Source organism: Scyliorhinus torazame, chromosome 8 (assembly GCF_047496885.1).
Source record: "Scyliorhinus torazame isolate Kashiwa2021f chromosome 8, sScyTor2.1, whole genome shotgun sequence".
Taxonomy (NCBI): Eukaryota; Metazoa; Chordata; class Chondrichthyes; order Carcharhiniformes; family Scyliorhinidae; genus Scyliorhinus; species Scyliorhinus torazame.
In genome coordinates this window covers 237,148,316-238,205,665 of record NC_092714.1, presented here as the reverse complement: position 1 = coordinate 238,205,665, position 1,057,350 = coordinate 237,148,316, and the positions used below count along the sequence as shown (strand labels likewise).

Genomic DNA, 1,057,350 nt, shown 5'->3' with positions numbered 1-1,057,350 from the left:
GCACACAGAACAGCTCCTCAAACATGGTCACGAACATCCCCCACCTTGCCTCAATACCCTCCGCTGACCGCCTTAACTCGTATTTGATCTTTACCAGCCGAACAAAGTCATAAATGTCACCCAGCCAGGCCGCTACCCGGGTGGCGTTGCTGACCCAGCCAGGTCGCTACCCCCAGTGACATTGCTCACCCAGCCAGGCCGCTACCCCCAGTGACATTGCTCACCCAGCCAGGCCGCTACCCCCAGTGACATTGCTCACCCAGCCAGGCCGCTACCCGGGTGGCGTTGCTGACCCAGCCAGGTCGCTACCCCCAGTGACATTGCTCACCCAGCCAGGCCGCTACCCCCAGTGACATTGCTCACCCAGCCAGGCCGCTACCCCCAGTGACATTGCTCACCCAGCCAGGCCGCTACCCCCGGTGGCGTTGCTCACCCAGCCAGGCCGCTACCCCGGGTGCCGTTGCTGACCGCCACTCCAATACATTGTGTCGAAAGGCGAAGGCCCCAATATCGTCCTTCTTCCCTTCCATCAGCTCCGGCTTCTCCGATATCCTAAATATCGCCACCAAAGGGTCCGACTCAACCTCTTCCCCCCACCCCCCAGGTTCATCCTTACACACGAGGAGGTCACGTTTATCCTTCGTAGCACCTCACTCCAGACTCTACAGTCTACAGTTTATCTCCCCTCCCAGTTCCACTTCCCACTTCTCTTCAATCTTCACCACCCATTCATCTCCCTGTTCTCCCAGCCACCTGTATATGACTCCAATCCTGCCTTCGCCCTCCACATCCAGAAGCAACAGTCGCTCCAGTAGGGTGGACCTCGGCAACCTGAGGAACTCTTTCCAAACCTTCCGCGCAACGTCCCTTACCTGCAGGTACATGAACTCGCTTTCTCTTAGGACCTCTACCCTCTCCTTCAAATCATCTATACTGGCAAACACTTCTTCCAGATACAAATCTCTCATCTTAACCAGTCCCACTTCTCTCCACTTCCTATCCGTGCTATCTATCTCCCCCGGCATGAAACCGTGGTTTTCACACAATGGCGTTAACACAAACATCCCCTCTATCCTAAAGTGCCTCTTCAGCTGGTTCCAGATCTTCACCGTGGACTGCAGCACCGCACCCATGCCACAATCTTCAGCCCAAACCCAAACCTTCCCAGGACCTCAAACAGGTACCACCTCTCCACCCAGTCGAATGCCTTCTCCGCGTCCATGGGCACCACTATAACCAGTACCTGAGCTCCTGATGGGGTCATGATCACATTTAACAGCCTCCTTATATTACTGGAAAGCTGCCTGCCCTTTATGAAGCCTGTTTGGTCCTCCACAACCACCCCCAGGACACAACCTTCCATTCTTCCCACCACCAACTTAGCCAGCACTTATACGTCTGTATTTAACATCGATATGGGCCTATATGACCCACGTTCCAATGGGTCCTTCCCCTTTTTTGGTATTAACGCGATCATTGCCTGTGCCATGGTCTCCAGCAGCTCCCCCTTCTCCAACGCCTCATTAAACGCCCCCAAGAGATGTGATGCCAGGTCCGTTGGGAACTCATAAATTTCTGCCGGATAGCCATCGGACCCTGGGGTCTTCCCTGACTTCATACCCCTTACACTATCCAATATCTCCCTCAGCCCAGGGATTCCTCTAGTGCTTGCCTCTTCTCTTTCTCCAGCTGTGGAAACTTCAGTTCATCTAAGAACCGACCCATGTCCCCGTCTTCACCCCCCAGGTCAGTCCTGTACAGCTTCTTATAATAATCCCTAAACGCCTCGTTGATCTTCCCCGGTTCCAACACCACATTCCCTGCCCCAGTCCGTACCTTCACTATTTCATTGGACGGGGCAAGCCTCCACAGCTGATGTGCTAACATTCGATCGCCTTCTCTCCGTATTTGTACTGCACGCGTCTTGCCCTATGCAGCTGTCCTACCGTCCTCCCTGTTGTCAGCTTATCAAATTGCCCCTGTAATTTTGATCCTCCTCGCCAATCCCTCCATACTGGGCACCCTCGAGTACTCCCTATCTAGCTCCACTATCCCGTTCATTAGCTGTTCATATTCCTCCCTCCTTTTCCTATCAACATGAGCCTTGAACGAGATAATCTCCCATTGAACCACTGCTTTTAGCGCTTCCCAAAAAATGGTCGCCGACACCTCCCCCTTTTGGTTCAATTCTACAGAATCTTTCATCACAGCCCGAACTTTGTCACAAAACCCTCTATCTGCCAACAACCCCAAATCGAGCCTCCATCCCAATCTAAGCCGAATCTCCAGCCAATGGAGCGCATTACTCTCCGAGATTACCATCCCTGTGTACTCTGCCCCCTCCACCCCGACCAAAATCTCCCAGCTCACCACAAAAAACACCAATTCTGGAATATACCCTGTGCACATGCGAAAAAAAGGAATACTCCCTTCCCCCTGGGTTCTTAAAGCACCACGGGTCCACCGTACCCACCTTTTCCATAAACCCACCGGCTCCTTAGCCATTCATAAAACATAGAGCATAGAACAGTACAGCACAGTACAGGCCCTTCGGCCCACGATGTTGTGCCGACCATTTATCCTAATCTATGATCAACCTAACCTACACCTCTTCAATTTACTGCTGTCCATGTGCCTGGCCAAGAGTCGCTTAAATGTCCCTAATGACTCAGACTCCACCACCTCCGCTGGCCGTGCATTCCACACACCCACCACTCTCTGTGTAAAGAACCTACCTCTGACATCTCCCCTATACCTTCTTCCAATCACCTTAAAATTATGTGTCCCCCGCCCCCCCCCCCCCCCCTCCCCCACCCCCAACCCCATGACAGCCATTTCTGCCCTGGGGAAAAGTCTCTGGCTATCCACTCTATCCATGCCTCTCATCACCTTGTACACTTCTGTCAAGTCACCTCTCTTCTTTCTTCGCTACAGTGAGAAAAGCCCTAGCTCCCTCAACCTTTCTTCATAACACATGCTCTCCAGTCCAGGCAGCATCCTGGTAAATCTCCTCTGCACCCTCTCCAAAGCACATCCTTCCCATAATGAGGAGACCAGAATTGGACACAATATTCCAAGTGTGGTCTAACCAGGGTTTTATAAAGCTGCAGCAAAACCTCGCAGCTCTTAAATTCAATCCCCCTGTTATGAAATCCAACACACCATACGCCTTCTTTTTTTTAATATAAATTTAGATTACCCAATTATTTTTTCCAATTAAGGGGCAATTTAGCATGGCCAATCCACCTACTCTGCACATTTTTTTGGGGTTGTGGGGGCGAAACCCACGCAGATACAGGGAGAATGTGCAAACTCCACATGGACAGTGACCTAGAGCCAGGATCGAACCTGGTACCTCAGCGCTGTGAGGCAGCTGTGCTAAGCACTAGGCCACCGTGCTGCCCTACCATATGCCTTCTTAACAACCCTATCAACCTGGGTGGCAACTTTGAGGGATCTATGTATGTGGACCCCACGATCTTTCTGTTCCTCCCCACTTCCGCAAATCCTGCCTTTAACCTTGTATTCAGCATTCAAATTTGACCTTACAAAATGTATCACTTCACATTTATCTAGGTTAAACACCATCTGCCGCTTCTCAGCCCAGCTCTGCATCCTGTCAATGTCCTGTTGTAACCTGCACCAGCCCTCAACACTATCTACAACTCCACCAACCTTTGTGTCATCGGCAAACTAACAAACCCACCCTTCCATTTCCTCATCCAAGTCATTTATAAAAACCACAAAGAGCAGAGGTCCCAGAACAGATCCCTGCGGGACACCACTGGTCACCGACCTCCAGACAGAATACTTTCCATCCACTACCACTCGCTGTCTTCTTGCGGCCAGCCAATTCTGTATCCTGTTGCTATATTAACTCGCTATAAATATGGCAGTCAATAAGGTTGCCCTTCTTTTATCTCGATATTGATATTATATTGCTTTCAGAGCCGCCAGGTATCAAATGATACCATCACAAGGTTCAACCGGATATCGATCAAAGACCCAACAACCAGTTAGTTAGTTCAAGTTCAATAATACTTTATTTACACACAAGGTTAACTTATACATGCAACGTAAACACTACGAGCTATACTGCACCTAACAACTATGACAACCTGTGCTTAACTTCAGGCACCCGGCTTAGGTCAGAGGAAATGAGGCTATGACAGGTGAGGACCTTGAGATGATTGTTATCACTAAGGAGGTAGTAATGGGCAAGCTAATGGGGCTAAGAGTAGACAAGTCTCCTGGCCCTGATGGAATGCACCCCAGAGTGCTAAAAGAGATGGCTAGGGAAATTGCAAATGCACTAGTGATAATTTACCAAACTTCACTCGACTCTGGGGTGGTCCCGGCGGATTTGAAATTAGCAAATGTGACACCACTGTTTAAAAAAGGAGGTAGGCAGAAAGCGGGTAATTATAGGCCAGTTAGCTTAACTTCGGTAGTAGGGAAGATGCTGGAATCTATCATCAAGGAAGAAATAGCGAGGCATCTGGATGGAAATTGTCCCATTGGGCAGACGCAGCATGGGTTCTTAAAGGGCAGGTCGTGCCTGTGGTATTATAGGTATTACGGTACCTGAGAGGCTGAAGTACCATTGATAGAACCTATATGCTTGCCATTGGCTAGAGTGCATAATAGCTCCGCCCTAATAGGCGGGGTATAAGAACTCGTGCCGTCCCAGCAGCCCTCATTCTGTACCTGAGCTGCTGGGGGAAACATCTAGCTTATTAAAGCCTTCAGCTGAACTACAACCTCGTTTTAGTGGTCATTGATCGTGCATCAGTGCCTAACTAATTTAGTGGAATTTTTTGAGGACATTAACAGTGCGGTAGATAACGGGGAGCCAATGGATGTGGTATATTTGGATTTCCAGAAAGCTTTTGACAAGGTGCCACACAAAAGGTTGCTGCATAAGATAAAGATGCATGATATTAAGGGTAAAGTAGTAGCATGGATAGAGGATTGGTTAATGAATAGAAAGCAAAGAGTGGGGATTAATGGGTGTTTCTCTGGTTGGCAATCAGTAGCTAGTGGTGTCCCTCAGGGATCATTGTTGGGCCCAAAATTGTTCACAATTTACATAGATGATTTGAAGTTGGGGACCAAGTGCAATGTGTCCACGTTTGCAGACGACACTAAGATGAGTGGTAAAGCAAAAAGTGCAGAGGATACCGGAGGTCTGCAGAGGGATTTAGATAGGTTAAGTGAATGGACTAGGGTCTGGCAGATGGAATACAATGTTGACAAATGTGAGGTTATCCATTTTGGTAGGAATAACAGCAAAAGGGATTATTATTTAAATGATAAAATATTAAAACATGCTGCTGTGCAGAGAGACCTGGGTGTGCTAGTGCATGAGTTGCAAAAGTTGGTTTACAGGTGCAACCAAGTTTTGTCCTTCATTGCTAGAGGGATGGCATTTAAGACTAGGGAGGTTATGCTGCAATTGTATAAGGTGTTAGTGAGGCCACACCTGGAGTATTGTGTTCAGTTTTGGTCTCCTTACCTGAGAAAGGATGTACTGGCGCTGGAGGGTGTGCAGAGGAGATTCAATAGGTTAATCCAAGAGTTGAGGGGGTTGGATTACGAGGAGAGGTTGAGTAGACTGGGACTGTACTTGTTAGAATTTAGAAGGTTGGAGGGGGGTTCTTATAGAAACATATAAAATTATGAAGGGAATAGATAGGATAGATGCGGGCAGGTTGTTTCCACTGGCGGGTGAAAGCAGAACCAAGGGGCATAGCCTCAAAATAAAGGGAAGTAGATTTAGGACTGAGCTTAGGAGGAACTTCTTCACCCAAAGGGTTGTGAATCTATGGAATTCCTTGCCCAGTGAAGCAGTTGAGGTTCCTTCATTAAATGTTTTTAAGATAAAGATAGATAGTTTTTTTGAAGAATAAAGGGATTAAGGGTTATGGTGTTCGGGCCGGAAAGTGGAGCTGAGTCCACAAAAGATCAGCCATGATCTCATTGAATGGTGGAGTAGGCTCGAGGGCCAGATGGCCTACTCCTGCTCCTGGTTCTTATGTTCTTATGAGCAGGCAAAGAATCATGACGAATTTCTGCAGGCATCCATATTTGAGGAGGATGTTCCACAACCCCTCACGGTTGACAGAATCGAAGGCTTTGCGAGATCGAAGAAGGCCAAGTACAGTACTACTCCCTGCTCCCTGACGCTGCTCCCTGCACTTTTCCTGGATTCGATGCGCACTGAAGATCACGTCCATTGAGCCTCTTGATGGGTGGAAGCCGCACTTAAGCCACTGGGAGGAGATTGTGGAGGAGGATTCTCACAATGGCCTTTTCCAATGTGGCGAGCAGAGAAATCTCTCTGTAATTTTCAGTCACACCTGACTCCTTTCTTGAATTAAGACGTCTTTGAGATCACCCGGCATGTTCTCTTCCTTCCAGACAAGGGCTATGGGGATTTTTGTCAAGAGTGCCTCCCGGCCGCATTTTAATACTTTTGCGGGGATTCCATCTGTGCCAGAGGCCTTGTTGTTTTTCAGCTGTTGGATGGCCTTTTGGACCTCACAGCGAGCTGTTTTGCGCCGAGATGGTGTCAAGTAGCGAGTTGAGTGATGATGTTGAGGGCACCTAAACCGAAGGCTGTATCTTGGTTGAGGAGGTCCTGGATGTGCTCTCTCCAGCGGGCATTGACTGCCTCTCTGTCTTTGAAGAGCACCTCTTTGTTTTTGGCTCTCAGTGCAGTGGGTCCCTGGGTTCTCGGACTGTAGATGATCGCTGAAGAAACCGCACACATCGTGGTTGTCAGTGAGTTGCTGAGTCTCCTGCGCTCTTTGCACCCACCATCTGCTCTTTAGATCGCAAGTTCTTTGTTGCACCTCGGCCTTCAGGTGCCTGCAGGCTTACTTCCTCGTACTTGGGTTTAGTTGGAATTGCCAGTTCAGGAATGCCTTGCGTTTGCAGCCAAGAAGATCCTGGATCTCCTGATCGTTCTCATCGAGCCAGTTTTACTGGGTCCTGGTCAAGAACCCGAGTGTCCCCTCACTGATGCTGACTGTGGTGACTTTTAAGGAGGACCATGCGTTACAAACTCAGGGACTTTTATTTTGGAACGGCGGAAGCAGCGGAGGAGTTTGCGAAAGCAGAAGGACTGTGGCAGAACTGACAAATTGAGGAATAGCCATGTGCCGATGTAACCTCATGACTGTATTTTCTTCTTTTTTGTATCACTGCGCGCGGGTGTAGAGACTAAAGGAGCCAATGTTTTATATGTTTGGACAAGGGAAGGGACGGGACTTTCACTCGAAATGAGGGTTCTTTGGGGTGTAGGTGGATATGCGGGGTTTGTGTGCTAAAAGGGGATCTTTGGGTTTTCCTAGGGCCGGGCAAGTGGGAAAGGGACCCGGGCGGGGGCTGTGTAAGATTAAGGGTGACTACGGGTAATCCCTGATTCCTTTTTGTCATTTGTTTATGTAAACATGCGGGTTGAGGTTTGGAGGTTGGTGGGTAGATGGGATCGTTGTTATTATGGGGACTGACATATCTTGCTGATTATTGTTTATTGTTGATGGATGTAAATGTGGGAGAACATGTGAAAAAGGAGGAGAATTTTTTTTAAAAATTTTAAAGGAGGACCATGCATTGTGGGTATTCTGAGGCTCTGGCTTGTTGGTTGTTGGCAGGTTAGCTGTGAGGCGCCAACTAAGTAGCTCTTTCTTCACAGGGTCTTAGAGTCCAGCGACATTGAATCTCCTGCAGCAGAACCTTTTCTGCCTGCGCTGGTTTGGGGCAAGGGTGATGTAGATGGTAGAATGGATTAGTCAGGGGTCAGCCCAGCGGTTATCGACTCCGGGCGTGGTGAGGATGATGCGGACATCGCTACGGTCCCTTGCTGGGACAGTGCCAGTGCTAGGAGCAGAGTGTTGCCAAGCAGAGGTCTTCTGCTGGTCCCTCTGGCGGAACAGGGTGTTTGTGATGACCAGGTCATGTTCTAAACATTTTGTCAGGAGGAGGACTCCGTTGGTGTTTTTTCCCCCACCCCTTCCCTGCCTAACATGCCTTTCCAAAGGTCTGTGCCTTTTCCGACTCTAGCATTCAAGTCACTGAGGAGAATCAGCTTGTCTCCCTTTGGGATGCGGGACAGCAATTGGTCAAGGCTGGAGTAGAATGCTCCATGTCACATCCGTTGGGGCATAGGCACTGACGGTTGTGATGTGCTGCTTTTGGGACAGGGCAAACCATAGGGTCAGGCGGTGTTCCCTCGCCCCGCACGGGGGGTTGTTCAGACGTCCGACAATTTTTTTTTAAAAATAATCTTTATTAGTGTCACACGTAGGCTTACATTAATGCTGCAATTAAGGTACTGTGAAAAGCCCCTAGTCGCCACATTCCGGCGCCTATTCGGGTACACAGAGCGAGAATTCAGAATGTCCAAATTACCTAACAGCACACCTTTCAGGACTTGTGGGAGGAAACCGGAGCACGCAGAGGAAACCCACGCAGACACGGTGTCATGTGATAGTACCTTTAAGACATGGATGTTTAAGCAATGTACCTTTAAGAAAACAGTGATGTCAGAGAGTGGGTGGAGCTGAGGTCAGGTCAGCCATTTTGCAGTTTAGTTTTACAGTCTTGAAAAACAGCTTGTGTGTGTCTGTGTGTTTCCAGAGAGCAGCAGTTTCAGTTTGAAAAGAGCTTGGGAGTGACTGTGTTTGCAGTGAGCTGGATCTCTGCCATGAAAGACTATCTCTGGATAATTTGGATGATTTAAACTCACAATGGTAAAGCCTTTAACCTGATGTGATTCTGTTTAAAGGTGTTAAGTCTCTTGGAAGTTTGAAGGAACATTTTGAGGAATTATTTACTGTTGCAATATTTTTTGAGTTATCTTTGAAGTAAGAGGTGTTAAGAGATCCAATATTTATTTAAGATGTTAAGTTGAGTTCATGGAATAAACAGTGTTTTGTGTTTAAAAACCCATGTGTCCATAATTGTAATCCCACCTCTAGGGAACAAGCCGTGTGCTAGGAAAAGCAACAAATACATTAAAGGGAGAGATTGTTGAACTCCATGATACATTTTGGGGTTCTGAAAATGCCTCGCCCATAACAATTGGGGGCTCGAGGGGGATAAAAGTTATCTATTGGATTGGCTTTTGTGAACTTAAAGACAGTGAAGGATTGTTGCTTTTCCGGTGTGGTATTTTAGTTTAAGTGTGTTGTGGACAATGGCTCTTTCAGAGGCTCAGAAGTTTTTAGGGGTGGAGAATGTCACACGTAGTACCTTACGGACAGAAACGAAAAGCAGGCTGTTAGATTTGGCAAGAACATTGCAGTTAACATTACCTGACAAAATGCGAAAAGATGAGGTAATTATGGCGGTGGTTAAGCATTTACAGTTGCCTGAGATAGAGTTTGACTCATTGGAAATGGCAAAAATTCAGTTGCAAATTAAACAAATGGACCATGAGAAAGAATTAAAGCGGCTTGAATAAAAGAGTGAGAGAGAGGAAAAAGAAAGAGAAAGAGAGAGAGAAAAAGAAAAGGAGAGAGAAGAAAGGAGAAAAGAAAGAATAGCCCGAGCAGAACAAAAAGAAAAAGAAATGGAGATACAGATCAGGGAAAAAGATAAAGAAAGGGAGTTTGAACTTCAGAAAATGGCCATGAAACATGACAATCAGTTAAAATTGGCAGACGTAAAGGGAAACGTACAGTTGGATGATAGTGATGAGGATAGTGAGAAAGAGCGTCATAGTTAAAGGCTTGGTGAGAATCTATTTAAATATGTCCAAGCATTGCCAAGGTTTGACGAGAAGGAAGTGAAAGCCTTTTTAATTTCATTTGAGAAGGTAGCTAAACAAATGAAATGGCCACAGGACATGTGGATGTTACTGATTCAAACAAAGCTGATAGGTAGAGCTAGAGAAGTGTTTGCATCACTACCGGAGGAGGTATCTGGAACGTATGAGGAGGTGAAGAAATCCATCAAAAGTTCATATGAGCTAGTGCCTGAAGCTTACAGACAAAGGTTTAGAAATTTAAGGAAAGAATTTGGTCAAACATACATGGAGTTTGAAAGACTCAAACAGAGTAATTTTGATAGGTGGATAAGGGCTTTGAAAATAGACCAAACGTATGAAGCTCTCAGAGAAATTATACTTTTGGAGGAGTTTAAAAATTCAATTCCTGATGTAGTGAGAACTCATAGAACATAGAACATAGAAACATACAGCACAGAACAGGCCCTTCGGCCCACGATGTTGTGCCGAACCTTTGTCCTAGATTAATCATAGATTATCATTGAATTTACAGTGCAGAAGGAGGCCATTCGGCCCTTTGAGTCTGCACCGGCTCTTGGAAAGAGCACCATACCCAAACTCAACACCTCCACCCAACACCAAGGGCAATTTGGACATTAAGGGCAATTTATCATTGGTCAATTCACCTAACCCGCACATCTTTGGACTGTGGGAGGAAACCGGAGCACCCGGAGGAAACCCACGCAGACACGGGGAGGACGTGCAGACTCCGCACAGACAATGACCCAAGCCGGAATCAAACTTGGGACCATGGAGCTGTGAAGCAATTGCGCTATCCACAATGCTACCGTGCTGCCCTTAAGAACAAATAAATCTACACTATATAATTTTACCGTCATCCATGTGCCTATCCAATAGCTGCTTGAAGGTCCCTAATGTTTCCGACTCAACTACTTCCACAGGCAGTGCATTCCATGCCCCCACTACTCTCTGGGTAAAGAACCTACCTCTGATATCCCTCCTATATCTTCCACCTTTCACCTTAAATTTATGTCCCCTTGTAATGGTGTGTTCCACCCGGGGAAAAAGTCTCTAACTGTCTACTCTATCTATTCCCCTGATCATCTTATAAACCTCCATCAAGTCGCCCCTCATCCTTCTCCGCTCTAATGAGAAAAGGCCTAGCACCCTCAACCTTTCCTCGTAAGACCTACTCTCCATTCCAGGCAACATCCTGGTAAATCTTCTTTGCACCTTTTCCAGAGCTTCCACATCCTTCCTAAAATGAGGCGACCAGAACTGTACACAGTACTCCAAATGTGGCCTTACCAAAGTTTTGTACAGCTGCATCATCACCTCACGGCTCTTAAATTCAATCCCTCTGTTAATGAACGCGAGCACACCATAGGCCTTCTTCACAGCTCTATCCACTTGAGTGGCAACTTTCAAAGATGTATGAACATAAACCCCAAGATCTCTCTGCTCCTCCACATTGCCAAGAACTCTACCGTTAACCCTATATTCCGCATTCATATTTGTCCTTCCAAAATGGACAACCTCACACTTTTCAGGGTTAAACTCCATCTGCCACTTCTCAGCCCAGCTCTGCATCCTATCTATGTCTCTTTGCAGCCGACAACAGCCCTCCTTACCATCCACAACTCCACCAATCTTCGTATTGTCTGCAAATTTACTGACCCACCCTTCAACTCCCTCATCCAAGTCATTAATGAAAATCACAAACAGCAGAGGACCCAGAACTGATCCCTGCGGTACGCCACTGGTAACTGGGATCCAGGCTGAATATTTGCCATCCACCACCACTCTCTGACTTCTATCGGTTAGCCAGTTCGTTATCCAACTGGCCAAATTTCCCACTATCCCATGCCTCCTTACTTTCTGCATAAGCCTACCATGGGGAACTTTATCAAATGCCTTACTAAAATCCATGTACACTACATCCACTGCTTTACCTTCATCCACATGCTTGGTCACCTCCTCAAAGAATTCAATAAGATTTGTAAGGCAAGACCTACCCCTCACAAATCCGTGCTGACTATCCCTAATCAAGCAGTGTCTTTCCAGATGCTCAGAAATCCTATCCTTCAGTACCCTTTCCATTACTTTGCCTACCACCGAAGTAAGACTAACTGGCCTGTAATTCCCAGGGTTATCCCTAGTTCCTTTTTTGAACAGGGGCACGACATTCGCCACTCTCCAATCCCCTGGTACCACCCCTGTTGACAGTGAGGACGAAAAGATCATTGCCAACGGCTCTGCAATTTCATCTCTTGCTTCCCATAGAATCCTTGGATATATCCCGTCAGGCCCGGGTGACTTGTCTATCCTCAAGTTTTTCAAAATGCCCAACACATCTTCCTTCCTGACAAGTATTTCCTCGAGCTTACCAATCTGTTTCACACTGTCCTCTCCAACAATATCGCCCCTCTCATTTGTAAATACAGAAGAAAAATACTCATTCAAGGCCTCTCCTATCTCTTCAGACTCGATACACAATCTCCCGCTACTGGCCTTGATCGGACCTACCCTCGCTCTAGTCATTCTCATATTTCTCACATATGGGTAAAAGGCCTTGGGGTTTTCCTTGATCCTACCCGCCAAAGATTGTTCATGCCCTCTCTTAGCTCTCCTAATCCCTTTCTTCAGTTCCCTCCTGGCTATCTTGTATCCCTCCAATGCCCTGTCTGAACCTTGTTTCCTCAGCCTTACATAAGTCACCTTTTTCCTCTTAACAAGACATTCAACCTCTCTTGTCAACCATGGTTCCCTCACTCGACCATCTCTTCCCTGCCTGACAGGGACATACATATCAAGGACACGCAGCACCTGTTCCTTGAACAAGTTCCACATTTCACTTGTGTCCTTCCCTGCCAGCCTATGTTCCCAACTTATGCACTTCAATTCTTGTCTGACAACATCGTATTTACCCTTCCCCCAATTGTAAACCTTGCCCTGTTGCACGTACCTATCCCTCTCCATTACTAAAGTGAAAGTCACAGAATTGTGGTCACTATCTCCAAAATGCTCCCCCACTAACAAATCTATCACTTGCCCTGGTTCATTACCCAGTACTAAATCCAATATTGCCCCTCCTCTGGTCGGACAATCTACATACTGTGTTAGAAAAGCTTCCTGGACACACTGCACAAACACCACCCCATCCAAACTATTTGATCTAAAGATTTTCCACTCAATATTTGGGAAGTTAAAGTCGCCCATGACTACTACCCTATGACTTCTGCACCTTTCCAAAATCTGTTTCCCAATCTGTTCCTCCACATCTCTGTTACTATTGGGGGGCCTATAGAAAACTCCTAACAAGGTGACTGCTCCTTTCCTATTTCTGACTTCAACCCATACTACCTCAATAGGGTGATACTCCTCGAACTGCCTTTCTGCAGCTGTTATACTATCTCTAATTAATAATGCCACCCCCCCACCTCTTTTACCACCCTCCCTAATCTTATTGAAACATCTATAACCAGGGACCTCCAACAACCATTTCTGCCCCTCTTCTATCCAAGTTTCCGTGATGGCCGCCACATCGTAGTCCCAAGTACCGATCCATGCCTTAAGTTCACCCACCTTATTCCTGATGCTTCTTGCGTTGAAGTATACACACTTCAACCCATCTCCGTGCCTGCAAATACTCTCCTTTGTCAGTGTGGAAGAACAGAGGGTTAAAACTGTGAGATTAGCAGCGGAAATGGCAGATGATTATGAATTAGTTCGTAAATCAAAGATTGGTTTCCGACATCAGTTTCAGCCAGTGAGGGATAGAAATGGGGACATGAGAAATACTCAAGTGGTAAAGGTAAAGGTGATGAATGAAAATCTTACTTGTGTGGGTAAAGTTTACTCATGTGTATCAGGAGGAGCAGGTAAAGAAGTCACAATTTTAAGAGATACAGGGACTAGTCAATCTTTAATGATAAGAGATGAGGAATTATGTAGTTTGGGAAGAATGTTGCCAGAAAAAGTGGTGATATGTGGAATTCAAGGTGAGAGGAGTAGCATTCCATTATATAAGGTAAGGTTGGAAAATCCAGTGAAGAGTGGTGAAGTGGTAGTAGGAGTAATAGATAAACTATCGCCCCGCAGCTGCTCCTCTCTCCCCCCGCTGCTGCTCCTCTCTCCCCCCGCTGCTGCTCCTCTCGCCTCGCTGCTGCTCCTCTCGCCCCGCTGCTGCTCCTCTCTCCCCCCACTGCTGCTCCTCTCGCCTCGCTGCTGCTCCTCTCCCCCCGCTGCTGCTCCTCTCTCCCCCCGCTGCTGCTCTTGTCGCCCCGCTGCTGCTCCTCCCGCCCCACGGCTGCTCCTCTCTCCCCGTTGCTGCTCCTCTCGCCCCGTTGCTGCTCCCCTCCCCCGCTGCTGCACCCTTCGCCCCGCTGCTGCTCCTCTCTCACCCCGCTGCTGCTCCCCTCCCCCGCTGCTGCTCCCCTCCCTGCTGCTCCTCTCCCCCCCCACTGCTGCTCCTCTCCCCCCGCTGCTGCTCCTCTCTCCCCCCACGGCTGCTCTTCTCTCCCCGCTGCTGCTCCTCTCTCACCCCGCTGCTGCTTCCCTCCCCCGCTGCTGCTCCCCTCCCTGCTGCTCCTCTCCCCCCCACTGCTGCTCCTCTCTACCCGCTGCTGCTCCTCTCTACCCGCTGCTGCTCCCCTCGCCCCGCTGCTGCTCCTCTCGCCCTGCTGCTGCTCCCCTCGCCCCGCTGCTGCTCCTCTCTACCTGCAGCTGCTCCCCTCCCTCACTGCTGCTCCCCTCCCCCGTTGCTGCTGCTCTCGCCTTGCTGCTGCTCCTCTCACCCCCGCTGCTGCTCCCCGCCCCGCTGCTGCTCCCCTCGTCCCGCTGCTGCTCCCCTCCCCCGCTGCTGCTCCTTTCCCACCCCCTGCAGCTGCTCCTTTCTGCCCCCCTGTTGCTGCTCCTCTCTCCCACCCTGCAGCTGCTCCTCTCTGCCCCCCTGTTGCTGCTCCTCTTTCCCCCTGCTGCTGCTCCTCTCTCCCCCCCGCTGCTGCTCCTCTCTCCCCCCCTGCTGCTGCTCCTCTCCCCCCCTGCTGCTGCTCCTCTCTCCCCCCCGCTGCTGCTCCTCTCTCCCCCCCTGCTGCTGCTCCTCTCTCCCCCCCTGCTGCTGCTCCTCTCGCCCCGCTGCTGCTCCTCTCGCCCCGCGGCTGCTCCTCTCTCCCCCCGCTGCTGCTCTTGTCGCCCCACTCCTGCTCATCTCACCCCGCTGCTGCTCCCCTCCCCAGCTGCTGCTCCCCTCCCCCGCTGCTGCTCCCCTCGCCCCGCTGCTGCTCCCCTTGCCCTGCTGCTGCTCCTCTCTCCCCGCTGCTGCTCCTCTCTCCCCGCTGCTGCTCCTCTCTCCCCGCTGCTGCTCCTCTCCCCCCCTGCTGCTGCTCCTCTCTCCCCCCACTGCTGCTGCTCCTCTCTCCCCGCTGCTGCTGCTCCTCCCCGCTGCTGCTGCTCCTCTCTCCCCGCTGCTGCTCCTCTCTCCCCGCTGCTGCTCCTCTCCCCCCTGCTGCTGCTCCTCTCTCCCCCCTGCTGCTGCTCCTCTCTCCCCGCTGCTGCTCCTCTCTCCTCGCTGCTGCTCCTCTCTCCCCCGCTGCTGCTGCTCCGCTCTCCACGCTGCTGCTCCTCTCCCCCCCTGCTGCTGCTCCTCTCTCCCCCATTCTGCTGCTGCTTCTCTCCCCCCCCGCTGCTGCTCTTCTCTCCCTGCTGCTGCTCCTCTCTCCCCCCCCTGCTGCAGCCCCTCTCTCCCCCCCTGCTGCTGCTCCTCTCTCCCCCCATGCTGCTGCTCCTCTCTCCCCCCCCGCTGCTGCTCCTCTCCCCCCCCACCTTGCTGCTGCTCCTCTCTCCCCGCTGCTGCTCCTCTCTCCCCGCTGCTGCTCCTCTCTACCCGCTGCTGCTCCCCTCGCCCCGCTGCTGCTCCTCTCGCCCCGCTGCTGCTCCCCTCCCCCGCTGCTGCTCCTCTCTACCTGCAGCTGCTCCCCCTCCCTCACTGCTGCTCCCCTCCCCCGTTGCTGCTGCTCTCGCCTTGCTGCTGCTCCTCTCACCCCCGCTGCTGCTCCCCGCCCCGCTGCTGCTCCCCTCGTCCCGCTGCTGCTCCCCTCCCCCGCTGCTGCTCCTTTCCCACCCCCTGCAGCTGCTCCTTTCTGCCCCCCTGTTGCTGCTCCTCTCTCCCACCCTGCAGCTGCTCCTCTCTGCCCCCCTGTTGCTGCTCCTCTTTCCCCCTGCTGCTGCTCCTCTCTCCCCCCCGCTGCTGCTCCTCTCTCCCCCCTGCTGCTGCTCCTCTCCCCCCCTGCTGCTGCTCCTCTCTCCCCCCCGCTGCTGCTCCTCTCTCCCCCCCTGCTGCTGCTCCTCTCGCCCCGCTGCTGCTCCTCTCGCCCCGCGGCTGCTCCTCTCTCCCCCCGCTGCTGCTCTTGTCGCCCCACTCCTGCTCATCTCACCCCGCTGCTGCTCCCCTCCCCAGCTGCTGCTCCCCTCCCCCGCTGCTGCTCCCCTCGCCCCGCTGCTGCTCCCCTTGCCCTGCTGCTGCTCCTCTCTCCCCGCTGCTGCTCCTCTCTCCCCGCTGCTGCTCCTCTCTCCCCGCTGCTGCTCCTCTCCCCCCCTGCTGCTGCTCCTCTCTCCCCCCACTGCTGCTGCTCCTCTCTCCCCGCTGCTGCTGCTCCTCCCCGCTGCTGCTGCTCCTCTCTCCCCGCTGCTGCTCCTCTCTCCCCGCTGCTGCTCCTCTCCCCCCTGCTGCTGCTCCTCTCTCCCCCCCTTCTGCTGCTGCTTCTCTCCCCCCCCTGCTGCTGCTCCTCTCTCCCCGCTGCTGCTCCTCTCTCCTCGCTGCTGCTCCTCTCTCCCCCGCTGCTGCTGCTCCGCTCTCCACGCTGCTGCTCCTCTCCCCCCCCTGCTGCTGCTCCTCTCTCCCCCATTCTGCTGCTGCTTCTCTCCCCCCCCCGCTGCTGCTCTTCTCTCCCTGCTGCTGCTCCTCTCTCCCCCCCCTGCTGCAGCCCCTCTCTCCCCCCCTGCTGCTGCTCCTCTCTCCCCCCATGCTGCTGCTCCTCTCTCCCCCCCCGCTGCTGCTCCTCTCCCCCCCCCTTGCTGCTGCTCCTCTCTCCCCGCTGCTGCTCCTCTCTCCCCGCTGCTGCTCCTCTCTACCCGCTGCTGCTCCCCTCGCCCCGCTGCTGCTCCTCTCGCCCCGCTGCTGCTCCCCTCCCCCGCTGCTGCTCCTCTCTACCTGCAGCTGCTCCCCCTCCCTCACTGCTGCTCCCCTCCCCCGTTGCTGCTGCTCTCGCCTTGCTGCTGCTCCTCTCACCCCCGCTGCTGCTCCCCGCCCCGCTGCTGCTCCCCTCGTCCCGCTGCTGCTCCCCTCCCCCGCTGCTGCTCCTTTCCCACCCCCTGCAGCTGCTCCTTTCTGCCCCCCTGTTGCTGCTCCTCTCTCCCACCCTGCAGCTGCTCCTCTCTGCCCCCCTGTTGCTGCTCCTCTTTCCCCCTGCTGCTGCTCCTCTCTCCCCCCCGCTGCTGCTCCTCTCTCCCCCCTGCTGCTGCTCCTCTCCCCCCCTGCTGCTGCTCCTCTCTCCCCCCCGCTGCTGCTCCTCTCTCCCCCCCTGCTGCTGCTCCTCTCGCCCCGCTGCTGCTCCTCTCGCCCCGCGGCTGCTCCTCTCTCCCCCCGCTGCTGCTCTTGTCGCCCCACTCCTGCTCATCTCACCCCGCTGCTGCTCCCCTCCCCAGCTGCTGCTCCCCTCCCCCGCTGCTGCTCCCCTCGCCCCGCTGCTGCTCCCCTTGCCCTGCTGCTGCTCCTCTCTCCCCGCTGCTGCTCCTCTCTCCCCGCTGCTGCTCCTCTCTCCCCGCTGCTGCTCCTCTCCCCCCCTGCTGCTGCTCCTCTCTCCCCCCACTGCTGCTGCTCCTCTCTCCCCGCTGCTGCTGCTCCTCTCTCCCCGCTGCTGCTGCTCCTCTCTCCCCGCTGCTGCTCCTCTCTCCCCGCTGCTGCTCCTCTCCCCCCTGCTGCTGCTCCTCTCTCCCCCCCTTCTGCTGCTGCTTCTCTCCCCCCCTGCTGCTGCTCCTCTCTCCCCGCTGCTGCTCCTCTCTCCTCGCTGCTGCTCCTCTCTCCCCCGCTGCTGCTGCTCCGCTCTCCACGCTGCTGCTCCTCTCCCCCCCTGCTGCTGCTCCTCTCTCCCCCATTCTGCTGCTGCTTCTCTCCCCCCCCCGCTGCTGCTCTTCTCTCCCCGCTGCTGCTCCTCTCTCCCCCCCCTGCTGCAGCCCCTCTCTCCCCCCCTGCTGCTGCTCCTCTCTCCCCCCATGCTGCTGCTCCTCTCTCCCCCCCCGCTGCTGCTCCTCTCTCCCCCCCCTGCTGCTGCTCCTCTCCCCCCCTGCTGCTGCTCCTCTCCCCCCCCCCGCTGCTGCTCCTCTCTCCCCCCCCCCGCTGCTGCTCCTCTCTCCCCGCTGCTGCTCCTCTCTCCCCGCTGCTGCTCCTCTCTCCCCGCTGCTGCTCCTCTCTCCCCCCTTCTGCTGCTGCTTCTCTCCCCCCCCCGCTGCTGCTCTTCTCTCCCCGCTGCTGCTCCTCTCTCCCCCGCTGCTGCTGCTCCGCTCTCCACGCTGCTGCTCCTCTCCCCCCCCCTGCTGCAGCCCCTCTCTCCCCCCCTGCTGCTGCTCCTCTCTCCCCCCATGCTGCTGCTCCTCTCTCCCCCCCCCCGCTGCTGCTCCTCTCCCCCCCCCTGCTGCTGCTCCTCTCTCCCCGCTGCTGCTCCTCTCTCCCCGCTGCTGCTCCTCTCTCCCCGCTGCTGCTCCTCTCTCCCCCTTCTGCAGCTGCTGCTCCTCTCTCCGCCCCTGCTGCTGCTCCTCTCTCCCCCCTGCTGCTGCTCCTCTCTCCCCGCTGCTGCTCCTCTCTCCCCGCTGCTGCTCCCCTCCCCCCTGCTGCAGCCCCTCTCTCCCCCCCGCTGCTGCTCCTCTCTCCCCCCATGCTGCTGCTCCTCTCTCCCCCCCCGCTGCTGCTCCTCTCCCCCCCCCCCTGCTGCTGCTCCTCTCTCCCCGCTGCTGCTCCTCTCTCCCCGCTGCTGCTCCTCTCTCCCCGCTGCTGCTCCTCTCTCCCCTTCTGCAGCTGCTGCTCCTCTCTCCGCCCCTGCTGCTGCTCCTCTCTCCCCCCTGCTGCTGCTCCTCTCTCCCCGCTGCTGCTCCTCTCTCCCCGCTGCTGCTCCCCTCCCCCCCTGCTGCTGCTCCTCTCCCCCCGCTGCTGCTCCTCTCTCCCCCGCTGCTGCTCCTCTCCCCCCGCTGCTGCTCCTCTCTCCCCCGCTGCTGATCCTCTCCCCCCGCTGCTGCTCCTCTCACCCCCGCTCTGCTCCTCTCTCCCCCCACTGCTGCTCCTCTCGCCCCACTGCTGTTCCCCTCCCCGCTGCTGCTCCTGGGGCGGGGACTGCAGTGAGGTTCGCTGGAAGGAGGGTGAGTGGCGCAGGGGTGAATGAGGAAACGGGGGGCGGGGTGGGGGGGGTGTCAGGTCGTGGGTCGTGATTGGGGATCCAACGGGTGCCAGGTCCCGGAGGGAGACTGTGTCCTGGCGCCCGTCGGGGTGTGCCACGTAGGCATACTGCGGGTTTGCATGTAGGAGGTGGACTTTTTCGACCAAGGGCTCCGACTTATGGGTCCGCACATGCTTCCGAAGGAGGACGGGTCCAGGAACTGTCAGCCATGTTGGGAGTGAGACCCCGGAGGTAGACTTCCTGGGGAAGGCAAACACACGTTCGTGAGGGGTCTCGTTGGTCGCGGTGCAGAGGAGCGATCGGATGGAGTGGAGCACATCGGGGAGGACCTCCTGCCAGAGGGAGACCGGGAGATTTTTAGAACGAAGGGCCAGCAGGACTGCCTTCCAGACCGTCCCATTCTCCCTCTCTGCCTGCCCGCTTCCCCGGGGGTTGTAGCTGGTTGCCCTGCTCGAGGCAATGCCCTTGCTGAGCAGGAACTGACGCAGCTCATAGCTCATAAAAGAGGATCCCGATCGCTGTGGAAGTAGGTGGGGAAACCGAACAGAGTGAAGATGCTGTGGAGTGCTTCAATTACTGTGGCAGAAGTCATATCGGGGCATGGGATGGCGAAAGGGAACCTGGAGTGCTCATCAATCACGTTCAGAAAGTACGTGTTTCGGTCGGTGGAGGGGAGGGGCCCTTTGAAGTTCATGCTGAGGCGCTCAAAGGGACGGGAGGCCTTCACCAGGTGCGCTCGATCTGGCCGGTAGAAGTGCGGCTTGCACTCTGCGCAGACTTGGCAGTCTCTGGTTACGGTCCTGACCTCCTCAATGGAGTTGGGCAGGTTGCGGGCCTTGATCAAATGGAAGAAGCGGGTGACCCCCGGGTGGCAGAGGTCATAGTAGAGAGCCCGGAGTCGGTCCACTTGTGCGCTGGCACATGTACCGCGGGACATTAGGGGGCTCATTGAGCTTTCCCGGGCAATACAAGATCTCATAATTATAGGTGGAGAGCTCGATCCTCCACCTCAAGATCTTGTTATTTTTGATCTTGCCCCGCTGTGTATTATTAAACATAAAGGCGACCGCCATTGGTCAGTGAGGAGAGTGAATCTCCTGCCAGCCAGGTAATGCCTCCAATGTCGCATAGCTTCCACTATGGCTTGCGCCTCCTTTTCGACAGGGGAGTGCCGAATTTCGGCACGTGGCTTGCGAAGGGGAAAATGGCAGCGCCCGTGGGAATGTAGGAACACCGGGCCTGGAAACAGCGGCGACCGACCGAGCCTGGCAAACAGAAACAAAGTGTCCCTTCTTCCCAGAGCCATTGCAGGTCGCACTCCGTGCCGGGCAACGGTGCCTGTGGTGTTTGGTTTGCCCGCAAAAATAGCACTTGGGCCCCCCAGAGTTGGCTGGCTGCCGTGCGGCGCAGGCCTGCGGTGAGCTGGAGTCGGCAGTTGGTGGGGCACACGATGCCACGAGGATGCCACGTGGACGGGGGTCAGGACTGGACATTATGGGAGGCCACTTCTAACGAATTAGCGAGCTGCCTAGTTCCCGCAAGATCAAGCGTGGCCCCTTCCAGTAGCCGCTGGCGGACGTACGCAGACCTCATGCCCATAACGTAAGCGTCTCGAATGAAAAGTTCAGTGTGCTCGACTGCCGAAACTGCCTGGCAGTCACAGTTCCTACCTAGGATGTGCAGAAATCGTCCAGAGACTCCCCGGGGAGTTGCTGTCTCGTGGTCAGGCGGGGCCTGGCGTATACTTGATTGACTCGTCAAACGTAGTGTCCCTTCAGGAGCTCCATCACTTCGGAGTAAGTGGGCACATCCCAGATGAGAGGAAAAATGTCAGGGCTCACCCATGAATAGAGGACCTGGAACTCCTGCGAGTCCGAGGGTTCCTCAGCGGATTTTCGGAGGTAGCTTTCCAAGCAGGCTAGCCAGTGGTCGAAGGCGGACATAGCATTGGCTGCTTGAGGGCTCAGCTGCAGGCGATCAGGCTTGATGTGGAGATCCATCGTTTAAAAAAAATCTTTGCTCAATAAATTGATGCACGGGGGGTGGGTTGGAGTGGGGAAGATCTCGGAAACTTACCAGGTGATGCAGGAGGAGGAGGAGGCCTCGGTGGTGGAGGTGAAAGGTAAGTGGGAGGAGGAGTTGGGAGAGGAGATCGAAGAGGGGTCGTGGGCAGATGCCCTAGGGAGGGTGACCTCTTCCTCATCGTGCGCGAGGCTCAGCCTCATACAGTTTAAAGTGCTGCACAAGGCACACATGACCGGGACAAGGATGAGCCAGTTTTTTTGGGGTGAGGACAGGTGTGTTAGGTGCTCAGGGAGCCCAGCAAATCACACCCATATGTTCTGGGCGTGCCCAGCGCTGGAGGAATTTTGGAAGGGCGTAGCGAGGACGGTGTCGAGGGTGGTAGGATCCAGGGTCAAACTGGGCTGGGGGCTCGCAATATTTGGGGTGGCAGAGGAGCCGGGAGCGCAGGAGGCAAAAGAAGCCGGTATTCGGGCCTTTGCGTCCCTGGTAGCCCGGCGAAGGATTCTTCTTCAGTGGAAGGATGAGAGGCCCCCAAGAGTGGAATCCTGGATCAATGATATGGCGGGGTTTATTAAGTTGGAGAGGGTGAAATTCGCCTTGAGAGGGTCGGTACAAGGGTTCTTTAGGCGGTGGCAACCGTTCTTGGACTTCCTGGCAGAATGGTAGACAATGGTCAGCAGCAGCAGCAACTAAAGGATGCTCCAGACTCTGAAATGAGTTCAACGTGTTTATTGAACTATTAACACAGTTCTCAAATGAGTTCGACACTCTGCTAATCTAACTGTAGTAACTCAGTCTAACTGTACCAGCCTGCTCTAAGCCACGTGCTGGGGTGTGATGCTGCTGATCAACCCTGTCTAACTCTCTAGATGTCTGTCTGTGGAAAGAGGCAGGGTGTGAGTGCCTCATCCCTTTTATAGTGTTTATGTCATGCCCCCTTGTGGTGATGCCACCTCTGAGTGTCCTGACTGCCCATTGGTTGTGTCCTATTCTGAGTGTTCATTGGTTGCATGTTTGCATATCATGACATCTCCCTTTTTTTTCTTTTCTTTTGTAGATGTATATACATGTGAATGTCTGTCTAATGTGACTGACTGAGGAATACAGAACAGAACAAACAAAACAAATGCTCATAATCCAGTCTCTGAGGCTTGTGTCTGATCCTCGTCGACCGCCAGAGAGGTGGTGGAGGGGATGACGGTGTCTTGACTGGTGAGTGGGAGGCATGGCTGGTGGCCTCGTGGTTTGAGGTGTCTGGAGGTGGCAATTCGACATGTGGAAATGGAGGGGAAAGTGGTTGTGGGCAAGCAACGTTTCGCAGTGCCCTTCGATTCCTTCGCACAATGGAGCCATCAGCCATACCTATGACATAGAATCTGGGCACGGCCTGTCGAACAACGACAGCCGGAGCAGACCACCCACCATCCGGTATCTTGATCCTGACCGTGTCTGCCGGGGATAGCACGCCTAGATTGGTGGCATGTGCGTCATAGCCCAGCTTCTGGCTGTCGCAAAGCTGCTGCATCTTCTGCAGCACCGGGAGGTGATCAAGGCTGGGCAGGTGTATGGCTGGAAGCGTCCACAGGTCCCTGTTCATCAGCAGTTGAGCTGGCGACATGCCAGTGGACAAGGGAGTCGCGCAAGTAGTGCAAGGTGTATGTTGGAAGCGGAGTCCGAGGCCTTGTGGATGAGCTGCTTAACGATGTGCACCCCTTTTTCGACTTTGCCATTGGACTGTGGGTAGAGCGGACTGGAGGTGACATGCCGGAAATTGTAGCTCTTGGCAAGCGTGGACCATTCTCGACTGTGGAAGCACGGGCCATTGTCGCTCATGACGGTGTTCGGGATGCCATGCCATGAGAATGTCTCTTCACACGCTTTGATTACGATCCGTGAGGAGAGGTCTGGCAGCTTCAGCACCTCAGGATAGTTCGAAAAGTAATCGATGATGAAGATATAGTTGCGACCATTCGCGTGGAATAGGTCAATGCCAACCTTGGACCACTGAGAGGTCTCTAGGTCATGTGGTTGAAGCGTCTCCTTGCTCTGCGCTGGTTGGAACCTCTGACAGGTTTCACAGTTCAGGACGATGGGGCGAAATTCTCCGTTATCAGCGGAAAGTCCGCCGATCGGCGCAAAAAACGGCGCAAATCCGACTTGCGTCACGTCGGAAAAATTGGTCGAAAGTCTCCGGCCCGAAATGGGCTAGCAGCGACGTAACGGGATCCGCGCTTGCGCAGTGGTTCACGCCGTGCAGCGTCATACACGCCGCACGGCGTGACGGCTCATAAGGCCGCGCTGCTCCCCCCCACCCGACCGGAACACCCGACCGCAACACCCGACCGCAACACCCGACTGGATGGCTGGCCGCCGCTCAGCCTCGAGGTTTGAGTCACGGGATGTGGAGGCGCTCCTGGACGCGGTGGAGCAGAGGAGGGACGCCCTGTATCCCGGGCACGGCCGCAGAGTTGCCCCACGCCACAGCCGGCGTCTGTGGAGGGAAGTGGCAGAGGCCGTCACCGCTGCGGCCCTGACACCACGGACAGGCACCCAGTGCCACAAGAAGGTGAACGGCCTCATCAGAGCAGGCAGGGTGAGCCTCCCCATATCCCCCCTCCCCCATATCCCCCCTCCCCCATATCCCCCATATCCCCCCTCCCCATATCCCCCCCTCCCCCATATTCCCCCTCCCTCATATCCCCCATATCCCCCCTCCCCCATATCCCCCCTCCCCCATATCCCCCACATCCCCCCCTCCCCCATATCCCCCCTCCCCCATATCCCCCCTCCCCTATATCCCCCTCCCCCATATCACCTGATCACTGCCTGATGTCTAACCATGCATGCTTCATTGTGTATCGCAGGACCAAACGTCCAGGCACCCATCCCCGCAGATGCAGACTGCCCGCAGGATGCCCCTCGGAGGCCACGGGAGACGGAGAGACCCGCACCCTCCAGCATGCGACGCCCGCAGGATGCCCCTCGCACACCACGGGAGACGGAGAGACCTGCACCCTCCAGCATGCGACGCCCGCAGGATGCCCCTCGGAGGCCACGGGAGATGGAGAGACCTGGAGCAACAGGGAGACGACACCACCGTCACGTGCGGGAGCGACCACCCAGCGACGAGGGGGGCAGCCACAGGCCCCCGTCACATCCGAGCCAGGACACCACTACCCAGAACACCACTACCCAGGACACCACTACCCAGGACACCACTACCCGGGACAGCACTGCCCAGGACACCCCTACCCGGGACAGCACTACCCAGGAAGACGAAATACCGGACAGTGACTCAGAGTGGATGGGTGGAGACGAACCCCCACCCCAAAGTGCCATGGACTCAGAGTGGGACGAAGAGCACGACACAACGCCACTGCTGTCACCAACACCCTCCACCATCGCAGAAACACTCACCTCGGTTGGGCACTTTAGTGATGAGGCGTCTGGTACACTCACTGGTGCACACAACACAGCCGTCCCGGTACAGCAGGTGGAGGTAGGAGCAGCAGAGGGGCCGGGCGGTCGGAGGGCAGCCCAGCCCAAGCGAACATCTGCCGCCCAGATGGATCCTGGGTTCCTGGAGTTACCACACCCACACATAGGTCCGATGCAACCACCGACCCGGAGACGAGCGAAGAGGGTGACGGGCGGCTTGCGGCGGCTGCAGTCGCAGGTGGAGGAGTCCACCCGCGTCCAGGAGCTGGGAGTGGTGCCGGTCATGCGTGCCACCCAAGCTGACACCGCACGGGTGGCGTCCGCGGTGGAGGCAATGGGTGCGATGGTGTCAGACATGGGGAACGGTTTGCGAGGCCTGGGGCTTTCCGTGCAGGCGGTGTCTGTGGCCCAGGAAATGGCTGCCCTCTCACAGGAGGCCATGAGCCAGTGCCAGCGCCAGATGGCAGAGGCGCTCAACGCCATAGCCCAGTCTCAGCAGGCCATGGCCCAGTCTCAGCAGGCCATGGCCCAGTCTCAGCAGGCTATGGCCCAGTCTCTGCAGGCCATCGCTGAGGGCATCGGCGCCAGTGGCCATGTGCGAGCCGGCGTCGCACTGTCACAGACAGGGTTTGCCAACCCCCTGGGCTCCATGGCTGCAAACCTGCAGACCCCTGTCGATACCAGCACGGGCCTCCAGGACTGGCAGCGCCAGATGTCGGGGGGGGCGTCGGATGGCCAGTCCGTTCGCATCCCCCACCCATGTAGAGGCCTGGGGGCCATCGGGCACCCCGAGGGAGGAGGAGGTGGTGTGGTCCGTCCCGGCTCCCCCTGTAGGGGAGGTCCCGGTACACCGCGACACCTCGGACTCCCCCCCCTTCCGTCCCAGGTGCATCGGGTGGGAAACGGGCAGGACAGGCTGGCAGCTCGCCATCCCAGTCGCCCGGGCCGCAGCCTGGCCCATCTAGGCCAGGACGCCCCAGGAAACGGCCGCCAAAGGGATCCAGTGTCAGAGGGCAGGAATCACAGGAGTCCACCTCCAGTTCTGCTGTACCGTCTGGGGAACCACGTAGACGTAGTCAAAGGGCCCGTAAGGCCAAACAATTAGACACTGAGTAAGTTGGCACGGGTGCAGGGCACAGATGAGTTTTAGGGCCTAGGGCACGTGCATGAACTCCTTTGGTTATTAAAGTCAATGTTACACCTACAGAAGCTGCCTTTGTGCTCTGTCCAAAGCGTGCGGGGGTGTCATGTACGTTGAGCGCAAGTGTGTGTGTGAGGGGTGGTCTTACCTCAGCCCCAGGTGAGTCTGCCCCCTTCCCCCTGGGCCGCCATCAACATCCCCCCGGGCAGAGGACGGGACCGTGCGCTGCAGTGTCACAGCCGCATGCAGGGATGGTCCGGGTGGATGGTGGCACTGTGGCCATGGGTCAGACATAGTCCAACGATGTAGAGCCAGGAGCTCACCGCAGGGCGGGTTGTCATCATCCTCCATGGCCTGCAATAGACACGCGTCCACCCGCAACTGTGTGAGCCCGGCCTGTTGTGCCGCAGGTGGATCGGCAATGGGGGGGGGTGGTGTGCTTGCGGGTGGGGTGGGTGGGGTTGGGGAGGGGGGTGAGGGTGCTGGGTGGGTGGATGGGTGGGGGGTGTGGGTGGTCGGCTGTTGCCATGGTGTGCGATCTGTGGCCATACTACCCGATTCCCACGCCCATCTAGTCAGTGAAGCGGGCGGCTATCAGTCTGGCCCGTGCCCGCTGGGCCAGCCGGTAACGGTGGACAGCCACCCGCCTGTGTCTACCCCGTCTGCCCTGACCATTACCCCCATCCCCCTCATCTGGGGAGGACTGCGCCTCTTCCTGCTGCTCCTCCACTCCGCCCTCCTCTGCCTGCGGCACATCGCCCCTCTGCTGGGCTATGTTGTGCAGGACGCAGCACACCACAATGATGCGGCCGACCCTATCTGACCGATACTGGAGGGCGCCCCCAGAGAGGTCCAGGCACCTGAAACGCATCTTCAGCACACCAAAGCACCTCTCTATCACTCCCCTTGTCGCTACATGGGCATCATTGTAGCGGTTCTCCGCCTCATTGGGTGGCCTCCGTATAGGCATCATCAGCCACGATCGCAATGGGTAGCCCCTGTCGCCCAGCAACCAGCCCCTCAGCCGGGGATGGCATCCCTCGTACATGCCGGGGATGGATGACCGCGACAACACGTATGAGTCGTGTACACTGCCTGGGTAACGGGCGCAGACGTGCAGGATCATCATGCGGTGGTCGCAGACCACCTGTATATTCATCGAATAGGTCCCCTTCCTATTGGTGAACACGGCCCTGTTATCTGCAGGTGGCCGCATGGCGACGTGCATCCCATCGATCGCGCCCTGGACCATGGGGAACCCGGCCACGGCAGAGAAGCCCACTGCCCGGGCATCTTGGCTGGCCCGGTCCACGGGGAAGCGGATGTAGCGGTGCGCCATGGCATATAGGGCATCTGTCACTGCCCGGATGCACCGATGCACCGAAGTCTGCGAAATGCCGGACAGGTCCCCACTCGGTGCCTGGAATGACCCCGTTGCATAAAAGTTCAGGGCCACCGTAACCTTGACGGACACGGGGAGAGGGTGTCCCCCACCAGTGCCACGCGGTGACAGGTGTGCCAGCAGGTGTCAGATGTGTGCCACGGTTTCCCACCTCATCCGGAGTCTCCTCCTGCATTCCCGGTCCGTGAGGTCCTGGTATGACTGCCGGAGCCGGTACACGCGGGCGCCCTCGGGTGCCTCCGCTGCCGTGGGGCCGCGACGTCCTCCTCCCCCTCCTCGTCCTGTCGGTCAGGTGTCCCTCCAGCCTGGGCGGCTGCCGCCTGTCGCTCTGCGGCAGCCTGCGCCGCCTCTCTGGCACGCTCCTCCTCCTCCTCATCCAGGGCAACATAGACATGAGCGGCTGCCGCCACGGCGGCCAACATCGCTGGATGATCGGAAAACATGACGGCCTGGTGGGGGGAGGGGAACGACGACATGTCATCATTGCCCATATCCTCTCCTCCCCCCAGCCAGGTGGCATGGACCGCATGGGTCCAACTGTTGGAGGCTGGCACCTGGCCAGGTGGACCAAATCACTTGCCCTCGCATCCCCCTCCCCGGCACGGACCCCACCCCAACCTCCACCCCGGCACGGACCCCCCAACCTCCACCCCGGCACGGACCCCCCCCCAACCTCCACCCCGGCACGGACCCCCCCCCAACCTCCACCCCGGCACGGTCCCCCCCCCCCCATCCCCCTCCCCGGCACGGACCCCCCCCCCCAACCTCCACCCCGGCACGGACTCCCCATCCCCCTCCCCGGCACGGACTCCCCCCCCAACCTCCACCCCGGCACGGACCCCCCCCCCCCAACCTCCACCCCGGCACGGACCCCCCATCCCCCTCCCCGGCACGGACCCCCCCCCCCAACCTCCACCCCGGCACGGACCCCCCCCCAACCTCCACCCCGGCACGGACCCCCCCCCAACCTCCACCCCGGCACGGACCCCCTATCCCCCTCCCCGGCACGGACCCCCCCCAACCTCCACACCGGCACGGACCCCCCCCAACTTCCACCCCGGCACGGACCCCCCCCCAACCTCCACCCCGGCACGGACCCCCCCCCCCAACCTCCACCCCAGCACGGAAACACGCCATCCCCCTCCCCGGCACGGACCCCCCCCAACCTCCACCCCGGCACGGACCCCCCATCCCCCTCCCCGGCATGGACTCCCCCCCCCAACCTCCACCCCGGAACGGACCCCCCCCCCAACCTCCACCCCGGCACGGACCCCCCCCAACCTCCACCCCGGCACGGACCCCCCCCCAACCTCCACCCCGGCACGGACCCCCCCCCAACCTCCACCCCGGCACGGACCCCCCCCAACCTCCACCCCGGCATGGACCCCCCATCCCCTCCCCGGCGGACTCCCCCGCCCAACCTCCACCCCGGCACGGACCCCCCCCCCCAACCTCCACCCCGGCACGGACCCCCACCCAACCTCCACCCCGGCATGGACCCCCCATCCCCCTCCCCGGCACGGACCGCCTCCCGGCACTCCCCCGGAGCCCAGCCTACTCTAACCACCCCCCCCCCCCCCCGCCGCACACACACACACACAACCCGAGACACACCTCTCCTCACGCATTCAGACTGTGGCCACGCCATCGCCTGCCCAGAGCCAACCCCCCAGGCCGTCACTCACCTCCACCCTGGTCGGCGTGACCCTGGAGCACAGGGTCACGCCGATGAAAAGGAGGTTTAATTTACGTCGACGTGAACGGTCATCACGTCGACGGGACTTCGGCCCATCCGGAAGGGAAAATATCGGCAGGCCGAAGATCGGCTGCCTTGCGCAGACCCGTGACATTCTCCGCGGCAGCGGCGACATTAACGTCCCGACGACTTTTCTCCCTTCGGAGACTTCGGCAACCAGCAGGGGCGGGATTCACGGCGGCCATCGGCCATTCTCCGACCCTCTGGGGTGTCGGAGAATGACGCCCCATGTCCGTGATGTCCTGGTTGATGCCGGGCCAGTAGACAGCTTGCCGGGCCCTGTGTCTGCACTTTTCTACGCCCAGGTGTCCCTCATGAATCTGCCGCAGCACGATGCTCTGGAGACGTAGTGGGATGACTATCCTGTCCAGCTTGAGCAGGATACCGTCGATCAGAGTCAGGTCGTCCTTGACGTTGTAGAATTGAGGCCATTGCCCTTTCTGCCAGCCACTGCTGAGATTGTGGATGACTCGCTGCAACAGGGGGTCTTTGGCCGTCTCTTCTCGGATGAGAACGATCCTCTCATCTATTGCCGGGTGATTGCTTGCACACAGTTGTACCTGCAATTCAATGTGCTGGATGATCTCCAGTGGTTGACTGGGTGAGTTGACGGAGCGGGACAATGCATCGGCAATGATGAGCTCCTTGCCAGGTGTGTACACCAGATTGAAATCGTACCTCCGGAGTTTGAGCAGAATTCTCTGCAAACGAGTCGTCATGTCATTCAGGTCCTTTTGGATGATGTGGACCAGAGGCCTATGATCCGTCTCAACAGTAAATGTTGGCAAGCCGTAGACATAATCATGAAATTTGAGGATGCCGGTGAGAAGACCTAAACACGCCTATTCAATCTGCGCATATCTGGTCTCAGTGGATGCCATTGCCGGTGACGTGTATGCCACTGGTACCCAGGATGATGTGTCATCTCTTTGAAGCAACACCGCCCCAATGCCATCCTGACTCGCATCTGTGGATATTTTGGTCTCTCGCTCTAGATCAAAGAATGCAAGGACGGGTACAGTGGTGAATGGTTTCAGCTCCAGCCACTCTGTCTGGTGTGCCGCCTTCCACTCAAAGGCGGTTGATTTTTTCAGCAGGTTGCGTAGGGCCGTGGTGTGTGTGGCCAAATTCGGGATGAACTTGCCAAGGAAATTGACCATTCCCAGGAAGCGCAGTACTGTCTTCTTGTCCTCGGGGACTTTCATTGCTTCGATAGCTTTAATTTTGTCTGTGTCCGGGCGCACACTGTGTTGCGAAATCTGATCACCCAGGAACTTCAGCGTGGATGTCCCAAAACAGCACTTAGACCTGTTTAGCTTGAGGCCATGTTCATGTATGCATCGGAATACTTTCTTGAGTCGCGACACATGTTCCAGATTATGATATCGTCAATGTAGACACAAACCCCTTCTATTCCCTCCATCATCTGTTCCATGATGCGATGGAAAATCTCTCATGCCGAGATGATGCCAAATGGCATTCTGTTGCAGAAGAACCTGCCAAAAGGCGTGTTGAAGGTGCAGAGCCTTCTGCTGGATTCTTCAAGTTGGATTTGCCAAAATCCTTGGGATGCGTCCAATTTTGCGAAGAAGTGCACGTGTGCCATCTCACTCGTGATTTCTTCCCTCTTCGGGATGGGGTAATGTTCCCGCATAATGTTTTTGTTTAGATCCTTGGGGTCAATGCAGATGCGTAGGTCCTCTGAAGGCTTCTTTATGCACACCATCGAGCTGACCCAGTCGGTTGGTTCAGTGACCTTGGAAATGATGCCTTTTTGTTGTAGACCCGTGAGCTCTGCCTTCAGGCGCTCTCTCAGTGGAGCAGGGACCCGTCGTGGTGTGTGGACCACTGGCTTGGCATCAGGCCGCAGTAGAATCGTGTACTCGTATGGCAGCATGCCCATCCTGCTAAATACATCTGGGTACTGAAGATCCGAGTGGGACGGAGTCGTGGTGTAGACTCTTTAAATGAGGTTCAGTTGCTTGCAGGTGTGCGCACCTAGCAGGGACGCCCTGTCTAGTTTAACAATCTCGAAGCGTAACTTTGCTTGTGTGTGTTGGCTGGGCACCTGCAGATGGCAGGACTCCAGGGCCTTGATTGCATTTCCATTGTAGTCCAGGAGTTTGCAGGCAGCTGGGAGGATGGTGGGGGGCTTCTTGATCCTCTTGAAGTCCACCTGCGAAATCAGGTTGGCGGAGGCACCTGTGTCCAGTTTGAACTGGATGGGGCAGTGGTTGACCTTCATCACTGCATGCCATTAGTCCTCGGAATCCACTGCCAGGATTGATTAGACTCGCGATGTGTCCGGTGTGGTGTATTCGCGCTTTGTAATAATGCCCACTCAGTAAGTGTTGTCCAGGTATTTATCATCTGGATCCGTCGCACTGCCTGGATCAGAGTCATCGGTGTTGCACACTTCTGATGTGCCGCTGTCGGAGTTGGGAGTGCTGGCCCCTGACTGGTGGTGCAGATCTGCACAGGACTGCATAGTTATTTGGTTTCCCACAGTTTAAACAGCGTTTGCCTCTTGCAGGGCAGTTTTTTAAAAAATGGGCGATGCAACAGTTCGCACACGTCATGACGAGGATCAGTGCGTCGTTGCACATGCGCAGTGCGGTTTTCGTCGACTTCGTGTTCCCAATCGCATTGCGCATGCGTCGGGCCCCAGGAAGAGCGCGCAAAATGGCTGCTTTCGTCAATGTGGAGGCGCTGCATCCAGGAGATGGCCTGAACACTCTCCACCTCGTGGGAGGCTTATTTTTCACTTTCTGCCATTTTGCATTGAGAATAGCGATTTTTAGAGTGCTCATGCACAGTACACGTTTCAATCGCGACGTGCAGGGTCATGTGCTTGATTTTCAACAATTGCTCTCGCAGAGGATCAGAGTGGACTCCAGAAACGATTTGGTCTCTGATCATGGAGTCAGTGATATCACCGAAGTTGCAGGATTGCGCTAGCAGTCTAAGGTTAGTTCGATAGGAGTTGAAGGATTTGTCTTTACCTTGCATCCTCTGCTTGAAGATGTAGCGCTCGAAGATTTTGTTGGTGTCCACCTCGCAGTGGCTGTCGAATTTGTCCAGGATGGTTTGGTACTTCGTTTTGACCTGCCCTTCGGAAAAGTGAAAGGAGTTGAAGATCTCTATCGCATGGTCACTGTAGCCACCTAAAATGGCTGATTCCCGATTAATTTGGCCAAAACACGATATAAAATGGCTAACCGAAAAGGCTGATGGGAAAAGCAGCCAACAGGACACAAACGGACAGCTGCAGACAGAATAGCGTATTCGGCTCTGGGGAAGTCGGCCCAGATCGATACCTGCGACCATTAGCAGCACATCAACACAGACATCTGCAGTTTAATCGGCTATCCCCGGGAACAATTGCAACATATTAGCAATTGAATGCCGGGCCAGACCTCTCGGCGCCAGCAGTGGCCGAAACAAAGACAGGTGAACGGCCACCCCCCGATCGAGGAATCGCCCCATTATTGGAGCATATCGAACCCAGTGATTGGGAACAAGTCCAGTCACTTGGGACTTAGGGTCAAGGGCCGCCCCGAGAGGAGGGAAGCCCCTGGGCCCTATAAATTGAGGGGCCAAGTTCAGATCTCGCTCTCTCTCCCTTCTTCTCCTGCTCGCAACCTTCGCAAGAACATCGACCAGAAACTGTAAGTTTGACTCCAGCGATCGCTACCCGATAGAGACTCCTAGCCATCGACCCGTATCAGCCTTTTGAATCCCACAGGCCAGACCCAATTCGATAAACCATTTGTTTCCCTGACCTGGTGGGCCATCCCCAAAAGTTAAGTATTGGCCAGTAGTGGTAGGTAGTGATATAGAAAGTAGGATTATTGTGTAAGTATTTATTGCTGTACATAATAAATGACCGTTGATTTCAATCTTACTAAGCTGTGTGCTGACTTATTAATCATAACTCGAGCTTGAACCACGTGGCGGTATCCGAAAGATACCTGGCGACTCGTGAGCAAAGGTGACATAATCAGAGCTAATAAAACTAAGGCTAATAAGAGCAACATCACCCACAGTGGTGAGTAGAAGAGCTATCTTCCGAGCATCGGTCGGGCATTGAGATCGGATGCTTCCACGTATAATTGAAATTTCTGCTTGAATGATCGCCAGTTGGCACTAAGATTGCCGGTGGTCCTGAGCTGATGAGGAGCCTGAATCTTGTCCATTGTGCCTGTATTCAGTAACTGGTTGTCACGTATCTTGCTGGTACCATGTTGTGAAATGAAATGAATGAAATGAAAATCTCTTATTGTGACAAGTAGACTTCAAATGAAGTTACTGTGAAAAGCCCCTAGTCGCCACATTCCGGCGCCTGTTCGGGGAGGCTTTACGGGAATTCATAGATTATCATAGAATTTACAGTGCAGAAGGAGCCCATTCGGCCCATCGAGTCTGCACCGGCTCTTGGAAAGAGCACCCTACCCAAGGTCAACACCGCCACCCTATCCCCATAACCCAGTAACCCCACCCAACACTAAGGGCAATTTTGGACACTAAGGGCAATTTATCATGGCCAATCCACCTAAACCGCACATCTTTGGACTGTGGGAGGAAACCGGAGCACCCGGAGGAAACCCACGCACACACGGGGAGGATGTGCAGACTCCGCACAGACAGTGACCCAAGCCAGAATCAAACCTGGGACCCTGGAGCTGTGAAGCAATTGAGCTATCCACAAGGCTACCGTGCTGCTGGCCTGCCTTGGTCTGCTTTCAAAGCCAGCGATTTAGCCCTGTGCTAAACGGCCCCTGTGTTATGCTTCTTCGGATAACACAGGCTGCTACTTGATGCAGTCTTAACTAAAGGATGCTCCAGACTCTGAAATAAGTTCAACTTGTTTATTGAACTATTAACACAGTTCTCAAATGAGTTCGACTCTCTGCTAATCTAACTGTAGTAACTCAGTCTAACTGTACCAGCTTGCTCTAAGTCATGTGCTGGGGTGTGATGCTGCTGATCAACCCTGTCTAACTCTCTAGATGTCTGTCTTTGGAAAGAGGCAGGGTGTGAGTGCCTCATCCCTTTTATAGTGTTTATGTCATGCCCCCTTGTGGTGATGCCACCTCTGAGTGTCCTGACTGCCCATTGATTGTGTCCTATTCTGAGTGTTCATTGGTTGCATGTTTCCATAGCATGACAGAAGCTATTCTCCGCCCAATCGCATTTCGTGATTTCCACGCCGGCAAACGGAGAATCCCGCCCAGTGTCTCCTTCAACAGTGCAGCACTTCCTCAGCCCAGAGTTTTGTGCTTCAGTCCCAGAGTGGACTTGAACCCGGAACTTTGTGACTCAGAAGTGTGAGCTCTACCAACTGAACCACAGCTTGTACAATATGCCTCTAATGTCACAATTTGTCACAGTCGTGCAAGGAGTAGCGCAATCCTCAATAATATTCCATATGATACTCCAGTGAAAATACTGAGACCAGCAGGAGTCTTGCAGAACTGTGTTCACCATATGTGTGGTAATCTGTGTGGAGGTATTACGGTACCTGGTAATGCTGGAACACCATTGGTAGATATTGTATGCTTCCTATTGGTCAAGCTGTATGGTAGCTCCGCCCTGCTCGGCGGGGTATAAGAGTCCGTGCCACCCCAGCAGCCTTCATTCTGTAGCTGAGCTGCTGAGGGAAACATCTAGCTTATTAAAGCCTTCAGCTGGACTACAACCTCGCTTTAGTGGTCATTGATCGTGCATCAATATGCAAAACCAACCTTTGTGTGGAGGCAGAAATGTTCAATCGACAAAAGGTACACAATGTACAAATTAATTGTTTCAAATACTGAGCTGGTTAATCATTTGCTGTTCATTGCACAGCGTTTTTTGTATCCCACAATGAATATTTTCTTTGGTGAACCCAATTCTCTTAATGGAGAACAAGAAAAATATTTGAACTATTCTTCCATGATTACAAATATGTCCATGTTGTTTAGAAATTTCAATCCAAGACAGTAGGTGGAGACTGAAACAACGATAAAAATGAAATGGCCTTGTGATAATTTTATTACGGTTACGAGTCACAGTCTGGTATGCTGCAAGGGCAGCAGCCAGGGATTTCCCCATTTATACTTCCTTGCTGGAACTTATTATAGCCGAATCGCGAGCTGGCTGCATCCAGTCCCACAGCACTTGGGTGTAAATGATTGGAGTATGCAGCCAGTGTTGGGTGTGATGTTGAATGTCTGAACTTCTCTGCAGCGAACGACAAAATTGTGAGAAGCAATTGTGAGTTAAAGGTAGCCTGCACTACTACTTGTCAGCCTGCACATCTTAAATGGGCATAAACATCTTGGGCAAGATTCTCCGTCAGCCGGCGCCAGAATGGGGAAATCCGATTGGACGGAGAATCTCGGTGCATATCGATTTCACGCCAGTTCGCAATGCTCTGGCGCCTCGACAGCAGGGCCAATGCGTTCCAGAACGCACATACAGTGAACGCAGTTGGCATATCATTAGCGGGCCCGACCAGGTATTCTCTGAGGCCTCCGCGATTCTCCGCCTCCAATGGGCTGAATTCCCTATGATGATGTTCACTTGTGCTTTTGAATATCGTGAACCAGGCGCCATGGCTGCTGAGGGAGAGAGAGGGAGTACGGAAAGTATCCAACATCGCCACAGTTCGCTGACAGTTGTGTCGCTGGCTGGGAGGCTTCTGCCGGGGCCGGGGGGCAGTAGCAGTGGGTGGCCAGGAGGTGGGCTGTGGGGTCGGGGTGGACGGGCTGGGAACACCATTGCTGCAGCCTGCAAGGCAGCCATGCAGCTGTGCACGTTGCTGACTGCCCACTGTGAACTTAGGGTCACAGGTTGTATAGGTGTCCTCCCAGACCACCCCCTCTAGGTGTCCTCTGGCCCCAGCCGACCCACTTGCAGTGTGGGCACACTCAAGTGCAACCCGTGTCACCTTGTTGGCTGGGATGGTGTGTGTGGAAAGTGAAGTGTGTATCTGCGGCTGCAACTTGTCAGTCTCCTGAGTGTCAATCGCAAATCTGGTGAATCCGGCACTGTTTTTCATTGGAATCGATTGTGTTCCACGTGGCGAGCCCCTTAACAATCGCTGAGTCAGTCCAGGTGCGGCGCCAGTTTTGCTGTCGTGGAAGTCTACAAATCCTGCCCCGGCATCAACACTCAGGAACCGAGACTCCAGCCGCTAGTCTCAGTAATGGTGACCATGAAACTATCAGATTGTCATAAAAGCGATATGGTTCACCAATATCATCAAGGGAAAGCAATCTGTCGTCCTTACCCAATCTGGCCTACATGTGATTCCAGGCCCACAGCAATGCGATTGATTCTTGTCAGGCAATTTCCCAGATAGAGTTATGCAGTTGTATCAAACTGCTATGAAAATGTCGAATAAGAATAAAACTTAGTGAACTAATCAGCATATAAGACGTGTTAGCAGAAGTAGGCCAATCGGCCCATCGAGTCTGCTCTGCCTTTCAATGGGACCATGGCTGATCTGATACAATCCTTAACTCCACTTTCCTGCCTTATCTCCATAACCCTTTATTCCCTTCCTAATCTCTGCAGAAAAAATCAACAGCAAACATATACAGTCAAAACAGTAGAGTATAGGTTAGAGGAAGTTGGAAGGAGGTATATAAAGTCGTTCCCCAGCATTCAGTATTAGGAGCAATGTTGTTTGTGCTATGCCTTCCTGTGTTACACCTTGCATCAACTTCAGCATTGGAAACGACAAAGGCAAATATTGTCCAGTCAACATTGGAAAATCCTTTACACTGGCAAAATAGGGAGTGCTGCCCCAAAGACTGCTCAAGTAATAGCCTGACACAGTTATTCTCCTAAAATTATATCCTTCAACCAAACATGCCACATGCCTCCTTATCATCCCTGGGTTTGTTCTGTCCCACTGACAGGGCAAGACCACCAGAGGTGGCAGCACAGTGGTATACATTGGGAGGAAATGGTCCTGGAAGTACTCAATGATTGCGGACCCTGTGAAATCTCACAGCATCAGATCAAACATGGACAAACATGGATTACCACCGAGCATCCTCCTTCGACTGTAGAATCAGTACTCCTCCGTATGGAGCACCACTTGGAAAAAGGATTGAGGGAAACAGAAATGTAACTGGACCACCCACATAAATATTATGGCTACGAAGGCAGGTCAGAGGTTAGGACTTCTGCTGCAAATAACTCACCTCCTAACTCCCCAAGGCCAGTCCACAAAACACAAGTTAGGTGTGTGATGGAATACTTCCCCGCTTGCATAGATGAACACAGTTCCAAAAACACTCAAGAGGCTCAACATCATAAAGGATGAAGCAATCCACATGACAGGTACTCTACCACCAACTTAACATTCATCCCTGCACCATTGACACATCATGGGAGCAGTGTGAATCGTCTCCAAGGTGCACTACAGCAACTCATCAAGGCCCCTTCAATAGCGCCTTCCAAAACGACAATTTCTACCACCTAGTAGAAGAAGGGTAGCAGGAACAAATATTTTGAAATATATATGGGTGAACACCTTGGAAATATATTGCTATCCCTTCATCATCACCGCATCAAAACCCTGGAACGCACTCCCAAACAGTGCTGTGTGTGTAGCAGTGGACTGCAGCATCTCAAGAGAGTGACACACCACTTCTTTCTCAAGGGAAATTAGGGACGGACAATAAATGGTGGCCTTGTCAGTAATGCTCGCATTTCATGAGTGAATTAAATAAATTAAGCAATGAACTGCCAAGTGTTGGAAACACACACTGCTGTCCAGTACTGCAGGGCACTGTTGTTTATGACCCTACCCCATTGGTCTGCTTGATAAGATGTCGTGTGGCAGCATTGCCTTTGTTATGTGCATGTAGCCATGTGTGCATGAGTCGTGCACTGGAATCATGACCCCTGTTGTCAAAATTTAGCCCTTGTTGTCCAGCAAAAGGTTTGTCTTTTTATTTGTTTATTGGACATCTTTAATTGCCCCTGACAAAGTGCGACCAAGGAAATGATGGGCAAAGTGCTATTACCACATAAAGGTATTACGATTGCTTAAGAACATGCAGCACACCTGTTATGATTGTGGTAATTGCTTCAGGTGAAAACAAAATATCAAATAACACGAGGTAACCAATGTAGCACAATCAATCACTCACGAGACGAGATGAGAAGGAGTCGAACGATGGCTTTATTACGCAGACTTGTTCCCCAGCAGCACAGTTACAGAATGCGGCTGCTGGGAGAACCCGGGCTCTTATACTCTGCCTTACGGGTGGAGCCAGCAGGCGGCTGATCCAATCGGGATCCAGTGTCTATCCACCAATAGCCTCTCAGCATCCCAGGGTACCTTAATACCCCTAATACATACCACCACATTCACCCCTTGTTAAAAAGGAACCCGGCGGGGGAGTAGGGGTTTCCAGAGTCGGTACCTAGGATGCCGCTAACACGGTGGCTATGCTCCGATATTAACTACTTACAATGCCGCTTTTACTGGGCAATCCCAAAAAATATTTACAGAGGCAAATCTCGCTTCATTATACAGATTCGATGAGTCGAATGGGTGCCCTAGTCGTCCTTGCCGATCGTCTTAGCCCCGGTGGTGATGCAGGCGCCGGTTTCGGCCTCGTCGTCTCTGGGAGCGTCGCGATGTCTCGTCCCGTTCCAATATCCCTATTCGAGGCCGGGGGGAAGGACCGATCCACTCTGGAAGGGGGCGGCTGTGGGGTGCGCCGGTGGGAGGGAGGGAATGATTGGTGTTGGGGGGGAGGGGTGCGTGGTTCCAAAGGGGGTCACTGGTGTTGGGGGGGTGTGGGGCTCCGGCAGGTGCCAGGTCCCACAGGGAGACCATGTCCTGTCGGCCGTCGGGGTACGCCACATAGGCGTATTGAGGGTTTACGTGGAGGAGATGAATCCTCTCGACCAACGGGTCCAATTTGTGGTCCGCACATGCTTTCGGAGCAGGATGGATCCCGGGGCTGCTAGCCAGGTTGGAAGTGACCTTCGGGAGGAGGACTTCCTAGGGAAGACAAGGAGGCATTTGTGAGGTGTTTGATTCGTTGTTGTACACAGCAGCGACCGGATGGAGTGGAGGGCGCCCCGGAGGACTTCCTGCCAGCGGGAAACTGGGAGACTTCTGGACCGTAGGGCCAGCAGGACGGTCTTCCAGACCGTTCCGTTCTCCCTCTCTGCCTGACCGTTCCCCCGGGGGTTGGAACTGGTCGTCTTGCTCGAGGCAATGCCCTTGCTGAGCAGGAATTGACACTGTTCATCGATCATGAAGGAGGACGCCTATCGCTATGTATGTAGGCGGGGAAACCGAACAGTGTAAAGATGGTACCGAGGGCTCTAATGACCGTGGCCGCGGTCATGTCGGGACAGGGGATGGCGAATGGCAACCGGGAGTATTCGTCAATCACGTTGGGGAAGTACGTGTTGCGATCGGTGGAGGGGAGGGGGCCTTTGAAGTCCAGGCTGAGGCGCTCAAAAGGATGGGAAGCCTTTATCAGGTGCGCTTTATCTGGCCGGTAAAAATGCGGCTTGCACTCTGCGCAGATCTGACACTTCCTGGTGGCGGTCCTGACCTCCTCGATGGAGTAGGGCAGGTTGCAGGTCTTTAGGAAGTGATAGAACTGAGTGTCCCCCGGGTGGCAGAGGTCCTTGTGGAGGGTTCGGAGACGGTCCACTTGTGCGTTGGCATACGTGCCGCGGGATAGGGCATCGGAAGGCTCGTTCAGCTTTCCGGGACGATACAAGATCTCGTAGTTATAGGTGGAGAGTTTGATCCTCCACCGCAGAATCTTGTCGTTCTTGATCTTGCCCCACTGTGCATTATCGAACATGATGGCAACCGACCGTTGGTCAGTGAGGAGAGTGAACCTCCTACTGGCCAGGTAATGCCTCCAATGCCGCACAGCTTCCACTATGGCCTGGGCCTCCTTTTCCACTGAGGAGTAGCGGATTTCTGAAGCGTGGAGGGTGCGTGAAAAAAAGGCCACGGGTCTGCCCGCTTGGTTGAGGGTGGCCGCTAGAGCTACGTCAGACGCGTCGCTCTTGACTTGGAAGGGGAGGGACTCGTCGATTGCGTGCATCGTGGCCTTTGCGATATCCGCTTTGATGCGGCTGAAGGCCTGGCAAGCCTCTGTCGACAGGGGGAAGACCGTGGACTGCATTAGCGGACGGGCCTTGTCCACGTAGTTGGGGGTAGGAGTGGAGGGGGGAAACGGGAGTGAACCGGTGGGGGAGGGGGGGAACCGGGGGGGGGGAAGGGAACCGGGGGAGGGGGTGGGAGGGGGTGGCAACCAGTGGGGGGGGAGAGAACCAGGGGGGGGGGACCGGGTTGCTGCTGGTATGGTCAAGGGGGAGCTGGAGCGAGTAGAGGGGGTTGGGACGGGGGTCTGCCGCCGTGGGGAACGGGACGGGCGTGGGGTGCGGGCGCGTGGCTGGCTGAGGAGGGGTTATGGCTAGTCGGTGGGGGAGGGGTGCGGGTAGCCCCCTGATCCGGCTGATAACCTGGAACGTAAGGGGACTGAACGGGCCGGTTAAGCGGGCCCGGGTGTTCGCGCACCTGAAGGGGCTGAAGGCGGATGTGGTCATGCTCCAGGAGACACACCTGAAGGTGGCAGACCAGGTAAAATTGAGGAAAGGGTGGGTAGGTCAGGTGTTTCATTTGGGGCTGGATGCCAAAAATCGGGTGTGGCGATCTTGGTGAGAAAGAGGGTGTCATTCGAGGCGTCGAGCATTGCGGCAGACAATGGCGGCAGGTACGTAATGGTAAGTGGTAAGCTGCAAGGGGAGAGGGTGGTGCTGGTCAATGTGTACGCCCCGAACTGGAACAATGTGGGTTTTATGCGGCGCATGTTGGGTCGGATCCCGGACTTGGAAGTGGGGGACCTGATAATGGGGGGGGGGGACTTTAACATGGTGTTGGATCCGGCACTGGACCGCTCCAGGTCTAGGACGGGTAGGAGGCCGGCGGCGGCTAAAGTGGTGAGGGGGTTTATGGACCAGATGGGAGGCGTGGACCCTTGGAGATTTGCAAGGCCAGGGGCTAGGGAATTTTCATTCTTCTCGCACGTCCACTTTCTGGACCAATTGAGGTTCCTGAAGGTGGAGGAGGGACTGGTGGTGGTATTAGGGGCCCCGATTGGGCTGGAGGAGCTGGCCAAAGGGATAGGGAGCATGCAGGTGGGGAAGGCACTGGGGCCGGACGGTTTCCCGGTCGAATTCTACAAAAAATATGTGGACCTGTTGGGCCTGTTGCTGGTTAGGACCTTCAATGAGGCAATGGAGGGGGGGGCTTTGCCCCCGACGATGTCCCGGGCACTGATCTCCTTGATCCTGAAGCAGGACAAGGATCCCCTGCAGTATGGGTCTTGCAGGCCGATTTCGTTGTTAAATGTAGATGCCAAGGTGCTGGCGAAGGTCTTAGCCACGAGAATTGAGGATTGTGTGCCGCAGGTGATCCACGAAGACCAGACAGGGTTCGTGTAAGGGAGGTAGTTGAACACGAATGTGCGGAGGCTCCTGAACGTTATTATGATGCTGGCGAGGGAGGGGGAGGCAGAGATAGTGGTGGCGATGGACACTGAGAAGGCCTTCGATAGGGTAGAGTGGGGGCACTTGAGAGAGGTGCTGAAGAGGTTTGGGTTTGGGGAGGGGTTCGTCAGGTGGATTAGGCTGTTGTACGAGGTCCCAATGGCGAGTGCGGCCACGAACAAGAGGAGGTCTGAGTACTTTCGGTTGCATCGAGGGACGAGGCAGGGGTGTCCCCTGTCCCCCCTGCTCTTCGCACCGGCGATTGAACCCCTGGCTATGGCACTGAGGGAGTCGAGGAACTGGAGGGGGCTGGTGCGGGGTGGGGAGGAGCATAGGGTGTCGCTCTATGCGGACGACTTGTTGCTACAGGGTACAAGCTCAACATGGGGAAGAGCGAGTTGTTCATGGTTCACCCAGCGGACCAGGAGAGGGGGATTGGCCAGCTCCCACTAAAAAGGGCGGAGAGGAGCTTCAGGTATATGGGGGTCCAGGTGGCCAGGAGCTGGGGGGCCCTGCATAGACTTAATTTCACGAGGCTGGTGGAGCAAATGGAGGAGGAGTTTAAGAGGTGGGACACATTGCCGCTGTCCCTGGTGGGTAGGGTGCAGTCAGTCAAGATGACGGTGCTCCCAAGGTTTTTGTTCCTGTTCCAGTGCCTCCCCATTCTTATCCCGAAGGCCTTCTTTAGGCGGGTCAACAGGAGCATAACAGGGTTTGTGTGGGCGCGAAGGACTCCGAGGGTGAGAAGCGTGTTCCTGGAGCGGACTAGGGATGGGGGGGGGGGGGGGGGTGCTGGAGCTGCCCAACCTCTGTGGGTACTACTGGGCCGCCAATGTGGCGATGGTGCGCAAGTGGGTGATGGAGGGGTGGGGGCTGCATGGAAGAGGCTGGAGACGGCGTCTTGTGAGGGTACGAGTCTGAGGTGCTGGCAACGGCGCCACTGCCGCTTGCAGTATACCACGAGCCCGGTGGTGGCGGCTACCCTCAAAATCTGGGGGCAATGGAGGTGGCACAGGGGGGAAGTGGGGGCCTCGGTGTGGAATAGATGGAGGGTTTTCGGGGTGGCACAGGGCAGGGATAAGAAGGTTGGGGGACCTGTTTGTGGATGGGAGGTTCCCGAGCCTGGGTGAGTTGGAGGAGAAGTACGGGCTCCCCCCGGGGAACACCTTTAGGTATCTACAGGTAAGGGCGTTTGCCAGGCGGTAAGTGGTGGAATTCCCGCTGCTGCTGCCACGCACGGTACAGGACATGGTGCTCTCGGGGGTGTGGATTGGAGAGTGGAAGAACTAGGCAACATACCAGGTGATGTAGGAGGAGGAGGAGGCCTCGGTGGAGGAGCTGAAAGGTAAGTGGGAGGAGGAATTGGGGGAGGAGATCGAGGAGAGGACGTGGGCAGATGCCCTTGTGAGGGTGAACTCTTCCTCTTCGTGCGCGAGGCTCAGCCTCATACAGTTTAAGGTGCTGCACAGGGCACACATGACCGGGACAAGGATGAGCCGTTTTTTGGGGGGGCGAGGACAGGTGTGTTAGGTGCTCAGGGAGCCAGCAAACCACACCCATATCTTCTGGGCATGCCCAGCACTGGAGGAATTTTGGAAGGGCGTAGCGAGGACGGTGTCGAGGGTGGTAGGATCCAGGGTTGAACCGGGCTGGGGGCTCGCAATATTTGGGGTTGTAGGGGAGCCGGGAGTGCAGGAGACGAAAGAGGCCGGTATTCTGGCATTTGCGTCCCTGGTAGCCCGGTGAAGGATTCTTCTTCAGTGGAAGGATGCGCGGCCCCGAAGAGTGAAATCCTGGATCAACGATATGGCGGGGGTTATTAAATTGGAGAGCGTGAAATTTGCCTTAAGGGGATCGGTGCAAGGGTTTTTCAGGCAGTGGCAACCGTTCTTGGACTTCCTGGCAGAACGGTAGACAATGGTCAGCAGCAACCTGGGGGGGGGGATTCTATTTTATTTTTGTTTGTCTATACTGGGGGATCTGAGGGGGTGTATATATTTGCTATGTGTTAATTTGGGGTGTTAATTTATTATTTATGTATAGGGGGGAGGGGGGCACTGGGTTGTTTTGTTTGGTATTTAATTCTATTGGGTTCCTTTTACATTTTGTTGTTGATATTTTGTGAAAACTTTAATAAAAATTATTTAAAAAAATAAAAATAGATGGTACACACTGTGCAGGAAGTGAGTGTTTAAGGTGCTGGATGGGGTTCCAATAAAGCAAGCTGCTTTTTTCTTGGATGCTGTCGTACTTTTTGAGAGTTGTTGGAGTTGCACTCATCCAGACAAGGAAGGAATATTCCATCACACTCCTGACTTATGCCTTGTAGATGACGGACAAGCTTTGGCATATACGGCACAGTTGACTGCCACAGAATTGAAGGCATCGTGACTACTGGCAGCTTAGCAGTCAGTTCACACATGGACATGTCATGGCCACAGCAGATGTTAATTGCTGAGCAAACCAAATCCCAGAGGCAAACTTGGCATACAGGCCATATCCTTTTTTTGCATTCTGAAAGTAAGAAGCGAAGTACTGATCAAAGCAGAAAGACATTCAGTAATACATTTGGGACTTTAAAAGTCAAAAATAAAAGTATTTTTTTAACAAGAAGAAAATAAAACTTAAGCACACAAGATTACAGTTTTACAGTTAAAATTAGACTTATAGAACATTCCCCCAAAAGACTCCCTGCTTGGTCAAATCCATAAATAAACATCTTTCAGGCAACACTCACTTATAGATGTTTAACTATAAAATATAACAATATTACCCAAGGCAAAGCTGCTGTCACTTTAGTAAGGCATACCACACAACCTCTCAAACTCACTTCTACTCTTCAGCGCCAAGTGTGTTTTTTGCAGGCCAGGACATTTATGGCATGACTGGATGGTTGAGTCAAACTGCATCTTCTCCAAGCCCAGAGCTGTTTCTAGGAGATCTTCCTCACACAGCCGACACCTAAGCTACCACAGTAGCTCAAATACCTTTTTACCCCTTTCATCTCTGTTTCCATTGTTCTCACACCTCTTTGAAACTCAATTCCTTCCAAATATAAAATCATTCATTTTATCCTATTTTGTCTCTGCTTTTGGGTCAATAAAGTGTAATATACCCTCGTCTGTTTATCCATGAATCTTGTGTAAGATGCAAAATGCTCCTTGTCACCTCTGGCTTCTCTTTGATATTCCAACAAACTCTCAATTTACCAAGAAATACAAATGTTAGATCCAACCTATTTACTTATACTTCAAACACATCATAAAATCACATTACCAATGCACAAACCTAGCACCTCTATCCTTTCATGTCCTGAACCTCCCAGACAACCTGACCGGGATTTACCGATCCCCCGCCGGGTCGGAGAATCGCCGGGGGCGTGGGGAGGGGAGGGGGCTGGGCGGGAGAATCACGCCACGCTGCTCTGACGTCGGCCTGCCGATTCTCCGCTGCCGATTCTCAGGCGCCCACGGGATCGCCGCCACGCCGGTCAGGGGCTGTTGAAAGCGCCCCTCCCCCCCCCCCAGCGATTTACCGCGCCTCGACGGACGAGTGCCTGCTGAGTCCCACCGGCGTAGGTTACGTATGGTCCTACCCGGCGGGACCTCGAAGTTCTGGCTGCGGGGGCTGTCCTGGCGGTGTGATCTGACTCCAGGGGGGCTCCACGGTGGACTGGCCCGCGATCGGTGCCTACCGATTGGCGGGTGGGCTATTTCCGTGGGGGGGCCTATGTTCCTCCGCGCCGGGCCCATGTAGGGCTCCGCCATATTGCCCGGGGGCCAGCGCGGAGATGGGAGCCCACGCGCATGCGCGAACCCGCGATTGCCGTGGCGCGCATGCGCGGACCTGCGCTGGCCGTGGCGTGTCAGTTGGAGCAGCGGACACCACTCTGGCACCGTACTAGCCCCCTGGGAAGGGGTGAATACCTGGGCCTGGAGGCCCGTTGACGCCGGAGTGGCTCGCGCCACTTTTGATGCCGGCGTCAAAACTTGGCCGCGGGACCGGAGAATCCCGGCCCCTGTTTTGAGTAATCTTTCCCCCGCTTATTCAAATCATTACACAGAAAGGCACCACCTTCTTCACAGAACAGCACACATTTCACAAACATATTTTCAAACACATCCATTCATCACAGACAAAAGAGCTGAACTCAAGTGATGAAGTGAGACTGCCCTTGACATCAAGGAAGCATTTGACTGAGTGTGGTACCAAGGATTTCTATCAATACTGGAGTCAATGGAAATCAGGGGGATACTGTTCACTGGTTGGAAGCATACCTAGCACAAATGAAGATGGTTGAACTTGTTGGAGGTCAATCATCTCAGTACCAGGACATCACTGCAGGAGTTCCTCAGGGTGGTTTACCCGGCCCAACTCTCTTCAGCTGCTTCATCAATGATCTTCCCTCCATCATAAGGTCAGAAGTGGAGATATTCACAGATTATTGCACCATGCCTGACTCTTAAGATACTGAAGTAGTCCATATCCAAATGCAGGAAGATCTGGACAATATTTAGGTTTGGGCTGACAAGTGACAAGTAAGATTCATGCCACACAAGTGCCAGACAATGACCATCTCCAACAAGAGAGAATCTAGCCATCACCTCTTGACATTTAGTGGCATTACCATTGCTGAATCCCCCACTATCAACATCCTAGGTGTTATCATTGACCAACGACTGAACTAGACTAGCTATATAAATACTGTGGCTACAAGGGCAAGTCAGAGGTTGTGACTCCTGCAATGAGTAACTCACCTCCTGATTTCCCAAAGCCTGCCCACCATCTACTGGGCACAAGTCAGGAATGTAATGCAATATTTTCCCTTTGCCGGAATGAGAGTAGCTCCAACAATGCTCAAGAAACTTGACGTCATTCAGGATAAAGCAACTCTATTATAGAAAAAATATTATTAAGCTAGAAAGAGGGCAGAAATGATTTACTAGGATGCTACCGGGACTTGATAGTTTGAGTTATAAGGAGAGGCAGGATAGACTGGGACTTTTTTCCCTGGAGCATAGGAGGCTTCGGGGTGATCTTATAGCAGTCTATAAAATAGCGAGGGGCATAGGTAAGGTAGATAGTCAACATCTTTTTCCAAAGGTAGGTGGTGCTAAAACTAGAGGGCATAGGTGTAAGGTCAAAGGGGAGAGATACAAAAGGGTGCAGAGGGGCAATATTTTCACACAGGGGGTGGTGAGTGTCTGGAACGAGATGCCAGAGCCAGTAGTGTGGAGGGTACAATTTTGTCTTTTAAAAAGCATTTAAACAGTTATATGGGTAAGATGGGTATAGAGGATATGGGCCAAATGCGGGCAATTGGGACTAGCTTTGTGGTAAAAACTGGGTGGCATGGACAAGTTGGGCCGAAGGGCCTGTTTAAATGCTGTAAACCTCTGTGACTCTATGACTATGACGCTAATGTTTATACATCACGGGCACCATTTTGAAGGCAAAATATCACTCCAAATCTAGGGTAAGCATGTACTGCAAAACTGAATTTCTATAATAATAATCTTTATTGTCACAAGTAGGCTTACATTAACATTGCAATGAAGTTACTGTGAAAAGCCCCGAGTCGCCACATTCCGGCGTCTGTTCGGGTACACAGAGGGAGAATGTCCAAATTACCTAACAGCACGTCTTTTGGAACATGTGGGAGGAATCTGGAGCACCCGGAGGAAACCCACGCAGACACAGGGAGAACGTGCAGGCTTCGCACTGACAGTGACTCAAGCCGGGAATCAAACCTGGGACCCTGGCGCTGTGAAGCAACCATGCTAATCACTCTGCTACCACGAATTTCACAACCTTATCTGAGATTATTGTATAACAAACCATTTAAAAATCCACATTTAATTCAGGATATTTACTTTGAGTTTGTAAGCATCTTTTGATGGGCATTTTCTGTGATTAGCTGCAGAACTGGCAGTATGATCATATTGAATTCTTAGTTTATTTATAATTTGAAACAAAGGCAAAACAACTCTACAGTGTTGAATGTGTTCTTAATGCTTTGGGGGGAATGTGGGGGGGTGAAGATAAGAGTTCTGCACTGTAATTTTGCAAGAACCACCATTCATCGAGCATCATATCATTCCCTACATGCTGGACAGATGATAAATTCTTCAATTTTTGGCTGTTTTAATGGTTTTTTGGGGAATATGGCATATGTTCTGTGGCTGACAAACTACATAGTAAACCCATTCTCCTTTCCCACCCCATCACCCTTGAGCCCTGTATGCTATTTAAATACCGCCCATTATCCAGTATAAAAAGGTTATTAAATGTTTAAAGGAGATCTTTTATAATTTACCTGTCAAAAAAACAATCAAATCAGGAATGTTATAGAGGAGACAGCTCTGTTGTTAATGTTAATATGGAATATATTACTATAAGAATAAAATTAATTTGACCCAGTGTGTTCAGAAAGGTGGAATTACTGAGGCACAGATGTACAGATTAGACCTGTACTGAAGGAACTAAATCATTAAAATTTTTACAAGTTGTTCCTTCCTCTTTTTTCGTTTTCCTTCCTCTTTCCAATCCTATGTTCTTCTGTGTTACTTGTGGTTCTATCTCCATTTGACATTTATATTCTTTTTGAAAGAATCTATATATCTAACTAGGGTGTAAATTCATTTAATCCCACGTTCGCACTAAAGGCACAATGCAGAATTTATTATGACAACAGATATGTATGTTTCCCACATATAAAAAATAAATCAGCCAATTAACCCAACGTAAAATCTGAAATAAATATAAAAAGGATAAAACAAATATAAAAATAAATACTTTTATTATCTTCTTGAAAAACCATGTAAATACTTCCAATCATATTTAACATTTATCCCAACTATAAATCCTGCATTCAAATAAATCATTGACCTCAAAGCATTCTTATACAATTCTGCGGGTTAATGCCCTATTTAAAACCTAACTTCTTGAATTAATATATTGAATTTTATAGGCATTATTACGTTGTTCGCTTTTTATCGTGTGGATATTTGCACAGAATGCGACAGTTACACAATGTCACAGTCCAACCGACGATTGGATTGCAAATAAATTGAGCGATAATTTTGAAGTTAAAGAATTATATTATATCATACCTTGTAAATTTTCCCAAAATGTCTCCGCATTTTAATACAATCAATTACTTTGCTGTTGTTATGGTGACCTCCTGTTCCTCCATCTCCCTATTCCAGCAGTATTATCCAAACATAGACAAGACAAAGTATCTTCTGTAATATTTTATGTAATATTCTGTAATATCTCTATGACCTTATTCTTTAATTTATTTTTTTCGTTTCTCTTGCTTCTGCTGAAGGCATGACTTCTGGTTGGGCTACAACTGTACAAGTGCCGACCTGCATCACTGTCAAGTGGTCATTTGTTTTGTGTGTGACCGAGGCAGAGAAATAGCAGGGTATTTGACTGAGTGGAGGCACAGCTAACTTTGATTCTACAATTTCCTATAGTGCCACTGGACAACAATCAAGAATAGGAACCTCACAAAATGTCCCCTCTAACTCAAGGGTGCTGAGACCAGTTGTGGTATTCTGACTCAGTCCAGTCAGCCCAGCACAGGCTAGGCATCAGATTTCAGGCTTTTCTGGTCGATAAAGTTCAGTGCTTACCCCCACTGAGTCATGAGTGGGTGAACGGGGAAACAAGTGGTATTCAATGGAGTCGACAGAGGTCTCACCTAATGACTGAAGAGCCAGTGAGAACCCTGCGTTTCCTCTTTTCAGGGTTAGCCCTCCAAATTAAATGCCAATCAGGCACAATTAAATGGTAGGAAGTAGTAAAAATGGAGATGATAATTTGTTCTTTGCTGACAGGTAACAGGCACGAAGACAGTTGCTTGGCCATGTCTGGGTTCATGAAATGGCTTGATGTCAAAAAGGTTTCCACCGATAAATTATACTTTGCCCTTTTGTTTGCATTCTGATCACTTTCTTTTTTTTTAAAATTTGCTTTTAGTCAAAATTTTTCAATGATTTTTACAAACCACTACATAAAGAAAAACCATGAAAAGAAAACATAGCAATAAAACAGAAAACAACTTCACCATTTAACAACTTAACAAAACAAGGCGGGGTATCTGCACTTTACAAACAAAATCCACCCACCGCCCCAACCCCCCCCTGTGGTGATACACCACTGTACTTCCCTAGCATTGTACATAGTATATAATAGTTGTGTGTAACGTGGCCCTGTAATCCTGTGTATTGTACTGTGTATTGTACTGTAGCTCTGTAGAGGTTCGGTCACCTGTATGTAACCTGACCTGGCCACGGAGAGCTCCGCCTTGGCCACTCCCCCGGGAGTTAGGTATAAGACCCCGCTTCTGAGACCTGATCCATTTTGTCTGGGGTCGTCTGTGTCGGGTAAGCTTCCTATGTAGTGTATTAAAGCCTTGGTTAAAGTCTCACATGTCTTTGTGGTTCTTGACGCTCAGTGCATCACCCCCCCACCACTCCCCCCTCCCCCCCCCCCCCCCCCCCCGGCTTGCTACTGCTGCTGACCTCCACCTAACGTTCCGCGAGAAAGTCAAGGAACGGTTGCCACCGCCTGGAGAACCCCTGCAAGGACCCTCGAAAGTCTAACTTTATCCTCTCCAACCTGACAAATCCCGCCATGTCACTGACCCAAGTCTCTATGCTTGGGTGTTTCGCGTCCCTCCACATTTCTGATCACTTTCAGTGGGTAGAACAGCAGCTTGAGATAGGAGAAAGGGAATACGAAGTTTATCCCTTTAGCTGGAGATCTTCAAGTGCTGGGTCACACTGGTTGTTGGATGTCTGACCCTTACAAGCAAAAATTGTTCTAAGCAGCATTATCTTGCAGAGGTACATTTGGAGAAAGTTGCTGAAAAGGCAAACTGGTACACTTAGAACTTTCTCTCATACCCTTCTTTTAATTACTTGCTTATTATGTTCAAATCATATTTGCTATTGTTAGGGTTAATGTTTATTGTATTTGTTCCTCGTGTTAAACTTCATTCAAGATTCACCTTCTTGCTCAATTAATCTCTGAATTGCATTTCCATCCGTTAATGCAGTGGTCTCCCAAACAACTTGGGGCCATCTGCAAACTTCAACAATTTGGATTAATACCGGGAAGCTGAGTATAGGTTCAGAGGGGAGAAAAGCAGAGCAGGAAATGGAAGGCAGAAAATTAGTAAGAGAGTTTGGAAAATAGAGCAAACAAAGATTTGAAAAGATACAAAAAGTATAATAAGTAAGGGGGATGAGCTGAGGGCACAGGTTGACATGGGAAAGTGTGAATGTCTTTTCGGTATTACTGAAACATGGCTTAGATAGGGGCAGGAATGGCACTTTGATGTTCCTGGTTACAAGGTTTTCAGATGAGATGGGGATAAAAAGCAATGTCTACGCACCCAGAGCAGAAATATAGGGTTAGGCTGGGTAGCTCTACACTGACTGGCACAGACATGATAGGCTTAACGACCTCCTTTCATGTCATGCAGTTTCTATGATTTTAAAGTGTCTTTACGAAAAGGTACTGAGAATTCAGAGAAGGGAATAAAGGCAACCTCAGGCTTTAAACACTAGGTTTGAAGACACATTTAAGGAGCCCAAATCTATTCTCACTGAGAAAACAGTGGTGACAGAAGCACAGGCCGGAATTCTTCCTCCAGCCATTCACTGGAAGCGTGGGGTGGTTTCAATGGGAAATCCCACTGACAGAGAGGGGGGGGGGTGAGTAGAGAATCCCGCTGTCAGCGAAAGGCGCGCCACCGAGAAACACGCGGCTGGGAGGCCGTGGAGTCCCTCCCATACTATCTCGGATTTTACAACAGTGAAAGGAATCAATTGGTTACTCTTCTGCAAATCAGTGATCGGAAAACCTAATTTTAACTTGAGCAATAACTTAACATCTCAAATCACCTAATTATGGAACACACTGGGCGGGATTCTCCGATGTTACGACAGAGTCCCCGCGCCGTTGTGAACGCCGTCGAGTTTCACGATCGCGATCGATTCAGGCCCCGAAAATGGGCTAGGAGCGGGGCCGCGAGGAACTCGGGGGGGGGGGGGGGCGTGGCGCGAAAGCAGCATCGTAAGTGCGCCACGCCCGAATGATGCCGCGCATCGCCATAAATGGCGCGATCCGCGCACGGAAGGACCCAGGAGGAAGAGAAGGAGGAGAGATGGCTGAGCCCCGACGAGCCGCACCGAGGTTCCGGGACACGGACCGGAACACCCTCCTCGATGAGGGTGAGCAAGGAACGGCCACCCTCTGCCCAAGATGTGGGCATTGCCAGCCGTCCAGCGCGGCGAGGCGCGGCTGGCGTGATGTTGGCACCGCTGTGAGTGCTGTGGGGCAGACACCCTGGTCCGGGGAGCAGTGCAGGAAGAAGCTCCACAACCTCACTAGGGCTGCCAGGGTAAGTGCCACGAGGGTGCCCCCAGGTCACAACCAACACCGCCCATGTCCCTCATCAAACCCCACCCCTCCGGGCACGAGGGGGGGAAGTGGGGTGGAAGTGGGGGGGGGGGGGGCTCAGGGTGCACATTGTACACAACCCACATGAGCACCGCAACCCCCTGGAGAGATGCCATGGCGTGGCTCCAACTGTCTCCTCACCCAGCATTAATTTGGTCTATATCTGCACGCCCTGATGATACCCGCCTAATTGTGATGCTTTATCCAACCCTCCCCCTCCCAGGACAAGACAGCTCACAACCAGTGTGAGTGTATGAGAACCGGAGGGGGTTCGCCTGTGCTGCACCCCCTAAACGTTCATGAGCAGAGGGCCCGGGACCTCGCTGGGGGATCTGCCATCCGGGAGGGCGCGCCATGCGAGCTCGGAGGCGCAGAAGCAAGTGAGACAACCCTGCATGTCCTCCCCCCCGCCCCCCGATCCCCTCCCCCTTCACACTCTGGCCACTACACCCCCTCATCCCTCCACCCTCACACTCTGGCCTCTGCACCCCCGATCCCCTCCACCCTCACACTCTGGCCACTGCACCCCCTCACCCCTCCCCCCTCACACTCTGCCCACTGCACCCCCGATCCCCTCCACCCTCACACTCTGGCCACTGCACCCCCTCACCCCTCCCCCCTCACACTCTGCCCACTGCACCCCCGATCCCCTCCACCCTCACACTCTGGCCACTGCACCCCCGATCCCCTCCACCCTCACACTCTGGCCACTGCACCCCCGATCCCCTCCACCCTCACACACTGCCCCCACCACCACCATACACCCAGCCCAGCGTGTCTAACGAACCCCGTATCGTTGTGTTCTCCAGGGCCAGCCGCCGAACGTCCATGGTCGTCTCGGCCAAGACACAGCCGACCATCTCCAACCTCAACCGCACCCAGGGACGCACGCCAGAGGGTGGCAGTCGGTCGGACAGGAGGGCCGTCCTCTCGGTCTGGGACGCTGGAGGGGGACGCACAGAGGATGGACAGAGACAATACTGAGGGGCACAGGATGGACAGTGATGAAAGTGATGGCCGTGCATTGCCCGAAGATAGGGCCATGAGCCACGACAGTGGCGGGGACAGTGGACGGTGACGCACAGAGGACGGCCACGCAGTCCACGGAATCACCTGGAGCGGAACATGTCATGGGCCGCATGCGCCCTGCGCCGGGCCATGAGGGGGACCAGTACACACCAGGCTTCCTAACGGACGATGACCTCGAGCTTGCGGCACTGCTGTCTCCCACACCATCCACCATCGCAGAGACACTCACCTCGGTTGGGCAAATAAGTGATGAGACTCCTGGGTCACGGTCTGGTGCGCACCACACAGCCGAGCCGGTACAGCAGGTGGAGTTTGGAGCAGCTGAGGGGCTGGACGGTCGGAGGGCAGCCCAGGCCCAGCAACCAGCTGCCGCCCAGATGGTTCCCGGGTTCCTGGATGTACTTGACCCACCCGGACACCCGATGCATGTGGACACCCAGGGTCTGAATAACGGGATGAGGGCCATCTTCCAGCACCTGCAGACGCAGTTGGAGGAGTCCATTCGCGTCCAGGAGCAGGGAGTGGTGCCGCTCATCGCAGCCACCCAGGCCGACACCGCACGGGTGGTGTCCGCGGTGGAGGCAATGGGTGAAACGGTTTCGGCCATTGGTCAGGTTCTGCAAGGCGTTGGGCTTCACGTGCACGCGTCATCCATGGCCCAGGAGAGGGCTGCCCTCTCACAGGCAACCATGCGTCAGAGCCAACACGACATTGCCGCCGCGCTCCAGGCCCTGGCTGAGTCTCACCATGCCATGGCCCGGTCCCAGCAGGCGATGGCACAGTCCCAGCAGTCAGTTGCGGAGAGCATAGACCACCTGGTGCACATGATGGATGGCGTAGCGCACTCACAGGTTGAAATAGCACAGTCCCTGGCAGGAATGTCGCACTCCCTGGGCTCCGTCTCTGCGAACATTCGGACCGTGGTCAATACCGCTGCAGGCCTCCAGGACTGGCAGCGCCAGGTGTCGGTGGTGCGACGGGGCATGTCTCCGATCGCACCTCCATCCCACAGTGCTCCCCGAGGGAGGAGGAGGTTCTGGGGCCCGTCCCGGTACCTCCAGCAAGGGACGTCCCGGTGCACTCAGCCTCCCCCCGTTCCGTCCCTGGCGCATCTGGTGGGCAGTGGGCAGGAAGGTAGCACCACGCCATCCAGCACGCCCGCCGAGCAGCCTGGCCCATCGATGCCGAGCCGCCCCAGGAAACGCGTACCGACGGGGAGCCATGTCGCAGGGCGTGATTCTCAGCAGTCCGCCTCCACGCCTTCTGTACCATCTGGGGAGACACCTTGACGTAGTGATAGGGCCCGTAAGGCAAAGAAGTTACAAACATAGTAAGTTGGCATGGGTGCAGGGCACAGTTTAGCTGTAGGGGGTAGGGCATTCTGTATGTGAATTTCACAATTAAACTCACTGTTGCAGTTAACTTGTAAGACTCTGTGCCATGTCCGGTGCCAGGGGGCTCGTGAGGGTGACCGAGTGGCGCTGGGGTTTACGAACAATTCAACGTCGATGCCGGATGTGCTGTCCCCCCCCCCCCCCCCCCCCCCCCCCCCCCCCCCCCCGCCTCCCAAAAATCGGACACCGTAGTCCTCGGCACTCCGACGGCAGCTACCCCACACGGGCACGTGATGAAATGTCCGCGACGAACGCTGTGACCACCGGGGTAGATGGTTCAGCTATAGCCATGAGTCAGACCTTGGCTGGCGAATCTGAGCTCACAGCTCATCGCAGAGCGGGCTGTCACTATTCAACATGGCACTGATCACACCCGCTTACACAATCATCAATGTACTGCAACCCCGTAGTGCCCCAGTGGTAAGGTGATGTGGAATTGGTGCCGTGTACGCGGTGCGGAGGTGCGGGGGTGCGGGGTGGTTGGTGCTGTGTGGTGCCCGTGTGCGTGACTGGTGGTGCAAGTGGCAGTGTTCAGTGAATCCCTCCCCCACGGTGCGTGAACCGTGTGGCCACCAACGTGTCGCGTGCCCGCTGTCCTCGACGGTGCTGTTGTGCAGCCTCTTGGACATAACCAGCACCGGGCCGTGTCTGTGTCCTGCGCCCCTCCTCCCACCCTGACGCATGCCATCCTCCTCCTCCTCCCCTTTGTTTGCATTAGCTCCAGTGCCATCGGGTTCTCCCTCCGACTCCTCCACCAGGGCATCTCCCCTCTGCATGGCAATGTTGTGCAGCGCACAGCAGACCACAACTATGCGACCGACCCTGTCGGGCCGGTACTGCAGGGCCCCTCCGGAGCGGTCCAGGCACCTGAATCGCATCTTCAGCAGGCCGAAGCACCGCTCCACCACACCCCGGCATGGGCCTCGTTGTAAAGGCTCTCCGCGTTGGTGTGAGGCCTCCGTATTGGCGTCATAAGCCATGACCTCAACGGATAGCCCCTGTCGCCCAGCAACCAGCCCCTCAGCCGGGGGGGGCGTCCCTCGAACATTGCGGGGATGAACGACTGTGCCCGAATGTACGCGTCATGCACACTCCCGGGGTACCTTGCGCACACGTGCATGATTCTCATGTGGGGGTCGCAGACCACCTGAATGTTCATGGAGTATGCGCCCTTCCTGTTCATGAACACTTCCCTGTCGTCTGCAGGCGGGCGAATGGGGACGTGCACACCATCAATGACACCCTGGACCATCAGTATCCCGGCCACCTTGCAGAATCCATGTGCCCGTGCTTCCTGCTGTGCTCGGTCCTCGGGAATTTAATGTACCTGTCCGCGATGCCGTACAAGGCGTCGGTCACGGCCCGGATGCACCTGTGGACCGATGCCTGTGAGATCCCGGATAGGTCCCTGCTCGGCGCCTGGAAGGAACCGGTAGCATAAAGGTTTAGGGCCACTGTCACCTTGACGGAGACCTGTATAGTGTGTCCTGCTCCCGTTCCACGTCGTGCGAGGTGCGCCACGAGGTGGCATATGTGTGAGACCGTCTCCCTGCTGAACCATAGCCTCCTCCTGCATGTAATGTCCGGTCGGGCCTCGAACGACATTCGGTCACGGTACCCTAGGCCTTGCTGGCCGCCTGTGGCGCCCTGGCACCACCATCAGTGGCTCCCCCTCCTCCCCCGCCCCCACCATGCACTTCGATATCAGTGCCCGCTTCCTGTGCATTCCTCACCGTCTGGGGGTCAATGTTCCCCTCGGCATCCCCTTGGACATTCCGGCTCTGAGCGCCTGCGGCCTGCGCGGCGACGACGGGCCCCTCCGCGGCCATCCTCTCTGCAGCAGCAGCCGCTGCATCTGCAGCCACTGTGGGCCATCACAGTCGATGCTGCCGGATGGCCAACTGCAGTGCAGCGGCTCCAACCACGGCGATGAACATCGCTGTCTGGTTGCCATACATGGTCACCTGCAGGAGGGTGGTGGGGGGCAGAGAAACAACATGATACACGGAGGTTCTTCCACGCCTCGGCAGCCGGGCTGCATGGGATACCAGTGTGCCCCGGTGGCCTGGTTGCGCTGCAGACATGCAGCCAGCCTAACCCCCGGTCACTGTCTGCAACCAACGGTCAGTTCACACCGTACTGCTCACCGGTGTGCCAGTCGCCTGTGCCCATCAACCACACGACAACCTGCGGCCGTGACCTCATCACCGTCCTGCCATATCAGGGCGGCTGACATGTGGCATCTGCGGATGGACGACCCCCTCCACTCCCTCCCTCCCCCTCCCACCTCCACTCCCTCCCTCCCCTCCCACCCCCTCCCATCCCCCGTTGGCCGCAGCGTTCTCAGGGAAGCCGTCCCCGGTCTGCAGGAACTCCGGGACAGTCCGCTCACCTCCTCAGTGCTCAGCGTCAGCCAGCACGACTGGCTGCCGACTTTATTTACCAGGTGTAAACGGCGACGGCGTGGACTTCGGCCCATCCGAGCCGGAGAATAGCGGGGTAGCGGAGAATTGCCATTTTGGGTGTCTCGGGCGATTCTCCGGCCTGCGCCGCACAGAACCCGACGGGGCTGATCTCGCCGCTTGGGTGAATCGCGGGAGGGCGTCGGACCGGCGTCGCGGGGAAAACTGGTGCGGCAGGCGATTCTCCCAGCCGGCGCGGAGCGGAGAATCGCGCCCACTACATCTGGTGCAGAAAATATCTATCCAGGGAAGTAATGTGAAAAAGGCATGGCAATAATTTCTGATTCAGTAGAGGTGAGGAGTAATAAATTCAGTTAATGCGGAGAATAAAATTGGCGAGAGGACCTGGGTGTATGAGTTAGCTGCAGGGCCTATGGTCATAATTTATTAAAATGTTATACATATGTGGAATATACCTAAACAGCAAGTTTTGGTAAAATCTATACAAATAAGACAGATTTTCATTGTCTGCTCTTTTAGTGCAGTCATAAAGATGTTTTTGATACATGTATTCACATGGTAACAATGGAATCTTCCCCCATTGCTCCCATCTATCTCCTGCTGCCTATAAGGCAATAATGCAAGTGGATATTTCAGGGATTCCATTTACAGTATATTTTATTTTAGTATTTCAGCAGATTTTCATGTAAATAACGTTTTATCTTACAATCTGTAATGCATTCAGGAGTAAACAAAGTGAATAAAAAGTGTCTGCAACATTATGACTGTTCATTGAATTGAATTAAATGTTCCCGTTTGAATTAAAGTTCCTTCTTTTCTTTATGAATAGCAGTGCTATTATATTTCTTAAACTTATCAGAAATATATGAAATATTTTCACCAACTATCTCCCCACCCAAACCGTTATTGACAAGAATGGTCCAGTGGACATAATTGGCAACACGGTCGTCACCTTGGTCACGCTACAACCATGTCTGGCACCATTTTAGCAGATGCATTTTGGGCCGCATCAGTGGCCCCACCTTACACAGGCTACCAATTTAAAATTCAGATGCCACTGCAATCCTAACATGCAGTCATGCATTCGGCTCCCAGTGCCAGCCCTGTCAGGAAAACCTGGTATCAATGAGGTGCAGGCCCAGGTGAGGTGCTCGGATGTCAGTAAATTTCATGTTTTATTTATTCCTTGTGGCCCAAAGTGAGCAGGGGTACTCCTCCAGAAACTTTGGTCCCCTTCTGCCACAGGCTCCTGCCTTACCACATTAGCCTGCTTACCCCCATTCCCTATTTTTAGGGAATACTAACGTTTTGAAACAATAATCACAGATGGAAACAATCAAAAAGTAGAACTGATTCATCCATTAGAACAAGTGTATTACTCAGCCATAAATAGGCTTAAAATGGGTGGCACAGTGGTTAGCACTGCTGCCTATGGCGCTGAGGACTCGGGTTCGATCCCGGCCCAGGGTCACTGTCCGTGTGGAGCTTGCACATTCTTCCTGTGTCTGCATGGGTTTAACCCCCGCAACCCAAAGATGTGCAGGTTAGGTAGATTGGCCACACTAAACTGCCCTTTAATTGGGAAAAAAAATAATTGGACACTCCAAATTTCAAAAAGAAATAGGCATAAAAGCCTTTTAAATCCTTAAAATTAAAATCTGGGCTTTTGAGGGGCTGGTTTAGTACAGTGGGCTAAACAGCTGGCTTGTAATGCAGAACAAGGCCAGCAGCGCGGGTTCAATTCCCGTATCGGCCTCCCCGAACAGGCGCCAGAATGTGGCGACCAGGGTTTTTCCAGAATAACTTCATTGAAGCCTACCTGTGACAATAATTATTATCTTTTAAATTCTGCTGGAAAGAGTCCCTAGCGTGCAACTGTTCCCACTGAGAATTTGTGGCCAGGTTTTAGAATGAATGAGTCCAGCCCCAAGGATGTTAAAAATGGAATTAATCAGGCCTTCTGCATTTTCAGGCAGGCCCCTGTAAAATCCAAAGCGGTAAAACCATTGTGCCAGTGCAACGTGGGTGGCTGAGTCAAAAATCATCCCTAGGTGTTTGAAATATAAAATTACTCCATTTCTTTGTGCTCCCATGAGATGAGAATAAAAGTCCACACACATCCCACAAAAAAACCCCACTAAGAACCAAGCACAAAGAGTTCGCAGAAACAATATTCAAAGAGCCACAAACTGCTACACTAATGCCCCACGTAACTTGACCGGCCATTTGCCACAGTTTTAATACACAGATTGATTGAGTTTTTGTGAAGTTGGAAAGAGTTTACTTGAAACAATTGCTTTACATAATGAACATAAGAAATGATGAGGGAGAACAGAATAGCAGTTTTGAGACCTGTCGTACTCAATTGCGCCATTCTGCTTGTCAGTTTAATGGATGTTTTCCTTAAGAATACCGAGAAAGCAGTAACCCACATCCCCTCACTTTTGTGCAGGGAGAGAGACCTGTTTTTCCTGTTGTCAATCAATGACCTTAGGTTGTGGCTAATCAACATACAACAGTAAAAGCTTTGGAAATAACCGGTTCAACTAAAATAGGGGTAGGGAGACTGGTTTACGACTTCCTGTTTCACAATACAATACATTTCACAGATATTTCAGCAATGAATAACCAGCATTAGACTACAAAAGTTTAACCCAACTTTCTTAATAAGGGCGATTGAAATTGAGGAGAAATTGTGAGGATTGACACTTTTGTGTTGTTAGTGGGCAATCTACTTATATCACTTACTGTCATTTTTTAAATCAAACTGTGTATTGTTAAAGTACTTCTGGCTGATTACGCCTGCCATTCTAGACTTTGAGAGGCCAGTTACTTCCTCAAAGGAAGGAGGGGGAAGGAAACTTACTGTGTCACTTTAAGCCTACCAGCATCTCACCAAAACTACTTTATATTTTAAGTTAAGTGCCATGCTAATGTTGTCAGCTTAGACCTTCACACAGCCAGCTAAAAACTCAAAGTAAGCTTGCCAGATTGAGTACTGTTGGCATTAAGAATTTTGGCAAGTTTGCTTTGCGGAAATGTAAGGCCAATTCATTGGAAACTTCTGATTGTAAAATGTGAAACCAGCTCCAATGGCCCTCATCATCAGTGTTTACTTCCAGATTGGAACAGGATCACAAAACCAACAGTGCTGAGTGATGCACGGTCAATGACTACTAAAGCGAGGTTGTAGTCCAGCTGAAGGCTATAATAAGCTGGATGTTTCCCCCAGCAGCTCAGGTACAGAATGAAGGCTGCTGGGGCGTGCCCTGCCTATTAGGGCGGAGCTATCATACATTCTAACCAATAGAAAGCATACAGTTTTCACCAATGGTGCTTTAGCCTATCAGGTACCGTAATAACTATAATACCACATTCACCCCCTGTTAAAATAGAGGGGGGTGGCCAGCAACTACAAAACATAACAACATGGTATAATTAGTTATGAAGGACCGTAATACCTCCGTACAGTGTTCAGTAACTATTTACAAGTCTGATAGCTATGTACATTTGATGGTTTATATTTACAGATTACAGATAAAAGGAAGCAATCAGTCCATCGGGGGCCTTGGTCGTCCTCTGTGATCGTCGGACATTGGGTGGTGACTCTGGTGGAGGCTCGGGCATCTGTGACTCCGGGAGCGTGGCTTCGATCTCCATGGCAGCTTCGGCACCCCTAGTCGGCGCTGGTGGGGAAAACGGCTGACCTGGGAAGGGAGCGCCTGCGGGGGGCGTCAGTGGGTGGGGGGGCCTAGATGGGGGCGGCGGAAGGACCGATCCTCCTGTAAGGTGCTACGGTGGAGGGGAGGGTGGGACTGGTGGCTGGGGTGTGCGTGGGGCTCCGGCGGGCGCCAGGTCTCGTAGGGAGACCGTATCTTGTCGCCGTCGGGGTACGCCACGTAGGCGTACTGGGGGTTAGCATGGAGCAGATGGACCCTCTCGACCAACGGGTCCGACTTGTGCACCAGCACGTGTTTTCGGAGCAGGATGGGTCCGGGTGCTGCCAGCCAGGTCGGGAGCGAGGTCCCAGAGGAGGACTTCCTAGGGAAGACAAGGAGGCGTTCGTGAGGTGTCTGATTGGTGGTCGTACAAAGCAGTGACCGGATGGAGTGGAGGGCATCCGGGAGGACTTCTTGCCAGCGGGAGACCGGGAGGTTCCTGGACTGTAGGGCCAGTAGGACGGTCTTCCAGACCGTTCCGTTCTCCCTCTCTACCTGTCTATTACCCCGGGGGCTGCAACTGGTCGTCCTGCTCGAGGCGATGCCCTTGCTGATCAGGAATTGACGCAGTTCGGCGCTCATAAAGGAGGACGCCCGATCACTGTGTATGTAAGCGGGGAACCCGAACAGTGCAAAGCTGCTATGGAGGGCCTTGATGACGGTGGTTGCGGTCATGTCGGGGCAGGGGATGGCGAATGGAAACCGGGAGTATTCGTCAATCACGTTCAGGAAGTACGTGTTGCGATCGGTGGAGGGGAGGGGGCCTTTGAAGTCCATGCTGAGGCGTTCAAAGGGACGGGAAGCCTTTATCAGGTGCACTTTCTCTGGTCGGTAGAAGTGCGGTTTGCACTCCGCGCAGATTTGGCAGTCCCCGGTGGCTGTCCTGACCTCCTCGATGGAGTAGGGCAGGTTGCGGGTCTTGACAAAATGGAAAAAGCGAGTGACCCCCGGGTGGCAAAGGTCCTCGTGGAGGGCTCGGAGGCGGTCCACTTGTGCGGTGGCACATGTGCCGCGGGACAGGGCGTCAGGAGGCTCGTATAGCTTCCCGGGACGATACAAGATCTCGTAGTTGTAGGTGGAGAGTTCGATCCTCCACCACAAGATCTTATCATTTTTTATCTTGCCCCGCTGTGCATTATCAAACATGAAAGCCACCGACCATTGGTCAGTGAGGAGAGTGAATCTCCTGCCGGCTAGGTAATGCCTCCAATGTCTCACAGCATCGACTACGGCCTGGGCCTCCTTTTCGACTGAGGAGTGGCGGCTTTCGGAAGCATGGAGTGTACGGGAGAAGAAGGCCACGGGTCTGCCCGCTTGGTTGAGGGTGGCCGCCAGAGCTATGTCGGACGCATCACTCTCGACCTGGAAGGGGAGGGACACGTCGATGGCGTGCATCGTGGCCTTTGCAATGTCTGCTTTGATGCAGCTGAAGGCATGGCGGGCCTCTATCGACAGGGGAAAAACTGTGGATTGGATCAGGGGATGGGCCTTGTCCGTGTAGTTGGGGACCACTGAGCGTAGTAGCTAAAAAACCCTAGGCAACGTTTCAGGGCCTTGGAGCAGTGAGGGAGGGGGAACTCCATGCGTTCAGGGTCAGGGCCTATAATTCCATTTCACACTGCGTAGCCGAGGATGGCTAGACGGTCGGTGCTAAACACGCGTTTATCCTTGTTGTATGTAAGGTTAAGGATTTTAGCGGTCTGGAGAAATTTTCGGAGGTTTCTGTCGTGGTCCTGCTGGTCATGGCCGCAGATGGTGACATTATCGAGATACGAGAATGTTGCCCGTAAACCGTACCAGTCAACCATTCGGTCCATCTCGCGCTGGAAGACCGAGACTCCGTTGGTGACACCGAAGGGAATCCTTAAGAACTGATAGAGCTGCCCATCTGCCTCGAAGGCAGTGTATTTGCAGTCACTAATACGGATGGGGAGCTGGTGGTAGGCGGACTTGAGATCCACCATGGAGAAGACCTTATAATGCGCGATCCTGTTTACCAGGTCGGATATGCGGGGGAGAGGGTATGCGTCCAGCTGCGTAAACCTGTTGATGGTCTGACTGTAGTCGATGACCATCCTATGCTTCTCCCCGGTCTTTACCACCACTATTTGAGCTCTCCAGCGGCTGTTACTGGCTTCAATGACCCCTTACCTCAGTAGACTTTAGACCTCTGACCTAACAAAGATCCGGTCCTGGGCACTGTAGCGTCTGCTCCTGATGGCGACGGGTTTGCAATCCGGGGTGAGGTTCGCAAACAGGGAAGACGGGTCAACCTTAAGGGTCGCGAGGCCGCAGACAGTAAGGGTGGGTATAGGGCCGCCGAATTGGAAGGTCAGACTTTGAAGGTTACACTGGAAGTCTAAACCCAGGAGTGTAGCCGCGCAGAGGTGGGGAAGGACGTAGAGAAGGAAATTTTTGAACTCCCTTCCCTGGACTGTGAGGTTTGCTACACAAAACCCCTTTATCCCCACTGAGTGTGAACCAGAAGCCAGGGAGATATTTTGATTAATGGGGTGGATGAGAAGAGAGCAGCGCCTTACCGTGTCAGGGTGTATGAAGCTCTCCGTGCTCCCAGTCGATTAGGCAGGACGTCTCGTGCCCGTTGATGAAAACGGTCGTCATAGCGGTTGAGAGTGTTCGAGGCCGAGACTGATCCAGAGTCACCGAGGCTAATCGCAGCAGTTGAGAGTTCTGTTCGGGCAGTGCGTGGTCAGCCGAGCTGGGGTCCTGGGGGTTCATCCAAGATGGCGTCTCCTATTGGTCGCTCATGGCTGGGGGTGCACAAAATGGCGGCGCCCAGTCCTCCAACGTGGCGTCCTCGGAACAAGATGGCGGCGCCCGGGGTCCGCACATGGCCCTGGAATATGAAGATGGCGGTGACCGCTGGCCGCACGGGGCCCGTGGAGAAGTTTGTGGTTCCGTTCCGCATTCACTGCTGGAGACCGCGGCAACCGCCCGGGCCTGGCATACCCCCACAAAATGGCCCTTTTTACCGCATCTCTTGCAGGTGGATGCGCGGGCCGGGCAGCGATGGCGGGGGTGCTTGGCCTGCCCGCAAAAGTATCATTGATCGTGCATCAATTTAATAAGCTAGTTTTTTTTTAAGAAGAAAGAATGGAGCTCCGAATCAAGTCGGAGTGTCTGCAACTTAGTTGGGGGATACGGCGAATGGGGGATACGGCGAACTCAGCGGCAATCTTTAAGCACTGGCTGGCGTGCTTTAAAGGGTATCTCGAGACGGCCGAAAACGCACCCACGGGTGAGCAGAAACTGCACGTCTTGCACTCAAGGGTGAGCTCGGAGATTTACACCCTCATCGAGCGGGGCCCCTCGGGGTTGCCAGGCCGCCTTGCAGCGCAGGCCTGTGGGGGAATGGGGGAAGTCTCGGGATCGGCCGCAGGGGGGTCGGGAACGTAAGCGCGGGCGTTCCTGGAGGCCACGTCCAGGGAGCCTGCAAGCGTCCGTGACTCCTTGAGACCCAGGGAGTCCTTTTCTAACAGACGCTGGCGGATTTGTGACGATAGCATACCTGCCACGAAAGCGTCCCGGACTAAGAGTTCCGTGTGTTCGCTCGCCGAAACTTGCGGGCAGCTGCAGCTTCTTCCCAGCACCAGGAGTGCGCAGTAGAATTCTTCCAGCGATTCCCCAGGGGTTTGTTGCCTTGTTGCAAGCAGGTGCCGGGCGTTGACCTGGTTTACCGGGCAAATATAGTGTCCTTTTAGCAGCTCTATTGCTGCATCGAAGTCTTCCGCTTCCTCGATGAGGGTGTAAATCTCCGAGCTCACCCTTGAGTGCAAGACGTGCAGTTTCTGCTCACCCGTGGGTGCGTTTTCGGCCGTCTCGAGATACCCTTCAAAGCACGCCAGCCAGTGCTTAAAGATTGCCGCTGAGTTCGCCGTATCCCCCATTCGCCGTATCCCCCAACTAAGTTGCAGACACTCCGACTTGATTCGGAGCTCCATTCTTTCTTCTTAAAAAAAAACTAGCTTATTAAATTGATGCACGATCAATGACCACTAAAGCGAGGTTGTAGTCCAACTGAAGGCTTTAATAAGCTAAATGTTTCCCGCAGCAGCTCAGGTACAGAATGAAGGCTGCTGGGCTGGCACGGGTTCTTATACCCCGCCTATCAGGGCGGAGCTATCATACATTCTAACCAATAGAAAGCATACAGTTTCCACCAATGGTGCTTTAGCCTATCAGGTACCGTAATACCTATAATACTACACTGAGGTCAAAAATTCGAACATTTAATGCGGCCATGAAACAGCAGTACACCACAATGAGACAAGATGGGCGCACCAACAATAAAATCTCAGGTTTCCAGCCGCCAGAGAGTGATAACTTATGGTGGCGCACCCTAATATATCATTACGTATCAAGAGAACTCTCTGTTGTACCCTCAATAACTACGCTAGAGAGTAAAACGGTAAAGAAGGCTTTAATAAGCTAAGAACTAGCCTGGTGCCGAGACGGGTGCTTACTGGGTGCCGCCTGCAAGGCGGCCCCTTATATGCGACTCCCAGGTGGGAGGAGCCAGAGGCGGAGTCCCCCAGGGTTCCAAGCCCGGTCTTAAAGGGGACATCACCTTACATGATGATAAGGGTACAGTAATACATTCACCCCCTGTTTAAAAAAAACGAAGTCCGGCGGGGATGAAGTGGAATCATAAGTCCATTCGTTTTGGCGGCCTGATCGTCCTCATCGACCTCCTCAGCTCGGACGGTGGTGCGGCGGACACAGACGTCTTAGTTGAGGGTACGCCCGGGAGCACGGTGGTCGGAGCCTTGGTCCGGGTCGGGGTAGGGAATCGGGGCGCAGGTGAAATAGCTGGCACTGGCAGTAGCGGTGCCGGCGCCGGCAGGGGGTGTAGAGGGGGGGGGCGCTAGGGGGCGCATGCGGTCGGTGGGTCGGCGCGATCCCGGAAGGAAACCATATCTTGCCTGCCGTCGGGATACTCGACGTAGGTGTATCAGGGGTTTGTGTGTGGTAACCGGACCCTCTCGGCCAGGGGGTCCATTTTATGGCTCCTCGCGTGCCTCCGGAGAAGAACAGGTCCCAGAGCCGTCAGCCAAGGTGGAAGCGAGACCCCGGAGGTGGTCCTGGGGAAGACAAACAAGCGGTTGTGAGGGGTCTCATTCGTGGCCGTGCAGAGGTTAGACCTAATGGAGTGTAGGGCATCGGGTAGGACCTCCTGCCAGCGGGTGGTTGGGCGACTTCTCGACCGTAGGGCCAGAAGGACAGCCTTCCAAACTGTCGCGTTCTCCCTCTCCACCTGCCCGTTTCCCCGTGGGTTATAACTGGTCGTCCTGCTCAAGGCGATGCCTTTGCTGAGCAGACACTGACGCAGTTCATCGCTCATGAACGATGTACCCCGGTCGCTGTGGATATAAGCGGGGAAACCAAACAGGGTGAAGATGCTGTGCAGTGCCTTTATCACGGTGGCCGAGGTCATGTCGGGACAGGCGATGGCGAATGGGAAGCGGGAGAAATCGTCGATGACTGTGAGGAAGTAGGCATTGCGGTTGGTGGATGGGAGGGGGCCCTTGAAGTTCACACTTAGTCGCTCAAAGGGCCCCGAGGCCTTCACGAGATGAGCCTAGTCTGGCCGGCAGAAGTGCAGTTTGCACTCCGCACAGATCTGGCAGGCCCTGGTCATGGCCTTGACCTCCTCGGTTGAGTAAGATTGGTTGCGGGACTTGATAAAGTGGACGAGCTGGGTAACCCCCGGGTGACAGAGGTCATTGTGGATGGCTTGCAGGCGGTCATCCTGCGCATTGGTGCACGTGCCACATGACAGGGCATCTGGGGGCTCGTTGAGCTCCCCTGGACGATACTTGATATCTTACGTGTAGGTGGAGAGTTCGATCCTCCACCTCAAAATTTTATCATTTTTTATTTTGCCCCGTTGTGCGTTATCAAACATGAAGGCTACCGACTGTTTGTCGGTGATGAGAGTGAACCTCCTACCAGCTAGGTAGTGCCTCCAGTGCCGCACAGCCTCCACAATGGCTTGTGCCTCCTTCTCGACTGTAGAGTGCCGAATCTCGGAGGCGGTGAGGGTCCGGGAGAAGAACGCTACTGGATTGCCGGCCTGGTTGAGGGTAGCAGCCAGGGCGATGTCTGACGCATCGCTCTCTACCTGGAAAGGGATAGTTTCGTCCACCGTGTGCATAGCAGCCTTGATGATGTCGGCCTTGATGCGTCTGAAGGCCAAACGGGCCTCAGCCGACAGGGGAAATATCGTGGTCTTTATGAGTGGGCGGACTTTGTCCGCATATTTGGGGACCCACTGGGCGTAATAGGAGAAAAGCCCCAAGCACCGTTTGAGGGCCTTGAGGCTGCGGGGGATGGGGGGGAAGTTCCTTAAGGGGCGCATGCGGTCGGGGTCGGGACCGAGGACCCCGATTTCCATGACATAACCGAGGATGGCTAGCCGGGTTGTGTGGAAAGCGCATTTTTCCTTGTTATAGGTCAGGTTGAGGGCTCGGGCGGTCTGGAGGAACTTTTCGAGGTTCGCGTCCTGGTCCTGCTGATCATGGCCGCAGATGGTGACGTTGTCCAAGGACGGGTATGTAGCCCGCAAGCCGTACTGGTCCACCATTTGGTCCATCGCCCTCTGGAAAACGGAAACCCCATTTGTGACGCCGAAGGGGACCCTGAGGAAGTGGAAGAGCCGGCCGGCTGCTTCGAAGGCAGTATAGGGGCAGTCGTTCGGTCGGACAGGGACCTGGTTGTAGGCAGGTTTGAGATCGACCGTGGAAAATACCCGGTATTGGGCGATCCGATTTACCATTTCCGCGATGCGAGGAAGGGGGTACGCATCGAGGTGCGTGAAGCGGTTTATGGTCTGGCTATAATCCACGACCATCCGTTTCTTTTCCCCGGACCGGACTACCACCACTTGTGCTCTCCAGGGGCTGTTGCTAGCCTCGATGACCCCCTCTCCCAGTAAACGCTGGACCTCTGACTTGATAAAAGTCATGTCTCGGGCACTGTACCACCGGCTCCTGGCGGCGACGGGCTTACAGTCGGGAGTGAGGTTAGCGAATAGCGAAGGGGGTGCGACTTTCAGTGCCGCAAGGCAGCATACCGTGGAGGGGGGGCAAGGGTCCGCCGAACTTCAGTTTCAGGCTTCGGTGGCTGCACTGGAAATCCAGTCCGAGCAGCAGGCGGGCACAGAGGTGAGGGAGGATATACAGTTTGAAACGGGTGTATTCGGCGCCCTGGATTGAGAGATCTGCAATACGATACCCCTTGATTTGGACCGAGTGGGACCCGGATGCGAGGGCTATGATTTGGGACACGGGATGGGTGCGCAAGGAGCAGCGCCTTACCGTTTCTGGATGAATAAAGCTCTCCGTGCTCCCGGAGTCGAAAAGGCATGGAGTGTCGTGCCCGTTGACCTGGACCTGCATCATAGAGTTCTGCAGGTGTTTTGGCCGCATTATGTTGAGGGTGATCGCTCCCAGTTGCGGATAGTCCGAGTCCTCAGCCGAGACGGATTCGTAAAATGGCCGCTGCCGTCAGTCGCACGTGTCGGGTCGAGAAGATGGCCGCCCCCATGATTCGCACGAGGCAGATGACCCGTCAGAAGGGGGCGTGTCGGGTCGATGCGCAGCCGCGTTGTGAGGCCTGTGGGTCTGTGAGCCAGATTTCCGGCCCTGCTGTTCTTTCTGTTTCTGGCCCTTGGGTCTGGCCAGGTAGACCCTCGCAAAATGCCCCTTCTTCCCGCAGTCGCTGCAGATGGCGGAGCGGGCTGGGCAGCGTGGGCGTGGGTGCTGGCCCTGCCCACAAAAATAGCACGGTGTGCCCCCCGTTCTGGGCGGGTCGCCGCACGGCGCAGGCCCGTAACGTGGCTGAGTCTGGGGAAGTCCGAGGGGGGCTCGCATGGTCCGCGGGGTACGTGTCTAAATTATGTCGGGCCGCTTCCAGTGAGGTGGCAAGCGTTAGCGTGTCCTGGAGGTCTTTTGCCCTGTTTTCGAGTACCTGCTGCCGGATGTAGGTCGAGCGGATGCCGGACACAAAAGCGTCTCTGATGTGCAGGTTCATATGGATTTCCCCCGTCACATCCTGATGGTCACAGTCCCTGGCGAGCGCGGTGAGTTTTTCTACGAATTCGTCTAGCGTTTCCCCCGAGCGCTGCCGGCAGGTAGAGAGCAGATGCCAGGCATGTACCTCGTTCATGGGTTTGACAAACCGCTTGCGTAGTATCTCAACCGCCTCTTCGTAGGTAGTCGCCTTTTCGAGCGAGGCGGAGATTCTGTGTCTCACCCAAGCGTGGAGTAGGCGCAGCTTGCGTGGCCACAGGATTGGAGTCTCTGAGGAGTCCAGGTAGGCCTCGAAGCATCGGAGCCAGTATTTTAAAATTTCCTTTGCCTCCGGTATCCGTGCTTCCAGATTGAGCTTCTCTGGTTTTAGGCCTGCGTCCATCCTGATGTAGTTTAGCTTATTAAATTGTTGTACCCTCAATAACGACGCTAGAGAGTAAAATGGTAAAGATCGCTTTAATAAGCTAAGAACTAGCCTGGTGCTGAGACGGGTGCTTACTGGGTGCCGCCTGCAAGGCAGCCCCTTATATATGACTCCCAGGTGGGCGGAGCCCCCCGGGGTTCCAAGCCCGGTCTTAAAGGGGACATCACCTTACATGATGATAAGGGTACAGTAATACAATAACCGTTCATCACACCCTCCCAATGACCAGCCCTTCCTTTGGTTGGACATATTCCTGGAGATTTGATCACATGAATTTTGTTAGCATGACTTACTCCTTATGACCCTTGTCCATAGTTTGCAAACATTATTGCATTTTCTTTATAATGGCTGGGTTCCCTAGACCGAGTGCCTTTTCTTACAGTGAGCCGAAAAGACTTTTGCTGACTGGCAAGAATAAACTGGACAGTGAGAAATCCAGAATGTCTTGGGGACTTCCACCAAAGGGGTTCTACATTATCCCTGATTGGCGAGCTCCCTGATTCCTCCACTGCTCCTGAGAAGTCAAAGGTAGCCAATTCTTGATAAACTGGAACAAAAACAGAAACAGAAGGCGTTTCAGATGTTCACCAGGTGAAGTCTGGTTGTTTGTCATTTCCTTATTTTGCAGATGCGCCCAGCACTTTCCATCCTTGTTTGAAATTTCCAACATTTTTCTATATATTTTTCTTGATTGTTTCGGTTTAGTAAAGAGAAGCCAAAATAAAAATGTGGCATTAAAGTTAAAAAAAAAAATCAGCCCAATGAATGTCTGCAGCTAAGTCTGCAGCTTCACCCACAGCTCCAAATCCTTTGATGCTGCACAAACAGGTGATGGTGGTGGCTCACGTTTCAACCCATCTGATTTGTTTTTCCATTGACTTCAATCGGACAGGGTTTAAAGTGGGCTTCTGTCACTTTTATTTATTTGTACTGCCAAAGGACAATTCACTCCTCTGTAACTCCTTTTTAAACTAAAAACATTTAAAAATACCTCATGCAATACAACAAATGGCAGAATCTGCTCACCGAGCAAAGAAGTGGATGCATTCCTCAATTTCAAAATGTAAAATCTGATGTGTTAAGTGAGTCGGTTCAACGTTGACTGCAACTGGATGCAGTGAAACTAGAAACAGGCTTCCGACACAGGAGATGGTCCAACTCTGTTTTATTGAACTTCCTGATTGCTGTACATAGTCTGCTATGAGTTGACACTCTATTAATCTAACTGATAACCTCCTACTGGCTTGACCAGACTAGCTCTCTACCACATGGAGATGGTGCTCACTGGCTTGTGCACTCTAACTATCTCAGTAGCTGTGTCCTGTGAGAGAGAGTCTTACTGCCCTGTGGGCTTTATAGTGGTGGTGTCCTGACTGGTGATTGGTTGTTCTGTGTTGTGTGTGTCCATTGGTTATCCTGTGTGTCAATCACTGCCTGTCTGCATCTCATTATATACATGAGTGGATATTATGACAAAATCTACATTTAATTCAGTGCTGCATTTGCAGACCTACTTGTACTGCTCGCTCCAAGTTTGTTATTTTGCAACTCAAAGCTGAGTTGGAGAAACATCTGGAGTAACTACTGGGTAGTGTTATAACCCGCACGGGTCTTACGGGGTAGGGATGATTCACTACTCGGGGGAGCTTGCAGAATACCAGCTCCCCCGATAAGGGGGCGGGGGGACCCTTAACTAAGTCAATATGCCTTTGTATAAATAGTCGGTCAATCAGACACCGACTAGAGAAGACCCAGTAGGGAACTACTGGAGCCATCTACATAGTTAACGTGTTAAATAAAATAAGTTTGTTTTATCTGCAATTCGTTGTGGACTCCTTCCGTTGACCCTTACAAAAGGTGGATTCTGAGACGGATTTTCTTTTTAATCCTGGTCATTCTGCTATCAGAAAAAAAATACATAATGGATCGGGACAAGACTTGATTGAAGTGAATTCTGCGACTCCTCCATTCACCAGCTGAGAAAGCAAGCAGTGAAAACAAATGAGTAAGCTTGGGCTCACTTGAGCTCAGCAGAGGGTATATTCTGCCTCCACTGTGAAGGTCAAGTTCTGGTCACTTGGTGGATTGTTCCATATAAGGTTATTAATGCACAGCAAAATTTACAACGCTTGAATGACCTATTTCTGCGTGGGACTGCCATGTATAAATCTGTGAGAATTATTTAGTCCCTCTGGGAGTAGATGTTGATGTTGCTGGGCATCCCCACTGTTGAGAGGACAGGAAGAGGGAGCTGGGGGCCGCTCCCAGCTGCAATGTTGCTCCACTGAACACCGAGGAAGAGAGAGAGAGAGAGACAGAGACAGAGACAGAGACGACACTGCACCTGCATCATGTACTTACAGCAAAAACGTGCAAACTACAAGCTCTATTTCCCAACTTTCTCTCCGGTTGCTCACGACAGTGCCTGGGGGAGATCAATTTTTCATTCTTTTAGCACTGCTGCCTCACGGCGCCGAAGTCCCAGGTTCGATCCCGGCTCTGGGTCACTGTCCGTGTGGAGTTTGCACATTCTCCCCGAGTTTGCGTGGGTTTCGCCCCCACAACCCAAAGATGTGCAGGGTAGGTGGATTGAACATGCTAAGTTGCCTCTTAATTTGGAAAAAATGAATGGGGGGTACTCTAAAATTAAAGAAATATTAATTTTCATTCTTGGAGATTCCCGGTCACTCCCGGAAGGTTGGCAACTCTGACACACATGCAGGGACACTGGGAGCTGAAGAATGGGACTTGAAGCACCATTCCGTACTTCATTCATAGACACTCAGTACCAATTAAGGATGTAGCATCAGAAAGGGGGCGGCTATAGAAAGCCAGCCTCTTGGCCTTGCATTTAGCTAACGATCCGGATCACATCCTGGTCACTCGTCCTTCCGGACTGAACTAATCTAGTGCTGGTCCTCTCAAAGTGCGGTCCAACTCACGGAACTGACAGGCTATGCGCTGGAATCTCAGCTCAAGGGATCTGTCTGCTTACCAGCTTTTTAGTTGAGCACCATCCCAGCACTGTGTCCTCAAAGTTTTTTCTGTGCTTCATATCACACTGAAATTTCAACACCCTGCGATGCTGTGAACTTGTTACAGTCTGAATATGTCAAGGGTCATCTCGTGCCATGTAACATGATCTAAGGCTGTTGACCATGTCGTGCATCTTGCTGTCAGGCAGTTTTACTACTGCTGTGCACCATGTGTTTTTATAATGATTAGTTTTTAAAATACATTTAGAGTACCAAATTCTACTTCACTCTATTTTCCCCCCAATTATGGGGCAATTTGGCCAATCCACCTTGTCTACACATCTTTGGGTTGTGGGAGTGAGACCCACGCAGACACGGGGAGAATGTGCAAACTCCACACAGACAGTGACCCAGGGCCGGGATTGAACTCGGGTCCTCAGTGCCCTGAGACAGCAGTGCTAACCACTGCGCCACCGTGCCGCCCCTTTTAGAGTGATTATAAAGGCACAAATCTCTCATAAGCAATTTTGTAAACACGTTATGGGCTCATTTATCTAAAATAGGCGCATGAGAACATGCATACATGGATAGAAAGCTTGAAGACATCAGCAACAGAGCTGTGTTTGCTGCGTTCCGCGCACAAGCCAAAGTGAAACTGAGGTTTGGTCACATGGCACACGTTCCTTCTGGTGATGACATACTGCTCCCCGAAAGGCAAATTACAACAGAAAACACAGCAATCAATGTGTGCACAGCAAGCATCCACAATCAGCGATGTGATAATGACTAGATTTTAAAAATTTGTGATGTTGATTGAACGATTAAATGTTAACTAGGACACAGGAGGTAACTCCCCTGCTCTCCTTTAACATAATGCCATGGAATATTTTACACCCACCTAAGATGGCTGGCGGGACATTGGTTTAACATCTCATCCAAAATGTGCAGCACTCCTTCAGCCTTGATTTTTGTGTTCAAGTCTGAGAATGGTACTTGTACCCAGAGCTTTCCAGTTCAGAGGCGTAGGTGTTAGCAGCTGAGCCACAATTGAAAGAGCGCAGCATAAGCTGTGGAAGGGTAGAGAGGGGGATGTTGTTCAGAGGGTTTACACAAGTGTGGTGTAGCCCAGGACAATGCCACCCCAATCTTTCATTCTGGGTCGTAAAGAAGAACACCCACTCCTCCTGGGCCTGCAGAGGTAAAAGGCAGGGCTCCATTCGATATCCGCTAGGTTTTACTGAGTGGAACATCCACAGCAAATGATCCACCCAGAAGGCCATTAATATTACATTGGGACATAGGGGCATAAGCCATAGGAGCACAAGTTGGTCTATCTGGCCTCTTGAACCTGCTCCACCATTCAATAGAATGATAAGCACTTATTTTCTACCTCAACTCAACTTTCCTCGAACCATGTCCTGAGACCTATGACCCCTTGGATCTCTGATGTGTTGGGTGCTCTGGATCCGTGGAACACATACAGGCCACCAACACTTAAAATAGTGCAACACTATTTTATTAAGTTAGAAACTGTTGAACATACTTTCACTGTGGGTTAACACAATGTTAGATTAAACTAAAGACCTATGCCTGTCCGAACCAGTCTATGCACTCAGCACATGGTGAGGATCTGTGCTGTAAGCTGTAAGCTCTGTCCTTGTAGGAGGCTGCATCCCGAATGAGCAGGAACTCTGATGCCCCCTGTCTTTATAGTGAGTGTGCCCTAACTGGTGATTGGCTGCGGTGTTGTGTGTGTTGATTGGTCTTGCTGTGTGTCCATCAGTGTGTGTGTATCTGCACCATGATATACTGGTGTATATTATGACAATCTCCACTCTCCATCCAGGGAAAACAGCCTCTCAACCTCTATCGGGTCAAGCCCTCTTGGAATCTTGTGTTTTGTTCTCAATCTTCTTATTTTGTCATTGAATGACAAAGTCGGATCATTCATGCCCACCTAAGAGGGACAGAGGACCTTTGTTGAACATCTGATGTGAATGCCAGCACTCCCTCAGTATTACACAAGAATGCAACCATTCAGTCAAGGACAGTAGTGTAGAGGGAATGGAAATTCCTCTTTTGTGTCAGCAGTGGGGAATTGAATTCAGAGCAGCAGAACAATAGTTAGTAACCCAGAACACTGCAGTGAGCTTGTAATTTTAATGGTACACCTGTTAATTTAGACACCTCACACATCACAGCAACTCCTTCAAGGCAAAAATTTCCAATAATTTTGCCAGCACTTTTAAACACTTTTCAGATTCTGTCAACAGCTTGGCCACAAAATGTAACTTTGTCGCGTGAGCTGAGGTGTTGTTTTAGGTGCAAAAGGGCATTCACAGCACATGTGCACTCAATTCTGGTGCGGCCCACTCTGGACGTCATTTTGGTGAGTTCGTTACTGCAGGTATGTGCTCCATAAATTTACAAAGTAGGCAGATCACTTTGGTTGGTCATTTGCAACATTGCCATTTTAATCTCAATACTCCACCTTCTGCCCTATCACAAACAGGCACAGTTTATGTGTGTACACTCAGCAGCAAAACGAATACCAGCCCTCTAATCAGGACCAGTTAAAGAATGTTTTTTATTCTTTCATGTGATGTGGGCTTCGCCGACTGGGCCAGCACTTTTACTGCCCTTCTCTAATTGCCCTCTGTCATGATATACAGACACACACATAATGATATACAGACAAGCAGCTAATGGACACAAAGAACAGGACATGACCAATAAGCAGGCAGGACACTCAGGGGTGGGATCTGACTATAAAAGACAGGAGGCACTCACACTCCACCTCTTTCCACTGATGAACATCTAGAGAGTCAGTCAAGGGTGTTGTTACAATCTCACACCTCCACCACGTGGCTAAGAGCTAGTCTGGTTCAGTCAGACAGAGTAACCACACTTAAGTTAGCAGAGTCGAACTCACAGAGAACTGTGCTAACTGTGCCATTAGTTCAATAAACCTGATTGAACTAACTTCAAGGTCTGGAGTATCTTTTTGATCTATGCTGCATCCAGTTGCAGCCAGTGTTATACCAGTGTACCTAACACGACACCCTCGAGAAGGTGCTGGTGAGCCACCTTCTTGACCCGCTGCAGCCCATGTGGTGATGGCACAAACACAGTGCTGTTAGGGAGGGAGTTCCAGGATTTTGACCAAGCGATAGTGAACATAGAAGATAGAACAGTACAACAGGCCCTTCGGCCCTCGATGTTGTGCCGAGCATTGTCCGAAACCAAGATCAAGCTATCCCACTCCCTGTCATTCTGGTGTGCTCCATGTGCCTATCCAATAACCGCTTGAAAGTTCCTAAAGTGTCCGACTCCACTAGCACAGCAGGCAGTCCATTTCACACCCTAACCACCCTCCAGTAAAGAACCTACCTCAGACATCCGTCCTATATCTCCCACCCTGAACCTTATAGTTATGCCCCCTTGTAAAGGAATGGTGATATAGTTCGAAATCAGGATGGTGAGTGACTTGGAGGAAAATTTGCTGGTTGTGATATTCCCATGCACTTGCTGTCCTTGTCCTTCTAGGTGGTAGAGGTCGTGGGTTTGGAAAGTGCTGTTGAAGGAGACCTGCTTCCCTGTTGCAGTACATCTTATAGATGCTATACACTACTGCTACTGTGCATCAGCGGTGGAGGGAGTGGATGTTGGAGGTGGTGGATAGAGTGTCAATCAAGTAGGCTGTTTTGTCCTGGATGATGTTGAGCTTATTGTTGTGTTGTTAGAGCTGTACTCATCCATTAAAGTGGAGAGTACTCCATCACACACCTGACTTGTGCCTTATAGATGGTTAACAGGCTTTAGGGAGTCAGGATGTGACTTAATCACTGCAGAATTCCCAGCTTCTGACCTGCTCTGGCAGCCACAGTAACCAGGGGCTGGTTTAGCACACTGGGCTAAATCGCTGGCTTTTTAAAAAAAATAATATTTTATTGAAAATTTTTGGTCAACCAACATAGTACATTGTGCATCCTTTACACAACATTGTAACAATACAGATAATAATGACCTTTTAAAATTTAAACAAAAACAACAACAAATAAATAAATATTAAATAACAAAAAATAAAAACTAGCCCTAATTGGCAACTGCCTTGTCTCAGGCCACACCCCCCCCCCCCATCCCCCCCCCCCCCCCCAAGTCCTGGGCCGCTGCTGCTGCCTTCTTTGTTCTCCCCTATCTATCTTTCCGCAAGATATTCGACGAACGGTTGCCACCGCCTAGTAAACCCTTGAGCCGACCCCCTTAGGACGAACTTAATCCGCTCTAACTTTATGAACACCGCCATATCATTTATCCAGGTCTCCACCCCCAGGGGCTTGGCTTCTTTCCACATTAGCAATATTCTGCGCCGGGCTACTAGGGACGCAAAGGCCAAAACATCGGCCTCTTTCGCCTCCTGCACTCCCGGCTCTTGTGCAACCCCAAATATAGCCAACCCCCAGCTTGGTTCGACCCGGACTCCTACTACTTTAGAAAGCACCTTTGTCACCCCCATCCAAAACCCCTGTAGTGCCGGGCATGACCAAAACATATGGGTATGATTCGCTGGGCTTCTCGAGCACCTCGCACACCTATCCCCCACCCCAAAAAATTTACTGAGCCGTGTTCCAGTCATATGTGCCCTGTGTAATACCTTAAACTGAATCAGGCTTAGCCTGGCGCACGAGGACGACGAGTTTACCCTGTTTAGGGCATCTGCCCACATCCCCTCCTCAATCTCCTCCCCTAGCTCTTCTTCCCATTTCCCTTTTAGTTCGTCCATCATAGTCTCCCCTTCGTCTCTCATTTCCCTATATATATCCAACACCTTACCGTCCCCCACCCATTTCTTTGAGATGACTCTGTCCTGCACCTCTTGTGTCGGGAGCTGCGGGAATTCCCTCACCTGTTGCCTCGCAAAAGCCCTCAATTGCATGTACCTGAATGCATTCCCTTGGGGCAACCCATATTTCTCGGTCAGCGCTCCCAGACTCGCAAACTTCCCATCCACAAATAGATCTTTCAATTGCGTTATACCTGCTCTTTGCCACATTCCATATCCCCCATCCATTCCCCCCGGGGCAAACCTATGGTTGTTTCTTATCGGGGACCCCCCAGTGCTCCGGTCTTTCCCCTATGTCGTCTCCACTGTCCCCAAATCTTCAGTGTAGCTACCACCACCGGACTCGTGGTATAGTTCCTTGGTGAGAACGGCAATGGGGCTGTCACCATAGCCTGCAGGCTGGTCCCCCTACAGGACGCCCTCTCTAATCTCTTCCACGCCGCTCCTTCCTCCTCTCCCATCCACTTACTCACCATTGAAATATTAGCGGCCCAATAATACTCACTTAGGCTCGGTAGTGCCAGCCCCCCCCTATCCCTACTACGCTGTAAGAATCCCTTCCTCACTCTCGGAGTCTTCCCGGCCCAAACAAAACCCATGATACTCTTTTCTATCCTTTTGAAAAAAGCCTTCGTGATCACCACCGGGAGACACTGAAACACAAAGAGGAATCTCGGGAGGACCACCATCTTAACCGCCTGCACCCTCCCTGCCATTGACAATGCTACCATATCCCATCTCTTGAAATCTTCCTCCATCTGTTCCACCAACCGCGTCAAATTTAGCCTGTGCAATGTGCCCCAATTCTTAGCTATCTGGATCACCAGGTAACGAAAGTCTCTTGTTACCTTCCTCAACGGTAGGTCTTCTATTTCTCTACTCTGCTCCCCTGGATGCACCACAAACAGCTCACTCTTCCCCATGTTCAATTTATACCCTGAAAAATCCCCAAACTCCCCAAGTATCCGCATTATTTCTGGCATCCCCTCCGCTGGATCCGCCACATATAGTAGCAGATCATCCGCATATAAAGATACCCGGTGTTCTTCTCCTCCCCTAAGTATTCCCCTCCATCCCTTGGAACCTCTCAGCGCTATCGCCAGGGGCTCAATCGCCAGTGCAAACAGTAATGGGGACAGAGGACATCCCTGCCTTGTCCCTCTATGGAGCCGAAAATATGCCGATCCCCGTCCATTCGTGACCACACTCGCCACTGGGGCCCTATACAACAGCTGCACCCATCTAACATACCCCTCTCCGAACCCAAATCTCCTCAACACCTCCCACAGATAATCCGACTCCACTCTATCAAATGCTTTCTCGGCATCCATCGCCACTACTATCTCCGTTTCACCCTCTGGTGGGGCCATCATCATTACCCCTAACAACCTCCGTATGTTCGTGTTCAGCTGTCTCCCCTTCACAAACCCAGTTTGGTCCTCATGAACCACCCCCGGGACACATTCCTCTATTCTCATTGCCATTACCTTGGCCAAGACCTTGGCATCTACATTGAGGAGGGAGATTGGTCTGTAGGACCCGCATTGTAGCGGATCCTTTTCCTTCTTTAAAAGAAGCGATATCGTTGCTTCTGACATAGTCGGGGGCAGTTGTCCCCTTTCCTTTGCCTCGTTAAAGGTCCTCGTCAGTAGCGGAAATCGCTGGCTTTTAAAGCAGACCAAGGCAGGCCAGCAGCATGGTTCAATTCCCGTACCAGGTGCCGGAATGTGGTGACTATGGGGCTTTTCACAGTAACTTCATTTGAAGCCAACTTGTGACAATAAGAGATTTTCATTTCATATGGCTCATCCAGTTCGGTTTTGCCCAATGGAAACCCCAGGATGTTGATAGTGGGGTATTCAGCAATGGTAATGCCACTGAATGCCAAGTGAAGATGGTTAGATTCTTTCTTGTTGGAGATGGCCATTGTCTGGCATTTATGCCCAAGCCTGAATGTTGTCCAGGTATTGCTGCATATGAGCACGGAATGCTTCAGTATCTGAGGAGTCACATTGATGCTGAACATTGTGCAATCATCAACAAACATCACGCATCCGGCACCGTTTCTCATTGGAATGGATTGCGTTCCATGTGGCGCCGGTGCTAGCCCCTTAATGGTTGTTGAATTGGTCCAGGTGAATCTGTACAGACTGTATAGTTGATTACTGGGAAGTATGCTTCCCGGGGTGTTTATTTGCTGCAACCTGTTTTGATACATGTTTGTAATAAAATACATTTTTAAAAAAAGAATTGGTCCAGGTGCGGCGGCAGTTTTGTTGGGGTAGAACTCCGCGAATCCTGCCCCGGCGCCAACACTTAAGGAATGGAGAATGCAGCCGGTGCCATGTAATACGACGTGACCGCTGCAGGTCATTGCCGTGCGCGTGCGTGACCACGACCCCAGCAATTCCCCGGCCGTTTATGTCGGGAATGCTGTGGGTTTTATGTAGCGTGGCTGCTAGCCCCCCACCGGCGGAGCATTGGTATAGGGACGGCGTGACTGTTTCATTGCAAAACTAGACACTTCCTCCGGACATAGTCTCAAAATCGGAGAATCCAGCCCTAGGTTCTTCAGGGATACAGGAGCAGGTCAGTTTTTAATGGTAATGAATAAGGAAATATGTAGTTTGGAAGAAGTATTGCCAGAAAAGGTGGTAATATGTAGAATTAGTGGTGAGAGGAGGAGTGTGCCACTATGCAAGGTAAGGTTAGAGAGTTTGGTGAAATGTAATGAAATTATGGTGGGAGTAATAGAAATAGAAAATAGAAAATAGAAATAAAAATATATTACAAGAGCAAATGGCTTCCCCCTCGACAGGATTGGCCTGTAGCCAGGGCAGAGGAAAAGGGGAGCGAATGGTATCTCACGAGAGGGTGAGGTCATGCCCAGGTTCTGTTGCAGGGGACTCAGATGAGGTCTTTCATGGGCAATGCAAAGAAAGAGATTGATGAGCATGTACACGGAAATGTTTGGTGCCCTCACGGGCCTTCCTGGAAGCCTACAGTCACTGACAAGGAGTATGGAGGAGTTTGGGACTATCCTCTTCACAGGGCTTGGAGCCAATCCTTTCCAGTGAGGAAATGGTGTCCAGCTCTATCACCATACTTGTCGACCCAACCTTGTTGCAGTGTCTGATGGTTGATATTTCAGCTTCTATTCCAACACAAGCAGAAGCCACCCAGCATCTGAATGCTGCAGCGGAGGCCCAGACTGAAATCTTGAAAACCCAGCTCTTTCCAATGCAAGTGAAGTTTGTTACCAAGCAAGCTCAGACTGCTGCCACCATGGTTGTGGATACCAGTGTACAAAGGGGCTTGCAGAGTCTCATAGCATTTCAGAAATATATTCGTCAACACATGCTGGGATGCTGAGGCATTAAGCCAGGGGAGTGGCCGGGGTTTCATGGAGAATATGCTCTCTGAGGATGAGAACATTTGCCTTCCCATCACAAGTCACTCCATCAATGCTGTTGCTTGTGTCAGGTAGCCTGCTTAAACTCTTGGTGCTTTACTAAGATGGCGCAGTCTGAAGCCAAATCTTCTAAGGCCAGAGCTGCTTGGAGTAAAGCTGCAGATCCTCCATTGAAAGTCAGCAACCTTCCATCAGCCAATCATGTAGGAGAACTAGAACATACAAGGCATTGTTAGGAAACCAAAAGTAGTTTTAAGGGATTTATATTTGTATTGGTAAATATTAGAAATAAAGTATAATTTTAAGTGGGTTTAATTTAATGTTTCTGTGGAAGGAAGGGGAAAAAATATAGATAAATTCATGCTGGACAAAGGTTTTGGTATATTTGGGGCTTGGTCCAACTAACATCGTGCTTGGGCAGCATGGTGGCGCAGTGGGTTAGCCCTGATGCCTCACGGCGCCGAGGTCCCAGGTTCGATCCCGGCTCTGGGTCACTGTCTGTGTGGAGTTTGCACATTCTCCCCGTGTTTGCGTGGGTTTTGCCCCCATAACCTAAAGATGTGCAGGGTGTAGGCGGATTGGCCACGCTAAATTGCCCCTTAATTGGATAAAAATTAATTGGGTGCTCCAAATTTATAAAAAGAAAAATAAACTAACATTGTGCTTCTATTGTGTGTAGAGAGTGACAAAGTGACAAAGTGAAGAGTAAATGGGGGCTGGAAGAAGTAGCAGTGATAGCTTAGCAACTGGAGGCATTTTAAGGTAGAACGTTTTTTTTAAATTTAGGTTTAGCTCGATATATTGCAGTTGAACATAGTACAACCGGGGTGCGAACATCGCTCAGCTCTGCCAGGAGAAGAAAGACTGGACAGGATAAGAGAGCTGAAAGGAACCAGATGCAGTCCAGATAACCAGGGAATTGGGACAGAGAGAATGTTTTCAGAAGACTGAAGTTAAGAGGATGGAGCCTAAGGTATTGTTCAGGAGAATTCAAGAAAAAAGGAAACAAAGTGTTCTGAGTTAAAGAGACAGTTACAATAACCATAAATTAAAGTGGGAAAGCAAATTTCAGAGGTGTATCAAAAGTCTGATGCCATTTTAATAAAGTCAAGGAATCGAGAATTAAAGCAATTGTGAACAGTTGTATAGCAGTCATGACAAATAAATCCTGCAGGGGGAGGTATAAAATCTGCATATTGGATTTGTTGTTAAAAGTGGAGTGGAAGCTTTGTCTGAAAGAGTAATTTGGAAAACCTGAACTGGATTTTGGAATGCAATGATTATCATAGAATTTACAGTGCAGAAGGAGGCCATTCAGCCCATCGAGTCTGCACAGGCTCTTGGAAAGAGCACCCTACCTAAAGTCAACACCTCCACCCTATCCCCATAACCCAGTAACCCCACCCAACACGAAGGGCAATTTTGGACACTAAGGGCAATTTATCATGGCCAATCCACCTAACCTGCACATCTTTGGACTGTGGGAGGAAACCGGAGCACCCGGAGGAAACCCACGCAGACGCGGGGAGAATGTGCAGACTCCACACAGACAATGACCCAAGCCGGGATCGAACCTGGGACCCTGAACCATGTCCACATGTTCTGGGCATGTCCAAAGCTTAGGGGATTTTGGCAGGGGTTTGCAGATGTTATGTCCAAGGTATTAAAAACAAGGGTGGCATTGAGTCCAGAGGTGGCGGTTTTCAGGGTGTCGCAGGATCCGGGAATCCAGGAAGAGAAAGAGGCAGACGTTCTGGCCTTTGCTTCCCTGGTAGCCCGGAGACGGATACTATTAGTTTGGAGGGACTCAAAGCCCCCGAAGTTGGAGACCTGGCTATCGGACAAGGCTAGCTTTCTCTGTTTGCAGAAAATCAAGTTTGCCTTGAGAGGGTCACTGTTAGGGTTCGCCTGGAGGTGGCAACCGTTTGTCGACTTCTTCGTGGAAAATTAATTGTCAGTGGGGGTGGGGGTTAGGGGGTTAATTAATGGTGGGACCTGTGGGGGAGGGAAGTGGTATTTGCACTATGTTTATATTCTCATGTACGTTGTTTATATTGCTGCTGTTACAATGCCAAGAAATTACCTCAATAAAATGTTTATTAAAAAAAAAAGAATTGCTGATTCTGAGGCATCCAAAGCGACCACTACCTCCACCTCCCTACTTTCCGGGGGCATTATGATCACATTTAACAGCCTTCTTACATTGGCCACCAGCTGCCTGCCCTTAACAAACCCCGTCTGATCCTCCACAATAACGTTCGGTACACTATCCTCAATCCTGGAGGACAACATTTTGGCCAACAGTTTGGCGTCTACATTCAACAGGGATATCGGCCTGTAGGACCCACATAGCTCTGGGTTCTTGTCCCGTTTCAGGATAAGCGAAATTGTGGTCTGTGACATCATCTGGGGCAGAACCCCTCTTTCCCTTGCCTCATTAAACACCTTCATCAGCACGGGTCCCAATATCCTGGAGAACTTTTTATAGAACTCCGCTGGGTACCCGTCTGGCCCTGGGGCCTTACCCGACTGCATGGCCTTCAAGCCCGCCACTATCTCTTCCAACCCGATCAGGACCCCCAGACCTTCTACCAGCTCCCCGTCCACCTTCGGGAAAGTCAACCACTCCAGGAAATGCCTCATCCCCTCCGGCCCCGTAGGGGGTTCCGACCTGTACAGCTTTCTGTAGAAATCCCTAAACTCCTTACTCACCCCTGCCTAATCCCCAACCAAGTTCGCATCCCCGTCAATAACTTTCCCTATTTCTCTAGCTGCCGCCCTCTTTCTGAGCTGCTGTGCAAGCATCCTGCTAGCCTTCTCAACATGCTCGTATATCGCTCCACTTGCCTTTCTGAGCTGTTCCACTGCCCTCCCTGTGGTTAACAAGTCGAACTTCGCCTGTAGCCTCCACTGTTCCCTTAAAAGCCCTATCTCTGGAGTCTCCGCGTACCTCCTGTCGACTTGTAGAATCTCTTTTACCAGTCGGTCCGTCTCTGCCCTGTCCGTCCTGTCCCTGTGAGCCTGGATCGAGATCAGCTCTCCTCTCACCACTGCCTCCTGCGCTTCCCAGACCACCGCTGCTGAGATCTCCATTGCGAGCGTTGATTGCTATCTTTACTAACCTGCAGTTCAACCTAGTGTGGAGCATGGTCTGAGATTGTGATCACCGAGTACCCCGTGTCCACCACCCCTGCCAGCAAGGCCCTACCCAAAATAAAGAAGTCGATTTGAGAGTATACCTTATGTACGTGGGAGTAGAAAGAGAACTCCTTCACCTCGGCTGCCTAAATCTCCATGGACCAACCCCCCCCCCCCCCATCTGCTCCATGAACCTTTTCAGTTCCTTTGCCATTGCTGGCACCCTGCCCGCTTTCGAGCATGACCGATCCAGCCGTGATCAATAACTGTATTAAAGTCGTCGTCCCCCCCATGACCAGCTTGTGCGAGTCCAGGTCCGGTATCTTCCCCAACATCCTCTTTATGAATTCCACGTCATCCCAATTTGGCGTATACACATTAACCAGCACTACCTTCATCCCCTCCAGCTTTTCGCTAACCATAATATATCGACCCCCCACATCCAAAACTATTCTACCCACCTCAAATATCACCCGCTTATTAAGCAAGATCGCAACCCCTTTAGTCCTTGTGTCCAGCCCCGAGTGGAAGACCTGACTGACCGAGCCTTTCCTCAATCTAACCTGGTCCACTACTCTAGGTGCGTCTCCTGCATCATTGCCATGTCCGCCTTCAGTCCCCTCAGGTGCGCGAACACACGTGCCCTCTTAACCAGCCCATTTAACCCTTGAACATTCCAGGTGATCAGCCTAGTTGGGGGGCAAAGTGCCCCCCCCCTGCCGATCAGCCATCCCCTTTCTTGGGCCCGCCTCCAGCCCATGCGCCATGCCTCCTCCGGCCCGCCCCTCCAGCAGACCCCGCCACCGACCTCCTCTCTGTCCTTCAACCAAAGTCCCTCCCTTGTCAGCAGAACAACTACCCCCCTCCCCCCCTAGCAACACCACTCTGAAACCTAACCCATACAATAAACTAAACATATGCACACCACCCACTGTGCTTCCGTGAGCTAGCTCACCCAGCTAGCTTGGCGGACCCGCCCTCGGTGCCAAATAGTCTCCCACCTATTGTTCCCTCACTCCTCTCCCCCCTGCTCATACAAACAAATTTCCTCATCTAACTATCCCCACACAATCACCCAACTGAAAGAAAAACACCAAAACCCAAACAAGCACGGCTCCATCCCACAAAAGTGTACATCAAAGCAAAAAGCGTTGCCAACATTCCCCGGAAAGAAAACCCGAAAACAAAAAACCTTTTCCCCCCTTCTTAAACAGAACTCAAAAACAGAAGAGAATTTTTTTTTTTAAAGAATATAAGCCAACAAGTTGCATCAAAGTTCAAAAGTTCTCAGCCCACCACCAGTCCTTTTCTTTTCGCAAAGTCCAGCGTGTTTTCGGCGGACTCAGAATAACGATGCTGGTCCTCATATGTGACCCAGAGACGAGCCAGATACAGCAGTCCAAACTTCACCTGTTTCTTGAAGGAAATTGACTTAATTTGGTTGAAGCCTGCCCTTTTCCTAGCCACCTCCAAACTCAGGTCCTGCAGACCCACAGGATACTGTTGTCCCACTTACAGCTCCGCATTCGCTTGGCCCACTGGAGAATACATTCCTTGTCCAGGAACCTGTGGAACCTCACCACCATTGATCTCGGAGGGTCCCCCATTCGCGGCTTCCTCGCAAGCGCTCTGTACACCCTGTCCACCTCCAACGGCCGGGAGAATGTCCCCTCCGCAAGCAGCTTCTCAAACATACCCAGCTACGTATGCCCCAGCATCAGCTCTCTCAGCCCCCTCCGGGAGCCCGACATTTCTTACGTTCTGCCGACGGGACCTATTCTCTAGGTCCTCCACCTACTCCAGAAGCCTTTTCTGCTGGTCCCGCAGCATCCCCACCTCCAGCTCCACCACAGTTTGATGCCCCTCCTGCTCAGTCAGCACCTTCTCAACCTTCTAGATCGCCCAATCGACTCTTTAGTCGGGTCCAGGCAGTCCCGTTTCTGCTTGGCAAAGCCGTCCTGGATGACCTGCTCCGTTGATCGCTGGGCCGACACACCAGGGGTCCGGTCCTCGGCCATGCTGTCTCCTGCTGCAGCTTCAGCACAGCCCTTGCCTGTCTTTTTATTTCTGCCCTTTCATGCACTTCTGGTTCTTTTCTCCATACACCGATACATGGAAACGGTGCCCAATTGCCTCAGCCTTCGAATTTACAGTTTAAAAGCAGAAAAACGTCAGGGCGAAAGGTCCAAATGTCCGACCAGAGTGGTAGCCGCCAAATATGCGACATACTCCTTCATAGCCGCCACCGGATGTACAGAATGAGCAGTTCTAGCCCCTACAGGGGGCCAGCACGGCACTGGAGCGGACCACGTCGCTCCAGCTGCTGATCTTGCCGCGAACTGGGCGCCGCGGGGTCCAGGCATGCGCAGTGGCACCGGCCCCAATGTGCACATTCGCAGTGGCACCGGCGCCAACTCGCGCATGAGCAGTGGCTCCCTTCAACGTGCCGGCCCCGACGCAACATGGCGCAGGGCTACAGGGGCCGGCGCGGAAGAAAGGAGGCCCCCAGCCAGAGAGGACGGCCCGCCGATCGGTGGGCCCCAATCGCGGGTCAGGCCAGATCGGAGGCCCCCCCCCCCCCCCCCCCGACGGGGTCGGACCCCCCCTCCACCCCCACAGGCTGCCCCCGGACGCTTCAACGGCGAGGTCCCGCCGACTGAGAGCAGGTGTGAACGGCGCCGGCGGGACTCGTTTTTTTTACGTCGACCACCCGGCCCATTCCGGGCTGAGAATCGGCGGGGGGGGGCGCGTAGAGCGGCCCCCGACCGGTGCCGCGCCAACCACGCCGGCGCCAATGGCGCCGATTCTCCGCTCTGCCAGATAATCTTGTGGCGTACATTCAGGCTACAAACCTCCCCCTCCCTAGAGATCAGAAGCTCTTGGCCTATGTATTTAAATAAAAAGGTTATGTTTTTATGTGCTCCGTGTTGCCTGATTGTTGTTCATGATAAACTGCATTATGGGTTGCAGTTATTCTTATTGAGTAAATCACATATCGTTTATAATAAAAAAAATAACTGACTAGTGTCTCAGGATGCAGAGGATGTGGTCTCCTTCACAAGGTTGGAAAGTGTGGCTAGTTTCTTTTTATTAACAGTCTGGCTTCCTCTTACTGTCAAATCTTCAACCTTAGCTACACTTCCTTCTGAGTCGCCCATCAAATATTATAAAGGTAATTTGAAGCAGTTTTGCACTTTGTCCTTGAGCTATTTTGCCCTATGCAATCTGGCGGGGCATTTGCGCAGCCCATATTTAGGCAGGTGGGCAGTAATTCCTGTCCAAAGTCAACGGCCATTTGGATAGTCCGTCAAATTTTCCATCTTGCCCTCAGCAGGAATCGTCGCGGGGGTATAGGAGAATTCCAGCCTTAGTCTTTTCAATGAATAGCTATTTGGCCTTGATGAAGCCTCAGTTGGCTTCTGAGAGGTGGCAGACACGTTACATTTAATTTTCGTATATTAGCTGCCAACAGAAAACCACTTGCAATATTATCCTCTGGCGACCTGGGGGAAAATACATTCACATATACAGGGTTGCCAACCCTCCATGATTAGCCCGGAGTCTCCGGGAATTGAAAGTCTCCCTCCAGAACACTGCTTTGTGCAATCCTGAGAAAATACATTGGGACATAAAAAAGATTGGGTTGGCTTCTCCATCAGCGTGATCCTCCGTTTCGCCAGCAACGCATTCACGCTCGCAGATTTCCCAATGGCGTGGGGGTGCTCACAATGGGAAACTCCATTGTCTGGCTGCCAGGACGGAGAATCCCGCTGCTGGCGGGGAAACGCCACACCAGAAAACGGGTGCGGCGAGATGGAGAATTCTGCTCATTGTTTTTTTGTTACTTTCTTTGAACATTTCTCTTTAGTTGATATAAAAATATTGAAAATGGGGATGGGAAATATGCTGTTTGGCTGACAGTTAAGCATCATCCCATTGGGTTAGGAGTCTTTTTACTTTCCAGTTGGCAAAGGAAGGCAGTTCATCACAGAGAGTATGAATAAATGGATCTTTTTTTGGTTGGCAGGATGTGACAAGTGTAGTCCCACAGGCGTCTGTCCTGGGTCCTCAATTTTTTACAATTTATATCTATGACTTATATGAAGGGATCAAAGCCAAGGTAGCTAAATTTGCTGATGATACGAGGGTGTTAAGGCATGGCAGATGGTAAGTGCAAGGCTGCCCAAATCCTGAAGGGAAGCTTGAATCAGGTGCCACAATGATTTTGCAATTTGTGTATTATGAAGAGTGACCTGAAGTCAAGATAAATAACTCTCAGACCAATTGTGATGATTTTACATATTAAAGTTTTTTAAAAATATAAATTTAGAGTACCCAATTGTTTTTTTCCAACTAAGTGGCAATTTAGCGTGGCCAATCCACCTAGCCTGCACATATTTTTGGGTTGTGGGGGTGAAACCCACGCAAACACGGGGAGAATGTGCAAACTCCACACGGACAGTAACCCAGGGCCGGGATCGAACCTGAGACCTCGGCGCCGCCAGCAGGGCTAACCCACTGCGCCACTGTGCTGCCCTATATTAAAGTTAAACATTTATTAAAATAAAGAAAATAATAATAAAATTTAAACGCAAGAAGACGTTTGCACAGTTCATAGTGCTTTACAATGATTTCATTAATTTTTTGGCTTAAATATGCTCAAAGCTAAACACCCTATTGATGGCAACAGTCCTCATAGATTTACAGAAAATTCCAGTAACATTACTACACAATGCTCTGCTGCTCTTAGGGTGCTCTTTGAGGGTGGTAGTAATCTGGTGTACACAGATCTAGCTTCAACACACACACTCTCTTGTTCGGGATCTCACAGCCACCACCACAACAGTCTTCAATGTTTGTTGAAATCTGTTTTTCCTTTTTGAACATATACTCTTGCTTCTACAATCCTTTTGAAGTTCCTTTTCCCAAAATTGATCAACCACTTTTGTACTTTATGGCTATTATATTTTAAAAATAAACTTACACTATTTGTCTCATCTATTTACAATCTTCCAATTGTATAAGTTTCTTTTGAAATACAATAGTTGACTTTTTTCATTTGCCTTATGTAAATTTCTATCCAAGCTCTCCTGGCTTGCTGTTCATTACTATTTTATACTATTTGCCTTCATAAGAGGACTTAAGGAGGTAAGAGATGGACATAGATAGGTTGAGGGAATGGGCTAAATTCTTGCAGATGGATTGTCATATGGGAAAACAAGAAGTTGTTCACTTTGGCAGGAAGAATAAAAAAGCCGAGTATTACTTAAATGAAGAACGGCTGCAGAATTCAGAGGTGCAGGGAGATCACAAAACGTTCTTAAGCAAGTGCAAGTAATTAAGAAGGCTAATGAGTGCTATTCTTTATTATGAGAGGAATCAAACATGAAAGTAAGGATAATTTGCTTCAGTTATACAGGACATTGTTAAGACCACATCTTGAATACCATGTACAGGTTTGTTCCCCTTATTTAAGGAAGGATGTAAATGCATTGAAGGCAGTTCAGAAGAGGTTTACTGGATTGATACTTGGAATGAGTGAGTTGTCTTTGAAGGAAAAGTTAGCCTTGTTTCCACTCGAGTTTAGAAGAGTGAGGGATGACTTGATTGAAGAATGTAAGATTCTGAACTGTCTTGACAAGTTGAACGTGAAATAGATGTTTCCCCTTGTGGGTGAGTCCAGCACTAGGGGACATTGTTTAAAAATTCGGGATCGCCCTTTTAGGACAGAGATGAGGAGAATTTTTTTCTCAAGGCGTTGTGCAACTTTGGAACTCTGCCTCAGAAAGTGGGGTCACTGAGTATTTTTAAGGTGGATGTCGATAGATTCATGTCAGACTAGGCAATTAAAAGTTACTGGGGAGTAGATGGGAATGTGGAATTTGAAACACAAACAGATCTTATTGAATGGCAGACCAGGCTTGAGGGGCCAAATGGCCTACTTCGGTTCCTATTTCGTATGCTCGTAAAGATGTATGTGTTGGTTAGCTAATGGCTGGAGCATGGGGGCAAAACATGTGATGAAACCTCCAGAAATACATGTGATCGCAGTTGGCAACCCAAATGGACACGTGCAGCCTATCGGAAAGCAGCGATCTACAATTACGATTGCTAAAATGAGAAAAAAACAGCTTTGCACTTGTTTTTTGAGACCCAGAAAAACCTTGTTGTTTACATCTCTGTTGTTTACATCACCAAATGTCATTGATTGTGGGAATACTGTGCTCTTGTTGTCACCAGCACTCTCACCAGACTGAAGTGCTTTTACGTTACATTTCTTAACAGTACTGAAATGTGTTTAATTTGCATCAAACGTTGCAGCAAATTTCTTAGATTACCATTGTTGATAAATTGCTGTGCAAGAATGGAAAAGAACATTACATTTCACTGGTAGCTGTGGGTGTCTGATACATAACTGCTCCAAAATTCTGCCTGCAAAACTATTCTAGTTGCAAAGAAAATAACTTTGAATCAAACCAAAAATGAGTTAGAATTTAGTAAGTCTACCAGAACTTAATGTAGTAGCAGCAGCAACTGGGTTGTTCTTTAGATTCTTCACAATAGTTTTTTTTCACAATGTGCTGCGGGCTTTTCTTATTACAGTTATCTTTTCACAAAAGCGTAAATGGATTCTTTACAATCTTAGCAAGAGGAAATGGCCAATTAAAGTACTGTTGATTAGCAGCAGGAATGCAAAGCTTGACAATGTTAACTTGGTAACAGAGCCTTCAGTTCTGGCTGGCAGCTGGCCCATTGAACTGCTGCTTGAAGTAGAGTTTGCTTGATGTACCACTGAGATAAGGATCTGACCTGCTCTATTTACATTACCGACACAGCAGTACTGATATCAAAGGTTTCAGTGTTTAGGAAATATAGAAGCGGTAAAGATCATAAAAGCATATTTCTGCCATGATGTGCATAGATGATGCTGCACTTGAAGCGATACACCAGATTCCAGACTGTGTCATAGAAACACATTTGGTATATAATTAAACATGTTTAAAGAAATTTGTTTATTTGTGAATCGAGAGGTAGCTTGGTGTGGTGGACGTATTTTTCATTACATTATGCGTGGCAGAACAAAACATTTTGCATGGGAAGCTCTTACATTTGTTGGTGGTTACCTGGAGTATTGGAACGTCTTGGTCCCCTTATTTGAGGAATGATGTAGTGGCATTGGAGGCTGTTCAGAGGAGGTACACTAGGATGATTCCAGAGATAAGGGGCGCGTTTCTCTGCTCCCGCGCCGGTTGGGAGAATCGCCTGGGTCGCCAAATTTTCCCGCGGCACCGGTCCGACGCCCCAAGCGGCGAAAACGGCCCCGTCGAGTTCCGCGCGGCGCAGGCCGGAGAATCGCCCGAGACACCCAAAATGGCGATTCTCCGGCACCCCTGCTATTCTCAGGCCCGGATGGGCCGAGCGGCCAGGCCAAAACGGCGGGTTCCCCCTGCCGCCGTCCACACCTTGTCGCTGCCGGCGGGAACAGTGCGGGAACGCTGGGGGGGGGGGGGGGGGGCGGCCTGCGGGGGGGGGGGGGGGAGGGGGGATCCTGCACCGGGGGGGGGGGGGGCCTCAAATGGGGTGTGGCCCGCGATCGGTACCCACCGATCGACGGGCCGTCCTCTCTGAAGGAGGACCTCCTTTCTTCCGCAGCCCCGCAAGATCCGTCTGACATCTTCTTGCGGGGTGGACACGGAGAGGACGGCAACCACGCATGCGCGGGTGACGGCAGTTATGCGGCGCTGGCCGCGTCATGTATGCGGCGCCGCCTTGACGCGGCTCCAAGGCCTGGCGCACGTAAATGACGCTGTGCCGCTCCTAGCCCATTATCGGGCCCTGAATCGGGCGGGATAGGGGCCGTTTCGCGCCGTCGTGAACCTCAACGTCATTCACGACGGCACGAACACTCTGCCTCCATTTCGGAGAATCCTGCCCAAGGGGTTTGTCGTATGAAGAGAGATTGAACAGTTTAGGCCTATAGAGTTTAGAAGAATGAAGGTGAGATCAAATTGAGGTATACAAGATGATAAATGGTATGGATAGAGTAGACATGGAGCCGATGCTTCCTCTTGTGAGGCATTCTAGAATGAGAGGTCAAAGACTTAGGATAAGGGGTAGCAAATTTAAAACGGAGTTGAGGAGAAACTACTTCTCCCAAAGAGTTTTGAATCTGTGGAATTCGCTACCCCAGAGTGCAGTGGATGCTGGGATAGTGAGTAAATTTAAGGAGGAGTTAGGCAGATTTTTAATTGGTAATGGGCTGAAGGGTTATGGAGAATGGGCAGGACAGTGGAGTTAAGGCCAGGATGGGATCAAATGGCGGAGCAGAATGGTCTAATTCTGTTCCTATATCTTATGAACTTATGAACTTCAAAAGGATGTATTGAAAGTGTACATGTATGTGCGATGGTTATTATAACCTGACCTTCGTTTGATTCTTCGGTGGTCCTTTTGTAAGTAATACTGCCCATTTGTGCAGCAAAAGATAACTCCACTCACTCTTCCCATGTACCATTATCTTCCTGGAATTATTAGAGCAATCATGAAGGAGCTTATCGTGGATTTTCAATTCCAGCTAACACGCTCTAATGGATGATATTAAGTGCAACATTATGTGATATACATTTAAACTGATATAGACAATGGAAAAAGTGGATTTGGTCCAGCTATTTATTATCTCACAAATTTGTAATAAATTCTAAATTCTATATATGTGAGATCATGACCATAGATGTTCTGGGCCATATATTTTTAAGACGTATCACAAAGATATTAGGAAATACAAATACATCAATCTTAACTTTGGACCATGGGATATAAGCAAATACCGGCTTGACTTGTTCCCCCAGTTACTATTTTAGCAGATGCATTAGAATAGCAGAGGCTCCTTTCAGATGGTCACATTCAGTATTCGTACATTGGTGGTCCTAAGCTCAACTTTAGGGCCATGGAACCTAAACCAAACCATAACTACTGACATGTTATTCTATTATGGAGCTCTGAAATGGGTCTCAGCAGCAATATGAAACCCATGACTATCCGGCAAGTTCCTTGATTTGCCTTCATAATATGAGGAATGGATCAGAAAAAAAAATAGAATACATTTTGAAAAAGGAAAATAAATTATCCATTTCAAAATCTGAAACAAAAACAGAAAATGATAGACATACACATCAAGTCAGTCAGCATATATAAAGAGAAAACCCGGGTCTTCTGGTATCCCAGAAATTGGGATCATCAAAGCAAAAGTAATGGAAACAGAGAAACTGGGAGAAAGGGATGGAAAGAAGTGCATTCAAGAGATCGGTCGTAATTTTTGGTAAAATAAATGGATTAATGTCATGAGATGAATAGTAAACAAAAGAATATCACATGAACCATTAACATGTTTGTTACAAATGTTGCACAGTGCAACTTCAAACTTCAATAGAATAACTTCAGGCAGAGTAATTTCCTCATTTAACAATATAGAACATAGAACTGTACAGCACAGTACAGGCCCTTCGGCCCACAATGTTGTGCCAAACTAGTCTGAAACTAAGATCAAATCAACCTACTCCCAATCATTCTAGTGCACTCCATAAGCCTTTCACAAATATTCAAACTCTCCACCACCGATGAACAGTGGCAACCCTGTGTACCATCTAACCTTGGACTGGTGCAAAGATGCACTGCAGTAACTCACCAAGGTTTCTCAGACAACACCTTCCAAATCCACGGCCACTACCATCTAGAAGGACAAGAGCATCAGATACCTGGGAACCCCACTACCTGGAGGTCCCCCTCCAAGTCACTCAGCTTGGAAATATATTGCCATTCCTTCACTGTTGCTGGTGCAACAACCTGGAACTCACTATCTAACAGCACAGTGGATGTCCCTACACCTCAAGGGACGGCAGCAGTTCAAGAAGGTAACTCACCACCACCTTGTGAAGGGCAACTAAGGTTGGGCAATAAATGCTGGTCTAACCAGTGATGCCCACATCCTGTAAATGAATAAAAAAAAGGCTAGTTGGGGTTATGGGGTTACGGGGATAGAGCCGGAGAGTGGGTCAAGGTAGGGTGCTCTTTCAGAGGGTTGGTGCAGACTCGATGCGTTGAATGGCCCCTTCTGTACTGTAGAAATTCTATTCTATTCTATTCTAAGTAGAGCATGGACTGGTGCAAAGTGAAACAGCCTCTTCTCTGCCCTGGTGTTATTGTCTTGACATTTTCAACGCTACTTTTCTGACTAATACCAAACAATATCAGAACTGTCGACGAGTCTAACACAAGATGCCTACCAAAGATGTTCTGTTAATACATTTTAGCTTGCTTTTGGATAGAAAGCAGACTTTAATCTATCACACCTATTTCAAATTGAGCCTATTATGGTAGTACCAGGTATTGCGGTACCTGAGAGGCTGATGACCATTGGTTAGACCCAGGAGGCTACCATTGGCTGTATTGCATAGCTCCGCCCTGAACGCGGGGTATAAGAGATGGTGCCGTCCCAGCAGCCTTCACTTTCTGTATCGAAGCTGCTGGGGAAAAGGTTCTAGCAGATTAAAGCCTTCAGTTATGGAATCACTGCGTCTTAAGTGTAATTGATTGCGCATCACCTATGCCATAAATAACTGCAAGGTGTTGTATATATCCCTGCAAGCTGGCCACAAGTGACAAACGGGTGGGCCGTTTCTTTGTTCTTTGTTGTTATGGGTCAGATTCCAACAGGAACTATTTATCATTTCACTTTGATGACTATGACACATTCTACTTCAATAATGAATTAGGTATTTTATTTAACACATGTATAAGCACCAACTTCCATTTATCTTAACACAGAAACAAATTATGACTGGTCCTGAAATTATGCAGTGGAATATAACGTACAAATCCAAATCCTGAAATTCCTCCCTCTGGTATTTAAGAGTGCTTAACCGTTTTAATTATTATTTCTGTTGAAACAACAGAGAAACTAATTTCAGGAGGCCATTTACATTTTTGCAGGCTATGCCACATTGAATTTTAAAGGCTTAAAGTTGCTTTATGATGTCACTATTGTTTGGAAATCTGACTTTTATTTCACTGATATGTTCCTCTGATTAATTTTGATAATCTGAATTCTTTGATTTTAATTTCTGATTTTATTTTGCAGGCAATTGTTACTTTAGAATTAGTCTCTCACAATTAAAATGAGTTGCTTAGATTACAAAAGAGGAAGAGGAGTACATTTTCCGAAAGAAAATTGTGGTGAAACAAAGTCAGCATTAATATGACAGGAATGCCATTTTGTACACATCACACTTATATTTTTAAATTATCAACAGGAAGAATTTTGTTTCTACATTTGGGGAGAACGCTCTAGGTGTGATCCTAAACCAAACAACATTTGGAAATTATTCCGATATTTTTATTTTACTTCCTCACCAGTCCTGGCATGCACTTATTAATGAACCTATTCTTAAATTACAATTTCTTCCTGATTCTGAAATGTGTCCGGGGCAAAACAAATCAACCGGAACACATTATAGAGCCATGCAACTGCTCTATAACTTTGGTCTTCATATGTCAAGCTTGACAACATGTTCAAATAGTGCAACAGGAAAATCAATCCCCATGACTGTACATTCATGTTTATTTTGTCATTTGCTTTTGACATTTTTCAGCTGCATGTTTACAGGAAGATATTTGATACATTTAAATCTTTTTTCAAATTTGTGAATTCCCTGGGCTGGATTCTTCACACCCCGACACCAAAATCGCGGCCGGCGGCGAGGCAGAGAATCCATTTCCCCGCACGGAATCGGGACCGGCACCGGGTTCCCCTATTCTGCGGGTCCCGAAAAGTGGCTCGGAGAGTACGGCGCACCGCCTAGCACCTACCTGGAGCCATTGCTGGAGGCCCCCTCCGCTATTCTCCGCCCCCGACTGGCGGGAGTCCCGACGGCGTGGATCTAATGTGGTCCTGCAGGTCAGGATATTAGCGTGGCGGCTGCGGACTCAGTCCGCGGCCACCCTGATCTGAGGTGGGCTGTTCGGAGGGCGGGGGGAGGCCTTATATGCGGCTGGGCAATGTTTGTGCAGGCGGTCAAGCGCGCAGCCGATCGGGGGGGTCTATTTTTAGTGTCCAGCTCCGCAGTCTGAATCCGCTATAGAGCACGGTGCGGCCGCTGGAGGCTGCCGCCGTGCGCATGCGTGGCCTCCGACCCGGAAGTGGCATGAAAGTCCACAGTTTTTACGACGGTGTGGGGACATAGTCCCAATAACAGAGAATCCAGCCCCCTCTCTGTAAACAAACGAAGCACCGTCATTGCTTTCTGAACTTGAAACAATGGAGACATGAAAATTTAAATAGATGATAATTATCTTTCAGGCTGCACTACTCAACACAACATTTGAAACAGAACAGATAATTTAATATCTCAATAAATAGGAATATACTATAAAAGGTGGCAATTTAAGTTATGAGCTAGGAAAATAAATATTCTCGCTTAATAATGGACAAGCTGTGAAGCCAGTTCATTAATCGTAGAATCCTTACTGGATTGGATTTGTTCATTGTCACGTGTACCAAGGTACAGTGAAAAGTATTTTTCTGCGTGCAGCTCAAACAGATCATTTAGTACATGAAAAGAAAATATGTAATATTTGTACAATGTACAATGTACACAATGTACACAAGGTAAATACATAGACACAGGCATCAGGTGAAGCATACAGGAGTGTACTTTTAATCAGATCAGTCCATAAGAGGGTCGTTTAGGAGTCTAGCAACAGCAGGGATGAAGCTGTTTTTGAATCTGTTTGTGTGTGTTCTCAGACTTTTGTATATCCTGCCCGATGGAAGAAGTTGGAAGAGTGAATAAACCGGGTGGGAGGGGTCTTTGATTATCTTTGATTATGCTGCCCGCTTTCCCCAGGCAGCGGGAGATGTAGATGGAGTCAATGGATGGGAGGCGGGTTTGTGTGATGGACTGAACGGTGTTCACGACTCTCTGAAGTTTCTTGCGGTCTTGGGCCGAGCAGTTGCCATGCCAGGCTGTGATGCAGCCAGATTCGATGCTTTCTATGGTGCACCTGTAAAAGTTGGTAAGAGTTAATGTGGACAGGTCGAATTTCCTTAGTTTCCTGAGGAAGCATAGGCGCTGTTGTGCTTTCTTGGTGGTAGCGTCGACGTGGGTGGACCTGGACAGATTTTGGTGATGTGCACACCTAGGAATTTGAAGATGGTAACCATCTCCACCTCGGCCCCGTTGATGCAGACAGGGGTGTGTACAACACTTTGCTTCCTGAAGTCAATGACCAGCTCTTTAGTTTTGCTGACATTGAGGGAGAGATTGTTGTCGTTACACTACTCCATTAGGTTCTCTATCTCCCGCCTGTATTCTGACTCGTCGTTGTTCGAGATCTGACCCACTACAGTCATGTCGTCAGCAAACTTGTAGATGGAGTATAGTAGATGGCTAAGTACGCAGCCTTGCGGGGCCCCGGTATTGAGGACTATTGTGGAGGAGGTGTTGTTTATTCTTACTGATTGTGGTCAATGGGTCAAAAAATTGAGGATCCAATTGCAGAGTGAGGAGCTACGTCCTAGGTTTTGGCTGGGATAATGGTGTTGAAGGAGGAGCTGTAGTCAATAAATATGAGTCTGATGTAGGAAGTACAGTGCAAAAGGAGGCTATTCACCCCATCGAGCTGCGCTGACCCTCTGAAGGAGCATCCTGCCTAGGCTCGCTCCCCTACTCTATCCCTGTAACCCCACCTAACCTTTGGAGACTCAGGGGCAATTTAGCATGGCTAATCCACCTAACCTGCATACCTTTGGACTGTGGGGAGAAACCAGAGCACCCAAAGGAAACCCACACAGGCACAGGGAGAACGTACAAACACCTTACAGACAGTCACTCAAAGTCAGAATTGAGACCGGGTCCCTGGCGTTGTGAGGCAGTAGTGCTAACCACTGTGCCACCGTGCCGTCCCTAATGAGTGTCCTATATTTATATCTATATAGCATTGTTGTGTATATATGTAATATAAATGTGCATGTGCATATATATAGAAATATATATATTGTATGTAAATATATGTCATGAGGGGATTCTCTGTCTCTTTGTGCACATCTTTCTAGTTCTGTTCCTATTTCTTCATTTCACTGTCTGTCTCTGCCCCTGCAGGCACATATGGCCTGACAGTTAAAGAAAGTACAAACTGTCAAATAAAATTCTGGCAGTTATTCAATCTGACGAAAACAAAGCCACCCTTAATCCTTAATGCGATAAAGTAGAATAGGTTGCAGGGTGGTTAGAGTCATGGAGCCATAAGGATCTACAGCACAGAAAAGGCCCTTCAGTCCATCGTGACTGTGCTGGTCAAAAGCAACCACCTAACTATTCTAATGCCATTTTCCAGCACTTGGCCATAGCCGTGTATACCTTGGCAATGCAAGTGCGCATTTAAATACTTCCTAAATGTTATGAGGTTCTCTGTCTCCACCACCCGTTTGGGCAGCGAGTTCAAAACTCCCACCATCCTTGGGTGAAATTTTTTTTTCTCACATCCCCTCTAACCTCATCCTGCTCCTTACCTTAAATCTATGCCCCCAGTGATTGATTTCTCCACCAAGGGAAAAAGTTGATTCCTATCAACTCTATCTAATTTTATACATCTCAATAATCCCCCCCCCCCCACCCCACCCCCCCGACTCCCAGTTTCCTCTGTTCCAAGGAAAACAATCCTCGTCTAGCCAATCTCTCTTCATAACCAAAACTCTCCAGTCCAGGCAATATCCTGGTAAATCTCCTCTACAACCTTTCCACAGCTATCACATCCCTCCTATATTGTGGATTCCAGGACTGCATCCAATACTCGCGCTGTGGCCTAACCAACGTTTTACACAGTTCCAGCATAACCGATGTACATGCACACCAAGTCCCTCTGATCCTCGGTGCTTCTGTTGCCAATCGGCACTGGAGTCACCAATAATGTTGCTCTTTTTAATGAGTGGACTACTATCCTACCAATCGGCATCAATAATGTTGCCAAATTAACTAGATATGGCAGTTATTAATGATAATATTGCTTTTCAGAGTCGCCAGGTTTCAAATGATACCACCACAAGGCTTTACTGGCTATCGATCAAAGACCAAACATTAGTCAGTTCAAGTTCAAAGATAGTTTATTTACACACAAGGATTACTCCGACATGCAACACAAAACACTACAAGTTAAACTACACCTAACAACTACAATAACCTATGCTTAACTTCAGGGCAACCGGCTCGATGCAGATGGACAAGGCCTTTGTTCAGATCTTGCGTGGCTGGGTAGAAGAAGTGGCTTCATTTCTGCTGGGCTCATCCGTCTGGTAGCGATCATTGGTCTTGAACTTGTCTTCTGGTCGTGATGCTACACTTGGTTTTAGGCGTAGCCGGATCCAAGAGAGACCGAACACATGGCTGTGTCTCTTTTTATCCCTCTGGGATTTCGCGCTCTTTGGGGCGGTCCTTAGCTTTGGACCCAATAATTCGACAGGCTTCGATCACTGCCTTCGATTTTGGCCAATAAAGGGGCGGGTGCCTTGATGGCTGGGTGTGTCCTGGGTGGTCATTGACCTTGGCTGTTTGGGCTTTCTTAGCAAAGGGAGTGGCGCCGGTTAGTCTGTATCTGTATCGGTTACCTGAGTACAGTCCTTCTGGGGAAATGAGCCATTAGAATGCAAACGAGCAGGGGTTTCGATCGCGTCTAGCTATCTGGGTTGCAAATACACACACAAGCTCTGAGTGTGTCTGAGTCCTGTGTTGGCCATAATTCCCAAGATCCTTTGCAGGTGGCCATCTGAGATGGCTACACTTCCCAGGGTCCTGCCGTTCATCATGTATTCCCTTGCTTTGTTTGTCCTGCCCAAGTACATCAGCTCACTCTTATCTGGACTGAATTCCATTTGCCACTGATCAGTCCACCTGACCAGCCCGTCTATATCTCCTGCAACCTAAGGCTATCCTCCTCACTAAATATTTGAAGTAAAGGCCAGTCAACAGTTAAGACCACTTTGGACGGTCACAATATGACAGCCTTACGGTGCTCTGGGTAGCAACCCCACCTCTGAGCCAGAAACTCCAGATTCAAGTTCCACTCCAGAACTTGATGGTCAAGAAATCATAATGTGTCCTAAAAGTTTGAGTATCGACTTGCAAGTCCTTCCTATATAGGTCAATGGCAGATGGTAAGAGCGGCAGAGATTCCTAGTCAGCCACATGATGGAAAGAAACTAGGAGGCTCTCCCACAACATTTCATAGCATTCACAGCAACTCAGACACCTTTGTGTTTGTGTGGGGGGGAGGAAAGGGGGATGGGGCAGGGGGATGCTGCTGCTGGTAGGCTCATTTAGGGCTGGTCAGCTGGTGCGGGTCAGATTGATGTCAACAGTATGGAGTTCAATTCCCATTCCCAGTGGGGTGGATTTGAGACCTGTCTCCTTGTTCTGTCTGTGGTGGAAGTCATGGTGCTCTTGGACCGGCCAGCTTTTGGGCACAGAAATCAAGAAGATAGTCACAATCCAATTCCTTGTGAGCATCAAACTACACTGTAAAACCGTCACTTCTCATTCACTCCAAACAGCCCATCCCCTTCCCATGGTACCTTTCCATGCAAGCGCAAGAGAGTAAGATCTGCATTTTACTTCCTGAAGTCCAAGGCCCCCTCCTTGAGGGTGAAGCAGTAATTTACATGTACTTCTTTAAAGTTAGTACACTGTATTCTCTGCTGACAATGCGGTCTCCTCCACCCATTGGGGAGGCCACGCACATTAGGTGAACGTAATGTGGAACAGCTCCTGATCTTCCAGTGGCCTGTCATTTGAATTCTCCACCTTTCTCTCACGTTGACATGTCTGTCCTTGAACTGCTGCCTGTTCCACAGAAGCTCGATGCAAACTTGAGAAACCACAACTCATCCTTCAGTTAGGCACTTCACAGCCCTCTGGCCTCATGTTTCAGATAATCAATTTCCGACATTAGACCCATTTCGCTTCCTTTTCTTTGGATATTGCAGTTTTTCTCTTTTTCGTTTTTTTTTCACTTTCACTCAGCAGCACATCTGCCCCAGGTACATCTTTTGTTTCTTTTCTTGCCCCTTCTCCATTCCCTTTTTGCCGTGTAAGGATAAGACTCTTCTGTCATTCAATCTCGACCGTTTTCCACCCACCTGTCACAAACCTTCCTTTCACCTTTGTCCCACCCACTCCTTCTTCAAAACCTATTACACCTCTAATTTATCATAGTTCTGATGGAAGGTCCTTTAAACATGAAACGCTAAGCAGCTGCAGTGTTTCCAGCATTTTCTGGTTTGATTTGAGAGTTCCAGCATCCGCAGTATTCTGCGTCTCGATTAGTGTCTAATTTGGTGGGTCCCACTTCTGAGATTGTGATTGCTGCATATTGTTGACAGAGTAGAAGCTCTGCTCTGTCTGATCCAAGAATGTCAATGCCTGGATTGAGAAGAATTCCATTCTCATGAAGCAACAGCCTTTGCTCTGGTGAGCACCAATGAGTCCAGGTGGTTTGATTGATTGATTGAATTTATTGTCACATGTAACGAAGTACAGTGAAAAGTATTTTTCTGCGAACGAGGGAACGTACACAGTACATACATAGTATAGAAAAGAAAAATCAACAGAGAACATTGACAAATGGTACATCGACAAAAAGTGATTGGTTACAGTGCGGAACAAGGGGCCAAACACGAGCAAGAGCAGCTTGGGCATCGTGAATAGTGTTCTTACAGGGAACAGATCAGTCCGAGGGGGGGTCGTTGAGGAGTCTTGTAGCTTTGGGGAAGAAGCTGTTCCCATGTCTGGATGTGCGAGTCTTCAGACTTCTGTACCTTCTGCCTGATGGAAGGGTCTGGAAGAAGGCAATGCCTGGGTGGGAGGGGTCTCTGATAATGCTGTCTGCCTTCCTGAGGCAGCGGGAGATGCACACAGAATCAATGTGGGGGTGGCAAGCTTGCGTGATGCGCTGGGCTGAGTTCACCACACTCTGCAGTTTCTTGCGATCTTGGACCGTGCAGTTGCCATACCAGGCTGTGATGCAGCCAGATCGGATGCTCTCTATCGCACATCTGTAGAAATTTGTGAGAGTCGATGCAGACATGCCGAATTTCTTTAGCTTCCATAGGAAGGAGAGACGTTGTTGGGCTTTCTTGACTGTTGCATCAACGTGAGTGGACCAGGACAGACTGTTGGTAATGGTGACCCCCTAGGAACTTAAAGCTATCGACCATCTCCACTTCAGAGCCATTGATGCAGACGGGAGTGTGTGTGGTGCTACACTTCCTGAAGCCGATGATCAGTTCCTTGGTCTTTCCGACATTTAGAGAGAGGTTGTTTTTGGTACACCATGCAACAAAGTGATTTATCTCCCTCCGGTAGTCTGATTCATCGTTGTTTGAGATACGGCTCACCACAGTCGTATCATCCACAAACTTATAGTTAGTTTTGTGCTCCTTTCACCCTGTAAGGCTTTTAATGTATGCCATTCTCAAACCTGAAAAGTTAACTCACCTTTCCTATTTATGAATGTTGACTGAACTGTTCGTTATTAATATTCTTTTCTAGATTTTCAATATTTGGGGCGGCACGGTAGCACAGTGGTTAGCATTGTTGTTTCACAGTGGCATGGACCCAGGTTCGATTCCCGGCTTGGGTCACTGTCTGTAAGGAGTCTGCACGTTCTCCCTGTGTCTGTGTGGGTTTCCTCCGGGTGCTCCGGTTTCCTCCCGCAGTCCAAAGATGTGCGGGTTAGGTGGATTGGCTATGCTAAATTGCCCCGTAGTGTCCAAACATTATGTGGAGTTGCTGGGTTACGGGGTTAGGGTGGAGGTGTGGGCTTGGGTAGAGTGCTCTTTCAGGGGTCGGTGCAGACCCGATGGGCCGAATGGCCTCCTTCCGCACTGTAAATTCTATGATTCCATGATTTGCATTTTTTCAACGTGTAGCTTTTTTAAAAAACTGATTCTCTTTTAACTTCCACTTTCACCAAACTTTCTTTCGCACTCTGAATTTAGGATAAATTGGGATATTTCAGTGTATATGGCCCATTGCCCCCATCTTCATATCTAATTACCAGAGGGAACCTATCAGCCTATCGAGTAGGGAAAGATGGTTTCCATGCTCTGAGAATGTGATTGAATCGTGAAGTTTTTTTCTCGTTATTCTGTTTATTGCATTTATTGCCCATCCCCAACTTCCCTCTACTTCAAGAGGGCATTTGAAGAATCAACCACATTGCTGTGGACCTGGAGTCCCATAAAGGCCGGACGAGTTAAGGATGGCAGATTTCCTTCCAGTGAACCAGATGGGTTTTTAAGACAATCGATAATGGTTTTCTTAGACATTTAATTCTTGAATTCTAATTTCACCATCTGCCATGGCGGGATTTGAACCCAGGTCCCCAGATCCTGCGCTGAGTCTCTGGATTACTAGTCCAGTGACAATACCACTATGCCACTGCCTCTCCTATTTCAATATTTCATATTGTGCCAGCCTCAGCTAGTATATTGTTGCCAGCAGAGTAAAAATTCACATTTGAATCTTCATTTTTGGATGATTTGACAGAAAGTGCTCCGGTCCCATAAAAATCACTATACCAAGTGAATCTAATGCCAGAATTCTGCTAATACCATTGCAAAATAAAACTAACAATATAATAATAGTAGTCTATGCCTGGTTACTTTTGGGCAATCAGTCAAGGTGGAAGGGTCTGCATTATTGATAACAAGAAATGCTGCACCAAGTTAAATTCTGCAGAAGAAAGTATGCTTTCCTGTTACCACTGATCCTAAGTTGGAGAAGCATGTGAACATCTGCAGTAATTTATTAATGAAAACTAGAAGCCAAGGGAAACGTCTGGCACAAGAAAAATAACCCTAGGAAAAAAAAATCAAATGGCTTTTGAAATCAATGGATAGGATAATGTTCAAGAAGGAGTATTTGGAATTCAACAGCAGGGAAAATGTCCATCTTTTATAAATTACCTGCGTGTGGAAATCACTCTCTGGAAATCCTCCGGGCGGCACGGTGGTATAGTGGTTAGCATTGTTGCCTCACAGCGGCAAGGACCTGGGTTCAATTCCAGCCTTGGGTGACTGTGTGGAGTTTGCACTTTCTCCCTGTGTCTGTATGGGTTTGGCGCAGATTAGGTGGATTGGCCATAATAAAAATTTCTTCGTAAGTGTTCAAAGATGTGCAGGTTAGGTGTGGTTAAGGGGATAGCCTCAGTGGGCTGCTCTTTCAAAGCGTTGGTTAATGGCCTATTTTTGCACTGTAGAGATTCGATGAATTGAAAGAGGGCTTAATTTGAATCCAACCTGAGGGATTTTAATTATTCAAAGAAAATCGTATCAAACTCATTCCATTTCCAAATGAAACAGGAAATCTTCTTGGTCACATGAGAAAGGAATGATAAGGAGGAAAAGTAGGACATACACAAAGATAGCTCTAACATAGGTGAACTTGTCTTCTGAACATTCTCTTTCCATTTTAAAAAGGCAATTGTCAATTTACAATGGAATCTGAAGGTAAAGTTACTTTTCCCATGCACATTTGGTTATTAAAGTTCTGCCACAAGAATAGCGATGTTGCCAAACTTAGCTCCGGGCTGCTTCTTCTCATTACTGGACCTTGTCAGGGTTTTTTTATCACTAGACTGGGGAAGGTTCTTTCAGCTCTGATACATCAGGATCAACTTGGATTTATATGTGCGGTAGATAATATATGTCACCAAAGATAAGCATTCACATCAATCCAGACATAGTTCAAGTCTGAAGTCATTTGAAACTCAGGTCAGTGTGAGAGAGCCCCTCTAATCAGCCATAAAACTTGGCTACAATCCCCCCCCCCCCCCCCCCCCCCACCCCTCCTCCCAGCTATCACCATGGAAATTGGACACATTCCCCATCGCCAGTCAGGCGCATTCCTTCATCTGTTCAACTGGTAGTAATTGATTGGTGCGGGGCAGTGGGGGGGAATTAAAAGAAAATTTCCTGAACCATTCTTTCCTAACTAATAGCAATTGACCAAATATGCTAAAGTAAAATCACTCTACATGTTTAGAAGAGGCCAATATCAGCGAATTGTCCAGGCACATCTGCGCTGCCATTTTAAACGTAAAGACGTTTAGCATTTAATGGCTATTACATCCACCAGGCCAGTTCAATCCTGAATCTATGTGTCATTACTCTATCACAGAAGAACCCTCCCCCACTTCCACTTTAAACCTGCTGATCTCTAAATTCCTCTTCTCTTAAGCCAGCCTTTTTGATTGAGAGCTAAGAAGGATATCTGATTTTCTTTTTGTTTTGGAAAACATTTTACCTGCGGCTTAATTCAGGTCGCGGGGGCTCTGGAAATTGATGTGCCCATGCGAGACTGATGAGTTGCTCTTCTTCAAATGGCTGAGCACGCTGATTGTGCCTCAGTTTAATGTCCCATCTGAAAAGTAGCAGGCCAGTTTCATTCTCTATGTCCAGAGCAAGGGGAGCTAAAACTGCAGCGGTTGACTGTTCTAGTTACGCTTACCGCCCCCCCCCCCCCCCCCGTTGTATTGTTTCAGAGTTTCTATGGAGGGCTGAAGTTCCCGGCTCAATCAGGACCAATGATTTAATTAGGCCTCCAGTCTAGTTGAAATGGCCGAATGGCCAGAGCATGTAGTGCGGATGCTCCACTCGATGAAATCAGATGGGCTAAAGAGAAAGACAGAAATAAATGTGGGCCAGGAAAAAGAACAGGAGTCATCCTGCAGGCTGCATGTGGGTCAATGCCACCCAGCTTCCTCCCCCCCCCCACTACCCTCCATCCTCCTCCTCCAGAATCAGACCTCCTGAAATTACCTTTTTATCATCCAGGCTGGCCTCTAGACTACTGATGCACTATCAATTACGACGAGACGAGAGTAGAGAGTAATCGAGGCTTTATTACACAGAGATCTGTGGCCTCCTACAGCTGCCGCCGAAATGGCTGCCGTTCGGAGAGCACATACATTTATACTCCGCCTACTGGGTGGAGCCAGCAGGCAGGGTCTACCCCCGTACCTGTAGTACAGGGGCCTTACTGTAATACCCATATATACAATATAATACAACAGTGGTGACTACCACATTCACCCCCTGTTAAAAATGAGTCCAGCGGGGGCGGTGGAAAACTATTTACATACAGGTTGTCATTAAAATTTCAGGAAAGGTTACAAATTTAGACGGTCGGGCGCCTTGATCTGTCGTTGAGAGCTCTGCAGTGCTGGTGGTGATTCAGACGTCGGCTCGGTCGTCGGTGACTCCGGGAGCGTGTCGACATCCTCTTCATCCCCATGTGGGACCAAGGGGAGGATGGATTGTTCTGGAGCGGGGGCTGTGGTGGGGTGCGCTGGGGGAAGGGAGGGTGGCGCCGGGGCAGAGGGGGGCGTGTGTGGGGACCCAGCTGGTGCCAGGTCCCTGAGGGAGACTGTGTCTTGGCGGCCATCGGGGTATGCTACGTAGGCGTACTGCGGGTTTGCGTGGAGCAGCTGTACCCTCTCAACCAACGGGTCCGCCTTGTGAAGCCGCATGTACTTGCGGAGGAGAACGGGTCCTGGAGCTGCCAGCCACGTTGGGAGCGAAACCCCGGAGGTGGACTTCCTGGGGAAGGCAAAGAGATGTTCATGGGGGGTTTCGTTAGTCGCCGTGCACAGGAGCGACCGAATGGGACGTGCGTGGGGAGGACCTCCTGCCAGCGGGAGGCCGGGAAATCTCTGGACCGTAGGGCCAGCTGGACGGCCTTCCAGACCGTCCCATTTTCCCGCTCCACCTGCCTGTTTCCCCGGGGTTGTAGCTGGTCGTCCTGCTCGAGGCAATGCCCCTGTTGAGCAGGTGCTGGCGCAGCTCTTCGCTCATAAATGAGGATCCCCGGTCGCTGTGGATATAGGCGGGGAAATCGAACAGAGCGAAGATGGTGTTGAGGGCTTTGATGATGGTGGCAGACGTCATATCGGGGCACGGGATGGCGAAGGGGAATCTGGAATATTCGTCGACCACATTGAGAAAATACATGTTGCGGTCAGTGGAGGGGAGGGGCCCTTTGAAGTCCACGCTGAGGCATTCAAAGGGGCGGGAGGCCTTCACCAGGCGTGCACGGTCTGGCCGGTAGAAGTGCGGTTTACACTCCGCGCAGACCTGGCAGTCTCTGGTGACAGCCCTGACTTCCTCGATGGAGTAGGGCACATTGCGGGCCTTTATGAAGTAATAAAAGTGGGTGACCCCTGGGTGACAGAGATCGTCGTGCAGGGCCTGGAGTCGGTCCACTTGTGCGCTGGCACATGTACCTCGGGACAGGGCATCGGGGGGCTCGTTGAGCTTACTGGGGCGATACAAAATCTCATAATTAAAGGTGGAGAGCTCGATGCTCCACCGCAAGATCTTATCATTTTTGATCTTAGCCCACTGTGTGTTGTTAAACATGAAGGCAACCGACCATTGATCAGTGAGGAGAGTGAATCTCCTGCCGGCCAGGTAATGCCTCCAGTGCTGCACAGCTTCAACGATAGCTTGGGCCTCCTTTTCGACAGAGGAGTGCCGAATTTACGGAGGCATGGAGGGTGTGGGAAAAGAATGCCACGGGCCTGCCTGCCTGGTTGAGGGTGGCAGCCAGAGCGACGTCTGATGCATCGCTCTCGACTTGGAAGGGGAGCATCTCGTCGACCGCGTGCATCGCGGCCTTGGTGATGTCAGCCTTGATACGGTTGAAGGCCTGGTGAGCCTCGGCCATCAGTGGGAAACCAATGGAGTGGATGAGTGGGCGGGCCTTGTCCGCATAGTTAGGGACCCACTGGGCGTAGTACAAAAAGAACCCCAGGAATCGTTTGAGGGCTTTGGGGCAGTGGGGAAAGGGGAGAACCATGAGGGGGCGCATGCGATTGGGGTCGAGCCCTCGAACTCCGTTGTGAACCACATAGCCGAGGATGGCTAATCGGTTAGTGCTGAACACACGCTTCCTTGTTGTAGGTTAAGTTGAGGAATTTGGCGGAGTGGGGAAATTTGGGAAGGTTAGCGTCGTGGTCCTGCTGGTCGTGGCTGCAGATGGTAACATTATCCAGGTACAGGAAAGTGGCCCGCAGTCCGTACCGGTCAACCGTTCAGTCCACCTCCCGTTGGAAGACCGAGACCCCGTTAGTGACGCCGAAGGGAACCCTAAGGAAATGGTAAAGGCGTCGTAGATGATACCTTCCTGCAGCAGCCGCTGGACCTCAGACCTGATGAAGGTCCTGTCCTGGGCGCTGTACCGTCTGCTCCTGGTGGCGGCGGGTTTGCAATCCGGGGTGAGATTTGCAAACAGGGAAGGCGGGTTGACCTTAAGGGTCGTGACGCCGCACACTGTAAGGGGTGGTAGGGGCCCGCCAAATTTCAGGGTTAGGCTCTTGAGGTTGCACTGGAAGTCCAGGCCGAGTAGCAAGGCAGCGCAGAGGTTGGGGAGGACGTGGAGCCGGAAGCCGCTGAACTCTATGCCCTGGATGGTGAGGGTGGCAGTGCAGTATATACAATATAATACAACAGTGGTGACTACCACAACTACTCAACTCTGTAGCAAGACACCCATTGAGCAGCTCACTGGATGTATTTTAATGAGGCCCAGCCCTCTGCAGACACAAAGCAGTTGGACCACATAACTCCAGTTCAGATTACCAACTAGGCTTCACTCCACAAACTTCCGATCTAGAGGCAAGAATGTCACCAACTGATGCAAGCTGGCACAGTACTTTTAACTAAAATCTAAAACTTACCAGCACCTTTCCTTCAGGTTCTAAAAAGTTAATGCAGCAATAACTTGCATTTATGTCGTGCCTTTAACAAAATGAATGATTTCAGGGTGCCTCATCGAAAGGAGTCAGATTCAAGTGGAAGTGCAATTGGGGAAGGTGGTCAGTAGAATAGCTGAAGGCTGCCCATAGATGATAGAGTGGAGATCCACAAAAAAGACCAGAGTTAGAAGAACAGTGGATATGTGTGTGAACGTAATGCCAGAGATTGAAGAATCTAAGAGGTGCAGATGCTAGGAGATCAAATGACAACTTACCGACACATAATTGGCCAAATTTGTTTGTACAAATTATGCATAAGAGTAAGACATCTGGGCAGCACGGTGGCGCAGTGGTTAGTGCTGCTGCCTCACTGCGCCGAGGTCCCAGGTTCAATCCCGGCTCTGGGTCACTGTCCGTGTGGAGTTTGCACATTCTCCCTGTGTTTGCGTGGGTTTCACCTCCACAACCCAAAGATGTGCAGGTTAGGTGGATTGGCCGTGCTAAATTGCACCTTAATTGGAAAAAAATAATTGGGTACTCTAAATTTATTAAAAAAAGATGAAGACTCTGCACTCTTAATACTTCGGGTGGAAATTGATAGAACAGCAGAGGGCGCTAACTGACAAGTTAAAATTGCAACTCCAGCATTTGTAGGGAAGCCCTTATCCAGCTCACACTTCATCAGAGCTCGTCTTTCATGTACTATATGATGTTATCAATTTATTAACCTCTGTGAATATATATATTCCAGTTTTTTTTCGTGGAACTCAATGTGAAAACATGAAAATCAAGCATTGTTACTTTGCTTTTTGGTTTATTTGTATTTTTCAATTTGGATGTGTTTTAGAACATAGAACATAGAACGATACAGTTGTATCCCCTCCCCCATGCAGTTTATCAATTTCCAGCTGAGAGGGAGGTGACTAAGCATACTTTTGGGTCTCTGCCAACGCTGCTCGTATCCAGCTGCTTGGAGGTTGATTCATGTTCCAATTTCTGCTCCCTCTCTCCTTTCTGAGGGAATATCTGGTTTGTTCTTGTGCATCTCATTGAGATCCAACAATGCGGAAGACTCATCAAATATGAAATCAGAAGTATGAGATTTATTAAGATTATACCAGAGACTAAAGGCTTTAGCTGTGGGGAGGAATTAGAAAAATGGTTTTCGCGAGGGCAGAAATCTGGTGGAGGTATTGAAAATTTTGAAGGGTTTTAATAACATAATAGGGAAAACACTAATTTAATTTGCTGATGCGAGGACAATTCCAAGTCACAAAATTAAAATTAATCATCTAACGCTGAGGACAGGGTTAACAGACTTTTTTCACTCAACAGATTTTCAGGCCGTGAGTTGCTTTACCAAGATCAATGGCGGAAGCAGAATTCAGGATATCGATTTTAAAATGTAATAAAAATGTGAAAATAAAAATGTTTAAAGTGTGGGGAAGGAGAGGGAACTTTCTGCTCTTGGCACATCAATGATGCCGGTGCATTTTAGCCAGCCCATTCGGCACAACAGGGGGATCTTCCCTGAGGTTTCCAGTGTCCTCTTATTTAAATAATACTGATACATTCTCAGCCCAATTGGCAATACATGCTGGGAATGCAGAGGCCTGGATTTCCTGTGCAGGAGTAACAATGTACTGGTACAGATTCTTAAAGTAGTACACCGCACCTTCATTTTCTGTTGCGGGCGAAGTTGGCCATTTTTTATTTTTATAATAATCTTTATTGTCACAAGTAGGCTTACATTAACACTGCAATGAAGTTACTGTGAAAAGCCCCTAGTTGCCATATTTCAGCACCTGTTCGGGTACACAGAGGGAGAATTCAGAAAGTCCAAATTACCTAACAGCACATCTTTTGGGACTTGTGGGAGGAAACCGGAGCACCCAGAGGAAACCCACGCAGACACGGAGAGAACGTGCAGACTCCGCACAGACAGTGACCCAGCCGGGAATCGAACCTGAGACCCTGGCGCTGTGAAGCAACAGTGATAACCACGGTGCTACCGTGCTGCCCACTTTGCTACTGTGTTTACTGAGATGAGGCAACAGACGATCAGGGCTGAATTTTAATCCATATAAGTGCGTGTGTTTGGGAGCGGGTGAGGAGGTGAAAGCCAGTGAAATTGATGGTGCGTCTGGAAATTCACTCCCTCTGGTCAGCTTCTGGATTTCACTTCAGCGTGACAGGTCGCGGGCCCAACATCCTTGGAGAAGTAGGTGGCCAATTACCGTGGGTGACATTTTCTGATTTTCTGTTTTGCAGAGTGACTCAGGCGAAGTGTGAAAAATGGGACGGAAGCCTTCAGTCCCAAGGGTGGCATCCACTGTCGTATCGTTAGTTTGAAAAATAAGTTAAGGTGCGAGTCCCACCATGTCACACAGGCAGGCTCATGATTGAGGCCACTCCGCCGGCAACTCAGCTTTTTAAAAGAAAGGGGTGTCCCAATATTAAAAATGAAAATAGAACCATCCCCATGGAGCCCTACCAGCAGAACTCATCCCCCCCGCACCTCCCCCCCAACCTCCCACACCACCAGGTAGACCCCCCAACAAACATTTCAGTCACTATCCATGTGCTCATTTACCTTCTCCGGCATCCAGGTAAACACTGGCTCAATTTGAACATTTCCATCCTTGTTTTCCACGGCCTCTGCCCCCCCCCCCCCCCCCCCCCCCCCCAATTTTTGTAATCTCCTTCAGGCCTACAATACTCCTCCAATTCTGGTGGCAAGATTCCCTGATTGTAATCGTTCCAGCGTTAGAGGCTACCACTTCTGTTCTCGAAGACCCAAAGCTTTAGAATTTCCTCCTTAAATTTCTCAACTTCTCTTTCCTCCTTTAAGACATTCCTCAAAATCTACCTCTTTGACCAAGCCTTTGGTCATCTGCACTAATAGTTACTTATGTTGCTCGTTGTGAAGCACCTTGGGCTATTTGTCTATTTTAAAGGTGTTACGTAAATACACGTCATTGTTATTTTTTGTTTCCTGGGCTTCATGAAACTCAGCAGTGAAAGTAAAGCAAGTACCCAGGGGGAACTGAAGGGGCTGAATAAAGCATGAGGGCAGTAGAGCATGCCCTCAACCTGAAAATTACCCATTATGCTCACTCTTCTACACCATGAACTCCTATTTTGTGTAGTAATCTTTGATGTGGCACCTTATTAAATGCTTTCTGGAAATCTAAGTGTACCACATCCACAGGTTCTCCTTTATCCACTTTGCTTGTTCTTTCCTCAAAGAACCCGAATAATTCAGTCAAACAAAATTTCTCTTTCTCAAAAACATGTTGACTCTGCCTGATGGCAATGAAATTTTCTAGGTGCCCCTGCTATACCCTCAATAATAATAGATTCCAGCATTTTCCCTCTGATAGATGTTAAACTAACTGGAGTTTCTTGCTTTCTATATCCCTTCTATCTTGAATAGAGGAGATACATTTGTTATTTTCCAATCCAATTATTTTCCAGAATCGAGGGAATTTTGGAAAATTAAAACCAATGCAACTCCTACCTCAGGCCCTAAGACGAAGTCAGTCAGGACCTGGGGACTTGTCAGATTTTAGTTCTAATCATTATCTCAGTGCTCTTTTCCTGGTGATTGTAATTGTTTTAAGTTCTCGTTCATCTCTTGAATCATACTTATTTCTGGGACGTATCCGCTACAGTGAAGATGCAAAATATCTGTTCAATTCATTCCCCATTTTCTTAGTTTCCATTATTAATTCCCCAGACTCACTCTCTAGAGGACCAACTTAACTTGCACTTTTACTTTTAAATAACTGTACAAACTCTTACTATTTGTTTTAATATTTCTAGCTAACTTTCTCTCATACTATAATTTCTCCCTAATTATGTTAGGCATCATTTGCTGCTTTTTATATTTTGTCCAATCTTCTAACCTGCCACTCGTCTTTGTGAAAATTATATAATTTTCCTTTCAATTTGATACTATCATTATCCTCCTTAGTTAGCTATGGATAGTGTGTCCTTCCCCTAGGGTCTTTCTTTCGTGCTGGAATGTATTGAATGCTACAAAATACCTGCTGAAATGTCTGCCGCTGCATCTCTACTGACTTATCCGTTAACCTAACTTTTCAATTCACTTTCGCCAGTTCTGTCTTCACACCCTCATAATGTCCTCTTTTTCAAAATTCAAAATATTAGTCTTAAACACACCCTTCTCTCCCTCGAACTGAATGGAAATTTAAATCATGTTATGATCACTGTTACCTCCCCACAAGGACCACAGCATAAACCAGCATCCTCCCCCGTGGAACTGGTGGAAGTAAGAGCTCCCAGGTTGGGGATGGAGGCCAACAGCCTGGGGCTCATTATGAGTAGAAAAAAGTCAGGCCCAACTCAGGGCCTGGTGAGACCTATTCTCCCAGCTAATGGCAATGAGGTGCTATGTTAAGCATGAACTTGTAAATATGTAAATAAATTCATCTTTGTTAATGACAGCTTCCTTATGAGTTATTATAGGTGCCTTTACTATGTGGTCATTAATTAATCCAGTCACGTTGCATGTTACCAGGTCAAGAATAGCCTGTTCTTTGTTGGCTCTAGTACATGCGGCTCTAAGAAATTGCCCCAAAAAGACTCTATCAACTGATCTTCCAGGCTACTTTTGCCATTCTGATTCACCTAATTTATATGTAGATTAAAATCACTCAGAAATATCGGCAAGCCCCCATTATTTCTTCCTGTATACTCTGCCCTACCACAGTGTGTTTACAGTTAGTAGGACTATAAAGTACACCCACAAGTGACTTCCTACCTTTCCTATTTCCTATCTCTACCCAAACTGATTCTACACCATGATCTTTAGAACTAAGGTCATTCCCCCTCAATTGTATCAATGTCATCCTTAGGTAACAAAGCCACCCCTCTACCTTTTCCAAGCTTCCTGTCCTTCCTAAATTTTGTGTACCCTTAAATATTAAGTTCCCAGTATTTGTCATCCTGCAGCCATGACACTAGGATAACGATCAGATCATACATATTTATTTCCATTTGAACTGTCAATTCACCTGTTTCGTTACAAGTGCCACATGTATTCAAATACAGAGTCTTTACTTCTGCCTTTTTACATTTTTGCCATCTTTGGCCTTATCTGCTGGCGCACTCTTAAGTTTGTATACTCTGGGGTTTCTGGTGACATCACATGGGGTGATGACACCAGGATCTGCTTTTGAGAGCCTTTTTCACCTATTTCTTTCGGGAATTTCTTTTCACAAAACGTGTTTTAATGAATACAAAAGTTCCCTAACCCACTGCAATGAAGATGAAAAGACACAAGCAATCTACAGAACGACATTCGTCGGCAGATTGGGAGGCGTCGAGCAGCATCTGTCGTATTAATCACCCTGGGATAACACGGACTGCAACTGGATGCAGTTGTACTTGAAAGTAGACTCCAAACTGTGATGTTAGTTCAATACGCTTTATTGAACCTGCTGAGCAGTGCACACAGTTCGCTGTGGGTTTGATACTCTATTAATCTAAGCGTGCTTACTGTAACTAAATAGACCAGACTAGCTCTGAGCCACGTGTAGAAGGTGCTAACTGATATATACACCCTGACTGTCACTACAGTTGTCACCAGTGGAAAGAGGCAAAGTGTTGATGCCTCGTGTGTTTTATAGTGGGAGACCACCTTCTAGTGTTCTGCCTGGTGATTGGTTCTGTTCTGTCCTGTGTGTTGATTGGCTGTATTGGGTGTCTGTCACTGCCTGTCTGTATCTCATTATGTGCATATCATGACAGCATCCTCGCGGACAAAATGGCAGAGGCTGCGATGGCGGCCTCCCTGATTACCCCAGACATGCTGACCAGCGTGCTAGCTAAGGAATTTGATGCCCACTTCGAGAAGCAGTGGAGGCGGATGGAACAAAAACTATGCCAGTCATTTGAGGAAGCCCTGGGCCCTGTCTGCAGAGTTGGTTAAAAAAACATGGCGAGGTGATTGAAAGCATGCAAAAAGTGGTGACGAGTCACGGGGAGCAGCTTGCTTCACTAGAAGCTGAAATAGTCGCAGTGGCTGCTGAAAACAGGAGGCTGAAGGCTAAAGACGACAACCTCAAAAACTGAGCGAGGAGGCTGCAGCTAGAGCCATGGATTTGCCGCCCGAACCCAATTGCATATCTTGCTCGAATGTGTAGAAAAATGATGAAGGAAGGTGAACCCACACCCCCTCTGGAATTGGATAGAGCCACCGGACTCTTAGCCAAATACCCTGACCGAACGAGCCACCACATGCAATATTAGTGCGCTTCCCTAGTTTTCAGGAGAAAGAGCGGGTCCTGAAATGGACCACGGATCATTGGGAATGGAGATGGGAAGCAAAGCTCGTGCATAAATACCTGGACATGGGAGCTGAGCTGGTGAGCAAGTGGGCAGCCTTCAACAAGGCTAAGGCCACCTTGTATAGGAACGGAGTTTGTTTCAGGGTGGTGTACCCGGCAAGGCTGCAGGTCACTTACGAGTCAAGGGACTTATACTTTGATACACCGGAGGAGGCGGAAGCCTTCATCAGGAAGCATGGACTCGGTTCAAATTTATGTTTTGGTCGGTCTTTGACTACTGTAGGTTGGGAGGAATGTTGGGGTATCCCATGTACAATTGTTATTGTTTGAGGGTGAAATTTGTCTGATCTTCCTCTGTTTTCTGTTGTATGGGGATGATGGGGGATTTTTGCTTCATGTAAGGTTTGGCTTTTGGGGTGCGGGGAGGAGTTAACTTCAATGAAAAGTGTTTTTTGTTTGTCTTTTGTACTATCTTTGGAGTTATATTCCCTCGTTGGGAAATTAATCTTGTGGGGGTATTGGTATTGAGAGGCTTTTTCATCCTCGGAGTGGGCGATAGTCATTCTCGAAGTGGGCGATAAAGTCAGGTTTGTTTTTTTTCTATCGTTTGTTTCTTCTCTATCCTGGGGGTGGGGGGGGGGGGGGGGTGGAGACTGCCCCACTGGCATTAAAATTCAGCTAGTTAATGGGAGCGAGATTGGGGGGAAGAGCTGCAGCTGTCGAACCAGTCTGATGTAGTTCGACAAGCTTAGCACATCTGTAAATAGTTGGGGGTTGAGGTTTGGGGGGAGGGGGTCTTGGTTTTTGTTGGGTATCAGTATGTGAATTTGGGTGAAGAGTTAGTTGGGAGAGGGAGTGGGGTGGGGGAGGGGGGGGGGCAGTTTGCTGATTATGAGATTCTCTTTGTCTCACTCTGTGGGTGGATTTGGTGGCCATTTTGGGTAGGCCTTGAGCCTGTTTTGCTTGAGTAGGAACTTGGCAGCCCCTGATGGGGGAAATCACTGACTCAGGGATGAGGGGTTGTGGGAGGCCCCCAATTCGGCTGGTCACCTGAAACGTGGCCCGGTAAAACGGTTGAGAGTTTTTGCTTACCTGAAGAAGCTAAGTGTTGCTGTGGTGTGTTTGCAGGAGAGCCACGTCCGGGTAAGGGATCAAACCAGACTGTGGGACGGATGGGTGAGCCAAGTGTTCAATTCGGGCTTTGATGGACAGGCCTGAGGTCCAGCAATCTTAGTCAGTAAACAGGTTATTTTCTCAACCACTGGGACTGTAGTGGATCCAATGGCAGATTTGTAATGGTCAATGAGTCTCGAGCACGCTGTTGGTCATACTAATAAATATTTACGTGCCAAACTGCGAAGATGTGACATTTGTTAAAAGAATGTTTCCTGACCTAGATACACAGCATAGAATCATAGAATTTACAGTGCAGAAGGAGGCCATTTGGCCCATCGAGTCTGCACCGGCCCTTGGAAAAGAACCCTACTCAAGCCCACGCCTCCACCCTATCCCTGTAACCCCACTTAACCTTTTTGATACTAAGGGCAATTCAGCATGGTCAATCCACCTAACCCGCACATCTTTAGACTGTGGGAGGAAACCGGAGCACCCAGAGGAAACCCACGCAGACACGGGGAGAACTTGCAGACTCCACACAGACTGATCTTAGGAGGGGATTTCAACTGTGTTTTGGATCCCAAACTAGATTGTTCCAGGCTTAGATCATTTGATCCCTCGAGGATGGTGAAGGTGCTTCTAGCTTTTATGGAACAGATTGGGGGAGTGGGGCAGACCCATGACGATATTTGGATCCAGGGGATAAGGAACGTTTGTTCTTTTCCCACGTGCATAAAGTCTACTTCAGGATTGACTTCTTCTTACTGGGTGGGTCCCTCCTACTCTGGGTGTGGAGAGCAGAATACTCGGCAATTGTTAATTTGATCACACTCGTGGACTTGGCCTTAGAAACAGACTCTAATCTGCGCCTACCTTGGAAACAAGACGTAGCACTGCTGGCGGACAGAGGGTTTTGTGAGCACATGCCCAGGACCATTGGGGAGTGCACCAGACGAAACAGGAATGACTCTGTCTCTCACTCCACATTGTGGGAAGCACTTAAACTGGTTGTCAGGGGGGAGATAATCTCCTTCAAAGTATATTTAAATAGGGCAATGAGGGCAGAATGGCCTCTGCTGCAGCTGAGGATACAAGGGAGGGAGCTGATTGGTAAGTGGGTAAGATCGCTAAGTCTTTTTAACTTTTATCACTGAGAGTTGAAAATATTTTTTGTGGTGCATAATCTGTAAGGGCTATAATTGATACTAACAAGAACAAAGAAAGAAGGGCCATAGAGAATTGGCTTTAATCTAATGTCAAGCATCTTTCAGCGGTTTAATTTAAAGGGATAAGTCATAGCAGGAGAGCTCAAAGCCTTGGTTTACTCCTCTTGCTCCACGTGGGAAGCCGGGAACATTTCCAGTGCCTGGGGCAAGCAGGTGTGCAGGAGGTGTCTCCAGCTATAGCTCCTAGAAGCCTGGGTTTCGGAACTGGAGCGGTGGCTGGGGACACTTGAGCATTCACGAGGCGGAGAATGTTGTGGATAGCACATATAAAGAGATGGTCACACCACAATCTAAGACAGACAGGAAGGGAATAGATGATCACCAGGCAGAGCAAGATAGCTAGGCATGCACTGCAGGAAGCTCCTGTGTCCATTCCCCTGCAAAACAGATATACTGCTTTGGAAATTGTTGAGGCAAATGACGTCTCAGGGGAAAGCAGCAAAAGCCAAATTTGTTGTATCATGGTTGGTTCTGCTGCAGAGGAGAGGAATAAAAAATGTGTGAATGCAATAGTTACAGGGGATTCAATTGTAAGGGGAATAGGTGGGCATCTCTGCGGCTGCAACCAAGAGTTCATAATGGTCTGGGGCCTCCCTGCTGCTAGGGTCAAGGATGTCTCAGAGCATTTGCAGGCCATTCTGGAGGGGGAGGGTGAACAGCCAGTGGTTGTGGTGCACATCGGTACCAACGACATAGGGAGTTAGGAAGAAAGTTGCAAAGTTGGACCTCAAAGTTAATGATCTCAGGATTACTACCAGTGCCACTTGCTAGCCAGAGTAGAAATAGCAGGATATATCAGATGAATACGTGACTGAAGAGATGGTGTGAGGGGGAGGATTTCAGATTCCTGGGGCATTGGGACTGGTTCTGGGTGAGGTGGGACCAGTACAAACTGGACGGGTTGCACCTGAGAAGGACTGGGACTGATGTCATAGGGGGAGTATTTGCTAGAGTGGTTGGGAAGGGTTTAAACTAAATTGGAAGAGGAATGTGAACCTATTCAAGGAGTCAGAGGAGGAGGAAATGAGGTCAAAATCAAAAGATAGAAAGGGGAATAAGAAAAGTGATAGGCAGAGAAACCAAAGGCCAAATTCAAACAGGGTCACAGTGAAAAATATTGGGAGCGAGACGAGTAATGTTAAAAAAACAAGCTTTGTGCCTTAACTCTTGGAGCATCCACTTGGTGGATGAACTAATCGCACAAATGGATGTAAACAGGTATGATATAATCGGGATTACGGAGACATGGTTGCAGGGTGACCAGGGATGGGAACTAAAAGTCCAGTATTTAGGAAGGAGAGGCAAAAAGGAAAAGGTGGTGGAGTGGCAGTGCTGGTTAAAGAGGAAATTCACGCAATGATGAGGATATTAGCTCGACAATATTAGCTCCACCTAAAGCACAAGGCGGTGATGTCATCAAATAGTGGAGCAAGGGTGGGAAGATCTGATCAAATAAAGAGAGAAGACAAAGCAAGAGAGCAAGGTAGCAATAAGAGAAGCGATAATCAAAGCTTGACAAGAAGGGACAGTATACAAACATTTAAAAATATATATTTTCACTAAAGAGTTTTCATTTATTACAAACAAACAAAATGCACAATAACAACATGGGAAAATGGATATTACAAAGTCCAGTATTAGAAAAAACAGAACCATCAAACAAAACCCACCCAGGAAAGAACTACTCTTCCTCGACAATGAGAACTAAGAACTAACCCCCTCCCCAACAGCTAATGGTGATTAGCTCTTTAAAGTAGAGACTGAATAGCCGCCACCTCAGGTAGATCCTTTCAATTGACCCCCTGACGGTGGTACTTGACCCTCTCTAGATGTAGAAATTCCATAAGGCCACCCAACCAGACCGAGGCACTGGACAGAACAGCAGATCGCCATCCCAGTAGAACTTGCCTCTGGGCTATCAATGAGGCAAACGCAAGAATATCCGTCTTCATCCCCATCTGCAACCCAGGCGAGTCTGATATCCCGTAAAATGGTGCCCAAAGGACAAGGCTCCAGATCAATGTTAACAATTGCTGACATGGTGCTAAAAATCATGCACCTGGAGGTAATGGAACAAGTTCCTCCCAGAAGTTGAAACCTTGTTGATAATACCCTCAAACTAGCAAACTGTTCCTCCACAAATAGATTGCTAAAACTCCCAAATCCCTTCCACCCCCATGTCCTAAATGTCGTGTCCAAACTCGACGGAGCAAATGGAAACATATCAAATCGGAGCAGGGGGAGGCTGTTCGGCCCTTCGAACCTGCTCCGCCATTCATTATGATCATGGCTGAACATCGAACTCAATAGCCTAATCTCACTTTCCCCCCATATCCTATGATCCCCTTTGCCATAAGTGCTGTAACTAACTGTTTCTTGAAAACATACAAAGTTTTGTCCTCAACTACTTCCTGTGGTAATGAATTCCACGAGCTCACCACTCTCAGGTGACAAAATCTCTCCTCATCTCAGTCTAAATGGCCTACTCAGCATCCTCAGACTGTGACCCCTGGTTCTGGACACACCCACCATTGGGAACATCCTTCCTGCATCTGCCCTGTCCAGTCCTGTTAGAATTTTCTAGGTTTCTATGAGATTTCCCCTCATCTTCTGACTCCAGCAAAAACAATCCTAACCAATTGAATCACTCTTTGTATGTCAGTCCTGCCATTTCAGGAATCAGTCTGGTAAACCTTCACTGCACTCCCTCTATAGCTAGAATATCCTTCCTCAGATAAGAAGACCAAAACTGCACACAATATTCCAGGTGTGGCCTCACCAAGGCTCTGTATAATTGCAGCAAGAAATCCTTGCTCCTGTATTCGAATCATAGATCATAGGACAGAGAACATAGAACATAGAACATTACAGTGCAGTACAGGCCCTTCGGCCCTCGATGTTGCGCCGACCTGTGAAACCACTCTAAAGCCCATCTACACTATTCCCTTATTGTCCATATGTCTATCCAATGACCATTTGAATGTCCTTAGTGTTGGCGAGTCTACTACTGTTGCAGGCAGGGCATTCCACGCCCTTACTACTCTCTGAGTAAAGAACCTACCTCTGACATCTGTCTTATATCTATCTCCCCTCAATTTAAAGGTATGTCCCCTTGTGCTAGACATCACCATCCGAGGAAAAAGGCTCTCACTGTCCACCCTATCCAATCCTCTGATCATCTTGTATGCCTCATTTACGTCACCTCTTAACCTTCTTCCCTCTAATGAAAACAGCCTCAAGTCCCTCAGCCTTTCCTCATAAGATCTTCCCTCCATACCAGGCAACATTCTGGTAAATCTCCTCTGCACCCTTTCCAATGCTTCCACATCCTTCCTATAATGCGGCGACCAGAATTGCACGCAATACTCCAAATGCGGCCGCACCAGAGTGTTGTATAGCTGCAACATGACCTCATGGCTCCTAAACCCAATCCCTCTACCAATAAAAGCTAACACACCGTACGCCTTCTTAACATCCCTCTCAACCTGGGTGGCAACTTTCAGGGATCTATGTACATGGACACCGAGATCTCTCTTCTCATCCACACTGCCAAGAATCTTACCATTAGCCCAGTACTCAGTCTTCCTGTTATTCCTTCCAAAATGAATCACCTCACACTTTTCTGCATTAAACTCCATTTGCCACCTCTCAGCCCAGCGCTGCAGCTTATCTATGTCCCTCTGTAACTTGTAACATCCTTCCGCACTGTCCACAACTCCACCAACTTCAGTGTCATCTGCAAATTTACTCACCCATCCTTCTACGCCCTCCTCCAGGTCATTTATAAAAATGACAAACAGCATTAGCCCCAAAACAGATCCTTGTGGTACACCACTAGTAACTGGACTCCAGTCTGAACATTTCCCATCAACCACCACCCTTTGTCTTCTTCCAGCTCGCCAATTTCTGATCCAAACTGCTAAATCACCCTGAATCCCATGCCTCTGTATTTTCTGCAGTAGCCTACCATGGGGAACCTTATCAAACGCTTTACTGAAATCCATATACACCACATCAACTGCTTTACCCTCATCCACCTGTTTGGTCACCTTCTCAAAGAACTCTATAAGGTTTGTGAGGCACGACCTACCCTTCAGAAGACCGTGTTGACTATCTCTAATCAAATTATTCCTTTCCAGATGATTATACATCCTATCTCTTATAAACAAAGAACAACAAAGAACAAAGAAATGTACAGCACAGGAACAGGCCCTTCGGCCCTCCAAGCCCGTGCCGACCATGCTGCCCGACTAAACTACAATCTTCTACACTTCCTGGGTCCGTATCCTTCTATTCCCATCCTATTCATATATTTGTCAAGATGCCCCTTAAATGTCCCTATCGTCCCTGCTTCCACTACCTCCTCCGGTAGCGAGTTCCAGGCACCCACTACCCTCTGCGTAAAAACTTGCCTCGTACATCTACTCTAAACCTTGCCCCTCTCACCTTAAACCTATGCCCCCTAGTAATTGACCCCTCTACCCTGGGGAAAAGCCTCTGACTATCCACTCTGTCTATGCCCCTCATAATTTTGTATACCTCTATCAGGTCTCCCCTCAACCTCCTTCGTTCCAGTGAGAACAAACCGAGTTTATTCAATCGCTCCTCATAGCTAATGCCCTCCATACCAGGCAACATTCTGGTAAATCTCTTCTGCACCCTCTCTAAAGCCTCCACATCCTTCTGGTAGTGTGGCGACCAGAATTGAACACTATACTCCAAGTGTGGCCTAACTAAGGTTCTATACAGCTGCAACATGACTTGCCAATTCTTATACTCAATGCCCCGGCCAATGAAGGCAAGCATGCGGTATGCCTTCTTGACTACCTTCTCCACCTGTGTTGCCCCTTTCAATGACCTGTGGACCTGTACTCCTAGATCTCTTTGACTTTCAATACTCTTGAGGGTTCTACCATTCACTGTATATTCCCTACCTGCATTAGACCTTCCAAAATGCATTACCTCACATTTGTCCGGATTAAACTCCATCGGCCATCTCTCCGCCCAAGTCTCCAGACAATCTAAATCCTGCTGTATCCTCCGACAGTCCTCATCGCTATCCGCAATTCCACCAACCTTTGTGTCGTCTGCAAACTTACTAATCAGACCAGTTACATTTTCCTCCAAATCATTTATATATACTACAAAGAGCAAAGGTCCCAGCACTGATCCCTGTGGAACACCACTGGTCACAGCCCTCCAATTAGAAAAGCATCCCTCCATTGCTACTCTCTGCCTTCTATGGCCTAGCCAGTTCTGTATCCACCTTGCCAGCTCACCCCTGATCCCGTGTGACTTCACCTTTTGTACTAGTCTACCATGAGGGACCTTGTCAAAGGCCTTACTGAAGTCCATATAGACAACATTTACTGCCCTACCTGCATCAATCATCTTAGTGACCTCCTCGAAAAACTCTATCAAGTTAGTGAGACACGACCTCCCCTTCACAAAACCGTGCTGCCTCTCACTAATACGTCCATTTGCTTCCAAATGGGAGTAGATCCTGTCTCTAAGAATTCTCTCCAGTAATTTCCCTACCACTGAAGTAAGGCTCACCGGCCTGTAGTTCCCGGGATTATCCTTGCTACCCTTCTTAAACAGAGGAACAACATTGGCTATTCTCCAGTCCTCCGGGACATCCCCTGAAGACAGCGAGGATCCAAAGATTTCTGTCAAGGCCTCAGCAATTTCCTCTCCAGTCTCCTTCAGTATTCTGGGGCAGATCCCATCAGGCCCTGGGGACTTATCTACCTTAATATTTTTTAAGACACCCAACACCTCGTCTTTTTGGATTACAATGTGACCCAGGCTATCTACACCCCCTTCTCCAGACTCAACATCTACCAATTCCTTCTCTTTGGTGAACACTGATGCAAAGTATTCATTTAGTACCTCGCCCATTTCCTCTGGCTTCACACATAGATTCCCTTGCCTATCCTTCAGTGGGCCAACCCTTTCCCTGGCTACCCTCTTGCTTTTTATGTACGTGTAAAAAGCCTTGGGATTTTCCTTAACCCTATTTGCCAATGACTTTTCGTGACCCCTTCTAGCCCTCCTGACTCCTTGCTTAAGTTCCTTCCTACTTTCCTTATATTCCATGCAGGCTTCGTCTGTTCCCAGCCTTTTAGCCCTGACAAATGCCTCCTTTTTCTTTTTGACGAGGCCTACAATATCACCCGTCATCCAAGGTTCCCGAAAATTGCCGTATTTATCTTTCTTCCTCACAGGAACATGCCGGTCCTGTATTCCTTTCAACTGCCACTTGAAAGCCTCCCACATGTCAGATGTTGATTTGCCCTCAAACATCCGCCCCCAATCTATGTTCTTCAGTTCCCGCCTAATATTGTTATAATTAGCCTTCCCCCAATTTAGCACATTCATCCTCGGACCACTCTTATCCTTGTCCACCAGTACTTTAAAACTTACTGATTTGTGGTCACTGTTACCGAAATGCTCCCCTACTGAAACATCTACCACCTGGCCGGGCTCATTCCCCAATACCAGGTCCAGTACCGCCCCTTCCCTAGTTGGACTGTCTACATATTGTTTTAAGAAGCCCTCCTGGATGCTCCTTACAAACTCCGCCCCGTCTAAGCCCCTGGCACTAAGTGAGTCCCAGTCAATATTGGGGAAGTTGAAGTCTCCCATCACCACAACCCTGTTGTTTTTACTCTTTTCCAAAATCTGTCTACCTATCTACTCCTCTATCTCCCGCTGGCTGTTGGGAGGCCTGTAGTATACCCTCAACATTGTGACTGCACCCTTCTTATTCCTGATCTCTACCCATATAGCCTCACTGCCCTCTGAGGTGTCCTCTCGCAGTACAGCTGTGATATTCTCCCAAACAAGTAGCGCAACTCCGCCTCCCCTTTTACATCCCCCTCTATCCCGCCTGAAACATCTAAATCCTGGAACGTTTAGCTGCCAATCCTGCCCTTCCCTCAACCAGGTCTCTGTAATGGCAACAACATCATAGTTCCAAGTACTAATCCAAGCTCTAAGTTCATCTGCCTTACCCGTAATGCTCCTTGCATTAAAACATATGCACTTCAGGCCACCAGACCCGCTGTGTTCAGCAACTTCTCCCCGTCTGCTCTGCCTCAGAGCCACACTGTCCCTATTCCCTAGTTCTCCCTCAATGCTCTCACCTTCTGACCTATTGCTCCCATGCCCACCCCCCTGCCATACTAGTTTAAACCCTCCCGTGTGACACTAGCAAACCTCGCGGCCAGGATATTTATGCCTCTCTGGTTTAGATGCAACCCGTCCTTCTTATACAGGTCACACCTGCCCCGGAAGAGCTCCCAGTGGTCCAGATAATGGAAACCCTCCCTCCTACACCAACTGTTTAGCCACGTGTTTATCTGCTCTATCTTCCTATTTCTAGCCTCACTGGCACGTGGCATAGGGAGTAATCCCGAGATTACAACCCTCGAGGTCCTGCCTTTTAACTTTCTGCCTAGCTCCCTGAACTCCTGCTGCAGGACCTCATGCCCCTTCCTGCCTATGTCGTTGGTACCAATATGTACAACGGCCTCTGCCTGTTTGCCCTCCCCCTTCAGGATTCCCTCTACCCGTTCGGAGACATCCTGGACCCTGGCACCAGGGAGGCAACATACCATCCTGGAGTCTCTTTCACGTCCACAGAAGCGCCTATCTGTGCCCCTGACTATAGAGTCCCCTATTACTATTACTCTTCTGCGCTTTGACCCTCCCTTCTGAACATCAGAGCCAGCCGTGGTGCCACTGCTCTGGCTGCTGCTGTTTTCCCCTGATAGGCTATCCCCCCCCGACAGTATCCAAAGGGGTATATCTGTTCGAGAGGGGGACAACCACAGGGGATTCCTGCACTGACTGCCTGCCCTTTCTGGTGGTCACCCATTTCTCTGCCTGCACCTTGGGTGTGACCACATTTACATAACTGCGATCTATGACGCTTTCCGCCACCTGCATGCTCCTAAGTGCATCCAATTGCTGCTCCAACCGAACCATGCGGTCTGTGAGGAGCTCCAGTTGGGTGCACTTTCTGCAGATGAAGCCATCCGGGACGCTGGAAGCCTCCCGGATCTGCCACATCTCACAGTCAGAGCACAGCACCCCTCTAACTGACATTGCGTCAATTAATTAAAATTAAAATTAAAATTTGTCTTTTAAAAAAAAATATTTTTTAAAAAATTTCAAAGTTACTGTCAACTATCTGTTTCCTAGCACTTGATTTCTAATAGAAATGCGATAGCTAACTATAATACTCTCCGATCTCTGGCTTAGATATCCCTCTAAATTATAATTAAGTTATTATGTCTAATTAGTTACCAAATACTCAAATTTTTTAAAATAAATTTAGGGTAGAATCCCAACCAGCCACTCCGGCCACAGCTTTTCTGTGATGTCACTTCAGTTTCCCCCCGACACACACAATTTGAAAAAAGGTATAAAAGTGAAAATAAGTAAAAATCACTTACTTACCTTCTTACCTTCTGAGTGTCTTAGATGTTCTCAGGTTCTCTCGCTGACAGAGACTGCTCCTCCACCTCCGAACCTTGACCTGCACAATGCTAATAATATAATAATAATATAATATGGCACTTACCTTACACCAATGGGTCTTATTATTAGGTTAGAGGAGGAGGGCGGGTGGGAGACACTACAAGTGTAGAGTCTCGGGTTTCCTCTCCACCAGAATTTATTGGTTGGGGGGGGACTTCCCAGAGGTCCGCGGGTCGAACTTCCGGTTCCCGCCTTATATAAAAACAAATAAAACAGAAAAGAAGAACAGACACGGGACCAGGTAAGGCTTGTTAAAGTAAGTACTCACCTCCCAGAGGGCCCCTGCGCACCGCTGCCGCCGAAATCCAAAGGGCTGCTCCTGTAAAGGCAAGGCTTTTTAAAGTAAGTACTCACCTCCCAGAGGGCCCCTGCGCACCGCTGCCGCCGAAATCCAAAGGGCTGCTCCTGTAAAGGCAAGGCTTTTAAAAGTAAGTACTCACCTCCCAGAAGGCCCCTGCGCACCGCTGCCGCCGAAATCCAAAGGGCTGCTCCTGTAAAGGTAAGAGTTTTTAAATTCACTACTCACCTCCCAGAGGGCCCCTGCACACCGCTGCCGCCGAAATCCAAAGGGCTGCTCCTGTAAAGGCAAGGCTTTTTAAAGTAAGTACTCACCTCCCAGAAGGCCCCTGCGCACCGCTGCCGCCGAAATCCAAAGGGCTGCTCCTGTAAAGGTAAGAGTTTTTAAATTCACTACTCACCTCCCAGAGGGCCCCTGCGCACCGCTGCCGCCGAAATCCAAAGGCCTTTCCAAGATTTTTCCCACAACAGAAGTAAGGCTCACTGGTCTATAGTTACCGGGATTATCACTACTCCCCTTCTTGAACAAGGGGACAACATTTGCTATCCTCCAGTCTTCTGGCACTATTCCTGTAGACAAAGATGATTTAAAGATCAAGGCCAAAGGCTCAGCCATCTCCTCCCTAGCTTCCCAGAGAATCCTAGGATAAATCCCATCCGGCCCAGGTGACTTATCTATTTTCACACTTTCCAGAATTGCTGACACCTCCTCCTTGTGAACCTCAAGCCCTTCTAGACTAGTAGCCTGAATCTCAGTATTCTCCTCGACAACATTGTCTTTTTCCTGTGTAAATACTGACGAAAAATATTCATTTAGCACCTCTCCTATCTCCTCGGACTCCAAGCACAACTTCCCACTACTGTCCTTGACTGGCCCTACTCTTACCCTCGTCATTCTTTTATTCCTGCCATATCTATAGAAAGCTTTAGGGTTATCCTTGATCCTACCTGCCAAAGACTTCTCATGTCCCCTCCTGGCTCTTCTTAGCTCTCTCTTTAGGTCCTTCCTAGCTAACTTGTAACTCTCGAGCGCCCTAACTGAACCTTCATGTCTCATCTTTACATAAGTCTCCTTCTTCCTCTTGACAAATGTTTCGACTGCTTTAGTAAACCACGGTTCCCTCACTCGACCACTTCCTCCCTGCCTGACAGGTACATACTTATCAAGGACACGCAGTAGCTGTTCCTTGATCAAGCTCCACATTTCCATTGTGCCCATCCCCTGCAGTTGAGAATCCTCTCGCAATGACTAACTGTCTAAATACTGTGGCTACAAAAGTAGGTCAGAAGCCAGGAAACATGTGGCATGCAACTCACCTCCAGATGCCCCAAAGCCTGTCCACCATCTACAAGGCACAAATCAGATGTGTGATGAAATACTCTTCACTTGCTTGCAGTGTAGGGATATTTGCAGTGCTGAACAGCACTGTGGGTGTACCTACACCTCAGGGACTGCGGTGATTCAAGAAGGCAGCTCACTATCACCTTCTCAAGGGCAATTAAGGATGAATAATAAATGCTGGCCTACATCCTGTAAAAAAAAAATGAACAGAACAAAAATACCTGAGTCACCGAGTGAAAACCCAATTATCTGTTTTGCTTGTCGCAGCAAGTGAGGATCTGAGCTGATGCATGGTCTGTGTGTCCTGTGATTCTTAGAAGGACTTAGTTTCTCATAATATTCACAAACTGCTTTACACACACAAAAGCCCTTTGGAAGATAAAAGTTAAGAACTATTTGTGGCAAGTTAAAAATGTTGCAAGTTATCATTATGAAGATGATCATATTTCACTTGCTTTTGAAACAAAGTCCAATATAAATGGTACCGTCTGATATGTGGGTGGTTTTTACTTAACTCTGTCATTGGGTAGCTAGTAGTCCCTGTCTCTGACAGCCAGGGTCACCATAATACTATTTATTTCCAGTGCCTCCTGTTATGGGTCCAGACCAGAACTCGACTATTTGCATTTGGTTAAAGTGTGAGGAAATGTTACTACACAACAGGAGTGATAACACTGACCAGTATACAGCTTTTGTGTTGAAACAAACATTAATTTGAACACAGAATTAAGCACATTAGCAACAAAGAAAGTAGCTTTATGGTTCACATCTTAACCTGCTTCCTGAACCCTGCCTCTACATTCCAATTAAACAAACTCATTTATTTCAAATACCACTTAAAAAAAAGTTAACAACCAGGTTTTATTGGCTTATCTTGGTGCAGAGTCTTTGGAGAGAGAAACCTTTTTTTAAGACCGAACTGAAAACACTTGCTCAGCTCAAGTCCTGTGGACAACTGTCTTTTCAGACAGACGTGACCCCCCCTATTAGCTATTTTGGTACACTCAAAGCAGACAGCATTCTTTTGCCTCCTGTTACAGGATGTGCCTTGACTGGTTTAGCTAGGACCAAACACAATACCTCACATATAATCACAGCTCTAGCAGTCATACTGTCTGCATGCATTTTAACCCAGGTTTTTAATAACATTACTGCAAAAATACCAACTGTAAAATATGACAATTTCTTATATTCATCACACTCCACCTCCTCAGTTGTATGGGATCATCAGAAGGATTTCTCCACCTTTCTCCCTTTTAGTGGTATACAGTGCTCTCTTCTGTATGCAAAAGTTGCTTTAATATCATGTGTTCATCCAATAGATGGAATACAATTGGTGAGGGTGGATATGATAGAAGGGTGACTGAGAATGATAGATGGATAGCTGTGGACAGGAGCATAGAAAGAGAAGGATGTGTGTAACTGCGAGGTGAGTAGGTGGAAGGAGTAATGTAATGAAGTAGGCAGAGTGAGGGAGGTATGGTGATGCACAGAATAGGTTGTAGGTGAACGTGTTGCTGTGCTCATCCTTCCCGACATGTTTAGACCATTAAACTGCTTTCTGCATTGAATCCAGTTTAATAAGGACACGGGAAATCCACACCAAGTAAGAAATAACTTTGTTTTATTTACAGTTACGTTATATACCAAGTCTCTTTTCGGTCAATGCCTTACTGGCCGACTTTTTATACATTGCTGAATGGAGTTCCCCCATCCCTCAGCGGGGGCGATCCTACTCTGCGAGAACCACGGGGAAGATAATCATTCTCACCCCATAGGTCCCGTGCGGGAGATGACATCAGGAACATGGCAGAATGCTCCGACTGCTAAGCTCCTCTGCAACCACTAATAACACTTCCTTGCTCTCCATTGCAAGCTACTTCTTCCCATTGCTAGGGAAGGAATCTCCCTCCTACCCCACACAGCCCTCAGCAGCATGTCCATGAAACTCTTACTGAAAGGGGCAAAGTCTTTGCCCGTCTTTATTTCATTCTTACATCCCAGGTATCTCACAGTCAACCCCACTACTTCAACTAGCATTTTTGGATTATCCATCCACACACTGGAGTTGCAATTGCTTCCATTGGCCCTCCCACAGTCCTTAACTGAGGCCAGTTCCTTGAAAATCCCTTGCAGAGTCTACCCACAATCACCTGCAGGTTCTCGATTCAGAATTCAGCGCCGTGCCTGGAGCTAAAATTCAGCCCATAGTATTGGCCTGAATCATTGGGATTCCCAGAGCATCTAGGATGTGCACCCAATTTGCAGTAAAGTGGTGGTTAAATAAGGCTTTAGCCATGGAACAGCATAAAACTCCTGATCTGCTAGCACAGACACATCAGAAAACTACGGCAAGTGCAAATCACTCGTAATTGGGTTACAAAACAGGAGTAAAAGTCCAAAGATATCCTAGAATTCCAAGTAATAGTGAAATATGACTTGATCACTGTAAAAGGGGTGACCTGAGTAGTAAACCAACAGACTCGTCAAATGCAATTCCCCAAAACACTGGTAAAATTCCTGGAATCTCCTGCCAAGTGAATGGAATTCGACATTTTCAATTATTTCAAAAGAATTGCCCTGCACATATGCCAATTTTGGAGTGAAGATTGCAGAGTCGCCATGAATCTCATTGAGAGAGTAGGACGTTGTGTCATTCGCTTCAAAGGAAAACATATATTCACACTATGAAATTAGGAGGAAAGTTAGTAGCAAAACAAAAACTTCAAACTGTTTGAGTATAAAACATACCAATTATTGTTTTGACTCAGTTGGTAGTACTTTCATCCACGAGGAAGAAGATTGTGAGTTCAAACCTGGGTATTAAACGCCACCATATAATTTTGGCTCATGTTTCAGTGCTGGACGATGGAAGTGCTACTTTGTTGACGTATCACAATTTGAATGATTATTAAACTTCCTGCTCAGGTGGATGTGGTACAAAAAAGAGCACCATACCTCCCCACTTATTTGTTTTTTTTTGTGGAATGTGGGTTGCTATAATTACTTAACATGGGATTTACCAACCAACCCGCCCCGTATCTTTTGGCGGCGGATGAAGCCCGCCAATGGGATCTACCGGTCGGGCCATTTTCAATGGGATTTCCAATTGACTGCACCCCTCGCCATTGGGAAACCTGTGCGCCAGCGTGGAACTGGAATTTCCCACCGGTGTGAACAGCCAGTAAATCCAGCCTGGAAGAAGTAAATAATTGGATAAACAGTGTTTTGAGATATCCTGAGGACACAACAAAGTTATATGTGGATGCGCGTTCATTTTGCATTTCCATTCTATCTGATGTGAAATTAAAACTGTCTCAACTTATTTGCCCTTATAGGCAGCATCACTGTGCACTAATATTGAATATATCAATGGTCAAGTACTATAATAATAATGCTAATATCAGTGAATCTTTTCACATTTAACACGAGAGAACAAACATTTGTATTTTGTTTCTGGATCTCTCTGATAGTGTAACAGTAGTTGGAAATTCAGGTGATTTACTGCCAAAAAAGCTCTTTCTAATTTTGGGATAACGGTGAATGTACCTATGATAACTTTGAGCATCCAATCACGTGCACTTATAAAAAAACATTGATTAATCCGATTCATTACACAGAAAATGGCCACTTGAGCTTTAAGGGCGAACATGGTGTCGTTTCTGCTGCCAGTAGCTTTTTGGAAATTATGTGTCAAGAACAAGTTAAAAATTAATATGATGGAATTGCAAATCAAGGGAAGTAATATTCAATCCACATAGACATGAGGGTGCACGGGCATAAATAACCCAAACTATTCACAAAGCCTAAAACATCGAATTAGATAGTGATGACTAGACAAAATGTTTGAATGATATACGAAGGTCACGAAGGACAAGACCACCTTCAAATACGGATCCCAACATGCAACAGTAAGAGACCGGTACAGCAAAATATACACCCTTGGCCCGTGTAGGGCAGGGATTTTCATAGCCTGGAAGCTCTAAAAAAGAGGACACAAATGCAAAACTAAATAACTGTAAAAGACTTAGGTGAGCCATTGAGAATAAAGTCAAACATATTTTTAAGTTGTCCATACCTACAGCAGGTGCAAAATAACTCACATGTAGATCATGATTAAAATAGTCTATTCTGTAAAAAAAATTGCCAGATTCATTATTTCACATTACAAAATCATTCTTAAATTAATTGGGCCAATGAAAGTTTTTGAACATTGAATTATGTGGTAACAGTAATCCTACGGTGCCCACATGACATGCAGTTCTATGGCAGCTTCAAGCAAGAAAAAAAACCAAGCATTATACAGAGGAAATGAAGAACAGGAAACAGTTGCTGAACAATGCTGTAAGAGTTAGCAGAGGTGACTAAAAGCTTAGTTGAAAAAATGGGTGTTTAAAGGTGACGAGAAGAGTCAAAGTGAAATGGTTTCGGGAGGACCTTCTTCAAAGTAGGTTAAAGTAATTGAAGGCTCTGGACCACAGAGGGTGTTGAGTTTTTGCATTGTAACAATCAACAAAACCTTTAGCTTTTGCCAAAATATCCATCACCCCGGTTTCTGCAAACTGGACCGACACATATCTTCAAGAAGTTTTGTCTCCTTCAATCAGATCAGGGAATGAACTCTCCACTGAGATGACAGACCACCATCTTCCTGACTTCCTGGGAAGACTCACTACTTGGCTGAACAACCTGACCAGGTGAGGCAGCTTAAAGTACCTCTGTGATTTTTGAGCATTCCAGGGTCGCCTTTGATGCTGTTTGTCAGTTGGACTGTAATTCTACACCAAACAGCACCAAAAATGATTTTTGGAATTCTTTTCTGTTTAATTTTTAGTTATGTATCAGAGACTATTATTATTATTAATTATTATCATTACACTCCTGCTGGTAAAGCGGTGCATGATGTGTAGTGATGTCAGCAGAGTGTTTGTGTGGGCTTTGCAGAGTTCTCCATCTTAGATTGTCTGAGCAACCTCGCTTAATAAACCTCTCATTGTGTTTTGAAAGAATCCAGAATGTGGGGAACTCCAGACCTTTTCTCTTTGTGGCAAAAAATAAATATAAGATAAAACTGGCGACGAGAATTGAGGCAGTCAAAATTGCGAGAAGAAGAAATTTGTCAATTAAACAGTGCATTGGGAGCAAAGGAATATTTTCAGGACTAGGCTCACATGCACACAAATATTGGGAAAGGCACCGCCGCCGACGTTGAAAGTTTAAAACATTTTTTGACTAAAAGCCTGAGTAAAGAGCCATTACTCAGGGAAAACATTGAACTACAGTCAGACAAAATAAAAAAAAGATACTAGTAATAAAGGGGATTATTTGTACCATACTTTCCATAGGAATTGGAAGAGAGGAAGTTGTTTGAAGTATAGATCCTAGGAGCTGGGATCCAAAATAGTGGGAAAAATGGATGCATTAGGTGAGATGCGGAACTGATATTAGGAAAGATTCCAATTTTTTAAAATATAAATTTAGAGCACCCAATTCACTTTTTCCAATTAAGAGGTAATTTAGCATGGCCAATCCACCTACCCTGCACATCTTTGGGTTGTGGGGGCGAGACCCACGCAAACACGGGGAGAATGTGCAAACTCCACATGGACAGTGACCCAGAGCCGGAATCGAACCTGGAACCACAGCGCTGTGAGGCAGAAATGCTAATCACTGTGCCACCATGCTGCCCCTAGGAAAGATTCCATTACATCTCATAACAAATCAGACAGCGGAGGACCTAAAGATCGCAATATTTCTCAGCTCAGTAGACCAGTAGTTCACCCAGCAAAACCAGGAGATAAGACCGAAGACCGATAATATTTTTTAATGAAAATATTAGTCACCAATTTTCTCTTATATTTCTCTCCAAGGCCACTATTGATTGTAGAAAGGTTTTGGTTCCATTGCTGCAGTGAGGAAGAAGGTGAAAGCATTTTACAATTCGTAGCGACTTTAAGAAGGTTAGCTAAATATTGCTAATTTGGTGCAACACTTGATGATACTCTTTGTGATAGGTTAGTTTGTGTACTCCGCCGTGAAGCTATTGAGAGGAAGCTGCTTACTGTAAGCGATTTAACTCTAAAAGCTGCTGTGGCAGTTGCCACATCTATGGAGCTAGCAACAAGAGCTTCACAGATAGGGGCTGGAGCGAAGATCCACAAAATGGATATCACAAGGAACAAGGTTGCAAAGATGCAACCATGTCACCAATGTACACAGGTTAGACAATGTGGGGGAATGGTGGAGTAAAACAAATGCATGCAAGAACTGTGGCAAGAAGGGCCATATGACCAAGGCATCTTGGGTTCAGAAAACGTCTTCCACACCAAGAAGCTGCAAGAAATAAAACCTATCAAAACAGACTAGCCGTGACTATAAATTAATAGACAAAGTTCAAAACCACTCAAAAGACAATTTCGGACATATCCAAAACTCAAAGGTCATGAAATTAAAAGTGGATATGGATGCAGCCGTAGCTTTAATACCTGAGACAATTTATAATCAACAGCTGAAACATCTGCCTTTAAAATTGTCAAATGTGATCAGAAGGACGTACGCCAAAGAGGCGGCACCATTAAATGAATGCATTATGGTGAAAGTAGAAGCAAATGGACAGAAAAGTTGCCTCTTCACGTTGCCCATGGGAATTTTCCTGCTCTATTTGGCAGAGCATGGTTGTCAAAGATTAGGCTTAACTGGGAAGCAGTACATCAACTAATGGATTCAAAGAGCAACAACTTCTGATCAAGCATGAGAAGATGTTGGAAGACCTGCTAGGCTCTATGACTGGAGTTGAGGTAAACCTAAAAATCAAGCCAGACAGCACACCCAAATATATCAAATGTGGTTGAAGTATCAGTGGGGGAGCATTTTGCAGACAGTGATCATAACACCATTAGATTCAAGATTGTTATAGAAAAGGACAAAGGGTGGGCCAGAGATCAAAGTTCTAAGCTGGGGGGGAAGGCCGATTTTAATAAGATCAGATATGGTTTGGCCAGAGTAGACTGGGAGCAGTCAATTTTAGGTAAATCTGTGACAGAACAGTGGGACGCATTCAAGAAGGAAATAGGGAGAGTACAAGGCCAACATGTTCCAATTAAGAAAAAAGGTGGGTCCAACAAATCCAGTGAACTCTGGATATCGAGGGACATACAGCATTCCCTTTCCTTGTTTGTCCTGTCCAAGTGCATCACCTCACACTTATCCGGATTGAATAATCACTACTCCGAGCAACAATCTCCATGTAACAACAGACTAATTGTAGCATCAATTAACCTACTTTTAAATTCGGGGGGGTCATGTGCTAATATTTGCCTTTTCGGTGACATAGCATTGCAATTAAATTCACAATTGCACATATCTGTCAAACACTTTTTCCCCTCACTTGAAAATGTCGAATATCAATTTGAAAAATACATTGAAAATATTTGTGCTGCAGCCAAGGCAGTCTTATATGAAGTTGGCTGTTCCTTTGTTGCTCAAGGAACCGGTGCTGATCAGACAAAAACCCTAAATAATGACCTCTTTGCATTTAATTATCAGTGCAGTGACAGATCGATGTATAATTTCAGCAACAATTTGTAAATTGAAGTTGTATGTATTAAATGAAAGGTAGCGATACGAGTGAAATTTATTCTGGCAAATACATGCATCGAATAATATTGCCTCTTTGGCATTATGATAAATGTATTTGAACAAATCTGTTCCATATGTATATATATAGACTGCATTTCAAAACTACTCATTGGCTGTGAAATGCTTTCAGACATCCAGTGGTTGTGAAAGGCGTTAAGTCAATGCAAGTATTTCTATTCAAGTATTCCACTCAGTTATGGAAAAGCTGGAACCATGGAAAAGATGTAACACGGATGAACTAGAATGATACCAGTCCTGTGCTGGTATTGGGAAGACATGGGGCATGATTTCGCAAGGCCCATTAGCCACGGGCACAAATCCCGTCATGGCTGCTAAATGTAGCGAGAGGCCAGAAACGGGATTTGCGTTGGCTGGATTTCAGAACACAAACTTCCCAGGCCCTCCCTGATCACACGATCAGGTTCAAGCCCAGAAAGGGCACAAACCTTTTTAGCCTTAGTCAGATGGCCATAACCTAGATGTTGGGATAGAGGTGATGTGGTTAATGGGAGGAGCCAGGGGCTGAAGCAGTCTGGTGTTGAGTTTAGTTTAGATCTGTCTGTGGACAGACCAGCAGCTTCTGGAAAAACAGCTTAGTTAAACAAATTTGACTGTGAACAGAACAGGAGCTATTTGCCAAATGTTGGGATATTAAACAGTATTTGACACAGGCAAGAATCTGCAGGTTGGTTCCTAAAGGATCTCTCTCTCAAAGCAGTTTATCCAAGACATCTCTATAAAGCAAGTATTTCTGGGACTGCTGACTGTATTTAAAAGTGGGGTTCGACCTGAGATGAAAAGATAACAGTTAGAGTCAAGTGTTCTATTTTATTGTTCAGCATTGTTTAACTGGTAATTGTAAGCTATTTCTTTTATGAGGTTAAAGTTAGGGCGGCACGGTGGCACAGTGGTGAGCACTGTTGCCTCACGGCAACGAGGACCTGTGTTCGATCCCTGCCCCGGGTCACTGTCCATGTAGAATTTGCACATTTCCCCCGAGTCTGCATGTGTCTCACCCCACAACCCGAAGATGTGCAGTGTAGATGAATTGGTGATATTAAATAGCCCCTTAATTGGGAATAAAAATGAATTGGGTACTCTAAATTTATTTTTTTTAAAGTGATTAAAGTTAGTTTAAGACTATGTCAATAATAAAGATTGTTTTAAAATACCATAGGCAGGATTCTCCGACCCCTCACTGGGTCGGAGAATCCCCGACGGAGGGCGGTGCGAATCCCGCCCCGCTGCCCCGATGCTGGCTGCCGTATTCTCCGGCGCCGTTTTTTGGGCAGAGGCGGGGTTCACACCACGCCGGTCGGGAGCCGTTGACAGTGGGATCTGGCAGGTAATTCGGCGGGGGCGGTCCTCGGGGGGGGCACGGGGGGATCCGACTCCGGGGGGGGGCCACCCTGGTGGCCTGGCCCACGTTCGCAGCCCACCCATCAGCGGGCGGGCCTGTTCTGTGGGGGCACTTCTTCCTTCCGCGCCGGCCCCTGTAGGGCTCCGCCATGGTCGGCACGGAGAAAAGAACCCCCCGCGCATGCGCCAAAATACGCCGGCCGGTCTGTGGCCTCCAGACTGGAGTCATCAGTCATGACCTAAAGGGATATCCCTTATCCCCAAGGAGCCATTCCTAGAGCTTGGGGGTATCCATCGAGATCACGGGGGCCCTTTGGCGCATGCGCAAACTCGCGCAGTCCCTTCGGCGCCGGCTGGAGCAGCGCCAACCCCTCCGCCGTCCACCTAGCCCCTGGAAGTGCAGAGAATTCCGCTCTTTCGGGGGCTGTTGACGCCGGAGTGGTTGCCGCTGGTTCTCCCGACGGCGAGGGGACTTAGTGCCCAGAAGGTAGGATCCCGCTGCATATTCCTATTTGTGTGTGGGATCACCCCTGGAGCAAAGAATCCTATCCTCACAGTCTTACAAATTAAATAAAATGTTGGGGTTTCTGTCCGGTATCTTAGCAACTGTTGGGGCCTGGTCCGGGAACGTAATAGAGGCAAGGGGGGGGGGGGGGGGGGGGGGGGGGGGGGGCTTCTCCCCTGGGACACCAATGCTGCCAGTCAGGATCCAACAGCCCCCCCCTGCCTCCCAACGCAGACATCACCATTCAGTTCACCTTGGCCAGTCGGGATGAACGATCACATTCCCCTCCTTAAAAAACCCCAGTTGTAGCGAGCTTAAGGGAGGGGATACCCAGGCTGGAGGCTAGATGTAAGTTTGAGTGGATGAAGGCATATGTGAGGGGCAGCCCTGTTCTGGAGATAGGAGGGCACCTGAGCTGTGAGAGTGCGATTGCTGCTGGCGAAGATCTTGGATTGGCTGCTCCCAGGTCAGAAAGGCCAATCGGTTATGGGAGATAATGATGGGCAGCAGCTGCAACACTAACCTGACTCGCTCGCTCTCATCGCTCGCAGGATTCCGATCGATATTGGGATGGAGCCAGTGGAACTTGCTATCTTACTTATCACAGCACTGGAGGAGCACAGACTCCAGCAGCAATGTGTGGCGGCTTCGAGGGGAGGCCCTAAAGAACAAGACCAGGGGCCACAGGGCAGCATTAGGGTCTGGAGGCCCCACAAGCCATGCAGGGAGCATGAAGGCACCGAAGAAGACCAAGGGTCTGCTGGACTTGTGTGTCCTTCCTTGAGCTGTTTGATATAATAGGCCGATGAAGATGCGGCCTAACAAAGGAGATGGTGCCATGTTCTTGCAGACTGTGGCCGTCAAAATCATGGCAGTCCTGAACTTCTTCACCACAGGGTCCTTCCAGGGCTCCATCAGGGACCTCTGTGGAATCTCACAGGCATCCGCCCATAAGTGCATTTGTGAGGTGACGGATGGACTGTGTGCAAGGGCTGTCGATCACATCCAGAAAGGCTTGGTTCGGTGAGAGGACTACGGGGCTTGGTGCTTCATCAACCGGAAGGGGTTGCACTCCCTTAGTGTCCAACTGGTCTGCGACCACCACATGCAAGTCATGCATGTGTGTGTCCGTTTTCCAGGGACCATGCATGACAGCTACATCCCAGGCCTATTGCACATCCCTGGAATCTTCGATGGATACCCCCAAGCTCCAGGAATGGCTCCTTGGGGATAAGGGATATCCCTTCAGATCATGACTGATGACTCCAGGCTGGAGGCCACAGACCGCAATGGAAATCAGGTACAATGAGACTCACAGTGCGACCCAATCTGTAATCAAGCGGTGCATCAGCCTGTTAAAGATGTGGTTCTGCTGCCTTAACAGGTCAGGTGGGGCCCTCCAATATAGACCCCAGAGGGTCACCATATTGTCGTGGTCGACTGTTCCCTACAATACCTGGCTCTGCAGCAGGGCGAGGAGCTTCCTAGAATGACCACCTTGAGGAGCGGCACTTGTCCTCGGACAAGGAGGACGTTCATGAGAGCGCTGAGGAGTCTGAGGACGAAGGCCAAACGAGGGTCCGGATGCACATGGGAAGGAAGGCGAGATACACCCACATCTCCTCCTGCTGCATGCATGAAGCTAATTGGCCTACAATGTGACCCCACCCCCAAAGGACGATGTGACCCCTCTGCTACCAAGGGTTGAAGGTGGCTGAGATCTCAATTATCAGAGCGCTGGGGCAGGGAACTCCAAGGAGGGACCCTCCTTGCTCGGTCAATGCAGGAGGGTGATGATGACTCACAATGAGGAATGTTCTGTGATGCTCTTCAGCTACTGCTTATGTCTGACTTCTGTCCGTCTGCTGCTAGCACGTTGACTCCCTGTTGTTTGAGTGAGGTTCGGCACTACATTCCTCTGACCTTTTGCCTTAGAGGGGGATTAAGGGCAAGCATCTAGGCTTCACAGACTCATATCTGATCCTATCGCAACAAATGAAACATTCATACTGTGACGGCCTAACTGTCTGGCAGACAGTAAGGGTCAGTGAGAATAGCTGTGGCCCGATGGGGAGAAGCGCCATGCCGCTGGGAGCAGGGTTTAAGAATCTGAGGCATTTAAGTGGTGAGCAACAATAATATTTAATTTAGTGACATAACAAAAATTGACAAGTGACTATCTCCCCCAACTACTAGTGTCTAACTTCACCCGTGCCCACCGGGCCCTCCAGTTCCTTGCCTTCTGTACCTCCCATTACATCTATGCGTGTCCCCAGGATGCACATCAGAGGTGGAGGTGGCTTGCTGCCTTTCATGCCCTATTGCCTGAGATGCCCTTGGTTGAAGCTCCAAATAAACCTGTGATTTCAAATAAACCTGTTGGACTTTAATCTGGTGATGTGAGACTTCTTACTGTGCCCACCCCCAGCCCAATGCCAGGACCTTCACATCATGGTTCTCAAGGACTGAGCGATGCTCCGTGCATCTCCTGTCATGGATCTGACTTTGAGCCCCAGGCTTTCTACTGCGGATGGCGCCCTTGTATTGTTGGTCTGGTTGCTTCACAGTGCCAGCACCATATCCTGTGACAGAAGGCTTTGGGACTCCTCCATTCAGCCTTATAGTTGCAGGAGTATCTCTGACACCCCATCCTAGTAGTCCTGGCTCCGCCTTTGCATCCGAGGCAGCTGAGGGACAAATGTGGGTAGAGGCACGGCACCTGGCTGGGGCATGACTGAGTCCTGGGATCCCTGGGGTGTTCCTGACTCCACCTGATGTGCATCAGAAGCAGTGTGGTGCTCAACAGATAGTGACCCTGAAGCCGGCCTGCTAAGATCACCCACCGAAGTGTATGTCTCTGCGCCGGTGGGTGGTGCAGGTGATAGGTTTGATGCACCTTTGGTGTCCTCCTCTGACATCTCCTCAGAGGTTGTGTTGAGCTTTGGCGGTAGGACACTGCTGGTGAACGGGCCATGCTGACCGGGTGATGTTCCTGCAAAGAAAGGAACATGGTAATAGTACATGGCCAAAGCAAAGGTCAGACTCACACAGGACTCACTTGAGTTTGGTCACCTGGATGAATATGCAGAGGCACCTCCAGAGCTGAGCGGTCGCAGGAAAAATGGTTCTCATCTAAGAAAATTGACGAAGGCCTTTCAACCCCAACAAACGGGCACAAGAAGAACAGGAAATCCCCCCCCCAAAGCAATCCCCTAACAACCACACTGCCAGCCAGGATGGGAAAAAAGCAGCCGCCCAGCTGAAAAACCAGTAGAGACTAAGGGAGGAAACCTCAGCCTGGGAGCAGGGAAACACACGTACCAGAGCCGGCGAGGGTGGCCCCGCAGAGTTCCCAGCGCAGGCCCAGGTGCCGATGGACAGAATGAAGGGCTTCATTACCTCCGGGTTCCAGAAACATAGGGAGGAGATGGAAAATGACCTCATGGCAGCTGTCAAGGCGGCAGACGGTCAAAATGAACCAAGGTTCCTCTTCGTATTCAGATCACTCCCAATCTTCATCCTTATTCACCAGGGTCGAGAAGCTAATCATGGCCTTTGTCTGGGTGGGAAGAGTTCCCAGGATACGTAAGACCATGTTGCAGCGAGGGCAACACGTGGAAGGCTTGGTCCTACCGAACCTCCTATTCTACCACTGGGCGGCAAATACGGAGAGGGTGAGGGGGTGGCTGAGGGAACCGGAGGCGGACTGGGTCTGAATGCAGGAAGCCTCCTGCACAGATGCGTGTCTCCGAGCGCTGGCCACCGCACTATTCCCAACCCCCCCGGCACACACACTCCAGGAGCCCGGTGGTAGTGGCCACACTAAAGATCTGGAACCAGTTCAGGTTGGTGGTATGTCTATCAAGGCTCCCATCTGGTGAAGGTGGGTCTTTGGGTGAGGGCCTTCAGGTGGGAGTCGCCACGCTAGCAAGAAATGCTAGTGAACAAAAGTGAACTGGGGGAGGGGCTGCAGTGGTTAGCCTAGGTGGGGGGAGTGGAGGGGGGGGGGGGGGGGTGAGGCAGAAGAACCAATGTAGCCGATATGTAGGATGAGTTTGAGCACGAACGGGGCAGGGGGCCATCTTGGGTGGGCCCGATTCGGAGAGGGGAGCCGAAGGGTGAAGATGGCAGACACAAGGGGGGAGGGGAGACAGAGGCCTCCCATGTGAGAATCGTGACATGGAATGTCCGTGGGCTAAAAGGGCCGGTTAAGCGATCCCAAGTGTGGTGATATGCCTGTGCACAGTTTTGTATACAGTTGTCTATCAATGTACATAGTTATCGATGTGACCTCCAACCAGCTGATAGCGGTAGAGATCTACCATGTGACTCAAGATATCCAGCAATTGGTAGTAAGTCGCACAAGAGGTAGTCACACTACAAATAGCTCCTGGAGAATTCACTGAATTCATTTATTTTGCTACCTTTTCTATTACAGTTCGTTAGTTATCTTTCCACGTGTTCATCTTGTTAATAAAACTATCTTACCAGTCAAAGAACTAGATGTTAGAGGGCAGCACGGTGGCGCAGTGGGTTAGCCCTGCAGCTTTCACGGCACCGCGGTCCCAGGTTCGACCCCGGATCTGGGTCACTGTCCGTGTGGAGTTTGCACATTCTCCCCGTGTTTGCGTGGGTTTCGCCCCCACAACCCAAAGATGTGCAGGCTAGGTGGATTGGCTAAATTGCCCCTTAATTGGAAAAAATGAATTGGGTACTCTAAATTTTTTTTTAAAAAAAGAGCTTGATGTTCTGTGTGCGTATATGCTATGGCCACAGAACATAACACCGAGTGTTTGCGCACTTGAAATGTTTGAGAGCAGAGGTGATTTTCCTGCAGCAGATCCATCTTTGGGTGAAAGATCCGATGAGATTGAGGAGGGGGTGGGTGAGGCAAGTGTTCCACACAAAATCATGGGCTTACTGGAAAAATGTGTGGCCTTCTCAGGCTATAAATTGAATGGTGGGAAAAGCAAGGTCTTCCCGGTAAACACTTCGGGCTGGGGGGGGGGCGAATCTGGGGGACCTGCCATTTAAGGTGGCAACGGAGATGTTCCGGTTGTGGGGATCCAGGTAACGCACGAGTGGGCCACAATACATGGGTGGAACCTGACGGGGTTGGTGGAGGGGGTTATGGGGGAACCTTAAACAGTGGGATACTCTGCATTTGACATTAGTGGGGAGAAAACAGGTGGTAAAGATAAATATACTGCAAAGATTCCTGTTTGTTTTTCAGTCCCTCACGATATTTCTTCCCAATGTGTTTGTTCGGAGGGTGGATGCGTTCATCTTGGGATTTCGCTGGGCAGGGAGGGGCCGAGGGTTAGTAGGTCACTGTTGTAAAAGCAGAGGTGGAGGGGGGGGTCTGGTACTCCCGGATTTGCTGCATTATTATTGGGCGACGACTGTGGAAAAGGTGAGGCGACGGTGAGGAGGGGGTGTGGGGAGGGAGCAGTTTGGGTCAGGTTAGAGGAGGAATCGTGCCAGGGGACGAGCCTGAGAGACCGTGTGATGGCCCGCTGCCATTCGCCCCGAGTAAATACACAAGTAGCCCTGTGGTGGAGCTGTCCATAAGAATTTGGAACCAGCTGAGGAGGCATTTTAAACTGGGGCACATGTGCTGATGACTCTACTGTGTTTGAACCATAGGTTTGTGCCGGGGAGGGATGGATGGGATGTACAGGAGAAGGCGGGAGGAAGGGCTAGTCCTGTCAGGGACATGTTTGTGGAGAGCAAATTTGCTGAGCTTGAGGAACTAGGAGAAGTTCGATCCACCAAGGGGAAGTGAGTTCTGATATTGGCACTTGTGGTACTTTGCGCGCAAGGAGCTGCCCTCATTCCGTCAGGGGCCATAATATATGCTTTTGGAAAAAATGTTGCTCCAGGATGAAGGGGGCTTGGTAGGATTGGGGACAAAAATGGGTGGTTTGTAAAGAAGGGGACAACCTTAGTGAAAAGGATCAAGCGGAAGTGGGAGTAGAAGTTGGGGAGGGAGATAGGATGGGGACTTTGGTGCAAGGCAATGCGCTGAGTGAATTCAACATCCTCCTGCGCAAGGATGAGTCTTATACAATTTAAGGTGCTGCACAGGGTCCACATAACTGGGGCCCGGATGAGTGGGTTTTTCCCAGAGGTAGTGGACAGATGTGAGAGGTGAGGGAGGGGGCTGGCGAACCATACTCATATGTACTCGGAATGTGAGGAGTTGGAAAGCTTTTGGGAGACGGTATATGGAAACTTATCGAGGATTGTTGGGGTTGAGATGAAGTCGGTCTCTATGGTGGCGATCTTTGGGGTGTCGGACGTGCCGGAACTACTGGAGGGGAAGGGGCCCAATGTCGCGGCCTTCGCCGCTCTGATTGTTTGGCAATGGATACTTTTGAATTGAAGGTCGGCTACTCCACCGGGGACTGCGGCATGGTTGGGAGGCTTGTTCGAGTTTCTCAGTTTGGAAAAAAATCAAATTTGCCCTAATGGGGTCGGAGGAGGGCTTTGAGGTATGGTGGAGGCCGTTCTTGGCTATATTTGAGGAGCTGTTTGTTACAACTGTATTCTCTGTTGGATGTTAAGGATGTGTTATTGTGTTGAACATGTTTTGAAGAAAATACCTTTTAAAAACAAATAGGACTCCATCTGCAACAACCATAGGTTCACACCGACAAAGATAGACACCACGTTTAGGACGTGGGGGGAGGACTGAGGGACATTGAGAGTAAAGGGCATGTACATGGATGGTAGACTGGTGACCTTGCGGGACCTCTCGGCGATGCCCCAACTCACGAAAGAAAACGGGCTCAGCTAACTGCAGCTGCATGCCATTTTCCACAAGGAGACAGAAATGTTACCCCAGAGATTTGAACACACACTTTTGGGCAGAATATTAGGGCTGGACTGGTTAGGGGCGCGACAATTGTGGCAACATTTACAGATGACTCATGGAAAAGATCAGGACCCCACTGGACAAGACCAGACGGAAATGTGGGGAAGGAGCTAGGACTCTGGAGCGAGGTGCTGCACAGGATCAACTCCACCTCCTCTTGCGCCGGGCTCAGCCTGATGCAGCTCAAGTTGGCACATAGGATGTGCCTTCCTAAGATACGCATGAGCGGGTTCTTCCTGGAGGTGGAGGAGAGGTGCAAGCGTTGTCGGGGGAACCGGCCAACCACACCCACATGTTCTGGTCCTGCCCCAGACCCAGGAAGTTTTGGACGGCCTTATTTGATTTCACGTTCAGGGTTGTGGGGATAGAGATGGCACCGTTCCCACCTGTGTCAGGGGGGGGCAGGCGCCCGGCCTTTGCCTCACTAATTATCAGACTCCTGCTAGGTTGTATGTCGGCATCGCCAGCCAGGGCCTCGGAGTGGTTCGCATACCTGGCCGGGTTCCTGAGACTAGAGAAGATAAAATTCTTGATTAGAGGGCCCGAGGACAGATTCCATGATATATGGAAGAAGTTCACAAACCTCTTTGACCGCAACCAGCAACAAACTGTGGGGATGCGGTTGCAGCAAGGTGGCGCAGTGGTAGCACTGCTTCCTCGCGGCGCTGAGGCCCCAGGTTCGATCTCGACTCTGGGTCACTGTCCATGTGGAGTTTGCACATTCTCACCGTGTCTGCGTGGGTTCCGCCCCCACAACCCAAAGATGTGCAGGGTAGGTGAATTGGCCATGCTAAATTGCCCCTCAATTGGAAAAAATGAATTGGGTACACGAAAAATGTTTTTAAACTGTGGGGTGCAGATAGCAGGGCGGGGGAATGGATAGGAAGGGGAGGGAGGGTGGGGGGAGGACACGGGGGGGGGGGGGGGGCACGAGGTACCGCCAGGAGGAAAGGGAGCTCACGTACAGCAGATGGGAGACGAGAAGAAAGGCCATTCGCTGGAGGGCACACAGACCCCTCCCACTCATGGAAAACAGAGGAGGCAGACCATTCAAACCGCCCTCGAAAACTCAATGGGGGAACAGGATCTCCCACCCCATCAAAACAAGTGTAAATATAAATAAACTAAATAGTTCTGACATTGATTGTAAATATAAATGTTCGTAAGAGAATGCGAGCACGGGAACCTGAGTCACAGGGCAAGTGACAACCTGTTGCGCAGATGTTTATGATGTTGCTATTGCTTAGTTTCTTCTTTGTGTGCTTGCCAATGACTCTGTCTCTTGTTGTGCATAAACCTTGTTACGAAATGTTCAAAATCCTAACAAAAATATTTTTCATAAAAGAATATGCAGAGGCTCCTCCCTTTACTCTCACAGGTCCACCTCGCACTCAGCACAGGCCCGATCCTGCTCCTCCCTTGCAGGCGCCAGGGCTCGCTCCTCAAAAGGATCTTCAATTCTGGCATCCCACCACCTGTCTTCGCTCACTCGCGGCGGTTGTGAGCAAGCCTATCTGGCAGGAACACAAATGGGGATGATGTTAGCTGGCTGCCTGCCGAGTCAGATGTCTATGAAACCTGGCATGTGTGGGCACGGCACGTGAGCAGGAAGGGGTTCTGAGAGGAGGAGTCCAAGCGGGTGTAAGGATGCTTGTGGGAGGTCGGAGCAGCATGTGAGGTCGAGGTGAGATTCCGAGGGGCGACAGCAAGGTGGAGTGCATAGAGGATACAGGCAGCACACTCTGGCTAAACAGAGTAGGTTGGTCATCTTGTTGTGGCATTGCACCTCCATTCCCTTCTGGAAGGAGTTGCCGCTCACCAGTGCTGCCACCATCTCCCAGGCAGGGTTTGTGACCTTACTGGAGGGTCTCCAGCCAGCCTGAGGGTAGACAGTTGTCTTTCTTTCCTCCACGGAATCCAACATTCTGATTAGGGCACCCTCTGTAAAGTGAGGAGCTGGCTTCCTTGCTGCTATCCTCCTGGCATGAATGAGACCAAGTGCTGTGGAGCCATTTAAATGCAGCACCCCCTTGATTAATGTGCTCAGATGACCCTCCCCAGGGCGGGTGAATCAGACGTTTCTTGCCACAGGCGCGGCATTTGTCACGTAGGGAAATGTTTTTTCTCAAAGTGCCTAAAAATTGCAGTCCGGATCGCGCCGCTGGGGCCGTTGGGATTTGCACCTATTTTCATGCCAAAAGTGATATTTAGCCAAACTTTGGGAAAATTCGGCCCATAAAGTAATTACTTAAATACAGGTGGTTAAGAGGAGAACTTAATAGATGTGCTCAAAGTTTAGAATGGGTTTGGGAGGCAAAAGAGTGTAAGATAATTTCCACTGGTTGGTTAATTTCAATGGGACAAAAAATGTACTAGCAGTGCTAATGGCATAAAGGGGGAGGTTAGGAGAAGTATTTTTATAGAAAGGATATTAGGGGGCAGCACAGTGACGCAGTGGTTAGCACTGGTGCCCTCATGGCACCGAGGGCCCGGGTTCGATCCCGGGTCACTGTCCATGTGGAGTTTGCACATTCTCCCCGTGTCTGCGTGGGTCTCACCCCCACAACCCAAAGATGTGCAGGGTAGGTGAATTGGCCACGCTAAATTGCCCCTTAATTGGAAAAAAATAGAATTGGGTACTCTAAAGTTATATTTTTGAAAAAAGAAAGGGTTGTTAGTGTCATGATATTCAAACATACATCATAACACATACATAATGATAGACAGACCAACGGACCAATTAGCACACATAACACGACAGCCAATCACAGAGAAGAGCAGACACAGTATAAGACAAGAAACACGACACTTCCTGGGCAGTCCATCTGGAGACAGCACAGGGCCAGGACCTCATTAGCAAGACACTCACACAGTCACAACATGCTGAGTACCAAGTCAGATGTATAAACTACGTCGTACCAATCGCAACCGTGTTAGTTCGCCTGTACCTCAGAGCACCCAACACCTCAGTTAGTATATGGAATACATTACTGTAGGCGGCTACTGAAGCAGAGTCAGGCATAGTATTAAAAAGGGAATAGCATCCTTGATGAGAAAAAATCCTGAAGGTCTGGGGAAAAGCAGATATATGTGGCAGTGATTTGGTGTCAGCACTTATATAGACACGATGGACAACCTACTGTGATATAAAAGCAGAATACTACAGATGCTGGAGATCTGAAAAAACCCAGAAAATGCATCTGTGGATTTGCCTCTTCTTTGGAACACGGGGGTGTATAGAGCTGTGCTGTGTTCTGATCACAGGCCAAAGTTAAACTGTGACTGGATCATATTACACACTCCCCTCCTGGTGATGACACGCTACTATCCCTTAAAGGTATATTACAACATTTTTTAGTTTAGATTTTATAAGGTTAGAAAGGAGGAGCCTCCATTTTAAAGTGCCCTCTCTCTCACTTACCCTGCATTGCAGACTACATTTTTAATAATCTTTATTATTGCCACAAGTAGGCTTACATTAATACTGCAATGAAGTTACTGTGAAAATCCTCTAGTCACCACATTCTGGCGCCTGTTTGGATACACAGTGGGAGAATTCAGAATGTCCAATTCATCTAACAAGCACGTCTTTCGGGACTTGTGTGAGGAAACCGGAGCACCCGGAGGAAACCCACGCAGACATGAGGGAACGTGCAGACTCCGCACAGACAGTGACCCAAGCGGGAATCGAACCTGGGACTCTGGCGCTGTGAAGCAACAGTGCTAATCACTGTGCTACTATGCCGCCCGATGACAATGACAAACATAGAAATCTTTTTAAAAATAAATTTAGAGCACCCAATACTTATTTTCCAATTAAGGGGCAATTTAGCGTGGCCAATCCACCTACCCTGCACATCTTTGAGTTGTGGGGGCGAACCCCATGCAAACACGGGGAGAATGTGCAAACTCCACACGGACGGTGACCCAGATCCAGGATCGGACCTGGGAGATCGGCACCGTGAGGCACCAATGCTAAGCACAGTGCCACCCTGCTGCCCAAATATAAGAATCTTTAGGCCAACTCACTGAGCACAGACAGAGCCACTGAAATTTGGTGACGACAGATGTGAAACAGTTTTTGGTGTGGTTGAGGAGACAGGTAGATAGATTAGGTTTTATTTCTTTTTCCATTTACCCCTCTCTTCCCTTAAAATTTGCATTTGTTATCTTCAGCTACACAAACATGTGTAAGCATTGTGCAACTTGAGCACAAAGTCAATCTTTAGGAAAGGTCTTGATGACCCAGTTTGAACGCCGAATGTCTTCATTTAGAAATTCTAGCATTGTGGGTACAATAGTGCGAAACCACAACGGCGCATCAACATACTGTGCACAAAATGGTGGGTATGGATTTCAATTCCAATTTCCACACAGTAAATTCAAAATCTCTGTTGTGACATTGTGATGAGACAGTGTGTGGCAGTGGGCAAGGGAAGTATGGGAAACCAGAAGAATCGCTCCAGGGCACTGTGACGGGCCTTGTCAGTGCAGTAATGAGGCAATGCTTCAACTGTTGGAGGTGCCATCTTTCAGATGAGATTTTAAATTGATACCCTACCTGGTATGCTAAATACCCTGTGGCACCAATTGACAGAAATCCTGGACAAGTTTGCAGTTTATTTTCTAATGGCCTGGACTTAAAATAACTACAGCGCGTAACTGTATGATGCGGGTTTCAGCTTTTTGAGAGGCTATTCTCAATCAAATGCAATGGTCCTCAGTCAACTGGGAACTTACAGTACTCAATCGTAATGTATCGTACAATGCTCATTATGCTGCAATGGGCAACGCAGTATGCTGTTCTATATAATGCGTTTACAGTGTGCACGCAAAAGTATTTTTACAATTGAATAAACTTTAATTCAGAAACACAAAGGCCTTGATTTTTCGGCCCTACTGAGGCTGGGAGTAGAGGCAGTGGTAGAGTTATGAAAATCCCATAGACGGCTCCATCTCATCCCTGAGTAATTTATACCTAGGTGGCATGGAGGGAGGTGTGGCAGGACAATTCATCCACATCCAGCAGTTACCTGACCTTACGTTTAAGGGCTACTGAACCCAATTAAAGAGGCTGACTAGAATTTTCCAGTCAACTTCCTGGTTCCCATAACACCTGTTATACCGTCAATTCACTGTGAGACCGTGAGAACAAGTGAACGTAAGGCTTTAATATCCATGAACTCGCCTGCCAGAGTCGGCTGTACAAATGAGTGCCACCCACAGGTGGCCGAACTATATATGGCTCTGGTAAGGGCGGAGCCAGAGGCGGAGCCCACCGGGTTCCAGTACAGTACCTGGAAGTAGCTCGTATCATCACTTCCAGGTCAGGGGTCACATCATTATACAGACAGTACAGACAACTCATGCATTAGGTGAAATACATTCACCACATTCACCCCCTGTCAAAAAATCAAGTCCCGTGGGGGTGACGTGGGGTCATTAGAGATTCAGTCTGTCTGGAGGCTGGATCGTTCTTTTAGATCTCCTCAGCTCTGGTGATGCGGCGGGCACGGTCGTTGCTGATGGTGACTCCGGGGGCGTCGTGTCTGGAGCTTGAGCCTCAGTCCGGCGTGTCGCAGACGGTTGGGGGGTGGGGATAGGCAAGGGGGTGGCGGGTGGCGGCAGTGCCAGCATGGGCCAAGACAGGAGAACCAGGGGGGCATAAGGGCGCAGGGAGTGGCTGCAGGCAGCGGGGAGGGGGGTGCGTTGGCAGGGGAACCAGCTGGCGCCAGATCTCATAGGGAGACCGTATCGTGCCGTCCATCCTGGTGCGCGATGTAGGCATACTGGGGGTTGGCGTGTAGCAGCTGGACCCTCTCGACCAGGGGGTCAGTCTTATGGCTCCTCATATGCCTCCAGAGAAGGACCGGTCCCGGAGTTGCCTGCCAAGATTATCATAGAATTTACAGTGCAGAAGGAGGCCATTCGGCCCATCGAGTCTGCACCGGCTCTTGGTAAGAGCACCCTACCCAAGGTCAACACCTCCACCCTATCCCCATAACCCAGTAACCCCACCCAACACTAAGATGGAAGCGAGACCCCAGAGATGGACTTCCTAGGGGAGAAAAACAAGCGGTCATGAGGGGTCTCGTTCGTGGCTGTTCACAATGGTGATCTAATGGAGTGGAGGCCGTCGGGAGGACCTCCTGCCAGCGGGGGATCGGAGACTTCTAGACCGGAGGGCCAGAGGGACGCCCTTCCATACCGTCGCGTTCTCCCTCTCCACCTGCCCGTTTCCCTGCGGATTATAGCTCGTAGTCCTGCTCGAGGCAATGCCTTTGCTGAGCAGGTACTGATGCAGCTCATCGCTCATGAACGATGTGCCCCGGTCGCTGTGGACGTAAGCAGGGAAACCGAACAGTGTGAAGATGCTGTGCAGTGCCTTTATCACAGTGGCCGAGGTCATGTTGTGGCAGGGGACAGCGAAGGGGAAGCGAAAGTACTCGTCGACAACGGTTAGAAAGTATATATTATGGTTGGTGGAGGGGAAGGGTCCTTTGAAGTCCATACTTAGGCGCTCAAAGGGGAGGGAGGCCTTTACCAGGTGGGCCTTGTCTGGCCGGTAGAAGTGCAGTTTGCACTCCGCGCAGACCTGGCAGTCCCTGGTCATGGCCTTGACCTCCTCGGTGGAGAAGGGCAGATTGCGGGCCTTAATGAAGTGGGTAAGCCAGGAGACCCCCGGGTGACAGAGGTCATTGTGGATAGCCCGAAGTCGGTCATCTTGCGCGCTGGCGCATGTGCCACGGGACAGGGCATCTGGGGGCTCGTTGAGCTTCCGAGGACAATACTTGATATCGTAATTGTAGATGGAGAGTTCGATCCTCCACCTCAGGATTTTGTCATTTTTTATTTTGCCCGTTGTGCGTTGTCAAACATGAAGGTGGCCGACCACTGGTCGGTGACGAGGGTGAACCTCCTAACGGCTAGGTAGTGCCTCCGAGCCGCACGGCTTCCACTATGGCTTGTGCTTCCTTTTCGACCGAGGAGTGTTGGATTTCGGAAGAGTGGAGGGTTCTAGAGAAGAAGGCTACTGGCCTGCCTGCCTGGTTGAGTGTGGTGGCCAGTGTGATGTCTGACGCATCGCTCTCTACCTGAAAGGGGACGGACTGGTCCACCGCGTGCATAGCGGCCTTGGTGATGTCGGCCTTGGTGCGGGCCTCAGCCGTCAGGGGAAAAGTGGTGGTTTGAATAAATGGGTGGGCTTTGTCCGCATAATTGGGGACCCACTGTACGTAGTAGAACAGCACTGTGGTGTTGGGTGCTCTGGTGCACAGATGAGCCAACACAGTTGTATGTGGTACAACTCTATTTTATTATAACTCTTATAATACAGTTCGTTCTGGATACTCTGCACGTGCTGTCTCCCTGAGTGTGTTTGGTAACCGATGTGTCCTGGTTCTCCTCTGCAGCTAATACTGACCACCGGGGGTCGTGTCTGTGCTTTTATATCTTTCTGTCATTGGTTGTGGTGTTGTGTGTTCTGATTTGTCTGTTGGTGTGTCTATCATGATGTGTGTGTTTGAATACCATGACATCCCCCCTTTTTACAAAGATAAGTGCCTACGTGGTTATAAATATAATTGTGTCGTGAGTGCATCTAAGAGTGTGTGTGTGTGTTGTGTACAGCGTGTGTTTATGACGTAACTATTTACATGGGGCGATGTCGGGTGCGTCACACTAACAAGGTTGTACCATAACAAAACTTGGATGCGAGAGAAAAAAAAAACTTGAACATTGGTCCGGTCAGACGATATCTGGAACAATAAACAACAACAGGTTATAATACAGAAGTGTTTGACTTTTTGAACGTATGAACAGCGTTATAAGTCCAGTCTAATGGGTGACCGCCTCAAGAATGGGCTGGTCCTCAAGCCGGTTCAGCTGTGGAGATTTGGGGTCACACTGGTTCACCTTGGACTGTTGGAGGTGATGCTGTTGCCGAAGTCTCTACTTTACCATTTGTTGTACTTCGTGCAGTGCTTGGTTTTTTCATTCGGGCAAATATAACATTCAACATCTTTGTTAGTGGTGCCTTGGCTGTGGTTTGGTTCTGGTGGCGATGGAAGGGGCATGATCCGTGGCATCTCCACGAAGTCATCCTTGGGAACCAGTGGAGGATCCGGCGTGTGCGTACGGTTCAGTTGCGAGCGTGGAAGGCGGCACAAAGCCCGCTGATTGCGCCTACGCACCAATCCATCCGCCCTGCATGCCAGGAACAAGGTGGAGTCTGTTTTCTTTTTATGTTTGTGGTGGACGGCATCTTGTAGCCGATGGGTCGTTGCCATCGAAGTAGCACCATCACTAATATCATGCAAGGCGATGACTGTGCCAGATGTGGAAGTTGGCCGAGACCGTGTACGCTGGTTCCGGCCACCTGCTGTGCCGGAAGGGCGACTCCGCAGAGAAACGTCGAAGCATGTCGCCTTGGAGAGAGAATTGTTGCTCGCATCAACGTCTGGCGATGGCGCGAATTGGTGTGTCCATCTTGGACCGCCGGTGCTGGTTGCCACTGCCGACCCAGTGGGACTGCCACGCGATCCATTCCCTGTCGCCGTGGCATCCGCCGTCACCCTGAGCGTGCCATCACCGAGGCCGCGACACTGCCCGTCCGGAGCAAGGTCTGGCGTGCGCAAATCAGAGTCGGCGCTTGGCTGCTCCCCATCTGGAGTCCGGTCTGCCTTCCGTCGATGCCCCCCGTCCGGAGTCCCAACAGGTTCACTGGAGGCAGCCGAGATTCCCTGAAGCTGCACTTCTGGAGTCGGAACATGCAGGAATGCACCAACCAGTGGAGAGGGTCGAGCCATCGAGGGTGGAAGCGGTGCGCCACCACCGCAGTCGTCAGTGGTCCCACCGTGATCGTCGAGTGCCTCGGTACGCACTAGGCGAGGTCTGTCACCTTGCACCTTTTGCATGGGAAGTGGGATGCTGTCGTCACTCGTCTCACATCCCGTGGATAGATCCTCATTAGCAGCTTGCTGTTCACTAGGGTTGGGTAAATTGTCAGAGTTTTCATCTGGTGGTGCACACCATGTCGGTGGACTGTCATTGTCTTGCCGTTGTCCTTCATTTGGGCTTTTCTTCTTTGGAATTTTAAATCTTCCCCCAGACATTGCAGAACCTTGTTTATTACCCCCAAATTCTCCCATATGTATGGTCTCGAATATAGGATCCAATGTTTCTATCGACATTGTACTATTTTCCAAAGAACATTCCGTTTCACTTTTCTTCTCAGGTACCTCATATGTAACTTTGTCTAATGTACATGCCTTCATGGTCTCTGGGTCTGATTTTGCTGGGACTGGCATGGTCACAGTCTCTCTTTTACTGTTCTCAATTGCCCACATTATACTCCCCATACATAACTGCTTAATCACTGGGGTTAGTGTGGTACAATGGATAATCGGGTCGACCTTATCTGCATCTTCACCATTAGTGGAAAGCACACTTGGTTCACTTGAAACTGCTGTGGGTTTTAAATTTGTTATCTGGCTACTCGATGTCGGTGTCCTCAGGATTCTTGCTCCAATGTTCTGCTCAATAATCAGTGGAGTGTGTATAGGTTCAATGCAATTAATGTTCCCCTCAAGGTTTGAAGAGTCATTACTGACTAACTGCTGGTCTCTGAAGTTGGGATTTTGCGGCGTTGTGTTGAAGGGAGACATTTGTCCCTGCTGTAGATATGATTCAGGTTGTGTTATTTCCATTACCTGAGGATCAATGTCTTGTCCATTTTTTCGATCCGTACTAAAACACTGGCAATTCTCAGTCTGCTCCTTGCAAGTTAAACATTCAATTAATTTCGTTAGCAAATCCTCAGCATCCTTCTGTGGCCGTGCAGCATTATTAATCTCTGTTCGGCTATAATGATCCTGAAGGTCAGCGCATAAACCTTTTTTCTTCGGGCTTGGACGAGGCGATTCCTTTGGCTTGTCTTCAGTTGGGCTTGAACAGTCTTCAGCGCTGTGCCCTTCATTGTAGCATGAGAGACCGTCATGGTCATGCTGCTGTGTAGTGGAGCATAGTAGGCTGTTATTGCCTTCTTGCTGTTCACGTGAGCATGGCAGACTTGCATCGTCTGCCGCTGGTTGGTCAGGAGAGGTTGCTAGACCTCATAGGGAGACCGTATCGTGCCGTCCATCCTGGTGCGCGATGTAGGCATACTGGGGGTTGGCGTGTAGCAGCTGGACCCTCTCGACCAGGGGGTCAGTCTTATGGCTCCTCATATGCCTCCAGAGAAGGACCGGTCCCGGAGTTGCCTGCCAAGATTATCATAGAATTTACAGTGCAGAAGGAGGCCATTCGGCCCATCGAGTCTGCACCGGCTCTTGGTAAGAGCACCCTACCCAAGGTCAACACCTCCACCCTATCCCCATAACCCAGTAACCCCACCCAACACTAAGATGGAAGCGAGACCCCAGAGATGGACTTCCTAGGGGAGAAAAACAAGCGGTCATGAGGGGTCTCGTTCGTGGCTGTGCACAATGGTGATCTAATGGAGTGGAGGCCGTCGGGGAGGACCTCCTGCCAGCGGGGGATCGGAGACTTCTAGACCGGAGGGCCAGAGGGACGCCCTTCCATACCGTCGCGTTCTCCCTCTCCACCTGCCCGTTTCCCTGCGGATTATAGCTCGTAGTCCTGCTCGAGGCAATGCCTTTGCTGAGCATGTACTGATGCAGCTCATCGCTCATGAACGATGTGCCCCGGTCGCTGTGGACGTAAGCAGGGAAACCGAACAGTGTGAAGATGCTGTGCAGTGCCTTTATCACAGTGGCCGAGGTCATGTTGTGGCAGGGGACAGCGAAGGGGAAGCGAAAGTACTCGTCGACGACGGTTAGAAAGTATATATTATGGTTGGTGGAGGGGAAGGGTCCTTTGAAGTCCATACTTAGGCGCTCAAAGGGGAGGGAGGCCTTTACCAGGTGGGCCTTGTCTGGCCGGTAGAAGTGCAGTTTGCACTCCGCGCAGACCTGGCAGTCCCTGGTCATGGCCTTGACCTCCTCGGTGGAGAAGGGCAGATTGCGGGCCTTAATGAAGTGGGTAAGCCAGGAGACCCCCAGGTGACAGAGGTCATTGTGGATAGCCCGAAGTCGGTCATCTTGCGCGCTGGCGCATGTGCCACGGGACAGGGCATCTGGGGGCTCGTTGAGCTTCCGAGGACAATACTTGATATCGTAATTGTAGATGGAGAGTTCGATCCTCCACCTCAGGATTTTGTCATTTTTTATTTTGCCCGTTGTGCGTTGTCAAACATGAAGGTGGCCGACCACTGGTCGGTGACGAGGGTGAACCTCCTAACGGCTAGGTAGTGCCTCCGAGCCGCACGGCTTCCACTATGGCTTGTGCTTCCTTTTCGACCGAGGAGTGTTGGATTTCGGAAGAGTGGAGGGTTCTAGAGAAGAAGGCTACTGGCCTGCCTGCCTGGTTGAGTGTGGTGGCCAGTGTGATGTCTGACGCATCGCTCTCTACCTGAAAGGGGACGGACTGGTCCACGTGCATAGCGGCCTTGGTGATGTCGGCCTTGGTGCGGGCCTCAGCCGTCAGGGGAAAAGTGGTGGTTTGAATAAATGGGTGGGCTTTGTCCGCATAATTGGGGACCCACTGTACGTAGTAGAACAGCACTGTGGTGTTGGGTGCTCTGGTGCACAGATGAGCCAACACAGTTGTATGTGGTACAACTCTATTTTATTATAACTCTTATAATACAGTTCGTTCTGGATACTCTGCACGTGCTGTCTCCCTGAGTGTGTTTGGTAACCGATGTGTCCTGGTTCTCCTCTGCAGCTAATACTGACCACCGGGGGTCGTGTCTGTGCTTTTATATCTTTCTGTCATTGGTTGTGGTGTTGTGTGTTCTGATTTGTCTGTTGGTGTGTCTATCATGATGTGTGTGTTTGAATATCATGACAAGCACCAGGCATCGTTTGAGGGCCTTGAGGCTGTGGGAGGGAGGAGTTCCGTGATGGGTCACATACGGTCGGGGTCGGGCCCTAGGACTCCGTTCTCCACGACGTAGTCGAGGATGGCCAGTCGGGTCGTGTGGAAAACGCACTTCTCTTTGTTGTACGTGAGGTTGAGGGATTGGGCGGCCTGGAGGAACCTCTGAAGATTAGCGTCGTGGTCCTGCTGATCATGGCCGCAGATGGTGACATTGTCCAAGTACGGGTATGTAGCTCGCAAACCGTACTGGTCCACCATTCGGTCCATCGTTCTCTGAAAGACAGAGAATCCGTTAGTGACGCCGAAGGGGACCCTGAGGAAGTGGAAGAGTCAGCAGGCTGCATCAAAAGCAGTGTAGTGGCATTCTTCCGGGCGAATTGGGAGCTGGTGGTAGGCCGACTTCAGATCGACCGTTGAGAACACACGGTACTGTGCGATCTGATTGACCATCTCCGCTATGCGGGGAGGGGGTACGCATCCAGTTGCGTGAACAGGTTAATAGTCTGGCTGTAGTCTACAACCATCCGGTTGTTTTCCCCGGTCCGGATGACCACCACTTGCGCTCTCCAGGGGCTGTTGCTGGCCTCGATGATCCCTTCACTCAACAGACGTTGGCCCTCCATATCTTGGGAACTGTACCACCTGCTCCTGGTGGCGATGGGCTTCCAGTCAGGAGTGAGGTTCCCAAAGAGCGAAGGGGGGAGACCTTGAGGGTCACGAGGCTGCATACCGTGAGGGGGGGTAAGGGTCCGCCGAACTGTAGGGTCAGGCTTCGGTGACTGCATTGGAAGTCTAATCCAAGCAGTAGGGGGGCGCAGAGGTGAGGGAGGATGTACAACTTAAAACGGGCCTACTCGGCGCCCTGCATCGCGAGGTTAGCGATACAGTACCCCCGGATCTGGACCGAATGGGATCCGGAGGCAAGGGAGATGGTTTGGGATGTGGGGTATATGGGAAGGGAGCAGCACCTTACCGTGTCAGGATGAACAAAGCTCTCCATGCTCCCATGCTCCCAGAGTCGAAAAGGCAGGGGGTCTCATTGACCCGGACGACCATCATTGAGTTTTTCAAGTGCTTCGGCTGCGACTGGCCGAGGGTGACTGCACCCAGCTGCGACTAGCCAGCGTGGTCGGCGGTGTCGGGGTCACAAAATGGCAGCCCCCATGAGTCGCACGTGTCGGGCTGGGTCCAAGATGGCGACCAAGATGGCCGCCCCCACGAGTCCCACGTGTCGGGCCGGGTCGAAGATGGCGACCAAGATGGCCGCCCCCATCGGTCGCACGTGTCGGTCGGTGTTGGAGCCGGCGGGCAAGATGGCGGCCCCCACGAGTCGCACGAGGCTGATCACCCGTCTGAACGGGGCATTCCGGGCAGGCACGCAGCCACGTTGCGGGGTCTGCGGGCCTGTGAGTCCACGGGTCGGGCCTGGTTAGTGTTCAATTTCTGGGCTTTAGGTCGGCCCAGACAGACTCTGGCGAAGTGTCCCTTTTTCCCACAGTCGCTGCATGTCGCTGTGTGGGTTGGGCAACGCTGCTGGGGGTGTTGACCCTGACCGCAGAAATAGCACTGCGGTTCACCGGGCTGGACTGGCAGCTGCGCGGCACAGGCCCGCAATGTAGTCGGGTCTGACGGGGGTCGCGACGATGGCGTCCACGAGTGGTTCGCTGGGTCCGCGGGGAATGCACTGAGGTTCCGGTAGGCCACCTCTAACGAGGTAGCTAGCTTTACCATGTCCCACAGGTCAGTGGTCCCGTTTTCCAGCAAGCGCTGCCTGATGTAGTTCGATCGGACCCCAGCCACGTAGGTGTCCCGGATCTGTAGGTTCATGCGTTCCTCCGCCGTCACATCCTGGTAGCTGTAGGGTTAATTTTTCCAGGTACTCATATAGCGATTCCCCAGCGCGTTGACGGCGAGTCATGAGGAGATGTCGGGCTTACACCTCGTTTACAGGCTTCACGAAATGCGCCTTGAGGGTTGCGACTGCCGCCTCGTACGTGGCCGCTTTCCCGATCATCACAGAGATTCGATGGCTCACCCGAGCGTGGAGGAGTCGCAGCTTGAGGGTTTCAGTGGGAGGCGTTGTGGAGGAGTCGAGGTAGGCCTTGAAGCAGCAAAGCCAATGTTCGAAGATCTCCATGGCTTCCGACGCGCGCATATCGAGTTTGAGCTTATCTGGCTTTAGAGCGGCTTCCATGATGCTGTCGATGGATATTAAATTGTTATACTATCAATTCACTGTGAGAACGAGTGAACATTAGGCTTTAATATCCATGAACCCGTCTGCCAGTGTCGGCTGCACAAATGAGTGCCACCCACAGGTGGCCGGACTATATATGGCCCCGGTGAGAGCTGAGCCAGAGGCGGAGCCCACCTGGGTTCCAGTACAGTACCTTGAAGTAGCCCGTATCATCACTTCCAGGTCATGGGTCACATCATTATACAGACAGAACAGACAACTCATGCATTAGGTGAAATACATTCACCACAACACCATAAGACCATAAGAAATAGGAACAGAATAAGGCCACTCGGCCCATCGAGTCTGCTCCGCCATTCAATCATGGCAGCGGCGACCAGTTTAACTGTCTGGAGGAGGTCTCCTTATGGCACGCAGGGGGCCAGTGCTCCAGGCAGGTCGAGAGACTCTCCCTAATTACCTGGGTTCAGGAGTAGCTAGACGTCAACCTGTAATCCCCCCACCGCTATAGTGGTGACCTGGCTGCAAAACTCATTTTTTGTTGTGTTTTTATAATGATATTAAGACTCTGTTCACTCATTGACTAGACACATAAGGACAACTGTACAAAGAAGACAATTCAAAATGAAGACATCAGAGCTGGGCTGTGTTCTGCTCACAGGCCAACGTTAAACTTAGACTGGATCATATTACACACTCCCCTTCTAGTGATGACACGCTACGATCCCTAGTCCAGTGGTTAGCACTGTTGCTTCACAGCACCAGGGTCCCAGATTCGATTCCCGGCTTGGGTCACTGTCTGTGCGGAGTCTGCACATCCTCCGCATATCTGCGTGGGTTTCCTCCGGGAGCTCCGGTTTCCTCTGACATCTCCCGAAAGACACGCTGTTAGGTAATTCGGACATTCTGAATTCTCCCTCAGTGTATCCAACAGGCGCCATGGTGTGGCGACTAGGGGCTTTTCACAGTAACTTCATTGCAGTATTAATGTAAGCTTACTTGATACAATAATAAAAGATTATTATTATTATTAAAGGTATATTACAACATTTTTTAGTTTAGATTTTATAAGGTTAGAAAGGAGGAGCCTCCATTTTAAAGTGTCCTCTTTCTCACTTACCCTGCATTGCAGACTACTGTTCCTTTCAAGCTGGAAGGCCTCTGATTGGCCTTCCTGCTTTGACAATCCACCTGCCATGCTTAATTGGATGGCGAGCCTGCCCCTGGCTATTAATTGGCCACCCTGTGGGAAAATCACAATGAGTGATTTTTTCCCACACCCGCCTGGCTTCTGATCCACATTTCACCCTGACGGCAGCAGGGAAAATCCTGCCTAAAATGTCAATTCAGTCCTCTGTAGTTTCTGGATCTTCCTTGATTGCAAATTTTGCCCCAGTAATAGCATACGGCTATGAAATGTCTCGTAGTGTGCTGTTACTTAGCTTTTGTAAATATCCATGCCCTCAAACTCCTTGACAATATCAGATTCTCAGCCATCACATATTATGCAGTGCATGCAGCACCTTTTAAAATTGGTACTGCTGTCTATGACATTTGAGTGATAACAGAAAGCAGAACATGTATCAGGCTGTGGAATATTGATTGCTCCAGCTCCCCTTCAACACTCAGAGCAGGTGTAGCCACTCTGTCACCTTCAATATCATTCTGCATGTTCTGTTGTTGAAATTCTATCCCAAGCAGTTTTCCGTAATCCTGTCTCATTGTAATCAAAGTGTAAGAACTTCAACTGAGTATTCTAATTGGAAATTATATCAATATTGCAGTGGGTTTACCAGCACAGATGCTTGCTGCAGAAACTTCACCACGTCACCATGGATTTTCCTGGGTGGATTGAGGGACGAAGTGGCAGGGGGACTTTGGAAGCAATCTTCCGGAGCTGGCCATTTAAATAGACACCTCTGGGACCCCTGCCCAAATAGGTACAGCATCCAGGTTTCAACACCAGGAGGTCCATTCTGCGCACCAGGTGGATAGGACTGCTGTCACCCCCAGTGTGGGTGCTGCTGAGGGGCCAGCAGTGTGCGTGTCAGCCACACCATTGAGGCACCTTCAGCGGGAGAGAATTGGCTGCCATTGCAGCAAGAGCTACATTATTGGAGACATCAGTCTCCATGAAGTGACTGCATTGGCATGTCTTCTGATTGGGAAGACATGTGCACACCACAATGCCACAATTGAATACCTGAGAAAATAATTAATATCTGAGAAAGCGCTGTTCAAAGTCCATTCTGTATGATTAATGACAACCAGAACAGTTAGTTTGCCAGTTGTCTGTTTTGGTGTTGTCAGCATTCAATATTAACTTGTTTCTAGGGGTGTAATTTGAAGTTGAATAAACTTACATGAAGTAATTGAATTGCATTTATAAATCAAGGTTTTAATATCACTACCTTCAGATTTATGGCTGTTCTATTTACAAAGACCACATATGGCTCCCTCCCAGTGATATCTGTTCTTTATTCTTCTCTCCCCATTCTTCTTCCTTCGCTTTTTTTCCTTGAGGCAGTGTCCCACGATGAATGCAGTTCACAATTGTTGGCGGCCCTCCAGTATCTCTCATGAGTAACTATTCTTCACGTGTGACCCTGGACAGTGAACCTTTATAGATAGGAGGACATCACAGGCATGTCCTCACTCAATGCTGCCATAAATTCAATGCACCAGGGGGTTACTGGATAGTGATTAAGAACAGAAAAACAAGATGATTTCCTTTCCCTTCCTTGCCTGGGGCAAGAAAGCTTTTGTGTTTAAAACACTGCCTTGACTCAGGATAAATCAGTGTCTGATAGAAACATATCAGTATCTGATAGTATAGACCAGCCATTAGAGCTGGGTGTGTCCTAATTTGCATAATTTGTTACTTTATTATGTGGTGCTCTGACCCACTGAATCATCAGGAAAACCTTTGTTTTTTGGTTTGTACAAAGCTGAAAATTTTGTATCCATCTCCCTACCCCTGAAACACTGGAATGCATAATGAATTACGTAATGTAAACTCACTCTAGTGTGCTCAACCTGAATTTACACCACAATGGTGGTGTCAGTTGCACTTAGGTGCAAAGTTGTTGTGGTGCAAATCTGGATTCATGGCTGACATGATTCTACGTGGGAAAGAGTGAAACTGTCACCCTGTCTTACTCTGGAGTCAAAGCCTCTTTGCATTGTCACGATAGTGGAGGCAGTGACATAGTGGTATTGTCAGTGGACTAGTAATCCAGAAACCCAGGGTAATGCTCTGGGTTCGAATCCTGCCAGGGCAGGTAATGAAATTTGAATTCAATAAAATTCTGGAATTAAAAATCTAATGATGACCATGAAACCATTGTCGATTGTTGTAAAAACCCACCTGGTTCATTAATGTCCTTTGGGGAAGGAAATCTGTCATCCTTACCTGGTCTAGCCTACATGTGACTCCAGACCCAGGAATGGCCAATAAATGCTGGCCCAGCCAGTGACGCCGACATCACATAAATGAATAATGAAAAAAAGGACATTTGTAGAGCAAATTTAGCCTTTAAAATCTCAAGTCCTTCAAAATGAAACAAATTCTCCCCTCAGTTATATCATTTCCATTCTGCATGTTGAAATATTATACAGCAATTGAAAAGAAAAACTGCATAACTCAAAGCAGTTTATAGCCACAAAACACTTTGATGTCTAGTCACTGTTGTAATGCAACTTATGGGAGCTTGCTATGCAGCAGCCAATCATGACCAAATATTAGTTCAAAAGGACTAAATTTGGTTGACTCATTAGGTGCATCCCTAATTGCAAACAGTACGAATGGAATTCCTTTATCCCAATCCTCTGGATAATCTTGACAATAAGCCCTCAACATTGTCTTTAATGTCTGGTGCCACCTTTCTAACGCTCCCTGAGATTCTGGATGGTACGCAGTTGATTTAAATTGTTTTATTCCTAAATTATCCATAACTCCTTTGAATAACTTTGAGGTAAAATTTGATCCTTGATCCGATTGAATTTCTGTGGGTAATCTAGTAAAGAATATCTAGTAAAGAATTTAAGTAACTCCTCCACAATCTTTTTAGCTGTAATATTATGTACTGGAATGGCCTCTGGAAATCTAGTAGACACATCCATTATAGTCAAAAGATATTGATTCCCACTTTTTGTTTTAGGAAGCGGTCCTACACAATCAATTAGGACCCTTGTAAAAGGTTCCTCAAATGCTGGGATGGGTATTAAGGGCGCTGGTTTTATCACTGCTTGAGGTTTCCCTATCACTTGACATGTGTGACATGATTGACAAAATTTAACTACATCTTTATATAGTCCAGGCCAATAAAAGTGTTTCTGGATATTAGATTGAGTTTTCCTTATTCCCAAATGACCTCCCACTGGTACCTCATGTGCAACTCGCAACACCTCCTTTCTATACCCTACTGGCAATACTATTTGATGAACTTCTGCTCATTTTTCATCCGCCTGCATATGTACAGGTCTCCATTTTCTCATCAAGACATCACTTTTACGGTAATAACACTCTGGTATACTCTCAGATTCCTCTTCCGTATATGCTTTCTGATATATCCGTTTTATTTCTACACCCTTCTGTTGTAACTCCGCCAATTTTCCTGAACTAAAAATATCCGCCTCATCCTCCACCTGTTCTTGTTCTTTTTCAACCATCTGATCAAAAATCGTTTCTGATAATTGCACTTCAACTTCATCTTCGCTCTTTGATTTCTCCTCTTGTCTTAACTTGTGACTTTGCGACCTTGTTACTACACAATCCAGAAAAATCCCAGGATATTCGTCCTTCAACACTTCAGTTGTCTGATTTTCCACTGGCTTATTAACCACAGTAGGCACCACTCCCACTTACGATCCAGCTATATCATTACCCAAGATAAACTGTATTCCTGGACAAGATAGTTTCTCTATTACGCCTACTACCACTTCACCACTCTTCACTGGACTTTCCACCCTTACCTTACATAATGGAACGCTATTCCTCTCATCCTGAATCCACATATTACCACCTTTTCTGGCAACATTCTTCCCAAACTACATAATTCCTCATTTCTTACCATTAAAGATTGACTAGCTCCTGTATCTCTTAAAATTGTGACTTATTTACCTGCTCCTCCTGATACACATGAGTAAACTTTACCCACACAAGTAAATTCTTTAAAGACATCTGGCACCTTCTTATCAATTACTTCTTGAACAGGCTGTACAATTGTTTGCACCTCCTTTGCTTCCCTTGGGCTTTCCTTTACCACTCTAACAAACCCCACTGTCTTATCCTGTTTTACCACATCAGCCTTCCCAGTGCTTTTCTTCAACCACCAACACTGTGACTTTACATGGCCTAGTTTATTACAGTGAAAACATTTGAAACTTTTCATTTCTCTTCCACCATCCTAGATTTCTTTTTAAATCTGAGGTACACTCTCTTTATTATCTCCCATCAGATCACATTTACCTTTACACTTGAGTATTTCTCATGTCCCCAGTTTCTATCCCTCACCGGCTGAAACTGATGTTGGAAACCAAGCCTTGATTTATGAACTAATTCATAATCATCTGTCATTTCTGCTGTTAATCTCGCAGTTTTAACCCTCTGCTCTTCCACATGAGATCTCACTACATCAGGAATTGAATTTTTAAACTCCTCCAAAAGTATAATTTCTCTGAGAGCTTCATACGTTTGGTCTATTTTCAAAGCCCTATCCACCTATCAAAATTACTCTGTTAGAGCCTTTCAAACTCCATGTATGTTTGACCAAATTCTTTCCTTAAATTTCTAAACCTTTGTCTGTAAGCTTCAGGCACTAGCTCATATGCACCTAAGATGGATTTTTTTCATCTCCTCATACGTTCCAGATACCTCCTCCGGTAGTGATGCAAACACTTCACTAGTTCTACTTACCAGCTTTGTTTGAATCAGTAATACCCACATGTCCTGTGGCCATTTCATTTGTTTACTTACCTTCTCAAATGAAATGAAAAAGGCTTCTACCTCCTTCTCGTCAAACCTTGGCAATGCTTGGATATATTTAAATAGATCCCCACCACATCTTCGACTATGACGCTCTGTCTCACTATCCTCACCAATCTCATCCAACTGTATGTTTCCCTTTGCGTCTGCCAATTTTAACTGATTTTCATGTTTCATAGCCATTTTATGAACTTCAAACTCTCTCGCTTTTTCCCTTTCCTCTCTATCTCTTTCTTTTTCTTTGTTTCTTTCTTCTCTCTCCTTTTCTTTTTCCTCTCTATCTCTATCTTTGTTTCTTTCTTCTCTCTCCTTTTCTTTTTCTCTCATTGCATATTCAAGCTGCTTTAATTCTTTTTCATGTTCAAATGGCCTAATCTGCAACTGGAGCTTTGCTATTTCTAATGAGTCAGAATGTATCTCAGGCAAAATTAAATGCTCAGCTACTGCGGTAAGTACCTAATCTTTTTGCATTTTGCCAGGCAATGTTAACTGCAATGCTTTTGCCAAATATAACAGTCTGCTTTTAGTCTCTGTCCGTAAGGTATTGCATGTTACTGTGTCCACCCCAAAAACTTCTGAGCCTCTGAAAGAGCCATTGTCCACAACACACTCCCCGCTTAAACTAAAATACCACACCTGAAAAGCAACCACAATACGCTCACCCCTCACTGTCTTTAAGTTCGTTAAGCCAATCCAATCGATAGACTTTTATCCAAGACGAGCCCCCAATTGTTATGGGTCCGGGTTTACAGAACCCCAAAGTGTTTCATGGAGTTCAACCGACCCACAACTTTTAATAGATTGTGGTGTGGGAAGTACACGGCGTACTCTCCAGATGTTTTACAGCAGAAATGGACAAAATAGTTTTTAAAACAAAACAATGTTTATTCTATGAACTCTAGTTATCCTTTTAAAGACAAACATTGAATATCTTAACACCCATTACTTCAAAGATAACCCCAAAAGACTACAACACTAAATAATCCTTCAAACTACTGTTCCTTTAAACATCCAAAAGACTTCAAATCTTAAAAAATTGGAACACATTAGGTTACATTCAATATATTTATAGTCTTTGGATTTCAGAAATCAACAGACCAGCTCTGTGTTTCTTCTTGCAGCTCTCAGCAAAAAACACAGACACTCCCAGCTGCCTTCTCAAACTGAAACTCAAAAAAGCAGAAGTGAGCTCAGCTCCCCCCACCCTCTGACATCACTTCAGTAATATGATCAGCTCCATTTCTTAAAGGTACATTGCTTAAACATCAATTTCTTAAAGGTACTCTCACATGACAGATAGTGTACACTCCATCACTACTGCATTGGAGTGTCAGAACCTGGAATGTACGAACCCTCATGGATAATGAGAAAAACAATCGACTGGAATGGAGAACTGCCCTTGTTGCCCGTGAACTCGGGTACTTCAACATTGACACATGCCCTGCAAGAGACCCGAAGAGCAGGTGAATGGCAGCTGAGGAAAGATGGGGGTGGCTACACCTTCTTCTGGAGAGGAAAACCCGAGGATCAGCCCAGGACACATGAAATTGGCTTTGCCTTCAAGAACAAACTCGTCAAGGGACGGCACGGTGGCGCAGTGGTTAGCGCTGCCTCACGGCGCCGAGGACCCGGGTTCGACCCTGGCTCCGGGTCACTGTCCGTGTGGAACATAGAACATAGAAAATACAGCACAGAACAGGCCCTTTGGCCCACAATGTTGTGCCGAACCTTTGTCCTAGATTAATCATAGATTATCATTGAATTTACAGTGCAGAAGGAGGCCATTCGGCCCCTTGAGTCTGCACCGGCTCTTGGAAAGAGCACCCCCAAACTCAACACCTCCACCCAACATCAAGGGCAATTTTGGATATTAAGGGCAATTTATCATTGGCCAATTCACCTAACCTGCACATCTTTGGACTGTGGGAGGAAACCGGAGCACCCGGAGGAAACCCACACAGACACGGGGAGGACGTGCAGACTCCGCACAGACAGTGACCAAAGCCGGAATCGAACCTGGGACCCTGGATCTGTGAAGCAATTGTGCTATCCACAATGCTACTGTGCTGCCCTTAAGAACAAATAAATCTACACTATATCATTTTACCGTAATCCATGTACCTATGCAATAGCTGCTTGAAGGTCCCTAATGTTTCCGACTCAACTACTTCCACAGGCAGTGCATTCCATGCCCCCACTACTCTCTGCGTAAAGAACCTACCTCTGATATCCCTCCTAAATATTCCACCTTTCACCTTAAATTTATGTCCCCTTGTAATGGTTTGTTCCACCCGGGGAAAAAGTCCCTGACTGTCTACTCTATCTATTCCCCTGATCATCTTATAAACCTCTATCAAGTCGCCCCTCATCCTTCTCCGTTCTAATGAGAAAAGGCCTAGCACCCTCAACCTTTCCTCGTAAGACCTACTCTCCATTCCAGGCAACATCCTGGTAAATCTTCTTTGCACCTTTTCCAAAGCTTCCACATCCTTCCTAAAATGAGGCGACCAGAACTGTACACAGTACTCCAAATGTGGCCTTACCAAAGTTTTGTACAGCTGCATCATCACCTCACGGCTCTTAAATTCAATCCCTCTGTTAATGAACGCAAGCACACCATAGGCCTTCTTCACAGCTCTATCCACTTGAGTGGCAACTTTCAAAGATGTATGAACATAAACCCCAAGATCTCTCTGCTCCTCCACATTGCCAAGAACTCTACTGTTAACCCTGTATTCCGCATTCATATTTGTCCTTCCAAAATGGACAACCTCACACTTTTCAGGGTTAAACTCCATCTGCCACTTCTCAGCCCAGCTCTGCATCCTATCTATGTCTCTTTGCAGCCGACAACAGCCCTCCTTACTATCCACAACTCCACCAATCTTCATATCGTCTGCAAATTTACTGACCCACCCTTCAACTCCCTCATCCAAGTCATTAATGAAAATCACAAACAGCAGAGGACCCAGAACTGATCCCTGCGGTACGCCACTGGTAACTGGGATCCAGGCTGAATATTTGCCATCCACCACCACTCTCTGACTTCTATCGGTTAGCCAGTTCGTTATCCAACTGGCCAAATTTCCCACTATCCCATGCCTCCTTACTTTCTGCATAAGCCTACCATGGGGAACCTTATCAAATGCCTTACTAAAATCCATGTACACTACATCCACTGCTTTACCTTCATCCACATGCTTGGTCCCCTCCTCAAAGAATTCAATAAGACTTGTAAGGCAAGACCTACCCCTCACAAATCCGTGCTGACTATCCCTAATCAAGCAGTGTCTTTCCAGATGCTCAGAAATCCTATCCTTCAGTACCCTTTCCATTACTTTGCCTACCACCGAAGTAAGAGTAACTGGCCTGTAATTCCCAGGGTTATCCCTAGTCCCTTTTTTGAACAGGGGCACGACACTCGCCACTCTCCAATCCCCTGGTACCACCCCTGTTGACAGTGAGGACGAAAAGATCATTGCCAACGGCTCTGCAATTTCATCTCTTGCTTCCCATAGAATCCTTGGATATATCCCGTCAGGCCCGGGGGACTTGTCTATCCTCAAGTTTTTCAAAATGCCCAACACATCTTCCTTCCTAACAAGTATTTCCTCGAGCTTACCAGTCTGTTTCACACTGTCCTCTCCAACAATATCGTCCCTCTCATTTGTAAATACAGAAGAAAAGTACTCGTTCAAGACCTCGCCTATCTCTTCAGACTCAATACATAATTTCCCGCTACTGTCCTTGATCGGACCTACCCTCGCTCTAGTCATTCTCATATTTCTCACATATGTGTAAAAGGCCTTGGGGTTTTCCTTGATCCTACCTGCCAAAGATTGTTCATGCCCTCTCTTAGCTCTCCTAATCCCTTTCTTCAGTTCCCTCCTGGCTATCTTGTATCCCTCCAATGCCCTGTCTGAACCTTGTTTCCTCAGCCTTACATAAGTCTCCTTTTTCCTCTTAACAAGACATTCAACCTCTCTTGTCAACCATGGTTCCCTCACTCGACCATCTCTTCCCTGCCTGACAGGGACATACAAATCAAGGACGCGTAGCACCTGTTCCTTGAACAAGTTCCACATTTCACTTGTGCCCTTCCCTGCCAGCCTATGTTCCCAACTTATGCACTTCAATTCTTGTCTGACCACATCGTATTTACCCTTCCCCCAATTGTAAACCTTGCCCTGTTGCACGTACCTATCCCTCTCCATTACTAAAGTGAAAGTCACAGAATTGTGGTCACTATCTCCAAAATGCTCCCCCACTAACGAATCTATCACTTGCCCTGGTTCATTACCAAGTACTAAATCCAATATTGCCCCTCCTCTGGTCGGACAATCTACATACTGTGTTAGAAAAGCTTCCTGGACACACTGCACAAACACCACCCCATCCAAACTATTTGATCTAAAGAGTTTCCACTCAATATTTGGGAAGTTAAAGTCGCCCATAACTACTACCCTATGACTTCTGGACCTTTCCAAAATCTGTTTCCCAATCTGTTCCTCCACATCTCTGCTACTATTGGGGGGCCTATAGGAAACTCCTAACAAGGTGACTGCTCCTTTCCTATTTCTGACTTCAACCCATACTACCTCAATAGGGTGATACTCCTCGAACTGCCTTTCTGCAGCTGTTATACTATCTCTAATTAATAATGCCACCCCCCCCACCACTTTTACCACCCTCCCTAATCTTATTGAAACATCTATAACCAGGGACCTCCAACAACCATTTCTGCCCCTCTTCTATCCAAGTTTCCGTGATGGCCACCACATCGTAGTCCCAAGTACCGATCCATGCCTTAAGTTCACCCACCTTATTCCTGATGCTTCTTGCGTTGAAGTATACACACTTCAACCTATCTCCGTGCCTGCAAGTACTCTCCTTTGTCAGTGTTCCCTTCCCCACTGCCTCATTACACGCTTTGGCGTCCTGACTATCGGCTACCTTAGTTGCTGGACTACAAATCCGGTTCCCATTCCCCTGCCAAATTAGTTTAAACCCTCCCGAAGAGTACTAGAAAACCTCCCTCCCAGGATATTGGTGCCCCTCTGGTTCAGATGCAACCCGTCCTGCTTGTACAGGTCCCACCTTCCCCAGAATGCGCTCCAATTATCCAAATACCTGAAGCCCTCCCTCCTACACCATTCCTGCAGCCACGTGTTCAACTGCACTCTCTCCCTATTCCTAGCCTCGCTATCACGTGGCACCGGCAACAAACCAGAGATGACAACTCTGTCTGTCCTGGCTTTTAACTTCCAGCCTAACTCCCTAAACTTGTTTATTACCTCCACACCCCTTTTCCTACCTATGTCATTGGTACCAATGTGCACCACGACTTCTGGCTGCTCACCTTCCCCCTTAAGGATCCTGAAGACACAATCCGAGACATCCTTGGCCCTGGCACCCGGGAGGCAACATACCTTCCGGGAGTCTCGCTCGCGACCACAGAATCTCCTATCTATTCCCCTAACCATTGAATCTCCTACAACTATAGCTTTTCTATTCTCCCCCCTTCCCTCTGAGCCCCAGAGCCAGACTCAGTGCCAGAGACCTGGCCGCTAGGGCCTTCCCCTTGTAAGTCATCCCCCCCCCAACAGCATCCAAAACGGTATACTTGTTTTGAAGGGGAACGGCCACGAGGGATCCCTGCACTGTCTGCCTGTTTATTTTTTTCCCCCTGACTGTAACCCAGCTATTCTTGTCCTGTACCTTGGGTGTGGTTACCTCCCTGTAACTCTTCTCAATCACCCCCTCTGCCTCCCGGATGATCCGAAATTCATCCAGCTTCAGCTCCAGTTCCCTCACACGGTCTTTGAGGAGCTGAAGTTGGGTGCACTTCCAACAGGTATAGTCAGCGGGGACACCAGTGGTATCCCTCACCACCCACATCCTACAGGAGGAGCATGCAACTGGCCTAGCCTCCATCCCCTCTTACCTTACAGAATATAGCTGCTGTGTGGACTAACTAGATCTTCGCCCTCCGACTCTGCTCCCAGTCAGCTACACTTTCTGTAAACTCCTGGCTCTCTTCGCACTCTTTACGGAAATGTCGGAAACAAAATGAAAGGAGCACCTTACTCCCTCCTCACCCAACTCCCTCGGTCACCAAACTCTTACTATAGCACTCAAAAAGCACCAAATTCAGCACTCAGTTTGCACATTCTCCCCGTGTCTGCGTGGGTCTCACCCCCACAAACCAAAAGATGTGCAAGGTGTTAAATTGCCCCTTAATTGGAGAAAAGAAAAAAAGAATAGAAAAAAAGAACAAACTCATGAAATAACTCTCAGGGCTACCTGTTGGCATGAACAAGTGCTTCATGACCCTCTGTTCACAACTTGCCAAGAACCAGCAGGCAACAGTAAGAATGCCTTTGCCCAATCGTTGATATCAATGATGACATCCAAAGAAAAATAAAGAAGGCTTCGACTCCACCCGGGACACCAAACTCTCCAACCTTCCTAAGGAAAATAAGATCATCCTCCTAGGTGACTTCAACTTCAGGGTTGGAAAGGACTCCCAAATCTGTAAAGGAACCATCGGAAAGGAACAAGTTCGGAATTGCAACTCCAATGGGGTTCTCCTACTTACCAAATCATAGAATCACTGCAGTGCGGAAGGAGGCCATTTGGCCCATCAAATCTGCACCGACCCTATGAAAGAGCACCCTACCTAGGCCCACGCCCCCAATCTATCATTGAAGCCTACTTGTGACAATAAGCGATTATTATTATTATCCCCGGAACCCAGTAACCCCACCTAACCTTTTGGACACCAAGAGGTCATTTTGCATGGCTAATCCACCTAACCTGCACATCTTTGGAGTGTGGGAGGAAACCAGAGCACCAGGATGGAAACCCACGCAGACACGGGGAGAATTTACAAACTCCACACAGACAGTGACCCAGGGCTGGAATTGAACCCGGGTCCCTGGCGCAGTGAGGCAGCAGTGCTAACCACTGTGCTACCGTGTCACTCCTGGATGCGCAGAATGCCAGTTTGTCATCATTAACAAACTGTTCCACCAAAAGGTCAAGTTCAAGACTTCATGGAGACATTCATGATCAAAGCACTGGTATATGATCAACTTCATAATCATTTGATCCCGCGACTTAAAGAATGCCCTCATCGCCAAAGTGATGACCAGTGCAGATGACTGCTGGACAGACCGCCTGCTCATCCGCTCCTCTATGTCCATCAAACTCTATCAGAAGCAGCGGAAGATGAAGAAACAGCTCAGAAAAAAGGTAAACATTGAGTGGCTTCAAGAGCCAAGCATGCTAGTGAAGCTCTAACAATATGTTCTCCAAGATCTCCAAAGAGTCCGTTCTAATGTAGTGGAGGAAAATTTGAAAGAGATGAAGACAGGCATCATCTCAAGCTCTGAAGTACGATCGGCTACAAGATCAGGAAACACCAAGACTGGTTCGACAAGAATGACACACCATCCAAGACCTCATCGACAAGAAAAGGAATCTCTCCATGCATGGCAAAATGACATAACCATCAAGACAAAGAAGAGAGCTCATCCATCAGTCAAGGCAGAGGTAAAAATACAAACAAAGGAAATCAAGAACCAATGGTGGACTGAGAAAATTAAGGAGCTGCAACTTCTCGCCAATGAGCATGCACATGGAGCTTCTTCAGTGCCACCAAGGCAATATATGGACCCAACACCCTCGTCCTCAAACCAATGCGGAGTAAGGACAGAACCTTCTTCAGAGAAAGAGAAAATATCAGCCTTCATGGAGAGAACACTTCAAAGAACTCCAAAACCAAGATACAATTATAGATGAGAACGTGTTTGAGGAAATCCCCCAACTTCCCATCAAGGGAAATACCGAGGAATCTCCCTACTCTCCATCACCGGGAAGATCATCACCCAAGTCCTCGCTCGCCGCATTCTCCCAGTCTCTGAAGAAATCCTTCCAGAAAGCCAGTGTGGCTTCTGACCAAACCAGCGGACAAAATTCTCACTGCTTGGCACTTCAAGAGGAACAACAGGAACAACATCAACCACTCTACATTGTCTTCAACGATCCAACCAAGGTTTTTGACTCAGTCAATCAGGAAGTGCTATGGAAGGCATTGTCAAGGGCCGGCTGTCTAGAGAAATTCATCAATATCCTCCGACTCTCCACGACAAGCTGTAGGCGACAGTCCTCAACAACGGAAATAAGACAGAAAACTGGAGTCATCAGGGGTGTGTCATTGCCCCCACCCATTTCTCCATCTCCATCACCACCAACTTTCACCATGTCAAGAACAAGCTTCCCAGTGGAGTGGACATCATCTTCAGGGTGGACAGAAAACATTTTGACCTTAACCAGTTGAAATCCAAGAAGAAAACAACATCGACATCATTCATGGAACTTCAGTATACAAATGACATCGCCATCTCCATTCTCTCAGAAGAGAATCTCCAAGTCATGCTTGATACCTACACGGAAGCATACTGAATAAACGGTCTCAGCTTCAATCTCAAGAAGACTCAAATCCTTTACCAACCCACACCAGATCAAGATCTGGTCTCTCCCTCCATTAAGATCAATGGAGAAACCCTACCAAATGTGGAACATTTGCCCTGCCTGGAGAGCCACCTCTCAACTAAGGCTGACATCGGTGCGAAGATCCAACATTGTATCCATTCCTCGAGCGGACACCTAAGAGCGAGACTCTTTGGTGACTGTGATACCCGTGCTGACACCTAGATCTTTGTGTACAAGGCAGTCATCCTCCCAACTCTTCTATACAGTTCGGAAACTTGGACTACGTACAGACACCACCTCAAGACCCTGAAGAGGTACCATCAATGCTGTCTGAGACAGATTCTCCGCAACAGCTGGGAGGACAGGTGTACTAACATCAGCATCCTTGAAGGAGCCAAGAGCACCAGCATCGAAACCAACTCCGCTGGACAGACCATGTGCTTAGGATGCCAGAGTCCCAGCTGCCAAAGCAAATCTTCTTCACACAGCTCAAGGAAGGCTTCCGAACAAGAAGACAAAAGAAGCGCTTCAAATACATCCTGAAAGCTTACCTCAAGAAATGCAATACAGATGTCAATGCTTTGGAGTCCCTTTCTCTGAAGAGACTACTTGCAGGAACCTCCCGATTGAAAGGACACAATTCTCCAAGGACACCAGACAGCAAGAGGAGGCCTGGAAAAAAAGCCTGAGAAAGGAATACAAACGATCTAGAGTCCAAGGACCGATCGCACCTCCCAGGAATACCTAACAAGTGATAGGGATTAGATCATTTGGGGTACAGACGGGTGTTCCTGCAGCTACGGACTTAAGTCCAGGCCGATATGCTGCCTCCCTCGTGTCAGGCTCTAGGACATCATTGTGCGGCTGCAGAACACTCTGAGAGGGAGGGTAAAAAGCCAGCATTTTAAAAAAATATATTTTTTATTCTCCTCCTTTTTCACATTTTCTCCCAAATTTACACCCACCAACAATAAACAATAATCAGTAACAAATATGTCAATCCCCATATCAATAACAACAATCCCATCCTCGCACCAAACCCCAAACATTAGCCCGCATGTTCACACAAACAAAAGACAAAAAGGAATCAGGAATCACCCATAGTCACCATTAACACACAGCCCCCCCCCCCACCCCCCAAACCTCCCACCCACCCGCCCCAACTAATGTTCGATGTCATCCAGTTCTTGAAAGTGCATAATGAATAATGCCCATGAATTGTAGAACCCCTCCATCCTTCCCCTCAGTTCAAGCTTAACCTTCTCAAGAGTCAAGAATTCCAACACGTCCCCCTGCCACGCCAGGGCACAGGGTGTAGAGGCTGCTCTCCAACCTATCAGGATCCGCCTTCGGGCGATCAACGAGGCGAAGGCTACAACATCTGCCTCCGCACCCGTTTCCAACCCTGGCTGGTCCGACACCCCGAATATGGCCTCCCGGGTCCCGGGTCCAGTTTCACGTGCACCACTTTAGAAATTACCCGAAAAACCTCCTTCCAGTAATCCTCTAGCTTTAGACAGGACCACAACATATGAATGTGATTAGCGGGCCCCACCCCCCGCAACATTCACACACATCTTCTACTCCTTCAAAAAGTCGGCTCATCTTCGCCCTCGTGAGGTGCGCTCTGTATACCACCTTCAGCTGTATCAGCCCCAACCTCGCGCACGAGGTGGAGGCATTCACTCGCCGGAGCACCTCACACCAGAACCCCTCCTCCATACCCTCTCCCAACTCTTCCTCCCACTTTGCTTTGATCCCTTCCAGTGGTGCCTTCTCCTCTTCCAAAATAGCTCCGTAGACCGCTGATACTATCCCTTCTCCAGTTCTCAGCACCTCCTCCACCAATGTGGAGGCCGGGTCCACTGGAAAGCTCTGTATCTCCTTTCTGGCAAAATCACGAACCTGCATGTATCGAAACATTTCCCCCTGCTCCAGCCCATACTTCGCTTCCAGCTCCTTCAATCCTGAAACAAATCTTTTAGTGTCTTAATCCCCTTCTCCTCCCATTTCTGAAAATTTCCATCCCACTTCCCTGGCTCAAATCAGTGGTTCCCCCGAATCGGCATTTCCCATGACCCTGCCCCCAACCTGAAGTGTTGGTGAAACTGGCCCCAAATTCTCAATGAAGCTATTATTACCGGACTCCCTGAGTATTTCCCCGGGCTATCGGGAGCGGCGCTGTTGCTACTGCTTTCAATCCCGACCCCCTGCACAAGCTCTCCTCCATTCTGACCCACTGGGAATCAACCCCTCTGACCCAGCTCCGCACCTTCTCCACATTCGCTGCCCAGTAGTAATACATCAGGTTCGGAAGACCCAAACCCCCTGCCTGCCTTCCCCTCTGTAGCAGCACCTTTCTAACTCTGGCCATCTTCCCTCCCCATATGAACAAAGTAATCCTTCCCTCAATCTCTCTGAAAAAAGCCTTTGGCAGGAAAATCGGCAGGCATTGAAAAATAAACAGAAATCGCGGCAACACGTCCATTTTATCCGCCTGTACCTGGCCTGCCAGTGACAGAGGGAGACCATTCCACCTTGCCAGATCGGCTTTCACTCTCCCCACCAAACTAGAAATGTTGTACCTACGGAGCCCCCTCCCCCCACTCCCGGGCAACCTGCACCTCCAGGTACCTAAAGTGAGTCCCTGCCCTACGGAATGGCAACCCCCCCACCCCTGCCCCCACCCCCGGCTGAGACACCACAAAATACTCACTCTTGTCTAGATTTAGTTTGTACCCCGAGAAAGACCCAAACACTCGAAGCAGCTCCAATATTCCCCCTATCGACACACTCGGTTCTGACACGTATAACAGCAAATCATCGGCATATAAGGACACCCCATGATCTATCCTTCCCCCCCCCGCAATATTCCTTTCCATACCCCCGAACTTTTTAATGCGATGGCCAACGGCTCAATCATGAGTGCAAACAGCAGCGGGCACATAGGACATCCCTGCCTAATCCCACAGTGGAGAGAAAAGTATCTCGAGCTGATGTTGTTTGTGCGGACACTCGCCCTCGGCTCCTTATATAGTAGCTTTACCCAGTTCACAAATCTTGGTCCAATCCCAAACCACTCCAGAACTGCCATCAAGTACCCCCATTCTACCCGGTCAAACGCCTTCTCAGCGTCCAATGCCACAACCACCTCTGTTTTCTTCCCCTCCGCCGGTGCCATAACGACGTTCAATACCCTTCTAATGTTTGAAAAGAGCTGCCGCCCTCTCACGAACCCCGTCTGATCTTCACCTATCACCTTCGGGAGGCACTCCTCCAGCCTACCCGCCAGTACCTTCGCCAATACTTTTGCGTCCACATTCAAAAGTGATATGGGCCGATACGACCCACACTCCGTCGGATCCTTATCTTTTTTTAGCAACAGGGAAATCGATGCTTGCCCCAAAGTTTGTGGTAACAGCCCCTTCCCTATCGCCTCCTCAAACATCCCCACCATCAGGGGTGCCAGCTTATCCTTGAATTTTTTATAATATTCCACCGGAAGCACATCCGGCCCTGCCACCTTCCCCGACTGCATCCTCCCAATCGCATCTTTTATCTCCTGTTCCACTATCGCTCCTTCTAATGTAGCCCTAACCTCGGGTACTCCAACCCATCTAGAAATTCCTGCATCTCCCGTTCTCTCCCAGGTGGCTCTGACCTGTGCATCCTCTCATAAAATTCCCCAAAGACCTTGTTAATCAGATCCAGAGCCACCACCAACTTCCCTGCCCTATCCCTCACCTGAACAATTTCCCTTACCGCTGCCTCCCTCCAAAATGCACCCCTTGCTCGTCTCAGTTGGCGCACCACCTTCCTGGTAGACGGTCAAAGCTCGCCTATAGTGTAGCCACCTAAAATGGCTGATTCCCTATTCATTTGGCCAAAACCCGATTTAAAATGGTTCACCGAAAAGGCTGATGGGAAAAGCAGCCAACACAAACGGACAGCTGCAGACAGAATAGCATATTCGGCTCTGGGGAAGTCGGCCCAGAGCGATACTCAAGACCATTAGCAGCACATCAACCCAGACATCTACAGTTTAATCGGCTATCCCCGGGAACAATTCCAACATATTAGCAATTGAATGCCGGGCCAGACCTGTCGGCGCCTGCAGTGGCCGAAACAAAGACAGGTGAACGACCACCCCCCGATCGAGGAATCGCCCCGTTATTGGACGTATCGAACCCAGTGATTGGGAACAAGACCAATCACTTGGGACTCAGGGTCAAGGGCCGCCCCGAGAGGGGGGAAGCCCCTGGGCCCTATAAAATACGGGGCCAAGTTCAGATCTCTCTCTCTCTCTCATCTTCGCCTGCTCGCGACCTTCGCAAGAACATCGACCAGAAAGCGTAAGTTTGACTCCAGCGATCGCTACCCGATACAGACTCCTAGCCATCGACCCGTATCAACCTTTTGAATCCCGCGGGCCAGATCCGATTGGATAAGCCTTTTGTTTCCCTGACCTGGTGGGCCCTTCCTAAAGCTAAGTATTGGCCTGTAGTGATAGGTTTCTATATAGAGAATAGCATTATTGTGTGAGCATTATTTGTTGTATATAATAAATGACCGTTGATTTCAATCTTACTAAGCGGTGTGCTGACTTATTAATCATAACTCGAGCTTGAACCACGTGGCGGTATCAGAAAGATACCTGGCGACTCATGAGCGAAGGTGACGTAATTAGAACTAAATAAACTAAGGCTAATAAGAGCAACAATAGTTCCTTCCTCTTTTCCAACTTCGCTGGGTCCCCATCTTCTGCATACTTCCTATCTACCTCCAACATCTCATCTATTACCCTCTGCCGCTCCATCCTCTCCTCTTTGTCCACCCTGGCCTTAAACAAAATCACCTCACCCCTTACCACCGCCTTTAGAGCCTCCCAGACAACTGCCTTCGACACCTCACCCGTACAGTTGAAACCTACACATTCCTCAATTACCTTTTCAATTTTGTCACAGAACCCCTGGTTCCCCCAAAAGTCCCACATCTAATTTCCACTCCAGCCTCTGCGCTACCCCCTTCTCCAGTTCCATATCCACCCAATGCGGAGCATGATCTGACACTGCAATTGCCGAGTATTCCGACCCCTTATCCCCAGCCAGCAAAGCCTTCCCCACCACAAAAAAGTCAATCCGCGAGTATACGTTATGGACTGCTGAGAAAAATGAGTACTGCCGTTCCCCCGGGTGCAGAAACCTCCAAGGGTCCACCCCTCCCATTTCCACCATTAGCCCAGCCAACGCCTTCGCCCCCCCACCTGATGGGACCAGCGAGCGTGGCCATGACCTGTCCAACCTTGGCTCCTGCACCAAGTCGCCCCCCTCTCCCCTCCCCTCCAGCGCCCCTGTCACAATCATATATCTACCCCCCTGATCTGCCAACACTGTCATGATATACAGGCATGCACATAATGAGATACAGACAGGCAGCTAATGAACACAGAGAACAGGACATAACCTCAGTCATCTTTTCCACCATAAGTAATGCGGCCCCACCATGCGGTCCGGCATCCACCATCTTGTCAGCGCTTTTGCTGTTCCTCTCATTCAAGGGCGAGCCCGTGTTTCCTCCCTTCCTCGATGCTGCTTTTCGCATCCTTTAATGACTCATTATTTTTCCTTTTTTATTCCCCCACCCTTCTTTCTTTCTTCAATCTTTTTTTTTTATTATAGAAAAACAAAAAATTCTTCCTTTAAAAAAAGGAAAAAAAACTTTCATCAAGTTTCTTTAAAACTTCTTTCTCTTTTTTGTATTCCTCCAGAATTCCCCTGGGACCGGACTTCAGTCTTACAACATTCTAGGCGGGAGCCACCTGATGTGGGACATCTCGGGCGTCATTCTCCGACCCCCCGCCGGGTCGGAGAATGGCCGTTGGCCGCCGTGAATCCCGCCCCCGCCGAAGTCTCCGAAGGGAGAAAAGTCGGCGGGGCGTTAATGGCGCCGCTGCCGCGGAGAATGTCACGGGTCTGCGCAAGGCAGCCGATTTTCGGCCTGCAGATATTCTCCCTTCCGGATGGGCCGAAGTCCCGTCGACGTGATGACCGTTCACGTCGACGTCAATCAAACCTCCTTTTCATCGGCGTGACCCGGTGCTCCAGGCTCACGCCGACCAGCGAGGAGGTGAGTGACGGCCTGGGGGGTTGGCTCTGGGCAGGAAATGGTGTGGCCGCAGACTGATTGCGTGAGGAGAGGTGTGTCTCGGCTTGTGTGTGTGTGCGGCGGGGGGGGGGGGGGTGGTTAGAGTAGGCTGGGCTCCGGGGGAGTGCCGGGAGGGGGTCCGTGCCGGGGTGGAGGTTGGGGGTTGTGGAGGGGGTCCGTGCCGGGGTGGAGGTTGGGGGGGGTCCGTGCTGGGGTGGAGGTTGGGGGTTGGGGAGGGGGTCCGTGCCGGGGTGGAGGTTGGGGAGGGGGTCCGTGTCGGGGTGGAGGCTGGGGGGGGGTCCGTGCTGGGGTGGAGGTTGGGGAGGGGGTCCGTGCCGGGGTGGAGGTTGGGGAGGGGGTCCGTGCCGGGGTGGAGGTTGGGGAGGGGGTCCGTGCCGGGGTGGAGGTTGGGGGGGGGGTCCGTGCTGGGGTGGAGGTTGGGGAGGGGGTCCGTGCCGGGGTGGAGGTTGGGGAGGGGGTCCGTGCCGGGGTGGAGGTTGGGGAGGGGGTCCGTGCCGGGGTGGAGGTTGGGGGGGGGTCCGTGCTGGGGTGGAGGTTGGGGGTTGGGGAGGGGGTCCGTGCCGGGGTGGAGGTTGGGGAGGGGGTCCGTGTCGGGGTGGAGGTTGGGGGTCCGTGCTGGGGTGGAGGTTGGGGAGGGGGTCCGTGCCGGGGTGGAGGTTGGGGAGGGGGTCCGTGCCGGGGTGGAGGTTGGGGGGGGGGGGCCCGTGCTGGGGTGGAGGTTGGGGGTTGGGGAGGGGGTCCGTGCCGGGGTGGAGGTTGGGGAGGGTGTCCGTGCCGGGGTGGAGGTTGGGGGGGGGGGGGTCCGTGCTGGGGTGGAGGTTGGGGGTTGGGGAGGGGGTCCGTGCCGGGGTGGAGGTTGGGGAGGGGGTCCATGCCGGGGTGGAGGTTGGGGAGGGGGTCCGTGCCGGGGTGGAGGTTGGGGGGGGGTCCGTGCTGGGGTGGAGGTTGGGGGTTGGGGAGGGGGTCCGTGCCGGGGTGGAGGTTGGGGAGGGGGTCCGTGCCGGGGTGGGTGATGGGAGGGCAAATGAGTTGGTCCACCTGGCCAGGTGCCAGCCTCCAACAGTTAGACCCATGCGGTCCATGCCACCTGGCTGGGGGGAGGAGGGGATATGGGCAATGATGACATGTCGTCGTTCCCCTCCCCCCCACCAGGCCGTCATGTTTTCAGACCATCCAGCAATGTTGGCCGCCGTGGTGTCAGCCGCTCATGTCTATGTTGCCCTGGATGAGGAGGAGGAGGAGGAGGAGCGTGCCAGAGAGGCGGCGCAGGCTGCCGCAGAGGGGCAGGCGGCAGCCGCCCAGGCTGGAGGGACACCTGACCGACAGGACGAGGAGGGGGAGGAGGACGTCGCGGCCCCACGGCAACGGAGGCACCCGAGGGCGCCCCGTGTGTACCGGCCCCGGCAGTCATACCAGGACCTCACGGACCGGGAATGCAGGAGGAGACTCCGGATGAGCCGGGAAACCGTGGCACACATCTGCCACCTGCTGGCACACCTGTCACCGCGTGGCACTGGCGGGGGACACCCTCTCCCCGTGTCCGTCAAGGTTACGGTGGCCCTGAACTTTTATGCAACGGGGTCATTCCAGGCACCGAGTGGGGACCTGTCCGGCATATCGCAGACATCGGTGCATCGGTGCATCCGGGCAGTGACAGATGCCGTTTATGCCATGGCGCACCGCTACATCCGCTTCCCCGTGGACCGGGCCAGCCAAGATGCCCGGGCCGTGGGCTTCTCTGCCGTTGCCGGGTTCCCCATGGTCCAGGGCGTGATCGATGGGATGCACGTCGCCGTGCGGCCACCTGCAGAGAACAGGGCCGTGTTCACTAATAGGAAGGGGACCTATTCAATGAACGTACAGGTGGTCTGCGACCACCGCATGATGATCCTGCACGTCTGCGCCCGTCACCCAGGCAGTGTACACGACTCATTCGTGTTGTCGCGGTCATCCATCCCCGGCATGTACGAGGGACGCCATCCCCGGCTGAGGGGCTGGTTGCTGGGCGACAGGGGCTACCCATTGCGATCGTGGCTGATGACGCCTATACGGAGGCCACGCAATGAGGCGGAGAACCGCTACAATGATGCCCATGTAGCGACAAGGGGAGTGATCGAGAGGTGCTTTGGCGTGCTGAAGATGCGTTTCAGGTGCCTGGACCTCTCTGGGGGCGCCCTCCAGTATCGGTCAGATAGGGTCGGCCGCATCATTGTGGTGTGCTGCGTCCTGCACAACATAGCCCAGCAGAGGGGCGATGTGCCGCAGGCAGAGGAGGGCTGAGTGGAGGAGCAGCAGGAAGAGGCCCAGTCCTCCCCAGATGAGGGGGATGGGGGCAATGGTCAGGGCAGACGGGGTAGACACAGGCGGGTGGCTGTCCACCGTTACCGGCTGGCCCAGCGGGCACGGGAGAGACTGATAGACGCCCGCTTCACTGACTAGATGGGCGTGGGAATCGGGTAGTATGGCCACAGACCGCACACCATGACAACAGCCGACCACCCACACCCCCCACCCATCCACCCACCCAGCACCCTCACCCCCCTCCCCAACCCCACACACCCCACCCGCATGCACACCACCCCCCCACCCCCAATTGCCGATCCACCGGCGGCACAACGGGCCGGGCTCACCCAGTTGCGCGTGGACGCGTGTCTATCGCAGGCCATGGAGGATGATGACAACCCGCCTCCGATGAGCTCCTGGCTCTACATCGTTGGACTATGTCTGACCCATGGCCACAGTACCACCATCCACCCGGACCATCCCTGCATGCGGCTGTGACACTGCAGCGCACGGTCCCGTCCTCTGCCCGGGGGATGTTGATGGCGGCCCAGGGGGAAGGGGGCAGACTCACCTGGGGCTGAGGTAAGACCACCCGTCACACACACACTTGCGCTCAACGTACATGACACGCCCGCACACTTTGGACAGAGCACAAAGGCAGCTTCGGTAGGTGTAACATTGACTTTAATAACCAAAGGAGTTCATGCACGTGCCCTAGCCCCTAAAACTCATCTGTGCCCTGCACCCGTGCCAACTTACTCAGTGTCTAATTGTTTGGCCTTACGGGCCCTTTGACTACGTCTACGTGGTTCCCCAGACGGTACAGCAGAACTGGAGGTGGACTCCTGTGATTCCTGCCCTCTGACACCGGATCCCTTTGGCGGCCGTTTCCTGAGGCGTCCTGGCCTAGATGGGCCAGGCTGCGGCCCGGGCGACTGGGATGGCGAGCTGCCAGCCTGTCCTGCCCGTTGCCCACCCGATGCACCTGGGACGGAAGGGGGGGAGTCCGAGGTGTCGCGGTGTACCGGGACCTCCCCTACAGAGGGAGCCGGGACGGACCACACCACCTCCTCCTCCCTCGGGGTGCCCGATGGCCCCCAGGCCTCTACATGGGTGGGGGATGCGAACGGACTGGCCATCCGACGCGCCCCCGACATCTGGCGCTGCCAGTCCTGGAGGCCCGTGCTGGTATCGACAGGGGTCTGCAGGTTTGCAGCCATGGAGCCCAGGGGTTTGTCGAACCCTGTCTGCGACAGTGCGACGCCAGCTCGCACATGGCCACTGGCGCCGATGCCCTCAGCGATGGCCTGCTGAGACTGGGCCATGGCCTGCAGAGACTGGGCCATGGCCTGCAGAGACTGGGCTGTGGCCTGCTGAGACTGGGCCATGGCCTGCTGAGACTGGGCCATGGCCTGCTGAGACTGGGCTATGGCGTTGAGCGCCTCTGCCATCTGGCGCTGGCACTGGCTCATGGCCTCCTGTGAGAGGGCAGCCATTTCCTGGGCCACAGACGCCGCCTGCACGGAAGGCCCCAGGCCTCGCAAACCGTTCCCCATGTCTGACACCGTCGCACCCATTGCCTCCACCGCGGACGCCACCCGTGCGGTGTCAGCCTGGGTGGCACGCATGACCGGGACCACTCCCAGCTCCTGGACGCGGGTGGACTCCTCCACCTGCGACCGCAGCCGCCGCAAGCCACCCGTCACCCTATTCGCTCGTCTCCGTGTCGGTGGTTGCATCGGATCTATGTGTGGCTGTGGTAACTGCAGGAACCCGGGATCCATCTGGGCGGCAGATGTTCGCTTGGCCTGGGCTGCCCTCCGACCGCCCGGTCCCTCTGCTGCTCCTACCTCCACCTGCTGTACCTGGACGGCTGTGTTGTGCGCACCAGTGAGTGTACCAGACGCCTCATCACTAAAGTGCCCAACCGTGGTGGGTGTTTCTGCGATGGTGGAGGGTGTTGGTGACAGCAGTGGCGTTGTGTCGTGCTCTTCGTCCCACTCTGAGTCCATGGCACTTTGGGGTGGGGGTTCGTCTCCACCCATCCACTCTGAGTCACTGTCCGGTATTTTGTCTTCCCGGGTAGGGATGTCCTGGGTAGTGCTGTCCCGGGTAGTGCTGTCCCGGGTAGTGCTGTCCCGGGTAGGGGTGTCCTGGGTAGTGGTGTCCCGGGTAGGGGTGTCCTGGATAGTGGTGTCCTGGGTAGTGGTGTCCTGGCTCGGATGTGACGGGGGCCTGTGGCTGCCCCCCTCATCGCTGGGTGGTCGCTCCCGCACGTGACAGGGGTGTCGTCTCCCTGTTGCTCCAGGTCTCTCCGTCTCCCGTGGTCTCCGAGGGGCATCCTGCGGGCGTCGCATGCTGGAGGGTGCGGGTCTCTCCGTCTCCCGTGGTCTCCGAGGGGCATCCTGCGGGCGTCGCATGCTGGAGGGTGCGGGTCTCTCCGTCTCCCATGGTCTCCGAGGGGCATCCTGCGGGCGTCGCATGCTGGAGGGTGCGGGTCTCTCCGTCTCCTGTGGTCTCCGAGGGGCATCCTGGGGGCGGTCTGCATCTGCGGGGATGGGTGCCTGGACGTTTGGTCCTGCGATACACAATGAAGCATGCATGGTTAGACATCAGGCAGTGATCAGGTGATACGGGGGAGGGGGATATAGGGGAGGGGGGATATGGGGACGGGCTGTTGGTGGCTCACTTGCTCGTGGGGCCCCGACCTCTGCATCAGCAACCTCCCGGTCCTCAGGTCCGCCAGCCAGTTCCAGGGCCCTTTCCTCGTGTACGGTCAGTGGCCTCTCATCAGCGAGGCCTCCTCCAGTCCTCACATGCTCCCTATTGTTGTGTGCGCGCTTCTCCTGTGGGGGGGGGGGGTGGTGGCAGGGGTAAAAGGCAACAGTGTTAGGCAGGTATATGAATGCACGCCATCGGTTGCGCGTGCATTGCAGAGGTTAAGGTTAGGGCTGGATTCACTTGGGGATATGGGGGATATGGGGGAGGGGGGATATGGGGGAGGGGGGGATATGGGGGAGGGGGGATATGGGGGAGGGGGGATATGTGGGATATGGGGGAGGGGGGATATGGGGAGGGGGATATGGGGGAGGGGGGATATGGGGGAGGGGGGATATGGGGGAGGGGGGATATGGGGGAGGGGGGATATGGGGGAGGGGGGATATGGGGGATATGGGGGAGGGGGGATATGGGGGATATGGGGAGGGGGGGATATGGGGGATATGGGGGAGGCTCACCCTGCCTGCTCTGACGAGGTCGTTCACCTTCTTGTGGCACTGGGTGCCTGTCCGTGGTGTTAGGGCCACAGCGGTGACGGCCTCTGCCACCTCCCTCCACAGACGCCGGCTGTGGCGTGGGGCAACTCTGCGGCCGTGCCCGGGATACAGGGCGTCCCTCCTCTGCTCCACCGCGTCCAGGAGCGCCTCCACATCGCGTGACTCGAACCTCGGGGCTGAGCGATGGCCAGCCATCAAGTCGGGTGTTGCGGTCGGGTGTTCCGGTCGGGTGGGGGGGAGCTGCGCGGCCTTATGAGCCGTCACGCCGTGCAGCGCGTATGACGCTGCACGGCGTGAACCACTGCGCAAGCGCGGATCCCGTTACGTCGCTGCTAGCCCATTTCGGGCCGCAGACTATCGGCCCATTTTTATGACGTGACGCAAGTGGGATTTGCGCCGTTTTTTGCGCCGATCGGCGGAGTTTCCGCCGATAACGGAGAATTTCGCCCCTCATCTACATCGCGCCCTGGCTTCGGGCCTGCCGCCTCGACCTCCGTTTAGCTCCGCCCCCACTGCTCCGACCTCCACGCGTGCTGGGCCCGATGCCTCAGCACCAGCCGCCCGACACCCGCGCGGGGTTCCTCGCCGGTTTTCAAACTGGCCCCGTTTGACGCCCGGGATGGCCCCAAAGGCCGACAATAATCAGGTGGGAGAGCGAAGAATCGGGGAAACCCCCGGAAGCGCCGCAAATAGTGGCCACCGGCGGGAGCTCCTCTCCAAAAGCCAGCATTTTTAATATCTGTACTAACAATATAGGCAGACAGAGGAATGTGGTCATGGAGAAAGAGTTTAAGAAACCAGGAAGGAAACTAGCACAGAGGACCACAAAGGTAATAATCTCCGGATTACACCCATTATCATTCTCACGTGAGTATAGAAGTAGAAGTATGGAGCAGATGAATGTGGGACTGGAGAGATGGTGTAGGAGGGCTTTAGATTCTTGGGACATTGGGACAAGTTGTGGACGAGGTGGGATGTGAACAGGCAGGCTGGGTTGTACCTTGACAGAGTCACGACCAATTTCCTTCTGTGGGAATTTGCTATTGCTTTTGGGAGGGTTTAAACTAACTTGGCAGGAGGTGATATTAGAGTTGAAAATCAAGGCTTGGGACAAACAGCGCTCAAGTAGGAAATAGTAAGATATGCAGTGGGGTCAGAGTAAGTGGGAATGTTATTAGGTCTACATTAGGCTTACTGTCCATGTATGTGAACGCTTGGTAAAGCAGGTGGATGAGCTGCAGGCACAGGTAGCCATGTGGAAGTATGGGACTGTACCTTCTGATAAAGTGGCCACTCCGCTTGTAGCACAATCAATCACTCACAAGATGAGCTGAGATGGAGTCAATCGATGGCTTTATTACGCAGACTTGTTCCCCAGCAGTACAGTTACAGAATGCTGCTGCTGGGAGAACCCGGGCTGTTATACTCCGCCTTACTGGGTGGAGCCAGTAGGCAGCTGATCCAATCAGGACCCGGCGTCTATCCACCAATAGCCTCTCGGCATCACAGGGTACCGTAATACCCCTAATGCATACCACCACACCGCTCAAAGGTACATAGCTGAAAATCCAGCCAATCCTATCTCGCCCAACCTTCCAAATCAAGCTGGGTGAGATCTGGGCAGTCCGTGCATCCTTACAGTCAAAGGCTGTAGAGTTGACAGTAAGTAAACCACACCACCTTTTCACAGCACCAGCTACATAAAATGGTTAAGTATAAAAATGAAGCAGGTTTAAAGATCTTTGACAAGTTAAGTATATGAGATTTGGAGGCGGGGTTGGGTAGTTTTGGATTAGGCCTTGGGGGGTGCGGATAGGTCAGATCTTGCGGTGTGGCGGGAAGGTCAAGTCAAGCTTTTGGAGTGCGGGGAGTGGTGGGGGCGGTGGGGGAGAGGGGAGTCCGGCCTAGTTGGGCCTTAAGAGGTTGGGGAGGGTAGTCGGGTCAGGCCTTGGGGAGTGGGAATGGGACAGGCCAGATATTGCGGGGGGGGAAGTCTGATACAGTTCAGTATTCAAAGAGGGGTGGGGTCTGTAAAATAGTTACCATGAAGCTCGAGGTTGTCTTAATTCTTCTAACTTTTTCTGGGCAACTATTGATGGAACACAAGCAGAACCATCTGAAATTTTCAGCCAGCAGCTCAACAGATCATTAAATACATGAAAAGAAAATGAAAGAAAAAGAAAATACATAATAGGGCAACACAGGGTACACAATGTAACTATATAAACACCAACATCGGGTGAAGCATACAAGGGTGTAGTGTTAATCAGGCCAGCCCATAAGAGGGTCATTTAGGAGTCTGGTAACAGTGGGGAAGAAGCTGTTTTTGAGTTTATTGGTGCGTGTTCTCAGACTTTTGTATCTCCTGCCCGATGGAAGAAGTTGGAAGAGTGAGTAAGCCGGGTGGGAGGGGTCTTTGATTATGCTCTCTGCTTTCCCCAGGTTTGTGTGATGGACTAGGCTGTGTTCACGAATCTCTGAAGTTTCTTGCAGTCTTGGGCTGAGCAGTTGCCATGCCAGGCTGTGATGCAGCCAGATAGGATGCTTTCTATGGTGCATCTGTAAAAGTTAATAAAAGTTAATGTGGACATGCCGAATTTCCTTAGTTTCCGGAGGAAGTATAGACGCTGTTGTGCTTTCTTTGTGGTAGCGCTGATGTGGATGGACCAGGACAGATTTTTGGTGATGTGCACCCCTAGGAATTTGAAGCTGCTAACCATATCCACCTTTGCCCCATTGATGCTGACAGGGGTGTGTACAGTACTTTGCTTCCTGAAGTCAATGACCAGCTCTTTAGTTTTGCTGGCATTGAGGGAGAGATTGTTGTCGCTGCACCACTCCACTAGGTCCTCTATCTCCCTCCTGTATTCTGACTCGCCATTATTCCAGATCCAGCCCACTATGGTCGTATTGTCAGCAAACTTGTAGATGGAGTTGGAACCAAATTTTGCCATGCAGTCGTGTGTGTACAGGGAGTATAGTAGGGGGCTAAGTACGCAGCCTTGCGGGGTCCCGGTATTGAGGACTATTGTGGAGGAGGTGTTGTTGTTTATTCTTACTTATTGTGGTCTGTGGGTACCTGGGAACCTCGGGATTGGGGGGGGGGGGCGCGGGGGGGTGGGGGGGGGGGGGTGGGGGGGGCGGGGGGTCAGTGTATTCCTCCGCACACCCTTGATACAACTCCCTGGAGTTGGGAAGTAACCGCCAATGATGCTGGGATAAGTGTGATGACTTGCCTCAAAGAAGAGCAAGACTGGATAATAAATATTCCAGGATTCAAGGTGTTCAGGAAAAATAGGCAAGAGAAGAAAGGAAAGAGGGGGTAGCAGTAGCGATTAAGGAGAACATTACAGTGCTGGCGAGAGAGGATGCCCCAGAGAAGTCAAGGACAAAATCTATTTGGCTGGAGCTAAGGAACAAAACAGATACAATTACACTGTTCAGTGTATTCTCTAGGCCACCAACTTGTGGAAAAGATATAGAGGAGCATATTTCCAAGGAATCAACAGGGAGTTGCTTAAAATGCGGATTAATTGTCCAAATATGGAATGGAAAAGTAATAGTATAAAGGGCAGAGAGGGAAAAGAGCTTGCAAAATGTGGTTGTCGTGTTGGGTGTTCCGATACACAAATGGACCAACACGGTTATAGATGGTACAACTCTGTTTTATTATTCTGTACAATAATAACTATTAACTTCTGGCTGTGGTTCGTACTTCACCAGCCAACCTGTGGACCCAGCCCTAGCACTATCTTAGTGAGGCACTCAGCACATGGTGTATGTCTGAGTGGCATGCTCTGAGCTCTGTGCTCTGAGCTATCTCCTGGTAGAATGAGCGGGAACTGTGGTGTTCCCTGTTTTATAGTGCGTGTGCTCTCACTGGTGATTGGCTGCGATGTTGTGTGTGTGTTGGTTGGTCCAACTACCTGTCCATCAGTGTGTGTGTGTGATTGCACCATGATATGTTAATGTGGATATCATGACAGTGGTCAGGAAACTTTTCTACATCAGTATATTTCCAGTTCAATGAGGAAGCAGGTATTGCAAAATTGAACTCTGGGGAATGAGATTGGTCAAGTGGTTCAAGTGTCCGTAGCAAAATGTTTAGGGGACAATGAATATGGTATCCCAAGGTTTAGGTTGGCTATGGAAAAGGACGAGGAGCAGCCCAGAGTAAGAACAATCAACTGAGGGATTGACAGCACGGTAGCATTGTGGATAGCACAATTGCTTCACAGCTCCAGGGTCCCAGGTTCGATTCCGGCTTGGGTCACTGTCTGTGCGGAGTTTGCACATCCTCCCCATGTGTGCGTGGGTTTCCTCCGGGTGCTCCGGTTTCCTCCCACAGTCCAAAGATGTGCAGGTTAGGTGGATTGGCCATGATAAATTGCCCTTAGTGTCCAAAATTGCCCTTAGTGTTGGGTGGGGTTACTGGGTTATGGGGATAGGGTGGAGGTGTTGACCTTGGGTAGGGTGCTCTTTCCAAGAGCAGGTTCAGACTCGATGGGTCGAATGGCCTCCTTCTGCACTGTAAATTCTATGATATCTAACTTCAATGGAGTGAGAATAGACCTAGCCCAAATAAATTCAATCAAAAATGAGCAGGAAAAAAAAGTACGGAACAATGGGCTGCTTTTAAAGAGGAGATAGTTCCAGAGCTCCCTAAATAATAAAGGAGATAAAGAGCGGAATGAAGCAGAGAAAAGGTGCATGTGATAGATGTTAGGTAGATAATACAAATAAGAAACAAACTCAAAATAGAAGATTCAGAGATGAATTGGGTAAACAAAATTAAGCAAAGGCGGTGGGGGTGCGGGTCAGTGGCCTGGTGGGGGGTGCGGGGTGGGGGGTTCTTCCATGGCCCCAGTGATGTGTTTCTCGGAGGCGGTCCATGGTGGGCCGACTGTAGGATATCCTGATCCTGCCGCTGTCGATGGGAATTCCTATTGAATCCATCCTTGTCACTGGGAAACCTACGGCAGGGGTTCACCGTTGGCAAGACCAAAAGATCCCTCTGGTGCAAACGCCTGGAAAATCCCCCCCCCCCCCCCCCCCCCAAATTATGGGAAGCGACTGACAGCTGACAGAAGGAAATCCAAAAGTCTTCTGTAGGCATATAAGTAGTGAAAGGGTGGCAAAGGAGGAGTGGACTGATTTTGGACCCTGAAGGTAATTTATGTGTGGAGGCAGTGAGCATGGCTGAGGAGGAGATAGTTGAGAGATGGATGGGCAAAAAATTGACAAAGAAGCGGTATTGGAAAGAGAAGCTATACTTTAATTTTGATAAGTCACCAGAACTAGATGAGATGAATCCAAGGATACTAATGGTAGTAAAGGGTGGAAATTGCACAGGCATTGGCCATAATTTTCCAATCCTCTTTAAATATTGGTGCCAGAGTATTTGAGAACTTAAATTTTACACCCTGTTACAAAAAGGGTGCAAAGAAATGTGCGGTAATTACAGCCCAGTCAGCTTACCTTGGTGGGGGGGAAACTTAGGAATGATAATTTGGGATAAAACTAATAATGACTTGGGCAAATACAAATTAATTCAGGAAATCCAGCAGGGATATATTAAGGGCAAATTGTGTTTAACTAACGTGCTTGGGTTTTTTGATGAGGTATCAGGGAGAGTGGATGAGGGTAATGCAGTTGACGTGGTGTACGTGGTCTTCAAGAGGAATTTGATAAAGTGCCACATAAAAGGTTTGCGAGCAAAGTTGGAGCCCGTGGAATAATAGTTTCATTAGCAGCATGGATACAAAATTGGCTGAGTGACAGGAAAGAGAGTTGTGATGAACAGCTATTTTTCGAATTGGAGTAAGTTTTTTTAATGGGGTTCCCCAGGGATCAGTATTAGGGCCACTGCTTATCTTGAAATATTTTAATGACATAGACTTGAGTGTTCATCCATTCATGTCTGCTCTGCCCTACAGCATGTCCCTGGCTCATTGTCAGGCTGTGGCTGCCTGTGGCCCCAGGTCATTTCAGGCAGCCACAGAGGATAATGATTCTCAGCCATGGCTCAGTTGGTATCACTCGTGTCTCTGAGTCATCGGGTTATGGATTCAAGCCCCACTTCAGAATTCCAGCACAACAATTGAGGCTAACGTATCAGCACAGTGCTGAGGGAGAGCTGCACTGCCAAAGGTGGTTGCTTTCAAATGAGATGTTAAATCAAAGCTTTGGCTACCCTTTCAAGAGGCTGAAAAGATCCCATGGTAATATTTTGTAGAGGAGCAGAGGAGTTCTCTCCAGTGTCCTGTTCAATATTTATCCCTCAATCAATATCACAAAAGTAGATTATCTGATAATTGTCATAGTGCTGTTTTGGGGAGTTTGCATGCAAATTGGCCATGTTTCCTAAATAACAAAAAGTATTTAATTGGTTGTAAAGTGCTCCAGCTCATCCGGTGGTCTTGAAGGGTGCTATATAAGTGCAAGTCCTTATTTTTATATATCTGTCATGTCAGCTGGGATGTCACCTGGGCATGTTTTCATCAGGTTTCTCCATTACAACAATGACGACACTTCAAAAGTACTTAACTGACTTTAAACCCCCCTTGGGGCACCTTGAGGCCAAGAAAGGTGTTATATAAATGTAAGTCTCTGTTTTAGGGGAATTTTGAGCCGGAGAATTTATCAAAATTGACACAGTACAGGCAGTTCTTTAGACCACCATGTGCAAGCTCCCCTGGGACCAAGCTGAGTGAATTAACAGAAGGTTAGCAAGTGAGAGCCTTCATTTCGGAGCCAGCTTGTCGAAAGAGATTTGGTAATGCCGCAATGTTAAAGTGCAGGAACAGTTTTAAATTTCTGAATATAAGTAACGACTATTGCAAGGAGCCGCCTACATCATAAGATCACCACCCCAATTAGCCAGAATGTGCTTCCTCTGGCTGCTTATATTCTCAATTTTAAAAGTTGGTGCTCCGGGTCTATTAAAGGGAGGCTGGTATCTGACCTTGTTTGCCCTTTTAGTCTCATTGATTTGCAGTTCTGGAGATGAACAAATCCATACGGTGCCATTGCTACTACTTTCCATCATGGCACATTTCTGTGGCTTCCAACCCTCGACCAAACAGTTTACCTTCTCAATCTCCTTGAATGGCGATTGAAGGTCGATCTAATTGAAATTTAGATCTTCCATTGTTCCTCCTTGCCAAGGGATACAGGGATGGTGCAGGAAAATGGCGGTGAAATAGAAGATTAGCCATGACCTCATTGAATGGTAGAGTGTGCCTGAAGGGTTAAATAGCTCCTATTTCTTATACCCTTGTGTTAGGTTCTAATATCCTTCTTTTTGGCTTTCCTCTACCACATTGTCCAGTAAGAGATTGTCCCAAGAAATGGGACAAAATAATGCAGGAACCAGCCCGTACACCTGACAATACATTCAGTGATTCAAACACTTTTGTTCTTACCTAGGGTGCCACCATGCATGGATCCTAAAGATCTTAACGGGAATATCAAAAAAGAATACTACCGAATACCAAAGCGTGAGGAAATTATGGGCTGGATTCTCCGCCGGCAGGATGCTCCATTTTGCCGGCAGCCTGGGGGTTTCCCGATGGCGTGGGGCTGCCCCACAATGGGAATCCCCATTGACCAACCAGGGTAAAGGAGCATCCCGCCGGCGGGGCGAAACAGAAATGTGGCGCGGCAGGGCGGATAATCCAGCCCCCATCTGAGGTGACTGGAGCACAATTCTTTTTGAAACTTGATGCATCTCAATGTTTCTGGCAACTAAAGCTAGAGGAACAAAGTACAAAATACTGCACATTTAATATGCTGTTTGGAGGGTAATGCTTCCTAAGAATGCTATTTGGCATAATTTCAGCATTAGAAATGTTTTACTGAGCCATGGAGCATATAATTAAAGGCATCAAAGCTGTACGTATGCGTGGATGGTATCGTCGTTTGGGGCTCAACCATAGAAGAGCACAATACGAGGTTGATTAAAGTTCTAATGAGCGTCAGGAGAAATGGGCTGAAGCTCAACAAGCAAAAGTGCCAATTTGGAGTAACTGAGGTCACATTCCGAGGTGACAAGCTCTCCTCGCATGGCATTGAACCTGACAAGGACAAAATCCAAGCAATTCTCAACATGCCAAAACCACACGACAAGAAAGCCATCTGAAGAGTGTCATGTGTGGTATTCTAGTTTAAGTGGGGAGCGTGTTGTGGACAATGGCTTTTTCAGAGGCTCAGAAGTTTTTGGGGCTGGAGATGGTTGATGCTCGATCAATAACTCCAGAAGCGAGATTGGATGACAATTGAAGGCTTTATTGGAATAGATGTTTCCCCCAGTACAGAATGCAGCTGCTAGGGAGACCCAGGCTCTTATACTCCGCCTTACTGGGCAGAACCAGTAGGCAGGCTTCACCGGTGATATTGCTGTCTCAGGTACCTCCCACACCAATGGTCTTACAGCATCAACCTGGGTACCGTAATACCCCTAATACCGACTACCACATTCACCCCCTGTTAAAAAAAGAGTCCGGCGGAAGTGGTGGTCTAACGTTATACAGTGTTGAGGTTATGGTGGTACCCGGTATATATTATTACAGTATTTTGCCTCGTTACATGTCGCAGCTATTTACAGTATTTATTTACATTCAAAATGAAGCAATTAGTCGATCGGGGGCCCTGGTCATCCTCTGCGATCATTGCAGTTTTGGCGGTGATGCAGGCGCCAGCTCGGGCATCCGTGGCTCCGGGAGCGTGGCTTCGGCTTCTTCGGCAGCTTCATCACCCCTAGATGGGACCAGTGGGAGAACCGATCCACCTGGTAAGGGGGCGGCTATGGGGTGCGCTAGTGGGAGGGAGGGTGGGGTTGGTAGTGGGGGTGTGGGTGGGGACCCAGCGGGCGCTAGGTCCCGTAGGGAGACCGTATCCTGTCGGCCGTTGGGGTACGCCACGTAGGCGTATTGAGGGTTAGCGTGAAGGAGGTGGACCCTTCCGACCAATGGGTCTGACTTGTGCGCCTGCACGTGTTTGCGGAGCAGGATGGGTCCAGGAGCTGCCAGACAGGTTGGGAGCGAGGTCCCGGAGGAGGACTTCCTAGGGAAGACAAGGAGACGTTCGTGAGGTGTCTGGTTGGTTGTGGTACCCAGCAGTGATCGGACGGAGTGGAGCGCATCAGGAAGGACCTCCTGCCAGCAGGAGACTGGGAGATTCCTGGACCATTAGGGCCACCGTTCCATTCTCCCTCTCTACCTGTCCATTTCCCCCAGGGTTGTAACTGGTCGTCCTGCTCGAGGCAATACCCTTGCTGAGCAGGAATTGACGCAGTTCGTCGCTCATAAAGGAGGACGCCCTATCGCTGTGTATGTAGGCGGGGAAACCGAACAGTATAAAGATACTGTGGAAGACTTTTATGACGGTAGCTGCGGTCGTGTCGGGGCAGGGGATGGCGAATGGGAACCGGGAGTACTCGTCAATCACGTTCAGGAAGTACGTGTTGTGGTCGGTGGAGGGGAGGGACCCTTTGAAATCCATACTGAGGCGTTCAAAGGGACGGGAAGCCTTTATCAGGTGCGCTTTCTCTGGCCTATAGAACTGTGGCTTGCACTCCGCGCAGATTTGGCAGTTCCTGGTGGCGGTCCTGACCTCCTCGATGGAGTAGGGCAGGTTGCGGGTCTTAATGAAATGGAAAAGTGATCCCCCGGGTGGCAGAGGTCCTCATGGAGGGCCCGGAGTCAGTCCACTTGTGCGTTGGCACATGTGCCGCGGGATAGGGCATCAGGAGGCTCGTTTAGCTTCCCGGGATGATACAAGATCTCATAGTTGCAGGTGGAGAGCTCGATCCTCCACCGTAAGATCTTATCGTTCTTTATCTTGCCCCGCTGTGCATTATCAAACATGAAAGCAACCGACCGTTGGTCAGTGAGGAGCGTGAATCTCCTGCCGGCCAGGTAATGCCGCCAGTGCCGCACAGCTTCTACTATGGCCTGGGCCTCCTTTTCAACTGAGGAATGGCGGATTTATGAAGTGTGGAGGGTGCGTGAGACGAAGGCCACGGGTCTGCCCGCTTGGTTGAGGGTGGCCGCCAGAGCTATGTCGGACGCATAGTTCTCGACTTGGAAGGGAAGGGATTCATCGATTGCGTGAATCGTGGCCTTTGCAATGTCCACTCTGATGCGGCTGAAGGCCTGGCGGGCCTCTGCCGACAGGGGAAAAACCGTGGATTGAATTAGTGGGCGGGCCTTGTCCTGATAGTTGGGGACCCACTGGGCATAATATGAAAAAAATCCCAGGCAGCCTTTCAGTGCCTTGGAGCAGTGGGGGAGGGGAAACTCCATGAGGGGGCGCATGCGTTCGGGATCTGGGCCTATAACTCCATCATGCACTACGTAGCCGAGGATGGCGAGACAGTCGGTGCTGAACATGCATTTGTCCTTGTAGGTTAGATTAAGGATTTTTGTGGTTATGGAGGAATTTTCGGAGGTTGGTGCCGTGGTCCTGCTGGTCGTGGCCGCAGCAGGTGACGTTATCGAGGTACAGAAACGTGGCCCGCAAACCGTACCGGTCAACCATTCGGTCCATCTCCCGTTGGAAGACCGAGACTCCATTTGTGACACCGAAGGGAACCTTTAGGAGGTGGTAGAGCCGCCCATCTGCTTCAAATGCAGTGTATTTGCAGTCGCTAGGGCGGATGGAGAGCTGGTGGTAGGCGGATTTTAGATCCACCGTGGAAAAGACCTTATATTGTGCAATCTGATTGACCAGATCAGATATGCAGGGGAGAGGGTACGCGTCGAGCTGCGTATACCTGTTGATGGTCTGACTATAATCGATGACCATCCTATGCTTCTCCCCAGTCTTTACAACCACTACTTGAGCTCTCCAGGAACTGTTGCTAGCCTCAATAAAACCTTCCTTCAGTAACCGCTGGACCTCCGACCGAATGAAGGTCCGGTCCTGGGCACTGTACCGTCTGCTCCTGGTGGCGACGGGTTTGCAATCCGGGGTGAGGTTCGCAAACAGGGAAGTTGGATCGACCTTGAGGGTCGCGAGGCTGCAGACAGTGAGGGGGTTATAGGGACGCTGAATTTAAAAGTTAAACTCTGGAGGTTACATTGGAAATCTAACCCTAGGAGCGTGACAGCGCAGAGGTGAGGGAGGACGTAGAGTCGGAAACTTTTTAATTCCCTTCCCTGGACCGTGAGGTTCGCCACACAGAACCCTTTGATCTCCATAGAGTGAGACCCAGAGGCCAGGGAGATTTTTTGATTAACTGGGTGGATGGGAAGAGAACAGCGCCTTACCGTGTTGGGGTGTATGAAGCTCTCTGTGCTCCCGGAGTCGATCAGTCAGGATGTTTTATGCCCATTGATGAGCACGGTCGTCGTCGCGGTTGAGAGCGTTCGGGGCCGAGACTGGTCCAGGGTCACCAGGCAAAAGTTGGAGGTTTTCCTCGGGCGGTGTGTGGTCATCCGAATCGGGGTCCTGAGACTCCAGCCAAGATGGCGGCGCCCACTGGTCGCACATGGCTGGGGGTGTGCAAGATGGCGGCTCCCATCCATCGCACGTGGTCCCTGGGGAACAAGATGGCGGCGCACGGGGCCCGCACGTGGCTCTGGAACAGGAAGATGGCGGTGCCCACTGGCCGCACGTGGCTCGTGGAGAGAGTTGGGGTGGCGGTCCCGGTTCACCTCCAGAGACCATGGCGACCGTCCGGGCCTGGCATTCCGCCATGAAATGGCCCTTTTTGCCGCATCCTTTGCAGGTGGAGGAGCGGGCAGGGCAGCGCTGCCGGGGGTGCTTGGCTTGCCCGCAAAAATAGCAGTGGGGCCCCCCGGGGTTGTCTGGTAGTCGCGCAGCACAAGCTTGTGGGGGGATGGGGGTTGCATCGGAGTCAGCCGTGGGGTGGTTCCACGCTGCCCAAGGGGCCGCCACGCGATCAGGTACATAAGCGCGGGCGTTTCGGGAGGCCACATCCAGGGAGCTAGCAAGGGCCTGTGCCTCCTTTTTCTAGCAGCCGCTGGCGGATTTGGGAGGGCAGCATACCTGCAACAAATGCGTCCCGGATCAAAAGTTCTGTGTGTTCGCTGGCTGAAACTTGCGGGCAGTCACAGTTCCTACCTAACACCAGGAGCGCACAGTAGAATTCCTCCAGCAATTCCCCGGGGATTTGTCGCTTCGTTGCTAGCAGATGTTGGGCGTAGACCTGGTTTACTGGGTGAAAATAGTGTCCTTTCAGCAGGGTTATTGCGGCCTCAAAATCATCCACATCGTCGATGAGGGTGTAGATCTCTGGGCTCACCCTCGAGTGGAGAACTTGCAGTGTCTGGTCCTCCATAGGTGCAGTCGTGGCCGTCCTGAGGTACCCTTTGAAGCACGCCAGCCAGTGTTTGAAGGTTGCCACTGAGTTTGCCGCGTGGGGGCTGAGTTGCAGACACTCCCGCTTGATTCGGAGCTCCATTCTTTAAAATCTAGTCCAATAAATTGATGCTCGATCAATAATTCCAGAATCGAGATTGGATGACAATTGAAGGCTTTATTGGACTAGATGTTTCCCCCAGCAGCGCAGGTACAGAATGCAGCTGCTAGGGAGACACAGGCTCTTATACTCCGCCTTACTGGGCGGAACCAGCAGGCAGGCTTCACCAATGATATTGCTGTCTCAGGTACCTCCCACACCAATGGTCTTACAGCATCAACCTGGGTATCGTAATACCCCTAATACGGACTACCACAACGGTCACACGCAGTACCTTACGGACAGAGACTAAAAGCAGACTGTTAGATTTGACAAAAACATTGCAGTTAACATTACCTGACAAAATGCGAAAAGATGAGGTAATTATGGCGGTGGTTAAGCATTTAAAGTTGCCTGAGATACAGCTTGATTCATTGGAAATGGCAAAAATTCAATGTGGAATATGAGAAAGAATTAAAGCAGCTTGAATATGAAAGAGATAGAGAGGAAAAAGAAAGAGGGAGAGAAAGAGAGAGAGTAGAAAAAGAAAGAGAGAGAGAGGAAAAAGAAAAGGAGAGAGTAAAAAGGAGAAAAGAAAGAATAGCCTAGCAGAACAAAGTGAAAGAGAAAGGGAAATACAGATCAGGGAAAAAGTTAAAGGAGCCAATGTTGCATATATTTGGACAAGGGAAGGGACGGGACTTTCACTCGAAAGGAGGGCTCTTTGGGGTGTAGGTGGATATGCGGGGTTTATGTGCTAAAAGGGGATCTTTGGGCTTTCCTAGGGCCAGGCAAGGGGGAAAGGGACCCGGGCGGGGGCCTCCACGCTGGCCGGTTTAAGCCGGCCAGTGAACGGGAGTGAGGTGGAGGGAGGGGCTGCGGCCATCGGAGCCTGGCAGAACGGGGTCCGAGTGGTCTAGCCGGGGTGGAAAGTTGGGGGGAGGGAACCGAGGTTGGGGGAGGGAACAGAGGTTGGGAGGAGTGGTTTTACAAGAGGCATTGGGCGGGAGGAGCTGGAGACTTGGGGGGGGGGGGGACACAACTTTGGGGTATCATGTACGGTACTCTCTTAGAGGCTGGATGGCGTTGGTTGGGGGGGTGGGTGGGTGGAGAGCCGTGTAGATTAAGGGTGACTACGGGTAATCCCTGATTCCCTTTTGTCATTTGTCTATGTAAAGGTTTGGGGGTTGGTGGGCGGATGGGATCGTTGTTATTATGGGGATTGACATATCTTGTTGATTATTGTTTATTGTTGATGGGTGTAAATGTGGGAGAAAACGTGAAAAAGGGGGAGAATAAAAAAAAAATTTTTTTTTTTAAATTGTTGTGCGCAATGTCTCTTTAAGAACTGAGTTACGTGACTTGCATGATGTCATCAGCAGCTTCACGGGATTTTAGGGAGTTTAATGCCAAACATTGTACAGTGAAGATCTATTCAATAGGTCTTCTGTTAATCTTGCATCAAACCCATGTGCTTCTGCAATTCTATTTATTTTGTACTGTTAGCCTAAAGATACAGAACTTTACAAAAAGAAAACTGGTGATGAGAGCGGGATCAGAGGAAAGAAGAAAACTTTTTATTTTAAAAAATCTTTGGGAGTGGAGCAGCTTCAACTGATCAATGGCACAGAAGGTCAGAAATCCCGTACCAGCCTCCCCGAACAGGCGCCGGAATGTGGCGACTAGGGGCTTTTCACAGTAACTTCATTTGAAGCCTGCTTGTGACAATAAGCGATTTTCATTTTTCAAATCGCTGGCATTGAAACCGACAAAGCTTTGGGCCAAACATTCAAAGGAAGGGCTCGTACCGATTTTATACCGGCAATCTAAGGAGTCAGGCTGCAGGGCTTGTCACATGCAGTATAGTAAGAATGGAGGTAGAGCAGGGCAGAGAACAAAAGATTACATAACTTTTATGCAAGTTAAAGCTGATGAAAGTTAAAACCATTACAAATTGGTAATCCATCTTGAATGAACTGGGCCACTGAATTAAGCAAAGCATTCCGATACTGGGAAAAATGGCGAGAGATTTTGGCAAGGTGGGCTCTTTTGATGAGGACTCAGAGAACTAGAAGTCACTTTCAGAGAGATTTCATTATTATATTCAAACCAACAAAATTTAGGAAGAGATAATGTCCCTGTACTCTTAAGTACAATCAGAAGCAAATCTTTTAATTTGTTCAGAAAATTATTTCAAACAGAGATAAGACATATTCAAAAACTGGTGAAAATATTAGATGATCAAAGGTGACTCACTGATTAGCACTGCTGCCTCACGGCGCCGAGGCTCTGGGTTCAATCCCAGCCCTGGGTTACTGTCCATGTGGGGTTTGTACATTCTTCCCGTGTTTGCGTGGGTCTCATCCCCACAACCCACAGATGGGTAGGTGGGTTGGCCGTGCTAAATTGGCCCTTACTGGAAAAAATAGTAATTGGGTACCCTAAATTAATAATTAAAAATTTTGTTTTAAAGGAATCAGTTAGAAGGTGAAAATATTGTGCAGGGTGTTGCAACCCTCAAGTGGCTTGCAGAGTTTTGTGAATTAGGCAATTCGTTAGATGACACAATTAGAGATTGTTTAGTGTGCGGTTTGAAAAGTGAGGTCATTGAAAGAAGGTTATTGACAGAACATAATCTTAGTCTGAAGACTGCATTAGACATTACTGTTCCAATAGAGCTTGTGGCTAAGGAGGCTTCTCAGCTCAGAACAAGCATGAGGATCCATAAACAGGCTGCTGGTCAGAAGAGGTCCACCCAGAGACAGGTATGTCATCACAGTGCAAAAACAGGTCATTCACAGGCTGATTGCTGGAGTAAGGACAGCCAATGTAAAAATTGTGGTAGAATTGACCATGCAGCAAGATCTTTTTGGAGTAAAGTAACTTCTCCAGAGAACACTCAAAGGAAGACACAGAATTCATTTAAAAGAAGAAACAAACTGAATTCAACTAAGAAAATTCATTATGCGGAAGAAAAGAATAACAACCACAGTGAAACTAAAAGAATTCATTCCAGTAAAGAATTGAAGGTGAATGTACCATCAGTCGGGGTGAGTCACGTCGTTTTTGGGCAGTGCTAAAGTTAAATAGCCAACCTATTAAAATGGAGGTAGATACTGTAGCCACCTAAAATGGCTGATTCCCAATTAGAATGGTCAAACCCCGATCTAAAATGGCGAACGAAAGAGGCTGATGGGAAAATCAGCCAACAGGACTCAAACGGACAGCTGCAGGCAAAACAGTGTATTCGGCTCTGGGGAAGTCGGCCCAGACCGATACCTGCAGCCATTAACAGCACAACAACCCAGCCATCTGCATATTAAGCAGCCATCCCCGGGAACAATTGCTACACATTAGCAACATAAAGCCGATCCAGACTTTTCGGCACCAGCAGTGGCTGTGACAAAGGAAGGTAGGCGACCACCCCCCGATCAAGGAATCGCCCCATTATTGGAGCATATCGAACCAAGTAATTGGGACCAAGTCCAATCACTTGGAACCAGGTACGAGGTCCGCCCCGAGAGGCGGGAAGCCCCCAGGGACTATAAAAATAGGGGCCAAGTTCAGATCGACCCTTCTGCTCCTGCTCGCAACCTTCGAGACCCTTCGACAAAGAAACAAGTAAGTCTTACTCCAGCGATCGCTACCAGATAGGTGCTCCAGACTATCGGCTCGTACCAGCCTTTTGAATCCCGCAGGCCAGACCCAATTCGATAGACCATTCGTTTCCCTGACCTGGTGGGCCATCTCCAAAGTTAAGTATTGGCCTTTAGTGGTAGGTAGTAGTCTAGAAGTAGGTTTATTGTATAAGTATTTATTGCTGTATATAATAAATGATCGTTGATTTAACTTTTACTAAGCGGTGTGCTGCATTATTAATCATTACTTGAGCTTGAACCACGTGGCGGTATCAGAACGATACCTGGCGACTCGTGAGCAAAGGTGACAGAATTAGAGCTAATAAAACTAAGGCTAATAAGAGCAACAATACGGGGGCTCCTGTCTCTCTAATTCCTGAGACCATCGATGAACGGAAACTTAACCACCTGCCTTGAAAACCAGCAGATGTGATCTTGAGGATCTATACTGAAGAGATGGTACCACTATGAGATAACACCACCATCAAGGTTGAGCTGAAGACTGCATTAGATATCACAGTCAAGGTGGACAAACCGCAGAGTTACCACTCCATGTTGTGCAAGGAGGTTTTCCAGCTCTTTCTGGCCATGCTTGGCTGGAAAGGGTTAAACTGAATTGGAGCGCTGTCAACAACTTGGTTGATTCAAAGTCAGACTTACAGACCATAATGGAAAAATGCAGCAGTTTTTGAAGACCCACTGGGATCACATTGCTGAAAGATGGGCAAGTGTATCTGAAGATTAAATAAAATAGCCAGCCAAAATGTCTCAAAGCTAGAGTTGTACCCTATGCAATACATCCAAATGTTAAAACCGAGCTAGTGAGACGTGTGGGAAAAAGGAGTCTGAGAACCCTCACCACTAGTGACTGGGTAACCGCTTTGTACCTGTTATGAAACAGGATAGTACAACTCACATCCGTGGAGATTTTAAGACAACAATCAATCTGATACAATATGCGGATCAGTACCCACCACCATTGATTGAAGATTTGTTCGCAGGCTTAGCAGGAGGACAGATGTTCAGCAAGATCGACCTATCACAGGCCTATCTGCAATTAAATATCAACACCTATTTACCATCTTCACACTGGGCTAGCACAATGGGTGGAACTGTTGCTTCACAGCTCCAGGGTTTCAGGTTCGATTCCCGGCTTGGGTCACTGTCTATGTGGAGTCTGCACCTTCTCCCTATGTCTGCATGGATTTCCTCCGGGTGCTCCGGTTTCCTACCACAAGTCCCGAAAGATGTGCTGTTAGGTAAATTGGACATTCTGAATTCTCCCTCTGTGTACCTGAACAGGGGCCGGAATGTGGCAACTAGGGGCTTTTCACATTAACTTCATTGCAGTGTTAATGTAAGCCTGTTTGTGACAATAAAGATTATTATTATTATACAAAGGCCTATTTTGTTACAAAAGATTACCTTTTGGAATAACGTCAGCACCAGCTTTATTTCAATGCTCATTGGATCAGATCCTTAAAGACTTACAGGGGGTATAGTGTTACCAAGAAGATATATTGATCATCGGCGCTAATGAGCAAGAACACATACAACACAGAGATGCTGCACTGAAACAACTTCAAATGTATGGGCTTTGTGTCAGGAAAGATAAATGTGATTTCTTTCAGAAGACCATACAATGTCCTGTACATGTAATTGGTAGTAAGGCCTGCATAAAGTTGCACGTTCTCCCTGTGTTTGCGTAGGTTTAGCCCAAGACCCAAAAGATGTGCAGGGTAGGTGGATTGGCCACGCTAAATTGTCCCTTAATTGGAAAAAAATGAATTGGGTATTTGAAAAAAAAAATTTTTAATTAAAATTTTTAAAAAAAAGATCTACATCAAGCACCTAAAAAACTGGAGGTCATTATGGGGGCTCCACGATCAACGAATGTCACCCAAGTTAGGTCATTCCCAGGGTTCATCAACTACTATGGAAAATTCATCCAGAATCTAGAAATCCTATTGAAACCCTGATATATGTTGTTGTGTGCAAAACAGGTATGGCAATGGACAGCAGAATGCGAAAAAGCATATCAATCTGCAAAAGAAGCACTGAAAAAGTCACAAGTGTTGGTACATTTCAACCCAAAGTTGCTATTGTTTCACTGTACGGTGTGGGAGTGGTGGTGTCACATATACCACCTTCAGGGGAAGAAAGACCAATAGCATTTGCATCTTGTATGTTCAGTGCAGAACCTAACCCAATGCTCAATGAACATTCAGTTGGAGAAGGAGGCATTGAGTATCATATTTGGTGTACAAAATTCCGCCAATACTTGTATGGTCGTCACTTCACATTGCTGATGGACCACAGGCCCATAACAGCTAGTTTTGGGTCATACAAAAGCATCCGTTTGTTGGCTGAATGTAGGCTGCAACGATGGTTGTTAATCCTATTGGCATTCATATGTAATCAAATACCGTCAATCTGAAAATCATGCAAATGCATTATCAATCTTACCTTTATCAACTCGTCAAATACTATTTATTCATGATAATATTTTTTATTGTTCACAGATTGTGAATGTTCAGTGACTGCAGCTCAAGTCCAAAGACATTCCAGAAATGATCCTGAGGTGGGGAAGGTACTGGAAATGGTATTAAAGGGAAGGACAGCAGGAGTCCATCCTGAATTGAAACTGTACATCCCCAGGAGACTCGAATGAACATCACAGGGCAGATATCTGTTGTGGGGGAGGAGAGTAATTATTCCACCAAATCCATGGCAAAAGGTTTTGGAGCAGTTACACAAAGGACACCCAGGCACAGTGCAAATGAAGGAACTAGTCCAAAGTTACTTTTGCCGATCAGGAATTGATGCCCAAATCGAAGAAAAAGCAGGACACCGCCAGTCATTTAAAAAAACAAACATTTTATTCAAATTTTTACATATTTTCAACAAACCCCCCCCCTTACAGAAATAAGAAAAAAACAAAGAACACATAAATAAACATCTTATAGCTATGTCACGTATTCCCCCAGGCTACCAGGGACCAAAGGCCAGAATACCGGCCTCTTTCGCCTCCTGCACTCCTGGCTCGTCCGATACCCCAAATAGTGCGAGCCCCCAACTTGTGTTTACCACCTTAGACACCGTCCTCGCAACGCCCCTCCAAAACCCATCCAGCGCTGGGCCGTGATTTTCTGGGCTCCCTGAACACGTCACACACCTGTCCTCTACTCCAAAAAAACGACTCAGCCTTGCCCCAGTCATGTGCAGAACCTTAAATTGTAGCAGGCTAAGCCTGGTGCAAGAGGAGGAAGAATTTACCCTACCCAGGGCATCCGCCCACGTACCCTCGTCTATCTCCTCCCCCAGCTCCTCCTCCCATTTTCCTTTCAGTTCCTTCATCGAGGCCTCCTCCTCCTCCTGCACCTCCTGGTAGATCGCCGAGACCTTGCCTTCTCCAACCCACCCTCCCGAAAGCACCCTATCTTGGATCCTACGTGCTGACAGCAGCAGAAATTTCCTCACCTGCCGTCTTACAAACGCCCTTACCTGCATGTACCTGAAGGCATTTCAAGGGGGAGCCCAAATTTTTCCTCCAACGCCCCAAGGCTCGCAAACGTCCCATCTATAAACAGGTCCCCCATCCTTCTAATACCTGCCCTGTGCCAGCTCAGGGACCCCCCATCCATTCTCCCCGGGACAAACCGATGGTTCTTTCGGATCGGGGCCCACACCGAAGCCTCTGCCTCCCCCCTGTGGCGTCTCCACTGCCCCCAAATTTTGAGGGTCGCCGCCACCACTGGACTCGTGGTGTACCTTGTCGGTGGGAACGGCAGCGGTGCCGTCACCAGCGCTCTCAGGCTTGTGCCCACACAGGACTCCATCTCCAGCCTCTTCCACGCCGCCCCCTCCCTCTCCATTACACACTTGCGTATCATCGCCACATTGGCAGCCCAGTAGTACCCACACAGATTAGGCAACCCTAGCCCCCCTCTGTCCCTGCTCCGTTCCAGAAACACCCTTCTCACCCTCGGGGTCTTTTTCACCCACACAAACCCCATGATGCTCCTGCTGACCTGCTTAAAAAAGGCGTTGGGGATCAGGATGGGGTGGCACTGGAATATAAAAAGGAACCTCGGGAGCACCGTCATCTTCACCGACTGTACCCTACCCGCCAAGGAGAGTGGCAGCATATCCCACCTTTTAAACTCCTCCTCCATTTGCTCCACCAGCCTCGTCAAGTTGAGCTTGTGTAGGGCCCCCCAGCTCCTGGCCACCTGGATCCCTAGGTACCGAAAACTCCTTTCCGCCCTCTTCAGTGGAAGCTCGTCTATCTCCCTTCCCTGGTCCCCTGGGTGTATCACCAATAGCTCACTCTTCCCCATGTTGAGCTTATACCCGGAAAAGTCCCCAAACTCCCTGAGGATCCGCATCACCTCCGGCATTCCCCCACTGGTCCGTCACATACAGTAACAGGTCATCGGCATACAGCGAAACCCGGTGTTCCTCCGCCCCCGCACCAGCCCCCTCCAGTTCCTGGACTCCCTCAAAGCCATCGCCAAAGTCTCAATTGCGAACGCAAATAGCAGGGGGGATAGGGGACACCCCTGCCTCGTCCCCCGGTACAGCCGAAAGTATTCTGACCTCCTCCGATTTGTGGCCACACTCGCCACCAGGGCTTCGTAAAGTAGCCTAACCCAACTAACGAACCCCTCCCCGAACCCAAACCTCCTCAACACTTCCCACAGGTACCCCTACTCCACCCTATCGAAGGCCTTCTCCGCATCCATAGCCGCCACTATCTCCGCTTCCCCCTCCACTGCAGGCATCATGATTACATTTAGGAGCCTCCGCACATTGGTGATTAACTGCCTTTCCTTCACGAAACCCATCTGGTTCTCGTGGATCACCCCCGGGACACAGTCCTCAATTCTGGTAGCCAACACCTTCGCTAACAGTTTTGCATCCACGTTGAGGAGCGAGATTGGCCTGTACGACCCACACTGTAAAGGGTCCTTGTCCCGCTTCAAGATCAGCGAGATCAGCACCCTGGACATCATCAGGGGTAGGACTCCCCCCTCCCTCACCTCATTGAAAGTCCTCACTAGTAGTGGGCCCAACAGGTCCATATACATCCTGTAAAATTCCACCGGGAACCCGTCTGGCCCCGGTGCCTTCCCCGCCTGCATACTCCCCAGCCCCTTAGTCAGCTCCTCCAGCCCTACCGGTGCCCCAAGCCCCGCCACCTACCCCTCCTCTACCCTCGGGAACCTCAGCCGGTCCAGAAAACGACGCATCCCCCCCCCTCCTCCGTCGGGGGCTCAGACCGATACAGCCTCTCATAGAAGTCTCTAAATACCCCATTTATTCCCACTGCACTCTGCACCGTGTTCCCCCCTTTATCCCTAACTCCCCCAATCTCCCTCGCTGCCTCGCGCTTCCGACGCTGGTGTGCCAGCATCCGGCTAGCCTTCTCCCCGTATTCATACACCGCCCCTTGCACCTTCCTCCACTGCACCTCCGCCATCTTGGTAGTCAACAGGTCGAACTCGGCCTGGAAGCTTCGTCGCTCCTTGAGTAGTCCCTCCTCGGGGACCTCTGCATACCTCCTATCTACCCTTAAAATCTCTCCCACCAACCTTTCCCTCTCTCTCCTCTCCTTCCCCTCCTTGTGGGCCCTAGTGGAGATTAGCTCTCCCCTAATCACTGCCTTCAGCGCCTCCCAGACCACCCCTACCTGCTCCTCCCCATTATTGTTAACCTCTAGGTATCTTTCAATGCACCCCCGGATCCGCCCGCTCACCTCCTCATCCACCAGCAAACCCACCTCCAAGCGCCACAGCGGGCGATGGTCCCTCTCCTCCCCTAGCTCCAGCTCCACCCAGTGCGGGGCATGGCCTGAGATGGCTATGGCCGAATACTCCGTGTCCTCCACCCTCGGCATCAGCGCCCTGCTCAAAACAAAGAAGTCAATCCGGAGGTAGGCTTTATGGACGTGGGAAAAGAAAGAGAATTCCCTGGCCCCCGGCCTAACAAACCTCCATGGGTCCACTCCTCCCATCTGGTCCATAGACCCCCTCAACACCTTGGCTGCCGCCGGCCTCTTACCCGCCCTGGACCTGGAGCGGTCCAATGCTGGATCCAATATTGTATTGAAGTCCCCCCTCATTATCCAGCTCCCTGCTTCCAGGTCCGGAATCCGGCCCAACATGCGCCGCATAAATCCGTCCCAATTCGGGGCATACACATTCACCAAGACCACCCGCACCCCCTGCAGCTTACCACTCACCATCACATACCTACCTCCATTGTCTGCCACGATGCTCAGCGCCTCAAACGACGCCCACTTCCCCACCAAAATCGCCACCCCTCGATTCTTTGCGTCCAACCCCGAATGGAAAACCTGCCCCACCCACCCCTTTCTCAGCCTAACCTGGTCTGCCACCCTCAAATGCGTCTCCTGGAGCATAACCACATCTGCCTTCAGTCCCTTCATGTGCGCGAACACACGGGCCCTCTTGACTGGCCCGTTCAGGCCTCTCACATTCCAAGTATTCAGCCGGATCAGGGGGCTGGCACCCCCCCCCCCCCCCCCCCCCCCCACCCTGCCGATTAGCCATCTCCCTTTCTAGGCCAGCCACGTGCCCGTGTCTCCCGCACTCTCCGTTCCCCCCAGCGGCAGACCTCCGTCCCGACTCTCTCTTCAAGCTCCAGCTCCCAGCAGCAACCCAGTCCCCCCCCCCTCCCAGCTAGGTCCCCCCCCTAGCTGCGTTGCTCCCCCCATAGCACTCCCGTAAGTCAGCTGACTCCTGCTGACCCCGGCCGCTCCCGGCACTCCATCGACCCCCCAATGTGAGAATCTCCCCCCCCCCCCCCCCCACCTCCTGTCCATCAGCGGGCACTCCTCTCGAGCACCACCCCTCCCCCCCGACCCCGCCCCCTTCCTTCCCTAGGACACTGCCAGTCATATGCATAAGTAAGGAATACACTGCCGTTGTCCCCAATGCATCCATGGGAGTGGCCTAAAACACATTGGCAACGTCTATACGTTGACTTTGCTGGTTGAATTGAAGGGCACATGTTCATGGTCGTTGTAGATGCACACTCAAAGTAGCCTGAGCTGGCCGTAATTAAGTCAACCGCTGCACGGTGGCATTGTGGATAGCACAATTGCTTCACAGCTCCAGGGTCCCAGGTTCGATTCCGGCTTGGGCCACTGTCTGTGCGGAGTCTGCACATCCTCCCCGTGTCTGCGTGGGTTTCCTCTGGTGTTCCGGTTTCCTCCCACAGTCCTAAGATGTGCAGGTTAGGTGGATTGGCCATGATAAATTGCCCTTAGTATCCAAAATTGCCCTTAGTGTTGGGTGGGGTTACTGGGTTATGGGACTAGGGTGGAGGTGTTGACCTTGGGTAGGGTGCTCTATCCAAGGGCCGGTGCAGACTCGATGGGCCGAATGGCCTCCTTCTGCACTGTAAATTCTATGAGAACAAACCATTTAGAAACTCAACAAGATCTTAGTGAGATTCGGAAAACCAGAGCAGACTGTGAGCGACAATGGGCCACAGTTTACAGCCCAAGGGTTCGGAGACTACTTGAAGATGTGTAGAGTTCAACATAGTAAATCAACACCTTATCACACAGCAACAAATGGTTTAGCCAAAAGGAATGTCCTGTCCTTGAAGCACACACTGAATGCTTCGAAAGACCATGGTTCACTTCAGTGCCGTTTGAACATGTTCCTAGCAACACACCAAAATACAACACATGCAACTACGCAAAGTTTACCAGCTTTGCTATTGATGAAAAGGAAGCTGAGCGCTACCTTTGATTTACTCTTGTCAGTGGAGCCATCTGACACAGTGGAGCAAAACCAACAGTCAAAGATCTTGAGATGAGAAAGTAACTCTAGGAAATGCTCGTTTCAACAAGGAGAACCAGTGTTATTTTTTAAATATATATTATTTTTTCCAATTAAGGGGCAATTAAGGGCCAGTCCACCTACCCTGCACATCTTTGGGTTGTGGGGGTGAGACCCACACTGACACGGGGAGAATTTGCAAACTCCACACAGACAGTAACCCGGGCTAGGATCAAAACTGGGTCCTTGGCGCCGTGAGGCAGCTGTACTAACTACTGTGCCACCGTGCTGCTCTGGAGAACCAGTGTTAGTGCACAGTCACACCACGAGTGAGGAGTGGGTCCCTCATCCAATATCCTACATGATACAAACGACAGACGAACTTGTGTAGAGACACCATGAGGATCTACTAGAGAACTTGAAACTACATCTAAGGACAAAGTGCCGGATCTGTGCAAGCAACCAGCGAGAAATAGGTGCCTACCTGATTTATTGACTGCGTTATTACAATGTAATACCATGATGCCTGTATATAGATGTAAATGACTTTGTCAATATCCTAGCTTTAGTTATGTTGGACCTCATAAGTAAAGGCGGAAGGATGTTAGTATGTGGGTTGTTGTAGTTGTGTGCAATGTCTTTTTAAGAGCCTAGATATGGTGCTCTTTCAGAGGTTGGTGCAGACTCGATGGGACAAATGACCTCCTTCTGCATTGTCGGGATTTTAATGTTCTCGGACTGCTGATCGCTCTTTCACCTCTTCCACTGGAGGCATCAAGGTTACCTCCTGGGGGTTGGCTGGTCTGACCATTGAGGTTTTTCCAGAACCTGTTCAAGAATGGACAACTCTGCTCCACAACCACTCTGGTAAGAACATAGAACATACAGTGCAGAAGAAGGCCATTCGGCCCATCGAGCCTGCACCGACCCACTTAAGCCCTCACTTCCACCCTATCCCCATAACCCAATAACCCCTCCTACCCTTTTTGGACACTAAGGGCAATTTATCATGGCCAATCCACCTAACCTGCACGTCTTTGGACTGTGCGAGGAAACCGGAGCACCCGGAGGAAACCCACGCAGACACGGAGAGAATGTGCAGACTCCGCACAGACAGTGACCCAGCGGGGAATCGAACCTGGGACCCTGGCGCTGTGAAGCCACAGTGCTATCCACTGTGCTACCATGCTGTCCTAACCGGCACGTCTTTGGACTGTGGGAGGAAACCGGAGCACCCGGAGGAAACCCATGCAGACATGGGGAGAACATGCAGACTCCGCACAGACAGTGACCCAGCGGGGAATCGAATCTGGGACCCTGGCGTTGTGAAGCCACAGTGCTATCCACTTGTGCTACCGTGCTGCCCTAGCTGTCTTTGTCTCAGAGTCATCTGCGGACCTCTTGTATATGTTTGATAACTTTACCTGGGCTTCATTTCTCTTTGGTTTGTTTCTTGCCTGGTCCCTGACTGCTGCTTGGAATCTTTCAGTTAATTCTTAGAATTCTCCTTATCTGCTTTCAAAGCCTGGATTTGCTCTCCCATACTATGCATATTGTCAATCATGTTGTTCAGGTTGGATCAGATCTCAACAATTTAATCTGCTTTGGTGCGCTGCCGGCGAATTCGGAGGGTCCCGCCGATGGAGAATTCTGCCACTTGATTTTCATCTCTCAAATTCTGAGCTGAGGGATCCTCATAGCCTGTGAAAGTCCTTCAACAGTCCTTTTGTTGCGAAGCTCAGTTACTTTGTCTTGAGGTTTCTTGGAATTTAACAGAGTCTCATTGAGTTTGTTCTGCTGTTCTGCCATTCTGCTGCTAAAAGTAGTCTTTATTCTGTCATGCTGCTGAAGGGTTATGTACTGTTTTCGGATTTCATCTTGAAGGACAGTTAGCTGTTCTTTCATTTGTTTATTTTCTTGCCCAGCTCTTGTCCGGTCACTCTGTGTTTCAATGGATTACTCTGTCACTACTGACAGCCCGCCATTTCCTCCCCTGAGCTTTTGAACTCGATTTGAAGGTGGCTCTTTGCTCTGGCTTCAGTTTTGTTAACCTTTCTCTGGAGCTGCCTTTGGATTTCAAGATGGCGTCGCTGTTCACTGGGAAAAACAAGTGATTTCCTGTGCGTGCTAATCGGCAGCCTGCCGACTTCTCGTGTTCAGTTGGTCGAATTGAACCTTCTATTTGTTTTTCACGGAACTGTGCAGTTGCAACGTTCCCAAACTATTTGATCAGAAGCCACATGTTTGGGCTCCGGAAAATTGTACAAGAATTGGGATCAGGTTTTAGCAGCGGGTTTCTTGCAAACGACACATCTGACACTGAATTACTTAAAGCTGTTCTCACGACTTGTTGCATCCTGGAATTTTAAAAATAGGGAGTATTGAGGAACAAGGGACCTTGGTGTACAAGTCTGTAGATTCCTGAAGGTGGCAGTTGTGGTAGTCACCACTGTTGTAGATATCACATACGAGATGTAATACAATAAGGCTTCTGTACTACAGGTACAGGGGTAGATCCCTGCCTGCTGGCTCCATCCAGTAGGCGGAGTATAAATGTGTGTGCTCACCGAGCAGCAGCCATTTCGGCAGCAGCTGCGGGAGGCTACACATCTCTGCTTAATAAAGCCTTGATTACACTCTACTCTCGTCTCGTTGTAATTGAGAGTGCATCAGCAGCACAGGTGAAGAAGACATACGGGATGCTTGCCTTCATTAGTCGGGGCAAAGAATATAGGAGCAGAAAGGTCTTTGTCCAACTTTATAAAACATTGGTTAGGCCACCGATGGAATATTGTGTGCATTCTGGTCGCCACACCATTGGAGGGACATGGTTACACTGGAGGGGGTGCAGATGAGATTCACTGGGCTGTTGCCTGGGATGGAAAGTTTCAGCTATGGAGAGAGACCGGATAGGCTGGGTTTGTTTTCCCTGGAGCAGAGGAGGCTGAGGAGAGGAGGAGGTCTGATAGAGGTATACAAAATTATGAGTGACATAGATACGGTAGATCTTAAGAATCTATTCCTCCGTGGCAGAGGTGTCTAAGACCAGAGGGTACAGGTTTAAGGTGAGGAGTAAGTGGTTTAGAGGGGATCTGAGGAAATATTTTTTCATCCAGAGAGTGGTGGAAATATGGAACATGCTGCCTGAGAGGGTGCTGGAGGCAGGTACTCTCGCAACATTTAAGATGCATCTGGACGAGCACTTAAATCGTCAAGGCATTGTGAGTTATGGACCAAATACTGGTAAATGAGATTAATATAGAATGGTATTTGACATGGTGGGCCGAAGGGTCTGTCTCGGTGCAATATGACTCTATAGTTTTATGCTTTAGCTCACCCTTGCAGCTTCTGTCAACTCTGCACTCTGAAGCTGGGTTTCCAAAGGAGGTTGAATGGAATCTTTTGCTGCAATAAGGAATTTTAGCTTTCAATCCTTTCTCTGGAGCATTTTCTTGCAATATTTCCTCTGTGCCTCTGCTTCTTTCCAGGTCTGAATTCTTGTACAATTTTTCTAATTCTTCCAGCATTTTGGCTTGTCTCTGCATCTTTCTGGGTTTTTACCTCAATGCTGCCACCAAGTTGCATGTGTGTTGGTTACAGATCAGTATATCTTGAAGAAGTCTGCATAATCTTCTGAAGGTTAACTGTAAGTCTTTATTCACTACAAGAACTATTTGCACATGTACCTAAATGTTACAAGCTAGGAGCTGTCTCCACGCTTAGGCCTAGACACATCTCTACTCAAAGCCACACTGACCCTTGGTCTGGGTCATGTGTCTTCTTACACCACTGTGTGGGTGGTACTGTACTCAGTCCCACATTAATCCTATGTGTGCAAGACTATTATACTACGACTAGATTCTCTCCTCTTGGAGATAACCATTGCTTGGCACTTGTGCAGTGTGAATCTTACTAATTCTGAAACTGCACTCTACAGAAACATTAACATCTCCCATGGTATTGAAAAGTATAACTTATAGCTTGTTCTGAACTGGGTGGCAGTGGGCTCCACCTTGGCTTTGACAAAGGGTGTATTTTCCTTTCTCTAGTTTCCTGAGATTGCTAATGTTCCAACTATTAAGAATTTGAAAGAAAGGTTGCAGGATTCTTTATCCTAACGAACTAACAGAGTCTGGTCAGCCAACCTGGGTTCCAAAATGCAGATTGCCTTGGTATAGTTCCATTGAATTTGCTCTCTGTAAAATAAAAATTTTAAAAATAGCTTATTGTCACAAGTAGTCTTCAATGAAGTTACTGTAAAAAGCTCCTGGTCGCCACATTCCGGCTCCTATTCGGGGAGGCTGGTGCGGGAATTGAACTCGCGCTGCTGGTCTAGTTCTGCATTACAAGCCAGCTGTTTAGCCCACCGTGCTAATCCAGCCCACAGAGCTCATTAGAACATCTTCAGAGATAACAAGGTGTTAATTTCCCTTATACTGTCAAATTGTTTGAGGGTCACAGACATACATGGCGTCAGCCGTTTTTAAAAGGTCATTGCCCAGTTTTGAATTTTCAGAAATTAGCCATGATGATATAATTGCATGTAAGTATTGCATTTAAGAAGTGTTATGTCTCAGCCCTGTTGCAAGTTACAATCATCATTTGACATTTTACAAACTAAATACATTTCTTGATACTTGCAAATGGAAATAATTATATTAAGTTATTTATTTATTTCTGCGTGATTTGATGATTAAACAATGTTTTAATGTTGATGAGTTGCTAGTTGGGGTTTTATCAAAATAATGATAGAGTACAATGTTAACAACTCATTGACCAAAATGGAATTTGAAGGCTGTAGGTAAATTGTTCACATAAACAAGCTTCACCTGCTTATGGTCTCAGTATTGCACAATAATGTGACAAATACATCTGCTGGGCAGTCCAATGATACACCAGTCCATGCACTGGCACAGTGCCAGTTTATGTAGCATTTCAGTAATATCCCAACTGTGACACCAGCATCTTGGCAAAGTGAGGAGAATAAAATAGAAAGTGAAAGGTTCTCAGCAACTCCAATTACAAAATGGCTTAAAAGCATGTTGTCTTTTCTCCTCTCTGACAGATGAGATGGTACTTTTTCTCCTTCTTAATGCCATAGAATTGCGAAGATACATGAATCATTTGTTGTAGTAAATGGGAACCTTTTCTATTTTGTTGTTGTTCTGTTTCTTTTCAAATATGGATGCATAATAACAACTTTTCCGTAATCTGTAAAACCCAATTTTCAAAAGCAACTATAGCTTTCTAGAAATACTTAGTTTGCCAAACAGAACTGAAGGTAGTGAAACAGAAAGAAAATAAGAACTCAAGTGCTTATGGAAATGTCTTGTTTATATGTTTTGTGCCCAGGGTAATGTTTGACCCCCCATTATATTTTTGTTGTCTGTTCCAAAACCTTGCTCTTGAAGGATGAATCAACTTGGTTCTGCTGGAGCAGGAAAGCACCAAATATCATGCCTCTTGAAGGGCAGCACGGTAGCATAGTGGTTAGCACAATTGCTTCACAGCTCCAGGGTCCAAGGTTCGATTCCCGGCTTGGGTCACTGTCTGTGCGGAGTCTGCATGTTCTCCCCGTGTCTGCGTGGGTTTCCTCCGGATGCTCCGGTTTCCTCCCACAGTCCAAAGATGTGCAGGCTAGGTGGATTGGCCTTGCTAAATTCCCCTTAGTGTCCAAAATTGCCCTTAGTGTTGGGTGGGGTTACTGGGTTATGGGGATAGGGTGGGAGTGTGGGCTTGGGTAGGGTGCTCTTTCCAAGAGCTGGTGCAGACTCGATGGGCCGAATGGCCTCCTTCTGCACTGTAAATTCTATTGATTCTATTGCTCATCACAGAAGTGTATTGGGCAGTACGGTAGCACAGGGGTTAGCACTGTTGCTTCACAGCGCCAGGGTCCCAGGTTCGATTCCTGCTTGGGTCACTGTCTGAGCGGAGTCTGCACGATCTCCTGTAGCCACTTAAAATGGGCAACTCCCGATTCAAAATGGCGAACGGCAAAGGCTGATGGGAAAGTCAGGCAACAGGACAAAAACAAGCAGCTGCAGGTTGACTGTGTATTTACCTCTGTAAAGGCCAGACAAGATCGATATCAGCATAACAAAACACTAGCCATCTGCATACTAATGAGCAATCCCCGGGAACAATAAGCAACATTTAGACACATAAAGCAAAACCAGACTCTTCGGCGCCAGCAGAAGCCAATCATATGCGCCCTGTGTAACACCTTAAATTGAATCAGGCTTAGCCTGGCACACGAGGACGATGAGTTTACCCTACTTAGGGCATCCGCCCACAGCCCCTCCTCAATCTCCTCCCCCAGCTCTTCTTCCCATTTCCCTTTCAGCTCATCTACCATAATCTCCCCCTCGTCCCTCATTTCCCTACATATATCTGACACCTTACCGTCCCCCACCCATGTCTTTGAGATTACTCTGTCCTGCACCTCATGCGTCGGGAGCTGCGGGAATTCCCTCACCTGCTGCCTCGCAAAAGCCCTCAGTTGCATATACCGGAATGCATTCCCTTGGGGCAACCCATATTTCTCGGTCAGCGCTCCCAGACTTGCGAACTTCCCATCCACAAACAGATCTTTCAGTTGCGTTACTCCTGCTCTTTGCCATATTCCAAATCCCCCATCCATTCTCCCCGGGGCAAACCTATGGTTGTTTCTTATCGGGGACCCCACCAAGGCTCCCGTGTTTCCCCTATGCCGTCTCCACTGTCCCCAAATTTTCAAAGTCGCCACCACCACCCGGCTTGTGGTGTATTTCTTCGGTGAGAACGGCAATGGGGCCGTCACCATAGCTTGTAGGCTAGTCCCCCTACAGGACGCCCTCTCCAATCTCTTCCACGCCGCTCCCTCCTCTTCCCCCATCCACTTACTCACCATTGAGATATTGCCGGCCCAGTCGTACTCACTTAGGCTCGGTAGTGCCAGCCCCCCCCTATCCCTACTACGCTGTAAGAATCCATTCCTCACTCTCGGGGTCTTCCCGGCCCACACAAAACTCATGATACTCTTTTCGATCCTTTTGAAAAAAGCCTTCGTGATCACCACCGGGAGGCACTGAAACACAAAGAGGAATCTCGGGAGGACTACCATTTCAACTGCCTGCACCCTCCCTGCCAGTGACAGGGATACCATGTCCCATCTCTTGAAGTCCTCCTCCATTTGTTCCACCAATCGCGTTAAATTTAACCGATGCAATGTACCCCAATTCTTGGCTATCTGGATCCCCAAGTAACGAAAGTCCCTTGTTATCTTCCTCAGCGGAAAGTCCTCTGTTTCTCTGCTCTGCTCCCCTGGATGCACCACAAACAACTCACTTTTCCCCATGTTCAGTTTATATCCTGAGAATTCTCCAAACTCCCGAAGTGTCCGCATTATCTCTGGCATTCCCTCCGCCGGGTCCGCTACATATAACAACAAATCATCCGCATACAGAGATACCCGGTGTTCTTCTCCTCCTCTAAGTACTCCCCTCCACTTCTTGGAACCCCTCAATGCTATTGCCAGGGGCTCAATCGCCAGTGCAAACAGTAATGGGGACAGAGGGCATCCCTGCCTTGTCCCTCTATGGAGCCGAAAGTATGCAGATCCCCGTCCATTCGTGACCACACTCGCCACTGGGGCCCTATACAACAGCTGCACCCATCCAACATGCTCATCTCCAAAACCAAATCTCCTCAGCACCTCCCACAAATAATCCCACTCCACTCTATCAAATGCTTTCTCGGCATCCATCGCCACCACTATCTCCGCTTCCCCCTCTGGTGGGGGCATCATCATTACCCCTAGCAGCCTCCGTATATTCGTATTCAGCTGTCTCCCCTTCACAAACCCAGTTTGGTCCTCATGGACCACCCTCGGGACACAATCCTCTATCCTCATTGCCATTACCTTGGCCAGAATCTTAGCGTCTACATTTAGGAGGGAAATAGATCTATAGGACCCGCATTGCAGCGTGTCCTTTTCCTTCTTTAGGAGAAGCGATATCGTTGCCTCAGACATAGTCGGGGGCAGCTGTCCCCTTTCCTTTGCCTCATTAAAGGTCCTCATCAGTAGCGGGGCGAGCAAGTCCACATATTTCCTGTAAAATTCAACTGGGAATCCATCCGGTCCCGAAGCCTTCCCCGCCTGCATGCTCCTAATTCCTTTCACTACTTCCTCTATTTCAATCTGTGCTCCCAGTCCCACCCTTTCCTGCTCCTCCACCTTGGGAAATTCCAGCCGGTCCAGAAAGCCCATCATTCTCTCCCTCCCATCCGGGGGTTGAGCTTTGTATAATTTTTTATAAAATGCCTTGAACACTCCATTCACTCTCTCCGCTCCCCGCGCCATCTCTCCTTCCTCATCCCTCACTCCCCCTATTTCCCTCACTGCTCCCCTTTTCCTCAATTGGTGGGCCAGCAACCTGCTCGCCTTCTCCCCATATTCGTACTGTACACCCTGTGCCTTCCTCCACTATGCCTCTGCAGTACCCGTTGTCAGCAAGTCAAATTCTACGTGTAGCCTTTGCCTTTCCCTGTACAGTCCCTCCTCCGGTGCCTCCGCATATTGCCTGCCCACCCTCAAAAGTTCTTGCAGCAACCGCTCCCGTTCCCTACTCTCCTGCTTTCCTTTATGTGCCCTTATTGATATCAACTCCCCTCTAACCATTACCTTCAGCGCCTCCCAGACCACTCCCACCTGGACCTCCCCATTGTCATTGAGTTCCAAGTACTTTTCAATGCACCCCCTCACCCTTAGACACACACCCTCATCTGCCATTAGTCCCATGTCCATTCTCCAGGGTGGGCGCCCTTCTGTTTCCTCCCCTATCTCTAAGTCCACCCAATGTGGAGCGTGATCCGAGATGGCTATAGCCGTATACTCCGTTCCCCTCACCTTCGGGATCAACGCCCTTCCCAAAACAAAAAAGTCTATTCGCGAATAGACTTTGTGGACATAGGAGAAAAACGAAAACTCCTTACTCCTAGGTCTGCTAAATCTCCACGGGTCTACTCCTCCCATCTGCTCCATAAAATCTTTAAGCACCTTGGCTGCTGCCGGCCTCCTTCCAGTCCTGGACCTCGACCTGTCCAGCCCTGGTTCCAACACCGTATTGAAATCTCCCCCCATTACCAACTTTCCCACTTCTTGGTCCGGGATGCGTCCTAGCATACGCCTCATAAAATTGGCATCATCCCAGTTCGGGGCATATACGTTTACCAAAACCACCGTCTCCCCCTGTAGTTTGCCACTCACCATCACGTATCTGCCCCCGCTATCCGCCACTATAGTCTTTGCCTCAAACATTACCCGCTTCCCCACTAATATAGCCACCCCCCTGTTTTTCGCATCTAGCCCCGAATGGAACACCTGCCCCACCCAACCTTTGCGTAGTCTCACCTGGTCTATCAGTTTCAAGTGCGTTTCCTGTAACATAACCACGTCTGCCTTAAGTTTCTTAAGGTGTGCGAGTACCCGTGCCCTCTTTATCGGCCCGTTCAGCCCTCTCACGTTCCACGTGATCAGCCGGGTTGGGGGCTTTTTACTCCCCCCCCTTGTCGATTAGCCAACCCTTTTTCCAGCTCCTCACCCGGTTCCCACGCAGCTGTGTCCCCCCCAGGCGGTGCCCCCTCGCCCATCCCACCCCATACCAGCTCCCCCCTCTCCCCAGCAGCAGCAGCCCAATAATTCCCCCCTCCCACCCCCCCCGCTAGATCCCCCACTAGCGTAGTTACACCCCCCATGTTGCTCCCAGAAGTCAGCAAACTCTGGCCGACCTCGGCTTCCCCCCGTGACCTCGGCTCGCACCGTGCGATGCCCCCTCCTTCCTGCTTCCCTATTCCCGCCATGATTATCATAGCGCGGGAACCGAGCCCGCACTTCCCCCTTGGCCCCGCCCCCAATGGCCAACGCCCCATCTCTTCCACCTCCTTTCCTCCCCCCACCACCTCCTGTGGAAGAGAGAAAAGTTACCACATCGCAGGATTAATAACATAAAACTCCTCTTTCCCCCCTTCTTCGCCCCCCATACTCGCCCCACCACTTTGTTTCAAACGTTCTTTTTTTTAATAACCCGCTCATTCCAATTTTTCTTCCACGATAAAAGTCCACGCCTCATCCGCCGTCTCAAAGTAGTGGTGCCTCCCTTGATATGTGACCCACAGTCTTGCCGGTTGCAGCATTCCGAATTTTATCTTCTTTTTGTGAAGCACCGCCTTGGCCCGATTAAAGCTCGCCCTCCTTCTCGCCACCTCCGCACTCCAGTCTTGGTATACGCGGATCACCGCGTTCTCCCACTTACTGCTCCGAGTTTTCTTTGCCCATCTAAGGACCATCTCTCTGTCCTTAAAACGGAGGAATCTCACCACTATGGCTCTAGGAATTTCTCCTGCTCTCGGTCCTTGCGCCATCACTCGGTATGCTCCCTCCACCTCCAGCGGACCCGCCGGGGCCTCCGCTCCCATTAACGAGTGCAGCATCGTGCTCACATATGCCCCGACGTCCGCTCCCTCCGCACCTTCAGGAAGGCCAAGAATCCTTAGGTTGTTCCTCCTCGCGTTGTTCTCCAGCGCCTCCAGCCTTTCCACACATCGTTTATGGTGTGCCTCGTGCATCTCCGTCTTCACCACCAGGCCCTGTATGTCGTCCTCATTCTCGGCAGCCGTTGCCTTCACGACCCGAAGCTCCCGCTCCTGGGTCTTTTGCTCCTCCTTTAGCCCTTCGATCGCCTGTAATATCGGGGCCAACAGCTCCTTCTTCATTTCCTTTTTGAGTTCTTCTACGCAGCATTTCAAAAACCCGTGTTGTTCAGGGCCCCATATTAAGCTGCCACCTTCCGACGCCATCTTGGTTTTTGCTTGCCTTCCTTGCCGCTGCTCTAAAGGATCCACCGCAATCCGGCCACCTTCCTCTTCTTTTTCCATCCGTATCCAGGGGGGATTCCCTTCTGGTTCACCGCACAGTACTTTTAGCCGTTAAAATTGCCGTTGGGGCTCTTATTAAGAGCCCAAAAGTCCGTTACACCGGGAGCTGCCGAAACGTGCGACTCAGCTGGTCATCGCCGCACCCGGAAGTCGGCGCCAGCAGAAGCCTACACAAAAGGAGGTGAACGACCACCTCAAGCCCGCCCATCGATCAGGGAACCGCTCCAGCATTGGAGAAAATCGAAACAAGTGATTGGGACAAAGTCCAATCACTTGGGACCAGGTACAGGGTCCGCCCCGAAAGGCGGGAAGCCCCTGGGGGCTATAAGAATTGAGCCCCAAGTTCAAATCGCTCTCTCTTCACACTTCAGCAGCCGATCGAACTGTAAGTCTTACTTCAACGCTCGCTACGAGATAGGCGCTCCTAGCTACCAATCTGTACCAACTTTGAATCCCGCAGGCTCAGAACCTGAACGAAAGGCCATTTGTTTCCCTGACCTGGTGGGCCAGTTCCAAGTTAAGTATAGGCCTGTTAGTTGTAGAAGTAGCTTAGACGTAGAATTTGTGCATGAGTAGTGATTACTGTGTGTAATAAACATGCTTTGATTTAAATCTTACTAATCGGTGTATTGGATTATTGATTATTACTCGGACTTGAACCTTGTGGCGGTATCATAAAGGTACCTGGCGACTCAAGAGCAAAGGTAATGAAACAGAGCAATTAAACTAAGGCAAAGTTAGCAACACTCCCCGTGTCTGTGTGGGTTTCCTCCGGGTGCTCCGATTTCCTCCCACAAGTCCCAAAAGACGTGCTTGTTAGGTGAATTGGACATTCTGAATTCTCCCTCACTGTACCCGAACAGGCGCCGGAGTGTGGCGACTAGGGGGTTGACACAGAAACTTCATTGCGGTGTTAGTGTAAGCCTACTTGTGACACTAATAAAGATTATTATTATTATTTAGGAGCCTGATAAACAGCTGGATTCAACAGGACAGACACCTTTGTCAGTTGCAAGAACCATTTGGCAATCGCTGATAGAAAATATCTGTGGATAGCGGTATGGGGCGCAGTGGTTAGCACTGGGACTACGGCGCTGAGGACCCAGGTTTGAATCCCGGCCCTGGGTCACTGTCCGTGTGGAGTTTGCACATTCTCCCCGTGTCTGCGTGGGTTTCACCCCCACAACCCAAAGATGTGCAGGTTAAGTGGATTGGCCACGCTCAATTGCCCCTTAATTGGAAAAAAAATAATTGGGTTATCTAAATTTATTTAAAAAAAGAAAATATCTGTGGATAATTAACCCACCCGCCCTTTACGTTTCCTCTTCCTCGTGCTCTGGAAAAGAAAATCACCATCAACTAGGTTTATACGGATACAACTGGCTTTCTAACTCCTTTTAATTGTACATATGTTTGCCTGAGCTGTGCAAATAGATATCCCCCCACAGACCACAACTGAAGTATCACCATACTTTATAACACAAAATCTGTCTCTGATTCTCACACGTACTAACATAGTGTTTCTTCTCCCAACAATCTTCATGAGTGCGACTGTACTACATCATCTTGTGAATTTTCTTGGCGCTCCATCAGTGTTGAGAGCATTTGATGTAACTTAGCGCTGTCGGTATCTACTCAAACTCTAGGAGCATGGCCTTGAGATCTCCACCAGCAGGCTGCATTATCTCCTTTCTAACAAAACAACCTCAGAGGAGAATGTTTGAACAGTGCAGTTATGTTGCCATCAGGAGGTTTTGAAACATTGTCCACGGTCATTTTGCTTCCTAGGTTATATGTCACCTTTCTCCTAATCTGCGGTCATCGGTATATCAGCAACGACATTATCAAGGCCCACATCAGTGGCTTTCATCAACTGAACACCAATTCCATCCAATGAGAACATTTAAGAGGGTAGCACAACTGCAGATTGTCTCTGGAGTTGGTACAAATTTCAAGGTGGACTGCAGAGTTTTCATCCCATGTATCATGCCGTCACTATGTGGTGTTTGGATTATTTCAGACAGGCCCCCTTATGATGGAAGTTGGTAAGTGTGCTGCCCAATAAATCCATAGGTCCAGCTTTTGACGTCAATGGTGAAACAATGGTGCTCACTGCTGACCTCAATGAAAGCTGCCCACGCAGTTTTAGCAAATTCTTTGGGATGGATTTATCAATCTGTTTGGCATGATGCCACCGTCAAATACACCTTCCCCTCACTCCACTGTCAGCATTCCGCAAGGACTATTCCCTCTGGGCTACCCTGGTCTTCCTCCATCACCCCCAACACCTCCCCCTCTTCCCACAGCACCTTCCCATGCAATCGCAGAAGGTGTAACACCTGCCCCTTTACTTCCTCCCTGCTCACCATCCAAGGGTCTAAACACTCTTTTCAGATAAGACAGCACCTCCTTCAATCTGGTCTATTGCATTCTCTGCTCCCAATGCAGTCTACTCTACATTGGAGAGTCCAAATGCAGACTGGGTGACCGCTTTGCACAATACCTTCTCTCCATCCGCAAGCAGGAGCCAGACCTTCCTGTCGCTGTAATTTCAACTCACTCTGCTCACATGTTCACATCTCTGTCCTTGGCCTGCTGCAATGTTCCAGTGAAGCCCAGCGCAAATTAGAAGAACAGCACCTCATCTTCCGATTAGGCATGTTACGGTCTTCCAGACTTAACATTGATTTCAACAACCTCCGACTGTGAACTCTCTCCTCCACCTTCACTCCATTTTTATTTCTATTAATTTCTCCCATCGTCATTTTCCATTTTCCCTCACCATTGTCCCCCCTCCTCCTACCTCACCCCATTTGGACCATCTGTTATCTGTTCCTAGTTGTTCTTTGTCACACTGCTTACCTTTGTTGTGCCATTAACACATTCTGATCTCTTAATGCGCCACAATCAGCAGCCCTCGTAGCCTCGATCACCATCACTTTACATTCCCTTTGTTTTTCTGTCCATGATATCGTTGCCAATCACCACCTATCACTGGCCTTCTATCCAGCCCCACCGCTCCACGCAACCCCACCCCCACTCCCACCCCCACAATATAAATCGGACTCCATTTCCAGTTCTCTCCAGCTTTGACAAAGTCATCCAGACTCAAAACGTTAGCTCCCTTCTCCCTCCACAGATGCTGTCAGACCTTCTGAGATTGTCCAGCGCTTTCTCTTTCTGTTTCAGATGCCAGCATCCGCAGTAATCTGCTTTAATTGGAATAGATTTACCCTTTCCTGATGTTAGTTTTAATCTGGCACCAAGACAAAGGAATCTCCAGCTGTCCAACAACAGTGAGGTCACTGAGCAGGGTAAGCAGCCAATGATATTGAGGTATTCTTGCAGTCAGCAAACCAGGAAGTAAGATGCACTGATCTTCCTTCATATTTTGTTATCATGTGCAGAAAGTGCAATAAATAATGTACATGGGATTGCAGCAGAAGCTGAAATATTTTTACATATGTAATTTTATTACAATGGAGAAATTTGACACTTCCATGAATATAAAATTAGTTTCCCAGGACCGGAGAAGCTATAAGCTGTAATTATGAACATAGTACGCTGTTTAAAAATCCAGTTTCACCTCATTTGACAATGTGCAACTTTTCAAGGGTTTTTCTAACAGTGAGACTAATAACTTGAAAGGGCATGCGCTCATACGGTCAGCAATTTCTATTTGATTGCATTCTTCAGGAATTTCAAACGTGTACCCTATGGAGAAGCTTAAAATCACTGTCAGAAACCTATGGATTCTCACATTTAATTGCATAATTCCAGAAGTTACTGTCAGTTTCATAGGAGCAATGATGGCAAATGCTGACAGTTTTGCCATCATTACAGCTGTAAAATCCTGGCCATAAGCTCTCATATCCAAAATATGTTCTTGTTTTAAAGGCTGGGCTCCAAAAAGCACGATCCCTTTTGCTGTCAGCTGTGGATGGTTGTAATCTCACCCTCTGACTTTCTGTTTCATGCTTCAATTTAAACACTTCGATCTATTGTTGCTGATTGGTACTCTATTTTTTGCTGAGGGCACCTTTGTCAAACTCACTTCCTAAATCACTTGGGATGGATGTACCTGTACTATTTGTCAAGATGAAATTGACAGTGGTAGGCTCCAAGGGGTAAATCCAAAAATAACTAATTATTGAAAAGCAGAACCTGCTGGAAATACATGATCGGCCTCCAGACTCTCCGTGGAGTCTGCATCCCTCCAGAGAAACAAGAGCTGAATGTTTCAGCTGGAGACCATTTGTCAAACTCAATTCTGAGTTAAGTGCTGCTCCCTGGTACGTTAAACAATTACGAAAAAAGTAGAAATACACAACAGGCCAGTCAGCATCTGCAAAGACAACAGACAGATTATGTTGTTTTGGGGTTTGTGAACTTAATCTGAACAGATTTCAGATATTTTATCATTTGCAATTTCCCCTTTTGGTGTTGCTATCTGATATGTCAGATCATAGATCATAGAATCCCTACAGTGCAGAGGAGGCCATTTGACCATTGAGTCTATACCAACCCTCCAAAAAAACACCCTACCTAGGCCCAATCCCCCATCCTATCCCCGTAACCCCGTCTAACGTCTGGACATCAAGGGCAATTTAGTATGCCAATCTAGTATGGCAATTTAGTATGGCAAAGTTGCTGATTCACCTGGTAGTTTGTAGTACCGTACACTTATAAAATCTTTCCTATGGCGCGGCACGGTGATGCAGTGGTTAGCATTGCCACCTCACAGTGCTGAGGACCTTGGTTTGATCCCGGCCTCGGATCACCGTCCATGTGGAGTGTGCACAACCCCCCCCCCCCCACGGTGACTGCGTGCTCCTCCTGCTGCACCTCCACTTTCCTGTCAAGGTTCGGGAACATGAGGCTCAACCGGGTTGTAAGTCTTCAACCCATCAGCAGCTCTGAAGGGGCCAAGCCTGTCGTAACATGTGGTGTTGTGTGCGGCAATTAAAAAGGAACCACACCAGTCGCGTGACCATGTAGCCCGTGGCTTGTTTTTTAATGCCACGGTTTGGACTACCCTTCTGTCAGGCTATTGGATGAGGGATAGAATGGGGCGGTTCCAATATGCCGGATGCCGTTCCATTTCGCAAATGTGGCAAACTTCTCACTTGTGAAGGACATGCCATTGTCCGTCATCAGGGCCTCAGGGATACCCCGGGTGGTGAACAAGGACGTGAGCTTTTCTACACTGGCCCTGGACGTCATTGAGCCTATCTTGTATCCGCCAAGCTACTTTGAGTGGGGATCCACGATGATGAGGTACATGGACTCCATGAAAGACCCTGCAAAGCCCGTGTGCAGTCACACCCATGGGCATCCCAGCCGTTCCCATGGATGAAGGGAGGCCGTCGAGGGGAACTTCTGATGCTCCTGGCATGCCGGTTAGCTGCATACAACTCTCTCAATGTCCTTATCGATGCCGGCCACCAGACCTAACTACGGGCCAAATCTTCCATCTTAGAGGCATCCACTGTGCAATCAGTGTATCTGGGCGGTGTGGAAACAAATATTCATATGCGGCGAATGGAAGATGCGGCGAGTAGAAGCGCCCAATGCTGAATTCTGGTTGATGTGCTGGGTGGAATTCCCTTATCTTCCCTAAAAATGACGAGCAGGGGCTTGTGGTCAGTTGCAATAGAGAGGTGCCTGCCGTAATCAGACTGGTGGAACTTCTTGACTCCAAATATTACTGCCAAGCCCTCCTTCTTGATTTGAGCATACTGTCGTTCTGTGTCTGCCAGATTCCTCGAGGCAAAGGTGATGGAGCGTTCAGCCCATCTGTCGGCCAACACTGCCCCAATGCCACATGTTAGGATTGGAGGCTGAGCGAGGGCAGCACGGTGGCACAATGGTTAGCACTTCTGCCTCAGGGAGCCAAGGGCCCAGTTTCGATCCCAGCCTCAGGTCACTGTCCACGTGGGAGTTTGCACATTCTCTCTGTGTCTGCATGGGTCTCATCCCCACAACCCAAAGATGTGCAGGGTAGGTGGATTGGCCACACTAAATCGCCCCATAATTGGAAAGAAAATTAATTGGGTACTCCAAGTGTATTTTAAAAAGGGATTAGTGGCTGAGCTGGATCATAGTGATTGAAGAGCTGTGTGGACAACAAGCATTCTTTTACCCCGGCAAATGCTGTGTCTTGCGAGGCATCCCAGAACAGCCTCTTCTCCTTCTTCAACAGAATGTAGGTGGCCAGGTTGGTGAAGAACTTTCCAGAATATTTTACCAAGCCTAGAGAAAACCGGAGTGATGTACCGTCAATTACCACGAGACGAGAATGGTGAAACAATCGAGGCTTTATTGAACAAGATGTTGTGCCTCCTGTAGCTGCAACCAGAATGGGAGCAGCGCAGGAGAGCATACACTTTTATACGCCGCCTGCTGGGAGGAGCCAGCAGGCTGGGATTTACTGTGGTACCTGTAATACATGGGCAGTACCGTAATACATGCAATGTGTTACTAGTGGTGTTTACCACATTCACCCCCTGTTTAAAAAAAGAGTCTGTCGGGGGTGAAGAAAAAATATTACAGATTGAGTCTGTCGGGGGCTCTGACCCTCCGCTGCGATTGCCTCAGTCCTGGTGGTGATGTGGGCACCGACGTGCGTGGTCACCTGCGACTCCGGGCGTTTGATGTCCTCATCTTCGTCACCCCTTAATGGATCCAGTGGGGGGACGGATCCTGCTGGGGTGGGGGCTGTGGTGAGGTTCGCGAGTGGGAGGGTGTGTGGTGCAGGGGTTAATGAGGAAACCGGGGAGGGGGGAGGAGTGGTGTCAGGTCGGGTGGTTGTGGGTGGGGACCCAGCGGGTGCCAGGTCCCGTGGGGAGACTGTGTCCTGACGCCCGTCGGAGTGTGCCATGTAGGCGTACTGTGGGTTTGCATGGAGGAGGTGGACTTTCTCAACCAAGGGATCCGATTTATGGCTCCGCACATGCTTCCGGAGGAGGACAGGTCCAGGAACTGTGAGCCATGTTGGGAGCGAGACCCAGGAGGTGGACTTCCTGGGGAAGGCAAACACATGTTCGTGAGGGGTCTCATTAGTGGCCGTGCACAGGAGCGACCGGATGGAGTGGAGCGCGTCGGGGAGGACCTCCTGCCAGCGGGAGACCGGGAGATTTCTAGACCGAAGGGCCAGCAGGACGGCCTTCCAGACCGTCCCGTTCTCCCTCTCCACTTGCCCGTTTCCCTGGGGGTTGTAGCTGGTCGTCCTGCTCGAGGTGATGCACTTGCTGAGCAGGAACTGACACAGCTCATCACCCATGAAGGCGGATCCCCGATCACTGTGGATGTAGGTGGGGAAACCGAACAGAGTGAAGATGCTGTGCAGGGCTTTGATTACCGTGGCAGAAGTCATGTTGGGACATGGAACGGCGAAAGGGAAACGTTGAGGAAGTACACGTTTCAGTCGGTGGAGGGGAGGGGCCGTTTGAAGTCCATGCTGAGGCGCTCAAAGGGGCGGGAGGCCTTCACCAGGTGCGCTCTATCTGGCCGGTAGAAGTGCGGCTTGTGCTCTGCGCAGACTTGGCAGTCTCTGGTTGCGGTCCTGACCTCCTCAATGGAGTAGGGCAGGTTGCGGGCCTTGACAAAATGGAAGAACCGGGTGACCCCCGGGTGGCAGATTTCATTGTGGAGAGCCCGGAATCGGTCCACTTGTGCGCTGGCACATGTACCGCGGGATAGGGCATCAGGGGGCTTATTGAGCTTCCCCGGGCGATACAAGATCTCATAGTTATAGGTGGAGAGCTCTATCCTCCACCTCAAAATCTTGTCATTTTTGATCTTGCCCCGTTGCGTATTGTTAAACATGAAGGCAACCGACCGTTGGTCAGTGAGGAGAGTGAATCTCCTGCCGGCCAGGTAATGCCACCAATGTCGCACAGCTTCCACAATGGCTTGGGCCTCCTTTTCGACAGAGGAGTGCTGAATTTCGGAGGCATGGAGGGTGCAGGAAAAGAAAGCCACGGGTCTGCCCGCCTGGTTGAGGGTGGCAGCCAGAGCTACGTCTGATGCATCGCTCTCCACCTGAAAGGGGAGGGTCTCATCGACTGCGTGCATCGTGGATTTGGCAATGTCCGCCTTGATGTGGTTGAAGGCCTGGCGGGCCTCAGCCGTCAGGGGAAAAACAGTGGACTTGATGAGTGGGTGGGCCTTGTCTGCATAATTAGGGACCCACTTGGCGTAATATGAGAAAAACCCCAGGCACCATTTCAGGGCCTTGGGGCAGTAGGGGAGAGGGAGTTCCAGGAGGGGGCACATGTGGTCGATCGGGCCCTAGGACTCCATTTCCCACTACGTAGCCAAGGATGGCTAAGCAGTTGGTGCGGAACACGCATTTCTCCTTGTTGTATGTGAGGTTAAGGAGTTTGGCGGTATGGAGGAATTTCTGGAGGTTTGCATCGTGGTCCTGCTGATCGTGGCCGCAGATGGTGACATTATCTAGGTACGGGAAGGTGGCCCGCAGCCCGTACCGGTCAACCATTCGGTCCATCTCTCGCTGGAAGACCGAGACCCCATTGGTGACGCTGAAGGGGACTCTAAGGAAATGATAGAGGCGGCCATCTGTTTCAAACGCAGTGTATTGGCGGTCCTCCGGGCGGATGGGGAGCTGGTGGTAGGCGGACTTCAAGTCTACTGTGGAGAAGACTCGATACTGCCCAATCTGATTGACCATGTCAGATATGCGTGGGAGGGGGTACGCATCGAGCTGCGTGTACCGGTTGATGGTCTGACTGTAGTCAATGACCATCCTGTGCTTCTCCCCAGTCTTCACTAGCACCACTTGAGCTCTCCAGGGGCTGTTACTGGCCTCAATGATCCCCTCCCGCAGAAGCCGTTGGACCTCCGACTTGATAAGGTCCTGTCCTGCGCACTGTACCATCTGCTCCTCATGGCGACGGGCTTGCAGTCCGGGGTGAGGTTTGCAAACAGAGAAGGTGGATCGACCTTAAGGGTCGTGAGGCCGCAGACGGTGAGGGAGGCAGGGGTCCGCCGAATTTCAAAGTGACGCTTTGGAGGTGGCATTGAAAATCAAGGCCTAGTAACAGGGCAGCGCAGAAGTGGGGGAGGACGTCATCGCTTCTGTGTAGGTGGGCGCCACCCGGATGAGGGGAAAAATTTCAGGGCTCACCCGTGAGTAGAGGACTTGGAGCTTCTGTGGGTCCGAGAGGTCTTCAGTGGCTGCTCTGAGGTAGCCTTCGAAGCAGGCTAGACAGTGGTCGAAGGTGACGTGGCGTTGGCTGCGTGAGGGCTAAGCTCCAGGCGATCAGGCTTGATTAAGATGTTCACCTTTTAAAATCTTGTGCAATAAATTGATGCCAGCAGGCTGGGATTTACTGTGGTACCTGTAATACATGGGCAGTACCGTAATACATGCAATGTGTTACTAGTGGTGTTTACCACACAGAGTTCAATAGTGTTCTTTGGGGTTAGGGCCACTTTTATGACCCGAACCTTGTCCTCTACTGGGTGTAGGTCATCCCTGTCCACCCTGTATCCTACGTAAGTCAGCGCTATAGCGCGGAACACACACTTGCTCCTCTTTAGTCTGGCTCCCATGGGGAAAACAGCCTGAGTATTTCTTGCAGGATGTCCATGTGCTCTTTCTCCGTTACGCCTATGATGTGTAGGTCATCTAAATAGCCAGCCACCTTCCGCAGACCCTGCAGGATGCTTTCCATGACACACTGGAAAATCGGCGGGACAGATGAGGCCCCAAAAGCGAGGGGGGGGGGGTTATTCAAATAACCCTCTATGGGTTTTTATTGTCGCAAATCTTCTGGACGCTGGATCTAGCTCCACCTGTAAATAAGCATGGCTCATGTCAAGTTTTGCAAAGGAACAACCTCCAGCCAGTTTTGTGTACAAATCTTCCACACTCGGCATCAGGTCCAGGTCCAGGTGTGAAGCTCTGTTTACTGCGAGCTTGTAATCCCCGCAGAGTCGGACAGATTTGTCAAACTTCATTACTGGCACCACGAGTGTAGCCCACTCCACAAATTTACAGGTCATATAATCCCCAGACCCTTCAGGCACTGTAGCTCCGCGTCAACCTTGGCAAGCAATGTGTAGGAGACAGGCCTCACTCTAAAGTACCGGGTCTGAGCTTAAGGATCTACGCCAATTTGGGCTTTGTTCCCTTTTATCCTGTCCATGCCCCCTGGAACATTTTTGGATATTTGCCCAGTATGTCATACAGATTCCCGGTGCCTATCCCCAAAACCTGTTTCCAGTTGAAATGGAGGACTCACAATCAGTCATGCCCCAGAAAACTGTGCCACGGTCCCTGTACCACAACCAAGGGCAGATAGACAGACTGTTGCCTGTGTGTTACCGGAGTTATGATGGTCCCCACAATGCTCAATGGCTTGCGGTATAGGTCGCTAACCTTGGCTCTGTGTCGTGCATGTCAGCGGCATGATCCCTGATTGTCCACGAAGGAGACGGCAGATCCAATGTCCATTTCATTATTACAGGTTGACCATTTACTTGTAACATGAGCCAGGTTGGCACTACCTTCAGGGCCTTGTTGCAGTTCAGCTACATCAAACAGTCCTCCTCATACAGGGAGGGGGGCCACGTGCAAGGCCCAGCCTTGCTGTGATCTCGGCGCTGTCTTGGATGGTGTTCTCTGTGTCGAATTTCGTGTCTCTGGACACTACGTGCCCTCCATCCACACATTTGACAATGTGGTTGGCTCTCCCAATCGTCCTCGGGGAAGGCATCCTGTAGGTTTGCCATGGCTCCTGAGTGCCTGTCCCGGGTGCGGAATTGCCTCTGGGTTGCTGTTTGGGAGGTGATCTCATCTGATTGGTATTGCCCCTGATGCAGCGGGCATTCAAAACAGAGGGCGGTCCAAACTATGGCCACCATAGTCCATGGACTCCTGCAGCTCCTTTCTCTGCATGCTCACAATACAGTAACAGCTCCATGGCCTGTTTTACATCTAAGGTGGGCTCTGCTAACAGTTTCCTCTGTATAGCCGTGTTGTTTATCCCGAAAACCAACCTGACCCTCAACATTTCGGAGAGACACGGCCCAACAACAATGCTCTGCCAGTCGCCTAAGGTGGGTCAAGCCGTCAGTGACCGATTCACCTGGAGACCACATCGCCATATTAAATCTATACTGCTGCATGATAATGGAACGTTTAGGTCATAATGGTCAGCACCAACGCAACCAGCTCTTCAAGTGATTGGGAGTCTGCTGCAGCCAGCTAAGTTAGACTCTTTATAATTCCAAAAGTCGGGGCCTCACAGGCTGTGAGGAGGATGACTTTCTGACAGTCTGCCCCCAAAACACTGTTAGTTTGGAAGAAGTATCTTGTACGGTCAGCATACTGGCTCTCGTCTTTCAGGCCTGTAGCAAAGGCTTCCAGCTCACCAAACAGTGGCATCTTGAACTTTTATGTCCACATGTTCTGGGATAGTAATCGTCTGGGGAAGCTAGGCGGTTCCTCAAGCAAGTCCGTCGTCTCATTTATCCTTGTAGCCAGTTTAGTATTGAGAAAGCCAATGGTGGTGGAACAAGGATTGATTGAACTATGTACAATACTCTGCCCAGGGCTGTAACGCTCTCCCAATCCAGTCCTAGTTGGGACAACCAACAACTCCGGGTCCTGCTTGGACCAGCTTTCGTGTCTTTCATGAGCTCCAGCTGGATGGCCTCCGCCCCCTATCTGGGAAGCTCGGACTCCACGAGTTCCATGGGGAAATCGACAATGGTTTCCCCGTGGTCCTCATGGGGGTTATGACAGGAACCTTACAAGTTAGCATTCCCACACCAAAATTAGGCAAGGGAATCAAAGGTTGTCTGGTGGTAGATAGAAATATGGAATTTGAAACACAAACAGATCGGCCATGGTCTTATTGAATGGTAGAGCAGACCTGAGGGACCTTCTGCTCCTATTTCGTACGTTCATAAATGGATGAAATTTCCCAAGCTGAAGGTGTGTCATTTTCTAATTTGTGTTCTTGGTGCTCAGAAGTGGAAAATCTCCCTTTTGTGTTAAATCTGGTGCAACTTTAGCACAGGGCTAAATAGCTGGCTTTTAAAGCAGACCAAGGCAGGCCGGCAGCGTGGGTTCAATTCCCGTACCAGCCTCCCCGAACAGGCGCCTGAATGTGGCGACTAGAGGCTTTTCACAGTAACTTCATTTGAAGCCTACTTGTGACAATAAGCGATTTTCATTTCATTTCATTTCATTTCAAGTTTGGCATAACTACAATGTCCAGTTGTGTGCAGTCAGGACAGAGCTGAAGCTGTTATTTTTTTATTTATAAATTTAGAGTACCCAATTCATTTTTTTTCCAATTAAGGGGCAATTTAGCTTGGCCAATCCACCTAGCCTGCACATCTTTGGGTTGTGGGGGCGACACCCACGCAAACGCGGGGAGAATGTGCAAACTCCACACGGACAGTGACCCAGAGCCAGGATTGAACCTGGGACCTCGGCGCCATGAGGCTGCAGGGCTAATCCACTGCAAAACCGTGCTGCCCAGCTGAAGCTGTTATAAAAGAGGACATTTTATTTTTTTTCATGAAGGTGCCTTTGTCCAACTGTTAGTATGAAACACAATTCCAAATTGCAAACCTTTGAGTATATATTAGAAAACAAATGTTCAAAATCTGAATTATTTGTTTGCTAATGGCGAGAGAGAGCAGTGTTAACTGTGCATGGTAATTTTAATAACAATCTATATGAAACACATAATGTATTAATTGTCATTCTGGCTCAAGAAAAGATGAATTAGCCAATAAGCATTTCACAGGGGTTCCATTATTTTATGGTTGTAGTTAAAGAATGCCCCTCAGTGCTGTGCTAGTTTCTGAATGATGTGAACTTCAAACGATGGTTGTTGCACAAATGACTTAACATAACACCAAATGGTAAGAACTCGAGGGAATTCACATGGCTGAAGTCTTGGAGATGAAATGGACTGTCTTTTATTTTTGATCTGAACGTGTATATTGTCCCTAATGAGATGCAGAAATACAAGTACATAACATAAAACATCAGCATTTCTTTGGTATATTTTGATCTTAAAAAAAACCCCAAAAAATCCCACATGAATTATTCAGGATTCATTTTCCAACGATAACTAGTTATCCAACGATAACTAGCAATTTCCTGGATTGTGGCACATATAATTTCGAAAGGAACGTAATGTTCATGTTATGCTACCAATCACTCAAATTTCATGCCTAAGTAAATACGAACATTAATCAGCAGAATAGTACTAACCTTTGTAAAAAGCAGGTATTTACTAGCCTTTGGCCTAGTGGGGCTGTAATAGAGTATTGTCTCACCTGCCCCAGTATTTTCAAGCAGATTTATACAATTTTTTTAAGTAATTGATTGATTGATTGATTTATGGTCACATGTACCAAAGTACAGTGAAAAGTATTATTCTGCAGCCAAGGGGACCTATACAGTATGTACACAGTAGACAAAAAGAATAATCGACAAAGTACATCGACAAATAAGTAATTGGTTACAGTGCGGAATGAGGGCCAAACAAAGAAAATACATGAGCAAGAGCAGCATAGGGCATCGTAATAGTGTCTTACAGGGAACAGATCAGCCTGAGGGGGAGTCGTTGAGGAGTCTACTAGCTGTGGGGAAGAAGCTGTGCCTATATCTGGATGTGCAGGTCTTCAGACTTCTGTATCTTCTGCCTGATGGAAGGGTCTGGAAGAAGACAATGCCTGAGTGGGAGGGGTCTCTGATAATGCTGTCTGCCTTCCCGAGGCTGCGGGAGGTGTAGACAGTATCAATGGGAGGGTGGCAAGCTTGTGTGATGCGTTGCACTGAGTTCACCACACTCTTCAGTTTCTTGCAATCTTGGGCTGAACAGTTACCATACCAAGCTGTGATGCAGTCGGATAGGATGCTCTGTCTGGCACATCTGTAGAAGTTTGAGAGAGTTGATGCAGACATGTCGAATTTCTTTAGCTTCCATATGAAGTAGATATTGTTGGGCATTCCTGACTGTTGCATCAACGTGAATGGACCACGACAGACTGTTGGTGATGGTGACCCCCAGGAGCTTAAAGCTATCGACCATCCCCACTTCGGAGCCATTGATGTAGATGGGGGCGTGTGTCGTACTATGCTTCCTGAAGTCGATGATCAGTTCCTTGGTTTTGCTGACATTTAGAGAGAGGTTGTTTTCGGTACACCATGTAACCAGGTGATCTATCTCCCATTTTGAACCCTGAAATATAGATAGATGATAGTTTGTAATTGCAGTTTGCCACAACCTTGAATAATAGTTTGCAACTTTAACTTGTAGAGGCTGGCATGGAATAGTTAGAAAGTAAATCTTTCACCACTGGAACTTTGATTCAAATTCAGTTCAGGTTCAGGAACTGGTCACCTCAGTTGGTAAGGATGGGAAGATAAGACAGATTCTATTCTCAGTCGATGGTAATCAGGAGCAAGAAAGCCTCTGCAAAAATTCATTCCAAAAACAAATTAGACTTCCTTACTCAAGGGATTGTCAGAATTGTGTGTATTTACTCTCATGGATGAGCAGGCAATAAAACTAGTACTGGAGAGGGTTTGTGTTATTGTGTAGAAGGCTGTAGGTTGATCAAGGGAGACGAGAAGGAATCATGCACCGTGGTCACAGTCGCAGAGAACACAGATCCTGGTTTTGGCTAGGGTTGTTTTGCTACTCTGGGTGGAGTAGAAACTTGATGGATGGTTTCAAATGGAGTTATTGGATCTAGGAGATGCCAATGCCTTCACAAATGTGGGCAAAGAAAGAGCGGTTGAAGATTGGGAGGGGGGAAGGGGGGGAGGGGAGGGAGGGGGGAGGGGGGGAGGGGGAGGGGGGGAGGGGGGAGGGGGAGGGGGGGCCTCCACCATTCTTCGTCTCTGGTGGGCTGAGTTCCCTTGAACTTTTAAAAATCTTGAAACCGGCATTGTGGCTAGTGAGGAAGAGAGAGGAGGTAGAACACAGGGAGGCGTGGCGGTGAGCTGCCGGGACAGACATGGGATGGGCTGGCAAGGGGTGGGGAGGCCCTGCCAGGGCTAGGAGGGTAACAGGGGAATGGGCCGAGTGGCTGGGGTGCCCCCCCCCCCCCCCCCCGGGACTGGGGTGGTGTCCAGGCACAGACTGCCATTGCCGAGGCCTGCAAGGCAGCCATCTTGCTGCGCACCTCACTGACCATCCACCTCGGCCCTGGTTCTGCAGTGTGACACCGTCCATATGGGTGCAGAAGCTGAGCCAGCAATGCCAACCGGAGCCACCTTGTAGCCATTTGGACCAGATTGGGCACTTTCACCCCCTGCAGACAATAGATATTAGAATTCAAGCAGCAATGGTGGTCATTCTGCCATCAAGGAAGAGGAAGCTGTGACAGCGGAGAGTGGAGCGGCGGAGCATTCAGCGGCAGAGCTTGCAGTGGCGGAGTGTGCAGCGATGGAGAGTGCAGCGGTGGAGAGTGGAGTGGCGGAGCGTTCAGCGGCGGAGCATTCAGCGGCGGAGCGTGCAGTGGCAGAGAGTGGAGCGGCGGAGCATTCAGCGGCAGAGCATGCAGCGGCAGAGCATGCAGCGGCAGAGCTTGCAGCGGCAGAGCTTGCAGCGGCGGAGCGTGCAGCGGTGGAGCGTGCAGCGGCAGAGCGTGCAGCGGTGGAGCGTGCAGCGGCGGAGTGTGCAGCGGCGGAGTGTGCAGCGGCGGAGTGTGCAGCGGCGGAGAGTGCAGCGGTGGAGTGTGCAGCGGCGGAGAGAGCAGCGGCGGAGTGTGCAGCGGCGGAGAGAGCAGCGGTGGAGTGTGCAGCGGCGGAGTGTGCAGCGGCGGAGAGAGCAGCGGTGGAGTGTGCAGCGGCGGAGTGTGCAGCGGCGGAGTGTGCAGCGGTGGAGTGTGCAGCGGCGGAGTGTGCAGCGGCGGAGTGTGCAGCGGCGGAGTGTGCAGCGGCGGAGTGTGCAGCGGCGGAGAGTGCAGCGGTGGAGCGTGCAGCGGTGGAGCGTGCAGCGGCGGAGCATGCAGCGGTGGAGCGTGCAGCGGCGGAGCGTGCAGCGGTGGAGCGTGCAGCGACGGAGCGTGCAGCGGTGGAGCGTGCAGTGGCGGAGAGTGCAGCGGTGGAGCGTGCAGCGACGGAGCGTGCAGCGGCGGAGTGTGCAGCGGCGGAGTGTGCAGCGGCGGAGAGTGCAGCGACGGAGAGTGCAGCGGCGGAGTGTGCAGCGGCGGAGAGTGCAGCGGCGGAGAGTGCAGTGACGGAGTGTGCAGCGGCGGAGTGTGCAGCGGCGGAGCATGCAGCGGTGGAGCGTGCAGCGGCGGAGAGTGCAGCGACGGAGAGTGCAGCGACGGAGAGTGCAGCGGCGGAGAGTGCAGCGACGGAGAGTGCAGCGACGGAGAGTGCAGCGGCGGAGAGTGCAGCGGCGGAGAGTGGAGCGGCGGAGCATTCAGCGGCGGAGCGTTCAGCGGCGGAACGTACAGTGACGGAGAGTGCAGCGGCAGAGCTTGCAGCGGCGGAGAGTGGAGTGGCGGAGCATTCAGCGGCGGAGCATTCAGCGGCGGAGCGTGCAGCGACGGAGAGTGCAGTGGCAGAGCTTGCAGCGGTGGAGCGTGCAGCGGCGGAGAGTGCAGCGGCAGAGCTTGCAGCGGTGGGAATATGCAGCGACGGAGAGTGCAGCAATGGAGCGTGCAGCGACGGAGAGTGCAGTGGCAGAGCTTGCAGCGGTGGGAATATGCAGCGACGGAGAGTGGAGTGGCGGAGCGTTCAGCGGCGGAGCGTTCAGCGGTGGGAATATGCAGCAGCGGAGCATGCAGCGACGGAGAGTGCAGCAATGGAGCGTGCAGCGACGGAGAGTGCAGCGGCAGAGCTTGCAGCGGTGGAGCGTTCAGCGGTGGGAATGAGCAGCAGTGGAGCATGCAGCAATGGAGCATGCAGCAATGGAGAGTGCAGCGGCAGAGCTTGCAGTGGCGGAGCGTGCAGCGGCAGAGCGTGCAGCGACGGAGAGTGCAGCGGCAGTGTTTGCAGCGGCAGAGCTTGCAGCAGCGGAGAGTGCAGTGATGGAGGGTGCAGCGACGGTGCGTGCAGCAACGAAGCATGCAGCGGCGGAGCGTGCAGTGGCAGAGAGTGCAGTGATGGAGAGTACAGCGGCGGTGCGTGCAGCAATGAATCGTGCAGAGGCGAAGCATGCACTGGTGGCGAGTGCAGCAATGGAGACTACATCGGCGGAGCATGCAGCTGCGGAGCGTGCAACAACAGAGCGTGCAGCAGCTTAGAGTGCAGCAACAGAGTGTGCAGTGGCAGAGAGTGCAGCGGCGGAGCGTTCAGCAGTGGAGCGTTCAGCGGTGGAGCATGCAGCAGCAGAGCATGCAGCAATGGAGCGTGCAGCAGCGGAGCGTGCAGCAGCGGAGCGTGCAGCGGCGGAGCAGGTACAAGAGGCAGCCGCTCAAGATGGAGAGCTGGCTGCCCAATAGTCTGAGGAGGAGGATGTGCAAAAGAGGCGCCGCATGGGGCCTCCTGTGTTCTGGCAGTGCCTGTCATTTGATGACCTGCCGGATCTGGCATGCCATCGAAGACTCCGGCTGAGCAGGGAGACAGTGCAACATATCTGCCATAACATGGTGCATCTGGCACCTCGGGGGAATGGGGAATGGGGGAGGACACCAGCTCCAGGTGGCCATCAAGGTGCCGGTCGCCATGAACATTTACACCACGGGGTTCTTCCAGGTGCCGAGTGGGGACCTGTCTGGGATCCCACAGAGCTCAGTGCACAGGTGCATCTGTGCCTTCACGGAGATCCTATATGCCCAGTCGGCAAAATCCATCCATTTCAATGTGGACTGAGTGATGCACTATCAATTACGACGAGACGAGAGTAGAGAGTAATCGAGGCTTTATTAAGCAGAGATGTGTGGCCTCCTGCAGCTGTTACCAGAATGGGAGCAGCTCGGTGTGCACACACATTTATGCTCTGCTTACTGGGCGGAGCCAGCAGGCAGGGATCTACCCCATACCTGTAGTACAGGAGCCTTACCGTATTACCTCTAATAACAACTATTATATAATCAGTGGTGACTACCACATTCACCCCCTGTTAAAAAAGAGTCCAGCGGGGGTGGTGGAAATTGTTTTTACAGGTTTGTGAAAATGTTAAGTTTACAGTCTGGTGAAAATGTACATATTCAGCCGGTCGGGTGCCTTGATCCTCCGCTGTGAGCGCCTCGGTCCCGGTGGTGATGCAGGCGCGACTTGGTCGCCTGTGATTCAGGGAGCATGTTGTCCTCATCTTCATCCCAGGGTGGAACCAGTGGGAGGACGGATCGTCCTGAGGCGGGGGCTGTAGTGAGGTGCGCTGGGGGGAGGGTGAATGGCGCCGGCGCAATCGGGGGGGAAGGGGGGGATTGGGTGGTGGTGGGCCATGGGTGGGGATCCAGCTGGTGCCAGGTCCCTGAGGGAGACTGTGTCCTGGCAGCCATCGGGGTACGCCACGTAGGCATACTGCGGGTTCGCATGAAGTAGTTGTACCCTTTCAACCAACGGGTCCGCCTTGTGGATCCGCCGTGTTTGCGGAGGAGAACGGGTCCTGGAGCTGCCAGCCACGTTTGGAGCGAAACCCCGGAGATGGACTTCCTAGGGAAGGCAAGGAGACGTTGCGGGCCTTTATGAAGTGAAAGAATCGGGTGACCCCTGGGTGACAGAGACCATCGTGTAGGGCCCAGAGTCGGTCCACTTGTGTGCTGGCACATGTACCTCGGCATAGGGCTTCGGGGGGCTCACTGGGCTTCCCTGGGCGATACAAAATCTCGTAATTGGAGGTGGAGAGCTCGATCCTCCACCTTAAGATTTTATCATTTTTGATCTTGCCCCGCTGTGTATTATTAAACATGAAGGCAACTGACTGTTGGTCAGTGAGGAGAGTGAATCTCCTGCCGGCCAGGTAATGCCTCCAATGCCGCATAGCTTCCACGATGGCTTGGGCTTCCTTTTCGACAGAGGAGTGCTGAATTTCAGAGGCATGGAGGGTGCGGGAAAAGAATGCCACGGGTCTGCCTGCCTGGTTGAGGGTGGTGGCCAGAGCGACGTCCGATGCATCGCTCTCGACCTGAAAGGGGAGGGTCTCTTCGACCGCGTTCATCGTGGCCTTGGCGATGTCTGCCTTGATGCGGTTAAAGGCCTGGTGGGCCTCAGCCGTCAGGGGAAAAACTGTGGAGTGGATGAGTGGGCGGGCCTTGTCCGCATAGTTAGGGACCCACTGGGCATAATGGGAGAAAAACCCCAGGCATCGTTTCAGGGCCTTGGGGCAGTGGGGAAGGGAGAGTTCCATGAGGGGGCGGTCGGGGTCGGGCCCTAGAACTCCATTTTCCACAACATAGCCAAGGATGGTGTAGGACCATCAATATGACGCAAGGCAGGTTGTATTAACTTCAATCAAGGCTTTATTGAGCAGACTTGTTCCCCAGCAGCTCGGTTACAGAATGCAGCTGCTGGGAGAACCTGGGTTCTTATACCCGCAATTCTGGGTGGAGCCCAGTCGGTGGCAGATCCTATCAGGACCCAGTATCCATCCAGCAATAGCCTCTCGGCATCATGGTGTACCGTACTACCCCTAATACATACCACCACAGGTGGCTAAGTGGTTGGTGCGGAACACGCACTTCTCCTCAGGGCAGCGCATAGGTTGGGGGGGACATAGAGCCGGAAGTTGCTGAACTCTACGCCCTGGACGGTGAGGGTGGCGATGCAGTACCCCCGGATTTCCACGGAATGGGATCCGGAGGCCAGGGAGATTCTCTGGGTAACGGGGTGTAGCGTGAAGGAGCAGCGCCTTACCATAGCGGGGTGGATGAATCTTTCTGTGCTCCCGGCGTCAAAAAGGCAAGATGTCTTGTGCCCATCGACTTTCACTGTCGTCGTCGCGATTGCGAGGTTGTGCAGCTGGGACTGGTCGAGCGTGATGGAGGCGAGCTGCGGCTGGTGTTGGTAGGCCCCGGGCTGGTCGGCGGCAGTGGCAGGCGATGAACGGCCAGATGAAGTGCCCGATGAGCAGGGGTCTTGAGGCGCCATCCAAAATGGCGCCGAAGATGGCGGAGCCCACGGGGTGCACATGGCGGGCGGCGTTAAAGATGGTGGCACCCACGGGCCGCGCGTAGTCTGCGGGGACGAAATGGCGGCACACACGGGTCGCACGTGAGGGGTGCAGGAACACTGGACCTAGATACAGCAGCGATCGACCGGGCCCGGCACACAGCAGCGAAATGTCCCTTTTTCCCGCAGGCCTTACAGGTTGCACTCCGCGCTGGGCAGCACTGCCGGGGGTGCTTTGCTTGCCCGCAGAAATAGCATTTGGACCCCCCGGGGTTGGCTGGCTGCCGCGCGGTGCAGGCTTGGGGTTGGCTGGAGGCGGCCGCTGGTAGGGCACACGATGTCCATGAGGGCGGCGTGCGGTCGGGGGCGTATGACTGTACGTTACGAGAGGCGACCATTAGTGAGTTTGCGAGTTGCCTGGTCGCCGTGAGGTCGAGCGTACCCCGTTCTAATAGGTGCTGGCGGATGTACGCCGACCCCATGCCCGTAACAAAAGCGTCCCTGATTAAAAGTTCTGTATGTTCAACGGCCGAAACATGCCTGGCAATCGCAGTTCCTCACCAGGATGTGCAGGGCACGCCAGAAATCGTCTAATGACTCACCGGGGAGTGCTGCCTCGTGGACAGGAGGTGCCTGGTGCAGAGTTTGTTGATCGGCCGGGTATAGTGTCCTTTCAGAAACTCCATAGCTTCAGGGTAAGTGGGCGCATCCCGGATAAGGGGAAAAAATCTCGGAGCTCACCCATGAGTACAGGATCTGGATCTTCTGTGCGTCCGAGGGTTGTTCAGTCGCTGATCCGAGGTATTTTGAAGCAAGCTAGCCAGTGGTCGAAGGCCGACGTGGCGTTGGCTGCTTGGGGGTGCAGCTGTAGGCGATCCGGCTTGATGCGTAGTTCCATCGCTGTAATATCTCTGCTTAATAAATTGATGCACTATCAATTACGACTAGACGAGAGTAGAGAGTAATCGAGGCTTTATTAAGCAGAGATGTGTGGCCTCCTGCAGCTGTTACCAGAATGGGAGCAGCTCGGTGTGCACACACATTTATACTCCGCCTCTTGGGCGGAGCCAGCAGGCAGGGATCTACACCCGTACCTGTAGTACAGGAGCCTTACCGTATTACCTCTAATAACAACTATTATACAATCAGTGGTGACTACCACACTGAGCCCACGAGGATGCCCGGGTAGCGGGGTTCGCCGCCAGCGCTGTCATTCCCCTTTGTCCAGGGGGTGATCGACGGGATGCATGTCACCCTACGAGCACCTGTAGATGACAGGCTGCTCTACACAAACCAAAAGCGGTTCCACTCGATGAACGTGCAGCTGATATGTGACCATCAGCTGTGCACCATGTACGTCTGCGGCCGATGCCTGGGCAGTGGGCACAAGCCTTCATCCTGGCACACTCGATAATTCCTGACATGTTTGAGACGCCCCCCGCTGGGGGGTTGGCTCCTGGGTGACAGGGGTTATCCGCTGCAGTTGTGGCTGATGACACTGGAGGGCTGATCTAGCGGTGCTTCAGCCTCATGAAGATGCAGTTCAGTTGCCTGGACCACTCTGGAGGGGCCCTTCAGTAAGATGCTGGAAGGGTTGCTTGCATCACGGCAGACTGCTGCGTCCTCCACAACATCGCACAGCAGATGGGCGATGTGCTGGAGATGGAGGATGAACACCAGTGCTCGTCCAATGAGGTGGATGGGGTGGGGAGGGCGAGAGTGGGCAGGACATGGGGCCCAGCCAGGACCAATGCGCATGGGATGCTCTGATCACCTCCAGATTCAGCGACTCGGTGGGGTGGGGGGTGGGGGAGGCGTGGCCAGAAGCACGGACAGCTCCCCTGCGGGAGTCACCAGCACAGGCCATCATCTTCTCCTCCCTGGGTCCTGGAGGCCCGATCTGGTCTGCAGCATGGTCTGCATGCTGGCAGCCATGGAGCACAAAGAGTGGATCATTGCTCTCTGGGACTGTGCCACATCACCCACTGACTATGCCACCACCTTCGGGGTCTGCGTCACATCAGCCAGTGACTGCGCCATCTCCCTCTGGGACTGGGCCACCTCCCTCTGTGTCTGTAAACGTCAGCCAGTGCCTGGGCAATGCCGCTGATGTTCTCAGCCGCCGCCCGCTGTGACTCGGCCACGCTCAAAAGCGTAGCTGCAATTTCCAGGTGGTTCTCGCAAATAGCTGCCAGTGAGGCAGCAACCGTCTCCTGGGCCTCGGCCAGTCCCTGCACAGAATGCCGGGCCGGGTGCTGATGGGGGTGAAGGTGGTGGGGGTGAGGGTGGTGAGGGTGGGGGGTGGCTGAGGGTGGTGTGGGGGTGATGCTGGGTATGAGGGTGAGGGTGGTGTCAGATTAAGGTGGGGGTGAGGGTGGGTTGATGCGGAGTGTGAGGGTGGTGTTGGGGTGGAGTTTGGGGGGTTGACACGTGTGCCACGGGGAACCGTAACTAAGCGGGTCTCACCTCCTCGCCCGCAGGCGATCTCCACCCCAGGGAAAAAGACAGTGTTAGATAGTCCAACACATGCAACCCAGGGGATGGGTAGCTGCTGGCTTCGATGGGCAGGGCACCCGGCCATGGCGGCTGGAGGTGCCGTCACGTGGGTAGGGATTTGGCCGCCCTCCGGGTGGGGATGTGAGTCGGGTTATGGGTGTGTGTGCCAGGGGTTAGTGCCACAGTGCTGCCTACTCACCCTGGCGAACCCTGAGGAGGTCAAGCAGTTTTACCCGGCACTGCTGACCGGTCTGGACGGTGTTGCTCACACCGCTCACCGCCTCCACCACCTGCGCCCAGGCACGGCGAATGACAGGGGGTGGCAGCCTTCTTCCCGGGCCGGGGTACAGGGTCAACCACCTCTCCTCCACCATGCCCAGGAGGGACTGCAGATCGGCGTCGTAAATCGTGGAGCTGCTCCCCTTGTGCCATCTTGTTGGCTGGGATGGTGCGTGTGGGGAGTGAAGAGTGTGTATGCAGCTGCCGCTTGTCAACCTCCTGAGTGTCAATCACAAATTGACACCATTTCTCATTAGAATCAATGGTGTTCCGCGTGGCGTCGGTGAGAGCCCCTTAACCGTCTCTGAATCGGTCCAGGTGCAGCGATAGATTTGCTGTCGCGGAACTCCATGAATACTGCACCAGCGTCAACACTTAGTCTCAGGAACGGAGAATCCAGCCCAGGGTGGCTGGCTGTTCAAGGTGGGTGGCCAGTTTAACCCAAAGCCTTCAAAAGCTGGGGGAATAGACCAGGAAACCTAAGGATGAAGGTGATTGCAAATTTCTTTCTTAGCATTCTTTAAATATAACTGCCCTGCCACATGGGGAAGCCAGTTGCCTGATCAGCTCATTGAGCCTTCCTTGCTGAGTTAATTGTGCCAATTTAGTCACTCCTGCAACGCCTGAGTGTGCCACTGATTGGTGGCCAATGGTTAACACATTAGACGTTGAACATCCAGGCTTCCACCCATCTCTCTAGAACATAGAGGTGTCACACATGATGCCCTTAATGCTAGGCGGGAGGGTAGAGTTGCTCATCAGTCACCCCTTCAGAACATGACAGGTGGCAGCATGAGGTCGGAACGCAGGTCGATTGAATGCAGTCAACTGCCCTCAGTCCAATCCCTTGTGGTGGGGCGGGGGGGCTTGTGGCCAGCTGAGGGTTGAAGCACTTCTGTCAGATGGAATTGAAAGGAACAAACTTGGGCCACTGTGCGATAGGGGAGGGAGTGATATCCATTGGAAAGGCACTCATATAGAGGGATGTGCTGGGTTGATGCCCCAGATCATGAGGGTACAGAGGGTTGTGGCATTGTTAGGACTCCTCATCGATCACTTTTATGTACTCTTCCTTTCAGTTATTGATTCGGGAGTATCATGGAGCCAGTCGAGCTGGCAGTTCTTTGAAACCCGTGCAGCAGCAGCAACAACGACATGCCCCTGCACGCAGCCAGGACCAGCGCCTTGCAAGGCCCGGCCGGGGGGGGGGGGCGTGGACAGGGCCCGCTGATCATGCAGGAGCAAGGCCACAGGTGGCGGAGCCTTGGAAGAGAAACGACCGACCACGGGCCTACCGTCGGAGAACCTCCGACCTCCAGATGCCAGAGGTCCAGCGCCAGAGAAGGCTGTGTCTGTCCCAGGGGATGGCGGACCAGCTGTGCCAGGTGCTGGAGGAGTTGGCACCACATGGACTGGGAGGTTACCCTTCACCTGTGGCCCTGAAAGTAACTGCCGTTTTGAACATTTATGCCAACGGTTTGTTTCAGGGCCGCACGATGACCTGTGGGCCATGTCCCAGGTCACTGCACACAAGTGGATAAGAGAGGTGACAGATGCACTATTTGCAAGGGCCAATCCATACATTAACTTTGATTGGGGCCAGGCGAGCCAGGAGCATGGGTTTTGCCCGCATAGCTGGCCTGCCCCAGTTGCAGGGCGTCATTGACTGCACCCATGTGACTCTACATTCCCCATGGAAGCATGTGGCGCCGTTTGTGAACTGCAAGGGATTCCACTCCCTCGATAGCGTGCAGATAGCGTGCAACCACGCCATGCGCAAAGTGCAGGTGGGTGCCTATTTTCCGGGGAGCATCCATGAAGCTACATCCTGGGTTGCTCGCCCAGCTGATTTTGAGGGCGAGCAGCAGCTGGAGGAATGACTCCTCCTGGACAACGGGAAGCCCGTCAGGAGATGGCTTATGTCCCAAACACCCGCTGAGAATCGCGACAACGATGTTCATGCATCAACACATGCGCTGGTCGGATAGGCAGTTGGCCTGCTCAAGATACGGTTCTGGTGCCTGGACCGGCCTGGGGAAGTCCTCCAATACAGCACTCAGTGGGTTCCCGCATCATTGTGGTGTGCTGCTCCCTGCGCAACCTTGCACTGAAATGGGGTGAGCAGATGGACCAGGAGGAGATAAAGGAGCTCCACGGAGGACAATGTCAAGATGGGTGGCGAGGGGCAGCCCGCGGAGGAGGCAGAGGAAAGACTTCGGGCGATGACTAGGGCCCACATGGAGCACAAGGCTAGGGACGCCCTCATTGCCTCTCGGTTTGGGGATGACTACAACTAGGGCGTTAAGACCTGTTGGGGTGTTGCATCTTCTCACTACCGTGAGGCCTGCAGAAGGTTGTCTTGGTCGCATCATTCATGGGCAGGTTGCTAAAGCGACTGACCAGATGTTGCAGGAGAATGAAGAGGATTTGCAGTGAGGACAGAGGAATGCTACTCTTAACCTCTGTAAAATGTCTGACTACTGCCTGAAGCTGAATGTGACCTGCCACTGAACGGGGTAATCTAGTGGGCCAGAGAGGCTGAATGACACATCTCAGCTGCCACTGCCTCATCTGAGGTCAGGGCTCTTGGTTTATCTCTCCACCTGCTCCACCTACTGACGAGGTGGACAGACTCTCATGTTTACAGCCCATGGCAGCTTCAGAACTAAAGAATGACGGCAGACATGAAAGGCATGAGTGCTGATGTCAGTGGGGGTGTAGGGAGTGTTGGGGGGGGGGGGGGGGATTTCCACATATTGGGGTTTGGGAGGGTGGGAGGCCCATGCCTAGAGCAGCATGGCATTACTGCATCAAGAGTGGAGGAGCTGGCAGAGATGTAGCCCTGCCGTTCTCATACGGCACAGGGAGAAAGTGCTGATTTTGTGTGGGGGTTTCTGCAGCATGGTGCCATGACATAATAACATGCAGGCTCTTTGTGGGTAACCAAAGTGAATTTCAATGCAAGCTAGTTATTACAATGATGACTTATCTCTACTAGTGTTTACGCTCACCCCTGACCACTAGGTGCCTATAGTTTCTTAGTCTTCCTCACCCTCCCGCTATGTTTAGGTGTACCCCCAGGATCCAAAGCTGAGTTTGAGGTGGCCTGCTGCTTTTCATGCCCTGTTGCCTGAGATGACCTTGGCGGCTGTCCCCTGGGTGGCCTGGATCTTGGGTGTCTCGGCCTGCCTTCGGGCAGCACGGGTGTTTTAGTGCTGCCCTCCTCGGTGTGCGAGGCTGGAGACTTGTCGCTCACAGGAGAGGGGATGTCAGATCAGCTCGACACCCCCAAGGTCTCTTGGGTGGAAAGCCCCAGGTGTGCTCCTGCCGATCCTCTTCCTTTCTAATGCCTGGGGTCCCTGGGTTCCTCCATGGGATACAGGGGCAGCTGGGGTGAGATCCAGAAACCCCGCCGTCCTCTGGTGCTGATACTCGTGGATTCCCTGCACCATGCAGTTGAAACCCTGCACCATGGGCCTCATGCCTTCAGCCATGGAGGTCATGACTTGAACAATGGAGCGGACATCCCGCACCATGGAGCCACGTCCTCCGCCAAGGTTTCCACTGCAGAAACCACGCTCGTAGTGTTGGCCTCGTTGCATCTGAGTGACGGCACCATCTCCTCGGAAAGACAGCATTGGGACTCCTGCAGTTGGCCTTGCAGTCTGAGGAGGGATGCTGCCATCCCGTCCTGATGCTCACGACTCTAACTTTGCAGCTCCAGCAGCTCTGGGATGACTGGACCCAGGGGCACACCATCGGCCTGGGGCTCATCAAAGTCCTGGACTCTGGCTACCCTCCGAGTGCCGAATTCCAGGACGTCCCTGCCTCTGCCTGCTATGGATTGTCAGATGTGTGGTGCTCACAAGTGAGTGACCCAGAAGCCTGCCTACACGGGATTCGTAAAGGGTAGGCAGTTAAACACTAATGTGCGAAGGCTCCTAAATGTGATAATGATGCCATCGTTGGAGGGAGAAGCGGAGATAGTGACAGCCATGGACGCGGAGAAGGCCTTTGATCGGGTAGAGTGGGAGTATCTCTGGGAAGTGTTGAGGAGGTTTGGGTTCGGGGGAGGGTTTATTAGATGGGTTAAGCTCCTGTATAAAGCCCCGGTGGCGAGTGTGGTCACAAACCGGTGGAGGTCGGAGTATTTCCGGCTGTATCGAGGGACGAGGCAGGGGTGCCCCCTGTCCCCTCTGCTGTTTGCATTAGCAATTGAACCTTTGGCCATGGCGTTAAGGGAGTCGGGGAAATGGAAGGGGGTGGTTCGAGGGGGAGAGGAACATCGAGTGTCGTTGTACGCAGACGACCTGCTGCTGTATGTGACGGATCCAGTGGAGGGGATGGTTGAGGTAATGCGGATCCTACGGGAGTTTGGAGACTTTTCGGGCTATAAGCTCAATGTGGGAAAGAGTGAGCTCTTTGTGGTGCAGCCGGGGGATCAGGGAAGAGGGATAGACGACCTACCGTTGAGGAGGGTGGAAAGAAGCTTTCGATACTTGGGGATTCAGGTAGCTAGGAGCTGGGGGGCACTGCACAAACTTAATTTGACGCGGTTAGTGAAACAGATGGAGGAGGATTTTAAAAGGTGGGACATGTTGCCACTCTCGCTGGCGGGTAGGGTACAGTCGGTTAAAATGGTGGTCCTCCCGAGGTTTCTTTTTGTATTCCAATGCCTCCCAATTGTGATTACCAAGGCCTTCTTTAAGAGGGTAAGCAGGAGCATAATGGGATTTGTGTGGGCAAGCAAGACCCCGCGGGTAAGGAGGGGGTTCTTGGAGCATAGCAGAGATAGAGGAGGGTTGGTGTTGCCGAACTTGGGTGGTTACTATTGGGCAGCCAACGTGGCAATGATCCGTAAGTGGGTGATGGAGGGAGAGGGGGCGGCATGGAAGAGGTTGGAGATAGCGTCCTGCAAAGGAACGAGTCTGGGGGCGGTGGTGATGGCACCGCTGCCGCTCTCGCCATCAAGGTACACCACGAGCCCGGTGGTGGCGGCAACGCTAAAGATCTGGGGGCAGCGGAGACGGCACAGGGGTGCGACGGGAGCTTCGGTGTGGGCCCCGATCAGAGACAACCATCGGTTTGTCCCAGGAAGGATGGACGGGGGGTTTCAGAGCTGGCATCGGGCAGGGATTAGAAGATTTGGGGACCTGTTCATTGATGGGACGTTTGCGAACTTAGGGGCGCTGGAGGAGAAGTTTGGCCTACCCCCGGGAAACGCTTTCAGGTACATGCAGGTGAGGGCGTTTGTGAGGCAGCAGGTGAGGGAATTTCCGCTACTCCCGGCACAAGGGGTTCAAGAAAGGGTGATTTCGGGCGTATGGGTGGGAGAGGGCAAGGTGTCGGCGATATACCAAGCGATGAAAGAAGAGGGGGAGGCTTTGGTAGAGGAGCTGAAGGGTAAATGGGAGGAGGAGTTGGGGGAGGAGATCGAGGAGGGGCTATGGGCTGATGCCCTAAGTAGGGTTAATTTCTCTTCCTCGTGTGCCAGGCTTAGCCTGATACAATTTAAGGTGGTTCATAGAGCGCATATGACGGGGGCGAGGCTGAGTAGGTTCTTTGGGGTGGAGGACAGATGTGGGAGGTGCTCAGGAAGTCCGGCGAACCATGTCCATATGTTTTGGTCATGCCCGGCACTGGAGGGGTTCTGGAGGGGTGTTGCGGGAATAGTATCTAAGGTGGTGAAAGTCCAGGTCAAGCCAAGCTGGGGGCTGGCAATATTTGGAGTAGTGGACGAGCCGGGATTGCAGGAGGCGAAAGAGGCCGGCATTCTGGGCTTTGCGTCCCTAGTAGCCCGGCGAAGGATCTTGCTAATGTGGAAGGAGGTGAAGCCCCCCAGCGTGGAGGCCTGGATAAATGATATGGCTGGGTTTATCAAGTTGGAAAGGATGAAGTTTGCCTTGAGAGGGTCTGCGCAGGGGTTCTACAGGCGGTGGCAACCGTTCCTGGACCATCTTGCGGAGCGTTCGATGAATGGTCGGACAGCAGCAACAGCAACACAGGGGGGGGTGGGGGGGAGGGGGGGTCGGGGAAAGGGGGGGGTTCCTTTGGGGGGCATTTGAGCAAGAAAACACATGAATGATCCGGAAACTGACATGTACGGGAAGAATCCAATGTACAAAGTTCTGTATCTTATTGACTTGCCATGTTCATGCCTTGCCACGCGAGTTCTCTTTCTTTTCTTTGTTACGGGGGGGGGGGGGGTTTGTTTGTAAGGTGGAAAATATTGTTGAAAAATTCTTAATAAAAACATATTTTTTTAAAAAAAGAAGCCTGCCTACTACTCAATCCCACCGAGGTGTGAGTATCCGCACTGGTAGAGGGTGCGGGTGACAGGTGTGACGTCTCTTCAATGCTGGTCTCCAGGATGTCTCCCTCAGAGCTTCTTGGGTCTGTGAAAGCAATGGGGCCGCGAGCATGGTCTGGGCTGGTTGCTGATTGGCCTGCAATGAAAGGGAGATGGCATTAGTGCAGGACAGGGGAACACCGATCATCGAAAGGTCACCCAAGTGAGGTTTGCGCCATGGCTGGATATGTTGAAGGTTCTCAATTGTGTCTTTGGCCCCCACGTCGCCCTTTACATAGGTGTGGTCCTGCTCCTCGCTGGCAAGCTCAAGCATTCATTCCTCAAATGGGGTTCAGTTTTGGAGCTCCGGCATTACTCCAGCCCTCTGTGACCGCTCACACCTGTTATGCTCAAGTTTGTCCTGCAATGAGACAGATGGGGAGTATGCAGGCAGGAGTCAAGCCATGTCAGGTGGAAATAAAGTCTGTCATGTCTAGGAGCGGGAATGTGAGGGGCACCGGTTATGGGGAGGGGGAGCGCCGCAAGGCAAGTGCTGTGGGGCAGCACGGTAGCACAGTGGTTAGCACTGTTGCTTTACAGCACCAGGGTGCCAGGTTCGATTTTCTGCTTGGGTCACTGTCTGTGTGGAGTCTGCACGTTCTCCCCGTATCTGCGTGGGTTTCCTCCGGGTGCTATGGTTTCCTCCCACAAGTCCCGAAAGACGTGCTGTTAGGTGAATTGGACTGTCTGAATTCTCCCTCAGTGCACCCGAACAGGCGCTGAAGTGTGGCGTCTAGGGGATTTGCACTGTAACTTCATTGCAGTGTTAATGTAAGCCTACTTGTGGCACTAATAAAGATTATTATTAAGTGGATGGGAGTGAGAATACTGTGGAGGTGTGAGGACTGTGTTAAGGAGTGCTGCAGGAGGCATGGGGAGACAGACTTATCCAGGCTGCATGAAGAAGGTCATTCGTCGTCTTTGGCACTGCAGCCCAGTCCTCTCATGGAGTGAGCTGGCATTCACGATCGCGGCCACAGCCTCCCAAGCGGGGTTGGTCACTTTGTTGGCTGGACGTCTGCCCAATCGTGGGCAGAGGATTTTCTGCCTCTGCTCAACTGCATTGAGAAGTTTGCTGAGGGCTCTCTCTGTATAACGTGGTGCGGTTTTCTTGCAGCCACCACCCCGATTGGACTTGGGACAAGTGCTGGGGAGGCATCTAAAATGACCCCCCCACCACCCCCCACTGATTGCAGAGATTAAGTTGTAGTGGGTGGAGCGAATCAGAGACAGACCGCCAAGGGCACAGCATGAAACTTGTGAAAAAATCATTTATATTTAAAGAGGCTGAATATCTGATGAATTTTCTCGCTGTCAGCACTGACGGGATTCTCTCTGGTTTTCTCGCCAAGACCAACAATCAGAAAATTACGCCCTTGATAAAGATTTTTTTAATGATTTACTTTTCACACTATTTTGTATCCACAGCAGTTCACATTATTTTTGAGCAATGTATTTTCAAACAATTGTATTCAATTTTTTAAATATAAATTTAGAGTACCCAATTATTTTTTTCCCAACTGAGGGGCAATTTAGCATGGCCAATCCACCTAACCTGCACATCTTTGGGTTGTGGGGACGAAACCCACGCATTCACAGGGAATTGTCTTCAATATTTATGTCCAAACGTAAGGTGCTTATTTGCTGATATTGATTTACTTTGTATAAGAATCAGGGGCGCAATTCTCCGTAATCGGCGCGATGCCCGCCGACCGGCGCCAAAAACGGCGCAAATCAGTCCGGCATCGCGGCGCCCCAAAAGTGCGGGATCCTCCGCATCTTGAGCGGCCGAGCCCTAACCTTGAGGGGCTAGGCCCGCGCCGGACTGATTTCCGCCCCGTCAGCTGGCGGGAAAGGCCTTTGGTGCCCCGCCAGCTGGCGCGGAAATGACATTGCCGGGCGGCGCATGCGCGGGAGCGTCAGCGGCCGCTCACGGCATCCCCGCGCATGCGCAGTGGAGGGGGTCTCGTCCACCATGGTGGAGACCATGGCGAAGGCGGAAGGAAAAGAGTGCCCCCACGGCACAGGCCCGCCTGCGGATCGGTGGGCCCCGGTCGCGGGTCAGGCCACCGTAGGGGGCACCCCCCGGGGCCAGATCGCCCCGCGTCCCCCCAGGACCCCGGAGCCCGCCCGCACCGCCTTGTCCCGCCGGTAAGAGAGGTGGTTTAATCCACGCCGGCGGGACAGGCATTCCAGCAGCGGGACTTCGGCTCATCCGGGCTGGAGAATCGCCGGGGGGGGCCCGCCAACCGGCGCGGCGTGATTCCCGCCCCCGCCGAATCTCCGGTGCCGGAGAATTCACCCAGCGGCGGGGGCGGGATTCACGCCAGCCCCCGGCGGTTCTCCGACCCGGCGGGGGGGGTCGGAGAATCCCGCCCCTTATTTCTAAGAATAGAACAGGCACCATCCTATTTGGTGTGGCTTATAAACCTCTCTATACTTTTTAAATATAGCATGCACATATTCCTGTGTCTACAACATCTGCTATGACTAAACTGGAAGCTCAGTTTATTCAAGATAATTAAAGATTATTTGTAAAAGGCAGGCAACTCACGGCCAATGTTGGACGGCTCTTAAATGTTATTATGATGCCCTCAGGGGGAGGGAAGATGGAGGTGGTGGTCGCGATGGATGAGGAGAAGGCTTTTGATCTGGTGGAGTGGAACTACCTTGGAGAGGTACTAGGAGGGTTTGGGTTCGGTGAGGGCTTCATTGACTGGGTTCGGTTGCTCTATCAGGCACCGATAGCAAGTGTGCGCACATACTGGTTGACATCGGGTTATTTTAAACTACACCGAGGGACAAGACAAAGGTGTACCCTCTCCCTGCTGCTGTTTGCTCTGGCCATAGAGCCACTGGCCATGGCGTTAAGAGCTTCTAGGAACTTGAAAGGGCTGCTTCGAGGGTGGGGGGGGGAGGTGGAACACCGGGTCTTGCTTTAAGCGGATGACTTCCTCCTGTACATCTCAGATCCATTAGGGGGAATGGGGGAAATTATGCGGATCTTAGAGAAATTTGGCACATTTTCGGGGTATAAATTGAACATGGGGAAAAGCGAGATGTTCGTGATCCAGGCGAGCGGGCAGGAGAAGAGATTGGGAGAGCTGCCGTTTAGAATGGTCGGAAGGAGCTTTCGATTTCTGAGAATCCAGGTGGCTCGGGAATGGGAGGCACTGCACAAGTTAAACCTGTCCCGGCTCGTAGAACAAATGAAAGAGGATTTTAAGAGCTGGAACATGCTCCCGCTATCACTGGCGGGGAGAGGACAGACAGTGAAAATGACGGTCCTCCCCAGATTCCTGTTTGTCTTTCAGTGCCGCCCCATCTTCATCCCGAGGGCTTTTTTTAAACATAAGAACAAGGAGCAGGAGTAGGCCATCTGGCCCCTCGAGCCTGCTCCGCCATTCAATGAGACCATGGCTGATCTTTTGTGGACTCAGCTCCATTTTCCGGCCCGAGCACCATAACCCTTAATCCCTTTATTCTTCAAAAAACTATCCATCTTTATCTTAAAAACATTTAATGAAGGAGCCTCAACTGCTTCACTGGGCAAGGAATTCCATAGATTCACAACCCTTTGGGTGAAGAAGTTCCTCCTAAACTCAGTCCTAAATCTACTTCCCCTTATTTTGAGGCTAAACGAGTGAATATGGTGATTTTGAGCTTTGTATGGGCGGGTAAAACCCCGCGGGTGAAGAAAGTGTTGTTGGAGCGTAGTCGGGGGAGGGTGGGTTGGCGCTGCCGAACTTCTGTAACTACTACTGGGCGGCTAATATAGCCATGATTAGGAAGTGGGGGGGGCGGTCGGTGTGGGAGCAAGTGGAGGCGGCATTGTGTAAAAACACAAGTGCGGGGGTGCTGATAACGGCACCTCTTCCGTTCTCGCCGGCCTAATACTCCACAAATCCAGTCGTAGTGGTGACTCTGAGAATCTGGGGGCAGTGGGGGAGATATAAGAGAATGGAGGAAGCATTGGTTTGGACCCCGATCTACAATAACCATCAGTTTGTACCGGGTAGACTGGATGGTGGGTTCCGGAGATGGCAGAGAGCAGGAATTGGGAGGAGGGGAGATCTATTTATAAACGGGAGCTTCCCCAGCTTGAAAGCCTTGGAGGATAAATTTGAATTGCCAGCAGGGAATGGGTTTAGATATCTGCAGGAACCAGATTTTTTGAGAAGGCAGGTATCTGCTCCTGCCACCACGGGGGATACAGGACAGGGTCGTTTCTGGAACATGGGTTGGAGAGGGGAAGGTATCAGATATCTACCAAGAAATTATGGGGTCTGAGAAAACTCCGATAAAGGACCTAAAGATAAAGAAGACGAGCTAGGGGGAGAGATGGAGGCGAGTCTGTGGGCGGATGCCTTAAGCAGGGTTAACACATCCTCATCATGTGCCAGGCTTAGCCTGATACAGTTCAAGGTAGTCCACCGGGCCCGGATGAGCAAGTTTTTCGGGGTAAGGGACAGGTGTGCGAGGTGCGTGGGAAGTCTGGCAAATCATGTCCACATGTTTTGGGCATACCCTAAGCTTAGAGGGTTTTGGCAGAGGTTCGCTAAGGCTGTGTTCACGGTACTTAAAACACGGGTGGTGTCGAGTCCAGAGGTGCCGATCTTTGGAGTGTCAGAAGAGCCGGGAGTTCAGGGGGCGAAAGAGGTGGATGTCTTGGCCTTTGCCTCCCTGGTAGCCCGGAGACGGATCCTACTAATGTGGAGGGACTCAAAGCCCCCAAAATTAGATACCCGGCTTAGTGACATGGCTGGGTTTCTGTCTCAAGAAAATAATGTTTGCCCTAATAGGGTCAATGGTAGGGTTCACCCGGAGGTGGCAGCCGTTCATCGACTTTCTCAGAGATAATTAAACGGTCAGCAGAAGCAGAAATGCAAGGAGGGGGAGGGGGGGGGGCTAGACTATTGTTTTATTGGTGGGGGTGTGAAGAATCTGATGGGGATGGAAATGTTTATTGTACAATGTTTATGTTGCTGTTACAGTTATTATTATGAAAATTACAAATACACTAATAAAAATATTTTAAAAAAAAGATAGTTAAAGATTATTTTCTTGAGACTTCCGGGTGCGGCGATGACCAGCTGAGTCGCACGTTTCGGCAGCTCCCTGTGAAATGGACTTTTGGGCTCTTGATAGGAGCCCCAACGGCAATTTTGACGGCTAAAAACACTGTGCGGTAAACCAGAAGGGAATCCCCCCTGGATACGGATGGAAAAAGGAGGAGAGAGTGGCCAGATTGCAGTGGATCCTTTAGAACAGCGGCAAGGAAGGCAAGCAAAAACCAAGATGGCGTCGGAAGGTGGCAGTTTAACATGGGGCCCTGAACAACAAGAGTTCTTGAAATGCTGTGTGGAAGAGATCAAAAAGGAAATGAAGAAAGAGCTGTTGGCCCCGATACTACAGGCGATCGAAGGGCTAAAGGAGGAACAAAAGACCCAGGAGCGGGAGCTTCGGGTCGTGAAGGCAAAGGCAGCCGAGAATGAGGACGATATACAGGGCCTGGTGGTGAAGACGGAGACGCAGGAGGCACATCAGAAACGATGTGTGGAAAGGTTGGAGGCACTGGAAAACAACGCAAGGAGGAACAACCTGAGGATTCTTGGTCTTCCTGAAGGTGTGGAGGGAGCGGACGTCGGGGCATATGTGAGCACGATGCTGCACTCGTTAATGGGAGCGGAGGCCCCGGCGGGTCCGTTGGAGGTGGAGGGAGCATACCGAGTGATGGCGCGAGGACCGAGAGCAGGAGAAATTCCCAGAGCCATAGTGGTGAGATTCCTCCGTTTTAAGGATAGAGAAATGTTCCTTAGATGGGCGAAGAAAACTCGGAGCAGTAAATGGGAGAACGCGGTGATCCGCATTTATCAAGACTGGAGTGCGGAGGTGGCGAGAAGGAGGGCGAGCTTTAATCGGGCCAAGGCGGTGCTTCATAAAAAGAAGATAAAATTTGGAATGCTGCAACCGGCAAGACTGTGGGTCACATATCGAGGGAGGCACCACTACTTTGAGACGGCAGATGAAGCGTGGACTTTTATTGTGGAAGAAAAACTGGAATGAGCGGGTTATTAAAAAGAACGTTCGAACAAAGTGGTGGGGCGAATGTGGGGGGCAAAGAGGGGTTTTATGTACTAATCCTGCGATGTGGTAACTTTTCTCTCTCCCACAGGTGGTGATGGGGGGAGGAGGGGAGGTGGAGGAGATGGGGCGTTGGCCATTGGGGGCGGGGCCAAGGGAGAAGCGCGGGCTTGGTTCCCGCGCTATGATAATCATGGCGGGAATAGAGAAGCAGGAAGGAGGGGGCGTCGCGCGGTGCGAGCCGAGGTCACGGGGGGAAGCCGAGGTCAGCCAGAGTTTGCTGACTTCTGGGAGCAACATGGGGGGAGTAATTACGCTAGCGGGGGATCTAGCGGGGGGGGGGGGGGGGGTGGGAGGGGGGAATTACTGGGTTGCTGCTGCTGGGGAGAGGGGGGAGCTGGTATGGGAGAGGATGGGCGGGGGGGCACCGCCTGGGGGAGATACAGCTGCGTGGGAACCGGGTGAGGAGCTGGAAAAAGGTGATGGCTAATCGACAAGGGGGGGGGGGGGTAGGAAGCCCCCCAACTCGGCTGATCACGTGGAACGTGAGAGGGCTGAACGGGCCGATAAAGAGGGCACGGGTACTCGCACACCTTAAGAAACTTAAGGCAGATGTGGTTATGTTACAGGAAACGCACCTGAAACTGATAGGCCAGGTTAGGCTACGCAAAGGATGGGTGGGGCAGGTGTTCCATTCGGGGCTAGATGCGAAAAACAGGGGGGTGGCTATATTAGTGGGGAAGCGGGTTATGTTCGAGGCAAAGACTATAGTGGCGGATAACGGGGGCAGATACGTGATGGTGAGTGGCAAACTACAGGGGGAGACGGTGGTTTTGGTAAACGTATATGCCCCGAACTGGGATGATGCCAATTTTATGAGGCGGCTGCTAGTACGCATTCCGGACCTAGAGATGGGAAAGCTGATAATGGGGGGAGATTTTAATACGGTGTTGGAACCAGGGCTGGATAGGTCGAAGTCCAGGACTGGAAGGAGGCCGGCAGCAGCCAAGGTACTTAAAGATTTTATGGAGCAGATGGGAGGTGTAGACCCGTGGAGATTTAGCAGACCTAGGAGTAAGGAGTTCTCGTTTTTCTCCTATGTCCATAAAGTCTACTCGCGAATAGACTTTTTTGTGCTGGGTAGGGCATTGATCCCGAAGGTGAGGGGAACGGAGTATATGGCTATAGCCATTTCGGATCACGCTCCACACTGGGTGGACTTGGAGATAGGGGAGGAAACAGGAGGGCGCCCACCCTGGAGAATGGACATGGGACTAATGGCAGATGAGGGGGTGTGTCTAAGGGTGAGGGGGTGCATTGAAAAGTACTTGGAACTCAATGATAATGGGGAGGTCCACGTGGGAGTGGTCTGGGAGGCGTTGAAGGCGGTGGTTAGAGGGGAGCTGATATCAATAAGGGCACATAAAGGGAAGCAGGAGAGTAAGGAACGGGAGCGGTTGCTGCAAGAACTTTTGAGGGTGGACAGACAATATGCGGAAGCACCGGAGGAGGGACTGTACAGGGAAAGGCAAAGGCTACATGTAGAATTTGACTTGCTGACTACAGGCACTGCAGAGGCACAATGGAGGAAGGCACAGGGTGTACAGTACGAATATGGGGAGAAGGCGAGCAGGTTGCTGGCACACCAATTGAGGAAAAGGGGAGCAGCGAGGGAAATAGGGGGCGTGAGGGATGAGGAAGGAGAGATGGAGCGGGGAGCGGAGAGAGTGAATGGAGTGTTCAAGACATTTTATAAAAAATTATATGAAGCTCAACCCCCGGATGGGAGGGAGAGAATGATGGGCTTCTTGGATCGGCTGGAATTTCCCAAGGTGGAAGAGCAGGAAAGGGTGGGACTGGGAGCACAGATCGAGGTAGAAGAAGTGGTGAAAGGAATTAGGAGCATGCAGGCGGGAAAGGCCCCGGGACCGGATGGATTCCCAGTCGAATTCTATAGAAAATATGTGGACTTGCTCGCCCCGGTACTGACGAGGACCTTTAATGAGGCAAAGGAAAGGGGACAACTGCCCCCGACTATGTCTGAAGCAACGATATCGCTTCTCTTAAAGAAGGAAAAGGACCCGCTACAATGCGGGTCCTATAGACCTATTTCCCTCCTAAATGTAGATGCCAAGGTCCTGGCCAAGGTAATGGCAATGAGAATAGAGGAATGTGTCCCGGGGGTGGTCCACGAGGACCAAACTGGGTTTGTGAAGGGGAGACAGCTGAACACGAATATACGGAGGTTGTTAGGGGTAATGATGATGGCCCCACCAGAGGGAGAAACGGAGATAGTAGTGGCGATGGATGCCGAGAAAGCATTTGATAGAGTGGAGTGGGATTATTTGTGGGAGGTGTTGAGGAGATTTGGTTTTGGAGTGGGGTATGTTAGATGGGTGCAGCTGTTGTATAGGGCCCCAGTGGCGAGCGTGGTCATGAATGGACGGGGATCTGCATATTTACGGCTCCATAGAGGGACAAGGCAGGGATGCCCTCTGTCCCCATTATTGTTTGCACTGGCGATTGAGCCCCTGGCGATAGCGTTGAGGGGTTCCAAGAAGTGGAGGGGAGTACTTAGGGGAGGAGAAGAGCACCGGGTATCTTTGTATGCGGACGATTTGCTACTATACGTGGCGGACCCGGCGGAGGGGATGTCAGAAATAATGCGGATACTTGGGGAGTTTGGGGATTTTTCAGGGTATAAATTGAACATGGGGAAAAGTGAGTTGTTTGTGGTGCATCCAGGGGAGCAGAGTAGAGAAATAGAGGACCTACCGTTGAGGAAGATAACAAGGGACTTTCGTTACCTGGGGATCCAGATAGCTAAGAATTGGGGCACATTGCATAGGTTAAATTTAACGCGGTTGGTGGAACAGATGGAGGAGGATTTCAAGAGATGGGATATGGTATCCCTGTCAATGGCAGGGAGGGTGCAGGCGGTTAAGATGGTGGTCCTCCCGAGATTCCTCTTTGTGTTTCAGTGCCTCCCGGTGGTGATCACGAAGGCTTTTTTTAAAAGGATTGAAAAGAGCATCATGGGTTTTGTGTGGGCCGGGAAGACCCCGAGAGGGAGGAAGGGATTCTTACAGCGTAGCAGGGATAGGGGGGGGCTGGCACTACCGAGCCTAAGTGAGTATTATTGGGCCGCTAATATTTCAATGGTGAGTAAGTGGATGGGAGAGGAGGAGGGAGCGGCGTGGAAGAGATTAGAGAGGGTGTCCTGTAGGGGGACTAGCCTACGGGCTATGGTGACAGCCCCATTGCCGTTCTCACCGAGGAACTACACCACAAGCCCGGTGGTGGTGGCTACACTGAAGATTTGGGGACAGTGGAGACGGCATAGGGGAAAGACTGGAGCCTTGGGGGGGTCCCCGATAAGAAACAACCATAGGTTTGCCCCGGGGGGACTGGATGGGGGATATGGAATGTGGCAAAGAGCAGGAATAACGCAACTGAAAGATCTGTTTGTGGATGGGAAGTTCGCGAGTCTGGGAGCGCTGACCGAGAAATATGGGTTGCCCCAAGGAAATGCATTCAGGTATATGCAACTGAGGGCTTTTGCGAGGCAACAGGTGAGGGAATTCCCGCAGCTCCCGACACAAGAGGTGCAGGACAGAGTGATCTCAAAGACATGGTGGGGGATGGTAAGGTGTCAGATATATATAGGGAAATGAGGGACGAAGGGGAGACTATGGTAGATGAACTAAAAGGGAAATGGGAAGAAGAGCTGGGGGAGGAGATCGAGGAGGGGCTGTGGGCAGATGCCCTAAGCAGGGTAAACTCTTCGTCCTCGTGTGCCAGGCTAAGCCTGATTCAGTTTAAGGTATTACACAGGGCACATATGACTGGAGCACGGCTCAGTAAATTTTTTGGGGTGGAGGATAGGTGTACAAGGTGCTCGAGAAGCCCAGCGAATCATACCCATATGTTTTGGTCATGCCCGGCACTACAGGTGTTTTGGATGGGGGTGACAAAGGTGCTTTCAAAAGTAGTAGGAGTCCGGGTCGAACCAAGCTGGGGGTTGGCTATATTTGGGGTTGCACAAGAGCCGGGAGTGCAGGAGGCGAGAGAGGCCGATGTTTTGGCCTTTGCGTCCCTAGTAGCCCGGCGCAGGATATTGCTAATGTGGAAAGAAGCCAAGCCCCCGGGGGTGGAGAACTGGATAAATGACATGGCGGGGTTTATAAAGCTAGAGCGGATTAAGTTCGTCCTAAGGGGGTCGGCTCAAGGGTTCACCAGGCGGTGGCAACCGTTCGTCGAATGCCTCGCAGAAAGATAGACGGAATGGGAAAAAGAAGGCAGCAGCAGCAGCCCGGGGGGGGGGGGGGGGGGGGGGGGGGGGGGGAGGGAGGGGGGAGGGGGGGGGGGTGGAGGAGGAACCAGAAGGACTCTCAGGGTTGTTAATATATACTGTATAGTATGTATAGGTCGTTGCTACAGATAATTATATATTGGACTGTTAAATTATATTTTTGGAGAGTGTTACTTGTGACAAGGCAGTTGCTAATTAGGGTTAGTTTTCATTTTTGTTATTTATTATTTATTCATTTTTTGTTTATAAAATAGGTCATTGTTATTTGTGTTGTTATAATATTGTGTAAAGGATGCACAATGTACTGTGTTGGTTGACCAAAAATTTTCAATAAAATATTTAATAAAAAAAAAAAAAGAAGTTGCTTTCCAGAGCCTCAATGCTTTCCCTTCCGACCACACGGTTCCCTCGTGGACGCCCGACCAGGGGGTGTATCGGGCCTGTGCTGTGTGGCTGCCTGCCCAACCCGGGGGGGCTGCCCTGCTATTTCTGCGGCCAGAACCAGCACCTCAGGCAGCGTTGCGACCTGCAACGACTGCGGCAAGAAAGGACACTTTGCCAAAGTCTGCCTGGCCAGATCCCAAACTCCTAAATCGCAGGGCCGATCGCAGCCGGGCTGCGTGCCTGCCGGTACCGCCCCTTCGGACGCGTCATCAGCCTTGTGCTATCCGTGGGGGCAGCCATCTTTAACCCTAGCCGACACATGCGTCTCATGGGGGCCACCACCTTGGCCGCCATTTTCAATGCCGCCCGACACGTGCGCCTGACGGGGCCGCCATCTTGGGACCACCTCACTACCTCCGACCACGCCGGCTACGCGCCGCTCGGTGCTGTCACTCTCGACCAGTCACGGCCCAAGCACCTCAGGAACTCGATGATAACCGTCCGGGTCAATGGGCACGAAACGCCCTGCCTGTTTGACTCTGGGAGCACGGAGAGCTTCATACATCCAGACACGGTAAGGCGCTGTTCTCTCCAAATCTCCCCCGCATTCCAAACAATCTCCCTCACTTCCGGATTGTACTCAGTACAGATCCGGGGGTACTTGTCGTAAACCTCGCCATACAGGGCGCCGAGTACGCCAATGTCCTCCCCCATCTCTGCGCTCCCCTCCTGTTAGGACTGGACTTCCAATGCAACCTCAGGAGCCTGACCCTGTAGTTCGGCGGGCCCTTACCCCCTCTGACCGTATGTATACTCGCGACCCTCAAGGTCGCCCCTCCCTCGCTCTTTGCGAACGTCACCGACGACTGTAAACCCGTCGCCACCAGGACAAGTCAGAGGTCCAGCGGCTCCTGAGGGAGGGGGTCATCGAGGCCAGTAATAGCCCCTGGAGAGCCCAGGTGGTGGTCACCAGGACCGGGGAGAAGAACCGAATGGTTGTAGACGACAGCCAAACCATAAATTGGTACACGCAACTCGATGCGTACCCCCTTCCCCGGATAGCGGACATGGTGAATCAGATTGCACAGTACCGGGTTTTCTCCACGTAGATCTGAAGTCCCCATACCACCAGCTTCCAATCCACCCGGAGGATCAACACTACACTGCCTTTGAGGCAGACGGCCGCCTCTTCCACTTCCTCCGGGTCCCTTTCGGCATCACCAACTGGGTCGCGGTCTTCCAAAGAACGATGGACCGAATGATGGACCAGTATGGGTTGCGGGCCACATTTCCGTACTTGGACAACGTCACCATCTGCGGCCATGATCAGCAGGACCACGACGCCAACCTTCAGAAGTTTCTCCAAACCGCCCAAGCCCTCAATCTTACCTACAACAAGGAAAAATGCGTTTTCCGCACAACCCAACTGCCCATCCTCGGCTATGTCGTGGAAAACGGAGTCCTCGGGCCCAATCCCGACCACATGCAACACCACCTCCCCCACTGCCCCAAGGCCCTGAAAAGATGCCTCGGGTTCTTTTCATACTATGCCCAGTGGGTCCCCAACTATGCGAACAAAGCCCGCCCACTTATCAAAGCCACCACCTTCCCCCTGACAACTGAGGCCTGCCTGACCTTCAGCCGCATCAAGGCAGATATCACCGAGGCCGCGATGCACGCGGTGGACGAGTCCATCCGCTTCCAGGTGGAGAGCGACACATCAGATGTTGCCCTGGCCGCTACCCTTAACCAGGCAGGCAGGCCCGTGGCCTTTTTTCCCGTACCCTCAATGCCTCCGAGATTCAACACTCTGTCGAAAAAGAAGCTCAAGCCATCGTGGAAGCTGTACGGCATTGGAGGCACTAACTGGCTGGTAGGAGGTTCACCCTCGTCACCGACCGATGGTCGGTAGCCTTTATGTTCAACAATACACAGCGGGGCAAGATCAAGAATGATAAAATCTTGAGGTGGAGAATCGAACTCTCCGCCTATAATTACGATATTGTGTATCGTCCAGGGAAGCTCAACGAGCCCCCAGATGCCCTGCCTCGCGGCACATGCGCCAGCGCGCAAGATGACCGACTATTGGGCCATCCACAATGACCTCTGTCACCCGGGGGTCACCCGGCTTCTCCACTTCATCAAGGCCCACAACCTGCTCTACTCCACCGAGGAGGTCAGGGCCATGACCAGGGACTGCCGAATCTGCGCGGAGTGTAAGTCACACTTCTATCGACCAGACAAGGCCCACCTGGTGAAGGCATCCCTGCCCTTTGAGCGCCTCAGCATCAATTGCAAAGGGCCCCTCCCCTCCACTGACCACAATGTGTATTTTCTTAACGTCATTGACGAGTACTCCTGTTTCCCCTTTGCAATCCCTTGCCCCGACATGACCGCGGCCACTGTCGTTAAGGCCCTGCATAGCATCTTCACCCTGTTCGGTTTCCCCACTTACGTCCACAGTGACCGGGGCTCCTCGTTTATGAGTGACGAGCTGTGCCAGTACCTGCTCGGTAAGGGCATTGCTTCGAGCAGGACTACCAGCTACAACCCTCGGGGAAATGGACATGTGAAGAGGGAGAACGCGACGGTATGGAAGGCCGTCCTTCTGGCCCTACGGTCTATGAGTCTCCCAGTTTCCCACTGGCAGGAGGTCCTTCCCGACGTGCCCCACTCCATTAGGTCACTCCTTTGCACAGCCACAAACGAGACCCCTCATGACCGCCTATTTGTCTTCCCCAGGAAGTCCACCTCCGGGGTCTCGCTTCCGTCCTGGCTGACGACACCGGGGCCTGTCCACCTCCGAAAGCACGCGAGGAGCCATAAGTCCGACCCCCTGGTCGAGAGGGTCCAGCTCCTTCACACCAACCCCCAGTATGCCTATGTGGCGCACCACGACGGCCGACAAGATACAGTCTCCCTCCGGGACCTGGCACCCGCCGGTTCCCCTGCAACCATCACCCTACACTGAACACCGACCCCGCCCCTACATGGCCTACAGCCCCCTCCCCCCATCGCCGACCTACAGGGATGAAGCTCCAGAAGACTTGCTTCCGGAGTCAACAAGCTCAACACCCGTGTCCGCAGCGACGAGTTCAACACCCGTGCCCGCAGCGACGAGTTCAACACCCGTGCCCGCAGCGACGAGTTCAACACCCGTGCCCGCAGCGACGAGTTCAACACCCGTGCCCGCAGCGACGAGTTCAACACCCGTGCCCGCAGCGACGAGTTCAACACCCGTGCCCGCAGCGACGAGTCCAACACCCGTGCCCGCAGCGATGAGTTCAACACCCGTGCCCGCAGGGACGAGTCCAACACACGTGCCCGCAGCGATGAGTTCAACACCCGTGCCCGCAGCGACGAGTCCAACACCCATGCCCGCAGCGACGAGTTCAACATCCGTGCCCGCAAGGAAACCAGAGCTCAGGCGATCGCAGCGAATGGTCAAGGTGCCAGACAGACTCGATCTGTGAGCCCACTTCACCCCCGCGGGACTTTTTAACAGGAGGTGAATGTGGTGAATGTATTCCTGTTACCATTCACCATTGTATTACATGATATTGTATTGTGTTATGTTGATGCCCTTATGGGCTCCGTCTCTGGCTCCGCCCCATTGGGGGAGGTATATGGATCTGCAGCCTGTAGGCGGCACTCAGTACAGCTGCAGTCGCAGGCAGCCACAGTTCAAGCTGATTAAAACCACTGTTCACTTCAACTCTCCGTCTCGTGTGAATTGATGGTCGCATCAATTGTAAAGTACTGTGCCATCACTTCTGCTACGTCTGCCTGAGCGATAGGATAAACCCAGGGAGAATGCTGGAGTGTCTGGTACATTAGCTGAAATGCGTAATTCGGTAAGTATGATTATATCAGGCTGTTGCTTGACTGGTTTATGGGAGGGCTCTTCCAATTTTAGCACAAGTCCTCAGCGCAGCATTTAAAAAAAAAATCTAGCTACGCATAATGATACTCTCGCACATTATATAAATCAGTCACTTTCAAACCCAGGGTCGCGACCTGCGTATGCATGCCCCCTCAGCAATGCGCAGGCCCAGAGCCCGGCGGAGCAGAATGCCTCCTCCTGACGTCAGCGTGCTGACCCAGGAGCAGAATTTTTAAAAATCGCTGGAGTCTTCTTGCCTGTAGCAAGAGAGCAGGTCACGCGACCTGAACATTGATGTCACGTGCTCTGGGTACGCGGGAGCGTTCCTCCATTTTGTAGCTGCCAGCAGTGCCGATGATTACTTGAGGTATGGGTTATTCATTGTGCCACTGCAAATCAGAATTCCATGTGTGTTCTATGCAGGGAAACACTGGCAAATGAAAGTTTAAAACTTCAAAACTTCAAAGATATTTTAAGACTAAGCATGGCAAGTTCGACGACAAACCTTTTTTTTTCAACAGATGCAGTGAGATCTTAAATCATCAGCTGAAGTCATTATCAGAAATGTAACATTGAGTAACAAAGCAAGTGAGATTGGGAGGACCAAGCAGGCCCACCTGTCACATTAAAGGTAAGTGAAAATGGTGGGTCGTGAAGTTCGGGCGGCGTGAGTCACGCAGGCCGGCCGAGGTGGGTCACGAAGGTGAAGCTGGTTGGTAAAAATGGGTCCCGGGCAAAAAAGTTTGAAAATCACTGACATAAACCATAAAGGGTACATGCGGCAGCCTATTGACCACGGCTATATTTCCTATGTCAGAAACTTCAGGAAGATTGAATTTCCATTCCTTACGCTGAAGGAACATCAAAGCTGTCCTTTTTGAATAATAGTGCTGTTTATTATTTTGGAATCAACTAATCTGATTTCTTACTTGGTGCACAAAAGATTTGTTATATGCAATCGACCCTCTAACAGTTTTCACCAGTGGAAAACATCGTAAGGCCTGTTTGGTCAGCTCAGAACTTCCTCATGGAACAGAAAGGTGAAAGCATGCTTGATTTTTATTTGCATATTTTCAATATGCAAACTGAAACATCATGAAATGGCCGCATAATGATTCTAATTCTTTGGATTGGACATTCTGGGCAGGATTCTCCGACCCCGCGCCGGGTCGGAGAATCGCCGGCGGGCCGCGCGAATCGCGCCACGCCGCCCAGATGCTGGGACGCGATTCGCCGCAGAGCGGAGAATTGGGGCCAGCGTTTCAGCGCGGCGCCGGTTGGGGCCGCTCTACGCATCCCCCCCCCCCCCCGCAATCCTCCGGCCCGGATGGGCCAAGCGGCCGTAAAAAACAAAACGAGTCCCGCCGGCGCTGTTCTAACATGCTCTGAGCCGGCGGGACCTCGGCGTTGAAGAGCCTGGGGACGGCCTGTGGGGCGGTCTGACCCCGGGGGGGCCTCCGAGGTGGCCTGGCCCGCGATTGGGACCCACAGATCCTCTCTGTCTCCCGGCCTCCTTTCTTCCGCGCCGGCGCCTGGACTCCTGCGCCATGTTGGGTCGGGGCCGGCGCGAAAAAGGGAGACACCGCGCATGCGCGGGAATCGTGCCGGTGGGACTGCACGTGCGTGGGTTCGCGTCGGACCCACTACACATGCGCGCATCCCCGGTGCCCATTCCACAGCCGGAACTGCTCCAACGCCCTGCTGATCCTGGGGCCGTGTTGATGCCGTCGAGAAACGTGACGGCGTTTCCGATGGCATCAACACTTAGCCTCAGGATCAGAGAATCCCGCCCTCTAATTATCCCTCAGTGTACATGAACAGGCGCCGGAGTGTGGTGACGAGGAGATTTTCACAGTAACTTCATTACAGTGTTAACGTAAGCCTACTTACCACACTAATAAAGATTATGATATGACTTTACAATAGCAATTCAGCTTGATGCTAATTTTTGGAGTCACCACAACTGAATGTAAACAAGAGCACCCTGAAATTCATTCTCCCACCGTAGCAGCTAAGAGCCTCTGAAATTTGAGTCATGGTATTGCCACTCCACATTTATACTTAACAGTAGAGCACATCATTGTTGATGTCACGGTACTTGTATTTCACAAATGTGCCTTAGTGTCACAGGTGCTGGGTTATACACAGATTATCAAAATATTACCATCTGCAAGCTAGTCTGCAAGGACACCAACTCTACTAGTGTGCTGAAACATGGCAGATGGACAAGCTTGGGTCACTATCCTGCAACCAATACAATAGAAGCCTCTGCCATTAAAGCACTTTACTTAATCACATCACCTCTGAATTTCCTGCTTGGTGTCCCATCTCTATACCAAGTTTTCTATTAAATTTTGTTACATGAGGCGCACTATATAAATGTAAGTTGCTGATCATTTTATTGTATAACATCTTCCATATGTAGAAGTGGTGATTGAGAAAAAATACAAAACGAACTAGAAATAAACAAGAAGCTGAATTTTAGAAAATTGTGCTTCTGGCACAAAGAGTCGCCTGATTTGGCCGGTTTCCAGAAATTGTAGCACAAAGGTCAGTAGACGACATGCAATTTTCCATCTTTCAATTTTAGTGAATGGAAAATCCAGCAGGGACCACAAATATCCACGCTTGAATTTTCAATATCATGTGAGTGTGACAATTGTTAAAATTATCACAAAAAAATAATCTTTTTTTTTAATTAAATATTTTATTGAAAATTTTTGGTCAACCAACACAGTACATTGTGCATCCTTTACACAATATTATAACAACACAAATAACAATGACCTATTTTATAAACAAAAAATGAATAAATAATAAATAACAAAAAATGAAAACTAGCCCTAATTGGCAACTGCCTTGTCACAAGTAACACTCTCCAAAAATATAATTTAACAGTCCAATATATAATTATCTGTAGCAACGACCTATACATACTATACAGTATATATTAACAACCCTGAGAGTCCTTCTGGTTCCTCCTCCCCCCCCCCCCCTCCCCCGATCCTGGGCTGCTGCTGCTGCCTTCTTTTTCCCATTCCGTCTATCTTTCTGCGAGGTATTCGACGAACGGTTGCCACCGCCTGGTGAACCCTTGAGCCGACCCCCTTAGGACGAACTTAATCCGCTCTAGCTTTATAAACCCCGCCATGTCATTTATCCAGGTCTCCACCCCCGGGGGCTTGGCTTCTTTCCACATTAGCAATATCCTGCGCCGGGCTACTAGGGACGCAAAGGCCAAAACATCAGCCTCTCTCGCCTCCTGCACTCCCGGCTCTTGTGCAACCCCAAATATAGCCAACCCCCAGCTTGGTTCGACCCGGACTCCTACTACTTTTGAAAGCACCTTTGTCACCCCCATCCAAAACCCCTGTAGTGCCGGGCATGACCAAAACATATGGGTATGATTCGCTGGGCTTCTCGAGCACCTCGCACACCTATCCTCCACCCCAAAAAATTTACTGAGCCATGCTCCAGTCATATGTGCCCTGTGTAATACCTTAAACTGAATCAGGCTTAGCCTGGCACACGAGGACGACGAGTTTACCCTGCTTAGGGCATCTGCCCACAGCCCCTCCTCGATCTCCTCCCCCAGCTCTTCTTCCCATTTCCCTTTTAGTTCATCTACCATAGTCTCCTCTTCGTCCCTCATTTCCCTATATATATCTGACACCTTACCATCCCCCACCCATGTCTTTGAGATCACTCTGTCCTGCACCTCTTGTGTCGGGAGCTGCGGGAATTCCCTCACCTGTTGCCTCGCAAAAGCCCTCAGTTGCATATACCTGAATGCATTCTCTTGGGGCAACCCATATTTCTCGGTCAGCGCTCCCAGACTCGCGAACTTCCCATCCACAAACAGATCTTTCAGTTGCGTTATTCCTGCTCTTTGCCACATTCCATATCCCCCATCCATTCCCCCCGGGGCAAACCTATGGTTGTTTCTTATCGGGGACCCCCCCAAGGCTCCAGTCTTTCCCCTATGCCGTCTCCACTGTCCCCAAATCTTCAGTGTAGCCACCACCACCGGGCTTGTGGTGTAGTTCCTCGGTGAGAACGGCAATGAGGCTGTCACCATAGCCCGTAGGCCAGTCCCCCTACAGGACGCCCTCTCTAATCTCTTCCACGCCGCTCCCTCCTCCTCTCCCATCCACTTACTCACCATTGAAATATTAGCGGCCCAATAATACTCACTTAGGCTCGGTAGTGCCAGCCCCCCCCCCTATCCCTGCTACGCTGTAAGAATCCCTTCCTCACTCTCGGGGTCTTCCCGGCCCACACAAAACCCATGATGCTCTTTTCAATCCTTTTAAAAAAAGCCCTCGTGATCACCACCGGGAGGCACTGAAACACAAAGAGGAATCTCGGGAAGACTGCCATCTTAACCGCCTGCACCCTCCCTGCCATTGACAGGGATACCATATCCCATCTCTTGAAATCCTCCTCCATCTGTTCCACCAACCGCGTTAAATTTAACCTATGCAATGTGCCCCAATTCTTAGCTATCTGGATCCCCAGGTAACGAAAGTCCCTTGTTACCTTCCTCAATGGTAGGTCCTCTATTTCTCTACTCTGCTCCCCTGGATGCACCACAAACAACTCACTTTTCCCCATGTTCAATTTATACCCTGAAAAATCCCCAAACTCCCCAAGTATCCGCATTATTTCTGGCATCCCCTCCGCCGGGTCCGCCACGTATAGTAGCAAATCGTCCGCATACAAAGATACCCGGTGCTCTTCTCCTCCCCTAAGTACTCCCCTCCACTTCTTGGAACCCCTCAACGCTATCGCCAGGGGCTCAATCGCCAGTGCAAACAATAATGGGGACAGAGGGCATCCCTGCCTTGTCCCTCTATGGAGCCGAAAATATGCAGATCCCCGTCCATTCGTGACCACGCTCGCCACTCGGGCCCTATACAACAGCTGCACCCATCTAACATACCCCACTCCAAAACCAAATCTCCTCAACACCTCCCACAAATAATCCCACTCCACTCTATCAAATGCTTTCTCGGCATCCATCGCCACTACTATCTCCGTTTCTCCCTCTGGTGGGGCCATCATCATTACCCCTAACAACCTCCGTATATTCGTGTTCAGCTGTCTCCCCTTCACAAACCCAGTTTGGTCCTGGTGGACCACCCCCGGGACACATTCCTCTATTCTCATTGCCATTACCTTGGCCAGGACCTTGGCATCTACATTTAGGAGGGAAATAGGTCTATAGGACCCGCATTGTAGCGGGTCCTTTTCCTTCTTTAAGAGAAGCGATATCGTTGCTTCAGACATAGTCGGGGGCAGTTGTCCCCTTTCCTTTGTCTCATTAAAGGTCCTCGTCAGTACCGGGGCGAGCAAGTCCACATATTTTCTATAGAATTCGACTGGGAATCCATCCGGTCCCGGGGCCTTTCCCGCCTGCATGCTCCTAATTCCTTTCACCACTTCTTCTACCTCGATCTGTGCTCCCAGTCCCACCCTTTCCTGCTCTTCCACCTTGGGAAATTCCAGCCGATCCAAGAAGCCCATCATTCTCTCCCTCCCATCCGGGGGTTGAGCTTCATATAATTTTTTATAAAATGTCTTGAACACTCCATTCACTCTCTCCGCTTCCCGCTCCATCTCTCCTTCCTCATCCCTCACTCCCCCTATTTCCCTCGCTGCTCCCCTTTTCCTCAATTGGTGTGCCAGCAACCTGCTCGCCTTCTCCCCATATTCGTACTGTACACCCTGTGCCTTCCTCCATTGTGCCTCTGCAGTGCCTGTAGTCAGCAAGTCAAATTCTACATGTAGCCTTTGCCTTTCCCTGTACAGTCCCTCCTCCGGTGCTTCCGCATATTGTCTGTCCACCCTCAAAAGTTCTTGCAGCAACCGCTCCCGTTCCTTACTCTCCTGCTTCCCTTTATGTGCCCTTATTGATATCAGCTCCCCTCTAACCACCGCCTTCAACGCCTCCCAGACCACTCCCACCTGGACCTCCCCATTATCATTGAGTTCCAAGTACTTTTCAATGCACCCCCTCACCCTTAGACACACCCCCTCATCTGCCATTAGTCCCATGTCCATTCTCCAGGGTGGGCGCCCTCCTGTTTCCTCCCCTATCTCCAAGTCCACGCAGTGTGGAGCGTGATCCGAAATGGCTATAGCCGTATACTCCGTTCCCCTCACCTTCGGGATCAATGCCCTACCCAGCACAAAAAAGTCTATTCGCGAGTAGACTTTATGGACATAGGAGAAAAACAAGAACTCCTTACTCCTAGGTCTGCTAAATCTCCACGGGTCTACACCTCCCATCTGCTCCATAAAATCTTTAAGTACCTTGGCTGCTGCCGGCCTCCTTCCAGTCCTGGACTTCGACCTATCCAGCCCTGGTTCCAACACCGTATTAAAATCTCCCCCCATTATCAGCTTTCCCATCTCTAGGTCCGGAATGCGTACTAGCAGCCGCCTCATAAAATTGGCATCATCCCAGTTCGGGGCATATACGTTTACCAAAACCACCGTCTCCCCCTGTAGTTTGCCACTCACCATCACGTATCTGCCCCCGTTATCCGCCACTATAGTCTTTGCCTCGAACATTACCCGCTTCCCCACTAATATAGCCACCCCCCTGTTTTTCGCATCTAGCCCCGAATGGAACACCTGCCCCACCCATCCTTTGCGTAGCCTAACCTGGTCTATCAGTTTCAGGTGCGTTTCCTGTAACATAACCACATCTGCCTTAAGTTTCTTAAGGTGTGCGAGTACCCGTGCCCTCTTTATCGGCCCGTTCAGCCCTCTCACGTTCCACGTGATCAGCCGAGTTGGGGGGCTTCCTACCCCCCCCCCTTGTCGATTAGCCATCACCTTTTTCCAGCTCCTCACCCGGTTCCCACGCAGCTGTATCTCCCCCAGGCGGTGCCCCCCCGCCCATCCTTTCTCATACCAGCTCCCCCCTCTCCCCAGCAGCAGCAACCCAGTAATTCCCCCCTCCCACCCCCCCCGCTAGATCCCCCGCTAGCGTAATTACTCCCCCCATGTTGCTCCCAGTGCGTTGCTCGCACCGTGCAACGCCCCCTCCTTCCTGCTTCTCTATTCCCGCCATGATTATCATAGCGCGGGAACCAAGCCTGCGCTTCTCCCTTGGCCCCGCCCCCAATGGCCAACGCCCCATCTCCTCCACCTCCCCTCCTCCCCCCATCACCACCTGTGGGAGAGAGAAAAGTTACCACATCGCAGGATTAGTACATAAAACCCCTCTTTGCCCTCCACATTCGCCCCACCACTTTGTTCGAACGTTCTTTTTAATAACCCGCTCATTCCAGTTTTTCTTCCACAATAAAAGTCCACGCTTCATCCGCCGTCTCAAAGTAGTGGTGCCTCCCTCGATATGTGACCCACAGTCTTGCCGGTTGCAGCATTCCAAATTTTATCTTCTTTTTATGAAGCACCGCCTTGGCCCGATTAAAGCTCACCCTCCTTCTCGCCACCTCCGCACTCCAGTCTTGATAAATGCGGATCACCGCGTTCTCCCATTTACTGCTCCGAGTTTTCTTCGCCCATCTAAGGACCATTTCTCTATCCTTAAAACGGAGGAATCTCACCACTATGGCTCTGGGAATTTCTCCTGCTCTCGGTCCTCGCGCCATCACTCGGTATGCTCCCTCCACCTCCAACGGACCCGCCGGGGCCTCCGCTCCCATTAACGAGTGCAGCATCGTGCTCACATATGCCCCGACGTCCGCTCCCTCCACACCTTCAGGAAGACCAAGAATCCTCAGGTTGTTCCTCCTTGCGTTGTTTTCCAGTGCCTCCAACCTTTCCACACATCGTTTCTGATGTGCCTCCTGCGTCTCCGTCTTCACCACCAGGCCCTGTATATCGTCCTCATTCTCGGCTGCCTTTGCCTTCACGACCCGAAGCTCCCGCTCCTGGGTCTTTTGTTCCTCCTTTAGCCCTTCGATCGCCTGTAGTATCGGGGCCAGCAGCTCTTTCTTCATTTCCTTTTTGATCTCTTCCACACAGCATTTCAAGAACTCTTGTTGTTCAGGGCCCCATGTTAAACTGCCACCTTCCAACGCCATCTTGGTTTTTGCTTGCCTTCCTTGCCGCTGTTCTAAAGGATCCACTGCAATCTGGCCACTCTCTCCTCCTTTTTCCATCCGTATCCAGGGGGGATTCCCTTCTGGTTTACCGCACAGTGTTTTTAGCCGTCAAAATTGCCGTTGGGGCTCCTATCAAGAGCCCAAAAGTCCGTTTCACAGGGAGCTGCCGAAACGTGCGACTCAGCTGGTCATCGCCGCACCCAGAAGTCTGGAAAGCAACTTCTAAGGAGGTGGATAGTTTTACCGTCTCTTCTGGGTTAAGGGCGCCCTTTTCGAGCAGGTGCTGTCTGACTTAGTTGGACCGGACTCCAACCATGTAGGTGTCGCGGATGGCAAGTTCCATATGCTGCGAGGCCGTGACGTCCTTGTAATTGCAGTTTCGAGCGAGTACCCTCAGGTCGCGTAGTATTCCGCCAGCGATTCACTGGCCTCACATAATGTCTTTTCAGGATCGCGACTGCGTCTGCGTACGTGGCCGCTTCCTCGATCAGTACGGAGATTCTGTGGCTCATCGGGCATGGAGGAAACTCAGTTTCTGTTCCTCGGTGACGGCGGGCGAAGAGGAGGTGGCGAGTAGGCCTCAAAACAGCGGAGCCAGTGCGAAAAGATTCCTTTGGCTTCAGCTGCCTGTGGGTCGCGTTCCAGTCGATCAGGTTTGAGGGCTGCTTCCATAGCGATATTGTAGCTGATTAAATTGATGCGACCATCAATTCACACGAGACGGAGAGTTGAAGTGAACAGTGGTTTTCATTATCTAGAACTGTGCCTGCCTGTGGTTGCTCTGTACTGAGTGCCGCCTACAGGCTGCAGATCTATATACCTACCCGAGGGGGCAGAGCCACAGGCGGAGCCCACAAGGGCATCAACATAATACAATTCAATGTAATGTAATACAATGGTGAATGGTAACAGTAATACATTCACCACAACAATCAAGGAGGGAGTGGCTCTGGAAGGCCTCAAAATTGACTCCAGACCCCATGATGTTTCAGATCAAGCAGGGCAAAGAAATCACTTGTTGATTCCACCTTCCTTCAGCTGGTAAATCACTACTCCCACATGTTGAACACTACTTCAAAAGCACTGAGGGTAGCAAACACAGAGAATGTGACCGAGGTGGGGAACTTCAATATTCATCACTAAGAGTGACTCTTTAGCACCACTACTGACCAAGTTGACGAGGCTGGGCCTGCGGCAGGCAGTGAGAGGACTGACTCAAGGGAAAAGTCTATTTGACCTTGTTCTCACAAGTGTCAGGTGCAGCTGCGCACAACGGTATTTGGCATGACAGTATCTTTTATTGGGATTGCCATCACTTAATTTATCCACATCACAACCTAGGGATTACCATTGACCATGAACATAACTGGAACAATCACAGAAATACAGTGGCTAGAACAACAAATGATTATTGTTGCAGCAAATAAATCATCTCCTGACTTACCAAAGGTTTTCTACCATCTACTAGGCATAGGTCAAGAATGAGAAAGAATATTCTCCACTTGCCTAAATATGTGCATTTCCAACAGCATTTAAGGACCGGATACCATCCAAGATGAAACAGCCTGCTTAATTTGCACCCCATCCACCACCTCAAGCATTCAATCCTTGTACCACCAATGCCTTAGGGCTGCTGTGTGCACCATCTACAAGAAGCACTGTAGCAACTCAACAAGGCCCTTTGACAGTACTGTGGTAAAATGGCCAACAGCCTGAAATTTAGACCTGATGCAGAGTTGGACACTTTAAATTAAGAATTGGACATTTAAATTGTTTTTGTTTATTTGTTTATGGGGTGTGGGTGTCGCTGGTTAAGCCAGCATTTATTACCCATCCCTAGTTGCCCTTCAGAAGGTGGTGGTGAGTTGCCTTCTTGAACCGCTGTAGTCCTTGAGTTGTAGGTACACCCATTGTGCAGTTAGGGAGAGAGTTCCAGGATGTTGCCCCACTGACAGTGAAGAAACAGCGATATATTTACAAGTCAGGGTGGTGAATGACTTGGAGGGGAAACTCCAGGTGGTGGGATTCCCAGGCACCTGCTGCTCTTGTCCTTCTAGATGGTAGTGATTATAGGTTTGGAAGTTGCAGTCTGAGGAACCTCAGTGAGTTACTGCAGTCCATCTTGTTGATGGTACACATGGGGGGCTGCCACTGTTCGTCGGTGGTGGAGGATTTGTTGAAGGGGGAGCAACCAAGCGGGCTGCTTTGTCCTGGATGGTGTCAAGCTTTATGAGTGTTATTAGATCTGCACTCATCCAGGCAAGTGGAGAGTATTCCATTACACTCCTGACTTGTGCCTTGTAGATGGTGGACAGGCGTTGGGGGGGGTCAGGAAGTGAGTTACTCGCCGTAGGATTCCTAGCTTTTGACCTGCCCTGGTAGCCACAGTATAAATATGACTAGTCCAGTTCAGTTTCTGATCAGTGGTAACCTCCAGAATATTGATTGTGGGGATTCAATGATGGTAATGCCATTGAATGTCGGGGGGGGGGGGGGGTTGTTAGATCCTCTCTTGCAGGGGATGGTCATTGCCTGGCACTTGTGTGGCGCAAATGTAATTGCCACTTGTCAGCCCAAGCCTGGATATTGTCCAGGTCTTGCTGCATTTGAGCATAGACTGCTGCATTATATGTGGAGTCACAAATGGAGCTGAAAATTGTGCAGTCATCCGCAAACATCCCTACTTCTGACCTTATGATGGGAGAGAGGTCATTAATGAAGCAGCTGAAGGTAGTTGGGCTGAGGACACTTACCTGAGGAACTCTCGCAGTGATGCCCTGGAGCTGAGATGATTGACGCCCAACCATCACAGCCATTTTCCTTTGGGTCAGGTATGACTCCAACCAGCAGAGAGTTTTCCCTGATTCCCATTGACTCCAGTTTAGCTAGGGCTCCTTGATGCAACACTGGGTCAGATGCTGCCTTGATCTCAAGGGCAGTCACTCTCATGTCACCTCTGGCATTCAGCTCTTTTGCCCATGTTTGTACGAAGGCTGTAATGAGGTCAGGAGCTGAGTTACCCCCAAACCGAGCATTCGTGAGCAGGTTATTGCTGATTAAGTGCCGCTTGATAGCACTGTTGATGACTCCTTCCATCGCTTTGCTGATGGTGAAGAGTAGACAGATAGGGCAGTAATTGGCTGGGTTGGATTTGTCCTGTTCCTTGTTTACAGGGCACACCTGGGCAATTTTCCATATTGCCGGGTAGATGACAGTGTTGTAGCTGCACTGGAACAGCTTGGCTAGGGGTGCAGCAGATTCTGGAGCACAAGTCTTCAGTACTATTGCCAGGATAGTGTTAGTGCCCATAGCCTTTGCAGTATCCCGTGTCTTCAGCCGTTTCTTGATATCACATGGAGTGAATCATATTGGCTGAAGGCTGACATCTGTGATGCTGGGGACCTCCGGAGGAGACTGAGATAGATCACCCACTTGGCACTTCTGGCTGAAGATTGTTGCAAATGCCTCAGCCTTGTCTTTTGCACATATGTGCTTGGCTCCTCCATCATTGATGGGGATATTTGTGGAGCCTCCTCCTCCACAAGTGAGTTGTTTAATTGTCCACCACCACTCATGACTGGATGTGTCAGGACTACAGAGCTTAGATCTGATGTGTTTATTGTGCAATTGCTTAGCTCTGTCTATTACTTGCTGCTTATGCTGTTTGGCACATAAGTAGTCCTGTGTTGTAGCTTCAGCAGGTTGACTCCTCATTTTCCGGTATGCCTGATGTTGCTTCTCTTCCTGCACTCTTCATTGAACCAGGGTTGATCCACTGGCTTGGTGATAATGGTAGAGTGGGGGATATGCTGGGCCATGAAGTTGCAGATTGTGGTTGAGTACAATTCTGCTGCTGTTGACGGCCCATAGTGCCTCATGGATGCCCAGTCTTGAGTTGCTAGATCTGTTCAAAGTCTATCCCATTTAGCCCGGTGGTTGTGCCGCACAACACGATGGACGGTATCCTCAATGTGAAGACAGGATTTTGTCTCCATAGCGACTCTGCGGTGGTCACTTCTACCGATACTATCATGGGCAGATGCATCTGCAGCAGGCAGATTGGTGAAGATGAGGTCAAGTATGTTCTTCCCTCTTGTTGGTTCCATCACCATCTGCTGCAGTCCCAGTCTAGAAGCTATGCCCTTTAAGACCCGGCCAGCTCGGTCTGTGGTGGACATTGAAATTCCTCCACCCAGAGCCTATTCAGCACCCTTGCCACACTCAGTGCTTCCTCCAAGTGGTTCTCAACATGGAGGAGTACCACAGTCAGAACCATAGACAGGAATTTGAAAAGCCAAATTTGAATACACTGGACAGAGACAGACAGGCGGGCCAGGCCTGCCCTGTAAACAGGACATCATACGGTATTCGGTCCCATTCAAGTGGATTGATTGTTGTGGATTGCCCAGATGAAGCCAACCTTTCTGACACCTAGATTTCCCACCACTACCATATCTGAGATAAGGATAAATGAGGACAATGCACCTGAAGCTGGACCCCTGGGGGTGGGTTCCTGGTGTCCTGCAGAGTTGCAATCAGCAACTCCTTTGGATGTTGCGACCCCCACACAGAGACCTCATTGGCTGAGGGCCAGAGAAGCTGCTGGAAGGACACAAAAAGGGGTATAAGGAAGAGGCATCCACACACCCTCGCCAGTGAAGATTCAACACAGAGGCAGTGGAGTAGACTCAATGGCAGACCAGAGGGTAGAATGAAGCAGCATGCGAGACCCACCTTCCCAGATGAAGGGCCTGAAATAACTGTGACTCAGAGGATTCGACCCGCAGCTCGATACAGTTCATCAGCACAGGTAGTATTAAGAATCTTAAGGCATACTATAGTTAGCATAATTTATGGGATAACTGTTTTATTGTGAAGGGCGGCATGGTGGCGCAGTGGTTAGCATTGCTGCCTCGCGGCACCAAGGTCCCAGGTTCAATCCCAGCCCCGGGTCACTGTCCATGTGGAGTTTGCACATTCTCCCCATGTCTGCGTGGGGCTCACACCCACAACCCAAAAGATGTGCAGGGTAGATGGATTGGCCGTACTAATTTGTCCCTTAATTGGAAAAACAAATAATTGGGTACTCTAAAATTATTTTTTAAAACTGTTTTATTGTGTTTTCAAATAAATTTGGGTTGAATTGTGAATTTGTGTTGGTCCTTTGTTCATCTTGCAAATAAGGACACCTGGGTAAAACTTTGAATAATAAACTGGTCAAAGTGTCTGAAGTTTTGCAGACAACAGCACCTTCCAAAACCACTGCCTAGAAGGAAAAGGACAGTAAAGACATGGGGGAACCACTAACTCTAAGTGTCCTTCCAAGTTAGGTACCACTGACTTCATTCATCATTGGGTCAAATCCTGAACTCTCTACTTAACAACAATGTGGAGGTACCACATCACGCGGGTTGCAGTGGTTCAAGAAGACAGCAAAGAGGCAATTAGAGATGGGTTGGTCTTTCCAGAAATGTCCACATCTCATAAATAAATCCAAAACACAATCATTTTAAATCCCAGACATCTAGTTTTAGAATTATTTGGAATAATAACACCTGGGAATACATCACATGGAGAAACAAAAAAATCAAAGAGCAATTGCACTTCTGCAATTGAATTGAAGGCTCAGGCAATACTATTAACTGCAAGAATAAAACTTCAGTGCTTCTTAAAAAACAAAGAAATAACAAGTTTCAACTGCAGTCATATAATTACTCCTTGGTATTGGTTGTTATTTTATAGTAGATACAGTTACAATTTTCTGTGTGTTTGTGGGGATGCACTTAGATTTGGGTCAATACTCCCATTAATAGTCACTGTCAGTGTCAATGTCAAGTATAGTTCCCAGGATAACGGGTGTTATGGTTCAGACTAAAGGATTAACCACACTCACATCATTTTATCAAGAAATATTTTGCAAATAACTGGAAATTCCTATCGCCAGAATACAATGCTAGGTTTCCTTGCTAAAATATATTTTCAAAGCCACTGAATAATTTATAATCGCCACCTGAACTGCAAAGTTATAGTGCAGTCTTGAACTTAATTCCAGGATCTGTATCGAAATAATCTAAGGGGCAGCATGGTAGTGCAGTGGTTAGCACTGCTGCCTCATGGCGCCGGGAACCCGGGTTCGATCCCAGCCCCAGGTCACTGTCCATGTGGAGTTTGCCTGCTTGAGTCTCAACCCCACAATCCGAAGATGTGCAGGGTAGGTGAATTTGCCACACTAAGTGGTGTTCTAAATTTAAAAAAAAAATAAAGAATCTTCTGTCTGCATGCATTTCCTGTCTACAAATTCATACATCTGTTGTCATGTATTTGTCACAATCCTGTCACACCACCTTTCTCTTCATAAATTCCAAATCCAATGTTTCCATTGAAAATTACCTGGATACATTTTCCACTCTGTATTTATACTCTCCTGCCAGTTGTGACACTATTGTGTTTAAGGTTTGTCTCTCCCAACTCACAGCCTACACTACCAATGAACATGGTAACTTCAACTAACTCTATTTATCTGCTTCTTGAATTGGCAGAATTTGGCTCTTCAACTGAAAGTAACAGATGTTAATGAAAAGAATGACAAAATATTTGACTTTAAAATTAACAAAAGAAATTTCATTTGCATTTCCGGGACCAATTATTCCATGTCCTTCATCCCTGCTTCACTCAAAGCCATCATTGGCCTTGACCCCTCACATGCATTGCTACAGGAAATTTTCAAGTATAGAATAAACACACAGGCTTTCTAGTATACATAGTTTTATTAATTGTGCATGTGTGATGTGTATATTCTGAATTTGGACATTTTATAATGCAGCATGGTCAAGATGTAAGTTCATAAAAGGGTAAGTGCGCTTTGTGATTTTGAAATATGTATCAAATAGTTTTCAGGTATGATAATGTATACTAGGATTCAGCATCTTTCATGTACAGAATAATAAATACCTGGGAGTAATTACAAGGCAATAAATGAAACAAGAAGCTCACCTGGCCTCATAAATCACAAAAGAGTGTAGCTCAAGTGGTTTGTGACCGTCATTTGAGCCCAGAGATTAGACTACTTCCCTGAATTAATTCCAGACTATCTCTTTTAAAAAAAATACATTTAACATATAGCTCATTTTGTGGAGTGATTTTATTCTGGATGGTTCATTATCTGCACCATCGACTGCTTTTCAATGCCAACACCCACTGCCAGCCTGCTGCACATCACCAATGTGATGATGGCATGAAGAAACAAATGATTGTGATATAATTGCTGAAAAATTATCATGAAATAATTTCAAACCGAAGCAGCAGGATATTGTAGGGCCAGTGTAGATTACATATAAATACACGAATGTCAGTGGCCAAATGTATGGGGATGAAACAGACAAGAAGGGGACACAGTTGACATTATATTAATTAATTAATCCATGAAGATAGCTGTAGTTCTCAGCTGGTTTTTTGTATTTAAACGTTTTTTTAAAAACCATGAGAGACGGAGCATTTTTTTAAAAAAATGCATTAAAAAGCATACGACGTTAATATTAGGCTCCAACAAAATTGCACCTGGAAATATAATAAGGAAATAGCTGGCAGTGTGTTGAGGATTCAGCCCACTCGAGTGCCTTTGGGCCATTTAATTGTTTTCTAGTGAGAGTGACAGCTAGACCGTACCGCCAACTTCAGTACTACAAATAAGTTTCCAGTGACAAAACACTGCTGTAAGCATGGTAGATCTATGGATTTGCACTGGGACAAATGTTTACGGCACTGCAGCCATGGCAACAGATGAACTGCTGTTCCAGGTTATTTGGATGTTGCATTTACGAGGAGAAGCAGAGTCTAGACTGCCTATTTGCATACACAACTCATCACTTATGCTTGGTGTTTTTTTTTTCAAACTTACATTACAATATTTTACAATTACATATTTGGCTTTATCAAGCAAAATCTCAACAAAGGTTTATAAATTGTACGTCCGTCCAGTTACGTTTCCATCTTGACAAAAAATGTATCGATTTGGAACTAAACTGAAGAGGTCGATTTAATATTTAACCATAAAGGCACTTTACTGAAAAGCTATTGTGATTTATTAAATGTGCCAATCAAAGAACACATTGAGAAAATGAATGTTAACCGTTCTGTTGTATTTAATAGCGAGACACGGATCTGCGAAACTGTGTTTGGGATGAAGAAAAATATTAACAACCCAGGCCCAGTTACATAATTGAAAACTGCAATTAGTTTTCAACAAATAATTCAGTGGACAGACGTGCACCAAAGTGGGTGTATCAGTTTTGTTTCTCTGTCATATATTTCTACCCATTTCTACAATTCTAATCGTGAATACATTCGATCTCACTGGTTTACTTCAAATTAACATGCTAATTTGAAATTAATATTTAGGCACGTTTTCCTAGTTAATATACATTTCATGAATATAAAGGTCTATACTAACTTTTTTAATGAATCAGAACACAAAAACTAAATGTGCCTGTCTGATGTGAAGTGCTAAATAGTAAATCCACATTTACTCAATACACCAAACGACATATTAAATTTCTGCATCAGTTGTACCCAATTTATATATTTTCCAACCCGCGGATGTGAGGAATTGAGATGCAATCGTACGCATTTGGAAACTCTGTATGAATATGTATTTGGGACATGTTTGTCAGTAACCTGTGCCATCAGGTGGGCGGTGAAGCTTCAAACTGTGTCCAGGTTCTCAATTTGGCAGATTCAAGAGGGAGGCACAGACAGAAAATAATTCGACAAAGGCAAAAACATCCGTGCGAATCTTCCAGTGTCGCCAGAGCATTTGGAACACTGACAATGCTCCGCAGGGCCTTTGCGGGAGAGAGCGGGTTGGGGGGGGGGGGGCAAAGCGATTTTAAATGCTAATGCTACCAGTTGCCACGATCCAAGCTAACAGCAATGCGCCTTGCCTTTTGCTGCCCAGCTGCAGAGGTGAGCTGCCACAGTCAAGGAGCCTGTACCCCGAGGACTGGCCCCTCTTGTTCTATTGCCAGCCCGCGCAGGCGCACTCCACCGCATTCCTAAATGGGACATCTGGCCGTGACATCATTGATTGGCTGTCACCCGAGAAACTTTTGTCACTGCGTCCAATCAGGTCAGCGGGTGAGAAGAGGAAGAGGAAGGGGGGCTGGACCAGACCAGAGACCCCTCTGGAGGCGCATTTCCAACACTGCACCATCACCTAGAGCGGCCTCCTCCGGACCCCTGCAGCCAGACCCCTCACCCAATTGCCTCCCAATCCAGCCCTGTCCAACCTGCAACAAGCTGTTCCTTCCTCACCCAGACCCGCTGCTTCAATGGCACTGACCATGCCTGGCCATCAGATTGATTGATCCGGACGGTCTCATGTGAGCCTGTGCTGCAAATTTTTTTTGGGGGTGGGGGGGGGGGGGGGGGGGTGAAGGGATCCTCCGCCCAAAAAAAAAGATACTGAAGTGCTCAGAAACTTGAGCTCATTTTCTCTTTTTTTTTGAAAGGGTGATTTTTTTACGGAGGTGTACATCTTCTCCACCCCCCCCCCCGCCACCCCCCAACCCAACAAGCAACCTTTCTACATGGCGAACAAAGCGATCGATTGGGAGAGCAGCGGGGATCGCGACATGTACGGTCACTTTCAGGACTGGTGTCTGAGAACCTACGGGGATTCGGGCAAAACAAAGACGGTCACTCGGAAGAAATACGACCGGATTGTGCAGCTCCTGAGCGGAATCGAGCTCGGCACGGTCGATAATGCCAAATTCAAATTTTGGGTGAAATCGAAGGGATTCCAGCTGGGGATGGGCGACCAGAAAAAGGGTGCAGCCGGAAAACCAGCGGTATACGTACCAGTAAAAACAACGGTTAGTCTCCAGAGTGGGGCATTTATTTATTTATATCCTAAATGTTTTGTCTGTCTTAAAGTCTGGGTAGTTACTGGCCTGTGTAATATTTCCAGGCGGCCCTCTCTGGCTGTCACGTACTGATTTGCATGACCGCCTAGTGTTGAACACCTGGCCAAGCCGTCTCCATGCAAAATAAGGTAAATAAATAGTCGTTCCAAATGTTGGAGCCCTGCATCTGAACTTTGTACGGGTCTGGTCTTTAAAACAAAACCCCATTTGCTAGATACTCGGTTGATTTCGGAGGGAAACAGATACAGCCCTGAGGAGGAACTCGTCCGAATTAAAGACGAAACCTCTAGCTCTGTGTATTCATTCAACTGCAAAATGATGTTGCAAGTTTGCATGAGTTTCCAAATCGCGACCTAGTATAGCACCGTATGTATTTATAGGAGGGGTGAAGTTAGTGATTCACCTATTTCCTTTTTTTGTGGAAGGTTAATGGCAGGTGGGTGGAATAACTGATGGGAATTTCACCGGGATTTTAAAAACAATATATGAACAGCATAGGTCGATGTTCGGGAATACCATTCTGCAGTGATGTCGTGATGCCCCCCTGGCACATATCAACTGTTTCCTGCTCCCCTCTACCCATCAGACTGTGTTTCTTCTCTCCTGATTTATTTCTGTAGCTTTAAATTGTGCTTTACGTTTATTATTCTTATGCGTTACCAACAACTGTCTCTGCCCCATCTTCGCCTCGTCCATATTTTTTTAAATCCAGTGACCATTCTCAGCCTCACTGTCTGACACACACACACTCCTGTTCGTCAGGTCTCCTTTTTATCTTGTTCGGAAGAATACGGGGTCCTTTCGCTTTATGTAAAACGAATTGGCAGTTTCGCACGAGGAGGAACACGATCCACTGGACGATTTAAAAGTCAACCCTACGGATCTGAAAGTGCCCAGCCGCGGTTGTTAATCTCCCTTTTTTGGCGGCGCTTCGTCTTGCTTTTCCTTATCCCTACCCCCACCACCCCCACTTCCTACCCCACCCCCCTTTTCCCTACCCCACCATCCCCTCTTCCTACCCCCACCCCCTTTTCCCTACCCCCACTTCTCTACCCCCACCCCCTCTCTTCCCTACCCCCAACACCCCCTCTTCCCTACCCCCACCCGCCTCTTCCCTACCCCGCCCCCCACTTTCCCCCCCTACCCCCACCTCCCTACCCCCAAACCCTCTCTTTCCCTACCCCCACCTCCCTACCCCCAAACCCCCTCTTCCCTACCCCCAAACCCCCCTGCTCCTACCCCCCCTCTTCCCTACCCCCCTCTTCCCTACCCCCCTCTTCCCTGCCCCCACCCCTCTTCCCTACCCCCACCCACCCTTCCCTACACCCACCCCCTTCCCCTACCCCCACCCCCCTCTCTCTCCTACCCCCACCCCCTCTCTCTCCTACCCCCACCCCCCCTCTCTCCTACCCCCACTCCCCTCTCTCTCCTACCCCCACTCCCCTCTCTCTCCTACCCCCACCCCCTCTCTCTCCTACCCCTACCCCCTCTCTCTCCTACCCCCACCCCACTCTCTCTCCTACCACCCCACCCCCTCTCTCTCCCACGCCCCTCTCTCCCACCCCCCACCCCCCTCTCTCTCTCCCGCCCCCTCTCTCTCCCCACCCCCCCTCTCTCCCACCCCCCACCTCTCTCTCCCACCCCCTCTCTCCCACCCCCACCCCCCTCTCTCTCCCACTCCCCTCTCTCTCCCACCCCACCCCCTCTCTCTCCCACCCCACCCCCTCTCTCTCCCAGCCCAACCCCCTCTCTCTCCCAGCCCCACCCCTCTCACTCCCAGCCCCACCCCCTCTCTCTCCCACCCCCACCCACCCTCTCTCCCACCCCCACCACCCTCTCTCTCTCCCGCCCCCCTCTCGCTCTCCCACCCCCTCTCTCTCACCCACCCCCTCTCCCTCCCACCCCCACTCCCCTCTCTCTCCCACTCCCCTCTCTCTCCCACCCCACCCCCTCTCTCTCTCCACCCCACCCCCTCTCTCTCCCAGCCCCACCCCCCTCTCACTCCAGCCCCACCCCCACTCACTCCCAGCCCACCCTCTCTCTCTCACCCCCACCCCCTCTCTCTCCCACCCCACCCCCCTCTCTCTCCCACCCCCACCCCCACCCCCACACTCACACCACCCCACCCCCCACACTCACCCACCCCACCCCCCCACACACTCCCCCCCCACCCCCACCCCCCACACACACTTCCACCCCACCCCCCTACACTCCCCCACCCTCACCCCCTCTCTCACAACCACCCCCACCCCCACACTCACACCCACCCCCCCCCACACACTCCCACCCCACCCCCCACCACACACCCCCCCCACCCCCACCCCCCACACACACTCCACCCCCCCCCCACTCACACCCCACCCCCACCCCCCTCTCTCACCCACCCCCCACCCCCCCCACACACTCCAACCCCCACCCCCTCTCTCTCCCACCCTCACCCCCCTCTCCACTCCACCCCCACCCCCCCCCTCACTCTCACCCCCCCACCCCCTCACACTCCCACCCCCACCCCCCTCTCTCTCCCACCCCCACCCCCCCTCTCTCTCCCCCCCCACCCCCCCTCTCACCCACCCCCCCTCCCTCCCCACCCCCCCCCCCCACACTCTCAACCCCCCCCCCCCCCCCCACCCTCACCCACCCCCCACCCCCCACTCTCACACCCACCCCCCCACACACACCCACCCCAACCCCCCTCTCACTCCCACCCCCCCCACAAACCACCCCCACACTCTCCACCCCCACCGCCCACTCACTCACCCACCCCCACCCCACACACTCTCCCACCCCCACCCCCACACTCACCCACCCCCACCCCCTCTCTCTCCCACCCCCACCCCCTCTCACTCACCCACCCCCACCCCACTCCTCTCCCACCCATCCCCACTCTCTCCCCCACCCCCTCTCTCCACCCCCACCCCCCTCTCTCTCCCACCCCCACCCCCCTCTCTCTCCCACCCCCCTCTCTCCCTCCCCCACCCCCCTCTCTCCCCCACCGCCTCTCTCTCTCCCACCCCCTCTACCCACCCCCACCCCCTCTCTCTCTCCCACCCCCTCTCTCTCTCCCCCACCCCCTCTCTCTCTCCCACCCCCAACCCCTCTCTCTCCCCCACCCCACCACCCCTCTCTCTCCCCACCCCAACCCCTCTCTCTCCCACCCCCAACCCCTCTCTCTCTCTCCCACCCCAACCCCTCTCTCTCTCTCCCACCCCCCCCTCTCTCTCTCCCTCCCACCCCCCTCTCTCTCTCCCACCCCCCACCCCCCTCTCTCTCACACCCCCACCCCCCTCTCTCTCCCACCCCCACCCCCTCTCTCTCTCCCCCATCCCCTCTCTCTCTCCCACGCCCACCCGCCCCTCTCTCTCTCCCACCCCCACCCTCTCTCTCTCCCCACCCCCACCCCCCACCCCCTCTCTCTCTCCCACCCCCACCCCCCTCTCTCTCTCCCACCCCCACCCCCCTCTCTCTCTCCATCCCCCTCTCTCTCTCCCACCCCCTCTCTCTCCCCACCCCTCTCTCTCCCACCCCACCCCCCTCTCTCGCACCCCCACCCACCTTCTCTCTCTCTCCCACCCCCCTCTCTCTCTCCACCCCTCTCTCTCCCACCCCCACCCCCCTCTCTCGCACCCCACCCACTTCTCTCTCTCTCCCACCCCCCTCTCTCTCTCTCTCCCAATCCCACCCCCCCTCTCTCTCCACCCCCCTCTCTCTCCCACCCCCACCCCCTCTCTCTCCCACCCCCACCCCCTCTCTCCCACCCCCACCCTCCTCTCTCTCCCACCCCCACCCCCTCTCTCTCCCACCCCCACCCCCTCTCTCTCCCACCCCCACCCCCTCTCTCTCCCACCCCCACCCCCCTCTCTCTCCCACCCCCACCCCCCTCTCTCTCCCACCCCCACCCCCTCTCTCTCCCACCCCCTCTCTCTCTCCCACCCCCTCTCTCTCCCACCCCCACCCCCCTCTCTCTCTCTCTCTCCCAGCCCCTCTCTCCTCTCCCACCCCCCTCTCTCCCCCACCGCCCTCTCTCTCTCTCCCCCCACCCCCCTCTCTCTCTCTCCCACCCCCACCCCCCTCTCTCTCTCTCCACCCCCCTCTCTCTCTCTCCCATCCCCACCCCCCTCTCTCTCTCCCACCCCCTCTCTCTCTCTCTCCCACCCCCACCCCCTCTCTCTCTCTCCCACCCCACCCCCTCTCTCTCTCTCCCACCCCCACCCCCCCTCTCTCTCTCTCCCACCCCCACCCCCTCTCTCTCTCTCCCACCCCCACCCCCCCTCTCTCTCCCACCCCCACACCCCTCTCTCTCTCCCACCCCTCTCTCTCTCCCACCCCCCCTCTCTCTCCCACCCCCACCCCCCCTCTCTCTCTCTCTCTCCCAGCCCCCTCTCTCTCCCCCACCCCCCTCTCTCCCCACCGCCCCTCTCTCTCTCTCCCCCACCGCCCTCTCTCTCTCTCCCCCACCCCCCCTCTCTCTCTCTCCCACCCCCACCCCCCTCTCTCTCTCTCCCACCCCCCTCTCTCTCTCTCCCATCCCCACCCCCCTCTCTCTCTCCACCCCCTCTCTCTCTCTCTCCCCACCCCCACCCCCTCTCTCTCTCTCCCACCCCACCCCCTCTCTCTCTCTCCCACCCCCACCCCCCCCTCTCTCTCTCTCCCACCCCCACCCCCTCTCTCTCTCTCCCACCCCCCCTCTCTCTCCCACCCCCACCACCCCTCTCTCTCTCCCACCCCCCTCTCTCTCTCCCACCCCCTCTCTCTCTCTCCCACCCCCTCTCCTCTCCCACCCCCTCTCTCTCCCACCCCCACCCCCCTCTCTCTCCCACCCCCACCCCCCCTCTCTCTCCCACCCCCACCCCCTCTCTCTCCCACCCCCCTCTCTCTCCCACCCCCACCCCTCTCTCTCCAGCCCCCCTCTCCTCTCCCACCCCCACCCCCCTTTCTCTCTCTCCCCCACCCCCCACTCTCTCTCTCCCCCCACCCCCCTCTCTCTCTCCCCCATCCCCACCCCCTCTCTCTCTCCCACCCCACCCCCCCTCTCTCTCTCCCACCCCCACCCCCCTCTCTCTCTCCCCCATCCCCACCCCCCTCTCTCTCTCCCACCCCCCTCTCTCTCTCCCACCCCCTCTCTCTCTCTCCCACCCCCCTCTCTCCCACCCCCACCCCCCTCTCTCTCCCACCCTCCTCTCTCTCCCACCCCCTCTCTCTCCCACTCCCACCCCCCTCTCTCTCTCCCACCCCCACACCCCTCTCTCTCTCCCCACCCCCACACCCCTCTCTCTCTCCCACCCCCACACCCCTCTCTCTCTCCCACCCCCACACCCCTCTCTCTCTCCCACCCCCACACCCCTCTCTCTCTCTTCCCCACCCCTCTCTCTCTCTCTCCCCCACCCCTCTCTCTCTCTCTCCCCCCCACCCCTCTCTCTCTCTCCCCCACCCCTCTCTCTCTCCCCCACCCCCCTCTCTCTCTCTCCCCCACCCCCTCTCTCTCTCTCCCCCACCCCCCTCTCTCTCTCTCTCTCCCCCACCCCCTCTCTCTCTCCCACCCCCACCCCCCCTCTCTCTCTCCCACCCCACCCCCCTCTCTCTCTCCCACCCCCACCCCCTCTCTCTCTCCCACCTCCACCCCCCTCTCTCTCTCTCCCTCCCATTTGTTCATCGCGTCTCACTGCCTGCGGTAGTCACTCATTAGCCTGCATTAGCACTCTCCTGGCCAGGTAGATTGCACTTGGATGAGCAGTGCAATGCACCAGCTCTCCAGTTCATTATAATTAACTAAATGAGCCAGTCCTTGGAGAGCAGAGCAGCGGAAACCACAAGTGGAAAACAGAAAGACGCCTGGGAGTGAAATGAATTAATGGGGGAAATTGGGGAACAATCTCACTGGGATGTTTTTTTTGGAGTTATGGGTGTATGTCGAGAGATTATTGACGCAAATAGTAGATTTGATGCAGGGCGGATAAATTTAACCGCTAACGTTTTGGTTCTTCCTAGAGTAATTGCGAAATAGGTAAAAGCTAGACAGTGTGGAAGTCAGGCTGTGGTACACTGGATGTACTTCGTTGCCAGGCAACACGCTCTGCGCCCCAGCTCCTAATTCTGTGCGGGAGGCCAAGTGGATATTGACAATAATGCTCTGCACTTCACTTCTGTGGAAGACTCTCACTCAAATGTTACTTCCGCTTCAAAAACATCCACTATTTCGTAGCTAGGTTTTATGCATGATTTTTAAATTCAACATTGACAGGAGGATTGAATCTTGCGAGCATTCTGCTGGTGTGTTTGCTCTTTCCCAGATTTTGTTGTCTTTGCTGTTGACTACTTAAAACGGGCCAACTCACTTTGGTTGATCGAAAGTTAAGCTAGATTTTAGGGAATCTTTTGTGCAATTTAGAAATTAGATCAATAATTTATACGCTTGAAAACTGTTATATTTCGGTTTCCAACCTGGCAGGTAGGTTTGCTTTATTGCACTGTCTGTTTTTTTAAGGTAAATCACGTTGGAGGGGATAGCTTTGACATGCGATCCATCTGTCACTTGGCAGTTGGAGAAAATAAAATTATGTTTGATGCTGAGGGCTAGTATTTTGTCTGAGACAGAAGTGTGTGTGGGTGGGGGTGGGGGGGGGGGTGCAATAACATCTCTCCCCACTCTGTCAGCGTATGTGATCTTGTGTGTAAACAGCAACTCAAATCCAGGTGTTTAATTAAGGGGACTCTCGCTGGATGAGATAAATGAAAACCAGCTTTCTTGCAGATTCAGGAAGAACAGGGCCAACAGTTTAATGTGGCCGACTTAAAGTTCTGCTTAATTATATAATTAATTCATTCACCTGAGGAAGGAGCAGCGCTCCGAAAGCTAGTGACATCGAAGCAAACCTGTTGGACTTTAACCTGGTGTTGTAAAACTTCTTACTGTGCTCACCCCAGTCCAACGCCGGCATCTCCACATCATAATTATATAGGGTTCTATGATGATTTTTAAAGAAAAATGGTTTCAAGGCTCTTTCCGTGATTGATTCCATTGATATATAATGACCAGGAGAGTCAAATGTCATTTTTCTTTTCTGGGATTCAGAGTTTCATGTGTTGTCTGGATCTCATTTCGTAATCAGGCCCATTGGTTTAAGACAACTACATAGTCTAATTCAGTAAGTAGACGATTCGACGTCGTCTTTTCCATGCATTTGCTCTTGAAGAATGGAAGTCAGTAGTCTCGACAGGCCAAATACCAACTCAGCTAATTATTTAGCAATACCTGGACAGTAACTTTTATTTGGGACTATGTTTAGCTATTTGACCACACTTGTATCATGTCTGAATGTATGAGGGCGGCACGGTGGCGCAGTGATAGCACTGCAGTCTCACGGCGCCGAGGTCCCAGGTTCGATCCCGGCTCTGAGTCACTTGCCCTGTGGAATTTGCACATTCTCCCCGTGTTTGCGTGGGTTTCGCCCCCACAACCCAAAGATGTGCAAGGTAGGTGGATTGAACATGCTAAATTGCTGCTTAATTGGAAAAAATGAATTGGGTACTGTAAAATTAAAAAATATATATTATTGAATGTATAGAAATATTTTAGGTTACACTATTTATCCCCTTTATCTGTGCGCTGATTCACACATCTCTCCAATTATGTAGTGCGTGTCTGCTCTATCCAGCATAAAGATAAAAGCGATATGTATGGCAACATGCTATCTTATCTATATACTAATCTGTTCAAAATACATCGGCGGAATTTTAATATGGACAATCATATTAGCACACCTCTTTTTGAATACCTGGTATACGACACACACACACAGACAAAAAACATCGAACTATATCTCGAAGCAGCCCTCGCACAGCTCCACAGTGCAGTACATGTTGTGGGATTAGAGCTCGCCTACCGCGATCCTACTTCTCATCCAGACACTGGCGTTGCCATAGAGACACTCATTACCTGTCTGCCTGGTAGAGTGGACCCAGGCAATCGGCTCCAGTCGCCTTTTCAGGAATTAACTTTAATGGGAGCCCTGCCATCCACAGCTCACGGTCATGTCCCCCCCGCCCCCCTCCCCTCCCCCTCCCCGCGCGCTCTATGGCTATGCCCAGGACAAAAGGCTCAAAGTGAAGCTAATTAAAGAGACGTGAAGGGGATCCAAGCACCTAAATCCAGCAGCGGGGAGAAGGTTGCCTGGCCAAAAGTACGTCCCAAGGCCCTGATAGATAATACCCCTCCCTGATCGCTACCCAGACACAAATAAATTTGGTTTAAAAACAATCTCGCAGGGTGACAGGGGAAGAAACAACCCACCATTGGTCTGTTTGTAGCGAACGCTGAAGGGGGGGGTGAGGGGTAAAAGTGAATAAGTAAACCATTTTTGACTGAGACTGTACACGATAGTATGAATGAAAATTGAAATTATGATTGCACATTATTTTAGAACTCACATTTTAAAAACAAAAGCAATTGTGTTCCTCACGGTCTCCACCCAGGACAGCTGCTCTTCCAGGTTGATGAGGAATTACATTTTCGTCAATTGTGTAATGTTCATAGTCCAGCATTGCAAACCCCATTAAATGCGCTAAGGACAGAAATACTACTGTTTGAATTAAGTAAACTCCAGGGCGGGAGGGGAGGGGTGTGTCAGGATATGCGGACACACACATAATGATATACAGACAAGCAGCTAATGGACACAGAGAACAGGACATGACCAATAAGCAGGCAGGACACTCAGGGGTGGGATCTGACTATAAAAGACAGAAGGCACTCACACTCCACCTCTTTCCATTGATGAACATCTAGAGAGTCAGTCAAGGGTGTTGTTACAATCTCACACCTCACCACGTGGCTAAGAGCTAGCCTGGTTCAGCCAGACAGAGTAACCACACTTAAGTTAGCAGAGAGTCGAACTCACAGAGAACTGTGCTAACTGTGCCATTAGTTCAATAAATCTGATTGAACTAACTTCAAGGTCGGGAGTATCTTCCTGATCTAAGCTGCATCCAGTTGCAGCCAGTGTTAGACCAGTGTACCTAACACGACAGGGTGGTTAGAGAGAAAAAGTCATAGGCCCATTAAATACACGCCCAAATTACATGCAGATCCTTAGGAACTCTTTCTGGTGTCTCGTTCCAAAATTAATAACTCCATTCCAGTAGCAGCCAGGTTAAAAACGAACATGCGTGGGTATTACAAAACATAAAAGCGGCCTTAAATCTTGGAAATAAAACAGAAAAGGCTGTATATGCTCAGCAGGTCTGGGAGCATCTGTGGAAAGAGAAACAAAGTTCACATTTTAGGTCGGCAACCTTTCATCAGAACTGAGAAAAATCAGAGATAAATTAAGTTCTGAGCAAGTGGGGGAAATGAAAAAGAGCTTCTGCAAAGGTATAGGGTGGAGGGCAGGAGAGGTTAAATGATTGAAGATACCATGGTGCAAACAGGCCAGGTAAATAAATAAAACTATGACTAGTGAAGGAGTGAATGGCAGGAGAGCTGTTGTTTAAACACAACGTTAAGAAATAAACAAATAAGAACCAAACCAAAAAACCAAAACAAAATGGGAGTAGAAACTATCACTTAAATTGTTGAACACCATGTTGGGTCCTGGAGGCTGTTAAGTGTCCAGTCGAAAGATGAACTATTCCTCAAGCTTGTGTCGATCTTTATCGGAACTCTGTGGCAGGCCAAGGACAGAAATTAAGGAAATTAATTCTCTATCTTGCTCATGTTCTGACAAGATTGAGGAACACGATTTCATCTTTCAACAGGGAATCTTAACGTCTTCAGGACTGAACACTTGAGTTCAATCGTTTTAGATCATAACGTCTGCCCCCAATTTGTTCAGTTTTGTTTTGGCTGGTTTAGTTTTTTTCCCTTGTTTCTTTCTTAATTCATTCAATTTGTGTTGGACTGCTGTCCTATTCACAACCTCTCGGCACATAGTTTCTATCTTCACTTGTCCTATTTCCACACTCTTAGAACATAGAACATACAGTGCAGAAGGAGGCCATTCGGCCCATCGAGTCTGCACCGACCCACTTAAACCCTCACTTCCACCCTATCCCCGTAGCCCAATAACCCTCCTAACCTTTTTAGACACTAAGGGCAATTTAGCATGGCCAATCCTCCTAACCTGCACGTCTTTGGACTGTGGGAGGAAACCGGAGCACCCGGAGGAAACCCACGCAGACACTGGGAGAACATCCAGACTCCGCACAGACAGTGACCCAGCGGGGAATCAAACCTGGGACCCTGGTGCTGTGAAGCCACAGTGCTGGCCACTTGTGCTACCGTGCTGCCCCTAATAAAAGTGGAGAATGTGAGCATCGATCCCACTACCTCTTTCAAATGCAAAGCAACGTTCTACCATTTGAGCTAATTCCCTCAGTCAACCTGTAAATCAAAGTGGAGAATGTGGGCACCAATCCCACTACCTCTTACAATAATACCTCTTATGATAATAATAATCTTTATTGTCACAAGTAAGCTTACATTAACACTGCAATGAAGTTACTGTGAAAGTCCCCCAGTCGCCGCATTCTGGTGCCTGTTCGGGGACACAGAGGGAGAATTCAGGATGTCCAATTCACCTAACAGTATCTAACACCTTTTCGGCTTTGCATCATGAAACCTTTTATCATTTAATTTCTCATTCCCTCCACCCTATCACAGACTTTCTCTTTTGTGCTTTTTCCCACTTTCCCCATGACACAAGCTCAAAAAACAATTACATGTCTCACTCTTCTCAGTTTTGAGGAAAGGTTATTATAGACCTGCAACGTTATCTCTGTTTCTCACTCCACATATTCTGCCAGACCTGCTGAGTATTTCCAGCATTTTCTGTTTTTATTTCCGATTTTCAGCAACCACGGTATTTTGCTCATTTTAAATCTTGGTCCCTTATCATCTTGTAAATAATATGATATTCTGTATCATTGTTGTACCAGTCACTTTAACCCATTCAAAGTATGTTAAACAGTGGAGCAAAGGATCTCATAGCATTGTGTTAATCGTTTGTCTGCCAATGCCAACATAAATTTCCAGCTAACAGAACCCTCCTTTTGTAAATTTATAATAAAATAATGCTTCTGGCTTTATTTCTGATGTTTAATTTGCATCATTTTAATTAAAACAATTGCATAACTGTTCTTCTGATTCAGCACAATTAACAAGGAACATCAGCCAACTTCAGCCAATCGTGGGTCAGACATCAGCTTTGCATTGATTTGCCTGAATATCTGTGTCACATATTATCCAGGCAGTTGAACTGCCTCTTTTAATAGGATGCAAAGTTTTTGAGTGCATCAGAACCCAGACTGAAAAAGGGATGAAAAAGTAGAGTCGAGACAGGAAGAAATAAGTTTCATGGGGAAAAAGTGATCTGAAATGATGGACCTACTAGGCGATGAATCCAATGCTATTCTAATTCCCAAACACTCCCACAGTGGCTGGATTTTACATCTGACACGATGCCCAGATGGTCCACTGGATTTCATGAAGATTTTACAAGCACCAAAAAATAAACTTGCACTAGAGTTGATAAATCAATGGTTCTATATTGCTGGTCTGTCAACTTCATATCATGCACCACAGATACAGACCATAGTTATAATATGGTAATCATTACAAAATCAACTTTACATGATTTATAGGCAAAATTTCCAGATATCCTTCTGGGCCATCTTGCAGAATGAGTGTGTCATTGACAAATGAGTTTCAATATAGATGGTATATTGAGGTAGTATATTTTGGTAGGGAGAATAAGGTGGTCACTTATTCCTTGGAATATAATTATCTAAATAGGGTAGAAGGGCAGAGGTCACTGGGGGCATAGATGCACAAACTAGTAAACATGGTAATGCAGGTTTGTAAGGCCATTAAAAAAACACAAGTTCATTTTTATAGGGATAGAAATGAAAAACAGAGAGGTCGTGTTAAACCTCTATAGAAACTTGGTTAGACCATATTGGAATACTGTGAACAGTTCTGGTCTCAGTATTATAGAATAGGATACGGAGACACTGGGGAAGGTGAAAATAATACTAAAATGATACCAGAACTCAGATAATCGGCATGATCTATTGGCCACATTGCGCCCAAACGGTCACGGGAAAGCCTGAAAAGGGGGAACCTCAGCGACCCCCATAATGGGGTGTCAACACGTGGGGGATGGGGTGGCTAGTGCCCATGTTTGTGGGCATTGACATTTCCCATGGGTGGGAGGAGTGGGGAACCCTTAAGCCCACTTAGAGATCAGTTAACCCTTTCAAAATGGTGGCCTGATCTCTGAAGAGCTGGTCTGGCCGGTGAGTTCAGCTCCCAGTGATGAAAATAATGGGGCGATCTACCCGAATGGGGACAGAGTCGCATTGCAAGAGATTAGCCACCTGGAGTGCCGTGAAACACCCCACTTAGGGTGCACTTGGCTCCGTTTACATTTTAGCGAAAATGGCATCCCGATCTCCCAGTGACAAGCTGGCACTGGCAGGGTGCCCAAGTGGCACCAGAAGTGCCAGGTACCACCCTGCCCAGGGGTCATGCACCTGGTGGCTTCCAATCCCCTTGGAGACCCCCACGAGTGCCGTTCCGTCTGGTCCCCATTTATGGAGTGGAGCGCTCGCCCAAGATCTCCGAGGCGAAGCAGTTAGATCCCACATCTTGGTTAGATCTCGGGAAGTTATATTAGAGTGAGACTAGCTGTCTCAATCTAATATTCAGATTTGCCAGAAAGTGATCCCACCCACAATGGGTGGGAATCACATTGCAATGTATTGCAAGATCACGTTAGATCTCTCAAGGCGTGGCGAGCTGTGTAGATCCCGGAAGTGGGATCCCCCGTAATCCACTGATCGTGGCTGGTTGCACCACACCACGCTTCTTTTCACGTGCAACGCGACCGGTAGATCCCGTCCAATAAGTGTGGGCTAGTGTGGTGAGAAACTCCCCAGGGTGGTTAGATAGCAGTGGGGAACTCGCCAACAGAGCCAGGGAGAAACTCCCAGCAACACCCGCCACAAATGACACAGAGAAATCCGTTACATTGAACCCTATATCTACCAGTTCACCCTCACCTTCTCAGGGGCAATTAGGGATGGGCAATAAATGCTGGCGTAGCCAGTGTCATCCACATCCCAGAAACCACATTTTAAAAAGGAAACAAGCTGAACAAACTTTGGCTCTTTTCTCGCAAAGGAGTAATCTGATAGAGATCTTTAAGATATTGAAAGGGTTTGTTGAAGTGGAGAAGGTGTGCAGGGATGATCAGAACTAAGGTCTATTAATAAATGGGGTGGCACGGTGGCACAGTTGTTAGCACTGCTACCTCAGAGCTCCAGGGACCTGGGTTCAATTCCAGCCTCATCAACTGTCTGTGTGGAGTTTGCACGTTCTCCCCGTGTCTGCGTGGGTTTCCTCCGGGTGCTCCAGTTTCCTCCCATAGTCCAAAGATGTGCCGGTTAGGTGGATTGGCCATGCTAAATTACCCGTAATATCCAAAAAGCTATGTGGTATTACTGGGTTACGGGGATAGAGTTGAGGCGTGGGCTTAAGTAGGGTGCTCTTTCCAAGGGCCAGTGCAGACCTGATGGCCTCCTTCCGCACTGTAAATTCTATGAATATAAGGTACCAGTATATCCAACAGGGAATTGAAGAGAAACCTCCTTACTCATAAATTGGTGAGAATGTGGAACTTGCTTTGACAAGGGGTAGGTGAATCAAATGTCAAAGATGCATTTAAACAGAAATTAGATAAGCATATCCGGGTGCAAGGAACAGAGGGTTAGGTTTGATGAAGAAAGGTGGGAGAAAACTTATGTGGAACTGGGCGGCATGGACTGGTTGGGCTGAAGGGCCTGTTTCCATGCTGTAAACTTCTATGATTCTATAAACACCTGCATGGTTCTGTTGAGCCCAAATGGTTTTGTTTCTGTGCTGTAAATACTGTCTAATAGTATGTAATCTTCGTTTCTAAGGAGAGGAACAGTCAGCTCTTTATTAGCTTTAAGAGTTCAGTGGCATTCGGACCATGGTTAGCAAGACTCTATGCATATATAGGGCGTCATTCTCCGACCCCCCGCCGGGTTGGAGAATCGCCGGGGGCTGCCGTGAATCCCGCCCCCGCTGGTTGCCGAAGTCTCTGGTACCGGATATTCGGCGGGGGCGGGAATCGGGCCGCGCCGCTTGGCGGGCCCCCCCGCTGGATTCTCTGGCCCGGATGGGCCGAAGTCCCGCCGATAAATTGCCTGTCCCGCCGGCGTAAATTAGAGTACCTATTTACCGGCGGGACAAGGCGGCGTGGGCGGGCTCCGGGGTCCTGGGGGGGGCGCAGGGCGATCTGGCCCCGGGGGGTGCCCCCACGGTGGCCTGGTCCACGATCGGGGCCCACCGATCCGCGGGCGGGCCTGTGCCGTGGGGGCACTCTTTCCCTTCCGCCTCCGCAACGGTCTCCACCATGGCGGAGTCGGAAGAGACTCTCCACACTGCGCTTGCGTGGGAAACTGTCAGCGGCCGCTGACGCTCCCGCGCATGCGCCGCCCCGACATGTCATTTCCGCGCCAGCTGGCGGGGCAACAAAGGCCGTTTCCGCCAGCTGGCGGGGCGGAAATCCCTCCGGCGTCGGCCTAGCCCCTCTATGTTGGGGCTCGGCCCCCAAAGATGCGGCGCATTCTGCACCTTTGGGGCGGCGCGATGCCCGTCTGATTGGCGCCGCTTTGGGTGCCAGTTGGCAGACATCGCGCCCTTTGGGGAGAATTTCGCCCATAGGCTGTAAGTGTGAATACGTAGAGTTGTGCTTTGCCTGGGCATGGGGCAATATGTAGACCATGATGCTTCTCTCAAAGTACTCTTCACAATATATGAATATAGCCTTAAGTTCACTCTCACTTCACAGGTAAATTATTTTTCATTATATTTTTGTTGTTAATAATCATTCAAACCAAATGTCAGCCACAGCTTTTATTTGGCATTTATCAAATTGTTGACTCATTCTAGCTGCAGAATCAATGCTAACAATGTTATCATTTCTGGTTAATATATTTTCACATTTAAAACAGCAATTTGGTACAACATAGGCCAATTCAATCTTTACTTAGGGAGTAATTGCTCAGTCATAAGTATATCCTCTGAAAGAAGGTAAGGAGCACAGGCACTTCCCTAGAGAGGAAGGAAAATCATAGGTCAGAACATTCTGTATTACTCTGGCAGACAGGCTGGACAAAGGAGAGAACGACTAACAGTGTCTTTTTCATGTTCGTTGTTAGGGAGTGATTTGTGAGAATCTTAAGAAAGCAGGAAAATAATGTTGGAACTGGAGCATTGATTTGAACGTAAATGTTTACTCAAGCAATAAAAATATAACCAATTTTTAAGATAAATCCCAAACATTAATTAGGAGTGTCATATTTACAGTGATAACTTCCACCTTTATGGGGGAAAAAACGCAAATTGTAGAACCTCTGATCACAGGAACCACCCACAGTTGTCAGATTGTCACATTGACACAAGCATATACAACCTGTCCTAAGGCAAGGACGTGCTAAAATTGCATATATTCCTTTTGATATATTACCAAGTATTTAAAAAATGGGTTTGAATTATTTGTATTACCAGACGGTTCCAAAACACCCTGGCTGCATGAAATAGCTGACATCTGGCAATGTGTATGAAATATCACAGTGGAGGATCTATGAATTTGTACACTATTGAAACATGCCAAAAAATCTCAATGCAGTGCAAGTGAGGTCATTGCTGCTGACTGTGTGGGATGTGTGAGGGACCAGGAAATGGAGAGAATGGCCTATAATTCACAACCAAAATTATGGCAAATTTAATACCCACACCTTCATTATAGAATCACAGAATAGTTAAGCACAGAAGGAGGCCCCAATGCATATATTGTTCAGCAAACTGTGACAAGGATGCAATAGCCCATGAATAGCGAATCACCACGGGTTGCTGGAAGAGTTGCACTGCTTGGCGTTTAGCCCTGCAATAATGGCAGCGCACCCTCGACCTCACTGGAGTTTCAAATATTCCTGCATTTGCACATTATTTTCCAAACAAACGTGGCACAGAACGTTATCACCTAAATAGTGCAAGTATTTTTTTGATGATGACATTTATATACTTACATTCCCTCCTGACATTTTCAACTCAGAAAGAGAACAAATGAAATCACGGATTGTCATTCATGCAAGTAGTAAATTGTTACAATTTCATTAAAATTTTAAAATGTAACTCTTTTTTCCATTCCTGTTCTGTTCACCAGAGAAGATCTCATTGAAGGTCAACTGAGGTCTAATGGATAGCGAAATACGGTACACGAGTGCCACAGTTGTTTTAACTGAAGACTGCATCGGATACTTGAATCCTTCTGGATTTTTGAGTACTTCTGTCTCCAATCAAACCCTTCTTTCTCTCTCTCTACTTATCTTTCTTAGCTGATTTGAGTCTTAATTCACCCCATTTCCCATCGTTATTCTGTTTCTTTCTCGATCTTTAAATTTCATTGGTTAATTAGATAGACTGTTTGTCCCATTGTTCAGCAAGGTCCCAAATGTCCCATTATAAGCCAACTTGCAGAATAAAAAAAACTCAAGCTTACGGGTGAGGAAAAATGCATTAAAAATGGGGCATGCCGCAAGTTGGCCATGCCCAAGTAAAACTTTAGCCACATACATATTTAAAATGAGATTAAAAGGAGAATTTTGGGAAGGGAAGGCGGTAAGACGTATGAATCAGTCACCTCATTACCATAGTTTAAAAAAAATTAATTTAGAGTACCCAATTCATTTTTTCCAATAAGGGGCAATTTAGCGTGACCAATTCACCTACCCTGCACATCTTTGGGTTGTGGGGGACGAAACTCACGCAAACACGGGGAGAATGTGCAAATTCCACACGGACAGTGACCCAGAGCCGGGATCGATCCTGGGACCTCGCTGCCATAGGCAGCAGTGCTAACCCACTGCGCCACCGTGCTGCCCCTCCACATTCCCATAGTTAAGAAAAAGAAACAATAATGTATTCTGGTGATAAAAGCCTGTAACGTTTTAAAACCATAGGCACTTACTTAATCGTTCACTTTAAACCCATACTTATCAAGCTGAGAAATGTATGAATACATCACAATTAACATTTATAGATATTATTTTCAGAGCTACAAATATTAAATAGCACAGTGCAATATAATAAGCTGCATGTCTCTGAGATACTAATTTTATATATTTTGCAGCGTTGTATTCTAATTTTATAATCTTATATAGGAAATAAAGCAAACAATTTAACCGTAGATTATTCCATCAGAACATCTTGACCGATGCTGGAGGTCAGGAGATATGCAGAAAATAGGGACCCAGCGCAGTTGGAAAAGAGGAAGGAACTCCAGGCGAGCTTTGACCGACTATCTACCAGGAAGGCGGTAGGCCAATTGAGGCGAGCAAGGGGGGCAGTTTAAGAGCATGGAGAGAAGGCGGGTATATTGGCGAGTCAGCTCCATAGGGAGGCTGCGGCAAGGGAAACTGTCCAGGTGCGGTACAGGGCAGGGAAGTTGGTGGTAGCTCCAGATCAGATTGTCTTTAAGGAATTCTATGAGAGGTTGTACAGGTCAGAGCCACCTGGGGAGGGGGTACTTTGTGTTTACTACTGTGTTTATTATTGTTTAATGGGGAGCTTGTATATTGAGGGAATATGTGACAGAGCTATAAGATGTTTATTTATGTGTTCTTTGTTTTTTCTTATTTCTGTAAGGGGGGTGGGGTTTGTTGAAAATATGTAAAAATTTGAATAAAAATATATTTTTTTAAAAAAGAGCCATCTGGGGGAGGTCGGGGGATGCAGGAATTTCTAGATGGGCTGGAGTACCCGAGGTTAGGGGAGGGGGACAGGGTTACATTAGAGGGGGTGATAATGGAGCAGGAGATAAAAGATGCGATTGGGAGGATGCAGTTGGGGAAGGTGGCAGGGCCGGATGGGTTTCCGGTGGAATATTATTAAAAATTCAAAAATAAGCTGGTACCGCTAATGGTGGGGATGTTTGAGGAGGCGATAGGGAAGGGGGTGTTACCACCAACTTTGGGGCAGGGATCGATTTCCCTGTTACTTAAGAAAGATAAGGATCCAACGGAGTGTGGGTCGTATAGGCCCAGATCACTTTTAAACGTGGCCCAAAGATATCGGCGAAGGTACTGGCAGGTAGGCTAGAGGAGTGCCTCCCAAAGATGATAGGTGAAGATCAGACGAGGTTTGTGAGAGGGAGGCAGCTCTTTTCGAACATTAGGAGGGTATTGAACGTGGTTATGGTACCAGCGGAGGGGAAGGAAACAGAGGTGGTTGTGGCAATGGACGTCGAGAAAGCGTTTGACTGGGTAGAATGGGGGTACTTGATGGCAGTTCTAGAACGGTTTGGAATTAGACCCAGATTTGTGGACTGGGTAAAGCTATTGTATAAGGAGCTGAGTGCCAGTGTCCGCACAAATAATACCAGCTCAGAATACTTTCCTCTCCGCCGTGGGACTAGGCAGGGATGTCCTATGTCCCCTCTGCTGTTTGCACTCGCGATTGAACCATTGGCCATCGCATTAAGATGTTCGGGGGTATGGAAAGGGATAGTGCGGGGGGGACGGGACGGCAGGAATAGAACATAGGGTGTAATTATATGCCGATGACTTGCTGTCATACGTGCCGGAACCAAGTGTGTCAAGAGGGGGAATACTGGAGCTGCTTCGGGTGTTTGGGTCTTTCTCAGGGTACAAATTAAATCTTGACGAGTGAATATTTTGTGGTGTCACGGCCGGGGATGGGGGCACGGGTGGGGGGGGGGCTGCCATTCCGTAAGGCAGGGACTCACTTCAGATACCTGGGGGTGCAGGTTGCTCGAAATTGGGGGGGGGGGGGGTCTCCGTAGGTACAACATTTCTAGTTTGGTGGGGAGCGTGCAAGCTGATCTAGCAAGGTGGGATGGTTTCCCTCTGTCATTGGCGGGTCGGGTACAGGTGGTTAAAATTAATGTGCTGCCGCGATTCCTGTTTATTTTTCAATGCGTGCCAATTTTAATGCCAAAGGCATTTTATTAGAGAGATTGAAGGGATGATTACCTCGTTCATATGAGGAGGGAAGGTGGCCAGAATTAAAAAGGTGCTACTACAGAGAGGAAGGCAGGCAGGGGGTTTGGGTCTTCCGAACCAGCTGTATTATTACAAGGGCAATGAATGTGGAGAAGGTACCTAGCTGGGTCAGAGGGGTTGACTCCTAATGGGTCAGAATGGAGGAGAGTTTGGGTAGGGGGTCGGTATTGAAGGCAATAGCGACAGCGCCGCTCCCGACGGCCCCGGGGAGATATTCAGGGAGTCCGGTTTGTTGAGAATTTGGAGAGAGTTTCGACAGCACTTCAGGTTGGGGGCAGGGTCAAGTGAAATGCCGATTCGGGGGAACCATAGATTTGAGCCAGGGAAGTGGGGGAGGAAATTTTCAGAGATGGGCGGAGAAAGGAACTCACTAAAAGATTTATTTCTTGGGGGTCGTTTTGCAGGATTGAAGGAGCTGGGAGTGAAGTATGGGCTGAAGCAGGGGGAAATATTTAGATACATGCAGGTTCGAGACTTTGCCAGAAAGGAGATACAGAGCTTCCCAGTAGAGCCGGCTTCCACATTGCTGGAGGAGGTGCTGATGACAGGAGGACTGGAGAAGGGGGTAGTATCGGCGGTTTACGGGGCTATTTTGGAAGAGGAGAAGGCGCCGCAAGAAGGGATCAAGACAAAGTGGGAGGAAAAGTTGGGAGAAGATATGGAGGAGGGGTTCTGGTGTGAGGTGCTCCGGAGGCTGAGGGTGAACGCCTCCATCTCGTGTGCGAGGTTGGGGCTGATGCAGCTGAAGATGGTATATAGAGCGCACCTTACAAGGGCGAGGATGAGCCTGCTCTTTGAGGGGGAAGAAGATGTGTGTGAACGTTGCGGGGGTTCATATGTTTGGAGGTGTTTAGGGTAATCTCGAAAGTGGTGCATGTGAAATTGACCCGGGCTCTCGGGAGGCCATATTCGGGGTGTCGGACCAGCCGGGGTTGGAAACGGGTGCAGAGGCAGATGTTGGAGCCTTTGCATCGTTGATCGCCCGAAGCCAGATCCTGTCAGGGTGGAGATTAACCTCTCCACCCTGTGCCCTGGTGCGACAGGGAGGGGGGGGGGGGGCACCTGCTGGAATTCTTAATGCTTGAAAAGGTCAAATTTGAACTGAGGGGAAGGATGGAGGGGTTCTACAATTCAAGGACGTTATTCATTATGCACTTTCGATAATTGGATCACATCGAACATTTGTGGGCTGGGAGGGTTGGGGGGAGGGGGACTGTATGTGTTAATGGTGATTATGGGTGATTCCTTTTTGTCATTTGTTTATGTTAACATGCGGGCCAATGTTTGGGTTTCGTGGGAGGATGGGATCGTTGTTATCGGTATGGGGATTGACATTACATTCGTTACTGATTATTGTTTATTGTTGGGTGTAAATTTGGGAGAAAATGTGAAAAAGGAGGAGAATAAAAAATATTTTTATAAAAAAGAACATCTTGACCGACATTATTTTAAAATGACCACCATTCCTCTGACAGATGTAACAGACAACAGTTCTGACTGTTGTAAATATCTAGCTCATAACTCATAGTAACTTCAATTCAATCAAGCTTGGAGTTAATTACAGTTAAAGTTGACCTATGTTATGTTGAAAGTTTGGAGTTGAAATAAGCACTGAAGCATATATGACCAATTTCTGGACCTCTACCAAGATGCTTGTTACATCAATAAGATAAGCTAAAAGCTACCAATCTGGGAAAGATGATAGTAAAACTCCATTAGGGATATAAATTTTTCACCTGGTTTTGTAGAATCAAGGAAAGCTCTGGAATTAAAATTTTGCATTTCTACCTGGGAACATGCCATAAGTATCATCTTGTCAACAAGATAGTGATTCAGCCTTGGTTAGAAGGATTTTTTGTTTGATTTACCAGTGTATGTTTGCTGACTGAAACAGGCAATTCAGTTGTAGCTTTGCTTTGGTGATGACTGCATCTCTCCAGATTGAGAGAGCCAACTGGAGGTGATACTCAGTCAGGCCTGCATGTCAAGCAGAGAAAATACTCGCTTTATTGTTCACTGCATGGAATGTTGGTGGGACTCCACCTCAATTTGGGTTTAGCGAGGGAAAGGCAGCTGGAAGATTTTCTCTACCTTGCAGCTAGGGAAGAAATCTATTGTGATCCTCACAGAGCCTTGTGGTTGAACGCCAGCCAGCAGAGTTAGCTTGGGAAACTGGGGGAAGAAAATCGGTTATCAGCCGGCAACCTGAACAAGGAGCTGAGGTTTGTAAAGGGAAAGGTGGGGAGTTGCGTAGCCAAAAGCTAATGGGAGCTTTCCCATAGAATCTTACCCAGGAGGAATAGCTGGAATGCTAAGGTGAAGTAAATTCTGGAGGGCTGTAGCATACCTTTTGGATTAGTCTCAGAAACGGTGTCTGAACCTCCAAGATTTTGTAAGATAAGGGAGCTCTGGGGGGTAGGTCGCTAGTGGAAGGCAAAAGTATAACTAAGTTTATAGCATATGTCTTGACAAACTAGTGCTAACTTTGTTTAATTCTTTTTTACATTTGTTTAAAAACATGAAATTTACAGCATACTACTGTTGGTTAATTGCATGCTTCTTTAAACGATAATGTTCCCTAACAGAATCATAACATAATAGTGTTTAAATAGCATTTCATCACTATTCCGTTAAATTTATCAGCTGAATAAAAAATCTGCTAATTACTCTTAAACACTGAATATAAACTAACTAGAAAAACAAAACATCACCAAAGATGAAAAAAAAAATCTTTATTTAAAATTGAAACAAATGCTTTCAGCAACAATTGGGATCAATCATTACTGAAATAAAGTTCAAAATCAATGCATTATTTTCAGGTCAGTGGCACTAGCTTCTCTCTTCCACTGTTTTCCAATACTGCCCATCCCTACAAGTTATTTTCAGAAACACTTTCCTTCCAATATATTTCTAGGTAGCAACCGAGAATTTTCCTTTCCATGGTTGTAACCTGGTTCCTGGCCATTGATTGGATTGGATTGGATTGGATTTGTTTATTGTCACGTGTACCGAGGTACAGTGAAAAGTATTTTTCTGCGAGCAGCTCAACAGATCATTAAGTACATGAGAAGAAAAGGGAATAAAAGAAAATACACAATAGGGCAACACAAGGTATACAATGTAACTACATAAGCACTGGCATCGGATGGAGCATACAGGGGTGTAGTGTTAATGAGGTCAGTCCATAAGAGGGTCATCTAGGAGTCTGGTGACAGTGGGGAAGAAGCTGTTTTTGAGTCTGTTCATGCGTGTTCTCGGACTTCTATATCTCCTGCCCGATGGAAGAAGTTGGAAGAGTGAGTAAGCCGGGTGGGAGGGATCTTTGATTATGCTGCCCGCTTTCCCCAGGCAGCGGGAGGTGTAGATGGAGTCAATGGATGGGAGGCAGATTCGTGTGATGGACTGGGCGGTGTTCATGACTCTCTGAAGTTTCTTGTGGTCCTGGGCCGAGCAGTTGCCATACCAGGCTGTGATGCAGCCCGATAGGATGCTTTCTATGGTGCATCTGTAAAAGTAATAGCTTTTAATTAAATACTTTGAACAAGCAAAAGCATCAACTAAATCCATCAAAGAAACAGTTATCCTTTTTTTTCACTACAGCACCAGCTTCGTTCCACGTCCCTTGCACTAGTAGCTTCTTCCCTCCAGATCCCTCTTGGTGATAGCAGCTTCCCTCGATATCGATAGCGGAGAAAGTGTCCATTCAGATCTCTTTCTTTCCAGGTTCTATAAATAGAGGCAGTTTTCCTACAAATATATTTCTACCGTTCTACTTCCAGGCAAATGTTGTAAATGTGTGATATGTTCATTTCATTGAAAGATATTCTGCTGTTTGGATTGGTAAATTGATAATGGGCACATCTATGTTCATTTACAGAAGTATCTAGTAATATGAGAATGGCAGTTGAGGTATGGATATTGCTAATGTGGTTTGGACCTCAGCAGACTCAAAAGTAATTTTGTGCTATTTGTGATGTAAAAATGAAATACTTGCATTGCGTCTATACAACGCCTTTCAAGGTTGGCACGGTGGCGTAATTGTTAGCACTGCTACCCAATGCTGCTGAAGACATTGGTTCGATCCCGGCCCCAGGTTACTGACCGTGTGGCGTTTGCATATTCTCCCCGTGTCTGCGTGGGTCTCACCCCCACAACTCAAAGATATGCAGGGTAGGTGGCTTGGCCATGCCAAATTGCTCTTTAATTGGACCAAAATTTGGTATTCTAAATTTTTTTTAAAAATGCAACGCCTTTCACAACCAAAGGCCAGAGTGCTTTACATCCAATGCCATACATTTGTAGAGTTGTCACTGTTGTCAAATAGGAAATATGACTGCTTATTTGTACACAGCAAGATACCACAAACAGCATTATCATAATGACCAGATCATGTTTCTGTGATGTTGGTTGAGGGATAAACATTAACCAGGATACCAAGGATGCCTCCCCTGCCCTTCTTTGAAATTGTGCCATTGGATCTTTTACGTCCACCTGTGAGGGCAATTGGAGCCTCAGTTTAAAGTCTCACTGAGAGATGCACCTCCAACGGTGCAAGATTCCCTCGGTTCTGCCCTGGAGTTTCTGATTCTTAGGCAAGTGTGCTACAAAGTAAGCCACAGCTGACAGTATGTTGATTGACAGTGTGTTAATTGTATTAATATGGGTAAAGCATTACAAGTGATTGACTAAGTACATTGAGCACATATAAAGAGAGACTTTCCTTTCACGTTTTTATTTTAATTACAGTGCCCCATCAGGGGCAGTTGCTAGTCTCATTTTTGATCTTTGTTTAATTTATTCCTATTTTTTGTAAAACTAAAAAGAGTATAAAGAGACAAAAGAGAAAATGCTGGAAAATCTTAGCAGGTCTGGCAGCATCTGTAGGGAGAGAAAAGAGCTAACGTTTTGAGTCCGATGACTCTTTGTCAAAGCTAACAGACAAAGTGGGAAATATTTATACTGTGAAGTGAGAATAGTTCATCCTCTGATGTTAGTCTCCCTACTGTTTGACCTTCCACATCTTTTGTTCTCTCTGGGGACTGCCATTAGCACTCTTTCCCCTTGGTTTCTGTGGCCATTAGCACCCGGTTTCCCTGGGTTTCTGTGGCTATGACAATCTCCGACAGAGTATAAAGAGAGACTTGCTACAGCCATACTCGTCTTAAAATGCCTGATCTTATCTGATCTCAGAAACTAGGCAGACTCAGGCCTGGTTAGTACTTGGATGGGAGACCACCTAGGAATACCAGGTGTAGTAGACTTCTGTTGCCAGCAGAGGCTGCTCATGTCACCACTCACCACATTCACTCTGCTGCAGAATCGATGGGCAGGCAATCTTCGTTTTTGTTAGTGTCCCATCAGTCTGTTATCCCTCTCATTAATTTGATTTACTGATTCTTTTCATTAAAAAGGGACTATAAATAGGGATATGTGCCCTTTTAAGGCGCTGTCAATTTTGAGTTCATTTGCTAATTAGTTTATTTTGTTTAATTAGTTTATTCAAAAAACGGTATAAAGAGAGGGGCACTGGGTGTTGTTAGGGAGGAGGCAGACATTTATAATGCTGCATTCTGTAAATAAGTCTACTGTTAAGTAAAAGATTGGTGCCTCGGTTCCTACTTCACCATCTGGCATCAGAATGGGTTGCCTAAAGGTGAAGATTGGAAACTAAGAATTGTTTTCGGATAGATTGTAATCCGAGTTGCATCTGTGAAGAAAGTTTAAATTGTCAGGATATGATTACCTACCAATGTTCTCTGAATCTGAACCTTATGAACAGTGGAAAATGAAGTGGCTATGCCGACACAGGTTATTGTCCTTACTGAAGAGAAAACAAGGTACTGTTTGGCTTTGGCATTGTGGCTTCCTAACAAAGGTAAAATGAGAAGGAAAGTTTTTTTGTGAGCTGGATGACGGTCAGTTGGATACTGAGGAAGGTTTGGCTCTTCTACTAATCTTCATAGATGAAATTTGTAAGAATTATCTATTAGATGTCTATGAGGCATGGTCAGACTTTGATAGATTTGATAGGCGGTTGTTTATCATGCACTTCAACAGACTGTAAAAAAGATTGTGAAAATTGAATTTGAAGATTGCTTATTCAGTGCTCACATTTGAATAGCTGCAGTGTGCTAAGGTGCCGCATATGGATAGGCTCCTTGTCTCATCTGGCATTCGGTGCTCAGGAAAATACATCCTTTGGGATCAAGTGCCTACTGCTTTCAAAAATTCTGGGGAAAGCAGTCATTTCCAGCAGCTTCAATGGCACAAATGGGACATTCTGCTGTGTCTTTCCAGTTTTAAGGCTTCCTTGCAATGATGATTAAATGTTCTTGTGTGGTTATGTCACATTTGAACTGAGGGGATTTTGTTCATGTCAAACATATCCTTTATTCTTTCATGGCACATTGCTGGCAAGGCAAACATTTGTTCCCTTTAAACTGAGTGCTTTGCTAGGCGCAGTGGTTAGCACTGTTGCCTCACAGCACCAGAGACCCAAGTTCAAATCCAGCCTTGAGTGACTGTGTGGAGTTTGTCCGTTCTCCCTGTGTCTGCAGGGTTTTCTCCGGGTGCTCCGGTTTCCTTGCACAGTTTATATGTGAAAGTACACCTTCAAAGGATTGTCGATTATTATGACCATTACTCATTGTATTTATGGGTTGTAGTATATCTTTAGTACTGCTGTTACTGCAAGCAAATGTTGCATCCATTTAAGCAAATCCAGCTTCTGTAAATATCAATGAGATGAATTACCAATTAGATGAGGAAGGAATGTTGGCCTGGACATAAGGAGAATGCTTTGGTTTTCTTTAAGTAAGTAATGTATATTAATTTTTAACGTCCATCTATACAGGCAGAAAGGGTTTGGAATGTTAATTGCCCCTAAAGTGAAAACTCTAACCCAAAATCTCGAATTTTCTATCATCAAACAAATGTTGTATTTTGTAATTTTATTATCTTTTTATATATATATTATATGTTGGTTGAAATCTACATTATTTATCTGACTTTGTATCTTCTTTGGTTTGACTGCTGCATTTTAACCATAGTTGCCAAATTATTCAAACCACCAAGACTAAAACTGATCGCAGGTTCCCAGGGTTTAGATATTTCATTGCACAGAATCTGTTTGCACACTGAACAATATTGAATACATAGACCAATGCAAGTGCCGTGTATTTTTCCTAACAAAATATGAGATTTTCATCATGTGAGGTGAATTTTGTTCACAAACCCACATACATAAAATATGTTCTTCATACAAGTTCTGTTAGTTTTTCAGTGTTTGGTTGTTTTGTCCCGAATCTCAATGAATGCCCACTGTTATCCTGTGATTACAAAGATTTGCCACTATGAGGGATTGACTCTGGGAGATTACAGTTTAACCTTTAAATTATTTCTAGATGGCCGTTGCAACATCCTACTGAGTATTTCAGTACTTTATAAGTGTCTTGCATATTCTATGTGAAAGAACACACTGTTCAATTTAGGGGATATTTATCAACAGAATTTTATAAATAGCTTGAATTTCCAGTGCAATATGGAAATAACAAATAGAGAAAGCTTAAATAATTATCAATGAAGCTAAACAAGTTGATGCAAATATGAAATATTTCATTGTTGGAGACAAATTAATGTCATTTTCAAATACATTAATATATTTTGGAGGAATTATCTTATAAAGTTAAATACGTGAGGTGATGTCGACTTTGGATATTAACTTATTCTAGAAGTCATTTTCATGTTTTCTTTTAATGCTTGTGACACAAATTAATGGTTTACACTCCGTGTTCGTACCTTAAAGTTTGGCTTGAAGTTCAACAAAACTGGATAATAGCAAATTACTGCAGATGCTGTAATCTGCAAAAAAAACCCAAAATGTTGGACAATCTCAGCAGGTCTGACAGCATCTGTGGATAGAGAATGGATCTAATGCTCCAAGTCTGGATGAATCTTTGCCAAAGCTTTGACAAAGAGTCACCCAGACTTGAAACGTTAGCTCTGTTCTTTCTCCACAGATGCTGGAAGACCTGCAGAAATTGTCCAGCATTTTGTTTTTGTTTCTAACTGGATAACAGTTGCCTTCTCCTACCCTCTGGCTTGCACATAATTCAACAGTGCCACAGTGGCTCACACTGCTGCCTCACAGCGCCACAGCATTCAATTTTGGCCTTGGGTGGCTTTGTGGAGGTTGCACTTTCTCCCCGTGTCTGCATCGGCTTCTTCCGAGTGCTCCAGTTTCTTCCCACAGTCCAAAGATGTGCAAGTTAGGTGGGGTTACGGGGAAGGGCAGGGGAGTGGGCCTAGGTCAGGTGCTCTTTCAGAGGGTCTGTGTAGATTTGATGGGCCGAATGGTATCCTTCTGCACTGTAGGGGTTCTATGGTTCTATATTGATGTAAGATATTGTTGGAAGTTAATTTGGGCTTTACATTGATACTAGTATAAATCAAGGGTGAAGCATGAACTGACTCCTAAGTGGAATGAGTTTGCCTGAAGGAGTCTTCACTGCTTTATTACAGTGTCTGGTGTTGCATTTTGAGGCTTTTGAACATTTTTTCGCAGAACAAATTTGGAAATAAGTGTTTCAAATTAAAGTTAATTCACAGTTTTAATATCCTCGGAGCCAAATGCTGCAGCTGCTGAGACAAAGGGAGATTGATATGTTAATAAGCCAGGCAGTACTGTAGATAATCCACACAGGGACAATATGTAATTCACTGGCTCCTCTCAGACTCTTATCAGGCATTCACACCTACAGTTGGGAAGCAGCCCGGGAGGTATGTATACAACTGCATTGGGTCGTCATCTGAGAAAGCACTCCTGGGCCTGGGGTGGGGGAGATAGCCAATATAATTGACAGGCCAATCAGGCAACCATGGCTAGAGGGAAGTCGGAGGGACAGCCCTTCCTTTGAGCATGAGGACAAAGGGACATATGTCAGGAGGTGAGCCAATTGATCAAAGACTGTGCGACAGAGCTTGTTCTTGTACATTTTAAGGTTCAGGGAGAGCCTTGACCAGATAGGACAATTGAAATATGAGCGTTCTAACCACATCATTCGTTTTATTTTAGACTAGCATATGGAGTGTTTTGGAAAACAAGTTTGAGAACATTCTGGCCAGTTAAATCACGTGTATTTCATATAATAAACTAGCTTCTTCTTAATTTTATCTTGATCTCGCTGCCCAAAATGTTTTACCAATTCCGCCTGGTGGAAGACTGGACATGTGCAAAAGACAAGGGCGGCGTTTTTCATCGTCTCTGCCGGCGGGGGGCTGAACTCACTCCCATTCTTGCTCACGCTGTGCACTGTTATTGTGTTTGAAAGCATCATGTGGACTGTTGCATGTGAAATATGTAAGATGCACATCGGATCCCAACAAGATTAAGGTACAAATGGAGGTGCGTACATTGTGCACATTCCACCCAATGGTACTAGACATAAAGCAGCTGAACCAGCCTTCCTGAAAGGAACCGCTGAATGCAGCTTTCAGAAGCATTTGAATTGAGTGCTCCTCCCGGCCCCAAATCTTCCAATCTGCTCGTAATACCTCTGTCAACCACCAATGCCACCCGTTGCTTTTCTCCCGCCCTTTTTAAACTTATCACATCCACCCCCTCCGGATTGCAATCTGCCCCGGGTGTTGGATCAGCGCTCACAGCTTGCTGTGAAAATACAAATGAGGCCTGACTATTAAAATAATTTGAACCTCTCTGCAAAGCCAGCGGAGCAGGCAGCAAATTTGTAAATCCTGTTGCTAAGGCTGGTCGTCACCGCTAGCGGAGGGGCGGGGGCAACAACTCACGTAACTCTGCATAGGTACACTTCAGCAGCGGGAATGAAAGGTCTAGATCTACTGACATATTTATAGATTCCCAGGTATTTACCTTGCAGTCTTCCCAAAATGTCATATTCCTTTCTGTTTTGTACATCGCAACATGACTATTCCAAACCTGAACCAGTAAAAAAAAATCAAAACGTAATGGTTGATTGTGTAAATTGCACATAAAATCATATAGTACCTGTTGCAGGAACACATTTTATATCATGTGAGTTATATTACATACAATATGCATTTTTTTCTAGTACATGTCCAGTGAAAAGTGTAGAATAACGAGAATGTATAATTAGTCATAATCAAATTTTTGAGTAAATTAAATCTGGAATAGTGCCTTATTTTTATTCATACATAATATTCATTTTGATTGGGTAGTGCACAAGGCTGTCGGTTCATCTCAGGTGCCTAATATTTTTCCACTGGCCTTGCCAGTTGCCATGTTAATAACAGCCAAATATTATCCTGTGATGTTCAGTTCATGAGAATATGGATGCATTGTTAGATACCCAAGTTTCTATGTATGGGTAGATATTGGGCAGTGCCAGTTAATTCTGGAATGCCAGAAATGAAGGGCAGGATTCTCCATTGGCTGATGCTGGAATCGGGGAAACACGATTTGGTGGAGAAGTTGGCATCAGCCAAAAATAGAGATTGACGCCGGGTGCCAAACGGAATACAATGCTCTAATCCCTTGACAACAGCGTGAATGCGTTCTATGCCGTACGCCATCGTGGGCATGCAAATTGAACAGTAAAGATTGTTGGCATACCATTAATGGGCCCTACCCAACATTTTCAGGCTCTTCTGTGATGCTCCACCTCCGCCAGGAGGAATTACTGATGGCGAGGTTTCCTCGTATTTCAAATCGGGATTCAGGCGCTCTGGCTGCTAAGGGTGCGGGAGAGGGTGCAAACAGTGTCCAACATCACGATTATATGCTTACAACTGTGCCACTGGCTGGGGTGTGTCTGCCAGGACCTGGGAGAGTGGCGGGGATGGGTGTAAGCCGTAAGGTCAGGATAGCCAGGCATGGACCTCCATTGCCACAGCCATGTGGCTGTGCACACCACTGACTGCCCACTGGGAATTTAGCGCCAAGGGTCAAATGGGCACCCTCCCAAGCCACCACCCTAGGTTTCCTCTGGCCCCAGACGACCCATCAACATGATGGGCGTGCTCCACTGCAACCAGTACCATTATCTTGGCTGGGTGAGGGTTGGCGTGCATTGGAATTGCGTGAGTTCTACGTGTCACCTTGCTAGCCCATTAACGGGGCCTGAATCACTACAGGACTGGTAACTCGTCCGCGTAGAGCACTCGGGATTCAGTCCCAGCACAGCACTTGAAAAGCCTGTTCAATGAGCCATCATTATCACTGAACCCAAAAGAGTATCAAGAGTAGATCCAAAATTTATAACATTATTTACAGACCTGACTCCAGATTTACACTGCAACTGCTGTGTTGATGTCAAGCAAACTGCTTAATGCTGATGCTACAGTTCTGGTGTAATGGCTGCCTAAAGAAAATATTTGATAGGCTCCTACAAGTAAAAATGTGACCAAGTATTTAACAATAATATATTCAAACATCTAAAAATTTCTGCTGGTCAGTGTAAATCTTGGAGAGAATTACCGAATCGTTAAACAAAACAATTGCACCATTAAAATGAGGGCTGCAACTGCAGAGTTTAATTTCATGCATTAGGATTAGGTGCATAAAGTTTCATGGGCAGAATGCACTCCCTGTGTATGAAGTCAAACTGACCTTTGAGCACACAGCTGTGATTACTTTATTGCCCTGGAGACAGGTGTCTAGTTTGTACACAAACCATAAGACTGGCACAGATGACAAAACAGATTATGCATGAAATAAATCAAAATACAGAATTTTAAACTCTTGATATGAAACTGTCCCTGACAGAAAATAAATGATTAACATTTGGAAGTATATAAAATTAAATATATATTTCTACCTGACAACTCTTACTGGGCAGTAATTGATTTTGTTATCTTGTTTCAATGTCTTGTACAAGTGGTTATAGTCAGTGCAGTTTAATTTGGTTTTACAAGACCTGTAGTAAATGTTTTATCTATATTAGTCTACACATACTTCCTGTCAGTTCTCAAAGTAAAAATTCCTAAATTTGCATTTATGTTTGAAATTGTCACAGTAAATAAATCACACTGTAATTACAATATTTTAGTGGAAGTGCTCCAGTGCCACTCATGGGTGGGAGGTTATAATAATAGTGACATGTTTACATAGGCTGTTTCACTTACAGATATGGACTAGCCAATTTCTCATGGAAACGTAAAAATGCAGAATGTACGAATTTAAAAAGAGAACTAAATTACATGGAATCATACAGCACAGAAGGAGCCATTTGACCTTTCACGCCTGTGTTGACACTTTGGAAGAGCGACCCAATTAGTTTCATGCCCCTGCTCTTGTCCCATAGACCTGCAAATTTTACCGTTTCAATTTGTATCCAATTCCATTTTCTTTGTAATAAAAACAAAATGCTGGAAATCGACCTCAAATGTTAACTCTGTTTCTCTCTCCACTGGTGTTGCCAGATTTGCTGAGTATTTCCAACATTTTCAGTTTTTAATCCAGATTTCCAGTATGATATATTGCTTTTATATTAGTCCATTCTTTGTTTGGTTTATTCAATAACAGGATGTGAGCATCACTGGCAAATCCAGCATTTATTGCTCATCCCCAAGTACCTGCTGCATTACCTTCTTGAATTGCTGTAGTCCTTTAATGAATATACTCCCACAGAATGAAGTTCCAGGATTTTAACCCAATGCTGATGAAAGGATGGAAGTATACTTATAAGTCAGTGTGGTTTGTGACTCAGGGGGGAACTTGAAGATGTTGGTATTTCCATGTACCTGCTGCCCATGTCCTCATATGTTTTCCAGGGTTTGAGAGGAGTTGTTGCAACAGAACAGTGGCAATTTGCTGCAGCCACATCATAGAATCCCTACAGTACAGAAGGAGGCCATTCAGCCCATCAAGTTTGCATCGGCCCTTGAAAAGAGCACCCCACTGAAGCCCATGCCACCACCCTATCCCTGCAACCCAGTAACCCTACCTAACACTTTGGACACTAAAGGGCAATTTAGCATGACCGAGCCACCTAACCTGCACATCTTTGGACTGAACAAAGAACAAAGAAAAGTAAAGCACAAGAACAGGTCCTTCGGCCCTCCGAGCCTGTGCCGACCATGCTGCCCGTCTAAACTAAAATCTTCTACACTTCCTGGGTCCGTGTCCCTCTATTCCCATCCTATTCATATATTTGTCAAGATGCCCCTAAAATGTCACTATCGTCCCTGCTTCCACCACCTCCTCCGGCAGCGAGTTCCAGGCACCCACTACCCTCTGTGTAAAAAAAACTTGCCTCGTACATCTCCTCTCAACCTTGCCCCTCGCACCTTAAACCTATGCCCCCTAGTAATTGACCCCTCTATCCTCGGAAAAAGCCTCTGACTATCCACTCTGTCTATGCCCCTCATAATTTTGTGTACCTCTATCAGGTCACCCCTCAACCTCCGTCGTTCCAATGAGAACAAACCAAGTTTATTCAACCGCTCCTCATAGTTAATGCCCTCCATACCAAGCAACATCCTTGTAAATCTCTTCTGCACCCTCGCTAAAGCCTCCACATCCTTCTGGTAGTGTGGCGACCAGAATTGAACACTATACTCCAAAAGTGGCCTAACTAAGGTTCTGTACAGATGCAACATGACTTGCCACTTCTTACACTCAATGCCCCGGCCAATGAAGGCAAGCATGCCATATGCTTCTTGACTACCTTCTCCACCTGTGTTGCCCCTTTCAGTGACCTGTGGACCTGAACACCTAGATCTCTCTGACTGTCAATACTCTTGAGGGTTCTACCATTCACTGTATATTCCCTACCTGCATTAGACCTTCCAAAATGCATTACCTCACATTTGTCCGGATTAAACTCTATCTGCCATCTCTCCGCCCAAGTCTCCAAACGATCTAAATCCTGTTGTATCCTCTGACAGTCCTCATCGCTATCCGCAATTTCACCAATTTTTGGGTCGTCTGCAAACTTACTAATCAGACCAGTTACATTTTCCTCCAAATCATTTATATATACTACAAACAGCAAAGGTCCCTGCACTGATCCCTGCGGAACACCACTAGTCACAACCCCCCAATCAGAAAAGCACCCTTTCATTGCTACTCTCTGCCTTCTATGACCTAGCCAGTTAATCTTGCCATCTCGCCCCTGATCCCGTGTGACTTCACCTTTTGTACCAGTCTGCCATGAGGGACCTTATCAAAGGCCTTACTGAAGTCCATGTAGACAACATCCACTGCCCTACCTGCATCAATCATCTTTGTGACCTCTTCGAAAAACTCTATCAAGCTAGTGAGACACGACCTCCCCTTCACAAAACCGTGCTGCCTCTCACTAATACGTCTATTTGATTCCAAATGGGAGTAGATCCTGTCTCGAAGAATTCTCTCCAGTAATTTCCCTACCACTGACGTAAGGCTCACCGGCTTGTAGTTCCCTGGATTATCCTTGCTACCCTTCTTAAACAAAGGAACAACATTGGCTATTCTCCAGTCCTCCGGGTCATCACCTGAAGACAGTGAGGATCCAAAGATTTCTGTCAAGGCCTCAGCAATTTCCTCTCGAGCCTCCTTCAGTATTCTGGGGTAGATCCCATCAGGCCCTGGGGACTTATTTACCTTAATATTTTTCAAGACGCCCAACACGTCTTTTTGGATCTCAATGTGACCCAGGCTATCTACACACCCTTCTCCAGACTCAACATCCACCAATTCCTTTTCTTTGGTGAATACTGATGCAAAGTATTCATTTAATACCTCACCCATTTCCTCTGGCTCCACACATAGATTCCCTTGCCTATCCTTCAGTGGGCCAATCCTTTCCCTGGCTACCCTCTTGCTTTTTATGTCTGTGTAAAAAGCGTTGGGATTTTCCTTAACCCTATTTGCCAATTACTTTTCGTGACCCGATCTAGCCCTCCTGACTCCTTGCTTACGTTCCTTCCTACTTTCCTTATATTCCACACATGCTTCATCCGTCTCCAACCTTCTAGCCCTGACAAATGCCTCCTTTATCTTTTTGACGAGGCCTACAACATCTCTCGTTATCCAAGGTTCCCGAAAATTACCTCACTGCACCAAATTACCAATTCCCACTCTGGATGTGTCTCACTCACTCAGGATGTGTCTCCTTCACCTGCGCAAAGATGTGGGAGGAAACATACGCAGACACGGGGAAAAACGGCAAACTCCACACAGACAGTCACCCAAGGCCGGAATTGAACCCGGGTCACATTGAAAATATTTTATTGAGGCATTTATAATTTTAACAATATTAAACATCAAATTTCAACAATAACCAACAAAATCCCCCGGGCAGAAACCCCAGCCAACATGGCTTACACAAACAATGCCACCTTCCCAAACTACCCCTCCGTTGGCTCTCCTATCTTTATTCATCTCTCCCATGCACCCCCCCCCCCCCCAGCCCCCTGCTGACAGCTTAATTATCCTTAAAGAACGAGCAAACCCCTGCAACAAACCTCTCAAGGTGAATTTTTGAGTCTGAGAAACCCCGCCATGTCGCTAACCCACACCCCTGACTTTGGGGGTTCTGAGTCCTTCTAGTAAGATCCGTCTCCGGGCCACCAGGTAGGCAAAGGCCAGGTCGTCCGCCTCGCTCACCTCCTGGGCTCCCAGGTCTTCCAACACACCGAAGATTGCCACCTCTGGACTCGGAACCACCCTCATTTTTAAGACCTCTAACATGACGTCAGAAAACCCCTTCCAGAAACCCCTCAGCCTCGGACATGCCCAAAACATATGGACATGGTTTGAAGAACCCCCCGCAGTGTGCCCACACCTATCCTCCACCTCCTCAAACAACCTGCTCATCGGGGCCACAGTCATGTGTGCTCCATGGATCACGTTAAACTGTATCAGGCTGAGCCTGGCGCACAATGAGGATGCATGAACTCTCCTCAGATACTCCTCCCATAATCTGGCCTCCAACTCTCCACCCAGCTCTTCTTCCCACTTTCTCTTCACCTATTGGGGCTCCCTCCCACTCCATCAGCTCCTGAGAGATATCTGAGACCTTTCCCTCTCCTACTCCTGTTCTTTTTAAAATAAATTTAGAGTACACAATTCATTTGTTTCAATTAAGGGGCAAATTAGCGTGGCCAATCCACCTACCCTGCACATCTTTGGGTTGTGGGGGTGAAACCCACGCAAACATGGGGAGAATGTGCAAACTCCACACGGACAGTGACCCAGAGCCGGGATCGAACCTAGGACCTCAGCGCCGTGAGGCAGCAGTGCTACCCACTCTGCCACTGTGCTGCTCCGCCTACTCCTGTTCTCGACACCACCTTATGCTGTAGCCCCTGGAGCGGCAGGTACGGGAAGGTCGAAACCTGCCTCCGCACAAAATCCCTCACCTGTAGATAACGGAACCCATTTCCACCTGGCAATTCAAATTCCTCCTCCAGCTCAGGAAACCCTCATCAATGAAGAGATCCCCAAACATCTCGATCGCTGCCCTCTGCCACCTCCGAAACCTCACGTCAAGCCCCCTCAGAGCGAACCGAAGGTTATCACATATCGGTGCCCACACCGACCCCCCCTCTAACCCCATGTGTTGCCTCCACTGTCCCCATACCCTCGGGGCTGTCACTACCACCGGGCTTCTGAAGTACCAAAGCTGGCAAGAATGGCAGAGGTGCCATTAACAGTGCCTCCAAACTCGTGTCCTTGCATTATGCTGCTTCCACCCACTCCCATACCGACCCCTTCCCCACTACCCACTTCCTGATCATCGCAATGTTTGCCGCCCAGTAGTAGTTAATAAAATTCTGGAGGGTCAGTTTATGCAGCTGCTCCTACTCCCGTGCCACCTGGATACTCAAATATCGAAAGCTCCCTCCCACCACCTTGAATGGCATCTAACCTAATCTCTTTTCCTGCCCCCTCGCCAGGATCGCAAAGACCTCACTCTTACCCATATTCAATTTGTATCCCGAAAACCGACCAAATTCCTCTAATATCCCATAATCCCTCCAATTTCCCAATTCTACAAAAGCAGATCGTCCGCGTAGAGTGAGACCCTGTTCCCCCAACCCCCCCCCCCCCCGCCCCCGCACTATCCCCTGCTACACCCTCAATGCTCTCAATGCCAACGGCTCTATAGCCAAGGCAAACAATAGTGGGGAAAGTGGACTTCCCTGCCTCGTCCCCCGGTACAACCTGAAGTAGTACGATCTAACCCGATCCGTCCGCACACTCGCCACCGGTGCCTGGTATAGCAACCAAACCCAATCCACAAATCCCTGCCCAAGCCCAAACCGCCCCAGGACCTCCCATAAGCATTCCTACTCCAACCGGTCAAAGGCCACGGCCACCACCACCTGAACCTCGTGCCCCTCTGGCGGCATCATAATTACATTAAGCAACCTCCTAATGTTGGTCGCCAAGTGCCGCCCCTTAATGAACCCCGTCTGGCCCGCCCCTATTACCCCTGCGACGCAGTCCTCGATCCTTGTGGTCAGGATCTTTGCCAATAATTTGGCATCAACATTTTAAAAAAATATATATATTTTATTGACATTTTTTTCCAAACAACAATTTTTTCCCTCGTACAAAGCAAACGTAACAGTAAAGAAATTTTAACAATAAACAAATAACTAAACCCCATAATCGTTTAACATAAACTAAACTAAACCCCCCCTCCACCTCCCCCTCCCCCCCTCCCCCTCCCCCCTCCCCACTCCTCCCCCTCCCCCTCCCCCCTCCCCCCCTCCCCCTCCCTCCCCCCTCCCCCTCCCCCTCCCCCTCCCCCCCCTCCAGTCCGGGGGGTTTCGCCTCCTTCCACATGAGTAGGATCCTGCACCGGGCTACTAGGGACGCAAAGGCCACAACGTCGGCCTCTTTCGCCTCCTGCACTCCCGGCTCATCCGCAACTCCAAATAGAGCTAACCCCCAGCCTGATTTGACCCGGGCCTTCACCACCTTCGAAATCACTCCCGTCACTCCCTTCCAATACCCTTCCAGTGCCGGGCACGCCCAAAACATATGTGCGTGGTTTGCCGGGCTTCCGCCGCACCTCCCACATTTGTCCTCCACTCCAAAGAACCTGCTCAATCTTGCTCCCGTTATGTGTGCTCTATGTAGCACCTTGAATTGAATCAGGCTAAGCCTGGCGCATGAGGAAGAGGAGTTTACCCTGCTTAGGGCATCAGCCCACATACTTTCCTCAATCTCCTCCCCTAGCTCCTCTTCCCACTTTCCTTTTAGTTTGGCCACCGACTCCTCCCCCTCTTCCCTCATCTCTCGGTATATCTCTGACACCTTGCCCTCTCCGACCCACACCCCTGAAAGCACTCTGTCCTGAGTCCCCTGTGTCGGGAGCAGCGGAAATTCCCTCACCTGTTGTCTAGTAAACGCCCTCACCTGCATATATCTCAGGAAGTTTCCCCGGGGCAACTTATACTTTTCCTCCAATGCTCCCAAGCTCGCAAAAGTCCCATCTATAAATAAATCTCCCACCCTCCTAATTCCCAACTGGTGCCAGCTCTGAAATCCTCCATCCATTCTTCCTGGGGCGAACCTATGGTTGTTCCTGATTGGGGATCCCACCAGGGCTCCCCGCACCCCTCTCTGTCGCCTCCACTGTCCCCAGATATTCAATGTTGCCGCCACCACCGGGTTCGTGGTAAACTTTTTTGGTGAGATAGTAGCGGCGCCGTCATCAACGCCTCTAAACCCGTCCCTTTACAAGACTTTCTCTCCAGTCTTTTCCACGCCGCTCCCTCACCCTCCATCATCCATTTACGTATCATTGCCACATTGCCGACCCAATAGTAATCGCCCAAGTTCGGTAGTGCCAATCCTCCTCTGTCCCTGCTACGCTGAAGGAACCCCCTCCTTACTCTCGGAACTTTCCCTGCCCACACGAAGCTCGTGATGCTCCTGTCTATTTTATTGAAAAAGGTCTTAGTGATTAGTATAGGGAGACATTGAAATACAAATAAGAACCTCGGGAGGACCATCATCTTAATTGCCTGCACCCTGCCCGCCAGCGACAGAGGCTGCATGTCCCACCTCTTGAAGTCCTCCTCCATTTGTTCTACCAGCCGTGTCAGATTAAGTCTGTGCAAGGTTCCCCAGCTCCTAGCGATCTGAATCCCCAGGTATCGGAAGTTTCTTTCCACTTTCCTTAGAGGCAGGCCTTCTATCTCTCTACTCTGGTCCCCTGGATGTATCACAAATAATTCACTCTTCCCCATGTTTAGCCTATATCCCGAGAAATCCCCGAACTCCCTCAACATTCGCATAACCTCTATCATCCCCCCCGCTGGGTCCGACACGTATAACAATAGGTCATCTGCGTATAGCGAGACTCGGTGTTCCTCTCCCCCTCTAATCACCCCTCTCCATTTCCTGGAGTCTCTCAACGCCATGGCCAGAGGTTCAATTGCCAACGCGAACAACAATGGAGACAGCGGGCATCCCTTTCTTGTTCCCCTATATAGTCGGAAATACTCCGATCTTTGTCGACCCGTAACTACACTTGCCGTTGGGGCCCCATAAAGAAGTTTGACCCAGCTAATAAACCCGTTCCCGAACCCAAACCTCCTTAACACTTCCCATAAATACTCCCACTCCACCCGATCAAATGCCTTCTCTGCATCCATTGCCGCCACTATCTCTGCCTCCCCCTCCACTGGGGGCATCATTATCACCCCTAATAGTCGTCGCACGTTAACATTCAGTTGTCTCCCTTTTACGAACCCTGTCTGGTCTTCGTGCACCACCCCCGGGACACAGTCCTCTATCCTCGATGCCAGTACCTTTGCCAGCAATTTGGCGTCCACATTCAATAATGAAATAGGTCTATAGGACCCGCACTGCAACGGATCTTTATCCCTCTTCAAAATTAGCGATATCGTCGCATCCGACATTGTGGGGGGTAAAGTCCCTCCTTCCCTGGCCTCATTGAACGTCCTCACCATCAACGGGGCCAACAAGTCCACATATTTTCTGTAAAATTCCACCGGGAACCCGTCTGGTCCCGGAGCCTCCCCTGCTTGCATGCTCCCCAGTCCCTTAATAACCTCGTCCACCCCAATCGGTGCCCCCAGGCCTACCACCTCCTGCTCCTCCACCCTCGGGAACCTCAATTGATCCAGGAACTGCCGCATCCCCTCCTCTCCCTCTGGGGGTTGAGACCTATACAGTCCCTCATAAAAGGCCTTGAACACCTCATTTATCTTTCCTGCTCTTCGCACCGTGTCTCCCTTTTCGTCTCTAATTCCTCCTATCTCCCTCGCTGCTGTCCTCTTTCGCAATTATTGAGCCAGCAGGCGACTAGCCTTTTCCCCATATTCATACCTCCTCCCCTGTGCCTTCCTCCACAGCACCTCCGCCTTTCTGGTGGTCAGGAGGTCAAACTCCGCCTGGAGTCGTCTCCTCTCCCTGTACAGTCCCTCTTCCGGGGTCTCTGCAAATTCCCTATCCACCCTTAAAATCTCCCCCAGTAATCTTTCCCTTTCCTTGGCCTCTGTTTTCCCTTTGTGGGCCCCAATGGAGATCAGCTCTCCTCTGACCACCGCTTTTAGTGCTTCCCATACCACTCCCACAGGGACCTCGCCGTCGTCATTGACCTCCAGGTATCTCTCGATACACCCCCGCACACTTGCACACACTCCCTCATCCGCCATCAATCCCACATCTAATCGCCAGAGTGCTCTCTGCTCCCTTTCCTCTCCTAATTCCAGGTCCACCCAATGTGGGGCATGGTCCGAAACCGCTATGGCTGAATACTCAGCTTCTTCCACCCTAGAGATCAACGACCTTCCCAAAACAAAAAAATCTATCCGGGAGTACACTTTATGGACATGGGAGAAGAAGGAGAACTCCCTAGCCCTAGGTCTAAGAAATCGCCATGGATCCACTCCCCCCATTTGGTCCATAAACCCCTTAAGCACCTTGGCCGCTGCCGGCCTTCTTCCAGTCTTTGAGCTGGATCTATCTAGCCCCGGGTCCAGCACAGTATTAAAGTCCCCTCCTAAAATCAAGTTTCCTACCGCCAGGTCCGGTATACGCCCCAGCATCCGTCTCATAAATTCCGCATCGTCCCAGTTCGGGGCATATACATTAACCAACACGACCTCCATTCCCTCCAGCCTGCCACTCACCATTACATATCTACCTCCGCTATCTGCTACGATGTTCTTTGCTTCAAATGCTACCCGTTTCCCCACCAATATGGCCACCCCTCTGTTCTTTGCGTCTAGTACTGAGTGGAACACCTGTCCCACCCATCCTTTCCTTAACCTAACTTGGTCTGCCACCTTCAGGTGCGTCTCTTGGAGCATAACCACGTCTGCCCTTAGTCCTTTCAAATGCGCGAGCACTCGGGCCCTTTTTATCGGTCCGTTCAGGACTCTCACGTTCCACGTGATCAGCCTCACTAGGGGGCTACCTGCCCCCCTCCCGTGTCGACTAGCCATTACCTTCTCTAGGCCAGTCCCATATCCCGCCTCCGCGCTCCCACTCGCTTCCCCAGCGTCGCATACCATCCCCGTCCACCCACTCTTTAGCCATTTCCTTTTGGATTTCCGCAGCAGCAACCCAGTTGGTCCCCCCAACCCCCCCCCGCTAGATCTCTTTCTAGCATGATTGCTCCCCCCATATTACTTCCGTAAGTCAGCTGACTTCAACTGACCCCGGCTACTCCTGCTCACTCCTCGCCCCTCCGTGTGGGGAACTCCCATCCGCCTTGCGCCTGTCTTCCCGCTATATTCTTTCTGGCGCGGGAACATCCCTTTACCTGACCCGCCTCTTGTGGCGCAGCTCCCTTTCCCCTCCCCCTCCCCTTCCTCATTCTCCATCTATGTCCCGTCTTTCCCCCCTCACCGGCACCCACATTTCCCAATGTCTCCCCCCTTCCCAATTTACTTCTCTATTAACATCAACCATAACATTAACAATAACATTTCCTGCAGTATCATTCCCTCAGTTCAGAACCAATTTCTCCTCTTTAACAAAGGTCCATGCTTCCTCCGCCGTCTCGAAATAATGGTGTCTCTCCTGATACGTGACCCATAGTCTTGCCGGCTGCAGCATCCCGAACTTCACCTTTTTATGCAACACCTCCTTGGCTCGGTTAAAACTCGCCCTCCTTCTCGCCACCTCCGCACTCCAATCCTGGTACACCCGTACCACTGCATTCTCCCATCTGCTACTCCGCACCTTTTTAGCCCATCTCAGGACCTCTTCTCTATCCTTAAGGCGGTGAAATCGCACGATTATCGCCCTGGGTGGTTCTCCCGCTTTTGGTCTTCTCGCCGGGATCCGATGTGCCCACTCCACCTCCAAGGGGCCCGTAGGGGCCTCAGCACCCATCAGTGAGCTCAGCATCGTACTTGTATAAGCTCCACAGTCCACTCCTTCCACACCCTCAGGGAGACCCAGTATCCGAAGGTTCTTCCTTCGCGCTCCGTTTTCTAGGGCCTCGATCCTTTCAGTACACTTTTTATGAAGTGCCTCGTGCGTCTGTGTTTTGACCGCCAGGCCCAGGATCTCGTCCTCATTATCCGTCACCTTCTGCTCCACCACGCGGAGCTCTGTCTCCTGGGTCTTTTGTGTCTCCTTGAGCCCCTCAATTGCCTGTAGCATCGGGGTCAGCACCTCCCTCTTTAGTAGCTCCACACACCGTCTCAAAAATTCGTCTTGCTCGGGCCCCCATGTCGCCTGAGCTTTCTCCGCCGCCACCTTGTGCTTCTCCCTTTCTGTCTCTTTGGCCGACGATTCCTCGCGCTGCAGCCGCCGCCGGCGGTATTTTCCTCCTTCGTTGGGGGGGGGGGACTCCCTTCTCACTCACCCCACACCGGGTTGCGTCGCCCAAAAATTTCCCGTTGGGGCTCTTAAAAGAGCCCAAAGGTCCGTCAGAGCTGGAGCCACCGAAACGTGCGGCTAGCAAGGCATCACCGCAACCGGAAGTCGGAGGCATCAACATTTAACAGGGAGATTGGCCTATACGACCCACAATTTTCTGGATCCTTATCCTGTTTTAAAATGAGGGAGATTGACACCTGTGACAACGTCATTAATGTACAACTCCTTTGCTTCATTGAAGGCCCTTACCAACAGCGGTCCCAACACCCCCGAGAATTTCTTATAAAATTCCACCGGGTACCCATCCGATTGCATCGCCTCCAACCCCTCTACCACTTCTACAAGCCGAATTGGGGCCCCCAAGCCCTCTACCAGCTCCTCGTCAATCTTCGGTAACTCCTACCCTCCCAGAAATCTCCTCATCCCCTCTTCCCCGCCTGGGGGTTCCGACTTATACAATTTGCTATAAAACTCCCTATACATCCCATTCACCCCTGCCGGGTCCAGGACCGTGTTCGCACCTGTGTCCTTCACTTTCCCAATTTCTCTCGCTGCCTCCTGCTTCCTCAACTGGTGCACGAACATCTTGCTCGCTTTCTCCCCATACTCATACACCGCCCCTCTCACCCTTTGCAACTGCCCTACTGCCTTATCCGTGGATAACAACCCAAATACCGTTTGCAGCCTCTGGCTTCCTTTAACAGCCCTTCCTCTGGGGCCTCTGCATATCTCCTGTCCACCTGCAGGATTTCCTCCACTAGCCTTTCTATGTCCATCCACTCCACCTTTTCCCTGTGTGCCCGAATCGAAATAAACTCCCCCCGACCACTGCTATCAGTGCCTCCCAGACTGTACCTGCCGAACCTCCCCCCCCCGGTGTCATTAATCTCAACATACCCCTGGATGGCCTTCCTCACCCGCTCACACATCTCTTCCTCTGCTAACAGTCCCACATCCAGCCTCAATTGCGAGCCACTCATAAATCCACCCAGTATGGGGCATGGTCCAGCACCAGTATTGCCGAATACACGACATCTCCACCCCTGCCAATGTCTTATCCACCAGGAAAAAATATATACGGGAATACACCTTGTGCACATAGGAGTAAAACGAAAATACTTTTGCCCTTGGCCTCCCAACTCTCCACGGATTCACCGCCCCATATGCTCCATGAACCCCCGAAGCTCATTAGCCGATGAAAGTCCAGGTCTGGAATCTTCCCCAGCACCTGCCTCATAAATTCCACGTCATCCCAGTGTGAGGCATAGATGTTGATTAACACCACGGGCATCCCCTCCAATTTCCCGCTTACCATAATGTACCTCCCCCCAGAGTCTGCCACTATATTTCCCACCTCGAGTGCCACCTGCTTATTGAGCAAAATCGCCACACCCCTCGTTTTAAAATCCAACCCTGAATGAAACACTTGCCCAACCCATCCCTTCCGCAGCCTAATCTGGTCCCCCACCTTCAGGTGCGTCTCTTGTAGCATGGTTACATCCGCCTTCAATCGCTTTAAGTGTGCAAACACACGGGCTCTCTTGACTGGCCCTTTCAATCCTTGCACGTTCCATGTGACCAGCCTCGTCGGGGGGCACCCTGCCCCCCTCCACCCTGACCCCCCCTCCACCCTGCCGATCAGCCATAGCCCCTCATGGGCCAGGCTTCGGTCCTTGTCCCTCACCTCCCCAGGCCCGCCCTCGGTCGACCACCATCATCAATCCTCATCCCCTTACACTTTAAATATCCTTCCCCTCTCAGCAGTACCTTCCCCCCCCCGAGCTCCCAGCAACAACTCCTGCACCCATCCCCCACTGACCTTCCACTCACCCCCCGCCCCCTCCCATTGCGCGTCCGTGAACTAGCCCGCCCAGCTAGCCTGGCGGGCTCCACCCATGGCGCCTAGCATCCTACCCCCCACTGATTCCCCTCGCCCCTGCTCGAACGTTAGTGCAAACAAACCAAAAAAACAATCCTTCCCCAAGCCCAAACAGTTCGGTGTTGAACTTTTTGAATGCAGTTGGAGCTGCACTCATCAAAGCAAGAGGAGAATATGCCACTCATTATGGCTTTTTACCTGCTCTTTTATCCACAGCATTCACATTGTTGCTTCCCCATCCCTTACCAAATGACAAAGAACAAACCTGAAGCCGAAAAAGAAAGAAATGGCCCCAAACATAAGTTAACCGCAACAGCACAGCATCTCCACCAAAGGTGAGAGTCCACCTTCTCCTGCCAGTCCCTTTTCTCTGACAAATTCTACCACTTCCTCCTCCGAGCCAAAGTACAATTCCCAGCCTTCGTAGGTCACCCACAGATGTGCCGGGTACAGTAGCCCAAACCTCACCCCCTTCTTATAGAGGGCTGCCTTGACCTTGCTGAAGCTCGCTCTCCTCTTGGCCAACTCTGCACCCAGGTCATGGTACACTCGAATGCCTCGTATGCCTGGCCCACCTTATAATTTGCTCCATGTCCAGGAACCGGTGGAGCCGCACCACCATCGCCCTCGGCGACTTGTTTCCCTGGGGCTTCTTTATTAGCGCCCTGTGTGCTCGATTCACCTCCAACGGCCGTGCAAACGCACCGTCTCCAAGCAGCTTCTCCAGCATCCTCCCCACATACTCACCAACATCAACGCTCCTTCACTCCCCTCCGGCATCCCCTAACGATCCTTATATTCTGCCTGCGTGACAGGTTCTCTAGGTCCTCTACTTTCTCCGAAAGCCGCTTCTGCTGATCGCGCATCAGCCCCATCTCTCCTGCTGTGTTCCTCGACCACCTCCTCCATCTTCTGTATCGCCTGACCCTGGGCTGCCAGCTTTGTTTCCACTCGGTCACCACTCACTGATCGAATCCACCACCTGGGCCAGGTCCTCCAGACTCTCCTTCCATTGCTGGGTGAACTTCTCATTTAAGAAGTTCGCCAGTTGGTCCGTCGACCACTGAGCCGGGAAGGCTGCTCCCTGCCCTCCGCCATCTCCACTTGCGTCGCAGGCGCCGCACCAGATCTAACGGACTGATTCCCTCTTTTTTGACCGGTTCTGGCCCTCTGCTCCATACACCAGCGGGTCAATCTCTTCCCCTCACTCTCCTGCACCTATATTCCGCCTCACATCCACCTGTTTACCAGGGAAAAGATCCAAAAAAATGCCACAGCGGTAGCCACCAAATGTGCGACCACTCACTCCATGGTCTCAATTGGAAGTTCGGTGTTGAACTTTTTGAATGCCGTTGGAGTTGCATTCATCAAGGCAAGAGGAGAATATGCCACTCATTATGGCAAGTGTCCATCACATGTCTGACTTGTGCCTTGTAGGCTTTGTAGAATCGCACTGAAAAATACCCAGCTTTTTATCTGCTCTTTTAGCCACAGCATTCATATGGTTGGTTCAATTAAGTTTCTAGTCAGTGATGACCTTCAGGATATTGGTTGGGGAATTCAATTGTGGTAATGTCACTGAATGTCAAAGGGAGGTGTTTAAGCTATCTCTTGCTGGACATGGCCATTGCCTGGCACTTTTGTGGCACAAATGTTACTTATTGACTGACCCAAGCTTGAATGTTGTCCAGATCTTGTTCTATGCAAGCACAGACTGCTACAATACCTTAGAAGTTACAAATTGTACTGGACACTATATAATCATCAAGAAACATCCTCAGTTCCCACCTTATGATGGAGGGAAGACCATTGATGAAGCAGCTGAAGATGGTTGGCTTTGTGTGTTATACTCCAGAAAGTCAGTTGATGAAGGATTGAACTGGAGCCATTCTTTTATATCATGTTTATTTACAGAGTACACATCACCCAACATCCACAGTTTGTCTGCATCTATGAAGATTCAAGTGAATTACCAGTTAATACCCAACACTTACAATTAAATGCAATTAATAATAAAAATAATAACCGCTTATTGTCACAAGTAGGCTTCAATGAAGTTACTGTGAAAAGCCCCTAATCGTCACATTCCAGCGCCTATACAATAAACTGATACTGTCTCTATAAATAGAGTTAATATGTATAACCAAAATTTCAGAAGAAATTAAATCAAAAAGCTCAATTTTGTCTAAAAATCACAACATTGAGAGATATTTCTCTGCTAGGATCTGAAGCAGTTTCTTTGTACATTCATGTCCTTTTGTAAAACAATCATAAGGTTTATGAATTGCACCCATCCATTTCATTTTCAGGATTTCTTTTCTCTCCAGCAGTCAAGCCAGCAAGGTTAATTGTTAATCTTTTCTCAATCACACATTTTGTAGAGTGAACATTACCCCACAATGAATGGTTAACTACATAACATTAAATGGATATCCTGGCTGGATTCTCCAGTCACCGACGCCGAAATCGCATTCGGCGAACAGCTGGAGAATCCGAATTCCCGACCAAATCGGGGGCGGTGTCGCTTTCGCGATGCTCCGCCTTCCTCCAAAGCGGTGTACTCGCAGAATTTTCCACGCCACGTATCGACGACCTCAGGACATCACCTTTTAAAAAAGAATGTATTTTATTCCGAACATGTATCAAAACAGGTTACAGTGAACAAACACCCCGGGAAACATGCTTCCCTATAATCAACTATAGAGTCTCTTTTTCACTCCCTCCCCCGCGACGAACAGCCTCTCAAACACGGTCACAAACATCCCCCACCTTTCCTCAAACCCCCCTGAAGAGCCCCTTAACTCATACTTTATCTTCTCTAATCACAGGAAGTTGTACAGGTCACCCAACCAAGCCACTGTCCCCGTTGGCGATGCCGACCGCCACTCCAGCAAAATTCGCCGCCGTGCAATCAGAGGTGAAGATCAAGACATCGGCCTTCCTCCTCTCCATGAGCTCCGGCTACTCTGAGACCCCAAATATCACCACCAAAGGGCCAGGATCCATGTCCTCCTCCAGTATCCTGGCTAAGACTGCGAACACTCCTGCCCAGAATCTTCCCAATTCTTCGCCACCCCAAAACATGTGCACGTGATTCGCTGGCCCCCGCCCACGCCTCTCACACTCATCTGCTACCCCGTGAAAGAACACACCCATTCTCGCCCGAGACACATGCACCCTGTGCACCACCTTAAACTGTATCAGGCTCATCCTTGCACATGAGGAGGTCCCGTTTACCTTATGCAGTGTCTCCATGCTCCCCAATTGATCTGCCCTCCCAACTCCGCTTCCCATTTCTCCTTCATCTTCACCACCCGTTTGCCTCCCTGCTCCCCCAGCCACTTGTATATATCCCCAATTCTTCCTTCCCCTTCCACATCCGGGAGCAGCAGTCGCTCCAGCAGGGTGTATCCCGGCAACCTAGGGAACCCCCTCCAGACCTTTTGCGCAAAGTCCCTAACCTGCAGATACCTAAACTCACTCACTCCCCCTCAGCATCTCTACCCTCTCCCTTAGCTCCTTCAGACTGGCGAACCCTTCCTCCAAATACAGATCCCTCACCTTTACCAGCATCACTTCCCTCCAACTCCTGTATACACTATCCATCCACCCCCCGGCTCAAACCCATGATTCTCGCACAGCGGCGTTAGCACCGACATCCCTTCCACCCTAAAATGCTTCCTCAATTGATTACATATCTTCACTGCGGACTGCACCATCGGGCTCCTTCAATACCTACTTGGAGCCATTGGCAACACTGCCGCCATCATAGCCCTCAAACTAGACCCCTTACAAGACCTCAGGACATTGCCTGAGACCCACCACCCAATGCTCCGCCCCCGACCGGCTGAGTTCCCAAGGGCACGGATTATATGTGGTCTCATCCGTCGGGAACGCGGTGTGGCAGCTGTGGACTCAGTTCAGCGCCGCCACAGTCGGGGGAGGACCGATTCGCGGGCGGGGGACGATGACATTATTCGGGGCTGGGGACTCTGTTGGGTGGTGCGAGCCGACCGAAAGAGAGGACTATTTCGTGGACCGGGTCCACGAGTGGCCGCTGCCATGTTGCACGGCGCGGCCGCTGCAGGCCGCCGCCGTGCGCATGCGCGACCACGGGCCCGGCAATTCTCCGGGGTGTATCAGCAGCTAGAGTCGGGTGCTCTATGCCTGCCTTCCTGCTAGCCTCCAGCAAAGCAGGGAATCGGTGGCTGTTTTGCGCCAGTTTGTCTGGCGTAAAACGCCACCGTTCCCACGCCGGCGTGGAGATATAGCCACAGAATCGGAGAATCCAGCCCACTATCTTTGGTAGGTTCATTGTACAGAATCTCACTTAAAATAATTGGTAAGTAGAATTTCATATCCAGAGGCGGCACAGTGGTTAGCACTGCTGCCTCACTGCGCCGAGGACCTGGGTTCGATCCCAGCTCCAAGTCACTGTCCGTGTGGCGTTTGTACATTCTTTGTGTCTTCGTGGGTTTCACCCCCACAACCCAAAGATGTGCAGGTTAGGTAGATTGACCACGCGAAATTGTCCCTTAATTGGAATTTTAAAAAAAAGAATCCCGTATCCAGTGCCTTCACAAGAGCCAGTGTTTCAGCAGCCAAATACTTTACCAACTCGTTTTTTTCTTAACTTCTGAAACTAAAGGGTAACATTTTCCCATTTACACCCATCAGAAGTATTATGAAACCAACTGCACTAGAATACTCATCAAGAAGATTAACATATGAAGCATTGCTAAAAATAATAGATTCATATTATTTTGGTCAGTTAAGGATGGAAACTTAAGTATGCATTTCTTCGGATTTATTTTTTAATGTTTTATTTGACCCTAACACATTGCTGAATTTAGGTTGTTTCATCATAGTCCCAATTCCAACCCATGAAAACTAGCATCTGATTTAGTTGAGTGCTCAACCACTTCAACTGTCCAATCAAGCTTCGCAATTAATAATAATAATAATAATAATAATCGCTTATTGTCACAAGTAGGCTTCAATGAAGTTACTGTGAAAAGCCTCTAGTCGCCACATTCCGGCACCTGTTCGGGGTGGTTGGTACGGGAATTACTCTCTCTTTAGATAGAACATCACCTTTCTGCGAGGGTCTAGTTCGATTAATCAGGATAGGAGTACCACTCTCTAAGTAGGAATAGGATTGTTGGTTTAAGATATTCCACACCTTTTCTGATTAATCGTGAAACCAATATATTTAAAAGCCCCACAAGCCAGACTCCTCATTTTAAATTCAATTGGAATCTTATAACATATTTCTTATACTGCAGTACCCTCCCATATAAAATCATCAACATGCATCATGAAGATGCCTGAAGGTTTTCCTTTGACACCAATAAAATATTGTGGTATCTGATTTTCAGCAAAACAGATCTCACTGACAAATACCACACCTTGGCAGCATCATTCCGGTCACAGAAGCAGTTGTTTAGTTTCCATAGTTTTCTTTCTGTGTCAACTGGCTCTTTGGGTTGTTTAAGATGCACTGTGAAAAGCATCTCCCTGTGGAAATGCGGCTTTTATGATTGATCGACACTTCAATGTAGAAGCTCTTCAAAAGAACTAAAACAATTTCCAAGATTATTTTTCCATCTATGGAAGAGTCCGCTTTAACATCTAAATCACCCAGTTACTCTTTAAAACCCCAACAACAGTATTGTTTTAGACTTGCACGTCCCATTTGCAATATTTGTTTACTGTACAAATCCACCTATTTGACAACGCTGGTTTCCCCTTATCTGCAACTTCAGAATAATCTCCAAACTCTCCAACTATCTAATTCCCTTGGCTTTGCTTTTGTAATCAGCCTATCCTCAATATTATAGGCAGTTGACAAAACTTCACGATCATGAGTGTTGTTATTTTGGTTGTGTTTTACGACTGTTCTGTGATCTTTACTTGCAAGTTATAGCTTTTACTTGTGCTTTTGTCTGTCTGTTTGGGCAGCACGGTAGCCTTGTGGATAGCACAATTGCTTCACAGCTCCAGGGTCCCAGGTTCGATTCCAGATTGGGTCACTGTCTGTGCGGAGTCTGCACGTCCTCCCCGTGTGTGCGTGGGTTTCCTCCGGGTTCTCCGGTTTCCTCCCACAGTCCAAAGATGTGCAGGTTAGGTGGATTGGCCATGATAAATTGCCCTTAGTGTCCAAAATTGCCCTTAGTGTTGGGTGGGGTTACTGGGTTATGGGGATAGGGTGGCGGTGTTGACCTTGGGTAGGGTGCTCTTTCCAAGAGCCGGTGCAGACTCGATGGGCCGAATGGCCTCCTTCTGCACTGTAAATTCTATGATAATCTATGACTACTACTGTGAGATCGCACTATTGGAGGCTCTTTTTTCAATGCGAGATCTTTTTCTGATGTAAGAGTCAATTTGGACTAACAAACACTATTGCACTGTACTTTTCTTACTCCCCATTCTTTCACCCCATTCTGCCAATCTATGGATCTTGCTTCATGGCTATCACCCTGTTCAATCAATATTTAAACTTGCCAGTAACTTTTCCGAACCATTTGAAACTGTGCACCTTTTAAAAAAAAATGTAGAGAACCCACTTCATTTACTCTTGTCCCAGTTAAGGGGCAATCTAGCATGGCCAATTTTCACATAAACTGCACATCTTCTTGGGTTGTGGGGAGGGGGGGGGAGAGAGACCCACACAGACACGGAGCGAATGTGTAAACTCCACCTGGACCGGGTCCTCAGCACTGAGGCAACAGGTTTGAAATCTCTACAGAAAGCAGGTATCATTTTTAAATTATCAAGTGATCTGAACACCTTTTTAACATACAGAGAGAGAGACTCCAACATCCTTGTCGTCTGAACACAGCTTTCAACTGAAAACGAAACTAAGACACACACCAGCTTCCAGCTCAAAACAAAAGTAAAAGACAGAATCACATTCCAGCTCCACCCACACAATAACATCACTGCAGCCATTTGATAGGGCAGCACGGTAGCATTGTGGATAGCACAATTGCTTCACAGCTCCAGGGTCCCAGGTTCGATTCCGGCTTGGGTCACTGTCTGTGCGGAGTCTGCACGTCCTCCCCGTGTGTGCGTGGGTTTCCTCCGGGTGCTCCGGTTTCCTCCCACAGTCCAAAGATGTGCAGGTTAGGTGGATTGGCCATGATAAATTGCCCTTAGTGTCCAAAATTGCCCTTAGTGTTGGGTGGGGTTACTGGGTTATGGGGATAGGGTGGAGGTGTTGACCTTGGGTAGGGTGCTCTTTCCAAGAGCCGGTGCAGGCTTGATGGGCCGAATGGCCTCCTTCTGCACTGTAAATTCTATGATAAAACACACTTTTCTTAAAGGGACCCTCACATGACAAACTAAATATGTAACACCCCCCCCCCCCCCCCCCCCCCCCCCACCTGTGCCGCTGCTGATATTTTAACTGTTCTCAAAGAAGTCGATGAACGGCTGCCACCTCCGGGCAGACCCCTCCACAGACCCTCTCGCGGAAAACCTTATCTTTTAAAAAAATTTAAAGTACCCAATTCATTTTTTCCAATTAAGGTGTAATTTAGCGCGGCCAATCCACCTATGCTGCACATCTTTGGGTTGTGGGGGCAAAACCCACGCAAACACAGGGAGAATGTGCAAACTCCACACAGGCAGAACCTGGGACCTCGGCGCCGTGAGGCAACAGGGCTAACCCACTGCTCCACCGTGCTGTCCCGGGAAACTTTACCAGCCTCACCAGGTCCTCCAGAGTCTCCTTTCTCTGTTGGGTGAACTTCTCGTTCAAGAAGTCCACAAGCTGCTCCATAGACCACTGAAAAGTTAGGGCCGGTCCCTTGCCCTCCCGTCACCTTCCTCTGTGTCCCAGGCACAGTTTCTCGCTCCAACAACACCTTTCGCTTAAAAGCACTTCTGGCCCACAAATCCATCCACCGGTGGAACACACTCTTCTTCCACCACTCCTGCACCTTTGTCCATCAACAAGTCTGCCTGTTAGCCAGAGAAAAGGTCCAAAAACACCGCCACAACGGGAGCTACCATATGTGCGACCACTCACACCATGGCCGCCACTAGGAGACTAAAAAAATATATTTTTATTTGTGTTTTCCAGTTTTTACAGTGTATCTGGTTTTACAAGTCAGTTTGTCTTATTTACAATGGCTTTCACATGAGATTCCCCCTCCTCTCCCCTTCCCTTGTTGGTTGTTTAGTTCCCCTCTTAGTATTGCTGTCTGCCCTGGGCATCCCGTATTGTGCTCCACTGCTTTTTGCCGGGGCTTTTTAGTTTTTACTGTTGGGAAGTGGGGGGGGCGGGGTCCAGGGAGACGATCACCTCTGGTCTTCTCTCCCCGGAAGAGGCTGCCTGATATTTGCAGTTAGCTGCCTACCCTCGACAAAGCCACTCTGGTACGCAGGTCTCCAGTCTCTTGGCCAGGTTTTCCCGAGAATCTTTCCATCTACATTAAGCAGCGAAATGGATCTGGATGATCCACATTCCATCGGGTCCTTGTCTGTATTGGATACCAGCATAGGAGACAAGGTGCCCCTTGCTAGCCAGTCTGCAAACATGTTCTGTAGTTTTGGGGCCAGGGCTGGTGCAAATTTCTTATAGAAATCCGCCGGGAACCTTCCCCGCCTGCATGGAGCAGATGCACTCCAGTATCTCCCAGTCCTATTGGTGCTTCCAACTCCCCCATGACTGGCATGTCCAGTCCATCGAGGAACCGTTTCATCTTTGCATCCCCGTTGGGCGGTTCGAAGATGTACAGCCTCCGGTCGAAGGTCTCGAATGCTTGGTTGACCTCTTTTTGTTTGATTACCAGTCTGCCTCTGCTATCCTTCACCTAACCTATCTCTCTCGTGGCTGCCTGCTTTCTCAGCTGGTGAGCCACTGTGTGACTAGCCTTCTCCCCGTGTTCGGAGAAAGTCCCCCCGTGTCTGGTGGAGTTGGTGCACTGCTTTCCTGGTGGATAGCAGGTTAAAGTCCATCTGTAGCTTTTTCCTCTCCTCCGGATGCTCTATGGTCCGGGCCTCGGAGTATTTTCTGTCGACCTCCAGAATGGAGTTGATCAGTTGCTGCCTAGCTGCCCTCTCTTCCCTATCTCTTTGTGCCTAGTAGACTATAATCTCTCCCCGAATCACCTTCAGTGCCTCTCAGAACGTGGAAGGTGAGACTTCCCCTTTCCGGTTATATGTAACATACTCGTCAGGGGCTGGTTTAGCACAGTGGGCTAAATCGCTGGCTTGTAATACAGAAGAATATCAGCAGCGCGGGTTCAATTCCCGTACCAGCCTCCCCGAACAGGCGCCTAGGAATGTGGCAACTAGGGGCTTTTCACAGTAACTTAACTGAAGCCTACTCGTGACAATAAACGATTATTATTATTATGACTTGTGATCTTTTTCACTGAAGACCTTATCAGCCAGCAGGTTCGTATCCAACTTCCACATGGGGTGCTGGGCATGGCACGTCTCCAACCTCGCATCCACGTAATGTGGAGCGTGGTCGGAGATAATTATCGTGGAATATTCCGTTCTTACTATTCGTGGAAGCACCGCTTTCCCCACTGTAAAGAAGTCTATCCTCGAGTATGCTTTGTGGACTGATGAAAAGAACGAGAATTCTCTCTCTTCGGGGTGTAGGAACCCCATCTGCTCCATGAATTATCCCAGTTCCCTAGCCACGCCCGTCCTATTCCCCGATTTGGGTTCAATTGGTCCGTCAGTGGGTCTGTACACAGTTGAAGTTGCCCCCAATGATCAGTCGGTGCGTGTCAATGTCGGGGATTTCCGCCATGGTCTTTTTTTATGAAGCCTGTGCCGTCCCAGTTGGGCGCATACACATTTACCAGAATTGGACACCACTGACCATGACGTAACATCCCCCTTGGTCTGTAACCATCCATGTCGCAGTGAACCTCATCCTCTTACTAATCAATATGACTACTCTCCAAGCCCTTATCCCGTAGCATGAATGGAATGTCTGTCCCACCCAGCCCTTTCTTACCCACAGTGGGTCCTTCTCCCTGAGATGTGCTTCCTGCAGGAAGACTGTCGCCTTTCAGGCTTCTTAGGTGGGTGAAGACTCTGGATCTTTTCACTGGGCCGTTAAGTCCCCTGACATTCCAGGTGATAATCCTGGTAAGGTGTTTTTCTTTTGATTTGATTTATTATTGTCACATGTATTAGTGTACAGTGAAAAGTATTGTTTCTTGCATGCTGTACAAACAATGCATACCATACACGGGGAAGGAAGGAGAGACTGCAGAATATAATGTTACAGTTATAGCAAGGTGTAGAGAAAAGATCAACTTAAGAGTAACTCAAGAGTATTGAAAGTCAAAGAGATCTAGGAGTACAGGTCCACAGGTCATTGAAAGGGGCAACACAGGTGGAGAAGGTAGTCAAGAAGGCATACGGCATGCTTGCCTTCATTGGCCGGGGCATTGAGTATAAGAATTGGCAAGTCATGTTGCAGCTGTATAGAACCTTAGTTAGGCCACACTTGGAGTATAGTGTTCAATTCTGGTCGCCACACTACCAGAAGGATGTGGAGGCTTTAGAGAGGGTGCAGAAGAGATTTACCAGAATGTTGCCTGGTATGGAGGGCATTAGCTATGAGCAGCAGTTGAATAAACTCGGTTTGTTCTCACTGGAACGAAGGAAGTGAGGGGAGACCTGATAGAGGTATACAAAATTATGAGGGGCATAGACAGAGTGGATAGTCAGAGGCTTTTCCCCAGGGTAGAGGGGTCAATTACTAGGGGGCATAGGTTTAAGGTGAGAGGGGCAAGGTTTAGAGTAGATGTACGAGGCAAGTTTTTTACGCAGAGGGTAGTCGGTGCCTGGAACTCGCTACCGGAGGAGGTAGTGGAAGCAGGGACGATAGGGACATTTAAAGGGCATCTTGACAAATATATGAATAGGATGGGAATAGAAGGATACGGACCCAGGAAGTGTAGAAGATTGTAGTTTAGTCGGGCAGCATGGTCGGCACGGGCTTGGAGGGCCGAAGGGCCTGTTCCTGTGCTGTACATTTCTTTGTTCTTTGTTCTTTGTTAATACGAGGTAGGTCCATCCAAAAGTCTGATGGCAGCAGGGAAGAAGCTGTTCTTGAGTTGGTTGGTACGTGACCTCAAACTTTGGTATCTTTTTCCTGATGGAAGAAGGTGGAAGAGATTATGTCCAGGGTGCATGGGGTCCTTAATTATGCTGGCTGCCTTTCTGAGGCAGCTGGAATTATAGATTGTCAATGGATGGGAGGCTGGTTTGCGTGATGGACTGGGCTACATTCATGCCCTTTTGTAGTTTCCTGCGGTCTTGGGCAGAGCAGGCTCCCCCTGCTCCTGTGGTATCAACCATACTTGCCTGGTGGATGCGCCCGTGCACTCCGGGGTTTCCCTTTATTAGGAGGCAGTCCAAATAGGCCACGGTCGCCATTTCATCGGCCCAATAAGCTCCTGTTTGCTGTCATCTTTTCTTGGTTGTCCTCCTTTTGCTGTTGAGGGATTATTTTCCCTTTGAAATTTGGGCACAATTCGACTAAAAGAGACTTTTTTTTGTCCTGGCTTGGAGGGGAGCCACCTGATGTGCATCTGCTCAGCACGTCACCGTCACCGGTATTCGGAAGTCAGCTTTTCTTTTACGTACACCAAGGAACAGTTATGTTCTTCATTCTAGTTTCTTTCCCCCCCACATTTTCTTTTTCTTTAGTTTACTTTACTTTTCTTAGATGTTCCTGCAATGAAACGCCGCATAGCCACGTTAATACTGTGGCTACCAGGGCAGGTCAAAGGCTAGAAATCCTAAGGCGAGTAGCTCACCTCAAAGCTTGTCCACCATCTATAAGGCACAAGTCAGGAGTGTAATGGAATACCCGCCACTTGCCTGGATGATTGCAGCTCCAACAACACACAAGAAGCTCGCCACCATCCAGGACAAAGCAACCCGCTTGATTGCTCCCTCTTCCACAAACCCCCATACCGACGAACAGTGGCAGCCGTGTGTACCATCTACATGGTTCACTGCAGTAACTCACCAAGACAATGTTCCTCAGATAATATCTTCCAAACCCACGACCACGACCATCTGGAGGACAAGAGCAGCAGATACTTGGGAATCCCACCAGCTAGAGATTCCCCTCCAAGTCACTGACCACCCTGACCTGGAAATACATCGCCGCTCCTTCACTGTCGCTGAGGCAACATCCTAGAACTCCTTCCCTAACAGCACAGTGGATGTACCTACCCCTGAAGGACTGCAGCGGTTCAAGAAGGTAACTCACCACCACCTTCTGAAAGGTAACCAGAGTTTCGGAGGACATTGATTTCTGTGTGGTTCTCAGCGAACCTCAGGCATCTGCTTTTTCGTGTTAACTGTAACCCCTGGTGTTTTTAGTTGCAACAACGGACCACGTCCAAATGGCTCAACCGGAGTCAATGTCATGTTTGCAGGTTGACTCGGTGTTAAAGTGTCCTCAACTGAGGTACTGTCTTCCACAGTTGTTTCTGGTATTGTTAGGTTCTCAGGCATGTACAATTTTCACATGGCACAGTTTGCTGCAAACTGTGATGAATGTAGGAATTTTGCAGAATAGTGGCGCAGTGGTTAATAGCGCTGCCTGACGGCACCGAGGAGCCAGGTTCGATCCCGGCCCCGGGTCACTGTCCATGCGGAGCTTGCACATTCTCCTGTGTCTGAGTAGCTCTCATCCCCACAACCCAAAAAGATGTGCAGAGAAGATGAATTGGCCACGTGAAATTGCCCCCTAATTGGAAAAAAAGAATTGGGTACTCTAAATTTATATTAAAAGAATGTAGGAATTTCAGATATATTGTATTATAGGTATCTCAAAAAGGTTGGGCTAATGCAGTTTTGTTTGGATTAAGGGGGGATCTCTGTGGAACTAATTAGATTTCAGCTTGATAAGATGATGTAGTTACTGGGTGGAAGGTATCGGGCATTTTGCTGGAAACCAAAGTTTCACTTGAGAGTTAGATGGAGCTGTGAGCAGGAGTCAAACATTTTGCTCTCACTGTAGTTCAGTTAAAGATATATCTGTAGACAGATTAGCAGTCTTTACAAACAGTTCAGACTTCTCTGATTAGAAGGTGAGCTGAGAAATGTTTTCTTCTTTTTATAAATTTAGAATACCCAATTAATTTTTTCCAATTAAGGGACAATTTACCATGGCCAATCCACCTACCCTGCACATCTTTTTGGGTTGGGGGGCGAAACCCATGCAAACACGGGGAAAATGTGTAAACTCCACACAGACAGTGACCCAGAGCCGGGATCGAACTTTGGACTTCGGCGCCGTGAGGCAACAGTGCTAACCACTGTGCCACCGTGCTGCCCTGAGCCGAGAAAAAATGAGAAGCAACTTCTGGAGAAATACAGTCAGAGTTTCTGCATGATTTTGGCAGGATTCAGGTATTTTCTTTAAGGCAGTGTCAAAAGATCTCTCTTTCACAAAGAACATCTCTGTACAGCAGGTATTCCTGAGTGCTAAATCATTTTAACAGTGGATTGAGAGCGAAGATTTTTGTTGTTGTTGTTTGAGTGGGAATAATCATTGATTTGCACTGTTTAAGGGGTCATTTATTTTCTGGTATGATGGTAAATATATTTTATACTGTTAGAAATAAAGTTTGTTTTAATATACCATATGCTTATTTCTTCGTGGAGCGTGGTATTCATTCCTCACAATCTTATGAAATATTGGGGTTTCAGTCGGTATCCTAGCCACTGTTGGGGTCTAATCTGGGATCATAATAGGACTTTCTTTTTACTCTGTCTCTACCAACCTTGTTCTAACTGCTAAATGTTGGTCAAAGTGTCTTCCCCACACAGCATCGCCCCGAGTTTGAATGGTGTAGGAGACTGCTACTGTCTATGCTAATACGTGATAGGTATTCACTTCTCTTTGGTATTATAGATCCTTGCCAATGCGTCTTGACCTTCAATACAGCCTTTAGCCCTGTTCTCACGTCGCAAAACCTGACTTTACTGTCTCCTCTCAACAATCTCTCTTGTCTTGGGCGGTTTCAGCAAATCAAATGCTATGTGTAACTGACGTTTTATCATGAGTAATGCCGGACAACTTTGGACTGAATTGGCTCAGTCGTTTTGACAGTGAACCTTGTTCATAAGTCACCTTTGTTATGGGCTAGGGTTTAGAAACTCCGAAATGTATTATGAAATTCACCTGACCTATAACTTTTATGTAGAATTTTGCTAGGATGAGAACAAAAGCCTTCGCCTCAGGTATGATTCATCAGACTCCCTAGACATTTTAATCAAAACAAGGTTTATTCTAAGAATATAGTTAACATATATATATATAAAAACACACAGCAAGACTTTTTTCAATTACAAACATAAAGACATGATGTGGAGATGCCGGTGTTGGACTGGGGTGAGCACAGTAAGACGTTTTACAACACCAGGTTAAAGTCCAACAGGTTTGTTTCGATGTCACTAGCTTTCGGAGCGCTGCTCCTTCCTCAGGTGAATGAAGAGGTATGCTCCAGAAACATCTTTATAGACAAATTCATAAAGACACCATACAGCTACAGTAATCTATGTAAAACACTTAATGAATTCCCCTTAACTGTTCTAATTCAATAACAAAATCCAATAAACCAAAAACCCCTATTCAAGGGTATGGCCCATCACACTGCATTCTCACTTAAATGGGACTGTCTTTTTCCTGAAATTATGGTCCAGTCTCAACCAGCAGATTTAAACTCATTCCGGAAAGGAAACTATATATTTTAAGTTACCAAGGCAAGTAGCCACAGCCTGTTTACTTCTGGAACAGTTTTTAAAATGAAAATAGAGAGAAAAACACTTCTTTCTCCTTGAGCAGTCAAACTGAAACTGAAACCAAAATCTCACAGCCCAGCTCCACCCACAAAATGACATCACTGAAGCCATGTGATAAGACAAAAACCTTTCTTAAAGGGACACTCGCATGACATCTTCAATGAATGCTTCATACTTTGAACAAACTTTTCAGCCATCCCATTTGTGATAGGCTGATGAGGAGCAGATCGGATGTGTTGGATTCTGTTCCACTTTCTGTGAATTCCTGTGAAACAAACTTGTGGCCCATTGTTGCTAACCAGTTATTCAGGGTACCCAAATCTTGCCAAAATTTCACCCAGCCTTTCTCGCTGAGGGCCTAATCTTCATAATGGCGATGTCAGGCCATTTTGAGTGCACGTCAGCCACAAGGAGGAGCATGCGACCTTCGAACAGTCCAGCATAGTCGATATGGACTCTTTGCCATGGTCTTTCGGGCCATTCCCATGGGTATAATGGCGCAAGTGGTGACAAGTTTCAAACTTTTGTACATGAACACGTCCCCGCCTTCTCCTCAATTTCACTATCAATTCCTGCCCCCCCCCTCCCCACCAAAATAGCGTTGGGTTATCTCTTTCATCCTTACTATCTTATCTTGCTATGACCTTCATGAAGTTGGTTTAGGACAAGGTTCCTTAACAATGGCAGAATGCTGGCCCTTATTCCCCAGAGGAGATAACCAACCTGAATGGATAGTTAGAGTCTTCGGGTAACATATGGCTTCAACTCTAGATTTTCTCCTGCGGTCTTGCCATGAAGTAACATGCCCACAACATCTGACAGAAGTGGATCATTTCTGGTATACTTAACTTGTCTTGGAGTGTTACCGACTTCTCCAAAATTGCAAATATTACCACTCTAACTATGTGTTGATGACTCATTAGGTAAAGGTAATCTGGAGTGTCCATCAGCATTCCCATGGAGATTTGATTTATGATATTTTGTCGTATAGGTGTGAGCTGACAACAGTAATGCCCAGCTTTGCTAGATTTGAAATATCGGTATGCAACCAGAATATCACGTAAGGTGGTGCGATGCAAGCCAGTTGCGATGGTAACTTTGAATAAGAATATGTCAGTATTTCTGACTTTAATAATGTCTCTTTTGATTGTGCGAAGACCTCCTCGCAGTGATCCACCCATTTCCATTTCCGGTTATGACGCAATAAATTGTGTAAGGGTTTGAGAATAGTTGCCCAATTTCGGACAAACCTTCCGTAATAGTTTAATAAGCCCCAAACCAATCGAAGTTAATTTACGTTTTGAGATCCTGGTGCCTCAGTTATTGCTTTTACCTTTGAAGGTGATTTGTGCAGTCCCTCTGCATCTATGACATGTCCCAGGTATTCTATAGAAGATTTGAAGAATTCACATTTATCCTTCCATATTCATAGTCTGCAATCTTCTAGACTCTGGAGGGTGGTATATAAATTTTGGAGATGCATTTTTTCAATCTTTCCAGTGACTTAAGATATCATCTAAGTAGCACTGGACTCCTCGTCCGCTGAGAATTTGATCCATGGCATATTGGAACAATGCAAGTGCGGACGTGATGCCAAAAAGAAGCCTTTTATATTTGAATAGCCCCTTGTGTGTTACTGTGGTCAAATATTGTTGAATCTGAATCCATATTTATTTGGAGGTAAGCTTGACTAAGGTCAACTTTACTGAAATACTGACCTCCAGCCAAACCAGCAAATAAGGAATCAATTAAAGGCAGAGTGTACTGCTCTGCACACAGTGGCCGTCGCCCAATCACTTACATTAATAGGTTCGAGGACCCTTACCTTGACCAGCCGCTCTAATTCTGCCCCGACCTTGGGTCTGATGGCATATGGCACCGACCTAAGCCGGTACGCATCCTGCTTGACTTCGTCCTCAATCATAGAATCTCTTCAGTGCAGAAGGAGGCCATTAAGCCTAATGAGTCTACACCGACCCTCCGAAAGAGCACCCTAGCTAGGCCCATTCCCTCGCCCTATCCCATAAGCCCACCTAACCTGTACATCCCTGGACACGAAAGGCTATTTTATCATGACTGATCCACCTAACCTGCACATGTTTGGGCTGTGGGAGGAAACTGGAGTACCAGGGGGTAACCTACGCAGACAAGGGGAGAAAGTGCAAACTCCATACAGACAGTGACCAAAGACTGGAATTGAATCCGTTCCCTGGCGCTGTGAGGCAGCAGTGCTAACCACTGTGCCATCGTGCTGCCCCGGCATCTTTAGCTTGATTGAGATCTCTTTCATGCTTTCTATCTCTCCATTAAAGACTATGGTGGGTTTCTTTAAAATCTTCAATAGACTTGCTTCGGACTCCAACATGAGATTCACCTCAGCCCAGTTTAGCTTAATTCTCTCCAGCCAGGTTCTCCCCATTAGGGCTGGATAGTTAGCTTTAACGGCATTCAGGGACAGGTCCGGGGTCTGTCCATTTAGCTGTACATTTAAATCCATATGGCCATTCGACGGCACTGCTTCTTCACTATAAGTTTTCAGTGTTATCTTAAGGCGATATGTTATAATTTCTCTTGATAAACAGTTTCTGGTATCAATGAAATGGCTGAACCAGTGTCCACCTCCATTTTCACTGGTTGTCCATTCAGTAAAGGAGTGACCCCAGTAACGGTTTGTTGTGCCTGCAGTGGCCAATATGTTCAACGATAGTTCATCATCTGTTGTGACTCTGGTCTTTTTCGTGCTATTTTTGTATCGCGTGGATACTTTTACCTCTTCAATTTTTCACTTGATGTATTTGGTTCTTGCTTTTTTTCAATCTTATTTGAAACTTGTTGTTTCTTCCTCCAATAAGCATGTTTGATGAGTCTTTTTTACCACAATTCTTGCACTTTCATCTTTACTTCAGCAGTCTGCTGCTGTGTGCCTAGTTTTTGCACATGGACGGCAATTTTGAATGGTGCTCGGGTTTCAGCCAATTACTGCTCAAGCTTAATTGTTGTGCTTCCTTAGCTGCTAGTTCCATTGAGATTGTGACTTCTAAAGCCTTTATGTCTAAGTTGCTTTCTGTTAGTAGGCTTTTGGATAGCTTCACTTCTTAACGCACACACAAGTCTGTCTAATGGTGTCATTCAAGACATCTTGAAGTAAACTACAAATTGTGCGGTTGATTCACCATATTGTTGGTTACATTTATGGAACTGGAATCTCTCAGCCATGACCAAAAGTTTAGGTGCGAAGTGGCCCTTCAATATCTGCACGATCTTATCATAGGTTTTTGAGCCTGTTTTTTCTGGTTGCACCAAACTTCGCAGGAGGTTGAAAGCCACCCCCCTCCCCCAATCATGTTCAAGAAAGTCGGGACTATTATATCCACCAAAACTTTGTTCGCTTGGGCAAAGTATTCTAATCTTGCAGTATATGAGCTCCAGCACTTGGTGCTTCCATCATATGGTCAATTGTTGCCAAACTCTCTGCCATTTTTACTAAGGGAAGGGATTGCGGAAGCACAATGGGCCAAGATGTCTTTTTGGCACTACCTTGCTTTTTTTCAAACAAGGCGGTCTCCTCCGGGTGCTCCGGTTTCCTCCCACAGTCCAAAGACGTGCAGATTAGGTGGATTGGCCATGATCAATTGCCCTTAGTGACCAAAAAGGTTCTGAGGGGTTATTGGATTATGGGGATAGGGTGGAAGTGAGGGCTTAAGTGGGTCGGTGCAGACTCGATGGGCCGAATGGCCTCTTTCTGCACTGTATGTTCTGTGTTCTAAGGCAAACCTCATCCAGCCTGTTCCTTTCCCCTGTTCTCAAATAATTTGTTACTTGACCTACTACACACAGTAGAGGGGGCACTTTTCCAAATCCTTCCAGGCAATACCTATTACACACAGTAGAGGGGGCACTGTGCCAAAACCTTCCAGGCAGAGCAAGTGGCAAGCTTCTTTTTATACTATTTTCTTCAAAATCGGTTTAATTTTGGTTCCTTTGATAGCTGCTTCTATTATTCAGCACTCTACTGTTGCTAGCTTTTGTGTAGCGATGTTTTTATCATAATGCTTTTTGGATGTCTGCAGTGTGGATCGACTATTTTTCTTACTCCACTGGATTTCTGCAGTTCTTTTTTGTGTGTTTGCAGTGTGGATTCCGACCACCTCATCGCCAGTTTTGTTTGTGGTATTTTAAGAGAAACGTGCAGACCACAAAGTTACAAAACAAACAAGAGCTTTATTGGGAAGGTGTTGTCATGTTGGCTGCTACTGTAAACTTGCTGTTAGTCACCCAAACTGCCAATGACGTCATCAGTATATCATGTGATGGAACTCTTAAAGTGACCTTATTCCAACCAGGGCCAAACATGAATACACAACAGCGTCCTACTCTGAAACGATTTGGCAGCCAGTAAAGTGCTAGCTCACAAAGGAAAATAATAATAATCTTTACTGTCACAAGTAGGCTTACACTACAGTGAAGTTACTGTGAAAAGCCCCTAGTCGCCACATTCCTGCGCCTGTTCAGGTACACGGAGGGAGAATTCAGAGCGTCCACTTCACCTAATAAGCAGGTCTTTGGGGGACCAGTGGGAGAAAACCGGAGCACCTGGAGGAAACCTACACCGACATGGGGAGAATGTGAAGACTCCGCACAGACAGTGACCCAAGCTGGGAATCGAACCTGGGATCCTGGCGCTGTGAAGCAACAGTGCTAACCACTGTGCTACCCAAAGAGGCTGAGGAAGCTGGAGAAAGTAGGTGGGAATCTGTAGAAGTGAAGGGAATCCTAAGGGGTTCAGAAGGCTTACAGGAAACTGTAACGGTGGAAATAGCTAAGAAAAAACTACTTGCATTTAAAACAACCAGACGTCTTCAGTGGGACTATGGCAAGCTGGAGAATGTTCAGAGCTCTAAAGGATGAAATCTGTAACCATTGAGGTAGCTAAGAGACAATTGCATCAATTTAACAAGGCTAAAGTTACGGCAGTAGAGTTGAGTTCCAGGAATGACCGTAGAATTTAAAATTGACCCAAAGAATGACCCGGAAATTGGGTTGGCAGATACGGCGTTCCCATACTTCAACAGGGACGAGAGAAGTTCCAGAGCAGGAAAAGAGACAGTGAGGGAGATGCCCCACTAGAATCTGAATGAAAGCAAATTATTTCAAATTTGAATTGAGCCGATCAGCGGAATGCTTGAGACACGGTGGTGATTGTTCATGACCATGTTTGAGGAATTGTTTGTCGTGGAGGGGGGTGGGGGGGGGTGGGGGGGGGGTGGTGGTGGGGGGAGTGAAAAAGGGAGTGAAACCTGTACAGACTATAAAATTGTGAGTTGGGGAGAATGTTTCCCAGATTCTTTATGTTTTGTATTTTTTGGATATGTTTGGAATAAAATACATTAAAAAAAAAGAAAATTATTAACATAGGAAAGGTAAAGGTTGAAGATCCATTTGAAGAATGGACTGCAGAAACCTTTCCAATTTAAATAGAGACAAAGGCAGTTCCCAAAAAGACAAGCAGAAATGAGTGATATGTTTCATTCAGTTGAAGAGCCACAAGGGACAGAACATCCACTTGGAGGCAGAAGTGTTCCAGGGGACATGCGTTAAGTTAGGAAAATGCTCATTCCCAAACCAGAGGAGCGAGCTAATGAACCAATCAACTGTTTACAGATAGCTTCATGGCAGATTTAAATGCAGCGGACCAGGGAAGTTCCCAAATAGATCAAAAAAGTGAGGGCGATGCCTCACTTAGCTGAAGAGCCAGGGGAGCAAGGCAGGATATTCTTCATCAATCACACCTGCATTCTTTAATAGGATTGTTACCCTTTGACAAGTAGGGTGAGCAAACTGTCTATGAAACTTTGAAAACATTTGCTTTATGGATCTTTGACTCTTATTGCCTCATGTCATTCATATTTTTCTAATATTCTGATGAGAAACATAAGCTTTTGATGAGAAGGCTGAATAATGTCCTGACAAGGTGATCTGAGATCCACTGACTTTCCAAAAATAATTAATAATCTTTATTATTGTCACAAGTAGGCTTACATTAACACGGCAATGAAGTTACTGTGAAAATCGCCTAGTCACCACACTCCGCCGCCTGTTCGGGTACACTGAGGGAGAATTCAGAATGTCCAATTCACCTAACAGCACGTCTTTCGGGGCTTGTGGGAGGAAACCGGAGCCGCCGGAGGAAACCCATGCAGACACTGGGAGAAGGTGCAGACTCCGCACAGGCAGTGACCCAAGCCAGGAATCGAACCCGGGTCCCTGGCGCTGTGTAGCAACAGTGCTAACCATGGTATTTGTCTTATCATGTTCCATTCATGCCTTTTTCGTAGAAGATTTACTAACAGCATAAGTACCTCACTACCGTGGTACTTCAAAATGGTTACTCAAGCTATTTTACATGGAATTACAATCTCCGAGAATTTGATGTGTTGCCATCACTAAACCTAAAGCAAGTAGCACTTTTATATTCTTTAACCATGCATCAATCCACACTACTTAGTGAATCAGGATAACATTTCAATTTGTTCCACATATTGTCAAAGTGCAGGCACTATCAACACTGCACAATTAAGCGAGTCTGCAACTGGCACATTCATCACAGGGTTAAAACTCCTGATGACAAGCACAATTTGTTTTGTTTCATCATTGCTTCTCATCCTCTTCCTCAGATGCCTTTGTCGTGTGTATTTTCGGAGCCCTGTTTTGGGTAATTTGGCACAAGGGTACTTCAAGTCACACCTGAAGCACCTATTAGCTGTTCCTTGGGTATTCTTTGATTCATTCCCCTCTTATTGCTGTTCCAATTTTGTCTCTGGCTTAATAGTCAGATCTAATAAACATGCTTTCATCCACATTCTTTAATCTTTCTATTGTATTGGCACCACTGCCTCGTATCTGAACGATTCCGAAATCTGGCAATCATGAAATCCTAAATTCTTTGTGTCACCGCAGAATGTCTCATTTGTTCCATGAAGGAAATGACTGTTTCCCCAACAGAAGATCTGGGCGAAATTCTCCCGAAACGGCGCGATGTCCGCCGACTGGCGCCCAAAGCGGCGCCAATCAGACGGGCATCGCGTCGCCCCAAAGGTGCGGAATGCTCCGCATCTTTGGGGGCCGAGCCCCAACATTGAGAGGCTAGGCCATCGCCGGAGGAATTTCCGCCCCGCCAGCTGGCGGAAACGGCCTTTGTTGCCCCGCCAGCTGGCGCGGAAATGACATCCCCGGGCGGCGCATGCGCGGGAGCGTCAGCGGCCGCTGACAGTTTCCCACGCATGCGCAGTGGAGGGAGTCTCTTCCGCCTCCGCCATGGTGGAGACCGTGCCGGAGGCGGAAGGGAAAGAGTGCCCCCACGGCACAGGCCCGCCCGCGGATCGGTGGGCCCCGATCGCGGGCCAGGCCACCGTGGGGGCACCCCCCGGGGCCAGATCGCCCCGCGCCCCCCCCCAGGACCCCGGAGCCCGCCCACGCCGCCTTGTCCCGCCGTTCAAAAGGTGGTTTAATCCACGCCGGCGGGACAGGCAATTTATCGGCGGGACTTCGGCCCATCCGGGCCGGAGCATCGAGCGGGGGGGCCCGCCAACCGGCGCGGCGCGATTCCCGCCCCCGCCGAATCTCCGGTGCCGGACACTTCAGCAACCGGCGGGGGCGGGATTCACGCACGCCCCTGGCGATTCTCCGACCCGGCGGGGGGTCGGAGAATGACGCCCTGGCCAGGGTCTCTCTCTCTCTCCCAGAACTGAACACCGATTAGAACCAGTTGCCTGTCCACCTGTGATCCAGGGATCCACAAATTGATTTTTCTCAATTTTGTGTACAATCTGTTCAAGTCCATGATATATTCTTCAATGGAATGACCAGATGTCATATCATAATCTGAACATGCCTCATACAAACTTAACAGATCATCTTTCTTGTAAATGTCAACCCAGAACTCCAATAGAAGTTCCAAACTTTCATCACTATCCAATGATGATGGGCATCCTGCTCACAAAAATATTTTACTTCTGATCAGAAGTGACAATTCTAAGGCCATACCTTGTTTCCTTTTTGGTGGGCACATAACCTGGATCCATCTATCCACTTCATTCTTCCACTGGTCATATGGTTCAAACTCTTGAGAGCATCAGCAGGTAATCAAATCCAGCAATTTACAGTGCTTTATGCTATTTACCACAATGGCCACTGGGAATTGTAGTTTTCTGTCTGATTTTGTTTTTCTTACCTACCAATTCACCTTTTAGGCAACCGTTCTCTGCTATCATATGTCCAGTAAGCCGGTGAAGGATATAACTAGAGCAAAGATTCTCCTTCTGCCATTGTGAATTTGAAGTCACTTTTTCATATTATTAGTTCATGTCTTTGATTTACAAGTATTTTTTTTAATTACATTTTTTAATTCTCCTTTTTCACATTTTCTCCCACATTTACATACATCAACAATAAACAATAATCAGCAAGATATGTCAGTCCCCATAATAACAACGATCCCATCTACCCACCAACCCCCAAACCTCAACCCGCATGTTTACATAAACAAATGGCAAAAAGGAATCAGGGATTACCCGTAGTCACCCTTAATCTTACACCCCCCCCCACCCCAGGTCTCCAGCTCCTCCCGTCCACTGCCTCTTGTAAAACTCCTCCTCCCAACCTCGGTTCCTTCCCCCCAACTTTCCACCCCGGCTAGACCACTCAGACCCTGTTCTGCCAGGCTCCGATGGCCGCAGCCCCTCCCCCACCTCACTCCCGTTCACTGGCCGGCTTAAACCGGCCAGCGTGGAGGCCCCCGCCCGGGTCCCTTTCCCACTTGCCCGGCCCTAGGAAAGCCCAAAGATCCCCTTTTAGCACACAAACCCCGCATATCCACCTACACCCCAAAGAACCCTCATTTCGAGTGAAAGTCTCGTCCCTTCCCTTGTCCAAATATATACAACATTGGCTCCTTTAGTCTCTACACCCGCGCGCAGTGATTTTGATTTACAAGTCTAATAACATAACCATTATGTTATTGTCCTTTGTACCGTTGCAAGTTACTACTTGAATTTGCTTTCACCACATTTGCTCTCCAGATCATAACAACTCACCGCATTCGTCTCCAGGTTCCTTTTACAATTACCACAAATCTGTGTCCTCTAGTTACCAACCTTCTCCCAGAAGAAATAGTTCCTTCTTTCACACAATATTAAAACCCTTCATAATTTTGTGAGATGGTGGCATAGTGGTAATGACACTGGACTAATAATCCAGAGGCCCTGCCGGAATTTAAATTCAATATGTTAATGGGAAGCTAGTCTCAATAATGGTGCCATGAAACTACCATTGATTGTTGTAAAAGCCCATCTGGTTCAATAATTTCCTTCGGGGAGAAAATCTGCAGTCCTTGCCTGACTTGGCCTATGTGTGACTCCAGACCAACAGCAACGTGGTTGACTCTTAACTGCTCTCTGAAATGGCCGAGCAAGCCACATCTACTTTCTCAGTAAAAGATCCCATGACAGTGTTGTGGAGGAAAACAGAGGGAGTTAACCCCAGTGTTCTGGTAATATTTATCCCTCAATCAACATCACCAAAATTATTACTTATCGTTGTTTGTGGGAGTTTGCTCTGTGCACTTTGGCTGCAGCATTTCCTAAATTTCAGCACTGAATACATTTCAAAGCACTTCATTGGTTGTAAAGCACTTAGAGACATCTTCGGGTCATAAAAGGTTCTGTGGAAATACAAGTCATTTAAAAAATAAATTTGAAGCAAAATGTCTGGATGTACAAAAATGTCCCAGCTAATTGGAGATCATTTTATTAATATAATTACATTGATTAAAACTTGGCTGATCTGACAATTCTTTACAGCTCTCCTGTGGCAATGAGTTCCAAAGACTCTCAACCCCCTGAGACAGGAAATTCCTAATCTCAGTCTTAAATTGGCACTCCTAGATCATGCCCTTTAGTCATAGACTCTCCCATGAGGGGAAACATCCTCTCAGCATTGACCCTGTCAAGCCCCTTAAGAATCCTATATGGTTCAACGAGATCACATCTCATTCTCCTAACCTTTTTAACCTTTACTCATAAGACAATCCCTCCATACCGGGATCATCCCACTGAAGCTTCTCTGAATCGCCTCCAATTAAATAATATCTTTCCTTAAATAAGGAGACCAGGTACTTCCGGTGACGGCGGGAGGCAGCCCAACATTGGAGGGCTCCCGCTCGGGAATAGAAATTTCGGGGTTTTAACGCCCGGTCCCAGGGGCAACAGAGGCTGAAAAAGCTGTAAGAAGGCACAGGGAGGGGAAATGTTCAAGTTTGGGGAAAAAACGGCCGTGGAAAAGGGGGTTAATGAAAGTCTGCCGGTGAGTGGAAAAGTCAGCGCCGGAACTGTAAGGAAAGCGGAAGCCGGGGCACCAGGGGAGGCCGCATCGCTCACAGCAGAAGAAATGACCAAAGTGATGGTTGTGGAACTTGAAAAACAGTTCAAAAAGCACATGGAAGCGATGAAGAAGGAGATGGGGGCGGTATTCAAAGTGCTGGTGGAGGAGGCGATTGCCCCGGTGAGGGCGGCGGTATCAAGCGCAGTGGCGGAGGTGAGGGAGCAAGGTGAGACACTGAAGGAAGTGGAAGAGGTATTACCGCAGCACAGTGATCAACTCACCTCGATGGGGAAGGAGTTGCGGAAGGTGACAGAGACCGACAAGGGTCTGCGAGCCAAAATGGAAGACCTGGAAAACAAATCCAGGTGGCAGAATCTGAGGATCGTAGGTCTGCCCGAAGGGATGGAAGGCCCGAGGCCGACGGAGTATTTTGCCATGATGTTGGCGGAGCTATTGGGGGAGGGGGACAATCCCTCTCGATACGAACTGGATTGGGCTCATCAATCGTGAAAGGCGAGTGAGCCGCCGAGAGTAGTAACTGTGTGTTTCTGTAAGTATATCGTGAAGGAGAAGGTCCTGTGCTGGGCAAAGCAGAAGAGAGTGGTGCAGTGGGCTGGAGCTGGTATACGCATATACCAGGACTTTACGGTGGAGCTGGCGAGGAGGCGGGCTACCTTCAGCCAGGTGAAGGCACTGTACATCAGCAAGGTGCAGTGAGGCATAGTATATCCGGCTAAGTTGAGGGTGACCTACAAATCCAAGGACTTTTATTTTGGGACGGCGGAAGCGGCGGAGGAGTTTGCGAAGGCAGAAGGACTGTGGCAGAATTGAGAAATGGGACTGAGAGCGGATCGTGTGCCGATGTAGCTTCATGTAATTTTATTTTTTCACTGCGTGTTGGTGTATGTACTAATGAGTCGACGCTGCATATTTGGACAATGGAAGAGTTGGGACTTTCATTTGCAATGATGGTTCTTTGGGGCTTGGATGTGTATGCTGGGATTGTGTGCTAAAGGGGATTTCTTGGTTTTCCTGGGACCGGGCAAGGGGGAAGGAGACCCTGCGGGGGCCTCCACGCTGGCCGGTTTAAGTTGGCCAGTGAACGGGAGTGAGGTGGGGAGAGGGGCTGCGGCCATCGGAGCCTGGTAGAACAGGTTTCGGTGAGTCTAGCCGGGGTGAAAATTTGGGGGAAGGAACCGAGGTTGGGGGGAGGAGTTTACAAGAGGAAGTGGAGGGGAGGAGTCTGGGAGGGGGAGTGGGAGGTGTCTACATTCATGGGTGCCATTCACGGTACTCTTTCGGGGATTGCATGGCATTGAATATTAGCGGGGGGGTTGGGGGGGGTGGACTATATATGTCAACGGTGACCAGGGCGATTCCTGATTCCTTTTTTCCTCCTTGGGAGGTTTAGTTTTATTTGATGCTTATATTGTCATGTATGCCGTTGTTTGGGGGCGTGGGGTGGGGGGGGGTGGTGGGAGGAGGGGATCATTGTTGTTGGTAGGGGGATTGACATTGTATTCGTTACCGTTTACTGTTTGTTGGTGGGGTGTAAATTCTGAAGAAAATGTGAAAATGGAGAATAAAAATATTTTAAAAAAATAAAATTTAAAAAATAAGGAGACCAAAACCGCTCATAGTGCAGTGTACCAATTTTACTATATTGAAATGTCATCTTGGATTATAAGATGTTGTCAAGTAGTGGTGCTTGTTATCATTCTACCACTGCTTTACAGTGATTGAAGGGGCAACATTTCATTTTTATGTTTTTAATTATTTTGTGGGATGTGAGCATCACTGGCTGCCCATCTCTAATTGCCCTTGTTCAGAACTGGGACCACTACTCTTCACGATACATATATTAATGATTTGGAGGCAGAAACAGTGTACTGTGTGTGGCCAAATTGGCAGCAGGTGGGAGGGAAGGTAGGTATAAGGAGGATATAAATAGTCTAAAGAGATATTGACTGGTTAAAGTGATTGGGCAAAACATTGGCAAATGGAATTCAATGTGAAATTGTCAATTTGGAAGAAAGAATGAGATGGCAGATTATTATTTAAATGGAGACTGTAGAAAGCTGTAGCATAAAGGAACTTGGGGCTCCTTGTCCATGAAACCCAGAAAGCTAGTATACAGGTGCAGAAGGTGATGTGTTAGGCAGGTTGGTTCGATGTGGACTGCACTCGATGCAGGGAAGTTAGAAACAGACGTCTAACACAGGAGAGGATCCAACACTGTTTTATTCAACTAGATGAACTGCTGCACATATTCAGCTGTGGGTCGACACTATACTGATCTGACTAGTGATCTTGTTGCCTGACTAGATTTACTAGCTACCGCATGGTGTTTGTGCTTGCTAGCTCATGGACTCTGACTGTCTCATTAGCTGGGTCCCGAGAAAGTGGGAAACCTAGTGCTCTCTGGCTTTATAGTGGTAGTGTCCTGTCTGGTGATTGGCTGTGCTGTGTTGTATGCTTGCTGGTCATCCTATGTGTCAATCACTGCCTGTCTGCATCTCATTATATACATGAGTGGATATTATCATAGAATTTACAGTGCAGAAGGAGGCCATTCGGCCCATCTAGTCTGCACCGGCTCTTGGAAAGAGCACCCTACCCAAGGTCAACACCTCCATCCCATCCCCATAACCCAGTAACCCCACCCAACACTAAGGGCAATTTTGGACACTAAGGGTAATTTATCATGGCCAATCCACCTAACCTGCACATCTTTGGACTGTGGGAGGAAACCGGAGCACCCGGAGGAAACCCACACACACACGAGAAGGATGTGCAGACTCCGCACAGACAGTGACCCAAGCCGGAATCGAACCTGGGACCTTGGAGCTGTGAAGCAATTGTGCTATCCACAATGCTTATGACAAAAGGTAATGGTGAAGGCAAATGGTATCTATTTCAAGAGGGCTGGAGTATAAAAGAAATGTTGCTGCAACTGTACAGGGTATTAGTGAGGCCACATTCAGAATACTGTTTACAGTATTAGTTCCTTTATTTAAGGAAATGCATGTCATTGCAGTACAGAGGAGGTTTACTAGGATGATCCAGACTATGGAGAGACTGCCGTATGAGGAAAGATTAAACTAGTTGGGTCAGTCCTCCTTGGATTTTAGAAGAATGAGAGGTGATATGTTTGAGACATATAGGATTCTTAGGGGGTTGGACAGGGTCAATGTTGGAAGGATGTTTTCACTCATGGCAGAGGGTAGGACCAGAGTGTGTAGTTGAAGAATAAGGGGGGTGCTCATTTAAGATGGATTTGAGGAAGAATTGCTTCTGAGTGATGAATCTTTGGAATCCTTTGCCTCAGGAAGCTGTGGAGGCCGTGTTGTACATTTTTAAGGCTGAGATCAATAGGTTTTTAATCAGTTGGGGAATTGAGGGTTACGAAGATAAGGGGCGGGATTCTCTCAGCCCGGGGCTGGGCGGCAGAATCCCCACGACCGACGTGAATTGTGCCACGCCGCCCCGACGCCGGCACGCGATTCTCGCGCGGTGCTGGTCGGGGGTCGCTCCACGCGGCGGGCCCGCCGATTCTCGGCCTGGGATGGACCGAGCGGCTGTCGTGAAAACACCGAGCCCCCCCGGCGCCGTCCACACCTGCTCTCAGCCGGCGGGACCTCGGTTTGTAAGGGTTGGGGGGGGCGGCCTGTGGGGGGGCGGGGAGGGGGGGTCCGACCCCGGGGGGGCCTTTCTGGCTGGGGGCCTCCATTCCTATGCGCTGGCCCATGTAGCCCTGCGCCATGTTGCATCAGGGCCGGCGCGTTGAAGGAAGCCACTGTGCATGCGCGTTGGCGCCGGCTCCACTGCGCATGTGCGGATCCTGCGGCGCCCAGTTCGCGCCGGGATCAGCAGCTGGAGCAACTTGAACCACTCCAGTGCCGTGCTGGCCCCCTGTAGATGCCAGAATTAGTAATTGGATCGGCCCGTTCACGCCGTCGTAAAACGCGAAAGCGTTTACGACGGCGTGGACACACTGCCGTGGGATTAGAGAATCCTGCCCAAGGCAGGAAAGTGGACTTGTTGAGTATTGATCAGCAATGATTTTATTAAATGGTGGCTCAAGCATGAAGGGATGAATGGCCTACACCTGTTCTTATTATCTATGGTCTTGATAAGATGATGGTCTGCTTGCCTTTGTCATTAAGAGGTGCCATAGGGCCTGTACTGCGCTGTAATGTTCTATGTTCTATAGACATATGGACAATAAGGGAATAATGTAGATGGGCTTTAGAGTGGTTTCTCAGGTCGGCACATTGACATGGACCGCTTCAGTATCTGAGAAGTTGCGAATAGTACTGAACGCTGTGCAGTCATCGGCCAACATCCCCATTTCTGACCTTATGATAAGAGGTCGGATCATTAATAAGCAGCTGAAGATGTTTGGGCCTTGGACACGACCCTGAGGAAATCCTGCAGTGGTACCATGCGGCTGAGTTGCTTAACTAGGTCATTAAACTTGTCAGTTTCTTGGGAAAAAAAGCACAAGCCAAGATCATCTTTAATGATTCAACAGATTGTGATGGTGAAAAGTTGAACCACACGATTTTCTCATTTTTAAATAATGACACAGAGCTACTAATTGTGGCCTGTGTCATGATCCCAGCTGATACTATTGGACAAGTTAGATCCCAGGTTGGAATCTGGCTTGATAAATCTAACTTTCATTTTTTGTTTAGATACGTGGATGAACAGAGTCACAGGTATGCTGATGAAATTTTAACAAAAAAAAGTATTAAACAAGAAAAGATTAACTATAATACACTACAGGGCTGCACGGTGGCACAGTGGTTAGCACTGCTGTCTCACGGCGCCGAGGTCCCAGGTTCTATCCCAGCTCTGGATCACTGTCCGTGTGGAGTTTGCACATTCTCCCAGTGTTTCGCCCCCAAAGGTCAAGTGGTTTGGCCACGCTAAATTGGCCCTTAATTGGAAAAAATGAATTGGGCACTCTAAATTTATTTAAAAAAAACTGTAATACACTATTCCTTCACCCCAGCTCTACCTTTACAGATATACACAGATTTGTGAGGATGACACAAGTTACAAAATTCATCTTGTACTCTATTGTTCTCAATAAGCACACAGTTCATGTAAACCAATAAGTGAAATGTGGGCAGACACCCCACACTGAACCATGGGCACAATTCTACCACCACGTTGCGCCCGCTGCAGATCCTGGTGCATCGTGGGCGAGGCCCAGAAACCGTGTACGAGTTACCTGCCTCGCAGCACCCGGCTGGATCTGGGTCGTGCCTCACTGTGCGTGATCCAGGAAATTATATTTAAATAGTCCATTAGGCTCATTTAAATGTGTGTGGCCGATTTGAGGTCATTCACCTGGCGCCCAGGAATCACCAGCCGCACCGGCGAGGCCTCAACCAGGCGGCAATTAGCACTGGTTTCCAGAGAATTCCGGGTGGGGCTATGCGGAGCTAAGTCACACGTTCAGCAGCTCCCGCTTGGAACGGACTTTTGGGCTCTTTTCAGGGCTCCCAACGGCATTTGTTCGACATTTCCCGGTGTGGGAAGAAGACTGCAACATTTCCCCGACAGTGTATGGCTTGGACCAGGAGCGGGGCGACTAAAAAAGTGGTGGTGAAGCCAAAGAAAGTACGAAGGAAGAAGAGCAAGATGGCGGCGGGCGGGGACCAGGCAGCGTGGATGCAGTGAGCGCAGGAGCAGCAGGAGGTTATCCAGCGCTGCTTCAGGGAGCTCAAAACGGACCTGCTGGAGCCGATGAAGGCTTCTGTTGATAAGCTGCTGGAGACCCAGACGGCCCAGGGAGTGGCGATCAACGAGGTTCGACAAAAGATCTCAGATAACGAGGACGAGATCTTGGGCCTAGCGGTAAAGGTGGAGGCGCACGAGGCGCTCCACAAGAAATGGCAGGAACGGTTCGAGGAGATGGAGAATCGGTCGAGGCGGAAGGATCTGCGGATCCTGGGCCTCCCAGAGGGGCTGGAGGGGTCGGATGTGGGGGCCTATGTGGTCACCATGTTAAACTCGCTGATGGGAGCGGGGTCCTTCCAGGAGCTGGAGCTGGAAGGGGCCCCATAGAGTGCTGGCGAGGAGGCCCAAGGCTAACGAGCCGCCGCGGGCAGTGTTGGTGTGGTTTCATCGGTTCGCTGATCGGGAGTGCGTACTCAGGTGGGCCAAGAAAGAAAGGAGCAGCAGGTGGGAGAACTGGGAGGTTCAAGTATATCAGGACTGGAGCGCGGAGGTGGCGAAGAAGAGGGCCGGGTACAACCGGGCGAAGGCGGTGCTGCACAGGAAGGGGGTGAAGTTCGGCATGCTGCAGTCAGCGCGTCTGTGGGTCACCTACAAGGACCGGCACCATTATTTTGAGTCCCCGGAGGAGGGGTGGGCCTTCGTTCAGGCTGAGAAGTTGGACACAAACTGAGGGTCGGGATGGGGGGTCGGGCGTGGGGATGGTCGGGGATTGCTGTTGTGTTACATTTTGAAGGGGGGGGTTGTTTGTTCTTGTTCAGTTTTGGTTCGGTGTGGGTGGTTAGGGTGGGTTCGGCACTGTTTTGGTTGGGTCTGTTGGGTGGGCTCTTGGAGGGGGGCAAGTAAATGGAGTAGGGGGTGGATGGCCGGTAGGGGGGATGGGGCCCCGCGGGGGAGGGTCAGGCCCGAGTCGGGGGTGAGGGGACTGGGCCTGTAAAAGGAGCTGCGACAGAGGGGGCGGGGCAGGGCAGGTGGAAAGCGCGGGCTTTTTCCCACGCTGAATGCTGGAGGGGGTGGGGAAGCGCGGGTTTTTTCCTGCGCTTGGGATGGAAGGGGGAGGCGGAGAGCCTGCTGGTGGGTAATGGAGGGGGAGGGGAAGTCCCACAATGGGAGGAGTCGAAGGAGAGGCGGGAGCGGCCGGGGTCAGCAGGAGTCAGCTGACTTGCGGGAGTGCAATGGGGGGAGCAATGCAGCTAGGAGGTGTCCTAGCTGGGGTGTGGGGGGGAACCGGGGTGCTGCTGGTATGCTCAAGGAGGAGTTGGAGCGAGTAGAGGGTGCTGGGACGGGGGTCTGCCGCTGTGGGGAACGGGCCGGGCGTGGGGCGCGGCGAGTGGCTGGCCAAGGAGGGGTTATGGCTAGTCGGCGGGGAGGGGGACGGGTAGCCCCCTGATCCGGCTGATAACCTGGAACGTAAGGGGGCTGAACGGACCTGTTAAACGGGCCCGGGTGTTCACACACCTGAAGGGGCTGAAGGCAGATGTGGTCATGCTCCAGGAGACACACCTGAAGGTGGCAGACCAGGTAAGATTGAGGAAGGGATGGGTAGGCCAGGTGTTTCATTCGGGGCTGGATGCCAAAAATCGGGGGGTGGCGACCTTGGTGGGAAAGAGGGTGTCGTTCGAGGCGTTGAGCATTGTGACAGACAATGGCGGCAGGTACGTAATGGTAAGCTGCAAGGGGAAAGGGTGGTGCTGGTCAACGTGTACTCCCCGAACTGGGACGATGCGGGTTTTATGCGGCGCATGTTGGGTCGGATCCCGGACTTGGAAGTGGGGGGCCTTATAATGCGGGGGGGGACTTTAACACAGTGTTGGATCCGGCACTGGATCGCTCCAGGTCTAGGACGGGTCAGAGGCCGGCGGCGGCTAAAGTGCTGAGGGGGTCTATGGACCAGGTGGGAGGGGTGGACCCTTGGAGATTTGCAAGGCTGGGGGCTCGGGAATTTTCATTCTTCTCGCATGTTCGTAAGGCCTATTCCCGGGTCGACTTTTTTGTTATGAGCAGGGCGCTGATTGCGAAAGTAGAGGATACCGAGTACTTGGCGATAGCCATTTCGGATCACACCCCGCATTAGGTTGACTGAGAGCTGGGTGAGGAGAGGGACTAGCACCCGTTGTGGCGCTTGGAGGTGGGGCTGTTGGCGGACGAGGAGGTGAGTGAGCGGGTCCGAAGAAGCATAGAGAGATACCTGGAGGCCAACGATAACGGGGAGGTCCGAGTGGGGATGGTCGGGAGGCGCTGAAGGCGGTAGTTGAGGGAGAGCTGATCTCCATTTGGGCCCACAAGGAGAGGAGAGAGCAGAAGGGAGAGGGAGAGGCTGGCGGGGGAGATGGTGAGTGTTGACAGGAGGTATGCGGAGATGCCGGAGGAGGGACTGTTGAGGGAGAGGCATAGCCTCCAGGCCGAATTCGACCTGTTGACCACCAGGAAGACGGAGGCGCAGTGGAGAAAGGCCCAGGGGGCGATTTTGAATATGGGGAAAAGGCAAGTTGGATGCTGGCGCATCAGCTTCGGAAACGGGATGCAGCTAGGGAGATTGGGGGGATTAAGGATGGGGGGGGGGGGTTAGTGTGGTGCGGAGTGGGGTTGGCATCAATGGGGTCTTCAGGGACTTTGATGAGGAACTGTATCGGTCCGAGCCCCCACTGGAGGAGGGAGGGATGGGCCGCTTTCTGGACCAACTGAAGTTCCCGAAGGTGGAGATGGGACTGGTGGCAGGATTAGGGGCCCCGATTGGTTGGAGGAGCTGGCCAAAGGGATAGGGAGCATGCAGGCGGGGAAGGCACCGGGGCCGGACGGTTTCCCGGTCGAATTTTACAAAAAATATGTGGACCTGTTGGGCCTGTTGCTGGTTAGGACCTTCAATGAGGCAAGGGAGGGGGAGGCGTTGCCCCCGACGATGTCCCGGGCACTGATCTCCTTGATCCTGAAGTGGGACAAGGATCCCTTGCAATGTGGGCCTTACAGGCCGATTTCGCTGTTAAATGTAGATGCCAATGTGCTGGCGAAGGTCTTAGCCACGAGGATTGAGGATTGTGTGCTGCAGGTCATCCATGAAGACCAGACGGGGTTCGTGAAGGGGAGGCAGTTGAACGCGAATGTGCGGAGGCTTCTGACGTTATTATGATGCCAGCGAGGGAGGGGGAGGTGGAGATAGTGGCGGCGATGGACGCTGAGAAGGCCTTCGATAGGGTAGAGTGGGGGTACTTGTGGGAGGTGCTGAAGAGGTTCGGGTTTGGGGAGGGGTTCGTCAAGTGGGTTATGCTGTTGTATGAGGTCCCGATGGCGAGTGTGGCCACGAATAAAAGGAGGTCTGAGTACTTTTGGTTGCACCGAGGGATGAGGCAGGGGTGTCCCTTGGCCCCCTGTTCTTCGCGCTGGCAATTGAACCCTGGCTATGGCACTGAGGGAGTCAAGGAACTGGAGGGGGCTGGTGCAGGGTGGGGAGGAGCATAGGGTGTCGGTCTATGCGGACGACTTGCTGCTATATGTGGCAGACCCGGTGGGGGGAATGCCGGAGGTAATGAGGATCCTCAGGGAGCTCGGGGATTTCTCAGGGTACAAGCTCAACATGGGGAAGAGCGAGTTGTTAGTGGTTTACCCAGGGGACCAGGAGAGGGGGATTGGCGAGCTCCCACTAAAAAGGGCGGAGAGGAGCTTCAGGTATTTGGGGGTCCAGGTGGCCAAGAGCTGGGGGGCCCTGGATAGACTTAATTTCACGAGGCTGGTGGAGCAAATGGAGGAGGAGTTTAAGAGGTGGGACGCGTTGCCGCTGTCCCTGGCGGGTAGGGTGCAGTCAGTCAAGATGATGGTGTTCCCAAGATTTTTGTTCCTGTTCCAGTGCCTCCCCATTCTTATCCCGAAGACCTTCTTTAGGCGGGTCAACAGAAGCATAATGGGGTTTGTGTGGGCGCGAGGGTGTTCCTGGAGCGGAGTAGGGATGGGGGGGGGGGGGCTGGCACTGCCCAACCTCTGTGGGTTCTACTGGGCCGCCAATGTGGCAATGGTGCGCAAGTGGCTGATGGAGGGGGAGGGGGCAGCATGGAAGAGGCTAGAGATGGCGTCTTGTGAGGGTACGAGTCTGGAGGCGCTGGCAACGGCGCCGCTGCCGCTCCCTCCAATGAGGTATACCATGAGCCCGGTGGTGGCGACTGCCCTCAAAATTTGGGGGCAATGGAGGCGGCACAGGGGGGAAGTGGGGGCCTCGGTGTGGACCCCAATACGGGGGAACCACCGGTTTGTCCCAGAGAGAATAGATGGAGGGTTTTCGGGGTGGCACAGGGCAGGGATAAGAAGGTTGGGGGACCTGTTTGTGGATGGGAACTTTGCAAGCCTGGGTGAGCTGGAGGAGAAGTACGGGCTCCCACTGGGAAACACCTTTAGGTATCTACAGGTAAGGGCGTTTGCCAGGCGGCAAGTGGTGGAATTTCCGCTGCTGCCGCCACGCACGGTACAGGACAGGGTGCTGTCGGGGGTGTGGGTTGGAGAGGGGAAGATCTCGGCAACATACCAGGTGATGCAGGAGGAGGAGGAGGCCTCGATGGAGGTGCTGAAAGGCAAGTGGGAGGAGGAGTTGGGGGAGGAGATCGAGGAGGGGACGTGGGCAGATGCCCTAGGGAGGGTGAACTCTTCCTCTTTGTGCACGAGGCTCAGCCTCATACAGTTTAACGTGCTGCACAGGGCACACATGACCGGGACAAGGATGAGCCGTTTTTTGGGGGTGAGGACAGGTGTGTTAGGTGCTCAGGGAGCCCAGGAAATCACACCCATATGTTCTGGGCATGCCCAGCGCTGGAGGAATTTTGGAAGGGCATAGCGAGGACGGTGTCGAGGGTGGTAGAATCCAGGGTCAAACCGGCTGGAGGCTCGCAGTATTTGGGGTTGCAGAGAAGCCAGGAGTGCAGAAGGCGAAAGAGGCCGGTATTCTGGCCTTTGCGTCCCTGGTAGCCCGGCGAAGGATTTTTCTTCAGTGGAAGGATGCCAGGCCCCCAAGCGTGGAATCCTGGATCAACGATATGGCAGAGTTTATTAAATTGGAGAGGGTGAAATTTGCCTTAAGGGGATCGGTGCAAGGGTTTTTCAGGCGGTGGCAACCATTCTCGGACTTCCTGGCAGAACGGTAGACAATGGTCAGCAGCAGCAGCAGCCCGTGGGGGGGGGTTCTATTTTATTTTTGTTTGTCTACACTGGGGGATCTGAGGGGGTGTATATACTTGCTATGTGTTTTGGCAGGTGTTAATATATTATTTATGTATAGGGGGGAAGGGGCACTGGGTTTTGTTTTGTTTTGTATTTACTTCTATTGGGTTCCTTTTACATTTTGTTGTTGATATTTTGTGAAAACTTTAATAAAAATTATTTATTTTTTAAAAAGCACTGGTTTCCACAAGTGGAGATCAGGCATGATGGCCACGGAGGTCTCTGAGGCCATTGGAACCCTCTGGGTGGTCAAGTAAAAGGCAGGGCAACAACTGGGCATACTGGCAGTGCCAGCTTGGTACTGCTAGGGTGCCTGGTTGGCATTGCTATTGCCAGAGCACTGTCCGCGCCCCAGTATGGCAGTACCAGGGTGCCAGGTTAGCACTGCCAAGTATTGGGGCCTGAGGGGGGCGCCTGACAAGTTCAGCTCCCTACAAGTGTGGACGAGACAGAAGATAAACTCCACAAGGCCCAAGAAAACGACTTAAGTGTGTGTGAATACTAGTGTGGATCTCATCCAAAAGGCTGGCAGGAAACACCCTGCCAAACCCGCCCAAAATTACATTTAGAAACATTTTGGTTGAATCACACCCCATGTGACAGATGCCACTGACTACAACTTTTACAGATTCCTCATCAATTTCCCCCAAATGCTCATCACACTGAGCCAATTGGTCTCACGCGAACTCCGGCTTTCACATGAGAGTTTCCAAACTCTGCTCTCAAAGAACACACCTAGGAATCTCCTCTGAAACAACTATTTCTCCCGGATAGCTTCATCGAGGATGCACAACCTGGGGCCTTTGAGTATTCCTATGCCCGACATCATCATGTGCATTTAAAAAAAAAATTTAGTATAGCCAATTCATTTTTTCCAATTGAGGGGCAATTTAGCGTGGCCAATCCACCTACCCTGCACATCTTTGGGTTGTGGGGACAAAACCCACGCAAACACAGAGAGAATGTGCAAACTCCACACGGACAGTGACCCAGAGCTGGGATCGAACCTGGGACCTCCGCTCCTCAAGGCAGCAATACTAACCACTATGCCACCATGCTGCCCTGTCATCACATGCATTTAAGCTTCCACGCAATTTCATAGGCACCCAACCTTGCCAACAGAACCCCACTGCTTCACAGGGTGTATTAAGGAATAAACAATGTAATAATCTTTATTATTATCACAAGTAGGCTTACATTAACACTGCAATGCAGTTACTGTGAAAAGCCCCTTGTCGCCAATTTCCGGCGCCTGTTTGGGTACACGGAGGGAGAATTAAGAATGTCCAAATAACCTAACAGCACGTCTTTTGGGACTTGTGGGAGGAAACTGGAGCATCCGGAGGAAACCCACACAGACACAGGGAGAACGTGCAGACTCCGCACAGTGACCCAAGCCGGGAACTGAACCTGGGGCCCATAAGACCATAAGACACAGACCATGAAGCAGAATTAGGCCACTCGGCCCATTGAGCCTGCTCCGCTATTCAATCATGGCTGATATTTTTCTCATCCCCATTCTCCTGCCTTCTCCCCATAACCCCTGATTAATCAAGTACATATCTATCTCTGTCTTAAAGGCACTCAGTGATTTGCCCTCCACAGCCTTCTGCAGTAAAGAGTTCCACGGATTCACCACCCTCGGGCTGAAGAAATTCCTCGTCATCTCAGTTTTAAAGGATCGTCCCTTTAGTTTGAGATGGTGTCCTCTGGTTCTAGTTTCCTGGTGCTGTGAAGCAACAGTGCTAACCACTGTGCTACCGTGCTGCCCAATCAGCAAACAGGGACACCCTGTGCTCCACACCCCCCTCACTATCCACGTCCATTTATCCGAGCACCTCAATGCTATGACCAAGGGTTCTATTGCCAGCACAAACAGAAGGGTGGGACATGGAAAATACCCTGAATTCATTGAATTTGATCACACACACGCCATCGGATCCATATACAACAATTTCACTCATGCCACAAACTTGGGCCCAATCCCAAACCTCCCCAACACCGCAGATAGCTCCGCACCACCACCATCTCCAACTCCCTCCTTTCAGCCGGAGAAAGCACCACATTCAACAGTCGCCACACATTTGATGATAAATGCCTACCTTTTACAAACCCAGTCTGATCCTCCCCAATTACGGCCGTAAGGCACTCCAACCTGAGCGGCAGCACCTTCGCCAATGTCTTGGCATCCAAATTCAACAGAGATATGGGCCTGTGCGACCCACACACCACCAGATCCTTGTCCTTTTTTAAACAGCAATGAAATGGATTCTTGACCCATCATCTCTGGCAATGCCCCTGACTATCGTGTCCTCAAACATTTCCACCAACAGTGGTGCCAGCTTATCCTTAACCTTTTTATAAAATTCCACTGGGAAACCATCCGGCTCCGGTGCCTTGCCGGTCTGCATTCTCCCTATCACCACATACACTTCTTCCACCGCCACTGGCTCCTCCAATCCTGCCCTCTCCTACTTCAGGGGACTCCAATCACCTCAAGAACTCCTTCATATCTACCTCATCCTCCGGAGGCTCTGACTTATACAAGTCCCTGTAGAATTCTTCAAAAACTTTGTTCACCTGCTCCGGTGCCATCACCAGCTCACCCATCCCATCCCTAACCCGAACAATCTCTTGCCGTCATCTGCTGGTGGAAGTGGCCCACCAACAAGTGGCTGGCCTTCTCTCCATACTCATACACAACTCACCTCGCCCACCTCAGCTGCCGAACCGCCTTTCCCATGGACAGAAGATCAAACCTCTCCTGTAGCTCCTTCCTCCTCGCCAGAAGACTCAGCGTTGGATCCTCCGCATACCTTCCATCTACCTCCAAAATCTCCTCTATTAACCGCTGCCGTTCCTCCTGTTCACCTGTGCCTTAAATGAGATTACCTCACCCCTCACTACCGACTTGAACGCTTCCCATACTACTGAGTGTAGACAGGTATTGTCAAAATGGGTCAAATATGTCTGGATTTTCTACCATTATAAAGTAACAAGATTTTCCAGTTCCTTGTTTCATCATTTCTTCATAAAATATACATTGCGCTGTCTGGGTCTGTTATATAGCTTGTCTTGAGCTGCTAATGTTTCTCAGAACAAATAAATTCAACCTTCTAAAAAAATATTTTATGTCATGCCATCCATGTTCTCGACATCCTAGAGTGCTTCACAACTGTTGTACCGTCAATATGACGCAAGGCAGGTTGAGGTAACGTCAATTAAAGGCTTTATTAAGCAGAACTTGATCCCCAGCAGCTTGGTTACAGAATGCAGCTGCTGAGGGAAATGCCTGGTTCTTATACCGGCATTTCTGGGTGGAGTCCAGGAGGCGGCAGATCCTATCAGGACCCGGCATCCCTCCACCAATAGCCTGTCGGCACGTGGTGTACCTATTACCCCTAATACATACCACCACAACAACCACACCATTAGCCGCACTGCTATTTAGGCAAACAAATCCAGTTGCTCACAGCAGGGCCTCATCAACAGAAATGAGATGAAGGACCAGTTAATCCGTTTTGGTTGAGGGACAAATCTTGACCAGGAAGAAGTTTTTCTCGTCTTTGAAAACTTGCCTTGGCACCTGAACTGGTCGAGCAAGGCCATGGTTTAACCTCAACCAGAATGCAACACCGCCGAAAATGCAACATTCTATTGGTACTGCACTTTTTAAGTGTCGGTCGAGATAGTATGACCCGCGGCTCAATATGCTAATTTTATTATATCCTAAATTAGAGCAATGGCTACACTTCAAAAATACTTCATTGCCTGTAAAGCGAGTTGAGTCCTGAGGCGCTACACAAATGCAGTATTTCTTTTTCGTACTACCTATGGTACGAAGGGGGTTTCCCAGATTCAAGCACAACTGATTTCGAGCAATCCAGGCACGCCGGTGATATTCTCGTGTGACTGGCTCCAGATTATTTACGTAGAAAGCAATTGCGGCCATTTGCAAGATAGTATTTCAAAAATCCAATGGATCACACTGATGATTAATATGTTACCACGTTGCTCGGTTAGGCTGTTTCAGACAGTAATTAACTGTGAGGTTCAACACTTGGGCACGAAGCTTCTGGGGGCGGGGTATAAATTGGAAATGATTTTAAAATGGAAAGTAATAGCTGATGTGATTAATGAGCCGTTTAATTCCCAATCCTGCTAATTCTCAACCATGTCGCTGAACCTTTTACGTATGAAAATTATATTTTAAATACACTCAACGGCGGAATAGTTATTTTTTGGACCGATAACACAAAATATTCACGACAGCCCATATCAGCGCGAAAGTTTTCAAATTAATAAAATATACACTTGTTTGTTTCCTATTTGGTTTAACTATTTGTATAAATATCGCATGATAACCTTGAAATACCATTTACGGAATTGAGTTGTAACTGAAAAAATTAGGAGACAAGACAATCAAATCCCACGTTAAAGACGTGATTAAGTGTTTTATGTATAAACAACTTACTTTTAAATAGGGCACCAATGTAATAACGCGTCCAATGTGATTTATGGAGGGCATCATAAAACAAAATTTGACAATTTATAAACTGTATAAAGCAAGAGCTAATTTTCGCTGTTCGAAGTGAAGTCAAATCTTTGTTATTTTAGCCGGGAAATTAAGCCATTGAAACGGTGTGCTGTAAATTATGGGACACTCTTGTGCCAAATATCTATGCAGTGCGATATGGGGGTCATCGGGCAATTAGAAGTCATGTTTATGCTTTCAATGGAAATATGCTGGAGGTCCATATTAGATTTTCCAGTGGTCCCTGTGTGTTCTTCCATTTTTCAATTCCTGTCTCAGTCTTGCCAAAATCCATCTGGAATGTGTCGCCTGCTTTGTGATAACTGATGACAAAAACCTATAGCTGCGTTGCTGGTTAATTGAATGCACACGGCCAGCCATGATGCACACCTTACGGTATTTCTGAAACGATTGCTGCTGGTGAATGTTGTAATGTGCTTTCACAGACTGGAGATGGAGTCACAGCGAAAGAGAGCATCTCTTTGAAACGCGTGGCTGTGGTGGAAGATTTTTTCGACATCATTTATTCTATGCATGTGGAAGCAGGAACAGAGACTGGGAAGACGGCGAAACACGCTGGACAGAAGCGAACTTACAAAGCGGTGAGCAAAAGTGTCTTCACGAATTATTAATTAACAATGTATAATTTGCTACATTGTTGTATTCGTTAAATTAATCGCATGTACAAAGAAGTTTCATAGTTACGAAACAAGGAGTAAATTTATATCAGCTTTGTTTCGATTGTAAAATGAATGCTTATATTAAATATTAGAACCACATTGTAACCATTAACTATAAAACCAATGCAAACATTTTGATAGCAACTTTATTCGAACTGTGCTCTTGTCAATGAAGAATTGACATGCACTGTCTTGAGTCAGGACTTTCCCACTTGGGATACGGGAAGGGAGATTACATTGCTGCTTTGACCCTGATTTATGTATTGTGGTTACTTTAAAATACTGAATGACATTTTCGAAGCACTTCACATTGTAATACAAATGTAACTGAATTTCTTTGTACCGTACACACACGGATTTTGGCATTCTAAGGGGAACTACATAACCCAATAAATACCATCCCCTCTGTAACTTTTGATAAATTTTATCGGGATAAATGAAATCTAACATTCTCGCAGTCAAAAAAAAATCCTCAAAGTTTAGATTTCTCTTTGTTTAAGGCAATCTTTGCCTTGCAACTTACAAGTTGGGATAAAACACCGCAGCTATTCCAACTGCTCACCAATTACACCCGCCCACCTCCAAAGGTGCATCGTTATATTTTAAAAATTCAAAACAAAATCATTCATTTTACTGAAATGTAGTGACTTAAAGCGAAACGCCTAGGCTTCATAGCCTTTCAGGGATTGTTAGCTAGTGTTCTGGCAACGGAAACAAAATGCAAGCCAGTTGTTCTAATGTGAAGGTTCCAGGATGATTCGAAAAAACATCAACGACCCATCTAAACTGCCCCTCCTGTTGTCAATCGGGAGTCATAATAGGAAAGCGAGCGAGATGTGAACACCGCTGGCAAGGGCATAGTTTTTGCCTATTCCTAATTGTTCTCCAGAAGGTGATGAGAAGCCACATTCTTGAACCACTGCTGTCCATGTGGTGTAGGAACACCCCAGAGTGTTGTTAGGAAGGGAGTTCCAGATTTCTGACCCAGGAACAGTGTAAAAGCTTCAAGTCAGGATGGTGTGTGGCTTGGAGGGGAATTTGCAGGTAGTGGTGTTCTCTATGCCTGCTGCCCTTTGACATTCTGGGTAGAAGAGGTCAGGAGTTTGGAAGGTGTTGAATGTACACTGGTGGTGGAGGGAGTGAATGGCTGGAATTTTATGGGGCCATTTACAGTCAGGATGACCATAAAATGGAATGGGATAGCAAGGGGTGGTGTAACCATTGTCACCCTGCCATCTTGCCAGTGGTGGCAAAGGTATCAGATGGCTCTCTTCCCTCTCCCCCCCCCCCTCTCCCCCCCCTCCCCCCTCTCCCCCCCCCTCCCCCCTCTCCCCCCCCCTCCCCCCTCCCCCCTCTCCCCCCCCCCCTCCCCCCTCTCCCCCCCCCCTCCCCCCCTCTCTCCCCCCCTCCCCCCTCTCTCCCCCCCCTCCCCCCTCTCCCCCCCCCTCTCCCCCCCCCTCTCCCCCCCCTCTCCCCCCCCTCCCCCCCTCCCCCCTCTCCCCCCCCTCTCCCCTCTCCCCCCCCTCTCCCCCCCCTCCCCCCCCTCCCCCCTCTCCCCCCTCTCCCCCCCTCCCCCCTCTCTCTCCCCCCCCCTTTCTCCCCCCCTTTCTCCCCCCCCTTTCTCTCCCCCCCCCTTTCTCTCCCCCCCCCTCTTCTCCCCCCCCCCCTCTTCTCCCCCCCCCTCTTCTCCCTCCCCCCTCTTCTCCCCCCCCCCTCTTCTCCCCCCCCTTCTCCCCCCCCCTTCTCCCCCCCCCTCTTCTCCCCCCCCCTCTTCTCCCCCCCCCTCTTCTCCCCCCCCCTCTTCTCCCCCCCCCCTCTTCTCCCCCCCCCCCTCTTCTCCCCCCCCCTCTTCTCCCCCCCCCCTCTTCTCCCCCCCCCCTCTTCTCCCCCCCCCTCTTCTCCCCCCCCCTCTTCTCCCCCCCCCCTCTTCTCCCCCCCCCCTCTTCTCCCCCCCCCCTCTTCTCCCCCCCCCCTCTTCTCCCCCCCCCCTCTTCTCCCCCCCCCTCTTCTCCCCCCCCCTCTTCTCCCCCCCCCCTCTTCTTCTCCTCCCCCCCTCTTCTCCCCCCCCCCCTCTTCTCCCCCCCCCCCTCTTCTCCCCCCCCCCCTCTTCTCTCCCCCCCCCTCTTCTCTCCCCCCCCCTCTTCTCTCCCCCCCCCTCTTCTCTCCCCCCCCCTCTTCTCCCCCCCCCCTCTTCTCCCCCCCCCCTCTTCTTCTCCCCCCCCCTCTTCTTCTCCCCCCCCCTCTTCTCCCCCCCCCCCTCTTCTCCCCCCCCCCTCTTCTCCCCCCCCCCTCTTCTCCCCCCCCCCCCTCTTCTCCCCCCCCCCCTCTTCTCCCCCCCCTTCTCTCCTCCCCCCCCCCCCCCCCCCCAGGCACAATTCAGCTAAGACTGGGATACCAATAAAACAGGCTACTTTGGCGAAACTGCAGACAAGACTGGCTCCTCCCATTAATTACATCATCTGTATCCCACTGTTATGGGCCAGAGTTTACAGAACCCTAAAGTGTATCATGGAGTTCACCTGACCCACACCTTTTAATAGATTTGTGGTATGGGAGCACAGGTGTGGTACAGCAGAAAAGTAATTTTTAAAGCAAAACAATGTTTATTCTATGAACATAAGTTAACCTTTTTAAAACATACAGTGAACATCTTAGCAACCATCAATTTAAATACAACCCCCAAAGACTACAACACTAAGTATTCCTTTAAGCTTTCCTTTTAACATCCATACAACTTAAAAACAAAACCTTTATCAGAAGCACATCAGGTTAAAGTCACTACTGAAAACATTTACAATTCTGAATTCACCAAATGATCAAGAGGTAGTCTTTTGATGGCAGAGAGAACAGCAGTACATCTGCTTGGTCTGGCTTCAGCTCCAACACTGAAAACAAAACTAAAACACACCCTGCAGCCTGCTCAAAAACGAAAGTAAAAAGCTGACAGACAGCCCAGCTCCACCCACTCTCTGACATCACTGCAGTAGTAAACACCTATTTCTTAAAGGTACTCTCACTACAGATATTTATATACACACCTATTTATAACCACCCATTTCTTAAAGGTACTCTCACATGACACCCACTTAAGATGTCCCTTCACCTGCTTAGCTCTCACTAAATACAATCCCTCATAAATTATCCAAGCTCCAGGGAATTATCTACTCTCCAGGGAATCTCCAACAATCAAAATGAAATCCCATTAGCCATCTGCCTGTAAAGAAGTAAATGGTTAATAACAATTGTTACCTTGCGTTTTACGACTCCTTAATTATTTTAGCTTTAGAAGACACACTGTATGTATTTTAAACTAGGGGTTTTAATAACACTACTAGCACAAATAATAACAATTTCTACATTCATCACAAATCCTAGCCCCTCAATTGTTTTTGTAGCCATGGCATGTATATGGATAGTTCAGTTGATGATCAATGGTAACCGCCAGGATGTCAATAGTGGGGAATTCAGTGTTAGTCATGCATTTGAACATGATGGGAGATGGTTAGATTCTCTCTTGTTGGAAATGGTCATTGCCTGGCAATCCTGCGGCATGAATAATGCTTTCCCATACAAGCCTGAATGTAGTCCAGGTCTTGCTGCATACGGGCATGGACTGCTTCGGCATCGCAAGAGGTACAAATTGTAATAAATACTGTGCAAACATTGCTGAATTCTGACCTTATGATAGAGGGAGGAAAACTATTTTGGGCCACCTTACAAGGAAAGATTATCAACTATTTATGCAATTATTATATTTTGTGGCTAAATATTGCCAGAAGCTTATGGAGAAATAACTGAATATTGCATTTATTAAACAACTAATATAACTGATTTCCAGGCACAGTAATTATGTTCTTAATTAAGAGCAAAAAAAAATTGCGAAATTCACTGCTGCAAAAAAATGCTTGTGCTGTTAGTATCTAATAGGTTCTTTTTGATGATAAATATCCATCATTTTGAGGTAATAATATGATGTAATCTGTTTGGGGTGTAGATGAGTTAATTATACTCAAATGTGTATATAAAGAAGAGTCATCCAACATGCGATCTAATGAAATAAAAGAGTCCCATTCTGGGTGAGATTAGCAGGGTCGTTCCCAGTGCTTGTAGCGGTGGGATCGACCCCACTATTGAATGGCACTCTGTTATTTTTTCGGGCCCCAGCGGGGAACTGCCTGCCGAGGCCGCACTCAGTCACATTTTGTGCACTGAAGAGCCCTGCTTGCCAGTGTAGGAAGAGATTGGGGCACCATTTTTAAATGACCATGAGACCACTTCCCAATTCACCTGTTCGGGGGGGTTTCTCTAACCATCTTGCGCCCCATCTCATACGGCAGGGCATCCTGGGTCCGATCCCTGGTGGGTAAAATGCCACCAGAGCACCTTGGCACTAAATCCAATTCAGGGGCAATTTAGCATGGTCAACGCACCTAACCTGCACATCTTTTGGGTTGTGTGGGGAGAATGAGGAAATTCCATACGGACAATGACCTGGAGCCAGGATCGAACCTGGGTCGTCAGCACTGTAGGCGGCAGTGCTAACCACTGTGCCACCATGCCACCCCAGAAGAAACGTTCAATAATATTGAACCATCCCCCGGCTTTGGAGGGGACTAATATTAGTTCAGTTTTTGCAGAACATTTGAATACCATGCATTAAGGTAGAGGTTTCAGAAAAAATCAGGAGAGCTTTGAGGCATCGTACAATCCATAAGGAATACATTTTAAGCCGGGGACATGGCATATTCCAAAAGAGAAAGAATGGAGAGGCCCAGGAAAAGTTGAAGGTACTGATGGTAACTAAACTGTGAGAGTACATTCCACATGATTACAGTGTGGCAGAACCTGAACCGATGATGAAAATTGAAAATTCACCATGCAGACCTGCACACGTATATGCAGACCTGTATGAACAACAGATTGTGGCAGATAATGGGCTGAGAGTAGACAAAGGAGTAGTAAAGATCAGGATAGGGCCATTTATTATGAAGTTCAACAACCAAAAGTTGGCACTAGGGTGGCATACATGTCAGAAGGAGCTAGTGAGTGGAGGGGTCTTATGGTTTTATTAAGGAGATCAGGGGAAATGAGGAGAAGGCAGGAGAATGGGGATGAGAAAAATATCTACCATGATTGAATGGCAGAGCAGACTCAATGGACTGAGTGGCCTAATTCTGCTCCTATGTCTTATGGTCTGATGCAAGTCACCATAGTAGGAAGAGCAGGAAAGACCTCGGGGAAATACAATGCAGTTGCAAGGGGCAGAATCAGATCTATGGATTGGCAGAAGGAAGTAAAAATGTGGAAAGCCAGGTAGTATAAGTTCAGACAGTAGGGCTAATGGTGATCACAACCCAGGGGAAAAAAATCAAGAACTTGTGAAAGGAAGTCTAGTCACAGGAGGGACAGGTCAACTAGTAATAGTCCAGATAGGAACAGGAGCTCCAGTAGGGGACATAGTAGAACAAGAACAAGAAACAAAGAACAGGACATAGGACATAGAACACACAGTGCAGAAGCAGGCCATTCAGCCCATCGAGTCTGCACCGACCCACTTAAGCCCTCACTTCCACCCTATCCCAATAACCCCTCCTAACCTTTTTGGACACGAACGGCAATTGAGCATGACCAATCCACCTAACCTGCACATCTTTGGACTGTGGGAGGAAACCGGAGCACCCAGAGGAAACCCGCGCAGACATGGGGAGAACGTGCAGACTCCGCACAGACAGTGACCCAGCGGGGAATCAAATCTGGGACCCTGGCACTGCAAAGCCACAGTGCTATCCACTTGTGCTGCCATGCTGCCCCAACAGGCGAGGAGCAACACAAGTAGGAGCCCAAACATTAGAGAAGCTCTAGTGGCCACTAACAAGTTAAATGGTAAATTGGTAAAGGAGGCAAAACAAAAAGAACTTGACAGTTGGAGAGAGTTTAGCATTTACATAAAGGTATCAGACAAAGGGCAGCCAATGTTGTCCCATTGATGGATATGTACAGATAAAGTACTTCCCATGGTAGGTATAAAGCTATGTTTTATAGGAACTAAAGGAAAACCAGCAGGCATTTTCTTACTGCACATAGATGATTTTCTACAGGCCGGGAGATCTGCAACATTTGAGAAATTTGTGATAGATAAAATTAGAAACGGATTCAAACTTGTAAGTCTGGCTTCTGCTGCTTTTGGGTTTATTAGCTTGAATATAAGGCAGACTATGTTGGAAATAATCTTAACGCAATAGTCATAATTTAAAGAAAAGAGGGGAATCTGTTAGTATCTAATAGATTCTGTTGATGGATGTTAAATACCTGGATAGGCATATGGAGTGCACTAGAATGATTGGGAGTAGGTTGATTTGATCTTAGTTTCAGACTAGTTTGGCACAACATCGTAGGCCGAAGGGCCTGTACTGTGCTGTACAGTTCTATGTTCTATGATAGTTTAAATTAATAAGGTGGATATGTGTACATAAAGAGTCAGCCGGCACTGGGTGTCTGGTGTTAGATTGGAGAAGTAAGCCCTGTAGGAAGCAATAAACAGTCTCTACCAAAGCATCCTAGTCTCGGTATCCTCTTCATAACCAGGCTTGGGGTATCTTTGACACATGTTTTAACAGTTCTTTTGAAATATCAGAAGATGAATGCAGACTATTCATACTGAGCACCCATTTTGATTTTCATCAGATAGTGTGGCTCTAAATTGATGCTTTCTATATTTAATCGCTAAATAAACTGAGCATGGTGCAATACCAGTACCTCTATCACTGACTTCATATGCAGCATTTGCAATTGGTTATGCACATCGAGACTTGGTCTAATGTCGCACTTGATACATAAACTTAAATTGTGAACTGTTTTCTTGTCTTTACGTGCTGCACACTGATCCATCAAAGCAACTGGAGAATCCATTATCAAATGTGTCTCAATTTTCACTGATCCCACAATGCAAATATTCCAGATATCCACACAACCACTGGTCATGCATCAAAGAAACAAAGACTTACGTTTATATAGACCCCTTCATGGCCACAGGATGTCACAAAGCCCCTTATAGTCAATGAAATACTTCACAGCCAATTTGCACAACAAAAACACCGATGCGTATAATTACCGAATCTGTTTCTGTGATGTTGATTGAGGGACATATATTGACCAAGATACTAAAAAGAACTCCCCAACTCTTCTTTGAAGTGACGGCAGGGGACATTTTAATTCCACCTGAGGAGACACATGCGGCCTTGTTTTAATGTATTATCTGCATTAGCCTTGATTTTCTTTTTGTGCTCAAGTCCTGGCCTGGGACTTGAACACACAACGTTTAAAATTTTTTTTAGAGTATCCAATTTTTTTTTGATCCAATTTAGGGGCAATTTAGTGTGGCCAATTCACCTACCCTGCACATCTTTTTGGGTTATGGGGTAAAACCTACGCAGACACTGGGAGAATGTGCAAACTCCACATGGACAGTGACCCGGGGCCAGGATCGAACACGGATCCTCGGCGCCGTGAGGTAGCAGTGCTAATCACACACCTTCTGATTGTAGTAAAAGTGCTGCCAACTGAGCTACAGCTGACACTCTTTGAATGCTTCCATTACGTAAGGTACTGCCTACCTTGCCATAAAAACTGCTGTTAGCACTACCCTTCCTCTTAGCACCACCCTTCCTCAAAGATCTGCGTTCAACAGAAAGTTCACCCCTTTACTGCCTGTGTTGTTAGATTGCTTGTTTGATATTCAGTCCTGGATAAGTTGAAACTTCCTCCAGTTAAATATAGGTTAGACTAAAGCCATTGGCCTGGAATGTGCAGTAAGAAGAACAATGAGGCTATCAATGTTTTGTTGTTTGATTTGACCTGCTCCTCCACAAGCCTTGTGACGCTGACACCTCACTGAACTTGTGGTACTTATCCACATATTCAAAAAAGGTTCCCCATTCTCTATTCAAGTTTACACAGATTTTTATCAGTGCAATAAGTCTTGATTACTGTCAAACAGTCTCTCTGGCACTGGAAATTAACTTTTACCAGTGTGGAGTTTCACTGCTTCATGTTTCAATAATTAGGGGTGATTTAGGGAGGTTTTGTAGTGTAGTGGTAGCAGCTCTATCTGTCGGACAGATGTTTGAGGTTCAAGTCCCACTTCAGGACTTCATGGTCATGGAAGATGCCTTCATAATGGGGCTTATCAGGTTGTAAATTCTTCCAACATGCCTGATGGTGTGTGGGAGAATTTCCTGGTCAGCCATGCTGCAGGAGGCAATGGCAAATCACTGCAGTACTTTGTAAAAAATAATCATGGACCAATAAATGGAAGTCCATGGTCACCAACTCCACCTTGGGGACATGGTACTTGAAGGAGGAGTGGAGATTAAGCATGCCTCTTCCATCCACCCCTTCTCATTTTTAAAATTTAAATTTTGAGTAAAATTTTTTAGAGTACCCAATTCATTTTTTCCAATTTAGTGTGGCCAATCCACCTAGAACACATTCTCCTGTGTTTGCGTGGGTTTCGCCCCCACAACCCAAAAGTGTGGGGAATGAGCAAACTCCACACGGACAGTGACCCAGAGCCGGGATTGAACCTGGGACCTCAGCGTCGTGAGGCCACAGTGCTAACTCACTGCGCCACCATGCTGCTCCCCCTTATTTTTAAGATCCTCTTTAAAATCTACCACTTTGACAGAAATTATGGTCACCACCTCTAATGATTTGCTTTTTCTCTGCAGTGTTCATTTTTGCCTGATAACACCTCTATGAAGTGCTTTGAGATGTTTTCTACAGCCATGATGTAATATAAATGAAGTGTTGCAGTGACATCAGTTATGTTTGAAATAGTTGAATAAGGTTAATAGGTTCCATTAGTGAGTATCAAAATTGAAATTTAACATCAATTATTTGTCCTATGATTATTTATATTCTTGATGTGCTGAGCTACAGCAGTCTGTAAAAACTTGATTCATCTTATTGCTATATCAAGAGCACCTGATACTAATATAATTCTAATGCACTGTCACATGACAGATCTGGTAGGAAGTAGAATGTCATGTAGAGTACGGTGATGTATTTGGACCTGTAAATAAAAAAGGATGTTTTTTACGAATAACAGTCAATGGTAGCATTCTTAGGGTAACAGACAACCCCATCTAGACCCAGAACTCAAGACGAAACAATTGCTGGTAAGAGTATCCAAACTGATCATTTAATTACTACTTGATTAGCCACTTCCAACAAAGATTTTGTTGCAACCTTTAAAGCTGGACAGCCTTAAACCGAAGCAAATGTAAACTTATTAAATTGGGAAATAAATGCGGTTGATTCACCTCGTTGAAAATTATGTATGTATATGTAATTATTTTTAATGATCAAGTAATGAAAAAGAGTAAACAAGCCAAAGTCAGAAATTGCAGTAGCAGGATTATGCCCAAGATAAAATATTTCAATTCGGCCTCCTCATAATGGTCATTAGCCACGCATTCCATAAACTGTAATTTACAATTATTTTCCTTTACAATTCTAATTAATTAATACAATTTATGTTATCTACGTTAAATGAGTGACCAGGTGAGAACAGATTTCCTCCAATTCTAACCTGCTTGTTTAGCAGTAATTTATGAACAACTAAGTGAAATAAGTACATGTTTAGGAATGATTAGTTGCTTTTCTCTTTTATGTTTATCAGCAAATGTTTAATCAGCTCCTCTAACAGAGGTGTGAGAACTGTTAATGAGCCTCAATAGATAATTAATCTTCAAAGGCTAAACTTCAAAATACTGAATATTTGACACAAAAACAGAAAATATTGGAAATATTCAGGTCAGCCAACATATGTGAAGAAAGAAACCAAGTTAAAGTTTCAGATCGGTGCTATCATAACTGGAAAGAACTTTTTTTCAATAATAACAACTTGTATAGTGTCTCTAAATTATTGCAATGTCCCAACGTGCTTCACAGGAACATTATCAAACCAAGTCTAGAGCTAGGAACAGGAGTAGGCCATCTGGCCCCTCGAGCCTGCTCCGCCATTCAATGAGATCATGGCTGATCTTTGTGGACTCAGCTCCACTCTCTGGCCCGTACACCATATCCCCAAATCCCTTTATTCTTTAGAAAGGTATCTATCTTTTTCTTAAAAACGTTTAAAGAAGGAGCCTCAACTGCTTCACTGGGCAAGGAATTCCATAGATTCACAACCCTTTGGGTGAAGAAGTTCCTCCTAAACTCGGTCCTAAATCTACTTCCCCTTATTTTGAGGCTATGCCCCCTAGTTCTGCTTTCCCCGACCAGTGGAAACAACCTGCCCGCATCTATCCTATCTATTCCCTTCATAATTTTATATGTTTTAATAAGATCCCCCCCGCATCCTTCTAAACTCCAATGAGTACAGTCCCAGTCTACTCAACCTCTCGTCATAATCTAATCCCCTCAACTCTGGGATCAACCTAGTGAATCTCCTCTGCACTCCCTCCAGTGCCAATATGTCCTTTCTCAGGTAAGGAGACCAAATACTCCAGATGTGGCCTCACCAACACCTTATACAATTGCAGCATAACCTCCCTAGTCTTGAACTCCATCCCTCTAGCAATGAAAGACAAAACTCGATTAGCCTTCTTAATCACCTGTTGCACCTGCACACCAACTTTTTGCGACTCGTGCACCAGCACACCCAGGTCCCTCTGCACAGCAGCATGTTTTAACATCTTACCGTTTAAATAATAATCCATTCTGCTGTTATTCCTCCCAAAATGGATAGCCTCACACTTGGCAACATTGAATTCCATCTGCCAGACCCTAGCCCATTCACCTAACCTATCCAAATCCTTCTGCAGACTTCCGGTATCCTCTGCACTTTTTGCTTTACCACTCATCTTAGTGTTGTCTGCAAACTTTGCCACATTGCACTTGGTCCCCAACTCCAAATCATCTATGTAAATTGTGAACAGTTGTGGGCCCAACACTGATCCTTGAGGGACCCCACTAGTTACAGGTTGCCAACCAGAGAAACACCCTTCTGCATTTTCTGATCAGCAGGCACAAGGACTCCCAGGCCTAATACCTTGATGACCAAGGTTTACTGCGACTCTCCTTCCTTGATCGCGAAGAGCTTAACATGGTCTTGAGGGGGCTTCTTGAGCTGTTGTTCCTATAGTGGGAAGCAATGAGGGCAGCCCTGGTACTTCTGCCTATGCAAACCCTCTCCCCGCCTGTCCTCCATCCTCCAGCTCCACTCCTGCTTCCTCCATTCCCTACTGGTCTTTCTCATGGACAGAGTGAACTGGACAGTTTTGTCCACCTTGAGGGCCAATGGATCCTCAATGGCGAGCACTGGGGTCCGGCACATATGCAGACACACTCCCTCTCGATCCCATGCACACGAGCGTTTGTCCTTGACCTGACTTCTCACCCCTCTTCTTGACTGAGAATGTGGGCAGCTGACATTGTTTAGGGTAACTATGAGGGCCAATTAGCTTGACAGGCATGGGTCCCAGGAATGTTAGAGAGCCCAATTACCTTCTGCATCAGGGATCGGCAAGGGTAATAGGCACCCTTCTTACTCGGGCTGCATCAACCCAAAATCTCATTGCTGTCCCCGTGTGACATCATGCCTGTTGGGTGGGAAGATTCAATGAGGTCTGAAGATTCGACTTCAACCTCATTAAGTTCATTATAATACATTCCAACTGATGCAAATCATGTCATCCAGGAGGCCCGGGAAAATTGTGATCTGAAATCGCACTGGTGCAAATCCTGTTTTTTCGCCTCCTGCAATATTTTGCAGCCATGACTGGATTTGTAGCAGTGGCTATCGGGCCCATTAAATCCCACCCCCCTAGTCGAGTTTGTATTTAGAATTTAACTACAATTTGCAAAGTCTCTTTCAGTCAGTGATAAGCAAGCTCCCTACAGGAGAGGCATCATCAATTGGGTAGCTAGTTTGTCGAACCAGCAATGCTGATTTACCCCTGTAAAATATCAGCTAATATAAATAAAGATAGTCTTGCTAAGTACGTGGGAGTAAGCAGAAAGTCAGGAGTTCCTCACTGAGTGCAGGTAGTCACAGACTGTGAATTTGGGAATTTGATGCAGAGAGGGAAGCAGGTAAGTGACTGGTTGTTGAGTATTTTGCTCATCTACCTTCGGGGGTTAATTCATAATTATAAAGGTGTATTAGTAAGATTCACTCTTAGTAGATAGAGCTCATCGGAAGTAGTAGGTTTTATTAATTATAAATTAATTAAGAAAATATTAAGAAATTAAACATAATGGAGATGGCAGGTGATGTGCTGTGACTGCAGACTTTGGGAGTTCATGAATGCCAGTGTGATCCAGGACAAACTCATTTGTAGTAATGTCGCGAGTTAGAAGAGCTTCAGCTCAGTCATTCAGATGGAAGCTGAGCTGCAGACACCATGATGCATCAGGGAGGGGGAAGTTACCTGGACACTTGTGGTGGTATGCATTAGGGATATTACGGTACTCTGTGATGCCGAGAGGCTATTGGTGGATAGACACCGGGTCCCGATTGGATCAGCTGCCTACTGGCTCCACCCAGTAAGGCGGAGTGTAAGACCCCGGGTTCTCCCAGCAGCCGCATTCTGTAACTGTGCTGCTGGGGAACAAATCTGCGTAATAAAGCCATCGATTGACTCCTTCTCATCTTGTCTCGTGAGTGATTGATTGTGCTACAATTTATTACGCAAACTTTAAAGAACCTGGAGCTCTGAATCACTCCGGAGTGTCTGCGAATCAGCCCCCACGCGGCAAACTGAGCGGCCACTTTTAAACACTGGTTAGCGTGTTTTGATGGATACCTCTGAACGGCCACCTGCATACCTACAGAAGACCAGAAAATGCAGGTCCTGCATTCCAGGGTGAGCCCGGAAAGCTACACTCTCATAGAGGACGCGGTCGATTTCCAGGTGGCGCTCGCCATGCTGATAGGAATCTACGTTCGGCCCATCAACCAGGTCTACGCACGCCACCAGCTCGAGGCCAACGGCCACCAGCATGTGCGGCCAACGGGCGCTGCCATCTTGGGTCCCGGACTCCATGCGGGAGGGATGGGCGCCGCCATTTTGTGCTTCAGCCACGTGCGATCAATGGGTCGTGCCATCTTGTCCACCACTGACCGTGTGCGACCTGTGGACGCCGCCATCTTGGCTGACGGCTAAGGACCCCGGGATGGACGGCCCCACGGGGCCTGAGGAAAACGCCCCGATGCAACAACAGCGACTGGCTTTGGTGACCCTGGACCAGTCGCGGCCCCGAACGCTCCAAACGTCAACAATGACGGTATTCATAACGCGTACGAGACACCCTGCCTGATCGACTCTGGGAGCACGGAGAGTTTTATACATCCCGATACGGTAAGACGCCGTATCGGCCCTTCCGATTCACCCGAGTAATCAAAGGATTTTCCTGGCGGCAGGGTCCCATTCTGTTGAGATCAAACGGTTCTGCATCGCGAACCTCACGGTGCAGGGGAGGGAGTTCAAGAACTACCGGCTTTACGTCCTCCCCCACCTCTGCGATGCCACACTCCTGGGGTTGGACTTTCAGTGCAACCTCCAGAGTTTAACATTTCAATTCGGCGGCCCTATACCCCCACTCACCCACTCACTATCTGCGGCCTCGCGACCCTCAAGGTCGACCCGCCTTCCCTGTTTGTGAATCTCACCCCGGATTGCAAACCAGTCGCCACTAGGAGCAGACGGTACAGTGCCCAGGACCGAACCTTTATCCGGTCAGAAGTCCAGCGGCTGCTGAGGGAAGGCATAATCCAGGCCAGCAATAGTCCCTGGAGAGCTCAGGTGGTAGTTGTAAAGACTGGGGAGAAGCAAAGGATGGTCATAGACTATAGTCAAACCATCACTAGGTACACGCAGCTGGATGCGTAACCTCTCCCCCGCATATCCAACATGGTCAATCGGATTGCACAGTACATGGTCTTTTCCACGGTGGACCTTAAGTCCGCCTATCACCAGCTCCCCATCCGCCCGAGCGACTTCAAATACACTGCTTTTGAAGCAGATGGGCGGCTCTACCACTTTTTTTAAGGGTTCCATTCGGCGTCACTAATGAAGTCTCGGTCTTCCAACGGGAGATGGACCGAATGGTTGACCGGTACGCTTTGCGGGCCACGTTTCCGTACCTCGATAACGTCACCTTCTGCAGCCACGATCAGCAGGACCACGACGCCAACCTCCGCAAATTCCTCCAGACCGCAAACGCCCTGAATCTTCCATACAACAGGGAGAAATGCGTGTTTAGCACCGACCGCCTAGCCGTCCTCGGCTACGTAGTGCGAAATGGAGTTATAGGCCCAGACCCCGGAACACATGCACCCCCTTATGGAGTTCCCTCTCCCCCACTGCTCCAAGGCCCTGAAACGCTGCCTGGGCTTTTTCTCTTATTATGCCCAATGGGTCCCCAACTACGCGGACAAGGTCCGTCCGCTAATTCAGTCCCCTGTCGACAGAGGCCCGCCAGGCCTTCAGCCGCATCAAAGCAGATATCACAAAGGCCACGATGCATGCGATCGACGAGTCCCTCTCCTTCCAAGTCGAGAGCGATACGTCCGACGTAGCTCAGGCTGCCACCCTCAACCAAGCGGGCAGATCCGTGGCCTTTTTCTCACGCACCCTCCACGCCTCAGAAATCCGCCACTCCTCAGTGGAAAAGGAGGCCCAGGCCATAGTGGAAGCGGTGCGATATTGGAGGCACTATCTGGCCGGCAGGAGATTCACTCTCCTCACTGACCAACGGTCGGTTGCCTTCATGTTCGATAATGCATAGCAGGGCAAGATCAAGAACGACAAGATCTTGCGATGGAGGATCGAACTCTCCACCTATAACTGAGATCTTGCATCGTCCCGGAAAGCTGAACGAGCCTTCCGATGCCCTATCCTGCGGCACATGTGCCAACGCACAAGTGGACCGTCTCCGAAACCTCCACGAGGACCTCTGCCACCCGGGGGTCACTCGGTTCTATCACTTCGTGAAGACCCGCAATCTGCCCTACTCCATCGAGGAGGTCAGAACAGCCACCAGGAACTGCCAAATCTGCGCAGAGTGCAAACCGCACTTCTACGGGCCAGATAAAGCGCACCTGACAAAGGCTTCCTGTCCCTTTGAGCGCCTCAGTCTGGACTTCAAAGGCCCCCTCCCCTCCACCGACCGCAACACGTACTTCCTGAATGTGGTTGAGACTCAAGTCACCAGGAAAAGATGACCTGCACCCTAGGGTTTAAAGAGTTGTCTGCAGTGATGGTAGAGGAATTGGTTATAATCTTCCAAAATTCTTTAGATTCTGGAAGGATTCCAGTGGATTGGAAAATAGTCAGTGTAACACATTACTTCAAGAAAGGAGGGAGAAAGTAGGAAACTACAGGCCAGTGAGTGTAACATCTGTCGTGGGGAAATTCCTGGAATCCATTATTAAGGCGATTTACAACAGGATACTTAGAATATCATAATGTGATTAGCCAGCGTCAACATGGTTTTTGTGAAAGGGAAATATTGTTTAATTATCAATATTTTTGCGGAAGTAACAAAAGTGTGTCAATATATTATTAATCACGGTGTATAGCAATTACCTTGTAAGTGAATTGCTAGTTAAACATGTAACATGGATTATCCTAAAAACACGGACAGCTGGAACACTTTGGGGTGTCACAAAACATACTGATGTTATCTGTGAGGGTATCCCAACTTGGAACACCAGTTCGTGGGGGCATATTGTTTTCATTTGTTTTGGTGTGAGGAGACGAGTGAAACCCCAGTGAGAATAAGCAGTCCAGTCGTCATGTAACAATTATTAAAGACTTTATTTATTGAAGTAAAGAAAAGACAAATACACACGAACAGGACTACTCCACGACAATTAAGTTATATGAATTATTAAACACACAGACAGTTTATATAGAATGTACCACTTATTCCAAAATATATCTACAATACCAGAACGTGACACCACTGTTTAAAAAAAGGAGGCAGGCAGAAAGCGGGTAATTATAGGCCAGTGACCTTAACTTCGGTAGTAGGGAAGATGCTGGAATCTATCATCAAGGAAGAAATAGCAAGGCATCTGGATGGAAATTGTCCCATTGGGCAGACGCAGCATGGGTTCATAAAGGGCAGGTCGTGCCTAACTAATTTAGTGGACTTTTTTGAGGACATTAACAGTGCGGTAGAGAACGGGGAGCCAATGGATGTGGTTTATCTGGATTTCCAGAAAGCCTTTGACAAGGTGCCACACAAGGTTGCTGCATAAGATAAAGATGCATGGCATTAAGAGGAAAGTAGTAGCATGGATAGAGGATTGGTTAATTAATAGAAAGCAAAGAGTGGGGATTAATGGGTGTTTCTCTGGTTGGCAATCAGTAGCTAGTGGTGTCCCTCAGGGATCAGTGTTGGGCCCACAACTGTTCACAATTTACATAGATGATTTGGAGTTGGGGACCAAGGGCAATGTGTCCACGTTTGCAGACGACACTTAAGATAAGTGGTAAAGCAAAAAGTGCAGGGGATACTGGAAGTCTGCAGAGGGATTTGGATAGGCTAAGTGAATGGGCTAGGGTCTGGCAGATGGAATACAATGTTGACAAATGTGAGGTTATCCATTTTGGTAGGAATAACAGCAAAAGGGATTATTATTTAAATGATTAAAATATTAAAACATGCTGCTGTGCAGAGAGACCTGGGTGTGCTAGTACATGAGTCGCAAAACGTTGGTTTACAGGTGCAACAGTGATTAAGAAGGCAAATGGAATTTTGTCCTTCATTGCTAGAGGGATAGAGTCTAAGACTAGGGAGGTTATGCTGCAATTGTATAAGGTGTTAGTGAGGCCACACCTGGAGTATTGTGTTCAGTTTTGGTCTCCTTACTTGAGAAAGGACGTACTGGCACTGGAGGGTGTGCAGAGGAGATTCACTAGGTTAATCCCAGAGCTGAAGGGGTTGGATTACGAGGAGAGGTTGAGTAGACTGGGACTGTACTCGGAATTTAGAAGGATGAGGGGGGATCTTGTAGAAACATATAAGATTATGAAGGGAATAGATAGGATAGATGCGGGCAGGTTGTTTCCACTGGCGGGTGAAAGCAGAACTAGGGGGCATAGCCTCAAAATAAGGGGAAGTAGATTTAGGACTGAGTTTAGGAGGAACTTCTTCACCCAAAGGGTTGTGAATCTATGGAATTCCTTGCCCAGTGAAGCACTAGAGGCTCCTTCATTAAATGTTTTTAAGATAAAGATCGATAGTTTTTTGAAGAATAAAGGGATTAAGGGTTATGGTGTTCGGGCCGGAAAGTGGAGCTGAGTCCACAAAAGATCAGCCATGATCTCATTGAATGGTGGAGCAGGCTCGAGGGGCCAGATGGCCTACTCCTGCTCCTAGTTCTTATGTAACTTGGTAAGGCTTCCCATGCTCCCCAAACAACATCCAAAGGAAATAAATCTTACAAATTAAAACCAGATTATTACCACACAATACAGGGATGATGATGCCAAATCTGGGAAATGTCTTCTCCTGGTACAGTGAAAATATTTAAACTGCCCTTAAAGGTTTTATGCACTGTCTTGGCTGTAAGACTTCAAGCCTGTTTCATGTAAATTTGACCTCCAGTCTGTTAGCTGGAAAACTAGCTTGTCTGCGTCGGAGGCTGATGGGTGTCAACTGCCTACCTGGCTTCTGATAGTCTGGCCAATTATACCTTTGTTCCTCTTTGATTATGCCTTGTGTATTTGGCTCTCTGCCCTTATTAACTGCCTTGACTATTCATTAACATGTATATAGCTCATTCGTCAAGAAAGCTGTTTCTCCTCGTAAGCCATTCACATTTGATTCATATCTACACTGCCTTCTAAACTCGTGACCAGAGGAGAGGCACATCTCTTTGGGGCTTTTTGAATACTGGCTACTGCTGTCTCTAGGCAGATTTCTGCTTGTTGCTGGGCAGCTCACATCCCATTATGTTTTGTTAATATTGTTTTACTGCTGTTGTTAGGCAAATTTATGACAGAGGTGAAAGCTTCTTGTGGGTAAGTTGCTATGAGGAAGTGTCTTACAATAAATCTGCTTGAATCTAAAAAAAACATACTGGATTGATTTTTCCACCATAGTCCCTGATGGTGAGTAACAATGATAGCAGAGGATGCCCTTTAAGCATGGTGATTATTGTACGTGAAGCCTCGTATCTCAATCCTCTGAAGAAAACAAATGTACTGTTGCTGACAATTTAAGCTACTGAATGACGGAAGGTCAGTGCAAAATTACAAGTTTTGACTATCCACCAACTTTTTCTGACTCTGAGCCGTATCAGCAATAGAAAGCTGAAGTGGATATGTGGCCCGAGTTACTTCCATACCCTGAAAGAAGCAAGGTATTGTGTTAGCATTATTGTTGCCACCCTAAAGTAAGATGAGGAGTAAGGTATTCTCAGAGTGGATAGTGGATAAGGGATTAGAATTTCTATTACAATTTTTGGATATGTTTTACAAAATGGAGGTGTTATTGGAAGCATATGAAGCCTGGGCAATCTTTGATAGAACAAAGAACAAAGAAATGTACAGCACAGGAACAGGCCCTTCGGCCCTCCAAGCCCGTGCCAACCATGCTGCCCGACTAAACTACAATTTTCTACACTTCCTGGGTCCGTATCCCTCTATTCCCATCCTATTCATGTATTTGTCAAGATGCCCCTAAATGTCACTATCGTATAGGTTTAGGAAATTGGAGGATCAGTCCATGGAAGAATATATTATGGACTTTGATAAATGTTACAAGAGACTACGGAGATTTGCACTTGAAATTCTGGAATCCATAGTGGCGTTTAAATTACTGGACCCTGCCCGCACTTTCAATGTTGATAATCGTTTGGTACTAACAGGGGCTCAGTTCCGGGAGAAAGAATCACTCCTAGGTCAAATGACTGCAGTCCTAAAGAGATTTCTGGGAAAACAGTCATTCCCAGCATTATGTTCGCCTTTACAAACATGTGGATGGTGAGACCACATCTGGAATACTGTGTACAATTTTGGTCTCCTTATTTGAAAAATGATACAAACGCATTAGAAGCTGTTCAAAGAAAGCTCACTCAACTCATTCCTCAGTTGAAGGGCTTATTTTATCAAGTAAGTATGGGCCAATATCCACTGGAATTTAGAAGAATGAGGGCTAATCTTATTGAAATATATAAGTTCCTTAGGAAATTTGGACAGGGTAGATGCCAGGAGGGTTTTTCCACTCGTGGATAAAACTATAACTAGAGGACACAGTTTAATAAGACTGAGGAGAGGAGATTTTTTATTCTCCTTCTGAGGGTCATTAATATATAGAATTCTCTTCCACAGAGCAGTGGAGGATTAGTCATTGAATTTACACGAGGCAGAACTGGACAGATTTTTGATAGACAAGGGAGTTAAGGGTGAATGGTCTACTCCTGCTCCTACATCATATATTCCTAATCGTGATTACACAAGAGGCCAGAATGAGAGGAGCACAAATTCTTGGAATGTTGGAGATAGGGAGGGACAAATACATTTTGGGATTTGAAAACCATGATGAGAATTCTTAAGTCAAGCCAGTCTAGGTCAGGAGGCAAGAGTAATAGGGGAAAGTGATTTGCTGCACGCTTTGGATGATCTCCGGTTTACAGAGAGTAGAATATGGGAGCCAAACCAGAAATCAGTTGCATCTATTTGCGTGATTAATTCAACCACTAGGGGCTGGTTTAGTACAGGGCTAAAGAGCTGGCTTTTCAAGCAGACCAAGGCAGGCCAACAGCACGGTTCAATTCCCGTACCAGCCTCCCCGAACAGGCGCCGGAATGTGGCGACTTGGGGCTTTTCACAGTAACTTCATTTGAAGCCTACTTGTGACAATGAGCAATTTTCATTTCATTTCACTTTATTGCGAATGCTTGTGAAGGGTGAAAAGAGAATTATGATATGCGATTGATTGTTTCAGGATTCACAAATTCTGCAGGAAGATTGCTCATAATCATTTTGATTGACCGTCATGAAACATACTATTTTTTACTTGTTTATATTAGTATTGGCCCTTTTTTAAAAAGAGTAAAATATCCTTTCAGCTTGGATAATGGAGAGCTTGCGAATTTAGCCAGGACTGTGAAACATTGTGGGAATTTTAAGACAAACTGCAAATGAATAAGTTTTAATTTTACTTTTCCCTTCAAGGCTCTACTGAACATTCTGGAAATAACTTGATAACGAGTGTGAAATCTGCTTCTCAAATTTCATAATTGACAGGATAACTTCAATATTAGAAGCATGTTCTCCTGCTGATGCATAGACAACTCCTAATAAAATTATGCTTTCTCACATTACAATAATTGAGACAGCTTAATTTGAATGAAAACCAAGTTTATTATTCTATAATTTAATGCATTATTTGTTTTTTCATTCCTTAATGGGACGTGGGCGTCGTGGCTCGTCCTTTACTGCCCCTGAGATTATTTGTACAAGGAGAGAAAGAAATGTCAGTTTTAACAATGATTCAATTTCCTGCTGTATACTTTCAGGTTTTATTTTAGATAAATAAACACTTAAAATGTTGACAACAATTTGCCTTTGTGATACTTTTCATTGTCTCCAAAAATGAGAATACAATTTTTCTTCAATCTCAAATTTGTGATTTTAGCCTTTAGACCAACATGAAAGTGACATTAAAGTTAGTACCATTGGATCCTGTGCAGAATGCCTGCTCAATTGAAACAATTAACATTTAATCAATATCAGCTGATTAAAGTAACAGTGCCATTGATATTAATCTTTATTAATCATTTGTTTCTGAATTCAACAAATGAGAATTGTGCTTTTTTTGTTAAATGTATGTATAAAACAAGTTTTAAGTGTTATTAATATGTGTGACTCGACAGGGTGCTTTCAGGGGTGTGGGTCGGAGAGGGCAAGGTGTCAGAGATTTACCGAGAGATGAGGGAAGAGGGGGAGGAGTCGGTGGGCGAACTAAAAGGATAGTGGGAAGAAGAACTAGGGGAGGAGATAGAGGAGGGTATGTGGGCTGATGCCCTAAGCAGGGTAAATTCCTCCTCCTCATGCGCCAGGCTTAGCCTGATTCAATTTAAGGTGCTACATAGAACACACATAACGGGAGCAAGATTGAGCAGGTTCTTCTGAGTGGAGGACAAGTGTGGGAGGTGTGGTGGGAGCCCGGCAAACCACGCACATATGTTTTGGGCGTGCCCGGCACTGGAAGGGTATTGGAAGGGAGTGACGGGAGTGATTTCGAAGGTGGTGAAGGCCCGGGTCAAATCAGGCTGGGGGTTAGCTCTATTTGGAGTTGCGGATGAGCCGGGAGTGCAGGAGGCGAAAGAGGCCGACGTTGTGGCCTTTGCGTCCCTAGTAGCCCGCAGGATCCTACTCATGTGGAAGGAGGCGAAACCCCCCGGACTGGAGGCCTGGGTAAATGATATGGCGGGGTTCATTAAACTGGAGCAGATAAAGTTTGCCCTGAGAGGATCGGCTCAAGGGTTCACCAGGCGGTGGCAGCCATTTCTCGACTACCTAGGGGAACGTTAGAGGGAAGACAGATGACCAGCAACAGCAACCCAGGGGGAAGTGGGGGGGGGGGGGTTAGTTTAGTTTAGGTGAAAAGATAATAGGGTTTTGTTACTTGTGTATTGTTAAAAATTTCTGTATTGTTACGTTTGCTTTGTAAGAGGGGAAAAATTGTTGTTGTGAAAACATTTTCAATAAAACATATTAATTTTTTTTTTTTAATTAATATGTGTGACTCAAGTACAACGGTATGTAATTATTGGAAACAAACACCTACATAGGATGATTTGAATTGTGGGTGAAATGCCACTTTTACAAATGTGCTTCATTAAGATACACATTTAAATGCACTCCAGAAGTTCCCCATTTCATCACAATCATAGATATTGGAATGCATTTGCAATACTCAGCTAATATATGAACAGTATACCCGTTATTATCTAATTTTTCAATTAAACTGTTTGTTGTAGGCTGTTAAATTTGGCATTTAGGGCAGCACAGTGGTTAGCACTGTCCGTGTGGCGCTTACACACTCTCCTCGTGTCTGCGTGGGTCTCACCCCCACAACCCAAAAATGTGCAGAGTAGGTGGATTGGCCATGCTAAATTGCCCCTTAATTGGAAAAATTAAAAAATGTTAGGATTTTTGATTCTATATGTTTAGTATTTATTTGGTTACAAGAATGCCAAGGAGACATTTTTGATGATGGTTCATCATTTTTAGCACAGGAAACCTTTTGATCGACACTAAGCCTGATTTTGGACAAACCTATAACAATCCAAATAAACTGTTTTCCAAATGCAGGAATCTTAATGAATCTTTGATTCCGGAGGGCAAGCAAAAGCAATAGCTATTTTTCGTTCGGCATACTCAAATTAAACATTTCACTTTATTGCACCAATAGAGCTAAATATGCCTGATTATGCAGTGTACATGGTGTATAGAATAATGTTTTACACTCTTTGGTTTGTATCATTCATCCATGCAGCTTTATTTCCCCTGAAAACAGTTAGAGTAGGAAATGTTTGCCATGAAAAACAATACTTCTGGAATTTGTTTTGATGAACTCTGTTTTACCATGATTTAATTACTAGTATAATCCCATACTATCAAATAATCTAGCTAATTCTGCTGGTGTTGAGAAAGCCACAGTAAATCTGAACTTTGCTATTACCACTGTGATTGCACTGCATACAGAATAATTGATCAGCATTCAGGGGAAAAAAGTAGAAAATAAGCATAAAACATTGCAGTTCAAACTACACAGCAATATTGTACATCAACACAATAGAAATAAGACTGCCTTCCAAAAATGTCCTGTCCTTCTTGCCCAACCTGTACCTTTCGGAATAGCTGACCACACTCTCCTCCTCAACTGCATGTGATACACCCACCTGGTTCTGTTCCTATCTATCATAGTTGGAGAATCATCTGAAATGGATTCTCTTCCCACTACTGCATCATTATCTCTGGTGGCCCCAAAGATCTATCCTTGACCCTCTCACATTTTGCATTAAAATGCTATCCCTTGTATGACATCATCCAAAAACACAGCACCTGTTGTCACATGTAAGCTGTGACAACTAGCCCTGCTTCACTATCACCTCTCAATGAATTGTCTGACATCCAGTATGAGATAAAGATAAATTTCTTCCGATTAAATATTGGGAGGACTGCAGACATTTTCCTGACTTTCCACTACAGACTCTGTTTGCTAGCAATCCACTCCAGTCCCCTCCCTGGTGAATGTCTGAGGTTGAAACACGCCTTTTGAAATCTGTTGTATTTGATCTGAAGGTGAGCTTTCGACCAAATATCCACACCATCACTAAGCTGGCATACCTCCACCTTCTTAACATCATCTGACTCCACCTGTGCCATAGCCAATCTACTGTTCACCCATGCCTTTATCTCTAGACATTTCCATTGCACTGTTGGCTAGCCTCCCACCTCCCACATTCTACCTATGTAAACTTAAAATCATCCCAAGCTTCCACCAGGACCCATTCACACATAGTCTCTGAGCTTGCTGACCTACATTGTCTCTCACTTCATTTTAAAATTTTCATCTATTTTTTCAAATTCCTTCATGACATCGTCTCTTCCCATCTCTGTAATCTTCTCCAGTCCCACGACACTCCGAGGCAGCTGTGCTCTTCTAATTCTAGCCTCTTGAGCATTCCTAATTTTAATCGCTCCACCATCAGTGACTGCCTTCAGCTGCCAAGATCCTATGCTCTGGAATTCTTTGCCTAAACCACTCTACCTCTCTAGATATTCCTTAAACCGTACCTCTTTGACCAGGCTTTTGTTTATCTGCCCGAACACCATAGCTCTATGGCGTATTTTGCTTTCTAATGTTCCTGTGACATGCCTGGGAACATTTACTAAATTAAAGGAACTACAGAAATGCATGCTGTTGATGGTGATCTATCAAATGATGATCTACCATCTTCTAAAAATTAAAATGTGAAGCTAGGGAATAGAACATTTTTGTGACCATACTGATTTAGTTTACTTTATAGATTATATTACGATCCTTTGTCACATACTATGTTAACATTTTCTTCCGGGGCGCGCACACAATCAGAATGTTCCACTTATAATGTTTATGGTTAGGGTAGCTGGCAAACTAAATGGATCAATTTGTAGACTATCTGTAGAAAATAAATAATCTGATTTAAGACGACAACTTAAAATAGCACTTGCTCCAAAAACACACATTAAAAGTTGTCCAGCAATGAGTAACCATGATTCTGTCCCTTAGTGTAAATGGAAAACTTGAGTGTGCACTTTGCCCAGGAGTGTGGGACATTATTGCCTTTACTGATAGCGGGAAAATGTGGCGGGGAAGCTATAGGGACTGGTGGGTGCAGTAGCTCCCAAAAAAATCTTTTAGCAATATTTTTAAAAATAATTTAGAGTACCCAATTTTTTTTTCCAATTAAGGGGCAATTTAGCGTGGCCAATCTACCTACCCTGCACATTTTTCGGTTCTGGGGGGGTGACATCTACACAGACATGGGGAGAATGTGCAAACTCCACACGGACAATGACCGGGGCCAGGATTGAACTGGGTCCTCAGCACCATGACACAGCAGTACTAATCACTGCGCCACCGTGCCGCCCTTTATAAACATTTTTTATGATGATACAGCATTTAGGAAAGTCATGCTCGAAAGATGACGAAGGCCATGTAACTATCATATGAGCAGGTCGCAAATTGGATGAAGAAGTATAAAATAAAAATGTTATAGTCTGTGCTTTGGAAAGGCCAATAAAGTTATTTCTCAACGCTTTCAATAAAACATTAATTTGTGAAGTTTAAACGTAATTGCGCTTTGTGTTTCCGTCAGTACACTGCTGCAGTTTTTAAACAAATATTTTTGTAAAATATTGAAATTAACCATCAATCAAACTAATTTTCCACTGATAATGAATAAAGTAAGGAAATAATTGTATGCAAGAGTAGAAGATGTAACTCAGATATATTTGTTTACGTGCGTTTCCACTGACTGAACCTTGTTTATAAATCATATGGCACGCTAACAAATTGTTGAGATCATTCTAAGAATGTACTGGGTTTCTGTGGAAACCAATGAAATCTTTAGAATAAAATTGTTGCTGCAATATAATCTACAAATGCTAACACTCAATGATTATACAGATCAAGTCATGAAGTGACAGGTGTTTAATAAGCGTGAAGGAAGGTTTATTTTCTGTCCCGTACTATTTTATGTCTTCAATTACAGATTGCCGTTGTAAATCAAATAGTGGTTTCATACTAACTGAAATATTCTCCATTTCTCAAAACCAGATTGCTGAGACATATGCATTTCTCCCAAGAGAAGCAGTGACAAGATTTCTAATGAGCTGCACCGAATGTCAAAAGCGAATGCACATAAACCCAAATGGTGTGGACACAAAAGGTAAATACTGGAGATTTACTGAATCTGGTATATTTCTGCAGGAACAATTAATTTCAATCCTGACGCATGGAAACAATAAATGAAGGCAGCACGGTGGCGCAGTGGTTAGCACTGCTTCCTCATGGCACCGAGGTCCTAAGTTCGATCCTGGCTCTGGGTCACTGTGTGGAGTTTGCACATTCTCTCCGTGTTTGCGTTTGTTTTGCCCCCACAACCCAAAGATGTGCAGGCTAGGTGAATTGGCCACCCGAAATCGCCCCTTAATTGGTAAAAATGAATTGGGTACTGTAAATTTATTTTTAAAAATTGAAACAATAAATCATAATGCAGTTTTCTTTTCACATTTTTCAGAAAATGAAAGACCTTCCTCATTGGCTGGCATAATAGATTACAATATGCCCATTACTGCCACATACCTGAAACAGATGAAACTCCAGTTTATGAGTGCACCTCAAGAACTGGTAAGTCTGACAAATAATGACATTTCAGAGTACATGTTTATGATTTCCTGGTTTAATCGATAAAACCTATATTTAATGCAACATTTTACAGTTTAATTTGATAGCACCAATAGAACAAATTATTTGATAAATATGAAATATTCTTTTTTTTTTAAATATATTTTATTCAAAATTTTGTGGCCAAACATAACAGTACATAGTTTTTCTTTTGAACAACAACAAAGCAATATAAATAACCGTGGCCAATTTTAAACAAATAAATAAATAATATAAAAACAAAAACAAAACAAAGTGGCAACTGCCTTGTCAAAAATAGTTACTCTCCAAAGATACAATCCAACAATCCAATATACATTACCTATAACAAGTGTCTATACATATACAATGACATCCCTGAGAGTCCGTCCGGTTCCTTCCCACCCCCCTCTCCCCCCTGGGTTGCTGCTGTTGTCTTCTTCTTTTCCATTCCCTCTATCTTTCTGTGAGGTAGTCGACGAACGGTTGCCACCGCCTGGTGAACCCTTGAGCCGAACCTCTTAATACGAACTTGATCCGTTTTAACTTTATAAACCCTGCCATGTCGTTTATCCAGGTCTCCACACCCGGGGGTTTGGCTTCCTTCCACATTAACAATATCCTGCGCCAGGCTACTAGGGACGCAAAGGCCAAAACATCAGCCTCCCTCGCCTCCTGCACTCCCGGCTCTTCTGCAACCCCGAATATAGCCAACCCCCAGCTTGGTTCGACCCGGACCCCCACCACCTTCGAAAGCACCTTTGCCACCCCCACCCAGAACCCCTGTAGTGCCGGGCATGACCAGAACATGTGGGTGTGATTCGCTGGGCTTCTCGAGCATCTCCCACACCTATCCTCTACCCCAAAAAAACTACTGAGCCGTGCTCCAGTCATATGCGCCCTGTGTAGAACCTTGAATTGTATCAGGCTTAGCCTGGCACACGAGGACGATGAGTTTACCCTACGTAGGGCGTCAGCCCACAGCCCCTCCTCAATCTCCTCCCCCAGCTCTTCTTCCCATTTCCCTTTCCGCTCATCTACCATTGGGCAGCACGGTAGCATTGTGGATAGCACAATTGCTTCACAGCTCCAGGGTCCCAGGTTCGATTCCGGCTTCGGTCACTGTCTGTGCGGAGTCTGCACATCCTCCCCGTGTGTGCGTGGGTTTCCTCCGGGTGCTCCGGTTTCCTCCCGCAGTCCAAAGATGTGCAGGTTAGGTGGATTGGCCATGATAAATTGCCCTTAGTGTCCAAAATTGCCCTTAGTGTTGGGTGGGGTTACTGGGTTATGGGGATAGGGTGGAGGTGTTGACCTTGGGTAGGGTGCTCTTTCCAAGAGCCGGTGCAGACTCAATGGGCCAAATGGCCTCCTTCTGCACTGTAAATTCTATGATCTCCCCCTTGTCCCTCATTTCCCTATATATGTCCGACACCTTACCAACCCCCACCCATGTCTCTGAGATCACTCTATCCTGCACCTCCTGCGTCGGGAGCTGCGGGAATTCCCTCACCTGTTGCCTCGCGAATGCCCTCAGTTGCATATACCGAAATGCATTCCCTTGGGGCAACCCATATTTTTCCGTCAGCGCACCCAGACTCGCAAACGTCCCATCTACGAACAGATCTCTCAATTGTACTACCCCAGCTCTTTGCCATGCTCCAAATCCCCCATCCATTCTCCCCGGAACAAACCTATGGTTATTTCTTATGGGGGACCGCACCAAGGCTCCCGTCTTTCCCCTATGCCGTCTCCACTGCCCCCAAATTTTCAATGTAGCCACCACCACCGGACTTGTGGTGTATTTCTTCGGTGAGAACGGCAACGGTGCTGTCACCATTGCTTGTAGGCTAGTCCCCCTGCAGGACGCCCTCTCCAATCTCTTCCACGCCGCTCCCTCCCCTTCTCCCATCCACTTACACACCATTGAAACATTGGCGGCCCAGTAATAGACGTTTAGGCTCGGTAGTGCCAACCCCCCCCTGTCCCTACTACGCTGCAAAAATCCCCTCCTCAATCTCGGGGTCTTCCCGGCCCACACAAAACTCATAATACTCTTGAAAAAAGCCTTCGTGACCACCACCAGAAGGCACTGAAACACAAAAAGGAATCTCGGGAGGACCACCATTTTAACTGCCTGCACCCTACCTGCCAGTGACAGGGACACCATGTCCCATCTCTTAAAGTCCTCCTCCATCTGTTCCACCAACCGCGTTAAATTAAGCCTGTGTAATGTACCCCAATTCTTGGCTATCTGGATCCCCAAGTACCGGAAGTCCCTTGTTACCTTCCTCAACGGTAAATCCTCTATTTCCCTGCTCTGCTCCCCTGGATGCACCACGAACAACTCACTTTTCCCCATGTTCAATTTATACCCTGAAAAATCCCCAAACTCCCCAAGTATCCGCATTATCTCTGGCATCCCCTCCGCCGGGTCCGCCACATACAACAACAAATCATCCGCATACAGAGATACCCGGTGTTCTTCTCCTCCCCTGAGTACTCCCCTCCACTTCCTGGAACCCCTCAATGCTATGGCCAGGGGCTCAATCGCCAGTGCAAACAATAACGGGGACAGAGGACATCCCTGCCTCGTCCCTCTATGGAGCCGAAAATAATCAGACCCCCGTCCATTCGTGACCACGCTCGCCATCGAGGCCCTATATAGCAACTGTACCCATCTGATATACCCATCTCCAAAGCCAAATCTCCTCAGCACCTCCCACAAATAATCCCACTCCACTCTATCAAATGCTTTCTCGGCATCCATCGCCACCACTATCTCCGCTTCCTCCTCTGGTGGGGGCATCATCATTACCCCTAGCAGCCTCCGTATATTTGTGTTCAGCTGTCTCCCCTTCACAAACCCAGTTTGGTCCTCATGAACCACCCCCGGGACACAATCCTCTATCCTCGTTGCCATTACCTTGGCCAGAATCTTAGCATCCACATTCAGGAGGGAAATGGGCCTATAGGACCCGCATTGCAGCGGGTCTTTTTCCTTCTTTAGGAGGAGCGATATCGTTGCCTCTGACATAGTCGGGGGCAACTGCCCCCTTTCCCTAGCCTCATTAAAGGTTCTCATCAGTAGCGGGGCCAGCAAGTCCATATATTTCCTATAGAATTCCACTGGGGCCTTCCCTGCCTGCATGCTTCCAATCCCTTTCACTACTTCCTCCGTCTCAATCTGTGCTCCCAGTCCCGCCCTCTCCTGCTCCTCCACCTTAGGAAATTCCAGCTGATCCAGAAAGCACATCATTCTCTCCTTCCCTTCCGGGGGCTGAGCTTCATATAATCTTTCATAAAATGCCTTGAACACTCCATTCACTCTCTCCGCTCCCAGCTCCATCTCTCCCTCCTCATCTCTCACCCCCCTCCGCTCCCCACTCCATCTCTCCCTCCTCATCTTCCACCCCCCCCTATCTCCCTCGCTGCTCCCCTTTTCCTCAGTTGGTGGGCCAGCAACCTGCTCGCCTTCTCCCCATATTCGTACTGTACACCCTGTGCCTTCCTCCATTGTGCCTCTGCATTACCCGTAGTCAACAAGTCAAATTCTACATGTAGCCTTTGCCTTTCCCTGTACAGTCCCTCCTCCGGTGCCTCCGCATATTGTCTGTCCACCCTCAAAAGTTCTTTCAACAACCGCTCCCTTTCCCTACCCTCCTGCTTTCCTTTATGTGCCCTAATAGATATCAGCTCCCCTCTAACCACAGCCTTCAACGCCTCCCAGACCACTCCCACCTGAACCACCCCATTGTCATTGAGTTCCAAGTACCTTTCAATACACCCCCTCACCCTTAAACCCCCCCCCCCTCATCTGCCAATAATCCCATGTCCATTCTCCAGGGTGGGTGCTGTTCTTTTTCCTCCCCGATCTCCAGGTCCACCCAATGTGGAGTGTGGTCCGAAATAGCTATAGCCGTGTACTCCGTCCCCGTCACCTTCGGGATCAGTGTTCTTCCCAAAACAAAAAAGTCTATCCGTGAATAGACTTTGTGGACATAGGAGAAAAACAAAAACTCCTTACTCCTAGGTCTACTAAATCTCCAGGGGTCTACTCCTCCCATCTGCTCCATAAAGTCCTTGAGCACCCTAGCTGCAGCCGGCCTCCTTCCGGTCCTGGACCTCGATCTGTCCAGCCCTGGGTCCAGCACCGTATTAAAATCTCCACCCATTACCAACTTTCCCGCCTCTAGGTCCGGGATGCGTCCCAACATACGCCTCATAAAATTGGCATCATCCCAGTTCGGGGCATATACGTTCACTCAAACCACCGCCTCCCCTTGCAATCTGCCACTCACCATCACGTATCTGCCCCCACTATCCGCCACTATGGTCTTTGCCTCAAACATTACCCGCTTCCCCACTAATATAGCCACCCCCCTGTTTTTTGCGTCTAGCCCCGAATGAAACACCTGCCCCACCCATCCTTTGCGAAGTCTGACCTGGTCTATCAGTTTCAGATGCGTCTCCTGCAGCATAACCACATCTGCCTTAAGTTTTTTTAGGTGTGCGAGTACCCGTGCCCTCTTAATCGGCCCGTTCAGCCCTCTCACATTCCACGTGATCAGCCGGGTTGGGGGGCTCTTTACCCCCCCCCCCCCCCCCCCCCCACCTTGTCGACTAGCCATCTCCTTTTTCAATCCAGCTCCTCACCCGGTTCCCACGTAGCCGTATCTCCCCCCAACGGCGCCCTCCCGCCCCGACCACCCTACCCCATACCAGCTCCCCCTTCTCCCCAGCAGCAGCAACCCAGTTAACCCCCCCCCCCCCCGCTAGATCCCTTTCTAGCGTAATTGCACCCCCCATGTTGCTCCCAGAAGTCAGCAAACTCTGGCCGACCTCGGCTTCCCCCCGTAAACTCCGGCCCCACAGTGCGAGGCCCCCTCCTTCCTGCTTCCCTGGTCCCGCTGTGATTACCACAGCGCGGGAATAAAGCCCGCGCTTCCCATTTGGCCCCGCCCCCAATGGCCGGCGCCCCCAGCTCCTCATCCTCCCTCCCCCCCCCTCCCCCACGACATGGGGAAGAGAGAAAAGTTACAGGGTCGCAGGATTAACAACTTGGGAAATCATCTCTTCCCCCATTTCCCCCCCCTTCACCCCACGTGATCACCCCACCACTTTGTCCCAAACATTCTTTTTCTAGCCCGCTTATTCCAGTTTCTCCTCGACAATAAATGTCCACGCCTCTTCTGCCGTTTCAAAGTAGTGGTGTTTCCCTTGATGTGTGACCCCCAGTCTTGCCGGCTGCAGCATTCCAAATTTAACCTTCCTTTTGTGCAGCACCGCCTTGGCCCGATTAAAGCTTGCCCTCCTTCTCGCCACCTCCGCACTCCAATCTTGATATACGCGGATCACCGCGTTCTCCCACCTACTGCTCCGGGTTTTCTTTGCCCATCTGAGGACCATCTCTCTGTCCTCATATCGGAGAAATCTCACCACTATGACTCGAGGAATTTCTCCAGCCCTCGGTCTTCGCGCCATAACTCGATAAGCTCCCTCCACCTCCAACGGGCCGGTCGGGGCCTCCGATCCCATTAACGAGTGAAGCATCGTGCTCACATATGCCCCGACGTCCGCCCCTTCTGCACCTTCGGGAAGACCAAGAATCCTTAAATTCTTCCTCCTCGCATTATTCTCCAGCACCTCCAGCCTTTCCACACACCTTTTGTGTTGTGCCTCGTGCATCTCTGTCTTCACCACCAGGCCCTGTATTTCGTCCTCATTCTCAGCAGCCTTTGCCTTCACAACCCTAAGCTCCTGGGTCTTTTGCTCCTCCTTTAGCCCTTCAATCACCTGTAATATCGGGGCCAACAGCTCCTTCTTCATCTCCTTTTTAAGTTCTTCCACGCAGCGCCGCAGGAACTCTTGTTGGTCAGGGCCCCATATTAAACTGCCACCTTCCGACGCCATCTTGCTTTGTGCTTGCCTTCCTGGCCGCTGCTCTAGAGGATCCACCGCAATCCAGCCACTTTCCTCTCCTTTTTCCATCCGTGTCCAGGGGGGATTCCCTTCTGGTTTACCGCACAGTGTTTTTAGCCGTTAAAATTGCCATTGGGGCTCCTATTAAGAGCCCAAAAGTCCGTTCCACCGGGAGCTGCCGAAACGTGCGACTTAGCTGATCATCGCCGCACCCGGAAGCCCCAAATATGAAATATTCTTGCTGGGAATTCTGTACAGTTTTATCAGGCTAATTAAAACCTAACTTGTGTCTGAATAATTTTGTAACAAAGCTTATGCCCAAGTGGTTCATGTTCATGTTAGCTTTGCTGAGTAAATAACATACCTACCTTCTGCAGACTGATGCCACAAAATAAGTGCACTTTTACTGATTTAGCCTGATGTTAATTGCCCTAATAATTTTTTTTAATGCACAAAAACAATGCGCTTGGTGAATTGAAAGTCGTCTTAAAAATAAACAACAAGAACGGGAAAGCCTATTTATATTAGCATGACAAAGTGCACCGATATTGTCATAAAGTGATATAGTATGCCTTTTGTTTCCTATATGCTGCCCAAATAAGTACTATTCTCCGAGGCCTGGAAACAAGTTGGAAAAGTAAAGGAAAATATCGATGAGTCAGGAGAAAATAAGTTATGACATTGAGGGGACAGGAAATAGTAAAACAAAATACACCTGTCGGTTTACCGAATGAAGTTTATAAGTTTCATAGCAGCTGATGAGCCATTTTTGCCTTTTTGCATAGTTCAGTTTGATGAGTTATTTATTCTGTACGATTGAATAGTTGTTTAAGCCAAGCTTGCCCTCTGGTGTTAAAGATTTGTTATTAATGAATTGATTTTATAGCAATATATATCTCAATTATTCGTAGAAATGTTTATACTTATTTCAGCAAAATTTCTGCTTTAAAGGTATTTGTAAAAATAAATAAATAGTTGTAAAAATACTGCCCTCATCTCAATGCTGTCCGAAGCAATATTTGCAAAAAATTAAATAATTCTGCAATAATGTTTATTCCGTTGATCAATTTGGCAATTTTCAGCAATCTTTTATCAATTGGTTAGTGAACTCCAAGGCCGTAGCAACATATACAATTGCTCCATCTACTATTTTTGAGGAAGTTAAAGGAAATTTTTTAACACAAAATAATTGGGATAAATACCCACTACCGTACTAGTATTCTATAGCATAAGGGTGTTAAAACCTGTTGGCTTTGTAGGTTGGAGATGGGCAGAGCCTTGTAATGTAGAGTTGGGGGAAGTTTTGAGATAAAGGCTCCCATTTTGCTGTCAGCGATGAAAGGAAAAGCACCTATTACTCATTGCACTCTCAGCTGCGCACATACTTGTGGGTTTTTGAGCAGGAACCTATAGTATTTAGAGATCCTACTCAGTTTGGTGACAAGATATCTGAGGCCTGTGTGAGTAGTATCTTTTCAACCAATCAGATTGAAGAACTGTCACCGAGACATGCAGGGCCTGATTTTGCCATCCGATGCGGTAAGCAGGAGGCTGGAATGATCTGTGACATGTCTCTACTTCTGTTACTAGGCTGCTGTGAAATTGGATTTTCCCAGTGGAAGGCCCCACCTTATGCAAGAGGCAAGTCTTTTATCTCAATTGGCAGATCCAAGGTGGGGACTCGGGTTCGAAGGCCATGGAACGGGCCCACCGTGGCCACTACTTTTTCAAGAGATCCGATGATACTTTAAAAAATTTTTAGAGTGCCCAATTCATTTTTTCCAATTGAAGGGCAATTTAGCGTGACCAATCCACCTAGCCTGCTCATCTTTGGAGGAGAAACATGGGGAGAATGTGCAAACTCCACACGGCCAGTGACCCAGAGCCAGGATCAAACCTGGGACCTCGGCGTTGTGAGGCAGCAGTGCTACCCACTGAGCCACCGTGCTGCCGTAGGTGCAACGATTCCTTACAAGTGCTGACAATTAGTCTTGGTCAAAAGCTTGGTCAAAGAATTAGATTTTAAGGAACATCTTAAAGGTGGAGATAGAGGTAGCAGAGCAGAAATGTTTTAGGAAGTAATTCCAGAGCTTCGAGCCGGGGTAGCAGAAAGGCAAAGCCACCAATGATGAAGTGATTAAAATTGGGGATGCTAAGAGGTCAGAATTTGAAGAATATATCTTATACCGGAACGTTGTGGGCATGGAGGAGATTACAGAAGCAGGGATCTGAAAAAAAGGATGAGATTTTTAAGATCAAGGTGTTGCTTAACTCCAGGAACCAATGTAGGTCAGCAAGCATGGGTGATGGATGAACAGGACTTGAATTATAATATAGGCAACAAGAGAGACAAGTGTAGTAGATGCATGGGAACAGTATTACCTCCAAGTAGCCCTACAAGCCACATAAGCCATCCTGACTTGGAACTATATTGACATTCCTTCACTGTCGCTGGATCAAAATCCTGAAACTCCTTTCCTAATGGCACTGTGGATGTATCTACACCACATGGACCACAGAGGTTGACCACAGAGGTTCACGAAGACAGCTCGCCAACACCTTCTCAGGGCAATTAGGGATAGGCAGAAAAATGCTGACATAGCCAGCAGTACCCATATCTTATAAAAGAATAACATAGAGCAGTGGGTGGGAGGCCAGCCACGAGTGCTTTAGAATATTCAAGCCTACTGGTAACTAAGGCATGGATGAAGGTTTCAGTAGCGAGTTGTGGTAGGAATGGAGTCAGACAATGTTACTACACTGAAGATAGGTGGTCTTAGTGAAGGCCCAGAAGTGATTCGAAGCTCGTCTTGGGATCAAATATAACACAAGGTTGCGAGCAGTCTGGTTCAGCCTCCAAGGAGGAGAAGGATAGAGTTGGTGGCTGGGCAATGGGGTTTGACACTGGGACTGGTGATGATGGCTTTGGTCTTCCCAATATTTATTTGACGGAAATTTCTGCTCATCCAACACTGGATGTCAAACAAACAGTCTGATAATTTAGAGACAGTGGAGGGATTGAGAGAATATGTGATGAGGTGGAGTTGGGTATCATTAGCGTACATATAGAAATGGGCCCTTTGTTTTCAGATGGCGTAATCAGCATATTGATGAGAAATAGGAGTAGTTAGATCCTTGGGGATTCCAGAGGTAAGTGTGGGGGTGAGAAGAAGCCATTGCAAGTGACACCATGGCTTTGATCAGATAGATCAAAATAGAGTCAGCTGAGAGCACATTCACCCAGCTGGGCAATGGTGGAGAAGAGTTGGGGAGGATGGTGCGGTAAATCATGTTGACGGCTACAGACTGGTCAAGAAGGACAATGGGGGCACGTTTAGCTTTGTCACAGTACTTTGTATGGTGTTATGGACTGTGCAACAAAAGCTTGAAATGCTTTTGAAGTTTTGAGGGCTTAATCTTTCATTTGCCAGTACTTCCCTGCATATAACGCACATGGGCATTGCAACCTGGTTTGCATTGGCACAATTAATAAAGCTATACCTCAAGAAATCTTCTTTATACTGCTTTGTTTACAATTTCAGCTTCTTCTTAATGGTTTGTTCATCAGAGTCTCTGGACCTCACACCAGCATTGCTTTTTCTTTGCCGTGGAGTCTCCTAAGAAGCTCTCTTCAGCAGATTCAGTTGTGATATCCTGGCCTGTTTGTGACTCTGGACGTCAATTCCTTATTACAAACTGATCCATCTTCAATTCTTCACACACTCCTGTTGTTTGCTTGCTGGCAGCTACAAAACGGAGGAATCTCTCCTCCAGGTTTTTGCGGCCAAAGCACGAATCGCGTGATGTCAATGTGCGTGCTGGGTGCGTGGCCTGCTGTCTCTCACTACTTCTGCTTCAAAGACTGTGGTTTTTAAAAATAAATTTGGTCCTGGGACAGCACGGTGACGTCAGGAGACGACAATACTGTGAGAGCGTGCTGATGCAAGGACAAGACGGTACTGGGACAGCGCGCTGACATCAGGAGGTGGCATTCTTCCCTGCTGGGCACCGAGCCTGTGCACTGCTGGATCTGCCTGAGGGGCATGCATATGGACGGCATTCTCTTTTTATTTAAACAGCACATGGCGTCCCATGAGTTGTATTTGTGAAGACTGATGACTTATAATACACCATTATAGCGATACGATTGCAGACGTTTCAAACATTCACAGATTTCACTTGCTGGTGCTTACATTCCACTTGACCTGCCCCAGCGGAGAACCACCCATAATTTATTTTCTGTGATTGCCGCTGATTTCTTCTTGGATCTCAGTTTGAAGAACAAACAAATTACTTCAATCCCTGTTTATGTAGCTATCACATAATTCCTCCTCCCTGTGATGGTGTTGGCATGAAGTACTTGTGGAAGTCCGTGAACTGGGGCTGACTGCCAGCATTGTGACCCGCCATTCTCACCCCTCACACAAACTTCACTCAGCCGCTCTCTCTGTCCTTCACAGGCACCGAGCTCCAACAATCCCACCACCAGAAGTACCAACCCCGCCTCCTCCATTGATCGGCGGGACATTAGACGTCAGATGTGACGTTAGGAAAGCTAATCATCCACTGGATAATCTGGGTGCCAGTCGGATGAACAAGGCAAAATGCTGCGGCTCGCGACTCTTGAGTTTGAGGGAGCCTGGCCTAGATGATAGAACAAAATTGCAAGGAGAAATTGACAGACTAGGTGAATGGGCAAAATTGTGGCAGGTGGAATTCAATATAAGCAAGTGTGAAGTTATCCATTTTGGACGAGAAAAGGATAGAGCAGAGTACTTTCTAAATGGAAAGAGATTGGGTACAGCGGATGTCCAAAGAGACTTGGAGGTTTAGGTGCATAGAACCTTAAAATGCGAGGACCATGTGCATAAAACAATCAAAAAGGCTAATGAAATGCTAGCATTTATATTTAGAGGATTGGAGTACAAAACGTTGTGCTGCAGCTATACAAAACCCTAGTTTGACCCACTTGGAGTACTGTAAGCAGTTCTGGGCAGGAAGGATATTTTGACCTTGGAGAGAGTGCAACTTAGATTTGCTAAAATTATACCTTGACTACAGGGGTTAAGTTACGAGGAGAGATTACACAAATTTGGCCTGTTTTTGCTAGACTTTAGAATATTAAGGGATGATCTGATCAATGTATTCAAGATATTAACAGGGTAGATAAACTATTTCCACTGATTGGACATTCTAAAACTAGGGGGTGTAGTCTAAACATTAGGGCACGACTGTTCAGGAGAAATGTTAGGAAGTACTTTGTCACTCTAAGCGTGATAGAGGTTTGGAACTCTCCGACAAAAAGCAATTGAAGCTAGAACAGTTGTTAAATTTAAATCCGAGATGGATAGATTTTTGTTAAGCAAAGATATTAAAGAATATGGGCCAAAGGCAGGTATATGGAGTTAGGCCACAGATCAGCCATGATCTCATTAAGTGGCGGGACAGGCTTGAGGGGCTCAGTGGTCTACTCCTGTTCCTATGAATGCCACAATATTTTTAAATCAATTTTAGCTTGAGTTCTCTGCTCAAAGGTAGTTCCTTGGCAATTTTTCACTAAACCAAAGCAAAGTGATGTGATTTAATAAGGGCAGGTCAAGGAATTAAGAGGCCCCCAGTCGACCTCGGCCGGAACGGGGATCGAACACCATATTGTTGGCATTAATCTGATCCACAAGCTAACTGTCTAGTTAACTTCAGTGATTTTCCCCCCTCCCTTCCCTCCTTTATCAAGCTAACTTATAAAAATGTACAATGGCATACAGTGTTCCACTGAAGCTCTATGCAAGTTTGAGGAATAGCATCTCCGTTCTGGACTCAACATTGAGCTCAACAATTTTAGATCGTAACCTCTGCCTCCATCTTAAGGTTTAATGTGTTTTCTTGGCTTCATGTTGTGCTCAGATGGTTGATGTATCTTCATTCTGCCTGATTCTTTGTTTCTGTACTATACCCCTTACTACTTACTTTGGCTTTTGCATTATGAAGTTCTTTACTAATTAATGACTCCTGCCCTCCACACTACCTTTTGTTCCTCCTGCTTAAAATCTCTTAAATTTCTATCTTTAAATCTGATGAAAAGTCATCAACCTGAAATGTTAGCTCTGTTTCTCTCCACAGATGCTGCCTGACCAGCTAAGTATTTTAAGAACTTCTTGTTTTTATTTAGATATGGTTATTTTGATCACCCAGAAGCAGTACAGTAAGAGAAATTTGTCATTTCTTTTAGATGTCTGTGGAATCTGTATAATTGTTTTTACGAATGTTTTAAATGTACTTTTTGGAGTTTGCATTAATTGTAAAGGGGTCAATTGTAATTTTCTTGGATATTAGGACATAATAGTCCAACGTGAAAGCAGTTAGTTAACAGGAAGTTAACATTTGAAAGCAGACACGAAGGACAACTGCATACACAAAAGAGGTGTTGGAAGCTGAAGGCAATCCGTGCAAAGATCAGACAGAAGGGCAGAATGTTGTGTCTCAGACGGTCGCATATCCAACCTGGAAGAGTGTAAAATAGCGCCTGATGATGCCGGGCGTAAGCGTGATATTTTGGTCGGTGGGCGCATGCGCAAATCGGTGGCGTGCCCACCAACAATTATAGAGCCAATTGAAGGGACGTCAGCCCTATTATGTTGCCTATGTGATTTTTGGGTCATAGAACGGGCAGGCAGGCAATCTGTTTTTCAACTTTTCTCAATCAAGGAAGATGCTGGGCTGCCTCAATCTAAAGGCCCCTTTAGATTTGGGGTGCCCACTCCACCGGGATCTGGGAGCTCTGGTCCTTCCTCACAATGCTGCGATCGGCCCCCAGGGCAACCCGAACCATCCAGCTCCTGGGACTTAGTTCCAGGTAGAGTGCTGCAGTTCCTCTTCTGGCTACGACAAGGCGGGACTTCCTTGCGAGGGTGGGCGGAAATCCTGCCCACTGCCAATCAATGCTGAATTGAGCATTAAATGGCAGTGGGCTTCTGAGAGTCAGTGAGTTCCACTGAAAGAGAAAGCAGAGAAAGTCAGGAGAGGAACACAGAATTATTGTGAGAAGAAGCAAATCACGCTCAGGACAAGTTCAGTTTTTCTATTTGGTAGAAAAAGAGGCAGGAGCTCTTTGTGGTAGTGTGCAAGTTGGCTTTAAAAGGTTTGAAACTTGGAAAAAGTTCAGGGGTGCTAAATAGCTGGGTGCTTTCCCAGAACTGGCAAACTGTAAACCACCATGTTATTGGATGCTCAGCTGAAAAGGAATTCTCAAAAGCTACACCATCATGACCCGAGGGAGAGAGGGTTTATAGAAATATGCCTTGCTGATGATAATTGTACATGTGAAACTCAAAGGTGAAAGCTATTGTTGGATAGGATTCCTGACTTACCCGGTATGAATAATGTGTAGCTGTGTACTGCCACATTTGTGCAGGAAGAGATCAGGTGCTTTAAATGGCATAAGATGTATCTTTGTTATATTGACTATTTAAAGTGAAAGTTACCTTTTTATTTGAAGTATAATTTGCTTGTTAATACATGTTTAATTTGCATCGGTTAGAATTTGATGTTGAAGTAAAAACTATAAATAGTGGAATCTTGTTGGTATTTTCTGCATTTGAAGTCATTCATTAAATTTGTAATTTTGGTTTATGGTTTCCCTCACAGCAGCCCGAATCCGGGATATGAACCCAGAGACTGAAATATGTTCACTGGAACTTCCAGCATTTGAACAAACAATATTTTGTGTTTGTTTTTGCTGTATTGTATTGGGAAAACAACACGAGTAAGACCCCAGCAAAGAGAGAATCAGATTCTCAGAAACTTGAAACAGTTGTGAAAAGATGATTTATAAGCTCTAGCAGAGAATGTGGAAATTAATGGAAAATCAGGAGCGAAGAGTGACCGGAGTCCTTGAAGAATTAGCTATAGGCACCTGGGGCTTGAGGAAGAAAGGATCAGTTCCATTGGTGATCGAGTACAACTGGTGAGAATTGAAAAAGACATAGAACTAGGAAAGATTGACTGAGAGGGAAGACATAGATAGAATGAGAGGGATGAAAATACTCAAAAACGAACATGATTATGATTATATGAACTGAGTTGATGAGAAGTGAGGATGACTGAGAACACCTCTTCATTTTGATTTGCTGAAGAATTCTCGCTTAGTAACTAAATTTGCTGAGGGAGGGGACAGGGGAAGTGGAGATGTACTTGTCCTTAAAGAAAGTTTCCAGAAATCTGGATTGGCCGAAAGAACAGTGGCCGATACTGATGGAGGTGTCTTCATCGCTTTCAGCAAAGCACTTGTGTGATTCCTGGGAGATAAAAATTGCTATAGTCAATGTTTGAGTTGGTGCCAGAGGCCTATAGGTAGAAATCTTAAAAACTTGAGAAAGAGAAGACAGAGCTACTTTCTTACTTTGCTGTACTGCTGGATTCTGAGATACTGGCAAATTTTCATTTTCTTTTTGACTTTCACTTTCTTTCTGACTTTTGCTTAGAACTGTAGGAGAAAGTTAGACAAGAGGATGGTTATCATGCTCTCCTTTTGAATAATTTAAAAAAAAAAATGTAAGTGCCCAATTCATTTTTTTTTTCAATTAAGGGGCAATTTAGTTGTGGCCAATCCATCTACCCTGCACATCTTTGGGTTGTGGCGGCGAAACCCACGCAAACACGGGGAGAATGTGCAAACTCCACACAACAGTGACACAGAGCCGGGATCGAACCTAGGACCTCGGCGCCGTGAGGCAGCAGAGCTCACCACTACAACACCGTGCAGTCCTACCTTTTTGACTAATTTTCTCTTTCAAACAAATGGATCTTCATGACACTGAGTCTCCCTCCAATCTTTACTAGATACATGAATGCACCTAGTCTCCTTGCAACAAATCCAATCCCATACTTCTTACCATCTCATCTGTTTTTCATAATGATCTTCTAACTAGCATAGAAATATCTAATTTCACAACTCATTTTCATTTTATTTTGCTTTCCTCTTAATTTGCTATTGATATCAGGGTTACACAAACTAAACTTTTGACCGTGGAGCTTGTTGACCAAGAACCTTTTTTTGATTTTGTTACATATACATTTAGAGTATCCAATTATTTTTTTTTCCAATTAAGGGGCAATTTAGCGTGGCCAATCCACTTATCTTGCACATCTTTGGGTTGTGGAGGCGAGACCCACGCAGACACTGGGAGAATATGCAAACTCCACACGTCAGTGGCCCAGGACCGGGATCGAACCTGGGACCTTGGCGACGTGAGGCAGAAGTGTTAACCATTGCACCACCATGCTGCTTATTTGGCCAATAACCTGGAAAATGAGCAACCAGTTGTAATCTGTGAGATTATTCTGCAAGAAAACATAAAATTATTGAACCTGTGTCAAAGGGAAATATGGGAATCACTGCCTCGCTTAGCACATAGCAAATACATTTGCAAAGATCTCTTCACAATCTGTACACTTTTGGCAACAGCATTCGATGCAAGGTGACTGACTCAAATTGTACTCCCTAAATTATTTCAAACTCTTCTGAGGTAAACTTTGGGCTATTGTCTGACATCAACATCTCTGTTGGTGCGCTCCTGGCAGGAAATGTGAACTGCAACGACCAGGGAACTCCGGCACGTGTGTTTGACTGCAGTGGTCATAATTTTTTCCCATAAATTTAGAGTACCCAATTATTTTTTTTTCCAATTAAGGGGCAATTTAGCGTGGCCAATTCACCTACCCTGCACAATTTTGGGTTGTGTGGGTGACACCCACGCTGACACAGGGAGAATGTGCAAACTCCACACGGGCAGTGACCTGGGGCCGTGATGGAGCCCAAGTCCTCGGCGCTGTGAGACAGCAGTGCTAACCACTGCACCACCGTACCGCCCTCTGTTAATGTTTTTAAAAAGGATTTTGTTTTGCTTGTAGGAAACGGGTGAAATTCACCAGAGGAATGTGGTTTGACTGGGGAAGTCCCTGGAGAGTTAATGTGCTTTCCCAGCATGCAGAGATTATTTGTTTTTCATCTTGGGGAGATGAGGTCATTGCTGGATGGAGCCCAGAGAGGCAGTTAGGTTTTGGAGAAGCTTTGGGAGAAGAGCCGATTCCTGATCTGTCTGACCCCAAGTCCACTCTCCCATTAGGATAATTATAAAATAGTAATAATCTGCAATGCCGAGCAGTCTTGTCTGGGGACAAGGATGAAGCTGAAACAAGGCAGGTGAACCAGCTTTTTGAAGATGGTCAGCCAGAGTCTGAAGGGGTTATGTTTTATAAAGCAAGTATTACTCGATACCTTGCTAATTTTAAGATGGATTGAGAGCTGTATACTTATTTTCTTCCTGTTTAATGGGAAATTGTATAATAGTGTTAAGGTATAAGTGTAAACTGTTCTTTTTGGGTGTAAAGTTTAATATTGTATTCATAATAAAGTTTATTTTTAGAAATACAAAAGCCCTATTTTTTCATGCAATCACTCTTGTACCGAAACATTATTTCCACATAGTCTTAAAGTAAACTAAAATATTGGTGTCTTGGTCCAATATCCTAGCTACTGTCGGAGTCTAGTCTTGGATGGTAATACCCTCCCTCAAATAACCATGATAGGCTCCCCCTTGTCCTCACTTTCCATTCTGCATTCAAAGATAATTCTCTGCCATTTCCACCAACACCACAAAACACATCTCCCCCTCACCTCCCTGTCAATATTCTGCAGGGACCACCTCTTCCGTCGTCACACTCTGGTCCATTCTTTCACACCCAACTCCTCATCCCCTTCACAGCATCTTCCCTTGCGATGGCAGAAGCTACAACATCTGCCCCTTTACCTCCTTCCTCACTGTTCAAGACCCCAAGAACTCCTTTCAGATGAAGCAACATTTCACTTGCACCTCCTTCAATTTGGTCTATTATATGCACTGCTCCCAAAGCAGTCTCCTCTACATTGGGAAGGCTAAACGCAGACTGGGTGATGATTGACAGAACACCTTTGCTAAGCCAGCAAGCATGACCCCAACCTTCCTGTTTCTTGCCATTTCAACTCAGCACCTTGCTCTAATGTCCACATGTTTGTCATTGGCTTTCTGCAGTGAAATCCAACACAAACTAGAGGACCAGCACCTCATCATCCAATTAGGCATGTTACAGCCATCAGGACTCAACATTCGAGAGGTTGGACCTGTCCTCATTGGAGTTTAGAAGAATGAGAGATTACTTTATTGAGACATATAGAATTCACAGGGGGCTTGACAGGGTAGATACTGAGAGGTTGTCTCCTTTACTGAGAGAGTCCAGTACCAGAAGGCACAATCTCAGAGTAAGGGGTGGCCAATTTAAAATTGAGATTAGGAGGAATTTCTTCTCAGGGTAGTGAATTTGTGGAATTCTTTAATACAGAGGGCTGTAGAGGCTTGGTCGTTAAAAATATTCAAGGACGGACCACCACCTATCATAGTGGATTTGAACCCTTATCCCTAGACTATGAGTCTGGTCATCTGGATTATGTGTCCAGAGAGATTATCACAATCTCCCTGTAATAAATAAAGGCATAGAATACAAAGGCAAGGAAGTTATGGTGAACCTTTGTAAGCCTCAACTGGAATATTGGGAGTCATTCTCCGACCCCCCGCCGGGTCGGAGAATGGCCGTTGGCTGCTGTGAATCCCGCCCCCGCCGAAGTCTCCGGTACCGGAGATTGGGCGGGGGCGGGAATCGGGCCGCGCCGGTTGGCAGGACCCCCGCTCAATTCTCCGGCCCGGATGGGCCGAAGTCCCGCCCAGAAATTGCCTGTCCCGCCGGCGTAAATCAAAGCTGGTATTTACCGGCGGGACCAGGCGGCGTGGGCGGGCTCCGGGATCCTGGGGGGGGCGCGGCACGATCTGACCCCGGGGGGGTGCCCCCACGGTGGCCTGGCCCGCGATCGGGGCCCACCGATCCATGGGCGGGCCTGTGCCGTGGGGGCACTCTTTCCCTTCCGCCTCCGCCACGGCCTCCACCATGAGACTCTCCCCACTGCGCATGCGCAGGAAACTGTTGGCGGCCGCTGACGCTCCCGCGCATGCGCCGCATTTCCGCGCCAGCTGGCGGGGCAACAAACGCCATTTCCGCCAGCTGGCGGGGCGGAAATCTCTCCGGCGCAGGCCTAGCCCCTCAATGTTGGGGCTTGGCCCCCAAAGATGCGGAGCATTCCGCACCTTTGGGCCGACGCGATGCCCGTCTGATTGGCGCCAGTCGGCGGACATCGCGCCATTGGGGGAGAATTTCGCCCATTGTATCCAATTCTGGAAGGATGTGAAGACATTAGGAAAGGGTGCACAAAAAATTTGGGAGGAAAGACTAGTTATGTGGATAGGGTGGGCTGTTTTCCGCAGAAAAGGTTGAGAGAATATTTCATAAGAGCTGCTCAAAATCATGAGTCTGGACAGAGCAGATAGAGAAACTGTTGGAGGAAGAGTTGAGAAGCAGAGGACACTGATTTAAGCTGCAGAGCAAAAGATCAAAAGAGACACCAGGAAAGATAATTTTATGCAGCAAGCGATTAGGATCTGGACTGCACTGCCTGAGTATCTGGTGGAGGCATATGTGATTGTAACTTTCAAAAGGGAATTGAATAATGATCTAAATAGCGGGAAAAAAATTGCTGGGCCATAGGAAAAGGGTGGGGGATGGAACCAGGGAGTTGCACTTGCAGAGAGCCAGCATAGACAAAACAGACCAAATGATCTCTTTCTGTGCTGTAACCATTGTATGATTGTAACAAGCTTCAAGCTTACTTTGCAATACATTGAACTGTATATATTTTGGCAATAATCACCTGGACAAGTCATTTTAGCCCACAAAATGCTTCAAAAAACATGCCCTTTTGCATGTTGATTTTTAAATGATCAATCTATCGTTTTTTTTCTTGCAAATTCTTCTTTGGATTACAAAATACATTACAGGACTTTGAATGCAAGTGGAAAGTCTCTTGTAGAAAAGTAAATAAAATAGCACCAGGAACAAAAAGAACAAAGAACAAAGAAATGTACAGCACAGGAACAGGCCCTTCGGCCCTCCAAGCCCGTGCCGACCATACTGCCCGACTAAACTACAATCTTCTACACTTCCTGGGTCCGTATCCTTCTATTCCCATCCTATTCATATATTTGTCAAGATGCCCCTTAAATGTCCCTATCGTCCCTGCCTCCACTACCTCCTCCGGTAGAGAGTTCCAGGCACCCACTACCCTCTGCGTAAAAAACTTGCCTCGTACATCTACTCTAAACTTTGCCCCTCTCACCTTAAACCTATGCCCCCTAGTAATTGACCCCTCTACCCTGGGGAAAAGCCTCTGACTATCCACTCTGTCTATGCCCCTCATAATTTTGTATACCTCTATCAGGTCGCCCCTCAACCTCCTTCGTTCCAGTGAGAACAAACCGAGTTTATTCAATCGCTCCTCATAGCTTATGCCCTCCATACCAGGCAACATTCTGGTAAATCTCTTCTGCACCCTCTCTAAAGCCTCCACATCCTTCTGGTAGTGTGGCGAGCAGCACGGTGGTTAGCACTGCTGCCTCACAACACTTGGGGACCCGGGTTCAATTCCACCCTTGGGTGACTGTGGATTCTCCCCGTGTATGCGTGGGTTTCCTCCAGGTGCTTTGGTTTCCTCCCACAGTCCAAAGATGTACAGGATAGGTGGATTGGCCATGCTAACATTGTTCCTTAATGTCCAGGGATGTGCTGGTTAAGTGGGGTTATGGTGTTATGAGCATAGGGCAGGGGAGTGGGGTAGGGTGCTTCTTCAGAGGGTCGGTGCCGACTCGATGGGCCGAATGGCCCCCTTCTGCACCGTACGGATTCTAGGTTCTATTCTAACTCGGTTCACGCTCTCCTCTATAGTCCTTGGAAGGAAGCCGGATTGCTGTTTTACTGTTGAAATACAGGTGCATGCGGAACATCAAGTTTAAACTTTAAACTAATGTCAGTTGTCTAACCATTTCCAAAGAGTCTGTTCGGTAACTTATACTTTTGTAAACTCTTCTACCAATGTTTAAACAATATTCGAGCATAAATGATGGGTTACTGCGTATAACTAATACGAACATCATAACTTGCAGAGGGGGGGGGGGGGGGGTGGTCAGGCCAGGTTTGGTTTACATGAATTAACTCAATTGTTTGTTAATCCAAACTGTGCACATTAATAACTGAGAATATGGTTGTACTTTTTTAAAAAAGTAGTAACTTCCAGCTGGCTGCCCCGCGCCTCCAATGTATTTATGAAAATAAGTGCAATGATTTTCGTTTTCGTTTTAATTTCCCGTTGATGATTTGGCGGTTTAATATTATCAGGTGGGACCTTTAACCCATCGGCTCTGACCTGATCCGACCCCCGATTCTTTAATGGCTTCTCCTCTGCCCCTGGTTACTGGTGACCGGGATGCCACCTCCTCCGTCGCCCCGGGCAACCAGACCCGCCCCCCCCCCCCCCCCCTTCTTAGGCTGGAGACTCCCCGCTACGGTGGCCGCTGGCTGCTAAATGAGCCGCGCCGTGCGGCGGAGTGCGTGACGTCAGCGCCCGCCTCCATCCCCATCTGTCAGCTGCTGCGCCGCTCGGCTCCGTCTGTTGTTGGATTCTTCAACCCCCTCCTCCACCCCCGGCTTTTTTTTCCCAGCCTTCGCCAGGATACCCCCCCCCCCCCACTTCAAACCGTCAGGGAGCCGCCGATCGCCCCTCTTCTCTAACCCCCCCCCCCCCCCCCAAAAAAAAACTCCCTTTCAGTGCTCAGCCAGCGGGCGCATTAGGTGATTGCCGGCGCAGGACGATCTTCTGGGAGAAGTGGAGTAAGTGAGAGAGCAGCAGCTTTGGATCTGCCAGTGTGTTGGGAAGGAGGGAGGGAGCCCTGGACTAGACATGGCTTTAAAATGCAATGACCTGATCCATTTTGTCTAAGAAGCGCATGCTTGACCGAAATAAAAGCTTACTTATTAAATGGCACTCTTGTCTGCAGTGGAAATCGCGCGAGGAAGTCTGACCGGCTGACAAGAATCCTCCGATTTTTATTAAATTTTTTTTTGGGTGGGGGGCGACGACAATGTGTATTTTTTTTGTTGTTGAAGAAAACTATCCTCTGCTTTCTTTCGGGGGGCTTTTTGTTGTTTTTAACCACCCCCCCCCCCCCCCCCCCCCTCCTCGATTGTGTCTTCAACACGAATTTTATAATTTTATTACCTTTCGGTCCGCGCCAGTTAAATCCTTCCCAGTTTGATTAACGAAATAATAAAGAAGCGATGAGCGGTTGGCTCTGTCCCCCGATTTCCATTCTCGTCCGTTGTACTTGCAGCACAGTCTGTGGATGCATTTCAATCCTTTTTTGCCCTTCATTGTCACAGCGTCAAAGGCCAGTGTTTGGCAGGAATCACGATTACATTATTAGGTCTCTCTCTCTACCCCCCCCCCCCCCCCCACCCCCCAAATTCCCCTAAAAAGTTGAAGTCTTCGCCAAGGATTCTATCGCGTTTACCAAAAACGAAAACGGTACAAATCGATCAAACTGCTGCAACCTCGTCGATCCATAATTGAATATTCTTTTTGCAAATTGATCCCTTGTCCACAGGCTTCTCCAAATCCAGTCCATCACAAGGTTTTGCGAAATATATCGTCTGCATGACATTGTGCAATATAATGGTACATCAACTTTTATACTGGCCGCCCAGACAGTAAGCTACTGTAATTTATACTTGTGGTTTTGCAACTGCGCGCTATAATGGTAATTTGTAGTGTAGAGAATGATAGTTTGGGAAGTGTGTGACTGGTTTGATAATGGAAAACGGGTAAAGGGAGTTTGTTTCAAGAAAATAAAGTAGAATGCAGGTTGAAACGCACAAGTAGTGGATTAGATAATCAAAAATAAGAAGATAAAGGGTTTGCATTTTTGAAAACGGTCATATTAAATTAAAAAAGGACTTCAACATATATTTAAATAGCTTCTTAGTCTTAATTTCAGTACGGTCTCTAACATTGATGTGGAGCAATCTTCCAGCAATTTATGCTTTTCTTCTCCAAAGAGACTTAAAACTAGTTACAGGATAGGTTTGTTGTTTATTCTATACTTGTCTCACTTTCTGACACAACCAAGACATTCAGATATGTGTACAAGCTCTAAATAACAAAGGAAAAGCTTCTGAAAATGTATTGGACTAATGCTTTATTTGCCATATTCTTTGAAGGATTCAGATTATCAGGAAGGTAGTTAATACTTGTCATGAAATACAGAGGAGAATCTTGCTTTTTGCTAGACTTTGATGCTGAACGGCAACTTGCATCTATGTAGTTGGACCATCATGTCTCAAGATGTTTGGATACATTTCACATTCAATGAACGTAGGATTCTGAGTTTCGTATATGCATAGAAACATACAGAGGCAATCGAAGCAGGAGGAGGCCATTTGGCCCTTGGAACCTGCTCCCCCATTCATTATGGTGATGGCTGATCATCAAGTTCAGTATCCTGATCCCTCCATCAACACCCCCCCCCCCCCCCCCCCCCCCCCCGTAATCCCTTGATCCCTTTAGCCCGAGCAGCTATATTTAATCCTTCTTCAAATTACACACTGCTTTGGCCTCCCATCACTTTCTGTGCTAGTGAATTCCACAGATTTGCCACTCGCTGGGTGAAGACATTTCTCCTCACCTCAGTCCTAAAAGGTTTACCCCTTATCCTCAAACTATGACCCCTAGTTCTGGACACCCCCACCATCGGGAACGTTCTTTCTGAATCTAACCTGTCTAATCCTGTTAGAATTTTATAAAATTTCAGTTATTCTAATGTGGTGATGCAGTTATACACCTAGTTTCACACAAAGAAATAAAATTATAATAAAAGAACAACTTGTGAATCAAAGTTTGTTTTATCAGAAGGATTGGTCCGGAACTTGGAAAATGTTGTAAACAGATCTTTATAAATTAGCAGTAATATCTGGCTTTTTATGTATTAACTCAGAATTTTATTAGATGCCTTACCAAGGAATGTCCAGGTTAATTAGTTCAGAAATGAATGAGGCCAAGGCCAATATTACAAGATTTCACCAGGTTGATAGTAAATAGGAGAGACCAGTTGAGCAACATGAAGATGTAGTAGCTAGGTGAAGAAATTGAGTTTTAAAATTGGAAAATACAAGAGGAAATTACAGAAGGGTGTGCAGAAGTAGGGTAAGCACTAGAATGGTAATTTGTTGTCTTTATTTTGCCTTGAGCTATCAAAACTCTTGAGGTTTTATTGTGGCAACATGGACCATGTCAGATGATTAAATGATACAGCCTTGGAAACAAAAAGCACACCTTTGATCACTGCGTAGCTGAAAATTAGGTTAACCGTGCAACTGTTTGCTTTTCAAAGAACTTTATTGCAGTGCCATAGAAATGAATGGAGGATGGAACTTGCCCTTAAACTGAACTTGCTGTTATCAGATTTTTTTTGTGTTAAGTAGGCTGTACTTAAATATTATTAACTTGCACTGAGGCTAGGAAACAAATCACTCGAACAGCATATGCACTCGCCAATGCAGTCTTGTCATCACCTATTTATCATTAATCAGTCAGCATCTGTTTTTCATTGTAACTGAATGCAAGTTATTTTTGGTCCACATCTCCGAAGAAACATTTTAATCAGGTTAATAGTTGATGGTCTCATATGTGAAATCCAAACTTGCCCTTTATGTATAGATTATCTTCTATATTACCATAAGTATGGCATTTGTGGCAAGGACTGTCACTTAAATGGACTACAGTCACTCATGATGTTGCAGTATGGCAAACTAACTGAACTACTTGTTATTTACACTATTGTCTTTTGAGATAAGTGGTTGGCAGACAAAATATTATATCTAATTCCATGCTGCTGAGGAAGTTTATCTAGAATTAGTCAGAAAAAAGAATCAATGCATATGTTCCTCAGAGCATCACCAAGTGCTTCGCAACCAATGAAAAAGGAAGACATGCATTTATATAGTACTTATCACCACAACAGGATGCCCCAATGTTTTGTAGCCAATGAAGTACTTTTGAAGTGCAGTCACTGTTGTCATGTAGGAAAAATGGCAACCAGCTTGTACATAGCGAGTTTCCAAAAAAACAGCAAAGTGGTAATGGCCAGATAATTTGTTCTAATGATGTTGACTGAGGGTTAAGTATTGACCAGGACACCAGAGATGACTCTTCTCTGAAATAGTGCCATGGCACATTTTACATCCAACTGAGAGGGTAGCTGGGGCCTTGGTTTAATATCTTATTCGTAAAATGGCACCTCGGACAATGCAGGATTCCTTCAGGACCAAACTGGAGTGTCTCCTATATTGCTGTGCTCAGGTGCTGGCCTGGGACTTGAACCCAAAACCTTATGGCTCAGAGGAAAGAACGGTAGCAACTGAGACATGGCTCACACCTGACACAATGCATTATTTTTAAGAATAAATAATCTTGTTATGTCAGCAAATGAGGCAGTTGGTGCACAGAGCACAACCCCACAAAAGAGATAAATAACCGGTTCCTATTTTAAAAAATCTGTCTTGGTGTAAGTAGGACTGTTGCTTGGATACCAGGAGAACTCCTTGGTTCTAATAATGCCAGTGAGATTTATCATGTCCACCTGAACAGGTGGTCCTCAACTTAACATTTCATTCAAAGAATAACATCTCCAGCAGTACTTCTTGGAATACTGGTGGCATGGTAGCACAGTGGTTAACATTGTTGCTTCACAGCGCCAGGGTCCCAGGTTCAATTCCCGGTTTGGGTCACTGTCTGTGTGGAGTCTGCACGTTCTCCCTGTGTCTGCTTGGGTTTCCTCCGGGTGCTCCCGTTTCCTCCCACAAGTCCCGAAAGATGTGCTGTTAGGTGAATTGAATATTCTGAATTCTCCCTCTGTGTACCCGAACAGGCGCAGGAATGTGGCGACTAGGGGCTTTTCACAGTAACTTCATTGCAGTGTTAATGTAAGCCTACTTGTGACAATAAAGATTATTATATTATTTTACTTCCTTTGTACTGTACTGAAGTGTTGTTTATGCGCTCAAATTCTGGAGTGGACTTTGAACCTGTAACTTGACAAACACTTGATAAATTGAGAAGATGTAAACTGTATAAAGTACTATTTTTGTCCATTTGATTGTTTTTCAATGTGATGTTCTCACTTCCAAACAATAGTTATTGATGGTGGGTGGTTTGGTTGCATAATGGCATAGCTTCCTGGAGCAACAATGCAAATGGTGGGTGGGGGAGGTGTGCGGGGAAGGACAGAGACGGGGCAGCAAGGGGATCAGGGCTGGGATCTAAATATCCAATGATATGTGTCCTATTGAAAGGACAGGCAGATGGGTAGAGGGGTAGAGTTGAGGAATCGCAAAAGAAAAAAGACCCTGATGGGAGTTACGTACAGGCCCCTAGCAGTCGTCAGGATTTGGGGCAGAAAATAAAGCAGGAGATTGAAAAGACTTATAAGAAAGGCAAAATTACAATAATCTTCAATATGCAGGTGGACTGGGAAAATCAGGTTGGTAGTGGATTCCAAGAAAAGGAATTTGTAGAATGTCTGTGAGATAGGTTTTTCTTATGAGCAGCTTGTGGTAGAGCCCACTAGGGAACAAGCAATTCTGGATTTGGTGATGTGTAATGAGACAGACTTGATTAGTGAACTTCAGGTGAAGGAACCCTTAGGAGGCAGTGACCACAATTTGATAGAATTTATCCTGCAGTTTGAGAGGGAGAAGCTGGAATCAGATGTAACTGTTTTACAATTGAGTAAAGGTAACTGCAAAGGCATGAGGGATGAACTGGCCAGAGTTGATTGGAAGTGGAGCCTAGCAGAGAAGGCGGAAGAACAGCAATGGCAGAAGTTTTTGATGTTATTCAGAAAGTACAACAGAAATTAATCCCAAGGAGGAGGAAACATGTAAGGGGAGGACGAGGCAACTATGACTGACAAGGGAAGTCAAGGACCGCATAAACGCAAAAGTAAAAGCAAACAAGGCAGCGAGGATTAGTGGGAAGCCAGAGGATTGGGAAGCCTTTCAAAGCAAACAAAGGACAACTAAAAAAGCAATAAAGGGAAGAAGATGAAATATGAGTGTAAGCTAACTAGTAATATAAAAGAAGATTGAAAGAGTTTTTTTCCGATATATAAAAGGTAAGAGAGAGGCAAGAATGGACATTGGGCCACTGGAAAATGAGGCTGGAGAAGTGGTAATACGGAACAATAATATTCACAATATACATTACCGATCTGGAAGAAGGAACTGAGGGTATTGTTGCTAAATTGGCAGATGATACAAAAATATGTAAAGGGACAGGTAGTGTTGAGGAAGCAGGGAGGCTGCAGAAGGGCTTGGACAGGCAAGGAGAGTGGGCAATGGCAGATGGCACACAATGTGGAAAAGTGTATGGCAGTGTACTGGTAGGAAGATTAGAATCATAGACTATTTTCTAACTGGGAAAAGTCTTTGGAAATCAGAAGCACAAAGAGACTTAGTATTCCTAGTTCAGGATTCTCTTACGGTTAACATACCGGTTCAGTTGGCAGTTAGGAAGGCAATGTTAGCAGTCATGTCAAGAGGGCTAGAATACAAGAGCAGGGATGTAAAGCTGAGGCTCCATTTGGAATATTGTGAGCAGTTTTGGGTCCCATATCTAAGGAAGGATGTACTGGCCTTGGAGGGGGTCCAGAGGAGGTTCACAGGAATGATCTCTGCAGTGAAGGACTTGAGATATGAGGAGCGGCTGAGGATTCTGGGTCTGTACTCAATGGAGTTTAGAAGAATGAGGGGGGGATCTTATTGAAACTTACAGAATACGACAGGCCTGGATAGAGTGAATGTTCCCACTAGAATCCAAGGGCACAGCCTCTGACTGAAGGGACAATCCTTTAAACCAGCAATGAGGAGGGATTTCTTCAGCTAGAGGGTGGTGAATCTGTCGAACTTATTGCCATAAAAGGCTGTGGAGCCAAATCACCGTGTCTTTAAGGCAGAGATAGATTGGTTCTTGATTAACAAGAGGATCTTGATTAGTAAGAGGATTAGAGGTTTTGGGGAGAAGGCAAGATAATGGGGTTTAACAACATATTAGCCATGACTGAATGGTGAAGCAGATTCGATGGGCTGATTGGCCTAATTATCATAGAATCATAGAATTTACAGTGCAGAAGGAGGCTATTCGGCCCATCGAGTCTGCACTGGCTCCTGGAAAGAGCACCCTACCCAAGGTCTACACCTCCACCCTATCCCCATAACCCAGTAACCCCAACCAACACTAAGGGCAATTTTGGACACTAAGGGCAATTTATCATGGCCAATCCACCTAACCTGCACACCTTTGGACTGTGGGAGGAAACCGGAGCACCCGGAGGAAACCCACGCACACACTGGGAGGATGTGCAGACTCCGCACAGACAGTGACCCAAGCTGGAATCGAACCTGGGACCCTGGAGCTGTGAAGCAATTGTGCTATCCACAAGGCTACCGTGCTGCCCCTACATTATGCTCCTACATCTAAGGTCTTATAACCGCAAATGGTCTTATGATATCAAATGCACAACATAGCTTTAATTCTTGACCCTAGCTTTAACCCCCCACCCCAAATATGTCTCCACCTCAATGATTTTTGAGCTTGAGACAGAATTCTTCTATTGCCTGTGGCTCCCCGTCCAATTTGGCCGACGTCTTCACCCACCTCCGCAAAACAAAAGACCTTTTTACCATCTTCACCTAGCTTCCTCCCTTCCTCTGGCCTCTTACCCTCTTTTGAACTTTTCATTGAGAACTGCCAGAGTGACATTGACCTCTGTTTCTCTGCCCCACACCTCTGAATTCGCTTCATCCTAGGTGGATTGGCCGTGCTAAATCACCCTTTGTGTGCAAATAGGTTAGGAGGGGTTATTGGGTAACGGGGTTAGGGTGGAAGTGAGGGCGTAAGTGATTCTGTGCAGACTCGATGGGCCGAATGGCCTCCTTCTGCACTGTATTTTCTATGTTCTATCTCCCTCTGAATTTGCTGCGCACCGTTCTGTTATGTTCACCTAAGCATTGTCATCCAATCTGCTGCTAAATGTGGCACTATTATAGTATGATCTGACAGCAAGTTCCATCCATTGGTATTTCCTCCATTCATTTCTATGGCACTGCAGTGGCAGAGGTCGAGCACCAGCTCTATGACACTTATTCCTACTGTCATGTGAGAGTACCTTTAAGAAATGGGTCTTTAAAAATGGATGTGAATATAAATATCTGCAGTGAGAGTACCTTTAAGAAATGGATGTTTACTACTGCAGTGATGTCAGAGTGTGGGTGGAGCTGGGCTGTCTGTCAGCTTTTTACTTTCGTTTTAGGCTGTTTGCTGCAGGGTGTGTTTTAGTTTCATTTTCGGTGTTGGAGCTGAAGCCAGACTGAGCAGGTGAAGTGTTTATCTCTCTGCCATGAAAAGACTGTCTCTTTATCATTTGGTGAATTCAGAATTATAAATGTTCTCAGTAGTGAATGTAAACCTAATGTGCTTCGTTGAAAGGTGTTTCTTCTGTCTTCTGGATGTTGTTTGGGAAGTTATTAAGGATTACTTAGTGTTGTATTCTTTGGGGGTTGTATTTGTATTGATGGTTGCTAAGATGTTCACTGTATGTTTTAATAAGGTTAACTTGAGTTAATAGAATAGACATTGTTTTGCTTTAAAAAATACTTTTCCATTTCTGCTGTACCTGTAGAGTGGGCTGTGTGCTCCCCATACCACAATCTATTAAAAGTTGTGGGTCAGGTGAACTCCATGATACGCTTTGGGGTTCTCTAAACCCTGGCTCATAACAAATTGGGGGCTCGTCCGGGATAAAAGCCTATCTATTGGATTGGCTTAGTGAACTTAAAGACAGTGACGGGTGAGCATATTGTGGTTGATTTTCAGGTGCGGTATTCTAGTTTAAGTGGGGAGTGTGTTGTGGACAATGGCTTTTTCAGAGGCTCTGAAGTTTTTGGGGGTGGAGACGGTCACACGCAGTGCCTTACAAATAGAGACTAAACGCAGACTTAGATTTGGCAAAAACATTGCAGTTAACGTTACCTGACAAAATGCGAAAAGGTGAGGTAATTACGGCAGTAGCTAAGCATTTAAAGTTGCCTGAGATACAGTTTGACTCATTGGAAATGGCAAAAATTCAGTTGCAAATTAAACAAATGGAACATGAGAAAGAATTAAAACAGCTTGAATACGAAAGAGATAGCGAGGAAAAAGAAAGAGAAAGGGAGATACAGATCAGGGAAAAAGATAAAGAGAGAGAGTTTGAACTTCAGAAAATGGCCATGAAACATGACAGTCAGTTAAAATTGGCAGGCGTAAAGGGAAACGTACAGTTGGATGATAGTGATGAGGATAGTGAGAACGAGCGTCATAGTCGAAGGCCTGGTGGGGATCTATTTAAATATGTCCAAGCATTGCCAAGGTTTGACAAGAAGGAAGTGGAAGCCTTTTTCATTTCATTTGAGAAGGCAGCTAAACAAATGAAATGGCCACAGGACATGTGGGTATTACTGATTCAAACAAAGCTGGTAGGTAGGGCTAGTGAAGTGTTTGCATCACTACCGGAGGAGTTATCTGGAACGTATGAGGAGGTGAAAAAGTCCATCTTAGGTGCATATGAACTAGTGCCTGAAGCCTACAGACAAAGGTTTAGAAATTTAAGGAAAGAATTTGGTCAAACATACATGGAGTTTGAAAGGATCAGAGTAATTTTGATAGGTGGATAAGGGCTTTGAAAATAGACCAAACGTATGAAGCTCTCAGAGAAATTATACTTTTGGAGGAGTTTAAAAGTTCAATTCCTGATGTATTGAGAACTCATGTGGAAGAGCAGAGAGTTACCTTCCAGAGGATAAACAAACTGACCTGAAAGAGCTATTGATATCACATGGGCAAGTTTGTAGAGATAAATTGGGAAGTACTAAAATGGCTATACATGATGTAGATGTGGGAAATGCTCTTCCAATCAAACAACATCCAGACAGACTTAAGCATTTAAAATTGGCACAGGTTAACAAAGAGATTGAGAGTATGCTTAAAAATGGCATAATTGAAGTGGGTTGCAGCCAATGGAGCTCACCCATAGTGATGGTACCTCATAGAATTTACAGCGCAGAAGGAGGCCATTCGGCCCATCGAGTCTGCACCCTTACAAAGATCAACCCATTCAAACCCACGTATCTACCCAATCCCCGCAACCCTATCTTAACCTTTGTGGACACTAAGGGCAATTTAGCATAGCCAATCCACCTAACCCGCACATCTTTGGACTGTGGGAGGAAACCGGAGCACCCGGAGGAAACCCACGCAGACACGGGGAGAACGTGCAGACTCCGCACAGACAGTAACCCAGTCGGGAATCGAACCTGGGACCCTGGAGCTGTGAAGCAATTGCGCTAACCACTATGCTACCGTGCTGCCACACCAGATGGTACCCAACGGTTGTGTGTGGACTATAGAAAGGTTAATGCAATTACAAGAATGGACTCTTATCCTATCCCACGTTTGGAGGATTGCATTGAGAAAGTGGAACAATCAGCTTTTATTTCCAAACTGGATTTACTTAAAGGCAGATACCTTTATCCGAAAGGGCGAAGGAGATTTCAGCTTTTGTGACTCCAGATGGTATATACCAATTCAAAGTTATGCAATTTGGCATGAAAAACGCCCCAGCCACATTTCAATGGTTAACTAACAAAATCGCTTCAGGATTACCCAATTGTGCGGTATACATCGACGATCTGGTAATTTTCAGCCAGACGTGGAAAGAACATTTGAAACATCTGATGGAGTTATTCTATCGACTTCAGGAGGCGGGTTTAGTGATAAACCTAGCCAAAAGTGAATTTGGAAAGGCCCAAGCCACTTTCCTTGGCCATACAATTGGACAGGGTCGAATGGTCCCACGGGATGTGAAAACCAACAGTTATTGAGGAGTTTCCGATACCCTCAAGACGAAGGAAAATAATGCGATTTCTTGGCATGAGTGGATTTGATCGAACATTTGTGAAAAACTTTTATAGCGTAGTTGCTCCACTGATGGACTTGCTGAAGAAACGTCAAAAATTTCAGTGGACAGCAGACTTTCAACAGGCATTTGACGGCTTGAAAGCTGTGATAACCAATGCTCCTGTGTTGGAGAATTACAAGGGATTCTGTGATCAGATTGAACTAAAGTATCTGACTTTAAAGAAAAATGCTGAGGCGTAGAGAAATGGATGGATCATGCAGGGACCTTCTTGTTCAAAGATACCTTCAATCGAGAAGGGTTTCAGTTGGAGGAAGAAGAACAAAAATGGACTATATTATTGTACCTGTTTGCGTGTGTTGTTTTTTTTTTTTGAAACAAGCAAGTATAGTGTGCATTTCTTAAAGGATAGTGAAACGGTGAAAAATGAAACCATCTTGAAGTTGATGGTTTATTTTTTTTTCTTGGGGGGAGGTGTCATGTGAGAGTACCTTTAAGAAATGGGTGTTTATAAATGGGTGTGTATATAAACATCTGTAGTGAGAATACCTTTAAGAAATGGATGTTTACTACTGCAGTGATGACAGAGAGTGGTTGGAGCTGGGCTGTCTGTCAGCTTTTTACTTTCGTTTTAGACTGTTTGCTGCAGGGTGTGTTTTAGTTTCGTTTTCAGTGTTGGAGCTGAAGCCAGACCGAGCAGGTGAAGTGTTGATCTCTCTGCCATGAAAAGACTGTCTCTTTTTCATTTGGTGAATTCAGAATTATAAATGTTCTCAGTAGTGAATGTAAACCTAATGTGCTTCGTTGAAAGGTGTTTCTTCTGTCTTCTGGATGTTGTTTGGGAAGTTATTAAGGATTACTTAGTGTTGTATTCTTTGGGGGTTGTATTTGAATTGATGGTTGCTAAGATGTTCACTGTATGTTTTAATAAGGTTAACTTGAGTTAATAGAATAGACATTGTTTTGCTTTAAAAAATACTTTTCCATTTCTGCTGTACCACACCTGTAGAGTGGGCCGTGTGCTCCCCATACCACAATCTATTAAAAGTTGTGGGTCAGGTGAACTCCATGATACACTTTGGGGTTCTCTAAACCCTGGCCCATAAAACTACCTTCCACTGGACCATCACCCAACCACTAAATATCAATCATACGTTTCCAAGACTGTCACTGACCTCAAAGCATCTGTAGATTTTTCATTTGTGGTCTTCAACCTTTTGGTCTCCCAACCTTGAACGGCTCGTTTCTACCTCCTTCCCAAGATCCATGAACAGGACTGTTCTGGTCCTGTTGAACTTATTTCTTCCTATATTTAGTTCATGTTTCCCCTATGTCCACTCTTTTGCCCCCCCTCATTCATGATTCTTCTGATGCCCTCTGGAACCCCAGCATGGGCGTCACAGTGGTTAGAACTGCTGTCTCATAGTGCCAGGGACCCGGGTTCAATTCTGACCATGGGTGACTGTGTGGAGGTTGCACACGCCTTCTCCCAGTATCTGCGTGGGTTTCCTCCGAGTGCTCTGTTTTCCTCCCGCAGTCCAAAGATGTGCAGGTTAGGTGGATCGGCCATGCTAATTTTCCCCTTAGTATCCAAAAGTTTAGGTGGGGTTACGGGTTAGGTGGGGTTACGGGCATTGTGTGGAGGCAGGGACCTAGGTAAGGTGCTCTTTCAGAGGGTCAGTGCAGACTCGATGGGCCAAATGGCCTCCTACACTGTCAGGAATGCTAACAAGTTTCCAGTTTCCTGATCCTTATTGTCGTCTCCTCACAATGTGTATCTTATCTCTCTGCACATCATTTCCTACCAGGATGGCCTGAGGGCTGTGTGCATTCTTTTTGAACAGAGGCCCAACCAGTCCCATCCACCACCACTCTCCTGCCTGGCAAAATGTGTTCTCACATTGAACAACTTCTCCTTTGAGTTCACCCACTTCCTCCAAAAGGTACAGGAACCTGCATGGAATATAGTGATTCCTGCCTTTTTGTGAGATATATGGGTCATTCATCATTCCAGTCCTACTCTGGTCTCCTTTCACCTCTTCTGGGACTTCTCCTGGACTGCAAAATTTCATCAATTTTGCTTCCAATTTACACCTTTTTCTTACCTTCACATCGTCCAACTGTGACTATCGGCTTTCTGTCCACGACTTTTCTGTCTCAATTGTTGAGGATGGGCTGTCAACGAATATTCACTATAATCTCACCAACTACACTTCCTCACACTTTACTTCCCTGTTCTATTCCATTCTCTAATTTTCTCCCGTCTTTGTCAAATCAGTTGCAATGATGCAACCTTTCAGACCAGCGCTTATGATGTGTCTCAGTTCTATTCCATGCATATTGCAATGTTCCTCCTGCAGAATGTTTGAGGTGAGGGACGCCATAAGTGTCCCTGCTGATTTCACCTGTGGGAAGTGCACCCATCTCCAGCTCCTCAGAAACCGCATTAGGGGACTGGAGCTGGATGAACTTCGGATCATTTTGGAGGCAGAGGTGGTCATAGATAGTAGCTTCAGGGATGTGGTTACTCCGAAGAATCAAGATAGATGAGTGACGGTTAGAGGGGCTGGGAGGAAGCAGTCAGTGCAGGGATCCTCTGTGGTCCTTCCCCTCAGTAACAAGTATACCGTTGAGGGGGACGATACTGTTGAGGGGGACGACCTACCAGGGGTAAGCCACGGTGAACGGATCTCCAGCACTGAGCCCGTCCCTGTGGCTCAGAAGGGAGAGCAGGAGAGCAATAGTTATTGGGGACTCGATAGTTAGAGGGACCGATAGACGGTTCTGTGGCAACGAAAGAGACTCGCGGATGATATGTTGCCTCCCGGGTGCAAGGGTCCGTGACGTCTCGGACCGTGTATTCAGAGTCCTTAAGGGGGAGGGAGAACAGTCACAAGTCATGGTACACATCGGTACCAACGACATAGCCAAGAGAAGGGACGGGGATTTAAAACCGGAATTTAGGGAGCTAGGGTGGAAGCTGAGAGCCAGGACAAACCATGTTGTCATCTATGGTTTGTGCTAGCGAGTTGAGGAACAGGGAGAGAGTGCAGATAATCACGTGGCTGCAGGGATGGTGTAGGAGGGAGGGTTTCAGTTACGTGGATAATTGGAGCACATTCTGGGGAAGGTGGGACCTGTACAGACAGGACGGTTTGCACCTGAACCAGAGTGGCACCAATATCCTGGGAGGGAAATTTGCTACGGCTCTTCGGGGGGGTTTAAATTAATTTGTCAGGGGGATGGGAAAACGAGCTGTAGTCCAGAAGCCAGTGTCGAGTGTAGTGAGGTACTGAGGAGGGTATCAAGGTTGCAGGCGTGTACCGGTAGACAGGAAGGTGGGTTGAAGTGTGTCTACTTCAATGCAAGGAGCATCGGGAATAAGGTAGATGGACTTTGAGCGTGGATTGGTACCTGGGACTACGATATTGTGGGCATTACGGAGACATGGTTAGAACAGGGACAGGAATGGTTGTTGGAAGTTCCGGGGGGTATAGATGTTTCAGTAAGAGTAGGGAAGGTGGTAAAAGAGGTGGAGGAGTAGCATTGTTAATCAAGGATAGTTTAACGGCTGCAGAAAGGCAGTTCGAGGGGGATCTACCGACTGAGGTAATATGGGCTGAAGTTAGAAATAGGAAAGGAGCGGTCACATTGTTAGGAGTTTTCTATAGGCCCCCAAATAGTAATAGAGATGTGGAGGAAGAAATTGCAAAACAGATTATGGATAATGTGGAGATGGTGTGGAGGTCACAGGGTAGATGTCATGGGTGACTTTAACTTTCCAAATATTGATTGGAACCTCTATAGGTCGAACAGTTCGGATGAGGCAGATATTGTACTGTGTGTGCAGGAGAGTTTCCTGACACACTATGTGGATAGGCCGACAAAAGGTGGGGCCACATTGGATTTGGTACTGGGTAATGAACCGGGCCAAGTGTTAGATTTGTTTGTGGAGAGCACTTTGGAGATAGTGACCACAATTCGCTGTCTTTCACTATTGCAATGGAGAGGGATAGGGCCATACGGCAGGGCAAGGTTCATAATTTGGGGAGCGGCAATTATGATGCGATTAGGCAAGAATTAGGGAGCATAAGATGGGAACAGAAACTGTCAGGGAAAGGCACAAATGAAAAGTGGAGCTTGTTCAAGTAACAAATACTGCGTGTCCTTGATAGGTATGTCCCTGTCAGGCAGGGAGGAAATGGACGTGTGAGGGAACCATGGTTCACAAAAGAGGTTGACTCTTGTCAAGAGGAAAAAGGAAGCGTATGTAAGGATGAGAAAACCAGGTTCTGTTGGGTCGCTTGAGGGTTACAAGGTAGCAAGGAATGAGCTAAAAAAAAAAGGGCTGAGGAGAGCTAGGAGAGGGCATGAGAAGTCCTTGGCGGGTCAGATCAAGGAAAACCCCAAGGCTTTTTACTCTTATGTGAGAAATAAAAGAATGACCAGGGTGAGGTTAGGGCCGGTCAAGTACAGTAGTGGGAATTTGTGCATGGAGTCAGAAGAGATAGGAGAGGCGTTGAATGAATACTTTTCTTCAGTGTTCACCAAGGAGAGGGGCCATGTTTTTGAGGATGAGAGTGTGATACAGGCGGGTAGGCTGGAGGAGGAAGGATGTATTAGCAATTTTGAAGAACCTTGGGGTCGACAAGTCCCCGAGGCCAAATGGGATATATCCTAGGATTCTTTGGGAGGCAAGGGATGAGATTGCAGAGCCTCTGGCTTTGATCTTTGGGTCCTCATTGTCCACGGGCATAGTGCCAGAGGACTGGAGAGTGGCGAATGTTGTTCCTCTGTTCAAGAAAGGGAATAGGCATGACCCTGGTAATTATAGGCCGGTTAGTCTTACTTCGGTGGTCGGTAAGTTAATGGAAAAGGTCCTGAAGGATAAGATTTATGACCATTTGGAAAGATGCAGCTTAATCCAGGATAGTCGACATGGATTCGTGAAGGGTAAGTCTTGTCTCACAAACTTGATTGAATTCTTTGAGGAGGTTACTAGGTGTGTGGATGAAGGTAGAGCAGTTGATGTCGTATACATGGAGTTTAGTAAGGCGTTTGATAAGGTTCCCCATGGTTGGCTCATGAAGAAAGTAAGGACGTGTGGGATAGAGGGAAATTTAGCCAATTGGATAAGTAACTGGCTATCACATAGAAGACAGAGAATGGTGGTGGATGGAAAATTTTCAGGCTGGAGACCAGTTACCAGCGGTGTACCACAGGGATCAGTGCTGGGTCCTCTGCTATTTGTGATTCTTATCAATGACTTGGAGGAGGGGGCTGAAGGGTGGGTCAGTAAATTTGCTGATGACACCAAGATTGGTGGAGTAGTGGATGAGGTGGAGGGCTGTTGTAGGCTGCAAAGAGATATTGATAGGATGCAGAGCTGGGCCGAAAAATGGCAGATGGAGTTTAACCGTGGTAAGTGTGAGGTGATTCAATTTGGTAGGAAAAATTTGAATGTGAATTACAGGGTCAACGGCAGGGTTCTGAGGAATGTGGAGGAACAGAGAGATCTTGGGGTTCATGTGCATAGATCTCTGAAGGTTGCCACTCAAGTGGACAGAGTCGTGAAGAAGGCCTATAGTGTGTTAGCGTTTATTAACAGAGGGCTTGAGTTTAAGAGCCATGGGGTTATGCTGCAACTGTACATGACCCTGGTGAGACCACATTTGGAGTATTGTGTACAGTTCTGGTCCCCTCACTATAGGAAGGATGTGGAAGCGTTGGAAAGGGTGCAAAGGAGATTTACCAGGATGCTGCCTGGTTTGGAGGATAGGTCTTATGAGGAAAGGCTGAGGGAGCTAGGGCTTTTCTCTTTGGAGCGGAGGAGGATGAGAGGCGACTTAATAGAAGTTTATAAGATGTTGAGGGGGATAGATAGAGTGGACGTTCAGAGACTATTTCCCCGGGTGGATGTAGCGGTTACAAGGGGGCATAACTATAAGGTTCTGGGTGGGAGATATAGGAGGGATGTCCGAGGTAGGTTCTTTACTCGGAGAGTGGTTAGGGTGTGGAATGGACTGCCTGCTGTGATAGTGGAGTCGGACACTTTAGGAACTTTCAGGCGGTTATTGGATAGGCACATGGAGCACACCAGAATGACGGGGAGTGGGATAGCTTGATCTTGGTTTCGAACAAGGCTCAGCACAACCTCGAGGGCCGAAAGGCCTGTTCTGTGCTGTACTGTTCTATATTCTATGCGCTCTTATCTCTTTCCATGCTTCCCAGAGCCTTGAACTTATTCCCAGTGCCCTCGCCTCCCAACCCCTCCCCCCACCTCCCCCCAGCATCTGCATCCAACAGATCGTCCTCCTCCATTTCCTTAATCTCCAGCGTGATGCCACCACCAAGACACATCTTCAGCATTCCAAGGGGACTGTTCCCTCCATGACACTCTGGTCCACTCCTCAATCACCCCAACATCCTCCGCCTTCAAACAACACCTTTGCATGCAAGCACTGCTAATGTAGCACCTGTCCTTTTATCTCCTCCCTTCTCACCATGCAAAGGCAAAGATACTTTGGGGCAGCAGGGTAGCATTGTGGATAACACAATTGCTTCACAGCTCCAGGGTCCCAGGTTCGATTCCGGCTTGGGTCACTGTCTGTGCGGAGTCTGCACATCCTCCCTGTGTGTGCGTGGGTTTCCTCCGGGTGCTCCGGTTTCCTCCCACAGTCCAAAGATGTGCAGGTTAGGTGGATTGGCCATGATAAATTGCCCTTAGTGTCCAAAATTGTCCTTGGTGTTGGGTGGGGTTACTGGGTTGTGGGGATAGGGTGGAGGTGTTGACCTTGGGTAGGGTGCTCTTTCCAAGAGCCGGTGCAGACACGATGGGCCGAATGGCCTCCTGCACTGTAAATTCTATGATAATCACTCTTTTCAAGTGAAATACTGTTCTACCTATACTTCTTTCAAATTAGTACTGTACTCACCGCTCACTGTGCAGATTGCTCTGCATTAGAAGAACCAACACAGATTGGATGACTGCTTTGCGGAACATCTCCATTCAGTCTACAAGTGTGACAAGTGAGCTTCTTGTTGCCTCTGATTTCAATTCTCCACCTTGCTGCATTCTGATCTTCCTGTCTGTGATCTCCTGCAAAGTTCCAATGAAGCTCAATATTACTTCAAGGAATAGCATCTCATCTTTCAATTAGGTGTTTTATGCTTTCTGGACTTGACATTGAGCTCAGTGGTTTCAGATTGTAACCTCTGTCTAATTTTGTTTCCTTTTTCTTTGCCGGTTTTGTTTTTTTCCCTCCCCTTTTTTGGATACAGATGGCAGCTGTTCATGGCTTCGCTAATCACACTTCCCCATGACACATCTTTTGTTTCCTTATGTGACCCATTACCACTCTCTTTGGCTTTGCACATCAACTTTTTTGTGTTCAGTGCCACCTACGTTCCACCCTATCGCAGGCCTTCCCTTTTGTTCTTTACTCCCCCCTACCTCTTTTTAAAAAAACAAAACTATTTATCGCAGTTCTGATGAAAGATCATCAATCTGAAATCTCTCTTGATAATTGCTGTCTGACCTGCTGAACATTTTCTGCTTTTATTTTAGCTTGAATTCGCTTATTGTGCCGAATGCCTAATAATTCTCCTATTGTTTTAAGGAAACACTGAGTGGAGCTCATGTGCTTTGCAATTGGGTTTGAGAAAATATTAAGTGTATGTTAGGGCATGCTGTCATGCACTTCCTTTTAACCAGCTCAAGATTTACATGGAGGGAGTTTGGAAGCAGGCCATCTGTGTGCTCTTCTGTTGCAGGACATAGCTTGTGTGAGAGACCAGAAGGGGTAAAAGTTCAAAGATAAAGCTCAAAAAAGGTGGGTGGTGGCAAGCTCCAGTTTGGTTTGAATTATCCACCAGCATTGACTTGCGTAAACAAGCTACAGAACACTGAGCTGCCCAATAACTCATAACCAACCAATCCTAATCATTTCAAGAATTCTTGTTATGTTAATGGGAATTCTATACCAAGCGTTGGAGCAATTCCTAGTGAAAAGTGTTAAGTACAGTACTTTAGTGGCAACCTGCCACACAGTCTGTGAAGGTTTCTTTTGGCAATTTTGCTGTGAAGAATGACTGTTGGCTGCGAATGGATTCTTAATAAATTGGGATTGTGTTGTGTGCACTTATATCTGCTAGGGACACAGTTTGCTTCTTACAAATAATGTTTTGAAGTCATCTAAGCATATTAACAGGGCATATTCTTGGCAACCAATGCACAATGTGAACTTCAGTAGTATGTAGACAGGGTGCGGAAATTGAGGACGTCCTGTGTGGGATTCTCCCGGAGAATCGCTGCGAACGGGCCACGCTGCCCCGACGCTGGCACGCGATTCTTCGCAGAGCGGAGAATTGGCGCGGAGCGGGCCGCTCTCCCCGGCTGGCCCGCTGATTCTCCGGCCCGGAGGGGCCGAGCGATCGTAAGCAAAGAGCCGAGTCCTGCCGGCGCTGTTCTAACCTGCTCTGAGCCGGCGGGACCTCGGCGTTGATGGGTGTGGGGGGGGCCTCCGATGTGGCCTGGCCCGCGATCGGGGCCCACCGATTGGCGGGCTGGCCTCTGTGGCTGGGGGCCTCCTTTCCTACATGCCATGTTGCGTCAGGGCCGGTGCGTTGAAGGCGGCCACTGCGTATGCACGCATTGCGCCACTGCGCATGTCCTCATTGGCGCCGGTGCAACTGCGCATGCGCGGATCCCGTGGCGCACAGTTCGCGCTGGGATCGGCAGCTGGAGCGGCGCGAACTGCTCCAGCGCTGTGCTGGCCCCCTGTAGGGGCCAGAATTAGTCCTGGGAGCGGCCCGTTCAGGCTGTCGTAAAACGCGACAGCCGTGGACACTCTGCCGCAGGATTGGAGAATCCCACCCCACGTGTCAGGTCTTTCAATTGATACTAAACAGGGATGGTATAGTTAGCTGATTTTTAAATTCTTTCTCCACTTTATTTTAATGTTCTATTGCATGCCCCAAAATGGAATATAATTTTAGCTGTTAAAATGTTTTAAATATAACTTCCCCTGTTTATTAAATTTTACTGAAGCCAGTGTGAAACCTCATAACATTGCTGGACGTGACACAAGTTTGGACTTTGTTGTAATGGCCCAGATCTTTCAGTTTTAGTCATTTTAGGCAACCTATTGGGATCAAAAATAGTTTGTTTCCACTCAGATTTGATGGGTACTGAAATGACTGAAGTCCAATGCGCGATCTGCAGTTTCTGCTACATGTGGGCAGGTGGTGCTTGAAGAGTTGAGCAGTTGAGGTGATCAGAGGTTTGTGTGCTCCGACGCCTTAACCTTGCCTTTGTGTGCTCCTGCTGAAGTCCTCGCTGTATTCAGTACCTTCCTGAATAAACCTTTTCCATTTTGGTTGGTCATAGACGAGGGACTCCCCGGCTCAGTAGGGAGTTTGACCTTTTTTACAGTTGTCCTCAAACCATCCCTGAAATGGTTCTGCTGTCCTCATTGCCACAACTGAGCTCTGAGTAGAATAGTTGCTTTGGGAATCTGGTATCACGCTTATGAGTGAACTGTTCCACCCAGCAGAGCTGGTTTTGGATGATTAGTGCCTGGATACTAGGCATGTTGGCTTTGGAGAGGATAATGCTGTTTGAGCATCCTCTCCCAGGCCAATATCCCCAGTATCAAGGCACTGGTCACGCCCGACCAGCTGCAATGGGCAGGCCACATTGTCCGTATGCCCAACACAAGACTCACCAAGCAATTGCTCTACTCCGACCTCCGCAATGACAGGTGATCACTAGGAAGACAGAGGGAACACTACAAGGACATGCTGAAAGCCTCCCTAAATAAATGCAACATCCCCATCGACACGTAGACATCACTTGCCGTAGAATGCACAAACTGGATAAGAAGCACCCGGGAAGGTGCCAATCACCTCAAGTGTCACAGGGTGGAGCATGCGGATGCCAAGCGTAAACAGCAGAAAGAGCGCAGAATCCAGACAGGCCTACCCACCCATCCCATCAAACACCGCATACCAAACCTGTGGCAGAGTCTATGGATCCAGAATTGGACTATTCAGCACCGCAGAACCCACCTCCTCGGAGTGGAAGCAAGTCATCTTCAAACCTGAGGGACTGCCCAAAGAAGTTGTTTGATGCCTTTTGGGGGACCTCACAATGGTACTTCACTAGTGCCTTGACGTTCCTGCTTAGGATTGTCCACCTCTCTATATATGGATCACTACTGCCTGGCAAACCATGACCTTAGTCTCAGGTTTGAGATCATGGTCCTCAAATACTCCTTTCCGTATACGGCTGAAGACTGAGCCGGCACTTTGCTGGCAATGACAAATTCCTTCATCTTATGTCTGCCTTTGTCGAGAGGAAGCTCCCAAGATATAGAAAATGGTCCACATATTCCGGGATCTCGCTGTGGAGCTAAATGGAGGTGTTGAGCTGTGAGTGCTGGAAGAGAACCTTCGTTTAAGTGTATAGTGGATGCCATTCAGCAAGTTATTGCCCATTTTAATATAATGAAGTAAGAACCAAAAATTAGGATCGGGAGCATATATTTTCTTTTTTCTTATTGCTTAAGTTTTCCACAAATTTCTGCGTAGAATGTTTTGGCTTTGTGCAACCTTCAGCTTGGTGAGAGAAGAATCATGCATGAACTTTTGTGCAATGCATTGTCACTATTCATTCAGCCAAATGTTGTGCTTATTTTAGAGTGAGACATACTACCCTTGATTTTTCTTTCCTCCGCCTGATGTGATCCTTTTTGCTATTGCCAGGTGGGTGCTCTCAGCACCTATTTCAAAAGCTGGGTAAATTACATTGTGGTTGACAGAATTGAGAGAAGACAGCCTAAGGATGCAAATTTATAAGCATGGTTGTGAGCTGAGCACCTTAATTGCTGCATTATCATCTTAGCAACGAAAAGATTTAAGATTTGATTTTGCATATTTTAACTTTTAACTGTTATGAAAGTCATTGCCCTGGAAATGGGGTTTGTGATGTCCATTTATATACAGTCATTGTATTACCCATAGCAACCCGAGCATAAATACCACTGGAACTGAAAGGATGCATAATTTATATGAAGATTCTTGAATCTTTCTAACCTGTCTCTAGAGAGGCTGGCTCTCAGAACACTAATGTCTGTCATCACTTACATAGAAAAGGGAGCAATGGTGGCAATAAACAAACCAATTGAATCCTCCATGCTATAAGCTGTAAGATACCTTTAAGATTGGTTGAGTGATTGAAATTGCAGCAATTTCAAAATTACGCTTTTTAAATGTTTATATTATATCTATTTCTTGACATGTCCCAGGTCATAAGACATCTGAGAGATATAAAAATCTGTAGCATGGTGCTATTTGTATGTTAATGTTACTCTTGAGAACATACTTCTTCAAGAAAGATTAAGCAATATCGCACAGGACGATTCTCTTTTAACCTCCTAATAATGAAATATTGAAGTACTTTTCAATGTGGAATGCAATATTTGAGACCGAAGGAGGGGTTGTGAATGCCTACTAAGTTAATTAGGCCAGCAAGTTGTTTTGACGTAGTTTGGAAATAATCTTGTTGAAATACAATAGAAAATATAAACCAATTGCAAGTAAATCTGTTTTCTCAAATGTTGAGGTCAAAGTGGCGAGTGTTTACAGGCAAAGCTGTACTTAGAAAACATACAAATGTACACAATTTTGTTTTCTCCCTCTTCATTCTGTGCCCATTTAGAATTTTTACATAAATGCTCCATTCCATTTACTTTGGAACACTTTCTAAATCTTCAGCGAATTGATTTTTAATTTTAAAAATAGGAAACAAATGATTTTTGAATCTATTCATATTCAAAAGATTTAGTATATCAAGGCGAGTCCCTTTCGGAGAGACATTGTTTCACGTTTATGGAGACACTGTTTCTCTCCAGTTTATTGAACCATTCTGTTCCTTACAACCTAAACAAAAGCACTGTTCCTAAAATCTCTACCAACTTTCTTAGGCATTTTTGTTTCTCAGCCCAATACTTCATAACCACCCTCCAATACCTCATAGAGGCACTCGGCTAGCTTGATAAACAGCTTATGGCTGGTCCCAATGATGTGTTGCTCTAGATACCAGAATGTTTATTGCTGGCAGGAATTTCTAAGGGGTAGTATGTGAATCCACACACTCTCAATAGTTGACTTTTCACCCCATGACATAATAAGGATCCGCCTTTACATACACTGTGTACGTCTGGCTACTTCATTGCACGCTGATAACATTCGATGAAATGGAGCTGGGCTTAAACACCAGCTGTTGATAGTCATGAACAAATTTTCTCTTGCAGGATGAAAGTTCGGTGAGCAGCGATGATTTTGATATGAGTGACACCACATGGATTTCAGCTGACCAGTGTGTGAACTCTGATTTAAGCCCCAGTCAAGAAGAAAGAATGCACAGCCCGCATAATCTGCATAGTCAAGAATATGGTAAGTTCTCCGTTAAATGATTAAATCAATCAAGAAACTGGGATTGTTGCAACTTTTCTTTCTGGCCAATTAAAATGGAAACTATCTTTTGAATGTAATATGAAACAAATAACTTGCATTTATATCGCAACTTCCAGCACATTCCAATGAAATACCTTGAATTTTAGTTATTGTTGTAATGTAGAGAAATGCAGCAACCGATTTGTAAACAGCAACATTATTGAGTTGAAAGCCATCTGTTCTAATAATTTTGATTCAGGGATAAATATTACCCAGTACACTGGGAGAACTCTCTGCTCTTATTAAGAGAGAACATGTGATCCCTCTTTAACATTTTATCCATAATGCAGCATATCTGCACTCCCTCGTTGAAATGTAGGTGTGGAATACGTGCTCAAATCTTTGATACCAACGACTTTCTGACTTGGAAACAAGAGTACTAGCCATGGCTAACATCTAATAAAGTTTGTACAGTCTGATATTTTTATTCCATTTCTTGTCTTTACTTCTGCGACTTTGCCCAAGATGTAGGCCTGTTTTCATTGCTGAATGATATTTTAAAATGAACTAACCATGCAAAGGAAAAATAGATCTGTATTTATACCATTTAATTATTCTGTAGCAACTTCTTAAAACACTCACATAGTAAATCGTGTTTATGCTGAAACTGTGACCCAGCTGCAGCAATCCATTTAAATCCACATTGATGTGGCGGGACTGGAAGATCCCACCAGTGGGAAGGGCCAGAAAATCCCGCCCATAGTTTCTGCACGTTCATATGTACATGTCTAAAAAGGCAATATTCTTATAATGTAATAATTTTTTTGATGGTTGTATAGGTATTTTCAAATTGAAATATGGTTACATAATGAAACAGTGCAAAATACATGTGTTAAAAATGTCAGTCAGTTATTAGGACCAGCGTTGTGCGTTTCATTTTAAAGTCTGGTTCATACCAGGTCTCAAGTAGGGTCATGAGTAGCCTCCCCTGCTTCCTGACTTTTCGAATTACCGAGCCTCCACCTCTCTAGCTTGCAGCTTACCTCGGCTGCTGCTCATCCCGTGAGCCCTCACTCATAGATGAGCAGGAGGTTCACTGACAGGAGCAGTCGGCGAAAGAGAGAGATTTGGCGAATGCCAGGACTGTGAGCCAGATGTTGGGAAAGAGAGAGGCTAGAGGATCAAGGAGTCGGAGGGGCAATGAGCATTGGGTTGGGGAGCAGAAGAGCTGGCGAGCCAGGGAGGCAGTGAAAGAGAGTGGCAGTGAACGGAGGTAAGTTAGATACACCATTTTTCTTCTATATTTTAACATTTCTTTACATTTCATTTACAAATAGAATAATTTACCAATAGAATAATTTACCAATGTAAAGTATTTCAACTTACAAGCTATAATATTTTTACTTTTTTCTGATGAGAACAGAACCTAACTACAACTTTTACATTGATTTTTTTCATAATGGGAAAACTAGATTCGCTTGTGTGTTTCATTTAAAGTTGCACTTTTCAGAAAAGCAACTACAATGTTAAGTGAGGAATTGTTGTGGTCTTCTAAAGCCTCTTCAGGAAGTGTTCAAACCCAGACTTGCTGCTTGTCTAATGATTGACCATTTTCAGGATTGCACACCTGGTCAAGATTGGAATCAAATGAACATTTCACAACATAATTGATAATCCACTATTTGAGAAAGACGGATCAATGATACTTTTAGCCTTGTTTTTGATCAGCTGCCTAGCCTACCTCATTTATGGAGCTATAGGTATTGTGCATTAGTAATAGGGGCTGGTTTAGCTCAGTGGGCTAGACAACTGGTTTGTGATGCAGAACAAGGCCAGCAGCGTGGGTTCAATTCCCGTACCAGCTGAGAATTCTGAATTCTCCTTTCATGTACCCGAACAGGCGCCATAGTGTGGAGACTAGGGGATTTTCACAGTAACTTCATTGCAGTGTTAATGTAAGCCTACTTGAGACAATAAAGATTATTTATTTATTATTCTTCTTTGCACTAGATAACCGTGCAAACTGTGTTCTAATGGGGAGGATCCTTGTAGCTGGACAGGTAGTACGAAGTGTATCAGGTCTCTTTATTGGTAAGCTGCATTGGTAAATGCCAGTAGTACTCCTACATGCACTTGGCTTTCTTGAGCTGTTGTTCTTGTCAACATGCTCCTTGCTCTGTGGATAGCCAATCATTGTGCTTACAAGAACATGTGCATTCCATTTTAGGCAAATGGAAATTACAACTGCAAAATCTTTGCGTGTTTTCATGCCTCATTGGTAGCACTGTTGCTTCACAGCGCCAGAGACCCGGGTTCCATTCCCAGTTTGGGTCACTGTCTGTGCGGGATCTGCACGTTCTTCCCGTGTCTGCGTGGATTTCCTCCGGGAGCTCTGGTTTCCTCCCACAAGTCCTGAAAGACGCGCTTGTTCGGCGAATTCGACATTCTGAATTCTTCCTCTGTGTACCGAACAGGCGCCATAGTGTGTCGACTAGGGGATTTTCACAGTAACTTCATTGGATTGTTACTGTAAGCCTACTTGTGACACTAATAAAGATTATTATTATTGACAGCAAATTCACGGCGCTGAGGTCCCAGGTTCGATTCTGGCTCAGGGTCACTGTCCGTATGGCGTTTGCACGTTTTCGCCCCCACAACCCAAGGATGTGCTGAGTAGGTGGATTAACCATGCTAAATTGCCCCTTAATTAGAAAAAATGAATTGGGTACTCTAAATTTAAAAAAAAAGCTTGAATTATTGACAGCAAATTTAAAATCTATCCTAGTGAAAGGTAGCTTTCTTTTCTCATTTCAGAATCTTATTAATATCAAAGCTCATGAATACCACAGTCGCTGGCATGTTGCATTTATACATTAGTATCAATTTTTTAATGATGGTGAGATTTTAACATGGATGTGACTCGGAAGCTTAGTCACTTTCATTTACTTTTATAAAACTATATATATATTAAACATAATTAGGTTTTAAAATGTTTTACAAGTAATAAAACAAAAGCATTTTCAATGCAAAACAAGTACAGTACAGAGGAAAGAGATTTGCTAATATAAGAACAAACAAGACAGGATGACTTGGAATAACAGACTTTACAGACTATTGCCTCCACCTTTAATACTGGACCAATCTGAACCAATTAGGGGAGAAAAAGGATAAGGCCATATCAATAAGTTTGGATGACGCTTCAGGCTGCACATCTTTATGTACTGCAAGAACAGGACTAGTAGGTCAGATAAGGTGGAGCCTATAAATTTGAGATAGGTATCCCACACTTTATAGAATGCATCAGTCTTAGAAACGGATCGCAGACATAATGGGCGGGATTCTCCCATCCCGTGGCAGAGTGTCCATGCCGTCGTAAACGCCGTCGCGTTTTATGATGGCGTGAACGGGCTGCCAGGAGTAATTCTGGCCCCTACAGGGGGCCAGCATGGCGCTAGAATGGTTCACGCCGCTCCAGCTGCTGATCCCGGCACGAACTGGGCGCCGTGGGATCCGTGCATGCCCAGTGGCGCCAGCGCGAACGCCCGGTGGCCTCCTTCAACGCACCAGCCACGATGCAACATGGCGCAGGAGTACTGGGGCCGCGTGTAGGAATAGAGGCCAGGGGACAGAGAGGCCGGCCCGCGGATCAGTGGGCCCTGATCGCGGGCCAGGCCGCATCGGAGGCCCCCCCCCCCCCCTCACAGGCCGCCACCCGACTCTTGCACACAGAGTTCCCGCCGGCTGCGAGCAGGTGTGGATGGCGCCGGCAGGACTCAGCGTTTTAACTGCGGCCGTTCGGCCCATCCTGGGCTGAGAATCGGCGGGCCGGCCGCGTAGAGCGGCCCACGCCCGGCACCGCGGCAAACACGTCGGCGTCAATGGCGCCGATTCTCCGCTCTCAGAGAATCGCGTGCTGCCGTCAGGACGGCCTGGCCCGGTCGCGGGGATTCTCCGGCCTGGCCCCGGGCTGAGAGAATCCCACCCAAGGAATTCCATAGAAATACATTGCATGACTAATTTATGCCAATTTTGAATTGAACCCAGGGGCAGCGGATGTTGTTACAAACTGAAAAATAGGATGTTGGTACAACCTTTGTTCATTAACATCAGTAATTCTCCCACCTGGGAGTCCCAGAATTAGGAACAGAGGATTAAGCTCTGAGGCTCTGTCAAATATTCTCTCAAGCTCCCTAACTACACCAGACCAATAGGATTGAATCTTAACACAGATCCATATAATGACCCTCCACTATCAGGCACTTTCGGCACATCAGGGATATAGCAGGATCAAACCTGTGTCTCAGACTAGGCATGATATGTAAATGCTGCAGTATCTTTAATTGAGTCTCCTTCATTCTATTATAAACCGATCTTATTGGCATAATCCCAAATACTATCCCATGTCTCTTCATCAATATTATTTGCCAAGTCTTTTTCCCAAGACTGCAAGGTACCCAGTGTACTTGCACAGGATCTAGAACTTAAGGTACCATAGAACCTGCTGGTCACTTGTCTGCAGAAATCAGGATTTTTTTCCACCGGGGAAATAGAGGATTTAAGATGCAGAGTTGTCTTACTCAGGATAAAGTCTCTGAGTTGTACTCAAAAATGGAGTGTCTTGGGATGTCAGATTTCTGGCATAGTTGCTCAAAGGATGACAGGGAAGCATCACGGAACATATCTTCCAGCCTACAAATGCCTCGTCTCACCAAGTATTGAATCCATGGTCCATAAGACTTGATGGAATGTCCGTCCGGGTTGCCCAGAAAGAGCAGAAATCAGTTTAGATATCCCCTCTTGGTGGTGGACCATCGTCCATGCTCTTAAGAGTATGAGCAATAATAGGATTTGCATATCTAGCAGAACCTGTCCTATTGTCCCCATGAAATCACAAGACTTAAAGAGCATAAACCGACTTGTCTGCTTCAAAATCGAGCCAAATAGAGGCAGGGTCCTTCCTCGATCTGTTATAAATCTAAGGCAAGTGGCCAGTCGATGTAGCCTATTATTTGGGATACCCAATCCCCCTTGGAACCTGGGAGTTGCAGCTAGGTGAACTTTAGACAAGGTTTCTTCTTATTCTTGTTTTTAGAAAATATTTTATTGAGGCATTACATTTTAAACAACCGAGAAATACAACACAGGCAAAAACTGTTTCTTCTTCTTCTTGATAAACAAACTGATCACCTTATTAATCTCCTTTAAGACTCCGGCTGACAACAATATTGGCAATATCTGCAAGGGTGATAGCAATCTAGGTCACACAGTCCAAAGATGTGCAGGCTAAGCTAAATTGTCCCTTAGTGTCCAAAAGGTTAGATGGGGTTACTAGGTAACCGGGATAGGGTGGAGGCATGGGCTTAAGTAGGGTGCTCTTTCCAAGGGCCGGTGCAGACTCGATGGGCCGAATGGCCTCCTTCTGCACTGTAAATTCTATGATTCATTTTAATCAAGGCAATCCTGTCCAGCCATAAGACTGGCAAGGAAGACGAATGGGCCAAATCCCATCAAATAGAAGCAATCAACTGAGGAAGGTTAACCGCATACAACTGCTTAAAAGAAGCATAATTGTAACACCCAGGTACTCAAACCCCAATGGATACCACCTAAAAGGGAAATCGGCACGGTGGGGGGAGGTTTGCCCCACAACTCTCCCACTGGCATGCCTCTGATTTTGTAAAATTGATCATGTAACCGGAGAAGGCACTAAACTTATCCACCACATCAATAATAGTGGGAACTGTGATATCCGGCTTTGACACAAACAGCAGCACGTCATCCGCATAAAGTATAATCTTATGCTGCCTCTTCTCACAACCCAGTCACGATATCAAGGGGTCCCTCCCAATTGCCTCCCAAACAACTTTGGCCAGTGCAAACAGAACAGGGGACACCCCTGTCTGGTCCCTCGCTGCAAGCCAGTTATTGGACCTAAAACCATTTGTGAGTACTGCCGCCAAGGGTCTATGATACAGCATCTGAAACCATTGAATATATTCCTCACCCAAGCCAAATCTCCACAGTGTGTACACCAGATCATCCCACTCCATCCGAACAAAGGTTTTCTCCGCACCCAAGGGGATCACCAGTCTGGTGCCCACTTCTGGAAAACCTGGATCACATTCAATAAACTTCTAATGTTGTTACTGGAAAATCTAATACCTACCTCCCTTATCCTTAACACAATTCTCCATTTTGAAGGGGACATTCTTGTTGACCAAAACTGCCACACTCCTGTTGCTCATCAAGAAGATAGAAAAAGAAAACCCTGCTCCACCCAATCCTGCCCTAACTTTTAGTGCTCCTTGTCATCCAAGTGATTCTCTTGTATCAAGGCTATGTTCACTTTCTCCTTCTTAAGAAAATAAAGAATCTTTATCCTTTTGATAGGAAGATGAATTCCCCATATGTTCCAAGAGCAAAGTTTAAAATTAGTTACTGCCATTGAGTAAACTACCAGAAAAAAAGTTGGATAGGATTTTCGCGCCACAGTTGGGCGTGCGCCATAACACCCCACCCCAACTTGAGCAAAACCAGAGGTATGTCCTTCTTCCGGAGAAAGGACTTGGCTGTACCTAAACAGGATATCATCAATAATATAGAAACCCCAACTAACAAAAAAGCAAACAAATCACTGGCCACAATAGTTTAAGGGGAACATTCCTCAACAAAGGTGAGGGCTTGCAGGGCTATTCGCATGGCCACACTGTCCTAACCATCAAGAGCACAACCTCCTCAGCAAGAAGGAAAGGAAAAAAAATAAAGGAATGGGAACCAAATATCCCTCCTGCATTTTGAACTCGCCCATGAAGACCTGGACCCTCCACCACCTCCTGGCAATGGCTACACTCAGTTTTGACATGATTAAAGAGAGGATGTAATAAAAAAGACGATGGATAATTAGCACACGACACAGCTACCACTAGAATAATAAAAGTCCGTGGAATGCTCAAGGATAAGAAAAAGACATTCATTATAGCTCTCAAATGTTAACACTTCCAATTAAACATGATGTATTATAATAAAATCAGACAGGAAGCAAGTCTTTTGGGGGTGTTGGGGTACAAGGGGGTGCTGTGGGTCTTTTTGTACTAGTTCTGTTTCGGGTGGGGGGTGTTTTCTTTTTATGTATAAAATGTTAAAAGCTTAATAGAAACATTGCAAAAAGAAATGATAGGGAGCAAGCCCCCATGGAGCCAGATCCCACTGCGCCCCGCCATCTCCACGACTCTCTGCTGATCTTTGAAATTGTGAAAGTGAATAATTATTGCTCTGAGATGCTGGTTGTCCTTCGACCTCAAAGGATACAGTGTGCCCTTTGTAATTTGAATCGTCCAGCCTGAGAGAGCCTAGAAGGCAGTTCTCAAAGAACTTAACAGGAGCCTTATCCTCCACTCCGTCTGACAGACCGACAACCCGGATATTCCTTCTCTGGCTTCGGTTCTCCAAATCTTCTAAGGATTTCTGACATGTCGCATAGCTGGCTTTCCAAGGATGAACTACAAGCTTCAGCTGAAGAAGCAACCTTTTTGATGTTCAGGATTCTTTCCTCCATTTAATCAAGCTTCTTATTAGTATTCTGCAGCTCGGCCTCTTGAGCACTCAGATTTTCTGTCAGCAAACTGACTCTCTGATCTATTACTAAGACAATGTTTGCAATCATTTACAGCGCCTCAACGAGCGATGGGTCGAAAGATTGTGCGAGGATCAAGTCGCCATCTTGAAAAGGTGACTCCATCCCCACCAATTCCATCTGGTGCCTCAGTTCCCCCTTGTCAGGAATAGTGGCTGTTGTCAGGGAGCTACTGCTCAGGAATCCACACCTTCACCACTTTAACTTTAGGTGGCTGGCAGAGAGGAGGGCTGTAGCTGCTGGGGTGACCAGCATCGGGACATGCTGGGTGGTGGAGGAGAGGGCTGGGTGACCCCTTTAGAACTGGCGCTTCAGGTGTCAGGGTGTCAGTAGGCATCTAACTTGAGGCTGATGCCTTCCAACACTTTGGAACAGTGATGCTTGACCCTCTTGATACGAGGTCTCGAGTGCGATGTACCTCTGTCCGAGCATACCCTTGCACTGATGGAATTTCACGTTGGCCCCACCTTCCCTTGGGTGCCGGCGTCCCACAATTGGGCAGCATGGTGGCACAGTAGTGAGCACTGCTGCCTCACAGCGCCAGGGACCCTAGTTCGATTCCGACTTCAGGTGACTGTGTGGAATTTGCACATTCTTCCTGTGTCTGCGTGGGTTTTCTCTGGGTGCTTCAGTTTCCTCCCACAGTCCAAAGCTGTGCAAGTTAAGTAGATTGGATATGCTAAACTGTTCTTCGGTGGAGTTACTTGGATAGGAAGGGGGATAGGGCCTAGGTTGGGGTGCTCTTTCAAGAGTGTCGGTGCTGACTCGATGGGCCAAATGGCTTCCTGCACTGTAGGGATTCTGGGTCGCCTTGTGAAACTGCCCTCCGCAAGGATTGGAATGTTTTTTCAATCACATTTTGTTTTGACGTTTTAAGTTTCCTTGAGATTACCACTTCGATGTATCCTTTTAAGGAGCTGCACTTTAATTTATCCCTCCAATTTCTGATTTTGTTTATTTGCTGAACTAAAAGAAGTACATATCAACTGCACTACCCTTTTTATTTACTTCAAGGAGCTCAGTGAAGTTAGTCAAATGCAATTTTTCCAGAATCAATTTGTGCTGCCAATTCTATTAATTCATATTTTTCCAAGTAACAATTTTATGCTTGACTACTGCAGTAACAAGTTTGCCCACCTCCAACATTAGGCTGACTGGGCGGCAATTGCTAGGTTTATCTACTTCCTTTTTTGACCAGTAGGTGTAACATTTGCACTCTTCCAGCCCTCTAGCACCTGCTCCCTTTTCAAAGGGGGATTTGAAGATTTTGACCAGAGCCTCCACCAGCCCCACACTTATTTCTGAAGAACAATGAATAGTACAGCACAGGAACAGGCCCTTCAGCCCCCTAGCCTGAGCCGATCATAATGCCTGTCTAAACTAAAACCTTCCACACTCCCAGGGTCAGTGTCCCTCTATTCCCATCCTATTCATGTATTCTCTCAACAACCTAAAATCCATTCCATTCAGACTTTCCTACTTTGGACTCTGCCAACCTGACAAGTATGTCCTCTTTTATCTATTTGTATCCTATCCAATTTCTCTACTAATTCCTCCTTTACTGTGGCATTGCCAGCATCCTCTTAGTGGAAACAGAGGCATAGTACTCAATTATTACTTCAACCATGAGCTCTATTTCCACAAGAAGATCTCCTTTTTGATTCCTAATTGGCCCCAGCTTTGACTACCATTTTGCTCTGTAAATGGTACAGATGCTAGAAACTCTGTGAAATAGAAAGTCCATGTGAATTGTTAAAATCTCTCATTTTAGCACTTAGCTTTTGCTACATGCTTGCCTGATCTTCATGTTTGTATGAAAGAGAAACAAATACATTTTTATATTTAAGTGGTGCCTTTCATGACGTTGTGATGCCCCCAAACACCTTTACACCTATATAAGTAGTACAAATACTGTTGTAATATAGGGAAAATAGATTGCACGGCACTAATTTTCAACGGTGTCACAGGAATCTATACCACTTGTTGCGAAATATAAAGGGCAAGTGTCACCATAACTCCCCTCTCCAAAAATGCTACAACGACCCATCATTAATTTACTTCTATTGTTACTTTTATTTTCTACTATGCCTCACAATGCAAATGAACCAACATTAATAAATATTACAGCGAAAAAAAGGATAAGTAACGATAGTGACAATCACAGTGCGTATACACAGTGCTATGACAATGTTGCAAGAGACGCCTGACATTTTTGGAATTCCTGGTTTGAACTGTCTCAGGCAGAGAGATGGTGGGTGAAGGTTAAAGCACCTTTCCATAAATTGAAGGGATAATTAGACTATCCTTTCTGAGTTGTATATTATGCCTCCAGTCGACACCTAAAAGAGTTATTTGCAGAAATCTGGGAGCAGGTTACATGCCTCTGTTAACAGAAGTATGCGTTTTATTATTTTCAAGGGATGTGAACATTGCTGGCAATGTCAGCATTGTTGCTCATACCTAATTGCTCTTGAAAAGGTGGCTGTGAGCTTCCTTCTTGAACCACGACAATTTGTGTGGCATAGGTACACCTACATGTAGACATTTAACAAAAATAATTAGCAGAACAACATTTTAAAGGAAAGTATAAATTCACTATAATGCAGATACTGCCATTGCAGCATTTGGTGTCAGTACAATGAATGGCTTAGGTGTTTTATACAAATATGTTCTATCTATTTGAATATGTTATTGTATGATGTATTACTGAACTACATTGTTTGCTAATTTGGTGCTATTTCATATGTTTTGCTGAGTTTAAGGATAATTGGGATAGGTTGTGAAACTGCTGTTGATCACACTTTTCAATGATTAGTTATGAAGTCGGTATTATTTTCCACCAAAAGGTCATTGTTTTATTTATAGAGGCACTGCAATAATTAAATCATACATATTGTTAATTGGGGCAGAACAGGTCAATGACAACCTATATAGCAGCTTTTAAAAACCTATTTAATGTCTCGAGGTACTTCACGGACGAGTGAGAAGTGGATGGGAAATCTTAACCAAAAACTTGAGAAAATAATTTAAAAATATAATTAGATTTTGTTCTCCATATGTGGGTGATGCTGGCAAGACTGCATTTGTTGTACATTCCTAATTACTCTAATCAGCCGCAACATCTCTTCAGGAGACAAATGTGGCAGCCAATTTGCAAACAGCAAGGTCCTTACTCCACATGAGATGATTGACCAGTTAATTTGTTTTTGTTTGAATGAGGTGAATTGGAACACTCCTTTGGTGCTTTTCAAAGTACTGCAAAATCTTTTGATGTCCACCTGAACAGGAAACCTTGCCTCTTTCAGCACTGTACTCGAGTGTCAACCTATATTATATGCTGGAACCTCCTACTTCAGAGGCAAGATTCTACCAACAAAGCCGATGTGGCACTGTTTAAAAAAAAAAAAAAAAAAAAAAAAAATGTGCTTGGCATTTCATGATAGATTTGAAGTGTGATATTTAGCATGCCTGGATCCGAGCTGACAGGTTAACAATTAACTGAGTAGTGTTTTACTGGTAAGAATGGAGGAGTAAACAGAAAATTATATGCCTCTAGAACATGACCCCAATAATTATATGATAGCATAGATTTAATGCAGTAGAAATTAATCGGGGACAACGTAAAGGCACAAACATGCGTATTCTGTCATATGAAGTGATATGATAAAGGTTTGCACCCATGATTCTGACAGACTTGAGCTTACAATGTCAACCATGCCATTGGTGAGATGTACAACCAATGATAGCCACAGCTCGAAAGGAAGGGAGGTGAGCGTTTACGGCAGGTTTCTCCCATGCATGCCCGAGTGGATGACAAAAGAGCAGCTATTTAATCGGATACATGGGTGAGCCCGGCCATTTCTGTTGGACAATTGTGGATAGCCAAAAGATAAATGGGGAAAACAAAATAAGGGTTTAATTTTACTACTAAAAACAATGGGCGGGATTCTCTGACCCTCCGCTCCAAAATCATGCTCGGCACGGGGGCGGAGAATTACCCAAAATAGGCCCCTACGCCGGCACGCGATTCTCCGGCGACCGGAGAATCGCCGCCAGTCACGCATGTGCACAATCGACACAGCGCCTGTCGGGGGCCGTTGAAAGCTGTCCCCGCGGCAATTTTCCACGCTCAACAGGCCGAGTGCCCACCGGGTCCCGCCGGCGTGGTTCACATGTGGTCCCACCCGGCGGGACATCGGCAGCTGGCTGGGGGGCTGTCCTGGTGGGGGAGCGGGGGGATCCGACTCCGGGGGGGGGGCTCCATGGTGGCCAGGCCCACGCCGGGCCGAGTGTAGGGCGCTGCCATGTTCGGGGGCCAGCGCGAAGACTGCCGCCATGTAGATGCGCGGCCGCGCAAGCTTAACTGCAGGGCCCCGCCGGCAGCCGGAGCAGCAGGACGCATGCCGGGGCCCTGCTAGCTTCCTTGAAGACAGAGAATCTTCCCGGACTTTCTAGGAAAAAGTCCGGAGTGATTCCCGCCCGTTTTCCGGCGGGCGAGGGGACATAGTCCCAGAAGGGAGAATCCCGCCCAATACTTTTAGCAGGTATGGAGCATTAGAAAAATAAATAGAATGACCAGATAATCGATTTTTGTAATGTTGGCTAAGAGGGATGTTGCCAGGACACCAGGAAAAGTGTTTGCACTTGAATGAATAGTGCTAAGATTTTTTTGTCTGCGTGAGCAAAACATCCATGTAACTTAGCGTTCATAAGATGTCGGAACAGAATTAGGCCATTCGGCCCATTGAATCTACTCTGCCATTCTATAATGGCTGATATGTTCCTCATCTGCTACCTACAATGTTACAGACCAAGAGCTGGACTGCAAAATCAGCCAGAGCATCTCCCTAGAACACATGACCTAGGAGCAGAAGTAGGAAATTTAGCCTCCCGTGCCTAACACCCTCAATGTGATCATGGCTGATCCCATCCTGGCCTCAACTCCACCGTCCTGCCTGTTCTCCATAACCCTTCAACCCATTACCAATTAAAAATCTGTCTAACTCCTCAAATGTACTCACTGTCCCTGCATCCACTGCACTCTGTGATAGTGAATTCCATAGATTCACAACCCTTTGGGAGAAGTAGTTTTTCCTCAAATCGGTTTTAAATTTGCCACCTCTTATTCTAAGCTTATGACCTCTCATTTTAGAATGCCCCACAAGAGGAAACATCTGCTCCACGTCTGCTTTATCCATACCTGTTAGCATCTTATATACTCAATTAGATCTCCCCTTATTCTTCTAAACTCTAGAGAGTATGAGCCTGTTCCGTCTCTCCTCATATGACAAACCCCATGGACAGGATTCTCCGAAATCCCGGCCAAGTGTTGACGCCGGCGTAAACACCAGAGTTGTGTACGCCGGAGTCAATGGGCCTCCTGGCCCAGCGATTCAGCGGTCCTCGGGGGGGGCCAGCAGGGCGCCGGAGTGCTGCTCCGGCACCGAAAGGCGGCCCTGCACTGCTGACACGGGTTCGCGCATGCGCATGATGGCCGTCACCGCGCCGGTGCATGCACGTGGTGACCGTCTCCACGCTGGCGCCGCGCAACATGGCGGAGACCTACAGTGGATCCGCACGGAAGAAGGTAGGCCCCCTCCTGATTGCAGGTGCACGCTGATCGGTAGCTCCTGATCGCGGACCTTAACGCCATGCAGGCCCCCCCACCAGGACGGCCACCGTGGCCGCGGGTCCGAGCTCCCGCCGGGTGGTACCAGGTTGGAACCATGCCGGTGGAACTCGTGGAGAATTGCCGCGGGGACCTCTTTCAGCGGCCACTCACCGGCGCCGTGTCGTCCGCGCAAGCGCGATTGGCTCCGACTCTCCGCTGGAGAATCGTCGACTCGGCGCGGGCTCAGAAAATCCCGGCCCATATCTCTGGAATCAATCTAGTGAAGCTCCTCTGAACTGCCTCCAATGCCACTACATCTTTCCTCAAAAAGGGGACCAATATTGTGCACAATACTTCAGGTGCGGTCTTACCAAAGCATTGTATAGTTGCAGCAATACTTCCTTACCTTTATACTCAATTTCTTTTGCTATAAATGCTGACATTCCATTTCCTTTTGTTATTATCTGCTGCACCTGCATGCTCGTTTTCTGTATCGGAGCACCCCAAAGTCTCTCCCCATTTAGATCATTTCCTTTCTATTTTTTTCAACCAAAATACATGACCTCACATGTTAAACTCCATCTGCCACATTTTGGCCCACTCGCCTAACCTATCTATATCCATTTGTAAGGTTCTTATTTCCTCATTGCAACTTACTGTCTCATCTATTTTTGTGTCATTTGCAAATCTGGCTATAGAACCTTCTATCCCTGTATCCAAGTCGTAATATAGATTGTAAATAGCAGGGGCCCAAGAACCGAACCCTGCCGCACCCCATTAGTTCCATCTTGCCATCCAGAAAAGACCCCTTTATCCCGACTCTGCCTCCCGTCCGTCAGCCAGTCTTCTATCCAATCTAATAAATTACCCCTAATCCCATGTGACCTCACCTTGTGAATTAACGTTCTGTGCGGCACCTTACCAAACACCATCGGAAGATACTACATCTACAGGATCCATATTATCCACTTTGCTTGTTACATCTTTGAAGAACTCGAGCAAATTAGTCAAACATGATTTGCCCTTCATAAAACCATGTTGACTCTGATGGATAGCGCTTTGGCTTTCCAAATGTCCTGATATTACGTCCTTGATAATTGATTCGGAAAATTTTCCAACAACAGATGTTAAACTAACTGGTCAGTAATTTCCCATATTCTGCCTCCCTCCCTTTTTGAATAAGGGTGTTATGTTAGCATTTTTCCAATCCATTAGAACCTTTCCTGTGTCCATGGAATTTTGGAATATCATAACTAATGGATCCACTATCTCTGCTGCCACTTCCTTTAACACCCTAGGATGTAGGCCATCAGGCCCTGGGGACTTGTCTTCCCTCAATCCCAACAGTTTGTTGAGTACCGTTTCCCTATTGATGCTGATTGTTCCAAGTTCAACCCTTTCTATTACCTCTGAATTGCCCTTATAGTGTCCTTCACCATGAGAACTGAGGCAAAGTATTGATTTAACATCTCTGTCATTTTTGTGTTCCCCATTATTAACTCACCAGTTTCATCTTCCCAGTGGCCAACATTCACCTGAGCAACTCTCTTCCCTTTTATGTACCTGTAGAGGCTTTTGCTGTCCTTTTTTGATATTCTGTGTTAGTTTTTTTTTCGTAATTTACCTTAGCTTTTTTTATTACATTTTTAGTATCCGTTTGTTTATGTTTGAAAGTTTCCCAATCTTCTGGCCTTTGCCATATGATATAACTTCATTTTTGTCTTTATTTATTTATTTTTTATTTATTTAAAAAAAAAATTTAGTGTACCCAATTCATTTTTTTCCAATTAAGGGGCAATTTAGCGTGTTCAATCCACCTACCTTGCACATCTTTGGGTTATGGGGGTGAAACCCACGCAAACACAGGGAGAATGTGCAAACTCCACATGGACAGTGACCCAGAGCCGGGATCGAACCTGGGACCTCGGCGCCGTGAGGCAACAGTGCTAACCCACTGCGCCACCATGCTGCCCTGTTTTTGTCTTTATAATGCCCTTGACCTCCTGGTTTAGCCATGGATGTTTTTTTTACCCCTTTTCCCATGTTTCTTCCTCACTTGGATATATTTTAGTTCTGAGGAATTGAGTATCTCCTTAAACAACTGCCACTGTTCATCAGCTGTCTTCCGATTCAGCCTCTTGCCTAGTCTATATGGGCCAAATCAGTCCTCAAGCCTATGTAATTTCAAAATATGGTATCTCCAACATTGTAGCACTTCTTCAGTACAGTATTGAAGTGTCAGCCTAGATACTGTGAAATTTAATGTTTGTCCAGGTAAGCCAACTTTATTATTGTCTGCCAATTCCATTTTCTGTTGACCTGTTGACTAGGGGTAGCAAGGTAGCACAGTGGTTAGCACTGTTGCTTCACCGCACCAGGGTCCCAGGTTCGACTCCCGCTTGGGTCACTGTCTATGCTTGATAGCTCTGCCTTTCTCTTCCAGCGGATGCAACCTGTCCTTGTCAGCCTGGTATCCCAGGTATATGGGAAGATGCACTTGCCCCTTTTCAGGCGGATACCGACTTCCAAGAATCGGTAGAGGACTTATTTTAGGTTGTCTAGGTATTCCTCCTCAGAGGCTCCTGTAATCAACATGTCATCCAGATAGTCAGCCACCCTCGGGGGGCTTGGAGAATGCTTTCCATATTCCGCTGGAAAATTGCACATGTGGATGATACTCCAAATGGGAGCCTGGTGTACTCCTACAATCCCCTGTGGGTATTAATGGTTACATATTTACTGGATGCCGTGTCCAATTCAAGCTTGAGGTGTGCATGGCTCATTCCCAGCTTGGAGAAAGAATGGCCCCCAGCCAACTTTGCGTATCAGTCAGATCATGACTTGTGTCTTACCAAGTTTTACACCCAAGATTCTCTATAAATCATCCTGCTATCCCATTGTGCCTGAACATAGGGTAAATTCTCTACAGGCCTCACTATTGGTGCCTGTTGATGAAAAGTTGTGCAATATCAGGGCACTACTGTGACCCTCAGGTAAGGGGGCCAGGATCAGGTCCGGTTAAAGGTCGGGTCCACGTTCTTTCTGGGGTTGGAGGGGGCTGATTGAGGGGAACATTTTTGGCAATAAGAAGTGGCCAAGCATCAATGAAAATGATGAAACAAAACTTCGAACTATGATTTTAGAGAAATTACTATATTATGCCACACAGAAATTCTATAACATTCCCTTCAAATAGATTGGATTTACGTTTAGCTGACTTGAGTAAGATTTCAATTCATGATTCATTAAATTCAATAATTGGCCCAAATCTACAACATTTTCTCACTTAGAATCACAGACACAGTCCCAAAAGGAGCTCCAATGTACTGAGCTCCAATGCACTGCACTATCACAAAGTGCTGTTAGTTTTGAATGTTTTAAAAATATTTTTTGAGGGACACTGTCCACCATGGATTTTATTTTATTCATAGTAATTAACAAAGCCCAGGAGATTTTATCTGAACAATTTGGCTTAACTACCAATGAACTAAGAAGGAGTTCCTGTTGAGTGAACTTTTAAATATAGATGAAAATATCTAGGAGACGCCAACCCCATAGAAAGTGGGCAGCACGGTAGCACAGTGGTTAGCACTGTTACTTCACAGCGCCAGGGTCCCAGATTCGATTCCCAGCTTCGGTCACCATCTGTGTAGAGTCTGCACGTTCTCCTTGTGTCTGCGTGGGATTCCTCCGGGTGCTCCGGTTTCCTCCCACAAGTCCCTAAAGACGTGCTGTTAGGTAATTTGAATATTCTGAATTCTCTCTCAGTGCACCCGAACAGGCACCGGAATGTGACGACCAGGGGCTTTTCAGTAACCTCATTGCAGTGTTAATGTAAGCCTACTTGTGACAATAAAGATAGTTCTTATTAAAAAGATGAAGCTAGGTTTCAAACAAGCCACAAATTTTTGAATATGCATGTATTTTTGAATATGCATGTATCCATACTTTAGAGTTGACATCTATAGCTGCTCACTTAGTCACTGTGAGCTCTTTGATCCACAATAACTTGTAGACTGCAATGTGCTGTACTCCAATTATTGTTGAAAACTTTGCTTGTGAAATGTTTTTGAGCCAGAGGCTCTTGAGGAAAATGATTAACTTCAACCACTAAGAGGGCAGCACAGTGGTGCAGTGGTTAGCATTGCTGCCTCACGGCGCCGAGGTCCCAGGTTCGATCCCGGCTCTGGGTCACTGTCACTGTCCGTGTGGAGTTTGCACATTCTCCCCGTGTTTGCGCGGGTTTCACCCCCACAACCCAAAGATGCGTCGGGTCGGTGGATTGGCCACACTAAATTGACCCTTAATTGGAAAAAATGAATTGGGTACTCTAAATTTATAAAAAAAAGAACTTCAACCATGTTATAACCTGCCTGCTTACCATTGGCTGGGGACTAATGACAATCCCACAATCCTGTGGGAGTATGAGCTTCCCCAATGAGGGGGGCGGAGAAATCATTAGCAGACTCCCTGTATAAATAAAGCTGGCTAGTTTGGAACCAGCAGGAAGGAGTGAGCAGCAAGTGAAGTCGCTGCTGCTGGTGTATATGTATGTTATTGTAAATAAATGTTATTTCTTTGTATCCTTAAAACGTGCTGGATTCTACGTGGCCCTCACAAAAAAACACTAACATTTGCCTGCAAATTGAACATAATGGCCGGGATTCTCCGATCCCGCACCGGGTTGGAGAATCGCCGGGGAGGGGGGGGCACGAGAATCCCGCCACGCTGCTCTGACGCCAGTCCGCCGATTCTCAGTCTACCAGAGAATCCGCGCCAATCGCGCCCGCGCGGCTGCTGCCGCGCCTGCCGGGGGCCATTGAAAGCGCCTCCCGTGGCGATTCTCACCGCTCGACGGCCGAGTCCGCCGGCGTGAGTTAAGTATGGTCCTACCCGCAACCTGGAACGAGCGCACAGCACTCCGGCGCCGTACTAGCACCCAAAGAAGGGGTGAATGCCTGGGCCTGGAGGCCCGTTGACGCCGGCGTCGCTCGCGCCGGTTTTGATGCTGGCGTAAAAATCAATTGTTTAGTAGCCATATTGTCATTAGCGTGTGATATTCTGGATTATTTGAAGAGCAATGTTAGAATTATAATCGGATGTTCACAATTTTGATTATTTGACAAAGATAATTTCATTTATTCTGTATGTGACCATTGTTCTATATTCTTGCAGTGTTAATTAGACTATGGTGTGCTGAGGTGGTTTGATACATTATTGTCAATAAATTGCATTGGAAAAATTATCTTCCATTGGTAAGTGGGAGACTTTCCAAACTGAAAATATTGAAAGAAATTTCAACTCCGCAATATTTTTAAAGTTACAGGGCGCGATGCTCGGTGGGGGGGGGGGGGTGTTGCGCGAATGCTGTGACGACACGGAGAATCTCTTTCCCCCCCCCCCCCCCCCCCCCCCCCCCGGTGATTCTCCGCGCTCAACGGGCCGAATGCCCGCCGTATTCGGCTGAGTCCCGCCGGCGCCATTCGCGTGTGGTCCTGATTGGTGGGACCTCGGCCTCCTGGCTGCCGGGGCTGTCCTGGTTGAGGGGGGGGGGGGATCCGACTACAGGTGGAGCCTCCATGGTGGCCAGGCCCGCGATCGGGGCCAACGGCAGGCGGGCTAATTGCAGGGGTGGGGGCCTGTGTTCCTCCGCGCCGGGCCCCTGTAGGGCTCTGCCATATTGCTCGGGGGCCGGTGCGGAGACGGCAACCCACGCGCATGTGCGGACCCGCGCCGGCTGAGGCGCCCATGCGCGGACCCGCGTCGGCCGTAGCGTGCATGCGCGGACCCACGCTAGCCGTGCTGGCGCCCATATCGCCAGCTGGAGCTGCGTGAGGCGCTCCAGTGCTGTCCTGGCCCCCTGTGCGGTGCAGGATTGCTGCTCCTAGGGGCTAGATGATGCCGTCACAAAACGCTCCATCGTTTACGACGGTGTCAACACTTTGCCCCATTATCGGAGAATCCTGCCCACAATTTTGCAGTTACATTGCTTCTGCAGTGTAAATGACCAACAGAAAAAAGATACTAATATATTTATGAAAAATTGGAAAGCTTTTTTTCTGAAGTGTTTCTTTAATTATTCCGGATCGGAAATACTAAAAATATAGAAATTGTAAAGTATTTGGAAGCAGCACTAAAGGGATTATGGCAGTTCAGTTAATCAAGCTACTTCGCGACGCAGTCAGGTTGGGACCTAACTCTGGGCTTACATTACGTTTAGCAGCATTGAGAACTGGAAGCTGCCTTGTTCCAGCTTGCAGGGTGAGTACGCTACATGATTTATAGGGTTTGTTATTGCAATATTAATTTTGCTGCTTTTTATTAAAGATAGGAACTTACCTGGAATTAATTTACATTAGACTATCAGCATAGTCCAGACTTGGTTACTGTACTGTAGTGTGCATTATGGTCAAGATTAGGTGCTTGAGTAAATTTATTGCAGGAACCCAGTTAAATATTTGATGTCAACCCAGGAACATTTTATAGTTGTAGATTAGAATGAAGTAATGTGTGAACTGGAAAAGACAAAATGGATTCTGATGTGTTGGGTGTTCTGGATCACAAACAGGTCACCAACACTGGAAGTGGTGCAACTCTTATTTTATTATAAGGTTAACTATATTAACATACTTGAACTGTGGGTAAATGCAATACCAGCTTTAACTGTTGACCCTAGCCTAGTTCTAACCAGGTGATGCACTCAGCACATGGTGAATATCTGTGTTGCAGGCTGTGAGCTCTGTGCTCCGAGCTGGTTGCTACTAGAATGAGCGGGAACTGTCCTGTCCCCTGTCTTTATAGTGCGTGTGCTCTCACCGGTGATTGGCTGCGGTGTTGTGTATGCTGATTGGTCCCACTGCATGTCCATCAGTGTGTGTGTGTGTGTGTGTGTGTCTGCACCATAATATACTGGTGTATATTATGACAGGTTCTAAAATAAATTATTTTGCTCCGAAGTTTAACCTGACATTGTTATTAGAATATGTTTGTTTGATTCAGTCTGTCAACATGTAATTTATTTTGTCCACATTTTCTGGATTGTCAAGACATTTTGTTTTAGAATTTGAGGAAAGCCAAATTAAAAAGTATTAGCAAGACCTTGTGATTCTGTACAATGCTACACGTTTTTATAATGATCAAGAATTGAAATTCCAGATCGTAGTATTTACAGATAATATTTAGCAACAATATTGCATAAGCATTGAAATTTATTGGGGAAAATGAGGGTGGAACTTTTAACATGGCGGTATAATAAGGATGGTAGCAGATCAGCACCTGGTATATATTTCTCATCAGATTCTCCTTTGTTTCAGTCAGGGTGACCAACTGTGGGTGAAAAGAATATCACAGGTAGTGTGTGACAGATGTTGCACATGGATTTTGCAAGTTTATTTATAAATTTTGAGTGCCCAATTCTTTTTTTTTTCCAATCAAGGGGCAATTTAATGTGGCTAATCCACCTACCCTGCCCAGCTTTTCAGATTGTGGGGGTGAGAGAATGTGTGAACTCAACACAGACAGTGACCTGGGGCCGGGATCAAACCTGGGCCCTTGGTGCCGGAGGCAGCAGTGCTAACCGTTATACCACCATGCTGCCCTTGAATATTGGTTTTGCAGAATTTGAAGGGCAACAGCTATTCTTTGTGATAGATAGCCCTTGAAAGGGGTTTTGCGGCTCCTGATCAGTTGAACAACAATAGCAAAAGTCTAGATATTTTGCTTAGTTTGTTTGCTGCTTCTGGGTTTCCAGAGGAAATTGTGTCTGTCAAAGGATCTCAGTTTTGTTCTGAAGTATTTTCAATTATCATGGGAATGAAACTGGCTAGAGCACACTAAGTTCCCCATATCATCCTGCTTCAAATGGAACAGCAGAGCGCACATTACAAATTGTTAATCATCCTCTTGAGAAAATGTTAGTTACAAATTGGAAGAAATGTCAGTTGTCATTGAATCATAAAGTACACTCTTTTTTTGTTTATCTACCTTAACACAGCTCGCACTACTACCGGCAGAATGGCAACTGAATTGTTTCTTGGAAGACAGCCTAGAACAAGGTTTCCATTGCTGAAACCACATTCAGTATAGTCTGTGGAAACAATCCAGACAGAAAGATATTCATGATAGGGTAGAGTGAGAGAAAGAAGTCTGAAGTTGAACCAGAAGGTTAAGATAAAAGATTATCAGAAGTGGTTACCAGGAAGAGTCTTAAAAATATGTCGTCATTCCACATATTTGGTCAAGGGGCATGATCGAATGCTCTCGTCGCACCCGACTCGGTGATTTGACGAGGCCGTTAAATATCGCGAGATGTTTGGAATGCATTGTGAGATCACGTAAGACGTCATGATCTGGACCTTTCCTTCGCTGGGATAAGCCATTATGCTCATTTAAATATGTTTGCACCCGATTCTCCTGAGGCCCAGGAACTAACGCCCATGCCTGGGAGACCATGCCGTGGTGCCGTTTAGCATTGGTCCACAGAAACGTGGACTAGGTGTAATGGCACCTGGGGCGGGGGGCCAGGTCATCAGGGTTCCCCAGGTGGTCAGGCTCTGGGCAGGGTGGTACCCTGGCACTTTTGCCAACTTGCCACTTCCACCCAGGCATCTTGGGATTGTCTTGCCAGGGTACTTGGTGTTTTCTGTTTTTTTTCCCTGGCTTACTCCTCGTTGCTGGCCTCGAACAGGTTTTGGAACAGGCCGGCGAACTGCCCCCAAGTATCCAGGAAGCCTTCCTCTCACCCTCGGATGGCGTACTTAATCTTGTCCAGGTGGAGAAATTCCGAAAGGTCAGCGAGCCAGTCTGCAGCTGTGGTGGTGCTGCCGATCTCCAGCCGAGCAGGATTCTCCGGCGTGCGATTAGGGAAGCAAAAGCAAGGGCGTTGGCCTTCTTCCCCATGTGTAGCTCTGGCTGTGATACCCCAAAGATTGCCACTATTGGGCATGGCTTCACCCTCACTCCCAAAACTTTGGACATTGCCTCGGAGAAGGATGTCCAGAACCCAGCAAGCTTGGGGCAAGCCCAAAACATGCGGTTGGCCGGGCTCCTCTGGCACCGTTCACATTTGTCCTCCACCTCCGGGAAGAACCTGCTCATTCAGGTTCTGGTCAGGTGTGCTCTGTGCACCACTTTGAGCTGCATTAGGCTTAGTCTTGCGCAGGAAGAGATGGAGCTCACCCTGCTCAGTGCTTCGCTCCAGTGTCCCCATCCTACCTCTGTCCCCAGTTCATCCTCCCATTTTTGTCTGGTCCCGTCCAGTGGAGTCCGAGCTCTGTCCAGTAGCTGTCCGTATATTTTCCCACATAGCCCCCCCTTCTCGTTGCTTGTGCCTATCAGGTCCTCTAGTAGTATGCTTTCTGGGACCCCGGGGTACCCTACTGTCTCTTTGCGAAGGAAGTGCTTTATTTGGAGGTGTCTCAATTCCTGTCCTCTTGCTAGTTTCAATGGCCAATATTAACCAAATGCTTTAATCTGACAAAAATAATCTGTAGATCTAGGCTGGAAGAGTCCCGAAAGAGTGTTGGATCAGGTGAGAAACGCTGTGTTAAACACGCCAGCTTCACAGAAACCTTTTCTCACCTCCTTAAACAGCATTCTGTACAATTTCAAAGTGCTGGCGAGAATGTGGGTGCGCCTATACCCGCCAGTAAAACCGTGTTTCTGAGATCAGGACTACCTTATTAAAGGCCGCCTCTATCCCAAAGTTACATATGAGGCATCCCCCCTTCTCCGAACAACACCCCCCCCCCCCCCCCCCCCCCCATTGGAAGAGTGTTACCACCTTGGCACTGTTCCCTTGGCACTGCCAAATGCTACTGATGAGAGGCAATGACCAGCCTAAATGCCCGGGGACTCCAGGCATCTCCATACCCCCGGTGTGGTCATCACGACTTTTTTTGCTTTTTAAAACCAGTAGTGATTTTCACGCCGGTGTGACGCCACACCATCGGGGGAAGGATATGCCATGGGCAGGCGCTAATGGACAATGCTATTTAATTTGGGGGGGGGGGGGGGGGGGGGCGGGGGGGAGCACTGGGAAGTTGTCAAACCGGGAGCTCGCCGGCTCAAATCCGATTTAGGCCCTCTTTCAGCCATAATAGATTTGCACCCATGGCGAACAAGGCCGCTGGATCTCGCCCACTGTCTTTATCGTGTACTGAGCTTTTGAGCGATATAGGAATGGGAGATGTAAATGGAGAAAACATCACATATATATAATATGAACACATTTATTAATGCATTGAAAGTTTGCATGATTGTATGTGAATGAAAAGCTTGTGACCTCTTGTAGAAACGAAAAATCAATTATACATTCTGCTGAAACAGCTAAAATGACCTAGTTGTAAGTCTTGAAACATTTACGTGGATTGCAACTTCAATAGAATTATTCTAGTTTAGAAGTTGCAAGTCATTGCTGGAATTTTATGACACCCCTCCCCATGGGATTGTTTTGCAGCAATGGACATCCTTCATAAATTGGGTGGGGGGAGGAGTTACGGGGGGGGAGGGGGGAAAGAATACCCTTCGGCACCCTGAGGGCAAGTGTAGGGGGGGGAGTGTTCGTACCCTTGCCCCTTCCCCAGAATACAAGGTGCCGGGTGGGGACTGAGGGTGGGGTGTCTTTGCAGCCATTGGGAGTGTACAAGGACACCGAGGTCTTGTTGCACATTCCCCTCTCTCAATCTATAGCCATTCAGATAATGACCTGCCCACCTGATTTTGCTACCAATGTGGATAACCCCTCACACTTATCCACATATTGCATCTGCCATGCATTTGTCCTCTCAGTCAACTTGTTCGAATCATACTGAAACATCTTATTATTAATAATTATCTTTATTGTCACAAGTAGGCTTACATCAACACTGCAATGAAGTTACTGTGAAAAGCCCATCGTCGCCACATTCTGCGCCTGTTCGGGTACACAGAAGGGGAATTCAGAATACCCAATTCACCTAACAGCACGTCTTTCCTGAGAGGAAACTTTCCTGAGAGGAAATGCACGCAGACACGGAGAGAACATGCAGACCCCCGCACCACCCCTTTCCATAAACTACCCAAAACCTCCCAACCCAAGGCCCCGGACTTACTTGCTTTGGACTCCCTGGGCCTTGATCTTTTCCTTCTACAGTCCTGGCAGCTGCCACTAACGGCTCCCTATCAGCCGTCGGCTCCAGAAGACGGAACATCTGCCCTAACAAGTTACACTCCCCCTCGTTAGATGGCCCCACAGTGCTTTATGGCTGCGGAGCAGGTTGGTGTGGAGCATGTCGGCCTCAAGCCAATGTTGTTTCCATGGGGGCGTGGCGTCTGGTCGTGGCGCCCATCCCCAATTTACTATTCGGCATAATTTATTGCGATTAGCTGTGACAGAAGAACCCAAGGTCTAATGGAAGACCTCCATCAAAGAGCAGATTATAGTGTGATGGAGACAGATAGGAGGAGCAATATATTGTAACAGAGATTACAAGACCAATGAATGTGCCTCCGTTGTGTGGTTTTAGAGGAGATCTTTCAGTCTTTATGCAAATTTAAAGGGAAGATATAGAGGACTTTCCTTTGGTTCATTTCAGCCTGAATTGTTTTTTTCCCTCAATTACAGTTATTCTATATCATTTTGGGAGAAGGCAGTCAGACTTTTTCAGGTTTTCCATTTCTTGCTGTTTTGGACAAAATACATTGGAACTGAAGTGTCATTGCTAGTGGCTGCTTTTTGTTGTTGTGTCTTTTCTTTCATCAAACTGTTAAAGCTGGCAGACTATTCATGTTAAATAGAGTTGGTAACACTGGAAAGGAGACGAGATAAATAGATTATTAAAACAGGCAATACTTCATTTCTGATGCTTAGCGATTTTGGGCCCTGAAGTCACTGTGGATTTTTTTGTTTACCCTCCAGTGTAACAGTGAATGACTTCATGAGCAAACTAAAAAAATCCCAGCTTTTTAAAATGAGTTTCTTCTATTTACTGTGCTTTGTTTTTTAATTGACACATTTTATTATTATTACAAAATTGCATAAAATTTATTGTGAAAATTATTTCTTTAGTTAAAAATTTGTATTTACTTTTCATATTGCCTGGAGTGATATTTATTTTAGAATGTTGTATGTTACCCAGGCTGTTTGACTTTGCTGTCAAAAGCAATTACCAGATTAATAATAATAAAACCCATAGGGCCCATACAATATTAATAAAATGAATCCAGCTGTTACTTATGTAGTATCCCAGTCAAAGACTAAAAATATTTTTCCTTTGGATATGTTCTCCCTCTTCTTAGTCCATTACCATTTAGGAAAAATGTGCAAAAGGATGGGGGAAGTAGGTTTGGCTGTATAAGGAAAAAATGCTAAGTGCTGGAAGCAGCTGTGACCCATTAAGTTAGAAATGAAACATAACTCACATAATTGGAATTATAAGCCTAATTACTAGGCGAAAATCAGGAGAAAATGAAACAAAAACAAAAATGGACACCAACAATTTGATTGGAAAATTCTATTTTAAAAGTGTGATAAAATCATGTCATCCGGATGCACATAAAACATAATAAATTAATGTTGCAATGTCCTGATCTTCTGGATTAATGGCATCAAAATCTTAACCTTGACATTAGACCTTAAAATAAATTTCAGAAACTACAGACTATTGTGGGGAAAAGATGTTTTAAGGAGCAAATTGAAAAAGACAATTTTTGTAAAGATAGATTTTGTTGCCATTATCCTTCTGAAAAGTAGGGAACATATGCACTGCTGTATATTTTAAAACAAATGTAGTAAGCCTGCCAAATAACACAAAGGTCTATTTGTTAGTATCAAGGTTGTGAGTGTAATATTTCAATGGCTTATACATTCTTCGCAAATACTATCTGGGGAGTGATTGTGGAGGAGGATTTATGTGTCAAAATGAATTTTTCTCTAGTGGCAACAAAGAGAACTGGAATTCTTGAGAGAGGGTTTCTCATGTAGAAAAAAAGCACCAAAGGATTTGCTAAAACATGAAACGTAGTTTATGTTTTTGCTGGATTAAGGTTGCTCATTGTTAAATTGTAAAATTGCTTGCAGATTTCATCTGAATATTGACAGGACAGGAGCTTTTTGACACCGAGTGAATTGACTTTGTTTTGTTTTTTTCTCCCTTTCTTTCTTTGCAGTGAAGTTTTCAGAGGTAAAATGGTTGAATGTATGCTAAAATGAGTACAAATGAAATGAGGATAAAAATCTGCATCATCATTATGCTGGTGAATAGATACTGAGATTAGTGCCCTCCCCCATTATATTACAGATTAATCAAGTGCACATGGGCACAATGTGGCACGGTTAGACCGAATTGATGTGAAAGTCTTTAATCCAAGAGTTATTTTATTTTTCCTATTCTTTATTCTATCGTGAATCTTCCATTTTTAAACATTGAATTGCAGGTCAATTAAAATAAGATCCACAAATGGTCACCTGAAGAGATTGACATTAAATAACAGAGCTAACCAGTAGATGACTGCAAGGAGGTATTGATAATTCTGATTGAGTATAACAGTTTCAAAAGTGTTTCTTCTCAAAATGTTGCCCTTAAGTCATAAAAAAGAGTCTGTTTTTGTAGCCTCACTGTCATGCAGATTGATGTGTCCTACTGTTACTAATATTAACCGTAGTTAACTGTTGATAGCATAAATTTACTATCTTTCTAGAAGCACAGTTCATAGGATTGTAAGTGTGAAATATCTGTGACATAACTTTCAATTATACCAGATACCTGCTGGGTATTTTAGCTTTAGCTGCAGCACAGCAATTAATTTGTTTCTAATACTTTTATTAGAAAGCAGATTTACATTAACAAGCTCCATGTTGTGAATTGCCAAGAAAGATATAATACTTACCATGTGGTTTAGTACCTGGTTTAGCAGATGTAGAATTGCATAATTTTTAAAAAATTGGGTGATCTTTAGTTTAATCTCTTTCTGTTTCTTTTTCTCAAAGAACATTTGAATTGAGTGAGTAACACTGTCTTCAGGTTTTGATCATTTGAGATATTTATTGTATTAAAACTTTGCTACTAATACTAATATTTATTGGTGGCATGAACGAATGCTTAATGTGTTTGTATCACAGGACTTTTTCTGTGAATTTGCAAGCGGTATTAATTAGTTTAAGTGGGTAACAACATCATTAAATTTAGGAAAAGAGGAACATCATGTGAACCATTTAATCCAGAACATTGACAATGGTGATATTAGGCTTACTTTTGTATTTACTTTGTATTTTGACTGCACAATGTAGTGCTCCTCTGGAAAAATGTTTTTAGTTTAGATTTCTTTTCCAGCATAATTATTTTCACTAGGATCAACCTGTAATAATATTGAACACATGTGCTTTGTTGTTAGGCTCCTTGAGTATTTAGTTTGTTCGTATAAAATTCCTTTGGCTACTATGGCTGGGATTCTCCAGTCTAATCCATTGTGGGATGTGTTGCCAGCGAGAATGGAGAATTTGGCATTCCAGCCAAAACTCGGCACTGGAAAATCTCAGCCGCGAACGACGACGTAAAATTTTAGCCTTGGGTAGTGGAGGCACTGATCAGTTAAATGGGCTAACAACCTCCTAAATAGTATTCTGCAGCAATTGAAAGATCTCATTTTAAAGCAAAGATCTTAGCTAGTTAGAATTTCTATTTTACGTGTTTCCTCCTTTATTTAGAGTTATTAAAATTTCTGTGACTAGTACGTGCATTTTAGCTGCAATCATTGAAAACCTATCTCCAGAACAGAGCTCCAAAACAGATTGAACAGCAAGAAGGCGCTGAGGTACAGGTCTGTTGTTTTATTTGCAAAACAAGTCAGCTGCTCTGTTCTTCATTTGAGATGCACTCAGCATAAGCCCCACCCGATTTCCATTGATTCTATAATCACTTACAGACTTCTGTCTTCCATCCTTGTAATACAATTCAGCAAATGGAATTACTTTTTAAAAAAATTATTTAATGCGATGTGGGTGTCGCTGGCTAGGCCAGCATTTATTGCTCATCCCTAATTGCCCTTGAAGGTGGTGTTTCCTTATAAGTAGAATGATGAGAATTGCTAGTAATGTTTTGTCCAGGTAGGATGAGAAACGTAACACCCTGACTGTATCCCAGACCGAATGCTTGTGCTTTCGAGGTCAAAGAACAAAGCCACATTAACATGTTAACGGCATGTTTATCACAATGGGGCAATGGCTCTGGAATAATGCCCGGCCTTTAACACACTGAAGACAGTACCTACATATGGCTGTTTTATGAGTCACAGTGAGACACAGTTTTAAGGGTCAAAAGTCAGAAAGATAAAAAAGTAGTATATTGTCTTGAAAGTTTTCAACCCTTTCAATTAGTTAAAAGTAAACAAAGGTTAGTTTTGGATTTTTGAAATCCTTGGTAGCAATAATCAGAGTTTGCGAGTAAATTATCTGCAAATGTTCGGGAAATTCAGGACACACTGTTTACTATTTCCCATGCATTAAAATTAATGGTGAGCAAATGGTAGACCGATGCCCGCTATTTCCTGCAGTCAGCATTGTGGTGTATTGGTGAAATAAAATCAGACGTTTTGTTTTTAACATGCCTATAAGCAATGCAGTAGCCTGAAAACATAAATTCAAGTTAAAATAACAACAAGATCTTCAGTTCTAGGATAAATAAAAGTCTAGTTTTAGCAACAATGCTTTATCACAGAATCACAAAATTGTTATGGTGCAGAAGTAGGCTATTTGGCCCATCGTGTCTGCACAGACTCTCCAAACAAGCATCGTGACTTAGTGCCACTCTCTTGCCTTTTCCCCATACCCCTGCACATTGTTTCTATTCAAATAATCATCAAACATACGGCTTTTGTAAAGGTGACAATGTGGCCCTGCCAAGCATTTACAAAATTACAATAAAGTTTGTGATACAGTTAATGGTGGCGAGGCAACGTATGCACCAGTGCAATGCAACTAACTGCACAAGTGCACATACAGCTTTTAAACCGAAGCCCTCAGTTTCTCTGTCTTCAGCATGCTTCTAACTAGAAATGAGTAAGTGCATTTATAAATAGCTTACTTGTACTTGTTATATAAATATTATATTACTTGTAACATTAAAATATACTTAACTGTGTCTCTGAAGAGAAAAGTAGATAAAGAATGTTGTGCTTTTTTTAAGCAAATGGAAATACTCTGCTTATTAAAGTTCTTTGTAATTGTAATATCTGGGTCTTATTACATCATTACAGATATCTCTTTTGTAAAACAATATTGGTCTGGCCCGCCACTACTTTCATACAACAAAATTTGGCCCTTTGGATCATTTGAGTTTGGCACCCCTGATCTAGTGTCCTCTTGAATGCCTCAATTTAACCTGCCTCCATCACATTTCCAGGGAATGCATTCCAGACCTGAACCACATCACATTTGCTTCTTTTGCAAATCACTTTAAATCTGTGCCCTCTTGTCCTTACATGAGCGGGAACAATTTCTCACTATCTATTCTGTCCAGTCCCTTCATGATTTTGAACATCTCTATCAAATCTTCTCTTTGTCTTCTGTCCCAGGAGAACAGTCCCAACCTCCCCAATCTATCCTCATAACTGTAGTTTCTCATCTCTGGAACCATTCTTGTTAACCTCTTCTTCTGCACTCTCACCAACGCATTCCCATCCTTCCTAGAGCTTGGCACCCAGAACTGTATACAATATTGCAGCTGAGGTCTAACTAGTGTCTCCCCTTTAATTCATTTTAATAAGCTTTATTGTCATAAGTAGGCTTACATTAACATTGCAATTAAGTTACTGTGAAATTCAGAATGTCAAATTATCTAACAGCACGTCTTTCGGAACTTGTGGGAGGAAACCGGAACGCCCGGAGGAAACCCAAGCAGACACAGGGAGAGCAGGCAGACTCCGAGACTCCGCACAGACAGTAACCCAAGCCAGGAATCGAACCTGGGACCCTGGTGCTGTGAAACAACAATGCTAACCACTGTGCTACCATGCCGCCCATAGATAATTATGCTGTTACATTTGATTTTTAAGGTTTTTCTATGGATTTAAATTACTTAATAATTTATATTCACCAAGCTATTTGAAACTACCATCTGATTTTCCCCAGAACAGAAAATACTGGACAATCACAGCAGGTCTGACAGCATCTGTGAAGAGAGAAGAGAGCTAACCTATCGAGTCTGGATGACTCTTTGTCAAAGCTAGATAGAACTGGAAATGGGGTCAGATTTCTACTGTAGTGGGGAGGCATGGATCAGTGGGGCTAGATACGGGGCCAGTGATAGGTGGAGATTGACAAAGATATCGAGGACAGAAAGACAAAAGGAATGTAAATAAGGCTAAGGCAAGTGCTGATAATGGCAGATAAAGCACCCGTACTACGTTTTACAGCAATATTCCAGAAGTATTTCATATGGCGATTTTGGAGCGGAATTCAACCAAAAACGTTGTGGACGGGAATCTACATTGGCTGATGATGGGATTGGGAAACACGATTGGGCAGAGAATAGGTTCCAACGTCAAAATCTCCAGCTGGCGATTTGATGACAAATCACAATTCTCTGTCACCTCGACAGCAGCGTCAAGGCAGTCCGGATTGCACGTACAGCAAACACCATTTGCATGTCAGTAGTGGGCCCAAGTGTATCCTCCGGGGCCTCCGCGATTCTCCGCATCCGATGGCCGAGTTCCCGATGGCGCGGTTCACTTGTGCTTTTAAAAATCGTGAAACCGCCGTTGTGGCTGATGAGGGGGCGGGGGGTGGGGGGAACAGAGAGAGGATGTAGGACACAAAGAGGCGTGACGGTGGGCTGTCAGACTGGACACTGGCCGGGCTGGTGGGAGTGGGGATGGGGGGGGTGTGCCTGCCAGGGTCAGGGAGTGGGGTGTGGGGGGGGGGGAGGGGGGGGGGGGGGTGACGGCGGAACAGGCCATGGTGGTGGCTGTGGTGACCCCCCACGGAACTGGGATGCTGTTCTGGCATGGACCGCCATCACCGTAGCCTGCAAGTCAGCCACCTTGCTGCGCACCCCACTGACTACCCACCTTGGCCCCTGGTTCTGCAGAGTGATACGGCTGTATGGGTGCCCCTACCCCACCCCCAACCTGCATCCTACCCTCTGCCATTCCCCCCCACCGACCACCATCTACCTCGGGGCATCAGGCGGCCCACCAGGGCAATGCCAATTGTAGCCCCACAGGGGCGCCGGCAGGGGCTGCGTAGCTTACCGCTGGCAAGAGCAGTGCCAGCCGAAGGTACCCCTGGCATCAGGGTCAGGACCAGAGGTCTCCATGGTGTCAGCCGCTAACTGGGCCGGGGGACGACGACATGCGGGGGCGGAGCCCACAGTGCCAACCAGGGCCACCATGAAGCCCGGTGGGCCTGGTTGGGCATGGGGGTACGCACCATGCTAACATGTCGGCCTTTCACCCCCTGCAGACAATGAATATTGGAACTCAACCAGCAATGATAGCTTTCCTGCTAGTCGCCGCAGGCCCGGGAGATGCCCTATGGCTGTACGAGCTGATGCTGCTCGAAGAGGAAGTGGACGCTGCAGCAGTGGAACGTGCCATAGAGCAACATGAGGCAGCTGCCCAGGATGGAGAGCCAGCCGCCCATCAGGCCGAGGAGAAGGAGGTGCCGCATGAGGTCTTGTATGTACCGACAGTGCCCGTCAATTGAGGACTTGCCGGACTGGGCATGCTATCGAAGACTCAGGCTGAGCAGGGAGACAGTGCGACATATCTGCCAGATCATGACACACCTGGCATAGCACTCCCAGTGGCCATCAAGGTGACAGTCGCCCTGAACGTTTCTGCAATGGGGTCCTTCCTGGTGCCGAGTGGGGACCTGACCGAGAGGTCACAGAACTTGGTGCAATGGTGCACCTGTGCCGTCGCAAATGGCGGTTCAATATATCCACTTCATTGTGGGCCGAGCCCAACAGGATGCCCGGGCAGCAGGGTTTGCCGCCATCAACGGAATTCCCCGGGTCCAGGGGGTGATTGACGGGATGCAAGTCGCCCTATGAGCACCTGCAGATGACAGGCTGCTCTACAACCCCCCCCCCCCCCCCCCCCCCCCCCCCCCCCCCCGGTTGGCCCCACTGCGGTCATGGCTGATGACGCTTATCCGGAGGCCAGAGACCGGCGCCGTGACCCGCTACAATGATGCCCATACAGAAACCAGGAACGTAATCAGGCGGTGCTTCATCCTCCTGAAGATGAGGTTCAGGTGCCTGGACCGATACATACCTGCCGCACTATGAGGTGCGGGCCCTGGGTTGGCAATAACACTTGGGATGGTGGATGATGACAACCCGTCTGCGATGAGCTCTGGTGTTCCACATCATTTGACGACGTCTGGCTCCTGCCCATGGTAGCACTGTCCACCCGGGCAACCCCTGCATGCGAGCTGGCCATTCCATCACATGGTCCCATCAAATCCCTGGGGTGGGGACTGTCCGGGGTGGGGGGCAGGCCAAACATCGGGCAGCTGAGGCCACGGCAAACATCTCCCCATTCCCCATCCCTTCCCCTGCCCATTCCAGACCAACCCACTCCTCACACCCATCTAATAATAATAATAATAGCTTATTATCACAAGTAGGCTGGTTGTAACAGTGTGAACAGGTGTTTAGTGTGACAACTTGTATACAACTTCTATATTTGTGCCCGAGCCCCTATAACTAAATTGTGCCCTGCACCCATGCCAATGTAATTAGTGTCTAACGTTCTGGCCGTACAGGCCCTAATGCTACGTCTTGGTGGATACCCAGACGATACAGCAGGAGTGGAGGTGGCCTGCTGTGATTCCTGCCCTGCAACCTGGGTCCCCATTGGCGGGCGTCTTCTAGGGCGAGCGGGCTTGGAAGGGTTCGGCTGCTGTTCGGGTGTCCCAGGTGGCATGGTGCCGCCCTGTCCTGCATGCTGCCCACCAGATGAACCGGAGACAGGAGGGGGAGGGGGATGCTGTGGTGTTCTGGCACCTCCCCTGCGGGAGTCACTGGCATGGGTCCCATCACTTCTTCCTCCTGTGGGGTCCCTGATGGCCCCCCGGGCTACTCCATGGGCAGGAGGCTCCCCCGCCACCTGGTGCTGCCAACCCTGGATGCCCGCTCTGGTCTTGACCTGGGTCGGCAGGCTCGTGGCCATGGAGCACAGGGAGTGGACCATCTTGGTCTGGGACTGCGCCACATCACCCATTGACTGTGCCGCGGCCTTCTGGGTTTGTGTCACGTCAGTCAGTGACTGTGCGATCTCCCTCTGGGACTGGGCCACCTCCGTCTGTGTCTGTGCCATGACGGCATGTACATGGGCAATGGCGTCGACATTCCCAGCCACGGCCTGCTGTGACTGGCCCACGCTTGGAACTCCCGCTAACAGTTAGTCTGACGACACGTGCAACTGGTGGGCTCAGTGGCCAGGGCACTCAGCCATGGCGGCTGGTATGGGTGCCGGCATATAGTGCAGGGTGGGGTTTCAGCTGCCCTCCGGGTGTGGGGGACAGGGGTTGGTGCCAGCGGCACAGTGTTGCCTACTCACCCTGGCCGCCTTGAGGAGGTTGTGCAGTTTAGCCGATGGTACCCACGGCGCTGACAGCCTCTGCCACCTGCACCCAGGCACTGCGGAGGGGGGCGACTGCTAGCTTCCTTGCCGGGCTCAGGTACAGGGTCTTCCGCCTCTCCTCCATCGTGTCCAGGACGGTCTCCAGCTCGGCATCGGTGAATCTTGGGCCACTCTCCTTGCTGCCATCTTGTTGGCTGGGATGATGTGTGTGGGGAGTGAAGTGTGTATATGAGGTTGCAGCTGGTCAGCCTCCTGAGTGTCAATCTCGGACCCGGTGAATCCCATACCGTTTCATTGAAATCAATTGAGTTCCACGCGGTACCGTGCTAGCCCCTTAACAGTAGCTGAATCAATACAGGTGTGGTGTCAGTTTTACTGTCGTGGAATTCCACGAATTCTGCGCCAGCGTCAACACTTAGTCTCAGAAATGGAGAATCCAGCACTCTGTGTCAATTTGGGCGAGTTTGGTGGGGTGTTTCTTGCAGTTTTGTGTGAGAGCCACACCACTATTCAATCACACTTGGCCATTTTGTGGGCCTTGGGGATTTTCTCCCCAGTCTAGCCCACGCTTGGAACTTTTTTCTTCACTGGGAAACTGAACTCACCGCTGAAAACTGCTCCTCAGAGATCGGGCTGCCATTTTGGAAGGGTGCCTTGATCTCTAAATGAGCTTGAGGATCCCCTACATTCTCCACCCATGGGAATTTGCACCCCTGAACACATGGGCATTATCTCCCCCCCCCCCTCCAAGTGAGGACACCCCGCTATGGGGACGTTGAGTGCCCTCCCCACCTTCAAGATCTTCCTCCCCTCCTTTCGGCCCCCCCCTTTCAGGACCCCCACTCTTAAACCTCCCAACCTTTATGAGATCCCTTCATACCTGCCCTTCACCCTCCCTTCAAAACCCCCCTCATTCTCCCTTTCATGGGCATGGCCCCCCCTCTGGCCCGACTCTTGGCATTGCCACTGTGGCACCCAGGCACCCCTGAACTGCTACCCCAGCAGTGCCCTTACCAATCTGGCAGTATCAGGCCAGCAGTGCAAAGGTGCTTGAGTGCCAAAGGGGGAGCCAGTGGGCCACCCAGGTCTGTCCCCGGCCACCCAGTGGTCTCCAATGGCCTGGAAAATCCCCAGGTACAGTTACACCTGGTGCACGTTTGTGTGGACCAGTACTAAACAGCGCCTGGCCCAGGCCTCGCTGGGGAGGCCATTAGTTCCCGGGCACCAGGGGAATACGGAGCAGACCGATTTAAATGAGCCGATTATGCTTATCTGGATCTCGCCCAGTGAGGGCAAGATCTAGATCGAGGCATCTCGGACGTCACAAATCCCGCGAGAGGCCTCTTGCAAGATTCAATGGTCTCATCATGTCACAAAGTCAGGCGCAACGAGGCCGGTAAACCGGCCCTTGGTCTCTGTGTTCCATACTTTAGTATTGTTAATTATTTTTTCAACCCATCCCTTCTCACTTATTGAAACATGCAACACATAATTAAAAGTTTACACATAGTAAAAGTTTCTTTGAATACATTAAAAACAAACGGGAGGCAAAAGTTGACATTGGGCCGCTCCAAAATGACGCTGGTAATCTAGTGATGGGAGACAAGGAAATAGCTGAGGAACTAAGTAAGTACTTTGCGTCAGTCTTCACAGTAGAAGACATGAGTAATATCCCAACAATTCCGGAGAGTCAGGGGGCAGAGTTGAATATGGTAGCCATCACAAAGGAGAAAGTGCTAGAGAAACTAAGAGGTCTAAAAATTGATAAATCTCCGGGCCCAGATGGGCTACATCCTAGAGTTCTAAAGGAGATAGCTGAAGAAATAGTGGAGGCGTTAGTTATGATCTTTCAAAAGTCACTGAAGTCAGGGAAAGTCCCAGAGGATTGGAAAATCGCTGTTGTAACCCCCCTGTTCAAGAAGGGAACAAGGAAAAAGATGGAAAATTATAGGCCAATTAGCCTAACCTCGGTTGTTGGCAAGATTCTAGAATCCATCGTTAAGGATGAGATTTCTAAATTCTTGGAAGTGCAGGGTCGGATTAGGACAAGTCAGCATGGATTTAGTAAGGGGAGGTCGTGCCTGACAAACCTGTTAGAGTTCTTTGAAGGGATAACAAATAGGTTAGACCAAGGAGAGCCAATGGATGTTATCTATCTTGACTTCCAAAGGGCCTTTGATAAGGTGCCTCACGGGAGACTGCTGAGTAAAATAAGGGCCCATGGTATTCGAGGCAAGGTACTAACATGGATTGACGATTGGCTGTCAGGCAGAAGGCAGAGAGTTGGGATAAAAGGTTCTTTTTCGGAATGGCAACCAGTGACGAGTGGTGTCCCGCAGGGTTCAGTGTTGGGGCCACAGCTGTTCTCTTTATATATTAACGATCTAGATGACCGAACTGGGGGCATTCTGGCTAAGTTTGCCGATGATACAAAGATAGGTGGAGGGGCAGGTAGTATGGAGGAGGTGGGGAGGCTGCAGAAAGATTTAGACAGTTTAGGGGAGTGGTCCAAGAAATGGCTGATGAAATTCAACGTGGGCAAGTGCGAGGTCTTGCACTTTGGAAAAAAGAATAGAGGCATGGACTATTTTCTAAACGGTGACAAAATTCATAATGCTGAAGTGCAAAGGTACTTGGGAGTCCTAGTCCAGGATTCTCTAAAGGTAAACTTGCAGGTTGAGTCCGTAATTAAGAAAGCAAATGCAATGTTGTCATTCATCTCAAGAGGCTTGGAATATAAAAGCAGGAATGCACTTCTGAAGCTTTATAAAGCACTTGTTAGGCCCCATTTAGAATACTGTGAGCAATTTTGGGCCCCACACCTCAGGAAGGACATACTGGCACTGGAGCGTGTCCAGCGGAGATTCACACGGATGATCCCAGGAATGGTAGGCCTAACATACGATGAACGTCTGAGGATCCTGGGATTATATTCATTGGAGTTTAGGAGGTTGAGGGGAGATCTAATAGAAACTTACAAGATAATGAATGGCTTAGATAGGATGGACGTAGGGAAGTTGTTTCCATTAGCAGGGGAGACTAGGACCCGGGGGCACAGCCTTAGAATAAAAGGGAGTCACTTTAGAACAGAGATGAGAAATTTCTTCAGCCAGAGAGTGGTGGGTCTGTGGAATTCATTGCCACAGAGGGCGGTGGAGGCCGGGACGTTGAGTGTCTTTCAGACAGAAGTTGATAAATTCTTGATTTCTCGAGGAATTAAGGGCTATGGAGAGAGAGCGGGTAAATGGAGTTGAAATCAGCCATGATTGAATAGTGGAGTGGACCCGATGGGCCGAATGGCCTTACTTCCACTCCTATGTCTTATGGTCTTATGGTTTATAATTTGATGCAGATCCAATCTTTTAACTTTGATATTTTCAAAATTCAATAATAGGACAATATCAAGCCAACCCGGTCTCCAACCCCCACCCGACTCCATAGATGATTTTTTTTTCTTTCACAGCAGTTAAGACAATTTTCTGAGCATTCCAAATACAAACTTGTTCCCGTAGGAGGGAAATGTAAGTTGGATACTAAATTTCAGAAAGTAAAAAACTATCAGTGCATTAGTAACAATAAGGTGCACAATTGTGAGTGGCAGATACAATAAGCATCAAAAGACAACAAAGATTTATTGTCACTGTTAATGTGTAATATCTCTTAAGAAACCAGTTAGCTACAGAACTTCAGCTTCACATGTTGTTCCACTGATACGCCCCACACATAGGGTATTCTCCGGCCATGTTGCACTCAAGGGAATCTCCGTAGTCTCGCGAGATGTCGGAGCCGCAACTCCGCCCCAAGTGGGCATGATAAAACAGCGCTCCCAGAAATAGGTCGTAAACCTACTTACGCCCCACCTGCCCGGGAACAACCGGCCTGCCCTGATTCTTTGGCCTCCCCAGGGAGGCTGCAGCCAGGCGCCGATCCGTGCTGGTCCACACAATGTTGACCAGGTGGACCGGCACCTGAGTGTCTCCCAGGCCATTGGAGACCCCTGGGTGGTCAGGGTAGGTGCAGGGTAGTCCCCTGGACCTCCCCTTGGAACGTGGGCCTCTTTGCACTGCCCAGCTGGCAAGTTGGCACTGCCATCCTGGCACTGCCATGGTGCCTGGATGGCACTGCCAAGCCAGCAGGAACACTGCCAGGGTGGCAGTGCAAGGGTGCCTGAGTATCAGGATGGCATGGCCAGGGGATGAGGGGCGCTAAGCCCATAAAATGATGGTTGGGGGGAGGGGGGGGGGGGTTTGAAGGGTGGGAGACTGCAGGGCAGCTAAGTATGGGCCTCTGGGAGGTTGGAGGGGTGATGGGTGGGGTCCTGGAAGGGAGGGGTGCTGTAAGGGGGCTGAGGCGGGCCTGAAGAGGGGGCCCCCCAGGGACCGCATAGTGGGGTGTCCTCACTTGGGGGCTGTGGGGTAGTGCCCTTGTGTGTGTGGAGTGACATTGCCCATGGGTGGAGGGCGTGGGGGACCCACAGGCTCACTTAGAGATTGGGGCACCCTTTCAGAATGGCGGCCCGATCTCAGAGTTCAGCTCCCCAGGGCTAAAAAACATTCAGTGTGGTGCAAAGTGAATAGCGGGAGAGGCCAAAAACGAGTCTTCAGGTTCTCCTCGTGTCTCCGTGGGTTTCCTCCAGGTGCTCCGGTTTCCTCCCACAAATCTCCGAAAGATGTGCTTGTTAGGTGAATTGGACATTCTGAATTCTCCTTCAGTGTACCCAAACAGGCGCCGGAGTGTGGCAACTAGGGGATTTTCACAGTACTTCATTACAGTGTCAATGTATAGGCGCATGGTTTCAAGAGCTACATTAACACTACACACTGTACTATCCTTTTTGATATCTTCAAATGATAATATTGTTATTGAATAGTCCCACCTTGGCAAACTTGCCATTCTCATTCACAGATTCCAGTTCGATCCTGTACATTCATTCCCTAGACATCAGACATGCTGCAGGATCCCATTGAGTTTAAATGATTAGAATCATTTTTTTAAAAATAAAAATATTTAGTGCACCAAATTCATTTTTTCCAATTAAGGGGCAATTTAACGTGGCCAATCCATCTACCCTGCAAATCTTTGGGTTGTGGGGGTGAAACCCACGCAAACATGGAGAGAATGTGCAAACTCCATACGGTCAGTGACCCTGAGCCGGGGACCTCGGTGCCGTGAGGCAGCAATGCTAACCACTGTGCCACCGTGCTGCCCATGATTGGAATCATTAAGCTCATTTAGTGCAGCATCATCTCGAAATTTATTTGCGCTTATTCATTCAACATATCCCTGTCCATTTGAAATAGCCTTCAGTTCTAGCCTACAAGGGTAAACTAGTAGCTAGTTCTGCCACCTATTGCTACTAAATAGTCACATGTAAGTTTTATGAGATAATGAACGAAATTGCCAGACATGCTTAGAATAGCAGAAACAGTGAAGGTTAGATTGTAATTAACATTGTGCAGAGCATTTACATTTTAGGTAAAGAATATTCTGAAAAATTAATACCTCGTTGTTAGTCTATGGTGCCCCATCCATCGATTGCACTTATTTTAGGAAACTGAAAAATTAGTGAAATTATTTTTGGTTTTTAAAATAGAATTAAATCAGGAAGAGGAAAGGAGAAAAATACAGAGGTCTGGGTCCAGAATTGGGATAAAAGTACCACGAGGACGGATTTTGTTACCTGTTTAATGACCAATCTTATCTTCTGATTTGAAAATATGTTTTCACCAAGCTGCAAAAAGAAGCTGAAATGTAAGGTCAAACTGCTATCAAAAGTTTCTACTGGCTTTTCTGTGTGGGAGGTTTTTATAGGGTGAATGAGTACTCCGAGCTATTCCATACAGTCTAGGTAATTTTGTATGGTTACTCCCCAAGGGTATTTTTGAAATGAACCCTGGAATAAGTAGATTCACTGCTGGGAGTGAGCTGCCTCCTGCATTAAAATTAAATGCAATTGACCCTATATTATCTGGTATTAATAAACCTCTGAGTATCTACAGCGTTCACAGTTTCATACAAGCTGGTCTTGGAGGACAGATATACATAAAGATACATTATTTTTAGAGTCACTTTTTCAGAAGCAAAATTTGAACCTGCGACCATTTTACATGTAAAACATTTCTGTGTTTGAATATATTAAAATGTACAAATGGAACATGTAAAGTCCTTTTCATTCTGAGACAACTTTTTTCCTCTATGGTCCCCACAAACTCCTTCCCTGAAGATACCAAGTTAAATTTGAAAGCAAGTCCTGCTGAGATGTGATATTGCAGCCACTGTACTTGTTGAATTTCCCACGTCTCAACAGTGACTACCCTTCAAAAGTACTTAATTGGCTGTAAAACGCTTTTAGATATTCTAAGGTTGTCAAAGACACTATATAAATGCAAATCTTTCTTTATTGAATACTAAACCACGCTACGGGCTTGCACAGCGTAGAGCTGTAGACGAGCACAGCTGGCTGCAAACGGACAAATGTTAAATTTATCCTTCCTTTGTGGCAGAGCAGTCTTCATTTCCTTTTTTTGTGTAATAGTGGGTGACCACCATCCTGCACACTGTTGGATCTGACTGCTAATATGCTCATCAGACAGCATTCCATGTATGTGGATGATCAATTTGGCACTCACTGGCTGGCTGTCATCATCAAGATTGCGTAACCCTTTAATTAAGATTTGGAAGACGCTCTGCATATTCCCCAACACAGATTAGTTTTCACAGAAAAATAAATAAAGGAATGTGACGAGTAGAAAGTGGTGACAGTTCTCTTCCATTTTAACCATTATCCATAGTTGTAGTTCCATGCAAAATTGTGCTAATATTCAAAATTGAACACCAAGAACTGCTAATCATAATAATCACTGATTGACTTCTGTTTGGGAGTGGGGATGTGGGAGTGTGGTGCAAAGAGATGAAAATGGAGCTGGTTTCTCATGTTGCCCATCTGTAATTGCCTTTGAGAAGGTAGTGGTGAGCCACTTGAACTGCTGCAGTCCATGTGGTGTAGGTACCCCTGCAGCGCTGTGAGCGGTGACGTTCAGAATCTTGACCCAGCAACAGAATGCCGATGTAGTTTCAAGTCTGGGTGATGTCTGGCTTAGTGGGGACGTTGCAAGTGTGGTGTTCTCATGCATATACGGTCCTTGTCCTTCTTGATGGTTGAGGTCACAGGTTTGGAAAGTGCAGTTGAAGGAGCTTTACTGACCAGCTGCATGTGCATTTTGTACACTGCTGCCACTGTGCGTCAGTGGTGGAGAGAGTGAATGTTGAAGGTGGTGGATGGAGTGTCATTCAAGTGGGCTGCTTTGTCCTGGATGCTATTGGGCTTCTAAAGTGTTGTTGGAGTTGAAATCATCCAGGAAAATGGAGAATATTCCATCACACACTTGATTTGTGCCTTGTAGATGTTAGACATGGGGCAGCACAGTGGCAGGGACTGCATGGTGACACAATGGTTGGCACAGTTGCCTCACAGCGCCAGGGACCCATGTTCATTTTCAGCCTTGGGTGACTGTGTGGAGTGTGCATATTCTCCCCATGTCTGCGTGGGTTTTCTTTGGGTGCTCCGGTTTCCTTCCACAGTCCAATGGTGTGCAGGTTAGATGGATTAGCCATGTTAAAATTGCCCCTTAATGTCCAGGGATGGTGCAGGTTAGATGAAGTTATGGGAATAGGGCGGGGGAGTGGGTCTGGGTAGGGTGCTCTTTCAGAGGGTCGATGCAGACTTGATGAGCCGAATGGTTTCCTTCTGCACTGTCGGGATTCTATGGACATTTGTTAAGCATGATTCTGTGCATGTGTTAAGATTAGGTTCACACTGAAGTTGTGAAATACCTCATGAGATATTTAATCTCAGAATTCTGCACAGGGATTCAAATGGTCATATTGATTCCCTGTGCTTGGGAAATTCCAGCAATGTGGTGAAATTAGGATGTGATGGCAAGTCACTGTTGCTATTTCAGTGGTACAAGAGATCAAAGTGGTAACGCAGTTGAAAAACACACCCATGACTTGCTTTACCTATTGGCTAATATTGTGGATGTTCTTTACACTACTCTGAAAAGAGTAATCAGTATAAAAGTTGAAGAAAATGACATCCCTAAGGTTTAAACCTGTGCAGATCTCCTTGAAAGTAATGTCATAGCTCTCCATCTGCCGCCCTGCTGAACTCTAGAAGTTCCCCTTCCTTCACAGGAGCTAGATTGACCCATAGACCTGTTTGGCACCCAACCTGCCACTAGGAAACATCTTGGTTTTTTTTTGGGGTGTTAAAGGTACGATTATAAATGCAAATTCTATATTAGCTGAAGATGCCAATGTCATTAATTATTTAGCAATGGAGACATGACTGCCATACTGCAGCTACAGTGTGCATTACTGGTCTATGGAGTTTGATGTGATTGACAAATGGTATGCCTGTTTGACTGCAGTATATCATTTCTTTAACTCAAAAAATTAGCATCGGAACCTCTAATAATGAACCCACGCTTCTATACACATTTTTGAGTGTTTAATTTTTAGGTGGATCTTTGCTTATATTTTCAGTTCATCATCTGCATAAGCATAGTGTGCACAGTAGTTAAGTGCATGAAAATTACCAATAGGAATTTCTGCCACTTGATTTGTTGTAGTTATGGGACTTCTTATCTATGTAAATAAAGGCCATTTTGTGTATTTTTGCAAAATCATTATACACAGGTTTTTGTAGAACTTGCAGCTGCTTTAGTGATATTTTTGGCAGGTATAACTGTGGAGGGACTATTTAGCAGTTTGTGAAGTATGCAAGGGGTATTGTTACTGACCCTTCATTATTGATGAGCATTCTTTTGTACCCACTAATTCCTTAAGGTTTGATAAACCTACCTGCAGCAAAATTGTGCTCACTTGCCAGTTTGACTTGGGTTTCTTAATATTTCTGAAATCTGAGAACATACTAACGTATGATTACTCCCTGTGCCACGTGCCAGTGAGGCTAGAAATAGGAAGATAGAGCAGATAAACATGTGGCTAAACAGCTGGTGTAGGAGGGAGGGTTTCCGTAATCTGGATCACTGGGAGCTCTTCCGGGGCAGGTGTGACCTGTATAAGAAGGACGGGTTGCATCTAAACCGGAGAGGCATTAATATCCTGGCCGCGAGGTTTGCTAGTGTCACACGGGAGGGTTTAAACTAGTATGGCAGGGGGGTGGGCACGGGAGCAATAGGTCAGAAGGTGAGAGCATTGAGGGAGAACAAGGGAATAGGGACAGTGTGGCTCTGAGGCAGAGCAGACGGGGAGAAGTTGCTGAACACAGTGGGTCTGGTGGCCTGAAGTGCATATGTTTTAATGCAAGGAGCATTACGGGTAAGGCAGATGAATTAGAGCTTGGATTACTACTTGGAACTATGATGTTGTTGCCATTACAGAGACCTGGTTGAGGGAAGGGCAGGATTGGCAGCTAAACGTTCCAGGATTTAGATGTTTCAGGCGGGATAGAGGGGGATGTAAAAGGGGAGGTGGAGTTGCGCTACTTGTTCGGGAGAATATCACAGCGATACTGCGAGAGGACACCTCAGAGGGCAGTGAGGCTATATGGGTAGAGATCAGGAATAAGAAGGGTGCAGTCACAATGTTGGGGGTATACTACAGGCCTCCCAACAGCCAGCGGGAGATAGAGGAGCAGATAGGTAGACAGATTTTGGAAAAGAGTAAAAACAACAGGGTTGTGGTGATGGGAGACTTCAACTTCCCCAATATTGACTGGGACTCACTTAGCGCCAGGGGCTTAGACGGGGCGGAGTTTGTAAGGAGCATCCAGGAGGGCTTCTTAAAACAATATGTAAACAGTCCAACTAGGGAAGGGGCGATACTGGACCTGGTATTGGGGAATGAGCCCGGCCAGGTGGTAGATGTTTCAGTAGGGGAGCATTTCGGTAACAGTGACCACAATTCAGTAAGTTTTAAAGTACTGGTGGACAAGGATAAGAGTGGTCCGAGGATGAATGTGCTAAATTGGGGGAAGGCTAATTATAACAATATTAGGCGGGAACTGAAGAACATAGATTGGGGGCGGATGTTTGAGGGCAAATCAACATCTGACATGTGGGAGGCTTTCAAGTGTCAGTTGAAAGGAATACAGGACCGGCATGTTCCTGTGAGGAAGAAAGATAAATACGGCAATTTTCGGGAACCTTGGATGACGAGTGATATTGTAGGCCTCGTCAAAAAGAAAAAGGAGGCATTTGTCAGGGCTAAGAGGCTGGGAACAGACGAAGCCTGAGTGGCATATAAGGAAAGTAGGAAGGAACTTAAGCAAGGAGTCAGGAGGGCTAGAAGGGGTCACGAACAGTCATTAGCAAATAGGGTTAAGGAAAATCCCAAGGCTTTTTACACGTACATAAAAAGCAAGAGGGTAGCCAGGGAAAGGGTTGGCCCACTGAAGGATAGGCAAGGGAATCTATGTGTGGAGCCAGAGGAAATGGGCGAGGTACTAAATGAATACTTTGCATCAGTATTCACCAAAGAGAAGGAATTGGTAGATGTTGAGTCTGGAGAAGGGGGTGTAGATAGCCTGGGTCACATTGTGATCCAAAAAGACGAGGTGTTGGGTGTCTTAAAAAATATTAAGGTAGATAAGTCCCCAGGGCCTGATGGGATCTACCCCAGAATACTGAAGGAGGCTGGAGAGGAAATTGCTGAGGCCTTGACAGAAATCTTTGGATCCTCGCTGTCTTCAGGGGATGTCCCGGAGGACTGGAGAATAGCCAATGTTGTTCCTCTGTTTAAGAAGGGTAGCAAGGATAATCCCGGGAACTACAGGCCGGTGAGCCTTACTTCAGTGGTAGGGAAATTACTGGAGAGAATTCTTAGAGACAGGATCTACTCCCATTTGGAAGCAAATGGACGTATTAGTGAGAGGCAGCACGGTTTTGTGAAGGGGAGGTCGTGTCTCACTAACTTGATAGAGTTTTTCGAGGAGGTCACTAAGATGATTGATGCAGGTAGGGCAGTAGATGTTGTCTATATGGACTTCAGTAAGGCCTTTGACAAGGTCCCTCATGGTAGACTAGTACAAAAGGTGAAGTCACACGGGATCAGGGGTGAACTGGCAAGGTGGATACAGAACTGGCTAGGCCATAGAAGGCAGAGGGTAGCAATGGAGGGATGCTTTTCTAATTGGAGGGCTGTGACCAGTGGTGTACCACAGGGATCAGTGCTGGGACCTTTGCTCTTTGTAGTATATATAAATGATTTGGAGGAAAATGTAACTGGTCTGATTAGTAAGTTTGCAGATGACACAAAGGTTGGTGGAATTGCGGATAGCGATGAGGACTGTCTGAGGATACAGCAGGATTTAGATTGTCTGGAGACTTGGGCGGAGAGATGGCAGATGGAGTTTAATCCGGACAAATGTGAGGTAATGCATTTTGGAAGGTCTAATGCAGGTAGGGAATATACAGTGAATGGTAGAACCCTCAAGAGTATTGAAAGTCAAAGAGATCTAGGAGTACAGGTCCACAGGTCATTGACAGGGGCAACACAGGTGGAGAAGGTAGTCAAGAAGGCATACGGCATGCTTGCCTTCATTGGCCGGGGCATTGAGTATAAGAATTGGCAAGTCATGTTGCAGCTGTACAGAACCTTAGTTCGGCCACACTTGGAGTATAGTGTTCAATTCTGGTCGCCACACTACCAGAAGGATGTGGAGGCTTTAGAGAGGGTGCAGAAGAGATTTACCAGAATGTTGCCTGGTATGGAGGGCATAAGCTATGAGGAGCGATTGAATAAACTCGGTTTGTTTTCACTGGAACGAAGGAGGTTGAGGGGCGACCTGATAGAGGTATACAAAATTATGAGGGGCATAGACAGAGTGGATAGTCAGAGGCTTTTCCCCAGGGTAGAGGGGTCAATTACTAGGGGGCATAGGTTTAAGGTGAGAGGGGCAAGGTTTAGAGTAGATGTACGAGGCAAGTTTTTTACGCAGAGGGTAGTGGGTACCTGGAACTCGCTACCGGAGGAGGTAGTGGAAGCAGGGACGATAGGGACATTTAAGGGGCATCTTGACAAATATATGAATAGGATGGGAATAGAAGGATACGGACCCAGGAAGTGTAGAAGATTGTAGTTTAGTTGGGCAGTATGGTCGGCACGGGCTTGGAGGGCCGAAGGGCCTGTTCCTGTGCTGTACATTTCTTTGTTCTTTGTTTATGAATTTGGAGCAGGAGGCCACTCGGTCCCTCGGGCCTGCTCCACCATTCCATAAGATCATGACTGATCTGATTGTAACCTCAACCCCAGTTTCTGTCTACCCTCGATAACCTTTCACCACCATGTTAATCAAAAATCTATCGAGCTCTGCCTTAAAAACATTCAAAGATTCTGCTTCCACTGCCTTTTGAGACTCCAAACTCTCTGAGAAAAAGAAATTCTCCTCATCTCTGTCTTAAATGAGTGACTTAAAAAAAAAAATGTAATGACCCCTATTTCTAGATTCTCCGACAAAAGGGAACATCTGCTCCACATCCACCCTGTTTGTACCTCTCAGGATCTTAAAGGTTTTGATTAGGTCTCCTCTTGTTAAATTAGAAATTAATAAGAAATTAACCTTTTATTTTCAAAAAGAGGAAAACATACCCTTGAAGTTCAGGCTTTTGGATGTTGGCCTGGACTTTTCACAGAGGATAGTATGCTATTGGGTTAAGACTTTGGTCTACTGCCCTGACTTTGCCATGACCCTGATCTATTTTCCTGGATTAGATGTTATTAGCAATGCACGGCAGGTTTCTGGCTGGATCTCCAGCTCCAAAAGCGCTCACAGATGGGGAGAAAGGTCTGGTAATCTGAGGCGGCTAGGGTCAAAGTGCTAAATGGCCTACTGCTGTTCCTATTATGGCTGCAATCTACCAGCCTTGTCACGCCCGACTTGACTCGGGACGAGGCCGTAAAATCTCACGAGAGTCCTCTCGTGAGATTTGACGACATTGTTGCACCTCGTGACACCTAAACGCGATCTCGCGAGATGTTGTGATGTGGAGGACAGGATCCAGATTTGCATAATCAAGTCAGGCTTACTTGACTATGTTCGTGACGGAGTTGCCCAAGGCGTGGGATCTAATGCCTGTACCTCGGAGACCCCGAGTGAGCGTCGTTTAGCACTGGTCTCCACCAAAGTGGACCAGGCGTACCGGCATTTGTGGAGGTCTCCCAGGCGACTGGGGCCCCTGGGTGGTCAGGCTCTGGGCAGGCTGGTACCCTAACACCCCCAAAAGCAGACGGGCATTGTGGCACTGTCAAGCACTAGGAGGCCCAAGTGGCACTACCAGGTGCCAGTTTGGCAGTGTCAAGGTGCCTGGGTAGCACCTTTCTTGAACCGGGGGTGCCCTACCCTTATGAAGTGGGGTGCAGGGGGCTTGAGGACCCCCTCATTGGTAAGTTGAGGTGTTAGGGGGGGTCCAGAGGCACTGGTGCGGGGTTCAGAGATCGGGGTGCCATTTAAAAATGACGTCATCCAATCTTTTCTCAAGTGGTGAGCAGAACTCGTTAGCGCAGGAAATAGGATTAAGTTTGGCCTCAGCGAGGCAGGCGTTCCTTGCCAAGCCCCAGAAATGAAGCAGAGTCCCATTTAATAGCGGGGTCATGCTCTGTGCTGCAAGCATGACACAGGACTCTGTTTCATTTCCGTTCAATCTCACCCAAGATCATTGCAGCACCAAAAGAGGAGGAGCCATAATTAAAGCGGGTGAAGAGCAGATTCCCCAACAATCTGCAGACAAAGTGAATTTTGCTGAGGTCTTAAAAAAGATAGTGCTGTGTTTTGAAGAGATTAAGGGGTGCCCAAAAGTGGACTCTTCTTTAAAAACACGGGCTTCAGGGAGCTTTGTGGCTGTGGCCTCAAGCTCTACAATTCTTTCCCTTGATGTTCCTTCGAGTTGGCAGCCAATGCTATTTATTTGAGTTTTTTCTTTGCTGAAGTTGGGTGGGTGAGAAAAAAATCACAGTGATGCTGGAAGGTGCAGGAATGTGACAGTAGATCCACTAATTTTCCATCACCATACGACCTGGTGTCGATGGTATAGGAGAAGAAACTTCCATTACCTTTGCTGATTCTGTTGATTCATCATCATTTTATAGTTTTTCAAACATTTCCTGTTGAGTTGTGTTTGGTTTACATGAATTTCACAGAATGGCACAGAGGTGTGAAACCTTGTTGCTGAAATAAAACAGAAAAGTATGAATTCAAACAAAAATGGAGACCAATGCCATCTGGAGTACACATTCAAATTTAAAAGCAGGTTTTACTATTTTGTGTAGAGATTTAAACAGCACATCTTTACATTTTTACACTTTGCAAATCTAAACTGATTTATAAATTAAATTGAATGAGACGTAGTAAACCTAGGATGTGCTATGAAGGATCCCTTGATAGTCCACTGTCTAATATAAAGCAATAGATTTTTTTTACCCTTTTATGTAAAATAATTTTTTCCCAAATGTTTAAGTTTGCATTTTAGCCATTCCAATACAAAATGCAATCATTTGACAGAATAATTATATGGTATATGTAACTGAATTAAACGAATCCAACAGCCAGAGATCTATGTTGATACTAAACATAAGAAATAAGGAGTAGGCCATCTGGCCCTTCGAGCCTGCTCCGCCATTCAATGAGATCATGGCTGATCTTATGTGGACTCAGCTCCACTTTCCCGCCCTCTTGATAAGAGCTGGAAAATAACCATAATTGTAGGTAGTATTCCATGGTCTCGTGTGGGTCAGCCATGAAGAGCGCTTGGGGAAAATACCTGAAAAAAGTGATAACAACTGTTCAGGAATTAGGAACTGGAGACAGCAAAAATTTGTTCGCTGTAAAAACATCATTTTATTCTTTTGAGCAAATTCTAGTTGTGCTCCAAAGAACAATTATGTGTCAGATAAGGATAAATAATGAATCATAATAACCGTAATATTATATGAACGGTTCTGTTTGGAACGAGGTGATCTGGAATTATAAAATTATAGATAGCCACATTGAGCCTGAGCTAATGTTATCTCCATATCAACCACCTAGTCTAATCCACCCTCCTCCTTGTTCCTCAAACCCTTCACTATTTGATATTTTCATACCACTAACTAATTAAAGGCATTGATGGACTCTGTTTAAACTATGATTTGGAGAAAAGAATTATACATTCTAATTATCCCATATTTGAGTATATATTTTTTCTAATGTTCCTTTCGTTCTCTTTGTGAACATCTTAAATTTATGTCCTCTCATTACTGTCCTATCATCCAGTGGAAACCCACCATCACTACCTACTCACTCATAACCCTTCATAATCTTGAAGTTCTTCATCAGATCACTTATTTCTCGTGAAAAGTATCTCAACTTCTGTAGTTTGCCTTTGTAATTGTAACGAGAATTCCCATTTGATTCTATGGGCAGAATCCCCATCACGGCAGGGTAGGGTCAGAAAATGCAGTGAGCCAGGGTGGCATGTGGCGCAGTGATTAGCACTGGGACTGTGGCGCTGAGGACCCGGGTTTGAATCCTGGCCCTGGGTCACTGTCCATGCGGAGTTTGCACATTAGGTGGATTGGCCATTGCAGGTTAGGTGGATTGGCCACGCTAAATTGCCCATTAATTGGAAATAAATCATTAAATAAAAGAATTGGGTACTCTAAATTTTAAATTAAAAAAAGAAACAGGACTAGAAAATCCGTCCAGTGGGAGGGGATGGAAAATTCTGTCCTATGTCTTTCCCATGGATTTTAGGCTGTGTTTATTTGAGCCGCAACACTGAAGGGACCAGTTCCTAAACATGTGCAGTTTCAGTGTTAGTGCCAGCTACATACATTAAAATAAACAAGTGGGCTTGACACAGACTAACAATAAAGTTCAAATTACCCAATCTAAGGTTTATGCAGTCGATAACCAATTATAAGTTATTGTACCTAGTCCACATATCATTTATCAATTGTCCCCTCTATAAAATATGCATCTGATGATTTAGTAAATTATTAAGTTATGTAATCATGAAATTTCAGTAAATTAGATTCTCAATTTCCAATGTGAAAAATTGATTGTAATATTCAGTTTAAGGACATTTATTGGTATATAAGTGTCAATGGAAAACAATTTTGACTAAAATATTTAGGGGGGAAAAAAATCACCCAATGTGAGACTCAAAATGATGACCATATGTTTAACAGTCCCATTATCTTTCACAACAGTTACCTGAACTGTGCAAGAACTTCCTGAGCAAACCCCTGAACCTAGTTTAAGGAGGCAGAACTCATATAAAATCTCAAATGAAATTGAGCTCCTATTACAGTTTGGGATATGGGATGAATTGTTGCCAACAAATTATGTTTTTCTGTGTGCTACAATGCAATGTACGTAAAGCAAGAGTACATGAAGTGAGGTGCACACAATATTGACTGTGAGAGCCCTTTGCTCCCTCTGCGTCGAATGAAAACATAGATATTTATTTTGTGTTTATCATTTAAGGGTTAATGATAATTCTATCAATATGTGAATGATTAAGCATTTTCTGTAATTTACTATGAAACATTATGAAGGAGGACCACTCATAGAAACATAGAAAATAGGAGCAGGAGGAGGCCACTCGGTCCTTTGAGCTTGCTCCGCCATTCATTATGTTCATGGCCGATCATCCAACTCAATAGCCTAATCCCACCTCCTCCGCCCCCATATCCTTTGATCCCCTCCGCCCCAGGTGCTATATCTCACTGTTTCTTGAAAACATAGGGGCTGGGATTCTCTAAAATCCCGGCCAAGTGTTGACGCCAGTGTAAACAACGGAGTGTTTCACGCGGCGTCAATGGGCCTCCTGGTCCAGCAATTTAGTGGACACAGGGGGCCAGCATGGCACCGGAGTGCTGCACACTACTCCGGCACCGATATGTGGCCCTGCATTGCTGACACGGGTCCGCGCATGCATGTTGTGGCCATTTCTGCGCTGGCGCATGCATGTGGTGGCCGTTTCTATGCCGGCGCCGCGCAACATGGCGGAGCCATACAGCGGGCCCGCGCGGAAGGAGGTAGGCCCCCTCTAGATCGCGTGCTTCCACCGATCGGTAGCCCCCGATCGTGGGTCTGGCCACCGTGCAGGATCCCCCAGAGTCTGATCATCCCCCCCCCCCCCCAACCAGGACGGCCAGCGCGGCCGCAGGTCCGAACTCCCGCCGGGTGGTACCAGGTTGGCACCACACCGGCGGGAACTCGGCTGGTCGAACGCGGAGAATCGCCACGGGGGCCGTGACCGGCGGCGGGTCAATCTTGCGGGCACGTGACTGGTGCCGATTCTCCGGTTGCCGGAGAATCACGTCCCGGCGTTGCGGGAATTCTGGCGTGACCGGCAATTTTCCGACCCGGCACAGGCTCGGGGAATCCCGGCCAGGATGTTTTGGCCTCAACTACTTCCTGTGGTAACAAATTCCACAGGTTCACCACTCTCTGGGTGAAGAACTTTCTCCTCATCTTTGTCCTAAATGGCCTACTCCATATACTCAGACTGTGATCCCTGGCTCTGGACAACCCCACCATCGGGAACATCCCTTTTGCATCTACCCTTTCTAGTCCTGTTAGAATTTTATATATTTCTATGAGATCACCCCTCATTCTTCTGAACTCCAACGAACACAATGATAACCAACTCAATCTCTCCTCATGTGTCCGTCCTGCACTCCCTCTTCAACAAGAACATCATTCCTCAGATAAGGAGACCAAAACTGCGTACAATATTCCAGGTGTGGCCTCACCAAGGCCCTGTATAATTGCAGCAAGACATCCTTGCTCCTTTCATCGAATCGTCTCGCTGTGAAGGGCAACATACCATTTGACCTCTTTACCGCCTGCTGCACCTGCATGCTTACCCGTCAGCGACTAGTGTACGAGGACATCCATGTCTCATTGCACATGCCCCTCTCCTATTTTATGGCTATTCAGATAATAGTTCTGCCTACCCATTTTTGCTACCAAAGTGGATAGCCTCGCATTTATCCAAATTATACTGCATCAGCCATTCATTTGCAGCTCACTCAACTTGCCCAAATCACACTGAAGGATCTCTGCATCCTCCTCACAGCTCACCCTCCCACCCAACTTTGTATCATCTGCAAATTTGGGGATATTACATTTTGTTCCCTCATCTACATTTTTTATGTTTATTGCGACTAGCTGGGGTCCCAGTATTGATCCCTGTGGCACCCCAATAGTCACTGCCTGCCATTTGGGAAAAAAAGCCATTAATTCCTACTCTTTTTTTTTTTTCCTGTCTGTCAACCAGTTTTCTATCCATCTCAATACCCATGCATTTTAATTTTACACATTAATCTCTCATATGAGATTTTGTGAAATGCCTTCTGAAAGCCCAAATAAATTACATCTACTAGTTTCCCCTCATCAACTCTACTAGTTACATCCTTGAAGAATTCCAGTAGGTTTGCCAAGCATGATTTTCTCCTTCCTAAATCCATGCTGACTCTGCAATCTTGCCACTGTTTTCTAAGTGCTCGGCTATGAAATCTTTGATAATGGATTTGAGAATATTCCCCACTACTGACGTCAGGCTTACTGGTCTATAATTCCTTGTTTTCTGACTACCTCCCTTTTTAAATAGTGAGTTTACATTAGCTATCCTCTAATCTGTAGGAACTGTTCCACAGTCTGTAAAATCTTGGAAAATGACCACCAATGCACTACTATTTCCAGAGCCATTTTCTTAAGTACTCTGATTTAACCACCACGTTGCGCCCGATGCAGATCTGGCTGCACTGGTTAAATCGCGGGAAAGGCCAAAATCGGCACAAATCAGTTTACTATCTAACCAGCCCGCTCCCAATGGTGAGTTCTGGTTCTCGCCCAAAGGTGGCGAGAATACCATTAACCCCCTTTCGCATTCATTTAAATCTCATTGGCGAGATTGAAGTCGAATGCAACTGCCTCCTGTGATTTAATCGGCTCCCCAGCGAGAAATCATGTGGTCGTTGTTTAGTACTCCTTTTTAAAAAATAAATTTAAAATACTCAATTTTTTTTTTTCCAACTAAGAGGCAATTTAGCATGGCCAATTCACCTGCCCTGCACATTTTTTGGGTTGTGGGGGTGAGACCCAGGCTGACACGGGGAGAATGTGCAAACTCCATACCGACAGTGACCCGGGGCTGGGATCGAACCCGGGTCCTCGGCGCTGTCAGGCAAGCAGTGCTAACCACTGTGCCACCATGCTGCTCCTTAGTATTCCTTTTTAAAAACGCGAAGCTGGCGTAATGGCTGCTGAAGGGAACTGAGGAGGTGAGTAGCCATTGCCATTTTTGGACATGCAGCTCAAAGGCATTGGAGATGCTGCCCCTGTACTCATGAGGGTGGAGGGGTTGGGCTTGGTCGGGAGGCTGATGCTTTCCATTTGGGGGTCGCCCCTGGGCCGGGTGGGGAGCAGAGGGTTTTGATTTGATTTATTATTGTCACATGTATTTGTATACAGTGAAAAGTATTGTTTCTTGCATGCTGTACAAACAATGCATACCATACATAGGGAAGGAAGGAGAGACTGCAGAATATAATGTTACAGTTATAGCAAGGTGTAGAGAAAAGATCAACTTAATACGAGGTAGGTCCATTCAAAGGTCTGATGGCAGTAGGGAAGAAGCTGTTCTTGAGTCGGTTGGTACGTGACCTCAAACTTTGGTATCTTTTTCCTGACGGATGAAGGTGGAAGAGAGTCTGTCCGGGGTGCGTGGGGTCCTTAATTATGCTGGCTGCCTTTCTGAGGCAGTGGGAATTATAGATAGAGTCAATGGATGGGAGGCTGGTTTGCGTGATGGACTGGGCTACATTCATGCCCTTTTGTAGTTTCCTGCGGTCTTGGGCAGAGCAGGCTCCCCCTGCTCCTGTGGTATCAAGCATACTTGCCTGGTGGATGCACCCCTGCACTCCGGGGTTTCCCTTTATTAGGAGGCAGTCCAAATAGGCCACGGTCGCCATTTCGTCGGCCCAATAAGCTCCCGTTTGCTGGCATCTTTTCTTGGTTGTCCTCCTTTTGCTGTTGAGGGATTATTTTCCCTTTGAAATTTGGGCACAATTCGACTAAAAGAGACTTTTTTTTGTCCTGGATTGGAGGGGAGCCACCTGATGTGCATCTGCTCAGCACGTCACCGTCATCGGTATTCGGAAGTCAGCTTTTCTTTTACGTACACCAAGGAACAGTTATGTTCTTCGTTCTAGTTTCTTTCCCCCCCACATTTTCTTTTTCTTTAGTTTACTTTACTTTTCTTAGATGTTCCTGCAATGAAACACCGCATAGCCACGTTAATACTGTGGCTACCAGGGCAGGTCAAAGGCTAGAAATCCTACGGCGAGTAGCTCACCTCAAAGCTTGTCCACCATCTATAAGGCACAAGTCAGGAGTGTAATGGCATACTCTCCACTTGCCTGGATGAATGCAGCTCCAACAACACACAAGAAGCTCAACACCATCCAGGACAAAGCAACCCGCTTGATTGCTCCCTCTTCCACAAACCCCCATACCGACGAACAGTGGCAGCCGTGTGTACCATCTACATGGTTCACTGCAGTAACTCACCAAGACAATGTTCCTCAGATAATATCTTCCAAACCCACGACCACGACCATCTGGAGGACAAGAGCAGCAGATACTTGGGAATCCCACCAGCTAGAGATTCCCCTCCAAGTCACTGACCACCCTGACCTGGAAATACATCGCCACTCCTTCACTGTCGCTGAGGCAACATCCTAAAACTCCTTCCCTAACAGCACAGTGGATGTACCTACACCTGAAGGACTGCAGTGGTTCAAGAAGGTAACTCACCACCACCTTCTGAAAGGTAACCAGAGTTTCGGAGGACATTGATTTCTGTGTGGTTCTCAGCGAACCTCAGGCATCTGCTTTTCGTGTTGACTGTAACCCCTGGTGTTTTTAGTTGCAACAACGGACCACATCCAAATGGCTCAACCAGAGTCAATGTCATGTTTGCAGGTTGACTCGGTGTTGAAGTGTCCTCAACTGAGGTACTGTCTTCCACAGTTGTTTCTGATATTGTTAGGTTCTCAGGCATGTACAATTTTCACATGGCACAGTTTGCTGCAAACTGTGATGAATGTAGGAATTTTGCAGAATGGTGGCGCAGTGGTTAGTAGCGCTGCCTCACGGCACCGAGGAGCCAGGTTCGATCCCGGCCCCGGGTCACTGTCCATGCGGAGCTTGCACATTCTCCTGTGTCTGAGTAGCTCTCATCCCCACAACCCAAAAAGATGTGCATGCGACCTTCGAACAGTCCAGCATAGTCGATATAGACTCTTTGCCATGGTCTTTCGGGCCATTCCCATGGGTATAATGGCGCAAGTGGTGACAAGTTTCAAACTTTTGTACATGAACACGTCCCCGCCTTCTCCTCAATTTCACGATCAATTCCTGCCCCCCCCTCCCCACCAAAATAGCTTTGGGTTATCTCCTTCATCCTTACTATCTTATCTTGCTATGACCTTCATGAAGTTGGTTTAGGACAAGGTTCCTTAACAATGGCAGAATGCTGGCCCTTATTCCCCAGAGGAGATAACCAACCTGAATGGATAGTTAGAGTCTTCGGGTAACATATGGCTTCAACTCTAGATGGCTCAGAGGCCTCTGGAGCTCACTCTGCCAGTCCTTGTGGCTCCCCATTGTCTTCATCATGGTGTTGATGTCCTCAGACGTGCTCCTCGGTGGCTGGGCCACACTCTGCAGTGCCCCAGCAATGTCCACTTGTATATGGGACATACCTCTAAGCGAATGGGACATGATGTCGAGGCCCTCAGCCATGGTCGTCACAGACTGAGCCATGCCTTGGACACCACCACTCAAGATGTTGACATTGTGCTGCAGGCTTTCCACTGCAGTCGCCACCCTTGCAGTGTTGGCCTTGGTGCCACGCATTGTCCGCAACATCTCCTACGCCCGTAGCCTTTCAGACTCCTCCAAACGGCTATGCACTCACTGGAATGTTACTGACATCCCCTCCTGAATCTCACGGCTGAGTTATATCATCTGCATCAGCTCTGGGATAACCTTGTCCAGAGGCATGGCATCTAACTTGGCCTCAGCAGAGTTCTGGAATCCAGCAGATCCTGACTAAGGCTGTAATGAGGTCAGGAGCTGAGTGACCCTGGCGGAACCCAAACTGAGCATCCGTGAGCAGGTTATTGCTGAGTAAGTGCAGCTTGATAATTCTGTTGATGACTCCTTCCATAACTTTGCTGATGGTGGAGAGTAGACTGATAGGGTAGAATTGGCTAGGTTGGATTTGTCCTGTTTCTTGTGTACAGGACACACTTGGGCAATTTTCCACATTGCCGGGTAGATGCCAGTGTTGTATCTGTACTGGAACAGCTTGGCTAGGCAAGTTCTGGAGCACAAGCCTTCAGTACTATTGCCGAAATATTGTCAGGGCCCATAGCCTTTACAGTATCCAGTTCCTCTGCTGTACTGGTGTTTGTTCTTTGATTGTATTAAAACCTATTTGGTTCACTAATGTTGTTTAGGGGAGGGAATCTGCTATCCTTACCTGGTCTTGCCTACATGTAACTCCAGACCCTGAGCAATGTGATTGACTCTGAAACGGCCGAATAGGCAGTTAGGGATGGGCAACACATGTTGGTCCAGCAGAGACTCCCGCATCCCATGAAAAAAATTACTGTTTTGGGCAGGAAGGAACTATTAGGTTTTAACAACTTCAGATCTTAACTACAGTTCCCATTTGTTCTTTGCTGTTAGATGCTGGCAATGTGGGATAGGTGTGCTGGAACCTCTGGTGATGTAGGGAGGGAACTTTGCTGTGGGAACTTCTTATGTGAACAGTACCAGCAGGGTAATCTGCATTTTTGAAGTTGACCTGCTTTTTATCCCCACAGTGATCGTGGGCCACTGGAGCTTGCTCTAGCATTCTCACCTTTCTTACTACCCTTTCTGTTTATCCCCTTTTAACTGTGCACATACTCTTCGGACCTTGGATATGTTTTTTATTTATCTCATTATTCCTCCTTTTGTCTCCTGCTAATCTTATTTTTGCCATTGAAAACATTCCCCATCCAAGATCTTCAAAGATAATTCCAGTTTTTCCCTGTGTTGGTTTTCTCTTTCCCTCGTTCCTTGTTCTATTCCTTTTTAATGTTGGCCATTTGTATTATTTCCCTGTTCTGAGAAAGGACCGAAGGCCTGCAACATTGACTTTCATTTTTCCATGGTTACTACTTGGCCTGCTGAATATTTTCAGCCAACAGTTTTTACTTTCAGGTTGCGCACACCTTCAAAGACATAATAAAACTTTAGTATTGCTGCATAATAAAAATGCCAAAAATGACAATATAGCTGTACTCTAAATCACTTCTTTAAAAAGATGTAACACCTGAGCAAAGGAGTATTGCTGGTATCCTGGTCAATGCCTATCCCTCAACCAGTGCCACTGAAACCATATTATCTCATTACCTTTTTGTGGCACTTCGCTATTCACAATTGGTGCTTGTGTTTATCTTGCATTGCAACAGTGATGCCCTTCAAGGTATTTATAGAACATAGAACATACAGTGCAGAAGGAGGCCATTCGGCCCATCGAGTCTGCATCAACCCACTTAAGCCCTCACTTCCACCTTATCCCTGTAACTCAGTAACCTCTCCTAACCTACCCCTCCTAACCTTTTTGGTCACTAAGAGCAATTTATCATGGCCAATCTACCTAACCTGCACGTCTTTGGACTGTGGGAGGAAACCGTAGCACCCGGAGGAAACCCATGCAGACACGGAGAGAATGTGCAGACTCTGCACAGACAGTGACTCAGCGGGGAATCAAACCTGGGACCCTGGTGCTGTGAAGCCACAGTGCTAGCCACTTGTGCTACCATTCTGCAAATTGTTTTAGGATGTCCCAAAGCTGTGAAAAGCACTATAGTTCTTAAAATTCATGTAGGTGTTGCTTAGCATATTTGAGTCACACTGACTTGGTCACTGAGCTCAGCCTCAGTTGACTAACAGCTGTGATTTACTAGGATTGCATCCTCTCTCATTTACAATACCCACGTGATGCACATCCATCTTCTGGTTTGCTGCTCCGAGATTGTGAGTGATAGTGGGTTTTCAGTCAATCGTTTTTCTTCCACTCAGGCCTCGTCTGTCACAATGGCCTATTGTAATGTGACATAAGCTTTGGTAAAGCGTCAACACACTCGGGAATGTGTGGGGGGAGGGGGGCAGGAGTTGGGGGAGGAAGAGAAAACTGGTGAGGAGGAATAAAAAGTCATGTTGGATTACTTTGTTCATCTAATCAAATGGGAGGCCCTTTGTAGTAATGTGCCACTCGGGAAAAGAACATAAGACTGTTACCTACTGCTACGTCTCCATTTCTGCTACGTCTCCATTTCTGCTGTGTCTCAATTTCAGAACGTCATCATTAAAAAACCTAACAATGAAGCAAAATACAGTTGATTCTGGAAATCGGAAATGACAGAAATTGCTGGAATTCTTGGCAGATCTGGCAGCAACTGTGGAGAGAGAAATGGAATTAATATTTCAGGTCTGGGAGAAAGAGTTTTTAAGAATGTATTTATTGAATTATCAAATATGAACAGTAACAACAATATTAACAAAAGTATACATATTTAATGTATAGGTACAGAATCAAAGAAGTGAATAACAGATATAAAAGCAAATGACTGCGGATACTGCTCTGGGGTCTACCCGGCTCACCACATCTCGTGAGATCTAACACGATCTTGCGTGATGTGAATCCTGCCGATTGTGGTCCACTTTCTGGCAAATCTGCATATTAGAATGAGACAGATTCCCATAGCGAGGGATTAGCCGGCTCTTCCCCGGCATTTGGAGTGCCAAGAAACACCCCACTACCTAACGCCCATCCGACTAGATTGGGGGCTTCAGCAGCAAATGTGCGGCCGAAGTTGCACTTAGCCCTCTTACCGGCAATGAGGAGCTCTGCTCGCCGGAACTCCTCAGTGCAGCGAGAGATTGGCTGAGAGGAAATTTGACACAAGTATTGAAAATCATGATTGGGCTGGACAGAGTAGGTCAGGAAAAACTATTCATGCTCATAAATGGATTGAAAACGAGAGGGCACAATCTAAAGTGATTTGCAAAAGAAGCAAATGTGATGTGAGAAAAAACTTTTCACATAGCGAGTGGCTTGTGTCTGGAATGCATTGCCTAGAAGTGTGGTGAAGACAGGTTCAATCGAGGCATTCAAGAGGGCATTAGATGATTGTTTCAATTCAAACAATGCGCAGGGCTACGGGGGAAAGGCAGGAGAATGGCTCTAAGTCATGGTGCTGTTTTGGAGAACCGGTGCCAACATGATGGGCCAAATGGCTGGCTTCTGCACCATAACAATTCTGTGCTTCTGTCTGTGACCTTTCATCAGAGTCTTATCGGATGAAACTCAGATCTGAAACAATGGACTGGATTTAGTCAGCGTAGCGGTGGTGGCGGTTCCGATAACCGGCTGGAAAGCCCGACGCATCCACTTCTCGGACATTTGTGGGGTGCCTGGTTGGTTTTTAATACTCAACCTGCAGTTAATGAGCTGCCTTTGGGACTTCCAAGAGTTGCTGGCCAATTGGATGGTCAGCAAGTCTTTTGTCCCAGCAATGCCACCTAGAGTGGTGTTACCACTGGGACTGCATCCTGTTGACATAGGAACATAGAAATTAGGAGCAAGAGTAGGCAATTCCGTCCCTCAAACCTGCTTTGCCATTCAGTCAGATAATGGCTGATCTCTTCCTGGTCACAAATCCACCTCCCTACCTGTTCCCCATTTCCCTTTAACCCATTTTTTATATCAGAAACATATTTATCTCCTTCTTGAAACCACTTAATGACTCAGACTCCACTGCACTATGGGGCAGCAGTTCCACAAATTCACCACCCTCTGCGACAAGTAGTTCCTCCTCATCTCAGTTCTAAATTTACCGCCTCTCAAAATGTATTAAACGTTCTAGATTGTCCCACAGGAGAACATTTGGTCTACATTTACTTCACCAATCCCTTTTAGTATTTTATATACCTCGATCAGATCCCCTCTCATCCATCTATACTCCAGCGAGTGTAAGCCCAAACTGTTTAATCTCTCCTCGTATGTCAACCCTTTCATCCCCGGAATCAATCCGGTGAACCTCCTCTGAACAGCCTCCAATGCCACCACATCCTTCCTCAAATAAGGAGACCAAAACTGGACACACTGCTCCAGATGTGATTTCACCAACATCCTATACAATGGGGGACACAGCGATGGATGCCGCCCTGGGAAGTAGGCAATATAGATCAGGGGTTGTAGTCAAGAGAAGCACGAATGAGGGGGAGGTGCGGGAATGACCATTGTCACTGGGTGGGTGCCCTCTGTGGGCTTTAGAGTGCCTGATTGGGATGGGTGCCCTACCCCCCACCCCACCCCTCCAATTCTGCATTTTCACCAGTTGGTCTCCCTAAATGGCAAAGGCCCCACCCATCACTGGTAAAACGCCAGTTTATAGTTTAGTTCTGTAGTTTAGTAAAAAAAACAATTTATTAAGAAAAAGCATTTGCAGGGTAATTTTCTGCTTCAAATTGCGTACCATTAGTACATGATTTTCCATTGACTTAATTTTAACCTGTGCAATTGATGGACTGAGAGTTTGCACTTTCTCAATTTGCATTGCTGAAAGTTATGCCCTAGCGCTGAAATGGAAAATTGGCACTTCAGTATATTTTACGGGTGGAAGTGATCTAGAGAATGGAAAATTTTGATGTTGGCATAATGGAAAATCATAGAATGAATTTTCCAGCCATCAGAATGGTAGGGCAGCATGGTGCCGCAGTGGTTAGCACTGAGGATCCGGGTTCGAATCCCGGCCTTGGTTCAATGTCCGTGTGGAGTTAGCACATTCTCCCCGTGTCTGCGTGGGATTCATCTATTCTATGAAAACCCAAGGATGTGCTGGTCAGGTTGATTGGCCATGCTAAATTGCCCCTTAATTGGGGAAAAAAATAATTGGGTACTCTAAATTTATTATTAAAATGAATGGTTCGCATTGGTACAATCTGTAAAAACAAGGTCAATGAATAAATGCACAGATCTCTGCTTAAATCTCACAGTGAGCCTTTGAAACCCCTTAAAATCACTCAACAGCTTAGTTGAACAATGAGAATTTTCAGAGGCTGATGGGGCTGGGAATTGAGCTGGGTGTGTAATTTCAGGGGGCCAGCCGGCATGTGCAGTACTGTCCTGTTCTGTTGCCATGCATGCAAAGGCTGAATCAGGTGTGGGTAACTTGTTACAGTAATTAATAGGCAAAATAAGACCATTGATCAGAGAGGTCGAGTGGAATGTTCAGCTTGTGGGCCCCCACCTCACTGGAGCACGGCAGTTGCCTGGCGATGACCTCCTGACGGCAGAAGGAGCCAATTTTCCAAGTTGAATTTGAGGCCTCACACCCCACATAACTGGCCAGAGCTGCAGTCACACAGTCCATGTGGAGGGGCTCCCCCTCCAAAACGGTGATCTGGCTTCTGTGACCATTTTACTTCTCAAATCCTTTAAAATGCTAAGGGCTGAAGATGGAAGTACTCTCTCTCGTCCTTGCTTGCAATGGCAGATGGAAGCTTTTTTCATGCTGAACGATCTCCTAATAGGCCCTCCACCTGTGAGAGTCCACCTTCTGGTCACTAATGGATTCTGAAGTCAGTGTTGGGTGCGTGTACCTGACCGAGTGCGTAGTTGGGACCCATGTTTGACCCTGATGCCTGAGTTCCAATCCTTTCCCATATAATACTTTAATATGCATAGATTTAGTTAGATAAAGGTATGAACAAGGTGGATAAATGGAATAGTGATACAGAGCCGCTAAGATCTAATAGAATGGCAGAAAAACGTTGACGGGCTGAATGGCCTACTCCTGTGTCAATGTTTCTTTGTTAGTTCATTCAAATCATATTGGATTGAGTTGCATTATAACCTGTTATAACCTGCCTGGTTACCATTGGCTGGGGACTAATGACAATCCCACAATCCTGTGGGAGTATGAGCTTCCCCAATGAGGGGGACGGAGAAATCATTAGCAGACTCCCTGTATAAATAAAGCTGGCCAGTTTGGAACCAGCAGGAAGGAGTGAGCAGCAAGCAAATTTGCTGCTGCTGTTGTATATATATATTATTGTAAATAAATGTTATTTCTTTGTATCCTTAAAACTCGTGCTGGATTCTTCGTGGCCCTCACAAAACTGGCGACGAGGATTAAAGTGAATAGCTGTCTACACTGCTGAAGCCACCTCCCTGGATTTTTGTTGGATACAGGTTGGAAGTTGTTTTCTATTACACCATGCCTCTACGGACGTTTGGATGTTTTTGATGTTGCACTGGAAAGCTGGAACCAGTACGCACAACGGATACGTTACTATTTCTGGGCAAACAACATCACCGAAACCAAGCGCCAGGTGGTCATATTGCTCACCGCCTGCGGCCCGCATACGTTTGGTGTGATTAGGAGCCTTGCGTACCCAGCTGCGCCGGACACCAAAACGTTTGATGAACTTGTGAATTTAGTGGGGCAACATTTTAACCCAACCCCATCCACGATAGCCCAACGTTACCGGTTTAATACTGCTGAGAGGACCCCAGGAGAATCCCTTGCCTGACTTTCTATCCAAGCTACGCAGGATAGAAAGTAGCTTGGATAGAAATGTTACGCGACCATTTGGTTTGCGATATTAATAATGCGGCCACCCAGAGAAAGTTGATAGCTGAGCCAACATTGACTTTTCAACAGGCCATTCAAATAGCATTATCCCAAGAGAGTGCAGACGAGGAGTGCAGAAGTTACAGGGAATGGAAGTGCATGCCTTGGGGCGCAACCCCTTCCGTCTGAAAACGTCCCCCCAAACTCCTGCAGTATCTTGGGCGAGGCGACGTCCGGATCGACGCCAGTGGCTGTCGGACATTCCTCCCCGAAGGGAGCCTTCTCCAGAACCAATGGATGAGGAGCCATGTCCGTGTCAGACTTGTAGGCGCCGACCATGTCGTGGACGCCGGTCCTGGGGGCGCCAGAGGCGCCGTCGTTCCGACAGAAACTGGGGCCAGCCCAGGGGCCATACCTTCCATGTGGATGAACCTGCGGTGACTACCCTTGAGGACGTGGAGACGGAAGACGACTGCCTGCAGCTGCATTGTGTGGCAGCTCCCCGTGTGGCCCCCATTAAGGTGACAGTACGGGTCAATGGTCACCCGCTTGAGATGGAGTTGGACACTGGCGCAGTGGTCTCCGTGATTGCCCAGAGGACATTCGACCGCATCAAGCAGGGTATACAGACCCTTACATTAACCGACACACAGGCCAGGTTGGCCACCTACATAGTGGAACCATTGAACATTGCAGGAACTACGATGACCCCTGTTGTTTATGGACGCCAGGAGGGGCATTTCCCACTTATTGTGGTGTGCGGCCATGGGCCCAGCCTGTTGGGTCGGGACTGGTTGCGCCATTTGCGGTTGCAGTGGGAGCACATCCTCCAAACAGTTTCTGGAGGGTTGACTGAGGTGCTAGGACGATACCCAGATGTATTCCAGCCCGGTTTGGGGAAAATAAAAGGGGCCGCAGCCCGTATCCAAGTTGAACCAGGAGCCACGCCGTGCCTTACGCCTTGCTCGAGAAGGTAGAAGGAGAGCTCACTCGTTTGGAGACTTTGGGTATTATCAGACCCGTCCGTTTCGCTGACTGGGCAGCACCAATTGTACCTGTAATGAAGCCAGATGCCACAGTTCGCTTGTGCGGCGACTATAAACTTACAGTGAATACGGCTTCCCAACTCGACCGATATCCAATGCCTCGCATAGAGGATCTCTACGTGAAGCTTGCAGGCAGACTCTCGTTCACAAAATTAGATATGAGTTACGCCTACCTACAGTTGGAGCTGGACTCTGCCTCCCGACCATATGTAATGATTAATACACACCGGAGCCTATATGAATATACACGTCTGCCCTTTGGAGTATCCTCTGCCTGCGCTATTTTTCAACGCGTTATGGAGGGCATTTGGGGAGGTTTACCGCGTGTCGCTGTCTACTTAGATGACGTTTTGATCAAAGGGACATCGGAGCAGGAACATTTGGAAAATTTAGATGCTGTCTTTAGACGCTTTTCAGAGGCTGGAGTTCGTTTACGTCGCACAAAGTGCGTCTTTCAGGCGAAGGAAGTAGTCTACCTGGGTTATCGGGTGGACCGCGAAGGACCGTCGCAGAGAAGATGCGCGCGATTCAACAGGCCCTTTCCCTGACTGACACTTCGCATCTTCGTTCTTTTCTCGGCCTTGTAAACTCTTATGGGAAGTTCCTCCCCAATCTGGCAACTACGCTTGCCCCGTTGCACCTCCTGCTAAAGAATAATCACACCTGGGTTTGGGGTCAGCCGCAAGAAACCTCTTTCCGGCGGGTAAAACAACAATTGTCGGCGACGGGGTTACTAACCCACTATGATCCTGAAAGCCTTTGCTCGTCACATGTGATGATCCCCGTATGGTATTGGGGCCGTCCTGTCCCACAAGATGGAGAACGGGGCCGAGCGGCCGATAGCTTTCGCCTCCCGCACGTTAACTGCAGCGGAAAAAAAGTATGCGCAGATCGAGAAGGAGGGCCTGGCTGTGGTCTTTGCGGTGAAACATTTCCACCAGTACATGTATAGCCGCCACTTCACTATCATGACTGATCATAAGCCACTGCTGGGACTTTTCAGAGAGGATAAGTCAATACCGCCCATTGCTGTTGCACGGATCCAGCGATGGGCTTTGTTACTCGCTGCATACGAGTATTCTTTGGAGCACAAACCAGGAACGCAGATAGCGAATACCGACGCACTGAGCCGATTGCCTTTATCGACCGGCCCCATGTCTACCCCCACAACCGGTGAGGTGGTTGCAACCCTAGATTTTCTGTACACCTTACCTGTCACGGCATCGCAGATCCGTGAGTGGACCCAGACGGAGCCAGTCCTGTCAAACGTTTGGCACATAGTCCTGTATGGTGGGCAGCATAGACAGCTCCCAGGCGAGTTGCGGGCATTTTCCTCCAAGCTGTCAGAATTCAGCGTGGAAGACGGTATCCCTATTGTGGGGGACGCGTGTGATTGTCCCGAAAAAGGACAGGAGCTGATACTAAGAGACTTGCATAATGGGCATCCAGGTGTGACCAAAATGAAAATGTTGGCCCAGAGTTACGTCTGGTGGCCAGGCCTCGACACCGACATTGAGAAGGTGGCCCAAAACTGCTCCATTTGCCAGGAGCGTCAGACGCTTCCGCCGGCCCCACATCACTGGGAATGGCCAGGGCGGCCTTGGGCGCGCTTGCATGCGGATTTCGCCGGCCCTTTTCAAGGATCCATGTTCCTTCTATTAATCGATGCCCAGTCTAAATGGCTAGAGGTGCATAAGATGGTCGGCACAACGTCCGGCGCAACAATTGCGAAGATGCGTTTGTCCTTCAGTACGCATGGCCTCCCCGAAGTGCTGGTCACGGATAACGGCACTCCATTCACAAGTGAGGAGTTTGCGAGGTTCATGAAGATGAACGGCATACGCCATATCCGCACTGCCCCATACCACCCGGCTTCAAATGGGTTGGCGGAGCGTGCAGTGCAGACATTCAAACGAGGCCTAAGGAAGCAGTCTTCCGGGTCAATGGACATGAGACTGGCTCACCTTTTGTTTTCGTATAGGACCACCCCCCATGCGGTGACTGAGGTAGCTCCCGCAGAACTCCTAATGGGCTGGAGACTTCGCACCCGCTTTAGCATGGTTTTCCCGGACATTGGCGCAAAAGTACGCCGCACACAAGAACGGCAGGGACATGGTTTTTCTCGACATCGGCCGATTCGGCAGTTTGCGCCCGGTGACCCAGTGTTCTTTTGGAATTTTACTGGTGGTGCCCAGTGGGTCCCTGGCGTAGTCTTTCGCCAAGCGGGCCCTATTTCTTACCAGGTGCAAGCCCAGGGTCGTCTCCAGCGCAAACATGTAGACCACGTTCGGTCCAGAAGACTATCCCTTCCAAAGATTCCCTGCCCCCGGAACTCATTTCTACAGCCACAGAGTCCAGACACAATGGAAAGTAGTCCTCACAATCTTCCTCTGGTGCCTCACTCAAAGCCTGCGCAGGTCGTTACAGAACCGCGTGGAGATAGAGACGCCGTGTTGATGGAGGCAGCAGACTCTGATTCCGAGATGGACACAGGACGCATCAGAGGGGGAATCCTCGAGCCCGCGGGCCGTGGATGTACAACGGTTACGTCGTTCATCACGGAAGCGCCGGTCTCCGTCTCATTACATGCCGCCCGATCCAGCGCCTCGTGCAAATGGTGTCCGGCCTGCGTCAAAACGAGTCTGACGCCCTCCTTCGCCAGGGTCTTCGGTGGATTCTTTGGACTTTGGGGGGTGAGGGATGTTACAACCTGCCTGCTGACCGTTGGCTGGGGACTAATGACAATGCCACAATCCTGTGGGAGAATGAGCTTCCCCAATGAGGGGGGCGGAGAAATCATTAGCAGACTCCCTGTATAAATAAAGCTGGCCAGTTTGGAACCAGCCAGGAAGGAGTGAGCAGCAAGCGAAGTTGCTACTGTTTTGTATATATGTTATTGTAAATAAATGTTATTTCTAGGTATCCTTAAAACTCGTGCTGGATTCTACGTGGCCCTCACAAAAATTACCTAACACTTCACTGCGTATAATGAAGCCAAGTACGACTTCCGGGTGCGGCGATGACCAGCTGAGTCACACGTTTCGGCAGCTCCCGGTGGAACGGACTTTTGGGCTCTTAATAAGAGCCCCAACGGCAATTTTAACGGCTAAAAGTACTGTGCGGTGAACCAGAAGGGAATCCCCCCTGGATACGGATGAAAAAAGGAGAGGAAGGTGGCCGGATTGCGGTGGATCCTTTAGAGCAGCGGCAAGGAAGGCAAGCAAAAACCAAGATGGCGTCGGAAGGTGGCAGTTTAACATGGGGCCCTGAACAACACGAGTTTTTGAAACGCTGCGTGGAAGAACTCAAAAAGGAAATGAAGAAGGAGGTGTTGGCCCCGATATTACAGGCGATCGAAGGGCTAAAGGAGGAGCAAAAGACCCAGGAGCGGGAGCTTCGGGTCGTGAAGGCAAAGGCTGCCGAGAATGAGGACGACATACAGGGCCTGGTGGTGAAGACGGAGATGCACGAGGCACACCATAAACGATGTGTGGAAAGGCTGGAGGCGCTGGAGAACAAAGCGAGGAGGAACAACCTAAGGATTCTTGGTCTTCCTGAAGGTGCGGAGGGAGCGGACGTCGGGGCATATGTGAGCACGATGATGCACTCGTTAATGGGAGCGGAGGCCCCGGCGGGTCCGCTGGAGGTGGAGGGAGCATACCGAGTGATGGCGCGAGGACCGAGAGCAGGAGAAATTCCTAGAGCCATAGTGGTGAGATTCCTCCGTTTTAAGGACAGAGAGATGGTCCTTAGATGGGCAAAGAAAACTCGGAGCAGTAAGTGGGAGAACGCGGTGATCCGCATATACCAAGACTGGAGTGCGGAGGTGGCGAGAAGGAGGGCGAGCTTTAATCGGGCCAAGGCGGTGCTTCACAAAAAGAAGATAAAATTCGGAATGCTGCAACCGGCAAGACTGTGGGTCACATATCAAGGGAGGCACCACTACTTTGAGACGGCGGATGAGGCGTGGACTTTTATCGTGGAAGAAAAATTGGAATGAGCGGGTTATTAAAAAAAGAACGTTTGAAACAAAGTGGTGGGGCGAGTATGGGGGGCGAAGAGGGGGGTAAAAAGGGGGGAAAGAGGAATTTTATGTTATTAATCCTGCGATGTGGTAACTTTTCTCTCTTCCACAGGAGGCGGTGGGGGGAGGAAAGGAGGTGGCAGAGATGGGGCGTTGGCCATTGGGGGCGGGGCCAAGGGGGAAGCGCGGGCTCGGTTCCCGCGCTATGATAATCATGACGGGAATAGGGAAGCAGGAAGGAGGGGGCGTTGCACGGTGCGAGCCGAGGTCAGCCAGAGTTTGCTGACTTCTGGGAGCAACATGGGGGGTGTAACTACGCTAGTGGGGGATCTAGCGGGGGGGGGGGGGGGGTGGGAGGGGGTAATTATTGGGCTGCTGCTGCTGGGGAGAGGGGGGAGCTGGGATGGGGTGGGATGGGCGGGGGGGCACCGCCTGGGGGGGACACAGCTGCGTGGGAACCGGGTGAGGAGCTGGAAAAAGGGGATGGCTAATCGACAAGGTGGGGGGGTAAAAAGCCCCCCAACCCGGCTGATCACGTGGAACGTGAGAGGGCTGAACGGGCCGATAAAGAGGGCACGGGTACTCGCACACCTTAAGAAACTTAAGGCAGACGTGGTTACGTTACAGGAAACGCACCTGAAACTGATAGACCAGGTGAGACTACGCAAAGGTTGGGTGGGGCAGGTGTTCCATTCGGGGCTAGATGCGAAAAACGGGGGTGGCTATATTAGTGGGGAAGCGGGTAATGTTTGAGGCAAAGACTATAGTGGCGGATAGCGGGGGCAGATACGTGATGGTGAGTGGCAAACTACAGGGGGAGACGGTGGTTTTGGTAAACGTATATGCCCCGAACTGGGATGATGCCAATTTTATGAGGCGTATGCTAGGATGCATCCCGGACCTAGAGGTGGGAAAGTTGGTAATGGGGGGAGATTTCAATACGGTGTTGGAACCAGGGCTGGACAGGTCGAGGTCCAGGACTGGAAGGAGGCCGGCAGCAGCCAAGGTGCTTAAAGATTTTATGGAGCAGATGGGAGGAGTAGACCAGTGGAGATTTAGCAGACCTAGGAGTAAGGAGTTTTCATTTTTCTCCTATGTCCACAAAGTCTATTCGCGAATAGACTTTTTTGTTTTGGGAAGGGCGTTGATCCCGAAGGTGAGGGGAACGGAGTATACGGCTATAGCCATTTCGGATCACGCTCCACATTGGGTGGACTTGGAGATAGGGGAGGAAACAGAAGGGCGCCCACCCTGGAGAATGGACATGGGACTAATGGCAGATGAGGGTGTGTGTCTAAGGGTGAGGGGGTGCATTGAAAAGTACTTGGAACTCAATGATAATGGGGAGGTCCAGGTGGGAGTGGTCTGGGAGGCGCTGAAGGCAGTGGTTAGAGGGGAGCTGATATCAATAAGGGCACATAAAGGAAAGCAGGAGAGTAGGGAACGGGAGTGGTTGCTGCAAGAACTTCTGAGGGTGGACAGGCAATATGCGGAGGCACCGGAGGAGGGACTGTACAGGGAAAGGCAAAGACTACACGTAGAATTTGACTTGCTGACAACGGGTACTGCAGAGGCACAGTGGAGGAAGGCACAGGGTGTACAGTACGAATATGGGGAGAAGGCGAGCAGGTTGCTGGCCCACCAATTGAGGAAAAGGGGAGCAGCGAGGGAAATAGGGGGAGTGAGGGATGAGGAAGGAGAGATGGAGCGGGGAGCGGAGAGAGTGAATGGAGTGTTCAAGGCATTTTATAAAAAATTATACAAAGCTCAACCCCCGGATGGGAGGGAGAGTATGATGGGCTTTCTGGACCGGCTGGAATTTCCCAAGGTGGAGGAGCAGGAAAGGGTGGGACTGGGAGCACAGATTGAAATAGAGGAAGTAGTGAAAGGAATTAGGAGCATGCAGGCGGGGAAGGCTCCGGGACCGGATGGATTCCCAGTTGAATTTTACAGGAAATATGTGGACTTGCTCGCCCCGCTACTGATGAGGACCTTTAATGAGGCAAAGGAAAGGGGACAGCTGCCCCCGACTATGTCTGAGGCAACGATATCGCTTCTCCTAAAGAAGGAAAAGGACCCGCTGCAATGCGGGTCCTATAGACCTATTTCCCTCCTAAATGTAGACGCTAAGATTCTGGCCAAGGTAATGGCAATGAGGATAGAGGATTGTGTCCCGAGGGTGGTCCATGAGGACCAAACTGGGTTTGTGAAGGGGAGACAGCTGAATACGAATATACGGAGGCTGCTAGGGGTAATGATGATGCCCCCACCAGAGGGGGAAACGGAGATAGTGGTGGCGATGGATGCCGAGAAAGCATTTGATAGAGTGGAGTGGGATTATTTGTGGGAGGTGCTGAGGAGATTTGGTTTTGGAGATGAGTATGTTGGATGGGTGCAGCTGTTGTATAGGGCCCCAGTGGCGAGTGTGGTCACGAATGGACGGGGATCTGCATACTTTCGGCTCCATAGAGGGACAAGGCAGGGATGCCCTCTGTCCCCATTACTGTTTGCACTGGCGATTGAGCCCCTGGCAATAGCATTGAGGGGTTCCAAGAAGTGGAGGGGAGTACTTAGAGGAGGAGAAGAACACCGGGTATCTCTGTATGCGGATGATTTGTTGTTATATGTAGCGGACCCGGCGGAGGGGATGCCAGAGATAATGCGGACACTTCGGGAGTTTGGAGAATTCTCAGGATATAAACTGAACATGGGGAAAAGTGAGTTGTTTGTGGTGCATCCAGGGGAGCAGAGCAGAGAAATAGAGGACTTTCCGCTGAGGAAGGTAACAAGGTACTTTCGTTACTTGGGGATCCAGATAGCCAAGAATTGGGGTACATTGCATAGGTTAAATTTAACGCGATTGGTGGAACAAATGGAGGAGGACTTCAAGAGATGGGACATGGTATCCCTGTCACTGGCAGGGAGGGTGCAGGCGGTTAAAATGGTAGTCCTCCCGAGATTCCTCTGTGTTACAGTGCCTCCCGGTGGTGATCACGAAGGCTTTTTTCAAAAGGATCGAAAAGAGTATCATGAGTTTTGTGTGGGCCGGGAAGACCCCGAGAGTGAGGAAGGGATTCTTACAGCGTAGTAGGGATAGGGGGGGGCTGACACTACCGAGCCTAAGTGAGTACTACTGGGCCGCCAATATCTCAATGGTGAGTAAGTGGATGGGAGAAGAGGAGGGAGCGGCGTGGAAGAGATTGGAGAGGGCGTCCTGTAGGGGGACTAGCCTACAAGCTATGGTGACGGCCCCATTGCCGTTCTCACCGAAGAAATACACCACAAGCCCGGTGGTGGTGGCGATTTTGAAAATTTGGGGACAGTGGAGACGGCATAGGGGAAAGACTGGAGCCTTGGTGGGGTCCCCGATAAGAAATAACCATAGGTTTGCCCCGGGGAGAATGGATGGGGGATTTGGAATATGGCAAAGAGCAGGAGTAACGCAACTGAAAGATCTGTTTGTGGATGGGAAGTTCGCAAGTCTGGGAGCACTGACCGAGAAATATGGGTTGCCCCAAGGGAATGCATTCCGGTATATGCAACTGAGGGCTTTTGTGAGGCAGCAGGTGAGGTAATTCCCGCAGCTTCCGACGCATGAGGTGCAGGACAGAGTAATCTCAAAGACATGGGTGGGGGACGGTAAGGTGTCAGATATATATATATAGGGAAATGAGGGACGAGGGGGAGATTATGGTAGATGAGCTGAAAGGGAAATGGGAAGAAGAGCTGGGGGAGGAGATTGAGGAGGGGCTGTGGGCGGATGCCCTAAGTAGGGTAAACTCATCGTCCTCGTGTGCCAGGCTAAGCCTGATTCAATTTAAGGTGTTACACAGGGCGCATATGACTGGAGCACGGCTCAGTAAATTTTTTGGGGTAGAGGATAGGTGTGCGAGATGCTCGAGAAGCCCAGCGAATCACACCCACATGTTCTGGTCATATCCGGCACTACAGGGGTTCTGGGTGGGGGTGACAAAGGTGCTTTCGAAAGTAGTGGGGGTCCAGGTCGAACCAAGCTAAGGGTTGGCTATATTTGGGGTTGCACAAGAGCCGGGAGTGCAGGAGGCGAGAGAGGCCGATGTTTTGGCCTTTGCGTCACTAGTAGCCCGGCGCAGGATACTGTTGATGTGGAAGGAAGCCAAGCCCCCGGGGGTGGATACCTGGATAAATGACATGGCAGGGTTTATAAAGCTGGAACGGATTAAGTTCGTCCTAAGGGGATCGGCTCAAGGGTTCACCAGGCGGTGGCAACCGTTCGTCGAATACCTCACAGAAAGATAGAGGGAATGGAAAAGAAGAAGGCAGCAGCAGCAGCCCGGGGGGGTGGGGGGTGGGGGGGGGGGGGGGGGGGGGGGAACCAGAAGGAGTCTCAGGGCTATTAATATATATGTATAATATGTATAGGTCGTTGCTATAAATAATTGTATATTGGACTGTTAAATCATATTTTTGGAGAGTGTTTATCTGAGACAAGGCAGTTGCCATTTAGTTTCAGTTTTCGTTTTTGTTATATATTATTTATTCTTTGTTTATAAAACAGGTCATTGTTATTTATACTGTTATATTATTGTGTAAAGGATACACAATGTACTGTGATGGTTGACCAAAAATTTTCAATAAAATATATATTTTTTTAAAAATGAAGCCAAGTACATTCTAGCCCAGTGTTTTTCAAACTTTTTTTTCCAGAACTCATTTTTCCCAACTGGCCATCCTTCACAATGCACACTGGTTCGACCTTTGCGAGCCGCGCTGGCCGACCTTTGCGAGCCGCGCTGGCCGACCTTTGCGAGCCGCGCTGGCCGACCTTTGCGAGCCGCGCTGGCCGACCTTTGCGAGCCGCGCTGGCCGACCTTTGCGAGCCGCGCTGGCCGACCTTTGCGAGCCGCGCTGGCCGACCTTCGCGAGCCGCGCTGGCCGACCTTCGCGAGCCGCGCTGGCCGACCTTCGCGAGCCGCGCTGGCCGACCTTCGCGAGCCGCGCTGGCCGACCTTCGCGAGCCGCGCTGGCCGACCTTCGCGAGCCGCGCTGGCCGACCTTCGCGAGCCGCGCTGGCCGACCTTCGCGAGCCGCGCTGGCCGACCTTCGCGAGCCGCGCTGGCCGACCTTCGCGAGCCGCGCTGGCCGACCTTCGCGAGCCGGGCCGGCCGACTTTCATGACTTGCACCAGCTGTCCTTTGCAGCCCCGCGCGCGGCCCAAAATTTGCAACCCACCATTTTCACTTTCCTTTTATGTGACAGGTGAGCCTCACTTGCTTTGTTATTCAATGTTACATTTCTGATAACGACTTCAGCTGATGATTTAAAATCTCACTGCATCCATTGAAAAAAATAAAGAGGTTTGTCCTTGAACATGCCACGCTTAGTCTTCAAATGTCTTTGAAGTTTTGAGGTTTTTAAAAAACTTTAATTTGCCAGTGCTTCTCTACATATAACACACATGAACTTGGAATCCTGATTTGCAGTGGCACAATTAATAAACCGACACCTCAAGTAATCATCTTTATGCTGCTTTGTTCCTGTTTTCAGCTTGTTCGTGGGTTGATCACCAGAGGCTCCTGAGCTCACACCAGCCCTGCTGACAGCTGCAAAATGGAGGAATCCCTCTCGCGCCCAGAACATATGATGTCAGTGTACAGGGTGTGTGACCTGCTCCCTGCCACCGCGCCAGGCAGGAAGACTCCAGTGATTTAAAAAAAATTCTGCTCCTGATGTCAGGAGAAGACATTCTGCCCTGCTGGGGGCACACATGCGCGGAACGGCCGGCATTCTGAAAGCTGATCGCGGCCGGCATTTTTAAAAGCCATTGGGCACTACTTTCCGCATTCGGGAATGCCGATGCATGGCCCCGCGTTTGGGAGCCCCGCGACGCTCCCAACACCCGCCTGCGACTCACCCACCGGTCGAGACCCTGGGTTTGAAAATGACTGTTCTAGCCTTTCAGGAGTTGATGCACAACATTTTGATGGATGCGAGGGTGTCATATTTTGGTGTTTCTAATTGCTCAGGTTTTGTTTTCCTGGGTAATTGAATGACAATGAATAATCCCAACAACTAGAGATTGAAATCTATGAAATCTCAAGATTTCCTTGCAGTACTCCCAACTAATTGAGATTGGTAAGAGGAGGAAAGGAGAGAGTTAAGACAGATTTACATTCTCCAGATGCAGACTGTTTACAATTGCCCTTACCCTCAAGAAAAGACCATGAAATACTTATCCAGTAATGTCTGAAGATGACTGATTTCACAAGCTTTGATTCGCTATGGAGGCAGCGACAGACTTTTGCCAGCTCCTGGAAGCTAGCCTTTTGCCAGTGGCAGTTAAGGTCACTAGAAGCATGAATATTTATATCTCATTCCAGTTGATGTCAACAACATCAGTCAGCCTGAAGTGTACACACACATCAACTGATCACTGATGCATTCATTGTTCATCAATTTGAGCACTTTCATCACTTTACCCTTGCAAAACTAGCAACAGAATAAGCGGACACTGCAAGTTTCTGCACATTGCAAGATTCTCTGAAATATGGAATGTCGTTAACGGTATCCATTGAACCATCTGAATTTTGCACGCAGTGGTGTGACATTACAAATTGTAATGAACTCCATATTATCGATGTGGAGGTGAAAAGTGACCAGCAACAGTGGATCAAATTGATCAGTGCCCATTTTCTAGGCAGCAGTCATCATTCCTTCATTTTCCACCAATTGTCTGTGCCTGGCTGCTTGATGGAGAAAGAAAATTAGAAGGGTAGCTCCTATAATGCCAAATTACCTGCTTCAGCCCAGGCTTACAACAATAGTAAAGTGTTATGAACACCAGCTGAGCAAAGATATAAAAAGACGGTAAGTCTACTACAGCATTAGCTAATCACCTTGAAGCAGTACTTAAGATATCTTTCCAGGTCAGAAGGGTATTACAGTAGCCATCTACTATGACCTCTAGTATCATGGCCCATTGCATGCTACACAATTTTCCATTCTGAGAGGAGGAATCTAACCTGAGAAGAAAGATAAAGACCCTGACAATGTTCTGTAAGGTATTACCATTAAAACATCTTTGTGGGCAGGAAGTGTCATACATGAAGCTCTCCGAGACAAGAGACTTCTCACTTCAGCACTCCTGTTGTGCATTTCAGCCCCTGATTTTCTGACCATTAAAAGTATTAAAAGGAAAGATCATTTGTTGGAGGTGCATTACGTTTCGATGTGAATCCCTGGTGTAAACTGAGAGCGCTAAAGTAGAAAATTTCAGGGAAGAGCTTTGCCTAAGTGCAAGCGCCCAGTACTCTTTACAGTTATATCCAGATGCTCAATATGTGGCAATGCTGATTGGTTCACTACACCTTCTGTAACATCGTCCTCTGCACATAGACAACTAATATGGATACTGAAAACTCTCTGGCACAATTGAAATAAAGCGACATTAAATTTAATAACTATAGATAATGTGTGCATCTGCCCAGTTCACAGAATTTATGTTAGTGATCGTGTTTGATGCATGTCTTCTAGAATCTAAGCTAGTCCTCTTTCTGTGTACTCATGACATGATTAGCTAAAGGGGCCCTGCACCTCCTTGTGCTTGTCATGTTATGGTCCTGCATTGTGTTCCATCATGTTTTGATGACCATTTGGTATTTGGACTTCCTTGTACATGTGTTATTACCTCAGTGGGGGCTCAATGGCTGGAAAAGCTGAATGTATTATTAGTCTGAGGGAGACAGCATCCACGTGTGTGCCTGCTCTTGCTATGTTTCTGCTAGGCATTCCCTTATTATGGTCAATGACCACATGGACATAGCCTTCCAGGCAACAATGGAGCAGGTGAAGTCTTGTGTAATGGATCTCTCATCCAATTCTCTTGAGTATGTTGAAGTTGAACAAGAGATTATCGTATAGTTGGAACCAAAGGTTTTCAGCAGAACAGAGTTACATGCAAAATGACCTGCCATGAAATGCATGTAGAAGTCATCCTGATATATAAGAGTCACATTTTTTGACGTGTGTTATAACCTGCCTGCTTACCACTGGCTGGGTACTAATGGCAATCCCACAATCCTTAGGGTGCATGAGCTTCCCCAATGAGGGGGCCGGAGAAATCATTAGCAGGTCCCTGGATAAATAGAGCTGGCTAGTATGGAACCAGCTAGAGAGGAGTGAGCAGCAAGAGAGTACTGCTGCTGCTGTTGTGCGTGTGTGCGCGCGTGTGCGTGTGCGCGTGATTGTAAATAAATGTTATTTCTATTCGACAACTCGTGCTGGATTCTTCGTGGCCCTCACAAAACTAGCGACGAGGGTTAAAGTGGATAGCTGTCTATGCTGCTGAAGCCACCTCCCTGGATTTTTGTTGGATACAGGTTGGAAGTTTTTTTCTGTTACACCATGCCTCTGTATGGACGTTTGGATGTCTGTGATGCTGCGCTGGAAAGTTGGAACCAGTACGCACAATGGATGCGTTATTATTTCTGGGCAAACAACATCACCGAAAACGAGCGCCAGGTGTTCATTTTGCTCACTGCCTGCGGCCCGCATGTGTTTGGGGTGATTAGGAGCCGTACGTACCCAGCTGTGCCGGACACCAAGACGTTTGATGAACTTGTGACCTTAGTGGGACAACATTTTAACCCAACCCCGTCCACGATAGTCCAGCGTTACGGGTTTAATCCCGCTGAGAGGACCCCAGGAGAATCCCTTGCAGAGTTTCTATTCAGGCTCTGCAGGATTGCGGAGTACTGTGACTATGGTGAGACCTTGTCAGAAATGTTACGCGACCATTTGGTTTGCGGTATTAACAACGGGGCCACCCAGAGAAAGTTGTTAGCCGAACCAACATTGACATTTCAACAGGCCATTCAAATAGTATTGTCCCGAGAGAGCGCAGAACGGGGAGTGCAGGAGCTACAGGGAATGGAGGTGCACACCTTGGGGCGCAACCCTTTCCGTCCAAAAGTGTCTCCCCGCACAGCTGCAGTACCTTGGGCGGGGTGGCGTCCGGATCGACGCCAGTGGCCACCAGACATTCCTCCCTGAAGGGAGACTTCTCCAGAACCAATGGATGAGGAGCCATGTCAGTGTCGGACTTATGGGCGCCGACCCCGTCGCGGATGCTGGTCCTGGGGGCGCCAGAGGCGCCGTCGTTCCAACAGAAACTGGGGCCAGCCCAGGGGCCGTACCTTCCATTTAGATGAACCTGCGGTGACTACTCCCGAGGACATGTCGATGGAGGACGACTGCCTGCAGCTGCATTGTGTGGCAGCTCCCCTTGTGGCCCCCATTAAGGTGACAGTACGGATCAATGGTCACCCGCTTGAGATGGAGGTGGAGTTGGACACTGGCGCAGCAGTCTCCATGATCGCCCAGAGGACATTCGACCGCATCAAGCAGGATATACAGACCCTTATGTTAACCGACACACAGGCCAGGCTGGCCACCTACACGGGGGAACCATTGGACATTGCAGGAACTACGATGACCCCTGTTGTTTATGGACGCCAAGAGGGGCGTTTCCCACTTATCGTGGTGCGTGGCCACGGGCCCAGCCTGTTGGGTTGGGACTGGTTACGCCATTTGCGGCTGCAGTGGCAGCACATCATCCAATCAGGTTCTGGAGGGTTGACGGAGGTACTAGGATGGTACCCAGATGTATTCCAGCTCGGTTTGGGGAAAATAAAAGGGGCCGTAGCCTCCTAGTCGAACCAGGAGCGCGCTATTTCTGGGCGCGCCCGGTGCATTATGCCTTGACTACCATGGCATCACAGATCCCTGACTTGACCCAGACGGAGCCAGTCCTGTCAAAGGTTCGGCACATAGTCCTGAATGGTGGGCAACATAGACAGCTCCCAGGCGAGTTGCGGGCATTTTCCTCCCAAGCTGTCAGAATTTAGCGTGGAAGACGGTATCCTCTTGTGGGGGACGCGTGTGATTGTCCCGGAAAAAGGACAGGAGCTGATACTAAGAGACTTGCACAATGGGCATCCGGGTGTGACCAAAATGAAAATATTGGCCCGGAGTAATGTCTGGTGGCCAGGCCTCGACACCGACATTGAGAAGGTGGCCCAAAACTGCTTCATTTTCCAGGAGCATCAGAAGCTTCCGCCAGCCGTGCCCCTACATCACTGGGAATGGCAGGGTGTCCTTGGGCGCCTTGCATGCAGATTTCGCAGGCCCTTTTCAAGGATCCATGTTCCTTCTATTAATCGATGTCCAGTCTAAATGGTCCGGTGCATAAGATGGTAGGCACAACGTCCTGCGCAACAATTGAGAGGATGTGTTTGTCTTTCAGTACGCATGGCCTCCCCGAGGTGCTGGTCACGGACAACAGCACTCCATTCACAAGTGAAGAGTTTGCGAGGTTCATGAAGATGAAAGGCATACGCCATATCCGCACCACTCCATACCACCCAGCTTCCAATGGGTTGGAGGAGCGCGCATTGCAGACATTCAAACGGGGCCTAAAGAAGCAGTCTTCCGGGTCAATGGACACGAGACTGGCTCGTTTTTTGATTTCATGCAGGACCACTCCACATACCGCTGGGGTTGTTCCCGCGCAACCCCTAATGGACTGGAGACTTCGCACCCATCTTAGCATGGTTTTCCTGGACATTGGCGCAAAAGTACGCCGCACTCAAGGACGGCAGGGACATGGCCTTTCTCGGCATCGGCCGATTCGGCAGTTTGCGCCCAGTGACCCAGTGTTCGTTTGAAATTTTGCTGGTGGTGCCCAGTGGGTCCCTGGTATTATCTTTCACCGAACGGGCCCTATCTCTTACAACGTTCAAGCCCAGGGTCGTCTCCAGCGCAAGCATGTAGACCAAGTTCGGTCCAGAAGACCATTTCTTCCAAAGATTCTCCGCCCCCGGAGCTCACTTCTACAGCCACAGACACCAGACCCAGTAAAGAGTATTCCTCACAATCTTCCTCTGGTGCCGCACTCAAAGCCTGCACAGGTCATTGCAGAACCGTGTGGAGATGGGGATGCCGAGATGACGGAGCCAGTGGACTCCGACTCCGAGATGCAGACACAGGATGCCTCAGAGGGGGAGTCCTTGGGCCCACGGGCCGTGGATGTACAACCGTTACTGGATTCTTCGTGGCCCTCACAAAAACGTGGAAATACATGTTTAGGACTATACTCAGCATATAAGTCAACCTGCCATTTTTCAGCTAATGAATACATCTTTAGAGCTTTACTGACATTCAGAAATGACCTCAATTTTTCAGCTCAAAGATTTTTAGCATTATACTTCCCTTATAAATTGGCACATGGGATTGAGCAGACAATATGGAAGATGCACCCGAATTTAAGACAGACTTAGACAGAGCAGACTGTGCATGGCGACCAACGAACAGAAATGAGTCCTCATCAAAAAAATGAAGTATGAAGCTGGTTTCGAGCTGAAAGTCATAACATTGTCAACTCATCAACAGAACTGCTGCAGCGAGGGAATTCGATGTTAGCGGAAAAACTGGTGTGAGAGCAGGAACTAGTCACTGGATTGATCTTGTGAAGTCTCTATCGGAATAAGTCCACGACAATCATCAAAATGGTACATCGTCAGCAGAAATGCAATTTGTCTGCAAGCATTTAATAGAGTCAAATCAAACACTGACTCCTGTTCGGGGAGGCTGGTACGGGAATTGAACCGTGCTGCTGGCCTGCCTTGGTCTGCTTTCAAAGCCAGCGATTTAGCCCCTACAATGGATGGAGAGGAAGATGATTTGTTGTTGAGGGATGATTATGAACCTGAGACCGCCACATCTGATCCAGAGTAGGATTCTTACAATGATGCCATTGCTAAAGTGAGTCTGGATGGATTCGATGCACTTTTTTCTTCAGAGGCCGAAGGTGAATGAATTTGACTGTTTAAAAAAAAAAATTATGATTGAGGTTCAAACAATGTTTGTAAAAAAATTTCAATAAATAAAATGTGACCCGATTCAATTTGAATTACCTGTGGTTCTTTTTCTCATTTTCAAAGTGGCGACCACCTGCACCAACACTGGAGCTTCACATTTTATACTCTACATATAATTCGACCGTTTAAAGCTTCAAACAAAATCTTTTGAAAAATGGAGGTCAGCTTATTTGACATGATCTGTGGAATTTTGTGAGTTCTAATCCTGTTTTGCCAGCATGAAGTGTAGGAAAATCAGAATTACAGTGCTGTAGTCCTACCTCCATCATCACATGCAATTAATTATCTCTATAACTCCCTTTGTATTTGATTTCTATCTTAAAATCAGTGCAAATTTGGACCAATTTCTGAGGCCTGATCAGATGAACCCACATTTTATCCCAACCTCAAACAGAAAATGATTCCCAATGTGCTGGAACTCTGAAGCTGGCCTGTACATTTGTTCTTTTACACCATACTGACATCCATATCGAACGACATTACACTTTACACCTTCAATTCACCACTTTTTTTCCTGCAAAGTAATAGTGTAGCTTATTGTGCATTAATACTGTACAGGCCAGATAGTTTCTATCGAACAAAATTGTTGACTGCTGCGACCATGTGAGGAGGGGTGAAATGACTCCCCTATCCTCCCAGTCCACGTTTGACCACAACAGGGTATTTTTGAGAAATTAGAGAGGATCTGCTATGGTAGTACTGTAAGGGTCCCACTATTTACACTTTGTGTTTATATTATTCAGATTTTCTTAGAACAAGATAAGTTAATTGAAACTATTTCCCAAGCTAAAAAGACTAGGTAAAATGTGACCACCATTCATACGGTCACATGCATTCATCTGGGCACACACACATACCAGTACAGATGGCAGAGTAAGAGGGACAGTTCATGAAAGATAAAACAAGCTATTCCTTGCTTGGTCTCTATGCTGTGGAATGATGTTGCTGCTGGTTTGCTAAGCTGTCCTGCTGGGTGTAGTTATATGGAGTGGTTTTCCACGTTTTTTTAATGGTTGACAGTTGTTTTTACTTCTCAGGGTGTCACTTTGCAAACCTGGCACAGCACTTCCAAGAGACAGCACGCAGTTTCAATCTGCTGTGTTCAGTGCAGTATTGTCTTGTTTTCTCCCTCTCTTGCATGGTAATGGGCCCTTCAAGTACCTCACTGCTTCTATATTCTAGAGCAATTCTGTAAGTTCATGTCTGCTGCAGTTTTGGTTCAGCAAAGGTAATTGCATTTTGATATCCCACATCAGAAGTATTTGAAAAGTCTCAGGATGGTATGAATCAACAGGGAATGGGTCTTTCATGCTCCCATGGGGTTGATTGAGTGCCTTTTTCTCAATTGGTGGAATGTGAAATTGTGTGTTTCTGTAGTTTGGGCAATTAAAAAAAACATTTGTGTGCAAGAAAAATTTGAAATTGTCTTCATAAACATGTAACATGTAACATGACCAATTGAAGGTAAAGTTTCCTGTTAACATAATGACAATTCCAGGGAAGCTACAGAGCAGTGGGTGACTACTTGGCTATGGTTCTGGTATGGTAAATTCTCTGATCTCAGAAATTCTTTGCAGTCTCGGACATTCTTTGCTGGAAGGCAAGCTGAGAACAGGGGTTTCCCAACAGGGCTGTGGAAAAAGTGAGTCGCCCATCAGTATTCTTGGCTTCAGTATTTTCTTTAGAAAAGTTTAGAGTAACATATATTGGTGGCCTGGCTGCAGATTTCTGGACGTTGTCTTTACTAGGAAGGCCACAATTAGGATAAAATTAGGAAATAATTTATTGGAAAATGAGTCTTGCAATTCATGTATAGAACACAATTCTGTTTGCCAGGTTTACAACTGCAAGCATATGAGCTGAAATATGCATCTTCATGCCCAAATCTATTATGGTTAAGCATAATTCAAGTACACTACCACCAAATTTTGAAAAGCACTGGAAGTTGAAATGACTGGATACCATTATTTTATGTCACCAAATCAGTCAGCACCACTAAAAATGTATGTGAAAGAAGGACCTAGGGTAATGCTCTGCGTTGACCATTAGCTAAACATTTTAAATCTGGTGTTCATGGGTGTTGCCTTGTTTCTGCCAACTATTTGTTTGCTGAGGTGAAACTAAAATACTATTTAAGGTTTGAACTGGGCTGTAATATTGGCTGTTTGCCAATTCCAGAATCAAACTTGGAAAATAAGAATTGATGTTTAGAGTGGAAACCAGACTATTTATGTTGGTTTACAAAATGTGTCTGGGCAGAGTATAAAATACTGAGCAACTGTTGGATTACTATTTTGAAAAGCACTTTTTTATTGTGAACTGACATCCAGGAAGCAAATCCCTAATATGAATGGACAGCACAGTGGTTAGCACTGCTGCCTCACAGCACCAGGGACCCAGGTTCAATTCTGGCCGTGGATCACTGTCTGTACGGAGTTTTTACCTTCTCCCCGTGTCTGCGTGGGTTTCCTCCTACAGTCCAAAGATGTACGGTTAGTTGGGTTGGCCATGATAAATTGTCCCTTAGTGTCCAGCGATGTGCAGGTTAGGTTCTGGGATTCTGGAGATAGGGTGGGGTGGACAGGTGAGTGGACATGGGTCGAGTGCTCTTTCAAAGGGTCGGTGCAGACCCGATGGGCCGAACGGCCTCCTGCACTGTAGGGATTCTATGTCATATCTACACTTCTGGTTGTAATACCTAGGTCAACTTAGTTCTGGAAAGATTGGAGCCAAGTAAAACAGAGTGCAGTAATACTTAAGCACCTAATGGACCATATAAACAGTAAGACATATGAAATGGAGGAGAAGTCTTGCAATCAACCTGCAGTGTTTGTAGAGCAAGAGGTTGTGGTGGGACTTCCCGACAATGAAGATTCATAAGAATTAAGCCAGGAATGAAAGGCTGTACTTGGCACTTTGCATTGGAACAGGGAATGTTAGTGGAGGACTGGAAACTAAATGTTTAAGATTTCAAGATTATGAAGCTTTGAAAGGTTAAATTGTAAAAGGTCATTGCCACGTTATCATCATTTTGCTCTGCAAATATTAACAAAAGATTTATTCAAACTCTTTCTGATTTTAGTGGACAAACTGACATTCTTGTACCATATGTACTAAAGTTTCAGAAGTTTGCTCGTGCAATAGTCCTCCACACAAGCCGTTCAATTGGAATCCACTTTTCCATGTTATAATATACAGCCAGTCAGCATGAGCCAACTCTTGTTAATCAGAAATATGCCAAACTCCAACGTTCAAATAATGTTCAAATTCTAAAATAATGGATCAATCTGTTATTTATCACCAGTGGCAATTCTCTTATAATTGAAATGTAAATCACACAGTGCTCTTGCATTCCAGCATTGTATGCAAAATGGTGTCGGTATATTCTGAACAAAACTTGGAAGAGTTGCCTGTGCATTGAGTGACATTCCAGATTTATCTTTGGAATAATACCAATATACTCAAAAATAGTCTTCCAATTAAATCGCGGTACCTGGCCACTATACAAGTTTCAGCTTCAGAACGTTGTCACTATATTGAGGAATACTGTTTCAAGTCCATTTTTGGGACAAAATGGCAAATTATGTCGAAGAGCATTTGAGTTCTTTCTGACAAAAAATAGCAGCGGTGTTCAAGAATTCAGATCCAACTTGTTTTTCAAAAGTCCAAAGGACAGAATTGTGGACCTGGGAGCAAGATGGTGAGTTCAAATGGCAAGTGACGGGAAGATTGGGATCATGCTTGCAGTCTGAGCGAAGGTGCTTCACAAAGCAGTCTCCCAGTCCACATTTAGTCTCCCCAATGTAGAATAGACCATGCCTACATTTCCATCCTTAGCTTGCTGCAGTGTTCCAGTGAAGCCCAATGTAAACTGGAGGAACAGCACCTCATCTTCCAATTAGGCACTTTACAGCCTTGAGTTCAACAACTTCAGACCTTGAAATCCCCCCCCCCCCCCCCCCCCCCCCCACCCCAACTCCCTGCCCCCTCAGGGCATCTGTAACTCATTTTGCTTTCACAGAGTACTGATCCTTGTTTTGCTATCAGAACATTCAGCTACCTTACCTTTCTGCCACAATCAACACCTTAATTAGTCCTTAACACTGCCTTTGTCTTGTGTCCACAACATATTTTTCAATCTCTTCTGAGCTCCCACTTGTCTCTCACCTTCTATCCTGCTCTACCTTCTCGACCCCGCTTTGCAGCTATATATCCATCACATTTGCGCCCCTCTTCAGCTCTGAAGTCATACATGCTCGAAACATTAACCCTTGTTTATGTCTCTGCAAATGCTTCCAGACCTGTTGAATCTTTCCAGCATTTTCTGTTTTTATCATAATGTAAGGATTCCCATGTTTGAACCTTGCTTTCCCTGTGTAATTCCTTTATTTCTATTACTCTGGCTTCGGCAATATCTCCACCTTTATTTTTTTAAACAAGAACACCCCAATATAAAGTGCTACGTGGGTCTGGTCCAAGGAGACCCACGGGGCAATGTGCTATTTGGTTTGGTCCAGTGATGATGTACTGTGGTGGACTTAGCTGGCAGTCAATCGGCTACTCTCATTTCCAGGGACTTGAATGGCTCTCGATCCTGTTTGGCTGCTAGTTCAGCAATATTCTGGAAAGACACAAGCAAGCTCCATTTTGCAGAGTTTTAAGCTCACTTCTGATCAGGAGGCTGGAGAACTAGGTCTGATCTCTCTCTCATCTATTGCCTGATGATTAAGGCTCTTTCTAGCCAGCCTGTGTGAGTTTCACTTCTAATTAAAAGGCTGCAAGCCAGCAGGTTTGGCAAGTTGGGATTGTTTTCCTCTATCGCTGGCAGGTCGGGTGCAGGCAGTTAAGATGAATGTATTGCCGCGGTTTTTATTCACTTTTCAGTGCCTGCCGATCTTTTTATCAAAGGTGCTATTTAAGGAAGTAGAAAAGATGATTACCTTGTTTATTTGGGGGGGGGAAGGGGAAGGTGCCCAGGATTAGGAAGGTGCTGTTGCAGAGAGGACGGCAGAGAGGACGGCAGTCAGTGTCTCCCCTAAGGAAATTCCATAGCCTATGAGCTCTTATTGAGGGCACATCCCGGAAGATCCAATCCAACCGGTAGGTTTTAACACTCCACGCTCCGAGAAGGTAGCTGGTTACACAGACTACAACCCCAGCAGCAAAGATACCCATTTCTAGTCCCTTTTAATTCCCATTATTTTGATCCTTCCCCTTCCCTCTGTGTGTCTGTCTTGTGTGTGGGTGTGGGTGTGGGTGTGGGTAGAGGATAGGAAGGTAAAAGTGGGAATAATTAGATTAGCAGGCTGTGGTTCTAGTGTCACTGTTACATGTTCATCTCTGTCCTTGTTATAAATAAACAGTTATTAAGTTTTACTTACAAATCTGGTGCCTGTAAGTCATTGGACCGGTCTCTCAAAATCTATATGGATTTTCAGTTAATTCACTTATGTTGTGACTCTGGGGCCTGTGGGGCTGAAATTGACTACTCACTAGCCCAGGGTGATATAACAATAAAAACAAAGAGATTAAGTTTAAAAATGGTCGTCATAAAAGCTTTTGTCAAAGTACTACATAATTCCACAAATATTGGGTGGGATTCTCCACCCTCATCCCCCTACTCCCACAGTGTATTTTAGGGAGGCGGCCCGCCACGGTCAGTGGGGTTTTGTGTTGCTCACACCGTCTGCAGCCATGGAACTCACAGTGGGGAGGGTGGTAGCCGTTGTTGGAGGGACTGGAAGATCCCACCGGCAGGAACAGCCAGAAAATCTCACCCAAAGACAAGCTGAGATATTGGTGTTCATATAATTTAAATGTTTATTGTACTATTAATAAAGTTGTATCGTGCTTTCTTGAGCACATTGGGGCGATTTTCCTGCCCCGTTACACCCCGGCGCAAGTCCTGTTCTAGCCACAAACCTGGAGCCACAACTGGATTTGCAATGGGGCGATCTCAGAATAAGAATTTCTCCGCCTCCCGCTGGCGACATAATTAGATTCATGCCAGCGATCCTTGGGGAGGGAAGTGTTTTCTCCAGTGGGAAATGCAGTGCCAATCCCACCGGTGGTTCGGCATGTTCCAGATCGCAATCCACCCACACACAGACATTTCCTTTTGGAGGTTGGGATGATTTTCGCTTTGAATGAAGTGTGCGGAACCTAAAGACGCTGGCAAGCTCTGCTCCTCGGACATCAGGACACCCTTTTCAAACCCGACAGAACCCCCAGCCACCACCTAAGGCCCCCCCCCCCCCCCAAGTTTCTGTCATCAGGCTGCAAAACCCCAAGTGAACGACATCCCACTATGGGAATGCCAAAGCCTGCCCTGGGCAATTTCCAGCCATCTCCTTGACCACCCAGGGGCTATAATGGAGTCCCCCAAGTGGTAACCATGTCTAGTCTCCATTTATCGAGACCAGTAGTGATTGCCGCCGGCTTCGTGTTGCGTCGGCCGGTGGGAGAATTCAAGTGACCCGGTGAATTTGGCTCAAAGTCGAATCTGAATATGTTAATAGAAACTTTTAATTGCTAATCTGGTTCACGCCCTCGTTGGGCATGAACCAGATTATGTTGCTGGCTGGGGGCGAGGAGAATCTCAACATTAGTTCTCTCTGGCGCAAATCGCATTATGGCCCTCTCGTTACAGTCTCCAGCCATAACACGATATTCACCTGCATGATGGGGCCGGAGAAACTCCACCATGTCATTTTGGGGGAATTTGGTTTGAATTTAAATGTTCTTATCAAAACCTTTATCTATTTTTATTGATCTATCTTTACCATATTCACTAAATTCGTGACATTTTATTGTTCTCCGCTGTTGGACCCCATCAGAATTTTGAAATGACTTTATTATTGTTCTGTAGCCTGTCCGTACAAACCTAAGACAATAAGGGCTGGTTAATTGAGATTTTAATTTCAGCTACCTTGCATTTTAAATTATGTTGAACTTTGCCATCTTATTTTCTACCCCTGATGAAAAAAGTCAATGAACTAGAGCACAATTTTGTTGAAAAGCTTTCATTATTCGTAATTTATATTTAAATTTGATTGAATATTTAAATTTTCACAGTAGGAGTAACTGAACTGAATACACAAAGGATAACCCGTAATTTATTTTGTAATCATAAATTTCCTTTGGAGGCCAGAGATAGTAAAATTGTAATTTTTTTCATTTAAGACGAAAGATATAATCAGATCAGTAGGTATATTTTTCCCCTTTAAATGTAAAGTGCTTGAAATGGAAGCACTGAAATCTTTGTCAGAATTATTTAAAATCTGAATCTTATGAGAGGAAAAATTGTCTGGTACTCTTTCAGTACTGGCAGTGGGCAGGGATTTAGTAATAGATTAAAATTCCATGTAGGAAAGAACATTGTTTGCTGTATCAGAACTAAATCGAGCTATCTGTTCCAACAATTAAAAATAGTCGCAGTTGTGGTACGATAACATTTGGGACAATGTCATCACTTCAGTCATTGTACATGTGGTATTGCACTAAGCACTGCTTGACACTCTTGTTACATCAGTGTTTCAACAACAAGAACTTATATTTACATATCGCCTTTAATGTAACAAAATACTCCAAAGCTCTCCACAGGAGAAATATGACACCAAGCCATGTTTTGGGCTCCGGGGGAGAGCATGCCCCCCATCCCCCGTCTTCCCTGGAAGTGCCCTGGAAGGATTGCAGGGCCCAGGAAGTTCAAACTCCCGATGGACAATCCCCCCCCCCCCAACACACACACACAACCACGCATAGGCCATTGGACTGCCCCCACTAGTCCCACACGGGAGTCACGACTACCCCAAATTGTACCCCCTCCCCTCAACCATCCGCGGGATTCCCATGGAACTTGCCCAACTGGCATCCCAACCACTCAATCTACCTCCACCTTCCACGACCCACCAAACCTGTAAACCCACCCCCCCTCCCCAAAGATCCTGCCCACTTACCGTATCAACTTAAACTTCTCTGTGGCTTCTCAGTGGCTGGACTTTTAAACTTACCTGCTTTGCAACAGCTAGTGCTGTAAAAAAGGGAAGGGGTGTCTTCATTACCTCCAATCCTTCAGTCTTAGACAGAGGACTGTGGGATCCCGCTGCGCTAAACTGAACTCACCCAGCCTGAGTCAGAAAGTTGGACGAGGTAGGAGCGGCTGGATTTCCAGCTAAGGAACAATGAGTGGAGGGGCAATCTGACTCAATTGTCACTCCACTGGAAGTTACGGCCTGTTAGATCATCTGACTAAAAAGAGTTAGGTTTTAAGAAGTGTTTTAAATAAGGAAAGCAAGGTAGAGTGACAGAGATGTTTGGGGTGGCAATTACAGAGCGTAGGACTTCGGCAACTGAAGGCATAGCCACCAACGGTGGAGTAATTATAATCAGGGATTCTGAAGATGCTAGAATCATAGGAGTTCAGATATCTCAAAGGGTTGGGGGGCTGGAGGAGGTGAGAGAAATAGGGTGATGTGAGGCCGTGGAGAAACATGAAAACAAGGATAAAATTTTAACACCAGGACATTACTCGACTGGAGCCAGCATAAGTCACCAAGCACAGGATAGATGAATGGGACTGTTGTTTGTATACCTCAGACACTTCAACCAGTTTATTACTGAAACATTTAACCCAGGTGCCCTTATTTGCGAGATGAACAAAGGACAAATACAAGTTAATGATTCAACCAAATTTATTCTTAAACAGAGTATAACAGTCAGCCCCCTTAAATTATCCCAAAAAACAGTAATAATCCCAAAATTCTTAATACTACTCATGCCTAAGAACTCAGTCGAGCTGTGGGTCCAATTCTCTGAGTCTCAGTTGTCTCGACCTTTGTCATTGAAGGTGGGTATCGCACACTGCTTCCTTCTGTCTCTGGTCGGTCGTTCCGATCTTCTCTGCTACCTCTGCGCTGAGTCATCGCTAGGGAGGGTCCTGGATGGTCAATCTTTATACCCCTCCTCATGCCTTTACAGTAAGTTCTCTGGCCATTCACAGCCAATGAGGTCTCTGGGCAGGGCTCGTAATATCCAAAGGGGTTGCCGATTGCAACTCTGCTGGACACCAGGAACCCACCTGCAGAAGTCCATCTCTAGGTGTATTGTTCACACACAACCTTACTCCATATATGGTAACGGCGGGAAAACTGGGTGGCAGAAAATCTAGCTTTATCTGGGCAATCCACAAAAATCCATTCCATTTGAATGGGATCGATTTGTCTCCTGATGTCTTATTGAAAGGGCAGACCCAGACTTGTCCCGACTATCTGTCTCTGTTCACTGGATTCAAACTTGGCTGTTCGAATTCCCAGCAAGCCTGCCTGAAGCTGACGGAGGCTTCTTTTGGGAAGAATATGGATTTGGGGAGTACTAATAGGCAAGGGAATATACAATGAGTGGTAACACCCTAGGAAGTACAGAGGATCTGAGAGACCTTGGTGTGCATGTCCATTGATCCTTGAAGCCAGCAGGTCAGATAGGTAAAGTGGTTAAGAAGGCATATAGGATACTTGCCTTTAGTAACCGAGGCATAGAATACAAGAGTAGGGAGGTTATGATGGAGTTGTATAAAAAACTACTTAGTCCACTAACTGTGTGCAGTTTTGGTTGGCACACTATTGGAAGGAGGTGATTGCACTAGAGAGGGTGCAGAAGAGATTCACCAGGATGTTGCCTGGGTATTGCCTGGGAGACTGGATAGCGGGTATTGTTTTCCTTAGAGTAGAGAAGGCTGAAGGAACCTTTCCTCTTAGTGGAGGGGTCAATAACCAGGGGGCATAGATTTAAGTTAAGGAAGGGGCAGAAGGTTTAGAGGGAATGTGAGAAAAAACTATGGGCGGGATTCTCCCGCAATTGATGGGATGGCCCGACGCAGGTGCCAAGAACGGCGCGAACCCCACTCCGCCGTCGGGCCAACGGGAAGTTGCGGAATCCTCCGGCGGCGTGTTCCTGTGCATGCGCAGGGGGGTTCTTTGCCACGCCGGCCATGGCGGAGCCCTACAGATGCCGCTGCGGAAGGAAGGAGTGCCCCCACGGTGCAGGCCTGCCTGCAGATCGGTGGGCCCCGATCGCGGGTCAGGCCACCGTGGCTCCCCCCCTCGGGGGCCGGATCCCCCCTGCGCACCCCTGAGGACTCCACTAGACGGCCTACCAGCCAGGACCCGCTGTGTGGGACCATGTCCATTTCACGCCGGCGGGACAGCCGCTCGGCCCATCGGGGCCCGGAGAATTGGGGGGGGGGGGGCATTGCCAACAGCCCCCGACCGGCATGGTGTAAACCTCGTCCCCGCCCGAAAACCGGTGCCGGAGAATACGGCAGCCAGCATCGAAGCGGCGGGGCGGGATTCACGACACCCCCAGGGATTCTCCGATCCGGCGGGGGTCGGAGAATCCTGCCTAGTATGACACTATATCACTCCATCACTCCCAACTTGACTTTTGGAAAGAAATTATGACTTATTTTGTAGGCTACAATGGAATATGTAGAATCATAGAATGTACAGTGCAGAAGGAGGACATTCGGCTCATCGAGTCTGCACTGGCCCTTGGGAAGAGCACCCTACTTAAGCCCACCCCTCCACCCTATCCCCATAACCCAGTAACATCACCTAACCTTTTGGACACTAAACGGCAATTTTGCAAGGCCAATCCACTTGACCTGCACAGAAGTGAGCCACATGAAGGTATTGAATAAAATTAGGAACCCAAGGGCTGGAATCTTCCACTGTTGTTCTTGGCAGAGCACGTGGCAGTGCTTTGCCTCTGCTTATTAGGACACGTTGATGTTTCTAGAGTAAACTACATTAAAACAGAAAGTGGTTACATTTGTAAAGCATCTCACATGATTTCAGGATGTCCCAATTACTTCACAGGCTCTTTTGAAGGCCAGTCGCTTCTGTAATGTATGGAAATATAGCAGCCCTTTTGTGTACAACAAGGTTCCACAAATGGAAATCCGATTAATAACTAAATATTCTGTTTTGTTGATGTTGGTTGAGGAATAAATGTGAGATAATACACTCAGAGAACTTTCTCACTCTTCTTCCAGTAGTTCCATGGGATCCCTTTCCGTCCATCTTATACAGCAGGTGGGATCTGAAAATCATGTTTCTGTTGCCAATGCAGCACTCCTTCAGTACTGCCAGGTGTGTCGGACTGGATTTTCTGCTGATGTGTCTCAACTAGACATTCACCCCACAATTTCTGACTCCGCATCAAGAGTGCTATCGCTGAGGCAAAACCAAAACTCTGGGTGCATTTACACATGTATCATAGAATCTACAAAACAGTTGTTTCAATTGCATTTGTGGCATAAACGCAAAATGAATATGACTTCTTGGCCTGGTCTGATATTAGAACAAAGGTGAAAATTCTTGGAGAAGGAAGATGCACTCTGCTTACTTTCAGTTAATTCTTCATTTCCAATTTACATCCGCAGGATTAGGATTGGTGCAATAAAGTTGCTTCATGCAAACACTAATGTAAGTGCAATTTTTGACTCAAAACCTTCCGTCCAAATCACTAAATGAGTACTTTGTGTTAGTGTCACTTGTGAAAGGGGCAGTTTGGGGAGAAGGACTGTAATAAAATTAAAGGGATTAACATAGATTAACATAGACAGAGAGGAGGTGCTGAGTGGACTGGCAGGCTTAAAAGTAGGCAAATCTTCAGGGCCAGCTGAAATGTGTCCCAGGCTGCTGAATGAGACAAGGGAGGAAATAGGGGGGTGGCAATAATTTTCAATTCCTCTCTGGCCACAGGAGAGGTGCTGGAGGACTGGACGATAGCAAATGTGGTACCATTATTCAAGAAAGGAGGAAGGGATAAACCAGAAAACTACAGGCCAGTCAGTCTAACCTCAGTGGTGGGGAAACTATTGGAAGCAATTCTGAGAGACAGAATTAATCTACATTTGAAGAGGCTGGGATTAATCAAGAACAATCAGGATTGGTTTGTTCAGGGGAGGTCATGTCTGACTAATTTGATTGAATTTTTCAAAGAGGTGACCAGGTGTGTAAATGAGGGAAATGCATTTGGCGTAGTCTACTTGGATTTCAGCAAGGCTTTTGATAAGGACTCACATGGGAGACTAATAGTGAAGATAAGAGTCCATGGGATCCAAGGAAATTTGGAAAATTGGATCCAAAGTTGGCTGAGTGGCAGGAAGCAGAGGGTGTTGGTCGAGGGGTGTTTTCTGACTGGACGCTTGTGTCCAGTGAGGTCCCGCAGGGATCAGTGTTGGATCCCTTGCTGTTTGGTTCATATAAATTATTTGGATATGAATGTAGGAGGGTTTTTTTGCAGATGATATGGAAATTGGTGGGGTGGTAAATAGTGTGGAGGATAGCCTTCGATTACAGGAATATATAGACGGGCTGGTCAGATGGGCTGATCAGTGGCAAATGGAATTCAATCGAGATAAGTGTGAGGTGATGCACTTGGGCAGGACAAACAAGGCAACGGAATACATGGGAAGCATGGGAAGCACCGAGGATCAGAGGGACCTTAAGGATACAGTGGTTAAGGAGGCATATGGTATACTTGCCTTTATTAGCAGAGGCATACGGTTTAAGAGCAGGGAGGTTATGCTGGAACTGTATAAAACATTGGTTATGCCACAGCTAGAGTATTGTGTGTTCTGGAATCCACATTATAGGAGGGATGTATTAGCACTGGGAAGGGAGCCAGGATGTTGCCTGGGCTGGAGAGTTTTAATTATGAAGAGAGATTGGATAGACTGGGATTATTTTCCTTGGAGCAGAGGAGACTGAGGGGGGACATGATTGAGATGTCTAAAACTATGAGGGGCACAGAGTAGACAGTAACAAACTTTCCCCTTTGGTGGAGGGGTCAATGACCAGAAAACATAAATATAAGGTAAAGGGCAGGAGGTTTAGAAGGGATGTGAGGATATAATCTTTACCCAGAGGATGGTGGGAGTTTGGAATTTGCTGCTTGAATGAGTGATGGAGGCAGAGACGGCAGAGACAATCATAACATTTAAGTAGTATTTTGATATGCACTTGCGGATCGCATACAAGACTATGGCCCGAGTACTGGAAAATGTAGCACGGTAGCATAGTGGTTAGCACTATGGTTTCACAGCGCCAGGGTCCCAGGTTCGCTACCCGGCTTGGGTCACTGTCTATGTGCAGAGTCTGCATGTTCTCCCCGTGTCTGCGTGGGTTTCCTCCGGGTGCTCCGGTTTCCTCCCACAAGTCCCAAAAGATGTGCTGTTAGGTAATTTGGACATTCTGAATTCTCCCTCTGTGTACCTGAACAGGCGCTGGAATGTAGCGACTAGGGGCTTTTCACAGTAACTTCAATGCAGTGTTAATATAAACCTACTTGTGACAATAAAGATTATTAAAAGAAAATGGGATTAAAATGATTAGGAGGCTGTGTTTGACCAGCGCAGACGCGATGCGGCCGAAGGGCCTTTTCTGTGCTGTATGATTCTGTGACTCCATGACTGAGGAAGGTTCTTGCAATCTGGTTTCAGAAATGTGCTGCAGAGTAGCACAACTCTGAATCGTGCCCACAAATTGCCTTTTTAAAAAAAGTTTAAACTTTAGAGTACCCAATTCATTGTTTCCAATTAAGGGGCAATTTAGCGTGGCCAATCCACCTACCCTGCACATCTTTGGGTTGTGGGGGCGAAGCCCACGCAAACACGGGGAGAATGTGCAAACTCCACACGGACAGTGACCCAGAGTCGGGATCGAACCTGGGACCTCGGCGCCGTGAGGCAGCAGTGCTAACCACTGGGCCACTGTGCTGCCCCCACAAATTGCCTTTCTAGCAACTCTGATGCTATCCATGTTGCAGAGGAGACACAGAATGGAGTTAAATCACATTCCCCAGAGGGAAGGTCAATGTCTGCCCAGTCTCCTGGTGAGTAGATTAATGCTGAGATTAACAGGGATCTAGAAGCAGATCAGGTCCCATTTATTCCTGCTAAACAATGCTACATTTTGTATGTTTGTGTGTATGTGCGGGATGGGTGGGGGCTGATGGTAGAGTAGAAAGGGGAGGTCTGCAAAAATAAATAAAATGAATTAAAACATAAATAAAAATATACATATTTGACTTAAAAGATATATTTGATCTTCCAGCAGTTAATTAAAAGGGACCATTATTAGAACATTCAAGCTGAGTAAGCTCACTTCGTATTTGCAGCAAAGGTCTTTTCCTTTAATCTTTAATTACTAGGTCGGAGCAGACCTACATTAATTCACATAAACACAAGTTTGTGGGTTCACTGGCAGTTGCGGAGTTCAAATTCTCATCTGTTAGTACTGTGATGAGGATTTGACATCATTGGGCAGCTCTGCTTAAGTCTTATTATTCTGTGTAGCATTTAGTTCACCAATACAGTTGGTGAGAGAATCCAGAATGTTGAAGCATCAGTAAGCAAAACAAACAACTCTCCATAATAACATGGAACTCAGAGGTGCTCTGCCATTAAGCTGTCAGGGGGTCTAAGACATGCGTCTCTCCCCCTCCCCCCCCACACACACACCCACTGGAATTTGAGCAGGAGGGAATGACCAGATTGGAACACACTAACAAAAGCATTCTCCGCTTTGTATCTTGTTTACATTGGTTCAATTCACAGATGATAAACACTAAAAAATGTTGTACAGAAACTATTAACCCATAGGCATGGACAAATTACACCTCTCTCTTTCTTTATGGTTTTACAACCATTTCTTTTAAGAGAGAATTTCCTCCTAATGAGGACAGACTTGAACTCAATCTGATGTGCAAAGCAGATTAAAACAGTCTTTAAGTAGTGTGGCAATTAAACAGATTCATGTCCAGTGCAGAATGAGCAAACCCTAAATGTGATGTAGATTAAATAATCCTGATACATAGTGTAGATTAAACATTTCCTAAATACAGTACTGTAATAATGCATATTCACAGACTTCATTAGAAACACAAACGGTATTTATTAATAAGAAAAACTGTAGAGACCAGCAGCCCCACGGCTGCCCTAGAGCAGTGTTTTTCAAACTTTTCTCAGGGCCCACTTTTACCAGCCGGCTTACCTTCGCGACACACATTTCGCGTAGCTTTAATGCGACAGATGAGCCTGCTTGGCCCTCACAATCTCACTCCAAATCAGGGTCACCCGATCTCTTGACAGCCAACGTACCTCTGTGTGGAACAATAATCGTGTGTCTCGGTCCCCATATCTGAACACAGAGCCTCAAAAAGCCTGGTATTGAATGCGCTGTTTAATGAAATTCACAACTTTCACAATTTCAACACCACTTCAAGATCGGGTGGAATTGCTTTCGATGCCAATGCCTCATGGTGAATAAAACAATGTTTCTATGATTGTAATATCCTGACCAGCTTCCTCCTTAATCTGTATTATAATTTAGCTGTTTTCCCCAGTCATGTTGGCCGCCCCATTCCTCTGAAATGAACGCAGCCGAGCTCGCACTTTCCAACCACAGCTATTCAAAAACCTATGCGCCAGTTGTGTTGGTTGGTATGTCAGGCAGCACAATAAATCCTCAACAAATTCATTGTGCCAAACACACCTAATGTAAACTAGCAAGGCTGCACAATCTGAAATGTCTGTACTACCATTCAGTTGTATTGAGAACTCCTGTGCTGACTTAAAATGAGAAATAAGCTGGGTGTCTAGATTATTAGCAATATCACAAATTCAACGAGCCACTGTGTTATTACTAAATGGGATGCATTTCAATTTTTCAGCTGACCTCTTATCTAGGACCGCACGAGCCATGTCTAATGCTGCAGGGAGTATTAATCTCTCTGCTACAGTGTGGGGTATTTTCTCTTTAGCTATACGGTAAGCTTTCATGGAAGAGGCTAATTGTGCTTTGTCATTCAATGTAACATTTCTGCTAAGGACTTCAGCTGACAATTTAATTTCACGCTGCATCCTTTGAAAAAAGGTCTGTCCTCGAACTTGCCATGCTTAGTCTTCAAATGTCTTTGAAGGTATGAGGGTTTTAAACTTTCATTTGTCAATACTTCCCTGCATATAACGCACATGGGCTTTGTATCCTGATTTGCGTTGGCACAATTAACAAAGCCATACCTCAAGAAATTATCTTTATTCTTAAATTCAGTTTCTTAATGGATTGTTCACCAGAGACCCTGGAGCTCTGTATACAGCTCACATCAGGACTGCTTTATCCTGCCATGGACTCCCTGAGCAGCTCACACTTGCACTGCTTTGTCCTGCTGTGGACTCCTGAGAAGCTCTCTCCAGCAGATTCTGTTGTGATATTCTGGCCTGTTTGTGTCACCTCTTCCTTATTACAAAATGACTCAATTTTCAGTACGTCACAGTCCTATTGCCCACCTGGCTGCCCTGGTCCCTACATGTCTACTATATGTCTTCTAGCAAAGTTAGAACTCCACTCCCTTGGGTGATTAGCCACTCTCAGTCATAACTAGTCCTTCAATCCAGGTGATCCTCTTCTGCTGCGTTGCCCTTGAAGGAACAATCACCACAAATCACCACATCCCTGCCCCTTTAACTCCTTTATACAATCTTCAATAACGCTTTTCAGTCCTGAATTCTAACTAAACATTATACACATCAATTGGACAATTATAATTTGAGTCTTTGAGGATTTTTTCCTGTTTCTTGTAAAGCAGTATAATTCTGTGGTCTGAGATGCATCTGAAGAATCGACATGAACAGGAACTGCAATAACGGGTACTTCTCCTGGCACAAGCAATCATTACTATTTGTTCATACAGAGACATTGGTTATGTCTGTAACAGGTCAATCAGGTACTTCAGTGCTTACAGGTACGAAAACATCTCTTAATAATAATAATCTTTATTGTCACAAGTAGGCTTACATTAACACTGCAATGAAGTTACTGTGAAAAGCCCCTGGTCGCCACATTCCGGTGCCTGTTCGGGTACAGAGAGGGAGAATTCAGAATGTCCAAATGACCTATTAGCACGTCTTTTGAGACTTGTTGGAGGAAACCAGAGCACCCGGAGAAAACCCACGCAGACACGGGGAGAACGTGCAGACTCCGCACAGACAGTGACCCAAGCCGGGATTTGAACCTGGGACCGTGACGCTGTGAAGCCATAGTGCTAACCACTATGCTACCATGCTTTCCACACTGGTGACAACACTGGCAACACTGACTGCTAGAGGGTCTCGCTAATCCTCAAGTGAGCCACATGTTTATGAATGAGCCATCTCTCCATGCCTACTGGGTTCGACAGGAGTCCCGCCTCGGAGACAATAATTACAGGGATCTAACTTCATTGGTTACTGAGGAATTAAACTAGAGAACAAGCATCAGACTGGGATGACCAGTTAGGATAGTGTAGAAATATACCATAATATAGGAAGTAGAGGAATAGGATAGGACATTGTAGACATTAATTCGGGTTGCAAGGAATGAACAAAGAGATGGGCAAAACATGGCGAGAGGGGGCGGGGTGGCGATCAGGACTGGCTCTTTGCACAAAGGATGCTGGGAGGCAGAGGCCCAGAGAAGGAAAGGAATGTGTAATGAACCGATCAGAATCAGTGGCAGTTAGATTATATGACCAGGTCAAGGAAAGGTCCTATCGGAATCTTGTATTTGTGTATGTGGAACTTGATACTGCATGAATGTGAATAAACATACATGGATTGATTCTCTTTGTTCACTCGCTCTGGAAGTTTCAAGAGACATGGGTCTCCTGCCTTCATCAGAGGGAGTGTAAGCTTGCAAGCTATTTGAAATAAACTAAAGGAATTTCTAAATCCGAACTCAGCCTTTGATTGAGACCAGACTGGACAGAAAGAACTCGATTTCATCATTACCAAAGTTTTATATCATATACTTAACATGTTTTTTTTATTGTTGCAGTGGTGATGGCTCATTGGTAAGATCTTGAGGCTTGTGTGTTTGAACATAAACACTTTTATTGGTAGGCTTTAACTACGTACAGTTCAAAATATAGTCTTGCATGGAACTTTTCCATATAGGATTGCTGCTTTTCCATTCACGTGACCAGCGACCATTTCAGCAATCCTGTTCTGGCACGCAATTATTTTTTGTTCACTGTTTGAATTGCAGATTCTGCTGTCCGTTTTAATGTTTTTACCTCTTGGGTTAATTCCTCATTGCCAGGCTTCCTTCTGATTCTCAATTCTTCACTGGACTTTTTCTTGTTCTTATTTTCTGGTTGCTTTTTCATGGAGTTCAGTTTATTTTCCATTGTCTCATTAAGTTCTCCTTCTCCAGGGGCGGCACGTGGCGCATTGGTTAGCACAGGGACTACGGTGCTGAGGACCTGGGATTGAATCCCGGCCCTGGGTCACTGTCCATGTTGAGTTTGCACATTCTCCCCATGTCTGCATGGGTTTCACCCCCACAACCCAAAGATGTGCAGGTTATGTGGATTGGCCACTTAATTGGAAAAAAAAATAATTGTGTACTCTAAATTTAAAAAAAAAAAAGTTCTCAACTTTATTTTGTCAATTTTTGCAACTTTTTAAAAAGGTTTTCTGTCAGTCATTTCATCTTGTTTTAATGTCTTCTCTCGAGCTATAATTCTTTTTATTGATTCCTCTTTATGTTCAATAGTTCCTAGCTTCTTTATCTTTAATTCCTGCATTTTGTCCAAGAGAAATCCATCATGATCTTACTGGCCGTATACATTTCACAAATGGAATCTTGGTTTCAACTTGTCTTAACCGCACCTAAACGCTTTTGGCTTCACTGTTGGTCAGGTTTCTCTCCATGAAAGTGTTGACCTGTTTCCGTTTTGCAATTATCTTGTTGCCCTTCATTTGGTCATTTATTGTCTTTTTTTATTGCCCTCCTTCTGGGGTCTTTCATTGATGCCCTCATTTTGGAGTCGTTCATCAGTGCCAACCTTCCGAGGTCTTGAGTTGCCCCTTCTTTGAGGTCTTCATTGCTTATGGACATTTTTGGGGATCTTCTCCAATTTTCCTGTCTATTGCCTATTGTTTCTTCTTGGGGTTGCCGCTTAATGTGGCAATGCCTTAAATGTGTTACTATCTTAAATGCATTACCTCTCTAAGACGGCACCTTTTTTTCACTGAGCTGTCAGCAGCTTCTCTGTGTTTTTCCTGTACTCTTGAAGTCCTGGTGCAAACCAGACCGCTCCTCTTTTGAACCTTTTTAAAACGTCACTGCTGCACCATAGGAAAGCTCCTACAGCGATCCCTCCAGCTTTTTCTTCCCTCAGGCCATTTGGAGAGTTGTTTACCCTCTTTTTTTGATGTGCCGGGTTTTAATGTCTATTTCACTGGAGACATTGGGCGGGATTCTCCGTCCCGTCGCACCCGTTTTCTGATGATCCCCCCCCCCCCCCCCCCCCCAATACAGTTCCTCAGGGCATTTCTTCTCAATCCACTTAAAACACTGCTCTCTGTGCTCTCTTCGCATTTTCAAAAAAACCTGCAGTAACTTTTAAGACAGGCATCCAGGTGAGTATTTCTTTTTTGCCTTCAGTCTTCGATTAAAAACGGATACACACAGGTGTTGGACCAAAGGCTGTGTCATCATAATCCATTTTATCCTCGGCGCCAATTGTAATGACGCACCCTCAGTCTTCATTAGAAACACAAAAATTATTTAGCAGTAAGAAAAACTGTACAGAGGCCAACAGCCCCCTGGCTGCCCTGGAGCAGCTCATCTGCTTCCTAGTTCCTACAGATCATCTTGTCTTCTGCCTAAGAGAGGACTCCACCCCCATGGTGTTTACCCACTCTCAGTCCCAATTGGTCCCTCCAGATAGGTGACTCTCTTCTATTGTTGCCCTTAAAGGGACAATCACCTCAAATCACCAGAAGTTCATACTTCACAGCCCACATGTATATAGTATAATTGCAGTGGGAAATTCCTATAATAGCAGATCTAATGTCAATGCAGTATGAAAATGAAAAAAATGAAAATCGCTTATTGTCACAAGTAGGCTTCAAATGAAGTTACTGTGAAAAGCCCCCAGTCGCCACATTCCGGCGCCTGTCCGGGGAGGCTGGTACGGGAATTGAACCGCGCTGCTGGCCTGCCTTGGTCTGCTTTAAAAGCCAGCTATTTAGCCCTGTGCTAAACCAGCCCCTCAAGAGCTATGTTCTATGAAACACCATGGGTGACCAAAGCTTCTGAACCTTCGAGCTGAATATGATAATCTTTTGACATTCGAGAACCACAAGACACAACCCAACTATCATCAAAGACCTCCCCTCCATCATAAGATAAGAAAAGGGAATGTTCGCTGATTTGTTGCATTCCATTTGTAACTCACAATATACTGAAGCAGTCTGTACCCAGCTGCATCAAGACTTGGACAACGTTCCAGCTCTGGCTGATAAGTGACAAGTAATATTCGTCCCACACAAGTGCCAAGCAATTAATATCTCCAACAAGAGAGAATCTAACCATCCCATGACATTCAATGGCATTACCGTCGCTGAATTCCCCACTGTCAGCATCCTGGAGATTGACCAGAAAGTGAACTGGACCAACCATATAAATACGGTGGTTACAAGAACAGGTCAGATGCTGGGAACTCTGCAGCAAGTAACTCACCTCTTGACTCTCCAAAGCCTGTCCACCATCCACAAGGCACACATCAGGATTGTGATGGAACACTCTCCATTTGCCTGGATGAGTGCAGCTTCAACATCATTAAAAAAAGCTCAATACCATTCAGAACAAAGCAGCCTGCTTGATTTACACCCCATCCATCACCCTTCAACATCCATTCCCTGCATCAATACCAACACAGTGGCAGCAGTCTGTACCATCTACAAGATGCATTGCAGCAATTCACCAACTCTCCTTCAACTACACCTTCCAAACCTAGAAGGACAAGGGCAGCAGATGCAAAGGAACGCCTCCATCCACAAGTTCCCCTCCAAACCACACACCATTCTGACTTGGAACTATATTGCTATTCCTTCACTTTCACTGGATCAAAATCCTGGAACTCCCTTCCTAACGGCACTGTTGGTGTACCTAGAGCAATCGGATTGGTGGTTCAAGAAGGCAGCTCACACACCACCTTCTCGAGAGCAATTGGAGATGGGTAATAAAAATTCAGGCTAAGCCAACAAAGCTCACATCCCATGACAGAAATTGAAAAAAAAAACCTTTGCAAACGCACTTTTTATTCCTATTGTATATACTTCTATGAGGGAACTTTCAGCCTTTTCTTTTCTAACCTTCCAGGCTTTCTTCCCATGGCTTTTTCCTCTCTTCTCTTCCAGGCTTCCTTTATACACAGTGCAGATAGTGGAAAAAGCAAATCTGATTCACAATACATATGCTCACTGCCTTAACTGACTTTGGCAGCCTTGCAATTCCAATGTGGAAAATCAGTTAAGAGGTATAAAAAAAATTGATTTTATTGAAAAAAAGTTGTAACTCCCTACTGAACAACAAATTTAAATCCAAGTACCTATGTCCTAATACAGAAGACTCTTTGATTCTGTTCTGTATTAAACTGTTCCTTCCCTTTCCAAACAGAAGCCACAAGCTGGCGATCAGCAGTGAGAGGGTAGTTTAGGGAGCCAAGGTGCCCAGCTGGCATGGGCACTGCCAGGTTGGCACTGCCAAGGTGCCAAGCTGCCATTATTTGCGCACGCGCGATCGGGCTGGGGTTGCCCAATGTGGGTGTTGGGGGAGGTGCTGGGGACCCTCCCATATTGCATTTGGGCTTTGGGGGAGGGGGGGTTGGGGATTGTTTTTGGAGCCTCAGATATCGGGACGCCACTTTTAAATTGCGTCCTGATCTCTTGCTCGCATGGGGAGTTACGGAGAGCACAGCACCCCACTGTACAAAACGGGGCTATGTGCAGCCTCAGCCGCGCGTTCCCCGTTCAAGCCCCTTATTCAATGCGAGTCGCATTGAATAGTCCTGTGTTTCCTGGCACTACGGTTGCCAGTAAACATGTGGCTAAATGTGCTCGCTAAGGGACTTTGTTCCCTTTTGGGAAAATCGCGCCCTAGTGTGGGAAGTGCTGTCAAAATTTGATGTGTTGCTGCAGTGCATATTGTTGATACTGATATACTGTGAATGCAGTATATACTCATGGAAAGTGTGCTGGCAGGGTGTGCCAATCAATTACACAGCTCTGTCCTGGATGATGGTGAGTGTTTTGAGTATTCTTGTAACTGTACTTGCCCAGAAGAGTGGGAATAGTTCCAGCATCAGGAATCGATTTCAAGTCATTGCAAAATATATAGTCTGGAGTAGAGGTTTCACTTTGAATGCAAAACACACTGTAAGGGCGAAATCTTAGAATCCATAGAATTCATAGAATCCCTACAGTGCAGAAGGAGGCCATTCGGCCCATCGAGTCTGCACCAATCCTTCGAAAGAGCACTCTACCTAGACCCACTCTCCCACCCTATCACCCCACTCATTGATCGTGGCCAATACATCTAACCTGCACATCTTTGGGCATTGAGGGGCTATTTAATATTGGCAATCCACCTGCCAATGGGGGCCTTAGCCGCTATCTCGAGAGCCAGTAAGTACCTCACTTTGTATCTTTCTGGAAAGGCCTGTTGGCATCAAATGCTAATCTGGCAGTTGACAGATCAGCGGCAGGCCTTTCGCTGGGATCAGAACCTTGAGGTGGAAGATCGTATCTACTGAGAGTTGCCGGCCAACCAGAGTGGCAGTTCTTCTCAGTGGCAGTACTACGGTGATGCTGGGGCTGCTGTCAGAACAACAAAAGCCTAAAGGCTAGGACTCGGGCCACAATGAGTAATGGTGAGGGGATTTTCAGGGTGGGGATCGTGGAGGAGGAGGTGAGGGGGAGTCCGCAGAGTTTGCTTGTCATGCATGCTGCATGGCGAGTCCCCTGCCAACCACTGGGTTATTACCAGGAGTTGCGGGATGAAGTCCAATTAGTGACCATTAATTAATTCAATGTAAAAGACTGGAACACATGTATGTGTAAATATGTTTGGGTGTGAAAAACTTCCGGGTGCGGCGATGACCAGCTAAGTCGCACGTTTCGGCAGCTACCGGTGAAACGGACTTTTGGGCTCTTAATAGGAGCCCCAACGGCAATTTAAACGTCCAAAAACACTGTGCGGTAAACTAGAAGGGAATCCCCCCGGACACGCATGGATAAAGGAGAGGATAGCAGCCGGATTGCGGAGGATCCTCTGGAGCAGCGCAAGGAAGGCAAGCTCAAAGCAAGATGGCGTCGGAAGGTGGCCGTTTGTTATGGGGCCCAGACCAACAAGAGTTCTTGCGGCGTTGTGTGGAAGAGCTGAAAAAGGAATTGAAGAAGGAGTTGTTGGCCCCGATATTACAGGCGATTGAAGGACTAAAGGAGGAGCAGAAGACCCAAGAACAGGAGCTTCGGGTCGTGAAGGCAAAGGCTGCTGAAAATGAAGACTAAATACAGGGGCTGGTGGTGAAGACAGAGACGCACGAGGCGCAGCACAAAAGGTGTGTGGAAAGGCTGGAAGTACTGGAGAATAATTCGAGGAGGAAGAATTTAAGGGTTCTGGGTCTTCCCGAAGGCGTAGAAGGGGCGGACGTCGGGATATATGTGAGCACGATGCTTTACTCGCTAATGGGATCGGAGGCCCCGACGGGCCCTTTGGAGGTGGAGGGAGCTTATCGAGTTATGGCGCGAAGACCAAGAGCAGGAGAAATACCTCGAGCCATAGTGGTGAGGTTTCACCGCTATAATGACAAGAGAGATGGTCCTAAGATGGGCGAAGAAAACTCGGAGCTGCAGGTGGGAGAACGCAGTGATCCGCGTATACCAGGATTGGAGTGCGGAGGTGGCGAGAAGGAGGGCAAGTTTTAATCGGGATAAGGCGGTGCTTCACAAAAAGAAGATCCAGTTTGGAATGTTACAACCGGCGAGATTGTGGGTCACACACCAAGGGAAGCACCACTACTTTGAGACGGCAGATGAGGCGTGGACATTCATTGTGGACGAGAAGCTGGAATAGTCTGGCGAGAGAAAGAACTTTTGGGACAAAGTGGTGGGGTGATTATGTGGGGCGAGGGGAAAAGGGGGGGGGGGGGTGATTTTTCAGTTTGTTAATCTTGCGATCCTGTAACTTTTCTCTCTTCCCCATGTTGGGGGGGGGAAATGAGGAACTGTGGGTGCCGGTCATTAGGGGCGGGGCCGAGTGGGAAACGCAGGCTTTGTTCCCGCGCTATGGTAATTATGGCGGGAACAGGGACGCAGGAAGGAGGGGGCCTCGCACAGTGGGGGCCGAGGACAAGGGGGGAAGCCGAGGTCAGCCAGAGTTCGCTGACTTCTGGGAGCAACATGGGGGGTGCAACTACGCTAGGAAGGGATCTAGCGGAGGGGGGGTTAACTGGGTTGCTGCTGCTAAGGAGAAGGGGGAGCTGTTATGGGATGGGGTGGCCGAGGCGGGAGGGCACCGTCGGGGGGATACACGGGTACGTGGGAACCGGGTGAGGAGCTGGGTTTAAAAAAGGGGATGGCTAGTCGACAAAGGGGGGGTAAAGAGCCCCCCAACCCGGCTGATCACGTGGAACGTGAGAGGGCTGAACGGGCTGATTAAAAGGGCACGGGTACTCGCACACCCAAAGAAATTAAAGGCAGATGTGGTTATGTTGCAGGAGACGCATCTGAAACTGATAGACCAGGTCAGACTACGTAAAGGATGGGTGGGGCAGGTGTTTCATTCAGGTTTGGATGCGAAGAACAGGGGGGTGGCTATCTTGGTGGGGAAACGGGTACAGTTTGAGGCAAAGACTATAGTGGCGGATAGTGGGGGTAGATATGTGATGATGAGTGGCAGATTGCAAGGGGAGGCGGTGGTTCTGGTGAACGTATATGCCCCGAACTGGGATGATGCAAATTTTATGAGGCGTATGTTGGGACGTATCCCGGACCTGGAGGCGGGAAAGTTGGTAATGGGGGGAGATTTCAATACGGTGCTTGATCCAGGGCTGGACCGATCGAGGTCCAGGACCGGGAGGAGACCGGCAGCGGCCAGGGTGCTCGAGGACTTCATGGAGCAGATGGGAGGGGTAGACTCCTGGAGATTTAGTAGGCCTAGGAGTAAGGAGTTCTCATTTTTCTCCCATGTCCACAAAGTATACTCACGGATAGACATTTTTGTCTTGGGAAGGGCACTGATTCCGAAGGTGACAGGGACGGAATATACGGCCATAGCTGTTTCGCACCACGCTCCACATTGGGTAGACCTGGAGGTAGGAGAGGAAAAAGAACAGCACCCACTCTGGAGAATGGATATGGGCTTATTGGCGGATGAGGGGGTATGTTTAAGGGTGAGGGGGTGCATCGAAAGGTACTTGGAGCTTAATGACAATGGAGAGGTTCAGGTGGGAGTGGTCTGGGAGGCGTTGAAGGCAGTGGTTAGACGGGAACTGATATCCATAAGGGCACATAAAGGGAAGCAAGAGGGTAAAGAAAGGGAGCGATTGCTGAAAGAACTTTTGAGGGTGGACAGGCAATATGCGGAGGCACCGGAGGAGGGACTGTACAGGGAAAGACAAAGGCTACATGTGGAATTTGACCTGCTGACCACGGGTAAGGCAGAGGCACAGTGGAGGAGGGCACAGGGTGTACAGTATGAGTATGGAGAGAAGGCGAGTCGGCTACTGGCCAACCAATTGAGGAAAAGGGGAGCAGCGAGGGAGATAGGTGGGGTGAGAGATGAGGAGGGAGAGATGGAACGGGGAGTCGGGTGTTCAAGGCATTTTATGAGAGGTTATATAAGGCTCAGCCCCCGGAAGGGAAGGAGGGAATGATGTGTTTCTTGGATCAGCTGGAATTCCCTCAGGTGGAGGAGCAGGAGAGGGCGGGACTGGGAGCACAGATTGAGATGGAGGAGGTGGTAAAAGGGATTGGGAGCATGCAGGCGGGGAAGGCCCCGGGACCGGATGGATTCCCGGTGGAATTTTATAGGAAGTATATGGACTTACTGGCCCCGCTTCTGACGAGAACCTTTAATGAGGCTAGGGAAAGGGGGCAGCTGCCCCCGACTATGTCGGAGGCAACGATATCGCTCCTTTTGAAGAAGGAAAAAGACCCGCTGCAGTGTGGGTCCTACAGGCCCATTTCCTTTTAAATGTAGATGCTAAGCTTTTGGCCAAGGTGATGGCGACGAGGATAGAGGACTGTGTCCCCGGGGTGGTCCACGAGGATCAAACTGGGTTCGTTAAGGGGAGACAGCTGAACACGAACATACGGAGGTTGCTAGGGGTAATGATGATGCCCCCACCAGAGGGGGAGGCGGAGATAGTGGTGGCGATGGACGCCGAGAAAGCATTCGACAGAGTGGAGTGGGGTTATCTGTGGGAGGTGCTGAGGAGATTTGGTTTTGGAGAAGGGTATATTGGATGGGTACAGCTGCTGTATAGGGCCCCGGTGGCGAGCGTGGTCACGAACAGACAGAGGTCTGATTACTTCCGTCTTCATAGAGGGACGAGGCAGGGGTGTCCCCTGTCTCCGTTACTGTTTGCATTGGCGATTGAGCCCCTGGCCATAGCACTGAGGGGCTCCAGGAAGTGGAGGGGAGTGCTCAGGGGAGGAGAAGAACACCGGGTATCCTTGTATGCAGATGATTTATTGCTGTATGTTGCGGACCCAGTGGAGGGGATGCCTGAGATAATGCAGATACTCAGGGAGTTTGGGGAATTTTCGGGGTACAAATTGAATATGGGGAAGAGTGAGCTGTTTGTGGTGCATCCGGGGGAGCAGAGCAGGGGAATAGATGACTTACCGCTGAGGAAGGTGACAAGAGATTTCCGGTACTTAGGGATTCAGATAGCCAGGAGTTGGGGAACCTTACACCGGCTTAATCTAACAAGATTGGTGGAACAGATGGAGGAGGATTTTAAGAGATGGGACATGGTGCCCCTGTCACTGGTGGGTAGGGTGCAGGCGGTCAAAATGGTAGTCCTCCCGAGATTCCTCTTTGTGTTTCAGTGCCTTCCGGTGATGGTCACGAAGGCTTTTTTCAAGAGAATTGAGAAAAGTGTCATGAGTTTTGTGTCGGCCGGGAAGACCCCGAGAGTGAGGAGGGGGTTCTTGCAGCGTAGCAGGGATAGGGGGGCTGGCACTACCGAGCCTAAGTGAATACTACTGAGCCGCCAATATCTCAATGGTGTGTAAGTGGATGGGAGAAGGGGAGGGAGCGGCGTGGAAGAGATTGGAGATGGCGTCCTGCAAGGGAACCAGCCTACAAGCAATGGTGACGGCACCGTTGCCGTTCTCCCCGAAGAAATACACCACAAGTCCAGTGGTGTTGGCAACACTAAAAATTTGGGGGCAGTGGAGACGACATAGGGGAAAGACGGGAGCCTCGGTGCGGTCCCTGATAAGAAATAACCATAGGTTTGTCCCGGGGAGAATGGATGGGGGATTTGGAGCATGGCAAAGAGCTGGGGTTGTGCAACTGAGAGATCTGTTCGTAGACGGGACGTATGCGAGTCTGGGAGCGCTGACGGAAAAATATGGGTTGCCCCAAGGGAATGCATTTCGGTACATGCAACTGAGGGCTTTTGCGAGGCAACAGGTGAGGGAATTCCCGCTGTCTATTGAAATCTTGTACATAATTTGGCTGCTGTGTTCCCATGCAATACTATTGTTAATGTACTTCAAAAGTATTCCCTTGGCTGTGAAGCACTTAGGGACACTCTGATATCATGAATGATTTGTTATGTTCTTGGTGTAACATAAGCGGCTTCCTTGTGGTGCACTTGACAAAGGAAGGTTCAGACGTGGAGATAACTTCAACACGTTTATTAAACTATTTACACTTCTATTACTCAGGTTCGACACTACTGCTAACCCTACTATAGCTACCCAGACTGACTAACCAGTTGCTGCAATCCACGTGGTGTGTGTAATATTGAATCAACCCTGTGTCTCTACTCACTGACTGTCTCCACTGGAAAGAGGCAGATCATGTGTGTGGTGTCCTTTATATATGGGTTGGTGTAATGCCCTCTTGTGGTTGTGTCACCTCTGTGTGTATCGTGAATATCCATTGATCATGCTGTATCTAACTGATCTATTGGTTGATTGTGTGTGTGTGATGTTTCTGGTGCTCCCTCTAGTGTCTAGCTAGCCTACATACATTTACATTGATGCACATCACCACATCCCCCTTTTTTTTATATGTTACATATTTTCTGCACATTTTGAGAAAATTGAACAAAAAACAGGTAGATAGGTTAAGGTATATACAAGTCATGAGAACAGTGATTAAACAATAAGTCCAAATCATTCGTTTGAGTCCAAAAACCATCAAATCACCATGGTCAAATGTCTCTCTTGGTTATGAACGCCATCAACGCCCCTGTGCCACAGGAACCAAGAAGTGGTCAAATCACTTTGCTGTCTGATTTGGAGTCCCTTTCTTTTTCGATGTTTGTGATGGTGCTGTCGGATGGCATCTTGTAGCTGATAAGGTGTTGGCTTTGAATAGGTACCATCAACAGTATCATTCGAGGTCATGGATGTGCCATATGTTGAAGTTGGATAAGACTGTACATACTGGTTCTGGCCACATGCCATGCTGGAAGGGTGATCCTGCTGAGAACCATTGAAGCTTGTCGAATTGGAAACCGAATTGCTGCTCGCATAAATAGCTGGTGATGGTGTGAAACTAGAACCTTGCATCTGATAGGAATATGCCGTCTGGCCAGGCTGGGGTTCAGCAAATCCTGGGCTGTAACTAAGGCATCTAGTCTGTAGTGCAGATTGCGCTTGCAGTAGTCCTCCTTCGGTCTTGATTCCACTAATGGGCAATCCGTAGAGCTGGCCTGTTTGAGAATATGCTGCATAGACTGCTGGCCGCTGCATGCCTGAATACTGGGTTTGTCCAGCATGAGCTGTCATTGGCTGCACTGTTGGTGTGGAAAAAATGTGTGGATATAGCTGTGGTGAATATTGGCGTATTCCTTTTGGACTGTAGCCGCTGCTTGTAATTACTGACCCAGTGTAATTGTTAAGTGATTCATCTCCTGTTGTTGTGGCATCTGCTGTCACCCTGAGCATGCCATCACTGAGGTTGCGGCACTCCCTGTCTGGAGTAAAGTCCAGCTTATTGAATCAGAGTCGGCGTTTGGTTGCTCCCCATCTGGAGTCTGGTCTGTTTTAACTGAGTCAGCGTTGTTTTGTTGATGCTCCCCGTCCGGAGTCTTAGCAGGTTCACTGGATTCAGCTGAGATTTCTTGAAGCTGCACGTCTGGAGTCGGAACATGCAGGAATGCATTGACTTGTAGAGAGGTCCGAGCGAATGAGGGTGGAAGTATCATGGTGTCACCGGAGTCACCAGTGGTCTCACAGTGATCATCAAGTGCCTTTGTACACACTAGCTGAGGTCTGTCACTTTGCACATTTTGCATGGGAAGTGGGAGGCTGTCGTCACTCATCTCGCATACCGTGGTTAGAGCCTCAGTAGCTGCTTGTTGTTCACTTGGGTTGGGTAAATTGTCAGAGTCTTAAAGTGGTGGCGCAACCAATGTGGGTGGACTGTCATTGTCTTGCTGTTGTCCTTCATTTGGGCTTGGACTGTCATCGTCGCTTTGTTCTTCACTGTAGCATGGTAGACTGTCATAGGTTTCTTGCTGTTTACTTGAGCATGGCAGACTTGCATCGTCTGCCGCTAGTTGGTCAGAAGAGGTTGCTAGACCCTCATGGTCTTGTTCCTGCAAGGACTGCGCGTCGGAGTCTTGCGTTGCTTCTATCGTGGAGGCTGTCCACGAGCTTGCTGCGGAGACTTGTGACACTGGAGTCACTTCTTATTCGTGCAAGGACTGCGCTCTGGAGTCTTGCGTTTCTTCTATCGTGGAGTCTATCCACGAGCTCGCTGTGGAGGCTTGTGACACTGGAGTCACTTCTTATTAATGCAAAGACTGCAGTGTGGAGTCTTGCGTGTCTTCTTTTGTAGAGTCGGGAACCCTGAGCGGTGCATGGACCACGCTCTGTGTGACAGCAGGCCGCTCTCTGTGAGCTTGTACCGCTCTCTGTCTCTTGGTTTCAGGCTGCAGCATAATCCTGCACTCACGAGTCAGGATGTCATATCTGCTGGGCTGAAGATCCTCATATCCGAAGAATTCGTCGTCGGGGTCGTCAATGTGCAACACGTCTAGTTGCGGTTCGGATTTGGTACTGGGGTAGCCTCCCAAGGTGAAGGGTTTGTCTGAGTCGTTGTCTTCCAGGACCATATCATCACTGTTTGCGTCGGAGCTGGCATTGGGCTCACGAAGTCCAGAGAAAATGTAACGGTCGGTTTCGAAGTATTCAAGGTCGGAATCATCGGTTTGGGCGGTAACTGCTTGTTGCAGGGTTCTCCGGAGGTTAATTTCATTTCCTGGTTCAATTTGAGGCATTGTGCTGTCATTCCAGGTGAAGGAAGGTAGTTTTACGGCTTTAAAAGATATTTTCTTTGATTTGGGCCGTTTCCCCTTAAAATGGGCGTGGAGTCCGGGCCTCTGACGTCATGACGCATGTGACATCATACGTAGGAAGCGAAATCGCTGTTGCTGTACCGATCGCCATTTTCGTGATTGCGTATGTGCGGCGTCTCGCGCATGCGCAAACGGACCTTCCCGTTCTGTGCGCTTCTCGCGCAACTGTGCAAGTGCAGTCTCTTTAGAAAGATGGCCGCCGATCAGAACTGTTCTCTACTCCGGGATCTCGGCCTCGTGACGAGTACTGGCGCTTCTCTTACCTATTCTTGCTGGTTGGAGTGTGTTTTCCTCACAGTATATGCCGAATTTGTCCAGGACTGCCTGGAAGTCGCTCCTGTTTTGCTCCTTGGAGAACTTGAATTTTTAAAAGATTTTTTCTGCTCTGGCACTGGCGATCGTGAGGAGAAGCTCTGTCTTTTCAGCATCAGCCACGTCTTCTAGTTCGGCTGCTACCAGGAAGATTTCAAACATTTGCTGGAATACCCGCCAGTTTCCGTGAGATCGCCGTGGCACTGGAGCTGCTGCGGAACCCGGATCTCGAACATCTTGCCTGGGTATTGTTGCTGGTTGTCATTGTACGCTGAGGTATGGCTATATGGATTGAAACAGTTCAGTCCTGGTACCATGATTTGTTATGTTGTAGGTGTAACATAAGCGGCTTCCTTGTGGTGCACTTGACAAAGGAAGGTTCAGACGTGGAGATAACTTCAACACGTTTATTAAACTATTTACACTTCTATTACTCGGGTTCGACACTACTGCTAATCCTACTATAGCTACCCAGACTGACTAACCAGTTGCTGCAATCCACGTGGCGGGTGTAATATTGAATCAACCCTGTGTCTCTACTCACTGACTGTCTCCACTGGAAAGAGGCAGATCATGTGTGTGGTGTCCTTTATATATGGGTTGGTGTAATGCCCTCCTGTGGTCGTGTCACCTCCGTGTGTATCGTGAATGTCCATTGGTCGTGTCCTATCTAACTGATCTATTGGTTGAGTGTGTGTGATGTTTCTGGTGCTCCCTCTCGTGTCTAGCTAGCCTACATGCATTTACATTGATGCATATCACCACAATGAAAGGTGCAATAAAAATGCAAATTCTATTGTTCTTTAACATATTGAAAGTGGTAATTACCTCGCACTTATGTAGAATGAATGATACCTGCACCAATGTGCAGCAATCCTCTCTGTTCATAACAAGTGCTTAATTTATATTAGATATATGGACTTCCCTTACACATCTGTAATATACAGTATACTGCCGTTGCTGCCTTTATATTTCAAATTCTTCCTCCAATTTTCTTGACCTATAATGACCAAAGGAAAGTGACATGAAAGGTGCATCTACACTGAAGTAATAGCTTTTTTGAGAAGTAATTCCATTTTGCACTAACCCCTAAGGATTTGCAGTGTAATCCAGACCAGTGCTCGCTCTGTAATTTAAACATGATCTCATGCAGAATTATGACTATAGGGTGCAATATGTAAAACCTCTGACCATTATAAACCTCTGACCATTATAAACCCTAATACACAAAATGTATTAGCTGACTTGGATGAAAGGACAACTAACATATTAGCCAGATCAAAATTTAGTTGCCATTTTGCAGTCGTCAGTACTATTGCATAGAAGGCTACCTTTCTTACAGCGAAGTAACTTTGAGTAGAATTTACAACTCCAGTGATAAATGGGTTTACTAAAAAGCAGCTCTTCCTGAATGTCTGCAGTTGTAGCTGCTGTTTACACTAAGGAGCATTCTGTAAAAGTGATGTTTACATCCGGAAAGAATCAGCTGTGTTAGGTAAGGATCTGAATACTGTAATGCTTTGTAACATTCTAATACACTTTGCCAGAACACACTCAGTAATGGGGAAGCAAAACAATACATTCTGGATACATTCTGCACAGCATAATTCTCTATTTTTGCACTCTCCCAAACAGGATTATGTAGAGGGTATTTTTTATAAGGTGTATCAATTAGTATTCTTTTACATAGAATCCAGTAGTCTGTACAGATATCTGTGCTCCACATGCTCCTCTTCAGATCCTATCTGAACTAACATTATCTGCATATCCTCTATTCCTCCCCAATGTAATTTCTTGCTGCTCCTTGCAATGCATCCATCTATTATTTGCCTCAACAACTTCATCTTCTAACTAGTTTCTGGATGTGCTGTATATTCCTTATAACTAAAAAATGTAGTTATATTGGTATCAAGAATTTTGTCCTCTGGAGCATTTTATTGGATTTAAATCAGATTGTTAAAATCAAGCTAAGTTTGCTGATCTTCCCTGGTTCTTAAACTGAATTAAAGTGCATAGTTCTAGAAGTGAAGTAAGGAGTTAATTTTTTTTTACACTGTTAGCTTGATCCACCTCATGATCTCTACAATGATCAGATATTGTGCATTGTAAATTTTATTCAATTCACTCTGGCAGTGATAAAAGAGGGGGTGTGGGGAAGGGGAGCTTTGGTTTCATGTGTTATTTGAACTCTGAGCCCATTACAGGCAGGTCCATCAACAAGGAGCATATTGCAGGCGCATAGTCCAGAATTTTATCTTCATTAGGGAAGGGCCATGCATCTGCAGCATACCCGCTTAAAGTAAAGCAACACAGAATCTGCCTTTTATTTTGATCAGTTATTTGTTGGTGAGGCTATCAACAGTTAATGCATGTGATGTATTTCATAAACAAGAATTCTTACTCATTTTATGCTTAGCCAGGACAGGATTGGATTAGCCACAGGTTTTTATACAAAGCAGCATTAAAATTGTCATTGCTTTGTGACCAAGGATTTATGTTTGACAGCAGAGTTTTCTGGGACTGCCATAAAGAAGGAAAATCAATTTGCTGACACAATTTTCCATAACTCTTTTTGTTAGCAATGTGTGAAGTATTTTCGAATATTTCACCTGCCAATAATGAAGTGGATACGGGAGTATATTATATTCCGTGGAGGCTATGAAAAAGATGACTGGCCTGAGGTGGCAGCATTCTATTGAGTACCCTTTGACCTGTGCAGAATAACATGCTGTAAATATTAGTTTTATGGACAAAGTTATTCAACATGTGAACAGAGTAATTTATATTCTGTTACTGTCTTGCATGAATCCTTTCTCATGTACAATTTATTGGCCAAATATTTTGTGCATTAATGGGTAAATAATTAATTTAACTCTTAAAAGGTTACCCATACAATTTAGTGTGGTAACTACAGAGATCTCTATATATTCTGCATCAAAAGTATTAATGAAAACCTTCCTCGGGATCCAGGGTCATGTTAACATGTTGAATGTAGCATCTCAAGTGGATAAGGCTGTAAAAAGCTAATGGAATACTAGGTTGTGTAGAAAGAAGTATAGAATATGAATGCTTAATCTATGTAGAATCACTGTGCACGGTGGAACAGTGGTTAATACTGTTGCTTCACAGCACCAGGGGCCCAGGTTCGAATCCCGGCTTGGGTCACTGTCTGTGCAGAGTCTGCACGTTCTCACTCGGTCTGCGTGGGTTTCCTCCGGGTGCTCCGGTTTCCTCCCACAAATCCCGAAAGATTTAGGTAATTTGGACATTCCGATTTCTCCCTCCATGTATCCGAACAGGTGCCGGAGTGTGGCGACTAGGGGCTTTTAACAGTAACTTCATTGCAGTGTTAATGTGAGCCTACTTGTGCCAATAAAGATTATTATTATTATATAGGGTTAATGGTTATGTTAATGAAATAATGATGCCAATATTGATGTAAGCATAACATCATGGTGAGATGACCAAGGGGCTCCAAAAAAGCAAGGCAGAGAATCATCTCTGTCCATAGAACCCATGTACTTAATCATGAAATCTTTGTAAATAGTGTAAATAAATAGTTTCAAGGCACTCCTGTAGTAAGCAAAACCTCATCAAAACAGTATATAGTCACATGGTCAGGACAACAGAACTTATGGCTCTTGTTGAAAGGGTTTTTGAAACAAACAATTCAATTATATGAGATTGCTTGTTTGATGGGCGGGATTTTCCACCACCCGCAGTGTGTTTTGCAGTGGCAACCCACCATTTTTTAAAAAATTTTTAAAATGTTTTAATTCTCCTTTTTCACATTTTCTCCCACATTTACATCCATCAACAATAAACAATAATCAGCAAGATATGTCAGTCCCCATAATAACAACGATCCCATCTACCCACCAACCCCCAAACCTCAACCCGCATGTTTACATAAACAAATGACAAAAAGGAATCCGGGATTACCCGTAGTCACCCTTAATCTTACACAGCTTCTCTCTCTCTCTCTCTCTTCCCCCCCCCCCCAACGTCTCCAGCTCCTCCCGTCCACTGCCTCTTGTAAAACTCCTCCTCCCAACCTCGGTTCCTTCCCCCCAACTTTCCACCCCGGCTAGACCACTCGGACCCTGTTCTACCAGGCTCAATGGCCGCAGCCCCTCCCCCTACCTCACTCCCGTTCACTGGCCGGCTTAAACCGGCCAGCGTGGAGGCCCCCGCCCAGGTCCCTTTCCCACTTGCCCGGCCCTAGGAAAGCCCAAAGATCCCCTTTTAGCACACAAACCCTGCATATCCACCTACACCCCAAAGAACCCTCATTTCGAGTTAAAGTCCGGTCCCTTCCCTTGTCCAAATATATACCACATTGGCTCCTTTAGTCTCTACACCCGTGCGCAGTGATACAAAAAAGAAGAAAATACAGTCATGAGGTTACATTGGCACATGGCCATTCCTCAATTTGTCAGTTCAGCCACAGTCCTTCTGCTTTCGCAAACTCCTCCGCTGCTTCCGCCGTTCCAAAATAAAAGTCCCTGAGCTTGTAAGTCACCTTCAGCTTCGCTGGATATACAGTGCCGCACCGCACCTTGCTAATATACAGTGCCCTCTTCACCCGGTTGAAGGCAGCCCGCCTCCTTGCTAGCTCCACCGTAAAGTCCTGGTATACACGTATACCAGCTCCAGCCCACTGCACCACCCGCTTCTGCTTGGCCCAGCTCAGGACTTTCTCCTTCACACTGTACCAACGGAAGCACAGAGTCACTGCCCTTGCCCACTTGCCTTTGGTACAGGCCTCCACGACCGATGAGCCCGATCCAGTTCACATCGGGAGGGATCCTCCCCCTCCCCCAATAATTTTGCCAGCATCGCAGCAAAATACTCAGTCGGCTTCGGTCCTTCAACTCCTTCGGGCAGCCCCACAATCCTCAAATTCTGTTGCCTGGATCTGTTTTCCAGGTCTTCCATTTTTCCTCGCAGATCCTTGTTAGTATCCATCACCTTCCACATCTCTTTCCCCATCGAGGCAAGTTGATCACCGTGCTGCAATAACGTCTCCTCCACTTCCTTCAGCGCCTCCCCTTGCTCTAGCACCTCCGCCACTGCGCTCGCCACCTCCGTCCTCACCGGGGAAACTGCCTCCTCCACCAGCACACTCAAAACCTCCCTCATCTCCTTCCTCACTGTCTCCATGCATTTCGCAATCTGCTCCAACTGCTTTTCAAATTCTGCAGCCATCACCTTAGTTATTTCTTCAGCCGTAAGCAGTGCGGCCTTCCCTGATGTTCCAGCCTCCATTTTCCTCGGTGACCCCGCGGTGACCTTTCCACTCCCCGACGGACCTTCAGCTGTTTTTTTTCGGCCGTATTTTTGCTCACCCTCGACATTTTTCTTTGTTTTTTTTTTTTCCTCCTGTCTTCACTGTGCCTCCTCCGTGCCTTCTCCCTGCTTCTGCCGCCTCCGTGGACCCTGGGACCGGGCTTAAAGCCCCGAAAATGCCGTTCCCGAACGGGAGCCCTCCATTGTGCCGGCAACCCACCATTGGTCGACGGCGGGATCTTCCTGTCCTGCCATTGTCAATGGGGGTTTTCTGTTGTTTGTGCCCTCCACTGCTGGAAACAGCCAGAAAGTCCCACCCTATGATTTCCATATTGATACCATTTGTTATACAAGACAAACCTGACAGTCTTTTAGGACTTTCTCTCTTGGACAGGTTTTTATTTTGTATAAGTTTAAGTTTCAGATTTGACAGTGAAATTCCTCTTTTTAATGAAAAACTGGAGAATAGTTGATTTTCTCAGTAATTAATGTAAATGTCGCCACAGGCCAGAAGACCATATGCTGCTCTCTCCCCTTTCAGAGGTCTCAGGTGATTTAACCTGAGGGTCACCATACGTCAGGCGAGGGGCAAGGTTGAGAAGGCCTGAATAACCTCAGCCCATCCCGCTAATGAATTGACAAATGCAGGATACATTATGGTCGTGTACTGGTTATACGGGGTACAATAATGCAATTAATACAATAATGCAGTGGCAATAACAAGTCCAATAGTATGGGACAATAAATGTAATGCCTAGAAGGGGTATAGTGCTGTTCTGGGTATAAGGAGTGCCACCTTGTAGGGACTAGAATTGGTTTGGTGGTTATAACAAGTATGTTGTATAGTTACAGTAGTGTGGTTGTTATGTTGCTGAACTAGTAATTCAGAGTTTGGACTAACTATCTAAGAAAACACATTTAAGAATTTGAATTCAACAATAACAATTTTTAAATATAAATTTAGTGTACCCAATTCATTTTTTCCAATGAAGGGGCAATTTCATAGAATCATAGAATTTACAGTGCAGAAGGAGGCTATTCGGCCCATCAAGTCTGCACCGGCCCTTGGAAAGAGCACCCTACCCAAGCCCACACCATCACTCTACCCCCGTAATCCAGTAACCCCACTCAACCTTTCTGGACACAAAGGGCAATTTAGCATGGCCAATCCACCTACCCTGCACATCTTTTGGGTTGTGGGGGTGAAACCCACACAAACACTGGGAGAATGTGCAAACTCCACATGGACAGTAACCCAGAGCTGGGATCGAACCTGGGACCTCGGCGCCAGGAGGCAGCTGTGCTAACCACTGTGATCGTACTGCCTCAACAATAACAAATTATATTTATTTGGTACCTTGAACGTAATGAAATGTCCCAAGATGCTTAACAAAATATGACACCGAGCTACTTATTAAGCCAGTTGACCAAGAGCTTGAAAAAAGAAAGACTTGCATTTATATGACACTTTTCACAACCACCAGACATCTTAACGAGCTTTTGAGCCAATTACCTACTTTTTGAAGTGTAGTAACTGTTGTAAGTAGGCAACATGGTGGGCAATTTGTGCTCAGCATATTCCAACAAACAGCATATAATGACCATATAATCTTTTTTGTGTTGTTGATTGGGGGATAAATAATGGCCAGGAAGCCAGGGATAACTTTCCTGCTGTTCTTAGAAAAGTTCCATTGGATTTTTATAATCCACCCAAGGAGGCAGATGGAGCCTCGGTTTAACATCTCATACAAAAGATGGCACCTTGAAATATGCATATCCACCTCAGATGCTAGGCACAACGTCCTGCGCAACAATTGAGAAGATGAGTTTGTATTTTAGTACGCATGGCCTCCCCAAGGTGCTGGTCACGGATAACGGCATTCCATTCACAAGTGAGGAGTTTGCGAGGTTCATGAAGGTGAACGGCATACGCCATATCCGCATTGCCCCTTACCATCCGGCTTCAAATGGGTTGGCAGAGCGCGCAGTGCAGACATTCGGCCCATCAAGTCTGCACCGGCCCTTGGAAAGAGCACCCTACCCATCCCCTGCAGTTTTTCTCTCCATCCGATGCATCCTAAGTCTTGCCTTATCACATCATAATTGCCTTTCCCCCAGATATAACTCTTGCCCTGCGGTATATACCTATCCCTTTCCATCACTAAAGTAAACGTAATCGAATTGTGGTCACTATCACCAAAGTGCTCACCTACCTCCAAATCTAACACCTGTCCTGGTTCATTACCCAGTACCAAATCCAATACGGCCTCGCCTCTCGTTGGCCTATCTACATGCTGTGTCAGGAAACCCTCCTGCACACATTGGACAAAAACGGAACCATCTAAAGTACTCGAACTATAGCGTTTCCAGTCAATATTTGGAAAGTTAAAGTCCCCCATAACAACTACCCTGTTGCTTTCGCTCCGATCCAGAATCCTCTTTGCAATCCTTTCCTCTACATCTCTGGAACTTTTCGGAGGCCTATAGAAAACCCCTAACAGGGTGACCTCTCCTTTCCTGTTTCTAACCTCAGCCCATACTACCTCAATCGACGAGTCCTCATCAAACGTCCTTTCTGCCACCATAATACTGTCCTTGACTAACAATGCCACCCCTCCCCTCTTTTACCACATTCCCTGAGCTTACTGAAATATCTAAACCCCGGCACCTGCAACAACCATTCCTGTCCCTGCTCTATCCATGTCTCTGAAATGGCCACAACATCGAAGTCCCAGGTACCAACCCATGCCGCTAGTTCACCCACCTTATTCCGGATGCTCCTGGCATAATATACACCAGCATATCATGGTGCAGATACACACACACCGATGGACACACAGCGGTACCAACCAATTTGGGGAAGCACGGTAGCATTGTGGATAGCACAATTGCTTCACAGCTCCAGGGTCCCAGGTTCGATTCCGGCTTGGGTCACTGTCTGTGCGGAGTCTGCACATCTTCCACGTGTGTGCGTGGGTTTCCTCCGGGTGCTCCGGTTTCCTCCCACAGTCCAAAGATGTGCAGGTTAGGTGGATTGGCCATGATAAATTGCCTTTAGTGTCCAAAATTGCCCTTAGTGTTGGGTGGGGTTACTGGGTTGTGGGGGTGGGGTGGAGGTGTTGACCTTGGGTGGAGTGCTCTTTCCAGGAGCCAGTGCAGCATCGATGGGCCGAATGGCCTCCTTCTGCACTGTAAATTCTCTGATAAATTCTCTCTCTCTGATAAACACACACAACACCGCAGCCAATCACCAGTTCGAGCACACTCACTATAAAGACAAGGGGCATCAGAATTCCCGCTCATTTGGGATGCAGCCTCGTAGAAGGACAGAGCTTACAGCACAGATCTTCACCATGTGCTTAGTGCATAGACTGGTTAGGACAGGCATAGGTCTTTAGTTTAATCTAACATCGTGTTAACCCACAGTGAAAGTATGTTCAACAGTTTCTAACTTAATAAAATAGTGTTGCACTATTTTAAGTGTTGGTGGCCTGTATGTGTTCCATGGATCCAGAGCACCCAACACATCAGGTATTGATCCCGCCTAGCTAACCGAACCTCTGTGACACAATCAGATTGTCTGGGCAAACTTCTAAAATTAGGTTAATCATGTTTTCCACCCAGATTTTGGAGATGTTTTTTCTGCATTGGTTTACTCTCACACCCCGTCGAGGCGGGACTTGAATTTCCTTCAGTATCATCATTAGCCTTACAGTTTCAGTGATGTTTGCAAGATGTTAGCAAGATGAGAGTAAAGGATCACCATTGATGCATAAATGCTGCTCGTTTAAAAAAAATCCCTGAAAAACACAATTAAAGTGTGATTGCCTGGCGGCTGCTCTCCTTCCAGTCCACATTTGCCTGTCCTCCGCTGACAGTCCTGCACTCACCGAAACATTCCGGCAGCAGCCTGGGGCACCCTTTCAGCTTCCCATGGTTGGGAGCCACTGCAAGAGGACTTAGGCATTTAAGGAAGGACTTTCCCTGCAGGCTAATGAATGCTGCCGTTGGAAAACTCTGCATTAGAGGCTGATATGCACAAAGCACCGCAACGCTTCTGACACCCACTATGAAAAACCCTGACATATAGCATCTTGGACTAATTGAATTGGATCTCTTTGCATCTCCATCCTGAACAAAAATCACCCACAGCAAAAATATTTTTCTACTTTGCAGTAAAGGTGGACCAATGTCCCATTATTTGATGTTGAATTGATGAACTTTAGTTTAAAAAAAAGTCCCATACGTCTTGTTTAAGACATTGGGGAGGCAGTGGCATAGTGGCATTGTCGTTGGACTAGTAATCCAGAGACCCAGAGAGATGCTCTGGGGACCCGGGTGTGAATCCCAACAGGGCAGATGGTGGAATTTGAATTCAATAAAAATCTGGAATTAAAAGTCTAATGATGACCATGAAACCAATGATGACCATGAAATCATTGTCAATTGTCGTAAAAACCCATCTGGTTCACTAATGTCCTTTAGGGAAGGGAATTTGTCATCCTTACCTGGTCTGACCGACATGTGACTCCAGACCCCACAGCAATGTGGTTGTTGGACAATAAATGCTGGCCCAGCCAGCGATGCTCATGTCCCATGAACGAATAAAGAAAAAAAATAATAAATTGCGGTAGTTTAAGACCGGGTGATCTCTATGCAAAATGCATCAGCAACATCCAATCAAATCTGGAATTAGTGGGCGCGATTCTCCACTCCCACGCCGGTTGGGAGAATTGCCTGGGCCGCCAATATTTCCGGGGACGCCGGTCCGACGCCCTCCTGCGATTCTCCCAAGCGGCGGGAACGGCTCGGTCGAGTTTCGCAGGCCGGCGAATCGCCGGAGACACCCAAAATGCCGATTCTCCGGCACCCCCGCTATTCTCAGGTCCGGATGGGCTGAGCGGCCAGGCCAAAACGGCGGGTTCCCCCCGGTGCCGTCCACACCTGGTCGCTGCAGTCGTGGGCGGTGCGTGAACGCTGGGGGGGGCGGCCTGTGGGGGGGCGAGGGGGGATCCTGCACCGGGCTTCACCTGCAATGTGGGGTGGCCCGCGATCGGTGCCCACCAATCGACGGGCCGTCCTCTCTGAAGGAGGACCTCCTTCCTTCCGCGGCCCCGCAAGATCCGTCCCCCATCTTCTTGCGGGGCGGATTTGGACAGGATGCGCGGATGACGTCCGTTATGCGGCGCCGACCGCGTCATCTATGCGGCGCTGCTTTTACGCGGGCGTCAAGGCCTGGCGCGGGTAGATGACGCGGCCCCGATACTGGCCCATTGTCAGGGCCTGAATCGGTCGGGACCGGTGCCGTTCCGCGCCGTCGTGAACCTCGACGGCGTTCACGACGGCGTGGCCACTTCGGCGTGGGGGTGGAGAATCCCGCCCAGTATCTTTCACTAATGAGACGATTTTGAAGTTGCACCATTGCTAAAGAGACAAAAATGATCAGTGAGTAATTAATAGTAAAGTGAGAACATCGGCAATATATTTGATGGACAATTGACATGGTAGTGTCAGGTTAGGGTAATGACAGGCCAAAATAGTGGACAGTAATCCCACCCCACCACTCTTATGGCACCAAGAACAGCTTTCCAGATTTCTGGCCTGTGCCCTTCCCCTAGGGAATGAGTCATTCTGCATTGTTTATCGCATCAACCCACAGCACCTGCCAGAATATGATTGCCAGCACAACGCAAAGCTGACGGTGAGCTGCTTCCTTGAATTACTGTAGTCCATAGGGTGATGGTTCTCCCACAGTTTTTTTTTAAGGGTGGGGAGGAGAGCGAGTTGCAGGATTTTGAGCCAATATTGATGAAGAGATGGCAACACATTTACAAGTCAGGCTGGTACATGATTTGGAGGTGCTGTTGTTCCAATCTCTGCTGACCTTCTAGGTGGTAGAAATTGTGGGTTTGCAAATAATGTGGAAGAAGCATTGCTGAGTTGCTGCACTACATCTTGTAGATGGTAAACACTGAAGGCTTTGAGCACTAATGTTGGGGGCTGAATGGGTTGCCAAAAAGCAGGTTGCTCTGTCCCGGATGGTTCATCCATACCGTACATGTTGTTGGAGCTGCACTCATGCAAGCAAATGAAGAATATTGCATCCCGCTCATGACTTGTGGATGTGGGGCTTTTGAGAGTCAGGATCAACGTTCCCTTTAAGATGCGCGGTTTTGTGGTTGCACATAATCATAAAGGGGGGGAAATGAGGGTGCCCTCTAAGGATGAAGTTGACATGCTAATTACAGTTTGTGCACTTATTCGGTGTGCCTCACCTGCTTAAAGGGGAAATGATTTGCCTGATTATCTCTCTGATCCTTCTTTGATGAATCAATTGTGCCAATTAGATTAGCATTGCAATGCATGAGTGTTCCACTGATCGTCCAAGGCTCATAGTCAGGTCTACATAACAGGAGACAAAAGTGCCTCTCATCACTCGCCCCATTCAAGGCGATGATGGCGAGCATCGTCTAGGTTCCCCACGAGGTTGGAAGACAGGTATATTGATTTCACTTGACTGCCCTAACACCTCATGCTTAGCGGGGAGGTTAGGGCCCGCTGAGACTCTTCAGGGTCGAAGGGCTTCATTCAGGTGGAATTGAGAGGAACAACTTTGTGGCAGTGGCTATTGTGTGACAGGGGAGTGAGTAAGGCTAAGTGGAAAGATACTCGCATAGGAGGAAACACGTGGGTGGAGGTCCCAGATGCTGGGAGGGCTGAGGGTCAGGGCACTGTCAGAAATCCTTATCTCTCACTTTGATGTTCTCTTCCATTCAGTTTATGATTCTGGAGAATCACAGAGCCAGTCAAGTTGGCAATTCTTGGAGGAGGAGGAAAGATGTTGGACGATGACCAGGGCCCGCATGGAGCGAAGGGCTAGGAACTCCCTCACAGCATCTTGGTTTGGGATGACCAGGACTAGGGAGTAAAGAGCTCTCCCACCATGGGGCTTGACATCAACTCACTGATATGGTGTCTACGGGAGATCCTCGTGGTGGTTCCTACATTCATGTGCAGGGTGCTAATGCCATCGTCTGCATGCTGTAGGAGAATGATGATGATTTGCACTGAGGACAGAGAGATTCTCCTCTCGTCCTCAGCGATAAGTTTGTCTCTTGCCTGTCAGAGCTGAACGTGTCCTGCCAATGAACGGGCTTACCATGGGGTTCGGAGACGCTGGATGACAAATCTCAGCTACTACTGCCCCCTCTGAAGTCCCGGGTCCCGGTGATATCTCCACTTTATGTGTGAGATGGGTAAACTCTCAACACTTTGTCAGCCCTTGACATTCGCTTCACTTGAGAAGAGTTGGCATCATGGTGGCGCAGTGGTTAGCACTGCTGCCTCACGGAGCCGAGGACCCGGGTTCGATCCCAGACCTGAGTCATTGTGCAAACTCCAACGGACATTCTCACCGTGTCTGTGTGGGTCTCACCCCCACAACCCAAAAAGATGTGCAGGGTCGGTGGCCATGCTAAATTGCCCCTTAATTGAAAAAAAACGAATTGGGCATTCTAAATTTATTTATTCTTCTTAATTAAAAAAATTACTAGAGAAAAGTGGCATGAGCATTAATGTTGTGTGTTTGTGTGCGGGGGGTTGCTGTTCCCTTCCATGAATGGCGGATTGAGGGAGGGAGGCTGGTGGGGTAACCATGCCAGCAGCGGCACCTCTTTACTGCATTGTCTGTGTGGGAGAATGGAGAGACACGGTGCTGCCATTCTCACATTCCACAGGGATGAAGTGCCAAGTGTGCGTGTGGGGGTTGCAGAGCATAGAGCCAGGAAATGACCATGTGAAGGATCTGTATGGGTGAACAAAGTGATGTTTAATACAAGAGTGATATTACAATGGTGACAACTCTATTAGTGCCTAGGTTCACCCATGCCCACTAGGTGCCTATAGTTTCTTACTCTTCCTCGCCTGCTCTCTACGTCTAGATGTATCCCCAGGATCCATAGTTGAGGTTGAGGCGGCCTGCTGCCTTCCACACCATGTTGCCTGACGTGACGTGGGCAGACGTCCTCTGGGGTGCCTTGGCCTTGAAGATCCAGGCCTACTTTTGGGACGCATGGGTGTTGCAGTAGTGCCATCCCTGGCGTGCTGGGCTAGAGGTGTGTCGCTCACAAGGGGGGATGTCAGATGGCTGAACACCCCCAGGCTCTACTGGGTGGAAGACCCCGGACTGTGCTCCTGCCACTCCTCTTGCCATCGGGTGGCTGATGGCCCCTGGGTTCCTCCATCGGATAGAGGGACTGCTGGAGCGAAACCCTGAAGCCCCGCCATCTCTGACGCTGCCACTCGGATTCCCACTAGTGCCTGCTCCAGATCCTGAACTCCGCCATCTCTTGGAGTGCCTGTTCCCTGGAATTTTCTTCCTGTGCCTAAAGTGGATCTTCAGCTATAAGGTGCTCACCAGTCAGTGACCCAGAAGCCTGCTTGCTGGTTAATCCCGCTGAGGTGTGAGTATTTGCACTGGTGGAGGGTGCAGGTGACAGCTGTGACTCCTCCTCGATGCTTGTCTCTGAGATGTCTCCTTCGGAGATGCTCGGGTCGGTGGTGTCCAGGGGGCACGAGGATGGTCCGGGCTGGTCGACTGATTGGCCTGCAAGGAAAGCAAGATGGCATTAATGCATCATGGGGGATAAATATTGGGACAAAGTTGACTCCCGTGAGGCTTGCACCACGGTTGCATGTCTTAACGGTTCTTACTTCTGTTTGCTGCCCCCACTTTGTACTCTGCACAGGTGCAGTCCTGATCGTCACCTGCCAGTTCAAAGATTCCCTCCTCAAAGGGTGTTAGGCATCTCAGCTTGGGCATGACTCCTGCAGGCTGTGCTTGTGCAAGCCGGCTTGTCCTGCAATGAGACAGATGGGGAGGGTGTAGGCGGGGGTCCTGCCAGGTGAGATGGTGCTTAAGTCTGGCATATGTGGCACAGGAATGGAGGACGTGGGAGGGTGGTGGGGTGGGGGGGGGGGGGGGGGGGGGGGGGGGGGAGAGGGGGAGAGAGGCCGGACCGCCGATCGATGGACCCCGATCGTGGGCCAGACCCCATTGGAGGCCCCCCCCCCCCGTGAAGGAAAATGAAATGAAAATCGCTTATTGTCACAAGTAGGCTTCAATGAAGTTACTAGTTACTGTAAAAAGCCCCTAGTCACCACATTCCAGCGCCCGTTCGGGGAGGCTGGTACAGGAATTGAACCGTGCTGCTGGCCTGCCTTGGTCTGCTTTAAAAGAGGAAGGGGTGGTGGGCAGGGTGCCATAAGAAGTGTTGGGAATATGTGAATTAGCTGGGTGAGAGATCATTGTGGAGGTGTGAAGAGGTGCAGTGGTATACATCAGGGGGCAGACGTATCCTGGTGGCATGAAGAAAGTCATTCATCTTCTTCCAGCACTGTTGCCCCATCCTCTTATTCAGTGAGCTGGCATTCACTATTGTGGCCACTGCCCCCCAGGTGGGGTGATGACATTGGTTGATGGACATCTGCAGGAAGGTGGATAGAGGATGTCATGCTTCTGCTTCACGCCCCCCAGGAGTTTGATAAGGGCGCTCTCTGGAAAATCTTGGTGCTGTCTTCCTGGCAGCAATCCCCTGACTGGATGTGGAACAAGTGCAAAAGAATGCTGGATAGGCATCTAAAAGGAGTGCCCTATCGATTGCAGAGATTAAGGACGCGATTCTCCGAAATAGAGACTAAGTGTTCGCGCCTTCGTGAACGCTATTGCGTTTCACGACTGCGCAAAACGGGCGTGGGGACTACCGATTCTGGCCCCCAAAGGCGCTGGAGCGGGTCACGCCGCTTCAGCCTCCCTTCCCGGCGCCAAATGGGCGCCGCGCTAACCTGTGCATGCGCAGTTGGGCCGCACCAACCCGCACATGCGTGGGGGACTTCTTCAGCGCGTCGGCCCCAACAACAAAGTAGGCCCGGGGGGTGGGGTGGGGGGGGAAGAGGCCGGACCGCCGATCGATGGACCCCGATCATGGGCCAGACCCCATTGGAGGCCCCCCCCCCCCCCCCCCCTGTGAAGGGAAATGAAATGAAATGAAATGAAAATCGCTTATTGTCACAAGTAGGCTTCAATGAAGTTACTAGTTACTGTAAAAAGCCCCTAGTCACCACATTCCAGCGCACGTTCGGGGAGGCTGGTACGGGAATTGAACCGTGCTGCTGGCCTGCCTTGGTCTGCTTTAAAAGCCAGCGATTTAGCCTAGTGTGCTAAACCAGCCCCAGGAGCGCTTTTCCCCGCCATACAGGCCCCCCCGACCCTGTGGGCAGAGTTCCCGCCAGCTGCGAGCAGGGGTGAACGGCGCCGGCGGGACTCTGCCGTTTCCGCTTGGCCCATTCGGGCCGGAGAATCGGCGGCCCGGCCGCAGACAGCGGCCCGCGACCGGCGCGCGCCGGCGCAAATGGCACCGATTCTCCGCACCTCGGAGAATCGCGCGGCGTGGCGCAGTTGCGGGGATTCTCTGGCCCGGCGCGGGGAGAATCGTGCCTAAGTTTTCCCAAGGCATGCGAATCAGAGACAAACCTCCTCAAGCGTGGCATGAATCACGTGGCTGGAAAAAAACTGTTAAAGAGGCTTAATATTCGGTGAATTTTCCTGTCATCGGCATGGGCGTGTTTCTCACCGGTTTTCTCACCGGAACCGGAACTTTGAAAGAATATGGTACGGTTCCACCCATAGGGTCTGGGCTCAGTGTTGAGGACTCAAAAGGGCTGCTGTCACTGACTGTATACCACTATGCCTCCACCTCTAGTCTTACCAGCAGATAAGACATGACCAGAAAAGATGACAATAGAGTCTGGGATGTTGGCTGTCAGGTATGATTGGGTGAGTATGACTATGTCAGACTTTGCTTGACAAGTCCCTGGAACAGCTGTCCCATTTTGGCACAATTGCTCAGATCTTAATGCGGGAGACTTTGCACGGTTGCCTGGACTAAGCGTTGGCTTATTTTGATGAGTTTGGTGCTTTGTTGTAGCGGGATAATGTAAGTGAGTGGCTGGCTAGGCTATTCAAGAGGGCAGGTAAGAGTCAACTACATTGCTGTGGGTGAGGAGTCACACAGAGGCCATACCATGTTAAGGTGACAGATTTCCTCATTGAATAAGGTTAGTGGCAATTTGGTAATTACATGATTCCCATTAGTGATGATTGCTTTTTATTCCAGATTTATTTAGTTAATCCTATTTAAATACTTGAGCTTCTAATATGGGATTTGAACTCTTATCTCAGGTTCATTAGTCCAGGTCTTGGGGCTTACTATAGGTCTTGGGCTTACCACAGGCCTTGGTCTTACCAGTCCAGTGACATAACTGGTATGCTACCAATTTCTATTGTGTCATGGGGTTAATTTAAAAAGAGAATAGAAAATTTGCCGAAAAGATAAGTTGTAATTTTCTATAAAATTTAAAGAGATCTGAATTTTTGAAACAACATATGAAGAAAGAACAAATCCTTCTTAAGAAAGAAATATATGCCAAATTGTTTACTATAAAGCTAAAATTATTAAGATTATTAGCGATATAGGCATGGAAAAACAAAGAGGAGATATTGTACTGGATTGTAATGTCTTTTTTTCCATTTATTCAGTGCTATCTGCATCTTATCTGAATTTAGTGGCTGGCAGGTTGTGAGCTCAGTGTGAGCATTACCCATTTATATGACCAGTCATAACTCAGTGGCAATTTTGAAGGGGGAGGTCAGTAATCCAGATTGAAAATCATCACGGAGGAAAGACCCGAGGCCTAGTCTGACAGCCAAGGACATCTTTCACTGTTAGTTCTTCAGAGCATCTCATTGGCTGAGCTGTGGACAGGAGCTCGGTTACCATGGCAACGCCAGCTCTTCTGCAGGCATTAAGACTTGCTCATGCTGCCTCGCAGAGGGATAAACCAACTTAATCCCAGTGTGCAGTCAGTGAAAAGGTTGGACCACCCCTGAGGGACATTGTGGCAAATACAGTGAAGGAATTAGCAACTACAGCCACTCATGTTAAGGCCAAGCGATGGAAATTACTACGTTCTCAGCATGACTGGGGTTGAATAAAAAATTAGATTAGTCTAGCCCATACTTCAGACAGTAGAAAGAAGCATTATGCATTTTGTTTCATATGTTGATACTTTCAGTCAAAAAGTGGCATAAATTAAAAACAGTAATAATGATTGAACTATTTACTTGAATTTGTTGAGTGTTAAACATATTTTATTGTATTTCAAGTCCAACCACATTTTTGATAATAAAATAAGTACAGAGCTAAGATTATATTTATTTTAATGCTGACAATTGTCAGATAAAATTAGAGAATTGTAACCGATTTCTGTCTTGGAAAAACGTGCGTCCCAAAATTATTTATTGCTTATTTTATGGTGCAGAAATAACGCCATAGTCCTAAAAAGAGTAAATTATGCAAAACCACTCCTGCATCAATGAATAAATAAACAGCTTGCGGGATAGAGTGGGAGGACCATAATGTATGACAGGTTTATTAATGTCCTACAAGCTTTAGGTTTATCATGCCAAAATAAATAGATAACTGAAATGAATTATAACATTGTCATTACTTAATTGTTCCAGTATAATGGTGGGATTTCATTGGAGTGCTGGCCTGTGACTTTAGAAGGTCTCTTAAGAATTGGTCTAATGCAATTTCAATATATCGGTTCCTCATCAGAACCCATGAGCACTTGCTCCCAGCACAGAATGCAGGTGTCTGTAAGGCATTCTGTAAGTGGTAGATTATCTCTCATGGGTACTGTCTACAGGCCTTAGCACTCAGAACAATTTGCAAGCAGAGTTCCCTCGGAACAACATGCATTGCAGACAATACCCACACACTTCTGGCATGATAAAGACTCTTGTATGTCAAAGTGACATTTAGCTTCCACTGGAGTTTGACTTGCATTGTCAAACTCGGCAGTTGGGGAGGGAAAGTGGGAGTGTTATGGAGCAAACAAGTTCGACAGTTGTTTTGTACCATTTTCTATTAGGATTCTAATTAAAATTTCACAGCAGGCATCTGACATAGCTGTTTAGCCCAGCTCAATTAAAATTAATATTGCAAACCATAAGTGGGAGGAAGGAGTGGAGGGAGGTATTTAAACTCAGTTGGTCGTAGAAGGAAAAGAAATTGCAGTTCAGAATTTGGCACAGTGCCTGCTCACTTGAGAATGATATAGCTTTCCGAGTGCGGATTTTTTCCTTTGCCTGAGAAGAATTAGACCAAGTTTAGATCTTCTGCTTGAATGATTCTTCTACCCTAATAAACTAATGCACAGCTATAAATGAATGCAGAGGTATTCTTCTTCAGTGGTACATCAACAACGTCTGGTGAGTGACATACCGTAATACTACCTCCTGAGGTTTTCTGTTATTCTGTTACTGGACAGCTCGTCAGATTATTAGCCAACAAAATATAAAGGAAACCACAATTTGATAGCACATTTCCTGCCTAAGTATACTGCTGGATAATTTATTAGGGGAACCATTCAGTGTGGTTGCTGATCAAAACTGTGGTTCCTGTTTTTAAGTTCCTTTTAAATTAATCCATTTAGGAACATGTTGGCTCTTTTACCAAAATAGATCAGAAGGTTGATTTTAACCCTATCTACCTGAGCAAAAGTAAACAAGCAGGTGGTTTAGAAAAAAACAAGTTACCTGCCTACTGAAACCATGCATTATTCATGCTGTTTTCCTGTTAAACTACTCTTCTAAGCAGGTGACAAAAGACACCCCCCTAAAGCTGACAAAATCATTCATTCTTTAAATGTTCGGTTTCAGGCCCAAATCCATCTGCGGGCCCTGGCTGTAATTTTAACACTTCCCTGATCGAGGAAGGTATTAGTGTCTTTCTTCCCAGGTAAAGACAAGGGATCTGGGATCATTGAAGTATTTTAGTAACCTTTGTAGAAGCAGTAGGAGCACATTCCAGCATCAGGTTCCGTCCCCACCCCATCCCTCTGTATTCTTACTGCAAGACCCTTGCAAAACCTATTCCCTTATTGCCAGCAAGAGTTTCTTTGGAAGTGTCCTCCAATCATCCAAATTTCTATTCCCACCTACTAGTCAGCTGTTGTCTGGGTGGATAACTGACTGGCAGCATTGCAGATGAGGCATGGGAATAATCATAGTATTTAGAATGGTTACAGCACAGGAGGCTAATTGGTCTGTCGTTTCTGGGTCTTCTCTCTTAACTCACTTAGTCCCAGTACTACACCCTTTCCCTGTTGCCCTGAAAATATTTTCTATACACATAATTGTCCAATTCTCTTCTGAAAGCCACCATTGATCTGCATCCATCACACAATCTGGCAGAGAATTTCAGGTCTTAACCCCTTGCTGTATAAAAAAGTTTATCATGGTGCTGTTGCTTCTTTTGCCTATCAACTTTTGTTTTTAAATCTTAGTGTACCCAATTCATTTTTTCCAATTGAGGGGCAATTTAGTATGGCCAATCCACCTACCCTGCACATATTTGGGTTGTGGGGGTGAAACCCACGCAAACACGGGGAGAATGTGCAAACTCCACACGGACAGTGACCCAGAGCCGGGATCGAACCTGGGACCTTGGCACCATGAGGCAGCAGTGCTAACCACTGCGCCACCGTACTGCCCTCCTATCAACTTAAATTAGTATCCTATGGTTCGCAATCCTTCTGCCAACGGGAACAGTTTCTCCCTACCTACTCTCTCCAGATCCATCTTGGTTCTGAACACCTAGATCAAATCCTCTCTCAACCTTTTTTCTAACAGGGATAGCCACAGCTTCTCTAATTTATCCATGCAACTTATTCCTCATCCCTGGAATCAGTCTCGTGAATCTGTTCTGCACATTCTCTAATGCCTTCACACCCTTCCTATAATGTGCCTAGAATTGAAAACAGTTCTCCAGTTGAGGCTGAACCACAAATTCATTATTTCCTTGCTTTTGGGCTCTATGCCTTTTTATATAAAGCCAGGATCCTGTATGCTTTATAAACCACTTTCCCAATCTGCTCTGCCACTTACAAAATCCTGTGGACATATAACCCGAGCTCCCCCTGCCCCCTCTTTAGAATTGTACCCTTCATTTTCTTCATTTTAAATTGCCTCTCCTCATTTTTCTTCCAAAATGAATCACTTTGCACTCCTCTGCATTCAATTTTATTTGCCACTAGGGGACCTTTGGTACTATAAGCTTGTGCTGTTGGTACAGGAAAAATGTGCCATTTGTACTGTTAAGAACCCCGCTGATGTTAACTGTAAGAGTATCCCAAAACCCAGAGGGTAACCTGGAACACGAGTTCTTAGTGGTATATATTTTCAATTTGGTATACTGAGAGAAAAATATACGAACCAGGGAGGAATAGTCCAGTCATTGTGTGAACAATTAATAAAGAATATTTATTAACTTAAAAGAAAAAAAACACACTTCAAGAAGGACTGTAATGCACTACAACACTTAATTACAATCATGGCTGTACACAACAGTATTAGATGAAGTTACCCTGTTGATTCCTAGCTACCTACGTTTCCTGAACTCCGAAATGCGCCTTTGTTCCCAAACAACATCCAACATGATGTAAAGTTATTGTGCTCTGGATATACTATTCTTTCCCTTCGATGTTATTCATCCTGTGGATCCAGCTTTTAACATAGAAGTGTCAATTTCCATATCCCTCCACTTTGAGAAGTCTTACAACACCAGGTTAAAGTCCAAAAGATTTGTTTTGATGTCACTAGCTTTCGGAGCGCTGCTCCTTCCTAAGGTGAATGAAGAGGTATGTTCCAGAAACATATATATAGACAGATTCAAAGATGCCAGACAATGCTTGGAATACGAGCATTAGCAGGTGATTAAATCTTTACAGATCCAGAGATGGGGTAACCCCAGGTTAAAGAGGTGTAAATTGTGTCAAGCCAGGACAGTTGGTAGGATTTTGCAGGCCAGATGGAGGGGGATGATTGTAATGCCACATGAATCCCAGGTCCCGGTTGAGGCCGCACTCGTGTGCGGAACTTGGCTATAAGTTTCTGCTCGGCTGAATTAAAGAAGCCATCCCCTATGGACAAGCTCTCCGTATACACAGGATCTGCTCAGACGAGGAGGAGCGTAACAGAGATCTACAGACGTTGAAAGATGCCCTCATAGATTATCATAGAATTTACCAACGCGCCACAGCAAAAAACCGCACCGACCTCCTCAGAAGCCAAACATGGGACACAAACCGACAGAATACCCTTCGTCGTCCAGCACTTTCCCGGAGTGGAGAAACTACGACATCTTCTTCACAGCCTTCAACACGTCATCGATGAAGATGAACATCATGCCAAGGTCATCCCCACACCCCCACTACTTGCCTTCAAACAACCGCGTAACCTCAAACAAACCATTGTTTGCAGAAAACTACCCAGCCTTCAGAACAGTGACCACGACACCACACAACCCTGCCATGGCAATCTCTGCAAGACATGCCAGATCATCGACATGGATACCACCATTACACATGAGAACACCACCCACCAGGTACGCGGTACGTACTCGTGCGACTCGGCCAACGTTGTCTACCTCATATGCTGCAGGAAAGGATGTCCCGAGCGTGGTACGTTGGCGAGACCATGCAGACACTGCGACAACGAATGAACGGACATCGCGCGACAATCACCAGGCAGGAATGTTCCCTTGAAGTCGGGGAACACTTCAGCAGTCAAGAGCATTCAGCCTCTGATCTCCGGGTAAGCGTTCTCCAAGGCGGCCTTCAGGACGCGCGACAACGCAGAATCGCTGAGCAGAAACTTATAGCCATGTTCCGCAAACATGAGTGCGGCCTCAACCGGGACCTGGGATTCATGTCGCATTACATTCATCCCCCACCATCTGGCCTGCAAAATCCTACCAACTGTCCTGGCTTGACACAATTCACACCTCTTTAACCTGGGGTTACCCCATCTCTGGATCTGTAAAGATTTAATTACCTGCTAATGCTCGCATTCCAAGCATTGTCTGGCATCTTTGAATCTGTCTATATATATATATATATATGTTTCTGGAACATACCTCTTCATTCACCTGAAGAAGGAGCAGCGCTCCGAAAGCTAGTAACATCGAAACAAACCTGTTGGACTTTAACCTGGTGTTGTAAGACTTCTTACTGTGCTCACCCCAGTCCAACGCCGACATCTCCACATCATGGCCTCCACTTTGAAGTTACCTGTTCTACACACCATTGTTTTTCTCTAGTCACATAGGTAAACACTTGCTTTTCTCACTGATATGCTGTTTCGCATCTCAATCTCTTCAGACAGCTGCCCTTATCAACGTCCTGTTTTATTTTATCCCAATTTCAGTTTTTAATCTTAATATTCCGGTTTTTAAAAAATGTTTTTATTAAAGTTATAACATTTTATGCAAAATAATACAAACAATAACCCTTAACCGTAAGCAAGCCTCCAAAAACAATCCTTCAATCCAAGAAACAAGAACCCCCTTACTTACCCCTTACCCCCTCCCCCCTTTATATCTTCTCCCTCGCGCGCGCGACCCCCCCCCCCCCCCCCCCAAACAGCTAACCGTGTCCAATTCTCTGAAATACGATATAAACGACCACCATCTCTGGTAGAACCCTTCAATTGATCACCTCATCATGTATTTGACCATCACAAGGTGCAAAAACTCCGTTAAATCCCTAGCCGCGCCAAAGCATTCGGCAGCGTTGCTAGCATCCAGCCCAACAGAATTCATCTCCGCGTCACCAATGAAGCGAAGACGAGGCCATCTGCCCCGGCACCCGTCTGCAGCTCCGGCACATCCGAAACACCAAAGAGAGCTGCCAAAGGACAGGGCTTCAGCTCAATATTTAGGATCTCATACAGGGGTGCTAAAAAAGGACCTCCAAAATCCCACTAGGTTGGGACAAGACCAAAGCATTTGTGTGTGTGTGTAGTGTGTGCGCCCTCTCGAACAGCACTCACACCTATCCTCCACCCCCTCAAAAAATCGACTCATCCTAGCCTTAGTGAGTTGCACTCTAAACACTACCTTCAGGTGGATCAGGCTCAGTCTCGCATACAACGGTGTGGCGTTCCGCCTCCACAGTGCTCACTCCATACTTCCTCCTCCAGTATTGGCCCCAATTCCTCCCCCATTAAGTCGTCGTCCCTTCCACCGAACTCGACTTTTCCCCCACAATCCATTCATACATGCCGAACGTAATGCCCTCCTCCGACCCCGCACAGGCGAAAATCCTCCCCCATAAGGATGATGGTGACACCACCGGGAAATGCAAGAACAATCTCTTAATAAGCTCCATACCTGGAGGTGCCTAAACATGTCCGAGCCTGCCAACCCAAATTTCTCCTTCAATTCCTTCCAGAAATACTCTCCCCAGTCCTTTCTCTTTACATGCCCCAAAATGTGGCATCCAGCCTTGCTGACTCAAAACAGGTGGTTAGCAAAACTGGGAGCCAGCCTCGAGTCTGCACATAATTTAAAATACTGCCTCCATATTTTTAACATGACATCACCACTAGGTTCGCCGAGAACAGTGGTGCCATTGCCACTGCCACCAAGCTTTGTCTCTCTAGATGACCCAGACTCCATCTGAACCCAGAAAGCCCCCGGATCCCTGCACTACCCAAACACCTTCTCTGCGTTGACCACCCAGTAATAAAACAAGTTTGGCAACGCTAGACCACCTGCCTGCCTCTCCCTCTGAAGGACCCTCTTCCGAATCTTTGGGGCCTTACCCGCCGAAATTAAGCCCCTCGACTCTTCGAAAAAAAGGACTTGGGCAGGAACGCCAGGAGACACCAAAATAAAAACAAATCAAGATGTTCCTCTTAACTGATTGGACACGGCACGCCAAAGATAATGAGAGACTATCCCACCTCTGTAGGTCCGCCTTAACTCTCCTCACCAGGTTCGTACAATTCAACCTCCGGAGCCTATTATTTTGTAATTTTCTAACAACTGTTGAGCCCTTTCCAATTTCAAGGTTTTTTTTGGGATATCTCATTATTACTTTCAATTAGTGCTTGCTTTTTCAGTTAATGGGGAAAGGGTTTCAACAATCCCAACTCTGGAAACCTTCAGAATCACCACTAATGAAATGAAAATCGCTTATTGTCACAAGTAGGCTTTAAATGAAGTTACTGTGAAAAGCCCCTAGTTTCCACATTCCGGCACCTGTTCGGGGAGGCTGGTACGGGAATTGAACCGTGTTGCTGGCCTGCCTTGGTCTGCTTTAAAAGCCAGCTCTTTAGCCCTGTGCTAAACCAGCCCCTGATGCTTTTCCAAGGCTGGGTAATGCGAGTATTCCTTCTTGTGCCAGTTTTTGTTTTGTTTTAAGGATGAAATATTTTGTTCTTTTACCAGCGGTTGACCAAAAATTGAAAGATAATTTCCTTTGTGGGAAATGAACGAGCGAAATCTTTCTCCCGTTTTGAATTTGTAACCTTTTCTCCTGCTACATTTACAATTGTCACCCTTCTCAGCCAGTGGTTTTGTTCATCCCTGTCCTTCTTGAGTGTTTCAATGTTTAAAGTATTGTCTTACACATGAGTCAGGAGGCAAAGGTACTCTTGTGTCAGGTCTCTTAACATGTCATTTTTAAGTAGGATCAGGCTGCTGTGATGTCCGCTCTGAGTTTCATCTCTCCCACACTGCATGATGTGGCTAGTCTCTGCTCAGAAATCTCCAAAAGACAAAGGAGCAGGGCAGCACGGTGGCGCAGTGGTTAGCACTGCTGTCTCACGGCACTGAGGTCCCAGGTTCGATCCCGGCTCTGGGTGACTGACCGTGTGGAGTTTGCACATTCTCCCCATGTCTGCGTTGGTCCCCCCCCCCCCCCCCCCCCCACACACACACACACACACACACAACCCACCCAAAGATGTGCAGTTTAGGTGGATTGCCCCTGAGTTGGGAAAATAAATAATTGGGTTCTCTAAATTTATTTTTTAAAAAGGAGTGTTCAGTGAGCTCCAGGATACAGACAAATAATAGTTTTGCACAGTGCATTGGTACCACTTATATGTTGCCGTTCTAAATCTTTTTATAAATTGAAGTTGCTCTCACAAACAAATTATTAGATGCTCCATAATGTGAATGCGAGAGGTTATCAATATTTAAATGTAGATATTTTAATCATGAATAATATGAAGCCAAAACTTGCAATGTACTGAACCATCTACTGAAATTGATGTCAAATATTGATTTAAATTTCTTATGGTGGAACAAAAGATCGGCTAAGGAATTAATTCTAATGTTGGGCAGCAAAGCTCGGAGAACTAGGAAGATATCAAAGTGGTGAGAGATTGTTTTTACAATCTGGCTTTAATTTTCAGACTTTGGAACGCTGGTAGGATCAGTTCTTGTGTGTCTCACATATTGGGCTCATTTCCGACAATTTTCATCCATTTAAACTAAAATCATATGTGCAGATAAGCTTGATTTTCTGAATAGCGCTGACAGTAAGAGAGACTTTCAGTCAGCAGCTGGCACCTGCAAAATTGGCCCGATTGTATTAAATAAGCATAGACAATATTTTAAAAGTAAGTACAATCTGAGATGAAACATTACATGGTTTTAAACTGGCTAATAGGAAGGATACAGTGGAGAGCTAACTTCAGTACCTGAGCTAGCCTGATCTGTTGTACTGTCAGACACTTACACTGATTGACCAACCACCCGGCCTCACCTGGCGCAGTAGACAAACCACAAGTGCCTGAGTACTTCATATTTGGCTGCAGATACAACTGCAAGCCAACATGATAATAATGGTGGCACGGTGGTTAGCACCTCTGCCTCACATCAGCAGGGACCCGGGTTCAATTCTGGCTTCGGGTGACTGTCCGTGTGGAGTTTGTCAGTTCTGCCCATGTCTGCATGGGTTTGACCCGGGTGCTCTGGTTTCCTCCCACAGTCCAAAAGATGTGCAGGTTAGGTGGATTGGCCATGATAAATTGTCCCTTAAAGTCCAGGGATGTGCTGATTAGGTTATGGGATTAAGGGGATAGTGCGGGGTGGGCACTCATAAATGGGCAGAGTGCTCATTTGAAGGGTCGGTGCAGACGCGATGGGCCAAATGGCCTCCTTCTGCACTGTATGCCTTCATGCACAATGGGGTTTTTGTTGGGCGAGCAGCAGAAGATTTCATGGGTTAACCTGCTTAAAATCCCTTTTCCAGATTTTTGCAACAGAATTCATATTTTAGATGTAGGTAATGCAAAGTAATTGTTTATATTTGGCAGCCTCTAGTTTCTCATAATTATATTCCGATAACCTTTACATTTTTACATCACTGTACTTATTAGTTTAATGTAACTTGGTCCATTTCACAGCAGCTGTCTGTGTTTTACTGTGGTGTCATCTGTTAATTCTTCATTACTGCCGACTGTCATGGGAGATATTATCAGGACTCGTGCACATAGTAATCTTGAATAAACTCAGAATGCTACATGACTATAATTCATCACTTACTGCCAAATGTTTGATTTTTGCTTCACAATAACGTACTATTCTGCTGCACCTTTGCTTATATAAACTACATTTCAATTTTACATATATTAGAAGGAGGATTATAGTGGTAAAGCATATTTTTAGAAATGGCATGCAACTCAATTCTAATCTCCTTACTGATGGACAGTTAGTTCCAAATAATTTATTTTAAGGAAGTTAATTACATTTTATAGGAATAGTCGCTGTTAAGGCATTAGAGAGGGATCCTTGTGTCTCCTCTATTTCTTTGTGCAGTGCATTTGTATTAACTAGACCTGTATGACTCAATGTAATCGATAAATGACTGTGTGTTACGGACACCGGACCAGATCCCAACAGATACTGGACCAGAACCGCAACATTTTTTTTATTTTTAAGGCTGTGCGGAAAGACCGATTCACTCCAGGAGTGACTGCATGAGAAATAGGCCTTGGTTTTTTTACAAACAAAACTTTATTGTAACAAAATAAAAACAATATTTAAACTTTGAACCTAACGAGAACAGTTTACAAATATCTCTTAACCCTAACACACGATTTCCCAATAAACAACATGCAAAATGAACATGCAGCTCTCAACTCCATTTACACAGAAGGCAAAAATGATACTTGCATTACAGAACATATTCCTGCTGGTAGTGAAGCTCTTGTCTGGCAGCCTGTCTCTTAGGCAGGCTTTTCAGGGCCTCTCATGATAATTCTCCAAATCCTTCTGCCCCCCCCCCCCCCTAAGCTCTGCCCAGTTCCTCAAAGATGGTCCTGTCCAGGCATGTCCAGACTTGAACTCATCATCGCTATCCGGACTTTTGATTACCCTCTCCCATTTACACAAAAGAATAGGGCCATGCTATGAATATGCAACTAACCTCCAATTTACTGACAAAAGAGGCCATCAGACTCCATAATGTGCTCATGGCTGGACAGACGTGAGTGACCCAGAGGACAATGGATCTTGAGTGAATCACCCCAGCTGAACAGGGGTGTATCCTGTTTATTCCATTAACATGTTTAAGTCTGAATGGGACAATGTAACTCAGGCCAGGTGTGGGTGTATGCCTCTGATTCAGTGGTAGCAGTTTTGCCCTCAGGCTGTTAACCCCTAAATTGCCCACTACATCTTCGATCCAATTTTCTAACACCTCTCAGTTGTCACACTGTGATACCAGATTTCCACCTAGAAGGATAGGAGCAGCAGATGCATTGGAACACCACCATCTGGAAGTCTTCCTCCCAATCCACACACCATCCTGACTGGGAATTATATTGTTCCTTTTCTGGGTCAAAATTCTGGAACATGCTTCCTAACAGCACTATGGCGCACCTACACCACATGGACGGCAGCAGTTTAAGATGGAGTCTCAGCACCACCGCTTCAATGTCTAAAGTTATATGTTCATCTACAAAGCCCACCCCTGTCAATATCTGCGCTGAGGATTCCTGGTATACAGCCTCAGTGGGCATGGTTTCATTCTTGCTGCACCAGAATGGAAAGTTATTGTTATATTATAACATTTTGAAAACATTTTTATGTTAAGGTTCCGGCCAGTAGATTATTGAAATAAACATTTTATGTAACTGAGCATATTCAATCGCCCGCCATCCTTCTCCGTGTCACTTATTTGTCAACACTGTTGTCATCATAGACTAACATTTTTGTAAGCTTTCACTATTTCAAAAGTGAAGAGCTTTAAAAAAAAATTCCTTATGAATTAGAAGTCTGGACTAGAATTCTCTGGCCGTTCACTGGGATTCTCTGGTCCCACCAGCAGCGCACCCTCATCCGCAGGTTTCCCGGCAGCATGGGTTTCCTGGCAGCATGAGGTGGCTTCAAATGCTTCAATTGGAATTTCCGTTGACAGTGGCGGGAGCAAATAATTCCACCGCCAGTGAACAGCGCACTGCCTCCTGCTGCCAAGAAACATGTGGCTGGGAGCCCAGAGAATCTTGCCCCTGAAATCATGCTGATTATTTTTTTGTATGAATTTAGAGTACTCAATTATTTTTTCCAATTAAGGGGCAATTTAACGTGGCCAATCCATCTATCCTGCACATCTTTGGGTTGTGAGGGTGAGACGCACGCAGACACTGGGAGAATGTGCAAACTCCACAAGGACAGTGACCCGGGATCGAACCTGGATCCTCGGTCGTGAGGCAGCAGTGCTAACCACTGCGCCACCGTGCAGCCATCTTACTGATCAATAACCAAACCTTGTGGTCAACAGTGAGAGATGACACCATTCAGAATATTAACTCCGTGTTTTATGTATCTAAACATTTTAAATAAAAGTTTCTGGAATGTTGGAAAACAGTGTTGAAAGCACATCAAATGTAAGTGGCCTCCTGATTTAATGAACAATGTTAATTATGTTGAAAGTGCTCATTAAATGTGCTGCAGTGCTATGCTACCAAAACATAGAAAGCAGAATTCTTTGCAAAAATCCCACTGGTGCACTTGCTCAATTTGCTTGATTTCCACTGACTGCATTAATTAACAAGCCTTATAATTTGTAATGTTTTAGAATGGTATCCTTAAACATTCTGTTTCATATCATAGCAGGGGAAGTAACTAACCCCATGGTTTTATATGGAGTTACATTGCCCCGAATTTGTGCAACAGCAGAAGGGCTTGGGCACCTTGATTAAATGGCACTGGAGCTCTGGGGCGCGATTCTCCAACCCCCCACCGGGTCGGTGAATCCTGCCCCCGCCACGTCGCGAATTTGGCGGGGGTGGGAATCGCGCAGTGCCGGTCGCCGGAATCCCCCGGCGATTCTCTGGTCCGCGATGGGCCGAAGTCCCGCTGCTGTCAACCCACGCTAGCTGGCGTGGATTGAACCACCTTTTGGACGGCGGCGCGGGCGGGTTCCGGGGTCCTGGGGGGGTGCGGGGCGATCAGGCCCGGGAGGTTGCCCCCACGGTGGCCTGGCCCGCGATCGGGGCCCACCGTGGGGGCACTCTTTCCCTTCCGCCTTCGCCATGGTCTCTGCCATGGCGAAGATCCCCACTGCGCATGCGTGGGGATGCCGTGAGCGGCCGCCGACGCTCCCACGCATGCGCTGCACGGCAAAGTCATTTCCGCGCCAGCTGGCGGGGCACCAAAGGCCTTTCCCGCCAGCTGGCGGGGCGGAAATCATTCCGGCGCGGCCCTAGCCCCTCAAGGTGAGGGCTCGGCCCCTCAAGATGCGGAGACTTCCGCACCTTTGGGGCGGCGCGATGCCGGCCTGATTCGCGCCGTTTTTGGCGCCGGTCGGCGGCCATCGCGCCGATATCGGAGAATCCCGCCCCAGATTCCGGAAGTCCCACCCTAACCCCAGCACCCACCATTTTCAGGGGCGTGTTGTAGTTTGCACATCCGTGGTTCATGGAGGCAGCTGCATATGTAAAAGTGTAACTCCCTTCAGACGGATGCAGTTTTCGTTAGTGGAATGTCCAAAACACAATTCGTTGGCATTAGATGTTTGAACAAATCTCTGAAGCTTTCATTTATTTGGAGCAGTACGGTACCTTTTTGGAGAAGTCCAGATGCACCTTTGGGAGAGTTCAGACACTTTTTAAGATAGTTAAAAGTAGGCATGAGGTGCGTAAAAATGGATAAACTAAGTGAAGCTGTCAATCCCATTTAAATCCCAAAGCACTTAGATTTTTGGTGAAAAAGACAAACTTGAAATAGGCAAAAAAGCAGGGCTTGCAATTTCACTGGCTGTCTATTGACATAAGCATGGGGACATCATTATAGGATTAGTGCTGTATAACTGATTTCATAACGTATCATTAGCACACTGGGGACCTGTAAGTTCACAGATTGATTAGATTTTATTTCCAGCAAGGACAAAGTCCCAGAGCACTGAGGTGGCCTTTTTAAGCAGCCCTCCTCCACACCCGGCAGCACATGAGGTGACCTCTCCGTTGTTTCGGGAGGCAGTGGGCCCAACTCCCGGTAAGACGTACCCACCACAACATAAATCTAAATATACGGCACTTCCTTCTGAGTTCGAGGAGTCAGGAAATTTGGCCCCTGGTGACCATGGAACAGAAACCTGTCACCACACTGGTTAAGTTAGTGTTCAGGCCCCACATGAGTCTCTCCCTTTCCTCACTCTTTCCCCATACCTGTCCCTCTTGTATGCATCAGGCCTTCTCTTAAATGTGCCAACACTATCTGCTTCAAGCAGTCCATGTGGCAGCAAGTTCTACATTCATGCCATTCATTGTGTAAAGTGATTCCTCCTATTTAATGCCTTCTTGGCTACTTTCTATTTATGCTCCTTTTTCAACTTGCCCACAGGTGGAATGTTTTTCTGTGTCCCACTGATCAAATCCAGAGAAATTAACCCAGCCTGCTCAATATTTCCTAATAGCTCCATCCTCTCAATTTTACTTTCTTCCCTACTTTTATATTTCATTCATCTAGGAACAAATCAAAGTATTTTTTTCATCTATTATAGCCATAGCATTGCTTTTTAGTGACTTACAGATCAGTAGCCCTTGATCTTCACGCTCCTCTAATCCATTTGTTTTCTTAGTGTTCAAGGAATAAAGGAGCTTCTTCTACCGAAATGAACCATTGGGATACTGATAAATTAGAAAATAGGAACACACAGATATTTTTGGTACAAATTAACAGGAATTTAAAATAGATGCCTGCTATTCTGAGATAAGCTGAAATGAAAAATATTATAAAGTTGTATTGAATTAAAAAGGACCTTGTTTAAATTTGTGGTAAGCCTCTCCGCTTTCATTGTCAATTTTAACAAAATTCGACTTGCTGAATCTCATTCCCAAATGCATATTTACAGAGCATGTTTGCCTGTATTTTATAGATTTCAATTTTATACAATTTCAACTCCTTGTGATAATTAAATTCAATTGGATTTCTTTGCCGCCAGAAATACGTCTTTGCCAGTTTTGGGTCAAAGTGGAGATGGTGAAAATGACCTTCTCTCTGTGTACACTAAACAAAGGCTTGATCAGAAATGCTGGAAATACTTAGCATGTCAAGCAGCATCTGTGGAGAGAGAAACACAGCTCCAAAATGTGACAAGTCTTAAGGAAGGCAGAAAAACGGGAGGGGGAGGAAAGATCTGGGGTGGGATTCTCCCCTACCCGGCAGGGCAGGGGGTCCTGGCGGGATGGAGTGGCGTGAACCACTCCGGTGTCGGGCCGCCACAAAGGTGCGGATTTCTCCTCGCCTTTAGGGGCTAGGCCCGCGCTGGAGTGGTTGCCGGCCCGCCGGCTGGCGTGGAAGGCCTTTGGCGCCACGCCAGCCGGGGCTGAAGGGACTCCGCCAGCCGGCGGAAGTCTGCGCATGCGCGGGAGCATCAGCGGCTGCTGACGTCACCCCCGCGCATGCGCAGGGGGGGGTCACCTCTGAGTTGGCCATCGCGGAGGCTATGGCCGACGCGGAGGGGAAAGAGTGCCCCCACGGCACATGCCCGCTCGTGGATCGGTGGGCCCCGATCGCGGGCCAGCCCCCCCCCCCCAAGGACCCCGGAGCCCGCTCGCACCGCCTGGTCCCGCCGGTAAGGGAGGTGGTTTAATTTACGCCGCAGGACCGGCATTTCAGCAGCGAGACGGTCGGCGGGCGGCGATTCCCGCCCCCGCCGAATCTCCGTTGCCGCAACCTGCCCCAGAAGCCAAGGTCTAAAATAGGGCAAAATGCAGAAGAGATTAAATGACAAAAATGATGATGCTGCAAAGCAAAAGGTGATAGTAATGGGACAAGTAAAGGAACAAAAAATGTGCTTAGAGGTCGTGTACATGTGAAAAGCAGGGGCAGCATGATGGCACAGTGGTTAGCACTGCTGCCTCATAGCACCGGGGATCCGGGGTCAATTCCAGCCTTGAGTCTGTGTGGAGTTATCCCCATGTCTGTGTGGGTTTCTTCCCGGTGCTCCGGTTTCCTCCCATGGTCCAAAGATGTGCAGGTTAGGTGGATGGGCCATGTTAAATTGCCCCTTAATGTCCAAATTGGCAATGAGATCACCAAAAGCTACTGTTGAAAAACAAGAAAACACAAAAAGCATGAAAAAAAGTGGAGCAACTGTTATCTGAAATTGCTGCATTCATGGTTGAGTCCGGAAAGCTGTAATATGCCCAATTGAAAGATGAGGGGCTGGATTCTCCGGAATCCGGCGGGCAGGCCGTACCGGCGTCAAAGAGTGGCGTGAACCACTCCGGCGTTGGACCGCCCAGAAGGTGCAGAATCCTCTGCACCTTCAGGGGCTAGGCCGGCGTGGGCGGGGATGGCGCCACGCCAGTCGACGCAACTGGCGCCGAAGCGTGTTAGCACATGCACGGGAGCGTCAGCGTGTTCTGGCGTGATCCCAGCGCATGTGCAGGGGGGTTCTTCTCTGCGCCGGCCATGGCGGGCCCCATGGCACAGGCCCGCCCTCAGATCGGCGGCCCCGATTGCAGGCCAGGCCACTGTGGGGGCCCACCCCGGGGCCAGATCTCCCCGCGCCCCCCCACCCCCCTCCCGAGGACACCGCAGGCCGCCCACCAGTAAGGACCTTGTTTGATTTACGCCGGTGGGACGGTCCAAAAACGGGCGGCCACTCGGCCTATCGCGGAGCAGAGGATCACCAGGGGGGCCACTGCCAACAGCCCCCGACCAGCACCCCCCCCCCCCCCCTCCCCCCCCCCCCCCGCCAAAAAAACGGCGCCGGAGAATCTGGCAGCCGGCGGCGTGGCGGGATTCACGCCCAGTCAGCAACAAAGATTCAGATGGCTTTTGTGCTATTTCAAACTGAAATACAAATTAGTAAAAATAAATGATTCTTAGATTATTCAAAATCTCGAGAATATAAGAACGTGTTATTTAGGTACAGAAAGTGGAGGTATGTGTTTAAATGAATACCAAGGTGTTTATGATAATACGAAACTCGGTATTATGGATGAGCAGGAAGAAAAATAAATCAACATCTTTACTTCATCTTTATAGTCAGAAACAGCTTTGGGCTGGTCTCTGGAGATCACCTGAATCTTGCTTCAAATCACTTAAGGGACCCTGGAGAGTGTATACAGTAAAATACCAGACAAGGACTGGTAATGTTTAAACATTTGGGATGCGGCAAGGATGTAAACATTTAACTCTAGGGGAAGAATTGTCAGTATTTTTAGCCTTAATACTTGAATGAAACCTAATTATGTGAGTTGCCCTGCATTATTTAATGATACAAAATATAAAATTGGCCCTTGTATTCATTGTGTTTGTGTGAAGTATTTTTATTCACATTTTTTGAACTTTATACGTAAACAATAACACAAGAAAACAATAAACAAACCCCCCTGAAACCCCCCCCCCCTCCATGCGCACAACCCCCAACAGAGAGACCCCCCCCAACCTAACAACTAATGATGACCAGCTCTTTAAAGTACAGATAAATGGCTGCCATCTCCAGTAGAACCCCTCAATTGCCCCCCTCATGGTGTACTTAACTTTCTCGAGATATTGGGCAGGACGGTGGCGCAGTGGTTAGTACTACTGCCTCACTACGCCAAATCCCACGTTCTAACCCGGCTCTGGGTCACTGTCCGTGTGGAGTTTGCACATTCTCCCCATGTTTCTGTGGGTTTCACAACCCAAAGATGTGCAGGTTAGGTGGATTTGCCAGGCTAAATTGCCCCTTAATTGGAAAAATGAATTGGGTATTCTAAATTTTTTTAAAAAAATGTTTAAAAACTTTCTTGAGATATAAACATTCTCTATGATATCCCAATTACACACGGGCACTGGGTGGAGAAGCTGACCACCACCCCAGCAGCACACACCTTCGAGCAATCAGTGAAGAGAAGGTCAGGACATCTGCACCAGTCTGCAGTTCTGGCAGGTCCAACACACCAAATATGTCCCCTCAGGGGCTCCTCCAGCCCTTCCTAAGAGAATCGCTAACATGGTGCTAAAGAAGGAGACTCAGAACCCCGCTAGCCGAGGACACGACCAGAACATGTGCAAATGATTAGTTGGGCCCCTCCTATAATGCTCACAGTCATCCTCCACAACCACAAAAAGCCTGCTCATCCTGGATTTGGTCAAATTGGCCCTATGCATTTCCTTCAACTGTATCAACCCTAACCTAGCACATGACGATGTTGCATTTACCCTACGCAGAGCCTCGCACCACACCCCATCTTCCATCTCTGACCTCAACTCCTCCTCCCACTTAGCCTTCACCCCCTCCACAGACATTGCCTCTTCCGCCATAATCCTGCCATAAATCCCTGACATGTTCCCCTCCTCCATCCCTGCCAACGACAAAACCCTCTCCGGGCAGCATGGTGGCACAGTGGATTAGCCCTGCTGCCTCATGGCGCAGAGGTCCCAGGTTCGATCCCGGCTCTGGGTCACTGTCCGTGTGGAGTTTGCACATTCTCCCCGTGTTTGCGTGGATTTCGCCCCCACAGCCCAAAGATGTGCAGGATAGGTGGATTCGCCACACTAAATTGCCCCTTAATTGGAAAAAATGATTTGGGTACTCTAAATGTTAAAAAAAAAAGAGACAAAACCCTCTCCAACAACAAAGAAGGAAGCACCAAAGGGAATGTTGGGTAGACATTTTTTGCGAAGTTACAAACCTGTAGGTACCTAAAATCACCCGCCCGTGAAAGCCCGCATTTCTACCAACAACTTCTCCATGCTCACAACCCCTCTTAAAAACAAATCCCTCATCCCTTCCACCACCTTTTCCTCCCATCCCCTAAACCTAGCATCCAGCCTCGCCGGCTCAAACAAATGGTTTGCACAGATCAGCGCAAACTTCGATACTGCCCCCAATTTAGGGAGTTGCCGAAACTGTCTCCATATTTTCAATGTGGAGACCACCACCAGGTTCACTGAATATTTCTCTGGAGAAAACAGCAGCAAGGCCGTCAGTAACGCTCTTAACCCCGGCCCCCTACTCAACCCTGACCCCATCCGCACCCATTCAGCCCCCGGATCCCCACATCACCCCAGCACCTTCTCCGCATTCGCCGCCCAATAATAAATCAGGCTCGACAATGCCGAGCCCCCTTACTGCCGGTCCCTCTGGAGAACCGCCTTCTGAATCCTAGCCACTTCACCTGCCCAAATAAAAGACAAAATCAATTTCTCCATTCCCCCCCCCCCCCCCCAAAAAGGATTTTGGCAGAAAAACTGGCGCACACTGGAACAGAAAAAGGAATCACAGCAAAACATGCATTTTAACCTGCCTGCCAAGGACAGAGGGAGACTATCCCATCTCTAAGTCCGCCTTAACCCTCCAAAGCCAGGCCCAATTCCAAGCTGCCTGCACCTCCTGTTACCTAAAATGGGAAGGTAACTCAACCCCCAGGGTTGGCTCCCCTACCCGGTGGAGTGACCAGAAAACACTCACTTTTCTCCCAATTCAATTTATACCCTGAAAAAGCCCCCAAACGCTTCAACGGCGCATAATCTCACCAATTGTTGCATCAGATCCGTCACATACAAAAGATCGTCGGCGTACAAAGACAGCAGCAAGGCCATCAGTAACGCCCTTAACCCCGACCCCTCCTCATTATCACTTTCCACTTATCCGAGGCCCGCAGGGCAATGAACAAAGGCTCAATTGCCAATGCAAACAAGAGGGGGACATAGGGCACGCCTGCCTTGTTTCCCTGTGTATCTGAAAATAACCTGAACTAACGTTATTTGTACGGACACGGGCCTTGATGTCTTGTTTACACACTGGACCCACACTACAAATTTAGGCCCTATTCCACACCGTTGCAACATCACAAACAAATACCCCCCATTCTACCCTACCAAAAGTTTTCTCGGCATCCAAGCTACAATAATCTCCTGCCCTCTACCTTCAGCTGGGGACAAAACTACGTTTAAAAGGTACCTCAGATTCAACAACAACCACCACCCCTTCACAAACCCCGTCTGATCTTCCCCAATAACCTAAGAGAGACATTCCTCCAGCCCCAGTGCTAACAGCTTGACTAAAATCTTGGCATCCCCGCTCCACCGGGTCCTTATCCTTCTTTAGCAGAAAGAAGATGGACGCTTGCAACATTGTCTCTGGAAGAGACCCCTGCGCTACCGAATACCCAAACATCTCCACCAATAATGGCACCAGTCGATCAGCAAACATTTTATAAAATTCTACCCAGAAACCAACCGGCCCCGGCATGATTACCCGTCTTCACGTTCCCAAGCGCTGTCTGGACCTCCTCCACCCTCAATGGCACCTCCAGCTGTTCGTGGTCCTCTTGCTCTACTTTAAGACACTCCAATCCCTCCAGAAATTCCCGTATATCCGACTCCTCCCCCAGTGGCTCTGACCTATAGAGGTTTGTGTAAAACACTTCAAAAGCCCGGTTAACTTTATCCGGCGCCGACACAAGTACCCCACCTGAATCCCGAATCTGGACAGTCTCTCGGGAGGCTGCCTACACCTCAACTAACCGGCCTGGAGTTCATAAGATAGAGGAGCAGAATTAGGCTATTCAGCCCATCGGGTCTGCTCCGCCATTCTGTCATGACAGATATGTTCCTCACCTGCTACCTACAATGTTACAGACCAAGAGCTGGATTGCAAAATCAACCAGAGCATCTTCTCCCTAGAACACATGACCTAGGAGTGGGAGTAGGCAATTTAGCCTCCTGAGCTTAACACCCTAAATGTGATCATGGCTGATCCCATCCTGGCCTCAACTCCACCGTCCTGCCCATTCTCCATAACCCTTCAACCCATTACCAATTAAAAAATCTGTCCAAATCTCTCCTTAAATTTACTCACTGTCCCTGCATCCACCGCACTCTGAGTTAGTGAATTCTATAGATTCACAACCCTTTGGGAGAAGTAGTTTTTCCTCAAACCTGTTTTAAATTTGCTACCTCTTATTCTATTATGACCTCTCATTTTAGAATGCCCTACAAGTGAAAGCATCATCTCCACGTCTACTTTATCCATATCTTTCAGAATCTTGTATACCTCAATTAGATCTCCCCTCATTCGTCTAAACTCTAGGAGGCGACTGGCCTTCTCCTCATTTTCATTACCCCCCTTGAGCGCCACAACTGGCTTATCAGCAGATGATAAATCAAATTGCATCTGCAACTTCTCTCTACTAGCCGAATGCTCCGGGCTGGGGTCACTCGAGTAGATTCTGTCCACGTCAAAGATCTCGTCCAACAACCCATTGCTGCTCTTCCCTTGCCTCCCTATCCACCTGCGCCTTGTGCGAGATGATTGTGTTAACTAATTTATGTTTGTCCTCTGTTGGGTCGCTTCACATCTACACGGGCAGGCTTGGGGTGCTGGGGTTGGATCAGGTATAATAAGTGGACAGGCTGCTTGATCAGTGGCGACGGGCAGCCAATTTAACTCATTAAGGCCACAATTGGAGGTAATATTACCAACGTGCTGATGTTTGTTCTGGCAGGGGAGGTCAGAAGCTTCATGGAGGAAGCCTCCCAGAAATAGTCTGGAGGGATATCAAAGCTGAACGCTCCATGGCGCAAAGGGGGGGATGAGGTTTAGTCAGGAGTCATCTGGAAGGGATTTCCCTCTGATCATAGAGGGCTGCTCGCTTGGTGCCATCTGAATTTTTTTTTAAACATTTCTCCAGGGCCACCTCCATGTGGGCTTCCTCAGTCTCCAAACTTCCTCGGTAGGACTCCCGAGTCTTCAGAGCTGTGTGCCCTCTGATTGGACCGGCAGCATAGGTAGCATCGCCTTAGTTGGAGAGTAAAGTTGGAGATGGCCAATTAGGAATCCGCTAGTCTGTTTCCCAGCATGCGCAGGCTCAACATCTCCATTTGGTCCCATGTCAGGGTCCTGAAGCCCGTGGTAAAATTCCACCCAACTTGTCAGCTTTGTAATATAAACTATAATTGATCACTCGGGTATGTACAAGCTTTCACTATGACCAATGTCTCCTATATTGCTGAGGGGCTGGTTCCTCATTCAATGCTCACTAGGCCCCCCTTGATGAATTGGAATCATGCTATATGGGAACTAAGGACGCAGATTCAGATTTTTGCTGCTGCAATGTGCAGTGCAGTGGCGCTCCTACATGGCCTAATGCCTTGGATAAAATTATAACACTTATTTATTCAATGTAGGTTCACCCTACTGACTTTAACTGCTTTTGAATAAAATGATGTTGAATTTTAGTATTGTAAATCTGTACCTCATAGTTTTGCAATGTTTTCACCAGTGGAGGCACATTTTCTAAAAAGTCAGGCAACATGAACCAATATTTACATAGAAAATGTGCGCTCCAAGTGTTTTTATCAATGACCTGTTCTTGCAGTGTTCTCTATTTTTTTTCCTTATCAGATGATTCATCTTCAGAATGCTACAGTGGCTCCACTACCCTGAATCCCGCAACATCAAACAGTACACAGGGAGACAGCACATTCCCAGAAATAAATGGAAACAGCTCCACTGGCTTGGACTACAGTGCGAGCCCGGAGGACCAACCAGTCAACCTCAGTGAGCGGCTGCAACCTGGTCAGATGGATAATGGCAGTACAGACGGGCAAAGAAACCGGATCAAATACACTGGCAAAGCAACCTCTGATGTCAGATTGAACAGGGACACAAGACAATATGGGAGTAAGGTATGATCGTCTTTTAATTCAAATGAATACTGAAATTTACACCAGGAATTTGTTTTGAGACAAAAAGGGATGTTTCTTTTATGTGGCATATATAAACCCTACTTAATTAAATCCACCACCCTTGGTGGGGGGTAGCCACCCTCGCTAGCTAACTAAAGTCAGCTAGTGAACGGAGGTGAGGTGAGAGGAGGGCTGCAGACATTGGAGCCTGGTTAGCAGGTTTTGATGGGCCAAAGAGGCGAGCGAGGGGGGGGGGGTGAGGGATTGCTGCTGGGAGATGTTTTTTCGAGAGGAAATGTAGGGGGCGGGTTTGGGAGGGGGGGGGGAAGGGGTTTGATGTTAATAATGGATAGGGGCGGGTCAGGCTCATGGGGCAGGGCCCGGTGGTATGATGATGGTGGATAAGAAGGGTGGGGGGGTGAGAGACCCCCAGTTAGGATAGTCACGTGGAACATGAGGGGGTTAGGAAGTCCGGTCAAGAGGTCAAGGGTGCTTGCGCATCTTAAAAGTTTGAAAGCCGATGTAGCAATGCTGCAGGAGACTCACTTGAGGGTTAAGGACCAGGTGAGACTTAAAAAGGACTGAGTTAGTCAGGTGTTTCACTCTGGATTGACGGAAGGGCTCGAGGGGTAGCGGTAATGGTCAGCAAAAGAGTACGCTTCCAGATGGAGATGGTGGTGGCTGATCAGGGGGGTAGATATGTGATTGTGATAGGGGCGCTGGAGGGGAGGTTAGTGGCACTGTTAAGTATATACGGTCCCAATTGGGACGATGTGGGATTCGCAAAGAAGGTGTTTGGGGCCATCCCCGACTTGGACACACACAAACTGATAGTGGGGGGCGACTGGAACTTGGTGCAGGAGCCAAGGTTGGACAGGTCACAGCCGGGCTCGCTGGTTCCATCAGGGGGGGGCAAATGCGTTGGCTGGGCTAATGGTGGGAATGGGAGGAGTGTGGACCCTTGGAGGTTTCTGCACCTGAGGGAACGGGACTACTCATTTTTCTTAGCAGTCCATAAGGTATACTCGCAGATCGACTTTTTCGTGGTGGGGAAGGCTTTGCTGGCTGGGGTTAAGGGGTTGGAATACTCGGCAATTGTAGTGTCAGATCATTTTCCGCATTGGGTGAATGTGGTTCTGGAGAAGGGGGTAGCGCAGAGGCCGGGGTGGAAATTAGATGTGGGACTTTTGGGGGATCAAGAGTTCTGTGACAAAATTGAAAAGGTAATTGAGGAATATGTAGGTTGCAACTGCACGGGTGTGATGTCAAAGGCAGTTGTCTGGGAGGCTCTAAAGGCGGTGGTGAGGGGTGAGGTGATTTTGTTTAAGGCCAGGTGGACAAAGAGGAGAGGTTGAAGCGGCAGAGGGTGATAGATGACATGTTGGAGGTAGATAGGAGTTATGCAAAAGATGGGGACCCAACGAATTTGGAAAAGAGGAAGGAACTACAGGCGAACTTTGACCGACTATCAACCACGAAGGCGGTGTGCCAACTGAGACGAGCAAGGGGTGCAGGTTATGAACATGGAGATAAGGCAGGTTAGCTCTCCCGGAGGGAGGCAGCGGTAAGGGAAATTGTTCAGGTGAGGGATAGGGCAGGGAAGTTGGTGGTAGCTCCGGATCTGATTAACAAGGTTTTTGAGGAATTTTATGAGAGGTTGTACAGGTCAGAGCCACCTGGGGGAGACCGGGAGATGTAGGAATTTCTTGATGGGTTGGAGTACCCGAGGATAGGGGAGGGGGACAGGGCTACATTAGAAGGAGCGATAGTGGAGCAGGAGATAAAGGATGCGATTGGGAGGATGCAGTCGGGGAAGGAGGCAGGGCCGAATGGGTTTCTGGCACCCCTGATGGTGGGGATGTTTGAAGAGGCGATAGGGAAGGGGGTGTTGCCACAAACTTTGGGGCAGGCATTGATTTCCCTGTTGCTAAAAAAAGACAAGGATCCGACAGAGTGTCGGTCGTATAGACCCATATTACTTCTGAATGTGGACGCAAACGTATTGGCGAAGGTACTGGCAGGTAGGCTGGAGGAGTGCCTCCCGAAGGTGATAGGTGAAGATCAGACGGGGTTCGTGAGAGGGAGGCAACTCTTTTCAAACTTTAGAAGGGTATTGAACGTCATTATGGTACCGGCGGAGGGGAAGGAAACAGAGGTGGTTGTGGCATTGGATGCTGAGAAGGCATTTGATCGGGTAGAATGGGGGTACTTGATGGCAGTTCTGGAGCGGTTTGGGATTGGACCAAGATTTGTGAACTGGGTAAAGCTACTATATAAGGAGCCGAGGGCGAGTGTCCGCACAAACAACATCAGCTCAAGATAATTTTCTCTCCACCGCGGGACTAGGCAGGGATATCCTATATCCCCCCTGCTGTTTGCACTCTCAATTGAGCCGTTGGCCATCACATTAAGAAGTTCGGGGGTATGGAAAGGAATAGTGGGGGGGGGGGGGGGGTAGAGCATAGGGTGTCCTTATATGCCGACGACTTGCTGTTATACGTGTCGGAACAGAGTGTGTCGCTAGGGGGATTTTTGGAGCTGCTTCGAGTGTTTGGGTCTTTCTCGGAGTACAAACTAAATCTAGACAAGAGTGAGTATTTTGTGGTGTCTCGGCCGGGGGTGGGGGGGGCTGCCATTCCGTAGGGCAGGGACTCACTTTAGGTACCTGGGGGTGCAGGTTGCCCGGGAGTGGGGGGGGCTTAGCACGTACAACATTTCTAGTTTAGTGGGGAGAGTGAAAGCTGCTCTAGCAAGGTGGGATGGTTTCCCTCTGTCACTGGCGGGTTGGGCACAGGCGGTTAAAATGAATGTGTTGCCGCGATTTCTGTTTATTTTTCAATGCCTGCCGATTTTCCTGCCAAAGGCATTTTTCAGAGAGATTGAGGGAAGGATTACTTCGTTAATAGGGGAAGGAAGGATTACTTTGTTCATATGGGGAGTGAAGGTGGCCAGAGTTAGAAAGGTGCTGCTACAGAGGGGAAGGCAGGCAGGGGGTTTGGGTCTTCCAAACCTGATGTATTATTATTCTGCGGCGAATGTGGCGAAGGTGCGGAGCTGGGTCGGAAGGGTTGATTTCCAGTGGATCAGAATGGAGGAGAATTTGTGCAGGGGGTCGGGATTGAAAGCACTAGCAACAGCGCTACTCCCGATGGCCCCGGGGAAATATTCAGGGAGTCTGCTAATAATAGCTTCATTGAAAATTTGGAGGCAGTTTCGCCAACACTTTGTGTTGGGGGCAGTGTCAAGGGAAATGCCGATTCGGGGGAACCATTGGATTGAGCCAGGGAAGTGGGATGGAAGTTTTCGGAAATGGGAGGAGAAGGTTATTTAGACACTGAAAGATTTGTTTCTTTGGGATCGGTTTGTAGTGTTGAAGGAGCTGGAAGCGAAGTATGGGCTGGAGCAGGGGGAAATGTTTAGATTCATGCAGGTTCGAGATTTTGCCAGAAAGGAGATACAGAGCTTCCCGGTGGAGCCGGCCTCCACATTGCTGGAGGAGGTGCTGACGACAGGGGGACTGGAGAAAGGGGGTAGTGTCGGCGGTTTATGGAACAATTTTGGAAGAGGAGAAGGTACCACTGGAAGGGATCAAAGCAAAGTGGGAGGAAGAGTTGGGAGAGGATATAGAGGAGGGGTTCTGGTGGGAGGTGCTCCGGAGAGTGAATGCCTCCACCTCGTGCGCGAGGTTGGGGCTGATACAGTTGAAGGTGATATACAGAGCACACCTCACGAGAGCGAGGATGAGCCGATTTTTGCAGGAGTAGAAGATGTGTGTAAACGTTGCGGGTGTGGGGCGTGGGGGGGGGGGGGGGGGGGGGCCGCTAATCACGTTCATATGTTTGGTCCCGTCCAAAGGTAGAGGATTACTGGAAGGAGGTTTTTAGGGTAATTTCTAAAGTGGTGCACGTGAAACTGGACCCGGGCCCCCGGGGGGCCATATTCGGGCTGTCGGACCAGCCAGGGTTGGAAACGGGTGCAAACCTTTGCCTCGTTGATCACCCGAAGGCGGATTCTGCTGGGTTGGAGAGCAACCTCTCCACCCTGTGCCCTGGAGTGGCGGGGGGGACCTGTTGGAATTCTTGACTCTTGAGAAGGTTAAGTTTGAACTGAGGGGTGGGATGGAGAGGTTCTACAATTCATGGGCATTATTCATTGTGCACTTTCAAGAACTGGATAACATCGAACATTAGTTGGGGCGGGTGGGTGGGAGGGTTGGGGGGAGGGGGGCTATGTGTGTTAATGGCGACTATAGGCGATCCCTAATTCCTTTTTGTCATACGTTTGTGTGAACATGCGGGCTCATGTTTGGGGTTTGGTGGGAGGATGGGATCGTTGTTATTGATATGGGGATTGACATCTTTGTTGCTGATTATTGTTTATTGTTGGTGGATATAAATTTTGGAGAAAATGTGAAAAAGAAGAATAAAAAATATATTAAAAAAAAAAAATTAAATCCACCACCAAAAGTTAATTCTCTCAGCTGAAAGTATTGACCAAATTTGAAAAATACTTGTTATTATTTCCATGCAAGTAGTTTGGTGAGCGTAATATATTAACATTGGAAATTGTGGCAATATATAACATTACTTTGTAATTTGGTTAAGCTGTGAATCGCATGAGACTTAAATTGATCAGACTGATTTGCACTTATTTGTGTTTGGCCCAATTTAGACAATTTTCAGTTCATTTCAGGCTAATTCGGTGGCAGTGGACTGTGTTGCAGCACACATTTCTGGTTTGATGGATGGCCAATAGGACAATGAAGATGGTTGCCCTTTTGGTCCTTCAAAGTGTCCTTCATCCAAAACAATAGCTGATAACCTAAAGTGTTGTGTTCACGACTGCAGATTTCAGGTGCATGTGCATAAAATGCAACAGAATCAAAGTGTTTAGCAAGGAACGATTACTCAACAGTGCCATGTATCTTGTAATTGGCCCAAGATTATGTATCATAAAATCTGTACCCTATCCCACATTTTCTGCTTTTCCATGGCAATCCCTTAAACCGTCTGCAAGCTCTTTGTTGTCTCATACATACCCATACCTCAGCAGAAGTACAATTGAAAATCATGGGTGCAATTTAATGGAAATGGAAAAGAGTCCAGTAGCAGGCGAGTTTAGTCGGGTGTTTCCGGGTGCTGGCAGCGCCAAGAACCACGCCGCTATTAAACGCTTTGTTTCTGGGGCTCAGCGAGGAACACCCTGCCGATGCCGCACTTTAAGGAGCTCTGCTCACTACTGCAGAAAGAGATTGAATAGTGCCCCAATCTCTAGATCCCCACCGCAGCAACTGGACCCCCCCCCCCTGTATATTAGGGAATCCTCAATCCCCCCCGCACTCTGTCTCATAAGGGCAGGGCATCCCTGGGCCCGATCCCTGGAATGTGCAGGATGCCACCTATACAGCTTGGCACTGCCGTCCTGATACTCTGGAAGTGCCCCAACCAGCCTGACAGTGTCACCTGGGCATCCTGGCATTGCCAGGGTGGCACCCAGATGGCACTGCCACAGTGCCTGGGTGGCATCATGGGTGCCAGGTTACCACCCTGCCCAAAGCCCGGCTACCCAGGGGCCCTCGATCACCCCAAGTGCCTCAATCACGTTTGTGGAAACCAGTGCTAAACGGCGCCCAGCCAGGGTCTCCGGGCCGAGGCCATTCGATCTCAGGTGCTGGGTCGATCCGTTGTAGACATATTCAAGCGAATCTAACTAGTCACTTGAATATGCAAATCTGGATCCCGACGCCTTGCAAGATCTCATTAGATCTCGCGAGGCGTGACAAGGCCGTTAAATCTCCCGGGAGGCCTCTAGCGACTCCGACCCAGCATGTGAAACTGACTACTTGGATAATAGTGGTTCTGTGTAAATTACAGGCATGTCTCCCCCTGGCAATTCCTCTTCATTCTCTAGCTCTCTGAAGAGATAAAGAGGATTACCCTTCCCATCAACAAGTGAAATACCCTTGAATGATAGATGTTAAAAGGAGAAAATGTGGCTGGGAAAAATAAAAGGCCAAATTAAACTGAAATTCAAAAAAAAATCTTCCGAACGGCAACAAAAGAAAGCCAAAAAAGCCAGAATCGATTAACATGCAGCTAGAAAGCACCAGGCGGTCATTTTTCTTGGCACACGCCAATGACATTGTACTGCTGGAGCAAGTAATTGACAAATTTGGCATACCAAGGTTCTGCCTTGATAAACCTTTATCTTTTTGATAGTACATTTCAGCATTGGGAAAATACTAAGCAGCACACTCCGTGCATAATTACAATGCTTGGCCTCTGTGCCCAGCTTCCCATGATCAGGGTACACTTGCTGTGCATGGGAAATGTTGATCTACTCTGTTGTTTTCCAATGAAACATATATAAATACTGGCTTTGAATTGTGCATTTTCAAAAGTGCTACTAACATGGGAATGATACTGAACAATCAATCATTTATTTTTGTCTATGGAAGTATATTTGAGAATATTTGCATCCTCAAACCGCATGCCCATTGCCTTCAACGTGTCATTAATGATGTGACCTCATCCTGGTTTTTCCTGACCTGGGTCTGGAAATTTTCAAACACCTGCGGCACGGTTCCTCAGTGGTTAGCACTGGAGCTTCACAGCTCCAGGGTCCCAGTTTCAATTCCAGGCTTGGTCACTGTCTGCACGTTCTCCCTGTGTCTGTGTGGGTTTTCTCCGGGTGCTCCGGTTTCCTCCCACAGTCCAAAGACATGCAGGTTAGATGGACTGGCCATGCTAAATTGCCCTTAGTGTCCAAAAAGGTTAGGTGGGTTTACTGGATTACGGGGATAGGGTGGAACTGTGGGCTTAGGTAGGCTGCTCCGGTGCAGACTTGATGGGCCGAACGGCCTCCTACTGCGCTGTAAATTTTATGATTCTATGACCTGTCAATCTAAATCTTTCCTCATTAGGAAAAGAAAGCTCACCTTGCACCTAACTTTGAATAATTAGGCCTTCTGGTTTTAAAGGTACAAGCCAACTGAAACGCATTGAACCTTAGCAATAGAATGCAAAATTGTGTGCAAGTGTTGTTCTCCTGTCCTTTTAAAACAGCTTACCCTCTTATTGTAAGTGCCACAGGGGATCTGATGGTATGTAATACTTTGAATCTACCATGCTTCAGATGACACATTTTGTTAAAGTGCAAAACAATCATTTAAAATGAAAAGGAGAAAGCAAGCTGGTGATTTGCTCTTGCTATGACCTAAATTTAGCTTTATTGACAAACAAGGCAGCAGATTTAAAGCTTTGAGGAATAATTGTTCACGACTTCAGAAGTAAATTCGCAGGACATAAAGGGGAAGCTATTAGTGAGAGAAGAAAATTGTAATTTAACTGAGAAGGGCTGTGGGGAGTATCACAATGGACGGGGAACAAAAAAATCAGCATGCTTTTGGAGAGCCTTAAATAGCAACCCAGTAGCCTTTGCCAAAGTTGAACGGTCAGGATATGAAGACGTGACGGACAAAACTTAACGAAAAGGGAACTTTGTGAAGGTATGAATCTGCAGATGTATGACAGAACAGCTCAGCATTTGACCCTTGTTGGATAACTGAAATCAAGGTGGTTCTTTGTGAGGTGCTAACCCAGTGCAGTTTCCCCATGGATCAGTTACACAGAAGGTGCAGTCAGGTTTCAAGCCACAGCTAGCTGTTGCTGTTATTGCCTGCTCCATACTGAAAGTTCATGACTCCATGCGACAGATGGCATATCTCTGCATCCAGCTTCTTGTCTGGCTCAGATATCAAGAAAATAGATTTCCGTGTCATTCCCAGGGTGGTGTGCTGGCACCCGCAGAAACTGTTGGTGGCGTTTTCATTTGTGTTATTAATTAGATAATGCTGATTTTTGCTCACCCTGCCCCGCATTCTTTCTTTCATTACTCATTATGATTGGCTTATGAAGAATGGTAAGAAGTCTTACAATACCAGGTTAAAGTCCAACAGGTTCGTTTCAAATCACTAGCTTTCAGAGCACTGCTCCTTCATCTGAGGGAAGAGCAGTGCTCCGAAAGCTAGTGATTTGAAACCAACCCGTTGGACTTCAACCTGGCGTTGTAAGACTTCTTACTGTGCTCACCCCAGTCCAACGCCGGCATCTCCACCTTATGAAGAATCACAGAAACATAGAAAATCGGAGTAGGAGTAGGCCATTCGGTTCTTCAATCCTGCACCACCATTCAATTTGATCATGGCTGATCATGCCAATTCAGTATCCCACTCCCACTTTCTCTCCATACCCCTTGATCCAATTCGCCACAAGGGCCACGTCCAGCTCCCCCTTGAATATATCCAACAAACTGGCCCCCAACAGCTTTCTGCGGTAGAGAATTCCACAAGTTCACAACTCTCTGAGAAGTTCTTCCTCATCTCAGTCCGCAATGGCTTACTCCTTATTCTTAGGCTGTGATCCCTAGTTCTGGACGTCCCCAACATCGGGAACATTCTTCCTGCATCTAACCTGCCCAGGATTTCATATGTTTCTCTGAGATCTCCTCTCATTCTTCTAAACTCCAGTGAATACAAAGACCAGTCAATCCCACTTTTATTCATATGTCAGTCCTGCCATCCTGGGAATTAGTCTGGCGAACCTTCGCTGGACACCCACAAGAGCAAAAATGACCTTCCTAAGGAGACCAAAACTGCACACAATACTCAAGGTGTGGCCTCACCAAGGGCCTGCATTACTGCAGTAAGACACGCCTACTTTTGTATTGAAATCCTCTCGCTATGAAGGCCAGCATACCATTAGCTTTTCTCACCGCCTGCTGTACCTGCATGACAACCTTCAGCGACTGTTCCACCATCACACCCAGGTCCTGTTGCACTTCCTCTTTTCCTAAACTGCCGCCATTCAGATAATCTGCCTTCCTGTTTTTGCCACCAAAGTGGGTAACCTCACATTTACCCACATTATATTTGCATTGGCCAAGTATTTACCCGCTCATCCAGCCTGCCAAGTCACCCTGCAGCCTCTGTGCATCCTCCTCCCAGCATACACTGCCACCTAGCTTAGTGTTTGCAAATTTTGAGATATTGCAATCAATTTGTTCGTCCAAATCATTAATGTATATTGTGAACAGCTGGGGTCCCAGCACTGAACCCTGCGGTACCCCACTAGTCACTGCCTGCCACTCTGAAAAGGACCAATTTATTCCCATTCCCTGCTTCCTGCCTGCCAACCAGTTCTCTATCCACTTCAATACATTACCCCCAATATCATGAGCTTTAATTTTGCTCACTATCTCTTGTGTGGGACTTTGTCTAAACCTTTTGAAAGTCCAAATACACATCTACTTGTTCATCCATGTCCACTCTACTGGTCACATCCTCAAAAAAGTCCAGAAGATTTGTCAAGCATGATTTCCCTTGAATGAATCCATGCTGACTTGGTCCAATCCTGTCCCTGCTTTCCAAATGCTCAGTTATTTCATCCTTTATAATTGACTCCGGCATTTTCCCCACCACCGATGTCAGGCTAACCGGTCTATAATTCCCTGTTTTCTCTCTCCCTTTTTTTAAATGTGGGCTTACATTAGCTACCCTCCAATCCAATGGAACTCTTCAGAGTCTATACAATGCTGGAAAATGATCACCAATGCATCCACTATTTCTAGGGCCAGTTCCTTAAGTACTCTGGGATGCAGAGCATCAGGCCTTGGGGACTTATTGGGTTTTAATCCCATCAATTTCCCCAATACAATTTCCTGACTAATAAGGATTTCCTTCAGTTCCTCCTTCATGCTAGACCCTCTATCCCCAAGTATTTCTGAAAGGTTATTTGTGTCCTCCTTAGTGAAGATTGATCCAAAGTATTTGTTCAACTGGTCTGCCACCTCTTTGTTGCCCATTATGATTTCACCTGATTCTAACTGTCAGGGACCTACATTTGTCTTCACCAGTCTTTTTCTTTTCACATATCTTTTGCAGTCAGTTTTTATGTTGTCCACAAGCTTACTCTCGTATTCTATTTTCCCCTTCCGAATTAAACCCTTTGTCCTCTGCTGAATTTTAAATTTCTCCCAGCCCTCAGGCTTGCTGCTTTTTCTGGCTAATTTATATGCCTCCTTTTTGGCTTTAGCACTAACCTTGATTTCCCTTGTTAGCCATGTTTGAGCCACCTTCCCCATCTTACTCTTGCGCCAGACAGGGATGTACAATTGTTGAAGTTCATCCATATGTTCTTTAAATGTCTGCCATTGCCTATCCACCATCAACTCCTTAAGTATCCTTTGCCAGCCTATCCTGGCCAATGCATGTCTCGCACAATCAAAGTTAGCTTTCTTTAAGTTCAGGACCCTTGCCTCTGTGTCACTCTCCATCTTAATGAAGAATTCTATCATATTATGGTCACTCGTCCCTGAAGGATCTCACACCACAACGTTGCTAATTAATCCTCTCTCAATGGACAATACCCAGTCTAGGATGGCCTGCTCTCTAGTTGGTTCCTCGACATATTGGTTGGGAAAACCATCCCTTATACATTCCTGGAAATCCTCCTCCATCGCATTGCTACCAGTTTCATTAGCCCAATCAATATGCAGATTGTAGTCACACATAATAACTGCTGTACTCTTACTGCACGTGTCTCTAATTTCCTGTTTGATGCCATCCTCAACCTCACAACAATTGTTTGGTGGTCTGTACACAACTCCCACTAATGTTTTTTGCCCTTTGGTGTTCCACAGCTCCATCCATACAGATTCCACATTGCCCAGGCGAATGTCCTTCCTTACTATTGCTGTAATCTCCTCTTTAACCAGCAACGCTACCCCACCTCCCTTTCCTTTATTTCTATTTCTTCTGAATATTGAATACCACTGGATGTTGAGTTCCCGTCCTTGGTCACCCCAGGTCTCAGTGATCCCAATCACATCATATTCGTTAATGATTGTCAACGCAGTTAATTCATAAACCTTATTACAGATGCTCCTCATTGAGTCACAGAGCCTTCAGGCTGTTTTTTTAAAACATTTATTGCCCTTTTAGAATTATAATATAATGCAGCCCTTTTTGATTTTCATCTTGGGTTTCTCTGCCTTCCACTTTTCCCTTTACTGCCTTTTGTTTCTGTACCCACCTTACTTCCCTCCGACTTCCTGTATCGGTTCTCATCCTCCTGTCATATTAGTTTAAACCCTCTCCAGCAACACAAGTAAACACTCCCCCAAGGACATTGGTTCTGGTCCTGCCCAGCTGCATCAATTAGCATGATGGTCAGTTAACCATTTGCATCTTAGATTGATGCCACTGAGTGTCTCCTGGCACAAACCTCCATTGGTATAAAATATCCCTTTCTGCACATATGCTAAAACAAGGTCACTTGCACGGTCACCTGTCTGCAGATGCAAATATATGGATTTTCATGGGAAGCACTGAGGTAACTAATCTGCCTGGCATCCCTCTTCAAATCCTCTCTCTTCAACACATTCGGTGGAATTCTCCCACCCTGGACTAAGTTCCATGGTAGGGGTGGAGATGGGGAGTTTTTTTCCACTGCAAAGGCTGACGGGAAACCACACCATGGGCGGGATTCCCCATCCCCGCACCAGATTTCTGCTGCGGTGCTCCCACTGGATTCTCCGTCTCGCCAGCCGCCCATTGTGGGCAGCCCCATGTAGTTGGGAAATCCCCGGGCCGCCGACGCAACGGAGAATCCCGACAGCGGAGAATCCAGCCCCATATCTTTAAGACCCAACCTCATTAGTTATGCATTCAGGGGTTTTGCGCTGTCCGCTGTCTCTTGTGGCGTGACGGGCTTGATTACTCGTGTCCCACCGTCATACCCGTGTGCCATATTTAACATGCCCAAAATCACTGATCCACCATTGAAGAAAGATGATGGATCACCTGAAAACGAAGGTGGGTCTCCAGGAACACTGTGGATGGAAGTGGACCTCCTCAATAGCACCGAAGCTGGATTTTCCATTTGACAGACTCTTCCCCCACCCACTGCTGTGGTGTTCCAGGAGCCAGGGTCACTGGTAGCCTCCATCCCAATCTCTGGAGGCAGCCCTAGGAATTCTTCTGCATGTCGCATTGCTCCACATTTGTGCTGGGCTGGCATGCTTTCCCGCTGGTGTCACAGAGAGCCAGGCGTGAGGGTAAGATTCTGTTCATGCCTTTTACTGAATCCTGGGATGCAAATCAGTTTCATGCCAGCCTCTAGTGGTTTTACATATCTGCCATGGTGGACAACAGTGGACGATGGCGTGGAAAGTTCACACCAGTGTAAAACCTATCTTTGGGCTTCACACTGAACCCCCCCCACTCCACCCATCGCTTGCATGAACCTGATGACGGGGGCATGGAAGAACTCCTCCCATCAACTAAATGGAAACCCATTGGTGTTAATAAAGGAAACTGGAGGTACAAACGCTGATAAATATCTATGTGCAAACGGAAAAGAGAAAAAAATAATAACCCGCTCATGAAAGGCCATCTGGCATGAAGTCCACTTCAAGGATTCCTTCCTATTTCTTCTGATCTTCCTGCCAGCTTTGCAGACTTAGTGTCTGGTATGGATCTTATACATCCGGTGGCCATCACTAGCTAAACTCATAAACATTCTTTTAAGGTTAATAGCTGGAATGAACATGTGTTTTCCGTGATTTTACAAGACCTTTCCACTACTGCTGGTTATTTTGGGTTCAGTAAAAAATGCTGTTCAGCAGCAGGGTGTCCTTCTAAGTTACATCATAGGGCAAATTCATAATGTCAGCATCAATTCATTGCCATGCTACATGATGCAATACCACAACATAATTTATTGGTGCATGTATGCTCGCAAATTGTACGTGATATATAGTAGGATTGACTTTGCGGCAGTACACAAACATAAATACAGGAGATTAGTTTACTTTCATCACATCCCTGAGACCTTCATAGAATTGCATAGTATCTGGCATTAAAACAGGCCATTCTGCCCAACTGGGCTGTGCCTGTTTTGGTGAGCCACCTCCCAGTCTACTTCATCTAATCCAATTAGTATATCCTTTTTCTCTTGAACATATTTATGTTATTCGCCTCAACTACTCCATAGAACATTGAAAAATACAGCACAGAACAGACCCTTCGGCCCACGATGTTGTGCCGAACCTTTGTCCTAGATTAATCAGAGATTATCATTGAATTTACAGGGCAGAAGGAGGCCATTCGGCCCTTTGAGTCTGCACCGGTTCTTGGAAAGAGCACCCGACCCAAAGTCAACACCTCCACCCAACACTAAGGGCAATTTTGGACACTAAGGTCAATTTATCATGGCCAATCCACCTAACCTGCACATCTTTGGACTGTGGGAGGAAACCGGAGCACCCGGAGGAAACCCACGCAGACACGGGGAGGATGTGCAGACTCCGCACAGACAGTGACCCAAGCCGGAATCGAACCTGGGACCCTAGAGCTGTGAAGCAATTGTGCTATCCGCAATGCTACCGGGCTGCCCTTAAGAACAAATAAATCTACACTATATCATTTTACCGTAACCTATGTACCTATCCAATAGCTGCTTGAAGGTCCCTAATGTTTCCGACTCAACTACTTCGACAGGCAGTGCATTCCATGCCCCCACTACTCTCTGGGTAAAGAACCTACCTCTGACATCCCCCCTATATCTTCCACCATTCACAATAAATTTATGTCCCCTTGTAATGGTTTGTTCCACCCGGGGAAAAAGTCTCTGACTGTCTACTCTATCTATTCCCCTGATCATCTTATAAACCTCTATCAAGTTGCCCCTCATCCTTCTCCGTTCTAATGAGAAAAGGCCTAGCACCCTCAACCTTTCCTCGTAAGACCTTCCAGGCAACATCCTGGTAAATCTCCTTTGCACCTTTTCCAAAGCTTCCACATCCTTCCTAAAATGAGGCGACCAGAACTGTACACAGTACTCCAAATGTGGCCTTACCAAAGTTTTGTACAGCTGCATCATCACCTCACGGCTCTTAAATTCAATCCCTCTGTTAATGAACGCTAGCACACCATAGGCCTTCTTCACAGCTCTATCCACTTGAGTGGCAACTTTCAAAGATGTATGAACATAGACCCCAAGATCTCTCTGCTCCTCCACATTGCCAAGAACTCTACTGTTAACCCTGTATTCCTCATTCATATTTGTCCTTCCAAAATGGACAACCTCACACTTTTCAGGGTTAAACTCCATCTGCCACTTCTCAGCCCAGCTCTGCATCCTATCTATGACTCTTTGCAGCCGACAACAGCCCTCCTCACTATCCACAACTCCACCAATCTTTGTATCGTCAGCAAATTTACTGACCCACCCTTCAACTCCCTCATCCAAGTCATTAATGAAAATCACAAACAGCAGAGGACCCAGAACTGATCCCTGCGGTACGCCACTGGTAACTGGGATCCAGGCTGAATATTTGCCATCCACCACCACTCTCTGACTTCTATCGGTTAGCCAGTTCGTTATCCAACTGGCCAAATTTCCCACTATCCCATGCCTCCTTACTTTCTGCAGACGCCTACCATGGGGAACCTTATCAAATGCCTTACTAAAATCCATATACACTACATCCACTGCTTTACCTTCATCCACATGCTTGGTCACCTCCTCAAAGAATTCAATAAGACTTGTAAGGCAAGACCTACCCCTCACAAATCCGTGCTGACTATCCCTAATCAAGCAGTGTCTTTCCAGATGCTCAGAAATCCTATCCTTCAGTACCCTTTCCATGACTTTGCCTACCACCGAAGTAAGACTAACTGGCCTGTAATTCCCAGGGTTATCCCTATTCCCTTTTTTGAACAGGGGCACGACATTCGCCACTCTCCAATCCCCTGGTACCACCCCTGTTGACAGTGAGGACTAAAAGATCATTGCCAACGGCTCTGCAATTTCATCTCTTGCTTCCCATAGAATCCTTGGATATATCCCGTCAGGCCCGGGGGACTTGTCTATCCTCAAGTTTTTCAAAATGCCCAACACATCTTCCTTCCTAACAAGTATTTCCTCGAGCTTACCAGTCTGTTTCACACTGTCCTCTCCAACAATATGGCCCCTCTCATTTGTAAATGCAGAAGAAAAGTACTCGTTCAAGACCTCTCCTATCTCTTCAGACTCCATACACAATCTCCTGCTTCTGTCCTTGATCGGACCTACCCTCGCTCTAGTCATTCTCATATTTCTCACATATGTGTAAAAGGCCTTGGGGTTTTCCTTGATCCTACCCGCCAAAGATTGTTCATGACCTCTCTTAGCTCTCCTAATCCCTTTCTTCAGTTCCCTCCTGGCTATCTTGTATCCCTCCAACGCCCTGTCTGAACCTTGTTTCCTCAGCCTTACATAAGTCTCCTTTTTCCTCTTAACAAGACATTCAACCTCTCTTGTCAACCATGGTTCCCTCGAAGACTTCCGGGTGCGGCGATGACCAGCTGAGTCGCACGTTTCGGCAGCTCCCTGTGAAACGGACTTTTGGGCTCTTGATAGGAGCCCCAACGGCAATTTTAACGGCTGAAAACACCGTGCGGTAAACCAGAAGGGTGTTCCCCCTGGACACGGATGGAAAAAGGAGAGGAAAGTGGCCGGATTGCAGCGGATCCTTTGGAACAACGGCAAGGAAGGCAAGCAGAAACCAAGATGGCGTCGGAAGGTGGCAGTTTCATATGGGGCCCTGAACAACAAGAGTTTTTGAAACGCTGCGTGGAGGAGATAAAAAAGGAAATGAAGAAAGAGTTGTTGGCCCCGATATTACAGGCAATTGAAGGGCTGAAAGAGGAACAAAAGACCCAGGAGCAGGAGCTTCGGGTCGTGAAGGCGAAAGCAGCAGAGAATGAAAACGACATACAGGGCCTGGTGATGAAGTCGGAGATACAGGAGGCACACCAGAAACGATCTGTGGAGAGGTTGGAGGCACTGGAAAATAACGCAAGGAGGAACAACTTGAGGATTCTTGGCCTTCCTGAAGGTGTGGAGGGGGCGGACGTCGGGGCATATGTGAGCACGATGTTGCACTCGTTAATGGGAGTGGAGGCCCCGACGGGTCCGTTGGAGGTGGAGGGAGCATACCGAGTTATGGTGCGAGGACCGAGAGCAGGAGAAGCTCCCAGAGCCATAGTGGTGAGATTTCTCCGTTTTAAGGATAGAGAAATGGTCCTTAGATGGGCGAAGAAAACTCGGTGTAGTAAATGGGAGAACGCGGTGATCCGCGTCTATCAAGATTGGAGTGCGGAGGTGGCGAGAAGGAGGGCGAGCTTTAATCGGGCCAAAGCGGTACTTCACAAAAAAAAGATAAAGTTTGGAATGCTGCAACCGGCAAGACTGTGGGTCACATATCAAGGGAGGCACCACTACTTTGAGACGGCGGATGAAGCGTGGACTTTTATTGTAGAAGAAAAATTGGAATGATTGGACTACGAAAATGAACGTTTAGACAAAGTGGTGGGACGAGTGGGGGGGGGGGGGGGGGCGAAGAGGGATTGTATGATTAATCCTGCGGTATGGTAACTTTTCTTTCTCCCACAGGTGGTGATGGGGGGAGGTGGGGAGGGAGAGGAGATGGGGCGTTGGCCATGGGAGGCGGGGCCGAGGGAGAGGCGCGGGCTTGGTTCCCGCGCTATGATAATTATGGCGGGAATAGAGAAGCAGGAAGGAGGGGGCGCCGCACGGGGCGAGCCGTGATCACGGGGGGAAGCCGAGGTCAGCCAGAGTTTGCTGACTTCTGGGAGCAACATGGGGGGAGTAATTACGCTAGCGGGGGGTCTAGCGGGGGGGGGGAGGGGGGAATTACTGGGTTGCTGCTGCTGGGGAAAGGGGGGAGTGGGTGCGGGAAAGGATGGGCGGGGGGGCACCATCTGGGAGAAATACAGCCGCGTGGGAACTGGGCGAGAAGCTGGAAAAAGATGATGGCTAACCGGCAAGGGGGGGGGGGGTGGGAAGCCCCCCAACTCGGCTGATCACGTGGAACGTGAGGGGGCTTAACGGGCCGATAAAGAGGGCACGAGTACTCGCACACCTTAAGAAACTTAAAGCAGATGTGGTCATGTTACAGGAAACGCACCTGAAACTGATAGATCAGGTTAGGTTGCGCAAAGGATGGGTAGGGCAGGTGTTCCATTCGGGGCTGGATGCGAAAAACAGGGGGGTGGCTATATTAGTGGGGAAGCGGGTAATGTTCGAGGCAAAGACTATAGTGGCGGATAACGGGGGCAGATACGTGATGGTGAGTGGCAAATTACAGGGAGAGATGGTGGTGTTGGTAAACGTGTATGCCCCGAATTGGGACGATGCCAATTTTATGAGGCGAATGCTAGGACGCATCCCAGACCTGGAGACCGGAAAGCTGATAATGGGGGGAGACTTTAACACGGTGTTGGAACCAAGGCTGGATAGGTCGAAGTCCAGGACTGGTAGGAGGCCGGCAGCAGCCAAGGTGCTTAAGGATTTTATGGAGCAGATGGGAGGGGTGGACCCGTGGAGATTCAGTAGACCTAGGAGTAAGGAGTTCTCGTTTTTCTCCTATGTCCATAAAGTCTATTCACGCATAGACTTTTTTGTGTTGGGTAGGGCATTGATCCCGAGGGTGAGGGGAACGGAATATACGGCTATAGCCATTTCGGATCATGCCCCACACTGGGTAGACTTGGAGATAGGGGAGGAAACAAGAGGGCGTCCACCCTGGAGAATGGATATGGGACTAATGGCGGATGAGGGGGTGTGCTTAAGGGTGAGGGGATGCATTGAAAAGTACTTGGAACTCAATGACAATGGGGAGGTTCAGGTGGGAGTGGTCTGGGAGGCGTTGAAGGCGGTGGTTAGGGGGGAGCTGATATCAATAAGGACACATAAAGGGAAGCAGGAGAGTAAGGAACGGGAGCGGTTGTTGCAAGAACTTTTGAGGGTGGACAGACAGTATGCGGAAGCACCGGAGGAGGGACTGTATAGGGAAAGGCAAAGGCTGCATGTGGAATTTGACTTGCTGACCACAGGCACTGCAGAGGCACAATGGAGGAAGGCGCAGGGTGTACAGTATGAATATGGAGAGAAGGCGAGCAGATTGCTGGCACACCAATTGAGGAAAAGGGGAGCAGCGAGGGAAATAGGGGGGGTGAGAGACGAAGATGGAGAGACGGAGCGGGGAGCGGAGAGAGTGAATGAAGTGTTTAAGACATTTTATAAAAAATTGTATGAAGCTCAACCCCCGGATGGGAGGGAGAGAATGATGGAGTTTTTGGATCGGCTGGAAATTCCCAAGGTGGAAGAGCAGGAAAGGATGGGATTGGGAGCACAGATCACGGTAGAAGAAGTGGTGAAAGGAATTAGGAACATGCAGACGGGAAAGGCCCCGGGACCGGACGGATTCCCAGTTGAATTTTACAGAAAATATTTGGACTTGCTCGCCCCGCTACTGACGAGGACCTTCAACGAGGCAAAGGAAAGGGGACAACTGCCCCCGACTATGTCAGAAGCAACGATATCGCTTCTTTTAAAGAAGGAAAAGGATCCGCTACAATGCGGGTCCTACAGACCAATCTCCTCCTCAATGTAGATGCCAAGGTCTTGGCCAAGGTAATGGCAATGAGAATAGAGGAATGTGTCCCGGGGGTGGTTCATGAGGACCAAACTGGGTTTGTGAAGGGGAGACAGCTGAACACGAACATACGGAGGTTGTTAGGGGTAATGATGATGGCCCCACCAGAGGGTGAAACGGAGATAGTAGTGGCGATGGATGCCGAGAAAGCACTTGATAGAGTGGAGTGGGATTATCTGTGGGAGGTGTTGAGGAGATTTGGGCTCGGAGAGGGGTATGTTAGATGGGTGCAGCTGTTGTATAGGGCCCCAGTGGCGAGTGTGGTCACGAATGGACGGGGATCGGCATATTTTCGGCTCCATAGAGGGACAAGGCAGGGATGTCCTCTGTCCCCATTACTGTTTGCACTGGCGATTGAGCCCCTGGCGATAGCGCTGAGAGGTTCCAAGGGATGGAGGGGAATACTTAGGGGAGGAGAAGAACACCGGGTATCTTTATATGCGGATGATCTGCTACTATATGTGGCGGATCCAGCGGAGGGGATGCCAGAAATAATGCGGATACTTGGGGAGTTTGGGGATTTTTCAGGGTATAAATTGAACATGGGAAAGAGTGAGCTGTTTGTGGTGCATCCAGGGGAGCAGAGTAGAGAAATAGAAGACCTACCGTTGAGGAAGGTAACAAGAGACTTTCGTTACCTGGGGATCCAGATAGCTAAGAATTGGGGCACATTGCACAGGCTAAATTTGACGCGTTTGGTGGAACAGATGGAGGATATTTCAAGAGATGGGATATGGTAGCATTGTCAATGGCAGGGAGGGTGCAGGCAGTTAAGATGGTGGTCCTCCCGAGATTCCTTTTTGTGTTTCAGTGTCTCCCGGTGGTGATCACGAAGGCTTTTTTCAAAAGGATAGAAAAGAGTATCATGGGTTTTGTTTGGGCCGGGAAGACTCCGAGAGTGAGGAAGGGATTCTTACAGCGTAGTAGGGATAGGGGGGGGCTGGCACTACCGAGCCTAAGTGAGTATTATTGGGCCGCTAATATTTCAATGGTGAGTAAGTGGATGGGAGAGGAGGAAGGAGCGGCGTGGAAGAGATTAGAGAGGGCGTCCTGTAGGGGGACCAGCCTGCAGGCTATGGTGACAGCCCCATTGCCGTTCTCACCAAGGAACTATACCACGAGTCCGGTGGTGGTAGCTACACTGAAGATTTGGGGACAGTGGAGACGACATAGGGGAAAGACCGGAGCACTGGGGGGGTCCCCGATAAGAAACAACCATAGGTTTGCCCCGGGGGGAATGGATGGGGGATATGGAATGTGGCAAAGAGCAGGTATAACGCAATTGAAAGATCTATTTGTGGACGGGAAGTTTGCGAGTCTGGGAGCGCTGACCGAGAAATATGGGTTGCCCCAAGGGAATGCATTCAGGTACATGCAATTGAGGGCTTTTGCGAGGCAGCAGGTGAGGGAATTCCCGCAGCTCCCGACACAAGAGGTGCAGGACAGAGTCATCTCAAAGAAATGGGTGGGGGACGGTAAGGTGTCGGATATATATAGGGAAATGAGAGACGAAGGGGAGACTATGATGGACGAACTAAAAGGGAAATGGGAAGAAGAGCTAGGGGAGGAGATTGAGGAGGGGATGTGGGCAGATGCCCTAAACAGGGTAAACTCGTCGTCCTCGTGCGCCAGGCTAAGCCTGATTCAGTTTAAGGTATTACACAGGGCACATATGACTGGAACACGGCTCAGTAAATTTTTTGGGGTGGAGGATAGGTGTGCGAGGTGCTCGAGAAGCCCAGCGAATCATACCCATATGTTTTGGTCATGCCCGGCACTACAGGGGTTTTGGATGGGGGTGACAAAGGTGCTTTCGAAAGTAGTAGGAGTCCGGGTCGAACCAAGCTGGGGGTTGGCTATATTTGGGGTTGCACAAGAGCCGGGAGTGCAGGAGGCGAAAGAGGCCGATGTTTTGGCCTTTGCGTCCCTAGTAGCCCGGCGCAGAATATTGCTAATGTGGAAAGAAGCCAAGCCCCCGGGGGTGGAGACCTGGATAAATGATATGGCGGGGTTCATAAAGTTAGAGCGGATTAAGTTCGTCCTAAGGGGGTCGGCTCAAGGGTTTACTAGGCGGTGGCAACCGTTCGTCGAATATCTTGCGGAAAGATAGATAGGGGAGAACAAAGAAGGCAGCAGCAGCGGCCCAGGACTTGGGGGGGGGGGGGGGGGGGGATGGGGGGGGGGGGGTGTGGCCTGAGACAAGGCAGTTGCCAATTAGGGCTAGTTTTTATTTTTTGTTATTTAATATTTATTTATTTGTTGTTGTTTTTGTTTAAATTTAAAAAAGGTCATTACTATCTGTATTGTTACAATGTTGTGTAAAGGATGCACAATGTACTGTGTTGGTTGACCAAAAATTTTCAATAAAATATTATTTAAAAAAAAAAAAAAACCATGGTTCCCTCACTCGACCATCTCTTCCCTGCCTGACAGGGACATACATATCAAGGACACGTAGTACCTGTTTCTTGAACAAGTTCCACATTTCACTTGTGTCCTTCCCTGACAGCCTATGTTCCCAACTTATGCCCTTCAATTCTTGTCTGACAACATCGTATTTACCCTTCCCCCAATTGTAAACCTTGCCCTGTTGCACGCACCTATCTCTCTCCATTACTAAAGTGAAAGTCACAGAATTGTGGTCACTATCTCCAAAATGCTCCCCCACTAACACATCTATCACTTGCCCTGGTTCATTACCAAGTACTAAATCCAATATTGCCCCTCCTCTGGTCGGACAATCTACATACTGTGTTAGAAAAGCTTCCTGGACACACTGCACAAACACCACCCCATCCAAACTATTTGATCTAATGAGTTTCCACTCAATGTTTGGGAAGTTAAAGTCACCCATGACTACTACCCTGTGACTTCTGCACCTTTCCAAAATCTGTTTCCCAATCTGTTCCTCCACATCTCTGCTACTATTGGGGGGCCTATAGAAAACTCCTAACAAGGTGACTGCTCCTTTCCTATTTCTGACTTCAACCCATACTACCTCAATAGGGTGATACTCCTCGAACTGCCTTTCTGCAGCTGTTATACTATCTCTAATTAACAATGCCACCCCCCACCTCTTTTACCACCCTCCCTAATCTTATTGAAACATCTATAACCAGGGACCTCCAACAACCATTTCTGCCCCTCTTCTATCCAAGTTTCCGTGATGGCCACCACATCGTAGTCCCAAGTACCGATCCATGCCTTAAGTTCACCCACCTTATTCCTGATGCTTCTTGCGTTGAAGTATACACACTTCAACCCATCTCCATGCCTGCAAGTACTCTCCTTTGTCAGTGTTCACTTCCCCACTGCCTCATTGCACGCTTTGGCGTCCTGAATATCGGCTACCTTAGTTGCTGGACTACAAATCCAGTTCCCATTCCCCTGCCAAATTAGTTTAAATCCTCCCGAAGAGTACTAGAAAATCTCCCTCCCAGGATATTGGTGCCCCTCTGGTTCAAATGCAACCCGTCCTGCTTGTACAGGCCCCACCTTCCCCAGAATGCGCTCCAATTATCCAAATACCTGAAGCCCTCCCTCCTACACCATTCCTGCAGCCACGTGTTCAGCTGCACTCTCTCCCTATTCCTAGCCTCGCTATCACGTGGCACCGGCAACAAACCAGAGATGACAACTCTGTCTGTCCTGGCTTTTAACTTCCAGCCTAACTCCCTAAACTTGTTTATTACCTCCACACCCCTTTTCCTACCTATGTCGTTGGTACCAATGTGCACCACAACTTCTGGCTGCTACCCCTCCCCCTTAAGGATCCTGAAGACACGATCCGAAACATCCCTGGCCCTGGCACCCGGGAGGCAACATACCTTCCGGGAGTCTCGCTCGCGACCACAGAATTTCCTATCTATTCCCCTCACCATTGAATCTCCTACAACTACTGCTGTTCTATTCTCCCCCCTTCCCTTCTGAGCCCCAGAACCAGAGTCAGTGCCAGAGACCTGGCCGCTAGGGCCTTCCCCCGGTAGGTCATCCCCCCCAACAGCATCCAAAACGGTATACTTGTTTTGAAGGGGAACGGCCACGAGGGATCCCTGCACTGTCTGCCTGTTTTTTTTTTTCCCCTGACTGAACCCAGCTATTCTTGTCCTGTACCTTGGGTGTGGTTACCTCCCTGTAACTCTTCTCTCTCACCCCCTCTGCCTCCCGGATGATCCGAAGTTCATCCAGCTTCAGCTCCAGTTCCCTAACACGGTCTTTGAGGAGCTGGAGTTGGGTGCACTTCCCGCAGGTATAGTCAGCAGGGACACCGGTGGTATCCCTCACCACCCACATCCTACAGGAGGAGCATGCAACTGGCCTAGCCTCCATCCCCTCTTACCTTACAGAATATAGCTGCCCTGTGGACCAACTGGATCTCCGCCCTCCGACTCTGCTCCCAGTCAGCTGCACTCTCTGTAAACTCCTGGCTCTCTTCTCACTCTTTGCGGAAATGTAGGAAACAAAATGAAAGGAGCACCTTACTCCCTCCTCACCTAACTCCCTCAGTCACCAAACTCTCACCATAGCACTCAAATGCACCAAATTCAGCACTCCCTCAGTCACCAAACTCTCACTATAGCACTCCCATGTGGTAGAATGTTCCATATTCTCTCTAGATAATGATGTTTCCCTTGAACTTCTTATTGGATTTACTTGTGATCAGCAGGGTACCACTGTAGCTTCACAGCTCCAGGGTCCCAGGTTTGATTCCCGGCTTGGGTCTCTGTCGGTGTGTAATGTCATGTGAGAGTACCTTTAAGAAATGGGTGTTTATAAATGGGTGTGTATATAAATCTCTGTAGTGAGAGTACCTTTAAGAAATGGGTGTTTATTAGTCCAGTGATGACAAAGTGTGGGAGGAGCTAGGCTGTCTGTCAGCTTTTTACTTTTGTTTTAGGCTGTTTGCTGCAGCGTGTGCTTTAGTTTCGTTTTCACAGCTGAATAGCTGCAGTCACAGAAAAAAGGGGTATTAGTCTCTCTCTGTAATCTAAAGACTGTAAATCGATCCTTTGGTGATTTAAAACTAATATCTGCTCTCAGTAGTGACTTTAACCTGATGCGCTTCTGTTAAAAGTTCTTTTTTAAATCTTATGGATGTTAAAAGGACAGCTTAAGGATTACTTGTATCTTCTGGGGGTTGTATTTGAATTAATGGTTGCTAAGATGTTCACTGTATGTTTTAAAAAGGTTCACTTGAGTTCATCGAATAAACATAGTTTTGCTTTAAAAAATACTTTTCCATTTCTGCTCTACCACACCCGTAGAGTGGGCCGGGTGCTCCCCCTACCACAATCTATTAAAAGTTGTGGGGCAGGTGAACTCCATGATACACTTTGGGGTTCTCTAAACCCTGGCCCATAACAGTAGTCTGCACGTTCTCCCTGTGTCTGCGTGTGTTTCCTCCGAGTACTCCGGTTTCCTCCCACAAGTCCCAAAAGACGTGCTGTTAGGTAATTTGGACATTCTGAATTCTCCCTCTGTGTACCCGAACAGGCGCTGGAATGTGGCGACTAGGGGCTTTTCACAGTAACTTCATTGCAGTGTTAATGTAAGCCTACTTGTGACAATAAAGATTATTATTATTGTGAGTATTTTATATTTAAGAATATTGGTTTTTGACTCCCCACAAGTGAAAATATCTTCTCTACACCTACAATATCAGACCTCGATTACTCACCCTTCAGCCTTCTCATTTCTAGAAAAAGAAAGTCTGGATCTATTCAGTCTTTCCTGTTCGTTATAACCCCTCATTTCTGTTATCCTCCTTGCAAACCTTGAAAATATTTGTTGTACCTTCTTTAGTGCCTCTGTATCCGTTTCATAATCTGGTGACCAGAACTGTGTATACACTCGATATGCCATAGGGAGGAAGAAGTCATCATCTTGCATGTTGGTTTAATTGACAGCACAAAACATCAGGGGCGGGATTCAACGCAATCGGTAAATTGGCCAGACGCCGGCACCAAGAATGGCGTGAACCACTCCGGCATTTGGCCAACCGGAAGTTGCGGAATTCTCTGCACTTCCGGGGGCTAGGCCGGCGGCGGAGGGGTTGGCGCTGCGTCAGTCGGTGCCGAAGGGACTGCACGGGTTAGCGCATGCGCAGAACCGCCGCCGTGGTTTAGCGCATGCGCAGACCAGCCTGCGTATTCCGGCGCATGCGCAGGGGGGTGTCTTCTCCCCGCCAGCCATGGCGGAGCCCTAAAGGGGCCTGCGCGGAAGGAAGGAGTGCCCCCATGGCAGAGGCCCGCCCGCCAATCGGTGGGCCCCGATTGCGGGCCAGACCACTGTGGGGGCTCCCCCCGGGGCCGGATCCCCCGTGCCCCCCCCCCCCCTCCCCCGACGACCGCACCAGCCGGCCTACCAGCCAGGTGCCGCCATGTGGGACCATGCCCAATGCATGCCGGTGGGACTGGCCAGAAACTGACGGCCACTTGGCCCATTGGAGCCCGGAGAATTGGCAGGGGTGGCCGCTGCCAACGGTCATCGAACCCGCCCGAAAACCGGCACCGGAGAATATGGCAGCCAGCGTCGGAGCAGCGGGCGGGATTCGCGCCGCCCCCCCCCCCCAGTGATTCTCCGACCCGGCGGGGGGTCGGAGAATCCCGCCCCAGATGTTCTACAGGCAAGAACAATGGTAGTGACTCTTCAGAGGGAGCAGCATCAAGTAGATAATACAATGGAATTTGGTCTCCATTTCAGAACAACTATTCTCAATCCATAATAAACCTAATGATCTGTAGAATGCACAGTACTGTATACTGCCTTTACATTCTGCAAGACCCAAACTAATATTACAAGCTGCTGACATGTAGGTCTTGTACAGCATAAATGACATTAGGTTGTTGCTTTGTTGCCATTATAAAAACATCCTCCTCATATTGTGAATTACATATCGAAGCAAACAAACGTGACAGCCATTTCATCACTCCTCAGCTCACCAAGGGACTGTGATAGACAAACTATTATACTTGGTCAACTTAAATGACTACACTATCAATTCAAGTGAAGAGTGCAAAATTGGTTTGTGCTCAGTAAGCCTTCTGCCATCATTGAGACTTATCGTAATACTCTGAATTGTTTTTAGAAAACAACTCTAATTATAAATAATGGATGATTGAAGTCATATATATTACACAAGTTAATAGAGAAAGAAGATATCTCAAGTGTACATATTGGTTACGGGCAATGTCTGAATGGGTTTGTGTGAGAATTGTGTGTGTGATTGCAGGATGTGCAATAATGTCTGTTTGCAGCCTGATTTATGTACTGAGAATACTGTGTATTCAGCTGTTGGTGTCAGCCATTGAACATTACTGCCAGATCCAGCTAACCATAATTTATTCCTCTTATAGTACATCTCAAGAAGAACCTCTAACATATATCTTTAACAGCAACATGCTTATTATCTTTCCAGGGTCTGCTGCAGTAATAGTTGCTTTAAGTTCAGATCAAATCAATGTAAACTGTTATGTTATTTGCTTGGTCTATTCCTCCAGACGGACAAATAACAGGATCGTAAAGTAAAAGCCCCATTGGTTACCGTGCATCTTCTGAGAACAAAGGGAAAATTACTTGTAATCATTGTAGTATCTTGCACCTCCAAGCGTTGAAGAGGTGCCACAAGCAGTGCCTTCGCAGGATCCTCTAAATTCCGTGTCAAGGAAGAAGGTCCAACAGCCACATCTTCTCCCATGTCAACATGCCCAGCATTAAGGTCACTTGTTACTTGTATACTTGACACCAGAACTCCTGGGGCAACTGCCCTGCTCGGAACTCGGTTGCAGCAGGAAACTCCCAGGAGGACACCAGAACCTGTCAGGATGTTCTTACAGCATCCCTGAAGAGATCAAACATTCTTGTTCATTCGTAAGAGATTCTGGCTTGTGACCAACTGAAATGGAAAGGGCTTATTAGGAAAAGCACTGAGCACATTGAGAAACTTTGTCAGGAAACTCACAGACGTGAAATCAAAGCATTGGAGAGAGCGCAAACAACTCACCCACTTGACCTTTTAGCACCTTTTGGAACCCAACAAACTGGGCTGGAAGCAAATTATCTTCCATCCATAGGCACTGCTTAAAAAGAAGATATTGATTGTGTTATACTTTTACTCTTTTATTACTGAATATCCCATGGTGTTTTCTGTGAAACATATTGAGATGTGAACAATTGAAAGTAAGTGGCTGCATAGAGAGATGCCAAAATTGTTAAGAGTCCCTGGAAAAGCTGAAAAGATATTTTATCTCTGACCCTCTAACTTGAGGGGTAATCCAAAACTCTGCTGCTTATGTCCTAACTCGCAGCAAGTCCCATTTCTGTATACCAGTTGAGGGAAACCTGCGGCACGGGGTCGAATACAGGCCATTTGGGTTCGGAGTGCAGCCCACAGGACATTAAGTGGGCTGCTGCCCATACGCAGGGTTGCCAAATTCCACTGACTTCCATCCAAAGAGTTTTTCCCTACTGGTATGACTGAAGTGATATGCATATAAAGCAAGGGCTAGTGAAATGAGGTGCGTGCTGATTGCACACAATATTGCCCTCCCTCTGTGTCCAAAATGTAAATATTCCTTTTGTTTTACCATTTGAAGTTTTTAAAAAAAAATTATTTTATTACAGACATGTATCAAAACAGGTTACAACCTATAAACATCCCGGGAAACATACTTCCCAGCAATCAACTATACAGTCTGTACAGAAATTTTCCCCTTTTGCACCCTCTAACCCCCCTGCCTCGAACTGCTCCTCAAACACAGTCACAAACATCCCCCACCTTTTCTCAAACCCCTCTGCGGAGCCCTTAACTCATACTTTATCTTCTCCCACCACAGGAAGTCGTACAGGTCACCAAACCATCCGCTACCTTCGGTGGCGATGCCGACTGCCACTCTAGTAAAATTTGCCGCTGTGCAATTAGAGAGACGAAGGCCATGACATCGGCCTTCCTCCTCTCCATGAGCTTCGGCTTCTCTGAAACCCCAAATATCGCCACCAAACGGTCCGGGTCCACCTCCTCCTCCACTATCCTGGCTAAGACCGCGAACATTCTAATACTAATAATCACTTATTGTCACAAGTAGGCTTCAATTAAGTTACTGTGAAAAGCCCCTAGTCGCCACATTCCGGCGCCTGTTCGGGGAGGCTGGTACGGGAATTGAACCCGCGCTGCTGGCTGTGATCTGCATTACAAGCCAGCGATTTAGCCCACTGGGCTAAACAAGCCCCATTCTGCCCAGAATCGTCCCAATTTTCCACAACCCCAGAACATGTGCGAATGATTCGCTGGCCCACGCCCAGACCTCTCACACTCCTCTGCTACACCCTGGATGAACCCACTCATTCTCGCCCGAGTCATATGCACCCTGTGCACCACCTTAAACTGTATAAGGCTCATCATTGCACAGGAGGAGGTCCCGTTTAACCTACGCAGTGCCTCACTCCATACTCCCCAATTGATCTCCCCTCCCAACTCTCCTTCCCATTTCTCCTTGATCTTCACCACCCACTCACCTCCCTGCCCCCCCAACCACTTATTTTGTCTCCAATTCTTCCCTCCCGTTCCAAATCCAGAAGCAGCAATCGCTCCAGCAGGGTGTATCCCGACAACCTAGGGAACCCCTTCCAGACCTTTCGCGCAAAGTCCCCAACCTTCAGGTTCCTGAACTCACTCCCCCTCAGCAGCTCTACCCTCTCCCTTCGCTCCTCCAGTCTGGCGAACTCTTCCTCCAAATACAGGTCCCTCACCTTGGCCAGCCCTACTTCCCTCTACCTCCTGTCTACACTATCCATCCCCGCCCCCTGCTCAAACTCATGATTCTCGCACAGCGCGTTAGCCCCGACATCCCTTCCACCCTAAAATGCCTCAACTGATTCCATATCCTTACCGTGGATTGCACCACCGGGCTTCCTGAATATCTACTCGGAGCCATTGGCAACGCTGTCATCACCATAGCCCTCAATCTAGACCCCTGACAAATTCCTTCTCCACCCTAACTCACTCCACCCCTTCTCCTTCTCACCATAGCCGCACCTTATCCACATTCGCCTCCCAATAATAATGAAGCAGGTTCGGCAACGCCAACCCCCCCCCTGCTTTTACATTTGAAGTTGATGATAGTTCCACTAATACGGAAATTATTTTGCAGTTTCTGTGTCTCATTATGAAATATTCAGCGTATATTAAATGTACCTAATCTTATTCTTGGAGTCATGGTTAGTGTATTAACCCGATTTCAATCTTGCGGCCCACTGAGATGAAGGTCGGCCATTCATGCGCCCACTCACTAGCCTAGGTTGTGTTATACGTCTTTGCTCACTGACCTACACTGACTCTCGGTCAAGCAATGTCTTGATTTTAACACCCTGCCCTTGTTTTCAAATCTCCACATGGCCTTGCCCCGTCCTATTTCCGTACCTCATCCAATTCCACAAACCTCAGTTATCCACGCTCATCTAATTCTAGCTTCTTGTGCATTCCTGATGATAATTCCTCCATCACTGCTGTCCATGCCTTCAGTAAGCTAGGCCCTAAGTTCTGGAATTTCCTCCCAACACCTATCCACCTTTCGGGGGGTAGGGGGGAGATGACAACGGATTTGCCCCCTGTCTTCGTCACAATTGACCAGAAACAGAACTGAATCAGCCACATTAATATTGTGGCTACCAGCGCAGGTAAGGGGTTTGGAATAACTCCCTTCCTTTTTTTTAAATTTAGAGTACCCAATTTTCTTTACCGATTAAGGGGAAATTTAGCATGGCCAATTTACCTACCCTGCACATCATTTTGGGTTGTGGGGGTGAGACCCACGCAGACAGGGAGAGAATGTGCAAACTCCACACAGACAGTGACCCGGGGCCGTGATTGAACCCGGGTCCTTGGCGTCGTGAGGCAGCAGTGCTAACCACTGCACCACCGTGCCACCCCATCCCTTCCTGCCCAAGGTCTGAACCTGGCATATTATTGGGCTTCCCCCACCCTAGAACGCTTCCTGTCAGTCCCTTAAGTGGTCAATAATTGGCCACTTAATGAGTCTCAATCAGGGTAAGGGCAGGCAGGCCAGCCTAGGCCTCCCCTGTCCCAGCCTAAAATTGCAGAGAAGTTGGGACAGGCATGAACTCAGCTGGAAATCCATCCACGATATTGTGCATTCCGTCCGCCCCCCCCAAAAATCCCACCGGCGGGGGCATGTAAAATTCTGCCCCATGATACGAGATTGTTGGATAGTTGCCGTGTTTGGCAATTCATGGTGCCTGACCCATAGGACGTCAATGCAACATGCATGAATTAAACGGGCAGATTTGAAGTGATCTTCGTGACCACAGGAAGTCACCTGTATGAAGAGGAATGGTTGCGGATCAACTTTGTCAGGGTCACACTGGTGAACTGAAAGCAATCTGTTTGAGGGTAGAAAGTAAACAACAGTGGGCATATTTCTCCTGTGGTGCAACTGCATCTGGCTGGCATCCCTCCATTTCTCATCCCCTTTTTCCAAAAGAAAACTTATCGAGATTGGTATTAATTCCATTGTCTGAATTTCTAAGACTTAATTAAACTACAGAAGTGCCTCGTTACTTAGCCTTCAATAAAACTTCTAGGCAAAATCAAGTCAGCAGAATAATTCACTTTCAAGCAGTCCTTCAGAAACGGTGAGTGGAATTCACCACTCCAGCCAGCAGCAGGAATCATGGTGGGTGGGGGAGTAAGCTTTGGCAGGAGGCCAAAATCAATTTCCCGATGTCAGGAAATTAGCTTCGAATCTTATTCTCCTGACTTTAATTTAAAAAAAAAACAAATTTAGAGTAGCCAATTATTTTTTCTTTTCCAATTAAGGGGCAATCCACCTAACCAGCACATCTTTGTGTTGTGGGGGTGAAATCCACGCAGACATGGGGAGAATGTGCAAACTCCACACGGACAGTGACCCAGGGCCGGGATTTGAAACAGGGTCCTCAGCGCCGCAGTCCCAGTGCTAACCACTGCACCACATGCCGCTCTCTTCTGACTTTAATAATGGGTCAAATGTCCCACTGATCTATGTCAGGTACCCATTTTGCATCTCATGAAAGCTCATTAAAAGCCCAACACATTGGGAATCTTGTCGTCGTCCCCCTCCAAATTTAGCAGCTGCCAGTGGGAATTCAGACCGTTTGTTCGACGACTGTATGTACATGGCGTGCACTTGGTGAGGGAATGTCCCTGCATTTACCGGGCATGCGGCACTGCCTTTCCCATGCTCTCAGATGCCGAGAGCCAAAACGTCTCATGCGAAGAGGGCTAGAAGAAGGGGGTGAATGTAGAAGTGGGGATGGAAGGGATGTGAATGCTGGAAGTGTGGTGGAGGGCTGAAAACTATGGCGGGGGGCTAGAGTGTGAAGGCTGAAGGAGGGGAACAGAGTGTCTGGAGGAGGGGTGCAGAGTGTTTTAGAAGGTAGGGCCTGTGGACTAGACTAGAAACATGGATACATAGAAGATAGGAGCAGGAGGAGGCCTTTTGGCCCCTCGAGCCTGCTCTGCCATTTATCACGATCATGGCTGATCATCCAACTCAATAGCCTACTCCTGCTTTCTCCCCATAGCCTTTGATCCCATTCTCCCCAAGTGTTATATCTAGCCGCCTCTTGAATATATTCAATGATTTAGCATCAACTACTTCCTGTGGTAATGAATTCCACAGGCTCACCACTCTTTGGGTGAAGAAATGTCTCCTCGTCTCTGTCCGAAATGGTTTACCCTGAATCCTCAGACTGAGACTCCTGGATCTGGACACACCCATTATTGGTAACATCTTCCCTGCATCTACACTGTCCAGTCCTGTTAGAATTTTATAAGTCTCTGTGAGATCCCCCTCGTTCTTCTGAACTCTTGTGAGAACAATCCCAATCTAGTCAATCTCTCCTCATATGACAGTCCCACCATCCCTAGGTGGTGGTTGGGGGGGGGGGGGGGTGTGGGGGGGGGGGAAGAGAGAGAGAGAGAGAGAGACTCAGGGTATTGACGGTAAGAGGGATCAGTGACAGTCAAAGGGAGAAATGGGGTGCCGTGGGGTGGGAGAGTTAGGGTGCGTGTTTGGCAGGTGTGGGTGTCAGCTGGTGAAGGGTTGGAATGTTTGGGAGGGGGGTAGAGTGCGAAGGCTGAAGGAGGGGAATAGAGTGTCCGGAGAAGGGGTGCAGAGTGTTTTAGAAGGCATGAATTGGACTAGATGGTATTGTCCTGGGGAGAGAACTTCGGTCGGGGTGCAAGAAAGTTGGCACAGGTAGCTGCTTCATCAGGGGCTTTCTTTCCATCATAAGGTTAGAAGTAGGGATGGTCATTGATGAATGCACGATGTTCAGCAGGATTTGCAATTCCTCAGATACTGAAGCAATCCATGCCCATATGCTAAAGACTTGGATAACATTCAGGCTTGGGCTGATACATGGTGAGTAACATTCGGGCCACAGAAGTGCCGGGCAACGATCCCCTCCAGCAAGTGAGAAGCCTATCATTTCCCCTTGACATTCAATAGCATCACCATTGCTGAATCGCCCGCTATCGCCGTCCTGGGGGTCACAATTAACCAGAACAGAACTGAATCAGCCATATTAATATTGTGGCTACAAGAGCAGGTAAGAAGCTTGGAATAACTCACCTCCTGACTCCGCAAGGCCTGCCTACCTTCTACAAGGCAGAAGTCAGGAATTGATGCAATACTATCCACTTTCCTGGATGAGTGCAGCTCCAAAGATACTCGGTAAACTCAACACCACGCAGGACCAGGCAACCTGTTTGACTGGCATCCCATTCAACACCTTCATCATCCCTTCCCTCCATCATCAATGCATAGTGGCAGCAGTGTGGACCATATGACAAATTCACTGCAGCAAGGCTCCTTTGACAGCACCTTCAAAATCAAGAACCTTTACATCCCGGAAGGACAAGGGCAACAGGTGAATGAGAACACCACAACCTGCAGTTTCCCCTCTGACCCATACAACACGCTGACTTGGAAATGTATTGACGTTCTTTCCTGGAAATTCCTCCTTAACAGTACTGTGGATGTACCAGCTTCAGATGGACTTCAATGGTTCAAGAAGGCAGCTCACAACCACATTCTCGAGAGTAATTAGAGATGGGCAACAAAACTACTAGTGTAGCCAGCAGCGCCAATGTCCCATGAAAGAATACAAAACATCATTGTTGATATCTGTTCATCATGCATGACATCCCTGTGCTCTCTTAGCCTTAAACTTGCAAGAGTGAGTTTATAATGTATTGGAATTTGACTTACCGCAGTGGAGAGTATGTGATCATTAATCCTTTTCCTGAAATGTAGAGCCTCACAGGCACTAACCACCCTGACGACCTTGTCTCAGACAGTTCTGGTCAGATGGGAGGGCCTCCTGTTAACATCTCTTATAAAGTGGATCTCCATCGTGTCCTTCACTGTCCAGAGGAGTATCTCCAGGCAGGTATCGCTGAATCATGGAACTGCACATTGTTGCCTTTTCCTTTTTCAGAATCGGAGTTCCTGGCCTGCAGCAAGTGAATGGCTGTCCAGGTGCGGTTTAAAATAGCGGCTGGACAGTGGAGCCTCTGAGGTGACAGCGGCGTGGGCTACTTCCTCCTCGTCTTGCAATTCCGCTTGCTCCTTACGGCTGCATAATTAATGAGCTGAATAACACACGATCTCGCGTGTTCAGCCATATAGAGGAAGCCACTCTTGACATTTGCTACCACCACCAGTCTTATTCTACAGAACAGAAAATTCTTTTGAGTAGCTTGAATTCCTCTCTGCCTTTTTAATTCCAGATTTTGCAAGGAATAGTTGTCTAGCAATTTCATATGCCAGCTCTACATTAGCATTTTTAGAAAGAATGCATTTCTGGAGTAAATGCCTGCAAATGGTGAAGACATCTTTGGCGTCCTAGGCCCAGCCATCTTAAATTGTTTCATCAATAACCTTCCTTCCATCGTAAGGTCAGAAATGAGGATGTTCACTGCTGATCTCCCCAGCACCATTCGTGACTCCTGAGATACTGAAGTAGGACATGTCCAAATGTGACAAAGTCTGGACAATATCCAGGCTTGGGCTGACAAGTGGCAAGTTACATTTGTGCCAAACAAGTGCCAGGCAATAAGCATATCAAACAAGAGAGGATCTAATCATCACCCCATGACATTCAAGGCATCATCATCACTGAATCATCCACTATCAACATCCTGCGGATAACCATTAACCAGAAACTCAACTGGACTAGTCCTATAAACACTGGTGGCCACAAGATCAGGTCAAAGGCTGGAAATCCAGTGGTGTGTAACTCACTTCCTGACTCCCCAAAGCCTGTCCACCATCCACAAGGCACAAGTCAGGAGTGTGATGGAATATTCTCCACTTGCCTGGATGAGTGCAGCTCCAGGGCAAAGCAGCCCACTTGATTGGCACCTATTCAACAACCATTCATACCCTCCACTCCCGATACGCAATCGCAGCATTTTACAAGATGCACTGTAGGAACTTAGAGCGTCCTTAGACAGCATCTTCCAAACCCATGACCGCTACCTCTAGAAGCACAAGGGCAGCAGACACATGGGAACATCACCACCTGCATGATGCCCTCCAAGCCATCCTGACTTGAAAATATATTACCGTTCCTTTGCTGTAGCTGGGTCAAAATCCTAGAATTCCCTCCCTAACACCACTGTGGGTGCACCTACACCACAGGGCATGTCAGAAAGGCAAAGTCACAGTGGTCATGGGGGACTTCAATATGCAGGTGGACTGGGTAAATAATGTTGCCAGTGGACCCAAAAAAAGGGAATTCATTGAATGTTTACAGGAGGGCTTTTTGGAACAGCTTGTGATTGAGCCCACGAGGGAACAGGCCATTCTGGACTTAGTGTTATGTAATGAGCCAGACTTGATAAAAGATCTTAAAGTAAGGGAACACTTAGGAGGCAGTGATCATAATATAGTAGAATTCAGTCTGCAATTTGAAAGAAAGAAGATAGAATCAGATGTAAAGGTGTTACAGTTAAATAAAGGTAACTACAGGAGCATGAGGGAGGAACTGACGAAAATCGACTGGGAGCAGAGCCTAGTGGGAAAGACAGTAGAACAGCAATGGCAGGAGTTTCTGGGAGTAATTGAGGACACAGTACAGAGGTTCATCCCAAAGAAAAGAAAGGTTATCAGAGGGGGGATTAGGCAGCCATGGCTGACAAAGGAAGTCAGGGAATGTATCAAAGCAAAAGAGAAAGCCTATAATGTGGCAGAGTAGTGGGAAGTCAGAAGATTGGGAAGGCTACAAAAACAAACAGAGGATAACAAAGAGAGAAATAAGGAAAGAGAGGATCAAATATGAAGGTAGGCTAGCCAGTAACATTAGGAATGATCGTAAAAGTTTCTTTAAATACATTAAAAACAAATGTGAGGCAAAGGTAGAGATTGGGCCGCTCCAAAATGACACTGGTAATCTAGTGATGGGAGACAAGGAAATAGCTGAGGAACTAAATAAGTACTTTGCGTCAGTCTTCACAGTAGAAGACATGAGTAATATCCCAACAATTCCGGAGAGTCAGAGGGCAGAGTTGATTATGGTAGCCATCACAAAGGAGAAAGTGCTAGAGAAACTAAGAGGTCTAAAAATTGATAAATCTCCGGGCCCAGATGGACTACATCCTAGAGTTCTAAAGGGGATAGCTGAAGAAATAGTGGAGGCATTAGTTATGATCTTTCAAAAGTCACTGGAGTCAGGGAAAGTCCCAGAGGATTGGAAAATCGCTGTTGTAACCCCCCTGTTCAAGAAGGGAACAAGAAAAAAGATGGAAAATTATAGGCCAGTTAGCCTAACCTCGGTTGTTGGCAAGGTTCTAGAATCCATCGGTAAGGATGAGATTTCTAAATTCTTGGAAGTGCAGGGTCGGATTAGGACAAGTCAGCATGGATTTAGTAAGGGGAGGTCGTGCCTGACAAACCTGTTAGAGTTCTTTGAAGAGATAACAAATAGGCTAGACCAAGGAGAGCCAATGGATGTTATCTATCTTGACTTCCAAAGGGCCTTTGATAAGGTGCCTCACGGGAGACTGCCGAGTAAAATAAGGGCCCATGGTATTCGAGGCAAGGTACTAACATGGATTGACAATTGGCTGTCAGGCAGAAGGCAGAGAGTTGGGATAAAAGGTTCTTTTTCGGAATGGCAAACGGTGACAAGTGATGTCCCGCAGGGTTCAGTGTCGGGGCCACAGCTGTTCTCTTTATATATTAACGATCTAGATGATGGGTCTGGGGGCATTCTGGCTAAGTTTGCCGATGATACAAAGATAGGTGGAGGGGCAGGTAGTATTGAGGAGGTGGGGATGCTGCAGAAAGATTTAGACCATTTAGGAGAGTGGTCCAAGAAATGGCTGTTGAAATTCAACGTGGGCAAGTGCGAGGTCTTGCACTTTGGAAAAAAGAATAGAGGCATGGACTATTTTCTAAACAGTGACAAAATTCATAATGCTGAAGTGCAAAGGGACTTGGGAGTCCTATTCCAGGATTCTCTAAAGGTAAACTTGCAGGTTGCGTCCGTAATTAAGAAAGCAAATGCAATGTTGTCATTTATCTCAAGAGGCTTGGAATATAAAAGCAGGGATGTACTTCTGAAGCTTTATAAAGCATTAGTTAGGCACCATTTAGAATACTGTGAGCAATTTTGGGCCCCACACCTCAGGAAGGACATACTGGCACTGGAGCGGGTCCAGCGGAGATTCACACGGATGATCCCAGGAATGGTAGGCCTAACATACGATGAACGTCTGAGGATCCTGGGATTATATTCATTGGAGTTTAGGAGATTGAGGGAAGATCTAATAGAAACTTACAAGATAATGAATGGCTTAGATAGGGTGGATGTAGGGAAGTTGTTTCCATTAGCAGGGGAGACTAGGACCCGGGGGCACAGCCTTAGAATAAAAGGGAGTCACTTTAGAACAGAGATGAGGAGAAATTTCTTCAGCCAGAGAGTGGTGGGTCTGTGGAATTCATTGCCACAGAGGGCGGTGGAGGCTGGGGCGTTGAGTGTCTTTAAGACAGAAGTTGATAAATTCTTGATTTCTCGAGGAATTAAGGGTTATGGAGAGAGAGCGGGTAAATGGAGTTGAAATCAGCCATGATTGAATGGTGGAGTGGACTCGATGGGCCGAATGGCCTTACTTCCGCTCCTATGTCTTATGGTCTTAGGTACTGCAGTGGTTCAAGAAGGCAGCTCACCACCACTTTCTCAAGGGAAATTGGGGATGGGCAATAAATGCTGGCCTAGCCAGTGACACCCACACGCCTTGAATGAATTAAAAAATCGGTATGATGGAACTTCCCCTATTACAATAGTAAAATTAATCTCCCACCTCTTTCACTGAGATTTTTTACGTAATTGCTACCAGAAATGTTTGCAATATAAGTGGAGATGTGGATTAAGTGATCAAGCTGAAGTATTCCTGTTTATTAAATGAAATGGAGCTGAAAGGCCTGGCCCCTGCCACTAGCTGAATATCCCGTCATCCTATTTGCACTGGAATTGGCAAGGCTTTGTTCTGTTCAGTTTAGAAATTGCATTAAGTAAAAGATTGCAGAAGTAAATTTGCATTCTTATATTGTGACATGTTTACTTTATAGACTCAATTGGGTGTGATTTTAATTCTGTGCAATGAATGGCTTAAAGTGTAGAGTCCCTATAGTCTGTTAGTCTAAGCTATGAGCCCTTCTTCAAACCCGGCAACAGCCATTTGCAGAAAAAGAAAATCCTATCTCCTGATAAAATGAGCAAGAATCAGAGCCCTGAAAGTCCAATACCCATCAGCAAAATGTGTGTATGTTTCAATGATGAGATCACTGTTTAATTTATTGCCATGGCAGTACAAACCATAGGATGCCAACTTCCCAACTACATGGAAGGTGCGTTTAATATCAGGTTTATGTCAGTCAAGTCCACTACCCAGTGTTAAGAAAACACTTTAAACTTTGATTCTTGCTTAGTGTTTTACTCAAGATTAGAGAATCGAGCATGGTTACCAGCATGGTCAATTCACAAAGCTCCTGGGGCAGGATTCTCCCAGCCCGGGGCCGGGCCGCAGAATCCCCACGCACGGGCCACGCCGCCCCGACGCCGGCACGAGATTCTCCGCAGAGAAGAGAATTGGCGCCGGCGTGGTTGGCGCAGCACCGTTCTAACCTGCTCTGGGCCGACGGGACCTCAGCGTTGAAGGGTCGGGTGGTGGCCTGTTGGGGGGGGTGGAGGAGGGTCCGACCCCAGGGGATGGCTTCTGATCTGGCCTGGCCTGCGATTGGAGCCCACCGATCGGCGGGCCGGCCTCTGTGGCCTCCTTTCCTAAGCGCCGGCCCCTGTAGTCCTGCGCCATGTTGCATCAGGGCCAGCGCGTTGAAGGAGGCCACTGCGCATGCGCGCGTTGGCACTGGCGCCACTGCACATGCGCGGATCCCGCGGCGCCCAGTTCGCGCTGGGATCGGCAGCTGGAGCGGTGTGAACTGCTCCAGCGCCGTGATGGCCCCCTGCAGGAGCCAGAATTAGTCCTGGCAGCGGCCCATTCACGCCGCCGTAAAACGCGACAGCGTTTACGACAGCGTGGACACTCTGCCGCGGGGTTGGAGAATCCCGCCGATTTCCTGGCTATCTTGTGATGAATGTAAGAAATTGGTGTATATATATTAATTGTATTATATGCATCTGGTGCTTAATATTTCTAACAGAGTGGTTTAGTGTGTGTATGTATCTGCTGCGGTAACATTAAAAAAAAAAAAATCCTGGTTTGTAAGACAGACGGACTTTGCAGCTGCAAAAAGGTGCAATTAAGGTATCGTATAAGTGAGATCATCATTCTTTCAAGCCATGCATCAGTTTATAAGGAGAGGTCTGGAGAGGCATAATGAGATTTTGTTATAATTTCTCGGGAGTAGATAATTAGAGACATTGGGCGCGATTTACTGGCTGTGGGATGCTGCCGGTAGATCCACAGTGAGGCATCACCTGGGATGTCTGATGGTCGTTGCGCCTCGCAAGATCTAACCAGATCTCATGAGATGTCGCGATCTGGATCCTGCCCACAATGAGGGAGACCCAGACTTTCATCGTTAAGTGATCTTAAAAACCCACTTAACTATATCTACGCCAGATCGAACGGCCACCCGGCATCTACCAGCCTCGCCAAGGAGACCCCAGCTGGGCGGTATTTAGCACTTCTCCCCACCAACAGGAACCAGGCGGAATGGCACTTGTAGGGGGTATCCCAGATGACCGGAGGCCCCCAGGTGGTCGGCCTCTAGGCTGGGTGGCACCCTGGCACTGCTGATGCCACCTGGCACTGTGGCTCTGGCAGGGGCATTGCCAGGGTGCCTGGCTGGCAGTGCCCAGGTGGCACTTTGCCCATTTCGGGGTGTTCTGCCCGTGTGAGATGGGGTGGGGGGGGGCCAGGGGTCTGATGGGAGGTACCCCAGAATATTGAGAGGGGCAAAGGAGGAAATTGCTGGGCCTTGACAGAAACCTTTGTATCCTGCTGGTAGGGTAGGCTGTAGGCTGCAGGTGAGGTCCGAAAGGACTGGTGAATAGCCAATTTTGTTCCTTTGTTTGGTCCAGGATCATAATCACTTTAAATGATTTAAGTTTACAGTACCCACCATGTACCTATGTGGCTAAATCACGATCTGTGCTGTCATCGAGTTAGATTTGTTGTCATTATCAGAATATCACACTATTCGGTCCTTTGGCATTTTAATTTAATTTTTCTCACCCACGCTTAGCTGTATGGGATAAAAGTTACTGAACTTGTTCAGGTGGCTTGCAACAAGAACCTCAACTGTTGACTAATCACAAAACAGTCTTGATGTTTCCTATGGCCATGTAATTCATTGAAAATTTATTGGTTGTTACAAAACTTTAACTTAGTCTGAAGTTCAGCGACCGAGAACTCCACCTCCCGATGAAGCTAATATCTCCTGCATGTGCGCCAGTTGGAAACTGGCTGCGTATGTGCAGTACCACCTTTTTACATTTTTCAGGCTGAGGATTAGTTTTGAGCGCCTACGCAGTAAAAAGAAGAACAGTGTGTAAAAGGAAGTCTGATGACCTGATACGGAGCACTATTATCTAGTAGGTATCCCAGGGGGCAGGTCACAGGAGGAGAAATGGAGAAGGTCCGAAACCAGCAATGGGATCAGGAAAATTGGTTGGCTCACAAATGTCTGGGTGCATTGTTGAGAAATCCATGGAATCTATTTTGGTTGCATCTTTAAGCTAGTTGTGTACTGTGATGTGTCTTGGCCACAGCTTGCCAGTTAATTCACATGTAACTCATACTTATTGTGAATGTTAAGTATAAAATAGATATTGTAAATTGTTTTATCTTCCTGAACAAGTATAGTAAAGTTGATTTTTGTTCATTCATCCCATGGAAATAGCTTTATTCACTCATTAAACATCTTGAATCTCAAACTTTATCACCTTTAAACTAAATGTTATTGGTTCCTAACTGGACCTGACCCCCACTACTTGGGGTGTGGTCAAGGATCATAATACTGGTACATGTAGAGAATACCAAAATAAGGAAATAAAATAAAAGTTGTCTTATTAGATTTTTACTTTGGCAGAACAGGCAAGATATTTCAATATAGAACTAATAGAACACTTAAGTCACAGAAAAAAATCCATATGCAAATGACTGAGTCAGGGTCACAAAGTTCTACTTTTAATTTTTCCACTCATAAATATTTCACAGAGCTCTACTTTAATTCCACGCTAGTATATTTCAGTAATTCAGTTTCATAAATTAGCACGGTTTACTGGATACAGCAATTCCTAGTCTCGTACAATTTGGAGGTGAACTTTCTATACTTCTGCATAAACCAGTGGTCTGCTAAAAAGACTTTGCATTTATCCATTTAGCTTCCAAACATGCATTGACTAGGCTAATATTGTGTGGTATTGAGAGAGTACTAAACTGTAGGGGTGGCAACGTTTAGATGAGGTGTTAAATCAAGGTCACCCTTGCCTGTTCACTATCCATGGCACTATTATAGAAAGAGGAAAGTTTTCCTGATATACTGGCCATTATTCCTTCCTCAAACACCAACAACACAAAACAGGCTAATTCTTAATTTCATTTGCTGTTTTGGGGAGTTTGCCGTGTGCAGGTTGAGTGCTTTTTTTCCTGAATAATAATCATTTTTATTTCAAGAAAATAGGCAGAATTATATGTTGCACCGGGTTCCCTGCCTACCCCGATGTAGGTTTTGTGGGGGCAAACCTGCCACCATTCCAGTAAATTATCTCACAACCATTTATTTAACGTTCTGCAGGGTGTTAATTAACTCAATGCATGACTCCTTCCTCCATTTGGAAGGAGGTCCTGCCTCCCAAGTGCAGCCAGCCAATTTAATGGCCTTGTAACTCTTTGGTCCCAGCTTTGCCACTGCCATTGCTGATAATGTACACTGACTACAATGAGGTCCTTGCTGGATGGGGAGGTAAGTGAGTGGGGGGGGGAGTGGTTTCAGTAGGCTTGATGGTGTGTGTGCAAGATGTAGGCTGCTGTGGTGGAAAGGGGGGAGAGGGTAGCGAGGGGAGGAGAAACCCTGGAGAAAAGATCAGGGGGGTTCCTCTGATGGGCCCCCAAATGGAGGTACCCTACCCCATTGCCCATCAGAAGCCCAAACTGTGACAGTTGCCAAGTTTTGCTTTTGGTGCTTTTTAGCCCGGCATGGGAACAATTGCAGCATGTGGGAAGAGGACCTTAAATGGCCCTTAATTTGCTACTTAAGGGGTTCAATTAGCCAATGGGCTGGTAGGTGACCCAACACCCCCTCCATCACACATATAATTGCAGTGGGGCAGGCGTGATTATGCCCAACTTTCATTACCTCGCTTTACAGCCAGTTAAGTACGTTTGAAATGTTCTGTGACTAAAAGCACCCACTTGTGGACATTTGAGTATGTATTTATATATAGTCAAACCAGAATAAATTAGTTTTTTTTCATTTGGGTACTTTTAATCTCCATGACACACAGCCTCTTTCCTGATCTGCAAGGATATCACAATGATGTAAACCACACATTTTGAGGTGGGCATAAGAGGCATGTATGGCAGATTGCATTGTAGCTCCAGAAAACCTTCACTTTATGCTTGCACTTTATAATGTCTCTTTCCTATCTGACATGGAGGTACAGTATATTGGAATTCTCATAATAGCATGAAGTGTTACATTTGGTTTGTACCACAGATTTTTCATAGGCAATCAGTGACCTGTCAGAAAACCCTAGGTCCTCCCCCCAAATTCGAAAGGAGAAAGTCCTAGTCTTCTCTTTCACACATTCTTCATCTTTAAAAGGACTGGACTGAAAAGTATGTGGGGGCTTGCACGTGAATTTACAAGATAATTCCTAATGTACATAATTATGCACCGGGTGCACCAAAGATGAAAATCTTTTCCACTGTCAGTATTGCTACTTTATGTGAATATCAAAAAACTCAGATTTGTGGTGGAAAGCAGATAGGAATTTATTGTAATCCAGGATTTGCTCCACCCCCCCATCATCATTCAATATTGAGATCTTCAACCAGCTTAACTGCACAAAATTCCCCAAAGATATTTGTTTGCTGAATCATAGGCCAGCTTGAAGTTTTAGAAAGCCAAACTTGTGCATATTCCCAGCACTTTTTATTTAATTAATTTAAAAGATTTTGCTGAGGTTGGCTTTTTCTGGGATTGACACATCAAGATTTCTGCAGCCCATTGTCAAAATTCCCTAACACTGTTTGGACATTCCGCTTCATAGATTGTATCAGATCCTTTTAAAGAAATCCAATACTCCTGTCATTGAAAGAAAGCACTTCATCACCCAAATGAAAAAGGCTGACAATTGAAGCCCCATTCAAGTAAGGGCAGGGCAGCCATTGAGGAATAATACAGCCATCCTGTTTGGAAAATTCTGCCTTTATATTGTTAGTCACTGGTGATTTGTGGTTCTTCTTTGCTTCTTTTAGAATTGATTCCACTTCAGAGGCTGCATTTTCAAATAAAATAAATTGCATCATGTTTTTGGTCTGCTACTCTTGCCATTAAACAGTGCAGTAAAGTTTCCCCTTAAGCTTTTGCTTTCATTTTAGACTTTCAAACTTTTAAAAACATGTATTGCCAAATGCGGCAGTTGTGTTATTGGTTGCTTTCAGAGCTTCTGACCCGGCTGGCAGCTTTTTAATTGGTTTTTAAAAAGTGATAGAAGTTACTTTGTGTTTGGCTCAAACCTCCAGGGCAACTTTTCCTTTGTCTATGTCATGAAAATACCTTACAGTTGACCAATTCCCTGGTTATGCTTATGCTGGATTTTGAATTGTTGAAAAGCAACACATTGGAAAATTGTAAATAGACGAGTGTCTTAGGAACATTTATGCATTTGCTTCCCACCAAGCAAATACCAACAGTAGTATTTCTGGGCTTTAACTTTTGAAAATAAAAGAGAAAACATTCAATGTTGGAAACGGAAATACTTTGGTTATATATATAGTTAACCAGCAAAGCGCATTGCACAGCAAATAGGTAATTGAGTAACATGCAGTCTTTGTACATTATTGGAATGTTTTGTCATGATTGTAATATTGCTAACCGCAGCATTGTGTGACAATGGCAGTATAATGTTGAAGCAAATAAACTACAATGGCTGAATGCTCATTTGGCAGTTGTAATTTAAATGCTAGAATTTAGCCGACTCCCAATTGACTAACTGAATCTTTAGATGGCCGAAATGGTTCAGAAATGTTGAATCGAGACTAGTACTCGCTAAACTCGAAGAACAACTAGCCATTCAAGTAACGAGCAGTTGAAAAAACAATCAACCCCCAGTGGAGGGGGAGGCAGAGATAGTGGCGGCAATGGACGCAGAGAAGGCATTTGATAGGGTGGAGTGGGAGTATTTATGGGAAGTGTTAAGGAGGTTTGGGTTTGGGAACGGGTTTATTAGCTGGGTTAGACTTCTTTATGGGGCTCCAACGGCAAGCGTAGTTACAGGTCGACATAGATCGGAGTATTTCCGACTATATAGGGGAACAAGACAGGGATGCCCGCTGTCTCCATTGTTGTTCGCGTTGGCAATTGAACCTCTGGCCATGGCGTTGAGAGACTCCAGGAAATGGAGAGGGGTGATTAGAGGGGGAGAAGAACACCGAGTCTCGTTATATGCGGATGACCTATTGTTATACGTGTCGGACCCAGCGGGGGGAATGATAGAGGTTATGCGAATTTTGAGGGGGTTCGGGGATTTCTCGGGGTATAGGCTAAACATGGGAAAGAGTGAATTATTTGTGATACATCCAGGGGACCAGAGTAGAGAGATAGAAGGCTTGCCTCTAAGGAAAGTGGAAAGAAACTTCCGATACCTGGGGATTCAGATCGCTAGGAGCTGGGGAACCTTGCACAGACTTAATCTGACACGGTTGGTAGAACAAATGGAGGAAGACTTCAAGAGGTGGGACATGCAGCCTCTATCGCTGGCGGGCAGGGTGCAAGCAATTAAGATGATGGTGCTCCCGAGGTTCTTATTTGTATTTCAATGTCTCCCTATACTAATCACTAAGACCTTTTTTAATAAAATAGACAGGAGCATCACGAGCTTCGTGTGGGCAGGGAAAGTTCCGAGAGTAAGGAGGGGGTTCCTTCAGCGTAGTAGGGACAGAGGAGGATTGGCACTACCGAACTTGGGCAATTACTATTGGGCCGCCAATGTGGCAATGATACGTAAATGGATGATGGAGGGTGAGGGAGCGGCGTGGGAAAGACTGGAGAGAAAGTCCTGTAAAGGGACGAGTTTAGAGGCGCTGGTGACGGCGCCGCTACCGATCACACCTAAAAAGTTTACCACGAACCCGGTGGTGGCGGCAACATTGAATATCTGGGGACAGTGGAGGCGACAGAGAGGGGTGCGGGGAGCCCTGGTGGGGTCCCCAATCAGGAACAACCATAGGTTCGCCCCAGGAAGAATGGATGGAGGATTTCAGAGCTGGTTCCAGTTGGGAATTAGGAGGGTGGGAGATTTATTTATAGATGGGACTTTTGCGAGCTTGGGAGCATTGGAGGAAAAGTATAAGTTGCCCCGGGGAAATTTCTTGAGATATATGCAGGTGAGGGCATTTACTAGACAACAGGTGAGGGAATTTCCATTGCTCCCGACACAGGGGATACAGGACAGGGTGCTTTCAGGGGTGTGGGTCGGAGAGGGCAAGGTGTCAGAGATTTACCGAGAGATGAGGGAAGAGGGGGAGGAGTCGGTGGGCGAACTAAAAGGAAAGTGGGAAGAAGAACTAGGGGAGGAGATAGAGGAGGGTATGTGGGCTGATGCCCTAAGCAGGGTAAATTCCTCTTCCTCATGCGCCAGGCTTAGCCTGATTCAATTTAAGGTGCTACATAGAGCACACATAACGGGAGCAAGATTGAGCAGGTTCTTTGGAGTGGAGGACAAATGTGGGAGGTGTGGCGGGAGCCCGGCAAACCACGCACATATGTTTTGGGCATGCCCGGCACTGGAAGGGTATTGGAAGGGAGTGACGGGAGTGATTTCGCGGGTGGTGAAGGCCCGGGTCAAACCAGGCTGGGGGTTAGCTCTATTTGGAGTTGCGGAAGAGCCGGGAGTGCAGGAGGCGAAAGAGGCCGACGTTGTGGCCTTTGCGTCCCTAGTAGCCCGGCGCAGGATCCTACTCATGTGGAAGGAGGCGAAACCCCCCGGACTGGAGGCCTGGGTAAATGATATGGCGGGGTTCATTAAACTGGAGCAGATAAAGTTTGCCCTGAGAGGATCGGCTCAAGGGTTCACCAGGCGGTGGCAGCCATTTCTCGACTACCTAGGGGAACGTTAGAGGGAAGACAGATGACCAGCAGCAGCAACCCAGGGGGAGGGGGGGGGGGAGGGGGGGTTTAGTTTAGGTCAAAGATAAAGGGGTTTTGTTACTTGTGTATTGTTTAAAATTTCTGTATTGTTATTGTTGCGTTTGCTTTGTAAGAGGGGAAAAATTGTTGTTTGGGAAAAAATTTTCAATAAAACATTTATAAAAAAAAAAAAAAAGAAAAAACAATCAATACATTTGGGCATAATACTACAAGTAAAACACTTAGCCTACAGGAATTCTCTCCGATGCATTAATCATTGAAGTTGTCGTTGCAACTTCTATTCTGAAACCTCTGCCACTTCTCAGCTCATTCATCGTTGGTTGGGAAATTTTAAAGTAAGTTAATCAAAATAATCTAAGAGGCAGAATTTTCCATTTCAGGATTAGGTCCCATGGCAGGGCTGCAAATATGGAGAGTTTCCTGTCACGGACACCAGTGGGAATTTGTGCCATATCATGTAATGCTAGCCTAATTAATACTGGATTCGGGGATTTCCCAACATTTTGAGTGACGGAGTAGACTGGATGGCTTGCAGCTCGCCATTGTATCTAGGCATAATATTTAAAAGGTACCCGGACATCAGTTTGCCTCAGTTGAAGTGGGCTGCACAATGGCACAGTGGTTAGCACTGCTGCCTCGCACCAGGGATCCAGGTTCAATTCTGGCCTTGGGTCCCTGTTTGTGTGGAGCTCACCCCCGTGTCTGTGTGGGTTTCCTCCGGGTGCTCTGGTTTCCTCCCACAGTCCAAAGATGTGCGAGTTAAGTGGATTGACCATGATAAAATGCCCCTAGTGTCCAGGAATGTGCAGGTTAGGTTATGGGGTTTACAAGGTTAGGACGGGGGAATGGACATTTTTTAAAAATAAATTTAGAGTACCCAATTCATTGTTTCCAATTAAGGGGCAATTTAGCATGGCCAATCCACCTACCCTGCACATATTTGGGTTGTGGGGGCAAAACCCACGCAAACATGGGGAGAATGTGCAAATTCCACACGGGCAGTGATCCAGAGACGGGATCGAACCTAGGACCTTGGCGCCACGAGGCAGCAATGCTAATCACTGAGCCACCATGCTAGCCGGAATGGACATGGTTGGAGTGCTCATTCGAAGGGTTGGTGCAGACTTGATGGGCTGAATAGCCTCTGTCTGCACTGTAGGGATTCTATGATAACATCCATCCCCAGGAAGATCTTGATGTTGGAAGACCTATCTCCTGGAAGGTCCGGATGTTAGAAGATCCCCCTGTTGTTGGACGGTCTACATGTTAAAAGATCCAAGTTGTAGATGCTCCATCCACCCACTGCTGCACTTGGTATTCCAGGGTTTGGCCACTGGCGGCCTCCCCACCAATCTCAACAAGCTGCCTCAGACTGCCTTGCAGGTACTAATAATAATAATCTTTATTGTAACAAGTAGGCTTGCATTAACACTGCAATGAAGTTACTGTGAAAAGCCCCTAGTCGCCACATTCCGGCACCTGTTTTGGTACACAGGGAGAATTCGGAATGTCCAAATTACCTAATAGCATGTCTTTTGGGACTTGTGAGAGGAAACCGGATCACCCGGAGGAAACCCACGCAGACACGGTGAGAATGTGCGGAGTCTGCACATTCTCCCCATGTCTGCGTGAGGCAGGTCCCATATTTGCACGGCAAGTTGGTCCAAACATATTCATGCCCATTGTGAACCTGCTGTCGGTGCTGGTGATTGGGCAATTCCAGTTGAGCCTTCATCGGGTTTCACACCAGCCTCTCGCAGGAATGGCAACCCGCCACGACCGGTGGGAGCACACATTCCCACATTTTATGTCAGTGTGAAACCAAGAGCAGAATCTTCCGGTAACTCCCATGGCAGGTGGGCGGAGAATGCGTCGGGAGGTCTAAAAATCAGTTTCACACCGTCCATAAAACATGACAGAATCGTCTGCTCCTGACCACCATGGCTGGCGTGAACCCGATTTTCTATCTGCTAATGGGGTGCAGGTTAAGGCGCAACCAGAATTGACCCCTGGCCCGCCACTCAATCGTCTGCAATGCCAACAGGCAATCACACCGTTGTAGAACATGCCTGGACCAACATGGCGTGTAAAGATCAAGACTTACCTTGAGGCCTGGGGGGGTTTGGGATGGAGATCTCCAGCGACCACGGATAATGGAATATGCAGCATTGGGTGGGGGAGTATTTATCAGGTTGATCTTCCAACTTGTGTCTTCGAAAAGGTCCATGTACCAGTTTCAGAATGTTCCTGGAGATCTATCTTTTTTTCAGGAGATCTATCTTCGATAGTGAGCTGGTTACATCTGGACGCCTTTTAAAAATGGCACCTCAATATGATGGTAGGTTGCAAGGTATCCAACCTGCCATGCCACCCGATATGCTGGGAACACCCAAATGCAAATTAATGAGGCTGAATTTGTGCAATATCATGCAAATTCCTGGTGGTCTCGGTGGTGGGAAACATCTCCCTGCCCTCACCACAGGATTTAGTCCCTAGTGGAAAAATTCCTTCCCAGCACTTATGCTCCCGTCGCTTTATTGTCCCTTACGCCCGCTATTAAACCCACCGTTGGGGGGAGGGGAGAGGTTCTGGAAAATTCTTTGTTACACTGTAACTTGCTGTATATTAATTAACTTGTAACCTGGAAGAAAAGTTGTTAAAACATGACCCAAAGAGATAAATGAACTGAAGTGACATTTGTGGGACGAGGTGAGAATTACAGACACTTAGATGCAAGTGATATCTGCCAATGGACAGTATCAGTTTACAGCTGCATTCCACAAATACGTGTTTTTAAGTAATTTATGAGTGTTCATATACAAATGGGGTTGGTGCAAGAATATTAGGTGCCCTCGGCGAGCCTTCAGTCTTGCACCACCTCCCTCAATTCACTTTCAAAAATGAATATTGTGCATTAGTATGAATAAAAATGATTCATACTAAAAGTATTTATATTCCAGATTTAGTTTGCATGAAAAAGAAGAATCTTATACTAATTCTCATCATTCTACATTTTTCACAGGATATGTGCGATATGTTTCACATGTAATATGTGTTCCTGCAACAGGGACTAGATGATTATGTGCGCAATTTACAAAATACGTAATCATGACAATAGTGTAGCCTGGATTAAATTATGTTTTGTAATATTATTTACTGATTTGCAGTTTTGGAATAGTCATGTAGATGTAGAAATTTGTACAATTTTTGCATAAACAGAATGAGGAATATATGAAATTTTGGGAAAGACTGCAGTGTAAATGCGTGGAAATCTATACGTATGTCAGTATATGTGGATGCATATCAGTAGATCTAGACCTTTCATTCCCAATGTAGAAGCCTGTTTGTTTACCTATGTAGTTTCATGAATAGTTTCAGTTTTTTTCCACCTCCCCAAATTTCCTGCTCTAAATAGCCCCCTAGGTTTGCCTAGTGATTGCACTGATCCAGTGTACAAATAAAATAAATCACCTTGTTATTTTCATGTTCCCACCATTTCCCCTAGACAGACACTGCCTTTGACTGAAACGCAACCAGAAAGCCTGCACTCGTACCTCCACTGACACTATTTTCCAACTGAGCTACTAGGAAACTCAGGATGATGGGCTGTTTGATCTTTGGCCCCCCCCCCCAACCGTAGAGTTGTAGTCCGGAATTAGACAATCAAATTTGTGACCTTCCTAAAGTATGGTTTATTCAGGAAAATTACAGAAATAATTTAATTCAATCAGCTTGCAAGCAGTTTAGAATTTTAAATATTCTTTTCATTACAGCTTTGGAGAAAAAGATTTTTGGAGAAAAAGGCGATAATGGATTTGGGAATATTAAAAGAAATATACTGAGCCTGAACTTCCTCGTAGTGGCAATCAGTCCATACCCAATTTCCTAACATCGTTTCTTTCAATCCTATCTCGTCCAATTATGAGGTTTAGACAGTACAGCCTGTCCCCGGGCCGAGCACCAAAGTGCAGCTAAGTCTAAGGAAAGGAGACCACACTGCTTTTTTTTTTACAACACTAGCTGCTGTAATTCAGGTAAATTAAAGGTGCGTTGAAGTTTAAAGGTCCATAACAGGCCAAGGAGAAGATACGTAAGGTAAATTGATAAGACTTTGGGGTGGGGGAGCAGGGTTGAAGGGGTGAAAGGTGGAATTGGATGTTGGAGCGGATTGGAGGTCAGGACTATGAGGTCATCACTTCTCGGCATTTTGGCTCAGATCAAGTGTCACATCAAGCCCAAGGTGCCTTTTCTGGTCAGCTTGGATCTTATATGTCTCTCTTGTGGAGACCATGAATTGGCTTGAATTTGAATTGTTTTTCGGAGCAAACAATGAGATGGATTAGACTCTTGCCCTATCCATTCTGTGCATTGGCTTTGTGACTTTAAGAGTGGGATAAAAAATTTAAGGTTGGGGTCTGTTCCGGGGTTTAGTTGATTGGCGGAGGGGGGGGGGGGGGGGGTGAGCGCAGTGGAGGTAGTTGATGATTGGGCAAGGAGGGTGGGGATTGGATCGAGCTTGGGGGTGGGGGTGTTGTGGGGGTGAAAGTTGAGCCTGGCGGAAGTTGGGTGTGGAAGAGACTCTGTGAAGGAATCCCGTGAGTTAGGAAGTTCCTGTCAATGGTTATAGTCAGGTCGATGGGGGAGACCCCTGGTTGGTCAGGCAGTGGGTGGGGAAATCCCACGGGGGGGGCTTAGTCACGGTCAGGGGTAGTCCTGTCGGGGCTTGATCGGAGTCTGTAAAACTACCAGAAGTAGTTTTAATCCTCTTAACTTTTACTGGGTAGCTGTTGATGTAACCCAATCGAAATCATCTGACGTTTGCGAATTAATCGCAATTTAGATGGTTCTCAGTCTAGGACAACTGCCCAGGGAAAGTTTGCACTTCTGGGCAATTGCCATACAAACCTTACCTGGGAACCTCCAAAGGGGATTGACTCCCCAGCGCATCATTGGGGTAATCACCCCCACCCCACCCCCACTCAATACAACACTGAGGAACACAGTCCCATTCAAACCTGTATGTCAATATGCGCAGATTCTGATCTTATTACCGATGTTACGTGTTACAGATACAAAACAATTTTATAATACACTTTTACCCAGCATGAACTATAGATTAGTGGGCTAGAAAATCAGGAATCGATGGAACTTCTGTCTAAAGGTTAAGATGATCTTACTGTGTTACGAGCAGACCTCCCATGGATATCTTCACAGTATATAAACAGTATACTTTTTATAAGTAGTGTATTGTACATGATATATTATTCCTTTTAGGATGCAATTGAGGTTATTTGAATTTGGTTATTTTACCATTTGGTCAGGAAACTTTGTAATTTGGTGAGCTGTTTCAGGCTGGAGGCGAGAACTGCATGGTTCAACATAGTGCAAGCGGAGTACAAATATGAATTTAAATGCATGCATGCAGTAAATTAGGTGCGTTTGTTAGTCTGTTGCAGCACATGAGCTAGATATTAAAGAATTACTGGTGAAAGAAGAGGTAGTCAACATTCTAAATGGGGGGGGTGTTACTTTGCATTTATTTTCTTTGCATACAATTGATAAAGCTTGTGCACAGCTTCCATATAACATGTCAATCTTTATGCTTGTAAATAGTAAGCCTCCCAAGTTCCCTTCACTCATCTGAATGGAATAAATCAGTGTTAAATTTGAGCAAATGCCTCCGGTACAGTTATAGTCTTAAGTTTAGATTTAAATTGTTGTTTTGCATACATTCTTTCAGAATAACCCTACGAATGACCGTCTTAATATTAAGTTCATCTATGCGATTTTTATATCTTATTGGTAGAACATCAGCTGGTTTTACGTTTAGCTAGCATTTACTTTTCTAGTCTACCATATAATCTGGTGTATAAACTTTAGCTGCATTCATGTGATGTATGTGCAGAAAAATGATTGAAACATATCAGAATTAAAGGCTTTATATTGAAAGTGTTAGGAACAATGTGTAACATTAACTTTTATTTATATTTGTATTTGCATGTTAAGAAAGGTGGAACATGGTTCTCATTTCATTTAGGTTTTTTTGTGAGCTTAGTGTTGGGAAGTCTGGAGGCCCTATTTGTATACATGCATTTTTTATGAGCTTTTACAACCCTTGAAGTGAAGAGATGGGTTACAAAGGGTTTAGTAATTTAGCGAATTTCTTTAAAAAGTTGATGAAACTGCCTAGAGACAGGAGTCCGAAGACACACAGAAGAAGGGAAAGTCAGTCAATGTGTGTACGCTGGAGAGTAAAGGTAGGATACATTATCTAGTAAGAAATGTGACAAGATTGCTGTGGAACTGAGATTAGGGAACGCGTGTGTTGCCTCTACTATGAGGTAATAGTGAACTTAGATTGTGGATTTTGGATGTCTCAAGGAGAGATAGGGAAAAAGTATCTAGTGAATGCTCCGAAATCTGCTGGGAGAAAATCTTTTAATCATTTGCAACTGAGCCAGCCCAAGCAAGAAACCGTGTTGAGATAGTGATAAATCTTCACCGAGGTTTTGTGCCTGTAAGAATATTGCTGGGTTTAAAGGAATAGTATGAGTTTGAATCATTGTCTGGTGTTTCTACTGCAAATCTTTCCAACGCTTTTGTCTGGTGTAATATAGTTCATTTTTCTTGTTCAATAAAATTGCACTGGCAAGATTTTGTGAATGTGTTCAGTAACTGACCTCCACAGTTTCTGAAAAAAACACAAAGTCAGGATTTAACAAATCAGGTTTCACTCTGGGATCTGTCATGTCCAGTATTAATGCCATCTGGAGTTGTAACACAAGGTTCATTACATTATAAACACTGTTTATACGGTGTGATTTCTAATGCAAATAAGATAATTTTGGAGATAACTTGCTGACTTTACACTTCCAGTGAGAAGCCTTGCCCGATTTACATATTGTACAGTTTTCTGATAACATTGCCCAGAACATACCCAAATATACAAGATAGCAGACAACCCTGGAAAAGGAATGAATACCTTGATAACAAATGGATCTCTTATCTATATTGCTGAAAAGTGAGACATGTTGATGAAGCTTCTCATCTTGTGCTGCTCATCAGGACAAAAGCAAGAACACCAAATTTCAAACAATAACAACAATTTATACTACAGGAGGGAAGGATTGGTTGGCAAGTTACCGATTGGCCAAGGCACTATCATGGAAAAACCTATGGGGAAACTATAGGCTCCTAAAGCTCCCTGGTATTGCAAAAAAGGCACAGGGCTTGAACATATTCTTTTTATTCGCAGAAATCAAGTCCCTGCGATTGAATGTATGTTGCTTCTAGCCAGCATAAATGAGCCACGTTACAAGCTCAATAGATAGGAAAAACCATTTCCCCTTTGTATAGCGGTCAATAACCAGTGGACATAGATTTAAGGGACGGGGCAGGCGATTTAGAGGTGACTTACAGAAAACCTTTTTCACCCAGAGGGTGGTGGGATTCTGGAACTCACTGCCTGAAAGGGTGGTAGAGGTGGGAACCCTCACAATGTTTAAGAAGCATTTAGATGAGCACTTGAAACACCATAGCATACAAGACTATGGACCAAGTCCCAGAAATTGGGATTCGAATAGATAGCTGCTTGATGGCTGGTGTAGACATGATGGGCTTAAGGACCACTTTCTGTGCTGTAAACCACCGATCAGAGGAAAGCTTACATTCTGCATTTGCTCTGTAGGAAATAAAGCCTGTTTCAATGAGATCATTTCTCATTCTTCGCTATTCTAGACTATAGAATATAAGCCCAGGCTCACCTCCCGCATCAAAGGTAAGAGAAAATGGTGGGTCGCGAAGGTCGGCTGGCCTGGGTCCCGAAGGATGGCCGATTGGTAAAAATGGGTCCCGGGCAAAAATGTTTGAAAAACACTGCTGTAAAGCTGTATAACTACTTTAACTGGTTATTTTTAATTGGTTGTTAGGGCAGCTTCTAGCACACTCAGGATTACTCAGCATGTGTTATCCAGTTGCAGATTCACATTAGCAGTAGATGTTTTGCCTTGGGTTTTGCAAGCTTGGACCAGTTGAGTATGTTCTGTGCACTGCCTGTTGGGAAAAACTGAAGCATACGTTTTGTGATTTTGAATCTGCAGCTGTATGTAAGGATTTCCTTCCTGTATCCTGTGTTCAAAATTACTTCTTAGAAGGAGCAGTCTGACAAACCTACCTTCACCGGTCAACACACACACACTGGGATTTATACAGTTCCATGCTATAAGGTTGGCATTCTCGGCAATCTTGTAAATGGGCCCTAGCCATTTTCTCTTGCAAGTTTGATGCAGAAACAGAGAACATCAACACGGCTATCCCGATCAGATCATTGTTCACTGTATGTAAGGCAAACTTTCAAATGGGGCTCGCAGATCTGAAAAGGGCCCAATTTACCTTGGATTACTCTGGAAAGGCAAAATATCACAACAATTTGAACAAAAGGTTAAAGAAGCTGTTATATGCTGTTACGTGCAATGACTACACAAATAACATTTTCAACTAACAGGATGCTGTTGTCAGTTCTGTTTGTCACACAATTGAGCAAGATCTATGTCAATTCTATTAGACTCCAAGATGTTGCTACAAGGGGCGGCACGGTGGCAAAGTGGTTAGTACTGCTGCTTCACAGCTCCAGGGCCCCAGGAGCAATTCCGAGCCTTGGGTGACTGTCTGTGAGGAGTTTGCACTTTCTCCCCATGTCTGCGTGGGTTTCCTCCGGGTGCTCCAATTTACTCCCACAGCCCAAAGATGTGCAGGTTAGGTGGATTGGCCAGGCTAAATTGCCCCTTCGTGTCCAAAAGGTTAGGTGGTGTTACTGGGTTACGGAAATAGGGTGGAGGTGTGGGCTTAAGTAGGGTGCTCTTTCCAAGGTGCTCTTTCCTACTCGACGGCCTTCTTCTGCACTGTAAATTCTATGATTCTATGACTTTCTAACTGCCTGCCTGACACTAGGATCTCAATGAGACAAAGCACCATTAGCTTGATGCCAGGAAAACTGCAGCCAATCCTGTCTTTGACCACCAGCACATACATGCCTCTGGCTTTGAATCCATGCCTAGCTGCCACATCAAACCAAATCCTGTCAGGACCAGTTCTACAATCTGTTCTCATTGAGGAATGTCCATACTGGAACCACAGCTTCACTAAAGTTACCCATGTTCCCAGGTTAGTCGCAAATTTAATTGTCATCGACAAGTGATCTACGTGCACTTAGCAGATATAAAACCCTGCACCCACCACACTGCTTTTCTGAATCCAAACATTCAGCAATTTATTAAGATCTGTTGTCTTGTCGGGAAATAAATCTCAAACATCTATTCCATTGTAAAAATCCTCACTACTCCCATGATATCTGAATACAGTGCATTAGGAGCAGGTGCATGAGTAGATAAATTACTGCAATAAAACTTAAATCGCTTTTACAATAAAAATGAATGATATGAGATGATATAAATGAGGGGAAGGTACAATGTTCATTTATTCGACTCTTCTTTTAACATGGATCTATAAAATCCTCACATTGCAAGATATGACAGATTTATAAAGCTGACCTTTCAAATGATTGTGGGGTAGAAATTGATTCTTGTGCCTGCTTTAAAGGCATAAAACGGACACAAAATGACCATTTAAGCCAAAACATCCTGTGCAAAGGGGCCAATATGTTCGAATAAGCAGCTGCCCAGGCCCCCGATGCCACCCGATTGAGAGCTTCAGCACATACAAATAAGGGACAAGCACCTGTTTTTGTTCGGCCAACTGCTCCCACCACCCCTCCAACCGCATGAAATTGAGAAGTACTGACTGCCCCTGTCAACTGTGGTTTCTATAGTAATTGCTACAGCCTAAGCAGTATTCACCAAAAGTAGACTTTTTAACATTGATTTTAAACCTGCCTATGGAAATGTGAGGAACAATTGTGATCCTCTTGGCTGCATGGATCTCCGAATGCCACCCACAAGACCTGGGACTTTGTTGTCAATTATATGCCTGAAAATGGACCAGAATGGGGCAGCACGGTAGCCTTGTGGATAGCACAATTGCTTCACAGCTCCAGGGTCCCAGGTTCGATTCTGGCTTGGGTCACTGTCTGTGCGGAGTCTGCACATCCTCCCCGTGTGTGCGTGGGTTTCCTCCGGGTGCTCCGGTTTCCTCCCACAGTCCAAAGATGTGCGGGTTAGGTGGATTGGCCATGATAAATTGCCCTTAGTGTCCAAAATTGCCCTTAGTGTTGGGTGGGGTTACTGGGTTATGGGGATAGGGTGGCGGTGTTGACCTTGGGTAGGGTGCTCTTTTCAAGAGCCGGTGCAGACCCGATGGGCTGAATGGCCTCCTTCTGCTCTGTAAATTCTATTCTATGAACGTATTTGCTCCCCTGACACTTTATTTGAGAATAATTTCTAATGTGTAACATTTTGAAAGATTTAGATAATGATAGTGAAGAGAGATATACAAGTGCATGTGCAATTAAAGATATTTTATCGATTTAACTATTTAATGAAAGTGACAATTGGTGGCAGTGCTCTAACAACATTTTTTTTTTCAATTAAGGGGCAAATTAGTGTGGCCAATCCACCTAAACAGCACATCTTTGGGTTGTGGGGGGTGTTCTTACAAAAATGGTACCCTGGAATTCACATTATACAATATTGTATATGCTGGTAGAAAGTAGCGTTTCAGACTAGACTGATGCTGATTAACTGGAAACGAATCAAGACTGTGATTATCAACTGTTCTGCTTTTATTGTGTGTAAGCTGTATGTGGGGATAATTTAGCTTCCTGCAGTCCGAATAAAACTTTGGATAACATGCAAGCAGATATTAAAGATAATAGGAACTGCTTGTTCCTTACAACCTTCTCAGCTTAAAGCACAGCATGGTACAAGTGCAATTTTGCAAAGCAAAGTTTAGGGGGGACTCTATGAGGGTGTAACAAAGGACAAAAATGTGGAGTGAGCTGAAATATTTGTTATTCCCTCGCCTGCCATAGCCAGACATTTCATGAGGTAAACTGTAAAAATCCTAGTTATGACAGGCTAGAATCAAAGCAGCCATGGAATTTGAACCCATTCCCTGCTGCCAGTTCTGTCAAATCTTTTAAAAGGAATGGTTTTACTTTGGCAGTATCATACTACATGAAATTTCAAGGTAATAGTTCCTGAGGCAGAACATCTTTTTATCTAAAATCTAACTCTGCGTTTTCTGTCAGATTTTTGTATAATAAATGCTGATGTCCACACTTACAAGGTACTGCTTACGCAAAATTGTCGCACTCCATCCAATTGACCCAGGTACGGTGCAGAAGTGCCACCACTGGCTGGCGAGTGTAATTACTTGGTCATCGGTTTATAGAGGTTATTTACCAACTCAAATTTGGACATTGGAAATTATACATAAAATAATATAAAAATAAAGAGAGTCAAAATAAATACTGAATGATATTTATGCACCTAGGACCTGTTATACCCCTCTCTCTAACCCCACTTCACCTGAAAATCACAATTTGGTGTTGTCCTATGTGCAACATCGCATGAAATCAGCTAATGTCAAAACGTTCTTGGGTTCATCATGCTGAAAGTCATTAAAATCAACAAATAACACAATAACCACCCTTTAATCTTTCTTGCTTGCTATAGATGTGCACTATATCTTTTCTCGGCTGTTTTAACAAGCATCGGCATACTCTCTCTAATTATGAACAAGGACATAGGAGATTCACTGGTGTAGTAGATGATATACAAATGTCAGAATACTGAAATAGCAAACCGTAACCAAATTAACAGATGGGGGGAAAAAACTTTGTTCATTCCCCATGTAATATCAGCTGAACTCCTTCATGCAATCAGTTGTTTCATGTCTAATGGGTTAAACATCCTTTGGTGCACTACCTAAAGAGTTAGCACAAAATCCCTTTGTACACTTTTATTTATTAGCTTGTTTAAATTAAAAGGGCTGGTGGTCACATTAAATTAGAATGGGCAGAAATTTATGCAAATACATTAATCAATGCTTCCTCACCAGGATATGTTAAACTCTACTCTCATTCACCAGAAGAGCTGCAACCTCAGAGAGCTCTCTGTGATCTGAAATTATTAATCCTAATACATTGAGGTGCAGAGATACCTTCATGTCGAGGATTAAGGAGGATATAGGAATGAAGACAATCACACAGCTCTAAAACTATTGGAGCAACATGGCAAGGAACAGCAAGGAGCCTCTCGGAGAAAAGGTGAAAGAAAGGGAGTGAAACAACTAAAATAAACTAATAAATAAGAAAATCTTTTTTAAAAACAGGTAGCACAGGCAGACACAACTGTTAAATAGTGAGCAGCTAAGTTAATTAAACAAAAAATGGGAAGTTAAAAATATCAAACAGAAATCCAGAGGAGGTAACAATTAAAAAGGGCACTAGAGAGGAGTAAAATCAAACGGGGCCAGTGGAAATTAAAAAGTAAATCTAAAAGGGGCAAACTAAAACAAAATCGGATATGTCCACAATTACTACATCCAATTCCTAATTTTTTTGGTAATTGGAGGACCTTCAGAGCTGGAGTTTCCCGTCAGGGGTGGGAGTCAGGAAGTCTTCGCCTCTGTCACCAGGCTGCTACAAAGCAGGAATTTCTGGCAGTTTTGCCTGGAGATTGGTCTAACATCCAATTAGTCAGACGTGAAGTGAGAATGGAGGCGGGCTGACTCTGAAATGAGCAGGTTGAAATGTCCGCCTCCATTCCGTCCTGCTTCAGAACGGGAGAATCCGGCCCAATCTATTTGTTGTTGAAAAATGCCATGTACCAAAAAGCCAAATTATATAGTTATTGGTTAGTAGTATAAGATCAAGAACTGGGGATTGATATATCCGAGGGAGAAAAGAGAGTATATCATTCAATCTCCCAATTAAATATGCAGACAATGAAGCAAGGAGAAAGTGGTAGCACTTTCTGATTCAAAGGATGGGATATTGAGTATTTACTCAAAATGTAAACATATGGCAAAAGGCTATTTTAGATTGTAGAGTCTCAAATTGGAATAATTTATTTCTTTGAGAACCAGATACAAAGAGAACAAATTTAAAACTGAATAGTTACGAAAGGCTAGGGAGAACTAGAATTTAAACCAGTTAAATTGTGAGGTTGTTTTTTCCAAACTGATACATGGTGAGTCTTAACTCTTTGAGAGCTGTATAGAGATGCTTTTTATGAGAATTGAGTCAAATATTGAGGCTATTAATTCTTTACGGGCTTTATCCAAGTCAAAAGCTGTTTAACTGTGAACACTATGTGACTGGATTCTGGAGTGTAGGAAACCACGACTGGTAAATTATTTAAGAACTGTGCTGGAAATAAGAAGTAGAGGTTGTTTATATAAAGAGTGACCAGAGGTTAGGTTTCTCTAAAATAGTGAACTTAATCTTATAAAAACAGAGTCAGTTCTCAGTGCTGGGATATAAATTTATAGAACATGGTTATCTATGAACATTTCATTGGAAAGAAGTGCAGCTTTCTTTTTTTTTTTAATTTAGAGTACCCAATTCATTTTTCCAATTAAGGTGCAATTTAGTGTGGCCTATCCACCTACCTGCATATCTTTGGGTTGTGGGGGCAAAACCCACGCAAACACTGGGAGAATGTGCAAACTCCATACGGACAGTGACCCAGAGCCAGGATCGAACCTGGGACCTCAGGGCTCGTGAGGCATCAGGGCTAACCCACTTCGCCATCGTGCTGCCCTTTAAAATCTAAACGTCTTCATCATATGATATGTCCAAAAAATATAATGCCCTGCATTTTACAAAATTAACATATGTGGAAGTAGATAGCTTGACTTAGGTTCTTGGCATAATGCACTGGACTCCAGCTGCTTCACTGAAAATTAAAAATACCTTTATGGAACCGAGGTCTTAAAGAGCCCACAATAATATAAGTCCTTAACTGGAGCAGCCCTGCCCCACCCTCTGAAGAATGGGAGAGGGCAGAAATGGAGGGGCACTTCTGGTCTTGTGGCTCAGCAGCTTTCTGTAGTGAAAAAGAGCAAATTAAACCACTTAGCTGCTTTTGATGAGGTGAGGAGCTGTCACTCATAGCAACAGTTTTTATAAACATTATGGTTAGCATCAAAGCAGGGTACTTGAGATACAATCAAGCGTGAAGGGAAAGATAGATTAAACAATCCACCAAAAGTCTCTGGAGTATTAAAACTGTCAATCATTGTCTAATGCATTGTATTGCTATCTGAAATTGAATGGGAGATTTGCATTTCAAAGACTGTCAAGGGATTTGAAGCCCTTTGAAGTGTACTTGGCTTTCCAGGAAGCCTCTCACACTTGTAACAGCTGCTGCTTTAAACACTTGTCTGAGCAGATGTTAAGGAAAGGTAAGTGAAAATGCAGCGATTTTTCACTCTACTGCCTGGACTGCTCTTCACATTTCAGGCGGGGATCTCTTTTGGGGGTTCTGATGGGGGGTGGGGGTCATCTCTGTTCGGGTTCTGATTGGGGGGTGGTCAGGGCACCCTGCTGCTGTAGGAGGGGTCGGATGCCCTAGTTGTTGGGGGGTGGGGCAAGATTTGAGTTGTTGGGTGGGGGGGGGAAGGACCCGCCGCTGACCTCTGCATTGGGCTGTCCGGTCAAAATGGCGGCCTAATACTGTGATCGTGCTGGAATCCGGTGAGCTCTCCGCCATGCATAATTTAGCACGGTAAAGGAAGAGACCAGCATACCAGGCTTGCTCTAGCGCCAACAGAAATCAGTAGTGATTCTCCGCTGGTGGGAGCATTCAGACTCCAGAACGGAGTCCAGTCCGTTAAGTATGATGGGAGAAACTTGGGTTTTAGATCCTGGAAAGGAAATATCTGAGTGGCAATCTTGTAGAATTGTGAAATATCATTAAGTGTACATTGTTTTAAATGAAACTGTAAGAGTAGAACCAGCAGAACACAGGTTCAAATTAGTAATGTCAAGGATGATACCATAAATTGTGTCATCAAACAAAAAGCAATCAACATATGGGAGAAAAAATTCCAGGTATTGACTAGTGGAGACAAAACCCTGGATTCATTTATAAAACACAGGGATGCCAAAATGACGGGACATTAAAATCGCCTTGGACAGCTGAATTACTGAATGACCTTCCTCCTCTATAATTATCTTGGGATGTTGAGTCTGTTGTTCATCTGCAGTATGAACAAGCGTTACTTCACTTTTCCCAATAATTGCTCAAGTTCAATTTGTAACTGCAGTTTCCATCAGTAGATCAAAACCATTATACACCAAAGCTTGGAGTTGAGTTACAGATCAGCTGTGATCTAACTGAATGACAGAATAGCCTAGAGATACTGAATGGCCTACTCCTATTCCTATGTTTATGCAAATCTTCCTTCACTGCCATTAGTGGGAGAATATGTGAGTTTCCCAGCACATAACATTAGACCAGTGTGTACAGGCTAAAACAGTTTGTTCAATTAATTTACAGATGATCTAAGATAAAGAAGGAAGATACTGAAATAGCACAACAATCAAACTTGTATAATTTTGAAACTGTTTGAAGACAAGAGACAGTACAAAATCCTTCTAGATTTGTTTAGTCAGTTTTTCTTAAAGAAGTGTTTCATGAAAAAGTCAATTTAGAATAATTTACCAAATTAGAAGATGGTGACAATGGACCAGTTGAAAATGTGGGTGTTGAGCAACTGAGTAGTATAGTGATTGATAAAGAAAAGGTGCTGAAAAGGGTGGCAGCACTCCAGGTAGAGAAGTCACCAGACCCGAATGGGATGCATCCTAGATTGCTGAGAGAGGTAAGGGAGCATATTGAGGAGCCATTGACAGAGATTGTCCAAGCCTCTCTGAAATTAGGATTAGTCCCAGGGGACAGGAGATTGCAAATATGATGCTGTTGTTTAAGAAAGGGGCAAAGGATAACCCAGGAAACTACAGACCTGTCAGCTTGACATCAATAGTGGGAAAACTGATGGAGGCCATAATATGGATAAGATAGATATACACTTAGAAATAAGTTAATACTGGACAGTCAACATTGCTTTGTCAAGGGCAGGTCATGTCTGACAAATTTAATGGAGTTCTTTGACGAGGTGACACAGGCAGTGGATGAAGGTAGTGCCATGGATGTTGTACATTTGGACTTTCAGAAAGCATTTGATGCGGTTCCACATGGCAGGTTGGTTAGCAAATTAAAAATGATTGGGATTGATGGATCCTTGGCAGCATGGATTAGAAGTTGGCTAAGAGATAGGAAACAGGGTAGGTATAGGTGGGCATTTCTCAGACTAGAAACAGTTGAAAGTGGTGTTCCCTGGGGCTCAGTGTTGGAACCTTTGCTTTTTCTGATGTATATAAATTATTTAGAAGTGTGTGGCGAGGGCAAAATCTCTAAATTTTCAGATGATACTAAACTAGGGAGAATAGCAAATTGTGAGGATGATGCTGAGCGACTTCAGAGAGACATTGACAAGTTGGCCAAATTGGCAGACACCTAGCAGATAAACTTCAATGCAGCGAAATGTGAGGCAATGTATTTTGATAGAAGAAACATGAGGAGACAATATAGGCTCAATGGTACAACCTTGAGGGGAGTACAGGAGCAGAGTAATCTGGGGGTTCAAGTGCATAATTCTGAAGGTGGCCAGGCAAGTTGAATTAGTTGTTAAGAAGCCTTACAGCACCCTTGGGTTTATAAATAAAGGCATAAGTATAAAAGCAAGGAACTGTTGCTACATCTCTACAAATCATTGGTCAGACCACATTTGGAGTGTTGTGTTCAGTTCTGGGCGCTTTATTTAAGGAGGGATGTTAAAGCCCTGGAGAAAGTGCAGAGGAGATTTACTAGAATGATACCAGGAATGAGGAATTTTAGATACAAGGAAATATCGGAGAAATTGGGCTTGTTCTCCTTGGAGCAGAGAAGATTAAGAGGTGACCTTATGGAGGTGTTCAAAATTATGAACAATTTTGACAGGGTAAAGAAAGATATTCTGTTTCCTCGTTGGTATGTCAGTGACTAGGGGTCATAGTTTCAAGATGGTCAGCAAAAGAACTAGGAGTAAGATGAGAAGAAACTTCTTTACTCAGAGCTTTTTTAAAAAGTTGAGTACCCAATTCATTTTTTCCCATTAAGGGGCAATTTAGCATGTTCAATCCACCTACCTTGCACATCTTTGGGTTCTGGGGGCGAAACCCACGCAAACACGGGGAGAATGTGCAAACTCCACACGGACAGTGACCCAGAGCCGGGATGGAACCTGGGACCTCGGCGCCGTGAGACTGCAGTGCTACCTCTGCGCCACCGGGCCACCATATTACTAGTAGAGCTTATAGGAAATTAGGAATCGTCAGATAGTCCTGGGATTAGAAGGATGACACTTGACGATACTGAGGGACATTACTAGTTATATCGAAGAACCATCCATTTACTCCTATTTTCTGCGTCTACATTTCAGTCAACCATCTATGTATCTATGCCAACACTTTACCATTAAAAAATGGTCACGCATGATGTGATCTATATTATTGAACCCCAACGATCCAACAGTTACTGAAAAAGTGAATTCCAGTACACAAAGGTTTTCAAAGGTTGTTTGAGTTACAAGTCATTTACACAATCAGGCCATTCAGGAAAATGCCATAAACCACAGAAGCAAACCTTGAGCGGCTTATAAATGTCACATCAACCTTGAAGTTGTGTATCTCGTAACTCACCTTTTCTACATGTTGTTTCTTTTGAAATAATTTACAATTTGAAGTTTTCCGGGTAATTGACTATAATTATACAGGGAGTTATTTGAACTAAAAACAAGGGAAATTAGAAAATGAGGAAGGTCAATCAATATTTGTAAAGAGAACCAACAGGTTAACGTTTGGTTTCACAACCTCTTGTCAGATGACTGTAGATTTATTGGAATTTGGGCTCCTTGGGCATTGTGCTAAATCACTGCTAAATAAAATACTTTGTTTATAATTTACGCAGTGTAACCATGTGATTGGGAGAAAAACATTAGCTGTTTTTTTTTCAATAAAATACCCCACCATTTGCTGAATTATTTAACCAAAGTAGTTGACATTCTTCCATCTATAAGAGATGATGGACACACAGCAAACAATACTTTTCCGTGAAGGGGGGTCTTCATTTGGTGCAGCTTTGTAGATGGCTGTGAAGGCCTATCCTTGAGAGGCAGGTTCTGCTCCCAAGTGCTGAACATGAAGCTGTCATGTTGTGTGTTATTGTTTACAACCATTAACAACCTGTTACCAAGTTGCTGTAGCCACTGGCCTTTGTCGTAGTGCACTCCAGCCCACATGAGATGCTGCCATTTCCCGAATTCGCCAACTAGTGATGCCCAGGTGCAATATTCGATGTTTAGAGCATTCATGTCACATTTGCAAACATCCTTGAAATGGAGCTTGGGCTATGGGTACATTTATAATTTGTGCATATATTAAAATTATGTAATGTTACAAAGATGGTAACAAGAACTTGCGCATATATATCAGTGGAACTGGAAAACTTGGATAACAGACAAAAGCGAATTAATTTTGTGGTGGGACCTGAAAATCCCATACAGCATTTCTACCATATGTGGTGATAGGCATCACTGTAAATACACAAGGAGTTAATGTAGACACACTAGGACTGAGTAAACACTAGAGGGAGCACCAGAGACATCATGACACACAGATATTCAACCAATAGGTCAGTAAGATAGGACACGACCAATGGGCAGTCAAGACACCCAGAGGTGACACTACCACAAGCGGGCAACCAAAAGGACAGGGCACACATGCTCTTTCTCTTTTCCACAGGCGCCACTCAAAGAGACAGGCGCAGATCGGAAGCATCACACCCACCACATGGCTTAGAGCGGACTGGTTTGTTAGATTGAGTTACTATAGCAAGATTAGCATGAGAGTCAAACTCAAGTAGGAGAATTGTTAACTGTTCAATAAATGTGTTAAACCTATCTCCAAGTCTGAACCTTCCTTTATCAGAGTATACATCAAGGAAGCAGCTTATGCTACATGAAGCATAACACAACACAGTACAGAACATTGTCCCAAGTCATAGCTGCCAATGACAGGGAAAAGGGAGCGGGAATGCACTAGAAGCCAGATAGAGGAATGTAGAGTTCCAGGTGGTTGCATGGCTGGAGATAACTACAGGGATAGGGAGGGACAAGGCTGTGCAGGTCAACTTTAGATAGTGCTAGCAATTATTGATTTTGGGTTCCACGCCAATTGTATGGAGCCAGTCAACTGCTCATTTGGTGCTGGTTGCAAACGGAGCTTGTGTAAATGAGCTGATGGCATGTGGATAATGTCCTGCTTGCAATGCATCTGATGGGTGAGAGCTAACCGTGTATCACAATCCTTGCGGCAGTTTTTGGGGACTAAATATTTCCATCCCCTTGATGTGGAAAGTGTTGGTTGGTGGTGTTCCCATGTATCTGTTTCCCTTATTCTAGGTGGTAGAGATCATGGGGTTGAGATGTTTTATTGAGGGAGCATTATACACTGTAGCCAAGGAGCACTAATCATGGAGGTAGTGACTGCTAGAGGTAGTGGATAGCATGCCAATCAAATGGGCTGCTTTGACCTGGATGTTGTTGAACTTGTTATGTGTTGTTGGAGTTGCAGTCATCCAGGCAAATGGAGAGTATTTTATCAAACTTCTTATTTGTGCCATCTAGATAGTGGAGAAGCTTTGGGAAGTTCAGGAATTGAATCACTTGATGCAGAATAACCAGTTTCTGACCGACTCTTGTAGCCTCAGACTTTATGTGGCTTGTCTCATAAAGTTTTTGCTCAGTGATGACCCCAGGATATTTATGGTGGAGGATTAGATAATGATAATGCCATTGAATGCCATGGGGAAGTAGTTAGACTCTTGTTGGAGATGGTCATTGCCTGACATCTGTGTGGCATAAATGTTGCTTTCTACTTATCAGCCCAAGCCTGAATGTTGCCCAGTTCGTGCTGCTAATGGACACAGACTGCTTTATTTACGGAGGAATTGAGAGAATGGAACTGAACAAGGTGCAGTCATCAGTGAACATCCCCACATTTGGCCTTTTCATGGAGGGAGGCCATTGATATAACAGCTGAAGATCATATAACACTGTCCTGCGTAAAACTTGCAACAATGTTCTGCAGCTGAGATGATTGACTTTAATCAACACCAATGGTCTGCCTTTGTGTTTATGTGGAGAGTCAGTGGGGAGTTTCCTCTGATTCCCATTAACTTTAACTTTACTAGGGCTCCCAATATATGTTAATGTATATCAATTTATACGAAGATATTACCTGAGCCTTGAGACACATTCTGTCACTTAGAACAGGCTATGATGAAGGAGCTAATTAATACATAACATTTGAATTGTGTTTGCATGTTAGAATGTTAATAACAAGGGATCTTGCACCTTGCAATAAATCCAGTTTATTTTAACTGGATGCTTCCATAAAGGGCAATGATTAGAAAGACAGAGGTATTTAATAGCAGCTCATGGGACAAGTTAATAGTCTGTTGCATACATAGACTGTATTACATTTGGGATAGAACTAGCATTGAGTTACCCAAGATTGAACCAAAACAATTGAGTTCTTCTTCATAAGTCTTTTGGTGCTAGTGATACATGAGAGTCCTGAGCTGTAAATGCTCATGATTTGAACTAATTTGATCCCCCTGTTTGTTATTGACTGTGAAATTGACCTTTAATCTATTATTTAGGGTCATATGCAGGGCTTGACTGATGCAGCTAATATAAATTAGTCAGCCACTGTACAAAGATTTGAAACTTAGATTCTTCAGAAAAATTGAATGAGAACAAATAAACCACTTTAATTACATCCCTGAGTCTTTCAATTCAAAACAGATTGATCTTAAAATGTTAATTGATTGTTACCAGAAAACCTTTGGGCTACAAATTGGAATGCCGACCACCCAAATAACCATCAGGTACACACGCTGGAGACCTCATCCATTGGAACCGTGTATGGAAAATTTGGATGTGTGATTTTCCAAACTTGGGGCTTGCAAAATCATGGGCAGCATTAGCGCACACAAGAACCAGACAATGACAGTCTCCAGCAAGAGAGAATCCTACCATCACCGCATCCAATCCGTGAGGCTCTCCACCTGGAGTGCAAAGTTAGAATTTTATAACTTTTATATTGTGTGACACCTCATCCTGGGCTAGATTCTCCATGCGCCCTCTGCTGGTCGCAGAGTTCCCAATGCAGCGGAGAATCCTGCGTCGGGGGGAAAAAACGTCTGCGATACTCCGGTCCCCCGCTGGCGGCAGCATCGAGGTTCGTGACCTCAACTAGTATTTGCATCCTATTAACGGGCTGAACACCAGATTCTCCATGCCTCCATTATACTCCAGCCCTCTGGGCCAGGATTCAAATGGGCGTGGATTGGTGCAAGTATTTGCCAGCGTGGCCCTAACGCGGTGGACCTCCTGTTGGGCCAATGTAATTATTTAAGGAAGTGCCCCAAGGTCCATCGGAGGGCCCCCCTGCCTCAAGACAATGACAATCCTGCCCACCCCCACCAGCCACCCCAATCAGAGACCCACACCAGAGACCCGCCCTATATTAGGGAACCCCCCACCCAATATCACAGAACCCCCCCCCCCTATAGGAGAACCTAACCGCAAATGTTTATAGGAGTTAAGTGCTTTCACGTCCTCTTTTTCCCAGCAGAAAGCACTTAATTGCTTTTGATGTGGTTACGACATGTCATCATACCTAGATGTTTATAAATATTGCAGTTGGGTTCACCGCATACTGCTTGAGATGAATTCAAGTGTGAAGGGAAATTAAAATAAACAATCCAGACATCTGGCTGACTGGAAGTTGTCAATTACAGCCTACTAAAAGCCATTTCTCTTTGGAGTGAATAGAAACCTTGCAAATCAGAAGATCTGAGGGGGTTTAAAGTATTGTGATGTGGTTCTGGTTTTCTATGATGTCACAGTTGCTGCTTTCCCGACACCTGTCTGGGTTCGCAGGTGAGTGGAAATGCAGTGATTTCTTTCAGTGCTTTTTAGTTTTCAGGGAAGGGTGAATAATTGGGTAGGGGTCTTTGGTGGGAGGAGGGTCAGGTCACTCTTGTGCATGTTGTGGGGAATTGACTCAGCAATTCCAGGGGAGGGGGAAGGTTACCCCTACTTGTCAGCAGTGGAGGGGAGGACGGACAAAATTAGCATTGTGGGGGGGAAGGGAGGCCAATCACTGGTCATAGTTATCAGGCTACCGACTCAAAATGGCAGCCGGATAGCACCCCCAGCACCCAGGTGTGCCTGGTGCACGTTTGTGGATATCAGTGCTGAACTGCGCCGGCTCGGGGTCTCTGAGGCGACGCTGTTAGGTCCTGGTCGCTGGGTAGATCCGGCGTAGACATATTCAAGTGAGACTAACTACTCACTTGAATATGCAAATCTGTCCTGACCTTAAATGCGACACCTCACGAGATCTTGTTAGATCGCGCGAAGAATGACAAAGCTGGTAAATCTCGCCAGAGGCCTCTCGTGAGATTTACCGCCCTCATTACGTTACGAGTCAAAAACGGTGTGGCCATAGTCTCGGATGCACTCCTCTGTCACTGAAACCTAATGTAAAATTCAATCATATTATAGTCGCTGCTACCTAGGGGCGTCTTCACTATCTTTTTGCACAATACCAGGTCGTATAGCTGCTCATTGGTTAGTTCCAGAACATGTTGTTGTAAGAAACCATCCTGAAACCGTTCTATGAACTGCCTTTTCCAGTGTATATGTTGATTTAAAAGCTCCCGTGATTATCACCGTGCCTTTCTGACAAGCTCCAATTATTTCTCCTTTTATGCTCCACCCTACCTGATGGAAAGAAGTAGTTTCACAGTTTTGAAACTATTAATTTTGAAGCATTGATGGTTGCAAAGAAAAAGATGGAGTACTTGGAGCTTGGAAGAACGAAGAGCAGAAAATTAAGAGGAGCATTGTATCAAGGAACATGAGTGACAGGAAGAAAAAGAGAAATGTCTTGTCAATTGACCAGCTTTGTGCTAGAAATGCAGGGAGAGTCACAGCGGATGTAGTAGGGCTATTCAAGTCTTGAAATATAACTTTTGTTAAGGATCTTTTCTATAGGAGGGCAAAGATTACAAACTTCTCAATAAATAACACTCCTCATGTTGATCAATTGAAAATATGCGATATTAGCATTCAAGTTATTGAGACATGATCAATATCATAAACATATCGAGAAATAATCTGGACATATTTTCGGGCCCAGGCATGGCAGTTAGCGGCAGATGCAATGCGTGCCTGAAGCAAGAGGCCCTTGGATCAAATTCAATTGGTCTTTGAACCTTAAATGAACAAAAAGGGCCCATTGCCAAACTTGTGCTACCACAAGTAGCATGCCCCACAAGAAGAAACCAGATTTGGGCTGTTGTTGCTGTCGCGTATGTTCAAGGAGAGGGGAATGGATTGCACTACTGCTCATAGCTTCATAAGAAAAAAAATCAAAAAGTTAAGTTTGCAAAGAACCACAGAGATCGCTGAAAAATCTTGAGAAGGACAGGCCTGATATCTGGGACACCTATAAATACTGGGCCCACAAATTTAATAGTCGGACCAACTCCTGCACAGATCGGACTCAGGCAGATTAATTGCTAAACTGATATGCTTGCATCCAGTGTATTGGGCAAAGCACTCTCAAATTTCTGCTTAGAACGGCTGACCAGTTTAAAAGTGACTTTGAAGATTAACATTCACCTCGAGCTAGTATATTTTGTTACTATCAGCCTTGTGAAAGTTGCTGTGGTTACATGAATAAATATTTGTCTATGGGAATACAGGAAAATGACCCATGATAACATCAAGCCTAGAATTTGAGGAAATTAGTTTTAATTCCACTCATGCATTTTGATATCTATTTTGAAATAATGAAGAAGTCTCAGTAGGTTGTGAATTCAAATTCCAATTCCAGACGGGATTTTTTACAAAATTCATTTTGCGGGGGACGTGTGCATTGCTGGCATTTGTTCCAGATTTTTATTGAATTCAAAACTCACCATCTGCCATGGCAGGATTTGAACCTGGGTCCCCAAATCCTGCTCTGGATTACTAGTCCAGTGACAATTCCACTACGCCACTGCCTCACCATTAAAATGCAGTACTTTCCATCTTAAGTAATTGTATCATTAGGAGAAGCTGTGCATTTCATTTTAATACCGCCCTACATTTGGATTTACCATTGTTGTCAGTGCATCAGATTATGAACAATTGAAACATCAAGTTTTAGAGGAACATTCCTTGTATATGTTGGTTACAAATCAATGCCGATAAATGAAAATAACTCTCCAAGTCTAGACTATAGAATCAGGATCCATCAAACTGAGTGGGTGGAGGCAGCACATCTAAATTGAGAAGACTTTGTATCTGTTAAGGGTATGACTGCTTTAAAAGCTTAAATAAAATCTGATGAATAATGTTTTTGTTCCAGTCTCCACCCTACAGCTCAGGAAGCTACGACTCTGGCAGACATGAGCTTTCGGGAAGTTGTCCAGAGGATCTGTCAATCAGCAGGGGTGGGGACGACGACGATGACGATCATGATGACCATGAAGACAATGAGAAGATCAATGACTCTGAGGGAATGGATCCTGAGCGGCTGAAGGCCTTCAATGTAAGAACAATGTATTGGTTCCTGTGTACAGTTTCAAGGCACTTCAGTGAACAAGCTGGCCAACAGACTCCAACACAGTTACAATAATTGTTTTTAATACATCACTCTCATTAACTGGTTCATGCAGTAGAACCCATAGAAAAGAATTTAAACCCATAGAATTAATTTATTTGATCCTTGGGTCTTCAGTAAAATAAATCCGAAGCAACATTTCCATTCTTCCTTGGCCTGTGGAAAGACAAAAGCTGATGCTGGAATATGTCCCACTCAGACCTAATATATTTCCTGTTTTGAAGGACTCTGCATTGTCTGGAATTATCCAGAAATTGTTGTGGCATTGACTTTTTGATTTTTGTTCCTATAACTTCAATTGTTTTGTTTTTTTGCATTGCTTGTTTTTTAATCCACTTGGTCATGATTGTAACTGCTTTCATTAACTAACTCCGAGCCAATAGACCAACTGCTGAATTATAGTGTCATTCTTGCATCACTGCTACAGACAGACAGTGGTATGTGTTAGTAGTTATTGTAGGAAATAATTGTTAGGGCTGGATACAACTTTGGCTATGCAAGAAACTGCTAGTGCTGGAAATCTGAATAGAAACAGAAAATGCAGGAAACACAGTTGGTAAAATAATATCTATGAGAACAAAAGAGAGGTAAGTTAGGATCTCTTTCTCAAAACTATCAGTTTTAACACAAGATATACGCACAAAGTATTAACCCGCCTATCTTCTGTTCTGGATGCTGAAGTGGGCGTGTTATATAATTCCAGTGTTATCTGCTTTATTTTGTATACTTTCGTTCGATGGCTGATTAGACATCGAGCGTGATCTAAAGGAAACGTTTATAAGTGTGGTAGTGAGGAGGAACAGCCAGGTGTTCCCCGACAGCCGCCCAGAACTAGGGCACTTCGTGACCCACGGGCTTTATGCAGAACTGGCTGTCCTGCCAGCTTATTCGCCTGGACCGTGCTCGGCAGTTCCCCAATGACGAGGAGGAGCAGCTCTTAAATCGATCCTGCAGATCAAACCCCAGACAGCACACAGCCATGCCACCGTGCAGACCGGACCCAAGATTGGGTAAATGCCGACCTGGCCAGATGGTTAAACTTTTTTAAAAAATTTAGAGCATCCAATTTTTTTCTTCCAATTAATGGCCAATTTAGCGTGGCCAGTTCACCTACCCTGCACATATTTTTGGGTTGATGGGGGTAAAACCCATGCAGACATGGGGAGAATGTGCATGCTCCACACGGAAAGTGACCCGGAGCCGGGATCAAACCCAAGTCCTCAGCGCCATGAAGCAGCAATGCTAAACACAACACCACCGTTTCGCCCTGGCCAGACTGTTGGACATGGTAGAGTCCAGGCGGAGGCAGCCAGTGCTGCCTGGGAGGAAGTGGCAGCGGTCATTAGTGCAGCGAGTGTCACCAGGAGGATCGCCACCCAGTGCCGCAAGGAGCTAAACCACCTCCTCCAGGCCGCAATGGTGAGTTGGCATTGGCCCCCTGGCACCAGTTCCGCCTGCAAGCCCACCCCCACCCCGTCATGGCCCTGTGATAGGCACTGCACCCCCAGCATTTAACCATGCCTGTGCCCCAACACACCCTGGCACCCGCCTGCACACCTCACCCATGCCCAGTGGCAGTGCCCATGCCTGACCCCCGCCATAGACCCTCCACGCCCTGCAATGCAGCTCACGATTCCCTCTCTCTTTCCCCGCAGTAGAATTTGTGCCACGACAGATGGGAAAGGGCTTAGAAGGGCATCAGGGTGCCGGACATCAGAGTCCTCCCCCTCTATGAAGAAAGGGCGCTGGAGGTTGCGTGATGGCCGACCTCAGATCGGTCACCAAAGTCGAGGTTGGCTTGCGCCACCGTCCCCCGCCCAGATGACCTGTCACGTGTGTGTTGTACATGCCAGACAGAATTATCCTTTCCTCCCACATCGATTCTCTTGCAGAATTTCCAACCAAAGGTGCTCTTCTCCCCCCCCTCCCCCCCCCCCCCCCCTCGGTCCAAGAGAACACCTCCGAGGAAGCCACCATCGATGTGTCACAGCTGTCATCCCCACCCTCCACCAGTGCAGAGACACACACCTCGGTGGCTGAAAGTAGTGGACAGGCTTCCTGGGCGCAATCTGGTGAGCACCAAACAGTTGATGCATATCAGACCAGGGCAGGAACATCTGCAGGGGACAGCAGTCAGAGTTCTGCTGGATTCCAGGACCCAGCTGGGTCCCAGTCAATGCTGAGACTCTGGGGCAGGTTTACCCAGAGCTGATGCAGACGCTAGAATGCAGCCGTGAGATTCAGAGGGGGATGTCAGCCACACTCCAGCATGGCCCATAGCCGATTGGAGGAGTCCCAAAGTCTACGGGCTCAGGAAATGGCGCTGGTAATACGTGGCACTGAGGCCAACCCTCCTAGGGTGGCGGTCGAACTGGAAAGCCTGGAGCACGATGTCAGCACCAGGAATGGTGGTGTCCAAGGCGATGCTCAGTCAGTGATGGCTGAGGGCCTCAACTGCATGTCCCAGTCGCTTGGGGATGTTCCTTGATGGAGGTGGTCCTTGCTGAGGTGCTGCGGAGCATGTCCCTGTCTTAGGTGGGCATTGCCGAGGCACCGCAGAGCATTTCCCAGTTGCTGGAGGCTGTGTCCCAGTCACAAGTGGACCTTGCCAGGGTGCTACGGAGCATGTCCCAGTCTCAGGTGGGCATTGCCAGGGTGCTGCAGGGCATGTTCCAGACACAGGCGGATATCGGCGAGGCACTGCAAAGCGTGGTGTGGTCACAGAGGGACATCGTTGAGAGCATCAATATCATGGAGCAGACAATGGGGAGCCAACAGAGCTGGCAGCGCCAGATCACACAAGGCCCTCTGGAGCTTAATCCAGCTGCCCCTCCATCCCAAAATGACCCCCAGGGCCATAATGACACTCACTGGCAAGAGGAAGCGCTGGACGACCCGTAGCCATGCTACGGGGAGAGGATTGGAGTCACCAGCTATCCTGAGTACCCCCCTCCTGACAACTCTTGGGGTCAGCGGGCGGAACAGGGTGGTGCGGCGAGGCATGTGCCATGCCAGGCCCTCTGGCCCCAGGCCCTTCAGAGGCATCAAATGCCACAGGAGGTGTTAAGCAGCAGGCTGCCTCCACCTTTGATGTGCATCCTGGGGACATACCTAGACGTAGTGGCAGAGCACGGAAGGCTAAGAAGATTGAGGATCACTGAGAAGACACTGGGGGAGGGGGGGGGGCGGAACCATCGGTAGGTAGGGACAGTTAGGATCTCAATTGTACACCAGTAAAACATGTTGCACCCAAGCCATGTGAAGCCTCTGTCACGTTATTCCGCACTGCGGGTCAGCCTGAACCCCCCCCCCCTCCTCTGTTCGCCCTCCCCAGCACCTTCCCCCAGGCATGGTGGCCCTGGATCTGCCCCCCCCCCCCCCCCCAACCAAAAGACATACCACGTGCAGGCGATGGGTGTGAGCACGCTGTCAGCAGACAGTCAGGAGTCAGGCTACGGCACGGATTAAGGAGCACCAGAGCTCAACTCAAAGCAGCCTTTTATATTGACTCACTGACAGTGCTGACGCAGGCCTATCACCCTGGAGTGATGCAACTCAGACCCTGGGAGGATGGAACAGGGCGATGGGAAGACGGAATGGTTGGTGGTGGAGGAAGGGAGAGGCGGAGCAAAAGGGGGGGAATGGGTGGGATGGACATGTGAGGTGATATGATGGATGAAGCCACGTCCTATGTGAAATGGGCGAGGATGAAGGCCCCCGTCCAGCAATGCCGAGCCCTCGCCAACGCCGCCTACCACGGTCTCATCCTCCAGCCCCTTCTGGTCCAGCTCGCCCTCCGACGACGATGACATGGCTGCGTGTTCCTCCTGCTCCACCTCCAGCACGTTGCCACGTTGCCGTGCTAGGTTGTGAAAGGCACAGCAGACCACCACAAAGCAGGCGACCCTCCGGGGGATGTACAGTGCACCATCAGAGCGGTCGAGGCATCGGAACCACATTTTAAGCAATCTGGTGCACAGCTCTAAGATGGCCCGTTTGGCCACATGGGCCTCATTATTTTGGGTCTCCACTTCGGTGTCTGTCCTGGCGTCATTATCCAGGTCTTAAGCGGGTACCCCGCTTGGTGAATGCCGCACAAGTCTCCACTCGCACCCTGGAATGACCCCCGAGACGTAATGACTTTCCCCACCACCCCCCTCCACAAGCTCAGGAGCAACCCCTCACCAGGCTGGCCCAGTACTCCCGTGCTGTCTGCCCGTTTACCAAGATGGCTACTCACCTCCTCCAATCCCCACAGCAGCCATTTCGCTAGCTTCACGTTTTTAAATAGGTGTGTTAAATGGCGCCCGAGTGACCGCTTACTGAGGTGTCGGTTAGATCACGGAAGGACGTTAGATAGGGGGCCCTTCCTGTTAATAGGATGGAGTTTGGCCTTAATTGGTGATTATTGGTTTCCCGCCATGCTGTGGCATGATCCTGATTGCGCCAATGGGAGCGGATCAGTTAGATCGGAAGCCGATTGGCACCTGCCGCACCTCCTGCTTTTGGCCTCTCCCGCGATCTAACCGGCTCGTTTGGATTCGCGCCTGGTACGATGCAGCCGTTAGATCGCACCCAAAGTGTTTTCTGACAGCTTTCAATCATCGAGTGGTAAGTGTTTATTCGAGAATAATTTCTTTTGGGGTTATTTGTGTTCCTATTTATTGGTTTACAACTAGACTTTACTTTGGCCTTATATACCTATAATCAAATTGACTGCCTTCTGTGTCCCAAAACAGATTAATTTATCTGAAGCTGAACAAAACTTTAGGCTAGCCTGTTTGGCTCGGCCGCCCATAGCTTAGTTTAAATGGTTTGAACCAGAGCTATGATTTACATTGGCTAAGCTTAGCTAAACTAAATCTGTTTTAATCGAGCTGAACCACCACCTGGCTTCATACCAGAGCCTTTTGGCTTGGACATGGACTTCTTCAAAGAGATTCAATTCCAAACTGACAAAAGCCTACATTTTTCATGACCGATCCTGCTGAGCTGGGATACTCCGGAGTGGCTTGCTCAGTTGTATCCAGCACAGTTCTGGGAGACCAAGTCAGATCGGGGTAATCTTTCATCGCCAATTCCAACCTTGTACTGGGCAAATCTATTTTGATAACATCAAGTACTCCAGCATATTTCAGAATGCAGTATAAACTAATGTATTAGTTAATATATTAACTATCTTTCCTTAAGTTGAATGTTAACATAAGCCATGGGGGAGAAATGTAGTGCAGTATTATGGCAATCTTACCTCCGAAATTAGAGTGACTCTTGATGGAAAGAAGAAAGAATTTCCTGTTGAAATGGTTGAAACCAATGCACAGTAAGGTGAACTTTGTCTGTTTGCTAGCATAATTGTTCCGTTAGTGTTTCTGGCAATCCAGGATATAGATGACTAAAATTCATATGGGTGAAACTCTTTAAATATAAATTAAGAGTACCCAATTCTTTTCTTCCAGTTAAGGGGCAATTTAGCTTGGCCAATCCACCAACCTGCACATCTTTTTGGGTTGTGGGAGTGAGACCCACGCAGACACGGGGAGAATGTGCAAAATCCACACAGACAGTGACCTGGGGCCAGGATCGAACCCGGGTCCTCAGCACCATGAGGAAGCAGTGCTAACCACTGCGCCGCCGTGCTACTCTATATGGGTTAAACTTGACGGATCAGCCTTTATGCTAAGTTTTGTCAGGTTATTTTACTGCATAGGCACCATGATCTTATCCTACCCTATCCTTAGCCAGTGGGCATATGATGCATAGGATAACAATTGGGAGCAGGCATCCTGGAAATTGTTTCCCAGTCTAACCAAAGGCATTTCTCCCCTTCAACTTATAATCTTCCTGATCTATCTCTGTTGCTCACTACGATGTTATGGAGGATGTTGCATATTTTGATATTCCAAACATGCAAGAGCTATGATTATGAACATACCAACAATGACAGATGAAGAAATGTCCTCTATTTCACCCAGACTGTCCCACATAATTGTGATACTTTGTTTTTCATAATGCATACCACTCCACATCATATGATCACCTGAGACGGGGATTAAAAACCCAGTCAATTTGGGGGGGAAATTCCTCCACCTCACCAATCAAAAATAATTCCGAGATTACTCTGACAATTCCTTGTAATGCCGACATTTTGTAAGAGATGATTAGCACCCCCGCCAGAAACCGATCCAGCTCTCGCCTGGAGGAATTTGGTAAATCAGTGCTCATTGCACCAACAAGCGACATTCCAGAGAATGCCTTCTGACATCTAACCGCTGCACCCTTTCCAGGATCTCGGTATCGCCCACCATTTGAAGAGACCAAAACTAGACAAAGTAATCCAACTGAGGCCTGACAAATCTTGTATAAGGGTAAAATAGTATGTTACTCGTCCTATAAATGTATCTGAATAACCTACTCACCCAAACTATCGCTTCACATCATTGTGCATGTACCTTTAGAGAGCTACGCACTAGGGCACCCAGATCTTTTACTTTCTCCACCTTCTTTAATATTTTTCCCTGAAGGGGGTATGTATATTGAACATTCACTTGGCACTTTTCCAAATTACGCATTATAGATATTTAGGACAACTATTGTATAGAATGTTCAACAACTTAAAACATGGAAGGAAGCCACTCAGCCCATGATGCAAGAGCCAGTTAATAAATATATCTATTTATATCTCGTTTCAAGAGTGTCCGTCACACTCCAGATATCACGCTACATATAAAAAGATCAAAACAATCACAACTGAACAATTTTGAAGGAACGTTTTCCCCACTGTTTTATTTCTGATATTGAGATAATCTGGAGAGACTACTGAGGTAAGTGCACTGGTGCAAGTCATATCTATAAGGATGGAATTGGTGCTGAAGGCACCCACTTCTTGGGTCAGCAGAGTTTCATCAGTATTCACATACCCAGTTTCAGATTGGGCAAATGCAAAGAGCACATTAATGGTGGAACAGAAAGATTGATGCAGATGAATTTTAAAGGAATGGGGGAAGAACAATTCTAAAAGCCTCAAACAGCGCCATAGCCCATTAGCGGCTCTTTACCAAGGCTGAAGAGGGACGACCATGGAGAAGTGACAAAGAGATATAAAGAAAATGGACGTAGGCTTCAGCCTTTACTGCATGTTGCAAAAAGTATTCTTAAAGTAGATAACACAGCATGAGGACACGTCCTCACCTGGAAATATAGTAAAAGACATCTTGCCGTGTTGGTTGATGATTATCCTGGCATGCTTTTGTTTTTATGCAACATCATGTAAAACATGGCCTGCTGTATTTCGGATACTTCTGAAGAATGGGCCCATTTAGTGCATAATCAGGCATTCATACTTATCTGTACCCAATGAGCCTGCTATCATAACCTAACTTGAGCATTTGAACTTAATACCCATCACCTGCCAAATTGAGATCTTGTTGTCTTTGATTACAAATGTGGGTGTGCAGGTGAAGGGCACAAATGACTTCTACAACCTCCTAGCCTAGTATCCTTTTATTGGACTTCCACTTTTGCTTCCCCAGCATCTTCAATAGACAATTCCTAATTGGACATCCATTGTTGCATGTAGTTTGGCCAAAAAAGAAAATTCTAAAGAATTGTCATTGAAGCTAATAGAAGGAGACCATTAGGCCCATCGAGTCTACACTGGCTCTCTGAAAGAGCATTCTACCTAGTCCCATTCCTCTGCCTTGTCCCTCTAACCTTGCACATTCTTTCTTTTCAGGTAGCTATCCAATCCCCATCCAATCCCCATTTGAATACTTCAATCGAATCTGCCTCCACCACCCCCTCAGGAAGTTTGTTCCAGACTCCAATGCCCCTCTGGGTGAAAATATTTGTCCTCACATGCTCAAGAAGGAATAGTGCCAAGACAAAAATAGGTCAGATAGAGCCTCAAAACTGCTCAAGAATCTTCTATAATAAAAACAGAAAATATCGGAAACACTTGACGGGTCTGACAGCATGTGTGGAGAGAGAAATAGAGTTAATGTTTCACCAGCGCCATGTCACCACTTTCACTATAACTGCTAGATGAAAGAATTTATCTGTAGCTTATCTTGCTAATTGATATATGTATTTTCATGATGCTCCACAACGAGTTTTTACAGCCTTTTAAGAACAGGCTGTATATTGTTCACAAGAGTTGTTAGAGCCATTTATATGGATTGCTGCAAAAATAGTTTTCGAGTGCACATCAATGGCATTTCTACAAATATTCCAGAATAGTTTGGACCTAATACTTTAAGCCCAGCTTTAAAAAGATTTAAAAATTATGAATAAAAATTTCAGGGAAAAGAAAGCAACTGAATGAATTTATTTGTTATGATTACAAACCTTGGGATGTGATTTTCAAAAATTAAGTCGTTCCATTCTGGACCTGTTGAATTCCAATATTTCTGGGATTTAAACCTCTGCTATATCACTACAGGATTTCTGGGCCTTCCTTCGGGAAGGCCTGAGGGACATTCATCCCCTAAAAACTAGTTCTGATTGGCACTGATGCACATCTGACTGTCAGCCAGGGTGTGGCTCAAAACGACCAAGGAAAAGAGGAAAGTTGGAACGAGTTTTACCCTCAAAATAAACAGAAGTGGAAAATTACATTCAGTAGTTGCAGCCTTTATGAATTAAGATGCTCTATAAGTATATTTGAGAGACTTGCAATACATGAGAACAAACAAATAATTCTCTTAAAACACTTTGTATTTTCTTTGCAGTGCTAGAATATAAACATATTTATGCCAATAACTACAAGAATAATATTATGTAAAACATGAATTGGGTTAAGCAAGCAAATAAAGTACACCAACCAAAAATTTTGTTCAAAGTAATTTTTTTACACTTCTAGTTAGCGACTTAAAATCTTGGGCGAGATCTTGCAGCCGTTCACTGGGGTCTTCCAGGCCCACCAACAGCATACCCCCATGGTGGGTAGTCCCATTGACAGCGCCGCCGACCAAAGGCAGGCCATCTCCCACCTCTGAGAAACACCACGGGGAGGCCAGAGAAACTTGCCCTTGTGTTTGTATTGACCGGATTGCCCTGTTGGAGGCGGGAGTCACGAGGCAGGTTTGATTATTACTCGCCAATGCATCCCCGGTGTGAAACAGGAAGCAGATGTTAGTTTGGCCGAGTTGGGAGTTACTTGCTTAAGGAATGGGTCTGCTGTGCAATGTGCTAGCAAAGGAGAGTCAGTCAAAAGCCGGCCACATTGTGACTCGCTTCAGCAGACATTTCTGTGGCTGCTCTTTGCATGTTAATGTTTTAGGACAAAAGTCAGCAAAGTTAACATTCCCCAATTTCAGACAGCAGCAGCAGGCCTTGAACCTGGGACAGGGTAGGCCGGTAGTGCATTTTTAAAATCTGTGAACTTTTATATAATGGGATAGGACCCCTCTGCCATGCTCAATCTCTTCATTGCCACTTCAATCTGCATCTTCTCACCAGCTCACAGCCGACCCAATCCCCACCTCCGTTGAACTGTCTAGTTCCTGACAACTGCTGAAGTCTAGCTGTCTTGCTAAAAATTAAGAAATTTAATGAGCCCACAACGATGTTAAGTACCTAATTAATTGGAGTGGCCCTATTCCGAAACACACTCCATCCCCCACTTAAAATCTTGGAAGAGATCTTCCGGCCGTTCACTGGGGTCTTCCAGGCCCACCAAAGGCATACTCCCACAGCAGGAAGTCCCATTGACAGCGCCGCTGACAAAAGGCGGGCCGTCTCCCACTGCTGAGAAACACCACGGGGAGGCCAGAGAAACTGGCAGAGGGCATAAACAGAGATAGGAGGCCTGGTCACTCTCCTTGGCAGCCATATTTTCTACTGTCCCATTTCCATCTCTGAGGTCAGAAAAATCCGGCTCCAATTGTTTTGACCTCAGATGTTGGTGTTCCACCCAAAACTACATATAATTTCTAGGTCTCAGCTTGGTTTCTATTTACTGCAATACAATATATTCTTTGATAATTTGGGTTGAGAGTAAATATTATGAACCAGCGTCAGTAAGTTAGGAATATTTTGCACATAAAATTTTCAACTTGCTTGTCACTTGCATGGGTAGAATTTTATCGCTTGCCATCTTAAGAGTTGGCGCCTAATGCGCAGCCGCTGAGTCGCTAACCCCGTCTACCATCTAACGCTCACTTGAGCGTTGATTGGCAGTGGGCGAGTCCTCCGTCTGCCCTTGGAAAGAAATCTTGCCCATGAGAGCAGTTCGCCAATCTGATTGGCCGACAGCTCTCCAACCCAGCTAGGTATAGCGTTGCAGTGGTCAGAAACGGTGCTGCAGCACAATACCTGGGATTTTGTCCCAGGACCTTTGAAATGATAAGTCCCAGGCACAGGAGGTAGGGGAAGTCTGGGGGGCGGTCGCGAGGTATGGGATAGGCTGGGGTGGGGCGGGGGAGAGGGGGGGGGTTCAGGAGCACTATTGTCTGAGGGGGGGGGGGGGCTCTCAAACTCTAGAGGAGCCTTCAGAATGAGGCACGGCCCCCTTCCGCCAAAATGGAGAAAGGTTTAGATGGCACTTTGCCACCCTATCTGCACCCGCTGCCGCCAGCCTGAAAATTGAGGCTGCACAGGAAAAGCCCTTAAGAGGCCTTAATAGGTGAATGGGCGGGTTTCCTACCGGAGGCTCGGCCCGCCCAAGCGTGAAATCGCATCTGGGTTTGGGTGGGCGGGAATCCCCTTTATTCAATTTTACGTTCCCCCGCCAGAACCTGCCTTGGAAGAGTGTAAAATTCTGTCCCATGCCTTTATACTTTATCTCCACGCAATGTTAACTGTATTTTGTTTGGTTATATTTCCCCATTGTTAGCAAAAGATTTATGTTTAAATTAATGCAACAAATTAGCCCAGTCAGATACTATCTGATCTCTACCATCATTTGGCTTTGCCTTATTACAAATAACTTGTCCAGTTTAGATGAAAAAATACATAACATTCTCTATTACCGATTGAAACAGCAAGGTCTCATGGACAAAATGTTTAAATGTATTTTTCCACAAAAGGATACATACGCAACAACCCCCCAATCCCTCTCACCCTCCCCAGTAGTAGGTTAGTATGTGGGAGAGGGGTAAATTTGGGTCTCATCGCCTACCCCCTTCCACTGGAATTCTACCAGCGACGGGGTAGGCATCTGACAGCTACTTAAAGGCCTCCTCCTGCTGCCACTGGTATTTTACCATTGGCAGTAGGTGCCAACACCACGTGGTGGTTGGCATAGGGCGTAGGTCCCACCATTCTGGGCCCAATGGAGGGCCTTCAAACAGTGATTACCTGACAGCTGTTAAATCAATTCAAAGCTCCCCACCTGTGTAGAGGCAGGTTTTTCCCAGCTTGGAAGTGGGGTGGTGGTGTGATAGCCACCACTTCCATGAAAAAGTTTGGCCATTCTGACTTTAGGCCAGTGATGGGAGTAAAATACAAAAAATATTAGTGTGATCAATAAAGCAAAGTGCCACTTTGAAAATGAGCACTGTTAGTAATGGGATGGAATAGCAGCAGCAGAACTTTACATTTATAAGTCACTTTAGTGCAACAAAACATCAAAGGGCACATTCAGAACCAAAGGCTAGCTTGGTGGTCTTACACAGTTTAAAAAAAACATTCATGCGCAATCCTTTTGTTAAAAACAAATTAGAATCACGACTCCACGAGAATACTAATGGAAGGATTTGATATGGATGTATTAACTCATTCATATACTACTGCGTTGTATGAATTTAATTTCAGTTCCTGCTGCAACTCATTAATAATTCTGGGTAGAACTTCAGAACCTGATTTAGTGTGCTGTTGTAAATCATTTTATAGTAGAACCTCCTCACAAATGCCCATCTTAGCCTAACAGAAGAAACGTTTCTTAATAATATTGAAGATATATATATATATATGACTTTTTAATATTTCCTTTTTGCCGACAGATGTTTGTGAGGCTGTTTGTTGATGAAAATCTTGACCGCATGGTTCCCATTTCAAAACAGCCCAAAGAAAAGATTCAAGCTATCATTGAGTCATGCAGCCGTCAATTCCCTGAATTCCAGGAGCGAGCCCGGAAACGCATTCGCACTTACCTCAAGTCCTGCAGGCGAATGAAAAAAAATGGCATTGAACTGGTGAGAGACATTCAAAAACTAGGTCTAGATTTCAGCATGTCCTGTTAGACAGGCCATTTACAAAACTGGAGTGATGTTGAAATAGTCTATTTGCATCTTCCAACATGAATATATATTCAATGAGGTAATTCCTGATGGAATATTTAATATTTATAATAAGTTTTTGACATGTGTATTTAAAATATACCCTGGTCTCTCAAGGGGATACTTTTTTCCATTGTTCATCTAAAACACTTCAAACTCAGCTGGCATCACCCCCACTCGATTAACTGGAGTCACAGATGTGAGGGTGAACTTACTGTATGCGACAGAGTACTACAGACTGTCTGGGGAGAGGGTTCAGACTGTAGGTAGCTGTTCATGCCCAGATCATATCCACTTTATCTAGAGGTTGTTGCTTTCTTTTTGGATTTGAAAATGAGGTGTAGTCCCTTAGGCTTGTACATGACAGGAATTTAATTTTGGTAAGCCTAGAAAATACCATCTTTGTACTCGTACAGCTTTCCAAAATAGAAATTGAAAGTGGGAAGTTGTCCATTGAAGAACACAAACATTTATTAAAAGCAACTTTAAAAATCATAAATTAATTCTTATTTTGAATACGTTGAGTTTTGGGGGCAATTTAAACCTCTTTCATCCCCTGTAACCTGGCAGGAACTAAAAACGGAGGGATAGTTACTCATTGTCCCAAAGCCTGTTGACTGCAGAGTCCAAGGACACCTGCCTGAAGGTGGTGAGGTCCTTACAGATTGGGTCCCGATGACTTAATCGGGGAAGAAATGACTGGGAAGATTAAATAACTCCAAAATGAATAAAATTGATTCTGGTCTTTTTTTAAATTCTTTCATAGGATGTGAGTGTCACTGGCAAAACCAGCATTTGTTGCCCATCCCTTGATTGCCACAGCTGAGTGGCTTGCAGTTGAGTGGCTTGCTTGGCGATTTCAGCAGGCAGTTAAGAGTCAACCAAATTGCAGTAGATCTGGAGTCACATGTAGGCCAGACCAGATAAGGACGGCAGGCTTCCTTCCCTAAAGGACACTTGTGAATCAGATGAGTCTTTATGACAATCGATAATAGTTTCATGGTCGCTATTTCAGAGACTAGCTTTAAATTTCAGATTTCTATGAATTTAAATCACATTGCACCAGCCGCCAAGGTATTAGCCTGGACCTCTGTATCTCTGATCCAGTGACATTTCCAATGTATTCCGATCAGCCATGATCCTATTGAATGGCAGAGCAGCTCAAGGGGCTGAATGGCCTACTCCTGTTCTTATTTCTGACGGTCTTATGGTCTAGTACATAATTCAGAAACAGCTTTCCAAGGAAATGGTAGAATGAGAAGCAAAGGCCTATATGCACATCCAAACTGCTGGTGTCACGGACAGAGCTTATGTGTTCTATTGTTGTCCATGACCAAAGTGTTTTCACATGTGAAATTAAGTGTGTTTTTTATCCTCAAGAATGATTTGCCCCAATTTTAAAAATTCCAGCAGCAAGCTTTTTGTGAATTTAAAAACTAAGAGGATTGCTTATAAGCACACATTTACCCTGGAGGTTTAAATGCAACAGCTTACACACATTAGATATAGATGAAGGGAAAAACAATACGATTACAATCTGGAATTATTTCAGTCCCTTACATAGGTGGTGTGTAGTTTATTAGAGGAAGCAGAGGATTGTCAGTAAGCTGTGATGCTTGTAGTTTGCCAGGAAGTTGGCTCTCGGGTGAACTGGAGGTTGGCACAGGTTGGGGAAGAGTCCTTCTCCCAGTTTCAAGCTACAGCTGTTTTTCCTGTGTCGCTGACTTGCATCTAATTTGACCGCTTATTTGATGATCCAAGTGGTATCTGTCATGTTGCTTCTTATCAGATTAGCTTCTGCTGGTATTTTTAAAAGATCCGGTAACAAACAACCATGTGACCGGTGATGAGTCCAAAGTCCTCCTTCCAAAAAAGAATGGTGGATAGGATGATAAACATCCTGTGTTATGGCCTTTTGCGCTTTGAGAGTTTTGACAGCCAGTCTTTGTTTTTGGGACGAGGAGCCAGCACAATACTTGAAATGTCACTGAGGTTATTTTCGTTTTCAGCTAACACTCATTGAGTTTGCACATCTTTATTGCCCATGGTGAAGTAGAAATTGAATCAGCCGGTATGTTATAGTCCTGCTGACGGTTCATCTTTAACAAAGGGATGTGTGAATTTCACAAGTCACTGTGTTGGTCCTTGTGTAATTAGGTATTTGCCTGAATTTCAGGTCTATCTGGAGCTAATATTGCCAAAGTCCCATGATATGCTGCCACTGCCTTAAAAGCTTTTGTGTCCCTTTTTACACAAAGTTTACACAACTTTAAAATTTATAATATCTTTATGCCTTTACTGGGCATTACATGCATCCCACCCATGGGGGAAAGAATAGAATTCTATGGCATTTTGTAAATGGTTTCATTGTGAAGCAAAAGAAAAATGTAGGCATCTTTTTCCACTGCAATTCAGCATCAATGCAGTGCCCTCTATCTGTTACATTACTCTTTTCTTAAAATCTTTTTTCTTTTTTTTCTTTTAAAATTTAGAGTGCCCAATTCATTTTTTCCAATTAAGGGGCAATTTAGCGTGGCCAATCCACCTAGCCTGCACATCTTTGGGTTGTGGGGGCGAAACCCACGCAAACACAGGGCGAATGTGCAAACTCCACACGGACAGTGACCCAGAGCTGGAATCGAACCTGGGTCCTCGGCGCCTTGAGGCAGCAGTGCTAACCACCGTGCTGCCCCTCTCTTTTCTTAATTTACCAGTTGCCTTTTATCTGGTAAATATTTATTAATAGGTACATGGGGTCTCTCTCAATGCCTGCTGGCCCCTTCATTATCTTTAAATTCCATTGGCCCTTCCTTGGCCTCTGAGCTGAAAAGCATGCTCCTGTCTCTTTTAGAATTTCTTTGCATCCCTTTTTTCCTGTAAAGCTCCTCACCTCTCCCTCTTTGCTGGCATCTTTCTCCCTTGCCTGAAATTCTAAGTCTAGCCTCTGCTCTCCTCGTGAATTTTTTAAAATATATATTTTTATTAAAGGCATTTTACATATATACATGAAAATATCAGAAGACTAACCATCAACATGAACTGAAACTATAGGCCCCCACTCCCCTTATCTTTTTCCCCCTTATCTGCCGCCGCCGTGTGTCCTCTCTTGATATAGGTTGTGTTTCTGTGCAACCTTCTTCACTTGTCCCCAATGGAGCTGCTGTCCTGCTGTCCTTTCCCTTTCCCAATGGAGTAATTGCTTTGCAGCCCCTTCCCTAGTGGAGCCCTTGCCCTACAGTACAGTTAAAGCCACTCCTGCCTTAACCCTGGTGTGGTCGCTGTGGAGACTTGCCTGAGAGACACCCCTGAAATCAAAGTGATACAGCCCGAAAAGCCTGGTGCTCATCCCTGCGAGCGTGGCATGATGCAAGTTATATGAACTAACCTCCAAACAGTCCAAGTGAAGTGCAGGTTGCTAGCTGCACATCAATTCAATCCTATTATGAAACACACCTTGCACCACCTTAAACTGGATGAGGCATAACCTCGCACATGACGAGGACGCATTCACCCTCCACAAGGCCTCATCCCAGCCCACGCCACCCCACCCAACTCCTCTCAGCTACACTTCTCCTTTGTGAATTTTGGCTAAGGTAACTGGCCTCTTTCAGGTTCTGTTTCTTCTACCTGTTCTGTGTTTCATAATAGGATTGAATTGATGTGCAGCTAGCAACCTGCACTTCACTTGGACTGTTTGGAGGTTAGTTCATATAACTTGCATCATGCCACGCTCGCAGGGATGAGCACCAGGCTTTTCGGGCTGTATCACTTTGATTTCAGGGGTGTCTCTCAGGCAAGTCTCCACAGCGACCACACCAGGGTTAAGGCAGGAGTGGCTTTAACTGTACTGTAGGGCAAGGGCTCCACTAGGGAAGGGGCTGCAAAGCAATTACTCCATTAGGAAAGGGAAAGGACAGCAGGACAGCAGCTCCATTGGGGACAAGTGAAGAAGGTTGCACAGAAACACAACCTATATCAATGTGTCAATGATGCTGTACAAACCCAGGCTGTTGGGCTGTTCACGGTGCGATATCTTTCTTGTCTTACATAATAAGAGACTCCTTAACTATAACCACAGATACAAATAAGTCATTTAGGTATCTCCCCCACCACAAAAACAAAAGTAAAGGAAGCATCAACCAGCAATATTTGATGTATTAATGCAGTCTTTGTTTAATATCATTTCGGAACAGTTTGTACAACCTGATCCTGAAGGGACAATAAGAAATTCCATTTTGGTATTGTTTCTACTTTTACTTAGAATCATTGGATCCCTACAGCGCAGGAGCCAGCCATTTGGCCCATCGAGTCTGCACCTACTCTCTGAAGGAGCACCCTAACCTTGGTCCACAACCCCCCCCCCCCCCATATCCCGATAACCCCATCTAACCTTTCGACACTTAAGGGGCAATTTAGCATGGCCAATCCATCTAACCTGCACTTCTTCTCAATATTGATGATCCAGAATAAGAAACTTTCTTTTGACCAAATGAACATTGTTATTTTTAAATGTCACAGAAATGCACTATTCTAATGTGCGTTTTACTCTAGATCTGAAAACCTTCATAATATTTTATCACATTTATAAAGTTTGGATTCATTAGCTGTCATTCTAATTGGTTAATTATTAAAATTTGACCTATTATCATTTGCATTCTTAAAATGGAATTTAAAACTTAAGTAAAATTCAAATAATGTATGGGATAGTGTTTTGTAAACCAATTAACCCTTTCATTGGAATTTAAAAATAAAATTCTCTTTTTCCTGGGAGTTTATGTAACTGTAAATGATTTTCTGTTGTTTCAATGCCTTTCTCAATTTAATGTATCTCTAGTTAATATGGCAGCAGTTACTTAAATTGAGACATGGCACCAATTTATTTACATATTTATTTATTTTAATGTATTTTCTTACAAACATGAATGAAAACAGGTTATAGTAAATAAACACCCCAGGAAACATACTTCCAGCATCAATTTATTACGAAATGTTAAAAAGAAAATCTATTGCATATTCTATATTCAAAAGATTTGGTCAGACATTGAGTGTTGAGCTGTAAGCTTACTACTGAATTTTGTAAAGATTTTGCTTGATGGTAGTATCATTTCATCTACCAGCTCTCATTTTTTAATAAATGTTTTTTTAAATTGGATTTTTGAACAAAGTATATTTGGCATTATGTATACAGGATATGATATATATATCTATATAGAAGGGAAGGGCACACACATACAAATCACAAAGGGAGAGGAGAAAAGGGGGAAAAAAACAGTAACAACATGAGAGAAGTACAAAATCAAATAATGTAACTGGTGGGGTATAATGCACCCACCCAGCCGCAGCAACTCTGTACACTTGGCAAAATTATTTACACACGTAAGTAGGCATCTGTTTGTGGGGGGAGGGGTAGATATACATTTGGGTGCCGGAGAGACAATTCCGGAGGGCAGTCCTCTAATGGGTCTATGTTGCCCCTTGCTTCTCCCGGACAGTTTTCGCTGCTGTTGTCGTATCGTGCTCACTACCGCTTTAGCGGGCCCTCCTGTCTTCCGCCTGTATTCTCCTTGATCTCTGTGGATGTCAAGTTAGTTAACGTTTCCCTGCCCCTCCCACCTCCCACCTCCCTAGCTCTCCTCTATTGTTCCCTGTCTCTTCCCTCCCCTTACCTCACCCCCTCCCTCCCCCCCCCCGCCCTCTTCTCTCCCCCCCCCCCCTGTGGTTCGCCTTTCCTTCCTCTTAGATTTAGCCCCCCTCATGCTTTGGCTGCTTTCCCCTGGTTCTTGGCTACCTGGCTATTCTTCTGCTTGTTTGTTGCCCACAAACAGGTCCCGGAACAATTGGGTGAATGGCTCCCACATTCGTCGTCTGACCCTCGGATGGCGAATTTGATTTTCTCCATTTGGAGAGATTCTGAGAGGTCGGACAGCCAGTCTGCAGCTTTGGGTGGTGCTGCTGACCACCAGCCAAACAGGATTCTACAGCGGGCGATCAGGGAGGCAAAGGCAAGGGCGTCTGCCCTCCTCCCCAGGAATAGATCTGGCTGGTCTGAAACTCCGAAGACCGCCACTTTCGGGCATGGCTCCACCCTCACCCCCACCACTTTGGACATTGCCTCGAAGAAGGCTGTTCGGTACTCCACAAGTCTGGGGCAAGACCAGAACATGTGGGCGTGGTTGGCTGGGCCTCCTTGGCACCGTTCACATCTATTCTCTACCACCAGGAAGAACCTACCCATACGGGTTCTTGTTAAGTGGGCTCTATGTACCACTTTTAGTTGTGTCAGGCTGAGCCTTGCGCACGTGGAGGTGGAGTTGACCCTATGCAGTGCTTTACTCTAGAGTCCCCACCCTATTTCGATCCCCAGGTCCTCCTCCCATTTCATTCTTGTTGCGTCCAGTACGGTGTTGGCCCCTTCTACCAGTCGGTGATACATGTTGCTACAGTTTCCTTTCTCTAGTATGCTTGCGTCCAGTCACTCTTCCAGTAGTATCTGTCGTGGTGGTTGTGGGTATGTCCTTGTCTCCTTTCGTAGGAAGTTTTTGAGTTGCAGGTATCTTAGCTCGTTTCCCCTGGCTAGCTGGAATTTCTCTGTCAGTTCGTCCAGTGTTGCGACCCTGCCGTCGGTGTATAGGTCCCTGACTGTCAGTGTCACCCCGTCCTGTCTCCACCTTTTGACGGTGGCGTCAGTCAGTGCTGGTGTGAACCTATGGTTGTTGCAGATGGGAGCTTTGTCCGACATTTTGGTCAGGCCAAATTGCTGCCATAGTTGGTTCCAGGACTGGAGAGTGGATATCACCACCGGGCTGCTGGTGTGTTTTTTGGGTGGGGATGGGAGTGCCGCCGTGGCGAGGTCCCCTTGCAGGAGGCCTCTTCCGCGCGCACCCACTCGGCTTCTGGCTCCTTGATCCATCCCCTTATTTGCTCGGCCGTTGCCGCCCAGTGGTAGAATTGTAGGTTTGGGAGGGCTAGCCCTCCCTTGATTTTGTTTTTTTGTAAGATCTTCTTTGGCCTCAACTGGAGTATTCTGAACACCACACTAGGTAGAATATGAAGGGCGTTTTAGAGGGTTCAGTCAAGAATTGGGGTGGCACGGTGGCATAATGGCTAGCACTGCTGCCTCACAGTTCCAGGGACCTGGCTTGAATTCCAGCCTTGGGTGACTGTGTGGAGTTTGCACTTTCTAACCGTGCCTGCGTGGGTTTCTTCCGGGTGCTCCGGGTTCCTCCCACAGTCCAAAGATGTACAATAAGATGTACAGGTTAGGTGGATTGCCATGCTAAATTGTCTCTTCGTGTTCAAAGATGTGCAGGTTAGATGGGGTTATGGGGATAGGGCAGGGGAGTAGGCCTAAGTAGGTTTCTCTTTCAGAGGGTCAGTGCAGACTCAATGGGCTGAATGGCCTCCTTCTGCACGGTAGGAATTTGATGGTTTTAATGATGAGGAACATGAGTACTTGGATAGATTGGAGAAGCTGGAGTATTTTTTGGGGAAGCGAAGATTGAGAGGAGATTTGATAGAGGTGTTCATAATTGAGGAGCAAGAACAGAGTAAATAGGCAGGAGCTATTTCCATTGACAGAAAGGTCAACAATCAGAGGACAGTGATTTAAGGTGACTGGCAAAAGCAACAGTGACTTGAGGAAAAGCTTCCTTATGCCGCAAGTGGATAGGATCTGGAATGCACTGCCTGAGCGCAGTAAAGGAGGTTCAATTGAGGCTTTCAAAAGAGAATTGAGTAATTACCTGAAGAGAAAAAAGTTGCACGGCTAGCGTAAAAGGGTGGGGAATGAGATTGGATGAATTCATCTTGCAGAGAGCTGGCCCAGACATGATGGACCACGGGGCCTCCTCTGATGTAACCATTGTTTTGAAAAGGATTTCCTGCAAACCACAGTTTTAATTTTTAAAAGACTCATAATTGTTTGTCTCACTAAGGCCACGGCACCAATCATTTTACAAAAAGACACATTCCAAATTCTCATTGATTTTGGTTGTACGGGGGGGGGGGCATATTGTAAATCTCATTAAAAAACCAATAGCAACCCCAAAGTAAATCCATTGCACTTCCAGGTGCAGCTGTTGCCAGCAGCATAAGATCTTAGCATTTGGAGCCAGCAACATTAGTAGGGCAATATAAAAGCAGGTAAAATTGTCTGGGAGCCTAAACCGAGTTACTACAAACAGGCGTGTTAATAGTTTTAATTAAATCAGTATGTTAGAGAAGTTACACGCTTAGAACCAGTAACTGGGTGGTATGGTACCACAGTGGTTAGCACTGTTGCCTCACAGCGCCAGGGGCCTGGGTTCAATTCTGGCCTTGGGTGACTATGGAGTTTACACTTTCTCCCGATGTCTGCGTGGGTTTCCTCTGGTGCTCCAGTTTCCTCCCACAATCCAAAGATGTACAGGTTAGGTGGATTGGCCATGCTAAATTACCCTTTGGTGTCCAAAAGGTTTGGTTGGGTTGCATTACGTGGAGAGGCTGGGGGCCTGACCCTAAGTAGGGTGCTTTTTCAGAGGATCAGCGCAAACTCAATGGGCCAAATGGCCTCCTTCTGCACTGCAGGATTCTATGACGATAATTAAATGACTATGTAAAAAAGTCATTCTCATGATCAGCTCCTTTAACATTGTCAACCATGCCAAATTTAACAGGAAAAAAAAAAGTGCTAAAATAGTTTGCAATTCAAACTAGGGTAATTGCACCTTCTCTTGTCCATTTATCCTCCCCCTCCCTTTTTTATTTCTGTCTCTAGGCATCTCGCCTACATGCCTCCTCTTTCAGACAGGAGGACAGGGAAGAGGGAGCTTCCAACTTCTTCATGACTACTGTCGCTGATGCAGCTCCTTCTTCAACCAACAGGAAGCGTGCTTGCTGGAGGGTGAGACGGACATCTGGTTTCTCTTCCTCGGAGGTGAGACACTGCGTTTCGCGGGACGCCCCACCCAGAGTTCCCACTGAAACATTCTGAAAATAATCTTGTGTAAAACTTTTGGGTTCCAGAATTCCCTGGAGCTCAAACTTGCTGCTACACAAGTAAAACGCAAACGTATTATCAACAACAACTGTTACATGGGAACAATGTGTGTTCATTGTTCTCGTGTCTCGCTCCACCTCCAATTAGAACCATCGCTGGCTTTGCCAGTCTTTTTCCTGATTTATAGAGTGGGATCCTGACTGTAAACTGACAGTTTGCCTATCAGTTGAGACCAGTAGGTCTTATCCTAGAATTTACAGTGCAGAAGGAGGCCATTCGGCCCATCGAGTCTGCACCGGCTCTTGGAAAGAGCACCCTACCCAAGGTCCACACCTCCACCCTATCCCCATAACCCAGTAACCCCACCCAACACCTAGGGCAATTTTGGACACTAAGGGCAATTTTAGCATGGCCAATCCACCTGACCTGCACATCTTTGGACTGTGGGAGGAAACCGGAGCACCCGTAGGAAACCCACACACACATGGGGAAGATGTGCAGACTCCGCACAGACAGTGACCCAAGCCGGGAATCGAACCTGGGACCCTGGAGCTGTGAAGCAATTGTGCTATCCACAATGCTACCGTGCTAATATATTCTTCCAGGAGGGTAATACATTATGACAGAGATGCTTATTCTAAAGTTGCAGAAAGATATTAAGAACTAACAATAGATTCTACAGACGTTTGTTGGTGTCTGCCTGTCTCTAATGCGCATGTGTGCGACCGTATGAGTTTTTATTCTACAGCTATATAAATTTGGATTCTAGGGGTATGACAGCTCCCAACTGGGATTTTTACTGTTGCAGATAAATGTAGCTCTTTTATCCCATCAGAAACCTGATCAACAGAAACAACTTATCCTTAACTTTTAACAATGAAATGTCGAACGGTGCTAGAATATTATAAAACAAAGTATGACACCAGGCTACATTAAGAGATATTAGGTCAGATGGCCCGAATCTTAGTCAAAAAGGTAGGTTAAGAAGCATCTAGACGGTTTTTGAGAAAAACAACAGAGTCAGTGTTAATATCAAGTATTAGTATATGATGGAGGAACAACACAGGAGCTTTTCTTTTACCTTCAGCAAGTTTATTCTCCTCAACAGAAACACAAACTCCTTCTAGTTTCCCCACAGCAACTGTTCCAGCTGTGTTCATTTTTACTCTTTTGGAGACTGAGCCAAGAACCAGCACCTGTCTTTAATAAGGTAATTAGCTTAACAATGTAATTGCGAAAGCATGCACTTGCTGATACATTGACATCAGAGAGGTGGTGGGAGGGAATTCCAGAGCTTGTGGCCAAGGCAACTGAAGGAAGAACCACCAGTGGTGGAGCAGTTATGATTGGGAATGCACAAGAGGCCAGATTTAGAGGAGCACAGATATCATTGCAGAAAATTACAGATATAGAGAGGCACAAGGCTATGGAGGGAAAGCTAGGATGTGAGTTTTAAAATCAAGTCTTGGGCGACACAGTGGTGCAGTGATTAGCACTGTTGTCTAATAATAATAATAACAAAATAATAATCCACCTAACCTGCACATTTTTGGACTGTGGAAGGAAACTGGAGCACCCGGAGGAAACCGGATCTGCACAGACAGTGACCCAAGCCGGGAATCGAACCTGGGACCCTGGAGCTGTGAACCCTGGAGCTAACCGCTGTGCTACTGTGCTGCCCAAGGAGTGGTGTGGGAAAGAAAGGGTCTATTTCATGGGGCACTGGTATAGGAAAGGAACCAGACCAATGAACTCCACCTCAACTTTGCTGAGACTTTCCAGTGAGGAGGATAAATAGGATCATCTCACAACTTTTTAAACTGGTAAATGCAAGGCCTCAGGTGGAGAAGGTAATGTAAATAATAGTTTGAAAACAAACAAAAGCGAAGCAAGTAGCGTAATTGTCATAAATTGTGCTTTAGGCATTGCAAGTAAATGAAAAACTAGAAGTTTAAAAAATATATATTTTTATTAAGGTATTTCAAAATTTTTATAATAATAACAATGACATAAACATGGTATAATAAACATTTCCACCCCCATCCCAATCTTCACACACCCCAACCATAAAACAACAATCCGGCATCACCTCTCCCGCCTCCCAACGGTCCCCTGGAATACTGCATCTGCTGACATTTTAATTTTCCCTGAGAAAGTCGACGACCGGCTGCCACCTCCGGGTGAACCCAACCATTGATCCTCTTAAGGCGAACTTTATCTTCTAGAGACTGAGAAACCCAGCCATGTCACTAATCCAGGTCTCTACACTCGGGGGCATAGAGTCCCTCCACATTAACAAGATCCATCTCAGGGCTACCAGGGAGGCAAAGGCCAAGACATCGGCCTCTTTCGCCCCCTGAACTCCCGGCTCTTCCGACACTCCAACGATCGCCACCTCTAGACTCGGCACCACCCGTGTTTGCCTTAGCAAAACCCTGCCAAAACCCTCTTAGCTTCGGGCATGCCCAAAACACGTGGCCATGATTTGCTGGGCTTCCCGCGCATCTCTCACACCTGTCCTCTACCCTGAAAAACTTGCTCATCCTAGCCATTGTCATGTGTGCCCGGTGGACTACCTTAAATTGTATCAGGCTAAGCCTGGCACATGATGAGGATGTATTAACCCTGCTTAGGGCATCCGCCCACAGACCTGCCTCTATCTCTCCTCCTAGCTCGTCCTTCCTCTTGCCCTTAAGCTCCTCCACCGGAGTTTCCTCCGTCTCAGAGAGCTCCTGGTAAATATCCGATACCTCCCCCTCTACCACCCAGGTACTGGAGACGACACTGTCCTGTATTCCCTGTGGCGGCTGCAGCGGAAAGGCCGGAACCTGCTTTCTCAGGAAGTCTCGCACCTGCAAATACCTGAACCCAATCCCTGCTGGCAATTCAAATTTATCCTCCAAGGCTTTCAAGCTGGGGAAACTCCCGTCTATAAATAGATCCCCCATCCTTCTAATTCCTGCCCTTTGCCATCTCCGGAACAAACCATCTAGCCTACCCGGTGCAAACCGATGATTATTATAAATCAGGGTCCAAACCGATGCTCCCTCCACTCTCTTATATCTCCTCCATTGCCCCCAGATTCTCAGAGCCACCACCACCACCGGTCTTGTGGAGTATCGGGCTGACGAGAAAGGAAGAGATGCCATTATCAGTACTACCAAACTTGTGTCTTTGCATGACGCCGCCTCCAACTGCTCCCACACCGACCTACCCACTTCCTAATCATGGCTATATTAGCCACCCAGTAGTAATTGCAGAAGTTCGGCAGCGCCAACCCACCCTTCCCCTGACTGCGTTCCAGCAACACTTTCTTCACTCGCGGGGTTTTACTTGCCCACACAAAGCCCGAAATAATCTTATTCACCCGTTTGAAAAAGGCCCTTGGGATGAAGATGGGGAGGCACTGAAAGACAAACAGAAATCTGGGGAGGACTGTCATTTTCCCGGTCTGTACCCTCCCCGCCAGTGATAGCGGCAGCATGTCCCATCTCTTAAAGTCCCCTTTCATTTGTTCTACCAGCCAGGATAGGTTTAACTTGTGCAGTGCCTCCCATTCCCAGGCCACCTGGATTCCCAGATACCTAAAGCTCTTTCCTACCATTCTAAGCAGCAACTCTCCCAGTTTATTCTCCTGTCCTCTTGACTGGATCGCAAACATCTCGCTTTTCCCCATGTTCAATTTATACCCAGAAAAATTGCCAAATTCCCCCAGGATTCGCATTACTTCTCCCATCCCCTCCAACGGGTCTGAAATATACAAGAGCAGGTCATCTGCGTAAAGCGAGACCCGGTGCTCCACACCACCACCCCTCCCCCCCCGCCCCGAACCAGCCCTTTCCAGTTCCTAGAGGCTCTTAACGCCATGGCCCATGGTTCTATAGCCAGAGCAAACAGTAATGGGGAGAGGGCACACCCTTGCCTCGTCCCTCAGTGTAGTTTAAAATACCCCAACCTCAGCCGGTTCATACGTACACTCGCTACTGGTGCCTGATAGAGGAACCGCACCCAGTCAATAAAGCCCTCACCAAACCCAAACCTTCCCAGCGCCTCCCACAGTTAATTCCACTCCACCCAATCAAAAGTCTTCTCCGTATCCATCGCTACCTCCACCTCCTCTCCTTCTGAGGGCATCATAATAACATTTAAAAACCTTCGAACATTGGCCTTGAGTTGCCTGCCCTTTACAAATCCCACCTGGTCTTCCCCTATCACCCCCAGGACACAGTCCTCTATCCTTGTGGCCAGTATCTTAGCCAGCAGTTTGGCGTCCACACTCAGTAGAGAAATTGGCCTGTATGACCCGCATTGCTCCGGATCTTTCTCTCGTTTCAGGATCAATGAAATCGAGGCCTGCGACATTGTTGGGGGGAGGACTCCCTTCTCTCTTGCTTCATTACATGTTCTCACCAGCAGAGGGCATAATATCTCTGAAAACCTCTAATAGAATTGCACCGGATAGCCGTCAGGCCCCGGGGCCTTGCCCGACTGCATGCCCTCCAGCCCCTTGATTATTTCCTCAATCTCAATTGGGGCTCCCAGCCCTTCCACCAGATCCTCATCTACCCTCGGAAACCTCATCTGATCCAAAAACTGCCTCATCCCCTCCACCCCAGCCGGGTGTTCCGACTCATATAATCTACTATAAAAGTCCTTAAACACCTCATTCACCCCCACTGGGTCCAAGACAGTATTCCCGCCTCTACTCTTTACTTTCCCTATCTCCCTTGCCGCCTCCCTTTTCCTGAGCTGGTGCGCTAACATTCTGCTTGCCTTTTCCCCGTACTCATAAATCGCCCCGCCTGCCTTCCTCAACTGTTTCACCACTGTCCCTGTAGCCAACAACCCAAACTCCGCCTGTAACCTCTGCCGCTCCCTCAGTAGCCCCGCGTCCGGGACCTCTGAGTATCTCCTGTCCACCTGGAGTATCTCCTCCACTAATCTATCCCTCTCAGCCCATTCCGGCTTTTCTCTGTGGGCCCTTATCCCAATTAATTCCCCCCTGACCACTGCCTTCAAAGCCCAAACCGTCGCTGCAGAGACCTCCCCCGTATCATTTGTTTCCAGGTAGTTCTGGATGGACTTGTTAACCCGTCCATAGATCGCTTCGTCCGCTAGCAACACCACATCCAGTCTCCACAGCGGGCATTGCCCTCTCTCCACACTGACCCGTAGATCCACCCAATGTGGGGCATGATCTGACACTGCGATTGCCGAGTACTCAGTATCCACCACCCCCGTTATTAGCACCCTACTCAGAACACAAAAGTCGATGCGAGAGTATACTTTGTGGACAGGTGAGAAAAACTCCTTCGCCCTTGGCCGTGCAAACCTCCATGGGTCTACTCCCCCATCTGTTCCATAAACCCCTTCAATTCCTTTGCCGCGGCCGGCCTCCTCCCTGTCCTGGATTTTGACCCGTCCAATTCCGGATCAATGACTGTGTTAAAATCTCCTCCCATAATCAGGTTATGTGACTCTAAGTCTGGGATCTTACCTAACGCGCGCCTCATAAATTCCACATCGTCTCAATTTGGAGCCTATATGTTCAAGAGTACCACCCGCACCCCCTCCAGCTTCCCACTCACCATTATGTACCTAACCCCCTTGTCTGACATGATTCTCTCTGCCTCAAATGCCACTCGTTTATTGATCAAGATCGCTACCCTCCTGGTCTTTGAGTCCAGCCCTGAGTGGAATACTTGGCCAACCCACCCCTTTCTCAATCTCCTCTGGTCTATAACCTTTAGGTATGTCCCTTGTAGCATTGCCACGTCCGCCTTCAGCCCCCTCAAATGCGCAAACACGCGAGCCCTCTTGACCGGCCCATTCAACCATCTGATAGTCCATATAATCAGCCTGGTCGGGGGGCTTCCCCCCCCCACCCCCGCTGACTAGCAATCACCCTCTTTAGGCCAGCCTCTAGCTCGCGCGCCCCCCTCCCCCGGGCATTCGCCGTTCCCGACCTGTCATTTGTCCCCTAGTAACAGTTCCTCCCCTGTTAGCAAAGCACCTCCCCTTCTCCCCCCCCCCCCCTAGCAACAGCACTAGAAACCCAACCCCCAAGTCAAGCTCCAGCTTAACACCTGCTCGCCCCCCACTGTGCTTCCATGAGTCAGCTGATCCATGCTGACTTGCTAGCGCCCGCCCATGGCACCAAGCAGTCTGTCTCCCCATTATTCTCTCCCCCCATTTGGACAAACATATTAAAAGCATCACATTCCCCAGTAAATAAACATCAGAAAAAACAGTGAAGAAACAGCCACTTTAGAAAAATAAACACCCAAAAACAGACCCAGCCTCAAAGACCATCCCCCCCTCTGACCAGCTCCCTGCAAGACAAAGTTAACTTTAGCCATCAAAACAGCCCCTTATTATACATAATACTACTTATACTTATACAGCCCAGCACAACAAATCGGCACCACAGTACTCTCCAAGGCTTCAGTGTCTTTTAGTTCGCCTCCAGCCTCTTTTCTTTAATAAAAGTCCACACTTTGTTTGGTGTTTTGAAGTAGAAATCCCGTTCCTCATGTGTGACCCACAAATGGGCTGGGTACAACATCCCGAACTTCACCCCCTTCTTAAAGAGGGCCGTTTTTGCCCTATTAAACCCAGCTCGCCTCTTGGCCAAGTCCGCGCCCAGGTCCTGATAAATGCACAGCTCACAATTCTCCCATTTCCTCCATTGTTTCTTGGCCCACCGCAGAGCGTGTTCCTTGTCCAGGAATCGGTGAAAGCGTACCACCATTGCCCTCGGTGGCTCGTTCGCTCGGGGCTTCTTCGCGAGGGTTCTGTGCGCTCTATCCACTTCCAGGGGCCAAGGAACGCCTCAGCCCCCATCAACTTCTCCAACATGTCCGTCACATAAGCCCTCGCATCCGATCCCTCACTGCCTTCAGGGAGGCCGACAATTCTAAGATTCTGCCTTATGGACCTGTTCTCCAGGTCCTCCAGCTTCTCCTACATTATTTTCTGGCAGTCGTTCAACATCTCCACCTTGGTCTCCAGCTCACGGTTATGTATTCCTCGTGCTCGGACACCTTTTTCTCCACCTCCTGGATCTTCCGTGGGTCTCTTGATTCTGCACAAATTGATCAATTGAAGCCTTAATTGGGTCCAGCATGTCCTCCTTCAGCTTGGCGAAGCAACCTTCGAAAAACTTCACCAGCTGCTCCGTCGACCACTGTGCCGTCTCCCCGCGGCCCTTGCTCTCCGCCATGCTTTCCCGCGTTACCAGCTCTTCTCGCGTCTTCCTTATAGGACTTTGTCTTCTCACACGGCCACTTCTGGTCCAATTCTCCATACACTGGAGGGGGATTTCTCCTCACTGTCTCACTCTTCACCGATTTATCCCATAAAAAACTGGGGGAAAAGGTCCAAAGGTCCACCACAGAGGCGGACGCTATTAAATGTGCGACCTACTCCTCCATGGCCGCCACCGGAAGTCTCTGAAAAACTGGAAGATAAAACAAAGTTAAATCAGGATAGAAAAATAAACATGTGAGTAACATCGCAGCAGGAGGGCAGGTTAGGGCGTGTGACTCAAATAAGCATTTTTGTACCAATGCACAGAGTGTAAGAAACAAATGAATGAATTGCAGACACAAATTCGCCTTGGAGGATATGACATTGTAGCATGACTAGAATGAGACCTCACGGGAGACTGCTGAGTAAAATAAGGGCCCATGGTATTCGAGGCAAGGTACAAACATGGATTGGCGATCGGCTGTCAGGCAGAAGGCAGAGAGTTGGGATTAAAGGTTCTTTTTCGGAATGGCAACCGGTGACGAGTGGTGTCCCGCAGGGTTCAGTGTTGGGGCCACAGCTGTTCTCTTTATATATTAACGATCTAGATGACGGGACTGGTGGCATTCTGGCTAAGTTTGCCAATGATACAAAGATAGGTGGAGGGGCAGGTAGTATGGAGGAGGTGGGGAGGCTGCAGAAAGATTTAGACAGTTTAGGAGAGTGGTCCAAGAAATGGCTGATGAAATTCAACGTGGGCAAGTGCGAGGTCTTGCACTTTGGAAAAAAGAATAGAGGCATGGACTATTTTCTAAACGGTGACAAAATTCATAATGCTGAAGTGCAAAGGGACTTGGGAGTCCTAGTCCAGGATTCTCTAAAGGTAAACTTGCAGGTTGAGTCCCTAATTAAGAAAGCAAATGCAATGTTGTCATTCATCTCAAGAGGCTTGGAATATAAAAGCAGGGATGTACTTCTGAAGCTTTATAAAGCATTAGTTAGGCCCCATTTAGAATACTGTGAGCAATTTTGGGCCCCACACCTCAGGAAGGACATACTGGCACTGGAGCGGGTCCAGCGGAGATTCACACGGATGATCCCTGGAATGGTAGGCCTAACATACGATGAACGTCTGAGGATCCTGGGATTATATTCATTGGAGTTTAGGAGGTTGAGGGAATATCTAATAGAAACTTACAAGATAATGAATGGCTTAGATAGGGTGGATGTAGGGAAGTTGTTTCCATTAGCAGGGGAGACTAGGACCCGGGGGCACAGCCTTAGAATAAAAGGGAGTCACTTTAGAACAGAGATGAGGAGAAATTTCTTCAGCCAGAGAGTGGTGGGTCTGTGGAATTCATTGCCACAGAGGGCGGTGGAGGCCGGGACGTTGAGTGTCTTCAAGACAGAAGTTGATAAATTCTTGATTTCTCGAGGAATTAAGGGCTATGGAGAGAGAGCGGGTAAATGGAGTTGAAATCAGCCATGATTGAATGGTGGAGTGGACCCGATGGGCCGAATGGCCTTACTTCCGCTCCTATGTCTTATGGTCTTATGGAGACATGGTGGCAAAATAGTCTGGACTGAGAACCAAATATGCAAGGGTATAGCTTCTACATGAAAAGTAGGGAAATGGTAGAGGAAGAGGACATGGTAGAGCCATAATGATTAAAGATGATTTCACTTCAATGATAAGAAAGAATATAACATGAGATAAGCAGGGAGTGGAGACTTTGAGTTGAAATGAGGAATAGAAACAAATTTAAGATGTAGTGGAAGTTGTGTACAGGTCCCTGGTAACATCTGTGAAGAGGTGGATTATACAAATGCATGGACATGCATGTAATAACGATAGAATGATTTTAATGGGGAATTTTAACTCTCACATAGATTGGGTCATAAAGGTAGTGAATTTCTTGAGCGTCCCGGATAGTTTTTTTGCAACATTGCGTCCTAGAACCAACAAGGGTGCATGCCAAATTAGATTTCATAAGTAATGAGACAGATTTAGTTAACAACCTAATGGTGCAAAAACATTTGTCTAACAGCAATATAATATGACTGAGTTCAACAGTGTTTGAAAGGTAGAAAGGCAAAACAGCTACGAAGATTCTAGATTTAGGTACGGCTGATTTCAGTATAATAATAGACAGAAATTGTCCACAGTAAATAGGCAAATCTGCTCAGGATAAAATGATAAAACAACCGTGTTGGTGTTCAAATAATTTAATGTGATATAGAACCCATTTATAACCCTAAGTGTCAAGACTCCTACTTACCCCCAAAAGCCATGGATAATTAAAGAGAAACAATGTAGAACAAAAAGTAAAAGCTTGCAAAATATAGCACAGATCTTAGCAAATGAAAAAGATACAAAGAACTGCAAAGGGTGACAAAATAGATAATAAGAGCTATAAAAAATGAGTATGAAAAGAAACATGCAACAGATAATAAAATCAACACAATTATATTAGGAAAAAGATCAGAAGTAACTTGGATCGCCTTGAAAATTGATAACATTGATATTGTAATGAAAATAATGACATGGAGGATATGTTGAACAATGAGTTTGTGACAATATTAATAGCCGAGGAAGAGGTCTAGTATCTCGAGGAAAATAAAATTGAATCAGGGCAGGTACTCACCAAAATCAATGTACGCAATATCACAGTAATGAAGAAAATAATGGTATTAAAATGTGCCAAATCCCCAGGACCAGATGGTTTCCATCCCAGTGTTTTAAGGAAGTAGCTAGCTGTTTTGTAGCAGTTTGAAGGAAGACATATATGGCAAATATATAGCTATCCAATGGGCAGCTATAACCCAATGGACACTTGTGTTCGCTTTCTGAGTTCAGGTCTGAAGCTGTGAAGTGTCTGGAATATCCTAAGGATACGATAGCATGCCTCATATAAACAAATCTTTCTCCTTGTTAGTAATAGAGATTATTTAGATCAGAAAATAGTCGTTAACTGATACCAAGTTTGAGTGTTAAAAATATAATGATCGGTAGAACAGTGGTTAGCACTGCTATCTCACAGAGCCAGGAACCTGGGTTCGATTCCGGCTTTGGGTGACTGTCTATGTGCTGGTTTGCACCTTCTCCCCTTGTCTGTGTGGGTATCCTCTGGGTGCTCTGGTTTCCTCCCACAGTCCAAAATGTGCAGGTTAGGTGGATTACTCGTAAAGAATGTGCGGGGTTACAGGGATAGGGTGGGGGAGTGGACATAGGTAGGCTCGGAGGGTTGGTGCTGACCCGATGGGCCAAATGGCCTCCTTCTGCACTGTAGGGATTTTCTAGCAGGAAGAAAGGATGGTGGTAAACGTTACACGGTTATAAAATCCTGAGAAAGAACAAATTAGAGTAGGATAGTGTACAGTGAGTTTTTATTTTAACTAAGGTTATATAAGCAGGCAGAGTGAAGGTATAGCATGGTCTATTAGATCTTCCGAGGAATAAAAGAGCAATATTCAGATTAGCACTGGCAGTAGTACGAATATCATGGAATGTCAAAGTAAAATGCAACATCAACAGACATATTAGGGACTAAAGGTGAGGGATGCATTGTCTATTAGATGTTAGGTTATGCTTGCACTCTGTTCAACTGTTATTGGACAAGTGTGCCCATGTCTGGAAGCAGTATTTTGTTTTTATAGGCTATTGAATTGTTGAAGAGAGCAAAAAGAGTTGTAGAAGACATTTTTAATAGTGAATAAGATATTAATTGATTTACACTTGTATGGCACTTTCCATGATCTCAGGACTTCAACCAGTGAAGTGCCTGTGAAATGTAGCAACTGTTGCATGTGGAGAAAAGTAGTGGCCAGTTTACACACAATAAGATCCCACAAGCAGCAGTGTGAGCAGTTTTTTAAAATGTTGGTTGAGGAATAAATGTTTTTTAAAATAAATTTAGAGTGCCCAATTCATTTTTTCCAATTAAGGGGCAATTTAGCGTGGTCAATCCACATACCCTGCACATCTTTAGGTTGTGGGGGCGAAAACCAGGCAAACACGGGGTGAATGTGCATACTCCACACGGACAGTGACCCAGAGCCGGGGTCGAACCTGGGACCTCGGCGCCGTGAGGCAGCAGTGCTACTCACTGTGTCGCCCGGTTGAGGAATGAGGAATAAATATTGACCAGGACGAATGCTACTCTTCTTTACATGGCGTCATACTTTCTTTCAGCACCCAGCACAGAAGGCAGAACCTATCTCAGTTTAACATCTCATCCAAACGACAGCACCTCTTCTACTGTGTCATTGTCTCAATACTGCAGTGGAGTGTTAGCCTAGATTATGTGTTCATGTAATGGAATATGGCTTGAATTCACAATCTTCAGTCTTGAGGATGAGAGTGCTACCATTGAGCCAAGGCAGTTCTATTTGTGGAGGGGTTTCATTTGAGACTGAGGAGATTCTGTGCATCTCCCAGTTACTGGCTGAAATGGAATATTAGGTGTAGTTCGTCTGTCATCGGTCTAGGTCAGTGTTGTTTCAGCTCCTGTTCAGAAAAAGGAGAATAAAAAATATAAACCTTAAAAATAAATGTACGAACCATTGGTCAGAATATTAGTACTAAAGTGTTATAGCCTTACTTCCAACCTGCAGTGCCTTTTCTGTCTTTTTCAGTGCCCATCCAACATGCATCATTCTGTTGCTGAGAGAATATATGTATGAAATAGCAATATATATATTGCTAGGGCAGCACGGTAGCATTGTGGATAGCGCAATTGCTTCACAGCTCCAGGGTCCCAGGTTCGATTCCGGCTTGGGTCACTGTCTGTGCGGAGTCTGCACATCCTCCCCGTGGGTTTCCTCTGGGTGCTCCGGTTTCCTCCCACAGTCCAAAGATGTGTAGGTTAAGTGGAGTGGCCGTGATAAATTGCCCTTTGTGTCCAAAATTGCCCTTAAGTGTTGGGTGGGGTTATGGGGATAGGGTGGAGGTGTGGACCTTGGGTAGGGTGCTCTTTCCAAGAGCCGGTGCAGACTCGATGGGCCGAATGGCCTTCTTCTGCACTGCAAATTCTATGATCTATGATATATATATATATATATATATAGCGTCATTAATGTACTAAAATTTCCCAAGGTGTTTCAAAGTTATTAACAAAGAAAATATGGATGTTTCCTCTTATGGAAGAATCTAGAACTCTGGGTCAAAGTTTCAAAATAAGGAGTCACCTATTTGGGACAGAAAAAGGATTTATTTTTCTCTTAGAAGTTTGTAAGTCTTTGGAATTCCCTACCTCAAATGGTGGTTGAGGCAGAGGTCTCAAATATCTTTAAGACAACAATGGATAGATTCTTGATAAGCAAGGGGGTGAAAGGTTATTGGGGCAGGCAGGAATGTGAAGTTCAGGTTAAAATCAGATCAGCCATGATTTTATACAATGGTGGAGCAGGCTTGAGGGGCCGGGTGGCCTACTCCTGCTCCTAATTCGTATGTTCATAAAATATGACGGCGAGACAAATAAGAAGATACTAGGGCAGATGACCAAAACCTTTGTCAAAGAGGTATGTTTAAGAGGAATAAAAAGATGAACAGAAGTGGAGAGGTTTAGTGAGGGAATTCCTGAACATGGGGCTCAGTCAGCTGAAGGCATAACCACCAATGGCGGAGCAATTAAAATTGGGGATGCTCAAAGGGCCAAAATTGATGGATTGTGGGGCTGGTGGAAATTTGAGAGATAGGAAGGGACAAGATCATTGAGGAATTTGAAAACAAGCAAAACTACTGTACAGTAGTGTAAGGTTGAGGCATGGCTTAACAAGAGTCAGTGCAAATAAATGGCCAAAGTTGAAAGGGATTTGGTGTGAATTAGGACACAGGAAATCAGAGTTTTAGTTGACCTCAGGTTTATGGAGGGTAGAACATGGTAAGCCAGCAATCCATATAGACCTGCACTTCAATTTTCCTCACTCATTACAAGAAAGTACCTTCTGCTTAATCTCTGATGTCCTCCAGATCCCTTAAAACAATCTGCTCAAAATCAGAAACTTTGCATCTAATAACTTGTGGGTGAGAATCCCCATACTAGCATTTTGTAGCTCAGCCTGAGAGTATATTTAGCTTCCTGTGTCTTTCCTTTATCCCACAATTATTATGCCAACAAAACCACAGTGGCACAGTGGTTAGCTCTGCTGCCCCACAGCACTAATAGGTACCTGGGTTCAATTCAGGCCTTGGGTGACAGTCTGCGTGGTGTCTGCACTTTCTCCCCGTGTCTACATGGGTTTCCTCCAGGTGCTTCAGTTTCCTCCCACAGTCCAAAGATGTGCACGTTAGGTGGATTGCCTCTCAGTGTCCAAAGATGTGCTGGTTAGGTGGGATTCCGGAGAGAGAGGATGGGTGAGCGGGATTAGGTGGGGTGCTCTTTCGGAGGGTCGATGCAGACTCGATGGGCCAAATGGTTTTTTTCTGCAATGTAGTGAATTTAGTGGAAAATCACTCTTTCCACTATGTTAGCAATTGTGTTAATACATTTAAACTAGTGTGTCTGTTAAAACAGCAGCGAAGAGGGATTTGATGCATGCAGGTTATGCATCCGCACAATAACATCACACTGTCATTTCCAGAGTGTAATTATTTCCAATTGATGCTGGGAGTTCCAGTTGCCTGTATTTCTCCTGATTGCTACCAAACAAAGACCATTTGTGTGGTGATTTTACAACATCAAACCATTCCAAACCTGCTCCAATTCCAAACCCATTGCAAACACATTTTGAGGTCGCATTTTTTGAAAGCTTGTAAATATTAGCAACGTTCTAATTAAGCAAGCATCTTAACATTGACAAATGCCATATTTTAACAATTTGGTTCCACCATCAGTGCATTTTACCATCCTACACGGAAATAGATACCCTGGACTCCAGCACAATCAGAGATGTTTCAGTTTGGATGTGAATAAAAGAAGCTTCAGTTTGTTTTGGTCACTAAAAGCAAGCATATGATTCCTGAGGAAAGTGCATGTGAGATTGTTTAACTTTATGCAGTTCAGTGACTGAACAGGATTCGGTTATCTGCCTGACTAAAGGAGCCATTTATCTTGAGTACAGAGAGTACGTTTCACAAGCAGGACTCATGATTGAACAGGTCTGTTTTAGTGTTCCACGGGGTTTAGCCTCGGGTGATTTGATGCAACAATGTTCAACTTGTCTGTCCTTTTCTTCTCTGTAGTCACGACCCACCCCTCCTCACTTGACCTCAGCTATGGCAGAAAATATTCTGGCTGCTGCATGTGAGAGCGAAAGCAGGAAAGCGGCAAAACGGATGCGACTGGAAACATATCAGCTGCAGGTACTATTAATACTTAGCTGCTTGAGAGGGATACAAAGGGGATGAGTTTTACTTCAGTTGTATATAGTCCAGGTCAGACCCTATATGGACTATTCCATTCAGTTCAGGAGGAATATACAGGCCCTGGAGACGTGCAGTGCTGATTCAGTGGAATGGTATCGGGGCCTAGAGGGTTAATATGAGGACAGGTTGCATAAACTTGTGTTACATTATTTTGAGTGCAGGAGATTGAGATGCGACCTGATTGAAGTGTTCAACGTGTTAAAGGGATTTGACAGGAAGAAACCTTTTCCTCTGGTGGGAAAATTATGAAAGTGGAATTGAAGCAAGATCATCCATGAACATATTGAAAGGTTCAGCAGGCTCGAGGAGCTGCAAGGTCTACTCCTGCAACTTTTAAAAATTCAATAATCTTTCAATTAGACCTAGCCCATTCAGGAGCAAAATCAGTAACACAGGTTTTCACAGAGAGGGTGACAGAATTTTGGAACTCATTTCCACAAAAAGCTGTGATTGCTCAAATAATTGGAGCACGGTAACACAAGTGGATAGCACTGTGGCTTCACAGCGCCAGGGTCACAGGTTCGATTCCTCGCTGGGTCACTGTCTGTGCTGAGTCTGCACATTCTCCCCGTGTGTGTGTGTGGGTTTCCTCCGGGTGCTCCGGATTCCTCCCACAGTTCAAAGATGTGCAGGTTAGGTGGATTGGCCAAGATAAATTACCCTTAGTGACCAAAAAGGTTAGGAGGGGGTTATTGGGTTACGGGGATAGGATGGAAGTGAGGGCTTAAGTGGCTCGGTGCAGACTCGATGGGCCGAATGGCCTCCTTCTGCACTGTATGTTCTATGTTCTTTCAAAACTGAAATAAATAGCTTTTTTTTGCTAGATAAGAGTAGCAAGGGAAATGGAGCAAAGGCAGCTAAATGGAATTGAGATTCAGAACAGCTATGATCTACTTGAATGACAGAGCGGTCCTGAGGAATTGAATGGCCTACTCCTGTTTCTAACATCCAATGCTGGACAAAGAAAGGAATTGCAGGCCCCATTTGACATTTTGTTCTCACTATTCCAATTATGCTGGGTCATTTTTATAGAAAGTCTTCCAGAATGGAACAAAACACATTTGGATTGGATTTGTTTATTGTTATGTGCACCTAGGTACTGTGAAAAGTATTTTTCTGTGAGCAGCTCAATGGATCATTAAGTACATGAAAAGAAAAGGAAGTAAAATAAAATACATAATAGGGCAACACAGGGTACACAATGTAACTACATAAACACCGACATGGGTGAAGCATACAGGGGCGTAGTGTTAATGAGGTCAGTCCAAAAGAGGGTCGTTTAGGAGTCTGGTAACAGTGGGGAAGAAGCTGTTTTTGAGTCTGTTCATGCGTGTTCTCAGATTTTTGTATCCCCTGCCCGATCGAAGAAGTTGGAAGAGTGAATAAGCCGGGTGGGAGGGGTCTTTGATTATGCTGCCCGCTTTCCCCAGGCAGCAGGAGGTGTAGATGGAGTCAATGGATGGGAGGCAATTTTGTGTGATGGGCTGGGCTGTGTTCACGACTCATTTGTACTATTTTGCATCACCACTAATAACAATCATAATAATAATCATAATAATAATCTTTATTGTCGCAAGTAGGCTTACATTGCAATGAGGTTACTGTGAAAAGCCCATCTTCACCATTCCGGCACCTGTTCGGGTACACAGAGGGCGAATTCAGAATGTCCAAATGAACTAACAACATGGCCGGGATTCTCCAATCCTGCGGCCAAGTTCTGACGCCAGCGTGAAAAGTAGCGCGAGCCACACCGGCATCAAAGGGCCTCAAATGGCAGCTATCCACCCCTTCCTAGGGGGCGAGTACGGTGCCGGAGTGGTGTCCGCAGCTCAGGCACCCGAAAGCTGGCGTACCACGGCCGGCGTGAGTCCGAACATGCGCGCCATGGCCGGCACGAGTTTGTGCATGCGTATGGGTTCCCGTCTCCGCGCCGGCCCCCGGGCAATATGGCAGAGCCCTACAGGGGTCCGGCGCGGAGGAACATAGGCCCCCACAGAACTAGCCCGCCCGCCGATCGGTAGGCCCCAATCGCGGGCCAGGCCACCTTGGAGGCCCCCCCAGGGTCGGACCCCCCCACCAGGACGGCCCCCGTAGACAGAACTTGGAGGTCCTGCCGGTTGGGATCATACGTAACCAATGCCGGCACGACTCGGCCGAACTCGGCGGGCACTCGGCCCGTCGAGGCCCGGAAAATTGCCGAGGGGGTGGCTGCTTTCAACGGCCTCCGACCGGCGCGGCGGCGACCCCGCAGGCGCCCGAAAATCAGCACCGGAGAATCGGCGAGCCGGCGCGATTCTCCGACCTACTGGCCCATGTCATTCGGGACTAGTGGGAGGAAACCGGAGCACCCGGAGGAAACCCACGCCCACACGGGGAGAACCTGCAGACTCCGCACAGACAGTGACCCAAGCCGGGAATCGACCCTGGCACTGTGAATCCACAGTGCTAACTACTGTGCTACCATGCTGCCCCTGATCATGTTAATACGCATAATTTATCCCAGAATCATCAAATATCAAAATTGTGAAAGATTTCAAGAGAGTAAATAATGAAAAATTGTGAATTGGTAACAGAGGAACATAAACTCAGGAACATCACGAGAAGACTAAAAGAGAAAGTTATCAGGTGGTCAGGGGTGGGGATAGTTTCAGGTAATTGAGGGGGTTGCGGGAGTTAGTCAGGGATTTGGGAGGGCAGTTAAGGTACTGGGGGGTTGGGGGAGGTGGTATTGGTGGTGGTAGTGAGGGAGTAATCTGGAGAATCAGTACCATAATTATCCAGCAGTTAGACGTAGTTTTAATCCTTCTAACCCTTCTTGGATAACTATTCTAAGTGAATCGGAACCGCCTGAAGTCTCCAATTTAAATCAGAGTTTCTGATGGTTATCGGTGCAGGATAATTGCCAACTGGAAGTTTAAACATCCCAGACAATTCCCATGCAGCCCTTACGTGGGGTGATGCCCACGTTAAGTGGTTTCAAGGGTTTGTGGCTCTTAAATGTTCAAAGGGCCTAGTTGCTTGACACTTGCATTAGCTTTTACTTAGGAGAAACTAGTCAATGAATGACTTTTTTTCCCAAGGTTTTTTCCACACATACCAGCTTTACACTATAGGGTTTATTGGTTCTACAAAGTCTACAGTGAGTCAATGGGGATGGAAGTCCCAGAGTTTGGCTTAGGGGCTGGGTAGAGGAGCATGATGAGCCATGGGGTGCGGGATGCATGAGGTGACAGGGGGAGTGTTTAGAAGGTGAAGGTGCGAGGGATTTTGTATTTTTATTTTAGCTGGGACGAAGTTCCACGGTACCATGGTGGGCCTTTCAAACAGCCACCATGGCTCCCTCTGCACTTCTTCCCGAGCCGACTGGATCGACTCCAGCATGCACCTGTCCCCCAGCAATGAAGAATCCCGCCTTAGCGAGCACTTACACCTGATGCATACAAGTCAAGCCAGGGATATTCCCAACTCCCCCTACCCATTCGAGGATAGAAATCCAGGCCAGTGACCTTTCATTGGAGCTTCTGATTTCAGAAGGGTTGGCATCCAGAATACATAGATTTAAAATAATTGGCAAAAGAGACAGGGGAGAACTGCGGATCATTCTTTTTAGACAACAGATGGTTATGATCTGGCTCAAATTGCCTGAAGAAGTCATTGGAGCAAATTCCATAGTCATTTTCAAAAGGGAATTTGATATATACTTGGGAAAATTAATTTTGTTGGGCGGCAGGGGGAAAGCAGGGGAGTTGGCTTAATTAGATAGCTCTTTCAAAGGTTAGTACAGGCACAGTGAGCCAAATGGTCTGCGCTCTGTGATTCTGTAGACGTCAGTACTTTCGTTTTGACTCCATGAGCACCTTTCCATGGCTCCACAAAGCCACACTTGGAGACACATCTGAGGATTGAAGTTACCACTGGTCATGCAAAACAACTTGGCAGATAAACTGCCCAATATGACCCTCTCAACGATTACTCAACAAGAACTCAGTATATCTAAAGTTAGCCTTGATATCCCACAACTAAACTGGTGGAAGTTGTTGTGTCTGATTTTAGAGAAATTGCCCTTGTTGAAATTCCGAAGGAACATAAATGACCGAACAACCAAGAATAATCTATTTAAACAGATTAAATGGCAATGACAACTAAATAATTTTTCTTACAAGCGTGTGTGGTCAAACCAGTTAGTAAACCTCCAAGACATGGTCCAATGGATACTATTTTGCAGCCAAATCAGTTATATTCCATTCTAGCAACTGGCCGAACAGCCTGTCCCACAAACAGAAGAAAAACATAAGAACTAGGAGCAGGAGTAGGCCATCTGGCCCCTCGAGCCTGCTCCACCGTTCAATGAGATCATGGCTGATCTTTTGTGGACTCAGCTCCACTTTCCGGCCCAAACATCATAACCCTTAATCCCTTTATTCTTCAAAAAACTATCTATCTTTATCTTAAAAACATTTAATGAAGGAGCCTCTACTGCTTCACTGGGCAAGGAATTCCATAGATTCACAACCCTTTGGGTGAAGAAGTTCCTCCTAAACTCAGTCCTAAATCTACTTCCCCTTATCTTGAGGCTATGTCCCCTAGTTCTGCTTTCACCCGCCAGTGGAAACAACCTGCCCGCATCTATCCTATCTATTCCCTTCATAATTTTATATGTTTCTATAAGATCCCCCCTCATCCTTCTAAATTCCAACGAGTACAGTCCCAGTCTACTCAACCTCTCCTCGTAATCCAACCCCTTCAGCTCTGGGATTAACCTAGTAAATCTCCTCTGCACACCCTCCAGTGCCAGTACGTCCTTTCTCAAGTAAGGAGACCAAAACTGAACATACTACTCCAGGTGTGGCCTCACTAACACCTTATACAATTGCAGCATAACCTCCCTAGTCTTAAACTCCATCCCTCTAGCAATGAAGGAAAAAATTCCATTTGCCTTCTTGATCACCTGTTGCACCTGTAAACCAACTTTTTGCGACTCATGCACTAGCACACCCAGGTCTCTCTGCACAGCAGCATGTTTTAATATTTTATCATTTAAGTAATAATCCCTTTTGCTGTTATTCCTACCAAATGGATAACCTCACATTTGTCAACATTGTATTCCATCTGCCAGACCCTAGCCCATTCACTTAGCCTATCCAAGTCCCTCTGCAGACTTCCAGTATCCTCTGCACTTTTTGCTTTACCACTTATCTTAGTGTCGTCTGCAAACTTGGAAACATTGCCCTTGGTCCCCAACTCCAAATCATTTATGTAAATTGTGAACAGTTGTGGGCCCAACACTGATCCCTGAGGGACACCACTAGCTACTGATTGCCAACCAGAGAAACACCCATGAAGCCCCACTCTTTGCTTTCTATTAATTAACCAATCCTCTATCCATGCGACTACTTTCCCCTTAATGCCATGCATCTTTATCTTATGCAGCAACCTTTTGTGTGGCACCTTGTCAAAGGCTTTCTGGGAATCCAGATATACCACATCCATTGGCTCCCCGTTATCTACCGCACTGGTAATGTCCTCAAAAAATTCCACTAAATTAGTTAGGCACGACCTGCCTTTTATGAACCCATGCTGCATCTGCCTAATGGGACAATTTCCATCCAGATGCCTCGCTATTTCTTCCTTGATGATAGATTCCAGCATCTTCCCTACTACCGAAGTTAAGCTCACTGGCCTATAATTACCCGCTTTCTGCCTACCTCCTTTTTTAAACAGTGGTGTCACGTTTGCTAATTTCCAATCCGCCGGGACCACCCCAGAGTCTAGTGAATTTTGGTAAATTATCACTAGTGCATTTGCAATTTCCCTAGCCATCTCTTTTAGCACTCTGGGATGAATTCCATCAGGGCCAGGAGACTTGTCTACCTTTAGCCCCATTAGCTTGCCCATCACTACCTCCTTGGTGATAACAATCCTCTCAAGGTCCTCACCTGGCATAGCCTCATTTCCATCAGTCACTGGCATGTTATTTGTGTCTTCCACTGTGAAGACCGACCCAAAAAACCTGTTCTGTTCCTCAGCCATTTCCTCATCTCCCATTATTAAATCTCCCTTCTCATCCTCTAAAGGACCAATATTTACCTTAGCCACTCTTTTTTGTTTTATATATTTGTAGAAACTTTTACTATCTGTTTTTATATTCTGAGCAAGTTTACTCTCATAATCTATTTTACTCTTCTTTATAGCTTTTTTAGTAGCTTTCTGTTGCCCCCTAAAGATTTCCCAGTCCTCTAGTCTCCCACTAATCTTTGCTACTTTGTATGCTTTTTCCTTCAATTTGATACTCTCCCTTATTTCCTTAGATATCCACGGTCGATTTTCCCTCTTTCTACCAACCTTCCTTTTTGTTGATATAAACCTTTGCTCAGCACTGTGAAAAATCGCTTGGAAGGTTCTCCACTGTTCCTCAACTGTTTCACCATAAAGTCTTTGCTCCCAGTCTACCTTAGCTAGTTCGTCTCTCATCCCATTGTAATCTCCTTTGTTTAAGCACAAAACACTAGTGCTTGATTTTACCTTCTCACCCTCCATCTGTATTTTAAATTCCACCATATTGTGATCGCTCCTTCCGAGAGGATCCCTAACTATGAGATCCTGGATCAATCCTGTCTCATTACACAGGACCAGATCGAGGACCGCTTGTTCCCTCGTTAGTTCCATTACATACTGTTCTCGGAAACTATCACGGACACATTCTATAAACTCCTCCTCAAGGCTGCCTTGACATACCTGGTTCAACCAATCGATATGTAGATTAAAATCCCCCATGATAACTGCTGTACCATTTCTACATGCATCAGTTATTTCTTTGTTTATTGCCTGCCCCACCATAATGTTACTATTTGGTGGCCTATAGACTACTCCTATCAGTGACTTTTACGCTTTACTATTCTTGATTTCTACCCAAATGGATTCAACCTTCTCCTCCATAGCACCGATGTCATCCCTTACTGTTGCCCAGATGTCATCCTTAAATAACAGAGCTACACCACCTCCCTTACCATCCACTCTGTCCTTCCGAATAGTTTGATACCCTTGTATATTTAACTCCCAGTCGTGGCCATCCTTTAACCATGTTTCAGTAATGGCCACTAAATCATAGTCATTCACGATGATTTGTGCCATTATTCCGAATACTACGAGCATTCAGGTAAAGTACACTTATGTTGGCTTTTTTACCTCTGTTCTGAATCTTAACACCTCGATCAGTAACCTCTCCTAAGTTATATTTCCTCTTAACCTTTCTCCTAATTTTCCTTGTCGTTGAACCCATATCTTCATGTAACAACCTGCCGCGTCGCTTACCATTAATGTTTTCACTTCCCGTTTTATTCCTTTTAGTATTCCTGGTCCTATTCACTGAGCTCCCCTCAGTTACTGTACCTTGTACTGTTGCCCTTTTTGATTTTTGACTGTGGCTTCTCTGCCTTACACTTTCCCCATTACTGCCTTTTGTTTCTCTCCCTGTTTTACTACCTTCCAACTTCCTGCATCGGTTCCCATCCCCCTGCCACATTAGTTTAAACTCTCCCCAACAGCTCTAGCACCCCCCCCCCCCCCAGGACATCGGTTCCAGTCCTGCCCAGGTGCAGACCGTCTGGTTTGTACTGGTCCCATCTCCCCCAGAACCGGTTCCAATGCCCCAGGAATTTGAATCCCGCCCTCTTGCACCATCTCTCGAGCCACGCATTCATCCTATCTCTCCTGACATTCCTACTCTGACTAGCTCGCGGCACTGGTAGCAATCCTGAGATTACTACCTTTGAGGTCTTACTTTTTAGTTTAACTCGTAACTCCCTGAATTCAGCTTGTAGGACCTCGTCCCATTTTTTACCTATATCATTTGTGCCTATGTGCACCATGACAGCTGGCTGTTCCCCCCCTCCCCAGCCGCTTCGAGACATCCTTGACCCTTGCACTAGGGAGGCAACATACCATCCTGGAGTCTCGATTGCGTCCGCAGAACCGCCTGTCTATTCCCCTTACAATTGAGTCCCCTATCACTATAGCCCTGCCATTCTTCTTCCTGCCCAGCTGCGCAGCAGAGCCAGCCACGGTGCCATGAACCTGGCTGCTGCTGCCTTCCCCTGGTGAGCCATCTCCCTCAACAGTATCCAAAGCGGTATATCTGTTTTGCAGGGAGATGACCGCAGAGGACATCTGCACTGCCTTCCTACTCTTGCTCTGTCTTTTGGTCACCCATTTTCTATCTCCCTCAGTACCTTTCACCTGCGGTGTGACCAACTCGCTAAACGTGCTATTCACAACGTCCTCAGCATCGCGGAAGCTCCAAAGTGAGTCCATCCGCAGCTCCAGAGCCGCCAAGCGGTCTAACAGGAGCTGCAACTGGACACACTTATTACAAGTGAAGGAGCCAGGGACAGTGGACTTGTCCCTGAGCTCCCACATCGCACACGAGGAGCATGACACGGGTCTGAGATCTCCTGCCATGTCTTAAACCTTTGGTTAACTTCAACAATTACAATTTCCCCCCAAAAATAAATAAATAAACAACGAAGAAAAAAAATAAAATATATATATATGAATGAAAAGAAAGTGAACCCCCCCCCACCCCCCTCTCCCCCAAGCTTTGAATTCCCACCTAGATTCAAATTCCCAAACTCACTCTTGGTTCTGTCTCACTCTTGGCTGTGTCTTCTGTGGCTCACTGGGAGTGAGTTTACAAGTTGCTCTTTTTAAATTGTCCTGAATTGACTTCCCTCCCCCACCTGCTTTTAGATCAAGGTAGATTTAAGTGACTGACACTTAACTGCCAACCATTATGTGAGTGGGTGGGGCAGCCCTTGTTAACCTACACTGCACAATTCTAGCTTAATTTAAATTAATTTAAACTCCTGAAATTTAAAAACAGCTGCCTTACTGATTTGATACAATTCCCACCTAGATTCAAATTCCCAACTCACTCTTGGTTCTGTCTCACTCTGGCTGTGTCTTCTCTGGCTCACTGGGAGAACTAACTACAGTAACAGCAGTGAAGGCAAAGAAAATTCCTGGATAAATCAGGAATTATTTTGTGTGGAACGTGTAACTCAAACATTGGATTTGTGACAAAAATAATTAATTAAAAAGTTGCAAACAAACATCCTCTGACAATTAATGACACTGACCTCAACATTCTAACCATTTAAGTAGGGAAGTCTTCCAGTTACAGTATAGGCAATAATCAAATTTCAGCCCCATTTGTGCTCTTAGGAGAAATTCAGATAGGATGGGCAAGGGACGAATCTTTAGTCCTATAACCAGGGGTATGTCTGAGACAGATCCCAGGAATTCCATCCATTGCCTCCTTTAAAGGAGCCAGTGGAATTCCCACCAGCTCAGAACTGGCTGAGTCCTAATAATGTCCTAGGAAAGGCCCCAAAACCAGGTAGAGGCAGATCGATTACCTTCAAACAGTGTCTCTCAACTTAACTGGAGCTGGAAGATGTTCGTTATATCAGGTCCCATACCTAATTCCCAAGTTACATTATTTCAGGTCCTGGACCTAATTCTTAAGTTATCAACTTTCCTGGACCTGACTTTCTAGGTCCAAGACCTAACTGCCAAGTTATATTACTTGTTTTGTATCAGTGAGCTATTGAAGCCATTATCTATTGATACAAAGCAGTAAGATAATAGCACAATAATGCATTTCGGGGGTTATTCTGAGACCAGCTGCACATTCTGCTAATTCAGAGACATCATCACAAATGTAAAACATGTCTCGGTGACTGGGTTAATTATATGCAGGCCCATACTTCTTGTCAATGACATGACAATTAGTCAATTGTTTAATTTTCTGTTGATTACACTTTGCAATCAGTGAATATTTATGTTGGATGAATCAGCACTGTCTCACTTAAATATATTGAAGTGTTGCAGAAATATTCAGTCAAGTGCTGGCCTATTGTACCAACTCCTAGAGATGCAGGAATGGTAAAATTATCTATTTCACTAATGTGTCCAATTTACTTTTTCAAAAATGTCCTTATTGAAATGTTTTTATATGAAGAATAAGTCACTGAACTGAATGTTATTCGTGATTGCTTTCTAAAAATAATTTCATTTTCTTGGTGAATGAAGACGGCACCCAATTTTGTTCTCGTTAAGTTACTAGTGTTCTTAATTAACTCTTATCATAGATTATTATAGAATTTACAGTGCAGAAGGAGACCACCCGGCCCATCGAGTCTGCACTGGCTCCTGGAAAGAGCACCCTACCCAAGGTCAACACCTCCACCCTATCCCCACAACCCAGCAACCCCACCCAACACTAAGGGCAATTTTGGACACTAAGGGCAGTTTATCATGGCCAATCCACCTAACCTGCACATCTTTGGACTGTGGGAGGAAACCGGAGCACCCGGAGGAAACCCACACACACACGGGGAGGACGTGCAAACTCCGCACAGACAGTGACCCAAGCCGGAATCAAACCTGGGACCCTGGAGCTGTGAAGCAATTGTGCTATCCACAATGCTACCGTGCTGCCCTTTATCTTTCAGATCTGTCTACTTTTTATCTGCAGTGATGGTGGATGTACTGACTATTATTTTCCCAAATTCTCTGGATATACAACAGTCCAGCAGATTGGAAGTTAACTTTTAATAACTATAATTTGCTAACACTATTCAAGAAAGGAGGAAGAGCAAAACAGGAAACCACAGATCAGTTAGCCTGACATCAGTTTTTGGAAAAATGCTGGTATCTGTTACTAAGGAGGTCTTAACAAAGCAGTTCGAAAATGATCAAAGTCAACATGTTTTTACAAAAGGGAAATAGTGCTCAACAAATTTATTACAGTCTTTTGAAGATGTAACCAGCAGGTAGATGAAGGAAAATCAGTAGATAGAGTATACTTGGATTTTCCAAAAGGCATTCAATAAGATGTGACCCAAAAGGTTAATTTGCAATATGAGGGCTCATGGAGTCTGGGTTAATATATTAGTAGAGTTAGAGATTGGTTAAAAGACAAGAAGCAGAGAATAGGGATAATTGGCTCAAGTTGGAAAACTGTAACTATAAGTGCCGCAAGGATCAGTGTGAGGCCGCAGCAATTTGTAATCTATATTAATGACTTGCACACCAAGAGTAATGGATCTGAGTTTGCTAATGATACAAAGCTAGGCAGGAATGTAAGCTGTGAGAATGACACAAAGAGGCTGCAAAGAGATGAAGACAAGTGAGTGGTTAATAAGGAGGCAGATGTGATGGGGATGGCTAATCGGCGAAGTGGGGGGGGAAATGAGCCCCCCAACTAGGCTGATCACCTGGACTGTTCGAGGTTTCAATGGGCCGTTCAAGAGGGCACATGTGTTCGCGCATCTTGGGGGACTGAAGGCGGACGTATAATGTTGCAGGAGACGCACCTTAGAGTGACTGACCAGTTAGATTGAGGAAAGGGTCAGTCAGGTCTTTCAATCGGGACTGGATTCAAAGACTAGAGGGGTCATGATCCTGATCAATAAGCGGGTGGTGTTTGAGGCGGGTAGAATAGTCTCAGATGTGGGAGGTCGGTACATTATGGTCAGTGGGAAAGTGGAGCAGGGTGCAGGTGGTATTAGTAAATGTGTATGCACCAAATTGGGATGATGTGGAGTTTATAAAGAGGGTGCTAGGGAAGATATCGGACCTGGATTCGCACAGGTTGGTCATGGGAGGGGACTTCAATACAGTTATGGACCCGGGCTTGGACCGGTCAAGCTCTAAAACGGGAAGAGTGCCAGCAATGGCAAAGGAACTAAGAGAGTTCATGGAGCAGATTGGGGGGGTGGGGTTGCGGGAGGGGGGGGGGGGGGGGGGGGTGGATCATGGAGATTTGGGCAGCCAAGGGTGAAGGAGTTCTCCTTCTACTCTCACATGCATAAAGTGTACTCCCGGATTGATATCTTTATTTTGAGCAGGGCCTTACTGGCAGGGGTGGTAGATACGGGGTACTCGGCGATCACAATCTCAGACCATGCTCCGCACTGGGTTGACCTGCAGGTTAGTAAAGAAAGTAACTAGCGCCCGCACTGGAGGTTAGATGTGGGAATTTTGGTTGACGAAGGGGTGTGCGAGCGGCTGAGGAAATGTATTCAGAACTACCTGCAGGTGAACAACACGGGGGAGATTTCAGCAGCGGTGGTCTGGGAAGCACTGAAGGCGGTGGTCAGAGGGGAGCTGATCTCGATACGGGCCCATAGGGAGAAGGTGGACAGGGCAGAGACGGACCGACTGGTAAAGGAGATACTACAGATCGATAGGAGGTATGCGGAGACCCCAGAGGCAGGGCTTTTAAGGGAACGGCGGAGGTTACAGGCGGAGTTTGGCTTGTTAACCACAGGGAGGGCGGTGGAGCAGCTGAGAAAGGAGAGGGGGGCAATCTATGAGTATGGAGAGAAGGCCAGTAGAATGCTTGCACAGCAGCTTAGAAAGAGGGAGGCAACCAGGGAGATAGGGAAAGTAAATGACGGAGATGGGAACCTGGTTGGAGATTCAGCAGGGATGAATAAGGCGTTTAAGGATTTCTACAGTAGGCTGTATAGGGCAGAACCCCCTGCGGGGCCAGAGGGGATGAGGCACTTCTTGGAGGGGCTGAATTTCCAAAAGGTGGACGGGGAGCTGGTAGAAGGGCTGGGGGCCCCAATCTGATTGGAAGAGATAGGGGAGGGTCTGAAGGCCATGCAGTCGGATAAAGCCCTGGGGCCGGACGGGTACCCAGTGGAGTTTTATAAAAAGTTCTCTGGGATACTGGGGCCGGTGTTGATGAGGATGTTCAATGAGGCAAGGGAAAGAGGGGTGCTGCCCCCGACGATGTCACAGGCCACAATTTCGCTGATTCTGAAACGGGACAAGAACCCGGAGCTGTGTGGGTCCTACAGGCCCATATCCCTGTTGAATGTGGATGCCAAATTGCTGGCCAAAATGTTGTCCTCCAGGATTGAGGATTGTGTTTCGGTCGTTATTGGGGAGGTCCAGATGTGGTTTATTAAGGGTAGGCAGTTGGTGGCCAATGTAAGAAGGTTGTTAAACGTGATCATGATGCCCCCGGAAGGTAGGGAGGTGGAGGTAGTGATCGCAGTGGATGCAGAAAAGACTTATGATCAGGTAGAATGGGATTATTTATGGGAGGTACTGGGACAGTTCGGATTTGTTGACTGGGTCAGGTTGCTGTATCAGGCTCCTGGGGCAAGTGTACGGATGAATCGGACAACATCGGACTATTTTAGACTGCACCGGGGGACGAGACAGGGATGCCCCGTCTCCCCACTGTTGTTCGCGCTAGCTATAGAGCCGTTGGCAATTGCTCTGAGAGTCTCAAGGGGCTGGTCCGGGGTGGGGGGTGCGGGGGGGGCGGTGGAGCACAGAGTCTCGCTCTATGCAGACGACCTGCTTCTGTCTGTATCGGACCCAATAGAGGGGATGGAAGAAATCATGAGGATTCTAGGGAAATTTGGCCGGTTTTCGGGGTAAAAGCTAAATATGGGGAAAAGTGAGATGTTTGCAGTCCAGGCGAGGGGACAGGAGAGGCGATTGGGGGAGCTGCCGTTTCGATTAGTAGGGGGAGGTTTTAGGTACCTAGACATTCAAATGGCGCGGGAATGGGACCGACTGCATAAATTAAATCTGGCCCGACTAGTGAACCAAATGAAGGACGAGTTTCAGAAGTGGGACGCGCTTCCGTTGTCACTGGCTGGGAGGGTGCAGACGGTGAAGATGACGGTCCTCCCGAGATTCCTGTTTCAATATCTCCCCACCTTTATTCCGCGGTCCATTTTTAAACGGGTCAACAAAGTGATCACTGGCTTCGTTTGGGTGGGCAAGACCCTGCGGGTAAGGAAGGTAATGCTTGAGCGGAGTCGGTAAGAGGGCGAGCTGGCACTGCCAAATTTTAGTAACTATTACTGGGCAGCGAATATAGCCATGATCAGGAAGTGGATGGTGGGGGAGGGGTCGGCATGGGAGCGTATGGAGGTGGCTTCATGCAAGGGCACCAATCTGGGGGCATTCGTAATTGCGCCTTTGCCATTTCCGCCGGCACGGTACTCCACCAGCCCCGTGGTGGTGGCGGCCTTGAGAGTCTGGGGGCAATGGAGGAGACGTGGGAGCATCAGTCTGGTCCCTAATCTGTAATAATCACCAGTTTGCCCCGGGAAGTATGGATGGGGGGTTCCGGATATGGCGGAGAGCAGGGATTGAGAGGACATTTACAAGAAACTTATGGGGTCAGAGGAGACGCAGACCGAGGAGCTGAAGTGCAAGTGGGAGGAGGAGCTGGGAGGAGAGATAGAGGATGGTCTATGGGCGGACGCATTGAGTAGAGTCAACGCGTCTGCAACATGTGCCAGGCTCAGCCTGATAGAATTCATGGTCGTTCACCGGGCTCACATGACAGTGGCCTGGATGAGCACATTCTTTGAGGTGGAAGACAGGTGTGCAAAATGTGCGGGAGGACCTGCGAACCACGTCCACATGTTCTGGACATGTCCGAAGCTTAGGGGATTCAGGCAGGGGTTTGCAGATGGCGTGTCCACGGTGTTAAAAACAAGGGTGACACCGAGTCCAGAGGTGGTGATTTTCGGGGTGTCGGAAGATCCGGGAATCCAGGAGGAGAAAGAGGCAGACGTTCTGGCCTTTGCTTCCCTGGTAGCTCGGAGACGGATACTATTAGCGTGGAGGGATTCAAAGCCCCCGAAGTCGGAGACCTGGCTATCAGACATGGCTAGCTTTCTCTGTTTGGAGAAAATCAAGGTCGCCTTGAGATGGTCACTGTTAGGGTTCACCCGGAGGTGGCAATTGTTTATCGACTTCTTCGCGGAAAATTAATCGTCAGCAGAACGTTGGGGGGGGGGGGGTTGGTTTAGCTTAGAGTAGGGGTTAATAAATGTGGGACCTGGAAGGGAGGGAGACGGCTTTTGCACTATGTTTATAGTTTCATGTACATTGTTTATTTTGTTGTTGTTATAATACCAAAAATACCTCAATACAATGTTTATTAAAAACAAATAAGGAGGCAGATAGAATATAGTGTGTGATCCACCCGCTGCGTTGTGCTTGAGCAAGAGAGCAGCGCGGCCTGTAGATGCCAGGACAGGCCTCCCCGGTAGCCATTAGGCCTCGCGGGATTTACCCACAATTCTGCCCAAAAGGTGCGTGCCTGCCTAAGTCTGGTTTAAACCTACTTAGGCGAACTTACCCGGTATTTATTGGCCTTCACAGGGAGGCCACAGCCGGACGTGGTTCAGTACAGGTTCACACAAGCGGAATGGCAACCAGGGTTTTTCGCAGGCCCTGGCCCTCCCCATTGAGCGTGGGCACTTTGGCACTACGCTGCTGACACCTTGGCACTGATTCCTCTGCACTGCCCGTATCCCCTCCCGCATGCACAATGCTGCTCCCATCCCCACGCACGCATGCAACCAACCACCGCACCCTACTCCAGACGAGCACGCAGTCGCCGCTCCCTATCCCACCTGCGCGCACAGTTGCAGCTCCCTATCCCACCTGCGCGCGCAGTCGCCATTCCTTATCCCACCTGCACATGCAGTCGCCGCTCCCTATCCCACCTGCGCGCACAGTCGCCGTTCCTTATCCCACCTGCACGTGCAGTCGCCGCTCCCTATCCCACCTGCGCGCGCAGTCACCGTTCCTTATCCCACCTGCACGTGCAGTCGCCGCTCACTATCCCACCTGCGCGCGCAGTCGCCGCTCCCTATCCCACCTGCGCGTGCAGTCGCCGCTCATTATCCCAATTTTGGGCGCAGCCACCGCTCCCTACCCCCCATGCGCATGCAGTAATCGCTCCCTACCACCCCCTCATATGCACATCCGTCGCTCCCTAGCCGAAGTGTGCAGCCACTGCCACTCCCTACCCCTGCGCAGTGGTTCCCCACCACCCGCGCGCGCATAGCTTTTTACTTAACCGCGCTTGCTCACAGCTTTTCACTTTACCATGCGCGTACTGCTTTTCACTCCACCGCGCACATGCCCTGCTTTTCACTCCACCGCCTGCACGCATAGCTTTGAGTCCACTGCGTGCGCACATTGCTTTTCATTCCACCGCGCGCACGCACTGCCTTTCACACCACCGCGCGGACGCACTGCCTTTCAGTCCACCGCGAGCACGCACTGCCTTTCACACCACCGCGCACACGCACTGCCTTTCACTCCACCGCGCACACACACTGCCTTTCACTCCACCGTGCACACACACTGCCTTTCACTCCACCGTGCACACACACTGCCTTTCACTCCACCGTGCACACACACTGCCTTTCACTCCACCGTGCACACACACTGCCTTTCACTCCACCGTGCACACACACTGCCTTTCAGTCCACCGCGCACACGCACTGCCTTTCACTCCACCGCGCACACGCACTGCCTTTCACTCCACCGCATGCACGCACTGCCTTTCACACCACCGCGCACACACACTGCCTTTCACTCTACCGTGCGCACACACTGCCTTTCAGTCCACCGCGCGCACACACTGCCTTTCAGTCCACCGCGCACACACACTGCCTTTCACTCTACCGTGCGCACACACTGCCTTTCAGTCCACCGCGCACACACACTGCCTTTCAGTCCACCGCGCACACGCACTGCCTTTCAGTCCACCGCGCACACGCACTGCCTTTCACTCTACCGTGCGCACACACTGCCTTTCAGTCCACCGCGCGCACACACTGCCTTTCACTCCACCGCACGCACGCACTGCCTTTCACTCCACCGCGCGCACTCACTGCCTTTCACACCACCGCACGCACGCACTGCCTTTCACACCACCGCACGCACGCACTGCCTTTCACTCCACCGCACGCACGCACTGCCTTTCACTCCACCGCGCGCACTCACTGCCTTTCACACCACCGCACGCACGCACTGCCTTTCAGTCCACCGCACGCACGCACTGCCTTTCACACCTCCAGCCGTTCATAGTACCTTTTTTAAACTGACTTGAAATTGAAACATTTCAGATGTATGGGATGTGCTTTCACGTGCTAACATATAAAACTAAAGCTGAAATTTACCTCCTAGCAGTGACACAAGGTAGAGTAAAAACACACTAATACTATGAATTATTCAAATATGTTGGAACTAGTTTATCAACATTGGAGCTAGTTTATCAACAATATTAACTTATATTTATATGGCACCTTTATCAGCATCTCAAGGCACTTCACACCAACTTCTCCCTTCTCGCCAGAAGACATAGCAAGGCAGATTTGGAACGGTGAATACCAGCTATTATGTCACAAATTAAGACATCCAGCCACATAAGAAGTTAGAAGGTCAGATGGCCAAAGGCTTGGTCAAAGAGATGGGTTTTAAGGAGTGTGTTAAGGAGGACAGTGACTTAGAGTTAGCGATGTCCAGGGAGAGCATTCCCGATATTGGGGTCAAGGCAAATAAAGGCACAGCCACCAATTGTGGAGCATTTAAAATTGGGAATACACAAGGGGCCAGAATTATAGGATTGCAAATATTGCAGAGGGTTCTGGGGCTGGAGGTGATTACAGAGATAGGGGATAAGGCATGAAGGAATTTGAAAAGAAGGATGGGAATGTTAAAGTCAAGATGTTGCTTGACCAGGAGCCAATGTAGGTCAGCAAACATAGGAGTCATAGGTGAACAGAGCATACCACAAGACACAGGCAGCAGAGTTTTGGATGACCTCAAGTTTACAGATGGTAGAATATGACAGGCCAGCCAGGAGTGCTTTGCAATAGTCGAGTATAAATGTAACAAAAGCATGAATGCCAGTTTCAGCAGCAGGTAAGCTGTGACAGGCAAGGTAGGGCAATGTTAGCGAGGAGCAAATGGGCAGTCTTAAAGATGACATGAAGCTGAGATCGGAAGCTCAACTTGGGGTCAAAATTGAAACCATACTTGCGAACAGATTGGTTTAATCAAAGAATGTTGGAAGAGAAAGGGATGAAGTTGGTAGCTAGAGAATGGAGATTGGAGTGGGGACCATAAATAATGGCTTTGAACTTCCAGTATTTAGTAAGAGAAAATGTCTGCTTGTCTCGTACTGAGCTACTCATCTTTCATGTGAATTAGATTATAGTGAGTAGGCCTCACTTTTGTCACGACCAATTTTAGCCAAGTGGCAAGGTGCATCTAGATGACTGGAGATAGATCCAGATGCAGTGCGTGACCTACTGTGTCTGGTCATGCTCTACATGTTCCACGACACATTGCTGAACTGCCTTTAGACCATTAGACCTGGAATGGTCTGATCCACCCAATCCACTGGAATCAGTCTTCACATGCTGGGGTAGACAAATCCTTATGTTACCAGGGGTTGGAGACCCAATAGCTAACTCTCTCCTTGTTTGGCTGGCCCAAAGTGATTTACCAGGTTGTCACATTCCAACAGTTGTGTGTAGCCACAGGCGAGAGCTGGGCGAAGGTGAGGACCAGTACAGGATGCATCATTCCAACGAGTGCAGTAAGAATGAGGGGTGTTACCCCTCCCTTACAGCGCAGAATCAGATAGACAGTTTGATAATTTTGTGACATTTGGAGTCAAAGCGAGGTGCTCAAGAGATAGAGTTGGGTATTATTCATGTACATGCAAAAATAAATGGTGTAGCTGAGAGACAGCATTTAGATGAGAAATTGGAAGGAGACCCAGATGGATCCTTGGCAAGGGACACTGGAGGTAACGGTGTAGGAGCTGCAAGAGAAGCATTGTAAGTGATTCTTTGGCTGGGATTAGATAGACAAGAATGGAACCAGGTGAGAACAGTCCCACCCAGCTGCACAACTGTGGAATGATGTCGAGGAGAATGGTGTGATTAACCATTTCAAAGGTCGCAGACAGGCCAAGAAGGAAGAGGAGGGAAAGTTTACGTTTGCCACAGTCACATAGGATGTATCCTCCCCACAACTTTCATTTCCTTTTTTTTATTCTATCCTCTTAAAGGAAATTGCATCTATATAGCTCTTTAATTGCATCTATATAACTCTATAATAACAGCTTTCCGAAATACCCATAGTGTTTCAATACTGATTTGAAATGAGGTGACGGTCATTGTGCAAACTGCAGATTATGTTCCCACAAACAGCAAATGGCTGAATAACCAGTTAATTTGTTGGTAGGATGAGCACATTGGATAGAACACCAGGAGACCTCTCTGCTTTTCAAATTATTCCATTAAATCCTTAATATCCACCTGATAGAGAGGCAGACAAGTCCTCTGGTTAATGTCTCGTCTAAAAGTCAGCATTTTCAACAAGGGGGGGATTTGTATCCTTATTTAGGTGTGAGAGTTCTGGAATAGAATTTGATTCCATGACCTTTTCATGCGTAGGCAAGGGCTCTTCCCACTGAACCAAGTAAATAAACACTGCAGCAAAAAATTGAAAATGAAAATGAAAATCGCTTATTGTCACAAGTAGGCTTCAAATGAAGTTACTGTGAAAAGCCCCTAGTCGCCTAGCATTCCAGCGCCTGTTCGGGGAGGCTGCTACGGGAATTGAACCGTGCTGCTGGCCTGCCTTGGTCTGCTTTCAAAGCCAGCAATTTAGCCATGTGCTAAACAGCCCCTGCGTCCCAAAAGTCTATAATGATTGTGACTTTGAAATTCAGGGGAAACTTAGTAGTAGTAGTACTCACCTCTCATTTTACTTGACAATTACTGAGCATCAATGCAGAGAAAAACATGTTTTATAGTTTATATATGGGAAAATGTCAGATTTCTGAGGCCGAGGTGGTTCAATATTGAATAGATTTGTAATAAATGAATAGAGAATCATAACCACTGTACAATGTAACAGTTTCCAGCAAGAGAATGTATTTTATGTATAATTTAGAAAAGCCTTCTATCTAATTTTATGAGCTAACCTCCAACCAATGAAGGATTCATTAGTGCTTTGGGAGTGGAAAGTACAGTACATGAATCTTTGCCCCCAGGAGCAGCTTACTCTTGCATTAAGAGTGTAATATCTAATCCGAGCAGATGGTGAAATTAGTTTCTCAATCCCATGTATTTAAGGGTTTTGTTATTATTGTACCACCCTAGTAGTTTTAAAATTTTATTTTCTGGAATTATTTTCTTGTAAGAGCTAATTTTGTAATGTTCCATTCCCAACATGGAAAGTCATTAGATAGCCACAGGAGATTTTCCCCCTCTCCTTTATTTGATCCCCCAGTGCTAAGCATCATCTTTAGCTGAGAAAGTGAACAGGAAATTGCTTGTAAGGCTTTGCCAAGAGTAGTGGGAGGCCGAATGGCCTCCCTCTGCTTCTATTTTCTATGTATGTTTCTATGAAAAGGCAAATGGATGGAATTAGGATGCAGACTAACAGTTATGCAGCTGAATGGTGGAACTGGCTAGACGGGCTGAATGATTGACTCACTTTTCTATGAAGGTGTTAACATGGTCATTTTACCCTGGTTAATGTCTGCTTTAAAATAGAAGACAAAGGAATCTTTAACTGATCTGTATATCATTGATCTGCTAATGCAAGCAACTGTAATTTCTAGATTTTGTGATGTTTTAACATTAGCTGCTTGACATGTATGGGGTCTTATTGAGTGGAGTTTACACTCTCTACAGGAGCACATATGGAAACCAGTAAATTACACACCACCTACAGGGTGATGAAGAAAAACCCTCATCACTTTCTGTCATTGCAAAGCATCATCACATGGACAGTATTTTGTATTGGTTGAGCTTACTTCCTTAATAACAAAGCTTCAAGTAGCATGTGGGATAGCCTGGGAACTCTGATTCTAACAAACAGGATAAATTGCAAAACACAATGTAATCAAAGCAAAGTTTTAAAGCTGACATGATTTTATCTCAGAACAACTTGTAGGCAAGGCACCGAATAGGTTGCCAGCCCTTTGCCCTATGGAGGCCCTTAATTGCCCATTTAAGTGGCATTAAGGGCCTCAAGCCACCTCCACTGCCATAAACCACAGGCAGGCGAGCCAGAGTGCAAAGATCGTTTTTAAAACTGCTCTTTTGAAAAGGAGAGCAGGGAGACATTTATAGGGGTCGTGCCCAGTGTGTATCAGGGAGACCCCATTCCCCCCTCCACTTTGTTCCTCCCTGCATAGCCTCTGTGGGGTGCCTGATCCCTTTCTACCTTAACACCTCAGGGCTTACCTCACTCTTGGTGGCCATTTTTCATCTTCTGGAGATGATTGTAATCCTAGCAGCGCCCAATATTGAGTTCCGCCACTGCTGGGACTGCTAGATCTCCCAATCACAATGGCTTGTAGCTCTTGAGGATGGTACTTTCTGTCCACTTACATTGGAAGTCTGACCCTCAGCCGCCCCAGAGTGTTATTGCTGCCGGACAGGCTTTTCAAAAATTGGCCTGCCTGTAAAAGCCAGCCCTATATCTCCAGGGATGATACAAAAGGCCCTGTTCAACTAGTGGGATCAGTCACACAAACTGCAGTCATTATGTGTTGATTAAATAGAAAAGCAAGAGTACTGATTTGTAGGAAAAAATAAACAGTCTTTTTAAGGTTGCATGTTACTATTAGACTAGAAATGCAGAATAGTGTTTTTGTCGTCTACATGTGACCCATTTATTTTGTTCTGCTGTTCCTTTGCTGTAGGATGAACCTATTGCACTAGATAAACACACTCAACAAGCCAGGGAGACGGCTCAGCTCGCACACACCACTCACTCACTGCCAGCTGCTTCATACTCACACGATCAGATGTATATCAACGGAGGACTAAACTACAGTTACCGTGGTTACGGAGGAATTGGAGGTGGACTGCAGACTTCTTTGCAGACTGGCACCCTCAGCAATGGTATGAAAATCATAAGTTGGGCGTCATTGATATTTTTTAGTTATCCTTTGCTGCTCTTAAAATTATGCTATCCTGTATAAAGCAAAAGTTCTTTCATGTGTTATATTTTGAAATATTTTTAAGTAGAAATAAAACTTTATACTTTAAGTTGGAATAATTTTACATTTCCTTTATTAGCAGACTGTTAATAAACCGTATTAAATGTACAAATTTACTTCTGAGGCTTAATTGGTTTGTGATAAGGTTGAAATATTCTCAAATCTCACACATTTTAGGAGGACGTATTTGGAAGAAAAGTCACTGCTCTTATCCCCACTCATTTTCCATAACAGGAAAAGGCTTTCGTTTCAGCTTCCTCTGATTTTGAGCACTGAAGATAGTCACAGTGTTTGTCTGTCATTCCTGGTTTGCATCAGCCCACCTAATCCATCACTTTGACACATCGTTGTCTGGAGAATAAAATAGGTCATTAATGGAGACAGTAAAGAGCAAAGGCCCCAACAGTGATCCCGGTGGGACACCATTGGGAAATGGTCTCCAAGCAGGTCCATTGACAACAACTTTCTGCCTATGTGCATTCAACCAACTCTTAATCCACCACAACAGATTACCACTAATTCCACAAGCTTCTTATCTTGTGTAGAGTGGTCTCCTGTGAAGTACCTTATTAAAAGATTTTTGGCGGCACGGTAGCACAGTGGTTAGCATTGTCGCTTCACAGCTCCAGGATCCCAGGTTCGATTCCCGGCTTGCGTCACTGTCTGTGCGGAGTCTGCACGTTCTCCTCGTGAATGCGTGGGTTTCATCCCGGAGCTCCGGTTTCCTCCCACAGTCCAAAGACATGCAGGTTAGGTGGATTGGCCAAGCTAAGTTGCCCTTAGTGTCCAAAGGGGTTCCTGGGTTACGGTATGGGGCGGAGTTGTGGGCTTAAGTGGGGTGCTCTTTCCAAGGGCCAGTGCAGGCTCGATGGGCCAAATGGCCTCCTGCACTGTAAATTCTATGTATCTATGAATGCCCAGGTAGACAATGTCCACTTTGTTGTTCTCATCCATAATTTAATAATTTCTTCAGAAAGTTTAATCAAATCAGTAAGACACTTCTTTTCAGTAGCCATCCATTTAATGTGATTTTATTTCCTGAAGAGGTTGGATAGGGCAAATTTCAAAGGATCAATGCATCGAGAACTTCAAGCATATATGGCTTTGAGATATAGGATCTTCTTCACTTTGTCTCATATGCTCTGTGCACTGAGGGAGTAGAAGTCTTCCGTATTGAGGTTATTTTGAGGGCTATTCTATAGGAGCTTGTAAAATCTAGGATGAGATAAGTTACATCCTGGATCTTGGTGGGTGAAAACCAGCAATCCTGTAAAAATTTAAAAGTGTGGTACTATCTCTCCGCTGCCTTGCTGTAATACCAAATGTGTTGAATTCTCCAGCTCTGTAAATTGTATCAGTCACTTAATAAATTCAAGTCGTATTGCTACCTGACTGATATTACAGTCAGGTAGCACGGAAGCACAAGTGGATAGCACTGTGGCTTCACAGCGCCAGGGTCCCAGAATCGATTCCCCACTGGGTCACTGTCTGTGCGGAGTCTGCATGTTCTCCCCGTGTCTGCATGGGTTTCCTCCGGGTGCTCTGGTTTCCTCCCACAGTCCAAAAGACGTGCAGGTTAGGTGGATTGGCCATGCTAAATTGCCCTTCATGTCCAAAAAGGTTAGGAGAGGTTATTGGGTTACGGGGATAGGGTGGAAGTGGGGCGGTGCAAACTCGATGGGCCGAATGGCCTCCTTCTGCACTGTATGTTCTATGATTGCCCATGGGTTGCCCATGGGTACCTGAAATGAATTTGTGGCATCATGGTCACCTTCATAGTCCCAGAGTAGTGAGGTGGATGAGCATGGCTGAAGGTGCTCCTGTTTTATGTAATATAGCTCCTCCGGTGCCTAACTGGTGTGCTTTCCTTGTAATCATCTTCACACCATGACCTTCCCATGATCTGTACTGCTTGTGTATTCTATTCAAGGTTAATATTAGGTGTGATGTATACTCTTTAAATGCTACCGGACTTGTCTTGGATCCATTCTGTGCTACTCCACTATCTCCTCTTCTGAGTTAGTAGTTTACTGTGTATGCCTGTATGCACAACTGTCGTACCAGTTGTTGGCCAGTTCTGATTGTGGGGAGAGGTGGAAGCACACTGAAAATGGTTTGGTAGTCGGATGGAAACACCATCTTCCCAATTTTTGTACAACAATGATTGATTAACCCAAGTAATGTTTCAGAAACATACCAAAAACGGAAAGGAAATTCATTCATTATATTTGACTTTATTTTATTTAACATTGATCTAACATATTTTAAAGTAAATTTTATGGGATTTGGGCATCGCTGGTTAGGTCAGCATTTTTATTGCCCATCCCTAGTTGCCCTAACTTTCCTGAAGTTAATTATTTCATTTCACGAGACAAGTCAAAGATATGGGGCAGGATTCTCCGCGGCCTACGCCAAAATCGGGAAAGGCAATTGGGCGGAGAATCGTTTTTTGCCTCCGAAATCGTGGCGGGGTTCATCCCAAATCGCAATTTTCTAGTGCCTCGATAGCAGTGTCAATGCATTACACGTACAGTAACGTCGTTTGCACATCATTAGTGGGCCTGACCTGGTATTCTCTGCCTCCAATGGGGGGAATTCCCGACAGCGAGGTTCCCTTGTGCTCTCAAAAATCGTGAAACAGGCGCCTTTCGGGAGAGGGAGGAGGTATGGAAAGTCCAACATTGCCAGTGTGCTGACAATTGTGCCGCTGGCCGGAGAGCTTCTGCCAGGGCCAGGGAGAATAGCCAGGGTTGGCCAGGATGTGGGGTCGGTGTAGAAGGGCAGGGAACAACATTGCTGCGGCCTGCCAGGCAGCCATCCAGCTGCGCATGCTGCTGACTGCCTACTGTGAACTTAGGGCCACGGATCGTATGGCTGTCCCCCTAGGCGACCCATCCTAGGTGCCTCTGGCCCCAGCTGACCCATCAATGGGATGGGCACACTCCAGCACAACCAGTGCCATCTTGTTGGCTGGGAGCAGTGGGTGTGGGGAATGAAGTGTGTATATGCGCCTGCAGCTTGTCAGCCTCCTGAGTGTCAATCATGGACCTGGTGAATCAGACATGATTCCCGTTGGAATTGGTTGTGTTCTATGTGGCACCGGTGCTAGCCCCTCAACGGTCGCTGAATCAGTGCAGATGCGGCGCCAGTTTTGCTATCGCAGAACTTCACAAATCCTGCCCTGGCGTCAACACTTCGTCTCAGGAACGAAGAATCCCGCCGATGGTTTTATGCCCCAGATTTCTCTTTAGGTGTTCTTGATCTAAGTAGGCCATTGGGAGAGGGACTGAGGGGAGTGAAGACATTTTTCCTTTAGAGAGAGAGAAAAATCATAAAACCTGTCAATTCAGACTGATAGATTACAAAGAAAAAACTGTTCAGTCACAGGTATGAAACAGTAGAAGGAAAAATAACACGAGAAAATGGTGAGGAAAACTAGAATAACCGAATTGTAAAACAACATTGGGGCAATCAAATATTTCAGGTTTCTGAGAAAATTTAATTTCCCTTTAATTTAATTTAAACTTCAAGTTTAATTCAGACTGCTGCCTGAAGTGTATTTTAGTCGCCAAAACTGGCAGTACAGTTGTCATTTTGGATTTTTAAATATATTGGGCTGGATTCTTCGCACCCCGACTCCAAAATCGCGTTCGGCGATGGGGCAGAGGATCCAGTTTCATGCATGAAATCGGGACTGGTGCCGGCCCCGTGATTCTCCACCCCCCGGAAAGTGGTGTATGCCGAGTATCCACCACCTGAGGCCCGCTCTGCTATTCTCTGTCCCGACCGGTCGAATTGCCGACGGCGTGGGTCTAATCTGGTCCTGCCGTTCGGGAAACACTCAAGTCGGGGGCGGGGCGATCGGAGGGCAGGGGGGGGGGCCTCACTTGGGACTGGGGATTTTTTGTGCGGGCGGTCCAGGTTCGGGCGAGCGGCCGATCTGGGGCACTATTTCCACGGTCAAGGTCCGCGGTCTGATGCGCCATGGAGCATGGTGTGGCCACTGGAGGCCGGCGCCATGCTCGGCCTCTGACCCGGAAGTGCGGGGGGGGGGGGGGGGGGGGGGGGGGCCGTATCGGCGGCTGGAACTGTGAGCTCCATAACAGCTGCCTACTAGCCACCTGCAAGGCAGTGAATCTGTGGCCTTTTGACGCCAGTTTTTCTGGCCTAAAAAGACCACTGTATTCACGACGGCATGGGGACATAATCGCTGAAACGGAGAATCCAGACCATTGTTCTTTACCACATGCCTTGGGTAAGAAAATGCCATTGTCAATTTGATGTTTTAGAGTTTGCTTTAAGAACTAAGATTTACATTCAGTGGCATTATGATGCAGATGCCTAATATATTTGCATTAGATTCTTTTGAGGCCTACTTTAAAGAGATAATACTAGTTAAAATGGCAGAGACAAATTTGATAGGAGTCCATTTAGTGCACTGATGGTAACATTGATCATGGAAATCTCTGGGTTTACAGACTTCACCATTTGAAATTTTGCAATATGGAGAAAACCGAGCAAATGAAGGCTGAATCAGCCCTCACGCTCCCATGTGCTTATACTGAAAAAAATTAACTTCCTGCCGTTCTAATAAGATTATATGCTTCATACACCATCACCTGCCTATCAGTAAAATATAATTATGTGAGATGAGGTCAGAGGGGTATAGTATTTTGGGTTTTGAAAGCAGTGCATCTCAGGGATTAACTGTTCTTATGCTACCTTAATCCTGTTCAGCGAGGCCTTGGATGATGCGGGAGATGAGCGTGGAATTATTCAGGTGACTATTAATCCTACTTCTTTTAATGTGAGTGGATTCACTATCAGGAGCAGATGCATCATTCATGTGGGCCCGCACACAAGATGCTAATGGAATTAACATTTGCTCTTTGTTCCTCACGTTTTCATTAGAAACAGCTTTTTAAAAAAATTACTATTAGTGATGTGCAATCAGTTGAAACATTACAATGTAATCGGAGGTCAATGTGTTTGGATAGGTAACTAATAAATTAAACTAAATATGCAACCCATGCTTAACCACTTAACACAGAATTTATCTTTCATGCAATTTCACATGCCTCATTTTGAAACACATTGTTATTGGTGAAATAGGATAAAGAGCTTATACAAGCTAGTAGTAATTATATTCATGCAATAACTAGTACATAGTATCAGAAAACGTACACAGCTAATATATAAGTTCGCTTGAAATTTGAAAAATACTGATCAGCAAGTTGAGTGTAGGATAAAATATTTGTCTTGGTTCAAAGAAAGCTTTCATTGGACAACCCAATTATTTGCACAGAGCACGACCCACCACTTTACAATCTAGGGTTGCAGTTTCATATTCCTGTCTGTTTGTTACGGCACCTGCCTTTATTTTAATAAGTTTGGTCAGATTGTGGCTGGGCTATGAAGTTGGATAAAACAGTTAAAGAGGGAACAGCTGATTCTCCGACCACAGTGACTGCTGCCATTGCAACACGGAAATGTTATCAAGAATTCAGCTTTCCTGGCCTTCCGGTTGCGGCTATGCGGAGCTAAGTCGCATGTTCGGCAGCTCCCGCAAAAAACAGACTTTTGGGCTCTTTTCAGGGCCCCCAATGGGATTTTTTCAACGTTTCCCAGTGTGGGAAGGAGAGTACAATAGTTCCCCGACAGTATATGGCTTTTACCAGGAGCGGGGCAACTAAAAAAAGTGGTGGCGGACCCGAAGAAGGTCGAGGGAAGAAGAACAAAATGGCGGCGGGCGGAGACCAGGCAGCGTGGGTGCATTGGGCGCAGGAGGTTATCCAGCGCTGCTTCAGGGAGATTAAAGCGGACCTGCTTGAGCCGATGAAAGCTTCTATCGATAAGCTGCTGGAGACACAGATAGCCCAGGGGGTGGCGATCCGCGAGGCCCGACAAAAGATCTCCGACAACGAGGATGAGATCCTAGGCCTGGTGGTAAAAGTGGTGGCACGAGGCGCTCCACAAGAAATGGCAGGAGCGGTTTGAGGAGATGGAGAATCGGTCGAGGCGGAAGAACTTGCGGATTCTGGGCCTCCCGGTGGGTCTGGAGGGGCCGGACGTGGGGACCTATGTGGTCACCATGTTGAACTCGCTGATGGGAATGGGGTCCTTCCAGGGGCCCCTGGAGCTGGAAGGGGCCCATATAGTGCTGGCGAGAAGGCCCAAGGCTAACTAGCCTCCGCGGGCGGTGCTGGTGCGGTTTCATCGGTTCGCTGATCGGGAGTGTGTGCTCAGATGGGCCAAGAAGGAGAGGAGCAGCAGGTGGGAGAACGCGGAGGTTCGAATATATCAGGACTGGAGTGCGGAGGTGGCGAAGAGGAGGGCCGGGTACAATCGATCGAAGGCGGTGCTGCACAGGGAGGGGGGTGAAGTTTGGCATACTGCATCCAGCGCGACTGTGGGTCACCTACAAGGACCGGCACCATTATTTTGAGTCTCCGGAGGAGGCGTGGACCTTTGTTCGGGCCGGGAAGTTGGACACAGACTGAGGGTCGGGATGGGCGTTTGGGGATTGCGGTTGATATGTTACTTTTTGGGTGGGCGGGGGGGGGGTCCTTTGCTCTTGTTTTTTTTCTTTCTGGTTGGGCGAGGGTGGTTAGGGTGGGTTGGGCACTGTTTTGGTTGGGTTGGTCAGGCTCTTGGAGGGGGGGTAAGCAAATGGAACAGGGGTGGATGGCCGGCAGTGTGATGGGGCCCCGCGGGTGAGGGGGAGGCACGAGTCGGGGGTGAGGGGACTGGGCCTCTAAAATGAGCTACGTCAGAGGTGGTGGGGCTGGGTAGGTGGTAAGCGCAGGCTTTTTCCCACGCTGAAGACGGGGAAGCGAGGGTTGTTTCCCGCACTTGGGATGGAAGGGGAGGTGGAGTGCCTGCGGATGGGGAATGGAAGAGGCGGGTGTGTCACACAATGGGAGGAGTCGAAGGAGAGGCGGGGGTGGCCGTGGTCAGCAGGAGTCAGCTGACTTGCGGAAGTGCAATGGGGGGAGTAAAGCAGCTAGGAGGGGTCCTAGCCCGGAGGGGGCGGGGGGGGGGGGGGGGGAGTTGCTGCTGCTATGGTCAAGGGGGAGCTGGAGCGAGTGGGGGGGGGGGGGGGGTCGAGACGGGGGTCTGCCGCCCTGGGGAATGGGCCCGCCGTGGGGTGCAGGCGCGTGGCTGGCCGAGGAGGGGTTATGGCTAGTTGGTGAGGGAGGGGGGCAGGTAGCCCCCTGATCCGGCTGATAACCTGGAATGTAAGGGGACTGAACGGGCTGGTCAAGCGGGCCGCGTGTTCGTGCACCTGAAGGGGCTGAAGGCGGATGTGGTCATGCTTCAGGAGACGCACCTGAAGGTGGCAGACCAGGTAAGATTGAGAAAAGGGTGGGTAGGTCAGGTGTTTCATTCGGGGCTGGATGCCAAAAATCGAGGGGTGCGATCTTGGTGGGAAAGAAGGTGTCGTTCGAGGCGTCGAGCATTGTGGCAGACAATGGCGGTAGGTACGTAATGGTTAGTGGTAAGCTGCAGGGAGAGAGGGTGGTACTGGTCAATGTGTATGCCCCGAACTGGGACGATGCGGGTTTTATGCGCCGCATGTTGGGTCGGATCCCAGATATGGAAGTGGGGGGCCTGATAATTGGGGGAGACTTTAACACTGTGTTGGATCCGGCACTGGATCGCTCCAGGTCTAGGATGGGTAGGAAGCCGGCGGCGGCTAAGCTGTTGAGGGGGTTTATGGACCAGATGGGAGGGGTGGACCCTTGGAGATTTGCAAGGCCGGGGTCTACATAGAACATAGAACAATACAGCGCAGTACAGGCCCTTCGGCCCACGATGTTGCACCGAAACAAAAGCCATCTAACCTACACTATGCCATTATCATCCATATGCTTATCCAATAAACTTTTAAATGCCCTCAATGTTGGCGAGTTCACTACTGTTGCAGGTAGGGCATTCCACGGCCTCACCACTCTTTGCGTAAATAACCTACCTCTGACCTCTGTCCTATATCTATTACCCCTCAGTTTAAAGCTATGTCCCCTCGTGCCAGCCATTTCCATCCGCGGGAGAAGGCTCTCACTGTCCACCCTATCTAACCCCCTGATCATTTTGTATGCCTCTATTAAGTCTCCTCTTAACCTTCTTCTCTCCAACGAAAACAACCTCAAGTCCATCAGCCATTCCTCATAAGATTTTCCCTCCATACCAGGCAACATCCTGGTAAATCTCCTCTGCACCCGCTCCAAAGCCTCCACGTCCTTCCTATAATGCGGTGACCAGAACTGTACGCAATACTCCAAATGCGGCCGTACCAGAGTTTTGTACAGCTGCAACATGACCTCCTGATTCCGGAACTCAATCCCTCTACCAATAAAGGCCAACACCCCTTAGGCCTTCTTCACAACCCTATCAACCTGGGTGGCAACTTTCAGGGATCTATGTACATGGACACCTAGATCCCTCTGCTCATCCACACTTCCAAGAACTTTACCATTAGCCAAATATTCCGCATTCCTGTTATTCCTTCCAAAGTGAATCACCTCACACTTCTCTACATTAAACTCCATTTGCCACCTCTCAGCCCAGCTCTGCAGCTTATCTATGCCCCTCTGTAACCTGCTACATCCTTCCACACTGTCGACAACACCACCGACTTTAGTGTCGTCTGCAAATTTACTCACCCACCCTTCTGCGCCTTCCTCTAGGTCATTGATAAAAATGACAAACAGTTGTGTAGAAAACTACATGTCGTTTTAAGAATTTTCTTTAGCAAACAGCTCCTTTTACAGTGTCTAGGGAATTTCATTCTTCTCACACGTTCGTAAGGCTTATTCCCGGATTGACTTTTTTTATTTTGAGCAGGGTGCTGATAGCGAGAGTAAAGGATACTGAATACTCGGCGATAGCCATTTCGGATCACGCCCCACATTGGGTGGACTTAGAGCTGGAGGAGGAGAGGGACCAGCGCCCGTTGTGGCGTTTGGAGGTGGGGCTGCTGGCAGACGAGGTGAGTGAGCGTGTCCGAGGAAGCATAGAGAGGCACCTGGAGGCCAACGATAACGGTGAGGTCCCAGTGAGGATGCTATGGGAGGCGCTGAAGGCGGTGGTTAGGGGAGAGCTGATCTCCATTAGGGCCCACAAGGAGAGGAGGGAGCAAAGGGAGAGGGAGAGGCTGGTGGGGGAGATGGTGAGGGTAGACGGGAGGTATGCGGAGGTGCCTGAGGAAGGACTGTTGAGGAGGAGGCGCAGCCGCCATGCCGAATTCGACCTGGTGACCACCAGGAAGGCTGAGGTGCAGTGGAGGAAGGCCCAGGGGGCGATTTATGAGTATGGGGAAAAGGCTAGCCGGGTGCTGGCGCATCAGCTCCGGAAGCAGGATGCAGCTAGAGAGATCGGGGGAGTTAAGGACAGGGGAGGGAGTGTGGTGCGGAGTGGGGTTGGCATCAATGGGGTCTTCAGGGACTTTTATGAGGAATTGCATCAGTCCGAGCCCCCACTGGAGGAGGGAGGGATGGGCCGCTTTCTGGACCAATTGAGGTTTCCGAAGGTGGAGGAGGGACTGGTGGCGGGATTGGGGGCCCCAATTGGGCTGGAGGAGCTGACCAAAGGGATAGGGAGCATGCAGGCGGGGAAGGCACCGGGGCCGGACAGTTTCCCGGTCGAATTTTATAAAAAATATATGGACCTGTTGGGCCCGTTGCTAGTTAGGACGTTTAATGAGGCATGGGGGGGGGGGGGGGGGGGGCTTTGCCCCCCCGACGATGTCCCGGGCACTGATCTCCTTGATCCTGAAGCGAGACAAAGATCCCCTGCAGTGTGGGTCTTACAGGCCGATTTCGCTGCTAAACATAGATGCCAAGGCGCTGGCGAAGGTCTTAGCCACGAGGATTGAGGATTGTGTGCCGCAGGTCATCCACGAAGACCAGACTGGGTTTGTGAAGGGGAGTCAGTTGAACGTGAATGTGCGGAGCCTTTTGAACGTTATCATGATGCCGGCGAGGGAGGGAGAGGCGGAGATAGTGGTGGCGATGGACGCTGAGAAAGCCTTCGATAGGGTAGAGTGGGGGTACCTGTGGGAGGTGCTGAAGAGGTTTGGGTTTGGGGAGGGGTTTGTCAGGTAGGTCAGGCTGCTGTATGAGGTCCCGATGGCGAGTGTGGCCACGAGCAGGAGAAGGTCTGAGTACTTTTGGTTGCACCTAGGGACGAGACAGGGGTGTCCCCTGTCCCCCTGCTCTTCGCACTGGCAATTGAACCCCTGGCTATGGCACTGAGGGAGTCGAGGAACTGGAGGGGTTTGGTGCGGGTTGGGGAGGAGCATCGGGTGTCGCTCTATGCGGACGACTTGCTGTTATATGTGGCGGATCCGGTGGGGGGGAATGCCAGAGGTAATGAGGATCCACAGGGATTTTGGGGATTTCTCGGGGTACAAGCTCAACATGGGGAAGAGCGAGCTGTTCGTGGTCCACCCAGGGGACCAGGAGAGGGGGATTGGTGAGCTCCCACTAAAAAGGGCAGAGAGGAGCTTCAGGTATTTGGGGATCCAGGTGGCCAGGAGCTGGGGGGCCCTGCATAGGCTTAATTTCACACGGCTGGTGGAGCAAATGGAGGAGGAGTTCAAGAGGTGGGACGCGTTGCCGCTGTCCTTGGCGGGTAGGGTGCAGTCAGTCATAATGGCGGTGCTCCCAAGTTTTTTGTTCCTGTTCCAGTGCCTCCGCGTGTTTATCCCGAAGGCCTTTTTTAGGCGGGTCAACAGGAGCAAGGGACTCCGAGGGTGAGAAGGGTGTTCCTGGAGCGGAGTAGAGATAGGGGGGTGCTGGCGCTGCCCAACCTCTGTGGGTACTACTGGGCTGCCAATGCGACGATGGTGCGCAAGTGGGTGATGGAGGGGGAGGGAGCTGCATGGAAGAGGCTGGAGACGGCGTCCTGTGTGGGTACGAGTCTGGGGGCGCTGGCAACGGCGCCGCTGCCGCTCCCTCCAATGAGGGTATACCTCGAGCCCGGTGGTGGCGGCTGCCCTCAGAATCTGGGGGCAGTGGAGGCGGCACAGGGGTGAAGTTGGGGCCTCGGTGTGGACCCCAATACGGGGGAACCACCGGTTCGTCCCAGGGAGGACAGATGGAGGGTTTTCAGAATGGCACAGGGCAGGGATACGAAGGTTGGGAGACCTGTTTGTGGACGGGAAGTTCACGAGCCTGGGTGAGTTGGAGGAGAAGTATGGGCTCCCCCCGGGGAACACCTTCAGGTACTTACAGGTAAGGGCGTTTGCCATGCGGCAGGTGGTGGAATTCCCGCGGCTGCTGCCACGCACAGTACAGACAGGGTGTTCTCGGGGGGGTGGGTGGGAGTGGGGAAGATCTCGGAAACTTACCAGGTGATGCAGGAGGAGGCCTCGGTGGTGGAGGTGAAAGGTAAGTGGGAGGAGGAGTTGGGAGAGGAGATCGAAGAGGGGACGTGGGCAGATGTCCTAGGGAGGGTGAACTCTTCCTCATCGTGCGCGAGGCTCAGCCTCATACAATTTAAGGTACTGCACAGGGCACACATGACCGGGACAAGGATGAGCCGGTTTTTTGGGGGTAAGGACAGGTGTGTTCGGTGCTCAGGGAGCCCAGCAAACCACACCCATATGTTCTGGGCATGCCCAGCGTTGGAGGAATTTTGGAAGGGCGTAGCGAGGACGGTGTCGAGGGTGGTAGGATCCAGGGTCAAGCCGGGCTGGGGGCTCGCAATATTTGGGGTGGCAGAGGAGCCGGGAGTGCAGGAGGCGAAAGAGGCCGGTATTCTGGACTTTGCGTCCCTGGTAGCCCGGCGAAGGATTCTTCTTCAGTGGAAAGACGCGAGGCCCCCAAGCGTGGAATCCTGGATCAACGATATGGCGGGGTTCATTCAGTTGGAGAGGGTGACATTCGCCTTGAGAGGGTTGGTACAAGGGTTCTTCAGGCGGTGGCAACCGTTCTTAGACTTCCTGGCAGGAAATAGAGATTTTATGGTGACATCCTGAAATATCATGACTAAATCAACTAATGTGATAATTAAAATGCTAACATTTTTAAAAGAACATCATAATGCAAGTCATTCAGTATGCCATGAATCAAGAATTGAAAGAGAGAGACATGATTTATCAGATCATTTTTTAAACAACCAAAAAGAATGTATGCTTGGAGATGTTCGGGCGATGTGTGTAGAAATCAATTAATATGGGCAAAATTCCTCCATGGTGGAAACTTACCAGGTGATGCAGGAGGAGGAGGAGGCCTCGGTGGTGGAGGTGAAAGGTAAGTGGGAGGAGGAGTTGGGAGAGGAGATCGAAGAGGGGACGTGGGCAGATGCCCTAGGGAGGGTGAACTCTTCCTCATCGTGCGCGAGGCTCAGCCTCATACAATTTAAGGTGCTGCACAGGGCACACATGACCGGGACAAGGATGAGCCGGTTTTTTGGGGGTGAGGACAGGTGTGGTAGGTGCTCAGGGAGCCCAGCAAACCACACCCAGACGGTTCAAAGACTGGCAATGGGAGGTCCAGAAATCGATTTCACACCGCAGTGAAATAATGGTGGAGCATTTCAATACTGCCTGCCAGGGCTGATTACTATTCCTGCCAGATGCCAGCATGAAATTGATTTGCATCCCAATAGTGCGATGCAGATAAACCTCTGACAGGAATGTTACCCGATTCTCTGCAATGCCAGCAGGAAAACACACTGATCCAGAACACGTCTAGACCAACGTTGCGTGCAGAAGTTGGGACTTATCTTAAGAAAGCCTTGGGCAGTCCAGAGATTTGAGAAGATGGGGCAGCCATGGCCCAGTTGCTGGAGCACCGCATGCAGCATCATCCATGTAGTTATCTCAGTGAAGGAGCTTCAAGAAGGTGGGAGTTTTCCACACAGCAACCTCATTCAACTTTGGACTTTGTCCCAGGAACTTCGCCATTGGATCAGACTTTCTTCCAGGGACCTCACCATAGCGTCAGACCTTCTTCCAGGGACTGTGCCATGGGATTAGATCGTCCAGCTACAGGTGGATGGCAGCAGGAGGTGCTGTTAGGCAGCAAAGATCTGTTGGTATGGGGGGGGGGGGGTTAAACAAGGCTCGTAGTGTACTTCCAGGAATTAAGGTTTGAGGAAAGAACATAACAAATGATGTATGCTGATGTCACAGTGCTACTTGCAGAATCCAAACAGGCCCCACAAAAATATCGTGCATCAAGTAAAATGTAGATGTTTGAATACGGATTGAATATTTGTAAAGAATCTAAAGATTTGAACATAGAACAGTACAGCACAGAACAGGCCCTTCGGCCCTCGATGTTGTGCCGAGCATTGTCCGAAACCAAGATCAAGCTATCCCACTCCCTGTCATTCTGGTGTGCTCCATGTGCCTATCCAATAACCGCTTGAAAGTTCCTAAAATGTCCGACTCCACTATCACAGCAGGCAGTCCATTCCACACCCTAACCACTCTCCGAGTAAAGAACCCACCTCGGACATCCCTCCTATATCTCCCACCCTGAACCTTATAGTTATGCCCCCTTGTAACAGCTACATCCACCCGAGGAAATAGTCTCTGAACGTCCACTCTATCTATCGCCCTCATTATCTTATAAACTTCTATTAAGTCGCCTCTCATCCTCCTCCGCTCCGAAGAGAAAAGCCCTAGCTCCCTCAACCTTTCCTCATAAGACCTATCCTGCAAACCAGGCAGCATCCTGGTGAATCTCCTTTGCACCCTTTCCAATGCTTCCACATCCTTCCTATAATGAGGTGACCAGAACTGCACACAATACTCCAAATGTGGTCTCACCAGGGTCATGTATAGTTGCAGCATAACCCCGCGGCTCTTAAACTCAAGCCCCCTGTTAATAAACGCTAACACACTAAGCCTTCTTCATGGCTCTATCCACTTGAGTGGCAACCTTCAGAGATCTGTGGACATGAACCCCAAGATCTCTCTGTTCCTCCACATTCCTCAGAACCCTGCCGTTGACCCTGTAATCCGCATTCAAATGTTTCCTACCAAAATGAATCACCTCGCACTTATCACGGTTAAACTCCATCTGCCATTTTTCGGCCCAGCTCTGCATCCTATCCATGTCTCTTTGCAGCCTACAACAGCTCATCCACTGCTCCACCAATCTTGGTGTCATCAGCAAATTTACTGACCCACCCTTCAGCCCCCTCCTCCAAGTCATTGATAAAAATCACAAACAGCAGAGGACCCAGCACTGATCCCTGTGGTAAAACATAGAACATTACAACGCAGTACAGGCCCTTCGGCCCTCGATGTTGTGCCGACCTGTGAAACCACTCTAAAGCCCATCTACACTATTCCCTTATCGTCCATATGTCTATCTAATGACCATTTGAATGCCCTTAGTGTTGGCGAGTCCACTACTGTTGAGGGCAGGGCATTCCACGCCCTTACTACTCTGAGTAAAGAACCTACCTCTGACATCTGTCCTATATCTATCTCCCCTCAATTTAAAGTTATGTCCCCTCATGCTAGACATCACCATCCAAGGAAAAAGGCTCTCACTGTCCACCCTATCAAATCCTCTGATCATCTGTATGTCTCAATTAAGTCACCTCTTAACCTTCTTCTCTGTAACGAAAACAGCCTCAAGTCCCTCAGCCTTTCCTCATAAGATCTTCCCTCCATACCAGGCAACATTCTGGTAAATCTCCTCTGCACCCTTTCCAATGCTTCCACATCCTTCCTACAATGCGGCGACCAGAATTGCACGCAATACTCCAAATGCGGCCGCACCAGAGTTTTGTACAGCTGCAACGTGACCTCATGGCTCCGAAACCCAATCCCTCTACCAATAAAAGCTACCACACCGTACGCTTTCTTAACAACCCTCTCGACCTGGTGGCACCTTTCAGGGATCTATGTACATGGACACCAAGATCTTCCGCTCATCCACACTGCCAAGATTCTTGCCATTAGCCCAGTACTCTGTCTTCCTGTTATTCCTTCCAAAATGAATCACCTCACACTTTTCTGCATTAAACTTCATTTGCCGCCTCTCAGCCCAGCGCTGCAGCTTATCTATGTCCCTCTGTAACTTGTAACATACTTCCGCACTGTCCACAACTCCACCGACTTTAGTGTCATCTGCAAGTACACCGTTGGTAACTGGTCTCCAGTCTGAAAATTTTCCATCCACCACCACCCTCTGTCTTCTATGTGATCTTATCCAATTGGCCAAATTTCCCTCTATCCCACACCTCCTTACTTTCTTCATGAGCCAACCATGGGGAACCTTATCAAACGCCTTAATAAAATCCATGTATATGACATCAACTGCTCTACCTTCATCTACACACTTAGTTACCTCCTCAAAGAATTCAATCAAATTTGTGGCAAGACCTACCCTTCACAAATCCGTGTTGACTATCCCGGATTAAGCTGCATCTTTCCAAATGGTCATAAATCCTATCCTTCAGGACCTTTTCCATTATCTTCCCGACCACCGAAGTAAGACCAACTGGCCTATAATTACCAGGGTCATTCCTATTCCCTTTCTTGAACAGAGGAACAACATTCGCCACTCTCCAGTCCTCTGGCACTAGCCCCGTGGACAGCGAGGACCCAAAGATCAAAGCCAAAGGCTCTGCAATCTCATTCTTTGCCTCCCAAAGAATCCTTGGGTATATCCCATCTGGCCCAGGGGACTTGTTGACTCTCAGGTTTTTCAAAATTGCAAATACATCCTTCCTCAGAACATCTACTTCCTCAGCCTGCCCGCCTGAATCACATACTCATCCTCAAAATCATGGCCCCTCTCCTTTGTGAACACTGAAGAAAAGTATTCATTCAACGCCTCTCCTGACTCCATGCACAAGTTCCCACCACTGTCCTTGACCGGCCCTACCCTCACCCTGGTCATTCTTTTATTTCTCACATAAGAGTAAAAAGCCTTGGCGTTTTCCTTGATCCGACCCAAGGACTTCTCATGCCCCCACCTAGCTCTCCTAAGCCCATTTTTCAGCTCATTCCTTGCTACCTTGTAACCCTCAAGCAACCCCACTGACCCATTTTCTCATCCTTACATACTCTTCCTTTTTCCTCTTGACAAGACATTCAACCTCTTTTGTGAACCATGGTTCCCTCACATGGCCATTTCCTCCCTGCCTGACAGGGACATGCCTATCAAGGACACACAGTATTTGTTCCTTGAACAAGCTCCACTGTTCATCTGTGCCTTTCCCTGACAGTTTCTGTTCCCATTTTATGCTCCCTAATTCTTGCCTAATCGCATCATAATTACCCCTCCCCCCAATTATAAACCTTGCCCTGCCGTATGGCCCTATCCCTCTCCATTGCAATAGTGAAAGACACCGAATTGTGGTCACTATCGCCAAAGTGCTCTCCCACAAACAAATCTAACACTTGGCCCGGTTCATTACCCAGTACCAAATCTAATGTGGCCCCCCCTCTTGTCGGCCTATCCACATTGTGTCAGGAAACCCTACTGCACACACTGTACAAAAACTACCCCATCCGAACTGTTCAACCTATAGAGGTTCCAATCAATATTTGGAAAGTTAAAGTCACCCATGACAACTACCCTGAGACCTCCACACCTATCCATAATCTGTTTTGCAATTTCTTCCTCCAAATCTCTATTACTATTTGGGGGCCTATAGAGAACGCCTAACAATGTGACCGCTCCTTTCCTATTTCTAACTTCGGCCCATATTACCTCAGTAGGCAGATCCCCCTCGAACTGCCTTTCTGCAGCCGTTAAACTATCCTTGATTAACAATGCTACTCCTCCACCTCTTTTACCACCTTCCCTACTCTACTGAACCATCTATACCACGGAACTTCCAACACCATTCCTGTCCCTGTTCTAACCATGTCTCCGTAATGGCCACAACATCGTAGTCCCAAGTACCAATCCACGCTCGAAGTTCACCTACCTTATTCCGGATGCTCCTTGCATTGAAGTAGACGCACTTCAACTCACCTTTCTGTCTACCGGTACACTCCTGCAACCTTGATACCCTCCTCAGTACCTCACTACTCTCGACACTGGCTTCTGGAACACAGCTCGTTTTCCCAGCACCCTGACAAATTAGTTTAACCCCCCCCGCCCCCCCGAAGAGCCATAGCAAATTTCCCTCCCAGGATATTGGTGCCCCTCTGGTTCAGGTGCAAACCGTCCTGTCTGTACAGGTCCCACCTTCCCCAGAATGTGCTCCAATTATCCACGTACCTGAAACCCTCCCTCTTACACCATCCCTGCAGCCACATGTTTATCTGCACTCTCTCCCTGTTCCTCACCTCACTAGCACGTGGCACCGGCAACAAACCAGAGATGACAACATGGTTTGTCCTGGCTCTCAGCTTCCACCCTAGCTCCCTAAATTCCTGTTTTAAACCCCCGTCCCTTCTCTTACCTATGTCGTTTGTACCGATGTGTACCATGACTTGTGACTGCTCCCCCTCCCCTTGAAGGATTCTGAAAACACGGTCCGAGACACCACGGACCCTGGCACCCGGGAGGCAACATACCACCCGTGAGTCTCTTTCGCTGCCACAGAACCGTCTATCTGTCCCTCGAACTATTGAGTTCCCAATAACTATTGCTCTCCTGCTCTTCCTCCTTCCCTTCTGAGCCACAGGGACGGACTCAGTGCTGGAGATCCGTTCACCGTGGCTTACCCCTGGTAGGTCGTCCCCCTCAACAGTATCCAAAGCGGTATACTTGTTACTGAGGGAACAACCACAGACGATCCCTGCACTGACTGCTTCCTCCCACCCCCTCTCACCGTCACCCATCTACCTTGATTCTTCGGAGTAACTACATCCCTGAAGCTACTATCTATGACCACCTCTGCCTCCCGAATGATTCGAAGTTCATCCAGCTCCAGCTCCAGTTCCCTAAACCGGTTTCTGAGAAGCTGGAGATGGGTGCACTTCCCACAGGTGAAATCAGCAGTGACATTGACGGCGTCCCTCACCTCAAACATTCTGCAGGAGGGGCAGGTTTAGCACACTGGGCTAAATCGCTGGCTTTTAAAGCAGACCAAGGCAGGCCAGCAGCCTGGTTCGATTCCCGTACCAGCCTCCCCGAACAGGTGCCGGAATGTGGCGACTAGGGGCATTTCACAGTAACTTAATTGAAGCCTACTCGTGACAATAAGCGATTTTCATTTCATTGCACTGCCTTCCCTGACATCCCCTCTATATAAAAAAAGAAAAAGAAAGAAAGAGCTTACCTGTTATTCACTCTACCCCTTGGGTTAAAGGAGGTGGAAGGGTGGGGGACACTACAAGTATAGTATTTAGGGTTTAGAAACTGCCAACTTAAATACAGGTAAAAATAAAACACTTAGCCAGCAACCACTGCGCCCCACACGAGAACAGCAATCAGCTGTTATGGGCCTGCACAAACAATTTAAATCTTTACTACTTACCCAGCAGTCACTCTGTCCTCACTCCGACCGGATTCAGCTGGAAACTCCCAACAGTAAGTTTAAAAAAAGATTTACTCCCCTTCTCAGCAAGCACTCACTCAGCAACCACTGCATCCCACATGATAACACCTCAGGGAAAAGAAAAACTACTTGTCAATCACTTACCTGCAGGCTGTGACGCCACGGTTCAACTTCTTTCTACTTCTACCTGCCCTTGAGTCTCCCTCTTGATCTTTTTTGGTTAGAGGAGGAGGTAGGGAGGGAAACACTGAAGAAGTGTTTCTGGTTTAACTGTCGCTTGACAACAGCTCCTTCACAAACCACCTTCAAGATATGGTGACCGCAATGCACTGATGCAATTTTCCCCCGCAACAGCCAATCAGCAGCTCCGCTCTACTGCCCTCTGCTGGATGCTTGCCTTCACTCGAACACCTAGGGTGTCTTGCTCAGGTACACTTTCCGGATGCAGTGACCGCAATACACTCATGCAAATTTTCCCCGCAACAGCCAATCTGCAGCTCCACTCTACTACCCTCTGAAGTGGATGCTTTTCCACTGGAACAAGTAGAAAGTTTAGGACAAGTGATAGCAGAAGCTGATAGATGCAATGTCAACATTAGTAGGATAGAGATAATCAAAAGTAACGTGAAACAAAAAAAAAATCAAGCTTGCAAGAAAGAAAGGCCAATGAACTTGCAGGAGCAAAAATAATTTGAAAAAGTGGTATCCCGAAAAGGTCAGTATTCCAGCCTTATGATCAGGGCTGGAAAGCTACAGAGATCTCCCCTGGTGAGCAGCAGAAAGGTAGGGGTCGACCTAGGATGCAGTTGGATGACAGATGTCATGGAGTGGTTCGATGAGCTACAGTGGATGTGTGAAGATGGTGCACAGCGGACGAGAATGACACACCATGACAGCAGATCACCTGGTAGGAGTAGCTACAAGCAACAGCAAAACCAAATAATTGGTTGTATTATTGAACTTGTGTCACAAATTGCTTGTATTTGTTGCCCTATCCATAAATTTAGTGGGAATTTTCATTGCCCTGATTAGTTCAGAACCCATGCAGTTAAATGTAAATAATCTTTATTATTGTCACAAGTAGGCTTACATTAACACTGAAATGAAGTTACTGTGAAAAGCCCCTAGTCGCCACATTCCGGCGCCTGTTCAGGTACAGAGGGAGAATTCAGAATATGCCTCTGGTACGGGAATTGAACCCGCGCTACTTGACCTGCATCACAGACCAACTGTTTAGCCCACTGATCTAAACCAGCCCTCCGTTAGGACCCAGTCAAAGGACTTGAAACTTTATGCAAACAACCAGTCAAGAGACTTGAAACTTTATGCAAACTTGCAGTTTTCACACAAGTTTAGCTCAGTCAGAAATGTTAAAGAGACATGGTGAGAAGTATTGAGATTCAGATTCATGCAATTCGTTATGTAATTATTACCCAGTTAATGGGAAGAATTGTACAGTATTACAGTATGCGTTTGACGGTTTCATTCCACAATTTGTAATTGAATATAGAAAGTCCTTTACTGTTACAGTATTATACTTTAGGTTGCCAATAGGTAGCATCTCCTGTTTGTCATTTCAACACTCCTGAACTGAACTTATTTGTGTGTAGAAATTGCTTTTTGCATTGAAGTTTCAAGCCTCAAGCTTGAGTTTTATCTGTTTGATTTCTGATCTAATTAGAATGGATGAAATTCTTCACCGATAGCCTGAATGTAATCGAGTAATGTACACGCATTAATAAGAGTCAAGTCCAAATTGTTTATTCACAATCTGCAATAATGTCCTAATGAATAGGCATAGATGTAATTCTGCAGACCACATCAGACTAGTCCAGAGGAGTGAATCAGCAGAAATTTCAGTCCAGCATAGATAACGAAAGGTGAGTCAATGGCTTTGTGACACTATACAAGTATCAGAGATGTTTACAAATCAACTCTTCAGCTGCAGAAGGGGTTGAATGCTCAACTTGACTGCTATTCATAATTTCTTCAGTATTCTTTGAACAGCAGCTTTTCAGAAAAAGAGATATGTTATAAACACAAATATTATCTAACATGATGTACAGCTCAACTTTTTTCCCATGATTGCTGCAAGTCCAGTTGCAGAAGGAGGAGCCGAATCCTAGGTTTTGGAGTTTGGATATGAGCTTGGCTGAGATTATGTGTTGAAGGCGGAGCTGTAGTCAATGAAAGGAATCTGACATAGGAATGGGAAGAGTATAGGGTCAGGGAGACAGCATCTGCTGTAGACCGGTTGTAGCGGTATGCGAATTTCAGTGGATCAAGGCAATCTGGAAGGTTGGAGGTGATGTGTCTCAGGAATAATCTCTCGAAGCACTTCATAATAATAGATGTCAGGGCCACGGGGTGGCAGTCATTGAGGCACGTTGCCTGGTTCTTCTTTGGCACCATTATGATGGTGCTGGTCTTGAAGCAGGTGGGGACCTCGGAACGGAGTAGGAAGATGTTAAAGATGTCGCAAACAGATCCACCTTCGATTCACTTTCAAAAAGGCCGATCTAACATCTGAGGCTGTGACGGTAGGTATGGGTATCCCCCAGGCTGTTGGGGCAAGTGACATTGGTTTGTTGGCTTCCTGCTCAAAACGAGCATAGGATGCATTGAGCTCATCGGAGAGAGGTGGTCTGTTGCCAGAGATTCTACTCGGCTTTGCTTTGTAGCCCATTATATTGTGTAAGTCTTGCCACAATCGACGAGAGTTTACGCCGTTAGTCTGGGACTCTTGCGTAGTCTGGTATTGTCTCTTGGCATCCCTAGTGGCCTTGCGGAGATTGAACATAAATTTCTTGTATAAGTCAGGGTCACCTGTCTTGAACGCCTCAGACCTGGACTTCAATAGGGATTGCATCTCCCAGTTAAACCATGGTTTCTGGTTGGGAAACGCTTGTACTATTTTCTTAGAGACACAGTCTTCGACCCACATACTGATGAGGTCTGTGACGGTAGTGGCATATTCGTCTAGGTTGACTGCTGAGTTCTTGAATATGGACAAGTCCACTGACTCTAAACGGGTGTGTAGGAGCTCTTCCATTGCCTCGGACCAGCATTGCACGACCTTCTTAACCTGATCCTCCCGCTTAAGTTTCTGCTTCTTTGGTGGGAGAAGTAACCACGGTCTTCATAGATTATCATAGAATTTACAATGCAGAAGGAGGCCATTCAGCCCATCGAGTCTGCACCAGCTCTTGGAAAGAGCACCCTACCCAAGGTCAACACCTCCACCCTATTCCCATAACCCAGTAACCCCACCCAACACTAAGGGCAGTTTTGGAGACTAAGGGCAATTTACCATGGCCAATCCACCTAACCTGCACATCTTTGGTCTGTGGGAGGAAACCGGAGCACCCGGAGGAAACCCACGCACGCACCGGGAGGATGTGCAGACTCCGCACAGACAGTGACCCAAGCCGGAATCGAACCTGGGACCCTGGAGCTGTGAAGCAATTGTGCTATCCACAATGCTACCGTGCTGCCCTACAGCACGGTAGCATTGTTCTTGTGGTCTGATTTTCCGAAATGTGGTCGGGGATGGAGCGGTAGGTGCCTTGGTGTTTGTGTAGCAGGAGTCAAGGGTGATAGGGCCCTGGTGGGACAAGAGGTGTGATGGTGGAATTTTGACAGTACACTCTTGAAGTTGGCCTGGTTGACATCACCCGCCACGATGAATATGGCCTCCAGATATTCCGATTCAAGGTTGTTATAACCTTGAAGCCCCTCCTTCACTTCCGCCTGGGGTGGGATGTAGACCACTGCAATGATAGTAGAAGCGAACTCCCTCGGAAGGTAGTATGGGTGGCACTTCACAGTCAGGGATTCCAGGTCCAGGGAACAGTAACTCACCAGGGTCGCCACATCTGAGCACCAGGAAGTGTTGATGAGGAGGCAAAGCCAAAAAACCTTTGCCTTACCCGAGGATGCCGTGCGGTCCATCTAGTGAATTGAGAAGCCCTCAGGTTGTATGGCACAGTGCAGTGAGACAGGAGTGAGTCATGTCTCTGTGAAACAGAGCACACAGCAGTCTCTCACTTCTCTCGGAGAGGTAAATCTAGCATTAAGTTCGTCCAGCTTGTTTTTGATAGCTTGCACGTTTGCCAGGAGTATGCTAGGGAGAGGAGACTTGAAACCACATTGTTTTAGTTTCACCTGCAGACCAGTGAGTTTCCCTCCTTTCCTAGGTTGATGGCTGCTTCTGGGTGGTCCCGGGATCTAATGCGAGAAGTCTGACCTTGTGGAAGGTACGTGGTTGAGTCTGAAAGGGTCCTGGGCTCTGGTTGTGATTTTGGAGTCACCAAGGTTGGGGGGCGGGGGGGGTGCGGCATGTTCCTGATCCGGTTGGACCCCAGGGTTCCCCCAAGGTCGGGTCTTCCTTTCGACATGTTCAGGTGGGGCCTTAACTGCTTTGGGGATGGTTAGGTCGTGTTTGGGTCGCTGGCTGGGTCTTTCTGGGTCGGGTCACATGGTCGGATCCAGTGCCGGCAGTCAGGTCAGGTGCTCCCGAGATTGGGCCTCAATCTAGGCCTGGTCAGTCTATTTAAGAAAGGATTGTCTTGGGATGCCAAATTTCTGGCACAGCTGCTCAAAGGATGACAAGGAAGCATCTCTGAACATGTCTCCCAGCCTACAAATGCCTCCATCTCTCCAAGTATCAAATCCATGGTTGATTAGACCAGGTGGGAAGTCTGGATGATCTGGATAGCAGAGAACCCAGAAGTAAGTTTAGATATCTCTTCTATTTGGTGGACCAACCTCCATTCTCTAAGAGTATTGATAATGATAGAACTATCACACTTAGAGCCGCCATAATGCCACCATAAAACAACAAGGCCTGTAGAGGAAAAATTGACTGTTCTGTTTTAATGCCAAACCAGATGGATGCCAGATTCTTCCTAACCCAGTCATTGATGAATCTCAGTTGAGAGGGCAGCTGATGTAGCCTAATATATGGGAGACCCATATCCATGTCGAACACCACTTGGAGGAGCACGGAGGGTGGCAAGGACACAAAATGTACTCTGGGTTGGGGGACTTCAATCTCCATCCCAGAGTGGCTCAGTAGCACCCCTACTGACCAAGCTGGTAGAGTCCTAAAGGACATAGCTGCTAATCAGAGTCTGCAACAGATGGCAAGGGAGTCAATTACTTGACCTCATCCTCACCAACCTGTCTGCCACAGATGCATCTGGAGTGACCACCGCACAGCCCTTCTACATACAGGATACCCTCCATTGTGTTGTGTGGCACTACTACCGTGCTAAATGGGATAGATTTTGAACAGATCCAGCAACTCGAGACTGAGCAACCATGAGGCACTGTGGGCCATCAGCAGCAAAATAGTACTCAACCACAATCTGTCGCCTCATGACCCGGCATACCCCCCACTCTACCATTCCACCAAGCCAGGGATCAACCCAGGTTCCATGAAGAGTACAGGAGGGCATTCCAGGAACAGCACCAGGCATACCTAAAAATATGAGGGGTCAACTTTGTGAGGCTACAACACAGGACTACTTGCATGTCAAACATAAGCACCACATGATAGACAGTGCTAAGCGATCCCACAACCGTCGGATCAGATCTAAACCCTGCTACATTCAGTCGTTAATGGTGGGGAAACTCCCTGGAGTTGGTGGCACCACAAATATCTCCATCCTCAATGATGGGGGAACTCAGCACATCAGTGCAAATGATGAGGCATTTGCAACAATCTTCAGGGCCGAGTGGATCATCCATGGCGGACTCCTCCAAGTTCACAGATTCAAGCATCACAAATGGCAGTCCAGTAAATTTGATTCACTCCTCGTGATATCAAGAAATGGATGAAGGCACTGAATACGGCAAAGGCTATGGGCCTTGACAATATTTCAACAATAGCACTAAAGACCTGTGCGCCAAGACTTCCTAGCCAAGCTGTTCCAGTTGAGCTACAACACTGGCATCTACCGAGCAATGTGGAAAATTGCCCAGGTATGTCCCGTGCACAGAAAGCAGGACAAATCCAACCAGGCCAATTACTGTCCCATCGATCTACCCTCAATCATCAGTAAAGTAACGGAAGGGATCAAGCACACTTACTTATCAAAACTTGACCACTGGCGCTCAGTTTGGATTCCACGAGGGCAACTGAGCTTCTGACCTCATTACAGCCTTGGTTCAGACCTAGGCAATAAAAGCTGAACTCCAGCAGTGAGGTGAGAGTGACTGCCTTTGATATAAAGGCTGCATTTGACCAAGTGTGAAATTAAGGAAACCTAGCAAAACTAGAGTCAGTGGGAATCAAGGGGAAAACACTCTGCTGGTTAGAGTCATACCTAGCACAAAGGAAGTTGGTTGTGGTTGTTGCCAGCTCCAGAGGTTCCACAGGGTAGTGTATTAGGCCCAACCATCTTCAGCTGCTTCACCGTCAGAAGTGGGAATGTTAGCTGATGTTTTCACAACTTTCAGCATCAATCACGACTCCTCAGAAGCAGTGCATGTCCGAGTGCAGAAAGATCTGGACGATATCTAGGCTTGGGCTGACAAATGGCAAGTAAACTTCACACCATACAGATATTAGGCAATGGTCATCTCCAATAAGAGAGAATAAGAAGCTAACCATCACCCCTTCAAACTCGATGGCATTATCATTGAATCGTCCACTATCAACATCCAGGAGGTTACCATTTTCTTCTTTTTAAATTTAGAGGACCCAATTGTTTTGCAATTAAGGGGCAATTTAGCATGGCCAATCCACCTACCCTTCACATCTTTTTGGGGTTGAGGGTGAGACCCACGCAGACACGTTGAGAATGTGCAAATTCCACACAGACAGTGACCCAGGGGCGGGGTTCGAACCCAGGTCCTCGGTGCCATGAGGCAACAGTGCTAACCACTGTGCCATGCCGCCCACTCCTGGGGGTTACCATTGAACAGAAACTGAACTGGACTAGCCATATAAATACTGTGGCTATAAGTGCAGGTCAGAGGCTAGGAATCCTGTGGCGTGAACACATCTCCTGACTCCCCAAAGCCTGCCCACAATCTACAAAGCACGAGTCAGAAATGTGATGGAATACTCTCCACTTGCCTGGATTAGTGCAGCTCCAACCCCCACCCCCTCCCACCCCAATCCACAAACATTCAGGCACCTACGGACAGAAGCAGCAGTCCATCTGCACAGCAGGCTCCTTCGACAGCATCTTCCAAACTCACAACCACTATAATTCAGAAGGACAGCAGTGGCAGCAGCACCTGGAATTTCCCATTCAAGCCACTCACCACCCTGACTTGAAATATATTGTCGTTCTTCACTGTCGCCAAATCAAAATCCTAACTCTGGATGTACCTACGCCACATGGACTGCAGTGGTTCAAGAAGGCAGCTCACCACTACTTTCTAGGAGACAAGTAGGGCTGGGCAATGAATGAAATGAAAATCGCTTATTGTCACAAGTAGGCTTCAAATGAAGTTACTGTGAAAAGCCCCTGGTCGCCACATTCCGGCGCCTGTTCGGGGAGGCTATTACGGGAATTGCACCGTGCTGCTGGCCTGCCTTGGTCTGCTTTCAAAGCCAGCGATTTAGCCCTGTGCTAAACAGCCCCTATAATAATCTTTTTATTGTCACAAGTAGGCTTACATTAACACTGCAATGAAGTTACCGTGAAAAGCCCCTAGTCGCCACGTTCCGGCGCCTGTTCGGGTCACAAAGGGAGAATTCGGAATTCTCAGCTGGTACGGGAATTGAACCCGCGCTGCTTGCCTTGTTCTGCATCACAAAACAGCTGTCTAGCCCACTGAGCTAAACCAGCCCGTTGCTGGTTTAGCCAGCGAAGCCCACAACCCTTGAATAAATAAACAAACTAGGGCATATTAGATGCAAGTGATGCTAGCTTCTCACAATATTATCCCCCTGCTCAGGCTGATCAACGGCACTTTGAGTTACCTCCAGCATGTAAAGAAGCAGATGTAAAGGAGCAGGCTGGGGAAAGCTCTTGTGCTGCCTGCGTTCATGTCAATGAGCACAAGTTAAACCTGCATTGTAATCCCTGCCTCCAGTTTTCAGGGCTATTCCATGTAGCTCCTATTGCAGGTTAGGTTACTTATCACACACAATTTATCAGCATAAAGGGGAAGCACATTGACATGATGCAAATTGAGTTTTTTTGCATATTTGATTTATAAATTATTTTGAGGATTTATATTCACAGAATAAAATACAGCAGCAGTAGAAACAATGGGTATTGATAGTTGTAGAAGAAGATGGCAGTAGTGAAGGTGTTTTTGGCAAATTCTTTGTTTTGCAAACAGGGAGTTTTTAAAAAGAGGGGTAAGTCAGGCACCTCGCTAACTAACTTATATTAATACCTGGCACAACAGTCTTCTTGAATGCATTACGGTTACAAAGCCGCATCTTTACTTCACTGCCACACCTTGTGTTTGTATCAGATCAAAGTTAAACTCATGACAATAACTGTGAAGGGAGGAGGAGGTTGTTCTATAATTCATCCAGGTTCAAAACACTGTTGGGATCATGCTCATTACTGATCTTGGTAGACCTCAGCTTCTCTCTAGGGGTGATGCAGGGATATTATGGGTCTCCCTGGAGCAATTGTTTCACTGCTACTTCCCACTTCACATAAGGCAGACAAAGAAAATGAGGACAAAATAAATGTATCAAAGGAGCTTCAAGGATCTAGCCATTGTCCTGAATGACTATATTCTCATGGTTGCAGACCAGCTGAACATGAGTAGAATCTACTGTTCATGAAGGTCATGCCAATGTGGAAAGATGTCTGATGTGATTAGCGCACCAATCAATTGCCCTAGAAATTTGCAGAAAGTCAGTTGTACAGTGCAACTCTTTTACTGCTGCTAAATGGTAAATATTAGCAAAATATTATCCTCACGATAAAACATCAGTCACTATTCTTACTGCAAGAAATCTTACAACACCAGGTTAAAGTCCAACAGGTTTGTTTCGATGTCACTAGCTTTCAGAGCGCTGCTCCTTCCTCAGGTGAATGAAGAGGTATGTTCCAGTTCCAGAAACGTATATATAGACAGATTCAAAGATGCCAGACAATGCTTGGAATGCGAGCATTAGCAGGTGATTAAATCTTTACAGATCCAGAGATGGGGTAACCCTAGGTTAAAGAGGTGTGAATTGTGTCAAGCCAGGACAGTTGGTAGGATTTTGCAGGCCAGATGGTGGGGGATGAATGTAATGCGACATGAATCCCAGGTCCCGGTTGAGGCCGCACTCATGTTTGCGGAACTTGGCTATAAGCTTCTGCTCAGCGATTCTGCGTTGTCGCGCGTCCTGAAGGCCGCCTTGGAGAACGCTTACCCGGAGATCAGAGGCTGAGTGCCCTTGACTGCTGAAGTGTTCCCCGACTGGAAGGGAACATTCCTGCCTGGTGATTGTCGCGCGATGTCCATTCATTCGTTGTCGCAGCGTCTGCATGGTCTCGCCAATGTACCGCGCTTCGGGACATCATTTCCTGCAGCGTATGAGGTAGACAACGTTGGCCGAGTCGCACGAGTATGTACCGCGTACCTGGTGGGTGGTGTTCTCACGTGTAATGGCGGTATCCATGTTGATGATCTGGCACGTCTTGCAGAGATTGCCTTGGCAGGGTTGTGTGGTGTCGTGGTCACTGTTCTGAAGGCTGGGTAGTTTGCTGCAAACAATGGTTTGTTTGAGGTTGCGCGTTGTTTGAAGGCAAGTAGTGGGGGTGTGTGGATGAACTTGGCAAGATGTTCATCTTCATCGATGACGTGTTGAAGGCTGTGAAGAAGATGTCGTAGTTTCTCCGCTCCGGGAAAGTACTGGACGACGAAGGGTATTCTTGTCGGTTGTGTCCCATGTTTGTCTTCTGAGAAGGTCGGTGCAGTTTTTTGCTGTGGCGCGTTGGAACTGTCGATCGATGAGTCGAGCGCCATATCCTGTTCGTACGAGGGCATCTTTCAACGTCTGTAGATGTCTGTTACGCTCCTCCTCGTCTGAGCAGATCCTGTGTATATGGAGAGCTTGTCCATAGGGGATGGCTTCTTTAATGTGTTTAGGGTGGAAGCTGGAGAACTGAAGCATTGTGAGGTTATCCATGGGTTTGCGGTAAAGCGAAGTGCTGAGGTGACCATCCTTGATGGAGACGAGTGTGTCCAAGAATGCAACTGATCTTCTTCACAGCCTTCAACACGTCATCGATGAAGATGAACATCTTGCCAAGGTCATCCCCACACCCCCACTACTTGCCTTCAAACAACTGCGCAACCTCAAACAAACTATTGTTTGCAGCAAACTACCCAGCCTTCAGAACAGTGACCATGACACCACACAACCCTGCCATAGCAATCTCTGCAAGACGTGCCAGATCATCAACATGGATACCACCATTACACGTGAGAACACCACCCACCAGGTACGCGGTACATACTCGTGCGACTCGGCCAACGTTGTCTACCTCATACGCTGCAGGAAAGGATGTCCCGAGCGTGGTACATTGGCGAGACCATGCAGACGCTGCGACAACGAATGAACGGACATCGCGCGACAATCACCAGGCAGGAATGTTCCCTTCCAGTCGGGGAACACTTCAGCAGTCAAGAGCATTCAGCCTCTGATCTCCGGGTAAGCGTTCTCCAAGGCGGCCTTCAGGACGCGCGACAACGCAGAATCGCTGAGCAGAAACTTATAGCCATGTTCCGCAAACATGAGTGCGGCCTCAACCGGGACCTGGGATTCATGTCACATTACATTCATCCCCCACCATCTGGCCTGCGAAATCCTACCAACTGTCCTGGCTTGACACAATTCACACCTCTTTAACCTGGGGTTACCCCATCTCTGGATCTGTAAAGATTTAATCACCTGCTAATGCTCGCATTCCAAGCATTGTCTGGCATCTTTGAATCTGTCTATATATATGTTTCTGGTACATACCTCTTCATTCACCTGAGGAAGGAGCAGCGCTCCGAAAGCTAGTGACATCGAAACAAACCTGTTGGACTTTAACCTGGTGTTGTAAGAATTCTTACTGTGCTCACCCCAGTCCAACGCCGGCATCTCCACATCATTCTTACTGCAGCTGTTAACAGCAAATAGGTTGACACTGCAGATGTCCCCAGTGCCAGCCGACTGCGCCGTTCCCCACAGTTACTGGTATTAATGTTCGGCATGTAGTTCTTGTCTCAGGGCCAGTGTGTTGGATGTGTCACAATTTGGTCACTGGCTCTTCACTAAACTATGTGCCCCTGAGCCATGGGGTCACAGATAATGTGCCTTCAGTAAGTACCACCTCACATTTCTGCTAACTCATTCTTTAACCTGCAGGTAGATACTACTCAGCCAAATCAAATGCTTGGGAATAGTTGGCCGCAATTCTTTTTTAGCTGTGTTTAGGGAACTCAGAAAAGCAGCTCATACACAAGCACATGTCATGGACGTTGACAAATGCGGTTCCTCTTTCTCCCCAGGCAAATTATAATTATGCTAGTATTAAGGATCTTTGCTGACCTTTTTTAGTGCACTTTTCACATGGTCAGGAACATAAGTTGATTAAGACTTAAGACTGCAGCATATATTCCCTATTTTATTGCCACATTTTCCCCACTGAACAGTTGAAAGGTTTAATTTCTAGACTATGAAGGTAAATTATCCCTCATGCATATGGTTGTCTGCAGCTCTTTTACCATAGAATCCCTGCCATGCAGGAGGCCATTCGGCCCACTGAGTCTGCAGCATCCCTCTGAAAGAGCACCCTACACATTTCCACTCCCACCTATCTGTAACCTAACCTGCACATCCCTGAACACTACGGGGCAATTTACCATGGCTAATCCACCTAACCTGCACATCTTTGGACTGCGGGAGGAAACCGGAGCACCCGGAGGAAACCCACGTAGACACGGGGAGGACATAGTCACCCAAGGCTGGCATTGAACCTGGGTCTCTGGTGCTGTGAGACAGCAGTGCTAACCACTGAGCCACTGTGCCGTAAAGAATTACATTCAGCAATTTAACAAAGTCTAGCAAAATCAAAGTCTTATCAAAATCACCTTCAGTCAGTATTTAAAATGTAAGGTAATGTGTTAATTTCTTCATCCTTTCAGGTCCAACAGATCTCAGCATGAAGGCACTGGCCTCAAACTCAACTTCATCCAACTCAAACAACAGGAGTGTACCAGCAGCACAGCTCAGTCCAACAGAAATTAATGCGGTTCGGCAGCTCATCGCTGGCTACAGAGAGTCAGCAGCCTTCCTCCTCCGCTCCGCAGATGAACTGGAAAACCTAATTTTACAACAAAATTGACACTCGTCAGCACAGTCCTCATGATAAAACCCCACGTCCTGTACTTACCCAGTTCAGAACTGGAAATTGGGAGGAGATTCCTCTTGTTACAAGATGGCCATTAACCCATTGCTGCTATGGAAGTGATAATGCCACCAACCTTTAACCTCAGACCTTCATCAGGACCGAGTGTGTGAGTGCGTACGTCTTCAACCCAAGGACCTCATTCACCAGAGTATCTTCGTTTTCTTAGCTGGCAGCATAAACTGAGAGATTTGATACGTGAAAGGACTTTTCTCCTTTCGTGGGCAGCTGCATGTTCCTGGCCAGTTGCCATACAAAACCCACATAGCATTCAATTCCCAGGTGCAATACCTAGTAACGCTGCTAATAGAAATAACCTAGTCTGGGCCTTCTGGAAGAACAATGGAGCGGAGGAGTCATTCTCTTTTGCTGTGTGTTCATTCTGGTCATCAGTTTGAAGTATTATGAGGATAGTAACATCAATTAATTGTACATGCATCATCCGATTAATTTAAAAGTTCTTCGTACAAACCTTTTTTGCTCCTTTTGAAATTTAAACATTTATCAACTAACTAGTATCCGCAGTGAAGCTGGTAATACATTAATGGAGGCAACCATTGGGGATCCACAGCCAATAAAACATCTTGGTATTAAAGCTAATTATGTATCGAATAACGTGGGGTTGAAGGTGGATAGGTTTTAGGGTGAAACCTATGAACTAGGGTTTTAGGGTGAAACCTATAAAGATGCAACCATGAGTGTGTATATGAGTCCAAAGGTGGTGAAATATCACATACATTTAACTATAATTAGTGGAGTGCACTTTTTATGATATGCAGCCCATTTTGTGCTTGCTTATACATATGGATTAGTATATCAGGTGAACGACAATACAGTCCGGTGCTAATTTATTAATATTGGGGATGTAAACTTCGCCGAATTCTAATGCATGTTCTGATGTCAAAATATGCCTGATAAAAATGCTGATTTGTAGCCCGTAATTATGTTATTTTATACAATAGCAGCAGGGTAGGTACTCCTTAGAAACATTCCACAAGCCTATAAAATTCCACTTTTGTCATAACTAATTTCATATCCGTCTCCGTAGCGGCATATTCAATATAAATAGTGGCTGTAGTGTAAATGCAGAGTTAGGATCCAGCTCGATTCCGACGAAAAGCAGAGTACGACTGGCATGGAGAAATAACCCCACCCTACCTGTTTGAGACAAGAGAGAGTCAAACTCCATTCAGTAACAAAAGTAGTAAGTGCCCTGGAATGCCTTTGACTTATTAGACACCTTTTAAAGTAATCCGAGAGTGTAGATGCTGACATTTCCTCTCGAACATTTAAATACAACTACTGAGAAAGGAGTTCTGTGCACAGGTGTAAGTATACGCTCACCGGGCTCTCTCCTGGGCAAGAGAAAAACTTTCAGCAAGTCATTGAAAATAGGGTATTGCCTGGCTAGAACTGACCATATAAATGCAGCCCAAGGGATACATTTTGCAGCTAGTTAAGCACTTATCCATTATTGTAGATAAACCGCAAAGTCCAGTTGCAATCCATCACCTCATGAAGTAACTTTGGATATTTTTCACTCCATTCAGTCAAATGCCTGATTTCAAATCCTGCAAGATTAAGTTTGTGTCTTCAGCAAATCAAAGTGCATCATGAAAACTTTCAGAACTCAGGTAGCAATTTATACCAACGGAAATTTTTACTATTTTTTAAAAACGTGAATACTGTGAAACAGGAAATGGTCTCATTTTATACTTTCCTCTAATTCTGCTTTTTAATAGTTACCATTAGCAACTTAAAATAATTATTGTAGATCTTTATATTGTTAGAAATAAGCACTGTGTTTGGGACGTTTCAAATTAAATTTAGTTCTCAAAGGGTTATAAACTTTCTTCACTGGCACCAGCTGTATAAAATGTTTGAATAAGGTGGCTCCAGGAAGCCATTCACCTTGTTTGTTTTACTGAAATTATATTGTTTGAAATGAAAATCGCTTATTGTCACAAGTAGGCTTCAAATGAAGTTACTGTGAAAAGCCCCTAGTCGCCACATTCCGGCACCTGCTCGGGGAGGCTGGTACGGGAATTGAACCGTGCTGCTGGCCTGCCTTGGTCTGCTTTAAAAGCCAGCTCTTTAGCCCCGTGCAAATGATATTGTTTGAATTTCTTTCAGCTTAAAAAATAACCATGGATCACCAGAGTCTTGTTCACTACATTCATGGGTGAACTTATTAACTTTGCGGAAATATCTACTTGAGAAAACGTATTTCACTCATGATAGTCTTTTATAGAAGAGAATAGAGCCGCTCACACAAAATACAGCCTAACAAGATGTGGAAGTTGCTAGATTTGCATCCAAATGCCTCATGCATAAATATGCTGTTTGCTTTCCAAAGAACTCGTAACACCAGCTGACAAATCCACAATTTTGCTCCGAGGACCGTGCAACGGATACATCTTTAAAAAGGGTCACCTTCCTCCAACATTAAACCGTACCTAACTAGTGTGTATGCCCTAGTTTGCGGCCTGCACCTAAACTTTACTCTACCTTTGGAGAAAACGTCAATTGCACTTTGTCAAAAGAATGCTAAAGCCTGCTGTTACCCAGTTATGACTAAATATGCTGGTTACTAACCATTAACCTCTCCTATAAAAAGACTATGAGATACCTCTACCTCAGTTTTCCCTTCATTATGTTAAGTACATTTTATATTGTCAGCTGTAGAGTAAAAGTCAAATCACACAAATATCTAAATCACCTTGCATTGGGACCAGTAACTATCCTCATACAATGACTGATCCATGAAACAATTAGCTTCAAATGTAGCTCACTCATTCGTCCTTTGTCTATTAATAAGTTCTTTCTTTCTCTTCACTAATTAGAACACATCGGAGTGTACGAATAAAGTATACACTGGCATTTAGCTACAGCTTGATGAAGAGGGCATTGAAAGCTTGCAGTGTTGCCTTTAAGAATGGGTATTTCCCATTGAACCAACCTCAATAACAATTAAATACTATTGTACAGGAGCAACCTTTTCAAATCCATGCCAATTTTGAAATGTTATGCTTATTCCCTTGATAACAAACTTATTCAGGAAATAAGTGATCATATCACCAATACATAATACACACTAGATTTCTGATTTTAACCATTGAGGTGCTACTGCACACTCCCATTACTGTGATAATACAGTTACACATCTCTTGTCTGAGCATCCAGCATCTTGTGAATGAAAAACAAAACAATACAGCAATATTACCAAGAGAATCAGGCCACCCATCAGATACAGCCTGGCAAGATGTGGAAGTTGCTAGATTTGCATCCAAATGCCACATGCATAAAAATTGTGTTTGCTTTCTAACACCAGCTGACGGTGGCAAATCCACAATACTGCTCTGAGGACCAAGTAAAGGATACATCTTTAAAAAGGGTCACCTTCCTCCAACTTCACCCAGATCATCATCCATTTGGATCAAAAAGAGCGATCCAAGTAATTTTTTAAATGGTGAAAAGTTAGGAACAGTGGAGGTTCAGAGAGCTCATGTGCATGGATCACCAAACCGTGTTGTGGTCAGGTGCAAAACAAAAAGAAAAGGCTAATGTAATGGGAGCTTCCATACCAAGAGGGCTAAAGTATAAAGAGGAGGAGGTTTTTCTACATCTACACAAAGCCCCGGTTATGCAGCATCTGAAATACTGTGTACAGTCTTGGAAACCACACCTCGGAAAGGATTTATAGGCTTTCGAAGGAAGGAAGAACATTACAGGGGCTGCAAAGGATTAAATTATGAAAAGTTACATCTACTTATACTAAGCTTGTATTCACTGGAATAGATAGGGTTACGGGGTAATTTAATTGAAGTTTTTAGGATTTTAGGAGTAATTGATAGGGTAGATAGAAACATTTCCTCTGGTGGAGAAGTCTCAGACATGCTACATGGCCTTAAAATCAGCACCAGGCCATTCAGGAGAGAAGTCAGGTAATATTTCTTCAATCATGGTATGTGTGGAACTCTCACTCGCAAAACACAGTAGATGCCGGCTCAATTAATAATTTTGAATCTGAAATGTATAGATTTTTTTTTTAGCTAAAGGCATTGGGCGGTTTAAAAGGTCAGCTAGGACAGCAGTGATCTCATTGTATGGGTGAACAGGCTTGAAGGATTAAATGGCCTTTTCCTGTTCCCATGTTGCTATCATCATGCCATACTGAGAACTATTTATGTGTTCAGTCAAAATTTCTACACAACTATTGGACTATTTAACATTCACCATCAGGTAGATTTTCAAGTTTGTTTCAATGTTATTAAACTCATAAATCTTTCTTAAAATAGCACTCCTGCATCCATACTGAAAATGCTACTATCCTCATAACAGCTCAATTGTACAGACCAATGGCACAAATGGATTTTGAACCAGTGGTCATTTCCACCACTGTAATACTATGTTGAAAGGCAATGGAAGCTTACTATAACCTCATTCGTATACTTTCGGGACCTCTTTCCGGGCAAAGAGCAGGTATCTGTTCTCTGCCCTCTGTTTTATGCTAATTGTCCATGTGAGCGATTTGTATATGACACAAAGTTACTTTTCTTCGTAGTTGGGGAGGGGGGGGGGGGGGGGGGGGGGTCGGGTATATTTTTCTGTACAGGATGTCGCTAAATTTTGTTCTGTGGGTTGTTGTCCTTAGCAGTTCCAGAAAAAAAAATAGGCAAAAGACAATCTTAGCCCCCTTTGATGCTGTGATTTACTTTTCTTAAGTGCAGATATTGAGTAAAACTGGGGGACCACTAAGTATTTTTCAGCCATAACTTAAAGTCACTGAAATGTTGTTGCACAATGATAATGAGTAATTCTGAGGACTGTGTAATTTTACAGTCATCATTCAAAGATCTTAACCCTTTGAGTGCTTTTTGAAAAAAATAATTTTTGTTGTTAGGCTGTTTACCTTGTTGATCTACTGAACTATTGCACCCTTATGGAGAAAATGTTGACCACATGGAAAACATTTTCTGATCAGAAACCATTCCAGTGGTACTGAATAAAGCGAGCTACCCTGCTGCAGAAACAATTTCCTGAGGATTCAGAGGGTAAATAACCATTAATTGGCTAGAATTTGATTATTGTACAATTGCCAGCAGCAAATTAACTGGACGTTGTTAAAAGCAACAAAATAGCGGTGCTTTCACTTTTTTTTGACTGGGAAGAGGAGAATCCGGTTCCTTAACTGTTTGTACCTAATACCAATGTGAACTTTGTATTTCCTTCTGATTTTTGACTCAGTGAAAGTGTGGCTGTTTACATGTACAGATTTTGCGATTTTCTTGTGTTCTCCAAAACCCTGTATTAATGCTGTAGAGAAAAACAAAATAACCCAAATTCTTTTAATATTTATTGCATATACACAGTGAATATGTTTTCCAATACATGTGGCTAATATTTTGATTCTTCGTGTCGATATATGTAAAGCAACTGAGTTCTTTGTATTTTTTGTTTGCTAAATGAATAGCATGGGCAGTCTACTTACATATCACTTTAATTATGAACCAATGATCTTGCTGGATCTGTCAGTATGGTGTCAAACTAGCAAAATGCATTGGTTTCATTATACTCTATGGAATATTCTTTGAACTATATACATATATGAGATGGAGTACTAATAAAACCAATATGCTGTGTATCAGACAGGATACTTTGATGCCAATATTCTTTATTATTGTGGTACTGAGTCTTGTGTTCGCTGACGTGAACAATCGTAGCTGGAAAATGGGATCCCTTATTGCCAATTTAAAACTTGTAACATGTGACCAATAACTTAAAATCGTGCAACTGCTGGATGATGGAAACTTAACAATTTCTGCTCAAAGTTTACATGCATTAATTCTGTAATCCCTTCACTCACCTTATTTGTTTTTTTCCCCCAAACTCCGACTCCCACCTATTAGGAGATCCTGCTTGTTTTGGAAAACTCACTGGCATCACAGTGTCTCTTCTGCTTTAACCATTAGGAGGTGCTGCTGCTGTACTGCAGGATAAATGTCCGCATCTTCTAGTGGGCTATGTAAAACACTCAACATTCATACAATCATGGAACCAAACCTCGTCAGCCGTGAAGGAACATTGTACACAAAGAAACATTGTACACAACAATGTTTTTCAGGCCTCACATGACAAATCACTATGAATGCAAAACGTTGAGCAGCAACAACTTAGATTTGTACAGCACCTTTAATGTAATAAAATATCCCAAAGCACTTCTTAAAAGCTTGGTCAAAGAGGTAGGTTTTAAGGAGTGATTTAAAGGAGAAAAAGAGATGGAGAGGTGTAGGGAATGTATCGTGGTGCTTAGGACGAGGCACCTGAAGGTATGTACACCACTGCTGGAGTGATTATCATGGAGCATGCTGGAGAGGACAGAATTAGAGGAGTGCAGATGTCTCAGCGGGTTGTGGGGCGAGAGGAGATTACAGAGATAAGATTGGACAAGGCCATGGAGGGATTTGAAAACAAACAAAATAATTTTAGCATCAGTATTTTACTCAACTAGGAGCCAATGGAGGTTTAGTGAGCAACGGTGTATTTGGGACAGTACTTGGTGAGAATTATGACACCAGAGAGGCAGCAGAGTTTCAGATGACCTCAAGTTGGCAGAAGTGCGATGGAATAGTCAAGTCCAGGAGGTAGTGAAGCCACAAATGAGTGTTTAAGCGGAAGATAATAACACCTGGGAGCTTGTGCCAAAATTGAGAGAGTTGCCCACAGCACAAACTAGTCAAGCAACAGCCTGATATAGTCATAAACACAGAATCATACTTGGCCAACAATGTCCCAGGTCCACCCTGAGGTGGGAGTCAGGAGGGATTTGCTCTGGCATTAAGCTAAACATGGGCAAGGAAACTGCCAGCTGATTAATCAATACTTCTCCATTTTGAACTCCAATTGGAAAAAAAACAGACCAGTGGCAGGGGAACAAAATGTACTGTGGGTGGGGGATATCAATGAACATCACCAAGAGTGGTCTGTAGCTCCATTACTGGCTGAACTGTCCCAAGTTCTAAAGGACATAGCTGTTAGACTTTGGTCTGCAGCAGGTGATAAGGGAGCCAACTAGAATCCTACATGACTTTGTCCTCACGAATCTACCTTTCCATTCCTTGACCGTATTGGTTGGAGTGACCATTGCACAGTCCTTGTGGAGCTGAGGTCCCATGTTCATATTGAAGATGATGTGGCACTACCCTGCTAAATGGGATAGATTTTGAACAGATCTAGCAACTTAAAATTGCAGTCCTGAGGCACTGTGGGCCATCAACTGCAGCAGAATTGTAACTAACCTCATGGCTCAACATAATCCCTCACTCTGCCATTACCATAAGGCTGGGAGTCAACCCTGACTCAAAGAGGAGGACATGCCAGGAGCAGCACCAGGCATATCTAAAAATGAGGTGTTAACATGCTGAAGCTACAACAGAGGAGTATTTGCATGCCAAACAGTGGAAGCAGCATGCAATAGAGCTAACCAATCCCAAAATCTGTAATCTCATGGCCCGTTATATCCCCCACTCTACCATGCCCATCAAGAAGGGAACAACACTGGTTCACTGAAGAGTGCAGAAGACAAGCCCGGAGCAGAAAAAGGCATACCTAAAAAATGTGTCAACCCAGTGAAGTTACAGCATAGGACTACTTCCAAACTTACTTGTTTTTTTTTTTCCAAACTCTGACTCCCAACTATTAGGAGATCCTGCTTGTTTTGGAAAACTCACTGGCATCACAGTATCTCTTCTGCTTTAACCATTAGGAGGTGCTGCTGCTGTACTGCAGGATAAATGTCCACATCTTCTAGTGGGCTATGTAAAACGCTCAATATTCGTACAATCATGGAACCAAATCTTGTCAGCTGGGAAGGAAGATCATGCACAAAGAAAGAGGTAAGCAATCACACAACCAACAGATCTGACCCAGGCCCTGCACACCCAGTCGTGAGTGGTGGTGGACAATTAAACAACTAACAGGAGAAAGTGGCCCACAAAACAGAGTACGGAGGAAGGGTTTAACTGTGAAATGGCACAAATAAATGGATGATGGGGTATAATAAAGTAATATAAGTAAACAAATTAGGGTAAGAGACGTAAAACTTATATAGCATAATATTTTTTTTAAAAGTGAGTAAATAAAGGGGCTTAAGGGTAGCCAACACAAGAGCTTGAACCCATGATATACTGCTCTTGTGCTATGTGGCAAATCATGGAAGCTTCAGTTGTCCCTGGAGGTCACCTGTGCAGGAACTGTGTCCACCTAAGCTACTGGCTCCGCATTTTGGAACTGGAGCTGAGAGTGGATTCACTGTGGAGCATCCATGATGCTGAGCAAGTCTTGGATAGCACTTTCAGTGAGGTGGTCACAACCCAGGTGAGTATTGAACAGGCAGAAATTGCATGGGTGACCACCAGGCAGGGTAGAGGAAGGCAGGTAGTGCAGGAGTCCCCGTGGCCAGCCCCCTTTCTAACAGCTATCCATTTTAGATACTGTTGAGGGAGATGACTGTGTAGGGGAAAGCAGTGGCAGTCAACTTAAAAGCACCATAGGTTGGTGTCAGGGCTGTAATGGTATGGGATTCAATTGTAAGGAGAACAGACAGGTGTTTCTGTAGGCACAAAACAGACTCCAGATTGGTATGTTGCCTCCCTAATGTCAGCCTCAGGGGAACCACTGAACAGCTGCAGGGCATACTGAAGGGGGAGGGCAAACGGACAGATATCGTGGTACACATTGATACCAACAATATAGGCAGAAAAAGGGATGAGGTCCTGCAAGCAGAATTTAGGGAGCTGAGAAGTATATTTAAAAAATAGGACCCAGAAAGTAGCAATCTCTGGATTAATTCTGGTGCCACGTGCTAGTGAGTATAGAAATAGGAGGTTACTCCAGATGAATGTGTGTTTGGAGAAATGGTGCAGGAGAGAGGGCTTTCGATTTCTGGGATATTGGACCATTTTGGGGGATGGTGGGCTGTACAAGTTAGTCAGTTTGCACCTGAAACAAAATGGGTCCAGTGTCCTTGCAGGGAGGTTTGCTAGTGCTGTTGGGGAGGGTTTGAACTAACTTGGCAGTGGGGTGGGACCCTGAGAGAAGGTTCAGCACAGACAAAATTAGAAGAGACATCAAATGAGTCAGGAAGGCATCGAATGTCTAGATCAGTTAAGTCACAAGGGAGTTTGGCAAGATTGGATGGTATTTATTTTAATGCTAGGCATCTGACGAACAAGGCAGATGAATTGAGGTCACAAGTTAAAACGTGGGTACGATGTCATTGCTGTCACTGAAACATGGTTGAGAGAACGGGAGGATGGCAACTTAATATTCCAGGATACAGGAGGTGGGAATCACCATTTGAAAGACAAAGTGCCAACACCAGGATTGAATTGGGGAGTGTTCCATAGTCCCGATGGCAGTGCCAGTCCCAGAGCAATTCACGACATGTTAATGGGCCGCATTCGCGCCACGTGGAATTAGTGCAATTCCTACTCACGCCGGCTTCGGATTCACTGCGGTCGGGATTAGCATTGGAGAGCCTGCCAAGCTGGAGTTGCATATACACATTCCACGCCCCCCGCCCCCTCATTCCAGCCAAGTAAATGCCACCCCGGAGAGCGGCCCTGAGATTCACAGATGTAGACCTCAAGATATTGCTGGATGCCGTGGAGGAGAGGCGGGACACTTTGCTCCCCAGGGTGGGAAGGTGCCAGCCACCCACCAACGTCAACCTTGCTTGGGTGCAGGTGGAAGAGGCCATGAGCGCTGTGGGCCCCACTTCAAGGACTGTGCAGCTGTGCCAGAAAAAGCTGCACAACCTCCTCAGGGCAGTCAGGGTCTGTCACCACCTCCATGCACCACCCCCTGTCCCACACGCCATCAACCCACACCCCACCAGAGGGCAATGTACCCCAACCACCGTCAGCCCCCTTGCACCCCAGCCTGCACCACATGCCAACACCCATACTGTCCACCATGGCCAGGTGCCCTGCACGCAGGCCACAAGCTGCGGACTCACTGCGCTGCCAGCGTCTAAGTGTCTCACACAGTGCATTACCTGTCCCTCCCAGGAGAAGGTGGCCAACAATCACATGTTCCGGGAGAAGACTGGAGGGGGCCCGCCAGCCATGCAGTTCCTCACCGTCGTGGAGCAGAGGGCATTGGACCTGGTCGGTGGAATGGGAGATGGGCAGTCGCAGAGGCGGATGTTAGCATGGGCCAACAAGTGAGCCCCCATTGCAATGTCCCTATGGCACGTGACTCACTTCCCCCCCCCCCCCCCTCAACGCATTGCAATGTCCCTATGGCACGTGACTCACTTCCCCCCCTCCCCCCCCCAACGCACTGCAATGTCCCTATGGCACGTGACACACTCCCCCCCCCCCCCACCCCCCCCAACGCATTGCAATGTCCCTATGGCACGTGACTCACTCCCTCACCCCCCCAACGCATTGCAATGTCCCTATGGCACGTGACTCACTCCCCCCCCCCCCCCGCAACGCATTGCAATGTCCCTATGGCACGTGTCTCACTCCCCCCCCCCCCCTCAACGCACTGCAATGTCCCTATGGCACGTGACTCCCCCCCCCCCCCCTCAACGCACTGCAATGTCTCTATGGCACGTGACTCACTCCCCCCCCCCCCAACGCATTGCAATGTCCCTATGGCACGTGACTCACTCCCCCCCCCCAACGCATTGCAATGTCCCCATGGCACGTGACACCCCCCCCCCCAACGCATTGCAATGTCCCTATGGCACGTGACCCCCCCCCTCAACGCATTGCAATGTCCCTATGACACGTGACTCACTCCCCCCCCCCCCTCAACGCATTGCAATGTCCCTATGGCACGTGACACCCCCCCCCCCCCCAACGCATTGCAATGTCCCTATGGCACGTGACTCACTCCCCCCCCCCCCTCAACGCATTGCAATGTCCCTATGGCACGTGACCCCCCCCTAACGCATTGCAATGTCCCTATGTCACGTGAATCCCCCCCCAACGCATTGCAATGTCTCTACAGCACGTGACTCACCCCCCCCCAACGCATTGCAATATATCTCCAGCACGTGACTCACTCCCCCCCCCCCCCCACGCATTGCAATGTCCCTATGGCACGTGACTCACTCCCCCCCCCCCCCCCCCACGCATTGCAAAGTCCCTATGGCACGTGACTCACTCCCCGCCCGCCCCCCTCAACGCATTGCAATGTCCCTATGGCACGTGACCCCCCCTAACGCATTGCAATGTCCCTATGGCACGTGACACCCCCCCCCCAACGCATTGCAATGTCCCTATGGCACGTGACTCACTCCCCCCCCCCCCCCGCAACGCATTGCAATGTCTCTATGGCACGTGACACCCCCCCCCCCCCAACGCATTGCAATGTCCCTATGGCACGTGACTCACTCCCCCCCCCCCCTCAACGCATTGCAATGTCCCTATGGCACGTGACCCCCCCCTAACGCATTGCAATGTCCCTATGTCACGTGAATCCCCCCCCCCCGACGCATTGCAATGTCTCTACAGCACGTGACTCACCCCCCCCCCCCAACGCATTGCAATGTCTCTACAGCACGTGACTCACTCCCCCCCCCCACGCATTGCAATGTCCCTATGGCACGTGACTCACTCCCCGCCCCCCCCCCTCAACGCATTGCAATGTCCCTATGGCACGTGACCCCCCCCTAACGCATTGCAATGTCCCTATGGCACGTGACACCCCCCCCCCCCCCAACGCATTGCAATGTCCCTATGGCACGTGACCCCGTCCACCCCAACCCATTGCAATGTCCCTATGGCACGTGACTCACTCCCCCCCCCCCCCCGCAACGCATTGCAATGTCCCTATGGCACGTGACTCACTCCCCGCCCCCCCCCCTCAACGCATTGCAATGTCCCTATGGCACGTGACCCCCCCCTAACGCATTGCAATGTCCCTATGGCACGTGACACCCCCCCCCAACGCATTGCAATGTCCCTATGGCACGTGACCCCCCCCCTAACGCATTGCAATGTCCCTATGGCACGTGACACCCCCCCCCCCCGCAACGCATTGCAATGTCCCTATGGCACGTGACTCACTCCCCGCCCCCCCCCCCCCAACACATTGCAATGTCCCTATGGCAAGTTACTCACTTCCCCCCCCCCCCCCCCAACGCATTGCAATGTCCCTATGGCACGTGACTCACTCCCCCCCCCCCCCCGCAACGCATTGCAATGTCCCTACGGCACGTGACACCCCCCCCCCTCAACGCATTGCAATGTCCCTATGGCACGTGACTCACTCCCCCCCCCCCGCAACGCATTGCAATGTCCCTACGGCACGTGACACCCCCCCCCCCCCTCAACGCATTGCAATGTCCCTATGGCATGTGACTCACTCCCCCCCCCCACCCCCCGCAACGCATTGCAATGTCCCTACGGCACGTGACCCCCCCCCCCCCTCAACGCATTGCAATGTCCCTATGGCACGTGACTCACTCCCCCCCCCCCCGCAACGCATTGCAATGTCCCTACGGCACGTGACACCCCCCCCCCCTCAACGCATTGCAATGTCCCTATGGCACGTGACCCCCTCCCCCCCCAACACATTGCAATGTCTCTATGGCACGTGACACCCCCCCCCCCCTCAACGCATTGCAATGTCCCTATGGCATGTGACTCACTTCCCCCCCCCCCCCCCCAACGCATTGCAATGTCCCTATGGCACGTGACTCACTCCCCCCCCCCCTCAACGCATTGCAATGTCCCTATGGCACGTGACTCACTCCCCCCCCCCCCCCCCCGCAACGCATTGCAATGTCCCTATGGCACGTGACCCCCTCCCCCCCAACACATTGCAATGTCCCTATGGCACGTGACTCACTTCCCCCCCCCCCCCCCCAACGCATTGCAATGTCCCTATGGCACGTGACTCACTCCCCCCCCCCCCAACGCATTGCAATGTCCCTATGGCACGTGACTCACTCCCCCTCCCCCCAACACATTGCAATATCCCTATGGCACGTGACACCCCCCCCCCCCCAACGCATTGCAATGTCCCTATGGCACGTGACTCACCCCCCCACCCCCCACAGCATTGCAATGTCCCTAAGGCACGTGACTCACTCCCCCCCCCCCCCAACGCATTGCAATGTCCCTAAGGCACGTGACTCACTCCCCCCCCCCCCAACGCATTGCAATGTCCCTATGGCACGTGACTCACTTTCCCCCCCCCCCCCAACGCATTGCAATGTCCCTATGGCACGTGACCCCTCCCCCCCAACGCATTGCAATGTCCCTATGGCACGTGACTCACTTCCCCACCCCCCAATGCATTGCAATGTCCCTATGGCACGTGACTTCCCCCCCCCCCCCCAACGCATTGCAATGTCCCTATGGCACGTGACACCACCCCCCCCAACGCATTGCAATGTCCCTATGGCACGTGACTCCCCCCCCCCCCCCAATGCATTGCAATGTCCCTATGGCACGTGACCCCCCCTAACGCATTGCAATGTCCCTATGGCACGTGACTCCCCCCCCCAACGCATTGCAATGTCCCTATGGCACGTGACTCCTCCCCCGCAACGCATTGCAATGTCCCTATGGCACGTGACTCACTTTCCCCCCCCCCCCCCCCAACGCATTGCAATGTCCCTATGGCACGTGACCCCTCCCCCCAACGCATTGCAATGTCCCTATGGCACGTGACTCACTTCCCCACCCCCCAATGCATTGCAATGTCCCTATGGCACGTGACTCCCCCCCCCCCCCCAACGCATTGCAATGTCCCTATGGCACGTGACACCACCCCCCCCAACGCATTGCAATGTCCCTATGGCACGTGACTCCCCCCCCCCCCCCCAATGCATTGCAATGTCCCTATGGCACGTGACCCCCCCTAACGCATTGCAATGTCCCTATGGCACGTGACTCCCCCCCCCCAACGCATTGCAATGTCCCTATGGCACGTGACTCCTCCCCCGCAACGCATTGCAATGTCCCTATGGCTCGTGACTCACCCCCCCCCCTCAACGCATTGCAATGTCCCTATGGCACGTGACCCCCCCTAACGCATTGCAATGTCCCTATGGCACGTGACTCACTTCCCCCCCCCCAATGCATTGCAATGTCCCTATGGCACGTGACCCCTCCCCCCCCAACGCATTGCAATGTCCCTATGGCACGTGACACCCCCCCCCCCCCAACGCATTGCAATGTCCCTATGGCACGTGACACCCCCCACCCCACGCATTGCAATGTCCCTATGGCACGTGACACCTCCCCCCCAACGCATTGCAATGTCCCTATGGTACGTGACACCCCCCCCCAACGCATTGCAATGTCCCTCTGTCACGTGATTCACTCCCCCCCCCACCCCCCCACACGCATTGCAATGTCCCTATGGCACGTGACTCACTCCCCCCCCCCCCCCCAACGCATTTCAATGTCCCTATGGCACGTGATTCACTCCCCCCCCCCCCACCCCCCCACACGCATTGCAATGTCCCTATGGCACGTGACTCACTCCCCCCCCCCCAATGCATTGCAATGTCCCCATGGCACGTTACTCCCCCCCCCCCCAACGCATTGCAATGTCCCTATGGCACGTGTCTCACTTCCCCCCCCCCCTCAACGCATTGCAATGTCCCTATGGCACGTGACTCACTTCCCCCCCCCCCCCCTCAACGCATTGCAATGTCCCTATGGCACGTGACTCACTCCCCCCCCCCCCCCCAATGCATTGCAATGTCCCTATGGCACGTGACTCCCCACACCCTAACGCATTGCAATGTCCCTATGGCACGTGACTCACCCCCCCCCCCCCCCCTCAATGCATTGCAATGTCTCTACAGCACGTGACTCACTTCCCCCCCCCCAACGCACTGCAATGTCCCTATGGCACGTGACCCCTCCCCCCCCCCCAACGCATTGCAATGTCTCTATGGCACGTGACTCACTCCCCCCCCTCAATGCACTGCAATGTCCCTATGGCACGTGACCCCTCCCCCCCCCCACGCATTGCAATGTCCCTATGTCACGTGACTCACTCCCCCCCCCCCCCCCCCAACGCATTGCAATGTCCCTATGGCACGTGACTCACTTCCCCACCCCCCCAACGCATTGCAATGTCCCTATGGCACGTGACTCACTCCCCCCCCCCCCCAACGCATTGCAATGTCCCTATGGCACGTGACTCACTCCCCCCCCCCCCCCCCCACGCATTGCAATGTCCCTATGGCACGTAACTCACTCCCCCCCCCCCAACACATTGCAATGTCCCTATGGCACGTGACTCACCCCCCCCCCCCTCAACGCACAGCAATGTCCCTATGGCACGTAACTCACTCCCCCCCCCCCCCTCAACGCATTGCAATGTCCGTATGTCATGTGACTCCCCCCCCAACACATTGCAATGTCCCTATGGCACGTGTCTCACTCCCCCCCCCCCCCAACGCATTGCAATGTCCCTATGGCATGTGTCTCACTTCCCCCCCCCAACGCATTGCAATGTCTCTACAGCACGTGACTCACTCCCCCCCCCCCCCCCAATGCATTGCAATGTCCCTATGGCACGTGACTCACTTCCCCCCCCCCCAACGCATTGCAATGTCCCTATGGCACGTGTCTCACTTCCCCCCCCCCCAACGCATTGCAATGTCTCTACAGCACGTGACTCACTCTCCCCCCCCCCCAATGCATTGCAATGTCCCTATGGCACGTGACTCACCCCCCCCCCCCCGCCCCCCAACGCATTGCAATGTCCCTATGGCACGTGACCCCCCCCTAACGCATTGCAATGTCCCTATGGCACGTGACCCCCCCCTAACGCATTGCAATGTCCCTATGGCACGTGTCCCACTCCCCCCCCCCCAACGCATTGCAATGTCCCTATGGCACGTGTCTCACTTCCCCCCCCCCCCCCCCCCCCAACGCATTGCAATGTCTCTACAGCACGTGACTCACTCCCCCCCCCCCAATGCATTGCAATGTCCCTATGGCACATAACTCACTCCCCCCCCCCCCCCAACGCATTGCAATGTCTGTATGTCATGTGACCCCCCCCCCCAACGCATTGCAATGTCCCTATGGCACGTGACTCCTCCCCCCCAACGCATTGCAATGTCCCTATGGCACGTGTCTCACTTCCCCCCCCCCCAACGCATTGCAATGTCCCTATGGCACGTGTCTCACTTCCCCCCCCCCCCCCCCCAACGCATTGCAATGTCCCTATGGCACGTGACTCACTTCCCCCCCCCCAACGCATTGCAATGTCCCTATGGCACGTGACTCACTCCCCCCCCCCCCAACGCATTGCAATGTCCCTATGGCACGTGACTCCTCCCCCCCCAACGCATTGCAATGTCCCTATGGCACGTGTCTCACTTCCCCCCCCCCCCCCAACGCATTGCAATGTCCCTATGGCACGTGTCTCACTCCCCCCCCCCCCCCCCCAACGCATTGCAATGTCCCTATGGCACGTGACTCACTTCCCCCCCCCCCAACGCATTGCAATGTCCCTATGGCACGTGACTCCTCCCCCCCCCCCAACGCATTGCAATGCCCCTATGGCACGTGTCTCACTTCCCCCCCTCCCCCCAACGCATTGCAATGTCCCTATGGCACGTGTCTCACTCCCCCCCCCCCCCCAACGCATTGCAATGTCCCTATGGCACGTGTCTCACTTCCCCCCCCCCCAACGCATTGCAATGTCCCTATGGCACGTGTCTCACTTCCCCCCCCCCCAACGCATTGCAATGTCCCTATGGCACGTGACTCCTCCCCCCCCAACGCATTGCAATGTCCCTATGGCACGTGTCTCACTTTCCCCCCCCCCCCCCAACGCATTGCAATGTCCCGATGGCACGTGTCTCACTTCCCTCCCCCCCCCAAAACATTGCGATGTCCCTATGGCGCGTGACTCATTCCCCCCCCCCCCCCAATGCATTGCAATGTCCCTATGGCACGTGACTCACCCCCCGCCCCCAACGCATTGCATTGTCCCTATGGCACGTGACCCCCCCCTAACGCATTGCAATGTCCCTATGGCACGTGACTCCTCCCCCCCCAACGCATTGCAATGTCCCTATGGCACGTGACTCACTCCCCCCCCCCAACGCATTGCAATGTCCCTATGGCACGTGACTCCTCCCCCCCCCCAACGCATTGCAATGTCCCTATGGCACATGACCCCCCCCCCCAACGCATTGCAATGTCCCTATGGCACGTGACTCCTCCCCCCAACGCATTGCAATGTCCCTATGGCACGTGACTCACCCCCCCCCCCTCAAGGCATTGCAATGTCCCTAAGGCACGTGACTCCCCCCCCCCCCAACGCATTGCAATGTCCCTATGGCACGTGACACCCCCCCCCCTCAACGCATTGCAATGTCCCTATGGCACATGACTCACTCCCCCCCCCCCCAACGCATTGCAATGTCCCTATGGCACGTGACACCCCCCCCCTCCCCCAACGCATTGCAATGTCCCTATGGCACGTGACTCACTCCCCCCCCCCCCTCAACGCATTGCAATGTCCCTATGGCACGTGACTCACCCCCCTACCAACGCATTGCAATGTCCGTATGTCATGTGACTCCCCCCCCCCCCCAACGCATTGCAATGTCCCTATGGCACGTGTCTCACTCCCCCCCCCCCCCCTCAACGCATTGCAATGTCCCTATGGCACGTGACTCACTCCCCCCCCCCACCAACGCATTGCAATGTCCGTATGTCATGTGACTCCCCCCCCCCCCCCCAACGCATTGCAATGTCCCTATGGCACGTAACTCACTTCCCCCCCCCCCCTCAACGCATTGCAATGTCCCTATGGCACGTGACTCACTCCCCCCCCCCCCTCAACGCATTGCAATGTCCCCATGGCACGTGACTCACTCCCCCCCCCTCCCCCCCAACGCATTGCAATGTCCCTATGGCATGTGACTCTCTCCCCCCCCACCCCCAGTGAGGAACCGGCTGGTGACCCCTGCCCCCAGCCACAACCCCACAGACCCACCGGACAATGGGGCTGTAGCATCAGGACAACCGCTGCCGCAATCCCGCGATGCCCCAGAGCTCATGTCCGGGGCGACGCCAACTTCCCATCGCTGCTGTTACCAACACCCTCCACCATCCCAGAGACACTCATCTCAGGTGGGCAGTTAATGAAGAGGCTCTTGGGGCACTATCTGGTGTGCAGTGGTACATGAGGTGGAGGTAGGAACCTGTGAGGTGGTGGACGTTACGGTGGGCAACCCGACCCCAGGGACTAGCTGCCGTCCAGACAGGTCTTGAGTTTCTGGAAAGCGTGATCCGATCGATATTGGGGATGCAGGCATACAGCCAGGGACTACATGAGGAGATGTCAGCAACCATCCAGAGCCTGTAGGTGTATTTGGAGGAGTCCAACTACCTGCAGGAGCAGGAGGCTTTGCCAACCATGCGTGCTACCCAAGCCAACCCAACATGGGTGGTGTCCATGGTGGAGGCCTTGGGTGCGATGATTTTGGCCATGGGTCAGGATATCCAAGTCCTGGGACACAGTGTGTGGGCGGGGACTGAGGCACAGGGCAGGGAGGCCATGTCACAGGCAGCCATGTACCAAGGCCACATGGACATTGCTGCAGCGCTCCAGAGCATAGCCCAATCATGGCTGCGGCGTAGAGAGCATTGGCCTGCCGCTGGCTGATCCTGGCCGAGACGGCAGAGGGCTTCCAGGAGAGAGCAGCAGGTGGAGGGGGAGCCCCCGCAGCTCACTCTGGCTGTGTTCCCGTTTCAAGGAGTAGCCTGGGGCCATCGAGCACCCCTGCGGAAGGAGGAGGTGATGGGGCCCATGCCGGTGACACCCACAGGGAGGGTGCTGGAACACCACAGCACCCACAGGGGGGGGGGGGGAGGTGCTGGAACACCACAGCACCACTGATTTCCCCCCACCTTCCCCTGGGCAGCGGGCAGAATAGGGTGGCACCACGCCACCTGTGACACCTGGAAGACTGCCGGATCCATCCAGGCCCAGTTGCTCCAGAGGATGGCCACCAAAGGGGACCCAGGTTATGCAGGATGGATAATGCAGCAGGTCACCTCCACTTCAGATGGACCACCTGGGGGACCACCTAGAATGAGCGTTAGGCCACATAGCATTAGAAAGGTAGATACCAGTTAAGTTGGCACGGGTGCTGTACATAGGATAGCATTAGGGGCTAGGGCAGACTTAATGTACATAGCACTGTGACCAATAAACACCTGTTCAATGTTCCAAACTGCCTCAGGCCTCTGTACGCAGGGTGTGAGAGATGGGCTGGGTGCAGAGGGTGTGTCGGCTGGGTGTGGGTCTTGGGGAGGGGAGGGGGGTGGAGAGGGGGTGATGTGGGTTGCGGGTGCTGGAGGACAGGACAGGGCATTCTGGGATACTCCCCAGTGACCGCCCTCGAAGGGGGTAGGTGCCTGGGCCAGAGATCTGGGGGAGCCGTGTGGTAGGGCCAACTGGTGCATGATGAAAGTGGTGCAGCTGGTGGGCGGGGGGGGGGGGGGGAAAGAGGATGGGGTGAAGGAGCGGGGGTACGGGGGCATTATGTGGGTGGGACCCGTCCTTGCCAGCGTTACACTCTGCAATCCCTGTCCTGCGCCTTCCTGTGGAGTCTATCATGGATGGCCTCCTTGGGTGGGCCACGTGCTACTCTGCCAGCAGGGTGCCATCAGGTTGCAGGGGGCACTGCATGCCACTGACCAGTGCCATGCCTAATCTGAAGCATTTGCAATCATATTCAGCCAGAAGTGCTGAGTGGATGATTCATCTCATTGCCGAGGTCCCCAGCATCACAGGTGCCAGTCTTTGGTTAATTTGACTTGATCTATGTGATAACAAGAAACAACTTGAAGGCACTGGATACTGCAAAGGCTCTGACAATATTCCAGCAATAGTACGGAAGACCGTGCCCTAGAGAAAAATCAGAGCACAAATCCACCCAGCCCATCAGTCCACTCTCGATCATCAAAGTGATGGAAAGAGCCATCATCAGTGCTATCAAGCAGTGGCACGTGCACAGCGATAACCTGCTCACTGTCCCTCATTTGGGTTCTGCCAGGGCCACTCGGATCTTAATATCATTTGGTTCAAACATGGGACAAAAGAGCTGAATTTCAGAGGTGAGGTGGGAGTGACTGACCTTTTGACCAAGAATAGAATCAGGTGGCCCGAGCAAACTGAAGTCAATGGAATCGGTGGCGGGGGTTGGGGATGGCAGGGGTTGGGGGGGGGGGGCGGGGGGGGGGGGTCTCCACTGGTTGGAGCCATACCTAGCACAAAGGTTGTGGTTTTTGGAAATCAATCAACTCAGTCATTGGATATCACTGCATGTGTTCCTCAGGATAGTGTCATAAGCCCAACCATCTTCAACTGCTTCATCAATGGCCTTCCCCCACTTCTGGCCTTCTGATGGAGGATGGACATTGATGGTTGCAGTGTGTTCAGCACCATTCTCAACTCTGCGGATACTGAAGTGGTCAGTATCCATATGCAGCAAGTCCTTTTTTTAATAAAAAATCTTTTTGTCATTTCCCATATTTATAAACAGTTGTATATATACACATCACGTTTTCCTCGCCCGTGCTAATTTCCTTTATTACACAGAGAGGTTTAGTTTGTCCTTCGTTTAACTGACACTATGTGCATTTCGTTGCCCTCTGGATCAGTCTATGGTTCCTGCCCCTTCCCCGTTGGCGAGCCAGTCTGCAGCTTTGGGTGGTGCTGCCGATCGCCAGCCGAGCAGGATTCTCCGGCGTGCGATTAGGGAAGTGAAAGCAAGGGCGTTGGCCCCCTTGCCCATGTGTAACTCTGGCTGCTCCGATGCCCCGAAGATTGCCACTATTGGGCATGGCTTCCACCCTCACCCCCACAACCTTGGAAATTGCCACGGAGAAGGCTGTCCAGAACCCAGCAAGCTTGGGGCAAGCCCAAAACATGTGGGTGTGGTTGGCCGGGCTCCTCTGGCACCGCTCACATTTGTCCTCCACCTCCGGGAAGAATCTGCTCATTCGCGTTCTGGTTAGGTGCGCTCTGTGCATCACTTTGAGCTGCATTAGGCTTAGCCTTGCGCAGGAGGAGGTGGAGTTCACCCTGCTCAGTGCTTCGCTCCAGAGTCCCCATCCTACCTCTGTCCCCAGTTCGTCCTCCCATTTTTGTCCGGGCTCTGTCCAGTAGCTGTCCGTATATTTTCCCACATAGCCCCCCCTTCTCGTTGCTTGTGCCTATCAGGTCCTCTAGTAGTATGCTTTCTGGGGCCCCAGGGTACCCCACTGTCTCTTTGCGGAGGAAGTGTTTTATTTGGAGGTGTCTCATTTCCTGTCCTTTTGCTAGCCTCCACTTCCTCGTCAGTTCGTCTAGTGTCGCCAGTCTGTGCCCCACGTAGAAGTCCCTGACCGTCAATGTGCCCCCGTCCCGCCTCCATCTTTTGAAGGTGGTATCTAGCATGGCTGGGGGGAATCTGTGATTGCTGCAGATGGGGGCCATGGGGGCCATTTTAATTATCCCAAAGTGTTGTCTGAGCTGGGTCCATGTTCTCAGCATGGCCGCTACCACTGGGCTTGTTGTGTATCTTGTTGAGGGGGACGGGAGTGCTGCTGTAGCCAGGGCCCGGAGGGTCGTTCCTTTACAGGATGCCTCCTCCATTTGTACCCAATCTATGTCAGGTTCTTGTACCCATCCCCTCACTCTTTCTGCCGTTGTTGCCCAGTGGTAATATTGTAGGTTTGGTAAGGCCAAGCCCCCTTTGATTTTCCTTCTTTGCAGTGTCTGTTCTCTCCTCTCCTCCCCCCCCCCCCCCCCCCCCCCCCCCCCCCCCCCCCCCCCCCCCCCCAGCCATGCTAGATACCACCTTCAAAAACACACACACACACACACACACACACACACACACACAAACACACACACAAACACACACACAAACACACACACAAACACACACACAAACACCATGATTAGACTGTCTACGTTTTGGAAAAAGGCCTTGGGGGTGAAGATCGGGATGGATCTAAACAGGAAGAGGAATCTTGGCAGTACGTTCACCTTGGTCATCTGCACTCTCCCCGCCAGGGAGAGTGGGAGTGAGCCCCACCTTTGAAGGTCTCTTCTTACTTCCTCCACCAGGCTGGTCAGGTTCCACTTGTGGATCTGTGTCCAGTCTCTGGCTATCTGGATCCCCAGGTAGCGGAATCTGTTCTGGGCTGTTTTGAACGGGAGCCCCTCCAGCTCTCTCCCTCCCCCGTTTGGGTTCACTGGGAATGCCTCGCTTTTGCCCAGGTTACGTTTGTAGCCCGAGAAGGTTCCAAACTCTTTTCCGTATTTGCAGTATTGCCTTCAGTCCCTCCTGTGGCTTCGAGACATAGAGGAGCAGGTCATCTGCATAGAGTGAGACTCTGTGCTCTCTGTCTCCTCTCCGGATTCCCTTCTAGCTTTTCGCGTCCTGCAGGGCTATCGCCAGGGGTTCGATGGCTAGCGCAAACAAGAGTGGGGACAGGGGGCAGCCCTGTCTTGTTCCTCTTTGCAGCTGGAAGTATTCAGAGCTGGTGGTGTTAGCTCGGACGTTCACTTTGGGAGCATTGTACAGGAGCCTCACCCAGGCGGTGAACCCTGCTCCTAGCCCACACCATTCCAGTATCTTGAGGAGGTATTTCCATTCGACTCTGTCGAAGGCCTTTTCTGCGTCCAGGGAGACGATCACCTCTGGTGTTCTCTCCCCAGAGGGGCGGATCATTCTGACGTTCAGCTGCCGCCTGATGTTCGCTGTGAGCTGCCGACCCTTGACAAAGCCGGTTTGGTCCTCTGCAACCACCTCTGGTACGCAGCCCTCCAGCCTTTTGGCCAGGACCTTTTGCGAGTATTTTCGCATCCACGTTCAGCAGTGAAATGGGTCTGTATGATCCACATTCCGTCAGGTCTTTTATCTTTTTTGCGTATCAGTGAAATTGAGGCCTGCGCTAGCGTGAGGGCCAGGGTGCCCCTTGCCAGTGAGTCCTCGAACATGTCCCTTAAGTGTGGGGCCAGGACTGGTGCAAATTTTTTGTAGAAGTCCGCCGGGAACCCGTGGGGTCCCGGTGCCTTCCCCGCCTGCATGGAGCTGATGCTCGCCATGATTTCTCCCAGGTCTATTGGTGCTTCCATCTCCCCCCTTCTGTCTTCCTCCACAACTGGTAGTTCCAGTCCGTCTGGGAACTGTTTCATCCCTGCGTACATCCCTCGGAGGCGTACAGTCCCCGGTAGAAGGTCTCAAATGCCCGATTTACCTCCTTTGGTTCTGTTACCAGTCTGCCTCTGCTATCCTTTACCTGCGCTATTTCCCCTGTGGCTGCCTGCTTTCTCAGCTGGTGAGCCAATAGACGGCCAGCCTTGTCTCCATGTTCGTAGAAGGTCCCCCATGTCTGGCGGAGTTGGTACACTGCTTTCCTAGTGGACAGCAGGTTAAAGTCCATTTGCAGCTTTTTTTCTCTCCGCCAGCAGCTCTACAGTCGGGGCCTCGGAGTGTTTTCTGTCGACTTCCAGGATGGAGTCCACCAGTTATTGCCTGGCCACCCACTCTCTGCTTGCCTTGTAGGCTATGATCTCTCCTCTAATCACGGCCTTCAATGCCTCCCAGAGCGTGGAGGGCGAGACCTCCCCGTTTTGGTTGTTACTAACATCTATGGCCCGCAATGTTTTTTGACAGAAAAACGGCCAGGAGGTCCGTGTCCAGCCTCCACCTGGGGCGCTGGGCCCGGCCTGTCTCCAACCTCACATCCATGTAGTGTGGAGCGTGGTCGGAGATAACGATCGCGGAGTACTCCATTCCCCTGATCCTTGGAAGCACCGATTTCCCCACTGCAAAGAAGTCGATACGGGTGTATACCTTGTGCACTTGTGAGAAGTATGAAAATTCCTTCTTTCCCGGGTGCAGGAACCTCCATGGGTCCGCCGCCCCCATCTGTTCCATAAATGCTCCTAGTTCCCTAGCCATGCCAGTCTTTTTCCCTGCTCTGGGGTTTGATCAGTCGGTCAGTGGTTCCTGTACACAGTTGAAGTCGGTGATCAGTCGGTGTGTGTCAAGGTCGGGGATTTCTGCCATGGTCTTCTTTGACTTCTGTATCGTCTCAGTTGGGAGCGTACACATTTACCAGTGCGACCGGTGCCCCTTCCAGGACACCGCTGACCATGACGTACCGTCCCCGGGTCCATAACTGTCTTGGTTTCCGTAAACCTTGTCCTCTTGCTAATTAATATTGCTACTCCCCTAGCCCTCGTCCCGTAGCATGAGTGGTATGTCTGTCCCACCCAGCCCTTCCTTACCAGCCGTCGGTCCGTCTCCCTCAGGTGCATCTCTTGTAGGTAGATTATGTCTGCTTTTAGGCTTCTTAGGTGGGATCATTTCACTTGGCCGTTGAGTCCCCTTACGTTCCAGGGAGCAATCCCAGTGGGGGGTTTTCGACCCCCCGGTCCTGCTCGACCCCCCGGTCCTGCTGGATCACCCATACTTACCTGGTGGACGCACCTCAGCTCTCCTGGGTTTCCCTTTGTTAGGGGGCCGTCCAAAATGGCCACGGTCGCCGCACTCACCATGAGATCGGGCCCCAGGGCTCCGGGGTTTCCTTTTGTCCAGGGGGCACCCACCATGGCCGCCAGCTATGTGTACGCCATGTGGCTGCGCCCCTGTACTCCAGAGTCTCCCTGAAGCCCTGAAGCCCTCCCAAGTGGCTGTTTGTGGCGCCATCTTGGTTCCTCGCCCTGCTTGATGCCCACCGAGGCCTGTGTTCGTGCTGCTTATCTACCTCACCCTTCTCTTTTGTTCTGCGCTCTCCCCCTGATTACTCACCACACACCCCCCCCCCCACCAAGTCCCTGTCCCTCAGTTCTCCCCCCCTGTGTTCTTCCCCCCTTCGGCCCTGTCCCCTCCCCCCTCTTTGTGCCAGGCGCTCCCTCTCCCCTGAGAAGCGCGCCGCGGCCCTCCTTTCTTCCTGCCCTCCTGTGTTAGCCCTCCTCGCTAGCGCGGTGGCCCCCCTCCCAGCACTTGCCCTGTTCTGGTCCTGTTTTACCTTCCTTTTGCTAGCCCTTGTCTCGCCCTCCTGACCGCCTTTTTCACCCTCATTCACCTTGCTTCGCTCCCCCCCCCATTGCATTGAGAGGTGGAACGAGCCCGGGAACGAGTCAGCAGAGTCCCGCACAGTGCACCAAACACGTGTGTACAGTTTGTGGTCTTATTGTCTCTGTTTGCGGTCTGCCCGCTGCTCTTTGTTCCGATTCTTCCTGTCTTTTCCACCCCCGTCGCTTTCATGATGGTCGTTGCGGCTGTTCCTCCCCCAGTTTGTTTGCTCCAACAAACTCCTCAGCTGCTGCTGGGGTATTAAAAAACAGCTCCTTCCCCTCAAATGTTACCCAGAGTTTGGCCGGGAATAACATCCCAAATTTCACATTACTTTTGTAGAGTGCTGATTTGGCCCTGTTAAATTCAGCCCTTCTTTTGGCCAGGTCCGCCCCAATGTCCAGGTACACCCTTATGATCTTCCCTTCCCACGAGCGCGGTTTTGTCTGCAGGGCCCACTTTAGGATTTTTTCCCCCGTCTTGGATCCGGTGCAGCTTCACAATAATCGCTCTGGTCTGCTCCCCGGATTTGGGCCTGGGTCGGAGCGACCTGTGCGCCCTGTCGTTTTCTGGGGGGTTTGGAAACTTCTCCCTTCCCACTAGCTTGCCCAACATTTGGGTGACGTAGCCTGCTGGGTCTCTGCCCTCCATCCCCTCTGGCAGACCGACTATTTTAACATTCTGCCGTCTGGACCTATTTTCCTGGTCCTCCACTTTCCCTTTGGGTTCCCCTGGGTCGTTACCAGCCTTTTCACCTCGGTTTCCGGAGTTACCATCCTGTCGCTCTGGTCTGAGGCTGCCCTCTCCAACTCCTGAATCGTTTTCTCCTGCGCCTCCACCTTCCTTCAAGGCCATCGATAGTTCGCTGCATTTTGTCCGTTGTCACCGCCAGAATCTCCTTCATCATTGTGTGGAGCTCCGTCCTGAGTGCCTCCCTCTTGGCATTTATCTCCGTTTTTATCTCCTCCTTTATGGCGTTTATTTCTGTTTTCAGCACACTTCTCCATTCCTCTCCCTGTGGCAGGGGGGGGGGGGGGGAATAGGGTTGGAATCAGGCAATGTTACTGAGGTGGAAATAGGGTTGGAATCAGGCTAGTGTCGCCAGTCTGTGCCCTACGTATAAGTCCCTGACCGTCAATGTGCCCCCGTCCCGCCTCCATCTTTTGAAGGTGGTTTCTAGCATGGCTGGGGGGAATCTGTGATTGCCGCAGATGGGGGGCCATGGGGGCCATTTTAATTATCCCAAAGTGTTGTCTGAGCTGGGTCCATGTTCTCAGCGTGGCCGCTACCACTGGGCTTGTTGTGTATCTTGTTGAGGGGGACGGGAGTGCTGCTGTAGCCAGGGCCCGGAGGGTCGTTCCTTTACAGGATGCCTCCTCCGTTTGTACCCAATCTATGTCAGATTCTTGTACCCATCCCCTCACTCTTTCTGCCGTTGCTGCCCAGTGGTAATATTGTAGGTTTGGTAAGGCCAAGCCCCCTTTGATTTTCCTTCTTTGCAGTGTCTGTTTGGGAACTCTTTCCCCCCCCCCCCCAACGCATTGCAATGTCCCTATGGCACGTGACTCACTCCCCCCCCCCCTCAACGCACTGCAATGTCCCTATGGCACGTGACTCACTCCCCCCCCCCCTCAACGCACTGCAATGTCTCTATGGCACGTGACTCACTCCCCCCCCCCCTCAACGCACTGCAATGTCCCTATGGCACGTGACTCACTCCCCCCCCCCCTCAACGCATTGCAATGTCCCTATGGCACGTGACCCCTCCCCCCCCCCCCCAACGCATTGCAATGTCCCTATGTCACGTGACTCACTCCCCCCCCCAACGCATTGCAATGTCTCTATGGCACGTGACTCATTCCCCCCCCCCAACGCATTGCAATGTCCCTATGACACGTGACTCACTCTCCCCCCCCCCCCTCAACGCATTGCAATGTCCGTATGTCATGTGACTCCCCCCCCCCCCAACGCATTGCAATGTCCCTATGGCACGTGTCTCACTCCCCCCCCCCCCCCCAACGCATTGCAATGTCCCTATGGCACGTGTCTCACTTCCCCCCGCCCCCCCAACGCATTGCAATGTCTCTACAGCACGTGACTCACTCCCCCCCCCCCCCCAATGCATTGCAATGTCCCTATGGCACGTGACTCACTCCCCCCCCCCCCCAACGCATTGCAATGTCCCTATGGCACGTGACTCCTCCCCCCCAACGCATTGCAATGTCCCTATGGCACGTGTCTCACTCCCACCCCGCCCCCAACGCATTGCAATGTCCCTATGGCACGTGACCCCCCCCTAACGCATTGCAATGTCCCTATGGCACGTGACCCCCCCCTAACGCATTGCAATGTCCCTATGGCACGTGACTCCCCCCCCCCCCCAACGCATTGCAATGTCCCTATGGCACGTGTCTCACTTCCCCCCCCCCAACGCATTGCAATGTCTCTACAGCACGTGACTCACTCCCCCCCCCCCCCCAATGCATTGCAATGTCCCTATGGCACGTAACTCACTCCCCACCCCCTCAACGCATTGCAATGTCCGTATGTCATGTGACTCCCCCCCCCCCCCAACGCATTGCAATGTCCCTATGGCACGTGACTCCTCCCCCCCCCAACGCATTGCAATGTCCCTATGGCACGTGTCTCACCCCCCCCCCCCAACGCAGGTGGAAATAGGGTTGGAATCAGGCAATGTTACTGAGGTGGAAATAGGGTTGGAATCAGGCAATGTTACTGAGGTGGAAATAGGGTTGAAATCAGGCAATGTTACTGAGATGGAAATAGAGTTGAAATCAGGCAATGTTACTGAGGTGCAAATACGGTCAAAATCAGGCAATGTTACTGAGGTGGAAATACGGTTGAAATCAGGCAATGTTACTGAGGTGGAAATAGGGTTGGAATCAGGCAATGTTACTGAGGTGGAAATAGGGATGAAATCAGGCAATGTTACTGAGGTGGAAATAGGGATGAATTCAGGCAATGTTACTGAGGTGGAAATAGGGTTGATATCAGGCAGTGTTACGGAGGTGGAAATAGAGTTGAAATCAGGCAATGTTACTGAGGGGAAATAGGGTTGGAATCAGGCAATGTTACTGAGATGGAAATAGGGTTGGAATCAAGCAATGTTACTGAGGTGGAAGGCAATGTTACTGAGGTGGAAATAGGGATGAAATCAGGCAATGTTACTGAGGTGGAAATATGGTTGAAATCAGGCAATGTTACTGAGGTGGAAATAGGGTTGAAATCAGCCAATGTACTGAGGTAAAACAGGGTGAATTCAGGCAATGTTACTGAGGTGGAAATGGGGTTGAAATCAGGCACTGTTACTGAGGTGAAAATAGGGTTGAAATCAGGCAATGTTACTGAGGTGGAAATAGGGTTGAAATCAGGCAATGTTACAGAGGTGGAAATAGGAATGAAATCAGGCAATGTTACTGAGGGGCAAATACGGTTGGAATGAGGCAATGTTACTGAGGTGGAAATAGGGTTCAAATCAGGCAATGTTACTGAGGTGGCAATAGGGTTGGAATCAGGCTATGTTACTGAGTTGGAAGGCAATGTTACTGAGGTGGAAATAGTGATGAAATCAGGCAATGTTACTGACGTGGAAATAGGGTTGAAATCAGGCAATGTTACTGAGGTGGAAATAGGGATGAAATCAGGCAATGTTGCTGAGGTGGAAATAGCGTTGATATCAGGCAGTGTTACTGAGGTGGAAATAGGGTTGGAATCGGGCAATGTTACTGAGGTGGAATGCAATGTTACTGAGGTGGAAATAGGGTTGGAATCAGGCAATGTTACTGAGGTGAAAGGCAATGTTACGGAGGCGGAAATAGGGATGAAATCAGGCAATGTTACTGAGGTGGAAATAGGGTTCGAATCAGGCAATGTTACTGAGGTGGAAATAGGGTTGGAATCAGGCAATGTTACTGAGGTGGAAATAGGGTTGGAATCAGGCAATGTTACTGAGATGGAAATAGGGTTGGAATCAGGCAATGTTACTGAGGTGAAAGGCAATGTTATGGAGGCGGAAATAGGGACGAAATCAGGCAATGTTACTGAGGTGGAAATAGGGTTGAAATCAGGCAATGTTACTGAGGTGGAAATAGGGATGAAATCAGGCAATGTTACTGACGTGGAAATAGGGTTGATATCAGGCAATGTTATGGAGGTGGAAATAGGGTTGGAATCAGGCAGTGTTACTGAGGTGGAAGGCAATGTTATGGATGTGGAAATAGGGATGAAATCAGGCAATGTTACTGAGGTGGAAATCGGGTTGAAATCAGGCAATGTTACTGAGGTGGAAATAGGGTTGGAATCAGGCAATGTTACTGAGGTGGAAGGCAATGTTACGGAGGTGGAAATAGGGATGAAATCAGGCAATGTTACTGAGGTGGAAATATGGTTGAAATCAGGCAATGTTACTGAGATGCAAATAGGGATGAAATCAGGCAATGTTACGAAGGTGGAAATAGGGATGGAATCAGGCAATGTTACTGAGGTGGAAGGCAATGTTACTGAGGTGGAAATAGGGTTGGAATCAGGCAATGTTACTGAGGTGGAAATAGGGTTGAAATCAGGCAATGTTACTGAGGTGGAAATAGGGTTGAAATCAGGCAATGTTATTGAGGTGGAAATAGGGTTGAAATCAGGCAATGTTACTGAGGAGGAAATAGCTTTGAAATCAGGCAATGTTACTGAGGTGGAAATAGAGTTAAAATCTGGCAATGTTACTGAGGGGGAAATAGGGTTGGAATCAGGCAATGTTACTGAGGGGGAAATACGGTTGGAATCAGGCAATGTTACTGAGGTTGAAGGCAATGTTACGGAGGTGGAAATAGGGTTGAAATCAGGCAATGTTACTGAGGTGGAAATAGGGATGAAATCAGGCAATGTTACTGAGGTGGAAATAGGGTTGAAATCAGGCAATGTACTGAGGTAAAACAGGGATGAATTCAGGCAATGTTACTGAGGTGGAAATATGGTTGAAATCAGGCAATGTTACTGAGGTGGAAATAGGGATGAAATCAGGCAATGTTACTGAGGTGGAAATAGGGTTGATATCAGGCAGTGTGACGGAGGTAGAAATAGAGTTGAAATCAGGCAATGTTACTGAGGGGGAAATAGGTTTGGAATCAGACAATGTTACTGAGGGGAAATAGGGTTGGAATCAGGCAACATTACTGAGGTGGAAATAGAGTTGAAATCAGGCAATGTTACTGAGGTGGAAATCGGGTTGGAATCAGGCAATGTTACTGAGGGGGAAATAGGGTTGGAATCAGGCAATGTTACTGAGGTTGAAATAGGGTTGAAATCAGGCAATGTTACTGAGGTGGAAATAGGGATGAAATGAGCCAATGTTACTGAGGTGGAAATAGGGTTGAAATCAGGCAATGTACTGAGGTAAAACAGGGATGAATTCAGGCAGTGTTATGGAGATGGAAATAGAGTTGAAATCAGGCAATGCTACTGAGGGGGAAATAGGGTTGGAATCAGACAATGTTACTGAGGGGAAATAGGGTTGGAATCAGGCAATGTTACTGAGGTGGAAATAGGGTTGGAATCAGGCAATGTTACTGAGGTGGATGGCAATGTTATGGAGGTGGAAATAGGGATGAAATCAGGCAATGTTACTGAGGTGGAAATATGGTTGAAATCAGGCAATGTTACTGAGATGGAAATAGGGATGAAATCAGGCAATGTTACTGAGGTGGAAATAGGGTTGATATCAGGCAATGTTACGGAGGTGGAAATAGAGTTGAAATCTGGCAGAGTTACTGAGGGGGAAATAGGGTTGGAATCAGGCAATGTTACTGAGGTGGAAATAGAGTTGAAATCAGGCAATGTTACTGAGGTGGAAATAGGGATGAAATCAGGCAATGTTACTGAGGTGGAAATAGGGTTGATATCAGGCAATGTTACTGAGGTGGAAATAGGGTTGATATCAGGCAGTGTTACGGAGGTGGAAATAGAGTTGAAATCAGGCAATGTTACTGAGGGGGAAATAGGGTTGGAATCAGACAATGTTACTGAGGGGAAATTGGGTTGGAATCAGGCAATGTTACTGAGGTGGAAATAGGGTTGGAATCAAGCAATGTTACTGAGGTGGAAGGCAATGTTACTGAGGTGGAAATAGGGATGAAATCAGGCAATGTTACTGAGGTGGAAATATGGTTGAAATCAGGCAATGTTACTGAGGTGGAAATAGGGTTGAAATCAGCCAATGTACTGAGGTAAAACAGGGTGAATTCAGGCAATGTTACTGAGGTGGAAATAGAGTTGAAATCAGGCAATGTTACTGAGGGGGAAATAGGGTTGGAATCAGACAATGTTACTGAGGGGAAATTGGGTTGGAATCAGGCAATGTTACTGAGGTGGAAATAGGGTTGGAATCAAGCAATGTTACTGAGGTGGAAGGCAATGTTACTGAGGTGGAAATAGGGATGAAATCAGGCAATGTTACTGAGGTGGAAATATGGTTGAAATCAGCCAATGTACTGAGGTAAAACAGGGTGAATTCAGGCAATGTTACTGAGGTGGAAATGGGGTTGAAATCAGGCACTGTTACTGAGGTGGAAATAGGAATGAAATCAGGCAATGTTACTGAGGGGCAAATAGGGTTGGAATGAGGCAATGTTACTGAGGTGGAAATAGGGTTCGAATCAGGCAATGTTACTGAGGTGGCAATAGGGTTGGAATCAGGCTATGTTACTGAGTTGGAAGGCAATGTTACTGAGGTGGAAATAGTGATGAAATCAGGCAATGTTACTGACGTGGAAATAGGGTTGAAATCAGGCAATGTTACTGAGGTGGAAATAGGGATGAAATCAGGCAATGTTGCTGAGGTGGAAATAGCGTTGATATCAGGCAATGTTACTGAGGTGGAAATAGAGTTGGAATCGGGCAATGTTACTGAGGTGGAATGCAATGTTACTGAGGTGGAAATAGGGTTGGAATCAGGCAATGTTACTGAGGTGGAAATAGGGTTGGAATCAGGCAATGTTACTGAGGTGGAAATAGGGTTGAAATCAGGCAATGTTACTGAGGTGGAAATAGGGTTGGAATCAGGCAATGTTACTGAGGTGAAAGGCAATGTTACGGAGGCAGAAATAGGGATGAAATCAGGCAATGTTACTGAGGTGGAAATATGCTTGAAATCAGGCAATGTTACTGAGGTGGAAATAGGGATGAAATCAGGCAATGTTACTGAGGTGGAAATAGGGTTGATATCAGGCAGTGTTACGGAGGTGGAAATAGGGTTGGAATCAGACAATGTTACTGAGGGGAAATAGGTTTGGAATCAGGCAATGTTACTGAGGTGGAAATAGGGTTGGAATCAAGCAATGTTACTGAGGTGGAAGGCACTGTTACGGAGGTGGAAATAGGGATGAAATCAGGCAATGTTACTGAGGTGGAAATATGGTTGAAATCAGGCAATGTTACTGAGATGGAAATAGGGATGAAATCAGGCAATGTTACCGAGGTGGAAATAGGGTTGATGTCAGGCAATGTTACGGAGGTGGAAATAGGGATGGAATCAGGCAATGTTACTGAGGTGGAAATAGTGTTGAAATCAGGCAACGTCACTGAGGTGGAAATAGGGTTGGAATCAGGCAATGTTACTGAGGTTGAAATAGGGTTGAAATCAGGCAACATTACTGAGGTGGAAATAGGGTTGGAATCAGGCAATGTTACTGACGTGGAAATTGGGTTGAAATCAGGCAATGTTACTGAGGTGGAAATAGGGTTGCAATCAGGCAATGTTACTGAGGTGGAAATAGGGTTGAAATCAGGCAATGTTACTGAGGTGGAAATTGGGTTGAAATCAGGCAATGTTACTGAGGAGGAAATAGCTTTGAAATCAGGCAATGTTACTGAGGTGGAAATAATGTTGAAATCTGGCAATGTTACTGAGGGGGAAATAGCGTTGGAATCAGGCAATGTTACTGAGGGGGAAATAGGGTTGGAATCAGGCAATGTTACTGAGGTTGAAGGCAATGTTACGGAGGTGGAAATAGGGTTGAAATCATGCAATGTTACTGAGGTGGAAATAGGGATGAAATCAGGCAATGTTACTGTGGTGGAAATAGGGTTGAAATCAGGCAATGTTACTGAGGTGGCAATAGGGTTGAAATCAGGCAATGTTACAGAGGTGGAAATAGGAATGAAATCAGGCAATGTTACTGAGTGGGAAATAGGGTTGGAATGAGGCAATGTTACTGAGGTGGAAATAGGGTTCGAATCAGGCAATGTTACTGAGGTGACAATAGGGTTGGAATCAGGCAATGTTACTGAGGGGGAAATAGGGTTGGAATCAGGCAATGTACTGAGGTAAAACAGGGAATAATTCAGGCAATTTTACTGAGGTGGAAATGGGGTTGAAATCAGGCACTGTTACTGAGGTGGAAATAGGGTTGAAATCAGGCAATGTTACTGAGGTGGCAATAGGGTTGAAATCAGGCAATGTTACAGAGGTGGAAATAGGAATGAAATCAGGCAATGTTACTGAGTGGGAAATAGGGTTGGAATGAGGCAATGTTACTGAGGTGGAAATAGGGTTCGAATCAGGCAATGTTACTGAGGTGACAATAGGGTTGGAATCAGGCAATGTTACTGAGGGGGAAATAGGGTTGGAATCAGGCAATGTTACTGAGGTGGAAGGCAATGTTACGGAGGTGGAAATAGGGATGAAATCAGGCAATGTTACTGAGGTGGAAATAGGGTTGGAATCAGGCAATGTTACTGAGGTGGAAATAGGGTTGGAATCAGGCAATGTTACTGAGGTGGAAGGCAATGTTACTGAGGTGGAAATAGGGATGAAATCAGGCAATGTTACTGAGGTGGAAATAGGGTTGATATCAGGCAGTGTTACGGAGATGGAAATAGAGTTGAAATCAGGCAACGCTACTGAGGGGGAAATAGGGTTGGAATCAGACAATGTTACTGAGGGGAAATAGGGTTGGAATCAGGCAACGTTACTGAGGTGGAAATAGAGTTGAAATCAGGCAATGTTACTGAGGTGGAAATAGGGTTGGAATCAGGCAATGTTACTGAGGTGGAAGTCAATGTTACGGAGGTGGAAATAGGGATGAAATCAGGCAATGTTACTGAGGTGGAAATAGGGTTGGAATCAGGCAATGTTACTGAGTTGTAAGGCAATGTTACTGAGGTGGAAATAGGGTTGAAATCAGGCAATGTTACTGAGGTGGAAATAGGGATGAAATCAGGCAATGTTGCTGAGGTGGAAATAGCGTTGATATCAGGCAATGTTACTGAGGGGGAAATAGGGATGAAATCAGGCAATGTTACTGAGGTGGAAATAGGGTTGGAATCAGGCAACGTTACTGAGGTGGAAATAGGGTTGGAATCAGGCAATGTTACTGAGGTGGAAATAGGGTTGGAATCAGGCAATGTTACTGAGGTGAAAGGCAATGTTATGGAGGCGGAAATAGGGATGAAATCAGGCAATGTTACTGTGGTGGAAATAGGGTTGAAATCAGGCAATGTTACTGAGGTGGAAATAGGGATGAAATCAGGCAATGTTACTGACGTGGAAATAGGGTTGATATCAGGCAATGTTATGGAGGTGGAAATAGGGTTGGAATCAGGCAATGTTACTGAGGTTGAAATCGGGTTGGAATCAGGCAATGTTATGGATGTGGAAATAGGGATGAAATCAGGCAATGTTACTGAGGTGGAAATCGGGTTGAAATCAGGCAATGTTACTGAGGTGGAAATAGGGTTGGAATCAGGCAATGTTACTGAGGTGGAAGGCAATGTTACGGAGGTGGAAATAGGGATGAAATCAGGCAATGTTATTGAAGTGGAAATAGGGTTGAAATCAGGCAATGTTACTGAGGTAAAACAGGGATGAAATCAGGCAATGTTACTGAGGTGGAAATAGGGTTGGAATCAGGCAATGTTACTGAGGTGGAAATAGGGTTGGAATCAGGCAATGTTACTGAGGGGGAAATAGGGTTGGAATCATGCAATGTTACTGAGGTGGAAATAGGCTTGAAATCAGGCAATGTTACTGAGGTGGAAATAGGGTTGGAATCAGGCAATGTTACTGAGGTGGAAACAGGCTTGAAATCAGGCAATGTTACTGAGGTGGAAATAGGGATGAAATCAGGCAATGTTACTGACGTGGAAATAGGGTTGATATCAGGCAATGTTATGGAGGTGGAAATAGGGTTGGAATCAGGCAGTGTTACTGAGGTGGAAGGCAATGTTATGGATGTGGAAATAGGGATGAAATCAGGCAATGTTACTGAGGTGGAAATCGGGTTGAAATCAGGCAATGTTACTGAGGTGGAAATAGGGTTGGAATCAGGCAATGTTACTGAGGTGGAAGGCAATGTTACGGAGGTGGAAATAGGGATGAAATCAGGCAATGTTACTGAGGTGGAAATAGGATTGAAATCAGGCAATGTTACTGAGGTAAAACAGGGATGAAATCAGGCAATGTTACTGAGGTGGAAATAGGGTTGGAATCAGGCAATGTTACTGAGGTGGAAATAGGGTTGGATTCAGGCAATGTTACTGAGGGGGAAATAGGGTTGGAATCAGGCAATGTTACTGAGGGGGAAATAGGGTTGTAATCAGGCAATGTTACTGAGGTGGAAGGCAATGTTACTGAGGTGGAAATAGTGATGAAATCAGGCAATGTTGCTGAGGTGGAAATAGGGTTGATATCAGGCAATGTTACTGAGGTGGAAATAGGGTTGGAATCAGGCAATGTTACTGAGGTGGAATGCAATGTTACTGAGGTGGAAATAGGGTTGGAATCAGGCAATGTTACTGAGGTGGAAATAGGGTTGGAATCAAGCAATGTTACTGAGGTAAAAGGCAATGTTACGGAGGCGGAAATAGGGATGAAATCAGGCAATGTTACTGAGGTGGAAATAGGGTTGACATCAGGCAATGTTACGGAGGTGGAAATAGGGATGAAATCAGGCAATGTTACTGAGGTGGAAATAGGGTTGGAATCAGGCAATGTTACTGAGGTGGAAGGCAATGTTACTGAGGTGTAAATAGGGTTGGAATCAGGCAATGTTACTGAGGGGGAAATAGGGTTGGAATCAGGCAATGTTACTGAGGTGGAAACAGGGTTGAAATCCGGCAATGTTACTGAGGTGGAAGGCAATGTTACTGAGGTGGAAATAGGGTTGGAATCAGGCAATATTACTGAGGTGGAAATAGGGTTGGAATCAGGCAATGTTACTGAGGTGGAAATAGGGTTGGAATCAGGCAATGTTTCTGAGATGGAAACAGGGTTGAAATCAGGCAATGTTACTGAGGTGGAAATAGGGTTGGCTGCGCAGCATCCTCAAGGAAGAGAAAAGACCAAGTTTCCTCAGGGCAAGACACTGGGCTGGGGCTGGTGGTGTGGGTATGATGAGCAATGGTTCCATTCACCCATTGGTGGCCTTGAATGAAAAGGACACAGTATCAGCAGAATGTTCATCTGCTGGAATTGCCCTGGCTCTCACCTACTTTGGCCCTTGAAATCTGATCGGCAACAGGTCGTCAGCCTCCAGGTTAAAAAGGCAGAAGTGGGAACACAGCAGCTTCAAATCTGGCCTAGAAAACCCTTCAAAACTGACAGCATTAATATTCTGAATGGGCCCTCTTTATAACTACCATGCGGCCAGGGCTCTCACTCAGCCAGTATCCAATACTGCATATTCTTCCCTGAAAGTCGCATCGTCCCAGATGAACTTAGGCTTCTCTCCCACTTGAGAGAGAGCTGACTGATGGTGATTTAACCTGAGAGTCACCACACCTCAGGCAAGGGGCAAGGTTGAGATGGTGGGGTCTGCATGAATAACCTCAGCCGTTGCAGGAATTGACCCTGCGATATTGGCGTCATTCCGCATCATGGAACGTCGGTTATCTCAGTTCGCTGGTTCATTTCTCCTCAACATCGTTGTGAATGTGGGCACCAACTGGCTGACTTTAAATATAGAATCCTACCCTAGTTCCCGAATACAATGACTGGGTCTGGAACACGTCATAGTGTTTCATGATCCCTGCCTTGCACAATTAGAGCAGCGGAGCTGATTTGCAAATTTTCAGCCCACCTTAAGAAATATGGAATAATTCCACACATTAAACGTCCCCTTAAATGTCCTTTCCAAAGAATATACAAACTCACTTAGGAGAGGTCTTTTCTTTAGTTCATGAATCTTCCCATTCCTAGAGGTTGAAATCGCAAAATACGACATTAGCAAAACACGTCGAAACATTTGTGCGGAGTTTGTGATTTGTTTTGTGCTTATGTGCTTTTTTAAAACAAAAACGGCTGATGACGCAATTACATCGGACTACATTAACAAATTATTTATGTCATACAGCATGATTTGTAATATCGGCTGGTAGACAATGTCAAAGGAGTGATTTATGCAAATGAACTACAAAGCTGGGCAAAAACAATCTCAAATTGATACCAGTGGATGAGCTACAACATGGTCCAGTTAAGCATCAGGAAGACAGAAGTCATCATCTATAGACCCTGCCACATATCTCTTTTTTATTTTAAACAAACAATTTTATTGAGGTATTTTTTGGCATTGTAAACAGTGACAGATTACAGAAATATGCAAACATCAACGAAAAGCCAACACTTCAACAAAACCATAATGCACATACCCGCTCCTCTCCCAAAGACACTACCTGCCTATTTATCCCTCCTACTCTACTCTGACCTCTTCCCCCCCCCCCCCCCCCTCCCCCGCTGACGTTCACACTCCCGTGAAGAAGTCGATTAATGGTTGCCACCTTCGGGCGAACCCCAATACAGATCCCCTCAAGGCGAACTTGATTTTTTTCCATACCCAGAAAACCTGACATGTCCGAAAGCCATAGTTCGGTCTTCGGGGGTTTTGAGTCCCTCCATGCCAGCAGTATTCGCCGCCGGGCTATTATGGAAGCAAAGTCCAGAACACCTGCCTCTTTCTCCCCCTGGACTCCCGGGTCTTCCAAAACCCCGAAGATTGCCACCACTGGACTCATCACCACCCTTGTTTTCAGTACCCGGGACATGACCCCCGCAAATCCCTCCCAGTACCTCCTAAGCTTAGGACATGCCCAAAACATGTGAACATGGTTCGCTGGTTCTCCTGCACATCTAGCGCACTTGTCCTCTACCCCAAAGAATTTGCTCATCCGAGCTATTGTCATGTGGGCCCGGTGAACGACCTGAAATTGAATCAGGCCGAGGCTGGCACATGTTGCAGTTGAATTTACCCTACTCAGGGCTTCCGCCCACAGCCCGTCCTCCATCCCCCGCCAAACTTCTCCTCCCATTTGAGTTTCAGTTTCTCCATCTGGGGCTCTTCCCCCTTCATGAGCACCTTGTTTCCGAGACTCTACCCTCTCCTCCTTCTCCTCTAGAGACTATTCTGTCCTGGATCCCTATTGGCGGGAGGTGTGGGAAGGATGGGACCTGTCTGCATACAAAGTCCTGCACCCGTAAGTACCGAAAGTCATTTCCCCTTACCAGCCCAAATTTCTCCTCCAAGTCCCTCAAATTCGCAAAGCTCCCCTCCAGGAACATATCGCCCACCCCCGCCCGCCGCCATGTTCGAAACCCTCCATCCATGTTCCCGGGGGCAAATCGATGGTTATCACATATTCGAGCCCAGACAGATGCACCCACCCCCCCAACATGCCTCCTCCACTGGCCCCATATCCGCAGGGCCGCCCCCACTACTGGGCTGGTGGAGTACCTGGCCGGCGACAGCGGTAGGGGAGCCGTGACCAGGGTTGCCAAACCGGTGCCCCTGCACGAAGCCGCCTCCACTCGCTCCCAGATAGACCCCGTACCCACCATCCACTTCCTTATCATGGCTATGTTAACCGCCCAGTAGTAGTTGATCAGACTCGGCAATGCCAGTCCCCCCTCACTGCGGCTCCTTTCAAGCATCGCCTTCTTCACCCGCGGCGATTTCCCCGTCCAGACAAAGCTCATGATGATTTTGCCAATCCTTTTGAAGAAGGACCGTGGGATAAAGATCGGGAGGCACTGAAAGATGAACAGAAATCTAGGGAGGATTGTCATCTTTACAGTCTGCACCCTCCCCGCCAGTGACAGCGGGAGTGCATCCCATCTCGGAAACTCCCTCTTCATTTGTTCCCCCACTCTAGTCAAATTTAACTTATGCAACCTGCCCCAGTCTAGTGCCACCTGTATCCCCAAGTACCGGAAACTTTCCTCCACCAGCCTAAATGGCAGCTCCTTCAGTCTATTCTCCTGGCCCCTTGCATGCACCACAAACATCTCACTCTTGGCCATATTTAAATTGTACCCTGAAAACCGGCCGAACTTCCTCAATGTTTCCAGTATATTTTCCATCCCGGCCAGTGGGTCCGACACATACAGGAGCAGGTCGTCCACATAGAGAGAGACCCTATGTTTCCGCCCCCCCCCCCCCCCGCCCCCCCTAGTCATTCCCTTCCACCCCTTCGCAGCTCTCAACACCATCGCCAACGGCTCTATGGCCAGCGCGAACAGCAATGGGGAGAGTGGGCATCCCTGTCTGGTCCCGCGATGTAGTCTGAAATAATCTGACATTATCCTATTCGTCCTTACGCTAGCTTTTGGGGCCTGGTACAATAGTCTGACCCAATTAACCAGCCCCTCCCCAAACCGTCCAAGCACCTCCCACAAATAGCTCCACTCCACCCGGTCCATAAGACCATAAGACATAGGAGCGGAAGTAAGGCCATTCGGCCCATCGAGTCCACTCCGCCATTCAATCATGGCTGATTTCAACGCCATTTACCCGCGCTCTCTCCATAGCCCTTAATTCCTCGAGAAATCAAGAATTTCGTCCCTTGCCTCATTCTCGCCTTCTCAGCGTCCATTGCCACCACTACCTCCACCTCCTTGCCCGTCGGGGGCATCATGATCACATTAAGCAATCTTCTCAAGTTAGTTGTCAGCTGCCTGCCTTTCACAAACCCTGTCTGATCGTTCCTAATCACCTCCGGTACGCAGTCCTCAATTCTAATCGCCAGGACCTTGGCCAGGAGCTTGGCATCCACATTGATCAGGGAGATTGGCCTGTATGACCCGCAGGATTCCAAGTCCTTGTCCCGCTTTAGTATCAGCGAGATGGTGGCTTGCGACATCGGCGGTGGCAGGGTCCCTCTGTCCCTTGCCTCATTAAAAACCCTTGTCAGGACCAGTCCCACTATCTCTGAGAACTTCTTGTAAAACTCTACTGGGTATCCATCCGGTCCCGGGGCTTTCCCCGACTGCATGGCCTTTAGGTCCCCCAATACCTCCTCCGCTCTAATCGGGGCCCCCAGCCCGTCCACTTGTCCCCTGCCTACTTTTGGGAAGGTTAGTCCATCCAGGAACCTTTTCATCTCCTCCGGCTCTTCCGGGGTTCTGAAGTGTACAGCTTACTATAGAAGTCCCGAAATACCTTATTCAGTCTTGCCGGGTCCTCCACTCTGCTTCCCTCCCCATCAACTACTCTACTTATTTCCCTGGCCGCCTCCCTCTTCCTGAGTTGCTGCGCTAGCAATCTGCTGGCCTTCTCCCCATGCTCATACGCCACTCCCCTCACCTTCCTAAGTTGTTCCACGGCCCTACTCGTGGATAGCATCCCTAGTTCCGCCTGCAATCTCAGTCTCTTCCTGAGTAGGTCCTCCCCCGGGGACCCCGCATACTCCTCATCTATCCGGTGAATTTCCCTAACCAATCTGTCCATTTCTGCTCTGTCTGCCCTGACCCTGTGAGCCTGAATTGAGATCAGCTCCCCCCTCACTACTGCCTTCAGCACCTCCCACAGGGTCGCTGCTGAAACCTCCCCCGTATCATTCACCTGCAAGTAATTTTGCATACAGTTCTGAAGTCGCTCACATATCCCCTCCTCCGACAACAGTCCTACGTCTAACCTCCATTGCGGGTGTTGGTAATTCGCCCCACCGACCTGCAGGTCCACCCAGTGCGGGGCATGGTCCGAGATAGTGATTGCCGAGTATTCCGTATTCTTTACCTCCCCTACACAGTACCTGCTCAAGATAAAAAAATCAATCTGGGAATATACTTAATGAACATGCGAATAGAACGAGTAGCCCTTTCCCATCGGCTGTCTGGCCCTCCATGGGTGAACAGCCCACATTTGCTCCATGAACCCTTTCAGCTCCCTTGCCATTGCTGGGAGTCTACCCGTTCTGGGACATGACCGGTCCAGCCCCGGGTCAAGGACCGTATTTTTAAAAAAAATTTAAAAATATGTTTATTAAGAATTTATAAACAAAATTTTCAACCATACAAACAAACCGTAACCCCCCCCGGTAACAAAAAAGAAAGAAAGCTCGCATAGCAAGAAATGAACATGGCAAGTCAATATGATACAGAACTTTGTACATTGGATTCCTCCTGTACATATCAGTTTTCCGGATCTTTCATGTATTTCCTTGCTCAGATGCCCCCCAGAAAAAAGACCCCCCCCCCCCCCCCAAGAAAGATATTCCCCCCCTTCCCCCCCTTGGGTTGCTGCTGCTGCTGTCCGAACTTCATCTAACGCTCCGCGAGATAGTCTAGGAACGGTTGCCACCGCCTGTAGAACCCCTGCGCAGACCCTCTCAAGGCAAACTTTATCCTTTCCAACTTGATAAACCCAGCCATATCATTTATCCAGGCTTCCACACAGGGGGCTTCGCCTCTTTCCACATTAACAAGATCCTTCGCCGGGCTACCAGGGACGCAAAGGCCAGAATGCCGGCCTCTTTCGCCTCCTGCACTCCCGGCTCGTCCGCTACTCCAAATAATGCTAGCCCCCAACTTGGCTTGACCTAGACTTTCACCACCTTAGATATAGTTTTCGCAACTCCCCTCCAGAACCCATCCAGTGCCGGGCACGACCAAAACATATGGGCATGGTTTGCCGGGCTTCCTGAGCACCTCACACATCTGTCCTCCACCCCAAAGAACCTACTCAGCCTCGCCCCCGTCATATGCGCTCTGTGAACAACCTTACATTGTATCAGGCTAAGCCTGGCACACGAGGAAGAGGAATTAACCCTACTTCGGGCATCAGCCCACAGACCCTCCTCAATCTCCTTCCCCAGCTCCTCTTCCCATTTACCCTTCAGCTCCTCTACCAAAGCCTCCCCCTCTTCTTTCATCTCCTGGTATATCGCCGACACCTTGCCCTCTCCGACCCATACGCCCGAAATCACCGTCTTGTATCCCCTGTGCCGGGAGCAGCGGGAATTCCCTCGCCTGCCGCCTCACAAACGCCTCACTTGCATGTACCTGAAAGCGTTGCCCGGGGGTAGCCCAAACTTCTCCTCCAGCTCCCCTAAGCTCGCAAACGTCTCATCAATGAACAGGTCCCCCATTCTTCTAATCCCTGTCCGATGCCAGCTCTGAAACCCCCCGTCCATCCTTCCTGGGACAAACCGATGGTTATCTCTGATTGGGGACCACACCGAAGCTCCCATCGCACCCCTGTGCCGTCTCCACTGCCCCCAGATCTTTAGCGTTGCCGCCACCACCGGGCTCGTGGTGTACCTTGTTGGCGAGAGTGGCGGCGGTGCCGTCACCAGCACCCCCAGGCTCGTTCCTTTGCAGGACGCCATATCCAATCTCTTCCATGCCGCCCCCTCTCCCTCAATCACCCACTTACGGATCATCGCCACGTTGGCTGCCCAGTAGTAGCCACCCGGATTCGGCAATGCCAGCCCTCCTCTATCTCTACTACGCTCCCGGAACTCCCTCCTTACCCTCGGGGTCTTACTCGCCCACACAAAGCCCATAATGCTCCTGCCTACCCTCTTAAAAAAGGCCTTGGTGATCACAATTGGAAGGCATTGAAATACAAAAAGAAACCTCGGGAGGACCACCATTTTAATCGACTGTACCCTGCCCGCTAGCGAGAGTGGCACCATGTCCCACCGTTTAAAGTCCTCCTCCATCTGCTCCACCAGCCTCGTTAAGTTTGTGCAGGGCCCCCCAGCTCCTAGCTACCTGGATCCCCAAGTATCAAAGCTCCTTTCCGCCCTTCTCAACGGTAGGTCGCCTATCCCTCTCCCCTGATCCCCCGGATGCACCACAAAGAGCTCACTCTTCCCTACATTGAGCTTGTAGCCCTAGAAGTCCCGAAACTCCCTTAGGATCTGCATGACCTCCACCATCCCCTCCACTGGGTCCGCCACATACAGCAACAGGTCGTCTGCATACAGTGACACTCAATGCTCCTCTCCCCCTCGGACCACCCCCCTCCATTTCCCAGACTCCCTTAATGCCATGGCCAAAGGTTCAATTGCTAATGCAAACAACAAGGGGGACAGGGGGCATCCCTGCCTCATCCTCCGATACAGCCGAAAATAGTCCGACCTCCGCCGATTCGTAACCACACTTGCCACCGGGGCTCTATATAGGAGCTTAACCCAACTGATAAACCCCTCTCCAAACTCAAACCTCCGCAACACTTCCCAGAGATATTCCCACTCTACTCGGTCAAAGGCCTTCTCCGCGTCCATAGCTGCCACTATCTCCGCCTCTCCCTCCACCGATGGCATCATTATCACGTTGAGGAGCCTTCGCACATTGGTATTTAGTTGCCTACCCTTTACAAATCCCGTCTGGTCCTCGTGAATCACCCCTGGGACACAGTCCTCAATCCTCGTAGCCAACATTTTTGCCAGCAACTTAGCATCTACATTGAGGAGCGAGATCGGCCTATACGACCAGCATTGCAGTGGGTCCTTATCCCGCTTCGGAATCAAAGAGATCATCGCCTCTGACATTGTCGGGGGCAGGGTCCCCCCCTCCCTTGCTTCATTGAATGTCCTTACCAGCAACGGGGCTAACAGGTCTACATACTTCCTATAGAACTCCACCGGGAACCCATCCGGTCCCGGGGCCTACCCTGCCTGCATGCTCCCCAGTCCTTTAACCAGCTCCTCCACCCCAATTGGCACCCCTAAACCAGCCACCTCCTGCTCCTCCACCCTTGGGAACCTCAGCTGGTCCAAGAATCGTCGCATCCCCTCTTTTCCCCCTGGGGGCTGGGACCGATACAGCTCCTCCTAAAAGGCCTTGAATGCCTCATTCACTTTCACCGCACTCCGCACCGTAGTTCCCCTGCCATCCTTGACTCAACCTATTTCCCTCGCTGCTATCCTCTTACGGAGCTGATGTGCCAGTATCCGGCTCGCCTTCTCCCCATATTCATACATCACCCCCTGTACCTTCCTCCACTGTGCCTCTGCCTTCCCTGTGGTCAACAGGTCGAACTCCGTCTGGAGACTTTGTCTTTCCTGGAGTAGTCCCTCATCAGGGGCCTCTGCATATCTCCTGTCCACTCTTAAAATCTCCCCCACTAACCTCTTCCTTTCCCTGCCCTCCCTCTTCTCCCTATGAGCCCTGATGGAGATCAACTCTCCCCTGACCACCGCCTTCAGCGCCTCCCATACTACTCCCACCTGCACCGCCCCGTTGTCGTTGGCCTCCAGATACCTTTTGATGCACCCCCGCACCCTCCCACACACTTCATCTGCCAGCAGTTCCACATCCAACCGCCACAGCGGGCGTTGGTCCCTCTCCTCCCCCAGCTCTAGTTCCACCCAGTGCGGGGCGTGGTCTGAAATGGTTATGGCCGAATACTCCGTTCCCTCCACTTTCGGGATCAATGCCCTGCCCAGAACAAAAAAAATCTATCCGGGAGTAGGCCTTATGTACATGGGAGAAAAAAGAAAATTCTCTGGCCAAAGGCCTCGCAAATCTCCACGGATCTACTCCCCCCATCTGATCCATAAACCCCGAGCACCTTGGCCGCAGCCGGCCTCTTCCCCGTCCTAGATCTGGAACAATCTAATGCTGGGTCCAACACCGTGTTGAAATCCCCACCCATTATCAAGCTTCGTACCTCCAAGTCCGGAATACGCCCCAACATCCGTTTCATGAATCCAGCATCGTCCCAATTCGGGTCGTATACATTTACCAATACCACCCCCGTCCCCTGCAACCTACCGCTCACCATCACGTATCGGCCTCCATTGTCCGCTACTATGTTCTTGGCCTCAAACGACACCCGTTTCCCCACCAGTATTGCCACCCCTCTATTCTTCGCATCCAGCCCCGAATGGAACACCTGTCCTACCCATCCCTTCCTTAACCTGACCTGCCACCTTCAGATGTGTCTCCTGAAGCATGACCATGTCTGCCTTCAGTCCCTTTAAGTGCGCGAACACTCGGGCCCTCTTAACCGGCCCATTTAGGCCTCTCACATTCCACGTGATCAGCCGGATTGGGGGGCTACCCCCCCTGCCGACTAGCGATCTCCTATCTTAGGCCAGTCCCGTGCCCACGTCTCCCGCACCCTCCAGTCCCCCAGACGGGGAACCCCCGCCCCGACTACCTCTTCCATTTTCAGTTCCCCCTTGGCCAATGCAGTAGCAACCCTATTATCCCCCCTCCCCTCCTCCAGGACCGTATTAAAGTCCCCCCCCCCCCCCATTATCAACTTACGTGAGTCTAGGTCCGGGATCTTCCCCAGCACTCTTTTGATAAAGTCAACGTCGTCCCAGTTTGGTGGATATATGTTCACCAGCACCACTCTTCTCCCCTCCAGCTTGCCCCTTACCATAAGGAATCTGCCCCCGCCATCTGCGACTACACCCTCTGCCTCAAATTGAACCCGCTTATTGATCATAATTGCTACCCCCCTGGCCTTAGAATCCAAGTCCGAGTGGAAGACCTGGCTGATCCAGCCCTTCCTTAGCCTAGTCTGGTCAGACACTTTCCGATGTGTCTCCTGCAACATAATTACGTCTGCCTTCAGAGCCTGCAAATGTGCGAACATACGTGCCCTTTTAACTGGCCCATTTAGTCCTCTAAAATTCCAGGTGATCAGCCTGGTTGGGGGGCACAACCCCCCCTTCCCGCCCACTGCCGGTCAGCCATAACCTTTCTTAGGCCCACCCCTGGCCCATGCGCCGCGCCATTCTTGGCTCGCCTCCTGGCCGCCTCCACCCCCGACCTCCTTTCCATTACCTACTTCAGATCCCCCCACGTCAGCAAAATAACCATTACCTACTTCAGATCACCTGCCACATATCTCTTACCCTTGCCGTATGTTCAATGCCCCTCACAGCCATCATCTCTGGATCAACTAGACATCCCACATCTTACTCAACACATCACCTACACCAGGTGCTCTCCAGCTTCAACTCCACTTTCCTGTCTGGCCTTCCCAGTAACGCTCACACCGCATGACAGAATTTTAAAAGTTCTGTTAATCAGATTTAGATTTTAGAATTTTTTGCCCACAAAGTTGCTGGAACTGAGCTAATTACAGCACATCCAGGCGCGAGGTGGCATCTGGGACTTTGTCTCAACCAAGATTAAAGGATTGTGAAATAAAACAGAGAAAGAAAGGGGGGAGGGTGAATTAGAATCAATGTCAAATCAGATATTTAAAAAAGCCTAGATTGAAGCAAGAAAGAGAGAAAGAAAAACTGAGACAATTAAAACTTGACATTTTAAAAGCTTAAAACAAGCCCCAATCTGAAAGAATGAGACTGCACACTTTTAATTGTTCACTTTCTAGGCAAGCGGGATCTATTTGCAATGATTACCATGTTGTTAAAAAGGGCACTTACACACGCTAGACTTAATTTTCTGTAGTAATTTCAGCAGGCAATTCCAGCATTTTCTTGAAAATCATGGGGCAGTCAAGCATGAGATACGGTTTTCTTACAGCCAATTTTGCAACTCATGGGCGTCTCTTCCTCACTACATGTTGCTGGCCGATTTGTACATTACTAACACCATGTCATAACTGCCGTATTTTCAGCAATTCCTGATCCAATGTGAACCACAAGTTACCATTTGGCATCAAATGTGGATGGGATCTGCCTTAGTGGAAATGAGTGCACAACAAAAAGTGTTGTACCAGCAAGTTTATGCAGTCATAATCCAACTACCCCATAACTGAGGGTAATTGCTGTCATTTTCTGAAGTCTTTGCACTGATGTTGACATTCTCTCATGGTGAATTTTGTTTCTACACTTGAGTATCTTTCAGCTCCACAAGATGGCTTGAATGCACTTGAGATTTTCCCAGTGGTTCAGAATTCCCAAATGCGGAAAGAAGTAGGAAAATGGCAGTGAACCAGACAGCTTAAGATCAAATTGCAACAGGCATGGTGTGAAATTATGTTTACATATGGGATTTCCATGTCCTGTGCCTCCCTTGCCAGATTGATCCTAGAACATTCATCGTAAATTTCACACTTACAATTACGGACATTGGCAGGAAAATCTTGGTGTATTTCCCAATAAGGAAGCGAAGGGCGTGCACGGAATGTATTCAACAACTCAAGTCTATATAGAACATTTAAAGTAGTAAAACATTCCAAGGCAACTTCACAGGAACATGAACAGAGAATAAATTGACACAGAGCCACTTGGAGATATGAAGACAGAAGACCAGAAGCTTTGCCAGAGGTATCATAGAATCCCTACAGTGCAGGATGCCATATGGCCCATCTGGTCTGCACCGGCCCTTGGAAAGAGCATCCTACTTAAGCCCACACTGCCAGCCTAACCCCGTAACTTAGTAACCCTATCTAACCTTTTTTGGCCACTAAGGGCAATTTAGCATGTCCAATCCACCTAACCTGCACATCTTTGGACTTTGGGAGGAAACCGAAGCACCCGGAGGAAACCCACGAACACACGGGGAGAACGTGCAAACTCCACAGTCACCAGAGGCTGGAACTGAGGAAGCTTTTAAGAAGCTTCTTACAGGAAGCGAGAGATGGGGAGATTTAGACAGGGAACTGCAAACTTGTTTTAATTCAAAAAATATACTTTATTCATAAAATCTATCATAAACATTACAGAACATTTTGTATTGTCTTGACTGTACATTTCCATCAGAGTTACACATTCCCTTGACTTTCTTCCATTCAATTTTGATAATATTATACACATATCACTCTTTACGTTACAATTCCTTCTTAAATATTTACATTTTCATGTTTCTTTTATACATTGGAGTGTTAATGACCCAGACCGAGGGGGTTTACACTGTTACCCGCCCCTCGGTGTACATTTGCTGATAAGACCTTACACAGTGGTCTTTCCCCATTGCGCCTTGGTGGTAGCTGCCCCAAGTTTGTGTGCGTCCCTCAGCACGTAGTCCTGGACCTTGGAATGTGCCAGTCTGCAACACTCGGTCGAGGACAATTCTTTGCACTGGAAGATCAGAAAGTTTCGGGCAGACCAAAGAGCGTCTTTCACCGAGTTGATGACCTTCCAACAGCAGTTGATGTTTGTCTTGGTGTGTGTCCCTGGAAACAGTCCATAGAGCACAGAGTCCTGTGTCACAGATCTGTTCGGGATATTAACTGCAAATGCTCGCATTCTAAGCATTGTCTTGCATCTTTGAATTTGTCTATATATATGTTTCTGGAACATACCTCTTCATTCACCTGAGGAAGGAGCAGTGCTCCGAAAGCTAGTGTTTGAAACAAACCTGTTGGACTTTAACCTGGTGTTGTAAGACTTCTTACTGTGCTCACCCCAGTCCAATGCCGGCATCTCCGCATCATATGGAATCTAACAGGTTTGTAGATATGTTAATGAGGGGCAGCATGCAAATGAGAAATAATAAATAGCCAATGACAGATCCTTGGGGAACTTGAGGGGCAAAAGCCATTGCAGGCCTTTCTCTTGGCAAGACAGGACAGAGAGACAGCCTGCTGGACAGTGGAGAAACATTGCTGAATGGTGATGTGGTCAGCCACGTTAAAGGATACCGACAGCGGGGAAAGGGGGAGGATTACAGTGCTTGCAATGGAATAGTTCTCTCCCTTTCACACTCACTTCTCACATATTTACTTGCCCCAACATATTCTATCTCACCACAGGTTGCTATTTTAATTATATTACAGGTACATCACAAATGTTTGTATATTCGGTGAGAAAATGCTATTTGCATTACATGCTCCATATTTCCAAATTTTGCTCTGTTTAAATAATTAAGGGACAAAGCATTAACAGTCCATTCCCTTACCACAAGCACCAATCAGTCTGGAATTTTATGCAAATTTGGTATAATGGGTTGATTTCTACTCGTGGCCATGGATGTATCATGCATGACCGAGTACACATTTCTTGTTGCGTTGATAGATCAAATTAATTTAAAATTAGGTTGTTTCTGGTGTGCATCTCAAGTTCGGGGGAGGTTGGGCATTTTTTTGGCTTTATCTTCAACTATTATTATTGGTTTATCTTCAACTATTATTATTGGTTGCAATAAAGTTGACCTTTCTGTCTAATTGTGAAAGTTCCCACTAGGGAATGGAAGAGGCTAAAATGATACAACAGCACCTCATGAGCTTTGAGTTACGTTCACTTGGAGGGTGGTTTAACATCATGGCTTTAATAATGTTATATAATGCGTCTTTGGTGGAGGCATTTCTTGCTCATGGAAAGATGTTTGAATTAATTCACAGTGTCATTCTGGATGCTTTGGGGTGTTGTCAAGGGCAGTTTTCCCAAAGCGCAAAAAAAAAAATTACCTCATTCAAAATGCTGTAGCTCATTTTACACTTAATCGAAATCCCAAGCACCCACTCACCCCGGTTCTCTTCAAATTTCTTGCGCTCCAGTCAATTTATATCAAAATGCTCACCCTGGTTTGCAAGAGCTTCCATAGTCTCATTCCAAATTTGGGAGTTCCTCCTGCCTTACATCCTTCAAACACAAACACACACAGCTCCATGTAAACTAGCCATTCAGCTTGTGTAACTTTCATCAAGAATCCTTTGCCCAGTTCTGCCTTGCCATCTCCTGGCCATCGTCAAAATTATTCCTAAAACCTTCAAGGTTCCTTAATCTAAACTCACCATTTTTCCTTCCATTTCCCAATACCTTGATCGCAGTGTTGTTACGCTCTTATTGTAAAATCCAAGGTAAGAAAAGACAATTTGGCTCAGGGTTCATTCCTCTGGCACATTAAGTGCCCTATTTATTAGGGTGGCACGGTGGCGCAGTGGTTAGAACTGGGTGGGTTTCACCCCCACAACCCAAAGGTGTGCAGGGTAGGTGGATTGGCCAGGCTAAGTTGCCCCTTAATTGGAAAAAATATAATTGAATACTCTAAATTTATAAAATAAAAGTGCCCTATTTATTTTCACCACCAGCTCTTGCAGCGCACCAAACTAGAAATATGAAAAATCTGCAAACGAGGAGAGCTATATTACCGCAAGTTGCTATTTATATTTTTGGGTGGTTTTCGGCGCAGTTTTATCACAAAGTTCTCTCGGTTTTGCAGTAGTAATCCATTTCTCTTATGGCTACTGGAAGTCAAGGGAGTTAATAAAATGTATTTGCCTCTCGGACTCGAATGCCTGAAATCATTGTGCCTGCTGTCAAAAAGGTTAGTTAAAAATATCTAGTCTTTTACTGTAAGTGGTTTTTATTAGTCATTTCTTACTTACTAGCCTAGTCATCCTCACTCAGATATACACTCAACGTAACTCATTTCTGCCATGACATCAATTTCTTCAAGTCTGAGAGTCTCGAACTGTCTGCGCCCAGGTAGTGACCTAGCCATTAACACTGCTGCACAGGATAGTGTACAGTAACAGCTTCATGCACTTACCCCAAACAAGGCTTTAAAGCAGAGCTGGAGTGTGATCTTAGCCAGGCAGCAGTCCTTGGTTTAATATTTCTATATGCAGCTACTAGGGGAAGAGAATGGACAATTAATGCTCTTGAGAGATAAGCTTCAATGAGCCAGAGTCTTTTCTCACCTCAAGATCTGTATTGGGACCTAGGCCCGGGCGAATTGTATAACTGGGGCTGTAGAGAGAGCTTTAGTGGTGGGAGCATTCAGGTAAGGGGAGATTTACAAAGTTAATGAGAAAGAACCAGGCAATAGCGTAGGGCAGCGATAAGGATAATGATAACCGGAGTGTGATAGGAAGGAACAGAACTTACATAATGGGGAATTCAACAAAAACGCTTAGAGTAAGGAAAAATGCTAAAAAGACAAAATTAAAGGCTCTGATTATCTGCAGCATTTTTAACAATATTCATGAATCGATAGCACAAATTGAAATAAATGGGCCATGATAGGACATGGTTGCAAAGTGACCAAGACTGGGAATTGAAAGGGCAAGGAGATAAGGTAGCTTTCTTAATAAAGGATGCAAAATTGGCTGAGAAGGTCAAGATGCAGAATCAGTTTGTGTGGAGATGAGAAATAAGAAGGGAAAGGAGCCTTTGAATGAAGGATCCTCCCATTAAGAGCGGTTAAAACATGGTAAAATTTCATATTCAGTTTGAGGGAAACCTGGGTCAGATATTAGTGTCTTAAACTTAAATAAAGGTAATTAAGAAGTATGAAGAGAGAGTGACTAAAGTGGACTGGAAAGATAGGTTACAAGGTAAGCTGGTCAAGCAGTAACACACATTTAAAGGAGATGTTTCAAAATTCTCAACAGGAATATATTCCATTGTGAAAGACTCTGAGAAGGATGCACCATTAATGGTCAACAATGTTAAGGAAGGTATCAAATGGAAAGAAAAATTTTATAATGCTGCAAACATTATTGGCAGGCGAGAAGATTGATTTCTATTAATTTCCCAAAGGGTGACTTTTTTTTTTAAATGAAGAGAAAGAAATTATAATCAGAGAGTAAACTAGCAATAAAAGAGCTTCTACAAATATATGAAAGAAAGAGAGTAGCTAAAGTTATTGGTCCCTTCATGAATGAGACTGGGAATTAATTTTTTTTAAAATTTGAGTACCCAATTCATTTTTTCCAATTAAGGGGCAATTTAGCGTGGCCAATCCACCTACCCTGCCCATCTTTGGGTTGTGGGGGTGAAGCTCACGCAAGCACAGGGAGAATATGCAAACTCCACATGGACAGTGACCCAGAGCCGGGATCGAATCTGGGACCTCGGCGCCGTGAGGTAGCAGTGCTAACCACTGTGCCACCGTGTTGCCCTGAGACTGGGAATTTATAATGGGAAACAAGGAACTGGCGGGGTATTTGAACAGGTATTTTAGATTTGTCTTCACAGTAGAAGACAAAACACCCTACCAGTAGAAAATCAAGTGGCAAAAGGGAGGAATGTAAAATAATCACTATTATTAGATAGAAAGTACAAAGACACTTTCCCTGGATCTGATTGTTTGCATCCTAATGTCTTAACTAGGTGGTTGCCGAGATAATGGATGCATTGGTTTTCGACTTATAAAGGTCCCAGCCAATTAGAAAACTGCAAATGTAACACCTCCATTTGAGAAAGGAAGGAAACCAAAAAAGCAGGATATTATAGGCCAGTCTACCTCACATCTGTCACGGGGAAAATACTTCTATCATTAAAGAGGTTGTAGCATAACATTTTGAAAATCATAACACAATTAAGTAGAATCAACATGGTTTTCTGAAAGAGAAATAGTGTTTGTTAGAGGGAAACCAATAGATGTATTTGGATTTCCAAAAGACATTCGATATAGTGACACATAAAAGACTACCACAGAAGACATCAGCTCATGGGAGTATAGGATAGAATATTGAATAACTAACAGGAAACAGAAAGTTGGGATAAATGGGTCATTTTCGGTTTGGCAAACTATCAGCGGGGTGCCACAAGGATCAATGCTGGGGCCTCATCTATTTATACACCATATTAATGAGTTGGATGAAGGGGCCAAGTGCATTACAGCCAGTTTTGCGGACGATACAATACAAAGTTAGGTAAGAAAGCACATCAAGAGGACACAGTCTAGATAGGTTAAGTGAGTTGGCAAGGATTGGGTAGATAGGGTATACGATAGGAAGATGTGTAAATTATGGGAAGTTGTGAAGTTGTCCACTTAGGCAGGAAGAATGGAAAAGTAAAATGTTAATTAAATGGAGAGAGGCTGCTGAACACTACGGAAGGATCTGGGTGTCCTTGTACATGAAGCAGGACATGCAGATACAGAAAGTAATTAGGTAGGCAAAGGAATGTTGGAAGATGGAATATGAAAGTAGAGAAGTCTTGCTACAACTGTACAGGGCATTGGCAAGACCCACACATTTATTACTGTGTAGCATTTTAGTCTCCTTATTTAAGGAGGAATATACTGACATTAGAGGCTGTTCAGAGAAGGTTCACTTGGCTGATTTCTGGGATGAGGGGACTGTCTTATGAGACATTGGAATTTAGAAGAGTGAGTGGCGGGCTTGTTGAAGCATAAAAGATTCTGAGGAGCCTTGGCAGGTTAGATGCTGAGAGGATGCTTCCCCTGATGTGGGGAAATCGAGAACTGGGGAGGGGGAGGGGAGTGCAGTTTCAAAACAAGTGGTCTGCCATTTAAGATGGAGGTGAGGAGAAATTTCTCCCCTCAAAGGCTCATCAATGTTTGGAATTCTCTTCCCCAGTGAGCAGTGAACTTTGGGTCATTAAATCTATTCAAAGTTGAGTTCGACAGATTGTTGGTCTGCAAGGGAGTCAAAGGTTATGGGATATGCGCGGGAACAAGCAGTTAAAGCCACAGTCAGATCCATCATCATTTTTTTGGATGGTGAAGCACACTTGAGGAGCAAAATGGCCCACTCCTACTCCTAATTCCAATGTTCTTACAGTGTAAACCAACTTCCCTCGGATGCGAATAATAAATCACACAATCCTGCTTCATTGGAGTAAGACTGCAGTCATAAATAAGATTCCTTTAAAAAAAATGACAAAACAATATTTTAAACAGGCTTTTATTACAGGTTGCAGTCTAGTTTATGCACTGCATTACGCATTGATTAGAATAGGAACTTTTGCTTGTTACCAGGTTTAGGGAATAAGTCAGTGAGGAGAGTGCGTGGCTGAGGGTTGCGCAAGGGTGGGTTCTTAAATGGAAATCCTAAAACTAGTAAAAGCTGATCAAGAACTTTGAAATACAAATAAACTGATACAGCCCCAATCAGTCCCAAATGTAACAACTTGTAATTGTATAATGCCTTTAACATAAAATATCCCAAGGCACTTCCTACTGGCATAATAAGACAAGATATGGCCCTGTGGAGATATTAGGGTAGATGAGAAAAGGTTGGTCAAAGAAGAGGGTTTTAAGACCCGTGGTGAAGGAGAAAAACAAGGTAGACGTGTGGAGAGGTGTTGGGAGAGAATGCCAGAGGTTGGGTCCTAGGCAACTGAAGGCTAGGCCACCAATGATGGTGCAACTATAATTGAAAATGTACAACAGACCACATTTGGAGGGACACAAAGTTCTTCGAAGGCATACGTTTGAAGGAGGTTAAAGCGAGTGATGTGAACATGAGTGAAAGAATTTTAAATTGGAGGTTTTTGGGAGCCAGGTGCCAACATAATGTGAGTGAGCACAAGTCTGAATAGGAATGGGACTCAGTGCAGTTTAGGCAATGAGCAGAATTTATTTTGATGAAGGATTTGAAATGATCTGGGTTTGGGGGCTGATGGGGGTTAGAATATTCATGTCTGGAGGGGAGGCGCAGGGAGGAGTAGATGATGCTACAGAAGCGGATGTGGGCAGTCTTTGTGATCGAATGGAAATAACTTTAGAACTTTCAATTACCAAGTAAACAATCACTCAAATAGACGTAACCATAGTAATATCTAAAGATTAGAACCTGAAAATTAAACAAACAAGCAAAATAAACAGTGCTGTACATACCATTATGAAAAAGAACAATTGTACACCAAATTAATTCAGGCTCAATTAACGATCAGTGAAGGAGGAAAGGTGTTATAGTGAAGTGTAATGAGGATGGATGCTAAAAAAAAGTAATCAAGATAATCAGCATATTATGCAAATTGAGAACAACGTTTAAGCTCCAATTATTTTTCATCAGGCCCAGAGAACAGACAATTTTCATATGCTGCATGTTGTCAGTCACTTCATGAAGTTACATTTCCTCCCAAATCCCCATGAATCTCCAAATAATCAAACCCATCATATCCATACCATAAGTCTCGAGCCACACCATCTCCATTTTAGAAACCTAAGTGCGTACATGTGGCTTAGCAAAACCATGCAACATGAAGAACAAATTAAAGACAAAATATGTATTACACAATAAAGTTGATGAACATCTCAAAATAAGTGGAGGCTCTCTTTAGACTAGGCACTGACAAGAACTTCTAATTTTTTAGAAGTAAAAATGAACTTTTGATTTCAACAAGTATTTAGCTGCAGGACTTTGTTTAGAGGAAATTATTAAAGACCGACTAGTAGCTCCATGTGATTTGAAAATTGGTCTTCTTTGGATTGTCCAGCCCTTCACCGAGTGAATTTCTGGATGTAACCAGGTCTCACATTTTATATGTTATAATACGCGTGGGAATCTGCAAGTATATATGCATGTCGACAAATACTTGCTCATTTTAGAATACTTGGGAACTATTCATGTAAACATACACCAGTCATGCTAGAGGTGACACCGGTATCTCAATTTCTCATAGTTTTGGCCAGTACTGAAGGCACATATATCTGTTCCAACCACGACCCACACTGTTATTCAGTGACAATAAGGCTCTGCACCATGTAAATGCTAACTTGGAGTTGCCTTTTGGAATAGGTGACTTTCAGGTAGCAAGGGTACAACATTAATGTATTCCCATAATGATGTGCTCCAACACAGGCCAGTGTTACACAGCTGACCTGCCACTCTGAGAACAGGAGAAGTCAATCCTAAAGTTAAGGGTAGTGTTGTGACCATTGCAGTTTCAAACATTGCTCTTCTTCTGTTTCCTCTCCTGTTTCCTGCACAGAATAATAAGTAACATCACAAACACCATGTACCTCTCAACCTCAGAGTCATTCAGCAACACAAGAATTTCTTGAATAAACAACTGTGGCTACTGATTGCTGCAGCTGAGCTAAAATCTTGTGACAAAATTAATGCGAAATATGTTCAACCTAGTTATAAAAGTTCAAATTAAGAGAAAATTGTGCAAAATCTCGGTTGGTTAGAATTCAGCAAAATAAAACTGTACTACTAATTAGACTTGTGTAGTGATTGACAAAAAATGCACAAAATGGAATTTAACCCCTGACAAGATCTGTGGCTTCGACTTGCTACAGTTTCAGAATGATGCAATTTTGAATTGTTAACTAATCATGTTAGTGTTCAGTGATAAATCTATATTTTAATCCCTGTAATTGAATCATATTTTTAAACAATGTTCAGTATGGGTTCAGTATGGAACTATGAAGCGTTTTTGTAAATAATGATCTGTAAGTGGAGAGCTACCCCAAAGGCTCGATTGTCACCTAACCATCGGAAGGTGCTTATGTTCAACTAATTCAGTGAAGAGCACAGGATTATATGCACATTTTCCATCAATTCGATCTGTAGAGACTAATTAGAACAAAGCTTCTAAGTATTTATTTTCTACAACTATTAAGTCGTTTGCAGAATGATATCAAGAAATTGGAGTGGTGTTTCATCTGTGCAGCATTTTACCCAACTGCATCCACGCACTTTGGTGAAAATCCTAACTGCAAAGGTTAAAATTTGAGAAGTGTCACTGCAGCTATCCCTTCAGCTTTCTCTCCTCCCAACTCCCTATCCGAAGAAGACCTTGTTAACCCTGCAGATGTTTTTTTTTGAGGGACAAATGAAGATTAATCCAAAAATGTGATTTGGAGTAAGGATAGCAGAATGGTGATATTACCGGACTAATAACCCAGAGGTCTAGAGACCAAGGCTGCGTACTTAGCCCCCTACAATACTCCCTGTACACACACGACTGCATGGCAAAATTAGGTTCCAACTCCATCAACAAGTTTGCTGACGGTACGACCATAGTGGGCCGGATCTGGAATAATGGCAAGTCAGAATACAGGAGGGAGATAGAGGACCTAGGGGAGTGGTGCAGCGACAACAATCTACCCCTCAATGCCAGCAAAACTAAAGAGCTGGTGCTTGACTTCAGGAAGCAAAGTACTGTGCACACCCCTGTCAGCATCAACAGGGCCGAGGTGGAGATGGTTAGCAGTTTCAAATTCCTTGGGGTACATATCTCCAAAAATCTGTCCTGGTCCACCCACATCAAAGCTACCACCAAGAAAGCACAACAGTGCCTATACTGCCTCAGGAAACTAAGGAAATTTGGCATGTCCACATTAACTCTTACCAACTTTTACATGCACCATAGAAAGCATCCTATCGGGCTGCATCACAGCCTGGTTTGGCAACTGCTCGGCCCAAGACCGCAAGAATCTTCAGAGAGTCGTGAACACAGCCCAGTCCATCACACAAACCTGCCTCCCATCCATTGACTCCATCTACACCTCCCGCTGCCTGGGGAAAGCAGGCAGCATAATCAAACACCCCTCCCACCCGGCCTACTCACTCTTGCAACTTCTTCCATCGGGCAGGAGATACAAAAGTCTGAGAAAATGCACGAACAGACTCAAAAACAGCTTCTTCCTCGCTGTCACCAGACTCCTAAACGACCCTCTTATGGGCTGACCTCATCAACACTTCTGTTATGGGCCAGGGTTTAGAGAACCCCAAAGTGTATCATGGAGTTCACCTGACCCACAACTTGTAATAGATTGTGGTATGGGGAGCACACGGCCCACTCTACAGGTGTGGTACAGCAGAAATGGAAAAGTATTTTTTAAAGCAAAACAATATTTATTCTATGAACTCAAGTGAACCTTTTTAAAACATACAGTGAACATCTTAGCAACCATCAATTCAAATACAACCCCCAAAGGATACAACACTAAGTAATCCTTAATAACTTCCCAAACAACATCCAGAAGACAAAAGAAACACCTTTTAACAGAAGCACATTAGGTTCACATTCACTTCAGAGAACATTTATAATTCTGAATTCACCAAATGATCAAGAGATAGTCTTTTCATGGCAGAGAGAACAGCAGTACACCTGTTTTGTCTGGCTTCAGCTCCAACACTGAAAACGAAACTAAAACACACCCTGCAGCAAACAGCCGAAAACGAAAGTAAAAAGCTGACAGACAGCCCAGCACCACCCACACTCTGACATCACTGATAAACACCCATTTCTTAAAGGTACAGTTCTTAAACACCCATTTCTTAAAGGTACTTTCGAATGACACTACACCCGTGTGCTTCACCCGATGCCAGTGTTTATGTAGTTACATTGTGTACTTTGTGTTGCCCTATTATGTGTTTTCTTTTATTTCCTCCTCTTTTCATGTACTTAATGATCTGTTGAGCTGCTCGCAGAAAAATACTTTTCACTGTACCTCAGTTCAAGTGACAATGAACAAAATCCAAATCCAAAATCCCACAATAGCTGGGAGAATTTAAATTCAGTTTATGAAAGACATTTGGAATAAGAGGCGAGTCTCAGTAATGCTGACCAGGAAACTGCTGGAATGCCCAGAACCCATTTTGGTTCACTGATCTGAAGGAAATCTGCATTTCCTCACCGGTCTGGTCTTTGTGAACCTGGACCCACAGCTATGGAAGGTCAATGAAGAAATTAGTCAAGCAACAGCCCAAACCCATTTCCAAAACCCCATCAGCATCACCAGAGTGGCAGCTCAGTGGTGTAACCAATCCAAAGGGATCAATGGTCCTGGGGATCCTCAATATGGACTCTGGAGCTCATCGAGTCTCCTAGGATCAGATCAAACATGGGCAAGGAAACCTCTGGATTACCATCCAACACCCTCAACTGATGAATCAGTATTCCTCCACATTGAACATCCACTTGGAAGGGCATTAAAAGTGAGGAAAGGCGCAGAATATATTGTGGGAAAGAGACTCCAATATCCATCACCAAAAGTGGCGTGCAAGTACAGCTCACCGATTCATGAAAGACAGTAAGAGTGACTACTGAACAGTCCGTGTCGAGACAAAGTCCTGTCTTCACACTGAAGACATGCTCCATCTTGTGTGGCACCACCACCGTGCTAATTGGGATAGATTCAGATTAAATCTAGCCGCTCAAAAAGTTAGCATCCATGAAAGACTGTGGATCATCAGCAACAGCATCAGCAGAAGTCACAGCTCCTCAGATAATACTGTTCGTGACCACATGCAGTAAGGCCAGAACTACATTCAGGCTTGAGCTAATGAGTGACAAGTAACAAGCAACACAAGTGGCAGGCTTTGACCATCACCAACAAGAGACAATCAAACCATTTCCACTTGACGTTCAATGATATTACCATGGCTGAATCTCCCACCAACAATATCTCACCATTGTTCAGAAACCTTACTTGACCAACCAAAAATAAATACTGAGGCCACAAGAGCAAGTCAGAGGCTGGGAATTCTGCGGGAAATAATTCACCTCCAGACTCCCCAAAACCTGTCCACCACCTAAAAGGCGCAGGTCAGGAGTGTGATGGAATATTCTCACTTGCCTGGATGAGTGCATTTCCAACAATGCCCAAAATGCTTGACACCATCCAGGACAGAGCAGCCCAATTGATTGGCACCCCATCTACCACCTTAAAACATTCACTCCTTCCATCAATGACACACAGTGGAAACAGTGCATGCCATCGAAAGTTTCATTGCAGCAACTAGCCAAAGCTCTTTTGACAGCACTCTTCAAATCTGTGACCTCTACCACCTAGAAAGTCGAGGGTAGAATAAGCATGGAACACCAGCACTTCTATGTCCTCTGTTTCAGTCACTCACTGTCTAGACTTGGAAATCTAATCACTGATCTTTAACCATTGTTGGTTCAAAATCATAGAACTCCCTGCGTAACAGGACTGCAGCGGTCCAGAAGGCAGCTGAGCGCAACTTTCTCAAGGGCAATTAGAGATGGACAATAAATGTTGACAGTGATGTCAAGATCCCACTAATGAATAAAAAAGTTGACAAATTTCTAAACCTAAAAAATGTACATATTTCATGCAACTGTTATTTTTGCTATCCTGCCTATTCATATCATTTTATTAAAAAAGTAAAAAATATATACAGGGCAAAACGGTACAAACACTAATTTTGTGTTGGAGAAACAGGGTACCCTCCCCACAGTACCAACGTAGGGGGAGGGAGTTAGGATACTCTGATTATTAAAACAGTTCACAACACAGTTGTACTAAAAAACAAACAGTACACGCACTATACTTTGCGCTGGAGAGACCAGATACCCTTGCCTCGGTATTCAAGCAAAGGAACATTAAAATCGCTAACTAGGCACAGGTGTGGCTACAACACTTTTAAGCATAGACACTAAGGGCGCGATTCTCCGCTCCCGCGCCAATTGGGAGAATCGCCTGGGTCGACAAATTTTCCCGTGACGCCCTCCCGCGATTCTCCCAAGCGGCGAGAACGGCCCCATCGAGTTCCGCGCGGCGCAGGTCGGAGAATCGCCCGAGACACCCAAAATTGCGATTCTCCAGCACCCCTGCTATTCTCAGGCCTGGATGGGCTGAGCGGCCAGCCCACAACGGCGGGTTCCTCCCGGCTTTGGGGCGGGGGGGAGGGGGGGAGTTCCTGCACCGGGGGGGCCTCAAATGGGGTCTGACTCGCGATCGGTGCCCACCGATCGTCGGGCCGTCCTCTCTGAAGGAGGACCTCCTTTCTTTCGCAGCCCCGCAAGATCAGTCTGACATCTTCTTGCAGGGCGGACTCGGAGAAGACGGCAACCACGCGCATGCGCAGGTTGGCGCCGGCCAACCCGCACATGCGTGGGTGACGCCAGTTATGTGGCGCCGGCCGCGTCATGTATGCGGCGACGCCGCTCCTAGCCCATTATCGGGCCCTGAATCGGTCGGGATAGGGGCTGTTTCGCGTCGTCGTGAATCTCGATGGCGTTCACGACGGCGCGAACACTCTGCCTCCATTTCGGAGAATCCCGCCCCAATTGCGGAATTAAATGTCAGTTACTTTCAGGGAATGGAGAGGAACCCCGAGTGGGAGCAGCTAAAATCAGCAGTGCATAAATAGAGGTGAAACACAGGACCCTCATTTTCCCTTACCTTCGGGGAGTGGAGAAGAACGCAGACTTGCTTGGGAGCAACTAAAATTGGGAACCTTCAGGAGCTGTTTCTGGGGGAAAGAAAACACAGGAAAACCGCAAGTTGATCGGCGAGTAACAGCTGTATTAGAACATAGTTTAAAAATTAGATAACCCTTAAGTAGCTGCCTTGTAATTCACTGAGATGCAAGCAGAAGGGGAGAATGAAGCAAGTAAATCTACAGTTTTATCTTATGTAAGTGGTACGGTTTATTATATTACTAAGGTTTAAATTAATACATTAAGTGGCGAGCAGAGGCATTAATTAAAAAAAATTAAAGTAAGTAATTATCTAATTGCAGTGCGACAGGAAGTAGAACGAGCTGAGCAAGGCATAAAGAGAAGCCAATGGGATTAGAGCACGGGCAAAGTTCAAAATGTCACATCAGAAACTTGAGCTGAGAGTTTCAGAACCCGAGCAATGGCTGGAGTCACTATGGCACAGCCGTGAGGCTGTAAACATGGATAGCATGTTTAGGGAGATGGTTATACCACAAGTGCAGGCAGAGAGAGTATAGGTAACTTCCGAAAGAGGACCAGAATTAGACCACTCGGCTCACTGGGTCTGCTCCACCATTCGATCATGGATGATATGTTTCTCATCCCCATTCGCCTGCCTTCTCTCCATAACCCCCTTATTAATCAAGAACCTATCTGTCTCAGTCTTAAAGACACTCAGTGATTTGGCCTCCACAGCCTTCTGCGGCAGAAAAGGACCTCCAGAAGTCCGCCAGCTTTGAGCACGACCAGAACATGTGCACATGATGTGCCATGCCCCTCAGACACCAATCACAGCTATTCTCCACCCCTTCAAAAAAATCGACTCATTCCAGCCTTTGTAAGGTGTGCACGGAATACAACTTTTAGTTGGATGCGGCGCAGGCTAGCGCCACGCCTGCCGCTTCCTTGTAAAAGCACCCGTCGCATCCGCGGCGTGTTGCCAGCCCATACGAAAGCAGAGATTGCCCTGTTCACCTTACAGAAGAATGCCCTTGGCAGTAATATCGGGAGGGACTGAAACACAAACAGAAATCTCGGCAGGACTTTCATCTTGACCATCTGCGCCCGCCCTGCTAACGATAGTGGGAGAGCATCCCACCTCTTCAGATCTCTTTTCACTCTCTCCACCGAGCCGGCCAGATTCCTTTTTTGCACATCGTGGCCCAGTCATGGGCCACTTGAATATCCAAACGCCTGAACCTACTCCTGGCCAATTTAAATGGTAGGGCACTCAAATCTGCCCCTCTCCACAGGGCATTCACCAGGAACACTTCACTTTTGGCCATATTCAACTTGTAGCCCGAAAAATACCCAAACATCACCAATATGCCCATTACCCCATCGATACATTCCAACAAAATGTAAATATACAGCAACAAGTCACCTGCATACAACAAGACTATGTTCCCTGCCTCCCCTTACAATAACTGACCACTACCCTGATGCCCGGAGCACGATAACCAAGGGTCGATAGCCAGCGCAAACAGAAGTGGGGACAATGGGCACCTCTGCCTCGTACCCTTGTGGAACCGGAAGTCTCCCAAATTAATCCAATTTGTCCTAATGCTATTCATGGAGGCCGCATATAACATCCGCACTCATGAGATAAATGTGGACCCAAACACAAACCTCCCAGAACCTGGAACAAATACCTCCACTCTATCCTATCGAATGCCTTCTCTTTTAAAAAAAAAAATGTTTATTAAAGTTTTTTTAACACAATTGTTTACCCTTACAAACAATAAACCCCCCCCCTTGTAACAAAATAGAAAGAAAATGCACATAGCAAGATATATACATGGTAAAACGATATGTTACATAGCTTTGTACATTGGCTCCCTCCCGTACATGCCAGTTTCCCAAATCTTTCATGTGTTCTCTTGCTCAAACACCCCCTTCCCCACCCCCCCCCCCCACCCCCTTAATTGCTAAATTGTCCCTTAATTGGAAAAAATGAATTGGATGCTCTACATTTTTTTTAAAAAGTCTCAAATGCTTTATTAATTCTCTCTGGCGTCGTTACCAACTCAACCCCTCATCCCTCACTTGTCCTATCTCTCGTGCTGGCCTTCTTCACATACCATACAGGATTCCCCTCACTCTCCGAAGTTGGCTCACCACCTTCCCGGTCATCAAGAAATTCTCCTTGCAGCTTCTTCCACTCCGCTAAGCGCCCCCCTGTCGGAACCATATATTTCCGCCGGCCAACGTCCAAAATTGGGAGACAGGGGAGGGGGAGAGGGAGCCCTTCCATCCTCTCCATCTTATCTCTATGAACCTTGTACAAGATCACGTCCCCCGTACCACCGCCTTCAATGCCTCCCAAAACAAGATCTCCTCATTCTGATGAATTCTGTATACTCATTAGAGGTAATCTTTCCACAAAACTTTTCATCCGTCAGCAATGCCGAATCCTTCCTTCATGAGGGTCACTGCATCTGTCTTATACCGAACCTCACACCCATAAAAGTCTGAAACCAAAATCGCACTGTATTCCACGCACAAAAAAAAAATCGAAATGAGAGTACATCGGATGCACATGGGAGAAGTAGGAAAATTTCCTCCCGCCCGGATACCTAACCCTCCAAAGATCAACCTCCCCACGCCACCCATCGTCCATTCTCGACCTAACCAATGTCCTTGGGCTCAATTGGTCCAACCAAGTGTCTAACACAGTTGAAATCGCCCCCGATTATTAATTAATGCTAGTCCAGATCTGGGATTCTGCCACCGTCCACTTAACAAACTTCGTCATCCCAATTAGGCGCATAAACATTTACTGGCACCCCCTCCAAAACCCCGTTGACCAATGTCACCCTACTATCAAAATAAAATAGCAACCCCTCTTGACTTGGAATTGAATCTCGAATGGAATGTCTGATACATGCATCTCTTTATCAACTTCACCTGGGGGTCTTTAACCTGTAAGTGTGTCTCCTGAAGAAACAGTATCGCCACCTTCAAGCTTTTCAAATGCACAAACACCTTGGATTGCTTCACCGGTCCATTCAGCCCCCGCACATTCCAAATCACCATCCTCACCAGCAGGGGGGGGGGGGGTTCTGACCACCCCACCCGCCACTTGAATCCGCCATCACAAAACCATCTCTGCTCCCATTTCCCTTTGTCTGACCCCACCCAAAATGTCTGCCCACTCTCCTCTGCCCTACCTTCGCCCCAATAAACTATCTGCCACACCTGCGCCACCTGCAGCCCTCCCGCCCCTGCCTCCAAACTGCCCCCGCTCACCAGCATACTTGCTAGCGTGGCAACTCCCACCTCAAGGCCTAAACAAAGGCCCCTGCTCATTTCGCCCAAACTGCTCCTCACCCACAATGCCTAGCCACCTCCGACCTTTGGAGGAGTTCTAGCCCCGATCTCCCCCACCCCCTCCCCCCCCCCCCAACAGGAGACACACACGCAGGACCCCCTCCTATGAATCTGATTGGAGTGAGATCATGAGGATCAAGCAGGCTCCACTTTCAGATTAAAAGTAAGCGAACAATGGCATGGACCAGCAGGCAAAAGTGGGTCCCGGGAAAAAAGTTTGAAAAACACTGGACTACAATCACCAGGTTTGTAAAATTTAAATAAATGTAACCTTTAATTATAATTGAATAGGCTAAAAATACAACTGGCTATCTACTACCTAATTCCCAAGCCATCCGCTTTTTAACTCCCCCTCTCCCCCCCCCCCCCCCCCCACCCCACTCTTTACACCCCCACAGAAAAACAACAGAGGGAAAAAGAGTGGTAGAGAGGTAAAGAAAATATTATAAAAGGATTAAGGATTTTTGATTCAGGTGTCTATCTTCCAGTTAGTTTCTTTCTCAAGCTTAGGCCTTCAGTTGGGTACTTCATTTCCCTTAAGCTTGTAATGATCTTCACAGCAGGCAACCGACAGCGGAGAGGGGGGGGGGGGGGGAAACACAGCTCATCTTCCTTAGAGGGTTTAGATGCTTCTGACAGGTTATCTCCGGAAAAAAACACCTGGCAGAAACCAATCGTTGTCGGGCTGAACACTGTCCCTGGCCAATCCACGGGTTGCCAGTTAGCCATTCGAACTTACTTCCTCCAAAACCCCAGTTCCCAAGATTCACTCGACACTGACAAGTCTGGTTTCTCCTCTCCAAAATACAAAACCCCTTATTTTATATGGTCTCTCCATGTTCTTCCTTACCAAAATGCATCACCTCACACTTCTCCGCATTGAACTTCATCTGCCACCCAACTGCCCACTCCACCAACTTGTCCATGTCCTTTTGAAGTCTACACCTGTCTTCTTCACAGTTTACAATACTTCCAAGTTTTGCGTCATCAATAAAATTGGAAATTGCCACTGCCACCAAGATCTAGATCATTAACATATATCAAGGAAAGCAAGGGACCAGTACTGATCCCTGGGGAACTCCTACTACAGACCTTCCTCTAGCGCAAAAATATCTATTGAACATTCTCGGCTTCCCAGTATTCAGCCAATTTTGTATCCATATCCCTTTTATTCCATGATTTATAATTTTTCTCAGAAGTCTGTTGAATGGCACTCTATCAAATGCCTTCTGAAAGTCCACGTAAAAAGCATTCCCCATATCAATCCTTTTTTACCTCCTCAAAAGGCTCCAATGGTTAAACACAATTTCCCCTTTAGAAATCCATGCTGGCTCTTCCTATTCACCCCACACTTGTCCATGTGATCACCAATTCTACCCCAAATAATTGCTTCTGGAGGTTTGCCCACCACTGATCTTAATTTATTTATTTAAAAAAACATTAAAAAATTTTTTTTTAAAAAGAGTATCCAATTCATTTTTTCCAATTAAGGGGCAATTTAGCGTGGCCAATCCACCTACCTTGCACATCTTTTGGGTTGTGGGGACGAAACCCACGCAAACGCGGGAGGAATGTGCAAACTGCACACTGACTGTGAACCAGAGCCGGGATCGAACCTGGGACCTCAGCGCCGTGAGGCAACCGTGCTGCCCTACCGCCACTGATCTTTAAATTTGACTGGCCTCATTGCGGAGGCTACAATCTTTACTGCAAGAGGACTAGAGTACAGCCCATTGCCCCAACACTTCATCCCCTTCCCATGCAATCACAGATGGTGCAGCATCTGCCCAATTACCTCCTCCCTCCTTACTGTTCAAGGCCCCCAAAACTCCTTTCACGTGAGGCAGCATTTCACTTGCACCTCCTTCAATTTGGTCTGTTGTATATGCTGCCCCCAATGCAGTCTACTCTACACTGGGGAGACTAAATGCAGACTGGTTGACCACTTTGCCCAGTCTTCAAGCATGACTCCCAGCATTCCTGCCGCTTGTCATTTTAACTTACCACCTTGCTCTCATGCCCACACATCCGTTCTCGGCCCGCTGCAACGTTCCAGTGATGCCCAATGCAAATTGGAGGAATCTCCAGGCATGTTACAACCTTCTGGACTCAACGTTGAGTTCAAGAACTTTAGACCATACACGCTCTTCCATCTTGAACACCCTTCCCCATATTTGGTTTGTCCCAGTGCAAACCCCGTTCTCTGGCCAGGTCACTTGTTCTTTAGTATTGTTGTTTCCACTGAGCAATGACTGTTGTTCTATTAACACATTCTGCTATCTTACCTTTGAGGACTGCAGGTGCAGATATTGGTATAATGTTACCATTAAAACTCCCCATATCTCTGACACCTTTGTCAATCTCTCCTTAACTTGGACCTTCTATTCTGTTTTAATTTCTCCACCCCCCCTCTCTAACTATATAATCCATCACATTTCTACCCCTCTTCAGCCCTAAAGTAATACGGACTTGAAACATTAAATTGGTTTCGCTCTAAGATGCTACCAGATGCACTGAGTTTATCAAGCATTTTCTGTTTTTGTTTCAGATTTCCAGCATCTGCAGAATTTTGTTTTTATTACAGGAGTAAAGATGTCTTGCCGCAGTTGCCTGTGGAGCTTGGTTATTGACCATGTTCAAGATAGAGGTCAATGATTAATAGACATTAAAGACATCAAAGGATACGAGAATAGTGCATTGAGGTAGATGATCAGCCATGACATTGTTGATTATCAGAACACACTCATGAGGCTGAATAGCCTGCTCCTGGCTCCTATTTTCCACGTTCCTAGAACATTTTAGATAGTGGTATAAGACACATAAATGTACTTGTGTGCATAGTTACTTAAACATCTATTTATTATTCAAGTACTTGATCAAAATACATTCTCACATTCTGCTTTGTCTTGCTATTTTATCAACAAACACACAATAAGGTTGAAGGACACAAGCACATATCGTGCCAATGAGTATTGAGATAACATGCCCAGCAAAAACCTAGACTGTTTAATCAAATGCAAGAATGTAAAATTGTGGTCACTGGCAAACATATTGGGTAACACTGCTCGGGAGAAACCAGAGCAAATGCTTCTTCTCAGGAGTACACAAAGTCTCAGGCTGTGAAAAGCTTACACTATGCTTTTACGCCCACACAAACACACAGTGGTAAAAGCGTCTCGGCAAGATTTTCACAGGCCTGTCATTGGAAACACTTGTTCCAGATCTGACTGAATTAGAAAATCAGCCACCATCTGTTTTCCACTGATAATTAGGTATGACTGAAAAGACAGACGGTCAGATGTTAACCCAGCTCATTAGAGCTCCCTTAAATACGGCCAGGGCCCCAAGTACTTTTACCTAGATTTCCAGAACTGCCATTCAACACCAGCTAATTAATATCCTCAATCCAATAACAATAGTAAAAGCAAACCTAATTATTAGCAAGGTGGCTCAGATTCAGTAACGTTTGTGGAATTAACAGTTTAAAAATGGTTACTGCAGTCATGTCCGTACCTCAGCCACCCAGGGTTTTACATGGATTGGACTTTTTGCAGAAGATTCCTTTTTTAAAAATAAGTTTAGGGTACCAAATTATTTTTTTCCAATTAAGGGGCAATTTAGCGTGGCCAATCCACCTACCCTGCACATCTTCGGGTTGTGGTGCTGAAACCCACGCAGACACAGGGATTTATGAAGATTCCGGATGTCAAAGGAACTGTAGAAGCAGACCTTGTAAAGAAGCAAGAGCTGGATTCCCAGTCTTTCAGAATGATTAATGAGCACGGGTTAAGATAGAAAGTTGCAAATGTTATAAACAAATAAAAACAATTTTATTTTTCAATTGTTTAAAATAAGCCGTTTAACATTTAAAGTAATATCTAAATTACTATTGAAATAAGAATTTGAAGAAACATTTTACGTACACTATGCTCCTGGACTGTGGAAGTGCTCGCTTTTTCACTTCACATAGGAAGAACAGATACTGAGCAACCAGTGCGGAGGGCTGATTGATAACAAATAGATTAATTTTAAGGCAGCTTTTAGAGTTGGAAGAAGGATAGTAATGTAGAAAGCAGGCACTCTATAGAACAGGAAGCTGTTGCCCCCACCAGAGGGGGAAGCGGAGATAGTGGTGGCGATGGATGCCGAGAAAGCATTTGATAGAGTGGAGTGGGATTATTTGTGGGAGGTGCTGAGGAGATTTGGCTTTGGAGACGGGTATATCAGATGGGTACAGTTGCTGTATAGGGCTCCGATGGCGAGCGTGGTCACGAATGGACGGGGGTCTGATTATTTTCGGCTCCATAGAGGGACGAGGCAGGGATGTCCTCTGTCCCCGTTATTGTTTGCATTGGCGATTGAGCCCCTGGCCATAGCCTTGAGGGGTTCCAGGAAGTGGAGGGGAGTACTCAGGGGAGGAGAAGAACACCGGGTATCTCTGTATGCGGATGATTTGTTGTTGTATGTGGCGGACCTGGCAGAGGGGATGCCAGAGATAATGCGGATACTTGGGGAGTTTGGGGATTTTTCAGGGTATAAATTGAACATGGGGAAAAGGTGAGTTGTTCGTGGTGCATCCAGGGGAGCAGAGCAGGGAAATAGAGGATTTACCGTTGAGGAAGGTAACAAGGGACTTCCGGTACTTGGGGATCCAGATAGCCAAGAATTGGGGTACATTACACAGGCTTAATTTAACGCGGTTGGTGGAACAGATCCCTGTCACTGGCAGGTAGGGTGCAGGCGGTTAAAATGGTGGTCCTCCCGAGATTCCTTTTTGTGTTTCAGTGCCTCCCGGTGGTGGTCACGAAGGCTTTTTTCAAGAGAATCGAGAAGAGTATTATGAGTTTTGTGTGGGCCGGGAAGACCCCGAGAGTGAGGAGGGGATTTTTGCAGCGTAGTAGGGACAGGGGGGGGGGGGGGGGGGGGGGGTTGGCACTACCGAGCCTAAACGACTATTACTGGGCCGCCAATGTTTCAATGGTGTGTAAGTGGATGGGAGAAGGGGAGGGAGCGGCATGGAAGAGATTGGAGAGGGCGTCCTGCAGGGGGACTAGCCTACAAGCAATGGTGACGGCACCGTTGCCGTTCTCACCGAAGAAATACACCACAAGCCCGGTGGTGGTGGCTACATTGAAAATTTGGGGGCAGTGGAGACGGCATAGGGGAAAGACGGGAGCCTCGGAGCGGTCCCCGATAAGAAATAACCATAGGTTTGTTCCGGGGAGAATGGATGGGGGATTTGGAGCTTGGCAAAGAGCTGGGGTAGTACAATTGAGAGATCTGTTCGTAGATGGGACGTTTGCGAGTCTGGGTGCGCTGATGGAAAAATATGGGTTGCCCCAAGGGAATGCATTTCGGTATATGCAACTGAGGGCTTTCGCGAGGCAACAGGTGAGGGAATTCCCGCAGCTCCCGACGCAGGAGGTGCAGGATAGAGTGATCTCAGAGACATGGGTGGGGGATGGTAAGGTGTCGGACATATATAGGGAAATGAGGGACGAGGGGGAGATCATGGTAGATGAGCTGAAAGGGAAATGGGAAGAAGAGCTGGGGGAGGAGATTGAGGAGGGGCTGTGGGCTGACGCCCTACGTAGGGTAAACTCATCGTCCTCGTGTGCCAGGCTAAGCCTGATACAATTCAAGGTTCTACACAGGGCGCATATGACTGGAGCACGGCTCAGTAAATTTTTTGGGGTAGAGGATAGGTGTGGGAGATGCTCGAGAAGCCCAGCGAATCACACCCGCATGTTCTGGTCATGCCCGGCACTACAGGGGTTCTGGGTGGGGGTGGCAAAGGTGCTTTCGAAGGTGGTGGGGGTCCGGGTCGAACCAAGCTGGGGGTTGGCTATATTCGGGGTTGCAGAGGAGCCGGGAGTGCAGGAGGCGAGAGAGGCTGATGTTTTGGCCTTTGCGTCCCTAGTAGCCCGGCGCAGGATATTGTTAATGTGGAAGGAAGCCAAACCCCGGGTGTGGAGACCTGGATAAATGACATGGCAGGGTTTATAAAGTTAGAACGGATCAAGTTCGTATTAAGGGGATCGGCTCAAGGGTTCACCAGGCGGTGGCAACCGTTCGTCGACTACCTCACAGAAAGATAGAGGGAATGGATAAGAAGAAGACAACAGCAGCAACCCGGGGGGGGAGGAGGGGGGGAGGAGGAGGAACCGGACGGACTCTCAGGGATGTCATTGTATATGTATAGACACTTGTTAAAGGTAATGTATATTGGATTGTATCTTTGGAGAGTAAATATTTTTGACAAGGCAGTTGCCACTGTTTAAAATTGGCCACGGTTATTTATACTGCTTTGTTGTTGTTCAAAAGAAAAACTATGTACTGTTATGTTTGGCCACAAAATTTTGAATAAAATATATTTTTAAAAAAAGAACAGGAAGCTGGTGGAAATAGATGCATAGATTGGAGTACTGTGCAGCATTAGTGGAGATTACCCAGATCAGGCAGGGCAAAATCATGGAGAGATTTATATCAAGAGGACTTACAGGTTTAAACCATGTGCAATCATTTAAACATAGAGATGACATTATAAAATTAACATATATTGCTCTCCAACAGTGGCACAGCTTACGCTCCAACAGCTTATGCACAGGACAACTAATAAGAAAATGCACACAGTTTAGTTATCAGAAGTAAAATCTAAATAATTTTCATTCCTTTGAGAACATATATTGTGGTTGCCCATAGCATATTGGTTACAGTGGGAAGTCAAATCCAAAACAAAGGAAAATAAGCAGCATTCCACAACCCTGACACCTTCTGGATAAGAATCAATTAAAATGGGAAATTCAAACATGTCAAATGGTTCATGCCCCATGCCTTATCCTTAGTTTCTGCAACAAAAAAACTGCAATTAACTCGAACAACTCACAATGTACATGTGACCACTGAGGCCAAGGAGGTTTTATGATAAAAGACAAGAGTGAGAATGCCTTTGTGAAGCAAATATATAATAGATAATGATCTATTCTAAAATACAGTAATCTAGGAATCACCCATTATGAAAACCAACTGTACTCCCAAGATTACATTGATTCTGAACTAATTCACTAACAATTATTTAAGTGTATACTTACAATTCTAAATTAAAGTGTATTTTTGGCACAGTACTTGTGCCAGGAACAGCTGTCTTTGAACTCCATATCCTTGACATATGATGATGTTCACACAAAGGGATTAGATAATTGTCAATGCTATTTTAGAGATCTGGCAATAACTTAGCACAATTTTGCTATTTTTTATGTCTGGTTTTCATTCCCCTAAAATCTTCTTAATATAAAGGTACTTGTCTTCTTACTGTCTCTGTGGTACTCAAGCAGTGGGGCAAATGCTCTGCAATGCATCAGTTCGGTTTTAGTGCGAGTGTAACATCATTCTGTTAGCAATATCATTCAATTAACAGATATACCCATTAGGGGGAGAAAGCTATTCTTCAGAGACTAACTAAAGATGGCACGATTTAAATCAATGCAAGTTCACTTTTTTTACATTCAAATATGTAACCAAATAAAGAATGCAACCCAGCAGTGAAATACAAGCAGCTCCCTTAGCCACATTTTAGTAGAGATCATTAACACAAAAATAAAATGTTTTAATATTTCAAAATGGATAAAATTTGCAGACTGAAAGAATCAAAGAGCGTACCAAATTTCTATGAACAAAGTACTGCATCACAATTTAATGAATGTTTTTTTATTCAATTTACTACACAACTTCTCAATACTGTGTAAAGGTGTAAATAAAAATACAGCATAATACAGACAGAAGTCACCCACGCATCAAAGACCAATAAATCCCAAGCATATACTCAGTCAACACAACAGCATTAAGATAGACAAATAGAAAGGAGAAAGACGTGATGGCTGGAGATTAATGTACCCTGAGAATGAGTTTGTAAAGCCACTTCTAAATAAATTTATATTTGCAGAATGTCTTTGGTAAACAGGGAATGAGACTCGGTCAAACAATGAAGTAAAAGACTTTCTGCCCCATTGTTCTTCACAATTATAGATGGAAAAAAACAAACCATTTCTTTTAAGGCCACCTAATAAGCTTGCATCATTGTCAACACTGTGTTCATAGGTTTTATTCTATCACTTTCAAATACTGGGAAGCAAGCAAAACAAAATGTAAAGATACTGTGTCAGTAATGCATTGGAAGCACCAAATACTGTACTCTCCATTTCAATATTTCTGAAGAGCAACATCGCTAACATGCAAAGCAGACTAATGTAGGACAGTATATGCATTTTAACATTGCAAAAAAATGAACACTGCTTTATATGAACAGAGCAAAAACTCAACATGCTGAATCATGTGGTCAGTTTTACAGTATTAACATGTTGCTTTAGGTTTTACAAACTAAATCAGTGCATAGAGCATTATTGTGGAGTCAACAACTTCATCTTTACACATTTCTGGTCAGAAAAGACATTAACATCAGCAAAAAAATGAAATAGCATTTTCAACAGATAGATAGGTCCCTCATGATTTGCAGTCCGATAATGGCTCATTATGAACTGCTAACATACACTTCCTAATGGTTTTGCATGCAGTTTATCTGCCCTTCCATTTATGCACTGTGGCCAGATTGGACTTTAAAAAGGCAAAATTATACACAATGATACACAATTTTGATACATACATGTTGCACTTTTACCAAGCTATAATAATCCACGTAACAGTGGTCCAGATTAGTCATTTCTTCACACCAGTTCTTTACTATCTCACCACAAGACATGATACACAAAGTTTAGATGGGCCTATACAATCATCATGGCAAAATGCTCCACATCCTTTGCACATGATCATGGCCTTTAGTCTGCAAGAACATTTAAAAGTCATTTCATTTACACCACTGCTTTCAGCAAATGTCTGAGCAGGAATTGCAGAATGATGATTCCCAAAGTTTGCTTTCTGACTTAGAGACATCACACTTCCAGCAAGAGATGCTGGAAAGCTACCCATAGAGAGTTCTGAAACTGACGTGTTAGTGATGTGACTGAATCCTGTGGTACTGAAGGAAAGTTTAGGAAGTTTGCCATATAACTGCTGCTGAATACTGAGCTGGGAATTGATGAGAGAATGTTCTGAAGAATGCTGAAATTGTAGACCAGTCTCTTTCATAACCTTTCCAATACTGCAGTCCATCTTTATTGGTCCAACATAGAATTTGCTTTTGGAATCAAACGGAATGTATGCACCATCATTTATACCAATGATGTCTTGATTTTGGTTATTTCCCCGACATGTAGGGACATTTTCAGTTTTAATGACTTTAAAACTTTCATGCAGTTTAGGAAGCCAATCCCTTCTCACATTTGGCATACTCTCCATTCCAATTAAATTCCTCTCTGGTGAAGTCTGAGCAATGGCTGGCATATGCTCAATAACAGAACCCTTTGACTGAATCTTAATAACTTCTGTTGCCCTACAGCTTCCATCATTTTGCACAACTACAGTGTTATGCAAATAACCATGGCTAACCTTTTGCCTCCCTGGTATCCCACTGCAAGCCTTCGCTATTACTGAACCAAAAATAGTATTCTGAGTCTCCAGACTTTTACAAAAGGTTGGTGTGCTCGGAATGTAATAGCCAGACACAGTAGAGCTACTGATTTGTTTTAATGTTTCAGGCATGCTTCTCATTATAGGATTTTTCAAATTGGAATTTTGTGCATTTCCAGAGGAGACATTCATTAGTTCTTTGTTACCATCTTCAAAACTGCAAGTAGCCGGTGTTATCTTTTGTGTTGCTGTCCCAGACTCTTCAACAGGCCGAGAAAAAATTGGAGTTCTGTTTAGCTGCTCTTGTAATACTGGGTCTTCTCCTAGACTTTTACAATCTCTATCTAAGACCATCTGAGATTGCACATAATGCTTACTGGATTGCAATACAGTTGATTTCATCTGCTCTAGTCGTTTTTGAGACAAATCTCTGAAATCGCCCGACAATAGTTTATGCAAATGATAATCAGCTAACTTGATTCCACTGTGTACTCCACTGATGATACTTTTGAGATCTGTCGTATGTGCAACATGATCAATAGTCGACTGACTGAAATTTCCTTCCTGCTTAGCTTGCGGGCTCTCAGAAGGAATTGGAGGTGGAACAAGCAGTCTAGTTATCTCCAATTTGGTTCCAGAATGCGATTGTGGCAAAACCTTCTCGAGAGGAAGGCTGCCTTGTAGTAACTGTGTGACCAAGGGGTTATTGACTTCAACTGATGACAGTGGTCTATTAAAATTACCAACCCTTTTCGTCTCCTCAACACCTGGACGTAGCAACGGGTCGGTCTGATTTAAATTATACAAAGCTTCAGGCTTGTGGTTCTGGCACTCATTTGGTCTTTCGTCCTTTTGCAGCTGATTCTCAACCGACAACTGTAACTGTTTGTGCAGATCACCATTATCAGTCCCTTTGCAGACATTAAGACTTTCGACAATTACACCACTTTTAGAACAAATAGGGGCTCCATCATCTTTAAATATTCTTTCATTTGTGGGTCGTATACAACTTTCATCGGACAGCTGGTTACTTATTTCAATGTTATAATACAAGCCATTCTTATTCATGTCACTTCCACAGTTTTGTTGCCCGTTGCTGGTTAGCTGGTCAAAGGCATCCTCTAATACTGCAACATCAGATTCTGTCGACCGGCGCCCACCATCTGCCATTGTCTGCTCTTGTTTCTTATGGTGTTCTTTTACACATTCTTCTGTGTCAAGAGAAGCAGAGCAGTCAAGCTTCTTTTCAAGCCTCCCAGATTCGAGAGAAAGGTTTTGTGCTAATGAATAGCTGGTATCTTTATTAGAGCACATTGACACTATTACAGATGTCATTTGTTTCTCTACAACATGTGGTTCATGTGACGTCTCCAGCAACATGCTAGTTTCCAGCTGATTATTTACTTTTAATTCAACACAATCACCCTCCTTTTCCTCATGCGACTGCAAAGTTGGAGAGCAAATGACTTTATGGATCAATGGAGATCCAATTTCCTTTATGGTGCAGCTATTAACTTCTTGCTCACATGAGTCAGTTTCTGGAAATTCAATTGGTACTTGTGCTGACAAAACATCTGTAGTGTTTGCTTTAGTTTCAATGTTATTACTTGGTAATGAATCAGATTCGGCAGTTTTCACCCCCACAACAGGGATGTCCGTAGTGTTGAAGACTGCAGTATTCTTAGTTTCTGTAATTACTGTTCCAGCAAAACCATAGTTTTGAAGGGGTTCTTCAATGCAAGTTGTTTTATCTTTTAGACCAGATGTCTGGGTTTGATCACAGGGTGGATTTCCAGAATTATCAGTCTCAGAAAATGAAAAGATTACAGTTTCACATGTAAGATTTTTGCTAGATTCTATACAGATACTGTCTTGGTCTGCGGGCAATTCCAGTGTTTCAGGGGTTGCATCATCCTGAAATATTGTAGTTTCATCACCGTCAGTCTGCCCATCAGAAACCACTATGTCACTGAGTTGGGAAACAGTGGATTCTTGCACATCCACTACTAAATCTGGCGATTTACTGCTAATTATAGTGTAACTGGCATCACCCTCCAATTCAGTTTGCTGGATGTCATCTGCTGTCATCAATTTATTTTGTGTTGTGTCAATTAGATTGCTTTCCACACATTCTTCGATTATAACACCTTGCTTAACACTATTCTCTCCATCACTGGGTTTTTCTGGCTCATCTGTTGCACAGGTTTGGAATAGCTGTGCTCTATACTGATATTTTGCTGTAGTTTGTTCAAGAGCTTTTGTTTTTCCATCAGCCGGTCCGGGGGAATCAGTGCCCCATGGTCCATTACCACTACTACCCCTTCCCCCTCCTTCCACTGTAACAGTGGCAGCTGCAGCTGCTGCAGCCTCCCTTTGTGCCCTGGCTTGTTGAGCACGGGCTTTGATATCTGCAAGTGTTCTGGCACCTGTCCTTTCTCGACTGACTGTTCCAACTGTAGTGACGATCCTGGGGCATATCTGATATGTTGGCTGCCCTTTGACAGCCCAGGGAGGTTTGATTCTTGAGAGTTGAATCTGGAAACAAAATAATTCAAATTTATTATGAATGCTTTTGCAAAATAGGTTAAACAACAAAGACAGCAACGAGTTATACTTTGTGCAACATTTTGGGGTGCAGATCATATTGTAGACATAGATTCTTCTGCAACTGCTAATCATTTCAAAACACTAATACAGTAAAACAAAAAAGGGAAAAGTACACCAGGAAATCGAAAACAAAAACGGAAAGGACTAGGACTACACAACAGGTCAGTCAATCTGTAAAGAGAAAAGGCAGGTTATCAGTGTCTGACCTTCAACACAAGCAGTCATATTAATATGCAAACAAAACTTTATTTTATCACTGAAACTACAATATCCCATAGTTTGCCTTCATCTATTCACACCATGTTGTTACTGTTTGCCAATGGAATTCATAGAAAATCAAGAATAAAAAGGAAAACTTCTTGTTCTAAATAACTAAATCAACAGTACACGCCTGACCACTGCAAAAAGACAGTTACAGATGGCCTATGTAGCATCTTATCAGGTCATTTGGATTTCCAAAGCGTACCAAGAAGTCATCATCGCATTGAAAGACTAAGAATTTCCACCCAAAGATCCATAAGGGGCTGTTTAGCACACTGGGCTAAATCGCTGGCTTTGAAAGCAGACCAAGGCAGGCCAGCAGCACGGTTCAATTCCCGTAGCAGCCTCCCAGGACAGGCGCCGTAATGTGGTGACTAGGGGCTTTTCACAGTAACTTCATTGAAGCCTACTTGTGACAATAAGCGATTTTCATTTCATTTCATTTCATAAACAGCACATTATAACAAATGTATTTTTTTTTTTTTTTTTTAAAAGATGCTACGCGGTGAAGAAGAAACGTTGGTCAGGACACAATGTGAAAACTCTACTTTTGTAGCATCATGGAAACTTTTGCGTCTATTTGAATGAATAAAATAAGCAACAGGGTCTCTGTTTTAACATCTCACCAATAAAAGAGCACTCAGCACTAATGGAGGTCAGCCCAGATGGTGCACTGAAGTCTACAGTGGGACTTGAACCCACAACATCTGACTCAGACACAGGTGTGCATCAATTGAGCAAAACTGCTGCAATAGTCTCAGTGTACACATGCAAATTTCAAGATCTTTGATTTATGAAGCACAATACGTTCCTCAAAACCCTGAACTATGTAAGTATTAAAACCTATTACCAAAATATCTTTCCTTTCGATTTTTCTAGATGATGAGTTTTCGATCAATTTGTTTGCCTGGGACCAAATACTTTTAGCATAAGATCTTGGAAAACTGTCATTTTCAAAGTGAACAAACTTACCAGTATGTTAGTTCCACTGCAGAAAACATTTTTATTGGAATGACAGTAATGTTTTCCATTGAATAGCTCACTGTATTTTCAGGGGTTTGGGATAGGACCCCAGGAGGAGTGTATTAATATTTGCAGGGAACCCCCACACATTGGACTGAATTTTACCTACCCCCGGCAAACGTGTTTCCCACAAGGGGCCATGAGGTGACTGCCCATCCCACTACCTTGCTGCACCCCCCCATAATTCAGAGGGTGGCGGATGCTGAAGTTGCCGGTCCTACCATATTCAAATCAACAATTAACGGTCAATTGGCTCATTATCAAGCTAATTGACCCTGATAATACACTGCCCACATCATTAAACTGTGGGGAGAATGCTGAAAGCCTGATTTGTAACCTGAAATGGTCATGGGGAGGGGTTTTATGTCCGCCAATCTAAGATTGAACACCCCATACTTTCCTACCCGCTCCCTCAATTAAATGCTCCCGCCCGTCCAAATTCACGTAAGCATCCTGGGCCAAGACTCCAGAATGACCTGTTCCTGGGATCCTAGGCCTTGGGCTCCACTCACATCCTGCTGCTTCCAGGACTGAGCGAGCTGCAAACCAGATTGGCTGGCAGCTCCAAGGGCAGGACATTTACCCTAATAAGGGACAGACGTCCCACTCAGTTCTCATTAAATGAGCCACACAGAAATGTATTGCTGCAGAACAGCGTAGAGCGGGTCAGTTCCAAGCTGACCAGGTTTCTTGAAAATTGAGGGGGGGGGCGGGGGGGGAGAGAAGAGAGGGAGGTGGATTACTTCTACCCAAGAAATCAGAAAACTATTCAACTGGATTTTCCCATACAATACACAGTCATGTAAGCTCCAGGGTCCCAGGTTCGATTCCTGGCTTGGGTCAGTGTGCATGTTCTCCCCATGTCTGCGTGGGTTTCCTCCCACTAGTCCCGAAAGACGTGCTGTTCGGTAATTTGGACATTGTGAATTCTCCCTCCGTGTACCCGAACAGGTGCCGGAATGTGGCAACCAGGGGCTTCACAGTAACTTCATTGCAGTGTTAATGTAAGCCTACTTGGGACAATAAAGGTGATTATAATTATTATGTGATCAAGTGCATAACTTGCACTGTATACATTTTGCCAACGTAAGAGAGCCAATGACTGCCAAAATCCAAAGACCATCTCTCTGGGTCATAATTGCAATTTCACAGCAAAAGGACTGCTTAGGTTTCGGTATTGGTTGGAACTAAACTAATAGTCTAACTTAGGGAATACGAGAGTAGCAAGTATAGCAGAATGAAACTTAAATTTAAGTTGGCGCCTAACCTGCATTGTCCCTCATCTGGGATCACGGAGCACAAACTGTTTCAACTGTCACCTCAATGGGCACAAATTCACCAATAATTTAAGACAAAAATAGACTTCATTTCAGATACCAAACCCAGAAAATTATAGATTTTTTTAAAAAGCATATTTTCTGTTGACAGTTCCGACATGAGATAGGTTCTGGATCAACCAATACTGGAAAGAAACATTTCATAAAGTCTCAGCTTAAAAAGAGAATTGTCCATTTTAAAATTATAGGAATCATAGAACGTTTATGGCATAGAAAGAGGCCACTTGGTCATCGTGCCTGTGCCAGCTAAAAATGAGCCACCCAGCCGAAGCCCACTTTCCAGCATTTGGTTCGTAGCCCTGCAGGTTATGGCTCTTCAGGTACACATCCAGACACCTTTTAAATGAGATGAGGTTTTCTGTCCCTATCATCCTTTCAGGTAGTGAGTTCCAGACCCTTACCACCCACTGGCTGAAAATAAATCCTCATTGCCCCTTTAATCCTTCTACCAATCGCTTTACATCTATGCCGCCTAGTCACTGACCACTCTGCTAGAGTGGAGACCCATCCACTCTGTCTAGGGCCCTCACAATTTTATACATCTCAGTCAAATCTCCCCTCAGCCTTCTCTGTTCCAAGGAGAACAGCCCCAGCCTGTCCAATCTTAGCTGTCTTTTCCAGTCTTGGCAACATCCACATGAATCTTCTCTAGTGCAATTACATCATGTAGTTCTTGTCACCTTATTGCAGAAACACAGTACTCAAGTTGTGCCCTAACTAATCTATATAGCGGCAGCATAACCATCCGGCTCTTATATTCTATGTTTCGGCTAATAAATCAAAGGATTTTATATGTCTTAACCACCTTATTGACATACCCTGCTATTTCATAGTCACATCTTCCACCTCCACACACAGGTTACCTTTTTGGTCTTTTATGGTCCCTACTCCTTCCTTGGCTATCTTGCTTAGTGTACTGATAAAACATTTTTGGGTTCATCTTGATTTTGCTTGCCAATCTTCTTTCATGCCCTCTCTTTGCTCTCCCGATTTATTTTTTATTTCATCCCTCCACTTTCTACGCTCATCTCATCTTTCTGTAGCAAGGTGGAATTGAGCTTTAATGTGGCATGAAGAAAGTAGACAGTGGGGAATATATTTTTCTCAAGCTAGGTTTGGCTAGTGGACCATCGCATTTCCTAGACTAAACTTTAACGCCAGAAAAACAAAGCTACACTGTAACTATCCCAAATTACTTTACATCTCCATCTAAGTAAAGTAAAATTGAAACTAAAATGATCTTCCCAAGTAATGATTCAACAGTTTTAAAAACGCACATACCCTAATAGGCGGCACCTTTGGTTCTTCTTTTGTAGGATGTTCTTTTTCTGTCCGAAAGCTATCAATTGCGGTCCGAAAGGACTGATGATCTTCAAGACGTGGCTTCTTCTCAGGGCCAGAGGTGGAAGGGCTGTGCTCAGAAGACTTTCTCTTTTGGTCTTTGGACTCTCCAGAATTGTGCTCCAACTCACTTTTCAAAGCAGCACTCCTTATAGTTAGACAGGTGATCTGATCCTTAGAAATTCCTGCAGGTTGCACATCAGTCAATTCTAAATGTCCATCGGATTTGGTATGTTCTTGAGATTGCACTTCAACAGGTCTTTCTGTAAGCAATATAGGTTTGGAGTTTAAGGCAGATGTATTTGGAAGAATTTCTTCTAGCTGTCCAGGTCTAGCTTCATTATTAATTGAGCTAAGTTGATCTTCATCTGCACAGCTAACATCCTGAAGCACCTTGGCCTCATGATTGTGCTGTTTCTGGCTCCTGGTATCTTGAGAAGACACCGTGCATGAAACGTTTTTTTCACTTGGCTCAGGAAGTTCAATCTGTGTTTCTTTAATAAGACTCCGCTTCACTCTACATTTGAGGTCCACCTTTGAACTTCTAGTACATTTCCTTAGTCTCTCATCCTGCTTTTTAACCGGACTTTGCTGTTTAGATGGTCCTGCTAATACAGGTGAACTGGCTTCATTTTCTATTTCCACTTGTACTGATGTCTGTTGTTCTGATTCTTCTTTAGACAAGCCCAGTCTGTCAACATAACCAAAACAAATGTACTCAGATATACTGGATTGCATTGGAAAGCAATATCTTACAATGTTATAAGTTCAATTTTCCTTATTTAGATTTTATGTTCAGTTTGGATTCTATTAATCTGATTGAATTCCATCTTCACTCACTATCCTGAAAAGAGATAATTTCTGCAGTTTAAGCCAAGTCTATTGCATATGTCATGAATATCGTGAGATATGAGACAAAGATCCAATCGAAAATGAGACTTTTTAAACAAGAGCCATTTTAATCCATCTTTGAAAGGCATGACTGCACTGAAAAATTAGAAGGAAACAAATTTCAATCAATCGGCATTGGCAGAAGAATGCTGTTCACAATTTAGCAAAACAGGTAGACAACGCACTTTTAAGTGCACAAATTGTCTTTGCAGAAATACTTATATCATTGGCAGAAGGTTATACCATGGGTTTAGTGTTAGTGCTAAATTTACTTTTGTGTGAAGCTACATTAAAAACAAGCTTAAATCATAATTGAGATGACGAGTAGTTGTTCTGACTCTGGACTGCGCAAGTCAAGCATAGCCAGAGCCACCCATAGAAACTAACCAACAACATGCTGTATGTGAAGTGAAATGTCTTACCTACTCACATACCTGGCATCCCTTCCTAGGTTAGTGAACTTGAATTGGTAGATAGATTTGTGTGAAATAGACACACATTAGGGGCAAGAAATAAATGTCAGTATGGAACATAAATTTTGCAAAGTTCCCTTCCCATTATAGAACCAAGTGCAAAGGGAATTTGAATCAGGGGTTACGACATGATTCTAAACTTCACATTGTATAAATTGAAGGGATCTGAATGCTTTTTAAGCACAATGTATTTAAGGTTGAAAGTGGAATAAAATTCACGCATAACTGACGCTTAAGAAGGAAGAACGGTTCACGAAGCCTTGCTTGATAAGATGGAAGACTGAGTGCAGAAGTTGGCACGATTTGCTGTGTGAAACAGACACACATGAAATATGCAAAACATGAGTCAATTTTCAAAATTTAGCCAAACAATACAAATTAATGTAAATCTATTTTGCACAGCAAAATTGGAGACAGTTTCACAAAAGGTTCCATTCTGGGAGTGCAGCTAATGCAACACTTACCCAATTGTGCATTAAGTGGTTAGTCCACAGAATCCTCGTCACATAAAATGTAATATTACAGAAATATCTATGAAGATACTGAAGAAAACATGACAAATCAGTACGTGACACTAGAATTATGCCATTTGGAAGATCATTTTTTTTCAAATATCGCTACTAACTTCTAGGAGGGATAATCTACCTTTCTTCTTTGGTTGTCACTCTACATACCATCTATAATTCAGCCGCAACATTAATTCAGAGAGGTGGGATGACTGGCATACCTGAAATCAAGGGAAGTTCAAGTTGTGTTCATCTTTCTTAATATATAGGTAGATCTAAGCAACAATGTCTCAATAAAGGACTATAGATTGCTCTATGGCAGCTGCTCTGCAGAAATCTCCATGAAGACCTGACACAAAGTCAACCCAGGTAATAACACCACCAGTCCTGTTAAGCAGTTGTCATCTTATGATTTATGCAGCTGATCAAACAATAATGTTTTGGATGCTTTGTGGGATTACTACCTGATTAAATGTTGTAAGCATCCACAAGCAATAAAATCCTTTTGATAACATTTTCAGACCCAAGAGAACCCTGGAGCTTCGAAATCTCAACAAATCACAGGCTGCATTCTCAGGAGATGATATTGCAACAACATCTTGCATTTATGCAACATCTTTCAGCTCACAAAATATTCCAAGACACTTAGCAGACAAAATTGTCATACAAGCAAATAAACTTCAGGAGACTTAAAAGAACCTCATCTGAAAATGTTCCCATCATCTGGAAAACCGGCTCCATGGTTATCTCAACAGGTTGCAGGCAACATTTAAGTAGCGGTTCCAAATATATAGCCATCAGGATCAGACATCCAGAAAGTTAAGGTGAAAGGCTCACACTTCGTACAGACAATCAGTTCATACTTTAAATCACAAACTTCCTTTATCTGAATATTATATAGATACAAAAATATTCATCTTTAATATCAATAGATGCTTAATCACTTTTTGAAAAGCATTTTAAATGTTTTCTTCATTTCAGGGAATTCATGAGGAAAGTACTTTGGGAGCCAAAAATAAAATCTACCGGATGGATGAGGACTGAACAATGTGTAACAATACTGCCATGCTCATTTGCAATGGAACAACAAAGGGTTTTCAGTATAGTTGCAAGTATTTGTTAAATTCTTTAATGGAATGTGGTTGTTGCTGGCAAGACCTGCATTTGTTGGCAATCCTAACTGTCCTTGAACTGAGTGGCTTGCTAGGCCATTTCAGAGGATAGTTAAGAGTCAACCACAATGCTGTGGACCTGGAGTCACATGTATCCCAGACTAGGCAAGGAGAACAGATTTTCTTCCCTAAAGGACCTGAGTGAACCAGGTAGGTTATTTTTATAACAATTGATGATAGTTTCATGGCCTTCATTACTGAGACTAGCTTTCAATTCCAGATTTAGTTAATTGATAGCTGCCATGATGGAATTTGAACCCACGTTCCAGAGTATTAACCTGGATCTCTAGATTAGTAGTTCAGTGACATTACCATGATGGCACCATCTCACCGTCAAGTATCTTAACAATTATATGTATGGGGTGAAAAGGATAGCATGACAGAATCTCTAGGCATGGAACTTAATTCTAGGTTTTCTCCAGGAGTAACCAGACTAGTGAAGATTTGCTACTGCTCTATAGTCATACAACCGTATGAGCCTTACAAAATAATTTGCATTTATATAAAACTTTCCACAATCTCAGGATGCCAAGTAATTCACAGCCAATTAAATACTTTTGAAATGTAGTTACAACCCAGCAACCAATCTATGCACAGCAAGGAGTACAAACTTTATTGAAATACTGACCCGATCACCGGTAGTGACCGTGGTGGAGGAATACATTTTGGCCAGGATAACTCACCTGCTCATTGCTACATAGTGTGATGGGATCTTGTGTGCAACCGAGGGGGAGAAGCAACCTCATTTGAATGTCACAAACTGGCACTTTAACAGTGCAGAGATCCCTGATTTTTTGCTGCGCATGGTACAAAATAAGTTTCTTCTAAAATTGACCGTTAGTAAATGGATTTAAAAACTTTTACATTTTCATATACCTCAGCAAACCAACTGGATATATTTAATCAGAAAGATGCTTACTTTTGCCCATAATAATCTTCAAAGAAATTCTCCTTCCACAGCTCCACTTTCTTTTCTTTCTCCATTTCTTGACGTAGCCGAAGTTGCATTTCAGGTGTAAATTCACCTACACAAGGTTAAAGGCAAACAGATATTAAATAAATCAGTACAAAACATTTCACATCTAAGAAACATTCAGAAGTTGAAGCTGGGCAAAGAAGTTACCAATGGATGCTCAGAAAACCTAACCTTATGTCATATATTTGCATCTATTATTGTCAGATAGTGAAATCTTGCTGGAGCAGTCGAGGGAGCAGAAGTGGAAAAAAGTTGAAAACCAGTCATGGCAATTATCATGACAACTGCTAGTTATAGAGGCACTGCAATGATCTAGATATGTTTCTCCAGCTATCCCATCAGCAAGGGAGAGGATAGATCAAGATAAACACAACTCTCAAAGCAGCACATCTTTGCACTGTGCCACTGAGTGAATGCTTGGCTTATTTTCGGACAGGACTCATGCCGAAGATTTGGATTGAAATTGCCCACGCATTCCACTTGGAAACTTGACTGAGCCAAAATGGAAAACTTCTATTCTATACATAGTCTGAAGTTCAGTTCTGGCTTACTAAAAGTGACCATGTTTTTTTATTTTTAAATTTAGCGTACCAAATTCATTTTTTCCCAATTAAGGCGCAATTTAGCCTGGCCAATTCACGTACCCTGCACATTTTTGGGTTGTGGGGGAGAAACCCACGCAAACACGGGGAGAATGTGCAAACTCCACACGGAGAGTGACCCAGAGCCGGGATCGAACCTGGGACCTCGGCACCGTGAGGCAGCAGGGCTAACCCACTGCGCCACTGTGCTGCCCCAAGTGACCATATCGTAAACAGTTGTTTCAGAAGATAACTTGCAAAGCAAACAGAAAATATACTTTAGGTTTTACCAAATGTGTTCAACAATACTTATCAATTGAAATGAGATTATGAAATTATAAATGCATTTAAATAATTTATTCAGTCACTCATCTCTAATCTCAACTGGGGTGATTTGAACTTGCAAATAAGATATGATGTGGCGATGCCGGCGTTGGACTGGGGTGGGCACAGTAAGAAGTCTTACAACACCAGGTAATGTCCAACAGGTTAGACTCACCTGATGAAGAAGCTGCGCTCTGAAAGCTAGTGATTCCAAACAAACCTGTTCTTACTGTAAATAAGATTGCACATTACTCCCTTGTCTCTCACATTGTCTCTTCCCTGTGCCAATTTCAAATGTTTTCAAGATTTGTGACATGAAGGGTTATAAAAGACAACATAGTTGAAGGAGAAGAACATGAGCAATACTATCACAGATGCTTGCATGGCAGCAAAAGATCTCAGGAAAGTGATCTGGCATGCGCATGGAAGTAACAAAGTGAATGAATCTGTGTTGCAACTGACACAATAATAATAGTTCACATTTTAAAAAGGAAATTGTTGTTACATTGTGAAATTGAGGTGCAGGACATTCCCCATATTATTTGAGAGACTATCCCCTTGACTACTCTGTTGGCTAGAGATTTTTTAGAAGCTGAATCAATCCAATGCTGCTACAAGGAGGAAGAAAATTAGGACAAAACAGGCACAAACAAATTTCAAAGCCATTTTCTTTCTTCAAAGAGTTATAGAATTTCCAGCACATATGAAGGCCATTCAGATTATACCTCCAGTGTAAATTCTACAACTTGAACTTCTGGAGGAGGAACAAAAATAAAGCTCCGCTTTTGTCATAATTTGCCCAGATCCGATAGTTAATCACATTTCGATGTGATTATCAGAATTTAAATTTGTGAATATGGCTACTGTGCAGAACAATGTGGCAGACATGTTGGTTATGTCCCGCATCAAGTGCGAGCATTGGGTATTGCCAGAACAATGGAAGGACCCAAGTGGGAGCACTTAAATAATTGAGATTGGCTGTTTCTTTTATGATATTAACTGCTTTAAATTTAAACCATCAAGACAGCCATTATGCCAAGTCAGGAGGTTGGATGAGAAGGAACGTGATACCCAGAATGTATATTGAAGCATGTTATATAACTTACAAAGAAAGGGTATACAATATATCAGAGAGCAGCTCTTTAAAGTCCTATCTCAGAGGGCAGCTGGAGGAACAACATAAGCAAAAACCAAGTTTGAATAGGCAGCAACGTGGCGCAGTGGTTAGCACTGCTGCCTACGCCGCTGAGGACACAGTTCCATCCCGGCCTCGGGTCACTGTCCTTGTGGAGTTGCACATTCACCCCGTGTTTGCGTGGGCCTCACCCCCACAACCCAAAGACGTGCATGATAGGTGGATTGGCCATGCTAAATTGCCCCTTAATTGGAAAAATTAAAAAAGTAGAAAAAAAATGATTGGGTACCCTAAATTAAAAAAAAATAATAGATTTGAAACGCCCCTTAATTGGATAAAATATTTTTTTTAAAACAAGTTTGATCACCTTAGGTCTGCGATAAACCAGGTATGGGGCTGAATAGCTGGCTTGTAATGCAGAACAATGCCAGCACCGCAGGTTCAATTCCCGTACCGGCCTCCCCGAACAGGCACCGGAATGTGGCGACTAAGGGCTTTTCACAGTAACTTCATTGAAGCCTACTTGTGATAATAAGCTATTATTATTAATATAAACTTATTGTATAACTGCAATAGTTATTATACTATTGGTGTCCAGAATAATCAAACTTGCATTTGGACAACATTGGCTGAATCATGAGGAATTGTTTAACGGAGTTTAAAAGATTTCCCAGCAACTTTAAAATGAGGTTATGGAGTCTGCTAAAGAATCAAAGTAGGCTCCATACCTTCTGCTAATCGCTCCTTCCATCCCTGAGCAGCAGAGGTGAAGAACTCGTTATTTAGGGCTGAACTGCTGAGCCGCATTATACCATCAGTACCAACCTAGAAGAACAATATGAAACAATTCTACTTAAATTTTGTGTGAAAACTGGGGCTTTTCATCCAGGTGCTTAAAACCCATCACTGAAAGTCAAGCTTTCAAATCTTCAAAAAAGAAACCTCTGAGGCTGTATATTTATTATTAGAACATATTAATACAGCATGACTGGATAATGCAAACTTCTTTCTCGCAGTGATATGTGTATTTTGAAACACAGTCACAATCAATTCAAAATCATCAGAATCAGTCCGAAGTTTGGGTCAAATGTAACAATCTGGTTTGTTGGTGCAGCAAGATTTCTTACTCCCCTTCCACAAAAGCAGTACGTAAAATCTAGATGTAGCTTTGAGTTTTGAAACCACATTCAGCTTCTTCCCTCAAAGATAGTGAACAAGTATGCATGGAATCTTCTCCCACCACTGCTGGTTAAAATAATAGATTTGCAGGGCGGCAAGGTGGTGCAGTGGTTAGCATTGCTGCCTTCGGCGCTGAGGACCTGGGTTCGATCGCAGCCCCGGGTCACTGTCCGTGTGGAGCTTGCACATTCGCCGAGTGTCTGTGTGGGTTTCACCCCCACAACCCAAAGATGCGCAGGTTAGGTGGATTGGCCACGCTAAATTGCCCATTAATGGGAAAAAAAAATTTAAAAATAGAGAAAAAGAATAATTGGGTACTCTAAATTTAAAAAAATAATACTTGAAACACACATTAAGACCTTGCTTAAATCAGTCAGAATGGTTCAGAAAATTAAATTAGTGAGTACTAAGATGTAGAAATCAAAAGATGTGTAGGTTAGGCGGGTTAGCCACTCTAAATTGTTACTTGGTTTCAAGATGTGTAGGTTAATTGGGGTTACGGGGATAGGGTGGGGACTGGGCCTAGGTAGGGTGCTCTTTCAGAGGGTCGATGCAGACTCAATAGGCTGAATGGCTTCCTTCTGCACTGCAGAGATTCTATAAGGCCAACAAGGTTCCAGGTTTGGCTCCTGCTTGTGCAGTTACCTGAACTTGGCAACAAAATGAGTGATAGGATGTTACTATATCCTTAGCAGTTTTGGAGATGGGAAAAGAACCAGATTCTTACTCCTACCCTCCACTGGACGTGCATGTACGTGGCATCAGGCATGATTGGAATCAGTTGGGAAAGCATTTTGAAGTGGGGGTGGGGGTGGAAGAGAGAAACAGAGCTCTAAACATGTACAAATCAGCACTTTACATGAATAGATTACAAATGTTAACGTACAGGGGAGTGGAGCTTAAAAAGCTCATTTAGTGTCAATGTAGAAATAAGTTCAAAGCAATGTACTATCCATACAGTGGTTACCACAACCAAACTATTTGGTCTAAAGAGAAACAAAAGGGGTGAAAATTTAGGTAATTAACATTAATCTAAAGTAAAGTTACAGTTCAACGCACAAGCAACACACAAGCCAATTTGACCAGGTAAGTAAACAGTTAAGTCTTTGACTACTGAAGCATTTACAACACACAGTAAACATCTGTTCAAGTAAACCAAGTAGTGTAAGAGGCTTCTCACAATTGCCCACTCATTTCCATAGGCAGTCTTTGTATTACATTGTCATTTGAAGACTGAAGCTTAGCTACATCTCCCTCATGTCTGTGTCATTCTTACAAATTTAAACAAATAACTGGGCATTCATGAGGAATAACTGGGCTTTCAGTATGAGGAATATCCTGGCATTGTTTATACACAATAGTGTAGATTTAGAAAGCACTTCAGCTAGTACTGTATGGTGCCAAAGGATCTAGAAAATGTGAAAGCAAATAATTGGTCTCCAAGAAAGGGGAGAATATTTATTCAAGTAACTGCCAGAACAGAAACCCCTTGTGGAGAAGAGGTGAATAAAAACCTCATTCGCTTTAGATTTCAGAATTAATACAACTCTTGAATTCTAAACTTAGATTTTGCCACAGATCACAGTGCCACCCACTGGTCTGCGTACTATACACCACCTCCTCCACCAACCATTCTATTCCAATTCATAGACAGAACTAGCAATCACCCACCATTTGAAACAAAAAATGACATTGGAATTGTGTATTGCTCAAACTAATTTTCATCTAAACCACCAAATATTAACCAATTGAAATTCAACAAATTCTATTAAGGGAATTAGTCTTCTCAAGTTCAGGACTTCAGCTTTAAAAACTCTCAATCTGCTTAATCTAAAGTAGGTGCTTCAAGTTTACTCCTGCTGCCTTCAATAAATTGCTCGCATAATCTTGTAGATACAAGATGAAAACAAAAACAGCCCATATGCACAAGAGAAATTTCATGCTTAAGTTAATCATTTTAAAATCAGGAGCAATGATTGACTTTGTAATTACATAATGTGACCAATGTAATATATAACATGATAATTGAACCATGAAACATCAGTTTTTATTCGAGTTATCAGATCTCCCGCTCCTCAATGTGCTCAGCAAAAGCATTCGTTCTCTGGCAACATGCAGATAACCTACTTCAAAACTTATGCCTAAGCAGTTCCAGCCAACGCCTAAATACATACACAAAGCAACCATACCACCGCCCTCTCCCCCCCCCCCCCCCCCCCCCCCCCCCCCCCCCCCCCCCCACCTTTTCTAAAATCCAAACTCACATGGCACAGACAAGACAAGATTGGCAATTCATCTGCTGAGAAATACCAAAGGCAGGAATCTGGCATTCCCACTTCATAGAACGTCAATATGCACAGCTGAACTGGATTAAATTTCTATTGTGCTCAATATCAAAACCACAAAAAAGCAGATGACAAAAATAGAACATTTCCGAAGCAAAAAAAAGAATTCTACAAAAATCCACTATTGAGAACATTTTACATATTCGGCAACCAGTTCAAAGATTCACATATAATTTTAACGTATCTTACAAGGTCTCTGAAGAATGCCCAGCCATCCACATCTGAAACAGCTCACATCTTTTATGTAATGTTCCCACTTGACACCATCTGTCTACCATTCACTAAAGGAAACTGAAGATTCATTAGAACATCACTTTTGCATTAGCCCTACAATTCTTGCATCTTCAAGCTTCTCAAAAGCAAATTGAAATATTGAAACAAAATATCATTAAACTGGAATACAATGGCTTTTCAAACTCAAAATACCCCTAAAACACATTAAATTGGGATAGGTTATACAAACTGAGAAGATTTAAACCATGTGGCAGGTTACCTTTTATTTCGGTACGACTACATAAAAGTGTAACTAGTTTGTTCAATCTCATTAAGTACAAATGGACTATCAAGCTTACATTTTTGCAATATTAGAATTAAGAGTACATAAGCAGGCTATTCAATCCATCCTGTCTTTACCAAGCTTTGAAAGAACTATCCAACTCTTGGTATTCCTCTAGTCTTGCCCAATTGAGCAGCAAATTTCTTGTTTTACTTGAACACTGAAAATATTTTTCGGAATAAACAAAAAGTCTTGCAATGCACTGATCTGTACAGGATCCAGCAGATGGCAAGGTAATTAATTTTACCTGGTATACCAGAATATAGCAAAGTCAGAATGAACAAAAACCACGAATGCTTTCAATCTGGCCTCTACGTGGATGGAAACAGTTTATAATATTAGGTTAAGTCACTTCTCAATGTGCAGATCTCTTGCAGCAAGCAACAATTCTACGTAAAACTTGTCCAGGTGGGGGACTTCCGGTAGCAACAAGTAGGAAGAGGTAGCACTAGGTAGCTCCCGCCATGTTCTTTGTTTTTTGAACATTTTAACCCGTTCCCAGGGATTTTGGTTAGCAAAACCGACCCATCGCATGGGGGAAGGAATTTGTTATCGAAAATATGTCAAAATCTATAAAGAAAGTTGGTGGCAAGGGGGTAGTCCTTCAACGGAGCCAGAAAGCCTGCGAAGCTCTGCAGAGGGGAAGGCGGCAGACCCTGCCTTGAGTAGGTTGCTCGTATCACGGTGGAAACGCTGACTGGGGTGATGGCGCAGGAATTTTGAAAAAAATTTGGAAAGTATTTTGAGGAGCACGGCAGGGTGATGATGGAAAACCTGAAGTGGACAACTGAGGAGACACTTGGCCCGATTCAGGAGAAGCTGGATAAAACAGCGGAGCGGTGCAGGAGCATGGAGAGATGCTGAAGGGTGCGGAGGCGGCCTCGTTGCTGCATGGTGATCAAATCACCTCATTGGAGGCGGAGATGTTGCTGGTGGAGAAGAACAACACTACTCTTCAGGATAAAGGTGGATGACTTGGAGAACAGGCCGAGGAGACAGAACTTCAGAATTGAAGGGCAGAACGGTGGCGCAGTGGATAGCACTGCTGCATCACGGCGCAGAGGTCTGATATTCGATCCCGGCTCTGGGCCACTCTCCGTGTGGAGTTTGCACATTCTCCCCGTGTTTGCGTGAGTTTTGGCCCCACAACCCAAAGGATGTGCAGGGTAGGTGGATTGGCCACCCTAAATTGCCCCTTAATTGGAAAAATGAATTGGGTACTCTAATTTTTTTTAAAAAACATCAGAATCGTGCAGTTGTTGGAGGGGGTGGAGAGCCCGAAGCCAACTGAGCACTTTTCTCAAATGTTTGCCAGGTTTTTCAGTGGGGGAGGGGGTAGGAGTGGGGAACGGGTGATTGCCCTCCAGAGTTGGATCGAGCCCACCAAGTGCTCCGGTGGAAGCCTCAGGCGAATGAGCCACCCCAGGCGGTGATTATTGGATTCCACAGCTTCCGGGAGAAGGACTGGGTTCTGCAATGGGCCAAAGTGAATCGGGGCTCCAGGTGGGAAGGAAGCATCATCCGGATATACCAAGATGTCGGAGCGGAGTTGGCGAAGCGGTATCTGGCTTTTAATAAGGCAAAGCCTGTGCTATTCAGGAGTGGAGTCATGTTTGGAGTAGTGTATCCGGCGAGGCTGAGAGTTAGCTTTTGCATGTTTGGGATTGAGGGGGTTGCAGTTTTCAGGGGGGAGTTTTTAAGTATTGTAAGGACATTGGGCTTTGGCTGTAGCTGGGACGGACTGAGGAGTGTCATTCCTCTTTATTCTTTGAGCATACACCCTTGGCTAGCTGTAAAGTTTCAGCTAGAGTACAGGATTGAGGTGGGGAGGGGCCTGCGGCTTATTGGAACTAGGTTCAGTGAGCCTAGCTGATTTGTTTGGTGAGGCGAGAGGGTGGGCTGGAGAGGAGGGAGCAGTTTCTCTGGAAAGCTTTTTTCAGGTTTATGAGGGTGGGGAAGAGGGATAGGGATCTGACTCGGGCCAAAGACAGTTGGTGGCTGGCTTAGGTGGGTGCTGGGCTCCTGCCTATCTATCCATTCCTATACTTCCATCATTCAACCCTGTTGAGCTGCCATACAGGACACAATTTAAAACACATTTCACCAGGAACAATGAGCAGGATTCATCGTCGGCCGACGCCAAAATCGCGAAACGAGATTGGGCGGAGCACAGCCTCCGACACCAAAATCGCAGTAGGCGTCGGTTTGACACCAAATCGGGACCCTCCCTGAAAATGGCGCAAATGAGTCGTTCGCCACTCGGTGTTTAAGTACCGTTGTCATATCATTAGCGGGCCTGACCCTCTATTCTCCAGGGCCTCAGCGATTCAACGTCGCCGATGGGGCGTTCCCTTGTGGTCTCAGCGGTCGGAACCAGGTGTGGCGGCTGCGGATTGTGTCCAGCGCTGCCACAGTCGGCCGGTAACTGTGCTGCTTTCAGGAGGGGGAGGCCTCTGCGAGGGCTGGGGGCAGCCAGGAGGGCAGTATTTGGCCGGTGCATATTTTACGGTGCTGTTGTTGCCGTGCACATCCGCAGTCACAGACCTGGCCATTCTCCAAGCATTTATATCATAGGAGCCATGAGTTTTACTCAGCGCGACTGCTAGCCCCTCACCGGTCACAGGATCAGTGAGGGTTCGCTGCCGATTTTGCAGTCGTAAAACGCCACAGTTCCCACGTTGGCACTTTACCTCCACGACGGCGAATCCAGCCCCGTGTGTTTCGAAGAATCCAATCAAACGCCATACAGAAGATTAGAAACAAGATCAGTCTGCCAGTGTTTTTTTAAAAAAGGTATTTTCATTCCAATTTTCAACATTTTACAAACAAAAATCACACCCAACATATAAACAACCTCCCCCCCACTAATAGTGACGTTTAAGGGCATCTTGACAAATACACAAATGGCTTTGCACATTGAGTGAGTTTCGGAGCTGGGAATTTGAAGCTAGGTGGGAATGGAATTAAATTGGTTCCTTTTGTTTCAGTAGTCTAGCTTAATCTAAAAATTGTGCAATAAAGGTTAATAAGGGGCAACCCCGCCCACCCACTGTGGAAAACACCAATGGTTATACACTACGTGTATTACGGTACTGCCACTGTCCTACAGTAAATCCCGGCCTGCTGGCTCCACCCAGCAGGCTCTGTGTATAAAAGTGTGCTCTCTCCTGCGCTGCCTCCATTCTGGTTCCAGCTGCAGGAGGCTTAACATCTAGCGCAATAAAGCCTCAATTGTTCACCATTTAGTCTTGTGGTCATCGATGGTGCATCAATTTATTGCGCTAGAATTTTAAACATGAAAATCTTAATCAAGCTGGATCGCTTGGAGCTGGAACCTCACGCAGCCGACGCCACAGCCACCTTCGAGCACTGGCTAACCTGCTTTGAAGGATACCTTGGAGCATCCACAGAAACCCTCTCAGACCCACAGAAGCTCCAGATACTCTACTCTCGGGTGAGCCCACAAGTCTTCCCCCTCATTTGGGACGCTTCCACTTACACAGAAGCGATGGCTCTCCTAAAAGGACAGTACATCAAGACTGTTAATCAGGTGTTTGCAAGGCACCTCCTGGCCACGAGACGGCAACTCCCCGGGAGTCTTAGGACGATTTCCTACGTGCCTTGCGGATACTTGGTAGAAACTGCAATTGCCAGGCGGTGTCGGCAGTCCAACACACCGAACTGCTGATCAGAGATGCCTATGTCACGGGCATTAAATCCAATTACGTCAGTCAGCGATTATTGGAAGGGGGTACAATCGACCTTAGAGACTGGACAGCTCGCTAACTCCCTGGAAGTAGCCTCCCGCAATCTGGAGTCCTACACCACCGATTGCGCGGCACCCTCGTGGGCATCATGGGCCCCACCATCACCAGGCCCGGGTACACCGCAAGCCTGCGCCGCGCAGCAGACAGCGACCTCCGGAGGCCCCAAATGCTATTTTTGTGGCCAGAACACCCCAGACAACGCTGCCCAGCACGGAGCGCGACCTACAACGGGTGTGGTAAGAAGGGCCACTTCGTCTCAGTTTGCCAGGCCCGATCGGACGCTGCCGTTTCCAGGCCCAGCATCGCTACACCCGCCACGTGCGATCCAAGGGCGCCGCCATCTTCGCTGCCGCCCGCCGCGTGCGGCCCGTGGGCGCCGCAATCTTGGATGTCGTCCGCCATGTGCGCCCTGTGGGCGCCGCCATCTTGGAACGCACCCCAGGACCTCTGCTTGCCTGGCCGTTCGCGGGCTGTCGATACCTCCGCCACCGTCGACCAGCCCGCCCACCAACTTCCGCAGCTCGCCTCTATCACCCTCGATCAGTCTCGGAACCGCAACCTCGCGACCGCTACAACGACCAAACGGATCATCGGGCACGAGACGACCTGCCGGGAGCACGGAGAGTTTCATCCACCCTGTTATGGTAAGGCGTTGCCCCCTCCCGGCCCTCCCCGTCACCCAAAAATCTCCCTGGCCTCCGGATCCCATTCGGTACAGATCCGGGGGTACTGCGTCGTGACCCTCTCCGTACAGGGCGTAGAGTACAGTAACGTCAGACTCTACATCCTCCCCCATCTCTGCGCTGCCTTTTACTCCGTCTCGATTTTCAGTGCCACCTCCAGAGCATTACCCTGAAGTTCGGCGGACCCATGCCCCCCCTCACCGTCTGTGGCCTCACGACCCTTAAGGTCGACCCGCCTTCACTCTTCGCGAACCTCACCCCGGACTGTAAGCCCGTCGCCACGAGGAGAAGACGGTACAGTGCACATGACAGGACCTTTACTAAGTCGGAAGTCCAACGGCTTCTGCGGGAGGGGGTCATTGAGGCCAGCATCAGCCCCTGGAGAGCTCAAGTGGTGGTGGTGAAGACTGGGGAGAAACACCGGATGGTCATCGACCAGAGTCAGATGATCAACCGGTATACGTAGCTCGACGCGTACCCCCTTCCACGCATATCTGACATGGTCAACCAGATTCCGCAGTATCGAGTCTTCTCCACTGTCGACTTGAAGTCTGCATACCACCAGCTCTCCATCCGCCCGGAGGACCGCCAATACACTGCATTCGAAGCAGACTGCCGCCTCTACCATTTCCTTAGGGTTCCCTTCGGCGTCACCAATGGGGTCTCAGTCTTCCAGCGAGAAATGGACAGAATGGTTGACCAGTACGGGCTGCGGGCCACATTCCCGTACCTGGATAACGTCACCATCTGCGGCCACGACCAACAGGACCACGAAGCGAATCTCCAGAAATTACTCCACACCGCTAAACTCCTTAACCTTACCTACAAGGAGAAATGCATTTTCCGCACTACCCGCTTAGTCATCCTTGGCTACGTTGTGGAAAATGGGAGTCCTTGGGCCCGACCCCGACCGCATGCGCCCCCTCCTGGAATACCCCTCCCCCACTGCCCCAAGACCCTGAAACGATGCCTGGGGTTCTTCTCATATTACGCCCAGTGGGTCCCTAATTATGCGGACAAGGCCCACCCACTCATCAAGTCCACAGTTTTTCCCCTTGCAGCTGAGGCCCGCCGGGCATTCAACCACATCAAGGCGGACATCGCCAAAGCCACAATGCATGCGGTCGACGTGTCCCTCCCCTTTCAGGTGGAGAGCGACGCATCGGACGTGGCTCTGGCCGCCACCCTTGACCAAGCGGGCAGACCCGTGGCTTTCTTCTCCCGCACTCTCCATGCCTCCGAACTTCGGCACTCCCCTGTCGAAAAGGAGGCCCAAGCCATTGTGGAAGCTGTGCGACATTGGCGGCATTACCTGACCGGCAGAAGATTCACTCTCCTCACTGACCAACGGTCGGTTGCCTTCATGTTTAGCAATAAACAGCGGGGCAAGATTAAGAATGACAAGATCTTGAGGTGGAGGATCAAACTCTCCACCTATAACTACGAGATCTTGTATCGCCCAGGGAAGCTCAATGAGCCCCCAGATGCCCTATCCCGCGGTACATGTGGCAGCGCACAAGTAGACCGACTTCGGGCTCTCCACAATGACCTCTGTCACCCGGGGGTCACCCGTTTTTTTCATTTTGTCAAGGCCTGCAACCTGCCTTACTCCATTGAGGAGGTCAGGACGGTGACCAGGGACTGCCAAGTCTGCGCGGAGTGCAAACCGCACTTCTACCGGCCGGACAGAGCACACCTGGTGAAGGCCTCCCGCCCCTTTGAGTGCCTCAGCATGGACTTCAAAGGGCCCCTCCCCTCCACATATACTTTCTCAATATCATTGACGAGTACTCTTTCCCGTTCGCCATCCCATGCCCTGACATGACTTCTGCCACGGTCAGCAAGGCCCTACACAGCATTTTCACCTTGTTTGGTTTCCCCAACTACATCCACAGCGATCGGGGATCCTCCTTCATGAGTGATGAGCTGCGTCAGTTCCTGCTCAGCAAGGGCATCGCCTCCAGCAGGACGACGAGCTACAACCCCCGGGAAAACGGGCAGGAGGTGAGGGAGAATGCGACGGTCTGGAAGGCCGTCCTGCTGGCCCTTCGGTCTAGGAAACTCCGGTCTCCCACTGGCAGGAGGTCCTCCCCGATGCGCTCCACTCCATCCGGTCGCTCCTGTGCACTGCTACCAATGAGACCCCTCACGAACGTGTGTTTGCCTTCCCTAGGAAGTCCACCTCCGGGGTCTCACTCCCAACCTGGCTGACAGTTCCTGGGCCTGTCCTGCTCAGGAAGCATGCGAGGAGCCACAAATCAGATCCCCTCGTCGAAAAAGTCCTCCTCCTCCATGCGAACCCCCTACATGGCACACCGTGACAGTCACCAGGACACAGTCTCCCTCCGGGGCCCGGCACCTGCTGGTTCCCCATCCACAATCACCACCAACCCGGAGCTGGTACCGTCCCCTTCCCCTCCGGTTGCCGCCCCCGCCCGTGCGCCGTTCCCCCCCACCCCCCCCAGCGACCCTCACCGAAACCCCCACCCCAGCAGCACCCGTCCCCCCGCCGGATCCACTACTGGATGAAGAAGAGGACAATATGCTCCCGGAGTCGCAGGTGCCCACATCGGCGACCATGTCACAACCGAGACTGAGGCGATCGTGGCAGAGGCTCGACCTGTAAAGTTGCTTCACCCCCGCTGGACTCTATTTTTTAAAACAGGGGGTGCATGTGGTAAACACCATTGGTTATACACTACGTGTATTATGGTACTGCCACTGTACTACAGTCAGTACAGTAAATCCCGGCCTGCTGGCTCCACCCAGCAGGCTCGGTGTATAAAAGTGTGCTCTCTCCTGCGCTGCCTCCATTCTGCTTCCAGCTGTAGGAGGCTTAACATCTAGCGCAATAAAGCCTCAATTGTTCACCATTTCGTCGTGTGGTCATTGATGGTGCATCACCCACATAACTGAGTGACAGTTAACTGTCAATCACCTAAAGCCTAATTCGGAGGCAAGAGGTGCTGATTGCAATTGTTTTGCAACTTCCAACTGGGCTGGAAAGCCACACACCTAAATTTGCCGTTGGCACAAAGATAGATGGCACTGTTAGCATTGTGGGTGGAAGCATGGCATCACAAACAGATATTGATCAGCTGAATGGACAAAATTGTGATAAACTGATTGTGATGCATTCAAATATAAGGTACTTCACTGACGACCCAAGACGGATAGAAAAGAATATTTTGTAAATGGTGAAACACTAACCTTTATTAATGGAGGGCTAGAATTTAAAGGGAGGACGTTTTGCTGAAGTTACACAAAGCCCTGGTGGGACCACATCTGGGATACTGTGGACAGTTCTGGGCACAGCATCTGACAAAGGACATATGGGGCATGTTTAGCACAATGTTATCTGGGTTTCAAAGGTTTGATTATGGGGAAACGGTATATAAATTAGTAATAAAAACAGAAAATACTGGAACGACCCATCGATTCAGATAGCATTTGTGGAGAGAAACAGTTATCATTTCAAGTTAATGACTGTAGAAATACAGGTTGTATTTCCAGCACTATGGAAGGTTAAGAGATGACTTGTTTGAGGTTTTTAAGATATTGAAAGAAAGTGAAAAAATTGATGGGATGGATTAAGAGAATATTTTCAGCTGATGGGGGAAGCAAGAGCAAAGGAACATAACCTTTAAAGCAAAGCCAGACCATTCAGGAGAGAAGTTAGGAAACACTTCTACACAAAACGTGGTAGGAGCATGGATATCATTCCCACAAAAAGCAGTAGATGCAACTTCAATTAATAATTTTAAATTGGAAATGGATTGATTTTGCTTGCAAGAATAAAGAATATGGAGCTAAGATACATAGCAGCATACATAGAAAATAGAAGGAGGTGGCCATTCGGCCCTGCTAAGCTATTCATAATGAGCAGGGCTGATCATCAAGCTCAATAAACTGATCCCGCCTTCTCCCCATATCCCTCCACTCCTTTAGCCCCAAGAGCTGTATCTAATTCCTTCCTGAAATTATGAATTCCTTCTTGAAATTACACAAGATGGATGGATAGAGTTAAGTAACAGATTAGCCATGGTAAAGCTCAATGTCAGAATAGGTTTTCGGGGCTGAGTGGCCTGCCCTATTTCCAAGAGCACCACCACAGGTGGACATTTGCCTTCATACAGTGAAAGGACTTGCACAAGAGCTGGCAAAACATCAACAGATCAAATTCAGAGTCATGTAACCAGGTTCTCACATCACCAATTGCTAATACTTATGTGGGCTGTCGACAATGTAGAGTGCCAATCAAATACTAACAAATATGTTGGAATTGTCCTTCCCTGAAAGTTTCCTCTTTTCCACTCGATCAATATCGGCTGAGGAGAAAATCTCTCCCATTGTGTGCCTTGTGTACTGAACCACAAAATAGAACACATCTTATACAGGTTTAACTTGTATTCAGTCTTTGTCGTCATCAATGAAAAGCAAGACAGACCAAAGTGCCCTCCATTTCTCAACAACGGACAGACAGTTTTTGGGGTGAAATGGCACCCTTTAGGGAATGATGAAAATAGAACATGTAAATAGATGCCCATTTACATACTAACCAATATATTCAACAGCTCATCATATGCCATAATATTGCAGTGAGCACAATCTACTAGATTTGCAAGTGATTTTGCAGACAAAACATCAAAACACAATGCTACAACTCTTTCAGCATTGCTCAGAACCGATACTTCAGATAGAAAAATAGACATTTCAATCGACGAAAGATACACGATACAGAAGTCAGATTTAGCATTAAGGTTAAAGGATATTCGGAACAACATGAAATGTTAAACGCTAATGGGGAAATACTACTGTAAACATTCCAATCAAATCTCAGCAGTAATGGGCAATTCTGAACCTTTGTACACAAAGAGTACTCAGGGAGTGTTGAAACTGGGTGTATTTTAACAACTAACCACCAAAGCGCTAGTGTGGTCAATCATTACCTTGTGAAGAGAAAATGTTATTGAATTAGCAATAGACTATATTATTTTATACCAGTCAAAGTTAATGCACATCTACGGTAATTTCCATGAATAAAAACCATTGATAAATATGCCCAGCATGAGTAAATCTGATTGGGTTCAGATATGTTGGTTCCTACACATACAACTCTAAATCAACACACAGACAAACACACACCCACCCACCACATACACCCACCCACGACTGCAAACATATCATATACAATACATTGGCAAGGGGCACTGAAAATAGACCCAAATTAGTTAACATCCAGAATGAGGAAGGGTAAAGTATTTCTTTCTAATTTATCTCCCTTTTCTTTCCACTCATCAGTGTGCCTTTTTGATAAAAATGTATTAAACAATCATGCTATAAACATGCAAACCCTACCTGCCTGTCCACCTCTGGCAGGAGAAAGAGCAGCTGTTGCTGAAAATGCAGCGGCAGAGAAGTGAAAGTCCGTGAGTTGATCAAAGCACGTAGATTTGTATTGACAAGAATTGATCCAGGCGTTTCAACATCAATCTCTTCCCCTCTGTTTCGCTTCATCTGGCCTGTTTTCAGAATACAAAACCATGAAACATCTCATTATAACTGATGAAGCAAAAAGTCCTACTGAAAAACAAACTGGCTGTGGGATTTTCAAGCTTTAGCTCCTGGCAAAATTAGATTTGAACCCATTTCCCTTCATGACCCCATACAGCAGCTGGCTACTTTCCTGGGGAACATGGACTGAAGATCTGTTCCAGGCATCCACCAATCCAACAGCCAGCTCCAAGTGCCTCAGAATTAAATTAAAGGAAACTTGTGTGGCCTACTGCCATTCCATTGATGAACACATCCTCTACCAGGCTGCAGCACTGTGTCAAGTCAGTAAGCTACACGCTCTTAAAAATGTTAACTAAATTGGCAATGGGGAGCAACAGCATATAGAAGTAGAAAAAAGAGGAATAAGATGAATAAATGTGTTTGATAGTACACCAAGACCCTGCTATAAGTTGCTCCATTTTACGTTATTCCATTATGCCGGTAAGTTAATGGGGCTCATATTCATGATTAGCAGCTGCAGTTTCATTGGAAAGTAATTTTGTGTTGGGCCGTGAGACCCGATTGGCACCATTTTGGAATGGCCTCTTCTGACCCTTCAGTCTGCGGCATTGCCTGCACACCAACCCACCCAGTCATGGTCTTTCCTGCTCCCTGACACTCCGGTAACTAATGACCCGCTCTCACTCCGATGCTCCTAGTCACCATCCAGCATTCCCCGAGTCGCGGCCTCGCTTTTTGCTAGGGTTCTGAAGAGGAAAGCACAAAGCAGAAGAGGCAGGGAGCAGACGTTTCAGTGAGGAAGGGAGGGTCAGGGAGCAGGATGCGCGGAGGTACTGGAGGGTCAGAGAGCAGGATTGGTGGTGACCGAGTGGGACGGAGAGAAGGAGAAGCAGCGAGCAGGAGAATAAGTAGAAAGAGTTGGCATATTTCTTTAATCTTTTAAAATTTGTTTTATTTTAAATGCTATTTTAATTACCGATATAGAATTTAGCAATGTAAAGTATTTCAACTTAACGTTGAGAGCATCTAATTCATGATTCATGTGTTTTGGGATGTAACCTTAGGAGTTTAAATTCTGTAATTGTAGATAATTGGGACATCTGATTGAGAAACTGATAATAACCCTGTTCAAACAAGCTTGGAATTAAAGTTAAAAACAAACCTATGTTTATCTTACAAGGTCATTGGTAGAGTTGCAAAAGCAATAAACAAAAGGGGTCTCCTATGGTAAAGGTAATTTGTAAACATGAGTGTCCCTTAACAGGGCCAGCAATTCTGGGAGAGAGGGTTGTAAAACTCCATTAGCAATATACATTATTCATATGGGTTACAGAATCGGAGCAGAAGGTAAAAAATGATTCATTTTAATTCTGTTTGGGAACATCCCACATCATGATGGAGATGATATATGGGGGCGTCAGGTTCTTGTGTTTAATTTGTGTATATTTGTTGACAGAAGCAGGCAGTTCAGTTGGCTTTTTTGAGAGAGAAAGGCAACTGGAGACTTGTGCTAGTCTGTGGCTAGTTGAATAAACCTAAAGTGGTCCTCAAAGCTAAGTAATCAACTTAAGCAGTTAGCTTTAAAAGAGCTATAAAGAAACTGTGGGAGCAGACTGGGAAAAACAAAGAACAAAGAAAGAACAAAGAAATGTACAGCACAGGAACAGGCCCTTCGGCCCTCCAAGCCCGTGCCGACCATACTGCCCGACTAAACTACAATCTTCTACACTTCCTGGGTCCGTATCCTTCTATTCCCATCCTATTCATATATTTGTCAAGATGCCCCTTAAATGTCCCTATCGTCCCTGCTTCCACTACCTCCTCCGGTAGTGAGTTCCAGGCACCCACTACCCTCTGCGTAAAAAACTTGCCTCGTACATCTACTCTAAACCTTGCCCCTCTCACCTTAAACCTATGCCCCCTAGTAATTGACCCCTCTACCCTGGGGAAAAGCCTCTGACTATCCACTCTGTCTATGCCCCTCATAATTTTGTATACCTCTATCAGGTCTCCCCTCAACCTCCTTCGTTCCAGTGAGAACAAAAGTCTATGTATGCCCAAAGCTAGGACAAGGAGTTGAAGAGTCCACAGTCATGAGGTCTTTAAAGAAAATGGGAGGATTGCTTAACCAAAGGCCATTGCAAGGATCCCACGTAATTGGTACTTTGAAGAACAGCTGGAATAATAAGGGAAATTAAGTAAATACCTTTTTGGTTTGGTTCCAGGGTACGTGAACAAACCTTTAAGTTTTAGTAATATTCGGGAACTATTGGGGGGGAGGGGGGCAGAAAGAGTACAAAGTATATCAGAATGTATAGCAATAGACTTTATAGACTTTAGTGCAAATTAATAGTACTTGCAAATTTAACTTCTCTTATCTAAACATTAAAACTTGTTTTTGTTTTTAAAATGTGAAAACCTGTGGTATAGTTTTGTTAGTTTGCTAGTTCAGATTTCTTTTATAAATGTTAGCACTCCATAACATGATCGAAACACAGCGTATAATGTTTTTTTTTCATGAAAAAGATCCCAACTATAGCTTTTAATGGGAAAATCAGATTGCTTAAAGTTGTTCTACTAAAAGGTGCACTTTCAAGGAATGCAACTACACCTTTAAGTGAGGACTTATATGAGGCAAAGAAGGAGAACCATATTAGTTAGGTGAAAATCACTACCAGGAATACAGAAGACAGGATTACAATGCTGTCAAGATGTGGGAGATAGTAGGAACTTGGGTCCAGAAATGGGGTCCAAAATGTAGCAGGCAATTTCTAGGTTAAACAGACTGAAGGAAAATACTGTTAGCCCAGACTCAAAGGGATACGCCCAGACCTGGCTGAGTCATGGTCCCATCAGACTTAAACTCATTAGGGAATGCATAAGGTGATTCACCAGAGATCGATCATCTTTTGAGGCATTCCTGCATGACCAGTCATTATCCTATTACATAGTCTGACGATCCATTTGTCAGGCAACGGAAGGTAGTTGCATATGAATGGCATTGCTCTGGTGTTTTGTGTAAACGGGAATGGGCAATCAAGCAGCCCAATTACAGTAGGGTGGGGGGGGGGGGGGGGGGGATGCTGAGAGAGAGAGAGAGAGAGAGAGAGAATGAGAATCAATTTGGGACAGAGAAGGATGTGAGCAGCCATGAGACAAGTAATGAATTCTGCTACATGACAAGGACGCAAGTAACCAAAGAGGTCATGAAAAAACCAGAGAGAAAGCTTTGGAAAAGGGTTCTGAACGAATGTCCCTAACAGAAGATAGGTGGTTTTCTAAATGCGAGTGTTGCCTTTGCTTGTATTTGTAAGAACTGTATTTTCATGAAAAGTGTTGTTGGATGGGAACTAGTGTTAAGGTTAAGAAACTGAATGTAATTTGTTAGTGTTAGTTTGAAGTTTAAGAGTTTAAATATTGGGTTTCTTGTCTTTTGTTTTAATAAAGTTTGGTTATAAAATAACCATGCCCGATTTCTTATATTATCACTCCCGGAACGAGTCGATCTTAAAACTTAAAAAATTTAAATGTCTGGTTCAATATCTTAGCCATTGTTGAGGGCTGATTAGGCGTCTATAACAATCCGTGTACAGAAACACTCACGGTGTGGTGAATAAAGTTGGTGAACTACAAGCATAGGTAGCTGTGGGGGAAATATAATATAGTAACAATAGAAATGTGGCTGAAAAAATGGTGAGGGTTGGGCACTTAGCATTCAAAGATAAAATGTGTTCAGAAAAGATGAAATGGGAAAAGGGAGATGGGGATTTCAGTACTAATTAGGAAAAACGTTGCAGTTGAAAAGGGAATATCCCCAAGAGGCACGAACAGAATCCAGCTGCTTAGAATGGAGAGGAAGCAACAACAAAAAAAGAGTATGGTCATGGTATTCTACGGGCCTCCAAATAGTAAGAGAGATGGAGGAGCAAATCACAGATGTTCAAGAATAGAGGATGGTGGAATCAGGGAAGATCAAATCCCGAAGAATTACCCAAAATACAGATTGGGATTGACTGCACTCACTGCACCTGTGAAAATTCCCCATGCAAGACTATGGAGGTAAACTATACCAAGCACAAAGGAATAACAAAAAGGAAAGGATGGGGGAGGAATTTCTGAAATGTGTTCAGATCTTCCTTAACCAGTATGTTTTCAGTCCAACTGAGGAGGTATTGCTGGAGCTGGGGAATGTGGGGGACACTGATCATTAGGTTTAGACGAGTATTTTTAATTCATTCATGGGATGTGGGCAACATTGGTTGGGCCAGTATTATTGCCCACCCCTGAGGGCATTTAAGAGTCTGCTGTGGATCTGGAGTCACATGTAGGCCAGACCAGGTAAGGATGACAGATAACCTCCCCTGAAGTACATTAGTGAATCAGATAGTTTTTTAAAAAATATTAAATTTAAGTGCCCAATTCATTTTTCTTTTCCAATTACAGGGCAATTTAGCGTGGCGAAAGCACATACCCTGTACATCTTTGGGCTGTGGGGGCTGAACCCCCGCAAACACGGGGGGAATGTGTAAACTCCACACGGCCAGTGACCCAGAGCCGGGATCGAACCTGGGACCTCGGTGAGGAGGCAGCTGTGCTAACCACTGCACCACTGTGCTGCCCCCCACAGTTCTTTAAAAAAAAAGGAGGAAAATGCAGAAAGGGCTGGTAATTGTTGATCTGCTGTAAGAGTCCAGGGGGTCTGAGGAGCAGGAAGGAGATTCTCAAGATTACTCCACCAAAGCAGAGATAGATAGGAAGGTCGGCCAGAGAGGAGAATGGAGCAATTGGGATTGCTGCCTGTAACAAGTGCCTCGAAGAATTCTTCAGAGAGTACAGAGAAAGGCACAGAGGGACATTAAAACAAAAAATGTTCCTTGTAAGCAAAGTGCATGGATGAGAATATTGACACTTGTAGTCCATTTATTTCATCATTTATACATTGTTCCATTACAGTTTCAATGTGACAGATTTCTTTTAAGAAAGTAAAATCGCCTGACCACACAATTGTTTGCTTGCTGACATTGGCTCCCAGTTAACCATCGTCTCAATTTTAAAGTTCTCATCCTTGCTTCAAAATCCCGCCATGGGTTCAGGTGTCCTTTCCTGTAATCTATTCCAGCCTGAGAATTCTTTAACATATCAACAGTCCTCCAATTCTGGTCCACCATTGGCGACTATGCCTTCGGTTGCTAGGGCCCAAAGGTTTGGAATAATCCCCCTAAACCTCTCTTTCCGACTTTAAGACACTCCTTAAAACTAATTTTGTCAGCCAAACGTTTGATCATATGACCCCGGATTCCCATAATATCCAAAGATATGTTATCTTTGACTTGAATTTACTCAATGGCCATAACCATAGCCCTCTGGGATAGCAAATTCCAAAAATTTGAAACCCTTGAGTGAAGCATTATGGGCAACCCCTCATTCTGACACTCTGTCCTCTGTTTCAGACTCTCCAGTTAAGCGAAAATTCTCCCAGGATCTATCCAATCACGTTCCTGAACAATTTTCAAAAAACTCTTTAATGCAATTACTTCTCAGTCTTCAAAACTGTAAGGAATAGAGGCCCAGTCTACTCAATCACCCCTCAAAGATAGCTCAGGAATCAGCCTAGTGAATCTTCATTCCACCGTCACCAATGCAAGTCTATCCTTCTTCAGGACTGCTGACCAAAACACTACCCAGTACCTCAGATGTGGCATCAACAAGGCCCCATACAATTGCAGGAAGATTTATTTACTCTTATATTACAATCCCTTTAACATACAATCTTTCCTGATTGGTGATCGGGCTTTGACAAAGGGTCTCTGGACTCGAAACGTTAGCTCTTTTCTCTGCCTGCAGATGCTGCCAGACCTACTGAGATTTTCCAGCATTTTCTCTTTTGGTTTTAGATTCCAGCATCCGCAGTAATTTGCTTTTTTCCTGATTGGTTGCTGGATATGCATATTAGTTTTGATTCATGGACACTCAATCCCTCTGACTATCAGTCGATCATTCAAAAACTCTACCTATCTTTTTTTCCTTCCAAAGTAAATCGCTTCACATTTATCTGCATTATATTTCATCTGCCATATTTTTGCCCACTCACAAGTTGCCTGCAGTGTCTTTTCAACCTCCTCACCTAACTTGTATCTTCGGCAAACTTATTCATTACACTCAGTCCCCTGGATCTAAGTCATTGATCGAGATTGCAAATGGCTGCGACAAGCATGGATTCCTTGCAGTACCCCACTAGTTACAGCCTGCCAACCAGAAAATGACATGTTTATTCTTACTCATATTCTCTCCATTAATCAAACCATGCTAATGTTGCCCTAATTCTGCACAGCAATCTCTGGTACAGCACCATTTAATGCTTTTCGTGACTCCAAATACATTACACCTCACTGGTTCCCATTTTCTACCCGATCAGTTACAACCTTAAAACTTGAACAGATTTGTCAAACACTATTTACCTTTCATAACTTGATTAACAGAGCCAACACAGATTATGATTTAAACGCCCTGTTATCTCAGGCCTAATGACAGATTCTAACATTTTCTGTATTACTGATGCTAGGCTAACTGACCTATGGTTCCCTGTTTTCTCCCCCTCTCCATTCTTGGAATTCGTTTGCTACTTTCTAATCCACAGGGAAATTCTGTTGGATCAAAACAAATGCATCCATTATCTGTATCATCTCTTGTAAAATCCGAGGGCATAGGCCAATGCTTATTTTAAGTTGCACAGCCACAAAGCAGATGTTCCCCTGCAGGCCGAGCACAAGTTGGCCCCTTTAAGTGTGTGGCACCATACAAAATAATTTATATACCTACATACTTAATATGTATATGCCACACTCAACAAAAAGCAATTGGAGGGGATATTGACCTAGGCCAGGGTGAGGGGATTTGTCGACTTTTAGTCCTACTAATTTATCTAGTAGAAGTTCTTGAACGCTAACATCCTCAAGTTGCTCATTTTCATTAAATCCTTGATTCCTCACTACATCTGGAATATTTTGTGCATCTTCGACTGTGAAGACAGATATAAAGTATTCATTTACTCTCTCAGCCATTTCTTTATTTCCCATTATAATTTCTCCTGCCTTGGGACAGCAAGATGGTGCATGGGTTAGCTCTGCTGCTTCACGGCACTGAGGAGCTGGGTTTGATTCTGCCTCAGGTCACTGACCGTTTGGAGTTTGCATATTCTCCCTGTGTCTGGTTGGGTCTCACCCCCACAACCCAAAGATGTGCAGGGGAGGTGGAATGGCGACACCCCTTTAAATGAAAAAATAAATAAATTTCCCCTCAAAGGAGCCCAATAGTCGCTGTCATTAATCTCTTTTTTAACCTACCTGTATAAGCATTTACAATGTTTTTATGTCTCAAGATAGCTTTATTCACAAATCCCATTTTCTCTCCATCAAATTCTTAGTTATCCTATTGAAGTTAAAATCTTCCTAATTGCTAGGCTTACTCCTCTTATTGGCGACATTATAAGTCTCTTCCTTTGATCTAAAACAGTGTAAATCATCTTGTTAGCCATAGTTAAACCACTTCATGTTTTGTTTCCCTAAAAGGATTGTCTAGCCATTGCTTAAATCTTTATCATTACTAATCATCACATCTTTTAATCTAGTTTCCCAGTATATCCTAGTCAATTTGCCCATCCTACCTTTGTAGTTTGATTTGCTCAGTTTAAGACCATAGTTTTGACCTTAACTAAATCACACTCATTCTTATTATAAAATACTATCATAACTTCCACTGGTGGCCAAGAGCTGAGCGGTCGCATGAAAGGTGGCTCTCTCCTAGAAACTGCTCATTAGAAGTTCCTCATTAACCCATCAAATGGGCACCAAAAGTATGAAACATTTCCCCAATGTAACCCCCATTCACTACCCTACCGACTGCCGGCAAACCAGCAGTCCGGCCGCAAGGCCAGCAAGAGCAAACAGAGGAAGACCCCAACTGCAGATCAGGGGAACCCGCATGGCGACCCAGACCTCAGCATGGTGGACCCAGCAGGATCGACCACGCCGGCCCAATCGTCGACGGATAAGCTGATGGAGTTTATCTCCACAGAGCTCCAAAAGCACAGAGATGATAAAAGAGGACCTCATATCGATAATGAAGTCAGCAATAGAGGCCAGCCGCACTGGACAGAGCGAAGCGGAGACTGGAAGTGACGGTGCAAGACCTGGAGAAAGCAGCCACCGACCAGGATGAGCGGATCGCTTCGCTCAAAGCCAAAATTGCAAGGTTGGTGACGACCCAGAAGGCGCTAAAAGGGACGACAAAGAAAACAAGTCCCAGATCAGAACCTTCGGATTGTCGGGCTACTGGAAAGCGCAGAGGGTAGGAACCAGATGGAACTTATTTTGAGGATGCTCAGAAAACTGGTCGCGGAGGAAGGTTTTATCAAACCCCCAATGGTGGACAGTGGGCCACAGGTTGCTCCAACAAAACCCAAGTCAGGGGAATCACCACAGGCAATAATAGTGAAGTTCCACAAATCCCAGGAAAAGGAACGGGTTACAGGGCCAAAACCACACTGTACAAAGTACTTATGTTATAAGCACTCATCCTCTTCTACCACATTATTAATTAATCCTGTTTAATTGCACAATACTAGATCTAAAACAGACCATTACCCAGTTGGTTCGAGAGTAACCTACTAAAATAATCTTAAACTCATCCTCTGCATTGTTACTGGTTTTCCAGATGATAAGAAGCACAATTGCTACACTGTCCTTTTTACGTGCACTTCTGATTTCTTGATTTATACTCTGCCCAATACTACCAGTTAATTTCTAATACATTAACAAAATACTGTGAATGCTAGAAATCTGAAATATAAAACAGAAAATACTGGAAACACACAGCATCCATGGTCTTGACATGGTTTCTGACCATTTGTCATTGGTCTGAAACATTAACTTTTTATCAAGCCGCAAATGCCTCTAGACCTGCTGAATGTTTCCAGCATTTTGAAAAATTTGTTTTCCAACATCTACAATATTTTGCATTTGCATCGACCTCCGATGTTCTGTTACTTTAGAAGCACCATAAAAATTTAAGTTGTTGAAATACATCACTAAAATATTACACCCAGTAAGTTGCAATTTACCTGACTAATATATGGATGCCACTGCAAGGAGTCAATAATTAAATATATTTTTCAAATTATACTGTGCAGCTTAATCTATAGACTCTCCATATGTACAGAAGTAATAAACAATCTTAATTTTTTGTAGTTGTTAAAATTTGTCCTGTACATTGCTGGGTACTCACAAAGGGTAATTTCATTGTTAACCCATTTAGTGGAACTCAGCATTTTAAACGTTTATCTGTAATCAGAAACTAAAATAGTTCTAACACTCAAAAAACACAATAAAACGAATTTCTTACCAGTGTTCGACCTTCTCAGGGCTCTGAAATGCTGTCCAGGTTTCCGGCTCAGGTTAGGCCTGCACTGAAGTTTATTCATTTCTGTTCTGTTGTATTGTGCGTTGCCTGAAGTCACTGTGCAGGAACTACCACTAGATGCACTGCTCGATTCACCATCTGTGTGCTTGGCTGCAAATGCTGAAAAACAAATTCTTTACTTAATGGTTTTGATGGTGAAAATATGTTATGATGATTGCACAAAATGAAACTATGATTTTGATCACATGTAGTTAGTTTCTTGATTTTAAATCGGAAAATTTAAAAATTAATTATCAGGTGTGAACTTTCACAATGTTCTATCCCATAATCTAAATGCCATCAATCCCTTCCCAAAGCAAATCCCTGATTAAACATGAGCAAATATAGCAACCTGGTTATTAATGTGCTAAACATTTCCTGGTAAGCATTTCACTCCTTAAATATAACTTTCAAATGGTTGATTTGAATATATCACCAAATAAAAAAGCTGCAAATGAAGCACTTATTTTTAAAAAGCTCAATGTCTAAAATTGGATGCATGCGCACAAAAGCTGACAGTCAAACTATAAAAGGTACCATTTACATCAAACAATTGCTTTCACAAGGGGACATGAAGCAGTGTGAACTTTTCTCCAAAGGAAAGTACACATATTGAATAAAGAAATGTGGTTATGGAGCATCTCCATTCGCATTTTGTGAAAAGGCATTCAGTGTACTTTTTCCAAATGAACAAATAGTCAACTTGCACATTATGCTCATGGAACCCAAAATAAGATGAAAAAGTCTAAGAAATGCACTGGATCAAAAAGACAGTTGTGGCTCATTGCAGTTTAACTCTCAACAGTAGCAGTACTGTAATGATAAATTGCACTAAAGTAATTTTAAAAAGCTACCCAAAAATTATGAGAAGGAATAAACAAATTTTGACTGAGGTGACAATCACAATTTTAGCAGAGGAGGAAAGACAGTCAGCTCTTCCATTCATAACTTAGTTTATGATCAAATAACAACATCCCTCAATTTATCACATGATTCTAGTCTTTTGCCTTCATTATCTGAGCTGACAGTCTATTTTACTTTGAGTGAAGCACTTTTTTTCCTTATTCTTTCATCGCTGGCAAGGCCAAGATTTGTTATTATCCCTAATTGTCCTCAGGGAGGAGCTGATTAACCTCTCAAGTGCTGTAAGGAAATTCCAGGATTTTGCCTGAGCAATAGTGGTATAGATCCAAGTCAGGTCGATGTGTGGCTCGGATGGGAAGCTACTGGTGGTGGTGTTCCCATGCATCTGCTACCTTTGTGGAGGTCGCAGATTGGAAGGTGTTGTTGAAGGAACCTTTGTGTGTTGCTGCACTGCATCTTTTAGATGGTACACACTGCTGCCACTGTGCGCTGGTAGCCAGTGGATTGAATGTTTAAGGTGGTGGATGGGGTACTGACCAAACGAGTGCTGGTGCTGCACTCAACCAGGCATGTGGGGAGTATTCCATCACACTCCTAACTTAAGCCTTGTAGATGCTAGACAGACTTTGGGGAATTAAGGAGGCAAAATACTCGCCACAGAACAGACATGACAACATAAATATTTGTCTAATTTCATGATTCTTATACTGTAGGAATATAACATTTAACTTGGGGATTGAAGAAATAAGATAATGGAAGCAGCTGGTTTGCGAGTCTGGTAAATGCACTTAATGATTGTATTTTAAAGGGTGGCCTGTGTGTATTATGTTGGCCAAAGTTGGATGTAGGAAAGCAGTAAACAACGGGTGGCCCCCTTCAAGTGGAGAGGAGCGGCCTACAGCTGTATCCATAAGGGATTTAAAGTAATCATGTAATTTCCCCAAAATTGAATGATAGGAAAGCAATTGGTAACAAGCAAACATCTTGAAGTTTCCATGTCATTTTAAGAGCAAAAGACATGTTTGGGAATGGAGATAATTATTTGGATCTCTCTCTGGAGCATTGCAGGTGTGACACATTGCTTTGAAGATAGATTGCACGGAGTTATTTTGGTTAGGTTTTATCTAGGTGCTTTCTCACAGAAACAAACAGTCATTTGGAGTCTGGAGGCATCTTTGAGGAGCAGAAAGAGAAATCTGCTAGGAGCTGTAGACCAGAAGCAAAGTGGTATTACACACAAAAGTGTTTTCCGATGAGGAGTCACTAAGTAAGAATGAATACAATGATGCCCATTCAATAGCTGGGATGTCTGCAATTGAAGGGCTTAAGGAGAGTTGGAGGGACATTTAGCCAGGTGTCAGTAGAACGATCACAAGGAATCTCTGACCTCAGAGGCACCCTGCGCAGAATCCCAGGAGTTGTGGCACACCTTGATTTTAACCCAGGAGAAGCAAGAACGCTTAAGATCCGGTAAAGTATATGGGACTTGGGTAGAAATAAAACTGGAACACTAGTGTCACAATGTGATTTTTGGGCTTATAGAATAAGTGGTTATGAAATACTGTTATGTTTGTAGCAGTTTCTCTTTTAAAAAAAAAAGATATTTTATTCCAAACATTTTCAACATAATACCCAACCTTAACATCCAACAGAGTATACAACTTGTACATTCTCCCCCATTTACAACTGCCCCTTCCCGCCCTCCCCATGACAACAGCTCCTCAAATATAGCCATGAACGGCCTCCACTGTACCTCAAAGCCCTCCTCCGACCCCCTTAGGGCAAGCTTGATTCTTTCCAACCTGAGAAACTCGTACAAGTCTCCCAACCACGCTGCAACCCCCGGTGGCGTGGCTGCCCTCCAATCAGCAGCCCCCCTGCACCCCCCCCCCCAGGCTATGATTCCCACACAGTGAAGTCATCACCGATGTGACCCAGTTTAATGTGCCTCCTCAACTGGTTCCAAATTTTTCAGACGACTCCACCACCGAACCCCTCGTATACTTCCTTGGAGCGAATGGCAGTAGGGCAGTCACCAGAGCACTCAGGCTCGTATCCTTGCAAGACTCCTCCTCTAACCTGACCTATCTGCCCCCTCACCCTCCCACCATCAACTCCAAATAGTAATGCAACAATCCTGGGAGCGCCAGCCTCCCTTCCCGCCTCTGCCTTTGCAACAGAGCCATCTTCACCCTCGGCACCATCCCTGCCCACACAAATTCCAAGATTAACGCAACTACTTTCTGAAAAAAGGCCTTGGGGAGATAAATCGGGAGGGACGGAAACTCAAACATGAATCTTGGCAGTATGTTCATCTTCACTGCACCCTCCCTGCCAATGTCAGGTGCAGCGCATCTCACTTTTTTAGGTCCCCTTAACCTCCTCCACAAACCTGGCAAATTCCACTTATGCATCGTGGCCCACTCATGCGTTACCTGAATCCCCAGGTACCAGAACTGCTCCCTTGCCACCTTAAATGGCAGTGCCCCCAGGTTCACCCCACCCTGCTGCATTCACTGGGAAACCTCACGTTCCCTTACATTCAATTTATAGCCTGATAAGGCTCCAGTAGGCCCATGATTCTGCCCATGCTTTCTAACGGGTCAGTCGCAACCAGCAACAGGTCATCGCCATACAATGACACCCGGTGCTCCCTCAATCCTCTGCCATTCAATTGAGGCCCTAAGTGCCATCGCCAAAGGCTCAATCGCCAATACAAACATTAGCGGAGACAGTGGACATCCCTACCTCATACCCCTGTTTAGCCCAAAATGCCCCGAGTTAGTCTCATTCATCCGCGTACTTGCCATGGGGGACGCAAACAGCATCCAAACTCATGCCACAAACCTCGGTCCGAACCCAAACCTCCTCAAGATTTCAAGCAAATACCTTAATTCCACCCAGTCAAGGGCCAACTCTGCATCCCTTGACACAATCATCTCCAGCACTCTCCCCCTGACGGAGTCATAATTACGTTTAATAACCCCCTAATATTACTAGAGAGCTGCCTCCCCTTTACAGCCCCATTTGATCCTCCTAGGCCACCTCCAGCACACACCCTTCCAACCTTCTCACCAATACCGTTGCCAGGATTTTCACATCCGTATTCGGCAGTGAGATGGGCCGATAGCAGGATTTTTCTAACTTTTTGCCCAGATCATTTTTACCAACCAGCCATCCTTCAAGACCCATGCCGGCCGACTGTAGCGACCCACGCCGGCCAACTTTCGCAACCCAGCATTTTCACTTATCTTTAATGGGACAGGTGAGCCTGCTTGGTCCTCACTATGTCACTTACTTTGTTATTCTGAGTTACAATACTGATAATGATTTCAGCTGATGATTTAAGATCTCACTGCATCCGTTCAAAAAAATAAAGAGGGTTGTCCTCGAATTCGCCATGTTTAGTCATCAAATGACTTTGAAGTTGAGGGTTGTAAACTTTCATTTGGACTTCCGTTGGCGGCTATGAAGGAGTAAGTCGCACATTTGGTGGCTCCCGCTCGGGTCAGACTATTGGACCTTTTCCCCCTATTTTCTACTGGACTTGAATTGTAAAACTGGTGACAGAGGCAATTGTGTACTGAATTTCGACATCGGTGCATGGAGAGAAGGACTAGAAGTGCTCGTAAAGGCAGAAACAGAAAGACAGAGAAGGCTTGGGCTGAAGCTGCAGCGGGAGACAGCATGGCGGAGGACCGGACCTCTGGTTTGTCGACCCAGCGGTCAATGAAGCAGCTGATGCAAGTTATTCAGGAAGGCTTTGCGAAGCAGAAACGGGACTGCTTGGACCCAATAAAAGAGTCAATTGAGTGGCTGGAGCTTAGATTGGACGGCCAAGATCGGGCGATCCAGAAGGTAGAGAAGGCACTGGCTGAGCAGGAAGAACATCAAACTGCGGTGGAGTTTGAGGTGGGGATGCTGAGAGACCAGCAGAAGAAGCTCCTGGAGAAGGTGGAGGACCTAGAGAATAGGTCCCGCCGGCAGAACTTGAAAATTGTTGGGCTCCCGGAGGGGTCCGAAGGAGCAATCTCTGGGGCATACATTGCAGACATGTTTGATAAGCTGCTTGGGGATGGAGCATCCTCCCGGCCCTTGGAAGTGGACAGGGCTCACAGAGCACTTGCGAGGAAGCTGCGAATGAGAGACCCCCCCCACCCCCGAGGGCAATGGTGGTGAGATTCCACAGGTACTTGGATAAGGAGCGTATTCTACAGTGGACCAAGCAGACATGAAGCTTTAAGTGGGACAACAGTATCCTCCGGGTTTACCAAGACCGGAGTGTGGAGGTGGCCAGGAGAAGAGCAGGCTTCAACCAGATTAGGTCGATCCTTTTTAAGAAAAAGGTGAAGTTCGGACTGTTGTATCCGGCCCGTCTCTGGGTCACACACGAGGAACAGCACTTTAATTTTGAGTCGCCCGAGGACGCGCTGGACTTCGCGAAAAGGAAAGGACTGGTGGTGGACTGAGAACTTTTGAACTTTGCTGCAACGTTCATGTTTCTGGTTTTGTTTTTCTGTTCTTTTTTTAAAAAGTTTCTCATTTTTCGTTTTGTGGAAGCTGTTTGTAATGTCTTTTGCATTGATTTGGGACCAGATGCAGAGCTGAGTGAGTTAAGGTTTTCATTTGCACTGTTGGGGGATGGAGGTATGCTTGTTTAGATCTCTGTGTTTTTCTATCGGGCAATTGTGTGGGGATTGTTTGCTGTTGGAGTATGTTTGCATGAACGGGGGGGGGGGGGGGGGGGGGGAGGAGGAGGAGAGAGAGAGAGAGAGAGAGAGAGAGAGAGAGAGAGAGAGAGAGAGAGAGAGAGAGAGAGAGAGAGAGAGAGAGAGAGAGAGAGAGAGAGAGAGAGAGAGAGAGAGTGTAGGTGGGAGACTATCCGGCGCCAGGGATGGGGGCCACCAAGCTAGCTGGGCAGGCTAGCTCACGGAAGTACAGTGGTGGGGGTGTATATGTTCGGTTTATTAAATCGGTTGGGTTACAGAGTGTTATTACAAGGGGAGCAGGGGGGGTAAATGTTCTGCTGACGAGGGAGGGACTTGGGCTGAGGGACAGAGAGGAGGTTGGGGGTGGAGGCTGCCTGGCGGCGGGCCGGTGGAAGCGCGGAGCATCGGCTGGAGGCGGGTCCAAAAAAAGGGATGGCTGATCGGCGACGGGGGTGGGGGGGGCAATGAGCCCCCCAACTAGGCTGATCATCTGGAACGTTCGAGGGATAAATGGGCTGGTCAAGAGGGCATGTGTGTTCGCGCAACTTAGGGGACTGAAGGCGGACGTGGTAATGTTGCAGGAGACGCACCTTAGAGAGACTGACCAGATTAGATTGAGGAAAGTCTGGGTCAGTCAGGTCTTTCACTCGGGACTAGACTCAAAGACTAGAAGGGGAGCGATCCTGATCAATAAGCGGGTGGTGTTTGAGGCGGGTAGAATAGTCTCAGATGTGAGAGGTCAGTACATTATGGTCAGTGGGAAACTGGAGGGGGTGCAGGTGGTATTAGTAAATGTGTATGCGCCAAATTGGGATGATGTGGAGTTTATAAAGAGGATGCTGGGGAAGATACCGGACCTGGACTCCCACAGGTTGGTCATGGGAGGGGACTTCAACACAGATATTGACCCTGGCTTGGACCGGTCAAGCTCGAAATAGGCAGGGTGCCAGCAATGGCAAAAGAACTAAAAGGGTTCAAGGAGCAGATGGGGGGGGGGGGGGCGGATCCATGGAGATTTGGGCAGCCGAGGGTGAAGGAGTTCTCCTTCTACTCACACATGCATAAAGTGTACTCCTGGATTGATTTCTTTATTTTGAGCAGGGCCTTACTGGCTGGGGTGGTGGACACGGGGTACGCGGCGATCACAATCTCAGACCATGCTCCGCACTGGGTTGACCTGCAGGTTAGTAAAGAAAGTAACCAGCGCCTGCACTGGAGATTAGATGTGGGACTTTTGGCTGACGAAGGGGTGTGCGAGCGGCTGAGGAAATGTATTCAGAACTACCTGCAGGTCAATGACACGGGGGAAATTTCAGCAGCGGTGGTCTGGGAAGCACTGAAGGCGGTGGTCAGGGGGGAGCTCATCTCAATACGGGCCCATAGGGAGAAGGTGGACAGGGCAGAGACGGACCGACTGGTAAAGGAGATACTACAGATCGATAGGAGGTATGCGGAGACCCCAGAGGCAGGGCTTTTAAGGGAACAGCGGAGGCTACAGACAGAGTTCGGCTTGTTAACCATAGGGAGGGCGCTGGAGCAGCTGAGAAAGGTGAGGGGGGTGATCTAGGAGTATGGAGAGAAGGCCAGTAGAATGCTTGCACAGCAGCTTAGAAAGAGGGAGACAGCTAGGGAGATAGGGAAAGTAAATGACAGAGATAGGAACCTGGTTGGAGATTCAGCAGGGGTGAATAAGGTGTTTAGGGATTTCTACAGTAGACTGTATAGGTCGGAAAACCCTACGGGGCCAGAGGGGATGAGGCACTTCTTGGAGGGGCTGAATTCCCAAAGGTGGACGGGGAGCTGGTAGAAGGGCTGGCGGCCCCGATCGGGTTGGAAGAGATTGTGGAGGGTCTGAAGGCCATGCAGTCGGGTAAAGCCCTGGGATCGGACGGGTACCCAGTGGAGTTTTATAAAAAGTTCTCTGGGATATTGGGGCCGGTGTTGATGAGGATGTTCAATGAGGCAAGGGAAGGAGGGGTGCTGCCCCCGACGATGTCACAGGCCACAATTTCGCTGATTCTGAAGCGGGACAAGAACCCGGAGCTGTGTGGGTCCTACAGGCCGCTATCCCTGTTGAATGTGGATGCCAAATTGCTGGCCAAAATTTGTCCTCCAGGATTGAAGATTGTGTTCCGGACGTTACTGGGGAAGACTAGACTGGGTTTGTTAAGGGTAGGCCGTTGGTGGCCAATGTAAGAAGGTTGTTAAACGTGATCATGATGCCCCCGGAAGGTAGGGAGATGGAGGTAGTGAACGCAATGGATGCAGAAAAGGGTAGAATGGGATTATTTGTGGGGGGTACTGGGACCGTTCGGATTTGGGCGGGGCTTTATTGACTGGGTCAGGTTGCTGTATCAGGCTCCTGTGGCAAGCATACGGATGAATAGGAGAACATCGGACTATTTTAGACTGCACCGGGGGACGAGACAGGGATGCCCCCTCTCCCCACTGTTGTTCGCGCTAGCTATAGCCGTTGGCAATTGCTCTGAGAGCCTCAAGGGGCTGGTCCGGAAGGGGGTGGAGCACAGTCTTGCTCTATGCAGACGACCTGTTTCTGTATGTATCGGACCCAATAGAGGGAATGGAAGAAATCATGAGGATTCTAGGGGAACTTGGCCGGTTTTTGGGGTATAAGCTAAATATGGGGAAAAGGGAGATGTTTGCGGTCCAGGAGAGGCGATTGGGGGAGCTGCCGTTTAGATTAGTAGGGGGAAGCTTTAGGTACCTAGGCATTCAAGTGGCGCAGGAATGGGATCGACTGCATAAATTAAATCTGGCCCGACTACTAGACCAAATGAAGGCCGATTTTCAGAGGTGGGACGCGCTTCCGTTGTCACTGGCTGGGAGGGTGCAGACGGTGAAGATGACGGTCATCCCGAGGTTCCTGTTCGTGTTTCAATGTCTCCACATCTTTATTCCGCGGTCCTTTTTTAAACGGGTCAACAAAGTGATCACTGGTTTTGTTTGGGCGGGCAAGGAAGGTAATGCTTGAGCGGAGTCGGAGAGAGGGCGGGCTGGCGCTGCCAAATTTTAGTAACTATTACTGGGCAGCGATTATAGCCATGATCAGGAAGTGGGTGGTGGGGGAGGGGTCGGCATGGGAGCGTATGGAGGCGACTTCATGCAAGGGCACCAGTTTGGGGGCGTTGGTAACTGCGCCTCTGCCGTTTCCGCCGGCACGGTACTCCACCAGCCCCGGGGTGGTGGCGGCCCAGAGAGTCTGGGGGCAATGGAAGAAACATGTGGGAGCATCGGTCTGGTCCCCAATCTGTAATAATCACCGGTTTGCCCCGGGAAGTATGGATGGGGGGGTTCCGAATATGGTGGAGAGCAGGGATTGAGAGGATGGGGGATATGTTTATAGAGGGGAGCTTTCAGAGTATAAGGGCGCAGGAGGAGAAGTTTGGGTTGGCGAGGGGAAACAATTTCAGGTATCTGCAGGTGCGGGGCTTCCTACGTAAACAGGTGTCAACCTTCCCGCTCCTACCACTAAGGGGGATTCAGGACAGGGTAATTTCCAGAGGGTGGGTAGGAGAAGAAGGGAGCGTCTCTGACATTTACAAGGAACTTATGGGGTCAGAGGAGACGCAGACCGAGGAGCTGAAGCGTAAGTGGGAGGAGGAGCTGGGAAGAGAGATAGAGGATATGGGCAGACGCGCTGAGTAGTCAATCCCGAGGTTCCTGTTCGTGTTTCAATGTCTCCACATCTTTATTCCGCGGTCCTTTTTTAAACGGGCCAACAAAGTGATCACTGGTTTTGTTTGGACGGGTAAGGAAGGTAATGCTTGAGCGGAGTCGGAGAGAGGGCGGGCTGGCGCTGCCAAATTTTAGTAACTATTACTGGGCAGCGATTATAGCCATGATCAGGAAGTGGGTGGTGGGGGAGGGGTCGGCATGGGAGCGTATGGAGGCGACTTCATGCAAGGGCACCAGTTTGGGGGTGTCAACGCGTCTGCAACATGTGCCAGGCTCAGACTGATACAATTCAAGGTCGTTCATCGGGCTCACATGACAGTGGCCCGGATGAGCAAATTCTTTGGGGTGGAAGACAGGTGTGCAAAATGTGCGGGAAGACCAGCAAACATGCCCGAAGCTTAGGGGATTTTGGCAGAGGTTTGCAGATGTCATGTCCACAGTGTTAAAAACAAGGGTGGCACTGAGTCCAGAGGTGGCGATTTTCGGGGTGTCGGAAGACCCGGGAATCCAGGAGAAAGAGGCAGACGTTCTGGCCTTTGCTTTCCTGGTAGCCCGGAGACGGATACTATTAGCTTGGAGGGACTCAAAGCCCCCGAAGTCGGAGACCTGGCTATCGGACATGGCTAGCTTTCGCTGTTTGGAGAAAATCAAGTTCGCTTTGAGAGGGTCACTGTTAGGGTTCACCCGGAGGGGGCAACCGTTCGTCAACTTCTTCGCGGAAAATTAATCGTCAGCAGATGGGGGGAGGGGCGGGGGGGTGGGTTAGTTTAGCTTAGAGTAGGGGGTTAATAAAGGTGGGACATGTAAGGGAGGGAGACGGCTTTTGCACTATGTTTATAGTTTCATGTACACTGTATATTTTGTTGTTGTTATAATACCAAAAATACCTCAATAAAATGTTTACTAAAAAAAAAAAACAAGCTTTCATTTGACAGTGCTTCCCTGCATATAATACTCTAGAATCTTGATTTCTAGTGGCACAATTAAGAACCCATACCTCAAGTAATCACCTTACAGGCCCTGGAGTTCACACCAGCCCTGCAGGCAGCTGCAAAATGGAGGAATCTCTCTCGTGCTCAGAACATGTGACATCAGTGTACAGGGCGCATGACCTGCTCTCTGCTGACACTCCCGGTGGGTGGACACCGTTGTTTGCTAAAAAAAAACTGGCCTGGACAGCTCGCTAACACCATCACCTCCCTTAGCTCTAACAGCTCCTCCAGTGCCCGCTTCTTCCCCTCCTCCAACTCCAGCCCATCTAAAAACCAACCCATATCAGCACCATCACCCAGTGCTCAGCCCGATACAGTCCCTCGTAAAAAGCCGTGATCATCTAATTTATTTCCCGGATCAGACACCACACCCCCCTTCCCTTTCCCGCCATCCCCATCCTCTCCATTTCCCTCGCCGCTACCTGTCGCCATAGCTAATGGGCCAGCATGTAACTCACCTTCTCCCCATACTCGTACTGTACCCCCCATACGAGACCCACTGCCCTTCCTGTTGTCAACCGATCAAACTGCCCCTGCAACTTCTTTCTTTCCGCCAACAACGCCTTCGTGGGGGCCACAGGAGTACTTCCTATCCATCTCGTCGAACAGTCGCCAATGCTCCTCCCTCCCCATCCTATCCTTATGGGCCTTGAACAAAATAATTTTCCCCGGACCATCGCCTTCAACCCCTCCCAAAACATGGGCACCAATACTTCCCCATTCGGAGTAAGCTTCGCAACTGCCACCTTCTCACAGAATTCTTGTCTGCCAAAAGCCCCAAATCCAACTTCCACCCCGGCCTCTGTGCCTGACCCAAACAAAGTCCACATATAGATAGTGCGGGGTGTGGTCTGAAATCACTACTCCCACATATTCCACATCAACACCGCCCGGCTCACCACAAAAAAGTCAATCCGGGCATATACCCTCAACGCATGCGAGAAGGAGTACTCCCTCACTCCCAGGTGCCCAGATCTCCATGGACCCGCCATCCCCAGTCCTCTCCATAAAACCTCCCAGCTCTTATGCCATTGTAGACCTCCTCATCGACTTAGGGCTTCACCTCATAGAATCCTACAGTGCAGAAGACCTATCCACCCTTGGCTCCAATACACAACCTTAACCTCACCTGATCTTTCACATGGAGGTGCGTCTCCTGCAGGAAAATCATCTGCTCTCAAACTTTTCAAGCGCGTGAACACCCAGGACCGCTTAACCGGTCCATTTAGCCCACAGACATTCCATGTCACAATTCTCACCAGAGGCATCCGCCTCTTCTTCACCGCTCGAGTCTGCCACCATCAACCTTAGGCTCTGCCTCCCCCATCCCTACTCTGAATCAGGCCCACCCAAGATGGCCGCCGACCCATCCATGACCAAACTCGCCCTCCATAACTGCCATGTCGCCTCCAACCCCATCCTCCTCCTCCCACACTGGCTAACCAACGCAGCACCCCCCCCCCCCCCCCTTCAATTCCGTTCACCAGAATTTCTTGCGAACGAGCCGACTCCCACCTGAAGGCCCTAACCCAAAAACGCACCTATCCCCCCCCTCCACCCAGCCCCCCACACACACTCCAGCCCACCTCCTTGCACCCCCTGTACCCAACTACCAACCCAACGCGAAAAATATCACTCCATATAAAGTATTCTCGAGCCACCCCACCCCACAACAACCCCTCATATACTACACAGAGCATAACCAACAGAGTGCAATACAATGAAACACTATATCCCCAACACCGAAGGGTTCCCCTCCGAAAAAAGCTATTTAATTTCAATACAAAAATAGGGGTGCAAGCACCCCCATAACAATCTTTCCGAATCGGCAAATAGAAATAGACAACAAAATTCAACAGAGACAGATCTTCCACCCACGTTCCCTTTCAATCTCCCCCCAGCTTATGTTCCTTAGTAAAGTAATTTGCCTCTGCCAATGTCCAAAAGTAATATTTCCAGCCCTGTCCTAAGTAATATTCCCAGCCCTTGCAAGTGTCCCAAAGTCTGGCCAGGTACAGCACCCCAAACCAAATCTGGCACCGGTACAATATTCCCATGGCCTGTTGAACCCAGCCTGTCTCTTGGCCAGCTTCGCACCAATGTCCTGATAAATCCGGAGTCAGTTTCCTTCCCAATCGCAATCCCACTGCACCCTGGTCCACCTCAGAATCTTTTCTTTGTCCCCGAACTTGTGCATACCCACAATCACCGCCCACGGCGACTCCCCTGCTCTTGGCCTCTGCCTCAGGGACCTATGGGTCCAATCTATGGGCCTTGTCTAGCACCTTCCGTCCACCAACCTGGCCTGCATCTTCGTGACATAGCCCGTGGCATTCATTCCCTCCACTTCCTCCAGTAGGCCCACGATCCTCAGATTTTGCCACCTGGACCTGTTTTCCTGGTCTTCCACCTTTGCTCACAACGTCTTTACACATGTCCCCCAGGATCACCATCACCGCTTCCAGTCTCACAATGCAGTAACTCTGGTCAGTCACCACCTTCTGCACCTCCTGGATTGTCACCCCCTGCCGCTCCAGGCTCTTCTCAACCCATTCCAAAGTCCCGCGAAGAGGTGCCACTGCCCCAATTGCCTTTGACCAGTCACTCTGCATTTCTTTATGCTGCTGCCGAAATTAATCCTTAATGAATCTCATCAACTGCTCCATTGGCAGCTTTCCAGTCGACGACGACCTGCCCCCTCTGCTATTTTAATATTTGATGCTGCGCCGCAAGTCTCCTCCAACTCCGTAGCCAGGGCTCACACGGTCTTCTGTCGAGTTTGGTAACCAGCAGACATGTCCATCCGGGGGAGAACTAATCCCTCTCCACGCTCCGCACAACTTTTCTGCCAAAATTCCTCACGGTTCAGGTAAAAAGGGCCAAAACCAATGCCTTCATGCAGGAGCCACCGTGTGTTCACTCCATGGCCACCACCGGAAGTCATGTTTGTAGTAGTTTCTTGGTTTAATCCTTAAACAGTACAACCTTTGGGTTGACACTGTAAAACTCTGTTGCAATTCCTTCAGTTAATAACAGAGATCAAATTTCTTTCCAAAACCGTGCACATTCGTCCCATGATTGCTACGTGGGTTCTGGCCCCACAACCCAATGATGTTCCAGGGGAGGTGGACTGGACACCCACCCACCGCCACACGCACAAGAAAGAAAAAAATCCCCCTAAATGATCAGTATCGGGATCACGTAGAAAATTGTGTTATAAGAAATAAAAATGATGCCAGGAGTGAGGAAATGTCCAGAGAGATATAGGATATTTAGATTAGCACATTCCCTCTTGAAAGCCAGTAGCATTTTAGTTACATGTTAAATGCCCCTAGTTTTCACTGCTAAACACAATCACAGATAAATATTAGGTTGACTCAGGGGCATAGCCATGATGGGGCAGAGGTAGGTTATGGCTCATACAAATCTGAGTTTGTGTGAAATGATACACAATATACACAACAAAGCTGTTCTGGAAAGGTGCAAGACATATTTTAATAAATTACCCCAGCAGGTGATTCTGGGCAAGTTAGGTAGCTGGCATCCTGCAATCCAGAACTGATGTCAAAGTCAAAAAAATGGCAAGACTCAATCACTTTGAAGTGCTTCGGGAAGTTTGAATTAAAATGTAACTGTTCATGTCTGGAACCCTTGATTCAACAGGGGCAAAATTTAGTGCAAATGATTTGCTGTGACATCAGGCCTTTGGTCATTACCAGTCCATTATAAATTGGACCCATTGGATTTCTATTCCTTGCTACACCAGATATGTAAATTCAAAAAAATTGATCAAATCATATCATGGCAGTTTGAAAATCTGAAATACATCTTTAAAAAATGTGATTTCTGGAGTTTGCACATTCTCCTCGTAAGTGCGTGGGTTTCACCCCCACAAACCAAAGGTGTGCATGATAGGTAGATTGGCCACGCTAAATTGCCCCTTAATTGGGGAAAAAAAATTGGGCACTCTAAATTTATTTTTTAAAACGTGATTTCAGTAGAAGTGAAAATGCGGTTGCCCAATTATCACGAATGCCCTTTATGGAAGGGAATCTGCTATTCCTATCTGGCTGACCAATAGGTGTCTCCAGTCCAACATCAACAAAGTCTCAAATGCACCCTGAACTACCCTAGCAACCAGCTGGGTTGTATTAATCCATTATACAGTGGTTGAAGACAGACAGACAACCATTCCTAAGGCAGTTTGGGGCAGACACTAAATGCCACAATGCCCACATCCCGAGAATCACAAAAAAACACTAGCTTCGTTGGAGACAGTTCACAAGAGACTGTTCGTATTGATTAGCACGACAATTATTTGCGGTTGAAGATGCAACATTTTAGATGAATAGGTAACCACACTTCAGTCAAGAGGCATAAAGATAATATATACTACTTCTTCTCTTTTTTCCCCCCCCAATTAAGGGGCAATTTAGCATGGCCAATCCACCTATCCTGCACACCTTTGGGTTGTGAAGGTGAGACCCACGCAGGCATAGGGAGAATGTGCAAACTCCATACGGACAGTGACCCGGGGCCGGGATCGAACCCAGGTCCTCGATGCCATGATGCAGCAGTGCTAACCACCATGCCGCCCTGGATATATCTCCTGCTAGACCCCTCATTACGCATACTGAACAACTTTCGGCCTGATAACGTTTTAATCATTCCCCCGTTGGCAGTTGTGTCGTCAGATCCCTGGACCCCAAGTTTTTGAATACCGTCCCTAAACACCTCAGCCTCTACAGTAAACTTTCATCCTTTAACACACTCCTAAAAACCTACCTCTAAGGTACGAAATTTCAGTTCAAATTCTCAAAATTTGGCCGTATTCATGAACACTGTCCACTTAGCAGTCACCAATTATGATCATAATTGCATCACATTTCAGCACTCTGAGGAATCTTGGACAGTTTCCAGTTTCTTGGTTCCAACTATTTCCTTTTCACCGCAGATGGACTGAGGCAAGTTGCTTCTTCCTTGGAGGTTCAACCAGGATATATTGTCCATCTTCAATTACCCTCGAGAAGGTAGTGGTAAGCCATGGTCTTGAACCATTGCAATTCTTGTGTGTAGATCCAGGATTTTGATCCAGCAACAGTGAAGAAATGTTAATATATTTCTGAATCAGGGTGGTGTGTCACTTGAAAGGGAACTTGCAGGTGGTGGTATTCTCATGTGCCTAATATCATTGTCTTTCCTGCTGGTAGTGGTTCCAGGTTCAGAGGATCCTCCTGAAGGAGTCTTGGAGAGTTTCTGTATTGCATTTAACAGTTGATATGCACTGTTGCCACTATGTGCTGCTGGTGGAAGGAGTAATATTTAAGTTGTTGGAAGCAGTGCCAATCAATTTGGCTGTTTTCACTTGGATGATGGCAAGTTTGAGTGTTGTGGGAAACACTCCCGATGTGCCTAGGTACGTGCATTCCAACACACTCCTCACCTGTGTCAGGTACAGGCTTTGGGAAGTCAGGAGTTGTTACTCGCCACAGAATTCCCAGACTCAAACCTGCTCTTGTAGCCAAAGCATTTATATGGCTGATTCAGCTAAATTTCTGGTCATTAATAACAGCATTGTGCTGATGGTGGGAGAATCAGTGATGCCACTGAATGTCAAGGGAAGATAGTTATATTCTCTCTTGTTAAAGATGGTTATTGCCTGGCACTTGTGTGGCACAAATGTTACTTCCCATTTATCAGCCCAATCTGATTTTGTCCAGGTCTAGCTGCATGCGGGCACGGGACTGTTTCATGACTGGAGCTATGAATGGAAGTGAATGGATTGCTCCCCCTTCCACAAACATTTAAACCCTCCACCACCGACGAACAACGGCAGCCGTGTGTACCCTCTACAAGATGCACTGCAGTAACTCACCAAGATTCCGTAGACAGCACCTTCCAAACCACCACCATCTAGAAGAACAAGGGCAGCAGATACCTGGGAACCCACCACCATGAGGTTCCCCTCCAAGTCACTCACCACCCTGATTTGGAAATATTCTGCCGTTTCTTCACGGTTGCTGGCAACATCCTGGAACTCCCTCCTTAACAGCACAGTGGGTGTACCTATACCTCAAGGACTGCAGCGGTTCAAGAAGGCAATTCACCACCTGCTTCTGAAGGGCAACTAGGGATGGACAATAAAATGCTGGCTTAACCAGTAAAATACACATCTCATGAATTAACTTAAAAATAAATTTAGAGGCTAAGAATATAGGATAGTTCCTCTCAATTTTCAGTTGCCTGAAAATCCTCAAATCCTGAGATAGCAGTTAATAAAGCATACAGTATCCTGGGCTTTATTCATAGGCCCAAAAAGCACAAGGAGGTCATGTTGAATTTGTGGAAGTCATTAGTTTGGTCTGAGTTTGAGTATTTCATCCAATTATGGGTGCTGCATTATAGGAAAGATGAGAAGGCATTGGGGACAGTGCAGAAAAAATAGGGAGAACAGTTCCAGGGATGAGAAACATCAGTTTTGAAGATAGATTGGAAAAGTTAGGACTGTTTTCCTTAATGAAAAGGTTGAGAGGAGATATGACAATTATTCAAAATGAGGGGTCTGGACAGAGGATTTAGGGTAAAACTAGTAAAAGAGTCAAAAATGAGAGTATGTGGACTTTAACTAATTACTAAAAGGAAGCAAAAGTGATAGGATGAGTAACTTTTTTTAGAGCTGGACTGTTAACTGAAAAGGAAGAATGTGCAGGGTTACGGGGAGAAAGCGGGGAATGGTGCTGGGGGAGTTGCTTGTTCGGGAGAGCTGGTGCAGACACGATAAGCCAACAGCCTGCTTCTGCACTGTAACAATTCTGAGATTCCTGAACTTAGAGCAGGGTTTACCACCAAGGTAAGGAAAACAGGAACTGTAATTTTTAAAATATACTTCTGACCAGCTGGCTCACAAAAGTAGATACATAAATAGATCAAATAAATAAGAGAATGTCAGCATGTAGAATAAACGTCAAAGCACAAAAATCACACCATCGCATAGCACAGTTTAAATGTACAAATTTAGAAATACTGAAAAAAGGCTCATCAGTTAGAATTATGTAAACTATGTCTAATTCTGAAAAATGAGTCATGTACAAGATTGCCCAGAAAGCAGAAAGTTTAATTTCAGTGTGCATTCACTACCACAAAGGGAAAGATGATCAGGGTACAACAAGCAGCAGTGTAGAGTTCAGAACAGCCAAGACAGCAGGTCCACACCAGGAGCAACTGAACTCACTCCTGTGGACAATTACAGATTCTAACCATCATGATCATTCATGTAGAAGACAAGTGGAGAGAGAGAGAAATCCTGGTGAAGACATGCTACACACAACTTGGGACCAAGTCAGAAGGGAAGCTTCCATCTTCCTCCTCTTGAATGCCAGGATGGTGACGTGTGCAAATGTTTATGTAGGTAAGGATAGAACTGATCTTGGTCATGATCATCACACGTGACCTAACCAATTCAGATAGTAGCCTGCTGGCAAGGAATATCTAGAGCAATTAGAGAAAATTGCCCAAAAGGGTGGTTTACACACGTGAAATTGGACACCAGTCGGAGTCAGCATCTTCAGAGTGGGGTCAGAAATAGGAAGCGAACTATTTTAGAAGTAGTAAAATGTACTGACGGTTTTCTGGACAATAGGAAAATGCCTTATCTGGGTGAGGAAATGTTTATAAGTAAATTTAAAGAAATGAAGTGACTTCATTAGTAAATCAGTCCAACTAACTTTTAATCAGAACTGCAAATTTTAAAGGATCAGAGCTCCCGTCAAATCTCCTTATGGATTTCGTTTTTTATTTTTAACTACCTAGCAACCTCATTGAATGATCTGATTACATTCTGAATGTGCATTCTTCTCTACTTTTTAGTACTAGTTTGTATTTATCCAATTGTTTAGCAATTTCCAAGTTTTCATGTGGGCCAGAGGACAATTTATTCCTCAAATGGACCTCTGAATTAGTAGAACTTGACCTCCTTAATAATCCTTAAGGAGTGGCAAGATGTCTGAAATATTTCAAATCATCGGGGAGGTGGTGGTGCAGTGGTAATGTCACTGGATTAGCAATCCAGCGACCCAGGCTAATGCTTTGGCAACATGGGTTCAAATTTCACCAAGGCAGCTGGTGGAATGTAAATTCACTGGGTGGGATTCTCCCATTCGGCGGCAGAGTGTCCACACTGTCGGAACGGGCTGCTGGGAGTACCGATTCTGGCCCCGACAGGGGGCCAGCACAGCGCCGGCGCCAATGTCGTGGCCTGGTTGCAGGGATTCTCCGGCCCGGCCCCGGGCTGGGAGAATCCCAGCCAATGGATCTGGAATTAAAAGAGAGTATCGGTAATAGATGAAACCATGGTCGATTATCATAAAAACCCATCTGGTTCATTAATGTAGTTTAGGAAAGGAAATCTGCCATCTTTCCCCAGTATGATCTACATGTGACTCCAGACTCACAAAATGTGGCTGACTTATAAATGTCCTCTGAAATGGGCCAGCAAGCCACTCAGAAGTCTTAAAGGAATGAAACCGAATGGGCCACCTGCCATCAAACTAGACACCAGAAATGTCAATGGCAAACCCAGCCCCATTAACCCTGCAAAATCCTCTATATTAGGATTTAGGGGCTCAAGTCAAAGACTGGTCAAGAAACAGCCCGACACAGTCATACTCAAAATTATACCACACAGACAGTAGTCAACAACATCACCATCCCTGGGTATGTCCGTCCCACTGACACCAGAAGTGGTGGCACACTTGTATAATAGTTGCAACAGAGTTGTCCTGGGAGACTCCAAAATTGACTAGATCATAGTCTCATGACATCAGATCAAAACTGGGGAAGGAAACCTCCTGCTGGTTACCATCTACAGCACCCCCCCCGAACAATCAGTATCCTCCACGATGATCGCCAATTGGAAGATGAACTGAGCAGGGGAACACCTCTGGGTGGGGAAGACATCCATCACCAGAGTGGCTTGGTAACACCACTACTGACAAGTTCTAAAGGACATGGGTGCGTCAGGTGGTGTGGGAGCCAAAAAAGTGCAAAATCTACTTGACCTCATCTTCACCAATTTACCTGCCACAGATGTATCTGTCCATGACAGTACAGGTATTGATAAAAGTGACCACAGTCCTTGTGGAGACCAAGTCCCATCACATTGAGGATACCTTCCATGTTGTGTGACAATACCACTGTACTAAATGGGATACATGTCGAACAGATCAAAAAACTGAAAACTGGGGATCCATGATGCACTGTTGTCATCAGTGGCAGCAGAATTGTACACAACCACCTGCAGGCTCGGGACTTTATAAGGAGAGAGGTGCCGTCCTTTCCTGGACTGCCACTCCCGAGGTTGCAGGACAAGGTGCTGTCAAAGGATGAAACGGGGAGGGAAAAGTGTTGGATGTCTATAAGGAGTTGATGGAGTGGGAGAGAACCCTGGTGGGGGATACTAAGCATAAATGGGAGGAGGAGCTGGGAGGGAAGGTGGGGGTTGAGATGTGAGCAGAGGCCTTGCGGTGGGTGAACGTGTCCTTATCATGTACACGGTTAAGCCTCATCCAGTTTAAAGTGATACATAGGGCTCATATGACGGAGGTGAGGATGAGTAGGTTCTTGGCGGAGGTTGAGGATGGGTGTCAGCAGTGTGCCGGGGGGCTCACAAATCACGTCCACATGTTCTAGGCATGTCCGTGATGGAGGAGATTCTGGCAGGGGTTCTCGGAAGTGACGTCTGAGGTGCTGGGCATGGAGGTGGTTCAGAGTCCAGAGGTGGCGATATTTGAGGTGTCGGACAATCCAGGAGTCCAGGGGGGTGAGAGAGGATGATGTTTTGGCCTTTGTCTCCCAATAGCCCGGAGACGGATTTTGCTAGGATGACTGGACTCGGACAGAGCCGCCAAAATCAGCGTGGGTGAGCGACCTGGCAGAATTCCTGAGGCTGGAGAAGGTAAAGTTTGCTTTGAGGGGGTCAGTAGAGGGGTTCACCCAGAGGTGGAAGCCATTTATTGATTTCTTTGCGGAGGATTGAAGGGTCAGCAAGGGGGTGCAGGGAGGAAAGGGGGTTAAAATGGGGAAGGCGGGAAGCGAGGTGGACCTGGCATCAGGGGAGCAGGTGGGGTGTGGTTGTTTATTTTTAATTGAATTGTTCTGTTGTTCTTCAGATTTTTTTTGTGTGTATAGATGAAAATGCTTTCAATAAAATATTTTCTTTAAAAAATTGTACACAACCACAATCTTATGGCCCATCATATCTCCCACTCTACTGTTACCATCAAGCCAGGGGATGAACAATGGTTCACTGGAGAGCGCAGGAGGGCAAGCCAGGAGCAGCATGGGGCATATCTAAAAATGAGGTGTCAACCTGGTGAAGTTACAGCACAGGGCAACTTCCATCCCAAACTGCAGAATTAACTTGTGATAGGCAGCACAAAGTGATCCCACAACCGAAAGAATAGAGGACGACAATTAAACTAACAGGATAAGGAGTTTCCACAAATATCCCTAACCTCAATGATGGGTGGGCCTAGCACATCAGGGCAAAAGACAAAGCTGAAGTGCTTGCATCCATTTTCAGCCAGAAGTGCAAATTTGATGATCCATCTCAGCCTCCATCAGAGATCCCCAGAATCACAAATGCCTGTCTACAACCAATTCGATTCACTCCACATGATATCAGGAACTGGCTGAAGGCACTTGATATTATAAAGGCTATGGGTCCTGAAAACATTCTGGCCCTAGTACTGAAGACTTGTGGTCAGAACTAGCAACATCCCTAGCCAACCTGTTTTAAGTATAGCTACAACACTGGCATCTACCTGGCAAAGTGGAAAGTTGCCCAGGGATGTCCGGTCAACAAAAAGCAGGCCAAATCCAACTCGGCCAATTACTGGGCTATTTGTCTACTCTTTTCATCAGCAAAGTGATGGACGGGGTCAACAGTATTATTAGGCTGCACTTGATTAGCAATAATTTGCTCAGAGGTTTAGTTCTGGTTCCGCCAGGTTCACTCAGCTCTTGAGCTCATTACAGCCTTGGTCGAAACATGTACAAAGGAGCCGACTGTCCTTGACATTAAGACAACATTTGACCGAGTGTGGCATTAAGGGGCCTGAACAAAACTGGAGTCAATGAGAATCAGGGGGGGAAACTCTCCACTGGTTGTAGTCGTACCTAGCAGGAAGATGGTTTTGGTGGTTGCAAGTCAATCAACTCAGTCCCAGGGCATCACTGTGTAAGTTCCTCAGGGTAGTGTCCTAAGCCCAACCATCTTGAGCTGCTTCATCAATGACTTCACTCTATCATATGGTCAGATGTGGGGATGTTTGCACAATGTTCAGCACCAGTCGCGACTCCTCAGATATTGAAGCAGTCCCTGCAAATATGCAGCAACAACTAGACATCATTCAGGCTTGGGCTGATAAGTTACATGCAATAGCCATCTCCAACAAAAGAATCCAACCATCTTCCCATTTGCAGTCCACATATTGTAGGTACACCCATAGCATTGTTACGAAGGGAGCTCCAGCTTCTTCACTCCCAACGGCAGTGAAGGAATGGCTATATAGTTCTAAGTCAGGATAGTGTGTGGCTTGGAGGGTAATTGGCAAGTGTTGGGGTTCCCACGCATCTGCTGCCCTTGTTCTTGGTGGTAGAGGCATTCCCATCACCAAATCCCGGACTTTCAACATCCTGGGGGTTACCAATGACCAGAAACGGAGGTATCCCAGCCATATAATTACTGTGGCTACAAGAGCAAGTCTGACGCTGGGAATTCCGCAGCGAGCAACTGATCTCCTGCCTCCCCAAAGTCTTACCACATCTACAAGGCACACAAGTCACCAACACACAGTGGTAGCAGTGTGTACCATTGACATGATTCACTGCAACAACTCACCAAGGCTCCTTCAACAGCACCTTCCAAACCCACGACCTCTACTACCAAGCACAAGGGCGGCAAATGCATGGAAACCCCAACAGCTGCCAATTTCCCTCCACGCCACACACCATGATTTGGAACTATAATCACCATTCCTTCACTGTCGCTGGGTCAAAATCCAGAACTCTCTTCCTAACGACACTGTGGGTGTACCTATAGTATATGGACAGTAGCAGTTCAAGAAGGCAGCTCACCACCAGCTTCTCAAGGAAAATTAGGGATGGGCAATAAATGATGGCCTTGCCAGCAACTTACACATTCCAGGCAGAAAGAGGCTAAGAGAACTTTCATTAATGTTTCTAAAGAACTATCTATCTCAAGATGAAACAATTGAATATTAAAAGGAAATCGCACCATGTTATTCTAGTTGCATAACTGTTGACTTTAAAGTATTCTCAGAATCCAATCTTATGGCACAGATGACTTTCCTGTCTCAAACACTTGTCCTGATGCTATGTCTTTCGCTGTAGTTGTTTATTCAAGTTAAATGCCCTGTTGTCTACTATAAGTAAATTTCACATTCTTTTGCTTTTATATTATTCCATTTCAAACACTTATCTAATTGCTTTTTAATTAATGCTATGGTACCTGCTTCAATAGTCAGTTGGCAAAGCACTCCTTGCACCGATAACCCTCTGATTGAAACAAATTCTTCCAATTTTCCCTCTCCCTTACTCCTCTGGCAACAACTAGTTCAAGCCTCCTTTCTATCTTCCATTATGTCTACAAAAGCAAAGTCTTTTTTTAAGACCATTTGCTTCAGATTGCAAAAATACCCGTATTCAATCATAAACTCCAGTTTTTTAGTCAAAACAGTACAACTCTTAATATTTGTTCTATAGCAGAGGTTCCAAACCACCACTTTAGTTCCATGCTCCATTTCTGCTTGCTTAATTCCAACACTTTCTTCAGAGAAATGTGCCATGCAAAATGGCTGTAAAGGATCTAAGAATAAGGATTATGTGGAGAGAGGATTCAGATTAAAACTGAGCTCCCCGTATTTTACCTGAAGCAGACTCCACATGTTCTCCGTTTACTTTCAATGGTGTCAGTACAACTCTTGGAATGGATTTGCTCATCATCACTGGAACTCCGATCTTCTTTTTTGGCTGTTGTTTCACAGGCTGTTACGCAAGACAAAGAGTTTTGGTACAAAATCCGAGAGCTGGTTTGATTTACAATTGTACCTTTAATAATCCCAAAGTCCTACAGTGGTGCAAAGGCAACTAAGTTATTTTTAAGCATGCTCACAGTTATAAAAGTAAGGAAACACATACATCAGTTTACATTTTTTAAATAAATCCTACCCAATTACTTTTTCCAATTAAGTGTCAGTTTAGATTGGCCAATCCACCTACCCTGCAGGTTGTGGGGGTGAGACCCACGCAGACACGGGGAGAATGTGGAAACTCCACACAGACAGTGACCCGGGGCCGGGATCGAACCCGGGTCCTCAGTGCCATAGGCAGCAGTGCTAACCATTGCAACACCGTGCCACCCTATACACCAGTTTACATAACTTACATAAAGGATGAATGTTAACCAGGACATTTGGAGGCTCTTTTTTTTTTTGAATAGCACCACTGGATCTTTTACATTTAGAGGATAGATGAGACCTTAATATAACATTTCACGTAAAAGGCAACTGTGCAGCATCTCCTCATTATTGTATAAGTCACCCTACATTATGTGCACAAGTGCTCTGGTGTGGGTTTTGAACCCACTATCTTTTGATCACTGAAGCAAGAATGCAACCACTGAGCGATGTAAGCCAAACTACGTCAAACAATTCTACAGTCATGTTATATCTCCAAGTTGCATTTATGCTATAACTTTAGCACGGACGATAGCTTAAATTTGACTCCAAAAGGAGAGAGATTTGCTTCCGCAGTTAGCCGCAATCTATTTCACTACAATATCGGGCCTGGCAAAAATAATTCCAGATCTACTGTTTACATTAAATGTCAGGTTGATCCTACAGCTACATAATTGGCATTAACAGTAATCGTATGCAGGTTCAACACTTAATTCAGGTATGCCTTCATCCAAGTTTTACAGCACTTCCCAGAATAAACTTTTGGCTTAAAAGAGAGAAAGCAATAAAGACCAAGATTAAACAACTATACTTTCATGTTGCACCAATCTAACAAAAAGCATTAATAATGTTCCACATTACACAAAGGATGTCCAAACAATCATATGTCAAGTTCAACTCAAAAGACCTGGTTATTTGGAACTCAAAGCCCATGCAACTTCCACTGATGTGAAATTACATTTCATGCTTGCTGGTTTTTTCGGATTTAAACCTGTGAGCCGAGAGACTCGCAGAAGGCTTTTTTCCAGAGAAAGTGTTGGTGGTACAATAGTGATTTAATCTTAATGAGTACACATACAAGTTAACAGAAGCATAGATTTAAACATTTTAACATGGCTCCCAAGGCTCATGGTATGCAGCTATGTGGCCCACAAAGATGAGGAGCTCGGACATCTCATAAATTAAGCAACCATATTTTTTTGAATCTCAATGGTTAACAGTCTCATCCTGGCCTAAATACAGCATCATTTCTTGTCTCAGTGACAGCTGTCCTGGTAATAAAACCATGCAGCTGCAAATGCTCAATTTATACCATCAACTTGTGATGTGAACAAAATGTGACTTCCCAAGATTCTCAAGAGATGATACACCTCATCTACGGAGGTAAAGATAAACTAATACGGATGGGATTTTTATTTTCTGCAGCAACTGGCTGGAGGTGTGGCTTTAGCAGTGCCAGTTGTAACAGTTGAAAATTATTTCAAATAACTGCCAAGTGAAGAGATGAATTTCAAAATGAGATTTGGAAACAACGATGTGCTTTTCACACAAGTGAAATGGGCAGGTAACTGTCCGTGTGGAGTTAGCACATTCTCCCCATGTCTGCGTGGGTTTCACCCCCACAACACAAAGATGTGCAGGTTAGGTGGAGTGGCCACGTTAAATTGCCCCTTAATTGGAAAAACAATAATAATTCGGTACTCTAAATTTATTTTTTTTAAAAGAAATGGGCAGGTTAAGTTTCTGCTGATACTAAAACAAGAAAATGCTGAAAATACTCAACAGGCCTTGCATCTCTGGAGGAAGAAACATTAATGTTTCAGATATGTGAACTTTCATCTGAACTGGGGGGAAATAAAAACATAACAGCTTTTGAGTAAGTGAAGGGAACAGACGCAGAGGGTAGAAAAAAGATCAAAAGAGAAGGTCGGTGATGGCTGGAGTCTGGAGTTAAAGGAAAATTAAAATGACAAAGGAAAGTAGCTATTGGACAAAGAAAAAAAGATATACATCAAACAGGAGTGTGACGTTTAGAGGTTTTACACAAGATGGTAGCCATTTGTCATGTATTTCAAGGAACTGGTTACCATCAAAAGCTAGTGGGATTTCGGGAGTTGCTCATTTGATTTGTTTTTATATACTCAAAAAAATGTTCAATAACAAGGTGGAGTAGGAATCATACAAATCGCTGTCCAAAAGCAACAAAATGAAAGACAAAACAAGGGCACAAGTTGCAATCTAAAATTGTTGAGCACATTATTGAGTCCAGAAGGCTGTCAAATGCCCAGTCGAAAGGTGAAGTGCTGTACCCTAAGCTTGCATTGGGTTTGTTGGAGGCAAAGAACAGAAAGGCAGGAGTGGAAGCAGGGCGAAGAATTAAAATGGCAGGCAACTGGAAGTCAGGTACGTTCTTGTTGACTGAATGGGAATGCAAGGTCAACACAACATGACAAGTCAAATAGATTCCTTCTAAGTTGTGACCATTGTATATTGTAACCATTCTATGGTTTATTTAATTTGCAATAAGGAGCCCAAACAAGCACAGTTCTGTGTTAATTATAACAATATATCAAAACACGAGTGAACCAATTAAAACAAAAAGAATTCTACAGAACATCCAGAAAAATAGCATTTAAAACTGCTAATGCTTTGTGAAATAATTTCAGGATGTCTAAACACGGCATTATATTAGGAAAATCTTGGTTGTTCAACGGCTAATATGTGCAAAATCTACATGCACAACTTATTTCCAATTCAAAGCACCCAACACAGATCCTCATTTTAATGTGCAAATTGCCTCACTCGATGACACTTCAGATAAATGAGATTTGCAAAGGAATAAATTAGAGAAGTAAAGTTAGCATACAATTGATTGATATTTCTTAACTATTCCGCAATAAGTTTCCATATCAGCAATGGCCTAAAGCTTGTGACTTAGAAAAATGAACTTGAACTAATAACAATTAACCCATCAGTTGCCCTATTCTGCTAAGTTTCATCGTACAACAAACACAATGCTAGATCTGAAATTCCTTATAGAACAACCTTCAACCACACAAGCTGCAGCAGCTCAAGACAGTACACACTGTTCGTAAGGCAAACTAAGGACAAGCAATAAACGTTGGCCTTTTCAGCAATGCTCACACGCCTAGAATATTTTCTTTTAAAAAAAACTTGTTCTATTGTAACCTGAAAACATTATTGTATATGGATATAGTATAGAACTGCTCCCGAGAATACTTCAATACAACATCCATCCAATGTTGATGGGTGAAATCTGACTTCATGATTGTTTCATACATATTTAAATTCATGTTATGTGAAAGTGTATAATATCTTTAGTCAGATGGTAATCCAGTTGAGTATTCTGCATGTTAAAGGTCAAAGAATTAAATCACTCCTTTGCACAAAACATTCAAGAGGGCACCTGTAACTTGTGGGGTTCTGCATCTGGAAAAACAATAAATCATTTAATTATCATTAGATACAAAAATACAGTCCAACTCTTCCGTAACTGTAATAGCCCTTTCAGATCCAGTGCAGCTATGCAACTCGCTAATACTGATAAATGCTGCTAAGCAACATGGCTCTGGGGAGGAAACCAGAAAGACTTACAAGCAATCAAGGCTCAGTGCCAGCTTACATTAATTTTTGAGCACTCATTCATCAATAGATTTTACACTGATGTACATCAGATACTACTGCCTAAAAGTATTTAGACAAAACTCCATATTCTTAACAGTTTCCAAAATTAATAGGTTGTGAATTGTTTCTGCTGCGGTACAAATTTATCAAAAGGACCTCACTTACCTGCTGGGTTGCTTTGTGACTGTTGTGCTTGCCAGGAGACACCTGTTTGCCTTGAATATCAGTGGAACATGACGCATTTGAGGAACTCTCATCAGACACCGGTGACGCTAATTACGGAGTAAAGAAAAGTGCGTTTAGATTGCTCTACCCTCTCTTGTTCGTCACATAGTTTCATCAATACTTGCAATTAGCATTCAGACGCAACTAAATCTCAAGACAATTTGTTCCACATGATTTTAAAACCTATTTCAGCTTTCCTTGTTTTATTTTTAAACATTAAAAATATATCAATTGCAAATTATACAAATGCTTAAAATTCATCCAGTTGCATTCTAATAGTGTAAACATCTAATTTTTCTTTCCCCTTCAGACTTTTCTACAGTTATTCTCCAGTACCAGGTAAAAAAAAAAGGTGGATAAATCAAATGATAAAACCAGCTCACAGTCCTACTGCCCAGTAGCCCTCTGCTTTCTTCTGCTTTAGATATTTAACCAATTTCTCTTAAAAGGCACAATGGTTCCCCCACCTCAACTCCCTCATGCAAAGCTTTCCATATTCTAACAGTCTCATTAGAAAATAATTTCTCTTGATCACTTCCCTCAATCCCTTTGTGGCAATGTTTCAACTGATGGCTCCTTCTGGATTTCATAAGCAGATAATCCTATCTCAATTTATGCAATAATTGGCACATGATGAATACTGCTTTGGGTTTTTATAGTTTGAAGCAAACTATCGCATACCATCATTTTCTTCGCCCGTGGTACTGGTTTCATTCGAGTCACAGCTCTCCAGGTCAGGTCCATCATCATAACCTTCACCATCGCCAATGGGCATGTTTTTGGGCCATAATAGTGCATCTTTCTAAATGAATAAAAATTGTTTAAAACAAATTATTCTCTGAAGAATCAACGTAACAATTAAGCTATAAATTTTTGACGGTGGAAAAGATAAAATTCTGCATGAAAAACTTCATAAAGAATTGTTACCGTCACTATTTTATGTAAACAAAAAAAAGTAACTATTTTGAATAGCATGGGAGAACATTTGAATGAAAGTATTGGTCATTTCTGTAATAACGGATGAAATATATGCATATCAGGCAATTTATCTGATAAAAAAATCCAGTTAAATACAAGATGAAAGTTGACATTATTCCATCCATATTGCCTTCCATTTGAGTCATTAGGCTCAGACAAAAGCAATTCCCTCCACACAAACTTTGTACCTTGCTTCAGAAATATTACCAAACTATGGATTGGGAATCTTCTTTTTATAAAGCAAATGAAAACTTAAAGACCACCCAGCTGCTTTTGTAAGATTAATAGTCATGTACTTTAATTAACTGAAATTAATGGGTAGATACGGAGAGGACGTTTCCACTTATGGGAAAGACTAGAACCAAGGGGCATCACTTAAAAATAAGGGGTCTGCCAATAAAGATGGAGGGTTTTTTTCTCTGAGGATAGTTAGTCTGTGGAATTCTCTTCCCCAGACAGAGGTGGAGGCAGGGCCATTGAATATTTCTAAGGCAGAATTAGACAAATTCTTGACTGACAAGTGAGTCGTAGAGTATATTGGAGCAGGGAGGAAGTAAAGCAGAGGCCACAATTAGATCAGCCATCATCTTATCAAATTGCTTAGCAGGCTCAAGATGCTGAATGACCTACTCCTGCTCCCAATTTGTAAGTCTGCATGTTAATTTACAGGGTCCAAGTAGGATCAGGTTTACTTCTACCTCCTCAATCAGAGAAAGGGGTTGGGGAGAGAGGGAGGTAGGAGGGAGAAAAAGAACAGATTTGAATGACATTAGCAACAAAAGTCCTACATTTAGTACTTGCACCGTTCAAAGTTGAGTGCGAGATACTCCAGGCAGTGCATCTTTCTGAAAGCACGTTAGACACATTAAAATATTTTAACAAAGCTGATAAGTTTGGAATCCACTCCAATTCAAAGCAATAAATTATAGAAAATTTACCACAAATCTATGAATAAAAATATTTTACTTTAAAAGAAATCACCATTATAATTATAGGATATTGAATTTTATTAATGCAAGCAATATAAAATACTCTTTCTTGGATGAACAAATTTGTCAGGTACAAACACAAAGGTAAAATACTGTGGGTGCTTGAAATCTGAAATAAAAACAGAAATTGCCAAACACTCAGCAGGTCATCTGTGGGGAGAGCTAGTGTGTTAATATTTCAGGTTGATGATCGTTCACCATATATTTTCAGCTGCTGGATACAAGAATGCCATTTTGCAAGCATGAAACCTAAATAGAACTCTTCAAAGCAGGTACGGGACACATTTCCAATTCACCACAAAAGCAATGTAGACAAAAGCAATGTAGACAGACATCTGCTGGCAGAACAGGAAAACGTGAAGCAATTACACTTCCACTAGACGACCGCTTTATCCAGGAAACCAGATTCAATCTAACTTCAGGTACAGAAAACAAGGGAAAGCCAAGAGCAATGAACAATGATAAGAAATCTACTACTGTTAAATGCTCAACTTTCCAACTCAAAACCATTAACATTATTTTTTTGGAAGTGGTGACTTCACACAAGTATAAATAATGACTTGCGTTTGGTTGCTGTCAGCAATTTCATTATAATTTCATTATTTATTGGAGTTATTTGTGGTACTACCTTGTTATTCTGAAACTGAAGGCGGTAATATTGAACTTGTTAGATTGCAGTTGGGCAACCAATAACTTGAGGCTTAAAAGCAAAGGAAAGATTCAGAGAATTCCTTGAAGACCCTCCTTAAACTTCACCTTTGCCCAATCTTGGGAGCACCTCTGCCAATAGCTCCTTTGGCTCGGCACTCATTCATTTCTGATTACCCCAATCTTGGGCCGTTTCTCTGTATTAAATTTGCTATATAAATGCAAGTTGTTCTCATATTATTATTGTTACCAGGGAGTGGTTATAATTTATGAAGAGAGACCAAATAATGTTCGGGCTTTTTCACCAAAACAGAAAAAGTATAGGTTACATGATGTTGGTCGTCAAGATGCTGAAAAGTTATATAAACTGTTTTTATATTAAAAAGAGAATGGAGAGTGGGATGAGACAAGAACAGGGGGAAAAAATCCTGATACAGGAACTACTGAATTAGAGCCCATATCATAAATTGGGATACTTTCTTGAAAATAAATGACAAAATAGAATGATATGCATGGGAGTGGGATAAAACTGGGTGCCCTACAAAGAAAAACATTGGCTCAGACCAGATAGACCAAATGGCCTGTTTGCGTTAACATTTAAGATTTCGACAACCAGGCAACTCACAATCAAAATCAAGAGGCTGAATGAGAACAACACAATAATGAGCGAGTGAGTTGCGCTACAAAGCAGGAACACGCCTAGCTGAATGATAAAAGGGAGCAAAGCAGAAGCAAGTGCCAGCTTACAGTTCCAAAAGTAAAACTTCCAATACTAAATGGCACTAAACTCCAATGATAATCACAATTGGACATAATTCACACCTTCTAAATTCTTGCACCAAATCTATTCAGTCATAGAAAGGTACACTGGCTGCAGTGCATCTGAAAATATCATGACGATGTTTTGCTACACTGGAAAAACTAAAATCTGTTGCTTTTCTAAATTAATCTAACAACCACAAGATCAATCGATAGTTAGAGATAAGAAACCCCATCTTAGATTATTCATCCAGGATATTGCAGCAAGACCCGGCACAGTTATTGCAGCAGCAAAAACAATTCCAGTGCTTGCATTTACACAACTCTATTTGTAAGGCAATTGTACATGATTATTCTTTGTATGAAAAACTTCCCAGTAGTCAAGGAAACTATAAATTTAGAGTTTTTAAAAAAATGTATTTTATTACAAACATGTATCAAAACAGGTTACAGCAAATAAACACCCCGGGAAAGTACTTCCCTGCAATCAACTATACAGTCTGTACAGATTTTTCCCCTCCCCCTCCTGCGACAAATAGCTCCTCAAACACGGTCACAAACACCCCCCACCTTTTTCTCAAACCCCCCTGCAAAGCCCCATAACTCTCACTTTATCTTCTCCAACCGCAGGAAGTCGTACAGGTATAAATTTAGATTTTATATTACTTTAGCATCGCTTTTCCAGACAAAAATGCCAAATTTCTCCAGTCTTTCCTCATAACTTGAGATTTTTATGTTAGCTATCAGCCTCACAGCTGGTCTCTGCAATGCCTCAGTCATCGGTGGCGATATCCTTCTATGGATGGATATGCAGCAAATCAAATAGGGTAACTTTACATGGTGCACTTTTGCTGATGGCCAAAGAGAGGAGCAGATTCTGTCACAAGTACCGTGTGAGGTTGTTGCTAGATGTCATTGTGGGTTGTTGCATTCCATCTGTTTTTGCCAAGCTGCAATACACGCTGATCACCATGATGATAGTGCATGCTGACAGGTGATGGCACCATTTTCCTGCTGTCAGCTAGTACTTCCCAGGTGGGGAATATATGTACATGCTTAGGGTCTTCACGTCTACACTGCCTCCAGTTCTTCAACAGATTCCCTCACTTTTCAGCAAATAGGATTAATTCCTGGAGACTTCTGAACAATCCTGGAGAGTTGATCATTCCATCCAGACTTTTCCAAGGGAAGACCTGCATCATACAGGTTATCATTTGACAAAACATGAGCAGTGGGGTGGCGCAGACAACAAATGGCAGCTTGCGCCAGCCCAATGTCAAACAAGATGAACAAAATCAAATACTGTCACTAAAAAGTTATGAAACTGAGACATTGTTTTACTAAACCACATATGTCTAGAATATAAACTGTACTAACTCCCAACACAATTTTTGATGGTGCAACCAAGAACTTAATGTTAGCTCGTGGTCTCAAAGTTTTTAATTATTGGAAACAGCTTGCTTTGCAGAGTGGGTCAGGGGCTCAATGTAATTTGGATTACTTCCAAGTAGAATTTCCATTATCCCCACTGATTGATGATCGAGATGGTACTTGCTATTTCGCTGATATAGTGTTAACATCAGCCTTAATGTAGGCAAGCTGACAAATATATTATAAATCAGCAGTGGGATTGGGGGCAAAGACAGAGAGAAACTACTGGATTGTGGTAAAACCCATCTGATTCATTAATCTCAGGAAAGGAAATATGCCATCCTTACCTGACCGAGCCTAAATGCAAGCCCAGACTCTCAGGAATGCGGTTGGCTCCTGGCTACCCTCTGAAAAGGCCTGGCAAGCCACTCAATTGCTACAAATTACTACAGAACAGTCAATTAAGAATTTATTTTTTAAAATAAATTTAGAATACCCAATTCATTTTTTTTCCAATTATGAAGCAATTTTAGCGTGGCCAATCCACCTACACTGCACATCTTTTGGGTTGTGGGGGCGAAACCCACGCAAACACGGGGAGAATGTGCAAACCCCACACGGACAGTGATCCAGAGTCGGGATCGAACCTGGGACCTCGACGCCGTGAGCCTGCAGTGCTAACCACTGCACCACCGTGCTGCCCTTTCAATTAAGAATTTCTAACAGCATGCTGGATTAACCGACATCATGTGAACTGCAGCCGTACTTCTCAAAGGAAATTAGGGATGGGTAAAAAAACGCTGGCCTTGCGAGCAACTGTTACATCCAATAAACAAAGTTAATCTTGCTATGGCAGCCTTTTGTGGTCACCTTTAGATTACTGGTCCAGAACTATAACCAATGGGCCATTTGACTTCTGGTGTTACAGTGGGGGGCTAGTTTGGCTCCTTTGGATAGACATCTGATTGATGCAAAGACAGGCCAGCAGTGCGGGCTCAATTCTCAACCTTGCCCCTCGCCTGAGATGTGATGAGGCGTGATGATCCTCAGGTTATATCACCACCAGTCATCTCTCCCCTCAAATGAAAAAATAGCCTATGGTCATCTGGGACTAGAGCAACTTGAACTTTACCTGTACAGTATTAACAAATAAATCAGAGTTGGAAATATTACCCCCAGCAATTCCAATCCTACCCAATAACTGGCATACAAGAGTCAGCACACGGTTTTCATATTTACAGTAGTTTCCATCTTACTGTAAATTAAAGACGCAAAGGATCAGGATGCAAAATCATGCATTACACATTTTATCTTAAATAACAGGATTTCATGCATATTAATAAAATATACAGGGAACAGAAGACAGATAAAGGAAATTTGCAAGATGACGTTTGATGTCAGTTATTGCAGCAAAGCTTAAATTTTAAACAATGCCTTGCAATCCAAATACTGCTTTCACTATTGCAAGTAATGTTTTTTAATTCTTAAACACCAGTTGTTACATATTGTGAACACGACTGAATTATAACCGAGTGTCTTTTAGGTTGAATAGCTGAACTGTGAAGTTTATAAACCTACATACGAACTAGAAGAAGGTAATTCAGCCCCTCCGCCATTCAATAAGATCATGGCGATCAGATTGCGGCTTCAACTCCACTTTCCTACCTTCTCCTTGTTATTCAAGAAGCTACCTCGGCCTTCTAAAACAATTATCTCCTTTCTTAAAGAGACCAAAATCATACACAGTACTCAAAATGTGGCCTCGCCAATGCCCTGTAGAAACCCTGCAGAACTGGAGCAAAGCTTCCCTACTTTTGCGATAAATGACAACAAATAAATAACATGCCATTTGCCTTCCTCATCATGGTTTTACCTACATACTAACTTTTTGTGATTCTAATACCAGGAAACCCAGATCCATCTATACCTCAGGAGTCGTACAATCTTCCTCCATTTAAATAATATACTGATTTTCTATTCTTTTTGCCAAGGTGGGCAAATTCACATTTTCCCAAATAATACACCATCTGTCATTTTCTTCACCTTTCACTTAACCTATCTGTATACCTTTGCAGACTTATGTCCTCTTTAAAAGCTACTTTCTGATCCATCATAGCAGATTTCTTATGTCCTCTTTAAAAGCCACTTTCCGATCCATCATTGTGTCACCAGCAAATTTACAACCATACATTTGGTCCCTTCATCCAAGTCATTGATAGAGTTTGCAAACTCTGGAGTCGAAACTCCAGCCCTGACATTCCACATGGCCAACCTGAAGATGAGCCATTTATGCCTACTCCCTGAAGATGAGCCATTTATGCCTACTCCTAGTTTCAAGTTAGTTCCTTCCAGGCTAATATGCTCACAGAATCCCTACACTGCAGAAGGAGGTCATTAGACTCATCGAGTTAGGCTGAGCCTCCGAAAGAGCACCCTACCCATGACCATTTCCCCCGCCCAATCCCCATAACCTAACCTGCACATCACTGGACACCAAAGGGTAATTTAACACGGCCAATCCACCCAACCCACACATTCTTTCAACATCTGTCAAGTGCCCTCAAAATCTTATGTTTCATTAAGATCACCCCTCATTCTTCTAGACCCAACTTTCTCAAACTTTCCTCATAAGATAACTCTTCATCAAGGAATCAGCCTAGTGAACCGCCCTTAAATGCCTCCAATGCAAGTAAATCCTTCCTCAAGGAAAGGGACCAAATCTGTACCCAACATTCCAGATGCGATTTCACCAATGCCTTGTACAGCTATAACCAGACTTTTCAACTTTTATAGCCCATCCCCCTCACAATAAATGACAACTACTTGCTGCAACACTCCACTTGTTTCAGTTTTCCAACTTGAAAATTACCCATTCATCCCAACTCACGGTTTCCTGCTCGGCAGCCAATTCTCCATCTTGTCCATTTTATGTGGCACTAAGTCTAGTTTCCCTTTATCGAGCTTACTTGTTACATCCCTCAAAATACTCTAATAAATTTTTCAAACATAATTTTCCTGTTACATCACTATGTTGAGTCTGACTGATTGCATTAAGATTTTTAAAATGTCCCATTACTGCCTCTTTAACAATGGATTCTAGTAAATTCTCAAGGACAGGTGTTAGATTAACTGGCCGATACTTTCCTGCTTTCGGTCGGTCTCCCTCCATTCCACTGATATCTTTCCTTGAATAGTGATACATTTATGGTTTTCCATTCCACTGATACCTTTCCAAACTCTAGGAAATTTTGAAAGATTACAATCAAAGCATCCATCTCTACGGCCACTTCCTCAAGGCCCAAAGGATGCAGACCGTCAACTGCAGGGGACCTGTCAGCATTTAGTCCCATTGGTTTTCAGAACACAAAAATGCCATAGTACATATGAAGTAGGATACAAGTGGCAAATATCTTTTCCAGAACAACTCACCGCTACTATAAAGTGAAGGGCAGTTTTTAAAATCATTGCGCCACGAAAAACAATGTAAACTTGGTTTTCAGCAAGTAGACATTTCTACAATGTGGGGAGCAAAATGAGATTGGAGAGTCCATGCTGATCGGTCATATCCCACAATCTGATAACAGTGATCTCAGAACATGGCATCTTAGTGAGAGAACCAGCATGCATTCCAAGATCCCCATTCAACTTTTAGTCAGGTGCTATAAAGACTTTGTGTATCATACTATTAATTAACACACACAAACAATGATTGGTTCTGTCCCATTTCAAAAATCAGAACCAAATTAACTACCTGAGGTGGGGTGGGAGGGGAGAGAGAGATGCTTTTAGTTTCTGTAATCAAATATCAACTTCTATCACAAACAATTGGTCATGACATTACCAACCCACTTAGATTGGCTGCCAAGTAATTACATAAGATACACAACAAAAACAGACCATTCAGCCCAACCAGACCATGTTGGTGTTTATGCTGCACTCGAGCCTCCTCCCATCTTTCCTCACCTAAATCTACCATTGTGTCCATCTATTCCTTTCTCCCTCAAATGAACATTTAGCTTCTCCTTAAATGTATCTACACTATTTGCTTCAACCACTCTTTGGGTAAAGATGTATCTTTCGAATTTCCTATCGGATTTCTTGTCTTATATTGATGGTCTTTCATTATTATGCTCTCTAGAAAAGGAAACTGTTTCTCTGAATCTACTCTATCAAAGCCTTTCAATTTTAAATAACAATCAGGTCACCACATAGGCTTCCGCTTTCAAGAAAGGACACCCAGCTTGTCAATCCTTTCTTGATGTATACCCAAGTATTTCTGATATCACCCTTGTAAATCTTTCTTCTCTGCATCCTCTCCAATGCCTCTGTATGCTTTTTATAATGTTGCGACCAGAACTGCATGTAGTACTTGAATCAAGGTTCGATACAGGTCTAGTATTACTTCCCTACTGTTCAATTCCATCCTTCTAAAAAGCTACTTTTTACGGCTTTGTTCACTTGCGTGAGATCCGTTTACTGCTTGACCCCACTTAGACTTGCACCTTCCATGTCCCGCCTACCACCTCACAATTATCAGTGTTGAACTTAATTTGCCAATTATTTTGCCATTCTGTATGATTTTTGTCATCCTGTAACTTACTGCAGTCCCCCTCAGTATTGATAACCTCCAGCTAATTTGGTGTCCTCCACAAAATTAGAAAGTGTTTTTGAATTCATAGTCCAAATTGTGAACAAATTATGAACAGCAGTGATCCTTGTGGAACACCACTTCCGCCACCTGCTTTTGTGCACAGGGTAGCACAGTGGATAGCACTGTTGCTTCACAACGCTACGGGCCTGGGTTCGATTCCCGGCTTGGGTCACTGTCTGTGTGGAGTCTGCACGTTCTCCCCATGTCTGCATGGGTTTCTTCCGGGTGCTGTCTCCTTCTCAAGTCCCGAAAGACGTGCTGTTAAGAAATTTGGACATTCTGAATTCTCCCTTAGTGTACCCGAACAGGTGTGGCGACTAGGGGATTTTCACAGTAACTTCATTGCAGTGGTAATGTAAGCCTACATGTGACACTAAGGAAGATTATTAATACTATGAACATTGTGACCCTATATTTCTTTTCACATAGCTATTTCTATACTGTAGTCAATGACTCATCCTTTTAAATGTTTTTCTTTCAAATTAGGCATTCTCCCAAATAGAGGTCTTCCTCCTGCTCCTCCTTTATATCTCTGGCATGTTCTTCTTAATAGATAGCCAATCCATTATTCAGTTATTAATTCCATTCTGTATTGATTGAATGTCTCCAGCCTTCTCAATGCAATACTGAATCTTGGGGTTTTGGTCTCCATGTACTGAAATATGTCGTCTTCAAATTTGAGATTATTTCGTGCATACGGTTTCAAATTTCTAGCAACTAATAGTACCAGTTATGACCATGATGGTGTCAGCTTTACCTCTTTGCATATCAATATCTTGGCCTATTTCCTCCAACTTTGGTATTTTTTCCAGCCATCTGTCTCTCTCTCTCTCTCTCTCTCCACGCTGCTGTTCCTCACCCTGAAGTTGCTCTCCCTTGCCCCGCTCCTCTACTCTATTCTCACTGGGTCTGGTCTGCCTCAGATTTCAGGGGCGGGATTCTCTGCAATCGGCGCGATGTCCACCGACCGGCGCCAAATACGGCGCCCCAAAGGTGCGGAATCCTCCGCATCTTGAGGGGCCGAGCCCTAACCTTGAGGGGCTAGGCCCGCGCCGGACTGATTTCCGTCCCGCCAGCTGGCGGGAAAGGCCTTTGGTGCCCCGACAGCTGACGCAAAACTGACTTTGCCGTGCGGCGCATGCGCGGGAGCGTCAGCGGCCGCTCACGGCATCCCCGCGCATGCGCAGTGGAGGGGGTCTATTCCGCCTCCGCCATAGTGGAGACCATGGCGAAGGTGGAAGGAAAAGAGTGCCCCCACGGCACAGGCCCGCCCGCGGATCGGTGGGCCCCGATCGCGGGCCAGGCCACCGTGGGGGCACCCCCCGGGGCCAGATCGCCCCGCGCCCCTCCCAGGACACCGGAGCCCGCCCGCGCCGCCTTGTCCCGCCGGTAAGAGAGGTGGTTTGATTCTCGCCAGCAGGACAGGCATTCCAGCAGCGAGACTTCGGCCCATCACGGGCCGGAGAATCGCGGGGGGGAGGGGGGGGGGGGGGGGGTGCCAACCGGCACGGCGCGATTCCCACCCCTGCCGAATATCCGGTGCCGGAGAATTCAGCAAACGGCGGGGGCGGGATTCACGCCAGCCCCCGGCGATTCTCCGACCCGGCGGGGGGTCGGAGAATCCCGCCCCAGATTTGGGTTTCTTTGTCCGGTTTGGTTCCGTTTCCTTTCCTTCTCACCGGGTCAGGAGGGTCGAAAGAGGAGTTTCCAGACAGGACGGGAGCCGCCATTTGTGCCGCCACTCACTTCGTGGCCACCACCGGACATATTTCCATCAACTCAATTCCCACCAAACTAAACAGGAAAAAGACAAAGTTTTACATTAATAAGTGACCCCTTTCTTACTTCTGGCTTCCAACATCCTTCTCCATCACATATTCTTTTCTTTCTTTACTGACGCTAATTTTGCCAGCATTCGATCTAAGCTCCAAGTACCCCATTGCAAAAGCCTTCCTCCTTGGTGTTCAAAGCAACATTCATGACAGTTGTGCAACCCAACTCATTCATGTCTCGGATGTAAGCCTAAATTCTGGGATTACTTACTGCCTTCAAAATGTCCTTATTTCATGCTTTTAAAATCAATGCCTGCAATCACTTAATCACCTCTTGCCTTCCATTTTGTTGCAATGTATCTTGGTCATTCACCTTTGTCACCAGGACCTTAAATACAGCAGATCACGGTAGTTGCAGTACTAAATCCAGATCTCTTTCGTAGGAAATTTTTTATCTTAAAAATTTTAAAAAATCTAACAAGCAATAACTACTTGCATTGTAATTCTACTGTTGCCTAGATCATTGTCCCTTATACCAGCAAAAACAGACACCGATATCCCTCAAGTCAAATCAGGTTCTTTAAACCAGGTTTCAAAATCCATAATTTGGCACTGAAGCACAAGCTCTTCCATCTAAATCAGTATCAATCAGTTCTGTTAAAATGGGCTTTAGCTGCAACATACCAATGTCTCGAAAGCAATATAACATAAGCTTGCTAACAGATAGCAGTTAATAAAACTTGACCAAGTACAGAAAATATCCAATGACTTAGGAATTATTTTAACCTTTTATAACGCTTTATGGCTTCCATTAGAGAGAAAGGTATGGATATTGGATGCAAAATGCAAGAGCATTGTGAGTATTGTGCATGCAATCACTATATCTGCCTCAGAATGGAGTCTTTCAAAATGTCAACCTGAATTAAATTTTCTTCAGGAACAAAAGAGCCTGAAGATCGATGTGGCCGGGGGAGGGGAGGGGAAGAGGGAGAGACACTGCAAAATATCTGCTTTCTGCAGTTATGCAGTAATGTGATACAGAGGTATCCAGATGAGTGTGTGGATTAAGTGCTTGGAGGACACAGCCCTTTTTGAAAAGTTCTTGCAGCTACATCATTTAATTTCCCGGCCAAACAATCATTGCTAAAGAATAAATAACATGATCAAAATTAATGAACATGTATTTAACTTTCAAGGTTGGATTATACAGACCTCATATTATCTTGCGTTTAGTGACATCTTAAATGGACAAATTCCTGATATACATATAAAGGATACTAGCAATATTTTGCAAAATATCAGTGCCCCAGGGCAGCTTATCACTAGATATTCCTGTTGAGAGGGCCTAGCAGGGTATTTGGGGGGGGGGAACAAAAAAAAAGTATACACCTCATTCTAAAAGTGCCTCCCTTACAGAAATAGTTCCCTTTAAATAATATTGAAATTTTAAGACTTTCAAATTAAACAAGATGATTTTTTTCCTCTTAAAAATAAACACGTTCTGTCCAAGAAAGTATGTATATTCGGCAATCTGTGGGCTACAACTGACCCTAGAATCACTGTAAGCCCTTGAAGCCCCAGTAACCGAGTCAGAGTTTGTTTATTACTTATTGATTTCTCCAGTTTTGATTTTAAGCATCTGGTGCTGGGAATTGAGGTTCTTTGTTCTATTGCCATATTTCAAGTTAAATCCTAATTTGGAAGAGTTGTGAACATTTGCAACTGGATATACCTTTATTTATTTATTTTTTGACGTGGGACACAAGATCCATGGTAACCAGCTGATCTGCTCGCAAATAGAAACTTGGAAATTCCAAGAGTGGCAGCAACAAAATGGTATAATAGTTCTTACCTTCAGCGTATAAAGACCCATCCGCCCTGGAAGTCTGTAAAACATTCCATCATCTGCACGAGAATTAGTGTGGAGCATAGCATTCAGACATGCCAAGGGAGAAGTTCCACTACATAAAATGGATTAAAAAGCACATTTTATGCAAATACCTCATATAATGTTCAGATTGGTACACTGGCACATATTCTGCTCCAACTGGATTTCCTCATCATTTTTAAAACTGTACAAAATGCCAATAAAAGGAAATTAAATAAACTGGGATTTTTAGAATCAAGCCAATTTTGAAATTTTGTTTTGCGATTTCCACGAAACACCATTATTTTGCTTCATATGTCAGCCTGAAATTTTGAGGATTGAAGCATTTCATAATTGTTCCTTCATAAATAGCACAAGTACAGTACATGGCTTCTACCCATCTTGAATTATTTTACTACAGTTAGGGCTTAAAAATATTTTCCTAAAATGTTTCCACCACTGTTAATGACATAAAATTGCCTGCTGATAAAATCACACAACGGATTTGCTGAAAATGAATTTGCCGGACTTCTTTTATACCGTAAAAATCATTTAGCACTCAACATTATTCTGCTGCATATTGTTGGGAGAATTAGCTTTTGATGTATCTATCATTGCACCTAAAACTATATTCAGACCTCTAAAACTGCTATGCAAAGCATTGTTCTGATTCCAGTAACATTGCTGGTGATTGAGGAAAATTAAATTATATTGATCAGAATACAGTTTTGGGTTATGTAATGCCAAACCTACCGTAAACACTGCAATGACAGAAAACAATGTTTTATCAGTTATTAGATTATCCTTTATCAGGTGCAACAGGTTGGAAACCAGCCGAGGTTTCCATCTTCCTCCAGAAGATGGAACACTCTTAAATCTAGTAAAGGGGAGGCAATATCCACTGAAGTGCCCATGAATTGGATTGGTGTTTTGACTTAAGAGATGATAAGGATGATCAAACTGATGAGAAGGAATGATCTGAGGTGAAGGAGGTTTTGTGGCATTGTGTGGTTGACATCAGATTCTGACCATATTTTTTCACTTACTGAGGGACCTCACATCGCCAATGAACATCCATGTATACAGACATTCCTCACAGGGAACAGAACCAGAATTCATTTCAGAGGAGTTATTTCATTTAATTCATCACTTCTCACACAAATATGCTGAAAATATGTTCTGCTGCACCCAATTTAAAACATGACAACTGTGAAACTAACTTATGGATTGACATTAAGCCTACGACATGGCATCAGCAAACAATTCAAAATTTAATCCAAAATGTAACATGATAATTCAAGTCCGAACATTTTTATTAGGTGACAAGACAGTTCATTGGTCATTTATGACACCCAACTCAATTAATTTCAACAGAAACAGAAATTCAAAAACTCCATAGACTATGGCTTGTTTTTAAGGGGATATGAAGCACCAGTGTACAGGCTGTTGAGCATGCGTTATAAACAAATGTTACAGTACTAGTCTTCAATAACTACTTACATAAGACAACAAAACCATCTAGTAGTTGACAAACTATCACGGGATTTCAATAATGAAGTCCCTGAAAAGCTGAACTTTTATTAGGTGTGCAACAAACAGTATGTAGTCAAGACCATTTCTATACCTACAACAAGCATTATGGTAACATTGTTTTGTTTCAATATTTGAGCCTTCAATTTCAAAATGGATGTTTCCATTTTATGTCCTAATCATGTTTATAAAGCCGAGACCATCTAAAACTATTCAAAGTGGCACGGCGGCAAAGTGGTTAGCACTGCTGCCTCACAGCTCCAGGGACCCGTGTTCAATTCCAGTCTCGGGTGACTGTGTGGAGTTTGCATGTTCTCCCCGTGTCTGCATGTGTTTCCTCCGGGTGCTCCGGTTTCCTCCCACAGTAAAAACATAATAATCACTTATTGTCACAAGTAGGCTTCAATTAAGTTACTGTGAAAAGCCCCTAGTCACCACATTCCGGCGCCTGTTCGGGGAGGCCGGTAAGGGAATTGAACCCGCACTGCTGCCTTGTTCTGCATTACAAGCCAGCTGTTTAGCCCACCGTGCCAAACCAAAAGATGTGCAGGTTAGATGGATTGGCCATGCTAAATTGCCCCTTAGTGTCCAAAAGGTTAGGTGGTGTTACTGGGTTATGGGGATAGGTTGGACGCGTGGGCTTAAGTAGGGTGCTCTTTCCAAGGGCCAGTGCAAACTCGATGAGCTGAATGGCCTCCTTCTGCACTGTAAATTCTATGAAGCCAGAGCTTTTTCATTTGATTATACAGTGAATTAATCAATTTCTCAACAACGACTCTTGTTAGCAACACATTCCTATTAACTCACTGGCCTCTGCAATGTGACTTAAAGTTCTACTCCTAAAAATGAAAATTAGGCATACAGTAAAGCTATATATGGACTGGTAGGAAACAATGTTCCTGCCGGGATTTATCCAATATACTAAACTGGGAAAGATTCCCTATGTGTGCTTAATCCTAAATCCAAACGCTGAACTATGTCCATTGTTACTCAAATGAAACTGAACAACCAATTTCCAACATGAAGAGCAGTTACTGGGATACAACATATACCCCACAGCTCACAAGCTCAGCATTAAACTAGTCAAGAGGTTAATCCCACAATAACTGCTTGATGCTTAATGCGTCTGAAGTGGTCCAGCAACCACTGAGTCGCAAAACAATTGCTGCAAAACAAGTTAACCCATCAGATGGACCCGTCAAGTGCAAGCCAACTGAAACAATCCTCCTCACGAATACCTATGGATTGGTGCTCAGTTTAATCAAACAGTTTTTCTACAGGCTAGTCAAGTAACTTAATGTAATCATTTTCACTATCTGTATCTATTATCCCGCATCCCAGAATGTGGACTTGGGTGGGGTGCTCTTCCCAAGGGCTGGTGCGGACTCGATGGGCCGAATGGCCTCCTTCTGCACTGTAAATTCTATGAATGTGAGGAATGCTCAACATTCTATTGGATGGTTACAGAGGCATCAACTGCAATCAAGAAGCTCACAACATCCACAGCCAAGCAGCCTGTTTCGCCGGCAACCCAGACATTGGGCTCTATATTAACGTATACCAGTAGTGGACGGCTTTATCTTCAGGATGTACTGTAGCAATTCAAAATCTTACATCTACAGCAGGCCCAAGTCCTGTTACCTCAAATACAGAGATAGAAACAAGCAGCAATGATACAAATGCACATCGCCTCCACAAATCATCCCGACTTGCTCATAACACCCATTTGACCATGTTCACGAGGTCACAATCCAGGAATTTGCTTCCTGACACCATCTTGGGAGTACTACCACTTTTGTAGGTCATTTAACAAATGCCAGCCTGGAGCATACCCCAAGAACAAGCATCACACATCAGCTAAGTAATTAAAAGGACAGAAAAGGACTTCCGGTGGCGGCCAGGGCGTAAGTGGTCGCACACAGGGCAGTTCCTGGAAAGAGCTCTTTTTACTTGAAATTAGGTGCAACCTTGGCAGAAAAGTGTACCTGAGGTTGGAGAGGTTCTCCCCAGTAGTTTGTCTGCTGGTTACCAAACCCAGTAGAAGGTGATAGACCTGGCCAAGGAATTGGAAGAGACCTGTCGCGCAGCAGCCAATGGAAGGCTGGTGGAGGGGGGAAGAGCTAGTGCAAGTTGTAAAGCCCCAGATAAAACAATTGATGGCCTTCATAAAGGAAGAGTTCCACCAGCAGAGGAAGAAGATTCAGGAGGATCGCTCGAAGGCCATCGAAGGGGCTGTGAGGCTCCTGAAGGGCTTGATGGAGAGGGTGGAGAAATGTTTAGAGGCACAGAGGTCGCAGATCCAAGAGATTGAGAGGGTGATGCTGGGCCACAGCAATCGGGTAGTGGCATTGGAGGCGGAGGTGGGGCTCTTAGGAACCTCTGCAAGACTTTGATGGCAATGGTGGAGGAGCAGGGAAATAGATTGAGAAGGCAGAATCTGCAGGTGGTGGGCTTGTCTGAAGGAATGAACGGTGCGAGTGCCACGAGGTACGGTTCGAGGATGCTGGTGGGGCTGGTGGCGGAGGGGGTGTTGGATAAGGGCCCTGAAGTGGACAGAAAGCACAGGTCTCGGAATCAAAAGCCTAGAGCAGGGGAGCCGCCACGTGCAGTGATCATGAGGCTCTATAGGTTGGTGGGGAAAGAGAAGATTCTGCAGTGGGCCAGGCAGAAACGCAACTATGAATTGGAAGGGTACAAGGTCCGAATACATCAGGTATTGGAGCTGAGCTGGCAAAAACGTTGTGCGGGGTTCAACAAAGCCAAGGTGGTGCTATATCAGCGACAGATCAGGTTTGGGGTGCTCTACTCGGCAAAGCTTTGGGTGACGTATGAAGGCCGGGAATACGATTTTGAGACGCCAGAAGCGGCCAATGACTTTTATCAAGGAGCATAAACTGGGGGAAACCTGAACTGAACAAATCTGGGAGACTGAGGTGCTGGCACTTGAAAATAATTGGAATACGTGTAGAGTGGGGGTTGGAGGGAGTGGGGGGTTCCTTTTCCTCCGATGTAGACGGGTTTTTCTTCTTTTTTTAAAATGTCGGATTGTCAAAGGATAGCAGGGGTGAAACGTTTGTAAGGGGACGGCTGTCTCCATTCCCCCTATCTGCTGCCTGGGGCTGTGTTTCTTTTTTCTGTGAGCCTTTTCACAGAGCAGAGAGGTGACTGCGAGGGAAGGTTGGAGGGTCAGTGGTAGAATCCTTTGGGCAGGAGTTGCTATGCTGGCAGGTAATGAACACTGCAATGAAGTTACTGTGAAAAGCCCCTAGTCGCCACATTCCGGCACCTGTTCGGGTACATGGAGGGAGAATTCGGAATGTCCAAATTACCTACCAGCACATCTTTCGGGACTTGTGGGAGGAAACTGGAGCACCCAGAGGAAACCCATGCAGACATGGGGAGAACGTGCAGACTCCGCACAGACAGGGACCCATGCCGGTAATCGAACCTGGGGCTCTGGCGCTGTGCGGGTGAACTGAAGTGAGGTGGAGGAGAAGGCCGCAAGTGGTGGCCTGCCAGGGTTCAATGGACCGCTCAAAACATCTTGGGTCTTTGCGCACATTAGGCGCTTGAAACCAGAGGTGGGCTTTCTTTAGGAAACAAACCTCAGCTGCGGACGCACTGTGCTACCGTGGGCGGCACAGTAGCAGTGGTTAGCTCTGTTGCTTCACAGCTCTGGCTTGGATCACTGTCTGTGCGGAATCTGCACCTTCTCCCAGTGTCTGCGTGGGTTTCCTCTGGGTGGTCCGGTTTCCTACCTCCAAGTCCCGAAAGATGTGCTGTTAGGTAATTTGGACATTCTGAATTCTCCCTCCATGTACCGAACAGGCGCCGGAATGTGGCGACTGAAGGCTTTTCACAGTAACTTCATTGCAGTGCTAATGTAAGCCTACTTGTGACAATAACGATTATTATTATTGAAGGACCAGGTTAGGCCAAGGAAAGGATGGGTGGGTTAGGTTTTCCACTCGGGTTTTGATTCAAAGTCGTGGGGAGTGGCAATTTTGATGAGTAAGAAAACGGGGTTTGTGAGCGCGAAGGAAGTGAGGGACCTGGGTGGGAGATATGTGAATGTGAGTGGGGTATTAGAGGGGACGCCGGTGGGGTTGATGAATGTGCATGCACCGAATTGAGATGCTGTAGGTTTTATGAGGGTGTTGCTGGCAGCAATCCCGGATTGGCCACACACCAGTTGATTATGGGAGGAGATTTTAATTGTGTCCTGGAGCTGGGGCTAGATAGATCGAGCCCCAGGTCAATTGGTAGGATACGAATGGCAAAGGAGCTATGTGGATTTATGGAAAAGATGGGTATGGAGGATCCGTGGCGCATCAAGAACCCAGAGAGGGGTGGCATGGTGGCATAATGGTTAGCACTGCTGCCTAAGGCGCTGAGGACCAGAGTTCGATCCCGGCCCCAAGTCACCATCTGTGTGGAGTTTGCAAATTCTCCCCGTGTCTGTGTGCGTTTCACCCCCACAGCCCAAAGATGTGCAGGTGAGGTGGATTGGCCACACTAAATTGCCCCTTAATTGGGAAAAAATAATTGGGTACACTAAAATTAAAAAAAAAATGTTTTAAAGAACCCAGGGAGAAGGGAGTATTCCTTCTTTTCCCGCATGTGTACAGGGTATATTCCAGAATTGACTTTTTGTGATGAGCTGGGAGATTTTGATTGGGGTGGAGGGGGCAGTGTACGCGGGGGTCGTAATCTCAAACCACGCATCCCATTGGCTGCCGATTCGGCTTAGATCAGCACGGGAGCAGAGGCCAGGGTGGAGGCTCGATTTGCGGTCGTTGGTAGATAGGGGGTTTTGTGACAAAGTTTGGGTTGTGATTAAAGATTATGTAGATTTGACCGAAAACGGGGAGGTGTCGGCGGCCATTATTTGGGAAGCTCTAAAAGCGGTGGTCCGAGGGGAGATTATCTCGGTCAAGGCTCATATGGATAAGAAAAGGAGGGAGGAATATGAATGACTAATGAATGAGATAGTGGGGGTCGAGAGAGAGCACTCGAGGGTGCCCACTACGGAGGGATTGGCGAGGAGGAAAAAATTACAAAGGTAATTCGATAGGTTGACAATGGGGAGGGTGGTAAGACAGCTGCGTAGGGCAAGAGGGGTGCAGTATGAATATGGAGAGAAGGCGAGTCAAATGTTAGCGCATCAGCTACGGAGGAAGGCCGTGTCCAGGTAAATATTGAAGTTACGGACTGGGGCAGGGGATATGGTGTCGGAATCGGGGAAGATAAACAAGGCTTTTAGGGATTATTACAAGGGCTGTACAGGACTAACCTGGGGGGTGAAAAGGAGGACATGGGACGGTTCTTAGATGAACTGGAGTCTCCACAGCTGGAGGAAGAGAAGAGGCAGGCGCTAGAGGAGCCCCTGGGGCTGAGGGAGATAATATAAGGGGTATGAAGTCTGGGAAGGTCCCGGGGCCCGATGACTACCCGGCGGAATTTTATAAGGAGTTTGTGACTACCTGGCACCACATCTGTTGGGGAGGTTAATGAGGCTTTGGATAAGTGGCATGTATAGGAAGTGGAGTTGGTTAAGGTGAGGGATTTGTATCTGGAAGAAGGGTTTGCCAGTATCGATGAATTGAAGGAGAGGATTGAGCTCCTGAGAGAGAGTGAGTTTAGGTACCTGCAGGTAAGGGACTTCGCTGGGCCGAATGGCCTGGAAAGTTTGGAAAGAGTTCCCCAGGTTGCTGAGGTACACCCTGCTGGAGCAACTGCTGCTTCCAGATATGGAAGGGGAGGGCAGGATCGGACCTATGGAATTCATAACCAGAGTCAATTTTGCTACCAACAAAGCCAAGCTGACCCATAACCAAGTAGCAGAGTTTAAGGGATTAAGCACAGCTTCTTGATTATGTAGGCAAGACAGTTGAAGGCTCGATTACCAAAAGGTGCTGCCAGACAGCAGTGATAAGAAAGAACACGTGCACATGAAATCGGATTTGAGCTACATGCACCTAAAATAAGCTTAACTAATTTCTTCTTTGGAAATAAATCTGGGGGTACACTAAACCAGGAGACAGAAATGAAAGAAACATCTCCTGCCAGCCATGGCTGCTGGCAATTTTGTACAATGAGTTAGGCAGAAACAAAAAAAAAGTAATAGTTGCAGGTTAGAATTTCTTACTCCTTTCCACAATAGAAGATCAAATAGAACTTGCACAGGGTGGGCAGGGGGTAAAAGTCAATAAGAAAAAGGGCAAACTTCAACAAATTTCTTAAATTGCTTGCATGTTACCTTTGAGAGGGAGTTGATAGTGCTTCTAATACATGGATATTAGAATCATACAATCCCTACAGTGCAGAAAGCCATTCGACCCAGCGGGTCTACACCAACCTCCAAAAGAGCACCCACTTCCCCACCCGATCTCTGTAACCACAACTCCACCTAACCTGCACCTCTTTTGGTGGGAGGAAACTGGAGCACCCGGAGGACATTGGTTTACAATTAATAGCAATGAATAGCCAAGATAAACAATACAATTATCAAGTTTCATTACGCATTAAATACTATTAAATTTTTGATAAGCACATGAAAATATTTTGTACTGGCAAAAAAGTTTCAAAATTAATGTAGCATAATTCTGTGATGAAACCATAGGTTGTGTCAACCGAATATCCTTAATAACTGGGTCTATTTCTCCCATTATGAAGCTTACAACTGCAGCCATCTGTTTAAACATTCAGAGCCCTGGGGCCCATCTCACTATATCACACAATTATTTATACCATAAGCCCAGACATACTTTTCAGCTCACGATAGATGACTTGAATGGCTGAAAAATCTTCTTGAAATAATTTTATAAATCAAGGAAATTTAAATGGGTACTGTAAAGAAATTGCATTCCTGTAGAAAATACTTCACGCTGATGTACAAATAGATAGGGAATTCTGTGGGATTTCACACAAGAATATAGAGCAGTTTTCACGTCATCAATCCAAGCATGTTGAGTAACTGCAATTGTAATTGACTCAAAACTCAAGTATTGCCTCCACTACCAAAATAAACTTTTAAAATATATATGTGTTTTACTGCTGCTCTTTTTTTACTCTGTTCCACGCAGTCCCTTTTCTGATCATTTCTAGTCCCCTCACCTATTTCATCAGCTCTCCATGACCTTGAACCTCCCCATCTCTAATCTCCTCCAGCCCTCCAAACTTCCGTGATATCAGTGCTCCTCCAATTCTGACCTTTGGATCAACCCCAAATTTAATATTTGTTCCCAAACCTTCAGGTGCTAGGTCCTGACCTCTGGACTACTGCATTTTTCTCTCTCTTTCCTGGATAAAATCTTCCTGTTTGACCAAGCTTTGGATCATCAGCCCTAATATATTCTTTTGTGCCTCTCGGTCAAATTTTGTTAACCACCTGCAAAGTACTTTTGAACATTCTATTATGTTAAACACACTCAAAATAAATACAAGCTGTTATTCTTGTGTTCTGTCTGCTATAGCTTCAAGCATTCATTTGTCTTTTATGGTTGGACTTTGTATGGCGCAAAACTCTGTTTTATGGCATTGGCTCTGAAGCACTTGGTGGGATACAAAAAGCCAATGCGGAGGATTATCTGTTGTACTGCAGTTCATGGACAGGGGAGGAATTTGGGCCATATGCTGCAAATATTTTTTTTTTGTGGTGAATGAAGGACCAGTTGGCAAAGGAATGGTTGCCGTCAATCCCTAAAAACAAATGTGACTTCTGGCAGACTTCATGATTTGAGTCCTCAGGTGATTTACCAAGCCAATTTTGGAGCCACAGGTCTTCTATGGAGAGGACAAAAATTGTCCTGAAAGAAAAAAGGGGGGTTTCCTCAAGCCAGGTTCCTGTTCTCTCTCCTCTGTAGCAGTTTTATGTAGCTAGTTTCCCACTTGCAGCTCATTAGAGGCACCAACAGGTGGCACAGTTGGCAGGAAGTTTCTCCCATGCATCGATGACAATTCATCCCCTTTACAGTGGAGTATCCTTACAGTATTTTCTCTGCCTTCCTCACACTCAGGTGCCATCTGAAGTTGAGAAGAGAATCTGCTTCAGACGATTTGCCATGGGCTGCAGTATCTTGACCAGCGGAACTAATTTTGCATGATCATGGTGACCATGCTGGAGGAATGGGCTTTGCTGAAGATGCTGGTGTTTGTTTGCCAGTCTTCCCACTTGATGAGTATCTTGCAGAGACTAGACTGCTGAAAACTCTCCCGTGTCCAGAGGTGCCTTTGGCAGGTGATCCAAGTCTCACTACAATATAAAAAGAGTGGTGGCAACAGTGTCGCAAACTAAAGCCTTTGTCTTATGGAGCTCTCTACCATCAAGACAGTTCATTCTGTGCTGGATCGCCTCTTCGATGCTTTCCCCATTGAGTTAAAACTTAAATCATAACTTTTATGCAAGCTCGTCACGAATGGGTTCCATGACGAGGTTGAGGTGGATCGTGAAAAGAGTTGGTGGAATCATAGTGTTGCTGGACACCCATCCAGATATGAAAGGCCCGTCACCAATCCACTGCTAAAGCCAGTTGCAATCTGGGGACTCAGGAGAATAACATTTTTACTGGACACCCAAGTCTCTGGAGGATTTTGCAAAGCGCTTTGTTGCTAATGGAGTCAACGGTCTTTGACAGATCAACAAAGGTCATGTAGAGTTCTTTCTGATGTTCCAGAAAATGATCCCCCTAATGGCTGAAAACTACATTGGGTCTCTGGAAGAATGTTCTTTGCTGACAGGTAGGAGGCAGTTCAGGAGAATTTGTACGAGAATTCCCCCACAGTGGACTACGGGATATTTGTGCATCAGTGTTGAAAGTCCTTGTAATCTATGCCTTGTGAATCAGGAACATGGTGGTGTCCATCGTATTTTAAAATGACCCAATTGACATTGTTGCTATCATCCAAGGCGAGGTTATACGACTCCCTGTGCGCTTCGATCATCCCAGGCGACGTTATATGACTTTCTGTGCGTTTCTTTATTAATCTTTGTAGCCATTTGAGCGCTAGGCGAATCAGCTGCTGAACTTCAGTAAATAAACAGTTCCCACAAATGGACTTATCACTTCTTGAAATGTGAAACAACAATGGCATTGCAGAAGGGGGTGGCACGATGGCAAGAGATGTTAGCACTGCTGTCTCACAGGGCCAAAGACCCGGGTTCGAATCAGACCTTGGGTGACTGTGGGGAGTTCACACATTCTTCCTCTGGGTGCTCCGATTTTCTCCCACAATCCAAAGGTGTGCAGGTTAGGTGGATTGGCTATGCTAAATTGCCCCTAAGTGGGGTTATACATACAATTTTACAGTACGGAAGGAGGCCATTCGGCCCATCGGGTCTGCACCGGCCCTTGCAAAGAGCACCCTACTTAGCCTCCACCCTATCCCCGTAACCCCACCCAACCTTTTTTGACAGCCGAGGGCAATTTAGCATGGCCAATCCACCTAACCTGCACATCTTTGGACTGTGGGAGGAAACCGGAGCACCCGGAGGAAACCCATGCAGACACGGGGAGAAAGTGCACACTCCGCACAGACAGTGACCCAAGCTGGGAATCGGACCTGGAACCCTGGAGCTGTAAAGCAACAGTGCTAACTACTGTGCTACTCAATTGGATTTAGCAGTCAATGGGCCAAATAGAATCACTACAATGCAGGAGGCCATTCAGGATTCTATTCTAAATTGGGAGGTAGTACCTCTTCTCACTAGATTTTATGACGAAGGTCTGAGAGCGTGTTCCTGACTATTAGCTTTATAGAACTCTGTGCCAATATTGCCCTGACCACATGACCTGCTCGCCTTCTTTCGTTGGGCAGCCTTTTGAATCTCAGCCAGTGATTACAGCATATCCAAATTTGAAACCTCAAGCTGCAGAGGGAGAGTTGTTTTTTTGTCTGATACAGTTGACTCCCAATTCTAAAGATTTAAGTCGTGCTCCTTTCAACAGTCTGATATAAATGAATCATCTTTAAGAATATTGGCACCTTCAGCTCGGAGGGGGGAGGGACTATTTGTTTTTGGTCCGTAGATGGCCTTGGTGGTCTGGAAGAAGCCCCGTACGTCATGCTGGTCTGCATAGCATTGGATTTTGTTGGCCTTTTTTACCCATCGTATATTCTTGATGATAGGCATCAGTCTCTAAGTTTCAGATTTGAGTTGCAAATATCTTTCGTGTTTCTGATGTGATACAAGGGAATATTGACAAATAATGAAGGCTTTACGTTTCTGATTGAGAATTTTGCCTATTTCTTTACCATTCTAATCGAACGCGTATGGTGCCAGGGAGATTCAAACTCGATGATCTGGGTGCATGGATCTTGGGTCACATATTTGATCTTGTCCCAAAGCCCTTTAACACTGGAATTACTGGAGCCTGAGAGAGCATGTCAGGAACAAAGTTGCATCTGGAATTGTTCTCTTGTTATTAATATCCTGGAAAATGTGGTTGTTAAACCTGGATTTGCGGATTTTCTATGTGGGTGCCTGATGAAAGCTCATAGTTGGGTGCAGTCTGTGGCTGGTCCAGTCATTGTTTGCACCCCACAGTTCGGGTGATACACACATCCTTCCTATTTCAGGCAAAGTCCCATATGATTTGAGTTTGGTGTACAACAAGCAGAATAGTTCAGTTAAAGTTATATGATGATGACAAGAAGGTAAGTATATCCATCAGATCAAAAATAGGGAGGTTTCACATCAGGTCAGTAAAGATTTGCACCAGTTGAACTTGTTCAACTTGCATCGATTTTGCTGGTTCTCTAAAGTATTTATTTCGGGGAGGGAGAAAAGGAGAATGGAAAACAGATCACAAGGCAGCTATTGGTGGGTATAGTAGTTTTGTGGTTATAGTTTGTAACCAGCAAGCCAGAGGTCATCCCATCATGCAAAGTTGTGAAACAGAATTCAACAATAGTAAAAGCTGTCAGATTTTTGTAAAAATCCATTGAGTCCACCATTTCCTTTTGGGAGTCCAGCCACTCTATACATGATGTTCCTCTTTACACCTCTTTAACCTGGGGTTACCCCATCTCTGGATCTGTAACGATTTAATCACCTGCTAATGCTCGCATTCCAAGCATTGTTTGGCATCTTTGAATTTTGTCTATATATGTGTTTCTGGAACATACCTCTTCATTCACCTGAGGAAGGAGCAGCGCTCCGAAAGCTAGTGACATCGAAACAAACCTGTTGGACTTTAACCTGGTGTTGTAAGACTTTGTTCTATACATGATGCCAGTGCTATGCTATATTGGTTGATTCAATGCTCTGGGCAATCAAACATGCAAAACAAATGCGCAAAAAAAAGTAGCTAAATAGAATGAATTGGCGAGAGATAGATAGAAAATAAATCTTACAATTGAAGGCGAGATTAAAAATCAATGGGGTAGAAATTGTTCCTGACAGTGTTATCGGTCCAACACATAACATGCGCAATGGGCGGCGCGGTGGCACAGTTAGCACTGCTGCCTCACAGCTTCAGGGACCCGGGTTCAATTACTGCCTCGGGTGACTGTCTGTATGGAGTTTGCACTTTCTCCCAGTGCCTGCGTGGGGTTTCCTCCGGGTGCTCCGGTTTCCTCCCACAGTCCAAAGATGTGCAGGTTAGGTGTATTGGCCATTATCAATTGCCCCTTTAGTGTCCAAAAGGTCAGACGTTAAGTTAGGTGGCATTACTGGGTTAAGGGGATAAGAGTAGAGGCCTGACCCTGGATAGGGTACCCTTTCAGAGGGTTGGTGCAGACCCGATGGGCTGAATGGCCTCCTTCTGCATTGTAGTGATTCTATTCGATTAAATTCCTTTCTAAGAGGTGTGAACCCATTTAAAATAAACATGGTTAACCCATCTCTCAAAATTGCACTCTCAGGAGCAAGTGCATAAAGTAATTATGTAACAACTGCATAATGATTTTCAGGAGGAAGAGAATTTAATATTGCAATTCTGAACTAAAACATCACTGAACTAAACTGAAAGATTTTGATAGAAAGCAAAGTGAGAATTTAAATTTTAAACAAATGAACATTTCCTATTTTCCACTTAGCAATATTTGGCTTATGCTAATTGGTGTCTAATAAATTACAAAGCGATCATTCAAATCTTGTCATTTTGACAATGTCAAAACACACATACAAAGCATTAGCAGTTATAAACAAGCATTTCTGAATTAATGCCAAAGATTTGTAGAACATTGTTTTACACACAATTTATGGTTTATGCATTTAAATAAATTACAGTTTCCCTTTTTTGTGTGGTATATCTGTAGAAGCAGTTTGTGTACGTTTGTGAACACCAACAGGAACCGTGGGATTACAGCTGTGCTCTCAACAATGGGTTAAAGCAAGGCCAAACATGCATACAACAGAGTTTCACCTCAAACAGTGATTTCTCAGGACAATTCATTTTCTCATTACAACCCTCATCTAACAAAGAAAACGTGCTCTTACATATTACTGGAACAAAATTGGGAAAATCGGAAGGCAAACGACAAACTGTCTGCTAAGAATTCATAATTATATAGAATCGCATCACATCTCTCAAAATCATAAAGTAATTTTGTTTTTGGAAGTCCAGTTACTGTTTATATAGTTAAATATAACAGCAGTTTTGCACACAGTAATATTTCGCAAACAGCGCTGTTGACCCGCTTACATGTTACTGCTGTGTTGAAGACTAGAAGCCTCAAAAGTGTTCAGGCCAACAACTTCCCGCTCTGGCCGGACCTTTGGACCTTTTTCCCAGACTTTTTCGTGGTTTTGAGTTTTCGCTTTGAAGGCGCAGACTATTAGGCTCTGGATCCACACAGTGGTACATGGAACGGAGAACCCCAAGGGACCGAAAAGGATGAAATAAAAGGATAAGCAAGGGCTGGGTGGAGGTGGCAGCTGAAGACAACATGGCTGATGTTCGGACCCCTGCTGCGACGGCCCAGCCATCGACGGAGGAGCTGATGCAGGTCATCCAGGAGGGCTTTGCCAGACAGAAACAGGACTGTCTTGACCTGATAAAGGAGTCGATCGAGCGGCTGGAGCGCAGGCTGGATGCCCAGGATCGGACGATTCAGAAGCTGGAGAAAGCCCTGGCGGACCAGGAGGAGCACCAAACGGTGGTCGAACTAGAGGTGGGGATGTTGAATGATTAGCAAAAGAGGCTGCTGGAGAAGGTGGAGGATCTGGAGAACACAGCTCGCCGGCAGAACTTAAGAATTGTTGGTCTCGCTGAAGGGGCTGAGGGGGCTGATGCTGGTGCGTTTGTGGCTGTATGTTCCAGAAGCTTCTGGAGGAGGGGGCTTTTCCCCGGCCGTTGGAGGTGGACAGGGCGTACAGGGCGATGGCGAGGAAGCCATGGCCGGGGGACTCCCCAAGGGCGATGATGGTCCAGTTCCACAGATTTTTGGATAAGGAGTGTGAGGACGAGGCGTTGTGCGAGAGGGTGAGGAAGTGCATGCAGTACTACCTGCAGGTCAATGACACGGTGGAAGACTCAGCAGCGGTGGTCTGGGAGGCGCTGAAAGCAGTGGTGAGAGGGGAGCTGATTTCGATCCGGGCTCAGAGGGACAGGACGGATAGGGCAGAGACGGACCGACTGGTTGAGGAGATCCTACAGATAGATAGGAGGTATGCGGCGACCCCGGGGGTGGAGCTGTTAAGGGAACGTCGGAGGCTGCAGGCTGAGTTCGAGGTGTTGTCCACAGGCAAGGCAGTGGAGCAGCTTAGAAAGGCGAGGGGTGTGTTTTATGAACATGGGGAGAAGGTTTGGTCAGGGACTCGGCTGGGCTGAACAGGGCGTTCAGGGACTTTTACAGCAGACTCTATCGCTCGGAACCCCCCACGGGGCCCCGAGGGGGTGAGGCGCTCTTTGGACGGACTGACCTTCCCAAGGATGGGCAGGAAGCTGGTGGATGGGCTGGGGGCCCCGATCAGGGCCAAAGAAATAGCTGAGGGCTTGAAGGCAATGCAGTCGGGTAAGGCCCCGGGGCCGGATGGGTATCCGGTGGAATTTTACAAGAAATTCTCGGGGATATTAGGGCCGTTGTTGGTCAAGGTTTTCAGTGAGGCGAGGGATAGAGGGATGCTGCCCCCAACGATGTCACAGGCCACTGTTTTGTTAATATTTAAGCGGGACAAGAATCTGGAACTATGCGGGTCATATTGGCCGATCTCCCAGTCTAACGTGAATGCCAAGTTGCTGGCCAAAGTTTTGGCCTCCAGGATTGAAGATTGTGTGCCAGATGTAATTATGGAGGATCAAACCGGGTTTGGCAAGGGCAGGCAGTTGGTGGCCAATATAAGGATGCTCAACGTGATTATAATGCCCCCGGAGAGTAGGGAGGTTGATATAGTTGTGGCAATGGATGCGGAAAAGGCGTTCGACCGGGTGGAGTGGGACTATTTATGGGAGATGCTGGGACTGTTTAGGTTTGGTAGGGGCTTTATCGACTTGGTTAGGCTGTGTACCAGGCCCCGAAGGCTAGTGTAAGGACGAATAGGATGGCCTCGGACTATTTTAGACTGCACCGGGGGACAAGACAGGGATGCCCCCTCTCCCCACTGCTGTTTGCGTTCGCTATAAAGCCGCTGGCAGTTGCTCTGAGAGCTTCAAGGGGCTGGTTCGGGGGGGGGGGTAACATAGGGTCTCGCTGTACGCGGACGACCTATGTAGCAGATCCAGGGGCAGGGATGGGTGAGATCATGGTGACTTTGGGGGAATTTGGCCAGTTTTCGGGATATAAACTGAACATGACAAAGAGCGAGATGTTTGCAGTCCAGGCAAGAGGTCATGAGGGTCGGCTGGGGGAGCTACCGTTTATATTAGTGGGGGACAGTTTTAGGTAGCATGGGATACAAGTGGCACGCGACTGGGGCCGGTTAAACAAGCTGAACTTGCCCCTCATCTGCTTGACCAACCGGGACAATTTTCGGAGATGGGATGCGCTACCGCTGTCGCTGGCTGGGAGGGTGCAGACGGTCAAACCGAGATTTTTATTTGTATTCCACTGCCTCCAAATTTTCATCCCGCGGTCCTTTTTTAAGAGGATTAATAAAATCATTTTGGGCTTTGTCTGGGCGGGTAAGTCCCCACGGGTGGACTTCCGGTTGCGGTGATGCCTTGCTAGCCGCACGTTTTGGCGGCTCCAGCTCCGACGGACCTTCGGGCTCTTTTAAGAGCCCCAACGGGAAATTTTTAGGCGACGCAACCCGGTGTGGGGTGAGTGAGAAGGGAGTCCCCCCCCAACGAAGGAGGAAAATACCGGCGGCGGCAGCTGCAGCGCGAGGAATCGTCGACCAAAGGGACAGAAAGGGAGAAACACAAGATGGCGGCGGAGAAAGCTCAGGCGACATGGGGGCCCGAGCAAGACGAATTTTTGAGACGGTGTGTGGAGCTACTAAAGAGGGAGGTGCTGACCCCGATGCTGCAGGCAATTGAGGGGCTCAAGGAGACACAAAAGACCCAGGAGACAGAGCTCCGCGTGGTGGAGCAGAAGGTGACGGATAATGAGGACGAGATCCTGGGCCTGGCGGTCAAAACACAGACGCACGAGGCACTTCATAAAAAGTGCATTGAAAGGATCGAGGCCCTAGAAAACGGAGCGCGAAGGAAGAACCTTCGGATACTGGGTCTCCCTGAGGGAGTGGAAGGAGCGGACTGTGGAGCTTATGCAAGTACGATGCTGAGCTCACTGATGGGTGCGGAGGCCCCTGCGGGCCCCTTGGAGTTGGAGTGGGCACATCGGATCCCGGCGAGAAGACCAAAAGCGGGAGAACCACCCAGGGCGATAATCGTGCGATTTCACCGCCTTAAATCATAGAAGTTTACAGCATGGAAACAGGCCCTTCTGCCCAACCAGTCCATGCCACCCAGTTTTTACCATTAAGCTAGTCCCAGTTGCCCGCACTTGGCCCATAACCCTCTATACCCATCTTACCCATGTAACTATCTAAATGCTTTTTAAAAGACACAATTGTACCCGCCTCTACTACTACCTCTGGCAGCCCATTCCAGACACTCACTACCCTCTGAGTGAAGAAATTGCCCCTCTGGGCCCTTCTGAATCTCTTCCCTCTCACCTTAAACCTATGCCCTCTAGTTTTAGACTCCCCTACCTTTGGGAAAAGATGTTGACTATCTACCTTATCTATGCCCCTCATTATTTTATAGACCTCTATAAGTTCACCCCTAAGCCTCCTACGCTCCAGAGAAAAAAGTCCCAGTCTATCCAGCCTCTCCTTATAACTCAAACCATCAAGTCCCGGCAACATCCTAGTAAATCTTTTCTGCACTCTTTCCAGTTTAATAATATCCTTTCTATAATAGGGTGACCAGAACTGCACACAGTATTCCAAGTGTGGCCGTACCAATGTCATGTACAACTTCAACAAGACATCCCAACTCCTGTATTCAATGTTCTGACCAATGAAACCAAGCATGCCGAATGCCTTCTTCACCACCCTGTCCACCTGCGACTCCACCTTCAAGGAGCTATGAACCTGTACTCCTAGATCTCTTTGTTCTATAACTCTCCCCAACGCCATACCATTAACTGAGTAGGTCCTGGCCTGATTCGATCTGCCAAAATGCATCACCTCACATTTATCTAAATTAAACTCCATCTGCCATTCGTCGGCCCACTGGCCTAATTGATCAAGATCCCGTTGCAATCCTAGATAACCTTCTTCACTATCCACTGTGCCACCAATCTTGGTGTCATCTGCAAACTTACTAACCATGCCTCCTAAATTCTCATCCAAATCATTAATATAAATCACAAATAACAGTGGACCCAGCACCGATCCCTGAGGCACACCACTGGTCACAGGCCTCCAGTTTGAAAAACAACCCTCTACAACCACTCTCTGCCTTCTGTCGTCCAGCCAATTTTGAATCCAATTGGCAACCTCACCCTGGATCCCGTGAGCTTTAACCTTCTGCAACAACCTACCATGCGGTACCTTGTCAAAGGCTTTGCTAAAGTCCATGTAGACAACGTCTACTGCACTGCCCTCATCTACCTTCTTGGTCACCCCCACAAAAAACTCAATCAAATTTGTGAGACATGATTTTCCACGCACAAAGCCATGCTGACTGCCCCGAATCAGTCCTTGCCTCTCTAAATGCTTGTAGATCCTGTCTCTCAGAATACCTTCTAGCAACTTACCTACAACAGACGTTAGGCTCACCGGTCTGTAGTTCCCAGGCTTTTCCCTGCTGCCCTTCTTAAACAAGGGCACAACATTCGCCACTCTCCAATCTTCAGGCACCTCACCTGTGGCTGCCGATGATTCAAATATCTCTGTTAGGGGACCCGCAATTTCCTCCCTAGCCTCCCACAACATCCTGGGATACATTTCATCAGTTCCCGGGGATTTATCTACCTTGATGCGCTTTAAGACTTCCAGCACCTCCTCCTCTGTAATATGCACACTTCTCAAGACATCACTATTTATTTCCCTTAGTTTCCTAACATCCATGCCTTTCTCCACCGTGAATACCGATGAGAAATATTCATTCAGGATCTCACCCAACTCTTGTGGCTCTGCACATAGATGTCCTTGTTGATCCTTAAGAGGCCCTACTCTGCCCCTAGTTACTCTTTTCCCCTTTATGTATCTGTAGAATCTCTTTGGATTCTCCCTTGCATTATTTGCCAAAGCAATTTCATGTCCCCTTTTTGCCCTCCTGATTTCCCCCTTAACTCTATTTCGACAATCTCTATACTCTTCAAGGGATCCACTTGATCCCAGTTGCTTATGTACGTCATATGCCTCCTTCTTCTTTTTGACCAGAGTCTCAATATCTCGAGTCATCCAGGGTTCCCTACTTCTACCAGCCTTGCCCTTCACTCTAAAGGGAATGTGCTTACCCTGCACCCTGGTTAACACATTTTTAAAGGCCTCCCATTTACCAGCCGTCCCTTTGCCTGCCAACAGTCTCCCCCAATCTACCTCTGCAAGTTCCTGTCTGATACCATCAAAATTGGCCTTACCCCAATTAAGAATTTTAACTCTTGGGCCAGACCTATCATTCTCCATAGCTATCTTAAAACTAATGGAGTTAAGGTCACTTGTCCCAAAGTGATCCCTCACTAGTACTTCTGTCACTTGCCCTTCCTTATTTCCCAAGACGAGGTCAAGTTTTGCCCCCTCTCTAGTCGGTCCATCCACATACTGAATGAGAAATTCCTCCTGAATACACTCAACAAATTTCCCTCCATCCAAGCCCCTAATGCTATGGCTGTCCCAGTCAATGTTGGGAAAGTTAAAGTCCCCTACTACTACCACCCTATTATTCTTGCAGCTATCTGTAATCTCCTTACATATTTGCTCCTCAATTTCCCGCTGACTATTTGGGGGCCTGTAGTACAGTCCTACCAAGGTGATCTCTCCCTTCTTATTTTTCAGTTCCACCCATATAGACTCAGTGGGCGAACCCTCGGATAGATCCCCTCTAAGTACTGCCGTGATGTTCTCCCTAATCAAAAACGCTACTCCCCATCCTCTCTTACCTCCTGTTCTATCCTTTCTATAGCATCTGTTCCCCGGAACATTGAGCTGCCAGTCCTGCCCCTCCCTTAGCCATGTTTCAGTCATAGCTATAATATCCCAGTCCCATGTGCCCGTCCATGCCCTGAGTTCATCCGCTTTGCCCGTCAGGCCCCTTGCATTGAAATAAATGCAGTTTAATGTAGACCTTCCTTGCTCTCTGCCCTGCTTTCTCTGGTCATGCTTTACACACTCTCCCTTCCTGCCTTTTGTTTCTGTCCCCACTGACTTCCTACATCGGTTCCCACCCCCCTGGCACATTAGTTTAAACCCTCCCCAACTGCACTTAAAGATAGAGAAGAGGTCCTGAGATGGGCTAAAAAGGTGCGGAGTAGCAGATGGGAGAATGCAGTGGTACGGGTGTACCAGGATTCGAGTGCGGAGGTGGTGAGAAGGAGAGCGAGTTTTAACCGAGCCAAGGAGGTGTTGCACAAAAAGGTGAAGTTCGGGATGCTGCAGCCGGCAAGACTATGGGTCACGTACCAGGAGGGACACCATTATTTTGAGACGGCGGAGGAAGCATGGACCTTTATTAAAGAGGAGAAATCGGATCGGAACTGAGGGACTGATACTGTAGGAAATGTTATTGTTAATGTTATGGTTGATGTTAATAGAGAAGTAAATTGGGATGGGGGGGGGAGACACTAGGAAATGTGGGTGCCGGTGAGGGGGGAAGGGCGGGACATAGAGAATGAGGAATGGGAGGGGGAGGGGAAAGGGAGCTGCGCCACAAGAGGCAGGTCAGACAAAGGGATGTTCCCGCGCCAGAAAGAATATGGCGGGAAAATAGGCGCAAGGCGGATGGGAGTTCCCCACACGGGGGGGTCAAGGAGGGAGCAGGAGTAACCGGGGTCAGTTGAAGTCAGCTGACTTACGGAAGTAATATGGGGGGAGCAATCACGCTAGAAAGGGATCTAGCAGGGGGGAGGGGGGGGGACAACTGGGTTGCTGCTGCGGAAATCCAAAAGGAATTGGCTAAAGAATGGATGGACGGGGATGGAATGCGACGCTGGAGGAGCGAGTGGGAGCGCGGAGCCGGGATATGGGACTGGCCTAGAGAAGGTAATGGCTAGTCGGCACGGGAAGGGGGCAGGTAGCCCCCTAGTGAGGCTGATCACGTGGAACGTGAGAGGCCTGAACGGACCGATTAAGAGGGCCCGAGTGCTCATGCATTTGAAAGGACTAATGGCAGACGTGGCTATGCTCCAAGAGACGCACCTGAAGGTGGCGGACCAAGTTAGGTTAAGGAAAGGATGGGTGGGACAGGTGTTCCACTCAGGACGAGACGCAAAGAATAGAGGGGTGGCCATATTGGTGGGGAAACGGGTAGCATTTGTAGTAAAGAACATCGTAGCAGATTGCGGTGGTAGATATGTAATGGTGAGTGGCAGGCTGGAGGGAATGGAGGTCGTGTTGGTTAATGTATATGCCCCGAATTGGGACGATGCGGGATTTATGAGACGGATGCTGGGGCACATACCGGACCTGGAGGTAGGAAACTTGATATTAGGAGGGGACTTTAATACCGTGCTGGACCCGGGGCTAGATAGATCCAGCTCAAAGACCGGAAGAAGGCCGGCAGCGGCCAAGGTGCTTAAGGGGTTTATGGACCAAATGGGGGGAGTGGATCCATGGCGATTTCTTAGACCAAGGGCTAGGGTGTTCTCCTTCTTCTCCCGTGTCCATAAAGTGTACTCCCGGATAGATTTTTTTGTTTTTGGGAAGGTCGTTGATCTCTAGGGTGGAAGAAGCTGAGCATTCAGCCATAGCGGTTTCGGACCATGCCCCACACTGGGTGGACCTGGAACTAGCAGAGGAAACGGAGCAGAGAGCACTCTGGCGATTAGATGTGGGATTGATGGCGGACGAGGGTGTGTGGAAGAGTGCGGGGGTGTATCGAGAGATACCTGGAGGTCAATGACGACGGCGAGGTCCCTGTGGGACTGGTATGGGAAGCACTAAAAGCGGTGGTCAGAGGAGAGCTGATCTCCATTGGGGCCCACAAAAGGAAAACACAGGCCAAGGAAAGGGAAAAATTACTGGGGGAGATTTTAAGGGTAGATAGGGAATTTGCAGAGACCCTGGAGGAGGGACTGTACAGGGAGAGGAGACGACTCCAGACGGAGTTTGACCTCCTGACCACCAGAAAGGCGGAGGTGCTGTGGAGGAAGGCACAGGGGAGGAGGTATGAATATGGGGAAAAAGCTAGTCGCCTGCTGGCTCATCAGTTGCGAAAGAGGACAGCGGCGAGGGAGATGGGGGGAATTAGAGACGAAAAGGGAGCCACGGTGCGAAGAGCAGGGAAGATAAATGAGGTGTTCAAGACATTTTATGAGGGACTGTATAGGTCCCAACCCCCAGAGGGAGAGGAGGGAATGCGGCAGTTCCTGGATCAATTGAGGTTCCCGAGGGTGGAGGAGCAGGAGGTGGAAGGCCTGGGGGTACCGATTGGGGTGGACGAGGTTATTAAGGGGAGCATGCAAGCAGGGAAGGCTCTGGGACCAGACGGGTTCCCGGTGGAATTTTACAGAAAATATATGGACTTGTTGGCCCCGTTGTTGGTGAGGACGTTCAACGAGGCCAGGGAAGGAGGGACTTTACCCCCGACAATGTCGGAGGCGACGATATCGCTAATTTTGAAGAGGGATAAAGACCCATTGCAGTGCGGGTCCTATAGACCTATTTCATTATTGAATGTGGACGCCAAACTGCTGGCAAAGGTACTGGCATCGAGGATTGAGGACTGTGTCCCGGGGGTTGTGCACGAGGACCAGACAGGGTTCGTAAAAGGGAGACAACTAAATGTTAACGTGCAACGACTATTAGGGGTGATAATGATGCCCCCAGTGGAGGGGGAGACAGAGATAGTGGAGGCAATGGATGCAGAGAAGGCATTTGATAGGGTGGAGTGGGAGTATTTATGGGAGGTGTTAAGGAGGTTTGGGTTCAGGAACGGGTTTATTAGCTGGGTCAAACTTCTTTATGGGGCCCCAACGGCAAGTGTAGTCACGGGGCGACAAAGATCGGAGTATTTCCGACTATATAGGGGAACAAGACAGGGATGCCCGCTGTCTCCACTGTTGTTCGCGTTGGCAATTGAACCTTTGGCCATGGCGTTGAGAGACTCCAGGAAATGGAGAGGGGTGATCAGAGGGGGAGAAGAGCACCGAGTCTCGCTATACGCGGATGACCTTTTATTGTACGTGTCGGACCCAGCGGGGGGGATGATAGAGGTTATGCGGATGTTGAGGGAGTTCGGGGATTTCTCGGGGTATAGGCTAAACATGGGGAAGAGTGAACTATTTGTGATACACCCAGGGGACCAGAGTAGAGAGATAGAAGGCCTGCCTCTAAGGAAAGTGGAAAGAAACTTCCGATACCTGGGGTTTCAGATCGCTAGGAGCTGGGGAACCTTGCACAGACTTAATCTGACACGACTGGTAGAACAAATGGAGGAGGACTTCAAGAGGTGCGACATGCAGCCTCTGTCGCTGGCGGGCAGGGTGCAGGCAATTAAGATGATGGTCCTCCCGAGGTTCTTATTTGTATTTCAATGTCTCCCTATACTAATCTCTAAGACCTTTTTCAATAAAATAGACAGGAGCATCACGAGCTTCGTGTGGGCAGGGAAAGTCCCGAGAGTAAGGAGGGGGTTCCTACAGCGTAGCAGGGACAGAGGAGGATTGGCACTACCGAACTTGGGCGATTACTATTGGGCCGCCAATGTGGCGATGATACGTAAATGGATGATGGAGGGAGAGGGAGCGGCGTGGAAAAGACTGGAGAGAAAGTCCTGTAAAGGGACGAGCTTAGAGGCGCTGGTGACGGCGCCGCTACCGTTCTCACCAAAAATGTTTACCACGAACCCGGTGGTGGCGGCAACATTGAATATCTGGGGACAGTGGAGGCGACAGAGAGGTGTGCGGGGAGCCCTGGTGGGGTCCCCAATCAGGAACAACCATAGGTTTGCCCCAGGAAAAATGGATGGAGGATTTCAGAGCTGGCACCAATTGGGAGTTAGGAGGGTGGGAGATTTATTTATAGATGGGACGTTTGCGAGCTTGGGAGCATTGGAGAAAAAGTATAAGTTGCCCCGGGGAAACTTCCTGAGATATATGCAGGTGAGGGTGTTCACTAGACAACAGGTGAGGGAATTTCCGCTGCTCCCGGTACAGGGGATTCAGGACAGGGTGCTTTCGGGGTGTGGGTCGGCGAGGGCAAGGTGTCAGAGATATACCGAGAGATGAGGGAAGAGGGGGAGGAGTTGGTGGGCGAACTAAAAGGAAAGTGGGAAGAAGAGCTAGGGGAGGAGATAGAAGAAAGTATGTGGGCTGACGCCCTAAGCAGGGTAAACTCCTCTTCCTCATGCGCCAGGCTTAGCCTGATTCAATTCAAGGTGCTACATAGAGCACACATAACGGGAGCAAGATTGAGCAGGTTCTTTGGAGTGGAGGATAAGTGTGGGAGGTGCGGCGGAAGCCCGGCAAACCACGCACATATGTTTTGGGCGTGCCCGGCACTGGAAGGGTTTTGGAAGGAGTGACGGGAGTGATTTCGAAGGTGGTGAAGGCTCGGGTCAAACCAGGCTGGGGGCTAGCTCTATTTGGAGTTGCGGATGAGCCGGGAGTGCAGGAGGCGAAAGAGGCCGACGTTGTGGCCTTTGCGTCCCTAGTAGCCCTGCGTAGGATCCTACTCATGTGGAAGGAGGCGAAACCCCCCGGACTGGAGGCCTGGGTAAACGATATGGCTGGGTTCATTAAACTGGAGCGGATAAAGTTTGCCCTGAGAGGATCGGCTCAAGGGTTCACCAGGCGGTGGCAGCCATTCCTCGACTACCTAGAGGAACGTTAGAGGGAAGACAGATGACCTGCAGCAGCAACCCAGGGGGGAGGGGGGGGGGGGGGGGGGGGGTGGAGGTTTTAGTTTATGTTAAATGATTATGTGGTTTAGTTATTTGTTTATTGTTAAAATTTCTTTACTGTTATGTTTGCTCTGTAAGGGGAAAAAAAATTTTGTTTGAAAAATTTCAATAAAATATATATATATTTTTTTTAAAGTCCCCGCGGGTGAAGAAGGCGATGCTCGAGAGGAATCGGTGGGAGGGGAGGGCTTGCCCTGCCAAACTTCAGTAATTACTATTGGGCAGCCAATATTGCTATGATAAGGAAGTGGGTGGTGGGGGCGGGGTCAGTTGGGGAGCAGATGGAGGCAGCTTCATGTAGGGGCACCAGCTTGGGGGCGTTGATAACAGCACCTCTGCCGTTCCCGCCGGCGAGATATTCCACCAGTCCCGTGGTGGTGGCGGCCTTGAGGATCTGGGGTCAGTGGAGGATGTACGTTGGAGCAGTGGGAGCATCGATTTGGTCCCCAATATGTGACAACCACCGATTTGCCCCAGGGAGCCTGGATGGGGGGTTTAGAGTATGGCAAAGGGCGGGAATTGAGAGGATGGGGGACCCGTTCCTGGAAGGGAGCTTCCCTAGCTTGAGGGTGGTGGAGGAGAAGTTTGGGTTAGCAAGAGGGAACAATTTCAGATATTTACAGGTGCGGGACTTTCTGCACAGGCAGGTATCATCCTTCCCACTCCTGCCACTAAGGGGAATCCAGGATAGGGTAGTGTCTAGGGGATGGCTGGGGGAGGGGAGTGTCTTGGACATCTACAAAGAACTAATGGGGGCGGAGGAGATGCAGACCGAGGAGCTGAAGCGTAAGTGGGAGGAGGAGCTTGGGGGAGAGATGGAGGATGCTTATGGGCGGACACGTTGAGCAGAGTCAACGCGACCACTACATGCGCAAGGCTCAGCTTGATCTAATTCAAGGTGGTACACCGGGCCCATATGACAGTGGTCTGGATGAGTAGATACTTTGAGGTGGAGGACAGGTGTGTAAAATGTGCGGGATATTGGCAGGGGTTTGCGGACATTATGTCCAGAGTATTGAAAACAAGGGTGGCAATGAGTCCAGAGGTGGTGATTTTTGGGGTGTCGGAAGATCCGGGAGTCAAGGAGGAGAAAGAGGCAGATGTTCTGACCTTTGCCTCCCTGGTAGCCCAGAGACGGATATTATTAGCTTGGAGGGACTCAAAGCCCCCAAAGTCGGAGGCCTGGTTCACCGACATGGCTAGCTTTCTCGGCCTGGGGAAGATTAAGTTTGCCTTGAGAGGGTCAGTGTTAGGGTTCGCCCGGAGGTGGCAACAATTCATCGACTTCTTTGCGGAGAATTAATCGTCGGGGGGGGGTTAACATTATATAAAGAAAAAAGAACAAAAATACGCAACATCCCCCCCCCCCCCCCCCCCCCCGAATTGCTGCTGCTGACATTTTAATGCTCTCCTAGAAAGTCGAGGAACGGCTGCCACCTCCGAGCGAACCACGTCATGGACCCTTTCAAGGCAAACTTCATTTTCTCGGGACTGAGAAACCCAGCCATGTCACCAATCCAGGTCTCCACACTCGGGGGCTTTGAGTCCCTCCACATTAAAAGGATCCGTCTCCAGGCTACCAGAGAGGCAAAGGCCAAGACCTCGGCCGCTTTCACTTCCTGAACTCCCGGTTCGTCTAACACACCAAAGATCGCTATCTCTGGACTCGGCACCACCCGCTTGTCTAGGATCTTGGACATTGCCTTAGCGAATCCCTGCCAGAATCCTTTAAGAGCCGGACATGCCCAGAACATATGGACATGGTTCGCTGGGCTTCCCGCACACCTCGCACATCTATCCTCAACCTCAAAGAACTTGCTCATTTTCGCTGCCGTCATGTGTGCCCAATGGACCACCTTAAACTGAATTAAGCTAAGCCTGGCACATGATGAGGAGGAATTAACCCTGCTTAGGACATCAGCCCACAGGCCCGCATCCAGTTCCCTGCCTAGCTCCTCCTCCCACTTGCCCTTAAGTTCCCCCACTGGGGCTTCCTCCGCCTCCTGTAGTTCTTGGTAGATGTCCGACACCTTCCCCTCCCCTACCCAGGTGCCGGAGACCACCCTATCTTGTATCCTACGTGTGTGTAGCAACGGAAATGCCACCACCTGTTTTTTAAGAAGGGCGCGTACCTGAAGGTATCTGAAGGCATTTCCAGGGGGCAAATAAAATTTCTCCTCCAGTGCTTTCAAGCTGGGAAAAGTCCCATCTATGAACAGGTCCCCCATCCTTTTAATACCTGCCCTATGCCAGCTTTGAAATCCTCCGTCTATCTTGCCCAGGACAAATATGCGATTGTTGCGTATCGGGGTCCACACTGAGGCTCCTTCCACCTCACTGTGTCATCACCACTGACCCCAGATCCTTAGTGCCGCCGCCACCACCGGACTTGAGGAGTAGCGCGCCGGCGAGAACAGCAGAGGTGCCGTTACGAGTGCCCCTAAGCTGGTGCATTTGCATGAGGCCGCCTCTAACCGCTCCTACGTCGACCCCTCCCCCAATACCCATTTCCCAATCATGGATATATTAGCCGCCCAATAGTAGCTGCAAAAATGCGGCAGCGCCAGCCCACCCCACCCCCCGACTGCGCTCTAGATACAGTCTCTTTACTCGCGGGGTCTTATTTGCCCATACAAATCCCGAAATGATCTTGTTCACCCGCTTAAAGAAGAACTTAGGGATGAAGATGGAAAAGCACTGGAAGACAAACAAAAATCTGGGGAGGACCGTCATCTCAACGGTCTGCACCCTCCCCGCTAGAGAAAGCGGGAGCATGTCCCACCTTTTAAAGTCCCCCTCCATCTGCTCTACCAGCCGGGATAAGTTAAGCTTGTGGAGGGCATCCCAGTTCCGAGCCACCTGTATACCTAGGTACAGAAAGCTCCTCTCCACCATCTTAAGCAGCAGCTCTCCCAGTCTCTTCCCCTGCCCTTTAGCTTGGATCACGAACATCTCGCTTTTCTTCTCATTGAATTTGTACCCCGAAGAATTGCTGAAGTCCCTCAAAATCTGCATGACCTCCCCCATCCCCTCTAGTGGGTCCGAAATATACAGGAGCAGATCATCCGCATATTCCGTCCTCACCCTGTTCGTGCATACACTTGCTACGGGGGCCTGAGAAAGTAGTTGGACCCACCCATGAATCCCTCACCAAATCCAAACCTTCTTAGCATTTCCCACAGGTACTCCCACTCCACCCGGTCAAAGGCTTTCTCTGCATCCATCGCAGCCACTACTTCTGCCTCTCATCCTTCTGAGGGCATCATAATAATGTTTAGGAGCCTCCGTACATTGGAGTTCAGTTGCCTGCCCTTATCGAAGCCTGTCTGATCCTCCCCTATCACCCCTGGGACACAGTCCTCAATTCTAGCGGCCAACATCTTGGCCAGCAATTTGGCATCCACGTTCAAGAGCGATATCGGTCTATAGGACCCACATTGTAGCGGATGTTTCTTCCGTTTGAGAACAAGTGAAATCGAAGCCTGTGACATTGTCGGGGGGAGGGTCCCTCTTTCTTTAGCCTTGTTAAAGGACCTTAGCAGGAGTGGACTCAACAGTTCCAAAAATTTCTTGTAGAATTCTACAGGTTAGCCATCCGGCCCCGGGGCCTTGCCTGACTGCATATTCCCGAGGCCCTTAACAATCTCCTCCAACTCTATCGGGGACCCCAGTCACTCCACCAGGTCCTCTTCCACCTTTGGAAACCTCAATTGGTCCATGAATTGCTTGATCCCGTCCCCTCCCACCGGGGGTTCTGACTCGTACAGTTTACCATAAAACACCCTAAAGACTTTGTTCATCCCCTCTGGGTCCAAGACTGTGTTACCATCCTTTCCCGAACTTCCCCAATTTCCTGGCCGCCTCCCTCCTATGAAGTTGGTGCACCAGCATTCTACTCGCTTTCTCCCCATATTCATAGACTGCCCTTTTTACCTTCCTCAGCTGTGTTACCGCTTTCCCTGTGGTCAGCAGATCAAACTCCGCCTGCAGTCTCCGGCGCTCCTTCAATAGCCCCATCTCAGGGGTCTCCGCGTAACTCCTGTCTACTCTGAGTATCTCAACTAGTCTCTCTCTCTCCGCTCTTTCTTTCTTCGCTCTATGGGATCTGATAGAAATGAACTCCCCTCTGATAACTGCATTCAGAGCCTCCCAAACCGTAGTCGCCGTTACCTCCCCCGTAAAATTTGTTTCCAAGTAGTTTTGAATGTTCCTCTTTATCCGCCCACAAACCTCATCATCCGCTAGCAGTCCCACATCTAGCCTCCAGAGTGGGTGCTGCCCTCTCTCTTCACCAAGTCGCAAGTCCACCCAGCGCGGAGCATAGTCAGAGACTTCAATGGCCGAATATTCCGTCCCCTCCACCCTTGGGATTAACGCCCCGCTCACAAAAAAAAAAATCTATACAAGAATAGACTTTGTGGACATGGGAGAAAAAAGGGAACTTCCTTCGCCTTCGGGCGAGCGAATCTCAATGCGTCTACGCCCCCCACCTGTTCCATGAAACCACTCAGTTTCTTAGCCGCTGCTGGTCGCTTTCCTGACCTGGACTTTGACCGATCATCCTGTTGCCTCGTTATTCGGGCCCCTCCCTTTCTATGGAAAACCCAATTTAACTGCCTTTACAGCCCCCAAAGAATCCTCCTCCCCCCCCCCTCCCCCCAGTGAAACAAACCAAAAAAAAAAACCCCGGCGCTAACCCGGCCCCACAAAAGAAACGGCTCCAGATGCCTGAAGAGCAGCCCTAAGTATAGGGCCCCTCTCTCTCCTCTGTGGCCGAACTCCACAAAAGCCGAGAACATGGCCAGAGAAACAGGGAACATAAAGGAAACAACATAACATAGCTCCCTCCGGCTACCAAACAATTAACATTACTCCCAATCTTATGTTAGGACAGGATCATGTTACCCATCCCCACCAGAGCGTTTTGTCCCAGTGTGGCTGTCCTTTAGCTCGAGTCCAACTTTCCCTGTTTGATAAATGTCCACGCCTCGTCCGGTGTATCACAGCGGTGACGATCTTGATGTGTGACCCAAAGCCTCGCCGGATGCAGCAGTCCGAACTTCACCCCTTTGTTGTGGAGGGCCGTCTTAGCACGGTTGAATCCAGCGCGCCTCTTGACCAATTCTGCTCCCAGGTCCTGGTAAATGCGAATTACGCTGCTTCCACCTGCTGCTCCGCTCCTTTTTAGCCCATCGCAAGACACGTTCCTTGTCTGAGAAGCGGTGAAACCGTACCACCATAGCCCTTGGCGGTTCGTTAGTTTTGGGCTTCCTTGCAAGGACTCTGTGCGCCCCGTCCAGTTCCAGAGGCCGAGGAAATGCCCCCGTCCCCATCAGGGTCCCCAGCAACTTGGTCACAAATGCACTCGCATCTGACCCATACGCACCCTCAGGGAGGCCCAGAATTTGCAGGTTTTGCCTCCTGGACCTGTTTTCAAGGTCTTCCAATCTCACCTGCCATAAATAGGCGGGTCTTGGAGGGACAGGTGTCGGTGTTTGCACAATGTTTATTGTTCTTTGTACACTATTTTTATACTGTTGCAGTTTGTAATGCCAAAAAATACCTCACTGAAATAGTTTGTGAAAAAAAAAGTGTTCAGGTCTTCAAAGCTTTGCTCAATTATTAAAATCAGAAGAATGAGAGGGCTGCAGCAAATTTTTCCCCTCTGAATCAATTTAATTTAACCCTGGAAAATGTAAAATCTCTGAAGTCCAAGAACTGCAACAGTTACTTACCATTACAATTAGAAAGACCAAAGAGGGACTTCCGGTGACGGCAGGCGGGAGGCGGCCGCACAATGGAGAGCCCCCTCTCGGGAACGGCAATTTCAGGGCTTTAAGCCCGGTCCCAGGGTCCGCGGAGGCGGCAGAAGAAGGGAGAAGGCACGGAGGAGGCACTGAGAAGACACAGGAGGGAAAAAACCCCAAAGAAAAATGTCGAGGGTGAGCAAAAAAACGGCCGATAAAAAACCAGCTGGAGGTCCGTCGGGGAGTGGGAAGGTCACCGCGGGGTCACCAGGAAAAACGGAGGCTGGAGCACCAGGGAAGGCCGCACTGCTTACGGCTGAAGAAATAACCAAGGTGATGGCTGCGGAATTTGAAAAGCAGTTGGCGCAGATTGCGAAATGCATGGAGGCGGTGAGGAAGGAGATGAGGGAGGTCTTGAGTGTGCTGGTGGAGGAGGCGGTTTCCCCAGTGAGGACGGAGGTGGCGAGCGCAGTGGCGGAGGTGCGAGAGCATGGGGAGGCGCTGAAGGAAGTGAAGGAGACGTTTTTGCAGCGCGGTGATCAACTTGCCTCGATGGGGAAAGAGATGCGGAAGGTGATGGATACTAACAAGGATCTGCGAGGAAAAATGGAAGACCTGGAAAATAGATCCAGGCGACAGAACTTGAGGATTGTGGGGCTGCCCGAAGGAGTTGAAGGACCGAAGCCGACTGAGTATTTTGCCGCGATGCTGGCAAAGCTACTGGGGGAGGGGGAGGACCCCTCCCGATATGAACTGGATCGGGCTCATCAGTCGTGGAGGCCTGTACCAAAGGCGAGTGAGCCGCCAAGGGCAGTGACTCTGTGCTTCCGTAGGTACAGGGTGAAGGAAAAGGTCCTGAGCTGGGCTAAGCAGAAGCGGGTGGTGCAGTGGGCTGGAGATGGTATACGTGTCTACCAGGACTTTACGGTGGAGCTGGCAAGGAGGCGGGCTGCCTTCAACCGGGTGAAGAGGGCACTGTACATTAGCAAGGTGCGGTGCGGCATTGTATATCCAGCGAAGCTGAGGGTGACTTACAAGCTCAGGGACTTTTATTTTGGAACGGCGGAAGCAGCGGAGGAGTTTGCGAAAGCAGAAGGACTGTGGCAGAACTGACAAATTGAGGAATGGCCATGTGCCGATGTAACCTCATGACTGTATTTTCTTCTTTTTTGTATCACTGCGCGCGGGTGTAGAGATTAAAGGAGCTAAGGTGGTATATATTTGGACAAGGGAAGGGACGGGACTTTCACTCAAAATGAGAGTTCTTTGGGGTGTAGGTGGATAGGCGGGGTTGTGTGCTAAAAGGGGATCTTTGGGCTTTCCTGGGGCCGGGCAAGTGGGAAAGGGACCCGGGCGGGGGCCTCCACGCTGGCCGGTGTGCGCCGGCCAGTGAACGGGAGTGAGGTGGGGGGAGGGGCTGCGGCCATCGGAGCCTGGCAGAACAGGGTCCGAGTGGTCTAGCCGGGGTGGAAAGTTGGGGGGGAAGGAACTGAGGGTAGGGGGAGGGGTTTTACAAGAGGCAGTGGACGGGAGGAGCTGGAGACCTGGGGTTGGGGGGTGGGAGCTGTGTAAGATTAAGGGTGACTACGGGTAATCCCTGAATTATTTTTGTAATTTGTTTATGTAAACATGCGGGTTGAGGTTTGGGGGTTGGTGGGTAGATGGGATCGTTGTTGTTATTATGGGGACTGACATATCTTGCTGATTATTGTTTATTGTTGATGGATGTAAATGTGGGAGAAAATGTGAAAATGGAGGAGAATAAAAAAATTTTTTTTAAAAAAGAAAGACCAAAGAGGAGCAAAAGTTTCCAGCATAGATTTCATACACATCACAATTTGATTGGCAGCTGTTAGATGCAGACAAATGAACAGATTCTCGCTGCTCCGCCTTCATCTGTTGTCCTTCTGATTGACTGCATCTCATACCTTCTCCCCCAGACGCTTTAAGTGGCCTTCTCTTTCCCTAACTCAACTGTATTAAGAATTCCTTTGCTTTAAACTGCCCAAGCTCACCAGTGTACGGCTTTTCTGGCTTCAAACTTGACTGTGCCCACCACTGTACATGCTAGCAGCTTTAACCAATAACCATGCACATTCGACTGTCTTGTCATTTCCTGGTATTTCACCAGGAACCACACTCCTCTGCATCAAATTACAGGAGAAAAAAGATCTGTTTAACAATAAAGAAAAATTGAAGCTCTTGCGGATCAACCAAACTCGACATTCAGCTACCATGGCCTTTTCACATCCTTCAACTTTACTTTCACCCATCAGAACAGCTGTTCTCAGACATCCACTTCCTAAAACCTCTAGTTAGGCTTCTGTTAAACAACATTCGGCAAAATAAAATAAACTGGACTAGAGAACATAATGGACTAGCTGAAAATTGCTTCACCAAATGTACCTCCTTCCCTCTCATTGAAACCGTGGCATCATTTCCCAAAGTGCCCCAGAGTGCACTTTGGTCACTTCTTCCATTATCTGGTTTCTTCCACCTTTTGAGCCTCCCATTTTCTGCACCACTTTTCCGCAGATCACAGTCCACTGCCCCTCAGTGTCCTCCTCATTGTAATCTCCTCCACCTTGTCTAGCATCAGTCTCTGTATCAAACAACTGACTTAGCCTGGGGATTTTAATCTCAACTTCAACTTTTTGGCACGAACTTCAACTTCTGTGCCCTCCATGCTCATAACTTCACTCTTCAGAAACACATGTGCATTCAGCAATTTCATCAGTAAGTGTGACATCAAGATGGAGGTTTATCAGAAATATCTTGGCTTTCTCATTTTTTCTCCTCCGTGTTCCCCTGCACCAACTACCTTATACCTGTGTGGGAAAATCAATTATGCCATTTCTAATCCCTTCACATGTACCCCCTCAAACTAAACCAGCCTTCTACCCGCGAGGGCACTGACATAGGCCCATTTCAAAAGGTACAAAGTCTTAGCGTACTGCATAGTTTCCTCACCAAATCCAACTTAGTCCACTTTCTTTTATCTCCAAGATGTTGGACACCTTTGCCTGAAAGCTTAATCGATGCCTTTGTTATACTGCGGCTTAACCGATTCAACAAATGTCACCCACCTCACCAGTGTTTACAAACTAATAGTAATGCATGACGCCATGACTCATGCTCGCACCTTCAAAAAGTCCTGCACTTCAATCATATGAACACATGAAATAGAAGTAGGTCATTCGGCCCCTCAAGTCTGCTCCACTTCAATAAGATCATGGCTGATCATTTTGTGTTTAGAGTTTGACATTCCCATCCACACCTGACAATCTTTGATTTCCTTGCCTAAGTATCTACCTACCTCTATCTTAAAAATATTCAGTGGACCCGCTTCCACTGCCTTCCGAGATAGAGATTCCAAAGTCGCACAACCCGCTCAGAAAAAAAAATTCTCCCAATCTCTGTCCTAAAAGAGTGACCTCTAATTTTAAAACAGCGTCTTTCTCGTTCTGGACTCGCTCACAAGAGGAAATATCCTTTTCGCATCCTGTCAAGACCATTTAGGATCTCGTATACTGCAATAAAGTCACCCCTCATTCGTCTCAGCTCCAATGGAAACAAGTCCAGCCTGTCGAACCTATATCCTCAAAAGATAATCCACAGCTGGATCTTCCCCCTCCCATTGCAAGTTCCTTTCCAGCCCTGAGCAGATGATCAAAACCCTGGCACTGGGCAGGCAACACAGCCATCTGGACTTTCGCTCTTTGCTTCAGAGAACAGTGTCAATCTCCCTTGTTATACCTTACTATCACTATGTTCCTTTTTGGTGTCCCCCTCACCTCCCAATTGAAAGTCTTCCTGTATCATAAGTCAGTTGCTCATTCACCCTGCATTCCCCGCTCTCATCCAAACAAGCCGAGAGAACTTCAAATCTATTGGACAATTGCAGAGGCTCACAGTCCTGCCCTCTGGGTCCCTTTACCTGTCTCACTTGCAGTCACACCCTCCTACCCCTGACCACAGAAGACCCTATTCTCAGTGGTAACTGCCTCTTGGTACAAAGCAGCGAGATAACTTTCCCCTTCCCTGCTATATCAGAATCTGCAGCTCAGTCTCCAGCTCAAATGACTCTGAGCTAAAGTTCCTCAAGTCACAAACACTTACTTACAGAACAGACATGTTTGCCCTGGGTCACAATGTTATCCAGGCTCCCATATGCTGCAGCCTTGACATATCACCTGCTCTGCCAATCTTAATGTTTTAAATAATTATTTAACCATTTTATTTCCTTATTTTGACTGCTTTTGTATATATTTTATTACCACCAATTTGTGTAATATTTTAAACCATAGGGATATAAAATAACTTACCCACTTATCAGATACACACCGAACAACCAGTTCCTTTCCCTGTAGTAGAGGAAGCATCAATCCAACAGGGTGAGAAAGATAGAAAAAGAAACCAAACATCTTTTCCACTCTTCACTGAACTTCCCAACTCACCAAACTCCAAGTCAGCACAAAGACTTCCTGACCCATGTGTCAACAATTGAATTTGAAGATCCTCACAAGGTCAAACCCCTACATGGCCTCAGTCCATTTCTGCAACCTCCCCATTCACTCTCGTCTCTCACTTCATTGCCATAGTACCTATGGTCCAGAAATGTTGCCATTCCATCATCCACCCCACTCCTTCAGTGATCATACTTGACCCTTTTAAACACCTCCATTTACCACTTCCTTCACTACCTTACAAATTGAGCCCCCTTCATACATACGTTCCTAGGGGGAAATTGTCACATTAACATGGAAGCAACTGTGCTTTTCCGAGCTCTGGCTCTGCTCATCCTTCAATCATTGTGCAATCTCATGTCTTCTTTTTTCGGTTTATGTGGTTTTTACCATGTACTGAGGTTTGTTGCTCAATGTTTCAGCACTTTGTGTTGCAACACGATGCTTTAATCCTCTGATTCGGGCGGCTGGAGGGAGTTGGGGTGGCACGCTGTTCCCGCCCTGACGATACGGTGTATACTGATGGATGATGGCTGCTTCCAATGAAGGTCATCCGGCCGATGCAGGATGATAAAGTCCAATTTCAAGAGTTGCAAGGTGACTTTATGGAGGCAGTGGCAGTGCACGAGGAAGTTCTGTTGCAGAGAGAGCACCGTCTCTGGTGGTAGTCCACCTACACATGATTGAGTTCTTGCTGCATGGCCTGTCATCCATTCTGTGGAATTCAGTTGAGGACGAAGGGGAGCCAGTGAGGAGCATTTTCATGCCCGGTGTCTCTGGTGAGGTGGTGTTGTTCCCAGCCGAGTTTGAGAACTGGCTGCTGTGTCTTGGGAGGCTCAATCTAGAGGATGAGCAATTTGGATTCGATGAAGCACATGGAGGGCAGCACGGTAGCACAGTGGTTAGCACTGTTGCTTCACAGCGCCAGTCTCGGGTTCGATTCCCAGCTTGGGTCACTGTCTGTGCGGAGACTGCATGTTCTCCTCGTGCCTGCGTGGGTTTACTCCAGGTGCTCCGGTTTCCTCCCACAAGTCCCGAAAGAAGTGCTTGTTAGGTCAATTGGACATTCTGAATTCGCCCTCAGTGTACCCAAACAGGTGCCGGAGTGAGGTGACTAGGGGATTTTCATAGTAACTTCATTGCAGTGTCAGTGTAAGCCTACTTGTGACACTAATAAAGATGATAGCATTTACAGGAAGGCATTCGACCCATCGAGTCTGCATCAGCTCTTGGAAATAGCACCCCACTTAAGCCCACACCCGTAACCCAACCTACCCTTTTTAGACACCAAGGGTAATTTAGCATGGCCAACCCACCTAACCTGCACATCTTTGGACTGTGGGAGGAAACCGGAGCAAACCCACACAGACACAGGAAGAACGTGCAGACTCCGCACAGACAGTGACCCAAGCTCGGAATCGAACCTGGGACCCCAGAGCGGTGAAGCAACTGTGCTAACCACTGTGCTACTGTGGTCTCAGAGGCCTGGGGTTGGTTTGGCCTTCCAACCCCTGGTTGTGTGGTCCTGTTTCTGTTGTCGGCCAAAAGGGGTTGGGGTTGCCAGAGCTGACTGGGCCATCCCCAGCTACTGGAGCCTAGGTAGTTTACCGCCTGAGCTCAATTGAGTCAACATCTTGCAACTAATGAGTTTCCCGTTCAGTTTGTTGGAATCCTTGAAGATCCCGTAGAGTGCTCACCATTTAAGATCCTCCTTTATCCTGGATGTGCACCAATGGAGTGGTCTGTATCCTGATGATTTGCCTCATTTCTCACTTGTTATCCTGGACTTTACTCCCTGATAATCATGTGGTTGTTTGTTAATGCTGTTTATTCATTTGTTTGCAGGGAAGTAAATATTTTGGGTGTGATGTCGCACACCGTTGGGAATCCTGATTTTAAAAAAGGTTTTATCGTATTAGGCTAAGTATGGGATTTGTGCTCAGTTTCTTTATCCGAATATATCTTGGGTGGGGGATGTCCCCATAGCGTCTTAACTAAGTTTTTTTCTTCTTCAGGCCCTGGTAGACCGTGTATTATCCTGCTGAGGACTGGGGGGGGGGGGGGGGGGGGAAGAGAGAGAAGAGAGTCGGTAGTTTCTCCTGACGTAGTTCTCCCAATTTGTCTGTTCTATCTGCTGTCAGAACTTTGATGCATGAGACCACTCTGACTATCCTTTTATCCGGTGGTAAGTGGTGTGTTTAGTGCAGTGGTCCTTCCCAAGAGTACAGATGCTTGCTCTTGTCTCCTGTGCTTCCTCTTTTTATAAACAACTTCTGTGGGAGACCCTAGGCTGAGTATTAAGGTCTGGTTGCGCCCGGGCCTCGTGTTGTCTTTATTATTGTCATTTTGTCATCTCGATGGTGTAGCTGGTTCCCTGTTCTGGTTCTGGAGAAGAGCTTAAACTGCGCTGTAAGAGTTAGTCGATTCCCTTTAGCAGTGGGGTTCTCAGGATCCTGCTTTCTACTTCTGTCATTTTGTTTCGTAGCTAGGAGCAAGATGTAAGTTTACAATGTTACCAGTATCCTGGTTGGGTGCAGACAGGTCATTTATTCATGGAAGGAACATGTTGGGCTGTCCCTGGATTATCTGGTCTTACAATGTAATATCTACTGTTGTGCTGTACCTGTGGCACATTGACACCGATAGCTATCTTTTTGCTTTTGGTGTTTGTTTGTTGCAAATTCTTTGCGAAAATTGACAATTCTCATAAAAAGAAACATATGTTTATTTTCCACCCCCAATCTTCCTATTCTCCTTCACCCTCATACTCGGCAATTTATGTCCTTTGCCCTGTATAGCAATTAGGTGCCTTCCTGAATTTGTGTACATTTTAGAAATTCAAGTTATGATAGTTACAGAACATACCAATGGTTTAGAACTCCACTTGTATTAACGTTGCATTATAAGGAACAGGATTTAGGGGGATTTGACAAGACCTTACCATTTGCTTCCATGTTAAAACAATTATTTAAAGCAGTCTATTCTGTCATTGAAGCTGCACTATTCAAGATTAAAATAAATTGAGTATAGAACTATAGAATGAGAAAGACCATCCTTGTATCAGGACATTGCACGCGTTATAATCTTGGGTTTGGAAATTCAATCCTTCGTCTGCAACACTTTTTTTCCCCCCTTCCAAAGGATTTTCAGCTGATCAAAATGCTGCAGTTATACTTTTGTAACCACATGCCAATGCATGTCAGACCCGTCACAATCAAGACATCTCATTTTTTAACAAAAAATGTAATCCAAGCACTTTCACTATTATCCTCGAGTTGTGGCACGAGCAGCAATCCAGCAAACAGGAGGAGGTGTCACAGGACAAGTATACAAAATGTACAGCATCTAACTAAAATCAACCTCCAGAGAACAAAATAAATTAGCTGCCAAAAGAAATTGAAAGACCACATCTTTCATTTGAGCTTTTATCAAGGAAATTCAAAATATTACAAAGCAACCTTTGAACGCGATAGCATCAACTTGGTTCTCACATGCAAACTGAACTATTAACACAGCACAGACAGCATATCATTCCCCTTTTTAAAAAAATGTTTTTTTTTCCAAGTGTTTCAATTTTACAAAATTATACAAAACATAATTTTTTAAAAATAAAACCACGAAACATCCAACAAGAAAAAAAACAAATAAGAACACAATCCCACACACACCAACCCACACCTCCACAGCAACTGATGTAAATTAGTTCCATGAAGTAATAAAAGGCCGCCATCTCTGGTAGAACCCCTCGATCCCCTCACGGTATACCTAACCTTCTCTCGGTACAAAAACTATTAGGTCCCCTAACCATGCCAAGGCACGCCCCAGCAGTACTCACCTCCAGACAATCAACAAGGTGAAGGCAAGGACATCTGCCTCTGCTCCCATCTGCAACCCTGGAGATCCAAATATGACACCCAAAGGGCAGGGTTCCAGCTTGATTTTGAAAATCGCCAACGTGGTGCTAAAAATGAAGACCCAAAAGCTCACGCGTTTGGGACAGAACCAGAACATGTGATTGGTACAAATAGGGGCCAACTTCGACAAAGACCCAAACCTAAAATGCTGTCTGAACTGCAACATATCCTTAAAGTGGACATGACCATTAGATTCACAGAATATTGTTGCCGAAAACGGGAGCAAAGCTTTCACCAGTGCATCCAACCCAGACCCCTTACATAACCTTGCCTCCGGGTTGTTACACCACCCTAGCATCTTTTCTTTGTTTGCCGCCCAAAAGTTTAGGCAGTGTAAAACTGTCCTACAAATTCTCGGAACCTTGTCCACCCAAATAAAAGATGTTTCAACGTGTTTACCCTTTCAAAAAAGGATTTAATGAAGAAGACAGGAAGATACTGGAAAAGAAACGTGGCAGAATATTCATTTTGATAGACTGGACCCTGCCCGCCAAGGCCAAAGGCAGGTTACCCCACCTTTGCAGATCAGACTTAACCTTACTCATTAGACTGGTGTAATTCAATCTTTGGAGCTGTGCCCAGTCCCAGGCGACCCAGATACCCACATACCTGAAGCTTGATCTGGCAAGACGAAAGTGAAGGCAGGCCCCCCCCCCCCAGGTTGGCTCCCCTGCCTGTGGGGTCCAGTGGAAAGTACTCATGCTTACCCAGATTCAACTTAAATCCTAAAGCAGCACGATGGTGCAGTGGTTAGCACTGCTGCCTCATGGGGCTGAGGTCCCAGGTTCGATCCTGGCTCTAGGTCATTATCCATGTGGAGTTTGCACATTCTCCCGTGTGTGGGGGGATTTCGTCCCCACAACCCAAAGATGTGCAGGTTAGGTGGACTGGCCATACTAAATTGCCCTTAATTGGAAAAAATGAATTGGGTACTCTAAATGTAAAAAAGAAAAATCCTCCAAAAAGGGCCAAAGCTCTTCTGAAGCTCCACCGTATCTATCACCCCCCAAAAGCCAAGGGCTCGATCGCCAAAACAAATAAGAGGGGACACATCGGACACCCGTCTCATTCCCTGAACCAATTAAAAGTACCCCAAACTAATTGTTGGTAAGCGCATTAGCTGACAGGTTCTTTCTTATACACAAGACAAAAACTTTGGTCCAAGCTCAAACTTCCAAAACTGTAAACAAATACTTCCATACCACCCTATCAAATGCCTTCTCGGCATCTAGACACCACCACCTCAGGATCAGGCCCCAACTGTGGGGAGAGTACTACATTTAACAGCCGCCAGACAGTAGACAACAGTTTCCGGCCCTTTTAAACCCTGTCTGATCTTCACCTGTCACCCCAGGAAGACAAAGCTCTAACTTCATCGCTAGCACATTAGCCGATATCCTGGCATCTATAACCAACAGCGAAATAGGACGGTATGACCCACATTCCACAGATCCATATCTTTTTTTCACAAAAGGAAAATTGATGCCTGCACCAGTGTCATTTGGAGGGAGCCGCGGACGAAATTGTCCTGAAATGTGTCCGCCAGCAACGGGACTGTCCGAAAAACCTCTGATAAACTCCACCACAAATCCACCTGGTCCTGCGGCCTTACCCGTTTGCGTTCGTCCTATTGCTGCTAACACTTCCCAAGGACCCAATGGTGCCACCAACTCTTCGCACTCCTCCTCCTCCTCCCCCTATTCCCCAGACTGCAAATTCCAACATCCTGGCCCCTCTGGCGGCTCCGACCAGTAAAGATTCTTATAGAAAGCCTCAAACGCACCAATTACTCTATCTGGGGAGAACACCAGCTTGCCGCTAGAGTCCCTGACCTGAATTATATCCCCAGTCTCCCGCAAAGCACCACATTGGCCTTTAAATTCTTCAGGAAAGAGAAAACTGCGCACCTGTTCACTGGAACCCCAACCTCTGCACATGCCATGTGACCAACCTGATATGGGGTCTCTTAACCCCCCCCCTTCAACTCGGAGTCAGCCATTCATATATAAAAGGATTACCCTGCACCCACACCGAATACCTAGGCACAAGGCTCACCCAAGATGACCACCAACCCCATTCGATAGTTGAGACAACAGTTCAACTGTTGATCTAAGTTCTCGCTACATCCGTTGAAAATAATCAAGACGTCGGTCTTCGAACTGGTCTTCAAATATCATAGTTTTGAGGGTTTTAAACTCTCACTCGCCAGTATTTTGGCATTTCATCCTGATTTACACTGACACAATTAACAAATCCATACTTCAAGACATGATCTTTATATTGCTTTGTTCCCGATTTCAGTATTTTCTTTATTTAAAACAATCCACCTTCAGTTCTTCACAGTCCTGTTGCCTTGCTTGTACGCAGCTAAAAATGGGAGAAATCTCTCCTGATTTCACGTCAAAAGCACGGGCATATAGGGCGCGTGGTGTCAGCGTACATGCCGGGGGTATGACCTGCTCTCTGCCACCGCTTCTGGCTGGAAGACTGCATCTCTCCATTAAAGAGCCGGTCGCGGGTGGCATTCTCCATTTAAAGAGCCGGTCGCGGGTGGCATTCCCCGTTAAAAAGCCGGTCGCGGGTGGCATTCTCCATTAAAGGGCCAGTCGCAGGTGGCATTCTCCATTAAAGGGCCGGTCGCGGGTGGCATTCTCCATTAAAGAGCCGGTCGCAGGTGGCATTCTCCATTTAAAGAACCGGTCGCAGGTGGCATTCTCCATTTAAGAGCCAGGCACGGGCCCATATAAGAGCCGGGCACGGGCGGCATTTGCCATTTAAGAGCCGGGCACGGGCGGCATTCTCCATTAACGAGTGGGCACGGGCAGCATTCTCCATGTACGAGCCGATGGCGGGTGGCAATCTTCATTTAAGAGCCGGGCACAGGTGGCATTCTCCATTTAAAGAACCGGTCACAGACTATAGATGCATCTGCCATGAATGGGAATGTCCCGACTAATTGCTCCACGACCCTCCCGATACTCACCCACGGGTCGCAACCCACAGATTGAAAAACCCTGATCTACGCTGTCCAGCCCATCATGATTTTGAATTACTCTATCTTCTGGGAGGAAAACAGTCCCAACTTATCCAATCTGTTAACTTCACTGAAATTTCCCATCACGGGACCAATCTGGTGAATATTTCCTCCACCGTTTTTATTGCCTTCAATTGGAAGATTGGAAAAGTGTGATCAGTGGCTCTGCAATTTCCACTCTTACCTTTCTCAGTACCAAATTTAAATACTGACTGCCTATCCGCCTAACAAATAAGTCTCTCTGAGCAATTTTAAACCCTTCGGAGTTACCTCCTGTTTCACCACGGCCTCAGGTGCATCTTCTTCCTTGGTAAAGATAGGTACAAAGTATTCATTTAATAACCTGGGCCATGCACAAATCCCTTTTTGGTCCCAATCAGCCCCAGTCCACCCTTTACTTAATTATATGCCTGCAGAAGGCTTTTGGATTCATGTTCGCTGCCCGTCTCTTCTCATACTCTTGCCTTGTTTCTCTTATTTGCCATTTTTAACTACCCTCTTGACCTTCTGTGTTCAGCCTGGTTCTCAGTTGTATTATTCACCTAACAACTGTCTTAAGCACACTTCTGCTTCTTTGGTTTACTCTCTTTTGTCACCCAGGGAACACTAGATTTGCTTGCCCTACCTTTCCCTTTTGTGGCAATGTACCTTGACTGTGCCAGTTGTCTCTTCTGAAAGTCAGTTCATCAGTCAATTACAGTTTTGCCTGTCAACCTTTGATTCCAATTTATCTGGGTCAGGTCCATTCTTTTCTTCCTGAACACATTCTTGAAACTCGTGTCCCTCTCTGCAAATTAAAGTACTACTGTCCCAGATAACTCAGATAATTAAAGTATCCCATTTTAATTACTTATAATTCTTGCATCTCTCAACAATTTCCTTGCAAATTTGTTACTCCACATCTTTCCTACTAGTTGAGGTATTATAGACTGCATTATGCAATCTGATTGCACCATTTTTGTTCCTCAGTTCTAGCCAAATAGATTCTGGTGATGAGTGGTGTGGAGGCACAGTGGTTAGCACTGCTGCTTCATGGTGCCGAAGACCCAGGTTCGATCCTGGCCCCGGGTCACTGTCCGTGTGGAGTTTGCACATTCTCCCAGTGTCTGCGTGGGTCTCACCCCCACAACCCAAAGATGTGCAGGATAGCTGGATTGGCCATGGTAAATTGCCCCTTAATTTAAAAAAAAATTCTTTAGTTGGCCCCTCTGGACATCCTCTCTCTCAGACACTACAATACCCTCATTAATCAATACTACCATCCTCCCCCTCTTTCCATTCTTATTGCTCCTAAAGACTTTATGCCCAGGAATATTTAATACCTGGACCTGCCCTTCTTCAGGCCTCCATTACAACCACATCATACTTCCACATGGTTCTGTACCCAAAAATTACTTGCCACACTCTGCACATTCACAAACATGCACGGTAACCCTAAATTAGACTTTATTACTCTCTCCCTTACCGACCCCACCCAATTATTTACTTTTTCCTACTCGAGTGCCATCTGCCTTCCGAGCATTCAATGCACCTCGGTAATCCCAGATGACATTATCTCCTGGTTCCCACACCACTGCTGAGTTAGTTTTAAACCTCCCCTCTGCCACTCCGCTAGCAAATCACCACATAGTGGCTCTGCTTACGTGCAACCAGTCTGGCTGTACAGGTCCCACTTTCCCCCACAGCTGGTCTCAATGTCACAGGGAATGTTCCTCTCTCCTGCACCATCTTTCCAGCCTTGCATTCATCTGCTTTATCCTCCTATTTCTATCAGCAAGTGATTACTACATTTGAGCTCTCCGCTTGCTAATTTCCTACCTAGCCCCCTAAATTGTGACTATAGGACTATATCCCTCTTTCTGCTTACGTAGTTAACAATGTGAATCACGACTGCTGGTGTTCACCCTCCCCACTCAGGGTGCTCTGCAGTTCAAAGAACAAAGAAATGTACAGCACAGGAACAGGTCCTTCGGCCCTCCAAGCCCGTGCCGACCATGCTGCCCGACTAAACTACACTTCCTGGGTCCATATCCCTCTATTCCCATCCTATTCATGTATTTGTCAAGATGCCCCTTAAATGTCACTATCGTCCCTGCTTCCACCACCTCCTCCGGTAGCGAGTTCCAGGCACCCACTACCCTCTGCGTAAAAAACTTGCCTCGTACATCTACTCTAAACCTTGCCCCTCTCACCTTAAACCTATGCCCCCTAGTAGTTGTTCTCAATTCCGTCCTTGATCTTCATCATGGCAGGCTACATTCCATTCTGGATTCAGGTCTGCGGCCTGTCTGATCCCCCATCAAAACTCCCATCGCTATTGCTCTTCTGGTCCACTTTGTGCCCTCATACAGCTCAGTCAACCGGGGTGCCATGGGTCTGCCTGCACTCCTCAGATTAAACATCACTTTCATCAGTACAGTTAGAGTGAGATCTACTCGGGATTTGTGCACTATCTGCCGGTTTCTTCTCAACTGTCTGGTGGATAACCATTCCATCTCTCCCTACATAGTCTTAAGTTGTGGAGGGGCCACACCCCTATAAACATGCTATCCATGAAGCTCTCAACTTCACAGATACACCGTGGTGATGGCCAACTGCTGCTCAGAATCCTGGAGCTGATGACACCTCATGTCTCTGTGGTTATCCAGAACACAGGAGTTCTTGAATTCCCACATGGAATAGGATGCGAACTCTCAAGGCTGAAGCAGCCCTGCCATTCCCCTCAGATGAAAAAAACCTTGCTACCACTAATAAGCCTCACTACTAATAAACTTTGCTACTTTAAAAAAAAACCTCACCAGCTACTCACTTCCCTTCTGTTGATATCACCCAAGTATAGGGAAGCTAACTGAATGCTTTGCTTAAAAATGTTTAATGTTTTTAATCTTCCAGCTGCTTAAATTCAGTCCCTTACTCTGAAAAAGTGAAACAGCAGCAATACTCAGCTAATCAAGTCCTGTGATATCACCGTCTGATTTTCCCCCAAAATTCGAGAGTCCCCAGGTACACTGCTGCCCAAATTCAAGAGTTCCTAGGTCCGCTGCTGTCTCCTCCATCAAGCGCAACAACTATATCACAAAATCAACCCACATTCCTTTGATCCTTAGGGCCTCATCCTTTGCCACGTGAGGGGCAAACTGGTTACAGTATTCTTGATGTGGCTGAACCAAGGCCTTGTACAAGAACTGTACCTGATTCAATTGTCCTCCCCAAAATCCTACTTAATGCAGCAACAGGTTCATGCACTGTTTATGGACCTTCAATGTTCCATGAGTTATAATAACTAGGCCCTTCTTCTACTTATGTGCTTTGAGTAGGCAATCCTGCATTGTATACATAACTTGTTTTTAATATAATGCCTTTAACATAATAAAACATCCCAAAGCACATCACAAGCATTATAAAACAAGTATGGTACTGAGTCACAGAAGGAGATATTAGGTCAGACAACCAAAGCTTGGTCAAAAAAGAAAGGTTTAAAGGAGTGTCCCGAGAAAGCGGGGCAGAGATGTAGGGCCTAGGCAACTGAAGTTGCAAGTACCAATGGCGGAGCAATAAAATCTCAATTGCACAAGAAGCCAGAATTAGAGGGTTGTGGGGCTGGAAGAAACTTCAGGAATAGGGAGGGGAGGCCATGGATAGATTTCAGGACAAGAATGTTAATTTTTCAATCAAGGTGTTGCTTGATCAGGCACAGTGGTTAGCACTGCTGCCTCAGGTTCAATTCTGACCTTGGTGATTGTGTGGAGTTTGTGCATTGCACATCCCAATGTCTGGGCGCTTGTCCTCCGGGTGCTCCGGTTCCCTCCCACAGTCCAAAGGTGTACAGGTTAGGTGGACTGCCCATGTTAAATTGGCCCCATGTGTCCAAAATAATATTGTTCGGTGGGAATAGGGCGGGGGCTTGGGGGGGTGTTTCTTTGGAGGGTCGCTGCAGACTCGATGAGCCGAATGGCTTCCTTTGGCACAGTTGGGATGCTATGGATTCGAAGAAGCCAAATGTAAATCAGCATGCACCGTGACAATTGATGAACAGAACATACACAAAGACTCGAACAGGTGAGTTTCACGTGACCTCAAGTATACGGAGGGTAGAATGTTTGAGACAAGCCAGCAGTGCATAAGAATAGTTGAGTCTAGAGGTAACAAAGGCATTAGTGAGGGTTTCAGCAGATGAGTTGAGATGGGGGAAAGTCAGGTGATGTTACAGAGATGGAAATAGGTGGTCTGAGTGACGTTATGAATACAGCATTGCATTGGAAGCTCACGTCAGGAGTCAAATGTGACACAAAGGTTGAAACCAAACTGATTTAATCTCAGGCTATTGTAAGAGATTGGGCTGAAGTTGGTAGCTAGGGAATAGAAATTGGGAGCAGGGACCGAAAACAATGGCTTCAGTCTTCCCATTTCTTAACTGAAGGAATTTTCTGCTCACTAAGTATTAGATGTCAGATAAGCAACCTGATAATTCAGCAACAGTGGAGTAGAGATATGATGGTGAGATGTGAGCCGAGTTTCTTTAACGTCCATGTTCAAGCAAACCGGTCTACAGTACACAAATTGTGTTTTCTTGCACTTTAAAGTAGGACAAAAATAAAGATGCAATGTTGAATTGATTAGGATAACCGAATTAAGCATCGACAAGTTTACATGTAAAATTGTTCAAATGTGCATCGTGCTTGATTTTCCTCATTTAAATATTTTACACAGCTGAACACTAATTATCTCCAACAATTGACTACTGGTTTTTAAAACCCCAAAATATTTGCATAATAAACTGCACTAAGAAATTTCAGAATGAGAGAGAAGCTATAATATAGTCGCATTTTAATTTCCAACCAAATTGCAAACCAATAGACAAAAACAAAATCATTACAAGGTTCAAACTTAACCTATTACGATCGGTGGCCAGGAACTCCAAGTCCCAAGACTCAGGCTTTTCTGCGCATGCACAATCCGGTGTTTTAAAGTTCTTTGGGTCAATGATGCAGTGCGTCTGTGTGGATAAAAAGGTGCAAAAAACCCAGCTGTGACCAGGAATGGACCACCATAATCAGAGAAGAGTCCCAGGTAAAGGACAGGAAAATATCCCAGTTAAGAGAAAGTGGGAGGATCTGAGAAAGAGCCTCTAAGCAGAAAATGGGCTACTGGTAGCAAAGGCTCGAGAGAAGCCTGGACGTTAAAGGCAGCAGCGGAAGTTTGGCAAATCTGTGCTGTGGGCCATTGAGGCGAAGGTATCCCTTTGGAATAGTAGCATTCTGCTCAGCACAGCCAAAGAGGTACAGTTGTGCTCGTGAATAACTGCTGGAGAGCAAACCGAGTCTCAGGTAATGAGAGTGAACTCCTGAGAGGTGGACTGCACTTGAGGCTATTCATGCTGGAGAGACATTTTGGAGAGAACTCCAAAGTATTATCTGTGAAGGTGAAGACTGGAATTCCTCATGAGAAAGGGACAGTTTCAATGAGATCAATTGGCTCGCAGCATTTACTATCATCTGGGTGGGTTGTTGAGAAATCCGTGGAATGTGTCTTGGGTCATATCAGTCACTTATTGTGCAGTGTCATGTGTTCAACCAGTTTGCCTCTTAATTCACATTTTCTTTTTATAAATTTAGAGTACCCAATTATGTTTTTTCCAATTAAACGTCAATTTAGTGTGGCCAATCCACCTAATCGGCACATCTTTGGGTTGTGGGGGTGAAACCCACGCAGACACAGGGAGAATGTGCAACTCCACATAGACAGTGACCCGGGGCTGGCATCGAACCCGGGTCCTCAGCGCCGGAACAAATTTACTTCATATTAACCCTGAATGTTAGAGTATAATTATTCTTTCTTTCTGATCTTATATAGGTTATGATTTTAGACCAGATCCCCCACGTTGTCGGTTAGATCTGGTTAGGGCAAATAATATTTTGTTCAAGGGGCAGCATGTGGCGCAATGGATAGCACTGGGACTGTGGCACTGAGGACCCGGGTCACTGTCTGTGTGGAGTTTGCACATTCTCCCCATGTCTGTTTGGGTCTCACCTCCATAACCCAAAGATGTGCAGGTTAGGTGGATTAGCCACACTGAATTGCTCCTTAATTGGAAAAACAATAAAATAATTGGGTATTCTAAAAAAAAAATTACTAAATAAATAAATAATATTTTGTTCAAAGTAGATTAAGTTTGAGATTCAAGATACTGGCTCAGTCATGAAAGGCACAAAGTTCCCACGGGGTTGGAACAAACAAAAATAAGGCCAGAATGATTTACAACAATTTACAAAATCTATCCTATACTCTAGTCAGGCTTAGTATGAAGTATTAAATTAACAAGTCAACTGTGGTTAAAAACACCATACGACACAATGAATGGCAGATGCAACCAAAACAAAGTTCACAAATTTCTCAACAAATCACCCAGACGTCATCAACATTCAGCCAACCATTTATCGAATGAAGGATTCCAGTCTTCACCCTTGAAGATCTAATCTTCAAATTCATACTGAAGAGTCACTCCAACTCGGACGGTTTCAATAACAAACCATCTCACAGGGTTTCAATCTAGTCTCCCAATATTCCAGTGCCTTAGTGTCCAAAAAGGTTGGGTTAGGTGGGGTGACAGGGATAGGGTGGAGGGGTGGGGACAGGGTGGAGCTGTGGGCTTAGGTAGGGTGCTCTTTCCAAGGGCCGGTGCAGACTCGATGGCCCGAATGGCCTCCTTCTGCACTGTAAATTCTATGAATTCTATGAAATCAAAGCTTGCCTACTTGAAACAAAGTTACTGATGCCTAACCAGATCATATCAAACACAATCAGGCCCACAATCAGGACAAGATCCTTTCTTGCAGATGTTAAGAATTGGGGAATATTAAGATTTTAAATATGAAATTCGGAAAAATAAAACAGGGAATCGATCAGGGCAACTTCCTGAAGAAATTTTGAGATGTGAATTAGCATATCAGTGAGAAACACAAGTGTTTGCCTATGTGACTAGAGGGAAAAAATGGGAGTAACGAAGAGGTAACTTCAAAGTTGAGAGATAAGGAAATGGACACATATATGCTAAAAGCCGTCTCAAGAGGGTGGATAACATCAATGAGAAAGAATGATAGATCCATAGCACAATGACTGGGGAAAGAGGCACAGACAATTCAGCATATCTGCGTCGACTCACAAACTTCTACAGATGTGCCATAGAGAACATTCTATCCAGCCGGATCACAGCTTGGTATGGCAACTGCTCGGCCCAAGATTGCAAGAAACTGCAGTGTGGTGAACTCAGCCCAACGTATCACAGAAGCTTGCCACCCTACCATTGTTTCTGTCTACACCTCCTGCTGCCTCAGAAAGGCAGACTGCATTGTCAGAGACCCCTCACACCCAGACTTTGCCCTTTTCCAGACCCTTCCATCAGCAGAAGATACAGAAGTCTGAAGACACACGCATTCAGACACAGGAACAGCTTCTTCCCAACAGCTACTAGACTCCTCAACGACTCTCCGTCGGACTGATCTATTCCCTGTAAGAACACTATTCATGAAGCCCTATGCTGTTCTTGCTCATGTATTTGCTTTGTTTGGCCCTTGTTCCACACTGTACCCAATCACTATTTGTCGATGTACTTTGTTGATTATTCTTTTTGTCTACTGTGTACGTACTGTGTGCATTCCCTCGGCCGCAGAAAAATACTTTTCGCTGTACTTCGGTACATTAGACACAGCTCCCATCACAGCCACCGGAAAGGAAGTAGCAGTTTTGCCCTCGCTGAAACTGTAGATGGTTTTCCCAATCATGGCAAATAACTGGTGCGAGGTAACTACTGGCTTTAGCCCCGAGTTATATAATATTGGACATTGGTTAGGATCAAAAGGGGCATCTCATTTCAGGGAACGTAGGTAGTTGGAAACCAAGGGGTAACTTCATGTAATCCTGTGTGTATAGCCATCAGTGTAATTAAGTGTTGTAATATATTATAGTGTATCTTGTGTGTTTTCTTTCTTTTAAGTAAATAAGTATTCTTTATTACTTGTTCACACAATAACTGGACCATTCCTCCCTGGATTACATTTTTCTCACAGTATATTAGATTGAAAATATACACCACTGGGAACAAGTGTTCCAAGTTACCCTTCTGGGTTTTGGGATACTCTTGCATTTAACATCAGAGGGGTTCTTAATACAGACTATATTACAACAAAGACTTCCACAACAAATTCACGGCTTACAGGCAGGATTTCCCAAATTTTTGCACAACCGCCAACTCGCATTTATGTAGTGCCTCTGTGAACATGTCAAGGTGCTTCATAGAGGCGGAAACAGGATGCAGCAGTGAGACTTATTAATAATGACAGTGAAAAAGGTTGGTTTTGATGAGCCTGTGCTTTCTGAAGGGAAGTCTCAAAATAGTATGTTCCCTGTCTTATGTGTTTCTGAGAGTATTTCACATTAAGTCAACATAGGTAATGCAAAACAGTATAATTGTATGGATGCAGAAATGACAGAACTAATAAGAGTTTAAAATTCATGCAAGGAGCTGTGGTAACATGAAAACAACTAACAGGAATGCACAAGAGCAGCAACTTCCATACATTTGTACTGATGGGTTCACCCAAGGCAATTCGATCGCAGTTGTGAACTTGAGAATAAAGACACAACAGATCAGTAACCCATCATTTCCGGGGCAAAATAAAAAAAGCAAAATACAGAATATGAAAAACAACATAGGCACACAAAACATCAAAAATGCAAGAAACAGGAATAGTAGAACATTCAGCTTTTGAACCATTCAAGGGATTAGCTAATTATTTTTTAAACCATTCAAGGGATGGGGGCTTTGCTGTCTCGGCCAGCATTTATTGCCCATCCCCAATTGGCTTTGAGAAGATGACATTGAGCTACCTTCTTGAATCACTGCAGGTCATGTGGTGGAGGTACACCCACAGTGCTGTTAGGAAGGGAGTTCCAGCATTTTAAACAAGCAGTAGTGAAGGAATGGCAATATATTTCCAATTCAGGATGAGGAGTGGCTTGGAAGGGAACTTTCAGATGGTGATGTTCCTTTGTATCTGCGGCCTTTATCCTTCTACAAGGCAGTGGTCATGGGATTTGGATGCTCGAAGGCACCCAAGGAGCCTTGGTGAATTCCTGCAGTGCATCTGGTAGATGCTACACACTGTTGCTACGCCAGTGGAAGGAGTGAATGTCTGTGGATGGGGTGCCAATCAAACAGGCTGCTTTGTCCTGGATAGTGCTGAGCTTCTCGAGTGTTGTTGAACTCATCCAGGCAAGTGAGGAGTATTCCATCACACTTCTAACTTGAAGATTATGGACAGGCTTTGGGAGTCAGGAGGGGAGTTACTCATCACAGGATTCCTAGCCTCTGATCTGCTCTTGCAGCCACAATATTTATATGGCTAGCCCAGTTATGTTTCTGGCCAATGGTAATCTCCAAGATGTTGCTCATGAGGGATTCAGCAATGGTAATGACATTGAATGTCATGGGGCGATGGTTAAGATTCTATCTTGTTGGGATAGTAATTGCCTGGTACAACTATTGCTCTACCTCAATCCTATCTTTCCACATCATCCACATATTTCTTTATTTTCTAAAAATCAATCTGTGCTTGGCATATAGATTAACAAGCGAACAACCACACTCTCAATATGTTCTTGCCTACTGATCTAGGATAGGGGGAACTCTGGAGGATCAAAATCGAGGGATTTACTATCCTCTTAAAGCTGTCTCTTTAAACCCTTGGATGAAAACCATCAGGTCCGGGGAATTTGCCAGCTTTTAGACTGGAGAACTCAATGGGGCTATTTCTTTACTTAATTAATATCCCGAATAACTGACTGCAGTGTATTGAAAGAAATGTTAATGGTAAGCATTTAATGCATCAATAAAAATACTTGGCTTTTTTCTTGATGGGATGAGAAATTAATGAAAAAAGGATAGATGAACTGCAGACTCAGCAATTCAGTGAAGCAATCGGTGTTTTCATAGCTCGCCCATTGCACACACAGACACAACGCAGATCAAACACTACAAGTGGGCTGTTCATCAGATTTGTAAGCAAAGAAAGCAAGGAATTAAAAAGTAGCAAAAGGCACTACTCAAATCTGATCCATTTGCCACTTTGAACTGCTGTTAGCTCACCTGTCTTAAATCTATTATACATTTTGTTTGTCACATTAACTGCAAATCATAAAATACCAAGACAGCATTTTTATTTTTAGGGTGCATTTCTATTACAGTTGAACACTTAGTATGAAGCAGTTTCACCTCATATTTGACGCTGCAGCTAGGCTGCATACACAGCCCAAAATTATTAGGGACCACCAGTCTGACACCGGGGCAAAATGAAGTGAGACTCTTTAAAAGAAGAAAGCATCAACTACTTCGCAGTTAGTCTTCACAGCTTACTACATTCCAAGTTTAACACTGGGGTAAAATGATTTTGGTTTCAAAGCAGCACTAAACTGGGAGTACGCATAGATCATTCAACAAGATGGGCGCGATTCTCCGACCCCCCCACCGGGTCGGAGAATCGCCGGCGGCTGGCGTGAATCCCGCCCCCGCCGTGTCCAGAATTCTCCGCCACCAGAGATTCGGCGGGGGCGGGAATCGCGCCGCGCCAGTGGGCGGGAATCACGCCGGTCGGCGGGCCCACCCCGGCAATTCTCCGGCCCGCAATGGGCCGAAGTCCCGCCGCTGTCAACCCTCACCAGCCGGCGTGGATTAGACCTCCTTTTGAACGGCGGGACAAGGCGGCGCGGGGCGATCTGGCCCCGGGGGGTGCCCCCACGTGGCCTGGCCTGCGATCGGGGCCCACCGATCTGCGGGCGGGCCTGTGCCGTGGGGGCACTCTTTTTCTTCCGCCATGGTCTTCACTATGGCGGAGGAGGAAGAGACCCCCTCCCCTGCGCATGCGCGGCGATGCCGTGAGCGGCCGCTGAAGATCCCACGCATGCGTCGCCCGGCAAAGTCCTTTCGGCGCCGGCTGGCGTGCCGGTGCGGGCCTAGCCCCTCAAGGTGAGGGGTTGGCCCCCAAAGGTGCGGCTCCCATTTTGGCGCCGGGTAGCGGACATCGCGCCGTTTGCGGAGAATCCCACCCCAGATCTGTGGAAATCAAAACCTTATTTTCTTCATTTGAGTTCCTATTCAGGAGGAAGTGGATGAAAAGCAATGTGCTTTCCAATGAAGAATAGGAATTCCTCCTATAAAATACAATACAATAAATTGTCTAACTGTGCTCAAGTGGTTTCACTTAAATGGATTCCATAGCTGTCTGCTTTTGCACCAGACAGAATACATTTTAAATGTGGAAACTTCACAGATTTACAAATAATTTTACAATGCAATGCTTTACTTGATTTGCTCAGTAACTACTATAAACTTCCAAGTGTCCAATATATTTATTTCATACGATAAATTCAATGAATTTCACTTTGGTTAATAAATAACACTACATAAAAAGGGCTTGCCTTTTTAGGGTTAATTTCAAAATAAAGCAGTAGCTTTGTGTCCAGCTGCTCAGTGAAATTATTTTATTTCCAGTGGTGAAAGCATGCAACATTTTATGTAATCCACGGCCAATAAATCTCATGTTTACACAAAGTAAACAAGCCCTTATGAATTGAATGCATCAAATACATGTACACTGTGCACGCCGAAATGCCGCTACAGCAGTTTTTCTAGAATAGGAAGTATTTGCTTTTATGAGGGAGTGTTTGCTTTTGTGAGGGTGTCAGTCAGTACAATACGCTAGCATGATAATGGAATGCATTAAATTGCATCAAGAATGCAATGATTTAAGGGAGCAGCATCACAAATCACTATTATGCAGCAGCAGTTGCTCGAAGGGCGATCACAATCATCCCCTACCAAAACATTCCTATCACTGCAAAGAATTACAAATTACAAAAACATTCCACACAAAAATGTACTCTTGTATTTTGACAGTTAGTTACACAAAATTGTATTTATCTATATATTTTTTGGCTCAATTGGTGCTTACCTTCTACAGCCATTGCGTCAAAAATATGGACATGAAAAAGAAAAAAATACAATTAGTGCTGTACAACATGTATCCCGAAAATAAAACATATGATAGGGAAAATGGTTTTTAATTTAAGAATATTTTATTAAATATAACTTGGAAGTTAAATTGGAATTCATGGAAACAATAAAATCTGTTTAATTAAGAAGCTTGTAAATGAAACTTTTAAAATGATTTTTCTCACATTAATCAACCTTGAAATATTTTGTTTGATTTAATTGGTTTCTAACTTTATTAAAATCTAAAACAGTAAGGTATCAACCAGGAAATTATTGGGTAGAGATACTGAGCGAAGCAGTGCAAAAGGCTCATGGAAAACCACATTTAGGGATTAAAAATTTTCTTTGTTGACTGTCAGGATGAATTTGCAGAAGTCAAACTTAAATCACTAACAACACAGAACACCACTGATGTGTGATTTTCACGCACGAAGCTGTGCAACGCAATCGTCAAAACCTCAATAAAGGAGTTCCAGATTCTCACGTAATTAAATAAAATTTGACTTCCTCACCATAAGCTGGAGGCCATGAGCAGAAGAAATTTCCATTTACCTTACTTGTCTACACAACAAATATCTTTGCAAGTCAGTAACTAATTGTACATGAGCATTTTTAGATATTTGAGGGGCATATGTTAAGCACAATATCAATCCAATATGTGTTTCTTTTTTTTCTTCCTATCCAGATACAAATGAAACACAATTGCTTGCTAAAATTGAAGTGAGTCAGGCAGTAATTGGCTACAGAATATTAATGGCCATTTAAGTTGAGATATAAGGCTGATTATTAACTGGATTTTGATTTCCTCCTTGGAACAAAAATCAAAGATTGACAGGGGGGGGGAAAGAGGATCATTTAAAACTTTTTTTCTTTCTTCCAACTGAATAGATAAGTCTTCAACAACCATTAGAAATCAGAGCATACAGCCGAACAGTTCTAGTTACAGAGAATGCTGAACTTCTACAATTGGGGTTCTAACTTCAACCAAGACTGACATTTGAGCTAAAGCCTGGATGGGTTTTATTAAGTTATTGATATCGTCATTGGATGTAGCCAAATCACAGTTCCAACATCTTCCTCGCTGAGCCTTACATATACTCCTACCTCGACCAAAACCCTAGTGAGCTGAATCCTTGTATCCTTCCCCACACTCCCTCAGTTCCACACAGCCACTACCCATTTTCATTATCGCCACAGGATTACTGCATTGAACATTAAATTATAATTTACAAATCACTCAATGGGCTTTTATCAATCCACTTCTGTTACTGACTCCAGCCTCATGTTGCAGCCTGTATGCCATTTACTTCCAACTCGTGTCCTCCCCTTAGTTTATAATGCCAGCAGTTGAACAGTCTTTTAGCCCTACTCTACAGAATCCTCAAAATGATTTCATCTCTCCTCCCCCTATCAAAAGCAAACTAGAAATCAATCTTTTTAAAACAAACTTACATTCAACTTTTCTTTTACTGCTCAGCATCGACTTCTCTTTGATAATTCACTTTGGGACGTTTAAGAAGTCCCACTTCTTAGAAAAATAATTTATGCAATGCGGTCAAGGGATGTGGGCATCACTACCTAGGTCAGAATTTACTGCCCATCGCTAATTGCCCTCGAGAAAGTGGTGGTGAGTTGCGTTTTTGAACCACTGCCGTCCATGCACGGTAGGTACATCCAAAGTTGTTGGGGACGGTGTTCCAGGATTTTGACCCAGCGACAGTGAAGGATTGGCAATATATTTCCAAGTCAGGATGGTATGTGACTTGGAGGGGAACATCAAGCTGACGGTATTCCCATATATCTGTTGCCCTTGTCCTTCTAGATTGCAGCGGCCATGGATTTGGAAGCTGTCGTCTGAGGAGCCTTGATGAGTTCCTGCAGTGCACCTTGTAGATGGCACACATTGCTGCTACTGTGCGTCAGTGGTGGAGGAGTGAACGTTTATGGATGGGGTGGCAATCAAATAGGCTACTTTGTCCTGGAAGGGGTCGAGCTTCTTCAGCACTGTTGGAGCTGCACTCATCCAAGTAAGTATTCCATCACACTCTTGACCTGTGCCTTGTAGATGCTGAACAGGACAAGGCTTTGTGGCGTCAGTATTTTATTTATTTTTCGATTGGAGAAAATGTACAGAGCTCACTCGGGACATCAGTACCAGTAATGGCCACATGCAAGGAAGACAAGAAACTTTAAAAGTTACATTTTGGGGATTCAAATCTAAAATAAAACCATCCTCAAAAGATTTCCATTTATTACTGTAGGTTACAAGGGGAGATTAGATTAAATAGGACTTTTTCCTGCTTTTCAATTCAGCATTTATATTTTTTTTTAAACCCATCAACATTCTCCTAGCAAAACCATTCACCACAACTGACCTCATTTCTTTGAGTCCTTCAGTCTCTATAACGTGCAGAATCTGTTTGGGGGTCATTGGAGCATCGGAGTAATTTTCCAACACCTGTGGACAGATATGTACTGAAATCCAAGTCAACCATTACCTGACAGCACAAAAAGGTTGAAAAGAAAAAGATCATGTGCAGCAATATACGTGATGCAGGTTCTTTAATCCATAGGATTTTAAAGCGATTACAGTCAGTTTGCAGACTATGGTCACATTAATGTTTATTAAGATACAGTTTATAGGAAGATCCTTTGAAAATTGATACTTTTTGAAAGTTGAAGACAGAATAGAATAAGTCATAGTCCATGAAAATGCAGTGTACTAAAATCTTCTTAGTCATAATAACAATGCCAGATTTTTAAATAGGTCTCCCCCATAGAGATAGAGATAACGGGGCTCAGTTTATCACCTGTCTTTTGATCAAAGCTAAATTCACCACCAGATATACAGAAATATACTTTCACTTCCCCCACCTTGCGATAACAGCAAGATATACAGAACACAGTCTCCGGTAGAACAAGCAGTTCTTCATCCAAATAACCATTTTTCACCTACAAACCAGATTGACAAATGGTGCTAGGCTATTTTCTGAAGGATCCTTATAACTAATCCTGACTATCACATTCACAAACTTTACAGCTGTGGCCACAAGATAATGAGATCCCCTTTCTCGGTCAGGGATGCTGAAACTGTAATTTGTGTACTATCCCAAATTCATGGATACCTGCAAAATAATAATAGCTTATTGTCACACGTAGGCTTCAATGAAGTTACTGTGAAAAACCCCTAGTCACCACATTCCGGCGCCTGTTCAGGGAGGCCGGTACGGGAATTGAACCCGCGCTTGTGGCCTTGTTCTGCATTACAAGCCACCTGTTCAGCTCACTCTGCTAAACCAGCCCCATTTAGAACTGGAACTCCCCGTGTCTGCGTGGGGCTCACCCCCACAACCCAAAGATGTGCAGGGTAGGTGGATTGGCCATGCTAAATTGCCCCTTAATTGGAAAAAAAAAAAGAATTGGATACTTCAGCTTTCTTTTAATGATTTAGAACTGGAAGCTTCCTTGACTGTTTGGGTCTGTACTACACTACGTGACACTTTTACAAGAAAACCAAAGTTTCATTTCGAGAAGTTAAAACAACTTGATGCAACTTCTGCAGATGTGGAAGCATAAACTTATTTTTAATCCTGTTCTAAGAAAAGGTATTTAAAACATTTAGGTCGACTTCCGGTTGCGGCGATGACCAGCTGAGTCGCACATTTCGGCACCTCCCGTTTTAACGGACTTTTAGGCTCTTATCGGGAGCCCCAACGGAAATTTTTCACGGCCAAACTCAGTGTGAGACGATAAAGGAAGGAGTCCCCCCGGGTGTGGATGGAAAGAAGCGATAGTAGTGGCCAGATTGCGGAGGATCCTCTGGAGCAGCGGCAGAAAAGAGAAGGGAGTAGCAAGATGGCGGCTGAGGGAGCCCAGATGGTATGGGGCCCGGAACAGCAGGGGTTCCTCCGGCGATGTGTGGAGGAGCTCAAGAAGGAGGTGCTGGCGCCGATGTTGCTGGCGATTGAGGGATTGAAGGAGACGCAAAAGACCCAGGAGATGGAGCTCCGTGGAGTGAAGGCAAAGGCAGCCGAGAATGAAGACGAGATACAGGGCTTGGTGGTGAAGACGGAGACGCACGAGGCACTACATAAGAGGTGCATAGAAAGGCTGGAAGCCCTGGAAAATAGCTCGAGGAGGAAGAATTTAAGGATTTTGGGTCTTCCCGAAGGGTCAGAGGGAGCGGATGTTGGGGCGTATGTGAGTACGATGCTCCATACTTTAATTGTAGATAAGGCCCCGACGGGCCCCCTGGAAGTGGAGGGAGCATACCGGGTCCTCGTGAGAAGACCGAAGGCAGGGGAAATACCACGAGCAATAGTGGTGAGGTTCCACCGCTACAGAGACAGAGAGATGGTCCTGAGATGGGCTAAGAAGACACGGAGTAGCAGGTGGGAGAACGCGGTGATCCGCGTATATCAAGATTGGAGTTCGGAAGTGGCGAGAAGGAGGGCGAGTTTCAATCGGGGGGGGCGAATTAACCGGGTTGCTGCTGCTGAGGGTAAGGGGGAGCTGATATGGGATGGGATGGTCGGGACGGGAGGGCACCATCTGGGGAACAAACGGGTGCGTGGGACCCGGGTGAGGAGCTGGTTTAAAAAAGGGGATGGCTAGTCAACGATGGGGGGGGGGGGGGGTAGGGTAAAGGGCCCCCCAACCCGGCTGATCACGTGGAACGTGAGAGGGTTGAACGGGTCGATTAAGAGGGCAAGGGTATTTGCGCACCTAAAGAGGCTGAAGGCGGATGTGGTTATGCTTCAAGAGACGCACCGGAAAGTGGCGGATCAGGTCAGATTAAGGAAAGGATGGGTGGGACAGGTTTTCCACTCAGGATTAGATGCGAAAAATAGAGGGGTGGCAATACTGGTGGGGAAACGGGTACTGTTTGAGGCTAAGACCATAGTGGCGGACAGTGGGGGCAGGTACGTGATGGTGAGTGGCAGATTGCAAGGTGAGGCGGTGGTGCTGGTGAAGGTATATGCCCCGAACTGGGATGACGCAGGTTTTATGAAGCGTATGTTGGGGCGCATCCCGGACCTAGAGATGGGAAATTTGGTATTGTGGGGGGGGGACGGGGGGACTTCAACATGGTGCTGGACCCAGGGCTGGACCGGTCCAGATCTAGGACCGGGAGGAGGCCGGCAGCGGCCAAGGTGCTTAAGGGGTTTATGGAGCAGATGGGAGGAGTAGATCCCTGGAGATTTGCTAGACCGAGGAGTAAGGAGTTTTCCTTCTTCTCCCACGTTCATAAAGTATACTCCCGGATAGACTTTTTTGTCCTGGGAAGGGCGCTGATCCCGAAAGTGGCAGGAACGGAATATTCGGCTATAGCCGTTTCAGATCACGCCCCACACTGGGTGGATCTGGATCTAGGAGAGGAGAAGGAGCAGCGCCCACTTTGGAGATTAGACATGGGACTGTTGGCAGATGAGGGGGGTATGTGGAAGGGTGAGGGGATGTATTGAAAGGTACCTAGAGGTCAACGATGATGGAGAGGTCCAGGTGGGAGTAATATGGGAGGCGCTGAAAACGGTGGTTAGGGGGGAGCTGATTTCCATAAGAGCCCACAAGGGGAAAGAAGAGGGTAAAGAAAGGGAGAGACTGATCGGGGAGATTCTGAGGGTGGATAGGCAATATGCGGAGGCCCCGGATGAAGGGTTATACAGGGAAAGACGGAGACTACAGACGGAGTTTGACCTGCTGACCACGGGTAAGGCGGAGACGCAGTGGAGGAAGGCACAGGGAATACAATATGAGTATGGGGAAAAGGCGAGCCGACTGCTGGCCCAACAACTTAGGAAGAGGGGGCCGGCGGACTTCCGGTTGCGGTGATGCCTTGCTAGCAGCACGTTTCGGCGGCTCCAGCTCCGACGGACCTTCGGGCTCTTTTAAGAGCCCCAACGGGAAGTTTTTTGACGACGCAACCCGGTGTGGGGTGAGTGAGAAGGGAGTCCCCCCCCCCAACGAAGGAGGAAAAAACCGGCGGCGGCGGCTGCAGCGCGAGGAATCGTCGACCAAAGGGTCAGAAAGGGAGAAGCACAAGATGGCGGCGGAGAAAGCGCAGGCGACATGGGGGCCTGAGCAGGATGAATTTTTGAGACGGTGCGTGGAACTGCTGAAGAGGGAGGTGCTGACCCCGATGCTACAGGCAATTGAGGGGCTCAAGGAAACACAAAAGACCCAGGAGACAGAGCTCCGCATGGTGGAGCAGAAGGTGACAGATAATGAGGACGAGATCCTGGGCCTGGCGGTTAAGACACAGACGCACGAGGCACTTCATAAAAAGTGTACTGAAAGGATCGAGGCCCTAGAAAACGGAGCGCGAAGGAAGAACCTTCGGATACTGGGTCTCCCTGAGGGTGTGGAAGGAGTGGACTGTGGAGCTTATGCAAGTACGATGCTGAGCTCATTGATGGGTGCTGAGGCCCCTACGGGCCCCTTGGAGGTGGAGTGGGCACATCGGATCCCGGCGAGAAGACCAAAAGCGGGAGAACCACCCTAAAAAGGTGCAGAGTAGCAGATGGGAGAATGCAGTGGTACGGGTGTACCAGGATTGGAGTGCAGAGGTGGCGAGAAGGAGGGCGAGCTTTAACCGAGCCAAAGAGGTGTTGCATAAAAGGAAGGTGAAGTTCGGGATGCTGCAGCCGGCAAGACTATGGGTCACGTGTCAGGAGAGACACCATTATTTCGAGACGGCGGAGGAAGCATGGACCTTTATCAAAGAGGAGAAATTGGATCGGAACTGAGGGACTGATGCCGCAGGAAATGTTATTGTTAATGTTATGGTTGAAATTAATTGAGAAGTAAATTGAGAAGGGGGGAGACATTGGGAAATGTGGGCGCCGGTGAGGGGGGAAAGACAGGACATAGTTGGAGAATGGGGAAGGGGAGGGGGAGGGGAAAGGGAGCTGCGCCATAAGAGGCGGGTCAGGTAAAGGGATGTTCCCGCGCCAGAAAGAATATGGCGGGAAGACAGGCGCAAGGTAGATGGGAGTTCCCCACACGGGGGGGTCGAGGAGTGAGGAGTAGCCGGGGTCAGTTGAAGTCAGCTGACTTACGGAAGTAATATGGGGGGAGCAATCACGCTAGAAAGAGATCTAGCGGGGGGGAGGAGGGGGACAACTGGGTTGCTGCTGCGGAAATCCAAAAGGAAATGGCTAAAGACTGGGTGGACGGAGATGGTATACGACGCTGGGGGAGCGAGTGGGAGCGCGGAGGCGGGATATAGGACTGGCCTAGAGAAGGTAATGGCTAGTCGACACGGGAGGGGGGCAGGTAGCCCCCTAGTGAGGCTGATCACGTGGAACGTGAGAGGCCTGAACGGACCGATAAAAAGGGCCCGAGTGCTTGCGCATTTGAAAGGACTAAGGGCAGACGTGGTTATGCTCCAAGAGACGCACCTAAAGGTGGCGGACCAAGTTAGGTTAAGGAAAGGATGGGTGGGACAGGTGTTCCACTCAGGACTAGACGCAAAGAACAGAGGGGTGGCCATTTTGGTGGGGAAACGGGTAGCATTTGAAGCAAAGAACATCGTAGCAGATAGCGGAGGTAGATATGTAATGGTGAGTGGCAGGCTGGAGGGAAAGGAGGTCGTGTTGGTTAATGTGTATGCCCCAAACTGGGACGATGCGGGATTTATGAGACGGATGCTGGGGCGTATACCGGACCTGGAGGTAGGAAACTTGATTTTAGGAGGGGACTTTAATACTGTGCTGGACCCGGGGCTAGATAGATCCAGCTCAAGGACCGGAAGAAGGCCGGCAGCGGCTAAGGTACTTAAGGGGTTTATGGACCAAATGGGGGGAGTGGATCCATGGCGATTTCTTAGACCTAGGGCTAGGGAGTTCTCCTTCTTCTCCCATGTCCATAAAGTGTACTCCCGGATAGATTTTTTTGTTTTGGGAAGGTCGTTGATCTCTAGGGTGGAAGAAGCTGAGTATTCAGCCATAGCGGTTTCGGACCATGCCCCACATTGGGTGGACCTGGAATTAGGAGAGGAAAGGGAGCAGAGAGCACTCTGGCGATTAGATGTGGGATTGATGGCGGATGAGGGAGTGTGTGCAAGAGTGCGGGGGTGTATTGAGAGATACCTGGAGGTCAATGACGACGGCGAGGTCCCTGTGGGACTGGTATGGGAAGCACTAAAAGCGGTGGTCAGAGGAGAGCTGATCTCCATTGGGGCCCACAAAAGGAAAACAGAGGCCAAGGGAAGGGAAAGATTACTGGGGGGAGATTTTAAGGGTGGATAGGGAATTTGCAGAGACCCCGGAGGAGGGACTGTACAGGGAGAGGAGACGACTCCAGACAGAGTTTGACCTTCTGACCACCAGAAAGGCGGAGGTACTGTGGAGGAAGGCACAGGGGAGGAGATATGAATATGGGGAAAAGGCTAGTCGCCTGTTGGCTCATCAATTGCGAAAGAGGACAGCAGCGAGGGAGATAGGAGGAATTAGAGACGAAAAGGGAGACATGGTGCGAAGAGCAGGAAAGATAAATGAGGTGTTCAAGACCTTCTATGAGGGACTGTATAGGTCTCAACCCCCAGAGGGAGAGGAGGGGATGCGGCAGTTCCTGGACCAATTGAGGTTCCCGAAAGTGGAGGAGCAGGAGGTGGCAGGCCTGGGGGCACCGATTGGGGTGGACGAGGTTATTAAGGGACTGGGAAGCATGCAAGCAGGGAAGGCTCCGGGGCCAGACGGGTTCCCGGTGGAATATTACAGAAAATATGTGGACTTGTTGGCCCCGTTGATGGTGAGGATGTTCAATGAGGCCAGGGAAGGAGGGACTTTACCCCCGACAATGTCGGAGGCGACGATATCGCTAATTTTGAAGAGGGATAAAGATCCGTTGCAGTGCTGGTCCTATAGACCTATTTCATTATTGAACGTGGACGCCAAGTTGTTGGCAAAGGTACTGGCATCGAGGATAGAGGACTGTGTCCCGGGGGTGGTGCACGAAGACCAGACAGGGTTTGTAACAGGGAGACAACTGAATGTTAACGTGCGACAACTATTAGGGGTGATAATGATGCCCCCAGTGGACGGGGAGGCAGAGATAGTGGCGGCAATGGATGCAGAGAAGGCATTTGATAGGGTGGAGAGGGAGTATTTATGGGAAGTGTTAAGGAGGTTTGGGTTCGGGAACGGGTTTATTAGCTGGGTTAAACTTCTTTATGGGCTCCAACGGCAAGTGTAGTTACGGGGCGACAAAGATCGGAGTATTTCCGACTATATAGGGGAACAAGACAGGGATGCCTGCTGTCTCCATTGTTGTTCGCGTTGGCAATTGAACCTCTGGCCATGGCGTTGAGAGACTCCAGGAAATGGAGAGGGGTGATTAGAGAAGGAGAAGAACACCGAGTCTCGTTATACGCAGATGACCTATTGTTATACGTGTCGGACCCAGCGGGGGGGGATGATAGAGGTTATGCGAATGTTGAGGGAGTTCGGGGATTTCTCGGGGTATAGGCTAAACATGGGGTAGAGCGAATTATTTGTGATACATCCAGGGGACCAGAGTAGAGAGATAGAAGGCCTGCCTCTAAGGAAAGTGGAAAGAAACTTCCGATACCTGGGGATTCAGATCGCTAGGAGCTGGGGTACCTTGCACAGACTTAATCTGACACGGCTGGTAGAACAAATGGAGGAGGACTTCAAGAGGTGGGACATGCAGCCTCTGTCGCTGGCAGGCAGGGTGCAAGCAATTAAGATGATGGTCCTCCCGAGGTTCTTATTTGTATTTCAATGTCTCCCTATACTAATCACTAAGACCTTTTTTAATAAAATAGACAGGAGCATCACGAGCTTCGTGTGGGCAGGGAAAGTTCCGAGAGTGAGGAGGGGGTTCCTTCAGCATAGTAGGGACAGAGGAGGATTGGCACTACCGAACTTGGGCGATTACTATTGGGCCGCCAATGTGGCAATGATACGTAAATGGATGATGGAGGGTGAGGGAGCGGCGTGGAAAAGACTGGAGAGAAAGTCCTGTAAAGGGACGAGTTTAGAGGCGCTGGTGACGGCGCCGCTACCGTTCTCACCAAAAAAGTTTACCACAAACCCGGTGGTGGCGGCAACATTGAATATCTGGGGACAGTGGAGGCAACAGAGAGGGGTGCGGGGTGCCCTGATGGGGTCCCCAATTAGGAATAACCATAGGTTCGCCCCAGGAAGAATGGATGGAGGATTTCAGAGCTGGCACCAGTTGGGAATTAGGAGGGCGGGAGATTTATTTATAGATGGGACCTTTGCGAGCTTGGGAGCATTGGAGGAAAAGTATAAGTTGCCCCGGGGAAACTTCTTGAGATATATGCAGGTGAGGGCGTTTACTAGACAACAGGTGAGGGAATTTCCTTTGCTCCCGACACAGGGGATTCAGGACAGAGTGCTTTCAGGGGTGTGGGTCGGAGAGGGCAAGGTGTCAGAGATATACCGAGAGATGAGGGAAGAGGGGGAGGAGTCGGTGGGCGAACTAAAAGGAAAGTGGGAAGAAGAATTAGGGGAGGAGATAGAGAAGGGTATGTGGGCTGATGCCCTAAGCAGGGTAAATTCCTCTTCCTCATGCGCCAGGCTTGGCCTGATTCAATTTAAGATGCTACATAGAGCACACATAACGGGAGCAAGATTCTTTGGAGTGGAGGAAAAAGGTGGGAGGTGTGGCGGGAGCCCGGCAAACCACGCACATATGTTTTGGGCGTGCCCGGTACTGGAAGGGTATTGGAAGGGAGTGACGGGAGTGATTTCGAAGGTGGTGAAGGCCCGGGTCAAACCAGGCTGGGGGTTAGCTCTATTTGGAGTTGCGGATGAGCCGGGAGTGCAGGAGGCGAAAGAGGCCGACGTTGTGGCCTTTGCGTCCCTAGAAGCCCGGCGTAGGATCCTACTCATGTGGAAGGAGGCGAAACCCCCCGGACTGGAGGCCTGGGTAAATGATATGGCGGGGTTCATTAAACTGGAGCAGATAAAGTTTGCCCTGAGAGGATCGGCTCAAGGGTTCACCAGGCGGTGGCAGCCATTTCTCGACTACCTAGGGGAACGTTAGAGGGAAGACAGATGATCAGCAGCAGCAACCCAGAGGGGGGGGGGTTTAGTTTAGTTTATGTCAAGAGATTATGGGGTTTAGGTATTTGTGTATTGTTAAAAAAAAAAATCTTTACTGTTACGTTTGCTTTGTAAGAGGGAAAAAATTGTTGTTTGGAAAAAAATTTCAATAAAATATATTTTTTTTTTTTAAAAAGGAAGAGGGGGTGGCGAGAGAGATCGGAGGAATTAGGGACGGGGAGGGAAGGATGGAACAGAGGGCGGAGAGGGTGAACGGGGTGTTTAAGTCATTCTATGAGAGGCTGTATAAGTCCCAACCCCCGGAGGGGAAAGAGGGAATGATGCACATCTTGGACCAGTTGGAGTTCCCGAGGGTTGAGGAGCAGGAGGTGACAGGTCTGGGAGCGCAGATTGAGGTGGAGGAGGTGGTAAAAGGAATCAGGAACTGCAGGCAGGAAAGGCCCCGGGACCAGATGGGTTCCCGGTGGAATTTTACAGGAAATATGTGGACCTACTGGCCCCACTCCTGGCGAGAACCTTCAATGAGGCTAAGGAAAGGGGGACACTACCCCCGACGATGTCGGAGGCGACGATATCGTTGATCCTGAAACGAGACAAAGACCCACTGCAGTGCGGGTCATACAGGCCCATCTCCCTCCTAAATGTAGATGCCAAGCTACTGGCCAAGGTGATGGCGACTAGGATAGAGGACTGTGTCCCAGGGGTGGTACATGACGACCAGACAGGGTTTGTTAAAGGGAGGCAATTGAATGCCAACATACGAAGGTTGCTGGGGGTAATGATGATGCCCCCATCGGAGGGGGAGGCGGAGATAGTGGTGGCGATGGATGCAGAGAAGGCATTCGATAGAGTGGAGTGGGACTACCTGTGGGAGGTACTGAAGAGATTTGGATTTGGAGAGGGGTTCATCAGATGGGTTCAGCTCCTGTACGGGGCCCCGGTGGCAAGCGTGGTTACAAACAGGCAACAATCCGACTATTTCCGATTACATAGGGGCACAATACAGGGGTGTCCCTTGTCCACGTTACTGTTTGCGTTGGCAATCGAGCCATTGGCCATAGCGCTGAGGGGCTCTAGGAAGTGGAGAGGGGTGCTTAGAGGAGGAGAGGAACATTGGGTGTCATTATATGCAGATGATCTGCTGCTATATGTGGCGGACCCAGTGGAGGGGATGCCTGAGATAATGCAGACACTCAGGGAGTTTGGAGAGTTCTCGGGATACAAATTGAACATGGGAAAGAGTGAACTATTTGTGATGCACCCCGGGGAACAGGGCAGGGAATAGACGATCTGCCGCTGAGGAGAGTAGCAAGGGACTTTCAATATCTAGGGATCCAGGTGGCTAGGAACTGGGGAACCTTGCATAAACTTAACTTGACACGACAGGTAGAGCAGATGGAGGAGGACTTTAAAAGATGGGACATGGTGCCCCTTTCATTGGCGGGTAGGGTACAGGCGGTCAAAATGGTGGTCCTCCCGAGGTTTCTTTTCGTGTTTCAGTGCCTCCCCATACTGACTACAAAGGCCTTCTTCAAGAAAGTGGATAGGAGTATTATGAGCTTTGTGTGGGCTGGAAAGACCCCAAGGGTAAAGAGGGGGTTCCTGCAGCGTAGGAGGGACAGAGGGGCACTGGCACTGCCGAGCCTGAGTGATTACTATTGGGCCGCCAACGTGTCTATATGTAAGTGGATGAGGGAAGCAGAAGGAGCGGCGTGGAAAAGGCTGGAGATGGCGTCCTGTAGGGGAACAAGTTTAAAAGCACTGGCGATGGCACCGTTACCGTTTTCCCCAAAACTATACACCACAAACCCAGTGGTGGTGGCGACTTTGAAGATTTGGGGGCAGTGGAGACGACATAGGGGGGTGACGGGTGCCTCGGTGTGGTCCCCGATAAGGAACAACCACAGGTTCGTCCCGGGAAGGATAGATGGGGATTCCAATATTGGCAACGAGCAGGAATTGTGAAATTGAAGGACTTGTTCTTGGACGGGACGTTCGCGAGTCTGGGAGCACTGGTAGAAAAATACGAGTTGCCACCTGGGAATGCCTTCCGATATATGCAAGTGAGGGCATTTGCAAGGTAACAGGTGAGGGAATTTCCGCAGCTCCCGGCGCAGGGGATCCAGGACAGAGTGATCTCGGGGGCATGGGTCGGTGATGGTAAAGTGTCCGATATATACAGGGAAATGAGAGACGAGGGGGAGACGATGGTAGAGGAGCTAAAGGGTAAATGGGAGGAGGAGCTGGGGGAAGAGATTGAGGAGGGGCTGTGGGCAGATGCCCTAAGTAGGGTAAATTCCTCATCCTCATGTGCCAGGCTCAGCCTGATCCAATTCAAGGTCCTACACAGGGCGCGTATGACGGGAGCAAGGCTGAGTAGATTTTTTGGAGTGAAGGATAGGTGCGGGAGGTGCGCGGGAAGCCCGGCGAACCACACCCACATGTTTTGCAAGAGTGATCTCAAAGGTGGTGGGGGTCCGGGTTGAACCAAGCTGGGGGTTGGCTATATTTGGGGTTGCAGAAGAGCCGGGAGTGCAGGAGGCGAGAGAGGCCGATGTTTTGGCCTTTGCGTCCCTAGTAGCCCGGCGAAGGATTCTACTTATGTGGAAAGAAGCTAAACCCCCGGGCGTGGAGGCCTGGATAAACGACATGGCAGGGTTTATAAAATTGGAGCGAATATAGTACGCACTAAGAGGTTCGGCTCAGGGGTTCACCAGGCGGTGGCAACCGTTCCTTGACTATCTCGCAGAGCGATAAGGGAAAACAGGAAAGACAGCAGCAGCAACCCGGGGGGGGGGGGGGGGGGTACATGTGGGTCCTTGGGGTTTTTTTGGTTCTTTTCCATGCTAGTTGTTTATAATTATATTTATTTTTTCAATGTTACTATTTCTTTTTCTGTACTCGTTAGTTAATATATTGTTTAAATAACGGTCAATGTACATTTTGTTACAAAGTTGTAAAAATGGAAAATTATTTTTGATCGAAAAACTTTCATAAAATATATTTTTTTTAAACCATTTAGGTCAGGACTTTCCAAAGTAGAGACATTTACTGCCAAAACTTTAGCATGTTGATTTCCGAAACATCAAGAGCCTGGCTATTCCCAGATATCTAGCTGAAGTTTTGATAAAGTAAATGCTCGATACCAAAATATTTCGCCATTATCTTGAACCCAGAACCCAAGTTTGGTGTTACAGAAAACAATACTGCAAAGAGCATGGGGTTTAACAATTCACAAGCACTATAAATCATTCCAACAGCAGTAACATTGAACGAACATGATTAAATTCTACGTGCATACTGTTTAGCCTGGTTGATGTATATATGTATCACAGTGACTGAAGATGTGTCGAACAAATATGCAGGGACTGAAATGACAGATTGTCAGTTTTCTTTATAAAGCTGGTAATATTGGTTAAGACTTCTGGATGTTACTAGTGAAACTGTCAGGAAAAGACTTGAGGGTTTGACAGTTCTTGGCGCTGTTGTGGAAACTGTAAAGTTATTCAGAATCTTGAGGGCTTCATCCTACCATTTTTGTAATCCAAACGCTGCATGCAAAATGCTTGGGTTCTGCTGAAAGGTCTCCACTTAAATGTTAATCTGTCATCTCTCTTCAGATTAACCTGTTTTGTATATCCAGCATCTCCCTTTTTTCTAAAAAAAACTTTTACTTTATATTATTTCAGAATATATATTTGCAACTGTGCTACAAGACCACTATTGGAAAACATCCAGTCCCAGATATACCACAACATAAATAACCCTAACTGAATGCAGTCATAAGTAGCATTTAATGTAAAGTACAGTGTGTTCATGATGCGAACTGTGCAGTCAGGGGAGGCCCCAAATGCAAGTGAGGTATTTTCCCCACAGGAATAAGGGGAAAAAATATGTGCAATGTCACCCACTTGTTTGAAGACAGAAACAAAATGCATCACAAACGACATGGACTAAATTGAGCAGATCTGTTAAGAATCCAATCTTAAAGCAGGTTGAAAGGGTTAATTATCTTTCCTGGTTTGCAATCTCCTCAGTTGTACAACTAGACAGTCTACATTTCATTAGCACTATTGTAAAGAAGCATCAGGCAACAATCTATTAAATCTCCACTGCAAATTTAACCCAATGTAGTGCTTCATCCAGCAGGGCTCAAGATTTCAATTCTCAGGGTACCTTAAGCAAACCCATAAAATGCATTTATAATTGTTTCACTTAAAACAAGGATCACTTTTTCTCCTTTCAAAATACAATTTTAGAAAAAATACATTTCAGTTCTCAAAGAATCATGAAACCAAAATTTGCTAAGAGAGTCATTCGATAGTAATCCATCGGTACTCAGGGAATCTCCAACAATCTGTATACTGACTACTCAAAACATTCATTACCCAAGAGTCACTGCATAAAAAGAAAACCATCTTCAACATTTTGCTACATTTTCTAGTTTTGGGAGTTGTAATGTCAGTAGTTAATTACAAAGTCTACAGATCAGAAAATACTGATTAAAAGACAAGCTGCCAAATTTATTTGAAAAGTAGTCTGTTGGAAGGAAGAGAAGTCAGGAAGATGGTACTAAAGTGTTTATCGTATTCCAGACAATTTCACCAACGTAGATAAATGTTTTGATTATAAACAAATCTCAAAATGCACATGGATGTAGTTACTTTTTCTGTGCCAGAATAAGTACTTCAGATTTGAAGAACCCAAGCTTCAAACATTCAAGAAAATGTCCTAAAATCCAGCGATTGTAATTTTTCATGCATCCCTAATCATTTATCACAAAAAATTTCCCTAGCACTGTTTGCTACAAGTCAGAGGATATACTATTTTAGGACAGGAGAATTATACCATGCAAAGCTTAGTTTAATTATTCTACAGCAAAGATGCAATTGTGTTGGGGTCACATGTTAGGGTCAATTTTAGCAACTGCTGCACCTTTCTAAATTCATTTGAAGTGATTTTGTCAGCAGCTCCGTTACACAATCAGAGTTCAGGTCAGTTTTTAAGTATGACAAATTTGCGCAAATGACACGCAAAATATTACATTTTAAAAAATGCCCTGCCATACATCTCAGATTTCCTATTATGTTGCTCGTGACAAATTGAATGAAAAACTGTTTAGTCATTTTCAAGAGGTCATTCCTAGCAGGGTACAAATGAAATGGTAAACAATTATAAATTTGAGCAGAGAATCTTTATATTTTAAAAGCATTCTCAATGTCTATTGTGATTTTATGTTTACACAGAACTCAAAAGCAATAATTTCCCACATACACAAACATTTGGAAGGATTCTGCCGTTATTAAAATTTGGACGACGGTTTGGAATTTAAAATATGTCATTACAAGTTCAGTTGAAGTATCTTTGTAGTGATATTTGGTGAAGAAAGATGTAAAAAGGAAATTAAAGATATGTATTTCTAGTTTGTCCCTCTAAAAAGCCATATCCAAAACAGAAGGGACTGAAAATTGTTTGCAAAGACCTTTTATGTAATTATTGCATTTATTTATCTATCTGCTGCAGATGAAGAAAATACTGCTTAAGAAATAGTCAAAATGTCGAACTTTACTGTCTGGCCTTTTATAAACGTATTCCCTTTTTTATTCTTTGAAAATATACATCATTCACTGACCCTTTCTTTTCCACAACAGTAAACTACTGATTTGTATACAAATAGACATGTTTGTGCGCATTTAGAAATTAATTCCACATTAAAATGATGGGAAAATTGGCAAGATGGTGAGGGGGGTGGAGTGCAGGAGTTGGTGGTATACATTTCTCGCTTGCTGTTTCAGAACACACAATCATGTAAATTCCCTTCTGAGCAATGAGTCTTAGAAAAATCAAAACTAAAGATCACACTAGTCAGAGAAAGACTACAATTCATTTATTGCTCTTTTCAAAATTCACATGTCAAATCAGTAATACTATAAAACATATTACTCCCAGACAAAAAGTATTTACAGTTAAGTTGACAAATCCAGATCTACAGACAACCACATAAAATAGTAAAACCATACCCACGTTTCCTATTTAAACTACAATCCTGCTCCTCCATACCGCCAATAAGATACTTTACAACTAAAGACCAGTGCAGAAAGGTTATCAAACACATATGCCCTACACAAACAACTATAGTGCTCATATACAATAACAATACATTGCTTCAACTACAGACAGTTCGAGATTAATGGAATCTGCTATGGTCATGAAAATATCAAAATTAACCACGCTCTACTGATAAAATCTAGACATTATCTGATACTCCAGAGGTAGAGAATATTTGTTTTAATAATGTTATCCAGCTAAGAATAATGTACATGTTACACAACTCTTAATTGTGCTATAAATAGAGATGGTAAGAATGAAGGGAGAATTCAACAAGCCTTTAACATGACTTCTGACACATGGGAGTTCATACTGATCTAGGAGCAAATCACCTTGATTTAGAGCTTTTGTGGTTTAGATCATGTTCATATTGCTCAAAATTAATTCTCTTATAACAATAGAATTACAAGTTACAAAAATTACTAATTTTGCAGAAAGGAGTTTAGCTTTAGTACACTAAACACATGAAATGAGCACAATTGTTCTTCGTCGAGTCCAACTACAGAAGTACCAAATGTAAAATGTTGACAAAGTGAATGCTAAATGCTACAAGGGATTTGTTCACAGGTGCTCTGCCCAAGGGCAGGTTCTTGGCTCATTTACTCTTGATGCTTCATCGGAGCCCAATTTCTTGACAGTTGTCAGCGATGGTTTGCAATTGCCTTCTGTACTCGGGGGCAAGGAGAGGAGGCCTTGGGGTCCCCAAGTCTACCTCAGCCAAAATGGGAGAAACACATACTGGCACTATTCTGAACCACATCTAGTTAACTGAGCTAACCAGCCCCACTACAGGAAGTATGAAGAGAAAAATATTGACTACGGTCCTCTATTCGGACTTATTTTGATGGCTGTGGGTTCATGTTAATCAGCAGCGTCAGGTGTGCACCAAAAGTCTGGCTGTGGAACCCCATTAAGTCCCAACCCAACACCAGAACACACCAATTCCAAACAATGTTCCTCCAGGAAACCATCTCAGTTTAGATTCTATATCAATTCAACTCCAGTCTGGCTTAATATCCCCAAGTGAGCTTCTGCAGCACTTTCATAAATTGAGTATAAATATTCAAATCAGTTTGAGAATACAAGTAATTTGCTCTCTCCAAACAGGCAGTTCTGAATTGCAGATGGGCACAGTCCATTGTAAAATTCTAGTATTTTTGGCTACACCTCACAGCTACAGGGGCAGTGCAATTGCAGCCTTAGGAGAAATTTAACAAACTACTGAAATATATTATTTTGCAAGATTTGGGACATTAAGGGCATATCCAACGCCAGTTTTCATGAATTTTGTTGATATTAAGTATTTTATCGGGAACACCATGGAACGTAGTTTCGAGCAATCATTTAAACATATTGTGGCATATAAATTCTGATTTCCGATCAATATGGAATTGAAGCAGTGATATTGTTCAATTCTAAAACAACGCTATTTATTTCATATAATTAATTCAGTTCCAAAGATGTTGGTGCATGTTAATAGTATCCTAACTTTAATAATAGGGGCATAGACAATAAAAGCAAGGAGATTCTGCTAAACTTGTACCAAACTCTCAACTGGAGTACTTGCGTCCAGTTCTGGGCACCACAGTTTAGCAAAGATGTGAAGATATTAGACAAAATGTAGAAAAGATTCATGGGAATGGTTCCAGGGATAAAGAACTTCAGTAAAATAGATATACTGGATAAGTTGGAAATGGTTACCTTGGCGAAGGTCGGGAGGTAATTTGATAGATGTATTCAAGGTCACGGGGGGTCTGGAGTAGATAGGGAAAAACCTGCTCCCAGATCAAGAACGAGAGGGCACAGATTTAAGCTAATTGGCAAAAGAAACAAAGGAGACACAGTAGAAACTTTTCACACATCGAGTGGTTAAGATCTGGAACATGCTGCCTGAGAGGGTGATGGAAGCAAGTTCAAATGAGGCGTTCAAGGAGGAATTGGTTTATTTGACAGTGAAAAAAGTGCAAGGCCAAAGGGAGAAGGCAGGAGAATGGTACTTGGTGATTTCTCATGATGATAGCTGGTGCAGAGATGATGGGCCAAATGGCCTCCTTCTATACAGTAACAATTCTACCAGAGTCTGGAATTCAGCACAAATGACATTCACCTAACTTGACACCCTTCTCGTTTATTATGTATACCATATGAGTAATGCTGATATATAGTCATCCAGCACAGTGAAGAGTAATATTTGTCAGTGTTAATTTGTATTGTGTAACCAATCCCATCAAAAGCATAAGCTAATGTGACAAATTCTGAAACCTACTTACGTTAGTCAGCAGTAACAGTGGCCCAACTATTAAAGCAGAAGATATGTAAATGGGAAAGTTTCCAGCAATCCACAGTACAATGTTTTTTTTTAAGTACCGCTTTAAGTCTCTTCACAAATGAAAATGGCAGTAGTCAATTTCTGCATTTACCCGAGACATCTCAAAAATGCCACTAATGCTGAGGCTGTCTCCTAAGTAGCTCATGCAGTTTTGATTAAAACAGAAAGGACAGCCAACCCCTGGGAGTGGCACAGAGTGGGATACAAAGCAAATCCCTTGCGGCAGATTGTTGAATTATGAGGTGAAGTTAAGAAAGCTTGTACTCTCGGCTTGAAAGCAGGCAAATGTAACAGAGCCACAGAGGTATACAAATTCCTGAATGAAATAAAAGGTTAATCCAGAGCAATACTGCAAGTTAAATTAGGGCTGCTGGACATGGGAAGGCAAGTAATTTGCACAAAGCAGGTTCAGGAAGGACACTGGGAAACATTTCTTCATATAAAATAATTAGTAGTTGGAAAGACTTTCCAGCTAGAGTAGTGGGACCAAAATCGCCAGAATCAGTCAAGCAGTTAGATGCTGACTAGATGGAAACACAGGTTTTTTTTCTTTTAAATAGAAGGATGAGCTAGTTTGGCCAAAGTCTCCCAAAATGTATTTCTTTAACTATAGGATAAAAGCGGTTATTCAAGTTTGACTAATTATGACATTTGGATTTGAGAACATTCAAAAAATCAAAACCCAAGAGAACAGGACTGAAGTCTCTGCAGCAGATCATTTCAAACATTTGTTACATTAAACTTGCTGTTCCAATTGTGTTTTTTTGAGTTTATATCTGGCAAATTAGTGAAATTGTGAGCGGATAATCATGCAGCAAGAGAAATTGGATAACTGGAACCGGAATGCAAAAGGTAAGCAACTGTAAATCTCCTTAATCAGGGTGAAGGATTGTGAAATAAACAGCGCATAATCAAAGGATTTATTTTCTTGATTGTATTTTCTTTTATTCCCTTTTCTTCTTCCCATGTACTTAATGATCTGTTGAGCTGCTCGCAGAAAAATACTTTTCACTGTACCTCGGTACACGTGACAATAAACAAATCCAATCCAAGGAGACAGTGCAAACGAGAGGATGAATGTCAAATTAGGATCAGAAAGATTTTTTTTTTTTTAAAAGAAGAGGGAAAGAAGTTTAGTTTGAGAGAAGTGTGACAGAAAGGAATAGTATAAAAATTAAATGCTATATTTAGAAAACCTCCAACAATGAAATGTGATGGGTGAGACTCCACACCTATACTAGCTAATTTCCAGTGCCTAAAAATCTATTTTGCAGTAATTAACACTTATCACGACATTAAAAGTGTACTTAGACTGAATTGAATTAGACTTTCCTGCAGCAAGTTTAATTTGTATCTACCACACAAATGCAGCGACTTAATACTATTCACATCTCAGTGGTAATCCAGACAGCGGGCTGACATTTTGCAATGCTAACAGCGAAATGGAGCAATGAGCTCAGACAGCAACTTAATGATGTTCAGTTTTATCTGTGTGATCTCCCCCAACGCCCCCCCCCCCCCCCATGTTGCTGTACAATTTGTGCATAAATAACGGAAAGCGCCATGAACCCAATGTTACCTTGACAGCAAATTCTGTCTCAATTACATTATGTAAAATAAAAAAGCAGTCACAGTGTTGCTTTTTATAATTATAACAGGCCACAAAGTAACGAAAATATAGCTTAAGTTTCCTGTCAGATTTTGAAAGTGAACAGCAATAGTTTCAGACGCACCAGCAAAACCATTTGTAATGATGGTAGTAATTTGGCATATAGTGCCTGATTGTAAGTATTAACCTAAGTAGGCAGTCAGAAATTTAATAGATAAACACACCGCCCACTCCAGATCTAACTCAGTGACAATAAGCCCACTATGATTTAATAAAATAAATAATTTTTTGAAGAATTTAAATTAAAAATTAACATACAAAACATTTAATTGCTTCTACGGTGAACTTATTGTCTGCCACCATGTTGGATGCTGGTGTTGCTACTTGTAACAAATGGTTACTATTACTATCCCCAGAAAACTGATTTGACACGGACAGGTCACTGGACACCCATTCCCACCTAAACCTGTTTCAGTATCTGAAAAAGAAAGGGATACCATTGCAGGCATCAGTCAAATAAAATAAAATGTTGTGTTTGGGGTAGAGACGGATTGCCTGATGCTCGGTTCTTACAATTGCCCTGGAGGAAGGAAAAGAATAACAGACAACTAAAAATACATAACAAGGATACAACAGAAACGCTCCAGCACAGTTGCTGCCAAGTTAAGAGACAGAATTTTAGTTCAGACATATGACTTCGCCATTTTAGCCTTTCTTATGGATTATGGGATTCTTCATTAAATCATAAGAAGATTGAGAGGAGGGCAATACAAGCACCATGCTGAAAATAATTATGGAATTGCATCATATGGGAAAGTGAATAACTTTATTTTTTCTGTAAGACATTATGGAATATTTTCTTGATGCCTCCAAAAGTATCACAATGCATGCACTTTAAAATTAAATAACACACTGACAAACCTTCCTATTATGTGCTACAAGGGTACTCACTACATTGTTTGTATGATGGTGGTCATTATGAGGCAGTAATCTAAAAGAAGTTTTAAACGTAAATGAAATGAAAAATTAAATGAAAATTGCTTATTGTCACAAGTAGGCTTCAAATGAAGTTACTGTAAAAAGCCCCTAGTCGCCACATTCCAGTATCTGTTCAGGGAGGCTGGTACGGGAATTGAACCGTGCTGCTGGCCTGCCTTGCTCTGCTTTAAAACCCAGCTCTTTAGCCCTGTGCTAAACCAGCCCCTGTACATATCCTGATACAGCACTAAATAGGGACCACAGTGGTAGCCATTCTTGATTCAACACTGAAAAACTGTTCTTTGAAATCAATGCTGTACAAAAGGTAAGGGAAATAAAAAGCTTTAACAAAGACAGGGAAATCCCAATAGATTAAGTTACTGTCCTATTCGTATGAAGCATTTTCTAGAAAACATACAGCATTATGGGATGCCTTCCTTCCAAAGACTATGTAAACATAAGCTTACTGCAGCAGCCTAATCTACATCTAATGATTCACATTTAAGATTTAACCATGTTGCTTAAAAGTTGTACACTAAGAAGTTCCTATTCATTAATTTAATATTCTATCATTTACTAATACCTATAAATCTATGATTAATCTAAAACCTATAAACTTCAAGTTATTCGAATTGGTGTTCAAAATAATCATTGTATGGATGGTCTGATAGTACATGAACTTCCATTTGTCAGCAAAAGCTACTGAGAACGTATAATGTATAAGGCACAATGACAACATAATGTGGCTAAATAAAACATATGTCACACAATCTTATGACACAGGTTTTGATGCTCATTCAACATCCAATGACCCAAATTTAACAATACCGAATACATTTTGAAGATTGTTTTAGCCGCCTGTCATACTAATCAAATTTAGTTGTAGAACTACGTACGCTTCAGGATTGAGTGATGGGGGCGAGGAGGGGATTGCAAACAACAGTAATGCTTCATAAGCGACCGAAGGCTGAATTTCACAACTTTCAAGCATGCCGTGACAATCACGCTGGAGACTAGCCTCGGACATAACCCAACTAGTTACATTACACAGCGTATAATTCATTTATGGGCAGGAACCCTTGTCTGCATAGCTATGGGCTGCTTTAGACACTACAAAGCAAGAATCACTGGCTACAATAATACACCACATATTAAATTTCACCACAGACGCCACTAAGAACCGGGGGGGGGGGGGGGGGACAGCTCGCGTTTTCTCTTCCTGTGCCCCAAAATGAGCTTTTACTGTACAACAGCAAAAGAAAATGCACACAACACGGATAATTGACGTTCACCTTGTCGATGTGTAGCATTTACAGCATGTTCATTAAAATGCTCACATGCACGTTCATTAGAATGCTCACATGCACATTTGGAGAAATGCATTCAAAACACAAAAAAAAATGGAAAACATGCACACACAGTCGCCTCCAAAACTTTAACCCCTGATGAGGGGGGCGATGGAGGGAGGGGGGAGGTGAGAGACATTTGAAAAATTAAGTATTAGCAGGAGAAGCCGGGGCATTGGTGGCAGAGGCACAGACAGGACTCCCCCACCACACACACACATAGACATACACACACAGGATAAACATGTGCCGGGTGAGTTTTGATCGCCACATTATTATTGTTAGAGGAGCCAAGCGCCCGCCTCCCATCGGGTCATGAACCCATTTCAGATGGCTCTGAATGGGGGGAATGAACATCTCGAACGGCTCTTAGTTTTTTTTTTAGTTACCATGCGGGCAGCCTCAGCCCACGTGCGGTCCTTCTTCTTCTTCTGCTTGTCTTTCATTTTCTTTACCCCCTTCCCTCTCTCTTTGTGGCGACTCCCTTTCTTTTTGTCCGAATAAACCCACACACAAAACAGGAGCTCGATGGTTTCCACGCACAATCTCGGTGTGCGCGTGTGGAGCAGTTGAAGGCGGCTGGGCGCAGTTGGAGTGGACGGGGGGGGAGGGAGGGAGGGAGGGCGGCCTGCTCGCTGCTCTCTCGCTTGCTCTCCTCACTCTGCAAATCCCCGGGCTTCTAGGCGACGCAAACGGCCATCATGAAAACAGGGCCAAAGGGCAACTGACGTCATTAGCCGCAGCAACCGCTCTTTCCCTCCTCGCCGGTTTTATTTTTCTTATGTCTAACCGACGACGTGCAAAGGACCGCGCAGTCATAAGAGTCCGCCTATTTGTGATTTTTTTTTTTTGCAAGCCGCTCACTAAGGGTGGGTGGGTATGTGCATGTGGGGGAGGGGGATGCAACGACGACGCTCCTTACAACAACTGATCTGGGGAGGGGGCGGTGGACGTCGAGGAGGGGGGTTGGTTTGCTTCCCTCCCCCCCCCAAAAAAAAAAGAGCTGGTGCGGTCTGGGGCTTGTAGTCCTCGGCGTCCGAGCGCTCCCTTGGCTAAGATGGCCGCCGCCCGCGGTACGGACTACAATACCCGGTCGGCCCCGCGCAAGCGAGCGAGCGAGTCGGAGGGAGCCGCGCACCGCCGCCTCGCTGTTGTGGCCGGCGCTGTGGCGATGCAGCGTTTGTCGCCGACGATAAACGGGACGCGGCGCTCACGGGCATTCGGTCCGCAAGTGTACAGACGTTCACCTTCGCCCGAAATATTTTTGGCGAACATCTCAAGCATGCTGTCGGTGCTCTGTCGAAAGATAAACCTGCACAACCCCCCCCCCCAATCTCAATCAGTGTTTTTAACCACAAAATAATATCTCGCCGCATAAATTCAACTGTTGAATTGAAATTTAACAAAAAAAACAAATCTCCGAGACGCAAAGTTGGTCAATAAAATATTGCCTGTTTAAACGGCGATTATCTGAAGCATCGGAATTCTTTATTAATAATGTGGGCGGTAACACTTCTATTTTAATATTCAGGGTCAGCATCGAGCATTCCCTTGTCAATAAAAGCACGCCCACAACAATATATTCCGAAATCTACCTTAATTAATCTGATTCAGAGCTAGAATTTCTCAGACCATCTGGATTCAAACGCTCCACCTGCAGTGTTAACATATAGCATTTGCAACGTGCTTAACTTAAAACAAAATATTTTTCCATTAATGTTACATATAATTTTTTGAATTTGTCTTGTGTTAATTAAATGGGGAGTTTTAGATCAGAATCAAGGAATGGTTACAGCACAGATAGCAGGAGGAGACCATTCGGCCCATTGCGCCTGTGCTGGCTCTATGAAGGAGCAATTCACCTGAGGCCATTCACCCACCTGCCTCATTGTTCCTTTTCAGATAACGGTCCAATTAGAGTCCGAGGTGCACGGCATGAAAACAGGCCCATCGGTCCCACTTGTCCATGCTGCCCAGTTTTTACCACAAAAGCTTGTTGCCCGCATTTGGCTCACATCCCTCTATACCCATCTTTCCCATATAATTGTCTAAATGCTTTTTAATAGACAAAATTGTACCCGCCTCTACTACTGCCTCTGGCAGCTTGTTCCAGACACTCACCACCCTCTGTGTGAAAATATTGCCCCTCTGGACCCTCTTGTATCTCTCCCCTCTCACCTTAAACTTATGCCCTCTTGTTTAAGACTCCCTTACCTTTGGGAATAGAATAGAATTCCCTTTTAAATGTCTCCAATCAATCTGTATTCACCATACTAGCACAGTGGGCTAAACAGCTGGCTTGTAATGGTAATCAAGGCCAGTAGCGCGGGTTCAATTCCCGTACCGGCCTCCCTGAACAGGCGCCGGAATGTGACGACTATGGACTTTTCACAGTAACTTAATTGAAGCCTACTTGTGACAATAAACAATTATTATTATTATACTCTCAGGCAATGCATTCCAGATCCTAAGCACTCACTGTGTGAAAAAACTTTTTATCATTCCCCCATTGTTTAACTTGCCAGTTACTATAAATATGTACTTTCTGGTTTTTAATCTTTCCACTCTGATTTTTAATACCTCGATCCCTGCTCTACCTTTTCTTCTCCATGGAAAACAGACCCAACTTCTCCAATCTATTTACATAACTGAAGGTTCTCATCCCTTGAACAATTCTTGTGAATCATTTCTGCGCTATCTCTAATGCCTTCACATCCAATACTCAAGTTGAGACTGAACCAATGTTTACTACAAGTTTAACATAACTTATTTGCCTTTATATTCTCTGCCCCAAAGCCTAGGATGCTTTATATTATTAACTATTCCCTCTTCCTGTCTTGCCACCTTCATTTATTGTGCACATTTATACCCAGGCCTCTGCTCCTGCATTCCCTGTGGAATTGTACCTTTTAAGATTGTCTCTCCACATCATTTCTTCCAAAATGAATCACTTCACACAGCTCCATATTAAATTTAATTGGCCACTTACTTGCACATTGTACCAAGCTGCCTGTGTCTTCTACACTCTTACTTCACAACTTCCAAATTTTGTATTGTCCACAAATTTTAAGATTGTGCACCAATGTTTAAGTAATTTACCTACATCGAGGAGAGAAGGGTCCAAATACTGACTCCTGGGGTTCTTTACTATAAACCTTCCTCCAGTCTGAAAAATATCTGTAAACACCGACTCTCTCTTCCCTATCACTCAGCCAATTTCATAGCCATGTTGCTTCTGCCCTTTTATTCTTGAGCTCGAACTTTTTCACGAGTTTGTTGTGCAGTACTTTATCGAATGTCATTTGTAAGTTCATTTGGGTGGCACAGTGGTTGGTATTGCTGCCTCACCGCCAGGAACCCAGGTTCAATCCTGGCATTGGGTGACTATATGGTATTTGCATGATCTCCCTGTGTCTGCATGGGTTTTTTCTGGGTGCTCTGATTTCCTCCCACAGTCCAAATATGTGCAGGTTTGGTGGATTGTCCATGCTAAATTGCCCCTTAGTGTCCAAAGATGTGCAGATGAGGTGGTTTGGCCATGATATACCACATATATCACAATATACCACAGGGGCAGCACGGTAGCATTGTGGATAGCACAATTGCTTCACAGCTCCAGGGTCCCAAGTTCGATTCCGGCTTGGGTCACTGTCTGTGCGGAGTCTGCACATCCTCCCAGTGTGTGCGTGGGTTTCCTCCGGGTGCTCCGGTTTCCTCCCACAGTCCAAAGATGTGCAGGTTAGGTGGATTGGCGCTGATAAATTGCCCTTAGTGTCCAAAATTTCCCTTAGTGTTGGTTGGGGTTACTGGGGTATGGGGATAGGGTGGAGGTGTTGACCTTGGGTAGGGTGCTCTTTCCAAGAGCCGGTGCAGACTCGATGGGCCGAATGGCCTCCTTCTGCACTGTAAATTCTATGATATACAGTAAATCTTTTATGTTTCCCTATTGATTCCACTTTCAGGAAAAATAAAATTGAATAACCTCACCTCATTTATTTCTGATCTTTTTAAAGTTGTAAACATGTTTTACTTCTGTTTGAAATTTAACAAAGGAACACACTAATCCGTCTTTATATTCAATACAAATTTCAGCCCATGTCTTATTTGCTCGGAAATAATTCAACTTGGCTATATTTACTTCAAGTGCCAACCTTTCACACCTAGACATGTTGATCTCCTTAACCCTGCTGACACCCACTCTCTAACTTAATTAAATTACAGTAAGCACTGCTCCTTCCTGCTCCGAAAGCTAGTGTTTGAAACAAACCTGTTGGACTTTAACCTGGTGTTGTAAGACTTCTTACTGTGCTCACCCCAGTCCAACGCCGGCATCTCCACATCTTAATTAAATTAGTCACTCACAAACACACAGAGCCACAAGTCTGCTTCATAGCATAACAGAATAAACCCCAAACATGTTTAAGAAAAAATACCCTTTTCTTCACACACTGCTATTATCCCAGTTTATATTCGGATAATTAAAGTCCCCCATTATAACTACTCTGCAATTCTCACACTTCTCTGAAATGTCCTTGCAGATTTGTTACTCTACATATTTCCTACTAGTTGGCTGCCTATACACTACACAGAGCAACATAATTGCACCTTTTTTGTTCCTTAGTTTAGTTCAGTTGGTTGGACAGCTGGTTTGAGATGCATGGGCTCAATTCCCGTTATCCATGAAAGCACACCTTCTCAACCTTGCCCCTCACCTGAGGTGTGGTGATCCTCTGGTTAAATCACCATTAGTCAGTCAGCTCTCTCCCTTAAAGAAGAAAGCAGTTAATGGTCATCTGGGGACTATGGCGACTTTACTTTAGTACTATTTATCTCGTCCGAATAGTATGCATCTTGGTATTCCTCTCAAATATTACGTCCTCATTCCAAACACTGCCAAGTTAGTTCAAAGCCCTCTCCAATTGGACTAACAAATTGTCCCGCAAATAAATTGGTACCCGGTCTGTTTAGGTGCAACCCATCTGGCTTGTACAGCTCCCGTCCCCCCAGAGCTGGACCTAGTGTTCTAGGAATCTAAAGCCCAGCCTCCTGCACTCAATCTTAATTCATGGATTAATCTGCATTATTTTCATATTTCTACACTCACTTGCATGTATTACCGGGAGTACTCCATAAATTACTACTTTTGAGATCCTGCTTGCTAATTTCTTACTTGGGTCCCTAAACTGATTGCAGGACCACATTCCTCTTTCTGCCTGTATCATTTGTACCACTATGAATCGTAACTTCTAGCTGTTCACCTTCTCCTCTTAGGGTGCTCTGCTGCCATTCAGTGATACCCTTGACTCCAGCACGAAGAAGGCAACACCGTTCTTGATTCATGTTTGCATCCGCAGAAATGTCTATCTGTTCCCCAACCATCAAATCTTTTATCATCACTGCGCTTCTAGGCTTCTTTGTGCCCCCCTGTACAGCTGATCTGACCTTGGTGCTATAGACTTTACTTTGGCTGCACACTCCAGATTAAAAATAATTTTCATCAGATTTCAGAACTGAAAACTGGCTGGGGAGTGAGATGCAATCAGATGACTTCTGCACTAATTTCCTGTTTCTTCTTGACTGTCTTGTGACCCTCATTCCCTCTCTCCCTGCTATCCACAAAGCTCTCAACCTCATGAATGCAATCCAGTGGTGGCAGTTGTTCTCAAGCTGCATTATCCAGAGTTTGAGCTATTGGAACTGTTTTTTTTGTTTAAAAATTCTTTTTATTCTCCTCCATTTTCACATTTTCTCCCACATTTACATCCATCAACAATAAACAATAATCAGCAAGATATGTCAGGTCCCCATAATAACAACGATCCCATCTACCCACCAACCCCCAAACCTCAACCCGCATGTTTACATAAACAAATGACAAAAAGGAATCAGGGATTACCCGTAGTCACCCTTAATCTTACACAGCTCCCACCCCAGGTCTCCAGCTCCTCCCGTCCACTGCCTCTTGTAAAACTCCTCCCCCCACCCTCGGTTCCTTCCCCCCCAACCTTCCACCCCGGCTAGACCAGTCGGACCCTGTTCTGCCAGGCTCCGATCGCCGCAGCCCCTCCCCCCACCTCACTCCCGTTCACTGGCCGGCTTAAACCGGCCAGCGTGGAGGCCCCCGCCCGGGTCCGTTTCCCCCTTGCCCGGCCGTAGGAAAGCCCAAAGATCCCCTTTTAGCACATAAACCCCGCATATCCACCTACACCCCAAAGAACTCTCATTTCGAGTGAAAGTCCCGTCCCTTCCCTTGTCCAAATATATACCACCTTGGCTCCTTTAATCTCTACACCCGCGCGCAGTGATACAAAAAAGAAGAAAATACAGACATGAGGTTACATCGGCACATGGCCATTCCTCAATTTGTCAGTTCTGCCACAGTCCTTCTGCTTTCGCAAACTCCTCCGCTGCTTCCGCCGTTCCAAAATAAAAGTCCCTGAGCTTGTAAGTCACCCTCAGCTTCGCTGGATATACAATGCCGCACCGCACCTTGCTAATGTACAGTGCCCTCTTCCCTGGTTGAAGGCAGCCCGCCTCCTTGCCAGCTCCACCGTAAAGTCCTGGTATACACGTATACCAGCTCCAGCCCACTGCACCACCCGCTTCTGCTTGGCCCAGCTCAGGACCTTCTCCTTCACCCTGTACCTACGGAAGCACAGAGTCACTGCCCTTGGCGGCTCACTCGCCTTTGGTACAGGCCTCCACGACCGATGAGCCCGATCCAGTTCATATCGGGAGGGGTCCTACCCCTCCCCCAATAGTTTTGCCAGCATCGCGGCAAAATACTCAGTCGGCTTCGGTCCTTCAACTCCTTCGGGCAGCCCCACAATCCTCAAGTTCTGTTTTCCAGGTCTTCCATTTTTCCTCGCAGATCCTTGTTAGTATCCATCACCTTCCGCATCTCTTTCCCCATCGAGGCAAGTTGATCACCGTGCTGCAATAACGTCTCCTCCACTTCCTTCAGCGCCTCCCCTTGCTCTCGCACCTCCGCCACTGCGCTCGCCACCTCCGTCCTCACCGGGGAAACCGCCTCCTCCACCAGCACGCTCAAAACCTCCCTCATCTCCTTCCTCACCGTCTCCATGCATTTCGTAATCTGCGCCAACTGCTTTTCAAATTCCGCAGCCATCACCTTGGTTATTTCTTCAGCCGTAAGCAGTGCGGCCTTCCCTGGTGCTCCATCCTCCATTTTTCCTGGTGACCCCGCGGTGACCTTTCCACTCCCCGACGGACCTCCAGCTGGGTTTTTTCCGGCCATTTTTTTGCTCACCCTCGACATTTTTCTTTGGGTTTTTTTCCCTCCTGTGTCTTCACAGTGCCTCCTCCGTGCCTTCTCCCTGCTTCTGCCGCCTCCGTGGACCCTGGGACCGGGCTTAAAGCCCCGAAATTGCCGTTCCCGAGCGGGAGCTCTCCATTGTGCGGCCGCCTCCCCCCCCGCCGTCACCGGATGTCCCCAGCTATTGGAACTGTTGACACATCCTGCACATACAGCTATCCAAGATACAGGGAGTGTCCTGGGGTTCTCACATATCACAGGATGTGCACACAATAGTTTAGAGCTACCATTACCTATTTATTAGGTATTGAACCTTGCTACAATCAATAAGTATTACTACTACCAATAAAGCTTCTGACTTAAAAAACGAGAAGGGCTCAACAGCTGCTCATCTCTATTCTATTGACATCATTTCAATAGCGGAAAACTTTTTTTTTTTACACCCTAGACCCCCTACTCCAACGCCCTGGGCCCCCTCCTCCAACGCCCTGGACCCCCCTCCAACACCCTGGACCCCACTCCAACACCCTGGACCCCCTCATCCAATGCCCTGGACCCCCCTCCAGCACCCTAGACCCCCTCCTCCAACGCCCTGGACCCCCTCCTCCAACGCCCTCGACCCCCTACTCCAACGCCCTGGACCCCCTCCTCCAACGCCCTGGACCCCCCCCTCCAACACCCTGGACCCCCTCCAACGTCCTGGACACCCCTCCAACATCCTGTACCCCCTCCTCCAACGCCCTGGACCCCCTCCTCCAACGCCCTGGACCCCCCTCCAACACCCTGGACCCCCTCATCCAACGCCCTGGACCCCCCTCCAGCACCCTGGACCCCCTCCTCCAACGCCCTGGACCCCCTTCCAACACCCTCGACCCCCCTCCAACACCCTGGACTCCCCCTTCAACACCTTGGACCCCCTCCTCCAACTCCCTGGACCACCTCCTCCAACGCCCTGGACCCCCTCCTCCAACGCTCTGGACCCCCTCCTCCAACGCCCTGGACCCCCTCCTCCAACGCCCTGGACCCCCCCCCCTCCAACACCCTGGACCCCCTCCAATGTCCTGGACCCCCCTCCAACATCCTGGACCCCCTCCAACGTCCTGGACCCCCCTCCAACGTCCTGGACCCCCCTCCAACGTCCTGGACCCCCCTCCAATGTCCTGGACCCCCTTCAATGCCCTGGACCCCCCCTCCAAGCCCTGGACTCCCCCTTCAACACCCTGGACCCCCTCCTCCAACGCCCTGGACCCCCCTTCAACGCCCTGGACCCTCCTCCAAAGCCCTGGACCCTCCTCCAGCACCCTGGGCCCCCCTCCAATGCCCTGGACCCCCCTCCAATGTCCTGGACCCCGCCTCCAATGCCCTGGACCCCGTCCTCCAACGCCCTGGACCCCCTCCTCCAATGCCCTGGACATCCCCCCTCCAACATCCTGGACCCCACCTCCAACACCCTGGACCCACTTCCAACGTCCTGGACCCCGCCTCCAATACACTGGACCCCCTCCTCCAATGCCCTGGATCCCCCCTTCAACACCATGGACACCCCCCTCCAACGCCCTGGACATCCCCCCTCCAACACCCTGGAACCCCCCTCCAACACCCTGGACCCCCCTCCAACGTCCTGGACCCCGCCTCCAATACCCTGGACCCCCTCCTCCAATGCCCTGGATCCCCCCTTCAATACTGTGGACACCCTTCCTACAATGCCCTGGACATCCCCCCTCCAACACCCTGGACCCCTCTCCAACTCCCGGGACCCCTCTCCAACGCCCTGGACATCCCCCCCTCCAAAACCCTGGACCCCCCCTCCAACTTCCCTGGACCCCCCCCTCCAACACCCTGGACCCCCTCTCCAATATCCTGGACCCCGCCTCCAATGCACTGGACACCCCCCTCCAATGCCCTGGACATCCCCCCTCCAACACCGTAGACCCCTCTCCAACGCCCTGGATCCCTCTCCAACGCCCTGGACATCCCCCCTCCAACGCTCTGGACATCCCCCCTCCAAGACCCTGAACCCTCCTCCAATGCCCTGGACATCCCCCCTCCAACACCCTAGACCCCTCTCCAACGCCCTGGACCCCTCTCCAACACCCTGGACATCCCCTCTCCAACGCCCTGGACCCCTCTCCAACGCCCTGGACCCCTCTCCAACACCCTGGACATCCCCTCTCCAATGCCCTGGACCCCTCTCCAACACCCTGGACATCCCCTCTCCAACACCCTGGACATCCCCTCTCCAACGCCCTGGACATCCCCTCTCCAACGCCCTGGACATCCCCCCTCCAACACCCTGGATTCCCCCTTCCAATATAGGAAAACTGAATGCTTTGTGTTCACAATATTACCTGAACATAAAACAGAATTAGTATATTTAAATCTATAAAGGTAAAATAAAATTATAATTGTACGAGTTAATTTGAAAAAAAATGTACATGGACCAAAGACAATGGGGAAATCTTGCTTTTAAAAGTAATGTTACTTTTTCTAATCAATTTAATAAACAAAGTGAAACATGCGAATAGCCATGTAAAATTAGTAGAAATTGCTTGTAAGTTGTTTAACAACTAGTGGAAGATTTTTTTTTATATCTAAATTTAGTGTACCCAATTCATTTTTTTTCCAATTAAGGGGCAATTTAGAGTGTTCAATCCACCTACCTTGCACATCTTTGGGTTGTGGGGGCGAAACCCACGCAAACACGGGGAGAATGTGCAAACTCCACACAGAGAGTGACCCAGAGCCGGGATCGAACCTGGGACCTCGGCTCTATGAGGCAACAGGGCTAACCCACTGCGCCACCGTGCTGCCCTAACTAGTGGAAGATTAAGGATTCTTTCTTTATTAGTTGATCAATTTTGATCCCTACCAGAATTTAGGCAGTGATTGCAGTTTTCTCTAGAAATTGTAAATTCACATTCATCTGAGAATTCAGAGTTTTTCTGTAGTCCAAGGTGCTATACATAGACAAAAATAAATATGAGGAAACATTGCAGTTGGGTTGTTTTATTTAGTACTAACCAATTCTGTCTGCTAAATGTTGCATACACAGTGTTATTATAAATTTATTTGGCCAAACAATAAATGACACGTACCTGGTAAGTATGAGAATAATCTAAATACACAATTTTCACCCTTACAGCAGTAAGCAACACTATAAAACAGCAGAACACACATTGAATGGAAGAAGCATTCATACTATACCTGACAGACAGAACAGGTAGCAATGGAAAACAGCATATAACAAACGGAAGGCTAAAAAAAAATAATAATCATTATGCTTACTTAATATTCTCATCCAATTTCCACCATGGGCTCCTTGTTGATCTCAAAGCCCTGAAATTAGTGCCTTACACTTGTGAGATTTCTCAGCACTGAGCCTGAAAACATGAATGTTCACACTTTTATTAAAGAAATGTAAGGGTCCTTCCTGTTTATTCCCTTATTTCACCTTTATTTTTGATTCATGGATGGTTAATGGACATGTGTCTTTGAGGCAAGTGGCCTGTGCCTATAATCGAAGCAGAGGATTTCAGCAGCAGGAGAGGTCACTGTGCTTATCTGTGCTGTTTATACTGGAGTTGTGAGACTGACCGATATCAATGACATAGATTGGCTAGGAGTTGGTTTGGTTGATTTGGCTGGTGGCCAAATAATTGTTCCAAAATATTGTGATCTGCCTGATAACAGGTGGTGATTGGATCTGATGGCACTGGAATGCTTTTCAGAGCTTGTGTTTGTTTTCCGTTTTGGTCTTGGCAGCCCCAGGAAGGGTCCTGCTATCCTCTCCTCTCTGTATTTCTCCGGAAAGGCAACCTTTCTGAACTGGCAGAGAGCCTGGATGAATCTGTGTACAGGCAGAGTCCAAAACCAACCAACTCTCTCCAGAAAGATAGAGGCCTGAAAGCGAACCTTGAGCTGAAGGCCCAACTTGATAAGAAATAAAGTGTCTCTCCAGAAAGCCTGCTGCTTGTAAGTACTGTATATTCTAAACTGCGGGGACCCCGATTGAATGAATCCACAAGGAAGACTATTACCAGCTGTAAGCCAGAAACTTTGATCAACCAGCATGCTGCAAGGAAAGTGTGCTAAAGTATTGCAATTTGAAGCAAAGACTCGACTCTTATGACCTTCATCCTTATTATTGTTACCCCTTTCCACACCTTTGTCTTGTGTACGTGAGTAGAGGGTGTGACAGTTAAAGGGGGTAGTGGGTAACAGCTTGTTTTCCAGTTGTATTTGCTGCATATTTCATGATCGCATTTTGGTAGAAATAAACAATAATTGTGTTCCAACTTATAAACTTGCTGACTAATTATAGGGCAGCCAAGGGTCAAAGACTTTGGGAATTTTTATAAGAATTATTAGTTAATTCACTGCGTTGTAACTCCGGGGCACATGGGGCTGGAATTGACTGCGAACCTGCCCAGGGTGGCGTAACATAATTTGGGGGCTCGCGCAGGATTTTTGGATCGGTAGACGGCGAATTTGGGTTACATTGTAAATTAAAAGAGGCATCAAGTTTGCGGTAATGTGGGCAGCACGGTGGCACAGTGGGTTAGCCTGCAGTCTCACGGCGCCGAGGTCCCAGGTTCGATCCTGGCTCTGGGTCACTCTCCGTGTGGAGTTTGCACATTGTCCCCGTGTTTGCGTGGGTTTCACCCCCACAACCCAAAGATGTGCAGGGTCGGTGGATTGGCCACGCTAAATTGTCCCTTAACTGGAAAAAATGAATCGGGTACTCCAAATTTATAAAAGAAAACAAAAGTTTGTAGTAATGTAACTGGCTGGCCCTGGAATCTTAAAGTTTTCTTAAAGTGGAAGTCTTATCTGTGCTTCATTTAAAAGACCTTCGCAAAGACAGGTTCATCGAATTGGTTGGTGCATTAGAAATACAGGTTCCAACTAGAGCCGTGCAGGTGGAGGTAATTGAAGCGATTGCTCAACAGTTAAATTTCAAAGAAATGCAAGAAACACAACCTGGGTCCTGGCAACAGCCAGTAGGATTGGCAAAAATCCAGTTACAACTGAAACATTTGGAAATGCAGCAAAAGGAAAGGGAGCTGAAGCAAAAGGAAAAAACAAAGGGAAATGGAGCTCAGGCAGAAAGAAATGGAAATGAGGATTTTGGAATTAGAGAGAGGGAGAAAAAAAGAGAGAGTTCCAGATTAAGGCACTAAAAATTGGTTGGCACTGTCAGAAAGTCAAGGGCAGCCTAATAGAATGGAACCCAATGACGATATGTTTAAATTTATACAGGGCCTCCCAACGTATGAAGAGGAGGAGGTAAAAACCTTTTTTCGGGCTTTTGAGAAAATAGCAACCCAAATGGAGTTGCCAAGAGCAAAGTGGACATTACCCATGCAGTGTAAATTGACGTGGGAACAGGAAATTTATGCTTTCCTGTCAGAGCGGGAGTTTAAGAATCACGACAAGGTAAAAAAAGCTATTCTGGATGCATATGATTGCATGTGGGCAAAAGTTTCAGAATTTAAGGAGACAGACGTGCAGAATTCAAAAGGATTAAGCAGAACAATTCTAATAGGTGGGAACGAGCATTGGGAGTTGAAACCATCTATGAGGCTCTGAGGGAGGTCTTTCTTTGAGGAGTTTAAGAATTCCCTATCTTCTATAATATGGACCCATGTTGAAGACCAGAGGGTGAAAACTGCTAGGCAAGTAGCAATTATGGCTGATGATTATGAGCTTTTTAAATCAATTTAAACTTTTGTTCCATCACCCCCATAATTTTGAAAAGGATAGGAAGTGGGAGAGTGAAAGGATGCAGGTAGTCAAGGTAGAGAATGGAAAACTAGGAATGCTCCGAGGTCTCCTCAGGCCAGGAAGGAAGGTACTGAGGGTGGAGGTGAGAGTGCAAAACCTAGGAACCTAGGTGTTACCATTGTAAAAGGTGGTACATGTTTGTTCAGCCTGTTGGAAGTTGCAAGGAAAGCCCATGGGACTTCTCGGTGTTCATAAAGAGGTTTCTGAAAAGGGACCCAAGGGGAGAATATTACAGGGCAGCCTGTAGCTTTAACTGGACTTAGGAAACCTGTGGTAAACACTGCTGTGGGAGCAGGTGTGAGGAATGAGGTAGATGAAAGATATGCAGGGTTTTGTCTAAGAGGAGGGTCACCCTCTCTTCCTCAACTGATGTAGCCAAACCCGTAAAGAACTTAAGGGACACGGGCTACAAAAACTCTCGTACTGGAAAAGGACTTGGTTTTCCCTCCAGAGAGCTCAATGCAAACTGAGGTATTAGTGAGTGGGATAGGTGAGAATTGTATCCCAGTTCCATTGTATAAAGTACAATTGGAGTGTGATTTAGTGGCAGTTCCAGTAGTTGTCGGAGTGGTTAAGAAATTCCTTGTGGGTGGAGTTTTTAAAAATAAATTTAGAGTACCCAATTTATTTTTTCTAATTTAGGGGCTATTTAATGTGGTCAATCCACCTACCCTGCACATCTTTGGGTTGTGGGGGCAAAACCCACGCAAATACGGGGAGAATGTGCAAACTCCACAAGGACAGTGACCCAGACCCGGGATCGAACCTGGAACCTCGGCGCCGTGAGGCAGTCCTGTTGACTTACTTTTGGGGAATGATTTGGCAGTAGTGAAGTTTGTACGTTCACCCATAATTACAGAGAGTCTGAGGGAAGTACTGTAGATAGCACATTAGATGCAAACAGTAGGGTATGTGAGAGTTAGGAATACTCATTGGGTAGTAGGTGACTCAAAGAAAGAAATATTGAAAGGCATCAATCACATACCAAATGACTGGTAGTGAATCTGATTTGGCTGATACTGATGAAATTATCTCTACAGGAATGATACCCCACAGAGATGTGTTGAAGATAAAAGCCAGCAGAAAACCAAATTCTGAGAATTCCAAGACTGAGAGTGACCGTAAGAAAGAAGAGTCCGAATTTCAGAGAGATAACAGTGACAAAAAGTTCTGAATTCAATTTTGGTTCTGATTATGAAGTGATGATATACAAGCTGTTACCGAATAGCCCTATCACTGCCTAATCTTGAACAATTGGCAAGTAATTCTTTCCAAGCTAGTAAAGAAGACAGCAAATCAGAAGAAGAAATAGACTTGGACTTTGGTGGCATGACAGAAAACATTGATTTGAAAAAATATTCAGAATCTTTTTCAGCAGTGACACAAAAAGCCTTGAGTATCCAGGCCAAGCCAGAAAATTGGCAAGTCTATAAATTTGGATTAAATTCAGAATTGTAGATGATTCACAAGACAGACAGAAACATCTAACCAGTTTGTCAAAGTTAATTGTTCCAGCATTCTAACACCTGTGCTAGAATGGTCGTTTGTGTCATGATATGCAAACATGCAGCGAATGAACACATAGAATAGGACACGATCAATGAGCAGTCAGGACACTCAGGGGTGGTATCTCACTATAAAAGGGATGAAGCACTCACCCCGCCTCTTTCCACAGACCAACATCTACAGAGTGAGACAGGGTGTATCCTCAGCATCACACCCGAGCACGTGGCTTAGAGCAAGGCTGGTTCAGTTAGATTGAGTTACAACATTTAGATTAGCAGAGAGTCGAACTCATTGAGAACTGTGCTAATAGTTCAATAAAACACATTGAACTCACATCAAAGTCTGGAGCATCTTTTACTCAAAGCTGCATCAAGTGGCAGCTTGTGTTATTCCAAATTACATAACACAACAGCTTGGTTTGGGGATTCCTAAATCTGTCACATGACAAGAAAAATCTCTTAAGATGTGTACTATATTATATTTTATCTTATATTTGCTCAGCAGAAACTGTAATTTTCATTTCCCCTTCTCATTGTACAACAGATTAAATGCTTGTGTAAATCTTTAACTACCTGTTTTTCCTCAGTTTTTGGTCATCATTTTAGTATTATCTACAAATTTGACAAGTTGACAGTTGGTTTCAGCATTTTGATTAACAGACTGATTAAACGACATGTGTAAAATCCAGCCTTATGTGACCGGGACTGGATGATGTACTCAAGGTGAAATCTGACTAGAAAACTAAAATGTTTGAGCATTATCTCCCCTGATCTGTAGGTTATTGTTTTGACTGTCCAACATCTTATTCGATTTGTTGAGTGCTGTTCTGTACTATTTGGACATTTTCACACTCAGCCTAGCAGGAGTCCACATTAAACCATAGTAACCACACTTTTTTGTCAGTTTTTCAGATATATCCTTAGCTAATTAAATATAGTAAGAGGTCTTACAACACCAGGTAGGAAGGAGCAGCGCTCTGAAAGCTAGTGACATCGAAACAAACCTGTTGGACTTTAACCTGGTGTTGTAAGACTTCTTACTGTGCTCACCCCAGTCCAAGGCCGGCATCTCCACCTCATAATTAAATATAATTCATGGAATATGCATGTTGCGTATCTTTTATTCTTCTGTGTATCACTTTACAGATATCTGTGTTTAATTTCAAATGCCATTGTTCTGACCATTTACAAGTTCCTGACCTGCCTCTTCAATTCTGCTTCTCCTTCTAGTTTGATACCATCTGCAAATGTGATCAGTTTATTGAGTTGCAATCCCTGGGATGGTATCCAGTTTCTTGTGTATTTTTGTGGCTGTACTATCCAGCCACATTTTCCATCCCATTTCTGATTTGAGCCTTGTAAATGCTGGTGAGGTGTTGAGGAGGTGTTGAGGAGGTGGTGAGGGGTGTGAGGGGGGATGGGGGGGGGGGGGGGGGGGGTGGCATGAGGGGGGTCAGAAAATAAGCCACTCATTCCAGAGTACCCATCTTCTGATCTCTTTTAATCACAGCTAGTCGAGCTAAGATTTTGGACTTTGGTCGACCCCAAGTTGATGATGGTGGCTGACTTGAGGATAGTAGTGCTGTTAAAGATCAGGGCAGGGTTGTTGAGTTTTCCCTCGTTGGAGATGTCCATTGTCTAGTATTTAAATCATGCAATGTTGCCGACCACTTCGCAGCCCAAGCTTCAATATTACCCAAGTCCTACTGTTTTTTGACATGGCTGCTTCATTATTAGAGGAGATGTCAATGGAACTGAACACATTGCAGTTATCAGTGAACAAGGTGAGTGTGACTCTTCACAAGTCTATTCAAGATCTGCAACAGAAATACCCGGATACATTTGACACAGTGGGCAGTTTAATAGGAGACACCATTCTTCACCTGACGACGCAGTTCCCTAGATTTATGATGGAGGTGTGTAATGATGTCTGCATTTAATTTGATTAATTTAACCACCATGTTACTTTTCTAATTTGAACAAATAATCTCACAAAGCTTTGGAGCAATTTATTTGAAATCTACAGGGAAACCCAAATATAATGCATCTGCTGTCAGAAACCAGGCCTTGAAAACCATAGTAACGAAACTTTTTTGTCAGTTTCTCAGTCAATAAAATTAGACCTGCAATTAATACCCCTGGAAATGTAATGACTAAAAGCCTGACTTCAAGAGCTTTCCATTAGCGTATACCATTTGAAATCTATGGAGGGACATGTTGCTATAGTAACTAAGGTACTGGTTAAATGTGCAAGTTATGTGCTATTGTACTGCCATGGCAGAAAGATTTATCAGGGTCAGCTGTGTTTGACAAGCCACATGACCCTGAACCCCTTGTTAATAACTTACTGGCCGTTGACACATGTAGATATTGACTGTATTGAAGTGTGACTCAAAAGCATTGTATAGTGGAAATGATAGAGCCTGGAGCCTTACATTATTGCTGCACAGGACAACATTGGATAATGCAAGAATTAGCAAAGAGTAAAATGAGAATAAGTAGAGCCTACTCTTTATGTTCTACTTTTTGTGTTAACATTTTTATTTAGCCATTTGGTAGTACAGAACCCGAGCATTGCTGAAAAAAGACATTTTGTCAAAGTTTTTAATCTTGCTTTTCTTTGTTTACATTCAGGATTGTTCTCTAATCAGAGCTTTAGCAATTTAGATGGTCTAAATTGTGTAGATACTAACAACTAGGGTTGTCAAACTAATAAGTGCAACCATAGAAAACTATAATAACCAATCCTTAAAGAATTTTATTTATTTATTTTTCTATAAATTTAGAGTACCCAAATATATATTTTTCCAATTAAGGGGCAATTTAGCGTGGCCAATCCACCTACCCTGCACATCTTTGGGTTGTGGGGGTGAGACCCACGCAAACATGGGGAGAATGTACAAACTCCACACGGACAGTGACCCGGGACCAGGATCCTGCCCAGGTCCTCAGTGCCGTGAGGCGGTAGTGCTAACCACTGCATCACCGTGTCACCCCTTTGAAGAATTTTAAAAGCCATACTAGATAGGAATTGCATCTAAAGGGAAAATTCTCTAACCTAACAAGGAATGGCTAACTGGTGGAAAGTAGGCAAAGCCGATGACTTGTAATTTTCAGAGGTCAGCTTACTTAAATAATTAGTGTGAGTTCCATACAACGTTGACCATTTTGAGCTTAATGAGGGTTGTAAAAATTCTAGCTAGCAATGCAGGAATTGTTAAGAACCCACTTATGTTACCTGCAAGAGTGTCTCGAAGGATAACTTGAAACATTAGTTCTTAGTGGCGTATATTTGTTTGGAATAATGTGAGGAACAATGTACATCTCAGTGAGGATTAGGCCAGTGCTTGTGTAAACAACTCATTGATTCATAGAATTTACAGTGCAGAAGGAGGCCATTCGGCCCATCGAGTCTGCACTGGCTCTTGGAAAGAGCACCCACCCAAGCCCACGCCTACACCCTATCCCCATAACCCAGCAACCCCACCCAACACTAAGGGTAATTTTGGACACTAAGGGCAATTTATCATGGCCAATCCACCTAACCTGCACATCTTAGGACTGTGGGAGGAAACCGGAGCACCCGGAGGAAACCCACTAATTAATACAGATAATTCATGAAAGTAAAAAAAAATGACAAAATACATGATGGCACTTATGCATATTAATAATTAAACACACCATTTTATCTGAAGTTACCTCTTGTTCTCAAAATATACCCATGTTTCCTGAACTCATGGAGACACCCCTTTTCCCAAGCAACATCTAATTTTAGTAACTCTATGTAGGTCAAATCCAGCTAATAATTACCAAACAATACAACTTATGGGACCAAGCCAGGGTAAATATCTCTTCCTGGTTCAGCGAAGCCACAAAACTGTCTTTTGTTTTTTAAAAATAAATTTAGAGTATCCAATTCATTTTTTCCAATTGAGGGGCAATTTAGCGTGGCCAGTCCACCTACCCTGCACATCTTTCGGTTGTGGGGGCGAAACCCACGCAAACAAGGGAGGAATGTGCAAACTCCACACAGACAGTGACCCAGAGCCGGGATCGAACCTGGGACCTCGGCGTTGTGAGACAGAAGTGCTAACCACTACGCCACCGTGCTGTCCCTTACTGTGTCTCTTAGAGGAAAATATCTGCAATACGCCGTGGCTCAAAATGTTAGGTGGAACAGGCCACCGTGGCTCATAAGAACATAAGAACTAGGAGCAGGCGTAGGCCATCTGGCCCCTCGAGCCTGCTCCGCCATTCAATGAGATCATGGCTGATCTTTTGTGGACTCAGATCCACTTTCCGGCCCGAACACCATAACCCTTAATCCCTTTATTCGTCAAAAAACTATCCACCTTTATCTTAAAAACATTTAATGAAGGAGCCTCTACTGCTTCACTGGGCAAGGAATTCCATAGATTCACAACCCTTTGGGTGAAGGAGTTCCTCCTAAACTCAGTCCTAAATCTAATTCCCCTTATTTTGAGGCTATGCCCCCTAGTTCTGCTTTCACCCGCCAGTGGAAACAACCTGCCCACATCTATCCTATCTATTCCCTTCATAATTTTATATGTTTCTATAAGATCCCCCCTCATCCTTCTAAATTCCAATGAGTACAGTCCCAGTCTACTCAAACTCTCCTCGTAATCCAACCCCTTCAGATCTGGGATTAACCTAGTGAATCTCCTCTGCACACCCTCCACTGCCAGTACATCCTTTCTCAAGTAAGGAGACCAAAACTGAACACAAAACTCCAGGTGTGGCCTCATTAACACCTTATACAATTGCAGCATAACCTCCCTTGTCTTGAACTCCATCCCTCTAGCAATGAAGGACAAAATTCCATTCGCCTTCTTAATCACCTGTTACACCTGTAAACCAACTTTTTGCAACTCATGCACTAGCACACCCAGGACTCTCTGCACAGCAAACATGTTTTAATATTTTATCATTTAAATAATAATCCCTTTTGCTGTTATTCCTACCAAAATGGATAACCTCACATTTGTCAACATTGTATTCCATCTAACAGACCCTAGCCCATTCACTTAGCCTATCCAAATCCCTCTACAGACTTCCAGTATCCTCTGCACTTTTTGCTTTACCACTCATCTTAGTGTTGTCTGCAAACTTGGACACATTGCCCTTGGTCCCCAACTCCAAATCATCTATGTAAATTGTGAACAATTGTGGGCCCAACACTGATCCCTGAGGGACACCACGAGCTACTGATTGCCAACCAGAGAAACACCCATTAATCCCCACTCTTTGCTTTCTATTAATTAACCAATCCTCTATCCATGCTCGGTTCATAGATGGGGCTGTGTATCTGCCTGTTGGATAGAGAACGAACCTCCTTTCAGGAGGTTCAGTCTCTTTGATTTCCTACCCTGTGGATTTGGCTGTCTATATCACTCAAATTCCTTGCCTTTAGAAGTTATCATTTGTATAGCCCCACTGGTGTCTGGTAAACAATGTTTCTGATATGTCCATTCGCAGCTCAATGTCTCTAGACATCTGCTAATCTTGTTACTGGGCAAATTGCATCTCATTAGTCTTCGAGATACCTGATAGCCTTGTTACTTGTCTGTTATTTCATTTTCATCTAATGTTCACTGTTAACCTCATTAATTTCCCAAATTCCTAAAAGGAATGCACTCATTTAAAGTTAAATGGTTGCATCCAACAACAATTATTGTTTCAACCTTATAATGATTTAAAGTGGATTTTAAATCTTTGTCCACCTTCACTCGGACTGTGGAGGGGGAATTAAGTTATAAACAAGAGTAAAGTGAACTGAAGTCCAATGTGAAGTCATGAAATAAAATTTATAGGTGAGCAAAAGTGGTACAACTCCTTGTTTCGTGCTGGCAAAACTGTCATACTGCTGATTAAATGGTGAGAAGGGTTTGCCATACCAAGGCGTCCATCACAAGGAAAATCTGTTTATCATGTCTATTAGTAGCTTGCCACCAGGCTCAGATTACCTGTAGAATACAAGAACAGAAGTAGGAAACTTCACGTGATATGGTGTGGTAAGACAACGGACAATATCATTTATCATGCCAAAGACCCTGATACGCAAGATGGCTCGCAGGTTGGACGCATATCTGCCATAATTGCTCCTTTAACTTACATTTTAAGACTATCTTTCAACTTGAATTATAAGATGTCACAAAGTTGGAGAGAACAGGTCCTACATGGAAAAAGGCTTAAAAATTATAGGACTCCCTTGGAGGAAACCCTGCCAGGCTTCATGATTGCAGGGGCCACAGGGATGGTTGCTAGCTTATGAATGAATTGGCCAGAGGCAAAAGTAATTTTGGCCTCATGCGTCAGTATCACAAAGCCAGAAGGCTGTGCACACCGCCAGGAGGCTCAGAGAAGAAGATTAAGAGATTGTAGGTCTTTATTGGACACCTAGAATTGGAATGACTGGGAAGTGAGCAACCAGGAAGTGGTGGAGTGGGATAATCGGGAGAGGGAATCAGGATCGGTAATAGTGGAAAGCAGACAACAGCATTCGGGAAGGGTGGGTGGTGACCGGGATCAGGAAGGTAGAAAAGGTGATTCTTGAGTTTATGGTCACAAAAGGGATGGTGATTAAGGTCTCAAATGGGGGGTGGGAGAAATAATATTTATCAATGGCCAACATGGTTTTATTATTTAGGTAAGTAAGTTTTAATATCTTAGCTTTCACTGTGGCCTGTAGCAGTGTTTTTAAGTCGTGTTAGACTGCATGTCGATTAGGATTTGCTGAACACAGTTGGCCTGGCTTCGGCGATATTCAGGGCATGGGAACACCAGCACCTGCAAGTTTCCCTCCAAACCACACACCATCCTGACTTGGAAATATACGCCATCCCTTCATGGGTCAAAATTATGGAACTCCCTCTCAAACAGCACTGAGTGTACCTACACCACATGGGCTGCAGCAGTTCAAAAAGGCAGCTCATCTTCTCAAGGGCAATTCAGGATGGGCAGCCATCGACTACACCGGCGAGGTCTCACCCAGGCGCTGATCAGTACTGGTTTCCACAAGCAGAGGCTACTCTGGGGTGTTGGAGGCCATTGGAGTCTGCCAGGTGGTCAGGGATAGGGCAGGGCAGTACCCTGACACTCCCCCTGGTGAATTAGCACTGCCCAGGTGCCAGGCTAGCAGTGCCAGGGTGCCCAGGTGCCAGGTTGGCACTGTCATGGTTTGGGGCCTGATTGGGGGCCATGCACATGAACGAGGGGGTGAGGGGAGATTTGAAGGGTAGGGGGGGAAGGTTTTTATGGCAATATGAAGGGGCTTCTTAAAGGTTGGAGGGGTGAAATGGGGGTTCTTGAAGTGGGGGCCCTGAAAGAGGGTTGGGGGGGCATTCAGTGACTCCATAGTGCAGTATCCTCACTTGGGGAAGGGGTGGTAATGTCCATGGATGGGGTGTGGGGGACTCTCAAACTCACTTAGACACCAGGCACCCAGTCTCTGAGGAGCTGGTCTCACCGGCGAGTACAGCTTTCCACTGCTGAAAAAATGTCTAAGGGTGGGCTAGACCAGAGAGGATATCCCCAAAGCTCAAAAAAAGATTAAGGGGTGAATTCTCTGTTTGGGAGACCAGGGGCGGGATTCTCCGACCCAGCGCCGGGTCGGAGAATTGCCAGCGGGGCGCACGATTTACGCGACGCCGGTCCGCTGGTCACCAGAGAATCAGCGCGATTGGTGCGCCGCCGGTCGGGGGCCGCTCAATGTGCCCCCCCCCCCCGGCGATTCTCCCCGCGCGATGGGCCGAGTGCCCGCCGCGTTAGGCCGAGTTCCGCCGGCGCCATTCTCGTCTGGCCTACCCGGCGTGACCACGGCGTTAATGTTGCGGGGGTCGGCCTGGTGGGGGGGAGGGAGGATCCGACCCCGGGGGGGGGGGGTGCCTCCACGGTGGCCTGGCCCGTGATCGGGGCTTCCGATCGGCGGGTGGGCTTATCCTGGTGGGGGCCTATGTTCCTCCGGGCCAGGCCCCTGTGGCTCTCCGCCATGTTGCGGCGGGGCCGGTGTAGAGAAGGCAATCCATGAGTGTGCGTGGAATTGCAGTGCCCGTTCTGACGGCCAGATCGGCAGCTGGAGAGCATGAGGCTCTCCTGTGCCGTGCTGGCCCCCTGTGCGGTGTAGGATCGCTGATCCTAGGGGCCAGATGACACCGGCGTAAGACGCTCCGGCGTTTACGACCGTCAACACTTAACCCCAGGATCAGAGAATCCTGCCCCAGGTTCTCCCGTCCGAGGAGAATTGAAACCGATTTACGAGCCCCCTGGGAGCGCAAATTGGGGTGCCTATCCCTTGCCTTGAAAATTTATGCATAGTGAGGAATACGAGGGATTCCCAAGGAAATCCCGCTATTGGGCTGCCATTTTAAGTGGGACGGCCCGATAGCGAAGTCCCGCCCCAACCCCGACCCCCCCCCCCTACCGCAAATCAGCTCTGAACCTCCCCCCGCATCACAAAGCAACCCCCGCCCCCAGATTGTCTGGGTGCTCCCCATCCCCAAGTACAAGGGCGACCTGCCAGACCCTCTAATGAGGAAGACCCTCCCCCCCGAGACCTCTGTAAAAAGGAGACCCCCAGGGACCCCTGTAACAGGGAGAACCATCCCCGGGACCCCATGAATAGAGAGAACCCCCAAGGGACCCCATGAATAGGGAGGACCCTCCCAGGGAGCCCCTGAATAGGGAGACCCCTCAGGGAACCCCTAACTGAAGGAACTCACCACAGGGACCCCTTAACTAGATGAACCACCCACAGGGACCCATAACTAGGGCGAACATCCCACACGACCTCCCTCACAGACAAGAGACCCCCATCTGGAAACTAGAGCAGTCCAGACAACGGCAGTGAAAGAAATTACAGCGGTAACACTTACCTGGAATCTCCTCGTGTCCATCCCTCAAAGGAGAACAGCTGTAACCTGTATTTCAACCCACAGATCCATCATGTGCAAGCCATTCATATCTTTCTAGTAGTGGGCTATGATTAACAGCTCTCACAAAGCAGCTGCAGCCTTGATTCATTCATTTCCCTTCCTGGATCAATGACTCTAAGTAGTGAAACCCCAATAATTACTAACATTGACAACATCAAAGAGAGATAAGTGAATTGCAATCACACACTTGAGTGATTGGAATGCACTAAGTGCTTGGAATGCACGTACCTCTCATTGTTGTGAAAAGAAATACATGTGGTGAAAACTCGGATAGGAGTGGAGTGGGGGAGAGGGTTGACTCACTTGCTATAGGGACATCACTATGTATTAGGGGCCTTCTTGGTTGACCGCTGCTGACCACCGCCTGTAAGATGGCCCTCTATCTCACATCCCTGGCTGTCGCCCTCTGCTCAGCGGCTGTCAGGCTCTGCAAATCTTGCCGGCCCCCTCGAGTCTTCTCTCACTTCCGGGGATTATGGGCCATGTCCTCCTGAGCGGACAGATAATGGGCAGTGTGAGACAATGAGATGCAGGTTGCACGGGGGAGTCTGTAGCTTGTGGCCTTACGAGCAGGGCACTTTGCCAAGACAGACAGTGCAGGTGTTGGTGTTCAGTGCAGCATGGGATGTGTTTTCAATGGCCACTGGCGGAGATGGTGTGAGGAGTGTGGGGCAGGTGTGATGCCAGGGGCACAGGGGTCGTAGCTCACCCGGGCTGACCGAGGGGGGCCGTCCATCCTTTTGCAACACTATATACCCGTCCGCCTGGTGGGGGGGGGGGGGGGGGTGAAAGGTTGGGGGGTTGCAATGGAGTCTGAGGGATGGGAGTTTTGGGGGTGTATGAGGTGTGGGGGTTCCGAGGGTGGGGGTGATGATACCAGAGGCAGAGAGGAGGTGACTCACCTCGTCTTCCCTAAGGAGGTCGTTCAGCTTCTTCCAGCATTGCAGGCCAGTTCTCATGGTGGAGCCCACGCACTCACCACCTGTGCCGGTTGGCTTCTGCAGGCAATAGCCTCCTGGCCACCCTGGGGAAAAGGGTGTCCTGCCTCTCTTACACAGCATCCAGCAGCATCTCCAACTCCAGTTCTGCAAGCCTTGGCGTCGCTCTCCTCAGTGCCATCTTCCTGGCTGGAATGAGAGTTTGGGGAGAGTGGAGTTCCAGTTTGTCAAGCTCTCCATTGCCAATTCCGGCCCCAGCGAATCCGATGCACTAGTTGGAATTTTACTAGGTTCACATGGGCAGAGTGCTGGCCCATTAGCATGTCCTGAATCGCTCTGGAACTAGCACCCCCAACAGGAACGGGGAACACTCCCGATTCACTCCCACCATCAACACTTGGTCTCTCAAACTTTGGCCAACCCAAATGACACAAAACCATTCAAAGTGGCTGTCGATGCGAGTGATGTGAGCGTAGGTGCAGTGCTCTTGAAAGAAGACGACAAAGGAATAGAGCGGTCTATTGGATACTTTTTCAAGAAATTGAATTATCACCAGAGGAAGTATTCAACTAATGAAAAGGAGACTTTGAGCTTGGTGCTGGCTTTACAACATTTTATCATTTATGTTACCAGCAATTCGTCTGAAACAATTATATATACTGATCATAATCCATTGACATTTTTGGAGCGATTCAGGAATAAAAATGCCAGACTGTTTCAATGGAGTTTATTGTTACAGCCATTTCATTTAAGAATTATACATGTGGCAGGCTGAGAAAATGTGATAGCCGATGCTTTGTCATGAATGTGATGAAGAGAAGCAGGTTCGATGGTGAAAGAAGTTGTAAAATGGACTATATTATTATCAATGTTTGCCTGTTTTGCTTTTGTTTAAAATAGGTATATTCATTGTCAATTGTTCTTATTGGAAAAGTGAAAAGGTAAAAAATGAAACCATCTTTGAACTTGATGGGGGTTTTTTTCTTGAGGGGTGGTGTGATGCGAGTGTCCCTTTCAGAATTTTTTTTGTCTTGTCACATGGCTTCAGTGATGTCATGGTGTTGGTGGAGCTGGGCTGTGGCTCTGAGTTTTACTTTCGTTTTGAGTTTGACCTGGTTTCGTATTGCATAGGTTGGAAAGAAGTGCCTCTCTATCTTCAGTTTAAAAGCTGTTTCCAGAGGGCAGCGAGGCTATATGGGTAGAGATCAGGAATAAGAAGGGTGCAGTCACAATGTTGGGGGTTTACTACAGGCCTCCCAACAGCCAGCGGGAGATAGAAGAGCAGATAGGTAGACAGATTTTGGAAAGGAGTAAAAGCAACAGGGTTATTGTGATGGGAGACTTCAACTTCCCCAATGTTGTGTAGGTCAAAGAGACACAGCCTGAGTGAGTAAGACCCATCCAGAGTGGGAATTTGAAACTTGATAATTTGGTGCAGTGAGGTAACCAGGAAGTTTTGGGAGCCATTCGGAGGAGGAGGAGCAGTCTCTGTGTGAGTATAAAAACCTAACGGTAACTTCCTGTTTTCCACCTTTTTTTCCAAAAGTGACGTCAGAGGGAAGCTGTGATCTGATTGGTTGATAGAAAATCTGCCCCAAATTAAAAAAACACACAGCTAAACTCGTAAACTTAAATTAATCTAATTAATTAATTAGAGATGGCTGGTCAGGCGATGTGCTTGAGCTGCTTGATTTGGGAGCTGGCAGACCCCATTGCAAGCTGCAGCGACCACATCTGCAGTAAGTGTTGGCTGCTCGAACAGCTCCGGCTCAGAGTTGATGAGCTGGAGTCTGAGCTTCAAACACTGAGGCACATCCGGGAGGGCGAGACTTACCTGGACACTGTGTTTCAGGAGGCAGTCACACCTGTCAGAGTAAGTAGTTTAAATCCTGCCAGTGGCCAGGGACAGCAGGGTGTGACTGCAAGTCAGGCAGGTAAAGGGAACCAGCAGTCAGGAACTCAGGAGCCTCAGTCCTTGACCCTGTCCAACAGGTATGAGGCACTTGCTCCGTGTGGATGGTGAACAGGGCTGCAGGAAGGATGAGTCAGCTGACCAAGGCACCATGGTTCAGCAGGCCATTCAAGGGGAGGGAGTAAATAGGCAAGTTGTAGTTGTAGGGGATTCTATTATCAGGGGGATAGATAGTATCCTTTGTGAGCAGGATAAAGAGTCCCGCATGGGATGTTGCCTGCCCGGTGCTAGGGTGCGGGACATCTCTGACCGGCTTGAAAGGATACTGGAGAGGGAGGGGGAGGATCCAGTTGTTGTGGTCCATGTCGGTACCAACAACATAGGCAAGTCTAGGAAAGAGGACCTGTTTAGAGATTATAAAGAGCTAGGATTCAAATTAAAAAACAGGTCCTCAAGGATCATAATCTCCGGATTACTGCCCGAGCCACGTGCAAATTAGCACAGGGAGGCAAGAATAAGGGAAGTTAACACGTGGCTGAAAGAGTGGTGTGGGAAAGAGGGGTTCCTTTTCATGGGACACTGGCATCAGTTTTGGGACAGGGGGGACCTATACTGTTGGGATGGTCTCCACCTGAACCGAGCTGGGACCAGTGTTCTGGCGAAAAGAGTAAATAAGGTGGTCAATAGGACTTTAAACTAGAGATTGGGGGGGAAGGGAAAGTCAGGGAACCAAGAGGTGAAGTAATCAGTGGGAAGCGTAGATGCTTAAGAATACAAAAAAGCACGAAAAGACAGAACTCAGGAGAGGTTACGATAGTCCCCATCTCACAAAATATGACACAGTGTATGGAAAGGCTCAGTAAACCAAGGTCCACCACACGAAGAAAACAAAAAGGGACGGTCAATAGAGAATTAAAGGTGCTCTATTTAAACGCGCGCAGTGTACGGAACAAGGTAGATGAGCTTGTGGCCCAGATTGTGACTGGCAGGTATGATGTGGTAGGCATCACAGAGATGTGGTTGCAGGGGGTTCAGGACTGGCATTTAAACATCCAGGGATTCACAATCTATCGAAAAGACAGAGAGGTGGGCAGAGGGGGCGGGGTTGCCTTGTTAATTAGGAATGAAATTAAATCAATAGCACTAAACGACATAGGGTCAGATGATGTGGAGTCTGTGTGGGTAGAGTTGAGGAACCACAAAGGCAAAAAAACCATAATGGGAGTTATGTACAGGCCTCCTAACAGTGGTCAGGACCAGGGGCACAAAATGCACCACGAAATAGAAAGTGCATGTCAGAAAGGCAAGGTCACAGTGATCATGGGGGACTTCAATATGCAGGTGGACCGGGTAAATAATGCTGCCAGTGGACCCAAGGAAAGGGAATTCATTGAATGTTTACAGGAGGGCTTTTTAGAACAGCTTATGATGGAGCCCACGAGGGAACAGGCCATTCTGGACTTAGTGTTATGTAATGAGCCAGACTTGATTAAAGATCTTAAAGTAAGGGAACACTTAGGAGGCAGTGATCATAATATGGTAGAATTCAATCTGCAATTTGAAAGAAAGAAGGTAGAATCTGATGTAAAGGTGTTACAGTTAAATAGAGGTAACTACAGGGGCATGAGGGAGGAACTGACGAAAATTGACTGGGAGCAGAGCCTAGTGGGAAAGACAGTAGAACAGCAATGGCAGGAGTTTCTGGGAGTAATCGAGGACACAGTACAGAGGTTCATCCTAAAGAAAAGAAAGGTTATCAGAGGGGGGATTCGGCAGCCATGGCTGACAAAGGAAGTTAGGGAATGCATCAAAGCAAAAGAGAAAGCCTATAATGTGGCAAAGAGTAGTGGGAAGTCAGAAGATTGGGAAGGCTACAAAAACAAACAGAGGATAACAAAGAGTGAAATAAGGAAAGAGAGGATCAAATATGAAGGTAGGCTAGCCAGTAACATCAGGAATGATAGTAAAAGTTTCTTTAAATACATCAAAAACAAACGGGAGGCAAAAGTAGACATTGGGCCGCTCCAAAATGATGCTGGTAATCTAGTGATGGGAGACAAGGAAATAGCTGAGGAACTAAATAAGTACTTTGCGTCAGTCTTCACAGTAGAAGACATGAGCAATATCCCAACAATTCAGGAGAGTCAGGGGGCAGAGTTGAATATGGTAGCCATCACAAAGGAGAAAGTGCTAGAGAAACAAGGTCTAAAAATTGATAAATCTCTGGGCCCAGATGGGCTACATCCTAGAGTTCTAAAGGAAATAGCTGAAGAAATAGTGGAGGCGTTAGTTATGATCTTTCAAAAGTCACTGGAGTCAGGGAAAGTCCCAGAAGATTGGAAAGTCGCTGTTGTAACCCCCCTGTTCAAGAAGGGAACAAGGAAAAAGATGGAAAATTATAGGCCAATTAGCCTAACCTCGGTTGTTGGCAAGATTCTAGAATCCATTGTTAAGGATGAGATTTCTAAATTCTTGGAAATGCAGGGTCGGATTAGGACAAGTCAGCATGGATTTAGTAAGTCATGCCTGACAAACCTGTTAGAGTTCTTTGAAGAGCTAAAAAATAGGTTAGACCAAATTAGGATGGATGTTATCTATCTTGACTTCCAAAAGGCCTTTGATAAGGTGCCTCACGGGAGACTGCTGAGTAAAATAAGGGCCCATGGTATTCGAGGCAAGGTATTAACATGGATTGATGATTGGCTGTCAGGCAGAAGGCAGAGAGTTGGGATAAAAGGTTCTTTTTCGGAATGGCAACCGGTGACAAGTGGTGTCCCGCAGGGTTCAGTGTTGGGGCCACAGCTGTTCTCTTTATTTATTAACGAACTAGATGATGGGACTGGGGGCATTCTGGCTAAGTTTGCCGATGATACAACGATAGGTGGAGGGGCAGGTGGTATGGAGGAGGTGGGGAGGCTGCAGAAAGATTTAGACAGTTTAGGGAAGTGGTCCAAGAAATGGCTGATGAAATTCAACGTGGGCAAGTGCGAGGTCTTGCACTTTGGAAAAAAGAATAGAGGCATGGACTATTTTCTAAACGGTGACAAAATTCATAATGCTGAAGTGCAAAGGGACTTGGGAGTCCTAGTCCAGGATTCTCTAAAGGTAAACTTGCAGGTTGAGTCAGTAATTAAGAAAGGAAATGCAATGTTGACATTTATCTCAAGAGGCTTGGAATATAAAAGCAGGGATGTACTTCTGAAGCTTTATAAAGCATTAGTTAGGCCCCATTTAGAATACTGTGAGCAATTTTGGGCCCCACATCTCAGGAAGGACATACTGGCACTGTAGCAGGTCCAGCGGTGATTCACACGGATGATCCCAGGAATGGTAGGCCTAACATACGATGAACGTCTGGGGATCCTGGGATTATATTCATTGGAGTTTAGGAGGTTGAGGGAGATCTAATAGAAACTTACAAGATAATGAATGGCTTAGATAGGGTGGACATAGGGAAGTTGTTTCCATTAGCAGGGGAGACTAGGACCCGGGGGCACAGCCTTAGAATAAAAGGGAGTCACTTTAGAACAGAGATGAGGGGAAATTTCTTCAGCCAGAGAGTGGTGGGTCTCTGGAATTCATTGCCACAGAGGGCGGTGGAGGCCGGGACGTTGAGTGTCTTTAAGACAGAAGTTGATAAATTCTTGATTTCTCGAGGAATTAAGGGCTATGGAGAGAGAGACGGTAAATGGAGTTGAAATCAGCCATGATTGAATGGTGGAGTGGACTCGATGGGCCGAATGGCCTTACCTCCGCTCCTATGTCTTATGGTCTTATGGACTCACTTAGTGCTAGGGGCTTGGATGGGGCAGAGTTCGTAAGGAGCATCCAGGAGGGCTTCTTAAAACAATATGTAGATAGTCCAACTATGGAAGGGGCTATACTGGACCTGGTATTGAGGAATGAGCCCGGCCAGGTGGTAGAAGTTTCAGTAGGGGAGCATTTCGGGAACAGTGACCACAATTCAGTAAGTTTTAAAGTGCTGGTGGACAAGGATAAGAGTGGTCCTAGGGTGAATTTGGCCCATCGAGTCTGCGCCGACCCACTTAAGCCTTCACTTTCACCCTATCCCCATAACCCAATAACCCCTCCTAACCTTTTTGGACACTAAGGGCAATTTAGCATGGCCAATCCACTTAATCTGCACATCTTTGGACCGTGGGAGGAAACCGGAGCACCCGGAGGAAACCCACGCAGGCACGGGGAGAACATGCAGACTCCGCAAAGACAGTGACCCAGCGAGGAATTGAACCTGGGACCCTGGCGCTGTGAAGCCACAGTGCTATCCACTTGTGCTACCGAGCTGCCCTGTATTAAATGAATACTTTGCATCAGTATTCACCAAAGAGAAGGAATTGGTGGATGTTGAGTCTGGAGAAGGGTGTGTAAACCGGCGGAGGTCGGAGTACTTTCGGCTGTACCGAGGAACGAGGCAGGGGTGTCCCCTGTCCCCCCTGTTGTTTGCATTGGCGATCAAACCCTTGGCCATATCACTGAGGGAGTCTAATAAATGGAGGGGGGTGGTCCGAGGGGAGAAGAGCATCGGGTGTCGCTATACGCGGATGACCTGTTGCTGTACGTGGCGGACCCAATGGAGGGGACGGTGGAGGTCATGCAGACTCTAAGGGAGTTTGGGGAGTTCTCGGGCTATAAGCTCAATGTAGGGAAGAGTGAGCTTTTTGTACTACAGGCAGGGGACCAAGAAAGAGGGATAGGGGACCTACCGCTGAGCAGGGCGGTGGGGAGTTTTCGGTATCTGGGGATCCAGATAGCCAGGAGCTGGGGGGCCCTACAAAAACTGAATCTGACGAGGTTGGTGGACCAAATGGAGGAGGACTTCAAAAGATGGGACATGTTACCGCTCTCGCTGGCGGGTAGAGTGCAGTCGGTCAAAATGGTGGTCCTTCCGAGGTTTCTGTTTGTGTTTCAGTGCCTTCCCATCGTGATCACTAAGGCCTTTTTTAAGAGAATAGGCAGGAGTATTATGGGGTTTGTGTGGGCGAATAAGACCCCGAGAGTAAGGAGAGGGTTCCTGGAACGCAGCAGGGACCGAGGAGGGTTGGCGCTGTCAAACCGAGGGAGCTACTACTGGGCAGCAAATGTGGCGATGATCCGCAAGTGGGTTATGGAGGGAGAGGGGGCGGCATGGAAGAGGATGGAGATGGCGTCCTGTAAAGGAACGAGCTTGGGGGCGTTGGTGACGGCACCGCTGCCGTTCTCGCCAGCAAAGTATACCACGAGCCCGGTGGTGGCGGCAATGTTAAGGATCTGGGGCCAGTGGAGACGGCACAGGGGTGCAGTGGGAGCCTCGGTGTGGTCCCCGATCAGCGGTAACCACCGGTTTGTCCCGGGGAAGATGGACGGGGGGGTTCCAGGGCTGGCATCGGGCGGGTATTAGAAGAATGGGGGACCTGTTCATTGACGGGACATTTGCGAGCCTCGGGGCACTGGAGGAGAATTTTGAGCTACCCCCGGGAAATGCATTTAGATATATGCAGGTGAGGGCTTTTGTGAGGCGACAGGTCAGGGAATTCCCGTTGCTCCCGGCACAAGAAATTCAAGACAGGGTGATCGAGGGTATATGGGTCGGGGAGGGCAAGGTTTCGGCAATACACCAAGAGATGAAAGAAGAGGGGGAAGCGTTAGCAGAAGAGTTGAAGGGTAAATGGGAGGAGGAGCTGGGGGAGGAGATTGAGGAGGGTCTGTGGGCTGATGCCCTGGGTAGGGTTAATTCCTCCTCCTCGTGTGCCAGGCTTAGCCTGATACAATTTAAGGTGGTTCATAGAGCGCATATGACGGGGGCGAGGTTGAGTAGGTTCTTTGGGGTAGAGGACAGATGCGGAAGGTGTTCAGGGAGTCGGGCGAACCATCTCCATATGTTTTGGTCATGCCCGGCACTGGAGGGGTTCTGGAGAGGGGTGGCGGGAGCAATATCTCAGGTGGTGAAAGTCCGGGTCAAGCCAAGCTGGGGGCTAGCAATATTTGGAGTAGTGGACGAGCCGGGAGTGCAGGAGGCGAAAGAGGCCGGCATTCTGGCCTTTGCGTCCCTAGTAGCCCGGCGAAGGATCTTGCTAATGTGGAAGGAGGCGAAGCCCCCCAGCGTGGAGGCCTGGATAAACGACATGGCTGGGTTCACAAAGATAAAGCCGGAGAGGATTAAGTTCGCCTTGAGAGGGTCTGCGCAGGGGTTCTACAGGCGGTGGCAACCGTTCCTAGACTATCTCGCGGAGAGTTAGAGAAGGTCGGTCAGCAGCAGCAGCAACCCTGGGGGGGGGATGGGGGATTGCTTGGGGGGATGGAGGAGCAGGAGATAACATGAATGGTGGGGGAAACTGGCACATGCGGGAGAGAGCCAGTGCATAAGGTTATGTAAATATACCATTTTGCCATGTATATATCTTGCTCAGTGCGATTTCGTGTTATTTTGTTACGGGGGGGGGGGGGGGGGGGTTATTGTTTGTAAGGGGGAAAAAATTGTGTTGGTAAAAAACTTTAATAAATATTTTTTTTTTAAAAAGAGAAGGGTGTGTAGATAGCCTGGATCACATTGAGATCCAAAAAGACGAGGTGTTGGCGTCTTGAAAAATATTAAGGTAGATAAGTCCCCAGGGTCTGATGGGATCTACCCCAGAATACTGAAGGAGGCGAGAGAGGAAATTGCTGAGGCCTTGACAAAAATCTTTGGACCCTCACTGTCTTCAGGTGATGTCCCGGAGGATTGGAGAATAGCCAATGTTGTTCCTTTATTTAAGAAGGGTAGCAAGGATAAACCAGGGAACTACAGGCAGGTGAGCCTTACGTCAGTGGTAGGGAAATTACTGGAGAGAATTCTTCAAGCCAGGATCTACTCCCATTTGGAAGTAAATGGATGTATTAGCGAGAGGCAGCACGGTTTTGTGAAGGGGAGGTCGTGTCTCACTAACTTGATAGAGTTTTTCGAAGAGGTCACAAAGATGATTGATGCAGGTAGGGCAGTGGATGTTGTCTATATGGACTTCAGTAAGGCCTTTGACAAGGTCCCTCATGGCAGACTGGTACAAAAGGTGAAGTCACACGGGATCAGGGGTGAGCTGGCAAGATGGATACAGAACTGGCTAGGTCATAGAAGGCAGAGAGTAGCAATGGAAGGGTGCTTTTCTGATTGGAGGGCTGTGACTAGTGGTGTTCCGCAGGGATCAGTGCTGGGACCTTTGCTATTCGTAGTATATATAAATGGTTTGGAGGAAAATGTAACTCGTCTGATTAGTAAGTTTGCAGACGACACAAAGGTTGGTAGAATTGCGGATAGCGATGAGGACCATCAGAGGATGCAGCAGGATTTAGATCATTTGGAGACTTGGGCGGAGAGATGGCAGATGGAGTTTAATCCGGACAAATGTGAGGTAATGCATTTTGGAAGGTCTAATGCAGGTAGGGAATATACAGTGAATGTAGAACCTTCAAGTGTATTGACAGAGAGATCTAGGTGTACAGGTCCACAGGTCACTGAAAGAGGCAACACAGGTGGAGAAGGTAGTCAAGAAGGCATATGGCATGCTTGCCTTCATTGGCCATGGCATTGAGTATAAGAATTGGCAAGTCATGTTGCAGCTGTATAGAACCTTAGTTAGGCCACACTTGGAGTATAGTGTTCAATTCTGGTCGCCACACTACCAGAAGGATGTGGAAGCTTTAGAGAAGGTGCAGAAGAGATTTACCAGGATGTTGCCTGGTATGGAGGGCATTAGCTATGAGGAGCAGTTGAATAAACTCAATTTGTTCTCACTGGAAAGACGGAGGTTGAGGGGCGACCTGATAGAGGTCTACAAAATTATGAGGGGCATAGACAGAGTGGATAGTCAGAGGCTTTTTCCCAGGGTAGCGGGGTCAATTACTAGGGGGCATAGGTTTAAGGTGCGAGGGGCAAGGTTTAGAGGAGATGTATGAGGCAAGTTTTTTACACAGAGGGTAGTGGTGCCTGGAACCCGCTGCCGGAGGAGGTGGTGGAAGCAGGGACGATAGTGACATTTAAGGGGCATCTTGACAAATACATGAATAGGATGGGAATAGAGGGATATAGACCCAGGAAGTGTAGAAGAATTTAGTTTAGACGGGAAGCATGGTTGGCACAGGTTTGGAGGGCTGAAGGGCCTGTTCCTGTGCTGTACTTTACTTTGTTCTTTGTTCTTTATTACTTGATAACTTAAAAGTGATAACTATTTTCTGGAATGAATTCAAACCTGCTGTTTTGGAAAGGAAATAGGTGTATCCATACAAAGTCTTAAAGATAGTAAGAGTGCCGTGTGTTGGGCCACACCTTTGAAAAGGGGTTTCTGGTTTCTGGGATCTTGTTATTAAATTGGAACAGTTAAAGGGGGAAAGTTATTAAGGGTGATCCATAGATTACTGTAGCTGTGTGGAGTATTTATGTTTGTAGTTGATAAAAATGCTTACTGTGTGTGTTTATAAAAATGTTAACTAACTTCGTAAAATAAAGCTTGTTTATTGATTAAAAGTGCTTAAGGCCTCTATTGAATAACACCTGAAAGGCAGTCCCTTGTGCTCTTCGTAACCAAAATTGATAAACAGTTGCAGGTCAGGTGAAGTCCATGATATACTTTGGAGTTTTCTAAACTCTGGCCATAACAAAGGACAGTGGACAGACAATGGCAGGCATTCAAAGAACGAATAGGTGAACACCAAAAGTTGTTTATTCCTATTTGGCACAAGAGCAGAAAGGAAATCATGGCTAAACCATGGCTCACAAGGGAAATTAGAGATAGTATTAGATTCAAGGAAGAGGCATACAACTTAGCAAGAAAAAGGAATAGACCTGAGGATTCGGAACAGTTTAAAATTTAGCAAAGGTGAACCAAGGGATTGATTAGGAAGGGGAAGTATAATATGAAAGTAAGCAAGTGGGGAACATAAAAGCTGACTGTAGAAGTTTCTATAAATATGTAAAGAGGAAAAGATTGATGAAAACTAAAGTTAGCTCCTTACAGTCAGAAACGGGGAATTCATAACGGAGAACTAAGAAATGGCTAAGGTACTAAATTCATACTTTGTTTCTGTCTTTACAAAGGAAGAAATTAATACTGTACCTAAAATTCTGAGAAATAAAGTTTGGAGAAGTTGAAGGAAATTAGTATTAGATAAGAAATGGTTTGGGGTAACAGCAGGGAAGAAGCTGTTTTTGAGTCTGTTCGTGCGTGTTTTCAGACTTCTGTATCTCCTGCCCGATGGAAGAAGTTTGAATAGTGAGTAAGCCGGGTGGGAGGGATCTTTGATTATGCATTGGTGGTCATTTTCCAAAATTCTTTGGACTTTGGATTGGTTCCTACAGATTGGAGGGTAGCTAATATAACCCCGCTATTCAAAAAGGGAGGTAGAAAGAAAATAGGGAACTATAGACCTATGAGCCTAACGTCAGTATTAGGGAAGTTGCTAGAGTCCATTATCAAGGATTTCGTAGCACAGAATTTGGAAAGCAGTGGTATAATAGGACAATGTCAGCATGGATTTATGAAGGGAAATCATGCTTGACAAATCTACTGGAATTCTTTGAAGATGTAACTAGTGAATTGACCAGGGAGAACCAGTGGATGTGGGGTTTATTTAGACTTTCAGAGGGCTTTCGACAAGGTCTCACACAGTAGATTACTATGTAAAGTTAAAGTGCATGGCATTGCGGGTAATGTCTTGAGATGGATAGAAAACTGGTTAGCAGACAGGAAGCAAAAAGTTGGAATTAATAACTTAAAAGTGATAACTAACCATACCTAATTATGCCAAGCAGTTTAAATTGGCTATTGATACGAGTGATGTGGGTGCTACCGCCGTGTTGCTATAAGAAGATGAAACGGGAATTGAAAAGCCAGTGGGATATTTCTCACAGAAGCTCAAAATACATCAAAGAAGATTCTCAACGATAGAACAAGAAATGTTAGATGTGGTGTTAGAATTGCAGCATTTCGAAGTTCATGTTGCAAGCAATTCTTCAGAAACAATGGTTTACGCAGTCCGCAATCCTTTGAAGTCTCGAGAAAAGTTTTGAAACCGAAAAGCCAGACTGTTCAGATGGAGTTTATTATTGCAACAGTTTAATTTACCGATTATACCTGCGGCTGGACACGAAAATCGAATTGATGATGCCTTCTCAAGAGTTTAAAGTTCAAAGAATATTGGACATTTGGAATGTGGGAAATGGACTGAAGTGAACTCTAATGATACAAGAATGTGTATGTTGTCATGGTAATGCATGCATCTTAAAGTGTAGCAGTTTAGTGTATGAAGATAAGTGTTGTAAGCAATACCAAATTAGAAAATGAAATCTTGTTTTTGAATTATGATGATTCATTTTTCCATAAGGATGGAGTTGTGATGAAAAATAGCATATTTTTATATTTTGCCAATACAGGTTGAGCATCCCTTATTCGAAATGTTTGGGGCATAGAGTGGCTCGGATTCCGGAATTTTTCAAATTGTGCAACACCTGTATCAGTATAGTTGTGAAATGTCCCATAGATAATGGATCTCGGACCAACGGCATGTTATTTTTTTCACTGGACACATGATTTTGGCGCTCGAAACAAAGTGAGGATTTCAGAGCTTCTTGAATTTCAGAATTTTGAATAAATGGTGCTCAACCTGTATCATTGGGGTATGCTGTCAAAAAGGCTGTGTGTGAATGTGTGTGTTTATATTTGTGTGACTAATTTAATTAGACTGGAGACAATTAGAATGCAAGGTTAAAAGCATCAAAAAAGGTTAGTTGGGGAAGGAAGTATTTTGAAATGGCGATGAGCAAGACTAAGTGGGAATACCAGGGAGACGCATGGTTGGAAATTTGCATTAGAAAGATAAGGGAGGTAACTTGAAATTGACTATTGTATTTTAAAAGGTAAATGTACAATTGGTGAAGATCATAAATGCATAAAGCAAAGTATTGAGTTTATTTCTTACCCAAAAGTAGGAACCATAAAAATGAAATATCTGTATGTTCTGAGAAAAGGAATTTCCACAGGGATATAAAAACAATCGATTTAAAGATGAAAGGAGGAATGCATATTTAAAGAAAGATTGAATGCTGTGTAGAAGATATCGATATGAAATCTGAAAGAGCGTATTGGCTGAAACTGACCTGTGAAGAAAGAAGCTTGCAGCCACCCTCAGGTCCTAGTAGCAAGAGTGGATAATTGTGGTAACTTTTACTGGAGTTTTTATAAGAAAATTCACTGTTGCTAAAAATGGATGTTTAGTTTTGGGGTTAACTAAACAGAAATCTTTTGAGAAATGTTTTCAGACTGTGTAAATGTAATCTTGTGTGCTTAAGTTTTCTTTTCAATTTTAAATTACTGTTTCAGTTTAATATTTACAATTTCCAAGAGTAGTTTGAAATTTCTGCTCCTGACTTCAGTGCACATTCCTGCCGACAGGAAGGGCAGGAAAATCCTGCCCAATATTTCTTTTTTTTAAAAGTACAGACACCAGAACTTAATATTTTTTCAATTTTTTTCCAGTTAAGGGGCAATTTAATGTGGCCAATCCACCTACCCTGCATATCTTTGGGCTGTGGGGGTGAGGTCCACGCAGACACGGGAAGAATGTGCAAACTTCACACGGACAGTGACCCAGAGCCAGGATTGAACCTGGGTCCTCAGCGCCGTGAGGCAGCAGTGTTAACCACTGCGCTACCGTGCCACACAAACAGACACCAGAACTGACCACAAGTTTACTTTTCCTCTGCAGTTGTATTTTGAAAACAATCACTTTGTTTTAGTTGCTGTAAGCTGCAGTGGATATTAAGAGGATAATATTAAAATAAAAGTGGCAGATTGTTGTTTTGTAAAAGGATAGTTTGCGCCTTTATGATCAACTCTGTGTTAAGCATCACCTGGTGTGACTATAAACATTAATAACATTTAATACAATTATCACTCAGTGCATCAGTATATTAATGCAATGTCATGGAGGAGAAGTAGAGGGAGGTAGTCTTATTCCTATAATTTCCTACGACCAGTTTCCAGTGTTGATTAGGCTATTAGGATGTGTTGGTGAGCGGAATCCATGGTCCCGCTTTTTACAGGGGAAACTGTCCATGATCAAGATACCCAGAAATGTCAGGATCATAGAGATTCTGCCAAATGTAAGAGAAGGGCTTCATTAGAATTGGATTTCTTGGTTTAGCATTAGGCTGCAAACCAGATTGAAGGCTGGTTAGCTGGCTGAAGGGTTGTGGAAACTTGTGTTACAAGGGAACAGCTGAAAATTGTTGGGCATGGTTGAGAATATCAGGTGGGGAGATAGGGGGTGGTGGTGGGGAGGATGTTAAACTGGAGTTAAACCCATTTGCAGAGGGTGGGTGTTTGGGTTTCCATTTTTAACAATTTAATAATAATAATAATCTTTATTGTCACAAGTAGGCTTACATTAACACTGCAATGAAGTTACTGCGAAAAGCCCCTAGTCACCACATTCCGGCGTCTGTTCGGGTACACAGAGGGAGAATTCAGAATGTCCAATTCACCTAACAAGCACGTCTTTCGGGACATTGGGAGCAAACCGGAGCACCCGGAGGAAACCCACGCAGACACAGGGAGAACGTGCAGACTCCGCACAGACAGTGATCCAAGCGGGAATCGAAAGTGGGACCCTGGTGCTGTGAAGCAACAGTGCTAACCACTGTGCTACTGTTAACCCTACCACTAACCAGACGGTTCCAGGGGGTTAAATGTACCTCATAAGTGTTTTTGCAACAAGAAAGAGAGAGAAAAAAATGAACAAGGATCATATCATGCACCATTCTCTTCCAGCCCTCGTGGATGGTATTAAAGTTCCTATGGAGACTGAGAGTTTTGTAAAAGAGATTTGAATTCCCTGTGACCGACTCAAAGGGTCAAATGATAAGATGTCAAATTTTAACACTTTTACTCTAACAGACAAACTCAAATCAACAACAACTGAACACTATTTATTAGGCAACTAATGCACTAATTACAGAAAAGATACCCCCTTATCTTCCTAACACAACCAAAAAACTCCATGCCACACTTATAAATTACATTTGCTGCAGATGCATCTGTCCATGACAGTAGCGATAGAAGTGACCACCGCACAGTCCTTGTGAGACAAAGTCCCGTTTTCACATTCACAGAATTTTTCATAGAATTTACAGTGCAGAAGGAGGCCATTCGGCCCATCGAGTCTGCACCGGCTCTTGGAAAGAGCACCCCACCCAAGGTCCACACCTCCACCCTATCCCCATAACCCAGTAACCCCACCCAACACTATGGGCAATTTTGGACACTATGGGCAATTTATCATGGCCAATCCACCTAACCCGCACATCTTTGGACGGTGGGAGGAAACCGGAGCACCCGGAGGAAACCCACGCACACACGGTGAGGATGTGCAGACTCCGCACAGACAGTGACCCAAGCCGGAATCGAACCTGGGACCCTGGAACTGTGAAGCATTTGTGCTATCCACAATGCTACCGTGCTGCCCGTGCTACATTGAGGATACCCTCCATCGTGTTGTGTGGCACAACCACCGGGCTAAATGGAATAGACTTCAAACAGATCTAGCAACTCAAGACTGGGCATCCATGAGGCGCTGTGGACCATCAGCAGCATTGTATTCAGCCACAAGCTGCAACCTCATGGCCCGGCTTATCCCCCACTCTACCATTTCCACCAAGCCAGAGGATCAACCTTGGTTCAATGAAGAGTGCAGGAGAGCATGCCAGGAGCTACACCAGGCATACCTAAAAATGAGATGTCAACCTGGTGAAGCTACAACACAGGACTACCTGTGTGACAAACAGCATAAGCACCAAGTAATAGGCAGAGCTAAGAGATTCCACAACAAATGCATCAGATCTAAGCTCTGTAGTCCTGCTACATCCAGCCGTGAAGGTGGTGGACAATTAAACAACTCACTGGAGGAGGAAGCTCCACAAATATCCCCATTCTCAATGATGGAGGAGCCCAGCACATATGTGCAAAAGACAAGGTTGAGGCATTCGTAATAATCTTCAACCAGAAGTGCTGAATGGATGATCCATCTCGGTCTCCTTCGGAGGGCCCCAGCATCTTAGACGTCAGTGTTCAGCCAATATGATTCACTCCACATGATATCAAGAAATGGCTGAAAGCACTGGACACTGCAAAGGCTATGGGCCTGGCAATATTCCGACAATAGTACTGAAGACCTGTGCTCCAGAACTTGCCGCACCCCAAGCCAAGCTGTTCCAGTACAGCTACAACACTGATATCTGCCCAGAAATGTGGAAAGTTGCCCAGGTGTGTCCTGAAAACAAGAAACAGGACAAATTGGCTTCCGGTGGCAGCTATGAAGGAGTAAGTCGCACATTTGGTAGCTCCCGCTCTGGTTGGACTTTTGGACCTTTCCCCCCGATCTTTTTAAAATATATATATATTTTATTCAACTTTTTCGGCCATACAAAACAGTACAAAGGTTTTTCCCCTTTTTACAACAGCAAAACAATATAAATAACCGTGACCATATTTTAACAAATAAATAAATAATATATAAACTAAATGGCAACTGCCATAACAAAAATAATAGCTCTCCCAAATAATAAATCAGCAATTCAATGTACATAACCAAGCACCAATATCTTTACAAAAACACCCCTGAGGACCCACCTGAGCCCCCCCCCCTCCCCTCCCCCCCTCCCTCCCCCCCCCCCCTCCCCCCCCCCCCCTCCCCCCTTCCCCCCTGGGTTGCTGCTGTTACCTTCCCATTTCCTTTATCGTTCTGCGAGGTAGTTAATGAACGGTTGCCACCGCCTGGTGAACCCCTGAGCCGAACCCCTTAGTGCAAACTTTATCCGTTCCAGTTTTATAAACCCTGCCATGTCGTTTATCCAGGTCTCCACGCCTGGAGGCTTGGCTTCCTTCCACATAAGCAGTATCCTTCGCCGGGCTACTAGGGACGCAAAGGCCAAAACATCAGCCTCTCTCTCGCCTCCTGCACTCCGGCTCTTCTGCAACCCAAATATAGCCAGCCCCCAGCCTGGCTCGATCCGGACCCCCACCGCCTTTGAAAGCACCTTTGCCACCCCCAACCCAGAACCCCTGCAGTGCCGGGCATGACCAAAACATGTGGGTGTGGTTTGTTGGCTTCGCGAGCATCTCCCACACCTATCCTCTACCTCGAAAAATGTACTGAGCCTTGCTCCGGTCATATGTGCCCTGTGCAAAACCTTAAATTGTATCAGGCTAAGCCTGGCACACGAGGACGAAGAGTTTACCCTACGTAGGGCATCTGCCCACAGCCCCTCTTCAATCTTTTCCCCTAGCTCTTCCTCCCATTTTTCCCTTCAGCTCATCCACCATGTTCTCCCCCTCGTCTCTCATTTCCCTATATATATCTGACACCCTACCATCCCCACCCATGTCCCTGAGATCACTCTATCCTGAATCTCCTGCGTCGGGAGCTGCGGGAATTCCCTCACCTGTTGCCTCGCAAAAGCCCTCAGTTGCATGTATCGAAATTCATTCCCCTTGGGGCAACCCATATTTTTCCGTCAGCGCTCCCCAGACTCGCAAACTGTCCCGTCCAAGAACAGATCCCTCAGTTGCACATCCCAGCTCTCTGCCATGCTCAAATCCCCATCTATTCTCCCCGGGACAAACCTATGATTATTTCTTATCGGGGACCACACCAAGGCTCCCGTCATTCCCCTATGCCGTCTCCACTGCCCCCAAATTTTCAGTGTTGCCACCACCACTGGACTTGTGGTGTATTTCTTCGGGGAGAACGGCAGCGGTGCCGTCACCAGTGCTTGTAGGCTGGTTCCTTTGCAGGACGCCATCTCCAATCTCTTCCACGCCGCTCCCTCCCCTTCTCCCACTCCACTTACACACCATTGAAATATTGGTGGCCAATAGTACTCACTTAAGCTCGGTAGTGCCAGTCCCCTCCCTCTCCCTGCTACGCTGCAAGAACCCCCTCCTCACTCTCGGGGTCTTCCCAGCCCACACAAAACTCATAACGCTTTTCTCGATCTTCTTGAAAAAAGCCTTCGTGACCATCACCGGGAGGCACTGAAACACAAAAAGGAATCTTGGAGGACTACCATTTTGACCGCCTTGCACTCCTCCCCACCAGTGACAGGGGCACCATGTCCCATCTCTTAAAATCCTCCCTCCATCTGTTCCACCAATCGTGTTAAATTAAGCCTATGTAAGGTTCCCCAACTCCTGGCTATCTGGATCCCCAAGTATCGGAAATCCCTCGTTACCCTCCTCGGCGGTAAATCCTCTATTCCCCTGCTCTGCTCCCCCGGATGTACCACAAACAATTCACTCTTCCCCATGTTCAATTTGTACCCGAGAATTCCCCAAACTCCCGAGCGTCTGCATTATCTCAGGCATCCCCTCCACCGGGTCCGCAACATACAGCAGTAAATCATCTGCATACAATGATACCTGGTGTTCTTCTCCTCCCCTGAGTACTCCCCTCCACTTCCTGGAGCCCCTCAGTGCTATGGCCAGGGGCTCAATCGCCAATGCAAACAGTAACGGAGACAGGGGACACCCCTGCCTCGTCCCTCTATAAAGACGGAAGTAGTCAGACCTCTGCCTGTTAATGATCACACTTGCCACCGTGTACCCATCTAATGAACCCTTCACAAAACCAAATCTCCTCAACACTTCCCACAGGTAGACCCACTCGACCCTGTCAAATGCTTTCTCGGCATCCATCGCCACCACTATCTCCGCCTCCCCCTCTGGTGGGGGCATCATCATCACCCCTAGCAGCCTCCGTATGTTCGTGTTCAGCTGCTCCCCTTAACGAACCCAGTTTGATCCTCATGGACCACCCCCGGGACACAATCCTCTATCCTCGTCGCCATTACCTTGGCCAGGAGCTTAGCATCTACATTCAAAAGGGAAATGGGCCTGTAGGACCCACACTGCAGCGGGTCTTTATCCTTCTTCAAAAGTAACGATATTGTCGCCTCCGACATAGTCGGGGGCAACTTCCCCCTTTCCCTGGCCTCATTAAAGGTTCTCGTCAAAAGCGGAGCCAGTAGGTCTATATATTTCCTATAAAATTCCACCGGGAACCCATCCGGTCCCGGGGCCTTCCCCGCCTGCATGCTCCCAATCCCCTTTACCACCTCCTCCACATCAATCTGTGCTCCCAGTCCCGCCCTCTCCTGCTCCTCCACCTACGGGAATTCCAGCTGATCCAGGAAATGCATCATTCCCTCCTTCCCTTCCGGGGGCTGAGCCTTATACAACCTCTCATAGAATGTCTTAAACACCCCATTCACTCTCTCCACTCTCCGTTCCATCTCTCCCTCCTCATCCCTCACCCCACCTATCTCCCTCGCCGCTCCCCTCTTCCTCAATTGTTGGGCCAGTGACCGACTCGCCTTCTCTCCATACTCATACTGCACTCCCTGTGCCCTCCTCCACTGTGCCTCTGCCTTACCCGTGGTCAGCAGGTCAAATTCCACATGTAACCTTTGTCTTTCCCTGTACAGTCCCTCCTCCGGTGCCTCTGCATATTGCCTGTCCACCCTCAGAAGTTCTCTCAGCAATCGCTCCCTTTCTTTACTCTCTTGCTTCCCTTTATGTACCCTTATGGATATCAGTTCCCCTCTGACCACTGCCTCCCAGACCACTCCCACCTGAACCTCTCCATTGTCATTAAGCTCCAAGTACCTTTCGATACACCCCCTCACCCTTAGACATATCCCCTCATCCGCCAACAGGCTCATATCCATTCTCCAGAGTGGGTGCTGTTCCTTCTCCTCTCCTACCTCCAGATCTACCCAGTGTGGAGCGTGGTCCGAGATGGCTATGACCGTGTACTCCTTCCCTGTCACCTTCGGAATCAGTGCCCTTCCCAGGACAAAAAAGTCTATCCGTGAATATACCTTGTGAACATGGGAGAAGAATGAGAACTCCTTACTCCTAGGTCTGATAAATCTCCAAGGGTCTACTCCTCCCATCTGCTCCATGAAGTCCTTGAGCACCTTGGCCGCTGCCGGCCTCCTCCCGGTCCTGGACCTCGACCGGTCCAGCCCTGGATCAAGCACTGTATTGAAATCTCCCCCCATTACCAACTTTCCCGCCTCCAGGTCCGGGATACGCCCCAACATATGCCTCATGAAGTTTGCATCATCCCAGTTTGGGGCGTACACGTTCACCAGAACCACCGCCTCTCCTTGCAGTCTGCCACTCACCATCACGTATCTACCCCCACTATCCGCCACTATGGTCTTTGCCTCAAACAATACCCGTTTCCCCACTAAAATAGCCACCCCCCTATTCTTTGCATCCAAACCTGAATGAAACACCTGTCCCACCCATCCTCTGCGTAGTCTGACCTGGTCTATCAGTTTCAGGTACGTCTCCTGCAACATAACCACATCTGCCTTTAATTTCTTTAGGTGTGCGAGTACCAGTGCCCTTTTAATCGGGCCCATTCAGCCCTCTCACGTTCCACGTGATCAACCGGGTTTGGGGGCTCTTTACCCCCCCCCCTTGTCGTCTAGCCATCCCCTTTTTACCCCAGCTCCTCACCCAGTTCCCACGTACCCGTATATCCCACCGACGGTGCCCTCCCCCCTCGACCACCCCGCCCCATAACAGCTCCCCCTTCCCCTTAGCAGCAACAACCCAGTTAGCTCCCTCCCCCCCCTCCGCTAGATCACCCTCTAGCGTAATTGCACCCCCCATGTTACTCCCAGAAGTCAGCGAACTCTGGCTGACCTCGGCTTCCCCGTTTGCCCTCGGCCTCTCACTGTGCGAGGCCCCCACTTTCCTGCGTCCCTGTTCCCGCCATAATTACCATAGCGCGGGAACGAGGCCCGCGTTTCCCACTCAGCCCTGCTTTCCTACCCACCGGCGCCCACAGTTCCTCATACTCTTCTCCCCCCCCCCCCACCCAAACGAGGGGAAGAGAGAAAATTTACAGGATTAAAGAGTTAACAATTGAAAAATCATCCCCCCACCCCCCCCTTCCTCGTCCCACATAGTCACCCCACCACTTTGTCCCAGAAGCTCTTTCTCTCGCCAGACTATTCCAGCTTCTCGTCCACTATGAATGTCCACGCCTCTTCTGCCGTCTCAAAGTAGTGGTGCTTCCCTTCGTATGTGACCCACAGTCTCGCCGGTTGCAGCATTCCAAATTTCACCTTCTTTTTGTGAAGCACCGCCTTAGCCCAATTGAAACGTGCCCTCCTTCTCGCCACCTCCGCTCTCCAATCCTGGTATATGCGGATCACCGCGTTCTCCCACCTACAGCTCCGAGTTTTCTTCGCCCATCTGAGGACCGTCTCTCTGTCATTGTAGCGGAGAAACCTCACCACTATAGCTCGAGGTATTTCTCCAGCCTTTGGTCTTCGCGCCAGAACTCGATAGGCTCCCTCCACCTCCAAAGGGCCCGTCGGGGCCTCCGATCCCATTAGCGAGATAGAAGTGCATGGAGAAAAGGGACTAGAAGTGTTCGTAAGGGCAGAAATAAGAAGACAGAGAAAACTTGGGCTGTAGTTGCAACAGGGGACAGCATGGCGGAGGGGCGAACCTCTGGCTTGTCCACCCAGCAGTCTATGGAGCAGCTGATGCAAGTCATCCAGGAGGGCTTTGCTACGCAGAAACAGGTCTGCTTGGACACAATAAAAGCATCGATTGAGCGGCTGGAGTCAGGTTGGACGCCCAGGAACGGGCGATCCAGAAGGTGGAGAAGGCGCTGGCTGAGCAGGAGGAGCATCAGACCACGGTGGAGCTGGAGGTGGGGATGCTGAGAGACCAGCAAAAGAAGCTTCTGGAGAAGGTGGAGGACCTAGAGAATAGATCCTGCCGGCAGAACCTAAGAATTGTCAGGCTCCCGGAGGGGTCCGAAGGAACGGATGCTGGGGCATACGTCGCAGGCATGTTTCAGAAGCTGCTGGGGGATGGGGCATTCTCCCGGCCCTTGGAGGTGGACAGGGCTCACAGAGCACCTGTGAAGAAGCCGCGAATGGGAGATCCCCCGAGGGCTATGGTGAGATTCCACAGGTTCTCGGATAAGGAGCGTATTCTGCAGCGGGCCAAGCAGACACGGAGCTGTAAGTGGGACAATAGAATCCGATGGGTTTACCAAGACCTGAGCATGGAAATCGCCAGGAGGAGAGCTGGCTTCAATCAGATCAGGGCGATCCTTTTCAAGAAAAAGGTGAAGTTTGGACTGTTATACCCAGCCCGTCTCTGGGTCACGCATGAGGATCAGCACTTTTACTTTGAGTCGCCTGAGGACACGTTGGACTTTGCAAGAAAGAAAGGGCTGACGAAGGACTGAGAACTTTTGAACTTGGCTGCAACGTTCGTGTTTCTGTTTTCTCTGTTTTGTTTCTGTTTCTGTAAGAAGTTTCTCGTTTTGCTTGGAACCAGCAGTAGAGCTGGATGAGTTTAGGTTTTGATTTGCACTGTTGGGGGATGATGGTGTGCTAGTTTTGATCTTGGTGTTTTTCTGTTGGGCAATTGTGTGGGGATTGTTTGATGTTGGAGTTTGTTTGCATGAGCGGGGGGGGGGGGGGGGGGGGGTCGGGAGGGAACAATAGGTGGGAGACTATCTGGCACCGGGGATGGGGACCACCAAACTAGCTGGGTGAGCTAGCTCTCGGAAGCGCAGTCGGGGGGCGGGGGTGCATATGTTTGGTTTAGGAAAGGGATTGGGTTACAGGATGTTGTTGCTAGGGGGGGGGGGGGGGGTAGGGGCTGAATGTTCTACTGGCGAGGGAGGGACTTGGGCTGAGGGACATAGAGGAGGTCAGGGGCTGCCTGGGGATGGACCGGTTGAGGTGCGGATCACGGGCTGGTGGCGGGCATAAAAAAGGGGATGACTGATCGGTGGAGGGGGGTGGGGGGGGGGAGGGGGTGGGGGGGGGGGGGGAATGAGCCCCCCAACTAGGCTGATCACCTGGAATGTTTGAGGGTTAAATGGGCCGGTCAAAAGTGTACGTGTGTTCGCGTATCTTAGGGGATTGAAGACGGACGTGGTGATATTGGCGCATCTTAGGGGATTGAAGGCAGACATGGTGATGTTGCAGGAGATGTACCTTAAGGTAATGGACCAGGTTAGACTGAGGAAAGGCTGGGTCAGCCAGGTGTTTCACTCGGGACTAGATTCAAAGACTAGAGGGGTTGCGATCCTGATCAATAAGCGGGTGGTGTTTGAGGCGGGTCGAATAGTCTCGGATGTTAGAGTTCAGTACATTATGGACAGTGAGAAACGGGAGGGGGTGCAGGTGGTATTAGTGAATGTATATGTGCTAAATTGGGATGATGTGGAGTTTATAAAGAGGATGCTGGGGAAGATACCTGGACTCGCAAAGGTTTGTCATGGGAGGGGACTTCAACCGGGCTTAGACCGGTCAAGCTAAGAACTAAGAGGACTCATGGAGCTGATGAGGTGGGGGGGGGGGGGGGGGGTCCATGGAGGTTTGGGCAGCCGAGGGCGAAAGAGTTCTCCTTCTACTCACACGTGCATAACGTGTACTCCCGGATTGATTTCTTTATTTTGAGCAGGGCCTTACTGGCAGGGATGGTGGACACGGGGTACTCGGCGATCACAATTTCAGACCATGCTCCGCACTGGGTTGACCTGCAGGTTAGTGAAGACAGTAACCAGCGCCCGCACTGGAGGTCAGATGTGGGACTTTTGGCGGATGAAGGAGTGTGCGAGCGGCTGAGGAAATGCATTCAGAACTACCTGTAGGTCAATGACACGGGGGAAACCTCAGCAGCGGTGGTCTGGGAAGCACTGAAGGCAGTGGTAAGGGGGGGAGCTGGTCTCGATCCGGGCTCATAGGGAGAAGGTTGACAGGGCAGAGATGGACAGACTGGTAAAAGAGATATTACAGATCGATAGGAGGTATGCGGAGACCCCAGAGGCAGGGCTCCTGAGGGAACGGCGGAGGCTGCAGGCGGAGTTTAGCTTGCTGACCACAGGGAGGGCGGTGGAGCAGCTGAGAAAGGCGAGGGGGGCGATTTATGAACATGGGGAGAAGGCCAGCAGAATGCTTGCACAGCAGCTTAGGAAGAAGGAGGGAGATAGGGAGGTAGGGAAAGTGAAGGACAGTGAGGGGAATCTGGTTGGTGATTCGGTCGGGGTGAATAAGGCGTTTAGAGATTTTTACAGCAGACTGTACAGGTCGGAACCACCTGCGGGGCCGGAGGGGATGAGGCGCTTCTTGGAGGGGCTGAATTTCCCAACGGTGGACGGGGAGTGGGTAGAAGGGCTGGAGGCCACAATCAGGCTGGAAGAGATAGTGGAGGGCTTGAAGGCCATGCAGGCGGGTAAGGCCCCGCGTCTGGACGGGTACCCTGTGGAGTTTTATAAAAAGTTCTCGGGGATACTGGGGCCAGTGTTGTTGCGGATGTTGTGGAGCACAGGGTTTCGCTCTATGCGGATGATCTGCTTCTGTACGTTTCGGACCCAGTAGAGGGGATTGAGGAAATCATGAAGAATTTAGGGGAATTCGGCCGGTTTTCGGGGTATAAGCTAAACATGGGTAAGAGTGAGATGTTTGTGGTTCAGGCGAGGGGACAGGAGGGGCGACTGGGGGAGCTGCCGTTTAGGTCAGTAGGGGGTAGTTTTAGGTACCTGGGCATCCAAGTGGCGCGGGAATGGGACTGGCTGCATAAATTGAATCTGGCCCGGCTGGCGGACCAAGTGAAGGACGATTTCCGGAGATGGGATGCGCTCCCGTTGTCGCTGGCCGGGAGGGTACAAACGGTGAAAATGACTGTCCTCACGAGGTTCCTATTTGTATTTCAATGTCTCCCCATTTTTATTCCGCGGTCCTTTTTAAGCGGGTCAACAGTGTGATCACGGGCTTCGTCTGGGCGGGCAAGACCCCACGGGTAAGGAAGGTAATGCTCAAGCGGAGCCGGGGAGAGGGCGGGCTGGCGCTGCCAAATTTTAGCAATTATTACTGGGCGGCTAACATAGCCATGATCAGGAAGTGGGTGGTGGGGGAGGGGGGTCAGCGTGGGTGCATATGGAGGCGGCTTCTTGTAAGGGCACCAATCTCGGGGCGATGGTAACTGCACCTCTGCCGTTCCCGCCGGCGTGGTACTCCACCAGCCCCGTGGTGGTGGCGGCCCTGAGAGTTTGTGGCCAGTGGAGGCGGCATGTGGGAGCAGTGGGAGCATCGGTCTGGGCCCCAATTTGTGGTAACCACCGGTTTGCCCCGGGGAGTATGGATGGGGGTTCCGAGTATGGCGGGAAGCAGGGATTGAGAGGATGGGGGATGTGTTCATCGAGCGGAGCTTTCCAAGTATGAGGGTGCTGGAGGAAAAGTTTGGGCTGGCGAGGGGAAACAAATTCAGATACTTGCAGGTGTGGGACTTCCTTCGTAAACAGGTGGCAATCTTCCCGCTCCTACTGCTGAGGGGGATTCAGGACAGGGTAATATCCAGAGGGTGGGTAGTGGAGGGGAGCGCCTCGGACATTTATAAGGAGCTTATGGGGTCGGAGGAGATTCAGACCGAGGAGCTGATGCGTAAGTGGGAGGAGGAGCTGGGAGGTGAAATAGAGGATGGTCTATGGGCAGACGCGTTGGGTAGAGTCAACATGCCTGCAACATGTGCCAGGTTCAGCCTGATACAGTTTAAGGTTGTGCACCGGGCTCACATGACAGTGGCCCGGATGAGCAGATTCTTTGGGGTGGAGGACAGGTGCACAAAATGCGCCGGAGGACCGGCGAACCATGTCCATATGTTTTGGACATGTCCAAAGTTTCGGGGATTTTGGCAGGGGTTTGTGGACGTCATGTCCAAGGTTTTAAAAACAAGGGTGGCGCTGGGTCCAGAGGTGGCGATTTTCGGGGTGTCGCAAAATCTGGGAATCCAGGAGGAGAAAGAGGCAGATGTTCTGGCCTTTGCTTCCCTGGTAGCCGGGAGACAGATACTATTGGCATGGAGGGACCCAAAGCCCCTGAAGTTGGAGACCTGGCTATCGGACATGGCTAGCTTTCTCTGTTTGGAGAAAATTAAGTTTGCCTTGAGAGGTTCACTGTTAGGGTTCACGGAGGTGGCAACCGTTTGTCGACTTTCTTGCGGAAAATTAATCAATCATCAGTTGGATGGAGGAACCTGTACGAAAGGTAAACGGTTATTGCACTATGTTTATGGTTTCATGTATCTGACGAATGTGATATAAAATAGTTACTTTAGAGATATTAGTTAATGTAATGTAGAAATAAGCCACTTTGACTCTGGTTAGTTCAGAGACAAAGGATGTTAGACCGCATGGGGAAAGCAGGAAGAGGTGTGTCTACGAGAGTGATGCTGCATTGATAGGGGCCAGAGAAAGGGATTGGAAGTGAGCCAATCAGAATAGATCAAACAGGTCAGGAGGGATATAGGCTGACCTATGGGCGTCGAGTATGTGAAACTTGATACCATTTGAATTGATTTGCAGAGATCCCTTTGTCTCTTTGTTCATTCGCTTTCTGGGATGTAGGAGACTGGATGTCTCTTATGTTTCTGTGAAATGAATCAAGCTTGCAAGCTGAATAAAATAACTTCTTTTTACGTGCAAATCCATCTCGACTTTTATTGAGGCCAGACTGACGGAGAAAGAAATTTGGGAATCAACATATCTTGTCTATTTTGTTGTTGTTATAATACCAAAAATACCTCAATAAAATGCTTATTAAAAAAAAGAAACAGGACAAATCCGACATGGCCGATTACTGCCCTATCAGTCTACTTTCCATCATCAGCAGAGTGATGAAAGGAGTCATCATCAGCGCTATCAAGGGCGGCATGTGACGCAGTGGTTAGCACTGGGACTGTGGCTCTGAGGACCCGGGTTCGAATCCCGGCCCTGGGTCACTGTCTGTATGGAGTTAGCACATTCTCCCCATGTCTGCGTGGGTTTCACCCCCACAACCCAAAGATGTGCAGGTTAGGTGGATTGGCCATGCTAAATTACCCCTTAATTGGAAAAAAAATAATTGGGTACTCGAAATTTATTTTTAAAAACTGCTATCAAGCGGCACTTACTCAGCAATAACCTGCTCATGGACGCTGAGTTCCGTCAGGGCCACTCAGCTCCTGACTTCATTACAGCCTTCTTTCAAACATGGACAAAAGAGCTTAATATCGGAGGTGAGGTGAGAGTGACTACCCTTGACATCAAGGCAGCATTTGGCTGAGTAAGGCAACAAGGAGCCCCAGCCAAACTGGAGTCAATGGAAATCAGGGGGGAAACTCTCTGCTGGTTGGAGTCATACCTGGCACAAAGGAAGATGGTTGTGGTAGTTGGAGGTCAATCATCTCAGCTCCAGGTCATCACTGCAGGAGCTCCTCAGGGTAGTGTCCTAGGCCTAACCATCTTCAGCTGCTTCATCAATGACCTCATTTTCATCATAAAGTCAGAAGTGGGGATGTTTGCGGATGACTGCACAATGTTCGGTACCATTCACGACTCCTCAGATAATGAAGCAGTCCATGTTCAAATGCAGCAAGACCTGGACAATATCCAGGCTTGGGCTGACAAGTGGCAAGTTACATTTGTGCCACGCGAGTGCCAGGCAATGACAATCTCCTACAAGAAAGGATCTAACCACTGCCCTTGACGTTCAATGGCATTACCATCGCTGAATCCCCAACAATCAACATCCTGGGTGTTACCATTGATCAGACACTGAACTGGACTAGCCACATTAATATTGTGGCTACCAGGGCAGGCCAAAGACTATGAATCCTACAGGGAGTAACTCATCTCCTGACCCCCCAAAGCCTGTCCACCATCTACAACGCACAAGTCAGGCATGTAATGGAATACTCTCCACTTGCCTGGATGAGTGCAGATCTTTTTTTAAAATAAATTCAGCGTACCCAATTCATTTTTTCCAATTAAGGGACAATTTAGTGTGGCCAATCCATCTAGCCTGCACATCTTTGGGTTGTGGGGGCGAAACCCACGCAAACACGGGGAGAATGTGCAAACTCCACACGGACAGTGACCCAGAGCCAGGATCGAACCTGGGACCTCGGCACCGTGAGGCAGCAGGGCTAATCCACTGCTCCACCGTGCTGCCCATGAGTGCAGATCTACCAACACTCAAGAAGCTCAACATCATCCAGGACAAAACAGCCCGCTTGATTGCCCTTCCACAAACATTCAAAACCTCCACCACTGATGAACAGTGGCAGCCATGTGTACCATCTACAAGATGTACTGCAGTAACTCACCAAGGTTCCTTAGACAATACCTTCCAAACACATGACCACTACCATCTAGAAGGACAAAAACAGCAGATACCCGGGAATGCCATCACCTGGAGGTTCCCGTCCAAGTCACTCATACTCTGACTTGGAAACATATTGCCGCCCCTTCACTGTTGCTGGGGTATCATCTTGGAACCCTGTCCCTGACAGCACAGTGGTGTACCTACACTTCATGTACTGCAGCGGGTCAACAAGGCAACTCTTAAACCACCTTGTGAAGGGCAGCTGGGGATGCGCGACAAATGCTGTTCCAACCGCATCCCATAAATGAATTTTTAAAAAAGTCTCCACAGAATTGTATCCAGGAACCAGTTATTACCAGCTTCCAACAGACTTGCTTCTCCCCATGTTGCTGAGTAAGAAGGTCGAGTGTCGATTGAAAGTCATTTCCCTCAGTCATCTGGGAATTCCTGAACAGACTCCCAGCAACAAAGCCCACTTTGGTGCCTCCTTCTCCTGGCCATGCTTGGGTGAATCTTCCAGTGTCCTTCAAAGTCCACCAGTCCTGTCTCTTTAACCAGAGAACGTGCTCCCATCTGCTTTTGCAACAGATATTGTTTCCCTATCTCTCTCCCTCTGTGCACAGGGCCTCTGAATCTGACAGCATGATAATTAAAAGAATAATAATCTTTATTATCACAAGTAGACTTACTTTAACACTACAATGAAGTTACTGTGAAAATCTCCTAGTTGCCACGCTCCGGCGCCTGTTCGGGTACACTGAGTGAGAATTCAGAATGCCCAATTCACCTAACAAGCACGTCTTTTGGGACTTTGTGAGGATGTACGTCTACCCATAGCAAAGGCCAGTGTTCCTTCCTTTGTGTCCATGTGTGAAAGCTGACTTTGGGTTTCAAATAGGGCTCGACCTCGGTCCCCAATTCCCATGGTAACAATTCCCGTGTTACATCAGCTTATCAACAGGCAGAACCAATTGGCGATCATGACCCCCTCCATTACTCCTGACTCACATCAGGCTCACAGAGATTTTGTGGGCAGCATGGTAGCACAGTGGTTAGCACTGTTGCTTCACAGCTCCAGGGTCCCAGATTCGATTCCCGGCTTGGATCACTGTCTGTGCGAAGTCTGCACGTTCTCCCCGTGTCTGCTTGGGTTTCCTCCAGGTGCTCCGGTTTACTCCCAGAAGTCCTGAAAGCTGTGCTTATTCGGTGAATTGGACATTCTGAATTCTTCCGCAGTGTTTCCGAACAGGGGCAGAATGTAAGCCTACTTCTGACAATAAAGGTTATTATTTTTTTTTTGCCTTGAATTTAAAGAGACAGTTTAAAACATAACAATCTTATTACATCTCACATTTGTAAGAGTGGTTATTCACATTCTTGGATTAGTAGAGGGATGGGAGCGAATGAACTATCCACTTTCCCATGGTGGAGTGATGTGTGATATGGACAGCCCTGTAGGAAAAATGGCTTTTGAATCCACACCCAGACGAGGTAAAAGTAATTCATATCAGCTTTGGGGGACTCAGTATCATCACATTTAATTCACTTCTTCTAATGTCCACAAATTAGATAAAAATTATATTTGCAGTAATATAGCACATTGTCATTCCACAAAAATATTTTTGAAATGCAGTGACGGTCATTATGCAGTAAACATAGCTCCACATTAAACAGTTATTCTCTTCACCATGGGTGCACAATGGCAGCAGTGTGTACCATCTACAAGATGCTCTGCAGGAACTTGCTATGGATCCTTCACCTTCCAAATCTGCAATCTCTACAGGACAAGGGCAGGTGTTGCATGGAAACACTACCACCTGCAGATTCCCTTCCAAATCCCTCACTGTCCTGACTTAGAGTTGTATTGCCGTTCCTTCATTGTCACGGACAAAATGCTGGAACTACCTCTCTAACTGCCCTAAGAGTGCACCTGCACCAGATAGACTACAGAAGTTCAAGAAGGTGGTTCCCCGCCACCTTCTCAAGGGCAATTTGGGATGGACATTAAATGCTGGCTTTTTCAATAATATCAATCCCAAGAACGAAAGAGAAAAAAGCAACATCACACATTACATTGATTTATAATTAGGCTGTTTCTATTCAAGGAGGAATGTTGGACACCAGGAGAACTCACTACTCTTCTTTGAAAAGTGCCTCAGCAGGATTAACTCCCAGTTAATAAAAGATAGTTTAATGTCTCATTCTAGACCGATACAGAGGGACATAGAAACAAGTGTAGGCTGTTTGTCCCATAATGTCTGATCAACCATTTTGTTACCCTGGCTCTCTGTCCTTTTTTCCTGTCCCTTAATATTCTTAATTATCACCTAACTAATTCTGCATCTACTGTATTCTGGGCTGATTCCATATTCATACTCCCTGGATTCTCCCAAAATGGGACGATGTCCCCACGCCGACATCAAAACGCTGGAGTTTTACTCTAGAGATTCCTGCAGAAACGTACAGCAAATTCAATGCCCTGCAGGGGGCTAGCAGGGGGCCGGAGTAATTCACGCAGCTTTAGCTGCGGATACGGGGCCCCTGCACTAACGGTTTTGAGTCCGCGCATGCGCACGGCGGTGGCCTCCAGCGGCCACGCCGAGCGCCATGGTGGACTCAGAACGCGGAGGCAGAATGAAAAATTAGAACCCCCCCCTCCCCCAATCGGCCGCATGCCAGAGGATCTGACCGTGCGGATCTTAACCCCGGCCGCCTACAAGGCCCCCCCCCCCACCCACCCAGTGCCCGATCACCCCCCCCACTCCCCACCAGGGTGGCCGCGCGGACTGAGTCTGCAGCCGCAACGGCAGCATCCGACCGGCAATACCAGGATAGTCCCACGCCGTCGGGAACTCGACCGTTCGGGAGCAGAGGATAACTGGGCTGGCCTCTGTCAATGGGCCCCCAGCCACGCGGCGTACTCCGCGATCACACCGATTCTCGGGTCCCGGAGAATCGCCGTACCGGCGCCGGGCCTGATTTCGGCGTGAAATTGGATTCACCGCTTTCGGCGCGGGGCTGCGGAGAATCCAGCCCCCTATGTGTGAAGAAAATTCCCTGGATTTTCTTCTGAATAGATTCCAATTTAAGATTGCATCCCTCCATCAGAACAGGAGTGTCAAGCTCTGGGACCCACAACCTTCTGAGCCAGAGACATTGTGCTCTCAAGTCAGTCAAGCTGGCATTCTTCAAAATAGTGGATTATTAAACAGATGTCAAGCTGAAAGGGCTTCTAGTTGTTTTGTTCAGTCTTGGTTCAGGGACCTATTTTTAGCATGCAGCGTTACTTTGCTTAAATGGCTGATTCTTTCCTTAGGGAAGTTAGTTGTAATTGTGCCAAATAGTTTATGGTTCCACTGTGTAGAAGCTTACAAATGCTGCAGCTATGGTGGCACAATACATCTTTGACTTTAATGGTTTGATTCTAGGATATTATAGTCTCCTTTTTTGTGATTTGCATGAAAAGAACCAAGAAAAGCAATCAATCAAGCAGAAATTGCCTCATAACATTACTTTGAACACATGTCTGGATATAATGATGTCATTTCATGCCTAAACATAATTTTTTGTGGGACAAGCCAGTCTGATTAAATTCTGGTTAATGAATGGATTAATGGGACTAAGAATGAATGGAACCTCTTGGCTTACTTCCCTAGTGGTCTACATACAAATGTAAGCATTGAGTGAAAAAAGTCATGTAATACTTTGAGCTCCTTCCCTCCAAGAGACAGTTTATAATTGTGAACTCTCCCCTGAAATAGTGTCCTGAGGGAGCCAAATAAAATTACAAAATAAAACTCTTGAAATTTATCCCAACTCCTCAACTGAAACGCATATCTGTATAACGCCGGGCTGGGAAAGGTTTTGTCTTTATGGACTGCGTGGGTACTTTCGATCCTCAGAGGCCACGTATAAAATTTAATCCATCAAGTTGCTGATAACAACAGATCCTGAATTAGGATTTATCCATGCATGATGCAGCATTGCAGCCCTTTGTACCAAGCCTAAAGAATTCCACTCTTGGAACTGACACAGACTTTTAAAAGAAAGGAATTCCTGTTTTCAAAACATTTAATTTCCTCAGAAGAGCCAAAGAGAATTAACTGAAGTGTGGTTGTGTAAGGCAAACACATTTAGTTTGCACACAATCAGTAATAAAATATTTTCCACCTTGAATCAACACAGGACCTCAGTTTAACATTGCCTTAACAATGCAGCAATCCAACACTACTGCCCTTTATCGTGAACAATTTTGGAATCAGGAATATGTGTGAACATACATAGGAAGTTTATTTTAATTTTTAAAATCTGAATTACTTTGACAGATATTAGATAAAAATGCTTGAATCCCAGAAATACAAAGGGACAATATCTGTACAGAGTTTTGTATTTCATTGATTATTCTTCGTCTACTTTTATGTTCTGCATTTAGCCATGGTACATTATTTGTAACTTGTTTTGTATCAGAGGAAAATTTTAATGCACAAAAAAGGTCCACAGTGCAGTACAATGTCTAAATGCAAAATACAGCGTAAATAAGTGCAATCCTCAACTAAAAATACATGACAGAGATTAGTTATGAAGCATTATGATTATGTAGTTGATCATTTAAGGGTCAAAGTTAATGCACAGGAATAACTTTTTACACATTAATAGAAACATGTCCTCCTTCTATTGTATTGAAGACAAGTCAACAATGAAACACATTTCCTTTCTGTGGCCTCTTCTTCCCAACTGAAATTGTACAGTTGAAATTTATAGCAGAAAAGCACTTTAAAGTTGCCTCGCTAAACCAACAGGAAGCAGATGCACTGTGCGTGAACTGCAAGACTGTAGTGGCCGGCCTGCCCAGTTGAAAGGCTCAGTACGTACCAAGTTCACCTAAGAGTCAATATTAATGCACAGGAAAGTTGTGATGATAGATGGGAGGCTTAAGCAGGAAAAAAAGCATACCGAACAAATCTTGTATAAGTGCAGTTTCCAATTTTGTTACGAACTTTTGCTGTGATCCCAAACGTTTACCGAAGGCTATTAAAATAAAGCAGTCATCTAACTACATAGAGGGTCATAGAATATTAGAATGTGAATATGTCAAGTTTTATTAATGTTCTTTTGACATTTATTCTAATGTTTGAAAACTATGAATTCATAGAATCCCTACAGTGCAGAAGGAAGCCATTCAGCCCATCACGTCTGCACCAATTCTCTGAAAGAGCACACTATCTAGGCCATCCACCCACCATATTCCCATAACCCCACCCAACCTGCTCAACTTTGGACTATGAGACGCATACATGGGAAGAACATGCAAACACCACACAGACAGTCACCCAAGGCTGGAATGAAACCCAGGTCTCTGGCGCTATGAGGCAGCAGTGCTATCCACCATGCCACCTTTATCTACCTTTTAGCACTTTGAAATGTAATTAACAAACTTAATTTATAGATTTAAGCTAAACCAATAAATATTTCCATATTTGAAATATCACTGCAAAATCACCTCCACAGAAAAAGGGCATAATAATTTTAGGGACTGGATTTCCTGCAAAGAATCTATTAATTTCCAGACAGTCCCAGTATGGTGCACCGAAGAAAATGGAGCAGGAAGATCAGAACCAAGTCCTATTCCTATGCTGGACCTCCAAAAGTTTCCTTCCTTCTTCATTCCATAACGGGAATGATAATCACCAGGTTTAGCATGATTATTGTTAAATGTGTATTAAATCGTATTTAGCTGTATGTAGGTGGTCGGCATTAACTGAGGATCCACTTGTTCTCCTATAAATATGAATAGACTTACATTGTGGTTGGTGGGTTTGGAGGTGCATGTTTCTAATGTGCATTTCTGTAAATAAATGCATCAGGAGGAATAACTCCCGAGCAGCACTGTTGTAGTATACCTGCACTGGATGGAGTGCAGCAGTTCAACTATCAAGTACACCATCACCTTCTCAAGGGCAACTGGGGATAGGCAACACAGGTGAGCCTTGTCACCTGCCTATATTTAAAATGTATATATTTTTATTCTCCTTTTTCGCATTTTCTCCCAAATTTGCATCCACCAACAATAAACAATAAGCAGTAACGAATATAATGTCAATCCCCATATCGACAACAATCCCATCCTCCCACCAACCCCCAAACAACTGGCGCATGTTAACATAAACAAATAACAAAAAGGAATCAGAAATCACCCATAGTCACCATTAACACATACAGTCCCCCTCCCCCAAACCTTCCCCCCCCCCCCCACTAATGTTCGATGTTATCCAATTTTCGAAAGTGCATAATGAATAACGCCCATGAATTGTAGAACCCCCTCCATTCAAACTTAACCTTCTCAAGAGTCAAGAATTCCAACACGTCCCCCCGCCACGCCAGGGCACAGGGTGGAGAGGTTGCTCTCCATCCCAACAGATCTGCCTTCGGGCAATCAACGAGGCGAAGGCTACAACATCTGCCTCCGCACCCATTTCCAACCCCGGCTGGTCCAACACCCCGAATATGGCCTCCCGAGGGCCCGGGTCCAGTTTCACGTGCACCACTTTAGAGATTACCCTAAAAACCTCCTTCCAGTAATCCTCCAGCTTTGGACAGGACCAAAACATATGAACGGGATTTGCACCCCCCCCCCCCGCGCCCCCCCCCCGCGCCCCCCCCGCCCACCCCGCGCGCCCCCCCCGCGCCCCCCCCGCGCCCCCCCCGCGCCCCCCCCCCCCCCCCGCCGCTCCAGCCCATACTTTGCTTCCAGCTACTTCAATCCTGTAAACCGACCCCCAAGAAACAAATCTTTTAGTGTCTTAATCCCCTTCTCCTCCCATTTCCGAAAATATCCGGCCCACTTCACTGGCTCAAATCTGTGGTTCCCCCGAATCGGCATTTCCCTTGACCCTGCCCCCAACCCGAAGTGTTGGCGAAACTGCCTCCAAATTCTCAATGAAGCTATTATTACCAGACTCCCTGAGTATTTCCCGGGGGCCATCGGGAGCGGCGCTGTTGCTACTGCTTTCAATCCCGACCCCCTACACAAACTCTCCTCCATTCTGACCGACTGGGAATCAACCCCTCTGACCCAGCTCCACGCCTTCTCCACATTCGCCGCCCAGTAATAATACATCAGGTTCGGAAGACCCAAACACCCTGCCTTCCCCTCTATAGCAGCACCTTTCTAACTCTGGACACCTTCCCTCTCCAAATGAACGAGGTAATCATTCCTTCAATCTCTCTGCAAAATGCTGGTGGCAGGAAAATCGTCACCTGCCTATATGCCATGAAATGAGAAAAAAAAAAATATTTTTGTTCATTGAATATTTTAAGAACATGCTATTAGCGCCAGGGTCCCAAGTTCGATTCCCGGCTTGGGTCACTGTCTGAGCGGAGTCTGCAAGTTCTCCTCGTGTCTGCGTGGATTTCATCCGGGTGCTCCGGTTTCCAAAAGATGTGGGGCGCGATTCTCCACTCCCACGCCGGTTGGGAGAATCGCCTGGGCCGCCGAAATTTCCGGGGACGCAGGTCCAACGCCCTCCCGCGATTCTCCCAAGCGGCGGGAACGGGCCGGTCGAGTTTCGCGGGCCGCAGGCCGGAGAATCGCCGGAGATACCCAAAATGGCGATTCTCCGGCACCCCCGCGATTCTGAGGCCCGGATGGGCCGAGCGGCCAGGCTAAAACGGCGGGTTCCCCCCCGGCGCCGTCCACACCTGGTCGCTACAGTCGTGGGCGGTGCGTGAACGCTGGGGGGGCGGCCTGTGGGGGGGCGAGGGGGGATCCTGCACCGCGCTTCACCTTGAATGTGGGGTGGCCCGCGATCGGTGCCCACCGATCGTCGGGCCGTCCTCTCTGAAGGAGGACCTCCTTCCTTCCGCAGCCCCCATCTTCTTGCGGGGCGGATTTGGACAGGACGGCAACCACGCATGTGCGGATGACGTCCGTTATGCGGCGCCGGCCGCGTCATCTATGCGGCGCCGCTTTTACGCAGGCGACCAGGCCTGGCGCGTGTAGATGACGCGGCCCCAATACTGGCCCATTGTCAGGGCCTGAATCGGTCGGGACCGGGGCCGTTCCGCGCCGTCGTGAACCTCAACGGCATTCACGACGGCGCGGCCACTTTGGCGTGGGGGTGGAGAATCCCGCCCGTGGTGTTAGGTAATTTGGACATTCTGAATTCTCCCTCAGTGTACCTGAACAGGTGCCATAACATGGCGACTGGTGAATTTTCACAGTAACGTCATTGCATTGTTAATGTAAGCCTACTTGTGACGCTAATAAAGATTATTATCCTACAATTTTGAAAATAATCTCAACAAAGAGCACATTGAATCATAGGATGGTTACAGCACAGAGTTAGCCAAACGGCCAAGCTGGGAATCGAACATGTCCTGTCTGTGCTCCAATCGTTTTCTCTTCGATAATCATCCAATTCTATCACATCGTATCCTTTTACAGGGGGGCACATTCATCAATGCAGACATTTTACTGTCAGATGAAACAGAATGATAAATTGGTAAATAAATCTAATAATTATTATAAATTGATGCAATGTTATTAAAATTCCAGCTGTTTGAGCTGAGTCACTGTCTGAGTATGTATGACAGTTGGTTCTAATAGGATTTTATGTGCAATTGCCTGCATTTTTAAATTTAAGCTCTGGATGTCCATACTTAATTTATATAAAAGCAGAAAGGGGAATAATTCCATCAAGGCAAAGATCCTCTGTTATGATTCCCTGATCACATTCTGTTGCTCTATTTATTTATCTCAGTGAACCACAAGTCTTTCCCTTATCGATCAAATGACCACACAACCAGTTAGTTAGTTCAAAAGATGGTTTATTTACTTACACGAGAGTTATCTCAACATGCAAACACAATATCTACTACGAGTTCAACTACACCTATCAGCTACAATATCCTATACTTAACTTAACTGGCACTGTGCAAATGGATAAAGGCCTTTATTTAGATTTCACTTGGCTGGTTTGAAGAAAGTGACTCTGTCTCTGCTGGGCTCATCTGTCAGGTAGCGATCGTTGGTCTTGAACTTAGCTGGCTGTTCCTGTTGCAATTGGGTAGGCACAGGCCGGATCCAAGAGAGCCAGAACACATGGCTGTGCTCTCTTTTATCCCCCTGGGATTTCACGCTCTTTGTTATACCCGATGGCATCTAATATGGCTGTTTTCATTTGTGTAGGGTTCCTCCTGCTACATTTTGGGGTTCTGGCAAAGCTGCCCTTACGGACTGGCTAAGGTCATGACTATTAGCTTTACTTCCTCCCTCTCATCTGGGCCATACATTTGTTGGCGCACCTCCTCAAAGAAGATGTGCGGGTCTGCGGTGGGCTGGAATGGAATAATTTTTGTGCAAGCATCTCTTAATTGGGTTATGGATAGTGGGGTGGTGTAAACGATATCAGGCTCCTCCTGATCCGATGACCTGCATTCTGTGGTAACCAGATTCATGGGGGTTGAATTGTGAGTGAGGGTGTGTGCTTCCTGTGCAGTCGGTGCTGTGGGTGCTTTTCTCTTTGGGGCGTGGGGGGCTCGATTTTGATTTCCCATTTGGGCACTTTCGTTTAACTCTTGCCAATCGGGAGCATCTTCCTCATCTAAATCCTGCCCGAAAGTGTACCTGAAGCCATTCTGTACTGAGAGTAGCGACTGTAACTTTTCTATCTTCTATCGGCATTTAGCATGGTCAACGGTACTCTGCCTGTGTTCCTTAGTGGAGTTGTGGAGCGCTCTCAAAGCTGCTTTTAAATCTGCGCATTTGCTGGTTAGCTACGCGACCGGTTGTTCTGTTTCCTCTCTTACCAGGACTGCGCACTGTGTATCTTGGTAGGCATTATCGTACTGGGTCTGGAAACTACTAAGGTGAACTAGACAAGATTGATGTGTGCGTTTTACATCGGCCATTTCCTTATCCTTAGCTGCTAACTGTTCCCGGAGTTGCTCAATTATCTTCTTGCTTTTGTTACTGTTTCCCTCGTTCTTTTCTTCCTTCTCAATTAACTGCCTACGGAGCGTCTTCACGACCTCCTCTGTGCCTCGCAATTGTGCCAAACAGGACACTATTGCCATCGGGTTTCTGACTTTCCCTACGTTTTTCTTGTGAACCTCGCTTAGGTTCTCCCACCAAGTCTGTCCTATCTTTCCTGGACCTGACTCATCATTAGCGCAAAAATTCGACCAAAGGGGCCACCCTTTCCCCTTTAAGTATTTCCTTAACTCTGCCTCCCATATGGGGCATTGCTCTGCTCTGTTGGTCGCTGCAACCTCGGGTTCCTGTGGATTCATCAATCTTTCCATTGCTTTAGTGGCCATTACTTCTCTTTTCTCTTTCTCTACTTTTAATTGGGACAGGGGAATAAGGCGGTGATTTGAACAGCGGGTATGGCTTAAGCTATTTTCCGGCTCACAATCCCTCGATAGTTGTACACAATTCTAACGAGTTTACCTTACGCTTCCTGTTAGGTACGCTTGCGGGTTAGTGCACACTTCCGAACTTCGGTTATTTGGTCGATATGGGACTTGCACTTGTGGTTCTTTCTCTTTCTCGCAATTGGATTCAAAGTTTGTGGGCTCTCTCGGAGTAACAAAGTCACTTCTAATCGAGTCCCGTCAGATGTCGCCAATAATGTTGCTCTATTTATTTATCTCGGTGAACCACAAGCCTTTCCCTTATATCGATCAAATGACCACACAACCAGTTAGTTATTTCAAAAGATGGTTTATTTACATACACAAGAGTTATCTCAACATGCAAACACAATATCTACTATGAGTTAAACTACACCTATCAGCTACAATAACCCATACTTAACTTCAGGGCGACCGGCACTGTGCAAATGGATAAAGGCCTTTATCTGGATTTTGCTTGGCTGGTTCGAAGAAAGTGGCTCTGTCTCTGCTGGGCTCATCCGTCAGGTAGCGATCGTTGGTCTTGAACTTGGCTGGCTGTTCCTGCTGCAATTGGGTTGGCATATGCCGGGTCCAAGGGAGACAGAACACATGGCTGTGTCCTCTTTTATCACTCTGGGATTTTGCGCTCTTTGGAGCAGTCCTTAACCTTGGACCCAATAGTTCGACAGGGCTCTGATCACTCTCTTCGATTTCGGCCAATAAAGGGACGGGTGCCTTGGTAGCTGGGCGGGTCCTTAGCGGTCATTGACCTTGGCAGTTGTGCTTTCTGAGCAAGGGAGTAGCGCCGATCAGTCTGTGGCTGTACCGGTTGCTTGATTGGAGTTCTATTGTCCTGGGAAAATGGGCCATTGAAATGTAAACGAGCGGGGGTTTCGGTCAGGTCTGGTTACCTGTGTTTTAGATACACATAGGCTGTGTAAATGTCTGAGTCCTGGGTTGGCCATAATTCCCATGGTCCTTTGCAGGTGGCCATCTTAGATGGCTACAATTCTGAGACTTATCACTCTGTGTAAGAAGATTATGAAGCATGGGCATTCTAAATTTACCGTAAGCAGGTATTTAAGAGTACCAGTGATTTTTAAAATACAAAAGATACTCATTGGATTTTTTATAAATGTGCTTGTGGATAGTATCACCAGGTGGCTACATGTAGATGAAAAATGGTAAGGCACCAAGGATAGATCCTTCAAGACCTTCAGAGGTAATAGTACAGAAGTGGTTAAAGAAGCCATTGCAGGTGATTCCCTGGCTATGGTTGGATAGACAAAATAGAACCTGATGAGTGCAGTCCACCCAGCTGAATAATAAGACGTGAGGTATTGAAGGAGAATGAGCCTTCAAACAGAATGAGAAGGATAGTTTACCATGGTCATAGTTGCACAGAATGTTAGAGATTTTGTGATTATTTTCAAGAGCAGAAGAGCCTTGGGAGGAAGATTTGAAGGGTTGAGGGATAGTGTGATGATGTTTGATGTGAAAGCGCAACAGGAAGGAAAATGTATAATTTCTTTAAAAGATCAGTGGAATCTGTAACTGTTTTTAAGAATGCTTGAAAAGGACTTGTAAGAGTTCACGTTGATTGTAATTTCCCCAGATTTTCCAGACCTGGAAGTAGTTCCAGCAGGAAGGACGTTAAGAAAGTCATGTGGCATAAAGGAGAGCTACAAGCAGATGAGTTGGAGGGTGAAGGCCCAGATCCAGACACAAAGAGATAGCAGATGGAGACAGAAGAGGAACACACAAAACTCGTATGAGGAAAATAAGCAAATCACTCTCAGGAAGAGGTTTGTTTTTCTGTTTGGCAGAAAAGGAGACAGGAGCCTACCGGAGACAGTGTGCGAACGAGCTAAAATGGTCTAAAAGTTGGGAAACTGTGTGAATAGCTTGGAGACAGTAAAGAGCTGGGTATTTTCCCTGAAGTGGCTGAACTGTGAACTAGGATGTTATTGGTTGGTTAGTTCAAAAGAAACTCTGGAAAGCTGCACAATCAGAACTGTTGTGACCCAGGGGAAAGAGGGTTCATAAACTACTGCTTTGCTGATGATAATCATACCCATGAAACATGGAGTTGAAGCTGTTGACGGATAGGACAACCCTGTTTGAATAAAGAGCAACATATTGTGGAACTGTGTACCTCCGTGATGCCATACATGCTGAAGGGGAATGAATGCAATTGTGTAAGATGTATCTTTTTTGAACAAGATGTATCTTTGTTGTACTGAATATTTGAAGTGAAATTTACCTTTTTATTTGAAGTATCATTCACCTGTTGATTCATGTTTAACTTACATGGATTCTGATTAGTGCTCAAGTAAAAGTTACAAAAAGCGAAATCTTGTTGGTAATTTCTTCTTTGGTAGTCATTTGGTAAAATGAGTTATTTTTGGTTTATGGTTGCCCTACAGGGATTGTAACAACAGCACCTGTGGAAATGGAACCATTAACAACATCAGCTAACGGGGTTCAGAAAAACAATTTGGGTCCTCAGCAGTATGACGGGATGAGATTTATGGAGCAGAAGGTGGGTCTCAGAGACAAAATGACCTCAGAGAGAGTGCGCTGAGAAGATAGGAGAAGCTAGAGAAAGATGCCACTTTAGGGCTAAGGCACGGGGAAGACTTCAGGGAAACTTGTGAGAGTAGAAGGGAGGGAAGTGGCATAGGTAGCTGGTCAGATGGCCTCAATCTTAGTGACAAAGACGTCCATGAGCTTTTTTCACTTATTGTTGGAAGTGAGTATGGAGGAGATGGTGATAGTGATTGTTGGGGGGGGGGGGGGGGGTTGTTTGGCAATGTTGATGGCTCATGTTGAACAGAAGTTGAGAATTTCACCATATTTAACACTGAAAAGTGCTTTGAGTAATCAGGTTGTGAAAATCACTACATAAATGTCAGTTTTTCTTTTCTCAGTTATCTTTGTATTCTATAGGGTGGCACGGTGGCACAGTGGTTAGCACTGCTGCCTCATGGCGGCGAGCACCTGGGTTCGATCCCGGCCCCGGGTCACTGTCCGTCTGGGGTTTGCACATTCTTCCCGTGTCTGCGTGGGTCTCACCCCCACAACCCATAGATGTGCAGGGCAGGCAGATTGGCCATGCTAAATTGCTCCTGAATTAAAAAGAAAGGAGAAATATTCTAGGGTGATCTTGGATTGTCGCCGGTTAATTTGAACCAATTCAACTTTTACCATTTTTTTGTTGCCTTCACTGACTAAATCTTCCTTTTCATTTTCTCAAGTAAAATATTTATTTTGAACTGAAGTAGATCCGAAGCAATTTCCTATTTCTGCTTGAAAACATATTTCAATTTAGTTAATTTCCACTACCTCTTTTTCCTTTTGAATATTTTCCCTTAATCAACCATTTTTCTTTCTTTTTAAAAAAATATATTTTATTGAAAATTTTTGGTCAACCATCACAGTACATTGTGTATCCTTTACACAATAATATAACAGTATAAATAACAATGACCTGTTTTATAAACAAAGAATAAATAATATATAACAAAAACTAAAACTAAAACTAAATGGCAACTGCCTTGTCTCAGATAAACACTCTCCAAAAATATGATTTAACAGTCCAATATACAATTATTTATAGCAACGACCTATACATATTATACATATATATTAACAACCCTGAGAGTCCTTCTGGTTCCTCCTCCCCCCCCGATCCTGGGCTGCTGCTGCTGCCTTCTTTTTCCCATTCCGTCTATCTTTCTGCGAGGTATTCGACGAACGGTTGCCACCGCCTGGTGAACCCTTGAGCCGATCCCCTTAGGACGAACTTAATCCGTTCCAGCTTTATAAACCCTGCCATGTCATTTATCCAGGTCTCCACCCCCGGGGGCTTGGCTTCCTTCCACATCAACAGTATCCTGCGCCGGGCTACTAGGGACGCAAAGGCCAAAACATCGGCCTCTCTCGCCTCCTGCACTCCCGGCTCTTGTGCAACCCCAAATATAGCCAACCCCCAGCTTGGTTCGACCTGGACCCCCACTACTTTCGAAAGCACCTTTGTCACCCCCACCCAGAACCCCTGTAGTGCCGGACATGACCAGAACATGTGGGTGTGATTCGCTGGGCTTCTCGAGCATCTCGCACACCTATCCTCTACCGCAAAAAATTTACTGAGCCGTGCTCCAGTCATATGCGCCCTGTGTAACACCTTAAATTGAATCAGGCTTAGCCTGGCACACGAGGAAGATGAGTTTACCCTACTTAGGGCATCCGCCCACAGCCCCTCCTCAATCTCCTCCCCCAGCTCTTCTTCCCATTTCCCTTTTAGCTCATCTACCATAATCTCCCCCTCGTCCCTCATTTCCCTATATATATCTGACACCTTACCGTCCCCCACCCATGTCTTTGAGATCACTCTGTCCTGCACCTCATGCGTCGGGAGCTGCGGGAATTCCCTCACCTGTTGCCTCGCAAAAGCCCTCAGTTGCATATACCGGAACGCATTCCCTTGGGGCAACCCATATTTCTCGGTCAGCGCTCCCAGACTTGCGAACTTCCCATCCACAAACAGATCTTTCAGTTGCGTTACTCCTGCTCTTTGCCATATTCCAAATCCCCCATCCATTCTCCCCGGGGCAAACCGATGGTTATTTCTTATCGGGGACCCCATCAAGGCTCCCGTGTTTCCCCTATGCCGTCTCCACTGTCCCCAAATTTTCAAAGTCGCCACCACCACCGGGCTTGTGGTGTATTTCTTCGGTGAGAACGGCAATGGGGCCGTCACCATAGCTTGTAGGCTAGTCCCCCTACAGGACGCCCTCTCCAATCTCTTCCACGCCGCTCCCTCCTCTTCTCCCATCCACTTACTCACCATTGAGATATTGGCGGCCCAGTAGTACTCACTTAGGCTCGGTAGTGCCAGCCCCCCCCTATGCCTACTACGCTGTAAGAATCCCTTCCTCGCTCTCGGGGTCTTCCCGGCCCACACAAAACTCATGATACTCTTTTCGATCCTTTTGAAAAAAGCCTTCGTGCTCACCACCGGGAGGCACTGAAACACAAAGAGGAATCTCGGGAGGACTACCATTTTAACCGCCTGCACCCTCCCTGCCAGTGACAGGGATACCATGTCCCATCTCTTGAAGTCCTCCTCCATTTGTTCCACCAATCGCGTTAAATTTAACCTATGCAATGTACCCCAATTCTTGGCTATCTGGATCCGCAAGTAACGAAAGTCCCTTGTTACCTTCCTCAGCGGAAAGTCCTCTATTTCTCTGCTCTGCTCCCCTGGATGCACCACAAACAACTCACTTTTCCCCATGTTCAGTTTATATCCTGAGAATTCTCCAAACTCCCGAAGTGTCCGCATTATCTCTGGCATCCCCTCTGCCGGGTCCGCTACATATAACAACAAATCATCCGCATACAGAGATACCCGGTGTTCTTCTCCTCCTCTAAGTACTCCCCTCCACTTCTTGGAACCCCTCAATGCTATTGCCAGGGGCTCAATCGCCAGTGCAAACAATAATGGGGACAGAGGGCATCCCTGCCTTGTCCCTCTATGGAGCCGAAAGTAAGCAGATCCCCGTCCATTCGTGACCACACTCGCCACTGTGGCCCTATACAACAGCTGCACCCATCCAACATACTCATCTCCAAAACCAAATCTCCTCAGCACCTCCCACAGATAATCCCACTCCACTCTATCAAATGCTTTCTCGGTATCCATCGCCACCACTATCTCCGCTTCCCCCTCTGGTGGGGGCATCATCATTACCCCTAGCAGCCTCCGTATATTCGTATTCAGCTGTCTCCCCTTCACAAACCCAGTTTGGTCCTCATGGACCACCCTCGGGACACAATCCTCTATCCTCATTGCCATTACCTTGGCCAGAATCTTAGCGTCTACATTTAGGAGGGAAATAGGTCTATAGGACCCGCATTGCAGCGGGTCCTTTTCCTTCTTTAGGAGAAGCGATATCGTTGCCTCAGACATAGTCGGGGGCAGCTGTCCCCTTTCCTTTGCCTCATTAAAGGTCCTCATCAGTAGCGGGGCGAGCAAGTCCACATGTTTCCTGTAAAATTCAACTGGGAATCCATCTGGTCCCGGAGCCTTCCCCGCCTGCATGCTCCTAATTCCTTTCACTACTTCCTCTATTTCAATCTGTGCTCCCAGTCCCACCCTTTCCTGCTCCTCCACCTTGGGAGATTCCAGCCGGTCCAGAAAGCCCATCATTCTCTCCCTCCCATCCGGGGGTTGAGCTTCGTATAATTTTTTATAAAATGCCTTGAACACTCCATTCACTCTCTCCGCTCCATCTCTCCTTCCTCATCCCTCACTCCCCCTATTTCCCTCGCTGCTCCCCTTTTCCTCAATTGGTGGGCCAGCAACCTGCTCGCCTTCTCCCCATATTCGTACTGTACACCCTGTGCCTTCCTCCACTGTGCCTCTGCAGTACCCGTTGTCAGCAAGTCAAATTCTACGTGTAGCCTTTGCCTTTCCCTGTACAGTCCCTCCTCCGGTGCCTCCGCATATTGCCTGTCCACCCTCAGAAGTTCTTACAGCAACCGCTCCCGTTCCCTACTCTCCTGCTTTCCTTTATGTGCCCTTATTGATATCAGCTCCCCTCTAACCACTGCCTTCAGCGCCTCCCAGACCACTCCCACCTGGACCTCCCCATTATCATTGAGTTCCAAGTACTTTTCAATGCACCCCCTCACCCTTAGACACACCCCTTCATCTGCCATTAGTCCCATGTCCATTCTCCAGGGTGGGCGCCCTTCTGTTTCCTCCCCTATCTCCAAGTCCACCCAATGTGGAGAGTGATCCGAAATGGCTATAGCCGTATACTCCGTTCCCCTCACCTTCGGGATCAACGCCCTTCCCAAAACAAAAAAGTCTGTTCGCGAATAGACTTTGTGGACATAGGAGAAAAACGAAAAATCCTTACTCCTGGGTCTGCTAAATCTCCACGGGTCTACTCCTCACATCTGCTCCATAAAATCTTTAAGCACCTTGGCTGCTGCCGGCCTCCTTCCAGTCCTGGACCTCGACCTGTCCAGCCCTGGTTCCAACACCGTACTGAAATCTCCCCCCATTACCAACTTTCCCACCTCTAGGTCCGGGATGCGTCCTAGCATACGCCTCATAAAATTGGCATCATCCCAGTTCGGGGCATATACGTTTACCAAAACCACCGTCTCCCCCTGTAGTTTGCCATTCACCATCACGTATCTGCCCCCGCTATCCGCCACTATAGTCTTTGCCTCAAACATTACCCGCTTCCCCACTAATATAGCCACCCCCGCTTTTTGCATCTAGCCCCGAATGGAACACCTGCCCCACCCAACCTTTGCGTAGTCTCATCTGGTCTATCAGTTTCAAGTGCATTTCCTGTAACATAACCACGTCTGCCTTAAGTTTCTTAAGGTGTGCGAGTACCCGTGCCCTCTTTATCGGCCCGTTCAGCCCTCTCACGTTCCACGTGATCAACCGGGTTGGGGGGCTTTTTACCCCCCCCCCCTTGTCGATTAGCCATCCCCTTTTTCCAGCTCCTCACCCGGTTCCCACGCAGCTGTGTCCCCCCCAGGCGGTGCCCTCCCGCCCATCCCACCCCATACCAGCTCCCCCCTCTCCCCAGCAGCAGCAGCCCAATAATTCCCCCCTCCCACCCCCCCCCCGCGAGATCCCCCACTAGCGTAGTTACACCCCCCATGTTGCTCCCAGAAGTCAGCAAACTCTGGCCGACCTCGGCTTCCCCCCGTGACCTCGGCTCGCACCGTGCGACGCCCCCTCCTTCCTTATTCCCGCCATGATTATCATAGCGTGGGAACCGAGCCCGCGCTTCCCCCTTGGCCCCGCCCCCAATGGCCAACGCCCCATCTCCTCCACCTGCTTTCCTCCCCCCACCACCTCCTGTGGAAGAGAGAAAAGTTACCACATCGCAGGATTAATAACATAAAACTCCTCTTTCCCCCCTTTTTTACCCCCCTCTTGACCCCCCATACTCGCCCCACCACTTTGTTTCAAACGTTCTTTTTTTAATAACCCGCTCATTCCAATTTTTCTTCCACGATAAAAGTCCACGCCTCATCCGCCGTCTCAAAGTAGTGGTGCCTCCCTTGATATGTGACCCACAGTCTTGCCGGTTGCAGCATTCCGAATTTTATCTTCTTTTTGTGAAGCACCGCCTTGGCCCAATTAAAGCTCGCACTCCTTCTCGCCACCTCCGCACTCCAGTCTTGGTATACGCGGATCACCGCGTTCTCCCACTTACTGCTCCGAGTTTTCTTTGCCCATCTAAGGACCATCTCTCTATCCTTAAAACGGAGGAATCTCACCACTATGGCTCTAGGAATTTCTCCTGCTCTCGGTCCTCGCGCCATCACTCGGTATGCTCCTTCCACCTCCAGCGGACCCGCCGGGGCCTCCGCTCCCATTAACGAGTGCAGCATCGTGCTCACATATGCCCGACGTCCGCTCCCTCCGCACCTTCAGGAAGACCAAGAATCCTTAGGTTGTTCCTCCTCACGTTGTTCTCCAGCGCCTCCAGCCTTTCCACACATCGTTTATGGTGTGCCTCGTGCATCTCCGTCTTCACCACCAGGCCCTGTATGTCATCCTCATTCTCAGCAGCCTTTGCCTTCATGACCCGAAGCTCCCGCTCCTGGGTCTTTTGCTCCTCCTTTAGCCCTTCGATCGCCTGTAATATCGGGGCCAACAGCTCCTTCTTCATTTCCTTTTTGAGTTCTTCCACGCAGCGTTTCAAGAACTCGTGTTGTTCAGGGCCCCATATTAAACTGCCACCTTCCGACGCCATCTTGGTTTTTGCTTGCCTTCCTTGCCGCTGCTCTAGAGGATCCACCGCAATCCGGCCACCTTCCTCTCCTTTTTTTCATCCGTATCCAGGGGGGATTCCCTTCTGGTTCACCGCACAGTACTTTTAGCCGTTAAAATTGCCGTTGGGGCTCTTATTAAGAGCCCAAAAGTCCGTTCCACCGGGAGCTGCCGAAACGTGCGACTCAGCTGGTCATCGCCGCACCCGGAAGTCACCATTTTTCTTTCTTAACTGGCCAATCTTTTCCCTTTGTTCTCCGATTTATTTTCCCTACTTCCTGCTTTCCATCGTTTTTGCCTGAATGCACGCCGCAGTAACAGAACTGCCCAGTGAGAAAAGTGACAATTTAATTCTTCATGTGTTTCTCAGCTCCAGAGGATGTTGGACCAAATGCCCTTTCCCTTTCGTGGGCTGTACAACACAAGCAAACATTTGGTCATTTGGACAATTATTACATACGACACTGTGATGACTCTGTGCACAGGCTGAAGAGTTCTGTAAATTTTTCATCATTCAAGATTGCCCGGGGTGCGGTGGGGGGGGGGGGGGGGGGGAGGTTGTTTTATTTCTAAAACTATGAGTTGACAGTTGGTAGTTGAAACTCGCAAAACAATGATCCGCTGCTGGCTTCTGAATAATGAATGCAACCATTATTACTTACTCTGTGACCCTGCTGCCCTCATGAGGTTGGAAGCAAACTGCCATTTATATTTTCCTACTTGGGATTCAACGCACTGAAGTGAAACAGCAATTACATTATCCAGCTGACCGTGTTCACTCGATATGTTCTCTAACTAATTGACTACTCCAGACTTCATAATTCTAAGAAATCAGATGTAAATGACAGTTTAACCATCCAGATTAGCCAACAACATGGTTCGTTTGGCTTGTCTGATTGTGCTGTGGCCTTTCAGAAAATACTAGCTGAAGATGTTAAATCAAACAACCTTTCTTACTTCTACGTTGATTGAAGCCTCCTCTGCTGGCTAGCTAAAAAAATGCTTTTTTTGGTTTTAATAGGCTCTAAACTATAAACTGCCTTATCATTGTTTCACATTTCTGCTAGATTAACTACTTCTCCACTTGATGCACAATGTTTTGGCATTGTATTCAAGAGGCATAAGCCTCCATTTTAATCTAATCCACTGAGCAGAATAGCTGGTATTTGGGCTGGATGTTCATTTTACACCCTGCCAGATCTTATTTTCTGTTGAAGTCAATGGAGCACAAATCAGGTCAAATGTACATACAACCCAAAGGTCTTCGCTCAGGTCATGTTAGGTAAAAATTGGGGCTATGATTTTCGGGACCAACGGGATGTGCTGCTGAGGTAATTTTTTTATGTGGCAGAATGATATGACACACTACGTATGCTGATATGAAATTCTATGCAAATTATGCCATGCTTTTTAAAAATAAATTTGCAATACCCAATTCTTTTTTTTCCAACTCGGGGGCAATTTAGCGTGGCCAATCCACCTACCCTGCACATCTTTGGGTTGTGGGGACAAGACCCTTGCAGATACAGGGAGAATGTGCAAACTCCACATGGTCAGTGACCTGGGTACAGGATCGAACCCGGGTCCTCAGCGCCGTGAGGCAGCAGTGCTAACCACTGCACCACTGTGTCGCCCTAATTATGCCATGTTTGCCATACATTTTTGTCTTTAATATTAAATTGAGCGTTACAGCTTTATAATGATTCCCAAAATATGCAATTTATTTTATTCAAATATTGAACTGGTTTCACACATGCATGAGGAAATAGATTTACCAACTGGAGCAATTAAATAAGAGAATTTGCTAGGGGTGGGATTTACTGGCCCCATCAATGTCTCTTGGACAACAGGGATTCTATGTAAAGTTTATGAGTCACTCTATGGAAGTAAATGAAACATCCATCATCTGCTGTACTGAAAAGAATTCTCAATTTTTGGTTTTACATAAATGGCACAGGAATTTTCTAGTCATAGAAATAAAGATGAAGGTGATTATATAATATAAACTGAATTTCATCCATTGTGGGCTCTGATATTGTTTACACAGGGAGCATGATCAAACGGCCTCATTGTGCCCCACTCAGTGATGCAACAAAGCCATTAAATCTCACAAAAGACCTCTCGTGAGATTTGTGACATTTGGAACGCCTCGCGAGATGTCGCAATCTGGATCTCGCCCCAGATTTACATAATTAAATATTAGGCTTATTTAAATATATTGCCGTCCGATTACCCTGAGCCCTGATAACGAACGCCTGCGCCTGGGAGATGTTGCCATGGCACCGTTTAGTACTGGTTCACACGAACGTGGACCAAGCATAATAGTACCGGGGATTTGGGGGGGGGGGGGGGAGATCTGCCAGGCCATCGGAGGCTTTGGGTGGTTGGGCTCTGGGCAGGGTGGTACCCTGGCACTCCTGCTACCACCTGGGCACTTTGGCACACCAGCCTGGCACCGTGGCAGTGCCATTCTGGCTGCCTGTGCCATTGTGCCCAGGTACCAGGTTGCCTGTGCCAGGGATTGATCCCGGAGGTTCCCTGCCCTTAAGAGTTGAGCGGTGGGATTTCCGGTGGCAGCTATGAGTGAGTAAGTTGCACACTTGGTGGCTCCCGCTCCGATTGGACTTTTGGACCTTTTCCCCGACGTTTGTGCGCTTTTAAGCGCTGGTTGGAAAGTAATAGCACTCAGCCACTGAATCCATACAGAGGTGTATGGAACTAAGAAGTAGGAAGGATCGCAAACAGCTGAAGAAGTGGACAAGCAAGGGCAAGGGGGAGGCTGTGAGTGAAACCAATATGGCTGATGTCCAGACCCGGGCACCGCCAGCACAGCCGACAATGGAGAACCCATTGCAGGTTATGCAGGAGAACTTCCTAGCACTGAAAAGTGATCATTTGGAACCGCTCCAGAAATCGTTTGATCAAATGGAGAAAAGGCTAGATGCCCAGGCTGAGAAGATCCAGGAGCTGGAGAAGACGGTGGAGGAGGAGGCGAACTTTCAAACGGTGGTGGACATGGAGATTCGAAGGTTGAGAGACCAACAAAAAATGCTCCTGGAAAAGCTGGAGAACAGGTCTCGCCGGCAGAATTTAAGAATGTCGGCCCCCCGGAGGGGGCCGAGGGGCTGGATGCTGCCGCGTATGTGGCAGATATGTTCCAGAAGCTGCTGGGGAACGAGGTTTTCCCTCGTCCGCCGGAGGTGGACAGGGCACATAGAGCGCAGGTGAGGCAGCCGTGGCGAGGGGGTCCCTCACGAGTGATGGTGGTCTGATCCCACAGGTTCCTGGATAAGGAGCGGGTTCTTCAATGGGCCAAATGCACGTGGAGCTGCAACTGGGGAAATAGCACCCTGTGAGTTTACCAAGACCTGAGCGCAGAGGTGGCCAGTAGGAGGGCAGGCTACAGGCAAGTTAAAGAGATTTTATATTAGAAGCAGGTGAAATTTGGGCTGCTCTATCTGGCGCGACTGTGGGTTACGCATGAGGGCCAGCACCATTATTTCGAGGAACCCGAGGAGGCGGTGGACTTTGCCAAGAAGGTAGGTTGGGGTTTTGGAGGAGGTCCGGAGGCAGTGGTGGGGAGTCCGAGGGGGGTTGAGAGACCGGGATGTCATTTAAAAATGGTGTCATGATCTCTGCCTGCACTGATGAGCTGAGCCCGTCGGTGCAGGAAGTCAGGTAAGTGGAGCCTTTGTGGGACGTTCCCGACCGAGGCCAGAAAAAAAAAATCCCGTTTGATAGCGGGGTCGTTGGTGATGTGCAGGCGCTGAGAAACACAATGCTAGGCGTGCCTAAAATGGGACTTTTTTGGGGGCGTTAAAATTGCCCACGATGCTCAATGAGCTGATGCCTCATGCAAGATTTAATTCTTGCAAAACATCTAGCTCCTTTCACATATATCACCCTTTCACCCTATAGCATCACAAAATAAACTTAAAATGAATGATTTCCATGTTACTCACCAGTACACGGACTACCACCTAGACAAATTATAATAATTACTGTCTAATTCAGGAAGTTGTACCTTTGAGAGTATCTCAATCATACTGCTGATTAACAGCGACCATATCATCACTTTTTTATGGGCATAGACAAGATTTTTAATCAGCTGTGATAGAGTTGGTGGGATGAAGTGTAAGGAAAATCTAGATCTACCTCAGGATGGAGAACGTTTTCCTGTCTTTCCTGTCACAAGGATGTGAATTGAATATGCATGTCTGGTAAGGAAAAATTACTGTCCAAATGGAAGTAATGATATATCCAATTCTGTTATGGACAAGGGGGAGGGGTCTAATTTAAACAGTACCGATTTCTCTTTTCGCCACCCATCCATACAGAGATTTGCTTCCCCTTTTATAAAGGGTGACGTATTTTCCAACCCTCAGTTTAGGTGTGATCCAATAGCAAAGTCGTGATAGGATGAACTCAGAGGGCTAGTTTATTTGCACACACTCAAAACACAAGCTGGAGGGGTGTCAAAAGTCCAAAGATCTGCAGGTTAGGTGGATTGGCCATGATAAATTGGCCTTAGTGTCCAAAATTGCCCTTAGCGTTGGGTGGGGTTACTGGGCTATGGGGATAGGGTGGAGGTGTTGACCTTGGGTAGGGTGCTCTTTCCAAGAGCTGATGCAGACTCGATGGGCCGAATGGCCTCCTTCTGCACTGTAAATTCTATGATAATCTATGTCACAATGTCACCCTCCTTTGCACTAATACGGTAAAGGAGAGATAGAGGAAGGAAAGATTTATAGGGCAAAGACCACAGCGAAAAGTATTGTTTCCTGTGAGAGTCCAGAATAAAACTCCAATGAGATATTCTGTCATGGAGGTTGACAGGCTATAAACCGGTGGGTGAGATCATAGCTGTCTGCTGTGATGGCTGCATCGCTTGCTGTGAGGATTCACTACTCCTCCAAGTCTGTCCACACATCGAAGGGTAAGCAATACCAACTCCCTCAACTCCTCATAGGTGTGTGTGATTCTTCGGGACCTTTCCCCTTGGTTGAACACGATTTGCTTCAGCACTTTGAACTCGGTGTAGGTTTGTGTGCGCTTCCTCGGAATATTCTAGAATTGCTGGCAATATGCTTCTGGGAATAACTCATTGACACTTAAGATAGCAGCCTTGGTCTGTTCATAATTCGGGGAAACATCAGGAGGCAGCGTGGCGTGAACCTCTTGGGCTCCTCCTGACAGTTGCCCTTGAATTTAAAATGTCCAGACATTCGATAGCTTTTTTAGTTTTTTAAAAATATTTTATTGAAAATTTTTGGTCAACCAACACAGTACATTGTGCATCCTTTACACAATATTATAACAACACAAATAACAATGACCTATTTTATGAACAAAAAATGAATAAATAATAAATAACAAAAATGAAAACTAACCCTAATTGGCAACTGCCTTATCACAAGTAACACTCTCCAAAAATATAATTTAACAGTCCAATATATAATTATCTGTCGCAACGAATGCTCCTCATTTTTCGAGACAAATGCATCTCCAAGAACACGCAAGAAGCTTGATACCATAGAGGACAAAGCAGCCCACTTAATCAGTCATTGCTCCCTCTCTCCACTACAAGTGCACCATGTCAGCAGTGTGTACCAAAGATAGACGGCAGCAACTCACCAAAGCTTTCTTAACAGCATCTCTCAAACCCATGGTCTGTCCTACCTAGAAGAGCAAGGGAAGTAGATGCAGAAGAGCACCAATACCTCCAAATTCCCCTCAAAGTCATACAAATATCACCACTTCATCACCACCACTGGTTGAAAATCCCTCACCCCTGGACATTTGCATCAGAGTCTGCAGCAGTCAAAAGGGAGCTCATCATCATCTTCTGAAGTGCAACAGGAATGGGCAATAAATGCTGGACTTGCCAGCCATGTCACAACCTGTGAATGAATAAAAAAGTGGTACTCTGAAAATACAACAAAATGATCTGAAAAAAAAAAGGAATTGATCATTTCCACAGCTGCTGTGATAGAAAGACAAAAAGCATAAATTTGCAAATGCGATGCACTATTTTTAAAAAAAAGTTAGTTCAATTACCATTCAATACAATTTGAATTGTCATTGATCATAATTGTGAGTCTGCAATATACGGAATGTGAGATGAACAGCTTTGCAAAAGCCTACGAGGAAAAGACTGCTAAAGGGTAAAATCACTCCTGGTAATAATTTCATGGAAAGTTTGGTCGGAGTTCGAAACAGCACCTCCCAAGTTAGTCATGGAAATAATTTGATTCTCAATATTTGCCTTCTTTGGGTAAAATGACTGACACAAGAATGGGAAGTGCCACTGACTCAATCTGCAGCAAGTACTGGTGGAGTCCTTCAAATTCACAACAGTAATTTTTGTCTGTATCACTCATGTGGGTCCTTGAGCATGGAAATACCAAATACATTTTCGTATTGGTGAAGTCAACTATGGTTTAAAATAAAATATAAAAATGAGTGCAAACAAAAGGGCATGTGTCCTTAAAAAACAGACCGTGAATGGCAGTCAGTGTGTAATACATTTTGTTCCACTCATAAGAACTAATTTACCTGCCTCATTTCAAGAGATTAATACAGATTACATGGTCTGCCATTCAGAATTCTCCACGGTATAGTTAATCTCATTTTCTGTCACTATTGGAAAATTATTGGCTTTGGGTTGATGTACATTCCTCTGCCTCAGCATTCTGTGGAGTCTATTTTTCCTACTTAGTGGGTTCAGTGATTTTTATGTCCGCAAGATCAATTTTCGTAATTTTGAAATTCAAAGTGATCATCTGCATCTAACACACAATAGGCCAGTTGATATGCAGAATCCATTCACTATAGTTAAGTGCAGTCCAGAGCAATTTTATGAAACTGACCATTGGCATTTCCTCTTAGAAGTGTGGTAAATCTGCCCATAGCTGGTCTTGACCTTTGGAAAATTCTTCACTCTTTTTTTTTTAAATAGATGTTTTCGTTTAGATTTATCCACAGGACTATGTGACGACCTAAGTTGGAATCAGTATTACATTTATTTATTTTTAAAATTGTTCCAATTAAGGGGCAATTTAGCTTGGCCAATCTGCCTACCCTGCACATCTTTGGGTTGTGGGGGTGAGACCCTCGCAGACATGGGGAGAATGTGCAAACTCCACACGAAGTGACCCGGGACGGGGTCGAAGCTGGGTCCTCGGTGCCATGACGCAACAGAGGTAACCAGTGGCCTTGCCGCCCCGGTGTTACATTCATATAGTTAATAGAGCACTGGGATCTGTTCCTGTTTTGCTGCAACAAACAAAAGGATTCTGACTTTTTTTGGACTTCAGAAAACTGAATGCATTCAAGATTATTGCACTAACCAGCCATGTCCGTTATCCAGGGAACTGGTAGGTTTGAGAGCTAAATGATCCATTCTTGAACGGTTATCTAGAACGTAATCTTGTGACATTGTGAAGTGCAGCGTTCATTTTTTAGGGATTGTTTAGAGGGGCAGGTTGATTAGAGCTGAGTAATACAACCCCAATAATAATCAATGCTAATTTACACTGAGATAAATTCTGTTATTACAGGAGATTCAGGATTTTATTCAATGTTTTGAGGATCATATTTTGCAATGTTTAGTTTCCATTAAAATGACAATTTTTAAAAAAAGTCTTCAATAGGATGTGCTGCAGCAGCATTTATTGCCCATCCCCAATAGCCCTCATTAAGGTGGTTACTTTCTTCAACTGCTGTAGTTCATGTGGTGTAGATACACCCAGAGTGCTGTTAGAAAAGGAACTGCAAGATTTTGATCTAATGACAATGAAGGAACGGTGAATATAGTTCTAAGTCAGGATGGCGTGTGGCTTTGAGGTGAGTTACATGAAATCCAAATCTCTGACCTGCTTTTGTAGCCACAGTATTTATACGACTGGTCTCGCACAGTGGTTAGCACTGTTGCTTCACAGCACCAGGGTCCCAGGTTCGATTCCCGCTTGGGTCACTGTCTGTGTGGAGTCTGCACATTCTCCCAGTGTCTGCGTGGGTTTCCTCCAGCTGCTCCGGTTTCCTCCCACAAGTCCCGAAAAACGTGCTTGTTAGGTGAATTGGACATTCTGAATTCTCCGTGTATCCGAACAGGCGCTGGAGTGTGGCGACTAGGGGCTTTTCACAGTAACTTCATTGCAGTGTTAATGTAAGTCGACCTGTGATATTAATAACGATTATTAATAAAGATTATTATTGTTTCTGGTCAATGGTAACCCCCCCAGGATGTTGATAATGGGGAATTCAGCGATGGTAATGCCATTGAATGTTAATTTGGAGATGGTAATTGCCTGGCAGTTGTGCGGCTTGATAATTATCCAGCATAAATTATACTTCTAATTCTCAATAGATTCCAGGAGACCAAAGCTTACTAGGTCCAAATAAAAGAACAAAATGACAGAAAAATGTTAACCTGCCTGATGGAGGGTAAAAAAACACAGGAAGTGCTGAGGATCAATTTATCTACATTTATTTGGAACTTAATTAATATAAAGGAAGAAATTGAGGGAATTAAGATCACCTTTATTCCTATCATCATCAGCAGTGACAGACCAAAAGGGAAGGTATTAAATGTAGAACAGGAGGTTGGACTGAAAAGTAGGACAAAGAGGAACAATGGCAAACATGATCGATCATCTCAGACTGGAAGGTTTAGAGGTAATCAAAAGATTTCTTTTGTCTCAAACATACTGGAGCAAAAGGTGCAGTCAGCTTCACAATTATGCTTTTGCAGCAAATCCTGAACATTGAGGAGAGTTAAAATGATAAATGTTGCTCATGTGGTACATCCTAGATTGCTGCTAATTGAAACCATGAAACCTCGAGTAAAAGCAAATAATACAGAAAATAGATCATTGTATTAAATGAGAATAAGACTTTATTGGAAGCAAAGCTATATCAATTTTTCATGATTGTACACATTTAACATTTTCCAAAATGTTCTTTAGATCTATATTGTCTTCAGATAAGAATGTATGCCATCTGACAGGGGAGCTTTAGAATCCTTAAGCTATCAATGATTTTTGCCCATCTATTTCAAAATCCTGTAGGGTATCTGTTCTACTCCAACATGTGGATGACATTTATTCCCCGCAGTAAATACTTTTTGGGAACAGTCAAGTACTTCCATTTTATTCATCTAATTGCTCCACGACATTATCCGTTAATTTCTAATTTTGATACTGAAAAATGTAGTCTCATTCTGCTGCACATATGTATTCTATGTTCACCTCTAATACTTCAAGCAGCTTGTAAGATTGGCGCTGGAGAGCCTAGCTGTCTGTTCCCTAGCTTAGTACAATGATGGAATTGATGAATATAGTTCTAAGTCAGGATGACGTGTGGCTTTGAGGTGAGTTACATGAAATCCCAGCCTCTGACCTGCTCTTGTAGTCACAGTATTTTAACGACAGGTCCCGCACGGTAGCACAGTGGTTAGCACTATTGCTTCACAGCACCAGGGTCCCAGGTTCGATTCCCGCTTGGGTCACTGTCTGTGCGGAGACTGCAGGTTCTCCCCATGTCTGCATGGGTTTCCTCCCACAAGCCCCCGAAAGACATGCTTGTTAGGTGAATTGGACCCAAACAGGCGCCAGAGTGTGGCGACTGGGGGCTTTTCACAGTAACTTCATTGCAGTGTTTATTATTGTCACAAGTAGACTTACATTAAGATTATCTGAAGACAATATTGCCTCATTACTAAACAATTTGCCGACTATCCTTGATCTCAATTTCCAGATATCGAACTCCTACTTTCCTCCATTTCAGTTCTCAATCAAATATTCTAAGCTCGTACTTTTAACTCAAATTTCACATAACGTTCCAGCATGTGTGTTATTTCAGCTTGTTCATGTATCACTTAACTCATTTGCTCTTAATTGCATTTCATTTCAGCCTTAGCCAGTCTCTTCTACCTATATTTGGGCCATTCAGTGCTGTTATTTAGATGATTTAAAGTTCTCAATCATCTCATCTTCACATTAATATCCAGTCTTGCTACAACACAACTAACAACCACCAGGGTCATTTTCAGTTTCTCAATTTCCTCTAACAACACCCAACCAGTCCTGAGCTATCAGAAGGTACTTTTATTTGGTTGAATTTGTTTTCATTCTCAATAACTTTTAACTGCATATAATTTGTCCAAATCAAAGTGTTGATAATTGTGAGTACCCTAGCAGTCTTTTTTTGTGGATATAAAGAGCACTTGTTTCAATGCATCATAAGTCTACAAACTTCTTAATTCAGGAGACTGATTAAAGGCCCATAGCCGGATTCTCCATTCCTGAGACTAAGTATTGATGCCATGGCAGGATTCGTGGATTTCTATGACAGGAAAACCTGTGCCGCACCTGGACCGATTCAGTGACTATTAAGGGGCTAGCACCGATGCCACGTGGAACACAACCGATTCCAATGAAAAATGGTATCTGATTCGCGGATCCGTGATTGACAGTCAGCAGGCTCACAAGCTGCAGCCTCATATATACACTTCACTCCACACACACTCATTCCAGCCAACAAGATGGCACTGATAGCGCTGGAGCGTGCCCATCCCGTTGATGGGCCGGCTGGGGCCAGAGGGCGGTGGCCTGGGGGGGGGGGGGACACCCACATGACCCATGGCATTAAGTTCACAGTGGGCAGTCAGCAGCATGCACAGTTGCATGGCTGCCTTGAAGGTTGCAGCAATGGTGTTCCGTGCCCGTCCACTCTGACCCTACCTCCTGGCCACCCTTCGCTATTCCCCCCCAGCCCTGGCAGAAGCCCCTGGCCAGCGGCACAATTGTCAGCCATGGCGCCTGTTTCATGATTTTTGAAAGCACGTGAACCTTGCCGTCGGGAATTCCCCTGGTGGAGGCGGAGAATATCGGGTCAGGCCCGCTAATAATATGCAAACAGTGTTTACGGTACGTGTGGCGTGTAATGCATTGGCGCCGCTGTTGAGTCACTGGATAATTGCGATTTGGCGTGAATCCGCCGCCCGCCGCGATTTCTGCGTCAAAATCGATTCTCAGGGCAGCACGGTGGCGCAGTGGGGTTAGCCCTGCAGCCTCACGCCGCCGAGGTCCCAGGTTCGATCCCGGCTCTGGGTCACGGTGTGGAGTTTGCACATTCTCCCCGTGTTTGTGTGGGTTTTACCCCCACAACTCACTAGGTGGATTAGCCATGCTAAATTGTCCCTTAATTGGAAAAAAATGAATTGGGTATTCTAAATTTATATTAAAAAAAAATAAAAATAAAAGATTCTCCGCCCAATTGCCTTTCCCAATTCCGGCGTCAGCCGATGGAGAATCCCACCCCGTTCTTGGTACAATCTGCAGAAAAATCAGGAGCCTATACACAAGTAATAGTAGTATATGAACCTTCAGGCTTGCTTGGCCATTCGATCATGGCTAATCTTTTGCCTCAACTCCACTCTCCCACCTGCTTTTCTTTAACCAAGATTTTGGACATCTGACCTAATATCTCTATGTAGCTTGGTGTTAAATTTTTGTTTTAGGATGCTCCTGTGAAGTATTTTTGGGACATTTCATTCCATTAAAGGTGCTATACAAATAAAACTGTTGCTCACACATGAATAAAAGTAGCCGAAGGAAAATCAAAACACGTATTATACATATGCTTTGACTCACAGTGCCGAGGTCCCAGGTTCGATCCCGGCTCTGGGTCACTGTCCGTGTGGATTTTGCACATTCTCCCAGTGTTTGCGTGGGTTTCGTTTCACCCCCAAAACCCAAAGATGTGCAGGGTAGGTAGGTTAGCCACGCTAAATTGCCCCTTAATTGGAAAAAATGAATTGGGTACCCTAAATTTTTTTTTTTTTTTTTAAATGCATATGCTTTGACCAAACTAGGTCGGCACAAAATTGCTAATGCATCATTACTTTCAGCATTCATCTGCTGTTTCATTCAAAGTGGTTAGCGCTGTTGCTTCACAGCGCCGGGGTCCCAGGTTCGATTCCAGCTTGGGTCACTGTGCGGAGTCTGCACGTTCTCCGTGTCTGCATGGGTTTCCTCTGGGTGCTCTGGTTTCCTCCCACAAGATCCGAAAGACATGCTTGTTACATGAATTGGACAGTCTGAATTCTCCCTCCGTGTACCCGAACAGGCGCCGGAATGTGGCGAGTAGGGGCTTTTTGCAGTAACTTCATTGCAGTGTTATGTAAGCCTACGTGTGACAATAATAAAGATCATTATTATGCTAAACAGTAGATATAAACAGCTGAAGGAATGTTATCTATTGTGATGATCACTTCTTCAAAATGAAGTACATCCAACATCAAACCTGGACAGCTTCATCGCTTACTAACTGTTCACGTTATTGTTGTGGAGAGATTGGATTGGATTTGTTTATTGTCATGTGTACCGAGGGACAGTGAAAAGTGTTTTTCTGCGAGCAGCTCAAACAGATCATTTAGTACATGAAAAGAAAAGAAAATACGCAATAGGGCAACAGAAGGTACACAATGTAAATATATAGACACCGGCATCGGGTGAAGCATTCAGGAGTGTAGTACTAATAAGGTCAGAGACAGCAAGATGCTATCAACTGTGCAAATTTAACAGATAAAGTGCATTTAATTTTTCACAGGTATGGAACTTAGCAAATCACTGCTTGTAGTTCGCGGAACTACACTTGCTGATTTTTTCATTTGACTGTATATTACCGTTTATGAATTTACATTTTTGTAGTTCCTTACAGATTCTCATGTTGTTCCAAAGTGGAAAGCTATGCTCAGGTGCAAAAAAAATCAACTCATGGAAGATTTAAGTTGTAACTGCTTCAGAAAGTTTATTTAAGGTAATTTACAGTGCGAATTTACAAACAGAAGGATTTAAAAAGAAATAAGTACAAGATGCGGAGATAATTTAAATTTATATATCATTAAATAAAAACATTCTTTTCAGTTTGAAATTTGGGACACACACCTCTGTGCTGTATGGCAGATTATTCTTCCAATATATGCAGTCAATTATACAGACTCTTGCTCTGGACACAGTCTTCGTTCATAATATGCATTTCATATATCAGCCTACATGCAGAATTATTATACTGACACTAGAAATCACTGTTTAAATGAAAAATGTTAAGTTTTTTTCTGGTTGAAAGTGAAGTGCTTACTGAAGTTTTGGCTGTTTGTTTTTGCTTCAACTTTCTAAGACTACCTTTTCTAGCAGCTGACGTTACAGAAACTTTTGCTCTTATTCGAGATTCGCTGGATAAATCTGCAAGAAACTACAGCATTTTGTTGTAAACAAATTTAAGAAAATGTTTATTGGGATTTACACCAATTTGATAACTTAAACGTCAACATACACAGGAGATTTTGAAACCGTTTGTCATCAGCATGTAAATGCTCTCTCTCAATCCCTGGGATTGACACAGGCTGCTGTAAGAAAATTAGCCTTAATGTAATAATACACCATCAGCGTAATAGTAGCATTTCCACAATCTGGACTCCCAACAAAATGTATCCCTCCAAACAGTAGCTTGTGACTTATATTTGCTAGCCAACCCAATATTGTATTAATTTTAGAACAAAATGTTATCAAACATACATTAGCATAGTGTTTGCAGTTTAGGATTCCACAAAATTAAATATTAGTGCATCAATAGTATAATTCAACACTAATGCCCTATACATTTCTATAGGCACTGTTCACAGTGAAAATGGTAAAATAAACAGGACAGGCATGTTAATCACCTTAGAATGTGATGCTAAGCAAACTCTTAATTGAACAAAAAACTAATAATTCAAATCAGAATTACTTCATGCTAAGAATCTGGTGACTTCAATCTGTTCTTTACTACATAGAATTTACAGTGCGGAAGGAGACCATTCGCCCATCGAGTATGCACCAGCCTGGGAAAGGGCCACTTAAGTCCACACCTCCACCCTATCCCCATAACCCCACCTAACCTTTGTGGACAACTTAGGGCAATTTAGCATGGCCAATCCACCTAACCTGCACGTCTTTGGACTGTGGGAGGAAACCGGAGCATCCAGAGGAAACCCACGCAGACACGGGGAGAACATGCACACTCTGCACAGACAGTGACCCAAGCTGGGAATTGAACCTGGGACCCTGGAGCTGTGAAGCAACAATGCTAACAACTGTGCTACCGTGCCACCAATATCCAGGAAAACTGTTGCAACTTATAAGCTTTTTCACCTTTCTCCTGCCAAACACTTTTAAACAGAAGGGATTTCTCCGGAGAAATTAATCCAGTGGTAAAACATTCTTTCGTTTGCTTCTTTATAAAGCTTCATTGGAAGCTGAGTGCATAATAGTTTGACCAAATTATAACTCTAAATTTTAAGATATCTTGTTGCAAAACTGTAAACATGC

At 47.5% G+C, this 1,057,350-nt stretch overlaps 2 protein-coding genes and 1 pseudogene across 6 annotated transcripts; 2 read left to right on the top strand and 1 right to left on the bottom strand.

Moving 5' to 3' along the window:
* Positions 1 to 280,033: 280,033 nt before the first annotated feature.
* On the top strand, positions 280,034 to 748,742 carry nol4lb (nucleolar protein 4-like b). Of its 2 annotated transcripts, XM_072514979.1 has the most exons (12): positions 280,034 to 280,336; positions 365,275 to 365,430; positions 390,862 to 390,973; positions 391,325 to 391,434; positions 434,663 to 434,804; positions 584,116 to 584,399; positions 654,357 to 654,539; positions 666,551 to 666,742; positions 675,582 to 675,740; positions 690,235 to 690,354; positions 711,992 to 712,193; positions 742,826 to 748,742. In XM_072514979.1, the coding sequence occupies exons 1-12, from the start codon at positions 280,052 to 280,054 to the stop codon at positions 743,023 to 743,025; spliced, it is 2,145 nt and encodes a 714-aa protein (XP_072371080.1). In that variant the 5' UTR covers positions 280,034 to 280,051; the 3' UTR covers positions 743,026 to 748,742. The 2 variants fall into 2 exon arrangements, with proteins under 2 accessions (XP_072371080.1, XP_072371081.1); XM_072514980.1 differs by lacking the exon at positions 675,582 to 675,740.
* LOC140428917 (5S ribosomal RNA) lies at positions 304,634 to 304,752 on the top strand (annotated as a pseudogene).
* Positions 748,743 to 815,190: 66,448 nt separating the features above from the next.
* asxl1 (ASXL transcriptional regulator 1) lies at positions 815,191 to 972,128 on the bottom strand. Of its 4 annotated transcripts, XM_072514978.1 has the most exons (13): positions 971,580 to 972,128; positions 950,142 to 950,224; positions 947,726 to 947,728; positions 893,559 to 893,667; positions 881,220 to 881,340; positions 880,479 to 880,585; positions 876,360 to 876,477; positions 853,095 to 853,271; positions 843,537 to 843,700; positions 830,377 to 830,473; positions 827,552 to 827,657; positions 823,531 to 824,281; positions 815,191 to 819,556 (listed from the first exon to the last, which is right to left on the bottom strand). In XM_072514978.1, exons 1-13 carry the CDS (start codon positions 971,634 to 971,636, stop codon positions 816,236 to 816,238), a joined length of 5,214 nt encoding a protein of 1,737 aa, XP_072371079.1. In that variant the 5' UTR covers positions 971,637 to 972,128; the 3' UTR covers positions 815,191 to 816,235. The 4 variants fall into 4 exon arrangements, with proteins under 4 accessions (XP_072371079.1, XP_072371076.1, XP_072371077.1 ...); XM_072514975.1 differs by lacking the exons at positions 947,726 to 947,728; positions 950,142 to 950,224 and having other exon boundaries at positions 971,580 to 972,126; XM_072514976.1 differs by lacking the exons at positions 893,559 to 893,667; positions 947,726 to 947,728; positions 950,142 to 950,224 and having other exon boundaries at positions 971,580 to 972,127.
* Between the last annotated feature and the right edge of the window lie 85,222 nt (positions 972,129 to 1,057,350).

Excerpts from the sequence above, each read along its gene's own strand:
- nol4lb (XM_072514979.1), top strand. The coding sequence starts at position 280,052 with ATGGCGAACAAAGCGATCGATTGGGAGAGCAGCGGGGATCGCGACATG. Across the intron at positions 666,743-675,581 it reads AAAAAAATGGCATTGAACTG|GCATCTCGCCTACATGCCTC; the intron begins GTGAGAGACATT and ends TTCTGTCTCTAG. Across the intron at positions 690,355-711,991 it reads TGGAAACATATCAGCTGCAG|GATGAACCTATTGCACTAGA; the intron begins GTACTATTAATA and ends CCTTTGCTGTAG.
- asxl1 (XM_072514978.1), bottom strand. The coding sequence starts at position 971,636 with ATGAAAGACAAGCAGAAGAAGAAGAAGGACCGCACGTGGGCTGAGGCT. Across the intron at positions 950,225-971,579 it reads GGGCTGAGGCTGCCCGCATG|GTGTTGGAAAATTACTCCGA; the intron begins GTAACTAAAAAA and ends ATCTGTCCACAG. Across the intron at positions 830,474-843,536 it reads TGCCAGAGGTGGACAGGCAG|GTTGGTACTGATGGTATAAT; the intron begins GTAGGGTTTGCA and ends TTGTTCTTCTAG.